At 39.2% G+C, this 1051368-nt stretch overlaps 8 protein-coding genes and 2 long non-coding RNA genes across 10 annotated transcripts; 5 read left to right on the top strand and 5 right to left on the bottom strand.

Annotated features, from left to right (window-relative positions):
- Nucleotides 1–3943: 3943 nt before the first annotated feature.
- On the bottom strand, nucleotides 3944–4633 carry LOC129717061 (uncharacterized). The gene has a single exon (XM_055666905.1). It carries the CDS (start codon nucleotides 4631–4633, stop codon nucleotides 3944–3946), a length of 690 nt encoding a protein of 229 aa, XP_055522880.1.
- Nucleotides 4634–26951: 22318 nt separating this feature from the next.
- Nucleotides 26952–35832, bottom strand: LOC129717060 (uncharacterized). Its single transcript, XM_055666904.1, has 6 exons — nucleotides 35016–35832; nucleotides 34304–34973; nucleotides 34017–34261; nucleotides 33227–33927; nucleotides 32663–33181; nucleotides 26952–27440 (listed from the first exon to the last, which is right to left on the bottom strand). The coding sequence occupies exons 1-6, from the start codon at nucleotides 35830–35832 to the stop codon at nucleotides 26952–26954; spliced, it is 3441 nt and encodes a 1146-aa protein (XP_055522879.1).
- Nucleotides 35833–76891: 41059 nt separating this feature from the next.
- Nucleotides 76892–581636, top strand: LOC129718617 (E3 ubiquitin-protein ligase UBR1). Its single transcript, XM_055669553.1, has 10 exons — nucleotides 76892–77059; nucleotides 98735–98914; nucleotides 161138–161292; nucleotides 207773–207964; nucleotides 208025–208275; nucleotides 208331–210016; nucleotides 318463–318574; nucleotides 457435–457563; nucleotides 525078–526249; nucleotides 580244–581636. The coding sequence occupies exons 2-10, from the start codon at nucleotides 98833–98835 to the stop codon at nucleotides 581439–581441; spliced, it is 4977 nt and encodes a 1658-aa protein (XP_055525528.1). The 5' UTR covers nucleotides 76892–77059; nucleotides 98735–98832; the 3' UTR covers nucleotides 581442–581636.
- Nucleotides 84874–85848, top strand: LOC129717059 (uncharacterized). Its single transcript, XM_055666903.1, has one exon. It carries the CDS (start codon nucleotides 84874–84876, stop codon nucleotides 85846–85848), a length of 975 nt encoding a protein of 324 aa, XP_055522878.1.
- On the top strand, nucleotides 89624–90598 carry LOC129717058 (uncharacterized). The gene has a single exon (XM_055666902.1). It carries the CDS (start codon nucleotides 89624–89626, stop codon nucleotides 90596–90598), a length of 975 nt encoding a protein of 324 aa, XP_055522877.1.
- On the top strand, nucleotides 277507–278314 carry LOC129718619 (uncharacterized). The gene is made up of 3 exons (XR_008726979.1): nucleotides 277507–277647; nucleotides 277709–277947; nucleotides 278008–278314. It is a non-coding gene; the product is annotated as an uncharacterized LOC129718619 (long non-coding RNA).
- On the bottom strand, nucleotides 463987–469615 carry LOC129718618 (uncharacterized). The gene is made up of 8 exons (XR_008726978.1): nucleotides 469209–469615; nucleotides 467735–469139; nucleotides 466621–467667; nucleotides 466403–466554; nucleotides 465699–465781; nucleotides 465231–465409; nucleotides 465100–465180; nucleotides 463987–465044 (listed from the first exon to the last, which is right to left on the bottom strand). It is a non-coding gene; the product is annotated as an uncharacterized LOC129718618 (long non-coding RNA).
- Nucleotides 581637–585156: 3520 nt separating the features above from the next.
- LOC129717057 (uncharacterized) lies at nucleotides 585157–587436 on the top strand. The gene is made up of 4 exons (XM_055666900.1): nucleotides 585157–585325; nucleotides 585567–585805; nucleotides 585856–586199; nucleotides 586713–587436. Exons 1-4 carry the CDS (start codon nucleotides 585157–585159, stop codon nucleotides 587434–587436), a joined length of 1476 nt encoding a protein of 491 aa, XP_055522875.1.
- Nucleotides 587437–666254: 78818 nt separating this feature from the next.
- LOC129717056 (uncharacterized) lies at nucleotides 666255–671875 on the bottom strand. The gene is made up of 4 exons (XM_055666899.1): nucleotides 670343–671875; nucleotides 670289–670296; nucleotides 669661–670211; nucleotides 666255–669616 (listed from the first exon to the last, which is right to left on the bottom strand). Exons 1-4 carry the CDS (start codon nucleotides 671873–671875, stop codon nucleotides 666255–666257), a joined length of 5454 nt encoding a protein of 1817 aa, XP_055522874.1.
- An 8616-nt stretch (nucleotides 671876–680491) lies between these two features.
- LOC129717055 (uncharacterized) lies at nucleotides 680492–685252 on the bottom strand. Its single transcript, XM_055666898.1, has one exon. The coding sequence runs from the start codon at nucleotides 685250–685252 to the stop codon at nucleotides 680492–680494; it is 4761 nt and encodes a 1586-aa protein (XP_055522873.1).
- Nucleotides 685253–1051368: the final 366116 nt, after the last annotated feature.

Below are 1051368 nucleotides of genomic sequence, written 5' to 3'. Positions count from 1 at the left end.
GAATCTGGCTGTGAAGAAGGCCATCAAAGAGGCCCCCAGACTATTTCGGGAAGTCATGCAGAAGTGCCTGGATGACTGTACATTCCCAGACAGATGGAAGCGACAGAAGCTGGTCTTATTGCCGAAGACAGGGAAACCACCTGGTGACCCGTCGGCATACAGACCGATATGTCTGCTCGATACGGCGGGTAAGGTGCTCGAGAAGGTTATTCTCAATAGACTGGTTAGGTACACCGAATGTGCAAACGGTCTGTCGAGTAACCAGTTCGGCTTCCGAAAAGGCAAGTCTACGGTGGATGCTATTCTGTCCGTCACCAAAACAGCAGAGGTAGCACTCCAGCGTAAAAGATGGGGCATTCGCTATTGCGCAATCGTCACGTTGGACGTGAAAAATGCGTTCAATAGTGTTAGCTGGGATTCCATAGCCCACTCGCTTCGGAAACTAGACATTCCGGTGTCTTTGTACAGGATTCTGGAAAATTATTTCCAGAATCGTGTGCTAGTTTACAGCACAGACGAGGGTCAAAAATGTGTCCCAATTACCGCAGGGGTTCCACAAGGTTCCATCCTGGGCCCGGTACTGTGGAATATCATGTACGATGAAGTGCTGAAACTAAAGCTCCCCCAAGGGGTTGTGATCGTTGGATTTGCGGACGACATCACACTTGAGGTCTACGGCGAGTCGATCGAGGAGGTTGAGTTGACGGCTTCGCACTCTATAAGCGTCGTCGAGGACTGGATGCGCTCCAAAAAACTGGAGCTGGCGCATCATAAGACGGAGATTTCAGTTGTCAATAACCGCAAGTCGAAGCAACAGGCGTTGATCAGTGTCGGGAATTGCACCATCGCCTCTAAGCGCTCCCTGAAGCTGCTGGGGGTGATGATCGATGACAAGCTCGCCTTCGGGAGCCATGTCGAATATGCCTGCAAGAAGGCTTCAATGGCTATTGCAGCATTATCTCGCATGATGTCCAATAGCTCAGCAGTGTACGGCAGCAAGCGGAAACTTCTAGCTAGCGTGACTTCGTCCATACTGAGATATGGCGGGCCAGTGTGGTCCAAAGCACTAGGTACTAGTAAACATCGGAGTAAGTTGGAAAGTACCTACAGGCTCATGTGCCTGAGGGTTGCGAGCGCGTATCGAACTGTGTCATACGACGCAATCTGCGTCCTGTCCGGCATGTTGCCTATCAGCATAGCCATTAAGGAGGACGTAGAATGCTTCGATCAACGTGACACAAGGGGCATACGAGGTACCAGAAGATCATTCTCGATGATCAGATGGCAGCAGGAGTGGTCCAATTCCGCGAAGGGGTAGATGGACGCATCGACTTATTCCGGATGTATCCGGATGGGTCGGGAGGCGCCATGGAGAAGTGAACTTCCATCTGACACAGATTCTGTCAGGCCATGGTTGCTTTAGGCAGTATCTACACAGATTCGGGCATGCGGGGTCCCCCATGTGTCCCGAGTGCGCGGATGCGGAAGAAACTGCTGAGCATGTCTTCTTCGTGTGCCCTCGTTTTGTGCATGCGCGGAGCGACATGATGGTAGTGAGCGGGCCAGACACCACTCCGGACAACCTAGTTCGGAGGATGTGTAAAGACCCAAACATTTGGAGGGCGGTTTGTACAGCCGCCTCTCAAATAGTTTTAGAATTGCAAAACAGGCGACAGGTTGACCACCGACACGCCAGTGTTAGCTAACGGCCAGTCTCCAGGTTAGTTAGCTAAGTTAGCAAAAAGACCTAAAGAACCAAGAGGGTGCACAGAGCACAAAAGCCGCTCCCCGAAGCAATACCTAGCGGTGGTCCGGGGAGTATTATGGGCTGGAGACTGAAGGGGTTTTAGTGGGTCCGGTCACTGATTCAAACCAACCCCACACTCCCTGAGGTTGGTCACCTCAGGGGTTTGGATGCAAATTTCCCCTTCACCTGAAACAAAAAAAAAAAAAAAAAAAAAAAAAAAAAAAAAAAATATATATATATATATATATATATATATATATATATATATATATATATATATATATATATATATATATATATATATATATATATATATATATATATATATATATATATATATATATATATATATATATATATATATATATATATATATATATATATATATATTATATATATATATATATATATATATATATATATATATATATATATATATATATATATATATATATATATATATATATATATATATATATATATATATATATATATATATATATATATATATATATATATATATATATATATATATATATATATATATATATATATATATATAATATATATATATATATATATATATATATATATATATATATATATATATATATATATATATATATATATATATATATATATATATATATATATATATATATATATATATATATTATATATATATATATATATATATATATATATATATATATATATATATATATATATATATATATATATATATATAATATATATATATATATATATATATTATATATATATATATATATATATATATATATATATATATATATATATATATATATATATATATATATATATATATATATATATATATATATATATATATATATATATATATATATATAATATATATATATATATATATATATATATATATATATATATATATATATATATATATATATATATATATATATATATATATATATATATATATATATATATATATATATATATATTATATATATATATATATATATATATATATATATATATATATATATATATATATATATATATATAGTATATATATATATATATATATATATATATATATATATATATATATATATATATATATATATATATATATATATATATATATATATATATATATATATATATATATATATATATATATATATATATATATATATATATATATATATATATATATATATATATATATATATATATATATATATATATATATATATATATATATATATATATATATATATATAGATATATAAATATATATAGATTGTCTTATTATGACTGATCTAACCGAATTTCACAGTATTCAGAGAAAAACTCAACACTTCACCTACTTTCGTAGCAATGATTTTTTGAGTTTTATATGTCTTGTTTCGAAAGATAGCCTCGGTGGGTGGGATTTTTAACCAAAATATGTACACTAAAGTCGCTTTTTACGCAGGGGATACGTGCCGCGTGAAAAAAAACCGTGAATATAATATGATTAGTAAATATAATATAATATGAAATGATTTGTAGATATAATATGAGAAAAAAAATGTTTCGGTAATTTGATTTTGATGACATAAATGATTATTACGCTTTAATAAGCCTGTTTTTATCAGCTTGAAATTTGTTATAAGAATGAACATGTTCTATTGTACAATACGGGTCCTCAATTTTTACACCTGTGTAAAATGAATCGAATTTTTTTCTATTCTCGTTAGTGATATAAACTAAGTCATTGATGTTGATGTTCATTGGGTTTGTAAGTTAGTTTGTAATTCCTACTCTATTAGTTTTATCGTGTATTAGTTTCAGTCTAGCAATTTGGATTTTTGAAGTATTGTAATTTGTTCAAAGTCTTCGATAACTGCACACACGAGCAAACTATCAGTGGCCACGGGAAACGTATTGGCGATTTCGGACAGCCTCAAAGGAACACAACCTTATCGTACGGTGGTCAAAAGCCAAGAGAGCGTTTAATCTTAAGAATTTCATAGTGAAGCTCGGGAGAGCGAAAATAGCTTATCTCTACGGTATGTGCTTATGAGAGATACATCGATTTATTAGAACAAAAAAGGTTCCCTCTAGGTTTCGTATTACAAACTAATTTTATAAGATGCTTCAATTCTGAACATTCTGGCCCCATTAAAATTGAGAAATTTCAATCATTCAATCATTTTTATAATCGTTGTCGGCCGATGGGAAGTTGTCTGCTATTGGTAGAAGGCACAGCTTGGCAATTGGTCGTCGGAACAGCTTATTGCCTACACGGACGTCCACAACTCGCACTAGACCGTCCGGGCCCGGAATGACGTTACTGATCCTGGCGAGTTTCCATTGCATGGTAGGGAGATTGTCTTCACGTACGATGACCATTTGATTCTCCTTCACTGGATAACGTTCGTGCCATTTGTTGCGATTCTGCAATGTCGTAATATAGTCGTTTGACCATCGACGCCAGAAATGTTGCACCATTTGCGTTTGTCGCTGCCAACGGGAGAGTGTTGATTCTTTGCGATCGGTGACATCGGGCTCAGCAATATCCGTTAAAGGTCGTCCCACTAAAAAGTGCCCAGGGGTTAAAGGCGCGACGTCGTTAGGGTTTACCGACATTGGTGTAATCGGTCTCGAATTTAGAACGGCTTCGATGCGCGCAAGAACGGTTGCATACTCTTCAAAATTTAGATTAGCCGTCCCTATTATGCGCTTAAGATGATATTTGGCAGATCGTACACCTGCCTCCCATAATCCGCCGAAGTGTGGAGCGTTAGGCGGGATCAGGTGCCAGTCTATGGCTGCCTTTGAACAGAAATCGTCCAGCTTGTGCTTAAACAGCTGAGACCGGAACATATCGTACATCTCTCATAACTTGTTCTTGCTACCAACGAAATTCAGACCATTATCTGAAAACAATCATTCACATTTACCTCTGCGTGAAATGAAGCGTTGTAATGCGGCAATAAATGTATCCGCCGTTAGGTTGGAAACCAGCTCTAAATGTATCGCCTTCGTGGCGAAGCAAACAAAGACTGCCACATACGCCTTATACACGACAGTTGACCGCTTATTTTGCTGACGGACATACACAGGACCACAAAAATCCACTCCAGTATTTCGAAATGTGTAGCCACCTTCAAGGCGTGATTTCGGTAAGTTGCCCATCATCTGTTGCATTGTCACTGGTTTCGCCTTGAAACAAGTAACACACCGTCGAATGACCCAGCGTACAGTGCTGCGACCGTGTACCAACCAAAATCGTCTCTGCAACGCGTTGAGTAATAGCTGTTGTGGAGCATGCAGAAGTTCAACATGATATGCTCTTACAACTGCATGTGTGAATGGGTGACCGGGTGGTAAAATCATGGGATGCCTCTGATGTATCGGTATCCATGAAGCATTATGATTCCTTCCACCAACTCGCATAACAGCAAAACGACTTTTATCTAGAAACACTGAATACTGAGTTAACTTACTCTGTTGATGAATTACCTGACCAGATTCGAGACAACGGAAATCTCTGGGAAATGCTTCTCTCTGGGCTATGCCTATCATCGCCTTCGTTGCCTCGTCTAATTCTTGGATGGTGAGCTGCCCATATCGATGGTCCTTGTGATTACCTCGCTGAATATGGTCGATGAATGCCATGACATGTTGCATTCGCCTAAAGCTGCTCTGCCTTGCGAACAAGATGAATTTTTCTGCCTCGTCTTTGGTCAGAAACGTCGGACCAAACCACCAAAGCTTGCATGCTCGGATCTAGCTAGGTAATAGTCCACGCGATATGAAATCAGCTGGATTATCATTTGTGCTCACATGTCTCCACTCCATATTTTTGGTCAGTTGCTGTATTTCGATAACTCTGTTGCAAACAAATGTCTTCAGCTTGCTTGGGTCGGTTTCTATCCAAGAAATAGCGGTGGTAGAATCGCACCAAAGAACAATTTTGGAAAAAGTTATGTTCAAATTGTGCGTTATATTTGAAATTAATCGGGCAAGTTCACGTGCACCGCAAAGTTCAAGACGCGGTATTGTCGGTTTAGCGTTTTTTAGTGGTGCAATTCGAGACTTTGAGGTTAATAAAAATAATTGAGCAATGTCCGGAATTATTAACCGAACGTACATATACGCATGCTCCATAACCGAGATTGGACGCATCGCAAAATCCGTGAAGCTCCACTTGGCAAGGGAAACTGTACGGAAGGACACCGCGCTTAATTGGTATTTCTCCCATCTGTACCAATTGATTTCGAAAGGTAGTCCAGTGTTCAGCTTCATCATCGGATAACACATCGTCCCACTCAACCTCAAGCTGCCATAAACGTTGCAATCGTATCTTTGCTGCGAAGATCACTGGTCCCAACAAGCCCAAAGGGTCGTACAATTTGGCTATGTCTGAATAGATTGATCGTTTGGTTACTGGACCGTTGTGGAAATCTTTTTCGTGCAGTTTTGTTAGGAATACGTCTTATCGGGGTTGCCACGTTAAACCCAGGGTATGTGTCGTTTTTTTCATCTTAAAAAAGGCAATTTGTTCGTTATCTGCATTCGGAACCGATTTCAATAATGCAGGACAGTTTGACGCCCTCTTATGTAGTTTAAATCCTAAATAGCAAGCCACACAAGCTATAGACATGCACATACACGCTATAAACATACACACACGCTATACAGCTAGCCACGCACGCTATATAGCAAGCCACGCACTCTAGCCACACGCTCTATAGAAAGCCACACACGCTAGCCACACGCTATATAGCAAGCCACACACGCTAGCCATACAAACTATATATCAGGGACGTTCAACTAGTTCCCGGCGATGCTCGGGATCAAAAGTTTCAAAATTAGGAATCATTTTTTTATAATTCATTGCATTATTAGCACAACTCACTTCAAAAATATTTCACATCTTATTCGTCCAACATCACTTTAAGTACTTTAACATTCTGAGAACGTACAGAACGGAAAAACCCATATTGGATTGCATTTTGTGATTTGGGGATGTTTTATAGAAACTGGAAGTCGCCATTTCGGATTTCAAAATGACGTATGGAGTTCGAAGGTTTCGGAAGTATTGAAATGGTTGGCCAAATACCACTTTAGAATATTTTCCTGAAACCAGAAGTCATTATTTTGGAAAATGTTATGTGGGGTCATCCCAGTTCCGAATATACCACACTCGGGTGATAACCGGATATTCGTCACTCGTTCACAGTAAAACCTCTTTTTATGTAACTTTTAGAAAGAAGAAATCAGAGTAAGAAGAATTTAGCGTGACAATTCATGCTTAGTTCTCCTCTATAATCATATCTAAAGAGATAACATGTGAATTTTTATAACGAAAATGTATGTTGGTGTCCAACACGTCTGAGAAGAAGTTAACGTTTTAATCCACATAACTACGTAGAAATTAAAAAATGAAATGCGGCCTTTCCTCCAGCCAAATATCCCAAGATCTAGTTTTGGTAAAAGTAAAAAAGTATTTCAAATCCCGTAATGTGTTACTATTCACAAAACTACGAAAACATCAGAAATGGAATTTTTTTCTGCTCGATTTGTACCAAATTAAAACATAAATTCTTCTGCAAGAAAATATTTTCAGATGTTGAAGGAACAACGAACATTTTATTAAAAAAAAAATTAATTCACAGGCGAATTGAGCTCATGCTCAAAAAGTCTAAATTTTGCATGTATTATATGTATAATATATATAAATTTTAAAAAGAGTATTTTGATGTGTTTTTTGTAGGCAGAAAATCATCTTCAAACATACGTAGTTTTTAAAGTTATATCTCAACTTTTAGCATTAAGATACCTATTATTTTTCCTCAAATATCATTCCTGAACATTAACAAACATTTCAATGAAGAACAATTACATATCATAGCTTTGAATTTCGATTTAGAGGCAAATTGAGTTCAAATATTCATGATTTTGCTTGTTTAACGTAGTGTTGTGAATAATATCTCAATTTTCAGTAATCAAAAATCTGTTATTTTTACTCAAAAGTCTTTCCTGAGCATAAACAAACATTTTAATGGAAAAAACCAGGCTTTGTTTTGCTCATCTTCATCTTAAAGAGAAAGAGTTTTCTTCCCTCTTAACAACTGTGAGCTTACATTCAATGTGCATCACACCATCTGCTGTAGAGAGAGCGCAGATTAATAGTTTCTCTGACGAAAAAACCAGTGAAATTGCTTTAAATTGCTCATCCGCGCACGCAAGAAAAATTAAATAAATTGCTCGGCGACCAACTGAGCATTGCGTTACCGTTCTCATCGCTCTGGGGTGCGGCAAAAACAGTAAAAAATCTAACTTTCTGCAGAATACGCACCCATGGTGAGTTGTGAATCTTCCTATAATATTAAATTCGAAAACGGTTAGGATGTGGCTTCAATGTGAACCTAAATGTTTTGATGTTTGGCCAACTTCTCTTCTAGTAAAGGAGAAGCTAACGAAAACGACTCCCTCTTAAACTGAGAGAGCAAACAAATGTTTACCCCTAACACGCGATGATTAAGAGTGAAAAGTAACTCTGCGACTGAAATACTCTACGCCTAAATGTGGATAATTACTCACTCTGTGTGAGAGAAAGTCTAGTTCTCCAAGTCTAGTTCTAGTGTGAGAGAAAGTCTAGTCCTCTAGTTCCAAAGGAAATTTGGGCAAAAATCGAGAGAACGGAAGAAGCCTGAAAAAAACCTATATCATAGCTTTGAATTAAGATTTAGAGAGAAATTGAGCCAAAATATTCATGATGTTGCATGTTTTACTTAGTTTTGTGAATAATATCTCTATTTTAATTTATCAGATAAATATTTTTTTTATCTCGAATGTCATTTCTAAATATCAACGAACATTTTATTGAAAAAAAATCACGTGTCATCGCTTTGAATTCTGATTTAGAGACAAATTGAGCCTAAAAAATTATGGTTTTGCATTTTTCAAGTGGTTTTGTGGAAAACATTTAAATTTCAAATAATCACCTATAATTTTTCCCTCAAATTTCTTTCCTAAACACAACGAACATTTTATAATAGTAAAAACCACAGATCACTGATTCGAGTTTTTATTTTGAGGCAAATTCAGCATAAACGTCATGATTTTGCATGTTTCACGTAGTTTTGTGAATAATATCTCGAGTTTTAGTAATCAGATACCTGTTATCTTTTCTCAAAAGTCTTTTTAAACATCAACGAACATTTTAATGAAAAAAGAATCACATGTCATCGCTTTGAATTTTGATTTGGAGACGAATTAAGTATAAAAAGTCAAAATTTTGCATGTTTTACGTAGTTTTGTGAATAATATCTCAAGTTTTAGTTATCAGATACTAATTATTTTTTCTCAAATGTATTTCCTAAACATTAACAAACATTTTAGTGAAAAAAGAATCATATGTCATCGCTTTAAATTTTGATTTAGAGGCAAATTCAGCACAGATAGTCACAATTTTGCATGTTTTACGTAGTTTTGTGAATAATATCTCAAGTTTCAATAATTACGAGATACCTACTATTTTTTCTCAAATGTCTTTCCTGAATATCAGCGAACATTTTCATGCTAAAAAAACGATTCAAAATGGTAATGATTACTGTACACCTCAGAGACTGAGGGAATAATATCAATAAGATCAAGCGTTACGGAATTCCATTTTTATATAGTAGAAGATACACGCTACAAATATTCACACACGTTATGTGCACACACCCTACATACGCTGGATGATGGTGGCTTCTCAAACCACCTGGCGGTGCGAGTCTCTTTCAGTTTCGGGTTGTATTCTTCCAACGATATTTGAATTGGATTACCGCTGGTGGGGTCCAACTCAGATCGAAGGCAAGCCGCACTGAAAGAAGTAAAAACTGCAGCTAACCACTACCACCGCCGCTGTTGCCCGATGCTAATCCACTTCGCCTACTGCCATCGGTGTTGTTGTCCGCTGCTGCTGCCTGCTGCTAGTAAACTGATTTGCTTGAGGAGAAACAGTCTCTTATAAAGCCCGAAGAGTGCATTCCCGGCTAACTAGGCACTCCATTCTGTCGTCCTTTTTAGGAAAAGGCAGCAAGCGACCAATCAAAATTTGCGACATTTGCGTTTCGACAATGTTCAACAATTTTCAATTTTACAATAGTTTGAACAATCAGATTACAATTTTCTGCATTTGGACGGGTGCTTTAATGATTTTCCAATCGATTGCTGCAAAAATGACAGAATTCGGTTGGAAACTGACTGGGTTTAGAACGTTTTAAATTGGACAATTTTTGTGACGCTCTCGATGTTTTCGGTTTTGAAATTGGATCCCTGTAATTGTTGCCGTAAGACGTATTCTACGTCAAAACCATCAGGACAAGGATATTCGGCTTTGATCATGTGACCTTGCTCGCTATAATCGCTCATAAATGCTAAGTACTGATCTCGTAGTGTAGCATCGTGAATCAATCGTCTTTCCATTTGGACAAATCGTCGTAAAGCCATCGTTTGGCTGTCACCTAGTGAATCGATAGTTGATTTTAATGGTAGGCCAATTTCATATCGACCGTCCGATAACCTTCGGTACGTATTTAGAAAACTTTGTTCGGCTGCTCGTTCATCTTTAGTCAAATTTCGAGGTTCGGGAAAAGTCTCCATCTCCCAGAACTTGCTGATCTGCTCGCTCAAATTTTCACTCGTTACTACTCCACAAAAGTTTGTAGCAGCAAGCCGCTTTTTCGGGGTACTGACTGCTCCTCCCACCACCCATCCGAAAACTGTCTCTTTGCACCAGAATAAGCCATCATCTGTCAACGAAAATGATTGGCCCGTGAATAATTAATTTAATGCTTGAATCCCTAAAAGCATATCGATTCGTCTCGACCGATTGAACTGAGGGTCTGCAAGCTGTACATCTACAGGAATTCTTCCGGGATCGATAGGAAATGATCGTATTGGTAAATCGGACGTAACTCTTTTCATCACTAGGAAGTTTAGGTTCATCGAAACATTTTTGTTATAGATTGAGCGAATCCGTGCTCCAACCATGTTCTTTATCAGCTTCGGTGTTCCAGATACTCTTTCTATGCTTATATTTGTACTGAATTTGCGTAGGCGTAACGCGTTTACTATGTTCGTGGAGATCAAATTATGCATCGATCCACAATCGAGTAATATTCTACAATGTGTGGAGTTCCCGTACTCATTCTCAATCTGCACCACAGCTGTGTAGAGAACATATTGTGAGGTGGTGGTTAATGATGGTACAACACTAACAAGTGTGTTTGTCGTGGAAGACGAAGCACCAGCGTTTACTGGATTCGGTTCAGATTCATGTATCAAGGTATGATGTCGACGTGCACATTTACGACATGAGCTGGACTTCCAATCTGCTACTCGATGCTTGTTACTAAAGCAATTCAAGCAAAGGCCAAGACTTTTCACTTTTGCAAATCGATCAACTGGGACGAGTTTCAAGAATTGTTCACAGCGACTCAAATAGTGCGCACCTTTGCAAACGAAACAAGTTGTGTTTGGTTTGGCTGAAACAACACTGACAGGAAACGCTTTACTGGTTGTTTGTTGGCGAGCGCCGTGGTTTGCAACTTGGGTGACCTTGCTCTTGTGTTCTATGTCTTCCAAACATCTGCAACGAGATTGAAGAAACTCGAGCATTTTTTTCCATGACGGTAACTGATTTTTGATCATTTGTAGCTCAAAATCCTTTCTGGTACGAGAATCAAGGCGAGAACAGATCAAATGCACTACAAATTGCTCAGACAAAGGTTCAAGTTTCAATTCAAGATTGCTCGAAGCACGAAGATTACGAGACACGTCATTAATCAACGATCGCAACGCTGACCCTGATTCACGAAATATTGGTTTTACATGGAACAACTGGGCAATGTGCTTATCAACGAGAAGCCTTTTATTCTCAAATTCACCGCAAAGAGCTCTCCAGAGAGACGAAAACGTGTCTTCAGCAGATTGAACATGGCGAGCTGCGCCATCTTGAATAGCGGCCTTTAGATAAAACAACTTTTCACTCTCCGAAAGACCTTCTCGGCGTTTAACAAGTGAATTGAACTGACCCTTGAAGGAGATTGTTATAGGTTTACTATATGCTAACCTCATCATAAAAAGGCTTTTCCCAAAACTTAAGAAAATTGGCCACAAATCTACTTAAACAACTTCTGTGTATTTTCCTTCCTTCTTCATCCCGTCCCGCTCTAATCTCCTATGCTTTTCATTCCCTGTCAACTTTTGTCGCCGGGCACTTCGCGCTCCGTGCGACCCCACGTTGCTTAATCTAGCTCACTTGACTGCCATCCGGTCTTCGCGGCGTCCGTCCAGCAACACCAGTCCGCCACCGCTCCCAGCTATCAATCCTCAAAGCCGCTCCAGCCCTTCCCGTGCCGACTTGCACGTTTCTGAACAGTCCGTTCGAATCCGACGCCGCCGAAATTCGGAACACCGCACCACAGCACAAAAACAGGAAAAAAGAGCCCTGTGCACAAATCACCATGTGAGTACAGGTGTTACTCATCCATTTATGATTTTTGTTACCTCTCTGGAGGGCCTCTCTTGGTTTTCTCTCTTTAATGCCTCAGCGGGATTTTGTCCGTAGTTGGCTTGATCGTTCGCCGGCTCTTCTGCAACGAGGACGATGGCTTCAATATGGTGTGGCTATGTAAGGTTACAATTTTTCTTACCAAGAAGTAACTCCGTCCGCGGTTGACTCGCGATGTGCACCCGACGACTTCTCACACAAAAAGAAATTCTCGATCGAGTTGACTGTCTCTCGTTTGACAGTTCGTTTTATTCCTCATAAGCCGTGCTGCCTGTTTCCTGTCATTTTTTAGCAGCGTCGCTTTGGTTAGAGACTGGCGGACTGTCGGTGGCTATCAAATTTCAACTGCTTCAAAGTAGTGTGGTTTCTGGTGGCATATTGCGTGTGCCCTCGACTACTGCGACTTCATTGCTCTGCTTCATGTGTACGGTACTTATATTTATTCTAACTGTAACAAGATCTTACTGGGGACTTACTGGCTTAGGTTGGTTATATTCCCCCAACATGCTACGAATACGATGCCGAATTTCATCGAACATATCTTCTAACTTCTCACTAGTCATCTGCCAAGATTGCACCTCATCTTCCTTAATCACGCCGTACAACTTAACATCAGTCTCATGAAATAAAGAACGCATAGCTTCAACCGTCTCTAGTTTGTCTTCGAAAAGTAATTTATCTTGTTTCTCGGTATCGAAAGAACGCACGAAAATTAATAATTTTTCAGCACGTGACTCAATAGAGTCAATCATGCGAGTGTATGACGTCATCAACAGCTTTTTCTCAGGCGCTATCTTGCCCAAATTATACGCTATCTAATCCACCTAGACCGACCTAAAGCATAAAGAACGTTCATAAAAGATCAAGCCGATTCGTGTGGCGATCTAACTAGCATCGAGCAATGCTACAGAGCACACTGCAACTCAAACTTTTATGCAGCACAACCTTTTTTTTTCTTTTCTTTGTCGCTTTATCACATTCACTTATCGAGTAAGTTTTTTTCCTGTAGGAGCCTATGACCACTGCTACCATTAGTGAGATATATTGTGGTATACTCCGCGTTAATTTTTATGCACTGTCAGTTCGTTCCATCACTATGGGTATCAGTGATAGTCGCACCCAGACTTTGCATTTCACCCCAAGAAGGTATGACTTCTTTGATGAAGTTCCTTACCTTCATTAGTTCAGCAGACCATATCTCGTTAGGCGTGACGATACCTTTTCCAAGAATACGCAGTTTTTGCTGAATAAATGCGCTGCATTGGCACAGTAAGTGTCCCGAGGTTTCTACTTCAGAATTACAGAAACGACATAAGTCATCTGTCAGTTTACCTAATTTTTTAAGGTGATACTTACTCGGACAGTGCCCAGTAAGTAGGCCAGTTAACGTACTCAGATCAGCTTTATTCATACTGAGTAGGTTCCGTGTGATTCTTTTACATGGTGTAATAAATAGTTTAGATTGCCTTGCTTTGGAGTAAGACTTCCAGTTGGCATCAATCATCATTGATTCCCAGCCTCTTAGCTCAGATTTCAAACAGGATGAAGATACCCCACAGAATGGCTCCGGCCCGACGAAAGCAGTTGAAGAACCAATTCTCGCTAAGAGATCGGCTTTTTCATTTCCTTCTATACCACAGTGACCAGGCACCCAGTATAGATTGACAACGTTTGTTACAGTTAGTTGTCGTAGGGATTGAATACAATCCCATACCAACTTCGACTGACATGTGTATGCTTTTAAAGCATTGAGAGCTGCTTGACTATCTGAGAAAATGCAGATATTGGCGTACCTATATTTTCTAGCCAAGCAAATACTTGTGCATGTTAGAATAGCATTTATTTCCGCTTGAAAAACTGTGGGCCACTGCCCCATTGGAGTTGATATATTGATTCCTGGTCCAGTGACCCCAGCGCCTGTAGACTCGCCCATTTTAGAGCCATCTGTATAAAAAATGACTGATCCTGGACGAACCCTAGGACCTCCTTCATCCCATTCGGTGCGATTGGATTCAATCACTTTGAAAGGAACACTGAAGTTAGTCTTAGAGTCCATCCGATCTTCATTCATGGTTACTAAGGTGTTCAGTTGGAAATTTTTGAGGATTCGTAAATGTCCCTGTAGATCTCCTTCCTGAAAAAAATTTAACACGTTTTAGCCTAAGAGCACCTTTTTCGGCTTCAAGTTGTACATACTGATGTAAGGGTGCACTGGTGCACTGGCCATTGCTCCTGTTGTTGATAAGCATGCCAGACGGTGTAGTTTATCTAACTTTTTCTGAGCTGATAATTGTGAAGTTTTAGGCCACCACACTAGCGAGGCATAAGTTACTCTGGGTCTCACTATTGCCGAGTATATCCAGTGAATCATCCTCGGCTTGAGTCCCCATTTTTTGCCAAATGTATTGCTGCAAGCCCAAAGAGCGTTGTTTGCTTTTGAGATCGCATACTCTAGATGGTCGTTCCAGTAGAGCTTAGGGTCAAGCATTACACCTAGGTACTTGGTTCGCTTGGATAGCACCAACTGTGTGTCTCCCAACTTAAGAGTTGCAATATTATACTTTCTATTTCTTGTAAATGGGGTTATGACTGTTTTAGAAGGATTGACGCTTAGTCCTTCCAGGTTACACCATTTAAGTGTGTAGTTTAAGGCGTATTGCATGCTATTGGAAATAGTAGATCCGCATTTACCCCTAACTAAAATAGTAATGTCATCAGCGAATCCGATGATTTCGTATCCTAGGTTCGTTAAGTTGTTAAGAAGATCATCGACAACAAGAGACCACAATAAGGGAGATAAAACCCCTCCTTGTGGGCAACCCCTTGTTGGTTTTGTCGTTAAAGTTGATTGGCTGTTATCAACCGGTTTGATAACATAGCGATAGTAAGTAAGAGTAAGTTTGATATCAATCCTTTCTCCGCACAAACGTTCTTTTCTTAAGTCTTCATTTTTTTATATTCACATGTGTTCATCAGCGTCCGTTGCACATTTTTCTCATATTCGGACACTTTGTCCAAATTTCACTACCTATATTCGCTGTCCGAATCCCACGTTTCACGTGGTCACTTCACCAATCTTCAACGAAACGACCGGAGGCCTGATCCGGTTCGAAGGACCACTTTTATGTTCAAAGTCTTCGATAACTGCACACACGAGCAAACTATCAGTGGCCACGGGAAACGTATTGGCGATTTCGGACAGCCTCAAAGGAACACAACCTTATCGTACGGTGGTCAAAAGCCAAGAGAGCGTAATCTTAAGAATTTCATAGTGAAGCTCGGGAGAGCGAAAATAGCTTATCTCTACGGTATGTGCTTATCTCTCTACATCGATTTATTAGAACAAAAAAGGTTCCCTCTAGGTGCTTCAATTCTGAACAGTATTTTTTTATAACTAATAAAATACCGGTAACGTGGGCTCTTTCAGTAGAAAAGTATAAACGCGTATGGTCTCTATTAGTTAACAGAACGGAATGAATAAGTCTTTATTTCTCTCGCACGCGGTTCGCCTCATTCCAATTGGCCTGTGATGGATTTTTCACTCGTTGGCCTAAAATAAAAGTAGCGATCGATATGTCCAGTCGGCTGTTCACGGCAACGTATAATAAAAAATTAATAAGACTTTGATAGTGCCCTGAAGTTTCCAATTTGATGCAATCCTCCTCCTTACGTTGAAGAAAGCCGGGACCCATTGAAATTTTCGATGGATTGGATGAAAGCATCATGAATTTTCCTAAAATTCGCGTTAAAGAAACATTCTGGTTTATACCGTATTGCCCACCTACCAGACAAACTTGGATTCAAAGAAGTCGCCGTTCTCATTCTCTTTGCATTTGAAAATCCACTTACATCCTATTGTTTTCCGATTAGGTGGTGGTTCCACTAGCTGCCTTGTTTTATTTTCCTGGTGAGATTTCATTTTTTCGTCCATTGCGGATTTCCATTCGGTGCACCGTGGACTTGACATTGCATCATGTTTCACTGAATTCGCTTCCGCGCGATAACGTGTGGGTGGAACTCCTGCTGTAGCTCTTTCAGATCGGCGAACAGGCTCCACTACCGGCAATTCTGCATCGTCATTTATCCGGATTTCTTCTTCATCCCAACCATTCATCCGATTCATCATCAGAGTTTCTTGCATCTGAATTGGGTATTTTATTTAATATCAGCTCAACAGCTTTGACGGGTGCAACAGAGGATTGAACGTCTTCTCTCTTTTCCCAGCCGAGACTCGAACCTACGACGAATGGCTTGTTAGACCAGCGTTGTACCTCGAGACCGCCTGAAAGCTTGCAACCAGCCTTGTCGAAAAACGCATGTACACCTTTTCGATGCAAGTTTAATGACTGATAATATATTACTTTCCAATGTAGGAACGTATAACACACTCCTTAGTGTTACGTTCACTGATTAACCACTACCATCTTCGCAAACGATTAAACAATTTGTCACACGCCGTCGGCGACAATAACATTCGAACGCGAACCGGTTTCAGTTTGTAATTCAGTGAACGCACTCTTATCTTTATACATATGCGAAGTCGCACCCGAGTCGATCAACCACGAACACGGACTGCTTCTCTCATTTCTCTTACGACGCACCATAAACGTAAACGATATTTTGTCATCTTCGCGCACTTTTCTTGCTTTCTGGTTTTAATTCGATTTGGCATTACGCTACTCACCACTACTATCGCACTTTTGTGCTGGAAATTCTCTGCAGTTTCTCTTTTGACGTAGAATTACGTCTTACGGCAACACATACAGGGGACCAGTTTCATTACAGGGATCCAATTTCAAAAACCAAAAACATCGAGAGCGTCACAAAAATTGTCCATTTTCAACCGTTTCGAGCTCATCGAAGTAGACGTGTGCGTTGCGAATAGACGTCATTTTTCGAGTCCGCGTTTTTTTCAGAGGAAATTAGCTCGGATAAAATATTACCTAACTGGCATCGTTTGCCCGATTCATCCTGCATTGTTTGTCCTGATTTTGATTAGTGATAAAACCCGCGCTCAAGGCTTTTGGTTTCCTGTGTTGCTGTTCATCACTGCCCACTGCGGCATCAAGTGCTGTGCTTTGAAAAGGAAGAGCTACCGAATAATTGCTTCAACACAAGGAAGGAGAAGAAAAGAGGTGCGTGTTTCTTGTCCTCCCTGATAGTGCGCTGATTAAAGCGCAATGGATGTAGATCCCCTCCCTCCCGATCCTATGTCGCTAAACCCTCCCGCAGTTCCTCCTGCTCACTCCTCTCCAGTCCCGGCATCAATCTCCCCTCGCGCTAGGCTTTACCCTGACGGATCGACTCTTCCCGTCGTTGTTTACTTCAGGTCCAAAGCAGGACCAAAGTCGAAATCCCTGAACATCATTCAAATTTCGAAAGGCCTGACGTCACACTACAAGGCCGTCACCGAAATTTCAAAGGTGAGGCCGAACAAGCTCCGTGTCGTAGTAAATGACTTGAAGCAGGCCAACGATATAGTTTGCTCCGAGCTTTTTACACGCGAGTATCGTGTGTATATACCCGCACGGGACGTGGAGATCGATGGTGTCGTGACCGACTCGAGTCTGTCGGTCGAGTGTATTGTAAAGTGGCTTCGGCTGCTTCAAACAATCCTTGTGCCCCGACGTGAAAGTTAAGATTTTGGATTGCAAGCAATTGCGGTCTGTGTCTCTCGTCGATGGCACAAAAGTATACACTCCGTCAGATTCGTTTCGTGTTACGTTTGCCGGATCTGCATTGCCTAGCCACGTCTCGATACACCGGGCTCGTCTGCCTGTGCGGCTGTATGTGCCCCGCGTGATGAGCTGCCTTAATTGCAAGCAGTTAGGGCACACAGCCGCATACTGCTGCAATAAGACACGTTGTGGCAAATGTGGGGAGCATCATGCGGAGGATTCCTGCAGTAGAAGCGCTGAAAAATGTATTTATTGTGGGGAGAATCAGCATAAACTCTCTACATGCGCGGTGTACATACAGCGCAGGGATAAAATCAAGCGGTCTCTGAAGGAGCGTTCTAAGCGTTCTTACGCTGCCATGCTCAAAAAAACCGCGACCACCTCTCCCTTTACTTCAAACCTGTTTGATCTACTACCGTCTGATGAAACCGATTCTGACGATTCACTAGCGGAATCCTATGCCAATCCTGCGGGATCTAGAAAGAGGAAAAATCTTTCCTCTCCTAAACTTCCCAGAAAAGGTCCTAGGATTTCTCAAAATGAAATGAAAAATACATTCACTACAAAAAGTGCTGAGGAAAAGCCGAAGCAAATTCCTCCTGGGCTCGGTAATTTAAAGTCCCAGAAGGAGTTCCCAGCACTTCCAGGAACATCTAGAACCCCAGTTGTTTCTTTTGCACATCCAGTTGATAAAACGAACACTGGATTGGTGAAATTTTCGGACATTTTGGACTGGATTTTTAAAACTTTCAATGTACCCGATCCGATAAAAAAATTTTTCGAAGCATTCGATCATTTTTGAAGCAGTTGACTGCACAATGGCCCCTTCTTGCAGCGATCGTATCTTTCGATGGCTAATTCATCTGCTGCGATGAAAGATTCTATCTCTGTCTTACAGTGGAATTGTAGAAGTATTTTACCAAAAATTGATTCATTAAAAGTTTAAATAAATAAGAACAATTGCGATGCATTTTCCCTTTGTGAAACTTGGCTCACTTGATCTCAACTTCCATGATTTTAATATCATTCGCCTTGATCGAGACACCCCATATGGAGGAGTACTTCTAGGGATTAAGAAGTGCTATTCTTTCTATCGTATTAACCTCCCCTCGATTCCGGGCATTGAAGTTGTCGCATGTCAAATGACAATACAAGGTAAAGAGCTTTGTATTGCCTCAATATGTATTCCCCCCAGAGCACAGGTTGGGCAACGGCTGCTCTTTGATTTAATAGAACTTCTTCCCTCGCCACGTTTGGTTTTGGGAGATTTCAACTCTCATGGCGTGGCTTGGGGTTCCTCTTATAATAATAACCGCTCCTCTTTGATCTATAACCTTTGCGACGACTTCGACATGACAATTCTAAACAACGGTGAAATGACACGTGTCCCGAAACCTCCCGCGCGTCCGAGCGCTTTGGATCTATCTTTATATTCGACGTCGCTACGGTTGGATTGCACATGGAAGGTAATCCTCGATCCCCACGGTAGCGACCATTTGCCTATTCTAATTTCAATTACTAACAGGTCAACTCGCACGCGACCAGTTGACATTCCGTATGACCTTACGCGGAATATCGATTGGAAGTTATACGAGGAAAAGGTTTCAGAAGCTGTCGAATCGATTCATCATCATTCACCACTTGAAAAATAAAACCTCCTCGCGGGCTTGATTCTCGACGCCGCGTTGCAAGCCCAAACGAAAAAATATCCCGGCGTAACGATCAAAGAACGGCCTCCCACTCTGTGGTGGAACAAAGAGTGCTCCGATGTCTACACGCAAAGATCCGATGCGTTTCTGACCTTCCGGGATACAGACAAGGCCTACGACTTTAAACGGTATTCAGAGCTTGATACCGAGTTTAAAAGCTTGGCTAAAGCAAAGAAACGCAGTTATTGGCGTCGGTTTGTGAACTAAACATCGAGGGAGACATCGATGAGCACTCTTTGGAACACAGCCAAGAGAATGCGTAATCGGGTAGCGGTCAACGAATGCGAAGAGTCTTCAAATAGGTGGATATTCGATTTTGCCAGGAAAGTATGTCCGGACTCTGTTCCTGAGCAAAACATTGTTCGCGATGCGTCTCTGGATCACGACGCGATAGAATCACCTTTTTCGATGGCAGAGCTTTTAGTTGCTCTCCTGTCCTGCAACAATAATGCGCTTGGGTTCGATAGAATTAAATTCAACTTGTTGAAGAATCTATCTGGCTCTGCCAAGAGGCGCTTATTGAACTTGTTCAATAAGCTCCTGGAGCAAAACATTGTACCGCAGGATTGGAGGCAAGTAAAGGTGATCGCCATCCAAAAACCAGGGAAACCAGCTTCTGATCACAACTCTTATAGGCCGATTGCAATGCTGTCCTGTATCCGGAAATTGATGGAGAAAATGATACTCCGTCGTTTAGACCATTGGGTCGAATCAAATGGTCTACTATCAGATACTCAGTTTGGCTTCCGCCGTGCCAAAGGGACGAATGATTGTCTTGCGTTGCTTTCAACAGATATTCAGCTGGCGTATGCTCGCAAAGAACAAATGGCATCTGCGTTCGCGGACATTAAGGGGGCTTTTGATTCCGTTTCTATTGACATTCTTTCGGGTTAACTCCACCGACAAGGATTTTCACCAATTTTAAATAGTTTTTTGCATAATTTGTTGTCCGAAAAGCACATGCATTTTACACATGGCGATTTGGCAACTTTTCGTATTAGCTACATGGGTCTTCCCCAGGGCTCATGTTTAAGCCCCCTTCTTTACACTTTTATGTAAATGACAATTTGTCTGCTTGGGCTCTACAGCTAGGTATCGAAATCTCTTCGGAGAAGACCGAGATAGTAGTTTGTTCTAGGAAGCATGAACCTGCTCAGCTCCTGGTTCGACTCTAAAGGCACCTGGGGTTGTCACATTAGGTCTCTAGTATGTAAGTATGTAAGTAGTAGCCACCATCAGTTCAAGGCTATGCCTACGGATGCAAGAAGATTGACTGTAGAATCGAATTTGCTAATCTGGCAACCTTCACGTTTATGTTGTTCCGAAGGGCCAAAAAGGATTGGGTTAAATTGTATGTGCTTGAGTGCACAAACGTAGGCTTGACGTGGGACTATTGTGGGTGTAAAGATTTAATTCTGCAATAGCCATAGTATATAACACACACCAAACGTACAAATAACATACACAACAATCCATGAATAAAGAAAACACAGGTATCATGAACCATAGCATACAAACTTATAGGAAAAATAAATAACTTGTTTGCCTATAAAAGTATTCTGTCATAAATAAATTTACCTCGGATGAATGCATTTTTGCACACACATTTCACACATGCTACTCACACACACACGCTACTCACACACACACACGCTACTCACACACACACGCTACTCACACACACTCGCTACTCACACACATACACTACTCATACACACACACTAATCATACACACACACACGCTACTCACACACACACACACGCTACTCACACACACACACACGCAACTCACACACACACACACGCTTATCACACACACATAACGCTACTCACACACACACACACACACACACGCTACTCACACACACACACACACACACACACACACACGTTACTCACACACACACGCTACTCACACACACACACGCTACTCACACACACACGCTACTCACACACACACACGCTACTCACACACACACACACGCTACTCACACACATACGCTACTCACACACATACGCTACTCACACACACACGCTACTCACACACACACACATACACGCTACTCACACACACACACACGCTACTCACACACACATACACACGCTAACACTACTCAGACACACACACTTGATATACGACACACTATACCTACACAAATTACTATCGGCAGCATCCAAACGGCTTCCAAGTCTTTCAATGGTCCCTTCCAACGGCTTCCAATGGTACCCAGTGCCGATCACGTCCAGTTTCGGGCTGTATTCCAACAACGATATCTGAATTAGATTACCACTGGTGGGGTCCAAATCAGATCGAAGGGAAGCCGAACTGTTCGCCTTGACGGTCAACCAGGTAATGATCTTCTCTCGACACGGAATGTCCTTTTATAGCGTCACTCAGTGTGGGGAACTTGAGTGATTGTGGGAAGAACCAATCACGTGGAAGCATCTCTGCTTTCTTTCTTCGACGCTTGCGTTGGGTGATGAATGCGATGCCAATTGGCTGGCATAGCTAGCCAATGACTAAATGCGTGAAATCATTTCGTCTATGTTTTTGAAGTCTGCGTTAGGGAAATATACCAATCGTATGAAAAATGTATGTTGATATTCGACCTTCAAACTTTCCCGCAATTTTCACGGAGTAATGAGAAAATGGCAACTAAAATTATCATGTTATACAAATCTTGTATGTTTTAGCTTTCCAACGGTATATTAACTATTGAAATCGGAACAGTTGTTTGAGCGCTATTAGCATCTAAAATCTTCCATTCCGCCAACCAAACACGTTACATGTTCAATCAAGTTTTCCCAGAATGTACCTTAGTATAGTGAAGAAAGACGTAGTATTAAAAAACAACCCCAAAAAATAAAAATATGTACGAAAAAATGTAGGAATCGAACAGAATTGAAAAAAGTGCAAATAAGTGGGTTTGTAGCCTAAAAGTCATTTTTTCATAAATCGCGTTTGGGCAATCTGAAAACGACCTTTTAGAACGTCGAAATGTTCTACAAAAATGCTATAAATAACATTAGCTTTCAATTTAGGGCTGAGCACCTTGACTTTTTCAACATCGATTTTTTTTGGGACACCCTAGTGTAGAGGCATTCTCTATCAGGACTAGTGATTATTTAAAAATGAAACATACGAAGTCCTGTACGTGCACTGTACGTACACGGAACCACTCCATAAGAGGTAGATGATAATGGAATGATGATGATGATGTTGGAAGTGATTGATTTATGATTGATGATGGAAGTGATTGATTTATTAAACTTACATTTTTTTTCCTTAAATACGACCCTGTGTAACTCAAAGCGGGAGACTCTTCCCCTCCGATCTTGAGTTAGCGCCTATCTAGCGGATCTATTCTAGCCTATGGTAATTCTTACCCTGTTTCATTTTCGAGTTGAATTTTAGAACATGTGATTATATGCCGCGAACGTTATGGAGCGCGTGCATCAGAGCACGTGCTAGTGCGTACGATATTTGTTCGAGCACTACTGTGAGTATCCGAGAGCGCGCAAGCTCTCGGTATCGCGCGCAACCATGAGCGCCTAAGGGCAACCGTGAGTGACGCTGTGCCTCCGGCTTCTGTTTTGATTATAGGTAAATTGAAAAGGTAAACATAAAGTGGCATGATCGTTAGGATGTTTACATTTCGTAAGCCACCGATCGTTCGACGACTTATAACTAGGACGCTTGGTTTTTATTTTAAACGATTCAGAATAATGATGTTTTGTCATTTATCGGTTTCGCCAACGATTCATAATAGGGATGCTCTGGAATGCTATGTTGTTGCAAGGTGTTTCCTGCGTGTTAAGTGAACTATGCGGCAAGCTAGTTAAAATTGTTTTGTTTTGCGTGCAAACTGCTTGAACTCGGTAGCAGGCTATTGTTCTAGATTACATTTTTCTTAGGTTTATTGAATTCTGATGCCAACGTGACGAAACATTGGAAAATTCGCGAGGTGTTGCGTCACAATAGATAAATTACTGAGCGGCAGTGTCGCCGATTTGGTAGCTTGAACAATCGTTGCTATTCGATCCTATAGGTTCAACGTATACTGGATCAGTTTTGTCTGTATACTGTTTTTGTGGTAATTTCGCTTTAGTCCCAAATAATTCATATGATGTAAATTCATGATTACTATAAGGTGTTGTATTGCAGTTGAATGCATAGAATGGTGCCCAATCATCCCAATCAGACTGGTGCTCGGATATAAAGGATCGTAGATATTCGATTAAACATCTATGATTCCTTTCAAGAGAACCTATAAAGGGTTTACATGATGAAATTGCCACACCATGAAATTGATCTAACTTTTCAACCGTTGGGTAGAATTTAATAAAAATTTGGGTAGATTAATTTCATAGTGCATTATTTACATCCTGCAAGTTTTCAAGTCCTGTGATCAAAACTCGCGGAAATGGAGTCGAAAGAACAGCTCGTGCGTGATAAAATCTTGCGCATTCATCACGAGAACAAGGATCTCTCGCATCGTTCCATCGCTGAAACGTTGGGAATCGCGAATTCCACGGTGTCGCGAGTGATTAGGCGGTTCGAGGAACGATTGACCACCGATCGGAAGCCCAGAAGTGAAGGAAAAAGTATTCCGTACAACACCAAAAATCACAACCGCGTAGTTGGGGCCTTCAATGAACGGACAGGTGTACATGAAAGAGTGCCTCCAGAAGCGGCTGCTTCTTCTCTTGAAGGCCCACAACGTCCCAACAATCTTCTGGCCGGCTTGGCCTCATGCCACTAATCCAAGGACGTGCTGAAGTGGTATGCGGACAATAAGGTCAAAAAGGTGCCGAAAATGTTCAACCCTCCCAACACTCCGGAGCTCCGCCCCATCGAAAAGTACTGGGCGATTATAAAGCAGCACCTTCTTAAACAACCTAAGGTAGTGAGGACAGTCGAGGAACTGAAGAAAGTATGGGTTTACATGCAAAAAACGGTTGATTCACAGGTTGTGCACAATCTTATGGCCGGGGTTAAGGCCAAGGTGCGGGCATTTGCGTAAGGACTGTAAATAAAATACGAGTAAAATGGTAAAATGAAGTTTATTAGTTATTTTTCAATCCCTGAAAATTTGATGGCAATCGGATGAAAACTCGAATTTTGCGAATCAATTTTGTGTGTGGCAATTTCATCGTGGACACCCTTTAATTTGAGGGTGATAAGCTGTAGAAAAAAGTAGAAGGGTAGAAGGGACGTTGGACTACGTTATTCTTATATTCCATTAAAACAAATAGTAGAGGAAATTGCAACTCTAGTATTTGCTGCAATTTTATCTAACAGTGCATTTCAGGTTACAGGTTGATGACGGTGAGCATGGTAGCTTGTGTACCACTGGTGTTCTAATAAAAAAGGTTTTTTTATGTGTGAAATCAAGTGCTTTAGGTGATCCAGTGCTAGTGATCCGACGGCAAAATTGGATATCTCAACGGATAAGTAGAAGTGTCTTTGCATGCCTTCAATTTATTTTGTTTTTCACCGATTTATTTTATACCAGCGCCGACCAACGCATCTATGTTATTTAGACGCTACGGCTGCTGATTGAAATTTCATTGTTGTGTTTTTTCATTGTTCATTTGCCTTTACCCTCCGTTGCTGCTGGACGAGTCCAGTGTATTTGTCTGCAGCTGCTTCGGCTTGTTTGCAGCGGGAAGATGGATTGTGGCAAATGTGGTAATATCATTCGCATTAGCGACGATCCAGTTATTTGCGTCGGTAAATGCAAATCTCAGTTTCACAGAGTTTGCACGCCCCTTACGAAAAAAGCAGCGAAAGTCGTGAATGATAATGAGAATATTGTGTTTAAGTGTGTTTCGTGTTTATCAGCCTGTGATGACGGTGGGAAAGATAATGTTTTGAGTGGATTGACAAAGATGAGAGATGCCTTATCATCTGTCGCTCACGAATAATCAAAACAAAATTGAAAACCAGATAAATGTTGCTGTTTCTAACGCGATCGAGACTATTTTAAAATCTGTCAGCGATTCTCTTCGTGAGAATCTGGCAAACATTGAGACCAGTGTTGCTAGAAAGCTGGATGATTTCAAAAACCATATAGTGTTAAATACCGATCGCGATTGAAATAATGGTCCAATGAACAGAAAAAGGAGTCGAAATAAGAGAACGGTTCACCCCATTTTGTTTATAATTTATATTATTGACATGAAGCGAGTTTTACGGTTTTGCGATGTAAATTTTTTTCCCGGCGACACTGTTCTGTTCATTGCGGCTAAAAACCCAAATGATGTTGAAATCTGTTTGTAGACAGATTTCAACGAATTTTTTTGTGAATTAATGAAGAAGATTGCAATATTCAAGTATCTTTTTTTTTAATATATCTGGTACACTAAGTTATTATGTTCATTGATGACGATGGATTTTGTTTTGTTATTAAAAATTGAAATTTGCGAAAGGATCCGTCCGAATGCCCTAGATAAAACAATTATTTGTTTGAGATAGTAAAAAAACTCAAACTAATGCATCACATGTTTATGCAATCTACATTTTAAACAAACGTGGCTTTTGAAAGTCCGGTTTAGTAAATACTTCTATTTATGCATACTGCCATCATAGTCAATCTGAATAAAATTATAACTGTTAGAAACATGCTTTTTTATTCCATCGGGTTCTTTAAACGAAAAGTAGATATTTGTATTTTACACAAACAAACCGGTAACGGGCGGTTAGGCATGCAGAATTATGGTTATGATTGTTTATCCTAAATGTTTTTTTTAATAGTCATAATTCAAATTCCACATTTTCGTTACTTGTGTACGGTTGTTTGGCTCAGCTATCACTGTCAAAGCTTCTAAACTGGTTATGCCTTCCAGAATAAATGCAAGTTCCATGTCATTTTGGGGACATCTGTTGTTTTCAGCTAAAAGTATTTCAACGAGTCGCGGTGCCAGGGCATGGATATAGGGAGTTGCGATTTTTAAATCCGTGTTGATGAAAATGGATCGCATAGTTTGTACACACTTCAGTCGTACCATCGGGGATCCACTTATTAAGCACTGTCGAAAATGAAAAATACAGGGGTACTGCAAGTTCGGTACCGCTACCAGGGACGATGGTGTGTGTAGTAGGAAGACAGCGATAGCCAGCATCATAGTCACTTCATCCAGTTTAGTCTCTTCGCATCCCGTTTTGGTGATCTTTCCTAATGCGCTCTATAACAAATTTTTCCATTCATCGGATGAAAGTTCGTGTTTGGCTTGCAATTGGTGGTTAGGGCTTATAACAGTTGCAGTGCCGCTTGGATTATGTTAGAATTGGCTATGATAGTTTCATCATTGATTGATTTGGTGGCCACTTCTTTTATGACACTGGTGGTGAGGTATAGTATTGTCAGAAGAATAGACACTGCGCCTGTTGGTGAGCAAAGCTTCGTAAGATCCGACATACTTTGAATGGCAGTCGCCACCAGCAGGCTGTTGTCCTCGGATAATTTGAACCGGCCATTTTTTGCTTGCGTCATCTGACGTTGCAGTTGTTCGGTGGTAACGCGAGCGCTCTGCGATGGGTTCATGGCAGGAATTTGACGTGCCAGGAGACATAGAATCACTTCCATTACCGCGTATACATGTGATTTGCCAGGCAAAATTTCGCCTTCCTCTCCTCCTTCCACGAGAATATCAACATCGACATTGCCATCGTTCTCATCTTTAGATTTTTCTTCAGCTTGTTTCTCCAACTCCAAGGATTCACTGCTAGCTTTAATAGTCTGCTTCAATATCAGAATACATAGAAACTGAACTTCAACACTATCCCTCGTAGGTATCAAACGATGTAAAACATTACATAGCTAAACAGGCAGCGATTTATTTTTGGATGACATTAAACGTGCCCATTTTGAATCGAAAATTGTATACAAACATTGCAAACACGCAATAACACTATCCAGTTTTTCGTTTGTTCGAGCACTACAGAGAGCTTCCATACATATGCCGAATACCAGATGAAAACGGTCAGCACTGAGACTACCGTGAGAGATCGTACCACACACCACCCCAGTTGCGTGATTAAACCTATCTATAGTTTTACCACTAGGTATATCGTTTGCGTTGCTGGCTTTTGTCACTGTGAAGTCATGTTCATTTTTAGCAAATCCTTCAGCATTAAGCCACAGCGCTGCAGCATGCAATACCGGTGGCCAAGATGTCAAATAGTGGGGTTTTGCCAAGTTTATAGTGTCGTTGGTATAGAATGCTCCACCATCGTGTGTCAACTGACTTGCGTAATCCGCTGGCAATGAATATATCTGAATATAGTTTGAATATAGCTAATAACATTAAACAGTAGAGTTAAAAAAATGAGTTGACTACACATGTTTGAGCCACGCGCGTGTAGACTGACATAGACAATCTAGATACTGAGTACATCATGGTTAAACCCCTGAAATTGAAACAAAAGGCATATCGGGTTGATAAGTTGCTTTTTGGTTTGTAAAAGTATATATATATATATATATATATATATATATATATATATATATATATATATATATATATATATATATATATATATATATATATATATATATATATATATATATATATATATATATATATATATATATATATATATATATATATATATATATATATATATATATATATATATATATATATATATATATATATATATATATATATATATATATATATATATATATATATATATATATATATATATATCTTTATCAAGAATTTTAATATTTATCTGTTTTCACGATTTAGAACAAAGGGTTGGGAGAAAAAACTGAAAAGGCTTGGGTTTGCATGTGGACTGTAAAGCTCGTTATCGAGAACTATAGTATCATAGGATCTCTCTCGTAGTTCTGGATCGTTATCCAGAACCAATTCTGATTAGTTAAAGCTCCTAAATGTTAGGTTCGATTCTTAACCAAATCCAGATAATTTTCGGGTTGGAAATGTTCTGGATGAGCCTTTGATCAACGATGTTATTGAAAATCTTTTTTTTTTATTTTCAAATTCTTGGTATTCTTTTGAAGGGCTACTATATCTGTATTAAAACCAGTCCGTTATTTGTTTGCCTACTGGTTACATTGTATGTCTCTGAATAATATCTTTCATAGATAAATCGACCAGCTCAAACCGATGTAGGGGTATGAGGTGGGACCATCATCATCATCAATTTCTGATTGCTGAGACGTTGAAACGTTATAAATAATAATATATACTAAAAAGATGGATCTCTTATTAAATCGCTGTCATTTCATACATATTCAAACCTTTGTTCGTAGCTGCACTACCAAGGCAATCTTTTAATTAAGCGAATTGTGTAAAATTTTCCTATCTAAGCAAAAAGCAAACTCAACGAAAGTATCTGAAATTGGAAACCAGAACGATTCAAGCGAAAATTTTAAATTTAAAAATTGTTTGACATTAAATCGATTACACTCATGCTAGGTTGGCTCCAACCCAGCATATAACTTCACGCATTAAAAAAAACGTGTATTTCAATAACTTAAAATGGCAAGAGCTCAATTACACGTTTTTCGGTAGTTATCAAGGTTTCGGCGAGTGACAGGAAAATATATTAACTTCTTTAATTGTGATATAGAGTATTTCTAATTGTTTTGTTATTTTACACGATAGCGACAAGTTTGTTTCTTTCTCTGTGTGCGAGAAACGAAATCAAAACCGAATCTAACTTTAAGCTGGAATGTTTTTCATTAAAAGCATTGGTTTGTTGTTTGATGTTTTTTCATTGCCATAGATAAGCAGCATGTCACTAAATGCAATGTGTTTTCTGATTTCTTCTGGCGTGAACGGTTTGAATTTGAATGTGTTTCGTGCTTCCTGTGCCTCGTCGTTGCACAGTCCAATTGATAGAAGCGTACCTATATAATTCTACGAGAATGTGAAAAAGAACGAGATCTAACAGTTTCACAGAGGCTTAGAAAAAAATATCATCATAGCGTATGTTCGATTTCCTCAGTATATGTTTCATACTCCCATTTAATTGTTGATTAACGTTAGGATTACGTAGAAACTCTTAAATATTTCTTCATTGTGATCTCTGATACTAATCCATATATATTGACAAATCTGCGTGCTAAATCCTGTTATTCTCACCGTCATATAGAAGCTCACTAATTCGCTTTCAACGCATTCCGAATGGCGATTTCTCGTGCTTTAGAAACCAGGTTGTCGCTACTCACCACAATGATTTAGCCATAGTTGAACGATAGCTTACTTTCGCCAAGAGTTGCATGAAGCGAATGTAGGCGTACGAGGGTGACATCCTAAATATGTATTTTTCAGGATCGTCATCGTCACGATCGCTTTTCAATGTTCTTCCTTAACGATGACGTAAATAAAAAGCTTGTAAATTTATTTTAGTGAAATAATTCCTCACTTTTGTCTCCTTTATGTAGGAAGCCATTTTCGATGTAACTTAAATGCTGTCTATAAAAGTAGGGTGAAGTTTATTATTTTCCGAGATGATTTTGCTAATTTCCTGGGTTGTCATTGGGCGTTTCGTGTTTAAAAAACCTGTTTTGGTAAACGTAGCAGAGTTAAAGCTTGCATATAATCACATAGGGGGAACTGGATGAAAAAAATTGGGTCCTATGTACTTATATACGAACTGATAGTATATACTTATAGCAACTATGAACTTGCATTGTCGGGGCAACCATGCCTTAATGATGGAAAATTTGCGTCTAAATGAATAGTTTGAAAAGACCTGCCATGCTGTCCCTTGATACAAAAAACTTAAACGAAACGCCCATTTTTGGGCACGTTAGCATGTGTAGAAAACAGTTGACCACACTGAATAAAGTGACAAATACTTTAATGCGGTTTCAGACCTTTTCGAACTTACTGAATTTCACGCTTCATCCGCAGAAACAACACCAACAGCGTGAAATATTCATGCATTGAATACATATTTGGTTACTTGAGTTTCCAGAAACATAAGCCTTTTTTTACAACCGGTACAAAAATCTAAAGTCAGTATTTTAATTTAGACAATATTTTTATGAGATTTTTTTTTTTCGAAAAGCTAGAACGCTTTGAATTTTCGGACCCCTCAGGCCCTCAGTGCCGCCAGATTCATAGAATAACTCATTTTATACCGACAGTTCAAAACCATTGCGCGATGCGTAATGGTAATGGTTACTTAGGTATCAATGGAAAGTCAAAAACAGTGCATTACTGTGGAGCTGATGTAAAATTCTCTGAGGAACTCTCAAAGATTTTGCACCGGGTGCGAGTCGTAATAATGCACAGGAAATTTTTTTGATAAATTCCACAAAATGCTTAGTACTTGAGTATATCGTTTTCGTTTTTTTTGTGTAACACACACTATTGATTTTTCAAGGTGATTATTTACCATCTATTGTTAGGAACAACCATTGCCATTCAAAATACTCCAATTTTCGTTAAAAACTGGACATGTGATAAATTTGACAGCAACTATACTAGAGTGGTTCGCGAACACTCTGAATGTACAGAAAAGTTGCACCCACAAAATCGAAAACGACATTAGTCATGTACTTATGTTTGAAAACATTTCTTTTTGTTGAACTTAAACCATAAAACCTAAACAACATTCTTTCAGTTTTCAAAAAAATATTGTGAGCAACACTGCTTTTGAACGACCAATGTCAAACAGGTATAAGGGCATCTTTAGCGGTGGTCTAAATCGTTGTTTTGTTCTATTTTTCTGGAACAAACTCAAATTTACTGCTGCACTGGCGCTATAAATTTTGTTTTACACCAGATCTAATCTGAAAAATTTTGAAACTGGTATACGTTTCAAAATTTTCCAGTTTAGATCTGGTGTAAAACAAATATACAAATAAACAAATGGTCGGCGTGCGACCAGACCGAACCAAGCGCCAAAAACATTATTTCGAGTAATCGGTGATCAAAGTTTACTCACCCCGTATGCTTCCTGCAAGCTGCTGCAGAGAAATTTTGTAAAAATACCATTATAAACTGTTCAAATGATTTCGTTTTTTCGTGAAAGATAGATTATCAATTTTAACATCCACTAGTGTTAAAAACTCAATTTTCAAAAAAATGGCGCTTGATTCGGTCTGGTCGCACGCCGACCAAATAAGAAATAGATCGTTCTAAGACCCTTCTCAAGCTACCAATTGGTGAGTAAGCTATTTCCATGTAAGCGTTTTGCGAATGTTGTGGGATAAACAAAACAAAGATTTTTCACATCAATTCACAACTCATTTTTGTGGCTTTTTCGAAGAAGAAAATGAACAGCTTTGTCGTTCTTGGTTGTAAATAACTAAAGACTCTACCAAGGAAACTGACCAGCCAAAGAGAAAATTCTGGAAGGCTGTAAAAGATCACGCCCAGGTTCAACTATTCGGTAGCCAGATACGTTGACTATCTAAAAATGTTCCCCGAAGACACTGAACTGGAAACGTTCAAAATGCAGGGGTTCGGTCTGGGGAGAACTCTTGCTATAGCAAAGTGGACTGTATTCGGTGGAACAAGCAAAGGGAGCAAGCGTCAATCAATCAACTCTTGGATGCTCTGAAAAGAACTGGGGTTTGACTTTTCTCCTTGCCGAGGACGAAAAACTATAGCAGAGTTGAACACAGTGGGTATTTCTTAACTACTTTTATTTTCTTCTTCTTGCAGAAGAACAGAACGATGATTAAAACAAAAACTGAAAAACTTCACGATGCGACTGCTGTTTTTATAGCGTCGCGCTGGAGGTGGGGTTTGGTGGTCTTCGCTGATTGGTTGTTCGGTTTCTGTCGGAATGAATACCGATGCCGCGTATGTTGTCGACAGTAACAACATAGCAGTGAATGATCTGCTTTCGGCGGAGACGGAACATTCTCCCCCCCGGTTGAGGTTACTCAACTTTATCAATACCTGGGACATTGTCTTCTATGGGCAGGACCGAAATCTTGTTTATAGGGCGTCGGAAGACGGAACCTCCAACCATGACGTCAACGGTACGAACTAAACCGTCGTCACCAGGGTAAACAGCTGTTATTCGACCCAACTTCCAGTTGAGTGGGGGCTGGTTCCGATCATGAAGCAACACAGTCATATTGTTACGGATGTTTGGTCTGGCACGTAGATTCTTCTTTCGGGGTTGGAGCGTATTTAGGTAGTCACGACTCCACGCTCGCCAAAAATGCTCCCGCAACAGTTGTAGGTGCTGCCATCGCGTAAGGCGGGTTGCCTTGATGTCCTCCAGAGACGGTTCTGGGATGGCAGTAAGAGGGCGTCCAATTAAATAGTGGGCAGGTGTGATAACCGTCGGATCTGCTGAATCGTTGGAGACGGAGAAAAGTGGTCGAGAGTTCATCACAGCCTCGATCTCAACCATAACAGTAGTTAGTTCTTCGAACGTCAGCCTTACGTTCCCGATGATGCGCTTCAGGTGTGTCTTTGCGGATTTAACTGCAGCTTCCCAAAGCCCGCCGAATTCTGGTGCGTCCGGCGGGATGAAATGCTACTCAATTTCACACGACGAACAAAAATCTCTAATGGTATCCACAGACTGCTGACTTCGAAATTGTCGAAACAACTCATTCAATTCGTGATGAGCACCTCGGAAATTAGTGGCGTTATCCGAGTGCAGCTGCTGGACTAATCCTCTCCGGCCTATGAAACGCTTCAACGACGCCAAGAAAGCATCCGTGCTTAAGTCGGAAACCACCTCTAAATGCACGGCCTTGGTTGTCATGCACACGAAGACAGCCACGTAAGCTTTGACCAGGGTCGGACGGCTTCCACCTTGTTTTATTAAAAACTGGCCAGCATAGTCCACACCGGTGATTGCGAATGGGGGCGACGGTACCACTCTTGATACTGGCAAGTTCCCCATTAGTTGAGTTGTGTTGGTTGGGTTAACCCGGAAGCATCTGATACACTTGCGTGTAATCTGCCGAATTGTTGATCGAGCGTTCAAAAGCCAGTAACGTTGTCTCATGGCGTTCATCAATCCAGACTGCCCGATGTGAAGCTGTTCGATGTGCATTTGCCAGATTAGAAGGCGTACTACCGGGTCCTTGTCCGCTAAGATGATGGGATGGCGGCTTTCAAACGGTAGATGGGAGCGGTCCAATCGACCACCCACACGAAGTAAGCCGTTGGTGAAAACAGGACGCAAATTTGCCAACTTCTTGCAGGGTTCATTGTTGATGACTCGATGAATTTCGTCAGCCAGGTGAACTTGTTGAACCACGCGTATGATAGCTTCGGTAGCCGAGTGCAGTTCAGAGATGGTTTGATTCGACAGTTGGCAATGAATCGCAGGACGTAGCTCATAACACGTTGGATCTTACGGAAGCTACTGTATCTGGAGAAAAACGGAAATGGTACAACATTCACAGCTGCAATGACGACTGGTTCTTTCAATTCGGAAAGTTCGGGAATTTCTTCGGGTGTATCGGTATCGTATACCACTCGCTGGAGAAACTCGGGGCCGTTCCACCGAAGGTTGTTGTCTTTCAAACCCTCTGGTAGTTGACCACGAGAAACGGTGTCGGCTGGGTTCTGCTGCGATCGAACGTATTCCCAGCGGTATCCACTAGTGTGTTGTTGGATTATGGCGATTCAATTCCGGACATACAACTGGAGCTGGTTGAGCGGCTTCTTGATCCAAGCCAGGACAATTGTGCTGTCACACCAAAGCACAATCTCTCGGAGTTTCATATCCAAGGCAGGTATGACTTTTACTAACAACCGCGTCAATAGCCGCGCGGCGCATAACTCTTTGCGAGGTATTGAAAATTCCTCCAAAGGAGCTACCTTTGACTTACTGGTAAGTAGACGCAGCTTGGTTGAACCGTCGGCAAATAGGCTACGCAGGTAGATACAAGCCCCATATGCCACGGTGGAGGCGTCAGAAAAACCATGCAGCTCGTGAGCAATGGCTCCTTCAAAGGTGACGCATCTTGGAATGGCGATGTGTGCTAGCAAAGACATCGAGACTTGCAGTTCATTCCATTGTCGCGCTGTGTCTTCATCGACCGGATCGTCCCATACGATCTTAAGTTGCCACAGTCGTTGAACCAGGAGTTTTGCCAAAACAATTACTGGAGAGATCAATCCTAGAGGGTCGAAAAATTTTGTGATTTCTGAGTACATCGTCCTCTTAGTGATACGGTGTTGAGGATACGGCAACTGCTTCGTATCATTTGCGATGTACAAGGTATCGGCAGATGAATCCCATAGCAGTCCGAGAACCTTGATAGCCTCGTTTACTCCTCGTTCAGCCAACGGCACCCTCTTTTCTTGATCTTTTATAGGAATGTGCTCGAGAAATTCAGGAGAATTCTAACACCACTTGCGTATCGGGAATCCGACGATGGCCTCTTCTATCGAGCCTGCACCGGAAAGCACATCGTCCATATAAGTTTCTTCCTTCACGATGCGAGCGGCGATAGGAAAAGATTCGCCTTCTTCTTCGACGAGCTGTACCAAGCACCTTGTCGCGAGGTAAGGAGCGGATGCTGTTCCGTAAGTCACCGAACAAAGTTCTAGAACTCGCAGTGGTTGTGATGGATGGGCTCTCCAGAAAATACGAAGAAAACGTCGGTCTTGAGGCGCGTGAAGTACTTGCCGGTACATTTTGGCAATGTCCCCGGAAAACGCAATCTTAAATTTTCTGAAGCGAAGAATGATGAAATGCAAATCATTCTGTACTACTGAACCCACTTGAAGAACTTCGTTTAAGGACAGCTGCTCTAATGAGGACTTTGCACTTCCATTAAAAACGACCCGATACTTCGTGCTCGAGCTGGATGGACGTGATACCGCGTGATGAGGAAGACAATACTTCTGCTGGTTAGGTGGATCATTGGCCTCAAAAATCTCCCGACAATGGCCGAGAGCCTCGTACTCCTGAATGAACTCAACGTACTGCGCCTGTAGCTCTGGATTATTCATCAAGCGTTTTTCTTGGATCAAGAACCTCTTCAGGGCCAGTGCACGACAGTCACCCAATTTAGGAGCGTTCTCGTTGAATGGTAACCGCACTATAAATCTACCGCTCTCATCACGTTGGTACGTTGATAGAAAGTGCGCTTCGCAAGCCATTTCTTCGGTTGACAACTTCGGAACATCAGACACTTCCTCGATTTCCCAGAACTGCTGCATCGATATCTTAAAGGGAAGTGTGGTTGGCATGCTGGACGGAAATGTTGGACATTTGTGGCTCGACGATGACACCAGATACAATCCATCCTAGATGAGTATCTCTCAGCTGTGGCAGGTTATCATCTAGGCTTAATTGGCTCGGTTTCAGGATATCGAAGAACAGCTCAGCACCAATTAGCAGGTCAACTTTTTGTGGCGTATTGAAGCCGGGATCGGCCAAAACCACTCCTTCGGGGAGATTCCAGTGTGTGGTGTTGATTTTCGACACTGGTATTGTACCAGTTACTTTCGGTGTAATCAGGCACTAGAGACTTGCTTGGAAGTTCGACACTCGGGATTTGAACTTCAAGGTGATTTTATCCCGAGCGTGGGATCGCAGTGCGTTGATACCAACAATCGGAACGTTGGCGGGTTTCTTTGGGAGACCAAGACGGTTGGCCATATCTTCAGTCACAAAGTTCACTTGAGATCCGCTATCCAATAGAACGCGGCATGGATGAGGATGGTTCTCCTGGTCAAACACATGTACCACTGCGGTAAGCAGATGAACCGGTCGTAGACACAGGTGGCTCTATGATGGCAGGAATCTTCTGCTTCGATGTGGATGGTTGATTTGAAGCAGCCGGAACCGGTGGTGTGCTTGTCACTGCTTCCGCGGGAAGAGAAACGTTGGACGGTTTCTCCAAATTGGGTACTCCATCATCATGGAGCAACGTGGGGTGACGTCGTTGACACTTATGGCATTTCTTGTTGGAAGGACATTCTTTGGAACGGTGCCCTTTCCGCAGGCAGTTAAAGCAAACTCCAGCGGCTCGTATCTTTTCATTTTTCTGGGATGCCGTCAGGTGAATTAGCGCGTTGCATTGGTAGTTCCGATGATCACCACCGCAAATCTCACAAGTTTGAGGTGTACTTGCCGAGACGGTGTGGCTCTTCTGTGGCAAAACTTTCGTTGGTTGCTGCTTGCTTTTGAAAATTGGAGGTGCTGTTTGGAAAGCCGCTTCACAGTTTTCCAGAATCTGACATCTGGATTTCAGAAACTCGTTGACTTGTTTGTAATTTGGCAGCTCTCCTTTCTTCTGAGTGGCTTCCCACGACTTACGAGTTGCCTTGTCCAAGGCAGAAATAAGCAGATATACAATAATATGCTCCGATACTCCGGTGATTTCTTGTTGAAGGTATGATTCCTCGCAATTCCTTGTGGGACTCCGATGTCATTTTCTTCAATTTTAGCATAGTTGCCTTCACTCAGAATCTAAAATTCCAGCGGCAACTCCAGTCAACGCCTTGTCGAGATGATACAGTTTTATGGCATCCGTATCCCCCGAATTAGCCATTAAGTTTTGAAAGATAGCCTTGAATTCCGGCTTCCATCTAAAGATCGAATTGGTGCTTTCAACGGTTGTTGCTGGACGATGACCTGAGGTGCTGTGGGACTTACGGAAGGAGTTTGTGTGGCAATCCGTGTTTTCGCTCCAATAATAACTCTTCCACTGCATTGGAAACATTGTAGAACAGCTCCTCAAAGTTTGCATACTCATCATCCTGTGCATCGATCGCTTCATCGGGTACAAAGGCTAATATCTTGTTATGAATTTGGTTGTACTCGGCGTAATTGACACTCAAATTTGTAGACAACACTTCAAGTTGTGCCAATCCAGGCGTTGAAGTGATTAGTGTCCGGTTGATTCGCATCAACTTCTGTTTCGCAGCAGTTCTCTGGCGCACTAATCCTTTATACTCCTGCGTTTTAGCAGCATCCATTTGCATCTCCCATTCGTCGGATCCGTGGAACGATGAAGTATCATTCGGAGATTGAGCTAGATTTTCCGTTTGTATAACCGCATCAGTAGCAGCAGGGGTGTTATGCTGCTCTTGTCTCGGCGAATGTAGCACTGACATTTTGACTTTTTTTTACGAACGCGATTTACTAACTACTTCGCTTCGCGCGCGGTTTGAATCGACAGCAGCAGCAGTAGCACTAGCAGCAGCTACGTTCGACAGGTTACTGCAATCCGGTTCGGGATGGACCAAAATTTATGTTCGGTCTGGGGAGAACTCTTGCTATAGCAAAGTGGACTGTATTCGGTGGAACAAGCAAAGGGAGCAAGCGTCAATCAATCAACTCTTGGAAGCTCTAAAAAGAACTGGGGTTTGACTTTTCTCCTTGCCGAGGACGAAAAACTATAGCAGAGTTGAAAACAGTGGGTATTTCAACACTTTCCAAATCAATCGCACCCTCTGGCTTGGTTTGTTTTCGCAGAGAGGGTGAGAGTAGTGGTAGATCGCGTTATGTAGTCTAGTTCAGATTTTAAATTAAACTTACTTCCTTTACTTTAAAGGCGACAGACCGATTATCGATCCAATGCCGAATCCAGAATACGTCGCCATGTCCCTCGGTCTTGGGCTGCTATCCTTCAATTGCCCCTAACACCTATTTCGCATGCATCCTCGCCGACAGCACACATCCAACGAGTGCGGGGTCTACCTCGAAGTCGTCGACCTCTATCGGGATTCCTGCTAAATATTGCCTTCGCTTGACGCTCATCCGGCATTCTCGCCACATGCCCAGCCCACTGAAGCCTGCCGTGTTTCATCCGCTTGACTATATCCGCCGGTACACTTCATGGTTCATGCGTCTGCGCTAAACACCATTTTCTAGTTTGCCGCCAAGGATTGAACGCAAAATCCTACGCTCAAAAACACCAAGAGCTCGCCGATCAGCCTCTTTCAGCGTCCATGATTCATGGCCGTAGAGGGCCACCGGAAGAATCAGTGTTTTATAGAGTGCAAGTTTAGTTCGGGTTTGCAGACTGCGGGACCTTAGCTGGTTACGTAATCCGTAAAAGGCCCTGTTTGCGGCTGCTATCCGCCTCTTTATCTCACGGCTAACCTCGTTGTCACATGTCACTAATGTGCCCAGGTAAATAAATTCGTCGACTACTTCAAATGTTTCCCCATCTAGCACCACCGCAGCACCAACCTCCGACGGACTACCACGCACTCTGCCAGCCACCATGTATTTCGTTTTGGCAGAGTTTATGACAAGCCCTTATCTCGCAGCTTCTCTCCTGAGAGGTCCGAAGGCCTCTTCCACAGCTTTACAGTTGATACCAATGATGTCGATATCGTCCGCAAAACCGAGAAGCATGTGCGACTTCGTAATGATAGTGCCGCTTCTCTGCACACCAGCCCTCCGTATAGCACCTTCCAATGCGATGTTAAACAATAAGTTCGACAGCCCGTCACCCTGCTTCAAACCATCTAACGTCACGAACGAGTCCGATATCTCACAGGCTATCCTGACGCTTGATGTAGAACCTTCAAGGGTGGCACGTATCAGCCTAATCAGCTTTGTTGGGAAGCCATGTTCCATCATAATCTGTCATAGCTCATTCCTCTTGACTGAATCGTACGCTGCCCTGAAGTCTATGAACAGATGGTGCGTCTGCAAGTTGTATTCTAGAAATTTATCGAGGATTTGTCGCAAGGTAAACATTTGGTCCGTCGTGGAGCGTCCCCCTCGAAAACCGCATTGGCACTCGCCAACAAAGGTCTCCTGCAACGGCCTCAGTCTGTGGAACAGGATACGGGAGAGAATTTTGTACACGGTATTGAGAAGTGTTATGCCCCGATAATTGCTACAGTTCAGGCGATGGCCTTTTTTGTAGATCGGGCATATGAGACCCTCTAACCAGTCCGAGGGCAATTCTTCATCAGACCACATTCTCAGCATGATCCGATGGATTACACGATACAGCTGTTCGCTCCCGACTTTGAAGAGTTCGGCGGGAATGCCGTCCTTCCCAGCTGCCTTGCAGTTTCTCAGCTCTTTCACTGCTTTCTTCACCTCGTCCATGGATGGTGGATCCACAGCTTGACCATCATTCTCAATAGTCATCCTGCTCCTTTCGACTCCACTGTTTCTCTCACCGTTCAACAGCACACTGAAATGTTCCCTCCAACGCCTGGCCACCTCTGTTTTATTGGTTATCAGGTTCCCCTCCCTATCGTTGCAATGACAGCGGCTGACACGTTTCGATTCCTGATTCCGTTGACCTTCTTGTAGAAGCTCCTCGCATCGTGCCTGGAGAAGCAACCTTCCGCCTCCGCAAGAATACGCTCCCAATGCTGTCGTTTCTTCCGGCGGTGGAGTCTCTTTTCAGCGGCTCTTGCATCTCGATATCTACCCATGCTCTGACGAGTCACAGCCGTGGCCAACATGTGACCCCTGGCGCGGTTCTTCTCTTCCGTCACTCGCTGGCACTCAGCGTCAAACCACTCATTGGGCGCAGCTGCCGCAATTGTACCCAACAATTCTCGCGCTGTAGTGCTGATTGAACTGTGGATGTGCCTCCACTGTTCATTCAGGTTCCCTTCAGCTCTTTCCTCAATCCGTTCATCAACTTTCTGCGAGTACTCTGCAGCTACTCCTTCAGTTGATAGCCGCTGGATGTTCAACTGCATCCTCCTCGTTGCCTTGGATTTCAGCACGTTGGACAGCCTGGCGCGGATTTTGGCTACTACGAGATAGTGATCCGAGTCAACGTTCGGTCCTCTGAACGATCTCACGTCTGTAAAGTCTGAAAAGTGCCGTCCATCAATCAGAACGTGGTCAATTTGAGAGCAAAGCTCTCCATTCGGGTGCATCCAGGTGTGCTTACGTATGTTCCGGCGTGCGAAATAAGTGCTACAGATAGCCATCCCCCTAGCTGCAGCGAAATTAACAAGCCTCAGGCCATTGTCGTTCGTAGTAGAGTGGAAGCTTTCCCTACCAGTTACGGGGCGGAAGAAGTCTTCCTGCCCGACCTGTGCATTTGCATCTCCGATGACAATCTATATCGTGTCCTGCGCACTCATTGTATGTCTTTTCCAGGAGCTCATGGAACTCCTCCTTTTCGTCATCGGGTTTCTCGTTGGTCGGTGCGTACACATTTATTAGGCTGTAATTGAAGAATTTGCCCTTAATTCTCAACACGCATATACGGTCACTGATCGGCCTCCATCTAACGACACGCTTCATCTGTTTCCCAATTAGCACGAAACCGACTCCTCTTTCTGCTTTCACGCCGCCACTATAGTAGATGTGGTACTTAAATGAAGTGCCCGCAATAGGATCTACTGCTCGGAATTCGCGTTCTCCCGATTTCTGCCACCGCACCTCTTGGATAGCTGCAACCTCCACATTCACCTTCCGCAGCTCTCTAGCCAGGATACTTGCGCGTGCCGGTTCGAGTAGAGTCCTTACATTCCAAGTACCGAGTTTCCAATAATCGTTGTCCTTTTTCGTTCGCCTAGGTCCATGCCGATTATTCCGTTCCGTATTTATATCTGGATTGTTCGCAGTATTTAATATTCAGTATGCTGCTTTACTAGGGCTGCGATACCTAGTCTCGCGACGGGGCTGCCGTCTTCGATATAGCTGGCGAGACACCGCGTTTCATGATTCAGCCGCCCGCTCCGGATCAGACGCTGTTGTACGCCGCCTCTAACATGGGGAAACAGCCGCGTACATTCCCCCTTCCCAGTCAGCCAAAGTTTCCACCGGGGTTGGTTACCCGATCTCCGCTAAGGTTACTCGTATCCCGGTCGGCACCACGTGGAGGTTGGGATAGGAGTTGCTGGACAGAGGTGAATGACCACAATAGGATCTCAAGTGACACGTGTCCAACCATTCGCCAACCTTTTAAATTAAACTATCGTTTTCTTAATTGCAACAGCCATGTTTTAAGTGTAAGATTGAAAAACTAATCTATATCTATAAATGCGAATGTCTGTCTGTCTTTCTGTCTGTCTGTCTGTCTGTCTGTCTGTCTGTCTGTCTGTCTGTTCCCTAAAGACTCAAAAGCTACTGGACCGATTACCGTGAAAATTTGCACATAGGGTTTTTCGAGTACGGGGAGTAATCCTAAAATATTAGTTTTGCTCTATCTCGTAAGCGTAGGCAAGGGGGGATGTATTTTTGCCACGTTACGACGACCTTTCTGTACCTCAGAGGCGTCGTTATGATGAGGGGAGGAGGTTACTAATGTCAATCTTTGATGATTTTAAAATTGTTGGACCAATCTGTATTAAATTCGGTATGTAGAATTTATAGTAGCTGATGTATTACAATGACTTTTATTAACTATTTGTAAGCTTTTCAACACCTAACTTGCTCATCGTGCCAATTTCGATCAGTGGGTGTGTTTCTATAAAATTGATTTTTCTCTATCTCAGTGGCGTACAAAGGGGGGATGTACAAATTTTATTGTATGTGAGGTATTAAAATGAAACATCACATCGTGAAAATTTATATACAGGTGGTTTCGAATATGAGGTTTTCATCTGAGACTTTACTACATCTCAGTGGCGTAGTTAAGAAAAAGGGGGGGGGGGTATGAATGTTGTCAACCTTTATTAATTTTTTAAACCGCTTATTCGGTTATTAATTTGGTAAATAAAGGTCGTTTGGAAGCGTATATGTTTCTATCACTTTAAATTATGTCTATCTCATACAGGAAGGGAAAAAGCGGAGACGAGAGCAACTACAAATTTGTTTATTGTAAACTCCTTAATGCCAAACAATAACACTTCTAAACACCAAACAAGATCACTGTGTTATTCTGTACACGTGAGATACGAGCTATATTCCCGTGATATTCAATGTTTAAATTACAACAACCGTCATTATTTCTTAACCTTCTAATAGTTCATCTTGAAATTTTGTATCTAGAGGTTTTTGCGTATCGGATATGTTTCTAATACATTAGTTTCGCTTCATTCCACTAGCGTGTGCAAGAGGAGGGGATTGAATTTTTCGTATTGCAAATCAGGTTGCTAATTTTGCAGGGTGTATTAATTCTTAAGGGTGTTTTATTGATGTTGGCTTCCAACGGATTTTCTTCGTTCTCACAACAATGGATTGGGAAATTAGTCATGCTTCTAACAATATGCGGCAAAATTGTAAGGTTATCACGTGAACTGTTGAAAAATGAGGAGACATGTTTTGAACTCAACAGGCTAATATTGGGATTTTCGAAACCGAAAATCAACCCAAGATGTCAAGATGACATTCTCCGGTTTCTGGAGAACATTCCAAAATGGTCCAATACCACCCAATATAAATATTTTTTAAACCAGAACAGTGCCGAGACTGAAAATCAAATCTAGACACCATCTTGAAATCTAAGATGGCGACTGCCGGTTTCAGAAAATTATCAAATACCGCCTATTATGGTTTGTTATTGAACCAAAATGATACCCAGCAACAGAAAACCGGCTCCAGACAGCATTTTAAAATTCAAAATGACGATTTCCAGTTTACAGAAAACATTCTTAAAAAACCGAATACCACCCAACATCGTTACTTTTGGAATCGAGATAATGCCCAGAGACCTGGAATCAACTCTAGATACTATTTTGAAATCAAAAATTGTGACTTACGGTTTCCGAAAATGACCAAATATCACCCAATATGGGCACTTCTGCAATCAAGATGATGTACATAGGCCAAAAATCGTCCCTAGACGCCATTTTGAACTTCGAAGTGGCAACTTCCGGTTGCTGGAAAACAGCCCGAAATAGTCATTCCAGAACCGAGATAAATTATAGGATGGCGACTTTCGGTAAAATCTCTCAGCTGGTCTCGAGGTACGATGCTGGCCTAAGAAGCCAGTCATCGTATGTTCGAGTCCCGGCTCGGGAGAAACTGTTAGTGTCAGTAGGATCGTCATATTTTAATTCGAAGGCAACTTACGGTTATTGGAAAACGGTCATGAATGATCATTTAGGAATCGAGATGATGCCCGGATACCGGAAAACAAATCCACATGCCAGTTTGAAATCCAAGGTGGCGACTTCCGGCTCTCGGGAAACAGCCTTCAATGGCCAAACACCACCCAATATCGGTATTTCAAATGGTGCCCAGAGACCGTGAATCAAATCCAGACGCCGTTTCAAAATCCAATACGGCGATTTCCGGTGTCAGAAAATGACAAAAAATCACCCAACACACAGGCATTTCTGTAATCGAGATGATGCACGTTGGCCAAAAATCGTCCCCAGACACTATTTTGAAATTCGAAGTGGCAACTTTCATTTGCTGAAAAACAGCCAAAAATCGACAGTGCAGATCCAGACCGGGATGACGCCCAGGGATCGGAAACCAGTCCAGACGCTATTCAAAAATGCAAAATGGCGACGTTCGGTTACCGAAAATGACCATATACCCATAATAACCAACGGCCGAAAATCGACTTCATTGACTATTTTGAAATCCAATATGGCGACTTCCGGTTTCTGTAAAACAACATAAAATGACCGAGCACCACCCAATATGGGTATTTCTGGAATCGAAATAATCCCAAGAGACCTTTAATCATACAAGACGCTGTTTAGAAATGCAAGATGGTGACTTCCGGTTTTCAGAAATCTCCATTATCTTATAATGACGGAAATAATTGTTTACCACCCAACTTTAACAGTTGAGGTGGTTATCACAACTAATGGATACCCATTTATTTGTAAAATACACTCTTCAAATTATTTCTAATCGAAATAACCGACTTCAATCAATTCATGTTTGGTATGTGGGTCTTTTTGCACGTGTTGCTTGATTAGAGACTTGGATAATGCTTGAGCTATTCCTAGCCAAAATAATAAACTTAGTATCAGAACATTCCGTAAAGTTTTTAAATTCTTTTCAAATGTATTTGTTAAAGTTTTGATAAAAAATCGGATCATTGTAAAAACATGATTCATAAAAACAATTTTTAGGGGAGAATACATAGAGCCTTATAGATATAACATGGTAATGTAAATATTTGATCAAAATTATGTACATTCAATAGATATGCGGTAGAGATGGTCGGGTTTGATGTTTTTCAAACCTGTACCCGAAACTTTTTTTTTCGTTCAAACCCGAACCCGACCCGAACCCGAAATTTTTATTTCCATGAAACCCGACCCGAACCCGAAATTTTGAAACCCGAACCCGACCCTAACCCGAGATTTCATAGATTTTATAGTCGGGTTTTCATACCCAAACCCGACATAAACCCGGCATTTTTAAACCCGAACCCGAAAGTTTTTTTGTTCACCAAACCCGAACCCGACCCGTACCCGACACGTACAAAAATTTTCAAACCCGAACCCGACCCGAACCCGTCGGGTTTTGAAAACCCAAAACCCGACCATCTCTAATATGCGGTTGCCGTAAACCTATTGGCGCAGCAACGCGGGCCAGCGCGGGTCAGCTTGTTAAATAATATAACGAAAAATTGCTTCGTCCGCCATTACTGATTTTTATTTCGCGTACCCCCTGAAGGCTGTCGCGTACCCCTAGGGGTACACGTTCCCCAAGTTGAGAACCGCTGTTCTAAGAGATTGATTGTATTGTGCCGTGTCAAACAAATGAGATTGATGAAACGAAAACTGAAGGCGAATGTATCGCTCATCCCTAACTACACACACTGCTGTGCAAGCGTCATTTATAGACTGAAAGGAATGTCTCATCACACACAGAAGAGTCAGCTAATGTTGATAACTCTTATGGACCTGTGTGAGCGAGACCAAAGTCAGTCTGCGTCGTGCTTGCAAGTGCGACACAACTACGGAAGGTGCTCCGTACTGCTAAATTTTTCGAACTGAATTTCTATTTTTAACAACGGCTTTTTCCCGTTAACAACGCAAGTTCATTAAGCAGACAGTATGTGTAAGAGACTTCGCAGCCAACTGTTAAGTGTACAGAATATTGAGGTGTAATTAGCGTAACAATCTTTCACAGTGTATAAACTGATACCTTTCCAATGAGTTCTCCCGTGCCTCTCACGGAAACCATTTTTGTTTCTCACTCTATATGATTACTTTGGATGGTAAAGACGCGTTTATACTATTTAACGAGTTCTTCGTTTTATTCCGAGACGTCCTGTTGTTCCTGGGTTGCCTTGTTAGGTTATGGGCCCAGAGTCGGTTCCGGATTGCGCGAAAAAGTAAAAGTTTCGATTCTATTGAAAACGCGGAGTGATAAGTGGCTTAACTTCAGAATGGCGGAATCCGCACATGAAGAGATTCGCAGAGTCGCCATCTTAGATGGCCAAAACTTCGTCTCGAGGAAATTTCGCAAGACGACCTTGTTGGAAGAACATGACTTGGTCGAGTGTATTGAGAGCGAAATCGACGACGTAGAGAAGTTTAAAGTGCTTGTGACGGATACGGAGGCTGTGAAGAAGGAAAAAGCGAAAAATATCGCGGAACGACAGAAGAAAAATAAGAAGTGTAAATCCTTCATAGTGTCCCGTATTCACAATGACCAGCTAGAGTTGCTTCAAGGTAAAAGCACTCCGAAACAGATGTGGGATACGTTAGTTCGAATCTACGAGAGAAAAAGTGTTGCCAAGCGTATGCAGCTAAATCGCGAGCTATTCGAGCTGCGCCACTCAAGTGGTACGTTGCAGGATTACTTCGTGAAGTAAGACCGACTCATTCGTTTGTTCAGAAATGCTGGTGGACAAATTGATGATATCGACGTCGTGTGCCGTTTGCTTTTGTCTTTGGATGCCGAGTACGACACGGTTGTTACATCGATCGAGAGTCAGCCCGAAGAGCAAATCACGATGGAGTTCGTAGAGTGTAGACTTCTCGGTGAAGAGATCAAGAGGGAGTCGGTCACAGTGAGTGACACAAATGGAGATAAGAACGATTCTGCCGCGTTCAGTGGTAATGGTAACGCCGCACGCAACCCGAAAATGAAAAAGAAGAAAGTGTTTAAATGCTTCGGTTGCCAGAAAGAGGGGCATAGAATTGCGAACTGCCCCGAGTTAGAGAAAAAGAAGAAAACAGTAAAGTCGTCGGCTTTTAGTGCAGAGCAGAGCGGTGATGGTGTGTTGTTCTTGATGGAGAATGGCAAGCGAGAACCACCGATGAATCGTGTGCAGTGGTTCGTCGACTCGGGTGCCACCGAGCACATATGCAATGACAAAAGCTTATTTTCGAAGCTTTCGCTCTTGGAGAGACCTATAAAAATAGCCGTAGCGAAGAACGGTGAATGGGTGACCGCCAAGTACATCGGTGACGTGCCTATTCTGTCAGTAGTCGGAGAAAAACTGGTCAAATCAACAGTGAGCCAAGCATTGCTCATTCCGGAGGCAAGGTGCAATTTGTTTTCGATAAGTTAAATTGAGTCTGCCGGTATGAAAGTGATTTTCGCGAATGGTCGAATTGAAATTCCTCGAGGATCGACGCTGGTAGCAATCAGCGAAAGGCGAAATAAACTGTATGAGCTGAATTTCTTCTCGCGTCAGGGTAGTAGTGAAATGTTGTGTTTTCGGGACAAATAAGCAAGGCTTACGAACTATGGCATCGTCGGTATGGCCATTTGGGAGAACGAAATCTGTCGTCGCTAATCAAGAGCGAAATTGTGAAGCGACTGTGATCTGTGAACCGTGTGTGTCTGCGAAACAAACAAAAAATCCGTTTGCGCCGCGTGAAGAGCGTCATGCGAGCCGTGTACTGGAGACTGTTCATTCGGACGTCTGTGGTCCGGTGACGCCTACCGGTTGGAACAATGTACGTTACTTTGTGAGTTTTGTAGACGACTGGTCGCGATTTACGATGGTTTTCTTGATCCGGTCGAAAGACGCAGTGGTGGATTGTTTTAAGCTTTATGAGGCAGAAGTAACGGCTAAGTTCGGAGTAAAAATTTCGCGCTTTCGCTCGGACAATGGTGGCGAATATTCGTGCAAAGAAATGCGTTCGTTCTGTGCAAACAAGGGCATAAAAATGGAGTTTACGGTGCCCTACAGTCCCGAACAGAATGGGATCTGTGAACGTATGAACAGAACTCTTGTTGAAAAGGCGCGTTCCATGTTGTACGATTCTGCTGTCGATCGTGTGTTTTGGGGGGAAACGATACAAACCGCAACGTTTTTGACGAACAGAAGCCCATGTAGTGTTCTTGATTCAATTGTGACACCATATGAAGTGTGGGAAGGCAAGAAACCTGACGTTTCCAAGCCACGCGTTTTTGGGTCGCTCGCTTACTGCCACATCCCAAAAGAACACCGAAAGAAACTTGATGAGAAGACATGGAAAGGGATGCTGGTCGGATATTGTGCAAATGGATATCGTGTGTGGAACCCCAATAGGCGGCAAATCGTTGCGGTGCGTGACACCATTGTCGAGTGAAAAAGAAGAAAAGGTTCCAAAAGTGATCGTCTGGGATTACGCCGAAGATAAAAGTGGTCTAAATGACAATATGGACAATGATCATGAGATCGAAGAAGATTCAGAACACAACAATAATACAACAAATGATTCAGTTGTGCAAAGTGATTCTGAAATACGCCCTTCCCGAAATAAGCGAGCACCGGCATGGCATGCAGATTATGATATGACCTTCGCTGGAGTTGCGTTCGGTGCCATGGACTACGTGAATAAATTGCCGGATACTATTGCTGAATTAAGAACCCGAGCTGACTGGCCGTAATGGAAGGTGGCCATACATGAGGAGCTGGATTCGTTGCAGAAAAACGGTACGTGGACCCTGTGCAAGCTTCTGGAGGGGCGTCAGGCGATAACATGTAAGTGGATATTTCGTATAAAGCCTGGTGATGACGCACAGCCGGACCGCTTCAAAGCAAGATTGGTGGCCAGGGGATTCTGCCAAAAGAAAGGGTTTGATTTCACGAAGACATATTCACCCGTTGCTAAATTAGATACCTTGCGCGTTCTACTAGCGGTGGCCAACCAGGAGCGTATGCCGGTCCATCGAATGGATGTGCGGACGGCGTTCCTCAATGGAGAAATCTCCGAAAACATATTCATGACTCAGCCGGAGGGTATGCGCCAAGAGCGCGGTTTAGTCTGCAAGGTAAATCAGTTTCTTTATGGCCTCAAACAGGCATCCGAGGCATGGAATGACAAATTTCATGGCTTTGTGACAAAATTGGAATTTCGACGATCGAAGAGCGATCAATGCTTATATCTACGTGGCACTGGCAAAGAGAAAGTTTTCTTACTTCTTTATCTAGACGATATTCTTGTCATTGGGCATGACTTATGCGAGATAGAAGCGGTCAAAAGGAGTCTTGCCAAGGGATTCGATATGACAGACGGTGGAGAAATTTGAAGTTTCCTTGGAATGAAAGTTGAACGGGACTTGCATCATCGAACGATGAAAATAAGTCAACGTAGGTACCTGGAAGCTTTACTCGATCGTTTCAATATGGCCGATTGCAAGGCAAGCTCTGTACCGATCGAATGTCGCCTTCGCTTGGAGAAGGGCATCGAGGAAAACCGTACGAGTAAGCCCTACAGAGAACTAATAGGTTGTCTCATGCATGTAACCCTTACCTGTCGGCTGCAGTAAACTATTACAGCCAGTTTCAGTCCTGCCCTACAGAAGAGCATTGGACACATCTAAAACGCGTTTTGCGCTACATCAAGGGTACGCTCGATCTAGGCCTTCAATACACGGGCAAAGATGACCCAAAGTTGATGACTGTCTTCTGTGACACCGACTGGGCGAACGATATCAATGACAGACGGTCGATCACCGGATATCTTTTCAGGGTGTTTGACTGTACAGTGATTTGGACAACCAGGAAACAACGTGCAGTATCTTTATCTTCAACCGAAGCCGAATTGTGTGCTCTCTGCGATGCCACCTGTGACGGAGTATGGCTTATGCGTTCACTTGAGGACATTGGCTACAAGATTGAGGAGCCAGTGCTGTATCATGAGGACAATCAGTCCACAATAAGGGTCATCGAAGGACCTCGTGATCGGAGCAGACTCAAACACATCAACGTCGTGCTGAAGTATATACCAACTGAAAATCAGGAAGCTGACATCCTTACTGAAGGGTTGGCCGCTGGCCAATTTCAACGACTTCGAGCTGCCATAGGATTGCGAGATTCCGCTAATTAAGGAGGGGTATTGAGGTGTAATTAGCGTAACAATCTTTCACAGTGTATAAACTGATACCTTTCCAATGAGTTCTCCCGTGCCTCTCATGGAAACCATTTTTGTTTCTCACTCTACATCATTACTTTGGATAGTAAAGACGCGTTTATACTATTTAACGAGTTTTTCGTTTTATTTCGAAACGTCCGGTTGTTCCTGGGTTGCCTTGTTACAGGATAATTGCGGGGGTAGCGCTACGATCCTACTGACATTAACAGTCTCTCCCGAGCCAAGACTAGAATCTACGACGAATAATTTGTTAGGCCAGCATCGTACCTCGAGGCTAGCTGGGAGGATTTCTCGTTGGTGTAAATCTAGTATAAAGATGTTCAAAAATACTCCACCGCTGAAGATGCCCTAACAGGAACAAGTGCTGCATGAAAGTGTTTTTTGTCATAATTCAAAGTGACAAATCGATGCCCCTTTATACTAGTTATACACTCTCATAGATTGTAAAAGGGGCCAATTTTTGAATCAATTGGATTCCCCTATGTGAGCATATGAAATATGTTCCCTTGCTGGGCCAAGATATTACGGACAGGCATATTGAGTTGTCTCCCTCGGGCCCTGAGAGTATCGTGCGGGTCTGGTTGCTGGTTCCGGATCCGGGGTCTTAACGTGTTCTTGTCGTGTGGTAGGATGTAGGCGGAAGGAAATAGGACTAGACTGGGGTATGGATGGATTTCAGGAAAACGTATATAAGGAACATGTAGGATAGGTCACGGCTCGCCAAGACATCACGAACAGGGACAGTCGGCTGCCTACCTTCGGCCTGAAGGGAAGCTATCAATTTAGACCTGGCGTCACGGTGTACAAGGCATATGCAATATGTTCCCTTGCTGGGCCAAGATATTACGGACAGGCATATTGAGTTGTCTCCCTCGGGCCCTGAGAGTATCGTGCGGGTCTGGTTGCTGGTTCCGGATCCGGGGTCTTAACGTGTTCTTGTCGTGTGGTAGGATGTAGGCGGAAGGAAATAGGACTAGACTGGGGTATTGATAGATTTCAGGAAAACGTATATAAGGAACATGTAGGATAGGTCACGGCTCGCCAAGACATCACGAACAGGAACAGTCGACTGCCTACCTTCGGCCTGCAGGGAAGCTATCAATTTAGACCTGGCGTCATGGTGTACAAGGCATGACCAAACAACATGCTCTATGTCGTGATAACCTTCACCACAGGCACAGATACCACTTTCCCCGAGCCCAACACGACGGAAATGCGTCAAATCTAGAGTGATTGTACATAAGCCGGGACATCACGCAAATGAAATCCCGTCCTACATCCAACCCCTTGAACCACGGGCTCGTCGATACCTTGGGGATAATGGAGTGTAACCACCTTCCCAGTTCCCCTCCGGTTCAAGAATTTTGCCAACTGATGATCGTTTTCTGACGTACAATTGCAAAAAATTCATTAAAGGCAATTGGTCTCTTTTGAATTTCACCGTTTTTTGCGCCCACCTTAGCCAAAGAGTCCGCTTTCTCGCTGCCCGGTATCGAGCAGTGAAAAGGGATCAACACTAAGGTAATCTGAGAAGATTTTTTGGATAAAGCACTCAAATGCTCCCGTATTTTTCCCAAGAAATACGGAGGATTCTTAACATCTTCCATCTCGATCGAAGAGCCTCAATAGAACTGAGACTATCCGTAAAGATGAAGTAATGGTTCGTGGGCAGTTTTTCAATAATCCCTAGGGTGTACTGAGTTGCAGCTAATTCTGCGACGTAAACAGAAGCAGGATTATCGAGCTTGTGGGAAACGGTTAAATTGTTATTGAAGTTCGTTATCTGGACCCATCGAGAAGCGATCCGTCAGTGTAGAACATATTGTCGCAGTTAACGTTTCTAAATTCATTAGAAAAAAACTTGGGGGTCTGCTGCACGCGTAAATGATCCGGGATTGCACGAGTTTCTTCTATCATGGATGTATCGAAAAACACAGTATTTGATTTGAAGTATTTTGATAAGTTGACACGATTTGGAATATTTGAAGAAGGATTAATATTTTGGGACATGTGATTGAAATACAATGTCATAAAACGGGTTTGAGAATTAAGCTCGATTAATCTTTCAAAATTTTCAATCACTGGACGGTTCAAGACTTCATATTTGATAAGAATACGAGAAGACAGGCTCCAGAAGCCTGGAAGGAGTTCAATGGTAGAACTCCATCTAAGACCTCCAAACTGCAACCTAAGGCGATACGCAAACAACGATATTGTATTCGCTCCAGTTTGATCAAATGTGTGTTTGCTGCGGAGCGGAAGCAGAAACACCCGTACTCAATAACAGACAATATCGTTCGTAGGAAAAGCCTTATAAGGTCTCCTGGATGAGCTCCCCACCATTGTCCGGTTATTGTACGAAGAAAATTCAATCTTTGTTGACATTTTTTTATCAGATACCTCACGTGACAACCCCAGGTGCCCTTAGAGTCGAACCAGACACCAAGATACTTGTGTACCAAAACCTGAGAAATCGTTTTACACATTAATTGTGCTGAGCAGGTTCACGCTTCCTATAAAGAACTACTATCTCAGTCTTCTCCGGAGAGGATTCGGTACCTAGCTGTAGGGCCCAAGCAGACAAATTGTCCAAGGTATCTTTCAATGGTCCAGCTTAAACATGAGCCCTGGGGAAGACCCATGTATCTAATGCGATAAGTTGCCAAATCGCCATGCGTGAAATGCATGTGCTTTTCGGACAACATATTGTGCAAAAAATTGTTCAAAATTGGAGAAAATCCTTGTCGGTGAAGTCGGTGTCGGAATCAAAAGCCCCCTTAATGTCCAAGAACGCAGACGCCATTTGTTCTTTGCGAGCATACGCCAGCTGAATATCTGTAGAAAGCAACGAAAGACAATCATTCGTCTCTTTGGCACGGCGGTCCATTTGATTCGACCCAGTGCACAGTGGTCGGAGGCCGAAAAAAACCTCGATTTTTCATGTCAATATTTATTATGTTTTGCATATTTTCGAAGATTCTCAAGCTATGAATGACCTGTTCCCAAAATTTTATGACAATCGGTTGTGATATCGATTTTTGGTCGCATTTTGAATGTTGCTGTATAAGGTAATTTCGATACTTTTCATGTTCGAAAATCACAATTTTTGGCCTAACTGCAAATACCTGTAACTCCCTCAGTCTTGATCCGATTTTGATACAACCAGTTTCATTTTGAAAGGGAATCTATGTAATTTTTGTAGATTTTCAAGACTTTCCAAAAATACAACCAATATGTCAATCCAGGTAAAACATATTGCAGGAAAGCTAAGTAAATATGTATTTCTGATTTCATTTCTACCGTACAATCTTGTGAAACGGTTCGGAACGATCGAATAACCAACAGCCAATGGGAAATTTACTGTACTTTTCAGATTTTTGGGTCCCGTTTTGCACATCGTTGCTCATAGGGAGATATTTTAAACAATAAAAACCATGCAGACGTATGCTGCCGCTCATAGCAAGTCCGTCCCATTTGTGTTTTGGTGCTGATGAGAAAACAGCAATTAAAAATCGTAACACTTTAAGTGAAATTTTGCACTCAAATGCTTTTTCAATCAAAACCATCAACAGAATTTAGTACTGCAATGACAATCTAACACTTTTGCATCATAAAACTTGCATAAACACCGAAATTTGATAAAAATTTATTGATAATCATAAGCTGGGACTCACATGCGATTACTTTTAGAGTACGTAGCCAGAATGATAGCAAGTCAGTCCCATAGCCAGCTACGACCGGTGATGAAAAACAAACTACTGCAAATCGATGGCGGTGCTATAGCTTGCGTTTAGAATGAATCCATCGCTGGTCAATTCATAAATGACCTTCTCTCGTGCTTCATTAAACGAGTTTTTTGTGAGAAGCATAACACAATGTACCAACTGCTCAAAATAAAATTAGATTTTGTTTTTACATTTGATACTACTGATAAATTCGAAATCAGTTTATGTGTAGGAACTTGTTCTAAATTTTCCTGAGAGCGGTCACACGTTCGTGACGGCGGACAGCTTCCACGTAGCAGTGGAAGCAAATATGAAAGAACACCTATAGGAAAATGTTTGCTCCGTTAAAAACAGCTAAGTAGCGTACTGAAGTATTTGATATGACTGACAAATTCTTCAAAAAGAAATTCACGACAATAATTGAACAATTCTTGCCTACGTCTTTTCATAAAATACGGATAAAATACGGAAACTAGTATGTTGCGGCAGAACGCAGTTTGTCGCAGCTCCCCAGCCGGCGATCCAATTCGATCATTATATACACGGTCACAAGCAATAGACAATAAAGTAACTCTACTCAGTTCACTCGCAGCCACCGCCGCTGGCGGCTGGTCGTGCTACCCGCAGCAGCTATTGTTTTATTTCATATCACTGCCTCGTCTTCGTGTTCGTTTGCTGCTGTTGGGTTTTTACAACGGGTCCTATCGTGTGCGATCATAGTATTTACTAGAGAATGCTTAAACTAACAATACAGTGACACACCTGAAGCGTTCACTGTCAACAAACAACAGCTGAAAAAAGCTACTGGTGGAAACTTTGTCTTGAAGAAAACATTGTACTATCACCTAGAGCCACACGATGTAGAACGCGTAAAATTCAATCAAACCTCCTATCGAATATCATTTGGTACACCCAATTCTAAACCTGAAGACCATACGTTGTGGTAAATATCACATTTTTCATAATCATTATTGGCTGTGGGGTTAAATTGCAAAGATTTTTGCAATGGGACCGACTTGCGATCACTTTTGCTATGGGACAAACCGACTTGCTATTTTTTTCATAGTTCCTCAGAACAAAGTATTCAAAAATATTGGTTTCATCGAAAGTAGATATAACAAAGAATTGATTCCATAAATAAACTCAAAATTGACAAAAATGCAATTGGGACGGACTTGCCATGAGCGGCAGTATGGTGGTTAATTTTAAAATATTCAGTTTCGTATATTTAAACAAAATGATTGACTGGGAAGCATACATGTAGTTTTTTCAGTACTCTCAAGCATTTTTATATGGACTGTAAACCGCCTTCATTACTACAAGATGTATGAAGAGAGGAAAATTGAATTGATGTGAAAAAAATATATCGTCTTTTATATTTCAAATGATGTCAAAATAAACAACCATACGATGTCAGATTTTTCCCTGAAAGACCTTTAATTTGTCGTAGAAAGATCGAACGGCTTAAAAGCTACAAATTTTTTTAAATAAAACAAATTCAAATATGTCGATTTTTGAACCACCCTAATTCATAAAGAAGTTCCCTAAGAACCAAACAAAAAAATACGAGTCTAAAGTTTTTCGAAGGAAGAAAACCTCCGGGAGCTCCGTAGCCGCAAGGTTACAGAGTCCGCTTTGGTAAGCTTTGGTCGTGGGTTCGAATCTTAGTAAAATCAGGCCATTTGGTTGTCAAAGGACTTTAAGCATGGGTTTATTCTCAGGCTCCCACCACGTATCCTTCCTTCAATCTGGATTCTACGGTATCTCTGTTGACTCTCCTCCAACAAAAATAAGTCCCTATTATGATAAAACTGGTGTGAGTAACACATGAAAGTTCTCTCCAGGGAATTGTAACTAGGCGATATTGTTCACGGCGTGTAAAAAGAACAACTTTATTTTTAAAAAATGGGCATCACCAAAATCTTCACAATTTGAAAATAAAGCTTTTTACCTTTCATTTGGGACCCTCCGAAAAAATCATCCATCGCGGGCTTTCGAACAACGTTTTTTGCCTTTCCCTAGAAAGGTATAGCAATCACTGGAAAAAAACCGAAGGTATAAAAGTGGTCCCAATGGCCGAATGTCATATTCCACTCGACCCCTTTCGACGAACTGAGCATTTTCTGTATGTATGTATGTATGTGTGTATGTGTGTGTATGTGTAACTTTTTTTTCTCACTCACTTTTCTCAGAGATGGCTGGACCAATTTTAATAAAATTAATTGCAAATGAAAGGTCTAGTTGCGCCATAGGTTGCTATTGAATTTCATTGTAATCGGATTTTTAGTTTAGAGGTTATGTATCAAAATGTAAAAATCACGAAACATCAATATCTCAGAAACCACACAACCGATTTCAATAAAACTGGTTAAAATGATTATGCTGTCTCCAAAACCCTTAATTCTTAAATTTCGTTATGATTGAACTTATGGTTCAAAAGTTATGTAAAGAAAAGTTATCCTGAGGTTGTTTAAACTCACTCATTTTTTTCAGAGATGGCTGAACCGATTTTCACAAAATTAGTGTCAAATGAAAGGTCTAGTTGCCCCATAGGTTGCTATTGAATTTCATTGCAATCGGATTGTAACTTTTTCCGTTGTTCATAAAAATGTGAAATCATTTAATGAAAATAAACATGTTGACTTTCTCCTAACGATCACTGGCTAATTAGAAGGTACAAGAGTGATCCAAATGGCCGAATGTCATATAGTACTCGACTCAGTTCGACGGATCGAGCATTTTCTGCATATATGCATGTATAGGTGTATATGTTTGTATGTGGGTGTGTACGTGTGTATGTGCACCTTTTGTTTTGCACTCACTTTTCTCAGAGATGGTCTGACCGATTCTTTCTATCCTGGTGTCAAATGAAGGGTCTATTTGCCGCTAAGGTTGCTATTGAATTTCATTGTAATCAAACTTTTAGTTTTTGCGCTGCGTCAGAATGTGAAAAACGCTCTTATATCTCAGAAGCTATGAACATAGTTGTATTCAAATTAATGGGCTTTTAAACCCTTAACCCGTAAAGACCCGGGAAGGAACTTTTTTTTTGAAAATGCTCGTTCTCAGCATTGGAACGGCCGATTTGGGAAAACTTGAACCTTTATTCAAGGGGAATAGTTGCTCTAAGTTTTGGTAAAGGTGCCACCCCTCTGGACCCCTCCCCGTTTTTGTGAGACGCAAATATGTCTGTGTTTTTTTCTAATTTTTCAAACAGATTGAGTAAATACTGGTAATTTTCATACGTATCAATTGCTCCATGTATCAAATCATGTCAGGTGGATGAAATATGGTATGTAAGAGTGAATTTTGGAGTTTTAAAATTATTTCAGTACAAAATCACAAAACTATGTATTTTCATAAAAAATCAAATAAGAAAATCGTTCTTCAAATTTTAAGCTCTACATATTTGAAGTAAGGTCTCCTGAATCAATACGTGATGAAATATTCATTTTAGCATGCAAATATTTTGAGAAAAACGAGTTTGAATTCACCAAAGTACGTATTTTCATGGAAACCTGATTTTCTCAGTCTCCCACAGTTGGTTTCAACTTGGCTCTCCAATTTTCAAGCTCTATATTTCTAGAGTAACGTCTCCTGAATCCAAAGATGCTGAAAGATTTATTGTAGCATGCACAGATTTAGAGAAAAACGAGTTTGAATTCACTAAAGTACGAGTTCTTATGAAAACTATATCTGTAGAAAGCAACGAAAGACAATCGTTCGTCCCTTTGGCACGGCGGACCATTTGATTCGACCCAGTGCACAGTGGTCGGAGGCCGAAAAAAACCTCGATTTTTCATGTCAATATTTATTATGTTTTGCATATTTTCGAAGATTCTCAAGCTATGAAACCTTTTCCCAAAATTTTATGACAATCGGTTGTGATATCGATTTTTGGTCGCATTTTGAAGGTTGCTATATAAGGTAATTTCGATACTTTTCATGTTCGAAAATCACAATTTTTGGCCTAACTGCAAATACCTGTAACTCCCTCAGTCTTGATCCGATTTTGATAAAACCAGTTTCATTTTGAAAGGGAATCTATGTAATTTTTGTAGATTTTCAAGACTTTCCAAAATCATTCTGCGTCGAACACTCGACAGAAACGGACGTGCAAAGTGGTCGTTCTATTACAATCCGGTCCGTGTGTACGAATAGCCAAACAAAAGAGTGTATTATTCGCGCTAAAGGCCAACTAGATTGTGAGTTGTGTCGCTACGTTCTGTACCCGGCTCGCAACTTTGGCTGTATTGGTGCAACATACCAGCTGCAGTTTTGATCTGTGCACAGTGAATAGATCTTTCTAATTCAAGGCCATCAGTTGACAGTCGAGTCGTGTCGCTGTGCTGAGTGATCTCACACCCGGCTCACTGCTGGTGGCTGTATTGGTGCTGCTGTACTGGTGCTGCTGGGTGCTTTGGGTGCAGCTTCGAACGATCGGACAACCACTGCTGGAAGGAAGAAGTAAATAGGTACGTGTTCTTGTCGGCGCTAGTGCGCTACATTTAGCGCGATGGATATAGATCCCTCGCTTCCCGTGCCACCATCCTCGAACCCCCCTGACCCTGACCCTTCTGTTACCCCCTCCCCTGTTCATTCTCCAGTCCCCCCTCGCCCCAGGCTTTACCCGGACGGATCTCAACAGGTCAGCTATACTGTTTATTTTCGTCCAAAGGCAGGAGTGAATTCAAATAGATTGAACGGCCTCCCACTCCGTGGTGGGACCAAGAGTGCTCCGATGTCTACACGCAAAGATCCGACGCGTTTTTAGCCTTCCAGAAGGGAGGTATACCTGGCGACTATTTACGGTATTCGGAGCTTGATACCAAGCTTAAAAGTTTGGCTAAAGCAAAGAAACGCGGATATTGGCGTCGGTTCGTGAACGAGACGTCGAGGGAGACATCGATGAGCACTCTTTGGAACACAGCCCGAAGAATGCGGAACCGCGTAACGTTCAACGAAAGCGAGGAGTCTTCAAGTCGGTGGATATTTGATTTTGCCAGGAAAGTATGTCCGGGCTCTGTTCCTGAGCAAAACATTGTTCGCGATGCGTCTCCGGGCCACGACGCGATAGAATCACCTTTTACGATGGCAGAATTTTCAGTTGCCCTCCTGTCCTGTAACAATAACGCGCCTGGGTTAGATAGAATCAAATTCAACTTGTTGAAGAATCTACCCGGCAATGCCAAGAGGCGCTCGTTGAATTTGTTCAATAAGTTCCTGGAGCAAAACATTGTACCGCAGGATTGGAGGCAAGTGAAGGTGATCGCCATCCAAAAACCAGGGAAACCAGCTTCTGATCACAACCCTTATAGGCCGATTGCAATGCTATCCTGTATCCGGAAATTGATGGAAAAAATGATACTCCGTCGTTTAGACCTTTGGGTCGAATCAAATGGTCTACTATCAGATACTCAATTTGGCTTCCGCCGTGCCAAAGGGACGAATGATTGTCTTGCGTTGCTTTCAACAGATATTCAGCTGGCGTATGCTCGCAAAGAACAAATGGCGTCTGCGTTCTTGGACATTAAGGGGGCTTTTGATTCCGTTTCTATTGACATTCTTTTTATTTTTCGTCCAAAGGCAGGAGTGAATTCAAATAGATTAAACATACTGCAAATTTCTAAAGACCTGACGAAGGGGTACAAGGCCGTGACCGAAATTTCCAAGGTCCGACCTAACAAGCTCCGTGTCGTGGTCAGTGATCTGACACAGGCCAATGCTATCGCTTGCTCTGAGCTCTTCACACGCGAGTATCGCGTTTACATACCCGCACGAGACGTGGAGATCGACGGTGTCATAACCGATTCGAGTCTGTCTGTCGAGTGTATCCTAAAAAGCGCAACCGGTTGCTTTAAAAATACCGAAACACAGGCGAAGATTTTGGATTGTAAGCAATTGCGGTCCATGTCTCTCGTCGGCGGTAAAAAAGTTTACACTCCGTCAGACTCGTTTCGCGTTACGTTTGCCGGATCTGCACTCCCTAGCCACGTCTCGATCGACCGGGTTCGTCTGCCTGTGCTATTGTATGTACCCCGTGTTATGAATTGCACCAATTGCAAGCAGTTAGGCCACACAGCCGCCTACTGCTGCAATAAGGCACGATGTAGCAAGTGTGGGGAGACTCATGCGGAAGATTCTTGCAGTGTTAATGCTGAAAAATGTATTCACTGTGGGGAAAACCAGCATGAGCTCTCCACATGCCCGGTGTACATGCAGCGCAGAGATAAAATCAAGCGGTCACTTAAGGAGCGTTCGAAGCGTTCTTATGCTGAGATGCTGAAGAAGACCGTGAACACTTCTACCATAACATCGAACCCCTTTGATCTGTTGTCCTCTGATGAACCGATTCTGACGATTCATCAGCGGGAACATATTATGCCAATCCTGGGGAATCTAGGAAGAGGAAAAATGTTTCTTCTCCTAAACTTCCCCGAAAAGGTCCTAAGATTTGCCAAAGTGTAATGAAAAGTACGAACAAACCAAACAGTGCTGCGGAAAAACCGAAGCAAACTTCTCCTGGGCTTGGTAATTTTAAGTCCCAGAAGGAGTTCCCAGCACTGCCAGGAACATCTAAAACCCCAGTTGTTCCTTTTGCACATCCAGTTGATGAAACAAACTCTGGATTAGTGAAATTTTTTGACATTGTGGACTGGATTTTTGAAAATTTCAATGTACCCGATCCAATTAAAATTTTTCTTACAGCATTCCTCCCAACAGTTAGATCATTTTTGAAGCAGTTGACTGCCCAATGGCCCCTCCTTGCAGCGATTGTATCCTTCGATGCCTAATTCAACTGCGTATATGAAGGATTCTATCTCTGTCTTACAGTGGAATTGTAGAAGTATTTTACCAAAAATTGATTCGTTTAAAGTTTTGATAAATAAAAACAAATGCGATGCATTTTCCCTTTGTGAAACTTGGCTTACTTCAAATATTGATCTCAACTTCCATGATTTTAATATTATTCGCCTTGATCGAGACACCCCATATGGAGGAGTACTTTTAGGGATTAAAAAGTGCTATTCTTTCTATCGTATTAACCTCCCCTCGATTCCAGGCATCGAAGTTGTCGCATGTCAAATGACAATACAAGGTAAAGAGCTTTGTATTGCCTCAATATATATTCCTCCCAGAGCACAGGTTGGGCAACGGCTGCTTTTTGATTTAATAGAACTTCTTCCCTCGCCACGTTTGATTTTGGGAGACTTCAACTCTCATGGTGTGGCTTGGGGTTCCCTTTACAATGATAACCGCTCCTCTTTAATCTATAACCTTTGCGATGACTTCGACATGACTATTTTAAACAACGGTGGAATGACACGTATCCCGAAACCTCCAGCGCGCCCAAGCGCTTTGGATCTATCCTTATGTTCGACGTCGCTACGAATGGATTGCACATGGAAGGTAATCCTCGATCCTCACGGTAGCGACCATCTGCCTATTCTTATTTCAATTACAAACGGGTCAACTCGCATGCGACCAATTGACATTCCGTATGACCTCACACGGAATGTCGATTGGAAGTTATACGAGGAAATGATTTCAAAAGCGGTCGAGTCGATTCAACATCATCCACCACTTGAAGAAAACAACCTCCTCGCGGGCTTGATTCTCGACGCCGCGTTGCAAGCCCAAACGAAGAAATATCCGGCGTAACGATCAAAGAACGGCCTCCCACTCCGTGGTGGGACCAAGAGTGCTCCGATGTCTACACGCAAAGATCCGACGCGTTTTTAGCCTTCCAGAAGGGAGGTATACCTGGCGACTATTTACGGTATTCGGAGCTTGATACCAAGCTTAAAAGTTTGGCTAAAGCAAAGAAACGCGGATATTGGCGTCGGTTCGTGAACGAGACGTCGAGGGAGACATCGATGAGCACTCTTTGGAACACAGCCCGAAGAATGCGGAACCGCGTAACGGTCAACGAAAGCGAGGAGTCTTCAAGTCGGTGGATATTTGATTTTGCCAGGAAAGTATGTCCGGACTCTGTTCCTGAGCAAAACATTGTTCGCGATGCGTCTCCGGGCCACGACGCGATAGAATCACCTTTTACGATGGCAGAATTTTCAGTTGCCCTCCTGTCCTGTAACAATAACGCGCCTGGGTTAGATAGAATCAAATTCAACTTGTTGAAGAATCTACCCGGCAATGCCAAGAGGCGCTCGTTGAATTTGTTCAATAAGTTCCTGGAGCAAAACATTGTACCGCAGGATTGGAGGCAAGTGAAGGTGATCGCCATCCAAAAACCAGGGAAACCAGCTTCTGATCACAACCCTTATAGGCCGATTGCAATGCTATCCTGTATCCGGAAATTGATGGAAAAAATGATACTCCGTCGTTTAGACCTTTGGGTCGAATCAAATGGTCTACTATCAGATACTCAATTTGGCTTCCGCCGTGCCAAAGGGACGAATGATTGTCTTGCGTTGCTTTCAACAGATATTCAGCTGGCGTATGCTCGCAAAGAACAAATGGCGTCTGCGTTCTTGGACATTAAGGGGGCTTTTGATTCCGTTTCTATTGACATTCTTTCGGGTAAACTTCACCGACAAGGATTTTCTCCAATTTTGAACAATTTTTTGCACAATTTGTTGTCCGAAAAGCACATGCATTTTACGCACGGCGATTTGGCAACTTTTCGCATTAGCTACATGGGACTTCCCCAGGGCTCATGTTTAAGCCCCCTTCTTTACAACTTTTATGTAAATGACATCGACGAATGTCTGGCAAATTCATGCACGATAAGACAACTTGCAGACGACAGTGTAATCTCTGTTACAGGAGCCAAAGCTGCCGATTTGCAAGGACCATTGCAAGATACCTTGGACAATTTATCTGCTTGGGCTTCACAGCTAGGTATCGAATTCTCTCCGGAGAAGACTGAGATAGTAGTTTTTTCTAGGAAGCATGAACCTGCTCAGCTTCAAACACAATTAATGGGTAAAACGATTTCTCAGGTTTTGGTACACAAATATCTTGGTGTCTGGTTCGAGGTATCTGATGAAAAAATGTCAACAAAGAGTGAATTTTCTTCGTACAATAACCGGACAATGGTGGGGAGCCCACCCAGGAGACCTTATAAGGCTTTACCAAACAACGATACTGTCTGTTATTGAGTACGGGTGTTTCTGCTTCCGCTCCGCAGCAAACACACATTTGATCAAACTGGAGCGAATACAATACCGTTGTTTGCGTATCGCCTTGGGTTGCATGCAATCGACCCATACGATGAGCTTGGAGATCTTAGCTGGAGTACTACCATTGAAAAACCGCTTCTGGAGCCTGTCTTCTCGTATTCTAATCAAATGTAAGGTTTTGAACCGTCCCGTGATTGAAAATTTTGAAAGGTTAATCGAACTTAATTCTCAAACCCGTTTTATGACATTGTATTTCAATCACATGTCCCAAAATATTAACCCTTCTTCGAATATTCCAAATCGTGTCGACTTATCAAATACTTCTGATTCTACTGTGTTTTTCGATACATCCATGATAGAAGAAACTCGTGGAATCCCGGATCATTTACGCGTGCAGCAGATCCCTAAAAAATTTTCCAATAAATATCGAAACATCAACTGCGACAATATGTACTACACTGACGGATCACTTCTTGATAGGTCCACTGGCTTCGGTATCTTCAATAACAATTTAACCGTCTCCCATAAGCTCGATAATCCTGCTTCTGTTTACGTCACAGAATTAGCTGCAACTCAGTACACCCTAGGGATTATCGAAAAAATGCCCACGGACCATTACTTCATCTTTACGGACAGTCTCAGTTCCATTGAGGCTCTCCGATCGATGAAAGATGTTAAGCACTCTCCGTATTTCCTGGGGAAAATACGGGAACATCTGAGTGCTTTATCCGAAAAATCTACTCAAGTTACTTTAGCGTGGGTCTCTTCTCACTGCTCGATACCGGGTAATGAGAAAGCTAAGGTGGGCGCAACAAACAGTGATATTTATGAAAGACCAATTGCCTTTAATGAATTTTTCGCATTTGTACGTCAGAATACGATCATCAGTTGGCAAAATTCTTGGACCAAGGGGGAACTGGGAAGGTGGTTACATTCCATAATCCCCAAGGTATCGACGAACCCGTGGTTCAAGGGGTTGGATGTAGGTCGGGATTTCATTTGCGTGATGTCCCGGCTTATGTCCAATCACTATAGATTTGACGCGCATCTCCGTCGTGTTGGGCTCGGGGAGAGTGGTATCTGTGCCTGTGGTGAAGGTTATCACGACATAGAGCACGTTGTTTGGTCATGCCGTGTACACCGTGACGCCAGGTCTAGATTAATAGCTTTCCTGCAGGCCGAAGGTAGGCAGCCGGCTGTTCCTGTTCGTGATGTCTTGGCGAGCCGTGACCTATCCTACATGTCCCTTATATACGTTTTCCTGAAATCCATCCACGCCCCAGTTTAGTCCTATCCCCTTCCGCCTACATCCAACCAAACGACAAGAACACGTTAAGACCCCGGATCCGGAAACAGCAATCAGACCCGCACGATACTCTCAAGGCCCGATGGAAACAACCCAATATGCCAGTCCGTAATATCTTGGCCCAGCAGCGGAACAAATTTAATATGCTGCTTACCTATGGCAATGAAAACCATCAAACAGCAAACCTGTGCTTTTAATGCAAAATATTCTAGCTTTAAGTTAGATTTAGTTTCAGCTCGTAGTCGGCAGCGAGGATAAAAAATTTGCTTTTAGTTATTAAGATACTTTAGAAAGTAAGCTACCAGATATAATTGGCGCCGTGTATTTGTGCCGTGTCAAATAAACTATAGATGAAGAAAAAAAAAGACTTTCCAAAAATACAACCAATATGTCAATCCAGGTAAAACATATTGCAGGAAAGCTAAGTAAATATGTATTTCTGATTTCATTTCTACCGTACAATCTTGTGAAACGGTTCGGAACGATCGAATAACCAACAGCCAATGGGAAATTTACTGTACTTTTCAAATGTTTGGGTCCCGTTTTGCACATCGTTGCTCATAGGGAGATATTTTAAACAATGAAAACCATGCAGACGTATGGTGGTCAATTGTAAAATATTCAGTTTCGTATATTTAAACAAAATAATTGACTGGGAAGCATACATGTAGTTTTTTCAGTACTCTCAAGCATTTTTATATGGACTGTAAACCGCCTTCATTACTACAAGATGTATGAAGAGAGGAAAAATTGAATTGATGAGAAAAAAATATATCGTCTTTTATATTTCAAATGATGTCAAAATAAACAACCATACGATGTCAGATTTTTCCCTGAAAGACCTTTAATTTGTCGTAGAGAGATCGAACGGCTTAAAAGCTACAAATTTTTTAAAATAAAACAAATTCAAATATGTCGATTTTTGAACCACCCTAATTCATAAAGAAGTTCCCTAAGAACCAAACAAAAAAATACGAGTCTAAAGTTTTTCGAAGGAAGAAAACCTCCGGGAGCTCCGTAGCCGCAAGGTTACAGAGTCCGCTTTGGTAAGCTTTGGTCGTGGGTTCGAATCTTAGTAAAATCAGGCCATTTGGTTGTCAAAGGACTCTAAGCATAGGTTTATTCTCAGGCTCCCACCACGTATCCTTCCTTCAATCTGGACTCTACGGTATCCCTGTTGACTCTCCTCCTAACAAAAATAAGTCCCTATTATGATAAAACTGGTGTGAGTAACATATGAAAGTTCTCTCCAGGGAATTGTAACTAGGCGATATTGTTCACGGCGTGTAAAAAGAACAACTTTATTTTAAAAAAATGGGCATCACCAAAATCTTCACAATTTGAAAATAAAGCTTTTTACCTTTCATTTGGGACCCTCCGAAAAAATCATCCATCGCGGGCTTTCGAACAACGTTTTTTGCCTTTCTCCTAGAAAGGTATAGAAATCACTGGAAAAACCGAAGGTATAAAAGTGGTCCCAATGGCCGAATGTCATATACCACTCGACCCCTTTCGACGAACTGAGCATTTTCTGTATGTATGTATGTATGTATGTGTGTATGTGTGTGTGTGTATGTGCAACTTTTTTTTCTCACTCACTTTTCTCAGAGATGGCTGGACCAATTTTAATAAAATTAATTGCAAATGAAAGGTCTAGTTGCGCCATAGGTTGCTATTGAATTTCATTGTAATCGGATTTTTAGTTTAGAGGTTATGTATCAAAATGTAAAAATCACGAAACATCAATATCTCAGAAACCACACAACCGATTTCAATAAAACTGGTTTCAAATGATTGGGCTGTCTCCAAAACCCTTAACTTTTGAATTTCGTTATGATTGAACCTATGGTTCAAAAGTTATGTAAAGAAAAGTTATCCTGAGGTTGTTTAAACTCACTCATTTTTCTCAGAGATGGCTGAACCGATTTTCACAAAATTAGTGTCAAATGAAAGGTCTAGTTGCCCCATAGGTTGCTATTGAATTTCATTGCAATCGGATTGTAACTTTGTCCGTTGTTCATAAAAATGTGAAATCATTTAATGAAAATAAACATATTGACTTTCTCCTAACGATCACTGGCTAATTAAAAGGTACAAGAGTGATCCAAATGGCCGAATGTCATATACTATTCGACTCAGTTCGACGAATCGAGCATTTTCTGCATATATGCATGTATAGGTGTATATGTTTGTGTGTGGGTGTGTACGTGTGTATGTGCACCTTTTGTTTCGCACTCACTTTTCTCAGAGATGGTCTGACCGATTCTTTCTATCTTGGTGTCAAATGAAGGGTCTATTTGCCGCTAAGGTTGCTATTGAATTTCATTGTAATCAAACTTTTAGTTTTTGCGCTGCGTCAGAATGTGAAAAACGCTCTTATATCTCAGAAGCTATGAACATAGTTGTATTCAAATTAATGGGCTTTTAAACCCTTAACCCGTAAAGACCCGGGACGGAACTTTTTTTTTTTGAAAATGCTCGTTCTCAGCACTGGAACGGCCGATTTGGGATCTTTCAGCATCTTTGGATTCAGAGGACGTTACTCTAAAAATATAAAGCTTGGAAATTGAAGAGCTAAGTTGAAACCTACCGTGGGAGACTGAGAAAATTAGGTTTTCATGAAAATACGTACTTTGGTGAATTTAAACTGGTTTTTATCAAAATGTTTGCATGCTAAAATAAATATTTCATCCCGTATGGATTCAGGAGACCTTACCGCAAAAATATAGAGCTTGAAATTTGAAGAACGGTGTTGTTGTTTGAATTTTTATAAAAATACGTAGTTTTGTGATTTTGTACTGAAATAATTTGAAAACTCCAAAATTCACTCTTACATACCATATTTCATCCACCTGACATGATTTGATTATGGAGCAATTTATACGTATGAAAATTACCTGTTTGAAAAATTTGAAAAAACACAGACATATTTGCGTCTCACAAAAACGGGGAAAGGGTCCAGAGGGGTGGCACCTTTACCAAAACTTATAGCAACTATTCCCCTTGAATGAAAGCTCAAGTTTTCCCAAATCGCCAGTTCCAGTGCTGAGAACGAGCATTTTCAAAAAATAAGCTCCGTCCCGGGTCTTTACGGGTTAAACAATGAATTTCATAAAGTTTAAACATGTGGTTTGAAAGTTATAAATAGAAAGAAACGCAACCCGCAGACTGTTTAAAAATATAGCTACGATCAAAATATGTGGCCTCAACATCATTTAAATTCGATAATGTACTATTTCAATGTTTGCTCGGAATTGAAGTTGAAATTAAAAGTCATTTCTATCATTTCACTTTTTGCCTTTCTCCTAGAAAGGTATAGCAATCACTGCAAAAACTAAAGGTATAAAAGTGCTCAAAAGGGCCGAATGTCGTTAATCACTCGACTCAGTTCGACGAACTGAGTATTTTCTGCATGTTTGTGTGTGTGTAACGCTCTCCCAATCTCACTTGGTTTTTTTAAGAGATGGCTGAACCGATTTCAATGAAATTAATTGCAAATGAAAGGTCTAGTTGCCCTATAAGACCCTATCGAATTTTATTGTAATCTGATTTCTAGTTTAGAGGTTATGAATCAAAATGTAAAAATCATGAAACATCAATATCTCAGAAACCACACAACCGATTTCAATAAAACTGGTTTCAAATGAACGGGCTACCTAAACAACCCTTAACTTTTGCATTTTATGGAGATTGAACATGTGGTTCAGAAGTTATGGAAAGAAAGTGTTCTGGAGACTATTTAATCTCACTCATGTTTCTCAGAGATGGCTGACCCGATTTCCACAGAATTAGTATCAAATGAAAGGTCTAGCTGCCTCATAACACCCTATTGAATTTTGCTGTAATCGGACTGTAACTTCGTCTGTAATGTGTCGAAATGTGAAAATCACGAAACTTCATAATCTTAGAAACTACACAACCGATTTGAACAACATTGATATCAAATCAACGGGCTAGTTGAGGCTTAACTGATGAATTATGATTGAACACGTGGTTTCAAAGTTTGGCTGCCCTATACGTTACCTTCTCATTTGATTGTAATCAAACTTAAGCAAGCGTTATGTTTTAATTTGTAAAACAACGAAAGTCTATTATCTCAAGTATTGCACGACTTATTTGAACATAACTAGTGTCATACAAACGAGTCATTTCTCAAACTTACAAATAACAACTTAATAACAATTTGATATGCTGTTCAAAAGTTTTGGAAAGAAAAGAAATTCAAAGACTATTCAAAACTATACCTGCTTCGATCGATATATGTGGCTTCAACATAATTTAAATGTGGTATCGTACTATCTGAACGTTCCCGGTATCGCTCGTGATTAAATTGTTCGAAATTGAGAGTCATTTATTTTATTTCGCTATTTCTTAAGCACTAACATTACGTCAAATTTCATATTTTATACTTTAATTACAACATCAATATTTTAGAACCCAAAGAGTGAATATACCTTTATTGGATTTAAGCATTCATGTAAATCAATTTTTATAAATAATAAGTTTGAATGAGAAAGGCTGAGTCTGACCACTAGGTGGATTAATTTAGGTTTTTTCCATTAAATAGTATTCTGACAACAAAGCGTCTAACTACCGAGATGATTTTTTTTTTCAATGTAAGATTTGGACCACTTTACTCGTGGCAGACATATCACTATTGATGTAAGTGATCGTCGTTGTCATATCGCACCCTTTCTCCCAATAAGGCACTGAATTTCGTATGAAATGTATTACCTCATTAGGATTCGCAGACCAGACCTCAAAAGGCTCCATAGTTCCTTTTCCAAAGGCTCTTATTCTGCGCTGTATTAGTGCACTGCAGTGGCAGAGCAAATGTTCTGCGGTTTCACATTCGAACCCGCAGAGACGACAAATTTCGTCATCTGACTGACCAATTTGTTTCAGGTGATACTTACTTGGACAGTGTCCTGTAAACAGTCCGGTAATTGTTCTTAGTCCCTTTTTATTTAAACCAAGCAATTGCTGGCTTTTCTTGACGCTTGGTTTTATGAAGCGTTTAGACTGGCGTAGCCCTACTGATCATATCCAGTTCTCTTGTATAGTCCTATGTTCCCAGGTTTTCAATTCTGCTTTCAAGGCGCTTGATGACACCCCACAGAACGGTTCTGGGCCAATGAAATCGGTACATGACCCCTGTCTAGCTAACGTATCGGCTTTTTCATTGCCTTCCACTCCGCAGTGACCAGGAACCCAGTATAACCATACTTGGTTCCTTTCTGCCACTTGTTTCAGTGAAAGGATGCACTCCCATACTAGCTTAGAGGTACATGTGAAGGCTTTTAGTGCTTTAAGTGCTGCTTGGCTATCAGAAAAAATGCATATGTTAGCATGCCTATATTTCCTAGCCAAACAGACTTGCGCACATTCATAAATTGCAAATATTTCGGCCTGGAACACTGTAGGCCAACGGCCCATTGGTATCGAGATACTTATCCCAGGACCATTTATACCTGCTCCGGTTGAATCATTCATTTTTGAGCCATCTGTGTAAAAGACAACAGAGCCTTGTCGGATATTCGGGCCACCTTGTTCCCAAACTTCCCGTTCGGTCTCTATGATTTTGAAAGGTATTTCGAAGTTTGCTTCTGTATTCATCCAGTCTTCGATACCTGGTATATGTTTGCTCAGCTGGAAATGTTTGAGGATTGCCAGCTGGCCTGTCCGATCTCCATCAGGTACTTTTTCAAGGCGTGTTAGTCTCAATGCACTTTTTTCCGCCTCTAGTTGTACTTCCTGGTGGAGTGGTAATAGATGCAGAATTGCATCTAAGGCTTTTGACGGAGCACTTTTCATAACTCCTGTAATTGCATTACAAATTAGCCTTTGCAACTTGCCAAGCTTGTTCTGCGTTGACCTTTCTTTTGTTTTAGGCCACCACACTAGCGAGGCATACGTTATTCTTGGTCTTATTATTGCCTGGTACAACCAATAAATCATACTTGGCCTTAGACCCCATGTTCTGCCAATAGCTTTGCTACATGCCCAGAGGGCACTCGTAGCTTTACCGATGACATATTCAATATGTGCATTCCAGCTGAGTTTCTGATCCAAAACCGCTCCAAGGTGTTTGGTCTCAATGGAAAGCATAAGTGTGGTTTCACCCAATTTCAGGCTATCTATGTTATACCTTCTCTTCCGAGTGAAGGGAATAATGGTTGTTTTTGAGGGGTTAATGGTCAGCCCCTCTCGTTTACACCATTCTAAAGTGCAGTTCAAAGCTAACTGCATTCTTTCCGATACTATACTGTCAAATTTTCCCCTCACAAGAATAACTACATCGTCGGCAAAGCCGACTACTTCGAAACCTTGTTCAGTCAGGTTTCTAAGCAGCTGGTCTACAACCAGTGACCACAGCAAAGGCGATTAAACTCCACCTTGCGGGCATCCTTTTGTTGTTTTTCTTGTGAGGGTGGTATTTCCCAATACTGCAGTTATTTCACGACTGTTCAGCATTGTTTGAATCCATTTTGAAGTATATATATCGAATCGATGACATCTCATTGCTGTGAGCATTGAGCGCTGGGATACATTATCAAAAGCTCCCTCTATGTCTGAAAACGCAGCAAGTGCGATTTCTTTTGCTTCTATAGATTTCTCTATTTTTGTAGTCAGCATGTGTAACGCATCAACTGTTGACATGTTGCTTCGGTATGCAAATTGATATTTGCTTAGCGGAGAGGTTTTGATGTAAGTTGATTTGACGTGATAATCAAAGAGTTTTTCCATAATGGATGTTAGACTAATTGGTCTGAAGGCCTTTTGGAAGTGTTCTGTCGCGCTTCCCCGCCTTCGGTATAAAGATCACTCTCCGAGAGGATAGTACGGTGCTAAAAAAAAAAAATGCTAGAACTTTTGAAGTGACACAGTGAAGGTTGTAAGTTTAGTCGAGTGCAACTTTCGCTCATACTAGAATTTTTTCAAACACCCCTAAAATTTGAAATTATGGTCAAAATGCCGTTTTTTCCATCTCAGCGCATGAAAATTATTTTTAACTCATCTGGTTTCCAGCCGATTTTGAATGTTTAAGCCGTTTTGGAAAGGGGAAAAATACAGTTTTCAAAATAAATACAGGTTTGTACTAACTTCATTAAAATATGTGAGTTATTCGAGCGTAAATCTCATTTTATAAACTTCTCCACGCAAATGAGTTATATGTTTCTTAAAAAAATCAGAATTTTTCACTTTTATCGAAAAATAATCTTTGGACTGTTAATTTTACGGTACTATAAATGAAAAAAGTGCAAGTACTTCTGATGTGACCAAGTGTAGGTTGTAGCTCTAGTCGTGTGTTACTTACGCCCAAACTTGAAGTTTTTCAAATACCGTTAAAATTTGAAGTTATTGTCAAAACTCCACCTTTGGACCGCGGTTCACATGTTTATTTTCAACTCTGTCATTTTTCCATCATTTCTTTATATATAGATCGTTTTGGAAAGGGAACATCCATAAATGACGTAGATTTTTTTTACACCTCCCCATCGTAGCAGTTTTCTTAGTTTCATATTTGCTACGTAGTTTGGCTTGACCCCCTCTTCCCCCCGTCAAATTCGTCACAAAACTACAAACCCCCCTCGAATGCTACGTCATTTATGAATGTCCCCAAAGACGAATAGGGCTTTCGAAATGTATAGATAAATTTATAGATATGACTTAGGTGTACGTGTAATAAGTAGTTTTAAAAAAATTAAAATATATTGTTTTTTTTTTTTTTTTGAATCTGAGAACAAAGGATATGTAGAAAATCTTTATAAAAATGTACTTTAAATGCTCTATAATTTGTTACAATCCACACTAGGTGACATCAGAAGTTGTTGCATTTTCTTCCATTTGTAGCACCGTTTAATAAACAGCCCGAATATTAATGTTCGATGAAAGTCAAAAATTCTGATTTCCTTAAAAACATGTTTCTCTGCGAATTATCAGCCGATTTTCAAGAAAAAAGCTTCTATTTTATATCGTAATTGAATATAGTTTCAAACTGCTAGTGTACTTGTAGTACTTTTCTTACAAAAATAACTAACAAATTTCAAGTGAAGTTGAAAATTTGCGTGGAGAAGTTCAAAAAATTAGATTTACGCTCGAATAACTCAACATATTTTAATGAAGTTAGTACAAACCTGCATATGTTTTGAAAACTCCATTTTTCCCTTTCCAAAACGGCTAAAACATTCAAAATCGGTTGAAAAACACATGCATTAAAAATAATTTTCATGCGCTGAGGTCAAAATACCGGCATTTTGACCATAACTTCAAATTTGAGGGATGTTTGAAAAATTTCTAGTATGAGCGAAAGTTGCACTCGACTAACTTACAACCTTCACTATGTCACTTCAAAAGATCTTGCATATTTTTATTTGTAGCACCGTACTATCCTATCGGTAGTTAAACGCGATGAATGATTTTTTCACATGTTAAACCACTAAATAACCTTTATGTTAGAACATTTTGTTTGAAAGAACCCGTTAAACAGAATTTTATTCAAAGGTTTTTCGAAAATTGCTTCTCCTGACAAATTTGCTCGATGGCACATAGACCACTCTGTTCCACAACGGCTCATATTATGTAGCCGCTGGTCTCTCGTCGTCTATCATTGCAGTGGTACACGATTTCTATTTCCGTGAAATCAAGGACAAATGCAATGCTGCTGCATTGATAGTGATTAAAACTTTATCTTATGAATATGGTTACCTTAGGAAAAAAAATTACCGACTCAACAAGAATTGAGCATTTGTGCAACGGTCATAAGATTGAATATTGAGAATAGGTTATGTTTCCATTTAATTCTACTACAAAAAATCCAATACCGTCCGCAGATACGTGTTTCGGCTGCTACATGCAACCATCATCAGTGCTTATGTGGACTGTTAAGAGCATAACTGAGTAACCCCTTTTTTATATGCGTGTAGGTAGAAGTAGGTAGACGGAAAATTCCTAAATTGGAGTTTAGGTAGTCATATGTTGTGGTTGTTTTTGTCCTGTACTGGATCTAGGGTTTTTTGGGTAGTATTTTGAAAAGCCATGAAACATGATTACCTACGTCTTTTTTGATGTATCATGTGGTGGAAGGATGCCATTTTATGCTGGAAGGAATGACTAGAAGTGGTGAGTATTACCCGTTTTGTGTTCGTGGGCTTCCTGAAAATCTCAAACTCTAAGTCCTTAGACTTTCTAACAACAACAACGTCTAGAAAGGGAAGACTATTGTTTTGTTCCTTTTCAATCGTAAATTTTATATCTCTGTGGATATTATTAAGAGATGTAAAAAACGCTTCAAGTTCCGTCTCTTTCAAAATACAAAAAATATCATCCACATATCTCCACCACCACATCTCTTAATAATATCCACAGAGATATAAAATTTACGATTGAAAAGGAACAAAACAATAGTCTTCCCTTTCTAGACGTTGTTGTTGTTAGAAAGTCTAAGGACTTAGAAATTGAGATTTTTAGGAAGCCCACGAACACAAAACGGGTAATACCCACCACTTCTAGTCATTCCTTCCAGCATAAAATGCCATCCTTCCACTACATGATACATCGGATGGAAACCCTACCCCCCTCAGTAAAATAGCCAGGAAAAAGGAATTGGAATACATTTTCGAAGTTCAAAGGTAAATGGTTATAATAAGAGCACCATTCAAGCCATTATAAACAAAAAGAAGCGAATTCAATTTAGAGAATCTTTTACAAAACTCACCCCAATTACAGAAGTCCTGAAAAGAATAGCTGTGGAATATGATGGGGCCTTAACACGTCGATTTCACTCAAAATTCAAAAGATTTGGCATGGATATCGTCTACACTAGTAGGAATACCCAACTCAAAACAATATTGGGCTCCACTAAGGATTCAATTGATGGATTAAATAAAGCAGTATTCGATTTTTTGTAGTAGAATTAAATGGAAACATAACCTATTCTCAATATTCAATTCCATTCTACTAAGACGCTCAAAAAGAAAATTTATTTGGTCATAAGATTTTTTTGCATTTTATCTTCGCTATTCACTAAATAATCTGAATGATAGATTTCTGAAAATACAAATTTATAGAAGCTTAAGAGCCAGCGAATGCTTCTGAATATTTTGTCGATTCACTAAGATCTATTCGGAATATTTGTTCACATTTCAACATTGTTAGATGATATATTTTTGTTTTCAGCTTAACAAAGAATATTCTAACGTAGGGTAGGGAACATATTCTAAGCAGCTTTAGGAACCACCTGTGTATTCAGACGAAATACTCCAAATGAGCAAAATCATTTCAAATCATTCAAATGTTTTGCTCTCGACTGCTGTTTTTGTTATTACTGATGGTTTCGGAAGGGGACATTTGGCTCGCGCACTATTAGATTCGGGATCGCAATGTAATGTGATGAGCGAGCGTCTTTGTCAGCAGCTTCGTCTACCCAGACATCGTATTGACCAATCCGTCTTTTGTGTTGGTGAATCAAAAACCCGAGTGACTGCTTCAGTAGCAACTGAGATCCAATCGAGATTCGGTGATTTCTCATGTACAATTAATTGTTTGGTATTACGCAATATAACATCCCATTTGCCTTCAACTAGTTTTGCCGCAAATAAATGGTCCATCCCTAGTGAGTTACCTCTTGCAGACCCAGAATTCAATGTATCTCGAAAAGTGGATCTCATCATAGGTGCGGAACATTTTTATACACTGTTAAAGGGTGGCCGGATGGAAATAGGTAACCCATCACCAACTCTTGTTGAGAGTGTGTTTGGCTGGCTCGTCTCGGGTAGGGTTGATACGGAGACTGATTCCCGACCACTGCACAGTGGGGCGACTCCATACAAAGGCTGGCCAAGCAAAAAAAGTGTCGATAAACGCGACAAAAACTTGGTATTTACATAATTTTGGGATGCTCAACACGAATTTGGCATCCATTTTTTGTTTGGGGCCGTCCATAAAGCACGAAATCCAATTTTTGATATTTTTAGCACTTTTTTTCCTTTTTTATAGAATTATATGATCTTTGACCACAAGTATTGCCACCGGGCGTCCTCCTCATTGAAAAAAAAAAACGTAATTCATGGACGACCCCTCGAACTTAACAAATTTCGCCTATATATAAATATATATATATATATATATATATATATATATATATATATATATATATATATATATATATATATATATATATATATATATATATATATATATATATATATATATATTTTTTTTTTTTTTTTTTTTTTTTTAAATAAACTAAAACAACATAATTAATACAAACTAATTACAAATTGAAAAAGTCATCATCATCATCATCTTCCGCTGTGATCGTTAAATCTTGTGTTGAATTGTTTCCAGAAAATTGGATGTTCATTATACTCATCAGCAGGAAAAATGTCTTTCGCTGCAATTTTCATTTCTTCTACTGATTGTCGATGTTTTATTGTTTCATATATATGTTATCTTCCTAATCCGGTTTCTATGGTTGAAAGAGGATATTTTAATACATGCATAACACCATGAATTGACAACTTACTAGACATTGAATTAGGTAGTGCTGCTGAAGTTGAAGGCTCCATAATAAAATTCAACGAATTTAGGAATTTGAAAACCAAGACACTGAAATGACACAACGTTCTAAATGAATACGAAAAGATGCGAAGGGGGAAGACTGTTCTTTGTTTTTTCTCATAAAGCAAAATGTGTGCTTTACTTTTGTATGCAAACGAGTGCGAAGCAAAAGTAATCTTCAAACGGGCTATTTTTAGCCGGAGTTTGATGGTGTGAATTTGCTGCTGGTGTTTGACACTTCAATCAGTTTAGCGAATTTCATTATCAGGAACTGAAAAGGGCTGAATGTTTTTAATACTGTTTTTAACTTGTAGAAAGTGATAAAGTTTGACTAATTAAAATTTTATAAAGATTTTTTTACTGTTTTCTTGTTTAACACTTATTTTATAACTTTTTATTGATAAATTTTGTGATTTTTGCCTAAATTTATATTTTATCCTTACGGATTGAGTACGATATCATAAATTTTCATTAATGGGGTATCATGGTTATGATTAAAATTAATCCTGGATGAAATTTCAACTTCAAAAATAAAAACTAAAAAAAAATCTGCTATCGCTTTTTTCACTAAAGTGACAATTTGCGCAGTTTTGCGCTACAGCGGACAGTATGCATTTGAAAGCTTACGTTTTTCTCTAAATTTTGAATGTAGTCACAACCGTGGCAAACTGCGGCAACTAAACTTTTAAGCTACTTTTCTACAAAAAATCACGTGTTTTTTAAATTTTTTTAGTGTCAGGCCTACTATAACCAAATTTTACAATATCTAATGAAAAGGGTTTGTTTTTCACAATATTTACAACTTTTCCTTTGACGTCAAAAAAATCCAAGCTATCATTGAAGCTACAGAGCGTTTCAAAATAATGTACTTTTTTTTCAAAAAAAAAAAAAAAGACAAAAAACGTCAGTTCGCCAAGCTTTGAAAAGTCATAAAAAATTCAAATTTCATTATATTACGCCCAAATTTTGGATTTAGACACTTGAATGTTATACTGCCGTGAGATGATAAAGTGACGTAAGTGCCACTTTCTCGAATATGAGTTTTTCATGCCAATTTGTTCATTATTCGAAGATCTATCTTTTGGTATCTTCCTTTTCGTTGTTACTTATTCGTACGTTGCATAAAATAAAATAAAATCAAAGTGACGTTGGCACACATTTCCATACAAAAGTGACGAAGAATTCTTTCGTTTTTGGGTCGTACTGAAAAACTGATCACTTGGATCTACGTCACAATGTCATCTCACGGCAGTGTAGCAATAACGGAAAAATACGAAAAAAAAGCTAACGAAAAAATTTTTTTTTGGCTGATGGCTAACGGTTCCCCACTGTGCACTGATGTGCTGTTTATCTACTTTAGATACGCTAGAGTCAATTGATCGGAATTTGGAACGCTTTTGGAAGATCGAAGAGATTAATATTTCTACAGCAACCCCTACTGAACAGTATTGTGAAGAGTTTTACAAACAGACTGTGGATAGAGACACTACAGGTCGATGATGATGATGATGATGGTCCCGCCACATACCCCTACAAAGGTTTGAGCTGGACGATTTATCTATAGATAATTAATGTAATCACAATTTCAATCAGTTATACAAAAAAAAAAACGAACTGATTCCATTTCCAGATATAAACTTCTTCAAAAACTGTAACTGTAAAACATCGGTAAAGACGTGAATTGCTGTAGAGTTACACTAACCACAACTCAGTCAGACTAACCACAACTACTTCATGCATATTCTCTAAGCATTCAAATAACAATTTGAGTTTCAATTGTAGAAGAATCCATTTATATCTGACTTACGCGCGCGAGGCTCAAACTTATGTAGTCACTTTCTATTATTTTTTAAGTTACAACATAAAGGAAAAAAATCCATCATCACCACCGCGACGAACACAGTAGTTTTGTCATTATATGTTAAAAAAAAAGATCTAATATAAAATATAAATAAAATTTTACAACACAATCATATCCGTTCGTAAAAAACTTCGTCAGTTACAGGCTTCAATTAAACAATCAATAAATAAATAGGTTTCCAAAAATAAATATTTCATCCAAAATAAATCCGTTGTTTAAACTTCGTCATATAAACTCTCGTCATTGTTAAAAGCTTTTAAATTTCGTTCTATACAACAGAAACTTTCACGTGTGAAATACATTGTCTCTTGAACTCCGCAAGTGTTGGTGCCACGTTTAACATGTCTTGGCATCGAATTGAAAAAAATTATACCTTTATAAAATAATGAATTCTGTGAAGCTCTGGTTAAAAAGAAAGGTGTTCTTATTTCATCCGCGTTTCTAGTGTTATATCTATGAAAATCACTTCCTCTTTCAATTCGATCACACAAATATTGAGGTAGCAAACCATTAATTATTTTAAAAATGAACACCATAGACAAATAAACAATTCGTTGCTTCACGGATAACCATTGCAAAGCGTCCAACATAAAAGCAGAGGAAGTTAATCTATCACAATTTAAAATCAAACGCATTATTCTATTCTGCAAACGCTGTAACCTCAAAAATTGTGTGTTATTGGCCAAATACAAAAAGGTGGGGCAAAAATCCAAATGGGGCGAGATGATTGACTTGTATAGCTGTATTTTACTACTAATTGTTAATTCGTTTTTCAAACGACATAATATTCCATACTTCTTGGCAATTTTCTTGATGACATTGTCAATGTGAGCGTTGAACTTTAGGTTGTCATCAATAATCACGCCAAGATATTTAATCTCCCGAACGCGACCAATTGTCTCATCATCTATTATAACAGAGACATCGTCATTTACCACGGTGCGCGAGAAAATCATAAATTTAGTTTTATCAATATTCAATTTCAATTGCTTATACTTCAGCCATCTGCTTAGAGAACGTAAATCTTCATTCAAGTGTAAAGCAGCTTCTTCTAAATTTTTAGCTGCAAAGAACAACACGGTGTCATCGGCAAAAAGATTTATGTCACAAAAACGTAAAACTCGTCGCATGTCACTTATATATATAATAAACAAAAAGGGCCCTCATACACTTCCCTGTGGAACTCCAAGATCATTCTCCACGGGACCAGATACAGATTCATTAAAAACAGTCCGTTGAGTTCTGTCAGACAAATAGCTTTCAAACCATCCTAATGCAGTACTCGAAATTCCAAAGCGCTTGATTGTGTTCAACAATAAGGGCCTAGAAATTGTTTCAAAAGCGCGTTTCAGATCCAAAAAAACAGCAACTATTGTGTCTCTATTCTCTACGTTATCTTTCCATTTTGCAAGAACTAAATTCAACGCGGTTTCACACGAATGGCCTTTCCGGTAGCCAGATTGTTCCGGAATTAATAACGAGTTACTATTTGAATATTCTAACAGCTGACCTTTAACAACAAGTTCTAATATCTTTTCTAACGTGTGTAACATATTGATGGGACGAAACTCTTCGGCTTTAATCGTTCCAGCAACCTTTTGAATCGGAACAACCAACGATTCTTTCCACACTTTGGGCACGTGCCCAGGTAGCAATGATTCATTAATAAGGTTCAGCAGAGTGTGACCAATAACATTGAAGCAATCTTGAATAACCCTAGCATTTACGTTGTCTACTCCAGCCGTTTCACCTAATGAAAAACAAATATTTTTAAGATCATCCATTGTGATTGGGTGAAAACTATCAAATCTACTATTAACGGTAGTCGGCTGTTTTATTTCATCCGGTTCATCGACCAGTTCAAGTGATTGATTGATTAATGAAACACTATTGATGAAATAATCATTAAATTTACTAGCAATTACTTGTTCTGTTTGTTCTAATGTGCCATCAAAAGTTATGGACCGCGGTTTACAATCACTAGGTTTTAATAAAGATTTCAAAATTTTCCATAACTCTTTGCTGTTGTTTTGATGCTGAGTAATCTTTCTCTGGATATATTCACAACGCGTCTTTTTTAACGCTTGTGAATTTTTATTACGCGCAATTGTGTACTCATTCCAATGACTCTGATTGTTTGATCTACAAAACTTTTTGTACAATTTATCCCTTTTGCGCTTAAGACGCAAGAGATCCAAATTGTACCAGCTGTTCGCGTTCTTTAAGGATACAAATTTATGTTCAACTAATTGATTCGTACACGTTTTCAAAATACTAGTAAAAAAAGGCCGCAGAATCATTTAAATTACCGGACGCGATTGGAAAATCCAAGCTTCTTTCAACAAGATTCGAAATAGCCTGTTTCGAATATTTTCTCCAGCTTTTCAATGTTTTAAAATCCTTATTCTCATTCAAGTTATCTAATACAGTGATTACTAATGTCTCATGATCGGTTATTTTCATATCAGAATCGGTTACTGAACAAATGGAATCCAAATTGGAATAGACATGATCAATCAAAGTTCTACTTCGCTGGGAAATACGTGTATATTCATCAACACTTTGATTTAAATTGAAAGATTCTACTAAACGCTTCAAATGATTCGAATTTATATTATCTCGCCAGTTGATATTGAAATCGCCAGTCAATATATTTAATTTACTATAATCGAGAAATTCATCAAGCCAGTTCTCCAATATTTCAAGGAAACGGTGGTCACTAGCATTGGGAGAATGATACAAAACACCAAAATTACCCACCTTCATACCACGTACTACTGTCATGCCCAAGAACCAATTGCCATCCTTCGCTTCGTTTCGGCGAAGCTCGAATTGAACTGATTCTCTGACCTTAATAGCAACACCGCCAGTTTGTCTAGAATGTGATAAACAAGCAGCCACATTATATCCCGGAATACTATATTGGTCATATGCTTCAATATCGACAATGTGAGTCTATGATAAAAACACTAAAAGTGGACGTTTATCTTCAACAATCTGACGTTATGCAACGTAGTTTGTTGTCAACCCCGCAATATTCAAATACAAAAATTAAACTTATTCACATTCTTCTTGGAACTTGTTTGCTATTTATTGAAATGCAAGCTGCTTTTCTTTTGATTGAATAATCTTTTATAAATCAAGCATTCTAAACTAAATGCGGCATGGTTGACGTCCAAATTCATGTTACGCTCTTTATTCGTCTTTAAACAATTAACGCATTTAAAAACAGTAGACGTGCATTCAGATGTTTTGTGTTTTAGGCTACACCTGGAACACGTATCACAATTCTTGCAATCCATGCTCTTGTGCCCAAATTCTCCACATTCGAAGCATCTCAAAACATTTACCGCGGGAAATACTAAGCACCGATCAAATTCTACATTTACTTGCTTAGCAGATAACAAGCTGTTATGCGTTTCCAAATCAACCTCTATTACCGCGCTATACTTGTTATACCGAAAGCGTGGATTTTCAAACGAATTTATTACTTTTACATCATTAATTTTGATACCTTCATTTTGACTCTTTAAAAAGTCAATGAAAACATCAGGAGAAAGATTCTCGCTCATGCCCACTATTTTCAATCTCGGCACCGACGTGGGAACAACAGCACTGTAATTTTCACCCAGATTGCTTTCAATGCCATTTTTCAACTTATCAATATTTTCGCCAACAGCGCATTCAACAAAAATGGAACCATCTGTACCGTTCCTAAAATTACTTTTTGTGTGTTTTTGGATCTAAGTTAGTTTTCAAAAACTTCCTAGTTTCCTCGCAAGCTTGTTTGGACTCTTTCGGTTTGATCACAATGACCGGACGAGTCTTATGTTTAACAGGTTTAAAACCATTATTTATATTATAATTATCACTAATACTCGTTTTAATACTTTTACGACGACCTTTCACGACTTGCGCAAAAGTCACGCCGTCATCAAAAACATCATCACTATTATCGTCATCAATTCTACGCTTCTTGCCGATTTGGTCCGATTCAGAAGGAACCGTCCCATTCCGCGCGCGGGCATCATTAATTGCAACTTTATTTTGACGCGTATATAATTCCAAAACCGAATTCTTCAATTTATCAAATTTCTCACAAAATAATTTTTCAAGAGATTCATTTACATTCTCAACTGTTCCATACCAAAAATCAACGCGCTGTTTATCTGGGCCGATATTTGATCCCGCATTTCAATGACCGAATCAGAGAGAGAAAAGAATTTCTTCATCTCTTCTTCAATACGCTTGATGTCCGGTATCAAATGTTGCCCATCACAACACTGGTTTGATAAACATTCGTCACACTTGAAGCAAAGATTATCGTTATCTGTAACAATCTTTGCCGTTGCCTTGGTGAGTCCAGTACACTTGTAGTGAAACAAACGTGCACAGTTGAAGCCCACACATTTCAACGGCAAATCCGATAGGACAATTGCCGTTCCACAGCCAGAGCAAATCATCGCACACAACACACGTTAACACGGGACGCTATACCAATAGACATGCAGAGAAACAAGAGACAGAGGCAAAAAAAAAATGATCGCCACCACCGCTGCTTTGAAAGCGTCGGGGGGGATTTTATTTAACAAACTTTAACGCGAACTTGCTGCTTAAAGCAACTGTTCTTGTACTTAGCCTTTTGTAGATTCACTACCGACACACGTTAGAATATATCTACCGTGAATCACTTCACTATTTCACACGTAAATTAACAATTATGTATCACCACAAAATAACATCAACTACTCTGTTCGCCATCAAAAGAGAGAACCGATATGTGGTCAAATACCCAAAAAAGACGGTTTTTCTAATATGCTAGGGCAGCGGTTCTCAACCTTTTTTTGTCCGCGTACCCCTTGGCGATATTTATCATATCTACTGTACCCCCTGGCTTGGAATGTTTTCGCAGAGTAGTGGTAGATCATGCTGTGGTAGTCTAGTTCAAGTTTCAAATGAAACTATGGTTAATTTGATTACTACAGTCGTGTTTTAAGGTGGAACGGGACGGAATCCAAGCATTATTTTATCATAGTTAACAGTACATGGTTACCAAATATTCAATTTTTTTGTTACCACAAAATTCAACAGAATCATAATTTTGAACATTTTGATATGCTAGCGCAGCTTGCTGCTGATAATGCTGACAACACTGGCGCACAACCTAACACACAATTGACTTGAAACTAGAAAAGAACAAAAACCGGGATTTTTCGAGGTGTTACATTTTATAGGTAAGTTTCAGATCATTCCGGTAAATTTTTCGTGTAAATTAGTTACGATCGCGATGTTTATTAGTGTTAAGAGAATAGAATAATTAGTTTGAGAGGTTGCGCGACTGCTTTGTACGAAATTAACGATATTTTATGACGCATTCAAAAATTCGGTAGTATGCAGGAGGAAGCCATCGGTCATCCCATGGTTGGGTTCCGTCCCGTTTCACGTTATGAGCAAGATTGAACAACAAATGGGGTATTATAAAGAAAAATTGCTTTGTCCGCCATTACTGATTTATCTTTCGCGTACCCCCTGAAGGCTTTCGAGTACCCCCAGGGGTACGCGTACCCCAGGTTGAGAACCGCTGTGCTAGGGCAATCTTATGATAACGCCTTCCGCCGCTTGCAAAGTTTGGAGCGCAAACTGGAGAAGAACATCGATTTAAAGAAAACATACCATGCCTTTATTGAGGAATTTTTGTCGTTAGGACATATGCGCGAGATATCCGCTGATGAATGTGAACCCTCCACAGCATTTTATCTCCCACATCATGCTGTCATAAAAGACACTAGTACGACCACTAAAGTTCGAAGTGTTTTCGACGCATCAGCAAAATCGAGCACTGGCTATTCATTGAATGATACACTTTTTGTCGGTCCGCTCATTCAAGAAGATTTACTCACCCTGGTTATCCGTTTTCGCAAGTATAAAGTTGCACTACTGGCGGACATTGAAAAAATGTACCGCCAAGTTTCGATACACCCTGATGATCAACCTCTCCAATGCATATTGTGGAGATTCAGTCAAAACGACCCTGTTAAAAAATATCAGCTCACTACAGTTACCTACGGTTTAGCACCATCATCATTTCTAGCCACCAGGACGTTAAAGCAGCTAGCAGACGATGAAGGAGAATCGTTTCCACTAGCCGCAGAAGAATTAAAACACAGTTTTTATATGGATGATTTTATTAGTGGAGCGTCGGACATTCAAACTGCATCCCAACTTTGTACACAAATGATCGAGTTGCTTAGTTTGGGCGGTTTCCGTTTGAGAAAATGGTGCTGCAATTTTCCCGAAGTTCTGGCTGACTTACCTTTCGAATATATTAACACACAATCTGCTCGATCATTCGCGCGGAGGAGGCAGTGAAGACACTGGGAATCAGTTGGGAACCCACATCTGATGTACTTCGATTTGGTTTAGGCACGCATACAATTGTAGAGCCGATTACAAAACGAAGCATTTTATCCGTGATAGCTCGTTGATACGATCCACTTGAATTGATAGCCCCGATCGTGGCTCGAGCCAAAGTGCTGATGCAGCATTTGTGGACGTTAGCTATAGACTGGGATGAAGAGGTTCCAGTAGAGGTGAAAACAAGGTGGAAGAAATTTGTCTCGGAATTATCCGATTTATCATATTTTCGTATTAACCGATACGCATTTGGCGAAGGGGAAATACAATTGCACTGCTTTGCAGATGCATTTGAGATAGCGTATGGTGCTGTTGTATACATTAGAACCATAGGTGCCTCTGGAGAAATTAAGATCGAACTGTTGACATCGAAATCTCGTGTTAGCCCACTTAAAAGGTGCAGTATTCCTAGATTAGAGCTTTGCGCTGCAAAAACCGTAGCCCATCTTTTTCGCAAAGTGCAATTGGCTTTAGACGTCCAGTTTTCATCAGTATGGTTTTGTCGGATTCGATGGTGGTACTTCATTGGCTGCGTATGTCACCGCACACTTGCAAGACCTTTGTAGAAAATAGAATAGCAGAAATTCAGGAGTTAACCCATAATGCGAAATGGTTGCATGTGCCGGGAAAAGCTAACCCGGCGGATTTAGTATCCCGTGGTTTGTCAGCGAACAGCAAACTTTGGAAATATGGACCTCAATGGTTGCACGAGGGGGAGGGACATTGGCCCAAGCAAGAATTGGAAGCATCTACCACACCACCAGAAGAAATTCTTGAACGAAAAGCCGCTATCTTTGTTATTCAAACAGTAGTTTCAAGCGACACATTGATAAACCGTTTTTCCTCCTTTCATCGTATGATACGAGTCATTGCATATTGCTTACGCTTTGTCCGCACTTGCAAAGGTGAAAATTTAGCAGACTCCGTTGTACTTTCCGTTGATGAACTTAATGTTGCCAAAACCTCCTTGAAAAATTAGTACAAAGAGAAGCCTTTGGGGATGAAATCAAACAATTGGCAACAGGTAAACAATTGTTTAAGAGATCCAGTCTCAAACTTCTAAACCCATTTTTGGATATGGCTGGTGTGATACGAGTTACTGGCCGGCTCAGACTTTCGGATGAAGGATACGATTTTAAGCACCCAATACTGCTACCTGGATTTCATTACTTTACTCGTTTACTGTTGATGTCAATCCATTTGAAAACCTTACATGGGGGAGTTTCGCTCACACTTGCAGTCAATCGTAATGAATTTTGGCCTACTAATGGTAGGCGAGCAGTGCGTAACACGATTCATAAATGCTATCGCTGCATTCGTGCGAATCCTCAACCGATTAAACAACCTATAGGGCAATTGCCACATGCCCGTCTCAGTCCTAGTCGCCCATTTTCCATCACTGGAATCGATTATTGCGGACCAGTTTTTGTTAAAACTCCGGGTCGGAAAGCATCCCCGATTAAAGCTTATATAGCAATATTCGTGTGTTATAGCACTAAGGCTGTGCATATCGAGTTAGTGGGCGATTTAAGCACAGCATCCTTCATGTCCGCACTTAGACGCTTTATTGCCAGACGTGGCTGCCCGCAACAGATTTTTTCGGACAATGGTACAAATTTCGCCGGTGCCAAAAATGAACTGCATGGCCTGTATCAAATGCTCACGAAGCGTACCGAAAATAACCGTATCGCTAATAGTCTCGCAACGGAGGGGATCACTTGGCATACTATACCACCACGTGTGCCAAACTTTGGCGGCCTATGGGAGGCTGCTGTGAAGGTGGCGATAACGCATCTCCGTCGTCAACTAGGAAATACAACACTGTACTACGAGGATTTGGTGACGATATTAACCCAAATTGAGGGCTGTATGAACTCTCGGCCACTAGCCCCTTTGTCTGAAGATCCCAATGACATGGAAGTCATTACACCGAGTCACTTTCTTTTCGGTTCATCTTTGCAAGCTATACCCGATTTAGATTGGAAAAATGTGCCGATCAATAGACTAAACCGCTTTCAATTCGTGCAACAAAAAGTGCAACAATATACCTGAAGGAGCTGCAGTGACAATCCTACATAAATCCGGAAAAGGTTAACCTCAAGGTTGGTCAACTGGTAATTCTGAAGGATCAACTTTTGCCACCCACTCAATGGCCATTGGCGCGTATTGAAGCGCTTTATCCTGGACGAGATAATATTTCTCGAGTTGTATTGTTGAGAACATCATCTGGAGTTTTCAAAAGACCATCGTGCAAGGTGTGTCCGTTACCTTGTGCATTCGACGAGTATGACGAAACCAGCGTAACCCCCAACCATGCTGGAGACGTCGCGGATTCTTCGGAGCAAGCAGTTAATGATTAGAAATTAAGTACAATTGTGAAATAGTTCATTTCAGGTGGCCGGTCATGTTAGATTCCATATTATTTATAAGATTATTAATAGTTAAAATAACCCAAACTAGAATCCATCTCCATTTTACGTAGTTTTTTAAATGCACCCTAAATGATTGCGATCGAATCGTAGCTTTCTACAGCTTCCGACTGGAGCTAGTACTTATATTCAGCTTAGTTAGTTGTTCTCTTTGATTATGACCCTCGATCAGACCGGTCACTATACCCGCGTGTGCAAATAAATCTCGTTGAAAAATATATATAGAATAGTTAATCAAAATTGAAGGTTTATTATTCAATACAAGTGGTTTAATTTGGTGATACCCCAACGCTACAACACCTGTGATCTATCCCAGACGATTCACTTGATTTGATTTGAAATTTAAACCGGGAGGTACTTGCTTCGGTTTTTCTTCACCGCTTCCTTTTTGTGTTGGCTTATTGGTTCTTCCGCTAGTGGTTATCTGACGACCTTTGCGAGAAAGATCAGGAGAGTTAATAATTCTCCTCTTCCTAGATCCTTCCGGCATGGCATAAGAACACCCCTCGACGGGATCATCAGATGTACCCTCATCGGTTGGCAAAAAGGAAAAGATGTTTCCTGTCGAGAGTGCGGCAGTGCGGATCCGGCAAATATTACCCGGAAGGAATCCGAGGGGAGGAATTTCTTATTCCCTTCTTCAATGGATACTGAATGCAGTTGCTTGCATTCAAGTATCTTTGCATTTTGAATCAGGGGGTTCTTAAAACAGATAACTTCGTGACGCAAAATGTCATCGACCGTGAGGTTTTCTTCGGTAACCACACCGTCGATCTCGACGTCCTTGGCAGGGATGTACACGCGGTACTCTCTTGTGAAGAGCTCGTAGCTAGCAATTGCGTTTGCTTGCTTCAAGCTACTCACAACAACTCGCAGTTTGTTCGTTTCAAGATTTGTAATTTCGGTTACGTCCGAAAACTGTTTTGCCAGGTCTTTGCCGATTTAAATAATGTTCAGTGGCTTCTTTATGGGCCTAAAGTAAACTACGAACGGACCTTTCTCAGCATCTGGGTAAGCTTTTACCCGTACTTCCGGTACCCTTGATACAGGGATAGGTAAAGGGGGTGGTACAGGGGAAGGTAGAGGGGAATTGATGGGGGTGATCTCATTCTCTTCCCCATTTGTTTCCACATCCAGGAATAGTTCCACCTGCGTATCGTCTATTCTTTGCGGGAGCCATCTCTGAAAAAAGTGAGTGAGTTCAAGTAGTCTTCCGAATATGTTTCTTTTCAATGCTGAATTCCACATTATTGTACGAAATTAACGATATTTTATGACGCATTCAAAAATTCGGTAGTATGCAGGAGGAAGCCATCGGTCATCCCATGGTTGGGTTCCGTCCCGTTTCACGTTATGAGCAAGATTGAACAACAAATGGGGTATTATAAAGAAAAATTGCTTTGTCCGCCATTACTGATTTATCTTTCGCGTACCCCCTGAAGGCTTTCGAGTACCCCCAGGGGTACGCGTACCCCAGGTTGAGAACCGCTGTGCTAGGGCAATCTTATGATAACGCCTTCCGCCGCTTGCAAAGTTTGGAGCGCAAACTGGAGAAGAACATCGATTTAAAGAAAACATACCATGCCTTTATTGAGGAATTTTTGTCGTTAGGACATATGCGCGAGATATCCGCTGATGAATGTGAACCCTCCACAGCATTTTATCTCCCACATCATGCTGTCATAAAAGACACTAGTACGACCACTAAAGTTCGAAGTGTTTTCGACGCATCAGCAAAATCGAGCACTGGCTATTCATTGAATGATACACTTTTTGTCGGTCCGCTCATCCAAGAAGATTTACTCACCCTGGTTATCCGTTTTCGCAAGTATAAAGTTGCACTACTGGCGGACATTGAAAAAATGTACCGCCAAGTTTCGATACACCCTGATGATCAACCTCTCCAATGCATATTGTGGAGATTCAGTCAAAACGACCCTGTTAAAAAATATCAGCTCACTACAGTTACCTACGGTTTAGCACCATCATCATTTCTAGCCACCAGGACGTTAAAGCAGCTAGCAGACGATGAAGGAGAATCGTTTCCACTAGCCGCAGAAGAATTAAAACACAGTTTTTATATGGATGATTTTATTAGTGGAGCGTCGGACATTCAAACTGCATCCCAACTTTGTACACAAATGATCGAGTTGCTTAGTTTGGGCGGTTTCCGTTTGAGAAAATGGTGCTGCAATTTTCCCGAAGTTCTGGCTGACTTACCTTTCGAATATATTAACACACAATCTGCTCGATCATTCGCGCGGAGGAGGCAGTGAAGACACTGGGAATCAGTTGGGAACCCACATCTGATGTACTTCGATTTGGTTTAGGCACGCATACAATTGTAGAGCCGATTACAAAACGAAGCATTTTATCCGTGATAGCTCGTTGATACGATCCACTTGAATTGATAGCCCCGATCGTGGCTCGAGCCAAAGTGCTGATGCAGCATTTGTGGACGTTAGCTATAGACTGGGATGAAGAGGTTCCAGTAGAGGTGAAAACAAGGTGGAAGAAATTTGTCTCGGAATTATCCGATTTATCATATTTTCGTATTAACCGATACGCATTTGGCGAAGGGGAAATACAATTGCACTGCTTTGCAGATGCATTTGAGATAGCGTATGGTGCTGTTGTATACATTAGAACCATAGGTGCCTCTGGAGAAATTAAGATCGAACTGTTGACATCGAAATCTCGTGTTAGCCCACTTAAAAGGTGCAGTATTCCTAGATTAGAGCTTTGCGCTGCAAAAACCGTAGCCCATCTTTTTCGCAAAGTGCAATTGGCTTTAGACGTCCAGTTTTCATCAGTATGGTTTTGTCGGATTCGATGGTGGTACTTCATTGGCTGCGTATGTCACCGCACACTTGCAAGACCTTTGTAGAAAATAGAATAGCAGAAATTCAGGAGTTAACCCATAATGCGAAATGGTTGCATGTGCCGGGAAAAGCTAACCCGGCGGATTTAGTATCCCGTGGTTTGTCAGCGAACAGCAAACTTTGGAAATATGGACCTCAATGGTTGCACGAGGGGGAGGGACATTGGCCCAAGCAAGAATTGGAAGCATCTACCACACCACCAGAAGAAATTCTTGAACGAAAAGCCGCTATCTTTGTTATTCAAACAGTAGTTTCAAGCGACACATTGATAAACCGTTTTTCCTCCTTTCATCGTATGATACGAGTCATTGCATATTGCTTACGCTTTGTCCGCACTTGCAAAGGTGAAAATTTAGCAGACTCCGTTGTACTTTCCGTTGATGAACTTAATGTTGCCAAAACCTCCTTGAAAAATTAGTACAAAGAGAAGCCTTTGGGGATGAAATCAAACAATTGGCAACAGGTAAACAATTGTTTAAGAGATCCAGTCTCAAACTTCTAAACCCATTTTTGGATATGGCTGGTGTGATACGAGTTACTGGCCGGCTCAGACTTTCGGATGAAGGATACGATTTTAAGCACCCAATACTGCTACCTGGATTTCATTACTTTACTCGTTTACTGTTGATGTCAATCCATTTGAAAACCTTACATGGGGGAGTTTCGCTCACACTTGCAGTCAATCGTAATGAATTTTGGCCTACTAATGGTAGGCGAGCAGTGCGTAACACGATTCATAAATGCTATCGCTGCATTCGTGCGAATCCTCAACCGATTAAACAACCTATAGGGCAATTGCCACATGCCCGTCTCAGTCCTAGTCGCCCATTTTCCATCACTGGAATCGATTATTGCGGACCAGTTTTTGTTAAAACTCCGGGTCGGAAAGCATCCCCGATTAAAGCTTATATAGCAATATTCGTGTGTTATAGCACTAAGGCTGTGCATATCGAGTTAGTGGGCGATTTAAGCACAGCATCCTTCATGTCCGCACTTAGACGCTTTATTGCCAGACGTGGCTGCCCGCAACAGATTTTTTCGGACAATGGTACAAATTTCGCCGGTGCCAAAAATGAACTGCATGGCCTGTATCAAATGCTCACGAAGCGTACCGAAAATAACCGTATCGCTAATAGTCTCGCAACGGAGGGGATCACTTGGCATACTATACCACCACGTGTGCCAAACTTTGGCGGCCTATGGGAGGCTGCTGTGAAGGTGGCGATAACGCATCTCCGTCGTCAACTAGGAAATACAACACTGTACTACGAGGATTTGGTGACGATATTAACCCAAATTGAGGGCTGTATGAACTCTCGGCCACTAGCCCCTTTGTCTGAAGATCCCAATGACATGGAAGTCATTACACCGAGTCACTTTCTTTTCGGTTCATCTTTGCAAGCTATACCCGATTTAGATTGGAAAAATGTGCCGATCAATAGACTAAACCGCTTTCAATTCGTGCAACAAAAAGTGCAACAATATACCTGAAGGAGCTGCAGTGACAATCCTACATAAATCCGGAAAAGGTTAACCTCAAGGTTGGTCAACTGGTAATTCTGAAGGATCAACTTTTGCCACCCACTCAATGGCCATTGGCGCGTATTGAAGCGCTTTATCCTGGACGAGATAATATTTCTCGAGTTGTATTGTTGAGAACATCATCTGGAGTTTTCAAAAGACCATCGTGCAAGGTGTGTCCGTTACCTTGTGCATTCGACGAGTATGACGAAACCAGCGTAACCCCCAACCATGCTGGAGACGTCGCGGATTCTTCGGAGCAAGCAGTTAATGATTAGAAATTAAGTACAATTGTGAAATAGTTCATTTCAGGTGGCCGGTCATGTTAGATTCCATATTATTTATAAGATTATTAATAGTTAAAATAACCCAAACTAGAATCCATCTCCATTTTACGTAGTTTTTTAAATGCACCCTAAATGATTGCGATCGAATCGTAGCTTTCTACAGCTTCCGACTGGAGCTAGTACTTATATTCAGCTTAGTTAGTTGTTCTCTTTGATTATGACCCTCGATCAGACCGGTCACTATACCCGCGTGTGCAAATAAATCTCGTTGAAAAATATATATAGAATAGTTAATCAAAATTGAAGGTTTATTATTCAATACAAGTGGTTTAATTTGGTGATACCCCAACGCTACAACACCTGTGATCTATCCCAGACGATTCACTTGATTTGATTTGAAATTTAAACCGGGAGGTACTTGCTTCGGTTTTTCTTCACCGCTTCCTTTTTGTGTTGGCTTATTGGTTCTTCCGCTAGTGGTTATCTGACGACCTTTGCGAGAAAGATCAGGAGAGTTAATAATTCTCCTCTTCCTAGATCCTTCCGGCATGGCATAAGAACACCCCTCGACGGGATCATCAGATGTACCCTCATCGGTTGGCAAAAAGGAAAAGATGTTTCCTGTCGAGAGTGCGGCAGTGCGGATCCGGCAAATATTACCCGGAAGGAATCCGAGGGGAGGAATTTCTTATTCCCTTCTTCAATGGATACTGAATGCAGTTGCTTGCATTCAAGTATCTTTGCATTTTGAATCAGGGGGTTCTTAAAACAGATAACTTCGTGACGCAAAATGTCATCGACCGTGAGGTTTTCTTCGGTAACCACACCGTCGATCTCGACGTCCTTGGCAGGGATGTACACGCGGTACTCTCTTGTGAAGAGCTCGTAGCTAGCAATTGCGTTTGCTTGCTTCAAGCTACTCACAACAACTCGCAGTTTGTTCGTTTCAAGATTTGTAATTTCGGTTACGTCCGAAAACTGTTTTGCCAGGTCTTTGCCGATTTAAATAATGTTCAGTGGCTTCTTTATGGGCCTAAAGTAAACTACGAACGGACCTTTCTCAGCATCTGGGTAAGCTTTTACCCGTACTTCCGGTACCCTTGATACAGGGATAGGTAAAGGGGGTGGTACAGGGGAAGGTAGAGGGGAATTGATGGGGGTGATCTCATTCTCTTCCCCATTTGTTTCCACATCCAGGAATAGTTCCACCTGCGTATCGTCTATTCTTTGCGGGAGCCATCTCTGAAAAAAGTGAGTGAGTTCAAGTAGTCTTCCGAATATGTTTCTTTTCAATGCTGAATTCCACATTATTGAGCATAACAGGCAAAGTAAAAATCCGATTGCAAGACAAATCAAGAGGGTCTTATGGGGCATCTTTACCTCCTGACTTTATGAAAATCGGTCCAGCCATCTCTGAGAAACATGAGTGAGATTAAATAGTCTCCAGAACACGTTTCTTTCCATACCTATTGAACCACATGTCCAATCTTTATAAAATTCAAAACTTAAGGATTTTTAGGTAGCCCGTTCATTCAAAACCAATTTCGTTAAAATGAGTTGTGTAGGTTCTGAGAAAATAAACCTTCGTGATTTTCACATTTTGTTAAATAACATAGAAACTAAGAATCCGATTACAATAAAATTTAAAAGGGTTTTATAGGGCAAGTAGACCTTTCATTTGAGAATAACTTTATGAAAATCGGTCCAGCCATCTCTGAGAAAATCGAGTGAGATTGAAAAGTTGCACATACACACACATACAGAAAATGCTCAGCTCGTCAAACTGAGTCGTATGATATATGCCATTCCGCCTTTTGGAGCACTTTGAAACCTTCGGTTTTGCCAGTGATTGCTATACCTTTCTAGGAAAAAGGCAAAAATAACTTTTAAATATAAATTTTGATTAGGAATTAATTGCCTTTCTCCTAGAAAGGTATAGCAATCACTTGCAAAACCGAAAGTATAAAAGTGCTCCAAAGGGCCGAATGGCATATATCACTCGACTCCGCTCGACGAGCTGAGCATTTTCTGTATGTGTGTGTGTATGTGTGTGTGTGTGTGTATGTGCAGATTTTTATTCTCACTTACTTTTCTCAGAGATGGCTGGACCGATTTTCATGAAATTAATTGCAGATGAAAGGTCTTGTTGTCTCATAAGACCCCATTGAATTTCATTGTAATCGGATTTTTAGTTTAAAGGTTATGTTTAAAAATGTGAAAATCATGAAACATCATTATCTCAGAAACTACACAACCGATTTGAACAAAATTGGTCTCAAAAGAACGGGCTACCTAGAAAACCCTTAAGTTTTTAATTTCATAAAGATTGAGTTTGTGGTTCAAAAGTTATGAAAAGAAACGTGTTCTGAAGACTGTTTAATCTCACTCATGTTTCTCAGAGATGGCTTTACCGATTTTCATAAAATCAGTATCAAATGGAAGGTCTAGTTGCCCCATGAGGCCCTATTGATTTGTTTTGCAATCGGACTATTACTTTGCCTGTTATGTTTAAAAATGTGAAATCCAGCTATGCAAAGGAACATATTCCGAAGACTACTTGAACTCACTCACTTTTCTCAGAGATGGCCGACCCGTTTTCCACAAAATTAGTGTCAAATGAATGGTCTAGCTGCCACATAACACCCTATTGAATTTTACTGTAATCGAACTGTAAATTCATTTGTAACGTGCCGACTTGTGAAAATCACGAAACTTCATTATCTCAGAAACTACACAACCGATTTGATTATTATTATCAGATGAGCGGGCTAGTTAAGGGTTAACTGATGAATTATGATTGAACACGTGGTTTCAAAGTTAGGCTGCCCTACACGTTCCCATTTCATTTGATTATAATCGATCTTAAGCAATCGTTATGTATTAAATTGTTAGTAAAACAGCGAGAGTCTATTATCTCAAAGATTACATGACTTATTTGAACATAACTAGTGTCATACGAACGAGTCATCTCTCAAACTTACAAATAGCAAACTTCATAACAATTTGATATATGGCTCAAAAGTTATGGAAAGAAGAGAAATTCAAAGACTATTTAAAACTATACCTGCTTTAATCGATATATGTGGCCTCAACATAATTTAAATGCGGTGTCGTACTATTTGAACGTTCCAAGTTCATTGATTCCTTGCGGTTTGTTTGAAGTCTGCAAATGCACGACGAATCGGCCATAGGATATGATCAAAGTCAAATAACAAATCGTTTGAAATGATTGGGTTTATCGAAATGACAACATCCTCGTCTTTTGGCTTCTGTACATCGCCTTAATTCTGAATATATTCATATTGGGTGGTATTCTGTCATTATCAGCAGACTTTCTGGCATCAATCTGACACCGGAAATACCCATATTGGGAGGTATTTTTGGTTGTTTTCCAGGAACTAAAAGTGGTCGTCTTCAAATGCAAAATAGTGTCCAGGGTCAATGTTTGGTTTCTATGCATCATCACGTTTACGGAAATATCCATATTGAGTATTATTCGGTAATTTCCGACTGTTGCCTATAAGTTGCCATTTAGCAATTCAAAATGGTGCCTGAGGTCAATTGTTAGCTCCTTGCATCATTCTGGTTCCAGAGATACTCATATTGGATAGTATTTGTTTATTCTAGGCTGTTTTTCACAAACCGGTAGTCGCCATCTTGGATTTCAAAATGGTATATAGGATACTGGTTAAAGGAAAACTCATATTGGGTGGTATTTGGTCACTTTGGACTGTTTTTCAGAAGCCGAAAGTCGTCATTTTGGCCTTTAAAATTGCCTGTGAAATCAATTTCTGTCATCTGGGCGTAATTCTGGTTCCGAAAACATTCATATTGAATGGTATTTGGTCATTTCCGGCTGTTTGCCAGACACCGGAAGTCACCATCTTAAAATTCATTGTGTCTGTGATCAATTTTTAGCTTCAATGTATCTTTCTAGTTCCAGAAATACTAATATTTAATGGGAATCGTCCATTTCAGGCTGTTTTCCAGAAACCGGAAGTTGCCATCTTACAATTCAAAATGTTGTCTGAAGTCGATTTGTGGCTCCAGTGCATCATAACGGTTCCGGAAATACCCATATTGGGTGGTATTTGGTCATTTGCCGCTGTTTTTCCGACACCGGAAGTCGCCATTTTTGATTTCATAATGGCATTTGGAGACAATTTCTGGATTTTGAACGGCATACTGGTTAAACAAAAACTCATATTGGGTGGTATTTGGTCATTTTCTGCTGTTTTCAGAAACCGGAAGTCGCCATCTTAGAATTTAAAATGCTATCTGTGGTCGATTTTAGCTCCTGTGTATTATTCTACATCCGGATATTATTATATTGGGTGGAAATCGGCCATTTTCGGCTGTTTTCCAGAAACCGGAAGTTGCCATCTTACAATCCAAAATGTTGTCTGAGGTCGATTATGGAACATATTTGTTACCACTAAAAACATTCACCTGTCAATATGGTTCCATTTAGTTGATTAGTTCGCGAGATGTGCAGAAATTTGTGAAGAAACATGTACTTCCAGAAGAGGGAGGGGCGTCAAACCATTATGGACATATTTGTTACCTCTAAAAACATTCACATACCAAATTTGGTTGTATTTTCTTGATTGGTTCTTGAGCTGTGCGAAATTTGTGTTTCATTTTATGGGATCCCTCCCTTATAGAAGAGGGAGTCGGGTTTCAAACCATTATGTACATATTTGTTACCACTAAAAACATTTCCTGCCAAATTTTGTTTCATTTGGTTGATTAGTTCTCGAGATGTGCACAAATTTGTGTTTCATCCAACTATTATGGACGTATTAGTTACCCCTTAAAACATCCACATGCCAAATTCGGTTTCATTTGCTTGGTTTGTTCTTGAGTTGTGCAGAAATTTATGTTTCATTTGTATGGGACCCCTCCCTTCCAGAAGAGGGAGGGGTCTCAAACTATCATAGGAACCTTTATCGGCACCAAAAACCCTTACATTCAAATTTTCACGTCGATCGGTTCGGTGGTTGTCGGGCCTATATGGATCAGACAGACAGACAGACTTGACTGCATTTTTATATGTAAAGATTACAACATCAATATTTTAGAACCTAATGGGTGAATATACATTTATTGGATTGAAGCGTTCATGTAAATCTATTTTTACAAATAAAAAATTGAATGAGAAAGGCTGGGTCTGACCGCTAGGTGGATTAATTTAGGTTTTTTTATTCGGCGTCTCCATGTGCATTGCACTAGGTGCATCTAGTTATGGACAAGTTGCTCCTGATTCAAAGTGTTTACAGGATGAAATAATCAATCAATAATGAATTTCTTCCTAAAAATTAATGAAAAAATTAAATTTAAATAGCTGTAACATGTCAATGCTTCGTTACCCAAACCGCAGTGGATATTAATAGCAATCATTCTAGTTGAGAAAAAATGCTTTCTCAGGTTCAACCGAATTTGAATGAACTGTTTAAAAGCATCGAACAGCATTGTATCTGGATCGTTAACCACAAGAGATCAATACAAAAGTCGCAGTGGTCCAAATCTTACAAAAAAATCTGGATCGTAATGAAGCATAGGCACTCATCAATGCAAAAACATAATTATGCAGCGACACCATAGATGCAACCTTGTAGCTGGCCCACAGGCCGCGATGTGTTTCCGTCTACTAAATACCTTCCAGGACGTATAAACGAGTAGCTTAAGCGCCACCTCCAGAGAGGGCTACTCGTCGTGTTGAATTTTGCCCAGCACGAAACCTAAACCTCAGGGCAGGTTGTGGAAGAATTGTCCCGAAACGACATAAAGAAACGGTAGCAATTGTTGAATGAAGAATTACTCCGCCGCGCGTACGATGAAACCACTACTCCGCTTAGCCAAAAACAACCGTCTTATCGAAACACGGAAAACACCGCACTTCTAACTTAACCGCACTAGCTAAACCCTAACGAAACGGAAAAACTTGACTAAGAAGGACACTCACATTTAACAAAAGACTTACTATAAAACGCACGCGAAATAAACTAATCACACTGCTGCCTCGTTCACGATCAGAATTGAAATGGACGAGTAGTAGTTCCGAAAACCCTCAGATAAGTTGCGCGGTATTCGGTTTCCGCGATCGGAAGTAATGAACCACTTCAACACGATCATTTATGGCTTAAGCGTGAATGATTTTATCTCCTTCTTTCTTCCGTTCTTCCAATCGCAGATTTGCTTCCCCACCCGTTTCGGTATTTAGTGAGACGGAAAATACTAAGAAAAGGGAATTTGAAACTGCTGAATTCAATATAGTGGAGTATTTGTATACAAGCGTCTGATTTTCAATTCTATCATGCAATATTGAACAGTGAAACTAAGTGAAATTGGATGATTTAAATTCGTATAACAGTGACCATGCTACAACCTGAGACGCTAAGCAAAAAATAAAATTTAAATTCATGCATATATTTAATTTTTTATGAGCAATTCTCGCTGAAACTAGGCCACTAGGGGCACAAGGTCTTTCAAATTTAATATAAATGAACATAGTTATTAGAAATAGAGAAAAAATGATAATGCCATTTTTGTTTGATCGAATTTGTTGACTTCTTGGTGACCAATCGATTATGATATATGAAATGTCTAGTAGCGTTATAACATGTGCATCCACTTGGTCTCTGTAAACAAGTTACTACGTTGATCGTGCGGTGTACGTTGAATATTTTGAAACTCAGCTTGGAAAATAGGTTCAATTGATGGGTTAACACTGATGCTCACTTAATTTTTTCTTGCATCTTATAGCTTTTTTTTCTCAGCTTTTCAATGCTTTGTCTCGCAATGCGCAATGCTTTGTCTCAGATCGGAAATCGGTAGTTGCGAACACGGTCAAAATTGCATTTTTTTATATAATCCAAGATGGCGGCCTAAATGCTGATCACTTCAAATGAAAACCCTACATAACGAGTTTTGGAGATTTAGCTCAAATAATACATCAAGAATTGCTGAAATTTCAACTTTTCTGAAAACTGTTTCCCCCCTTGGTGACCAAGGGGTCAACAAATTCGATCGAACGAAAATGGTATTATCATTTTTCTCTACTTCTAATAACTATGTGCATTTTTATCAAATTTGAAAGACCTTGTGCACCTAGTGGCCTAGTTTCAGCGAGAATTGCTCTTATCAGGTTTATTCAAATAGAACAAGGAGAATGACTTGTATTTTTCCGCGGACATGATTGTCATTACTTCCCCAAACTATGATTTTCAGAATTTTGTTGTTGAAAAAGTAGGTTCAAAGATCACGAGTCGCCCTTGGTTTGTATTTATTCGAAAAAATAAAAATACCGGGTTTTATTCTTATGTATACCGAAATACTGGTTTTCCGAAAAGTCGGTAATTCCGACCACCCTAGTGCCAGCTCTACATCGGGGTATAAAATCGTTTACCGACTCATATCTTCAATATTGCGACCAGTTGCCATAATTAGAGCCTTACTGATATCGGACCTGATTGGCGAGCTAGTGTATTTACTCGCTCCGTCGGAGCTGCTTACGGATACTGTGGCTTTTATAAGGAAAGTTCGACTTCCCACCACTCCCTAGGCAAACTCCCACCGCTGGTCTGAGTCTATTCGTTCGCTATCAGTGGACACACTCCTCGCATGCATGCCCTTGGCGGTCGCCGAGTACCGACTCGTGGGGTATGCAGCTCTGCCTAGTGCTTGTGTGTGTGTGTGCTTGTATGTGTGTGGACTTGTAAGTGCGCGCTTGTATGTGTGTGTGCGTCTGTGTTTGTGTATTACCTATTTAAAGTTGACTTCATTTCTTTATTGTTTGGATTGTTGTATCTAATTTCAGGCAGTTACAAATTGGATGAACAAAATGTAAAACACTTTGTTGTGGATGTTATCGAAGAATTCATATGTGGTGATAATTCTCAGTCGTATTTAGAGCGTATGAACAAAGAAGATCGTGCGGCAGCAGTTTGTGGACGAGTATTTAAAATAGGCGAGCCTACGTACAGTTGCCGTGAATGCAGTAAGTACAATCACAGATCATTAGATATTCAAACGATAAAGTTCGTGACGATTTTTTGCGATATTTTAGAAAATGTACAAATGAATGTTTTGTGGTTTATTTTCTTTAGCAACATATGGGAATTGTATATTATTTCGCTTGACTACACCATACACAAAATAATCCAAAAGGGTTGATGTCGGGTCTAGGGAAGTAAATTTCTTTCTCCGAAAAGTCCAGAAAATTTTTAGCAAGCCATTTCTGTGTTTCCTTAGCATTATGAGCATTGGATGATCAAATGAAGGTCAGCAGCCAAAGATGGAAAGAATCGTTGAGTGATAATCAATTAATAGGCTAACCTGATTCTCTATCGCTATCGATAATTTCGAAAGAGCATGTGGTGAGTAATTTCCACGTGAAGATACTTGTATTGCTTTGTTCTGTTGCAAGGCTTCCATTTTCTTTTTCACTCGAGTATCTGTACTCTGTACCACACGTGCAAACCGAGAATAATTTTTTGACGTGGGACTACGTCTTTGATTTCTATACTGGTATGCATTTTGTGAAATTTGGAAATGAAACTGGCAAATGTTGCGTCAGATTTCAAACGATAATAACAGCATAACCTCCCAAAAAATAACTTTAAAAAACCTCGAAAGTTGCTGTAATTGTACATAGTTATGCCATAATTTAACTAGATTTTTTGTAAATACATCAATTTTACATTAAATATCATTGTCCAGAACAATAAAAAACATCGTTTTTGCCATTTTTACCATGAAAAAGAGGGGTCGTAATGTATCTTAACAACGTTTTTTCAGGCATTTTTTCCATACATTTAGAAGTCACTGACAATGTTTTTCATGGTAAAATTATTGTCGGTGATAGATTCAACAACAAAGAACATTGTTAAAACATGGTAATGACAACAATCGTTTGCCAGCTTACAGTAAAAATACCGTGTTTTTTATGGTTACAATAAAAAACATTGTCCGTTTATTGTTCTTACCGCAGAATACATCGCAAATTTTTTTTCGGACACATGATGGATAACAATAACCAATATGTTGTTGGATAGATAAAATGTTGAACAATTTTGTAATACAGCGTAGCATATATCGAGATGGCTTGACAAAATACATTTTTTTAACTCTTTTATCACCAATATTTAGTGGTTAATTTATGAGTTCGAAATCCAATTTGTGGTAATTTGTGGTTATGTGGTTTCCGAGAAATTTTCAAAAAACTGAATCAAGTCATCTTGAAACATGATTTTTCTTCAAATGAATCGTACAACGATGATATATACATCAATCGAAAGCTCTTAATTTGTGGTTCACGAAAATGTAATTTTTAAAGTCATAATTACTAGTGTTTGTACAGAAATTTGTGTTTTATTGTTCACGTAGTTCTACGTTTTGTTTATTTGTTGATGACGACGCTGCTAGCCGCTAGTGGCGTTGGCTGTTTGCGGTGTTTGTCACTACTATACTGAGCGTAGTGTGGAGAATATGGTAAATATCGAGATTCGGGGAACTTAGCAAACACAATTGCTATTATAGGTAGCCCAATAGGCGCAGAATGGATATTAGGGTGGAACAAAAAATAAATGTTAGCTCCCATGCCCTTTTCGTGTTCCTTATGGGCAGACTTGGTAAACATCGCCAAATTCTAGGCACCCATCACCACGAGCGTATTATCTTTTCATGCGACATTCGTAGCAAGCCCATGCCAGTGTTGCCACATTTTTATCTGTACTGGGAGCTGCAAAAATCTTTTTCATCTGTACTATTTTATTACTGCTAGCTCGATTTTCAAAAAACTTTTGCACACTGAAAAAGGGGCTCGGTAATGCATATTAACGAGCCATTGTGGTTCAATCTCTTGAAAATTCAGCTAAAAAACAATGAAACTCATAATTCAGCAATACTACCGATATTTCGGATATTTTGTACCAAAATTTTAGTTTGGTTAAATCGAGATTTACAAAAAATGTAACAACTGCCGTCTTTTAACCAAGGGAATGCCTTTTCCTATCCCTCGCTGTACATTTGACAAAGTATAACATCCAAGATACAAAAACGTCAAACCTGATACGAAAACGTCAAACATGATACAAAAACGTCAATGTCGGTCGGATTGTTTTCATTGTTTTGCTGTTTCGGTTGGGGCTTAGCCCTTGTGCTTCTTCGTTAGACGCGGTAGACACAATAGATCTGGTTATTATCAAAAAAAAAAAAACCTAAATTGATTCACCTAGCGGTCAGACCCAGCCTTTCTCATTCAAACTTATTATTTGTAAAAATAGATTTACATGGACGCTTGAATCCAATAAAAGTATATTCACACTTTGGGTTCTAAAATATTGATGTTGTAATTGAAGTATAAAATATGAAATTTGACGTAATGTTAGTGCTTAAGAAATAACGAAATAAAAGAAATGACTTTTAATTTCGAACAATTTCATCACGAGCAATACCAGGAACGTTCAAATAGTACGAAACCACATTTAAATTATGCTGAGGCCACGTATATTGATCAAAGCAGGTATAGTTTTAAATAGTCTTTGAATTTCTCTTCGTTCCATAACTTTTGAACCACATATCAAGTTGTTATGACGTTAGTTATTTGTAAGTTTAAGAGATAACTCGTTCGTATGACGCTAGTTATGTTGAATAAGTCGTGTAATCTTTGTGATAATAGACTCGTTGTTTTAACAATTTAATATATAACGGTTGCTTAAGTTCGATTATAATCGAATGAAATGGGAACGTATAGAGCAGCCGAATTATAAAACCAGTTGTTCAATCATAATTCATCAGTTAACCCTTAACTAGCCCGTTCATCTGATATCAATATTGTTCAAATCGGCTGTGTAGTTTCTGAGATAATGAAGTTTCGTGATTTTACCATTTCGATACATTACAGACGAAGTTACAGTCCGATTACAGTTAAATTCAATAGGGTGTTATGAGGCAGCTGGAGCTCTCATTTGACACTAATTTAGTGAAAATCGGTTCAGCCATCTCTGAGAAAAAAGAGTGAGTTTAAGTAGTCTTGTAAATATTTTACTTTTATAGCTGGATTTCACATTTTTATACATAACAGGCAAAGTAATAGTCCGATTGCAAAAATTATCAATAGGGTCTTATGGGACAACTAGACCTTCCATTTGATACTGATTTTATGAAAATCGGTTCAGCCATCTCTGAGAAACATGAGTGAGATTAAATAGTCTCGAGAACACATTTCTTTCCATAACTTTTGAACCACAAGTTCAATTTCAATGAAATTCAAATATTAAGGGTTTTTTAGGTAGCTCGTTCATTTGAAATTTATTTTGTTCAAATCGGTTGCGTAGTTTCTGAGATATTGATGTTTCGTGATTTTCACATTTTGATACATAACCTCTGAACTAGAAATCCGATTACAATAAAATTCAATAGGGTCTTATGGGGCGAATAGACCTTTCATTTGCAATTAATTGCATTGGAATTGGTCCAGCCATCTCTGAGAAAATCGAGTGAGATTGGGAGAGCGTTACACACACACACAAACATACAGAAAATGCTCAGCTCGTGGAACTGAGTCGAGTGATATACGACATTCGGCCCTTTGGAGCACTTTTATACCTTTAATTTTTTCAGTGATTGCTATACCTTTCTAGGAGAAAGGCAAAAAGATGTAATCCAAATCGAAACCTCTTCATAATATACATATGAGCATTCCGTTCAAAAATAGAAGGAACGGCGAGAGTTTCGTATCTACAGCAAACACAAGAAAGAAAACAGAAAAGAGCAAAAAATTTTATTTGACGTTTCTATGTTGTACTCGATGTTATAACTCATAGCACATTCCCTCGCTTTTAACCGAGTGGTACCATTCTCGGCAGCAAATTACCGAGATTTGGCAGTAAATTCTAAGTGCGTGGATTGCAAGATCCCATTCATTTCTGTAATCTGTACGGTACAGAATCTGTACCGAAAAACCCGAGAAAATCTGTAAATTTCCAGATAAATCTGTACAGTTGGCAACAGTGGCCCCAGCTCGGCGCAAGAGCTAAGAAGCTACGAATGCAGTGCCGTAACCTTGTGTTTGTCACCGGGAGGCACATTGAACGTTTTATCTTTTCCGTTCTGTTTTGAACCGCCAGTGCGTCAGGTCGGCTGGACTGAGGCCGCTCGCGCACGGCATTTGATGTTTACTCTACTGCAGTGCTGCATGTGGATTGATGAGCAGGGAGGGATGATGGGTGAGTGTTTGCTTGTGTAGTTGAACACGATTTTGCATTGCCGTTAATCGTTTTGATGTAATTCTAATTTGCTGTGGCTCCCTAATAAATGGTGAACATGTCTTGCTTTTACAAGAATGTTTTTCTAGGTTTCGGGTATAAAGTTTGTTCTATTGGAATTCTAAACATTTATTATTCTCAATATCCACCGTAATATCGCAATTGTCAGCAGAGCAGCGAAAACAAATCAAAATCAGCGAGAAAAAAAAATCCGCCAATTTGGATGATGCGTAGTTTGTACTTTTTAGTAAACGAGTATACGATGTAACAATGATTTCCGCTAGTGTCAACATCCTACTGCTTACAGTACCGACACTGAAATTATCCAAAATAATACTATCATTTCAACAGCGCGATATTTACTCGCATGAAAAAAAAAAATCTATTGATTTATAACAATGAATGCAATACGGGTGATATCATTTACATTCGTTACGGATCGTGAGCTTACTGCATTTCGTCTATGCTATTTGTAATCAAGATTATGCTTTCATAAATCAAAAGCTGTTGTTATAAACGTTAGTCAATTTGATGATATTTGAGTTAGTTTTAGCGATATAAGTAGTTTGGCGTTGTTTTTTTTTTTTATTTGCATTACATTGACTGAGCCGGTAACATTGTGATGGCAAACATGTGTTTTTCAATTCGGCTATTAGCTTATGTGCAAGTTGCTTGGAAGCACTTTTCTCTTCCGTTTAAGCCTTCAATTCATTTTCGGTACTGAGCTTACGGTGAATATCATTATAATTTGATTAGTATGAGAAAATTTTATCATATCAAACAATATTCATTAATGGAGAATAAATCAAATAAAATACATCTAATTATGTCTCGCTTTTTCAATCAGAATTTACACATGAGTAGCTGGACTGATGATAAATTGCAACTCTGAATGTATGTACTGGTCGGACTTAATTACTCGGAGCTTTGAATAATATTTCACTCCGGATAACCGAATTCTTCGGTTAATAGAACCGTTTATTTGTTTTGATTTTTTTTCTATTTTCGCTTGTCAAGAACAGCTGGATTGCTAATAAAAATAAGTCTAAATGTGCCGACATGAACATTTAAAAATGGTCTAATGATCGATGTCGATGTTTATCATATAAACCACTTTCAGTTTATTTAAGTTTATTTATCTCGGAGATTTTTTTTTTGGTTTAAAATTAGTTTATTTGACACGGCACGATACATTTTCTGTTTTACTGAGCCAAGTACAATTCGTATTAATTCTACGTTAGCAGGGAAAAAAGGGAGGCCTTTTATTGATTCTCGCGGCCGACTACGAGCTAGTGGGGATTTAAGGTGAGAGGAGGGAAATACAATTCTTGCTTAAAACTAATTAAGATATACGATCTATTTGTGTTTCGACTGGTGTTCTTTTTCGTTTTTTAAACATAGATTTAGGCTCTTCGTGTTCGTGTCTCCAGCGTCGTATACGGGTATTCTGACAAATAGACAAAAGAATATTAAATTTTAATGTCAGTCTTTTTCAAATAACAGTACAGTTGTGTCATGTACTGGAGATCACCGCTTCCCAGAATGTCTCTAACGGGTACGTTCGGTTGTTTTCCTCGGGCCCGGAGGGAATCTATAAGCTTGGACCTAACATCACAGAATTCGGCACACGACCAAACAACATGCTCGATGTCATGGTAGCCATCGCCACAAACGCAGTGATTACTGTCTACAAGCCCTATACGAAAGAGATGCGTGTTTAACGTGTAGTGATTGGACATAAGTCTGGACATCACGCGAATGAAGTCCCGACCTACATCCAACCCCCTGAACCATGCTTTCGTCGATACCTTAGGAAAAATGGAATGTAGCCACCGTCCCAGTTCATCTGAGTTCCATGATGATTGCCAACTGTTGAGTGTTCTCTGACGCAAAATGCTATAAAATTCATCATAAGCAATTGGTCTTTCATAAATATCGCCATCAATAGCACCCACCTTAGCTAAAGAGTCAGCCTTTTCATTACCCGGAATCGAGCAATGAGAAGGGACCCACGCTAAGGTAACCCGGTAATTTTTATCTGTTAAAGCACTTGAAAACCGCCGTATTTTCCCCAGGAAACACGGGGTGTGCTTCACAGGCTTCATCGATCGCAGAGCCTCAATGGCACTGAGACTATTTGTGAAGATGAAGTAGTGGTCTATGGGTAGGGTTTCGATGATTCCAAGAGAGTACTGAATAGCAGCAAGTTCTGCGGCATACACGGAAGCAGGAGCATCGAGTTTGTAGGAGGCGGTAAAATTTTCGTGGAAAACACCGAAGCCAGTGGACTCATCTAGATTAGATCCGTCAGTGTAAAACCTTTTATCATAACTAACATGTTTAAACTTATTGGAAAAAATCTTAGGGATCTCTTGGGGTCGCAATTGATCCGGGATACCAGAAATGTCTTGTTTCATGGTGGTGTCGAAGAATATAGCATTATTAGAAGTATCTAAAAGTGCGACATTGGAGGAATCGTATGAAGAAGGATTAATATCTTGAGCCATATAGTCAAAATATAACGTCATAAATCTGGATTGAGATTGAAGGTCGACCAACCTCTCGAAATTTTCAATTACTAATGGGTTCATAACTGTGCATCGAATTAGCAACCGGTAAGAGAGATTCCAAAAACGATGTTTCAACGGAAGAATACCCGCTAACACTTCAAGACTCATCGTATGGGTCGACTGCATGCAACCCAAGGCAATACGCAAACAACGATATTGTATTCTTTCTAGTTTCAAAATATGCGTGTTCGCAGCGGAGCGAAAGCAGAAACAACCGTACTCAAGAACTGACAGTATTGTTGTTTGGTATAACCTCAGAAGGTCTCCTGGGTGGGCTCCCCACCAGGTTCCGGTAATCGTACGAAGAAAATTAATCCTCTGTTGGCATTTTCGTGTCAGATACCTAATATGAAAAGCCCAGGTGCATTTAGAGTCGAACCAGACCCCGAGATATTTAGCGACTTAAACCTGAGAGATCGTTTTACCCGTTAGTACGAGCTGCAGCTGAGCTGGGTTATGCTTCCTAGAAAAAACGACCAACTCAGTTTTCTCCGGAGAGAATTCGATACCCAGCTTAAGAGCCCATTCAGACAAATTGTCTAAGGTATCTTGCAATGGTCCTTGCAGATCGCTAGCCTCGCTACCAGTAATGGATACAACGCTATCGTCTGCAAGTTGCCTTAGCGTGCATGAATTTGCAAGACATTCATCGATGTCATTGACGTAAAAATTGTATAAGAGAGGACTTTAACATGAGCCCTGGGGAAGGCCCATGTAACTAATTCGGGAAGTTGTCGAATCGCCATGTGAGAAATACATATGCTTTTCTGACAACAAGTTGAGCAAAAAGTTATTCAAATTTGGTGAAAGTCCCTGCGAATGAAGTTTCGCGCTTAAAACTTCTACAGAGACAGAGTCGAAAGCCCCCTTAATATCCAAGAACGCAGAAGCCATTTGCTCTTTCCGAGCAAATGCGACTTGAATTTCAGTAGAAAGCAACGCTAGGCAATCGTTCGTTCCTTTGCCCCGGCGAAAGCCAAATTGAGTATCTGAAAGTAAACCGTTTGTTTCGACCCATTTGTCTAACCGTAAGAGGATCATTTTCTCCATTAATTTCCGGAGGCAAGAGAGCATCGCAATCGGCCTATATGAATTGTGATCAGAGGCAGGTTTCCCGGGTTTCCCAATAGCAATGACTTTTACCTCCCTCCAGTCATGCGGAACAATATTTAGCTCAAGAAACTTGTTGAACAAATTCAACAAGCGTCTTTTTGCAGAGTCGGGTAGATTCTTCAAAAGGTTGAATTTTATTCTATCTAACCCTGGAGCCTGCACGACAGGAGAGCCATTGAAAATTCCAACATCGAAAATGGAGGCTCTTCCGTAGTTACTATAAACGCGTCGCGAAAGGTTTTCTGTTCCGGTACAGAGTCCGGACAGACCTTTTTGACAAAATCGAGTATCCAGCGATCTGAATACTCCTCACTCTCATTCGAAACGTCACGGTTCCGCATGCGCCTGGCGGTATCCCAAAGAGTGCTCATCGCTGTTTCCCTCGACAACGCGTTTACGAACCGCCGCCAGTACCCGCGTTTTTTCGCCTTTACTAAGCTCTTCATCTGCCTGCCCAGTGCCTCATACTTTCGAAGCAGGTTGACAGTGCCGTACTCCCGGTAGTCCTTATACGCCGCGGACCTTCGCACGTACAGCTCAGAGCACTCTTTGTCCCACCATTTGTTGGGAGGGCGCTGTCTAATCGTTACCCCGGGTATCGGTTTCGTCTGAGCTTGAGTCGCGGCGTCGATTATCAAGCCAGCTGAGAACGCGTATTCTTCATCTGGAGGAAGTTCTTCGTGAGTCTCGATAGATTCCGCTCTAATAGACTCATAACGCTTCCAATCAATATTACGTGTAAGGTCGTAGGAAATATTGATTGGGTTCGGGGGAGTTGAACCATTAGCAATCGATATAACGATTGGAAAATGATCACTTCCGTGGGGATCGTTGATTACTTTCCACTGGCAATCTAACGCTAGTGATGTCGAGCAGAGGGATAGGTCAAGCACGCTTTCACGTGCTGGAGGATTAGGTACACGTGTCGCTTCCCCAGTATTCAAAAGTGTCATATTGAGGTCGTCGATCAAGTTACAAATTAAAGAAGATCGGTTGTCGTCGTACAGCGACCTCCATAGCGAACAGTGAGAGTTAAAATCTCCCAAAATCATAAAAGGTGCGGGAAGCAATTCTGCTATATCAAGGAGTTGCTTCTGTTCAATCCGCGCGGATGGGGGAATATATAACGAAACAAGGCAAAGGTCTTTTCCATTCAAATTCGTTTGAATGGCAACAACTTCAATATTCGAGATCGAGGGGAGGTCGATTCTGAAAAAATAATAGCACTTTTTGATCCCTAAAAGTACCCCTCCACCGTGTGAGTCTCGATCTCGACGAATAATGTTAAAATCGTGGAAATTGAGTTGATCGTTCGAATTGAGAAAGGTTTCACAGAGCGCGAATGCGTCACAATTGTATGTATTCATCAAATGAGAAAATAAATCGAATTTGGGGATGATACTTCTGCAATTCCACTGTAATACAGTGAAAAAATTCCTAACCTCTTTCGCCGTATTAGTCATCGAAAGATATAATAGCTGAAATGAGGGGCCAAGTTGCTGCTAGTTTCTTCAAAAAGGTTTTCACTGTAGGAAGAAGGGCAAGAAGAATATTTTGTAGGGGATCTGGTATGTTGAATGTTTTAAATATCCAGTCCACAATATCAGAAAATTTTATGAACCCTGTTTCTTTTTTATCTTCTGATCGAGAAATGGGTGCACGAGGGGTTTTTGGTGCCCCAGGAAGCGGTGGGTACTCCTGGTTTGATTTAAAATTAAAACCGGGGGGTACTTGCTTCGGTTTTTCTTCACCGCTTCCTTTTTGTGTTGTCTTATTGGTCATTCCGCTAGGGGTTATCTTACGACCTTTGCGAGAAAGATTAGGAGAGTTGAGCATTCTCCTCTTCCTAGATCCCTCTGGCAAGGCATAGGAACACCCTTCGACGGGATCGTCAGATGTACCCTCATCAGTTGGCAAGAAGGAAAAGATGTTTCCTGTCAAGGGTGGCTCAGCCCTCTTAAGCATTTCTGCAAAAGAGCGCTTTGATCGTTCCTTAAGGGAACGCTTAATTTTTTCCTCGCGCTGTTTGTACGCGGGACATGCCGGAAGGTCATGCCGAGTTCCCCCGCAATAAAGACACTTTTCAGTATCCCCACTGCAAGCGTTCTCAGCATGATTGCCTCCGCACTTGCTACAGCGTGCCTTGTTGCAGCAGTAGGTGGCTGTGTGACCTAACTGCTTACAGTTTTGGCAATGCATGACCCGCGGTACGAACAGGCGTACAGGTAGACGAACCCTGTCCAAGCGGACGTAGTTCGTCCAGTATCTTTACACTTTGCATCAAGGGGTTTTTAAAACAGCCAACTCCATGACGCAAAATGTCATCGACAGTGAGATTCCCCTCGGTAACCACACCGTCGATTTCTACATCCTTGGCAGGGATGTACACGCGATACTCTCTCGTGAAGAGCTCGTAGCCAGCAATTTCGTTTGCTTGCTTCAAGCTACCCACGACAACTCGCAGTTTGTTCGGCCTCACCTTCGTAATCTCGGTTACGGCCGAAAAATGTTTTGCCAGGTCTTTGCCAATTTGAATAATATTCAATGGCTTCTTTATGGGCCGGAAAAAACAACGTGGGAACCGCCAGCGGCATCTGGGTAAGCTTTTACCCGTACTTCCGGTACTCTTGGTACAGGACTTGGCAAATGGGAGGGCACAGGGGAAGGTAGGGGTGAGCTGATGGGAGAAATTTCAATTTCTTCCCCGTTTGTTTCCACCTCCAGGAAAAGTTGCACCTGCATGTCGTCCATTTTGCGGGAGCGTTACGCTCTACCGCACACAAACGATAAATATTTGAATATGGGGGGGGGGGGTTCAAGTAGTTGATATTAAATTTTAAAAACAATTTTTCAATCTACAATGGATCAAATAAAAAAAAAAGACAGTAATACTAATACTAATAACAATAGTAATAATAATAATAATAATAATTGTAGTAATAATAATAATAATAATAACAATAATAATAATATCAATAATAATATTAATAATAATATTATAACATAGTAATAATATTGATAATTATAGTAAAAATTCTAAATGTAATACTTCACCGAACGTCTAAGTCACGACCTCACGGCTGATAGTTGGATTAATCGAGTGTCTCCGCAGAACAAACAATGACGATCCAGCTTCGTGTTGTGACACAGTGGCCGTATCTTACACGCGACCTTGTAGATGCCACTTGTAGTTGACTTCCACTCGCTCGATCGTATGGTGGTCCGTGCTGCTAGCGGGGTAACAGCGGTGCGGGAGAATTATTCTTGCTGATATATCAGCTGCGTATCGAATCACTGGCGGGGTAGCCTGCCCCTACCAGTGTGCAGATGTTTCTGCCGATATACAACAGGCTATTGTTTTCGCGCAACACAAGAACTAATCGACAAAAAAACACCCGTACGATAACTCGTGTATTGTTATTTTGCGAACTCAAACGGAGATGAGACTGCAATCCTTTGCAGAAGAAGAAAATAATAATTGTAATCCTAACATTTTTCCAAAAAACTTTTTCAAATTCACTAAGGCTTCCTCGACAGAATGCGAATGAAATTCTTTTCTACTGTCAGAGTTTCAATCGCATAGAAAGCCAAAGCAAAATGAAAGAAATTCAGCAAAACCTATTGTCATCATCTTTCGAAATAATTTTAGGAACTGAAAGTAGCTGGGACGAAAGCGTAAGAAGCGAAGAATTATTAGGAAACAATTATTATGTATTCCGGCACGACCGGAATTTGTCTACCAGTCGAAAAAAGTCAAGCGGTGGAGTCCTCATTGCCATTAATGTAGACTGTACTGCTGAAGAAATAATATCCGACAAATATAAAGAATTTGAACACGTATGGGCCAAAGCATTTATTGCTGGCGAAAAACATATCTTCTGTTCCGTGTACTTTCCACCGGAATATGCTCATAAACATTTATATGAATTATTTTTCAAAGCTCTAGAATCTATTGTGTCTAACATGAAACCAGAAGTAAAACTGCATGTCAATAGTGACTTCAAATCGAACATCAAATCAAGTCTTGCTCTAAGAACATCTTCAATTACGTAAAAACCAAACCGTGACCGCGAATATTTCTCGTATTTTCCTGAATATACGAATTCTTTGTCTGTCAATCAAATATCTGAATTCGAAATTCAGAACGCACTATTAGACACAATGTAGACGCTACGAAAGGTCCTGGACCTGACAGGATAGCTCCAATTTTTCTCAAAAACTTGGCGGAAGAACTATCTACACCTTTACTACACCTCTTTAATATGTCTCTGAAGAATGGAATTTTTCCAGAACTCTGGAAAACCTCATGTTTAGTACCAATTTTCAAATCTGGCGCTAAATCTGACTCTTGTAATTATCGTGTAATTGCCATTATTCCATGCATTCCAAAATTATTTGAATCAATAATTAATGAAAAAATCTTTCAGCAAGTAAAAAACCAAATTAAAACTAAACAGCACGGCTTTTATAAAGGCTGATCAACTACCACAAATCTTTTGGAATTTATAACTTTCACTGTGACTGTAATGGACAACGGCAACCACGTAGAAGCTCTTTATACGGACTTTAGCAAGGCATTTGACAAAATCGACTCTTGGAGCTCGAAAAATACGGAATAAAAATAAAATTTTTGGAATGGCTGCAGTCATACTTAACAAAACAAACACAAATAGTCCGCTTCCAAACTTCTTTTTCAAACCCAAGAGAAGTAATCTCTGGGGTTTCTCAAGGTTCTCACCGGGGCCCTCTTCTTTTTATATTATACGTGAATGACATTTTCTTTCTTCTTAAATCAATGCATGTTCTTGTATATGCTGACGACATGAAGCTTTTTAGAGAAATTATTAATGCAGAAAACTTCGAATTATTCCAGAATGGAATTAATGTATTCTACATTTGGTGCAACAAAAGTCTATTACAACTCAACATTACAAAATGAAATTCAATAGCCTTCAGCAGAAAAACAGTAACACCACCAACAGACATTTTCTTAGGAAACCAACCAGTAGAAAAATGCAAAATCGTATGGGACCTAGGCGTAGTCTTAGACTCCAAACTTACATTCATAGAACATTATAACACAATAATCAACAAAGCAAATAGTATGCTGGGCTATATAAAACGCTTCGGCCATAATTTTCAAGACCCATATACAATCAAATTATTATATATTACATACGTCCGACCAATTCTGGAATACTGTAGCATTGTATGGAATCCCTATATTGTAACTCATGAAGAACGCATTGATTCTGTCAAAAAACAATTTCGCGCTTTGCAAGCTAAATAAGACAGCATTTCCCTTACCATCATATGAAGCACGCTGCATGCTTATAGATATACAAGCACCTAAAGAACGCCGCGAACTTACAATGCTTTATTTTGTCAATGACAAAATAAAGCATTTGTCAATGATATTATTTCTCAACGCGTGCAATCTTCTAAATTATTATCGCAACTGAATATTCGTGCACCCAGTCGTCAACTAAGAAATCGTAAAATAATTTCGGAAAACTCTCACAGAACCAACTACTCAGAAAATGGCCCAATAAATCGCATGATGCGTCACTATAATCAGCACTGCGAAAATATCGACATTACTATGAACGGAAATCAAATCAAAAAACGGCTAACTACTGGAAATAATGTATAGAATCTAAGATTATTGATCTTTTTCCACCGGCAATCTAACGTTAGTGAGGTCGAGCAGAGGGATAGGTCAAGCACGCTTTCACGTGCTGGAGGATTAGGCACACGTGTCGCTTCCCCAGTATTTAAAAGCGTCATGTTGAAGTCTTCGATTAAGTTACAATTCCCACCATGACGAACAGTGAAAGTTGATTTCTCTCAAAATCAAAAAAGGTGCGGGAAGCGATTCCGCTATGTCAGAAAGTTGCCTTTGTTCAATCCGCACGGATGGAGGAATATATATATCGAAGCAAGGCAAGGGTTTTTTCCATTCATATTCGTTTGAATGGCAACGACTTCAATATTCGAGAGCAAGGGGAGGTCGATTCTGAAAAAGGAATAGCACTTTTTGATCCCTAAAAGTACCCCTCCACCGTGTGAGTTTTGGCAAATATCTTATAATACCAATATAGTTCACTTACGTGAAATCATGAAGACACATTGAAAATGACAAAAACGCTAGTCACTTTTTCGACCGCTAGGAGCGCCACTTCTGTTCCTGTTCTACAGGACATTCGAAAAAGAATCACTTTTGACAATAAAATTACCCAAATAGGTACACTGAAAAAAAAATCACATATTATTGTGTCTTTTATAATGGGAATAAAATTCGCTTATGTATGAGGCGGTACATGGGTGACGTTTCACGGTTAGTACGTTTGTTTGTGTAATTGTTTGTTTTTGAACCTCAAATCCAAAACAGAACCAAACACAAAATCTTCATGTCTGCAAAAAAATCAAGAGTGGTATCTTATTGTTGTGTTAATGATGGCTATTCTCGCGATACTGGAGCAACCGATTGGATATTTGTTTTTCGCGCTTCCCCGATCGGGGTTCTATCGAAGTAACGACCTGAACTGTAAGCAGCTGATCACAACTGTCTCGTGGATTTTCTTATTATCGTGGAGATAAACCAATTGTCGTTTGTTATGACAAAATAGGTGACTTGTACATCTAATCTGTTCTACATGTCAAGTGAATATAATAAATGTTTAAAAAAGTGTAACTCGAATGAGTAGATGTCAAATTGTGAGTATGGAAGATTTGTCATGCTTGTTTTTTTTTTTATTTTAAGAATTTTGAAATTAAAAAAATATATCGCATTATTAGTTTACGCCAATAAAGTGAAAGCTTTAAACAATAGTATACACTGGGGTTGCTTTTTTATGTGGTTGATTGTACCGCATTTAAAAGATTAGAATCGATATATTTATACTAAACTTATTTGATACCGCATACAAATAATCTTCCGAATCGAGTAAAAATAATCCCCGTTATTGTGAAAATGTCCCGTTTAAAAAAACGCATAAAAACAACCCGCGTAAGAAGCGATCGCAGTGTACATATATTCACCATTGTGGAAACAAGGAATTTACAAGTGAAAGTTTCCCACGCCTTTTAAAAAGTAAATATGGTCGAGATACAACCACATACTTAAGACATACGTAACACTGACAATTATTTGCTGGTACAAACTAGAGATGGTCGGGTTTGATGTTTTTCAAACCCGTACCCGACCCGAACCCGAATCTGTTTTCGGTCGAAACCCGAACCCGACCCGAACCCGAAATTTTTTTATTCGTTCAAACCCGAACCCGACCCGAACCCGAAAAATTTATTTCTTTGAAACTCGAACCCGACCCGAACCCGAAATTGTGGAACCCGAACCCGAGATTTCATAGATTTTATAGTCGGGTTTCGGGTTTTCATACCCAAACCCGAACCCGACCCGAACCCGAATTTTTTTTTTTCACCAAACCTGAACCCGACCCGTACCCGACACTTCAAAAATTTTCAAACCCGAACCCGACCCGAACCTGTCGGGTACGGGTCGGGTTCGGGTTTCGGGTTTTCAAACCCGAAACCCGACCATCTCTAGTACAAACGTTTCAAACTAGTCGTTTCAAACTAGCATGCAGGTATATTGTTCGCATAAAGTACTATTGAGGTTAAGAAAGTTCTAGTAATTTATTTCACAACATTAGTTTTAGAAGATTTCTTCGTTACGGGTGTTTTGAGTATTTGACATTTAATATTAAATCAAGCACCTAGCCATGTATTTTCTACTAATTGGTACAGAGCGGAAGATTGCGGTCTCGAATCTCAGTACAACCAGGTCATTCGTTGTTAAATACAAGCATATTATATAGAAGATTCAACTAGAAACGCAGGTTCCTCCTTTTATCTCTTTTAGTTCGGAATTACGTACGCAATCTGTAATAACTAATTTTTTCACATGATTTGTCATTTTTTCTGTGAAAATATGAAATTGAGTCACATAAGCCTAAAATTGAGAATTTTCAGTTTCGTGTGTAGGAATGTGCCATACGCTCACAGAAATGCCAAAACAATGCACAGTGGTATAGTAAGACAATTTGGGTGGACATGAGGTTTTCGATGCGAATTTTTTATTTTAAAGTCAAAGTTTCTTCTAAGAAGTTGTTTCTTATAGCTAGTCCTTTATTTATGTGCAAATGAAAATTAGGGTGGTCCTAAAATCGGCGAAATAAAAAAACAAGTAGTAATTTTTTGCATTTTTCGGCACAGTTGTAGAATAACTAATTTCAAAATGCTTGGACCATAGGGGAACTGGGAGGGTGGTTACATTCCATAATCCCCAAGGTGTCGACGAACCCGTGGTTCAAGGGGTTGGATTTAGGTCGGGATTTCATTTGCGTGATGTCCCGGCTTATGTCCAATCACTATAGATTTGACGCGCATCTCCGTCGTGTTGGGCTCGGGGAAAGTGGTATCTGTGCCTGTGGTGAAGGTTATCACGACATAGAGCACGTTGTTTGGTCTTGCCCTGTACACCGTGACGCCAGGTCTAAATTAATAGCTTCCCTGCAGGCCGAAAGTAGGCAGTCGGCTGTTCCTGTTCGTGATGTCTTGGCGAGCCGTGACCTATCCTACATGTCTCTTATATACGTTTTCCTGAAATCCATCCACGCCCCAGTTTAATCCTATTCCCTTCCGCCTACATCCAACCAAACGACAAGAACACGTTAAGACCCCGGATCCAGAAACAGCAACTAGACCCGCACGATACTCTCAGGTCCCGAGGGAGACAACCCAATATGCCAGTCCGTAATATCTTGGCCCAGCAGCGGAACATGTGCTTACCTATGGCAATGAAAACCATCATACAGTTAACCAGTGCTTTTAATGCAATATATTATAGCTTTAAGTTACATTTAGTTTCAGCTCGTAGTCGGCAGCGAGGATAAAAAATTTGCTCTTAGTTATTAAGATACTTTAGAAAGTAAGCTACCAGATATAATTGGCGCCGTTAAACATTAAATTGTATTTGTGCCGTGTCAAACAAATTATAGATGAACAAAAAAAACAGATTTTACATACGATACATAATATATTTTAATGGTATAGGGGTATTTGAAATTGTAGCTGAACCTTTTGATGAATCCTAACATATTGAGGGCTATATTGATCATTGTATTATAGTGTTCCACAAATGTAAGTTTTGAGTCAAGTATAACGCCTAGGTCGTTAAACTTGTAACTCCTTTGAATCAACTGATTTTCTAAAGTGAGACTGAAATCATGATTAGTGTGTTTTTTCGAGAAGCATATAATGTTGCATTTTTTAATATTAAGTTCCAGTAGACTTTTGGCACACCAATCGAAGAAAACGTTAATTTCATCCTGAGAATGTTGCAGATCTACGTTGTTACGTATCTCCATGTACAATTTCATGTCGTCTGCATAGATGAGTACTTTGACGCGATTCAGTACAAGATTGATATCGTCGACAAACATAATAAATAATAATGGACTCAAGTGGGAACCCTGTGGAACATCAGAAGTGACTTTAATTGCTGTCGAGGTTTTACCCTTAAAACGAACAAACTGCGTTCTATTCGTCAAGTACGATTCGATCCATGCTAGCAGTGTGGCTCTCAATCCCATACGTTTAAGCTTAAAAAGTAGCAGTGGAATATTAACTCTATTGAGCGCCTTACTAAAGTCAGTGTATAGAGTTTCAATGAAGTTATTCCTGTCCATCGCCCCCAAAGAAAAGTTCACAAATCCTAATAGGTTTGTAGTGGTAGATCTACCTTTAAAACCGAAATTAATCCACCTAGCGGTCAGACTCAGCCTTTCTCATTCAAACTTATAAAAATAGATTTACATGAATGCTTAAATCCAATAAAGATATTAGAGAAAATTAGAGAAGATATATTCACTCTTTGGGTTCTAAAATATTGATGTTGTAATTAAAGACGAACCAGTCCGAAGACTGAAAGTCTCTATAATAAAGGAAAAAAAATGTTGTAATTAAAGTATGAAATATGAAATTTGACGTAATGTTAGTGCTTAAGATATAGCGAAATATAAGAAATGACTCTTAATTTTGAACAATTCAATCACGAGCGATATCGGGAACGTTCAAATAGTACGATACCACATTTAAATCATGTTGAGGCCATATATATTGATCTAAGCAGCTATAGTGTTGAATAGTCTTTGAATTTCTTTTCTTTACAAAACTTTTGAACAGTGTATCAAATTTTCATGAAGTTTGTTATTTGTAAGTTTGAGAGATGACTCGTTTGTATGACACTAGTTATGTTCAAATAAGTCGTGTAATACTTGAGACAATAGACTTTCGTTCTTTTACAAATTAAAACATAACGGTTGCTTAAGTTTGATTACAATCAAATGAAAAGGGAACGTATGGGGGAGCCAAACTTTGAAACCACGTGTTCAAACATAATTCATCAGTATATCCCTCACTAGCCCGTTCATCTGATATCAATATTGTTCAGATCGGTTGTGTAGTTTCTAAGATAATGAAGTTTCGTGATTTTCACATTTCAATACATTACAGACGAAGTTACAGTCCGATAACAGCAAAATTCAATAGGGTGTTATGAGGCAGCTAGACCTTTCATTTGACACTAATTTTGTAGAAATCGGTTCAACCATCTCTGAGAAAAGGGAGTGAGTTTATGTAGTCTTCGGAATATGTTCCATTTCATAGCTGGATTTCACATTTTTAAACATAACAGGAAAAGTAATAATCCGTTCGCAAAAAAAATCATTAGGGTCTTATGGGGCAACAAGACTTTCCATATGACAGTGATGAGATTAAACAGTCTCCAGAACACGTTTCTTTCCATAACTTCTGAACCATATGTTCAATCTTCATAAAATTCAAAAGTTGAGGGTTTTTAGGTAGCCCGTTCATTTGAAACCAAGTTTGTTCAAATCGGTTGTGTAGTTTCTGAGATATTGATGTTTCGTGATTTTTACATTTTGATACATAACCTCTAAACTAGAAATCAGATTACAATAAAATTCAATAGGGTCTTAAAGGGCAACTAGACCTTTCATTTGCAATTGATTTCATTGAATTCGATTCAGCCATATCTGAGAAAATCGAGTGAGATTGGGAAAGCGTTACACACACACATGCAGAAAATGCTCAGCTCGTCGAGCTGAGTCGAGTGGTATTCGCAAGCTTAGGAGAATGACTGGAGAGCGACTGACGACTTTTCCCTCTCTTCACTCTAACAGCCTCATACATGCGCTATTCATGAGAGCTCACATACAGCTACAGCTTAAACAAGGCAAAGAAACGGTGTTGTGTTGCGTACGACAGCTCATTCTTGCGCATGTATTTTGTTCGTTCGGACATGACAGCCTAGTTTGCTCGTTTTGAGGATGTCCTGTTCCTGTTGACAGCCTGCTGATCGGCTGCGGCTGTCGTCGACTTGCATTTTTTCGTTTCTCCTTTTTCACAGGCCGGTGGCATATTGAATACAAAGCAAACCGTTTCCATTGTTGATATTATTTCACACGTAAGAAAAAACGTGCTTCGCACCATCTCTCTTTCATTCTTTCATCGGCCTTACTGTCGTGATCATAATCACCTGACATCCCGCTCGGATTCGTGTTGAAGGATGTCGGAAGATTATAGGCTGTCATTTACGACAGCTTGGAAATACCAACACACATATGAAGATGAAAAATAACAGTCCGTATGGAGTTGCATGTTTACTGTCGTCAGTTGCTGTCGAACTGTTCACCGAACGTGTGGGGAGCAGTGAGAGCTGTGCAATACAATGAGAGCCGGATCAGTTGAAAATTTGCTGTCATTGTCTTGCAGTCATTTTCATAACACTGGGTATACGACATTCGGCCCTTTTGAGCACTTTTATACCTTTAGTTTTTGCAGTGATTGCTATACCTTTCTAGGAGAAAGGCAAAAAGTGAAATGATAGAAATGACTTTTAATTTCAACTTCAATCCCGAGCAAGGCCGCAAACATTGAAATAGTACAATATCAAATTTAAATGATGTTGAGGCCACATATTTTGATCGTAGCTATAGTTTTAAACAGTCTGCGGGTTTCGTTTCTTTCTATAACTTTCAAACCACATGTTTAAACATTATGAAATTCATTGTTTAAGGGTTTGAAAGCCCATTAGTTTGAATTCAACTATGTTCATAGCTTATGAGATATAAGAGCGTTTTTCACATTCTGACGCAGCGCCAAAACTAAAAGTTTGATTACAATGAAATTTAATAGCAACCTAAGCGGCAAATAGACCCTTAATTTGACACCAAGATAGGAAGAATCGATCAGACCATCTCCGAGAAAAGTGAATGCGAAAGAAAGGTGCACATACACACGTACACACCCACACACGAACACAAACACCTATACATGCATATATGCAGAAAATGCTCGATTCGTCGAACTGAGTAGAGTAGTATATGACATTTGGCCATTCCAATCATTTCTCTACCTTTTAATTAGCCAGTGATCGTTAGGAGAAAGTCAATATATTTACTTTCATTATGTGATTTCACATTTTTATTAACAACGGAAAAAGTTACAATCCGATTGCAGTGAAATTCAATAGCAACCTATGGGGCAACTAGACCTTTCATTTGACACTAATTTTGTGAAAATCGGTTCAGCCATCACTGAGAAAAATGAGTGAGTTTAAACAACCTCAGGATAACTTTTCTTTACATAACTTTTAAACCATATGTTCAATCATAACGAAATTCAAAAGCTAAGGGTTCTGGGGACAGCCCAATCATTTGAAACCAATTTTTTTGAAATCGGTTGTGCGGTTTCTGAGATATTGATGTTTCGTGATTTTTACATTTTGATACATAACCTCTAAACTAAAAATCCGATTACAATGAAATTCAATAGCAACCTATGGCGCAACTAGACCTTTCATTTGCATTTAATTTTATGAAAATCGGTCCAGCCATCTCTGAGAAAAGTGAGTGAGAAAAAAAAGTTGCACATACATACACACACACACACACACACATACACACATACATACATACATACAGAAAATGCTCAGTTCGTCGAAAGTAGTCGAGTGGTATATGACATTCGGCCATTGGGACCACTTTTATACCTTCGGTTTTTCCAGTGATTGCTATACCTTTCTAGGAGAAAGGCAAAACCTAAATTAATCCACCTAGCGGTCAGACTCAGCCTTTCTCATTCAAACTTTTTATTTGTAAAAATAGATTTACATGAATGCTTAAATCCAATAAAGGAATTTGTATTCACTCTATGGGTTCTAAAATATTGATGTTGTAATTGAAGTATAAAATATGAAATTTGACGTAATGTTAGTGCTTAAGAAATAGCGGAATAAAAAAAAATTGCTCTTAATTTCGAACAATTGAATCACGAGCGATACCGGGAACGTTGAGGCCATATATATTTATCAAAGCATGTATAGTGTTGAATAGTCTTTGAATTTCTTTCATTTCCAAAACTTTTGAACAGCATATCAAATTGATATGAAGTTCGTTATTTGTAAGTTTAAGATATGACTCGTTTGTATGACACTGAAGCAAAACCTTGGTGCTACATTCCGATTCGGAACTTGACCTTCTGTTTTTATCATACACAGACTTCGCAGCCGCCTATTTAGTGTACAGGCCGAGACTCGGACCTACGACGACTGGCTTGTTAGGCCAGCATCGTACCTAGAGACCATCTGAGACACACTAGTTAAGTTCAAATTAGTCGTGTAATACTTGAGATAATAGACTTTTGTTGTTTTAACAATTTAATACATAACGGTTGCTTAAGTTTGATTACAATCAAATGCAAAGGGAACGTATAGGGCAGCCAAACTTTGAAACCACGTGTTCAATCATAATTCATCAGTTAACCCTTAACTAGCCCGTTCATCTAATATCAATATTGTTCAAATCGGTTGTGTAGCTTCTAAGATAATGAAGTTTCGTGATTTTCACATTTCAATACATTACAGACGAAGTTACACTTCGATTACAGCAATATTCAATAGGGTGTTATGAGGCAGCTAGACCTTTCATTTGACACTAATTTTGTGGAAATCGGCTCAACCATCTCTGAGAAAAGTGAGTGAGTCCAAGTAGTCTTCGGAATATGTTTCTTTTCATAGCTGGATTTCACATTTTAAACATAACAGGTAAAGTAATAGTCCGTTTGCAAAAAACAACAATAAGGTCTTATGGGGCAACAAGACCTTCCATAAGACACTGATTTTATGAAAATCGGTCCAGCTATCTCTGAGAAACATGAGCGAGATTAAATAGTCTCCAGAACACGTTTCTTTCCATAACTTCTGAACCACATGTTCAATCTTCATAAAATTCAAAAGTTTTGCCTTTCTCCTAGAAAGGTATAGCAATCACTGGGAAAACCAAAGGTATAAAAGTGGTCCCAATGGCCGAATGTCATATACCACTCGACTTCTTTCGACGAACTGAGCATTTTCTGTATGTATGTATGTATGTGTGTATGTGTGTGTGTGTGTATGTATGTGCAACTTTTTTTTCTCACTCACTTTTCTTAGAGATGGCTGGACCGATTTTCATAAAATTAATTGCAAATGAAAGGTCTAGTTGCGCCATAGGTTGCTATTGAATTTCATTGTAATCGGATTTTTAGTTCAGAGGTTATGTATCAAAATGTAAAAATCACGAAACATCAATATCTCAGAAACCACACAACCGATTTTAATAAAATTGGTTTCAAATGATCGGGCTGTCTCCAGAACCCTTAACTTTTGAATTTCGTAATGATTGAACATATGGTTCAAAAGTTATGTAAAGAAAAGTTATCCTGAGGTTGTTTAAACTCACTCATTTTTCTCAGAGATGGCTGAACCGATTTTCACAAAATTATTGTCAAATGAAAGGTCTAGTTGCCCCATAGGTTGCTATTGAATTTCATTGCAATCGGATTGTAACTTTTTCCGTTGTTCATGAAAATGTGAAATCACATAATGAAAGTTAACATATTGACTTCCTCCTAACGATCACTGGCTAATTAAAAGGTAGAAAAGTGATCCAAATGGCCGAATGTCATATACTACTCGACTCAGTTCGACGAATCGAGCATTTTCTGCATATAAGCATGTATAGGTGTATATGTTTGTGTGTGGGTGTGTACGTGTGTATGTGCACCTTTTTTCGCACTCACTATTCTCAGAGATGGTCTGACCGAACAGATTTCAATGAAATTAATTGCAAATGAAAGGTCTAGTTGCCCTATAAGACCCTATTGAATTTTATTGTAATCTGATTTCTAGTTTAGAGGTTATGTATCAAAGTGTAAAAATCACGAAACATCAATATCTCAGGAACCACACATCTGATTTGATTAAAATTAGTTTCAAATGAACGGGCTACCATAAAAACCCTTAACTTTTGAATTTTATGAAGATTGAGCATGTGGTTCAGGAGTTATGGAAAGAAACGTGTTCTGGAGATTATTTAATCTCACTCATGTTTCTCAGAGATGGCTGGCCCGATTTTTATAAAATTAGTGTCATATGAAAGGTCTTGTTGCCCCATAAGACCCTAATGGTTTTTTTTTTCAAACGGATTATTACTTTGCCTGTTATGTTTAAAAATGTGAAATCCAGCTATGAAAAGAAACATATTCCAAGACAACTTACTTGGACTCACTCATATTTCTCAGAGATGGTTGACCCGATTTCCACAGAATTAGTATCAAATGAAAGGTCTACCTACCTCATAACTTCCTATTGAATTTTGCAGTAATCGGACTGTAACTTCGTCTGTAATGTATCGAAATGTGAAAATCACGAAACTTCATTATCTTAGAAACTACACAACCGATTTGAACAATATTGATATCAGATGAACGGGCTAGTTAAGGGTTAACTGATGAATTATGATTGAACACGTGGTTTCAAAGTTTGGCTGCCCCATACGTTACCTTTTAATTTGATTGTAATCAAGCTTAAGCAAGCGTTATGTTTTTATTTGTAAAACAACGAAAGTCTATTATCTCAAGTATAACATGACTTATTTTAACATAACTAGTGTCATACAAATGAGTCATCTCTCAAACTTACAAACAACAAACTTCATAACAATTTGATATGCTGTTTAAAAGATTTAGAAAGAACAGGAATTCAAAGACTATTCAACACTTTACTTGCTTCGATCAATATATATGGCCTCAACATGATTTAAATGTGGTATCGTACTATCTGAACGTTCCCGGCATCGCTCGTGATTAAATTGTTCGAAATTAAGAGTCATTGCTTTTATTTCGCTATTTCTTAAGTACTAACATTACGTAAATTTTCATATTTTATACTTTAATTACAACATCAATATTTTAGAACCCAAAGAGTGGATAAACATTTATTGGATTTAAGCATTCATGTAAATCTATTTTTACAAATAATAAGTTTGAATGAGAAAGGCTGAGTCTGACCGCTAGGTGGATTAATTTAGGTTTTTTAGGTAAATTTTGTTCAAATCGGTTGTGTAGTTTCTGAGATATTGATGTTTCGTTATTTTTACATTTTGATACATTACCTCTAAACCTCTGAAGCTCGATTCGTCGAACTTAGTCGAATAGTATATGACATTCGGCCCTTTGGATCACTTTTCTACCTTTTAATTAGCCAGTGATCGTTGGGAGAAAGTCAATATGTTTACTTTCATTATGTGATTTCACATTTTTATGAACAACGGACAAAGTTACAATCCGATTACAATGAAATTCAATAGCAACCTATGGGGCAACTAGACCTTTCATGTGACACTAATTTTGTGAAAATCGGTTCAGCCATCTCTGAGAAAAATGAGTGAGTTTAAACAACCTCAAGATAACTTTTCTTTACATAACTTGTGAACCATATGTTCAATCATAACGAAATTAAGGGTTTTGGGGACAGCCCGATCATTTGAAACCAGTTTTATTGAAATCGGTTATGCGGTTTCTGAGATATTGATGTTTCGTGATTTTTACATTTTGATACACATCCGCAAAACTAAAAATCCGATTACAATGTAATTCAATAGCAACCTATGGCGCAACTAGACATTTAAATTGCAATTAATTTTATGAAAATCAGTCCAGCCATCTCTGAGAAAAGTGAGTGAGAAAAAAAAGTTGCACATACACACACACACACACACACACACACACACACACACACACAGAGTTGGCAGAGCTGAATGCCACCACGGGTCGGTAATTGGCGATTATCGAAGGCCACGGAAGTGCTCACTGCTAGCAAGCAGTCCCGGACCATCAGCGGGAGCTAGCCTAGGTCGTGGCGAGATTCAGGCACTGGGCCGCTTAATTCTCGCAAAAGCCACACTGGCCGGAAGCAGCTCCGACGGAGCGAGTAGTGCCGCTCCCACCACCCAAATGCACTATACCGCCCATTGAGACTGATGCCAGTAATGTTCCCAATTACGGCAACTGGTCGCATCACTATAGGATAAGAGTCGGATTTCGTTTTCGTACCATGATTTTGGGCTGGCACCTGCGCCGAGCTCCCTTAGTAATGTCGTGTGATAACGGCTTGAAACGGCGAGATTACAACCGGTGCAGGGGTCTCCGTCCCGTAAAACCTGGCAGGCCTTCCAGTACGTTCCGAGTCCATTGCGGGTGGGAACCCGGCAGGAGTAGGATCAGATGTCTTTTCCTGACTTGCGCCGGTCGGGGGTGTCATAGTTGCCCATAAGGCGCTATGGCAGCCGCCCCTAGCCATGGCCTCACTGCTCCGGCATAGACTACCTTGGGACCATTTAGGCGACTACTCCATTATGGATAAGGATAGCGGCTGGTAGGGGGACCCAATAAACAAAAATGTTGAACTCAAAAACAAAAGAGACGGGTGCGGAGGGGTTACCAAATCCCTTCGCACGAGGTGGCATCCAGCGGTCTCCGCAGAAGAAGGCGGAGACGGATGCGGCGAAGTCTGGAGGTGGAAAAACGGCGAATCCGTCGGTGTCCACACCAGACATCTCGGTAGACGGTCCCTTGCTAGTCAAGGCCGTCGAAAGGTGTATGGACACGCGGCCAAGAGTGGCGGCGCTGTCTGAACAACTCGATGCCATAATCGAGTTCTTGGCGAACAGACGAAACAGCCTCCTCCTGCTTCGGAGCACCATTGATGAAGCCAGAGAGGAGCACGAAGAACTCGTAGCTCGGGTGAAGGCGGCCGAGAAAGCGGCCAGGACCGGGAGGGCGACTGCATCTAAAGAGGTGCAGACAGACGCCCCCTCGTTCGCGTCGGTCTGCTCCACGGGGCAGGTCGCTAAGCGAACGAGGCAGTCCCCGGGGGAAACGGCCCCCGGGAACACCAAGAAACGATTGGTCGTGCTACTCCCACGGGAACACACGCCAACCGGTTCAAGGTCCACCGCGGAAAAGGCACAGGTGGAGGCTACGGGCAACCCTTGGACTACCGTAGAGGGTAGGAAGCGTCGGGAAGGTGCGACGCGACATGATGGCGGAGCGGCCAGAGGACCAAAAAAGGTCAAAAAGGCGCGGAGTAGGGGTGATGCCCTCATACTCAAGACGGATGGGTCGAAGTACTCAGAAGTCTTGAAGAAGTTGAGGGGGGAAACTTAGCTCAAGGATCTGGGGGCGGATGTGCGGAGTATCCGCCGATCTCGCACTGGCGAGATGATACTTGAGCTCCGGAAGGACGCCAAGAACAAGGGGGCTACCTACAAAACGGTAGCTGAAAAGGTCCTAGGGAAGGAGGTGCAAGTGCGGGCACTCACCTCAGAAGTGACTCTCCAGCTTAAAAACCTGGACGAAATCACTGAGGGGTGCGACATTGCACAAGCCCTAAAAGCGAAGTGCGGGGTGGAGGTGGCTAAGGAGTCAATCCGCCTCCGCAAAGGTCCGGCCGGGACCCAGATAGCTACCTTCCGACTACCGTCGGCGGACGCTAACCTGCCCCTGAAAGAGGGCAAGTTGAAGGTCGGCTGGTCTGTATGTCCTCTGGGCATACTACAGCAACCAGACATTTGCTTCCGGTGCTTTGAGGGCGGACATAAGTCCTGGACCTGCAAGGGGCCCGATAGGAGCCAGCTGTGCAGGCGATGTGGAGGTGCAGGCCATAAAGCAAAGGACTGTGTGGAGTCTCCCAAGTGCATGGTATGTTCCGGGAAACGGGACGCCAAACACTTTATGGGAGGCCCCAGGTGCCCAGCCGGTAAGCCGGTTGCGAAACCACGGGCGTAAGGGTGACGCAACTGAACCTGAACCATTGCTTCGCGGCTCAGCAGCTGCTACACCAAGCAGCCACTGAGTCGTTGTCGGACATCGCCGTCATATCGGATCCCTACCGCATCCCTCCCGGAAACGGTAACTGGGTTGCGGATAAGTCCAGTTTGGCGGCCATATGTACGACGAGCAAGTTCCCGGTTCAGGAGGTTGTCTCAACCTCAGAAGAAGGGTACGTAGTTGCTAAGGTAAACGGAGTGTTCTACTGCAGTTGCTATGCTCCGCCACGTTGGTCTACCGAAAGGTTCACCCAGATGGTCGACCTCCTATCCATGGAGCTAACGGGCCTAACGCCGTTGGTGGTGGCGGGCGACTTCAACGCTTGGGCTGTTGAGTGGGGAAGTCGCTTCACGAACCAGAGGGGCCAGATCCTGTTGGGGGCTTTTGCAAAGCTCAACCTAGATCTGGCCAACGTTGGGAACAAAAGTACATTTAGCAGAAATGGTTCGGAGTCGATCATCGACGTGACGTTCTCCAGCCCAGGACTGATCAAGAACTGGAGGGTAGACGATGGCTACACTAATAGCGACCACCAGGCGGTCTGTTATAGTGTAGACAACAACGAGAGGCGGCAAGCGACGGGTAGAGCCAACACTCCGACCGTTCGTGGGTGGAAGACATCGCACTTTGATGCCGAGGTATTCGAAGAGGCAATGAGAAGGGAGCGCGAGGGGGGCAGTTGGCTCCGCCCGACTGCTGACCAACTGGTTGCTATGCTATCGCGGGCGGGCGACGCCACCATGCCTAGGACTCGCCAACCCAGGAATGGAAAGCCACCGGTTTACTGGTGGACGGACGCGATAGCCGACCTTCGCAGTGCGTGCCTCCGTGCAAGACGGAGGATGCAGCGTGCGCGAAACGAAGAAGAGAGGACAGAGCGCCGCGCAGCATTCAGTTCGGCAAGATCGATGCTAAAGAGTGCGATAAAGGCCAGCAAGAGGGCCTGCATCGATAGGCTATGTGCGAGTGCCAATACAAATCCGTGGGGTGACGCCTACAGGATCGTAATGGCCAAGACTAAAGGCGCGCTGGCGCCTGCAGAGCGATCACCAGCGATGCTGGAGCGTATCATCGAGGGACTCTTTCCACGCCACGAGCCAAGTCCTTGGCCTCCGGCAGTCGAGTCTCACGTCCGACGTTCCAGTATCTCAGACATAGACCAGAGATGGTCGGCCAACCTGCCGAGCATCCAATCCGTGAGCGACGACAGCCGTGTCGAGGCAGGGGAGGAGGCAAGGGTTACGAATGAGGAACTCATCGTGATCGCCAAATCCCTAAAGGTGAGCAAGGCACCGGGACCGGATGATATCCCTAACCTGGCGATCAGGCTGGCGATAAAAACGGCCCCCGGGCTGTTCAGGGCAGTCATGCAGAGGTGCCTGGATGACTGTCTCTTTCCGGACAGGTGGAAGCGGCAGAGACTGGTCTTATTGCCGAAGGCTGGGAAACCGCCAGGGGACCCATCGGCATACAGGCCTATCTGCCTGCTGGACACCGCGGGCAAGGTGCTTGAGAGGATCATCCTCAACAGACTGGTGAGGTACACGGAGGGTGTACACGGTCTGGCAAGTAACCAGTTCGGCTTCCGGAAGGGCAGGTCCACGCTGGACGCAATCTCTTCCGTCATCAAGACGGCGGAGGTAGCAATCCAGCGCAAGAGAAGGGGAATACGCTACTGCGCAATCATCACGCTCGACGTGAAGAATGCGTTCAATAGTGCCAGTTGGGACTCCATAGCGCTCGCGCTCAGGAGCATCCATGTACCGGTGTCGCTGTACAAGATTCTGGAAAATTATTTCCAGAATCGAGTACTTGTTTACGACACGGAGGAGGGTCAGAAGTGCGTCCCAATTACCGCAGGAGTTCCGCAAGGTTCTATCCTGGGCCCGGTGTTGTGGAATGTCATGTATGACGGAGTGTTGAAACTCAAGTTCCCTGTAGGGGTTGTGATCGTCGGCTTTGCAGACGACATAACGCTGGAGGTTTACGGCGAGTCTATCGAGGAGGTCGAGTTGACGGCCGCGCACTGTATACGCAAGGTCGAGGACTGGATGCGCTCCAGGAAACTGGAGCTCGCGCATCATAAGACGGAGGTCACGGTTGTGAACAACCGTAAATCGGAGCAACAGGCGGTGGTCAGAGTCGGAGACTGCACCATCACCTCGAAGCGATCCCTGAAGCTCTTGGGGTTTATGGTGGACGACAAGCTCACGTTCGGGAGTCACGTCGACTATGCCTGTAAGAGGGCCTCATCGGCTATTGCAGCACTATCTCGTATGATGTCCAATAGCTCAGCGGTTTATGGCAGCAAGCGAAGACTTCTTGCCAGCGTGGTTTCGTCCATACTTAGGTATGATGGGCCAGTGTGGTCCAGAGCGCTAGGTACTAACAGTTACCGTGGTAAACTGGAAAGTACCTACAGGCACATGTGCCTGAGAGCTGCGAGTGCGTATCGTACGGTGTCATACGATGCAATCTGTGTCTTGTCCGGCATGATGCCTATCAGCATCGCCATCAAGGAGGACAGAGAGTGTTTCGACCAACGTGACACAAGGGGCATACGAGGTACCAGAAGGTCATTCTCGATGCTCCGCTGGCAGCGGGAATGGTCCAACTCCACAAAGAGCAGATGGACGCACCGACTCATACCGGAGATATCCGGCTGGGTCGGGAGACGACATGGCGAAGTGAACTTCCACCTGACACAAATCCTGTCAGGCCATGGTTGTTTCAGGCAATATCTGCACAGGTTCGGACACGCGGTGTCCCCCATGTGTCCCGAGTGCGTGGAGGAGGAGGAGACTGCTGAGCATGTCTTCTTCGTATGCCCCCGTTTCGCAAGAGCGAGGAGCAACATGATGGCTGTGAGCGGGCCTGGCACTACTCCGGACAATCTAGTCCGGAGGATGTGCGACGACCCGGACATCTGGAACGCGGTCTGTGCGGCCGCCTCTCAGATTGTTCTGGAGCTGCAACATGTGTGGCGGGTCAACCACCAACACGCCAGTGGTAGCTAATTACCAGTCTCCAGGTAGTTAGCTAGGAGGTTATAAGAGTAAAGAGGGTGCATCACGCACAAAAGCCACTCCCCGACGTAATACTTAACCGTCGTTCCGGGAAGACCAGGGCTGGAGACTGGAGGGGTTTTAGTGGGTCGGGACAGGGATCAGTAGGTGTCTGGGCGAGTGTAACTACCCCAGCATCTCTCCCCTAGTCTCATCCCCACACCCTGAGTTCTCTTCTCAGGTGTCTGTTTGCAGATTTCCCCGCCACCTTTAAAAAAAAAAAAAAAAAAAAAACACACACACACACACACACACACACACACGAAAGGAGTCGAGTGGTATATGACATTCGGCCATTGGGACCACTTTTATACCTTTGGTTTTTTCATTAGCACAAATATTTCGTCATATATCATAACTATACCTAAATTATAACTTTATTTATAACATCGATGTTCTAGTACCCAAAGAGTGGAAGGTATATTGTGTTGTATTCGACAATTTAAGGATGTTTTCCAGAAACCGGATGCTGCAAAATCGGGTTTCAAAGTGAAATATGGAGTTTTCTCCCGGCTTGCGAGCCCGGGATAATGTTCCTGAAAAACGTTGGGCAATGTTTGTCCCTTTAAGGTTGTTTTCCAGAAATCGGTAGCGACTATGTATCTAGAAAATTAAAATGGCGTCCTAAGTTGATTTCTGGCCTTTGGGTGTAACGCTTCCGCAATGCTCATGATGGATGATATTTGGTCATCTTGAGTTGTTTTCCAGAAACTGAAAGTCGGCATCTTCGCCATCGAAATACCCAGATTAGGCAAAATTTGGCCATTTTAGGATGTATTCCGGTAACCAGAAGTAGTCATCTGGATTTTTTGCGTGTTGTATTTGAAACATATTTATTTTATTATATGTATTTGCATATTTAGATATCCTTATTTAGAGTGAAAAATGAAACCAGCAGAAATTTTCAAGGAGTACTTTTTCTCTTAAATCGTGTAAATCTATTTTAACATATAATAAATTTAAATGAGAAAGGCTGGGTCTCACCGCTAGGTGGATTAATTTAGTTTTTGATATACGATTGCCTCAAACATCTTGGGGATCGACGAGATGATTGCAATTCCTCGATAGTTCTTGATATCTGACCGCTTACCAGACTTAAATATAGGGATCAGAAATGATTCTTTTCATGCTAGCGGAAAAACGCCTGACTTGAGAGACAGGTTGAAGAGCCATAAAAAGGGTTTAACACATGAAGTTGCAAGTTTTTTAAGTAAAGATGGCGGTATCTGATCGGGACCCGCTTCTTCATTGGCATCAAGGCGACATTAAGATTTCTTGTACAGTAATATTGTCAACTGATATGTCATTTTCTTGTTCTTTTAGGTGAGAAAAATAGTTTATGTCTGGAGTATCCCCTGATGTTTTATAATTATTTTGGAAAAATCGCGCAAACTGGTTACAAATATCACCACTATTAGTTCCATCAAAGTCTTCAAATTGCATGCGGGATGGATAATTAGAAGTTTTCATTTTTTCGTTCGCGAAGCTAAAAAACGCTTTCGGATCGGATTTTATGTTGGCTTCTACTTTTGCATTAAAACTCTCATATGATAAGGATATTTCTACGTCAAGTGCTTTGCAAATTTCTATATAGTAATTTAAATTCTGAGAACTTCTGTCTTTCTTATAAGCTTGATGTGCCTTTTGTTTTCTGTTTTTGAGATTTCTATTTTCTCGTGTGTACTATATCGGATATTTATAGCTTGCCTGTATCCTTTTCTTTCTCTTGGGCACGGGTTTATCTATAATTGAGATGAGGCTGTTACTAAATATACCGACAGCTTTGTTCATATTTTATATCTTTTTCATTTTTCAATAAATTTTGCCAGTTTACATCATTCAGTCTCCTATCAAATTCTTGATAATTTAGGTTTTGAAAATTGTGGACAAGCTCAAAGTCGATATCGCCGGGGCGCTGTCTATGAGAGTCTGTGAACAGTGAATACTCGATGGCAGTATGACATTTTTCGTTTCTCCATAATGGATCTACGGCAGCAATACGAAAATCTTCAGTGCAGTTGGTGAATAGAAGATCCAGATAGCAGTTAAGTTGGTTACGAACATGGTTGATTTGATAAAGTCCAAGTTCGCTGATTTTATCAAAAATAAAGTGTAATGTATCATTTTCACCTAAGACAGGCTGCAGAAGATATTCATAATCGACATCCTGAATAAAATCAATGGTGTTTTGATTGAAATCACCAAAAATATGAATTTTTGTTTCAGGCTCTAAACATTCAATTATAAGTTGTGCTGTTTTGAAAAACTTTTCATGCGAAGCTTTTTGCCTTTCTCTTATTGCCTTTCTCTTAGAAAGGTATAGCAATCACTGGAAAAACCAAAGGTATAAAAGTGGTCCCAATTGGCCGAATGTCATATACCACTCGACAAACTGAGCACCTTTCTACGAACTGAGCATTTTCTGCATGTGTGTATGTATGTATGTGTGTGTGTGTGTTTGTGTGTGTGTGACTTTTTTTTCTCACTCACTTTTCTCAGAGATGGCTGGACCGATTTTCGTAAAATTTATTGCAAATGAGAGGTCTAGTTGCGCCATAGGCTATTGCTATTGAATTTCATTGTAATCAGATTTTTAGTTTAAAGGTTATGTATCAAAATGAAAAAATCACGAAACATCAATATCTCCGAAACCACATAACCGATTCTAATAAAACTCGTTTCAAATGATCGAGCTGTCTCCAAAACCCTTAATTTTTAATATGGTTCAAAAGTTATGTAAAGAAAAGTTATCCTGAGGTTGTTTAAACTCACTCATTTTTCTCAGAGATGGCTGAACCGATTTTCACAAAATTAGTGTCAAATGAAAGGTCTAGTTGCCCCATAGGTTGCTATTGAATTTCATTGCAATCGGATTTTAACTTTGTCCGTTGTTCATAAAAATGTGAAATCATTTAATGAAAATAAACATATTGACTTTCTCCTAACGATCACTGGCTAATTAAAAGGTACAAGAGTGATCCAAATGGCCGAATGTCATATACTACTCGACTCAGTTCGACGAATCGAGCATTTTCTGCATATATGCATGTATAGGTGTATATGTTTGTGTGTGGGTGTGTACGTGTGTATGTGCACCTTTTGTTTCGCACTCACTTTTCTCAGAGATGGTCTGACCGATTCTTTCTATCTTGGTGTCAAATTAAGGGTCTATTTGCCGCTAAGGTTGCTATTGAATTTCATTGTAATCAAACTTTTAGTTTTTGCGCTGCGTCAGAATGTGAAAAACGCTCTTATATCTCAGAAGCTATGAACATAGTTGTATTCAAATTAATGGGCTTTTAAACCCTTAACCCGTAAAAACCCGGGACGGAACTTTTTTTTTGAAAATGCTCGTTCTCAGCACTGGAACGGCTGATTTGGGATCTTTCAGCATCTTTGGATTCAGAGGACGTTACTCTAAAAATATAAAGCTTGGAAATTGAAGAGCTAAGTTGAAACCTACCGTGGGAGACTGAGAAAATTAGGTTTTCATGAAAATACGTACTTTGGTGAATTTAAACTGGTTTTTATCAAAATGATTGCATGCTAAAATAAATATTTCATCCCGTATGGATTCAGGAGACCTTACCGCAAAAATATAGAGCTTGAAATTTGAAGAACGGTGTTGTTGTTTGAATTTTTATAAAAATACGTAGTTTTGTGATTTTGTACTGAAATAATTTGAAAACTCCAAAATTCACTCTTACATACCATATTTCATCCACCTGACATGATTTGATTATAGAGCAATTGATACGTATGAAAATTACCTGTTTGAAAAATTTGAAAAAACACAGACATATTTGCGTCTCACAAAAACGGGGAGGGGTCCAGAGGGGTGGCACCTTTACCAAAACTTATAGCAACTATTCCCCTTGAATGAAAGCTCAAGTTTTCCCAAATCGCCCGTTCCAGTGCTGAGAACGAGCATTTTCAAAAAATAAGCTCCGTCCCGGGTCTTTACGGGTTAAACAATGAATTTCATAAAGTTTAAACATGTGGTTTGAAAGTTATAAATAGAAAGAAACGCAACCCGCAGACTGTTTAAAACTATAGCTACGATCAAAATATGTGGCCTCAACATCATTCAAATTCGATAATGTACTATTTCAATGTTTGCTCGGAATTGAAGTTGAAATTAAAAGTCATTTCTATCATTTCACTTTTTGCCTTTCTCCTAGAAAGGTATAGCAATCACTGCAAAAACTAAAGGTATAAAAGTGCTCAAAAGGGCCGAATGTCGTTAATCACTCGACTCAGTTCGACGAACTAAGTATTTTCTGCATGTTTGTGTGTGTGTGTAACGCTCTCCCAATCTCACTCGATTTTCTAAGAGATGGCTGAACCGATTTCAATGAAATTAATTGCAAATGAAAGGTCTAGTTGCCCTATAAGACCCTATCGAATTTTATTGTAATCTGATTTCTAGTTTAGCGGTTATGAATCAAAATGTAAAAATCATGAAACATAAATATCTCAGAAACTATTCAACCGATTTGTACAAAATTAGTTTCAAATGAACGGGCTACCTAAACAACCCTTAACTTTTGCATTTTATGGAGAATGAACATGTGGTTCAGAAGTTATGGAAAGAAACGTGTTCTGGAGACTATTTAATCTCACTCATGTTTCTCAGAGATGGCTGACCCGATTTCCACAGAATTAGTATCAAATGAAAGGTCTAGCTGCCTCATAACACCCTATTGAATTTTGCTGTAATCGGACTGTAACTTCGTCTGTAATGTGTCGAAATGTGAAAATCACGAAACTTCATAATCTTAGAAACTACACAACCGATTTGAACAACATTGATATCAAATGAACGGGCAAGTTGAGGCTTAACTGATGAATTATGATTGAACACGTGGTTTCAAAGTTTGGCTGCCCTATACGTTACCTTCTCATTTGATTGTAATCAAACTTAAGCAAGCGTTATGTTTTAATTTGTAAAACAACGAAAGTCTATTATCTCAAGTATTGCACGGCTTATTTGAACATAACTAGTGTCATACAAACGAGTCATTTCTCAAACTTACAAATAACAACTTCATAATTTGATATGCTGTTCAAAAGTTTTGGAAAGAAAAGAAATTCAAAGACTATTCAAAACTATACCTGCTTCGATCGATATATGTGGCTTCAACATAATTTAAATGTGGTATCTTACTATCTGAACGTTCCCGGTATCGCTCGTGATTAAATTGTTCGAAATTGAGAGTCATTTATTTTATTTCGCTATTTCTTAAGCACTAACATTACGTCAAATTTCATATTTTATACTTTAATTACAACATCAATATTTTAGAACCCAAAGAGTGAATATACCTTTATTGGATTTAAGCATTCATGTAAATCAATTTTTATAAATAATAAGTTTGAATGAGAAAGGCTGAGTCTGACCACTAGGTGGATTAATTTAGGTTTTTTCCATTAAATAGTATTCTGACAACAAAGCGTCTAACTACCGAGAGGATTTTTTTTTTTAATGTGAGATTTGGACCACTTTACTCGTGGCAGACATATCACTATTGATGTAAGTGATCGTCGTTGTCATATCGCACCCTTTCTCCCAATTAGGCACTGAATTTCGTATGAAATGTATTACCTCATTAGGATTCGCAGACCAGACCTCAAAAGGCTCCATAGTTCCTTTTCCAAAGGCTCTTATTCTGCGCTGTATTAGTGCACTGCAGTGGCAGAGCAAATGTTCTGCGGTTTCACATTCGAACCCGCAGAGACGACAAATTTCGTCATCTGACTGACCAATTTGTTTCAGGTGATACTTACTTGGACAGTGTCCTGTAAACAGTCCGGTAATTGTTCTTAGTCCCTTTTTATTTAAACCAAGCAATTGCTGGCTATTCTTGACGCTTGGTTTTATGAAGCGTTTAGACTGGCGTAGCCCTACTGATCATATCCAGTTCTCTTGTATAGTCCTATGTTCCCAGGTTTTCAATTCTGCTTTCAAGGCGCTTGATGACACCCCACAGAACGGTTCTGGGCCAATGAAATCGGTACATGACCCCTGTCTAGCTAACGTATCGGCTTTTTCATTGCCTTCCACTCCGCAGTGACCAGGAACCCAATATAACCATACTTGGTTCCTTTCTGCCACTTGTTTCAGTGAAAGGATGCACTCCCATACTAGCTTAGAGGTACATGTGAAGGCTTTTAGTGCTTTAAGTGCTGCTTGGCTATCAGAAAAAATGCATATGTTAGCATGCCTGTATTTCCTAGCTAAGCAGTCTTGTGCACATTCATAAATTGCAAATATTTCGGCCTGGAACACTGTAGACCAACGGCCCATTGGTATCGAGATACTTATCCCAGGACCATTTATACCTGCGCCGGTTGGATCATCCCTGGTTTCTGTGCATTTTCGACTGTTTAAAGTTGCCATTTAGCAATTCAAAATGGTGCATGAGGTCAATTGTTAGCTCATTGCATCATTCTGGTTCCAGAGATCATCATATTGGATGGTATTTGGTTATTTTAGGCTGTTTTTTACAAACCGGAAGTCGCCATCTTAGATTTCAAAATGGTATTTAAGATAATTTCTGGCCTCTGAGCGTCATTCTGGTTGAAGAAACACCCATATTGGGTGTTATTCGATCATTTTCGGCTGTTTCCCAGTAACCGGAAGTCGCCAACCTAGAATCTAAAGTGGGGTCTGTGGTCGATTTCAGCTGCTGTGTATCATTCTAGATCCGGAGATACTCATGTTAGACGGAAATCGGCCATTTTTGGCTGATTTCCAGGAACCAGAAGTATCCATTCTACAATTCATGATAGTGTCTGAGGTCAATTTTTGAAATTATCCAAAATAATACTATCATTTCAACAGCGCGATATTTACTCGCATGAAAAAATAAATCTATTGATTCATAACAATGAATGCAATACGGGTGATATCATTTACATTCGTTACGGATCGTGAGCTTACTGCATTTCGTCTATGCTATTTGTAATCAAGATTATGCTTTCATAAATCAAAAGCTGTTGTTATAAACGTTAGTCAATTTGATGATATTTGAGATTTGATAAATTAATAGTTTTAGCGATATAAGTAGTTTGATGTTGTTTTTTTTTTATTTGCATTACATTGACTGAGCCGGTAACATTGTGATGGCAAACATGTGTTTTTCAATTCGGCTATTAGCTTATGTGCAAGTTGCTTGGAAGCACTTTTCTCTTCCGTTTAAGCCTTCAATTAATTTTCGGTACTGAGCTCACGGTGAATATCATTATAATTTGATTAGTATGAGAAAATTTTATCATATCAAACAATATTCATTAATGGAGAATAAATCAAATAAAATACATCTAATTATGTCTCGCTTTTTCAATCAGAATTTACACATGAGTAGCTGGACTGATGATAAATCGCAACTCTGAATGTATGTACTGGTCGGACTTAATTACTCGGAGCTTTTAATAATATTTCACTCCGGATAACCGAATTATTCGGTTAATAGAACCGTTTATTTGTTTTGATTTTTTTTTCTATTTTCGCTTGTCAAGAACAGCTGGATTGCTAATAAAAATAAGTCTAAATGTGCCGACATGAACATTTAAAAGTGGTCTAATGATCGATGTCGATGTTTATCATATAAACCACTTTCAGTTTATTTAAGTTTATTTATCTCGGAGATGTCTGAACGGATTTATACGCAACATATTTAATTTTAAAGGTATAGCTGCCTTCATATTCTAATAAACTTTCACGTAATCGGTCAACAGATTCCAAAATAAGTTCCAGAATAATTATGAAGAAAACATGAAGCCACTGAAACACCTTGATACCCTTTTTATATGTCTCTTATTGATAATTATATAAGCGTTGCGGCTAGATAAGCTGCGGATCAGAGAAAGCGACTATGATTTATTCAGAAGAAACCCGGGAACCGGGAACGGAGACCGTCAAAATAGTGGAAATTCAATAATAATGAGTTGAACCAAAATCAATCTTGCTCCTCCCCTTTTTGCATCATTGAATTGACTACGCAGCATATAACGCAAAATACTGAATCAATGTTGGTATTTCTAGGTAGAATAGTCAACAAAATCCGAAATCGAAGAGAAATAACAACTCGAGATAATCGGGCCATTCTCTCCGCATAATCGAACCTCGGATAATCGAGCCTCCGGATGATCGTGCCTCCAGATAATCGAGTCCGATCTGTATTGCAATATGTGTATGTACATTGGGTTTAAAATTTCTTATAAGGTTTTTAGAAAAATCCGTGGGTGGCAAAATAACTAACGAATTTGTTATGTCCTTCAAAAGTATTTAAATAACTTTATTTCTTCGAAAATATAGGACATGTTTGCATTTGTTTTACGAAAACCATCCTTCTGTTCAACATAAGTAGCATATTCAACTAGTAAATGAAATAAAAAGTAACATAGATAATAAAATGCGCTCCTCATTATTTTGTTTTTATTTGCGATTGTTGTACATTCGAACATTTCAATTTTAGTACTAAAAATAGTTGGAAATCGATATGAACCTGATATGTAGAAGGTTCATTCAATAATTTAATAACTAACAGGTGAAAACCAAAGCACCTAGACCGAGTGCGTGTGGATTATGAAGCAGAGCTACAATCAAGCTCTGCTCGAGATGCTGTGTGGGCTTTACCAAGTTTGAATAGGAATTTTGTAATATTTTTTTAAATATAAACTCGTGTTGTGAATTGATGATTGATGATTATGCTTCCTGGAACGACGGAAAGTATCAAAATAGTGTCTTGATCATTCTCTACTGTATTTTTTGGCTGAAGGCTTAAAAATATAAATCAATTTAAATAATAAAATATTAACCGGAACGTATGGTTTCTTTAAAACTGTGTAATGCGCCTCGGTTCTTAACCCTATATCAAGATTTCTATATTTATAGAGCAACACCTCGTAGAACACCTTACTTTTATTCTTGCTTCATTTTTCCAATAGAAGTAAATTAGCTTCCTGGTTTGCGCGTGTGGACAGTACACGTGTGAAAAAATATCAAATGTGAGAACGTAACAAACAAAGCCAAGTAATTTCAACTTTTGCAATAAAAAATTTTTACCGCATGTTCTTTTAAAACTATAAAAAGAAATAGAAAATCAGTTTAGACTACTGATTAGTTATCCCTTGAACCCTTTTTGTATCCTTGGCTACACCGGTGTTGTTAAATAGAGCATTATTTTGCTGCTTCATTTCATTGAATTTCATTAAATTCAAGACATTCAATTTTAAAAACAACACAAATATATAGTCACCCATTCACCCGCAAACGTCGTCAGCGCTCACTGTGCGCTAGCTCAACGTCTAATATTAGGAAACCTGTATATGGGAGAAATGACAATACACTCACCGTTAAGGCAACTGTCAACATCAAAACGGATAACGGCAATGCAAAATAATACGGCTCGCCCGTTTTGATGTAAACAGTTGCATTAACGGTGAGTGTCTTGGCGTCTCTCTGCTGTATAGGCTGACTATGTTATACATAGCAAGGAGAATCATAGTACAAGGAGGCGGAGATGCCACAAAGCAAAAAAGCAAGCAAAAATGGATCGGGGCTACACCGCGCGCTCCATGTAACTTTATAAAAACGCCAACGAAGAGATATCATCTCTTTGGTGCTATTCTCTCATTCTTCACGTGCCGAGTCGTCGACCGAAGCAGCTAGCTTGAGTGCGTGTTACCTAGCAAGCAAGAGCTCAATTTGCGTTCCGCTCCTAGTGCGGCGCGTGCTTTACCAAGTCTGCAGTTATGGGTCCCATAACAACTGTGTAACTTTTCGGATCGATCGGCGAAACGCCCGATTTGCGCCCGATTTTTAAAGTTTCCATACGATTTTATATAGGAAAATCCACTTTTTCAATACTTATTCTCTAGAGATGTCAAGTTGGCTCTTAAAAAAATATCAATATTTGTATTGTATTGTATTTGTAGGAAATTTTCCTGGAAAAAACTCTTCTGAAGACCGTAAGGCGCTATGGTGCTTGTAGAAACAGCTATTCATCCCAGACCGATGTCATGGCAACTGTTTCCTGAAGCCGCCGCCGATGATGATGACGCTAGTGTTGAAAATATGATCATAAACTCTGTTCACTGTGCCGCATGTGTTACTGTACGGCTTTTTTTCGTGCTTCTAACTATATTGAATTTAGGGCTATCCAGAACGTGTTGAAACAAGTTTGAACATGACCATTTGTGTCCCGCACAAAATGCATAGAACGTTCAAAACAAAACAGTCGTTCTTCGCTTCTTGCATTCCTACACACCACTTGCAGCAACAGTTGATCTCGCATGGACGGAGCTTATTCGGCTGTTTCGCAAGCACTGACAGCCTTTTGACGGATAATCGAGCCAGAGAGCCAGAGAAAAACGGCTTCAAGAAAAATGTATGGGGATGACGTTCGTGACAGGGATGTGATTCACCCCAAACTGGTTGAATGTCTGACGGGCGGCTCACCATTGAGATTTTTCAGCTAAACTGCTACAGCATGCTGCTATTGCAAACTTGCTTAAGTATGAGAAATAATTTCGCGTGGAATTAATTTTCAAAGTGTGATTTGTGCTCATAGTATCTTCGGGGAAGCCTCCAAGATAAATTTAAGCGATATCATTTCTCATCACATGGTTGAATTTGCAACAGCAGCATGCTGCAGCAGTATTGCTAGTAAAATTCAATGGTGAGCCGTTCGTCAGATATTCAATCAGTCTGAGGTGAATATCTTTTTTCACAAGCAAGGTAACGCCTTGCGGTCTTCAGAAGAGTTTTTCCCAGGAAATTTTTTTTATCATTTCATGTATTGATATATTTTTAGGAACCAATTGGACATCTCTATAGAAAAAGTTTTGAAAAAGTTGCTTTTCCCATATAAAATCGTATGAAACTTTCAAAATCGGACGTTCACCGATCGATCTGAAAAGTTACACAGTTGCTATAGGACCCATAAGGAACACGAAAAATGCATGGGAGCGAAAAAATAACACCATCGCTTTTTTCCCATATAACCATGTCCCAGTCTAATGGATATGTGTAAATTTGTTGTCAAAAAGGATACCGGTAACGAAAATGTTCTTTGCACTATCTTCATCGAACCGTGTTTCCAGTGAGGTTACAAAAGAATCAAGGTAAGGAATCGTCACAGCTCGGTTCCAATACTCCAAGCTAGTTGATGCAGGCGGATTTGCCCGGTACTTTTGCCGCTGCAATATCCTTGGTGGATCAACTGAAAAACCTGTGCAATCCCACGCAACAAAGCGCAAGCATTTCAATCAATTATTTTTGATCTGGCTGTTACTTCACACAGATGTTTCTATGGGCTAAAGATGTCGTTTTGTGCTATTAGAATTAGTGAAAACAAAATTCTGCACCAATGTCAACATTTAGGGGGGGGGGGGGTGGCAGGGGGGCAACGGCCTATGTTACAGCATGTTGTTACAGGAAGATTAATTTTAACCGGTAAGTTCTTAGATTTCTTCCCTATAAAAAAAATCATTCATTTCGCGCAAAAATAATGTGACTCCCTACCAGCGGAATAAACTAATTGACATTAGCACGACCGGACTAATTTAATATCAGTGCTTGCGGCAACATCGATGGCAAGACGAATTATAGAACGCAAACAGACAGAGTTGCGCTCATGGAACTCACCTTAATTGTTCTAAAAGAGAGTTGTAGCACACGAGTGGCAATGCTTAAGATCCACACTGCAAGTATGTAAATTGGGGGCTACATTATCGTTAGCGATATAAAAAGAGCGTGAGAGCCTTTGCGATCGCGTCTTCACTGATACAGTATAGTAGCATACGCTAGAATGCTTGACGTCCCGTTCTTATGCCACCAGGTTGATTCGGTGACGTATTTTACAGTGTTATTGCGATCAGCTGTGTCAGGCACGGTCAAGGTCGCGGTTTTTATGCAGCAATTTTAATCCCGATGGTAGGTCGTTCTGCTAGCATAAGCAACACGATTCAGTAGCGATAAAAAGTTTAGTAGGTCAAAGAAAAAAGTAGATCAATAAGCGCAACGCGCGCGACGATACAATTAAATATCCGCCGGGTGAGAATGTTAACAGACTGAAAAGATATGTTATGATGAATGTTGTCGTAAGGAGACAGAAGTTACAATATTATGGATAAGAAGGGCACCTACGCCATCTAATTTAAACATTTACCATTTTTGATTAGTTTCAAAACTGGTTCAATACTATACGAAAATGATTATTTTAGCTCAGAAATATCAGGAAAAAACTTAATAATAATAGTATTTTAATTAATTAATAGAGATAAACGTTGAAGCTTCGACACCAAATGGTTCGAACCTTGGTGCTCAGATTTTCTGATGGCGCGACGAAGAAATTAGAGTCGGTCACGCTACGTTATCACATCTGGTCAACAGAATCGTTAGTGATACAGCACTCGTTCGCTAATTGCACGCGATTTAGTTGCACTGCGTTTTAATTGCACGTCCGTTAGTTGCACGAAAGTGCAATTAAAAAGCAGTTTTGCGTCAAACTACACGTGGTTTTTGAAGCTAACGTCTCTCTGTCAAGTTTTGCGAGGGGATACTGAATGCGCGAAATATTTAATTACCTGAAAATAAATTCAATATTTGTAATTTTGTTATTTTAGATTCCGGTTGTATGTACTAAATAACAAATATACATAATCACATTGCACGTTTGCCCAATTTGTTTTCAATTATAGTCGATCTAATTAATTTCAATTTGATCACTTGTGTCGAATCCTCACTGAAATGTCGCATTAAGCTGTCCACACACTGAACAGCTTCTGAAAACGTGGGATTCTCTGAAATACAGTAATGTTCGTTGGTTCGAAATTGGTTCGTAAACGGATACACGAAAACCAAACATTAGCGCACCCCCTAAAAATTTTTTGACAGTTTTGAGTTCATGCAATTAAAAAGCCCATCCGCTAGTTGCACTGCAACTTTCGTGCAATTAGCGCACGAGTGCTGTACCTAGGAAAAAGAGGAAGAAGGCTACATAAGCCTTTTATAGTCATATAGTGTTTTATCCGCAGTACCTTTTGTTGTTTTTAAGAAATATATATGAAATTTTATATTCATAATGGAGTACACCTTTCCAAAAGCAGATGCCATGCAGTGCATCCCAGAATGTGATGGATCGCTAGGCGAACTAGAAGCGTTCGTTTATCATATCGAGCATTTTGCTCGGGAGATACCAGAAGGAGTATAACACGCTCCATTGGTTTATATTATTCTATTATTTTTTTTTTCAAAAGGGGATTTGGTTAGTAGCTTAAGTATTTATGATAAATATTAGTAAATAATGAGTATGTGTGTCCAATCACAAATGGTGACTTCTCAACACTGTTAGAAATTTGTAATTTCAATTGTTAGGATTTGTTTGCTTTCGCAATTAGGACTTATCATTCGTAGGGATTTAAATCTTCTTGTCAGAAAAGGGGAAGTAAACTTACAACTAACTTAATTGCTAACTTATTGGCTATAAAGAGAGCGTATCGTAGCAATTGAGGATTGCAACGATTTTTGTCGAAAATTGTTAATAATTTTATTTGACATAGCTTCTAATGGTTCAACACCAGTAAGTCTATGTAATTCGAGTGTACCAAACCAAGGAGGACGCTTCAAAATCATTTTCAGAATTTTATTCTGAATCCTTTGGAGCGTTTTCTTCCTTGATGAACAGCAACTTGACCAGATCGGTACAGCATAAAGCATTGCTGGTCTAAAAATTTGTTTGTAAATCAAAAGTTTGTTCTTTAAACAAAGTTCAGAATTCCTGTTAATGAGAGGATATAAACATCTCGTATATTTGATGCACTTGGCTTGTATACTCTCAATGTGCTCTTCGAAAATAAGTTTTTTATCATAAATTAGTCCCAAGTACTTAACCTTGTCGGACCAACTTAAAATAACCCCATTCATCTTGACAACGTGATTATTGTTTGGCTTGAGGAAAGAAGCCCTAGGCTTATGCGGAAAAATTATCATTTGAGTTTTAGAAGCATTGGGAGAGATTTTCCACTTTTGCAAGTAGGAAGAAAAAATATCTAAACTTTTCTGCAATCGACTGCATATGACACGAAGACTTTTTCCTTTTACGGAAATGCTTGTGTCATCGCAGAACAATGACTTTGTGCATCCTGGAGGCAAATGAGGATGATCTGAAGTGAATATGTTGTACAGGACTGGACCCAAGACTGAACCTTGAGGTACACCTGCTCTGACAGGAAATCTATCAGATTTTGAATTCTGATGGACAACCTGCAGAGTTCGATCAGTAAGATAATTTTTTAAAATTTTGATTAGGAAAATTGTAAAATTAAAAGTTTGCAATTTCGCAATCAAACCTTCATGCCAAACACTGTCGAATGCTTTTTCTATGTTTAAAAGAGCAGCTCCAGTGGAATAATCTTCAGATTTGTTAGCTCGTATCATATTAGTAACTCTGAGCAATTGATGAGTTGTGGAATGCCCATGGCGAAATCCAAACTGTTCATTTGCAAAAAATTGAATTTTCGTTGATGTGTGACATCGTTCGGTTAAGAATAATTCTCTCAAACAGTTTACTTATTGAAGAAAGCAAACTGATTGGTCGATAACTTGAAACTTCAGCTGGGTTCTTATCCGGTTTTAAAATTGGAGTAATTTTTGCATTTTTCCATAATTTGGGAAAATATGCAATTTTGAAGCAGCAATTGAAAATTTTCACTAAAAATTCTATTGTGCTCTCAGGGAGATGTTTGATTAGTATATTAAAGATTCCATCGTCACCAGGTGCTTTCATATTTTTGAAATTTTTCATAATTGATTTAATCTCATTCAAGTTAGTTTCAATTATTTCTGCAGGTAAAAAATTCTGGGAAGAAATTAAATCAAATTGACGTGTGACTTCATTTTCAATTGATTATATTATTCTATTAAAACTTAAAGGCAGAGTTGCTGCCGCAATACATAGAATTAACGCGAACCCTTGGTCTGCTTGGTTAAGCAGAATTTATTAAAGGAATTTGGGGATGTTATGCGCATCGAGACAGTTATAAATCAAGTAGAAACATTGAAACAGGAAGCGAATGAGACCTTTCCTGATTATAAAAAGAGGATATTGAAAATTAAGGAGCAAATCGACTCCTACGAAACTAATTGTACGAAGTCATGCATGATAGTTAGTCTTAGATTACATTTTATGGCGGATTTGTGTGACACCGCATTGAAAGAAGCTGCTCAAGGTAAACGAGCATTGAAGTTAAAAGAGCTGCTAGACGACTTAGAGGATTACTACCATGAGCGTAATCACAACTCGGAAATAGAAAATAGAATACTGGGCCTAGAATTGGTCGAAAGACAGCGCGATGCGCCGAAAACTTTATGTCAATTGATGATATGAACAAGTTTTCCGAAGAAACAAAATGGCTAGCACCATTTATCCAGAAGATAGATGTCAGCGCTATCTGTATGAAGAAAATTAAAGCTACCTTAGAACATTTTTCATAAAGATATTTTTATGTTTCTTATTTTTAATGACTATAATGCAAGTCAAGCTATTTTTATTTCTATTTCAAGCACTAAATGTGGAGCTGAGGATTGAAAAATGTACTAGCTGGGGAAATAGTTAATTAGAAATTTATGAAAAATATAGTCCAGCGGGTGGGACTCGAACCCACAACTTCTAATCTCCGGTCAGATGCGTTTCCGATTACACCACCGCAAGACGTATAAGTCTGCCTCGTCAAATAGCTATTTTGTATCGCTTGCACACTCTATCGCACGTCATCATTTACTTAGTAGAGAGTATTGTTTGGTGGTTGGCTGTTGTTTCGTAACTCTCACGTCACAGTGGGGTTTACTGCATCAGTAAGAGATCGAAAAGCGCCAGTCTGTTGCCGTCTCTACCAACGGCAACATCTTGACGTTTGGGTCCGTCATGCAATATTTATCTTTCTTATTTTTAATGACTATAATGCGAGTCAAGCTATTTTTATTTATACGTCTTGCGGTGGTATAATCGGAAACGCATCAGATAGGAGATTATGCTGACCTGCTGAACTATATTTTTCGTAAATTTCTAAATCACTATTTTCCCAGTTCGAACATTTTTCAATCGTCAGCTCCGCATTTACTGCTTGAAATAGAGATATTTTTATGCTGAACAACATTGCCAAAGACATGAACACTATAGAAACAACCATTAAGGAGTTATGAGGTTTTGTCGCACCAACAGACCAATTTGCCCCACTGTGCGGCGTCATCAAGCTAGCCCACGATTGGTTGACAAGTATATGGATTAGCTTTGTATACCCTCCCCTTTTTTACAATTGTACTTAAATCTCTAGAACTAAGGCTCGATTTTAAGGGAGCTTCGTAGCCGCAAGGTTACAGAGTACGCTTTGATAAGCGAGTGGTCATGGGTTCGAATCTTAGTAAAATCAGGCCATTTGGTTGTTAAAGGATTTTAACATGGGTTTATTCTCAGGCTCTCCACAACATACCCTTCCTTCAAGCTGAATTCTATAGAACCCCTGCTAACTTTCATTCTAACAAAAAAGTCCCTCTTATAATAAAACTGTTCTGAGTAACGTATAATAGTTTTCTTCACGGAATTGTAATTTTGGCGCGGTCTTGGTTGGAGGAACGAGGTTTCGATAAGACTCCTTCCTCTTGACAAAATGTAAGTCCTACTTATAATAAAACTGACGAGAGGTGAAGCATTAAGCGCCTCTTCAGGAAATTGTGATTGTGACGCGGTGTTGGTAGGAGGGACGAGGTTTCGATAAAACTCCTCCTCTTGATAAAATGAGTCCTTTTTATAATAAAACTGATCTCAGGAATATTTATCCTCTACAGGGAATTGTAATTAGCGATATTGTAGGATAGAAAGAGGCTCGGTATAGTAGAGCAGTAAGCTTGAAAACAAAAAGGTAAATTCTCACACACAAGCACGGATATAAATGAAAAGCTTATCATTCACTTCAATAGTGATACTGCCAATAATATGAAGTGCGGAATACAGAAAACACCTGGGCAATATCACAATAGATTAAATGTCTTTGGTCGCAGAGATGAGTGCACACAGAGAAAAAAAAAAGGCTTGATTTTAATTTTGAAGTTATCAATTAAGACATTCTCAGTTCAAACACCAAGAAGATTGGTTGTTTCCTTTTGATTTTACAATCCGAAGATATATTTTAGTAAACTGTGTTCAACCCAGTTAAGGGAAATCTTGATAGTCCGTCATTGTGCATACGTTTGACAGTGTGGCTAGTTTATTCGATTGTATTATTTCTAAATAAAATATGTTTTCAAGAATAGAAATAAAGTCTTAGAATAATAGAGGAGTTTCGTTATAATAAGTTCGAGATGATGACAAATAAATCAAGGTCTTCCGTATCATGCACTTTGTCAAAACCCAAGCATACCTTTGAATAAATGCAAAAGAACATTTCTCTGTGTCGTTTTTTTACCTTCGGAACAAACTCTGAAAAAAAAACACTGCTTGCATTACATTTTAATTCAAGGTGGTAAAAATAAACTTTGTTAGAGTGGTCGTTACGATAGCCAATACCAGTGCCAAAATGCTAGAGAAAACAAAGATAACCTCAACTCAGCCATTTGGAACTTATGGAATGCTTATGCTATTACTAGTGTAAATAAACAATTTTCCACTAGTACCATTATCAGACTGTTTATAACAGCAGGGGGTCGACGAGGGGAGCTTCAAAATTTTTACCCCATAAGTACTCGGCAGGGTACACGGGTACCCACAAAACGAAATACTATTTGCTTTTTCATTTCTTGTCCGATTTCCAATCTTGGTCTTGCAAAAGATTGGAAAATCTGTCTACTTTTAGAATCCGGGACCGACATGAACCTGTGACCACATCCTGTCTAAAAACCTCGATGGATTTTCAATTTTTGGGTACCAATGAACTCGGAATGAAATCTAGTTTATTGGAAACATATGAACCTAAAAGAAAAAAGATGTCAGAAAAAGTTATACGCGTTGCGAGAATGCACATTTGTACCCACACTCCTAAAATCCGAAACATTTCCGGTGTCCATTGGTCACATCAAGTTCTCAAGTAATACTAGAAAACTAGGATAGCTTTTCAGTAAAATGAAACCGGTTTCATCAAAATTGAAGAATTTTTCCGGCTAATTAAAAATTGACAAAATTTTGCCTGTCTCAATAATTTTGTCCACCCTCTGTATGTCAAAATTCATGAAATCATTTCAGGAATCTTTTTTGAGTCAATTTGTCTCCAGAAGGCTGTATTATTGTTGTAGAATTAATTGTTTGGTGTTTTTGGGCCCCACAGCAATCTGCTCCGGTACGACCATTTTGGGGCTGTGACGTCACACCCTGCGAAGAACCCAATGCTCCGTCACGAGCCTTATAATTAAAGTTTAATTTTGTTCCTAAGAGGGCATAGCCTTCTGCTATGCTTTAGTCAGGCGAAACATTTGGTTCCCTTGACAGAGGACCGCGAACGGCTCTGTCAACACTCTATGTATCAACAGATTATGCCATAGGTGGCAAAGAACTTCGCGCAGCCTTCTGCTGTGCCACCGGCAAACAAACTCGACCAAAATAAACAAGTTTTGTGTTATAAACAAAACGCCGCCTGTACTTTAGCAGTACTAGATTAGGTTAAGAGATTAGTAAGGTAAACAGAGAGTGGAGAAAGTCTCTCTCTCTGAGTTACCGGTAGGGTATATTTAAGTAGTGATGTACGAAAATAAAGTCAGTTAGTCCACGTTAATCTGTGTGTATTAATTCCGCGCCAATTGCGCGTACAGGGTTTTCCGGAGAAAGTCCTGGTAGGTTATACCCAGGATATAGGTATACCTACACATGTGGTGACAGCGGTGTTTTTTTTTGGATTCTAGAAAAAGGAAACGGACCACGCGAGGTAATATAAAGTCAAAAGAAGCTTAAGTATAAGTAGTGTTCGATAACGGTAAAAAGCGCGATAAAATAGTTCGAAGTATAAATTGTGTGACGTTGAACGAAAGTGGATATTGTGCAACGAGAACTAAAAGTGTTAGAGAAAAAAATTGTGCACGCGAAACAGGAAAAAAACAGCAAAAAAAAAGTGAGGAAGAACATTGGCTACAAACTTTTATAGTGTTAAAAACAAATTTGGTTCGCGCTTGAAGAAAAAAAAATGTAAAAGTGGTTTATAGTGATAAAGAAGCAACATAAAACAAGAGGAAGAAAAATAATATGATCAAGTAAACAATTGTACAATAATAATACGAGTAAAGACGAAGTGAAAAATTATTAAAAATGGACAAGAACAAAAGTGCGTAGCTGTTGTTGTGTATGATAAGGATTTTCTTTACCAGTGTGTAAAAAGTGTAAAAAAGTGTTGGAAGAAACCTAACATTACGCGAACTCGATTTATTTATTTTTTTTTTTTTTCAGACGAATCTGTCGCAACAGGAAGATAAATTTTAACCGGTAAGTTCTTGATTTTCTTCCCTATAACAAGAAAGGTTCATTCATTTCGCCCAAAAATAATGTGACTCCGTACCGGCGAAATAAACTAGTTGACATTTGCACGACCTGACTAATTAAATAGCAGTGCCTGCGGCAACACCGATGGCAAGACGAATTGTAGAACGCAAACAGACAGAGTTACGCACATGGAACTCACCTTAATTGTTCTGAAAAAGAGTTTTAGCTCACTGGTAGCCATACAGCAAGTATGTAAATTGGGAGCTACGCTATCGTTAGCGATATAAAAAGAGCGTGAGAGCCTCTGCGATCGCGTCTTCACTTATACAGTATAGTAGCATATGCTAGAATGCTTGTCGTTCCGTTCTTATGCCACCAGGTTGAATAGGTGACGTATTTTACAGTGTTTTTGCGATCAGCTGTGCCAGGCACGGTCAAGGTCGCGGTTTGTATGCAGTAATTTTAATGGCCATTGGTAGATCGTGCTGCTGGCATAAGCAAAACGATTCAGTAGCGGTGAAATGTTTAGTAGGTCAAAGAAAAAAGTAAATCAATAAGCGCAACGCGCGCGGCGATACAATTAAATATCCGCCGGGGGGAAATGTTAACAGACAGCAAAAATATGTTATGATGAATGTTGTCGTAAGGAGACAGATGTTGCAATATTCTTATGAAACAGCTCTTAACGCCATCTAATTTGAACATTTACAATTTTAGATTAGTTGTAAAATTGGTTCAATTACACTATAAAAAAATGACTATTTTATTTCAGACATGTTGGGGTAAAAATATTATTAAAATAATTGTTTGATTGATTAACAGAAATAAACATTGAACTATAAAATAGTAGGAGGGTGGTATCCAAGACACGACCGCATTGTTGACGTAGGACTACAATAATTTCATATTTTTATTTTGAAGCTATGTTTGATTTGAGCTCGTTTTACTTTTGTAGTTTTCTTGATTTATTTTAACCAATTTAAACTCAACATCTTTCAAAAGGAAGGTATTTTGGTTCGGGTGGTAATATGAAGTATCTAGGTCATCAGCCCAAATTCATTAAGCGACACCTCAAACGACTTGGAACTAAAACTAGTTCATTGGTGGCCATTTCTACTGTTAAGGTCGTCTTTGACCATTTAAAAAGTCAAAAAAGTCATGAAAAATAACCGTTCATTTTTGGCATGGTTCGATTTTGGCAACAGAAAATATTCTGGCGTGTTGCCAAAATCGAACGGGGTCTGTATTTTGAATATTTCTTTGTAGCACTCTATCTAAGAAGAAAAATTATTCTCTTTAACATTCACAATGGTCCAGAAACCAAATTTGGGTCTAGGGCTCTATAGCAATGTTTCAGAGAAAATCTTTTTTTTTACAAAGTTACTTAAAATTATTGGAGCTATAAAATTGTAGAACAAGGTTTTCTATCTACATAAATAAAAAAGTTAGATACTTGATACGTCGAAAATTTTGGTCACCCTAGTTTTGATACTTTTTCAATAAGCGCTTTATCATATGTAACAACTTTGTAGAAGAATGTTTTTCTCTAAAATATTGCTATAGAGCCCTAGACCCAAATTTCCCCCTAAATTTGGTTTCTGGACCATTGATGAATACCTTTCATTCTAATACAGCGAATTTTCTTTAATACGCGAAAAGGCAACCTTCTATAAAGTATTTAATTGAGTACGGTTTAGTAGAAATTAAACTTCTTCCTTCTATATCTATTTGTCTTGTTGAAGTTGGCTCACTCACCGATCACAAAGCGGCAAAGGTGTCACATAAATTTTTTTCCTTCAGTTACAAGCTCGTGGAAAAAATAAAGATAACGAATTACAGTTTTGGTAGAAAATGTATATTCACAGAAAATTGGAAATTGACATAGAATTTTATGAACATGTTAACATTTTATCAGTATACAGAATCAATCAGAAAAAATTTGATCAGTTTCAAGATACCAAAGAACAACGAGAATACCATATTTGAAGGTTATATGTCTGTTATTTCCGAAAATAAACTGGGCAAGAGTGATGCACAGCATTAGCCTCAGCATTTAATGTTAGCATAGCGTTATTCAATTTCAAAAAATTTCAATTGAAAAATACAAATACTAATGTCGGAACTCTAATAGCAAGATGATATGAATTTAGTTTTCCTCTATACCGCCACCGCGGGATGCAACTAGTATTTTCATATTGGACATTTAGCTAGTAAAATATAATCATCAGTACAGCTCGTTTAACTACCTATTCAAAGATCAGGACGGAGCATTTTGGTTTTCTATTGTCTTTTAAATACCCTATGTTCAGTTATTTAAATAAATCTGAAAGAAAAGGAGATATAGAGTTCAAAAATAAACAACGCATTTTGTTGTACCCGGTGGCTCAGCTTATTTTGCGGCACCCGAAAAATCAAATTGAATTCTGATATTTGCTGCTATACGAAACAAGAAGAAGAAGAAGAAGATAATTCAAACGGCAATTCGATTGTGTTCTACGCCCCACTGTGCGTCAACAGCGGCAATGTAGTTTTCACTTGGCTTGGCTGCACACAAATGAATATCGAGTTCTACCGCACTGATAGACGACGAGTGACCAGCGCTCTATTCATACAATGCTCGGTGCAGTACTGTTGCCTGTGCCAGCATGTTTTCCTTCAAGACATCAGTTTTATTAACATTAACATATTTATTAACAGCAGAACGTAATACTGTCTGATAGTGGAGGTGGTTACGAACTTCCCGAAAAAGCTTCACCTTCAAGACATCAAAATAGTCTAGGCTCATGGAAGCTAACATTAGTTGACCTATTGGGACGGGGAGATTCTGTCAATTTTTTTTTGCCACTGCTGTACAGGAGATCACAGCAGGCAGTTGGTGTCTATTCATGAAGTCTGTGCCAGGCGTGCTCGCATATGATTGGTACATTGTTGGTGAAAATTCGACCTTGAAACTTTTATTCAATTTTCACTGTTTAACAATAAAGTGATAATGAAATTTGAAGAACCACAAAATTGTCCATCATTTTATCAATCCAACGACATATTGATTATTGTGATCTATCATGTGGTTACATCAGAATAACCGTTTGAAATCTTTCATTCCGGCGTTACATCTTGGTTTTAGTTTTCGCGGAATGTATCTCGATATAGTGCGGTTAGACGTAGTCCTACGTCAAAAAATGACTATTTTATCTCAGACATGTTGGGGTAAAAATAGTATTAAAATAATTGTTTGATTGATTAACAGAAATAAACATTGAAGCTTTAACACCAAATGGTTCGAAACTTGGTGTTCAGATTTTTTGATGACGCGACGAAGAAATTAGAGTCGGTCACGCTACGTTATCACATCTGGTCAACAGAATCGTTAGTGATACCTAGGAAAAAGAGGAAGAAGGCTACATAAGCCTTTTATTGTAGTAGTATTTATTCTGCCCTTATAGTATTTATTCTGCAGTACCTTTTATTTTTTATTTTTTTTTTTCAAGAAATATATATAAAATTTTTTTATTCATGATGGAGTACACGTTTCCAAAAGCAGATGCCATGCAGTGCATCCCAGAATTTGATGGATCGCTAGACGGACTAGAAGCGTTCGTTTATCATATCGAGCATTTTGCTCGGGAGATACCAGAAGGAGTATCACACGCTCCACTGGTTTAAATTATTCTATTGAAACTAAAAGGCAGAGCTGCTGCCGCAATACATAGAATTAACGCAAATGCTTGGCCACAGGTTAAGCAGAATTTATTAAAGGAATTTGGGGATATTATACGCATCGAGGCAGTTATAAGTCAAGTAGAAACATTGAAACAGGAGGCGAATGAGACCTTTCCTGATTATAAAAAGAGGATATTGAAAATTAAGGAGCAAATCGACTCCTACGAAACTAATTGTACGAAGTCATGCATGATAGTTAGTCTTCGATTACATTTTATGGCGGGTTTGTGTGACACCGCATTGAAAGAAGCTGCTCAAGGTAAACGAGCATTGAAGTTAGAAGAGCTGCTAGACGACTTAGAGGATTACTACCATGAGCGTTATCACATCGCGGAAATAGAAAACAGAATACAGGGCCTAGAATGGGACGAAAGACAGCGCGATGCGCTTAGACAATTTGATAGTAGCAGAAATATTTTCACAATTAATTACGAAGACGCTAATTGTAGCAACAGCCGCCTGGGAAGAAATGAATATTATAATCACAAAAATAGGGATAGAATAATCTACAAGCAAAACAATTATGACAATATATGTAGATCTAGCGACGGTAATCGATACAATTACAGTTATCGCACCGCACGTTCATGTCGGCGGAGTCAAAGGGGCTACGCCACTGGTTGGAAATATAATTATTACGGTCAAAATGGACCAACTGATAGGAGGTACAGGAATTCGTATACCCGGATGCCTCAGAAAATGCTTATGGTAGCCAACATTAACGAAAGAAGTAGTAATTTGCAAAAAGAAGGTATTTTGGATCCTGTTGCACAGGAATATTTTAACGAGGATTTAGCAGAAATTTGCGAAGATGTTGACTGGCGGAGATGTACCGATGAGCCCAGCAATATAGAAATAGCCGATTGGAGGACCGCATGCAATCACATAAGAGACAACAGTGCTTGTGTGGCTAAGCGAGTATATTACGATGTCAGAGGGCACTTAATGTTAACCCTACTGGCTAAGCAGAATGTCAAATTTACGTTGAACCTGATCTTAGATACAGGTGCATGTGCGAATATAATTAATGCACGCATTGTGAATCTTTTGAATGTACCGGTAAATACACAGGACGTAACCACTTTTGGAGGTATCGGCCAAGACATCGTGCGTACCTCAGGTACAATTATGTTGGATTTAATAGTCGGAGACTTTTTGATCCCGACGCAATTTCATATATTAGAAAATTTGCCAAGCGACGGATTAATCGGCGCAGAATTCTTAAAGAAGCATACGCTTCAAATAGGAAATAATTTTGATTACATAGTGTTCAAGAAACACGGAAACAGAAGTCCGGACGACTTGAGTCCGTGGAGTATGCCCAAAGACGAAGTCCTTAGTCAACATGTTTATGTGGCAGCCAGAAATAGAGTTATGGTGCAGAACGAGTTGCGAGATACTAGCAACACAGCCCGCAATGAGGCCGACGTAGACAAAATCGAAATAAATAGAGAGCACCAAACATATCGAAATGAAGAGCCGAAGAACAATTTTCTTGACTCGAAGAATACTATAATGCCCGAGTTGGACCTAGACTCGAGGCTTGACTATGACCTGTTGGAGCACAAGCTGACACCAGAGTCAAAAGGAAATGCAAGAATTGAAAAACTACGGCAAGTGCTGAATTTGGCGCACTTGCCTGATAGAGAATTCAGGACAGTGAAGAATATGGTCGAAAGCTATGCGGATATATTCTTTTTCGAGGGCGACAAGTTAACTACTACTGACGCCGCCGTACACACGATAGAAACTTCATCGGAGGTGCCTATTAATAAACGACAATATAGATTTCCGGAGGCCACGAAACGACACATTAATAAAGAAATCGAGGAAATGAGGGTGCAGGGAATTATTAGGCCCAGCACTAGTCCCTGGAATGCACCGGTGTTATGTGTACCAAAAAAAACGGATGCTGACGGTAATAAAAGATACAGAATTGTGGTAGACTTTAGATCATTGAACGAAGTTACCAAGCCGTTTGTATACCCAATACCTCTTATAAATGAGATATTGGATAATGTTGGAGGAGCAAAATATTTCTCCTCAATTGATTTAAAATCGGGTTTCTATCAAGTCCCGATAGACCGCCGAGATGCGGCTAAGACGGCGTTTTCCACTCCCAAAGGCCACTTCGAATTTACACGGATGCCGATGGGGTTAAAGAACAGCCCCTCAACATTCCAAAAACTTATGAATACTGTTCTCTTTGAGATAGGGGACGTGAAAGCTTTTGTCTACCTCGATGATATTATAGTTTTCGGTGACACTATCACCGACCATAATGATAACTTGCGTAAAGTATTACAAGCTTTGCGCAAACATAACTTAAAAATAGAACCATCAAAGTGTCAGTTTTTGAAAAAGGAACTGGAGTATTTGGGTCATGTCGTTAATGAAGAAGGCATAAAACCCACCAATGCAAATATTAAGGCCATTCAAAGCCTTAAGCCACCCACAAACGTAAAAGGTATAAGGTCTTTTCTGGGAACAGTAAATTTTTACGGGAAGTTTATCCCCAACATCGCGGAGAAGCGCAAGCCGCTGAATGATTTGTTGAAGAAAGACGCTAAATTTGTGTGGGGAAAAGAATGTCAGGAAGCGTTCGAATTCCTTAGAAACGCGCTGATTACAGAGCCAGTTTTAGTCCGGCCAGATTATCAAGACACTTTTGTTATTACGACAGACGCTAGCAATTATGCTATTGGAGCCGTCCTGTCGAATGAAAAATCCATGCACCGGCCGATCGCGTTCGCGAGTCGTGCACTTGTAGGTGCAGAGACCAGATATCATATCATAGAAAAGGAACTATTGGCGATTGTATGGGCCATAGAATATTTCAAACATTACATTTTTGGTCAAAAGTTTATCGTCTACACGGACCACAGACCACTTATAGCTATTTGGAGGCTCAAAGAGACATCTCCAACGCTGACAAGATTGGACTTAAGTTGCAGGGTTTGGAATGCAGCATCAGGTATAAACAGGGTAGCGAAAATATAGTCGCCGATTTTTTGTCACGTTTGTCAGATGGGACGTGTCAGGGGCAGGAAAGTTCACCCCACAGGCAGATAGCCATGATTACGCGCCAGCAGAAACGCCTGCTAGAACAGCAGAAGAACGCTTCGGATGATTTGAACGGCACAATACAAGATTTGAGTGCCATAGACATTGCAGACATCGCTGAGGACGAGGATGAGCAACAACTCGTCAACATTTCATATGATGACTTTTCACAGGCATTATCAAATGACCTGATACCAAGTGAGACGGTGGAAGTCTCGAAGAGAATATTGGACGAGAGGAATATCGAAGCTCGTCTTGTCATTTTGAACAGTCGGACGGCGTACAGAGAACTTCAGACACTGTATCAGCTGTCACAAGGACTGAAAGACTACGTAGAGGATGGTGTACTCAAATTTAAAGACAAGAAGGTGGGCGGTTTCATAGTAGACGGCAGCGAAAGTTCATTAATCGATTGCCGGAAATTTTTTTCACAATTTTTAGATAGCTTCAATAAGAGCCCCACGGCAGTAAAGGCAGCCGGGGTCATTCACCTAATATCATTCAGAAAAATCAAGCAACAGGAAGTTCTGCAAATGATTCAGTTCCTAGCGGGTAAGCTAGAAAAACAAATAGTATTATATAATGCTAATAGCGAGCGTACGGTAATTGCGCCAGATCAAGTGGAAACAATTTTAAAGGAATTTCACGATGCACCCTTAGGAGGGCACGTAGGAGCGCGACGAATGCGCCACAGAATTGGCACACTTTTTACGTGGGCTACGATGAAACGGGATATCGAGAACTACGTTCGGCAGTGTGATTCCTGCCAAAATAACAAAATTGGAAGATCAAACAAGATACCGATGCACATCACCACAACCGCATCGGAGCCATTCGAGAAATTATACATGGATATAGTAGTGTTACCCGAATCCAACTTAGGAAATCGTTATGGTCTGGTCACGCAGGACGACCTAACTAGATATTTAACTGTCGCACCTATGGAAAACCAAGAAAGCCAGACGGTGGCGAGGACTTTTGTAGAGAATTATATTTGCAAATTTGGCGTACCGTTGGAGTTAGTTACAGATAACGGTGCGAATTTTGTAAGCACACTCATGAAAGATGTGTGCAAAATTTTGAAAATTCAGAAAATAACGACGAGTCCGTACCACCCACAAGCAAATTTGGTGGAAAGATCTAATCGGGAGTTAAAAACTTACCTAAGGCAATTTATTGGCGGAAAACCGCACACGTGGGATAACTTACTCCCATTTTTTACGTTTCAGTATAATACTTCAATAAACTCATCAACGGGGTACACCCCTTTCGAATTGTTGTATGGACGTACAGCACGCATTCCCACCTCCATTTACAAGCGGAATGGAGTGGACAATTTGACATATGAAACATATACACAAGAGATGAAAAAAATATTTTTTGACCTCCACGCGAACGCGAAGGCCAACCTAAGAGATTCAAAAGAAAAGCGCAAGCAAGTTTATGACAGAAAGGCAAATGAATGGCAGCCCATGTATGGCGATTTAGTTCTAGTGAAATCAGTCCCGACAGGATCAGGTCAAAAGCTCCAGAATATGTGGAGAGGACCTTATGAAGTAGTGGAATTCCCAAGTGAAATGACCACAGTAATCAAAAACGGAAACCGTTTAGAGAAAGTTCATAATAACCGACTTAAACGATATTATGACTGATTATACGAACTTAAACTATGTTATAAAATAAAACGAAATAAAATAGGTTATAGTAGCAAGCACCTAAAGCTGTATGAAAAAGTATACTGAAATAAAATGACGTGAAGAAATATGAATAGTCGCCGATATTATGGAAAGCCTTTGATGGACAAGTGTCAAAAGGGCGTGACGTTTACTTGGGGAAAGACGTGGTTGAATTTATAGACAAAAAAAATAACCTATCGTGTGGGAACACAGAAAACAGAAGTAAATAATACACAGGGAACGTTTTTACATAAAATGCGAATTTAACATGGGATAGATTCACAGAGTACAGATGACCCCGTTAGTGCGAGGCAGACGTAGGAAAAAATGGCCAATGGCCCGATAAAAGACGGACGGGAAGTAACAATGAGGGCGATTGTAAGGAGTTAAAAGAATTTAGAACAGCATTTGTTTGTAAAAATGCAAATGTTAACATGGGAAAAATATATAGTGAATATGAGAACGGGGTTTGATTAATTAAAAATGGCTAATGGCCAAATGAGAGAAGAAAACCGATTAATGAAGTATTGGAGATGACCTAAATAACGAACGACAATAAAACTAGGAGAGACTTTGGACAAGAAGGCTAAACCTTCCAGACGAGGGGCCTACTGACGTTAAAAGATTCCACCTATCTATTGTAGGTTAAGATTGGGCGAGTGGAAACAACGGGAGTGACTACCCGGAACGATTGAGATGAATGCGTATCAGGTGAACGGACAAGGGAGTAGTCAACCCAGTATGAATGGAAGTGCGAAATTTTTTCTTTTATTCCCTAACCTTCTTATCTTTCAGGAATCACTAGCAACAGGTAGACGTACCTTCGAAGGGTAGGGGGAGAGGTATTATGCAGACTACTGCATATTAGGCGAAGTGTAAGTAGAACGTAAGTATGACGGACTGAGACAGCAGTATCATAATTAAAGTGGCCTACAGAGTTTTTGTAAATCGGATAAAATAATTGTAAATCCGATAAAAGAAAAGAAAAAGTTGCTATGAGAAAGAGAAATGTTTTAAGAAAAAGAGCCACGACGGGCAACAGAGGTTGACAAAGAAAAAAAACGCACAAGAATTAGAAAAAGATTTTTTTTTTGTAAATCGGATTGAGTTCAAGTGAAAAAAAATAATTGTGAAGTAAAAATTCGTTGAGAATGAATAATGTAGACGAAGATTAACCAATAGCATCCGATATAATCAAGAGAAAAATATATTGTACACTTTAGTAGGAAAAGAAAAATTATGTTAACCGAAGAAAAAGAAAAACGGGCATAGTGTTTAAGTAGAAGATTAGAAGATATAATAGAACATAAGAGCCCGTACGCGTGTGAAATTAATTTTAAACAGCAAGTGGAAAAAATTAACGAAAAAAAAAATTGATGGAAGAATGGCAAAAAAATATATGCAACACTTGCTAAGAAGGGCAGCTAGCATCTAAGAATTGACAATGAGACGAGTTCCCGATCCTCGAAGACGACCGAGGTGATTACAACGGATGCTGAGATGGGGGCATACCATAATGCCCAGTATGACGCGAAAAGGGAAGCAGACGGTTGTGAGGGGAGTTGAACGGCGGGTGTCTATGGTCGAGATGGAGGTAAAGCCAAACGTTATTACCAAGAGGAGACGAGCAGTATCCAGTTTTTGATCCCTGAAGAGGTCAGATGTGCAACAGAACTCAATCAATGCGGCTCAAGCCAGAATCGAGACTTCAGCGCGAAGACGAATACAGCAAACTACACAGCGAAGGGCGTAATAATTTGTTCCAAATATATATTACTCATTGAGAGTTATTGACTTCCACAAATGAGGATTCGAGGTCAAAGCCAAACAAGCAAAATGACGCTATAAAATTTTGCTCGTGTTTAATCAACTATGGTCTTTACGCACTACGCTTTGAAAATGTGCACACATGCTAGCGGGTAATTGGACACCCCGCGCAGACAGTTAAAGATGATAAACCAAGTGACTGCATTATGCAACAGAGCCAGTGGCAATCGCAAATCTTTTCGCCACACGGCGCATAACAATACTATAAGCTAAACAAAAATACAGCCGATCTATGCCAAAGGGACACGGCTAACCCAACATTGAAGTTCAACAACACACTCTGAACAATCGTAAAACAACCAGCTAAACTGCAGTCTTAAGTAAAATGCAATGGTAATCGTTGAACTAGTGTAAATAACCCGATGAAGCCTTAGAGATGAGTTTGCACCACAACCAACCGATGAGAACCTCTACTGCCAGACGCACCCTCCCGTTTCAAACCCCCTGCAACCCGGCGCTTGAACACGACAGCTAAACAGCAGATATCTTCACGACGCAGCGCACCAGGCGAGCAAGCAATTGTTAATTTTAAATAAGGAAAATGTCATGTATGATAATGTAAACTCAAACGGTGCTACAGTTCTGAAAAACAAAATTTCATTTGCCAGAGGAAAAAAAAACATATTATAAAAAAACAACGGTGTATATAGTTGCATAAAAACGCGAGAATAATTGTAATAAAAAAGAGAAAAACACACCTATCGGCCGTCAGGACGGACCGTGTGACCATTGTCTCTTCTAGATAATGGCCAACTAGGCGGGGTGGCAGATGTGACGTCACACCCTGCGAAGAACCCAATGCTCCGTCACGAGCCTTATAATTAAAGTTTAATTTTGTTCCTAAGAGGGCATAGCCTTCTGCTATGCTTTAGTCAGGCGAAACATTTGGGTCCCTTGACAGAGGACCGCGAACGGCTCTGTCAACACTCTATGTATCAACAGATTATGCCATAGGTGGCAAAGAACTTCGCGCAGCCTTCTGCTGTGCCACCGGCAAACAAACTCGACCAAAATAAACAAGTTTTGTGTTATAAACAAAACGCCGCCTGTACTTTAGCAGTACTAGATTAGGTTAAGAGATTAGTAAGGTAAACAGAGAGTGGAGAAAGTCTCTCTCTCTGAGTTACCGGTAGGGTATATTCAAGTAGTGATGTACGAAGATAAAGTCAGTTAGTCCACGTTAATCTGTGTGTATTAATTCCGCGCCAATTGCGCGTACAGGGTTTTCCGGAGAAAGTCCTGGTAGGTTATACCCAGGATATAGGTATACCTACATAGGGCAACTCATCAGTTGGACTCGAAATGGATGTAAATCGACTTCCGTAGTGATTTCATGAATTTCGATATACATATTGCTGAGGATCTTATAAAACATGCTTGTGGCCATATAGGGCTTCACGGGAACCTGCTCGAGATGGCCATTTCAAGACAACTCAGCAAAAAGTCAACTTCTGGAGTCATTTCATGAATTTCGAAACCAATATTGTTTGGTTTGATTGCCAATTGTTATAATTTGCTTTGGATCTTGAACCTGGCCCCGGAGATCCGGATCTACATGAACCATATGGGAACGAATGGTTTTTTAGGTCACGTATACAGAAAATAGACAAATTTTCCAATTTTTTTACGGGTCCAGACCGAAAATCGGTCGAGAATTGAAGAAGTAAGAAGCATTTCATTTTTGTGGGTACCCGGGTACCTTGCCAAGCACTTACGTGTGAAAAAATTGCCGAGTACATAACGATTGATAGCAAATGTCTTCATTCCAAGGGTCCACCGAGGGCAATCTGGCATCTTTTTTTTTACATCGTAAATCGCAATATCGGTTCTCTATTCCCGCGTAGATTTCCACCGACCCAGTACAATAAAATTGTTCGCTATAATATTATACAAGTAGCATCGCTTTGGGTCGTGTTGAAATGCATTTGTGAAAAAAGTACTGCATTGGGAGTGTTAGATAAAGTGGCGTTAAATTTCAATTTAACATACCATTCGCAGTCCTACGTGATAGATTTTTTTTCATACATGTCTTTAAGCGCATACCCTTCTATTTTTCAATGATTGCCTCTTGTTTGTCATGATCTATTATATATCAATTTACCTAATTCGAAATCGATTTTTTATTTGTTTGCCATTATTATATTTTTATCATGCTGCCAGCGTTCAAATTGAAATATAATTCAATGAAACTCTTTCTAGGTATGGATCCAACATGCGTTTTGTGTTCGACGTGTTTTAAAAAATCGCCACATCGAATGCACAAGTACAAAATGTGTACTTCTGGTGGTGGTGGTTGTTGTGATTGTGGAGATCAGGAGGCATGGAAGAAAGACCCATTCTGCAAGGATCATAGTGTATGTAGTTGTAATATGTTTCCGATATTTTAACCTTAGATTAACCATTTCTGCAACGGGTGACAACTAAAAATATGAATTTTTTCGGGCCTCTTTTAGTCCACAACATGCACGCTCAAAAAAATTAAAATATCTATATGAATCTCTACTCTTTATGTCAGTATTTTTTGGTTTGTTTATGCATGCTCAGTTCGTTTCAAAATGGCGTCCAAACAAGGAGCACTTCGCCAGTGAATTGTACAGTTTGCTATGAATTGTACAACAATTTTGGCAAAAAATTCACGGAAAAGCTTTTTAAAAGCAAATAACTTCCGGTTTCTATATTCTATGGTTTCCTGCAAACCTCAACTATAATCCGCCAGGAGGGTAATGGAAGACCGGCCAGAATAGTCGACAGAAAAGGACTTTTTCCTTTTTGTCAGAATCATGGTTCAAACTTAGTGGTTTGGCTATCAATCAATATGTACCACAGAACGAATGTTTGAACAGTTTGATTGTGGTTTCATTTCTACCGATGAAAAGTATGTGTTTTGGCCAGATAAAATATCATCACATTTCGTCAAGAAATATAAATACTCTTGTACAACCACTCGACTCCATTTGTACCCCAAATACGCAACTCAACGAACGCACCTCAGTGTCGTCCAATCGAAGATATTTTTTTGGAATTTTGAGTTGAGAAAAAAATTTATAGTTCTATCAGTCGACCACTAACCGTGATTGCGAAAACAGTGGAGCCACTCCGTTCAGAAGTGTGCGCGTTCAAAGAACGGTATCCCGTCGTGTCGAAAAAGGACATCGTGCGGCAGTTCGTAGACACCAGTCCTGCATCTACAACATCTTGGCACAATTGGACAACAATCAGAGCATTGAAATAAAGCCCGGTTTTGGACAACCGACGACCCTGAGCGACAAGAAGCTCCAAAGGATGCTGAAGAGGAAGACCGAGCGTAAAGTGGCTACATCGCTGCGTGCGCCTGGTCGGGAGATCGGTGCAACCAGCCAAACAGTGAAAAAGTGTCTGGCGAACATGGACACATATGTCAGGAAGCAGCGGGACGTTCGCTATTCTCGCATCTGCAGGCAATGACGCAGCGGCAGCGCCTGAATAAGATGGTCAAATCGATTTTTCCGGCAAATCACGACGCGGCAGTGGTGATGGACGACGAAACCTGTCTCACTCTGAATTGCAACAACTGGCAGGGCACTTTGTATTTTACTTCCCCCACGAAAGAAGTAAGCACCAAGGTGAAGTTTCTTTTACACACTAAATTCTTGAAAAAAGTGCTGCTGTAGCAGACAATCAACGAAAAGGGGATGTCAAAGGGGCCATCCACATACCACGTGGACAGATTTTCAACGATTCTGACCCCCCCCGCCCTCTCCCCCTCCGTGGACAACTGCCCATATAAATTCTAAAAAAATTGTATGGACCGTGGACATTAGCCAACCCCTCCCCCCAAAGCTGTCCACGTGGTATGTGGATGGCCCCAAAGCTGCTCTTTTTTTGCTCCGGACTAGTCGTGAACAGTGGAATTTATAGTGCGAAGGGTCTGCCGAAAGTTGCGTAGTTTATCAAGAAATACCATAAGACCGGAGACGCGGTGTTTGAGCCGGATCTGGCGTCGGCTCACTATTTGAAGCGATCGTTTGAGGAGATGGAGCGGCTGAATATCGATGTGGTACCCAAGTTGGCGAACCCACCCAATGTCCCCACGTTGCGTCCCATCGAGAATTTCTGGGCAGACCTAAAGCTTAAGATCTACTCCAACACGGTGAACGAGGGAATTTATAGTACGAAGTCTGCCGTAAGTTTTGTAGTTCATGTATGACGCGAAAAGGGAAGCAGACGGTTGTGAGGGGAGTTGAACGGCGGGTGTCTATGGTCGAGATGGAGGTAAAGCCAAACGTTATTACCAAGAGGAGACGAGCAGTATCCAGTTTTTGATCCCTGAAGAGGTCAGATGTGCAACAGAACTCAATCAATGCGGCTCAAGCCAGAATCGAGACTTCAGCGCGAAGACGAATACAGCAAACTACACAGCGAAGGGCGTAATAATTTGTTCCAAATATATATTACTCATTGAGAGTTATTGACTTCCACAAATGAGGATTCGAGGTCAAAGCCAAACAAGCAAAATGACGCTATAAAATTTTGCTCGTGTTTAATCAACTATGGTCTTTACGCACTACGCTTTGAAAATGTGCACACATGCTAGCGGGTAATTGGACACCCCGCGCAGACAGTTAAAGATGATAAACCAAGTGACTGCATTATGCAACAGAGCCAGTGGCAATCGCAAATCTTTTCGCCACACGGCGCATAACAATACTATAAGCCAAACAAAAATACAGCCGATCTATGCCAAAGGGACACGGCTAACCCAACATTGAAGTTCAACAACACACTCTGAACAATCGTAAAACAACCAGCTAAACTGCAGTCTTAAGTAAAATGCAATGGTAATCGTTGAACTAGTGTAAATAACCCGATGAAGCCTTAGAGATGAGTTTGCACCACAACCAACCGATGAGAACCTCTACTGCCAGACGCACCCTCCCGTTTCAAACCCCCTGCAACCCGGCGCTTGAACACGACAGCTAAACAGCAGATATCTTCACGACGCAGCGCACCAGGCGAGCAAGCAATTGTTAATTTTAAATAAGGAAAATGTCATGTATGATAATGTAAACTCAAACGGTGCTACAGTTCTGAAAAACAAAATTTCATTTGCCAGAGGAAAAAAAAACATATTATAAAAAAACAACGGTGTAATGTCCCCACGTTGCGTCCCATCGAGAATTTCTGGGCAGACCTAAAGCTTAAGATCTACTCCAACACGGTGAACGAGGGAATTTATAGTACGAAGTCTGCCGTAAGTTTTGTAGTTCATCAAGAAATACCATAAGGCCGAAACGCGGAATATAATCAACCACGAGCGGCAAGTATGCGTAACTTTTTAAAATCATTAGACGTTTTGAACATTGATTGGTACGAGGTGGCCATCGAACATGCAACTGATTATAACTCATTGCTGTTTTATTCCACTGTTTTTGATACATTTTCTCGTCACGCTCCAATCGTGACAAAACACCGAAGATTATCGCACAAATATCCTGAATGGTTCACGCCTGCACTTGTTAACCTAATGAAAGAGAAAAGAAGTGCTTTGAAACGAATGCGTCGCGCGGCGTCTTATGAAAATGTGTCAAACTGCAAAGAAGTACTGCGTACGTTTAAAGCGGTCCACAGGGTAGCGTATCAGGTCTATATATCCGATATTCAAAACAGCTTGAAAAATAACCCAAAATCGTTCTGGAAATTTATAAAAGGCAGGATACAGAATGTTGGTGTCCCAGAAATCGTGAAATACAATGGTGTCGCTTCTACTGATGCTCAATCATCGACGGATCTTTTTACGGCGTACTTTAAAAGCGTGTTTACTGAGAATACCGACCGAAGTAGCGAACCGATGTTTAATGATGGAGTAACATATCAGTTGTCGCACAATAGCGTGGAGAGTAGTATTCGAGAACTAGACACGAGAAAGACCACTGGCCCAGATCAATTATCGAACCAACTTCTAAAACAGTTTCAGCAGGAATCTGTAAGACCTCTTACATGGCTATTTAACTCCACGCTCGCTTCCGGTCATTTTTCGTCAATTTGGATAAATTTGGATAATATCGCAAATTACGTCAGTGCATAATTAGAAGCAAACACGATTTTGCGAGTGTCGTTTGGCGGTCTTACTACGTAACTCATATACAGCGAATCGAAGCAGTCCAAAAATAAAATCGTTCAGTTTGCTCCCTACGTCCCTATCAGGATTTGTGCTCTCTGGTGAACCTTGACACGATAAACTCACGACACAAGATAAACGACATCGTCTTTTTTAGGAACATTTTATCCGGACACACTGACAGCAAACTTCTTGCTGAAAGATTAATTTTCAACAAAAGTCAAGTCACGCTTCGACAACGTAGAACGTTTGACCCTCCTTTCCGATGCAGGAATTATTCGCAGAACGAGTCAACTACTCGATTTATGAATACCTTCAACACACTGCAACAGATCATCAGTATTGACATGAGTACATCAGTGTTAAAACATAAGCTTAGTTTATACTTTAAACGACAATTATATTAGTGTTTTTTTTTCATTGTTTGACTAGTGTTTGACTGCCACTATCGATACTGAGACCTGCTGCAACTGCTGCGCTATCCGTTGCCATGCCACAGCTGTGGCCACTATCCGCTGCCATTGGTATCTGCTACACTGCTGCTGCTGCTGCTACTGTTCAGGGAGGACTGCTGTTGTCGCTGTCTAGAACTAATATGAGCGTTTTCGGCTGAAACAGGCTCTTATATAGGCTTAATAGTTATTTCAAATTACTAGGTCTATAATTCAGCAGCCATATTTGGGCCAACTGGTACAGCGGCATTTCCTCTAGTAAAAGCTGCCTTTGCAGCAGCATCAGTAGTAGGTACATTGGCTCGTATTTCCTATAGTGAAAAGTTGCCGTATTTTGACAACACACAAACGTTTTGGAATGCTGGCTTCCACAGTATATAGGCCGTCAAATTTTCAGCTGAACTTGTTTGCGTTGTATTATTTTTGTTTTATTCCTGTTCATTGATGTATGTGCAAACTAAAATTCGGTAGCACTTCAACTCCTCTTTCGCACAAAATTTTAAACATATTCAATACAAGAAATGCAACAAACAACCTCATGTAGTTCTACGTTAACCTTGCGGTCGTGGCTTTGCATGAAACCCTTGTGATTTTCATGAATTCAGCAGAATACACCCGAATTATGCGAAAAATGACGGAGCAATTTTACACGCGTCTACCAATACCCATACTGCCGAAGACTCTCTCAGAGTATTCAAGAAGCTTATAGCGCATATACACATAAGTGTTTTTTTCGTCAAATTTTACTCTATCAGCTTCTAATATATTCCCAGCAAGGAATCTAACGTATGCGTGAGAGAAAATGGACTTTTTTCAGATGGTGGTAAAATAATAACTAAGACAGATAATTGAGTTTGATGAAATTTCCATGGAAGGTAATTATGTTAGGGGCCGTTCCTAAACCACGTGGTCATATTTTCATCACTTTTTATACCCCCCGTAACACCCCGTGGTCTTTCGTGGTCTTTTGGCCAACTCCTCCCCCCCTTTCGACTTTAACCACGTGGTCTTTTCATTCGTCAAGTAATTCGCTTAATTTTTTTACTTTTTTATTCTTAAATTTTCAGTACATTTTATATTTCTAAAATGCAAAAGTTTCATTCTTGACTTGGTGGCAACAATAAGTTTTTTTTTAAGGGGGTGATTTGTTAGTAGCTTAAGTATTTATGATAAATATTAGTAAATAATAAGTATGTGTATCCAATCACAAATAGTGACTTCTCAACACTGTTAGAAATTTGTAATTTTAATTGTTAGGATTTGTTTGCTTTCGCAATTAGGACTTATCGTTCGTAGGGATTTAAACCTACTTGTCAGAATAGGGGAAGTAAACTTATAACTAACTTAATTGCTAACTTATTGGCTATAAAGAGAACTTATCGTAGCAATTGAGGATTGCAACGATTTTTGTCGAAAATTGTCAACAATTTTATTTGACATAGCTTCTAATGGTTCAACACCAGTAAGTCTATGTAATTCGAGTGTACCAAACCAAGGAGGACGCTTCAAAATCATTTTCAGAATTTTATTCTGAATTCTTTGGAGCGTTTTCTTCCTTGTTGAACAGCAACTTGACCAGATCGGTACAGCATAAAGCATTGCTGGTCTAAAAATTTGTTTGTAAATCAAAAATTTGTTCTTTAAACAAAGTTCAGAATTCCTGTTAATGAGAGGATATAAACATCTCGTATATTTGATGCACTTGGCTTGTATACTCTCAATGTGCTCTTTGAAAATAAGTTTTTTATCATAAATTAGTCCCAAGTACTTAACCTTGTCAGACCAACTTAAAATAACCCCATTCATCTTGACAGCGTGATTATTGTTTGGCTTGAGGAAAGAAGCCCTAGGTTTATGCGGAAAAATTATCATTCGAGTTTTAGAAGCATTGGGAGAGATTTTCCACTTTTGCAAGTAGGAAGAAAAAATATCTAAACTTTTCTGCAATCGACTGCGTATGACACGAAGACTTTTTCCTTTTACGGAAATGCTTGTGTCATCGCAGAACAATGACTTTGTGCATCCTGGAGGCAAATCAGGAAGATCTAAGTGAATATGTTGTACAGGACTGGACCCAAGACTGAACCTTGAGGTACACCTGCTCTGACAGGAAATCTATCAGATTTTGAATTCTGATAGGCAACCGGCAGAGTTCGATCAGTAAGATAATTTTTCAAAATTTTGATTAGGAAAATTGTAAAATTAAAAGTTTGCAATTTCGCAATCAAACCTTTATGCCAAACACTGTCGAATGCTTTTTCTATGTCTAAAAGAGCAGCTCCAGTGGAATAACCTTCAGATTTGTTAGCTCGTATCATATTAGTAACTCTGAGCAATTGATGAGTTGTGGAATGCCCATGGCGAAATCCAAACTGTTCATTTGCAAAAATTGAATTTTCGTTGATGTGTGACATCATTCTGTTAAGAATAATTCTCTCAAACAGTTTACTAATTGAAGAAAGCAACCTGATTGGTCGATAACTTGAAACTTCAGCTGGGTTCTTATCCGGTTTTAAAATTGGAGTAATTTTTGCATTTTTCCATAATTTGGGAAAATATGCAATTTTGAAGCAGCAATTGAAAATTTTCACTAAAAATTCCATTGTGCTCTCAGGGAGATGTTTGATTAGTATATTAAAGATTCCATCGTCACCAGGTGCTTTCATATTTTTGAAATTTTTAATAATTGATTTAATCTCATTCAAGTTAGTTTCAATTATTTCTGCAGGTAAAATTCTGGGAAGAAACTAAATCAAATTGACGTGTGACTTCATTTACAATTGGACTCACAAAATTCAAATTTGAGTTATGAACACTCTCAAACTGCTGAGCAAGTCTTTGAGCCTTTTGTTCATTGGATACAAGAAAACGTTCACCATCTTTTAAAACTGGAATAGGCTTTGAAGGTTTCTTAAGAATCTTCGACAGCTTTCAAAAAGGTTTTGAATATGGTTTCAATTTTTCAACTTTAGTCTCAAAATTTTGATTTCTCAGAAGAGTAAATCTACGTTTAATCTCTTTCTGTAAATCTTTATAAATAGTTTTAAAAACAGGGTCACGAGAACGTTGATATTGACGTCTGCGGACATTTTTCAAACGAATTAGAAGTTGAAGATTTTCGTCAATTATTGGTGAATCAAATTTCACTTGAGCCTTTGGAACAGAATAATTCCTGGCATCAACAATTGCACATTTTAATGCTTCCAAAGCGGAATCAATATTCACTTCGTTTTGCAAATCAAGCTCATTATTGAAATTTGTCTCAATATGAGTTTTGTATCTTTCCCAATTAGCCTTGTTATAATTAAAAACAGAGCTCATAGGGTTTTAAACTGATTCATGTGATAAAAAAAAAGTTATTGGAAGATGGTCAGAATCAAAGTCAGCATGTGTGATCAAATCACTACATACATGACTTTGATCTGTTAGCACCAAATCAATTGTTGAAGGGTTTCTTACAGAAGAAAAGCATGTAGGACTATTCGGAGACAAAATAGAATAGTATCCTGAAGAACAATCATTGAATAAAATTTTGCCATTGGAATTACTTTAAGAATTATTCCATGAACGATGTTTAGCGTTAAAATCGCCGATTATAAAAAATTTCGAACGATTTCTGGTGAGTTTTTGTAAATCACCTTCAAAATAATTTTTGTGCTCGCGTGTGCATTGAAATGGTAAATAGGCTGCGGCAATAAATAAAATCCCAAGTTCAGTTTGAACTTCAATTCCCAAAGTTTCAATAACTTTTGTCTCAAGATGGGGAAGAGCACGATGTTTGATTCGGCGATGAATAACAATCGCAACTCCACCGCCGGAACCCCGAATCCTATCATATATATGAACCACGTAATTGGGATCATATTTTAATTTGATGTTAGGTTTCAAAAATGTTTCAGTAATAATTGCAATATGCACATTATTTACTGTTAAAAAATTAAGAAGCTCATTCTCATTGGCCTTCAATGAGCGAGCATTCCAATTTAATATTTTAATTGTTTTATTTAAAATCATTGCTAAATTTTAAATTAGAAACAATTTTAATAGTAAAATTTGTGCCTATTTGAATGGCTTCAAACATTGATTTTGCCTGCAACATGGCGTTCATAAGATCGAACATTGCCTGTTGCAGAAAAGAAAGTTTACCTGCCGTAATAGGCCCCAGGCAGTTGACTTTAGAAAAAATATTTTCGGCAGCAATATTAGCTGGAGTAATAGGTTTACAATTATTTTCTAGCGTGTTTTGCTTACCCATATTAACGGTCATTTTCGAACTACCAACACTAGGCGGTATAATGTTCGAACTACCTGTAACCTGTGCATAAGTTAAACGGGTATGCAAAGGAGTAGGTAAACTATGCGTCACTGGTACGCTTGGAGAATTTTGTTCTGAAGTTGGTTTTAATTGAGAAATTGAATTTTGTTTACCTTGCCTTAACAATTGCTAAACGGACTGGACATTGATAAAAATTTGACATATGGTTGCCGTTACAATTCGCATAGCGAAAATTTTTACTCTCTTTCACAGGACATGTGTCCTTTTTGTGAGAAGAGTCTCCACAATTAAGACATTTTTGGTCCATGTTACAGAATTTGGAACCATGGCCATAACGTTGGCAAGTACGGCATTGGGTGATATGCTTTTCACCTCCGCCATACTTCCCATAAATTTCCCACTTTACAAGCACATTATACAAAGCATGTGCTTTTTCAAAAAATTTAAGTTGTTAACGTCATTGCGGTTAAAATGAATTAAATAATTAACAAGGGAAATTCCAGTTCTCTGACTGTTATCGCCTCGTGATTTTTGTTTCATTAAAATTACTTGGGTAGGGGCTATGCCAAGTAATTCTGTTAAAGTAAGTTTGATCTCATCAACGGTTTGATCGTTGGTGAGACCTTTCAATACGACCTTGAACGGCTTGGCGCTCTTCGTGTCATATGTAAAAAATTTATACATCTTTTCAGTTAAATACTGAATAAGACGATTACGACCCTTTATAGAGTCGGCTAATAAGCGGCATTCGCCTCTACGATCAATTTGATAGGTAACTTTAACGTCAGAAACAAACATTGAAAGTTCCTTTTTGAAAATATTAAATTCAGAAAATATAGTTACCACAATAGGTGGAACTTTCTCCTTTTTTAAATATTTTACATTTTGTATAGTTTCATTACTAATAACTTCCATTTCACCAGCTTCTTGCTCAGGCAAAATATCAAAAGGATTGTCACTACAGACACTCGAAGTGTCAGAAAGAGATGCCTATCTTTTCCTCCCCGCAGCGATGCGAGGTTTCTTTTTCCGTCCAGCCATTTCAGGTGATACGAAAAAAGTTAAAACAAATGTTAAATTCAAAAGTAGGTAGTCTTGAGAAAGACTGATGTGAAATAACTTTCAGGTAGTCTTTGAAAGACACACTGACAAAACACAAACTTTGAAGCTATAGGCAGTCAAAGACCAGTCCACAAGCAACCGAAAAAACGTCTGATCTGTAGGACAGTTCAAGACGCACTGCAACACCTTACCTTACCAGTCAGCTCCAGGCCGAAGTGTCCCTTGCTGTTCGAAGAAGTCGTCTCCGTTCAACTCGGTCCATGGCTGCAGCTCGCCAGCCATGTCGTCTGCGGAGGCCCCGCAGGTCGTCTTCCACTTGATCGAGCCACCTTGCTCGCTGCGCGCCCCGTCGCCTTGTTCCAGTCGGGTTGTTACCAAGAACCATTTTCACCGGATTGTCGTCCGACATCCTAACGACATGCCCAGCCCACCGTAGTCTCCCGATTTTCGCCGTTTGAACGATGAGTGGTTCTCCCAGCAGCTGATGCAACTCGTGGTTCATCCGCCTCCGCCATGATCCATCTTCCATCTGCACTCCACCACAGATGGTACGCAACACCTTTCGTTCGAAAACCCCAAGGGCGCGTTGGTCCTCCACGAGCATAGTCCAGGTTTCGTGGCCGTAGAGGACTACCGGTCTGATCAGTGTTTTGTAGATGGTTAACTTCGTGCGGCGGCGGATTTTATTCGAGCGGAGTGTTATTCGCGTTACGCGGCCTCCCCGGGCGAAGGTACGGGTTAACAAGGCTTTGTCACCGAACGACAGTTAAATACGCGAGCGGAACCGATAATCAAGGCGGACAAGACTCCTGTTAGCAACGACTACCTGGCCTTTCCCGTTTCCTGCTAGTTGCCTTACTACAGCGAAGGCCTATGCGTCTGGAAGGGGGAAATAGGTTACGTTCTAAAGGATTTTCTGTATACCAGTAAGGATCACTCTGGCCTGATTAAGTCTTCTAGCTAGTGTCCTCGCTAAAGTGGAGGTCTATGCTTCTTGAAGAGAAATCAAAGAGTAATCACTTATTAATATAGGAAGGTTCGGTCCGTCCAGTGAAACGACCAAATTCAGACTCACCATAAACTTCTATTTTATTCAATCAAATTTTCCTTATATACTAAATTTACGCTTACAATTCAATATTTACAAATCAATGTATAATACAGTCTTTAAAGTACGGCAGCGCGAGCCACCTGCCTCAAAACGCTGACCCTACGTAATTACTATTTTGTTGCCAATCGTTCTACCTGTGAGTGCATGGCTACTACATGCTACCTGCGGGAGCATTCGATTGAAATTTGATCTTCTGTTTATTTACGTTTTGAGTTTATTGGCGCTGCTCGCGCGGGTTATGGAATTTAATTTTATCGCGGCAGTAACATTCCGGCCCCCGTAACTGAAAAGTTACGCCACCTTATCATCTGTCGTGATAAATATTATAATGCATCTTCATTGATTCTTATAATTGGTTTTGGCCATGGTTTATTTTTTCTGGGTTGAGGTAGTGGATATTGCGATAAGTTAATTTGTTGTCTCCTGGTTTTCTGTTGTTGCAATATATAATATAGAACAGTAACAATTATAGCTAAAAGAATTGTTGTTAGAACAATGATAATTAAAGTTAGCAAATGATGATTGCTTATCGGTTGGATTTTGCCGCTTGATGTGGCTGTAATGTCTTCGGTTATGTCTGTATATGCGGCTGTTTGTTTTTCATCTATTTCGTGCGGAATTTCATTTTTAACTTTGAAAAAAATCTTCCTACTTTTTGATTCTCTAGTATTGCTTGAGTATGTTACACTGTTTTTTGAACGAATTTCGCATTCGGGTTCCATATAAATTATTGCTGCGTAATGTGGTGGTGTTGTGGTTGTTTGACCACAATGTATAATTATTTCTCGTGGATTCTGGGCATAATATAATACTACGTTAGGATCAGACAATGTTATAATTTCAAAGTAATCGATTTCAAGTTGTTTAATTTTACACATTTCTCGTGGTAGTTTATGCAGCATGGCAGCTACAATGCAATCTGGTTCCGTAAGGAAAGTATTTTGATGAGTCATATAATAACTTTCATTAAGTTTAGTTACATCTTTAGAAATATAAAAGTATTGTTCTTGGTGATTGATTGCTATAAATGAATTATTTATCGTTATGATGGATCTGTTGTAAACTATAGGGATTGGAATAATTCTGAATAGTTCGAATTTCTCTCTATTTATAATGATTGTTTTCATCATTATGTAAGTGCATCTTTTTTCAAGGTGATTTCATAATGGCTTGCAAATTGTTCTTTTGGAACCATACAATCATGTGGGATTTTCTCTTCTATTTTGACAAGTATTTGTAGCCTCTCTGTTTCTGGAATAGGATTTCGTTGAACTAATTTATACTTATTTAAAGTGCTTTCGGTAATTTGTCGAACGAGCACTATGGTTTCCAATAACTTTTTTACTGCAATATCAGCTCTTTTTGAATTATATTGGTTTGTTAAATGATCTAACTCTCCCTGAATACTAAGAATTTTTTTGCTGAGTTGTGTTTTCAAAGTGTTTGTTTTTTCGTCTAATGTATTAATGAGATGAGATAACTGATGTAACTTTAGATTATCTTCATGACGTATAATTTGTAGTTGGTCTTCTAAATCGTCACCTCCGAATACTAAATCTTTCAAAAACCCAAACATGCCTTTGCTGCGTTTCATTCTTTTCATTTTTTCTTGAAACATTGTTTGTATTTCTTCGATGGCAACTACACATTGTTGCTCTACTGCTATTGCTGATTCGATAATGATGTCGTCTTTAATTATTCTTGATATTTTACTTAATGCATTTCCTAAATTTGTTTGCATGGCTTTATGTGTCTCATATCTTCTAGAGGTTTAATGTTTGTTTCTATTTCTGAGGTCCATAGTCCCCTTTGTACAATACACGTTCCTTCATGGTGAAATATGAGACCGTCCTTGTTGATCGGTTGAATTCTTAGGGGTGTTGCTGGAGATATGATTGATAACAAGGTGGTGCTGAGTAGAAGTGCCTTAACCCAACTGCATGGTTTGATCCGCTTACTTCGTTTTGGTGTAGTTCGGGGTGGATGTTTCTTTAGATGTTGGTCTCTTAGTTCCTTAATTTTGTCAATATCCAGTTTATTTCTTTTTCCCCAGTTAGAGAAATTTTCGTCCTCTAGTTTACGTTTCGTATTGATGACCTTGTCGTTGTTTGGATTGGAGTCGTTGCTTTTGTTGTTGTTGATTACGTTGTCCTTGATGCTAACGTCGTTGTGTATGATCATGACGTGTTCCTCCGGCATGTTCTTTGATGTGAGATGTTGAGCGTCTTCTGGTTTCTCCTTCTGTGTAACGTCGAGAACCGCTATTTTCGTCGCTGCTCTTTTTATAATGCCCTTTTCCGTTTGTATGTCAGCCTTTCTGACTTGTCCATCTTTATCGGGGTATGTTTTTATTATACGCCCCTTCAACCATCTTCCAGCTGGTACGTTGTCGTCTGTGATGATGACGATATCGTTTTCTTCAAGTGGAATGATCTCCTCGGTCCATTTGTTTCTTTTTATTGATGTTGGGAGGTATTCTGTTTTCCAACGATCCCAAAAGAGTTGTCCGTAGTGTTGCGCTAGCTTCCATTGTTCTTTATTAAATCCATCTACTGTTGGTGCAATTGGGGATACATGTTCTCCTGCTCGTCCGATCAACATGTGAAACGGTGTTAGAACTTCATCGTCGAACGTTTCGAGCGGTATATGAGTAAGCGGTCTGGAATTTAGCAAAAACTCTGCCTGGATGAAGCCGGCTCTTAGTAGTTCTGGTGTAGGCCTTTTACAACTCTTAAACATATTTTTCAAGGAAGTCTTTATGATTTTTATTAAACGTTCCCATGCACCGCATGTGGTGCTGCGGGTGGGTTAAATGACCATTGTATTTCGAGTGCTGCCGATTGTCCTTTCTCCATCGTGGTGTTTATCTTATTCGCCCATGCTTGTAGCTCTTTTATTTAATTCCAGGCACCTATAAAGTTTGTGCCGTTATCGCTGTACATATGAGACACCTTTCCTCTTCTGTTTTGAAAGTTTTTGAAACATGTTAGGAAACTGTCGGTATCTAATTTTTCGGCTATTTCAATGTGTGCTGCTCGGCTCGACAAGCAGGTGAACAATACTCCCCAGCGCTTTTCTATGGATCTATGGACTCTTACTTCGAATGGGCCGAAGTAATCCACACCTGTATGTGTGAACGCATGTAAATATGGTTTTGCTCTAAAGTCGGGTAGCGCCGCCATCAGTGGTGGATTAGGTTTCGTTCTCCAGATGATGCATTGTTGGCAGTGTGTTTTAACATTTTTCAGCACGGCGCGTACTGCTAGAATCCAATATTTGGTTTGAAGTGCCCCGATTACTGTTTCATCTCCGTGGTGAAGGTATTTTTCGTGGTATGATCTCACAAGGAGATGGGTAATGTGGTGTTTTTGAGGAAGGATTATTAACTGTCTGGCCGAGTTTTTCAATGCGGATAAGTTTTCTAACAGTCCTCTGCTACGCATGACGCCATTCTCGTCCAGCACTGGTCGCAGGCTTGATAAAGGACCTTGCTTGGTTAATTGTTTATTTTTAATTAGGTCCATCATTTCGACAGGAAATGCTTCCCATTGTGCCTTTTTGTAAAGCGTATTTTCGACGATGTCTCGATCATTTCTGTTTATAGCTTTTATGAAATGTTTCCTTTCTGCGATCCAATTGACAAATTTCTTTAGTATACATAGGTGTTGAACTAGTTTCCAGTAATTTGAGTAGCGGTTTTCTCGTATGAAATCATATTGCTGTATTTCTGTTGTTATATGTAGTGCTAATATATCCTTAGATTTTTCTGAGGTTTCTTCAATTGGTTTTTGCGTAGGCCAGTTGTTTTCCTGAAGATGCAGGAATCCAGGTCCATTTATCCAAATAGATTTTCTTTTCACTTCCTAGGTTGCTTCGTCAGCTGGGTTTTGCAGCGATGGGACCCAACGCCACTGTTGTACGGTTGTTGTATCTAAAATTTCTCCTATGCGGTGAGCCACGAAAGGCTTATATTTACGATGATCAGATCGAATCCATGCTAAGACTGTTTGCGAGTCAGACCAATATATTTTTTTTGATATTGTCGGACGTATTTCATTTACTATTGTTTCTGCTAGCCGGGAGCCTAGCACAGCTGCTTGCAACTCTAATCGTGGTATTGAAAGTGTTTTAATAGGTGCTACTCTCGATTGAGCTGCCACAAGGCTAACGGAATTTCCGCATTTTATGTAAATTACTGCGGCAAACGCATTTTCACTTGCATCTACGAAAGTGTGAAGTTCTAGAGGTGCTCCGATTTTTATGTGAAGACTTCTTGAGATTTTTAGATTTCCCATCAGTTTTAACGTACTGATCCAATTTCGCCATCGGGGCAGAATGCGTGACGTGATTGTGTCGTCCCATTCCATCGATTCCTTATGTAATTCTTGGAGGATTATTTTTCCTTCTATAATTTTGTGCGATATTAATCCGAGCGGGTCATAGATACTCATCACGAATGATAGTACTTCTCTTTTTGTCGGTGTGTTTAATGTTTTTAATGCTTCTGCATTTAGTTTATCCAACCTTAGTTGGTAACTAAAATAATCGTGTTGTGTATTCCAGTGTAGCCCTAGGACCCTTTCTACGTGAGACTCTTTGTCAGTTATATCTTTCTTGTTTGAATCCATTAACCGGTTTTCGGGGAGTGAGTGAAGTAACTCGCGTTTGTTTGATATGAAGTTTCTTATGAAGAAACCTCCCTTTTCGTGAATTGTTATAACATCGTTGACTGTCTGAACTGCTCCATCTTGGGTGTGGAAGCTGTCTAGGTAATCGTCGACGTAGTGTTGTTTTACTATAGCGGTTGCTGCGGCGGGATGAGTTTTTTCGAATTTTCTCGCATTAAAATTTTTTACTATTTGAGCGCAGGCCGGTGAACAGGTGGCGCCAAATATCATGACCATCATGACGTATACTTCCGGTGGTTTTGATGTATCACAATCTCTCCATAAGAAGCGTAGTACGTGCTGATCTTCTGGACGAATTCTTACTTGATGAAACATTTCCTGGATGTCACCGCTTATCGCTATGTTTCCTTCTCTAAAACGTAGTAATATTCCGAAGATCGATGTTGTGGCGTCCGGCCCCGGTAAAAGGGTTGAGTTTAATGAGACACCCTTAACTTCTGCTTTGGCGTCAAACACTAATCTTGGTTTGTTCTTGTTTTGATTTATGACGATAAAGTGTGGTAGATAGTAAACTTTGTTTGTAGGTGTAAGTAATTCTGCTGGTGTTAATTTTCTGGCATATCCTTTCGCAACGTACTTTTTAAAGTTAAGTATGGCCCATTGCTTGAGTTTCTCATTTTTCGCAAGCATTTTCTCTGACAGAGTTAATCGTCTTAAGGCGTTTTGGTAAGTGTCAGGGAATTTGACATCGTCCTGTCTGAACAGCATTCCAATTTCATATCTATTCCCTAGATATTTCAGTGTGTCGTTGATTATTTCTTCAACTCTTTTGTCCTCCTTACCCTTTGGCAGACTTTCGACTGTTTTGACTCCAAAATCTTCTGTGCTGAGATACCGCTTCATCATGTTTCGCATCTCGTCGTTTTCCTGTATTGCCATGACATAGTCTTGTGCGATATTCAACTTGAGGTTACCAAAGAGAAACCATCCTAGTTTGGTTCTCATAGCCATAGGAGAATTCTCGTCTAACATTCTTCTGTCCATAGGCATTAGTAGATGCGCGTTGTCGAGACCAATTAGTATTGATGGTCGTGCTACCGTATAGCTTTCAATGGGTAAGTCTTTCAGATGATCGTATTGTTTTTTCATAGCATCCATGTCTAGAGATTGAATTGGTAGCTGGAGGTTGTCAATTGTTCTTACGCCCTTCAGGATAAATGGTTTCTTTGAAGGTCCGACGAGTGTAACTTGTACCTGCCTGCTGTTCGATTGCTTGGTGACGTTTTGCGTCCAGGTGAGTTTGAGAGGATTCGAGCGTCCCTTTAGGCCGAGATTATCAGCAATTTGTTCCTCGATCAAAGTTAGTGATGAGCCGGCGTCTAAGAAAGCAAACGTATTTACTTCCTTTCCCTTGTTTCTAAGTGTTATGGGAATAATTTGGAAATAAATATTATTTCTGAATGTTTGATGGTGATTTGTAGTTCCAGAGTTAGAAGATGAAGCGTTTTCTGTGGTTACAAGCTTTTCTACGATTTCTTCTTTCGGCGTCGTCATCATTTTGTTGGCCTTGTCTACGTTTTTCCTATTTCTCGGATGTAGCCATCTACTATGTTTTTCCTGGCATTTATCGATGTCACATGTTCTAGCACGTTCGCAATCTTTCATTAGATGGTTTGCTTCTAGACACCCAAAGCAAAGTCGTTTTTGTGTAACAATTTTTCTCCTTGCTTCCGTGTTCATTTTTTTGAATGTATCACATTCATAGACTTTGTGGTCCTTTTCGCAAAATGGACATTTGTTGTAGAACTTTTTCCGGTTATCTTGGTGAATGTTTACTCTTGACTTCCTTTCAGAGCTCTCGATCGAAGGGTTAACCATCCTCTGAATTTTGGCGAGTGGTTTTATCCATTCATTCAGTATTTTTAAATCTGGACAATGAATGTTTTCTTTGCTCAATTCTTCAGCCCACTTTATTTGAATATTATAGGGCAATTTCTTTACTATAGTATCGACCAAACGAGGGTCGTTCAGATATTGAGCACAATTGATTACATTTATTGTACTCACGAGATTATCCAGTGCATCTGCTATTTCTAATAATGCACTTTTATTCTCCTTACGAATTTTTATTAGTTCGTGGAGAAGTTCGTTATAAATCGCTTCTGGTCGACCGTATGTTTCTTCTAGTCTTTCGATTATTTTCTTGACATTCTCCGGGTCGATCAGCAGTTGACTCACGGTTTTTGCGGCATTTCCACGCAGAACCTTCTGCAGCCGGTTTAAATTTTCAAGATTAGTAAAAGCTCCTGCTTTTGTGGTTTCTTCGTATGTTTTCTTAAATTTTGGCCAATGTTTTGGCGCGCCATCAAACCTAGGCAAGTCAGCCAGAGCTTGCCTTTTCAGGTAGATTGTCCAATCTTCGTTTTGATTGGGTTGGGCCAGACTGATATCTGGAGTTGGTTCGGGTTTAACTTGGAGCTGCTTAACGAGAGCCTCCATAGTTTTCTGATGAATACGCAATATTTCTTCGGTTAACCATTTTGTTAATGTTAGGTTTTATTTCAAGTGTCCGTCACACTACCGATACCGCGCACGATCGAGTTAATAGAGTTTGAGTTCACTTGCTCCTCTCTGGAGCCACCATATGTTATTCGCGTTACGCGGCCTCCCCGGGCGAAGGTACGGGTTAACAAGGCTTTGTCACCGAACGACAGTTAAATACGCGAGCGGAACCGATAATCAAGGCGGACAAGACTCCTGTTAGCAACGACTACCTGGCCTTTCCCGTTTCCTGCTAGTTGCCTTACTACAGCGAAGGCCTATGCGTCTGGAAGGGGGAAATAGGTTACGTTCTAAAGGATTTTCTGTATACCAGTAAGGATCACTCTGGCCTGATTAAGTCTTCTAGCTAGTGTCCTCGCTAAAGTGGAGGTCTATGCTTCTTGAAGAGAAATCAAAGAGTAATCACTTATTAATATAGGAAGGTTCGGTCCGTCCAGTGAAACGACCAAATTCAGACTCACCATAAACTTCTATTTTATTCAATCAAATTTTCCTTATATACTAAATTTACGCTTACAATTCAATATTTACAAATCAATGTATAATACAGTCTTTAAAGTACGGCAGCGCGAGCCACCTGCCTCAAAACGCTGACCCTACGTAATTACTATTTTGTTGCCAATCGTTCTACCTGTGAGTGCATGGCTACTACATGCTACCTGCGGGAGCATTCGATTGAAATTTGATCTTCTGTTTATTTACGTTTTGAGTTTATTGGCGCTGCTCGCGCGGGTTATGGAATTTAATTTTATCGCGGCAGTAACACGGAGCGTCCTCCGGAGTCCAAAGTAGGCACGATTTCCTGCCATAAGGCGTCGACGAATTTCTCTGCTGGTGTCGTTGTAAGCAGTCACCAGTGAGCTCAAGTACACGAACTCGTCTACCACCTCGATTTCATCACCGCTAATTTGAGTTCGTGGCGGGAGGTTGACACTGTCTTCTCTGGAACCTCTTACTCTCATGTACTTGGTCTTCGATGCGTTTATGGCCAGTCCAATTCGTCCGGCTTCAGCCTTCAGTCTGATGTACGTCTCCGTCATCTTTTCAAGGGTTCGTGCTACAATATCAATGTCATCGGCGAAGCCAAAGAGCTGAACGGACCTTCTAAAAATCGTGCCCCTCGTGTCGATACCAGCCCTACGTATCACACCTTCCAAAGCGATGTTGAATAGCAAGCACGATAATCCATCACCTTGCCGTAACCCTCTCCGAGATTCGAAGGGATTCGAGAGTGTCCCCGAAACTCGAACTACGCACATCACCCGATCCATCGTCGACTTGACCAACCGTGTCAGTTTATCCGGAAAGCCGTAATCGTGCATAATCTGCCATAGCTGGTCTCGAACGATTGTGTCGTATGCCGATTTAAAGTCGATGAACAAATGATGTGTGGGCACGTTATACTCACGGCACTTCTGTAGGACCGTGGTGGTGCGGGCACCCATAAATCCCGCTTGGTATTGCCACGCACTGCAACAATAAGTTATAAATCAGGAAAAAAAAAGCCCGGGGGGGTTACCGAAGTGACCACGTGGTCTTTTTTTTTTGTTCCTGAGTTATAAATCAGGAAAAAAGACCACGTGGTCACTTCGGTAACCCCCCCGGGCGTGGTCTTTCGTGGTCTTTTGACAAACCCCCCCGTCCCCCTCTTCATGACCACGTGGTTTAGGAACGGCCCCTTAGCTTACTCGCAAAAAAAATTCTACGATCTTGCGTGCTGCCTTTCAGCAGTTAACTGGAACATTCGCCATGGCGGACGAAAACATGCGTGTAGGCATGTTTTTTTTTGTTTCAATAATCAATTCCTCCTCAGTTTTCGCGACAAAATTGTTGGAGTAGATCTTATGCTTCAGGCTTGCCCAGAAATTTTCGATGGGAAGCAACTTGGGGATGTTAGGTGGGTTCGCCAACTTGGGTGTGTTCACGAAATTTCGGAAGATTGTTTAGCGAACGAATGACCGGTGTTTTATCTAGGACTCTTTATTGAGTACTGGCTGACCTAGCTCTGCTTGCGTAATTTTATATCAGCACTTCGATTATTAGCGCGACGTGAATTCGATAACAGATCGGGTGATCGTATGCGATCGATCCTGGTATACAGTGTAATAAGGAGAGATAACGAGGTACAATGAATTTTATAGTAATATTCCGTTCACGAATGACGAAACGTCCACCGGCCACCGTTAAAAAGCTATTTTTAACCTTACTATACTAACTCTTTATGGTAAATCTAACTAACTTATATGTTCCATGCACTTCTTATTACTTATGAATATTGTATTGAAATTTTATCATCTATATAATTCTAAATACTGGTGGTTCCGATTATAGACGGCCTCTCTAGCGCCGCTTGATATCGACGATCAGGTCCGCGTTGAATCACAAACTGTTCGCACGTTGTTGACATCCGTTTCGGGGCGTGTCGGTCCTGCCACGTGCTACTTCGGTCCATGCGAAGATGTCCATTAGGCTCACGTTATATTTCGGCTGCTGTGATCAAGTGTGTAGCTATTCTTCGTTGGTGAAGTTCTCTCTCACTTGCGTGACCACCGACGATATTTTTCTAGAACATAATATAAACGGCTTTTTATTTATTTATTTATTTACTAGCTGATCCGGCAAACTTCGTCTCGCCTATTTTAGTGTTCAGCTTAATAATTTTAAACATTTCAAATTCATTGATTCCTTGCGATTCGTTTATATCATTTGAAATGATTGGTTTTATCGGAATGACAACATCCTCGACTTTTGGCTTTTGTACATCACCTCTATTCCGGAAATATATTGAATGCATTTCAGTTATTTTCGTTGTTTTCCAGAAATTAAAAATGGTCATCTTCGAAGTCAAAATGGTGTCCAGGGTCAATGCTTGGCTTATATACATCATTTCGATTACGGAAATATCCATATGTAGTAGTATTCAATTATTTTCGGTTGTTTCCCAGAAGTTGCCATTTAACAATTCAAACTGGTGTCTGAGATCAATTTTTAGCTCCTTGCATCATTCTGGATCCGGTGATACACATATTGGGTAGTATTTGGTCACTTCAGGCTTATTTTCAGAAACCGTAAGTCGCCATCTTGGATTTTAAAATGGCATTTGTAGACAACTTCTGACCCCTGAGCGTCATTCTGGTTAAAGAAACACTCATATTGGGTGGTATTTTGTCATTTTCGGCTGTTTTCCAGACACCGGAAGTCGCCATCTTATAATTCAAAATGTTGTCTGAGGTCGATTTGTAGCTTCAGTGCATCATAACAATCCCGGAAATACCCATTTTAGTTTTAGGTGGTATTTGGTCATTTGCCAATGTTTTTCAGAAACCGGAAGACGCCATCTTGAATTTAAAAATGAAATGGCATTAGGAGACAATTTTTGGCCTCTGAGCGTCAATCTGGTTGAAGAAACACTCATATTGGATGGTATTTGGTCAATTTCGGCTGTTTTCCAGACACCGGAAGTAGCCATCTTACAATTCAAAATGTTGTCTGAGATTGATAGGTCGATTTGTGGCTTCTGTGCATCATAAAAATTCCGTAAATACGCATATTGGGCAGTATTTGGTCATTTGTCACTGTTTTTCGGAAACCGGAAGTCGCCATCTTGGATTTCGAAATGGCATTTGGGAACAATTTCAGGCCTCCGTGCGTCATTCTGGTTCAAGAAACGCCCATATTGGGTGTTATTTGGTCATTTTCGGCTGTTTTCCAGACACCGGAAATCGCCATCTTACAATTCGAAATGTTATCTGAGGTCGATTTGTGGCTTCAGTTCATCATAACAATCCCGGAAATACCCATATTGGGTGATATTTGGTCATTTGCCGTTGTTTTTCAGAAACCGGAAGTCGCCATCTTGAATTTCAAAATAAAATGGCATTAGGAGACAATTTTTGGCCTCTGAGCGTCAATCTGGTTGAAGAAAAACTCATATTGGGTGATATTTGGTCATTTCCGGCTGTTTTCCAGACACCGGAAGTCGCCATCTTACAATTCAATATGTTGTCTGAGGTCGATAGGTCGATTTGTGGCTCCAGTGCGTCATAGCAATTCCGCAAATACCCATATTGGATGGTATTTGATCATTTGCCGCTGTTTTTAAGAATCCGGAAGTCGCCATCTTGAATTTCAAAATGGCATTAGGGGACAGTTTTTGGCCTCTGAGCGTCATTTTGGTTTAAGAAACACTCATAATGGATGGTATTGGGTCATTTTCGGCTGTTTTCCAGACACCGGAAGACGCCATCTTACAATTCGATATGTTGTCTAAGGTCGATAGGTCGCTTTGTGGCTTCAGAGCATCATAACAATTCCGGAAATACCCATATTGGGTGGTATCTGGTCATATGCCGCTGATTTTCGGAAACCGGAAGTCGCCATCTTGGATTTCAAAATGGCATTTGGAGACAATTTCTGGCCTCCGTGCGTCATTTTGGTTGAAGAAATACCCATATTGGGTGTTATTTAATCATTTTTGGCCATTTTCCAGACACCGGAAGTCGCCACCTTACAATTCGAAATGATTTCTGAGGTCGAATTATGGCTTCAGTGCATCATAACAATTCCGGAAATACCCATATTGGGTGGTATTTGGTCATTTGCCGCTGATTTTCGGAAACCGGTAGTCGCCATCTTGGATTTCAAAATGGCATTTGGAGACAATTTCTGGCCTCCGTGCGTCATTCTGGTTGAAGAAACACCCATATTGGGTGTTATTTAATTATTTCGGCTATTTTCCAGACACCGGAAGTCGCCACCTTGCACTTCGAAATGATTTCTGAGGTCGATTTATGGCTTCAGTGCATCATAACAATTCCGGAAATACCCATATTGGGTGGTATTTGGTCATTTGCCGCTGTTTTTCGGAAACCGGAAGTTGCCATCTTGAATTTCAAAATGGCATTTGGGGACAGTTTTTGGCCTCTGAGCGTCATTTTGGTTAAAGAAACACTCATATTGGGTGGTATTTGGTCATTTTCGGCTGTTTTCCAGACCCCGGAAGTTGCCATCTTACAATTCAAAATGTTGTCTGAGATCGATTTGTGGCTTCAGTGCGTCATAACGATTCCGGAAATACCCATATTGGGTGGTATCTGGTCATTTGCCGCTGTTTTTCGGAAACCGGAAGTCGCCATCTTAGATTTCAAAATGGCATTTGGAGACAATTTCTGGCCTCTGTGCGCTATTCTGGTTTAAGAAACACCCATATTAGGTGTTATTTGGTCATTTTCGGCTGTTTTCCAGACACCGGAAGTCGCCATCTTACAATTCAAAATGTTGTCTGAGGTCGATTTGTGACTTCAGTGCGTCATAACAAGTCCGGAAATACCTATATTGGGTGGTATTTGATCATTTGCCGCTAGTTTTCGGAAACCGGAAGTCGCCATATTAGATTTCAAAATGGCATTTGGAGACAATTTCTGGCCTCTGTGCGTCATTCTGGTTCAAGAAACACCCATATTAGGTGGTATTTGGTCATTTTCGGCTGTTTTCCAGACACCGGAAGTCGCCATCTTACAATTCAAAATGTTGTCTGAGGTCGATTTGTGGCTTCAGTGTGTCATAACAGTTCCGGAAATGCCTATATTGGGTGGTATTTGGTCAGTTGCCGCTGTTTTTCAGAAACCGGAAGTCGCCATCATAGATTTCGAAATGGTATTTCAGGGCTAGTAGCGAACTAGGAGCAAAATAATAGTGACTTTTTTCATTAAAATAGTGACCAAATAGAGACTAAATAGTTGTTGAACCATAAATGAATTAAATTTTATCTGAAATTTATGTCTTTAGAACATCGAATGTGCAATGATTTGTACTCATAGAAAATAACTAAAATCTGTATCATAATTTCACATTGAAATGGATGTAATAACACCTTGTTCAATATATCAAATACAAGTTTTCGAGTTATAAGTGTTAATGAAAGTACGTGAACGAATGTATGCACTCTCGAATACGCATCGGTGTGTTGGTGGTCTGTCAGTTGTGTTTAGTTCTTGATGTGCGATGTAACAAATCCGGAAAGTCGTAGTAAAACGATTTTTGGTCAGTGACTGCCCTTGCACAATATTCAACATCTCAAATCATGTGAAGCTAGGCGAGATTTCGTTTAATAAACCATCGAAAAATACAAGGAAACATTCTATTTGGGGGATCGTTGAAAATTCTGTCGGCCACGATCTGCAAGGATGCCGCAAGTCGTAAAATTGTGACTGTTATAAAGAAGCGTGTCCGGCGAAATGATAACGTTCAGTTTGTAATTCCCACCCATCTGAGTATAACTATTGAATCGGTCCACAATATTTTTGCCGAGACAACATTTCAGAAAAGGAGTGTTCCTCGATTGCAGAGTACAGCTTTAGTGATGGTCTCGGGAGCAATTTGCAAGCGAGTAAACTTCGTCTGATTTTCATTTACAAAGACGCCGAATTTAATGCGGAGCACCTTCCGTAGTTGTGTCGCACTTGCAAGCACGACGCAGACTGACTTTGGTCTTGATCACACAGGTCTGTAAGAGTTGTCAGCGTCAGCTGACTCTTCTGTGTGTGATGAGACATTCCTTTCAGTCTATAGATAGATAGCGCTTACACAGCAGTGTGTGTAGTTAGGGATGAGCGGTAGAATGGGTCGACGGCGGAGTGTGATACGATATATATTGTGGAACGGTACCACCGTCCCCCGTAGTTTGATTGGTCAAAACACCATGCCGGAGACAGGGAGATTGCGGGTTCGAGTCCCGTCGGGATGCGGTATATTTTTCCAAATCTGTATCATATTTCCAGTTCGCTTGTTTTTCGTTCTTTCTCTACTCACATACTGTCTGCTTGATGAACTTGCGTGTTAACGGAAAAAGCCGTTGTTAAAAATAGAAATTCAGTTCGAAAAAATTTAGCCGTACGGAGCACCTTCCGTAGTTGTGTCGCACTTGCAAGCACGACGCAGACTGACTTTGGTCTCGATCACACAGGTCTATAAGAGTTATCAGCATCAGCTGACTCTTCTGTGTGTGATGAGACATTCCTTTCAGTCTATAAATAAATAACGCTTGCACAGCAGTGTGTGTAGTTAGGGATGAGCAATAGAATAAGTCGACAGCGGAAAGTGATACGATATAGATTGTGGAACAGTACCACCGTCCCCCGTAGTTTAATTGGTCAAAACACCATGCCGGAGACAGGGAGATTGCGGGTTCAAGTCCCGTCGGGATGCGGTATATTTTTCCAAATCTGTATCGTATTTCCAGTTCGCTTATTTTTCGTTCTTTCTCTACTCACATACTGTCTACTTAATGAACTTGCGTGTTAACGGAAAAAGCCGTTGTTAAAAATAGAAATTCAGTTCGAAAAAATGTAAATGTAATTTATTTTTTTAAAGTAATACGTTTAAAACAGCACTACTTTTGATCATTTTTGATTATAATTTATCGATCATTGTTTGTTTGTATCTTGGGTGTTTTTTTCTTTTTTTTTTTTCCTGTGTACTTATCCATATTTCTTCCAGAGAGCGAGTAATGGCGCTATAACCATAAGCTAAAAATGCTAGGACTAGAGTTAGTACTCAAGTTCCAACCGTAACAGTTGAAGCGAGTAAAGGCGCTATATCCTTGGTTTTGAAACCCGAACATAAGGAGGAAATACCTATGTTCCATCCCAGGAGATTGGTCAACAAAGGAGTGTACTTTCTTAGCTTTGTCACTCCCAACGAATTATATGACTTCTTCATTACGGAACGGTTGGTACGGATTGTCCCCGTTCTTAGATTACATTGTATAATATTGCGCTACACAGCCTACTGGCCGTGTGGGAATGTATGGAAATCGTTTTTTAAAAATGGTGGATATCATTTTCCAGGATCCTTTCAAGTACTGGCTGTGTTAGTGTAGACTAGACTAGACAAAGACGCCGAATTTAATGCTGTTTATTAAAAAACGGTAGTTTTGGAAAAAAACGTTACCCCGTGTCTTTGAAAACTCTTCAGAGCTAATTACTATATGTTCTAGCAAGACGGTGCATCAGCGCATACTGCGAACTTGACTCAAGGTTGGTAAAGGGACAATTCGAGGGACTTAGGAATAGAAGGAATAGAGGAATAGAAATAAATTGCCGTTAAGTTCACCTGATCTCAACTCAATAAACTTTTTTTTACAAAATCTCCAACTTGTAAAGCGGTTAAAGCGGTTATCCAGAAAATCTGGGAATACGTGCCGCCTGTGACAGCTTCGAAAAGCGTTTGAAGTTGGTTAAGCTAACTAAGGGAGGGGTTTTTCAAAATATATTAAAAATAGCATTGTTCGTTCCGAAAATCTGCAAAAACAATACTAAGCCTGTTTGTCCCATCAATGATTTTCCACGCATATTCAACCCACTTGACATTTTCTAATCAAATTCGTCCCACTAAACACTCGTTTGTTTGATCTTTAGCATGGGACAAATATGCGTAGAACGGGTTATCATTATGGAATTTCGAAAAGGTATCTGGTAAACACCGATAGGTTCGGATGATTGAAAGCAAAATCCTACGAATTAAGACCTCAACACGACTATGCACAATATAAGCTCGAAATTTTTCAATCCACTTCAACCAGGAGGAACAGTTGATTTGAGACAAGCAAATCAAACTACAAACGTAATTTCACGAACAACACTGGTTTGAGACGCGAGTAGCTTGTAGAATAAACCTTTACATTCCTTTGCAGCTCTTAGACAATCCGTTCGTAACTATTCTGCACTGTTCACTTCGATGAGAAATTTGAAAACATTGCCTGGCATGAAACTTCTATGATGGAAAAGTTAACAAAAATGCCTTACAAACCGAACTGTCCAAATATTCTGTAAATGAGAAGCAAGCTTTCTAAAGTATGTTGCAATACAACAATAGTTAATTTATACATTTAAAGCTAAAAAGTGACTTTAGTGACCATTTTGTCGTAAAATAGTGACTTTAGTGACTTTTTTGCGTAAATAGTGACTTTTTAGTGACTAGGCTCAAAATAGTGACAAAGTCACTGAAAAGTGACTCGCTACTAGCCCTGTATTTGGAGATATGCCAGAAGAAGGAAGGGTGTCGAAACATAATGGACATGGTTGTTACATCTTTCACTTGCCAAATTTGGTTATATTTGCTTGATTGGTTCTTGAGCTGTGCGAAGCGTTTAGCAGAAGCGTTTTATAAACCCCAACATGTTGTTTGCCTTGTGAGTTGTGTATGATAGTGTTATAGTGGACGATGAAATTAAATTTAGAATCTAAGATTATTCCTAAATCCTTAACTTTTTCACATTTTTCTACATTCTGATTTTCTAACGCATTTACAATTTTGAGCGTTGTTAATTTTCTGCTAAAGGATATTACATTGCATTTTTCTCATTTAATTCCAATAGGCTTTTCTTACACCAGATGTGAAATGTGTGGATTTCATTCTGAATTTGAACGAAACATGGAACAAAATTATACGGGAAACACGTGAACATCAAAATATGGCTATTTTCAGCAAAAAACTAGAAATATCTTCACAACAAATGAAAATATCCAACCAATATATTCCACAAAAATGCGAGGTTTTTTTTTCAATTAACGTTTATTTGACACGGCACAATACAAGTAAATGTTTTACGGAGCCAATTATATCTAGAATCTTACTTCATAAAGTATCTTAGAAACTAAAGACAATTTTTTTATCCTCGCTGCCGACTACTAGTTGAAATTAAATCTAAGATTAAAACTTAAACTCGGTTTAAAATTGATGATTTGTTGTTGGGGCGTCATGATGTTCTTCAAACAGCCAAAAACAATGAGCAGCTATTTGTTATGTTCTGCTAAACCAAGACACGAACAGTTTTCCTCGGGGCTCTAGTTGATGGTATCGTGCGGGGTCTAGTTGCTGGTTCTGGATCGGGGGTCCAAACGTGTACTTGCGGTCAAGTTGGATGTAGGCGGAAAGGAGTGGGACTAGACTGGCGCATGGATGGATTTCAGGAAAATGTATATGGAGGACATGTAGGGGAGGTCAAGGCTCGCCAACACATCACGAACAGGTACAGCCGGCTGTCTACCCTCGGCCTGCAGGGAAGCTATTAATTCAGACCTGGCGCCACGGTGTTCAGGGCAAGACCAAACCACATGCTCTATGTCATGATAACCTTCTCCACAGGCACAGATACCGCCTTCCCTGAGCCCAATACGATGGAGATGCGCGTCAAATCCATAGTGATTGGACATGAGCCGAGACATCATGCAAATGAAGTCTCGACCTACATCCAACCTCTTGAACCACGGGCTCGTCGATACCTTGGGGATAATAGAATGTAACCACCTTCCCAGTTCCCCTCTGGTCCAAGCATTTTGCCAACTGATGATCGTATTCTGACGTACAAGTGCGAAAAATTCATTAAAGGCAATTGGTCTTTCGTAAATTTTCATCGTTTGTTGCGCCCACCTTAGCCAAAGAGGCCGCTTTCTCATTACCCGGTATCGAGCAGTGAGAAGAGACCCACGCTAAGGTAATCTGATACGATTTTTCGGATAAAGCACTCAGATGTTCCCGTATTTTCCCCAGGAAATACGGAGAGTGCTTAACATCTTTCATCGATCGGAGAGCCTCAATGGAACTGAGACTGTCCGTAAAGATGAAATAATGGTCCGTGGGCATTTTTTCGATAATCCCTAGGGAATGCGAGGTTTAGCAGAATGAACAAAATCTTAGAACATCTTGAATTGTTTCGACGATTGCAGAAAAAGTTATGGACAAAAAACTCATTTTGAAGGGTGTTTTCCTTTAATTCAGTACTCGGTTGGATACAACTAGAAATAGTTGAACTCTTTTGAGTAATGCAGTTCTTTTGACAAACTTTCAAATGCATACAGTCAGGTTTGCTACTATCTGCAACCTTCGAAGAAATATGGACTCAAAATATGGCTATTTTCAGCAAATAACTAGAAATATCTTTACAACAAATAAAAATACCATACCAACATGTTCTACCAAAATGCGAGGTTGAGCAAAATGAACAAAATCTTAGAACATCTTGAACTGTTTCGACGATTACAGAAAAAGTTATGGACGAATAACTAATTTTGATGAGTGTTACCGTGGAATGGGGTGAAGTTGATCAGTGGGGTGAAATTGAGCACCTGAAAATTCGTGATAAAAAATACTAATCAGAAGATATTGCTCTTACAACACTAGGCAATGTTAACGTGTCCTTAAACGCAACTTTTGCATGATGCGCAGACCTGTCAAAATTAACCCTTGCATACCCGGTGCAAATTTTTCATATTTTCGAAAAATTCTTCTAACTCCTCCAAAACTCAATCAAATTTGATAAAACAAGTTTCCAAATTGAAAAACAAGTATTGAATTTACTTAAAGTAATCTCATTTATCATTTCCAATCATTTATCTTTAGTATATCGAAAAAAAGCACATTGCCAAAAGAATGTATGGATTTCAATGGTGATCAATTTCACCCCAATTTACCTCATAGTACCTTATAGAATTACTGAATTAATTTCATGAAGTAGACGATAGAAAATTTCACCAATAGTCATAGAGGTTTACTGGAGCACATACCAGTACTTGTTTTAAAATTATACTATTTCGGGAAAAATGTACATGAAGCTAGTTAATTGGAAATTGTTTTAAAAATTGATCAATGGTACTCGTAAAACTCTATTTCGTCATATCAGGCGTACAGATAGAAGATTACAGTGTTCAGAAATTCTCTTTCTTATAGATTTTCCTACAACTTTGCTGAAGAAAACAATCTGGTATTTTGAAAATTAGAAAAAATAGTTTTTATATCTAACTACTAGGGGGATTGATCAAAAAACCGAAAACGCCAAAAGAAAGGTCTTGTTATATGAAATGAACTTGCTGAAGACACTAGGTACATAAAATCAATATTTCACAGTCAAATCTAAAACGATCACGATTTTTCGAGTTTAGACCACTGTGCATGCTTGGGATCTGTTGTATTAGTTCAACGCGCTTTACATTTTCTGCCATCTCACAAAAACTCAAGGAAGACTCAAGGAACCATTTAGTTGGTCTCGGGGTAAGATGCTGGAGTAACAAGCCAGTCGTCATATGTTAGAATCTCGGCTAAGAGAGACGACCGTTAGAGTCAATAGCCTAGCGCAATTTCGGGAAGTCGAAGCAAAACGGTTTTTGGTTGGTAATCCTGTCGGCCACGATCTGCCGTTAAGTTGTGAGGGAGCGTGTCCGGCGAAGTAATAACGTTCAGTTTGAAATTTTTACCGATCTGAGTATATCTATTGGATCTGTCCACAATATTTTGGCATCGAACGGTCCGATTCCCTGATAGAGCTCAAAATGACATTTCTGCTGCTGGCTTATGGAAAATATAACTCTGACAGAGCACAAAATGACATTAATGCTGCTGGCCTGTGGAAATATAACCCTGGTTCGCGTGTTATGACAGGGATGCCAAATGTGAAGATGTGTCATACTTTCGAAGACATTAAGCTGATGTGAAGAAGTGGAAGCCTAATAGTCGGTTGATTAACCGCACCCGGTTTAATGTGTTCACTAAGATTTTTGCTAACTTTCATCGGGGACCGTGTTTACAAATTTCTTATGTGAGGAGACATTTTTTATGGAGTGTGAAGACATTTGAACAATGACCTGGCATCCCTGAGTTATGATTTCTTGATGGCAGGGTTTGTCTTAAAATCATTTCCAGTCGTTAAAAATAGAAAATCAATATTTTCAATAGTTCTGCTGTTTAAATTGAAAAAAAAAAATCACTAGAATATATATTTCTTTGACATTTCTTATGAAAGAAAAAATTATATACATACCCCCTGCAACACTCTATTGTCAAAAAACGTTGAACGGTTTTAACGAACGGTTTTTTTTCTTGAAAAGATCGTTTCTTCCCGGAGGCAAGATGAAAATACTGAATAATTTGCTAAATGCTAAAATGTGAAAAATAAATCATGACGCTCCTAATTGGTCTCAAAATCAGGACATGTCCTGCTAAATCAGAACGGATGGTATCCCTTAGGGGTGTGCGAAACTGGCTTTTCTGGTGTCGAAACGAAACGAAACGAAATTAACCCTTAATTTCGGTTTCGCCAAATTAGTCGAAACGAAATCAAGTTGGATTTCGAGTTCTCGAGACGAAACGAAATTGGTCTCTAAATTTCGCGAAATTTCGCGAAATTTCGAAAAATAAAATAAATGATTCTGAAACATAGCATTACAATGATTTGAAACGTTGGAGGGTACGCTAACGAAGTACCCTTCAGTAGCTGATCGCAAGGTGCTTACCTGGTCGACGAAGAGTAACGTAGGTATTCAGATATCGATAAACCGACAATGACGAGAAAATCAAAAATGTTAAAAACTGAAATCTTGATGCATTCATTTATACAGATTATATTGCAGGTAATAGTAACGCGATAGATACAAATGATATAAAGGTCAAACTCGAAATGTCTTTGTAAATAATAATTTAATAAGCTTCTGAACTGATTCTTTTGGTTTGAATGCAACTATGTTTAAAATAGTAATCCTCCTTTCATAGCACTTTCATCATTCAAAATCCAAGTTTTGTCCTAGAGCTCGCACTGGAAAAGATGAAAGATGGTAGGTAGGCTTTCAACCATTCCTGTGAGTTTTGGTGTCCCTAGTAAAGATAACTTTTCCAAAGAGTTTTTCCCTATGCAAACGTAAAAGCGACGAATCCGATAAGCAATTCCTCGGTGGCCTTCTGATGCATTTCTGCATTCTCTAAAAGCTGTAAAATTCACAGGAATGGTTATAAAGCTGTAAAACCTTTGGGGGGCAACCATTTTTAGCTTTAGGGCAACTTTTTTTTCGCTTTTGTCGACCAGTGTTATTGAATTTTTTTTAACACCGTTTAGTCAGACTAGACTAAGTGACATCTTTATCAATTCGAGGAAAACAAAATTTAAGTTAACTATTCTGTAAACTTTGAAGTTTTCAATATGTTTGCACATTTTTTAATATAACTTAAAATTATTTTTTAACTGAGCAGTTCCACAAAAAATGTCCAAGTTTCAATATTTTTTGTCATTTTAGATTTGGCTTAAACTTTGCATAAACGTTTCTATAGGCTGAGAAGCTATTTAAAATGCTATTTCGGGAGGATTATTGTGATTATAAATATTTTCAGAGCCAAAAGTTTTTGATCAGTGTGACGTCTCTAGAAAAGTTTTAGATAGTAATTTTATCTTTCCGATAAAAAAAAAAAATCAAACATTTCATTTTTTTAGTGTATAAAAATTACAAAAGAAATACCGAAGCGATGTCTTCAATTAAAAAAAGTGAAATTTTTTCAAAAAAAAAAAAAAATTTACAACATGTTTATTTTTGGAGGGACAATATTTTTATCTACAACTTTGCCAAAGGCACTATGCCAATCAAACCAACTGTTTCGATTATAAAAATATTTTAATTACCCACAGAGTGCCCAATTGGAGATTAAATTATTTTTTCAGCTAAATCGGTTTGTTTGACTGGCGTAACTAGTGTCTCTGGTAAGGTTGTAGAAAATAATTTTGTCCTAAAAAAATTTGCCCTGTGAGTTTCGGCGACACCAAAAAAAAAAATCCATTTGGGACCATTCCTAAACTACGTGGTCATATTTTGATCCCTTTTATACCCTCCTACTCTCCCGTGTTCTTTCGTGGTCTTTTGTTTTGTGATCTTATTCTGCAAATATATGTGGGTCATTTCATGTCAAGTGATCAGGCAAATGCAACGACCCTCTCCGATTCGCTTCAAAATGACTAAAATGACTTGTTCTAGGTCGAAACTGAAAAATCCAGAGTATTGGGTTAATCGGACACCCCCCCACCAATTGCGGGGCCCTCAAATTTTATATTTTTTGATAAAAAGTCATTTTCCATGTTTTGGAAAAACATCATATCTCAAAGGCCGTAAGAGCTACAGACAATATTAGATACTCTTTTTAAAGGTTATTAAATTTACAATCGAATGGCATCATCAGATTTTGCAAACAGTGTTGCCAATATTGATATTTTTACGTTTAAAAACTAAAACTTCGTTTATCTCAAAACACCTCCTATTTTCTTTTAAATCTGATGTCACCAATGTGTTCAGCGGAAAATTTTACATAAGAATCACCTATCCACAAAATGCAATATGCGCCGTTGCGGAGATATTCAACTTTTAACGAGTTCGTTAAATTTCAACAATACGCCTACAAATGCGACAAGCCTTATTAAAACGTATCCCAAACTAAATCACCGCTTCAAATCTCAAAAAGTGGTTTCTCATATTCTACTTGATGGTACCTGAATTAACAGCCATGAAAGTACAACGTGCGTTTCATTAATTATAATTATTTAACAAGTTTGTCAGAAAATAACGTTTGATTTTTGTAGCACGTGACGACTTTTGTTTAACTTTTGGCGTTACATTGAAATAGGTACCCGGTCAGAGCTTGACAATGTCTTCATTAAAATGGTAACGTCAGCTTGAGGTGTCGCCGAATGCATTCCTCGGATCCCTGGAACAGATTTAATTGAATCTAACCTGGCAGCACTGACAACTGGTGGATTTTATTGCTCGTTTTATCAGAAATTTGAAATTTTTCTTTGAGTTGCCGAACCATTTCCTCTCCAGCACTTTCTAGACCTTCATTTTGCTGACTAGAAACAGCCTCAAAAGATTTTTTCTAAGGTTTTGATGCCTTTAGCAGTTTTTCTCTACTGTATTTATTTGATCGTTTGACCTTCGACTCACTAACGGGTGATTGACCAAGAGATTGCAAAACCATGTTAAGGCAAACCAGCTGTGTCTTTACTATACAAGTAAACGATTAAAACAGGTTCAAAACAATTTCAAATAAAACAAAACAATAATGACATCGCAGAAGTGAGCTAATCACTTCATTTCCAACATTTTCATGTTGTAAAGAATATAGTGTGAAAAATCCTTTTACTCCGCTCATGCGGAGTTTCCAATTCTTCAGCTAAATGGTCCAACACACCAGTATCTATAACAAGGAAATAATGACTGTTAACTATAATGCTTGTAACAATACTTGTGCTGAGGTATACTATTTTCATCGATTGCTACACCTGTTTCCTGATCCATCATTCTATCTTGCGAATTAATCCTTACAACCTCCGCTCTCAGTGCTGCATCATATTGGATGCATGTCTTTCGACCTTCTACTATTTCCTGATTGTTTTCATGAAACCTGTCATGAAAACATGACGAAATGATTATAAAATTTTTCTTACGAGCACCGCCATGGCAATTCAGCGGATTGCAGCATTGTTTCTGTCTAGCTGCAAAATATTGGCCAAACTGTTTTTCGTGCCTTCCGCATATAGTTTGCAAACGTTGAACACCAAACTTTTAACAAAATCCATTTTCGTGATGTTAAGTGCGATCGATTGTGATTTTCAGCTGTACACTTACTTTTTAAACTCCAACCTATTGAACACACCATTTTTCACTGTCGTGAAAGCTCAAATCAACTTGCGTATGTTTTGACGGCAACCACGTTATGAAAACACAGGAATAAACCATCAAAAAGGCCATGAGAAACCCACACTTGAGATGTGAAATAGTGCTTTTGTTTCGAGTGCGTTTCAACATTTGGTTACATTTGTTGTGTGAATTTAACGAACTCGTTATCTTAAAAGTTGAATATCTCCACAACGGCGCATATTGCATTTTGTGGATAGGTGATTATTATGTAAAATTTTCCGCTGAACACATTGGTGACATCAGACTTAAAAAAAATGGGGTTGTTTTGAGATAAACGAAGTTTTAGTTTTTAAACGTGAAAATATCAATATTGGCAACACTGTTTGCAAAATCTGATGATGCCATTCGATTGTAAATTTAAAATATTGTCTAATATTGTCTGTAGCTCTTACGGCCTCTGAGATATGATGTTTTTCCAAAACAAGGAAAATGATTTTTTGTCAAAAAATACAAAATCGGAGGGCCTCGCAATTGGAGAGGGGTTGTCCGATTAACCCAAAACTCTGGATTTTTCAGTTTTGACCTAAAACAAGTCATTTTATTCATTTTGAAGCGAATCGGAGAGGGTCGTTGCATTTGCCTGATCACTTGACATGAATGACCCATGTACAATAAAGTATGAAAAATTTATAAAAAAAATGAAGGTTTAAGAAAACGGATTATTAGTTATTGCGCAAATAGTAAATAGAATTTTCAGTAATATCATTTTATCAAAACCAAAATAACAAATAGATAATGGTTGTTTTATTTTTATTAATATTTCATTGTCTTTAACAAATATAACAATTTCCTTACCTGAAAGTAATTTAAAATACGCTATTCTGTTGAGTATATTCAAAATGATTTTTAATTTGTTGTTGAGTATCAAAATAAATGAAATTTGCTTAAGCAGTTTGATCTTAACTTAGTTTTTTTAAATAAATTACAAAGTTTTGGAATGTCGAACAATATATAAACATCTTTCTTTCTTCCTTCAGTTCACGAACATCCAGGTCTTATATATTTTTTTGAGGACCAAAACGTTGATTTTTTTCTACCGGTCGTTGAGTTCCAGGAAAAATGTCATAAATCCCGACGCATTGCAAAATAGAACTATTATTCTAAAGAAGCAAATGCCATATAAGACAAAGCCTGTTTGAATAAAAAAAAAAAAATTCTTCGTTCGGATAAATTTGAAATATGTTTCAAAAATTTGATTACAGTTAATTGCTGACAACTCTCAAACTTCCCGTGACACTTATCAATTATTAAGTCGTGTCAAATAAATTTATTAATTAAAATATTGCGAAAGCTTCGTCTTATGTGGTCCCCGTGGTTCTGTGGTTAGCGATGTCGGTCGGCTAGCTCTCCCACACGGTTGTGATATCGGGTTCGATTCCCGATCAGGTCGAGGAACTTTTCGAGCTAGAAATATATTCGACTCAGCACTGGGGCACGGTGTATCGTTGTACTTATCCTACAACATGCAAAATGTGCCGAAAACAATATCGATAACGAATTCTCTCAACTAATCTAGTTGATCGAGACCGCATTAGCCCCCAGGCTAGCGTGCGATTTTGTTTATTGTTGTTCGTCTTGACTGAGTGGCAATAATAAATTATATGTCAGAAAAAAGACTACGTGGTCTATTCGTTAACCTCCACACCCCCCGCGTGATATTTCGTGGTCTTTTGATAACCCCCCCCCCCCTTCCCCCGTCTCCCTATATATGGCTACGTGGTTTGGGAACGGCCCCTTTGAAACAAACCAAAAATTATTTTTCTTTCAACCAATCAACAGTTAGAATGGAATGTTGTAATGCAACAAACAAATAATTTTCTCTTTACTCAACTAAGTTGTTCGTAATCATCCTCGTTCTCTTATTTCTCGTTCTTTCTATCCTTTCTTTTCTTCTACCTTGTATATTCGTCAAGTGCAAAGTCAGAATCACTTTTATGCTATAATCTGAACTTGTTTTTGACATTGTAAAATTTTGTGCCCCCAAAACGAGAGTAACATTTCTCAGTTATGTGTTCAACGAGAGCGAACCATGTACTTTTTATTCATTCATTAATAAAGTATACTTTTTTGGTTACACGTTTAAAACATTTTTGATAAGGTACCTGGCAATTTTGAAACCTATGCTGACTTTGAAGTCAGAGTGTTTTGAAACAATACTAAAAACTCAGGCAATTACAACTTTTTCTGCTTGACACATCGATCACTCTGTCTGCACACTATAAGGCATGATATCTGGTCAGCCTAGTGATAGCAATGAACTATTTGAAAAAACACATTTAAATACACTACGGTGTGCGAAGAGGAGTCCTCTAACACAGAGGAATCCGAAAAAGCGCTTAAAAATTTTTACAAGTCGAGTAGCATAGAACATTTGGCCTGTAAGATAGAGCTTCAGAGTTTTAGTTTTGACAGAAATTGCTATGCCCTCCTAAACGAAAGACAAAAAGTGACCTCTTTAATCTTGTGCGCTGCAAATATAACCACATTTTGATGTACGTAAAAGATGCGTAAAATTTATTCCTACAAACAAATTACTCGATACCTTGTAGCGCATTTGGACGGCTTCATATTCCTCGAATATGACTTCAGTGATGACATGAATTTTATGCTCTGCGTGAATAAAAAATACCTCCCGCATGATGTTACGGTTTTGTCTTTAGAAACAAAAATTACCGGCTGAGAGTTTATTCTACTATGTCTGACTTAGTATACCAGATATCTGTTGAGATATATTCAATTTAATTTATAGTCGCAATGAGCACAAACCAAAATAATGTAATAATCTGCATCGGAAATTTGGTCCGAAACTTCGCGAAATTTCGTAATCGTCGAAATTGGAAGATTAATTTCGCGAAATTTTATGTGGAATTTAGCGAAATTCAACGAAATTTTTCGGCAATTTCGCGAAACCTAAATTTCGCGAAATTTCGGGAAATTTCGAGTTTTGCGAAATTATACGAAATCATTCGAAATCTCGCACAGCCTTAGTATTTGCATATGTATGTTTTAATGTATGCTCATATGTGTGTGAATGTTAGGCTTTGAATGTTCGGTATAGTTGTGCTGTTGGCTATTAAAAATTTTCAAGAAATCAAGAAAAGAAATTTTCAAGGAGTATTTTTTCTCTTAAATCGTGTAAATCTATTTTAACACATAATAAGTTCGAATGAGAAAGGCTGGGTCTCACCGCTAGGTGGATTAATCTGTTTATTTTTTTCAATCCAGCGCTCGTAAAATTCTTAGTTTTTATTTCATTAAGCATAAAGCACCTTTCAATCATAATCAAATAATTTCAATACATTTCTGAAAACAAACAGTCATTCTTTCAAATACTCTTAAGGAAATTATCACGTTATCTTGGCTTAATGCTTAATATAGTAATACTCTTCTGCCTCGCTATTTCTACTGGAACAGGTTCAATAAAAGCTTTAAAATTCTAAATAATTCAAGCTTAAAATTCGGGACTTTTGAAACATGTGAAAGTGGTCAAGGCGGGTCTAGCCACTAAGCTCTATATATTCCATTGTGTCGGGGTCAGGGTTACGTGAATCTGCGACATAGAGCTATCCATGTGAGAAGCATGAATACTCGAGGTTTATGCCACAAATTTTCAGTGACTGTCCTTGGAATCGGAATATGCGGAATCAATACGACTTCTCCTCTGTAGTTTCCTGTAAGAATTGTCGCTTCAATGACATTTGCCATCGGGTAGTGGCAGCAATGCAGCTGTTCGGTAGTAAATTTGACCTTGGACCTATTAAGTAGTAGTATTTGAAAATATTCGATTACCATTTTTCTTTCAATTGAGTGTTTAAGTTACTATACTTTACTTTTTTGTCAAAGACTATGGAAATTAAGTGTGTAACTGACAATACATCCATTGTATTCCGAAATATATGGGGTGTCGAACGTCGTCGCATCTCGAGCTCATTTTGTTCAACCGATCTACTTTCCTTCGGGATTCGTATATTTCCTGACTTTCTGATATTCTATCTTCAGTGTTGCGAAGCCTGACACTTTTATTGACCTGCCTACGTTGCTCTTCGTTTCGGCGTGCCCGAATATTCGCTAGCTGATTTGAATTTTGTGTACGACGGCCAATGAAACTACGTTTGACATTTGGCATGGTTCGTGTTTTAATCGCAAAACTGAAACAAAAACAACGAATTTAATTCTAATTCAACGGCATGTTAAGTATTTGAGCACACCTCTTGCAACAACTCTATCTAAAGAAAAATCACTTCGACCACAGCAGAAATTTGTCGAACTCAACTGGGAGATATGCAAGAATCAGTTTGATCATGTAGATCAGGAAACGTTTCTTTTATAACATTCCCTTAGCGGCACCTTCGTTAGAAAGCACTCCCACCATAGACGGAAAAAATTGAATTGGAACCAACTGAAACCAAAAGAATACTTCCTAGAATTCTCGCAAAAGCACTTTATTATTTTTAATTTATTATGTTTTTTACGTACCGACAATGCCCTCTTATTTCTTGAAAAACAGTCACAGCATAAATTCACAGAAACCGACGTAGTATTTAAGTGGAACCAACTTAAACCAATACAAAAATCGCTTAGAATTATTCCATAAAATATTAACTAAATGAAGGCTTTCATTTTAGTACGTACCGGTGATGTAACTTTGTTTCAAACTTCTACGATCAAAGGCAACAAAAAATCGTAACTCACTGAAACTCACAAAAAAACCTCTCGAAAACTCAAGATCAATAACTTTTAACTATCGTAACTATTACTATAACTAAAACTATTATTATAACAACAACTTTAACTATAACTATTGTTTTGACATGGAATGAAAGCAATAAGGAGCAACATAAAATCAGTTTGACTTTGGAAAACACCTTTAACATCTTCTTATATAAGTATGTTATCTTGATAACGATGCTTTAATTTGTTAACTACCTCGTGTTACCCAGTTTCACAGCAATCTTACAATTCTTTCAACGAAGGGCAGGAAATATCATGGGTTGGTTTCAAACGTTTTATAACTTTTCAGTTGATTTTCGTTTTTGTCATGGCATAGTGACAATATCGTTTTGTCCCTAACAAAAGCTCTCGCAATACTTTATGGCCAACCATATTTCGGGTTTCTTTTTTTCATATGTGATTCCAATTGTTTTTAACGTGACCATGTGACATAAAACTGTTTCTGCGAGAATATGCATGTTTGAGGTTTAATGCCACCAAAATTATCAGGGCTTTGGGCATTATCGAATATCACGCAACTGCTAGGCGCTAAGGTACATACAGACGTTTGAAATTAAATGGTAAATTTGTAGGTTATATCTGGATACTCGAAACTTCGAAATTTTCGCTTCAGTGACATTAATACTTTATCTGTTTTTGTTTCGTTACTCTCACGTCGCAGTGGGGTTTACTGCATCAGTAAGAGATCGAAAAGCGACAGTCTGTTGCCGTCTCTACCAACGGCAACATCTTGACGTGTTGGTCCGTCAAGAAATATTTATCTTTCTTATTTTTAATGACTATAATGCAAGTCAAGCTCTTTTTATTTCTGTTTCAAGCAGTAAATGTGGAGCTGACAATTGAAAAATGTACTAACTGGGGAAATAGTTATTTAGAAATTTACGAAAAATATAGTCCAGCAGGGGCATTTGGAAACAATTTCTGGCCTCCGTGCGTCAATCTGGTTAAAGAAACACTCAAATTGGGTGGTATTTGGTCATTTTCATTTTCGACACCGGAAGTCGCCTTCTTACAATTCAAAATGTTGTCTGAGGTTGATAGGTCGATTTGTGGCTTCAGTGCATCATAACAATTCCGGAAATACGCATATTGGGTGGTATTTGGTCATTTGCCGCTGTTTTTCGGAAACCGGAAGTCGCCATCTTGGTTTTCAAAATTGCATTTGGAAACAATTTCTGGCCTCCGGTGCGTCAATCTGGTTAATGAAACACTCAAATTGGGTGGTATTTGGTCTCGGCTGTTTTCCAGACACCGGAAGTCGCCATCTTACAATTCAAAATGTTGTCTGAGGTTGATAGGTCGATTTGTGGCTTCAGCGCATCATAACTATTCCGGATATACCCACATTGGGTGGTATTTGGGCATTTACCGCTGTTTTTCAGAAACCGGAAGTCGCTATCTTAGAAATGGTATTTGGAGACATGTCAGAAGAGGAAAGAATGTCGAAACATTATGGACATGGTTGTTACACCTAAAAACATTCACTTGCCAAATTTGGTTGTATTTTCATGATTGGTTCTCGAGCTGTGCGAAATTTGAGTTTCATTTGTATGGGACCCCTCCCTTATAGAAGAGGGAGGGGTGTCGAATCATTATGGTCCATAATTTATGGATATATTTGTTATCCCTAAAAACATTCACCTGCCTACTTTGGTTCCATTTGGTTGGTTAGTTCTCGAGATAAGCAGAAATTTGTGTTTCATTTGTATGAAACCCCTCCCTTACAGAAGAGGGAGGGGTATCGAACCAATATGGACATATTTTTTACTCCTAAAAACATTCACATGCCAAATTTGGTTCTATTTTCTTGGTTAGTATGAAACACAAATTCATGCACATCTCGAAAACTAACCAAGCAAATGGAACCAAATTTGGCAGGTGCATGTTTCTGGGGGTATTAAATATATCCATAACAGTTTGACTTCCCTCCCTCTTTTAAAAGGGAGGGGACCCATACAAAAGCAACACAAATTTTGCACAGCTCAAAAACCAATCCACCAAATTGAACCAAATTTGGCATGTGAATGTTTTTAGAGGTATTAAATATGTCTATAATGTGTAGCATGGTCACTGTTTTATGAATTTAAATCATTCAATTTCACTTAGATTTACTGTCCAATATTGCATGATAAAATTGAAAATCAGACGCTTGTATACAAATACTCCACTACATTGAATTCAGCAATTTCAAATTCCCTTTTCGTAGTATTTTCCGTCTCACTAAATACCGAAGCGGGTGGGGAAGCAAATCTGCGATTGGAAGAACGGAAGAAAGAAGGAGATAAAATCATTCACGCTTAAGCCATAGATGATCGTGCTGGAGTAGTTCATTACTTCCGATCGCGGAAACCGAATACCGCGCAACTTATCTGAGGATTTTCGGAACTACTACTCGTCCATTTCAATTCTGATCGTGAACGAGGCAGTAGTGTGATTAGTCTAGTTCGCGTGCGTTCTATTGTAAGTCTTTTGTTAAATGTGAGCGTTCTTTTTAGTTAAGTTTTTCCGTTTCGTTAGGGTTTAGCTAGTGCGGTTAAATTAGGAGTGCGGTCTACGGACGCTTTTTCGTGCGTTATTGGTAGAAAAAGAAAGTAAGAAGTTTAAATGTGTGAACGACAAAAAATGCTGAAAACCCAAATCAGCCGTTGTCGGCTTCTTTTTTGGGCTTTCTAGCCGCTGCACTGGCGCGACGCTGCCACCCTCACGCTGCTGACCCACGACGGGATTGGAAGTTGCTGCTTTGGGTAAACGTCGGCCCTTGCGATCAGCCGGCAAACGACGCCGTCGATACCGTTCGACCGACGCCATCGCGTCCCATTGATCGACGCCATCGCTTATCATCGAATGACGCCATCGCAGCTCATTGATCGACGCCAACGACGCCAAGCAGAACAGCAGTGGACGCAACGGTAGGGCTATTAATAGCACCGAAGGGACTGCTTTATCCTTCGTGAGAAAAAATAGCCCTATGAGCCGGGCCCGATAAGACACATAACAAATCTTATTAATAGAAAGCTTTCGCCGTCCAGCCGTCTGTTGGACGAGTTTTTTTACCGCACGGTAGGAGTAAATTAGGGAAGCACACAGAAGCGCGGAAATAAAAATGTGATCACTGACTGTACACGCTACTAACCCGTTAGACATAAGTAAATCCCGCTTCATGCAATAAATGTAAATCTATATACTATGTTCGAATTTATGCTTCCCAAACAGGTAAATCTTGTCTATAAGAATTCTCACATTGCGTACGTGTAATATTTTCCGTTGTTCGTTCGTATTCTACTCCGGGTGGCTCTCGGGAAACAGCTCCACTATTGCCGCTGAATCGAATAGAAAGATTTGGCGTTGGTGTTCCGCCTGTGATGATAACGCTTATTTTTCGGACACTCGTGTTTTCCGTGTTTCGATAAGACGGTTGGTTTTTGGCTGAGCGGAGTAGTGGTTTCATCGTTCGCGCGGCGGAGTAATTCTTCCATTCAACAATTGCCACCGTTCCTTTATGTCGTTTCGGGACAATTCTTCCACAACCTGCCCTGAGGTTTAGGTTTCGTGCTGGGCAAAATTCAACACGACGAGTAGCCCTCTCTGGACGTGGCGCTTAAGCTTCTCGTTTATACGTCCTGGAAAGTATTTAGTAGACGGAAACACATCGCGGCCGTGGGCTTGCTACAAATGGTTCGACACCCCTCCCTCCTATGTGAGGGAGGGGTTCCAAACAAATGAAACCCAAATTTCTGCACATCTCGAGAACTAACCAAATAAATGGAGCCAAATTCGGCAGGTGAATATTTTTATGGGTAACAAAGATGTCTATAATGTTTCTACACCCCTCCTTCTTCTGAAAAGAGGGGTTCCACCCAAATTTCTGCACATCTTGAGAAATAATCAAGCAAATAGAACCAAATTTTATATGTTGAGGTTTTTGAGAGAAAAAAATCACGGGAGGGTTGTGTGCAAGGCCACGACCGCAAGGTTGAAGTAGAATACTTTTACACAGCTCTACTTACGGCTGTACATTAACCTACGGCCTAATGCGCACGGCCAACACAATAGAAAGGTGTTTTCACATTGAAAATTAGACACGGCTTTACTGGAGTAAGTGTTGGCAAATGCATCTACCGCTAATACCGCTATCGTACGAAAGCGCCTCGTTTCATGTGGGGAATAATATCAACAACGGAAAATGACGCGCGTCTAAGCACACCCGAACTGTTTCGCCGTGCCGCTTCCATTTACTTTCTTATAACATCGGCCTCATGGAAGTACCGGCTGCACCTACCGCTGAGGCTGTTACCATACTGCTACTGGTACCCAGAACTATTAATTCTCCAAATCAAGTGTTTTATTTGTCGTCAGAGGAACAATTGGTCGGCGTGCGACCAGACCGAACCAAGCGCCAAAAACATTATTTCGAGTAATCGGCGATCAATGTTCACTCACCCCGTATGCTTCCTGCAAGCTGCTGCAGAGAAATTTTGTTATAATACCATTATAAACTGTTCAAATGATTTCGTTTCTTCGTGAAATATAGATTATCAATTTTAACATCCACTAGTGTTAAAAACGCAATTTTCAAAAAAATGGCGCTTGGTTCGGTCTGGTCGCACGCCGACCAATTGTTCAATTCCATATCGGATATAATGCAATCGCATCCCTGTAATTACCGACAGTAATATTCTTCTGAACATAATGATCCAACTTTTCCATTAGAGGAAGTGCCGGCTGATGTACGGCAAAAATCTCGCTCGATCGCTCGCGTTGGCGTTCGTTCTTAGGCAGAGGTCTGAGACGTGGTGACCAACCACTGGGCAAGTGATTTGTTTATTTTGAAGGCAGCCACAGGCGCGACCCGCTGCTATGGTCTGTTACTGCTGAGTGCCGATATCTGCTGCTGCTGCTGCTGACAACGTTGTGGACGGTCCATCCAGTTCACCTTCCGACTAATGAATGTAGCTAGTTTTCCCAGAAACACTCTTTTATAGCCGAAGGGTGCTACGTAAAAGGCCACGCCTTTCAGTTCAGTTTTACCATTTCCTAATGTTCTTTAGACGAATTATTCCACAATTCGCATTTGATTTTTGTATCCAGCGAATAAACACCGATGGTGCTCTCACACACGCAACGGTTTTAACCCGTATCTTATTGCGATTTGTAACATCCAGCGATTTCGTTTGCTCGCTGTTGCGTGTTGCATCATGTTGCAACTTGGCAGCTGGGAGACGACGAAATTCTGTTAATGCTGGGGGAATTAAGATACACGGACAACATGCACTGTGGAAGCTATTTCACATACAGTAAATTAGACGGGTGCGACAAATTTAAATTGCTAGGATCCAACACAGAATCTTGCTTGCGTTGTCAAAAATATAGAAAATAGAAAATTTTGCAATCTATTGCTGCAAGAACGAAGCAAATCCATCGGATACTAACCGATTTATTAGCATTTGAAATTGGACATATTTTTCCTTTTTTTCGGTTTTAGATTTTCATTTCACATCCCTATGTGACCGAACTTCCTGAGAGAAGTATTCTACTTCAAAAAAATTTTCGACTCCAGACGCCATTGTTGAATTTAAGATGGAAACTTTCGGTTTCTATCCGGAAAATGTTTCCGAATATCATTTTAAAATCCAAGATGGCGACTTCCGCTTTCTGAAAAACAGCGGGATAATATGGGTATTTCCGGGATTGTTATGATGCAATGAAGCCACAAATCGACTTCAGACAACATTATGAATTGTAAGATTACGACTTCCGGTGAATGGGAAACTGCCGAAAATGACCAAATACCTTCCAATATGGGTGTATCTTCAACCAGAATGACGCTCAGAGGCCAGAAATTGTCTCTGAATATCATTTTGAAATCCAAGATGGCGACTTCCGCTTTCTGAAAAACAGCCAAAAATGGCCGATTTCCATCCATTCTGGATACTTCGATACCAGAATGATACACAGGAGCCAGAATCGACCACAGACACCATTTTGAATTCTAAGATGGTGACTTCCGGTTTCTGGAAAACAGCTGAATGACTAAATAACATCTAATATGTGTGTTGCTTAAACCAGAATGACGCTCAGGGGCCAGAAATTGTCTCCAAATGCCATTTTAAAATCCAGGATGGTGACGTCCGGTTTCTGAAAAATAGCCTAAAGTGACCAAATACTACCCAATATGCGTGTTTCTTTAACCAGAATGATGTATGTAGCTAAAAATTGACCTCAGTCACTATTTTGAATTGTAAGATGGCAATACATATATATATATATATATATATATATATATATATATATATATATATATATATATATATATATATATATATATATATATATATATATATATATATATATATATATATATATATATATATCAATATATATATATATATATATATATATATATATATATATATATATATTGATATATATATATATATATATATATATATATATATATATATATATATATATATATATATATATATATCAATATATATATATATATATATATATATATATATATATATATATATATATATATATATATATATATATATATATATATATATATATATCAATATATATATATATACATATTGATATATATATATATATATATATATATATATATATATATATATATATATATATATATATATATATATATATATATATATATATATATTGATATATATATATATATATATATATATATATATATATATATATATATATATATATATATATATATATATCAATATATATATATATATATATATATATATATATATATATATATATATATATATATATATATATATATATATATATATATCAATATGTATATATATATATATATATATATATATATATATATATATATATATATATATATATATATATATATATATATATATATATATATATATATATATATATATATATATATATATATATATATATATATATATATATATATATATATCATATATATATATATATTTATATATATATATATATATATATATATATATATATATATATATATATATATATATATATATATATATATCAATATATATATATATATATATATATATATATATATATATATATATATATATATATATATATATATATATATATATATATATATATATATATATATATATATATTTATATATAATATATATATATATATATATATATATATATATATATATATATATATATATATATATATATATATATATATATATATATATATATATATATATATATATATATATATATATATATATATATATATATATATATATATATATATATATATATATATATATATATATATATATATATATATATATATATATACCATTATACCATATATATACCATTATACCATTACAGCCAGCTGCCATTTCGAATGAGTGTATTATTACAGAAAAAATTAAAGAGTGTTGCGAGTTAGCTTTCAGAGGAATTTTGCAATACTGTGCCACAACCTTGCAAACTCAGTCCAACTGTAGCTTTGATGACATTGATGATGAAGATATTTATTGCACAATTTTGTATAATGATGAAACACACACATTTGATCAAGTATGATACTTTAGTTTTTCTACATGAACATGTTATTTCAATATTTCATTTTTAATTTAGGTGATCCAAACATTAACATCCATAGTTAAATGTTCTCAAAAAGAAGCCATCGAGTATGTAACCAGTATAGATCGTGAAGGAAGAGCTATTGTTAAATGTGCCACATTCGAAGCATGTAGAAAACTGAAAGAAGATATTGAAAATAAGGTGATACGATCGACAATGACATCTAAAATATCTCCATTAAAAGTTCATGTTCTACATAAAAATGAAGTAGCTTGTCAACATTTGGCGATGCAAATGCTTGTGTGGTACATTCAACCTTCAATGACTAATAATTTTTATTTTAACTTTCTTTGATTACAGGTTTCAAGAATTTTTATGTAAGCACTCAACATTTAGGCAAATATTTTGTAACGTTGTAAAAGAAATAAATTCTATGCATTCCTATAACCTCAAGCAGATTATAATCAATGATCATAAGCTTTGGAAATCAGCTCGTACTTGCTGGCATAGATTGTTAATATCAGGCATGTTGATGGAATATGAAAACAAAAAAACGTTGGCAGTGATGTTCACAAAGCTATATTCCAATTTAATGCAAGATTTCATTAGGGATGATCATTACCATTCATTTTCAATTGCATCCCTCAGTGTTCAACTTTTTACGGTACCAACAATAGCACATTACCTTATTGCACATGAGCTTGCATTATTCAAATTAATGCATACATTTTATTCTGAGTCAATAGAAAAGTATGTTAAAAACAAGCTATTGCAATTTGCGAAAAATACGTCAACCATGAATGTATTCAAGCGAGCATCCTATATTTTGATAGATTTGAAGTACCTTCTAAGCTTCAAGCCAAATGTTTGGACACAGGAATTAAGAACAGGATTTCTTCATGGTGTGCAAATTTTGATACGTTTGTTAAAATGTATGCAGGGAATGGATGCTGTTACGCGTCAAGTAGGACAGCACATGGAATACGAACCCGAATGGGAAACAGCTTTTACTTTACATCTGAAATTATCTCATTTACTATCGCTTATTTTGGAATGGTGCAGTTCAGACAAAGTAATAATGGTAAAAGTTTACCGCATGTTGTTAACTGCTCTAGCTGAAACAAAATTTATAGTGTCAGAAACCAAAGTTGGAGTACTCGAATTGGCAAACCATAGTGTAGCGTGCTTGATGTACGATGTAGCATCTAAACCAGTTTCAATTCATTTACCGTTAACAAGATTTATGGCTGGACTATATGTAAACTTTCAGCAATTTGACTTGTTTGATGATGTGGTAACAACGACATCTTCTGATAAACTTTCTTTAGAACAAATCATTGAACCTGTTTTATGTACACGAGTTATGATTTCTCAGGTGTACGCAGGGATGTGGCGTAGAAATGGTTATTCTTTGCTGAATCAATTATATTTTTACCGAAACGTCAAGTGCCGTTATGAAATGCTTGATCGCGACATTGCTATGCTTCAGGTTGGTGCAGCTTTAATAGAAAGTAACGAATATTTGATACACATCATTAACAAATTTAACCTGATTGAATGGACTCATGATGATTTTGAACCAGCAAATACGACGAATCCAGAGGAGGATTGTGTAAGGCAAACGATTAATATGGTTGACGAGTTGCTGGAGTTGCTAATTATAATAGTGGGCGAACGATTCGTTCCTGGAATAGGAATGATAGCTGAGGATGACCGAATAAAAAAGGAAATTGTTCAACAACTATGCATTAAACCCTTTTCACATTCCGAGTTGAATCGCACATTGAATGAAGATTACAGCAGCGAAACAGGAATGGAAAATGTGATTGACGAAATTGCTATCTTCGAAATGCCTACTAATTCGGATAAGAAGGGAGTGTATAAGTTGAAACCAGACTACTTCTCTTGGTACAACATCTACTTTTACCATTATAGCAAGGAAGATAAATCCAAATCTGAAGAATTGCAAAGAAAACGTCGAAAGGAAAATGGAGAGCTTGTCTGCTGTCCACCGCCTGTTTTGCCCAAACTCACTCCGCCTTTCAGGTAAGTCTTTTATAATTTTTTACAGTTTTAATATTTTATCATAAGCTATTTGGGTGAAAGTTTTAGGACAACACCGTAGGGCTCATTAGCCCGAAAGAGCACCAGTAAATTCAGGGGTTTTCCCTTAGACGAATTCCTGCTCACCAGAACTTCCCGTACAACTCCAACAGGTCGTCTTCGAGAGGGCAGAAAAGATCTAGGATTTTTCCTTAATTGTCAGCCGGGCAAACACTATAATTTTCACCAACAGTTTAGCTTTCTTTTTGACTCACTATAAAATAAAGTAGCTAGTCACTTGCGTTCCAGAATTACTAATGAGAGCCCTAATAGCTTGCAGTTTATTATCCTTTTATCTTAGTGACCAGTGTAACTAGCGTTACTCTTTCATTTCTATACTTATTTCGAATTGGGGCGTATGCCCCTTTTAATTTAAAATTGATAACATGTTTGAAATCTCTAAAATTTGATTTGAGTCCATAATACCATATTTAATTCGAAATGTCTTTTTTTTCCTCTGTGTGGACTCATCACTGCGACCAGAGACATTTTGATCTATTGTGATTGTGTGTCTTTAGACAATTGTTCATTAGTTTTCTAATCAGGATCGAAATCAAAACTTTAAATAATTTCATATAAAAATTTGTTGTCTCTTCTTGAACGTTTTATCCTGTTCGACAATCCTCAATCTATATCGCATCACATTCCACTGCCGACTTATTCTAATACTTATCCCTATCTACACACACTGCTGTGCAAGCGTTCTGTTGGTCTTTTTCTTTTCATGGCCCTCCTAGGCAGTGGGAATTCAGGGAAACCCCTGCAGTCTTCTTTCTCCTCCATGCTTGCATTTGGGTTGGTTAGGTTCGCCCCTTCGGACGGTTGCCTGATCGACACCAACCCAGGTCTCTCTGGCCTTCTCTCTGCCGGTCTAATGTGTTAATCATATGGCCGTGAATCGAGAAAGAAAACCAAATCGCTTACATTTAACAAAAGAGAAAAAACTTAGCTTTATTAAAGAATATGATGCGAACCTTACGACTGTTGTACTCGAATAAAAGAAAGAGGAAACGCGCTTTTATCGGTTCGCTGTTTTAGCACTGTAAAGTTTATAGCACTTGCACTGTCTAGTAGTCGAGGGGGACACTCAATGCGATTATACAACACTCCTCCTCATTTAGTGTCTTCGGATACAGGCACCGGTGTCATCCCCATCATTCTGACGAACTTACGTTGCTTCAGAGCCCCCAACGGTTTTGTTAAGATATCTGCTGCCATGTTCTCGGTAGAACAGTAGACTAGTTGAATTTCATTTCTTTGGCATAACTCCTTTACATAATGTTCCCGAGTTTCTATGTGCTCCGATTTCCTTGTTGCTCTGTCTGATTGAACAAATGCAATGCAACCTTGATTATCCTCGTGTAACACGGTTGCAGTTTGCTGAACTCTTCCCATCTCACCGAGAAGCTTCCGTAGCCATACAGCTTCTCGACAGGCTTCGCTCAACGACATGTACTCGGCCTCCATTGATGACAGAGTAATAGACGGTTGGCGAGGACTGGTCTAAGATATAGTCGCTCCTCCAAGCAGGAAACAGAATCCACTTGTCGATTTACGGGACTCCTTGTCACCCGCCCAATTAGCGTCGCAATATCCAATTAAATCTCCTCCTGTTCCGGTAAACTAACAAACAAACAAACAAACAAACAAACTGCGGTATCCCTTTGTGTCCTCAAACGGTTCACCACGATCGCTGTCCATAGGCGTTTTTGCCGGCTTGGCATCCTTCATCCCAAAACGATCTGCCAGTTGGTCGGTGTAGCAACCAAGATTGATGCTATACTTTCCATTGGTCCTCTCAACTTGCATACCTAAAAAATAGCTTGAATTTCCCAGGTATACTATGGCAAAGATTTGTTTTAGTGCTTTATACACTTTCACGGTTTCAGAATCGTCTTTGCACCCGACAACTATATCGTCAACGTATATCAAGACGTACACGATGTTATTACTAACAACTTTCATATAAAGGCATGAATCCGATTGGCTTTGCTTGAATTTCATCTTGATCAGCGCTTCGTGGAGTTTCCGGTTCCAGCATCTAGCAGATTGTTTCAAACCATATATGCTCTTTTTCAACCGGCATACCAGATGTTCTCGTCCTGATTCCTCGAATTCCGGTGGCTGTCTCAAGAATACTTTTTCTTCAAGCTCACCATGAAGATACGCTGAACGTACATCCAAATGCTTCAAAGCAATTCGATTCATGCTGGCAATAGCAAGAAGGGAACGAAATGTCGCTTGGTTTGTTACTGGCGCGAACACTTCGTCAAAGTCTACTCCGTATTGCTGAGAGTATCCTTGGGCTACAAGCCTTGCTTTGTATCTGCTCACATTCCCACCTGCATCTCGCTTTATTTTATACACCCATCTGCTCCCGACTGCTTTTCTTCCTCGAGGCAGAGGTGTCAATTCCCACGTCGAGTTATCTGCATGGCTCTTTATATCTGCTTCCATGGCTTCTTGCCACGCTATAGAATTCTTCGATGCTTTGGCTTTCTTTCAGGTTGCGTGGTTCCAATTCAATATCCGCTCGTACTACCTTTGCTTGATCATCTTGATCATAGTGACCGTCGAAGATATTCGTCTTCAGTGAAACCTTCGAACAATGGGTCACTATTGGACTCCCCGAGCACCTCAAAAGCACTATCATAACAACTTTCATTTCATCCAGAAACTATTTCATTCGGCTCATCATCCGAATCAAGAACTGTTTCATCGTCTTCATGCTCCTTCTCGAGTTGGTGAGCAGCTTCGGACGGACCGTTCGTCAGATCGACATTTACCTCTTCTGGCATTTCTTTGGGTTTTCACTGAAACACGACTTGTTTTTACCATGTCCCAAACGGGATTGATTTATTCAAAACTCCACTTAACTGTAAGTCCCTTCTTAATTTCTAGCTTTTACATAATACTACTTTAGATGTGAATTTGTATATGTCGGTATATGAAAATAGGCGGACCTAGGGCATTGAATTGTCATTTCTTGATACAGTGCTATATGGCTTGCTATAAAACTCACACTGCTAGCTGGCTATTCCTATGCGCCTGAGCGTAGGCAATAGCACATGTTCATGATGTCCGCAAGTTGCGCTAGTGTCTTAGCTACTTGCGGCTCTCGTTCTATTTCGTAAGGATAAAGTGGAACGAGAAAGAATCGTGGGAAGCTAAACATTGCTGGCTGTGCTGGCAATGTTTTGTTTAATTTATGAGGTGTTGCAAATATGGGATCGAAGAGGTTCTTCGGCTCTCATGCATGTACATGCACTTGGTTAATTTTCAAGTGGTTGCATGTACATGCATGGGAATCAGGATTTGTGGTGAAACATGGTTTTAGGAATTTGGCTAGCTCGGTGGGAATGCTCTAGTGGTCTGCATATGGCTAGTGTCATATGCAACACTTGTCGTGGGAATAATTTGGAAGATGTTTGATTATCCGGCCCGTGGGAATATGTTTTCTGGGTCCGTTTGGAAAGTCATTAAAATTTGGAGGATCATGTTATCCTCGTAAGGTTTCAGCTTACATCTCCTCCCCAAGAATGATCTGGAGGGTTAAGCCGAAGGATCATTCTGAAGAAAAGATAAGGTAGGGTTCTCGATAATTTTTGTCAAATAAATAGCTTTTAATTAAAAAAAATGCCTGGTTGGTCACCTTTACAATATTATTATAATTTTTGGTTACCTTGTTATTTGATTTTGTGGTAATTCGATAACATTATTTTATGCTCTTATAAGACTGTAAATTTTTGATTTGAATGTATGTGTGTGATTTCGCAATTTGGGTCTGTAATTTTTGTTATTTTGTACGGTCCGTTGTAAAATGAGTCCAATTTTTTTCTGTTCTCTCTTTGTAGGTACACTGTGTCGTTGATTTTGATTGTTAATGGGTTTGTGTTTTTGTCTAAAGTTCCTTTTCTGCTGTGTTTTTGATCGATAAGTTTTTGTTTTGCAACTTCGTTTGATTTTTGTAATTTATATTTCATCTCTTTGCTATATTGTTCGAAACTGTAAACGGGGTCTGATAAACGGCGTTTTGTTATATGTTTCTTGTGGTAGTCTTGGTTTGTATCCGAATACTAACTCGTAAGGTGTGTATTCGTGATCGGTGTGTGGTGTGGAATTGTATGTAAATGCGTAGTATGGTAGCCAATCATCCCAGTCAGATTGGTGTTCGTTCACGAAAGATCTCAGGTATTCGTTGAGACACCTGTGATTTCTCTCCAACGAACCAATTGTCTGTGGATGGTAAGCTGTAGAAAATGTTTGCTTAGTTTTCAAATATTTGCAGATTTGATCGAGTATCTCATTTTTATACTCTGTACCTTGATCTGATTTTAACTCTAAAAATTTTCCGTATATTAGTATAAAATTATCCACTAAAGTTTTTGCTATTACATTAGCTTCGGTAACAAAACTATGTATTTTGTTAATTCACACTGTAATGTTACGGCGTATCTATTATTGTTATTTGATTTTGGTAGGGGTGTGGTCCCCGTGGCTCTGTGATTAGCGATGTCGGTCGGCTAGCTCTCCCAAACGGTTGTGATATCGGGTTCGATCCCCGATCAAGTCGAGGATCTTTTCGAGCTGGAAATTTTCTCGACTCAGCACTGGGGCACGGTGTATCGTTGTACTTATCCTACACATACAAAATGTGCCAAAAACAATATCGATAACGAATTCTTTCAACTAAATCTAGTTGATCGAGACCGCTATTAGCCCCCAAGGCTAAGCGTGCGATATTGTAGGGGTCCTATCGTGGCTATGGCCACTATTTCAAATGGTTTTGAAGGTGTATTAGTGATTGTAGTACATTCCTTCGTATGCTTTGTTATTTTATTTTATTTGCACAATTCACAGGCCTTTATGAATTGAGAAATTGATTTCTTCATGTTTCGCCATGCGATTCAATTTGAGGTACAATCGGTGTTGTCCGATATGTCCTCCTGTTGGTGTTTCATGGTAATTCTTTAAAATTTCTTTTACCTTGCAAGCATCACTAATGAATATTGCTGGTGTGTAGATTATTATTTGCATTCTTCGCAGTGTTTTATTACTCATTTCTTTGAGTACTTACATGGGTACATATTTGAATATTTCATCGTCTCGAGACAGCGCAATTTTATTTGTTTTTAATTTTTCCATATCTTCTTCAATTTTTGGAAGTGCAAATTTGACAATTTGACCTCCATTACCGTTTTGTATTTTGAACTGGTAGCTGGTTACCTGTTTTTTTTTTGTAAAAAGTTAAGTTTATTTTCTTGATCTTAAAATATTATTTACAAATAGTTAACTTTCACATTGAAAATGGAAATTTAGTGCTTCAACATCGATTCTATCGTTAACTTGACTAACATAGGTGATGTATAATATCAACACTTGCAAAATATTATTTCGCTTCACGGGTCCAATATTCAATAATGTCGGTCGCAGCAAATCTTCGAAGGATAGTCTTCGCCATCCACCGAGAATCACAGTCAACTTCTCTTGTACAAAATGCCACGCGTGTGCCACTCGAGGGCATTTACTAAATTTATGTTGCAGCGACTCCACCTGAGCATTACAATGTAAACAGCTCTCCGCATCTGCACGGTGAATGGTTCTCATCAGTTTCCTATGCTCAGTCTTTTCGTTGATGAGCAAAAACAAATTACTCCGTATTTCTGACCTAAGTTTTTTCGTTGCAATGTTCGTCCAGATGCGTTTCCAGTTCAAGTTCGGATGTTCTCTTTCTACTCGTGGTGTTTGCGTTCGTTCCAGAAAAAGCCCATGTATCTGGCTACTCGTGGGATGCTCCCGTATGAGTGGGGGGAGGAGAGGGATTTGTTGGGATAATAGTTTAAGGCAGGGAAGATCTGCGGGGGGAGGAGTTGCTTCGTTCAAAAGAAATTGATAGAACGGCAGGGAATTTCTTGCCTGCATGTGCCGATTGATCAGCAATGCTTTGCATTTCAATGCCGGTAACTGCAGATTCATTCCACCAGACTTTCTGTCGCGCGCCATTTGTTGCATTGGCACGGGTGCAGGAAGTCCGCGCCATAAAAACGAAGCCATAGTAGCCGTGATTTTGGCTGTATGCACGCAATACGATGGTAGAACTGATGCAACATACCAAATTTTTGCCGTGATAAATGTGTTTAATAGTACCACCTTTTAGTGGAGATTTAAATTTCTCAGCGAGTGCATCCATAGTTAGGTTTAAAATTAGTTTATTTGACACGGCACGATACATTTTCTGTTTTACTGAGCCAAGTACAATTCGTATTAATTCTACGTTAGCAGGGAAGAGAGGGAGGCCTTTTATTGATTCTCGCGGCCGACTACGAGCTAGTGGGGATTTAAGGTGAGAGGAGGGAAATACAATTCTTGCTTAAAACTAATTAAGATATACGATCTATTTGTGTTTCGACTGGTGTTCTTTTTTGTTTTTTAAACATAGATTTAGGCTCTTCGTGTTCGTGTCTCCAGCGTCGTATACGAGTATTCTGACAAATAGACAAAAGAATATTAAATTTTAATGTCAGTCTTTTTCAAATAACAGTACAGTTGTGTCATGTACTGGAGATTACCGCTTCCCAGAATGTCTGAGAGGAGGGAAATACAATTCTTGCTTAAAACTAATTAAGATATACGATCTATTTGTGTTTCGACTGGTGTTCTTTTTTGTTTTTTAAACATAGATTTAGGCTCTTCGTGTTCGTGTCTCCAGCGTCGTATACGAGTATTCTGACAAATAGACAAAAGAATATTAAATTTTAATGTCAGTCTTTTTCAAATAACAGTACAGTTGTGTCATGTACTGGAGATTACCGCTTCCCAGAATGTCTCTAACGGGTACGTTCGGTTGTTTTCCTCGGGCCCGGAGGGAATCTATAAGCTCGGACCTAACATCACAGAATTCGGCACACGACCAAACAACATGCTCGATGTCATGGTAGCCATCGCCACAAACGCAGTGATTACTGTCTACAAGCCCTATACAAAAGAGATGCGTGTTTAACGTGTAGTGATTGGACATAAGTCTGGACATCACGCGAATGAAGTCTCGACCTACATCCAACCCCTTGAACCATGCTTTCGTCGATACCTCAGGAAAAATGGAATGTAGCCACCGTCCCAGTTCATCTGAGTTCCATGATGATTGCCAACTGTTGAGTGTTCTCTGACGCAAAATGCTATAAAATTCATCATAAGCAATTGGTCTTTCATAAATATCGCCATCAATAGCACCCACCTTAGCTCAAGAGTCAGCCTTTTCATTACCCGGAATCGAGCAATGAGAAGGGACCCACGCTAAGGTAACCCGGTAATTTTTATCTGGTAAAGCACTTAAAAACCGCCGTATTTTCCCCAGGAAATACGGGGTGTGCTTCACAGGCTTCATCGATCGCAGAGCCTCAATGGCACTGAGACTATCTGTGAAGATGAAGTAGTGGTCTATGGGTAGTGTTTCGATGATTCCAAGAGAGTACTGGATAGCAGCAAGTTCTGCGACGTACACGGAAGCAGGAGCATCGAGTTTGTAGGAGGCGGTAAAATTTTCGTGGAAAACACCGAAGCCAGTGGACTCATCTAGATTAGATCCGTCAGTGTAAAACCTTTTATCATAACTAACATGTTTAAACTTATTGGAAAAAATCTTAGGGATCTCTTGGGGTCGCAATTGATCCGGGATACCAGAAATGTCTTGTTTCATGGTGGTGTCGAAGAATATAGCATTATAAGAAGTATTTAAAAGTGCGACATTGGAGGAATCGTATGAAGAAGGATTAATACCTTGAGCCATATAGTCAAAATATAAAGTCATAAATCTGGATTGAGATTGAAGGTCGACCAACCTCTCGAAATTTTCAATTACTAATGGGTTCATAACTGTGCATCGAATTAGCAACCGGTAAGAGAGATTCCAAAAACGATGTTTCAACGGAAGAATACCCGCTAACACTTCAAGACTCATCGTATGGGTCGACTGCATGCAACCCAAGGCAATACGCAAACAACGATATTATATTCTTTCTAGTTTCAAAATATGCGTGTTCGCAGCGGAGCGAAAGCAGAAACAACCGTACTCAAGAACTGACAGTATTGTTGTTTGGTATAACCTCAGAAGGTCTCCTGGGTGGGCTCCCCACCAGGTTCCGGTAATCGTACGAAGAAAATTAATCCTCTGTTGGCATTTTCGTGTCAGATACCTAATATGACAAGCCCAGGTGCATTTAGAGTCGAACCAGACCCCGAGATATTTAGCGACTAAAACCTGAGAGATCGTTTTACCCGTTAGTACGAGCTGCAGCTGAGCTGGGTTATGCTTCCTAGAAAAAACGACCAACTCAGTTTTCTCCGGAGAGAATTCGATACCCAGCTTTAGAGCCCATTCAGATTCAAATTGTCTAAGGTATCTTGCAATGGTCCTTGCAGATCGCTAGCCTCGCTACCAGTAATGGATACAACGCTATCGTCTGCAAGTTGCCTTAGCGTGCATGAATTTGCAAGACATTCATCGATGTCATTGACGTAAAAATTGTATAAGAGAGGACTTTAACATGAGCCCTGGGGAAGGCCCATGTAACTAATTCGGGAAGTTGTCGAATCGCCATGTGAGAAATACATATGCTTTTCTGACAACAAGTTGAGCAAAAAGTTATTCAAATTTGGTGAAAGTCCCTGCGAATGAAGTTTCGCGCTTAAAACTTCTACAGAGACAGAGTCAAAAGCCCCCTTAATATCCAAGAACGCAGAAGCCATTTGCTCTTTCCGAGCAAATGCGACTTGAATTTCAGTAGAAAGCAACGCTAGGCAATCGTTCGTCCCTTTGCCCCGGCGAAAGCCAAATTGAGTATCTGAAAGTAAACCGTTTGTATCGACCCATTTGTCTAACCGTAAGAGGATCATTTTCTCCATTAATTTCCGGAGGCAAGAGAGCATCGCAAACGGCCTATATGAATTGTGATCAGAGGCAGGTTTCCCGGGTTTCCCAATAGCAATGACTTTTACCTCCCTCCAGTCATGCGGAACGATATTTAGCTCAAGAAACTTGTAGAACAAATTCAACAAGCGTCTTTTTGCAGAGTCGGGTAGATTCTTCAACAGGTTGAATTTTATTCTATCTAACCCTGGAGCCTTATTGTTGCACGACAGGAGAGCCATTGAAAATTCCAACATCGAAAATGGAGGCTCTTCCGTAGTTACTATAAACGCGTCGCGAAAGGTTTTCTGTTCCGGTACAGAGTCCGGACAGACCTTTTTGGCAAAATCGAGTATCCAGCGATCTGAATACTCCTCACTCTCATTCGAAACGTCACGGTTCCGCATGCGCCTGGCGGTATCCCAAAGAGTGCTCATCGCTGTTTCCCTCGACAACGCGTTTACGAACCGCCACCAGTACCCGCGTTTTTTCGCCTTTACTAAGCTCTTCATCTGCCTGCCCAGTGCCTCGTACTTTCGGAGCAGGTTGACAGTGCCGTACTCCCGGTAGTCCTTATACGCCGCGGACCTTCGCACGTACAGCTCAGAGCACTCTTTGTCCCACCATTTGTTGGGAGGGCGCTGTCTAATCGTTACCCCGGGTATCGGTTTCGTCTGAGCTTGAGTCGCGGCGTCGATTATCAAACCAGCTAAGAACGCGTATTCTTCCTCCGGAGGAAGTTCCTCGTGAGTCTCGATAGATTCCGCTATAATAGACTCATAACGCTTCCAATCAATATTACGTGTAAGGTCGTAAGAAAAATTTGATTGGGTTCGGGGGAGTTGAACCATTAGCAATTGATATAACGATTGGAAGATGATCACTACCGTGGGGATCGTTGATTACTTTCCACTGGCAATCTAACGCTAGTGATGTCGAGCAGAGGGATAGGTCAAGCACGCTTTCACGTGCTGGAGGATTAGGTACACGTGTCGCTTCCCCAGTATTCAAAAGTGTCATATTGAAGTCGTCGATCAAGTTACAAATTAAAGAAGATCGGTTGTCGTCGTACAGCGACCCCCATAGCGAACAGTGAGAGTTAAAATCTCCCAAAATCATAAAAGGTGCGGGAAGCAATTCTGATATATCAAGGAGTTGCTTCTGTTCAATCCGCGCGGATGGGGGAATATATAACGAAACAAGGCAAAGGTCTTTTCCATTCAAATTCGTTTGAATGGCAACAACTTCAATATTCGAGATCGAGGGGAGGTCGATTCTGAAAAAAGAATAGCACTTTTTGATCCCTAAAAGTACCCCTCCACCGTGTGAGTCTCGATCTCGACGAATAATGTTAAAATCGTGGAAATTGAGTTGATCGTTCGAATTGAGAAAGGTTTCACAGAGCGCGAATGCGTCACAATTGTATGTATTCATCAAATGAGAAAATAAATCGAATTTGGGGATGATACTTCTGCAATTCCACTGTAATACAGTGAAAAAATTCCTAACCTCTTTCGCCGTATTAGTCATCGAAAGATATAATAGCTGAAATGAGGGGCCAAGTTGCTGCTAGTTTCTTCAAAAAGGTTTTCACTGTAGGAAGAAGGGCAAGAAGAATATTTTGTAGGGGATCTGGTATGTTGAATGTTTTAAATATCCAGTCCACAATATCAGAAAATTTTATGAACCCTGTTTCTTTTTTATCTTCTGATCGAGAAATGGGTGCACGAGGGGTTTTTGGTGCCCCAGGAAGCGGTAGGTACTCCTGGTTTGATTTGAAATTAAAACCGGGAGGTACTTGCTTCGGTTTTTCTTCACCGCTTCCTTATGGTGTTGTCTTATTGGTCATTGAATTTCAGTAGAAAGCAACGCTAGGCAATCGTTCGTCCCTTTGCCCCGGCGAAAGCCAAATTGAGTATCTGAAAGTAAACCGTTTGTTTCGACCCATTTGTCTAACCGTAAGAGGATCATTTTCTCCATTAATTTCCGGAGGCAAGAGAGCATCGCAAACGGCCTATATGAATTGTGATCAGAGGCAGGTTTCCCGGGTTTCCCAATAGCAATGACTTTTACCTCCCTCCAGTCATGCGGAACGATATTTAGCTCAAGAAACTTGTAGAACAAATTCAACAAGCGTCTTTTTGCAGAGTCGGGTAGATTCTTCAACAGGTTGAATTTTATTCTATCTAACCCTGGAGCCTTATTGTTGCACGACAGGAGAGCCATTGAAAATTCCAACATCGAAAATGGAGGCTCTTCCGTAGTTACTATAAACGCGTCGCGAAAGGTTTTCTGTTCCGGTACAGAGTCCGGACAGACCTTTTTGGCAAAATCGAGTATCCAGCGATCTGAATACTCCTCACTCTCATTCGAAACGTCACGGTTCCGCATGCGCCTGGCGGTATCCCAAAGAGTGCTCATCGCTGTTTCCCTCGACAACGCGTTTACGAACCGCCACCAGTACCCGCGTTTGTTCGCCTTTACTAAGCTCTTCATCTGCCTGCCCAGTGCCTCGTACTTTCGAAGCAGGTTGACAGTGCCGTACTCCCGGTAGTCCTTATACGCCGCGGACCTTCGCACGTACAGCTCAGAGCACTCTTTGTCCCACCATTTGTTGGGAGGGCGCTGTCTAATCGTTACCCCGGGTATCGGTTTCGTCTGAGCTTGAGTCGCGGCGTCGATTATCAAACCAGCTAAGAACGCGTATTCTTCCTCCGGAGGAAGTTCCTCGTGAGTCTCGATAGATTCCGCTATAATAGACTCATAACGCTTCCAATCAATATTACGTGTAAGGTCGTAGGAAATATTGATTGGGTTCGGGGGAGTTGAACCATTAGCAATTGATATAACGATTGGAAGATGATCACTACCGTGGGGATCGTTGATTACTTTCCACTGGCAATCTAACGCTAGTGATGTCGAGCAGAGGGATAGGTCAAGCACGCTTTCACGTGCTGGAGGATTAGGTACACGTGTCGCTTCCCCAGTATTCAAAAGTGTCATATTGAAGTCGTCGATCAAGTTACAAATTAAAGAAGATCGGTTGTCGTCGTACAGCGACCCCCATAGCGAACAGTGAGAGTTAAAATCTCCCAAAATCATAAAAGGTGCGGGAAGCAATTCTGATATATCAAGGAGTTGCTTTTGTTCAATCCGCGCGGATGGGGGAATATATAACGAAACAAGGCAAAGGTCTTTTCCATTCAAATTCGTTTGAATGGCAACAACTTCAATATTCGAGATCGAGGGGAGGTCGATTCTGAAAAAAGAATAGCACTTTTTGATCCCTAAAAGTACCCCTCCACCGTGTGAGTCTCGATCTCGACGAATAATGTTAAAATCGTGGAAATTGAGTTGATCGTTCGAATTGAGAAAGGTTTCACAGAGCGCGAATGCGTCACAATTGTATGTATTCATCAAATGAGAAAATAAATCGAATTTGGGGATGATACTTCTGCAATTCCACTGTAATACAGTGAAAAAATTCCTAACCTCTTTCGCCGTATTAGTCATCGAAAGATATTATAGCTGAAATGAGGGGCCAAGTTGCTGCTAGTTTCTTCAAAAAGGTTTTCACTGTAGGAAGAAGGGCAAGAAGAATATTTTGTAGGGGATCTGGTATGTTGAATGTTTTAAATATCCAGTCCACAATATCAGAAAATTTTATGAACCCTGTTTCTTTTTTATCTTCTGATCGAGAAATGGGTGCACGAGGGGTTTTTGGTGCCCCAGGAAGCGGTGGGTACTCCTGGTTTGATTTGAAATTAAAACCGGGGGGTACTTGCTTCGGTTTTTCTTCACCGCTTCCTTATGGTGTTGTCTTATTGGTCATTCCGCTAGGGGTCTCTTACGACCTTTGCGAGAAAGATTAGGAGAGTTGAGCATTCTCCTCTTCCTAGATCCCTCTGGCAAGGCATAGGAACACCCTTCGACGGGATCGTCAGATGTACCCTCATCAGTTGGCAAGAAGGAAAAGATGTTTCCTGTCAAGGGTGGCTCAGCCCTCTTAAGCATTTCTGCAAAAGAGCGCTTTGATCGTTCCTTAAGGGAACGCTTAATTTTTTCCTCGCGCTGTTTGTACGCGGGACATGCCGGAAGGTCATGCCGAGTTCCCTCGCAATAAAGACACTTTTCAGTATCCCCACTGCAAGCGTTCTCAGCATGATTGCCTCCGCACTTGCTACAGCGTGCCTTGTTGCAGCAGTAGGTGGCTGTGTGACCTAACTGCTTACAGTTTTGGCAATGCATGACCCGCGGTACGAACAGGCGTACAGGTAGACGAACCCTGTCCAAGCGGACGTAGTTCGGCAGCGCGGATCCGGCGAATGTTACTCGGAAGGAATCCGAAGGGAGGAATTTCTTCTTCCCTTCTTCGATGGATACTGAATGCAATTGCTTGCAATCCAATATCTTTACACTTTGCATCAAGGGGTTTTTAAAACAGCCAACTCCATGACGCAAAATGTCATCGACAGTGAGATTCCCCTCGGTAACCACACCGTCGATTTCTACATCCTTGGCAGGGATGTACACGCGATACTCTCTCGTGAAGAGCTCGTAGCCAGCAATTTCGTTTGCTTGCTTCAAGCTACTCACGACAACTCGCAGTTTGTTCGGCCTCACCTTCGTAATCTCGGTTACGGCCGAAAAATGTTTTGCCAGGTCTTTGCCAATTTGAATAATATTCGATGGCTTCTTTATGGGCTGGAAAAAAACAACGTAGGGACCGCCAGCGGCATCTGGGTAAGCTTTTACCCGTACTTCCGGTACTCTTGGTACAGGACTTGGCAAAGGGGAGGGCACAGGGGAAGGTAGGGGTGAGCTGATGGGAGAAATTTCAATTTCTTCCCCGTTTGTTTCCACATCCAGGAAAAGTTGCACCTGCATGTCGTCCTTTTTGCGGGAGCGTTACGCTCTACCGCACACAAACGATAAATATTTGAATATGAGGGGGGGGGGGGGTTCAAGTGGTTGATATTAAATTTTAAAAACAATTTTTCAATCTACAATGGATCAAATAAAAGAAAAGACAGTAATACTAATACTAATAACAATAGTAATAATAATAATAATAATAATAATAATTGTAGTAATAATAATAATAATAATAACAATAATAATAATATCAATAATAATATTAATAATAATATTATAACATAGTAATAATATTGATAATTATAGTAAAAATTCTAAATGTAATACTTCATCGAACGTCTAAGTCACGACCTCACGGCTGATAGTTGGATTAATCGAGTGTCTCCGCAGAACAAACAATGACGATCCAGCTTCGTGTTGTGACACAGTGGCCGTATCTTACACGCGACCTTGTAGATGCCACTTGTAGTTGACTTCCACTCGCTTGATCGTATGGTGGTCCGTGCTGCTAGCGGGGTAACAGCGGTGCGGGAGAATTATTCTTGCTGATATATCAGCTGCGTATCGAATCACTGGCGGGGTAGCCTGCCCCTACCAGTGTGCAGATGTTTCTGCCGATATACAACAGGCTATTGTTATCGCGCAACACAAGAACTAATCGACAAAAAAACACCCGTACGATAACTCGTGTATTGTTATTTTGCGAACTCAAACGGAGATAAACAATTTGCGTCTAATCGAGACGAAAGCAAAACAACGAATGTATCCATAGTTGCTGAGTGAATTTTGTTACCAGTGTGTCCCAATTAATTTTTATCATGGCTCGTATTGAATTTACGAAATATATATACCCAGAATCTTAACTTTTTCTGCTGTTTGCAGCCAAGGTACAATTAATGGGTCTCCATCACTGAGCCCGACATCAATCGCAACAGTTTTATTACGATTCAATTTTGCGCCAGCAGTCTTTTCAAACCGATCAAATAGTTCATTGATTTCCTCAATTACCTGTGTATTGGTGACGATCACTGAGATATCATCAGCGTATGCTACCACCAGATCGGTACCGATACGCCGCTCCAGCTGTTGGAGAAGTGGGTGAAGATAGATGACGAAAAGCAGCATCGATATCGGGTCTCCCTGTCGAACCGATCGTTCAATAGAGAAACGTTCGGAGAGATGCCCGTTTACCAACAGTCGAGAAGACGATCGCTCTGCTATTCGTTTCAACACATTTACGAAAGCCGGGTTTATTCCCAGCTGGCGCATAGTTTCGTGCGGGAAAGACAGGGACACTCGATCAAAAGCGTGGGCTTATCAGTTTCCCTCTTCTCTTTCGCGCCCACAGCTCAGCGATTCGATCTTTCAGAGAAAGAGTGGCTTCGAAAATTGAGTGCCCGTCGTTGCAACACTTTTGGGCATCACTCAGTATTCGTCGCGATTTTATTATCAGTTCAAGTCGTGCCTTTAGGATTCGGCTGAGGATTTTGAAATCTGCATTTAGCAGACTGATCGGGCGATATCCTCGTGCAGTGTTTGTCGTTCCTCTTTTTCGCACTAGCACGATCACGCCGTTGGCAAAATCTTGTGGGAAGTCGGTTGTCATCGCCTCGTTCAGTACATGGTTCAGCTCTCGATGTATCACGTTGAATGTGCGTTGGTAAAATGCGACAGGTATCCCATCGCTGCCAGCAGCTTTCCTTTTGGCCGACGATCGTATGGATCCCAGGATTTCTGCTGTTGTTATTTCAGCCATACAAGCCTCATTGGAGATATCATTTTCAGGTACGGCTCGATTGCATTGGAACGGTTGCCTCGCTTCCTCGTTTACCGCTGACGCCGTGTAGAGGTCCTTGAAGTATTGAAACAAATGATTTTCGATTGCTTCAGAGGTGTTTAATATTTCGTCGTTTTCCCCGTGTAGCTCCGTAATGACGTTTTTTTCCTCTGCCGTTCTCCCAGCTGGAATGTGCTGATGCTTTCTCCGGCGATATAGGTGTCGTTTATGCGCATGAAGTTTTGCGAAAATTTTCGCTGATGCGCGAGCATTTGTGCTTTCACACGATTGATAGTAGTTAATATTGCTGGATTCTGGTAATAATCATCGTACGCTCGCTGCAGCTGGGCGTATAGCCGTTGATGTACTGCGTGGAACTCGCTGAACGCCTCGTGAGATTTCCATCGAAAGAACGATTTTATTTTTGGCTTAGCACAAGAAAGCCACCACGTCATCCAGTTTGGAAAATTTCGCCGCTGTCGGGTCACATTTTGCCATCGAACTTGGAATTCTTCGATGTTTTCTGTTGTCAGAAGGTGGGGACGCAAGGACCAGTATCCGCGACCAGGTGCGCGCCCGAGGCTGGGAAGGCATAATCGGGCAGTAAGCGCTTTGTGGTTTGTGAAGGAGCATACATGAGTGGCTGCGTTCCGCAGATGCGCACAGAGACCATGACTGACGTACATTCTGTCGAGCCTGGAGACAGAGTTGTGTGTAATGTATGTTGGTGCGGGGGCTGAGGGGTACAATTTTATTCAGACATCGCTGAGCCTGAGCTGCTGGATGGTGGATTGCAGAGCAGGGCTATTGTTGCAGCCCGACGCATCACATGGCCGCAGCACGCAATTGAAGTCCCCAGCGAGTAGGGTATTTTCGGTGTTATGCCGAAGATAGAAAGCAATCGTGTTCTTGAAGAAACGATCACGTTCGGCTCGCATCACTGTGCCCGATGGGCCATAAATATTTGCCAGCGTAGTGTTTGCTACCCGAAGAGCGACGAGTCTGCCGTCTAAGCTCTTTTCTACATGCGAGAATTGTATGTAGTCCTTCATTGCTATTGCCGTCCCTCTTCTGCTTTCATCGACATTCGTAACAATATTGTAGCCTGAAATAGTGGATTGCGCATTCTCCATCGTTCTACAAAACGTTTGGAGAGCGTTGTGTTTCGTTTCGTTTGTAATCGTGTTGATATTTATAGTGGCAACGTTGTAACTGGCGAACTGATCCATTTCAGAATTCGAACACCTGCACTTCGTCGTCACTATTGTTTCCGTTGCCGCCGTCGTCAATCTCGTCCCAGCTTTCAACACCATTGCGTCGTTTCTTGTGTTTGCGCTTTTTCACTATTTTACTGTTCACCGAAAGTGATGATTCGTCTGTCTCGTTGCCATCGGGCTTAGTGCTATCGGATCGTGGCTCTATTTCACCGCTAGCTGGAGGTTGTTGACCAGTGGTAGAGGGCAATAACCTGCTGTCAGATGATCGCACCGATCTCGATTTGGGGATTATTGGTACATTTAGTGAGGGAAACTGCTGCTCCGATTGCATGTCGAGAGGCTTCCAATTCTTTTGGTGTTGATTTTGCTGCTGCTGTAGTTGCTTTTTCTTCTTTGCTGGGGGACGACCCAGACCCAACAGAGATGGACCTGGCAGCGTTGGTATTGCGACCTGCTTCGTGTTAGTTTTGGCTGGAGCTGCAGCTGGCTGTTTCGTAGCATCGGCATACGATTTTTGCACAAGCAGTTTTTTGTTCTGCACGCAGGACGCTCCGGTATGCATGTATTCCCGGCAGTGTCGGCAGGTTTGACGTTGGCCATAGTAGGATAGGTATGTCCATTCGCCATCTACGAAGACCCATGACTCGATGTTGCGCTTTACAACCATTCTTGCAACCCAAACTCCAGTCGAAATATCCGGGAACTCGAGCTGCTCATCAGCACCGCACATCTGTTCGCGTACCGATATGACGTCACCGTATTGAGATAGGAACTTGGTGATGGATTCGTCCGAAACAGCCTCTGACAGATCGAACAGTTTCACCTCCACGGCTCCGTCTTCCATCGTTATACGTAGGGGAATCTTCTTGCCCTCTTCCACTGTCACTTTGTGTTTTCCATCATGTTCGTCGCACACTTTTCGTGCCAGCGCATGGTCAACAACCTTTACGAAGGCACAACCGAGAGTACGGCTACACTGGATTCTCGTCACTTCACCTGGCTTTAAGCCCAGCACAGTTTTTACGAAACTTTGCACCTTCACATAGTCTGTTTTTTTCGGCAAGGCCGCATAATTTATGCGGAAAGTGTTTTCGCGGCGTATCATCGCGGAGTCGTGGTACACTGAGCGCTATCTGCTCTGTTCACTCTTTTTTGTTATTAGTCGCGCTTTTGTATATACTGAAAATTCGACATAATCATTTTCGAATTTTGTTTGTAATTTCATTAGATTTCTAACTTCGCTTAAATTTTCGGTATTGTACATCGCAAGGTGATCAATCTTGGATTCACATTCCGTTTTATTTTGTGTAGTTTTTGATCTTTGACCTCGTGTCATAGATCTTGTATTTACCGTTAAAATGGAATTTTGTTTAAGTTCGTCAGAGGAAATGACAACACGTGATAACGTGTCCGCTCCCACGTTGTCCTTCCCTTTGATGTACTGTATTTCAAAATCAAATTCACACAGATCAAGACGCATTCTTGTTAATTTTCGATGTTGGGTCTTTCATACCAAACAGAAATACAAGGGGTCTATGGTCTGTCCTTACTATAAATTTTGTACCGTAAAGGTATGATTTAAAGTAGTTAATAGCCCAATGAATAGCTGTTAACTCTTTCAAAATAACTGCTTTATTTTTTTCACCTTGTGTGAATGTTTTACTCGCAAAAGCAATAGGTAGTTCATTACCGTCAATGTTCTGCGATAAAACTGCTCCACATCCTACATCCGAAGCGTCGGTTGTCAATATGAAAGCTTTTGAGAAGTCTGGGAATTGAAGAATTTGTGGTGACATGAGATAAATTTTTAATTTATAAAATGCTTCTTGACATTGATTTGTCCAAATGAATTGTTGATTTTTCTTTAATAATTGATTTAAAGGATGTGCAATTTTTGCAAAATTGGGAACAAATTTTCGGTAATAGTTACAGAATGCTACAAAGCGTCTTACATCATCACTATTTTTGGGAATTGGATATTGTTCAATTGCCTTATATTTTGAACAATCAGGTAAAATTCCTTGGTCTGTAATTTTATGACCTAAATAAGTCACGTCATTACTAAAGAATTTACCCTTCTTTGCATTTAATTTTAAATTATATTTTCGCAGTCTATCAAAGACTCTTGATAAATTCGCTAGATGATGTCTTACTGAACATCCTATTACGATTATATCATCTATATAGACAAATGCCATTTCAGGTGTTAATCCGGGTTAGTAACGAAAGGCTGAAACTCAAAAGGCTGAAACCCGAAAGGCTGAAACTCGAAAGGCTGAAAAGTATGTTTCATAACGAAAGGCTGAATGCACAAAAGGCTGAAACCACAAAAGGCTGAATGAACAAAAGGCTGAAACATGAAAGGCTGAAACTTTTGTAACTTGAATCATAATCATTGAAAAATTCGGACACATGGATAACAAACCTTTATAAGGTGACAGAGTTCAATGTTTGAGTATTAATTGGTTTGTGCAATGGAAAATTAATTTTCGGCAACATTTGAATCTATACACACTTGACTCTTGTACACGTTTCCTAGATAATTCAGGGCGAGACGGCCGAAGGCCGCGAGTGTGCGCCGGCGACCCGCCGTCGGAAGCGCCGGCCACTGCGGGGGGGCAGCCCCCCCGCAGAAATCACCTCTGTATAGGTTCGTTCGTTTTCCTAGGTCTACTGACTCGTAGGGGTGATCCCTTAGTTTAGTCCGAACGAGCGATAGCGAGTAAGGACAGCATACATCTCGGACAATCGAGTCGGCCGTAGGCCGCGAGTGTTCTTCTAGAAATGAACTTTGTGAATTTCAGCCTTATGATTTTTCAGCTTTTCGTGATTCAGCCTTTCGTGTTTTCAGCCTTATGTAGTTTTCAGCCTTTCGTGATTTCAGCCTTTCGAATTTCAGCCTTTCGTGTTTTAGCCTTTTGAGTTTCAGCCTTTCGTAGTAGACCCGTTAATCCTGCCATTGCAATTGTCATCATTCTTTGGAAGCTATTCGGACTTATATTGAGTCCGAATGGCATTCTCGTAAATTGGAAATGACCTGATTGTGTTGAAAATGAGGTGTCTTCCTAGAATTTTCATCGAGTGGTATCTGATGAAATCCTGACATCAGATCCAAAGTGCTAAAAAATTTAGCCCTACCAAGCTGATCTAGTATAGCATCAATTCTTGGTAGCGGAAATTTGTCTGCCAATATTTTCTTGTTTAGTTGCCGAAAATCTACAGCTAAACGCCAATTCTTTGTATTATTATCACTCTTCTTAGGTACTAATAGTATTGGATTATTATAAGGGGAGACTGAAGGTTCCACGATTTTTTCTTCTAACATTTTATTAACCTGTCGTTCAATTTCGTCTTTTTGCAAATGTATTGTTTTATAAATCGGAATATAAACTGGTATATTATCGGTTAAGCTTATATTTTGATTATAAAAATTATTAACAGATTAAGGTTCTCCTGGTAAGCAGAAAATATCTGCATGTTCATTAATTATTTTCCTAAAGTCATTTTTCGCATAATCTGGTACTTTTGACATATATATAGTGTCGGTAATTATGCCTTTTCGTTGATTATTTGAATCAGTATGTATATTTTTATGTAGAAATTCATAATTATTTAGTGGTTCTAATTTTAACTTACCGCTTATGACCTTACTTGGTATATGTACAGTTTGGTCTGTTGTATTTAATATTTTAATTAGTTTACTATTTGGCGATATGATAAAACCTGCACAGAATACACCGTAGGTTAATTCTTGTGAGTTAACTATCATGTCGTCATAAATTTCAAGGTTGTGAATTTGCTTAATAACTTCACATCTTGGTGGTATAATATAATTATCATCTAACATATCTTCAATTGGTAAAGAAATAGATGTATTATTAATTGAAAAATTTAATAACCAACATTCGTAGTCGATTATGCATTGATGAGACGACAAAAAGTCTCTTCCCAAAATACCATCGGTTGGTATCGGAGAATCATTATTTACAATATGAAAGGTATGATTTGTTATCACTCCGTTTTCAAAGTTTAATTCTGTTTCTGTAGTTGCTATAGTTTATGTTGTTTGCTTAGTAATACCTGGTAATTTAATTCTGTTATTTGTGTTTATTGGTTGCTGAGGATGAATTTTATTTGCTTTGATGACAGATATATCTGCTCCTGAACCTACTAAAAAATTATACAATGAGTTAGCCATAGGTACGTAAATTTTCACAAAATTTGACGCACTTATGTTCATTGTATACAATTTTCGCCTAAAAAATTTTGTGGTACGTATTGTATATTTTGCTGTCTTAATTGACCAACGTCAATTGGGGGTGCCTCGATAGTAGGTTGATTCGGCGCGACTACGAACATTCGCCGGTCGCGTTGTTGAAAGTTATTTCTTTGTCTTTCATTGCTATGTTGAAAGAAGTTTTGATTTCCTCTTCCTCTATTTTGTCCATAAGGTACTCTGTTAAAATTATTTCCGTTATTATAATTTGCAAAATTTGGTCGTCTATTGTAATTTATTTCGTTTTGGAAATTTGGTTGCCTAAATTGACGTATTGAAAATTCCTTGAAAACTCTAACTGTTGAACTCTTCCACAGAAAGTGTCCCAGTTATATTTTTTTAAATTGTCATTTTTGATTATGCTGAAACTTTGCATAGACGTTTCTATGGGTAAAAGATGCCATTCTGTGCTTTTTTTGTGAAGCATGACTTATTTTTGGGAAGCTATTTAAAAATGCTGTTTTGGCAAAGTATTGATGACTATAAATATTCTAAGAGCCAAAACGGTTTGTTTACCCTGTGTGACGTCTTCAGCAAAGTTGCGGATAATAATTTTGTCTTTGTGTATTCCAATCAAACAAACCGTTTTTGATGTAAAAATATAATTCATTATCACCAATAGAGCACTCTATTCTTGATGAAAAAAAATTAATTAAATAAATGTCGAAAATAAACTATTTTTAAATAATTTTTTATTTTTCTTTAAATTTTTTTTTTGTAAAATTTTTTTTGAAGAGTATATTTTTTTCAGAAAGTCAATATTGTTATTTACTACTTTGCCACAGACGTCAAACCGATTAAACAAACCGTCTTGGCTCTAAAAGTATTTGTATTTGAGTTCCGAATCGGAATGGAGCACCAAGGCCTTGCTGTGCTTTTACTCTGTCATAATTTAATTAAAACGATTTTTTTATTTGAACAATTTAAAAAAAACACTGCTTTACAACTTTGTTTTACTCTTATCGTTATTCGAAAAGGTTTAAAACTTTAAACCTCATGTACTACTAGTCCTAGTCAAGATGATTGAAAACCCGTCTAGTGGAATAACAACTGAACAAAAATATTGAAGTCACTCAAAACAAAAAAATTGCAGGGTGGTGGCTTAAATAATATCGATTTACTGTATTCATTTTACTCTTTTTAACTATAATATGTTTTTCTTTATACATTATGGCTTCGTCGTATTTTCGAACAAAGCGGAGTGAGCGTACCTAAATTAGACTGCGAGACACGCTGGAATTCCGCTTATATAATGCTGGAGTATTTTGCTACAAACGAGCAATTTCTCAGAGATCTGATAGAAGACAACAGCCAAATTCAATTGACTGAAGAAGATTGGCAATTCATAAATGAATTTGTTAAGTCGTTCAATCATGTTTACACCGCAACTGTTCGCTTGCAAAGTGAAACACTAATGATGGGAGATTTCTTCTTTATTTGGTTGGACTGTATATTACATTTGAAGGAAATAAAAGGCAGCAAAATGGCTAGTGCTTTAGTGTTGGCTATTCATACGCGTCAGACAGTGTTATTTGAAGGAAAAGCATTTCTAGCAGCGATGTACCTCGATCCTCGCATTAATTTTGTCAAGTCGAAATTCCTTACAGAAGAACAAAAAAAGATAGGCGTACAGCACCTAATGACAATCTGGAACAATATCAAAACGGACTCGAATGAATTAGAAACATCCTGTGACAGTCCAACTACTTCAAAAACTCCAGTTACACGCGTAGAAGCAATGCTCCAAGAAATAGATTCTTCAACCGATCAGTCAATAGAAACAGTTGAGACAAAATTAAAAAGTATCTCGCTTCGTCATCGAATGCCGTCATCAGAGTTGGTCATGCAGTATTACTGGAACAACGAAAGAACCGAACCAATCTCGTATTCTCTGGCACAAGTTGCACTTGCGGTGCCTTGTACTCAAGTCTCGGCTGAGAGATCATTCAGTGCTTTGGGATTAGTGCTGACTGATAAACGTTTGCGGTTAAGTAACCAAAACCTTTCCAACATTTTATTCGTTAAACTAAATAGTGAACTTTTTGAAGATGATAGCTCATTACAGAATTAATTTTTCATTGTTCTTTTGTTTTCAGAGAAATACATCAGTTTTATACAATTCGTAAATTAAACTAATTATCCTGTAGTTTCATTCTCATACAAAACAAAAGTCGCATTGAAACAGCCCGGTTTTTCTCTTTTAGCATACCTATTTATATGTTCTTTCCTTTAATTTGAATAATACGCGAAGAAAACGTATTGTGATGATAATATTTAGTAACACTTCCTTGCACCCCGAAATATATTAACACATCAAAACGAGTCCAATATTTGAAAACATACAAGTGATAATTGAGCCACATTTCCAGCCACACATTTCCAGCCACACGCTCGTAATTTTATTTTTCCCCTACATTTGTTTTGCAACACATTCTATCGACAAATTTTGTATAAAAAACAAATTCGAGGTGTTTTTATGCCATGGCTGCCGTCAAGTTATCTAGTATTATACCATAACGATCTCACAGTGGCGACCGATTCGTCTGTAAAACAAGCTTGAGTGCCTTCCGAAACAGCAAGCCCTCGGCTGCACGGTGAACCGAAGTCTAAAACACTCGGCTCTCGGGCTTGCCGACGGCGTCGCGTGTTCGGTCCTAAGCCATCACGGGAGTGGAAATCGAAATACCCTCTGTGGCGTGTTTGCTAGCGGAGGGGCCTCATGTGTATTAGAGTGCTGTGTTTTCCCCATGCCTGTGTGCGGGGGCGAATGAGCCTTATTATGCTGTAACTTAGATTCTAATATTTTTAAGATTTCATAATTAATTTGCCTTGTAGCTTTTACGTATTCATGAAATTTAATGTCTGGTATTTTGTCTTGATTTTCTAGTAGATAATATTCTACACTTTGTGTTAATGCGTTACACAATGTAATTTTATCTTTTATTAGTTCTGAACTTAATTTTGTATTTATTGCTTTTTTGCAATATGTTAATAATAGTTTTAAATCCTCGAATTCTTTCATATGAGTTTTTTTTTTAAATTTGAATGTTAATACATAAATACATGTTGTATACAAGTATCGATTTCGATACTCCAATTCTATCTAATATTGAATAGATACAAATTAGCGTGCTGATCGAGATCAATCAGCACTGTCAAAGAAAAGAATTAATAAAACACGAACTGCGCGATCGAGCGTCAATTGACTGCATTGCTCGTGCCGCTCGTGCCGGTCGAATTTACTCTGGTGGAATTCGTTTTCGCAGTGTAGCTACAAGAGGACTACATTTTTGCCCGGTAGGTTTTTTTTTTCACCTTCTGGACTACTCGCCAGTGGACACTGTTGTGTACTTCTGCGTTTTCTCTGTAGAGTGATTCACCTCTCTTGTTTCTATCAGATGTGGGGTGAGCTGGAAGTGTTTGTCTCTCTGTAAGCTGGTTGAGACACTTTGGAGTGGAGAAAGAAGCAGTGTGGTGAAAGCATTGGCTTCACGCAGGCACATACTGGAAGGGAAGCGCGCGGTGAATTTTTTCTCCTCTCCTTTCACATACTGAGGAGAATGACAAGCATGCAACGCAGTCTATTTTTTTTCTCCCAATCTCTTTTCCTCTTCTGCCATGCTCAAGAAACCAACTGTGAAACGCACCGCAGATAGCTCTGCAGTGTAATTATTGTGCATGATGTCCACACGTGTGAGAAAGTACACAATTGTTCATTGTCTCGCAAGAGAGAGATTTCAGATTTCACCGCAGTGCGTTCAGGTAGCTCAGCAGATAAAAATCGTTTGTCGCTCTCTTCTAGCATGAGCGTTGATTTGCTCTTTAGCGTGACGGCAGTTGTTTCCGCAGTGCAAGATGTTCTCCTGCGCTCTAGAGGTTTTCTGAGGAGAAAAGACAAGCATGTTGAAAGGTTTCGTGGTGCGAATCTATTTGGAGTCCACTATTTGCTTAGGTACTAAAGACATGCTATAATTTTATATGTCAGAATTAATACCAAATCAATAAACTGTTCGTCGTGCTAGGTGTTTTGACCATCCCTGCATGATTGGCATGTAAGAGTTTCAGAATCCTGTTTTGCATAATGTGCGGTATTATCACCCTGTCCTTATACAACAAACAATTATCAATGATTTCTAAATCATTTTGATTAGCAAAAAAAATCTGCAAATCATTTGTCCAGTCTTTTTGGCCAACCATTTGCTTTTTTTTTGTTTATCTATAATTTATTTGACACGGCACAAATACAATTTAATGTTTAACGGCGCCAATTATATCTGGTAGCTTACTTTCTAAAGTATCTTAATAACTAAAAGCAAATTCTTTATCCTCGCTGCCGACTACGAGCTGAAACTAAATGTAACTCAAAGCTATAATATTTTGCATTTAAAGCACTGGTTTTCTGCATGATGGTTTTCATTGCCATAGGTAAGCACATGTTCCGCTGCTGGGCCAAGATATTACGGACTGGCATATTGGGTTGTCTCCCTCGGGCCTTGAGAGTATCGTGCGGGTCTGATTGCTGTTTCCGGATCCGGGGTCTTAACGTGTTCTTGTCGTTAGGCTGGATGCAGGCGGAAGGGGGTAGGACTAAACTGGGGCGTGGATGGATTTCAGGAAAACGTATATAAGGGACATGTAGGATAGGTCACGGCTCGCCAAGACATCACGAACAGGAACAGCCGACTGCCTACCTTCGGCCTGCAGGGAAGCTACTAATTTAGACCTGGCGTCACGGTGTACAGGGCATGACCAAACAACGTGCTCTATGTCGTGATAACCTTCACCACAGGCACAGATACCACTTTCCCCGAGCCCAACACGACGGAGATGCGCGTCAAATCTATAGTGATTGGACATAAGCCGGGACATCACGCAAATGAAATCCCGACCTACATCCAACCCCTTGAACCACGGGTTCGTCGACACCTTGGGGATTATGGAATGTAACCACCTTCCCAGTTCCCCTCTGGTCCAAGCATTTTGCCAACTGATGATCGTATTCTGACGTACAAATGAGAAAAATTCATTAAAGGCAATTGGTCTTTCATAAATTCCACCGTTTGTTGCGCCCACCTTAGCCAAAGAGTCCGCTTTCTCATTGCCCGGTATCGAGCAGTGAGAAGGGACCCACGCTAAGGTAATCTGATACGATTTTCGGATAAAGCACTCAGATTTTTCCGTATTTTCCCCAGGAAATACGGAGAGTGCTTAACATCTTTCATCGATCGGAGAGCCTCAATGGAACTGAGACTGTCCGTAAAGATGAAATAATGGTCCGTAGGCATTTTTTCGATAAACCCTAGGGTGTACTGAATTGCAGCCAATTCTGCGACAGAAGCAGGATTATCAAGCTTATGGGAGACGGTTAAATTGTTATTGAAAATACCGAAGCCAGTGGACCCATCAAGAAGTGATCCGTCAGTGTAGAACATATTGTCGCAGTTGATGTTTCGATATTTATTGGAAAAAATTTTGGGGATCTGCTGCACGCGTAAATGATCCGGGATTCCACGAGTTTCTTCTATCATCGAAAAACACAGTAGAATCAGAAGTATTTGATAAGTCGACACGATTTGGAATATTCGAAGAAGGGTTAATATTATGGGACATGTGATGGAAATACAATGTCATAAAACGGGTTTGAGAATTAAGTTCGATTAACCTTTCAAAATTTTCAATCACAGGACGGTTCAAGACCTCACATTTGATAAGAATGCGAGAAGACAGCCTCCAGAAGCGGGTTTTCAATGGTAGTACTCCAGCTAAGACCTCCAAACTCATCGTATGGGTCGACTGCATGCAACCTAAGGCGATACGCAAACAACGATATTGTATTCGCTCCAGTTTGATCAAATGTGTGTTTGCTGCGGAGCGGAAGCAGAAACACCCGTACTCAATGACAGACAATATCGTTGTTTGGTAAAGCCTTATAAGGTCTCCTGAGTGGGCTCCCCACCATTGTCCGGTTATTGTACGAAGAAAATTCACTCTTTGTTGACATTTTTTCATCAGATACCTAACGTGACAACCCCAGGTGCCTTTAGAGTCGAACCAGACACCAAGATATTTGTGTACCAAAACCTGAGAAATCGTTTTACCCATTAATTGTGTTTGAAGCTGAGCAGGTTCATGCTTCCTAGAAAAAACTACTATCTCAGTCTTCTCCGGAGAGAATTCGATACCTAGCTGTAAAGCCCAAGCAGACAAATTGTCCAAGGTATCTTGCAATGGTCCTTGCAAATCGGCAGCTTTGGCTCCTGTAACAGAGATTACACTGTCGTCTGCAAGTTGTCTTATCGTGCATGAATTTGCCAGACATTCGTCGTGTCATTTACATAAAAGTTGTAAAGAAGGGGGCTTAAACATGAGCCCTGAGGAAGACCCATGTAGCTAATGCGAAAAGTTGCCAAATCGCCGTGCGTAAAATGCATGTGCTTTTCGGACAGCAAATTGTGCAAAAAATTGTTCAAAATTGGAGAAAATCCTTGTCGGTGAAGTTTACCCGAAATAATGTCAATAGAAACGGAATCAAAAGCCCCCTTAATGTCCAAGAACGCAGACGCCATTTGTTCTTTGCGTGCATACGCCAGCTGAATATCTGTTGAAAGCAACGCAAGACAATCATTCGTCCCTTTGGCACGGCGGAAGCCAAATTGAGTATCTGATAGTAGACCATTTGATTCGACCCAAAGGTCTAAACGACGGAGTATCATTTTTTCCATCAATTTCCGGATACAGGATAGCGTTGCAATCGGCCTATAAGAGTTGTGATCAGAAGCTGGTTTACCTGGTTTTTGGATGGCGATCACCTTCACTTGCCTCCAATCCTGCGGTACAATGTTTTGCTCCAGGAACTTATTGAACAAGTTCAACAAGCGCCTCTTGGCATTGCCGGGTAGATTCTTCAACAAGTTGAATTTGATTCTATCTAACCCAGGCGCGTTATTGTTACAGGACAGGAGGGCAACTGAAAATTCTGCCATCGTAAAAGGTGATTCTATCGCGTCGTGGCCCGGAGACGCATCGCGAACAATGTTTTGCTCAGGAACAGAGTCCGGACATACTTTCCTGGCAAAATCAAATATCCACCGACTTGAAGACTCCTCGCTTTCGTTGACCGTTACGCGATTCCGCATTCTTCGGGCTGTGTTCCAAAGAGTGCTCATCGATGTCTCCCTCGATGTCTCGTTCACGAACCGACGCCAATATCCGCGTTTCTTTGCTTTAGCCAGGCTTTTAAGCTTGGTATTAAGCTCCGAATACCGTATATAGTCGTCGGGTATACCTCCCTTCTGGAAGGCCAAAAACGCGTCGGATCGTTGCGTGTAGACATCGGAGCACTCTTGGTCCCACCACGGAGTTGGAGGCCGCTCTTTGATCGTTACGCCGGGATATTTCTTCGTTTGGGCTTGCAACGTGGCGTCGAGGATTAAGCCCGCGAGGAGGTTGTATTCTTCAAGTGGTGGGTGATGTTGAATCGACTCGACCGCTTTTGAAATCATTTCCTCGTATAACTTCCAATCGACATTCCGTGTGAGGTCATACGGAATGTCAATTGGTCGCATGCGAGTTGAACCGTTAGTAATTGAAATAAGAATAGGCAGATGGTCGCTACCGTGAGGATCGAGGATTACCTTCCATGTGCAATCCAACCGTAGCGACGTCGAACATAAGGACAGATCCAAAGCGCTTGGGCGCGCTGGAGGTTTCGGGATACGTGTCATTTCACCGTTGTTCAAAATAGTCATGTCGAAGTCATCGCAAAGGTTATAGATTAAAGAGGAGCGGTTATCATTGTAGGGGGAACCCCAAGCCACACCATGAGAGTTGAAGTCTCCCAAAATCAAACGTGGCGAGGGGAGAAGTTCTATTAAATCAAAGAGCAACCGTTGCCCAACCTGTGCTCTGGGAGGATTATATATTTAGGCAATACAAAGCTCTTTACCTTGTATTGTCATTTGACATGCGACAACTTCGATGCCTGGAATCGAGGGGAGGTTAATACGATAGAAAGAATAGCACTTTTTAATCCCTAAAAGTACTCCTCCATATGGAATGTCTCGATCAAGGTGAATAATATTAAAATCATGGAAGTTGAGATCAATATTTTAAGTGAGCCAAGTTTCACAAAGGGAAAATGCATCGCATTTGTTTCTATTTATTAAAACTTTAAATAAATCCATTTTTGGTAAAATACTTCTACAATTCCACTGTAAGACAGAGATAGAATCCTTCGTATACGCAGATGAATTAGGCATCGAAGGATACAATCGCTGCAAGGAGGGGCCATTGGGCAGTCAACTGCTTCAAAAATGATCTAACTGTTGGGAGGAATGCTGTAAGAAAAATTTTAATTGGATCGGGTACATTGAAAGTTTCAAAAATCCAGTCCACAATGTCAGAAAATTTCACTAATCCAGAGTTTGTTTCATCAACTGGGAGTGCAAAAGGAACAACTGGGGTTTTAGATGTTCCTGGCAGTGCTGGGAACTCCTTCTGGGACTTTAAATTTGCAAGCCCAGGAGGAGTTTGCTTCGGTTTTTCCGCAGCACTGTTTGGTTTGTTTGTAACTTTCATTTCACTTTGGGAAATCTTAGGACCTTTTTGGGGAAGTTTAGGAGAGGAAATATTTTTCCTCTTTCTAGACGCCCCAGGATTGGCATAAGTAGTTCCCGCTGGTGAATCGTCAGAATCGGTTTCATCAGAGGACAACAGATCAAAGGGGTTCGATGTTATGGTAGAAGTGGTCACGGTCTTCTTCAGCATCTCAGCGCAAGATCGCTTTGAACGCTCTTTAAGTGACCGCTTGATTTTATCTCTGCGCTGCATGTACACCGGGCATGTGTAGAGCTCATGCTGATTTTCCCCGCAGTGAATACATTTTTCAGCATTTACACTGCAAGAATCGTCCGCATGAGTTTCTCCACACTTGCTACATCGTGCCTTATTGCAGCAGTAGGCGGCTGTGTGGCCTAGCTGCTTGCAATTGGTGCAATTCATAACACGGGGTACATACAATCGCACAGGCAGACGAACCCGATCGATCGAGACGTGGCTAGGGAGAGCAGATCCGGCAAACGTAACACGAAACGAGTCTGACGGAGTGTACACTTTTGTGCCGTTGACAAGAGACACAGACCGCAATTGCTTGCTATCTATGATCTTTACTTTTAGGTCGTGACACAAAGCATTTTTGAAGCAGCCAAAACCGCTTGCCAAGATACACTCGACCGACAGACTCGAATCGGTTATGACACCGTCGATCTCCACGTCTCGTGCGGGTATATAAACGCGATACTCGCGTGTGAAAAGCTCGGAGCGAGCAATAGCGTTGGCCTGTTCCAGGTCGCTGACCACGACACGGAGCTTGTTGGGTCTGACCTTGGAAATTTCGGTCACGGCCTTGTACCCCTCCGTCAGGTCTTTCGAAATCTGCAGGATGTTTAACGGTTTCGATTTCGGTCCTGCTTTTGGCCGAAAGAAAACAGTAAAGCTGCCCTGAGATTCGTCCGGGTAAAGCCTGGGGCGAGGGAGGACTGGAGAATTAACAGGGGAAGGGTTGGCAGGAGGGACAGGGTCGGAGGGGCTCGGGGATGGTGGCACGGGAGGCGAGGGATCTACATCCATCGCGCTAAATCTAGCGCACTAGCGCCGACAGAACACGTACCTCTTTACTTCTCCCTTCAGCAGGGTTGGTTGTCCGAACGGTCGAAGCTGCAGCCGTTACAGCCAGCAGCACCAATACAGCAGCTCCAAACAGCCACCAGCAGCGAGCCGGGTGTGTGATCACTCAGCACAGCGACACAACTCGCTGTCAACTGTTGGCTTCTTCTTTTTCCTCCTTTGTGTTGAGATTCTCGTCCACTGCTGTAGCAAAAATCACTGAGCAGCCAAATCGGCTTACGCACCAGCAAACAGCCACGATGCGAAACAGTTGCACAAAGGCGGGCGACCTTGAACCTTCACTCGACTAGGCAAACAATGCCAACACTTGCTCGCGCGTCTTTTGTTTTATATTCTATCGGAGCGATCACCAAACACGTCCTATACTGATGCGTGTTCGGCACAGAATCCCAACCATTTGCTTTGTAAAAATTAAATTTTCGAAGAAAATTATCATGTTTTGTCATTTGACTTATCTGTAGGTGGTCTATTGGTGAAATTTTGGTAAAATTAATGCTTCTAACGAAATCTAACTCTCTTGGAACACTTTGTCCCAAAGGAAACCTTGAGCAGAAATCTGCATTTCCCATTTTTGCTGAAGGTCGATATCTAATCTCAAATTCATATATGGACATTCAAAGATATACCTTTGTAGTCTTGTTACATAAATAGAATTTTTCCCCTTTTTTGCTGAAAATTGTTGGACTTTCTGAAGTGTTAGAAAGACTCTATTTTGCACTGAGAAATAAAGAGTCATATATACAAAAAGACGCGTATCGCGCAACTTGTTTGTCTGTTTCGCGATATTTTTTTAATTGTTAAAATGTTTTGAAATTTTGTACCTAAAATTTGTCAGATTACTTTGTTTCGATATGCATTGTTTTCCCTTTGCTGTTCATGACTTCTCTGGCTTTTGAATGATTTTTCAGCTTCAGGCTAAATTGTTGCAATATATTCATAGACGCAACACAATTAATTTAGGACGTTTAGGTTTAGGTGTGTGTCTCCTCTTTAAAAACGTAAATTAATCCACCTAGCGGTGAGACCCAGCCTTTCTCATTCGAACTTATTATTTGCAGTGGTGGGCACCGCTAACCGAAAATTTAGCGACGCTAATCGCTAAGTCGCTAACCGGAAAATTTAGCTCGATAATCGCTAAACGCTAAACCCACATTAGCGGAACTTTCGCTAATCGCTAATCGCTAACTTATTGATATGTAAATACCCGAAAAAAATTAACATTGACAAAACATTAAAAAAAACCTTGAAAATTGCTGTAACTGTACATAGTTATACCATAATTTAACTATGTTTTTCTTTGAAGATACATCAATTTTACATTAAATATCATTGTCCAGAACAATAAAAAACATCGTTTTTGCCATTTTTACAATGAAAAAGGGGGGTCGTTATGTATCTTAACAGCATTTTTTCAAGCATTTTTCCCATACATTTAAGAGTCACTGACAATGTTTTTCATGGTAAAATTATTGTCGTGGTAGATTATAAGCTTATATAGTAAAAATACCGTGTTTTTTATGAACCATAAAAAACACGGTATGTTTACTGTGAGCTTGTAAATGATTGTTGTCATTACCATGTTTTAACAACGTTTTTTGTTGATGAATCTACCACGACAGTAATTTCACCATGAAAAACATTGTCAGTGACTTCTAAATGTATGGGGAAAATGCCTGAAAAAATGCTGTTAAAATACATAACGACCCCCCTTTTTCATTGTAAAAATGGCAAAAACGATGTTTTTTATTGTTCTGGACAATGATATTTAATGTAAAATTGATGTATCTACAAGGAAAAACATAGTTAAATTATGGTATAACTATGTACAGTTACAGCAATTTTTAAGGTTTTTTTAATGTTTTGTTAATGTTATTTTTTTTCGGGTAGTCATATCGCTATATTTATTGCTCATGTTTTGTAAGATTTGGACCACTTTGATCTGTTTTGGTTAAATTAACGAAAACAATTACTTTTTAAAGCTATTTACAGTAAGAGGTTCACGAAACGGTATTCATATTTGATTTTGTAAAAACAAGAATAACAAAAGTTATTTAGCTTGCATTGAAAATAGATACTCTCAGGAATGTTTTCATGAAAATTCAATTATTATCTGAATCGAAAAAATAGAACCAAAGTTGTCATAATTTCAAGCGCATTGCAATTCATCAAAATTCTTGGTGTGCCAAAAATTCAATCTAGACCTTGTGCTTGTTTTTCAAAATGCTCCTGTGGCTTGTACGATAACTGGAACTCCATTCTAGGGTAAAAAAACTGACAAGAGCCATCAGCAATTCACAGTTTTTCTAAATATTTCTATTGTCGCTTCTCCACAAAATTTAGCGAATTAGCGATTAGCGTTTCGAAGGCCAAAATTTTAGCGACGCTAACAGTTTCGCTAACCAGGTCAAAAATTAGCGAAATCGCTAAATCGCTAACTGAATTTTAGCGTCGCTAATTAGCGAATTAGCGGAATGGTGCCCACCACTGATTATTTGTTAAAATAGATTAACACCAACACTTAAAAAATAAACCCTAATAATTTCTGCAAGATTTGTTATTCATACTAAACAACAAATTTTTGGTAGCCAACAGCACAACTATACCGAACATTTAAAATATAACATTCACACACATATGAACATACATTAACACATATACATGCAAATAACATTAAATTCTTTCAAATATATGATGCGATTTTGTTTTTGATCGTGGTATAATCGATTTGTACTCATATACTGCGTATAAATTTTTAGTCCATATATTCTTGGGAAATGTGATGACAAAGTGCGTAGCTGATAGGCTGTTGTTGGATCAATCAACGCTAAGTTTAGCAGTCGATTTACCAAATCGTTGTTTTGCTTTTGAAAACCCGATGTGGGGTTGGTTTTAGTGGGCTTGTATGTGTTCTCATCAGACAATAGGTATAGCATTTTTGAGTTGTAATCATTCTCGAACATTATAACGGTTTGTTTTCCCTTGTCAGACTGAACAATAATCGTGTCTGGGTTATCTTTGACGAAGCGCTTTGTTATTTTGCAGGCATGTTGTAAGGGGCCGTTCAGTAATTACGTAAGCAAATAGGGGTGAGGGGGGGGGTGCAATTTTCTTATGCTGTCTCACAGGGGAGGGGGGGGGGTTGAATTGATTACCTTACGTAAGAAAAACATTGTTAATGCAGCTGTTCAAATAACCATGTTCATGGAAGTGTGGACGGTAAAATTCATAAAAAGAAAATTACGGAAGGACGATTAACTTGAATCAAAACGAAGTAGTGTGCTTCAGGGTGGCCACTCATTTTACATTTTCGAGTTTCCGCATTTTTCCCGACTTTTTCCCGCATGATTGCAAGAAATTCCCGATTGTCAAAAACGGTAACTAGGTTATGTTCTATCGACGGTTGAACCTTAAATTGGAAGTAATAGCGCATATCAGTTTTACCGAATTTGCTAGGGACGTTCTACACAAACAGTTGATTAGTTACATAAAATGCATCTTTTGCCTTTCCACAGGGTAAATATAATTTTTGCGATTTTCTCAAATTTGCAAACCTTCCATTAGGCAATCAATAATCGAGTTAGCTATTTTGTGGTGTCTGTCCTCTTAAAATATGATATAAGTACCGTTAGGTGAACAGCAACAAACAAAACACTTTGCGTACAATTTTTTTCCGTTGTTCAAATCATCGGAAAAAGTCATGGGAAGTTAAGGGTGAACATAAAACTACTTAACCTAAAAGTAAAAAAAATATTGGATTTGGATGGATTTGCGTTTTTTTTTCTCAAATTAAAGATAATGTTATTTTACGTTCAGGAAAAACACTGCGATTTAACTGTATTTCATTTGTCACGCGTTACATAGATTCAAAACTTTTCGAAAGTGAATTCACAACTTTTTCAGCATTTTGATTCGCTAGTCCATCAAAGTTGCATCTCCCTGGACATCTGCCAACATCTTCAACTTGTTTGCATTCAGCACTCAAAATGGTCAAGCTGATAAAAAAAAAGTTGAAGAGGTTGTTTATAAGACACGACCGCAGAGGTAACGTAGAATACGACAGCCTGTCTTATGTCAATGTATGTCTTGGAATAAGTTTGGGAATACACTCAATTGGGGTTAATTAATAAAATGGTCTCTCTTCTCCAGATGACGTTTACCTCTATAGCCGACACCGGTAATGACAATGAACAACTCCAGAAGCTATGCGGGGGCCTAGTGTGGTTGGTAACGTCTCCGCCAACCACGCTCGACGCCTGGGTTCGAATCCCACCGCCGACATAGGTGTCGATGGTTGTGAGGTGGCGTGATCCACTCACAACCAACCCAACTGGTTTAGATTCAATCCTAGCCGACACCGGGAGATTTTCTGAGGCGAAAAATCTCTGGGATCACGCCTTCCATCGCATGAGGAAGTAAAGCCGTTGGCGTCGGTCCGTTAATAAACGGGTCGTGAGTTAGGGTCCTGGGTGTGGAGTCGCCTCCCTGGGCGTCGGTGATTGGCCACAACAGTGGCGGAACTAGACCGACGGAAAAATAAGCGAGAATAAAGAAAAACAGCAGAAGCTATGTGCAGCTATGCGGTTTCACTTGCTGTCGTATCCAAAACAAGAATGAAATTGAATTGTTTTGAGGCTGTCTTTCGTATCAGGTTGCACAAAGATATTTAGGCAGTGGCTACGAAGAGGCTATAGACGAGGGCAAATAGTGCATTCCCCATCTATAGTTTAACAGTTCAAATAACAATTTTCTGCATTTTACGATAGCGTAGATAATTTTACAATTGATTGCTGCAAATAGTAAGACTTGAGCGAAAAATTTTGTGATTCAGGCTCACTAGCTCAAAAATTCTTCAGATAAACTTTAAGGCTTAGTTGAAGTCAATAAAGGTTAATTGTGTTGGTTAATGCCATTTATTTATAACTGAATAATTTTTCTCAACATGGCAAATTTTCTATTTCGTTCTGAATGATTTACAGTGATAAATAAATTCAACATGAGGTAATTTATTTGCAGTTATATATAAAAATTTTGATCGCTATACTACTAGCCACACACTCTATATAGCAAGCCACACACGCTTTAGACATGCACACGCTATATAGCAAACCACGCACCTATATAGCGTGCCAAATACGCTATAAACATGCACACACGCGCTACAGACATGCATACATGCTATAAACATACACACACGCTATACAGCTAGCCACGCACGCTATATAGCAAGCCACACACGCTACATAGTAAACCACGCACGCTAGCCACACACGCTATATCTAGAGAAACATTTCGAAAGGTCCTATCTGCTTTGATCGACTTTTTGATCGATCACTTTCATTCATCACCACAACTTACTGAACACTTTTTATGCCACGTTATTCGCACGAGTTGATAGTGGAGGGATCACCCCAGTCTTCTGAATGGAAACCACGCTCGGGAAAGTTACTAAAGCTGAACCATAACCAGAACAAAAAGACGCTCCGGAAAAACGATAAAAGCAGATAGGACCTTTCAAAATGTTTATCTAGATATAGCACACACCTTATATATACATACGCTGAATGATGGTGGCTCCTCCTCCTGATCAAATAAAATCGCATGATAAACGACCCTGTTCGGATGATGTAATTTCATCTGTTTCGGGAGTTATCAACGACTGTATCAATGCTGTTCGAAATGAGATTGGGCAAACAGACACCCTAATCAAGGCTATCGCAGAAAAGTTGCAGTCGATTCCGACTCCGGCGCCTCTGTCTGCTAAATTGGGAAACAAGCGCCCTCGAATACAGTCACCCACCGAAACCCCAAAGCGAACGGTAATTCAAGCGAAACTAATAAGCGGCACACGATCGATTGGCAACTTACCAAAAACTGTTGAAACGGTACCTAAACCAGCAGAAAATTTTTGGATATACCTTTCTCGCATTGCACCCCACGTGTCTGAAGACAATATTGTGGCTCTCAGCCGGTAGTAAAAAAACTGGTCAAAAAAGACGCCGACTTAAAAACATTTGCTTTCGTCTCGTTCAAAGTTGGCATTGACCAGCAGCTTAGTGAGAAAGCATTAAATCCCACTGTCTGGCCCGAAGGAATACTTTTCCGCGCATTTGAAGAGCGCAGAAGCAAGGATTTTTGGGGACCGAATGTAACAAAATATCCACGAATCGATCTATCGCCCGCACATCAATCGCCCGCATCGCTGCAAATTCCAGTAGTCTAAATAACTGTTTATTAAAAGCTCAACCACCGGTGGATTTGGGGGGCCAACGGGCCCCCAAACCAGTTAAGTGTATGCATTTTACAGTTTTACCAAAAAACCATGAATTTTTTGTCTCCCATAGCTCCTCACCAGGCAGCCCTGCACAAACCAGTACAGGACAACATATCGAAGCTCATCAATGTTCTTCAAAGATTCGGGCCCTCACGATATTCTACCAGAACGTCCGGGGATTGCGAACAAAAACTAAAGATCTTCGCCTGGCACTTTCTTCTAGTGATTATGACATCATCGCGCTGACTGAAACATGGCTCGGCAGCGATATATTCAACTCTGAGCTCTCGTCCGATTACAACATTCATCGATTGGACCGTAATGCTACCACATCAAAACTGTTACGGGGCGGCGGTGTGCTAATCGGCGTGAAAAAGCATTTGCGTTGCACATTAATTCAACTAACTGATGCCGATAGTTTAGAACAAGTTGCTGTTCGTATTTCGTTGCCCAAGCAATCGATTTTCATATGTTGCATTTACATAAGACCCAACTCTGACCCGGCTGTTTACTTAAAACATGCGTCTTGTGTTCAACAACTGTGTGAAATTGCTGCTTCTACCGATACTGTCTTTGCTTTAGGAGACTATAACTTGCCCAGGCTCTTATGGAATTATGATGCCGACATAGATTGCCTAATTCCTGTTAATGCTTCCTCGGAACAGGAAATTGCTTTAACACAATCCATTTTGGCATGTGGATTACAACAGGTTCAAAATGTGCGTAATTCAAACGGAAGGCTTCTTGAACTGGCTTTTGCAAGCAACACTGAGAGAATCGAATTATTCGAGTCACCTCGTGGAATTTTAAAAATTGACAGCCACCACAAGCCGTTCATTATCAAATATAATTATTTTCGAAATTCTGACGACACCTGGGCAGATCGATCTCACTACGATTTTGAATCATGCGATGAACCCTCAATTCATGCTCGGTTAAGTTCTATTGACTGGGAATTGCTTATGGAGAATTGTAACATTGATGACGCTGTCCTCCGGTTTTACGAAACTCTCTTCAACATTATTCACGATCACACTCCTATTCGACGACGTAGAGTTCGCCCACGTTTCAATCAACCATGGTGGACTTCCGAGCTTCGGAATCTTCGCAACAGATTACGTAAGATAAGGAAACGTTTCTTCAAATCACGCACTGAGGACAACAAGCGATTGCTTCACGAAATGGAGTAGCTCTACACCGGTCGTCTGAACGCAGTATTTCATGACTACATATCGCGCAATGAATCGAACGCCAAGCGGGATCCGCTCTCGTTCTGGTCATTCATCAAAAAATTGAGACGGAATAGCGGTATACCTCAGGATGTATCCTACAGGAATATCAGCGCGGACTCCACTGATACGGGTGTTGAACTTTTCGCTAAATTTTTCAAAAACGTATATTCGGACACCCCACCCACCCATTCACCAGACGAACGTCGCGAATGGTTGGATAGCATAGCTCACTACAACGTGAATTTACCGCAATTTAATGTTTCTGTTGATGATGTTCAAAGAATGCTAGTATCATTAGATGCTTCTAAAGGTCCCGGTCCGGATAATCTACCGCCAGCTTTTGTTAAGCAGTTTGCTACTAACCTCGCCTTGCCCGTATCGATTTTGTTCAATCGTTCGCTAGGTTGCGGTGTGTTTCCGACAGTGTGGAAAATTGCGTCTATAACGCCAATACATAAAACTGGAAACATTCATAATGTTGAAAATTACCGTGGTATTTCAATACTTAGCTGCCTTCCAAAATTGCTTGAAAAAATTGTTTACGACGCTACGTATCGTTCTATTCATCCAATCATATCTTAACATCAACATGGTTTCGTGAGAAAGCGTTCTACAGTCACGAATTTGATGATATTTATTGACTCGCTGATAAATGGTATTGAAGAACGACGACAAGTTGATGCAATTTATGTGGATTTCAGTAAAGCATTCGACAAAGTACCACATGCACTAGCAGTTGATAAGATGAGGTGTATCGGTTTCCCTAACTGGGTGACCAAGTGGATACTGTCCTACTTAACCGATCGCTCGGCCTTCGTATCAATCGGTGGTACTAAATCTTCCTGCTTCAAACAACCTTCAGGTGTGCCACAAGGCAGCCATTTGGGACCATTAATATTTATTTTGTTCGTAAACGACCTGTGTACCCGTCTACGCTCCTCAAAACTCATGTTTGCGGATGACTTAAAAATATTCCGTGTAATTAAATCCAGACTTGACTGTTGTGCTTTACAGAATGATATTGACGCACTTTTACGCTGGAGCACATTGAACGGCATGCAGGTTAATGCCACTAAATGCTGCGCCATCACCTTCAGCCGCTTACGCAATCCTTTGCATTTTGGTTATACAATAGGTTCCAGCAGTCTTCCCCGAGTGAATGAAATAAAAGATCTGGGTGTAATCATCGACTCTAAGGTCAGATTCAACGGGCATATTTCCATGATTACTGCCAAAGCGTTTGCCACCTTAGGTTTCTTGAAAAGAAATACTAGTGCATTTCAAGATATCTATGCGCTCAAATCACTATACTGCGCTCTAGTCCGCAGCATTCTGGAATACGCTGTTGTTCTATGGGCGCCATATCACGCTGCGCAACTAAACAGAATCGAAGCTATACAGAAAAACTTTATAAAATATGCTCTACGTGTCCTGCCCTGGAATAACACTGTTCACCTTCCGCCATACGAGGAACGATGTCAACTAATTAACCTGGAGCCACTGGCAGTAAGAAGAAAACTACTTCAGCGGCTTTTTGTATTTGGTTTACTCAATGGAGAAATCGACTGCAGCTCTCTGTTAGGTTCTATTGGTATTACCGTTCCACGGAGGCAGCTGCGAAATTACACGCTGCTGTGGCAACATACTCATCGTACCAACTACGCTTATAACGCATCATGGAATATGTGCTGCCGAGTTTTCAACGAAGTTTGTGACGTCTTTGATTTTAATATCAGTAAAAGTACTTATAGACAAAGAATTCAACACCTAGACTAAGTAAATATCTGTACAACTTTTTGTTGAAGATTGACCAATAAATTAAATTAAATTAAAATTAAATTAAATTAAATCAAACCACCTGGCGGGGCGAGTCTGTTTGAATTTCGGGTTGTAATCACCCAACAATATCTGAATTGAATTACCACTGGTGGGGTCCAACTCAGATCGAAGGGAAGCCGAACTGAAAGAGGTAGAAACTGCAGCTAACCACTACCACCGCCGCTGTTGCCCGCTGCTGATCCACGCTGCCTTCGCCTACTGCCATCGGTGTTGATGTCTGCTGCTACTGCCTGCTGCTAGTAAACTGATTTGCTTGAGGAGAAACAAGCTCTTATATAGCCCAAAGAGTGCATTCCCGGCTAACTAGGTACTCCATTCTGTCGTCCTTTTTAGGGAAAGGCAGCAAGCGACCAATCAAAAGTCGACATTTGTAATTCGACAATGTTCAACAATTTTCAATAGTACAATAGTTTGAACAATCGTATTACAATTTGCTGCATTTGAACGGGTGCTCAAATGATTTTCCAATCGATTGCTGCAAAAATGACAGAAATCGGTTAGAAACTGACTGAGTTTAAAACGTTTGAAATTGGACAGTTTTCGTGACACTCTCGATGTTTTCGGTTTTGAAATTGGATCCCTGTATTAAAGTTGGGTCCCTGTATATGTTGCCGTAAGACGTATTCTACGTCAAAAATGATATTGGGGACTAACATTTTAAGTTAAGTTTTAAATTAGTTTATTTGACACGGCACGATACATTTTCTGTTTTACTGAGCCAAGTACAATTCGTTTTAATTCTACGTTAGCAGGGAAAAGAGGGAGGCCTTTTCTTTATTCTCGCGGCCGACTACGAGCTAGTGGGGATTTAAGGTGAGAGGAGGGGAGATACAATTTTGACTTAAAACTATTTTGGAACTTTGTTTTTCAACTGGTAGAGCAATTGTATTCTTGTTTGTTGTGGGTTCAAAATATTTGTGTAAGCATAGTTGCGGGCTCTTCGTTTCCGTGTCTTCAGCATAGCATATTTGTATCCTTAATCTGACAAATAGACAAAGAAAATTTTAAATTTTAATGTCAGCGTTTTTCAGAAAGCAGTATAACTGTGTCATGTACTGGAGATCACCGCTTCCCAGAATGTCTCTAACGGGTACGTTCGGTTGTTTTCCTCGGGCCCGAAGGGAATCTATAAGCTCGGACCTAACACCACAGTATTCGGTACACGACCAAACAACATGCTCGATGTCATGGTAGCCATCGCCACAAACGCAGTGATTACTGTCTACAAGCCCTATACGAAAGAGATGCGTGTTTAACGTGTAGTGATTGGACATAAGTCTAGACATCACGCGAATGAAGTCCCGACCTACATCCAACCCCTTGAACCATGCTTTCGTCGATACCTTAGGAAAAATGGAATGTAGCCACCGTCCCAGTTCATCTGAGTTCCATGATGATTGCCAACTGTTGAGTGTTCTCTGACGCAAAATGCTATAAAATTCATCATAAGCAATTGGTCTTTCATAAATATCGCCATCAATAGCACCCACCTTAGCTAAAGAGTCAGCCTTTTCGTTACCCGGAATCGAGCAATGAGAAGGGACCCACGCTAAGGTAACCCGGTAATTTTTATCTGTTAAAGCACTTAAAAACCACCGTATTTTCCCCAGGAAATACGGGGTGTGCTTCACAGGCTTCATCGATCGCAGAGCCTCAATGGCACTGAGACTGTCTGTGAAGATGAAGTAGTGGTCTGTGGGTAGGGTTTCGATGATTCCAAGAGAGTACTGAATAGCAGCAAGTTCTGCGACGTACACGGAAGCAGGAGCATCGAGTTTGTAGGAGGCGGTAAAATTTTCGTGGAAAACACCGAAGCCAGTGGACTCATCTAGATTAGATCCGTCAGTGTAAAACCTTTTATCATAACTAACATGTTTGAACTTATTCGAAAAAATCTTAGGGATCTCTTGGGGTCGCAATTGATCCGGGATACCAGAAATGTCTTGTTTCATGGTGGTGTCGAAAAATATAGCATTATTAGAAGTATCTAAAAGTGCGACATTGGAGGAATCGTATGAAGAAGGATTAATATCTTGAGCCATATAGTCAAAATATAAAGTCATAAATCTGGATTGAAATTGAAGGTCGACCAACCTCTCGAAATTTTCAATTACTAATGGGTTCCTAACTGTGCATCGAATTAGCAACCGGTAAGAGAGATTCCAAAAACGATGTTTCAACGGAAGAATACCCGCTAACACTTCAAGACTCATCGTATGGGTCGACTGCATGCAACCCAAGGCAATACGCAAACAACGATATTGTATTCTCTCTAATTTTATAATGTGCGTGTTCGCGGCGGAGCGGAAGCAGAAACAGCCGTACTCAAGAACTGACAATATCGTTGTTTGGTAAAGCCTTAGAAGGTCTCCTGGGTGGGCTCCCCACCAGGTTCCGGTAATCGTACGAAGAAAATTAATCCTCTGTTGGCATTTTCGTGTCAGATACCTAATATGACAAGCCCAGGTGCATTTAGAGTCGAACCAGACCCCGAGATATTTAGCGACTAAAACCTGAGAGATCGTTTTACCCGTTAGTAGGAGCTGCAGCTGAGCTGGGTTATGCTTCCTAGAAAAAACGACCAACTCAGTTTTCTCCGGAGAGAATTCGATACCCAGCTTAAGAGCCCATTCAGACAAATTGTCTAAGGTATCTTGCAATGGTCCTTGCAGATCGCTAGCCTCGCTACCAGTAATGGATACAACGCTATCGTCTGCAAGTTACCTTAGCGTGCATGAATTTGCAAGACATTCATCGATGTCATTGACGTAAAAATTATATAAGAGAGGACTTAAACATGAGCCCTGGGGAAGGCCCATGTAACTAATTCGGGAAGTTGTCGAATCGCCATGTGAGAAATACATATGCTTTTCTGACAACAGATTGAGCAAAAAGTTATTCAAATTTAGTGAAAGTCCCTGCGAATGAAGTTTCGCGCTTAAAACTTCTACAGAGACAGAGTCAAAAGCCCCCTTAATATCCAAGAACGCAGAAGCCATTTGCTCTTTTCGAGCAAATGCGAGTTGAATTTCAGTAGAAAGCAACGCTAGGCAATCGTTCGTCCCTTTGCCCCGGCGAAAGCCAAATTGAGTATCTGAAAGTAAACCGTTTGTTTCGACCCATTTGTCTAACCGTAAGAGGATCATTTTCTCCATTAATTTCCGGAGGCAAGAGAGCATTGCAATCGGCCTATATGAATTGTGATCAGAGGCAGGTTTCCCGGGTTTCCGAATAGCAATGACTTTTACCTCCCTCCAGTCATGCGGAACAATATTTAGCTCAAGAAACTTGTTGAACAAGTCCAACAAGCGTCTTTTTGCAGAGTCGGGTAGATTCTTCAACAGGTTGAATTTTATTCTATCTAACCCTGGAGCCTTATTGTTGCACGACAGGAGAGCCATTGAAAATTCCAACATCGAAAATGGAGGCTCTTCCGTAGTTACTATAAACGCGTCGCGAAAGGTTTTCTGTTCCGGTACAGAGTCCGGACAGACCTTTTTGGCAAAATCGAGTATCCAGCGATCTGAATACTCCTCACTCTCATTCGAAACGTCACGGTTCCGCATGCGCCTGGCGGTATCCCAAAGAGTGCTCATCGCTGTTTCCCTCGACAACGCGTTTACGAACCGCCGCCAGTACCCGCGTTTTTTCGCCTTTACTAAGCTCTTCATCTGCCTGCCCAGTGCCTCGTACTTTCGTAGTAGGTTGACAGTGCCGTACTCCCGGTAGTCCTTATACGCCGCGGACCTTCGCGCGTACAGCTCAGAGCACTCTTTGTCCCACCATTTGTTGGGAGGGCGTTGTCTAATCGTTACCCCGGGTATCGGTTTCGTCTGAGCTTGCGTCGCGGCGTCGATTATCAAGCCAGCTAAGAACGCGTATTCTTCCTCCGGAGGAAGTTCCTCGTGAGTCTCGATAGATTCCGCTATAATAGACTCATAACGCTTCCAGTCAATATTACGTGTAAGGTCGTAGGAAATATTGATTGGGTTCGGGGGAGTTGAACCATTAGCAATTGATATAACGATTGGAAGATGATCACTACCGTGGGGATCGTTGATTACTTTCCACTGGCAATCTAACGCTAGTGATGTCGAGCAGAGGGATAGGTCAAGCACGCTTTCACGTGCCGGAGGATTAGGTACGCGTGTCGCTTCCCCAGTATTCAAAACTGTCATATTGAAGTCGTCGATCAAGTTACAGATTAAAGAAGATCGGTTGTCGTCGTACAGCGACCCCCATAGCGAACAGTGAGAGTTAAAATCTCCCAAAATCAAAAAAGGTGCGGGAAGCAATTCTGCTATATCAAGGAGTTGCTTCTGTTCAATCCGCGCGGATGGGGGAATATATAACGAAACAAGGCAAAGGTCTTTTCCATTCATATTCGTTTGAATGGCAACAACTTCAATATTCGAGATCGAGGGGAGGTCAATTCTGAAAAAAGAATAGCACTTTTTGATCCCTAAAAGTACCCCTCCACCGTGTGAGTCTCGATCTCGACGAATGATGTTAAAATCGTGGAAATTAAGTTGGTCATTTGAATTGAGAAAAGTTTCACAAAGCGCGAACGCATCACAATTGTATGTGTTTATCAAATGTGAAAATAAATCAAATTTGGGGATGATACTTCTGCAGTTCCACTGTAACACAGTGACAAAATTCCTAACCTCTTTCAACGAATTAGTCATCGAAAGATACGATAGCTGAAATGAGGGGCCAAGTTGCTGTGAGTTGCTTCAAAAAGGTTTTCACTGTTGGGAGAAGGGCAAGAAGAATGTTTTGAAGGGGATCTGGTATGTTGAATGTTTTAAATATCCAGTCCACAATATCAGAGAATTTTATGAACCCTGTTTCTTTTATGTCTTCTGATCGAGAAATGGGTGCCCGAGGGGTTTTTGGTGCCCCAGGAAGCGGTGGGTACTCCTGGTTTGATTTGAAATTAAAACCGGGGGGTACTTGCTTCGGTTTTTCTTCACCGCTTCCTTTTTGTGTTGTCTTATTGGTCATTCCGCTAGGGGTTATCTTACGACCTTTACGAGAAAGATTAGGAGAGTTGAGCATTCTCCTCTTCCTAGATCCCTCTGGCAAGGCATAGGAACACCCTTCGACGGGATCGTCAGATGTACCCTCATCGGTTGGCAAAAAGGAAAAGATGTTTCCTGTCGAGGGTGGCTCAGCCCTCTTAAGCATTTCTGCAAAAGAGCGCTTTGATCGTTCCTTAAGGGAACGCTTAATTTTTTCCTCGCGCTGTTTGTACGCGGGACATGCCGGAAGGTCATGCCGAGTTCCCTCGCAATAAAGACACTTTTCAGTATCCCCACTGCAAGCGTTCTCAGCATGATTGCCTCCGCACTTGCTACAGCGTGCCTTGTTGCAGCAGTAGGTGGCTGTGTGACCTAACTGCTTACAGTTTTGGCAATGCATGACCCGCGGTACGAACAGGCGTACAGGTAGACGAACCCTGTCCAAGCGGACGTAGTTCGGCAGCGCGGATCCGGCGAATGTTACTCGGAAGGAATCCGAAGGGAGGAATTTCTTCTTCCCTTCTTCGATGGATACTGAATGCAATTGCTTGCAATCCAGTATCTTTACACTTTGCATCAAGGGGTTTTTAAAGCAGCCAACTCCATGACGCAAAATGTCATCGGCAGTGAGATTCCCCTCGGTAACCACACCGTCGATTTCTACATCCTTGGCAGGGATGTACACGCGATACTCTCTCGTGAAGAGCTCGTAGCCAGCAATTTCGTTTGCTTGCTTCAAGCTACTCACGACAACTCGCAGTTTGTTCGGCCTCACCTTCGTAATCTCGGTTACGGCCGAAAAATGTTTTGCCAGGTCTTTGCCAATTTGGATAATATTCAATGGCTTCTTTATGGGCCGGAAAAAAACAACGTAGGGACCGCCAGCGGCATCTGGGTAAGCTTTTACCCGTACTTCCGGTACTCTTGGTACAGGACTTGGCAAAGGGGAGGGCACAGGGGAAGGTAGAGGTGTGCTGATGGGAGAAATTTCAATTTCTTCCCCGTTTGTTTCCACCTCCAGGAAAAGTTGCACCTGCATGTCGTCCATTTTGCGGGAGCGTTACGCTCTACCGCACACAAACGATAAATATTCGAATATGGGGGGGGGTTCAAGTAGTTGATGTTAAATTTTAAAAACAATTTTTCAATCTACAATGGATCAAATAAAAAAAAGACAGTAATACTAATACTAATAACAATAGTAATAATAATAATAATAATAATAATTATAGTAATAGTATTAATAATAACAATAATAATATCAATAATAATATTAATAATAATATTATAACATAGTAATAATATTGATAATAATAGTAAAAATTCTAAAGGTAATACTTCACCGAACGTCTAAGTCACGACCTCACGGCTGATAGTAGGATTAATCGAGCGTCTCCGCAGAACAAACAATGACGATCCAGCTTCGTGTTGAGACACAGTGGCCGTGTCCTACACGCGACCTTGTAGATGCCACTTGTAGTTGACTTCCACTCGCTCGATCGTATGATGGTCCGTGCTGCTAGCGGGGTAACAGCGGTGCGGGAGAATTATTCTTGCTGATATATCAGCTGCGTATCGAATCACTGGCGGGGTAGCCTGCCCCTACCAGTGTGCAGATGTTTCTGCCGATATATAACAGTCTATTGTTATTGCGCAGCACGAGAACTAATCGACAAAAAAACACCCGTACGATAACTCGTGTATTGTTATTTTGCGAACTCAAACGGAGATAAACAATTTGCGTCTAATCGAGACGAAAGCAAAACAACGAATGGGGGACTAACATTTCAAAATAAGTGATTTCGAAATTTAAAAAAATTACAGACAAAAGATCTCAAATTATTATTTTTCAAATTAAAAGTCTTCTACTGCACGAACATGTCTTGCAGAAACCGTTGAAAAGGAAACAATTTTATTTTTAATTTCTTTTAAACTTCAAGAAAAAAATGTTTCTTGAAATTTTCCCAAATCCTTTTTATTAGGATTTTTTGTAAAGAATTTTTAGTTTTTATTTCCCCATGATCATCAATGTTCAGTTTACATTATTTATTTATTTATTTATTATTTATTATCTATTTTCATCTGACCATATTGGTCTCCATGAAAGTTAGTTAATGGGGAAAAGCCTTATGAGGCCATCCTCATGGAGGCTTAAAAACCTCATCATCTTTTGTTAAGAATACATTTACAATTTTAAACATTTACAATTTGTCAATAATAAAACTACAAACATTACGAACTAACATTAAATTCAACAAAATACATTGGGTTGCCCCGAGTCAGCATATAAAACATTGGTCCTAATATTATTCTATATGGTCAATTAAAAAATATTAGACATAGTCACTTTTCGTAGGAATTTGTTCGACGGTTCACCGAATTCGAAGATCTCTTCAACTGGAGTGAATGCTCGAACACATGCAGTGACAGGTTCATTGTAACCGAACATTGTGCGATGCACTTGGGTTGTAGCAATCCAGCGGACCTTAATGAGCGTTGCGGAGCGCGAAAATTCAGCAAAGATAGGGTTCTCGGTGAGTCAATTTCGCCATTCAATAACTTGGCCACAAATCCGGCTTGCTGGATTCTCCTGCGTCGTTCAAGCGTGTCAAGGCCAATGAGGCGACACCGCTCGGAATACGGTGGTAGGTTAGCGGGATCACGCCAGGGAAGATTTCTCAATGCTAAGCGGATAAATCTTTTTTGTACTCGTTCAATCCTCAGAGTCCAACTAAGCTGATAAGGAGACCAAATCAAACACGCATTTTCTAATATTGGTCTCACGAGTGAACAGTATAACGCCTTCAAAGCGTATGGATCATTAAAATCACGTCCTATTTTACCAATGAAGCTGAGTTGTCGAGTTGCCTTAGAAATGATAAATGAGCGGTTCAGATTAAAGTTGAGCTTGGCATCGAGCAAAACACCAAGGTCGTTTACTTGATCCACTCTTTCGATCACATGACCATCAATCTTATAGTCGAACAGGACAGGATTCGCAATACGATGGAATGTCATGGTCTGACATTTCGCAATACTAACAATGAGCCAGTTTCTGCGGCACCAACTTATAAAAATATCCAACAGTCTTTGTAACTCACGACAATCATCAATAATCCGCACAGCCAAATACAGCTTCAGATCATCAGCATACACCAGCTTACATCCAGCACTCAATAGCAATGTCACATCGTTAAAATAAACTAAGAAAAGGAGCGGCCCCATATTACTACCTTGTGGTATTCCAGATGTATTGGAGAACGTGGAGGATAAACAGGAGCTCAACATCACGCGTAGTGTCCGACCACATAAGTAGGATCTTAGCCAACCAACAAATTTTTGCGACGCACCAAGTCTCAAAAGCTTTCGTAAAAGTATGCGGTGATCAATTCGGTCAAAAGCTGCCTTTAAATCAGTGTATATGACGTCAATCTGGGCCTTTTGCTCCATGTGCGATATGCAAGTCGTAGTGAAGTCCAAAAGATTTGTGGTAACAGAACGTCCCGGCATGAACCCGTGTTGGTCGCTAGAAATGTAGTTTTTCGTACAAGATAAGATTCTCGAGCTAACTACAATTTCAAACAATTTAGACGAGGCAGAAAGACTGGTAATGCCCCGATAATTCCTGATGTTACGCCGATCTTCACTTTTAAATACAGGAAACATGTGCGACTGCTTCCAAATCTGCGGGAATTTTCCTTGCTCAAATGATCGGTTGAAAATGCGAGATAAGGGTTCAGCTAAAACGGTTGCACAACGGGTATAAACTACTGCTGGGATTCCATCGGGCCCCACGGAAAAAGAAGTTTTAAGTCTTTTCGCAGCTTCCAGTATCATGTCCGCAGTAATTTCAAATGTACTTAGATCAACTAAGTTTAGCGGTACATCTGCCGAAGCAATCTCAGCATCCGATTCGGAAGCAGTGCTGTCGGCGAAAACAGAAGCGAAAAATTTAGCAAACAACTCACATGAATCCAGGGAACATGTTGCTTCTGTTCCATCGAGGTAAACATTAGAAGGAATTACCGAACACTTTCGCTTCGAATTTACGAAGTTCCAGAACTGTTTAGGGTTTCGACGGAGATCAGTTTGTACCCGCATTACATAGGTTTTGTATAAGCTGGCGTTCAATCGACGAAAATCTGTACTTGCTCGTTTAAAATTACTTTTTGTCTCGTTTGTTTTAATGTTTCGGTATTTACGCTGCCAAGCATTACGTATGCGCTTCAGTGCACGTAGCCGCGAAGTAGCCCATGGAGGGGAAGCAGGCTTATTAACTGTCGGTAAATTTTGCCTCAGCCACTGGCATAATGTTTCACTAAACGAGTTAGCTAGATCATCAACATCAATTACTCCGTAAAGATTCTCCCAGTCGAAACTTTGTAAGTACTCTGTAAGAGCCGTGAAGTCAATTTTGTAATTCAAAGCTCTAGTGCTGTCCGCTGACGATTCCGGTGTCGTCATTTTGGATATAATTGGCAACGATATAACTAGCGGAGGATGATGCAGGTCAACGGGAACAAGTGGGGCAACACAAACATCGACGACACAAGTTTGCTCGGAAGAACAAAAAATAAGGTCGAGCATGCGGTCGAGATGGTTTAATTGCTGGTTCACTTGGCGCAGATTTAAAAAGTCCATGCCATCAATCAACGCAGCACTAGCAGCAGACAATTGAGAAGAATTTGTGTGCGTTTCACTCTCCTGTGTCCAAACGATGCGAGGCTGATTAAAATCACCACAGATTAGAACGTTATCACCAGCTGATCTCTTGTTGCACAGCTCGGTGACCGAGGCAATATGTGCGTCAATTATGGCTGGATCGTTGCTTTTGTCTGGCGGGATGTACACTGCACAATGCAATATTTTCGAGCCACAAATAGTGGTGCTCACGCATATCTGTTCCAGATGGTTGCCATGTAAAGTATATAACAGAGCGCTCGGGTATCGTTTATTAACGGCGACCAAAACTCCACCAAAAGAACGTTTATCATTGTTAATAGAGCTTCTATCGCACCGGAAAACATTAAACGTGTCGCCAAACAGTTGCTGTGAGTTGATGCGGCTGTCCAGTCCAGTTTCAGTCAACACGATCACGTCGAAATTGCAGTCGTTAGTTGCCAGGTAAAACTCGTCGATTTTTGTGCGTAGACCGCGAACGTTCTGGTAGAACAACCAAACAGCATTCGTATGTTGGGCAGTGTGCTGAAAAACGTTACTACACGGTACAGGTTGTTGGGAAAAATCATCAAGATACTCGCCTTTGGTGGAAACCCGAAGGTTTCCACCGTCCACAGTAGATCGCAAAAATTCGTTACCAACAGGCTCATGCTCGTTGCTTGCAGTGTAGTCGGCATCGCATATTAGTTTTTTGGTATGTCGACAAACTCACGAAACAGCAGTCCAGTAGGCCACGAGGCAGGATTCAAAGCGACGCTCTTCAGGTCCGGATCCAGGCCGATTTTATAGGACACATACGAGTAGTTGGATGTATCCGTTCCTTTCCTAACGAGCCGAACAACAGCAGCAGGTTCAGTTGTATTCAAGCAGCGTGAGATGATTTTTTGAATATCATTATCGGTAAGTTGTGGATTCAAACCCGACAGATATAGCCAAAAGCGTTTCTGTACTGCGATTGAAGCGATGGATGGCACTGAAAGATCGCTGAAATCGATATCGTTTTCACCACGATCAGGTTGAACCGAGATGGGTGCCCGCTCTGTTCGGCGACGCTTTATGTTTTTGTTGGGCCATACAGGAGTGGCAAACGAGGTAGATGGGGTGCCGAGAGCAGAATTCCCATTCATCGATATTTGAGAGAAATTGTCGATTTTTTTGCTTAAACCGTCAACAACCTCGAAGAGTTTTTGAACCTGAGCCGGCAGTTCAGTGAGTTGCGTAGTTTGTGCGGGTTGCTCTAACTGTGGTAGTTGCATATCTGCTATATATGAGCTAATAGAACGACCGTTCAGCAATTCTCTGCATTCCGGGCAAATTAACATAATTTTGCCAAGTGCGAAAAGATCCTTGCACACTCTACTGTTAAAACCACAGCATTGTTGGTTTATGTGGTAACAGTTTTCACAGAAGCCACATCGGATTGGTTCGATATCATTGACAGCTTGTTTACATTCTCCACACAGTTTCTTCTCCATTCTGTTTTGATTCACTTCGTGGCGCAAAGAGCGGCAAAATTCGACGAAAGATGTGTTTTACTATCAAAACAAAACAAGGTAGCCTGTACAACTTGGCTGGAGAATCCACACAATTAAATTGCTCGTTGGCGGCAGCAAACTAGTGATTCAACGATATTTCACAACGTTCGGGTAATTTAACAGGTACACTTTACTATACGCAGGAAAAATTACAAAAGAATAGCTTTGTCACTTTACGAAATGTAAACTAGATTGAGAAAATCGAAGCGCAGTTCACCATAAACTTAACGAAAGCAATTGCAGCTTATAAAAATATAATATTTTTCAAAAATCAGCTCTTTGAAATATTTAATTTTGAATATTTTTGATACTCAACTACTGCCAAGAATTTTGCCGAAAACACCGCACCAATCAAACAAATCGTTCTGGTTTCGAAAAAAAATCTTCAGAAATTTTAACTTCTTCCGTGTTCAAATAATCAACGTTGTAACATTTGGCAACATAGCTTTTTGAGATCTTCAATCAATTTTGACGTAGAATACGTCTTACGGCAACAATTACAGGGACCCAATTTCAATACAGGGATCCAATTTCAAAACCGAAAACATCGAGAGCGTCACAAAAATTGTCCAATTTCAATCGTTTTAAACCCAGTCAGTTTCCAACCGATTTCTGTCATTTTTGCAGCAATCGATTGGAAAATCATTTAAGCACCCGTCCAAATGCAGAAAATTGTAATTTGATTGTTCAAACTATTGTAATATTGAAAATTGTTGAATATTGTCGAAACGCAAATGTTGACTTTTGATTGGTCGCTTGCTGCCTTTCCTTAAAAAGGACGACAGAATGGAGTACCTAGTTAGCCGGGAATGCACTCTTTGGGCTATATAAGAGACTGTTTCTCCTCAAGCAAATCAGTTTACTATCAGCAGGCAGCAGCAGCGGACATCAATACCGATGGCAGTAGGCGAAGTGGATCAGCAGCGGGCAACAGCGGCGCCGGTAGTGGTTAGCTGCAGTTCCAACCTCTTTCAGTTCGGCTTCCCTTCGATCTGAGTTGGACCCCACCAGCGGTAATTCAATTCAGATATCGTTGGTTGAATACAACCCGAAACTGAAAGAGACTCGCACCGCCAGGTTGTTTGAGAAGCCACCATCATCCAGCGTATGTATATAAAGGGTGTGTGCACATAACGTGTGTGAATATCTGTAGCGTGTGTCCCTAAAATTTAAGGTGTGTGGCTTGCTATATAGCGTGTGTGGCTAGCGTTTCTGTGCACGCTGGATTACTATATAGCGTGTGGCTAGCGTGTGTGGCTTCCTATACAGCGTGTGGCTAGAGTGCGTGGCTTGCTATATAGCGTGCGTGGCTAGCTGTTTAGCGTGTGTGTATGCTTATAGCGTGTATGCATGTCTGTAGCGCGTGTGTGCATGTTCATATAGCGTGTGTGGCTAGCAGTATAGCGATTGAAATTTTCATATATAATGGCTAATAAATCACCCCATGTAGAATTTAATTATCACTGTAAATCATTCAAAACTAAATAAAAAATTTGCCATGTTGAAAAAAAATTATTCAGTTGTCAATAAATGGCATTGACAAACACAATTAACCTCAAAGTTTATCTGAAGAATTTCTGAGCTAGTGAGCCTGAATCACATAATTTTTCTCGCAAGTCTTACTAATTGCAGCAATCAGTTGTAAAATTATCTACGCTATCGTAAAATGCAGAAAATTGTTATTTGAACTGTTATATCATAGATGGGGAATGCACTTTTTGCCTTTGTCTATAGCCTCTTCGTAGCCACTGCCTAAATTAAGATATCTTAGTGTAACTTGATATAAAAGACAGCCTCAAAACAATTCAATTTCATTCTTGTTTTGGATACGGCAGCAAGTTAAAACGCGGTGCCGGCTACAGAGGTAAACGTCATCTGGAGCAAAGAGACTATTAAATTAATTAACCCCAATTGAGTGTATTCCCAAACCTATTCTAAGAAATACATTGACATAAGATAGGCTGTCGTATTCTACGTTACCTCTGCGGTCGTGTCTTATAAACAACCTCTTCAACTATTTATTTTAAATAGAACTACCATCTACAGCTTTGCCGGAAACATTACACCAATCAACCTAATTATTTTGGCTTTTAGAATATTCAAAGTATTTTTGTTTATTGGCCACAGATTTAGCAGCCAGCTGTTTAGTGCACGGGGCGATTGCAGGGCTAGCGCTACGATCCTGCAGACAATAACAGTCTCTCTCGAGCCGAGACACGAACCTACGACGACTGACTAGTTAGGCCAGCATCGTACCCTAAGATCAGTTGCAAAACAAAAAGCATGTAAAAAGTCGTATGCAGTAACAAATAAAATAAATACAGTCGAATCCCTCTATTACGACAATTTATATAGCGACAAATCTCTCTATAGCGACAATCTCAATGATCGCTTTTGCTCTATATTCATAAAAATTATTCGTTGTACCGCGAATTTCTCCATAACGACGGTTCCTTGCGATGTCGCTATAAAGCGATTCAACTGTAAAATGTTTTTTTGAAAAACCTCGCAAACGATTACGCTTCTTTCTAAGAACATTCCTGATTGTATTTACATCAAAAAAAAAGTTTTTTTTACAGTCAAATTGTGTAATTTACAGAAAAATACGAATTTGAAATATATAAAAAATTAGTTTTTCAAAAAATTCCAAAATAATGTTTGCTCTATTCTGGGGCAAGTTTGTAATGTTTTTTAAATTAACTGCTCCGCATAGCAAGTTCGTCCCTAACCCAAAATTTCACCAGCATTGAGTTTCTAAGCGGAAATGGTAGCTAGTTTCGCTAGAGTTCGCCAAATATATTTTCAAAAAGACTAGCTGAAATAAAAATCTATTTGAAAAAGTGGAGAATCAGAACTGTGTGCCACTTATTTTATCCTCAATTTGTTTATTCAAATAACTACTAATAACTAGTGATGTTAGTAAGATTGTACAGTGAAACTTATTCTGCATTGCTCTTGGAAAATGAAACAGTTTCTATTGTACATATGAGAATTTATGATTGATTCTCTCACTAAAAACGTTTTCTCGATAAACAGGTAACTTTCATTCCCAAACTACGGTTTTCGACCCCGGTTTCAATTCGCTTTACCATCTTGAGAAGTCCCACAGAGGCCATTCAATTTTTTTAGATAACAGATTTCGAAGTTTTATGCTATTCTAAGACATTTGTGGTCAACATTTATTTCATTTGAAAAGCAGGACTGATATGAGTAATCAGCTGGTCAGCAGGTCAAAAAAAGTAAGTTTAATGACTTTTTGGTTAAAAAATTGACTGAGGAAGAAAAATGTGACTTTCAAGGGACCAACTTGCAGTCCTGCACTTCCAACTTCTCCATCATTTGTAATTGCATCATACACAATACTTTGAAAAAATCTTGGTAACAGAATCCCGATCAAATAAAAAAATTCCCGACTTTTTCCCGCATTTTTCCCGATGTAATTCAATTCCCGACTTTTTCCGCATTTCCCGTTTTCCCGATTGAGTGGCCACCCTGGTGCTTGCTTCAGGATGATAAAACTATAATAAAAATCTATATATAGTATATATAGTAAGATCTTACTAGGGAGAGGGGTGGTATCAAAAAATCTTACGATGTCTTACAAGGGGGGGGGGAGGGGGAGTTGAAAAAGTGGAAAAATATGCCTACGTAATTATTGAACGGCCCCTAAGAACGCGTTTAGAGGATTGTATGATGCTGAATCAAACGTGTGCAGATAGTTCTGAATCATATTGACGACATTGCATCGATTACGATCTTGCACTGATTTATCAGGATTGGAAATGAGGACATTTTCCAAATCCGCGATCCAGTGGAAAACTGGCACTTCAGTGACGGAGGTATATGGCAAAGCGAACTTCGGTCCTTAGCTCAACAAAACCTCAGTCTCTGGTGGAATTGTTGTTGATGTAGCGTTGTGAACTGCTTTTGGGTTACCATTGCACAATGGTCCAGAAACCAAATTTAGGGGGAAATTTGGGTCTAGAGCTCTATAGCAACATTTTAGAGAAAAACTTTCTTCTACAAAGTTGTTACATATGGGTCAATCCATGTCAAGTGATCAGGCAAATGCAACGACCCTCTCCGATTCGCTTCAAAATGAATTAAATGACTTGTCTTTGGTCGAAACTGAAAAATCCAGAGTTTTGGGTCAATCGGACAACCCCCCTCCAATTGCGGGGCCCTCCATTTTTGTATTCTTTGACAAAAAATCATTTTCCATGTTTGGAAAAACATCATATCTCAGAGGCCGAAAGAGCTACAGACAATATTAAACACTCTTTTTAAAGGTTATTAAATTTACTATCGAATGGCATCATCAGATTTTGCAAACAGTGTTGCCAATATTGATATTTTCACGTTTAAAAACTAAAACTTCGTTAATCTCAAAACACCCCCAATTTTTTTTATATCTGATGTCACCAATGTGTTCAGCGGAAAATTTTACATAAGAATCACCTATCCACAAAATGCAATATGCGCCGTTGTGGAGATATTAAACTTTTAAGATAACGAGTTCGTTAAATTCACACAACAAATGTGACCAAATGGTGAAACGCACTCGAAACAAAAGCACTATTTCACATCTCAAATGTGGGTTTCTCATGGCCTTTCTGATGGTTTATTCCTGTGTTTTCATAACGTGGTTTCTGTCAAAACATACGCAGGTTGATATGAGTTTTCACGACAGTGAAAAAAATGGTGTGTTCAATAGGTTGGAGTTTAAAAAGTAAGTGTACAGCTGAAAATCACAATCGATCGCACTTAACATCGCGAGAATGTATTTTGTTCAAACTTCGGTCTGGTGTTCAACGTTTGCAAACTATATGCGGAAGCCATGAAAAACAGTTTGGCCAATATTTCGCAGCTAGACAGAAACAATGCTGCATTTCGTCATGTTTTCATGGCAGGTTTCATGAAAACAATCAGGAATTAGTAGGAGGTCAAGAGACATGCGTCCAATGTGATGCAGCACTGAGAGCGGAGGTTGTAAGGATTAATTCGCAAGATAGAATGATGGATCAGGAAACAGGCGTAGCAATCGGTGAAAATAGTACACTCAAAATATTTTTCACGTTATTGTTACGTGAAAGTTCCTATACTTGTTCATTTTCTGTCACTTTGCATGATAACATTTACGTGAAAATCACATGTATGCCATGGTTTATCACGTAATATCCACGTGAACTGGAAAACGTCAAACAGGATGTATCGCGTGAATTCTCTGTGCGGAAATAGCCTTGAATCAAAATGGCGAAGCTGTTGTTTGATTCAGTGTCAGCACACAAAACAGAATTTCTCGATGGCTTGTAAATAAGTGAGTTTTCAAAAAATCTAAATAACATCCAGTCTTAACCTTACAGGTTAAGAGGGTTTACGCAGCTTTAGTTCAGAGGTAGAGGAGTTACCTGAATACAAACAGCTTCAGCGGTAACTATCGTCGACGAATGTCGTAATATTAATCAGTTTTTATGTCGTTTATTCATTTACGAATTGGTATACCCCAGATATATTACGGAATATATTTCGATAATTTCTGAAAACCATTTGCGATCTATAAAAAATTATAGAAATAAATAAAAATATACGTTGCATAAAACGTGATAGATATCAGATACTCAAATGCTTTTCACTTTACCAGTAGAAGAATTCGTCGTGAAACTCACATGAAACGCATATGTCTACTAAATAAGATTCGAAGGATAATGTATCTCACCAGGTCATGATGAACTCAAGAGACAATCACCTAGAATCTACTTAAAACGATAGTGGAAAATATTCACGTAACTTTTCCGGTAACTATAACGTGAAAAATATTTTGAGTGTATACCTCAGCACAAGTAATGTTACAAGCATTATAGTTAACATTCATTATTTCCTTGTTATAGATACTGGTGAGTTGGATCATAAGCTGAAGAATTGGAAACTCCGCATGAGCTGAGTAAAAGGATTTTTCACACTATATTCTTTACAACATGGAAATGTTGGAAATGAAGTGATTAGCTCACTTCTGCGATGTCATTATTGTTTTGTTTTATTTGAAATTGTTTTGAACCTGTTTTAATCGTTTACTTGTATAGCAAAGACACAGCTGGTTTGCCTTAACACGGCTTTGCAATCTGTTGGTCAATCACTTGGTCAAACAATCGAATAAATACAGTGGAGAAAAACTGCTCAAGGCATCAAAAGCTTTAAAAAAATCTTTTGAGGCTGTTTCTAGTCAGCAAATGAAAGTCTAGAAAGTGCTGGAGAGGAAATGGTTCGGTAACTCAAAGAAAAATTTAAAATTTGTGATAAAACGAGCGATAAAATCCACCAGTTGTCAGTGCTGCCAGGTTCGATTTAATTAAATCTGTTCCAGGGATCCGAGGAATACAATCGGCGACACTTCAAGCGGACGCTACCATTTTAATGAAGACATTGTCAAGCTCTGATCGGGTACCTATTTCAATTTAACTCCAAAAGTTAAATCAAACGTTAATTTCTGACAAACCTGTTAAATAATTATAATTAATGAAACGCACGTTGTACTTTAATGGCTGTTAATTCCGGTACCATCAAGTACAATATGAGAAACCAGTTTTTGAGATTTGAAGCGGTGATTTAGTTTGAGATGCGTTTTAATAAGGCTTATCGCATTTGTAGGCGTATTGTTGGAATTTAACGAACTCGTTATCTTAAAAGTTGAATATCTCCGCAACGGTGCAAATTGCATTTTGTGGATAGGTGATTCTTATGTAAAATTTTCCGCTGAACACATTGGTGACATCAGATATAAAAAAAATTGGGGGTGTTTTGAGATAAACGAAGTTTTAGTTTTTAAACGTGAAAATATCAATATTGGCAACACTGTTTGCAAAATCTGATGATGCCATTCGATAGTAAATTTAATAACCTTTAAAAAGAGTGTCTAATATTGTCTGTAGCTCTTTCGGCCTCTGAGATATGATGTTTTTCCAAAACATGGAAAATGATTTTTTGTCAAAGAATACAAAAATGGAGGGCTCCGCAATTGGAGGGGGGTTGTCCGATTGACCCAAAACTCTGGATTTTTCAGTTTCGACCAAAAACAAGTCATTTAATTCATTTTGAAGCGAATCGGAGAGGGTCGTTGCATTTGCCTGATCACTTGACATGGAATGACCCATATGATAAAGCGCTCATTGAAAAATTATCAAAAATTAGAGTGACCAACATTTTCGATGCAATCAAGTATCTAACTTTTTTATCTTTGTATTTAAAAGAAAAATTTGTTCTACAATATTATAGCTCCATTAATTTTAAGTAACTTTGTAAAAAAAAGTTTTTCTCTATCTTTGAAAACAACCGATTTATATTGAAAAAATATATTTTACGCTCTAACCTTTTTATTTCAAGTTTCATCTCAAAACCGTCTTTGAACGACTTCTAGAGCTTTTTAAGAGAAACAATTTGCAATGCTGACATCGTAAATATCTCAATTTTACTCAAAGTTAATAATATTTTTCATCAAAAAATATGTGTTTTTCATTTGTATGTCATTCGCATGTATGGCAAACTTAAAAAATATCGCTTGGTCTCATTTTGAAGGGCATACTTGACTCTATAGATGGATGAACTTTTAGAATTATGTTTTTTTCTTAAATTTGAGTAAATTCAATTTAAAAACAAGCCGAAAATTTCAATAATTTTATACATTATGCATATAAAAGCACCCGGATTTGTTTTTTGGTATTTTTTCTTATAACTAGACGTAATTACCTTAAATTTGACCCAAAAAGATCGAAAATCGATCTACTGGTTCAGAAGTTATGATTTTATTTTAAATTAAATACATCGAACACAGTCGTTTTTTATGGTCACCCTATTTCGAAGTTGGTCACGCAAAGTGCTTCAATTGTGCTCAAAATCGCAGGGATGCATCTATGTTGAAAATAATCAAACCCGTATTGTTTCGTTGGGTTATTAAGGGGACCAGCTCCGGGGTGATAGGGTGACCATAAAAAACTGCTATATTCGATGTATTTTATTTAAAAAAAATCATAACTTCTGAACCAGTTGATCGATTTTCGATCTTTTTGGGTCAAATTAAAGGTAATTACGCCTAGTTATAAAAAAAATACCATAAAGTAGGAGGTTGTATCCATGACACGACCGCATAACTGACGTAGAGCTACGCACACTATTAACAAATGCATTGTTGTAGGTGTTTCAATAATGAGTCAAAGTCTACTAATGCTTGCTTTGTGCTACCTCAACAGTGGGGTAATGAAGACACTGAAAACACGAGCTGTAAAAGCAGTTTCACATTCTGTAAATTAGACGGCTGCTACAGATTTAAATTGCTACTATCCAGCACAGATTGCTCGCTTGAGTTGTCAAAAAATTATTAACCTTCAAATATTTGTTTATTTGCCTTGAGAAAAGCATTTTGCTGCTCAAAATTGGATTTGCTGATGGCAACCTTTATGCTGCCTCAGTAGTGGGGCAATAACGGCAGTCTGACGACACACGCTGAGAAGCCACAGCACAGGGCAAGTGCTTAATTTGAAGGCAGCCACAGGCGCGACCCGCTGCTATGGTCTGTTACTGCTGAGTGCCGATATCTGCTGCTACTGCTGTCAACGTTGTGGAGGGTCCATCCAGCTCATCTTCCGACTAATGAATGTAGCTAGTTTTCCCAGAAACACTCTTTTATAGCCGAAGGGTGCTACGTAATAGGCCACACCCTTCTTTTCAGTTGTTTAATTCTATAATATTCTTTAAACGAATTATTCCACAATTCGCATTTGATATTTGTTTCCAGCGAATAAACACCGATGGTGCTCTCACACACGCAACGGTTTTAACCCGTATTTTATTGCGGTTTGTAACATCAAGCGATTTCGTTTGCTCGTTGTTGCGTGTTGCATCATGTTGCAACTTGGCAGCTGGGAGACGACGAAATTCTGTTAATGCTGATTGATTGAATCGACTTCAAATTAGCTCTGCATATTCGAATTCGTTCGAATTGCGTTCTAACAGGGCAGTTTGTTATTCAAAATCGGTTATGTTGATCACAGCCTTTGTGCTGTCCCAACAGTGGGGGTAAACTAAAACTAAATAAACTACAACAGAATTTGATTGCTAGGATCCCGCGAAGAATGTTTGCTTGTGTTGATGCTAGGAAATTTTCACTCTTCAATTACTTGTTTATTTGCCTTGAAAAAAGGCATTTTGCTGTTCAAAATCGGTTGCTGATCGCAACCTTTGTGCCCCAACAGTGGGGGAGTTAAGATACATGGATAACATGCACTGTGGAAGCTATTTCACCTTCTGTAAATTAGACGGTCGCGACAGATGTAACTGCTAGAATCCGCACAGAATACTTGCTTACGTTGTCAAAAATTATTAACTTTCAATGACTTGTTTATTTGCCTTGAAAAAAGGCATTTTGCTGTTCAAAATTAGATTTGGTGATGACGATCTTTATGCTGCCCCAACAGTGGGGGAATGATGGCAGTCTGGCGAGGCACGCTGAGAAGAACCGCGCTGCTACTGAGACATGGTGACTAACCACAGCGCAAGTGGTTTCTTTAATTTGAAGGCAGCTACAGGCGCAACCCGCTGTTACTTCTGAGTGCTGTATCTGCTTCTACTGCTGTCAACGTTGTGGACGGTCCGGTCCATCCAGCTCACCTTCCGACTAATGAATGTAGCTAGTTTTCCCAGAAACACTCTTTTATAGCCGAAGGGTGCTACGTAATCGGCCACGCCCTTCTTTTCAGTTGTTTAATTCTCTAATATTCTTTAAACGAATTATTCCACAATCCGCATTTGATATTTGTTTCCAGCGAATAAACACCGATGGTGCTCTCACACACGCAACGGTTTTAACCCGTATTTCATTGCGGTTTGTAACATCAAGCGATTTCGTTTGCTCGTTGTTGCGTGTTGCATCATGTTGCAACTTGGCAGCTGGGAGACGACGAAATTCTGTTAATGCTGATTGATAGAATCGAAATTATATCAGTACTGCATATTCGAATTAACTGCCTTTGTGAATGCGTTCTAACAGGGCAGTTTGTTATTCACTGTCCCAACAGTGGGGGTAAACTAAAACTAAATAAACTACAACAGAATTTGATTGCTAGGATCCCGCGAAGAATGTTTGCTTGTGTTGATGCTAGGAAATTTTCACCCTTCAATTACTTGTTTATTTGCCTTGAAAAAATGCATTTTGCTGTTCAAAATCGGTTGCTGATCGCAACCTTTGTGCCCCAACAGTGGGGGAGTTAAGATACACGGACAACATGCACTGTGGAAGCTATTTCACCTTCTGTAAATTAGACGGCCGCGACAGATGTAACTGCTGGAATCCGCACAGAATGCTTGCTTACGTTGTCGAAAATTATTAACTTTCAATGACTTGTTTATTTGCCTTGAAAAAAGGCATTTTGCTGTTCAAAATTGGATTTGGTGATGACGATCTTCATGCTGCCCTAACACGGGGGAATAATGGCAGTCTGGCGACACACGCTGAGAAGAACCGCGCTGCTCCTGAGACGTGGTGACCAACCACAGGGCTAGTAATGCTGCTAAGGAAGGACGACTGCTGTTGACAACTTGTCGCTGTCCAGAACTATTATGAGCGGCTTCGGCTGAAACAGGCTCTTATATAGGCCAAACAGCATGTTTTCTATTGCAAGGTATATGATTCTGTCGACCGTGCTTGGGAAGCAATCATATAACGACCAATCAGAGGACGTAATTTTCGTTTAAACAAGGCTTGACAATTATCAATAGTACGGTAGTTTGCATAATCAATCAACAATTTTCTACAGTTGGGTGGATGCGTGTATAATTTTCCAAACAATTACTGCAAAAATGAAGGAAATCGGTTGAAAACAAACCGATTTATAAGCATTTAAAAAGGGACATATTTCGTCCCCTTTTCGTTAATAGTTTTCCTATTTACATCCCTATGTGGTAGGCTAAAGAAAAACGTAGCTCTACGTCAAAAATAAATCTGGGTGCTTTATATGCATAATGTATAAAATTATTGAAATTTTCGTCTTATTTTGAAATTGAATTTACTCAAATTTAAAAAATTATCTATTTCTTAAAGTTCCTCCATTTATAGAGTCAAGTATGCCCTTCAAAATGAAACCAAGAGATATTTTTTATGTTTGCCCCAAAATGAATGACATACAAATGAAAACCGCATATTTTTTGATGAAAAATATTAATAACTTTGAGTAAAATTGAGATATTTACGATGTCAGCGTTGTAGATTGTTTCTCTTAAAAAGCTCTAAAAGTCGTTCAAAGACAGTTTTGAGGTGAAACTTGAAATAAAAAAGTTAGAGCGTAAAATATGTTTTTTCAATATAAATCGGTTGTTTTCAAAGATAGAGAAAAACTTTTTTTACAAAGTTGCTTAAAATTAATGGAGCTATAACATTGTAGAACAAATTTTTCTTCTATCTACAAAGATAAAAAAGTTAGATACTCGATTGCATCGAAACTGTTGGTTACCCTAATTTTTGATAATTTTTCAATGAGCGCTTTATCATATGTAACAACTTTGTAGAAAAAAATTTTTCTTTAAAATGTTGCTATAGAGCTCTAGACCCATATTTCCCCCTAAATTCGGTTTTTGGACCATTGTGCATTGGGGGTTGGCGGATTGCTTCGTGCACGGAAACGGAGAGCAAGTTGTCAAATTTGCGTTTAGTGGTCTTCGTGCTGTGTTCGGTGTGTGTTTGCAAAAAATTATCCTGGAACCGAAGAGAATTCTGTGCGATATGTTCAGGCAGGATAAACACAATCCGTCCTTTCAATGATTTGAACTCGTTCAGAAGCTTATTTATTGTATGGTAGGTCTGTCTGATTTCGATGTTTAAAAGTGACTTCTTAAACCTGTTGATGCTCCTATTTAACTTGTTTATGAATGGGCTTTCGGTCTCGAGCAACGCGAAAACACACTTGAACGAGTTTATTATGTGGTTTGGAAAAATACCTCTCCTCCGACATCCGACATTTTCTGTTGCTTGTTGCATACTCTTTTAGTATCGTGAGGGTTGTACTTCCGAATTCGTTGTCAATCGTTTGATAGAAGCTGGGGGGACGCGCCATTTTATATTCACTATACTTTTTATCGACTGTTAGTTTACTCAGAGGAGTTTCTTACAGCTTCGCAGTCTTTAAAATGTGAAAAGAAAACGTTATTTTTCTCTTACACCGACGTTTCGATAAATATATATTCTTTATCAAGGCTCTACAAGTAAATTAAGACCAAAAACGATTTTTAGAAACAAATACATAAATTATGCACATAATATCATTACCGAGAGGACCATTAGAGATTCAACAACAGCCTATCAGCTACGCACTTTGTCATCACTTTGCCCAATAATATATGGACTACCGAAAGCACATAAGCAGGACCTACCGCTCCGGCCAGTCGTACCCAACATCGGAGGACCATCATACATGTTGTCTAAATATATTGGACGCATCGTGCGAGCATTGATTGAGTGTGAATATAATGTAACAGACTCTTTCAGTTTCTGCGAGTACATTAATACGGTACGACTGCCACCAAGCTACATTCTTATTTCGTTGGATGTGTTATCTCTATTCACTTGCATACCCAGGAGTCTAGTAATACACACAATAATGACCAAATGGGATAGAATCAAACGACACACGAAGATCAACCTTGATTTTTTCGTTGAAATTGTGAATTTCTGCATGGAATGTAGCTACTTCTCATTTCGTGGACAATACTTCAAACAGATCTCTGGAACCGCCATGGGGAATCCCTTCTCGGCAACTGCAGCTGATTTAGTTATGGAAACATTGCTTGAAGAAGTGGTAGAACGGTTGAATTTCCCGCTCCCACTTTTGAAAAAATATGTAGATGACTTAATCCTTGCAGTGCCCGCAGGTAAAGTCGAAGAAGTTCTAGATGTTTTAATAGCTATGACAGCAACCTACAGTTTACGTGTGAAAGAGAAGAGGAAGGTAGAATTTCATATCTCGACATGGTGCTAGTCCGCAAAGCAGACCAGTCCATCAAAACGGAATGGTATTCCAAACCCATGGCTTCGGGTACTTTCCTGGACTTTTTCTCTTGTCACCCGTTGCATATGAAAATGAATGTGGTTGCCAACTTTATCATGCGAGTACGAAAACTTAGCACAAATCTCCCCCCAAAAGCGATCAACGACATCATAGACGAACATCTTAAGGTCAACCACTACCATTTATCGCTGCGAAATAGATTGCAGAACAGACTAATGAGGAGGAACGTACAAGATGCCCCAGCAAAAACATTGCCAACAACATACAAACATATGCTCTATATCGACAGATTAACGGCGCGCATAAAGAAATCACTGCGTATAGATTTCCCAGAAATTACCCTAGCTACACATAATGAGCACATCATAAACCATTTGTTCACGAACACCAAAGATCGGATCGCAACATTAGATCGCAGCAACGTCTTTTACAAAATTCCCTGTACCAACTGCGATGCGTGCTATGTTGGACTGGATGAGCTCAATCCAAACGAACATGCCACCAGTCCATCCACTATTGCCAAAATACATCACCTGAGGGAAAAAACTGCTTTACTCTAACACAGCATCGACGAGAACCATTCATTCAAGTTGAATGAGGTGTGAGCCAAAATACATCACCTGAGGGAAAAAACTGCTTTACTCTAACACAGCATCGACGAGAACCATTCATTCAAGTTGAATGAGGTGTGTATCCTGGATGAACATAGGCGAAAAACAGCGTTGAACGTGTTGGAAATGTGCCACATTATCACGAACGATCATACAGTAAACAAACGCAGTGATGTTGAAGGCTTGAGCACAACATATACAGCAGTCATGCAACACGTCAAGCGGAGTACAGAAATAAACAACAGTAAACGTCAACGGTCGCTGACAGCTTCCACCGAGTGTCACACAGCATAGCTTGTGCACAATAGAGTTTGCATGCAAGGTTGCTGGGTACGGAAAAAATGGTTTAGTATGATTGAGAGTGCTACGAGTTCCGCTTCGTTAAAATGTCTAGTTGTAATTTTTTCATTTTCATAATGTAAGAAGCTTAAATTGTATTCGATATCATGTTTAGCTAATTTAATGTATTTTTGGATGTTCTGTTAGGTTGATTATTATTTGTTTTGTCAAGTTTAATGCTCTAACCGAAGAACCACTTCACAGGAAAATGGTCCTCTCGGTAATGATATTATGTGCATAATTTATGTATTTGTTTCTAGAAATCGTTTTTGGTTTTAATTTACTTGTAGAGCCTGTAGATAAAGAATATATATTATTCGAAACGTCGGTGTAAGAGAAAAATAGCGTTTTCTTTTCACATTTTAAAGACTGCGAAGCCGAGAGAAACTCCTCTGAGTAAACTAACAGTCGATAAAAAGTATAGTTCTCTATAAGGTTAATCGGTGAGTTTTGCATCAGATTTGGTCCATCTAGTGCAAGGTTGTCCAACGTATGGCCTGCGGGCCACATCCGGCCCGCGGCTTCATTTCATGCGGCCCGCGTTAAGTTTTGAAACACGTTTTACATCTGGCCCCCGTATTCATGTATTCGTATTCCGATGTATTCGGATTGAAATTCGTTGTGATAAAAACCTAAATTAATCCACCTAGCGGTCAGACCCAGCCTTTCTCATTCAAACTTATTATTTGTAAAAATAAATTTACATGAACGCTTCAATCTAATGAATGTGTATTCACTTTTTGGGTTCTAAAATAATGATGTTGTAATTGAGGTATAAAATGTATAAAATAAAATATATAAAAATATATGTAATGTGAATGCTCAAGAAATAGCGAAATAAAAGAAATGACTCTTAATTTCGAACAATTCAATCACGAGCGATACCGGGAACATTCAAATGGTACGATACCACATTTAAATTATATTGAGGCCACATATATTGATCAAAGCAGGTATAGTTTTAAATAGCCTTTGAATTTCTTCTCTTTCCATAACTTTTGAACCACATATCAAATTGCTATAAAGTTTGTTATTTGTAAGTTTGAGAGATGACTCGTTCGTATTACACTAGTTATGTTCAAATAAGTCGTGTAATCTTTGAGATAATAGACTTTCGTTGTTTTATTAACAATTTAATACATAACAGTTGCTTAAGTTCGATTATAATCAAATGAAATGGGAACGTATAGGGCAGCCAAATTTTGAAACCACTTGTTGAATCACAATTCATTAGTTAACCCTTAACTAGCCCGTTCATCTGATAATACTATTGATCAAATAGGTTGTGTACTATCTGAGATAATGAAGTTTCGTGATTTTCACAATTCGGTACATTACAGACGAAGTTACAGTTCGATTACAGTAAAATTCAACAGGGTGTTATGAGTCAGCTAGACCTTTCATTTGACACTAATTTCGTGAAAATCGGTTCAGCCATCTCTGAAAAACTTGAGTGAAATTAAACAGTCTTCAGAAGACGTTTCTTTTCATAACTTTTGAACCACATGTTCAATCTATATAAAATTCAAAAGTTAAGGGTAGCCCGTTCATTTGATACCAATTTTATTAGAATTGGTTGTGTGGTTTCTGAGATATTGATGTTTCTTGATTTTTACATTTTTGAACATAACCTTCAAAATAAAAATCCAATTACAATGAAATTTAATAGAGTCTTATGGGGCAACTAGAACTTTCATTTGCATATAATTTCATTAAAATTGGTCCAGCCATCTCTGAGAAAAGTGAGTAAAAATAAAAATCTGCACACACTCACACACACACACTCACACGCACATACATACAGAAAATGCTCAGCTCGTCGAACTGAGTTGAGTGATATATGCCATTCGGCCCTTTGGAGCACTTTCATATCTTCGGTTCCGCAAGTATTTGCTATACTTTTCTAGGAGAAAGGCAAAAAGTTTAAAAAAATTATTAATTAGGAATAAAATATTCGTGCTGAAGAAATAGCGAAATAAAAGAAATGACTTTGAATTTCGTACACTTCAATCACGAGCAATATCGGTAACGTACGAATAGCACAATACCAAATTTAAATTTTGTTGAGGCCATGTGTTTTGATCAAAGCAGTTACAGTTTTAAATAGTCATTGAATTGGAATTAAAATACGATTATAGTCAAATAGAAAGGGAACCTATAGGAAAGCCAAACTTTTCAGGCGGCATTACGAAACGAAGCATTCTACTAAGTACGACTGTGTCACTGGATCGAAAAGAAAACAGAAGTTCGACGAGCTTAAGAGGTATGTGTTTCCTGAAAATTTTATTCATATCAAGTATTGATTCAAATAATTCGTCGAATAGCGGATTATCAAAGTAGCAGACCTTGTTCTCTCGGGAAAACACGAAAAGTGAAAATGCAGTACGTGCCAGTTTTCTTGTGAGTAAAATACTGGCCAAAAAAATGAAACCTTCCCAAGACGAAGAGTTGATAAAGGAGTGTATTTCAGCGGTCGTTGACATAATGTGCCCCAAAGTAAAAGCTGAGTTTGATAACATCAGTTTATCGCGGAACACGGTGGCTAGAAGAGTTAAAGTTCTCGGTGATGATCTGAAAATAACATTGCGTGAACTGATATCTAACATTACATTTTTCTCGCTAGCAATCGATGAAAGCACTGATGTGAGAGATACAGCTCAGCTCGCTATTTTTGTGAGAGGAATCGACAGTAATTTCCAAATCACTGAGGAATTAGTAGCCTTGTTCCCAATGAAAGGAACTACTACTGGGAAAGACCTGATGGAAGCGGTTATGATCTGCATGCAGGATTTCGGACTCTCTCCGCAAATCTAAGTGGTAGTGGTAGTGGAGCACCACCAATGACAGGGAAAAACACTGGTGTTGTGGCACTAATTAGGAAAGAGAAACAATTACAAGGTGGTGACATTGTTACGATTCACTGCATTATTCACCAACAGACCCTTTGCGCGAAAATCCTTAACATTCCTGAGGTCATGTCGTTAGTCGTCAAAACAATCAATTTCATCAAAGCCAGATGACTTAACCATCGCCAGTTCCAATCGATGTTAATAGAAATTGAAGCTGAATACGGCGACTTCTGTATTACACTGGGGTCGCTTTTCACGCGGGTTATTTTTATGCGTTTTTTAAAACGGGATATTTTTACAATAACGCGGATTATTTTTACTCGATTTGGAAGATCATTTGTACGCGGCATCAAATAAGTTTAGTATAAGTATATCTAATCTAATCTTTTAAATGCGGTACAAACAACCGCGTAAAAAGCGACCCTAGTGTATTGTGAAGTTCGTTGGTTAAGCCGTGGAACTATGTTGGAAAGATTTTATTCACTACGTAAGGAAGTTGCATTGTTTCTGCAAGAGAAAGGAAAAATTATTTCCGAAATCAATGACTCTGAGTGGGTGAGTGATTAAGCCTTTTTGGTGGACATCACAAAACATCTCAACGATTTGAATACTAAATTACAAGGTAAAGATCAGCATGTTTGATTGCTGTTTTCTCACGTCAAAGCTTTCGAAACAAAATTACTGCTTTGGCACAGTCAAGTGAAAGCTGGTAACTTGCTACATTTTCCTCTTCTTGCGGAGAATATTCCTTGCAATTTTAATAAATACTCTCACAAAATCCAAACCCTTCAAGAAGAGTTTGCTAGGCGTTTCAAAGATTTGAGAGAGCATAGCACAGAAATCACAATTTTTTCAACGCCATTTGCCGTTGATGTGAACAATGTACCAGACAAATTCCAGTTAGAAATAATCGATCTTCAATGTAACGATGCGCTCAAATCTAAGTTTCAGGAGAGTTCTCTCATCAATTTCTATCGCGACTGTTTGAACGAAGAAAGTTATCCTGTTCTCCGCGAGCATGCAAATAAAACGTTCTCGCTGTTTGGAAGCACATATCTCTGAAGCAGCTGTTTTCAAGAATGAAGGCAGTTAAAAATAGTTGTCGTTCATCTTTATCAGACGAAAATTTAGAATCATGTTTGCGAATTTCGGTATCAGATTTTGATTTCAACAAAGCTCGTGTTCTGGAAAACAGCCAACAGTTTCAAGTTTCTCATTAATTCACCAAACTCATGTAAATTTAAAATCTGACAACAATAAATATAAACGCTGTTACACCATATGAAAAATTCCAAAAATTCATTATTTGTATTTTTTATTTGTTATAGCTGTGGCTTGTAAGATTACTTTTATTGTGGTAAGCCCCAACTGATAACAACATTTGTTTCTGAATCTAAAACGGACTGATTTTGTATCAAATCAAAGATAACCAGCATGATATTTCAACATATATTTGCAAATAATCTAAAATTCAGCAGAAATTTCAAAGTTTTCCAAGTTTTGGCCCGACAGCTATTGTGGATTGTGAAATTTGGCCCGCGCTTTATAAAGTTTGAACAGGCCTGATCTAGTGTTTGTATCCAATGGTGTCCCCACTGGTTTACATTCACTCATTCCAAATTTTTAAAGTAATTTTTCAGTATATTGGGATTGAGAAATCTCGAGTGTTTGATTGTCTATATCACGATTTATTTCCATACCTAGAAAATTTTTCACCTCAGACAAATCTATCATTTGGAACAACATTCCAAGTTTCTTTTCAAAATCCATGTTATATTACCAATATCCTTGGCAATCAACAATATTTCATCGACATAAAGAATAAGGATTATACCTCTTGATTTTGACTTGTAAACGCAACAATCATTTTTTAATGGAATAAAACCAAGCTCTTTAATAGCATCATCGAAACCCTTATTCCAAGATCTGTTTGCTTGTTTCAAACCATACAAGCTTCTTTGCAGTTTGACAATTGGGCCTTGTCAATTCTCCTTCGGAGGAAGTTTCATGAATATGACCACTTCTAACTTTCCGTTTAAGAATGCTGTTTTAACATTCATCTGATGTGTTAACAACTTGTGTTCATTAGCCAGCGCTAATGCTAATCGAACACTTGCTATATTTGCAACTGGGGCAAATGCTTCACTGTAATCAAATCCAGGCCTCTGTGAACATCCTTTGACAACGAGTCGTGCTTTGTACCGACCCACAGTGGGGCGACTTCATACAAAGTCTGGCCAAGCAAAAAAGTGTCGATAAATGCGACCAAAACTTAGTATTTACATAATTTCGGGGCGCTGAACACGAATCTGGTATCCATTTTTGTTTGGGGCCATCCATAAAGCACAAAATTCTTTTTTTAAGTTTTTTTTTGGAACTTTTTCCCTTAAATTTTTTTTATAGAATTATATGATCTTTAATTACAAGTGATGCCACTGGACGTCCTCCCCATTGGAAAAAATACGTAATTTATGTGCAACCCATAAAAACTTGGAACGCATCCCCCGCGTAAAAAACGACTTTAGTGTATTGTTGTAGGGCAATGATTTAGTGCTTACTGGTTACTTGAATTGGGCATCATAATTCATCAGTTAACCCTTAACTAGCCCGTTCATCTGATATCAATATTGTTCAAATCGGTTGTGTAGTTTCTGAGATAATAAAGTTTCGTGATTTTCACATTTCGATACATTTCAGACGAAGTTACAGTCCGATTACAGCCAAACTCAATAGGGTGTTATGAGGCAGCTGGACCTTCCATTTGACACTAATTTTGTGGAAATCGGTTCAACCATCTGTGAGAAAAGTGAGAGAGTTTATGTCAAGCCTGTCCAACGTACGGTCCGCGGGCCACATCCGGCCCTCTGCTTCATTTCTCGCGGCCCGCGTTGAGTTTTGAAACACGTTTTTCATCTGGCCCACGTTTTGATGTATTCAGATTGGAATTTGTTGTGATAAAAAACACCTTTGTAAAAGTTCAAATTACACGAGTAATGAGATGTTATTTTCAAAGTGTTGAAATTATCAATCCGTATCTACATTTCAAAATGAAAAACGTTTCCAAAATGAAGCAGTGAGGAATAGTTGTTTCCAAATGTAGCAGTGAGGAATAGTTGTTGTTCATCTTTATCAGTGAAGAATTTCGAATCATGTTTGTGGATTTCGGTATCAGATTTGTAAAGCAATATTGTTCGTGTTCTGAAAAAAAAAACCCAATAGTTTCAAGTTTCCATCAATTCTCTGAGCTCATGTAATTTAAAAATCTAATAACAACAAATAGAATGTTTGTCCTGTTTTACAATAGGAAAAATTATTGTTGGTTTTCCTTATTTGTTAAAACTGTGACTTGTAAAATTACTTTAGGTATGCAAAAATCAAGTAAGCATCAATCAAACGGCATTTATATCAAAATCAAAGCGATATTTCTACATATATTTGCACATAATCTAAAAATTAGCTGAAATTTGAAAGTTTTCCAAATTTCGGCCCGACAGCTGTTCTGGACTGTGAAATTTGGCCCGCGTGTCATAAAGGTTGGACAGGCCTGGTTTATGTAGTTGTTATTCATTTTAAACACCAAATTTTTGGTAGCCAACAGCACAACTATACCGAACATTTAAAATATAACATTCACACACATATGAACATACATTAACACATATACATGCAAATAACATTGAATTCTTTCAAATATATGATGCGATTTTGTTTTGATCGTGGTATAATCGATTTGTACTAATATACTGCGTTTAAATATTTAGATTGTTTAGTTTTAAAGTTGTTAATTTTCTAGCTCATTTGCGTTAGCTTGACGGAGCAGTGTTTACAATACATTTTATTTTTACAGGGTAAAAACAAACTTGTTAGAGGGAGTCATCGCTACACCCGATTTACTGGGGTTAGTATGGTTTTACAGATTTCTGGTTGGGGGTTGTTGGGTTGGGAGCTTGAGTTTGTTTGTATTATTAAGTAATTATTAACTATAACTATTCTAAGATAAATATAAACTAATTTCTAATTACTAGTGAATAAATTTTCGCACATATATTACACTGCATTTCACATTGCACCGAATTATCGTGATCTCGAAACAGGTACAGCACTGTATCCAATCAGGTTTCAAGTTTTTGTGTCTCCAGCACAAGGTACACCAGTCATTCAGTGAAAGAAGGATGAGTAATCTGATAAGATACAAAAAAACGTTTATTTTAGAGTTTAATATCCGCATTTTTCAAAAAACAGTATAGCTCTGACATATACCGGAGATCACCACTTCCCAAAATGTCTCTAACGGGTACATTTGCTTGTCTTCCTCGGGCCCGAAGGGAATCTATTAGCTTGGACCTAACATCAGAGTATTCGGCACACGACCAAACAACGTGCTCGATGTCGTGGTAGCCATCGCCACAAACGCAGTGATTACTGTCCACAAGTCCTATACGAAAGAGATGCGTGTTTAACGTGTAGTGATTGGACATAAGTCTTGACATCACTCGAATGAAGTTCCGACTTACATCCAACCCCTTGAACCATGCTTTCGTCGATACCTTAGGAGAAATGGAATGTAGCCACCGTCCCAGTTCATCTGTATCCCATGATAATTGCCAACTATTGAGTGTTCTCTGACGCAAAATACTATAAAATTCATCATAAGCAATTGGTCTACTATAAATATCGCCATCAATAGCACCCACCTTAGCTAAAGAGTCAGCCTTTTCATTGCCCGGAATGGAACAATGAGAAGGTACCCACGCTAAGGTAACCCGGTAATTTTTATCTGTTAAAGCACTTAAAAACCGACGTATTTTCCCCAGGAAATACGGGGTGTGCTTCACAGTCTTCATCGATCGCAGAGCCTCAATGGCACTGAGACTGTCTGTGAAGATGAAGTAGTGGTCAATGGGTAGGGTTTCGATGATCCCAAGGGAGTACTGAATAGCAGCAAGTTCTGCGGTGTACACGGAAGCAGGAGCATCGAGTTTGTAGGAGGCGGTAAGATTTTCGTGGAAAACACCGAAGCCAGTGGACTCATCTAGATTAGATCCGTCAGTGAAAAACCTTTTATCACAACTAACATGTTTGAACTTATCGGAAAAAATCTTAGGGATCTCTTGCGGTCGTAATTGATCCGGGATACCAGAAATGTCTTGTTTCATGGTGGTGTCGAAGAATATAGCATTATTAGAAGTATTTAAAAGTGCGACATTGGAGGAATCGTATGAAGAAGGATTAATATTTTGAGCCATATAGTCAAAATATAAAGTCATAAATCTGGATTGAGATTGAAGGTCGACCAACCTCTCGAAATTTTCAATTACTAATGGGTTCATGATCGTACATCGAATAAGTAACCGGTAAGAGAGATTCCAAAAACGATGTTTCAACGGAAGAATACCCGCTAACACTTCAAGACTCATCGTATGGGTCGACTGCATGCAACCTAAGGCAATACGCAAACAACGATATTGTATTCTTTCTAGTTTTATAATGTGTGTTTTCGCAGCGGAGCGAAAGCAGAAACAACCGTACTCAAGAACTGACAGTATTGTTGTTTGGTATAACCTCAGAAGGTCTCCTGGGTGGGCTCCCCACCAGGTTCCGGTAATCGTACGAAGAAAATTAATCCTCTGTTGGCATTTTCGTGTCAGATACCTAATATGACAAGCCCAGGTGCATTTAGAGTCGAACCAGACCCCGAGATATTTAGCGACTAAAACCTGAGAGATCGTTTTACCCGTTAGTACGAGCTGCAGCTGAGCTGGGTTATGCTTCCTAGAAAAAACGACCAGCTCAGTTTTCTCCGGAGAGAATTCGATACCCAGCTTGAGAGCCCATTCAGACAAATTGTCTAAGGTATCTTGCAATGGTCCTTGCAGATCGCTAGCCTCGCTACCAGTAATGGATTTACGCTATCGTCTGCAAGTTGCCGTAGCGTGCATGAATTGGCAAGACATTCATCGATGTCATTAACGTAAAAATTATATAAGAGAGGGCTTAAACATGAGCCCTGGGGAAGACCCATGTAACTAATTCGGGAAGTTGTCGAATCACCATGTGAGAAATACATATGCTTTTCTGACAACAAATTGAGCAAAAAATTATTCAAATTTGGTGAAAGTCCCTGCGAATGAAGTTTCTCGGTTAAAACTTCTACAGAGACAGAGTCAAATGCCCCCTTAATGTCCAAGAATGCAGAAGCCATTTTATAACAACAATCGATGTTAATCACCCTTTCCGAGATCTTCTTATAGAACACCGCGGAATTACAGCACCACCAGTAGTGCGTTGTGACATTAACCACGATGTGACTCACCACATCCAAATGAAAGGCCCCCCAGTGGCATGTAAAGTGAGAAGATTGGCACCGGATAAGTTACAGGCAGCAAAAAAGGAATTCGCAATGATGATTGAGCTCGGAATATGTCGTCCCTTGAAAAGCTGCTGCTTTGTGTCCAAAAGAAAAATAAGGAGTGGCGTTTTGTAGGCGATTACAGGAGCTTGAACCGAGCTACAGTCCCGATCGCTACCCCGTTCCTCATATTCACGACTTACTCAACAACTTTCTGGGAAGAAAATTTTTCACCACGTTGGATCTGGTACGCGCATACTACAACGTTCCTGTACAAGAGTGCGACATTCCCAAAACTGCAGTGATTACACCTTTCGGATTGTTCGAGTTCACATGGATGCAGTTTTGACTCTGCAACGCGAGTCAGTCGTTCCAGCGTTTCATGCATCGTGTTCTTGGGGACCTAGATTTCGTAGTCGTGTTTGTCGATGACATCTGCATCGCATCTACATCCGAGAAAGAGCACCATGATCACGTCCGAACAGTATTTAATAGATTGCAGCGTTATGGACTTGTCCTCAACCTCGAAAAGTGTAAATTCGCACAAACCGAAGTAAATTTTCTTGGTTACCGGATAAATGAAAATGGAATCAAACCACAACCAGAACGAGTGAAAGCAGTGGTGGACTACAAGCGACCTTGCACTATTAAGGAATTGCGACGTTTCCTAGCATTATTAAACGGATATAAACGGTTCATTTCCGGCGCTGCAGACATGCAACAAGAGCTTCAACGGTTGATTACAGGCAACCGAAAAAACGACACACGGAAACTAAAATGGAATACAGCGGCAGAAACAGTAAACATAGCCTAGCAAATGCTGCTTTGTTACATTATCCGGACCCTTCAAAACCGATGGGGCTGATGGTCGACGCTTCGGACACAGCGGCAGGAGCAGTACTTCAACAGTATGTAAATGGCATTTGGAGACCATTAGGATTTTTCTCACAAAATTTCTCAGTTTCACAGAAAAAATATTCGGTCTTCGGGCGCGAATTAACGGCTATGAAGTTTGCAGTAAAATATTTCCGCCACCTCGTCGAAGGTCGCGATTTCGTCATATACACCGACCATCGACCACTCACCTGTGCCTTGAACTCGAAGTCCAGCCACTTACCACATGAAGAACGGTATCTCGAATACATTTCGAGTTTCACTAAGTCAATTAGAGATATCCCTGGAAACGATAACGTTGCGGCAGATGCGCTTTCACGCGTCGAAACTATCGGTTTTCCATCTGTAATCAATTTTGACGAAATAGCAAAAAACCAGAAAATCGGTCCCGAACTACAAAAGTTACTAATTCATAAGAAATCATCATTGAAGCTGGAACTGATAACATCCAAGCATTCTACACAACCAAACTCGGATCCGTACGACGGCCTACCATCCTCAGGCAAACGTTTTAGTTGAGAGGTTTCACCGCACTCTAAAAACGGCAATCACATGTGTAAATGCGAAACATTGGTGTCATACACTCCCATTGATTATGTTGGGATTGCGCACAACTATCAAAGAGGACATGGGTTGTTCTGTTGCCGAAATGGTATATGGCCAAACGCTTCGCGTGCCCGGGGAATTTTTTGACGCACCAGTAACCGACAGTAGTCGTTCGGAATTTATCCAGTCATTACGCCTGCAAATGCAACAATTGAAACCAGCAGAAAACGCTCACCACATTGAAAAATCCGTGTTTATACCGAAAGACCTTAAAACCAGCAAATACGTTTTCGTCAGAGTGGACACCGTTAAGCGTCCGTTACAAAATCCGTATGAAGGCCCATTCGAAGTGCTAGAACGGAGTGATAAATTCATGAAAGTTAACGTTAATGGTAAACACCAAACAATTTCCATCGATCAAGACAGCGTACGTATTCAACAATGACCTGTTGGATGAATCCAAGGACCGCTACACCAAGGTTACGCCTTCTGGTCATCGCGTGAGATTTCTTGCGTAACTGGAGGTGGGTACTGTGGCAACACTGCCCCAGGAACTGTCACTACTACATGTGTACGTAAATATACGCATCATTGTTAGTTCTTCCTGTTTGGTCAGAATAAAAGCAGACGCAATCAAGGTTAGCTTCAGAAATCGTATTCCGCGCGTTTATTTCGTTGATCTTTATTCCCGTTCGGTCGTGTCCGGTTCATCCACCGAAACGATTGTAGTCCCCACAGTACTAACTTTGTGAAAATCGGTCCAGCCATCACTGAGAAAAAGAAGTGTGTTTTTAAACAGTCTTTGAAACACGTTTCTTTGCATAACTAATAATGTTACAAATGGTTCAAAAAACAAGCCCGTTTTTTTTTATATCAATTTTGTTCAATTCGGTTGTGTAGTTCCTGAGATAATGAAGTTTTGTGATTTTCACATATTGATACATAACCTCGAAACTAAAATTCTGATTACAATGAAACTCAATAGGGTCTCATGGGACAACTAGACCCAGTGATGGCATGAACTCGTGCAAAGTTGAACTGAGTAACACTTTTCCAGATTTGAATCCAACTTGAATCTGCTTCCTCTCGATAGTTTGAGTTTTTTTTACACCGCACACTCAGATCGATTGAGTTTAAATGCGTGCAATGCATGCAGTGCACGTTGTATCCAACGATGCAGGCGATGATGTGACACGATGAGTTTTGTTTTTAGATCGAATTTATGCTTTCAAAGGACAATGCAACAAACTGTTGCAGCAGACGCGGCGCGAATATCATCGCAATTCGATTTTTATTCAATTGTTGTTATGCAGGATTCAATCTCAAATCTAACTCAAGTGTAATGCACTGTTAGTAGCGTTTACGTGCAAACCGAAAATAAATGTGCAAGCAAGTTTTAAAACTCACTTGGATACGAGTGCAAAGTCACACTGCCTATTCTGACTAGACCTTTCATTAACAATTAATTTCATGGAAACCGGTCCAGCCATCTCTGAGAAAATCGAGTGAGATTGGGAGAGCGTTACATACATAAACACAACACACACATATACACACACATACAGAAAATGCTCAGCTCGTCGAACTAAGTCGATTGATATACGAGATTCGACCTTTTAGAGCACTTTTATATTTTTGGTTATTTCAGTGATAGCTATACTATTCTAGGAGAAAGGCAAAAATCAATAGGGTCTTATGGGGCAACTGGACCTTCCATATGACACTGATTTTATGAAAATCGTTCCAGCCATCTCTGAGAAACATGAGTGAGATTAAATAGTCTCCAGAATACGTTTCTTTCCAAAACTTCTGAACCACAAGTTCAATTTTCATAAAATTTAAAAGTTGAGGGTTTTTTGAGATAATGATGTTTCGTGATTTTTACATTTCGATACATAACCTCTGAACTAGAAATCCGATTACAATGAAATCCAATAGGGTCTTATGGGGCAACTAGACCTTTCATTTGCAATTGATTTTATGAAAATCGCTCCAGTCATCTTTGAAAAAATCGAGTGAGTTTGGGAGAGCGTTACACGCACACACATACATTTTTATACCTTCAGTTTTCGCAGTGATTGCTATACCTTTCTAGAGAAAGCCAATAAATTAATCCACCTAGCGGTCAGACTCAGCCTTTCTTATTCAAACTTATTATTTGTAAGAGCATGAGCATGATTGACCGCCCGCGGTTGCTACTCCGTTATTGCCAGATCAGCAGTAATTACACAGAGAACCAATAGATGATGCTTGGGACCAACATGCATCCTTAATGTGTAAAAACTGGTGACCTTAATATATTTATCAGGCAATACCAGCGCCGGCCGCATCCGAATGCAGGTCAAAGAAGGAGTTTGTATAGGAAAATGTTGACGTGATACTCGCTTTATGGAAGCCGAGAACACCTCTGCACTTCCACGAGAAATCACTAGGATGTTGGAGAAAGGGCAAGGTATACAGCAGGGTTCGTTTTGGTGAACGATGCGCTGATTTCGAGCGTCGGGTTCTTTACAACAAGTGTCGCGCCATTGAGTTCATTACATCCGTCACGATATTCATAATGCGATTCGAACTTATTCAGTTTGAAAATGTAACACCGCAACAATAAATCGTACGCAAGGATACTGGATCTTTGACCGAATCGAGACAACTTCAAATGATCGGATATCTCCTCGTAAGGTGATCCTCTTTATACCGAAAGCTATTGCGCGTTGTTGATCTATCTAAAAATAGGCCACTTGAAATGTATAAACACGGAGTCTCTCTAGGTTCGGTCAACCGGATATTTTCTATATAACAGATCGACTAACGACGTCTTTCGTATTCACTTCGTCTGCTCTAAAAAAACGATCCCGCGAAAAACACACCTGAAAAACGGAATTTAAAAATGATGCGCGCTTATTACGGAAACGAACCATGAGTATCTTTCTTGCCAAACACCGCGATCCTCTGCGTACGACGCGCGTGAAGTAGCCTTTACCACTTGTAGCAACCAGCTATTTGTTAATCTCGAGTACACGTTGGCCGCGATTCTTTGGAAGGTATACATCGCGTTTTCGTTAGTCACGATATTTATCGACCGAACGAAATCTTCGGTGAGACATGAACAAGCATCTGGGTAAACTCCGCGAAATCACTTAATTTCGAAAACGTTCATATGAGCAAAACTCTCCCGAACCGGAAACGCGGTTTACACCGAAGCATTACGCACGACCGCTATTTTTCCTTCTACCGACGCAGACGCTCGGGGATACGACATTTCGATGTGAATGTTACCTATTTAATAGAAAAATTGGCAAAGTGTCATGCATACAAAGCCTTAATAATTTAAAAACGAAGTTATCCATATTGACCAATATATAGTCTCAAGTTTATTAACAAAATGCCGAACCAGTCATAATTGGAACGTATTATATAAAACATCTGCCCAAAAGCTATAAAAATCGAAAAAGTGAAGCATAAGATTTTGGCTATCATTACTGCACCATAGTCCTCAAAATCGAACGTATTTTTTTGTTGTTGATAAACTGTACTTTCAGAAAAATACCCCTTTGATGCAATGAAAATGATGCTATGCGCTTAAAAATAGATTCAAACTTCCCTCATTTTTCTCGACCAAAAAGGTATATAACCCCTTAAGTCATGAGAATCTGGGTCGCGGCTTTAAGTTATATGCAACATAGGAAAATCGAAAAAAGCAAAGCCTTGGTGCCACATTTCGACTCGGAACCCGACCCTCCTGAACGGGCACATCGCAAGTGAAACGGTGTGAAACTGAATTGTAAAACAGTTCACGTTTGTATATGACTTCCTCAATAGGACTGCCATGGACGACTTTCTCTCACATATGCGCCTGAATTCAAGTTGTCAATCATCGACAAATATCACTCAAAATGTTAACGATTACATTCCCTCTCCGTGCATAACGAATCATATCATTTGACGCTAACTACGAAATTATCTTTGCTTCGAGTACTTCTTATGACTTTCGGAACCTCATTCACCTGACATTTCTAAATAACAATGCTCCTCTATCTGGATGTTGATGGCGCTTCGAGCGCTCTTTAGTAAGCCCAAGACGCAATCCCAAAAACGATCTTTTTCGACCCCTCTTCAATTCCTTCCAAGTGCGATTTCAAAACAAACAAAAAACAAAGCATTTCAAACACACTATGAATAAAAATGCCACTTATCTGCTTCATGACGATCCGCTGGCTTCTTTTTGCACATTCCCGGGCAGCAGTAGAACCTGAACCGAAAAACTTGACCAATTACACTAATAAGAAAACAACTTTTTCACCAAAATCACACGTAGAACAAAACCGCACACATTATCCAGCTAGCCTTGTTGTCAGTTTCAAACCACACAGTCATGAGAAGTAATACAGAACCCGCTGCAGACTACGGTGGCGTAGTACCATTTCATATGCCAATTCAGCCAGTTCATCAATGATTCTTCACGGAACTTAAGTGAATATTCCGCATCAAGCACAACACAACAAACATTCCCGAATAAACCCACTTCGCAATAACACCTGTAACTTACACGCACTATCCTATTAAACAAATTTTCTTCCAAAATATCACGCGAGCGAAAATTTTGACGTCCAAATCCGGTCACGGCCTACTTCGATCCTCCTCAAACTTATTATTTGTAAGAATAGATTTACATGGACGCTTCAATCCAATAAAAGTATATTTACTCTTTGGGTTCTAAAATATTGATGTTGTAATTGAAGTATAAAACATGAAATTTGACGTAAGGTTAGTGCTTAAGAAATAGCGAAATAAAAGAAATGACTTTTAATTTCGAACAATTTCATCACGAGCGATACCGGGAACGTTCAAATAGTACGAAACCACATTTAAATTATGTTGAGGCCACGTATTTTGATCAAAGCAGGTATAACTTTAAATAGTCTTTGAATTTCTTTTCGTTCCATAATTTTTGAACCACATATCAAGTTGTTATGAAGTTAGTTATTTGTAAGTTTAAGAGATGACTCGTTCGTATGACGCTAGTTATGTTAAAAAAATCGTTTAATCTTTGAGATAATAGACCTTCGTTGTTTTAACAATTTAATACATAACGGTTGCTTAAGTTCGATTATAATCAAATGAAATGGGAACGTATAGAGCAGCCGAATTATGAAACCACGTGTTCAATCATAATTCATCAGTTAACCCTTAACTAGCCCGTTCGTCTGATATCAATATTGTTCAAATCGGTTGTGTAGTTTCTGAGATATTCGTGATTTTTACATTTCGATACATTACAGACGAAGTTACAGTCCGATTACAGTAAAACTCAATAGGATGTTATGAGGCAGCTGGACCTCTCATTTGACACTAATTTCGGGAAAATCGGTTCAGTCATCTCTGAGAAAAGTGAGTGAGTTTAAGTAGTCTTGTGAATATTTTTCTTTTCATAGCTTGATTTCACATAACAACAATATCGTACGCTTAGCCTTGGGACTAATACCGGTCTCGATCAATTAGATTTTTGGCACATTTTGCATGTGTAGGATAAGTACAACGATACACCGTGCCCCAGTGCTGAGTCGAGAAAATTTCCAGCCCGAAAAATTCCTTGACTCGATCGGGAATCGAACCCGATATCACAACCGTGTGGGCTAGCCGGCCGACATCGCTAACCACAGAGCCACGGGGACCTGGATTTCACATTTTTAAACATAACTGGCAAAGTAATAGTCCGATTGCAAAAAAATCAATAGGGTCTTATGGGGCAACTAGACTCTCCATTTGACACCGATTTTATGAAAATCGGTCCAGCCATGTTTCCATAACTTCTGAACCACATGTCCAATCTTAATGAAATTCATAAGTTATAGATTTTTTAGGTAGCCCGTTCATGTGAAATTACCTTTGTTCAAATCGGTTGCGTAGTTTCTGAGATATTGATGTTTCGTGAATTTTACATTTTGATACATAACCTCTATATTAGAAATCCGATTACTATAAAATTCAATAGGGTCTTATGGGGCAAATAGACCTTTCATTTGCAATTAATTTCATTGAAATCGGTCCAGCCACCTCTGAGTAAATCGAGTGAGATTGGGAGAGCGTTACACACACACATACAGAAAATGCTCAGCTAGTCGAACTGAGACGAGTGATATACGAGATTCGGCCCTTTGCTATACCTTTCTATGAAATAGTCAAAACGTGTATTTTCCTAAATTTTAATAATTTTTCGAGCTTAAATTAGAAATAACTCGAAATCCAATGCCTTTAGAATGTTAACTACCGAAAGCTTTTTGATTTAAAATGTCTCTGCATCTTTCTAAATAATCAGAATAAAATTTTTTGAAAAATGTTTGAATTTTTATAAAAAAAAATTAATTTACCATAAAAAAATTATTTTTCATTTCTCCATCCTGGATTTTTTTTTCAAAGTTGCGTATTAACATCAAGTTTCTTTAAAAAAAATTTTAAAAAATCTACTCTTTTTTTTATTGAAATTTAATGTTTATTTCTAATTTTTTTTGATCAGAATTTTTTTTCGTTCACTGTAAATTTTTTTATGATGCATTTTTAATTCTCTACAATTCATTCTCAGACAGCTTTTCTATACAACCAACGGTTTCTGGGCTACAATGCTTCGAATAAAACCTATGCCAAAAGGCATACGCCCTTTTAGAATGTAACTCATGGGTGTAAAAAATCTCTCCATCTGTTAAAAATGCTTAGTTTGCTAAGCCAAATACGTGTGCAATGTTTTATTCAAATAAAAAATGGTCGATTAAATTTTAGCGTATTTCCAGATCATTTGGCGCGATTTGTCTCTATTGTGATATTGCCCAGGTGTTTTCTGTATTCCGCACTTCATATTATTGGCCAGTATCACTATTGAAATGAATGAAACGCTTTTTTCATTCATATCCGTGCTTGTGTGTGAGATTTTACCCTTCCGTTTCAAGCTTACTGCTCCACAATACCGAGCCTCTTTCTATCCTAACAATATCGCCAAATTATAAATCCTAGGAGTGAGACTTCACCTAACGTTCCTCTCTGGCCAGGTTTATTCTAAGAGGGACTTATTATGTTAGGAGGAAGGAGTCTTATCGAAACCTCGTTTCCCGTGCCAATACCGTCAATTACAATTCCCTGGAGAGGATAAATATTCCTATGATCAGTTTTATCATAAGAAGGACTCATTTTGTCAAGAGGAAGGAGTCTTCTCGAAACCTTGTTTCTCCTACCAACATCGCGTCACAATTACAATTCCCTGAAGAGGCATTTAGTGCTTTACCTCTGGTCAGTTTTTAATATAAGTAGAACTGTTTTTTGTCAAGAGGAAGGAGTCTTAATGAACCTCGTTCCTGTGTAGCGCAATATAATGCGAATGCAGAACTTGAGTATAATGCAGAACTTGAGTACTAACTCTAGTCCTAGCATTTTTAGCTTATGGTTATAGCGCCATTACTCGCTCTCTAAAAGGAATATGAATTAGGAAATATATTTGAGCTCAATATATGCTAAGAGTGTGTGTAAATACCCTATTTCTTAAGCAAAATTTATGAATCGCTTCGCTTGTGAACGATCACATGGAACAAACTCACCATCCAGGATTCCGTTCTTGTCGACGTTCGCCCTTAACGGAGTTAAACTGCTACTTAAATCGAAATCAAAAATGCTTTGACCTTGAACGCACGCAGCGACAGCGACGAAATGATGGTGATCAACCTTTTTGATTTCCAAATTTTTCACTGTTGTCACTGTCACTTTTTCTGGTACGGCTTGTAACAGTTGTACATATTGGGTTCGATTAAACATATTACAATGACAGTTAAGAACGGTAAACATAAAGGACAAGAATTGTTAGTAATCACCCCTAGTTTGAACCGGTAGACGATATAGTGGTTTGAGTCTTCACTATCGTTAAAATTACGCCAATCGTTCGCCATTCATAACAAAATAATGATGAATTCTGTTCCAATGCACACGCGAGCACAAAAATTATTTTAAAGGTGATTTACAAAAACTCACCAGAAATCGTTCGAAATTTTTTATAATCGGCGATTTTAACGCTAAACATCGATCATGGAATAATTCTCAAAGTAATTCCAATGGCAAAATTTTATTCAATGATTGTTCTTCAAGATACTATTCTATTTTGTCTCCGAATAGTCCTACATGCTTGTCTTCTGTAAGAAATCCTTCAACAATTGATTTGGTGCTAACAGATCAAAGTCATGTATGTAGTGATTTGATCACACATGCTGACTTTGATTCTGACCATCTTCCAATAACTTTTTCTTCATCACATGAATCAGTTTTAAACCCTATGAGCTCTGTTTTTAATTATAACAAGGCTAATTGGGAAAGATACAAAACTCATATTGAGAGAAGTGAATATTGATTCCGCTTTGGAAGCATTAAAATGGAATTTTTAGTGAAAATTTTCAATTGCTGCTTCAAAATTGCATATATTCCCAAATTATGGAAAAATGCAAAAATTACTCCAATTTTAAAGCCGGATAAGAATCCAGCTGAAGTTTCAAGCTACCGACCAATCAGTTTGCTTTCTTCAATAAGTAAACTGTTTGAGAGAATTATTCTTAACCGAATGATGTCACACATCAACGAAAATTTAATTTTTGCAAATGAACAGTTTGGATTTCGCCATGGGCATTCCACAACTCATCAATTGCTCAGAGTTACTAATATGATACGAGCTAACAAATCTGAAGGTTATTCCACTGGAGCTGCTCTTTTAGACATAGAAAAAGCATTCGACAGTGTTTGGCATAAAGGTTTGATTGCGAAATTGCAAACTTTTAATTTTCCAATTTTCCTAATCAAAATTTTGAAAAATTATCTTACTGATCGAACTCTGCAGGTTGTCTATCAGAATTCAAAATCTGATAGATTTCCTGTCAGATCAGGTGTGCCTCAAGGTTCTGTCTTGGGCCCAGTCCTGTATAACATATTCACTTCAGATCTTCCTGATTTACCTCCAGGATGCACAAAGTCATTGTTCTGCGATGACACAAGCATTTCCGTAAAAGGAAAAAGCCTTCGTGTCATATGCAGTCGATTGCAGAAAAGTTTAGATATTTTTTCTTCCTACTTGCAAAAGTGGAAAATCTCTCCCAATACTTCTAAAACTCAAATGATAATTTTTCCTCATAAGCTTAGGGCTTCTTTCCTCAAGCCAAACAATAATCACGTTGTCAAGATGAATGGGGTTATATTAAGTTGGTCTGACAAGGTTAAGTACTTGAGACTAATTTACGATAAAAAACTTATTTTCAAAGAGCACATTGAGAGTATACAAGCCAAGTGCATCAAATATACGAGATGTTTACATCCTCTCATTAACAGGATTTCTAAACTTTGTTTAAAGAACAAACTTTTAATTTACAAACAAATTTTTAGACCAGCAATGCTTTATGCTGTACCGATCTGGTCAAGTTGCTGTTCAACAAGGAAGAAAACGCTCCAAAGGATTCAGAATGAAATTCTGAAAATGATTTTGAAGCGTCCTCCTTGGTTTGGTACACTCGAATTACATAGACTTACTGGTGTTGAACCATTAGATGCTATTTTTTTTTCTCATATCATTTATTTGACACGGCACAAATAAACCATTAGATGCTATGTCAAATAAAATTATTAACAATTTTCGACAAAAATCGTTGCAATCCTCAATTGCTACGATAAGCTCTCTTTATAGCCAATAAGTTAGCATTTAAGTTAGTTGTGAGTTTACTTTCCTTTCTTGACTAGTAGGTTTAAATCCCTACGAATGATAAGTCCTAATTGCGAAAGCAAACAAATCCTAACAATTAAAATTACAAATTACTAACAGTGTTGAGAAGTCACCATTTGTGATTGGACACACATACTCATTATCTACTAATATTTATCATAAATACTTAAGCTACTAATAAAAAAAAAGATGAATTCTGAAGTAAGGCAATCCAACCAGAATATAATGTTAGGTGAAATATTTTATTTTTATTCTCCGGTGAAGTAAACATTAAACTGCATTACCGCGAAAACCAATTATTATTTTTAATTAAACCTATTAGATGATATTCGATGTTCGTCAAATATCTACAAGAGGAAATAGTTTCATCGGGAAACCCGAAATTCAGTTCGCCACTTGGCATACAATATCCGGGCTAGAACAAAGGGCTCAGTTCGGCTCAGAGATTTTACCCACTTTCGTTTGCGGAACGGTTGCAGCCGTCGGAGAAACGGAGTAAACCCTGCGCGCAGGTATGTGAGTAGTAGTGATATGGACATATACACGATAGAGTTTAAGAGATGTAGATGTGAGAGAAAATCATAAACTAAATCATAGAGATTTCGCCCCGATGGGTGACTAACAGAGAGAAAATACGAAGCGAGTAATTTAAATAGGAGAATAATGGGTCCTACCGATGTAAAGCTAGCGAATATAAAGATGTTTTCCTTAAATTGTGCGTTTGCGTTTTCTAACACCGTAGCCTTTATTCGGATTTCGTTGTAGGGTTGTCTGAGTAAAATTCTGCTTATTGTTCTAGCGTCGAAGGCCTAAAATGTCTAAACCGTTTTCCTAAGCGGTCGCTGATTATCATTTAGAATGAAACTATTTCGTCTGGAGATTTTGAGGTCGATCGAGCGTTGTCGCTAGATATCCGAGTTCTTTCTGATTATTTTTGCAAGCTGTTCAATGTTTACCTAGCCGTAGCATAAAACCAACCTAAACAGACAGGTGGTCTCTCACTAGAGAGTGGCGCATAAGCCACCATGTTATCCAACCTACTCGGCCAGGCAAACGAACAGCTACAGGCAGTGTTGCAAAGCTCACTCGCTCCAGCTGCTTGGCGGGCCCTCCTGAGTGCGTATTATCAGCTATACACACAGTGGAGTTTACTGCAAGCAACCCATGCACACGCTGGATTTCTATTTCATTTGCTCCGCGCGCACGTGGAGCATCATAGCAGCCACTCCGACCGCCTCGCACTCCGACGTGAGCTGCAGGCATACTTATAAGAGGTAACATGACGAAGAAATACTTATTTTATCGCTAGTGTTTCAGATATCAATCGATCTATTGAATTGGTGGATGAACCTGATGAAATAAAACAGCCAATCAATGTTAACTGTACTTTGACCGGTTTTCACCCTATTTCATACATAGAACTGAAAAACATTTGTTTTTCAATGCAAAAAACGGCTGGAATCGATAACGTTAATGCAAAAGTGATTCAAGATTGCTTTCATGTCATCGGACACGACCTCCTTGGCCTAATCAATGAATCGTTACAAACTGGGCACGTGCCACGAGTTTGGAAGGAATCTTTGGTGGTTCCTATTCAAAAGGTTGCTTGTGTTGGCTGAGTAGATGGTTGAAATTCAAACAACTAAATCTGAATATAAGTAAAACTAAATTTATGGTTATTTCGCGCAACCGTGTTACTGAAAATGTCTCTGTGGAAATTGACAGCGAGACACTTGAACGCGTACGTGATATGAAATATCTTGGCGTGACTATTGATGACAAACTTAAGTTCAATATTCATATTGACAATGTCATCAAGAAAATTGCCAAAAAATATGGAATTCACTGTCGTTTGAATAAAGAGTTAAGTACTTTTAGCAAGATTCATCTCTATAAATTAATCACCTCTCCCCACTTGGACTTTTGCTCTTCCATTTTATTTTTGGCAAATGAAACTCAAATATCGAGGTTACAGCATTTGCAGAATAAAGTTATGCGGTTAATTTTGAGATGTAGTAGATTCACTTCCTCGGCCTTGATGTTGGATGCCTTGCAATGGTTATCTGTGAAGCAGCGAATTGTGTTCATGACGATGGTGTTCAGTTTTAAAATAGTTAACGGATTGCTGCCTCGATATTTGTGTGATCGAATTGTGAGAGGAAGTGATATTCATAGAAACAATACTAGAAACGCGACAGAAATTCGAACACCAAATTTTATTTTTGGAGCTTCGCAGAATTCATTATTTTTTAAAGGAATTAAAGTGTTCAATTCGATGCCTACACAGGTCAAACGTGCAGCAACGCTACTTGAGTTCAAGAGACAATGTATTTCACACGTCAAAGCTGTTTTTTAGGCAGCTAAACAGAAATGTTTTACAATTCACGCACTTAATTGACGAAGTTTTCATAACGGATGATTTTATGTGGACTTTTGCTGTAATAGCTTTTTAGTATTTATTTAAGCATTGTGGAAACTATTATGTTCGTCTCGATGATAATGATGGATTTTGTATTCAATGTAGTAGTAAAAAAATATGAGAAGTCTACAAAGGTTTGAGAATCGCGCGCGTTACACAGATATAATTGACTACCTTTCTTAAATTAATATATGACATTTTGAAAAATAATGTTTTTTTTTTTTTTTTTTTTTTTTTTTTTTTTTTTTGCATTCTGTGCCGAACACGCATCAGTACTGGACGTGTTTGGTGATCGGTCCGATAGAGTATAAAACAAAAGACGTGTGAACAAGTGTTGGCATTGTTTGCCTGGTCGAGTGAAATAAATCCGGGTTCAAGGTCGTTCCTTTGTGCAACTGTTTCGCATCGTGACTGCCAGCTGGTGCGTAAGCCGATTTGGCTGCTGGCTGGATTGTGCTACAGCAGTGGACGAGACACAAACGAGGAAAAAGAAGAAGCCATCAGTGTCAGCGAGTCGTATCGCTGTGTAGAGTGATCTCACACCTGGCTCGCTGCTGGTGGCTGTTTGGTGCTGCTGTATTGGTGCTGCTGGCTGTAACGGCTGCTACTTCGAACGATCGGACAACCAACCTTACTGGAAGGGAGAAATAAAAAGGTACGTGTTCTTGTCAGCGCTAGTGCGCTAAACATAGCGCGATGGATGTAGATCCCTCGCCTCCCGCGCCACCATCCCCGAACCCCTCTGACCCTGACCCTTCTGTTACCCCCTCCCCTGTTCATTCTTCAGTCCCCCCTCGCCCCAGGCTTTACCCAGACGGAGCCCAGGGCAGCTATACTGTTTATTTTCGGCCAAAGGCAGGACCGAAATCGAAAAAGTTGAACCTCTTGCAGATTTCTAAAGACCTGACGAAGGAGTACAAGGGCGTGACCGAAATTTCCAAGGTCCGGCCTAACAAGCTCCGTGTCGTGGTCGGTAACCTGAAAGAGGCCAACGATATAGCTTGCTCTGAGCTCTTCACACGCGAGTATCGCGTTTACATACCCGCACGAGACGTGGAGATCGACGGTGTCATAACCGATTCGAGTCTGTCCGTCGAGTGTATACTGCAAAAAGCCAAAGGGTGCTTTAAGAACAAAACGTGTCCCGAAGTAAAGGTGCTCGACTGCAAGCAATTGCGGTCAGCATCGATCATCGGTGGCAAAACAGTATACACTCCGTCAGACTCGTTTCGAGTTACGTTCGCCGGGTCTGCACTACCAAGCCACGTCTCGATCCACCGGGTTCGTCTCCCTGTGAGGCTCTACGTGCCCCGCGTCATGAACTGCCTGAATTGCAAGCAGTTAGGCCATACAGCCGCCTACTGCTGCAATAAGGAACGTTGTGGCAAGTGTGGGGAGTCTCATGCGGAAGATTCTTGCAGTGTTAACGCTGAAAAGTGTATTCACTGCGGAGAAAATCTGCATGAGCTCTCGACATGTGCGGTGTACATGCAGCGCAGGGATAAAATAAAACGGTCTCTCAAAGAGCGTTCAAAGCGTTCCTACGCTGACATGCTGAAGAAGACCGTTACCACTTCTCCCGTTACTTCGAACCCCTTCGATCTGTTGCCCTCTGAGGAAACCGATTCTGACGATTCACCAGCGGGAGCATCTTACGCCAATCCTGGGGAGTCTAGAAAGAGGAAAAATATTTCCTCTCCTAAACTTCCCAGAAAAGGTCCTAAGATTTCTCAAAGTGAAATGATAGTTACAAACAAACCAAACAGTGCTGCGGAAAAACCGAAGCAAACTCCTCCTGGGCTGGCAAATTTAAAGTCCCAGAAGGAGTTCCCAGCACTGCCAGGAACATCTAAAACCCCAGTTGCTCCTTTTACACTCCCAGTTGATGAAACAAACTCTGGATTAGTGAAATTTTCTGACATTGTGGACTGGATTTTTGAAACTTTCAATGTACCCGATCCAATTAAAATTTTTCTTACAGCATTCCTCCCAACAGTTAGATCATTTTTGAAGCAGTTGACTGCCCAATGGCCTCTCCTTGCAGCGATTGTATCCTTCGATGCCTAATTCAACTGCGTATATGAAGGATTCTATCTCTGTCTTACAGTGGAATTGTAGAAGTATTTTACCAAAAATTGATTCGTTTAAAGTTTTGATAAATAAAAACAAATGCGATGCATTTTCCCTTTGTGAAACTTGGCTTACTTCAAATATTGATCTCAACTTCCATGATTTTAATATTATTCGCCTTGATCGAGACACCCCATATGGAGGAGTACTTTTAGGGATTAAAAAGTGCTATTCTTTCTATCGTATTAACCTCCCCTCGATTCCAGGCATCGAAGTTGTCGCATGTCAAATGACAATACAAGGTAAAGAGCTTTGTATTGCCTCAATATATATTCCCCCCAGAGCACAGGTTGGGCAACGGCTGCTCTTTGATTTAATAGAACTTCTTCCCTCGCCACGTTTGATTTTGGGAGACTTCAACTCTCATGGCGTGGCTTGGGGTTCCCCATACAATGATAACCGCTCCTCTTTAATCTATAACCTTTGCGATGACTTCGACATGACTATTTTAAACAACGGTGAAATGACACGTATCCCGAAACCTCCAGCGCGCCCAAGCGCTTTGGATCTATCCTTATGTTCGACGTCGCTACGGTTGGATTGCACATGGAAGGTAATCCTCGATCCTCACGGTAGCGACCATCTGCCTATTCTTATTTCAATTACTAACGGGTCAACTCGCATGCGACCAATTGACATTCCGTATGACCTCACACGAAATGTTGATTGGAAGTTATACGAGGAAATGATTTCAAAAGCGGTCGAGTCGATCCAACATCATTCACCACTTGAAGAATACAACCTCCTCGCGGGCTTGATTCTCGACGCCGCGTTGCAAGCCCAAACGAAGAAATATCCCGGCGTAACGATCAAAGAACGGCCTCCCACTCCGTGGTGGGACCAAGAGTGCTCCGATGTCTACACGCAAAGATCCGACGCGTTTAAGGCCTACCAGACGGGAGGTATACCTGGCGACTATTTACGGTATTCGGAGCTTGATACCAAGCTTAAAAGCTTGGCTAAAGCAAAGAAACGTGGATATTGGCGTCGGTTCGTGAACGAGACGTCGAGGGAGACATCGATGAGCACTCTTTGGAACACAGCCCGAAGAATGCGGAATCGCGTAACGGTCAACGAAAGCGAGGAGTCTTCAAGTAGGTGGATATTTGATTTTGCCAGGAAAGTATGTCCGGACTCTGTTCCTGAGCAAAATATTGTTCGCGATGCGTCTCCGGGCCACGACGCGATAGAATCACCTTTTACGATGGCAGAACTTTCAGTTGCCCTCCTGTCCTGTAACAATAACGCGCCTGGATTAGATAGAATCAAATTCAACTTGTTGAAGAATCTACCCGGCAATGCCAAGAGGCGCTTGTTGAACTTGTTCAATAAGTTCCTGGAGCAAAACATTGTACCGCAGGATTGGAGGCAAGTGAAGGTGATCGCCATCCAAAAACCAGGGAAACCAGCTTCTAATCACAACTCTTATAGGCCGATTGCAATGCTATCCTGTATCCGGAAATTGATGGAAAAAATGATACTCCGTCGTTTAGACCACTGGGTCGAATCAAATGGTCTACTATCAGAAACTCAATTTGGCTTCCGCCGTGCCAAAGGGACGAATGATTGTCTTGCGTTGCTTTCAACAGATATTCAGCTGGCGTATGCTCGTAAAGAACAAATGGCGTCTGCGTTCTTGGACATTAAGGGGGCTTTTGATTCCGTTTCTATTGACATTCTTTCGGGTAAACTTCACCGACAAGGATTTTCTCCAATTTTGAACAATTTTTTGCACAATTTGTTGTCCGAAAAGCACATGCATTTTACGCATGGCGATTTGGCAACTTTTCGCATTAGCTACATGGGTCTTCCCCAGGGCTCATGTTTAAGCCCCCTTCTTTACAACTTTTATGTAAATGACATCGACGAATGTCTGGCAAATTCATGCACGATAAGACAACTTGCAGACGACAGTGTAATCTCTGTTACAGGAGCCAAAGCTGCCGATTTGCAAGGACCATTGCAAGATACCTTGGACAATTTGTCTGCTTGGGCTTTACAGCTAGGTATCGAATTCTCTCCGGAGAAGACTGAGATAGTAGTTTTTTCTAGGAAGCATGAACCTGCTCAGCTTCAAACACAATTAATGGGTAAAACGATTTCTCAGGTTTTGGTACACAAATATCTTGGTGTCTGGTTCGACTCTAAAGGCACCTGGGGTTGTCACGTGAGGTATCTGATGAAAAAATGTCAACAAAGAGTGAATTTTCTTCGTACAATAACCGGACAATGGTGGGGAGCCCATCCAGGAGACCTTATAAGGCTTTACCAAACAACGATATTGTCTGTTATTGAATACGGGTGTTTCTGCTTCCGCTCCGCAGCAAACACACATTTGATCAAACTGGAGCGAATACAATATCGTTGTTTGCGTATCGCCTTAGGTTGCATGCAGTCGACCCATACGATGAGTTTGGAGGTTTTAGCCGGAGTACTACCATTGAAAACCCGCTTCTGGAGCCTGTCTTCTCGTATTCTAATCAAATGTGAGGTCTTGAACCGTCCCGTGATTGAAAATTTTGAAAGGTTAATCGAACTTAATTCTCAAACCCGTTTTATGACATTATATTTCAATCACATGTCCCAAAATATTAACCCTTCTTCGAATATTCCAAATCGTGTCGACTTATCAAATACTTCTGATTCTACTGTGTTTTTCGATACATCCATGATAGAAGAAACTCGTGGAATCCCGGATCATTTACGCGTGCAGCAGATCCCTAAAATTTTTTCCAATAAATATCGAAACATCAACTGCGACAATATGTACTACACTGACGGATCACTTCTTGATGGGTCCACTGGCTTCGGTATCTTCAATAACAATTTAACCGTCTCCCATAAGCTCGATAATCCTGCTTCTGTTTACGTCGCAGAATTAGCTGCAATTCAGTACACCCTAGGGATTATCGAAAAAATGCCCACGGACCATTATTTCATCTTTACGGACAGTCTCAGTTCCATTGAGGCTCTCCGATCGATGAAAGATGTTAAGCACTCTCCGTATTTCCTGGGGAAAATACGGGAACATCTGAGTGCTTTATCCGAAAAATCTACTCAGATTACCTTAGCGTGGGTCCCTTCTCACTGCTCGATACCGGGTAATGAGAAAGCGGACTCTTTGGCTAAGGTGGGCGCAACAAACGGTGATATTTATGAAAGACCAATTGCCTTTAATGAATTTTTCGCACTTGTACGTCAGAATACGATCATCAGTTGGCAAAATGCTTGGACCAGAGGGGAATTGGGAAGGTGGTTACATTCCATAATCCCCAAAGTATCGACGAACCCGTGGTTCAAGGGGTTGGATGTAGGTCGGGATTTCATTTGCGTGATGTCCCGGCTTATGTCCAATCACTATAGATTTGACGCGCTCCTCCGTCGTGTTGGGCTCGGGGAAAGTGGTATCTGTGCCTGTGGTGAAGGTTATCACGACATAGAGCATGTGGTTTGGTCATGCCCTGTACACCGTGACGCCAGGTCTAAATTAATAGCTTCCCTGCAGGCCGAGGGTAGACAGCCGGCTGTTCCTGTTCGTGATGTCTTGGCGAGCCGTGACCTATCCTACATGTCCCTTATATACGTTTTCCTGAAATCCATCCACGCCCCAGTCTAGTCCCGTTCCCCTCCGTCTACACCCAACAAAACGACAAGAACACGTTTGAACCTTAAGCACAAAACCAGCAACCAGACCCCGCACAATAGAACCAGGACCCAAGGACTACGAGCCTCTGTCCCAACTCACGACATCGTGGCTCAGCAGAACGAATCCATACATGCCATTCGACGATTATCAGACGACCATTGAACAACAAAACACTGATTGGAAATCCCATGCTAGTTTTAAGTTAGACTTAATTTCAGCTCGTAGTCGGCAGCGAGGATAAAAAATTTGCTTTAGTTTTTAAGTCATCAGATATAATTGGCGCCGTTAAACATTAAATTGTATTTGTGCCGTGTCAAATAAATGTTATGTGAAGAAAAAAAAAAAAAATGTTTTTTTTTATTTACATACATACAGATGTATTATGCTGATGTATGTTATGAAAATTGAGTTTTTGTGACACAATAAACTTTTAAGTAGTTCTGGCCATACGTCGGATTACTCGGGAAAATTATGACACTTTTGATTGTCTTTGGACGTTGAAATTCCTAGCTGTTCTAGGACTTTTTCGAGTTGTAGATTTTCTAGACTTCCCTAGGTGGGGACATCCTCATGAGTCTCATGTTAAGTTCACGGTTTACCTGTGCTTTGCTTGCTGAGTTCGGCGGGAATGGCCTTGTTGGGACTGTAGCAATTTAGCTGTGGGCTAGATTGGATGTTGGCTTAATTCAGATGTGAATAATGTCCAATTGATTGAAAGAAGTAAAATAATTAGAACTTGGTAATCTTGGTCGTAGAACGGCTTAGAAATTTGTGTTTAAATTTTTTTTATTCGGTATTACTGCCGTTTAAGCACTGGAATATTATGGAGGATTTTATATCTGTATTGACAAAACCAGTCCGTTTTTTTGCTTTCTGGTTTAATTGAAGTAATAACTAATTATCTTATAGATAAATCGTCTACCTTAAATCTTTGTAGGGGTAAGAGGCGGGACCATCATCATCAAAACTCAAACTTGTCACTCATATTTAAGTACTTTTGAGTATAACTCACAGTTGAAAAGTATCAAAAAACTCGAACAAAGAACGTACACAACGAGAACGGTTGATCGACTAAACAAATGGAATTCGTTAGTAAACACGTGCTGTACAGGCGCTGTAACGGTCGAAACTTGATGCAGCGACCTCTATACTACAAATTTGAAACACGATATCGATCATAGGTAACTTCTACTAGTTTACAAAGCCTCGAAATTAAAAACATAAACGAGCATCGCCAAAATGAACGAAATTTTTTTTTTTTTGGCGCATGAAAGGTGTTCAGTAAAAATTGATTTAAACGAATTTTGAGCTTAGATCAGTACTTGGGCGATGTAGATTTTGATTCTAGGATAGTTTAAGCATGATTTTAACCAATAAAAAAATGACAAGAAAAAAAATTTTGGTAGATATAACCCCTTAAGTCTGATCCTTTTTAGCTTTGAGGTTTAGGTGGAAAAACCTGGTTTTATTTATTTGTTTATTCTGGTTTTATTCATTATAATCTACATCAACAGACAACAAATGTCCCAATGATGGCTAATTATCTTAAACTAATTACAGTCACGATCGCTTTAATACAATACAATACAATACAAAATATTACAGTAACAATTCTCTTAGTCGTCGTTAGTAGTAAAAAACACAGGAAAATGACGGCGGATTGCAACACGTGATAAATTAAAATCAAAGACGGCCGCTACTCTGTTGAAGGCTCACTGTATACCGACTATAGCGCTGTTTTGTGCGTAGTTAGTGCGTTGAAAAGGTATCCTCAGCATAGCATTATTCCGCAGTGCCCTAGGTCGTACGTTCAAATTGATTTCCCTCAGAATAGCAGGGCAATCGATTTTTCCCTGCAACATATCGGCAGCAAACAAAGCCCTTGCGATGTTTCTTCGTGCGTGGAGAGTCTCCAAGTGAATCAGTCGGCATCGGCTCTCATAACCCGGTAAACGATACTGGTTTTGCCAAGGTAGCCGACGCAAAGCAAAGCGTAAAAAGCGCCGTTGAATCGATTCAATCCTTACCATCCCGTTTTGGTAATATGGGTGCCAGACAACGGAACAGTATTCGAGAGTAGAACGGACGAGCGAACAATATAATGCCTTGAGGCAATACACGCTCGTAAAGTCCTTTGCGATACGGAAAATGAATCCCAAAAATCGGATGCCTTATCCACGATGTATGAGACATGCCGTTTAAACGATAGTTGGCTATCCAAGATAACGCCGAGATCTTTTACATGGTCGACACGTTGAATTTCGGTACCACAGAGCTTATAGTTGAAGATGACAGGATGGCGAATACGAGCGAAGGAAATTACAGAACATTTCTCAGGATTAACAAGCATACAGTTAAGGTTGCACCAATTTAAGAAGGCGTCAAATTCACACTGGAGGCAAATTGCATCCACCATGGAACGGATTTTCATGTAAATCTTCAAATCGTCAGCGAAGGATAAGCGAGGGCATTTAAGTACGTAGTTAACATCATTGAAGTACAACAAGAAGATTAACGGTCCCAGGTGGCTTCCTTGTGGGATACCGGATGAGGCCAAAAAAGCATTCGCCTGAAAATCATCAATTGTCACAATCAGTTTCCGACCGACAAGGTAGGAATGGCACCAACGTAATATACAGCCACTGATGCCGAGTCTTTCGAGTTTGGCAATCGTAATAGCGTGATTGATTTTGTCAAACGCCGCGGACAAATCAGTATAAATGAGGTCCGTTTGAGCGCGATCTGCCATGCTTTCCGCAACATACGATGTGAGACACAAGAGATTTGAAGATGTTGATCTACCCGAGACGAAACCGTGTTGATCCTCGCTCAGGTATTGTTTGCAGTGCGACAGCAAAGGAGTCATAACAACAAGCTGAAACAATTTAGAAATGGCACATAATGACGATATTCCTCGGTAGTTGTTCACGTCCTTGCGCTCTCCTCTTTTGTGGACGGGAAACATGTATGCGATTTTCCATGCAGACGGAAATATTCCGCTTGACAGGGACAGGCCAAACACAAGCTGAAGAGGGGTTAGCAGACTCTCAATATACTTTTTTAAGAATGCCGACGGAATTCCATCCGGACCCAATTTTGTCGATGATTTCAATATTGAGGCGGCTTGAGAGATCATTGCTTCATCAATGTTGAGTCTGCTAAAACTACTCCCAACTACAATCGGAACGTTTTGAGCAGCCTGAGTTACTTGGTCAGCCGGGGTCACATCGTTGCAAAAAGTCTGCGCGAATTTTTCAGCAAAGAGTTGGCAGACCTTCTCCGGCTCGGAGGCAACCTTGCCGTTGAAAGTCATCGTTGAAGGAAGACTCGATTCTCTTTGTTGAGCGCTAACGTGTCTCCAAAATGTTTTTGGTTTCGCCTTCAAACTGCGCTGGATGCTTTGCAGGTGTCGTCTAAAACAACTCTGACTGGTCCTCTTATACGCTGTGTTCAACTTTTTGTAGTGCTCGCGGAACGGAAGCGTACCAAACCTGGAGTAAGTCCTGAGTGCAGCCTTTTTTTTTGGTCTTCAACATGCGAAGCTCGCGGGTCATCCAAGGCTTACTATTAAATGAACGAACTATCTTGGAAACATGTCGGTCAATAGCGTGAATGATTATGTGCGATAACGTCAGTGCAGCGCTATTGGCATCACGGCCATCAAGAACACCGACCCAGTCGATAGCGGCAAAAAATTCGGTAATGCTCCGGTGATCGGCTTTTAGGAAGTTGTAAGAGACAGGTGTGACGGTTTCCGTAAGGTTTACCGAAAAGTTCTTGAGGGCGAGAAATAATGGAGGGTGGTGCCTTACTTGCTTGACCAGAGGTGATGGAGCGAGTGAAACAACCGGAGCAACGTCCTGCGCGCTGACGAAACAGAGGTCCAGGCAGCGATTGTTCTCGTTAGTCACGTGGTTGATCTGTCGCAGCGTGGCAGAACTGTAGCAGTCGAGAAACCGTATAGCTCCAATATGCAGAGTAGAGTGATCAGGGTCTGGATGGAGAAAACCGCTATTCGATGGTTGCCATGTAATACCGGGTAGGTTAAAATCGCCGATAACGATAAGCTCATCGGTTGCAGTTGCCATATCGATTACTGACATAACGGACTGGGAGTGGACTCCAAGTAATGTATCATCGCGTACTCGATCGGGTGGAACATAAATCCCACACAGGTAGACCTTTCGATTCGCAAGCTCAATGCATACCAACACCTGCTCGATGCTATCCCACAGATCTTTTTTCACTTCTTTAGTCTTTAACCTTCGCGACACCGTGACAAGTATTCACCTCCAAAAAGTTTCCGACTATTTACGGGTCCACGATCACAACGGAAAACTTCGAATTCAGGACCGAACACCTGATGAGAGAGCGTACGCGAGTCGAGCCAGGTTTCTGTTAACACGACTACGTCGTAGCAGTCATCGGAAGCAGCCAGGAGGTAGGCATTCACGTCGCAGTTCATGCCTCCCACGTTTTGGTAATAAATGCGCACATCGTGGTCGGTGAGATGGTCCCCAATGCATGAGTTTGGTTGCGAGTTGCATGGACTGAAAAATGATGCATCAGGTACAGATGGTTCTTTACATAAGTTACTGGGGTACTTGCCTGCAATTACATTTTGGAAGACTCCCGAACCACAACCGACCACAGGACCGGGACGGCTGTGAAGAGCGCTGGCTGCGTTTTGCTCGACTGGGTTGGAAGGGTCGGGAGCTTCCATAATACTTTCTACAGTGCGGCCCGGTTGCAGAATTGGCTGGACAGAAAATCCGCTACCATCCGAAACGACTGGCTGTTCATCACAGTAGCTTGTTGGCGGAACAGCGGTGACATCAAAAAATCTGCTGCATTCGGAATACACTAATTGTTGATTGTAGTGGCTTGTAGACGAAACTGACTGAAACTATTCGAAAAATCACCGAGAGAACGTCCTACATTACACGCATACTTGCCTGAAAGTGCAGGCTGGAAGACTTCTTCGAAACCGCCGTTAACAGAGCCAGGACGACTATGATGGCAGCAAGCAAATACCGGTGCGTGGCGCATAAAGTTGACGAAAGGACCTGTTTCGGGGTTGGAAGAAGCTCCCATCATGCATCGTTGCGTGCGTCCTGGCAGTCTCGAAATTCCTGCACGTCCATGTTCACCAAGCTCAAGGTTGGTAGAGTTGCCGTTTCCGGGTGATCCACAGAGGCTATACTGACAACTCTCGGTAAGTTTTTTGCACGGTTATCTTCAAACTGCCGAAACCGTATATGTTCGGGCCAAGAGTCGCAAGATAGTGCTTTTTCTTTGAATCGTTCGTTTAAGCCAATTTTAAAAGACACGCAATTGAGCGTATTTAAATCTTTTCCCTTAGGAACTAGTTTGACCACTTTAACTTTGGTGTTGGTAGCTAATTCTAGACAGTCCGTAACCAAAGACGCTACTTGCCTTTCTGTGGTATTCGGATGGAAGGCAGATAGATAGACCCAAATAAAGTCGGCTTCCAGACGAGGATCGAGGCAAATAGAAGAAATTGCAGTAGCTGCTTTTGTACCCATTTTAATGGTATCGACTGTTACGTTGACTGATTTCCCATCGGAATCTCGAAGACGTTTGGCCGATTGTGCAGCGCGATTTTTACGATGTATGGCAACCTTTTATAGTCATAACTTGAATCAGTTTAAAATAAATTTGAATAGTCAAGGAAAAAATTTGGAACATCAGGAATATTAGGGAATTTATTTTCAGAAAATGAGTCGCCATTCCGATATACAGTCATGGAGAAAATAATAAATACACTTGCAGTTTTGGTTAATTTTACATATTTGGGCACTGATTTTAGTTGTTACATGATGTTATGTTACTTTATTACGATCTGTAGACACTCTTTTTCAAAGAGGAACGGAGAAATAACTGGAATTTCTCTGTGGCGGTGATTTCAAAAGTTTTTTGCGTGAGTAAGTGGTTTTAAGGTGGTGAAAAAAATACACTTTTGAAATATACATACAAAACATTCCATATAAGCTTTATGTCTCTACATATCGTTAGCAAAGTGACCTTTAACGTTACAAAACTCACTTTTACATCATCACATATTTCATCACACATGTTTCTTAGTGTCCTTTGTTTTGTAAAACCATATTTATTCTTCGTAGTATGTTTACCACCAGGTTTTCACGAGTAGAAGCTGGACTAGCATTTCACGTTACGACGTTCCATGAGTATGTTTCATTCTGCAGATGATGCTTTGCGTAGGACTTAAGAGCCAGTTCGCGAGAGCCGCAACCACCTTTCTGAGGGACGTTGTTTTGATGTTCTCCGATTGGGATGAAATTTTCAGCGTTTGTTTGTCTATTCAAGGTAGGAAGTTTTGCAAAATTTCACTTTTTTCATCAAGGTTAAGTGGGTAAAACGGCCCTTGAAAATGATATGTCCAAAAACGTCCAAATTCTAAAAAGTGCAATAACTCCTGCTAGATTTGATGGATTTTTCTAAAAATTTGTGGTATTATTCCAGTGGTACACTAAGCATGGTCACAATATATAGCAAAGAGGTAACATGACGAAAAAAATGCATTTTTCTTCAAAAAATTGTCAATTTTCAGTGCCATCCTGCTCTTCTCAACATCGCTAGAAAAAATATCTGAATATAGCGTTTTGTAGAGCAACTCAAGAGGTTTAATGTCATGTATAAGCCAAGTGTGCCAATTGGGGTAAAACGACACGAGAATGATTCTTTTTTTCAAAAAACCGTCGAAATCACTAAAATAACTATATTTCCTGCTAGACTTAATAGATTTTGCTGAAAATTTGGATAATCACTCTACCTTACCAGAACTACCTACTTTACCATAGGATACGCCATTCGGGGTAAAACTCGGAGTTCCTTGAAGAATTTTTTTTCGAAAAATGCCGTCAAAACTGCAAGAAATCGGGTTAGACTTTTACTCTATTTACTCTTATTACTCTAGTTTAATACGAAAGGCCCAGGGTGGCCACCCAACCGGGAGAACCGGTAAAAAACCTGGAATCGTTTGGAACCGGGAAAAACCGGGAACAAACCGGGAATTTCACTGAACATTATAAGCCGGGGTGAGATTGTGCCAGTGAGGGTGGGATTGTGCCATACAAACCCATTTTTTGTCAGCCATCTCATGGCGATCACACGACCAAAATTTCTTAAGTAAGTTTCCTCGAATACTTAACCAAAAAAAGACTAGTCCTGTGACCCGGAAAAGATGGCTGACATATCTTACAGTGCATAAAACAGTTTTTGTTTTTATTCATCTTTCTCTTGGAAGCTAACTTGACCAAGGTAAGATCCCCGGAAGTAGCGTTCAAATGGGTCGAATTTTGCCTAGAGCAAATGGTTCACAACGATAATATCGCGGGAACTGTAGCTGATAGATGTCGCCAAGAATACTCACAACTATTGAGTATGCATTCGACGAAGACATTGCTGACTTCCTACCTTGATACTTTTTGTAGAGATCTGATAGCTGCTTCAGGCAGGAAACTTCCTAACTTTACTGTGTTTATTAAGAAGATTCTGATTCTATCGCATGGCAATGCCACGTTGGAGCGGGGTTTCTCCGTGAACAAGGAGTGCGTAGTCATGAATTTGGAAAAAGACAGACTTGTAGCGCAGCGCTTGGTGTACGATACAGTACAGGTTGTCGAAGGAGGACACGAAATTAATATTGATGAGGAGATGCGTGAGCTGCTGAAGTAACGTGTTCTAAGTGTTATGAAAATACTCTTTTATATATTACTCTTTTATATATTGAATCTTATCTGGTTGAGGTAAAAACGATTACTTCAAACTTAATTTAGCCTAGAATTCCTCGGTAATGAGTATTATATGCGTTGTTTATAAGATACTTGTTGACATCTCCCCTCGGAAAGGTGACATCCTTCGCATTTTTCGATTTTTTGCGACTATATCTCTTGATTCCAATAATGCTGAACACGTCAAGAAGTGACTTAGAGCATATTGAGATGAAAATCGAAAGTCACGCTTTTTTATTCCTTAACTGCATGGAAAATTACAGAATTCAAAAGTACAATCAACCAGAAAACCTAAATTAATCCACCTAGCGGTCAGACCCAGCTTTTCTCATTCAAACTTATTATTTGTAAAAATAGATTTACATGAACGCTTCAATCCAGTGAATGTGTATTCACTTTTTGGGTTCTAAAATAATGATGTTGTAATTGAAGTATAAAATGTATAAAATAAAATATATAAAAATATATATAATGTGAATGCTCAAGAAATAGCGAAATAAAAGAAATGACTCTTAATTTCGAACAATTCAATCACGAGCGATACCGGGAACATTCAAATGGTACGATAACACATTTAAATTATTTTGAGGCCACATATATTGATCAAAGCAGGTATACTTTTAAATAGCCTTTGAATTTCTTTTCTTTCCATAACTTTTGAACTACATATCAAATTGCTATGAAGTTTGTTATTTGTGAGTTTGAGAGATGACTCGTTCGTATGACACTAGTTATGTTCAAATAAGTCGTGTAATCTTTGAGATAATAGACTTTCGTTGTTTTATTAACAATTTAATACATAACGGTTGCTTAAGTTCGATTATAATCAAATGAAATGGGAACGTATAGGGCAGCCAAACTTTGAAACCACGTGTTAAATCATAATTCATCAGTTAACCCTTAATTAGCCCGTTCATCTGATAATACTATTGATCAAATAGGTTGTGTACTTTCTGAGATAATGAAGTTTCGTGATTTTCACAATTCGGTACATTACAGACGAAGTTACAGCTCGATTACAGTAAAATTCAACAGAGTGTTATGAGTCAGCTAGACCTTCCATTTGACACTAATTTCGTGAAAATCGGTTCAGCCATCTCTGAGAAAAGTGAGTGAGTTTATGTATTCTTCGGAATATGTTCCTTTTCATAGCTAGATTTCACATTTTTAAACATAACAGGCAAAGTAATAGTCCGATTGCAAAAAAATCAATAGGGTCTTATGGGGTAACTAGACCTTTCATTTGACACTAATTTCGTGGAAATCGGTTCAGCCATCTCTGAGAAAAGTGAGTGAGTTTAAGTAGTCTTCGGAATATGTTTCTTTTCAAAGCTGGATTTCACATTTTTAAACATAACAGGCAAAGTAATAGTCCGATTACAAAAAAAAATCAATAGGGTCTTATGGGGTAATTAGACCTTCCAAATGACACTGATTTTGTGGAAATCGGTTCAGCCATCTCTGAGAAACATGAGTGAGATTAAACACTCTCTAGAACACGTTTCTTTCTGTAACTTCTGAACCACACGTTAAATCTTCATGAAACTCAAAAGTTAAGGGTTTTTTAGGTAGCTCGTTTATTTTAAACCGATTTTGTTAGAATCGATTGAATAGTTTCTGTGATAATCATGTTTCTTGATTTTCACATTCTTTAACATAACCTCTAAACTAAAAATCCGATTGCAATGAAATTGAATAGGGTCTTATGGGGCAACTTGACCTCTCATTTGCAATTAATTTCATGAAGATCGGTCCAGCCATCTCTGAAAAAATCGATTGAGATTTGGAGAGCGTTACACACACACATACACACACACACATACAGAAAATGCTCAGCTCGTCAAACTAAGTCAATTGATATACGAGATTCGACCCTTTGGAGCACTTTTATACCTTTGGTTTTTCCAGTGATTGCTATACCTTTCTAGGAGAAAGGCAAAAATATTTGAACGATCCGGGAGAAAACCGGGAATTTAATTTCGGGTTTTGAGTGGCCACCCTGGAAAGGGCAAGAAGACAAAAGTGACAAATAGATTAACATGACTAAAAAAATATTTTTCTTGGAAAATAATTGGCGATTTTCGGGGTGCTATTTTCTCTACAGAAAAGGTCCAGAATCCGAACAACTAAAGAGATTTTATTTGATATACAATCCAGATACATCATTCGGAAACTGACTTAAAAGGACTAAAGTTTTTCTTGACTTTTTCACTAAGTTCAAGATAAGCATCAAACAAGGTAAAAGATATTATCCATATGATGGTTGCGAAAATAAATAATTTCAACCGAGTTCCTAATTATCCGTGGAGTAAATAAAATCATTATTTGCACGACTTCCTGCAATATTTATACAGGCAAAACTTAGAAAGATGGTGCTTTGATGAACGTTGAAGAACATCATGAGTATAAATTGTTGAGCATCAGTGTTCGAAGTGGTGATTTTTTCAAATGATTGTAATTTTTATTGATACAACAGCAACCAGAGTAGTACGATTTTTTGACCAACAGTCTGGAAAAACCTATGTTAATCCACCTAGCGGTCAGACCCAGCCTTTCTCATTCAAACTTTTATTTGTAAAAATAGATTTACTCTTCTAGAAGGGAGGGGTCCCATACAAATGAAACATAAATTTCTGCACAACTCAAAAACCAACCAAGCAAATGAAACCGAATTTGGCATGTGGATGTTTTAAGGGGTAACAAAATATATCCATAGTTATAGTTGGATGAAACACAAATCTCTGCACATCTCGAGAACTAATCAACTAAATGGAACCAAGTTTGGCAGGTAGATATTTTTAATGGTAAAAAATATGTCCAGAATGTTTTGACACCCCTCCTTCTTTTAGAAGGGAGGGTGCCATACGAATGAAACACAAATTTCGCACAGCTCAAGAACCAATCAAGAAAATACAACCAAATTTGGTATGTGAATGTTTTTAGAGATAACAAATATGTCCATAATGGTTCGACGCCCCTCCCTCTTCTGGAAGCACATGTTTTTGCACAAATTTCTGCACATCTCGCGAACTAATCAACTAAATGGAACCATATTTGGCAGGTAAATGTTTTTAGTGATAACAAATATGTTCCATAATCGACCTCAGGCAACATTTTGGATTGGAAAACAGGCAAAAATGGCCGATTTCCACCCAATATAATAATATTCGGATGTAGAATAATACACAGGAGCTAAAATCGACCAAAGATAGAATTTTGAATTCTAAGATGGCGACTTCCGGTTTTTGAAAACTGCTGAAAATGACCAAATACCACCCAATATGAGTTTTCCTTTAACCAGTATGACGGTCAAAATCCAGAAATTATCTCCAAATGCCATTATGAAATTCAAAAGGGCGACTTCCGGTTTCAGAGCGGCAAATGACCAAATACCACCCAATATGGGTATTTCCGGAATCGCAATGATGCACTGGAGCCACAAATCGACTTCAGACAACATTTTGAATTGTAAAATGGCAACTTCCGGTTCCTGCAAAACAGCCTGAAATGGACGATTCACATTAAATATGAGTTTCTCCGAACCAGAAAGATGCCCAGAAGCTAAAAATTAATCACAGACACAATCTTAAATTTTAAGATGGTGACTTCCTGTGTCTAGCGAACAGCCGGAAATGACCGCTTACCACTCAATATGATTTTTTTCGGAACCAGACTTACGCCCAGATGACAGAAATTGATTTCACAGGCAATTTTAAAGTCCAAAATGACGACTTTCGGATTCTGAAATACAGCCCAAAGTGGCCAAATACCACCTAATATGAGTATATCCAGAGCCCGAATGTAGCAAGAAGCTAAAGATTGACCTCAGACACCATTATGAATTGTAAGATAGCAACTTCCGGTTCCTGGAAAACAGCCGGAAATGATCAAATAACACCCAATAAGCGTGTTTCTTCAAGCAGAATAACACTCAGAGGCTAGAAATTATCTTAAATACCATTTTTAAATCCAAGATGGCGACTTCCGGTTTGTGAAAAACAGCCTCAAATAACCAAATACCAGCCAATATGAGTATCTCTGAAGCCAGATTGATATAATTAGCTAACAATTGACCTCAGGCACCACTTTGAATTGCTAAATGCTAACTTCTAGGGAACAGTCGAAAATGACCGAATAATACTCAATATGGATATTTCCGTAATCGATATGATGCAAAAACACCAAACATTGACCCTGGACACCATTTTGAATTTAAAGACGAACACTTTTAGTTTTTGGAAATAAGTCATATAATCTTTGAGGTAAAAGACTTTGGTTAGTCTATTAACAATTTAATACATAACGGTTGCTTAAGTTCGATTATAATCAAAAGAAATGGGAACGTATAGGGCAGCCAATCTTTGAAACCATGTATTTAATCATAATTCATCAGTTAACCCTTAACTAGCCCGCTCATCTGATAATAATATTGATCAAATCGGTTGTGTAGTTTCTGAGATAATGAAGTTTTGTGATTTTCACATATCGGTTCATTACAGACGAAGTTACAGTTCGATTAAAGTAAAATTTAATAGGGTGTTATGAGGCAGCTAGACTTATTAATTGACACTAATTTTGTGGAAATCGGGTCAGCCATCTCTGAGAAAAGTGAGTGAGTCCAAGTAGTCTTCGGAATATGTTCCTTTTCATAACTGGATTTCACATTTTTAAACCTAACAGGCAAAGTAATAGTTCGATTGCAAAACAAATCAATAGGGTCTTATGGGGCAACTAGACCTTCCATTTGACTCTGATTTTATGGAAATCAGCCATCTCTGAGAAACATGATTAAATAGTCTCCAGAACACGTTTCTTTTCATAACTTTTGAACCACAAGTTCAATCTTTATAATATTCAAAAGTTAAGGGTTTTTCAGGCAGCCCGTTCATTTGAAATTAATTTTGTTCAAATCGGTTGTGAAGTTTTCGAGATAATTATGTTTCATGATTTTTACATTTCGATACATAACCTCTAAACTAAAAATCCAGTTACAATGAAATTCAGTAGGGTCTTATGAGACGATAAGGCCTTTCATTTGCAATTAATTTCATGAAAATCGGTCCAGCCATCTCTGAGAAAAGTGAGTGAGAATAAAAATGTGCACATACTCACACACATACATACAGAAAATGCTCAGCTCGTCGAGCTGAGTCGAGTGATATATGCCATTCGGCCCTTTGGAGCACTTTTATACTTTCGGTTCTGCAAGTGATTGCTATACCTTTCTAGGAAAAAGGCAAAAAGCGAAGGATGAGAACGATGACAGTAAATTTAGAAGTAAATCAAATCATAAAGATGAACATGAAACGCAAACAATAACTAACTTCATTTGCTTCAACCATGTCTTATACCAGGTTTGATACTTTTCTTGAAACTATCAGTCCTTTTTAGTCAATTTCCAAATGATGCATCTTGTTTGATATCAAATAAAAGCTTATTAGTTGTTTTATAAAATGCAAACTTTGGGTTCTGGACCATTTCTGTAGAGCAGTGGTTCTCAACCGGGGGTACGCGTACCCCTAGGGGTACGCGAGAGCCTTCTGGAGGTACGCGAAAGAAAAATCAGTATTGGCGGACAAAGGAATTTTTTTATAATACATTATTTGTTGTTCAAACTTGCTCCTAAAACATGACTGTAGCAATCAAACAAATCACAGTTCAATTTGAAACCTAAACTAGACTACCACAACGTGATCTACCACTACTCTCTCTCACTCTGCGAGAACATTACAAACCAAGGGGTACAATTGATTTGGGAAATATCGCCAAGGGGTACGCGGACAAAAAAAGGTTGAGAACCGCTGCTGTAGAGAAAATAGCACCCCGAAAATCGCCAAGTGTTTTCCAAGAAAAATATTTTTTTCGTCATTTAAATCTATTTGTCACTTTTGCCATCTTGCCCTTAAGTTCGTGTTTAAGTAGGGCAATAATCTAAATGTTCAGTAAATCTATCAAGTCTAACCCGAGTTCTTGCAGTTTTGGTGGTTTTGACGGCAATTTTCGAAAAAAAATTCTTCAAGAAACGTTTTACCCTAAATGGCGTATCCTCTGGTAAAGTCGGTAGTTCTGATAAGGTTGAGTGGTTATCTAAATTTTCAGCAAAATCTGTTAAGTCTAGATAGTGATTTTGACTGTTTAAAAAAACACCTTCTAGGGTCGTTTTACCCCATTTGGCACACTTGGCTTATACATGACATTAAACCTCTTGAGTTGCTCTACAAAATGATATATCCAGATATTTTTTCTAGCGATATTGAGAAGAGTAGCATGGCTCTGAAAATTGACGATTTTTAAAAGTAAAATGCGTTTTTTTCGTCATGTTACCTTTTTGCCATATATTGTGACCATGCGTTTTGAAGTATTTTTAGTGTAGAATAATACCACAAACTTTTAGAAAAATCCATCAAGTCTAGCAGGAGTTATTGCACTTTTTAGAATTTGGACGTTTTTGCACATATCATTTTCAAGGGCCGTTTTATCCCACTTAACCTCAATAAAAAAAATTCAAATTTTGCAAAACTTCCTACCTTGAATAGACAAACAAACGCTGAAAATTTCATCCCAATCGGAGAACATCAAAACAACATGCGATTGAACCTCTCGCGAACTGGCTCTTAACGGTTTAAGTTAGGAGACTATGCTGGCCAATCCAACAATTTTATATTTTCCTCTGTAAATCATCTTCAAATTTTCTATTTAATTGTCTGACTAATCCCACCTTTCTTTTATTACAGTATGCTTTCAAATCTTCTGCAATGCGATGTCATGATGCTCATTATAGAAACAGTAGTAAAAAGGGCTTTGGATCTTAAGGCAACTACCTTTTCGGAAAGTCATCTGCAGAAGGTATGTATTAGTTTTAATAGAATAGTTATAGCACACTATTTCATTTTGCGATTTTTGTCTTACTTGTAGAAAGGTATAGCAATAACTGCAAAAGCCTAGGGAATTTTATCACCAATGAGTCTACTTTCATATATATATTCCAGAAAAACTGTTAAAAAATAGCATTGTTTGTTTCGAAAATCTTGAAAAACCATACCAAGTCAGTTTGTTCCATCTGTGGTAAAATATTCCCACGCTAAAAATGTACCCTAGATCTTTACGATCCTGGTACTTAATTGACGGACTGTGAAATCTTATTTTACAGAACCGCTAGACCTCCTTTTCCATTAACACAACAAGTCAAGTGTTTACTGCAATTTGTTCCTTGTTGTGTTCTCAATATCAAATATCAACTTTCTACCAGTGTTGCTGATTATCACTTCATTACACTCAAATACGTTGTCTGCAACCAGAAGTACTCAGTTCAGTGGCAACAAAACATGCACTCATAAATGAAACGAACGCGTTGATTGTCCCGTACCATGGTGAGTGACTCACGTATGAGAAGTTTTTTTTCACTTCGCACCATCTTCGCTTCGGACCCGATCAGATCAATAGAGAAGACAGAGGTTTTTTTCCGTGGTAATCACTCAGAATGTTCAGATGATTCGCATCATTCACTTCATTTGCATCGTTCGCACCGTTCGTACGATTTGCATCAGTCATATTCTTCGGGTCTTTTTTTTTTGGTGTACCGAAGCGATTAGCTTTCTTCAGCCAACAGTGCTGCGTAGTTGTAGTTTTTAAAAATTAAAAGAGTCTAGCAGTGATGAACTGCCCCGCGTTAAAAACAAAGATGAAGGATGTTGTGAAGGAAAAGGCAGCTGCCACAGGGGCAATAAAATATAGGTGCCTTATCGATGCTTTCAGTTTTGTTAAATTCATTTTAAATTCCAGAAACCTATAATCAGTTGACTTCAAGAAACATAAAAATGAAAACATACATTGAAAGAATGTCATTTTTTCCTTTTCAAACATCTCGAACAATACGTGCGAACATCTAAACTAATTCCTTAAACTATATTCCGCAAAATTTATTCTGTCAAGAATACACCCCTTCTCAGATGTATCGAACACCCTATTCGATAAACAGAGAATTCGCTTGCTCACCCTAGGCGGCGACGTTTGTTTGGGTCTTGTACGAATCTATTCTTACCAAAACCAACGGTGTTTTTTTTCCTTTGTAAACGTTATTGGTCTTTCCCGACGCTTCGTTCGCTTCAGCTGTAAGTCGAATTGATGGTGAGTAACTTTTTTTCGGGTGGCCGAATGTGGTAACTCAGTGAGATACAATAGCAGGAGAAGAAGTAAAGGATAGAATACACCCAAACAGTTCATTAAGCACTGTTATACTTGATGATGCGATAGGCCGCAGCTCTAGTACCAAGTCACTAGTGAGCAGCGACGATGATGAATCATGAATGATTGTGATAATCAGCAACTTTGCTTTCTACATTCAAGCTTGTTTCTTTTCCGCATAGCAAAGAATGCTGGCCAAGAGCAAGCTCACCACTCGAACAGCAACAATATTGCCAGATGGCCTAGTTCTGTTTGTTTTGTTTCACGGCGACCTTCTTCGCGCTGCGGTCGCGCTGTTGTCGAGATGCGCGTTCGAAAAAGGGGTACGTTATGGAGTTTACCAACACCTATGAGTGTTACGCGTGATTGGTGAACTCAGCTTGAACACCTGAATACAACTTCAAAACTCATGACTAGCAATCATGACTAGAATTATATACTCTGTGTAGAAAATAAGTTGTGTAGAGAATAAGTTTACTTATTTCAAATTAACTTAATAAAAGTCAGTCCAAAACTAGACATGTGTGGTATCACACCTCAAAACTATGGTATCACAGTCCCGAGGAAATTGCAACAAAAATAGTTTAGTTCATGGCGACCGTGAAGTAGTTGACAGTGAAAAAGTTTATTAAGAATGTTGAATAGTGAAAATAAAAAGTATCAGAAAATGGAAATAACCCATCTCATGAAGAAACAGTAAAAACGGTGGGGGACCAAACTGTCACCATCGTGGAAAATCAAGAAGTGCAGACTTCCGCCCATGGACCGCATGCGTGGAAGCTAAACATTATATTAGCAATGGGATGGGTTCGATCCTGATTAAAGTAAACGACCGGCCGCATCTCGAAATCAATTGTGTGTGATTAGCAACTTTCGGTGCTTGAAGTGATGAAGATCCCACCAGGAAGACGACCAGCCGCATCTTGAAATCGATTGTGTGTGATGAGCTACTTTCGGTGCTTGAAGTCATGAACAGTGCTTGAGAAGGGATCGAAATTTGATTGTGACTGCGATGAATGCACATGCTTTTTTCGTTTGAATTGAACGGCAGAAACGATCGGGCGAACGAAAACAAGTTTTTCTCTTTCTCTCGTGTGACGATTTTTTTTCTAACGATAGCGACCGCAGTTTCGGAGAAGCCAATTTTAAAACTCTCCCGCTCGATGTATGAATGTATGTTGAACGGAGCAAACTAGAGTATGATCGGCAGCATGTGGCGTGTTTTACTTTCGTTTCTCTCGTTCTTGACTGGTTCTTGACTGGCTGTCTGAACGGTCAAAAAACGGTCGGTGAATGCTTTTTCGCTGTATCGGATGGAATTGGGGCACTGCTTACAGATGCACGTTATTTTTTGGTGGAGAAGTTTGTTGTTGTTGTTGTTGATGTTTAGCGATAATTGCTCGAGGACAAATGAGGTGGAGATATAGTTTGAATATTTCTTCATGCGAAATGCTGAAGTCCGTCGTAGTTATACGTCGCAAAGCGCCGACAGGCACAAGTAGTGTTTTTACTTCTGCCAACGCGGCTAGCATTATACCATATGTTGCGTTGCGCGCGGCTGTAATTTATATTTTTCCGAAGCTTATTCAGATTCTTGCTTCGCTTATATCATTGGCCCAACAGATAAGCCGATATATACTCTATTCTTTTTATATCCATCGTTATCAGTAGGCTAATTTTTCAGTCCATTTTTTTTCTGATTCGTTATGCTTAAATAGTGGAAAATGTCAATCCTTATGCCCTGACAAATCACGTTCTACAATTGAGTTGATAGTTTTGTGATGTATTGGTTGATAACCGTCTTACAAACTGTGTTTTTTTTAGATGCAAAAAATTAAAGGTAGATTGCAATTCAGCAGAAACATTAGAGGCCACCTAAATTGAATTGTTGAAACTAGCTCAATTTTAGTTGTGAGTTGTTAGTTGTTTCTGGTACCCAGGAGCGGATTAAGGCGAAGGCGAAGCAGGCGGACTTCAACATTGATGTTTGATGCATGAATAGGATCATCAACAATGTATGGAGAACACTATTAATGTATAACGAAAAAGAATTTCCCGCATACAAATTGACTTGAAAAATTAGCCTCCTGATAACTATCGAATTCAAAAGTATCTATCTGTTAGGCCGATGATATAAAGGTCGGATTTGATTATATAGAGACTCGATTATATATTGACTCGATTATATGTATATGATTCTATTATATATAATTTCAAACTCGATTATACTGCCGTTCCAAGCATAGTTGTCCCAGCGTGCATAAGAACGGCAGTATATACAGCAGCAAAATTTTTTTTTTTAAATTTCAAATGTGATCTAGAGCGAAAATTTCGTAAGAGAGCATCCAAAAAATACGTTACGCTTGATAGAAAGGGAAAAAAATAAAAAATAATTAAAAACAATGAAAAATTTTGGTTTTTTTTAAAGAATTTAAAAATTAAAAGAAATTGAAATACCTTAATAAAATTATCCTAATAAAAATAATTTCAAAAATTAAAAAAAAGAAATTACAAAAATTTAGAAACAAACGAATAATTTGAAAATTTTCAAAAATTTGAGAAATTAAAAACAAACGAGTTGACAAATCAATATATACTGATCTAACTTTTTCTTTCCATTTGACAGCAATTACACCAGGAATAACTACAAGATATATGTATAATTTTTATAAGAACTGTGTTTGCTTACTTTTAGGGGGATGAGTCAAAAATAAAATTCTTCCTATTTATTCGAAAATAATAAAACATTCATGTAAAATGAATAAAATAAATTTTTTCTCTGATTCGATTATATATAAAATTCGATTATATATAGTGGAAAAAAATCAGAGACTATATATAATCGAGTCTGACCTGTACTTAGCGATGCGAAAATCTAAATTAGCTTCGGACAAAGTACACCACCGCAGTGGGGAATCGCTGGCCATCGACCCAAAATTGAAAATGTGAATTTCATTTCAATTATAGTTTTTCTATAGTTGTATACTATTGAAGTGACAGGATCCAAATTTTTAGAGCATTACGACAAAATTTGAATTTTCTATGATTTTTCAAAGTGTACTGAGTCAGCATTTTTTAGCGTTTTTCTTGAAAAAAATGCAATGTTGCGAAATTTGCTGGAGCCCCAAGAGTAACTTAAATCTTGATGACGTCTAAGTGAAAGTTGTCTATAAAATAGTGGAGAATAAATCCTCATCATTGGATAATGTATAATCCTCATCATTGGATAATGTATAATCCTCATCATTGGATAATGTATATATGTATAAATTGACGGAATCAAAAAATTACGTATTTTTGGCATAAAACAGCGTTTAAAGTTTAAACGGCAGGGTTTGGCACTATTGGCATTAGTTTTAAAAAGATAGCTTGGAAAAAATGCCTTAAAATGCATCTAGTCCGATCTTGCGCAGAGTTGCGCAGAGTACCTTTCTTTCGAAGAGAAACAACGAGTGTTCGGCACATGTCGGATTTCAAAAATGTAAATTTGAATTGTACACTGCAAACCGTCTACATAATAACAAATGGCTCATATTAGTCTGATAATAACAACGTTTTCAAACAAGTTTCAGTATAATTAATCACACTATTTGCATATTTACAAGTTTAACTGATCTATATTTCGATAATTTACGAAGTATCAAAAACTAGTCATTGTTTATGTTTTGGATCACCAGCACTGACTACCAAAGTCATGTTTTAAGTTTATATCATACCAGTCACATGTAAAAACAATCGTGTAAACATAAACCATAACATAATACATCGCCTGCTAATTTCTACAGAGCAAATAGTGAATAATTATTTTGACGTTAGAAACTGCATTTCGAAAACCCTTCTTGAAGATATTAAAACTGTATTGAAAATGAACACAAAAATAAAGATGAAGATGAAAGTGAATGGAAAAAAAATGCGAATGCGATAAAAAGAATCAATAGTCACTTTGAAAAAAAAAAAACAAGTCAGCAATTTTCAACACGAAGCATATTTTTAATTTTTTTTTCTTTTTCTTAATAACTGATTAATATTTTATGTTTTTTATGGCATATGAAAGTCTTTCAAGCATCATGCATTTTATTTTCCAAAAGATTGAAACCGACGTAAAATTTTCCTCATATAATATATATAAAAAACATGAAATTTTCCCTGGCGTCAAAAATACGCATTTTCATGCAAAAATAATATCAAATTCGGACTCAGCGTCCCAAAATTATATAAAAACCATGTATTTTCCATGATTTGAAGATATTTTTTCGCTTGGCCAGCATTTGTATGGAGCCGCCCCACTGTGCACCGCCGCGACGCGTGCTGCGCAACATAAAGTGCTAGCCGCGTTGGCAGATGTAACTACACTACTCATGTCCAAACGCGATGCTTTGATTTCTATGGATGCTTTGAGAGATGTATGAAGAATTAATCAAACAGCTTCAACACCTTACTTTTCCATGGTCGCTAAACATTAATAACAACAACAACAAAAACAAGCGCCTCCAGCCACCAAAATGCTGTAACAGAATATACGCATCAGAAGCATACAGCGACTGCCGGTCAAATGAATTTTTTTCCGGTCGTTCATTGCCACTAAAAATCAATGGATATTGAACAAAAGGAAAATGCGAAAAAAATCGTCATAAAGTAGTGCGAACCGGATTGCGAGGATTCTACACTAGAGAGGAAAAGAGATGATCGTAATGCCCGTTCGTTTTATTTTGCAATCGGAAAACGAAATTGAACGTGACAGCTCGGAGAGACGAACGGTGTACGAAGTCTCGCACAAAACGGATAAGATGAAATTGAATGACTGATATTTTTGTGTTCGGTAGAAAAAAGGATTGATCAGAGCACTGGTCATGAAGATCCCACCAGGAAAACGACCAGCCGCATCTTGAAATCGATTGTGTGATGAGTAACTATCGATGCTTGAAGGTAAAATAAATAATGTTATAAATAATCACGAAAAAAATGTCGGTAAAAGCAACCAAATTTCATGTTAATTCAAAGAGATTCTTAGTTCAAATAGTGACAAACAAACTTTTAAGTAACAATAGCGGTTGTTTAAAATAAATAAACTATTTATTTTATCATAAACTAGCAAGTGAATATTGTCTCAACAAAATATATGGTTGATTACTGTATTGTTTTTCCCCTATGGAAAGTTACTTAGAATTAAGAAAATTGCATAGTTACATAAAAAGGCAATTAACACAAGGCTCAAAGAAGAGACCTTGAAAGCCAAATAAAATTGGCCAATGAATTATTTAATAATATTTCGCAAGAAATTCTAGAAACCAACAATCAAATCGACGAATATCAATTCGAAGTGGTGGTCACGAATGTCAATACATGGCATCGTGAAATTATTACGATATTAAAAATATTATAACATTCGACAAAATCAAAATTAAATATATTTTGACAAATGAAATCAGATTCTAATATGGATATTTCCCTATCTATCTTAACTGCATGGTTCAATCCCATATATTCTCGTTTTCATTTAAAAATAAAAATAAAAAAAGAGCATGATTTTCGTTTTATTATAAATCTCCTTGTTCTGGTACACGAAGCTGGTCACTTCTGTGTACCTGAATAAAGGAACAGCTTTCATCTTGAGCCTGACCAGCCTAAGGTGAGAGTAACATTTTAACATTAACTTTTTTTTCTCTTATTTTTTTTTCACTTTGTTTTGGACCGTGGTACCCCGGAAATGATACTCGAAAGGCTCTTTACATCGGAGTAAATAAACGGTCCCGATTACAACTAATTATAAGCTATTTATTCACGACACGTTAAAACGGTACAACAAACTGTAATGGCCGGACAACATTCTATCATCTATTATGCGCATTTACAGCATCGCACATGACAGCTATGCTGCCGTGGCGAGCCCTGCGACTTTGCGCTGCGTCGGTTGAACGAGAAAACATGCGCAGCGCAACAGGGTTGTCCACAACACTTTGATATGCCACTTACCAAAATTATCCTTTATTCAAAATAATCCTTTTCCTCAAACTCTAAACTAAACTTAACTAAAAAACTACGATAAATAATCGTCGTTATGAAAGCGAGGTGAAAACCCGCAGAAAAAAAATTATTTATTTATTAAAGAGCTGCTAGGTGAATAGGCTCAAAATCCCTAGCAGCTTGCCCTGCTATGCGAATAAACTAAAAATCTATAGCAAGGCATAGAAATTAAGAAAAGATATATTCCTGGGAGCCATGTTATGAAATATATAGTAGAATAGGGTAGCAGGTCTGCACCCAACAATAAATAAAATATAAAAATAGTTGAAGGAATTTTGCCCCAGATGCCCGAACCAAAATGGTTATCGGATGCCCGGGTGAATAAGTAGTGGAAGGCACGGACTCTAGCGTCTCGTTGCCATAATAATTTAATTTTTTTTATATACCCCGGATGCCTGGCACTTTAAAGATGACCAGACTCTAGAATTGTTAGGAGGTTTAAACTTTAACCCGTTACGATTATTTTCAATAATTATTGTGTAATAAATCTAACTATAACTTTTTTTTTAATAAATTGTTTATTTGACACGGCACAATGCAACTCGGCTTTACGGTGCCAGATACAAAATTATAAAGAATGCTGCTGTTTATTCGAACGGGCTAAAATTTTTTTCCGGGGTGGCGAGGCAGCCTTTATCCGAGTTCACGCTTTCATCTTCACTGCTCTCTGATACGATTTGCGGTGGTTTCTGCTCTTGCCCTTGTGTCTTCTTTGGTCTGTTGTGTTTTTTGTCCACGGTGGTGAATTTGTCGGTTAGCTGTAACGGGCTCGTTCCAGCTGCTGCTTCTGCTACGTTCGTCATTGTTGGTGTCTCCGCTAGTGGTGGTGTCTTTGACCTCGCGTTTGGAGCCTCGGCTTCGTTGTTGGTACCGGCTAGTTGAATGGGAGCGGTTGCAGTGGTGTTCGGTTGCATATTGGATGGTAGTGGTGAATTGCCTTTCGCTGCTTCAGTGCAGGATTTTCCAAAATGCACCTCCTTAGTGCAATATTGGCAAGTTGCTATCTGATTTTCGTGGGAAACTCGACTCAGAAATGGCTCCGAGAAATCATTCAATACAAAGCCAACATGGCTCGGGATTGGTCGGTGTAAGCGCATTTGTAAAATACGTACACCGCTGTAAACACCACCAAAAAAGTTTTTCCACTTATCGTATCTAGTAGATACAACTTCTCCGTATGCCGCCATTTGCTTACAAATCGCGTTTGATTCGACATGAATCGGCAAATCGTGCACTCGAACTTCGATGGCATCGTCTTCAATGTGCACTGGGATGGTGTATCGAGTTTGTTGATGGGAGATAGCGTGTTTAACGCTATTCTGCTTCACGAACTGTTCGGCTATTTCACGTCCCCCGTGGAACGTTATCAGAATACAGTGCCGTACATGGTGCATCTGTATCGCCTTGCACAGACTAAAATCCAACTTCCTTCTGTCTCTGAGGAGTTTTTCTACCTCTTTAATTGGCGGTCGTATTGGACATGCTCTGAAATCGACACAGACAGTATCCCCGCGCATTTTTGGACTATTGTTCACTTCCATAAGTCACACGCGGCGAGCAAACCACTGCGAAATAATATCAAATATAGCAACGTACGGCAATCTTAATCGAACAAAAGGGTATCGAATGCGTATTGTTCTCGCGATCAAGAGCACTTGCGTCTGTTCTGGCTGGAAGATGAGCACGAACTGAACTATAACTTTATAATATCATAAAATTGTAACAAATTTTTAAATTAAACACAACAAACAGAAAAACAATCCAATTATGTAGCTTAAATTAAGTAATTTCATAACTCCAAAATTTATACACTTATTATTAGTTAACATAATATTGCTAACCTTTTTATTGGTTTACTAATCCTTATTATTCCTAATTCCTAATTATGTTTCTAATTATATATCAATTCGTTTTAATATTTTTATCTAAATGATCTTTATCCAACTCATTTATTCAACAGAACCAACTCATATATAACCATAACATTACAAAATATGACATAAAAATAATTGATATATTTTCCCTATTTTCGAAAACAAAAACAATAACCAAACTAAAACATTACTTGACATTAAAAAAAAATAAACCTAACCTAAACTCCAAAAAAAAAAAACAACAAACAGTTTTTTTTTTCATAGTCCAGAAGTATGTGCTAAACAGTTTTGCTAAACCTAACTTTTGATACTATATATTTATGTGTTCATGTAACTTTGTTAGAAATATTGTATTCATATATTTTTGTTCTCATCCGATTATACTTAGAGTATAGTCTGACAGAGCAACTATATCAATGCAGATTCTACCAAATTACATATTCATTGTCTCACTAATTTCAAAAACTCAAAATCTAATACATATTTTTCAATTTTAAAAACATTTATGAAACAAGTTACTCAAATCAGTCATAAACCAACAGATTAGTAAAACACTTATCAATAACACTGTAATATTTTCTTAGATTCTTTTTTTTTTCAAAGATCATGTAATATAATTTTTATTTAATTATAATCCGATAACTTTCAGAATACTAGCAAAAACAAAAAAAAAAATTTGCGAATATACATAACAAAAACACAAGACGAATCTCACAGCTTAAAAAACCTTATAAATAGGGGAACCGCTCCCTTATTCATCTCAGCCCGTATATTCATCTCATTCAACATGTAAACACAATTGAAAACAGGAAAAAACGCATATTTTCTTGTTAAACCAATCTGCTAACCCATGGAATGGATTCTTCTTAGTTCACTTTAGATTTCTCATTAAGTAGAAACTTCAAGAACTCACTTAAAAGCTCTAAATTTGATATAATAGTCAGGCATCTGTACTCGAAAACTCATTTATTTCAATCACCTATCTCAGAAAACAAAATCCGCGCGATGTTCTGTACGTCTACAACGGGACTCGTTCAGCAGCCAACCAAAGTTTTTCTCATCACAAGCGGACCGTTTTTTATTTTAATCACTAAACAAAATCACTCACTACACTAAGAATACTTTAATCTTTGAAACGTTCACCACAAATTTCCATAAACCAGCTTGAATTAGCAGAAATATATGAGATGAATTTCTACAATTCCTAAACTTCAACTGTATGTATTTTCATCTGTTTTCATTGCCTTGAAGAAAATCAAAAGTTGCCAAATCGGTTTCTGTTAATACGAACAAATCATACTGAAAATGTTGAATTATTCCGACATAATTGTTATAAATGGACAGCACTGCAGTGGTTACCTAGGTTACCATATTTGCATGTAAACAACTACAGCGGATATCTAGGTAACCTACTACGACGGGCTGCGGCTACGTTCATTCATGATAATGTGATTCATTTTTTTTTTTTTTTTTTAAGGGGGGATTTGTTAGTAGCTTAAGTATTTATGATAAATATTAGTAAATAATGAGTATGTGTGTCCAATCACAAATGGTGACTTCTCAACACTGTTAGAAATTTGTTATTTTAATTGTTAGGATTTGTTTGCTTTCGCAATTAGGACTTATCATTCGTAGGGATTTAAACCTACTTGTCAGAAAAGGGGAAGTAAACTTACAACTAACTTAATTGCTAACTTATTGGCTATAAAGAGAGCTTATCGTAGCAATTGAAGATTGCAACGATTTTTGTCGAAAATTGTTAATAATTTTATTTGACATAGCTTCTAATGGTTCAACACCAGTAAGTCTATGTAATTCGAGTGTACCAAACCAAGGAGGACGCTTCAAAATCATTTTCAGAATTTTATTCTGAATCCTTTGGAGCGTTTTCTTCCTTGTTGAACAGCAACTTGACCAGATCGGTACAGCATAAAGCATTGCTGGTCTAAAAATTTGTTTGTAAATCAAAAGTTTGTTCTTTAAACAAAGTTTAGAATTCCTGTTAATGAGAGGATATAAACATCTCGTATATTTGATGCACTTGGCTTGTATACTCTCAATGTGCTCTTTGAAAATAAGTTTTTTATCATAAATTAGTCCCAAGTACTTAACCTTGTCGGACCAACTTAAAATAACCCCATTCATCTTGACAACGTGATTATTGTTTGGCTTGAGGAAAGAAGCCCTAGGCTTATGCGGAAAAATTATCATTTGAGTTTTAGAAGCATTGGGAGAGATTTTCCACTTTTGCAAGTAGGAAGAAAAAATATCTAAACTTTTCTGCAATCGACTGCATATGACACGAAGACTTTTTCCTTTTACGGAAATGCTTGTGTCATCGCAAAACAATGACTTTGTGCATCTTGGAGGCAAATCAGGAAGATCTGAAGTGAATATGTTGTACAGGACTGGACCCAAGACTGAACCTTGAGGTACACCTGCTCTGACAGGAAATCTATCAGATTTTGAATTCTGATAGACAACCTGCAGAGTTCGATCAGTAAGATAATTTTTTAAAATTTTGATTAGGAAAATTGGAAAATTAAAAGTTTGCAATTTCGCAATCAAACCTTCATGCCAAACACTGTCGAATGCTTTTTCTATGTCTAAAAGAGCAGCTCCAGTGGAATAACCTTCAGATTTGTTAGCTCGTATCATATTAGTAACTCTGAGCAATTGATGAGTTGTGGAATGCCCATGGCGAAATCCAAACTGTTCATCTGCAAAAATTGAAATTTCGTTGATGTGTGACATCATTCTGTTAAGAATAATTCTCTCAAACAGTTTACTTATTGAAGAAAGCAAACTGATTGGTCGATAACTTGAAACTTCAGCTGGGTTCTTATCCGGTTTTAAAATGGGAGTAATTTTTGCATTTTTCCATAATTTGGGAAAATATGCAATTTTGAAGCAGCAATTGAAAATTTTGACTAAAAATTCCATTGTGCTCTCAGGAAGATGTTTGATTAGTATATTAAAGATTCCATCGTCACCAGGTGCTTTCATATTTTTGAAATTTTTAATAATTGATTTAATCTCATTCAAGTTAGTTTCAATTATTTCTGCAGGTAAAAAATTCTGGGAAGAAATTAAATCAAATTGACGTGTGACTTCATTTTCAATTGGACTCACAAAATTCAAATTTGAGTTATGAACACTCTCAAACTGCTGAGCAAGTCTTTGAGCCTTTTGTTCATTGGATACAAGAAAACGTTCACCATCTTTTAAAACTGGAATAGGCTTTGAAGGTTTCTTAAGAATCTTCGACAGCTTCCAAAATGGTTTTGAATATGGGTTCAATTTTTCAACTTTAGTCTCAAAATTTTGATTTCTCAGAAGAGTAAATCTATGTTTAATCTCTTACTGTAAATCTTTATAAATAGTTTTAAAAACAGGGTCACGAGAACGTTGATATTGACGTCTGCGGACATTTTTCAAACGAATTAGAAGTTGAAGATTTTCGTCAATTATTGATGAATCAAATTTCACTTGAGCCTTTGGAACAGAATAATTCCTGGCATCAACAATTGCACATTTTAATGCTTCCAAAGCGGAATCAATATTCACTTCGTTTTGCAAATCAAGCTCATTATTGAAATTTCTCTCAATATGAGTTTTGTAACTTTCCCAATTAGCCTTGTTATAATTAAAAACAGAGCTCATAGGGTTTAAAACTGATTCATGGGATAAAGAAAAAGTTATTGGAAGATGGTCAGAATCAAAGTCAGCATGTGTGATCAAATCACTACATACATGACTTTGATCTGTTAGCATCAAATCAATTGTTGAAGGGTTTCTTACAGAAGAAAAGCATGAAGGACTATTCGGAGACAAAAAAGAATAGTATCCTGAAGAACAATCATTGAATAAAATTTTGCCATTGGAATTACTTTGAGAATTATTCCATGAACGATGTTTAGCGTTAAAATCGCCGATTACGAAAAATTTCGAACGATTTCTGGTGAGTTTTTGTAAATCACCTTTAAAATAATTTTTGTGCTCGCGTGTGCATTGAAATGGTAAATATGCTGCGGCAATAAATAAAATCCCAAGTTCAGTTTGAACTTCAATTCCCAAAGTTTCAATAACTTTCGTCTCAAGATGGGAAAGAGCACGATGTTTGATTCGGCGATGAATAACAATTGCAACTCCACCGCCGGAACCCTGAATCCTATCATATCTATGAACCACGTAATTGGGTTCATATTTTAATTTTATGTTAGGTTTCAAAAATGTTTCAGTAATAATTGCAATATGCACATTATTTACTGTTAAAAAATTAAAAAGCTCATTCTCATTGGCCTTCAATGAGCGAGCATTCCAATTTAATATTTTAATTGTTTTATTTAAAATCATTGCTAAATTTTAAATTAGAAACAATTTTAATAGTAAAATTTGTGCCTATTTGAATGGCTTCAAACATTGATTTTGCCTGCAACATGGCGTTCATAAGATCGAACATTGCCTGTTGCAAAAAAGAAAGTTTACCTGCCGTAATAGGCCCCAGGCAGTTGACATTAGAAAAAATATTTTCGGCAGCAATATTAGCTGGAGTAACAGGTGTACAATTATTTTCTAGCGTGTTTTGCTTACCCATATTAACGGTCATTTTCGAACTACCAACACTAGGCGGTATAATGTTCGAACTACCTCTAACCTGTGCATAAGTTAAACGGGTATGCAAAGAAGTAGGTAAACTATGCGTCACTGGTACGCTTGGAGAATTTTGTTTTGAAGTTGGTTTTAATTGAGAAATTGAATTTTGTTTACCTTGCCTTGCCTCAACAATTGCTAAACGGACTGGGCATTGATAAAAATTTGACATATGGTTGCCGTTATAATTCGTACAGCGAAAATTTTTACTCTCTTTCACAGGACATGTGTCCTTTTTGTGAGAAGAGTCTCCACAATTAAGACATTTTTGGTCCATGTTACAGAATTTGGAACCATGGCCATAACGTTGGCAAGTACGGCATTGGGTGATATGCTTTTCACCTCCGCCATACTTCCTATAAATTTCCCACTTTACACGCACATTATACAAAGCATGTGCTTTTTCAAAAAACTTTAAGTTGTTAACCTCATTGCGGTTAAAATGAATTAAATAATTAACAAGGGAAAATCCAGTTCTCTGACTGTTTTCGCCTCGTGATTTTTGTTTCATTAGAATTACTTGGGTAGGGGCTATGCCAAGTAATTCTGTTAAAGTAAGTTTGATCTCATCAACGGTTTGATCGTTGGTGAGACCTTTCAAGACAACCTTGAACGGCTTGGCGTTCTTGGTGTCATATGTAAAAAATTTGTACATCTTGTCAGTTAAATACTGAACAAGACGATCAAGACCCTTTTCTGAGTCGGCTAATAAGCGGCATTCACCTCTACGGCCAATTTGATAGGTAACTTTAACGTCAGAAACAAACGTTGAAAGTTCCTTTTTGAATATATTAAATTCAGAAGAAATAGTTACCACAGTAGGTGGAACTTTCTCCTTTTTTGAAGATTTTATATTTTGTATAGTTTCATTATTAATAACTTCCATTTCACCAGCTTCTTGCTCAGGCAAAATATCAAAAGGATTGTCACTACAGACACTCGATGTGTCAGAAAGAGATGCCTCTCTTTTCCTCCCCGCAGCGATGCGAGGTTTCTTTTTCCGTCCAGCCATTTCTGGTGATACGAAAAAAGTTAAAACAAATGTTAAATTCAAAAGTAGGTAGTCTTGAGAAAGACTGATGTGAAATAACTTTCAGGTAATCTTTAAAAGACACACTGACAAAACACAAACTTTGAAGCTATAGGCAGTCAAAGACCAGTCCACAAGCAACCGAAAAAACGTCTGATCTGTAGGACAGTTCAAGACGCACTGATAATGTGATTCATTCATGATTAACAGTGCATTGCAGTGTGATGAATATGGGGGCGTCGTGAGATGAATAATTGCGCAGTGATTTGAGTTTTGAGATGGAAATGGAAGCGTGGTGCAAAATGGTTTGTTTTACAAAACTCAGGATAAATCTAGCTAAATTTACTAAATATACAATACTGAACGATTCTATAAGAGCATGTAAGCGAATTTTGCTTATTTGTTCAATGATTTCATGAAAATATGTTGTTTAATCAATGCATTCTTCGTGGATATCGGCTTAATGAGATGAATAATGGAGCAGTTTCCCTATCTATAAAAATATTTTCCAAAAAAAAAACTTGAAATTCAACTTTAAGACCTCCTAGAACAACATCAATTAAAAATAGTTAATCAAATAAATTTAATATAAGAATATTCATCGTTAATCAAAAAGATTTTTTTTTATTTTTCTTTCGCAAATAACTAACTTATAATAACCCATAATAAAATCCATTCAGCTTATAACTAATTATGTAGGTTAATTATAACACCTAGAATTCAAATCATCCCTAAATTAATTACAAAACCAAATACTTTTTTCAACACATAGCGATTCAACGTTGCATAACTTCAAATTTCTAGACAATCTTTATCATCCACAATAGATTGAAGCGTTGCAGAAAGATCACAGACATCTTAATCTGAGATCTTTACCCAATAAGCACCAATGGATTGGGACGATACGACGAAAAATCTTAGCTACACCACTAACTATTATACCACAACACAAAATTTGAAAAAAAAACAGCGAAAACTAGAGAGGAAATTAAAATAAGCAATAGGCAATAAGAATAAAACATTAATAAAAACAGTAATAAAAAAAATTGTCAAAAAAATTATAATGAACGTTCGACAAAAATCGACATTTACATTACATCAAAAATATACTTTTAGGCATATTTTCTGATATGAGTTAATTTCAGAAATAAATCTCTTCAAATTTAAATAGTAGGAAAATACATAAACAGGAAAGTTATTTAGTATCTGATTTCGGTATTTCTTATGTAGATTTTAAAATAAATGTAGAAGGAAGTATAAAATTTAGAGAATATTTGAACAACAAATTGAAAAAAAAAAAAACAAAACCAAAAAAAAAACAGCTACATTAACATACTAAGGAAACTATTCCCTGCATGCATTAAAGGAAATAGCAAAACATGCCATTTCCAGCTATAATATTATTATTATTACCACGGTTCGTAAACGAGCAGGATGAAATTAAGCAAGTATTGACGCGTCACCATATGACCCCTACGGGAGGACATATTGGACAACACCGGTTATATTGAAAGCAAAGAGAATATTACAAATAGAAAAATAAGATAAACGATATAAGTAATTTCGTTAGAAATTGCGAAAAATGCAAAATCAATAAGGTTAGAAGACATATAGGAAGCGACTGTTGTGACGACAACACCTTCTAAACCATTCGAAGTACTTTCTGCAGACACCGTTGGACCTTTCACAAGAACAAATAATGACAATAGATACATACTCACAATTCAATGCCACTTAACGAAATATATTGTTGTCATACCCATACCAACAAAAGAAGCAGCGGTGATTGCTAAAGCACTTGTCGAAAATTTTATTTTAATATATGTTAATCTTATGGAACTACGTTTAGATCAAGAAACTGAATATAAAAATGAAGTTCTTGATCAGGTATGTAAACTTTTAGAAATAAAACAAACATTTTTAACCTCATACCTTCCAGAGTCAATTGGTGCTTTGGAGCGGAATCATAGATGCTTGAACGAGTATCTACGATCTTTCACCAATGTACATCAATCTAACTGGGATGAATGGATAAAATTCTATTCATTTATTTATTTATTTATTTATTTCGTCAAACAAAATTAGACTACATATATTTAAAACTAACTTACATGCTATATGCTATTTATACTAGTGGGAGCAATTTACGTTTACGTTCAATACAACACCTCACGTGGAACACAATTACACTCCGTATGAATTGATATTCGGACGAAAAGCTGTACTACCTCAAGATTTAGAAACAAAGAAACAACATGTTGAACCAGTTTACAACCTAGAAGATTATTAAAATGATTTGAGGTTTAGGTTACAAAATACCAACACGTTAGCACACCAAAACCTCGTGAATAAAAAAGAGCATAGACAAATAACATTGAACAACGAAACAAATCCGATTCACATGAAAACAGGAGATCAAGTCTATATAACTAACGAAAATAGACGAAAGCTTGATCCAATTTATATAGGTCCTTTTGACGTCATTGAGATACAAGAACCAAATTGCACAATCAAAAATACAGCTACTCAGAAACAAATGGTAGTTCACAAAAACAGAATTATTATAGCCTAATACCAAAAGAAAGGATTACCATTATACAAATAATTCAATTTATCAAGATTGTAAAGGAAGCCACATAAGTCATATTTTTTCCAATTTCTATCTAACTGTTGATAACAATTTATTGAAAAATTACTTTCTTGCGTGCAGTAATTTTTTTTGAAGGATGAGATGTGGTAAAATATTCCCACGTCTTGACATTCCCACGCTAAAAATGTACCCTAGATCTTTACGATCTTGGTACTTAATTTACGGCCTCTGAAACCTTATTTTACAGAACCGCTAGACCTTCTTTTCCATTAACACAACAAGTCAAGTGTTTACTGCACTTGGTTCCTTGTTGTGCTCTCAATATCAAATATCAAATATCAACTTTCTACATTCAAGCTTGTTTCTTTTCCGCATAGCAAAGAATGCAGGCCAAGAACAAGCTCACCACTCGAACAGCAACAATATTGCCAGATGGCCTAGTTCTGTTTGTTTGTTTTACGGCGACCTTCTTCGCGCTGTTGTCGTGATACGCGTTCGAAAGAGGCGTACGTTATGGAGTTTACCAACACCTATGAGTGTTACGCGTGATTGGTGAACTCAGCTTGAACACTTGAATACAACTTCAAAACTCATGACTAGCAACCTAACGTTGTATGTGAATTATATACTCTGTGTAGAAAATAAGTTGTGTAGAGAATAAGTTTACTTATTTCAAATTTACTCAATAAAAGTCAGTCTAAAACTAGACATGCGTGGTATCACAACCCCGAAGAAATTGTAAAAAAAAAGTTTAGTTCATGATATTCTACAATTATTTGTCCCACTGGTTTTTTTTTTCATTTTAATTCATCCCACTAATCATTACTTCCCATATTAACAACTTAGGAAGTGCTACAGAGCTCTAAAGACTTCCTAACAACGTTTGGCTACATTACGGGTTTCAAAAAGTCGGTACCGAAGATAATTTTGCTTTAATATTTAAATGCGGTACGTTCATATTTTTGTTAGGGATACCTGAACCTTGTTTGCTGGTTTGTAATCTGAATGCTTTTCCTTTTTAAACATGTGAGAAAATAAGCGCTTGAGAGTTATACTAATTGGAAGTTGTAAGAACTGTCTTTTGTGTGTAGCCAAAATGGTAAAAGCCCAACAACGTTCAAATATGACAGGAATGGGCAATAAAAAAAAAACAATTCCTCTATGCAATGGTAAGTCATCTGATGTTCGACGAGCTGAGGATTTTCTGTATGTGTGTAACGGTCTCCCATTCTCACTCGATTTTCTCAGAGTTGGCTGGATCGATTTTCATGAAATTAATTGCAAATGAAAGGTCTAGTTACCCCATAAGACCCAATTGAATTTTATTGTAATCGGACTAAAAAGAGGTTATGGATCAAAATGTGAAAATCACAAAACTTCATTATCTCAGAAACTACACAACCGATTTGAACAAACTTGGTATCAAAAGAACTAGCTTGTTTTTTGAATCATTTGCAGCAGCATCAAAGTTGCAATTTAGTAATAACCTTTCATTATGCTCTTCCAAATATATATAGTAGCCTTGAAAAAGACTGGTTGCTGCAGTTGCAAATTTCATTCAATTATCGCATAAATGCTTCATGATGAGATAGCGCGCGATATCCGCTCTGACAAAGATTTTTTTCGCACGTTGTGGAATGGGATAACTGAAAAAATAGGTATGACTAAAGTCGCATGGAAGCAGATCGTGCGTGTTTGATACTGCCGACGGTAGACATGAGTATGATGGTGGAAATTCTGCTGTGATGTCGAACTATAACCGTTTTGTTTTAAGACGCATAGCTTAAGTGCTGCATTTCTGTTATCTGCTTATCTGCCATCCAGCACTAGAACAAGTATATATAACAACCGGCCACCAACACATTCTTGAGGCAATGTTGAATTTTTCTTGTCTTGCGAATGCTGAAATTTTCGGTTTTCCGTCTATTACACATGATGAAAAATCTTAACTGCTAAGTTTGTTCAATTATTATCATTCCGGATAACCATTCGCCGATGATTCGAATTCTCCCGTTTTCTTCAGAAGAATTGCCTGCCATTTCCAATAATTCTGCAGCTACCGAAAACTTCATAACAGCCGCCAGATAGTCAGGTGCTTAAGTATCAACGCGCCCAGCGTGATTAGCCAGAAATTGGAACCCAGCTTTTCTTTCTTCTTCACGATCAGCAACCAACGTCCGCGTGGTATCGGCACAATCATGGAATGAATTATACATAAAGCACAAAGCGCGCATTCTTAGTCAACTAGGTATATTCTGTCGACCTTGTTAGGAAAAGAAGCATTGTGCGACCAATCAGAGGTCGACATTTGCGTTTCGACAAGGCTTGACAATTTTCAATAGTACAATCGTCGAACAATCAGATTACAACTTTCTGCATTTGGACGGGTGCTTGGTTGATTCTCCAATCGATTACTGCAAAAATGACGAAAATCGGATGGAAATTGACTGAGCTTAAAACGGTTGAAAATGGACAACTTTTGTGACGCTCTCGATGTTTTTGGTTTTTGAAATTTGATCCCTGTAATGAAACTGGTCCCCTGTATATGTTGCCGTAAGACGTAATTCTACGTCAAAAAGAGCACATTTGGTTTCCGTAGAAGCGGCATGAGCATTCCCTAGGTGCATCAGAATAGGAAGACTATTCTCTTTACGCTTCGAGTTTGGCAAAGCAAAGCCTTGGTGCTACATTCCGATTCGGAACTTGACCTTCTGTTTTTATTATACACAGACTTCGCAGCCAACTGTTTAGTGTACAGGACAATTGCGGGGCTAGCGCTACGATCCTACTGACACCGACGGTTTCTCCCGAGTCGAGACTCGAACCTATGACGACTGGCTTGTTAGACCAGCGTCGTACCTCGAGATCAACTGGGAGGGACGCTTCGAGTTTACAAAGCTCCAAAAACGTTTAGGGTTTCGCCGGAAATCCTTCTCTCTTCGCCTCACGTACCTTTTGTATAGGAAACGGTTATAACCACGGTAGGTTCGACTCGCCTCGTCAAATTGTCGCTTCGCATACAAGCTTCTATGCTGGCAATACTGTTTCAGCAAGTTGGACCGCCGTCGATGCAGGATGCGGAGGTGCTTGTTGAACCATACAGGGTTTTTCGGCGGCCTTTTCAGCGGTACAGCTTGAACGATGCAATTCTGAACAGTACGATTGTAAGAGCTAACTGCACAGTCAACGTCAGAATTTTGAATCACCCAAGACCAATCAACCTCGGACAGCAATTCGTTTAGAGTGTCGTAGTTGCCACGACGAAAGTCACGTTCAGTCAGATCGATATCTTGGTGAAATGAAACAGTAGGCTCACAAAGCACATTGAAGCAAAGAGGTGGGTGATAAGGATCAATTGGTACAACTTCCTCAACTGCTAAAGAGACGGCGCCATCCTTCATAACGGAGTCGCTGGAGAATACGAGATCTAAAACACGGTCTAAGTTGTTTCGTATTGAATTATGCTGCCGTTGTCTGAGGAACGCCATGTTATCGAGAAGGGATTGGCTGGCCAAGGAAAGCTGTGACTGTACAGGATCAACGAAGGCATACCCGCTACAAGAACTCTTCCAAGCTAGGCGCGGTTGGTTAAAGTCACCCAGCAAGATGAGCTTTCCTATATCGCTAAACTTTCTGCTGATTTCAGAGACAGCATCAATATGAAGCATCACAAAGTTAACGTCTCGGCTTTTATCTGGTGGCAAGTACAGAACGCCAATGAAAGTGGCTCTATGGCGATTTTTCCCATAGATGTTCAATGTTATTAGCAGCCGTGAACTGGACAACAGATGACGCATATAACCGCTTTACGGCTATGAGCACGCCTCCGCCCGATTGACGCTGGCTGATAGAGGCACAACGATCAACACGATAGACGCAAAAATCGTTGTTGAAGAGCTGGCAAGATCGAATGCGATCGTCCAAATTAGTCTCCGTGAACACGTACACGTCGTAGTCTAACTCAGTAGATGATAGAAACAGTTGATCAATTTTTGTTCTGAGGCCGTTGGTATACTGGTAGTATATATGTAGTTCGGATGAAGCATCGGCGGTGAGTGTTACGGTAGGACAGGAGCGACTGCGGGTCGCTGGCTGGAGTTTCTCAGCAGCGTTAGGGAGGGCAAAGGCTTCGACAGTGCTGGCAGCAAAATTATGTCCGGGTGACAGACAGGAGAAAGAGAAGCTCGGTTGTTGTAGGCGAGGAGGTAGAACAGTAAACGATTCAGGTTACGAAATGCTCAGAAAGTCTGCATGCTTGACTGGGTTTACATTTCGGAGAACCCCCTCTCTCACTCCAAACACAGGACCGGGACGGCTGCTGAACGCTGGCTGGCATGGCTCGACTGTGATGGGGGGATAAGAGGTTTCCAAATTGCTTGCGATAAGTGTGCGACCCCGTGTCCAGTCATCAATTATTCTGTCGTTATCATGTCCGCGTCCATTGGGGTGCACAGGGGGTCGTTCGCTGCTGGTTGCGTCACCGGCCTCCCAAAATTTTCGGACACTCTATTGTCTGAGAATTCGCAGCTAAACGATGCCTTTTGGCCAGGTAGAGGTAGAGAGCGCTTTTGATTTCAGGTTCGTGTTCTTCGGTCTAAGAGAGCTTGAATTTATAAGTGTGGCAAAATTGGTTCTTATTTCATTTTTCAGCTCACTCAGAATTTCATTTTCGCGTTATGTCACTATGCGAGTTCAAAGCATGCTCCTGCCCAAGCTCTTGAGCAGCACGAACAGAGTTGCGGTAACGGATGTCTTTCATCAAGGTAGTGCAATCTCGACACAGCCAAAATATTTGGCAATTTTTCATCACCTCTCCAAACTCTTCAGCCGAAATACCAGTGCATCTAGGATGGAAAATAGCGTTGCAAAATCCTTGACAGATAACTCACCCCTCCGTGATTTCACTGTTGCACGAATGGCAAATATGACACATCTTGAACGGTAGGTTCTCAGATACGAGAGATATTACGCCTGAGGTTATGTAATATGCTATCATCCAGCACGAAACTTAGTAGAAAGTTGACACTGCTTCCGATGGTTGCTGATAGATAACGTTTCGAGTAAAAAAATCGTGCGTAGGTATAGGTAGGCAGCAGCAGTAAACAAAGCGCTGATACCAGTGCGTCTTGAACTGTCCTACAGATCAGACGTTTTTTCGGTTGCGTGTGGACTGGTCTTTGACTGCCTATAGCTTCAAAGTTTGTGTTTTGTCAGTGTGTCTTTTAAAGACTACCTGAAAGTTATTTCCCATCAGTCTTTCTCAAGACTACCTACTTTTGAATTTAACATTTGTTTTAACTTTTTTCGTATCACCTGAAATGGCTGGACGGAAAAGAAACCTCACATTGCTGCGGGGAGGAAAAGAGAGGCATCTCTTTCTGACACTTCGAGTGTCTGTAGTGACAATCTTTTTGATATTTTGCCTGAGCAAGAAGCTGGTGAAATGGAAGTTACGAGTAATGAAACTATACAAAATGTCAATTCTTTAAAAAAGGAAAAAGTTCCACCTATTGTGGTAACTATTTCTTCTGAATTCAATATTTTCAAAAAGGAACTTTCAACGTTTGTTTCTGACGTTAAAATTACCTATCAAATTGGTCGTAGAGGCGAATGCCGCTTATTAGCCGACTCTATAAAGGGTCCTAATCGTCTTATTCAGTACTTAACTGAAAAGATGTATAAATTTTTTACATATGACACGAAGAGCGCCAAGCCGTTCAAGGTCGTATTGAAAAGTCTCACCAACGATCAAACCGTTGATGAGATCAAACTTACTTTAACAGAATTACTTGGCATCTGACACGAAGAGCGCCAAGCCGTTCAAGGTCGTATTGAAAGGTCTCACCAACGATCAAACCGTTGATGAGATCAAACTTACTTTAACAGAATTACTTGGCATAGCCCCTACCCAAGTAATTCTAATGAAACAAAAATCACGAGGCGATAACGGTCAGAGAACTGGAATTTCCCTTGTTAATTATTTAATTCATTTTAACCTCAATGAGGTTAACAACTTGAATTTTTTTGAAAAAGCACATGCTTTGTATAATGTGCGTGTAAAGTGGGAAATTTATAGGAAGTATGGCGGAGGTGAAAAGCATATCACCCAATGCCGTACTTGCCAACGTTATGGCCATGGTTCCAAATTCTGTAACATGGGCCAAAAATGTCTTAATTGTGGAGACTCTTCTCACAAAAAGGACACATGTCCTGTGAAAGAGAGTAAAAATTTTCGCTGTACGAATTATAACGGCAACCATATGTCAAATTTTTATCAATGCCCAGTCCGTTTAGCAATTGTTGAGGCAAGGCAAGGTAAACAAAATTCAATTTCTCAATTAAAACCAACTTCAAAACAAAATTCTCCAAGCGTACCAGTGACGCATAGTTTACCTACTTCTTTGCATACCCGTTTAACTTATGCACAGGTTAGAGGTAGTTCGAACATTATACCGCCTAGTGTTGGTAGTTCGAAAATGACCGTTAATATGGGTAAGCAAAACACGCTAGAAAATAATTGTACACCTATTACTCCAGCTAATATTGCTGCCGAAAATATTTTTTCTAATGTCAACTGCCTGGGGCCTATTACGGCAGGTAAACTTTCTTTTTTGCAACAGGCAATGTTCGATCTTATGAACGCCATGGTGCAGGCAAAATCAATGTTTGAAGCCATTCAAATAGACACAAATTTTACTATTAAAACTGTTTCTAATTTAAAATTTAGCAATGATTTTAAATAAAACAATTAAAATATTAAATTGGAATGCTCGCTCATTGAAGGCCAATGAGAATGAGCTTTTTAATTTTTTAACAGTAAATAATGTGCATATTGCAATTATTACTGAAACATTTTTGAAACCTAACATAAAATTAAAATATGATCCCAATTACGTGGTTCATAGATATGATAGGATTCAGGGTTCCGGCGGTCGAGTTGCAATTGTTATTCATCGCCGAATCAAACATCGTGCTCTTCCCCATCTTGAGACGAAAGTTATTGAAACTTTGGGAATTGAAGTTCAAACTGAACTTGGGATTTTATTTATTGCCGCAGCATATTTACCATTTCAATGCACACGCGAGCACAAAAATTATTTTAAAGGTGATTTACAAAAACTCACCAGAAATCGTTGGAAATTTTTTATAATCGGCGATTTTAACGCTAAACATCGTTCATGGAATAATTCTCAAAGTAATTCCAATGGCAACATTTTATTCAATGATTGTTCTTCAGGATACTATTCTATTTTGTCTCATGCTTTTCTTCTGTAAGAAACCCTTCAACAAATGATTTGGTGCTAACAGATCAAAGTCATGTATGTAGTGATTTGATCACACATGCTGACTTTGATTCTGACTATCTTCCAATAACTTTTTTTTTATCACATGAATCAGCACAATCTATGAGCTCTGTTTTTAATTATAACAAGGCTAATTGGGAAAGATACAAAACTCATATTGAGAGAAATTTCAATAATGAGCTTGATTTGCAAAACGAAGTGAATATTGATTCCGCTTTGGAAGCATTAAAATGTGCAATCGTTGATGCCAGGAATTATTCTGTTCCAAAGGCTCAAGTGAAATTTGATTCACCAATAATTGACGAAAATCTTCAACTTCTAATTCGTTTGAAAAATGTCCGCAGACGTCAATATCAACGTTCTCATGACCCTGTTTTTAAAACTATTTATAAAGATTTACAGAAAGAGATTAAACATAGATTTACTCTTCTGAGAAATCAACATTTTGAAACTAAAGTTGAAAAATTGATACCATATTCAAAACCTTTTTGGAAGCTGTCGAAGATTCTTAAGAAACCTTCAAAGCCTATTCCAGTTTTAAAAGATGGTGAACGTTTTCTTGTACCCAATGAACAAAAGGCTCAAAGACTTGCTCAGCAGTTTGAGAGTGTTCATAACTCAAATTTGAATTTTGTGAGTCCAATTGAAAATGAAGTCACACGTCAATTTGATTTAATTTCTTCCCAGAATTTTTCACCTGCAGAAATAATTGAAACTAACTTGAATGAGATTAAATCAATTATTAAAAATTTCAAAAATATGAAAACACCTGGTGACGATGGAATCTTTTATATACTAATCAAACATCTCCCTGAGAGCACAATGGAATTTTTAGTGAAAATTTCCTTCAAAATTGCATATTTTCCCAAGTTATGGAAAAATGCAAAAAATACTCCCATTTTAAAACCCAGCTGAAGTTTCAAGTTATCGACCAATCAGTTTGCTTTCTTCAATAAGTAAACTGTTTGAGAGAATTATTCTCAACAGAATGATGTCACACATCAACGAAAATTCAATTTTTGCAAATGAACAGTTTGGATTTCGCCATGGGCATTCCACAACTCATCAATTGCTCAGAGTTACTAATATGATATGAGCTAACAAATCTGAAGGTTATTCCACTGGAGCTGCTCTTTTAGACATAGAAAAAGCATTCGACAGTGTTTGGCATAAAGGTTTGATTGTGAAATTGCAAACTTTTAATTTTCCAATTTTCCTAATCAAAATTTTGAAAAATTATCTTACTGATCGAACTCTGCAGGTTGTCTATCAGAATTCAAAATGTGATAGATTTCCTGTCAGAGCAGGTGTACCTCAAGGTTCAGTCTTGGGTCCAGTCCTGTACAACATATTTACTCCAGATCTTCCTGATTTGCCTCCAGGATGCACAAAGTCATTGTTCTGCGATGACACAAGCATTTCCGCAAAAGGAGAAAGTCTTCGTGTCATATGCAGTCGATTGCAGAAAAGTTTAGATACAGTCCCCCCACGATTATGGATCACTTAAGAAGATGTATGAATTCAAAAAATCATTTCTGGCCAACTTTATTGTTTGTAAGTAATCTGTAAATGTTTTCAGTCACAGAAATATGTAATCTTCTACTTCATTGAGTATTTGTTTCCATATTTTGTGAATATTTCTCAGAAAGTATATTTATTTCATAACTCACCAAATACACAATTATGGATCACTTTTGAGAGCGGTTCTAATTATGAGACAACTCGCATCATATTATGGATCAGCATAATAAAAACAGCTTTTGGCAACGAATTTATTCAATAAACCTCATTCAAATTATGTAATTTGAAGAAATAACATATTTCAAATCGTATTAAAGATCCCGCATGGCCTGGCCACATTTTATGTGGCTTTTGAGGTAGCAGTTAGATCGAGAGTCCAGGTCTGTCGCTTCCGAAGATAGCAATGAACCATTGTATACGGTACATCATAACAGTTTCCGCTTTATGTGGCTTTCCTGTCCCTCGTGCCTTGGAAATAATATTTTTCAAAGGCTCAGCACAGTTTGGCTTCTGTTTAGAGCTCAATAGAAGTTGAGACAGTGTTGTAATTGGTGAAAATCACATTTGAATCGGAGTGATCCATATTTATAGAGAACTATCTTGTCTCGGTCCTTATTATGGAACACTTAGAAAATAACTAGTTTTTACAGAATAATCGTTATCAACCTTCAACATTTCGATGAATCGTGAAGAACTTACCTTGATCATTGTGTATGAGTTATTTTTTGCACGAGAATAAGCGACAATATCACATATGAACCTTATGAATGATGAGCGTGCTACTTACGCTGATTGAGAAAAACGACAAATATTTTGATAGATTCTGGAAGACAATATTTCACGCTTATTAAAAACACATCAATCTACGAATAAAAACGATGTTTTCTGTGTTCAAAGCTAGCAAATATGGCATATTTCACTGCAAAAATGTTACACGCCTTCGAACCGTTAGTTTAACTGAGTTAAATAACATGAGACACAAAAGTGATCCGTAATTGTGGGAGTTCCATAATTGTGGGGGGAGTGTATATTTTCTTCCTACTTGCAAAAGTGGAAAATCTCTCCCAATGCTTCTAAAACTCAAATGATAATTTTTCCGCATAAGCCTAGGGCTTCTTTCGTCAAGCCAAACAATAATCACGTTGTCAAGATGAATGGGGTTATATTAAGTTGGTCTGACAAGGTTAAGTACTTGGGACTAATTTATGATAAAAAATTTATTTTCAAAGAGCACATTGAGAGTATACAAGCCAAGTGCATCAAATATACGAGATGTTTATATCCTCTCATTAACAGGAATTCTAAACTTTGTTTAAAGAACAAACTTTTGATTTACAAAAAAATTTTTAGACCAGCAATGCTTTATGCTGTACCGATCTGGTCAAGTTGCTGTTCAACAAGGAAGAAAACGCTCCAAAGGATTCAGAATAAAATTCTGAAAATGATTTTGAAGCGTCCTCCTTGGTTTGGTGAACCATAAGAAGCTATGTCAAATAAAATTGTTAACAATTTTCGACAAAAATCGTTGCAAACCTCAATTGCTACGATACGCTCTCTTTATAGCCAATAAGTTAGCAATTAAGTATTAAGTTAGTTGTAAGTTTACTTCCCCTTTTCTGACAAGTAGGTTTAAATCCCTACGAATGATAAGTCCTAATTGCGAAAGCAAACAAATCCTAACAATTAAAATTACAAATCTCTAACAATGTTGAGAAGTCACCATTTGTGATTGGACACACATACTCATTATTTACTAATATTTATCATAAATACTTAAGCTACTAACAAATCCCCCCCTTTAAAAAAAAGCGCTGATACGCGAAACTAAAAAGTTGCTTCTGCGGCACTGAGTACCTCACAAATAGTTCACAGCAGTGCTGATAAAAGTCATTTTCCCCAGCAAAATTCTTCGAAAATTACAGCCAATCATTTTCAATTTTCACTTTCAATGATCGCAGCACTCTTTCAGATACACTAGATTTTCGTGCTAGTAACGTGCTGTTTTACTCAGATGAAATAGATCGCGCGCATCGTTCACTGTTACGGAATAAAATTTGACGACAAATCCAACCAAATGATCTTCACTTCAAAGCGAAAAATTAAAACAAACAGTCCACTCAACCAAAATGAACCTCACCGAAACACTTTTTCACTGACACTGACCGATGCCTTGACACTCTTCGTTAACTGATAAACTGATTTTGTTGTCTTGCTTCCATCGCATGAAATATAATGAGGTGTTTTGACAGTTCACTTCCATGCAAAAAGCGGGAAGGGAGAACTCTGAAAGGAATGTAAAAAAAAATAACGTTTATGGATGCTTTCTTTCACTTTCACTCAAGAGTGTCAACAAATATCAACCCTGGTTCACAGTAGTTGGACTATGCACAGACATTTATCGACAAAACATATAGCAAGCGTAAATGACTTTTATTGTCCGAAAACAGAACAAAAACAGTTCGAGAAGTGGAGCCAAAATCAACATCACAATTGAGCCGTTGAGAACAAAAGTGGTACATGTGCCATTAAGTAAATTTTTCAGTAGACGCGATAAACGAAAACACTCAAATAGTAAATTATTTTCAACAATTTTTTCCAACATAACTGCACTAAATCATTGCTGGAAAGGTGTCAAAAGACGGTACATGAAAGGATAACGACTTCTGGTTGAGAAACTTACACAAACTTCAACGGAAAAACATATACCACTTTTGTTCTATGGAAAAAAATGATGACAACCAGAAAACGTTGAGAGCAAAAGTGGTACATGTCCAGTTTAAGCATGAAGGATGCATTTGCTCGCTAATCTTAAAACATAGAACATTCATAGAGTTGTTCAAGTGATTGAGTACTATAGAATGATGATCTGTTTGTTAAGGAGTTCTGTCACTTTGTGGCGCTAGTGTATATGTAACAGAAGACATTTTAAGTAATCTAGATCGACTGGGGCCAATTCAAAGGAAAATACCCTGGTATCTTTAGAATTGCTATTTGATCGATAATAACTACACGATGGACCCGGGTTCAACTTTCGGTAGACTACCGGTTGCCCTCCGGATTCAGAAATACCGTAGAAGAGGAAAACTGAAAATTATTTCGGCTATAACTCTGGTATAAGTTATCAGATCTCGGCTTTTCTTTGATATTATGGTATATTTTTGCATGTGATAGTTTCGAAAAAAAAAACACGGAAAATACTAGGACCTGTTCATTAAAGCAGACAGTGTATGTAGTTATAGGAGCGACAAATGAGTGAACTGAAAATATGATACAGCCTTGGAAAAATATATACACCGTATCCAGATGGGACTAGGACCTGTTTTTCAAAATTAATCTCGTTTACGGTAACTCCGGATCTTTCGGAGGGCTATCTGATGGTAAATTTGAGTAACATTCTGTCATATGATCATTATTCATTTTCATCTGGGAGTGGTTTAGAAATAAGGTGGGACTGTTCTTAAAAATTAATCTCTTTTATGATAGTACCGGTGGTTCACGTGGTGGCCATCTTGGAGCATATTTCGTTAATAGATCATTTTACCTCTAGAATTGGTCTCGGAAAAAAAAACAGGAAGCTTTAGGAACACTGTTGAAAATTGACATTTTACGCTTGTTCCGGATCTTTCGGTGAAATCATTTCGTTTCTAGTCAATCCCGCAGAAGCAGTTTCGAAAAAATTAGGAAGCTCTAGAATCACATTTAGAAAATTGACCTCAATTACGGTATTTTTGTAACTTCCGGAAGGCTATCGGCGGCCTGCCTAAGCCAAACCTGGGTCCAGTGTGTAAATGTATATCTATATCACAGACCTCAGAGAGTTATCTTCTGAATTGGCCACAGCATACGAGTTGATACTGAAATAGATAAAACTCTTTCTGTTACAAAATAGTCACGGGTACACTAGCGCCACGTAGTGCGAAAATTCCAAAACAGATAGATCTTCATCTGAAAGTACTCAATCACTTGACCAACTTTGCTGAAGACATGATTGTTCTATATCCTAAGATCTTCGACTTACAATTCATCTAATATGCACAGACTGGACATGTACCACTTTTGCTCTCAACGAAATGGTGATTATGTTAATTACCAAAAATTGTGCTGGCTATAACTTTGGTTTAGGTTATCAGATCTCGGTTTTTCTTGGATATTCTAGTACGTTATTGCGTTCTGCATAAATTTATGCATAAAACCCAAAAAGTGTAAAAATGGCACATGTACCACTTTAGCTCTCAACGGCTCAATTCACTCTCACATTTCACAACATGCATGTATCACTACATGTAGTTCAAGAGTTATGCAAAAAAACGTGTTTCAAGGACTGTTTAAACTCACTCACTTTTCTCAGAGATGAATGGACCGATTTTCACAAAATCAGTGTCATATGGAAGGTCTTGTTGCCCCATAAGATCCTATTAAATTTTATTGGTATTGGCTTTGTCCGTTATATATAATAATGTGAAATCATATAAATAGAAACATGTTTCTAAGACTGCTTGAACTCACCCACTTTTCTCAGAGATGGATGGACCGATTTTCTCGAAATAAGTTGCTAAAGAAAGGTCTAGCTACCTGATAAGACCATATTGAATTTTATTACAATCAGACTGTAACTTTGTCTGTTATGTATCAAAATGTAAAAGTTATGAAACTCCATTATCTCAGAAACTACACAACCGATTTGAACAAAATAAGTATCAAATGAACTGTCTTCAAAACCACCAACTAACTAATTTTATGATGGTTGAACGTGAAGTTCAAAGGTTATGAAACATGTTCAGAAAACTTTTTAAATTCACTCGTTTTGCCAAAAATGGCTGGACTGATGTCAACAGACTTAGTTTCAAATTAAAAGTTTAGTTGCTTTATTAATACCTATTTCATTTGATTATAACACTGGTTGACAAAGTCGAATAAAATGTTGCTCTGGGGCTCACAATAGTTGCCCTAGAAAGAAAAAAAATTACAGGAATGGTTTAAAAGCTATAATTTTTCATTTTTTCTCAGTTTGACCTTCGGGGCCACACTTGTGTTGACCAGTGTAATCGGACTTATATTTTAACCGTTATGTGTTAAATTGTGAAAATATTGAAAGTCCATTCTCTCAAAGATTACACGACTTATTCAAAGAAAACAAGTGTCAAACGAACAGGTTGTTTCTCAAACTTACAAAGAAACAAAACCCGAAGGCTGTTTAAAACTAGCTGCTTTGATCAAAGTTTGATCAAGATCTAAATCAAGAGTCATTATGATAGAAAGACTATTTATTTAGTACAAATATTACGTCAAATTTCAAATACTATGCTCCAAATATTCCTTCAAGTACAACATCAATAATCTAAAATCCAAAGAGTTGATATACTTGGCAATTGAAGGATGTTTTTCAGAAACCGGATCTCAAAATGAAGTATGAAGTTGATTCCTGGCCTCTGAGCATCATCCCGGGTACTGAAAAACTCACATTGTTCTTTTTAGACTGGTTTCCATAAACCGGAAGCAAATATCTAGAAATTTAAAATGGCGTCTGAAGATGATTTCTGGCCTCCGGGTATCATACCGCTTTCCCAAATCATATTGGTCACTTTAGGCTGTTGATCGAAAACTGTCGCCATCTTCGCCATCGAAATACCCAGATTAGGCAGTTCGGCAATTTTATGATGGATTTTATGATTACCAGGCAACCAAAAGTGGTCATCTGGATTAAAAAGGGGGTTTGATGTCGAATTATGGCCACTGGGTATAATCTAGGTTTCAAGAACCCATATTGATGGTATTTGGCCATTCATTGGATGCCCCTCACAAACGATCAGTAATATCAACTGCGTTAAAGAATTTCATTTTCACTGATAAGATCATTCAAATTAATGTATACGGAACAACATTTAATTATAAATTATTTGAAATCTACTGACTCAAGTTGCCATAAACAATCTAAATATTTATACGCAGTATATGAGTACAAAAAGATTATACCACAATCAATGTTACAGTGATGTTAAAGATGATATTACTCGGGGATATCGGTGTATATAAATCACGTCCGTTCACGTTGACGATCAAATCCAGAGAGATCGATTGCTGTTTATTCAACTATCAGCAAACCTCAGCAACATAGATAGCTGAATATTATGGCAGGGTTTTATAATTTATGTTTATACCTAACGGTTACGCTTCTAAATATTCTTTTTCGAATTGTATGTATATTATAATACCTTTCCCTTCAAATTTGGACTACTATTAAAACTTTTTACAACTTAACATATTTACTTATATTAACAAAATTAACTTCTTAAGCTAAGCATACATTCGAAAGTAATGTATTCACTAAGGTAATTTAAATCAATCGATAGTTGAATATTTTACTTAAAATAAAAAAAAATTCCATCATACTTCTTTTTCCTGGGCCTGGCTGATCTTTGTATGCCTTCTTTGGGGTAATTTCGAAAAGTACCGAGCGAGGTTCTGAAATCATTCGATTGCAATACTTTTGGATGCTCTTCATTTCTTGTAGGTGGAGGTGTTGGTGAACATGGCAAAAATCCCCGAAACGGTTCATCGTCATTAGGTTCTCCGTACCTCCTTTTCAAGCCCTGACCAGCCTTGGGTGTGGGTGTGGATCATCACCCGAAACGCCATATTGCGCCTATGTTCGGGGTTTCCAACTATTTTAACCTGCTCCCTGTAGGTCGAGATCAAGACTGATCAGATCGATATCTGGAAAACATTTACAGAAATTCTTTGAATAAACTTCCAACCATTTTTGTGTTTCGTTCAGATTATGATTTCTGTAATAAACCTTATCTCCCGAGACTAATTTATTGAATGGGTCAGCCCTTGTATCTTCTAAATGTACCTGTTTATCTTTTTCGTCAATTAGTGGCTTTTTTCAAAGCTTTTTTGGTTTGTAGCATAGTACTCTCTTAGACGGGAAATCTCCTCCATCTGTTAGACAGGTGTTACGATAATTAAACAGAAAATAATCTAATTTATCTTGAAGACTCAAACTTCTTATGTCGGGATCAAATAAAAAAAAATTTAAAACTTCTTTCGCTACTCGTACTATACGTTCTGCTTGGCCGTTACTTTGTGGGTGGTAGGGAGGACTTTTCATCACTTTGATTCCTTGTTTTTCAAAAAAAGAAATAAATTATTGGGACCGTTCGAAAGAACGGTGGTTCATTGTCCGTCACGACAACATCTGGAAGACCAAAACGAGCAAAAAAACTTTATATTTTTTTATAACTTTTTCTGCGTCAGTGCCATATTTCATTTATTACTTATAACCATTTCGAAAAACTGCCCACAATAAGCAAAAGGACGTTTCTCTCATGTTAAAAAAATGCGTATGGATCCTGCTAAAAGGACGGATAGTTGGTGTCCATTCATATGTGATATGTTGCCCTGACACAGAAGTTATCTTAGCACACACTTCGCAATTTTTTACATGGTTTTCGATATCTTTTTAATACCGAAGCAGTTAATGTGCCCTCTGGCTAACTGCTTCATCTTTATCATGCCCGCATGATTTGCGTGTAGTAGTTAACATTTTACTTTGTAGCGAAAATGGTATCACTACACGGCTCCGGAAAACTAAACACCCATCTATTACTTCTAATTCTTGGACTTGGGAATAAATAACTCTGTAACTTTTGTCCAATCTTTTCGGCCAACCGTGTTTAGTAAAATAGAGTATTTGCTGAAGATATTTATCAACCTCAGTTTCTCTGGCAATCACAGAAGCATTTAAAGGAAGCTCTGGTAAAAAGTTTAGGCTGTGCAAGGTATGCGTTTCAACGGATTGTGGGACCTCATTATTAAGTGGAAATCGGGAGCAGAAGTCAGCACTGCCCATCTTGTCAGATGGTCTGTACAAGATTTCAAAGTTATAAATGGACAGCTCCATAATGTAACGTTGCAACCTAGTTACAAAAATTGCATTGCGCCCCGATTTTCCAAATATGACTAAAAGCGGCTTATGGTTTTTTTATTGTTGAAACTATTGCAAGGGCCTCTAAATGTAGAATGCCTTCTGTGCTGTAAGCTGTAAGCTACAGTAAAAGCTACAGGCTAGGCTGCCAGCCACAATGGTCATCTCGAATTTCAAAAAAAGTAGGAGGTTGCATCCAAGACACGACCGCATAACTGACGTAGAACTACGCACACTATTAACAAATGCATTGTTGTAAGTGTTTCATTAATGAGGCATATGGTCTCCAAACGCTTGCTTTGTGCTGCCTCAACAGTGGGGGAATAAAGACACTGAAAACACGAGCTGTGAAACCTGTTTCACATTCAGCAAATTGCTAGTATCCAGTAGAGATGGTCGGGTATGGGAAATTTGTTACCCGTACCCGACCCATCGAGAATTTTTAAACCCGTACCCGACCCGAACCCGAAGTCGGGTTTGTTTGAAATACCCGTACCCAACACGAACCCGAAAAATTTTGTTTTCAACTACCCGTACCCGACCCGTACCCGAAAGAAAAATACCCCGAAATTACCGGTACCCAACCCGTACCCGACCCGTCCTGGATTTTTATTTTATTTTATTTTTTTTTCTAAATACCTGATTACCTCGCATATTTTATGCACTGATTGTCATATGTGGTTTCTCGAGATGATGGCCGGAGTTGGACTAGACCTGAATGTTCATGTGAACGAATGTTAATGAACCAGAGCTCCAGAACGTCCGCTCGTCTGATGTTGAAAAATTTGATCATTTTTATCACGCAGCAAAATATCTATTCATAACTGTGTACGGAGAATTTGGGTTCCGTTAGTTTCCACATATTAAAATTTATCAGGGATTTCAATTATTTATTTTGTATACATACGTATGATTCATATAAACTGCTGAAAATTTCTATTTTGTTAATTTACCCTACTAGCACAACACGGAGAATGGTGAAAAATGCATGTCTGGTAGAGTTTAAATTAAGCGACGAGTTTTATGTGCACATTGTAGCAATCAGGAGACTCAACCGTGATAAAGTGTATAGTTCGAAACTGTTACCAAACGACTTTTTTTTGATACCCGAGTAATAATAACGTAGGAGGTCTGCCGAAAAGAGTTTATTTGCAAACATTGCTTACACGTTTAAAGAACAAAAATGCTTTTAAAAAAATCGGCAAACTTTCAAAACTCCTAGCTTACCAAAGGACAGAAATATTATGTTTCAGAAAATATTGTTAATATCATTGCTTGTGTGGATGTTATTTTATTTTTATTTTTAATTGTATATTTATTTCGTCAAGCAAACGTAGACTACATAAATATTTCACTAAAGTTATTATTTATAGTGTTTACAATGTTCTTGTTACGGTACGATATATCTAGTGTATTTCAGACAGTTTTTAATTTGTTTCTTTTTTTTTAAATTGTTATGCCAACGGTTTTACAATGTACATTATACTGACACATCATTCGATTTATGGGACCATTTTTTGCATAATTAGTTCTGCAATGTTTTTCTGAAAGAAAATTTCTCGTTCTAAGATGCCGTGAAGGTGTATTAAAGCTGAGTTGTGATAGTAATGCAGATGAGTCTATACGATTTGATACGAATAATGTCATTGACGAAGAATAGCATTGCAAATTCGCGGCGTTGTTTAATCGTTTGGAGATTAATGAGCATGCAACGTGCTTCATACGATGGCAGAGGAAATGCAGTCCAATTCAAGTTGCGAAGCGCGTAAAGAAGGAATTGTTTTTGGACTGATCCATATGAGATTACAATATTCTACAATAGGTCTAACATATGTAATATTCAATAGTTTGATAGTGTACGGGTCTTGAAAATTGTGGCTGAACCGCTTAGCAAAGCCCAGCATACTATTTTCTTTACTTGTGATGGAGTTATAGTTACATAATAAGTATTTTTCGAATAAGTCCACGGTCAAGAAAAATGCAATCATTCTTCTATAGAAATCAATGATACCGTTACCGATGCAACTTTGTCTTGCGTCGTATCCGTTTCTCCCTCCCAGACCAAGACTATGCTAAAACACCTAGGCTAGAAAAGTTAATAATGAAATTCTCATAATGCACGAAAATCGAATTACCCGTACCCGACTAGTTGAGAATTTTTCAAACCCAGACCCGACCCGAACCCGAAGCCTTGGTTTTTAAATTACCAGTACCCGAAAAATATTTTTTGGCGCTACCCGAAACCCGACCCGAACCCGTCGGGTACGGGTAACGGGTAAAAATACCCGTACCCGACCATCTCTAGTATCCAGCACAGATTGCTCACTTGAGATGTCCAAAAATGATTAACCTTAAAATACTTGTTTATTTGCCTTAACCTGCCTCAGTAGTGGGGTAATAACGGCAGTCTGACGACACACGTTGAGAAGTGAGAAGAACCGCTCTGCTCCTGAGACATGGTGACCAACCACGGGCCAAGTGATTTGTTTGATTTAAAGTCAGCCACAGGCGCAACCCGCTGCAATCCGCTGTTACTGCTGTCAACGTTGTGGACTGTCCAGCCAGCTTACCTTCCGACTAATGAATGTAGCTGATTTTACCAAAAACACTCTTTTGTAGCCAAAGGTTGCTACGAAATATGCCACGCCTTTCTGTTCAGGTTTACCATTCTCTAATGTTCTTTAGATGAATTATTCCACAATTCGCATTTGATTTTTGTATACAGCGAATAAATACCGATCTCACACACGCAACGATTTTAACCCGTATCGTGTTGCGGTTTGTAACATCAAGCGATTTCGTTTGCTCGCTGTTACGTGTTGCAACTGAGCAGCTGGGAGACGACGAAATTCTGTTCATGTTGATTGATTGAATCGACTTCAATTTATTCCTGTAAAGTCGAATTAATCACCATTTTACAAAGGTGTTCTAACAGAACAGGACAGTTTGTTGTTCAAAATCGGTTATTTTTTTTTCTTCATCTATAATTTATTTGACACGGTACAAATACAATTTAATGTTTAACGGCACCAATTATATTTGGTAGCTTATTTTCTAAAGTATCTTAATAACTAAAAGCAAATTTTTTATCCTCGCTGCCGACTACGAGCTGAAACTAAATCTAACTTATAGCTAGAATGTTTTGCATTAAAAGCACTGATTTGTTGTTTGATGGTTTTCCATCGCCATAGGTAAGCAGCATATTGAATATGTTTCGCTGCTGGGCCAAGATATTACGGACTGGCATATTGGGTTGTCTCCCTCGGGACCTGAGAGTATCGTGCGGGTCTAGTTGCTGTTTCCGGATCCGGGGTCTTAACGTGTTCTTGTCGTTTGGTTGGATGTAGGCGGAAGGGAATAGGATTAAACTGGGGCGTGGATGGATTTCAGGAAAACGTATATAAGGGACATGTAGGATAGGTCACGGCTCGCCAAGACATCACGAACAGGAACAGCCGGCTGCCTACTTTCGGCCTGCAGGGAAGCTATTAATTTAGACCTGGCGTCACGGTGTACAGGGCATGACCAAACCACACGCTCTATGTCGTGATAACCCTCACCACAGGCACAGATACCACTTTCCCCGAGCCCAACACGACGGAGATGCGCGTCAAATCTATAGTGATTGGACATAAGCCGGGACATCACGCAAATGAAATCCCGACCTACATCCAACCCCTTGAACCACGGGTTCGTCGATACTTTGGGGATTATGGAATGTAACCACCTTCCCAATTCCCCTCTGGTCCAAGCATTTTGCCAACTGATGATCGTATTCTGACGTACAAGTGCGAAAAATTCATTAGAAGCAATTGGTCTTTCATAAATATTACCGTTTGTTGCGCCCACCTTAGCCAAAGAGTCCGCTTTCTCATTGCCCGGTATCGAGCAGTGAGAAGGGACCCACGCTAAGGTAATCTGAAACGATTTTTTGGATAAAGCACTCAGATGTTCCCGTATTTTCCCCAGGAAATACGGAGAGTGCTTAACATCTTTCATCGATCGGAGAGCCTCAATGGAACTGAGACTGTCCGTAAAGATGAAATAATGGTCCGTGGGCATTTTTTCGATAATCCCTAGGGTGTACTTAATTGCAGTCAATTCTGCGACGTAAACAGAAGCAGGATTATCGAGCTTATGGGAGACGGTTAAATTGTTATTGAAAATACCGAAGCCAGTGGACCCATCAAGAAGTGATCCGTCAGTGTAGAACATATTGTTGCAGTTGATGTTTCGATATTTATTGGAAAAAAATTTGGGGATCTGCTGCACGCGTAAATGATCCGGGATTCCACGAGTTTCTTCTATCATGGATGTATCGAAAAACACAGTAGAATCAGAAGTATTTGATAAGTCGACACGATTTGGAATATTCGAAGAAGGGTTAATATTATGGGACATGTGATGGAAATACAATGTCATAAAACGGGTTTGAGAATTAAGTTCGATTAACCTTTCGAAATTTTCAATCACGGGACGGTTCAAGACCTCACATTTGATAAGAATACGAGAAGACAGGCTCCAGAAGCGGTTTTTCAATGGTAGTACTCCAGCTAAGACCTCCAAACTCATCGTATGGGTTGACTGCATGCAACCTAAGGCGATACGCAAACAACGATATTGTATTCGCTCCAGTTTGATCAGATGTGTGTTTGCTGCGGAGCGGAAGCAGAAACACCCGTATTCAATAACAGACAATATCGTTGTTTGGTAAAGCCTTATAAGGTCTCCTGGATGGGCTCCCCACCATTGTCCGGTTATTGTACGAAGAAAATTCACTCTTTGTTGACATTTTTTCATCAGATACCTCACGTGACAACCCCAGGTGCCTTTAGAGTCGAACCAGATACCAAGATATTTGTGTACCAAAACCTGAGAAATCGTTTTACCCATCAATTGTGTTTGAAGCTGAGCAGGTTCATGCTTCCTAGAAAAAACTACTATCTCAGTCTTCTCCGGAGAGAATTCGATACCTAGCTGTAAAGCCCAAGCAGACAAATTGTCCAAGGTATTTTGCAATGGTCCTTGCAAATCGGCAGCTTTGGCTCCTGTAACAGAGATTACACTGTCGTCTGCAAGTTGTCTTATCGTGCATGAATTTGCCAGACATTCGTCGATGTCATTTACATAGAAGTTGTAAAGGGGGCTTAAACATGAGCCCTGGGGAAGACCCATGTAGCTAATGCGAAAAGTTGCCAAATCGCCGTGCGTAAAATGCATGTGCTTTTCGGACTACAAATTGTGCAAAAAATTGTTCGAAATTGGAGAAAATCCTTGTCGGGGAAGTTTACCCGAAAGAATGTCAATAGTAAAATCGGTTATGTTGATAGCAGGTTTTGTGCTGCCCCAATAGGTAAATCAATAAAGTAAATTTTTGATCGTGACAGAATTTGATTGCTAGAACTCAGCACAGAATGCCTGCAAAAAATTATTAACCTTCAATTACTTGTTTATTTGCCTTAAGAAAGTCATTTTGCTGTTCAAAATCTGTAAAAGCTGTTTTCGCATTCAGTAAATGAGACGCCCGCGACAGATTGTGTTTTCTTGGATTTAGCACAGAATGTGTTGTTGCCAAGATAAAGCAAAACTTTATCGCGGGAAGAATACCGATGCCCTTAACTGGCATCTCGAGGCGATTGGTGTTACCTCGCTGCTGCTCAGATACGTTATGTGATTTGTTTACTGGCGTAACCCGCTGCTGCTACTTCCGCAATTCGCGGCTAACTAGTTATACTATTCTGTCGACTTTTTTAGGGAAAGGCAGCAAGCGACCAATCAGAGGACGTTATTTTCGTTTCAACAAGGCTTGACAATTTTCAATAGTACAATAGTTCGCATAATCAATCAACTTTTTTCTACATTTGGGTGGATGCGTGAACAATTTTCAAATCAATTGCTGCAAGAATCAAGGAAATCGGTTGAAAACAAACCGATTTATAAGCATTTAAAAAGGGACATTTTTCGTCCCCTTTTCGTTAATAGTTTTCCTATTTACATCCCTATGTGGTAGGCTAAAGAAAAACGTAGTTCTACGTCAAAAAACCCTATACAAAATGTTCACCTGCTCGAAAAAACACCCTGTGCAAAACTTCAGCTCAATCGGACTTAAAATGGCGTGGCGCAAAGCGATTGAAATTTGCCTTTATTGAAAACCGAAAAATCACCCAAGGGGGGGTACGTGAAATTTCGGTTTACGAATTTTTTTTGATGCCAAATGACTTAAAAATGCATGAAATGTCGAGAATTGGTGTCATCTGAAATTTTGTTTTTTGCAAAAATCTACTCTCTGGGAGTTGTTTTTTCAATTGCGGAAGGCGGAGTTCAAAATGATTAGAATTTATCTTATGAAATTGATCACTAGTCTCTTGAAATAGCTTGTATACTGATATACACTATAACTAGCATCGAATACATGATGTTTCATTAGGGTGGCTCATTTATTTGGCATAGGGTGGTTCATAATATTGTGAAAAATGAGTATAAAAACGTATACACCCTGGATCCCTGGTCCTTTCGATCACTTTATCGAGCGAGCCGCCCGAAGTCCAAACTCCTCTGCTGCACTATCACTGGTCCTGTCTTCCACTTTATCGAGCGAGCCGCCCGAAGTCCAAAACTCCTCTGCACTTTTTCGTCACCTTTTTATATTAATTGAGAAATCACTTTATATTATACGACTACTAGATTGGATGTCTGTTACCAAAAAGAATAACCTCTATGGGTTTTTCAGCGTATTTATACGCTTGCAATTTGGCCGACGGGAACTGCTGACTCATCTGACAGATGACAATTACGTCAAATGTGCCGGGTTGCAGGACAACCAATGTTTACGGTTACTGTCGGAGTGGTTGGGATGGGGTATTAGGAGTGTGATTTTGGTATGTCTTTAAATCAGATTCAATGTATATTTAATTATAAATTTTTGAATATTTTTTAGACATAAAATTTACATTTAAATTTATAGAATTATAAGAAAAATATAATATAATAAAGTAAATAACTGATTTGTAAGCCTAATGGTAAGGATAATGCAAAATAAGAATTATTACTGAATACTTCTAATATTTCGAAAATAATTAAAGAAAAGTGCATTGTGATCTACAACGGAGGTTACACAGTCCAGGTCCTTATCAATGTCAAGTTTCTGCACCATCAGCTCCATCTGCCGGTCAGACAACGATGAAAGTTTCGATTCCTGTTGACTGAAAAAGAAACAGATCAAAACACCATGCTTTGACATCAGCGAAAATTTTTCATGGCGGCAGTGCACAAAACCGCCTTTAGACGGTCTTCGGTTTTTTGTTAATATTTCAGTATTTTAGAGTTGAATAGAAGCAAAACTTATACAAACCTGAAATATAAAGCAATTATATGAAAAGCAAAGCAAAGCCTTGGTGCTACATTCCGATTCGGAATTTGACCTTCTCTGTTTTTTATACACAGACTTCGCAGCCGACTGTTTAGTGTACTGGACAATTGCGGGGCTAGCTCTACGATCCTACTAATACTAACAGTCTCTCCCAGACCGAGACTCGACTTGAGACCATCTGGGAGATGATGATAAAGCAATTATATAGCCACAAATAATTATTTCGAATCAAATTTCTCACTAATAATCTTTTTATTTATATATCACTGCAGGGTAAAGCGCGAAATAATCAATTTTTCCGATTTGGTCATTTATGCAAATTGTTTGATGGTTTAAAAAGTTTGATGGTTGCTATCGTGCGATTCAGATGATCCTGAAACCACATATCAACTTAGGAAAAAGTGATGTCAGTTCATTTTATGAGAAAAAAGTATGAACAGCGGTTTTGATAAAGAGATATTCAGTTTCCGATGAAGGCCGTCTAAAGGCAACACTGGGTATCAGAGGGTTAATGTTACGTGTGAGGTCGTACGACATATTGATTGGATTCGGGGGAGTTGAACCATTACCAATTGAAATAACGATTGGAAGATGATCACTACTGTGAGGATCATTGATTATTTTCCACTGGCAATCTAACGCTAGTGATGTCCAGCAAAGGGATAGGTAGAGCACACTTTCACGTGCTGGAGGATTAGGTACACGTGTCGCTTCCCTGTATCTAAAAGTGTCATGTTGAAGTCGTCGATCAAGTTGCAAATTAAAGAGATCGGTTGTCGTCGTACAGTGACCCCCATAGCGAACAGTGAGAGTTAAAATCCCTTAATGAGCAATATCGCGCCAAATGACCTATGGTCGAACATCGACCATTTTGAATTGAATGAAACTTTGCACACGTATTTGGCTTAGCAAACTGAGCATTTTTCACAAATGGAGAGATTTTTTATACCCATGAGTTATATTCTAAAAGGGCGTATGCCTTTTGGCATAGGTTTTATTCGAAGCAGTAGCCCAGAAACCGTTGGTTGTATAGAAAAACTGTCTGAGAATGAGTTGTAGGGAATTAAAAATGCACCATAAAAAAAATACACACTGTCCAAAAAAAATTATTTGGACCAAAAACAATTTAAAATAAACATTAAATTTCAATTTGAAAAAAATAGTTGAATTTTGTTTTATTTTTTTTTTAAAGAAACTTGACGTTGATACACAACTTTTAAAAGAAAGTCCAGGATGGAGAAATGGAAAATAATTTTTTTATAGTAGATTAATTTTTTTTATAAAAATTCTAATTTAAACATGTTTCAAAATATTTGTATTCTGAGGATTTTAAAAGATGCAAAGAGTCATTTTGAATCAAAAAGCTCTTGGTAATAAACATTCTAAAGGCATCGGTTTTCGAGTTTAAATTATTAATATTTCGGAAAATACACGTTTTTCTTAATTTGTCCATGGTTCTCCAGCAAAAAACCATACGTTCATTGGAATGCTTGATCAAAAATATGCAATTCATTCTTTGACAACAAAACGATTGGATAAATAACTCAAGCGCTATACCTTAGCCTACCTACACGTTCTCCCTTGCCGAATGTTTTATAAAAAAATATGTTTGTCGTGCAACACTACCTACTTGTTTACTAATAATAACTGTTTGTAAAGTACGCAACCAATAACTACTGGGTTACCTATAATATCTGTTTTCGTATATAAATACGACTGCACTACTCCAGATGTGTTAGTAACAGTTTGCATTTTGTGAAGATGAATAAAGTGAAAATGGAATACACCAAGCCCAAATGCTGTAAACTCTTTCCTAATCATCGGTGCTCATCAAGCTTACGCAAATTAAACGAAAACGTTATTGCAAAATTAAAAATATTGAACAGTCAAACTCATTTTAATACGTCTTTATCAATTTGTGATTCGTGTAGTTATTGGAATGATAGTCAAGTCACCATTCATCCCTTCGTTGTTTACTATTCAGAATCTGGAACACTTAAGAATATCAGCTTCATCATAATATCGGAAGTACTCCATCATGATACTGTTGCGGCTCAGGTGTTCATTGCCAAATTAATGAGTTTTTTGAAAACAACAATAGAGTTGAAAAAAGCGATATTAATGTCTGATCGAGCTGCTTCACAATATAAAAATAGAAAAAACCTTGCAAGTCTTTGCAAGTTCAAAACAAAATATAACGTCAATGCAGAGTGGCATTTTTTTGCGACTTCTCATATTAAAGGCCCATGCGATGCAATTGGTGACATATTAAAACGAATGGCAGGAAATGCAAGTTTAGCTAAAGAATATGAACATTGAACTGGGACACAGTTGTATGGGAAAAAAGCGTTGGTGTAATTTTTTCGCTCCCATGCACTTTTCGTGTTCCTTATGGGTCCTGTAACAACTGTGTAACTTTTCGGATCGATCGGTGGAACCCCTGATTTGCGCTCGATTTTTAAAGTTTCCATACGATTTGATATGGGAAAATCCACTTTTTCAAAACTTATCCTCTAGAAATTTCCAGTTGGCTCCTAAAAATATACCAATACATGATATTTGTAGAAAATTTTCCTGGGAATAATTCTTCTGAAGACCGTAAGGCGCTACAAAATTTGTAGAAAAAGTTATTCACCTTAAACTGATCGAATGTCTGACGAACGGCTCAACATTGAATTTTTCCAGCAACACTGCTGCAGCATGCTGCTGTTGCAAACTCAGCAACGTGATGAGAAACAGTTTCGCGTAGAATTAAGCTTGAAGGCGTGATTTTTTGCTCGTAGTATCTTCGGAGAAAATGCTTAGAATATCAATCCCTATATTTTGATAGTATTCGTTGTGTGATTTATACCCCTAAAAGTGTGAAATCAGCTTTCTAAACACCCCTGCGTAGTAAAAAACATTTTCGTGTAGGATTAAGCTTGAAGGTATGATATTTTGCTCACGTTATCTTCATTATCGGAGAGCTTGCTTAAACTATTAACTATCAAGTTTTAATGCAGATTGATTACTCCTCCTAAAAGAGGTAAATAAGCTTTCTAAACACCCATTTAGTTGGGTATCATATGAAGAATATGAACAAGGAGTAACAGAATGGAGCAATATTTTCAAAAAATCTATAATAATAGCTGCCACACAAAAGTACTACTTTTTTTTCCGATTTCAGAAAATAAGATACAAACGAAGCTGTTTTCAAAAGATGAAGAATCATTTACTTATGATGTATATAAAATATAAGGTGAAACTATTTCTGTAAAGTATCTATCTCATAAAAAAATATGTTCCTAAGATAATAAAACTCGAAAATAAATATTTGATTCTTATATATATTTATATCACTTAGAACATTTAACTCTTTTCTTGAGAACCGTTCGCCCAATCGTTTTGTTGTCAAAGAATGAATTGTATATTTTTAATCAAGCATTCCAATGAACGTATGGTTTTTGCTGGAGAACCATGGACAAATTAAGAAAAACGTGTATTTTCCTAAATAATTATAATTTTTCGAGCTTAAATTAGAAACTCGAAAACCAATGCCTTTAGAATGTTCACTACCAAGAGCTTTTTAGTTTTTTAGTTTAAATAGTTTATTTGACACGGCACGATACATCTTATGTTTTACTGAGCCAAATACAATTCTTATTATGTCTAAGTTAGCAGGAGAAAGAGGGAGGCCCTTTTTTTTATTTCTCGCGGCCGACTACGAGCTTGTGGGGATTGAAGGTGAGAGGAGGGGAGTACAATCTTGACTTAAACCTATTTTAATACTTTGTTTTTCAACTGGTAGAGCAGTAATAGTGATGTGGCGCAGTTTTGGTCTGAAGTGTTTGCGTAAACATAGATGTTGGTTCCGTTTTCGTGTCTCCAGCATAGTGGTATTCTGACAAATAGACAAAATAATTTTTAATTTGAATGTCGGCAATTTTCAAAAAAACAGTATAGCTGTGTCATGTATTGGAGATCACCGCTACCCAGGATGTCTCTAACGGGAGCACCAGAGAATTCGGTACACGACCAAACAACATGTTCAATGTCGTGGTAGCCATCGCCACAAATGCAGTGATTACTTTCCACAAGCTCTATACGAAAGAGATGCGTGTTTAACGTATGGCGATTGGACATAAGTCTGGACATCACGCGAATGAAGTCTCGACCTACATCCAACCCCTTGAACCATACTTTCGTCGATACCTTAGGAGAAATGGAATGTAGCCACCGTCCCAGTTCATCTGTATCCCATGATAATTGCAACTTTTGAGCGTCCTCTGACGCAAAATACTGAAAAATTCATCATAAGCAATTGGTCTATCATAAATAGCGCCATCAATCGCACCCACCTTAGCTAAAGAGTCAGCCTTTTCATTGCCCGGAATAGAACAATGTGAAGGCACCCACGCTAAGGTAATGAAAGCGCTCAAAATGTCATGGACTGTGTATTCGCATCTGATAAAAGACAAACACATATTGCTTCTCTTATGGTCAAAGAACATCTACGTTTATTTCACTTGCTAACGAGTGTATTTGTGATAGTGGAAAAGGAAATTAGTTTTTTTCTCTCTCGTAGGTTGGCAAAGTTGCTAGAAGTGGTGCTAGACTTAACATCCTCCGGGCCGTTGAAATTGACAATTTCAACACTTAGTGATCCTGATAACCCTTGTCGTTATTTAAAGGCAGAAGAAGGCAAATCTTTTTTACGGCTCGTTTCGTTACCCCATCCTTCGTACGAAGACTCACCACTCGAGTGTGACCGTCATACCAAGGTGCAGCTCGATAATACGTGCCATTTGCCACTGCAAAGGCGGAGTGTTTTCATCCCCTATGAGGACCAGGGCTCCTACCTGGTATTCGATGACCTTCACATCCTTTGATCGCTTCTGCAATTCATGCAGATAATCTTTACTCCATAACCGCCAGAATCTTTGCTTCAACTCTTGAACCAATTGCCACTGAGACAATCTACCTAGAGGGATTTCTTTGTACGACGGTTCTTGAATTGCTTGAAATTCACGCCCAATTAGAAAGTGTGCAGGAGTAATGACATCGATGTCATTCGGATCCTCTGACATCGGGACAAGAGGGCGTGAGTTCAAGATTGCTTCTATTTGCGCCAACACTGTAGAAAATTGCTCAAATGATAGCTTCTGTTCTGCCATGACCAGCTTTAGATGGGATTTCACTGACTTCACGCAAAGATAACTAGAACAAGATACCTAACTTCCATATTTTTCATACATTTTGAATACGACCGATTTCCGACGGTTAGTGCTGCCATCTGATGACTTAAATTCTCCTAAATTAATCACTATGAGCAAAACCGATTTAACGTGCATAGTTCGTCATTGATCGTTGAGCTGTTCAAGATTGTATATGAAAAAGGTGTAGCAGTTTGGTCAGCTCGACGCTTAAGGTAACATGCAGATTAATGATATTGTCATTTTTTGCATTTAATGCCATTGCCATATTTTTTGCACTTCAAAGTACGAATGAAAAGTGTGGAATTGACTGTCAAAGTGGGGGTTTTTATTAAGGGGTTATATTTATTTTCAGGTCCCATTCTACCAACACTTAAAGTTTGATATGTCGCAAGCCAGGTTTCAGCACCATTATGCATATGGTCAGGTTCACCGAGGCACCCGATTTTTGCTTTATTAACCTCGGCAAAAGTGGAAAACTTGACTGTAGAGCGTGCTCATAGCGGTTATTATGAAGTTCTGATGGTACGCTCAATTTTAAATGATGCGCCGATTATTCTTGATTCTTCCGGAGAGTTTGATGTTTGAGAACAAAACATTCGTACTCATTATTAACATTTTTCGGATGGCAGCACCGTACAGTCGTCCACATGGATACTGAAAAAAATGTTTCACCTTTCAGCAGTTATGTCTTGGCCTTGTCGTCAGTTGATTTTGACGTTAAGTATACATCATATTAACAGTGTATAAATTAGTTCGACTTTTGCTCACGCGCAGCGACAACCATGTCCGATGAATTCTGCAAGAGTTAGGTATCTTGTTTTAGTCATCTTTGCATTACGCCAGCCTCCCATATACCAAAATGCGGACTCCGTGGTGGAATAAAGGACCATTCGATTGCTCTCTCTCCACAAAATTTATTCATTTTCAGCTGATGTTGTTCTTCGCGGAATAAAGCGGCAAGTCGACCTATTTCATTACTGGCACCTTCAAAATTGGTGGCGTTGTCCGAATATAACTTCTTAACTAGTCCACGGCGGCTTACGAAACGTTGAAGTGCTCCCATGAAGCCTTCGGTTGTTAATTCAGAAACTGCTTCAAGATGTATAGCACGTGTGGCCATGCATAAGAACAAACATACATAGCCCTTCAATATTGCAGCATTTCTCATTTTGTTATTTTATCGAATCTTAAAGAGACCTGCGAAATCTATACCAGTATGCGCAAAAACCGGCGAAGGTTGCACACGATAATCGGGCAAATTTCCCATTAGTTGTGAAGCTCTCGTTGGCTTCGTCCGAAAACAAGGAACGCATTGATGAACGATTTTACGAATTACACTCTTCGCATTCATTGGCCAGTACTCTTGACGAACAATACCCAGAAGACCTCGCTGTCCGATGTGCAGATTCATACCATGTAAATATCGTATCAACGTTATCGTTAATGGATGTTTTTCAGGCAACAATGCTTGATGTTTGTGTTGGTATGGAATAGCTGCATTTTTCAATCGACCACCCACACGGAGAATTCCATCACCGTCAATAAAGGGATTTAAATTACGTGTTGGGAATTTGAACTCCCTTCCTGCTTTCAGTGTGTTAATTTCTAGTTCAAATGCTTCATATTGCACCATACGAATGATTAACGAAGTCGCTCGTGTAATTTCGAATGCAGTAGGCAATCCCTTTGTCAACGATTTCCTACCATTTCTGACATAGTCACAAAATCGTACCACGTACGCCATAGCGCGCTGAATGATACTGTATCGGCTTATACGATCAAAAATTTGTATCCTCGGATATCTTTGCATCGTCACTAACACAACATTTCTAAGCTCTGGTAGCTCTTTTTCCGGGATAGAAGTTGGTTCCTTAAAATGTCCATCAACATAACAAATGGTCGGTGGGCCATTCCACCACAAATCATTCGTCAACAGGTTCTTTGGTTGTACACCTCTAGAAATCAAGTCAGCTGGGTTCGACTTGGAAGGGATGTACTTCCAATTGAACTGCTCCGTTAATTGTTGAATTTCTCGCACTCTGTTTCCAACGTATACAGCAAGAGAATCTGGTGATTTGACTAACCAGCATAATACTATCTGGGAATCACTCCAAAGTACCACGGAGTCAAATTCAACGTCGTGGGCATTCAACTGTGCCACTGCAAGCCTTGAAAGAAGCTGAGCCGCCGAAAGCTCAGCACGCGGGGTAGTAATCTGTTTCGTACGTGGGAGAATCCTTGATTTGCTACAAATCAGCCTTAAACTAGCTGACCCATCAGTCTTCACTAGCCTGCTATATAAACAGGCGCCGTATGCCGAATCCGAGGCATCTGCAAATCCATGGATCTCCAAAGTATATGTTCTTTCCGACAGGATCCATCTCGGTATGGTCAAGTCATTTAGATAATTTAATTGCTTATGAAAGTCTGTCCAAAGATTAGCCAATTCGGTTGGAACTGGTTGATCCCAGCCTAGGTTGAAGGTCCATAGTTCGTGCATAATTAACTTTGCTGCTGTTACTACCGGGCCCACGAGAGCCAACGGATCGAAAACTTTCGCAATCTGACTCAAAATCATCCTCTTCGAGAGAAGACTACCTTCTACGCAGGAATTCTCTGCAACAATAAACGTGAAACAATCTTCCTGTGGACGCCAGGCTACACCCAAAGTCTTGATTACTGCATTAACTGCTGGATCTTGGATGTGCATGATACCTTTTCGCATAAATTCCGGTATATCTTTCAGTAACACATCAGAATTAGAACAAAATTTGTGCATACTGAAGCAACCTTTCTCCAGTAGACCGATTATCTGATTCTTTAGTTCAATAGTTTCTGCCATGGTATTCGCTCCTGTCAAAACATCATCAATATAAAAACATTTTTCAACTGCGGCTGCAGCTAGTGGAAACTGTTGCTCTTCGTCATTGGCCAGTTGAAGCAGTGCCATGGTGGCTAAGAACGGGGACGATGCTAATCTGTATGTTACTGTTTGTAAATCATATGTCTGTAGTGGATGATTACTGTCACACCTAGTGATAATTTTCTGGTATCGCGTATCCCTTTGATGCACTGCTACCTGACGGTACATCTTTGGAACATCCGCTGTAAATACATACTTGAAAACTCTGAAGTTTGATAGAATGGATACCAAGTGATTTTGCACTGTAGGTCCAATCATCTGAGTTTAGTAATAGAGATACCCGTACTAGTCTCAGCAGAACCATCGAACACTACCCGAAGTCTAGTTGTCGAACTACTGGGCTTCAGGACATAATGACGTGGAAGATAAAATACCGAATGGGGGTCTTCATCCTTCACGGTGTTGGTCAGTTTCATGTGACCTAGTTCTTCGTATTCTCGTAAAAATGCCATGTAATCCTTCTTTAGTTCTGGTGCTCTATACAATCTCTTTTCTAATGCTAAGAAACGCCTCTCGGCCATCATTCGTGAATCACCTAGTTGCGACTTCAAGTTGTTAAACGGGAGACGGACAATGTATCGCCCTTCTGCTGTTCGCTCGTGAGTTTCACGAAAATGAGTCAAACAAGCGTCATCGGTTGATTCATTACATTTTTCGGAAACACCGTATGTTTCAATTTCCCAAAATCGTTTAACAAGTTCGTCAATGTCTTCTTCGGCTCGTATGCAAAACGAGCTGGTCGTTTTAGGTCTTTCAGCAGTCTACTGAACCACTGAGAACCCATCCAAAATGGGTCTCTTGAAGCACCGCTGCGCAATTTGGTAATTGCAGACGTCCAGATTGCAAAATCTCGAAAAATATTTCGGCGCCCAACAGCATTCGATTTTATCGGGAACTCCAAAACTCGGGTCAGCCAACTCGATGTTGTTTGGTATGGTGAGTGATCTGGAATTAATCTTCGAAACTGGCAACTCTCCTGTTATCTTCGGTATCACGAGCAACTCAAGGCAAGTAGTGAAGTCAGTTACTCTAGATTTCAGCTTCGTGTGTATTTTGAATCGCACCTTCGTTTGCATGTCATTTAAACCACCGATCGAACAGTCAGCAGGTTTTTTCTTCAACCTCAATAATGTAGCAAAATGTTCCGAAACGAAGTTAGTATGTGACCCTGAATCAAGTAGAACTCTGCGAGGATATGGATCCTTCGTTGTGCCATAGACAAGAACAACCGCTGTTGAAAGTAATATTTGTCTTCCCGTTTGTGGTCTAGTACAAAAACTCGATTGCCTTTCCTCTTTCCCGGTTTCTACCTTCGTAGTACTTGGGGAGTCAGACACCTACTGATTTAGTTTTTGCTGATCATCTTTTGTGCTTGTCGGTACCGTTGAAAATGTTTCACTCTTCTTTGTAGCTGTCTCATTTGGATGTAAGAAGGTATGGTGGCGCTTGTTGCATTTCTTGCAAGTATGCTCCGATGAACACTCGGTCGTCCTATGTCCCCTTTGGAGACAATTGTAGCATGCTCCAATACGACGAAGGGTATTGTAGCGATCTGCAAGATTTGCCCTCTTGAAAACGTCACATTTCCATAACTCATGACTATTTGAACACTGCGGACATTTATCAGTAGTCGCCACCAGACTGCTACCTTTGGATTTAAATTCAGTGTTTGGTCACAGTAATTTTACGGGCTTAACAATGCGCTTCTCCGGATGACGAATCTTCTCCAACACTCGGCATCGCTCCTTCAAAAACTCCATTGTAATATCGTAATCTGGCATCTCGTTTGTCGATTGGTTCAATTCCCAAGCCTTCCTGGTTTCATCATCTAATTTTTTAGCAATTCGATCAATCAGCATACTCTTTCCTAATCCGTGAACCGGAAGTTCAAGGTTTCTGAGTGCATCCACGGTTTTAGGACAGATATCTATTAGCCTTCGCAAATCTGCTGCGTTCTCACTCGTCATTTTTGGTAAATCTAAAAGAGCATCGATATGTTTATCGATAATCATCATTCTCCCTCTTTACGACATCATCGAGCGCTCTAGTAATAAAAACATATAACTCACCGTATTGCTGTTCGAATTGGATGTACATAATTTCTGCTTCTTCGAGAGCTTCATCACTCACGTTGAGGCTGTAGATGTGCATTATACTCAATCAACGCATCTCCGATCGTTTTTAGTTGTAATTGCAGAAAGTGCCTACTTCCCAAGTTAGTATTGGGTTTTTCAGCATCCACATAAAGCGCTTCATGCACCCTATTCACCTTCCTCAGAATTGCATCCAATTTATTTTTTAATAACTCTCAGTTCGTCACTATTTTTCTTCATTTCTTTTTTTTCTTTTGTTTCTTCTTTTGCTCACTAACTGGTTCGTTTCTTCGTTCTTCACTGTTTTCCGATTGTCCATTCACTTGCGTTTGGTTTTTCGTATTTTTCGATGTGTGCATCATTATAAACTCATATATTGCAATGAAGCGTTGAATAGAAATAAAGTTCGATCATATTCTTAAACGAACTTGTCGTCCAACAACGACGTCAAATCTTTCGGCTCGAATACGGCCAAGGAAAATAGCTTATTTTCTCTCTCGTAGGTTGGCAAAGTTGCTAGAAGTGTTGCTAGACTTAACAGGTAACCTGATAATTTCTATCTGTTAAAGCACTTAAAAACCGCCGTATTTTCCCCAGGAAATACGGGGTGTGCTTTACCGACTTTATCGATCGCAGAGCCTCAATGGCACTGAGACTGTCTGTGAGAAAAAGTAGTGGTCAGCGGGTAGGGTTTCGATGATCCCAAGGGAGTACTGAATAGCAGCAAGTTCTGCGACGTACACGGAAGCAGGAGCATCGAGTTTGTAGGAGGCGGTAAAGTTTTCGTGAAAAACACCGAAGCCAGTGGACTCATCTAGATTAGATCCGTCAGTGTAAAACATCTTATCACAACTAACATGTTTAAACTTATTGGAAAAAATCTCTTGCGGTCGCAATTGATCCGGGATACCAGAAATGTCTTCTTTCATGGTGGTGTCGAAGAATATAGCATTATAAGAAATATCTAAAAGTGCGACATTGAAAGGAACGTATGAAGAAGGGTTATAGACTGTTCCGAAAATTATAAATACATCTTCTTTCTTGAATAAAACAAAAAATACAGGATTTTTCGGGTCATTTTATTCTGAAATATAATTGATAAGTGTTTTCTTTCCAGTTTCAATTCAAGTTGGGATTTGTTTTCGTAGGATACGCGAGTTATCTAACTTTTCTCTTAACACTACTCATAAGCTTTTGCACAGTGTGTTCTCCGACCATTTTTACCACTTAAAGCCAATCGTTTTTCAATTTTTCAACATTGTCCGCTGGTTTGACATATTTCCTCAGCTTTGCCTTGGGCAAAGCTCAAAAAGTTTCAATAGGGCGAATTTCAGGGTAGTTTGGAGGATTCATCTTCTTTGGGACACATGTGACATTATTTGTTTTATACCACCCTAGTGCATCCTTAGAGTAATGGCAGGAAGCAAGATCGGGCCAAAAGATTGGAGGATTGTTATGCTGCTTAACCATGGGTAACAACCTTTTCTGCAAACACTCTTTCACGTAAATTTTACCATTCATTGTGTCATTCGTAATGAATGGACGAGATATTTTCCCACATTCACAAATGGCCTGCCAAACCATTACCTTCTTGCCGAATTTTTCGGTGTAAATGGCTTTCACTGGTCCAGGGACATCCTTTCCCTTCGGTGATGTTTAAAATTGCGGTCCTGGCAGAGTCTTATAGTCCAGTTTTATGTAGGTTTCGTCATCCATGATAACACACCCCATTGTTTTGTTCAGAAGTTTGTCATAAAGCTTCCGAGCTCTCGGTTTCACAGATTCAGCTTGTTTTGGATTTCGTTTTGGCTGCTTCTGCTTCCGACGGGTCTGCAGACCCATTCTTTCCTTGGCACGCATAACGTTACTCGCCGAGGTTCCAAGCTTTCTCGGCACATCTCGTACTGATACTGAAGGATGCCGCTTGTAGTGTTCCTTAACCCTTTTGTCCATTGTGGGATCAACAGGCCCGGGTTTTCTACCACGTCTTGGGGCATCAGTAAATGTGCACTCTTCACAATACTTCCGCAATGCGGTTTGAACTGCTCCGACACTTATACCTTCTTCTCTGGCTAATTTTCTTATAGAAAGACCACTCACGGTGCCCCATTTGTGCACAATTCGCTTTCTTTGCTCGGGAGAAAGGTAGCGCATTTTCAAAATTTCGCACTAAATGTTAGGAAAAATGTTAGGAAAAATGACGCAAACAACGATATTGTATTCTTTCTAATTTTATAATGTGCGTGTTCGCAGCGGAGCGAAAGCAGAAATAACCGTATTCAAGAACTGACATTATCGTTGTTTGGTTTAACCTTAGAAGGTCTCCTGGGTGAGAACCCCACTAAGTTCCGGTAATCGTACGAAGAAAATTAATCCTCCGTTGGCATTTTTGTGTCAGATACCTAATATGGCAAGCCCAGGTGCATTTAGAGTCGAACCAGACCCCGAGATATTTAGCGACTAAAACCTGAGTGATCGTTTCACCCGTTAATAGTAGCTGCAGTTGAGCTGTGTTATGCTTCCTAGAAAAAACGACCAGCTCAGTTTTCTCCGGGGAGTATTCGATACCCAGCTTAAGAGCCCATTCAGACAAATTGTCTAGATATCTTGCAATGGTCCTTGCAGATCGTTCGCCTCGCTTCCAGTAATGGATACAACGCTATCGTCTGCAAGTTGCCGTAGCGTGCATGAATTGGCAAGACATTCATCGATGTCATTAACGTAAAAATTATATAAGAGAGGGCTTAAACATGAGCCATTAATTTCCATTTTCTCCATTAATTCCCGGAGGCAAGAGAGCATAGCAATCGGCCTATAAAATTTGTGATCAGAGGCAGGTTTTCCGGGTTTTCGAATAGCAATGACTTTTACCTCCCTCCAGTCGTGCGGAACAATGTTTAGCTCAAGAAATTTGTTGAACAAGTCCAACAAGCGTCTTCAACAGGTTGAGCTTTATTGTTGCACGAAAGGAGGGCCATTCAAAATTCCAACCTCGTGAATGGAGGCTCTCCCGTGGGTACTAAAAACGCGTCGCGAAGTTTTCTGTTCCGGTACAGAGTCCGGACAGACCTTTTTGGCAAAGTCGAATATCCAGCGGCCTGAATACTCCTCGCTTTCATTAGAAACGTTACAATTCCGCATGCGTCTGGCCGTGTCCCAAAGAGTGCTCATCGCTGTTTCCCTCGACAACGCGTTTACAAACCGACGCCAGTATCCGCGTTTTTTCGCTTTAATTAAACTCGTCATCTGCCTATCCAGTACATCGTACTTTCGGAACAGATCAAGAGAACCGTGTTTTCGGAAGGCCAAATACACCGAGGACCTTTGCACGTACAGGTCAGCATGTATGTCTTTTCTCTTCAGTAAACCTCTAGAGTGCAGGAGAACATCTTGCACTGCGGAGACAACTGCCGTCACACTAAAGAGCAAAACAATACGCTCATGCTAGAAGAGAGCGACAAACGATTTTTATCTGTTGAGCTACCTGAACGCACTGCGGTGAAATCTGAAATCTCTCTCTTGCGAGACAATGAACTATGGTGTACCTTCTCACACGTGTGGACATCACGCACAATAATTACACTGCAGAGCTATCTGCGGTGCGTTTCACAGTTGATTTCTTGAGCATGGCAGAAGAGGAAAAGAGATTGGGAGAAAAAAAAAATAGACTGCTTTGCTCGTGCCGGTTGAATTTACTCTGGTGGGATTCGCTCGTAGCTACACGACTTCACCTTCCGGACTACTCGCCAGTGGACACTGTTGTGCACTTCTGCATTTTCTCTGTAGAGTGATTCACCCCTCTTGTTTCTATCAGATGTGGGTTGAGCTGGAAGTGTGTTTGTCTCTCTGTAAGCAGGTTGAGACACTTTGGAGTGAGAAAGAAGCAGTGTGGTGAAAGCATTTGCTACACGCAGGCACATACTGGAATGGAAGTGCGCGGTGAATTTTTTCTCCTCTCTTTTCACATACTGAGGAGAATGACAAGCATGCAGGTCAGAGCACTTTTTGTCCCACCACTTGTTGGGAGGACGCTGTCTAAGGTCGATTCTGAAAAAGGAATAGCACTTTTTGATCCCTAAAAGTACCCCTCCACCGTGTGAGTTACGGTCTCGACGGATTATGTTAAAATCGTGGAAATTGGGTTGGTCATTTGAATTGAGAAAATTTTAACAGAGCGCAAACGCATCACAATTGCATGTGCTTATCAAATGTGAAAATAGATCGAATGTGGGGATGATACTTCTGCAATTCCACTGTAACAAAGTGATAGAATTCCTAGCCTCTTTCGATGTATTAGTCATCGAAAGATATGATAGCTGAAATGAGGGGCCAAGTTGCTGCTAGTTGCTTTAAAAAGGTTTTCACTGTAGGGAGAAGGGCAAGAAGAAGGGGATCTGTTTTAAGGGGATCTGTTATGTTGAATGTTTTGAATATCCAGTCCACAATATCAGAGAAATTTATGAACCCTGTTTCTTTTTTAGCCTCTGATCGAGAAATGGGTGCACGAGGGGTTTTTGGTGCCCCGGGAAGCGGTGGATACTCCTGGTTTGATTTGAAATTAAAACCGGGAGGTACTTGCTTCGGCTTTTCTTCACCGCTTCCTTTGTATGTTGATTTATTGGTCATTCCGCTAGGGGCTATCTTACGACCTTTGCGTGAAAGATTAGGAGAGTTGAGCATTCTAGATCCTTCTGGCAAGCCATAAGAACACCCTTCGCCGGGATCGTCGGATGTCCCCTCATCGGTTGGCAGAAAGGAAAATATGTTTCCTGATGAGGGTGGCTCAGCCCTCTTAAGCATTTCTGCAAAAGAGCGCTTTGATCGTTCCTTGAGGGAACGCTTAATTTTCTCCTCGCGCTGTTTATACGCGGGACATGCCGAAAGTTCGTGCCGGGGGCCCCCGCAATAAAGGCACTTTTCAGTGTCCTCACTGCAAGCGGTCTCGGCGTATTCCCTCCGCATTTGGTGCAGCGTGCCTTGTTGCAGCAGTAGGTGGCTGTATGACCCAACTGCTTGCAATTTTGGCAGTGCATAACCCGCGGCACAAACAGGCGTACAGGTAGACGAACCCTGTCCAAACGGATGAAGTTTGGCAGTGCGGATCCAGCAAATGTCACTCGAAAGGACTCCGAAGGAAAGAATTTCTTCTTCCCTTCTTCGATGGATACTGAATGCAATTGCTTGCAATCAAGTACCTTTACACTTTGCATCAGGGGGTTCTTGAAACAGCCAACCCCGTAACGCAAAATGTCTTCGACAGTGAGATTCCCCTCGGTAACCACACCGTCGATTTCTACATCCTTGGCAGGGATGTACACGCGATACTCTCTCGTGAAAAGCTCGTGACAAGCAATTGCATTTGCTTGCTTCAAGCTATTCACGACAACTCGCAGTTTGTTCGGTCTCACCGCGAATTTATTTGTTCTCAGTGTCAATCCCAGTTGCGATCTAATAGCAATTTCTTTGTTCCACCCAGCTCACTTTTGCTTGATTTTGACCCAGTATTGCCCTGGCGTGCTGCCCAAAGTGCACCGTAAATTTGTCAGTTCCAATCCACCGCCGCACGTGCTCAGTTCATAAACAATTATCTGACATCTCTTTCTTACTTGCGTCGTAAATCGCGATGCCGTTTCTTCATTCTTGGGTAGATTTGCACTGACCCAGTGTTATAAAAAACTCGCTATAGTTGTTGTCAGAACGATTCTTTTTCGCTTTGATTCGACCCATTATTGCGCAGTTGGCACCCTAAAATGGATAGTTGCGCAGCGTATTCTGAGTCAGTTTTGGCACACCAATACATGAGCTTTGAATGTAGACAACTGCCTAGCATCTCTCTCATGATTGCGTCGTGAGTCGCAGTATCGTTTTATGTGGAGTGGATAAATTCGCTACCAGTTATTTGTCTTTGGTTGAATGAATTTCATTGGGTGCTGGTATATGTCGGTGGTCTGAATATGGATGTATGAGACAGTACTTTTCGGCTTTGTCGTTAACCACTTCCATTTTTTTTTTTTGCGAGACGAAATGTTTAATAGATCACCAGAACAACCAAAAGAACCAAGGCAAGCGAAGCAGTAACGCAAACGGACTTGCATGGGATATGTCGAAAAGTGCGACCGATCATGAGAATACGGCATGAATGAGAGCAACAGACGCAACGACTAGTGACACAAGTAAGAGTTTCGGCATTAGTATCGACGCAATGAGGCCTTGGAACAACAGGGGTACAGTCAACTCTGTGGTGAGTAAGGTGATATGAACCGTTGACAACAGGTACGTTCTCCATTTACAACATACACTTGCCGTTGAAACCTTCAGTCCAGAGTAAATTCGCTCACATGTGCTCTATTGGTTGCCAGTGACCAGTTCGTCAGACTGAATTGCTCCTGGAAGTTTTGACATCATATAACCTTGACCTAGTGTAGAGGTAATTTGCTTACGGCGACCAGCTAGACAATCCACCTTAAGAAGAAGAAGAAGATGAACGGGCTAGTTAATGGTTAACGGATGAATTATGATTGAACACGTGGTTTCAAAGTTTGGCTGCCCTGTACGTTTCCATTTCATTTAATTTTAATCGAACTTAAGCAACCGTTATTAATACATAACGTTAAAACAACGAAAGTCTGTTATCTCGAAGATTACACGACTTATTTGAACATAACTAGTGCCATACGAACGAGGCATCTCTCAAACTTACAAATAACTTCATGACAATCAGTGCGTCTTGAGCTGCCCTACAGATCAGACGTGTTTTCGGTTGCTTGTGGACTGGTCTTTGACTGCCTTGAGCTTCAAACTTTGTGTTTTGTCAGTGTGTCTTTTAAAGATTACCTGGAAGGTAACTTACATCAGTCTTTCTCAAGACTACCTATTTCTTTCATTCTCAATACTTGCAATTTGATATTATTTTTGAACTTTTTTCGTATCACCTGAAATGGCAATGTAGGGTATAACCTACCAGGGACTTCTTCTTCTAGGTATCCCTGTACGCGCAGTCGGCGCGGAGTTAAAACACCAGATTAGAGCTGATGATAATTAACTTTTATTTTTGTACATAACTGCTTAAATATACCCTGCAGGTAACTCAGAGCGAAAGGCTTTTCCCCTTCGATCCGGTCACCACATACCTAGCTGTTCTATACTGGCCTATGGCATTTCTTGGCCTGTCTCTTTCTTGTGCTTAACATTTAGTACATTTTTGGCATTCTGATTGAGAGCGCCATAACATGTGTTCCCAAACACGTGCGCTAGCGTGAGCGCAAAGAACCCGCGCGTGAGCATGGGCGACGCTGAGCGACGCTACCGATTATCGAGTTCTTTATTTTTGTCTATTCAATGCCTCGGTGGCTTTGGTGACTATTCATCGCGGGCGGCAAAGTGCTATCGCCAACGCTTGCATAGCAGAACCGTTCGCGGTCTTTCTTCAAGATCTTTCCTGCTTTCTTTACAAATGATCTTGTTTTAGGGGACAACGGCAGGCGGCCGTGTCCCGATTCTATACTCTACCTGTTTTTCATTTCTTTCAACGGAAGGCTTACTGTCTTTCGGACTAAGCTAAAATGCATCGTATTCTGCGTGACGGAACATAAGGTATTTTCTGCGCGGGTGTGACGTCACATCTGCCACCCCGCCTAGTTGGCCATTATCTAGAAGAGATGATGGTCACATGGTCCGTTCTGACGGCCGATAGGTGTGTTTTTCATAACAATTATTTTTCGCGTTTTTTGCTACTATATACATATTCGTTTTCATGATATTCCTTCTTTCCTTTGCACGTAAAATTCAATTAATTACAATGGTGGTACATATTATTTCTACATAAATTAACGTTTTCAGACATGGATTTTCTTCATAACAAATTGACAAATGTTCACTCGCCTGGTGCGCTGCGCCTTGTAGATATCCGCTGCTTGGCTGTCGTATTCAAGCTACGGGTTACAGGGGGTTTGAAACGGGAGGGTGCGCCTGGCAGTAGAGGTTTTCATCGGTTGGTTGTGGTGCAAACTCATCTCTAAGGCTTCGTTGGGTTATTAACAATAGTTCAATGATTACCATTGCATTTTAATTAAGGCTGCAGTTCAGCTGGTTGTTTTCCGATTGTTCAGAGTGTGTTGTTGAACTTCAATGTTGGGTTAGCCGAGTCATAGATCGGCTGTGTTTTTGTTTGGCTTATAGTATTGTTACGCGCCGTGTGGCGAAATGATTTGCGATTGCCACTGGCTCTGTTGCATAATGCAGTCACTTGGTTTATCATCTTTAACTGTCTGCGCGAGGTGTCCAATTACCCGCTAACATATGTGCGCACACTTTCAAATTGTAGTGCGGAAAGAACATAGTTGATTAAACACGAGCAAAATTTTATAGCGTCATTTTGCTTTTTTGGCTTTGACCCCGAATCCTTATTCGTAGAAGTCAATAACTCTCAATGAGTAATATATATTTGGAACAAATTATTACGCCCTTCGCTGCGTAGTTTGATGTATTCGTCTTCGCGCTGAAGTCTCGATTCTGCCTCGGCCATGAGCCGCATTGATTGAGATCTGTTGTACATCTTGCCTCTTCAGGGGTCGAAAACTGGATGCTGCTCGTCTCCTCTTGGTAATATCGTTTGGCTTTACCTCCATCTCGACCATAGACACCCGCCGTTTAACTCCCCTCGCAACCGTCTGCTTTCCTTTTTCGCGCTGTACTGGGCATCATGGCATGCTCCCATCTCAGCATCCGATGTAATCACTCGTCTCGTTGTCAATTCTTAGATGCTCCTACTTAGCAAGTAGTGCATTATTTTTTTGCCATTATTTGATCAATTTTTTTTTCGTTTTGTTACTTTTTCCACTTGCTGTTTAAAATTATTGTTCACTCGCGTACGGGCTTCTTACATTCAATTATCTGCCCTACGCTTCTGCTTACAATCTAAGCCCGTATTATTCTTCTTCTCGGATGACATAATCTGGTTTCTCTTCCCCTACTAAGTTGTACATCTCTATTAGTATTCAATTTTACAAACATAACAAATGTGCATTGTTTACCAAGTTTTTTTTTATCATACATTCTCTAACTTTGGTATTCGATGTTTTTTTTTGTTTTACATTAAAAATCATTTCGACACGTATCAATCCATTTATCTGTATTAGGCTTTTCTTTCCGCGTTAAAATATCAATTTAACTTGTCTTGTGGCCCATTATTAACTTTTTTTCATCAAATGTTCTTCAAATAACTTTCTCCAATCTTATGAAATAGCTTAAATGCTTCGCTTTGGTCACCTTTCTTCTTCATCCTGCTTTCTCTTCAAATATTTTCTTTCATTTTCTTAAAACTTTTTCGATTTACATAAAGTGAGTCTGCTTCGACATAATAGATTATGCTTTCATCTCTTTATCTTTGTTTCATCATGTTTTCTTCGAACAAACCGCATCGGTTTAATCTTTTTTTTCCCTTGGTCAGGTATTTTCTGTCTGTTTCATAAATACAACTTTTCATTGTACAAACCGCGTTGTTAAAATATTCATCGTTTTCTTCTGTCTTCATATACAATGTTCTTCTAATACCTGCCGTCTTCTTAACACCTCATATCATTTTCTATTTGCACTAAAAAGTCTCGTCACTTTCTCTTCTGCTTTATTCTTTAATCTTTTGAACCTCTTTCTTAATCTGTGATTATTTAATTTTCGAATCGTCTCTTGCTACTGTCATACTCACATTACTTACACTTCTCCTGGTATGCAGTAGTCTGCATATTTCCTCTCCCCCTTCCGTCCGAAGGTGCGACCGCCCGCTCTAGTGATTCTTGAAAGATAAGAAGGTTAGGAAATAAAAGAAAAATCTCGCACACTCACTCATTCTGGGTTAATTACTACCTTGTTTACTCTTTCAGTCAGCATTCACCTCAACCATTCCGGGTTAATTACTCCCGATGTATACACTCACACAACCTTAACTAATGAAAGAATAGTTGGAATCCCTTAAAGTCAGTAGTCTTTTCGTCTGGAATGTTCAGCCCTCTTTTCAAATGTCTTTCCTAGTTCTATTGTTGTCCGTCATTTAAGTCATCTCCATCGCAAAATTTTTTGTTAATACAGCATCCATCGATTTTCTTCTTCGTTTTCTTTTTAAGCCAATAGCTATCAAACCTCGTTTTCATGAGGTCTTTTGTTTACTATAATTTTTTTCCCATGTTACCATTTGCATTTTACAAAAGAAAACAAATGCTGTTCTAAATTCTTTTAACTCTTTTTTTCCATTACAACCATCCAGATCATTCTAGTAATTTGAATTCCCCAACTTTTTTGTTTATTTAACTTTTATCGGCGGGGTTCCTCGTCCCTCACGCCTTCATTCGTATTTGAATTTTTCCAACTGTGTCATGCCATTTGACTAATATCCTCAAAGGCTGTATATCTTTTTCGGCGACTTATTCCATTTCTTCACGCCTTTACTTCAGTATACTCTCTTCCGTTTGGTTCTGCCTATTGATTCCCGTCAATAAAATCATTCATCTTTTTCGGCGACTTTTCGTATTTCTTCACGCCTATATTTTACTTCCTCTTTACTTTTTCATACAGCTTTAGGTGCTTGCTATTATAACTTATGCCATCCAATATCCATCAAATATATTCTGTCCGTTAACCTTGAAAGCATAGTTTAAGTTCAAATAATCAGTCATAATAACGCTTAAGCCGGTTATTATGAACTTTTTCTAATCGATTGCCATTTCTAATTACTGTGGTCATTTCGCTTAGAATGTCCACTACTTCATATGGTTTCCTCCATATGTTCTGGAGCTTTTGGCCCGCACCAGTCGCTACGGCCTTCACTAATACTTGTTCACCCCACATGGGTTTGTAATCATTAGATGATCTATCGTAAATTTGTTTGCGGTTCTCTTTACTCCTCTTCAGGTTGGCTTGTGCGTTTGCATGTAAATCGTAAAATATTTTCTTCATTTCATGTGTATATGCGTCATATGTCATCTTTTCCACTCCGCTTCGCTTATAGATCAAAGTCGGGATTCGAGCTATCCGTCCGTATAATAATTCGAACGGCGTATATCCTGTGGACGAGTTTACTAATGTATTGTATTCAAACGTGAAAAACGGTAATAGCTCGTCCCACGTGTGCGGCTTTCCGCCAATAAATTGTCTCAAATATGTTTTAACTCGCGGTTTGATCTCTCTACCAAGCTAGCTTGTGGATGATACGGGTTAGTAGTAATTTTCTTGATCTTTAAAATTTTGCACACCTCTTTCATCAGTGAGCTCACAAAATTTGCGCCGTTGTCTGTGACTAGTTCCAACGGGGCACCGAATTTACAAATATAATTTTCTACGAAGGTCTTGGCTACCGTCTGGCTTTCTTGATTCTTCATTGGAGCGACAATTGGGTATCTCGTCAAGTCATCCTGCATGACTAGACCATAACGGTTTCCCATATCGGACTCGGGTAACACCACGATATCCATGTATAATTTCTCAAATGGCTCCGATGCGGTCGTGGTGATCTGCATCGGTATCTTGTTTGATCTTCCAATTTTGTTCTTTTGGCAGGAATCACACTGCCGTACGTATAGACTGTTCCGAAAATTATAAATACATCTTCTTTCTTGAATAAAACAAAAAATACAGGATTTTTTGGGTCATTTTATTCTGAAATATAGATAATAAGTGTTTTCTTTCCAGTTTCAATTCAAGTTGGGATTATTTTTCGTAGGATACGCGAGCTTTCTAACTTTTCTCTCAACACTACTCATAAGTTTTTGCACAGTATGTTCTCCGACCATTTTTACCACTTTAAACCAATCTATTTTAAATTTTTCAACATTGTCCGCTGGTTTGACATATTTCCTCAGCTTTGCCTTGGTCAAAGTCCAAAAAGTTTCAATAGGGCGAATTTCAGGGCAGTTTCGAGGATTCATATCCTTTGGGACACATGTGACATTATTTGTTTTATACCACCCTAGTGCATCCTTAGATTAATGGCAGGAAGCAAGATCGGGCCAAAAGATTGGAGGATTGTTATGCTGCTTAACCATGGGTAACAACCTTTTCTGCAAACACTCTTTCACGTAAATTTTACCATTCATTGTGTCATTCGTAATGAATGGACGAGATATTTTCCCACATTCACAAATGGCCTGCCAAACCATTACCTTCTTGCCGAATTTTTCGGTGTAAATGGCTTTCACTGGTCCAGGGACATCCTTTCCCTTCGGTTATGTATAAAATTGCGGTCCTGGCAGAGTCTTATAGTCCAGTTTTATGTAGGTTTCGTCATCCATGATAACACACCCCATTGTTTTGGTCAGAAGTTTGTCATAAAGCTTCCGAGCTCTCGGTTTCACAGATTCAGCTTGTTTTGGATTTCGTTTTGGCTGCTTCTGCTTCCGACGGGTCTGCAGACCCATTCTTTCCTTGGCACGCATAACGTTACTCGCCGAGGTTCCAAGCTTTCTCGCCACATCTCGTACTGATACTGAAGGATGCCGCTTGTAGTATTCCTTAACCTTTTTGTCCATTGTGGGATCAACAGGCCCGGGTTTTCTACACGTCTTGGGGCATCAGTAAATGTGCACTCTTCACAACACTTCCGCAATGCGGTTTGAACTGCTCCGACACTTATACCTTCTTCTCTGGCTAATTTTCTTATAGAAAGACCACTCACGGTGCCCCATTTGTGCACAATTCGCTTTCTTTGCTCGGGAGAAAGGCCACGCATTTTCAAAATTTCGCACTAAATGTTAGAAAAAATGACAGCATCTGTTTCTTTTGGATGAAAACAACAGGACGCAGCCAACGTTTGGTTGAATACTGCACGTTATTTGAAATGACGGTTGATCGTAAGTGTATTTATAATTATCGGAACGGTCTATAGTTCTCGATATCCCGTTTCATCGTAGCCCATGTAAAAAGTGCGCCAATTTTCTGGCGCATTCGTCGCGCTCCTACGTGCCCTCCTAAGGGTGCATCGTGAAATTCCCTTAAAATTGTTGCCACTTGATCTGGCGCAATTACTGTACGCTCGCTATTAGCATTATATAGTATTATTTGTTTTTCTAGCTTACCCGCTAAGAACTGAATCATTCGCAGAACCTCCTGCTGCTTGATTTTTCTGAATGATATTAGGTGAATGATCCCGGCTGCATTTACTGCCGCGGGGCTCTTATTGAAGCTATCCAAAAATTGTGAAAAAAATTTCCGGCAATCGATTAACGAATTTTCGCTGCCGTCTACTATGAAAACGCCTACTTTCTTGTCTTTAAATTTTTGTACACCATCCTCGACGTACTCTTTCAGTCCTTGTGACAGCTGATACAGTGTCTGAAGTTCTCTGTATGCTGTCCGACTGTTTAAAATGATAAGACGAGTTTCGATATTTCTCTCATCCAATATTCTCTTTGAGACTTCCACCGTCTCACTTTGAGGCTTCCACCGTATCAGGTCATTTGATAATGCCTGTGAAAAGTCATCATATGAAATGTTGACGAGTTGTTGTTCATCCTCGTCCTCAGCGATGTCCGCAATGTCTATGGCACTCAAATCTTGTATTGTGCCGTTCAATTAATCTGAAGCGTTCTTCTGCTGCTCTAGCAGGCTTCTGCCTGTGGGGTGAACTTTCTTGCCCCTGACGCGTCCCATCTGACAAACGTGACAGAAAATCTGCGACTATGTTGCTACCTTGTTTGTACCTGATGCTGCATTCCAAACCCTGCAACTTTAGTCTCAATCTTGTCATCGTTGGAGATGTCTCTTTTAGCCTCCAAATCGCTATAAGTAGTTTGTGGTCCGTGTAAACGATAAACTTTTGACCAAAAATGTAATGTTTGAAATATTCTATGGCCCATACAATAGCCAATAGTTCCTTTTCTATGATATGATATCGGGTCTCTGCACCTACAAGTGCACGACTCGCGAACGCGATCGGCCGGTGCAAGGATTTTTCATTCGACAGGACGGCTCCAATAGCATAATTGCTAGCGTCTGTCGTAATAACAAAAGTGTCTTGATAATCTGGCCGGACTAAAACAGGCTCTGTAATCAGCGCGTTTCTAAGGAATTCGAACGCTTCCTGACATTCTTTTCCCCACACAAATTTAGCGTCTTTCTTCAACAAGTCATTCAGCGGCTTGCGCTTCTCCGCGATGTTGGGGATAAACTTCCCGTAAAAATTAACTGTTCCCAAAAATGACCTTATACCTTTCACGTTTGTGGGTGACTTAAGGCTCTGAATGGCCTTAATATTTGCATTGGTGGGTTTTATGCCTTCTTCATTAACGACATGACCCAAATACTCCAGATCCTTTTTCAAAAACTGACACTTAGACGGTTCTATTTTTAAGTTATGTTTACGCAAGGCTTGTAATACTTTTCGCAAGCTATCATTATGGTCGGTGATAGTGTCACCGAAAACTATAATATCATCGAGGTAGACAAATGCTTTCACGTCCCCATCTCAAAAAGAACAGTATTCATAAGCTTTTGGAATGTTGAGGGACTGTTCTTTAACCCCATCGGCATTCGTGTAAATTCGAAGTAGCCTTTGGGAGTGAAAAACGCCGTTTTAGCCGCATCTCAGCGGTCGATCGGGACTTGATAGAAACCCGATTTTAAATCAATTGAGGAGAAATATTTTGCTCCTCCAACATTATCTAATATCTCATTTATAAGAGGTATTGGGTATACAAACGGCTTGGTAACTTCGTTCAATGATCTGTATCTTTTAATACCGTCAGCATCCGGTTTCTTTGGTACACATAACACCGGTGCATTCCAGGGACTAGTGCTGGGTCTTATAATACCCTGCGTCCTCATTTCATCGATTTCCTCATTAGTGTGCCGTTTCGTGGCCTCCGGAAATCTATATTGCCGCTTATTGATAGGCACCTCCGATAAGGTTTCTATCGTGCGTACGGCGGCGTCAGTAGTGATTAACCTGTCGCCTTCGAAAAAGAAAATATCTGCATAGCTTTCAACCATATTCTTCACTGTTCTGAATTCTCTATCAGGCAAGTGCGCCAAATTCAGTAGTTTTTCAATTCTTGCATTTCCTTTTGACTCTGGTGTTAGTTTATGTTCTAATTTGTCATAATCTAGCCTAGAGTTAAGATCTAACTCGGTCATTATAGTATTCTTCGAGTCAAGTAAATTGTTCTTCGGCTCTTCATCCCGATATGTTTGGTGCTCTCCATTTATTTCGTTTTTGTCTACGTCAGCCTCATTGCGGGCTGTGTTGCTAGAATCTCGCAACTCGTTCTGCACCATAACTCTATTTCTGGCTGCCACATAAACATGTCGACTAAGGACTTACTCTTTGGGCATACTCCACGGACTCCATTCGTCCGGACTTCTGTTTCCGTGTTTTTTGAACACTATATAATCGCAATTATTTCCTATTTAGAGCGTATGCTTCTTTAAGAATTCTGCTCCGATTAATCCGACGCTTGGCAAATTTTCTAATATGTGAAATTGCGTCGCGATCAAAAAGTCTCCGACTATTAAATCCAACGTAATTGTACCTGAGGTTCGCACAATGTTTCGGCCGATTCCTCCAAAAGTGGTTACATCCTGTGTATTTACCGGTACATTCAAAAGGTTTACAATGCGTGCATTAATTATATTCGCACATGCACCTGTATCTAAGATCAGGTTCAACGTAAATTTAACATTCTGCCTAGCCAGTAGGGTTAGCATTAAGTGCCCTCTGACATCGTAATAGACGCGCTTAGCCACACAAGCACTGTTGTCTCTTATGTGATTGCATGCGGTCCTCCAATCGGCTATTTCTATGTTGCTGGGCTCATCGGTACATCTCCGCCGGTCAACATCTTCGCAAATTTCTGCTAAATCCTCGTTAAAATACTCCTGTGCAACAGGATCCGAAATACCTTCTTTTTGAAAATTACTACTTCTTTCATTAATGTTGGCTACCATAAGCATTTTCTGAGGCATCCGGGTATACGAACTCCTGTACCTCCTATCAGTTGGTCGATTTTGACCATAATAATTATATTTCCAACCATGGGCGTAGTCCCCTTGGCTCCGCCGGTATGAACGCGCTGTGCGATAATTGTATTTGGATCGATTACCGTCGCTAGATCCACATATATTGTTATAATTGTTCTGCCTGTAAATTATTCTATACCTATTTTTATAATATTCATTTATTCCAAGACGACTGTTGCTATAATCAGCGTCTGTGTAATTTATTGTGAAAATATTTCTGTTACTGTCATATTGTCTAAGCGCATTGCGCTGTTTTTCGACCCATTCTAGGCCCTGTATTCTATTTTCTATTTCCGAGATATGATTACGCTCATGGTAGTAATCCTCTAAGTCATCTAGCAGCTCTTCTAACTTCAATGTTCGTTTACCTTGAGCAGCTTCTTTCAATGCGGTATCACACAAACCCGCCATAAAATGTAATCGAAGACAAACTATCATGCATGAATTCGTACAGTTAATTTCGTAGGAGTCGATTTGCTCCTTAATTTTCAATATCCTCTTTTTATAATCAGGAAAGGTATCATTCGCCTCCTGTTTCAATGTATCTACTTGACTTATAACTGCCTCGATGCGTTTATTATCCCCAAATTCCTTTAGTAAATTCTGCTTAACCTGTGGCCAAGCGTTTGCGTTAATTCTATGTATTGCGGTAGCAGCTCTGCCTTTTAGTTTTAATAGATAATATAAACCAGTGGAGCGCGTGATACTCCTTTTGGTATCTCCCGAGCAAAATGCTCGATATGATTCTAGGCCCTGTATTCTATTTTCTATTTCCGAGATATGATTACGCTCATGGTAGTAATCCTCTAAGTCATCTAACAGCTCTTCTAACTTCAATGTTCGTTTACCTTGAGCAGCTTCTTTCAATGCGGTGTCACACAAACCCGCCATAAAATGTAATCGAGACTAACTATCATGCATGACTTCGTATAGTTAATTTCGTAGGAGTCGATTTGCTCCTTAATTTTCAATATCCTCTTTTTATAATCAGGAAAGGTATCATTCGCCTCCTGTTTCAATGTATCTACTTGACTTATAACTGCCTCGATGCGTATATTATCCCCAAATTCTTTTAGTAAATTCTGCTTAACCTGTGGCCAAGCGTTTGCGTTAATTCTATGTATTGCGGTAGCAGCTCTGCCTTTTAGTTTTAATAGAATAATATAAACCAACGGAGCGTGTGATACTCCTTTTGGTATCTCCCGAGCAAAATGCTCGATATCTGGAAAACAAGGTTCGAACCATTTGGTGTCAAAGCTTCAACGTTTATCTTTATCAATTAAATAAATAATTTTAGGTTTTCATAATAATAAAATGATTATAAAAAAAATCATTTTTATTTAGTGTAATTAAACTAATCAAAGATTGTAAATGTTTACATTAGATGGCGTAAAGTGCCATTCCTCATTCATGAAATGATATTCTAACGTAAACTTTCAACATTAGACATCGGATTTTTCATCATCGCTGCGCGCGTTGCGATTATTGATGTATCCATATTCTTACCCTTTTAGCATTTCACCGTTACTGGTGAGCCACCGGGTTTTCCTTGCTTATGGTAGCAAAACGTTCTACCATCGGCCATTAAAATAGATGCTTATAAAATACGACCTTGGCCTTTGTTGTGTATATTTAACTTTTTTGTTACTCCACCTATGTCACCTTGACTTTGGAACAGCAGGCTTGACCAACAAACGTCGTTGAGTACTGTTGATACCCGTAAGTGCCCCCCGACTTGGTGAGCGCTGCAACTTTATGTGCTAAAGAGAGGAAAACAAAACAAGATCCTCGCGTAGTTGAATACTGCTACTAGCGCGTGTCTCTCTCACTCAGTTAGTTTGCCCCCCGGTTTGCCGCTTCAATTGTTGGGCAAGTGAACGAGAATCGCTAGCGTACACTTTGTCGTGCCGAGAGCTTCATTGATTGCTGTTTGAAAAAAATAAAATCACCCGCGCAGCAGTGGCGTGAATTGATTGTTATACAAACTGGCCTAGTAAATCAAAATAATTATGAACCAATGACGAACCTCGTTTTAATTATGGGAATAATCTGACACGATGTATTTCACCTAATGTAGTGTCGGAGGTCACTTATGCTTCTTAATGTGTGTCTTCCCGTCGTTCTCTTCTATCGTCACTAGCTCCTTAATGGCCTATACTTGACTGAATTAATTCATAAATTCTCCTTCGTTGAACGATATATTACGTGTTCATTGGACAGCCATTCAATTTGAATATTGCATGTCTCGTAGAAAAAAAAATTCTCCTGTTAAAATTTCAGGTGCTTCTAACTTACCCTGATTATTTTTACTAACTATGTGCGAAATTATTTAAACTTTAATTTTTTTCTTACTATGTGCTTCTGGGGGAAATTACACCCGCTTTTTAAAAAAAACAACTCTATTCAGCTCTTGCAATATGCCGCACCGTAAAAAAAAGGAAAAGACTCACTCACCCGAGTATCCTTGAAACAAATCTGGTCATCATCGTTGACATCTCACCTTTAATTCTCACTATGTAACTTCGGTAATTCACAGTTGTCTGGCCGATTGTTCCAATTTGATTATTAATAAGACACTTACTGCCTGTGTTTATATTTTTTCCTTGTGTTCTTTTTTGAATTGCACAACTTTAAAAGTGTCTTCTAACGTACGATCTCATTCACTTCACAGCTGTTTCGCTAATATTAAATCGCGAATTGCGGGTTCTTTCTTCTTATTAATTTTTTTCACACCTCTGTGATCCTTTCGAAGGGGTCACGTGACACTACGGCGGTTTATAAGTTCTGTAAACTCTCCTAACTATGGGTTCTACTTTTTTTTTCTTAACTTTTTTCTTAACTTTTTACTTTGACTTCTTCTTCTAGGTATCCCTGTACGCGCAGTCGGCGCGGAATTAAAACACATCACTGCTTAAATATACCCTGCAGATAACTCAGAGCGAAAGGCTTTTCCCCTTCGATCCGGTCACCACATACCTAGCTGTTCTATACTGGCCTACGGCATTTTTTGGCCTGTCTCTTTCTTGTGCTTAACATTTAGTACATTTTTGGCGTTCTGATTGAGAGCGCCATAACATGTGTTTCCAAACACGTGCGCTAGCGTGAGCGCAAAGAACCCGCGCATGAGCATGGGCGACGCTGAGCGACGCTACCGTTTGTCGAATTCTTTATTTTTGTCTATTCAATGCCTCGGTGGCTTTGGTCACTATTCATCGCGGAAGGCAAAGTGCTATCGCCAACGCTTGCATAGCAGAACCGTTCGCGGTCTTTCTTCAAGATCTTTCCTGCTTTCCTTACAAATGATTTTGTTTTAGGGGACAACGATAGGCGGCCGTGTCCCGGTTCTACACTCTACCTGTTTTTCATTTCTTTCAACGGAAGGCTTACTGTCTTTCGGACTAGGCTAAAATGCACCGTATTCTGCGTGACGGAACATAAGGTATTTTCTGCGCGGGTGTGACGTCACAGCAAGACGAAAAAAGAAACCACGCATCGCTACGGGGAGGAAAAGAGAGGCATCTCTTTCTGACACTAGCTTATGCAGTGAAAATTTATAATATATTCTGCCTGAGCAAGAAGCCGACGAAATTAAAATGTTCGAAAGTAAAACTATTCAAAGTGAAATTTCTGTAAAAAAGGAGAAAGTTCCTCCTATTATGGTAACTATTGCTTCTGAATTTAATATTTTTAAAAGAGAACTTTCTACGTTTCTCTCCGACGTCAAAGTTACTTAATAAATTGGCCGAAGAGGCGAATGCCGCTTACTGGCCCAAACATTGAAAGATTGGAATCGTCTTATTCAGTATTTAACTGGAAAGATGTATTTTTTTTTACATATGACACTAAGAGCACCAAGCCGTTCAAGATCGTATTGAAAGGTCTCACCAACGATCAAACCGTTAATGAGATCAAACTTACTTTAACAGCCCCTACCCAAGTAATTCTAATGAAACAAAAATCACGTAGCGAAAACAGTCAGCGAACTGGAATTTCCCTTGTTAATTATTTAATTCATTTTAACCGCCGTGAGGTTAACAACTTATTTTTTTTTTTGAAAAAGCACATGCTTTACATAACGTGCGTGTAGAGTGGGAAATTTATGGAAAGTTTGGCGGAGGTGAAAAGCATATCACCCAATGCCGTATTTGCCAACGTTATGGCCATGGTTCAAAGTTCTGTAACATGTTCCAAAAATGCCTCATTTGTGGAGACTCTTCTCACAAAAACACACATGTCCTGTGAAAGAGAGTAAAAATTTTTGCTGTGCGAATTGTAACGGCAACCATATGTCGAATTTTTATCAGTGCCCAGCCCGTTTAGTAATTGTTAAGGCAAGGCAAGGTAAACAAAATTCTCCAAGCGTACCAGTACCACCCACTACTTCTACTCCTTTGCATACTCGTTTAACATATGCACAGGTTACAGGTAGTTCGAACATTAAACGGCCTAATGTTGGTAGTTCGAAAATGACCGTTAATATGGGAGATCAGCAAAGCACGGTGGAAAATAAATGTATACCTATTGCACCAGCTAATATTACTACCGAAAATATTTTTTCTAATGTCAACTGCCTGGGACCTATTACGGCAGGTAAACTTTCTTTTTTGCAACAAGCAATGTTTGTCATAAGAATGTTTGATCTTATGAACGCCATGTTGCAGGCAAATCAATGTTTGAAGCCATTGAAATAGGTACAATGTCATATGACAAAAATGAAATTAGTTCGTAAAGTAAATTTAGCCAACGGAGCTCTTCCGTGATACGCGTTTGGAGTCTAGCCAGCAACTTATGGTCTCATCGCTTGCGCCACTGTAGATATAATAAGTCGTTATACACTGTGTGCGTGAAGAGATCACTCTCTCAGTTACAAAAATAAACTCCCACCGGGCAGTGTGTGCAGTTCAGCGTTGGCGTGCTGAGATACGGGAACACAATAGTAGAGGGTGATTCGACTTTGGTTTAGAACTAGTTATACCTTTTCCAGTAGTTTAATTGGCCAAAACACCTTGCCGGAGACAACGGAGATTGCGGGTTCGAGTCCCGTCTGGACGAGGGAAAATTTTTTCTAAGCCTAAAAAGTCACACCTTCTATTCCCGTTCATTTTCGCATCCTCGCAAACTGCATACATTGCCCGCTTTACTAAACTTAAAATGTAAGTCATATGACAAAAATGAAATTAGTTCGTAAAGTAAATTCAGCCAACGGAGCTCTTCCGTGATACGCGTTTGGAGTCTAGCCAGCAACTGACGTGTCTCATCGCTTGCGCCACTGTAGATATAATATGTCGTTATACACTGTGTGCGTGAAGAGATCACTCTCTCAGTTACAAAAACAAACTCCCACCAGGCAGTGTGTGCAGTTAATCGTTGGCGTGCTGAGATACGGAACACAATAGTAGAGGGTGGTTCGACTTTGGTTTAGAACTAGTTATACCTTTCCCAGTAGTTTAATTGGCCAAAATACCTTGCCGGAGACAACGGAGATTGCGGGTTCGAGTCCCGTCTGGACGAGGGAAAAATTTTTCTAAGCCTAAAAAGTCACACCTTCTGTTCCCGTTCATTTTCGCATCCTCGCAAACTGCATACATTGCCCGCTTTACTAAACTTAAAATGTAAGTCATATGATAAAAATGAAATTAGTTCGTAAAGCAATTAAAATTGTTTCTAATTTAAAATTTAGCAATGATTTTAAATAAATCAATCAAAATTTTAAATTGGAATGCTCGCTCATTGAAGACCAATGAAAATGAGCTTTTTAATTTTTTAAAAGTAAATAATGTGCATATTGAATTTATTACTGAAACATTTTTGAAACCTAACATCAAATTAAAATATGATCTCAATTACGTGGTTCATAGATATGATGGGATTCAGGGTTCCGGCGGTGGAGTTGCAATTGTTATTCATCGCCGAATCAAACATCGTGCTCTTCCCCATCTTGAGACGAAAGTTATAGAAACTTTAGGAATTGAAGTTCAAACTGAACTTGGGATTTTATTTATTGCCGCAGCATATCTACCATTCCAATGCACATGCGAGCACAAAAATTATTTCAAAGGTGATTTACAAAAACTCACCAGAAATCGTTCGAAATTTTTCATAATCGGCGATTTTAACGCTAAACAGCGATCATGGAATAATTCTCAAAGTAATCCCAATGGCAAAATTTTATTCAATGATTGTTCTTCAGGGTACTATTCTATCTTGTCTCCGAATAGTCCTACATGCTTTTCTTCTGTAAGAAACCCATCAACAATTGATTTGGTGCTAACAGATCAAAGTCATGTATGTAGTGATTTGATCACACAAACTGACTTTGATTCTAACCATATTCCAATAACTTTTTCTTTATCACATGAATCAGTTTTAAACCCTATGAGCTCTGTTTTGCCTTTCTCCTAGAAAGGTATAGCAATCACTTGCAAAACCGAAAGTACACAAGTGCTTCAAAGTGCCGAATGGCATATATCACTCGACTCAACTCGAGTAACTTCGTCTGTAATGTACCGAAATGTGAAAACTACGAAACTTCATTATCTCAGAAACTACACAACCGATTTGATCAATATTATTATCAGATAAGCGGGCTAGTTAAGGTTTAACTGATGAATTATGATTGAACACGTGGTTTGAAAGTTTGGCTGCCCTATACGTTCCCATTTCATTTGATTATAATCGAACTTAAACAACCGTTATGTATTAAATTGTTAATAAAACAACGAAAGTCTATTATCTCAAAGATTACATGACTTATTTGAACATAACTAGTGTCATACGAACGAGTCATCTCTCAAACTTACAAATAACAAACTTCATAACAATTTGATATATGGCTCAAAAGTTATGGGAAAAGAAATTCAAAGACTATTTGAAACTATACCTGCTTTGATCGATATATGTGACCTCAACATAATTTGAATGTGGTATCGTACTATTTGAACTTTCCAAATTCATTGATTACTTGCGATGTGTTTAAAGTCTGCAAATGCAAGACCAATCGGCCATAGGATATGATCAAAGTCAAATAACAAATCGTTTGAAATGATTGGTTATATCGAAATAACAACATCCTCGACTTTTGGCTTCTTGATTCTGAATATATTCATACGGAAATATCCATATTGAGTATTATTTAGTCATTTTCGACTGTTTCCTAGAAGTTGCCATTAAGCAATTCAAAATGGTGCCTGAGGTCAATTGTTAGCTCATTGCATCATTCTGGTTCCAGAGATACTCATATTGGATGGTATTTGGTTATTTTAGGCTAATTTTCACAAACCGAAAGTCGCCATCTTGGATTTCACAATGGTATTTAAGATAATTTCTGGCCTCTGAGCGTCATTCTGCTTGAATGTTTTTAGAGGTAACAAATATGTCCATAATGGTTCGACGCCCCTCCCTCTTTTGGAAGCACATGTTCCTGGGAAACAGCCGAAAATAATCGAATAACACCCAATAACGGAAGTCGCCATCTTAGAATTCGAAATGGTATCTGTGGTCGATTTTAGCTCCTGTGTATCCTTCTAGATCCGGATATTGTTATATTGGGTGGAAATTGGCCATTTTTGGCTGTTTTCCAGAAACCGGAAGTTGCCATCTTACAATCCAAAATGTTGCCTGAGGTCGATTATGGAACATATTTGTTACCTCTAAAAACATTCACCTGCCAAATTTGGTTCCATTTAGTTGGTTAGCTCTCGAGATGTACAGAAATTTGTGTTTCATTAGTATGGAACCCCTCCTTTCCAGAAAAAGGAGGGACGTTCAACTATTATGGACATATTTGTTACCTCTTAAAACATCCACATGCCAAATTCGGTTTAATTTGCTTATTATTTCTTCGCTAATGCTTTGCTTTGCTAATATTTCTTCGTTTGGGCTTGCAACGCGGCGTCGAGAATCAAGCCCGCGAAGAGGTTGTATTTTTCAAGTGATGGATGATATTGAATCGACTCGACAGCTTCTGAAACCATATCCTCGTATAACATCCAATCAACATTCCGTGTGAGGTCATACGGAATGTCAATTGGCCGCATGCGAGTTGACCCGTTGGTAATTGAAATAAGAATAGGCAAATGGTCGCTACCGTGAAGATCGAGGATTACCTTCCATGTGAAATCCAACCGTAGTGACGTCGAACATAAAGAGAGATCCAAAGCGCTTGGGCGCGCTGGAGGTTTCGGGACACGTGTCATTTCACCGTTGTTTAGAATAGTCATGTCGAAGTTATCGCAAAGGTTATAAATTAAAGAGGAGCGGTTATCATTGTAAGGGGAACCCCAAGCCACACCATGAGAGTTGAAGTCTCCCAAAATCAAGCGTGGCGAGGGAAGAAGTTCTATTAAATCAAAGAGCAGCCGTTGCCCAACCTGTGCTCTGGGAGGAATATATATTGAGGCAATACAAAGCTCTTTACCTTGTATTGTCATTTGACATGCGACAGCTTCGATGCCGGGAATCGAGGGGAGGTTAATACGATAGAAAGAATAGCACTTCTTAATTCCTAGAAGTACTCCTCCATATGGGGTGTCTCGATCAAGGCGAATAATATCAAAATCATGGAAGTTTAGATCAGTATTCGAAGTTAGCCAAGTTTCACAAAGGGAAAATGCATCGCATTTGTTTTTATTTATCAAAACTTTAAACGAATCAATTTTTGGTAAAATACTTCTACAATTCCACTGTAAGACAGAGATAGAATCCTTCACATAAGCAGATGAATTAGGCATCGAAGGATACGATCGCTGCAAGAAGGGGCCATTGAGCAGTCAACTGCTTCAAAAATGTTCTAACTGTTGGGAGGAATGCTGTAAGAAAATCTTTTATTGGATCGGGTACATTGAAAGTTTCAAAAATCCAGTCCACAATGTCAGAATATTTCACCAGTCCAGCATTTGATTTTTCAACTGGATGTGCAAAAGGAACAACTGGGGTTTTAGATGTTCCAGGAAGTGCTGGGAACTCCTTCTGGGACTTTAAATTTGCAAGCCCAGGAGGGGTTTGCTTCGGTTTTTCCGCTGCACTTTCAGGTTTGTTTGTACCATTCATTTAACTTTGGGAAATCTTAGGACCTTTTCGAGGAAGTTTAGGAGAGGAAATATTTTTCCTCTTTCTAGACTCCCCAGGATTGGCATAAGATGTTCCCGCTGGTGAATTGTCAGAATCGGTTTCATCAGAGGACAACAGATCAAAGGGCTTCGAAGTAACGGGAGAAGTGGTAACGGTCTTCTTCAGCATGTCAGCGTAGGAACACTTTGAACGCTCTTTGAGAGACCGTTTTATTTAATCCCTGCGCTGCATGTACACCGCACATGTCGAGAGCTCATGCAGATTTTCCCCGCAGTGAATACACTTTTCAGCGTTAACACTGCAAGAATCTTCCGCATGAGTCTCCCCACACTTGCCACAACGTGCCTTATTGCAGCAGTAGACAACTGTATGGCCTAACTGCTTGCAATTCATGACGCGGGGAACGTATAGCCTCACAGGGAGACGAACCCGGTGGATCGAGATGTGGCTTGGTAGTGCAGACCCGGCGAACGTAACTCGAAACGAGTCTGACGGAGTGTAAACTTTTTTGTCACCGACGATCGATACCGACCGCAATTGCTTGCAGTCGAGCACCTTCACATCGGGACATGTGTTGTTTTTAAAGCCCCCTCTAGCACTTTTCAATATACACTCGACGGACAGACTCGAATCGGTCACGACACCGTCGATCTCCACATCTCTAGCGGGTACATAGACACGGTATTCCCGTGTAGAAAGCTCGGAGCAAGCTATATCGTTGGCCTCTTTAAGGTCATTGACCACGACACGGAGCTTGTTCGGCCTGATTTTTAAAATTTCAGTCTCAGCTTTAAAGTGTGACGTCAGGTCTTTCGAAATTTGTAGAATGTTTAAAGATTTCGATTTCGGCCCCGCTTTAGGCCTGAGGTAAACTGCCACCGGAAGAGTCGATCCATCTGGATACAATCTGACACGTGGGGGAGCTGAGGAATAAATATTAGGAGGGGGAGCAGGAGGGACAGGGTCGAGTGGATTCGAGGATGGAGGTGCGGGAGGTGGGGGGTCTACACCCATCGCGCTAAACCTAGCGCGCCGATGGGACAGACAAGAAGCACGTACCTTCCTTTCTTTTTCTCCTTCGTGTTGGAGTGCACTGCACTCACCACCAAATCGTTCGACAGCAGGCAGCTACAAAGCGACACAGTAACACAAAGGCAGTTCCTTTACGAGATGTTTATATCCTCTCATTAACAGGAATTCTAAACTTTGTTTAAAGAACAAACTTTTAATTTACAAACAAATTTTTAGATCAGCAATGCTTTATGCTGTACCGATCTGGTCAAGTTGCTGTTTAACAAGGAAGAAAACGCTCCAAAGGATTCGGAATAAAATTCTGAAAATGATTTTGAAGCGTCCTTGTTGGTTTGGTACACTCGAAATACATAGACTTACTGGTGTTGAACCATAAGAAGCTATGTCAAATAAAATTGTTAACAATTTTCGACAAAAATCGTTGCAAACCTCAATTGCTACGATACGCTCTCTTTATAGCCAATAAGTTAGCAATTAAGTTAGTTGTAAGTTTATTCCCCCTTTTTTGACAAGTAGGTTTAAATCCCTACGAATGATAAGTCCTAATTGCGAAAGCAAACAAATCCTAACCATTCAAATTACAAATTTCTAATAGTGTTGAGAAGTCACCATTTGTGTTTGGGCACACATACTCATTATTTACTAATATTTATATATTTATCATAAGTACTTAAGCTGCTAACAAATCCCCCTATTAAAAAAAAACTTCATGACAATATGATATGTGGTTCAAAAATTATGGAAAGAAAAGAAATTTAAAGACTATTCAAAACTATACCTGTTTTGATCAATATATGAGCAAGATCGCGCCAAATGACCTATGGTCGAATATCGACCATTTTTTATTTGAATGAAACTTTGCACACGTATTTGGCTTAGCAAACTGAGCATTTTTCACAGATGGAGAGATTTTTTACACCCATGAGTTACATTTTAAAAGAGCGTATGCCTTTTGGCATAGGTTTTATTCGAAGCATTGTAGCCCAGAAACCGTTGGTTGTATAGAGAAACTGTCTGAGAATGAGTTGTAGGAAAATTAATAATGCACCATAAAAAAAATATACACTGTACAAAAAAAAATTATTTTTACCAAAAAAAAAATTAAAAATAAACATTAAATTTCAATTTAAAAAAAAAAGTTGAATTTTTTTTTATTTTTTTTTTAAAGAAACTTGATGTAAATACGCATTTTTTTAAAAAAGTCCAGGATGGAGAAATGAAAATTTTTTTATGGTAGATTATTTTTTTAATAAAAATTCAAATTTAAACATTTTTTAAAGATTTATTTGCTGATGATTTTAAAAGATACAGAGAGTCATTTTGAATCAAAAAGCTCTTAGTAGTAAAAATTCTAAAGGCATCGGTTTTCGAGTTCTTTTTAATTTAAGCTAAAAAATTAAAAAAAAAAATTAAAAAATTAATAATATTTAGGAAAATACACGTATTTCTTAATTTGTTCGTGGTTCTCCAGTAAAAACCATACGTTCATTGGAATGCTTGATCAAAAATATACAATTCATTCTTTGACAACAAAACGATTGGATAAATAACTCAAGCGCTGTACCTTATCCTACCTACACGTTCCCCCTTGCCAAATGTTTTATAAAATAATATGTTTATCGTGCAACACTACCTACTTGTTTACTAATTATAACTGTTTGTAAAGTACGCAACCAATAACTACTGGGTTACCTATAATATCTGTTTTCGGTTACAAATACGATTGCACTTCTCCAGATGTGTTAGTAACAGTTTGCATTTTGTGAAGATGAATAAAGTGAAAATGGAATACACCAAGCCCAAATGCTGTAAACCCTTTCCTGATCATCGGTGCTCATCAAGCTTACGCAAATTACAAAAAAAAACGTTATTGCAAAATTAAAAATATTGAACAGTCGAGCACATTTTAATACGTCTTTATCAATTTGTGATTCGTGTAGTTATTGGAATCAGAGCTGCGATTAATCCAAGCAAAATGTTGACTATGACGAGAAAGAAAATATCGCACTCTTTTTTTTCTCTAATGAACAGCCAGTAACCATCACAGTAAGCGTGGAGATCCGACAAGTGAATCAATATCTTGTCTCTTTTGTTGCCATTTTCGGGTTTCCATTGTCAACCGTCGTGAATGTACAGAGTTTACTCGGAAATATCACTGCGATGCAAATCTAGGTGATTTTTGGAACATCAAAAATCGGTTCAGTAGCGTGATTATTTCAGTGCCAGCTTGAAGTTTGTTGCTATCAGGATTTTTTAAATTTGATTTCCTTTGCTGTATTGGGATTACTACGCTAGCGTTTGTTCTGCCATTGGTAAGATCATTGAAATGAGATTAATTTGGATGATTGATTTTAATTTAATATTTGTTTAACTAGATTTTGTTACAAAACCAAACATGACTGAAATTGAAATTGAACAGTTTCAAAGTTGAACCGTGCCAAAATTTAACAGGATCTGTATATAAATATACATACCCATACATAGTTAAAAGTTTTCTGTTTTGCCACCCGCGATTCATTTTTTGCCGCGAACTAACACTGTTTTTGGTTTAAGCTACAACCAGCACGATATTCAAGAGTCAAATTCATAAACTCAAAAAGTAACTAAAAATGGAATATTATTTTTCAGATATGAGATCATTTGAAAAAAAAATAATAAATTTGTTTATTACAATTGGTGTTGTGTTTATTACAATTGGTGTTAAAAAGCATATTCTCTACTGAGAATAAAAATGAATGATCATACAGATTCAAAATGTACCAAACTTAAATACGCTCAGTTACAAAACGAAGTAAAGGCCCGAATACACACACGGCGTGACAACGCCTTCCTGACGAAAATTGTCAGTACCTTCTTAAAACCTTTTAATGTGCCTTCTAGCATCTGCCACCTTCCACTCGTCTACACGGAAGGAGCAATCACGCCGTCTCGAACTTCGGCGTGCGCTAACCTTCTTGTCGTCATGCCACCTAATTCATGTTTGTTGGAAGAAAAAATAAGGCAACACACTTCTATAATTACCAGCAGGCGGAAAATGATACAACACGGCGTGCCAGCGCCTTCGCCAAAAGAAGGCGACACAAGACCGCGTGGAAGGCACGATGCGTCTACACGGAAGGCAGTCAAGTACGCAGCTGAAGGCGGCGAACGACTACCTTCTTCACTAGAAGACAAAGCTAGAAGGTTCTGGTTGAAAGGCGTCCCAACGGAAGGCGCGTTTACGCCTTATACGCCGTGTGTGTATTCGAGCCTTAATAGTTGTTTATTGACGATGCTTTTAGTCGGCGTGCAGCCAAACCGAACCAAGCGTCGAAAGACATTTACCGCCGCGATTGCTGTGTAGGCAAGCTGCTACAGAGCATTTTTGGTACAATATCGTTATCAAATGCTCAAACGATTTCGTTACTTCATAATAGATAGATTATTACTACTCATATCCACTGGGTGTCAATAACTCAATCTGAGAAAACGGCGCTTAGTTCAGTCTGATCGCACGCCGACCATATATCAATATCATACATATCAATTGAAGAAAAATCATTGATTTTATGTTTGCTATCCTAATAACATCATGCTGTCAAAATGAACTTGATATTTCTGCTGGTTCAATCTCAGTACAGCCATACCCGAATGATGGAGAAAGATAGCAAGAAAAAATGAGAGTGAGAGTTGACGCTAACAGAATCATCGAAACATCGCAAACTTTTTTGTAATGAACCATGCATCGTAGTTGGCTGATTCTGGTGTTGCATCATTTTGGCGTAATGTCAGTAGTATGATATTGACTTTTCGCAGCTCTGATTGGAATGATAGTCAAGCCACCATTCAAGCCTTCGTTGTTTACTATTCAGAATCTGGAACACTTAAAAATATCAGCTTCATCATAATATCGGAAGTACTCCATCATGATACTGTTGCGGTTCAGGTGTTCATTGCCAAATTAATGAGTTTTTTTTAAAACAACAATAGAGTTGAAAAAAGCGATATCAATGTCTGATGGAGCTGCCTCACAATATAAAAATAGAAAAAACTTTGCAAGTCTCTGCAAGTTCAAAACAAAATATTACGTCGATGCAGAGTGGCATTTTTTTGCGACTTCTCATGTTAAAGGCCCATGCGATGCAATTGGTGGCATATTAAAACGAATGGCAGGAAATGCAAGTTAAGCTAAATAACATGAACATCCCATTACAAGCGCAAAAGAATTGTATGATTGGTCTTATCAGAAAAGTAATTAAAATTCATCAAAAATGTCATTTAGTTGGGTATCATATGAAGAATATGAACAAGGAGTAACAGAATAGAGTAACAGAATATTTTCAAAAAATCTATAATAATAGCTGCCAAACAAAAGTATTACTCTTTTGTTCCGAGTTCAGAAAATAAGATACAAACGAAGCTGTTTTCAAAAGATGACGAATCATTTACTTATGATGTATATAAAATATAAGGTGAAACTAGCTCTGTAAAGTATCTAGGGGGAATAGGGGCATAATGAGCACCCTAACTTGGTTGCTGATTTAAGCATGGAAAACGACAAAAATTTTAAGCTGCCTTCAGTGCAAAACTTGAATTAACTATCTATAATTAAAGGTACACTATCCACAAATTGAAAAGTTTATCGTATAATGGTGAAAAACACAAATTAGATTCATGCATCAAAAACTCGCAATCAGTCGATGTGTGGGGCACAATGAGCACCCCACTGGGGCATAATGAGCACCCACGGGGTATAATGAGCACTCTTATAGAACACATCTTGAAACTGTGTAGAAGTACAACTGATGGGCCAACGTTTGTCGCGGGATGCCGTGATACTTGGCAGCTTGTTTCGTGAATGTCCCGTTGCGCCTTATGGTGGCCAATTCTCAATGAGAATAAAAAAGAGGTGAGGAGTAGAGTGTATTTTTGTAGTATTAGTAAATGCTGCGAATGTAAACAATCATGTGTAGGGTAACCCCGGGTTACCCTACCAGGAATTGTGATATTTTGTGCGAAGAAATCTACACCGAACCACGAATTCCTGTACGCACGGTCACACGACCGTGCGGAATCTCTTATACTTAACGATTGATTTGTGGCTTACATGAGAACTTACAGCTAACCCTAGAGTGTATTTCGCGAGAGACAATTTCCCCTCGCGAAATCACTACCTATCCTTATTACCCTAATGGCCTTTTCTCGGCCTGTCTTTATTTTAGAACACTTAATCTAAATTCTACTGAGAGTGGTGCGCCGTGCGCTTATCACTCTACCTTGTTTACAAACAATTTTCGGTAACTCACTTCTCGCGCGTCGATGAGTTACCGACCCATCAAGTAACCAACCTCGGACTTTGGTTTGTTTTATTATAATTTGCTTACGGGCGTCGGTTTTCGTCACCCAAGTCAAGCGGAAGACTTGGCTTCAACAGTAAGCAAGCTCTGACCAACTTTCGCGCACAGCTGAAGGCTGTGCCAACGTTGAAAAGAATGCGGTAGGAAACCGGCCTCTTTTCGGGGTTCTAAGTATGTCGACAATGTGACGGAACCCTGTAGGCATCTACGGGACGCGTGGGGCCGGTACATCTGCCCCGCCTCCGATGATAGAGCTCCCGTGAAGCGTCGAGCTCTACCGGTAAGTATCGCGGGTTGGCTACTTTTACATACATATATGAGTGGAGTTCGAATTTACATGAATTAACATTATCTCTCGTCACAATTCTTCATAATAAAATTTTCATATCGGCTGCGTGCTGGTGCTGCGTATCGGTGCTTGCTGCTTGGTTGCCGTATTTAGACCTGGGGGGCGGGGTGTCCGGCGGTGGAGGTATTCGTCGCCTGGTGATATCGTCATCTGTGTAGTCGGTTGAATACCCGAAGCGCCGTGCGCGCCGTCATAGTGGAGGCTCGCCCGGTCCGCCGCGTTCGAGTTTGTGTTTGTGTGAATTCCTTCTTTGGCGGGGGTTCCGCCCTGCGTTTGCCGCGTTTGCTTTCCTACTTGCGCACTCGCAAACGGTGTCTGGTTGATGCTATTTTACGTTGGGTTGCCCCTGCTATATTATTACGAGGTTTAGTAACTTTAGGTAATCCTCACTTGGCGTAAATTCAAAATTTAGCCGGTCAACTCTTTGGAGCAGTAGGGTGTCAGCTGATTTCGTTGGCCTGACCTACTTTTGTCTCGGGGTGCTGTACCTTGCATTGTTTTGCTCGCAATGTTTCCACTTGTTCTGTCCGTTTGTTTGATGTGTAATGCAAACCTGAATTTTGCAATTCAATTGGGGTCGGCCAGGATATTGTCCCCTTGATTTCCATTGATGATTTTACTTCGATTGGCAATCTCCCCATGAAGTTTTCCTAGGAAGTTTTCTAATGCGTAACTGATGCTGTCTCGATTAGTCTGAGCTAAACCTAAATCTCGTCGTTTGGCTGCTTGGTGTCTTTTTTTTATGTTACGTGCTAACCCTGCTAAGCAAGTGGTGCATTTATTTTTTTTGCTAATAATTCATCAATTCTTTTTTTTTGTTTGTTACTTCCTTTCCACTTGCTGTCTAAAATTACTTTTCACTCGCGTACGGGCCTCTTACATTTTATTTTCTGTTCTATGCTTCTACTTACATTCTATGCCCGTAATTTTCTCGATTTTTGACAATAAGGTTACCATGTTCCCCTACTGAATGTGTACAATATTTTTGTGTGTATATTTTGTTTATCTGATTTTACAAAAAATAATATTTAAAATTTCGTTTCACTTTTTACTTTGATATGATATTTTTTTAAGGGGGGATTTGTTAGTAGCTTAAGTATTTATGATAAATATTAGTAAATAATAAGTATGTGTGTCCAATCACAAATGGTGACTTCTCAACACTGTTAGAAATTTGTAATTTTAATTGTTAGGATTTGTTTGCTTTCGCAATTAGGACTTATCATTCGTAGGGATTTAAACCTACTTGTCAGAAAAGGGGAAGTAAACTTACAACTAACTTAATACTTAATTGCTAACTTATTGGCTATAAAGAGAGCTTATCGTAGCAATTGAGGATTGCAACGATTTTTGTCGAAAATTGTTTGACATAGCTTCTAATGGTTCAACACCAGTAAGTCTATGTAATTCGAGTGTACCAAACCAAGGAGGACGCTTCAAAATCATTTTCAGAATTTTATTCCGAATCCTTTGGAGCGTTTTCTTTCTTGTTGAACAGCAACTTGACCAGATCGGTACAGCATAAAGCATCGCTGGTCTAAAAATTTGTTTGTAAATCAAAAGTTTGTTCTTTGAACAAAGTTTAGAATTCCTGTTAATGAAAGGATATAAACATCTTGTATATTTGATGCACTTGGCTTGTATACTCTCAATGTGCTCTTTGAAAATAAGTTTTTTATCATAAATTAGTCCCAAGTACTTAACCTTGTCGGACCAACTTAAACAACCCCATTCATCTTGACAACGTGATTATTGTTTGGCTTGAGGAAAGAAACCCAAGGCTTATACGGAAAAATTATCATTTGAGTTTTAGAAGCATTGGGAGAGATTTTCCACTTTTGCAAGTAGGAAGAAAAAATATCTAAACTTTTCTGCAATCGACTGCATATGACACGAAGACTTTTTCCTTTTACGGAAATGCTTGTGTCATCGCAGAACAATGACTTTGTGCATCCTGGAGGCAAATCAGGAAGATCTGAAGTGAATATGTTGTACAGGACTGGACCCAAGACTGAACCTTGAGGTACACCTGCTCTGACAGGAAATCTATCAGATTTTGAATTCTGATAGACAACCTGCAGAGTTCGATCAGTAAGATAATTTTTTAAAATTTTGACTAGGAAAATTGGAAAGTTAAAAGTTTGCAATTTCGCAATCAAACCTTTATGCCAAACACTGTCGAATGCTTTTTCTATGTCTAAAAGAGCAGCTCCAGTGGAATAACCTTCAGATTTGTTAGCTCGTATCATATTAGTAACTCTGAGCAATTGATGAGTTGTGGAATGCCCATGGCGAAATCCAAACTGTTCATTTGCAAAAATTGAATTTTCGTTGATGTGTGACATCATTCTGTTGAGAATAATTCTCTCAAACAGTTTACTTATTGAAGAAAGCAAACTGATTGGTCGATAACTTGAAACTTCAGCTGGGTTCTTATCCGGTTTTAAAATTGGAGTAATTTTTGCATTTTTCCATAATATGGGAAAATATGCAATTTTGAAGCAGCAATTGAAAATTTTCACTAAAAAACCCATTGTGCTCTCAGGGAGATGTTTGATTAGTATATTAAAGATTCCATCGTCACCAGGTGTTTTCATATTTTTGAAATTTTTAATAATTGATTTAATCTCATTCAAGTTAGTTTCAATTATTTCTGCAGGTAAAAAATTCTGGGAAGAAATCAAATCAAATTGACGTGTGACTTCATTTTCAATTGGACTCACAAAATTCAAATTTGAGTTCTGAACACTCTCAAACTGCTGAGCAAGTCTTTGAGCCTTTTGTTCATTGGATACAAGAAAACGTTCACCATCTTTTAAAACTGGAATACGCTTTGAAGGTTTCTTAAGAATCTTCGACAGCTTCCAAAAAGGTTTTGAATATGGTTTCAATTTTTCAACTTTAGTTTCAAAATTTTGATTTCTCAGAAGAGTAAATCTATGTTTAATCTCTTTCTGTAAATCTTTATAAATAGTTTTAAAAACAGGGTCACGAGAACGTTGATATTGACGTCTGCGGACATTTTTCAAACGAATTAGAAGTTGAAAATTTTCGTCAATTATTGGTGAATCAAATTTCATTTGAGCCTTTGGAACAGAATAATTCCTGGCATCAACAATTGCACATTTTAATGCTTCCAAATCGGAATCAATATTCACTTCGTTTTGCAAATCAAGCTCATTATTGAAATTTCTCTCAATATGAGTCTTGTATCTTTCCCAATTAGCCTTGTTTTAATTAAAAAACAGAGCTCATAGGGTTTAAAACTGATTCATGTGATAAAGAAAAAGTTATTGGAAGATGGTCAGAATCAAAATCAGCATGTGTGATCAAATCACTACATACATGACTTTGATCTGTAAGCACCAAATCAATTGCTGAAGGGTTTCTTACAGAAGAAAAGCATGTAGGACTATTCGGAGACAAAATAGAATAGTATCTTGAAGAACAATCATTGGATAAAATTTTGCCATTGGAATTACTTTGAGAATTATTCCATGAACGATGTTTAGCGTTAAAATCGCCGATTATAAAAAATTCCCAACGATTTCTGGTGAGTTTTTGTAAATCACCTTTAAAATAATTTTTGTGCCCGCGTGTGCATTGAAATGGTAAATATGCTGCGGCAATAAATAAAATCCCAAGTTCAGTTTGAACTTCAATTCCTAAAGTTTCAATAACTTTCGTCTCAAGATGGGGAAGTGCACGATGTTTGATTCGGCGATGAATAACAATTGCAACTCCACCGCCGGAACCCTGAATCCTATCATATCTATGAACCACGTAATTGGGATCATATTTTAATTTTATGTTAGGTTTCAAAAATGTTTCAGTAATAATTGCAATATGCACATTATTTACTGTTAAAAAATTAAAAAGCTCATTCTCATTGGCCTTCAATGAGCGAGCATTCCAATTCAATATTTTAATTGTTTTATTTAAAATCATTGCTAAATTTTTAATTAGAAACAATTTTAATAGTAAAATTTGTGCCTATTTGAATGGTTTCAAACATTGATTTTGCCTGCAACATGGCGTTCATAAGATCGAACATTGCCTGTTGCAAAAAAGAAAGTTTACCTGCCGTGATAGGCCCCAGGCAGTTGACATTAGCAAAAATATTTTTGGCAGCAACATTAGCTGGGGTAATAGGTGTACAATTATTTTCTAGTGTGTTTTGCTTACCCATATTAACGGTCATTTTCGAACTACCAACACTAGGCGGTATAATGTTCGAACTACCTGTAACCTGTGCATAAGTTAAACGGGTATGCAAAGGAGTAGGTAAGCTATGCGTCACTGGTACGCTTGGAGAATTTTGTTCTAAAGTTTGTTTTGAATTTTGTTTACCTTGCCTTGCCTTAACATCTGCTAAACGGGCTGGGCATTGATAAAAATTCGACATATGGTTGCCGTTACAATTCGCACAGCGAAAATTTTTACTCTCTTTCACAGGACATGTGTCCTTTTTGTGAGAAGAGTCTCCACAAATGAGGCATTTTTGGTCCATGTTACAAAACTTTGAACCATGGCCATAACTTTGGCAAACACGGCATTGGGTGATATGCTTTTCACCTCCGCCAAACTTTCGATATAATTCCCATTTTACACGCACGTTATATAAAGCATGTGCTTTTTCAAAAAAATTTAAGTTGTTAACCTCATTGCGGTTAAAATGAATTAAATAATTAACAAGGGAAATTCCAGTTCTCTGACCGTTATCGCCTCGTGATTTTTGTTTCATTAGAATTACTTGGGTAGGGGCTATACCAAGTAATTCTGTCAAAGTAATTTTGATCTCATCAACGGTTTGATCGTTGGTGAGACCTTTCAATACGACCTTGAACGGCTTGGCGCTCTTCGTATCATATGTAGAAAAATTATACATCTTTTACTTTGATATATGATGTTTTTCCAGATAAAACGTCATGTTGACACATATCAATCCGATTCATTTTTAACAGGCCTTTTACTTTCTATGTTGAAATATTTAATAGTTTAACTTGTCTTTTGGCCATTGAATAACTTTTTTCAATTTGATGGAAAATCATAAATGTTTTGCTTGTTTGTTACCTTTTGGTTACATATCTTTCCATCCTCTTGCTTCTTTTGGATATAATCTTTCATTTTCCTTACAACATTTTCACTAAAATATAACTGTTTCACACATTCTTTCATCTCTCTATCTACGTTTCATTATGTTCTCATCGAACAAACCGCATCGGTTAGATCTCTTCCTTTTCTTTGTCAGGTATTCTCTGTCTGTTTCATAAATAAATCTCTTCGTTGTAAACAGTCGCGTCGGTTAAATATTCATTTTAATACCTCTGTCTTCATATATCTCCTATCATCGACTCTTCTAAAAACTCTCGATACTCTCTTGACTTCCTTGTTTTCCATTAAGTTTTGTAGTTTTATTTTTTGTATCTTTTTTATTGTCACCAAAATTTCTTTTTATCCCGCCATACTTACATTTACTTACACTTCTCCTAGTATGCAGTAGTCTGCATAATACCTCTCCCCCTTACGACCGAAGGTGCGACCGCCCGCTTTAGAGATTCCTGAAAGATAAGAAGGTTTGGATATAAAAGAAAAATTTCGCACTTCCATTCATACTGGGTTGACTACTCCCTTGTCCGTTCACCTGATACGCATTCATCTCAATCGTTCCGGGTAGTCACTCCCGTTGTTTCCACTCGCCCGATCTTAACTTACAATAGATAGGTGGAATCTTTTAACGCCAGTAGTCCCCTCGTCTGGAAGGTTTAGCCTTCTCGTCCAAAGTCTCTCCTAGTTTTATTGTCGTTCGTTATTTAGGTCATCTCCAATACTTCATCAATCGGTTTTCTTCTCTCATTGAGCCATTAGCCATTTTTAATTAATCAAACCCCGTTCTCATATTCACTATATATTTTTCCCATGTTTACATTTTCATTTTACAAAACAAAAGAAAACAAATGCTGTTCTAAATTCTTTTAACTCCTTACAATCGCCCTCATTGTTATTTCCCGTCCGTCTTTTATCGGGCCATTGGCCATTTTTTCCTACGTCTGCCTCGCACTTACGAGGTCATCTGTACTCTGTCCATTTATCCCATGCTAAATTCGCATTTTATATAAAAACGTTCCCTGTGTATTATTTACTTCTGTTTTCCGTGTTTCCACACGATAGGTCATTTTTTGTCTATAAATTCAACCACGTCTTTCCCCAAGTAAACGTCACGCCCTTTTGACACTTGTCCATCAAAGGCTTTCCATAATTTCGGCGACTATTCATATTTCTTCACGCCATTTTATTCAGTATACTTTTTCATATAGCTTCAGGTGCTTGCTTCTATAACTTATTTTATTTCATTTAATTTTATAGCATAGTTTAAGTTCGTATAATCAGTCATAATAACGTTTAAGCCGGTTATTATGAACTTTTTCTAAACGATTGCCGTTTCTAATTACTGTGGTCATTTCGCTTGGGAATTCCACTACTTCATAAGGTCCTCTCCACATATTCTGGAGCTTTTGACCTGGTCCTGTCGGGACTGATTTCACTTAAACTAAATCGCCATACATGGGCTGCCATTCATTTGCCTTTCTGTCATAAACTTGCTTGCGCTTTTCTTTTGAATCCTTTAGGTTGGCCTTTGCGTTTGCATGGAGCTCAAAAAATATATTTTTCATCTCTTGTGTACATGTTTTATATGTCAAATTGTCCACTCCATTCCGCTTGTAAATGGAGGTGGGAATGCATGCTGTACGTCCATACAACAATTCGAAAGGGGTGTACCCCGTTGATGAGTTTACTGAAGTATTATACTCAAACGTAAAAAATGGTAGTAATTTATCCCACGTGTGCGGTTTTCCGCCAATAAATTGCCTTAGGTAAGTTTTTAACTCACGATTTGATCTCTCCACCAAGTTAGCCTGTGGGTGATATGGGCTAGTGGTAATTTTCTTGATCTTCAGAATCTTGCACACATCTTTTATTAAAGCGCTCACAAAATTTGCACCATTATCCGTAACTAATTCTAACGGTGTCCCAAATTTGCATATATAGTTTTCCACAAAAGTTTCAGCTACTGTGTAGCTCTCTTGATTCGGCATTGGTGCCGTGATCAAGTATCTAGTCAAATCACCTTGCATGACTAATCCATATTTGTTCCCGCTGTCAGATTCGGGTAACACAACTATATCCATATAAAGTTTATCAAATGGTTCCGAAGCAGTTGTCGTAATCTGCATTGAAATCCTATTGGACTTACAAATTTTGTTCTTCTGGCAGGACTCACACTGCCGCACATAATTCTCAATATCTCGCTTCATAGTGGCCCACGTAAATAGTGTGCCAATCCTTTGGCGCATTCGTCGCGCTCCAACATGCCCTCCTAAGGGTGCATCGTGAAATTCTTTCAAAATTGTTTCTATCTGATCCAGCGCAACCAGCGTACGCTCGCTATCAGCATTACATAATATAATTTGTTTCTTTAGCTTACCCGCTATAAATTGAATCATTTGTAAAATCTCCCGTTGTTTGATTTTTCTAAATGATATAAAATGAATTACCCCAGCAGCTTTCACAGCCGTGGGACTCCTATTGAAACTTTCTAAAAACAGTGAAAAGAATTTCCGGCAGTCGATTAGTGAATTTCCGCTGCCGTCTAATATAAAACCACCTACCTTTTTGTCTTTTAATTTGAGTACACCATCCTCTGCGTATTCTTTCAGTCCTTTTGACAGCTGATACAGCGTCTGAAGTTCTCTGTATGCCGTCCGACTGTTTAAAATGACAAGACGAGCTTCGATATTCCTCTCATCCAATATTTTCTTCGAGACTTCCACCGTCTCGCTCGGTATCAGGTCATCTGATAATGCCTGTGAAAAATCATCATACGAAATATTGACGAGTTGTTGCTCATCCTCGTCCTCAGCGATGTCCGCAATGTCTATGGCACTCAAATCATGTATTGTGCCCTGTAATTCATCTGAAGTGTTTTTCTGCTGCTCTAGCAGGCGTTTCTGCTGGCGCGTCATCATTGCTATCTGCCTGTGGGGAGCACTTTCTTGCCCCTGACATGTCCCATCTGACAAACGTGACAAAAAATCTGCGACTACATTCTCGCTTCCTTGTTTATACCTTATACTGCATTCCAAACCCTGCAGCTTTAGTCTCAATCTTGTCAGTGTTGGAGATGTCTCTTTTAATCTCCAAATCGCTATAAGTGGTCTGTGGTCCGTGTGAACGATAAACTTTTGACCAAAAATGTAATGTTTGAAATATTCTATGGCCCATACAATAGCCAGTAGTTCCTTTTCTATGATATGGTATCTTGTTTCTGCGCCTAGAAGTGCACGACTCGCGAATGCGATCGGCCGGTGCATGGATTTTTCGTTTGACAGGACGGCCTCAATAGCATAATTGCTAGCGTCTGTCGTAATAACAAAAGTGTCCTTATAATCTGGACGGACTAAAACAGGCTCTGTAATCAGCGCGTCTCTAAGGAATTCGAACGCTTCTCGGCATTCTTTTCCCCACACAAATTCAACGTCTTTCTTCAACAAATCATTCAGCGGCTTGCGCTTCTCCGCGATGTTGGGGATAAATTTCCCGTAAAAATTCACTGTACCCAAAAATGATCTTATACCTTTCACGTTAGTGGGCGGTTTTAGGCTCTGAATGGCCTTAATATTTGCATTAGTGGGTTTGATGCCGTTCTCGTTAACGACATGTCCCAAGTATTCTAATTCTCTCTTCAGAAATTGGCATTTCACTGGTTCAATTTTTAAGTTATGCTTGCGTAGAGCCCGTAATACTTTACGCAAGTTGTCATTATGCTCGCCGATGGTGTCGCCGAAAACTATAATATCATCGAGGTAAACAAATGCTTTCACATCCCCGATCTCGAACAAAACTGTATTCATCAACTTCTGAAAGGTTGAAGGGCTATTCTTCAACCCCATTGGCATTCGCGTAAATTCAAAATGGCCTTTTGGTGTAGAAAACGCCGTTTTAGCGGCATCTCGGCGATCAATCGGAACTTGATAGAAACCCGATTTCAAATCAATTGAAGAGAAGTATTTCACCTCTCCAACATTATCCAATATCTCATTTATAAGAGGTATTGGGTATACAAACGGTTTTGTGACTTCGTTTAACGACCTGAAATCTACCACAATTCTGTATCTTTTATTACCGTCAGCATCCGGTTTCTTTGGTACACATAATACCGGTGCATTCCAGAGACTAGTGCTGGGTCTTATAATACCCTGCGCCCTCATTTCATCGATTTCTCTATTAATGTGCCTTTTTGTAGCTTCGGGAAATCTATATTGTCTCTTGTTAATCGGGACTTCCGATGGCGTCTCGATAGTGTGTACGGCGGCGTCAGTCGTAGTCAATCTGTCGCCTTCGAAAAAGAAAATGTCTGCGAAGCTTTCAACTATATTCTTCACTGTCTTAAATTCCATATCAGGCAAGTGGGCCAAATTTAACACTTGCCGTAGTTTTTCAATTCTTGCAACACCTTTTGACTCTGGTGTCAGCTTGTGCTCCAACAGGTCATAGTCGAGCCTCGAGTCTAGATCTAACTCGGGCATTATAATATTTTTCGAGTCAAGAAAATTGTTCTTCGACTCTTCATTCTGATATGTTTGGTGCTCCCTACTTATTTCGTTTTTGTCTACGTCAGCCTCATTGCGGGCTGTGTTGCTAGTATCTCGCAACTCGTTCTGCACAATGACTCTATTTCTGGCTACCATATAAGCATGTCGACTAAGGACTTCCTCCTTGGGCATGCTCCACGGACTCAAGTCGTCCCGACCTTTATTGCCGTGTTTCTTGAACACGATGTAATCAAAATTATTCCCAATTTGAAGCGTATGCTTCTCTAAAAATTCTGCTCTGATTATTCCGTCGCTTGGCAGATTATCTAATATGTGAAATTGTGTCGGGATTAGAAAGTCTCCGACTATTAAATCCAACGTAATTGTACCTAACGTTCGCACAATGTTGCGGCCGATGCCTCCAAAAGTAGTTACATTCTGTGTATTTACCGGTACATTCAAAAGGTATACAATGCGTGCATTAATTATATTCGTACATGCACCTGTATCTAAGATTAAGTTTAACGTAAATTGGACATTCTGCCTTGCCAGCAGCGTTAACATTAAGCATCCTTTGACATCGTAATAGACGCGCTTAGCCACACAAGCGCTGTTATCTTTTATGTGATTGCATGCGTTCTCCCAATCTGATATTTTAATGTTGCTGGGTTCATCTGTGCACATACGCCAGTCGACTTCATGACACAATTCTGCGAAGTCATCGCTGAAATACTCTTGTGCAAACGGATCTTTTATACCTTGTTTTGGGTAATTTCCAGTATGTCTTATACTCAAAATATTTCGGTGTCTGCGGTCGCACGAGTGATCGGACCGTCTGTTCACTGATCCACTCTGACCATAATAATTGTGCTGCCTGTTTCTGGCATAGTTCTCCTGATTACGCCAATTCCTAGGAGCGTCGTGATTGTTGTAACTGGGCCGATTCCCGCTATATCTTTCATAATTTCTAGTCCTGCGACTGATATGCTTATCTCTTTTGAACCACCTTTTTCTATAACTCCGTACCCGTGTGGTTGATTGAGAAAATATTTCTGCTTCTGATACAATGCACATTGGGCCAGAAATGGAATCTAGCGGAACGAAATTAATAGCGCTCTCAGGGTTTGACCAATCGGTTTCCAGTCTTCTACAAAGTTTCTTGGTATAGTCATTCATTTTGGATGTTTCATTTTGGATGTTTGAATTAGTTCCGAATTTAGCCGCAAAGGTGGCGTTGCGATGCCAACTTCTTTCTCTTACACGCTAGAGCTTTGCGTTATTCGACAAAGTTGTAGATCTCTAAATTCCATGAAACTTTACAGAACATACAAAATTTCTAACTTTTCAAGTTTCAGAGATGTACGAGTTTTTATAAATTTTGTCTGAATTTCACGTTTTATTGTGATAATTTTATGAGTTCACCCGAATTAATTTTTTACAATTTTTTTCTCGAAAGGAATTGAATAAATACGTCGTTTTCGTCCGAGTACAGAAGTTTGATGTACGTAAGTGAAAATATTACACAAAATTTGAAAAAAATACATAATTTTGTGAAGTAGATCTTGTTCATCAAAAAATCTTCATTTTCTGAAATTTTGAAAAAGTGTTTTTTGGTGTTTTTGTGATATTTCAGTTTAAATATAACCATAGGTTTCATATAAAAATACAATTGCTATGTATGTATTGCATGAAATACACGGTCCAGTACTTTGATACTCTATCCAACCTATGTGCAGTCTTCAGCAAAGTTTCTCAGTGTAATAAGAACTTCAACTTGACGCTCAGTTTAGTTTGCGATTTGGCCGCAGAGATGGCGCTTCGGCACCAACTTTTTATTCTTACACGCTTGAGCTCTGCAGTTTTCGACAAAGTTTTAGATTGGAAAATTTTATGTAACTTCGTAGAAGAAACAAAATTTCTGTCTCTTGAATTTTTTTGGAAAGTTACGAGTTTTTGAAGAATTTGTTTGAGTTTAACGTTTTTTGTAATAGTTTTGTGATTCGAAACATTAAAATCACCAAAGAATATGCAGTTTTCTGAATCAGCATACGTTTTCGGTTTAAGTAGACCTCGAGTTTTCATTAGTAAAGCTAGGCTTATTGAGAGTAGATATGTTTTTCGAGCAATTCTAAGCCACGCCATCGCTTTTCAATATCAGAGATATGTTTGATCTCCTGTTCATAATTAAGTTATTCAGCAGCTCCTCTAAATTCAGCATTTCTCTACCTCCGGCGGCTTCTTTCAATAAGCTGTCGTGCAGCCCTGCTATGCAATGTAACCGGAGACTGACTATCATACAAGACTTCCCACTTTTGTTTTCGTATGAGTCGATTTGTCTCTTAATTTTAATTACTCTTCTTTTGTATTCAGGGAAGGTCTCATACACTCTCAACGTTTCTACCTGAATAATTACCGCTCCTATAGATATATTTTCTCCAAATTCCTTTAATAAATTCTGCTTAACCTGTGGCCAAGCGTTTGCGTTGATTCGATGTATTGCGGCAGCAGCTCTGCCTTTTAATTTCAATAGAACAATATAAACCAGTGAAGCATCTGATACTCCTTCTGGTATTTCTAGGGCAAAATGTTCAATATGGTAAATGAACGCATCTAGTTCGTCCACCGATCCGTCATATTCGGGGATGCACTTCATTTCATCTCTTTCTGGGAACGTGTACTCCATTTTACAATAAATATTACTCTTCCTGATAAAAGAGATTCTAAAGTTTCTTTAAAATAATAATTAATATTTGGAAATACACTAATAATAAGGATTCTATATTGCTTTAAAATACTATAAAAAAATTAATAGCACTGTAAAAATATCCGTCTGTAAAGACAATTGTAAAGGCTCATGTGGCCTTCTTTCTCTTTTTCCTATGTATCACTATCGCTTCTATTAACCAGTTGTGATACCGGTGCGCGATCGGTTTCAATTTCATTGACGCCATTTCAAAGAATTTGAGTGCCAAGGTGCGAACCATTTGGCGCTGAAACTTCAATGTTTATTTTTATTAATTAAATAAATAATTTTAGATTTTAATAGTAATCAAATGACTATTGAAATAATTATTTTTATTTAGTGTAATTACACCCATTTTACAACTAATCAAAAGTTGTAAATGTTTACATCAGACGGCGTAAGGTGCCATTCCTTATTCATGAAATCATATTTTAACCTCGTAGGCTGAAATTCAACCCGCTTGCCATGCGCCGCAGCCTTGGCCGTGAATTTGCACAGCTGATCACAATGTGTACGGACCTATGCCAACACTCATACGTGTCGTCATCACTCAGACAATTGCGAGCCGTGGAAAGAAAAGAGACAGTTTAATAAAACCAAATTAGTACAACTGTCCGAAGTTAACCCGTACTTATTGATATCTCAAGAGCGCGCTATTCGCTCTCCCGCTCTTATACGGGGTTCTCGCGATCTTCTGTGCACTGCGTTATAGTATGCACAACAGGTGACGAACACCCAAGCACGTACTAATGCCCTACTGCGACTTTGCATACGTCATAACCGCAGCCATTAAAATAATCAATACAAATATACCCGAGTTATCATGCTCGCAACCGAAAATGCGACACCTGATCGTGTCTAAGTACCCACTCTCTGGAATGGTACTCGAGCGATGCCTCCGGTGTGCCAACCAGTATGTGGTAGCTAAATTTTGCCTTCCGTGTGTATCTTTAAATTATATCATCGAGCGCGGGCGAAATATCGTTTAAATTGAATGCGCTAGCACGCACTCGTTCGGACGAGATTACCTAGCGCTCCTAGTGATGCAAAATTATGCTTTATGAAGCGCCACAACAATGTAATCAACAAAAACCAAGTCAGAACTCTAGACAAACCAAAGTGGAGAACCGCGGGGAAAGAAAAAAAAACGCCAATGCGCATACTTACTGTATCTTCTCTTCCTGAAAAGAAAAACTTACTACTTACATGCCTCGTTTAACAAATCTCGTAATCTGTTTCTACTTTTCTTCCTGTCTCATTCCTTGATACCAAGGTGACATATTAATTTTTTTTTTCAAAGTGCCCGTGTAACTTTCAATGTCGATACTCTTTTTTTTGCATTATTATTCCCTCCTTTTTTTTTATTCCAACGATAAATCCTTTCTTTTTTTTTATTTAACGTATATTATTTTTTTGGAATAATACTCTTAGTTTTTTTTTATTTATTATTATAATTTTTTTTTAGTACTTCATTATTTTTTTTCCTTTATAAAAATCTTTTCCGCTTCTTTTTTTTCTTTTCTGGGCTTTTTCAAACTATTTTTTTTCCACCTATACCTTTTTTTGTATCATAAGAGGAAATGTGAAACAACGAAAGAAAACTCGAACGTTTTCTTGTATCCAATGAACAAAAGCCTCAAAGACTTGCTCAGCAGTTTGAGAGTGTTCATAACTCAAATTTGAATTTTGTGAGTCCAATTGAAAATGAAGTCACACGTCAATTTGATTTAATTTCTTCCCAGAATTTTTTACCTGCAGAAATAATTGAAACTAACTTGAATGAGATTAAAACAATTATTAAAAATTTCAAAAATATGAAAGCACCTGGTGACGATGGAATCTTTAATATTCTAATCATACATCTCCCTGAGAGCACAATGGAATTTTTAGTGAAAATTTTCAATTGCTGCTTCAAAATTGCATGTTTTCCCAAATTATGGAAAAATGCAAAAATTACTCCAATTTTAAAACCTGATAAAAACCCAGCTGAAGTTTCAAGTTATCGACCAATCAGTTTGCTTTCTTCAATAAGTAAACTGTTTGAGAGAATACAGACAGAACAGAATGATGTCACACATCAACGAAAATTCAATTTTTGCAAATGAACAGTTTGGATTTCGCCATGGGCATTCCACAACTCATCAATTGCTCAGAGTTACTAATATGATACGAGCTAACAAATCTGAAGGTTATTCCACTGGAGCTGCTCTTTTAGACATAGAAAAAGCATTCGACAGTGTTTGGCATGAAGGTTTGATTGCGAAATTCCAAACTTTTAATTTTCCAATTTTCCTAATCAAAATTTTAAAAAAATTATCTTACTGATCGAACTCTGCAGGTTGTCTATCAGAATTCCAAATCTGATAGATTTCCTGACAGAGCAGGTGTACCTCAAGGTTTAGTCTTGGGTCCAGTCCTGTACAACATATTCACTTCAGATCTTCCTGATTTGCCTCCAGGATGCACAAAGTCATTGTTCTGCGATGACACAAGCATTTCCGTAAAAGGAAAAAGTCTTCGTGTCATATGCAGTCGATTGCAGAAAAGTTTAGATATTTTTTCTTCCTACTTGCGTTAAAGGTTCCGTTAAAGGTTACTTGAAAAGCACGCCGGACGCAACAGACTTCACCTGGTGACGATTTGGTGTGATAAAATACTGGCTTTATAGCATTTACAAAACTGCTATTCACACTAACACTTTACACTCGCACCAATCACCGGCCGCATTGGGCAAAACCGTAAGCCGTTTTTTTGCACAAACTGATAAGACGGCAACGGACCTTCCAACTGCTGCCTATTCTCTTTATACTCAAAACACTAAACACTAAATTTTTTGTAGACTCGTTTACCGACTGATATTTCCGTGTTTCGTTATTGTTTTTTTGCCACTTTGTTCACTGCGAGCCACCTCAAATAATCCTTTTCTTACAGCTTAGATGAATCTTTCTGCACTGATTTTTTTTTCTGTCGGAAATTTCCCCCCCGTGCTTATTTAGACCCCTTCTTAGGCTTGTGTAGCATTTGCACTTTTTATACTTCACTGACCAGCACAACTGTACCCTTACTGTAGGTCACGCACGACTCTCCCTTAAGTTTTTATAGTTGCGCTTGATTTTTTCATACAAATTTCCAAAAATACACCTTACACGAACTTGGCGCTCCTTCGATAAGGATACGCTGTCACCACTATGTAGGGCAACCCCGGGTTACCCTACCAGGAATTGTGATATTTTGTGAGAAAGAAATCTACACCGAACCACGAATTCCTGTACGCACGGTCACACAACCGTGCGGAATCTCTTATACTTAACGATTGATTTGTGGCTTACATGAGAACTTATAGCTAACCCTAGAGTGTATTTCGCGAGAGACAATTTCCTCTCGCGAAATCACCACCTATCCTTATTACCCTAATGGCCTTTTCTCGGCCTATCTTTATTTTAGAACACTTAATCTAAGTTCTACTGAGAGTGGTGCGCCGTGCGTCACTCTACCTTGTTTACAAACAAATTTCGGTAACTCACTTCTCGCGCGTCGATGAGTTACCGACCCATCAAGTAACCAACCTCGGACTTTGGTTTGTTTTAATATAGTTTGCTTACGGGCGTCGGTTTTCGTCACCCAAGTCAAGCGGAAGACTTGGCTTCAACAGTAAGCAAGCTCTGACCTACTTTCGCGCAAAGCTGAAGGCTGTGCCAACGTTGAAAAGAATGCGGTAGGAAACCGGCCTCTTTTCGGGGTTCTTAGTATGTTTCAATATAATTTGCTTACGGGCGTCGGTTTTCGTCACCCAAGTCAAGCGGAAGACTTGGCTTCAACAGTAAGCAAGCTCTGACCTACTTTCGCGCACAGCTGAAGGCTGTGCCAACGTTGAAAAGAATGTGGTAGGAAACCGGCCTCTTTTCGGGGTTCTAAGTATGTCGACAATGTGACGGAACCCTGTAGGCATCTACGGGACGCGGGGGGCCGTTACACATGTTGATAATGATGTTGTTACCGGTGACGTCACTATTTGAAGAGATTAGGAAACGGGTGCAGTGTTGAGTTCGCAATATTCCTGGAGTTATTACTGAATTTTTTGCAAAGCAGGCATTGTTTGTAACAATTTTCATTATTCAACATTAGTGCTTTTCTTTCTAGCTTACCGGGTTTCTCTTATAGTTACTTTTTATAGTGTGTATACTCTCTCTAGCTGGCACCATACGTACGACGTTATTGGAACCAAAAACCAATAGCTTGCGAAAGCTATTAGCTATTAGCAATAGCAATAGCTTGCGAAAAGTATTACAAGCTTTGCGTAAACATAATTTAAAAATAGAACCGTCTAAGTGTCAGTTTTTGAAAAAGGAACTGGAGTATTTGGGTCATGTCGTTAGTGAAGAAGGCATAAAACCCACCAATGCAAATATTAAGGCCATTCAGAGCCTTAAGCCACCCACAAACGTGAAAGGTTTAAGGTCATTTTTGGGAACAGTTAATTTTTACGGGAAGTTTATCCCCAACCTCGCGGAGAAGCGCAAGCCGCTGAATGATTTGTTGAAGAAAGACGCTAAATTTGTGTGGGAAAAGAATGTCAGGAAGCGTTCGAATTCCTTAGAAACGCGCTGATTACAGAGCCAGATTATCAAGACACTTTTGTTATTACGACAGACGCTAGCAATTATGCTATTGGAGCCGTCCTGTCGAATGAAAAATCCATGTACCGGCCGATCGCGTTCGCGAGTCGTGCACTTGTAGGTGCAGAGACCAGATATCATATCATAGAAAAGGAACTATTGGCGATTGTATGGGTCATAGAATATTCCAAACATTACATTTTTGGTCAAAAGTTTATCGTTCACACGGACCACAGACCACTTATAGCTTTTTGGAGGCTCAAAGAGACATCTCCAACGCTGACAAGATTGAGACTAAAGTTGCAGGGTTTGAAATGCAGCATCAGGTATAAACAAGGTAACGAAAATATAGTCGCCGATTTTTTGTCACGTTTATCAGACGGGACGTGTCAGAGGCAAGAAAGTTCACCCCACAGGCAGATAGCCATGATGACGCGCCAGCAGAAACGCCTGCTAGAGCAGCAGAAGAACGCTTCAGATGATTTGAACGGCACAATACAAGATTTGAGTGCCATAGACATTGCGGACATCGCTGAGGACGAGGATGAGAAACAACTCGTCAACATTTCATATGATGACTTTTCACTGGCATTATCAAATGACCTGATACCAAGCGAGACGGTGGAAGTCTCAAAGAGAATATTGGATGAGAGAAATATCGAAACTCGTCTTATCATTTTAAACAGTCGGACAGCATACAGAGAACTTCAGACAAGAACTGAAAGAATACGTCGAGAATGGTGTACTCGAATTTAAAGACAAGAAAGTAGGCGGTTTCATAGTAGACGGCAGCGAAAATTCGTTAATCGATTGCCGGAAATTTTTTTCACAATTTTTGGATAGCTTCAATAAGAGCCCCACGGCAGTAAAGGCAGCCGGGGCCGTTCACCTAATATCATTCAGAAAAATCAAGCAGCAGGAGGTTCTGCAAATGATTCAGTTCCTAGCGGGTAAGCTAGAAAAACAAAAAATACTATATAATGCTAATAGCGAGCGTACAGTAATTGCGCCAGATCAAGTGGAAACAATTTTAAGGGAATTTCACGATGCACCCTTCGGAGGGCACGTAGGAGCGCGACGAATGCGCCAGAGAATTGGCACACTTTTTACATGGGCTACGATGAAACGGGATATTGAGAACTACGTTCGGCAGTGTGATTCTTCCCAAAAGAACAAAATTGGAAGATCAAACAAGATACCGATGCAGATCACCACGACCGCATCGGAGCCATTTGAGAAATTATACATGGATATCGTGGTGTTACCCGAGTCCGATATGGGAAACCGTTATGGTCTAGTCATGCAGGATGACTTGACGAGATACCTAATTGTCGCTCCAATGAAGAATCAAGAAAGTCAGACGGTAGCCAAGACCTTCGTAGAAAATTATATTTGTAAATTCGGTGCCCCGTTGGAACTAGTGACAGACAACGGCGCAAATTTTGTGAGCTAACTAATGAAAGAGGTGTGCAAAATTTTAAAGATCAAGAAAATTACGACTAGCCCGTATCATCCACAAGCTAACTTGGTAGAGAGATCAAACCGCGAGTTAAAGACATATTTGAGACAATTTATTGGCGGAAAGCCGCACACATGGGACGAGTTGTTACCGTTTTTCACGTTCGAATACAATACGTTCGAATACATATCAGTAAACTCGTCCACAGGATATACGCCGTTCAAATTATTGTACGGACGGATAGCTCGAATCCCGACTTCAATCTATAAGCGGAACGGAGTGGAAAAGATGACATATGATGCATACGCACATGAAATGAAGAAAATATTTTACGATTTACACGCAAACGCACAAGCCAACCTGAAAAGGAGTAAAGAGAACCGCAAACAAATTTACGACAGATCATCTAATGATTACAAACCCATGTGGGGTGAACAAGTATTAGTGAAGTCCGTAGCGACTGGTGCGGGCCAAAAGCTTCAGAACATATGGAGGGGACCATATGAAGTAGTGGACATTCCAAGCGAAATGACCACAGTAATTAGAAATGGCATTCGTTTAGAAAAAGTTCATAATAACCGGCTTAAGCGTTATTATGACTGATTATATTAACCTAAACTATGCTTTCAAGGTTAACGGACAGAATATATTTAATGGAATACGATATTGGATGGCATAAGTTATAATAGCAGCTGTATAAAAAAGTAAGGAGGAAGTCAAATATAGGTGTGAAGAAATACGAAAAGTCGCCGAAGAAGATGAATGATTTTACTGACGGGAGTCAATAAACAGAACAAAACGGAAAAAAGTATACTGAAGTAAAGGCGTGAAGAAATAGAAAAAGTCGCCGAAAATATCAAGAGCCTTTCACTGACAGGAATCAAAAGGCTTGACAGGGTTTAAAGAAGGAAATGACGTGAATAAATACGAAAAGTCTGCCGAAAGAGATATACAGCCTTTGAGGATAATGGTCAAATGGCATGACACAGTTGAAAAAATTAAAATACGAATGAAGGCGTGAGGGACGAGAAACCCCGCCGATAAGAGTTAAATAAAAAAAAAACATGGGGAATTTAAATTACTAGAATGATCTGGAAGATTGTTATGAAAAAAAAAGAGTTTAAAGAAATTAGAAGCAAATGTTAACATGGGAAAATTAGATAGTGAACAAAAGACCTCATGTAACAAGGTTTGATTAATTTAAAATAGCTAATGGCCCAATAAGAAATAGAAGAAGAAAATCGATTGATGATGTATTGGGAAATTTTGTGTGATGGAGATAACTTAAATGACGGAAAACAATAGAACTAGGAGAGACTTTGGACAAGAAGGCTAAACCTACCGAACAAGGAGACTGCTGACTTTAGGAGATTCAGACTATTCTAATTTTAGTTAAGGACGAGCGAATGTAGACAACGGGGTGGTTACCCAGAATGATTGGCGGGAGTGCAAATTGGGTGAAAGAAAAACAAGGGAATAACCGGCCCAGGATGATTGAGTGTGCGAGTTTTCGTTTATTTCCTAACCTTCTTATCTTTCAGGAATCTCTAAAGCGGGTGGATGCACCTTCGGACGGAAGGGGGAGAGGTATTATGCAGGCAACTGCATACTAAGGTGAAGTGTAAGTAGTGTAAGTATGACAGTAGCAAGAGACAAATCGAAAATTAAGTAATTACAGATTCAGAATTTTTAGTGCAAATAGAAAATGATATGAGGTGTTAAGAAGACGCCAGGTATTGTATATGAAGACAGAAGAAAACGATGAATATTTTATCAAAAATTATTAAACTATGCACATTTGAAATGTTATGTTTGTAAAATCGGATAAATTGAATACTAATAGAGATGTACAACTTAATAGGGGAAAAGAAACCAAATTATGTCATCCGAACAAGAAGAGAAATACGGGCCTAGATTGTAAGTAGAAGCATAGGGTAGTTAAAAGAATGTAAGACGCCCGTACGCGAGTGAAGTAATTTTAAACGGCAAGTGGGAAAAGGTAACAGAACAAAAAAAAAGAATTGATGAAATAATGGTAAAAAATAAATGCACCACTTGCTAAGTAGGGCAGCTACTAAGAATTGACAACGAGACGAGTCCCCGATCATCGAAGACGACCGAGGTGATTACAACGGATGCTGACATGGGAGCATACCATGATGCCCAGTACAGCGCGAAAAGGAAAACAGACGGTTGCGAGGGGAGTTGAACGGCGGGTGTCTATGGTCGAGATGGAGGTAAAGCCAAACGATATTACCAAGAGGGGCCGAGCAGTATCCAGTTTTTGAACCCTGAAGAGGCCAGATGTGCAACAGAACTCAATCAATGCGGCTCATGGTCGAGCCAGAATCGAGACTTCAGCGCGAAGACGAATACAGCAAACTACACAGCGAAGGGCGTAATAATTTGTTCCAAATATATATTACTCATTAAGAGTTATTGACTTCTACAAATAAGGATTCGAGGTCAAAGCCAAACAAGCAAAATGACGCTATAAAATTTTGCTCGTGTTTAATCAACTATGTTCTTTCCGCACTACACTTTGAAGATGTGCGCACATATGTTAGCGGGTAATTATACACCCCGCGCAGGCGGTTAAAGATGCTAAATCAAGTGACTGCATTATGCAACAGAGCCGGTGGCAATCGCAAATCATTTCGCCACACGGCGCGTAACAATACTATAAGCCAAACAAAAATACAGCCGATCTATGTCAAAGGGACACGGCTAACCCAACATTGAGGTTCAACAACAAACTCTGAACAGTCGTAAAACAGCCAGATGTACTGCAGCCTTAATTAAAGTGCAATGGTAACCTTGGAACTATTGTAAATAACTCGATGAAGTCTTAAGGATGAGTTCGCGAGGATGACATCACAACCAACCGATGAGAACCTCTACTGCCAGACGCACCCTCCCGTTTCAAACCCCCTGTAACCCGTCGCTTGAATACGACAGCCAAGCAGCGGATATCTACAAGGCGCAACGCACCAGGCGAGCGAACATTTGTCAATTTGTTATGAAGAAAATCTATGTCTGAAAACGTTAATTTATGTAGAAATGATATGTAGCACCATTGTAATTAATTGAATTTTACGTGCAAAGGAAAGAAGGAATATCATGAAAACGAATATGTATATAGTAGCATAAATACGCGAAAAATAATTGTTATGAAAAACACACCTATCGGCCGTCAGAACGGACCATGTGACCATCATCTCTTCTAGATAATGGTCAACTAGGCGGGGTGGCAGATGTGACGTCACACCCCGCGCAGAAAATACCTTATGTTCCGTCACGCAGAATTTTGTCATACGGTACATTTTAGCTTAGTTCGAAAGACAGTAAGCCTTCCGTTGAAAGAAATGAAAAACAGGTAGAGTATAGAATCGGGACACGGCCATCCGCCGTTGTCCCCCAAGAACAAGACCATTTGTAAAGAAAGCAGGAAAGATCTTGAAGAAAGACCGCGAACGGTTCTGCTATGCAAGCGTTGACGAAAACACTTTGCCTTCCGCGATGAATAGTCACTAAAGCCACCAAGGCATTGAATAAACAAAAAAGAACTCGACAAACGGTAGCGTCGCTCAGCGTCGCCCATGCTCACGCGCGGGTTCTTAGCGCTCACGCTGGCGCACGTGTTTGGAAACACATGCTATGGCGCTCACAATCAGAATGCCCAAAATATACTAAATGTTAAGCACAAGAAAGAGACAGGCCAAGAAATGCCATAGGCCAGTATAGAACAGCTAGGTATGTGGTGACCGGATCGAAGGGGAAAAGCCTTTCGCTCTGAGTTACCTGTAGGGTACTATTTAAGCTTTTGTGTAAATGAAGTAAGTTTAATCTACCACTCAAGTCTCGAGTTGTAATTCCGTGCCGACGGCACGTACAGGGTTTTCTGGAGAAAGTCCTGGTAGGCTATATCCAGGATATAGGTATACCTACACAAAATAAAAGAAAAACAGCTCTTTTTGGCTTGCTGATTGTGCTATGAAACCGACTTGTCATGAACGGCAGTACGGCTCGCAATAAGCTTAGTAAAAAATATACCCAAACAACTCTTATTTCGTTCAACTGTCCGCAAGCCTTTCGAAGATCATCGATAATTTTACATTTATCAGTTAGTTCTTTGTCCTTCTGCTTTAGTTGTTTGTTTTTTCCTTTTATCGTTTTGAGCAAAGCCACAAAATGTTGATTGTTTTTCATTACCTTTTTGAATAAAATTAGTTTGGTTATTTTACGAGATGATAACTTCATTTTTAAATTAAATTGGGAAATATGACAAGTTAGAAAAAAAATTGAAATCTATTCCAACATGGACAGCTGTAGAGTCATCCTCTAATCTAAAATGACTGAATAATTTGCTCATGTGTTTTCTCGTAGTCAAACTTGAGGCCTTTGCCATGCTAAACGCCAACGCGAGCGATCGGGCGAGAGCCTTGCCGTAGGTTAATGAACAGCCGTAAGTAGAGCTGAACATTATCCTACGGCAAGGCTCTCGCCCGACTGCTTGCGTTGGCGTTCAGGATGGCAAATGTCTAACACTTGGACCGATTTCCTTCGACGAGCGAAAAGGAGTGTTACGTCTGTCTACGACTGGACATCTTACTTGTTAAACATTGTGAAATAAATATAGACCAACATTTACAAAGAGTAACTTACCCGCACTTGTAGCAGTTTCAGCTTTTCATTCTTTGAATGAACATCACTCTTCAATCGCTTAACTTGATTTTGAAATTTTTCTAACCGAGCACTAACACTGGAACGATACTCGACGCGGGATGATTCATGCTTAGAGTTAGATTCGAATTCGACCCATCCAGAATCATTTTCCAAGTCTACGAGCATGCTGCCAGCATGCTCAGACTGTAGTTCTCGTGATACGATCATTGCATTTGGATTTGAATCAGTAGCAGTAATATGCTCATTTACGGGCCCAGGCAGCATTTCGCTCGAATGTTGATGATGCTTAGAGAGATTCGAATTCGACCCATCCAGAATCATTTGCCAAGTCTACGAGCATGCTGCCTGCTTGCTCAGACTGTAATTCTCGTGATACGATCATTGCATTTGGATTTGAATCAGTAGCAGTAATATGCTCATTTACGGGCACAGGCAGTATTTCGCTCGAATGTTGATGGTCGTAGGCCTCAAGAAGTGCTACAACAGTCTTTTTTCGCTCTTTTTGCTCGTACCGGGCAGCTCTACTGTTGTCTACCGTAGCCGGAGGCTTACGAATGGAGGGCATAGCTACAATAACACGAAACTGTAAATATGTGCATTTTTTGTAAATATTCGAAGCACTCACCGTACTTTACCAGTCTGTTTCGAGCACCGCTATGCGGCATTAGATTCCTTTCCATTGATGCATTATTAATAAATAAATTACTTGCGAAGTGCTGCGAACAGACGTACTAGTTTTTTTCTGGGTCTCTGGATAGTCCACAGAATTTCAACCACCGAGCTCTCATCAACTTTTTCTTTGGAACACCGTGGAGACTTATCACTTCAGTTCTTTTTGCTGCCTCTGCAGATGAAATTTTGCAAACATTTACACAACACACAGGCATTTTCGATGGATAAACTAAAAATTATTCTCTTCACCGGTAAATGCACTAGACGGACTAAAAAGTAAATACAAATAGTGACGTAGGCATTTGGTGTTAAGCTCGCACCCAGTGATGCCAGATATACCGATAATTGTGTGTTATAAACCCTTTCTATGTTATGCTACAATAAAAAATAATAAAACATGCCAAAAATATATCTAGCATCTTTGCTCGCGTTTGGGGGCGTGCAAGTGTTAGTAAGTTTTCTCCTCACCTCTCTTTCATTCTCATTGGCCAATTCTGCCTGCAGTCCTTTTTTCTGACCGATTCGGTCTCAAAGATTTTCTAATATATGTTCGCACCATCAATGTAAACAAACACTGACTATGGAAACAGACAATCTCACAAGTCTACTGAGATGAATTTGAGGTAAGTTTATGTGGCAAGGTGTGCTCATTTCACCCCACCTAAAGGTGACCATTTCGCCCCTACCGAATTAGTTAAAGTTTACATGAGATTTTAATACTAATTATAGCTTGAAATCGAAACTTCAATGATGGTGAAATTTGGGGTACGACCCATACGTCGCATTGATGTGTCTACATACTTGATTGAGCCATTTAAACGACCGTAGAAGCTTATTTTGTAGTGCGCAATAATAATAATTTTTCCAACATCCGGGAACCAAATTGATTTTTTCAATATATTTCCATATTTTGAACAGACAAACCAGTTTTGTTCTACATAAAGAGATACTGTAGTAACTACGAAAGAGTTCCATATACCATATTGTATTAAAAAATGCGTAGTTTCGCATAAAAGAGGGGTGCCCCGTGTGCTAATTATGCCCCTAATCCCTCTATGTCATAAAAAATATGTTCCTAAGATAATAAAACTCGAAAATAAATATTTAATTCTTATATATATTTATATCACTTAGAACATTTAACTCTTTTCTTGAGAACCGTTCGCCCAATCGTTTTGTTGTCAAAGAATGAATTGTGTATTTTTGATCAAGCATTCCAATGAACGTATGGTTTTCGCTGGAGAACCACGGACAAATTAAGAAAAACGTGTATTTTCCAAAATAATTATAATTTTTTGAGCTGAAATAGAAATAACTCGAGAACCAATGCCTTTAGAATGTTTACTACCAAGAGCTTTTTGATTCAAAATGACTCTCTGCATCTTTTAAAATCATCAGAATACAAATATTTTGAAAAATGTTTGAATTAGAATTGTCATAAAAAAAATAATCTACCATAAAAAAATTATTTTTCATTTCTCCATCCTGGACTTTTTTAAAAAAAATGCGTACTAACGCCAAGTTTCTTTAAAAAAAAAAAAAAATTCAACTTTTTTTTTTTAATTTGAAATTTAATGTTTATTTTTAATTTTTTTTGGTCAAAAAAAATTTTTTTTGTAGTATATTTTTTTTATGATGCATTTTCGATTCGCTACAACTCATTCTCAGACAGTTTTTCTATACAACCAACGGTTTCCGGGCTACAATGCTTCGAATAAAACCTATGCCAAAAGGCATACGCCCTTTTAGAATGTAACTCATGGGTGTAAAAAATCTCTCCACCTGTGAAAAATGCTTAGTTTGCTAAGCCAAATACGTGTGCAAAGTTTCATTCAAATCAAAAATGGTCGATTAAATTTTCGCGTATTTCCAGGCGATTTGAAATGATTTTGCTCATATGTGACCTCAACATAATTTTAAGGTGTTATCGTACTTTTTGAACGTTCCCGGTATCGCTCGTGATTAAATTGTTCGAAATTTAGAGTCATTTCTTTTATTTCGCTATTTCTTAAGCACTAACATTACGTCAAATTTTATATTTTATAGTTCAATTACAACATCAATAGGGGTCTTCACATCGAGCTCGTATACGAATACCCAGCCGTATTTGTTTGGGTATTTGTTTACGAGCTCGACATGAATACCCATAATGTTTTAGAACCCAAAGAGTAAATATACCTCTATTGGATTGAAGCGTTCATGTAAATCTATTTTTACAAATTTTGAGTTTGAATGAGAAAGGCTGGGTCTGACCGCTAGGTGGATTAATTTAGGTTTTTGAAGAATGCTGACATTAAAATTTAAAAATTCTTTTGTCTTTTTGACAGAATACCCTCTTTGATGGCGAACAGAGTAGTTCGTGTTATTCTGTGGTGATATTTAATCGTTATTTTACGTGTGAAATAGTGAAGTGATTCACGGTAGATATATTCTAACGTGTTTCGGTAGTGAATCTACACAAGGCTAAGTACAAAAACAGTTGCTTCAGCAGCTTGTTCGCATAAGTTTGTTTAAAATAAAATCCCCCCAGCGCATTAGCTGCGGTGGTGATCATTTTTTTTTTGCCTATCTCTTGTTTTCCTGCATGTCTGTTGGTATAGCGTCCCGTGTTAACGTGTGTTGTGTGCGATGATTTGTTCTGGCTGTGGAACGGCAATTGTCCTATCGGATTTGCCGTTGAAATGTGTGGGCTTCAACTGTGCACGTTTGTTTCACTACAAGTGTACTGGACTCACCAAGGCAACGGCAAAAGTTATAACCGATAACGATAATCTTTGCTTCAAGTGTGATGAATGTTTATCAAACCAGTGTTGTGGTGGGCAGCATTTGGTTTCGGACGTCAAGCGTATCGAAGAAGAGATGAAGAAGTTATCTTCTCTCACTGATTCGGTCATTGCAATGCGAGACCAAATATCGGCCCAGATAAACAGCGCGTTGAGTGTCGGTGTTGAACAGTTGAGATTAAATGTTAATGAGTCTCTTGAATTTTGTGAGCAATTTGAAAAATTGAATAACTCGGTTTTGGAATGAATACGCGTCAGAATATAGCTGCGATGAACGATGCGCGGAATGGGCCGGTTCCTTCTGAATCGGACCAAATCGGCAAAAAGCGTAAAATTTAATATGATAACAACGATCAAAATAATGTTTTTGATGACGACGCAACATTTGCGGAAGTCGTTAAAAGACACAGTAAAAATAAAAAACGAGTACAAGTCAAATTAATAGTAATAGTAATAATAATAATGGTTTTAAACCGGCCAAACCTAAGACTCGTCCGGTTATTGTGATTAAACCTAAAGAGTCCAAACAAGCTTGCGAGGAAACTAGGAAGTTTTTGAAAACTAACTTAGATCCAAAAACACAAAGTTAGTAATTTTAGGAACGGTAAAGATGGTTCCATTATTGTTGAATGCGCTGTTGGCGAAAATGTTGAAAATGTGAAAAATGGCATTGAAAGTAATCTGGGTGAAAATTATAGCGCTATTGTACCCACATCGGTGCCAAGATTGAAAATAGTGGGCATGAGCGAGAATCTTTCTCCTGATGTTTTTATTGACTATTTAAAGAGTCAAAATGAAGGCATCACAATAAATAATATAAAAGTAGTAAATACCTTTTAAAATCCACGCTTCACTTATAACAAGTTTAGCGCGGTAATAGAAGTCGATTTAGAAGCGTATAATAGCTTATTAGCTGCTAAGCAAGTAAATGTAAGGTTTGATCGATGCTTAGTACTTCCCGCGATGAAATGCGTTAATTGTTCAAAAATGAATAGAGAGCGTAAAATGAACTTGGACGTCAACCATGCCGCATTCAGTTCAGAGTGCGTGATTTATAAAAGACTTTTTAATCAAAAGAAAAGCAGCTTGCGTTTCAATAAATAGCAAACTAGTTCCAAGAAGAGTGTGAATCACATTGATTGTCTGTATTTTAATATTGCAGGGTTGACAACAAACTACGTTGCATTACGTCAGGTTGTTGAAATTAAACGTCCACTTTTAGTGTTCTTATCAGAGACACATATTGTCGATATTGAAGCATTTGATCAATATAGTATTCCGGGATATAACGTTGCTGCTTGCTTATCACTCTAGACAAACTGGCGGTGTTGCTATTTGTGTCAGAGAATCGGTTCAGTTCGAGCTTTGCCGAAACGAAGCTAAGGATGGTAACTGGTTCTTGGGCATTACAGTAATTCGTGGCATGAAGTTGGGTAATTTGGTGTTTTATATCATTTTCCTAATACCAGTGACCAGCGTTTCTTTGAAACATTGGAAAACTGGCTTGAGGAATTTCTTGATTTTAGTAAATTGAACATATTGGCTGGTGATTTCAATATTAACTAGCGAGATGATGCAAATTCGAATCATTTGAAGCGCTTAGTTGAATCTTTCAATTTAAAACAAAGTGTTGACGAATATACGCGCTTTTCTCAGCGAAGTAGAACTTTGATTGATCATGTTTATTCCAATTTTGATTCTATTCGTTCAGTTACGAATTCCGATATGAAAATAACCGACCATTAGTGATTGATGTATTAGATATAATGAATGATAACAATGATTTAATAAAATTGTTTCGAATCTTGTTGAAAGAAGCTTGGGTTTCCCAATCGCGGGCCGTAATTTAGATGATTCGGCAGCTGTTCTTACAAACATCTTGAACACGTGTACGAATCAATTAGTTGAACACAAATTAGTTTCTCTGAAAAACTCGAGCAGCTGGTACAATTTTGATCTTTTGCGCCTTAAACGCAAGAGGGATAAATTGTACAAAAAGTTTTGTAGGTCTAACAGGCAGGATCATTGGAAGGAGTACACGATCGCGCGTAATAAGTATTCACAAACGTTGAAAAAGACGCGTTGTGAATATATACAGAGGAAGATTATTCAGCATCAATACAGCAGCAAAGAGTTATGGAAAATTTTGAAATCTTTATTAAAACCTAGTAATAATAAACCGCGGTCCATAACTTTTGATGGCACATTAGAACAAACAGAACAAGTAATTGCTAGTAAGTTCAATGATTATTTCATCAATAGTGTTTCATTGATCAATCAATCAATTGAACTGGTCGCTGAACCGGATGAAATAAAACAGCCGACTAACGTTAATAGTAGATTTGTTGGTTTTCACCCAATCACGATGGATGACCTTAAAAATATTTGTTTTTCATTAGGTAAGACGGCTGGAGTAGACAATGTAAATGCTAGGGTCATTCAAGATTGCTTCAATGTTATTGGTCACACTCTGCTGAACCTTATTAATGAATCATTGCTAAATGGGCACATGCCTAAAGTGTGGAAAGAATCGTTGGTTGTTCCGATTTAAAAGGTTGCTGGAACGATTAAAGCCGAAGAGTTTCGTCCCATCAACATGTTACACACGTTAGAAAAGATATTAGAACTTGTTGTTAAAGGTCAGCTGTTAGAATATTTAAATAGTAACTCGTTATTAATTCCGGAACAATCTGGCTACCGGGAAGGCCATTCGTGTGAAACCGCGTTGAATTTAGTACTAGCAAAATGGAAAGACAACTTAGAGAATAGAGACACAATATTTGCTGTTTTTTTGGATCTAAAACGCGCTTTTGAGACAATTTCTTGGCCCTTATTGTTGAACACAATCAAGCGCTTTGGAATTTCGAGCACTGTATTCAGATGGTTTGAGAGCTATTTATCTGACAGAACTCAACGGACTGTTTTTAATGATTCACTATCTAGCCCCGTGAAGAATGATCTTGGAGTTCCACAGGGAAGTGTATTAGGGCCCCTTATGTTCATTATGAATATAAATGATATGCGACGAGTTTTACGTTTTTGTGATATCATTCTATTTGCCGACGACACCGTATTATTCATTGCAGCTAAGAATGTAGAAAAAGCCGTTTCCCACTTGAACGAAGATTTACGTTCTCTAAACAGATGGTTGAAGTATAAGCAATTGAAATTGAATATAGATAAAACTAAATATATGATTTTTTTGCGCACCGCTGTAAATGACGATGTCTCTGTTTTGATTGATGATGAGGCAATTGGTCGCGTTCGGGAGATTAAATATCTTGGCGTGTTTATTGATGACAACCTAAAGTTCAACGCTCACATTGACAATGTCATCAAGAAAAAATAAATAATGGTTTGCTACCTCAATATTTGTGTGATCGAATTGAAAGAGGAAGAGATTTTCATAGATATAACACTAGAAACGCGGATGAAATAAGAACACCTTTCTTTCTAACAAGAGCTTCACAAAATTCATTGTTTTATAAAGGTATAAATTTTTTCAATTCGATGCCAAGACAGGTTTAACGTGCACCAACGCTTGCGGAGTTCAAGAGACAATGTATTTTCCACGTAAAAGTTTCTGTTGTACAGAATGAAAATTAAAACTTTTATAAAATGACGAGAGTTTATCTGACGAAGTTTAAACAACGGATTTATTTTAGATGAACTATTTATTTTTGAAACCCATCTTTTTTTTTTCTTCATCTATAGTTTATTTGACACGGCACAATACAATTCAATGTTTAACGGCGCCAATTATATCTGGTAGCTTACTTTCTAAAGTATTTTAATAACTAAAAGCAAATTTTTTATCCTCGCTGCCGACTACGAGCTGAAACTAAATCTAACTTAAAGCTAGAATATTTTGCATTAAAAGCACAGGTTTGCTGTTTGATGGTTTTCATTGCCATAGGTAAGCAGCATATTAAATTTGTTCCGCTGCTGGGCCAAGATATTACGGACTGGCATATTGGGTTGTTTCCATCGGGCCTTGAGAGTATCGTGCGGGTCTGATTGCTGTTTCCGGATCCGGGGTCTTAACGTGTTCTTGTCGTTTGGTTGGATGTAGGCGGAAGGGGATAGGACTAAACTGGGGCGTGGATGGATTTCAGGAAAACGTATATAAGGGACATGTAGGATAGGTCACGGCTCGCCAAGACATCACGAACAGGAACAGCCGGCTGCCTACCTTCGGCCTGCAGGGAAGCTATTAATCTAGACCTGGCGTCACGGTGTACAGGGCATGACCAAACAACGTGCTCTATGTCGTGGTAACCTTCACCACAGGCACAGATACCACTCTCCCCGAGCCCAACACGACGGAGATGCGCGTCAAATCTATAGTGATTGGACATAAGCCGGGACATCACGCAAATGAAATCCCGACCTACATCCAACCCCTTGAACCACGGGTTCGTCGATACTTTGGGGATTATGGAATGTAACCACCTTCCCAGTTCCCCCTTGGTCCAAGAACTTTGCCAACTGATGATCGTATTCTGACGTACAAATGCAAAAAATTCATTAAAGGCAATTGGTCTTTCATAAATATCACCGTTTGTTGCGCCCACCTTAGCCAAAGAGTCCGCTTTCTCATTGCCCGGTATCGAGCAGTGAGAAGGGACCCACGCTAAGGTAATCTGAGTAGATTTTTCGGATAAAGCACTCAGATGTTCCCGTATTTTCCCCAGGAAATACGGAGAGTGCTTAACATCTTTCATCGATCGGAGAGCCTCAATGGAACTGAGACTGTCCGTAAAGATGAAATAATGGTCCGTGGGCATTTTTTCGATAATCCCTAGGGTGTACTGAATTGCAGCTAATTCTGCGACGTAAACAGAAGCAGGATTATCGAGCTTATGGGAGACGGTTAAATTGTTATTGAAAATACCGAAGCCAGTGGACCCATCAAGAAGTGATCCGTCAGTGTAGTACATATTGTCGCAGTTGATGTTTCGATATTTATTGGAAAAAATTTTAGGAATCTGCTGCACGCGTAAATGATCCGGGATTCCACGAGTTTCTTCTATCATGGATGTATCGAAAAACACAGTAGAATCAGAAGTATTTGATAAGTCGACACGATTTGGAATATTCGAAGAAGGGTTAATATTTTGGGACATGTGATTGAAATACAATGTCATAAAACGGGTTTGAGAATTAAGTTCGATTAACTTTTCAAAATTTTCAATCACGGGACGGTTCAAGACCTCACATTTGATTAGAATACGAGAAGACAGGCTCCAGAAGCGGTTTTTCAATGGTAGTACTCCAGCTAAGATCTCCAAACTCATCGTATGGGTCGATTGCATGCAACCCAAGGCGATACGCAAACAACGATATTGTATTCGCTCCAGTTTGATCAAATGTGTGTTTGCTGCGGAGCGGAAGCAGAAACACCCGTATTCAATAACAGACAATATCGTTGTTTGGTAAAGCCTTATAAGGTCTCCTGGATGGGCTCCCCACCATTGTCCGGTTATTGTACGAAGAAAATTCACTCTTTGTTGACATTTTTTCATCAGATACCTCACGTGACAACCCCAGGTGCCTTTAGAGTCGAACCAGATACCAAGATATTTGTGTACCAAAACCTGAGAAATCGTTTTACCCATCAATTGTGTTTGAAGCTGAGCAGGTTCATGCTTCCTAGAAAAAACTACTATCTCAGTCTTCTCCGGAGAGAATTCGATACCTAGCTGTAAAGCCCAAGCAGACAAATTGTCCAAGGTATCTTGCAATGGTCCTTGCAAATCGGCAGCTTTGGCTCCTGTAACAGAGATTACACTGTCGTCTGCAAGTTGTCTTATCGTGCATGAATTTGCCAGACATTCGTCGATGTCATTTACATAAAAGTTGTAAAGAAGGGGGCTTAAACATGAGCCCTGGGGAAGACCCATGTAGCTAATGCGAAAAGTTGCCAAATCGCCGTGCGTAAAATGCATGTGCTTTTCGGACAACAAATTGTGCAAAAAATTGTTCAAAATTGGAGAAAATCCTTGTCGGTGAAGTTTACCCGAAGGAATGTCAATAGAAACGGAATCAAAAGCCCCCTTAATGTCCAAGAACGCAGACGCCATTTGTTCTTTGCGAGCATACGCCAGCTGAATATCTGTTGAAAGCAACGCAAGACAATCATTCGTCCCTTTGGCGCGGCGGAAGCCAAATTGAGTATCTGATAGTAGACCATTTGATTCGACCCAATGGTCTAAACGACGGAGTATCATTTTTCCATCAATTTCAGGATACAGGATAGCATTGCAATCGGCCTATAAGAGTTGTGATCAGAAGCTGGTTTCCCTGGTTTTTGGATGGCGATCACCTTCACTTGCCTCCAATCCTGCGGTACAATGTTTTGCTGCAGGAACTTATTGAACAAGTTCAACAAGCGCCTCTTGGCATTGCCGGGTAGATTCTTCAACAAGTTGAATTTGATTCTATCTAACCCAGGCGCGTTATTGTTACAGGACAGGAGGGCAACTGAAAATTCTGCCATCGTAAAAGGTGATTCTATCGCGTCGTGACCCGGAGACGTATCGCGAACCAAGTTTTGCGCAGGAACAGAGTCCGGACATACTTTCCTGGCAAAATCAAATATCCACCGACTTGAAGACTCCTCGCTTTCGTTGACCGTTACGCGATTCCGCATTCTTCGGGCTGTGTTCCAAAGAGTGCTCATCGATGTCTGCCTCGACGTCTCGTTCACGAACCGACGCCAATATCCGCGTTTCTTTGCTTTAGCCAGGCTTTTAAGCTTGGTATTAAGCTCCGAATACCGTATATAGTCGTCGGGTATACCTCCCTTCTGGAAGGCCAAAAACGCGTCGGATCTTTGCGTGTAGACATCGGAGCACTCTTGGTCCCACCACGGAGTGGGAGGCCGTTCTTTGATCGTTACGCCGGGATATTTCTTCGTTTGGGCTTGCAACGCAGCGTCGAGAATCAAGCCCGCGAGGAGGTTGTATTCTTCAATTGGTGGATGATGTTGAATCGACTCGACCGCTTTTGAAATCATTTCCTCGTATAACTTCCAATCGACATTCCGTGTGAGGTCATACGGAATGTCAATTGGTCGCATGCGAGTTGACCCGTTTGTAATTGAAACAAGAATAGGCAGATGGTCGCTACCGTGAGGATCGAGGATTACCTTCCATGTGCAATCCAACCGTAGCGACGTCGAACATAAGGATAGATCCAAAGCGCTTGGGCGCGCTGGAGGTTTCGGGATACGTGTCATTTCACCGTTGTTTAAAATAGTCATGTCGAAGTCATCGCAAAGGTTATAGATTAAAGAGGAGCGGTTATCATTGTAAGGGGAACCCCAAGCCACACCATGAGAGTTGAAGTCTCCCAAAATCAAACGTGGCGAGGGAAGAAGTTCTATTAAATCAAAGAGAAGCCGTTGCCCAACCTGTGCTCTGGGAGGATTATATATTGAGGCAATACAAAGCTCTTTACCTTGTATTGTCATTTGACATGCGACAACTTCGATGCCTGGAATCGAGGGGAGGTTAATACGATAGAAAGAATAGCTCTTTTTAATCCCTAAAAGTACTCCTCCATATGGGGTTTCTCGATCAAGGCGAATAATATTAAAATCATGGAAGTTGAGATCAATATTTGAAGTAAGCCAAGTTTCACAAAGGGAAAAATCAACGCATTTGTTTTTATTTATCAAAACTTTAAACGATTCAATTTTTGGTAAAATACTTCTACAATTCCACTGTAAGACAGAGATAGAATCCTTCATATACGCAGTTGAATTAGGCATCGAAGGATACAATCGCTGCAAGGAGGGGCCATTGGGCAGTCAACTGCTTCAAAAATGATCTAACTGTTGGGAGGAATGCTGTAAGAAAAATTTTAATTGGATCGGGTACATTGAAATTTTCAAAAATCCAGTCCACAATGTCAGAAAATTTCACTAATCCAGAGTTTGTTTCATCAACTGGATGTGCAAAAGGAACAACTGGGGTTTTAGATGTTCCTGGCAGTGCTGGGAACTCCTTCTGGGACTTTAAATTTGCAAGCCCAGGAGGAGTTTGCTTCGGTTTTCCCGCAGCACTGTTTGGTTTGTTCGTACTTTTCATTACACTTTGGGAAATCTTAGGACCTTTTCTGGGAAGTTTAGGAGAAGAAACATTTTTCCTCTTCCTAGACTCCCCAGGATTGGCATAAGATGTTCCCGCTGATGAATCGTCAGAATCGGTTTCATCAGAGGACAACAGATCAAAGGGGTTCGATGTTATGGTAGAAGTGGTCACGGTCTTCTTCAGCATCTCAGCATAAGAACGCTTTGAACGCTCCTTAAGTGACCGCTTGATTTTATCTCTGCGCTGCATGTACATCGGGCATGTGGAGAGCTCATGCTGGTTTTCCCCACAGTGAATACATTTTTCAGCATTAACACTGCAAGAATCTTCCGCATGAGTCTCCCCACACTTGCTACATCGTGCCTTATTGCAGCAGTAGGCGGCTGTGTGGCCTAACTGCTTGCAATTGGTGCAATTCATAACACGGGGTACATACAATAGCACAGGCAGACGAACCCGGTCGATCGAGACGTGGCTAGGGAGTGCAGATCCGGCAAACGTAACGCGAAACGAGTCTGACGGAGTGTAAACTTTTTTACCGCCGACGAGAGACATGGACCGCAATTGCTTACAATCCAAAATCTTCGCCTGTGTTTCGGTATTTTTGAAGCAACCGGTTGCGCTTTTTAGGATACACTCGACAGACAGACTCGAATCGGTTATGACACCGTCGATCTCCACGTCTCGTGCGGGTATGTAAACGCGATACTCGCGTGTGAAGAGCTCAGAGCAAGCGATAGCATTGGCCTGTGTCAGATCACTGACCACGACACGGAGCTTGTTAGGTCGGACCTTGGAAATTTCGGTCACGGCCTTGTACCCCTTCGTCAGGTCTTTCGAAATTTGCAGTATGTTTAATCGCTTTGAATTCACTCCTGCCTTTGGACGAAAATAAACAGTATAGCTGCCCTGTTGAGATCCGTCCGGGTAAAGCCTGGGGTGAGGGGGGACTGGAGAATGAACAGGGGAGGGGGTAACAGAAGGGTCAGGGTCAGGGGGGCTCGGGGATGGTGGCACGGGAGGCGAGGGATCTATATCCATCGCGCTAAATGTAGTGCACTAGCGCACTAGCGCCGACAAGAACACGTACCTATTTACTTCTTCCTTCCAGCAGTGGTTGTCCGATCGTTCGAAGCTGCACCCAAAGCAGCCAGCAGCACCAGTACAGCAGCACCAATACAGCCACCAGCAGTGAGCCGGGTGTGAGATCACTCAGCACAGCGATACGACTCGACTGTCAAATGATGGCCTTGAATTAGAAAGATCTATTCACTGTGCACAGATCAAAACTGCAGCTGGTATTTTGCACCAATACAGCCAAAGTTGCGAGCCGGGTACAGAACGTAGCGACACAACTCACAATCTAGTTGGCCTTTAGCGCGAATAATACACTCTTTTGTTTGGCTATTCGTACACACGGACCGAATTGTAATAGAACGACCACTTTGCACGTCCGTTTCTGTCGAGTGTTCGACGCGGAATGAACCTATCTATTTATTTATTGTTTTATTGAAGCATGTAACTGACTATTTTTTTACGAACGGATCTGATTGTGTTGTAAAATTTTATTCATATTTTATATTAGATCTTTTTTTATATGTAATGTAATAACAAAAACTACTGTGTTCGTAACGGTGGTGATGATGGATTTTTTCCTTTATGACACATTCCACGCTCTTCTACGCCAAGACATCAGAATTTCAAACTGCATATTTAACCCAGAACTGTTGTGTATGTGAAAGAGGATAAATTGAACTTCAAGGAAAACGTTTGTTTCATTTGAATTTACATGCAAAACATGACTGAATGATTGAATTAAAACACTCATAAAAGATTAATAAAGTCAAAGTTTTGACACAATTTTTAAAAAATATGCCGAAATGATACTATTTTGAAGCTATGGGCATGTGATACATCAGAAAGTAAAGGGTTTTTATGGACGTATTCATGGCCTAAACGTAGTTGTTGCTGCTATTTTGTAGATTCATTTGGTAGGTCATTGAAAAACAGGTCCTTTATTATGGTGTCGCGTTACAAAAATAGTAGTTTTTTTCGTATTGTGCAAATGTTACAAACTGTAGAAAAGTAGTATTCAGGATTTTCTTAGTACTCGATGAGACCTTTCTTAGCATATGCTGGTATGTGAAATTGGTGCATTCTACTCAAAGTTACAATAGGGTCAAAGTTATGGTGTCGCGTTACGAAAATTTTATGTGTTTTTATAAAGTTACCAAAAACGAGTTTTTGAGCTTTTGTCAGTGTATATTGATAATACAACATGGAATCATGATGAATAATAGTCTTCTGCATCAAATTAATTCCACCTAGAATTGAGGAGTTTGTTTTTCACTGGAATTAGATCATTACATATTCAATGCCAATGGAAACTCATGAGAAATTACTAGAATGGTTTTCAGATAACATTAAAAATGTAAAAATATAATTTTCAAGTTAAAATAAATTATGGAAACGCGAATATACTATAATTTCAATGATAGTGTAAAACAGTGTATTTCACTATTTTAACCTCAAATAGACTTATGCTGTTTCTTAAGCCATTGATTCAATTGCTACACACCAAAATTTCTCTTTATGGTTCAGCAAAAGCTAGTAGCTGAAAGTGTATCAGCAAACCATTTGTTTACTTAATCACAGCATTTTTTCAAAAGTTTGCTGTAATTCAGTTCTACAATTTACTGAATTTCGTTCAGTAATTTTATTTTTGCTGTAAACCAGCATTTCATTGATAAATTTACTGAAAACCAGTAATCGATTCAGTGATTCGCGAAAATACAGCAAAACTATTTGCTGAACAAGAAACAGTAAATGAATGTTTGCTGGAATCCAGCGAAAGAATTGATGTGTCAAAAAATTTTACGTCAAGCTGTCATTAGTAAAACGCGCCAAATCGCTGTGCAGCTGGTACGGGATCATCGCTAAGTTCCTGATAGCGGATATGAAACCATAGCTAAGTCACTGTTGAACTAGATAAACTTAAAAGTTCACATAATAATCATATATCTCTAGTTCAACAATAATTTGGCTATGATCCGATGGGCGTATGGAAGCTGGTGGCTGAGGGAAACATGGTTCCCTTGAACTTACTGGTTTACCAGTAATTTGATTTATGCTTTGCTGAATGTACAGCAAATTGTCATAGCTGACAACCAGCAAGTTGTATTTTGTTTTACTGAACATACAGCAAACGATCTGTCACTTCTATGCAATTGGGCATTACTGAATAATCAGCAAATTTCATTTTGCTGAACAGTTTGCTGGAAACACAGCACACCAAAAATCAGCAAAATTTTGCTGGTTTCCCGCAATGAAAATTTGGTGTGTAGGTTTAGTGTCTAGTTTTTCTTTGCTTTTTGGCGTAAATACCGCTTTAACCAATCATGTTATTTACGAAAAATACATCAACAATAATCATTGCCACATGACAGACAATAAAACAGAAATCTCACGTACACTACATCACACCAAAATTTCTCTTTATGGTTCAGCAAAGCAGCCATGTCCAAACCACGCTCTACACTGAGTGGCATATCTGAAACACGGCACGACGTGTATTGCAACTGCAACTGAGTGTTAATGTTGAATCGACAACACGCAGAGCGATAGCCGAACCACCGGTGGCAGTGGCTGTTTTTCATTTTCGCCCCGGGTGTTTCAAACTTCGGCAAACACCGGAATCGAGGGATTTGGCTTCGTAAAAACACCGGCCGCAGCCGAGAGTTTCAACTTCGAAAAAGCATCTCGACAACACGCTCGCCTGCTTGTCCTAGCGCGGGTTGATTTGATTAGTGTTGGACAAAATCGAGCAAAATCCGTTTGCGAGTTTTGATGTTTTCTATCAAACCTATCTCGCTTTGGCAAGAGAGTGCGAGGTCGCAAAAGCACTTGTTTACTTGTTAATTTAATGGTCATTCAGGATGAATCCTATATGGTATTTTGCAAGTGCAAGAAATAATTCGTATGCTTTGTGCCGTCAGCGATAAATCAACAACTATTGTTAGCGCCGAAATTAAACGATGTTATCGATAAGAAGCGATCATCCAAATTAACGATAAATATTGATAAATTTTTCATCTGTAGATTTGGCCGTGGAATTTTAACAAATTAGACGCTGACTGGACTATTTGGCATTAATCCTAGAACAGAATACTTTTTGTTTTGTATGGCGTCTGATGATAGAGAAATGCGGTTGAATTAGTTTACTATAGCGTTTGTCGGCATTTGTATGAAGCCCCAAAGAGAGTAATGTTTAATATTGATAATTTGTGGAACATAAAAATATGTAAGAGTAGAAATTTTTCTGAACATATTTTTAAAATTTTTTTTTCGCTTGGTTAATTTTTCGAATGGACAAAATTATTGTTCAAAATATTGTCGAAGAACCATACCGATCGAATAAACCGTTCCACAGTGTTTTATTTTGCGTTTTCGTGCGATTGGATAAATAGAGAATCAAATGTTGATTATAACCATAATGTATGTTCGGAGATGTTTCAAGATATTCAATAATGCATCTTTCGATGTAGGAAGATGAGTGATCAATCCACCTAAAAGTGAGATATAAAATTTACTTTTTTATCAGATTGAGATAGATGCTTGATGTCTCTGGCAAAATTTTAGGTGATCTAAAAACAAGAAACTTGGCCGAAGACATCATGTTTCTATCGCTTACATATTATGAGCAACATAAAGTTTTCTATTAAGAGGTACTGAAAATCACAATTTTCATTATAACTTTTCCGAGTTTTCAAACCTTCTACAAAGTTATCAGTCATCCAAAAATGCATGTTTATGCAGAACATTGTTTTTTTATCTCCCAAAATAAAAAAGTTTTTTGACATATTTCGATATTTTTGGAGATATTTTCACCTCAACCATCTCCAAATTACGCAATTTTACGCAGGTGGCCAATCCGTACGATAAAATAACTATCTTAAGACTTTCAATAAAAGGCAAAAGCTTTTGTATGTTACAGTATGTAAGCAGCCTTTCCGCCTGTTTTACAAAGCTATTTGATGCCGCTTTTTATATACAGGGCTGCAAGTTGGTCACTTTTTAGTGACTTGGTCACTTTTTTTAAGCTGGTCACTCAAAAGTCACTTTTTTCATCAAAAAGTCACTAAAGTTACTTTTTTCCGAAAAATAGTCACTAAAGTCATTTTTTTACCAACTTGACCAGCCATCATCAGCCCTGCTTTTTTAATGAAATTTTTGATGCCAAATATCTTTGATATGTATGATACGTCGAGATCTGTTCTTTAAAAAAAATTTTTTTTGGGAATAACCGACTTTTTGGCACTAAGAGAAAATTTTTGAAACGGGAGAGTGAATTGAATTTAATATAAAAGATTTGAATGCAACTCCTAATACGGCCAAATACCAATCGCCAATAGTGTTGTTTTGCAAAAACTCGAAGTTTGATATGTCGCAAGCAAGGTTTCGCTACCATTTTTATTCTAGCCTGTGTCTCTGGAAGAGTTCTCACCCCACGGTTCCCCTCGATAAATCCGGAACAACGGAAAATTTCGAAATGTCTTCTACTGTCCTAAAAACTATGATAAATTTGTGATCTTTCGAAAAAAGTTCGATCAAATTTTGGTAAAAGAATTTTCATTTTTTCGGCTCAGGAAGGGTCGGGTACGCAAGTGTTAAAGTGCTCGATATCGGAACGAAAAGTTAGGTCTGAATTTTGGTCTTGTCTGGTCTGATTGAAAATCGGAACGAGCCTGGTCCCCGTGGTTCTGTGGTTAGCGATGTCGGTCGGCTAGCTCTCCCAGACGGTTGTGATGTCGGGTTCGATCCCGATCAGGTCGAGGATCTTTTCGAGCTGGAAATTTTCTCAACTCAGCACTGGGGCACGGTGTACTTATCGGGTACTTATCCTACAACATGCAAAATATGCCAAAAATAATATGATTACGAATTATTTCAACTAATAATCTAGTTGATCGAGACCGCATTAGCCCTCCAGGCTAGCGTGCGATATTGTTTATTGTTCTGTTGCTGTCCGTTTGGGGTGCAGTTCGTTTGGTTTCGTTCCGGTTCGGCTCCAAGTCCGGTACGGTCTGTAATTTGGGAACGAATGTTGCCAATGATTTCAATAAATCGTTATTTTAGTGAAAGAATCAATCATAAATTCATATATGCATGTTACAAACTGTTTGATTCAAAAAGAACGATTCAAAACAAGTTTTACTATTTATTTTATTATTTATAACTATTTTTAATTTGATGTATTTTTCGATTAAACAAATTGAGGACACACAAGGCTGACTTTACAGTTTTCCTAACAAATGAAATATTTGTCGAATTTTAGCTCTGCTTCAGGGGTTACGTTGTTTAGCGTTGAGAAATCACCATTTGTGATTGGACACACATTACTCATTATACTAATATTTATCTTAAATACCTAAACTACTAACAACCCCACTTATTTAAAAAAAAAGAAAATAGAAGCTTGACGAAATTTGGACTTGTTAAGCGACTGGAACTGATCTTGCGTTCAACTATGCAATCCAGGACTTTTTTGAACAGTTCATGTCGTGTGAACTAAATTTGTTCTTTGTTCGAGTATGGAGCGTTTTTCTGTGACATTGACTTTGCTGCATTTCAGAGGCGTGGTTAAGGAAAGCGGTCGCAAACTTTATTTATTTTCAAACTGCTGAATAAATCACCACTGAATCTTGTACATTAGAGCTCTATAGTAGCTTGTGTTGAATGATTTCAATTTTCATCCATCTCATTAGTAAAACTTATTTTCAAAGAGCACATTGAGAGTATGCAAGCCAAGTGCATCAAATATACAAGATGTTTATATCCTCTCATTAACAGAAATTCTAAACTTTGTTTAATAAAAACTTACTTTTGATTTACAAACAAATTTTTAGACCAGCAATGCTTTATGCTGTACCGATCTGGTCAAGTTGCTGTTCAACAAGGAAGAAAACGCTTCAAAGGATTCAGAATAAAATTCTGAAAATGATTTTGAAGCGTCCTCCTTGGTTTGGTACACTCGAATTAGGGGAGAACTGTACAAAACGCACCAGTTGGGTAAAATGGCCCATGCTATTAAAACCCCAACATACTTACAAATGTGGCTTTAAATAATGAACTTATTCGTTTATTTCATATAAACACCGCTCTCCTAAAGTTCTCTTATGAAAAAGTACACCATAATGACTAAAATACTGGAAAAACTGTAGAAACGTGTGGGGCACTGCCTAACCTGTAATTATTCATGATTTTTATTTAAGCTTTTACCACTAACTGACCTGCAATATATAATGAAACTGGGGTTCCTCTAACACTAACAATTATGGAGCTTATTAAACTATAAATGTTTCAATCTATTTCACTAATTCTTTTATAAAATTTACCTAAAACCAGTCAAAATTAAAAATGGGGTAGAATGCACTATGATGCGCTGTAACGATTGCTTGACAACTTACGCAAAAAGGCGCATTCATAATCCTACACATTTGATATTTGAAACAATATTACGCGTAAATTTTCATGTCAGAATACGATACAATTATTGTATTACAAGATTATCAAAAACTTAAACTCAAATTAATGAACCGTTCCCTAATATGACATAAACCAATTTAAAATACAATATAAAATATATTCAATTTTCATGCCTTCACCCTTTTCGTCATATAGTCGAGACACAAAAACAATCGAGAAACGCAAATGTCAGAAACCAAAAAGCTTCCTCTGGTAGGGATGAGCGATACCAAGTATCGACTGATGGAGTTTCGATACTTCCAGTACTATTGATATTCGGTTTGCACTTTTTTCAAATTTTAGTAAAAAATAACAAAGCAGCTCTCATTCCTGGTGCAATGCCACGCGATGTGAGATTCGACATGTTCAATATTGCGTGACCAACATTCAAAGCCAAAACGAACTCAACATGTTAGAGAGAACACGGAATAATGCGCATTCATGTGCATATTCATTTCAAGATGTAAATAATGTACAAAACAATAGCATGAAAACTGAGTAAATGCAGCAAAATAGTATTTAATACTAGGGGCAAGACACTGATGGTATAAATAGAAATATTTTCAATATTCAATATTACGATAAATATCGTTACATTTTTGGCACCTCTCTATCTATATCAAAACTTCTTGACATCACATTACCGTCGATGTGATGTCAATGTGATCAATATATATAAACCAATATCGTTTATTAAAGAAATATTTTTCATGGAAGTAAAATTTTCTATTTCCTAGATTTAATATATGAGATGGTTGACGGCATCCCAACAAACAATTTTGTTAGATATCGACTTGTTGGGCTATAGTTCAGCCGAAATTCACTAAATAGGCGCTTACTAAGCTGCAAATCAACAAAATTGTTTGTTGGGTAGTCTCTCGTAACGAATATCGATGCTGCAAACGAAAGTATCGAGACCATCAGTATCGATACGAGTATTGCCCAATCCTTTCATCTAGCTGTTGGTTTTGTTTTTCTCAGTGACATATTTATTTTCGTTTGAGAAGAAGTTAATAAAATTGAAAATGAGATACATGCGGAAGACTACGCGGCAGACGTGGACAAAAACAAGCTTAAGAGCGGATATTAATGCGGTCAAATTGGGTGTATCAATCTCTGCTTCAGCTAAGCTGCATGCTATACCTAAAAGAACATTGCTCCGCTATTTGGACAAACAAAACGAAATTGGGAGACTGGAACTCTGTCGGATGGACTGGTTTAAAACCGTATTCACCGAAAACCAGGAAATGGATTTTGTGAATCACATCGTTCATATGTCAAATTGTGGATTTGGACTAACACATAGATATCCGAAGAGAAACATACCAAAAGGCCGTGAAACTCCACATTGCACATCCTTTCAATCGAGAGGAAGAATAAGCTGGTTGGTTACGATCTTTCCTTGGGAGGCATCCGGGTCGCAGTAACGAAAGGCGGAAAATACATCGCTAGCTCGCATTAAAGGGGTTTAGTAAGGAAGCGGTCAACTCGTTCAATCAGCTTCTACGAAAGATGTATACGAAATATAATTATTCCTAGGAGCAAATTTGTAATGTCGAAGAAACTGGCTTTAGCACAGTATGTTTAATACAAAAAAAAAAAATAAAAAAAAATCAATCAAATTTGTATTTTTAGGTTCAAAACAAATCCGTCAGAGTGCTCGCTGAAAAAAAAGGGTCAGATAGCGGGAATTTCATCTACTTCAAAACTGGAGCCCCCGAGAACTCCTTGTTTATGTGCCATCCCAGCGACTGGAGCAACTCCAATACCCGTAGTTTGTAGTTTGAGCACTTTCTGGAGTTTGTAAAACAAACAGCTGATGCTGTTAATGATATTTTTTGCTTCACTTGTGGATATTTATTCAGTTCAACTGGAAATGGCAATAGATGGAATAGATGCCTCCGTTGCTATTCTTGGTTCTATCAGGTTACCTTGAAACACAGTACATGTTACTGAAATATGAAATGTTACTTCGCTAAGAAATAAAATATTGTTTTTTTTTTCATGGAATAAATTGATTTTGATATGACATAACTCTCGATACTTGTTTAGTTTTGAAATTTGATCGTAATCATAGACATCTTGCTAAAATTGAAAAAAAATAGATAAAACTATAAGTTCAATTCAGACACTTAAGGTCCGAGTAGACACACGGCGTAATGACACCTTCTCTATACGAATTAGAAGGCGTAATCGCGGCTTCCGTTGGGATGCTTTGCTTGCCTGGATGGTCGCCCGCCGTCTTCTACTGCGCACTTGATTGCCTTCCGTGCAAACGCGACGTCCTTTACACGGCCTTGCGCCGCTTTCGATTGGTGAAGGCGCTAGCAACGCCGTGTTGTATCATTTTCCGCCTCCTGGTGTTTTAAGAAGTATGTTGTTTTATTTTGGAATGGTCCCCGTGGCTCTGTGGTTAGCGATGTCGGTCGGCTAGCCCTCCCACATGGTTGTGACGTCGGGTTCGATTCCCGATCGAGTCTAGGATCGAGCAGGAAATTTTCTCGACTCAGCAATGGGGCACGATGTATCGTTGTACTTATCTTACACATGCAAAATGTGCCGAAAGCAATATCGATAACGAATTCTCTCAACTAATCTAGTTGATCGAGACCGCTATTAACCCCCAGGCTAAGCGTGCGATATTGTTTGTTGTTTTTATTTTTTCTCCAATAAACATGAATAAACATAATTTAGGAAGAACGCCAACAAGAAAGTGTGCACACAGCGGAGCTCAAGAAAGCGCGATTGTGCCTTTTTGTGTAGACGAGTGGAAGGAGGCAGTAGCTAGAAGGCACATTGGGAGGTTTCAAGAAGGTACTGACAATTTTCGTCAGGAAGGCGTTGAGTAGTCGGGCCTTTACTCTCACATGGATTAACTTTAGGTACAACTCAATAACGAATAATGATTTATTCTCTTTGAATGCCAATGAATTCTTACATTTTCAATTGACTCGTCACCAGATAAAATTAACTATGAATTGGATTTTGATCCAACTATCTTTATTAAGGCATCATGATGTTCAGGAAAATATGGTTGAAGTTCTGTGGTTGCGTGGATTGTTTTGTCTCTATTAGCATAAAAAATGCTGTTTGCTTCGATTTGTCCTAAAATTGTTTACATAAACAGACTTAATGTTTATTTGAAGGTTGTTGTTTGTGATTTGGTGCATTTTATCCATTTGTTTTGATTCGTTCTACCCTTTTGTTGTGGTGCGTCTTGGCAACGAACTTGGGCATTTTGTCCAATGGTAGGTTTTGAAGCAATGGTACTTTTTATTAAAAATAACATTGATATCGAGTATTTTAGAATGAAACTTAGTCCTAAATAGAAATTATAAAGATCCTTCGAGCATCCTACACGTCCAACGGTGCTTAAAAAAGATGAGAAGCACTGTAAATTGCGTAAATGCTTAACTGGTGCGTTTTGTACAATTCTCCCCTACTAGCTTCCCCAGGTGGTTTCACTAGTTTCTTGCAGTCTCTTGAAGACTTGGGCGTGGGTGAAAAATTAGTTTATTTTTGTTTTTCGGCGTTTTTTCATGTTTTTTTTTCTTAAATGATGTACAGAATCGAAACGATTTTTGATTTTTCATTAAAAAGTACGAAAAGCATTTATATTTACGGCATTGTGCATTATTTGGAAAACAAAAAAATAGAAAAAAATTATTTTTCCGAAAATAATTGTTATGTCACTAGTGTATGCAAATTCCAAGGTTTTTTTAACAAAACTAGCAACATTCTTTGACGTTTTTCCAATGCTTGAATTCTGAAAAGAACCTGTCAGCTCAGAGATAGATACCCTTATTTATTTTTTTAATTTTGTCTATACGGAAGTACCTAATCCATACCGAAATACCTCCGTATGTACAAAATTGAAAAATAAATAAGGGTATCTGTTTCTGTATCCAAAAATTGGCTTTTTTGCGTTACGGAATTTATTTATGTCGCCTAAGTTGTAGATAAAATTTATTTCTTCAAAAAATCAAATAAAAATTACTGCAAATACGGCTCAGATGAAGTCGTGTCGCATTTCAAACGTAATGTTCAAGCTGTACGGAAGATTTTGACTGTTTACACTTGCTAAAAACATATTTTTGTAATTTTCAACCTAAAGGACCACTTCGGAGAAAAATGAGGGAATCGTTTCAAAGAAATATCACACATCAATAACGTCCTACGACGATATAGGCAATGATTTTTTGCTATTGACTTCAATATCTCAATCGAATTTAATAATGGTTCATTATGTACAATAAGTTAGCCATCATGATAAAATTTTAAATGTCTACAATTTTTTATTTTTTCCACTTTTTCGACTAAAATTTGCCTTGCCCAATGCGTTCTCAATTTTTGAAAAAAGAAGGTCAATTGCGTGAAATCAATGAGAATATTTTTCATGAGTGTCATCTTCATGGGTGTCATCAGGGAGAATAATTAAACTGGTAAACACAGGTTCTGTTCAAAATTGGAAAAAATGAAAGATTCTAGCTTTTCAACCATTTCTTTGAATTTTGATGCTCCTATCAAAGATATCTTTTTCAGAGATTTAAATAAGTTTTCCCGTAAGCAACAAACGTAAAAGCGACGAACCCGGCGCGCAATTATTCTGCGGCGTTTTGACGCACTTCTACATTTACTAAGGGCCTCAAAACTTTCAGGAACGACCAGAGGAGTGCCTAGAACAAAAAGCTGGCCAAAATAAGAAAAAAGTTTTTTTAGGTTTTTTGGTGCCGCTATATTTTTTCTGCAGCTTGAATAAATGCTTTACGAAATGCAATCACTCGATTAACCCTCTAATGCCCAAATTAATTTTCAGACGGACTTCGAAAAAATCACTTTAAAACTTTATAAACTTTTTTCAAGTACTGATTGAAGGTTTTTAGAGGTTCAACTGACGACCGTCTAAAGGCGGCGGTTTTAACTGCATTTACAAATGCTGAGAGTGCTGTACTGCCGTTCTACGCATAGTTTTCCCATGTTACTTTTGGTCGATTTTCGTTTTTTATCAGCAATGAGTCTATTTTCATGTATATTTTTGAAAAACTTTTAAAAAAACATTGTTTGTTCTGAAAATCTTGAAAAACCATACCAAATCTGTTTGTCTCATCGATGATTTTCTACACATATTTGTCCCACTAGATTTTTTCTATTCTAATTCATCCCACTAACCACTAATTCCCATATTTACAACTTGAGAAGTGCACCAGAGCACTAAAGACTCTTCCTAACAATGTTTGGTTACATTACGGGTTTCAGAAATTCGGTATCGAAAATCATTTTGCTTGATTATTTTAATGCGGTACGTTCATATCTTTTTTAGGGATGCCTAAACCTTGTTTGCTGGTTTGTAACCTGAATGCTTTTCCTTTTCGAGCATATAAGAAGATAAACGCATTAGATTCATACTAATTGAAAGTTGTAAGAACTGTCTTTTGTGTGTAGAACTGTCTTTTGGTGAAAGCCCAGCAAGCGTCAAAAAATGACATTTGATCAATATTTTGCAGTAAATGAGTTCTCTATGTTCAATTCCAGTAAACCGGTTGATAGAAATTCCGGCACTAAAAAACTATAACTACTCTTAGAAACTTTTCGAAATTAGTAATTTTTTGTATTTTGAAGGTAAAAATTCCGTGGAATCCTATCATATAATCTTCGGGGGAATGAAAGTTCATATCAACACGAGCATTTTCTTGTTAATATCTCATCCGCAAACGTCCGGATTGACATTTGAGACCCGTTTGTAAAGCGCTTTTGTTAACAAATTTTGACGTTAAGAGCTTACGCGTATGTACATGGTAAAAAGAAAAAAATACCTGATGGTTCTCTGCCTCATACTCCAAACAGAGTTCCAGCTCAACAATGATTAAATGAAATCAAATTTATTTTCGCTTCACAATCAAATATTACCCAAATTTCACTCGGGTTACTCCTCTGTAGAACAGTTAAAAAAGTTATAATTTTTCCAGTTAAAGTTTAGAGAAATTTTTCTTTGCTTCTGTCGACCAGTGCAGTGCTATCAATTACCAATTGTCAATTGAAAACGACCGTGCTTACGCTACTGATTTTGATGATGTTAATGGACAATTTGCTGTTGCTAAGCTAAGACGTGTTAAAATCGGCTAAACCATGAGCTGTTCTTGAGATACGATGCTGGCCTAACAAGCCAGTCGTCGCAGGTTCGAATCCCGGTTCGGGTGAGAATATTAGTGTCGTAGCGCTAGCCCCGCAATCGTCCTGTACACTAAACCAGTTGGCTGCGATGTCTATGTAAAATAAACAGAAGGTCGAGTTCCGATACGGAATGTAGCTTTGCTTTGCTTTGAATGCTGTTATTATTTCATTTGAAAAAATAATAAAATACAATTACTGGCTACAAGATGATTTTACTGCAACGTGGATGGAGGGTGTTGACTTGCAAATTTTCCGCTCGGGTGTTACCCAGCGTTTTGCCACTGATTGTCATGAATATCTCAGCAATTGCAATCAAATCCTCCATTCACTCTCCAAGCTCGATAATTTTCTAGGTACCAAGTCAATTTATTTCAAAAACAAACAGAGACGAAAATCGACTTTTCGAAGTAAAAATTTTTTATGAAAGCGTCGAAATATATATTTTTATATGCTAAATGTCTTGCATTAAAATAATAAATTTATTAAACCGTCTCAGTTTTTATTTTTTTTGAAAAAAATCGACTTTCCAGTTTTTAGCTGAGGCCAATGGAATGCCTGAAAAAAATATAGTCCTTCGAATTTCGTTTAGCGGTAGGGCTAAAAGTTTCGTGTTCTCACCTTTGGATGCAAAATTCAGCTCAATTAGATTTTTTTCGCGCTCGTAGTGAGCAAAGGTTTATTTTTTTTGACCGATGAAAAAAATCGAAGCTCAATTCTTTCCTATACATTCAATTGGCACTGTAATCGATCGGCTGCATCATGAAGAGTTGGTTGTATGTGCAAGTTTATGCAAGTGTTAGCTTTGCAATTTCCCTATTCAATGTTTTACAGGGTTAGGGTCTTTAGAAAACATTAGAAAATCTGGAAGGTGTTCATTAGTTAAGGAAAAATATTTTTTTCTCATGGAACAATAAGTAACTCATCGGAAAACAGTATAAAACTACGCTTTAGCGGATATTTTTTGAATTTTCAATTGGGAGAGCAAAAACAGCTTTTTCCTCTGTGTTGGATTCGATTCTCTTCGTTTTAAATTGGAAATGCTTTATAGTGTTTTTATCTCTGCTTTTTTATACTGAAAGGCCTCCTGAATTGTTGAATTGTCATCACCGCTCTTAGCTTTATCGGTTTATCAACGTTTTTCGTATTGTAGTGTAATGTTCTGTTATGCAAATATTTATTTTAATTTCTTGAAAAATCCCACATGATTTTTGGACAAAAAAACTGCTCCCTTTTGAATGATTTATGCAAGACAATCAGAAAAAGCCTGGTCACTTTTTTTCAAGTTTCCAAGTCACTTCTTGGTAACTTTTTTCAAGCTTTGAAGTCACTTTTTGGTCACTTTTTTCAAAGTTTTGGTCACTAAAGTCACTTTTTCTGACCAGTTTGACCACTTTCAGCCCTGTATATACAAAAATTCAAAAATGAAGAATTTTGAGTTTCGAAGGTGGCACTAAATGATCTTTAGTTAAGCTTGCATGCATGCTTTGGTAAGGGTAAAAAAATGGTAAAATATGTTAGAAATAAATTTAAATTTTTAAATTTAGATAGATTTTTTCAGTAATGTAAGCGTGGATGAAAATAGTAGCTTTTTTCAAATTTCATTTATTCTTCTTACCCGATTTCAAAAGGGACGAGCAGAGAAAAAGTTTATTCGTCCACTTTTGGCCACTCACGTGCTTCTGTGATAACAGGATCTGACGAAATGAGCAACCAATGCAGCGGGAAGTCTTACTAGTATGATATTCTCTTTATCTGAAGATTAATACAAGAAAAAACTCATATTTTGGTTAATCTATTTTTAACACTAACGTCACCAAAGTATGCATGCATAATTACTCAAGATCGTTTAGTGCCACCTTCGAAACTTAAAACTGTTTTATTTTTTAATTTTTTCATGTAAAAATCGGCATCAAATAGCTTTGAAAATCAGGCGGAAAGGCTGCTTACATACTCTTACATACAAAAGTTTGTACCTATTATTGTAAGTCTTAAGATAGTTCTTTCATCGTATGGATTTGCCACTTGCGTAAAATTGCGTAATTTGGAGACGGTTGAGGTGAAAATATCTCCAAAAATATCGAAATATGTCAAAAAACTTTTTTATTTTGGGAGATAAAAAAACAATGTTCTGCATAAACATGCATTTTTGGATGACTGATAACTTTGTAGAAGGTTTGAAAACTCGGAAAAATCTGAAAAAAAAAGTTATAATGAAAATTGTGATTTTCAGTACCTCTTAATAGAAAACTTTATGTTGCTCATAATATGTAAGCGATAGAAACATGATGTCTTCGGCCAAGTTTCTTGTTTTTAGATCACCTAAAATTTTGCCGGAGACATCAAGCATCTATCTCAATCTGATAAAAAAGTAAATTTTATATCTCACTTTTAGGTGGATTGATCACTCATCTTCCTACATCGAAAGATGCATTATTGAATATCTTGAAACATCTCCGAACATACATTATGGTTATAATCATCATTTGATTCTCTATTTATCCAATCGCTCGAAAACGGCAAAATAAAACACTGTGGAACGGTTTATTCGATCGGTATGGTTCTTCGACAATATTTTGAACAATAATTTTGTCCATTCGAAAAATTTACCAAGTGAAAAAAAAATTTAAAAAATATATTCAGAAAAATTTCTACTCTTGCATATTTTTATGTTCCACAAATTATCAATATTAAACATTACTCTCTTTGGGGCTTCCCGCAAATGCCGACAAACGCTATAGTAAACTAATTCAACCGCATTTCTCTATCATCAGACGCCATACAAAACAAAAAGTATTCTGTTCTAGGAATAATGCCAAATAGTCCAGTCAGCGTCTAATTTGTTAAAATTCTACGGCCAAATCTACAGATGGAAAAGTTATCAATATTTATCGTTAATTTGGAAGATCGCTTCTTATCGACAACATCGTTTAATTTCGGCGCTAGCAATAGTTGTTGATTTATCGCTGACGGCACAAAGCATACGAATTATTTCTTGAACTTGCAAAATACCATATAGGATTCATCCTAAATGACCATTAAATTAACAAGTAAACAAGTGCCTTTACGACCTCGCACTCTCTTGCCAAAGCGAGATATGTTTGATTGAAAACATCAAAACTCGCAAACGGATTTGCTCGATATTTTCCAACACTAATCAAATCAACCCGCGCTAGGACAAGCAGGCGAGCGTGTTGTCGAAATGCTTTCTCGAAGTTGAAACTCTCGGCTGCGGCCGGTGTTTTTACGAAGCCAAATCCCTCGATTCCGGTGTTTGCCGAAGTTTGAAACACCAGTGGCGAAAATGAAAAACAGCCACTGCCACCGGTGGTTCGGCTATCGCTCTGCGTGTTGTCGATTCAACACTAACATTCAGTGGCAGTTGCAATACACGCCGTGCCATGTTTCGATGCAAAAGTGGCAACCGGGCAGCACAGTTCGGTGTTTCGACCGTGGCTTGAGCAAAGTACATTGCTGAAAGTGTATCAGCAAATCACTTGTTTACTGAATCACAGCATTTTTTCAAAAGTTTACTGTAATTCAGTTCTACAATTTACTGAATTTCGTTCAGTAATTTTATTTTTGCTGTAAACCAGTATTTCATTGATAAATTTACTGAAAACCAGCAATCGATTCAGTGATTCGCGAAAATACAGCAAATCTATTTGCTGAACAGGAAACAGTAAATGAATGTTTGCTGGAATCCAGCGAAAGAATTGATGTGTCAAAAAATTTTACATCAAGCTGTCATTAGTAAAACGCGCCAAATCGCTGTGCAGCTGGTACGGGATCATCGCTAAGCTCCTGATAGCGGATGTGGGACCATGGCTAAGTCACTGTTGGGCTAGATGAACTTAAAGGTTGAAATGATAATCATACATCTCTAGTTCAACAGTAATTTGGCTATGATCCGATGGGCGTATGGAAGCTGGTGCCTGAGGGAACCATGGTTCCCTTGAACTAACTGGTTAACCAGTAAATTGATTTATGCTTTGCTGAATGTACAGCAAATTGTCATAGCTGACAACCAGCAAGTTGTATTTTGTTTTACTAAACATGCAGCAAACGATCTGTCACTTTTATGCATTGAGCATTACTGAATAATCAGCACATTTCATTTTGCTGAACAGATTGCTGGAAACACAGCACACCAAAAATCAGCAAAATTTTGCTGGTTTCCAGCAATGAAAGTTTGGTGTGTATACTCTGGTAATGTTTTTACTTCTAGTCAAAAATTGAAAACGTATTATGCCCAAACGATATACCTAAATATTAAACGAGGGAAACTCGTTGGTCTTCAATGCTATAACCGCCGAAACACGAAAACAACCAGGCCATTACATTTCACTTCGTTCCTTGGGGAGTTGCTGATAGTGCTGGGACTATCCGGATTAAAATATCCGGATATCCGACCTCGGATATCCGACAAATATCCAAAATCCGGGTCAACCGGATATCCGGATATTATCTGACAGGATATCCGGATTTTCGGATAGTCGGATATCCGGATATCCGGATATTGTATCCGAACATAGTTTAATGAGAATTATGTAAATAATTACTTACGAGGAGATGGGGGATTGTGGAAAAAGCCATTTTTCGCGATACATTTCATTCAAACGGGCTTAAAAGACAGAAAAAAAAATCCGGATATCCGGATATCCGACTATTCGATTATCCGTATCCGGATATCCGAATAGTATTCGTTTACACACCCGTGATCCGAGCTTTGGATAACCGGATCACGAATATATCCGGGTAAAAGTCCCAGCACTAGTTGCTGAATAATACCTTTTCAACACACGGTGGCGAACCAGCCTGTGGCTGACAGCCGCCCTCAAAAAGCAATAAAAAAAACTTTTCAACATTCATTCAAACTCTAGGTACATTTTAAATTAACAATATTCCTACCAAACTCACTCAACACCTGATGGCTACGAGACTACCTAATATTCCAACACACAAGCCCCAACAAACCCCAAAAAATGGATTCATTCGTGTTTTCACGTATCTTTTCTTACTTCAAGTACATTTTGAAATTTTTCCTTGGAAACCTCAACAAATTTGCAATTTGAGTGCAATTTTGAGTAAGATTGTAGCAGAAAAATCTAAACGAGACGAGTTGCTCGCTGAGGCTTCAGTAAAAGGGCCCAATATTCCATAAAGATACAGCTATTTTTGTTTGCCAGTCGAAAAGTGGAGGATGCTGAATGATAGCTTTGCATGAAAACTTGTTTCCCCTTGACTTCAAGGAAAACTGTATCAAAAAAAGTTAAAATCTGAATGAGATATAGCTTTTTTATGAAGGAAACCATTTTTAGTACGATTAGTGGTAAAATAATATAAATTAGTAACGCCCCCATCGGCGTAATTTTGAACTAAATGTAAATGTCATAGCATAAACTTATTGGTATTAACCTAAACAACAACTTTGCCGAAGATAGTATGACTAAAAACTAATCATGATGCTCACATTTACAAAGCTCGCATTTTCGTAACGCGACACCATTTGCAGGAGACTGTTTTGCGTAACGCGACACCATTGACACACCGAAATGTTTTTGGGAACATTTCGCTAAAGATTCAGTGTTTTCTATGTTGTAATATGTCATTTTGTTGCATTTTGTCTCTGAAACAAATGTCTACAAGAAACCAGGGTTCAAGAACTTACAGCAGAGCAGATATCCGAACGTATGCCATCGAAGGTTGAAAAAGCGAAATTCAGCGATGGTGTCGCATTACAAAATGTATCGGGTTGCAGTGCATGATACAACTATCTAATTTGCTAAACCAACCCGTCATAAGAAAGTACATTTAGTTGGCATTATTTACGACCTATTTAATCATAAGCTCTTTAAGCTAATTTTTAATATCCAGCCTAAAATGTACACCAAAGTCGGTTCCTCATGGTGTCGCGTTACGCTGGAATGTGTCTTATGTTGTTGTAGCTTTTAAAAATAATAGAAAGTGACTACATAAGTTTGAGCCTCGCGCGCGGAATTCAGATATAAATGGATTCTTTAACAATGCTTAGAGAAAAATCATGAAGTAGTTGTGGTTAGTCTGGCTGAAGGTCACGAAAACCCTATGCTAGTTTTGTGTAGCTCTATAGCTCTTCACATTTTTACCGACGTGAATCAAGTAAACAGTTTTTGAAGAGGTTTATATCTGGAGGTAAAATCAGTTCGTTTTTTTGTATAACTGATTTAAATGTGACTACATTAATTATCTATAGAAAAATCGTCCAGCTCAAACCTTTTAGGGGTATGTGGCGGGACCATCATCATCATCATTATCAGAATACCCGTACATTACACTGGAGTTACGAAAACGATGAGCGATGAACGATGAAGCGATGAGCATCTATGTTTACGCAAGCGCAATACGAGTCTAAATCCCAATATTACTGATTTGCCAGTTAAAAAACAGATTGGTTATATAATTTAAATTAGTTTTGAGTAAAAATTGTATCCCCCCTCCTCTCACCCTAAATCCCTACTAGCTCGTAGTCGGCCGCGAGAAATAAAAAAAATGCCTCCCTCCCTTTCCCGCTAACTTAGAAATAATAAGAATTGTATCTGGCTCAGTAAAACATAAGATGTATCGCGCCGTGTCAAATAAACTATCTAAACTAAAACTACTATCTAAACTAAACGCAGACAAACATTTTTTTTAGAAGCCACTATTGAGAATCCTTCATCATTGATTTCGTTCTGACGTATTTCAGCCCTAGGAAGATAGTTTACGTCAAGTTGACTCCTCGCTTCTAGTAACATTGCCTTCTTGCCCTATGATTATGTTTACAGGATTAATAACTACATGTTCTATACATATGTTTATGCTTATGGCTCACAATCAGCTGTTAGATTTTCGAATGTATTTTATCTCTTTTAGGTGCTACATTTGATTGGATACGCAATACAAGAGGAAGAATCAGGATTTTATCCTTTCCTGAAATTTGCTGAACGGTCTGACCAAATCAAAATTTTCCCAATGCTAGAAGAGCTGATAAATAATCCAAGAGTAAGTTTTTCTATTTGCTCGTTGCTTGAAAAAAACTTGAAATTTTAGTTATTTAATCGAAAATCAATCTTTTATCCTTCAAAACGTGCTTTAACTATAAGTGTAAATTTAAACTACATACACTACACATTTTTCTTCAAGTTAATTTATGTCAAAATCGTATACGTAACCAAAGTCAAACATGTGAAAGATTTCGCGCCACCTCCACCAGATGCTGGTAACACCCTCCCAGAACTTAATGAAGCTTCGTGGGTGTGAAGGCCCTATTAAACTAATCAACTTTTTAAAATAACTGTGAAACTAACGGGACTGGTGATACTTTGTAGTAATACTAAACGCGAGGTGTACTGCCGTTCTACGCATAGTTGTCCCATGTTACTTTTGGTCGATTTTTGTTTTTTATCACCAATGAGTCTATTTTCACGTATATTTTTCAAAAACTTTTTAAAATAACATTGTTTGTTCCGAAAATCTTGAAAAACCATATCAAGTCTGTTTGTCCCATCGATGATTTTCTACACATATTTGTCCCACTAGATTTTTTCTATTCTAATTCATCCCAATAACCACTAATTCCCACATTTATAACTTGGGAAGTGCTACAGAGCACTAAAGACTTCTCCTAACAACGTTTGGTACATTACGGGTTTCAGAAATTCGGTACCGAAAATCACTTTGCTTGATTATTTAAATGCGGTACGTTCATATCTTTGTTAGGGATAACTAAGCAATGTTTGCTGGTTTGTAATCTGAATGCCCTTCCTTTTCGAGCATAAAAAAGGATAAACGCATGATATTCATACTAATTGGCAGTTGGAAGAACTGTCTTTTGTGTGTAGTCAAAATGGTGAAAGCCCAACAACGTTCAAATATGATAGGAATGGGCAATCTAAAAAAACAGCTTTCCTTTTTAATGGTAAGTCATCTGATACTTATTCAATTAACTAAACTTTCATTTCGACTATCATCACTTGCGTATAAAGACAACAAGACTAGCGTGATCATTTTCGTTAAAGGTTAAACAGCCTTGTATCCCCCCAGTACGAACTTTGTATTGGGAAACATCGAATGCACGTGGTGGGACTGATATGCGTAGAAATTACATATTAGAAGGCAAATTTCTTGGCATTATTGTCCCAGTGGGTATTTTTATGAAGAAGAGTGTTAAATGCAAAAACCCTCAACTAGATTTCAACTATAACTTCAACTATAAACTTCTTTTATTCTCTCTGCATCAGAACACTGAGCCAGCCAGTTGTTCAGACAGGGTTGTATTCTAGGGTGGTCACCACAGTTCTCCCCCTTTAGTTTAAACAATATTGAATATTGAAAATGGCCAAACATCACTGCCGTACAGTTATTCATTTTTTTTCGAATGCGGTTAAACATGACTACCGCTTTAACTTTTTTTTTTAGATAGTGGCGAAACATTACTGCCACAAACTCAACTTTTCGTTTGTTTTAATGAATAAAATCGAAATCCCTTTTAGGACGCTTCGGTCTACTAGAGCGACGCAAACATTCTGGATGACAACTCGAACTTGACGGTTGATTCGATTGCGACCACTGTCGCGTAGATGGGCCCTCCTGGGAATCAACTTCCTTAGGCGGTAAACACGCCGATGTGCCGCCACCTTCCGAATCACAAATTATTGGATGATCATCAGATGTGCCTCGGTAGATATACGAATCTGCTGCGAAACCAAGGAATCCGCCAGCATCCTCGTCAACGCTTTCGTCGTCATCGTCATCACGCGCTCTTTTCCGGTTACCACTCCTTCCTTCCTCCTTCGCAAAAATCAAACCGTGACGATTTCTGCGGGTCCCAACCAGCTTCAGCTGATTGCGATGCGCCAGATACACCCGACCTCCGACGGAAATCTGAAAAGTCGTTAAGGAAACACTTTTAAAAATTTTGCTTCAAGCCATCGCCGAATGTCAGTAGGTTTGAAATTTTTAAAGTAAACTAGATCTCCTGGGCGCAACTTGTCAATCCAGTCAGGTTTATGATAATCTTTGGTATTATAGCTATACACAGATTTATCCACATTATCACGCTTAATCAGATGATTCCTAAAACTATTCCTAGGATGGATTAAATCCAACAGCGTTTTGGGTTTATAGCTAAACAGTCTCTCTGAAGGAAAAGAACTACTACCTTCTAAACATGTATTCCTGTAACCAAACAAAAAATATGACACCAAATCTTCTGTGTTCAAACTAGCCATCTCCGGATCCAACAAAATTTTTTCAAACCTTCTTTTACCACTCTTACCATACGTTCTGCTTGTCCGTTGCTCGAGGGGTTATACGGAGGACTTTTCATAACCTTGATACTATGTTTCTGAAAAAATCAACAAGTTCTTTAGGATTAAACGGCGGTCCTCCGTCCGTAACAATTACGTCCGGCAACCCAAACCTAGCAAAAACGCTAAAAAAATTCGACTTCACACTCCTGGTATCTGTACTAAACTTCATGTACTCAACTTCAAGCCATTTTGAAAAACTGTCGACAATGACCAGGAAAACTTTTTTGTCGAAATAAAAGAAGTCCGCATGAATGCGGGTAAACGGTTTTGTTGTGACGATCCAGTTAGAATGTGGTACCTGCTTTGTAACAACATTCATTTGACAACACACAGTACAAGTTTTAACAAAATTTTCAATGTCAATACTCATGCCATGCTAGTAAACTGTTCTTCTGGCCATCTGCTTTATTTTGGTTATTCCTGAGTGATTTTTATGTAGTAAACGCAGAATTTTTTTTTGCAAACTAGCAGGAATAACGACACGGTCCTGGTATAGCAAACAACTCTCTACTACTTCCAAGTCTTGGTGTTGTGCATATACATCCAAAAAACTGCGATCTAACTTCTGTGGCCAACCATGCTTCATGTAGTAAACAATTTTTTGTAGAAACGGATCTTTTTGCGATTCACTTGCGATCAAAGCATGGTCCAACGGAAAATCATTAGAAACATTCAAACTTTTTATGTATTCTTTTTGCAAACTTGACGGAACATTTTCAGGAAGAGGAAATCTTGAGCGAAAATCTGCGTTGCCCAACTTTGTTGACGGCCTGTAAACAATGTCAAAATCGTAGATACTCAGTTCCATTACATATCTCTGCAGACGCGTCACAAGCAACGTATTTTTCCCTTCTTTCCCGAAAATTCCAATCAATGGCTTATGATCAGTATACACAGTAAACTTTTTGCCAAAAAGAAACTTATGAAACTTTTTGATGGTGCTAACAACTGCCAACGCTTCTAAGTGCAAAATTGGGTAGGATTTTTGTGCATTTGTTAAACTGAAAGAAACAAAACTGATAGGTCTTTCCTCATTCTTGATTTGATGTGCGATTACGCCGCCTAACCCATAACTACATGCATCTGTTACAACGACAACAGGTTTCCTCGGATCAAAAAACTCTAACAGCTTTGAACTCGGCAACGCCTGTTTACAGTCTTCAAACACTCGACTACAATCTGAGTCCCAGACAAACTTAACGTCTTTTAAACGATACAAACAGCTGAGGCGTGAGGACAAACTGGGTATGAACTTCCCGTAGTAATAAACCAAACCCAAAAATGCCTTCAGTTCAGAAACATTATTCGGAATTTCAGCTTTCCGAATAGTCTCGACCTTTTCCGGGCACGGCAACAAACCTCTGTCGCTCAAAATGGCAAACTTGAAACAAACCATTTGCATTTTTTGCAGATTATTCTTAATATTGGCATTAGGAAGACGCTCTAAGACCAAATTAAGCTTCCGTACGCAGTCCGAATAGTCCTTGCCTGCTATCAAAACATCGTCTAAGTAACAGTAAACTCCGTCGATATCCTTCAAAACCTGATCCATGATCCGCTGAAATAAAGCCGCACTTGTAGAAGCACCCTGTGGCAAACGATTGTACGTAAACAAACCTTTGATTGTGTTAATCACCATGATTTTTCTTGACCTCTTTGACAACAATAACTGTGTATACGCACCAGACAGATCAAGAGAACAGAAAACCTTCGCGCCAGCCAAAGAAGCAAACAAATCCTGTGTTAGTGGGAGCGGATACACATTAGGAATCAATACTTTATTGATAGAAACTTTACAATCAATAACCATCCTAATGCCACCGTCCTTTTTCACCACTTGAATTACGGGTAACGCCCACTCGCTATGATCTATTGGTGTTATGACTCCATCCTTTTCCAAACAGTTAAGGTGCTGTAAAACCTTGTCCCTCAACCTGTATGGAACATCATAAGCATGCTTAAAAACCGGTGTATGATCTTTTAAAACTAGATCTGCTTCAAACCCTTTAATTGGCGTACATAAAGATTTATCAGAAACATTGGCAAACTTACTCTGTATCTCTGCGACAATCTGGTCCGGGAAAACTGCTAGTTGATTTATGCTGCTTCCAAACGCCTTCCTCCAGTCAGGAATGAATACATCAAGCCAGTCTCGTCCCAACAAAGGTGTGAAGCAACTTCCACTTCGTAAAACGATCACTTGAACAGTTTTCGCTTGGCCGTTAAACTCAAATTTTACCGTTATCTATCCTTCCACCTTCAACTTACTGCCATTGAACACTGCTAATTTCTTGTCGCACGTCTCTAAAGGTATGTGATCGAATTCTCCCTCGTACATCTCCAAACTGATGACGGAAACTGCAGCGCCACAATCAACTTCTATTTTCGGCTTGCGGTCAACGTAAACGTTACGGAAACACGGTTCGTTGATTCTGTTGACTGATGATATCATCAAACAGTCCATGTCGTCGTCATCCGAGACAGATCTGTTCAAACGACGTCTCAAACTTTTTTGATATTCGTTCAACTTTGGCTTTACTGCTGGAGAATCGACAAACTTCACTGACTTTTTCTTATTCTTCAGATCGTGGCAAAAACGACGTGTATGTCCACTTCTGCGACAGAAATTGCAAAACAGATTTCGTGACTTTGAAGTGGAACGATTTTTACGGTCAAACGAAACTGATCGGCTTCTGCTCCTTCCTCTGCTAGGCTGACGACTCAGTCCACGCGAGCGATCTCGGAAATCAGACCGATTGTCCCGATTCCCAAGTCTGTTCAACACGGTCGCACGGCGCGAACTGGAATCTCGAGAGATTATTTTCACCCTCTCTCCTGCTGCTTCCGTATTCGTGATGAGTTTCTCCGTTTTCGCCAAGGTTAGATCGTCCTCATCAAACAAACGCCTTTGTAGCTCCTCATCGCGGATTCCACAAACCAACTTATCACGAATCGCCATGTCCTTAAACTGTCCGAATTCACACAACTCTGCTTGGAGCTTAACAGCTAGTATTAAATCCACAGCTGTTTCATTCGGCCCTTGTTCGCGTCTGTAGAATCTGTAGCGATGGATCAAATCGCTTTCCGTCTTGTCATACCGTTTTTTAAGAGCATCCGTAATCTCCTTAAACGATAAAGCTTTCAAATCCTTGCCAGGGAAAAGAAGCTTTATCTCGCTGTAGACTTCCCTACAGATAGCGAGAAACGAAACTTTTTGCTCCGCCGGATCAACCACTTTATGATGCGCAAACACCCAGTCCAACTGCTCCAAAAACTGCGCAAACGGAATAGTACCGGGAACGTACGGCTCGATTTGATCCACTAACGGCATACTTGACATGATGAAGAAAAAACAAAAATAAAAATAAAGAAAAAATGACTAACTAAAACTTGTACTAGTGTGCAAAATTACAAATGGAATTTTTTTCAGTGTATATTTCACTGGTGTGATCAAATTGAAACAAACTGAATTTGATCTCCACACAACTCAACATAGAAAAACAGCTGTGAACAACAAAACACTTTTGCCTATTCCGCTTCGTGCGGAACGAAAAACACAATTTGTTTCGGCGGTGCGATGAAGCAGACAAAAAATGCCGCTGATGATTACACACAGAAAAAAAACATGGTAATTTTTACTATTTTAGGGGTCAGCATGAGCAGATTTGATCGGTGGTTTTCAACCGACTATTTTATATGGTATAGATAACAATTCTGTGGTTATTACAACAATACCAAGGCCAAAAATCGAATGGTGAAATCGACCATGTATGGTTAAGATGACAATGTTTTTTTTATACTTTAAAACTGTCATAATGACCATGTTTAGTTATAATGAATCATCCACCTAATTGTTCGTACGACAAGAGAATAGTCATTTTCAGATGCCAACATGAGAATTTGTTGCTTCAACCATGTATTTGTTGTCTGAACCAAATCAAGCAGTCGGTTGAAAACCACCGATCCAATCGAGTCAAGCTGACCCCCAGAATGGTAGAAATGACAATTTCTACCATTTTGGAGATAACTCAACAATTTATTTTGTTTTTCCTCCTCGTTGAGGACATGTTAAGTTCTTGTCATCACACTGATTTGAATAACGCCGATCGAAGTGTATAGTATATAAAATATTGTATTCTGAACGTAGAATTAAACTGAATTGTTTTTGTAATGTTTATATAGTTCTCTTATAGTTTCCTATGACAGACGTGATATATTTCTGTTATTTTTTTTGAAATTTTGGACAACTATGTCCTTAAAAAAGTTAAAGCTCTAAAATGTAGTAAAGCGGGCAATGTATGTAGTTTTTCGAGAATGCGAAAATGAACGGGAATAGAAGGTGTGACTTTTAGGCTTAGAAAATTTTTTTGCAGTTCATCGTGGCATGCTGGGATACGGGAACACAATAGTAGGAGTGATTCGACTTTGGCTTAGAATGAGTTATACCTTTCCCAGTAGTTTAATTGGCCAAAACACTTTGCCGGAGACAACGGAGATTGCGGGTTCGAGTCCCGTCTGGACGAGGGAAAATTTTTTCTAAGCCTAAAAGTCACACCTTCTGTTCCCGTTCATTTTCGCATTTCCGAAAAACTACATACATTGCTCGCTTTACTAAACTTAAAAAAAATGTAAGTCATATGACAAAAATGAAATTAGTTCGTAAAGTCTAAAATGTAGACTATCAAAAAACTATTACATGGTGACTAGGCACTATTTCGTCCTAACCGCTCTATGTTATAGATTATTTGGCAGTCTACTGTTTAGCGCTCTCGCTAATAGTTTACGCTTTTTACGTTATAGTTCATACTTTTTAAAAGAATTGTTTCTTATATTCCATAAAAACTATGACATAGAAATCTATCACGTCTGCCAGAGGAAACTATACCACTGTGCATCGTGTGGCAGCACTTTTAGTCGAAATGTACAATGTCCCTAGTTTTTATGTTTAGTTTAATTATAACTTTAACTAACTTTATAACTAATCTGTAGTTCGAAGCTAGAGATGTTAAGGTTGGAAGCGATTCAAGCATTGGTGTCGGATTTCGATACCATATCAGCATATGTGCCTTGAGTTACTTCCTTTTAAACAAAACGCAAAATGCTGTCAGCTTAGTCTGGGATGGTTTATTACGAGCCACGCCAAACACGTTTGGATCCCCAACACCCGGTTTCCTAAAAGTAGAAATTCAATGAGTGGCAATTACTACTTGTCACTCTTACACATTACCTTTAGGTGTACCAAAAGTATGTTTATACCACTACGCTTCATAATGAGTTTCCGATGGTCTTTTGCTCTCAGTATCTGAAACTGTGAACATATTGATAAAAGTTACTTGCATTCATATTATTAAAAAATACCTGATTCATTTTCACAACCGTGAATAATATCCGAACGTTCTGTACGATTCTCGAGAACGAGTCGGTAGGCCGTATGTCTCCAGGACACTTATAAGATTATCGAATACATGCTCGGTGGAAGATGTCTGTGTGGTTTACTGTATGGTGCTTTTGGAATCTTTCGGTTAATCACTGGAGGTCTGCAAGGTTAATGGACAATATATAATAAAAAAACTATTTCAGTGCAATTCAAAATAAATAAACCTGAAAAGGATCACAGCAATTTTTTTTAAAGTATCGATATAAATAAGAGAGATTTTAAATTTAACAGAAAAGATTGAGAAATATATAACTCCGAAAAGATAATCATAAATATTTTGATATACAATAAGATTCTGACATAGAAATTGTTGATAAAAATAAACGGATTGCATTGAGGGATTTCATGCAAGCTTGTCTATGCAGTTAATTTTAACAATTTTAACTTACCATTACTCCGTAAAGCTTGAGGCATACTGAAACTGATTCCAACGTTCTGCAGACAGAGATTATTGTGATAATTTCGGTAACACCTGGGAGGGAGAACGGATACGAAGCCGTGTGAGTGTCAAAATGAACCAGAATGAGCTGTCATTGACTGTCAATTTGAACCAAGGAAAAATAAGCATTTTTTTGCGATGAGTATTGTTATAACTGAAAGGTATCGCGTTGCTCGAAAAAATATTCATCGCAAACAGTTTTTGTATTCATTGTCGTTTTACAAAAAATTTTGGTTTGTTTTTACGTAAAATAATAAATTTCATAAGCTTTAAGTAATAATCATGCTAGCGTACTTCGGTTATCAAACTTGCGCTTCTCATGATTTAAGGATTTGGTTACAATTTCGAACACACTTCATCATGGTCAAACTCGAAACTTTGAAAAAACTTTTAAACAACGGCAAATTGAAGGGAACACAGACTCGAAAAATTTGTCTGTAATATTTGCACATTCAGTATTCCTTCGTTTGAGTCATGCATGCGTTACAGCAAGAAGATAGTTACACGCTATCAGAAAACGACGCATGTGCGTGTTCTCTGTTTTGAGTGTAGTATTCGTTTCTCCCTCCCAGGGTAACACCGTTTACACGGCAATATATCTTAATGCTAGAACTGCACTGTGGTCGAGAAAAATTTTAACAATTTTAAACTTACCATTACTCCGTAAAGCTTGAGGCATACTGAAACTGATTCCAACGTTCTGCAGACAGAGATCGTGGTTGTTCATAATTTTTGTCGTAATTTTGTAAAACTTATTCGTCAACATTGGTTGGTTGTTTAGTTTGGTCTGTGATCCAAGATGAAGCCTGAAGAAAAAAATTGGCTTATTCTTCCGTTTGGTACAAGCATAGTAGTTTAATAATCCCACTTACGTTGGAATGATATAGCACGAACTGATGACCGATATTTTCTCCTTACAGTCACGATGATTGAAGTATTTGAAACTCGCTGAATGTTTAGTTTTTCGCGCAGCGAAAGAATGGCCTTGGTTCGGTCCGATCCCATTTGCACTTCCAAGCGGAAAATATGTACGTTAACATTCTCCATAAACTGATAGCGTTCTCCCCTAAATAGTATACGGTAGCATTTATTGGGCTCTAGTATGAATTTTTCTATTGGCTTCGGCTGTACCTGTCCAGCTTAGCTTTTCTCTAACACATATTCACCATACTGAGTTGCTGGCACTCGACTCGAACTTGACTTCAGATCTGTTAACAAAACGGAAAAGTTTTTCAACTTCAAAGAAACTTCTACGACGGAACGAACGTACAGTTGGAGATGCAGTTTTTCGTCGTTCCTCAACTGTCGTTTATCGAAACTTATTTTGCATTCTAGAAGGTCGTGCAACCCGTCAAGGTCAAGTTTTATGGGATTATTGAAAGAGGATAATGCGGTTTGCCAGCTAGCCGACAGTGAAATTTGACTACTCGACACCGAGACACGTTGTGGAATGCTTTGCAGAGGTTTTCCATTACCAGAATGCGATCAGTTTTTTCCATTTCAATTTGCGGCGATAACGCCTCAATGCTGCATGCCACAAAATCGGGCATCGGGATGCGGAAAGATATGCAGACCGCAATGTTTTTAACAGAACTTCGACGAATATTGTGTACCATTCGTCCACCCGTCAGACAGCATGAGCGAGTAGAGCGTAAGTGCTTTCGAGTGATCTCCACTTGTCAGATATTCCTCAGCCATATCGATTACCTGCTTCTTGTAAAAGCGTAGTCATTTGTAAACTTTATACTGAGCCATAGCCTGTCCCAGTAGGGTGATGATAGATGCCGAATGTTTGTGGGTTTTCTCTATCTCGTGTACCAGGTAGATAACTTGTTGCTTGGTGACAGGCTTACCTGTTTTCGTGACTCGTTACCGAAAAAGGGACTGTACAGCATCGCGTTAGCATTTGTGGAAGAAGCCTGCAGGTGTGAATCAAAAAATTATTAAAAAAAAATGATTTCAGTACTCAACCATCTGCTAACTTACCTGCCCAGCGCCACCGGTTTGAGTCTCGCTCGGGGGTCAGTGCGGAACATTGAAAAACGCCTTCTTGTGCTTGCCTACATATTCGACCGCCTCGTGGAAGTAAATACCAGGATGTTGGGTTTGTAGTGACGCCAGCCCGTTCTTGACTGCGTCGCAAACAACCCACCGGAGGCACTGTACTGCACAGTCAGCCAGCAGCTTTTTGGAACTGGTTTGGTTGTGATATTTGACGACGTGGTTCTTGAAGCTATTGGATCTCCTTTGAGTTTGGAAAATAGGCGACAAATTTTGAAGCTCACGAAACCAGCTATGGTTTTGACTTCGAGGCAGTTGGTGTCTACTAGAGATGCACCGAATATCAGCAAAAAATGGATTTTGCCGAATATTCGGCTCACCGAATAGTGTGTTACATTAGAAATAATATAAAATGCAGTGCATAAAGTTTTATGAAACGGGGTAAACGAGAACTGAGGATATGACTCAGGTTCATAGAGGAATATACCACATTCAGACGGAACTCGAACCGCAAACTTCACTCATGGTTCATGTCCCGTCTGGATGAGGTATATTTTTTTTTGAGCCAAATTCACATTTTCAGTTCTCGTTCTTTCTACGCATTGCATAAAATTGCATGCACTGCATACTTTGCAAAAGCACTTAAAATGTAATCGTTACACAAAATTTGCAATTATGCTCACGAACCATAATCTCTAAGAACATTTATTTTTTATTGACAAGTCAAAAAAGAATAAAATTAGGTGCGCCACGGATCAGCGTACTCCATTAATAAGCGCAAAATGAATTATTTCGAGCAATTTTCAATTATTTTCTTACGTGAACAGTCAAAAAGCGAAAATAACAATTTAAACATCAATCAAAACCATTTGGTTATTTAGTTATTATACGATCAACAATGTGTTCAACCGAATATTCGTCTCACCGAATTTGCTTCATTATTTGATTACAGTAAGACTGTGCATGTTTCAGGAAGGCGGATTGCAGTCTTAGTATGCGATTCATTAAATGATCGTTGTGAGGAAGCACGAAGAGCATTTTTGCGGTAATCTCACCGGTGCTGGTCAAGTGGGATGCCCTCTCGGAAGCAACAAAATCATCTCCTTGAGGTATGCTAGCACCTTTTTGAATTTAAACTGCCGCTAGCCGTATATAGTTTCTCTACGCCTGAATAATCGAAGCACACTGCAACTGCTTCTCACATCCCTGTAGATCGTTCCATTCTTGATCCCGACCCAGGACTACGGCTGCCGGCAAAACATGCGAATGTTTCAGCATCCAGTTTTGTTTTAAGATTCCTTTTGGGTAATACCATTCGTAGGATTGGTGTTTTGGTTTTGATACAGCAAATTCATAACTGGGTGGAAGAAGCTTATATTCTATAGATTCGCTAGAATTAAAAAAAAAAAAAAACAAAAACAACTAATTTTATAGTATCCGCTCTTAAGAATCTAGGTACCTTTCTGGCTTTCCAGATCCCAGATCGCTTGTGAATAGTGTTCCGCTGCACATCCAAGCCGGATAGCCCAACTAGTGGCTGAGCGGTGGTTACCAGCTCTGATGGTTAAACGCTGGCAGCCGTCATTCTCCTGCACTACTCGGGCCTTGTTCGAACAATTTCGTTAAATCCCGGCACGGTTCCTTATCAGTAGGTTTCGTTACCAGCCTTACCCGAAAGCAAGAGATTTCACTTCTGTTTTTCCATTTTTTTTCACTCACAAACATCGGCGCTTTCGCTGTGGGCCTGGTAAACCGAACTTACCTAATCTTATGCCCACAGCAAGGAATATATTTTGTCTAATGACAGACACTAAGAAAACGACCGATAAGGAGAAAATTGTTCACGATTTCGAGCAACTACGATATGATGCAAAATTTTTGCAGAAAACGTTTTGACAGTTTCAGATTACGGTGTCAGAATATATTGCAGCTCGAAAAATATTACACGTTTGTTCGCATGACTACATGATTAGGTAAAGTTAACCGGTAAACTAGTTCTATTGCAAATATCGATAGTTTTGATCACCAGATAAAACATGGTCGCTATGACCACTGCGATTGGGTTTATTTGACAATGTAAATGGTTACTGCTTTTTTAACTGTCATGGTATTTTCAACCATGAACTATTTCAATGTGACAATTATTATGGTAATAAATAACTACAAAATTCTGTGATTGTTGCGATAACCATGGGTGTAAGGTCAATACTAACATTTTATTTTTCTTTGTGTAGTGTTAGTGCTGAATCAAACAGAACTTACATTCAAAACTTTAATTTGCTGCTGTTTGATTATGGTAGTGCAGCATAAACTTTGGCAAAATCAAAAATGGCTCTTTTGCCTTTCCGATCACGGTAAAAATGAAATGAAGCGCAATTCTTCCTGCGTGCTAAACAGTCGAAAAAGGCTTACAATCGCACTTTAAACATGCAGTTAAAACAAGATAAACTGTGCAAAAACTTTCGTGATCGTTGACGCAAACCTGTTTGATCGAAATAAAAAAAACTTCGAAAAGTAAAATAAACCTGATCTACCAGGATAAACTTTTTTTTATAGATTTTTATCATTTCGCGGAAAAACACCACTACCGCTTTTCAACACTGGCTCCCCGCAAAAACTTGGCGGGACAAACATTTTAATTTTTCTGTCGCTTTTCACTCCAGCGGGAAACAAACTTTCGGCAAACTGAACGCCGCGAAACCACTTCACCAGCAAACTTAACGCCGGAAAAAAACTGTTCGTAGGCTACGAAAACACTGTCACAAAACTAAAATGCTCGTACACACGCGAATTTCTAAGAAAGAAAAAACCGATTTCCTCGTCGCCACTAAAATAACTGTGAAACTAACGGGACTAGTGATACTTTGTAGCAGAGTTGCCAACAAAATTTTTAATTGAACTGGAAGATTGCTGAAGAAAAAACTGGAAAAAACTGGATTCCGAATAAATTGACAAAATACTAAAAAATAAATTGTGAGAGTGCTTCTCTGTGATGGTTATTGAACCCAATATAAGTTTTACAGCAACTTCGGGCCTACATTTTGTTGAAATTATAAACTGAAAATTTTCATCGACAGGAGCAAAATTTTAAATTGCGCAACCAGTTTATCGCAAAATCAAGAAAATGAAGCTTTTTTAATTGATGCAACATGTTACGTTACATATGTGGATTCGAACAATTATTAAACTGCTACGCAACTGAAATTAATTTGAATAATGCCGCCTGTATATATCTTTGAGATAGATTGTTTCTATTTTTATATAACATTAACCCATCATTGCAATTTTTTTTTCTTTATGATCTGATAACACCTATTTGTTAGTTTTAGAATAAAGCTGAACTTACTTGTCTTTTTATCTCAATTATGCACAACACATCCTTAATTTGGCCGTGTTTCGTGCGAAATGATACAATACTGAAAATGCTGCTTATCAATCCACAAAACTTACGTTCTAAAAAATATTTCCAAACCAGTTAGTAGCTTGAGTGTTCAAAAAATCTGGATAAAACTGGCAGATATACAAAAAAACTGGAAGATTTTGGGGTTAAACTGTTTGACTGGATCACTAAAAAAACTGGAAGAATCCAGTTTAAACTGGAACATTGGCAACTCTGCTTTGTAGTAATACTAAACGCGAGGTGTACACTTCGACAGTCAACTATAAACTTCTTTTATTCTCTCTGCATCAGAACACTGAGCCAGCCAGTTGTTCAGACAGGGTTGTATTCTAGTGGTCACCACACTTTTAATACTGCATATTTAAAAAAAAATATCTGAAGTAACATTTAAAGTAGGCTTGAACCGTTTTTGCCTTTCTCTTAGAGAGGTTTAGAATGATTTCACGCCAACTCAACCAGATAGCAGCAACACTTTTATAGAAAAATAATGACAAATTTTATTTTGAAATTCTACACTGAAAAAAAAATATCCCAAAAACAAATTATTATTAATTTTTCAGTTAGTTAGTTATTAGTTAGACAATATAGTTGTCTATAATTCTTCTGAACAAATTAAAGTGGGCACTCTGAAGGAAAAAAAGTTATTTGGACAAAAACTTTTTTCTGTCCTCCAAGCAACGGTAATGCAAGAGTTACACGGGAAGAAATAATATCTCGAAAACTGGCAAAATGACTCATGATTTCATTATTCATGGTATGAATCATGAAATTATGAGCCATTTATTCGTAACGTACCCTCTGCGTTACTGTTTTGCTGAAATCATGAGCAAATTGGCATGAAATCATGATTTATGAGTCGTGAAACTTAGCATTTGACTCATGAAATCGGGTGTTCAATTTATGAAATCACCCTTTGACTCATGGAACCATGATTCTGCCTTATGAAACCATGAGTTGCGAGTCATAAAATCGAGTGTTTGATTCATGAGATCTCGCTTTGGCTCATGGAACCATGATTTTGATTTATGAAATCATGAGTTGTGAGTCATGAAATATAGCATTTGACTCATGAAATCGGGTGTTTGATTTATAAAATCTCGCTTTGATTTAGGAAACCATGAATTGATCATGATTTATGGAATTCGATTAACGAAATTGCACAATTCATTTATGAAACCTTGTTTTGGTTCAATAAATCTTTATGTCATGATTTATCGATCACGAAACTGGAAATATAATTCATGTGATCTAGTGAATTCGTATTTTGGTTTATGAAGTCAATAATTTATTTCATGAAACTTCAATGAAAATTCACTAAACTTATAATAAAGTTCATAAACTTTGAGTTGTATTAATCTCTCTGATAAGTTGGAATATGAAACATGATTATGAATTATTAAAATTATAATTTTTCAACTTAAGACCACCAATAAAAATCGTAAAAGTTCAGGTTTTAGATGCCAAACCGTTACGGGTTTGAGGATTCTACTTTACCCAAAGTTATAAAGATTGTCAGTGATTATGCGTTTGTTGAAAACAAGTTTGACAGTTAGTATTATTAATGATTTGCACGGTAAAATAAACTAAAACATATACACACCAAATTCCCGAAACCAGATTCAGCAATCTTTACTGAAATTCAACAATAAAAACCATGTACTGAAATTTCAGCAATTTAAAAGTGTACTGAAAATTCAGCAATATGTGTTGCTTTACCGACATTCAGCAATCTTTCCTTTGATTACTGAATATACGGCAATATACTGTCAAAATGAAAAAAAAAAATGGTGCCTGTTGTCAATATTTTTAGTCCGCGCTCGTAAAAAAGGCGTATAAAAGGCTTGTAAGCCTTAAACGACGACCGTTGAGACGTGAAGGAAGTGTTTGGTAAATGGAAAAATTAATTAATCATGTTTTTCTTCAGTTCAGTGGAGGAAAATGGCGAAAGGACATCGGATTAACGGATCGGACTTGGGCGACACATTACTCGAGGATCAATTTTATCTTTGTGACATGGTTGAATGTTAATAAATAATTTTTAAATAATAAGCGAAAAATCGACTTCCAACGTGTTTTAAAATATACACGAGAATTCTCATTGAACTGATATTTCATTAATTCAACGGACGTTCGCTGAAAATTCAGTAATAGTCCGTCAAACATGAATGACATTTCACATTGGTGAAACATTCAGTAATATTTCATTGCTGAAATGATTACTGAAGTTTCAGCGTGGCAAAATTCAGTAAAAGTTTAATGAATTTCAGTAAAAAAAAATTTGGTGTGTAGACAATCCACGAGACAGTTGCTGATTTCAGTTCGTTTAAACTTTGACAGCCTTAGGTAGGTATGTTCGAACGGTCGCAACTTGGATGCAAACGGGATCGAAAAGCGTGAAAAAAAAGGTTGTCCGATTGGTTGCTCTAGTATTGCGAGTGGCGATCCTTTTCACAGCAATAAAATATCACTTCAGATTTTCTCCGACATTAAAAGATTTCGTGTCGGTTGTGTGTTGGTTTAGCAACTTGAAAAACAACAACAATAACAAACGCACAAGCAGTGAAACGTCACCCTTGGAATGTCTTATTGATGATTAAAAATATTTTTAGAGCCAGAACGGTTTGTTTGATCGGTGTGCCGTCTCCAGAAAAGTTGCAGATAATAATTTTGTCTTTCCGAAAAAAGTAAACACCGAAAAGAAATATTTATTTTGCAACATAAAAAAAGGAAAACAACTTGTTCAAATTTTTTTTTTAACTACAAAAGGTTATCTGTTGTCTTGTCTACAAAAGGTTATGGTTGTCTGTTACAGTGTTGATAAACTCGCTCTAAACAAGCATGCGATACTCCAAGAGGTGTTCTCACTGCTACCGAAACACACACACACAACGGAGTGCCTCCACCGTTCGAACTGTTTCTCGTTCATTCACACTTTCTCCATTTCACAGCACCGAATGTTCATGCTTGCGAGTTCTCTTCGCTCTCGAAATCATGGACAAACACTCCTGTATAGTAAATACTCTCCTATTCGCGTGCATTCCCCTACTCGCGAGCACGACCAGCTGAAAATGATTGTTTCAAGCAGTACCTTAGAATATCAATGTTTATTCATGAGTAGATTAATTGAATTAATCTCAGTGTCAGCACATTTATTCTCTGAGCAACTCAGTAACCTATGTTCATTGTGACGATGCATGTATATCGTTTCTCATATTCAATGACAGAACAGTGGAATTAATATCAAAGGCCTTGTAATGATATTCAAAGAAGCTTCGGTGATTATCAATTCAAGTAGTGCAAATCTGTTTAGATGCTGTACACTGCCCAGTACAGTATAAATGATCGAATAAGGTTAATTTTGATTTTCACTATTTTGATATGAGTTTCATTTTTGACGATCAAAATATCAACACGAGTATTAAAGCTTATCTTGTCGGTGTTCATCGGTTGTTTGGTACCACGAATATCAACGGTCGCATGGGTAGTATGATTATTAATATAAAGACGGCTGAAAATCGCTGCTTTTGAATATTATGACAGTGAATATTCTCAGCACTGGTTTCAAGACGCATCGGAATGGCGTGGCGCGATGAAGCGGAGTGGAAAAAAAAGTATTTCGACGAGTAGGTAGTCCGGTTATCCTAGCTGGCCTCGAGTTACGATGCGAAGTCTGTGTATAATAAACAGAAGGTCGAGCTCCGATACAGAATGTAGCACCACGGCTTTGCTTTGCTTTTTTGGTAGTCCTATACCCTACACGTTCCAGTATAAAAATTCTGCATTCCACTATCGGCTGTTGATGCACGAAGCAAAACTGCTTGGCAGTAATTCAGTAATCGACAAATCGCATGCGTGAGTCGGTAAAGGAAGCATTTTCGTTTTCGGCAGATTTTTTTAAAGCACTCCTAGTCAAGTACTTATATTCGGATGCTATTACTCGCATGTCTCTACTCGCGTATCCGTCGTGAGTAGCAAGACAAAAGAGAAATTGCGAGCGGTTTCATGCTGGCTGCTGCTCTGGCAAATGCGTGAATAACAAAGAGTGTGTGTGCAAACGATTAGAGAAGCGTAGCACACATCTCATTATCAAGAAAATAGTTGAAAAGTTTTTCTTGTCGCTCGCTTAGCAACGCTGCACATGAGACGGTTCCCATATAGAGGAGCGGCCAAAATTACCAAAATGCAAATTTAATATTCAGGATGCTTTGAGCACATCATTTTGTAGTTTTTGATCTGTATTTTCATAATTTCTCATTTAAATCTTGATACATGGAACGGATTATATTGAAAAACGCCTCCAAAGTTACCTTTTTAAAAAATTAAAAAAAAAGAGTGTTTCTGAATATGTTACGCAACTGAAATTAATTTGAATAATGCCGCCTGTATATATCTTTGAGATAGATTGTTTCTATTTTTATATAACATTAACCCATCATTGCAATTTTTTTTTCTTTATGATCTGATAACACCTATTTGTTAGTTTTAGAATAAAGCTGAACTTACTTGTCTTTTTATCTCAATTATGCACAACACATCCTTAATTTGGCCGTGTTTCGTGCGAAATGATACAATACTGAAAATGCTGCTTATCAATCCACAAAACTTACGTTCTAAAAAATATTTCCAAACCAGTTAGTAGCTTGAGTGTTCAAAAAATCTGGATAAAACTGGCAGATATACAAAAAAACTGGAAGATTTTGGGGTTAAACTGTTTGACTGGATCACTAAAAAAACTGGAAGAATCCAGTTTAAACTGGAACATTGGCAACTCTGCTTTGTAGTAATACTAAACGCGAGGTGTACACTTCGACAGTCAACTATAAACTTCTTTTATTCTCTCTGCATCAGAACACTGAGCCAGCCAGTTGTTCAGACAGGGTTGTATTCTAGTGGTCACCACACTTTTAATACTGCATATTTAAAAAAAAATATCTGAAGTAACATTTAAAGTAGGCTTGAACCGTTTTTGCCTTTCTCTTAGAGAGGTTTAGAATGATTTCACGCCAACTCAACCAGATAGCAGCAACACTTTTATAGAAAAATAATGACAAATTTTATTTTGAAATTCTACACTGAAAAAAAAATATCCCAAAAACAAATTATTATTAATTTTTCAGTTAGTTAGTTATTAGTTAGACAATATAGTTGTCTATAATTCTTCTGAACAAATTAAAGTGGGCACTCTGAAGGAAAAAAAGTTATTTGGACAAAAACTTTTTTCTGTCCTCCAAGCAACGGTAATGCAAGAGTTACACGGGAAGAAATAATATCTCGAAAACTGGCAAAATGACTCATGATTTCATTATTCATGGTATGAATCATGAAATTATGAGCCATTTATTCGTAACGTACCCTCTGCGTTACTGTTTTGCTGAAATCATGAGCAAATTGGCATGAAATCATGATTTATGAGTCGTGAAACTTAGCATTTGACTCATGAAATCGGGTGTTCAATTTATGAAATCACCCTTTGACTCATGGAACCATGATTCTGACTTATGAAACCATGAGTTGCGAGTCATAAAATCGAGTGTTTGATTCATGAGATCTCGCTTTGGCTCATGGAACCATGATTTTGATTTATGAAATCATGAGTTGTGAGTCATGAAATATAGCATTTGACTCATGAAATCGGGTGTTTGATTCATAAAATCTCGCTTTGATTTAGGAAACCATGAATTGATCATGATTTATGGAATTCGATTAACGAAATTGCACAATTCATTTATGAAACCTTGTTTTGGTTCAATAAATCTTTATGTCATGATTTATCGATCACGAAACTGGAAATATAATTCATGTGATCTAGTGAATTCGTATTTTGGTTTATGAAGTCAATAATTTATTTCATGAAACTTCAATGAAAATTCACTAAACTTATAATAAAGTTCATAAACTTTGAATTGTATTAATCTCTCTGATAAGTTGGAATATGAAACATGATTATGAATTATTAAAATTATAATTTTTCAACTTAAGACCACCAATAAAAATCGTAAAAGTTCAGGTTTTAGATGCCAAACCGTTACGGGTTTGAGGATTTTACTTTACCCAAAGTTATAAAGATTGTCAGTGATTATGCGTTTGTTGAAAACAAGTTTGACAGTTAGTATTATTAATGATTTGCACGGTAAAATAAACTAAAACATATACACACCAAATTCCCGAAACCAGATTCAGCAATCTTTACTGAAATTCAACAATAAAAACCATGTACTGAAATTTCAGCAATTTAAAAGTGTACTGAAAATTCAGCAATATGTGTTGCTTTACCGACATTCAGCAATCTTTCCTTTGATTACTGAATATACGGCAATATACTGTCAAAATGAAAAAAAAAAAATGGTGCCTGTTGTCAATATTTTTAGTCCGCGCTCGTAAAAAAGGCGTATAAAAGGCTTGTAAGCCTTAAACGACGACCGTTGAGACGTGAAGGAAGTGTTTGGTAAATGGAAAAATTAATTAATCATGTTTTTCTTCAGTTCAGTGGAGGAAAATGGCGAAAGGACATCGGATTAACGGATCGGACTTGGGAGACACATTACTCGAGGATCAATTTTATCTTTGTGACATGGTTGAATGTTAATAAATAATTTTTAAATAATAAGCGAAAAATCGACTTCCAACGTGTTTTAAAATATACACGAGAATTCCCATTGAACTGATATTTCATTAATTCAACGGACGTTCGCTGAAAATTCAGTAATAGTCCGTCAAACATGAATGACATTTCACATTGCTGAAAATTTAGCAAAGTACCGTCAAAAAGAATGACATTTCACATTGGTGAAACATTCAGTAATATTTCATTGCTGAAATGATTACTGAAGTTTCAGCGTGGCAAAATTCAGTAAAAGTTTAATGAATTTCAGTAAAAAAAATTTGGTGTGTAGACAATCCACGAGACAGTTGCTGATTTCAGTTCGTTTAAACTTTGACAGCCTTAGGTAGGTATGTTCGAACGGTCGCAACTTGGATGCAAACGGGATCGAAAAGCGTGAAAAAAAAGGTTGTCCGATTGGTTGCTCTAGTATTGCGAGTGGCGATCCTTTTCACAGCAATAAAATATCACTTCAGATTTTCTCCGACATTAAAAGATTTCGTGTTCGGTTGTGTGTTGGTTTAGCAACTTGAAAAACAACAACAATAACAAACGCACAAGCAGTGAAACGTCACCCTTGGAATGTCTTATTGATGATTAAAAATATTTTTAGAGCCAGAACGGTTTGTTTGATCGGTGTGCCGTCTCCAGAAAAGTTGCAGATAATAATTTTGTCTTTCCGAAAAAAGTAAACACCGAAAAGAAATATTTATTTTGCAACATAAAAAAAGGAAAACAACTTGTTCAAATTTTTTTTTTAACTACAAAAGGTTATCTGTTGTCTTGTCTACAAAAGGTTATGGTTGTCTGTTACAGTGTTGATAAACTCGCTCTAAACAAGCATGCGATACTCCAAGAGGTGTTCTCACTGCTACCGAAACACACACACAACGGAGTGCCTCCACCGTTCGAACTGTTTCTCGTTCATTCACACTTCCTTCATTTCACAGCACCGAATGTTCATGCTTGCGAGTTCTCTTCGCTCTCGAAATCATGGACAAACACTCCTGTATAGTATATACTCTCCTATTCGCGTGCATTCCCCTACTCGCGAGCACGACCAGCTGAAAATGATTGTTTCAAGCAGTACCTTAGAATATCAATGTTTATTCATGAGTAGATTAATTGAATTAATCTCAGTGTCAGCACATTTATTCTCTGAGCAACTCAGTAACCTATGTTCATTGTGACGATGCATGTATATCGTTTCTCATATTCAATGACAGAACAGTGGAATTAATATCAAAGGCCTTGTAATGATATTCAAAGAAGCTTCGGTGATTATCAATTCAAGTAGTGCAAATCTGTTTAGATGCTGTACACTGCCCAGTACAGTATAAATGATCGAATAAGGTTAATTTTGATTTTCACTATTTTGATATGAGTTTCATTTTTGACGATCAAAATATCAACACGAGTATTAAAGCTTATCTTGTCGGTGTTCATCGGTTGTTTGGTACCACGAATATCAACGGTCGCATGGGTAGTATGATTATTAATATAAAGACGGCTGAAAATCGCTGCTTTTGAATATTATGACAGTGAATATTCTCAGCACTGGTTTCAAGACGCATCGGAATGGCGTGGCGCGATGAAGCGGAGTGGAAAAAAAAGTATTTCGACGAGTAGGTAGTCCGGTTATCCTAGCTGGCCTCGAGTTACGATGCGAAGTCTGTGTATAATAAACAGAAGGTCGAGCTCCGATACAGAATGTAGCACCACGGCTTTGCTTTGCTTTTTTGGTAGTCCTATACCCTACACGTTCCAGTATAAAAATTCTGCATTCCACTATCGGCTGTTGATGCACGAAGCAAAACTGCTTGGCAGTAATTCAGTAATCGACAAATCGCATGCGTGAGTCGGTAAAGGAAGCATTTTCGTTTTCGGCAGATTTTTTTAAAGCACTCCTAGTCAAGTACTTATATTCGGATGCTATTACTCGCATGTCTTTACTCGCGTATCCGTCGTGAGTAGCAAGACAAAAGAGAATTAGCGAGCGGTTTCATGCTGGCTGCTGCTCTGGCAAATGCGTGAATAACAAAGAGTGTGTGTGCAAACGATTAGAGAAGCGTAGCACACATCTCATTATCAAGAAAATAGTTGAAAAGTTTTTCTTGTCGCTCGCTCAGCAACGCTGCACATGAGACGGTTCCCATATAGAGGAGCGGCCAAAATTACCAAAATGCAAATTTAATATTCAGGATGCTTTGAGCACATCATTTTGTAGTTTTTGATCTGTATTTTCATAATTTCTCCTTTAAATCTTGATACATGGAACGGATTATATTGAAAAACGCCTCCAAAGTTACCTTTTTAAAAAATTAAAAAAAAGAGTGTTTCTGAATATGTTAGAATATATAAAATCCAACAAAAGCTGTTATACTATGTTTGCATACAATTAAATTATTATATTAGCTTCATAAAACTGAAAGAGTAATTGATTTTAACCCAACAGAGTCTGCCGCAGGCTACATAGAAAATATGCGAAATTTTCCTAATTTTGACCTTTTAAAACATTAAATGGAAGCACGTTCCTGAAAGCCCAGCTTGTGCTCTCCAAGAACCAATGTTAAAAGTTTGCGGAAAATTTGCGTTTTTGTAGAAAAAGATGAAAAAAAGTTTTCCAATTTTCATGTAAATCTGGATAATCGATCAACGAAATTCATCGTATATCAATTTGGTCCAAAACACATAAATGAAACGTAAACTTAGTGTAATTTTTATTTTGAAAAATAATTAGATTTGCCTCATTCACATGGTTTATGGACAACCCCTTGTCACTACAACACTTTTTTTCAAATGACAAAATCATATCTACAGTAGGAAACTAACAATTTGACACCAAAACATTAATTTTGGCCAAAATCTTAATTTTCCAACCATTGTGCGCTGGTCTGATCATGGAAAAATAATAAGAAAACAAAGCCGTTTGTAAAAAAAAAAACAGAAAACATCAAAATCAGAACAGTACAATGTCGTAGACAGAAATTTTGTCCTTCTAAAAAATACACCGTAGGACAAAATAATGTTTTAAAGTGAAAACACAAAATACAATTATAAAATTTACATCTCAAAAAACCTTCTTCTCCGTTTCTTCCGCGAAAACCACGATCTTTTTTTTTAGAATGATGGTTAGTTGAAAAATAAAGAATGATAAAATTATCAAAAAAACGAATATTGGTTTGAAGTATAATTTTTTTATAAGGACAATCTACAACTTTGCCAAAAACGTCACACCGGTCAAATCAAACCAATCGTTCTGGCTCTTGAAATATTTGTAATCAACAATACCGTTTTTATCTAAAACGTTAGGGACCATACTTTAATAACGTAGAATTAAAGGGGGTGGGGGGGATATCATCATTTTGTGACAAGCTGTGACAAGGGTGGAGGGGGGTTGTAGTAAAATCGACTTAACATTTTTTTTAAAGACTGATTTTTTTGCAGGAAAAATGTATGCTAAAAATACACTAAAACATTGCACAAAGTATTGCAGCGAGATCTGCCGAAATGTTTTTAGCTGTGCCATACTGAAATCTTCTAAGAGCTCTGCTACATAAACAATCACTTGGATTTCACACACAATCTGTTTTGAATACAATGATCGTTGCTTTTTTATAGCTTTTAATAGTGAAAATTACAAGACGCTCGTTTCATTTCCGGAATAGTTTCTGTGCTCTCTACAGACATGGATCATACTACACACTTAGATATTATCACCGAGTACGGTAAAATAAATTACCGAGTTTTCAACAACTGGGATCTCGGTAAAAATCTCGGTAATACATCAAAACACCGAGATTCTATAAAAGCAAAAATCAAAAACCTGTCAAACTTTAACGAGATTTTCGGTAATGTTTCGCCGAGCTACTCTGGAGTTGCTGTCAAATTATTACGAGAACTACGTATTTTGCGATTTTTTTAGATAACCCAGAATATGATTAAAACGATTAAATATACAAATTAATTTATCAATTACTAAGTCAACTGATTCGAGTAAATACAGCTACAGTTTCGACGAGCTATTCTGGAGTTCGAACTGTCAAATTATTACGAGAACTACGTATTTTGCGATTTTTTTAGATAACCCAGAATATGATTAAAACGATTAAATATACAAATTAATTTATCAATTACTAAGTCAACTGATTCAATTAAATACAGCATTGCTAAAAACTGGAGAGTTTCATTGCTTCAATGAAATAAACAAACATCCATCACCCTGCAATTTCCATCCTGCGAAGAGAGTTGATAACCTGCGAAATTGAGTGAAGGAAGAATTAATCGTTTTCTTCGACTTTTCTTTGCAGCAAAAAAAACAAGCTCTGAGAAAAAATAGTGTATACTCACTCAATATTTTAGTCAATCAGATCATTGCAGATTTTTTTATATAATAATAATCAGCCGTAAAATCTGCTCCTTTTTTCTAAACCCGGACACGAAAAAACTGTTGACAGCTCAGTTTTGAGGAATCTCGATAAGAGCGTTTTTGTTCGACGAAATCTCGGTTAAATAATGTCAGGTTTCCGAGATTCGGTATTTTAGTATACTGAACTCGGAAGTTTTCGGTTTTATGGATTTTTTCGGTAAACAAATTTACGATATTGCGGTAAATACGTTGAGTTTCCGATTTGTCAGTAATTTTTTTACCGAACAACGGTAAACTAAAATATTTTCAAGTAGTTCGGTATTTTACTTTACTGAGAAAGCATTACGCAGTTAAGTGTGTAAGTTGTTTAAACACCTTTACTCCTTATACCAAAACACAAGCCCTTTGAAGCAGAAGTGAAGTCACAAGTCTATAAGTTGTAAATAAATTGAATTAGACACAGTTTTTTTCAGAGGTACGCGGGGGATACGTACCTCGTAAAAAAACACGTAAAAAACCGCGTTAATTCAAGAATCCGCGTGAAAAAAATCACGTTAATTCAAAAATTCGCGTAAAGTTAACCAGCAAGAAGGGCTTTAAAAAAACCCGAGACGCATCAGAACCAGTTTTTAAAATTGTCCTCTTTGACGGTCATTACGGATCTCTCGGAGGGCGGTGGTTTTTTTTTTTGGACTAAGTCGTGACGTGATTCAAGAAAAATAACTAATAGCACAAATAGATATCTTTAGTTTATAGGAACATCTGTGCAAAGTTTCAAGCAGATAAAAAATGGCCGATAAAAATGGTTTCCCTTTTTTTGCGAAATTGCACCATAACAATCATTGTTTTTTTGACGTGGGACTACGTCTTTCTTCACTATACTAAGGACAATTCGGTGAAAACAGGATTGAACATGTAACGTTTTTGGTTGGCGGAATGGAAGATTTTAGATGCTAATAGCGCTCAAACAACTATTCCGATTTCAATAGTTAATATATCGTTGGAAAGCTAGAATATACAAGATTTGTATAACATGATAATTTTGGGTATCATTTTCTTATTGCTCCGTGAAAATTGCGGAAAAGTTTGAAGGTCGAATATCCACATACATTTTTTATAAGATTGGTATATTTCCCTAACGCAGACTTCAAAAACAAAGACGAAATGCAGTCATTGGCTAACAATGCCAGCCAATTTGCACCGCATTTATCACCCAACGTGAGCGACGCAGAAAGAAAGCAGAGATGCGTGATTGCAGGGTGGCCAGCGAACCAGGAAAACCGGGAAAAAGCCGAAAATTCTAAAATGCAGGGCTGGTAGCAGGTCTCTTTTTATAGACTTGGTCTCTATTTTGAAGCTAGTCTCTAAAAAGTCTCTTTTTTCAACGATAGGTCTCTAAAGTCTCTTTTTTCTTCTTAAATGGTCTCTTTTTTGATTTCTCGTTCAAATTATCAGACGATGTTGGAAGGAGTATCTGTTGTGCTACAAGAAATGACATCACAATTTTGGACGCCCGACACAGTTCAAGAAAACATCCTGAAAAAAAAGACTCTCTCATCCCAAGCTATTTTTTCGAAGCGACCAAAAAGTAGTTGCCAGTTGCTGGAATTACGTTGCTTTTATGATGCAGAAGCAAATCCCACGTACATTCCATTTCGGAATTTGACATTCTAATTTTATTTGACACATATTTCGCAGCCCACCGTTATATTGCGGGGTTAGCACTACGATACTAAAAGTCTTTCTTCCGAAATGGAATTCGAACCTACGACGACTGGTTTGTTAGACCAGCAACGTACCTCGAGACCAGCTGGTAGCCTTTTATGATGCAAATCTGGAAACTAAACATTCAAGCAATTTGGAAACCAAAGTAATAATTTACAGGGTGGCCAATCTCTTCAGCTTCATTTGTTGAACCATTTCTGAAAAAATATCAACTTGAAAATCTGTAAGCCGATTGGCTTGATCCTCTCTGTTATGGAAAACCTGGTTGTTGGTTTCAATCAAAATAGACAGCGGTTTAGTAGCTATACCTGCGAAATCAATCTTAATTAGCCGGATAAGCATATTTTACTGTTCTTAACTGCTGTAAGCATCGGCGGGGATTGGGGGGACTAAGCACTTTTTAAAATATTTGTCTAAACTTCAACTGAGCTATTTGATTATCGAAAAATGGTTTACCTTGTAGTTTCGAAACTCGTCAATCATTTTGATTTTTTTAACCACGACTCATTTCAAATAGCCTTTTCAGGTGGAGCAGGTTTAAGCACTTAATTTTGAAGTGTTAAATGTTCGTTCATGCCTCTGCTACTCCAAATTTTTGATTGGATTGAGTTGACTTACCCAATTGTGCATCATATACTAAAGTCACAGACAAACTGCCGTGCAACTAATTTTCGTAAAAACGGTTTTTGTTTTTGCGAATAAGTGTGTACGCTTTTTGCCTGTGTCCTAGAATGGTATAGAAAAAAAAAGCAAAGCCTTGGTGCTACATTCCAATTCGAATCTCGACCTTCTGTTTATTATACACAGACTTCGCAGCCAACTGTTAAGTGTACAGGACAATTGCGGGGCCAGCGCTACGATCCCACTAACACTAACAGTCTCTCCCGAGCCGAGACTCGAACCTACGACAACTGACTTGTTAGGCCAGCATCGTACCTCGAGACCAGCTGGGAGGGTAGAATGGTATAGCAATCAATGCAAAAAAAAAGTGATTGCTTAAAATGGAATAGCAATCACTGCAAAAACCAAAGGTATGAAAGTGCTCCAAAGGGCCGAATGTCGTATACCACTTGACTTAGTTCGACGAGCTGAGCATTTTCTGTATGTATGTATGTATGTATGTATGTATGTGTATGTGCAATTTTTTTCTCTCACTCACTTTTCTCGGAGATGGCTGGACCGATTTCCATGAAATTAATTGCAAATGAAAGGTCTAGTTGCCCTATAGGTTGCTATTGAATTTCATTGTAATCGGAATTTTAAGTTTAGAAGTTATGTATCAAGATGTAAAAATCACGAAACATCAATATCTTAGAAACTGTACAACCGATTATAACAAAACAGATGTCAAATGAACGTGCTATCTCCAGAACCCTTAACTTTTAAATTTCATAATGATTTAACATATGGTTCATAAGTTATATAAAGAAATGTTTTCCGGAGGCTGTTTAAACTCACTCATTTTTCTCAGAGATGGCTGGACTGATTTTCACAAAATCAGTCTCGAATGAAAGGTCTAGTTGTCCCATAGCTGGCTATTGAATTTCATTGTAATCGGTTTGTAACTTTGTCTGTTATTTATAAAAATGTGAAATCACGTTATAAAAGCAAAGCTTATACCAAAGCCTGCTTAAACTCACTAAGACCGATTTTCACGAAATCAGCTGCGGATGAAAGGCACCCTATTGAATTTCATTGTAATCGGATTTTTGTTTTAGGAAGCGTGTTTCAAAATGTGAGTATCACGAAACTTCATTATCTTAGAAACTACACAACCAATTGAAACAAAACTGGTGTCAAATGAACGGGCTGTCTTGAAAATCCTTAACTAGTGATTAAACATGTGGTTCAAAAGTTTTTGAAAGAAACGTGTCCCGGAGGCGTTGAAACTCACTCATTGCCTTATTCCTAGAAAGGTATAGCAATCACTGAAAAAACCTAAATTAATTCACCTAGCGGTCAGACTCAGCCTTTCTCATTCAAACTTATTATTTGTAAAAATAGATTTACATGAATGCTTGAATCCAATAAAGGTATTTATATTCACTCTTTTGGTTCTAAATAACTCTTAACTAGCCCGTTCATCTGATATCAATATTGTTCAAATCGGTTGTGTAGTTTCTAAGATGATGAAGTTTCGTGATTTTCACATTTCGATAGATTACAGACGAATTTACAGTCGGATTACAGCAAAATTCAATAGGGTGTTATGAGGCAGCTAGACCTTTCATTTGACATTAATTTTGTGGAAATCGGTTCAACCATCTCTGAGAAAAGTGAGTGAGTCCAAGTAGTCTTCGGAATGTGTTTCTTTTCATAGCTGGATTTCACATTTTTAAACATAACAGGCAAAGTAATAATCCGTTTGCAAAAAAAAATCGATAAAGTCTTACGGGGCAACAAGACCTTTCATATAACACTGATTTTATGAAAATCGGTCCAGCCATCGCTGAGAAACATGAGCGAGATCAAATGGTCTCAAGAACACGTTTCTTCCAACTTCTAACTTCTGAACCACATGTTCAATCTTCATAAAATTCAAAAGTTAAGGGTTGTTTAGGTAGCACGTTCATTTGATTCTAATTTTGTTCAAATCGGTTGTGTAGTTTCTGAGATATTGCTGAGATATTGCAGCGCTAAAACTAAAAGTTTGATTACAATAAAATTCAATAGCAACCTAAGCGGCAAAAAGACCCTTCATTTGACACCAAGATAGAAAGAATCGGTCAGACCATCTCTGAGAGAAGTGAGTGCGAAAAAAAGGTGCACATACACACGTACACACCCACACTCACACACACATATACACCTATACATACATACATGCAGAAAATGCTCGATTCGTCGAACTGAGCCGAGTAGTATATGACATTCGGCCATTTGGATCACTCTTCTACCTTTTAATTAACCAGTGATCGTTAGGAGAGAGTCACTATGTTTACTTTCATTATGTGATTTCACATTTTTATAAACAACGGACAAAGTTACAGCCCGATTACAATGAAATTCAATAGCAACCTATGGGGCAACTAGACCTTTCATTTGACACTAATTTTGTGAAAATCGGTTTAGTCATTTCTGAGAAAAATGAGTGAGTTTAAACAACCTCAGGATAACTTTTCTTTACATAACTTTTGAACCATATGTTCAATCATAACGAAATTTAAAAGTTAAGGGTTCTGGAGACAGCCCGATCATTTGAAACCAGTTTTATTGAAATCGGTTGTGTGGTTTCTGAGATATTGATGTTTCGTGATTTTTACATTTTGATACATAACCTCTAAACTAAAAATCCGATTACAATGAAATTCAATAGCAACCTATGGCGCAACTAGACCTTTCATTTGCAATTAATTTTATGGAAGCCATCTCTTAGAAAAGTGAGTGAGTGAAAAATGTTGTACATACACACACACACACACCACACACACACATACACACACACACATCCGTCGGTGTCCACACCAGACATCTCGGTAGACGGTCCCTTGCTAGTCAAGGCCGTCGAAAGGTGCATGGACACGCGGCCAAGAGTGGCAGCGTTGTCCGAACAACTCGACGCTATAATCGAGCTCTCGGCGAATAGGCGAAATATCGCTGGCGGCCTAAAGCAGAGCCTCCTCCTGCTTCGGGCCACTATTGATGAAGCCAGGAAGGAGCACGAAGAATTCCTAGCTCGGGTGAAGGCGGCCGAGAAAGAGGTAAGGACCAGAAGGGCGACTGCATCTAAAGAGGTGCAGACAGACGCCCCCTCGTTCGCGGAAGCGGCCCCCGGGAACCCCAAGAAACGGTTGGTTGCGCTACTCCCACGGGAGAACACACCAACCGGTTCAAGGTCCGCCGCGGAAACGGCACAAGTGGAGGCTACGGGCAACCCTTGGACTACTGTAGAGGGTAGGAGGCGTCGGGAAGGTGCGACGCGCCAAGACGGCGGAGTGGCCAGAGGACCGAAAAAGGTCAAAAAGGCGCGGAGTAGGGGTGATGCCCTCATACTCAATACGGAGGGGTCGAAATACTCAGAATTCTTGAAGAAGATGAGGGGGGAAACCCAACTCAAGGATCTGGGGGCGGATGTGCGGAGTATCCGCCGATCTCGCACTGGCGAGATGATACTTGAGCTCCGGAAGGACGCCACGAACAAGGGGCTACCTATAAATCGGTAGTTGAAAAGGTCCTAGGGAAGGAGGTGCAAGTGCGGGCACTCACCTCAGAGGTGACTCTCCAGCTTAAAAACCTGGACTAAATCACCGAGGGGTGCGACATCCCACAAGCCCTCAAAGCGAAGTGCGGGGTGGAGGTGGCTAAGGAGTCAATCCGCCTCCGCAAAGGTCCGGCGGAGACCCAGATAGCTACCTTCCGACTACCGTCGGCGGATGTTAACCTGGCCCTGAAAGAAGGCAAGTTGAAGGTCGGCTGGTCTGTATGTCCTCTGGGCATACTACAGCAACCAGACATTTGCTTCCGGTGCTTTGAGGGTGGACATAAGGTGAACGGAGTGTTCTACTGCAGTTGCTATGCTCCGCCACGTTGGTCTACCGAAAGGTTCACCCTGATGGTCGATCTCCTATCCATGGAGCTAACGGGCCTAACGCCGTTGGTGGTGGCGGGGGACTTCAACGCTTGGGCTGTTGAGTGGGGAAGTCGCTTCACGAACCAGAGGGGCCAGATCTTGTTGGAGACTTTTGCAAAGCTCAACCTAGATCTGGCCAACGTTGGGGACAAAAGTACATTTAGCAGAAATGGCGCGGAGTCGATCATCGACGTGACGTTCTCCAGCCCAGGACTGATCAAGAACTGGAGGGTAGACGATGGCTACACTAAAAGCTACACTAAAAGCGACCACCAGGCGGTCTGTTATAGTGTAGACAACAACGAGAAGACATCGCATTTTGATGCCGAGGTATTTGAAGAGGCAATTAGACGAGAGCGCGAGGGGGGCAGTCGGCTTCGCCCGACGCCTGACCAACTAGTTGCTATGCTATCTCGGGCGTGCGACGCCACCATGCCTAGGACTCGCCAACCTAGGAATGGGAAGCCACCGGTCTACTGGTGGACTGACGAGATAGCGGACCTTCGCAGTGCGAACAGAGGACAGAGCGCCGCGCAGCACTCAGTTCTGCCAGATCGACGCTGAAGAGTGCGATTAAGGCCAGCAAGAGGGCCTGTTTCGATAGGCTATGCGCGAGTGCCAATACGAACCCGTGGGGTGACACCTACATGATCGTAATGGCCAAGACCAAAGGCGCGCTGGCACCTGCAGAGCGATCACCTGCGATGCTGGAGCGAATCATCGAGGGAAGCGCCACGAGCCAAGTCCTTGGCCTCCGGCGGTCGAGTCCCACGTCCGACGTTCCAGTATCTCAGACACAGACAAGGGATGGTCGACCAACCTGCCGAGCATCCAATCCGTGGGCGACGACAGCCGTGTCGAGGTTCAAGAGGAGGCAAGGGTTACGAATGAGGAACTCATCGTGATCGCCAACCATCTAAAGGTGAGCAAGGCACCGGGACCGGATGGCATCCCTAACCTGGCAGTCATGCTGGCGATAAAACGGCCCCCGGGCTGTTTCCAACTCACTTTTCTCAGAGATGGCTGGACCGATTTTCATGAATTTAATTGCAAATGAAAGGTCTCGTTGTCCCATAAGACCCTATTAAATTTCATTGTAATCGGATTTTTAGTTTAGAGGTTATGGTTCAAAATGTAAAAATCATGAATCATCATTATCTCGAAAACTACACAACCGATTTGAACAAAATTGGTTTCAAATGAACAGGCTACCTGAAATACCCTCAACTTTTGAATTTCATAATAATTGAACTTGTGGTTCAAAAGTTATAACAAGAAACGTGTTTTGAAGACTACTTAATCTCACTCCTGTTTCTCAGAGATGGCTGAACCGATTTTCATAAAATCAGTGTCAAATGGAAGGTCTAGTTGCCCCATAAGACCCTATTGATTTGTTTTGCAATCAGATTATTACTTTGCCTGTTATGTTTAAAAATGTGAAATCCAGCTATGAAAAGGAACATATTCCGAAGACTACTTGAACTCACTCACTTTTCTTAGTGATGGCTGACCCAATTTCTACAAAATTAGTGTCAACTAATAAGTCTAGCTGCCTCGTAACACCCTATTGAATTTTACTGTAATCGGACTGTAACTTCGTCTGTAAAGTATCGAAATGTGAAAATCACGAAACTTCATTATCTCAGAAACTACACAACCGATTTGATCAATATTGGTATCAAATGAGCGGGCTAGTTAAGGGTTAACTGATGAATTATGATTGAACACGTGGTCTCAATGTTTGGCTGCCCTATACGTTCCCATTTCATTTGATTATAATCGAACTTAAACAACCGTTATGTATTAAATTGTTTATAAAACAACGAAAGTCTATTATTTCAAAGATTACATGACTAATTTGAACATAACTAGTGTCATACGAACAAGTCATCTCTCAAACTTACAAATAACAAACTTCATAACAATTTGATATGTGGCTATTTAAAACTATACCTGCCTTGATTGATATATGTGGTCTCAACATAATTTAAATGTGGTTTGTATGTGAACGTTCCAAATTCATTGATTCCTTGCGATGTGTTTAAAGTCTGCAAATGTACGACGAATCGGCCATAGGATATGATCAAAGTCAAAAGACAAATCGTTTGAAATGAATGGTTTTATCGAAATGACAAAATCTTCGACTTTTGGCTTTTGGCGCCCTTATTCTGAATATATTCATATTGGGTGGTATTCGGTCATTTTCAGCAGATTTTCTGGCATCAATCTGACACCGGAAATATCCATATTGGGAGGTATTTAGTTATTTTGGTTGTTTTCCAGAAACTAACAGTGGATGTCTTTAAATTCAAAATGGTGTCAAGGGTCAATGTTTGGTTTCTATGCATCATCTCGATTACGGGAATATGAATGTTGAGTATTATTTGGTCATTTTCGACTGTTTCCTATAAGTTGCCATTTAGCGATTCAAAATGGTGCCTGAGGTCAATTGTTAGCTCATTGCATCATTCTGGTTCCAGAGATACTCATATTGGATGGTATTAGGTTATTTTGGCTGTTTTTCACAAACCGGAAGTCGCCATCATGGATTTCAAAATGGTATTTAAAATAATTCCTGGCCTCTGAGCGTCATTCTGGTTGAAGAAACACCCATATTGGGTGTAATTCGATCATTTTCCGCTGTTTCCCAGGAACCGGAAGTCGCCAACCTAGAATCCAAAATGGGGTCTGTGGTCGATTTCAGTAGCTGTGTATCATTTGTTACCACTAAAAACATTCACCTGCCAAATATGGTTCCATTTAGTTTATTAGTTCGCGAGATGTGCAGAAATTTGTGCAGACACATGTGCTTCCATAAGAGGGAGGGGCGTCGAACCATTATGGACATATTTATTACCCTTTAAAACATCCACATGCCAAATTCGGTTTCATTTGCTTGGTTTGTTCTTGAGTTGTGCAGAAATGTATGTTTCATTTGTATTGGACCCCTCCTTTCCAGAAGAGGGAGGGGTCTTAAACTATCATAGAGCAAAATCATTCCAAATCGCCTGGAAATACGCGAAAATTTAATCGACCATTTTTAATTTGAATGAAACTTTGCACACGTATTTGGCTTAGCAAACTGAGCATTTTTCACAGGTGGAGAGATTTTTTACACCCATGAGTTACATTCTAAAAGGGCGTATGCCTTTTGGCATAGGTTTTATTCGAAGCATTATAGCCCAGAAACCGTTGGTTGTATAGAAAAACTGTCTGAGAATGAGTTGTAGGGAATTAAAAATGCACCATAAAAAAATATACACTGTACAAAATTTTTTTTTTGACCAAAACAAATTAAAAATAAACATTAAATTTCCATTTAAAAAAAAAAAGAGTTGATTTTTTTTTAAAGAAACTTGAATTTTACACGCAACTTCTAAAAAAAAGTCCAGGATGGAGAAATGAAGAATAATTTTTTTATGGTAGATTAGTTTTTTTATAAAAATTCTAATTTAAACATTTTTCAAAATATTTGTATTCTGATGATTTTAAAAGATGCAGAGAGTCATTTTAAATCAAAAAGCTCTTGGTAGTAAACATTCTAAAGGCATCGGTTTTCGAGTTATTTCTGATTTAAGCTCGAAAAATTATAATTACTTAGGAAAATACACGTTTTTCTTAATTTGTCCATGGTTCTCCAGCAAAAACCATACGTTCATTGGAATGCTTGATCAAAAATATACAATTCATTCATTCATATTTATTTAGTCCTACATCACCATTTCATACAATCCCTAGGGCTGTATACCTTGTAGTATTTTATTCCATTTTTTGTTATGAATAAAGATCATAGCTTTCAATCCGTGTCAATACTGTCATTATATCCTTGTTTTTAAATATTTGATAACTGTTTACACAACTTTTATTGAATTACGCTAGGGGGGGGGGAGCGAAAATTGGTTTTCAAAGGTGGCGAAAACTAAAAACCTGGAGCAATAATTAAAACAAATGTTAGCAGCAAAAAACAGTGTTGCTATAACTAATCGTAACAATAAATCAATATAACATAATCGAATTCGGTTAACAAAGGATAGTTCATTCAAATGTATCAAGTTTTTTTCGTTACTTTGTAAAACCTAATTCTTCATATTTACTTGAAGCACAAAAACATGATTTGGGTGGCGAAATAAAGTTCACTTACCCTATATTATTTATTATTATTTTATTGATTCGTCATCCGACTACACGTCTAAATGATATTTGATGTTTGATATATTATTATGTCTAGTTGCCCGATAAGACGCTGTCAAATTTCATTGTAATCGGATTTTTAGTTTAGAGGTTATGTATCAAAATGTAAAAATCACGAAACATCATTATCTCAGAAACTACACAACCGATTTGAGCAGAATTGGTTTTAAATGAACGGGCTATCTAAAAAAAAACCTTAACTTTTGAATCATATAAAGATTGAACATTGAGTTCAAAAGTTATGAAAAGAAACGTGTTCTGGAGACTGTTTAAACTTACTCATGTTCCTCAGAGATGGCTGAACCAATTTCCATAGAATCAGTGTCAAATGGAAGGTCTAGTTGGCCCATAAGACTCTGTGGCAACACTGCCCCAGGAACTGTCACTACTACATGTGTACGTAAACATACGCATCTTTGTTAGTTCTTTCTGTTTCGTCAGAATAAAAGTAAACGCAATAAAGGTTAGCTTCAGAAATCGTATTCCGCGCGTTTATTTCAGGACAACAAAATGTCCGTTCACGCTCGACATCCCGACGTCGAAGCAATGACAATAACATTTGCTGGTACCATCGCAAGTTTGGCTCGCAAGCGGAGCAATGCCGCTCTCTGTGTAAGTACTATCATCCAAAAAACTAACATCGCGCCTACCTCAGACAAGCGAGGTGAGTGGTGTTCTTCAAAGTCATAGGTTGCAAATTTTCGACCGTTCTTCAAACTTACGGTTTCTTATCGACACTGGATCGGACGTGTCCATAATCCCCGCATCCAGAAGAGATAAGTCAAACAGTCCATCGGCTTTTCAACTACATGCAGCAAATGGAACTAGAATACGCACGTACGGTACTCGTTTCGTCACGACAGACTTAGGCCTACGACGCCGATTTTCGTGGAAGTTCTTGCTAGCGGACGTCACAACAGCAATCATTGGCGCTGATTTTCTGTCTAACTTCGGACTGATGGTTGACCTTGGAAACCGTCGTTTAGTCGACGATTGCACTAAACTACACTCAAAAGGTGGGTTGAAAGAAGCCGCCGTTTACGGTATAACAACAATCAATGTTAATCACCCTTTCCGAGATCTTCTTATAGAACACCGCGGAATTACAGCACCACCAGCAGCGCGTTGTGACATTAACCACGATGTGACTCACCACATCCAAACGAAAGGCCCCCCAGTGGCATGTAAAGTGAGAAGATTGGCACCGGATAAGTTACAGGCAGCAAAAAATGAATTCGCAATGATGATGAAGCTCAGAATATGTCGTCCCTCGAAAAGCTGCTGGGCCAGCCCGCTTCACTGTGTCCAGAAGAAAAATAAGGAGTGGCGTTTTGTAGGCGATGACAGGAGCTTGAACCGAGTTACAGTTCCCGATCGCTACCCCGTTCCTCATATTCACGACTTACTCAACAACTTTCTGGGAAGAAAATTTTTCACCACGTTGGATCTGGTACGCGCATACTACAACGTTCCTGTACAAGAGTGCGACATTCCCAAAACCGCAGTGATTACACCTTTCGGATTGTTCGAGTTCATACGGATGCAGTTTGGACTCTGCGACGCGAGTCAGTCGTTCCAGCGTTTCATGCATCGTGTTCTTGGGGACCTAGATTTCGTAGTCGTGTTTGTCGATGACATCTGCATCTCATCTACATCCGAAAAAGAGCCCCATAATCACGTCCGAACAGCATTTAATAGATTGCAGCGTTATGGACTTGTCCTCAACCTCGAAAAGTGTAAATTCGCACAAACCGAAGTAAACTTTCTTGGTTACCGGATAAATGAAAATAGAATCAAACCACAACCGGATCGAGTGAAAGCAGTGGTGGACTACAAGCGACCTTGCACTATTAAGGAATTGCGACGTTTCCTAGCATTATTAAACGGATATCAACGGTTCATTTCCGGCGCTGCAACAAGAGCTTCAACGGTTGATTACAGGCAACCGAAAAAACGACACACGGAAACTAAAATGGAATACAGCGGCAGAAACAGTAAACATAGCCTAGCAAATGCTGCTTTGTTACATTATCCGGACCCTTCAAAACCGATGGGGCTGATGGTCGACACGATGGTCGTCATATACACCGACCATCGACCACTCACCTGTGCCTATAACTCGAAGTCCAGTCACTTACCACATTAAGAACGGTATCTCGAATACATTTCGAGTTTCACTAAGTCAATTGGGCATACCACTGGAAAAGATAACGTTGCGGCAGATGCGCTTTCACGCGTCGAAACTATCGGTTTTCCATCTGTAATCAATTTTGACGAAATAGCAGAAAACCAAAAAATCGATCCCGAACTACAAAAATTACTAACCCATAAGAAATCATCATTGCAGCTGAGACTGATAACATCCAAGCATTCTACACAACCAATCTATTGCGACACATCGCTCGTAGATCGGGCACGTCCCTATATACCTAAGATGCAGCGGTACAATATTCTACAAAGTATTCACGGCCTTTCACACCCTGGAGTGCGAGCGACCAGGAAAATGATTGCGGATAGATTCGTGTGGCGTTTTATGAATCGTGATGCTGCTCACTTTGTTAAATCGTGCGTAGACTGCCAACGGTCGGCACCATTGCAAGCATTCTCGCTACCAACCGGTCGATTTAGACACGTGCATATCGATTTAATTGGTCCCCTTCCGATATCCAGCGGTAACGGGTATTTACTTACGATGGCGGATCGATTCACACGGTGGCCCGAGGCAGCCCCCTGCCGAATATGTTAGCGGAAACAGTAGCTGCTGCGTTTTGCAATATGTGGGTATCACGTTTTGGTGTGCCAGAAACAATTAGCACCGATCAAGGTCGCCAATTCGAATCCGAACTTTTTAATGAATTGTCCACACTATTTGGAGCCACTCGGATCCGTACGACGGCCTACTATCCTCAGGCAAACGGTTCCAACTATGAAAAGAAACATATCCCGAAGACTACATAAACTCACTCACTTTTCTCAGAGATGGTTGAACCGATTTCCACAAAATTAGTGTCAAATAAAGGGTCTAGCTGCTTCATTACATCCTATTAAATTTTGCTGTAATCGGACTATAACTTCGTCTGTAATGTATCAAAAATGTGAAAATCACGAAACTTCATTATCTCAGAAACTACACAACCGATTTGAACAATATTGATATCAGATGAACGATCTCGTTAAGGGTTAAATGATGAATTATGATTGAACACGTGGTTTTAAAGTTTGGCTGTTCTATAGCTTCCCATTTCATTTGATTATAATCGAACTTAAACAACCGTTATGTATAAAATTGTTAAAACAATGAAAGTCTATTTTTTCATAACTTATCTTGAACTTCAGTTTGATTTTTTTTTTTTTTTTTTTTAAGGGGGGATTTGTTAGTAGCTTAAGTATTTATGATAAATATTAGTGAATAATGAGTATGTGTGTCCAATCACAAATGATGACTTCTCAACACTGTTAGAAATTTGTAATTTTAATTGTTAGGATTTGTTTGCTTTCGCAATTAGGACTTATCATTCGTAGGGATTTAAACCTACTTGTCAGAAAAGGGGAAGTAAACTTACAACTAACTTAATTGCTAACTTATTGGCTATAAAGAGAGCTTATCGTAGCAATTGAGGATTGCAACGATTTTTGTCGAAAATTGTTAATAATTTTATTTGACATAGCTTCTAATGGTTCAACACCAGTAAGTCTATGTAATTCGAGTGTACCAAACCAAGGAGAACGCTTCAAAATCATTTTCAGAATTTTATTCTGAATCCTTTGAAGCGTTTTCTTCCTTGTTGAACAGCAACTTGACCAGATCGGTACAGCATAAAGCATTGCTGGTCTAAAAATTTGTTTGTAAATCAAAAGTTTGTTCTTTAAACAAAGTTTAGAATTCCTGTTAATGAGAGGATATAAACATCTCGTATATTTGATGCACTTGGCTTGTATACTCTCAATGTGCTCTTTGAAAATAAGTTTTTTATCATAAATTAGTCCCAAGTACTTAACCTTGTCGGACCAACTTAAAATAACCCCATTCATCTTGACAACGTGATTATTGTTTGGCTTGAGGAAAGAAGCCCTAGGCTTATGCGGAAAAATTATCATTTGAGTTTTAGAAGCATTGGGAGAGATTTTCCACTTTTGCAAGTAGGAAGAAAAAATATCTAAACTTTTCTGCAATCGACTGCATATGACACGAAGACTTTTTCCTTTTACGGAAATGCTTGTGTCATCACAGAACAATGACTTTGTGCATCCTGGAGGCAAATCAGGAAGATCTGAAGTGAATATGTTGTACAGGACTGGACCCAAGACTGAACCTTGAGGTACACCTGCTCTGACAGGAAATCTATCAGATTTTGAATTCTGATAGACAACCTGCAGAGTTCGATCAGTAAGATAATTTTTTAAAATTTTGATAAGGAAAATCGGAAAATTAAAAGTTTGCAATTTCGCAATCAAACCTTTATGCCAAACACTGTCGAATGCTTTTTCTATGTCTAAAAGAGCAGCTCCAGTGGAATAACCTTCAGATTTGTTAGCTCGTATCATATTAGTAACTCTGAGCAATTGATGAGTTGTGGAATGCCCATGGCGAAATCCAAACTGTTCATTTGCAAAAATTGAATTTTCGTTGATGTGTGACATCATTCTGTTAAGAATAATTCTCTCAAACAGTTTACTTATTGAAGAAAGCAAACTGATTGGTCGATAACTTGAAACTTCAGCTGGGTTCTTAGCCGGTTTTAAAATGGGAGTAATTTTTGCATTTTTCCATAATTTGGGAAAATATGCAATTTTGAAGCAGCAATTGAAAATTTTCACTAAAAATTCCATTGTGCTCTCAGGGAGATGTTTGATTAGTATATTAAAGATTCCATCGTCGCCAGGTGCTTTCATATTTTTGAAATTTTTAATAATTGATTTAATCTCATTCAAGTTAGTTTCAATTATTTCTGCAGGTAAAAAATTCTGGGAAGAAATTAAATCAAATTGACGTGTGACTTCATTTTCAATTGGACTCACAAAATTCAAATTTGAGTTATGAACACTCTCAAACTGCTGAGCAAGTCTTTGAGCCTTTTGTTCATTGGATACAAGAAAACGTTCACCATCTTTTAAAACTGGAATAGGCTTTGAAGGTTTCTTAAGAATCTTCGACAGCTTCCAAAATGGTTTTGAATATGGTTTCAATTTTTCAACTTTAGTCTCAAAATTTTGATTTCTCAGAAGAGTAAATCTATGTTTAATCTCTTTCTGTAAATCTTTATAAATAGTTTTAAAAACAGGGTCACGAGAACGTTGATATTGACGTCTGCGGACATTTTTCAAACGAATTAGAAGTTGAAGATTTTCGTCAATTATTGGTGAATCAAATTTCACTTGAGCCTTTGGAACAGAATAATTTCTGGCATCAACAATTGCACATTTTAATGCGTCCAAAGCGGAATCAATATTCACTTCGTTTTGCAAATCAAGCTCATTATTGAAATTTCTCTCAATATGAGTTTTGTATCTTTCCCAATTAGCCTTGTTATAATTAAAAACAGAGCTCATAGGGTTTAAAACTGATTCATGTGATAAAGAAAAAGTTATTGGAAGATGATCAGAATCAAAGTCAGCATGTGTGATCAAATCACTACATACATGACTTTGATCTGTAAGCACCAAATCAATTGTTGAAGGGTTTCTTACAGAAGAAAAGCATGTAGGACTATTCGGAGACAAAATAGAATAGTATCCTGAAGAACAATCGTTGAATAAAATTTTGCCATTGGAATTACTTTGAGAATTATTCCATGAACGATGTTTAGCGTTAAAATCGCCGATTATGAAAAATTTCGAACGATTTCTGGTGAGTTTTTGTAAATCACCTTTAAAATAATTTTTGAGCTCGCGTGTGCATTGAAATGGTAAATATGCTGCGGTAATAAATAAAATCCCAAGTTCAGTTTGAACTTCAATTCCAAAAGTTTCAATAACTTTCGTCTCAAGATGGGGAAGAGCACGATGTTTGATTCGGCGATGAATAACAATTGCAACTCCACCGCCGGAACCCTGAATCCTATCATATCTATGAACCACGTAATTGGGATCATATTTTAATTTTATGTTAGGTTTCAAAAATGTTTCAGTAATAATTGCAATATGCACATTATTTACTGTTAAAAAGTTAAAAAGCTCATTCTCATTGGCCTTCAATGAGCGAGCATTCCAATTTAATATTTTAATTGTTTTATTTAAAATCATTGCTAAATTTTAAATTAGAAACAATTTTAATAGTAAAATTTGTGCCTATTTGAATGGCTTCAAACATTGATTTTGCCTGCAACATGGCGTTCATAAGATCGAACATTGCCTGTTGCAAAAAAGAAAGTTTACCTGCCGTAATAGGCCCCAGGCAGTTGACATTAGAAAAAATATTTTTGGCAGCAATATTAGCTGGAGTGATAGGTGTACAATTATTTTCTAGCCTGTTTTGCTTACCCACATTAACGGTCATTTTCGAACTACCAACACTAGGCGGTATAATGTTCGAACTACCTGTAACCTGTGCATATGTTAAACGGGTATGCAAAGGAGTAGGTAAACTATGCGTCACTGGTACGCTTGGAGAATTTTGTTTTGAAGTTGGTTTTAATTGAGAAATTGAATTTTGTTTACCTTGCCTTGCCTTAACAATTGCTAAACGGACTGGGCATTGATAAAAATTTGACATATGGTTGCCGTCACAATTCGCACAGCGAAAATTTTTACTCTCTTTCACAGGACATGTGTCCTTTTTGTGAGAAGAGTCTCCACAAATAAGACATTTTTGGTCCATGTTACAGAATTTGGAACCATGGCCATAACGTTGGCAAGTACGGCATTGGGTGATATGCTTTTCACCTCCGCCATACTTCCTATAAATTTCCCACTTTACACGCACATTATACAAAGCATGTGCTTTTTCAAAAAATTTTAAGTTGTTAACCTCATTGCGGTTAAAATGAATTAAATAATTAACAAGGGAAATTCCAGTTCTCTGACTGTTTTCGCCTCGTGATTTTTGTTTCATTAGAATTACTTGGGTAGGGGCTATGCCAAGTAATTCTGTTAAAGTAAGTTTGATCTCATCAACGGTTTGATCGTTGGTGAGACCTTTCAAGACAACCTTGAACGGCTTGGTGTTCTTGGTGTCATATGTAAAAAATTTGTACATCTTGTCAGTTAAATACTGAACAAGACGATCACGACCCTTTACTGAGTCGGCTAATAAGCGGCATTCACCTCTACGGCCAATTTGATAGGTAACTTTAACGTCAGAAACAAACGTTGAAAGTTCCTTTTTGAATATATTAAATTCAGAAGAAATAGTTACCACAATAGGTGGAACTTTCTCCTTTTTTAAAGATTTTATATTTTGTATAGTTTCATTATTAATAACTTCCATTTCACCAGCTTCTTGCTCAGGCAAAATATCAAAAGGATTGTCACTACAGACACTCGATGTGTCAGAAAGAGATGCCTCTCTTTTCCTCCCCGCAGCAATGCGAGGTTTCTTTTTCCGTCCAGCCATTTCAGGTGATACGAAAAAAGTTAAAATAAATGTTAAATTCAAAAGTAGGTAGTCTTGAGAAAGACTGATGGGAAATAACTTTCAGGTAATCTTTAAAAGACACACTGACAAAACACAAACTTTGAAGCTATAGGCAGTCAAAGACCAGTCCACAAGCAACCGAAAAAACGTCTGATCTGTAGGACAGTTCAAGACGCACTGAATGAAAGTCTATTATCTCAAGTATTACACGACTTATTCGAACATAACTAGTGTCATACGAACGAGTCATCTCTCAAACTTACGAAAAACAAACTTCATAACAATTTGATATATGGTTCAAAAGTTTTGGAAAGAATATGAATTCGAAGACTATTTAAAACTATACCTGCTTTGATCAACATATATATGGCCTCAACCTGATTTATATGTGGTATCGCACTATTTGAACGTTCCCGGTATCGCTCGTGATTAAATTCTTTGAAATTAAGTCATTTTCTTTTATTTCGCTATTTCTTAAGCACTGACATTACGTCAAATTTCATATCTTATACTTCAATTACAACATCAATATTTTAGAACCCAAAGAGTGGTTATACCTTTATTGGATATAAGCATTCATGTGAATCTATTTTTACAAATAATAAGTTTGAATGAGAAAGGCTGGGAACCTCACCATACCAAACGTTCGGACACCTATGTTCAGTTTTGAGGAGTCTATTATGATCTATAGAGTAGTGAGGGGTAAAAGTACGCACCTAATTGTTTTTGTAACAGAACTATTGCAAACAATTATTATAAAATTCGGTTTTGTTTCCAAGTGGTACATAACCCTTTTGTGTTTAAAATATATTACCAGAGTTTTTCGAATTTTGTTTGTAGCATGCGAATTTCACTTTTTAGAAAAAATACTCAAATGCGAACTTTTACCCAGCATGCGGGGCAAAACTACACAGTTTATGGGGCAAAAGTTCCACTGCATAAACAGTGTATTTATTACACTATCCTCAATAAAGTTAATTGTTTTTTTGCTTGTTTTGCACTGATTCTTTTTAGCTGCGTTAGAGCGGTGCCCCGAAACAGTTTTCTTATTTCCGGAAATCCGGTTTTCTGGGGATATGTTCAGAGTATAATGAGTATTTGAACAGAATCTCACAATCATTGGGTCAAAGGTCATAAAATTTCTTCCACAGGCAGGGTTTTGGGTGTTTTGGTGATATGTCCCGAAAATGGACCATCCGGAATAGATTCCACTGGGGCTTCTAGAGACCCGAATATGACACCAGATGCCATACTAGATTCCAAAATCGCGACTTCCGCTTTCGCAAAACAACCATAAATGATTGAATACCACCCGATATGGGTTTTTCTGGAATAAAATTGATGCGCTGAGGTCAAAAATCAATTTCAGACGCTATTTTTTAAATTAAAGATGGTGATGCGTTTGCGGTTAACAGTAAAAATTGATCAAATACCACCCCAAATGAGTTATTTCGGATTCAGAATTTTGTCAAGAAACCTGGGAACAATTCCAGACGCCATCTTGAATACCAAGATGGTGACTTTCGGTTTTCGGAACACGACCCAAAACGGCCGAATACCGATGTGTACATTTCACGGATCGGGATGATGCGCAGACATCAGAAATCAACTTTAAACGCGATTTTTAAATTCAAGATAGTAACTTCCGGTTTCTGAAAAACATCCAGAATTGACCAAATACCATCTCATATGAACACTTTTGGATTCGGAATGATGCCAAGAGACCTTAACACGACACCAGACGAACCGAAAGCCACCATCTAGAATTTTAAAATGGCGTCTGAAGTTGATTTCCAGTCTCAGGGCATCATTTTGTTTTCAGCAATACACATATTGGGGGGTACTCGACCATTTTGGGTTGTTTCCTAGAAACCGGAAATCGACATCTTGGAACCCAAAATGGCGTCTGATGACATTAAAAAATCAGAGCATCATCCCGATTCCGAAAATACCCATATTATTTTCCAGAAACCGGAAGTCGTCTCTTGGAATCCAAAATGTCGTTATTCACGCTCTGGACATCATCTCGATTACGCAAATACACTTATTGGAGGGTATTTGACCATCTTAGGTTGTTTTCTAGAAACCGAAAGTTGACATCTTGAAATTCAAAATGGCGTCTTGGCCATTTTGCAATCTGTGGGCATCATCCCGGTTGCGAAAATAAATATTGGATGATATTTGACCTTGTTTTTTCATTGTTTCTATGGCTTCTAGAAGCCCCAATCTATTGCGTAAGGACCATTTAAAAACATATCAACAAAACCATTGAAATGGTTGTTAGATTCTATTAATTAAATAAAAAACCTAAATTAATCCACCTAGCGGTCAGACCCAGCCTTTCTCATTCAAACTTATTATTTATGAAAATAGATTTACAAGAACGCTTCAACCCAATATATGTATATTCACTCTTAAGGTTCTAAAAAATTGATGTTGTAATCTATACATATAAAAATGCAGTCCGGTCTGTCTGTCTGTCTGATCCATATAGGCTCGAAACCTACCGAACCGATCGGCGTGAAAATTTGTATGTATGGGTTTTTGGTGCCGATAAAGGTTCCTATGATAGTTTGAGACCCCTCCTTCTTCTGGAAGGGAGGGGTACCATACAAATGAAACACAAATTTCTGCCCATCTCGAAAACTAATCAACTAAATGGAACCAAATTTGGCAGGTAAATGTTTTGAGTGGTAAAAAATATGTTCATAATGTTTTGACACCCCTCCTTCTTTTGGAAGGGAGGACTGCCATACAAATGAAACACAGATTTCTGCACATCCTGAGAACTAACCAACTGAATGGAACCAAATTTGGCAGGTGAATATTTTTATAGGTAACAAATATGTGCATGATGGTTTGACACCCCTCCCTTTTCTATGAGGGAGAGGTCCCATACAAATGAAACACAATTTTCGCACAGCTCTAGAACCAATCAAGAAAATACAACCAAATTTGGTATGAGAATGTTTTGAGAGGTAACAAATATGTCCATAATAGTTCGACGCCCCTCCCTCTTCTGGAAGCAGTTTCTGCACAATTTGCTGCACATCTCGCGAACTAATCAACTAAATGGAACCATATTTGGTGATTGAAAGTTTTCAGTGGTAAACAATATGTTCCATAATTGACCTCAGGCAACATTCTGGATTGTAACATGGCAACATACGGTTTCTGGAAAACAGCCAAAAATGGCCGATTTCCACCCAATGTAATAATATCCGGATCTAGAATGATACACAGGAGCTCACAGGAGGATGGGTGTTTCTTCAATCAGAATGATGATCAAAGGCCAGATATTATCTTAAATACCATTTTGAAATCCAAGACGGCGACTTCCGGTTTGTGAAAAACAGCCTAAAATAACCAATCAGGCACTATTTTGAATTGTTTAATGGCAACTTCTAGGAAACAGTCGAAAATAACCGAATAATAACAATTATGAATATCGAGATGATGCATAGAAACCAAACATTGACCCTGGACACCATTTTGAATTTGAACACGACCACTTTTAGTTCCTGGAAAATAACCAAAATAACTAAATACCTGTGTCAGATTGATGCCAGAAATTCTGCTGAAAATGACCGAATACCACCCGATATGAATATATTCAGAATTAAGGCGATGCATAGAAGCCAAAAGTCGAGGATGTTGTCATTTCGATAAAACCAGTCATTTCAAACGATTTGTTATTTGACTTTGATCATATCCTATGGCCGATTCTCTGTGCATTTGCAGACTTTAAACACATCGCGTCGGTTAAGCTCTTGGGGGTTATGGTCGACGACAAGCTCACGTTCGGGAGCCACGTCGACTATGCCTGTAAAAGGGCCTCATCGGCTATTGCAGCACTATCTCGTATGATGTCCAATAGCTCAGCGGTCTATGGCAGCAAGCGAAACTTCTTGCCAGCGTGGTTTCGTCCATACTTAGATATGGTGGGCCAGTATGGTCCAGAGCGCTAGGTACTAACAGTTACCGCGGTAAACTGGAAAGTACCTACAGGCTCATGAGCCTGAGAGTTGTGAGTGCGTATCGGACGGTGTCATACGATGCAATCTGTGTCTTGTCCGGCATGATGCCTATCAGCATCGCCATCAAGGAGGACAGAGAGTGTTTCGACCACCGTGACACAAGGGGCATACGAGGCACCAGAAGGTCATTCTCGATGCTCCGTTGGCAGAGGGAATGGTCTAATTCCACAAAAGGTAGATGGACGCACCGACTTATACCGGAGATATCCGGCTGGGTCGGGAGGCGACATGGCGAGGTGAACTTCCACTTGACACAGATCCTGTCAGGCCATGGTTGCTTCAGGCAATATCTGCACAGGTTCGGGCACGCGGGGTCCCCCATGTGTCCCGAGTGCGTGGAAGAGGAGGAGACTGCAGAGCATGTCTTCTTCGTATGCCCCCGATTCGTAAGAGCGAGGAGCAACATGATGGCTGTGAGCGGATCTGGCACTACTCCGGACAATCTTGTCCGGAGGATTTGCGACGACCCGGACATCTGGAACGCGGCCTGTGCGGCCGCCTCTCAGATTGTCCTGGAGCTACAACGTGTGTGGCGGGTCAATCACCAACACGCCAGTTGTAGCTAACTACCAGTCTCCAGGTAGTTAGCTAGGAGGTTATAAGAGTAAAGAGGGTGCATCACGCACAAAAGCCACTTCCCGACGTAATACTTAACCGTCGTTCCGGGAAGACCAGGGCTGGAGACTGGAGGGGTTTTAGTGGGTCGGGACAGGGATCAGTAGGTGTCTGGGGGAGTGTAACTACCCCAGAATCTCTCCCCTAGTCTCATCCCCACACCCTGAGTTCTCTTCTCAGGTGTCTGTTTGCAGATTTCCCCGCCACCTTTGAAAAAAAAACACATCGCAAGGAATCAACGAATTTGGAACGTTCAAATAGTACGATACCCGATTTAAATTATATTGAGGTCACAAATATCGATCAAAGCAGGTATCGTTTTAAATAGTCTTTGAATTTCTTTTCTTTCTATAACTTTTGAGCCACATATCAAATTGTTATGAAATTTGTTATTTGTGAGTTTGAGAGATGACTCGTTCGTATGACACTAGTTATGTTCAAATAAGTCATGTAATTTTTGAGATAATAGACTTTCGTTGTTTTATTAACAATTTAATAACGATTACTTAAGTTCGATTATAATCAAATGAAATGGGAACGTATGGGGCAGCCAAACTTTGAAACCACGTGTTCAATCATAATTCATCAGTTAACGCTTAACTAGTCCGCTCGTCTGATAATAATGTTTATTGTGTAGTTTCTGAGATAATGAAGTTTCGTGATTTTCACATTTCGGTACATTACAGACGAAGTTACAGTTCGATTACAGTAAAATTCAATAGGGTGTTATGAGGCAGCTAGACTTATCAATTGACATTAATTTTGTGGAAATCGGTTCAGCCATCTCTGAGAAAAGTGAGTGAGTCCAAGTAGTCTTCGAAATATGTTCCTTTTCAAAGCTGGATTTCACATTTTTAAACATAACAGTCAAAGTAATAGTCCGATTGCAAAACAAATCAATAGGGTCTTATGGGGCAACTAGACCTTCCATTTAACACTGATTTTATGAAAATCGGTCCAGCCATCTCGAGAAACATGAGTGAGATTAAGTAGTCTTCAAACACGTTTCTTGTCATAACTTTTGAACCACTAGTTAAATCTTTATAAAGTTCAAAAGTTAAGGGTTTTCAAGGTAGCCCGTTCATTTGAAACCAACTTTGTTCAAATCGGTTGTGTGGTTTTAGAGATAATGATGTTTCATGATTTTTACATTTTGATACATAACCTCTAAACTAAAAATCCGATTACAATAAAATTTAATAGGGTCTTATGGGACAACAAGACCTTTCATTTGAAATTAATTTCATGAAAATCGGTCCAGCCATCTCTGAGAAAAGTGAGTGAGAATAAAAATCTGCACATACACACACACACATACACACACACACACATACAGAAAATGCTCAGCTCGTCGAGCTGAGTCGAGTGATATATGCCATTCGGCCCTTTGGAGCACTTTTATATCTTCGGTTTTGCAAGTGATTGCTATACCTTTCTAGGAGAAAGGCAAAAAAAAGAATAAATTACGGTTAATGGCACTTAGTGCGTACTTTCGCCCCACGCTCTATGCGTACTTTTGCCCCACAATGAGTCTTCCAGCGTGTTTGAGTTTTATTGCAAACTTCAAAATATTTTCGGCAAAACAAATTCACACTACAAACCACAATCATACAAGAGTTTTTTGGGTTCTGTTGATTTCGAGTTTCTGTAGTTTCCCAATAGGTCAATCATAGTTCACAAAACTAAGAAAATTAGATCAAAACTTCTTAAAACACAATTTTCCTCATAGCTTTGCACCATTTCAACGGAATCTTATGTGTTTACATGTGTGATTACCTGACGTTATAATACTGCAAATTCATACAATGTTGCCAGTTTATTTCGCTCGTATGTTTCGAAAAGGCCAATGCGTACTTCTATCCCGTGCGTACTTTTGCCCCTCACTACTCTAAACCTAATGTCAGGGAGTATTTGAATATTTTCTTCCTCTTTTCACAGCGTTTCAGATAACGTTGGACCTCCGTTGTTATTTTTTTAACATAGTTCTATTTCTTGATAACATTGCATTATTTGAACATTTTACTCAGTTTTACACAGCTTAGCAGAAAGTAGAAATCGCGAGATGGATTTCATAATAACGTTTCAAAGTAACGTCCAAGCCTTCTTGTCTCTTTTAGCAAGCTCTCCAGAAAATGTAAGTTATGTGGTATTTAAAAATTGGCGCCGGACATGAATATTCCGACTCTGGACGTCATTTCGATACCGAAAATAAACATATTGCAGAGCATAAGGGTCTTCTGGTTCCGAAAATACCAAGGTTGGGAGGTTTGTAAACGTTTTCCACAGTTTAATACAGCTTTCCAGAAATCGAAAGGAATGAAAGTTGTACTTATTTAAAACATCCCCATAATGCTAGGAAAACACCTGACTTTCTTATCAATTGAGACTCCCCTTCCCTGGAAATCAATTTTCGGCTTTCCGATATAACCAAAGACCAGAAAATTATCGTATTCATTCAAAAAGTTCTCATAATGCATGAAAAAACTTGATTTTCCTATCAAATAAGTCCCCCTTCTCCTTTACCAATATTTCTATAACCACTTCTTTTGTACAAAAAACACGTATGCTAAGTTAGGTTAAAACCGGTCCAGGCATACATACAAAACTTGTCTTTTATATAAATAGATAGAAGTATAGAAGTTAGATCATAGAGGATTAAGTTAGGTATAGAGGTTAGATAAATAGATAGAAGTAGAAGTTTAGCATAACCCTCAAATTCATCAAGCTTTTATGGAACCGGAAGTCATCATCTTGGTATAAAAAATAGCGTCAAACATATACAGCCCCTCTACAATTATTGTTAGTCAACGTGTTGCCTAAATGTTGAAAAATGAATATAAAATCGGAAAAGTTATCAACTACGAATGTTTTACTATCTATTTCTGTGTTCTGATGTATACTCTTGATCGACAATTAGTTTCACTGCAGCTGATGTGTGTAAATCGGTTAAGAAGGAAAATAGTATTTGCATAGCAAAAGACACAATTATGGGTCACTTTTGACCGTCAAGATCGTTTCGTTTATAAAACCATCAAAATCCATCACAAGCGTTATTTTATTGTTGTAAAAGCTTGATAATAAGTTATTTTATTAGGTCGTGATGTATTTTCATGCAAAACTAATAAAAATAGCAAAAATATGGACTGACCCACAATTGTGCACCGCAAACCGTGACATTACTACAGTTATGGGTCACTTCACTTATTGCAGCGAGCAGAATTATTGTTTTTAGTAATATTTTCAACATTAAATCATTTCAATCGTATGAATAGGGTTACAATTGAGTTATAAAAAAATACCACTGCCGATGAAAACAATGAAACGACAAAACATACATACATATATACAAAACTTGTCTTTTATACAAATAGATGATGATAATGAATCGATTTTACTTTCTGTAGTAGGAGGAAACGAAACTCTGCAATTTATTTTTGACGAATTTAGTCCACTTGGATTACATCAGGTTCTCAATCCGCTTTTTAGACTTTTTATTCACCAATTGCACGGAAGATTTTAGTGTTGACACAGCAGAATATCTCCTATGGAAAAAATTAAAAATTTCATACTGCAATTGAGTACTCGCTAATGATTGATACCGAGAGATCACGACCCTCTGATCATGAGCCTGAATATAAATATGACTTCACTAAAGCAAATTTAGAACTAATCAATCGTAAATTAACTGACATCGACTGGCAGTCACTTCTAAAAAACCTAAATTAATCCACCTAGCGGTCAGACTCAGCCTTTCTCATTCAAACTTATTATTTGTAAAAATAGATTCACATGAATGCCTAAATTCAATAAAGGTATATTCACTCTTTTTTTACAAACTTAGCACGTGCAGTGGTGGGTTGAAGCTGACAAATTTTACAGTGCGCTTCGGGCAGCACGGCAGGTCAAAACTGGGTCAAAATCGAGCGAATAAAGAAGGGTTTTGACAGCAGTTACTGCGCTTCCAGGTCAAAACGAGGTGAGCTGGTGGAATAATAAAATTCGCTATTAATTTCGAACAATTTAATTACAATTAATTTTAGCAATACCAGGAACGTAAAAGTACGATACTACATTTAAATCATGTTGAGGCGATATATATTGATCAAAGCAGGTATAGTTTTGAATAGTCTTTGTATTTCTCTTTTTTCCAAAACTTTCGAAACACATATCAAATTGTCATGAAGTTTGTTATTTGTAAGTTTGAGAGATGACTCGTTCGTATGACACTAGTTATGTTCAAATAAGTCGTGTAATCTTTGAGATAATAGACTTTCGTTGTTTTATTAACAATTTAATACATAACGGTTGCTTAAGTTCGATTATAATCAAATGAAATGGGAACGTATGAGGCAGCCAAACTTTGAAACCACGATTTCAATCATAATTCATCAGTTAACCCTTAACTAGCCCGTTCATCTAATATCAATATTGTTCAAATCGGTTGTGTAGTTCCTGATATAATGAAATTTCGTGATTTTCACATTCTGATACATTACAGACAAAGTTACAAACCGATTACAGTGAAATTCAATAGGGTGTTATGAGGCAGCTAGACCTTTCATTTGACACTAATTTTGTGGAAATCGGTTCAACCATCTCTGAGAAAAGTGAGTGAGTTTTTGTAGTCTTCCGAATATGTTTCTTTTTAAACATAACAGGCAAAGTAATAAATCCGTTTGCGAAAAAAATGAATAGAGTCTTATGGGGCAACTGGACCTTCCATATGACACTGATTTTATGAAAATCGGTTCAGCCATCTCTGAGAAAAATGAGGGAGATTAAACTGTCTCCAGGACACGTTTCTCTCCATAACTTCTGAACCACAAGTTCAATCTTTGTAAAATTCGAAGGTTAAGTGTTGTTTAGGTGGCCCGTTCATTTGAAATTAATTTTGTTCAAATCGGTTGGGTAGATTATGAGATAATGATGCTTCATGATTTTTACACTCTAATACATAACCTCTAAACTAGAAATCCAATTACAATGAAATTCAATGGGGTCTTATGGGGCAACTAGACCTTTCATTTGCAATTAATTTCATTAAAATCCGTTCAGCCATCTCTGAGAAAATCGAGTGAGATTGAGAGAGCGTTACTCACACACACATACACACACACACATACAGAAAATGCTCAGCTCGTCGAACTGAGTCGAGTGATATACGACATTCGGCCCTTTTGAGCACTTTTAAACCTTTAGTTTTTGCAGTGATTTCTAGGAGAAAGGCAAAACAGATATGAACAAAGCGGTTGATAATTTTTTATCATCACTGTACGGTGTCTTAGACTCAACTGTACCAAAATCAAAAAAGAAAATGGCTAACTCAAAAGATCCCATTTGGTTTACCAGAGAAATGAAAAATTTAAAGAATAGGAAACAAAAAGCCCATAAAACTTACAAAAAACATGAAGACCAAGGAAATTTAGACAGATATTTGAACATATGTAATGCACTGAATACTAAAATATCTATAGCGTATCAGAATTACAACACAAGGCTAGAAAATAACAATAAATCAGACCCAAAACAGTTTTTGCCTCTCTCTTAGAAAGGTATAGCAATCACTGCAAAAACTAAAGGTATAATATTTTAAGCTGGTCTGACAAGGTTAAGTACTTGGGACTAATTTACGATGAAAAACTTATTTTCGAAGAGCACATTGAGAGTATACAAGCCAAGTGCATCAAATATACGGATGTTTTTAACCTCTCATTAACAGGAACTCTAAACTTTGTTTAAAGAACAAACTTTTGATTTACAAACAAATTTTTAGACCAGCAATGCTTTATGCTGTACCGACCTGGTCAAGTTGCTGTTCAACAAGGAAGAAAACGCTCCAAAGGATTCAGAATAAAATTCTGAAAATGATTTTAAAGCGTCCTCCTTGGTTTGGTACACTCGAATTCCATAGACTTACTGGTGTTGAACCATAAGAAGCTATGTCAAATAAAATTATTAACAATTTTTGACAAAAATCGTTGCAATCCTTAATTGCTACGATAAGCTCTCTTTATAGCCAATTAGTTAGCAATTAAGTTAGTTGTATGTTTACTTCCCCTTTTCTGAAAAGTAGGTTTAAATCCCTACGAACGATAAGTCCTAATTGCGAAAGCAAACAAATCCTAACAATTCAAATTACAAATTTCTAACAGTGTTGAGAAGTCACCATTTGTGATACTCTTACTTACTAATATTTATCATGAATACTTAAGCTACTAACCAATCCCACCTTTAAAAAGTAGTGAGACCCAGTCTTTCTCATTTGAACTTACTATTTGTTGAAATAGATCTACACCAACACTTAAAAAATGCAACTTGATAATTTCTGCTGGATTTGTTATTCATTCTTAACAACAAATTTTAGGTAGCCAACAGCTCAATTATATCGAGCATTCAAAATATAACATTCACACACATATGAACATACATTATTGATTTGTACTCATATACTGTGTACAAGTATTTAGATTGTTTATGTTCCCTATACATTAATTTGAATGATCTTACCAGTGAAAATGAACATCCTTAACGCGGTTGATATTACTGATCGTTTCTGAGGGGCATCCATTGAATGGGCAAATACCAACCAATAAGGCTTTCTGAAACCTGGATTATACCCAGTGGCCAGAATCCGACCTCAAACCCCATTTTTAATCCAGATGACCACTTCTGGTTGCCTGATAATAATTAAATCATAAAATCCATCATAAAATTGCCGAACTGCCTGATCTGGGTATTTCGATGGCGAAGATGGCGACAGTTTCCGATCAACAGCCTAAAGTGACAAATATCACCCAATACGATTTGGGGTAGCGGTATGATACCCGGTAGCCAGAAATCATCTTCAGAGGCCATTTTAAATTACTAGACAGTAGCTTCCGGTTTTTGGAAACCAGTCTAAAAGAGACAAACATTACCCAATGTGAGTTTTTCAGTACCCAGGATGATGCTCAGAGACCAGGAATCAACTCTATACTTCATTTTGAAATCCGAATTTGCGACTTCCGGTTTCTGGAAAACATGCTTCAATTGCCAAATATAATCCAACAAAAATATACCACTCTTTGGATTTTGGAATATTGATATTGTATTTGAAGGAATAATTGGAGCATAGTATTTGAAATTTGACGTTATAATTGTACTCAATTAATAGTTTTTCTCTCATAATGACTCCTAATTTCGAACTTTGATCAAAGCATCTAGTTTTAAACAGCCTTTGGGTTTTGATTCTTTGTAAGTTTGAAGAGCAACCTGTTCGTTTGACATCAGTTTTCTTTAAATAAGTCGTGTAATCTTTGAGAGAAAAAACTTTCAAAATTTTTTTCTTACAATTTAACACATTATGGTTAAAATAGAAATCCGATTACACTGGTCAACACAAATGTGCCCCGAATGTCAAACTGAGAAAAAAATGGAAAATTATAGCTTTTGAACCAACTATATTTGGGTAACTATTGTGAGCTTTAGAGCAGCATATTTTTCGATTTTGTCAACCAGTGTTATAATCAAATGGAATGGGTTCGAATAAAGCAACTAAACCTTCAATTTGAAATAAATGAATAATCTTATATTGAAATCAGTCATGCCATCCTTGGCAAAACGAGTAAATTTAAAAAAGTTTTCTGAACACGTTTCTTTTCATGACCTTCGAACTACATGTTCAATCATCATAAAATTCATTATTTAGGGGTTTTGAAGACAGTCCGTTCATTCGGTTGTGTAGTTTCTGAAATAATGGTCAAGACCCTATTAAATTTTATTGTAATCGGATTATGTATCGAAATGTAAAAATCACGAAACATCATTATCTCAGAAACTACACAACCGATTGAACAAAATCAATTTCAAATGAACAAAATTAATTTCAAATGAACGAGCTACCTAAAAAACTCTTAACTTCTGAATTTTATGAAGATTGAACTTGTGGTTCAGAAGTTATGGAAAAAAACGTGTTCTGCAGACTATTTAATCTCACTTATGTTTCTCAGAGATGGCTAGACCGATTTTCATAAAATCAGTGTAATATGGAAGGTCTTGTTGCCTCATAAGACCCTATTGACCCCCACTTCTCTCAGAGATGGTTTAACCGATTTCCACAAAATTAGTGTCAAATGAAAGGTCTAGCTGCCTCATAACACCCCATTGAATTTTGCTGTAATCGGACTATAACTTCGTCTGTAATCCATCGAAATGTGAAAATCATGAAACTTCATTATCTTAGAAACTACAGAATAGAATATTGATATCAGATGAACGGGCTAGTTAAGGGTTAACTGATGAATTAAGATTGAACACGTCGTTTCAAAGTTTGGCTGCCCTAAACGTTCCCATTTCATTTGATTATAATTGAATTTAAACAACCGCTATGTATTTTATTTTTAAAACAACGAAGGTTTATTATCTCAAAGGTTACACACGACTTATTTGAACATAACTAGTGTCATACGAGTGAGCCATCTCTCAAACTTACAAATCACAAACTTCATAACAATTTGATATGTGGTTCAAAAGTTATGGAAAGAAAAGAAATTCAAAGACTATTTACTTAAAACTATACTTGCTTTGATCAAAATATGTGGCCTCAACATAATTTAAATGTGTTTTTTTTTATACTTCAATTACAACATCAATATTACAGAATCCATAGAGTGAATATACCTTTGTTGGATTTGAGCATTCATGTGAATCTATTTTTACAAATAATAAGTTTGAATGAGGAAGGCTGGGTGTGACCGCTAGGTGGATTAATTTAGGTTTTTAAATTTGCAAACGAATAAAAGAAGTCTAATAACTTCTCATCTCGCATGCAATATGAAGACTTTGCCAGTACTGACTCGAAGCAAATCTGCAACAAGTTTGCGAGTTTATTTCAAGCCGTTTATAAAAATAGCGACGAAGTCAGGGACTTTCAGTACTTTTCGCACTTGCATGATAATACAAATAAATAACGTATCTGTTGAACAAATGACTGTTCAAGAAATCCTCGCAAAACTAAAAGAATTGGATGCTTCAAAAGGTCCAAGACCAGATGGGATTCCACCCTCACTTATGAAAAATCTTGCTCCTGCTTTCGTGAAACCCTTGTTTTGGCTTTTCAACTTATCCCTTACGTCCTGATAATAACCATCAGTCTGGAAAAAATCTTTTCTCATACCGATTTTCAAGTCAGGTAAGAGATCTGACATCAAAAATTATCGTGGCATTGCAATAATATCATGTATCCTCAAACTTTTTGAAGCTATCGTAAACCAAAAAATATTTAATCAGGTAAAGATTCGTATAACGTGTAACCAACATGGTTTTTACAAAGGCAGGTCTACGGCTACAAACTTGAATTTGTTGATTTCTCTCTTGCGTCTAAGGACAGAGGCAACTTCGTGGAAACTCTATACACGGATTTTAGTAAAGCTTTTGACAGAGTAGATATTTCCATGCTTATGTTCAAATAAAAAAAAACTGGGATTTGCGTTAGGCCTACTTAGATGGATTGAATCTTATCTGACAAATAGGACACAAACGGTTAGCTTTGACACGTTTCTGTACCAGTAAAAGTGACTTCAATATCGCACGCTAGCCTGGGGGGCTAATGCGGTCTCGATCAACTAGATTAGTTGAGAGAATTCGTTATCGATATTGTTTTTGGCACATTTTGCATGTTGTAGGATAAGTACAACGATACACCGTGCCCCAGTGCTGAGTCGAGAAAATTTCCAGCTCGAAAAGATCCTCGACCTGATCGGGAATTGAACCCGATATCACAACCATGTGAGAGAGCTAGCCGACCGACATCGCTAACCACAGAACCACGGGGACCACGACAAAGGGCTGGACACGTGTAACTTGAGACCCTAATGTGGCCATTCACCTCTGTCCAGCAACTCCTATCCCGACCTCCACGTGGTGCCGACCGGAATACGAGTAACCTTAGCGGAGATCGGGTAACCAACCCCGGTGGAAACTATGGTCGTATGCTGACTGGGAAGGGGGTCGTACGCGGCTGTATCCCCATAGGGGCGGCGTACAACAGCGTCTGACCCGGAGCGGGCGGCTGAATTATGGACTGCTGTATCCCGCCAGCCACACCTAAGATGGCAGCCCCATCAGCAGGATGTAGGTATCGCGATCCTGGTAAGGTAGCATACCGAAACCTTTCATCAACCACGAACAACGAATTTAGAAATACGGAACGGATCAATCGGCAAAGACCTAGGCTACGAACACGGAAAAAGATTAAGGTAAACGATTGGAAATTGGGTACTTGGAACGTCCGATCTCTCAATGAACCGGTGCGGGCTGGCTTGCTTGCTCGAGAACTACAGCGGCAGGAAGTCAAAATCGCAGCGATTCAGGAGGTTCGGTGGCCAAATTCCGGAGAAAGGGAATTCCGTGCAGTAGACCCTATTGCACGCACTTCTTTCAAGTACCACATCTACTACAGTGGCGGCAAAGCAGCGGAACGGGGCGTCGGTTTCGTAGCGCTGGGGAATCAGAAAACAAAAGTCATCCGGTGGAGGCCCGTATATGACCGTATATGCGTGTTGAGGATTAAGGGCAAATTCTTCAACTACAGTTTAATCAACACCTACGCACCGACAAACGACAAATCCGATGAAGCCAAAGATGAGTTCTATGACAAGCTTGAGCGAAACTATGACGAGCGCCCAAAACACGACGTAAAAGTCGTCATCGGAGACGCAAACGCACAGGTTGGGAGGGAGGAATTCTTCCGTCCGGTCATTGGAAGGCATAGCCTCCACTCGTCAACCAATGAAAACGGTCTGAGGCTGATAAACTTTGCCGCGGCCAGAGGAATGGCCATATGTAGCTCCTATTTTCTGAATATTCGGAAACACACCCGGAGGCATCCAAATGGAGAAGCCTGCTCCCAGATCGATCACGTACTGATTGACGGTCGGCACTTTTCGGATGTTACTGATGTTAGATCTTTTCGGGGACCAAACATTGACTTTGACCATTATCTCGTCGTTTGTAAGATCCGCGCACGGTTGTCGAACGTGCTGAAATCTTGCACAGAGAGGATTCACCAGGACGACGCGTTTCAACATTCAGTTGATGGCGTGCAGCAGAATACGCCAGAGAGCTGGATCAACGGATCGCAGAACAGCAGGAGGAAGGAGTGGAAGACATAAATGGGCTGTGGAGCAGTATTCACGGCGCCATCGAAACGACTGCGAGAGAGGTGGTAGGTACGACGCGTGAAAGACGACTGGTTCGATGCTGAGTGCCAGAGAGCGACAGATGAGAAGAACCGTGCCAGGAGCCGCATGCTCACTGCGGCTACGCGTCAGAACAGAGAGAGGTACAGGGTGGCAAGAGCTGCCGAAAATAGAACCCACCGTCGGAAGAAGTGCAATTACGAGGAGCAGGTGCTCGCCAGCGCAGAGGACAGCTATGCTGAAAACGGCGTGCGGAGATTCTATAGAACTGTCAACAGAGTGAGAAGCAGGAATTTCCCTGTGCCGGTCATGTGTAATGACAAGGACGGCAACCAGCTTACTGATAAACCGACGGTTGCAGCCAGGTGGAAGGAGCATTTTCAGGCGCTATTGAACGGCGAGGAGCCGGATGAGCAGAGCAGGAACAGGATGACAATTATGAGTGACGAACAAGCTGTGGAGCCACCGACACAGGAGGAGGTGAAAAAGGCGATTAGTGAGCTGAAAAACGGCAAAGCCGCTGGGAAGGACGGTATCCCGTCCGAACTCCTAAAAGCGGGAAGCGAGCGGCTGTACTATGCAATCCACCAGATAATACTAAGAATCTGGGCGGACGAACAAATGCCGAACGACTGGTTGGAAGGCCTCATATGCCCTATCTATAAGAAGGGCCATCGATTGGATTGTGGCAACTATCGAGGGATAACGTTGCTCAACTCCGCATATAAAGTGCTCTCCCGTATCCTGTTCTTCAGATTGAGACCGCTAACGGAATCCTTTGTTGGCGAATACCAGGCTGGTTTTCGACAAGGGTGTTCCACGACGGATCAAATTTTCACCCTGCGACAGATCCTCGATAAGTTCCGGGAGTACAACTTATCGACTCACCATCTGTTTGTGGACTTCAGGGCGGCATACGACTCAGTGAAAAGAAACGAGCTGTGGCAGATCATGCTGGGACACGGTTTCCCTACGAAACTAATAAACCTGAGTCGTATGACACTGGAGGGATCAACATCGTGCGTGCGGATAGCTGGCGAGACATCAGCCGCGTTCGTAACGTTGGATGGACTGAAGCAGGGGGATGCGCTCTCCAACCTACTGTTTAACATCGCTCTTGAGGGTGCAGTACAAAGAGCAAACGTCGAAAGAAACGGTACGATCATCACGAAATCTCACATGCTTCTTGGTTTTGCGGACGACGTCGATATCATCGGTATCAACCGTAAGGCCATGGAGGAGGCTTTCGTACCCTTTAAGAGAGAAGCAGCGAGATTGGGACTTGTCATTGACTCTGCCAAAACGAAGTACATGGTAGCTGGCAGAGAGCGTGGGAGTCCCCGTGGTGTTGGTGCTGAGGTGGAGATAGATGGGGAACGATTTGAAGTGGTTGACGAATTCGTTTATCTTGGTACGCTTGTGACATGTGACAACGATATGAGCCGTGAAGTGAAACGACGAGTTGCAGCTGCGAACAGGGCTTTCTACGGACTGCGTAACCAGCTAAGGTCCCGTAGTTTGCAAACTCGCACAAAACTAGCGCTGTATAGGACGCTGATACTCCCGGTGGCCCTTTACGGACATGAAGCATGGACGCTGAAGGAAGCTGATCGTCGAGTGCACGGAGTTTTCGAGCGTAAAGTTCTGCGATCGATACTTGGCGGTAACTTGGAAGGTGCAGTGTGGCGCAGACGCATGAATGACGAGTTGTACCAGGTATACAAACATGCTGATATAGTGAAGGTAATACAGCAGGGCAGGCTTCAGTGGACTGGACGCGCAGCCATGATGCCTGAAGAGAGAGCCGCCAAAACTATCTTCAGTAGAGAACCAGGAAGAGACCGTCGACTCCGTGGTAGGCCTCGCACGCGGTGGATGTGCGCGGTGGAAGAAGATGCACGATCTGCTGGTGTACGGGGAGACTGGAGAACGGCTGCCCAAGACAGAAGAAGCTGGACATCTCTAATTCGTTCGGCCCTAGACCGGTGAACGGTCCGTTAGCCAAAAAAGTAAAGTAAAGTAAAGTAAGTAAAAGTGACTTCATTTTATTTGTTAATGACGTTACCCTTGTGTTAAATCGTCTCAAAGTGTTGATATATGCCGATGACATGAAATTGTGCATGGAAACAAGAAACAAATCAGACATCCAACAATTTTATCCTACACAAGGAAAAGAAATCCTGAACATTCCAGTTGTACTCTTGGACATCAAATTGTAGAAAGGTGTTATCAAATTAGAGATTTAGGAGTGATTGTGGATTCTAAGTTAACATTCATTGATCACTACAATACGATCATCAATAGAACCAACAGTATGCTAAGTTTTATAAAAAGGTTCAGTTATCATTTCGTAGACCCGTACACTATAAAAACTCTTTTTGTTGCATATGTTAGATCTATTTTAGAATTCTGTAGTGTTGTTTGGTCGCCCTATTAAGACGTCCATTTCAATAGAATCGAATCCGTACAAAAACAGTTTCTGTTATATGCACTAAGAACCATAAACCGAAGGCAAGAAAACAATATTACACCACAACAATCATCCGATGAAAACTTACCGTTCAATACCATACATTCCATACCTGTCGAACCGAATCGACAAACACCTGAAAAACGAATACAAAAACATTCGACTAGCACACCGCAAAATAAAAACAGTTGGACAATTACTCAGTTAAAGACCCCGTCTCCCAGGAGCACCAAAACAACGTCATATACAAGATGCCATGCAAAAACTGCGATGCCTGCTACGTCGGAATGACAACAAAAATGACGGATTTCGCGCCAAATGAACCCGCCGTTGGCAGCACCCTCTCCGAATTGGTTGAAACTTTTTGGGTGTGAAGACATCACCTAATTAAGCATATCTGCATACTTACTTTCTACAAAATTAGTCTAGACTGTCTTCTGAAAAGGGCGAAACTTTTTTTTGCCGATTTTTTGTAAATCAATATAATTCAAAAACGGTAAATTCTACAAAAAAGTGTTCTATAAGTAACTTTTAGGAAATTGTCTGAATTTTCATAAAAAATATGGAAAAAATTATATATCAAGTCCTACACTGAAAAAAAAAATGCAATTTAAACACAATACATCGATTTAAAAAAAATCAAATATATATGAAATTATGAAGACAAATTGAAAATGACAGAAGCGTTAGTCAACTTTTCGACCGCTAGGTGCGCCACTTCCGATTTTGTTCTGCACGACATGCGAAAAAGAGTAACTTTTGACAATAATATTACCCTAATGGGTACACTGAAAAAAATGCACATTTTATTGTGAAGTGGACTCGGCCGAATGTTTTATAATAATAAAGTTTGCCTATGTATGAGGCAATCCATGGGTGGTGTTCCACGGTTTGGACGTTTGTCGACCTCCGACAATATTTTGAGTTGTAAAATAGCGACTTCCGGTGACTGGAAAACTGCCGATAATGACCAAATACAACCTAATATGGGTGTTTTTTTAACCAGAATGACGCCCAGAGGCCAGAAATTGTCTCCAAATGCCAGTTTGAAATCCAAGATGGCGACTTCCGGCTTCTGAAAAATAGCGACAAATGACCAAATATGGGTATTTCCGCGATTGTTATGATGCACTGAAGCCACAAATCGACCTCAGACAACATTTTGAATTGTAAGATGGCGACTTCCAGTGATTGGAAAAAAAACGAAAATGACCAAATACCACCTAATATGGATGTTTCTTTAACTAGAATGACGCTCAGAGGCCAGAAATTGTCTCTGAATACCATTTTAAAATCCAAGATGGCGACTTCCGGTTTCTGAGAAACAGCGAGATATGACCAAATACCACCCAATATGGGTATTTCCGAAATCGTGATGATGCACTGAAACCACAAATCGACCTCAGACAACATTTTGAGTAGTAAAATGGCGACTTTTGGTGACTAGAAAACTGCCGAAAATGACCCAATACAACCAAATATGGGTGTTTCTTTAACCAGAATGATGCTCATAGGCCAGAAATTGTCTCCAAATGCCATTTTGAAATCCAATATGGCGACTTCCGGTTCCGAAACAACAGTGGCAAAAGACCAAATAACACTCATTATGGGTGTTTCCGGGATTGTTATGATTTACTGAAGCTACAAATCGACCTCAGATAACATTATGAATTGGGTTGTTTAGCTATTCACGGATTTCCGATTTTTATATATCATTTAAAAGAGTGTAATTTTCTGAGCAAAACGTGATTTCCTTCGATTTTTAAATGAAGAATTAAAATTCGCTCCAAATCGCTACAATGACAGTTAGTATATGGGCGAACTGTCATTGTAGCGATTTCGAGCAGATTTCGAGCAGTTTTAATTCTTGATTCGAAAAGCGAAGGACAACGATAGAAAAAATTTTTAAATCACGTTTTACTCAGAAAATGCAGATCTTTCAGATGATATAAAAAACTGATATAGCTAAACAACCCAATTGTAAAATAACGACTTCCGGTGAATGGGAAACTGCCGAAAATGACCAAATACCACCCAATATGGGTATTTCTTGGTATTTTCTGTGGTCCCCGTGGTTCTGTGGTTAGCGATGTCGGTCGGCTAGCTCTCCCACACGGTTGTGATATCGGGTTCGATTCCCGATCGAGTCGAGGATCTTTCCGAGCTGGAAATTTTCTCGACTCACCACTGCGGCACGGTGTATCGTTGTACTTACCCTACACATACAAAATGAGCCAAAACAATATCGATAACGAATTCTCTCAACTAATCTAGTTCATCGAGACCGCTATTAGCCCCAAGGCTGAGCGTGCGATATTGTTGTATGGGTATTTCTTCAACCGGCCGATTTCCATCCAATATGAGATGCTCCGATACTGGAATGATACACAGGAGCTAGAATCGACCACAGACACCATTTTGAATTCTGAGATGGTGGCTTCCGGTTTCTGTAAAACGGCCGAAAATGACTAAATAACACCTATTATTGGTGTTTCGTAAACCAGAATGACGCTCAGGAGCCAGAAATTGTGACCAAATGCCATTTTAAAATCCAGGGTGGTGGTTTCTGTAAAATAGCCAAAAGGGACCAAATACCACCCAATATGAGTGTTTCTTTAACCAGAATGATGCATGGAGCTAAAAATTGACCTCAGACACCATTTTGAATTGTAAGATGGCAACTTCTGGGAAACAGCCGAATACTACTGCATATGAATATTTCCGTAATCGAAATAATGTATAGAAGCCAAGCATTGACCCTGGACACCATCTTGAATTCGAATATGACCACTTTCAGTTTCTGGAAAACAACGAAAATAACTGAATACCACCCAATATGAGTGTTTTCGGAATAGAGGTGATGTACTAAAGGCAAAAGTCGAGGATGTTGTCATTCCGATAAAACCAATAATTTCAAACGATATAAACAAATCGCAAGAAATCAATGAATTTGGAATGTTGAAAATTATTAAATTAAACACAAAAATAGGCGGGACGAAGTTTGCCGGGTCAGATAGTAAATACATAAATATGCTGGTTAGAGCAAAGCTGCAAGTGATGAATACGAAGATTAGAACTCGAGAGCAAAAAAATTCGGAGGGATAAAAAAACAAAAAAATACTTTCAAAACGAAGAAAACTAAACATTAAATAATAGTTTTTGCATAACAGTTGTTCACTAATTACGTTTGTTTTGTTGAATATCTTTTATGTATAATATAATAAAGTTTTTAAACCAATTACAACATTATATGTATCAATACTTAAATTGTTAAATTGATAGAACATTCAAGTGTTATCTAAGCTAAAAGTTGCACAACAACCATATACGACTATTGACAACCATTGTGCGGTTTCTCCTTCTATATTTTTCACGAGGTAATTGAAATATTCATTTAATTGTACACTTCGTGGCCTGATTATTGAGCTTGAGCTTGACGGCCGCACATTTCGTAGTTGCTTCCCGTGATGGATCTGAGCTAGTGAAGTTACACAGGAAACCACGAATATAGCAACTTGGGATTAGTTTACCATTTACACGTCGTGGCATGATTATTTGAATATTTCTTCTTCGTGCCTCGATAAGCTACATGTTTTATATTATCAATATTTAACTCCCGGAATGGCGTTAGTTTTACATACAAACAATATACGCACGAAATCTGCAACATATTTTTTTCTGTGGAAGTATGAAATTGAGTCAACTAAATCTAAAATTGAGTAAATTCAGTTTCGTGTGTGAGAATGTCACACGCTCACAGAAATTCAACAACAATGCACAGTGGTACAGTAAGGCAATATAGGCGGACATGAGTTTTTCGATGCGATTTTGTAATTTAGAGTAAAATTTTTTTCTAAGAACTTGTTTCTTATATTTAGTCTATTTTTTATGTGCAAATGAAAATTAGGGTGGTCCTGAAATCGACTAAATGAAAAAACTAACTTTTTATTTGCATAAATAAATGTATACATTCATCGGCACGGTTGTGGATCAACTAATTTCAAGCAACTTTCGGTATTTCTTCACAATATTTATACAATATTTGTTCTTTCAAATGATACCAAAAAATATTATTTATGTTTGCCCTAAACGGAGACATCAATATATCAAAAGGGCCTATTTTTAAAATAGTAATAGTGAAAACTCTTCATCTGTGCAATATATCGACAGTGTTTTTTCTTAAAAATTGGCGTATTTTTTATTAAAGTTACCGAAGAAAACTTTGTTTTTAAATTTGAATTGAAAAAATAGAGCGAAAAGACTGTTTTTGGAAACCAAATTTCATGTCTACAAAAAAGTTTTTTTACAAGATTACTTAGAATTAGTTGGTCTACAAGTTTGCCAAAGAATGTTTACAATTATCTATGCAAATAAAAACAAGTTAGTTTGTTTTTATTTCGTTGATTTTAGGACCACCCTAATTTTCATTCGCACATAAATAGAGGACTATGTATAAGAACAGCTTTTCACAAAAACTATGGCTTTAAACCGCAAACCAAAATCGCAACAAAAAGCTTATGTCCGCCTAAATTGCCTTACTGTACCACTGTGCAATGAGTTTAGTTACCTTTTTCACCACAAGAGGGGGTGTTCCCTGTCTGTCTTCACGGGAATATATGGGAAATTCGAGAGTGAACTATATTGTTATTTTAAGATATTTGAAAAAATGGTCATCTCTGAATTGGCTAAAATTTTGTTTGGTGAAAGACAACATTGTTGGCTACATTTCGTTCATACATCGCAACTTGAGCATATTTAAGGAAAAAAAGTTATTCTCTAAAATAAAAAATGAAAATGCAAACTAAAGCCAAGGTATATTATTTTTTTAGTGTAAAACACCTTGATAGAATGAAATACTTGTTATGTTGTGTAAATGTGTAATGTCAATAAATTAGGTAATAGTAGAACCAGTGTTTGAGTGTTGTTTTTGACTCTGGAAGCAAAATCCTGCGTGAAGCACGTGGCCGCTGTAGAACATAGGTAACCCAAACGCGGTAGGTAATTTTCTCCCGAGAGGAGTGCTGCTGCTGGTGTTTAGACTGCTACAATACATGTTTATTCTACCTGCAGAATATATGTTTATTCTACGTACGTATCTTTTACCTATTGTATCTGTTGTGATATGTATGCACGTTACGAACCTGTTTAAAAGCTTGATAAAATAACAACTTATAGCAATTGTGAAGAGAAGTTCGACTAAGTTTTGTTATCATGGATCAAAAGGATATATCACGGCTGAAATATTCGAAATGCTGTGCAGCTGTTGGTAATAAGAAGGGGGCAATAAGGATTCACGCAGTTTATCTTCAACGATAATAGAAAATACGGTCCATGGGTTATGACCACCAACTGGTCTTAGCGTCTTAGCGTTCACGCTGGCGCACGTGTTTTAGAGCACATGTTACAGCGCTCTCAATCAAAATGCCCAAAATGTACTAAAAGTTAAGCACGTAAAAGAGACAGGGCAAGAAATGTCATAGGCCAGTATGGAACAGGTATGTGGTGACCGGATTGAAGGGGAAAAGCTGGAGGGCTGAGAAACTTTCGTAATCAATAGTGTCTTGAAAATGTCAAACTAGAGAAAATAAGAAGCACTTAGAAAGGAACGAATGTTTGACGTTTTCAAGATACTATTGATTATGAAATTTTCTCAGCTTTCCAATGAAACCAACAGAATTGAGCTAGCTATCATACTTCTTGTACAAGACCTCGTTAAAGGCAAGCATAACCGGAAACTGAAAAAGTGAACAACTCTGCAGTAGTTGAATTTTGGCCTTATGAGTAGAAGGATTTTTTCATCAAATTAGGTCCTCTATTACCCCTTAAAGAATTTCAGGTGAGCTCCCTAACACCCTGTATAATCAAGTCTATATATAATCGAATCCTACCCAAATATAAGTACAGTGTCGTTTCGCTTATACCACGATAAAAAAAAATCGCGTCATATATTTGAAACATATTTATTTCATGTTTTTTGCAAGTGTTAATGTTCATATGTGTTTGAATGTTATGTTTTAAATGTTCGATATAGTTTCACTGTTGGCTACCAGGAAATTTGTTGTTTAGAGTGATAAATAAAACCGGTAACAGACTATTTAAAAAGCGTTTTTTCTTTAAACGATTCGATTGCATACCATTGAGTTATCCAGCGTGTTGTGCAATAGAGAACTAGATTTTGACCAGTCTATTTAAAAAAGAGATATTCTAAGCCAGTTTTTTAAATCTATTTGTACGTTTATTACTTTTCCCAATACGCGAGAGTTTTTCGACTCAACCACGATTTGTTTTTTTCATCCCCCGTGACTTGCATGCACAGACTTAATCAGTGCAGCGAAAGTCGTGTTATGACTGATACATTGAATTTTCGAGTGTTCCGAACTTTTCTACATGCACGAGATTTTCGTTCGTAGAAAACGTAGAATGCTGTTTTCGACGTATAAAGATTATTCACGAGTCCCAAAAAATCGTGTAGAATACTGTTCCTGCCGCTAGTGATATGCTGCAGAAGTACGGACATAATAAAATGTGGCTTGAAATAAAAACTATCAGATTTCTTGTATAAGTATGTCTAATTAAATTTATTTTTATTTCTAATTCAAGGTTGAATCACAAAGAGATCTTCTCTTATGGGTCCTACATAAATACAAGAGTGTAATTACAAAGCGTCTAGATGAAAACATTGACGAGGAACAGGTTACCCAACACCAGACTTCTAAAACGCAGATTGAAGTTGAGCGATTAGAAAAAAAAGAACGAGCCAAACTAGCAGCGCAACGACGCGCTCAAATTCTTACTCAAATTCAAAATGCACAGAGAAATTTCATGACAACAAATGCCGAAATGTTCGCAAGTAGTTGTGATACCGAAGATACAGCGTGCAATAGTAGTATGGATTGGCAAGTGATAACTGAAGAATCAGACGAGCAAGCATGCATTGGCGCAAACAGAATAATTCAGCGGATGGATGAATCTCGATTTCGATGTATTCTTTGCTCTGAGGAATCAGCGGTAACCAAGAAAGATGAATGCATGGTATATGCCGCTTTTGTTCAGAAATCGAGTGTGCTTCTTCGCTATCAAGAAACAGATAGCCGTGGCCAATTGAAGTTTTTAGAAATTAGCACTCATCCGTTGCCACACGTTGGAACATGTGGGCATGTAATGCATGCTTCTTGTTTCGAAAAATATTTTAATAATGAAATGATTAAAGAAAACCGCCGACCATATCGAAACAGGACACCGGTGCTTTTCGATATAGAAAAACGAGAGTTTCTATGCCCGCTTTGCAGATATTTGAGTAACGCCTTACTACCATTATTACCCTCTCTTGGAAGCTTTAACGAAAATACAAGTTTTTTGAAAACTGTTCCTGATAAACTAGAATTCCGTACATGGATTGATCTAATGAACGAAATCATCAATGATTTGAAATGTTTAAATAACAACGAAGTCGAAAGTCAAGATTCAGTAGATGAAATCATGAGGCAGACAAAAAACTTCTTCGAGGAAACTGTGATAAATAAATTGGCGTCCATTTTTGATATTACGTCCGATACAAATATATCGAATTATACATCGGTTGTCAGTGATTCGATTGGAGAATATGTTGATAAATTTTGCCATGCAATACATGCTGTAGCTCCATTTCCGACAACTACGAAGAATTTTGAAGAATATCTGATAACATGGTTATCTTGTTCATACACAATAGAATCATTGGAAATGATACTGCGTGCTACAGATAAACCGCTTAATGGAGAGTTTTCTATAAGGTAATTTTTTGTCAAATATGTACATGAACAAAATTTGCGAATTTTCTTCTCAAGCATTCGCATGTCGATACTCGATACTAAAGAGTGACCCATATCAAATTGCACGGCGGAAAACACGCTGTAGAAAATTATTCATGGGGATTTTCTCTTGAAAATTTGGATAAAAGTAGTATGGAGTGTATTGTTTACACTGTATTTTTATCGTCGTCAGTTTTCCGAAACTTGCAAACAATGACGTCATCTGAAAAGCAACATCGCAGATTTATTTTGCGCTAAAGTAAAAATGCCCTAAATGACCTTTAATTTATTTATTTCGTCAGTAGGGTGGTCGGTATTACCGACTTATCGAAAAACCGGTATTTCGGTATCCATAAAAATTAAAACCGGTAAAACCGGTAAAAAACCGGTATTTTTATTTTTTTCGGATTAATACAAACCAGGGGTGACTCGTGGTCTTTAGATCTACTTTTTCAACTACAAAATTCTTAAAATCATAGTTTGGGGAAGTAATGATGATTGTCCGCGAAAAAAAAAACGCAAGTCACTCTCTCTCTGTACTATTTACAAATAAAACTGAATAATAATTAAAGGGTGTCGAACGCAGGGTTGATATTTGTTGACACTCTTGAGTGAAAGTGAAATGAAGCATCCATAAACGTTATTTTTTACAATCCTTTCAGAGTTCTCCCTTCCCCTTTTTGCATGGAAGTGAACTGTCAAAACACCTCATTATATTTCATGCGATGAAAGCAAGACAACAAATTCAGTTTATCAGTTAACGAAGATTGTCAAGGCATCGGTCAGTGCCAGTGAAAAAATGTTTCGGTGAGGTTCATTTTGGTTGAGTGGACTGTTTGTTTTTCTTTTTCGCTTTGAAGTGAAGATCATTTGGTTGGATTTGTCGTCAAATTTTATTCCGTAACCGTGAACGATGCGCGCGACCTATTTCATCTGAGTATAACAGCACGTTACTAGGACGAAAATCAAGTGTATCTGAAAGAGTGCTGCGATCATTGGAAGTGAAAATTGAAAATGATTGGCTATAATTTTCGAAGAATTTTGCTGGGGAAAATGACCTTTATCGGCACTGGTCGAACGTCTCCGGTAGTGGTTTTTTTCGGCCGGTTTTCTGCCGCAGTCTTATGCAAAACCTGCCGAAGTAAGCCACTGCCGAAGACGTTACCTACATAAATTTGGATTAGAAATTTATTTTTTGCTTAGCGTCTCAGGTTGCACCTATGTATGGACGTGTCGCTGAATGATTATGTTTTTGCATTTATGAGTATCTATGCTGCATTAAGATCCAGATTTTTTTTTTGTAAGATTAGGACCTCTGCGACCATTGTTCCCTGGGCTTGGTGGTTGAGCTCCTATCTCGGGTTCTTATAGCTTTACGGAATCCTAAGATGGAGCCACAAAACTATCGTATGAGAGTTTTGACAGCCCAAGGGCGCGTGCTCCCGGGTGGCGGATGGGAGCTAAGGGAGATGATGAGAGTCAGATACCTATGTTGTAGTCTTTCCTACTCTGATCTCGGTAAGCTCCTATGTGAGAGAGTTTCTTAACAATATTAATTAACACTAAAGAATTTTTCTCACACGTGGACCAGACCACATAGTGTAAGCTCTTTTCTTATCTATATCCATGAATGCATTACAGTCCCACATGATACTTCGTTACCTATTAGATAAAATGAATTAATGCTTTTACTTTTTTCTGGCAGTGTGACTTATGCATTCATGGATGGACTGTAGTTAAGCGTGAAATTAAATTCTTCACTTTTTATTATTAGTTCCATGTGCAAAGTTGTATTGTTGCATGTAGTATTATTTAGTAAACGTGTACGTGGTTTCTTTATCGACTACATCGTTCATATATACATTCTGTTTCATTTTCCCTTTTCGTTTTTTTTAATATTTTCATTTTTTTTTTTTATTCCGAGTTTCATAATAAAATTTCGAGTTTAGATCGTTAGATATGTATTGAATTCACCAACACAGCGAAATTTGATCAAGGAACCACAGTTATTCGTTTTATTTATTAAGCTAAGTATTATTTTATCATGTCTGTTTTTGTTTATTGATTAGCATATGTTGTTATTATTATGTTCCGTTTTTTTATTATTTTAATTGTTACGATTATTATTGTTATTATCAATATTTTTATTATTATCATCATTGTTTTTCAGCATAGTAAACTCAACAAACAAACAGATGCACATACATTTACACACACACGCACTCACACTTACACACACTTATTAACCTTCAGAGATCCTTGCCTTTCCTTATCCTTCGGCAGTTAACTGACTAGTTATAACTCAGGGGTCTTGCCAAGATGCTACCTAACAAGACAGTATTTTTGCAACTTGCCCAGGGTTATTCTAGTTATTTACACAGAATTTAATTGACCAGCTGGTTACTGAGGCTGTGATGCCAATCCTCTTATCACTGGTATAGCGTGAATGGTGCCTCATAACTCATAACACTCAAACTATGATTTTCATAACTTGTAGTTATCTGTTAGGTTCAAAACCCACGCGTTGCCTCTGTGAGTACGAGTGTGTAAAGAGATTAGCTGTTCTACTTGAACAATAAATGTTTTGCTTCATTGATAGAATATTTATTATTGATAGAAACACTATTGATTACGAAATTTTCTCAGCACTCCAAGAGAACCAACATGACTGAGCCAGCTATCATACTTCTTGTGATAGACCTCGTTGAAGGTGAACATAACCGAAAACTAGAAGAAGAGAATAACTCTTCAGTAGTTAAATTTTGACCATCTGTGCAGAAGGATTTTTTTCATCAAATAGGGTCCTGAATCATCCTTGAAGGATTTGATTAAAAGTGAGCAACCTAACACCCTGTATACATCATCATGTGATTTTTAACGCCTACCTAAGTAAGTAGCATTCATTAGCCTAACAATGATTTATGAATATTGTGACAATTTTTTTTTCAATTTAAAGAAAAATGCCGATTTTTTCATCTCTCCAATACCGGTATTTCGGTAATGAAAAAAATATCGGTTTTAACGGTTTTACCGGTTTTTGTTTTACCGGTAGACCACCCTATTCGTCAGTCAATGTAGACTTTAATTCTAATGCATACGTTAATCTTAACCCATTCACCGCGGGTGACGCCTTATGGCATCACCTGCCATATAAAATTTGATAACAGTTTAACAACTATACTTGAAATTTCTAACGATGAAAATATTCTAAAGGTACGTTTAGACTATTAGACATGTCGGTCTGATTGTGACCACTGCAGAAATCGGAAGTGTGCTCGATTTACCATTCGACATACTTTGTCGAACCCGTTTGTATGGCGGTGCTCACACTGCTTGCACAAGTCGAAAGGAAGAACTGCCAAATGAATGTCAAATGAATTTTTCCTCCATTTAAATAATTGCCAGGACACAAAAAAAGAAAATGATGTTTGTTATGGAAATCCAAAACAACACCATTGAACACCATACGCCGCTTTAGTGAGCCCCTTGTTCGAAGAAAGAAGCAGGCAAAAGCATAGTTTTATGTTCGTTCTGGAAACACTTATTTTTTCTATTTCCGCTGTTTTTCATCTGAATGCATTTTCTTTCTGAAATAATTACCAATCAGGCTGGAGGAGATGGATATCTTCTGATTCTAGGTGTTGAAAGAAATACTCAACTAGTCACTTTGATAGCCAATAAGGTTCTGAATATTTTTATTCCACCTATTCGCTACATGACCGAAGCTCTTTTATATTCTCTTTCTTGCTTTCGCTCATTCTCTTGTACTCTGAGCGAGTTCTCAAGCGTTACATTACTACTACAATTCCTTCACCCTTAAATTCAAAAATAGTTCTATGTTTGAAAGTGTATCAATTCAAAATTCAACAAGTTTTACATCTAATTTTTCGATTGCACTTACATGCTAAACCAATAAGGAATATATACAATAAAAATTTAAAAGTCTCCTGCTTTTTCGATTCTACTAGTTATAGACAAAATCACTTCTACGTTTCTTCATTTTCCTTTTGGGGCGCCTTGTAATGGACTTGTAATGGATCTACATAATCATGCTGAAAATCTTGATTTGTGAAAATGAAAGAAACCGCTGGGTAACCGTAAAAATCTTCGCTAGAGTTAAAGTCAGATTCTGGTTCTTCATCTTCTCTTTTTCGCTTACTTGTATTACGCGTATCGATACTTCTTAATGAAGCCGGTGACAAAATTAACGACGAAATTGGTGTTTCTTCGATTGATAGAGATGACGAAATTGGTGCTTCTCCGATTGATAAAGATGACGAAATTAGTGTTTCTTCGATTGATAGAGATGACGAAATTGGTGCTGCTATTAGGTTCGATGACAAAATAGGTGCTGTGGCTTGGGTTCTTCATATCGTTCATAGAGAAAACTAGGATTCCCCTTTGTTGGGTCGACGAAAATTTAAGCTGACGCTTATGCGCCAACACAATCCTTCCCCAAGAGAAATCTGAAATGTACGTCAGAAAAGGTGGCTTGTACCCACTTCCTGATATCCTTAGGGTTAACATTTTTATAGAAAATTAAATCTCCATTCTTGAGTTTAGTAAATGCATCAGGATTTTTGTGAACTTTAAAATCAGCCAATATGGTCTCCTCATGCGAGTTATTCAAATTGTCCCTAAAATTACTTCTAGGGTTAACTAAGTCCAACCTGGTTTGCGGTTTATAAGAGAGAAGTCTTTCATAAGAAAATTGGCCAAATCTGTCTAAGCAAATGTTCCGGTAGTTGGATAGAAAATACGCCAGTTGCTCATCAATGTCCAGCCTCCTCTGGATCTCTGGATCAAGAAAGAACTTTTCCAATACGTCTTTAACCAGTCGTACACTTCTTTCTGCCTGCCCATTACTCTTCGGGTGATACGGAGGGCTTTTCATGACCAAAATTTTCTGTTTTTCTAAGAACCTCGCCAAATTGTCTGAGTTGAAAGGTGGTCCCCCATCTGTAACCACAACGTCCGGTAACCCGAACCTAGCGAAAATTCCTATTAGTACTCTTAGGACCTGCTTGTAGGTTGTACCGTACCGCATGTATTCCAGTTCGATCCATTTGGTATAACTGTCCACAACTACAAGAAAAGTCTTTCGGTCAAAAAAAAAAAAAGAAATCTGCGTGAATCCTGCTAAAAGGTTTTTTAGTTGATATCCATTTTGAATATGGTACCGGTTTGTTGATCGCAGTCATTTGATGGCATATCACGCATCCTTTAACGTAGTCTTCCACGTCCTTATTTAGTCCGAACCAGTGACTGTTCTTCGAGCTAGTTGCTTGATTTTGCTTATACCTGAGTGGTTCATGTGAAGCATTTTTAAAACTTTCTTTTTCATACTTTCAGGGATTATACGCGGTCCTGGAATAGGACACAACCTTCGACTTCTTCAAGTTGTTGGTAATGAGAGTACACTCCTACAAAACGCTTCTCTAATCTCTGAGGCCAACCATGTTTTAAATATTTCAAAACTATCTGAAGGGACTCATCCTTTGAGGTTTCTTTTACCACTTCTTTGTAGTCGATTGGAAATTCATTTGAAAAATTGAGGTTTTTACCATATTCTTGGGCCAACTCTGGGAACTTCCTGAGGTAATGGAAAACGAGAGCAGAAATCTGCGTTTCCCATTCTTGACGATGGTCGATATACTATATCATAGTCGTATATAGAAAGTTCCATTATGTACCTTTGTAAACGTGTTACCGAAATAGTAATTTTGCCCTCTCTGCCAAAAATACCGATTAGAGGCTTGTGGTCGGTATAAATCGTGAAATGCTTCCCGTAAAGAAATCTATGGAATTTCTTTACGGTACTTACAATTGCCAAAGCCTCCAGGTGTAAAATAGGGTACTTTCTCTGGGCGTTATTTAAGGAAACTGAGGTAAAGCTGATTGGTCTTTCCTCCTCCTCAATAGAATGAGCAATAACACCTCCCAACCCATAGGTACAGGCATCTGTTACCACTACAACAGGCTTATACGGATCAAAATATTCCAAAAGGTTTTGTTTCAAAAGAAATCCTTTACAATCGTCGAAAGCTTTTTTGCACTCTTCATTCCAAACAAACTTTGTGTTCTTCCTCAAAAGATTGTAAAGGCATCTGATGCGAGCGGACAAATTAGGGATATATTTCGAGTAATAAGTTACAAGTCCTAAAAATGCCTTAAGTTCTGAAACGTTCTGTGGAGCTTTCGCTTCACGGATGGTTTTGACTTTATTGGGGCAGGGAAGCAAACCCTTATCTGTCAAAACATGTCCCAAATAAGGCAATTGGTTTACAAAAAAAATGCATTTCTCCAATTTAATCTTTATGTTCGCTTTGGTTAATCTTTCCTAAACCAAATAAAGCTTGTTTTCACAGTCCTCGAAGTTTTTACCCGCAATCAGTACATCGTCCAAATAACACGTAACGTTTTCCAAACCTTGGAGAACTTGGTCCATGACCTTTTGAAATATTGCTGCACTAGACGAAGCCCCTTGAGGCAATCTGTTGTACGAGTGAAGGCCCTTAATGGTATTAATTACCATGAACCTCCTCGAACGTTCAGTAAAAAGCAGCTGGGTGTAAGCCCCATCAAGATCCAAAGAACAAAAAATAGTTGACCCAGAGAGAGAGGCAAATATTGGGGAGCAAAACTTTATTTATTGACGCTTTACAGTCAATCACCAAACGGATACTTTGATCCTTTTTTACTACAGCTCTTACCGGTGAAGCCCATTCGCTTGCTTCAACCGGGGTGATGACACCTTCCCTCTCTAACTTTTCTAAATAATCAACAACTTGATGACGTAAACGCAAAGGAACTTCATAGGCCTTGTTAAAAATGGGTGTATCTTCCTTTAAAAGCATATCTCCCTTATAATCAATAATTGGACTAGAAAAATCTTTGGTAAAAATTCTCGGGAACTTACCCTTCACCTTGTCTACAATCGATTCAGTATCGGTCAATCCAACATTCTCAACTGCCAAACGTGTTCCGCCATCCAGAATAGAACTCGCCCAACCAAGTGCGGCCAACCAACGGTATAAAATTGTTCTCGCAGCTTAAAACCACCATGCTAAGCTGCTTTCTGTTCCCAGCGAGTTTATTTATTTAGTTTATTCATTTGTCGTCAATCATAAGTAGACCATATTAATTACATTTCATTCTTATCTTACTAACCTAAAAAAAAATATTTTCTTAAGTGTAGTTTTGTTCATTGTTACATCGATTGATTCACAATATTGGTTATAACATGACATCATTCTAATAAGAGGTAGAGTCGTACAGCAACGCAAATTTTACCAACTACCTTAAGTCTGTTTCCGTCGATTACAATCAATTTTTTGTTGCACCGTTGTTGGTCAACATTTGTAAAGCTCCTCTGGGATCCCGCTCTCCGCTGAACCCCAATCTATCTCCATTGTCAGACGCTTCCTGTTCACTAGCATCTCCACATAACATGGTTCACTAATATTGTTGATAGATGAAATCATATAACAGGGCATGCCGTCATCGTATGTTGAATCATAATCTTCCTCTTCATCAAGATCTTTCTTCAACCGCTTCCAAAGTCCTGATTCCTTGGAAGTCGATTGCTTTGGAGAATCTATAAATTTAACACTTGATTTAATTTGACTTTTTCTAGGGCTTTCACCATGCAAACGATAACAAAATTTCCTGGTGTGTCCAGTTTCTCCACAAAAATTGCATTTATAAACGGGTTTGTCTGTATTACCATTTTTTTTGGTTAAATCTGCTACTGTTCCTATTTTGGCGTGGTGACGATCGATGCCTATGAAAACTACGGCTATGGGTACGGAATCTTTTTCTAGACTGCGAAATATCGTTACGCCGACCTAGTCTTGCTACTACACTCACGCGCCCATCATCATCCGGCTTGAGCTGTTTTGTTCTAGCAGCTGAAATTTCCGAGTTTAAAATTGATCTTTCTGCCTTTCAAGCAGACAAATCCTCTTCATCGCACAATCTTTTTTGTAACTGGATATCGTTAATGCCTATAACAAGTATGTCGCGTATAGCCCTTTCCTTAAATTCTCCGAAATCGCATCTTTCAGCTAAATTTTTGACAGTTATCACAAAATCTTCCGAGGTCTCGTTCTTACCTTGCCTCTTCGTCCAAAATTTGACACTATGCACAACGGCAGAATCATTTTTATCGTATCGTTTCTTTAATTCGTCAGTCATTTGCTTATATGTTAGGGTATTAAAATCTGTACCTGGAAAAGTTTTTTCAGTTCCGTAAACACTCTCTTCCCACAAATTGCCAAAAAAGACGTTTTATAACGGTCCTCCGGAAAATCATTGTGTTTAAAAATCCATTCCAGTTGTTCTTGATACTGGCTAAATGGCATAGAGTACGGAACATAAGGGTCTACAATGGATGTTAAAGTCATCCTGATTATATAATGCACAGAACGATGAAAGAAAAAAAACTTTAAAATCCAAAATGAAACTCACTCCAAAACAGTATGCAATAGCCTAATCCAATTCCCCAAACCACGATAGCAGCTAATCGTCAGCCAATCCAGCAGTAAGCACACCTCAACAGCAACAGCAAAAGCACCCACGTTGACAAAAGTTCGTTGACTTGAGATGTACCTCTGGTGCTGGTACCGAAACTCTACCGACACCATTGCGTAATTAATCTTCTGCCTGGTTATTGTGTCCGTAAGGCACACGCACGCTTTGTTGCGTAAATGTCACAAATTTCCTCTTGTGTTATACACTGGCCAAATTGGCGATGTTGCGGAATCTGTATAAATGAACACCAAAAATTGCAGATATAAATCGTCGACAAAACTTAACCACGTTTTTCACTTTGTTTTTTTTACAAAATGGCGTTCTAAATTTTTCCTCCGCTTCTCAACGCCACAAAAGAAAGAAATATACCAGATTATTGTTCTAGTTTTAAAGAAGTTCGTAACAAAAAACAATGTTAAAGCAATGACCAATCGAGCATGAAAAGAAAAGGGCGGTATGCGTAGCATACTCAACTAGTCACGTTGATAGCCAAAAAGGATCTGAATATCTTTATTCCACCTATTCGACACATGACCGAAGCTCTTTTATATTCTCTTTCTTGCCTTCGCTCATTCTCTTGTACTCTGAGCGAGTTCTCAAGCGTTACCTTACTACTACACTTACAAATCAACAGACGTGTTTTTTCTTATGTCCGTCGTATCGATGCAGAAACGTTTTAAATAACAAACAGGTTTTGGGCTCAGTTTCGCGTAATCGCGAATGTTTCCACGGCGTGTGAGTTGTCAGTATTAGTCCGGAGAATTTAGCTATTTTTCGTCGTGAAAGTTGCGTTTACGGTACAACCTTTTTCATGCTAGCTGAAACAAGATGGCCGAAATAAGTTTAGGTGTAGAAAAGTGACTTCAACTACCAGCTCTGGAAATTTCGACTTGAACTTGTGCTTTTGAAGGAGGGCGTAAAGGACGTTGTAGACGCTGAAAAACCGGAGAACCCAGATGCAAATTGGCGGAATAAAGACGGTAAAGCGCGAGGTTTGATTGGTCTTTCAATAGAAGATAGTTAAACATGTCACGTCATGAATGCTGAGACAGCTCATGAGATGTGGCAGGCGCTGAAAAGTTACTAAGCTCGTTCGTCTCCTGCAACAAAAATTCATGTTTTGCGAAAACTGATGCGAATGAATTATCCGAAGGGGAAAGTATAGCCGAGCATTTGACGGGTATTTCACAACTTGTGAATCGCCTAAAAAGTATGGGAGAGGAACTAAAAGAGCACTGGGTTATTGCTATCGTTTTATCAAGTTTAAACGAGTGCTACGATGGCTTGATAACAGCGTAAGAAAGCCATTGATAACAGCGTAAGAAAGCCATTCTGAAGCAGATTTAAATTTGGAATTCTTCAAAGGAAAACTTCTGGATGATTGGCGCAGGCGGATGGAAAAATCCGCTGTGGTGATTGCAAATGGCAGAAATGAAAGTGTTTTAAAAACAGCAGTGAAAAACAAGAAATCTGACAAAAGCAGAAAAGAAAAAGTTTGCTATTATTGTGGAAAAGAGGGACACTTTCGAAGAGACTGTCAAAAGCTAGAAAAAGATCGGAAGTATAAAGAAAAACGGAACAACGAGAAAGCAAACATTGCTGCTAAACCTGTCGAGCAGGACAAAGTTTGTTTAACGACACATCCACCTTTTTCCATTCCTGGAAGTGTGATATGGTTCCTTGATTCCGGTGCTACGTCGCATCTGACCGGTGATGCGTCGCTTTTGGAGGATATAACGAAAGCTAACACAACTGTTGGCTTGGCAGATAGCAATAAAATCGCTGCGACAGGTGTAGGTACGTGCCGATTTCGCTTGGTAAACAAAAGCAGTACCGAAGTAGTTGTGAAGCTGGGGCAGGTTTTTCACGTCCCGAAGCTAGCAGGGAATGTACTATCCGTGAGTAAACTTACCGATGAGGGTTGCTCTGTAATATTCACCAAAACCGGATGCGAAATTTGAAAAAAAACGGATGTATTCTGTTTAATGCGGAGCGAAGTGGCAATTTGTAGCGTTTGAATTGCACTGTTCAAAAAGCGTTCGTGACGGTAGCGGCGTTTGATCATAGCCCGGATTGCGTTCGCTTGTGGCATTGTCGGCTTGGCCACCGTGATGTTCAAGCAATTGAAAAGATTACCCGAGAAGATCTTGGCATTGGGTTGAACTTTAACAAATGTCAAGTGAACTCAGAATGTGAGGTATGCTGCGAAGGTAAAATAGCTCGTGGACCGTTTCCTAAGAAGTCTGAGTCAGTATCAAAAGCCGTGGGAGACCTGATTCATACGGATTTGTTTGGATCTATGGAGGTTGCCACACCGCGGGGTAATCGTTACCTGACTATGGTAGATGATTATAGTCGTTACTGCCTTGTATACTTGTTACGGCATAAATCGGAGGCCACTGATAGGATTATTGATTACACGAAATGATAAATAATGAGTTTGGGAGATTACCGAAAGTTATACGTTAGCTATCGCTTGTCAAAAGAATGCGAACCTTCGCCATTTGGGTATTAAGACTGCTTACCTGTACAGTAATTTAGCTGAGGAATTATACATGAGGCAACCACAGGGATTAATTGAAACAGGTCATGAAAACCTTGTGTGCAGATTACGTCGTAGTATATATGGCCTTAAGAAAATTTTTTCAAATCTGGCGCTAAATCTGACATTCGTAATAATCGTGGAATTGCCATTATTTCATGCATTCCAAAATTATTTGAATCAATAACCAATGAAAAAATCTTTCAGCAAGTAAAAAACCAAATTACAACTCAACAGCACGGCTTTTATAAGGGCCGACCACAAATCTTTTGGAATTCATAACTTTCACTTTGACTGTAATGGACAACGGCAACCACGTAGAAGCTCTTTATACGGACTTTAGCAAGGCATTTGACAGAATCGACATACCTTTATTGCTCTTCAAGCTCGAGAAATACGGAATGGAAATAAAATTCTTGGAATGGATGCAGTCATACTTAACAAAGAGAACACAAATAGTCCGCTTTCAAAATTCCTTTTCAAACCCAATAGCAGTAACTTCCGGGGTTCCTCAAGGTTCTCACCTGGCCCCTCTTCTTTTTATATTATACGTGAATGACATTTCCTTTCTTCTTAAATCAATACGTGTGCTTGTATATGCTGACGACATAAAGCTCTTTATAGAAATAATCAATGCAGAAGACTTCGAAATATTCCAGAATGAAATCAATGTATTCTACACTTGGTGCAACAAAAGTCTATTGCAACTCAACATTAAAAAATATAATTCAATTGCCTTCAGCAGAAAAACAGTAACACCACCTACAAACATTTTCTTAGGAAACCAACCAGTAGAAAAATGCAAAATCGTAAGGGACCTAGGCGTAATCTTAGACTCCAAACTTACATTCATAGAACATTATAATACAGTTATCAACAAAGCAAATAGTATGCTGGGCTTTATAAAACGCTTCGGCCACAATTTTCAAGACCCATATACAATCAAACTATTATATATTACATACGTCCGACCAATTCTGGAATACTGTAGCGTTGTATGGAATCCCTATATTGTAACACATGAAGAACGCATTGAATCTGTCCAAATCAATTTCTTTTGTACGCGCTTCGTAAGCTAAATTGGACCCAATAAATCGCATGATGCGTCACTATGATCAGCACTGCGAAAATATCGACATCACTATGGGCAGAAATCGAATCAAAAAACGACTAACTACTGGAAATAATGTATAGTATATAAGAAAACATTGTTTTATTATAACTGTAGTCTACATTTGCTTGACGAAAATAAAAATAAATAAAATAAATAAATAAATCGGCAAGACGCTGGAATCAACGGCTAAATAGTGTACTATGTCTAGGATTCGTACAAAGTGAGACTGATCAGTGCCTCTACACCAAACATGTTGGGAAGAAATGTATATATCTACTTGTATACGTTGACGACTTGCTCGTCGCATGTCAAGACTCAAAGGAAATAGATGAAATAGTTCATGCTTTGTGTAATGAGTTCGAAATAACTGATCTGGGAGAGCCTAGATATTTTCTGGGTCTAGAGATTAGTCGTGAGAAGGGGAAGTATAGCGTCTGTCTGGAAGGATATATTGATAAAACCGCTGCAAGATTTGGATTGCAATCTGCGAAAGCTGCTAAGTGCCCAATGGAAACAGGGTTTGTGTCTACGAAGGATACTAGTGCACCATTTTCCGATAACATAGCGTATCGAAGTCTCGTGGGTTCATTACTCTATATAGCAGTGTGTGCCCGCCCCGATGTGGCTGTTAGTGCGTCTATACTTGGTCGGAAAGTATGTGCGCCAACGCAAGGTGATTGGATTGCTGCAAAGAAAGTTCTGCGATTCTTGAAGGGAACCAAACGTGCTAGGTTGCTCTACAACAGTGACAAACAAAAGCTAGTTGGTTTCTTGGATGCTGACTGGGGTAATATAACTACTCGTCGATCTACTACCGGATATGTGTTTCTCTATGCAGGAGGAGCTATTTCTTGGTGTTGTCGACTCCAGCACTGTGTAACACTTAATCACACAAGAAACTTCTTGGTTGCGTAGATTGTAAGCCGGTTTTGGAGAAAGTACGGATGAACCAACCTGTATAAATGAGGACAACCTGGGCTGCTTACAATTCGTACAATCAGACCGTGTTAGTCGCCGTTCTTAACATATAGACACCAAAGAAAAGTATGTTCGTGAACTGTGTGACCAGAAAGTCATTCAGCTTGAATATTGTCCGACAGAGAACATGGTAGCCGATTTGTTAACGAAGCCGCTTGGTACCGCAAAAAGCAAGAAACTATCTAAACTGATGGGTTTGATTGGAGCATCAAATGGTGAGAAGGAGTGTTGAGTTGAACACCATACACCGCTTCAGTGAGCCCCTTGTTCGAAGAGAGAAGCAGGCAAAAGCATAGTTTTATGTTCGTTCTGGAAACACTGTTATTTTTTCTATATCCGCTGTTTTTCATCTGAATACATTTTCTTACAAATCAACAGACGTGTTTTTTTTTATGTCCGTCATATCGATGCAGAAACGGTTTAAATAACAAACAGCATTCGATATATTTTCGAGCAATCAGCTCGAATCAGATGAAAAAATCAGATAGTCTAAACATACCTTAAGCAGTATGAGAACAGATTGATCTTCAACATGCAGTATAGTTTATGACAATTATGCATGCGGTTGCTGAGTAATAAGAGTTTGAAAGTCATTTTTCGATGTAAAAACTGATTTCTCTCCGCGGGGATAGGGTTAAGCTATTGAGTTCTAGCACGTAATGCACTTTTTAAGACGTATCGGGACATAAGTGAAGAACAACAAACAAGTTGCCCAGCTTGCTGACAGAGTTAACACCGCAACTCCGTTGCCAGAAAAATTTCGTGATCTTTCCTCAAAACGCCGCCGCAGGGAATTAGAAACTCCGAATAAACCGGAATGTGGTGTAAGAGCGGTTAGTGACATCGAGCCGTTAAAATGGTCTCATTGGTGAAAACCTAAGACGCTCAACTTTATTTCATTTAAAGTCGGTGTTCCGCTGGAATTCAGAGATGTAGCCCTGAGCCCCGATACTTGACCTCAAGGAATACTATTTAGAGAATAATTCTCAGGCCCCACAGTATAGTTACCCCCCACCACACACGCTCAGTATCTCACGCCCATAGTAGGACAAAACAATGATGAAGCTGTTGGGTTCTCAACCGACACTTCAGCTGCCTTCACTACGCCAGCCTCTTCTGGATCCCCAGTGCTGGTTTCCGATTCAACTTAGACACCAGACGACGAGGTTTGACTGCCGATTTTCCAGTTAAGCTGAAACGCACCGTAAAAAGCATTTTGGAAGCCTCTGACTGCTCTAACCCAGTCGCGCCCACCGCAGCGTTTGTCCATCAAATTCGTCTCTGCCCTGTGGCTAGTGGTGAGAACGGGGTCTTCCAACTTGATAACTCAGCCAAGTACCACTTTGACTCTGTGTGATGAAGTTTCCTGCATCCAGGTGACTATGAATTTTCCCGAGCTCGACAATATTCTTTCATTCCTTGACATCGCTGCCGGTACCAGAAAAGCATCACCTACTTCTACCTGAGAGTCTGAACGCATTGTATACAGTAGTATCAGCAGTCGTAGTCAGGTGTGGAGAGCTTAATATTTCCTTTTTCAACCCGCTACATAACATATCTGCGGCTTCCAGGGCGTGCTTTGATACAAGTTACGACATCTACGTCTTCACGGAAACCTAGGTAAATACGAACACGGTGTCGAAACAACTATTGATGAGTCGTATGTTTGATACAGAGAGGACCGGTCCCCAATCAATAGTGATAAACGTTCAGAAGGTGGTGTTTTCTAAACATCCGCTCTCGCATCAACTCGCGTCAAGTGTTTCCTCCAGGTTACTCCGAGATTGAACTACTCTGGATTTCGGCAACCTTGTCTGGCGTGAATACCTTCATCGGTGTTATATATCTGGATCAGAATTCGTGAAACGTATCGTATTAAAAACTTCAAGAGTTTCACTGGGGAAGTTGATTTTCCAATTCTTATTGAATTTGGGTAAGTTTTCAAGTTGTTATTGTCATATGAAATTTGGGTCAATATTATTTTTAAATAGACATATCTTTAAAAATATTGCATCAATTTTGATGAAATTTTCACAGCAAATGCATCGCAAGTTGTAGTTTATGAAAATATTTTTTTTTCAATAGTGTTGCGTACGCAAGCAGAAAAATAATAATTACAGCAAAAATTGTACTTTTTTCTTCTTCTTGACAAATTAATTCGGCATCGGTTCACCTATATAAGAGGCGCAGCTTCACTGCCGTCTTTTTAAGAAGTTATCAGTTCCCAACAATAACTCCACTGCGATGGAATAAACAATCTACTCGAGACGCACAGATTTCACCGAACAGCCAAGCAGTAGCCAGCGAAGAGTTAATTGAAAGAGTCTTTGTCAAGACTAGAAGAGTTTGAATTTTTTATACAGTCCACAGCTTGGAGTCAGTTTGGTTTTCTGACTATCGGAGAGAGTGTCCTGGCGCGGACATTTTTATGGTCCTTCGAGCCGGATCCTTTGTTGGCTTCAAAGGAAGATCGATTGTGCGATCGAAATCACCCCCACCGCATGGGACCACTTTGGTTTACTGGTGCCCTCACCATCACGCTCAGCCGAGCAACCGATTGAAATCGGTACCCCACGGCTGGCTACTGTCTGGCGGTTTGATGAATTTGGAACAGTGCGCCCGAATCCTGGAGTAAAGTGAAATTAAAATTTGTGTGGACACCGAGTGAATACGAAAAATTGTGCAAAGAACTCTAAAATTTCGAAGAAAAATAAGATCGAGAAGTGCAGTGACATTGAATTGACATTGACGGTTTCTGAGTAATCCGCAAAACTCATTGCCTATTGATAGTGGTTCCTGCGTTTACCCAACTTTAGCGACATTCCGCTTGCGTTGCGTCGGGTTTGTCGTGAAAACCCGCCATCAACTGCTAAAGTGATAGCCTTCAGGTATAGGTGCCGACAAACAACGTGGTGTGGTAGTAAGTGAGCTTGCGACGGTGAGTACAATTGACTTGTACAGTAAGAAGGTTTTTCGGAATTATTGAGGGCACATTCCTGTGACTAATCATGTCGAAATTACGGGAACAGTCGAAGGTGCTGAGCGTCACCACGAATTCTTTTATGCTGATAGAACACTTTACACAAAATTTTGATCCAGAACATGACTGTAGTAAATTAGAATCACGTATGGTATGACTCGATCAGCTATTCGAGCGCTACATGACTGCATCTATAAACGTTGAGCTTCTAACGACTGATGACAAAGATAATACAGGTGATTTCACTAAGCAAAGAGATTATATGGAAAAGAAATATTATGCACTGCGTGATTTCCTGTTATCCCATCAATCGGTTCAGCCACCAGCTCCAATCATACCCGATCCCATCCCAACACGATCATCTGTGCGATTGGCTAAAATTGATCTGCCAGTTTTCGACGGTGATATGAACAATTGGATACCGTTTCGTGATGCGTACGCTGCACTCATCCACAGCAATGATGAACTGGCAGCAGTTGATAAATTTCATTATCTGATGGCCGCTTTGAAAGGGCCAGTGAAAAAGTTGCTGGACGCCACCAGCATTTCGGCTGATAATTACATGATCGCTTGGGATTTGCTTGTTAGTCGATACGATAATAAAAGATTATTAATAAAATATCATATTTCTGCTCTATTTGCAATTGAGCCGGTAAGGCGAGAATCTTCTGATGCTATATTGTCGCTTATAGATCAGTTTGAACGCCATGTGAAAATCCTAACTACATTGGGGGAGACAACTAGCTCGTGGAGCTCTCTTTTACTGCATATGGTATGCAGTAGATTGGATAGAAATACTTTGCGCGAATGGGAACGTTCGACAGGAGATATTACTAATGAAACTTCAACCTATACAGATTTGATATATTTTCTCCATGTGCAATCGCGAATTTTGCTCTCATTAAATAGTGGTACTGTAGCCACAAATCCCTCACCAAAGGAAAGATTTCGTTTGTCTGTAGCTCATACATCAGCTGTGTCACAGCCCGCTACCGTACGATGCGTAGTTTGTAACCAATCACATCGCATCTATGACTGTGAAACTTTAAAACGTCTTGATCAAAAACAAGAAATTGTTCACAAGAGAAGACTTTGTTGGAATTGTCTTTCGTCCAGCCATATGAGCCGTGACTGTCCATCGAAACCGTGTCGGAAATGTAAAGAAAAACATCATTCATTATTGCATCCAGTCTCAGACAATGATATATCAATTCGAACACAATCGCAACTTTATACTGCTGGGCTACAATGCATAGTCAAAAGTAGCAATAATGCCTCGTCCGTGACCACTCCAACTGCAACCCTCACTCCGAACTCATCTCCTGCTAGCGTCGCACCAGAGAGAATCTCATCGCAATTTAAGCCTGCCGCTCACACTCCCACCACCGCCCTGTCGGCATCTCATTCTGCTGGAGTTGTTTACTCCACCGTACTACTGCGTTGGTCAAAGTGTATGGACCATCTGGAAAGGTCACACTCCCTCGGACGCTGCTGGATACCTGTTCTGAAGCAAATTTCATTACGGAAAGAATAGTTCAATTGCTTGGACTCAAACGATCGCGAAAGGCTTCGATAATTTCTGGGATGGGCGGTTCAACCGTAAAAAGTACACACTATACTGTAGCTACATTCAGCTCTCGCGATGCGTTGTTTGTCGAGACGCTTTCTTTTAGCATTCTGCCCAAAATTACAAATGATCTACCAGCTAGGCCAGTTGATAGTTCGCGTTGGAACATACCATTGGATTTAAAGTTAGCCGATCCGCATTTCGCCTTGCCGCAAAAGATCGATATGGTTATCGGTGCTCAATTATTTTTTAGTATGCTGGGTGAAGGTCGAATGTCTGTAGGAGATTGTCTGCCTATACTGCAGCAAACGGTTCTCGGTTGGATAGTCAGTGGTCCTGTATCCGGAAAAGCTTGTTCACCGCAGCTCACTAACGTCGCATTGCTTTGTACCGATGATAATTTGGATCAACAGCTAACCAAATTTTGGGAAATTGAATCGTGCTCTAATACGCGTGGTTTATCGAAAGATGAAATTGAGTATGAAAAATGGTTTGCTGAAACTACCACAAGAGATGAATCGGGGCGGTTTGTTGTGCGCCTTCCAAAAAGGAAAAAAATACTGGAGGATTTGGGCGACTCGGAATATGCTGCTTTACGCAGATTTTATTGGATGCAGCGACGTTTGACCAAAAATCTAGACCTGAGAGGTCAATATTGTGATTTTATGAAGGAATATTTAGAGCTGGGACACATGGTACCAATAGACTGGAAACAACACACCACCCACTTACCTTCATTTTTTCTCCCTCACCATGCCGTTATAAAACCCACCAGCACAACTACTAAATGTCGGGTAGTATTTGATGGGTCCAGCAAGTCTACTACAGGAATCTCACTAGACGATTGCTTGATGGTAGGACCCACAGTTCAAGATACTCTTTTTTCAATCGTGGTTCGACTTCGTACCGTAAACTGGGGTGACTTTGATCACCTGACTTTGATCACTATACCTCTTTTCTGAAAATGTGGTAAAAAAGCGCTCGTAGTGCTTGGGATTTGTCGTAATCTTCACTGAATGCGTGGATATATGTTCGCATTGCTACTATTCATGCATTTCCTGCTATTTAAAGAGTGTTTTCCATGCTAAAATATTATTTGAAAATAAAGTAAATTTTTGGCGATTTTTGTTGCATACAAACAATCGGTTCAAGCAGATTCAAAACAACAAGTTGCACTACGTAAAGTGTTTTTATTTTGTTCCCAGATTAGTTCTTAAGATGAACAAATATTATAACAATACATTTTATTGTTATTTTTGCAAGTTTTTCCTCGAAGGCAATGTTGAGTCCCAATTTTCTCCACAGCGTATTACATATTTCTTCTTAACAAAAACCCAAGACGTGAAGTAACATGCAAATTTGGACAATTTCATAAGTCATATTCCTCGTGGACTAGTTTTTGACGATTTTAGGCCACCTTTTCTCTCAGTGAATAATCATTCATATATATACTAAAAATTTTGTATGAATCTTGGACATTCGCCATTATAAACTGTTCACGTAGAATGTGAATGGCCCTCAAATTGCTTTCCATATTTATAAACTCGTTTAAGTCGTTTAAGGCTGTTCAATTTAGTGAAAGTAGCAAAGTGTTACTCCAAATTCATCAAAACAAAAAAGTGATCAAAGTCACCCCGGAATGCTTATTGGTGTAAAATTTTTTGAGCATATATAAAAACAGCAAAATTGTTGCTAAACTTTTGAAGTAGTGACTAAATCTTTTTCAATGCATGCCAGTATTTATTTTAAAAATATCAAAGAATATTGTTTTCAGTATATTCTGAAAATATTTGAGATACAATAAAAAAGTGATCAAAGTCACCCCAGTTTACGGTACTCGAGAAGTGGCGCTTGTGGCGGATATCACTAAAATGTACCGCCAAATTTGGATTCACCCTGACGATAGGCAATTGCAGCGTATTTTTTGGAAACATTCTACTGATGCGGATGTGCGTCCGTATGAATTGACAACTGTAACATATGGCACTTCTAGTGCCCCTTATTTGGCAACACGATGTCTCCAACAGCTAGCGTTTGATCATTCGAATTCAATAACTGATGCTGCTGCCAAAATTGCAACAGACTTTTACATCGACGATTTCTTGAGTGGTGCTGACTCAGTCGAGGAAGCTGTATGCATTCGAAATGAAATACAAGATATATTGGAATCCGCTGGTTTTGAACTTAGGAAATGGGCATCAAATTCAGCTGAAGTTCTTTCACATATTCCCGATAATTTAAAAGAAACTAGAGCTGTTCTAGAAATTGATTCTTCTGCTGAAAATTCAATCAGCACTCTTGGCCTGTTGTGGCATCCCGAAACTGATACGTTCAGAGTGAATGCTCCCGATATTTATCCTGGTAGATATATCACCAAACGAACGGTTGCATCAGAGATGGCAAAGCTGTTTGATCCGTTGGGAATATTAGGCCCGATCATCGTGAAGGCGAAAGTATCCATTCAACTGCTTTGGAAAATGAAGATTCCTTGGGACGAGCTTCTCCCGGCCCACTTAAAGGCGGAGTGGCAAGACTATTGGGCAATTCTCGCTGAAACCAGGCCACTAGTGACACGAGGTCTTTGAAAATTGTTTTTTTTTATTTTAGTTTGATTAAACGCAGTGAAAAATTAATAACTGCACATAAATTTGTTCCATTTGGTGGACCCCTTGTTCGCCAAGGGGTGAACAAATATTTAGAAAAGGGAAAATCGAATATTTTTATCGAGCTATATTTCAAATATTTGTCCCAAAACCCTCTACAAACAGCATTTCATTATACAGAAAACATCTAGGGCTTTCATGTGGAGTATTCAAAAGTTTGACCGCCATCTTGGATTCGCCGCCATTTTGAATTTTATCATTAAAACGCATTTTTGGACAGGTAGAATTGGATTTTAGGGTAGAACTGCCATAGATGGACTACTTACTTAAGTGGACAAGATACAAGTGAAATAATGAAAACACGAAGAAAATACTCAATTGTTACCAATACATTCATCAACGTCTTAAGCTTTGCATTTGAGGTTTTTGACTTCACTCTCAGAACTATTGGAATATTGCTTAGCAAACAAATTATATTTTTCTTGAGGTAAAATATAGTGATAATTCTGCGTTCCTTTGATAGTTTTGACATTTTCCATCCGATGTTGAAGTTTAGTTTGAGCCGCTTCGTAATCCGCTTGCTCGACGTAAGCGAATGCCATTGTTTTGCTTTGGTTTTCCACAGCCCATTCGTAGAACGATACCGCATCTGTAATCAGCCTGTCTCTGTTGGGAGATAAGCTATATTTACAAGCAGCTCGCTGGGTGGTTCCACCAACTCCGTCACATGGGCATTTCCCGTGCGAGCTTGTGTGAAAATTCCACTCCGCGTCCATTTGGAAATCATCTTTTATAAACGTAATGTTTGTAAAATTATACTTTTTTTTGTATTGACTTTCAGCGCCGTCAGAGAAAATATGCGTTTTTGATACGTGTGGCAGATTTCTCTACATGTAACTAGACAATTCATTTAAGCAACAGTGAACAAGCACATAGTTGTGGTCGAGTACAGGTGTTATTATGATTAAACTTTTATGCTCTAAACTCCCATTTTTCAAGTAGTAAATTACAAATGGGTGAATGGTCACCATTTTTCTGGCGAAGTATCTTGTCCACTAAAGAAAGTAGTCCATCAATGGCAGTTCTACCCTATCCAAATAAGTTGTTTATAAAGACCTTTTCAAAACATGTACTTCGTGCATACTAAACGATGTGCGTTCAGTGTGCGCTGCGTGGCAAGCAGCGCTTGCTGCTATATCGATCGCGCGGCGCGCGTTGGAAATGTTAAAACTCGGTATAGAAAGTTGGCTCGACGGCCACGTTTCTTTCGCGACACACCTGATTTTTTAAATGTATCTTGTAGGATTTTTTCTCAGCTTGCATATATTTAAGGAGTGTTGGAATAGATGGGAGAGTATCCGTTTGTCTTCTCACTGCGAAATCTCGAGTTGCTCCCGCTAACATAACAACAATTCCACGGTTGGAACTAAGCTCTGCGGTTCTTCTTTTTTTGGTCTGATTCGATGATCACTCTGCATTGGCTGCAAAATTCACCATCCAAATATCAATCCTTCGTGGCGAACCGCGTGGCTGAGGTACAACGTCGCACTGAGGGCTGCATATGCAAGCACGTTGCTGGGTTGGAGAATCCGGCGGATATTATCTCGAGGGGCACTAATTCCAGTGAATTGATTCGCCTCGCTTTATGGTGGAAAGGTCCACCGTGGTTGTCGTCAGAGCAAGCAGACTGGCCTGATAGTTTTTGCAAAGTACGTTCAACTACGTTCACCAGGAATCATGGAAGAGAAGGCTTGTCCAGTGGTTGCAGTCGTTGCCTGTCCTACGCAACCATCCAATCAGTCCTTGTATGCAAGATATTCGTCGCTGACAAAACTGCTACGTATAGCTGCTTACTGTCGAAGATTTAGCACTGCAGATTGAAGCGGTCTGGTGTCATACCGAAGGCCAACTCTCTCCTGATGGCCGATGAACTCTCCGAAGCTGAATTGGAAATTGTAAGAGCAATACAACTAGAATGCTTTCCAAGTAAAATTTCACTAATTAGATCCGGTAAGATAAACGAGCTAAAAAGATTCTGGCGTACACTTGATCCATACTTTCAAGACGGTGTACTACGCGTTGGTGGCCGGCTGAATTTGGCAACAATTGCATACAGCAGAAAACATCCACTAATCCTCCCCGCAATTCACCCGTTTACTAATTTGATTGTAGAATCAACTCACAAGCAACTTCTACATGCAGGCCCTCGATTGATGATTGCTCATATTCGAGAACGTTTCTGGCCTTTCAATCTCCGTAACCTGGCACGGAAAAAAGCCCGGTCATGCTTGCAATGTTTCAAAGTTCGGCCCCAACTAGAGAGTCAATTGATGGGTCAGTTGCCTAAAGTAAGTATAATTCCTAAATACGGGGGTGGACTTCTGCGGACCGGTTCTTATCAAACAATCAATTCGACGAGGTAAAGCAGTTTCACCATCGAAAGCCTATATCGCGGTGTTCGTGTGCATGGTTACAAAAGCTGTACATCTGAAACTAGTCAGTGACCTCAGCACAGAAGGTTTCATAGCGACTCTTAAACGCTTCGTGGCTCGGCGTGGCAAACCAGTGAATTTGTACTGTGATAACGCCACAAATTTTGTTGGAGCTGAAAGAGAGCTCAAAGCGCTCTTGGAACAATTTCTTTGCCAAGAAAGACAGAAGATATCTGCGTTCTGTGCGGAAATTACCATCCAATTTCACTTCATTCCTGCTCGCGCTCCCACATTTGGGGGACTTTGGGAAGCCGCTGTGAAGGCACTTAAACACCATCTACGCCGAGTGATTGGAATGGAAACTTATACTTTCGAAACTATGCTTACTGTTCTCTGCCAAATTGAAAGCTGTCTTTATTCTAGGCACTTTCCCTGACACACTTCCCTGACAGCACTTTCAGAGGACCCAAGTGATGTAGACGTCCTTACCCCTGGACACTTCCTGGTCGGTTCGGCACTTTATTCGATTCCGGAGCCTGATCTTGCTAGCATTCCGGCCAACCGGCTTTCGTTGTGGCAAACCATCCAGCGCAAACTACAACAATTTTGGAAGTTGTGGTCCAAAGACTATCTCCACCAGCTTCAGCAACGAGCGAAAAACTTCGACCGGCAGCCAAATATTTTAGTCGGTAAGCTGGTACTACTGAAGGACGAGAATTTGCCACCACTTAAATGGAGTATGGGACGTGTAACGGCCGTGCACCCTGGACCTGAAGGGCTTGTGCGAGTGGTAGATGTCAAAACACCATCCGGTGCCATCTATAATCGACCAATTGTCAAGGTGTGCCTCTTTCCCATTGACGACAGAAGCCCAGATGTTATGATGCAGGCGCCAGGTGATGACGATGAATAATACTTGAGTTTGTAGTTTTAGTAAAATTTAAGATTAAATTTAGCTTAATTTGAATGGAATAAAAATTCCATTGGTGGCCGGTAAATTGCGTACGCAAGCAGCAAAATAATAATTACAACAAAAATTGTACTTTTTTCTTCTTCTTGACAAATTAATTCGGCATCGGTTCACCTATATAAGAGGCGCAGTTTCACTGCCGTCTTCATTAGAAGTTATCAGTTTCCAACAATAACTTCACTGCGATGGAATAAACAATCTACTCGAGACGCACAGTGTTCTTTATTTCACCGAACAGCCAAGCAGTAGCCAGCGAAGAGCTAATCCAAGGTGTGGACTGTATAAAAAATTCAAACTCTTCTAGTCTTGACAAAGACTCTTGTCAAGACTAGAAGAGTTTAAATTTTTTATACAGTACACACCTTGGAGTCAGTTTGGTTTTCTGACTATCGGAGAGAGTGTCCTGGCGCGGACAAATAGTGACTATTCAAAACAATATGTTCAAAAATAATGTTCTGAAGCACTAAAAAATCTGAAAAAAAAATCACAAGTACTTTTGACAAAATTTCGAAACTTTCCTGGAAATTGTGAGTTGGTGTTATTTTTAGTTCAAAAGATATGGGCTTTTAAAGTTTGTGCCGCAACGCATTTTCGAGCGAGAAGCGAGCGATCAGTGCTACTATTGACAATCCCAGTTTCAGTTATATGCGAAAGCTCTGTATGGTTTGTAAATTTAGTTTGATAGAAATGATTTTTGGCGGCAAAATGGTCAAAATATTCTTAATCTGTTTCCCAACTTAATTACGAAGACAGTATACTTTATGCCTCTAACTACTCGCAAGTCTACCTGCACGCTTTACTAAAAAACAATGCAAAATTTAGTACAGAGACAACCTTACAGAACGCACTAGCGGGGTAAGATGGCACAGGCTATTTCTTTTAGTCATTATGGTGCATTTTTTAGTATGAGAACTGAAGTAAACTGGGCTTAGGAGCGTCTCTCGCTTGAAATTTCGTTGCGGTACTAACTTCGAAAGCCCATATCTTTTGAACTAAAAATAACACCAACTTGAAATTTTCAGGAGAGTTTCGAAATTTTGTCAAAAATATTTGTGAATTTTTCAGATTTTTCAGTGCCCCAGAACATAATATTTCAACATACTGTTTTAAATAGTTACTATTTAAAAAATATTTTTTTCTTCAAAAACAATATTCTCATAAACTATACTGCCGGTACCCGCATAACTGTCCCATATTAATTTTTGTCACTTTTGAGTTATCATCGGGAATCGACTTAATTGTTATCATATTTTCCGAAAAAACTCTAAAATTGATACTTTTGTACGGAACATGGAAAAAATACCAAGTTGTGTTCGTCCCATATTGAAAGTACCCGCAATACAGTCCCACTGCATCGTGGTACAAACTGCGAACATACAATCTTGCTCCAGATTAGTGTACATCGGATAATTTTAGGCATATAGAAGTATGTCATTCAATTAACTAGACTGATGTTGTTTTTCTGTAATACAATCTACGTTGCCGGTGATTAACAAACATAAGCAGTTTTATGTCAAGCTGTATCTACTGGTATATAGCATACTTGTATCACGAGCAGATTTTCTTAGCGATTTAGATTATGAGCTGTTATGATTTTTTGGTTGTAAGCGCTAAACCCTAAAACTCGGGCCTTAAGTAGGTTTTAACTCTTTTCACCCACGGCAGTTTTTTTGGCCCCATAGTGAGTTTTTCTCGTCTCATCGAGACCTTTCGAACCATATATTACACATTGATATACACCAGAATACCAAACGCGCCTACTCTCTTTTGGAAACTCAGCCCGCGCAAATACGTCTTTCGACTGTGACATACAGTCATCCTCAGTGCTTATGTGGACTGGTAAAGAGCAAAGCGTAAATCCTGTTTTTTATTTGTAGTAAGTAAAATGCAAATTTAGCACTCTTAATTGAAGTTAGGTAAGGAATTCTGTGGTCGGTTGTTTACCGTACCATGTCTGGGGCTTTTGGGAAGAAGATTGAATAGACATGTGGGGTGGTCACCTGTGTCTTTGTTGAGAAGCGTGTATGAGTGTTGTTTATAAATTTCCAAACTTTCAGCTACGTCTTATTTCCATAAATTATTAACGGGGCGGAGCTGGTGAATGTTATCCGGAGTTAGTGTATGTTCGTCGTTAAAAATATGTCCGATTGTTCCACGACGAAATTGATGCACATCCCCCAACGACAAAATTTCGAACTTCTTACGAATTTTTTATTTCGATACTTGTGATCCGATGTGCGTCTCTACAGACTACGAGCATATCATCCACATGAATAAGTAAATAAATCCACTCATCATTTGCTAGCTTCATCGTAAACAGACAAGCATCCGATTCAGATTGTTGGAATCCCAGCTTTAGCAGTAGTACCTTGACTGTTGTATTCCATACTCTTGCTGCATGTTTGAGCCCGTACAAACTACGGTTAAGTTTGCATACAAGCTCCTCCTTTTCGCCTACAGCATAACCAGGAGGTTGTTGCATGAAAATCTCTTCCTCTAGAGTTCCATTCAGATAGGCATTCTTCACGTCGATGTGTCATACATGTAAATTCTTTTGACCTGCAACTGTTAACAACGCCCTTAGTGTAGACTGCATCGCAACCGGCGCATAAACTGCGCCGAAATCCATACCATATCTTTGGTTGAAACCCTGAGCTATACAAGCCTTGCCTTGTAGTGGGTAACATATCCAGATGTCTCTTTCTTCTGCTTGAAGACCCATTTGGATCCGATTGCCTTACGCCCAGGAGGCAATTGTACAAGTGTCCAAGTATTACTTGACATAAGCGACTTATACTCGTCATTCATTGCTTGTATCCAGTTCTTTTTATTTGCACATTGATAGTTTTGTGGCTCTCGTTCATTCACTTTAGCTACCCACAATGTAGTCGTCAAATCTGCGTGGCAATGTGCCAGCACATTGACGCTGTACGCGCCCCAAGTAACATTTTCATTGCCTTACAGCTTTATTTGTGTTTTATTATTGTTTTATGAAAGCTACGATTATTCATTTCAGTTTTATGATGTATTTATCAGAATACTGTTGGTTTTATGTCACTGCTGTGTTTATAGCATCTTCCACATCGTTTTCAAAGCAATACAAAAACTTCACTTTTATTCAATTCTGTTTGCTCTGAACATATGTTTTGTAATGACTATATATCTCTCAATACGGCTAGGAAATAAAGCTTTTGAAGAACAATCAATTTTTGCCTTTCTCCTAGAAAGGCTAAACCGAAAGTATGAAAGTGCTCCAAAGGGCCGAATGGCATATATCACTCGACTTAGCTCGACGAGCTGAGCATTTTCTGTATGTGTGTGTGTATGTGCAGATTTTTATTCTCACTTACCTTTCTCAGAGATGGCTGGACCGATTTTCATGAAATCAATTGCAAATGAAAGGTCTTGTTGTCCCATAAGACCCTATTGAATTTATTTGTAATCTGATTTCTTGTTTAGAGGTTATGTATCAAAATGTAAAAATCATGAAACATAATTATCTCGAAAACTATACAACCGATTTGAACAAAATTGGTTTCAAATAAACGGGCTACCTAAATAACACTTAACTTTTGAATTTTATAAAGATTGAACTTGTGGTTCAAAAGTTATGGAAAGAAACGTGTTCTGAAGACTGTTTAACCTCACTCATCTTTCTCAGAGATGGTTGGACCGATTTCATAAAATCAGTGTCAAATGGAAGGTCTAGTTGCCCCATAAGACCCTATTGATTTGTTTTGCAATCGGACTATTACTTTGCCTGTTATGTTTAAAAATGTGAAAGCCAGCTATGAAAAGGAACATATTCCGAAGACTACTTTATTTACTACTACTGCCAACAGACATGAAATAACTTGTCCTAATGGCTACTAATATAGAAGTCGACGGAACAGTAACAAAAATTTCGAGCGTATAACACTAAACGATAAATGATAATCGAAGGCTTGTGATACTCTGTTGAAAGCGCGTTGTATACCGATGATGGCACTATTAGAGCTGTAGTTAGTTCGACGAAAGGGCAATAGCAACGCTGGCATCCTTCGCAGAGTTCTAGTGGGGGCATTCAGGTTGATTTGGCGAAGAATGGCAGGGCAGTAAACTCGTGATGTCAGCATATCTGATACTAGCATAGCACGCGCTGTTTCTCGGCGTAGTTGGAGAGTGTCGATCTGAAGAAGCTGACAGCGATCCTCGTACCTAGTATTACGCATAGGTTGCCGCCAAGGGAGCGTTCGAAGGGCATAACGTACAAACCGCCGCTGGATCTTTTCAATACGATGGATAGCATTGTTATAGTGAGGGATCCAGACCGTTGAACAGTACTCCAGTGAAGACCGAACCAGCGAACAGTAGAGCGTGACTAAACAGTGGATATTTTTAAAATCACGCGTCATTCGGAAAATAAGTCCCAGTTGTCTGGAAGCTTTCGCTACGATGAAAGATATATGTTGTTTAAAGGTGAGTTTTTCATCCAGAAGCACTCCGAGGTCCTTGATGAATTCGACTCGTCGTATTGGGGAACCGTTAAGGGTGTAATCAACATGTAGTGGCCGGAGTTTTCTAGTGAACGTGATCACGGAGCATTTGGATGGGTTGAGTGTCATTCGATTCAACTCGCACCAGTTGGCGAATATGTTAAGTTGTTGCTGAAGAAAAGTGGCGTCGGTGGTATGTTTTATTTTGTTGAAAGCTTCAAATCATCGGCGAATGCTAGACGAGGGCATTTTACGGAGTAGTGAACGTCGTTGAAATAAAGCAGGAACACTAGTGGGCCTAGATGACTGCCTTGGGCGATCCCGGAAGTAGCGGAAAACGATTGGGAGATTTCGTCGTCGATTTTAACACTCAGTGTACGTCCCATTAGATAGGATTCTAACCAGCTCAGAAGGTGACCGCTGAAGCCGTAACGGTCGAGTTTAGCGACAGCAACACGATGGTTAATTTTATCAAATGCGGCTGAGAGGTCCGTGTAGATCGTGTCCGTTTGTGATCTTTCGATAAAGCTGTCGACAACAAAACTTGTTAGGCACATTAGGTTCGTCGTGCAGGAACGTTTCGGTAGAAATCCGTGCTGTTCGTCAGCTATGCTATTCTGGCAATGCGAGGTAATAGGTTGCAGCACGATTAGCTCGAACAGTTTAGATATAGCACACAGAGCTGATATTCCACGGTAGTTGTCGATTTGCGTACGATCACCCTTCTTATAGACCGGGAACAAAAAAGCATGTTTCCAAGATGTAGGAAACCTTCCTGTGGAAAGCGACAAGCGGAACAAAAAGCTCAACGGAATAACTAAACCGGAGATACACTTTTTTAGCAACGTGGCAGGAATACCATCTGGACCAGGAGAGAAAGAGTGTTTAAGTTTAGTAGCGGCAGCAATAATCATAGTGTCATCGATGTTGATGGAGGCGACAGAACGTCCAGTAACGGGAACATTATTGGCAGCTTCGAAAACTTGATCTTCAGTGAGAACTTCATAACTGAATACGCTCGAAAATTTCTTGGCAAACAGTTTGCAAATTGCGCTGGAGCAATCTGCTCTCTCACCAGCAAGCTCCATAGTAGAAGGCAGGCCAGCTTGCTTCCGCTGCATGTTGACGAAATTCCAAAACTTCTTGGGGTCTGTCTTTAACTTTTTTTCCATGAGCCGTCTATAATTAGAGTAGCAACGTCGTCGTAATCTTTTGTACTCATAATTAACTTGACGATAGTGATCGCGTAAACAAAGCGCACCACTTGCTGAAAATCTTCTCAGTGCAGCGTTTTTCAACGATTTCAGGCGACGTAGTGCTGATGATTGCCAGGGAAGATACTTCTGTTTGCGTACTTTGGGAACAAAGCGTTCTAACAGTTCGCAACAGATAGATGTAAAATCATTTACAGCCAAGTCGATATCGATAGGATTTAAAGCATTAGTCCAGTCAACGTTATGTAGCGCGCTTAACAAACCATCATAGTCAGCTCGACGAAAATTGAATCGAGTCGAGTTTGATAAAAACGGGGGATCGATACTGTATCGATTTTCAAGAGACAGTACAAGAGCCGGATGGTGAGGTACGGTCTTAACAAGAGGGTCGGGTGCGTATGCCATCTTGGGGGCCGTCTCGCTAAAACTGACGAAGCAAAGGTCCAGGCAACGTCCGTTTTCATTAGAATTTCCGTTGATTTGCTGTAAGCCAGCGGCGTTATAACCGTCAAGAAGGTTCAGTGCACAATCGTGAAAAGTAGACTGAGCCGGGTCGGGGTAGTAGAAGCCGTCGCGAGAAGGGCGCCAGAGCAGACTGGGTAAATTGAAATCTCCAACTATTATGATTTCGTCGCACGGTTTGGCTTTAGCGGTTATCGAATAAACAGACTGCAGATGGGCATCGATCAGTTGCTTTTCATGGGTACGATCAGGTGGGAAGTAAACAACGCAGATGAATAGTTTCCTATCGGCTAGCTGGACAGACACCCAAATCTGTTCAAGCATATTCCACGAGGGATCACTGATAATATTTGCTTTCAAGCGGCGACGAACAGCGATAAGTACGCCTCCACCGATCGTTTTCTGGCTGTTAAGTGAGCTCCGGTCGCAGCGGAAACCCTCATTTCGTCACCGAACAGATAAGATGATAGGGTACGATCGTCCAGCCAAGTTTCCGTTAGCGCGATAAAATCGTAACATCCCTCCGAAAAAGCGAGCATATAGTTGTCAATGTTGGAATTCATGCCGCAAGTGTTCTGGTAGTAGAGTTGGGCCAGCGTGTCCTGATCGCGACGTGGCGTTAGCAACGGAGCTTGCGGCGTTGGTAGGCTAAAACACGAATCAGAATGTTGGCATTCATCGTCAGGCACATGAAAAGACGGTGGATACTTAACTTGTGCGAGAGTCAGTTGACTCTCGCAGTCCAATAATAAAGCGTTTCTATTGTCGAAATCTATCCTGCCTTATCTGATCGAAGTCGAATTCGCGAACGAAAACACCGGTGGGCCAAGTAGAAGCACGTAGAGCGGCATCCTTATGCTCTTTCGGTATCTCCACCCGAAATGATATAAATTTCAAATTCGTTAGTTCCACATTTTTTTTCACCAACATAATAACGTTAGGTGCTTCACTTATGCCGAGACACTCTCGGGTCATCGAAACGACATCATCAGCTGTGTGACTGGGATCTAATCTGCTTACATAGAGCCAAAACTGCTGCCGTTCATCAGCAACTGTTTTTATTTTGCACTGTGTTGATCTCGTACCACACACACCGGCCGCTGCAGAACGAAACTTCACATTGTCTTCGCGGCTCCTTTTAGGTGTCGGTTGTTCTCCGGGCTGTCGCTGAGAATAAAAGATCTTCTGAGCTGGAACAGCCGCGCTGGTAGGAAAGTGTTTCTCGATGCGATTCGACAGATTTGTGACGACTGTATTCAAATTAGCGACAGCTTCACACAGTGATGATGTATCGGTGGCTGGATGTGTGTTGGGGGCTGGGAGCTGCAACCAGTCGTTAAATCTTTTTGCGCACTCATCGCATAACCAAAAAAGATTATCACTGAGGGTTGATAACACATCCAAAACAGAGCGCTGCAATCCTGGTATGCAGGTGCGATGAAACATCGAACCACAGTTTCCACGGCAGACTACTCTGTCGATTCCGTTGATAGGTGAGCTGCATGTTTCGCAAACAGAAGCCATGATTAGAACAACAGGGACACAATGCCAGTAAGCGCCAACTTAAAAACGGTGATTTTGCAACAGAAACGGCTGTAAATACTCCAAACTCGATATCACACGCGTGAAAGGCGTTGTAAAAGAGCAATAGGTAGAAAGAAATGTTTGTATTTAGAACTTTTACTCGAATAAAAATGTCGAAAAGTAAAATAACGGTTAGAGCAAAGTAAACAAACTATTGGCGTGTTGCCAGAAAAAACTTGGACTCACTCACTTTTCTCAGAGATGGCTGACCCGATTTCCACAAAATTAGTGTCAAATAATAAGTCTAGCTGCCTCATAACACCCTATTGAATTTTGTGGCTCAAAGTTATGGAAAGAAAAGAAATTCAAAGACTATTTAAAACTATACCTGTTTTGATCGATATATGTGGCCTCAACACAATTTAAATGTGGTATCGTACTATTTAGGTTTAAATTAGTTTATTTGACACGGCACGATACATTTTCTGTTTTACTGAGCCAAGTACAATTCGTATTAATTCTACGTTAGCAGGGAAAAGAGGGAGGCCTTTTCTTTATTCTCGCGGCCGACTACGAGCTAGTGGGGATTTAAGGTGAGAGGAGGGGAGATACAATTTTGACTTAAAACTATTTTGGAACTTTGTTTTTCAACTGGTAGAGCAATTGTATTCTTGTTTGTTGTGGGTTCAAAATATTTGTGTAAGCATAGATGCGGGCTCTTCGTTTCCGTGTCTTCAGCATAGCATATTTGTATCCTTAATCTGACAAATAGACAAAGAAACTTTTAAATTTTAATGTCAGCGTTTTTCAGAAAGCAGTATAGCTGTGTCATGTACTGGAGATCACCGCTTCCCAGAATGTCTCTAACGGGTACGTTCGGTTGTTTTCCTCGGGCCCGAAGGGAATCTATAAGCTCGGACCTAACACCACAGTATTCGGTACACGACCAAACAACATGCTCGATGTCATGGTAGCCATCGCCACAAACGCAGTGATTACTTTCTACAAGCCCTATACGAAAGAGATGCGTGTTTAACGTGTAGTGATTGGACATAAGTCTGGACATCACGCGAATGAAGTCCCGACCTACATCCAACCCCTTGAACCATGCTTTCGTCGATACCTTAGGAAAAATGGAATGTAGCCACCGTCCCAGTTCATCTGAGTTCCATGATGATTGCCAACTGTTGAGTGTTCTCTGACGCAAAATGCTATAAAATTCATCATAAGCAATTGGTCTTTCATAAATATCGCCATCAATAGCACCCACCTTAGCAAAAGAGTCAGCCTTTTCATTACCCGGAATCGAGCAATGAGAAGGGACCCACGCTAAGGTAACCCGGTAATTTTTATCTGTTAAAGCACTTAAAAACCGCCGTATTTTCCCCAGGAAATACGGGGTGTGCTTCACAGGCTTCATCGATCGCAGAGCCTCAATGGCACTGAGACTATCTGTGAAGATGAAGTAGTGGTCTGTGGGTAGGGTTTCGATGATTCCAAGAGAGTACTGAATAGCAGCAAGTTCTGCGACGTACACGGAAGCAGGAGCATCGAGTTTGTAGGAGGCGGTAAAATTTTCGTGGAAAACACCGAAGCCAGTGGACTCATCTAGATTAGATCCGTCAGTGTAAAACCTTTTATCATAACTAACATGTTTAAACTTATTCGGAAAAATCTTAGGGATATCTTGGGGTCGCAATTGATCCGGGATACCAGAAATGTCTTGTTTCATGGTGGTGTCGAAGAATATAGCATTATTAGAAGTATCCAAAAGTGCGACATTGGAGGAATCGTATGAAGAAGGATTAATATCTTGAGCCATATAGTCAAAATATAAAGTCATAAATCTGGATTGAGATTGAAGGTCGACCAACCTCTCGAAATTTTCAATTACTAATGGGTTCATAACTGTGCATCGAATTAGCAACCGGTAAGAGAGATTCCAAAAACGATGTTTCAACGGAAGAATACCCGCTAACACTTCAAGACTCATCGTATGAGTCGACTGCATGCAACCCAAGGCAATACGCAAACAACGATATTGTATTCTCTCTAATTTTATAATGTGCGTGTTCGCGGCGGAGCGAAAGCAGAAACAGCCGTACTCAAGAACTGACAATATCGTTGTTTGGTAAAGCCTTAGAAGGTCTCCTGGGTGGGCTCCCCACCAGGTTCCGGTAATCGTACGAAGAAAATTAATCCTCTGTTGGCATTTTCGTGTCAGATACCTAATATGACAAGCCCAGGTGCATTTAGAGTCGAACCAGACCCCGAGATATTTAGCGACTAAAACCTGAGAGACCGTTTTACCCGTTAGTAGGAGCTGCAGCTGAGCTGGGTTATGCTTCCTAGAAAAAACGACCAACTCAGTTTTCTCCGGAGAGAATTCGATACCCAGCTTAAGAGCCCATTCAGACAAATTGTCTAAGGTATCTTGCAATGGTCCTTGCAGATCGCTAGCCTCGCTACCAGTAATGGATACAACGCTATCGTCTGCAAGTTGCCTTAGCGTGCATGAATTTGCAAGACATTCATCGATGTCATTGACGTAAAAAATATATAAGAGAGGACTTAAACATGAGCCCTGGGGAAGGCCCATGTAACTAATTCGGGAAGTTGTCGAATCGCCATGTGAGAAATACATATGCTTTTCTGACAACAAATTGAGCAAAAAGTTATTCAGATTTAGTGAAAGTCCCTGCGAATGAAGTTTCGCGCTTAAAACTTCTACAGAGACAGAGTCAAAAGCCCTCTTAATATCCAAGAACGCAGAAGCCATTTGCTCTTTTCGAGCAAATGCGAGTTGAATTTCAGTAGAAAGCAACGCTAGGCAATCGTTCGTCCCTTTGCCCCGGCGAAAGCCAAATTGAGTATCTGAAAGTGAACCGTTTGTTTCGACCCATTTGTCTAACCGTAAGAGGATCATTTTCTCCATTAATTTCCGGAGGCAAGAGAGCATCGCAATCGGCCTATATGAATTGTGATCAGAGGCAGGTTTCCCGGGTTTCCGAATAGCAATGACTTTTACCTCCCTCCAGTCATGCGGAACAATATTTAGCTCAAGAAACTTGTTGAACAAGTCCAACAAGCGTCTTTTTGCAGAGTCGGGTAGATTCTTCAACAGGTTGAATTTTATTCTATCTAACCCTGGAGCCTTATTGTTGCACGACAGGAGAGCCATTGAAAATTCCAACATCGAAAATGGAGGCTCTTCCGTAGTTACTATAAACGCGTCGCGAAAGGTTTTCTGTTCCGGTACAGAATCCGGACAGACCTTTTTGGCAAAATCGAGTATCCAGCGATCTGAATACTCCTCACTCTCATTCGAAACGTCACGGTTCCGCATGCGCCTGGCGGTATCCCAAAGAGTGCTCATCGCTGTTTCCCTCGACAACGCGTTTACGAACCGCCGCCAGTACCCGCGTTTTTTCGCCTTTACTAAGCTCTTCATCTGCCTGCCCAGTAGGGTGGGACAAAAAATAAGTACTAGCTCCAATGCACTTTTCGTGTTCCTTATGGGTCCTGTAACAACTGTGTAACTTTTCAGATCGATCGGTGGAACCCCTGATTTGCGCCCGATTTTTAAAGTTTCCATACGATTTTATATGGGAAAATCCACTTTTTCAAAACTTATCCTCTAGAAATTTCCAGTTGGCTCCTAAAAATATACCAATACATGATATTTGTAGGAAATTTTCCTGGGAATAATTCTTCTGAAGACTGTAAGGCGCTACAAAATTTGTAGAAAAAGTTATTCACCTTAAACTGATCGAATGTCTGACGAACGGCTCAACATTGAATTTTTCCAGCAACACTGCTGCAGCATGCTGCTGTTGCAAACTCAACAACGTGATGAGAAACAGTTTCGCGTAGAATTAAGCTTGAAAGCGTGATTTTTTGCTCATAGTATCTTCGAAGAAAATGCTTAGAATATCAATCCCTATATTCTGATAGTATTCGTTGTGTGATTTATACCCCTAAAAGTGAGAAATCAGCTTTCTAAACACCCCTACGTAGTGAAAAACATTTTCGTGTGGAATTAAGCTTGAAGGTGTGATATTTTGCTCACGTTATCTTCATTATCGGAGAGCTTGCTTAAAATATTAATTATCAAGTTTTAATGTAGATTGATTACTCCCTCTAAAAGAGGGAAGTAAACTTTCTAAACACCCACGACCTCAGACAACATTTTGAATTGTGAGATGGCGACTTCCGGTGACTGGATAAGACGAAAATGACCGAATACCACCTAATATGGGTGTTTCTTTAACCAGAATGACGCTCAGAGGCCAGAAATTGTCTCTGAATACCATTTTGAAATCCAGGATGGTGACTTCCGGTTCCTGAAAAACAGCGAGATATGACCAAATACCACCCAATATGGGTATTTCCGAAATCGTGATGATGCATTGAAACCACTAATCGACCTCAGACAACATTTTGAGTTGTAAAATGGCAACTTTTGGTGACTGGAAAACTGCCGAAAATGACCCAAAAACAACCAAATATGCACGTAAAAGTTGGATGGTGCGAAACTACAACTACTACAACTAAACAGTTTCAACTGGTATCAAGCAGCATTGCAAAGCGAGCGAGGAGCAAAACCATTCTCCTCCTTTCTGCTTGAAGACGAGACAAATGCTACGCTAGTCTTTTGCACACACGCTTTCGAGATACTTTTTCTTCTTCATGCATTCCTCTGAATATCAGCAAGCACTACATCCTATGATAAATTGAACAATTGTCCTTTATAAGGACAACAAATGAATTAATGAAGATTTAATTTTGAAGTAGAATACTTCTCTCAGGAAGTTCGGCTACATAGGGATGTGAAATGAAAATCTAAAACTGAAAAAAGTGAGAAAAATTTCAAATGCTAATAAATCGGTTAGTTTTCGATGGATTTCCTTCGTTTTTGCAGTAATCGATTAGAAAATCTTCTAAGATTCCAACCAAATGCATGAAATTGCAATTTTATCATTCGAACTATTGTACTATTGAAAATTCTTGAGCCTTGTCAAAACACAAAATTCGACCTCTGCTTGGTCGCATTTTCAAGCACGGTCGGCAGAGTTATGGACCTAGTAAATTGGGAATGCATCATTTGGCCTATATAAAAGCTTCATCAGATAATAAACAGACATTTCATCGGATATTAAATTGAACAACTGAAATTTGAAGAACACAAATTAATATTTGAAGAGTTGATATTTTCTCGTTTTGCGCTATAATCCAAAGTTAATTATCTTCATCCTCATGCATACTCTGACTATTATTACAGGTCGGACTCGATTATATACAGACTCGATTATATATTGACTCGATTATATATGATTCGATTATATACAAAATTGTATATAACCGAATCATAAAAAAAAATATTTTTTTTTTCAATTTTAAGTATAACTTACCTAAAGCAGCAATGTCGTATAGGGATCGTCCAAAAATACGTAACGCTTGGGGGAGGTAGAGATCTGTCGAAACGTCGCAATCAATACTTAAAATTTTGAAGATCTATACAAAGAGCGTTACCTAGAGGAAAGAGGGGGTCGAAAATAGTTTTTATTTACGGTACGTAATTAATGGACGTTCCCTTCAGTCCAATATGACGTAACGCAACATTTTTTGACCCAAAACGTTGGTTTTTGAGCCATAATGTTTCAAGTAAAGTAAAGCTGATCTAAAACAGAAATATCGCGAGGGAACGTTTACAAATTATGTAACGCTCAGGAAACGGGAAAGAGTTGGCAAAGTGTTGCAACCCATACGGAAAATTTAAACAAAAAGCATGGCAAAGGGGAAAAGGAGATCAACAATAATTATTCTTGCGTTACGTTATAAATAAGCGCTTCCTTATTGATTCATAAAAGTCCGTTCTTTGTCTTTTTTCAAATGATAGACAGTCTTTTTTTAAATGATACACAGTTGCTTCAGCGACGTTGTATTTTTGTTGTACGTCACGAACCGACAGACCTTGTTCGAGATCGTAAAGAACTTTTGCTTTTTGAGCAAAAGTTAAAACGTTTCTTCGTTTCCTGGCTTTTACGTAAGCACTTGCCATTTTTTGTTCTAAATTGCTTGAAAACGCAGCACAACAATATTATTATTATTTATTTCTTCTGATATTCTGATCAAAATTTTTCTCAAGGTTTGCTGCAATCAGCCATATTTAAAACACGCACTACGGAGAAAATATTTAAAACACTACACGGCGTGTATTGCAACTTGCACTGCGTAATGTGTAAGAACGACCGTACACGCCGTGTAGTGTTTCTATGTAAAAGTGGCACCCGTGCAGCACGGTGTAGTGTTCTTGCCATGGCTGACTGCAATAACATAAAGAGTAACTACGAAATCTATACATACATCAATTTTTTTAGGAAAGTTTTTTTGCGACTTTAAGGGGGTTATTCAAAAAACTCTACTTATTTATTTAAAAACAACAAAAGATGTATGCAAAATAAACAAAAACAAATTTCTGATTCGATTATACATATATACATATATTTTTGTAAGAAAGGTTTTTTGCGACTTTAAGGGGGTTAGTCAAAAAAATTCTACTTATTTATTTAAAAACAACAAAAGATGTATGTAAAATAAACAAAAGAAAAATTTTCTCTGATTCGATTATATATGCATATATTTTTGTAAGAAAGGTTTTTTGCGACTTTAAGGGGGCTAGTCACAAAAATCCTACTTATTTATTCAAAAACAACAAAATATTTATGCAAAATAAACAAAAATAATAATTTTTTTTCTGATTCGATTATATACAGGATTCGATTATATACAGTGAAAATTTTTCGGAGACTGTATATAATCGAGTCCGACCTGTACGTGTTTGCGTCGCTTAGTGTTTGGCTACGGTCATGCAGAACGCCAAATAACGGCGCGATGCGATTCGGCAAGACGAAATCTGTTGAAATGTATAGCTCTACTTCGCCTTAAAAAGAGCTGTACATTTCACCACGGTAAGGCGAATCGCATCGCGCCAGCATTCGCGTTCTGCATAACCGTAGCCTTTGTTCCGTTCCCATTTAATGATGTCGTATTAAATGTGCATATTACAATTCGGCAGCACTTCAACTTCTCATTTGCACAAAATTTAAAAATATTCAATGAACTTCATTCAAAATATCAAACAAAAAGAAATTACAATACTGCCAATGAACGGTCAACGTTAATTAACTAGAAAAAATGACTGACACGCAAGCAGCCGTGTTATTATTCTTGTAAAAGTATTCTACTGTCTTCTTCTTCCTCGCCTGTGTATACCTCATTGGTTCGTAGTGACCTGCTGGCCATGTATCTGCGCAAATTGTAGCTATGTATCTACAAAACTCCTTTCTGAAGGACACCAGGGTATGATCTATTGAATTGGCACCAGAACCCAAGTTGTCACACGAGGTGGGTGTTTAGAAAGTTTATTTCCCTCTTTTATGGGGAGTAATCAATCTACATTAAAACTTAATAATTAATATTTTAAGCAAGCTCTCCGATAATGAAGATAACGTGAGCAAAATATCATACCTTCAAGCTTAATCCCACACGAAAATGTTTTTCACTACGTAGGGATGTTTAGAAAGCTGATTTCTCACTTTTAGGGGTATGAATCACACAACAAATACTATCAAAATATAGGGATTGATATTCTAAGCATTTGTCTCCGAAGATACTATGAGCAAAAAATCACGCTTTCAAGCTTAATTCTACGCGAAACTGTTTCTCATCACGTTGTTGAGTTTGCAACAGCAGCATGCTGCAGCAGTGTTGCTGGAAAAATTCAATGTTGAGCCGTTCGTCAGACATTCGATCAGTTTAAGGTGAATAACTTTTTCTACAAATTTTGTAGCGCCTTACAGTCTTCAGAAGAATTGTTCCCAGGAAAATTTCATACAAATATCATGTATTGGTATATTTTTAGGAGCCAACTGGAAATTTCTAGAGGATAAGTTTTGAAAAAGTGGATTTTCCCATATAAAATCGTATGGAAACTTTAAAAATCGGGCGCAAATCAGGGGTTCCACCGATCGATCTGAAAAGTTACACAGTTATTACAGGACCCATAAGGAACACGAAAAGTGCATTGGAGTGAAAAAATTACACCAACGCTTTTTTCCCATACAACTGTGTCCCAGTCTACTGCCCAGTGCCTCGTACTTTCGTAGTAGGTTGACAGTGCCGTACTCCCGGTAGTCCTTATACGCCGCGGACCTTCGCGCGTACAGCTCAGAGCACTCTTTGTCCCACCATTTGTTGGGAGGGCGTTGTCTTATCGTTACCCCGGGTATCGGTTTCGTCTGAGCTTGCGTCGCGGCGTCGATTATCAAGCCAGCTAAGAACGCGTATTCTTCCTCCGGAGGAAGTTCCTCGTGAGTCTCGATAGATTCCGCTGTAATAGACTCATAACGCTTCCAATCAATATTACGTGTAAGGTCGTAGGAAATATTGATTGGGTTCGGGGGAGTTGAACCATTAGCAATTGATATAACGATTGGAAGATGATCACTACCGTGGGGATCGTTGATTACTTTCCACTGGCAATCTAACGCAAGTGATGTCGAGCAGAGGGATAGGTCAAGCACGCTTTCACGTGCTGGAGGATTAGGTACACGTGTCGCTTCCCCAGTATTCAAAAGTGTCATATTGAAGTCGTCGATCAAGTTACAAATTAAAGAAGATCGGTTGTCGTCGTACAGCGACCCCCATAGCGAACAGTGAGAGTTAAAATCTCCCAAAATCAAAAAAGGTGCGGGAAGCAGTTCTGCTATATCAAGGAGTTGCTTCTGTTCAATCCGCGCGGATGGGGGAATATATAACGAAACAAGGCAAAGGTCTTTTCCATTCATATTCGTTTGAATGGCAACAACTTCAATATTCGAGATCGAGGGGAGGTCGATTCTGAAAAAAGAATAGCACTTTTTGATCCCTAAAAGTACCCCTTCACCGTGTGAGTCTCGATCTCGACGAATGATGTTAAAATCGTGGAAATTAAGTTGGTCATTTGAATTGAGAAAAGTTTCACAAAGCGCGAACGCATCACAATTGTATGTGTTTATCAAATGTGAAAATAAATCAAATTTGGGGATGATACTTCTGCAGTTCCACTGTAACACAGTGACAAAATTCCTAACCTCATTCAACGTATAAGTCATCGAAAGATACGATAGCTGAAATGAGGGGCCAAGTTGCTGTGAGTTGCTTCAAAAAGGTTTTCACTGTTGGGAGAAGGGCAAGAAGAATGTTTTGAAGGGGATCTGGTATGTTGAATGTTTTAAATATCCAGTCCACTTTATGAACCCTGTTTCTTTTTTATCTTCTGATCGAGAAATGGGTGCACGAGGGGTTTTTGGTGCCCCAGGAAGCGGTGGGTACTCCTGGTTTGATTTGAAATTAAAACCGGGGGGTACTTGCTTCGGTTTTTCTTCACCGCTTCCTTTTTGTGTTGTCTTATTGGTCATTCCGCTAGGGGTTATCTTACGACCTTTACGAGAAAGATTAGGAGAGTTGAGCATTCTCCTCTTCCTAGATCCCTCTGGCATAGGAACACCCTTCGACGGGATCGTCAGATGTACCCTCATCGGTTGGCAAAAAGGAAAAGATGTTTCCTGTCGAGGGTGGCTCAGCCCTCTTAAGCATTTCTGCAAAAGAGCGCTTTGATCGTTCCTTAGGGGAACGCTTAATTTTTTCCTCGCGCTGTTTGTACGCGGGACATGCCGGAAGGTCATGCCGAGTTCCCTCGCAATAAAGACACTTTTCAGTATCCCCACTGCAAGCGTTCTCAGCATGATTGCCTCCGCACTTGCTACAGCGTGCCTTGTTGCAGCAGTAGGTGGCTGTGTGACCTAACTGCTTACAGTTTTGGCAATGCATGACCCGCGGTACGAACAGGCGTACAGGTAGACGAACCCTGTCCAAGCGGACGTAGTTCGGCAGCGCGGATCCGGCGAATGTTACTCGGAAGGAATCCGAAGGGAGGAATTTCTTCTTCCCTTCTTCGATGGATACTGAATGCAATTGCTTGCAATCCAGTATCTTTACACTTTGCATCAAGGGGTTTTTAAAACAGCCAACTCCATGACGCAAAATGTCATCGACAGTGAGATTCCCCTCGGTAACCACACCGTCGATTTCTACATCCTTGGCAGGGATGTACACGCGATACTCTCTCGTGAAGAGCTCGTAGCCAGCAATTTCGTTTGCTTGCTTCAAGCTACTCACGACAACTCGCAGTTTGTTCGGCCTCACCTTCGTAATCTCGGTTACGGCCGAAAAATGTTTTGCCAGGTCTTTGCCAATTTGAATAATATTCAATGGCTTCTTTATGGGCCGGAAAAAAAACAACGTAGGGACCGCCAGCGGCATCTGGGTAAGCTTTTACCCGTACTTCCGGTACTCTTGGTACAGGACTTGGCAAAGGGGAGGGCACAGGGGAAGGTAGGGGTGAGCTGATGGGAGAAATTTCAATTTCTTCCCCGTTTGTTTCCACCTCCAGGAAAAGTTGCACCTGCATGTCGTCCATTTTGCGGGAGCGTTACGCTCTACCGCACACAAACGATAAATATTCGAATATGGGGGGGGGGGGGTTCAAGTAGTTGGTGTTAAATTTTAAAAACAATTTTTCAATCTACAATGGATCAAATAAAAAAAAAGACAGTAATACTAATTCTAATAACAATAGTAATAATAATAATAATAATAATAATTATAGTAATAATATTAATAATAACAATAATAATATCAATAATAATATTAATAATAATATTATAACATAGTAATAATATTGATAATAATAGTAAAAATTCTAAAGGTAATACGTCACCTCACGGCTGATAGTAGAATTAATCGAGCGTCTCCGCAGAACAAACAATGACGATCCAGCTTCGTGTTGAGACGCAGTGGCCGTGTCCTACACGCGACCTTGTAGATGCCACTTGTAGTTGACTTCCACTCGCTCGATCGTATGATGGTCCGTGCTGCTAGCGGGGTAACAGCGGTGCGGGAGAATTATTCTTGCTGATATATCAGCTGCGTATCGAATCACTGGCGGGGTAGCCTGCCCCTACCAGTGTGCAGATGTTTCTGCCGATATATAACAGGCTATTGTTATCGCGCAGCACAAGAACTAATCGACAAAAAAACACCCGTACGATAACTCGTGTATTGTTATTTTGCGAACTCAAACGGAGATAAACAATTTGCGTCTAATCGAGACGAAAGCAAAACAACGAATGATCGTACTATTTGAACGTTTCAATTTCATTGATTCCTTGCGATGTGTTTAAAATCTGCAAATGCACGCCGTATCGGCCGTAGGATATGATCAAAGTCAAATAACAAATCGTTTGAAATGATTGGTTTTATCGAAATGACAATATCCTTGACTTTTGGCTGCTGTACATCGCCTTAATTCTGAATATATATTCATATTGAGTAGTGTTCGGTCATTTTCAGCAGACTTTCTGGCATCAATCTGACACCGTAAATATCCATATTGGGAGATATTTAGTTATTTTGGTTGTTTTCCACAAACTGAAAGTGGTCGTCTTTAAATTCAAAATGGTGTCCAGGGTCAATGTTTGGTTTCTATGCATCATCTCGATTACGGAAATATCTATATTGAGTTATTTAGTCATTTTTGACTATTTTCTAGAAGTTGCCATTTAGCAACTTAAAATGGTGCCTGAGGTCAATTATTAGCTCATTGCATCATTCTGGTTCCAGAGATACTCATATTGGATGGTATTTGGTTATTTTAGGCTGTTTTTCACAAACCGAAAGTCGCCATCTTGGATTTAAAAAATAATTTCTGGCCTCTGAGCGTCATTCTGGTTGAATTTTTTTAAAGGTTACAAATATGTCCATGATGGTTCGACGCCCCTCCCTCTTCTGGAAGCATATGTTCGTGGGAAGCAGCCGAAAATGATCGAATAACACCCAATACCGGAAATCGCCATCTTGGAATTCAAAATGGTATCTGTGGTCGATTTTAGCTTCTGTGTATCATTCTAGATCCGTATATTGTTATATTGGATGGAAATCGGCCATTTTTGGATGTTTTCCAGAAACCGGAAGTTGCAATCCAAAATGTTGCCTGAGGTCGATTATAGAACATATTTGTTTACCTCTTACACATTCACTTGCAAAATTTGGTTCCATTTAGTTGGTTAGCTCTCGAGATGTGCAGAAGTTTGTGTTTCATTTGTATGGAACCCCTCCCTTCCAGAAAAGGGAGGGGTGTCGATCCATTATGGACATATTTGATACCCCTAAAAACCTTCACATGCCAAACTCTGTTCCCTTTACCCGGTTAGTTCTTGAGATGTGCAGAAATTTGTGTTTCATTTGCATGGAACCCCTCCTTTCCAGAAAAGGGAGGGGCGTTCAACTATTATGGACATATTTGTTACCTCTCAAAACATCCATATGCCAAATCCGGTTTAATTTGCTTGGTTTGTTCTTGAGTTGTGCAAAAATTTATGTTTCATTTGTATGGGACCCCACCCTTCCAGAAGAGGGAGGGGTCTCAAACTATCATAGGAACCTTCATCGACACCAAAAACTCCTACATACAAATTTTAACGTCGATCGGTTCGGTAGTTTTCGAGCCTATATGGATCTAACAGACAAACAGACCGGACTGCATTTTTATATGTAAAGATTGCAACATCAATATTTTAGAACCTTAAGAGTGAATATACATGTAAATCTATTTTTACAACTAAAAGTTTGAATGAGAAAGGCTGGGTCCGACCGCTAGGTGGATTAATTTAGGTTTTTTTATTGTGGTTTTAAAAAAGAGCATGATATAGCTACTAAGCTGCAATATAGTTGCCGCATAACTATAACTTTCTAAATTAAACTAAATAGATTTCTCTTTTAAATCACTCAAAAATATATAGGGTAAATGACCCAATAGTGGAGGAGCTAAGCACGAGTTATGCATGTTTAGCCATGTTATGGCTAAGAAAAACGAATCTAGCTGGTCCGTTTCACTATTTTCTGTTGAAATCGGTTCTGTTTGATAATTTTGCACCTTAAAATTGACTTTGAACCCGCTTTGAGGGTTTAAATTAACTAAAATAAGTTGCACGCTTTTGTTCCAATAGTTGCGGTAGAGTTCCTATAGTTGTGAATGGGTGTTCCTGTAGTTGCGGTATATAAAACATTCGTGTTTGCTTGGTCAAATGAAGGTATTTGCCTCGCTTGAAGTGGTTTTTGATTGTTTTACTATTTATCATATTGTTTTTAATAGGTTGACAAGTCGGTTTGTAAGTAAATACAAAAATGCACGAAGGTAACTAAGAGACGGATTTTGCGCCAATTTGGTCAGATGTTGGCAAAATTCAGTGAGGGTATGTAGGTTTTATTAAAATAAAACAAAATTTGCATACTTTTTATAAAAAGTCTTTAGACTAACATTTGAAAAGGGCTGAAATTGGCTGAAGAGAAAGACCAATGGCGCTCATTTTGAAATATTCAGAAGAATTTTTTTTCACAAATGGTGAAGTTAGAGTCTATTACCTCTGCTTCGTACCATGTTTGCACTTACATTTTTGACGTTAGTGTTTACTGAAGCTGTTAGCGACTGAAGCTGTGAAAGGCTCGTTAAAAGAATTACAAGACCAAAAGCAGTGGGTAAGCATCGATTAAGAGGTCATAAATGCATAATACAGCATTTTAGGAGGGAGAGCGATAGCTTTTGTGGCCGATCATGTATGAAGTATCGGTAAACACACGGTGGCAGGGGAAGGTGGGGTTCAAAAATTTAATAGTAATAAGTTACATCATTTAGGTATGTCCCCTAGTACCTGCTTGTCTCTAATATACACAAGTAGTCCCACATACATATGTTCTGATAAACGTAAATCAGAATTGCGAAACATACCGCAACTATAAGAGCATAGTGTATCCTGTGATCCAATAGTGGAGGAAGCAATTTATAAATAATATGATCATCTATTAACGAACTTCACCTGTGCAACAGTTTCCAAAATAAACTATTATCTGTTAAAATAATTATATGAGTAATAATCGTACTAAAACCACACACATAACTTAAAACCTCCGTGGACAAAACAAGAAAATGGGTAGTGAGTGGTGCCTTCCGGGTAAGTTTCTGAAAAATACAGTATTCTTCAGTAATTAGGATATTTTCAGTATATATATTGTTGTAGTAACATATGTACTTATGTTTAATCTATTATTTCTTCAACATGTAGCATAAGCAATTCGGTTCTAATTAGTTTAAACGATGAATTTAAAAGCGATGCCGCAACTATTGGTGCTACCACAACTATTGGATCATCTACCCTATTTAAAGCACATTCATATTTAGTTTCAAAATGAATAACAATAAGTGGAGGAAAATAAAACGTAGTGGTTCAAGCGGAAAGTGAAGCAGAATTTTCTTAGAATTCTCAACTATGACACATTGAACAAGCCGTCAACGATGAAGCAGCCAAATGGCCAAGTTGGCGATAATAGTTCAGATCAGTCAGACAGAGAACCTTCGAATTACAAGGAAGCAAAATCATATCCGGTTCCAATGAAAGTGTTAACAAATGAAATTCCACCCGAAAGTTCGGAATACAAGGAGACATTTAGTGGTTTATTAAATAACGATAAAGAACTCGTAGATAATTCCGAAGACTTGGTTGATGCCTTCCTTGAAGATCTACGGTTGCTAACTGATCTTTGAACTTGGGCTATTACCTTCAATATAAAGCAAACCGCACTGAAGGTTCTCCTTAGAATACTGAAGTGTCGTCTTTCTGATGTTCTTCCGAAAGATCCTCGAACACTTCTGAAAACTCCAAAGGAAGCATCAATTTAACAAATTGGAGGTGGCATGTATTGGCATAACGGATTCAAAACCTGCATTGAACAAATCTTCTCAGAAATTGAATCACCGCTTAGTATTTCCATAAATATAAATATAGATGGACTACCAATCTACAAGAGCTCACGAGATGAATTCTGGCCCATACTATTCAACATCCATACAAAGCCTTCCATTCAGCCGATGATTGAGGGCATATACTGCGGAAAGCACAAACCTACAGACATAGTTTCTTTTCTCGAATTATTCGTCGACAAAATGGAAGAGGTTATCAGAAATGGGATTATTGTCAATGATCAAAAAATTACAGCGGAAATTCGTTGTTTCATATGCGATTCACCAGCAAGGGCATTTGTCAAAGGTATTATTCCGATATAAGTTTAAATAGAGTAAAATAACTCAAAAAAAATTATATACATAGGTGTGGCAAACTTCAATGCCCAAAATGGATGTTTGAAGTGCACAACTGTTGGCGAATACTCGTATCTGTCGCACTGCAACTTTTTTCCTAAAAGTGGGTGTAGGGAACGCACGGATGCAGGATTCCGAGCCAAGACATATGGTTCACATCACAAGACAGATACACCTCTCCTAAGATTGCCAATCGATATGATAGAAGACTTCCCAGTGGGAGACTCTCTTCATCTTCTTGATCTTGGTGTGATGAAAAAGTTATTAGTTGGCTGGCGTGATGGAAATATCGGTACATACAGAACAAAATGGTCATCTAAAATAACATCAGAAGTTTCCAAAAAGCTGCTGCAAATAAGAACTCCTGTAGAGATACACCGATCGATACGAGGTTTAGATTGTTTGGCCCATTGGGAGGGTTTTGAATACAGGACGTTCCTCCATAATATTTCAATTCTGGTGCTGAAGCCAGTTTTACCAGCTGAATTCTACGAACACTTTCTTGTGTTTTTTTGTGCTATAGCTATTTGCTCTTCAGAAGAATACAAACAGTACTTGGACTTGGCCCATGAACTTTTGATGCACTTTATTGAGCATTTTAAAATAGCATTTTTAAATTAAACTAATATAAGAAACTCGCAACCAGCATTGAGAAAACAAATAAATATGGATAGGGCCGAGTCGTTAGAAAACGACACAAGATATTATGCAAAAATAGAATGGAAGGACTTCTCACTCAGTAATGATCAGGTTAACAAATGATTCTTGACAAAATCTAACGAAATAGTTGGTTTCACATGTGTTGCTGCTCAAAATGAATCACTGGAAATAAACGGCAAAGCTTTGAGAGAACTGAAGTGTTTTTTTGAAACACCTATTCGCTCAACCTATCTACACATTTATAAAACTGTTTGGAAATGTCATCTAAGCGATATACAATCGACGATATTAAATGTAAAATGGTATTGATACCCTATAACGAAGAGGGCGAAGCTGTTTTTATTCCACTACTTCATACTTTGCAATAACATTAAGTTAATGTTTGTCACATTTCAGAAGAGAATAAACTAAACATAAAATGAATGCAGAATTGTAACAAAAACAATGAGAAAATAACATATTAAACATTGTTGCGGCTCCTCATGGGGTTACATCAAGCAATTTCATTTGTCTTCGTGTTATCCTTTTGGACAACATATTTAAGGTTTTTTAGCCGGTTCTTATGCTTGGATGAATTTTTAACTCCCAATCTTTGCTTACTGTTTTCATCACTCTCTTGTAGAATTCAATTCACAGTTTACCTCAGTAAAGTCTTTGCCAGCGAGCAAAATCAATTTCAGAAACACAGCACGGTAGTTCTTGTAGAATTTCAGGGGTACCTTACTGGCACATTCCGATCCCTCTGCGCTATGCGAGCTATTTTCATCTGCACCGCGGCTATTTCCGGTCCATGAACATTCTGTTAGAAACTCTCGCGTCATGAAATAATCAATCAGTTTGTAACAGCAATCAACACCATTTGACTTTCCATTTGAACCGCAGATGAAGCTCATGTTTGAAACAATTTCACCAAATATAGCATCGTCTTTCAAATTCTCCCCCAGTTCGGTAAGCTCTGATGCAGTGTTAATAGGCTTTGAAAACACATTAGTTCGCTTAGCATAAGGATTAGCGGACGGTCTATTATTCAAAACAGCTTGTGCAAGGTATTCAATACTGGTTTGCATCGTTGCAATGCACTGTACTATTTTCATTTGTTCGTTACGAATGCTAGTGAGATTTAATAAGATGGTGTCCAAAACAATGTTGGCACGATCATCGTTTCCTGCATCGATTTCCTGTGGGATGATTACAATTGAGTCTCCATTGTCCGCATCCGCTTCTTCAGTCAGCAACAGCACGGTGTCCGGCTCAGGTTCAAATGAAGAGTTCTTAAAATCATATTATTAGCTTAGCTTAACATACATTACATAGAGAATTGAAAAGTTTCTTACCAGATCATTGTCTCTGTAGATTGCTTACTCCTGCTTGTCGTTATCCAGCCGTTCAATTGGTCGATTGAAATTCTTCATTACGCGAACATCTCCTAAGATCAAATTTAGAAAATCGATAACGAGCGTCTTAGCAGAGTGATTGAGAAATCAAAGAAATAGTTATCGGTTTCCGTTATACTCTACTAAATTTTTTTGGAAATAAATATTGAAATTCAGTCCGCAAATATATATTTCGACTGTGACTTACAGTCTTCCTCAGTGCTTATGTGTCCACATAAGCACTGAGGAAGACTGTAAGTCACAGTCGAAATATATATTTGCGGACTGAATTTCAATATTTATTTCCAAAAAAAATTTAGTAGAGTGTAACGGAAACCGATAACTATTTCTTTGATATCTCCTAAGATGTTTGTTTGCTGAAGTCGCGGTCTTTTTACTTGAGTAGGGGGAATGAAAACCAAATTTTCGTCTGCTTCGGTGTCCGATGCAGATTCCATTTTTCGTATTTCTTCTTCCGCTGCTTCGCGATCTTTAGACTCGTTTGTTGACACAATTAATCCGTTCCCAGTTTGCAGCGGGAACAGAATTCTCGTCGTGCAACAGTTTTGCCACGGCACTCTTTTTCGGCCATAACAAAACACCGTTTTGTTCCCATCTCGTGGGCACAACAGTTAAACAGGTTTCGCCTTTTTCGATTGTCTGAACTACCTTGAATGGCATTTTAAACTAATAGCAAGTTGAAACAAACGATAAAACACAGAGAAAAGAAAAGCAGCGAACGGATACCAACTTTGTTTTGATATGATTCGGAACTGTCAAACGTTTGAAACCGTGTTTCCATTATATAAACAGTCGTAAAACCAATAGGTAATGGATAAGATTGTTTGGTTTCGTATAAAGCCGTTTGATCTAGAAATTAATTTCAAGATTCCACAGCAGGAAAAAACAGTTCTGTTGCAGTATTAGAAAAGTGTAACATGCTTTATTTTACTATGTTAAGAAATACAGCTGCAATTTTGTCGCCATGTTTAAATAATATTTTTCATCTGAACAAAAGTGCAATTTTTCTACATTTTCTTGTAAAATAGAGTTTCGATTTAAAGAATCGTGAACTTCTACACTTGTTTGCCAGAATTCAGTGAGTCGTAATGGCTTACATAAAGTATAACAAAAAACTATTTATTCCTGACAATTTAAAAAATTCTTCTTCAATTAGACAATTTTGAAGGCGCATCTCTTTTAAGGCACTATCAGATCAAAAAACCACCGAAAATTTTAATTCGCCGGCAATGTTAAGCACACCAAACCACAAAAACGATTTCAAAAGTTTCGAATGGAGGAAAGCATTTACCACCTTTATTCAAGTAGCCACCAAAGTGTCAAGCTCTTAATGAGAAAGCGTTTGTTTTGTTTTATTGAATTCATTCATAAAACACTTTTGCTGGCATTTAGAAAAAACAATTTTGTTTTAAAATAGTTTTAAAGATGTTGTACAAAGATTGTGAAAAGCACAAAATGAAGTGCAAAAGTTCTTATGAGGGTTTTTATTCAAGGTTCTCACATCGTTCTATAGAGTGGGCCCTCCTGAACTATATGCAGCTTTATAGTAGTTTGGAAGTGCCACTAATGGCGCAATTAGTTTAAAATGAGGTTTTGTGATGTTTACCACATTTACTGTTATAAATCTACTTTAAAACTCAAAATGTTATTTGGGGCCTTTGTTCCAGCTCGTCATTCTCTCCATGGTGTAACACTTCGATATCGAAAAATTGAAGGTTCGAATCATCACCATCCGAAAAACCTGCACACGGTTTCTCTGTATCACTCAGTGAATCGCAACCGCCCACAAACGACTCAAGCTCAACTTGGTTTCGTTCTGCTTCGCATTTCGTCGTCGAGATTCTCTCATCTTGTAGACAGTTACTAAGTTCGAGAAACTTAGCATTTCGGCTGACAATAATTCTGTTGGTTTGTTTATTCAAAAACCTGTATGCCTTCGAGCCACATGCATAACCAACGAAAATAAGCTTTTCGGCTTAGCTATGCAGTTTTGTCCGTTTGGAATCTGGAAATTGTACGAAAGCTTCACATCCGAAGATTCTGAGATGACTAACTCTCCACAGCTCAAACGGAGTCCTTTTCAATGATCGTGACGGCATCCGATTTTGTATGTAAGCAGCTGTCGCAATCGTCTCTCCCCAATATTGCTTTTCCAATCCAGCATCTAGCAGCATACACACCGCCATTTCTTGCAAATATTTGTTGCGACGCTCCGCCACACCATTCTGCACCATCCGGCTGTCAATTGCATTTCTATTCCTTCATCGGAGTAAAATTTCTGAAGGTCCTTATTCACAAATTCCCCGCCTCGGTCCGAGCGAATTATCTGTGGCTTTCTGCCGAATTGATTTTCCATCAATCTCACGAAATCTTTGATACATTTTTGGGTCTCACTTTTATTTGTTAGCAAATACAGCACTACATATCTGCTAAAGTCGTCAATTAGTGTTAAAAAATTTTTGTTTCCACCAGGGGTCACGTTTTCCATAGGCTCACACAAATCGGTGTGTATGAGCTCCAACGGACGGGTTGTTTTCTTTCCTGACTGTTGCGGGTACGGCTGCTTTACCATTCTCCCTTTGAGACATTGCTCACAAACTACTTTTGCGCCACAGTCCACTACTTTTATCCCGGTTATCAAACTTTCCTTCTTAATACGATCAAGCACAGCTGGGTCACGGTGGCCCAACCTACGATGCCACGTATGCTGGCAATTCATTGTATGCCTATAACTAGCAGCGATCAAAACACGCTCCGCTTCCGTCAGGTAATACAAATCACCGCGCCTGTTCTCTGAAACCGCAACACATCCAGACGCATCACGAATCTCAACACTGTTGCGCATGAATGTTACAGTACACCCCCGGTCAGCTATCTTGCTCACTGACAACAAGCTACCGTCCAGTTTTGGTACAAACAACACCTTTTCGAGTTATATATCCACCGTCTTTCCAGTGCTGTCAACACTTTTAATTATTCCGCTACCATGGCCACTCGATTTAGCACTATTTCCATCTGCCATCACTACAGATACACCTGAAACCTGCTTTAATTTACCGAAAAAGTCTTCCCGACTTGTCATGTGACAAGAGGCGCCACTATTAAGAGTTCACAACTGGCCAACACACTGAAGCAACACACGCAGCCTGTTTTTCTTCGATCACCGTAAAACATACTGCTCCTTTATCTGCACTCGTCGCGTGCTTCGCTTTTTCATGCTGACCGTTGGAAGCCGGTCTTGATCCAGAAGCACCACCATCGTTGTGCTTACCCTTATCAGCTTGCCATTTACGACAATCTTTTTTGAAATGTCCCGGTTTTCCACAGTAAAAACATGTTTTCGGTTTTATCTTTTGTGTTTTAGCACTTTTTCATCCCCAGTTGATTTTTTCGTGCCGATCCAAACGTTTTTGATACTCCTGCAACAGGTTTGAACGAATTAGTTCCATTGTCACTTCTCCGTCACGTCGAGCTTCCAGCGCAGATGCGAGGTAATGGTACGAATCTGGCATACTTCTTAGTACCATTGCAATCTTGCGTTTTTCAGTCTACTCGAGACCAGCATTCTCTAGTCGTCCGAACAAAACATCCAGTTCCAGCATGTGTTTTTCAATGTCTCCGGATTCTGCCACTTTGGATTCACACAAACGATTCAACAGCGATAGTTGTGACGTCGTAGTTGCTCTTTCATGGTACGACTTGAGTGCATCCCAGACATCTCTAGCGCTGCCACAATCCTTGATCAGCGTATTTTGACTCTGGTCGATGCATAAACCAATCGTAGCACGAGCCTTTTTATCGGCTTTCGTCCAAGTATCTGTAACGGGTTCCGGTTTCGCATCTTCCACGACGTGCCAAAGTTCTTCCCGTGTGAGAAACATCTCCATGTGGAACTTCCATGTCGCATAATTGCTATTCCCAAGTTTAGCAATTAAAAATTATCCCGGATCCGCCATAACCTAAAACCGACACTGCGGTGAAATAAAAAAAATTTCACCTAAATAACCGACCGTATCATTTGTTCTCCACTGGGCTCAGTAACCTGTTGGCTAACAACGTCCTTAAAACAGTGGAATCAACAGTATGAACACATTTCGTGTGAGAGAAATAAAATACAACGTGAATCGTAAAGAAAACGTGTATTAAGTTTTATTTGATAATCCAAAGTAAATGGTACACCGGTGAAGGTATCGTTTCTCTTCTGTAGCAGTGATGTCAGCGTTTCACCAACAATGACATCAGTCTGTTTAAACTTCACTGATGTAACGGAAGAAAATGTTGCTTTGTTTTCTTATATTGAGATAGATTGATTGCGTAATTTTTAAATTTTGCTGCTGTTAGAGGAATTTTGTTCAGTCCATAATTTAACCAAAATGTAAGCCCGAAGCAAAACAGTTCTGATTAAAATGAGTAATTTTTTGCGAAGAGTTATCTCTTTAATTGCTGTATAAAAAACTGACACTGGATTCAGTCCCCATAACAGAAAAGCACTCTCACAAACATTTTTTTGCTTCTTTTAATTTATTTGGAATCCAGTTTTTTCTTCAGCCTTTTTCCAGTTAAATCGAAAATTTCATTGGCAACTCTGGGTGGCACGGACGGTGAATAAAGAAGAACCAGCTAGCTGGCATCTCTATCTTATTTGCTTTGTTTGATCGCAGCGGATCCGCGATTTGCGGGCCCCATTGACAGATGCTATGTTATGCGTATGAAAAGTGGCGGTGATATGCTATCTCGTTTACACACACGCTGAGATGTTAGTCCTCGAAACATGGCGGGATGCCAGCTAGCTGAGAAGAACAGATTGGCGCTAAAACCAAACACAGGTTTCTTCTTGAACCAAAATGTTGCATATCCGAATTGCCGTTACTATTTGGCTCTCACATCGTGCATCTCATCTGCAAATTTAGACAAAACTACTAGCGAATTTCTTTATTCCACTGTATGCGCAAAATGGCAAAACTGCCGAGGAATAATGAAACGTCATCGCCATTTAAGACGCAAGTAAGAAAGAGATGCCAGATAATTGTTTACGAACATAGCACGTGCGGTGGTAGGTTGAAAGGGTTGAAGCTGACAAATTTTACAGTGCGCTTCGGGCAGCACGGCAGGTCAAAACTGTGTCAAAATCGAGCGAATGAAAAAGGGTTTTGACAGCAGTTAGTGCACTTCCAGGTCAAAACTAGGAGAGCTGGTGGAATAAAGAAATTCGCTATACGTCTGCCTCATGACAGTTTTTGTTTTACTATTAATTTTTTTTTTATGTCTATTTACAGGTATTCGTCATGCTTAACTGGATTCGTTAGAATGGCTGCTGTGCTAGGAAATAATATCAGAATGTTTAACCAAAGCTTTATTGTTTACATATGTGATTTATATGATATGCTATTCGGCAAAAAGAAGTCATCGTTTTTAGAATGGGATACATTCAGCATGATGACAACTATGATATTTTCTACTCGTTGTATACTTTTCTATATGAGTAAAGAAGATACGATTCCCAAAGGCAATGTTTTAGACCAAGACATCTTGACAGCTATGTTCCTGGTTAATGCATTAAGAATAGTTGTGACTCATGAAATGAATTTTTCCAATGTGATGGATTGTGACGAAAATGTCATTGAAGACTGCAGTAATCTGGTTGATATATATAAAAATTATAATATATACTATGAAAGCAGATTGCCTGTATCCAAATACATCAAACAACAGTTAGTACATATAGTGAGAAAGCAAAGTCAAACTTTTTTACGCTGTGCCAGTCTTTTGTTCCATGCAATTACCGACGTAGAATTGCCGGAAGATGATGAGTTTGAAGCACTTGCAACATATCTTGGCTTGCAAAGTGATGTTTGTGCATATTTCAAAAATGATACTTATTACGGTTTCATGACAACAATTATCAACGCAAATCAGCAAGAGCTATTAACTGTGAGACAAAACCTCCGAAATAAACAATCAGAAGATATTGTTCCCATTATTCAAGCAATTCCGCCAATACGGCAATTGATAGATCTTCCAGAAGACTATGCTGATTTGATCAACAGTGTGTCGAACTTTTCTTGCCCCAACAACCTGAGAGACGAATCACGAAATCCCACTATGTGCTTAGTTTGCGGAGAAATTTTATGCTCTCAATCATTTTGTTGCCAAAAGGAATTAAATAAAAACTCTGTTGGGTCATGCACATATCACGTACATACTTGTGGCGCTGGAATAGGAATGTTTTTGAGGATTCGAGACGCGGAGATATTGCTACTTGGATTGAATAAAGGATGCTTCATCCCCGCACCATACATAGATGAATACGGTGAAACGGACCAAGGACTTCGGAGAGGAAATCCGCTGAAATTCTGTAAAGACCGCTACAAAAAGTTACATATTATGTGGCTTAGCCATGGAATACACGAAGAAATTACCCGTAAAACTGAAATTCAGCAAACACTTTTTGCAACGCAATGGCAAAACCTCTGAAGCTATCATTGTTCAATAGAACGATGTATATTAAAGCGTGTTTCAACAAAAATCGAAGTACATTAGTCATTGCTTACGATTCTACTTAATTTGGTCAAAAGAATGCAAAGCGAATGTAGAATCCCCGTAGATTTAATCTTTGTACATAGTTTTTCTTTTTGCAATAAAGGTATTGGAAAGCTCGCAGAGTTTCAATTTTTTGTTGTTTGTGAAACTTTACATTTATGTTGTAACACAGGTTGGAATTAATATAGTGCGCATGATATCGTTGTTCAGACTGGACATTCCATTATTATATTTTGTATTTCCGATTGCATGTCTGAAAAATAAGCTAAAGCTATTATAGGGTTCAAGGGTTTATATATTGTTTCTTTTTTAAGTGAGGATAGTTGAAAAAAGTTCATATGGTGTGTAGTTATTTTGCTATTTCATAAAATTATAATTTTACGATAGTACAGTCATAGACAAGCAGACGTGCCACTCGATGATGATTTCTCTGACTAGAAAAATAACGATTACATATATACAGTGATGTGTCGCTTATATCACGGTTCGTTTTTTCACGTTTTGTTCTCCTAGCTCCATCGCCACAAAAAAAACGTTCATTTCAAATTTTCAATCGAATAACAGTCGTCACGCGAAAACGTCGTCTGGGGCGCTGTCATGCAATATGATAAATATTTTGTAGTTCCCCATTTGACACATGCAGTAACGCTCGAAATACATGACGCAGCGCGAACACGACAGCAGATGGTGCTAGTGTTACTAACGTAAAGTACTGAAATAATCCAAACGATGATTTTATTGAAAATTTGTTCGACGTGTTATGTCTGTTAGTCTGTGTTATCACTTTCAAATTTATCACGCAAAGTATTTCGATTTCATCACGTTTCTGAAATATGAAAAATATTGTGAAGACACGAATCAATCAATCAATAGTGGTGAGATCTAGCTTTCCTAATACAAACTTTATCATTTGAGCCGTTGCGGAACAGAGTGGTCTATGTGCCATCGAGCAAATTTGTCAGGAGAAGCAATTTTCGAAAAATCTTTGAATAAAATTCTGTTCAACGGATTCTTTCAAACAAAATGTTCTAATATAAAGGTTATGAAGTGGTTTAACATGTGATTACATGAAATTACCATTTTTTGGCGAAATAAGTGATTTCGCCATACCAATGTATATAGACCACTCTGACTTCATATATACATGTGACATGGCATGTACATCATATAACATGTGACACTAGCCATTTTGTACGAGTTAACGTCATTTTTATTTATGTTTATGTACATAGACCACTCTGTTCCGAAACGATACGAGGATTCCAGTAAAATATATATATTTAATCTGCTTTGCTCGCGAGTTATTAGATCAAAAACCACATGTATGGTTGTACAAAAGTTAGTTCTCGTGCGAGTAAACGCATTTCTAGTTATGGTTGGTTCAAATAAAGTTAAGTAACAAATTCGTGTTGTTTTACTCGGCCAGTCATAACAGCTCTGGCGACGAGGATGAGTACCGGTGGAAACGCAAGAACGGAAAACGATAGAGCAGAAGGAAATCCTGCTATCGATGCTACTAGAGCTCCGCCACCGAATTTCGTCATTGACCCCTGCGACAAAAAAAAGTTGAAATGGGCACGGTGGGTGAAGAGTAGGGATACCATCCGTCCTGATTTTGGAGCGTCCTGATTTTGGAGCGTCCTGATTTATTTTTCATATTTTAGCATTTGTCCTGATTTTTCTGAATGATGCCGGATATTCAAAAAGGAAGCAAACTGTTAAGTACTTTCACCTTGATTCCGGGAAGAAACGAACTTATTTCGAACGATTTTTTTCTTTGGTTGAATCTTAATGAGAGAAATTGTCTAGTCGTTGAAATCGTTAAACGTTTTTTGACAATTAAGTTTATTTCAAACAGTTTACTAGTTGCATTTTTCGAGGTATCTACTAACGCCTAGTAAACCGAAGTTGCAAAATTGAATCGTTCGAAAAATACGTTAAATATGAGGCTTTTGGCGTATTTTGAAGTGCAAATCTCAAATTACGTGTTTTATTTATTGATACCTCAAAAAATAACAATAGCTTAGAACAAATTTTTACTGGAAAAAATTATCCTGATTTTTAACTCCGACGAAATGGTAACCCATGTTACACCTCGAGAAAAGAGATACGCCGAGATCGTCGATGTACTCGAGGGGTTTTTCAATCCACAGCTGCTGGAAAAAAGTGAAAATTTTCGGTTTGAATGTCGCCAGCAAGGTGATAAAAATTCTTCCTCCCCTTCAATTAGACAGTGGATGAGTACTTAGTGGCATTGCGACGCATTGCCGTTACTTGTAACTTTGGTGCATACCTTGAGACAGCTTTGCGGAATCAACTGGTCTTCGGTATCAAACGGAATGATATACGCAGTCGGTTGCTGGAGAAAAGGCAGTTGACCCTCCAGAATGCCCGGGATATAGCTGTTAGTATGGAATTGTCCAGAAAAGGAGGAGCCGAAATCGAAAGAAATTTAACTAATAAGGAGGTACACGTAGTTCAGCAGCCAAAAGGTAAACAAGAGAAACAAAATAAAATAAAATCTGGGGAAAAGTCTTTTACTAAAGTGGGAAAAAATGCGAACGATTCTTGTTGTTATCGTTGTGGGTATAAATCGCACCTTGCGAATACGTGCAGGCACAAAAGTACAGTGCGTTCATTCTGTAAATTGAAAGGACATTTGGCAAAAGTTTGCTTAAAAAAGTCAGCTTCCGTAAGGTCGGATACAAATAGAGTTGGGAATAAATCTAATGCTGTTCAAACGAACTATGTGCAGCAATCCAACGATAGGTTTAACCGAGGATGTACAAAAGTGCGGGAAGTGTGTACCGTCGATGCAAATTCTGGCTGCGACCGGATTTGGTTGAACGTTTGCGTGAACGAAATAAACATTCGAATCGAAGTGGATACGGGATCGCCCGTCACGATCGTTAGTACGAATTGTCGGGATAAATACTCTCCGAATGCGCAGCTACGTAGCAGCAATACGAATCTCATGAGCTACTGTGGACTAGTATCGAAGTTCGAAGTTGAAATACGAAAAAAAGTGTTACGTTACCGTTGTATGTAGTGCATTCTGACAAACATCCACTTCTCGGGCGCGAGTGGCTGTATGCGTTACCGATTGATTGGAATAACGTGTTTAAAAATCCGGGTGCGGTAAATGAGATTACTGCTACTCCCACTCATAAGGTGGCTTTAGAGGAGCTTTTGGCGAAGTTCCCAAAAGTGTTTGATGAATCTATTGGTAAGATTTGCAACTTTCAGGCGAGGCTTACGTTGAAAAATAATGCCAGACCGGTGTTCCTGAAGGCCAGAAAGATCTCTTTTAACTTGCAGAAGACAGTGGAAGAAGAATAGGACAAGCTGGAGGCAGAAGGTGTCCTAACGAAAGTGAACTTAAGCAACTGGGCAACTCCAATAGATCGGGCAAAAAGTCCCAAGGACGCGTGTGGATTTGCGGTGACTATAAACAGACGATAAACCCTAACCTAATCGTAGACAGACATCCACTACCTACGGTGGATGAGCTTTTCGCATCGTTATCTGGAGGAAGAAAATTAAGTAAAATCGATTTGTGCAAGCCTACTTACAATTAGAAGTTGTACCGGAGGATCGAGAAATACTTGCATTAAGTACTCACCGCGGCTTGTATCTTCCTAATCGACTCATGTACGGTATTGCGTCGGCACCAGCAATCTGGCAACGGCAGATGGAGGTAATCCTACAAGGGATTAATGGAGTAAGTGTTTTTCTCGACGATATCAAGATTACGGGGCCCGATGATGAAACGCACCTGCGACGACTGGAAGAAGTTCTTCGGAGACTGAACCAGAACGGTATCCGGGTAAACAAAGATAAATGCGATTTCTTTGCGGATCAGATATAATACTGTGGGTATCTCATCGATAAGGATGATATCCACAAGATACGGAATAAGGTTGCTGTCATGCAGAATATGCCCCAGCCTAAAAACAAGGAGGAAGTACGATCGTTCGTTGGGCTGATCAACTATTGGACTCGGACGATTTTTCGAAAACCTTAGTACGGTGCTATACCCGTTAAACAATCTTTTGAAAGACGAAGTACCGTTCAAGTGGACTAGGCAGTGCGAGGAGTCTTTCGATGACGTGAAAAGACAAATGCAAGCGGAGAAATGTCTTGCTCGTTACTCTCCGGAGCTACCATTACTGCTAGCAACAGACGCGTCACCATACGGAGTGGGCGCAGTATTAAGTCACTTGATGCCGGATGGAACGGAGCGTCCTATACAGTTTGCTTCTCAAACGCTTAACCGGGTTCAACAAAACTACATGCAGGTTGACAGAGAAGCATAAGCTATTATTTTTGGCGTAATAAATATTTCCAGTTCCTGTACGGCCGAAAGTTTACGTTGATCACAGATAATCGAGCAATATCCAAGATATTTGGTGAGCATAAGGGACTACCGGTGATGTCAGCCATACGCATGCAACACTATGCGACCTACCTACAATTGTTCGACTACACGATCCGGTTTAGAAAATCAAAGAACCATGCTAATGCAGACGCAATGTCTCGGATTCCTCTGCCACAGAAAGAACCGGAGAACGTGATTGAAGAGGCCGATGTTATTGAGCTTAACCAGATTGAAACGTTGCCGTTAACTGCTGCGGAGCTGGCTCAGGCCACATCTGAAGATGAATCAGTGCGAAATCTTGTTCAGAGAATCAAGTACGGCCAGCCAGTAGACCCAAGAGACCGATTCGGTGTGGAGCAAACAGAGTTTTCACTTCACAGAAGTTGCTTACTGCGGGATATACGTGTTTACGTGCCACCAGTGCTCAGGAAGAGAGTGCTAGATGAGCTACACTGCACTCATTTTGGAGCTACCCGTACGAAATTCTTGGCTCGATGATACTGCTGGTGGGTCAGAATGGATCGTGAAATCAAAGAGATGATTTTGAACTGTGCTGATTGTCAATCAGTACGACCAGAACCTGCAAAAAACCAGAACCTGCTGGGAGACACCGACGCAACCGTTCCAGAGAGTTCACGTGGACTTCGCAGGACCCTTCCAGAACACGTATTTTTTCATTCTTGTTGACGCGTATAACAAGTGGCCGGAGATAAAGATTTGCAGATCGTTTACTGCGGAAAGTACGGTGGAAATGTGTCGGGAAATATTCACTACGTTTGGGATACCATCTGTACTTGTTAGTGATCATGGTTTCCAATTTACGTCAGAATCTTCCCAACAATTCTTGCGAATGAACGGTGTCATACACAAGATGGGGGCACCGTACCACCCATCAACGAACGGACAGGCAGAACGCTACGTGCAAACCTTCAAACAAAAATTGAAAGCCTTGAAGTGTCCGACATCACAGTTCAATTTACAGATAGGGAACAAATTGCTGACCTACCGAAGGATGTTGCACCCCGACGACAGATTCGGTCAAGAATAGATCTAATGTTGCCGAAAAACGAAATAAGACATGCTTCCGATTTAACAGTTGAAGAACTTCATGACGGAGATCGAGTTAGGGTACGAGACTTTCTTTCCCGTGACAAGTGGAAGTTCGGTAGAATCGTCGAGAAGGCTGGGAAACTTCGATATACTGTCCGTTTGGATGACGGAAGATTATGGGAACGTCACGTCGACTATATTGTTGGAGTCGGTGCACACTTGCCAGAGGATTTGGTGAATACCCCACGAGAAGTGGTAGACACTGAACGAGCATTTTTGACGGTTCCTGCTACTTCCCCGGTGGCTAGAGCCCCTGAGTATACTGGTCAGGTATCCGTTGGTCAACGTCCGGTTACTCCATCTCAACCTTCTGAATCGCTTACGGATATAGTTCCTGAACTAATCGCTGGTCCTTCAACTACAACAGCAATCAAACCTGCTGACGAGCCCCTTAGGGGTTCAAAACGATCGATAAAAGTTCCCCAGAGACTGAACCTGTAATTTGCTTAAGGTACCTTTTTTTACGAGGGGGAGAGTTAATATACCTTATTCACATATACTTTGATATACAATGATACCTATATATTCAATCTGCTTTGCTCGCGAGTTATTAAATCGAAAACCACATGTCTGGTTGTACAAAATTTAGTTCTCGTGCGAGTAAACGCATTTCTAGTTACGGTTGGTTCAAATAAAGTTAAGTAACAAATTCGTGTTGTTTCACTCGGTCACACATGAGAGTAAATCAAGTGAAAACCTGATTAAAAGTCAAAAAACCAAAAGTTTACTATCCATGTTGTGCATAGTCTCATTTTGAAGTGTGACACCTACTGAAACTTTTGACAGCTCATAAGCATCCGGAAATATTGTTACCCTTTGCTACAGCTGGTTGAAATCGATACAATTTAAGCTTTCTGTTATTGCATTCGATGCTTCCGTACCGTACTGCTGTTTTTCAAAACAATCAAGTGCAACGTAGTGATTTATCATCAAACCAACTATGGATATTGTCAAAGAAGGTTAGTTCAATTAATCTGTAAACTTAGAAGACTTATAAACAGTCTTGGTATTGCCAGAGAACATTTTAATAAACACAAAAATGCTGTAAATGAGATTTTTATATGTCATATTATATGAAGTAGTCAAGTATCAATGAGTTTCAATGTAAACAGTCAATTGCAAATGAAAGCCTGTTTGTTTCTGGTCAAACTGGTGGTATTAGATCATTCGAACCAATCCGAAGTCATGAGTTACATCATTGTGAAAATCATCGAAAAATTTCAACTTTCCAGCTTCCGGCAATGTAGTTGCCTTAGTTCCAAGACATAGATACACCAAAGTTCGCTGATTACGCTCTTGAAACTGCTCAGCTACATTCGGCTTTATCCTTGGCATCCTATGACTCCTACTTTGCATAAAGTATTAATTCATGGAGCGATGGAGCCGTTGTAATTGAGAACGCTCTTGTTCCTATTGAACTTCTCTTTGAAGAAGCGCTGCAGAGGCGAGAAATTAACATTTTCGTCTGTACGGATCAAATTTTCGACGGAAACTTTCTGGGATAGCCTAAAATAACGACTTTCTCAACAGGTTGCTATTGAATTCGGAAACTTGGATTACGAGCTTTAGGCCAAAATCCAAGAAAAATGGTCAAACTTTTCCGTCCGAAGCAATGCAAATGTTGCAAATGAAATGTTCGTACACGGACAATGGTGATAATACTCTTCACTCTTCAGATTGTTCTGAGTGCTAAGATTGATTAATAAACAAAACAGTGTTAACCTCGGGCCTCATTGATCTAAAAAAAATAGTTATGTTTCATTAATAAAGACTCAGCCATTTATTTTAGAAAAGAAACTACCATTAAATCCGAACTACATCATCAGAAAAGTAACAAATCACTGAAGGGTGGTTACGCCATGGAAATTTTCAGTCACAACTACTTATTATACTATATTTTCGATCCACTATCCGTTTCTAGTCCAAAAATCCTTCAAAATAATTTTGATCAGGGTTGATGTTCAAAGTGCTCCACTGTGAAACAGACAGACAGACAGACAGACAGACAGACAGACAGACAGACGGACAGACGGACAGACGGACAGACGGACAGACGGACAGACGGACAGACGGACAGGCGGACAGACGGACAGACGGACAGACGGACAGACGGACAGACAGACAGACAGACAGACAGACGTCCTGTTGCCCTACCAGAAATTGTGATACTTTCGAAAGATAAGTCGCGACACGAAATTCCTGTACGTACGGCGCGGACCGTACGGAATCTCATTTACTTTAAGATTGATTTAAGGCTTACATGTGAACTTACGGCTAACCCTAGAGTGTATTTCGCGAGAGACAATTTTCCCTCGCGAAATCACTACCTATCCTTATTACCCTAATGGCCTTTTCTAGGCCTATCTCTATTTTAGAACACTTAATCTAAGTCAACTGAGAGTGGTGAGCCGTGCGCTCGCCACTTTATCTTGTTTACAAACAATTTCGGTAACTCACTCCTCGCGCGTCGACGAATTACCGACCCATCAAGTATCCAACCGCGGGCTTAGTTTGTTTTAATTTAATTTGCTTACGGGTTGCGGTTTTCGTCACCCAAGGCAAGCGGAAGACTTGGCTTCAACAGTAAGCAAGCTCTGACCTACTTTCGCGCACAGCTGAAGGCTGTGCCAACGTCGAAAAGAATGCTGTAGGAAACCGGTCTCTTTTCGGGGTTCTAAGTATGTCACCTAATGTGACGGAACCCTGTAGGCATCTATCTCCGATGATAGAGCTCCCATGATGCGTCGAGCTCTACCGGTAAGTATTGCGGGTTGGTTACTTTTATATACATATATGAGTGGTGTTCGGTTTCACATAAATTAACATCGGACATCACAATTCTTCATATAAAAATACCAAAACGTTCGCTCGCCTGCTGCGCTGCACCTTGAAGATATCCGCTGCTCGGCTGTCGTATTCAAGCGTTGGGTTACTTGGGGTTCGTAACGGGAGGGTGCGTCTGGCAGTAGAGGTTCTGCCTTGTTGTGTCTTCCTCGCGAATTCATCCTGAAGGCTTCATCGGGTTATTTACAATAGTTCAATGATTGCCATTGCACTTCAATTAGGGCTGCAGTTCATCTGGTTGTTTAACGTTTGTTCAGAGTTTGTTGTTGAACTTCAATGTTGGGTTAGCCTTGGGTTAGTGTCCCTTTGACATCGACCGGCTGTATTTTGTTTGGCTTATAATATCGTTACGCGCCGTGTGGCGAAAAGAGTTGCGATTACCACCGGCACTGTTGCAAGATGCAGTTCCTTTGGTTTAGCATCTTTAACCACCTGCGCGGGGTGTCCGATTACCCGCTAACATATGTGCGCACACGCATTTGAAAAAATCGTAGTGCGGTAAGAACAAAAGCAAAATTTTATAGCGTCATTTTGCTTGCTTGGCTTTGATCTCGAATCCTCGAATTTGTGGAAGTCAATAACTCTCAATGAGTAATATATATTTGGAGCATTGATTGATTCTTGTTGCACTTCTGGCCTCCTCAGGGCTGGAAACTGGGTGTTGTTCGTCTCTTCTTGGTAATGTCGCTTGGCTAAAACCCCGTCGGCCATAGACACCCGCCGTTCAACTCGCCTTGCAACCGCCTGCTTCCTTTTCCGCGTTTTTCTGGGGCATCTCAGCCTCCGTTGTGGTCATCTCTTCGTCTTGCAGATCTGGAGCTCGTCTCGTGGTTGAATTTTAGATGCTAGCTGGTGTTGCGTGATTTTGTTCATCTTAAATGCTAGCCCTGCTAAGCAAGAGGTGCATATATTTTTTTCCATTATTTCATCTTTTTTTTTCTTGTTACTTTTTCCCACTTGGTGTCTAAACTTAATTCACTCGCGTACGGGCTTCTTACATTTTATTTCCTGTTCTACGCTTCTACTTACAATCTAGGCTCGTATATTGTTCCGATGAAATGTCGTCCCCTACTAAAGCATACAAATTTGTTTTTATTTTGGTTTTATCGTATTCTTCGGGTACTAATCGGCCGGACGAATCATAAAAAGCAAAGCCACCCGATTTACAATCATAATATTCTCTCCTTTTTTTTCTCCCCATCATTACTTAAAACTTCCGATATTTCGATGTGTTTTTTTTCTTCTTGTCTATTGGTTTAATTTGTCTCTCGGCCTCTTTATAATTTTTCCCTTCTTTTAACAGTTGTTCTTTGAATAAATTGTTTTTAACTTAAAAAAAAAAATAACCTGCTTGGTCCTGGTTACATGCTTCTTTATCTACATGTTGTACCTTTAAATATCTTCTTCAACATTCTCATATCTTTCTTCATCTCATAGTGTACGTTTCTCCTCACATAATAGTTGTTTTTTTTTCTACATCTAATTGTTTTAGTATTTATTCTTTCATTCTTCTTCGGTAATCTCTCATTTTTTTCTACATTCATATATATATATATATATATATATATATATATATATATATATATATATATATATATATATATATATATATATATATATATATATATATATATATACATATACACCATTTTCTCATCGGACTTATAAAAGTAAGTCTAGTAGGTTTTCTTAATCCGATTTACAACAGTTTTTCTTTTTCAACCCTTTGCTTCATTTTTTTTCCTTATTCAATTCTCCCTCTTCTTATAATTTCTCTGCTGCCTCGTCTGTCCTGTGTCATCAGTCATACTTACACCCTACTTACTCTTCTCCTTAGTATGCAGTTGCCTGCATAATCCTCTCCCTCTTCCATCCGAAGGTGCGACCGCCTGCTCCAGGGATTCCTGAAAGATGGGAAGGTTAGGAAATAAAAGTGTGAAGAATCTCACACACGCATTCATTCTGGGTTCGTTACTCCCTTGTCTTTTTTCATCCATTCGGCATCCACCTCGATCATTCCGGGATAACGACTCCCATTGTGTCCAATCACTCGGCCTTAACTACAATTAGAATAGTCTGAATCTCCTAAAGTCAGCAGTCACCTTGTCTGGTAGGCTGCTTAGCCCTCTTTTCCTAGAAAAAAACCTACTCCTAGTTGCCATGTCTCATTGCTCTTTGGGTTTCGCACCTCCTCCTGTTTTTTTATTCTTAATATTCGGGCCTTTCGGCGCTTCTATCAAATCTGCCTCGTAACTGAGAGGCCTTCCTCTTGTTATACATTTTCCCCATATATATATATATATATATATATATATATATATATATATATATATATATATATATATATATATATATATATATATATATATATATATATATATATATATATATATATATATATATATATATATATATATATATATATATATATATATATATATATATATATATATATATATATATATATATATATATATATATATATATATATATATATATATATATATATATATATATATATATATATATATATATATATATATATATATATATATATATATATACGCATCGTACGCAAAAGTGTTGTCTAGATTTTTCTCGTATTTTTTCCTTGTTAATGTCAACCCTCCAGGTCATTTATGTCATCTAAATTCTTCAATGTCTGTCTCTTGGCGACTTTTCTATTTCTTCACGCGCCATTTCCTTTTCAAGACCCTGTCACGCCTGTCATTGCAAGGCTCTTGATATACTTTTTTCCCGTTTAGTTCTGCCTATTGACTCCCGTCAATTAAATCATTCATCTTTTTCGGCGACTTTTTCTATTTTCTTCACGCCTTTATTGTACACTTTCAACATTTCGTGCCTTCTCGTTTTCGGCGATTTTCTCTGATTCCTTTCGTCTTTATAATTTTCTTTCCATAATTATATCTTTTTCAGTTAAGGCCCCGAGCTTGTTCAGCTAACGATGGCTTCTGTCAAATAAGTCTTTAATATTTCCTGTCAGGCTTACCGTTAGTCATTATATTTTTACCCTACATGTGGTCGGTGTTAAGTCAGACCGGACCAAGTGACATTTTGATCATTTCGAGAAAAACGAGTATGAAGTTTGTTGCTTTGGGAATTTTGAAGTTTTCAATATTTTAGCGCAGTTTTGATGTTATAAGTTGGAGTAACTCTCTAACTGTATCATGCAATATGACAATTGAAAAAAAGGTGTGCCGTGAGCTCAAAAAGGACAGGTTTGTAACTGATTAAATGTACTTGGTCCACTCTGATTGACTCAAAGAAGAATCATTAATGACTTGGTCCATTATGACTGAACAATTGAACAAATAATTTTAGTCCATTAATCGCCGAACAGCCAAAAACTTTTTAATCTACATGGTTAGCTTCTGCGACATCAACAATTATTGAAAATAGTTTGAATAAACTTTAAACTGTGTTTGTTTCAACAAATCAATACCTTGCATAAAATAGTAACAAACATACACTTACCACTTATTTCAACCTCCTGAGGATATAATTCATTGGTAAAATTATCAAGTTTTAAGTCAGTATTACTACTGTAACTTGAACTTCTTTCTGAAATTGTGGAATGTTGTGTCACCCACACAAATGACTAACGTTTCTCATTGATGTGTTCAATCAGAGTGTACCATGTACATTTTCCTCATTTACTGGTAAAGTAAACTTTTTTGACTAACGGGTAAAGAAGCATTCCGATAAGTTGCCTGATAGTGTTGAAATTCATTTATGTTGACTTCAAACCGATGCTGTAAATTCCGACAATTTCAACTTTTTTCTGCTTAACACATGGTTCATTTTGTCTGCACACTATAAGGCATGATATCAGGTCATGTTAGTGACAGCAATAAACGGTCCGAAAACACATTCAAAACCACGGCAGTGCGTGAAACTTTACAGATTCCGATGGGGGGTGAGTGAAAGAGTTCTCTGATACAAAGAAATCCGGAAAAACGCTTGAAAATTCTTCCGTTCGTTCGCTTTTATCAATAGCTGACCGAAGGCAGTCTTCTTGAAAATAAACACTTGGCCCATTGTGACTGAACACTGTAATCGCTTTTCATTGGTCATGCAGACAAAAATCGTGCTGTTGTTTCTGCTGTTTTAGAGATAAATAAAATCTGATTGTTGTGTGATGTAGCTTAAGAAAATCTTTATCCAATACTATCATTAACTCGTTTTTTTCCAATTTTGCGACTTGGTCCGGTCTGACTTAACACCGACCATGTCTGTCTTTCAGTCTTCTGCATATTTTTTGTTTTGATTAAATTCATCTTCCTTCTTAGATTTCTGACATACAAAACTCCATGGGCGCTTACCACTTCAATAAACGTTTTTTCATATAAAAAAAACATTTCAATCACAATTTCACTTGCTTTCCCCTGGCCTTCCTGTGTACCAGAAAAACGAACAGAGAAAGAATTCTGCCATAAAAATGCTTTTGTCGCCTTTCCCTCCGTTGCTTTTTCTCTTTATTTATATGTTACTAGCTGACCCGGCAAACTTCGTCCCGCCTATTTTAGTGTTTAATTTAATAATTTTAAACATTTCAAATTTATTGATTCCTTGCGATTGGATTATATCGTTTGAAAATGATTGGATTTATCGGAATGGCAACATCCTCAACTTTTGGCTTTTGTATATAACCTCAATTCCGGTTATATATTGGGTGCATTTCAGTTATTTTCGTTGTTTTCCAGGAACTGAAAGTGGTCATCTTCGAATTCAAAATGGTGTCCAGGTCAATTTATAGCTCCTTGCATCATTCTGGATCCGGTGATACTCATATTGGGTGGTATTTGGTCCCTTCGGGCTATTTTTCAGGAACCGTAAGTCGCCATTCTGGCCCCTGAGCGTCATTCTGGTTTAAGAAACACCCATATTGAGTGTTATTTGGTCATTTTCGGCTATTTTCCAGAAACCGGATGTCACCATCTTCGAATTCAGAATGGTGTCTGTGGTCGATTCTAGCTCCTGTGTATCATTCTGGTTCCGAAGATACTCATATTGTATGGAAATCGACCGTTTTTGGCTGTTTTTTAGAAACCAGAAGTTGCCATTTTACAATTCATAATGGTGTCTGAGGTCAATTTTCAACTTCATTCTCGTTCCAGAGATACTCATATTGGGTGGTATTTGGTCACTTTAGGCTGTTTTCCAGATACAGGAAGTCGCCATCTTACAATTCAAAATGTTGTCTGAGGTCGATTTGTGGCTTCAGTGCATCATAACAATTCCGGAAATACGCATATTGAGGGGTATTTGGTCATTTGCCGCTGTTTTTCGGAAACCAGGAGTCGCCATCTTGGATTTCAAAATGGCATTAGGAGACAATTTTTGGCCTCTGAGCGTCAATCTGGTTAAAGAAACACTCTTATTGGGCTGTATTTGGTCATTTTCGGCTGTTTTCCAGACATCGGAAGTCGCCATCTTACAATTCAAAATGTTGTCCAAGGTCGATTTGTGGCTTCAGTGCATCATAAAAATCCCGTAAATACTCATATTGGCTGGTATTTGGTCATTTGCCGCTATTTTTCAGAAACCGGAAGTCGCCATCTTGGATTTCAAAATGGCATTAGGAGACAATTTTTGGCCTCCGTGCGTTAATCTGTTTGAAGAAACACTCATATTGGGTGTTATTTGGTCATTTTCGGCTGTTTTCCAGATACCGGAAGTTGCCATCTTACAGTTCAAAATGTTGTCTGAGGTCGATTTGTGGCTTCAGTGCATCGAAACAATCCCGGAAATACTTATATTGGGTGGTATTTGGTCATTTGCCGCTGTTTTTCAGAAACCGGAAGTCGCCATCTTGGATTTCAGAATGGCATTAGGAGACAATTTTTGGCCTCTGAGCGTCAATCTGGTTAAAGAAACACTCATATTGGGCTGTATTTGGTCATTTTCGGCTGTTTTCCAGTCACCAGAAGTCGCCATCTTACAATTTAAAATGTTGTCTGAGGTCGATTTGTGGCTTCAGTTTGTCATAACAATTCCGGAAATACTCATATTGGGTGGTATTTGGTCATTTGCCGCTGTTTTTCAGAAACCGGAAGTCGCCATCTTGGATTTCAGAATGGCATTAGGACACAATTTTCGGCCTCTGAGCGTCAATCTGGTTGAAGAAACACTCATATTAAGTGGTGTTTGGTCATTTTCGGCTGTTTTCCAGGCACCGGAAGTCTATATATATATATATATATATATATATATATATATATATATATATATATATATATATATATATATATATATATATATATATATATATATATATATATTCGCATCGTACGCAAAAGTGTTGTCTAGATTTTTCTCGTATTTTTTCCTTGTTAATGTCAACCCTCCAGGTCATTTATGTCATCTAAATTCTTCAATGTCTGTCTCTTGGCGACTTTTCTATTTCTTTACGCCATTTCCTTTTCAAGACCCTGTCACGCCTGTCATTGCAAGGCTCTTGATATTTTCGGCGACTTTTTCTATTTTGTCACGCCTTTTACTTTTTTTTCCGTTTAGTTCTGCTTATTGACTCCCGTCAATAAAATCATTCATCTTTTTCGGCGACTTTTGACGTAGGACTACGTCTTTGTTTTCTATACTAGATTACACTTTGTGAAAATGAAAATGAAACTGGCAAATGTTGCGTCAGATTTCAAACGGTTATAGCAAGCGAACGACTTAATGCATCTTAGTCATTTATATTTCGGTGGATAGATAAAATGTGTAACAATTTTTTGATATTAGGTTTAACATTGTTGCTTTACTGCTTAATGGTGGAAAAAGGTGAAAAGTTCCAAGGTCAAGCTTTCCCATACATTTCCCTTGTTCTTGGCTTGCTTCCCAAGCACAGATAACAATAACATGGACGAAATAAATTCCACTGCCTACATATTTTGACTCAACAAAGTGTTTTGGTTTGTTTGTCTCTGTCTAAGCTGCGTGGCCACGCCTTAATGGTAAAAATCTACGCTGAACTCGATACAAAAGACTGCGTGTGGAAAATTCAGCTTCAGTTTAGTTTGTTCCACAATAGCGAGTGCGGTGCAGCCGTTAAAGCTTTGCGACATTGAGAAACGAGAGCTGCATACGAGTCAACTTCCAGGCACCGCGGAGCATGTTACCTGTATTCTGCACACGGCAGCAATAATAACCATTGTACGCTGCAGGATATTTTGCTGGCACAGCTGCTGGAGGGCACAACGGAGAGCAAATTTTATATTTTATCGATGCTACCGGTGGTGGTGTGATTATCAGCATTCTGTAGCATACATTTCGAGCTGAAGGTTATCGAATCGGTTCGTTTTAGAACTATAAATGCTTGAAGATAAGAGTTACGAGAATTTTCACAACTACTCCTAGTGTGAAATGTCCATCTATTTCTCAATAATCATTTTTACAATAACGACCAGGGCGCACCAAAGATAAACGGTAGTGTTGCCTATGAATAGTTTATCACAACAAGACATAACCCTTATTTCAAGAATTTTCACTGCTAAATTGAGTGGTTTTCCGGTTTAATTGTATGTTTGTGCCCACTCGAACACCGTTATCAGTCAAACATAAGAAACGAAAATTAGTTAATCTAAGAACCAGAGTGATTTTCGCAGCGGGAAAGCAAAAACTTTCTTTTGATGCTTATGAAAGTCACTCAGTAGTATTGAAGATGTATTGGTTCGTTTCTCTTTCTTTCTATAAGCTACGTGGCCACGCCTTAATGGTAAATATCGACGCTGAACTCGATACAAAAGATTGTGTGTGGAAAATTCAGCTTCAGTTTAGTTTGTTCCACAATAGCGATTGCGGTGCAGCTGTTAAAGCTTTGCGACATTGAGAAACGAGAGCTGCATACGAGTCAACTTCCAGGCACCGCGGAGCATGTTACCTGTATTCTGCACACGGCAGCAATAATAACCATTGTACGCTGCAGGATATTTTGCTGGCACAGCTGCTGGAGGGCACAACGGAGAGCAAATTTTATATTTTATCGATGCTACCGGTGGTGGTGTGATTATCAGCATTCTGTAGCATACATTTCGAGCTGAAGGTTATCGAATCGGTTCGTTTTAGAACTATAAATGCTTGAAGATAAGAGTTACGAGAATTTTCACAACTACTCCTAGTGTGAAATGTCCATCTATTTCTCAATAATCATTTTTACAATAACGACCAGGGCGCACCAAAGATAAACGGTAGTGTTGCCTATGAATAGTTTATCACAACAAGACATAACCCTTATTTCAAGAATTTTCACTGCTAAATTGAGTGGTTTTCCGGTTTAATTGTATGTTTGTGCCCACTCGAACACCGTTATCAGTCAAACATAAGAAACGAAAATTAGTTAATCTAAGAACCAGAGTGATTTTCGCAGCGGGAAAGCAAAAACTTTCTTTTGATGCTTATGAAAATCACTCAGTAGTATTGAAGATGTATTGGTTTGTTTCTCTTTCTTTCTATAAGCTACGTGGCCACGCCTTAATGGTAAAAATCTACGCTGAACTCGATACAAAAGATTGCGTGTGGAAAATTAAGCTTCAGTTTAGTTTGTTCCACAATAGCGAGTGCGGTGCAGCTGTTAAAGCTTTGCGACATTGAGAAACGAGAGCTGCATACGAGTCAACTTCCAGGCACCACGGAGCATGTTACCTGTATTCTGCACACGGCAGCAACAATAACCATCGTACGCTGCAGGATATTTTGCTGGCACAGCTGCTGGAGGGCACAGCGGAGAGCAAATTTTATACGCGGCCAACAAAATAATCGATGCTACCGGTGGTGGTGTGATTATCAGCATTCTGTAGCATACATTTCGAGCTGAATATTATCGAATCGGTTCTTTTTAGAACTATAAATGCTTGAAGATAAGAGTTACGAGAATTTTCACAACTACTCCTAGTGTGAAATGTCCATCTATTTCTCAATAATCATTTTTACAATAACGACCAGGGCGCACCAAAGATAAACGGTAGTGTTGCCTATGAATAGTTTATCACAACAAAACATAACCCTCATTTCAAGAATTTTCACTGCTAAATTGAGTGATTTTCCGGTTTAATTGTATGTTTGTGCCCACTCGAACACCGTTATCAGTCAAACATAAGAAACGAAAATTAGTTAATCTAAGAACCAGAGTGATTTTCGCAGCGGGAAAGCAAAAACTTCCTTTTGATGCTTTTGAAAGTCACTCAGTAGTATTGAAGATGTATTGGTTCGTTTCTCTTTCTTTCTATAAGCTACGTGGCCACGCCTTAATGGTAAATATCGACGCTGAACTCGATACAAAAGATTGTGTGTGGAAAATTCAGCTTCAGTTTAGTTTGTTCCACAATAGCGATTGTGGTGCAGCTGTTAAAGCTTTGCGACATTGAGAAACGAGAGCTGCATACGAGTCAACTTCCAGGCACCGCGGAGCATGTTACCTGTATTCTGCACACGGCAGCAATAATAACCATTGTACGCTGCAGGATATTTTGCTGGCACAGCTGCTGGAGGGCACAGCGGAGAGCAAATTTTATATTTTATCGATGCTATCGGTGGTGGTGGTGTGATTATCAGCATTCTGTAGTATACATTTCGAGCTGAAGGTTATCGAATCGGTTCGTTTTAGAACTATAAATGCTTGAAGATAAGAGTTACGAGAATTTTCACAACTACTCCTAGTGTGAAATGTCCATCTTTTTCTCAATAATCATTTTTACAATAACGACCAGGGCGCACCAAAGATAAACGGTAGTGTTGCCTATGAATAGTTTATCACAACAAGACATAACCCTCATTTCAAGAATTTTCACTGCTAAATTGAGTGATTTTCCGGTTTAATTGTTTGTTTGTGTTCACTCGAACACCGTTATCAGTCAAATATTAGCAACGAAAATTAGTTAATCTAAGAACCAGAGTGATTTTCGCAGCGGGAAAGCAAAAACTTTCTTTTGATGCTTATGAACATCACTCAGTAGTATTGAAGATGTATTGGTTTGTTTCTCTTTCTTTCTATAAGCTACGTGGCCACGCCTTAATGGTAAAAATCTACGCTGAACTCGATACAAAAGACTGCGTGTGGAAAATTCAGCTTCAGTATAGTTTGTTACACATAAGCGAGAGCAGTGCAGCTGTTAAAGGTACGCGACATTGAGAAACGAAAGCTGCATACGAGTCAACTTCCAGGCACCGCGGAGCATGTTACCTGTATTCTGCACACGGCAGCAACAATAACCATCGTACGCTGCAGGATATTTTGCTGGCACAGCTGCTGGAGGGCACAGTGGAGAGCAAATTTTATACGCGGCCAACAAAATAATCGATGCTACCGGTGGTGGTGTGTTCATCAGCATTCTGTAGCTACATTTCGAGCTGAAGATTATAAAATCGGTTCTTTTCAGAACTATAAGATGATGAAGATAAGAGTTATGAGAATTTTCACAACTACTACTAGTGTGAAATTTTTATCTATTTCTAAATAATCATTTTTACAATAACGACCAGGACGCACCAAATATAAACGGTAGTGTTGCCTATGAATAGTTTATCACAACAAGATATAACCCTTATTTCAAGAATTTTCACTGCTAAATTGAGTGATTTTCCGGTTTAATTGTTTGTTTGTGTTCACTCGAACACCGTTATCAGTCAAACATAAGAAACGAAAATTAGTTAATCTAAGAACCAGAGTGATTTGCGCATCAGGAAAGCAAAACCTTTCTTTTGATGCTTATGAAAATCACTCAGTAGTATCGGAGGTGTTTTGGTTTGTTCCTCTTTCTCGAAGCTACGTAGCCACGCCTTAATTGCAAAAATCTGCTCTGAACTCGATACAAAAGACTGCGTGTAGAAAATTCAGCTTCAGTTTAGTTTGTTACACATAAGCGAGAGCAGTGCAGCTGTCAAAGGTACGCGACATTGAGAAACGAGAGCTGCATACGAGTCAACTCAAAATATTCATGGTGCGATTATCAGCGTTCTGTAGCACGAATTTTTAACTGAATATTATGGAATCGGTTCTTTTCAGAACTATAGATGCTTGAAGATAAGAGTTATGAGAATTTTCGCAACTACTACTAGTGTAAAATTTTCATGTATTCATGCATCGTTAGTTTTAAAATAACGACTATCAAAAATAAACGGTAGTGTTACCTATGAACAGTTAAACGCAGCATATAATAATATTTAGTTTAGCATATATTAAATATTAGTAAAGCGGGCAATGTATGTTGTTTCGCGGGAATGCGAATGTGACGTCACACCCTGCGAAGAACCCAATGCTCCGTCACGAGCCTTATAATTAAAGTTAAATGTTGTTCCTAGGAGGGCATAGCCTTCTGCTATGCTTCAGTCAGGCGAAACATTTGGTTCCCTTGACAGAGGACCGCGAACGGCTCTGTCAACACTCTATGTATCAACAGATTACGCCACAGGTGGCAAAAAACTTCGCGCAGCCTTCTGCTGTGCCACAGGCAAACAAACTCGAATAAAATAAACAAGTTTTGTGTTGTAAACAAAACAGAAGTCGCCGGTCCAACGGTGTTGATGCTCTCGCATGCGTTCTATCGTACATGCGGTACTAGATTATAGGTTAAGAGATTAGTAAGGTAAACAGAGAGTGGAGAAAGTCTCTCTCTCTGAGTTACCGGTAGGGTATATTTAAGTAGTGATGTACGAAAATAAAGTCAGTTAGTCCACGTTAATCTGTGTGTATTAATTCCGCGCCAATTGCGCGTACAGGGTTTTCTGGAGAAAGTCCTGGTAGGTTATACCCAGGATACAGGTATACCTACACATGTGGTGACAGCGCGTGGTCTTTTCTGCGCCATTGAATCTTTTCTTTAATCTTCGGACGTATCTCTGGATTGATTGTGGTGTGAGTGGTGTGATTATCAGCATTCTGTAGCATACATTTCGAGCTGAAGATTATCGAATCGGTTCTTTTTAGAACTATAAATGCTTGAAGATAAGAGTGACGAGAATTTTCACAACTACTCCTAGTGTGAAATGTCCATCTATTTCTCAATAATCATTTTTACAATAACGACCAGGGCGCACCAAAGATAAACGGTAGTGTTGCCTATGAATAGTTTATCACAACAAGACATAACCCTTATTTCAAGAATTTTCACTGCTAAATTGAGTGATTTTCCGGTTTAATTGTATGTTTGTGCCCACTCGAACACCGTTATCAGTCAAACATAAGAAACGAAAATTAGTTAATCTAAGAACCAGAGTGATTTTCGCAGCGGGAAAGCAAAAACTTCCTTTTGATGCTTTTGAAAGTCACTCAGTAGTATTGAAGATGTATTGGTTCGTTTCTCTTTCTTTCTATAAGCTACGTGGCCACGCCTTAATGGTAAATATCGACGCTGAACTCGATACAAAAGATTGCGTGTGGAAAATTCAGCTTCAGTTTAGTTTGTTCCACAATAGCGATTGTGGTGCAGCTGTTAAAGCTTTGCGACATTGAGAAACGAGAGCTGCATACGAGTCAACTTCCAGGCACCGCGGAGCATGTTACCTGTATTCTGCACACGGCAGCAATAATAACCATTGTACGCTGCAGGATATTTTGCTGGCACAGCTGCTGGAGGGCACAGCGGAGAGCAAATTTTATATTTTATCGATGCTACCGGTGGTGGTGGTGTGATTATCAGCATTCTGTAGTATACATTTCGAGCTGAAGGTTATCGAATCGGTTCGTTTTAGAACTATAAATGCTTGAAGATAAGAGTTACGAGAATTTTCACAACTACTCCTAGTGTGAAATGTCCATCTTTTTCTCAATAATCATTTTTACAATAACGACCAGGGCGCACCAAAGATAAACGGTAGTGTTGCCTATGAATAGTTTATCACAACAAGACATAACCCTCATTTCAAGAATTTTCACTGCTAAATTGAGTGATTTTCCGGTTTAATTGTTTGTTTGTGTTCACTCGAACACCGTTATCAGTCAAATATTAGCAACGAAAATTAGTTAATCTAAGAACCAGAGTGATTTTCGCAGCGGGAAAGCAAAAACTTTCTTTTGATGCTTATGAACATCACTCAGTAGTATTGAAGATGTATTGGTTTGTTTCTCTTTCTTTCTATAAGCTACGTGGCCACGCCTTAATGGTAAAAATCTACGCTGAACTCGATACAAAAGACTGCGTGTGGAAAATTCAGCTTCAGTATAGTTTGTTACACATAAGCGAGAGCAGTGCAGCTGTTAAAGGTACGCGACATTGAGAAACGAAAGCTGCATACGAGTCAACTTCCAGGCACCGCGGAGCATGTTACCTGTATTCTGCACACGGCAGCAACAATAACCATCGTACGCTGCAGGATATTTTGCTGGCACAGCTGCTGGAGGGCACAGCGGAGAGCAAATTTTATACGCGGCCAACAAAATAATCGATGCTACCGGTGGTGGTGTGTTCATCAGCATTCTGTAGCTACATTTCGAGCTGAAGATTATAAAATCGGTTCTTTTCAGAACTATAAGATGATGAAGATAAGAGTTATGAGAATTTTCACAACTACTACTAGTGTGAAATTTTTATCTATTTCTAAATAATCATTTTTACAATAACGACCAGGAGGCACCAAATATAAACGGTAGTGTTACCTATGAATAGTTTATCACAACAAGATATAACCCTCATTTCAAGAATTTTCACTGCTAAATTGAGTGATTTTCCGGTTTAATTGTTTGTTTGTGTTCACTCGAACACCGTTATCAGTCAAACATAAGAAACGAAAATTAGTTAATCTAAGAACCAGAGTGATTTGCGCATCAGGAAAGCAAAACCTTTCTTTTGATGCTTATGAAAATCACTCAGTAGTATCGGAGGTGTTTTGGTTTGTTCCTCTTTCTCGAAGCTACGTAGCCACGCCTTAATTGCAAAAATCTGCTCTGAACTCGATACAAAAGACTGCGTGTAGAAAATTCAGCTTCAGTTTAGTTTGTTACACATAAGCGAGAGCAGTGCAGCTGTCAAAGGTACGCGACATTGAGAAACGAGAGCTGCATACGAGTCAACTCAAAATATTCATGGTGCGATTATCAGCGTTCTGTAGCACGAATTTTTAACTGAATATTATGGAATCGGTTCTTTTCAGAACTATAGATGCTTGAAGATAAGAGTTATGAGAATTTTCGCAACTACTACTAGTGTAAAATTTTCATGTATTCATGCATCGTTAGTTTTAAAATAACGACTATCAAAAATAAACGGTAGTGTTACCTATGAACAGTTAAACGCAGCATATAATAATATTTAGTTTAGCATATATTAAATATTAGTAAAGCGGGCAATGTATGTTGTTTCGCGGGAATGCGAATGTGACGTCACACCCTGCGAAGAACCCAATGCTCCGTCACGAGCCTTATAATTAAAGTTAAATGTTGTTCCTAGGAGGGCATAGCCTTCTGCTATGCTTCAGTCAGGCGAAACATTTGGTTCCCTTGACAGAGGACCGCGAACGGCTCTGTCAACACTCTATGTATCAACAGATTACGCCACAGGTGGCAAAGAACTTCGCGCAGCCTTCTGCTGTGCCACAGGCAAACAAACTCGAATAAAATAAACAAGTTTTGTGTTGTAAACAAAACAGAAGTCGCCGGTCCAACGGTGTCGATGCTCTCGCATGCGTTCTATCGTACATGCGGTACTAGATTATAGGTTAAGAGATTAGTAAGGTAAACAGAAAGTGGAGAAAGTCTCTCTCTCTGAGTTACCGGTAGGGTATATTTAAGTAGTGATGTACGAAAATAAAGTCAGTTAGTCCACGTTAATCTGTGTGTATTAATTCCGCGCCAATTGCGCGTACAGGGTTTTCTGGAGAAAGTCCTGGTAGGTTATACCCAGGATACAGGTATACCTACACATGTGGTGACAGCGCGTGGTCTTTTCTGCGCCATTGAATCTTTTCTTTAATCTTCGGACGTATCTCTGGAGTCAGACGCGGTCGAAAACTCGGTCGTAGTAATCACGCTAAGGAAGCAAAAAGAAAAAGTAGTGGTGGGATTCGGTTTCTAGAAAAGGAAACGGACCACGCGAGGTAATATAAAGTCAAAAGAAGCTTAAGTATAAGTAGTGTTCGATAACGGTAAAAAGCGCGATAAAATAGTTCGAAGTATAAATTGTGTGACGTTGAACGAAAGTGGATATTGTGCAACGAGAACTAAAAGTGTTAGAGAAAAAAATTGTGCACGCGAAACAGGAAAAAAACAGCAAAAAAATAGTGAAGAAGAACATTGGCTACAAACTTTTATAGTGTTAAAAACAAATTTGGTTCGCGCTTGAAGAAAAAAAAAATGTAAAAGTGGTTTATAGTGATAAAGAAGCAACATAAAACAAGAGGAAGAAAAATAATATGATCAAGTAAACAATTGTACAATAATAATACGAGTAAAGACGAAGTGAAAAATTATTAAAAATGGACAAGAACACAAGTGCGAAGCTGTTGTTGTGTGTGATAAGGATTTTCTTTACCAGTGTGTAAAAAGTGTGAAAAAGTGTTGGAAGAAATCTAACATTACGCGAACTCGATTTATTTGTTTTTTTTTCTCTCAGACGAATCTGTCGCAACAGGAAGATAAATTTCAACCGGTAAGTTCTTGATTTTCTTCTCTATAACAAAAATCACAGGAGGGTTGTGTGCAAAGCCACGACCACAAGAATGAAGTAGAATACTTTTACAAGAAAACCCGGCTGCTTGCGTGTCAGTCAATTTTTAATTTGTTGTTCAATTCAATATCGGATAAGCTACCGATCACATCTTGGCGTTATCACTGGCAGTGCGAATAAAGTATTCCTTGTGATAAAATAAACAGTGAAAAGCTGATTTGACACTCAAAATAGACGGCTCATGTGTTGTCAAATCGAGTCAATTTTTCATTGAATGCATTTACCAGTGCCCGCTATCGCACAGAGACTGCATTTCACTGAAGTGCCTCACTGCATCAGCTGCTATCGATGCTAAACCCGCTGCAACTGCTACGCTATCCGTAGCCATGCTAATGTTTTAGCCGCTATACGCTGCTTTTGGTATCCGCTGTCCCTAAATCAGTTGGCCCAGCTGCTATCGATGCTGAGATCCGCGGCAACTAGTGCACTATCCATTGCCATGCCACAGCTGTGGTCGCTATCCGCCTGGTATCCGCTGAACTGCTACTGCTGCTGCTAAGAGACTGATGTTGCCGCTGTCTAGAACTATTATGAGCAGCTTCGACTGAAACAGGCTCTTATATAGGGATGAAAAACCTATCGATAGTAGTAGGAAAACATCGATAACGATCGATAGCCATTTCAGTCGATAATTCCCATCCTTAGGCTAATGACATACTGAGGCGTCAAATGAAGCAAAGCAAAAAGCGTCGCAAAAGCGTCAAAGTTACTTCTTCGAACGTCTATATGAAACGCTCAAACCGGTCATACTGGAGCGGCAAAGACGCGTCGATAGAGGCGGCGAAACAGAACGAGTAGTGTTTTGACGCGCGTATATGTACGCGGTAATACCATATTCAGACTAAATCTTTTATCGCCAGTTGCTTTATATTTGCTTTGTTGGGGTTTGGTAATTGAAAAAAAGCAAATAAAATACATTTTCGTTTAGAAAATGTTAAAATGTTTAGAAAATGTTGGTGCAGTAAATCCATGTTTAGACTAAACCTGATATCGCCAAGTAGCAGGTACTTTATATTTGCTTTATTTTGGTCTTAAATCTTAAAAAAGAAAAAAAAGCAGGATAGAAATTACTATCGGGAAAATTTTTCAGGTCGTCGAGAAAATAGCACTGATATTATTGATTGATATTGTTGAGTTTTGATTTGAATGGCCAGAAATCTAGCATGCTGAACTTCTTTGGTCGCGAAAATGCAAGCCGCTGAGTAACTAGCTGTGCTCACATGGGTTATTCAAATCCTAACAGATGTTATAAACTAGTTGAACGTTGCTCGGGGTCAACGGGTTTAAAATTTAGAATAATTTCTTATATTTTTTACTACGTCTGTAGCGCAACTCACTTTAGTAATATTATTTTATTTCATAAAAAAATCTCTATGTTTACTAAAAACGTAATTTACCGTGCTTGAAGAAGCAAAAATTCTTCATTGGACGAATTCATATTTCCTTCAAACAAAACCGCTACTGGAAACTAGTAATATGACAACACAACGCATTTGCGACGCTCGCTCCAGTATGTCATAGGGGCTTCACTCAACGCTTCTGTTTATTCCGCTTCTCAAACGCTCAACGCTTCGCTTCATTTGACGCCTCAGTATGTCAGTAGCCTTACTCTTATACAGACAAATAGCTAAATTAAAATGGCAAGGTCTATGATTCTGTCGACCGTGCTTGGGAAGCAATCATATTAACGGCTAATCAGATCAGACAAATTTCGCGCTTCAACAAGGATTGACCATTCTCAATAATATAGTTGCTTGTCATGATTTGGACTTGATAATTTTTGAATTTTGATTATGTGAAGATAATTTTTATGCTGATAATGAAAGCTTTTCGGATGTTGTGCTCATGACTGAAGGAAAAGATAATTCAGTACGTTCTGAGACACGGAGATGAAGCCATTTATTGTAAGGCGTCGTACATAAATTACGTAACGCATGAAGGGGGGGAGGGGGATTGGGTCTGCGTTACTTATTGTTACGTAGGGAGGAGGGGGGGGGGGGGGTAGTAGAGACAGTTACGTGACTGTGATGTTTGCTCGAAATTTAAAATTTCGGAGGGAGGTCAGGCTGATCGGCGTTACGTAATTTTAGGAGGGGGGAGTCATGTCGAACGTTCCTATCGTTACATAGGGGGGGAGGGGGTCTGAAATTTAGATTTTTAGCGTTACGTAATTTGTGTACGACGCCTAAGTGTAAATTGAATTGAATTGAAAATGAATTGAGAAAATATTAACTCTTCAATTAGGTTTTTATTTCATCCTGAAAAGGACAATTTGTTGTTAAATTCAATGTTTGATAAGATGCCGATCACATCTTTGCGTTATCACTGGCAGTGCGAATAAAGTATTCCTTGGGGAAAATAAACACTGAAAAGTTTTCCAGAACGTTCTTTTCATTGCATGCATTTGCTAGTGTGCCTGCTATCGCTCAGAGACAGCATTTCACTAAAATGCCACACTGCATCAGCTGGCCCTGCTTATATTGATGCTGAGACCAACGTCAACCGCTGCGCTATCGCCGGTGCCACAGTAGTGGACGCTTCCGTTGCTATTGGTATCCGCTGCCCTGCATCGCCTGGTCCTGCTATCGCGCTCCGCTATCCTTTGCCATACCACAGCTGTGGCCGTTGTCCGCTGCACTGCTACTGCTGCTGTATACACTGCTGCTGCTAAGGGAGGACTGCTGTTGTTGCAGTCTAGAATTATAATGAGCGCCTCCGGGTGAAACAGGCTCTTATATAGGCCAAATAGCGCATTTCAAATGGCAAGTTCTATGATTCTGTCGACCGTGCTTGGGAAGCAATCATATAACGACCAATCATAGGCCGAAGTTTTCGTTTTGACAAGGCTTGACTATTTTCAATAGTACAATAGCTTGAAAAATAAAATTACAATTATCTGCATTTGGGAAGAATCTTAGAAGATTTTCCAATCTATTGCTGCAAGAACGAAGGAAATCCATCGAATACTAACCGATTTATTAGCATTTGAAATTGGACATATTTTTCACTTTTTTCGGTTTTAGATTTTCATTTTACATCCCTATGTAGCCGAACTTCCTGAGAGAAGTATTCTACTTCAAAAAAGGTTCATTCATTTCGCCCAAAAATAATGTGACTCCGTACCAGCGAAATAAACTAGTTGACATTTGCACGACCTGACTAATTAAATAGCAGTGCCTGCGGCAACACCGATGGCAAAGACGAATTGTAGAACGCAAACAGACAGAGTTACGCACATGGAACTCACCTTAATTGTTCTGAAAAAGAGTTTTAGCCCACTGGTAGCCATACAGCAAGTATGAAAATTGGGAGCTACGCTATCGTTAGCGATATAAAAAGAGCGTGAGAGCCTCTGCGATCGCGTCTTTACTTATACAGTATAGTAGCATATGCTAGAATGCTTGTCGTCCCGTTCTTATGCCACCAGGTTGAATAGGTGACGTATTTAACAGTGTTATTGCGATCAGCTGTGCCAGGCACGGTCAAGGTCGCGGTTTGTATGCGGTAATTTTAATGGCCATTGGTAGATCGTGCTGCTGGCATAAGCAAAACGATTCAGTAGCGGTGAAATGTTTAGTAGGTCAAAGAAAAAAGTAAATCAATAAGCGCAACGCGCGCGGCGATACAATTAAATATCCGCCGGGGGGAAATGTTAACAGACAGCAAAAATATGTTATGATGAATGTTGTCGTAAGGAGACAGATGTTGCAATATTCTTATGAAACAGCTCTTAACGCCATCTAATTTGAACATTTACAATTTTAGATTAGTTGTAAAATTGGTTCAATTACACTATAAAAAATGACTATTTTATCTCAGACATGTTGGGGTAAAAATATTATTAAAATAATTGTTTGATTGATTAACAGAAATAAACATTGAACTATAAAAAATGACTATTTTATCTCAGACATGTTGGGGTAAAAATATTATTAAAATAATTGTTTGATTGATTAACAGAAATAAACATTGAAGCTTTAACACCAAATGGTTCGAAACTTGGTGTTCAGATTTTTTGATGGCGCGACGAAGAAATTAGAGTCGGTCACGCTACGTTATCACATCTGGTCAACAGAATCGTTAGTGATACCTAGGAAAAAGAGGAAGAAGGCTACATAAGCCTTTTATTGTAGTAGTATTTATTCTACCCTTATAGTATTTATTCCGCAGTACCTTTTATTTTTTTTTATTTTATTTTTTTTTTTCTCAAGAAATATATATAAAATTTTATATTCATAATGGAGTACACGTTTCCAAAAGCAGATGCCATGCAGTGCATCCCAGAATTTGATGGATCGCTAGACGGACTAGAAGCGTTCGTTTATCATATCGAGCATTTTGCTCGGGAGATACCAGAAGGAGTATCACACGCTCCACTGGTTTATATTATTCTATTGAAACTAAAAGGCAGAGCTGCTGCCGCAATACATAGAATTAACGCAAATGCTTGGCCACAGGTTAAGCAGAATTTATTAAAGGAATTTGGGAATATTATACGCATCGAGGCAGTTATAAATCAAATAGAAACATTGCCTATAGAGTCGTGCACTTGTAGGTGCAGAGACTAGAAATCATATCATAGAAAAGGAACTATTGGCGATTGTATGGGCCATAGAATATTTCAAACATTACATTTTTGGTCAAAAGTTTATCGTCTACACGGACCACAGACCACTTATAGCTATTTGGAGGCTCAAAGAGACATCTCCAACGCTGACAAGATTGAGACTAAAGTTGCAGGGTTTGGAATGCAGCATCAGGTATAAACAAGGTAGCGAAAATATAGTCGCCGATTTTTTGTCACGGGGCAAGAAAGTTCACCCCACAGGCAGATAGCCATGATTACGCGCCAGCAGAAACGCCTGCTAGAGCAGCAGAAGAACGCTTCGGATGATTTGAACGGCACAATACAAGATTTGAGTGCAATAGACATTGCGGACATCGCTGAGGACGAGGATGAGCAACAGCTCGTCAACATTTCATATGATGACTTTTCACAGGCATTATCAAATGACCTGATACCAAGTGAGACGGTGGAAGTATCGAAGAGAATATTGGACGAGAGGAATATCGAAGCTCGTCTTGTCATTTTGAACAGTCGGACGGCGTACAGAGAACTTCAGACACTGTATCAGCTGTCACAAGGACTGAAAGACTACGTAGAGGATGGTGTACTCAAATTTAAAGACAAGAAGGTAGGCGGTTTCATAGTAGACGGCAGCGAAAGTTCATTAATCGATTGCCGGAAATTTTTTTCACAATTTTTAGATAGCTTCAATAAAAGCCCCACGGCAGTAAAGGCAGCCGGGGTCATTCACCTAACATCATTCAGAAAAATCAAGCAACAGGAAGTTCTGCAAATGATTCAGTTCCTAGCGGGTAAGCTAGAAAAACAAATAGTATTATATAATGCTAATAGCGAGCGTACAGTAATTGCGCCAGATCAAGTGGAAACAATTTTAAAGGAAGTTCACGATGCACCCTTAGGAGGGCACGTAGGAGCGCGACGAATGCGCCAAAGAATTGGCACACTTTTTACGTGGGCTACGATGAAACGGGATATCGAGAACTACGTTCGGCAGTGTGATTCCTGCCAAAAGAACAAAATTGGAAGATCAAACAAGATACCGATGCAGATCACCACAACCGCATCGGAGCCATTCGAGAAATTATACATGGATATAGTAGTGTTACCCGAATCCGACTTAGGAAATCGTTATGGTCTGGTCATGCAGGACGACCTAACTAGATATTTAACTGTCGCACCTATGGAAAACCAAGAAAGCCAGACGGTAGCGAGGACTTTTGTAGAGAATTATATTTGCAAATTTGGCGTACCGTTGGAGTTAGTTACAGATAACGGTGCGAATTTTGTAAGCACACTCATGAAAGATGTGTGCAAAATTTTGAAAATTAAAAAAATAACGACGAGTCCGTACCACCCACAAGCAAATTTGGTGGAGAGATCTAATCGGCAGTTAAAAACTTACCTAAGGCAATTTATTGGCGGAAAACCGCACACGTGGGATAACTTACTCACATTTTTTACGTTTCAGTATAATACTTCGGTAAACTCATCAACGGGGTACACCCCTTTCGAATTGTTGTATGGACGTACAGCACGCATTCCCACCTCCATTTACAAGCGGAATGGAGTGGACAATTTGACATATGAAACATATACACAAGAGATGAAAAAAATATTTTTTGACCTCCACGCGAACGCGAAGGCCAACCTAAAGGATTCAAAAGAAAAGCGCAAGCAAGTTTATGACAGAAAGGCAAATGAATGGCAGCCCATGTATGGCGATTTAGTTTTAGTGAAATCAGTCCCGACAGGATCAGGTCAAAAGCTCCAGAATATGTGGAGAGGACCTTATGAAGTAGTGGAATTCCCAAGTGAAATGACCACAGTAATCAAAAACGGAAACCGTTTAGAGAAAGTTCATAATAACCGACTTAAACGATATTATGACTGATTATACGAACTTAAACTATGTTATAAAATAAAATGAAATAAAATAGGTTATAGTAGCAAGCACCTAAAGCTGTATGAAAAAGTATACTGAAATAAAATGACGTGAAGAAATATGAATAGTCGCCGATATTATGGAAAGCCTTTGATGGACAAGTGTCAAAAGGGTGTGACGTTTACTTGGGGAAAGACGTGGTTGAATTTATAGACAAAAAAAATAACCTATCGTGTGGGAACACAGAAAACAGAAGTAAATAATACACAGGGAACGCTTTTACATAAAATGCGAATTTAACATGGGATAGATTGACAGAGTACAGATGACCCCGTTAGTGCGAGGCAGACGTAGGAAAAAATGGCCAATGGCCCGATAAAAGACGGACGGGAAGTAACAATGAGGGCGATTGTAAGGAGTTAAAAGAGTTTAGAACAACATTTGTTTGTAAAAATGCAAATGTTAACATGGGAAAAATATATAGTGAATATGAGAACGGGGTTTGATTAATTAAAAATGGCTAATGGCCCAATGAGAGAAGAAAACCGATTAATGAAGTATTGGAGATAACCTAAATAACGAACGACAATAAAACTAGAAGGCTAAACCTTCCAGACGAGGGGACTACTGGCGTTAAAAGATTCCACCTATCTATTGTAAGTTAAGATTGGGCGAGTGGAAACAACGGGAGTGACTACCCGGAACGATTGAGATGAATGCGTATCAGGTGAACGGACAAGGGAGTAGTCAACCCAGTATGAATGGAAGTGCGAAATTTTTTTCTTTTATTTCCTAACCTTCTTATCTTTCAGGAATCACTAGCAACAGGTAGACGCACCTTCGAAGGGTAGGGGGAGAGGTATTATGCAGACTACTGCATATCAGGCGAAGTGTAAGTAGAACGTAAGTATGACGGACTGAGACAGCAGTATCATAATTAAAGTGGCCCACAGAGTTTTTGTAAATCGGATAAAAGAATTGAAAATCCGATAAAAGAAAAGAAAGAGTTGCTATGAGAAAGAGAAATGTTTTAATGAAAAGAAAAAGAGCCACGACGGACAACAGAGGTTGACAAAAAAAAAACACACCTAATGAAAAGAAAAAGAGCCACGACGGGCAACAGAGGTTGACAAAGAAAAAAAAACGCACAAGAATTAGAAAAAGATTTTTTTTTTTGTAAATCGGATTGAGTTCAAGTGAAAAAGAAAATTGTGAAGTAAAAATTCGTTGAGAATGAATAATGTAGACGTTGATTAACCAATAGCATCCGATATAATCAAGAGAAAAATATATTGTACACTTTAGTAGGAAAAGAAAAATTATGTTAACCGAAGAAAAAGAAAAACGGGCATAGTGTTTAAGTAGAAGATTAGAAGATATAATAGAACATAAGAGCCCGTACGCGTGTGAAATTAATTTTAAACAGCAAGTGGAAAAAATTAACGAAAAAAAAAAATTGATGAAAGAATGGCAAAAAAATATATGCACCACTTGCTAAGTAGGGCAGCTAGCATCTAAGAATTGACAATGAGACGAGTTCCCGATCCTCGAAGACGACCGAGGTGATTACAACGGATGCTGAGATGGGGGCATACCATAATGACCAGTATGACGCGAAAAGGGAAGCAGACGGTTGTGAGGGGAGTTGAACGGCGGGTGTCTATGGTCGAGATGGAGGTAAAGCCAAACGTTATTACCAAGAGGAGACGAGCAGTTTCCAGTTTTTGATCCCTGAAGAGGTCAGATGTGCAACAGAACTCAATCAATGCGGCTCATGGTCGAGCCAGAATCTAGACTTCAGCGCGAAGACGAATACAGCAAACTACACAGCGAAGGGCGTAATAATTTGTTCCAAATATATATTACTCATTGAGAGTTATTGACTTCTACAAATGAGGATTCGAGGTCAAAGCCAAACAAGCAAAATGACGCTATAAAATTTTGCTCGTGTTTAATCAACTATGGTCTTTACGCACTACGCTTTGAAAATGTGCACACATGCTAGCGGGTAATTGGACACCCCTCGCAGACAGTTAAAGATGATAAACCAAGTGACTGCATTATGCAACAGAGCCAGTGGCAATCGCAAATCTTTTCGCCACACGGCGCGTAACAATACTATCAGCCAAACAAAAATACAGCCGATCTATGTCAAAGGGACACGGCTAACCCAACATTAAAGTTCAACAACACACTCTGAACAATCGTAAAACAACCAGCTGAACTGCAGCCTTAAATTAAAGTGCAATGATAACCATTGAACTATTGCAAATAACCCGATGAAGCCTTAAAGATGAGTTCGCGAGGATGACATCACAACCAACCGATGAGAACCTCTACTGCCAGACGCACCCTCCCGTTTCAAACCCCCTGCAACCCGGCGCTTAAACACGACAGCTGAACAGCAGATATCTTCACGACGCAGCGCATCAGACGAGCAAGCAATTGTTAATTCTAAATAAGGAAAATGTCATGTATGATAATGTAAACTCAAACGGTGCTACAGTTTTGAAAAACAAAATTTCATTGGCCAGAGGAAAAAAAAAAGCATATTATAAAAAACAACGGTGTATATAGTTGTATAAAACGCGAGAATAATTGTAATAAAAAAGAAAAAAACACACCTATCGGCCGTCAGGACGGACCGTGTGACCATTGTCTCTTCTAGATAATGGCCAACTAGGCGGGGTGGCAGATGTGACGTCACACCCTGCGAAGAACCCAATGCTCCGTCACGAGCCTTATAATTAAAGTTAAATGTTGTTCCTAGGAGGGCATAGCCTTCTGCTATGCTTCAGTCAGGCGAAACATTTGGTTCCCTTGACAGAGGACCGCGAACGGCTCTGTCAACACTCTATGTATCAACAGATTACGCCACAGGTGGCAAAGAACTTCGCGCAGCCTTCTGCTTTGCCACAGGCGAACAAACTCGAATAAAATAAACAAGTTTTGTGTTGTAAACAAAACAGAAGTCGCCGGTCCGACGGTGTTGATGCTCTCGCATGCGTTCTATCGTACATGCGGTACTAGATTCTAGGTTAAGAGATTAGTAAGGTAAACAGAGAGTAGTGAAAGTCTCTCTCTGAGTTACCGGTAGGGTATATTTAAGTAGTGATGTACGAAAATAAAGTCAGTTAGTCCACGTTAATCTGTGTGTATTAATTCCGCGCCAATTGCGCGTACAGGGTTTCCTGGAGAAAGTCCTGGTAGGTTATACCCAGGATACAGGTATACCTACACACGAAGATAAACGGGAATAGAAGGTGTGACTAGAATTAGAAAAAAATTTCCCTCGTCCAGACGGGACCCGTCTGGACGAGGGAATTTTTTTTCTAATTCTAGTCACACCTTCTATTCCCGTTCATCTTCGCATTCCCGCGAAACTACATACATTGCCCGCTTTACTAAAACTTAAAATGTAAGTCAATATGACAAAAAATGAAAAGTATATTATAAATATTTAGTCCTACGTCACCATTTCATACAACCCCTAGGGCTGTATACCTTGTAGTATTTCTATTTTCTTCACGCCTTTATTGTACACTTTCAACATTTCGTGCCTTCTCGTTTTCGGCGATTTTCTCTGATTCCTTTCGTCTTTATAATTTACTTTCCATAATTATATCTTTTTCAGTTAAGGCCCCGAGCTTGTTCAGCTAACGATGGCTTCTGTCAAATAAGTCTTTAATATTTCCTGTCAGGCTTACCGTCAGTCATTATATTTTTACCCTACATGTGGTCGGTGTTAAGTCAGACCGGACCAAGTGACATTTTGATCATTTCGAGAAAAACGAGTATGAAGTTTGTTGCTTTGGGAATTTTGAAGTTTTCAATATTTTAGCGCAGTTTTGATGTTATAAGTTGGAGTAACTCTCTAACTGTATCATGCAATATGACAATTGAAAAAAAGGTGTGCCGTGAGCTCAAAAAGGACAGGTTTGTAACTGATTAAATGTACTTGGTCCACTCTAATTGAATCAAAGAAGAATCATTAATGACTTGGTCCATTATGACTGAACAATTGAAAAAATAATTTTAGTCCATTAATCGCCGAACAGCCAAAAACTTTTTAATCTACATGGTTAGCTTCTGCGACATCAACAATTATTGAAAATATGTTAAGCGGTGTTTGACCAATAAATAGTTAATGGGTTCAATGATGGCAATTTCGGTCACGGGTTTCTTTAAAACACGTTTTATTATGTCAAAGCCAACGTTTCAAGGATATATTTCCTCGTCCTCAGGGCAACTACGATTAACAGTTTACAATTTACATAAATTAGTCACACGAATTAAGTTATTACATACACAACTTACAAACAAAACAAACAAGTTCTTGTCAAAATATGGTGCATTGGTGTAAAATTGCTTTGGGATAGCTGCACTACACTATGGATATAAAATATACAAAATATTAATTGGTTTGTGACTTTTCAAAATTAAAAAAAAAAAAAACGCAAACGGATGAGCTACACTTACACAGTATCTTCCAACACACATCACACACGATTAAAGCAGTCGGGAAATGTTGCGTCAAAACGGGGAGAAATAATGTTGCAAGACAGAGATAGAGAGTGCTAGAGACTGTAGTAGTCTGCATCAACATGTGAGAGATCGCAGCGTGCCGGAGTAAGCGATGCTTAAGTTGTTCGTGTCCGTTCTATAATTTATTGCGGATCTGTCACATGCGATGTAACACATTTCTAACACCTGTAATGCTTGAATCCTGTCATCCGAAGTTAAAATTCTAGTGTTGGCTATATTGAAACTGTGATTCTCTTCTATCGCATGCTTCATCAACGCCGTCTTTTTAAACTCATCTTCCCTTCCCTCCCTCTCAGTGCTAGAATCTCTATACTGTTCGTAGCGTTTCATGAGAGAGCGGTGCGCGGCAAGACGGTTCTTCAGTTGCTGTGTAGTCATACCAATGTATGAGCTATCGCAGTCTGCACACGGGATACGGTATATAACGTTTCTTTTTGAAAGATGCGAAGAAGAGTCTTTGAGTTTCGTGAAAAGTAGTCTGTTGGTTTTGACGCATTTGAAACTCAGACTGATATTTTCATGGTTCTTTTTAATGCTGCGTGCAAGTGCGGGTGTGAGGCCGTCAACATGGTGCAAAGATCGATATACTTTTGGTTCCGAGTTTACTTCCTCAACAACATTATTCGTGCTTTGGTTGATAAATCTGTTGATTAACCGATTTATCAGTGAGCTCGGATAGTTGTTGGTAAGCAAGTGCTCGCGTACTATCTGCTTATTTTCCGTGAGCGATTTGTTCGTCGATAATCGAAACACTCTCCCAATAAAACCGGTTGCCGTATTCAATTTCTGTGCCAGCGGGTGCATCGAGAGAAAATTAAGAATTCTCCCGGAAGCGACAGGTTTCTTATACCACTCGGTCACGATTTTTTGTTCGTTGGTTCTAATAAGAACCATATCTAAATACGGTAAACGGTTGTTATTTTCTACCTCATATGTGAATTGAATATGTGAGTCGAACCCGTTGAGAGCGTTCCTCACATATTCAATCTTGTCAGCTGGGAGAGCGGTGAACAAATCGTCGACGTATTTTTTAATACATGGAATGTGTACATCGATCTTCGCAAGCACATCATCAAGTAATGTAGTCATTACAAGATCAGCTAAAGCAGGTGACAAAAGATTCCCCATGGCTGTCCCCTCCTTTTGCCGGTAATAGGCCCCACGGAAGGTGAAATAACTGGACGAGATGTTAAACTCAATGAGCTTGAAAAAAACATTTTGATCTTTGATCGTCGTATTTTTCTCGATCAAGTTCCAGTTATTTCTCACCGCTTGTACCACCAAGTCTCTCGGTATGCAAGTGAACAGGCTTACCACATCAAACGATACCAATACATAGTTGGGGGGAAGTGTAACGTTGTTAATAAACGTACAGAACTCATATGAGTTGCGTACGTTATATTTCTCGTGGTCTATCGAATGATGCAGAATGCTAGCAAGGTATTTTGAGAGATCATATGTTGGGCAGTTTATGCATGACAGTATGACCCTCAGTGGATTGCCGTCTTTATGAATCTTAGGTAGTCCATAAATTTTAGGGCAAGTCGCGTTGTATGTAGTTAGCCGATTCTTGGTGGGTTGATCAATCATTTTTTGGTCGAATAGTGATTTCACCAGCGTGTTATTTTTCGTTTGAATTTTGCTTGTCCAATCCGCGTCGATCCTTTCGTATGTGTCGATGTCGTCAATAAGGGCTCTCATTTTTGCCTCATAATCTTCTCTCTTCATTATAAATGTTTTATTACCCTTATCGGCGGTTACAACACATAAGTCTGGATTTTCTCGGATGAACTTTTTGCTGACATGAAATGCTTCGATCATAAAACGATTGAGTGTCTGGTGGTGATGTATGACCACTGTTCGTTGACCAACCCACCAAGAATCGGCTAACTACATACAACGCGACTTGCCCTAAAATTTATGGACTACCTAAGATTCATAAAGACGGCAATCCACTGAGGGTCATACTGTCATGCATAAACTGCCCAACATATGATCTCTCAAAATACCTTGCTAGCATTCTGCATCATTCGATAGACCACGAGAAATATAACGTACGCAACTCATATGAGTTCTGTACGTTTATTAACAACGTTACACTTCCCCCCAACTATGTATTGGTATCGTTTGATGTGGTAAGCCTGTTCACTTGCATACCGAGAGACTTGGTGGTACAAGCGGTGAGAAATAACTGGAACTTGATCGAGAAAAATACGACGATCAAAGATCAAAATGTTTTTATCAAGCTCATTGAGTTTAACATCTCGTCCAGTTATTTCACCTTCCGTGGGGCCTATTACCGGCAAAAGGAGGGGACAGCCATGGGGAATCCTTTGTCACCTGCTTTAGCTGATATTGTAATGACTACATTACTTGATGATGTGCTTGCGAAGATCGATGTACACATTCCATGTATTAAAAAATACGTCGACGATTTGTTCACCGCTCTCCCAGCTGACAAGATTGAATATGTGAGGAACGCTCTCAACGGGTTCGACTCACATATTCAATTCACATATGAGGTAGAAAATAACAACCGTTTACCGTATTTAGATATGGTTCTTATTAGAACCAACGAACAAAAAATCGTGACCGAGTGGTATAAGAAACCTGTCGCTTCCGGGAGAATTCTTAATTTTCTCTCGATGCACCCGCTGGCACAGAAATTGAATACGGCAACCGGTTTTATTGGGAGAGTGTTTCGATTATCGACGAACAAATCGCTCACGGAAAATAAGCAGATAGTACGCGAGCACTTGCTTACCAACAACTATCCGAGCTCACTGATAAATCGGTTAATCAACAGATTTATCAACCAAAGCACGAATAATGTTGTTGAGGAAGTAAACTCGGAACCAAAAGTATATCGATCTTTGCACCATGTTGACGGCCTCACACCCGCACTTGCACGCAGCATTAAAAAGAACCATGAAAATATCAGTCTGAGTTTCAAATGCGTCAAAACCAACAGACTACTTTTCACGAAACTCAAAGACTCTTCTTCGCATCTTTCAAAAAGAAACGTTATATACCGTATCCCGTGTGCAGACTGCGATAGCTCATACATTGGTATGACTACACAGCAACTGAAGAACCGTCTTGCCGCGCACCGCTCTCTCATGAAACGCTACGAACAGTATAGAGATTCTAGCACTGAGAGGGAGGGAAGGGAAGATGAGTTTAAAAAGACGGCGTTGATGAAGCATGCGATAGAAGAGAATCACAGTTTCAATATAGCCAACACTAGAATTTTAACTTCGGATGACAGGATTCAAGCATTACAGGTGTTAGAAATGTGTTACATCGCATGTGACAGATCCGCAATAAATTATAGAACGGACACGAACAACTTAAGCATCGCTTACTCCGGCACGCTGCGATCTCTCACATGTTGATGCAGACTACTACAGTCTCTAGCACTCTCTATCTCTGTCTTGCAACATTATTTCTCCCCGTTTTGACGCAACATTTCCCGACTGCTTTAATCGTGTGTGATGTGTGTTGGAAGATACTGTGTAAGTGTAGCTCATCCGTTTGCGTTTTTTTATTTTTTAAATTTTGAAAAGTCACAAACCAATTAATATTTTGTATATTTTATATCCATAGTGTAGTGCAGTTAACCCAGAGCAATTTTACACCAATGCACCATATTTTGACGAGAACTTGTTTGTTTTGTTTGTAAGTTGTGTATGTAATAACTTTATTCGTGTGACTAATTTATGTAAATTGTAAACTGTTAATCGTAGTTGCCCTGAGGACGAGGAAATATATCCTTGAAACGTTGGCTTTGACATAATAAAACGTGTTTTAAAGAAACCCGTGACCGAAATTGCCATCATTGAACCCATTAATTATTGAAAATAGTTTGAATAAACTTTAAACTGTGTTTGTTTCAACAAATCAATACCTTGCATAAAATAGTAACAAACATACACTTACCACTTATTTCAACCTCCTGAGGATATAATTCATTGGTAAAATTATCAAGTTTTAAGTCAGTATTACTACTGTAACTTGAACTTCTTTCTGAAATTGTGGAATGTTGTGTCACCCACACAAATGACTAACGTTTCTCATTGATGTGTTCAATCAGAGTGTACCATGTACATTTTCCTCATTTACTGGTAAAGTAAACTTTTTTGACTAACGGGTAAAGAAGCATTCCGATAAGTTGCCTGATAGTGTTGAAATTCATTTATGTTGACTTCAAACCGATGCTGTAAATTTCGACAATTTCAACTTTTTTCTGCTTAACACATGGTTCATTTTGTCTGCACACTATAAGGCATGATATCAGGTCATGTTAGTGACAGCAATAAACGGTCCAAAAACACATTCAAAACCACGGCAGTGCGTGAAACTTTACAGATTCCGATGGGGGGTGAGTGAAAGAGTTCTCTGATACAAAGAAATCCGGAAAAACGCTTGAAAATTCTTCCGTTCGTTCGCTTTTATCAATAGCTGACCGAAGGCAGTCTCCTTGAAAATAAACACTTGGCCCATTGTGACTGAACACTGTAATCGCTTTTCATTGGTCATGCAGACAAAAATCATGCTGTTGTTTCTGCTGTTTTAGAGATAAATAAAATTTGATTGTTGTGTGATGTAGCTTAAGAAAATCTTTATCCAATACTATCATTAACTCGTTTTTTCCAATTTTGCGACTTGGTCCGGTCTGACTTAACACCGACCATGTCTGTCTTTCAGTCTTCTGCATATTTTTTGTTTTGATTAAATTCATCTTCCTTCTTAGATTTCTGACATACAAAACTCCATGGGCGCTTACCACTTCAATAAACGTTTTTTCATAAAAAAAAACATTTCAATCACAATTTCACTTGCTTTCCTCTGGCCATCCTGTGTACCAGAAAAACGAACAGAGAAAGAATTCTGCCATAAAAATGCTTTTGTCGCCTTTTCCTCCGTTGCTTTTTCTCTTTATTTATATGTTACTAGCTGACCCGGCAAACTTTGTCCCGCCTATTTTAGTGTTTAATTTAATAATTTTAAACATTTCAAATTTAATGATTCCTTGCGATTGGATTATATCGTTTGAAAATGATTGGTTTTATCGGAATGGCAACATCCTCAACTTTTGGCTTTTGTATATAACCTAAATTCCGGTTATATATTGGGTGCATTTCAGTTATTTTCGTTGTTTTCCAGGAACTGAAAGTGGTCATCTTCGAATTCAAAATGGTGTCCAGGTCAATTTATAGCTCCTTGCATCATTCTGGATCCGGTGATACTCATATTGGGTGGTATTTGGTCCCTTCGGGCTATTTTTCAGGAACCGTTAGTCGCCATTCTGGCCCCTGAGCGTCATTCTGGTTTAAGAAACACCCATATTGAGTGTTATTTGGTCATTTTCGGCTATTTTCCAGAAACCGGATGTCACCATCTTCGAATTCAGAATGGTGTCTGTGGTCGATTCTAGCTCCTGTGTATCATTCTGGTTCCGAAAATACTCATATTGTATGGAAATCGACCGTTTTTGGCTGTTTTTTAGATACCAGAAGTTGCCATTTTACAATTCATAATGGTGTCTGAGGTCAATTTTCAACTTCATTCTCGTTCCAGAGATACTCATATTGGGTGGTATTTGGTCACTTTACGCTGTTTTCCAGATACAGGAAGTCGCCATCTTACAATTCAAAATGTTGTCTGAGGTCGATTTGTGGCTTCAGTGCATCATAACAATTCCGGAAATACGCATATTGAGGGGTATTTGGTCATTTGCCGCTGTTTTTCGGAAACCAGGAGTCGCCATCTTGGATTTCAAAATGGCATTAGGAGACAATTTTTGGCCTCTGAGCGTCAATCTGGTTAAAGAAACACTCTTATTGGGCTGTATTTGGTCATTTTCGGCTGTTTTCCAGACACCGGAAGTCGCCATCTTACAATTCAAAATGTTGTCCAAGGTCGATTTGTGGCTTCAGTGCATCATAAAAATCCCGTAAATACTCATATTGGCTGGTATTTGGTCATTTCAAACTGGCATTAGGAGACAATTTTTGGCCTCCGTGCGTTAATCTGGTTGAAGAAACACTCATATTGGGTGTTATTTGGTCATTTTCGGCTGTTTTCCAGATACCGGAAGTCGCCATCTTACAGTTCAAAATGTTGTCTGAGGTCGATTTGTGGCTTCAGTGCATCAAAACAATCCCGGAAATACTCATATTGGGTGGTATTTGGTCATTTGCCGCTGTTTTTCAGAAACCGGAAGTCGCCATCTTGGATTTCAGAATGGCATTAGGAGACAATTTTTGGCCTCTGAGCGTCAATCTGGTTAAAGAAACACTCATATTGGGCTGTATTTGGTCATTTTCGGCTGTTTTCCAGTCACCGGAAGTCGCCATCTTACAATTCAAAATGTTGTCTGAGGTCGATTTATGGCTTCAGTTTGTCATAACAATTCCGGAAATACTCATATTGGGTGGTATTTGGTCATTTGCCGCTGTTTTTCAGAAACCGGAAGTCGCCATCTTGGATTTCAGAATGGCATTAGGACACAATTTTCGGCCTCTGAGCGTCAATCTGGTTGAAGAAACACTCATATTAAGTGGTGTTTGGTCATTTTCGGCTGTTTTCCAGGCACCGGAAGTCGCCATCTTACAATTCAAAATGTTGTCTAAGGTCGATTTGTGGCCTCTGTGCAACATAACAATCCCGGAAATACTCATATTGGGTGGTATTTGGTCATTTGCCGCTGTTTTTCAGAAACCGGAAGTCGCCATCTTGGATTTCAAAATGGCATCAGGAGACAATTTTTTGCCTCCGTGCGTCAATTTGGTTGAAGAAACACTCATAATGGGTGTTATTTGGTCATTTTCGGCTGTTTTCCAGATACCGGAAAATGTTGTCAGAGGTCGATTTATGGCTTCAGTGCATCATAACAATCCCGGAAATACTCATATTGGATGGGTTTTGGTCATTTGCCGCTGCGTGCGGCAATCTAATTAAAGAAACACTAATATTGGGCTGTATTTGGTCATTTCCGGCTGTTTTCCAGACACCGGAAGTCGCCATTTTGCAATTCAATATGTTGTCTAAGGTCGATATGTGGCTTCAGTGCATCATAACAATCCCGGAAATACTCATATTGGGAGGTATTTGGTCATTTGCCGCTGTTTTTCAGAAACCGGAAGTCGCCATCTTGAATTTCTAAATGGCATTAGGAGACTATTTTTGGCCTCTGAGCGTCATTCTGGTTGAAGAACCACTTATATTGGGTGTTATTTGGTCATTTTCGGCTGTTTTACAGACAGCCGCCATCTTACAATTCAAAATGTTGTCTGAGGTCGATTTGTGGCTTCAGTGCATCATAACAATTCCGGAAATACCCATGTTGGGTGGTATTTGGTCATTTGCCGCTATTTTTTAGAAACGGGAAGTCACCATCTTGGATTTCGGAATGGTATTTGGAGACATGCCAGAAGAAGGAAGGGTGTCGAAACATTATGGACATGTTTGTTACCCCTAAAAACATCCACTTGCCAAATTTGGTTCCATTTGCTTGGTTAGTTTTCGAGATGTGCAGAAATTTGTGTTTCATTTGTATGGGACCCCTCCCTTTCAGAAGAGGGAAGGGTGTCAAATAAACATGGACATATTTGTTACTCCTAAAAACATCCACATGCCAAATTTGGTTTCATTTGCTTGGTTAGTTTTCGAGATGTGCAGAAATTTGTGTTTCATTTGTATGGGACCCCTCCCTTCCAGAAGAGAGAAGGGTGTCAAATCAACATGAACATATTTGTTACTCCTAAAAACATCCACATAGAGCTTTCTACGCCAGATCTCACCAATACAGGCTTAGTCTGTATCCTAATAAAATCGATTTGTTTTCAACCAAAAAATCAGCTGATATTCAATTTCGAAAAATATTGCACTTATGAATCCTAGTTCATTAGTGTTACCTGTTTTAACAAACTTTGTTTTAGTGGAAAACCAGATGAAATAAAACTAAAAATCGGCTTACAACTTGAATAAAAGCTCGGGGCAGGAGGAAATTTTTTGTTACTACCAGCGTGTTGATTATTTGCAACCAAAATTAAACTTGTATTAGTGAAATCGACCACTAAGATTAGCGCAGATAGGAAGGTCTATACGGGCAATCAGAGATGCCAGGTGTTTTCGAAAAATGTATGTAACAACTACTCGAAAAACCGACAAAATCTGCTGTCTGAAAAAAATTTGACTGTTTGAAAAAATTGCGGTCGCGCAGGCAAAAGTCTGCAAAAATTTGCGTTTTGAAGACAAATTTGCACATTTTGTGCCCCTGCAGTTAATAGACCGAATGGGACCATGGTTGGTCAGAATTATATGTCACACACACACAAATCAGTGCAAAAGCGCGTCTGCGGCCTAATTTGAAATATGAGCCGTTGCGAACCAGAGTGGTCTGAAGACCATTTTTTTCGAAAATGAGTTTTTTGCATATTCTACATCTACACAAAAAACTGTACTTGGGAGATCAAAAATACTTAAAAAATCAAACTTTAAAGGTGATTTATACCATGTTGAAATTGCGTCCGAAACAGAATGGCCATTCTGTTTCGGAACAGAGTGGTTTATGTACATAAATCGGTGTAATACTATCATGTAACACGTAACATGTAGCATATTACATGTGATAAGTAACATATCACTATCTGTACATGTCACACGTAATATGTAACATGTTACACGTTATGTAACACGAAAAATGTAACATGTAAAATATTATGTAATATGTAACATTTTATGTTACATGAATGTTACACGTGACATCTTACATGTGACATGCTATATGTACCATATAACCTGAGACACTAGCCATTTTATACGAGTTACCGTCATTTTCTTTGTCTTTTACCAGGTTTGTGTACATAGACCACTCTGTTCCGAAACGATTCGAGGATTCCAGTGAATATATATATATGAAGCCAGAGTGGTCTATGTACATTGGTGAGATAAAATCACCGATTTCGCAAAGAAACTGTTAATTTTATGTATCCCAATGTTAAATCACTTCATAACCTTTATATTAGAACCTTTTGTTTGAAAGAATCCGTTGAACAGACTTTTATTCAGATATTTTTAGAAAATTGCTTCTCCTGAACAATTTGCTCGATGGCACATAGACCACTCTGGTTCGCAACGGCTCATATAGTGCAGCGCGAAAAATCTGGCTTCTTATTCTTTATTATCTGTCTTTTTCCAAAAACTCGACGCTTCCGATTTTGCTCTGCACAGACAGTATTATCAAATGCGGGAGAATTTTTCTCGCCAGAGGCATGAAAAACCGCCTCATAAGCGGGTATATTCAATCTTGTTGGTGTCTTTTACAAAAAGAGCGCAAATCAAATTTCTCCACTGTTTATCAGCTTCGTGACATTAACATGATGGATCGTATCCGCGCTCTTCTACAAGGATTTTCCGTTAGACAATTTGAAGCAATCAACAATATTTATCGATTTTATTATTTCCCTTCAGTATCAAAAAATATCGGGGCGAAAGTATCGATCCAGCTTGATATCAATGTCACTTGCATCGATAAAAAATAACGATACTCAGGCCCCCAAGTATAGATCTAAGGGGCGACATCTGGCTTCTTACTCTTCTTCCTCATCCACCCAGCTAGCTGGCATCTCTATCTTATTTGCTTTGTTTCAGCGCAGCTAACATCGCAGCGGATCCGTGATTTGCGGGCCCCATCGACAGATGCTATGTTATGCCAGTGGCGTAGCTATGGTTTGGTGGGCCTGGTGCGGTAACAAAAATGTGGGCCCTCAATGAAAATGACCGAGCAGTTTTTTCTTTCATGAACGGAATTGAGACAAACAAAAAATTTAGTTTTTTATACTTATTTATTCCGTTTTCCGCAAACTCGAAAATAAGGTTAGTTGAGATACTCACTTTCCGTGCTTTTTAATTGGCAAAATCAGAAATTACATAGTCACGCGCGAACGCGGATTATTTCCCTCGCTCTGTTTCATGTTAGAAACACAGCAACACAGATAAGGGAACTGTTCCATTATTCATCTCAGCCCATAATCATAAAACGAAAACTCAATGAAAACTAGAAAAAAACGCATATTTTCTAACTAAACCAATCAACTTATCCATGGAATGGATTCTCACTAACGATAATGAATAGAATTCTATTCAGCTCAATTTTTAAGTAATTAACCGTACTATCAAGTTCGTATTTGATGAATAAACTCCGAGTAGCATGCAAAGCAGCTTCTAAACTGCACTGGATAGTTCACATTAAGTTCGGTTAGGTCGCTGTACAGAACTCTGTTCAGCTTGAAAATAAAACTTCAAAAAACTCAAAATAAAAAACAACTTGAGTATTTTTTTATTTTTCGTTTTTTTTCTAACTTATCATTTAGCCTGTACTGGAGGAATTCTAGATCAGAAGAATAATTTGCCTGGCTTTATTTATTATTATATTTCATGATTTTTTGCAACTTACCACCACACCAGATTCGAACTCGAGTCTTCCCGCTTTGGAGCCTAGATTCATACCACTGCTCCGTTCCCGTTTTATGAGGTCAGCGTCAATTTTACTCGATGTGCTGATTTCTCTCTGTTACCTACATGCTCATAGCTAGGAACATACCGGTTCTCTCTTTCAGCTTGGAGGTTCAGATAAGGTACACGCGTAATTTTATGTGAACTCTGAGGTTCAGAAAAGGCTGCCGCAGAACTTTTTCCGAATTTTCAAGATCAGAAAAAGTACACGCGGAACGAAATGTGAACTTACGTCTGACAGTTCTCTAGTTTGTTTTGAATTTGATGCAGTTTGTTGGTGATATAAATGAAATAAATTGTGTAGGCAATATTTTCGTTACAAGCGTTTATTAAAAATTATTCTGGTAAGCAATATATACAAAATCTGCTAAATTTTCAAAATCGATTAATTTTTTTCGGTCACAGATATGCCGTTAGCCGTGGTCGAAACTACCAACGCCTTGGAACATAAAGAACTCTCGCTGCGCTCTCGCTCTCGTGCCTGAAAAATGGATTCGGACCTCCAAAACCGGCCACATCATGCTATAGCCGAGCGTAAAGAGAACTTAAAATATAAATGAATGCTCAGGGATGAGAACATCACGTCCAAACAAGTGTAAATCTTCTTCTAACGGGAATTCACAGCTAACTTTCGGTTCAATTTCCTTTTTGAGCTGCCCATTCTTGGATACCAGAGTGCATGATTGATTTACTGTGAGGTAACAAATAACAATGTTTATATAGCGAAAGCCTTTATGCACGCTGATATTACCTATTGGAGTAATAGCTTTGTTTTCCTTTTCCAATTTCGATAAAAGTTTTATCCGATGATAATAAAATAAAATAAATAAATCACTTTTTATTATAGTTTTTGAAAAACTCGTTTTTGTTATTAATCCTGAAGCACGAACTAAAACTTTACATCTGAAAACTTCACTCTCGCCAAATGCAAGCAAAGCGTCAGTCAGAACTTAAGATGAACTTTAAAGTGGAAATGAAGTACGACATAGACTTCTACCGAACTTTCGTCCAGATTAAAAGTACGGATAAAATGCTAACAGAACTTCAATTCTAGTGGTTTTGAAGTTTGCGTGTAAACTTTATGTGAACTTGAAGGTTCCAAAGTAGAGGAGCATGCAGCTTCTCATGAACTTTCGTGCTGATTAAAAGTACGGATAAAATGCTAACCGAACTTCAATTCAAGATTTAGGTTTTAAGATGAGTATGGGAGTGTTGTGAAAAATGGTTTGTTTTACAAAATTCAGGATAGAACTAACTAAGTTTACCAAATTTCCATTGATGGGCGATTCTATGAGAGCATGTAATCATATTTTGTTTATTTGTTCAACGATTTCGTGTAAATCTGGTGTTTACCTCATGCATTCTTCGTGAACGTCGGCCTAATGAGATGAATAATTAAACAAATACCCTAGACAGCGTTTTCAGCATCGCAAAAAATCACTCCCTTGCTACGTGTTTCCACGTTGCATCGAATGTTTTCTGCGATCGGAAAACATTCAACTTCGGCGTCAGTTGAATCACAAATCATGTTAAAAATGAACATCGGTCTCACGTTTACTCTGTCCGTGTGGATAACGCGGGCAGAGTGGCGAGCACAAATACATGAGGTTGAGGTCAGATGGACATGTTGACCGGTTCGGTGTTCGCAAGATTTTGGGGCCCCTTTGAGTGGTGGGCCTGGTGCGGACCGCACCAACCGCACCCCCCTAGCTACGCTACTGTGTTATGCGTATGAAAAGTGGCCGTGATATGCTATCTCGTTTACACACACGCTGAGATGTTAGTCCTCGAAACATGGCGGGATGCCAGCTAGCTGCATCCACCGCGATGATTCCTGTTGAATTTTTCGTAAGTGATGCCATTCACTTGGAAAATACTTGAATGTTTTTAATGCTTTAATCACCATTCTTCACAGTTCCTCCTGCAGGCGATAATTTTACCGTCTGAGGGTTACCGGAGAGTCTGCATCTTTAATATACTTAAAATCGAACGTGCCATCCATCAATGATCATAATTCATTCATTGACCCATCTGAATTGTACTCTCCGCACAAACAATATGCCTCAACAGGTATGTTCCAAACTTAATCCAGAACGGTTTCAAAAGCAGAACTAAGCTCACACTACACTATTTACTCTCGACATTGAGCAGCGGTCTGCTGTTCTTATGCTTCACGCAAAACCGTCATAACTCCTTGTGCACTTTTGGATCTTTTGGTAATTGATATTAGTGAAGATCCAAGTCGGATCTCTTACTACGCCCGTAATTGTACTTTTTTTTTAATGTTCACTTGAAATTATTTTAGATTATAAGAGGTGACATCATTAAAAAACATAAATCAAAACAACGAACAATGGTGTTCAGCAACACTGCCAGCAAGCCTGATGATAAATTTCAACGCACTCAGGGTTTTCAATTTCAACCAATCAGCGAGTGGTTCCCAAAGTGGATGCAAATCTATACCGAGTTGTCTCTCCTTAGGTATAGATGACAGTTCTACAAGGTATCCCGATAAAAAGACACTCCTATTTTCTCCCATATTTAGTACATTCTCGTAGGCACAATTGCCCGATTTCGATTCCGACGAATCAACTGATTGTTGCAACAACTCTTATGGGAGTTTAACAGAGCGGTTTACCGATTGATCAGTATACGAAATCGATCGACGAAAACTAACCAAATCGAGTGGTTTTAGGGTGATTTCGTTCGAGCCTATATCCGAAACCAGACGAAACAGGTAGATTAGTCTGGTGATGAAATTGCCTGAACCATACGAAATAGATTGAGAAATCGGTGGATCATATTCTAAATCCAGTGCGTCTTGAACTGTCCTACAGATCAGACGTTTTTTCGGTTGCTTGTGGACTGGTCTTCGACTGCCTATAGCTTCAAAGTTTGTGTTTTGTCAGTGTGTCTTTCAAAGACTACCTGAAAGTTATTTCCCATCAGTCTTTCTCAAGACTACCTACTTTTGAATTTAACATTTGTTTTAACTTTTTTCGTATCACCTGAAATGGCTGGACGGAAAAAGAAACCTCGCATCGCTGCGGGGAGGAAAAGAGAGGCATCTCTTTCTGACACATCGAGTGTCTGTAGTGACAATCCTTTTGATATTTTGCCTGAGCAAGAAGCTGGTGAAATGGAAGTTACCAATAATGAAACTATACAAAATATAAAATCTTTAAAAAAGGAGAAAGTTCCACCTATTGTGGTAACTATTTCTTCTGAATTTAATATATTCAAAAAGGAACTTTCAACGTTTGTTTCTGACGTTAAAGTTACCTATCAAATTGGCCGTAGAGGTGAATGCCGCTTATTAGCCGACTCAGTAAAGAGTCGTGATCGTCTTGTTCAGTATTTAACTGACAAGATGTACAAATTTTTTACATATGACACCAAGAACGCCAAGCCGTTCAAGGTTGTCTTGAAAGGTCTCACCAACGATCAAACCGTTGATGAGATAAAACTTACTTTAACAGAATTACTTGGCATAGCCCCTACCCAAGTAATTCTAATGAAACAAAAATCACGAGGCGAAAACAGTCAGAGAACTGGAATTTCCCTTGTTAATTATTTAATTCATTTTAACCGCAATGAGGTTAACAACTTAAAATATTTTGAAAAAGCACATGCTTTGTATAATGTGCGTGTAAAGTGGGAAACTTATAGGAAGTATGGCGGAGGTGAAAAGCATATCACCCAATGCCGTACTTGCCAACGTTATGGCCATGGTTCCAAATTCTGTAACATGGACCAAAAATGTCTTAATTGTGGAGACTCTTCTCACAAAAAGGACACATGTCCTGTGAAAGAGAGTAAAAATTTTCGCTGTGCGAATTGTAACGGCAACCATATGTCAAATTTTTATCAATGCCCAGTCCGCTTAGCAATTGTTAAGGCAAGGCAAGGTAAACAAAATTCAATTTCTCAATTAAAACCAACTTCAAAACAAAATTCTCCAAGCGTACCATTGACGCATAGTTTACCTACTCCTTTGCATACCCGTTTAACTTATGCACAGGTTACAGGTAGTTCGAACATTATACCGCCTAGTGCTGGTAGTTCGAAAATGACTGTTAATATGGGTTAGCAAAACACGCTAGAAAATAATTGTACACCTATTACTCCAACTAATATTGCTGCCGAAAATATTTTTTCTAATGTCAACTGCCTGGGGCCTATTACGGCAGGTAAACTTTCTTTTTTGCAACAGGCAATGTTCGATCTTATGAACGCCATGTTGCAGGCAAAATCAATGTTTGAAGCCATTCAAATAGGCACAAATTTTACTATTAAAATTGTTTCTAATTTAAAATTTAGCAATGATTTTAAATAAAACAATTAAAATATTAAATTGGAATGCTCGCTCATTGAAGGCCAATGAGAATGAGCTTTTTAATTTTTTAACGGTAAATAATGTGCATATTGCAATTATTACTGAAACATTTTTGAAACCTAACATAAAATTAAAATATGATCCCAATTACGTGGTTCATAGATATGATAGGATTCAGGGTTCCGGCGGTGGAGTTGCAATTGTTATTCATCGCCGAATCAAACATCGTGCTCTTCCCCATCTTGAGACGAAAGTTATTGAAACTTTGGGAATTGAAGTTCAAACTGAACTTGGGATTTTATTTATTGCCGCAGCATATTTACCATTTCAATGCACACGCGAGCTCAAAAATTATTTTAAAGGTGATTTACAAAAACTCACCAGAAATCGTTCGAAATTTTTCATAATCGGCGATTTTAACGCTAAACATCGTTCATGGAATAATTCTCAAAGTAATTCCAATGGCAAAATTTTATTCAATGATTGTTCTTCAGGATACTATTCTATTTTGTCTCCGAATAGTCCTACATGCTTTTCTTCTGTAAGAAACCCTTCAACAATTGATTTGGTGCTGACAGATCAAAGTCATGTATGTAGTGATTTGATCACACATGCTGACTTTGATTCTGACCATCTTCCAATAACTTTTTCTTTATCACATGAATCAGTTTTAAACCCTATGAGCTCTGTTTTTAATTATAACAAAGCTAATTGGGAAAGATACAAAAATTATATTGAGAGAAATTTCAATAATGAGCTTGATTTGCAAAACGAAGTGAATATTGATTCCGCTTTGGAAGCATTAAAATGTGCAATTGTTGATGCCAGGAATTATTCTGTTCCAAAGGCTCAAGTGAAATTTGATTCACCAATAATTGACGAAAATCTTCAACTTCTAATTCGTTTGAAAAATGTCCGCAGACGTCAATATCAACGTTCTCGTGACCCTGTTTTTAAAACTATTTATAAAGATTTACAGAAAGAGATTAAACATAGATTTACTCTTCTGAGAAATCAAAGTTTTGAGACTAAAGTTGAAAAATTGAAACCATATTCAAAACCATTTTGGAAGCTGTCGAAGATTCTTAAGAAACCTTCAAAGCCTGTTCCAGTTTTAAAAGATGGTGAACGTTTTCTTGTATCCAATGAACAAAAGGCTCAAAGACTTGCTCAGCAGTTTGAGAGTGTTCATAACTCAAATTTGAATTTTGTGAGTCCAATTGAAAATGAAGTCACACGTCAATTTGATTTAATTTCTTCCCAGAATTTTTTACCTGCAGAAATAATTGAAACTAACTTGAATGAGATTAAATCAATTATTAAAAATTTCAAAAATATGAAAGCACCTGGTGACGATGGAATCTTTAATATACTAATCAAACATCTCCCTGAGAGCACAATGGATTTTTTGGTGAAAATTTTCAATTGCTGCTTCAAAATTGCATATTTTCCCAAATTATGGAAAAATGCAAAAATTACTCCCATTTTAAAACCGGATAAGAACCCAGCTGAAGTTTCAAGTTATCGACCAATCAGTTTGCTTTCTTCAATAAGTAAACTGTTTGAGAGAGTTATTCTTAACAGAATGATGTCACACATCAACGAAAATTCAATTTTTGCAAATGAACAGTTTGGATTTCGCCATGGGCATTCCACAACTCATCAATTGCTCAGAGTTACTAATATGATACGAGCTAACAAATCTGAAGGTTATTCCACTGGAGCTGCTCTTTTAGACATAGAAAAAGCATTCGACAGTGTTTGGCATAAAGGTTTGATTGCGAAATTGCAAACTTTTAATTTTCCAATTTTCCTAATCAAAATTTTAAAAAATTATCTTACTGATCGAACTCTGCAGGTTGTCTATCAGAATTCAAAATCTGATAGATTTCCTGTCAGAGCAGGTGTGCCTCAAGGTTCAGTCTTGGGTCCAGTCCTGTACAACATATTCACTTCAGATCTTCCTGATTTGCCTCCAGGATGCACAAAGTCATTTTTCTGCGATGACACAAGCATTTCCGTAAAAGGAAAAAGACTTCGTGTCATATGCAGTCGATTGCAGAAAAGTTTAGATATTTTTTCTTCCTACTTGCAAAAGTGGAAAATCTCTCCCAATGCTTCTAAAACTCAAATGATAATTTTTCCGCATAAGCCTAGGGCTTCTTTCCTCAAGCCAAACAATAATCACGTTGTCAAGATGAATGGGGTTATTTTAAGTTGGTCCGACAAGGTTAAGTACTTGGGACTAATTTATGATAAAAAACTTATTTTCAAAGAGCACATTGAGAGTATACAAGCCAAGTGCATCAAATATACGAGATGTTTATATCCTCTCATTAACAGGAATTCTAAACTTTGTTTAAAGAACAAACTTTTGATTTACAAACAAATTTTTAGACCAGCAATGCTTTATGCTGTACCGATCTGGTCAAGTTGCTGTTCAACAAGGAAGAAAACGCTCCAAAGGATTCAGAATAAAATTCTGAAAATGATTTTGAAGCGTCCTCCTTGGTTTGGTACACTCGAATTACATAGACTTACTGGTGTTGAACCATTAGAAGCTATGTCAAATAAAATTATTAACAATTTTCGACAAAAATCGTTGCAATCCTCAATTGCTACGATAAGCTCTCTTTATAGCCAATAAGTTAGCAATTAAGTTAGTTGTAAGTTTACTTCCCCTTTTCTGACAAGTAGGTTTAAATCCCTACGAATGATAAGTCCTAATTGCGAAAGCAAACAAATCCTAACAATTAAAATTACAAATTTCTAACAGTGTTGAGAAGTCACCATTTGTGATTGGACACACATACTCATTATTTACTAATATTTATCATAAATACTTAAGCTACTAACAAATCCCCCCTTAAAAAAAAAAAAAAAAAATATTCTAAATTCAATTAATTCAGACTAAATATGCAGATTAGTAGAGAAATTATTTTTATTCAAGCATACTAAATAGGCTGATTAATCCATGTATAGAGTTGAAAAACAAACAAGTAATTTGGAAGTTAAGTTTTAATTTGACCTGATATTTTAACTTACATCACAGCCGATCCATACCTTCAGTAGCACCTCTGGACCGGGTAATCCTCCTATTAAAGTTATCGAACCAGCCGGTTGGGCTTTAGCTGTTGCTCGTACAGCCGGAGAGTTGAATAAGGGCTTTGAATCGGCTCCGATCTCGGTAACTTTTCAGTGCCCTGTCGATGAACGGTTTCTGTTCCAAGCATTTGAACAAAACAAAACAATTTATTCGGTGAAAGAATCATTAAAGGTTTCCCAATATTCATGTTTTGGATTAATAGATCACAATGTTACTAATTATTATTACAAAATAAATTCTGTTACCTGAGATGAAAGACAAAATAAATCTTTTTCGAAATGTAGAAGTGCAACAGGAAATTTGTCTGAAAGTTAAAAACAGTTGCTATCAACTGTTAATGATTAAAGAAGTCACATAAGAGCAAAATCATTTCAAATCGCCTGGGAATACGCGAAAATTTAATCGACCATTTTTTATTTGAATGAAACTTTGCACACGTATTTGGCTTAGCAAACTGAGCTTTTTTCACAGGTGGAGAGATTTTTTACACCCATGAGTTACATTCTAAAAGGGCGTATGCCTTTTGGTATAAGTTTTATTCGAAGCATTGTAGCCCAGAAACCGTTGGTTGTATAGAAAAACTGTCTGAGAATGAGTTGTAGGGAATTAAAAATGCACCATAAAAAAATATGCACTGTACAAAAAAAAATTTTTTTGACCAAAAAAAAATTTAAAATAAACATTAAAGTTCAATTTAAAAAAAAGAGTTGATTTTTTTTTAAAGAAACTTGACGTTAATATGCAACTTTTAAAAAATGTCCAGGATGGAGAAATGAAAAATATTTTTTTTATGGTAGATTAATTTTTTTATGTAAATTCTAATTCAAACATTTTTCAAAATATTTGTATTCTGATGATTTTAAAAGATGCAGAAAGTCATTTTGAATCAAAAAGCTCTTGGTAGTTAACATTCTAAAGGCATTGGTTTTCGAGTTATTTCTAATTTAAGCTCGAAAAATTATAATTATTCAGGAAAATACATGTTTTTCTTAATTTGTCCATCGTTCTCCAGCAGAAACCATACGTTCATTGGAATGCTTGATCAAAAATATACAATTCATTCTTTGACATCAAAACGATTGGGAGAACGGTTCTCAAGAAAAGAGTTAAATGTTCTAAGTGATATAAATATATATAAGAATCAAATATTTATTTTTGAGTTATATTATCTTAGGAACATATTTTTTTATGACATAGATACTTTACAGAACTAGTTTCACCTTAAATTTTATATACATCATAAGTAAATGATTCGTCGTCTTTTGAAAACAGCTTCGTTTGTATCTTATTTTCTGAAATCGGAACAAAAGAGTAATACTTTTGTGTGGCAGCTATTATTATCGATTTTTTGAAAATATTGCTCCATTCTATTACTCCTTGTTCATATTCTTCATATGATACCCAACTAAATGACATTTTTGATGAATTTTTATTATTTTGCTGGTTAGACCAATCATACAATTCTTTTGCGCTTGTAATGGGATGTTCATGTTCTTTAGCTAAACTTGCATTCCCTGCCATTCGTTTTAATATGCAACCAATTGCATCGCATGGGCCTTTAACATGAGAAGTCGCAAAAAAATGCCATCTGCATCGACATTATATTTTGTTTCGAACTTGCAAAGACTTGCAAAGTTTTTTCTATTTTTATATTGTGAGGCAGCTCCATCAGACATTAATATCGCTTTTTTCAACTCTATTGTTGTTTTAAAAAAACTCATTAATTTGGCAATGAACACCTGAACCGCAACAGTATCATGATGGAGTATTTCCGATATTATGATGAAGCTGATATTTTTAAGTGTTCTAGATTCAACGAAGGGATGAATGGTGGCTTGACTATCATTCCAATAACTACATAAATCACAAATTGATAAAGACGTATTAAAATGAGCTTGACTGTTCAATATTTTTAATTTTGCAATAACGTTTTTTTTTAATTTGCGTAAGCTTGATGAGCACTGATGATCAGGAAAGGGTTTACAGCATTTGGGCTTGGTGTATTCCATTTTCACTTTATTCATCTTCACAAAACGCAAACTGTTACCAACACATCTGGAGTAGTGCAATCGTATTTATATACGAAAACAGATATTATAGGTAACCCAGTAGTTATTGGTTGCGTACTTTACAAACAGTTATTATTAGTAAACAAGTAGGTAGTGTTGCACGACAAACATGTTTTTTTATAAAACATTCGGCAAGGGGGAACGTGTAGGTAGGCTAAGGTTTAGCGCTTGAGTTATTTATCCAATCGTTTTGTTGTCAAAGAATGAATTGTATATTTTTGATCAAGCATTCCAATAAACGTATGGTTTTTGTTAATAATTTTTCGAGCTTAAATATAAAATAATAATTTTTCGAGCTTAAATATAAAATAACTCGAAAACCGATGCCTTTAAAATGTTTACTACCAAGAGCTTTTTGATTCAAAATGACTTTCTGCATCTTTTAAAATCATCAGAATACAAATATTTTGAAAAATACGTGTGCAAAGTTTCATTCAAATCATCAAATCATATTCGACCATCGATCATTTCGCGCGATTTGTCTCATAAATGATTCATGCAACTGTGAGAAATTGTAAAATACTCAAGAATGTGTTTTTACTTACCTGAAATATATAGAATTATCCGACGAAAAATCTTATGCTGCTTCTACTTCCGGAACCATTTTGAAAAACACTACGAAATCCTAGTTCGTTTGCTTACTAATCAACATAAAAAATATCATCCGATTTTACCAGTGGTGGGCACCGCTAACCGAAAATTTAGCGACGCTAATCGCTAAGTCGCTAACCGGAAAATTTAGCTCGATAATCGCTAAACGCTAAACGCTAAACCCACATTAGCGGACTTTCGCTAATCGCTAACTTTTTAATATGTAAATAGTCTCATCACTATATTTATTGCTCAAGTTTTGTAAGATTTGGACCACTTTGACCTGTTTTGGTTAAACCAACGAAAACAATTACTTTTTAAAGCTATTTACAGTAAGAGGTTCACGAAACGGTATTCATATTTGATTTTGTAAAAACAAGAATAACAAAAGTTATTTAGCTTGCATTGAAAATAGATACTCTTCCTGGTCAACATTGAATGTAACACAATGTTGCTGTTCTGTAACACAGAAGTAACATTGTTACGTTACAAAGTTATCTAATTACAACATAACTGTTACTGAGAAAATGGTAACATTGTTATGTAACAGTATTTAATGTACATGCAACGTAACAAAAATGCTTTACTTGTAATGTAACGAAATATCCTTATGGTAATGTAATTGTTACGTTGCGATTGTTATTAATTATGCACATTGCAAGGTTATCAAAATGTAACGTAACATTTATCTAAATTAATAGTAACATTGTAATGTTGGTGTTCCATTTCAAGCGCATCAATACTGTATTTGAAATTTAAAGCCTATAGTAAACACATTTTGGTTTCTTTACGCGGAGATACGTTCCAACCCGCGAACCGCGTAAAAAAGACTTAATTGAGTTAAAAGAATAACGTAGAAAACCGTCCCAAAACGTGCGAACTTTGATTGAATATCGTGGTGGACAGTCTAAACACCAACATGCAATATTATAAATTTTCAGTATTTAAACCAAAAATTGTGATTTATTTTGGAAAACTGATATATGATTACGGAAAATGTGATTAGAACGAAGTCGATATCTTGTACCATTTTTGAGTTTTTGAAGAAAGCAATCGCGTAAAACACCTGACTGTACAATAAAAACATTCGAAGCTACCGAATACCGCTGGTTACCGTACCATACACACCTTTTATTTGGCGGTTATAGACGTAAAGAGACACAATAATGAGTAGAATGATACTTGTTAGAGAGGAACGATACCTCAGTGAAAACCTAAATTAATCCACCTAGCGGTCAGACTCAGCCTTTCTCATTCAAACTTATTATTTGTAAAAATAGATTTACATGATTGCTTAAATCCAAAAAGGTATATTCACTCTTTGGGTTCTAAAATATTGATGTTGTAATTAAAGTATAAAATATGAAATTTGACGTAATGTTATTGATTCAGAAATAGCGAAATATAAGAAATGACTCTTAATTTCGAACAATTTTATCACGAGCGATACCGGGAACGTTCAAATAGTACGATACCACATTTAAATCATGTTGAGGCCGCAGACAGACGAGTTCCAAACTTGTGTAAAGTTTTTTGTAGTAGCAATCCGTAACCAGATAGCGCTACCAGTACCGCCAGCCTCGTACACCAGTGAAAAAAAAATGTATTGTAGCGATAAGGTCACCAGGCAGCGCTAGTGCACCAGTGATTTATAACGCAATTTACTTTGAAAATTTACACGGAAATTTTGATCAATGTTGTTCTTGCTTGGACGTCTGTCTGTGTTGAGGCCATATATATTGATCAAAGCAGCTTTAGTGTTGAATAGTCTTTGAATTTCTTTTCTTTACAAAACTTTTGAACAGTAGATCACATTTTCATGAAGTTTGTTATTTGTAAGTTTGAGAGATGACTCGTTTGTATGACACTATTTATGTTCAAATAAGTCGTGTTATACTTGAGATAATAGTCTTCCGTTGTTTTACAAATTAAAACATAACGGTTGCTTAAGTTTGATAACAATCAAATGAAAAGGGAACGTATGGGGGAGCCAAACTTTGAAACCAAGTGTTCAATCATAATTCATCAGTTAACCCTTAACTATCCCGTTCATTCGCTATCAATATTGTTCAAATCTGTTGTGTAGTTTCTTATATAATTAAGTTTAGTGATTTTCACATTTCGATACATTACAGACGAAGTTACATTCCGATTACAGCAAAATTCAACAGGGTGTTATGAGGCAGCTAGACCTTTCATTTGATATTAATTCTGTGGAAATCGGGTCAACCATCTCTGAGAAAAGTGAGTGAGCCCAAGTAGTCATCAGAATATGTTTCTTTTCATAGCTGGATTTCACATTTTCAAACATAACAGGAAAAGTAATAATCCGTTCGCAAAAAAAATCATTAGGATATTATGGGGCAACAAGACTTTCCATATGACACTGATTTTATGAAAATCGGTCCAGCCATCTCTGAGAAACATGAGTGAAACATTTTGTTCAAATCGGTTGTGTAGTTTCTGAGATATTGATGTTTCGTGATTTTTACATTTTGATACATAACCTCTAAACTAGAAATCAGATTACAATAAAATTGCATAGGGTCTTATAGGGCAACTAGACCTTTCATTTGCAATTGATTTCATTAAAATCGATTCAGCCATCTCTGAGAAAATCGAGTGAGATTGGGAGCGTTACAAACACACACACACACATGCAGAAAATGCTCAGCTCGTCGAACTGAGTCGAGTGGTATACGACATTCGGCCCTTTTGAGCACTTTCATACCTTTAGTTTTTGCAGTGATTGCTATATCTTTCTAGAAGCAAGGCAAAAAGTGAAATGATAGAAATGACTTTTAATTTCAACTTCAATCCCGAGCAAGGCCGCAAACATTGAAATAGTACAATATTAAATTTAAATGATGTTGAGGCCACATATTTTGATCGTAGCTATAGTTTTAAACAGTCTGCGGGTTTCGTTTCTTTCTATAACCTTCAAACCACATGTTTAAACATTATGAAATTCATTGTTTAAGGGTTTGAAAGCCAATTTATTTGAATTCAACTATGTTCATAGCTTCTGAGATATAAGAGCGTTTTTCACATTCTGACGCAGCGCCAAAACTAAAAGTTTGATTACAATGAAATTCAATAGCAACCTAAGCGGCAAATAGACCCTTCATTTGACACCAAGATAGAAAGAATCGGTCAGACCATCTCTGAGAAAAGTGAGTGCGAAAGAAAGGTGCACATACACACGTACACACCCACACACAAACATATACACCTATACATGCATATATGCAGAAAATGCTCGATTCGCCGAACTGAGCTAAGTAGTATATGACATTCGGCCATTTGGATCACTTTTCTACCTTTTAATTAGCCAGTGATCGTTAGGAGAAAGTCAATATGTTTACTTTCATTATGTGATTTCACATTTTTATGAACAACGGACACAGTTACAATCGGATTGCAATGAAATTCAATAGCAACCTATGGGGCAACTAGACCTTTCATTTGACATTAATTTTGTGAAAATCGGTTCAGCCATCACTGAGAAAAATGAGTGAGTTTAAACAACCTCAGGATAACTTTTCTTTACATAACTTTTGAACCATATGTTCAATCATAACGAAATTCAAAAGTTAAGGGTTCTGAGGACAGCCCAATCTTTTGAAACCAGTTTTAATGAAATCGGTTGTGTAGTTTCTGAGATATTGATGTTTCGTGATTTTTACATTTTGATACATAACCTCTAAACTAAAAATCCGATTACAATGAAATTCAATAGCAACCTATGGCGCAACTAGACCTTTCATTTGCAATTATTTTCATGGAAATCGGTCTAGCCATCTCTGAGAAAAGTGAGTGAGAAAAAAAAGTTGCACATACACACACACACATACACACATACATACATACACACATACATACATACACACAGAAAATGCTCAGTTCGTCGAAAGAAGTCGAGTGGTATATGACATTCGGCCATTGGGACCACTTTTATACCTTCGGTTTTTCTAGGAGAAAGGCAAAAATGTGACATCGGTTAGTTATATTTTGTTGAAACCGCGGGACATTTCAAAAGCGTGCGGGACCCTTTGATGAACATAGGACATTTCGCAGGACGTATTTCTAAGCGGGACAATTTGTTCAAACGCGGGACTGTTCCGCGAAACGAGGGACGTCTGGTCACTTTGAGTTATGAGCAATTTTTCTCGTGGTTTGAAACTTCGGAATGTGAACTTATAAACGACAAACCAGAAGAGGTAAAACAGATTAAGTTCGTCGCATAGGAACGTTTGGGAAGGAATCCATGTTGCTCTTCCGCGATGACGTTCTGGCAATGAGAATATATTGGCCCCATGACCACTAACTCGAACAATTTGGATGTAGCACACAATGCAGATATTCCTCTGTAGTTGTCTATGTTGCTTCGATTGCCTTTCTTATGGACCGGAAACATAAACGCCTGTTTCCAAGCAGAGGGGAATCTTCCTAAGGCTACAGATAGGCGAAACAGATGCGTAAGGGGAGTTAACAGTCAGGAAATGCATTTTTTTAGTAATGTGGCGGGGATCCCGTCAGGGCCAGGTGAGTTTGAATGCTTCAACTTAGTGACAGCGGCAGAAATGGTGCGATCGTCAATATTAATCGAGGCGATGGAGCTGCTAGAAACGGCGACTTTGTTGGCGGCTGCGAATATCTGACTAGTGGTAAGAGATTCATCGCAAAAAAACACTCGAGAATTTTGCAGCAAATAGTCTGCAAAAATCAGCCGGATTATCTGCTTTTTCGGTAGCTAATTCCATCACTGACGGCAGTCCCGCTACATTCCGCTGTACGTTAACGAAGTTCCAGAATTGTTTTGGTTTGATTTCGACGTTGAAAAAAGTAACAGTCAGTGTTGAGACCGTTTGCCTTTCTATTTGTTAGTGATTAGTGCTCGGAATTTGAATCAAAGCCGTTTTCTGAATTCTCGTTATTTTCATATACAAATCATTTTTAAATCTATATAACTAGCACTTAATTGCAACGAAAATAAAATAACCAACATGCTAAATATTTAAAGGCCCAAATACACACACGACGTAACGACGCCTTTTCCATACAAAATGGAAGGCGGGGTAGCGATCTCCTTAAGATCGATGAGAAAATTCATTTGTCATTGATTTTTAGTGCAGGAAGTTACATCATAGCTTATTTGCTCAAAACTTTATGCAATACGGTATATTAAATACAACCATTCTGTGGAAAATTCTGGGGAGCTGAAAAATTCCTTGTGTTAAATGGGAGCGCTCTTTGCGACATTTGAAAGCTCTTGTTTCCGAAAGCGAAATAAAACAATTTTTGGCGATGATTTAATGTTAATAAAATGAGCAATACAGCAATAGACTAAAAACATTTTGTTTTGCTTTACTGAAACAGGTTTGCGTTGAGGCTGTGGTTAAGATTTTCAACTCATTAGTTCGGAGAGTCAATCTCGCTTAAAGTGATCTTTTTACTTGTATTTGTTTTTTTTTGTTACGATACTATATGACACAATTAAAAAATAATAAGGGTTATCCGCTTTGGATATTTTTTCCAATAAAAAATTAAGAACAATAGAGCCCTAAGATTTTTCTTAGTTGCGCCTATGTGAAAATTATATGACTAGAGTATCTCTCCTACAAAAAAAGTGCAAACAATATCAGCAAAAGAAAAAGTTTACTAATAGTTAATGATATTTTTCCTCACTGATAACTATAAGTAGTTACTGATGGTATTCCCATCCTAAGCATAGTGCATTCTTCATTTCGCTTGCGCCCATTACCAATCGCTGCTGGTGATGCAACATGCAAATAGTCGCAAGATAGTTCTCGAGTGCCAACTTTTACTAACCGGGACTTCACCCTAAACAAATCAAACTGAGCAGCTAAGTGAAATCGTTTTTAATACTCTTAGGTTTTAGATCTATCCCTCGCACGATGGATATTCATTGCCAGTCGGTAGTCGGCAGTGAAACAAGGCCGCAGGAACAATTAAAAAATACAAAGGAATAAGTAGTGTAGTGTAAAGAATATTCACGGTCTTATTACACGATTTTTTTCTTTAACGCGGATTTTAAAATTTAGGCAGTTTTCGGAATTCACGCGGATTTTTTAGAGAAGTGGTTTTTTATTTTCAAATCACTTATTTAGACCGCCCGAAAAGTTTACTTAATTTAATTAGGTACTAAAGGTTTACTGATTTGGCCTAACATGTTTTTATTTTTCCTTAATATTCAACTCGATCTACAGGGTAAATAGCAAATAAATAAATAGCATTACAGGGTAAATAGCAAATAAATAAATAGCACTGCAGGGTGAATAGCAAATAAATAAAAAGCACTACAGGGTAAATAGCAAATAAACAAATAGCACTACAGGGTAAATAAATGTTTTGAAGCATATTTCGAAAATTTCGCGGTATACATATATATATATATATATATATATATATATATATATATATATATATATATATATATATATATATATATATATATATATATATATATATATATATATATATATATATATATATATATATATATATATATATATATATATATATATATATATATATATATATATATATATATATATATATATATATATATATATATATATATATATATATATATATATATATATATATATATATATATATATATATATATTGGCAGAGCTGTATGCCACCACGGGTCGGTATTTGGCGATTACCGTAGGCCACGGAAGTGCTAACTGCAAGAACGCAGTCCCGGACCATCAGCGAGAGCTAGCCTAGGTTGTGGTGAGACTCAGGCATTGGGCCGCCGAATTCTCACAAAAGCCACATTATTCGGAAGCAGCTCTGACGGAGCGAATAGTGCCGCTCCCACCACCCAAATGCACTAATTCGCCCATTGGGATTGATGCCAGTAAGTTCCCAATTACGGTAACTGGTCGCAACGCCATATGATAAGAGTCGGATTTCGTTTTCGTACCACGATTCTGGGCTGGCACCTGCGCCGAGCTCTCTTAGTAAGGTCGTGTGACAACGGCTTGAAACGGCGAGACAACAACCGGTGCAGGGGTCTCCGTCCCGTAAAACCTGGCAGGCCTTCCAGTACGTTCCAAATTCATTGCCCGGTGGGAACCGGGCAGGAGTGGGATCAGATGTCCTTTCCTGACTTGCGCCGGTCGGGGGTGTCATAGTTGCTCATAAGGCGCTATGGCAGCCGCCCCTAGCCATGGCCTCACTGCTTCGGCATAGACTACCATGGGACCAGATAGGCGACCACTCCAGTATGGATAAGGATAGCGGCTGGAAGGGGGACCCACTTAACAAAAATGAATAATGAACATAATGAAGATCAACAATTGGGCGCAGATGGGTTGAAAAACCCGTTTGCACGAGGAGGCATCCAGAGGTCTCCGCCGAGAAAGGCGGAGATGGATGCAGTAAAGGACGCCTGCGAAGACGGCAAAGGCAGTACGCCTACCGGATCGACGCAAGACATCGCAGTGGCAGGTCCACTGTTGATAAAGGCGGTCGGAAGACAGCGAGACACGCTACCGAAGGTAGTAGCGCTGTCGGAGCAGCTCGATGCCATAATCGAGTTTGCGAAAAGTCGCACCAACACGACGAAGTACCTGAAGCAGGCTCTCTACATGCTTCGGTCCTCCGTCGATGCTGCGAAGAAGGAGCACGCCGAGCTCAAGGCAAGAGCGGTGGCTGCAGAGAAGAATGCAACGGAGGTGACCGGAAGGGCGACGAAGTCGGTCCAAACGGACACCTGCATGTTTGCAGCGGTTTGCGCCTCCGGGTCAGCCGCAAAAAGAGCAAGGCAGTCTCCGGGGGAAGCCCCCGAGAACAGCAAGAAACGGTTGGTTGTGCTAAGCCCGCGAGATAGCACACCAACGGCCTCCAAGTCCGCCGAAAAGTCTGCCGAAGTGGCAGCTACGGGAAACCCTTGGGTTACCGTGGGAGGAAGGAAGCGCCAAAAAGACAGCAAGCGCAACGACGAGAAGGCGACAAATCGCCCAAAAATGGGAAAGAAGGCGCGAAGCAAGGGCGACGCCCTCATACTCAAGACGGAGGGGTCCAGGTACTCCGAAGTCTTGAAGAAAATGAGAGGCGAAACCCAGCTCAAGGATCTGGGAGCGGATGTGCGGACCATCCGTCGTTCTCGCACCGGCGAGATGATCCTTGAGCTCCGTAAGGATGCTAAAAACAAGGGCGCTGCCTACAAGACGGTAGCCGAGCAGGTCCTCGGGAAAGATGTGCAAATTCGGGCACTCACCTCAGAGGTGACTCTCCAGCTCAAAAACCTGGATGGAATCACCGAGAGGTGCGATATTGCACAGGCCCTCAAGGAGAAGTGCGGAGTGGAAGTAGCCACTGGGGTAATTCGCCTCCGAAAGGGTCCCGCGGGGACCCAGGTGGCCACTTTCCGGCTTGCATCGGCCGATGCAACTCTGGCCCTGAAGACAGCCAAACTTAAGGTTGGCTGGTCAGTATGTCCCCTGGGCATACTCCAGCAGCCGGACGTTTGCTTCAGGTGTTTCGAGGGAGGACACAAGTCCTGGACCTGCAAGGGGCCCGATAGGAGCCAGTTATGTAGGCGTTGTGGTGGTGCTGGCCATAAAGCTAAAGACTGCGGGGAGCCTCCCAGGTGCTTGGTATGTACTGGAAAACGGGACGCCAAGCACTTTATGGGAGGCCCACGGTGCCCAGCCGGTAAGGCGGCCACGAAACCACGGGCGTGAGGGTGACACAATTGAACCTGAACCATTGCTATGCGGCACAGCAGCTGCTATACCAAGCAGCGTCTGAGTCGCGGTCGGACATCGCAATCGTATCGGACCCCTACTGCATTCCTCCCGGAAACGGTAATTGGGTTGCAGATAAGTCCAGTACGGCGGCCATACGCACGACCAGCAAGTTCCCGGTTCAGGAGGTTGTGTCAACCTCAAATGAAGGATACGCGGTTGCCAAGGTGGACGGAGTGTTCTACTGCAGTTGTTATGCTCCGCCGCGTTGGTCTATCGAAAGGTTCACCCAGATGGTCGATTTGTTATCTATGGAGCTGACGGGACTAACACCCTTAGTAGTGGCGGGCGACTTCAACGCTTGGGCTGTTGAGTGGGGAAGCCGCCGCACGAACCGGAGGGGTCAGATCTTGTTGGAAGCTTTGGCAAAGCTCAACCTAGATCTGGCCAACGTTGGAACCAAGTGTTCATTCAGCAGAAATGGTGCGGAGTCGATCATCGACGTGACGTTCTCCAGCCCAGGACTGATCGTGAACTGGAGGGTAGACGATGGCTACACCTATAGTGACCACCAGTCGGTCTGCTATAGCGTAGTCCAGAACGTGAGGCGGCAGGCGACGGGTAGAGCCAATACTCCGACCGTCCGCGGGTGGAAGACATCGCATTTCGATGCCGAGGTATTTGCAGAAGCAATGAGAAGAGAGCGCGAGGGGGGCAGTTGGCTCCGCCCGAGTGCTGACCAATTAGTTGCCACATTATCGCGGGCGTGCGACGCCACCATGCCTAGGACCCGCCAACCTAGGAATGGTAAGTCACCGGTATACTGGTGGACCGACGCGATAGCGGACCTCCGTAGCGCGTGCCTCCGTGCAAGACGGATGTTGCAACGTGCACGTACCGATGCACAGAGGGTACAGCGCCGTGTAGTATTCGGATCTGCAAGATCGGCGCTTAAAAGTGCGATAAAGGCGAGCAAAAGGGCCTGCTTCGATAGGCTATGCGCGAGTGCCAATACGAATCCGTGGGGCAACGCCTACAGAGTCGTAATGGCGAAGACCAAAGGCGTGTTGGCGCCTGAAGAGCGATCACCAGCGATGCTGGAGCGTATCATCGAGGGACTCTTTCCACGACACGAGCCAAATCCTTGGCCTCCGGTTGCTGAGTCTCACGTCCGACGTTCCAGTATCTCAGACACAGACCAGGGATGGTCGGCCAACCTGCCGGGCATCCAATCCGTGAGAGACGGCAGCCGTGCAGAGGTTGTGGAGGAGGTAAGGGTTACGAATGAGGAACTCATCGTGATCGCCAACTCCCTAAAGGTGAGCAAGGCACCGAGACCGGATGGAATCCCGAACTTGGCCATCAGGACGGCCATGAAAGTGGCCCCCGATCTATTTCGAGCAGTCATGCAGAAGTGCCTGGATGACTGCCTCTTTCCGGACAGGTGGAAGCGACAGAGATTGGTGCTGTTGCCGAAGGCTGGGAAACCGCCAGGGGACCCATCGGCATACAGACCTATCTGTCTGCTGGACACTACGGGCAAGGTGCTTGAGAGGATTATCCTCAACAGACTGGTGAAGTACACAGAGGGTGTAAACGGTCTGGCAAGTAACCAGTTCGGCTTCCGGAAAGGTAGATCCACGCTGGATGCTATTCTCTCTGTCACCAAGACGGCAGAGGTAGCACTCCAGCGTAAGAGTTGGGGCATTCGCTATTGTGCAATCGTCACGCTTGACGTGAAGAATGCATTCAATAGCGCCAGTTGGGACTCCATAGCGCTCGCGCTTAGGAGCATCCACGTACCGGTGTCGTTGTACAAGATTTTGGAAAATTATTTCCAGAATCGGGTACTAGTTTACAACACGGAGGAGGGTCAGAAGTGCGTCCCAATCACCGCAGGGGTACCGCAAGGTTCCATCCTGGGCCCGGTGTTGTGGAATGTCATGTATGACGGGGTGTTGAAACTAAAGTTCCCTGTAGGGGTTGTGATCGTCGGTTTCGCAGACGACATCACGCTAGAGGTCTACGGCGAGTCGATCGAAGAGGTCGAGTTGACGGCCGCGCACTGCATACGCAAGGTCGAAGACTGGATGCACTCTAGGAAACTGGAGTTAGCGCACCATAAAACGGAGGTTACGGTTGTGAACAACCGCAAATTAGAGCAACAGGCGGTGGTCAGAGTCGGTGACTGCACCATTACCTCAAGGCGTTCCTTGAAGCTCTTGGGGGTTATGGTTGACGATAAGCTCACATTTAAGAGTCACGTCGACTATGCCTGTAAGAGGGCTTCAACGGCCGCTGCAGGACTATCTCGAATGATGTCCAATAGCTCAGCGGTATATGGCAGCAAGCGTAAACTTCTTGCCAGCGTGGTTTCGTCCATACTCAGGTATGGTGGGCCAGCGTGGTCCAAAGCGTTAGGTACCAACAGTCATCGTCGAAAACTGGAAAGTACCTACAGGCTCATGTGCCTGAGGGTTGTGAGCGCGTACCGTACAGTGTCATACGACGCAATCTGCGTCCTGTCCGGCATGATGCCTATCAGCATAGCCATTAAGGAGGATGTAGAATGCTTCGATCAACGTGACACAAGGGGTATACGAGGCACCAGAAGGTCATTCTCGATGATCAGATGGCAGCAGGAATGGTCCAATTCCGCAAAGGGTAGATGGACGCATCGACTTATTCCGGACGTATCCGGATGGGTCGGGAAGCGCCATGGAGAAGTTAACTTCCACTTGACACAGATTCTGTCAGGTCATGGTTGCTTCAGGCAGTATCTACACAGATTCGGGCATGCGGGGTCCCCCATGTGTCCCGAGTGCGCGGATGCGGAAGAAACTGCTGAGCATGTCTTCTTCGTGTGCCCTCGTTTTGTGCATGCGCGGAGCGACATGATGGTAGTGAGCGGGCTAGACACCACTCCGGACAACCTAGTTCGGAGGATGTGTAAAGACCCAAACATTTGGAGGGCGGTTTGTACAGCCGCCTCTCAAATAGTTTTAGAATTGCAAAACAGGCGACAGGTTGACCACCGACACGCCAGTGTTAGCTAAAGGCCAGTCTCCAGGTTAGTTAGCTAAGTTAGCAAAGAGATCTATAGAACCAAGAGGGTGCACAGAGCACAAAAGCCGCTCCCCGAAGCAATACCTAGCGGTGGTCCCGGGGAGTATTATGGGCTGGAGACTGGAGGGGTTTTAGTGGGTCCGGTCACTGATTCAAACCAACCCCACACTCCCTATATATATATATATATATATATATATATATATATATATATATATATATATATATATATATATATATATATATATATATATATATATATATATATATATATATATATATATATATATATATATATATATATATATATATATATATATATATATATATATATATTTTTTTTTTTTTTTTTTTTTTTTTTTGTTTCAGGTGGAGGGGAAATTTGCATCCAAACCCCTGGGGTGACCAACCTCAGGGAGTGTGGGGTTGGTTTGAATCAGTGACCGGACCCACTAAAACCCCTCCAGTCTCCAGCCCATAATACTCCCCGGGACCACCGCTAGGTATTGCTTCGGGGAGCGGCTTTTGTGCTCTGTGCACCCTCTTGGTTCTATAGATCTCTTTGCTAACTTAGCTAACTAACCTGGAGACTGGCCGTTAGCTAACACTGGCGTGATGGTGGTCAACCTGTCGCCTGTTTTGCAATTCTAAAACTATTTGAGAGGCGGCTGTACAAACCGCCCTCCAAATGTTTGGGTCTTTACACATCCTCCGAACTAGGTTGTCCGGAGTGGTGTCTGGCCCGCTCACTACCATCATGTCGCTCCGCGCATGCACAAAACGAGGGCACACGAAGAAGACATGCTCAGCAGTTTCTTCCGCATCCGCGCACTCGGGACACATGGGGGACCCCGCATGCCCGAATCTGTGTAGATACTGCCTGAAGCAACCATGACCTGACAGAATCTGTGTCAAGTGGAAGTTAACTTCTCCATGGCGCCTCCCGACCCATCCGGATACGTCCGGAATAAGTCGATGCGTCCATCTACCCTTTGCGGAATTGGACCATTCCTGCTGCCATCTGATCATCGAGAATGACCTTCTGGTGCCTCGTATACCCCTTGTGTCACGTTGATCGAAGCATTTTACGTCCTCCTTAATGGCTATGCTGATAGGCATCATGCCGGACAGGACGCAGATTGCGTCGTATGACACTGTACGGTACGCGCTCACAACCCTCAGGCACATGAGCCTGTAGGTACTTTCCAGTTTACGACGATGACTGTTGGTACCTAACGCTTTGAACCACGCTGGCCCACCATACCTAAGTATGGACGAAACCACGCTGGCAAGAAGTTTACGCTTGCTGCCATATACTGCTGAGCTATTGGACATCATTCGAGATAGTCCTGCAGCGGCCGTTGAAGCCCTCTTACAGGCATAGTCGACGTGACTCTTAAATGTGAGCTTATCGTCAACCATAACCCCCAAGAGCTTCAAGGAACGCCTTGAGGTAATGGTGCAGTCCCCGACTCTGACCACCGCCTGTTGCTCTAATTTGCGGTTGTTCACAACCGTAACCTCCGTTTTATGGTGCGCTAACTCCAGTTTCCTAGAGTGCATCCAGTCTTCGACCTTGCGTATGCAGTGCGCGGCCGTCAACTCGACCTCTTCGATCGACTCGCCGTAGACCTCTAGCGTGATGTCGTCTGCGAAACCGACGATCACAACCCCTACAGGGAACTTTAGTTTCAACACCCCGTCATACATGACATTCCACAACACCGGGCCCAGGATGGAACCTTGCGGTACCCCTGCGGTGATTGGGACGCACTTCTGACCCTCCTCCGTGTTGTAAACTAGTACCCGATTCTGGAAATAATTTTCCAGAATCTTGTACAGCGACACCGGTACGTGGATGCTCCTAAGCGCGAGCGCTATGGAGTCCCAACTGGCGCTATTGAATGCATTCTTCACATCAAGCGTGACGATTGCGCAATAGCGAATGCCCCAACTCTTACGCTGGAGTGCTACCTCTGCCGTCTTGGTGACAGAGAGAATAGCATCCAGCGTGGATCTACCTTTCCGGAAGCCGAACTGGTTACTTGCCAGACCGTTTACACCCTCTGTGTACTTCACCAGTCTGTTGAGGATAATCCTCTCAAGCACCTTGCCCGTAGTGTCCAGCAGACAGATAGGTCTGTATGCCGATGGGTCCCCTGGCGGTTTCCCAGCCTTCGGCAACAGCACCAATCTCTGTCGCTTCCACCTGTCCGGAAAGAGGCAGTCATCCAGGCACTTCTGCATGACTGCTCGAAATAGATCGGGGGCCACTTTCATGGCCGTCCTGATGGCCAAGTTCGGGATTCCATCCGGTCTCGGTGCCTTGCTCACCTTTAGGGAGTTGGCGATCACGATGAGTTCCTCATTCGTAACCCTTACCTCCTCCACAACCTCTGCACGGCTGCCGTCTCTCACGGATTGGATGCCCGGCAGGTTGGCCGACCATCCCTGGTCTGTGTCTGAGATACTGGAACGTCGGACGTGAGACTCAGCAACCGGAGGCCAAGGATTTGGCTCGTGTCGTGGAAAGAGTCCCTCGATGATACGCTCCAGCATCGCTGGTGATCGCTCTTCAGGCGCCAACACGCCTTTGGTCTTCGCCATTACGACTCTGTAGGCGTTGCCCCACGGATTCGTATTGGCACCGAATACTACACGGCGCTGTCCCCTCTGTGCATCGGTACGTGCACGTTGCAACATCCGTCTTGCACGGAGGCACGCGCTACGGAGGTCCGCTATCGCGTCGGTCCACCAGTATACCGGTGACTTACCATTCCTAGGTTGGCGGGTCCAAGGCATGGTGGCGTCGCACGCCCGCGATAATGTGGCAACTAATTGGTCAGCACTCGGGCGGAGCCAACTGCCCCCCTCGCGCTCTCTTCTCATTGCTTCTGCAAATACCTCGGCATCGAAATGCGATGTCTTCCACCCGCGGACGGTCGGAGTATTGGCTCTACCCGTCGCCTGCCGCCTCACGTTCTGGACTACGCTATAGCAGACCGACTGGTGGTCACTATAGGTGTAGCCATCGTCTACCCTCCAGTTCACGATCAGTCCTGGGCTGGAGAACGTCACGTCGATGATCGACTCCGCACCATTTCTGCTGAATGAACACTTGGTTCCAACGTTGGCCAGATCTAGGTTGAGCTTTGCCAAAGCTTCCAACAAGATCTGACCCCTCCGGTTCGTGCGGCGGCTTCCCCACTCAACAGCCCAAGCGTTGAAGTCGCCCGCCACTACTAAGGGTGTTAGTCCCGTCAGCTCCATAGATAACAAATCGACCATCTGGGTGAACCTTTCGATAGACCAACGCGGCGGAGCATAACAACTGCAGTAGAACACTCCGTCCACCTTGGCAACCGCGTATCCTTCATTTGAGGTTGACACAACCTCCTGAACCGGGAACTTGCTGGTCGTGCGTATGGCCGCCGTACTGGACTTATCTGCAACCCAATTACCGTTTCCGGGAGGAATGCAGTAGGGGTCCGATACGGTTGCGATGTCCGACCGCGACTCAGACGCTGCTTGGTATAGCAGCTGCTGTGCCGCATAGCAATGGTTCAGGTTCAATTGTGTCACCGTCACGCCCGTGGTTTCGTGGCCGCCTTACCGGCTGGGCACCGTGGGCCTCCCATAAAGTGCTTGGCGTCCCGTTTTCCAGTACATACCAAGCACTTGGGAGGCTCCCCGCAGTCTTTAGCTTTATGGCCAGCACCACCACAACGCCTACATAACTGGCTCCTATCGGGCCCCTTGCAGGTCCAGGACTTGTGTCCTCCCTCGAAACACCTGAAGCAAACGTCCGGCTGCTGGAGTATGCTCAGGGGACATACTGACCAGCCAACCTTAAGTTTGGCTGTCTTCAGGGCCAGAGTTGCATCGGCCGATGCAAGCCGGAAAGTGGCCACCTGGGTCCCCGCTGGACCCTTTCGGAGGCGAATTACCTCAGTGGCTACTTCCACTCCGCACTTCTCCTTGAGGGCCTGTGCTATTGCACCTCTCGGTGATTTCATCCAGGTTTTTGAGCTGGAGAGTCACCTCTGAGGTGATTGCCCGAATTTGCACATCTTTCCCGAGGACCTGCTCGGCTACCGTCTTGTAGGCAGCGCCCTTGTTTTTAGCATCCTTACGGAGCTCAAGGATCATCTCGCCGGTGCGAGAACGACGGATGGTCCGCACATCCGCTCCCAGATCCTTGAGCTGGGTTTCGCCTCTCATTTTCTTCAAGACTTCGGAGTACCTGGACCCCTCCGTCTTGAGTATGAGGGCGTCGCCCCTGCTTCGCGCCTTCTTTCCCATTTTTGGGCGATTTGTCGCCTTCTCGTCGTTGCGCTTGCTGTCTTTTTGGCGCTTCCTTCCTCCCACGGTAACCCAAGGGTTTCCCGTAGCTGCCACTTCGGCAGACTTTTCGGCGGACTTGGAGGCCGTTGGTGTGCTATCTCGCGGGCTTAGCACAACCAACCGTTTCTTGCTGTTCTCGGGGGCTTCCCCCGGAGACTGCCTTGCTCTTTTTGCGGCTGACCCGGAGGCGCAAACCGCTGCAAACATGCAGGTGTCCGTTTGGACCGACTTCGTCGCCCTTCCGGTCACCTCCGTTGCATTCTTCTCTGCAGCCACCGCTCTTGCCTTGAGCTCGGCGTGCTCCTTCTTCGCAGCATCGACGGAGGACCGAAGCATGTAGAGAGCCTGCTTCAGGTACTTCGTCGTGTTGGTGCGACTTTTTTCGCAAACTCGATTATGGCATCGAGCTGCTCCGACAGCGCTACTACCTTCGGTAGCGTGTCTCGCTGTCTTCCGACCGCCTTTATCAACAGTGGACCAGCCACTGCGATGTCTTGCGTCGATCCGGTAGGCGTACTGCCTTTGCCGTCTTCGCAGGCGTCCTTTACTGCATCCATCTCCGCCTTTCTCGGCGGAGACCTCTGGATGCCTCCTCGTGCAAACGGGTTTTTCAACCCATCTGCGCCCAGTTGTTGATCTTCATTATTTTCATTGTTCATTTTTGTTAAGTGGGTCCCCCTTCCAGCCGCTATCCTTATCCATACTGGAGTGGTCGCCTATCTGGTCCCATGGTAGTCTATGCCGAAGCAGTGAGGCCATGGCTAGGGGCGGCTGCCATAGCGCCTTATGAGCAACTATGACACCCCCGACCGGCGCAAGTCAGGAAAGGACATCTGATCCCACTCCTGCCCGGTTCCCACCGGGCAATGAATTTGGAACGTACTGGAAGGCCTGCCAGGTTTTACGGGACGGAGACCCCTGCACCGGTTGTTGTCTCGCCGTTTCAAGCCGTTGTCACACGACCTTACTAAGAGAGCTCGGCGCAGGTGCCAGCCCAGAACCGTGGTACGAAAACGAAATCCGACTCTTATCATATGGCGTTGCGACCAGTTACCGTAATTGGGAACTTACTGGCATCAATCCCAATGGGCGAATTAGTGCATTTGGGTGGTGGGAGCGGCACTATTCGCTCCGTCAGAGTTGCTTCCGGATAATGTGGCTTTTGCGAGAATTCGGCGGCCCAATGCCTGAGTCTCACCACAACCTAGGCTAGCTCTCGCTGATGGTCCGGGACTTGCAGTTGCTTGCAGTGAGCACTTCCGTGGCCTAATACCGACCCGTGGTGGCATACAGCTCTGCCAAATATATATATATATATATATATATATATATATATATATATATATATATATATATATATATATATATATATATATATATATATATATATATATATATATATATATATATATATATATATATATATATATATATATATATATATATATATATATATATATATATATATATATATATATATATATAAATGTCGAATATGCCTGTAAGAGGGCTTCAATGGCTATTGCAGCATTATCTCGCATGATGTCCAATAGCTCAGCAGTGTACGGCAGCAAGCGGAAACTTCTAGCTAGCGTGACTTCGTCCATACTGAGATACGGTGGGCCAGTGTGGTCCAAAGCACTAGGTACTAGTAAACATCGGAGTAAGTTGGAAAGTACCTACAGGCTCATGTGCCTGAGGGTTGCGAGCGCGTATCGAACTGTGTCATACGACGCAATCTGCGTCCTGTCCGGCATGATGCCTATCAGCATAGCCATTAAGGAGGACGTAGAATGCTTCTATCAACGTGACACAAGGGGCATACGAGGTACCAGAAGATCATTCTCGATGATCAGATGGCAGCAGGAGTGGTCCAATTCCGCGAAGGGTAGATGGACGCATCGACTTATTCCGGATGTATCCGGATGGGTCGGGAGGCGCCATGGAGAAGTGAACTTCCATCTGACACAGATTCTGTCAGGCCATGGTTGCTTTAGGCAGTATCTACACAGATTCGGGCATGCGGGGTCCCCCATGTGTCCCGAGTGCACGGTTCGGAAGAGACTGCTGACCATGTCTTCTTCGTGTGCCCTCGTTTTGTGCATGCGCGGAGCGACATGATGGTAGTGTGCGGGCCAAACACCACTCTGGACAACCTAGTTCGGAGGATGTGTAAAGACCCAAACATTTGGAGGGCGGTTTGTGCAGCCGCCTCTCAAATAGTTTTAGAATTGCAAAACAGGCGACAGGTTGACCACCGACACGCCAGTGTTAGCTAACGGCCAGTCTCCAGGTTAGTTAGCTAAGTTAGCAAAAAGACCTAAAGAACCAAGAGGGTGCACAGAGCACAAAAGCCGCTCCCCGAAGCAATACCTAGCGGTGGTCCCAGGGAGTATTATGGGCTGGAGACTGAAGGGGTTTTAGTGGGTCCGGTCACTGATTCAAACCAACCCCACACTCCCTGAGATTGGTCACCTCAGGGGTTTGGATGCAAATTTCCCCTTCACCTGAAAAAAAAAAAAAAAAAATTTATATATATATATATATATATATATATATATAAAACAATGTTAAATTAAAAGCAGGAAATTATCTTCAAATTTACATAACAGCTACATTAATGTCGTTACATAACATCAATATAAGTATTGTTACGAAACAGAAATAATAATGTTACATAACGTTACATTGCTTCAATATAACTACAATGTTACAGTTATGTTACCACAATGTAACATTGTAATGTTACAATGTTAGGTAAAAAAGTGGGAAACAGAAACCTTCCACTTACTTTCAGCTAACGTTAAACTAACATAACATCGTAACACTGTTCCGTAACAATCTATATAATGTTACGTAACAATGTTGACCGGGTTAGGAATGTTTTCATGAAAATTCAATTATTATCTGAATCGAAAAAGTAGAACCAAAGTTCTCATAATTTCAAGCGCATTGCAATTTACCAAAGTTCTTGGTGTGTCAAAAATTCAATCTAGACCCTATCAGAAGAGCATAACAAAAAAATTACAAAATTCTATCAACACGAGATACAAATAACATAATTTGATACGATTTTGTATTTTCTCATATGCTTTTGATATCAAAATATAATCTGAATGAGTTTTAAAAACAGATCCTGAAACAAAGTTGTTTTGAGACAAATCTCACATTTTTTTCGTCTCTATCAAAACCTGTAGTTTATAACAATGGTTGTTATTATACTGTTCCATATGCTATCTCATTTTGTTAGAAAGCTGATACGTTAGTAACAAAACTTGATATGGGTTTGATATTAGTAGAATATTTATTGTTATAATTTCTGTTATTGTAACACCTAACGGGATCTAATTTGGAACACAACCTGAAAGGTTTTTTGTATTACAAACTAACAGCTTCTGTTACATTTTTGTTTTGTCTTTCTGATCGGGGACCTTGTGCTTGCTCTTCAAAATGCTCCTGTGGCTTGTACGATAACTGGAACTCCATTCTAGGGTAAAAAAACTGACAAAAGTAACTTTCGCAGTACAGTATGTTCATCTTTCGAAGCAATTTACGTACGCCATCAGCAATCTACAGTTTTTCTATATATCTCTATTGTCGCTTCTCCACAAAATTTAGCGAATTAGCGATAAGCGTTTCGAAGGCCAAAATTTTAGCGACGCTAACAGTTTCGCTAACCATCTCAAAAATTAGCGAAATCGCTAAATCGCTAACTGAATTTTAGCGTCGCTAATTAGCGAATTAGCGAATTAGCGGAATGGTGCCCACCACTGGATTTTTTATTTTTTTATATAATAAAGCGATCTTATAACAGATTAAATTCACATCATACGAGAACTGATTTAATTATCCAATAAATCAGGTGACAAAAATAGTCAACATACGTGGTTTGACGAAATTGACTGATCAATATGTCGATTGCACAAACACCCGATTTAGTTGATACATGCGTATAATACCATTTGTCAAAATTTTTTATCGGGTATGCTATTCACGTCGATGCAATAGTATAAGTGAGCGTTGTGAACTTTGTCAGATTTTGTATGAAATTTGAAATGATTATGCATCTTCTTACATATAAAATAAAGTTACATATGTGCGACCGCCCATAACTTTACAACGGAGCGTCTGAAATGAGCTGGCTTTGTTTTGTTGTGTTTGTCTTTGTTCAAAGCAAAATGTTACGGTGAGAAAACTAGGAAAATTCAAAGAAAAATGGTAAAATTCACGAAAATAGAATTTCCTTACAACGAAGAAATGAGATCGCAGAAGGCGCAATGAACAACAATAAAATAATATGACAGCAATTTAAAACAGGTGACTCTCGACAGTTATTTTGAAATCATCCTGTAAAAGCTACCACCGAAAATTAATACAAATAGAAGTACGCTCGACTGGTGGCTACCGTCACGATGATCGGTTGAACTATCTAAACATATAAAAATGCAGCTCTGTTTGTCTGTCTGTCTGATCCATATAGGCTTGGAAACTACTGAACCGATCGGGGTGAAATTTTGTATATAGGGGTTTTAGGGGCCGAGAGAAGTGACTAAAATAGTTCGAGACCCCACCCTTTTCTAGGAGAGAGGGGTCCCATACAAATTTCTACACATCTCGAAAACTGACCAAGCAAATGGAACCAAATTTGGTATATGGATGTCTTTAGGGGTAACAAATATGTCCATATTGGTTCAACACCCCTCCCTCTTCTGGATGGTAGGGCTCTTATACAAATCAAACATAAATTACTATGGTGGTTTGATACTTCTCGGTACTCTGGAAGGGGAGGCAGGTCTCCCATACAACAAATTAACCCTCTAGTGCCCAATGCCGCCTTTTGGCGGGCTTCGGTCAAACCTCTAAAAAGCTTCAATAAATACCTGAAAAGTGTTTTTAATGCTTCATAGTGATTTGACCGAAGCCCGTCTATAAATTAACTTGGGCACTAGAGGGTTAAACAGATATTTCAACCAGGTTTTCCGGAAAACAGTCAACAATGATCGGGTCGATGCAAAGTAGCCAGACCTCGACTCCAGACACCATTTTTTTGATTTAAGATGGAAACTTCCGGTTCCTAATATGGGTATTTCCTGAATCGTAATTGTGAACAGAAGCTAGAAATCGATCACAGACACCATTTTGAATTCTAAGATAGCGATTTCCGGTGTCTGGAAAACTGCCAAAAATGACCAAATACCAACCAATATGGGCGTTTCTTTACCCAGAATGACGCTCAGAGGCTAGAAATTTTCTTCAATGTGCCACGTTGAAATCCAAGATGGCGACTTCCGGTTTCTGGAAAACAATCGAAAGTGACCAAATACCAGCCACTATGAGTATCTCCGGAATCAGAAGCTATAAATTTACCACAGACACCATTATGAATTGCAAGATGGGGACTTTTGGTTTCTGGAAAACAGCTGAAATGACCAAATACCACCCAATATGGGTGTTTCTTAAACCAGAATGACGCTCAGGGGCCAGAAATTGTCTCGAATGCCATTTTGATATCCAAGATGGTGACCTCCGGTTTATATAATATGGATATTTCAGTAATAAAGATAATGCATAGAGGCCAAGCATTGACCCTGGACACTATTTTGAATTCAAAGATGAGAAGTTTCAGTTTCTGGAGAGCAACAATTTCACTAAATATCACCCAATATGGTTATTCCCGGAATCAGATTGATGCCAGAAAAACAGCTGAAAATGATCGAATACCACTCAATATGGATATTTTCAGGATAGAGGTGATGTACAGAAGGCAAAAGTCGAGGATGTTGTCATTCCGATAAAACCAATCATTTCAAACGATTTGCCTTTTGACTTCCTATGGCCGATTCGTCGTGCATTTGCAGACTTTTAAATCGCAAGAAATCAATTTATTTGGAATGTTTAAAATTATTAAATTGAACACAAAAATGGGCGAGACGAAGTTTGCCGGGTCAGCTAGTTTTAAACTAAACTTATAAAACATACTTTCCTGAAAAGTTATAGAAATGATGTTGAAACATGTTCTATTTGTGAGAAATACATAAACATGCTGGGGTTTAGGTAAAATATGCTGTTTTTCATCATTTCGCCGGTAACCTTCTTGCACTTTTTGTTTTTTTCTTGTACTCTAATAGCGCTTCTAAATAGAGTCGCTTATGTTTCATGCAGTAACAAAAGTCATGAGCTATGACAATGACTAAGATAATGCTCCAACTATTAGAATATAGCATTTTTATATATTTTATTTCGACATATTGTCGCAATTTTTCACACTAAACCTAAATAATATCAATTTCTAGTGTGTTTCAACTGGAGATTCACTCTCCAACCAAAAAAAATCAAATACATACATTAACATAAAATGAGAAATTTCCAAAAATGTTCCGAATTCCATACAAAACGCGAAATTTTTCCTAACTAGATTTCTTTGTGTGCGTGGATAGACAAAATTTTAGCATACCTTGTAGAACTGTCATCTATACTTGGACTCAGGCCCCGAGGAATCGATACCGTAAGTATCGATATGATATCGGCCAACGCTACTTTAAAAGCTCTTTGAGCTTCGTATCAGGGATACCAAATGTGCAGATTTGTCTGCAAAACGCAGATTTTTGGAGTCCGTGTGTAGATTTATATTGATTTGCAGATATTTGCAGTTTTTTTCACGGTTTCTGCAGATTTTTGTCATAGTCTCCCTTTATATGCGCAGATTTTCTTAAAATGTGTGCAGATTTTTACAGACTTTGGCCTTCGCGATCGAATTTTTTTCGGATCACGGATAGATTTTCTTCAGATTTCAAGCACATATTTCCGGTTTTTCGAGCAGTTGCAGACATTTTTCAAAAACATCTGACATCTCTGCTTCGTATATAGTTGCGAATGAAAAGTAATGCGCATACGTCATAGTTACAGTTGTGTTCATTCGATAATGTTTCTCATTGTCCTGATTTTGTGTCTCACTATCTCACCTGTTGTTAATTCATTGAGCAGAAGACAGTCACGACCTTGATGAAAATGTACCTGTATATTTTCACGTTTTATAAGTTTACTTTTAATACGAACATGTTTTATACAAAACATTTGTAGTGTTACCTTCGGTAATTAATATAGAATGAAATAATAACTAAATCTAACGTGAACGGCTCGTCTGATTTGATGAATTAGTATATTCTATTAATATTGAATAAAATCACTGTGTATTCTATTGCTACCAGTTTCCTTTCAAAATGCGGTGATAGTAAAGTATAGTGTAAATAAGTCTTATTTTTGTTGCGTGTACAAAAGTGAACAGCAAGCGAATCGGCGATTTGTGTTCGTAAAATGAAAAAATTCACCTTTAAAGGAGTTTTAGACGGGTTTCGAAGTTCTCCAGTAAATCAGTCTCCTCTAGGGCCAGCAAAAGGATGTCAAGAGCAGGAAATTCAAGAGACTTTAAAGCCGGAACATTTTCAGTTACGCAAGGTACATTGTACATTCTTTAACGCTAGAAAGAAAGTCTGCGACAATTTCTTTATTCAAAAAACTGAATTCTGGTATTTGTTATGTATCGATGTGTTAACCCCGTAATTAAAATTTCAAACAACTTGCATTTTAAATTATTTGAAATTCATGCATCAATTCAACGCCAAAATAAGATTATCTCTCTAGTGTTAATATTTATTAGAAGCGTGTTTTTTATACTTTATCGTAACTGTTCACTCTTTCAGCCTTTAGACTTTCCGTGCAATGACAACCGCATTTTTTCCGTTCATTTTTGTAAGTTTTATTTTTTACCGTAACTTATGTCGAATTCGTTTTTACGGCAGGACCATACCGTCCCGGACTACAATTTGCAGCTGAAAAAAAAAACACTCCGAGCAGTTGCAATGGTGTGCGTAATACCAGAGGTAGCTGTCACTTTTGTTTTGGTCATTATCGCCATTGTTGACGTTGTTTTAATGTTGCGTTTTTGTTACTGTACGAAAAATTCGAATACTGAAAATGACAAAATAAAATAAATAAAATCCAACCTGATGTTTGACACGCGAAGAACGATTATCAAAGCAAACCGCTTTTGACACATTTTTATTTGATTTTGACACATATGTGTGAATGTGTTGGTGTCTTCAAAACTGCACTCTGTTTCTTTCGCGGACTGTCCGGGACAGAAAAAGGGTAGTCCGGGATAGTCCGGAAAATGAAAAAAAAAAAACAGCAATAGGACAAAGTGTTGTCCGCAAAAACGAAAACGACTAAGTAGCTACACCGTAAAAACGAAAACGACATTATAAGAATGCTAGTAGAGTATCTTCCATTTAAAGGCATATCTTTTAATCGCATTCAAACACACACGTGATATTATGATTTTTGGTGTCGCAGAAGCTAATGATAATGGTTGTCCAACTTTTCCTAGAAAACCATTCCCCAGAAAATAAAGTGTCGAAGGATTTTCCCCAGAATGAACCATTCTCCAGAATACCAAATCCCAGAATATACTAGTTACCAGAATCCTAAACCCCTGAAAGTACTAGTTACCAGAAAACCGTTTCCCAGAATGCACCAATGCCCAGATAACTATTCTCCAGCATCACCGTAACCAGAAAAAAAAAACAGTATTCAGTTAAAATATTGTTAACATTCTAAATTATTTGACATTTTTAATTACAACTTGCGTACCTGACCCCTCCAGAGCCGAAAACATGAAAATTCTTTTACCTGCCATTCCGCAAGATCTAAACCGAATTTGATCGAACCTTTTGATCACAAATTTATCATAGTTTTTGGGACATTAGGGGACATTTGTTCCGGATTTATCGAGGGGAACAGTGGGGTAAGTACCCTTCAAGAGACACAGGCTAAATTAAAAACGGTAGCGAAGCCTTGCTTCAACATATCAAGCTTCAGGGTTTTGCAAAACAACACTATTAACGATCGGTATTTCGCCACTTTGTTTTAATTCGAAAGTCAGGTTTCCCTCAGCGGTGCCAGTTCTGAATTGACTGTTTATCGATGACTGCAGCCCAAGCCGGGAAGCGTATGGACGCATATGGCTCACACCACCACACGGCCGGACGCGCCGGAGTGCGTTGAGGCAGAAGCGCCGGCAGGCCCACGGTGCGACACACGCGCGAAGCGGGAGCACGACCGCAGACCCGCGACCCGGCAGCCCCGTAGCCCGAGTCATCCCAGTCTTCAGAGCCAATCCTTATCCCGAAGTTACGGATCTAATTTGCCGACTTTCCTTACCTACATTGATTTATCGACTAGAGACTCTAAACCTTGGAGACCTGCTGCAGATTCGGTACAAGCTGTTAAGAGTTTGCGTGCCCCAGTCTTAGATTTTCAAGGTCCAAGAAGAGAATATTGACACAGCAATTTAATACCATGCTCTACTAGCCTGTCCAACCATATCTCTCTATGAAAGACTTCTATGGCCAGTATGACTGTTAAACAGAAAAGAAAACTCTTCCGATATCTCTTGTTGGCTTCTCGAAGGAAAGGATTCATGTTGCCATGGTTACAAAGGCACTACCGTTTCCGGTGTGCATGCCAATGCAAACGTATACTCAACAGGCTCCGGAATTGTAACCGGGTTCCTTTCGCTCGTTTAATATATACTAGTGGATGTTGCATCAACCCAGGTAAACGAACGAACCTCTACAGAGGTAATTTCTGCAGGGGGCTGCCCCCCATGTGAACTAGATTAACCGAATTAAGATAAGGGGTATTTTAGATTTTTGGCCTCAGAAATCAATTCGCTACTGTGTTTTTGTGGTCGACTTGGGATGTTCATTCAGTCAAAAACGATTACTGAAAGTTCTCTGATTTTATAACTATGGCCTGGTGTCAAGCGCTTACTTATTTACTCCATGAAAGAACAAATGTATTAGTTAACAAGAAGTTGATTCAAATGATAGAATCGTTATACATTTCAGATATACAAAAACTCAGTTTTAACAGATTTTCCATGTTAAAGAAAATAAAAATGCATATTTCTTCGTTTTTGGATAACAGTTTTTAGAAAACGGTATTTTCTGGGAAATAGTTTCTGGGCATTCCGGATTATAACTTTCTAGGGATTAGTACTTTCTAGGTAGCAGTTTTCTGGTGATTGGTACATTCTGGGATTTCGTTTTCTGGGGAAAAAGCTTCGGCGTTTTATTTTCTGGGGAATAGTTTTCGAGGAATTGTTATACAATCGATAAAACATAGTATTCATGTGATTTTCACGTAGATGTTATGTTTGTCACATAAATCATGCAAAATGACAGAAAATGAATAAGTATAGGAAATTTCACGTAACAATAACGTGAAAAATATTTTGAGTGTACATATGAAAAATATCCTCTGGGAAAATGATACATTCGGGAAATGATACATTATTTTTCGGGGAAATGTTACATTCGGGGAATCGTTTTACGGGGAAGTGTTACATTCGGGGAAAAATATTTTTCGGGGAAGTGTTACATTCGGGGGAATAATTTTCGGGGAACTGGTACATTCGGGGAAATATCTTTCGGGGAACTGGTACATTCGGGGAATTGTTATACAATCCAAAAGTATCACTCTTTTGTTCCGATTTCAGTAAATAAGATATAAGATACAAACGAAACTGTTTTCAAAAGATGACGAATCATTTACTTATGATGTATATAAAATATAAGGTGAAACTAGTTCTGTAAAGTATCTATGTAATAAAAAAATATGTTCCTAAGATAATAAAAGTCGAAAATAAATATTTGATTCTTATATATATTTATATCACTTGAAACATTTTAACTCTTCTTGAGAACCTTTCGCCCAATCGTTTTGTTGTCAAAGAATGAATTGTATATTTTTGATCTAGCATTCCAATGAACGTATGGTTTTTGCTGAAGAACTACGGACAAATTAAGAAAAACGTGTATTTTCCTAAATATTAATAATTTTTCGAGCTTAAATCTAAAATAACTCGAAAACCAATGCCTTTAGAATGTTTACTACCAAGAGCTTTTTGATTCAAAATGACTCTGCATCTTTTAAAATCATCAGTATACAAATATTTTGAAAAATGTTTGAATTAGAATTTTTATAAAAAAATTATTCTACCAAAAAAAAAATATTTTTTATTTCTCCATCCACTTTTTTTTTAAGTTGCGTATTATTTTGTTTTGTACAGTGTATATTTTTTTATGATGCATTTTTAATTCCCTACAACTCATTCTCAGATGTATAGGTGAAGAAAAAAAAACTCATTTTCAGACAGTTTTTCTATACAACCAACGATTTCTGGCATTGCGTTGAGGCAGGTTCAACAGGGATCTTGGTCTAAGAGATCGTTCGGGGGCATATACACTACCCGTCATAAGTTTGGAATCGCTTTACTGAGTATTGCAACACCCAGTTTGAATATTGCAACACCCCGAAAAGTTTAGCATCACTTGATATGGGCAGATTAATGTAACTCTATCTCTTGATTCTGGAAACCTAGTGAGTTGTGGTCTTCAGCAAAGTTGCTCGGGAGGTAAAGGGCTTGTGATTGGAGGAGAGTATAGTTCGGAGTTCAGCCACAACGCAGCGCTAGTGTGCATGAAATTTTGAGTGTTTTGAACGCTATTCAGCTCAATAATCCCACCATTTAGAGAGTTGAGATTTTCAGCAAAGTTACTAAAGAAGTCAAAGGCTTGTAATTGGCGGACAGTATAGTGCGGAATTCAACCGCACCGCAGCGCTAGTGTGCATGTAGTTTCGAGCGCTTCGAACTTAGTTAAGCGCAATAATCACATCTTTTACACCTATGTGTACACATGACGAAGTGAAACCAATTTGAATGTTGACAATTTGATCACCACACACAATACGTAAGCTTGTGTGTGTTTATTCTAAAGAAGTGCTTTCATTTGACATAACATATAGCATGCGACTGTGTTGACATGTTGACAGTTTGATCACCAGCATGAACAACCCGTTCTACAATGGGGAAAATTGACAATATCGCGACTAAAATGATTACCTCGGCTGCAAACAGTTGCAGTAGACATGCCTCTAATCCGATGATGAAGGATTTGAACACCACAGAGGGCATTTCGTATTACTTTCCGCTGCAAGCTGATGACCGAACACGCAACGCCGTCGGCTCATATGCAAGCCGAGTGATTGTGACTGCAGTACATGGCGCGTTCGAGAAGGCGCGTGTACGCCCCATCCAACGAACAGACACCCAAAATGTATACACGAAGTCAAAAACATTCGCCCTGGTGATTGCCGAAGTTGTCGAAGTCGTATTTCAATTAGGACACTGGGTGTTTCTAATTAGTGTTGACACTGAATTGTAATGAAAATAGCCTCAATGGAATAGTTTGGAACACACATGCGGCGTTATACGTTATACGGCGTTTGTTGGGGCTGCAGTGGACTGTGACTGCGCCGGTCGGTAAACGTTGCTTGCGTTCCCAGCGGGAACCAAGCCGGATGGGAGCAGGACCCTTTCGTTCCTTCCCAGGAGGGCAATTAGATTGGTCGGACTCCTTTGATCGGCTTCGCCTCATGAAGCCGCGACGTGATTGGCCTGGACTAGCCCACTTGGCTAGCAGCAATCAAACTCGAAGATATGAGCCTTGAAAAAGACTCTCAAAAAACTCTTCAATTTCAATTAACTCTTACGGGTGGAGACAGAGGACAGAATGTTCGGCGGTCAGGTGCAAACACAGAACTACTGTTTACACGAATTTATTCATTTTTCTCTTCTTCTTATTCTTAATATCTATTCTTCGCGTTAAAGTTCTTCGCGGTGACGCAACTTTGCCCACCGATGCTACTGCTACTGCAGCTACTGTTATTGCTGCTATTGTTCTCCTTTCGCTGTCTGCTTTCTACTGCTTATCGTATCGCGGTTGGAAAAATACTTATAAATGCTGCCGCATCTGTTGCTCTTTTATATCATTCCGCAGTGCTAAAGTATACAAAGGGGCGGGGCTGAATCTCACACCGCTGTTTACCTACTGCGACGCAATTAGTGGATATAAAGCGTTCGCTCGCTGCCACTCTGTCGCTTCAGTTCGAACAGGTTGGACTGAACATTCTCCCCCAGGCAAGAAGTGGAAATTGCAGAAGAAGACTCATTATCAGCTATCGGCAAAGGCGCAAGTTTGTGTATCGGCCTTTGAAACGTACCCGTTTTTGTCTGGACATCAACCACTCTTACCAAATCGTCGGCTCCAGGATAAACCTTCACAACACGTCCCAGTCTCCAGCATTGAGGGGGAAGATTATCTTCCTTTAGCACGACAATCATTCCAGGTCGAATGTTGTTCCTTTTGTTGGTCCACTTTCCACTTACTTGCAGCTCGGTGACATACTCCTTAGACCATCGCTTCCAAAAGTGTTCGCGCAACTGCTGTATGCGCTGCCAGTGCGATAGTCGATTGGTCGGAAGATGCATCAATGATGGTTCGGGAATAGCCAAAAGTGGACGGTTTTTGATGAAATGTCCAGGAGTTAGCACTTCCGGTTCCGTTGGGTCGCTTGATAAGGAATACAATGGTCTCGAATTCAGTATTGCTTCAATCTGACATAACAGGGTGGAAAGTCCGAAGAGTGTCAATGAAGTAGATTGATACACTTTCTTTAGTACTGTCTTTACGCTCTTCACTCCAGCTTCCCAAAGCCCACCAAAGTGTGGCGCGTTTGGGGGTATCGTTCTCCAGTCAATCTGCTTCGCTTGACAGTACTCGAAGATCTTGTTCTGGGTGGCTTCCTCCTTGAAGAGTAGATACAGATCCCGCAAAGCTGATCTTGCACCGATGAAATTTGTTCCGTTGTCGCTGAACACTTCCTTCGGAAAGCCTCGCCGGGATACGAAGCGCTGAAATGAGGCCAGGAATGAATCTGCTGACAAATCTTCCACTGCTTCCAGATGCATGGCCTTCGTGACCATGCATACAAAGACACAGATGTAACCCTTTATTGAAGTGGCTTTCCGTCCAGGTTGCTTCACGTAGATTGGACCTGCAAAGTCAAGTCCAACTCTCTCAAAGGCTGGTGCAGAGGTGACACGGTATGACGGCAAATCCCCCATTTGTTGATCGATCGTAGTAGGCTTCATTCGGAAGCAAGTGACACAACCTCTCAACACCTTTCTGATGGTAGATCTTGCGTTGATCAACCAAAACTGTTGTCGTAGAAGATATTGAACGCTGCTGCATCCAGTGTGGAGATTCTCGCGATGTATATCGGCGATTAAACCACGAACGATGGGACTCTTGTCAGGTAATATCAACTGATGTTTCACTTCGAATGGTAGATCAGAATGGCTAAGTCGACCACCCACTCGCAGTAGATCATTGTGCAGAAACGGTTTCAAGTTATTTAGACGATGGTTGAACTCTCCTGACCTAATGCACTCGATCTCCTTGGAGAACTCCTGATGCTGGACAGCTCCAACGATAAAATGCAATGCCGTTCGAAGTTCTGGTAAGGTGAGGTACGCTGAAAGCAACCGGTCTTCCTTCTTCTTTCTAGTATTCGATATGAAGCGTAGCACGTATGCCAAAATCCGCTGCGTTTTCCGGAAGGAGCTATACTTTGTCAAGAGTGGGAATTCTTCGTAGTTCATCACTGGCAAAGCTGCCAGCTGAACCCTCAACTCTGGAATCTCGACATCCGTAAGAGTAATTGGTTCCTCTTCTTGGTAGTCGACGGTACGCAAAAAGTGAGGTCCATTCCACCAGAGGTCATTTTCTGCTAATTCCTTGGCAGCTTGTCCTCGTGACACACTGTCCGCTGGATTCTGGTCGGTCCGAACGTACTTCCAGACAATATGCTTGTGGGACGTAATCTCTGCAACTCTGTGGCGAACAAACACTTGAAGACTATCAAGTGGCTTTCGTAGCCATGCCAGTACAACCTGACTATCAGACCACAATATCGTAGACGTGAAGTTCATTTCTAATGCTTCTTTAACCTTACTATTTAACCTTGTTGGAAGTCGAGCGGCTAGTAACTCTTTTCTCGGAATCGTCACAGGTGTGATCGGTGCTATTTTAGACTTCGCGCTGACTGGCCTCAATGATGCTCTGCCATCAGGAAAAATCGACCTCACGTATACGCAAGCACCGTATGCCTTCTGGGAGGCATCGGCGAACCCATGAAGCTCGTAGTGGATAGCTTCGCTTGATATAACTTGGCGTGGAATCCGAATCTGCTCACAAGATGGCAGCGATGTCAAAAAGCTTTCCCATTGGTACAAAAGGCCATCGTCCAACGGATCGTCCCATTTCAGCTTACAAATCCATAGATTTTGCATCAGAATCTTCGCCACTACTACCACAGGAGAAATAAGACCAAGAGGATCGAAAATCTTGGCGATTTCGGACAGAACTTGTCGCTTTGTTGGTTCTTTGATCTTCTCTGGAGATTGCGATCGAAACAGGAATTCATCAGTAGAAGGGTTCCACATTAAACCCAATGTTTTTATAATGTCGTTGATACCGCTGTCACCAAGTGGAACGCATCGCTCTCTGTCTTCATTGGGAATAGGATCCAAAAGGCTATCATCGTTGGAAGACCACTTGTGTAGATGCATCCCACCGGATTTCAGTAGGCCTATCAGTTGGTCCCGAAGTTCACACGCTTCTCCATAATCGTCGGAACCAAACAGTGCATCATCGATGTAGAAATTCCTTTCCACGATCATCGCTGCGAGAGGAAATCTGTGTCGTTCATCGCGAGCTAATTGAAGAAGAGCCCGCGTTGCCAAGAATGGGGCCGCCGCTGTACCATATGTCACTGTTGATAACTCGAGGACTCGCAGAGGATCTTGAGGGGACTTCCGCCAGAAAATCCGCTGTAATGGAGTGAAGGCGGGGTCGATCAGCATCTGACGATACATTTTTGATACGTCTGCACTCAAAACGTATCGAAACTTTCGAAAGCGAAGAATTATGGACAGCAAATCGCTCTGCACTGTAGCACCGACCATCATCACGTCATTGAGTGATAATCCAAACACCTTGGCCGATGCGTTGAACACAACTCGACATTTGGTAGTCGTTTTTGAGGGACGTAAAACAGCATGATGAGGAAGATAAAACTTCAATATTCCAGGGGGGTCATCATGCTCCTTGATCTCGTGGCAATGCCCAAGAGTCTCGTACTCATCCAAGAAGGCGTCGTACTGGACTTTCAAATCTGGGTTACGTTGTAGCTTCGATTCCAACATGTAAAATCTCCGCAAGGCCATAGAACGAGAATCTGCCAGCTGGGGAGCGTTGTCCTTCAGCGGTAGATGGAGGATAAAACGACCACTGTCGTCTCGACGATATGTTGCAGTGAAGTGTGCTTCGCACTGCTCCTTCTCGCTCGAAGGAACCATCTCTGGTGAAACGCTTTCCACTTCCCAAAATTCAAATCTGGGTTACGTTGTAGCTTCGATTCCAACATGTAAAATCTTCGCAAGGCCATAGAACGAGAATCTGCCAGCTGGGGAGCGTTGTCCTTCAGCGGTAGATGGAGGATAAAACGACCACTGTCGTCTCGACGATATGTTGCAGTGAAGTGTGCTTCGCACTGCTCCTTCTCGCTCGAAGGAACCATCTCTGGTGAAACGCTTTCCACTTCCCAAAATTTATGCATAAGCTCTTCCATTGGATCGACGCTAACAGCGCAGGAGTTCATCGCAAGGTTTGAACAGGACCTCTCGAGCAGCTTACCACCCACTAACCATCCCAGTTGGGAGTCATGAAGGCTAGGTAGGTCGTCGTTTAGTTTAAAGCACCCTGGTTTCATTATATCATAGAACCAGTCCATGCCAATAAGCAAATCAATTTGGCTGGGTTCATGGAACGACGGATCAGCCAGTTTTAGACCTTGTGGCAGTTCCCAATTGTCCAAATTTATCTTCACCGATGGAATGCGACCGGTGATTTTCGGTGAGACCAAGCAATTCACGAGGAATGAGTAGTCATTACATCTAGAGCGGACATTTATGGTGCATTTTTGTTTTATAGTTGATCTCACACTGCCAATGCCTGTTATCGGGACACTTACTTCTTCCACTTTAATCCCAAGAGTAGCGACCAATGATTGCGTTACAAAACTCACTTGGGATCCGCAGTCTAACAGGGCTTTGCACAAACGAGAGCGCTGATGTTGATCATCCACTTGAACAAGGGCGGTTTGTAAGATCACCTGACTCGCCAAATTCATCGGGTTGTTAGTGTGTACTGCCGTGACCAATGGCTGGGTCTCCGGTTTCTTATTGGACTCCGGTGCTTTACTGGAGCCAGGAATTCCAATCGCAGAATTTGGGTTAGACTGCGAATGCTTCTCTTCACTGCTCTCACTCGAAGGCCTCGTCGAGCTGGCATTACCCTCCAAGTGCAACAATGTATGATGCTTCTTGTTGCACCTAAAGCAAGACTTCTTCGATGGACAGTTCTTCACGCTGTGTCCACGCCTCAAGCAGTTAAAACAGATGTTCCTCTCTTTAACTTTGGACAGCCGTTCACTCGTGGAAAGGCTGTTAAACGACGAACACTTGAACGTAGGATGTCTTTCTCCACACATCTCACAATGTGGATCCGATGTCGAAGAGGCCGTTACGGTGTTGGCCTTCGAAACTGCAAATTTCCCTGTTAGTTGTTTGGCTGTTCCTCGCTGGGACCGAGATTCTTCGTTTGAACCCTGACATCTCTCCAGAACTGAGACGCGGTCCTTCAAAAACTTGATGGTGTTTTCGTAGGTGGGAAGCTCGCCTCGCTTTATTGTTGATTCCCACTCTTTCTTCGTTGTCGCATCCAAAGAACGAGCGACAAGATGAACGACAATTAGCTCCGACACACCTGTGAATTGCTGGTTGAGAAACTTGAGATTCTCCACGTGACCGCTAATACTTTCGACCAGTGTTCTCAGATCGGCATAATCATCCTTCGGTATTTTCTTTGTTCCGAGTAAGCCAGCGATGTGAATGTCGATCATTCGCCTTTTATCCTCGAAACGCTCCTCTAAAAGTTTCCAGGCGTGTTCGTAGTTCCCGTCGCTAATCGTCTTCACATCGATAAGCCCCATTGCGTCACCAACGAGAGCCTTCTCAAGATGGTACAGCTTTATGCGTGGTGCTTCGTTGGTACGGTCCACGGCGTCGCGAAACATGATTTTAAATTTTTCCCAGTTCTCGTATCTTCCGTCAAACGTGGGAATCGCACGAGGAAGGGACTGCTGGATTACCACCGGTTGCTGATTCCCAGTGACTGGGGCCATTTGTTGGAGCTGATTCTGTGGAGGTGCTGTCAGATTCCCGAGCCAGGTTTCGAGAATAGTTGATACCTCTTCATGTAACGTTTCAAAACTCAAGTACTTTGCATCCTGCTCTTCTCGTTTGTTGATTGGAAGACTGGCCACAACTTGCTGATGTAACTGGTGATATTCGGTGTATGCGGTTTCCACCTTCTTGATATAGACCTTTACTTGAGCAGGAGTTAGTTCAGTCTGATCCGCTTCGGCTCGAGCCAAGATGTTCTTGATTCGAGTGACATTTCCTTGCGCCATTCCACGCATGTGGACCAGCGTATTCAATGCAGCTTCTGCCTCTTCATTGCCCTTATTGGTTTTGGCTGGCGTATGCAACGTCGTCATTTTCACACTTCACTTTTAGTCTCTTTGATTGTTTAACTTTCACTTATGAGTTCTTTGAGTGTTTTTAGCGTTGTTTCACTTTCAATCTCCGTGTTTGCCTCCGACCTCCAACATCCATCCCACACTCCGATGTAACAGTTCGCAATCGCCGGGTGACGAATCAAAAGATGAACCGAATACGCTCACGGTTGAGTATCCGGTTCGAAGGACCAAAAAATATGTTGGGGCTGCAGTGGACTGTGACTGCGCCGGTCGGTAAACGTTGCTTGCGTTCCCAGCGGGAACCAAGCCGGATGGGAGCAGGACCCTTTCGTTCCTTCCCAGGAGGGCAACTAGATTGGCCGGACTCCTTTGATCGGCTTCGCCTCATGAAGCCGCGACGTGATTGGCCTGGACTAGCCCACTTGGCTAGCAGCAATCAAACTCGAAGATATGAGCCTTGAAAAAGACTCTCAAAAAACTCTTCAATTTCAATTAACTCTTACGGGTGGAGACAGAGGACAGAATGTTCGGCGGTCAGGTGCAAACACAGAACTACTGTTTACACGAATTTATTCATTTTTCTCTTCTTCTTATTCTTAATATCTATTCTTCGCGTTAAAGTTCTTCGCGGTGACGCAACTTTGCCCACCGATGCTACTGCTACTGCAGCTACTGTTATTGCTGCTATTGTTGTCCTTTCGCTGTCTGCTTTCTACTGCTTATCGTATCGCGGTTGGAAAAATACTAATAAATGCTGCCGCATCTGTTGCTCTTTTATATCATTCCGCAGTGCTAAAGTATACAAAGGGGCGGGGCTGAATCTCACACCGCTGTTTACCTACTGCGACGCAATTAGTGGATATAAAGCGTTCGCTCGCTGCCACTCTGTCGCTTCAGTTCGAACAGGTTGGACTGAACAGCGTTGAATACGAAGAACTGCATGTACCCTAGCGCCGCATAGTGGGGTAATTTAGTACTAAATTGTCTACCATGTAGAAGCCTTAAGCATCCTGAACAAGTTTGCTGAACACCGCAACTTTCTAGCAGGTCGGAATCGTGAGATTAGATAAGTTCAAAATACGACAAATTGTGTGCCAAATAGCGCCACATAGCGGTAGAATTTCACACTGAACTGGCCACCATACAGTAGCCTTTGACCTTCGGAACAAGTTTGCTGAAAACCGCAACTTTCTAGGTTGTCAAAAACACGAGATATCCGTCTATTCCAGGTGATGCTAAATTTTTCGGGAGGCGTTGCAATATTCAAACTGGGTGTTGCAATACTCAGTAAAGCGATTCCAAACTTATGACGGGTAGTGTATATCCAGGTAGCCGAGGATTTCCGGAGCATCGATTTCATTTAGAAGAACTTTACCAATGAATGCAGCTTGCGCTTCGAATCGTCTCTGCTCAAGAGTTTGCATTCCTAAAAGCCGACAGCGATCAGTGGAGGCTGGCAGATTTGAGGGATTGCGCCAAGGGAGGAATCTTAGCGCATATCGTACAAATTTACGTTGTACGGATTCAATTCTGGCAATCCAGGAGTTGTGGAATGGACACCATACAACGGAGCAGAATTCTAAGATAGACCGCACTAGAGAGAAATACAGCGATCTGAGACAAAACGGATCACGGAACTCATTGGCTATCTTAAACATGAATCCGAGTTGTCGATTAGCTTTAGCGATGATTTCGTTGTAGTGCAGCTTGAAAGATAGCGCAGTATCCAAATAACTTCTAGGACTCGAATTTGTGTCACTCTAGATAAAGGCTGACCCGACATAGTGTAGTCGAATAAGATTGGCTTCCTTGTTCGATAGAAGGAGATGACACTACATTTCTGAATGCTTACAGAAAGAAGGTTTCTAGAACACCATAGGCTAAAAATATCCACCAGTTGCTGGAGCTCAACGCAGTCCGCATAACTTCTCACGACTTTAAAGAGTTTAACGTCATCGGCGTACAATTTACGGCAACCTTCCGGAAGTAACAGAGAAATATCATTGATGAATATCATGAAGAGTAGCGGTCCTAGGTTGCTTGCGGGACACCAAAGACATTCGTCAACTGCGCAGAAAACTCACTCCCTATCTTCACACAGAGTGTTCGATTCATCAAGTAGGAACCAAACCATTGCACGAGAGCAGATGAAACTCCAAGTTTTCCAAGTTTAGCTAAAAGTATCCTGAGGTCTACTCGATCGAACGCCGCTTTCAGATCGGTGTATGTTGCATCTGTTTGAGCACCGTTACTCATGTTTCGCAAGCAAGTCGAAGAGAATTCTGCTAAATTAGTCGTTATCGAGCGTTTCGGGTGGAAACCATGTTGATCCGACGTGATGTAATGTTTGCAGCTGGCGAATAGGGCGTCGTTTACAATTATTTCCATCATAGAGTAAATATGTTATACAGGACTGGACCCAAGACTGAACCTTGAGGCACAATGCTCTGACAGGAAATCTATCAGATCTTGAATTCTGATAGACAACCTGTAAACTTCGATCAGTTAGATATTTTTTTAATTTTGATTATAGAAATTGGAAAATTGAAAACTAACAATTTCGAAATCAAACCTTTATGCCAAACACTATCGAATGTTTTTTATGTCTAAAAGAGCAGCCCCAGTAAAATAACCTTCAGATTTGTTAGCTCGAATCATATTACCAACTCTGAGCAACTGATGAGTAGTGCAATGCCCAAGGTGAAATCCAAATTGTTCATCTGCAAAAAATGAATTTTTGTTGATGTGTGACATCATTCTGTTAAGAATAATTCTCTCAAACAGTTTACTTAACTGAAACCTCAGCTGGATTCTTATCGGGCTTTAGAATTGGAGTAATATGTGCATTTTTCCATAATTTGGGAAAATATGCGATTTTGAAACAGCCTTTGAAAATTTTTTACTAAAAATTCCATTGTGCTCTCAGGGAGATGTTTCATTAATATGTTAAAGAATACATCGTCACCAGGTGATTTCATATTTTTGAAATTTTCAATAATAGATTTAATCTCATTCAAGTCAGTTTTAATTATTTCTGCAGGTGAGAAATCCTGAGAAGGTATCAAATCAAATTGAACTACAGTCTCAAAGTTTAGATTTCTCAGAGAAGTGAATCATTGATTGATGTCCTTCTGTAAATCTTTGTAAATAGTTTTAAAAACAGGGTCACGAAAACGCTGATATTGACATCTGCGGACATTTTTCAAACGAATTAGAAGTTGAAGATAGATCTTCCGGCTGGTCTCGAGGTACGATGCTGGCCTAACAAGCCAGTCGTCGTATGTTCGAGTTCCGGCTCGGGAGAGACTGTTAGTGTTAGTAGGATCGTAGCGCTAGCCCCGCATTTGTCCTGTACACTTAACAGTCGGCTGCGAAGTCTGTGTATAGTTAAACAGAAGGTCGAATTCCGATACGAAATGTAGCACTAAGGCTTTGCTTAGAAGTTGAAGATTTTCGTCAATTATTGTTTTGTCTAAAGGGGGGGATTTGTTAGTAGCTTAAGTATTTATGATAAATATTAGTAAATAATTAGTATGTGTGTCCAATCACAAATGGTGACTTCTCAACAGAGTTAGAAATTTGTAATTTTAATTATTAGGATTTGATTGCTTTCGCAATTAGAATTTATCATTCGTAGGGATTTAAACCTTCTTGTCAAAAAAAGGAAGTAAACTTACAACTAACTTAATTGCTAACTTATAAAGAGAGCTTATCGTAGCAATTGAGGATTGCAACAATTTTTGTCGAAAATGGTTAATAATTTTATTCGACATAGCTTCTAATGTTTCAACACCAGTAAGTCTATGTAATTCGAGTGTACCAAACCAAGGAGGACGCTTCAAAATCATTCTCAGAATTTTATTCTGATTCCTTTGGAGCGTTTTCTTCCTTGTTGAACAGCAACTTGACCAGATCGGTACAGCATAAAGCATTGCTGGTCTAAAATTTTGTTTGTAAATCAAAAGCTTGTTCTTTAAACAAAGTTTAGAATTCCTGTTAAGGAGGGGATATAAACATCTCGTAAATTTGATGCACTTGGCTTGTATACTCTCAATGTGCTCTTTGAAAATAAATTTTTTATGAGTTTATTTTTTTATTGGGACTAACTTAAAATAACCCCATTCATCTTGACAACGTGATTATTGTTTGGCTTGAGGAAAGAAGCCCTAGTCTTATGCGGAAAAATTATCATTTGAGTTTTAGAAGCATTGGGAGATTTTCCACTTTTGCAAGTAGGAAGAAAAAATATCTAAACTTTTCAGCAATCGACTGCATATGACACGAAGACTTTTTCCTTTTACGGAAATGCTTGTGTCATCGCAGAACCATGACTTTATGCATCCTGGAGGCAAATCAAGAAGATCTGAAGTGAATATATTGTACAGGACTGGGCCTTAGACTGAACCTTGAGGCACACCTGCTCTGACAGGAAATCTATCAGATTTCGAATTCTGATAGACAATCTGCAGTGTTCGATCAGTAAAAAATTTTTGATTAGGAAAATTGGAAAATTAAAAGTCCCTCTCCTAGGTTAAGGGGCTTGACGATATTGCAATTAGTAATATCTGGTTTGAATTCGCGAACTAACATACTCTTTTCGTTTTTGTATCATACAAGATATATCCAGTCTAATAAGGCCAGATGCTAGTTGCAAAACACCTCAAACGTTCTTTGAAAAGATTTTGATGGGCTTTTCGGTTGTAATCAAAATAAGGAGGCAATAAAACTTAACCTGATGACATACTGCATGCCCATTGTAAAATGATTTTCAAAGTCTATAAAGCTCATTAGATTCTTTCATTGCAACGGATGTAATAAGACGAAATTGAATGTTTGAGTCATTTGGCACTTTTATGAAAGGTCAGATTGATTGATATCGTCTTTTACGGATTAAGCAGTGACTATTGTGACAACTAAGACGTGCTTTCTACTGAAGTGCCGAGAGGACTGAGTAAAGGAAATTGGTATAGTATTCAAAAAAATTGCGTTACCAACTTTCTCAGAGCCAACGCTCAACCAGTAGTTAGATATATGCGCAGTCGGAATTCAGATTTATTTACATTAATTTTCATTGTTCAAATCAAATTATTAAACCAGTTTCCTTCTTCCTTTTTTTTTTCAAATGCGAGAAAAATCAAGAATTAGAACAAACGAAGAATCACGCAATTACTCTGAAGAATACAATCAAACAAAGGTCAATGAAAAATGATTGAAGGTAACAGACATAAAACAGGGTAAGTAAAAGATTGAAGCACAGCAGGTATGTATGGTAAAAAGCAAATAAGGTTATTATTGTTATCACTATTTATCAAATGTATCATCTGACAAGAGTTTTAATGAATAAAAATATTTAAGTATATGTGCGGTTGGGAGGGGTTGCCTTGAGAGGCCCTGGACGCAAACCGGCATACATGACAAATATCCGGCATACGTGACAAATATCGCTAACATATATTACAAATGGACGAAATTTATACAGCATGGAAAGTGTTTAAGCACTGGAGACTTGGCCCTGCGGCCCCCTTCTGCACCCAAAAATGAAAATGAAATGAAAATAAAAATTGGAAAATTAAAAGTTTGCAATTTCGCAATCAAACCTTTATACCAAACACTGTCGAATGCTATTTCAAAGTCTAGAGGAGCAGCCTAACCTTCAGATTTGTTAGCTCGTATCATATTAGTAACTTTGAGCAATTGATGAGTAGTGGAATGCCCATGGCGAAATCCAAACTGTTCATCTGCAAAAATTGAATTTTCGTTGATGTATGACTTCATTTTGTTAAGAATAATTCTCTCAAACAGTTTACTTATTGAAGAAAGCAAACTGATTGGTCGATAACTTGAAACTTCAGCTGGATTCTTATCCGGTTTTAAAAATTGGAGTAATTTTTGCATTTTTTCATAATCTAGGAAAATATGCCATTTTGAAGCAGCAATTGAAAATTTTTACTAAAAATTCCATTGTGCTCTCAGGGAGATGTTTAATTAATATGTTAAGGATTCCATCGTCACCAGGTGCTTTCATATTTTTGAAATTTTCAATAATTGATTTAATCTCATTCAAGTTAGTTTCAATTATTTTTGCAGGTAAAAAATTCTGGAAGAAATTAAATCAAATTGACGTGTGACTTCATTTTCAATTGAACTCACAAAATTCAAATTTGAATTATGAACAATTGAACACTCTCAAACTGCTGAGCAAATCTTTGTGCCTTTGTTCATTGGATACAAGAAAACGTTCACCATCTTTTAAAACTGGAATAGGCTTTGAAGGTTTTTTAAGAATCTCCGACAGCTTCCAAAATAGTTTTGAATATGGTTTCAATTTTTCAACTTTAGTCTCAAAATTATGATTTCTCAGAAGAGTAAATCTATGTTTAATCTCTTTCTGTAAATCTTCATAAATAGTTTTTAAAACGGTCACGAGAACGTTGATATTGACGTCTGCGGACATTTTTCAAACGAATTAGCAGTTGAAATTATTTTCAATATGAGTTGTATATCTTTCCCAATTAGTCCCTACACATGGGTGGAGGACTTGACGGTGATTCGTCAAGCGTATTTCCAAACACAAAGCCTAATTAAAAATTACAATATAAATAACATTATAATAATAACATAATAGTAACAATTTATTGAGATCAACACAATAATTGCAATTCGCTTTTTTTTATTACGCTTGACTTATTACACCGCCGGTTTTAGTTTCGCATGACCTAACAAAACTAAATACTGGAGGAGTCTGTAGGGCTTAATCGAGGTTTATACTAACCCTAAAACCACTAACAAAACTTCGTGACTAACGACCACCCATTGCACTCATATAATGTAGCATTACTAACCCTTCCCACTTCTCTGACAACTACTACTACTATTACTCTTATTATTATTATTTTTCTATATATACATGTATGTCTTTTCACCCGTATATGTATGTCTTTTCACCCGTATGTTTTATTATAATTATTTCTTTTTCTCATTCAGCTGTTTTAACTGCGCGAATTTATTTGTTCCCAGTGTCAATCCCATTTGCGATCTAATGGCAATTTCTTTATTCCACCCAGCTCACCCACTTTCGCTTGATTTTGACCCAGTATCGACCCGGCGTGTTGCCCTAAGCGCAGCGTAAATTTGTCAGTTTCAATCCACCGTCGCACGTGCTTAGTTCATAAACAATTATCTGGCATCTCTTTCTTACTTGCGTTCTAAATCGTGATGCCATTTCATTATTCTTGGGTAGACTTGCACTGACCCTGTGGAATAAAAATTCGCTTTAACTGCTGTCAGAACGATTCTATTTCGATGTGATCCGACCCATTATTGTGCAGTTGGCACCCTGAAATGGATAGTTGCGCAGCGAATGTTGAGCCAGTTTTGGCGCACCAATACATGAGCTTTGAATGTAGACAACTGCCTAGCATCTCTTTAGATTACGTCGTGAGTCGCGGTATCGTTTCATTATTCCAGGTGTTGGCACTGACCCAGTGAAGTGGATAAATTCGCTATCAGTTATACGTTTTTGGTAAAATGAATTTTCATTGGGTGGTGGTATATGTTGACGGTCTGAATGTGGATGTATGTGACAGTACTTTTCGGCTTTGCCATTAACCACTTTGTTCGCACTGGAGGACAGCAATTGGGGAACTGAACTGACCGAGCGAAGCAGCAAGGCAAAATTTCACGAAGGAGGAAAATTCATTAACTCAATTAGTCCTAAAAAGAACTGGGTGGGTTGCCTCCACTCTGGTCAGACGGTTGGAATAAAACTCCAATGCTCGCTATCGAACTTGTTTTTTTCTGTTTCTCTCTGCTTCTATAATGATTTTCTGCTTCTTCTGCTTCTTCTACGATGTGAACAACTGGGTAATCAAAACAAAACTGATGACTTGAACGATGCGTCTGCTGCTTTTATAGCGTCGCGCTGGGGGCGGGGTTTGGCGGTCCTCGATGATTGGCTGTTCCTAGTTAACTGCTGAAAACGGCTGACTTGTTGTTGCTTATTGTTGCTACTTTCGGCGTGAGACGGAACATCCTCCCCCGGTTGAGGAACTCGACACTTTCTAATCCTCACCACGGGTTTCACTCGTTGTCGTCGATAGGTAGAACGGATACCTTGTTGATCGGGCGTCGATAGTGAGTACCATTGGAGAAGACATCAACTGCTCGTACTAATCCATCATTCCCAGGATAAACTGCTTCAATACGACCAAGTTTCCAGTTGAGAGGCGGTTGATTTCGCTCATGGAGTAGAACGATCATACCAACTCTAACATTAGAGATCTCTCGTAGATTCTTCCTCCGTGGCTGCAGGGTGTTCAAATAATCACGACTCCAAGCACGCCAAAAATGTTCACGAAGGAGCTGTAGATGTTGCCATCGTGTCAAACGGGATACCTTAACGTTCTCTAAAGATGGTTCGGCAGGAGCAGTAAGCGGACGACCGATGAGGTAATGTGCTGGCGTAATCACTTGTGGATCTGCGGGGTCATTGGAGATTGCAAAAAGGGGTCGAGAGTTCATAACGGCCTCGATTTCAGTCAGAACAGTAGCCAGTTCTTCGAAGGTTAACTTCACGTTGCCTGCGACACGCTTCAGATGAGTTTTACACGACTCAACGGCGGCCTCCCATAGGCCTCAAAATTCGGGCGCATCTGGTGGGATGAAATGCCACTCGATCTCACGACTACGACAAAACGATTTTATGGCCTCTTCAGTCTGCTGATTGCGAAACTGCTGGTACAACACGTGTAGTTCATGGTTGGCACCTCGGAAATTAGTGGCGTTATCCGAGTGCAATTCGTGAATCATACCTCGTCGAGCTATCAGTCGTCGAAGAGATGCTAAAAAGGCATCGGTGCTCAGGTCGGATACAACTTCCAAGTGTACTGCTTTAGTTGACATACAAACAAAAACAGCCACGTATGATTTTACTATCGCAGGACGACGCGAACCTTGTCTAGTCCAAAAGGGACCGGCGTAGTCAACACCAGTTACAGAAAATGGAGGTGAAGGAACAACTCTTGATACCGGCAGGTTACCCATTAACTGACTGGTGGCTGTTGGATTGGTTCGGAAACATCTTACACAGCGACGTGCTATCAATCGAATAGTAGATCTAGCATTCAGAAGCCAATATCTTTGTCTCATGGCATTCATCAGACCAGTCTGGCCTACGTGGAGCATCTCGATGTGCATTTGTCGAACTAATGATCGCACTATCGGATCCTTATCTGGCAATATGACAGGATGACGATTCTCAAAGGGTAACTGCGAGTGATCCAATCGACCTCCTACTCGAAGAAGTCCATCGATATATACAGGGCGTAAATTTCCAAGTCTCCTACAAGGTTTGTTGGCACGAACTCGCTTGATTTCGTCGGCGAAACGCTGCTGTTGTATGAGACGAACGATCACATCGGCTGAGTGACGAAGTTCACAGACGGTCAAATGTTTTTGAAGTTCTCGATGTTCTGGATTTCTTTTGCGACAATTTTTTACAAAGCGCAACATGTAGCCTGTGATTCGTTGAATTTTGCGAAAATTGCTATACCTGCTTAAAGATGACACTAAATCTGCCCTCTCCTCCGCTGTTGTCACCATGGCCTTGAGTTCAGGCAGCTCATCATCTGGTATTTCTTCTGGAGCATCCATTTCATAATTTCCTATTTGTAGGAACTCCGGGCCGTTCCACCAGAGACTGTTATTCTTGAGGAATTCGGGAAGTTGACCTCTGGACACAACGTCGGCTGGATTTTGCTGAGATCGGACGTGTTGCCACTGATGCTCGCCGGTTAGGTTCTGGATTACAGCAATTTTGTTTCGTACGAAGAGTTGTAGCCGGTTAAGTGGTTTTTTAATCCAAGCCAAGACGATTGTACTGTCACACCACAATACGGACCTTTGGATTGTTATTTGCAGAGCTGGTAGCACCTTTTGTACTAGTTTGGATAACAAATGCGCGACGCATAATTCCTTCCGTGGAATGGAAAGCTCGCTTAATGGAGCCAGCTTCGATTTGCTAGTGAGTATACGAAGTTTTGCCGAGCCATCGGCAAAAATGCTTCGTAAATATACGCATGCACCATATGCTGCGATAGAAGCGTCTGAAAACCCATGGAGCTCGTAGGCAACCGCGTTGTCGAATATTACACATCTTGGAAACTGAATGTCGGTGAGGTACACAAGTGAGGCTTGCAATTCTTGCCACTGACGCGTTGTTTCATCGTCCACTATATCATCCCATCCAATTTTAAGTTTCCAGAGTTTCTGTATTAGAAGTTTGGCTATAACTATAACCGGTGATACCATGCCGAGGGGGTCAAAAAATTTGGCAATTTCTGAGTATATTACTCGTTTCGTAGATGGTTGCGAAGCTGGTTGATTTGGATGTGCAGCAATGCATAGAGTATCGGCAGATGGATCCCAAAGTAATCCCAACACTTTGATAGCTTCATTTACTCCATGCTCTTCCAAGGTTATTCTTTTCTCTTGCTCTTCCACTGGGATGCGTTCTAGGAACTTCTGGGAGTTGGAGCACCACTTGTGTATGGGAAATCCTCCTTGTGAAAGAAGCTGCTTAAGTTGTTGTTGTGCGTTAATGGCTTCCTCTACTGACCCGGCACCTGAGAGGATATCATCCATATATGTCTCTTCCTTAATGATGCGAGCGGCAATGGGAAACATCTCGCCATTCTCTTCGGCGAGTTGCACTAAGCATCTAGTTGCTTGATATGGTGCCGATGCGGTGCCATATGTAACGGTGCACAACTCCAACACGCGCAACGGTAACGATGGTTTTTCTCTCCAGAAAATTCTCAAGAATTGACGGTCCGACGGTGCAGCAAGTACTTGACGATACATTTTTGAAATGTCTGCGGTGAAAGCTACTTTGAATGTACGGAATCGTAGCACTATATGATGCAGATCATTTTGTACTATAGGGCCCACTTGCAGCACCTCATTCAGAGAAAGTTCCGACGGTGTTGATTTTGCACTTGCGTCAAACACAACGCGACATTTCGTACTTGAGCTGGAGGGTCGCAGTACTGCATGATGTGGTAAATAATAAAGTTGCTGGTTTGGTTTATCTTGTGATTCTGCTACCTCGCGACAATGTCCAAGAGACTCGTACTCACGGATAAAGTCCACGTACTGTGCTTGTAATTCTGGGTTACGGATGAGTCGCTTCTCCAACATCAAAAACCGCTTCAAAGCCAAGGAACGGCAATTATCCAGCTGGGATAAATTACTTCTAAACGGAAGCTTAACAATGAATCTTCCGGTTTCGTCACGCTGGTAGGTGGAAAGAAAATGCGTTTCGCATTCTATCTCCTCTGCTGATAGTTTGGGAACATCTGGCACCTCCTCGACTTGCCAGAACTGCAACAATTTCCGTTCAATATCTTCTAGTGCAACGTGCGAATACTGGAGCGACACGTTACACAAGTGCGGTTCGACGATAACACCAGCCACAATCCACCCGACATGAGTGTCTCGTAACTGTGGTAGTCCATCGGCTAGTTGAATCAGACTCGGTTTCAGGATGTCGAAGAATAGTTCTCCACCTATCAGCAAATCTATCTTTTCCGGTGTGTGGAACATGGGATCAGCGAGAACTACTCCATTCGGTATTGTCCACTGTGAAACGTCAATCTTGGAAGTTGGAATTATACCTGTTACCTTGGGAATTACTAGACACTCTAGGCTGGCGTTAAAAGAAGACACACGGGAGCGGAACTTGATCGTCACTTTATCTCGGGCGAGAGTGCGTAAGGCATTAACACCAACGATGGGAACATTGGCTGGTTTTTTGAAAAGACCTAAGCGGTTGGCCATTTCTTCTGTTATGAAGTTCACCTGGGAGCCGCTGTCCAAAAATACACGGCATGGATGGGGTTGCTTCTTTTGGTCAAATACATGTACTATTGCGGTTTGCAACAGTACAGTCCTTCTAGATTGTACTTGGTATGATGAGCAGGTGTTGGAAACAGACGACTCTACCACGGTGGGTATCTGCGCAGCATCAGCTTGCTTTGGAATTTCTGGAATCGAAGGCGGATTTGCCACCGTCTTGACGGGAAGCGAAACATTGGGTTTAGTCTCTTTGTTGAACATTCCATCCGAATGCAACAATGTGTGGTGACGTCGTTGGCATTTGTGGCAGGCCTTATCAGAAGGACAATTTTTTGATCTATGTCCCTTACGCAGACAGTTAAAACACACTCCAGCAGCTCGAATTTTTTCGTTCTTTTGTGCAGGTGAAAGATCGGTAAGTGTTGGGCATAGGACATTCCGATGGGAACCACCACAAATTTCACAGATGGGTTGCGAAGTGCTAGTGGATGAGGTGTAACATTTCTGCGTCTGAGCCTTCGATGGTAGTGGAACTTGCTTCATCTTTGCTGAGGTGGTTGCTTGGATTGCAGATTCACAGTTATCCAAGATTTGACACCGTGTTTTCAGGAACTCGATAGTTTCTTTGTACTTTGGAAGTTCTCCCTTCTTCATTGTGGATTCCCAAGCTTGTCGAGTAGCGTTGTCGAGCGCCGAAATAATCAAAAATACGAAAAAATGTTCCGCTGTGCCATTAATTTCTTGCTTGAGATATCGCAGGCTTTCAACGTGATTAGTGGCTTCATTCACAAGTGCACGTAATTCTTTATGCGATGCTGACGACATTTTCTTCAGAGATAACAACCCTCGGTAGTGGCCTTCCACGATAGCCCGCTTGTTATCGTATCGATCCATAAGGACATCCCAAGCTAGCTTGTAATTCCCTTCACTAAGAATTTTAGTATCAAGGGTTCCAGCGGCATTTCCGACTAGCGCTTTTTCGAGATGATACAGCTTGACGGCATCTGTATCTCCCGAATTGGCTATTATATCATTAAAAATGGCCTTGAACTTTGGCCATGCGGCATAATTTCCGTCGAATGTAGGAATCGGCATCTTAAGGGGTTGTTGCTGGATAATTACTTGTTGATTTTGCGGGTTCGATGAAGCATTTGGCGATGTCCGGTTGCTTGCTTCCAATCGTAACTCCTCCACTGCATTACACACGGCGGTATAAGTATTTTCAAAATCAGCATATTCCTGTTCTTGTTGATCCAATGCTTCATCCGATACCAAAGACAAAATCTTACTGTGAAACGCACTATATTCCGTGTACACTGCAGATAGGTTTTTTGACAACACATTCAGCTGTGCCAATCCGATAGTGGAGTTCGCGATTATCGTGCGTTGAATTCGCACCAGCTTTTGCTTTACCTGGGAACGCTGGCGACAAACCACACGATATTCCTTTTCCATATCAAGATCAACGGGAACATCCTCGACGAATCCGTGAAATGATTTTTCACTATCTTCCGATCGCGACGGCGAATGCATTACGGGCATTATATCGGTACTTAGTTGAGGAAAAAACACGAACGTTAAAACACGGCGAACTACAAAACGCGACACGTAACAACGTGTTCGTTGAACTGTTCAAATACCACCGCGATATAATGTTCATGCACTGTTCAAATCACCACCGCGATATACTTTAAAACGCGGCAAGTCAAAACACGATCACGTTCGAACACGTTCAATCCTTGCTCAATCCACAATCGCAGTAGTGGCGGTAGGTAGACAAGAAGAAGCACACTGGCGGCGCGGTAGGACTGTTTCACTGGCTGGTTGACACCAAACAATTATCCGGTTCGGGATGGACCAAAATGATGTTCGCACTGGAGGACAGCAATTGGGGAACTGAACTGACCGAGCGAAGCGGCAAGGCAAAATTTCACGAAGGAGGAAAATTCATTAACTCAATTAGTCCTAAAAAGAACTGGGTGGGTTGCCTCCACTCTGGTCAGACGGTTGGAATAAAACTCCAATGCTCGCTATCGAACTTGTATTTTTCTGTTTCTCTCTGCTTCTATAATGATTTTCTGCTTCTTCTGCTTCTTCTACGATGTGAACAACTGGGTAATCAAAACAAAACTGATGACTTGAACGATGCGTCTGCTGCTTTTATAGCGTCGCGCTGGGGGCGGGGTTTGGCGGTCCTCGATGATTGGCTGTTCCTTGTTAACTGCTGAAAACGGCTGACTTGTTGTTGCTTATTGTTGCTACTTTCGGCGTGAGACGGAACACACTTCCATTCTTTTTTTTTATTTTGCGGTTGCGAGACAAAATGTTTAATAGATCACCAGAACAACCGAAAGAACCATGGCAAGCATAGCAGTAACGCGGACGGACTTGCATGGGATATGTCGAAAGGTGCGACCGAGGATGAGAACACGGCATAAATGAGAGCAACAGACGCAACGACCACAAGTAAGACTGCCGGCATTAATATCGATGCAATGAGGCCTTGGAACAACAAAGGTATAGTCAACTCTATACTAGTCAACAACTAGTGGTGAGTAAGGTGATATGAACCGGTAACAACAGGTACGTTCCCCATTTACAACACATAATTGCCGTTGAATCGTAATCGCATGAAAGGCCCAGCCAAAATGAAACAAATTTACAACAATCTTTTAGGCTCATCCTTTTCAGTCATATTGGCGACTGAAACAAACTGGGATGAAAGTATCAAAAGTGAAGAAGTTTTTGGAAATATGTTTAATGTATTCAGGAATGACAGGAATCTTCAAGAATCCGAAAAGAAGTCAGGTGGAGGAGTCCTCATAGCGGTCTCTGTGAATTTTAATTCAGAAACTATTGCTGCACCTGAATTCAAAGAATTCGAGCACATTTGGATAAAATCGCACATAGCAGGTGAAACACACGTATTCGCCTCTGTGTTTTTTCCTCCACATAACGCTAATAAATTTACGTATGAAAAGTTTTTTAATTGCGCAGAAAAATTTTTATCTGAACTACCTCCAGAAGTGAAAGTTTACATCTATGGGGACTTCAATCAAAACACCGCTGACTTCATCTCGGACCCTGAAAACGAAAGCATCCTACTCCCAGTCGTTGAAGATAACATCACTTTGCACTTCATGTTTGACGAAATTGCTGAACTAGGTTTGAACCAGGTTAACCATGTAAGAAACCGTGAAAATTGCTATTTGGACCTACTCTTAACGAATATCCATGAAGACTTCTGTGTGACCGAATCATTTAACCCACTGTGGAAAAACGAAAAGTTTCACACAGCAATTGAATATTCTTTATTTTGACATGAATATCAAAGACCCAACGACTGTGAGTATGAGGAAGTCCTTGATTTTAAACTCGCGAACTATGCAAATATTAAAAACAAATTAAACTGTGTCAATTGGCAACAAATTTTTAGAGATGAAGGAAATGTCGAATCATCTGTTAGCGTCTTTTACAAAATTCTGTACAACATAATCTCTCAAGAGATTCAATTGAAGAAAAAACGACGCCACGCTAACACTAAACATCCAGTCTGGTTCAACAAACAAATAAAAAATTTGAAAAACCGCAAACAAAAAGCCCACAAAATTTTCAAAAAACACAATAGCAGTGAAAATCTAGCAATTTACTTGGAAATATGTGATCAACTGAACTTTGCAATCAGTGATGCATTTGAAGAATTCAATGCAAAAACTGAACCAGAAATTAATTCATGTCCAAAGAACTTCTTCAATTACGTCAAAACAAAACTAAAATCAGACAATTTTCCATCATTAATGCAACTCGATGAACATGTTGGTGATAAAGAAAAATTGCAATCTCTTTGCAAAATTTTTCCAGGAAATCTATACCACATTTTTCGAAGAAAATCGCGACCTCGATTATTTTGCATTTTATCCAGAATATCCAAGAAACGTTGGTGTCAACCAACTTCAGGTACAGGATGTTTTGCAGGGTCTGAGGAATTTAGACCCTCCAAAGACCTGGACCTGACGGAATACCTCCAGCACTCATGAAAAATGTTTCGAAGGAACTTACATCCCCGCACCCATGAATCCCGCCTGGTAGTGCCCCTTGAACTGCTTCGCAAATAGTGATAGTCGACGGCAGAGTATTTGGGAGAGCGCCTTGTAAGCGGCGTTCAGTAGAGTGATTGCCTGGTAATTGCAGCACTCCAGCTTGTCGCCCTTTTTGTAGATGGGACAAACAATACCCTCCATCCACTCCGGTACTCATTCTTCCTCCCAAACCTTGACAATGATCCAGTTAGATGCTCATCGAATTGCTGCTTCCACCTTTCGTTCACCTCACACTCGTCTGTAAGGAGGTTACCGTCCAAGCTCCTGCACATATCGGCTTGCGGCATGAAGCCTTTACGGGAGCTGTTCAGCTTCTCGTAGAACTTCCAAGTGTCGTTAGCTTGGTATAGCTCTTCCATCGCTATGCGTTCTTGGTCCTTTTGCTGGCGTTTCTTCCTTCGGAGGATCGAGTTTTGGCTGTTCCGTGCCTGTCGGTATCGTTCCACGTTCGCTGCCATACGGTGTTGTAGCATTCTCGCCTGTGCTGCGTTTTTCTCCTCGGCTAACCGTTTGCAATCGCCGTTAAACCAGTCATTTCGATTATTCGGAGCCTAGGTACACACTTAAAATTTATTGCCGAATCTCGGTAATTTTTGCCGACCATAGAGTGCTCGGTTTAAGAAATAATGACAGCTGTCACATTTTTTCGTAAATCTCGGTTCAATTTAACTGAAATTTCGGCATAAAATATTACCGAGCTATCAATACCGAGATTACGGATATTTTGTTGCGAAGATTCAGTTAGGTGAACCCAGATTTACGAAAAATTGTGACAGCTGTCATTATTTTTTTAACCGAACACTCAGTGGTACCGTTCTCGGCGAAAAATACCAAGAATCGGCAATAAATTTTAAGTGTGTACAAGGGCTCCGAATAATAGAGCTACTGCAGTGCTACCTATGGCGGATCAAATGCTTCTCCAGCCATCTTCAAGAGTAGCTGCACCAAACTGCTCTTCCGTGGGTAGCGCTGCCTCCAGCTGCCTCGCGTATTCCTGTGCAGCCTCGGCGTCCCGCAGTTGCTCAATATTTGGTCGCGACGTTCGACTTCGGCGATGTTATACACCGTCGATAGTTTCGAGCGCATGCACACAGCTACTAGGTAGTGGACTCTATATTCGCACTGCGGCAGGTGCGAACGTTGATGATGTCGGAGAAAAACCGGGCGTCGATTAAATGGTGGTCAATTTAGTTCTCTGTAGGTTGATCGGGTTATCTCCATGCGGATTTGTGGATACCTTTGCGGGGGAAGAAGGTACTTCGGACTACCATACCACGGGAGGCCGCTAAGTTTACGCACCGATGGCCGTTATCATTAGACACGGCATGCAGGCTACCTGGTCCGATTACCGGTCTGTACATTGCCTCCCGTCCTACCTTAGCATTCATGTCCCCAATGCAGTGGTTCGCCCATAGGCCAAAAAAAATTGTTTTCTGGTTATTATCGGTTCAATGGATTGGTTATGAACCTGAGAATAAAGAAAAGCGGTTTTTGTTGACCTATTCCATGAACAGTTTTTGAGCACGAGATAAGTGAAGGTGTTTGACACTTGCAAAATCAGCTTAAGCAGTACGTGTTTTATACATTGTGTACATATCCGCTGTGAAACAAATTCAATTGCTTTATTAGCTGATTTTCATCATGAAACTTCAAAATGCAGGTATGTTTCGCTATTGTTGTGTTGTTTGGATAGGTATGTGCTAAACTGTAATCATAATTAGTCGTAAGAGGGAACGTAGTAATAAAGTCAAAGAGTACCACGCATACTAAAATTCATGTAAACTTTTAAATATGTTCCGCGCGAGAAAATATCACCTAATTACCACCAAATGAAAGATTCAGGATTCAAAAAAGATTTGTGAAAGGTTCCAGCTGCATATATTTGCATCTAAATCGATGGCAAGCAGCTGAAGATGCAAGCTTTTTAGTTTGAACTTTATGCTTTTTACATAGTTTTTTAGATGGGTTGTGGTACATTCACCTCAAATTTACAAATTTATTCTTGAGTATTTGTTAACATTCAAAATTTGATATTTGTTGTTGAAATACGGGGAGCTTCTGAGACAATGCCAAATTTATTTGAAGTTTTTTCAAGGGTTGAAAAGTCAAACTTAAATCGCTTTGAGGGTTCACTTTACGATACCCGATTGAGCCTAAATTTTTCATATTTTCGAGAAGGCAAAACTTTTGAAATTCGATGGTCAAACTTTTCCCTATATTCTATTAGCACCCTATTATGTATGCATGATAATGGAAATACCAGAAAATTGTAACAATTTGGATCATGGCAGTCCCAGAAAAGCTCGTTATAGTCAAAAAAAGTAATTCTGACGATTTAAGCAGTTTTCAAAAACAATACTGTACAAAAACGATTTATGACCGCCTTTGCCATATAATTCAAACCACTGTGTAATGACGATTTTCACGTCTCGTCGCGGGCAGCTATCGTAGACCTGCTGCAGCTGCACGTAGAACGCTTCCTTCTCGTCGTCGGGCCTTCCTTCATGTGGGCAGTGCACGTTCATGATGCTGTAGTTGAAGAACCGGCCCTTTATTCTCAACTTGCACATCCTTGCGTTGATCGGCTGCCAGCCCATCACGCGTTGGCGCATCTTTCCCAGTGCTATGAACCCGGTTCCCAGCTCGCTGGTGGTGACACAACTCTGCACAGTGGGAAATCGCTGGCCATCAGCCAGAAAACTTTTTTTACATTTTTTTACATAAGCCGGTCGAGCTTTTAAAAGCGGGAAGCGAGCGGCTGTACTATGCGATCCACCAAATAATACTAAGGATCTGGGCGGATGAACAAATGCCGGACGACTGGTTGGAAGGCATCATATGCCCTATCTATAAGAAGGGCCATCGACTGGATTGTGGCAACTATCGAGGCATAACGTTGCTCAACTCCGCATATAAAGTGCTCTCCCGTATCCTGTTCTTCAGATTGAGACCGTTAACGGAATCCTTTGTTGGCGAATACCAGGTGGGTTTTCGACAGCGGCGTTCCACGACGGATCAAATCTTCACCCTGCGACAGATCCATGATAAGTTCCGGAAATACAACTTGCCGACTCACCATCTGTTTGGGGATTTCAGGGCGGCATACGACTCAGTGAAAAGAAACGAGCTGTGGCAGATCATGCTGGGATACGGTTTTCCTACGAAACTAATTAAGCTTGGTCGTATGACGCTGGAGGGATCAAAATCGTGTGTGCGAATAGCTGGTGAGACATCAGCCGCGTTCGTAACGTTGGATGGACTGAAGCAGGGGGATGCACTCTCCAACTTGCTGTTCAACATCGCTCTAGATCGCTGCAGTACGAAAAGCAAACGTGGAACATCACGAAATCTCACATGCTTCTTGGTTTTGCGGACGACATCGATATCATCGGTATCAACCGTAAGGCCGTGGATGAAGCCTTCGTACCTTTTAAGAGGGAAGTAGCGAGATTGGAACTTGTCATTAACTCTGCCAAAACGAAGTACATGGTAGCTGGCAGAGAGCGTGGGAGTCCCCGTGGTGTTGGTGCTGAGGTGGAGATAGATGGGGAACGATTTGAAGTGGTTGACGAATTCGTTTATCTTGGTACACTTGTGACATGTGACAACGACATGAGCCGTGAAGTGAAACGACGAGTTGCAGCTGTGAACAGGGCCTTCTACGGACTACGTAACCAGCTAAGGTCCCGTAGTTTGCTCGCACAAAACTAGCGCTGTATAGGACGCTGATACTCCCGGTGGCCCTTTACGGACATGAAGCATTGACGCTGAAAGAAGCTGATCGACGAGTGCTCGAAGTTTTTGAGCGTAAAGTTCTGCGATCGATACTTGGCGGTAAACTAGAAAATGTAGTGACGCATGACTCACGAGTTGTACCAGGTATACAAACATGCTGATATAGTGAAGGTAATACAGCGGGGCAGGCTTCAGTGGGCTGGACATGTAGCCAGAATGCCTGACGAGAGAGCCGTCAAAACTATCTTCAGTAGAGAAACAGGAATAGGCCGTTACCTCCGTAGTAGGCCTCGCACGCGGTGGAAGAAGATGCACGATCTGCTGGTGTACGAGGAGACTGGAGAACGGCTGCCCAAGACAGAAGAAGCTGGACATCTCTAATTCGTTCGGCCCCAGACCGGTGAACGGTCCGTTAGCCAACAAAGGAAAGGAAAAGGAAGGACATAAGCTGCTTCGTAACATTTTTCCTCTCTTGCTATAACATTCAAGGGCTTCAATCCAAAATTTGGGCGCAATATCATGAAATCTGATTTATTATGAGTTTTCAAAACTTGGCAAATTGATGTTTTTTGACTTAATTTTTCAAAAAAGTACATTACTTTGAAACGCTCACCAGCTTCAATGATAGCTGGGATTTTTTTGGTGTCAAAGGAAAAGTTGTTCAACATATTTCGCAAAACAAATTCCTTTCTTTAGATATTGTAAAATTTGATCATAGTAGACCTGACACTAGAAAAAATGAATTTTTGTAGAAAAGCAGTTTTGAAGTTTTGTTGCCGCAGTTTGCCACGGTTGTGACTGCATCCAAAATTTATGTGAAAACGTAAGCTTTAAAATGCTGTAGCGCAAAACTACGCAAATTGTCGCTTTAGTGAGAAATGTGATAGCTGATATAGAAACTTAGAAAAAGGCTAATATAGAAGCTTGAAATTTTGTCTAGGATTTTATTTATTTAAAACTATAATACTCCATAATTGAAAATTTGCGATATCGACATTAATCCGTAAAGGATAAAATATAAATTTAGGCAAAAATTACAAAATTTATACTTAAAAATTTATAATAATACGTGTTGTCATTGTTTCATTCCTATTATTTCTTGCGATGAATGATGAAAATGCGTCATTTCCTTAATAAATACAATTTCTGCTCAACGCTGTTTTCGGTAATTTTTGCCGACCATAGAGTGCTCGGTTTAAGAAATAATGACAGCTGTCACATTTTTTCGTAAATCTCGGTTCAATTTAACTGAAATTTCGGCATAAAATATTACCGAGCTATCAATACCGAGATTACGGATATTTTGTTGCGAAGATTCAGTTAGGTGAACCCAGATTTACGAAAAATTGTGACAGCTGTCATTATTTTTTTAACCGAACACTCAGTGGTACCGTTCTCGGCGAAAAATACCAAGAATCGGCAATAAATTTTAAGTGTGTACAAGGGCTCCGAATAATAGAGCTACTGCAGTGCTACCTATGGCGGATCAAATGCTTCTCCAGCCATCTTCAAGAGTAGCTGCACCAAACTGCTCTTCCGTGGGTAGCGCTGCCTCCAGCTGCCTCGCGTATTCCTGTGCAGCCTCGGCGTCCCGCAGTTGCTCAATATTTGGTCGCGACGTTCGACTTCGGCGATGTTATACACCGTCGATAGTTTCGAGCGCATGCACACAGCTACTAGGTAGTGGACTCTATATTCGCACTGCGGCAGGTGCGAACGTTGATGATGTCGGAGAAAAACCGGGCGTCGATTAAATGGTGGTCAATTTAGTTCTCTGTAGGTTGATCGGGTTATCTCCATGCGGATTTGTGGATACCTTTGCGGGGGAAGAAGGTACTTCGGACTACCATACCACGGGAGGCCGCTAAGTTTACGCACCGATGGCCGTTATCATTAGACACGGCATGCAGGCTACCTGGTCCGATTACCGGTCTGTACATTGCCTCCCGTCCTACCTTAGCATTCATGTCCCCAATGCAGTGGTTCGCCCATAGGCCAAAAAAAATTGTTTTCTGGTTATTATCGGTTCAATGGATTGGTTATGAACCTGAGAATAAAGAAAAGCGGTTTTTGTTGACCTATTCCATGAACAGTTTTTGAGCACGAGATAAGTGAAGGTGTTTGACACTTGCAAAATCAGCTTAAGCAGTACGTGTTTTATACATTGTGTACATATCCGCTGTGAAACAAATTCAATTGCTTTATTAGCTGATTTTCATCATGAAACTTCAAAATGCAGGTATGTTTCGCTATTGTTGTGTTGTTTGGATAGGTATGTGCTAAACTGTAATCATAATTAGTCGTAAGAGGGAACGTAGTAATAAAGTCAAAGAGTACCACGCATACTAAAATTCATGTAAACTTTTAAATATGTTCCGCGCGAGAAAATATCACCTAATTACCACCAAATGAAAGATTCAGGATTCAAAAAAGATTTGTGAAAGGTTCCAGCTGCATATATTTGCATCTAAATCGATGGCAAGCAGCTGAAGATGCAAGCTTTTTAGTTTGAACTTTATGCTTTTTACATAGTTTTTTAGATGGGTTGTGGTACATTCACCTCAAATTTACAAATTTATTCTTGAGTATTTGTTAACATTCAAAATTTGATATTTGTTGTTGAAATACGGGGAGCTTCTGAGACAATGCCAAATTTATTTGAAGTTTTTTCAAGGGTTGAAAAGTCAAACTTAAATCGCTTTGAGGGTTCACTTTACGATACCCGATTGAGCCTAAATTTTTCATATTTTCGAGAAGGCAAAACTTTTGAAATTCGATGGTCAAACTTTTCCCTATATTCTATTAGCACCCTATTATGTATGCATGATAATGGAAATACCAGAAAATTGTAACAATTTGGATCATGGCAGTCCCAGAAAAGCTCGTTATAGTCAAAAAAAGTAATTCTGACGATTTAAGCAGTTTTCAAAAACAATACTGTACAAAAACGATTTATGACCGCCTTTGCCATATAATTCAAACCACTGTGTAATGACGATTTTCACGTCTCGTCGCGGGCAGCTATCGTAGACCTGCTGCAGCTGCACGTAGAACGCTTCCTTCTCGTCGTCGGGCCTTCCTTCATGTGGGCAGTGCACGTTCATGATGCTGTAGTTGAAGAACCGGCCCTTTATCCTCAACTTGCACATCCTTGCGTTGATCGGCTGCCAGCCCATCACGCGTTGGCGCATCTTTCCCAGTGCTATGAACCCGGTTCCCAGCTCGCTGGTGGTGACACAACTCTGCACAGTGGGAAATCGCTGGCCATCAGCCAGAAAACTTTTTTTACATTTTTTTACATAAGCCGGTCGAGCTTTTAAAAGCGGGAAGCGAGCGGCTGTACTATGCGATCCACCAAATAATACTAAGGATCTGGGCGGATGAACAAATGCCGGACGACTGGTTGGAAGGCATCATATGCCCTATCTATAAGAAGGGCCATCGACTGGATTGTGGCAACTATCGAGGCATAACGTTGCTCAACTCCGCATATAAAGTGCTCTCCCGTATCCTGTTCTTCAGATTGAGACCGTTAACGGAATCCTTTGTTGGCGAATACCAGGTGGGTTTTCGACAGCGGCGTTCCACGACGGATCAAATCTTCACCCTGCGACAGATCCATGATAAGTTCCGGAAATACAACTTGCCGACTCACCATCTGTTTGGGGATTTCAGGGCGGCATACGACTCAGTGAAAAGAAACGAGCTGTGGCAGATCATGCTGGGATACGGTTTTCCTACGAAACTAATTAAGCTTGGTCGTATGACGCTGGAGGGATCAAAATCGTGTGTGCGAATAGCTGGTGAGACATCAGCCGCGTTCGTAACGTTGGATGGACTGAAGCAGGGGGATGCACTCTCCAACTTGCTGTTCAACATCGCTCTAGATCGCTGCAGTACGAAAAGCAAACGTGGAACATCACGAAATCTCACATGCTTCTTGGTTTTGCGGACGACATCGATATCATCGGTATCAACCGTAAGGCCGTGGATGAAGCCTTCGTACCTTTTAAGAGGGAAGTAGCGAGATTGGAACTTGTCATTAACTCTGCCAAAACGAAGTACATGGTAGCTGGCAGAGAGCGTGGGAGTCCCCGTGGTGTTGGTGCTGAGGTGGAGATAGATGGGGAACGATTTGAAGTGGTTGACGAATTCGTTTATCTTGGTACACTTGTGACATGTGACAACGACATGAGCCGTGAAGTGAAACGACGAGTTGCAGCTGTGAACAGGGCCTTCTACGGACTACGTAACCAGCTAAGGTCCCGTAGTTTGCTCGCACAAAACTAGCGCTGTATAGGACGCTGATACTCCCGGTGGCCCTTTACGGACATGAAGCATTGACGCTGAAAGAAGCTGATCGACGAGTGCTCGAAGTTTTTGAGCGTAAAGTTCTGCGATCGATACTTGGCGGTAAACTAGAAAATGTAGTGACGCATGACTCACGAGTTGTACCAGGTATACAAACATGCTGATATAGTGAAGGTAATACAGCGGGGCAGGCTTCAGTGGGCTGGACATGTAGCCAGAATGCCTGACGAGAGAGCCGTCAAAACTATCTTCAGTAGAGAAACAGGAATAGGCCGTTACCTCCGTAGTAGGCCTCGCACGCGGTGGAAGAAGATGCACGATCTGCTGGTGTACGAGGAGACTGGAGAACGGCTGCCCAAGACAGAAGAAGCTGGACATCTCTAATTCGTTCGGCCCCAGACCGGTGAACGGTCCGTTAGCCAACAAAGGAAAGGAAAAGGAAGGACATAAGCTGCTTCGTAACATTTTTCCTCTCTTGCTATAACATTCAAGGGCTTCAATCCAAAATTTGGGCGCAATATCATGAAATCTGATTTATTATGAGTTTTCAAAACTTGGCAAATTGATGTTTTTTGACTTAATTTTTCAAAAAAGTACATTACTTTGAAACGCTCACCAGCTTCAATGATAGCTGGGATTTTTTTGGTGTCAAAGGAAAAGTTGTTCAACATATTTCGCAAAACAAATTCCTTTCTTTAGATATTGTAAAATTTGATCATAGTAGACCTGACACTAGAAAAAATGAATTTTTGTAGAAAAGCAGTTTTGAAGTTTTGTTGCCGCAGTTTGCCACGGTTGTGACTGCATCCAAAATTTATGTGAAAACGTAAGCTTTAAAATGCTGTAGCGCAAAACTACGCAAATTGTCGCTTTAGTGAGAAATGTGATAGCTGATATAGAAACTTAGAAAAAGGCTAATATAGAAGCTTGAAATTTTGTCTAGGATTTTATTTATTTAAAACTATAATACTCCATAATTGAAAATTTGCGATATCGACATTAATCCGTAAAGGATAAAATATAAATTTAGGCAAAAATTACAAAATTTATACTTAAAAATTTATAATAATACGTGTTGTCATTGTTTCATTCCTATTATTTCTTGCGATGAATGATGAAAATGCGTCATTTCCTTAATAAATACAATTTCTGCTCAACGCTGTTTTGCTTGTAAATCCATAATATTGGAGTTTAACAACATATCGGATATCTTTGCTTCATGGTTGAACACGTTGTTTTGAGTGCATGATATATATTTCATATCGGCTGTGATTCAAGCGCTGGCGCAAATGAAGCCACCAAGAAAAAAATCAGGCGAGGCCAAAACGATGTTTCAGTCAGCAATATCAATCAAACCGCAATACTAACTATAGGAAGGATAACCGAAGAAGCTCAAGAGAAGAGCAAGTAAATAACTAAATATGCCCGAGAACATTCCACTTGCAAAAATAGTCGAAAAATACTAATCATGATAAATTCAATCATATTATTATTTCCAAAGGTCCAATAGTTAACACTTATTTTGAAAACGTGAAAAGTAATTGTAAATACTACAAGGTATACAGCCCTAGGGTTGACTGTGAGACTAAACACTGTAATTAGGGGATTTTTTGTTACAAAAAATACAGAGTCTGCAGACAGAATCAATGTGTTTGCTCAGCGACTGTACGTATTTTTATTTTCAGCCTTCCACGGAAATCAATTTTTGAAATATATTCAACAACACTCGAAAGAATATCGTTTATATCTGACGATATTATGCCTGTAGTATTTTTTTGTGCAAACAATATGTATTTGACAAGGCACAAGCATATCGTGCTTGTTGAAGAAGCACCAAGAATTTCTCGTAATGCGTCAAAGTCAGAATTAACTCTATATCCTCAAAAGCCAAAGTCAATAATACTTACGTTATCATAATGAATGGTTTTGTTTTATTTAACTCTGATTAAATCAAATCTATAATATGGATCTTACTTTCAAAATAATATGAAAGCCCTTACAAAGGTTCATTAAAGGACCATACATTAATGATGTCACGCGTTTAGGGGGAGGAGGTGGTTTCAATTATTGTGACATTTTGTGACATATGGGGGAGGGGGGGTTAGCTCGAGTGTGACATCACATTTAAACTTAAAAAAAAAAATTAAAAAAAATGCACATACCTAATCACAGAGTTCAACTCAGAATTATTTATGATATTTGTATCATTCATTTATAGTTCTACGATCCCTTTTTTTGCTTAAGATTTGCTTTAGATAGAATAAATGACAATTTTTTTCACGTTAAAAAGCACAATGTTCGTTAATTCTGTTTTACCGTGCATGTTCGTTTATGAATGACAGCGCAATTTCATTGATTTTTAGTGTCTCTCAATCCAATCCATTCCAAAATTGTGCCAAAACGTAAATAAAAATGCTTGGCTATTGTAACATGTGGAGAAGATTTGGATTGCGAATTGATTGAAGAAGAGGAACTAAATATTGATGGTCTTTCAAAAATCAGCAATGATGCTGCAGTTACTGTCTCGGCTTTCTATGTCGTCGATATGCGACTGCATCAACAGCATCCTTGAACTTAAAACTAAACGCCTTTTCTAGTTATCTTTTTATATCCTTTCCTTTTAGTGTCAGTTTTTCTCAGTCAGTTTGAAATCATTCTTATTAAGAAAAAATGCATTCCTAACAAATTTCTCGATTTTCAATCAATTATTACCAAAAAAGGGGGAGGGGGGCTTAACAACGTGACCTAATTAGGAGGGGGGGGGGTCAAGGAAGTTGTGACAGCTTGTGACAAAGGGGAGGGGGGGAGTTAATTTTTTCCAAATTTTGCGTGACATCATTAATGGATCGTCCCTAATTGGCAAACATGAGAAGATATTTTAAACAAAATTATTAACAAGTTCCAGCGAAAAATCGTAGCAATCCACAATTACATTTTTGTTTTTTGCTTGACAATTTTTTTTTTTGCCTACAATTACATTTGTTGTATTACGAAGACAGCTAATATACATACGTTTATTATGGTAAAGCTTTGAATGATAATATATCATCTAACAATTTTTAAATGTAAAAAGAGATTCTAATGAATTTTAGTGAATGAACCAAAAATCCACAAGCATTCGCAGGCTCTTACTCTTCTTTAAATGTGTATATGTGGAATTTACTCTTTCGATACTATCCGTTCACGATTATTTAGTGAATATTGAAGATAAAATTGAATAAATATCCGTTGCAAAAATTTACAATTCTTGTTGAATAGTTTATGGTAATACTATTTATGAGATAAACTTTCAATCACCATCAACAGCAGCATTGCAGTTTTTCCTCGATTGCACACGAATAGAAATGTTTGAACAAAAGTGTACCACTGCAATACGAATAGAACCACTGCAGTATGAATAGAAGTGTACCGCTGAAATGTACGAATAGAAGAGTACCGCTGCAATCATAGACGACGAGCGACCTGCGGTTCTTTACTCCACTGGTACTGGTACTGCTTTTACCGGCATGTTTTCTTTCAAGACATCAGTTTTTATTAGGTTTTGAAAGCAGGTTTAGAAATTGTTCAAGAATGTGGATTGTTTCAAACTTTTCGGAAAGCTTTTACCTGCGGGACATCAATCTAGTCTAAGCTCATGGAAGCAAAAATAAATTGACCTATTGGGACGGGGAGACTCTGTCAGTTTTTATATCGATATCGATACAGAGAATAATACGGAGAATGGATGGTGTCCATTCATGTCGGCTGTGCTAGGAGTGCTCGCATGTAATTGGTTCATTGTTCGCATAAGTAACTTTTTATCAATTTTCACCGTTGAGCAGTAAAATAATAATGATAACTAGCGTGCTATAAAATTGTTACACATTTTATCAATCCAACAACATATTGGTTATTGTTATCCATCATGTAGTTATGCTGTTATTAACGTTTGAAATCTGACGCAACATTTGCCAGTTTCATTTCAAATTTTACAGAATGCATCCCAGTATAGTAAACAAAGACGTAGTCCCACGTCAAAAACTTCCAGATGAAGTCATATTTCTATTGAAGAAAGCAATTGTTGAACCAGGGAGAGCTGATGATGAATCTGAAAACAGTTATGAAGACGAAGAAAAAGGAAGAGGAAGACGATGATTGCTTTGATTTGTAATTAGTTTGTATTACCTATGTTGTTTTAATTTTTGTGGAAAAAATCATTTTATTTGAGGGGTCGTCCAAAAACTACGTAATATTTTTCAGTGATGAGGACGCCCAATGGCGTTGCTTGTGAATAAAGACTATATGATTCTTCTAAAAAAATGAGGAGAAAATTGCCAAAAAATCATTAAAAATTGAATTACGTGCTTTATGGAGAGCCCCAAATAAAAAATGGATGCCAGATTCGTGTTTAGTAACCCAAAATTATGTAAATACCATGTTTCTGTCGCATTTATCGACATTTTTTTGCTTGGCCAGCCTTTGTATGAAGTTACCCCACTGTGTTCTGGTAGAAAGTACCCGCCCGGTGCCCGCTTTTCCATACCTTTTGTACTGTCCAACAAAGTTCTTGCAGCGCTACGACTTCGAAGTTGCGTGGATGTAGCTCGTCGTAGATTATCCTGTCGCATCCTGGAAAGCAGAGCGATTTGCAGTTCCATGTCCCAAGTTTCCAATCGTAGTCCTTATTTCGTTGCCTGGGTCCATACCGATTGTTTCAATCCGTATTGTCTCTTACGTTGTTTGTAACATGTTGTTTTCCGGGCGGCTCGTTGGGCGTTCCCCAACCCCCTGTCCCTTCGGGGGCCCATCGTGTCCGCTTTTAGAGTCTCACGCTGCCGCTCCTAATACCTTGTTTAGATTACGCCGCATATCACCTGATATCGCGAGATAATATCGAATATCACCTCGAGTGTTCTCACTGCGGTGAGATGATAGGGTTTGACACTTGCTTTGGTAATTGAAAAGAGAAAAAAAACAAAAACAGGTAAAAGCAAAAACAAGACAACAAGAGCAATGCAATTAAGATAGAGATGTCAGCTAGTTGGCTCGCACCAACGCGAACTCTCATATGCAATTGTCTAAATGTGCAGGATGACAAAAGCAAAAATAATTCCTTCCTCCTTTTTCGCATGCAACGCTAATTGCGAAATTTGTAGGGTTGCGTCAAATGTCTGTTGGCCGTGTTGCCAACTACTTTTATTGGTTTTCGAACATGATATCCGCGATACCATGTAACCGAGGTGATATCCGGTGACAGCTCGATTGTATGGGATATCAGGTAATATGGATGGTGATATGGCCTCGATAGCACGAATCGCCTGATATCAGGTGATATGCGGCATAGTGTGAACAGTGTATAACATGGAGATCGCTGTTTCGAGCCGCATTATCTTGGTGAACAGACGCTCGGGTTGAGGAAGCATTTCCTCTACCGCCGGAATATGGTTTACGCGCCAATGATCGCGTCGCACCTTCTCACTCAGCTCTTGTCGGTTGACAACATTGCCCAGGCAACACCAACCAGTTGCATCCATGTTACAACCGGCAGTCTAGTGTAATCATATGACTCGATGAGGTGTGAAATAGGCACTTGTGAGGGCCGAAGCTATGTTTGACGTTCCTTCCAGGTTGTCAACTCACCATTTGAAGCCCAATAATTGCTTCTTTCAATGCTTCCATAAATAATTGCTTATTTTAATGCTTTCAAACCGAAATCAATATTCATTTGGTTTTGCAAATCTAAATCATGATTGAAATTATTCTCAATATGAGTTTTCATATCTTTCCCAATTAACCTTGTGATAATTATAAAAACAGATCTCATAGGGCTTAAAACTGATTCGTTTGATATGAAAAAAGATATTGGAAAATGGTCAGAATCAAAATCAGCATGTAAGATCAATTCACTACATACACTCAAAATATTTTTCACGTTATAATTACGGGAAAAGTAATGTAAATATTTTCCACTATCATTTTCACGTAAATTTTACGTGATTGTCATTTGAGTTCATCACGATCTGGTGAGATGATTTATCCTGTGGATTTTATATAGTAGACATTTGCATTTCATGTGAATTTCACGTAGAATTCAACTACCGGTAAAGTGGAAAGCATTCGATTATCTGATAGCTGCTACGTTTTATACTACGTAGAATTTCCAAATGTTATTTCCCCAACTCTTGAGAGACGGGAAATAGTTTTTAGAAATTGTCGACATATGTTGCTTGATAAATCGCACGACCATGCAAAATCATCGATTCCTAAATGAATTAAACGACATAAAAACTGACAAATATAAGGGGTAAGTGGGGTAAGACGGCCCCCTAAAGAGCAAGCGCACCGGTGAGGCCATTTGAGTTGCTATTTTCACAACGCTGGCCGTTGCTATTTTAGAAAGCAACCGATGCTCGCACAGGTCCACTATGGTCGGAATCGTGAAATTTCACGACAAAAATCTGTAAGTCGGAAACCATAGATGCTAGAGATTTCTTGTCTTCTAGAAAGTTACTCTACTAAGAGGAATCTATCTTTTGGTATGACTGGTTACTAGGGTGGTCCTATTGTACTCAAAATAAAAATTGTAACTTTTTTATCTTACTACTTAGAGCAATATTGTCTCCCACAAAATTGTAGCTAATTTAATTTCATTAAACTTTGTTAAAAAAATTATTGCTCTACCTCGTTTCTTCACTGTTTTAGGTCAATTTTTCCAAATTCATTCGGGGTGGGTCTAAAAAAAAATACTATTAATGCTCTAGTTTTTTCAGCTTTATTCGGATTTGAAAGTGGTTTTCGAGTGACTTTTAGGGCGTGAAAAACTGCATATTTTGACACTAATAGATAATTGCTAACTTTTCAGAGAAAAAAGTTACAGGTATTTTTTCGTTTTAAAATGACACTTTTTGGAGGCACCCTACTCCTTTGTTTGCCATATACGCCATATACAACAACAACACATTTAGGATGAAAGTTCATAGTTTTACCTTCAAAATGCATTTTGTTGAATTAGTCAACTTTTGTTCCCTTTAGGGTTAAACTGCATTTAAAAACTTCGAGTTTTCACACAAAAATTTGTTAATCAAGCATTCAAAACCATCTAGTTATTCCAGTTCGATTTATATTTGGAAAATTTCTTCGAGTGACTTTCGGGGCATGAAATAGCGCTTATTTTGATGTCAATAAGTAGTTTCTAACGCTTGTTAAAAATTATAGTTGTTTTGAAATGTTGTTTATGTATCATATTGTTGTAAAAGCAAAATAAATGCATAAAATATACTCAAATATGGCGTTATTTTGTAACAACGTGTAAAATTCATGTTTTTTTTATGTTGATAGCATTACATAGCACTCTCCAGTAGTGTTTTTAGTACTTGTTTACATACACGTTGGACGAAATCGTTGCCATTAGTAAAAACAGCCGAAGACAAATTGTATCTAAAAGAAAAAAAGGAGAAGTGCAAGGTATTTTATTGGAAAAGTTCAACGCTCGTGTCGATATACCTTAACAGGGAGGAGGTGGATCATCATTGCATTGGCACTCGGTCTCAACGAAAAATTGATAAAAAACCTAGCTGCTACCAATAGTAATAATAAACAGCCTAGTTCAGGTGAGCAATTTCACAGAAAAATTTTCAGCTTTATTTTTTTTTTAATTATCATTCTTGAAACATTGCACTGGTGTTCCTGTAAGCTAAAGATAACATTTTGTGCATTCGACTGTCTATAAATGATCAAAATTGTTTCTAGCATTTAAACGGTTTGATTGATCGGTATAGTATCTCCGGCAAAGTTGTGGATAATAGTTTCGTCCTTCAAAAATAAAGTATTTGGTATCCCATGCCTGTGACACTTCATAAAATTTTAGCATATTCTACCAGGATCATGGCAAGTCTACCCCTTTCAACGGGATTTATTGAATAAGGCCCTGAAGCTGGAAACAAATATTATCGGAAAGATCGCCAATTTCACGCCCGAAAAAATTCTAGAGCTGCGAATTTTACAGATGTGCTATGGATTCTTCAGATCTGCCAGAAAAAGAACAGATATTCATAGGTCTACGATTGAGTGGAAAGAGTACTTGGATAAATATAAAAACAATTCAGATTTGTAAATATTTGAATATGTAGAGAACCCTATAAAAATGCCATTTTTCAATTTAAAACAACGATAATTTATTTTCTACGAGCATTGGAAACTATTTATTGATATCAAAATAAGCGCTTTTTCATGCCCCGAAAGTCACTCGAAGAAATTTTCCAAATAAAAATCGAATTGGAATAACTAGATGGTTTTGAATGCTAGATTAGCAAATTTTTGTGTGAAAACTCCAAGTTTTTAAATGCATTTTGACCCTAAAGGAAACAAAAGTTGACTAATTCAACAAAATGCATTTTGAAGGTAAAACTATGAACTTTCATTCTAAATGTGTTGTTGTTGCATATATGTGCAAACAAAGGAGTAGGGTGCCTCCAAAAAGTGTCATTTTAAAACGAAAAAATACCTGTAACTTTTTTCTCTGAAAAGTTAGCAATTATCTATTAGTGTCAAAATATGCAGTTTTTCACGCCCTAAAAGTCACTCGAAAACCACTTACAAATCCGAACAAAGCTGAAAAAACTAGAGCAATAATAGTATTTTTTTTAGACCCACCCCGAATGAATTTGGAAAGATTGACCTATGTGACGTCACACCCCGCGAAGATTACCCAATGTTCCTTCACGATACATCAGAATTCAGGCTAGGAACCATAGTTTGCTGCCGAGCTTACTCAATACTGCTTACTACAATACCTTGCAATAACATAGCATTCTGGAGCATTCCTTATTGAATGAATTGTTGGCTGAACAGAACGACATCAAGGCATTTTCTGTATTATAAACTCAACCGAACAGAACAAAACATCCTTATTATGAGTCGTTGAATATCAATAACCACGCGTCCTAGTTATAAAGCGTCGAACGATCGGTGGCTAACGAAATGTAAATATCCTAACGAGCAAGCCACACAATGTTTTACCTTTTCAATTTAACTATAAGCAAAACAGAAGCCGGAGGCACAGCGTCACTCACGGTTACCCTTAGGCGCTCACGGTTGCGCACGGTACCGAGAGCTTGCGCGCTCTCGGATACTCACAAGTAGCGCGCGAACAAATATTATACGCTCTCGCACGTGCTCCGATGCACGCGCTCTATAACTAAAATTCAACTCTATAACTAAAATTCAACTCGAAAACAAAACAGAGTAATAAATACTATAGGTTAGAATAGAACCGCTGGATAGGCGATAACTCAGGTCGGAGGAGAAGAGTCTGAGTTACACAGGTTAATATTTAAGCAAAATTGTAGCTTAATAAAATCAATCATCTTTATCTATCATCCAAAAGAGGTGATTCCGTGCACTAAGTGCACGTACAGGACTTCGTGTGTTTCATTTCTAAGTGATCACCTGGTAGAGCTCTAGCTAGCTCTACACGGTGGTGACAGCGGTTTTTTTTTTTTGGTTTCTAGAAAAGGAAACGGACCACGCGAGGTAATATAAAGTCAAAAGAAGCTTAAGTATAAGTAGTGTTCGATAACGGTAAAAAGCGCGATAAAATAGTTCGAAGTATAAATTGTGTGACGTTGAACGAAAGTGGATATTGTGCAACGAAAACTAAAAGTGTTAGAGAAAAAATTGTGCACGCGAAACAGGAAAAAAAAACAGCAGAAAATAGTAAGGAAGAACATTGGTTACAAACTTTTATACTCGAAGGAAGAAAAATGTAAAAGTGGATTATAGTGATAATGAAGCAACACAGTAGTGGGTACCTGCACAGTACACACTAGGAACAAGAGGAAGAAAAATAATATGATCAAGTAAACAATTGTACAATAATAATACGAGTAAAGACGAAGTGAAAAATTATTAAAAATGGACAAGAACACAAGTGCCAAGCTGTTGTTGTGTATGATAAGGATTTTCTTTACCAGTGTGTAAATAGTGTAAAAAAGTGTTGGAAGAAACCTAACATTACGCGAACTCGATTTATTTGTTTTTTTTTTCTCAGACGAATCTGTCAAAACAGGAAGATAAATTTTAACCGGTAAGTTTTTGGTTTTCTTCCCTATAACAAAAAAGGTTCATTCATTTCGCCCAAAAATAATGTGACTCCGTACCAGCGAAATAAACTAGTTGACATTTGCACGACCTGACTAATTAAATAGCAGTGCCTGCGGCAACACCGATGGCAAGACGAATTGTAGAACGCAAACAGACAGAGTTACGCACATGGAACTCACCTTAATTGTTCTGAAAAAGAGTTTTAGCTCACTGGTAGCCATACAGCAAGTATGTAAATTGGGAGCTACGCTATCGTTAGCGATATAAAAAAAGCGTGAGAGCCTCTGCGATCGCGTCTTCACTTATACAGTATAGTAGCATATGCTAGAATGCTTGTCGTCCCGTTCTTATGCCACCAGGTTGAATAGGTGACGTATTTTACAGTGTTATTGCGATCAGCTGTGCCAGGCACGGTCAAGGTCGCGGTTTGTATGCAGTGATTTTAATGGCCGATGGTAGATCGTGCTGCTAGCATAAGCAAAACGAATCAGTAGCGGTGAAATGTTGAGTAGGTCAAAGTAAAAATTAGACCAATTAGCGCAATGCGCGCAGCGATGGTTAAATATCCGCCGGTAGAGAAAATAGTAACTAACGGCAGAGATATATAATGTTGAAAGTTTAAATACTAATTCATGAATTATTTCAATAATCATTTGATTACTATTAAAATCTAAAAGTATTTATTTAATTGATAAAAAGTTTTAACGCCAAATGGTTCGTACCTTGATACTCAAATTTTTTAATAGAGCGTCAATAAAATTGAAATCGATCACGCTACGTTATCACATCTGGCTAACAGAAGCGTTAGTGATACCTAAGAAAAAGAGAAAGAAGGCCACATGAGCCTTTACAGACGGATATTTTTACAGTACTATTATTTTTTTAATAATATTTTAAAGCAATTATTATTAAAGCTTGGAAATAATTTACAATAATTGTAATTATTATTCAAAAGAAACTTTAGAATTTCTTTCATCTGGAAGAGTAATATTTATTGTAAAATGGAGTACACGTTCCCAGAAAGAGATGCCATGCAGTGCATCCCAGAATATGACGGATCGGTAGACGAACTAGAAGCGTTCATTTACCATATTGAACATTTTGCCCTAGAAATACCAGAAGAAGTATCACATGCTTCACTGGTTTATATTGTTCTATTGAAATTGAAAGGCAGAGCTGCTGCCGCAATACATCGAATCAACGAAAACGCTTGGCCACAGGTTAAGCAGAATTTATTAAAGGAATTTGGAGAAAGGAGCGGTAATTATTCAGGTAGAAACGTTGAGGCAGGGAGTGTATGAGGCCTTCCCTGAATACAAAAGAAGAGTACTTAAAATTAAGAGACAAATCGACTTCTATGAAAACAAATGTGAGAAGTCTTGTATGATAGTGAGTCTCCGGTTACATTGTATAGCAGGGCTGCACGACAGCTTATTGAAAGATGCCGCCGGAGGTAGAGAAGCGCTAAAATTAGAAAAGCTGCTTGATTACTTAGAAAATTATGAACAGGAGATCAAACATATCACCGATATTGAAAACCGGTTGCGTGGCTTAGAATTGCTCGAAAAACAGCACGCCGCGCTCAAGCATTGTATCAGAAACAGAAATATTCTCTCAATTAACCACACGGGTACGAGTTATAGAAAAAGGTGGTTCAAAAGAGATAAGCATATCAGTCGCAGAACAAGAAATTATGAAAGATATAGCGGAAATCGGCCCAGTTATAACAATCACGACGCTCCTAGGAATTGGCGTAATCAGGAGAACTATGCCTGAAACAGGCAGCACAATTATTATGGTCAGAGCGGATCAATGAACGGACGGTCCGATCACTCGTGCGACCGCAGACACCAAAATATTTTGAGTATAAGACATACTGGAAGGGGGGATACAAATTACCCAAATCAAGTTATAAAAGATCCATTTGCACAAGAGTATTTCAGCGATGACTTCGCAGAATTGTGTCAGGACGTCGACTGGCGTATGTGCACAGATGAACCCAGCAACATAGAAATATCAGATTGGAGGACCGCATGCAATCACATAAGAGACAACAGTGCTTGTGTGGCTAAGCGCGTCTATTACGATGTCAGAGGGTACTTAATGATAACGCTGCTGGCTAAGCAGAATGTCCAATTTACGTTGAACTTAATCTTAGATACAGGTGCATGTACGAATATAATTAATGCACGCATTGTAAACCTTTTGAATGTACCGGTAAATACACAGAATGTAACCACTTTTGGAGGTATCGGCCGCAACATTGTGTGAACCTCAGGTACAATTACGTTGGATTTAATAGTCGGAGACTTTCTAATCCCGACACAATTTCATATATTAGAAAATTTGCCAAGCGACGGAATAATCGGAGCAGAGTTTTTAAAGAAGCATACGCTTCAAATTGGGAATAGTTTTGATTACATCGTGTTCAAGAAACACGGCAATAGAGGTCAGGACGACTTGAGTCCGTGGAGCATGCCCAAGGAAGAAGTCCTTAGTCGACATGCTTATATGGTAGCCAGAAATAGAGTCATTGTGCAGAACGAGCTGCGAGGTACTAGTAACACAGCCCGCAATGAGGCTAACGTGGCCAAAAACGAAATAAATAGGGAGCACCAAACATATCAGAATAAAGAGCCGGAGAACAATTTTCTTGACTCGAAAAATATTTTAATGCCCGAGTTAGACCTAGACTCGAGGCTTGACTATGACCTGTTGGAGCACAAGCTGACACCAGAGTCAAAATGTATTGCAAGAATTGAAAAACTACGGCAAGTGTTAAATTTGGCCCGCTTGCCTGAAATGGAATTTAAGACAGTGAAGAATATAGTTGAAAGCTTTGCTGACATTTTCTTTTTCGAAGGCGACAGATTAACTACGACTGACGCCGCAAAACACACCATTGAAACTTCATCAGATGTGCCTATTAATAAATGGCAGTACAGATTTCCGGAAGCTACGAAAAGGCACATTAATAGAGGAATCGATGAAATGAGGGCGCAGGGTATTATAAGACCCAGCACTAGTCCGTGGAATGCACCGGTATTATGTGTACCAAAAAAACCGGATGCTGACGGTAATAAAAGATACAGAATTGTGGTGGACTTCAGATCATTGAACGAAGTTACCAAGCCTTTTGTATACCCAATACCTCTTATAAATGAGATATTGGATAATGTTGGAGGAGCAAAATATTTCTCCTCAATTGATTTAAAATCGGGTTTCTACCAAGTCCCGATCGACCGCCGAGATGCGGCTAAAACAGCATTTTCCACACCAAAAGGTCATTTTGAATTTACACGAATGCCAATGGGGTTGAAGAACAGTCCTTCAACCTTTCAGAAGTTGATGAATACAGTTTTGTTTGAGATCGGGGATGTGAAAGCATTTGTTTACCTCGATGATATTATAGTTTTTGGCGACATCATCGGCGAGCATAATGACAACTTGCGTAAAGTATTACGGGCTCTACGTAAGCATAACTTAAAAATTGAACCAGCGAAATGCCAATTTCTGAAGAGAGAATTAGAATACTTGGGACATGTCGTTAACGAGAACGGTATCAAACCCACTAATGCAAATATACATGCCATACAGAGCCTTAAGCCACCCACTAACGTGAAAGGTATAAGATCGTTTTTGGGCACAGTGAATTTTTACGGGAAATTTATCCCTAATATCGCGGAAAAACGCAGACCGCTGAATGATTTGTTAAAGAAAGACGCTAAATTTGTGTGGGGAAAAGAATGCCAAGAAGCGTTCGAATCCCTCAGAGACGCGCTGATTACAGAGCCTGTTTTAGTCCGGCCAGATTATAAGGACACTTTTGTTATTACGACGGACGCTAGCAATTATGCTATTGGGGCCGTCCTGTCAAACGAAAAATCCATGCACCGGCCGATCGCATTCGCGAGTCGAGCACTTGTAGGTGCAGAAACAAGATACCATATTATAGAAAAGGAACTACTGGCAATTGCATGGGCCATGGAATATTTCAAACATTACATTTTTGGTCAAAAGTTTATCGTTTACACGGACCACAGACCACTTATAGCGATTTGGAGGCTCAAAGAGACATCTCCAACGCTGACAAGATTGAGACTGAAGTTGCAGGGTTTAGAATGCAGCATTAGGTACAAACAAGGAAGCGAGAACGTAGTCGCAGATTTTTTGTCACGTTTGTCAGATGGGACATGTCAGGGGCAAGAAAGTGCTCCCCACAGGCAGATAGCAATGATTACGCGCCAGCAGAAACGCCTGCTAGAGCAGCAGAAAAACACTTCAGATGAATTACAGGGCACAATACAAGATTTGAGTGCCATAGACATTGCGGACATCGCTGAGGACGAGGATGAGCAACAACTCGTCAACATTTCGTATGATGATTTTTCCCAGGCATTATCAGATGGCCTGATACCAAACGAGACGGTGGAAGTCTCGAAGAGAATATTGGATAAGAGAAATATCGAAGCTCGTCTTGTCATTTTAAACAGTCGGACGGCGTACAGAGAACTTCAGAACCTGTATCAGCTTTCACAAGGACTGAAATAAAACGTAGAGGATGGTGTACTCAAATTAAAAGACAAGAAAGTAGGCGGTTTTATATTAGACGGCAGCGGAAATTCATTAATCGACTGCCGGAAATTCTTTTCACTGTTTTTAGAGAGGTTCAATAGAAGTCCCACGGCCGTGAAAGCTGCTGGGGTAATTCATTCAATATCATTTAGAAAAATCAAACAACGGGAGATTTTACAAATGATTCAATTTATAGCGGGTAAGCTAAAGAAGCCAATTATACTATATAATGCTGATAGCGAGCGTACGTTGGTTGCGCCGGATCAGATAGAAACAATTTTGAAAGAATTTCACGATGCACCCTTGGGAGGGCATGTTTGAGCGCGACGAATGCGCCAGAGGATTGGCACACTATTTACGTGGGCCACTATGAAACGGGATATTGAGAATTATGTGCGGCAGTGTGAGTCCTGTCAAAAGAACAAAATTTGTAAGTCCAACAGGATTCCAATGCAGATTACGACAACTGCTTCGGAACCATTTGATAAACTTTATATGGATATAGTTGTGTTACCCGAATCTGACAGCGGGAACAAATATGGATTAGTCATGCAAGATGATTTGACTAGATACTTGATCGCGGCACCAATGCCGAATCAAGAGAGCTACACAGTAGCTGAAACTTTTGTTGAAAACTATATATGTAAATTTAGGGCACCGTTAGAATTAGTTACGGATAATGGTGCAAATTTTGTGAGCACACTCATGAAAGATGTGTGTAACTATAGATGAACAAAAAAAAAAGATGTGTGTAAGATCTTGAAGATCAAGAAAATTACCACTAGCCCGTATCACCCACAGGCTAACCTGGTGGAGAGATCAAACCGTGAGTTAAAAACTTACCTAAGGCAATTTATTAGCGGAAAACCGCACACGTGGGATAAATTACTTCCATTTTTTACGTTTGAGTATTATACTTCAGTAAATTCATCCACGGGATACACCCCATTTCGAATTATTGTATGGACGTACAGCACGCATTCCGACCTCCATTTACGAGCGGAATGGAGTGGACAATTTGACATATGAAACATATACACAAGAGATGTAAAAAATATTTTTTGACCTCCACGCAAACGCGAAGGCCAACCTAAGGATTCAAAAGAAAAGCGCAAGCAAGTTTATGATAGAAAGGCAAATGAATGGCAGCCCATGTTTGGCGATTTAGTTTTAGTGAAATCAGTCCCGACAGGACCAGGTCAAAAGCTCCAGAATATGTGAAGAGGACCTTATGAAGTAGTTGAATTTCCAAGTGAAATGACCACGGTAATCAAAAATGGGAATCGTTTAGAGAAAGTTCATAATAACCGACTTAAACGTTATTATGACTGATTATATGAACTTGAGTTGGAATACGATATTGGATGTTATAAGCTACGACAGCGCAGGCACCTGAGCACCTCAGGGTGACGGGCTGTATTTTTTTCAAGTAATTCGAAGGAAAACACGAAGTAACGCTGAGTCTAATATATCACAAGATATATTCAAACACAAAATCCCGTGACGAAAAACGGACAGGTAAATACAAAGAAATCTTACGGCTGTTGATGAGCCCAACAAACAACAGTACAGAATCGCGTTAACAAGAGCCGACCATAAGCTACGTAAGTTCGAGGCCAAAATTAGTAATGAATGGGAAAACATGATTATATATCATACCTGCGGGGAAAAATACGATAAATAAAAAATTAAAGAGGAAAATAAAATATAAAGGCGTGAAGAAATAGAAAAAGTCGCCGAGAAAGATGAATGATTTTCTTGACGGGAGTCAATAGGCAGAACCAAACGGAAAAAAGTATACTGAAGTTAAGGCGTGAAGAAATAGACAAATTTGCCGAAAATATCAAGAGCCTTTCAATGACAGAAATCAAAAGGCGTGACAAGGTTTAAAGAAGGAAATGGCGTGAAGAAATACGAAAAGTCGCCGAAAGAGCGACTCAAATGGCATAACACAGTTGGAAAAATTTAAATACGAATGAAGGCGTGAGGGACGAGGAACCCTGCCGATAACAGTTAAATAAATAGAAAACTTGGGGAATTTAAAGGACTAGGATGACCTGGAAGGTTGTAATGAAAAAAGAAAGGAGAAAAATTATATAGTGAACAAAAGACCTCATGAAAACGAGGTTTGAATAATTCAAAATAGCTAATGGCCCAATAAGAAATAGAAGCAGAAAATCGATTGATGATGTACTAGGGAATTTTGTGTGATGGAGTTAATTTAAATGACGGAAAACAATAGAACTAGGAGAGACTTTGGACAAGAAGGCTAAACCTACCGGACAAGGAGACTGCTGACTTTAGGAGATTCAGACTATTCTAATTTTAGTTAAGGACGAGCGAATGTAGACAACGGGGATGGTTACCCAGAATGATTGGCGGGAGTGCAAATTGAGTGAAAGGAAATCAAGGGAATAACCGGCCCAGGATGATTGAGTGTGCAAGTTTCCGTTTCTTTCATAACCTTCTTATCTTTCAGGAATCACTAGCAACAGGCAGTCGCACCTTCGGAGGGTAGGGGGAGAGGCAGATGCAGGTAACTGCATTCTTGGTGAAGTGTAAGTAGAACGTAAGTACGACGGTATAGACAAGATGACGAAATTAAGACAGTTTTTTTTAAAAAAAAAACAAGAAAAAAAATGTTAATAAACAAGACAGAGAGAATGAGAGAAACGTATAACCGACGAGAGGTTATCCCAAGATAACGAGATGAAAGAATGACTTATTATGATAAATTATGATGAAATCTGATACGAGAGTAGACCGGTACTCAAAGAATAAAAAAACAGGTGATGTGAAGACGACTATTTGATAAGAAAGGTTAGAACGAGATAACAAATGACTTAAAGAATAAAAAAAAAAGAGAGATGTTATATTGTAAATCGGATATGAGCGCAAACTTTTAGCGAAATGACGATTTCGTTTTTTAAACAAACGGTTATATGCCCTATCATGCATTGGAAAAAGAAACGGACAGATTTATTTACGAAACAAAGTTGCGCAGGTTTGTAAATCCGATAATAAGAAAAAAATATTTCGAAAAGATGTAAAATTGTAATGATGAGCAGATTTTGCTACACGACGGTAAAATTTATGAAACGAAACGAAATCGATTGTATTCTCGCGGTAAATGTATCAAGTTTAATGTTGATATACTTTGAAGATGATTTTATATACTTTGACGATGAGTTGTAATTCAAGACAAAAATATTGCTTATTGTACACTTTAGTAGGGGAAGATATCTCAAACTATGGATTAATCGAAATTATATAACGGGCATAGATTGTAAGTAGAAGCGTAGAACGGAAAATAGAAAGTAAGAAGCCCGTACGCGAGTGAATTAATTTTGGACAGCAAGTGGAAAAAATTACCAAAACAAAAAAAGAATTGATGAAATGATATATATGCAAAATATATGCACCACTTGCTTAGCCGGGTTAGCACGTAAGATAAACAAAAGACACCAAGCAGCCGAACGACGAGATGAGCGAATTAACGATTGCGAACTCTACAGACCACGAGGAGATGCCACCGAGACGCCAGAAGACGGCAGTTGGCGCTAAGGGGAGACCGGCTGGTGGGAGTCGATGGCGGGTGAGGTATTTCGAGCAGTATCGAGGAGAGAACAACCACCAGCCTTCAGTTTCTAGACCAAGGAGGAATCGCGAACGCGGCGAAGCCGCCAATTCAACACAGATCCCAGGCAACATAAAAAAAAATGGGCGAGAGCTAACCAGAAATCAGTTATCGAACTGGTTTAGCTCAGACTAGTCGAGACAGCATCAGTTACGCATCAGAAAACTTCATGGGGAAATTTCCAATCGAAGTAAAATCACCCACGGAAATCAAGGGGACAATATCCTGGCCGACCCCATTTGAATTGCAAAATTCATGTTTGCATTACACATCAAATAAACGGACAGAACAAGTGGAAACATTGCAAGCAAAACAATGCAAGGTACATCATCCCGAGACAAAAGTAGGGCAAGCCAACGAAATCAGCTGACACCTTACTGCCCCAAAGAGTCCACTTGCCAAGCTTTGAATTTACGCCAAGTAAGGATTACTTACTTACTACAGTTACTGAACCCCGTAAAAATATAGCAGGGGCAACCCAACGTAAAATAGCATCAACCAGGCACCCAGCTGCATGCGCGGTATGGAGAGTGCGCAAGTAGGAAAACAAACGCGGCAGACGCAGGACGGAACCCCCGCCAAAGAAGGAATTCACACAAACACAAACTCTAACGCGGCGGACCGGGCGAGCCTCCACTATGACGGCGCGCACGGCACTCCGGGTATTCGATCGACTACATCAATTGCGACATCACCAGGCGACGAATACCTCCACCGCCGGCACCTCCCCTCGGTCCAAATACGGCAACCAAGCAGCGAGCACCAGCACGCAGCCGATGTGAGATATAGGAGGCCGAATAAGTGTATGTAATAAGTTGCGCAGAACAGTAAAGAAAAAAAAGAAAGAAAAAATATTAGGTAAATAAGACGCACAAAAAAAAAACAACATAACTAGGCACTAGGCCGTTATCTCATCGCGATAACAACCACCTCGGGAGAGTGGGGAGATGTGACGTCACACCCCGCGAAGATTACCCAATGTTCCGTCACGATGCATCAGAATTCAGGCTAGGAACCATAGTTTGCAGCCGAGCTTACTCAATACTGTAGAGAATCAAAACAATTTTAACATGAACTAGAGCATTAGCTTGCCACAGAGTTCACTTAACTCGCAGGAAATACCTTGCAATAACATAGCATTCTGGAGCATTCCTTATTATGAATTGTTGGCTGAACAGAACGACATCAAGGCATTTTCTGTATTATAAACTCAACCGAACAGAACAAAACATCCTTATTATGAGTCGTTGAAAATCAATAACCACGCGTCCTAGTTATAAAGCGTCGAACGATCGGTGGCTAACGAAATGTAAATATCCTAACGAGCATGCCACACAATGTTTTATCTTTTCAATTTAACTATAAGCAAAACAGAAGCCGGAGGCACAGCGTCACTCACGATTACCCTTAGGCGCTCACGGTTGCGCACGTCACGAGAGCTTGCGCGCTCTCGGATACTCACAAGTAGCGCGCGAACAAATATTATACGCTCTCGCACGTGTTCCGATGCACGCGCTCTATAACTAAAATTCAACTCTATAACTAAAATTCAACTCGAAAACGAAACAGAGTAATAAATACTATAGGTTAGAATAGATCCGCTGGATAGGCGATAACTCAGGTCGGAGGAGAAGAGTCTCTCCGCTCTGAGTTACACAGGTTAATATTTAAGCAAAATTGTAGCTTAATAAAATCAATCATCTTTATCTATCATCCAAAAGAGGTGATTCCGTGCACTAAGTGCACGTACAGGACTTCGTGTGTTTCATTTCTAAGTGATCACAGGTCCTGGTAGAGCTCTAGCTAGCTCTACACCTAAAACAGTGAAGAAACGAGCTAGAGCCATAAATTTTTTTAACAAAGTTTCATGAAATTAAATTAGCTACAATTTTGTGGAAGACAATATTGCTCTAAGTAGTAAGATAAAAAAGTTACAATTTTTATTTAGAGTGCAAAAGGATCACCCTAGTAACCAGTCATACCAAAAGATAGATTCCTCTTAGTAGAGCAACTTTCTAGAAGACAAGAAATCTCTAGTATCTATGGATTCCGACTTACAGATTTTTGTCGTGAAGTTTCACGATTCCGACCATAGTGCGGTCGTTGCTATTGGGGACTACCCATTCATCTATTTCTTTTCACCGCCGGCAGTTGCCAATTCCTAAAGACCGTCACTAGCTAGCGTTACAAAATGTTTGTGTGTGTCGTATTTCCCAGAAATTTTGCGCATCTAGTAATAAGGCGTCGTTCACAAATTATGGTGGTGGGGGGGAGGTGGGTTGAGACTGCGTTACTTATTGTTACGTAGGAGGGAGGGGTGGTAGTAAAGACAGTTACGTAACTGTGATGTTGGCTCGAAATTAAAAATTTCGAGGGGGGTCAGCGTTACGTAATTTTAGGGGGAGTCATATCGAACGTTACCTATCGTTACATAGGGGAGAGGGGGTCTGATTTTAATCGTTACGTAATTTGTGTACGACGCCTAACCAATTTATCTGTCCGGCAATTGTTTCCTGAGTGATCTGCGTTCTTTCTGCTTCGTAAAATGTCCTCTTTATTTCAAGCAACTCTGTTTTAGCTTTGTTCCCATTTTCCCAAACTATCGATAACACAATTCTGTTGCAGGTTTCTTCGTTTGTGCGTGATTGGTTTTTTTCCTTGTATGTTTAATTAGAGTAATTGCGTTAGACCGTGTCACGTTCCGCAACGTTGCCTTCAATAACTGTTATACTTAAAATTGGCGAACTGTCATAAATTGTATTTTGTACTTTGTGCTGTCTCGATTCTCACAATTTGCTATTAATATTTGCAAATTTGTAGCCAAAAAAAAACGCGGAAATTGTTCTCGAGTCTCGTTGACGAAGAAAATGATTTCGCGGAACAAATACGTTTTTATACGCGAGTATGAAAAGGATTTTAGGAAAGATTCGGGGTGGCTCTCAGCCTGGAAAACGGTAAAGTATTGACCGCTATGCTTAGGAAGTTGCCATCGAGCGTTTTAACAATGTTTTTTTTTTCGGAAACACCGGTCTAACCGATGACCAATTCCGACGCCACTTTCGAATTCGTCTTACGTTGTTTTCGAAGATTAAAACAGCTGTAGATGCGAAAAATGGTTTTTTATTCAACAACCGAGAGCAACGGGAAAAGTGAGACTAACATGCCTTCAAGAGTCAGCAGCAATAGTCGGTAATACACCCGAGCAATTCGCTCAAACCTTCCAGGTTTATTGAAATAATGACATGGTTGACCAATCTTGTGAGGACTTGAGCTTTATGCTTCGTGTAGATTAGAGTGCCAACCAAAATGGTCATCTCGAATTTAAAAAAAAAACTATAAATGTTTACCCGCCCAGAAAAACACTCTGTGCAAAATTTCAGCTCAGTCGAAATTAAAATGAAGTGGCTCACTGGTTCACGTCGTTACTTGCGTCCTACGACGTGTTTAACCAAGGCAAAGCGCTTCGTCTCTCGGGGCCGACCAATTATGTTCGAAACACTCATTATTTTCATAATATTGTTATGAACATTTACTATCGAGCACAACAAAACAAACAACAGTTTGACATTGTTCATCAAATAGCAACGATGCGGCACGTTGCTTTCGCGTTGCCAAATTTAATAACTCGCTACTACCCGAGGTGATGATTGCTATTTCCCAAACCAACATAGCAACGCCCGGTGCGGTTGCCGCGTTATGGTAGGAGTTGCCAAACTAGCTTTAGAAACTTCAATTTAGCCACTGGTGGGCTTGCTCTAAGAGGTTCTTCTGTTCAATACCCGCATTTATAAAATATGAACTGAAATATTATTGTTTATTTTCCAGTTTTTTTTTGTCAATTTTTAAAATGCATTGGTAGCAGATCTTTTTTATGCGGGGTAAGCACGCCCACCAGCGAGGGAAGGCGTCGTACACAAATTACGTAACTCATGAAGGGGGGAGTGGGGTTGAGCAGCCATGGTATAAACACTGAACCGTGCTGCACTGGTGCGGTTTTTGCATAGCAACACGATACGACGTGTCTAGCTACCACCACTCAGTGTTAGTGTTAGACAGACGGCACGAAGGGCGAAACATGAAACACCGAAGCCAGTGTCAGTGTTATATGATCGCCACTGGTGCCGTAAGCTTCGGCAAACACCGGCGCCGGTGGTTCTAGCTTCGGAAAACACTGGTCTCACGTAAAGAATAATATCAACAATGTAAGTATATTTGGGAACGTTTTCCTTCGCATTAGGCCTAGCAGAGCCATATGGCAGTGACCGAGGTGTTTCTACGAAGTTCAAACATTCGGCTACGGTGCTTTCACGAAGGTAAAGCCCTCGTTTCCGGTGTTTGCCGAAGCTCGAGGCACCAGTGCCGATCGTATAACACTGCCACTGGCTTCGGTGTTTCCAGTTCCGCCCTTCGTGTCGTCTGTCTTACACCAACACCGGGTGGCAATTGCTAAGACGCCGTTTCGTGTTTTAAATATATCCCTCAGTGCAGAGCGTGTTTTGGACATGGCTGGGGTTGAGTCTGCGTTACTTATCGTTACGTATGGGGAAGGGGGTGGGGGGTGTTGGTAGTAGAGACGGTTACGTAACTGTGATGTTCGCTTGAAATTGCAAATTTTAAGATATTCAATTATAATATACCTGTCTTTAAGCTTAAAATAAATACTCATTAAAGCTGTCTGAATGATTTTTTCGAAAACACATTATGTATAGAGTAACAACTATAATTAGTAATATTTGTATTCATATTTTAATTTTTTCATGTTTTTTTGTAGCAGAACCAAATTACCAACGACTCTATACTAATCAAACAAACCGCTCAAAAAACAATTTTTCTTTACAAAATTTGAGCTATCAATATTTCTATTACTCCATGATCCAACAACCATCAAATTTTAGCTTACCTTTTGTAGATTTTGCAGGCAAAAACGTGTTTTTTTAAATAAATTTAAAAAAAATTATTTTTAAATTTTATTTTTTTATTTTCTCTTTAAATTTTTTTTACAGCGTATACTTTTTTCGGAAGGAGAAAACTACTATTTTCAATTCTGCCGGAGACGTCACACAGTGCAGCGTCCTGTAGACAAAATTAAAAAATCAACTTTTATATTTCACTATATAAAGTAGGCAGTGCTTATCATTCATGTTTGAAATATACCGCAGGTGTATTAGTAGCCTCGTAGAACCTCTTATACACCTGAAACAAGCTTATACTGCCGAATAGTTTTGACGCAACATGTCACGGTGTCAAAATTTCGATTATTATCGAATTTTCATGTACCTCTGATTTTTTTTTCGCAAAAATGTTGCCAACTGGATAAGAATCAAGGATCGGGAAGTTAAAAAATATTTCATCGGCGATTTTTTTAAAATTTGGATTTTAATTTTTTAGCGCAAATCTACAAAAAAAAATCCCTCAAACTTCACCAATGTCATTCAAATTAACATTGTCATCAACCAGTGCATTTGAGGATAGTGCAGTGTCATTTAATTCCAAAAAATTAACAATTAAATCAATCATTTTACCACAGACAAACAGACGTATCACTTCATACAAAATTCTAAAAAATGTGGTTTCGATTATTTTGTGCGACACGTACTGGACATATTTCGCAAATGATAAACTTTCAGCCTTTCTGCTGTTTCTGACAGCACGGCACGCGACTGTCTACTGAGTTCAAAGGTAAAAGGGCTGATGTGCACCACCGCTGCGACGGGAATATTCCGCGTAAATGAAACTCATTTGAATTGACCGTTATTTTGATCCATGATTATAAATTTCGATTGTTAACGAATTTTCATGTACCTCTAATTTTTTTTCGCAGAAATGTTGCCAACTGGATAAGAATCGGGAAGTTGAAAAATATTTCATCGACGACTTTTTTGAAAAATTGAATTTATTTATTTAAAAGACGTTCAGCGCAAAAAAATTAAGATGTAACAATTTTTGTGGGATGCAGGAAAAACGTATGGGAATCCAGAAAACCAGTTTGTCTTTATGTCTTCGTAGAGAAAATTTCCTTAATGTTCAATCTTTGTTGGATTAGGTAAATAAATTCATTAAAAATCAATTTTCCCTTGAAAAATTCAAAGTTATTTATATTTAAATATCTTTATTGAAGTCGTGGACGTGCATATCTCGATGTTTCAGACCTTGTTCGAAAAGGTGCGTCAGCAATAAGTAATTTGACAATAATTAGATCACATTCGACTTACTTTGGACTTTTAGTACACCCCTAGATAACAACTTCCGCATAAAACTCTAGGATACTTTTTATCATTTTCGTTATACATAGGCAGAAAGTGAGAAAAGAGCATTTTCTTCCACTGCTCGCCTATTCTCTTCGTAGATTTAGTTTTTTTGAAGCACATGGCTCAAATCAAATTTCTACACTTCTCGTGGTCTAGCTTCATGGTTTATTCGTAATATTTTCGAAATGAAGTGACATTGCACTATCCTCAAATGCATTGGTTTCTGTGATTTCCTATGGTTAAATCACAGACAAACAGAAGTACCTTGAAATTTATATTAATGGATCAAAATAACGGTCAATTCAAATGAGTTTCAATTATGCGGAATATTCCCGCCCCAGCGGTGGTGCACATCAGCCCCTTTATCTTTGAACTCAGTAGACAGTCGCGTGCCGTGCTGCCAGAAACGGCAGAAAGGCTGAAAGTTTATCATTTGCGGAAAATGTCCAGTACGTGTCGCACAAAATAATCGGAACCACATTTTTTTAGAATTTTGTATGAAGTGGTACGTCTGTTTGTCTGTGGTAAAATGACTGACTTAATAGTTAATTTTTTGGAATTAAATGACACTGCACTATCCTCAAATGCACTGGTTGATGACTATGTTAATTTGACTGACATTGGTGAAGTTTGAGGGAATTTTTTTTGTGGATTTGCGCTAAAAAATTAAAATCCAAATTTTTCAAAAAATCGCCGATGAAATATTTTTTAACTTCCCGATCCTTGATTCTTATCCAGTTGGCAACATTTTTGCGAAAAAAAATCAGAGGTACATGAAAATTCGATAATAATCGAAATTTTGACACCGTGCATGTGCGCAATGAATTTTCAGTAAAAAATATTCAGTTACCCTTGTGTTTCCTCAGTTCGTGGGTATTTTCTTCGTGCTAACTGTTGGAGACGACTTTAGCTGTCCCCCCATTTGTGAGTGCACTCCCCACGACGCTGAGCTCTCGAAAGACAGTTTCTGTCACTACGACGATGCTGGTAGGCGCGTATATGAAGAACAATGGTCATTGTTAATTGTTGGCTTCCGTTTTGAGCAGTCGTCGAGTCACGATATTTTAGGCAGTAATAAATGTTAATTTTAATTTGTTAAATCAGCGTTTGACATACCATATTGTGAAGGCCCCCTTTTTTGCCCGAAATTAACTAAACTTGGAACTAAAACAGTAAGCAAGTGAAAGGCGTTTGAGGATATAGCTTTGAGACTTATTGTCCTACGTACGAATACAAAAGTGTAATCGAACGGCGTATTTTGTGTTTAAAAAAACACATTCAAAGTTCAATTGAACATTACAAAAATATATATCAAAATACAGGGTTGTTACAGTCGGCGCGGATTTCGCCTTTTTTGCGAATTTTGCGTTTTTTGCGGATTTGGCGCGTTTTAACTACTCCATGGCGCGAATTTTGCGGAAAGCCTTGCAACCTTGCTTTCAATTACCTAAAAATCAGGATATCGACTGAGGGGCTGGCAGCACCCTTTCAGAGTTCAATGACACATGGTGGGTGTGTAATAGGGTGCCAATCACTTGTATGAGAATAAAAAAAATCAAAAAATTTAGGAAAAAAAACTTAACAAAATATTTACCTACTCAAAAAATACCCTGTGCAAAATTTCAGGTCAGTTAGATTCAAATTGGGTGGCACAAAACAAAGTTAGACCTTCAGAAATTCGAAAAATCTCAAAAATGATGATTTGTTTTCAAATGATACCAGATCTAGATGTTTCATGCATTTTTTAGCTATCTGTTGGCGACAAGCAAGCCATGCACGGATAAGTGGTGAAAAATTTTCATTCCTTAACAACCAGTTGATAAAATAAAAGTTCTTCAAGATTTGTTCAAACTTTTCTTGACGAGTGAGAAATAGTTTCTGGTTCCGATTTCGTCCTCTTATCCGGATCCTATATGGTCGTGAAGTCGCCCCGTCAAGATAGTCCGTCGCAACACACTGGTTGCTGACAGTGATCCGTTCTCTCCGGCAGGTACGTCTCGCCCCGTCAAGATAGTCCGTTGCAAAACACTGGTTGCTGTCAGTGGTCCGTTCACGTCTCGCCCCGTCAAGATAGTCCGTCGCAACACACTGGTTGCCGACAGTGGTCCGTTCTCTCCGGCAGGGACCTCTCGGCCCGTCAAGATAGTCCGTCGCAACACACTGGTTGCTGACACTATCTGACACCAAAATTTTTTTCGAAAACCGAAATTTCATGCAGCCAACCCCGCTTGGATGAATTATAGAATTTTTAAAGGCCAAACTTCTAGACTGAGCAACTTTGCATATACTATTTTTTTTAATTATTTAGACTTACATTTGAAAAGGACTGAAATTTTTTTGTAAATCGATATATCTGAGTAATGACGAGAGAGAAAAAGTCGTCAAGGAATGACTTTGAGAAAGTTGTCGGAATATCCATTTAGAAATGTTGAGAAAAATAAATAATTGAGATACTACAACAACAACATTTTATCATAACCGTTATGTGCTCCACAATAAAACACCCTTACGTGCCCCCAAAATGGTCCTTCCGGAAAGATTCTACTGGGGCTTCACTAATAACATAACTCTGGATCATTCTGTCCCGAACGTTCGGCAATAACGGACGCGTTTTGTGATTTTCTCGCTTTACATCGCGTGTGAACAAAACAACAAAGAAAAGGCATTGCTTGCCTGGTGCTGTGCTGCTGCAGATAATTAGATATTCCGCTTTGAAGGTCATCCTATTGTATACCTGTGTCGCTGTGAAGCTGCTCGTTCCAGCACCGTAGGATTCGGTGATTTTGCTGTTGAAGACAATAAAAACTTCATAACAAAGAAGAACAGGTACGTGTTTCTTGTCCAGTGTGCCAGTGCGCTAACTAAAGCGCAATGGATGTGGATACCCCATCCTCCGATCCTCCGTCTCCGAGTCCTCCTGACCCTGTCCCTCCTGCCTCCTCTTTCTCTGCAAGTTCTTCACCTTCTCCACGTGTTAGGCTTTACCCGGACCGCAAGACAGGCCCTTTGATAGTGTATTTCCGCCCGAAAGCAGGACCAAAGTCGAAATCACTGAATATAATTCAAATTTCGAAGGACCTGACGTCACATTTCAATGCAGTGCCTGAAATTTCGTAAGTCAGGCCAAAAAAGCTCCGTGTCGTGGTGAATGACTTGAAACAGGCCAATGATATAGCTTGTTCGGAGCTCTTTACGAGGGAGTATCGCGTGTACGTTCCCGCGTGAGATGTGGAGATCTACGGTGTTGTGACCGATTCAAGTCTGTCCGTCGAGTGCCTCTTGGAGGATGCTGTGGGCTGTTTCAAGAACAGCAGCCTACCTGAGGTAAAAGTACTTGATGTAAAACAACTGCGGTCAGTATCACTCGTAGGAGGTAAGAAAACGTATACCCCGTCAGACTCGTATCGTGTCACATTCGCCGGATCCGCGCTTCCTACCCACGTTTCAATTCACCAAGTTCGTCTGCCTGTGCGGTTGTATGTGCCCCGTGTAATGAACTGCACTCATTGCAAGCAGTTAGGTCACACAGCCGCCTACTGCTGCAATAAGGCACGGTGCGGTAAATGTGGGGAAAACCATTCTGAGGATTCTTGCAATGGAAATGCTGAAAAATGCATCCACTGTGGGGAGAATCAGCATGAGCTCTCCACGTGCGCGGTGTACATACAACGCAAGGACAAATTAAAACGGTCTCTTAAAGAGCGTTCAAAGCGCTCTTACGCTGATATGCTCAAAGAGACCACGACCACTTCTACCATAACAGCGAACCCCTTTGATCTCTTGTCTTCAGATGAAACCGACTGTGACGATCCACCTAAGGGAACACCTCATGCCTGGGGAGTCTAGAAAGAGAAAAAATCTTTCCTCACCTAAACTTCCCAGAAAAGGTCCTAGGATTTCCCAAAGTGGAAAGGAAAGTACAACCAAAACTAAAAGTGCTGCGGAAAAACCGAAGCAAACTACTCCTGGGCTTGGAAATTTGAAGGCCCAGAAGGAGTTCCCAGTACTCCCAGGAACATCTAAAACCCCAGTTGTTCCTCTTGAACATCCAGTTGATGAATCAAATACTGGATTGGTGAATTTTTCTGACATTGTGGACTGGATTTTTGAAACTTTCAATGTACCCGATCCAATTATAATATTTCTTACAGCATTCCTCCCAACAGTTAGATCATTTTTGAAGCAGTTGGCTGCAAAATAGCCCCTCCTGGCAGCGATTGTATCCTTCGATGCCTAATTCAACTGCGTATATGAAGGATTCTATCTCTGTCTTACAGTGGAATTGCAGAAGTATTTTACCAAAAATTGATTCGTTTAAAGTTTTGATAAATAAAAACAAATGCGATGCATTTTCCCTTTGTGAAACTTGGTTTACTTCGAATATTGATCTCAACTTCCATGATTTTTATATTATTCGCCTTGATCGAGACACTCTATATGGAGGGGTACTCCTAGGGATTAAAAGTGCTATTCTTTCTACCGTATTAACCTCCCCTCGATTCCAGGCATTGAAGTTGTCGTATGTCAAATGACAATACAAGGTAAAGAGCTTTGTATTGCCTCAATTTATAATCCTCCCAGAGCACAGGTTGGGCAACGGCTGCTCTTTGATTTAACAGAACTTCTTCCCTCGCCGCGTTTGATTTTGGGAGACTTCAAATCTCATGGTGTGGCTTGGGGTTCCCCTTACAATGATGACCGCTCCTCTTTGATCTATAACCTTTGCGATGACTTCGATATGACAATTTTAAACAACGGTGAAATGACACGTGTCCAGAAACCTCCAGCGCGCCCAAGCGCTTTGGATCTATCTTTATGTTCGACGTCGCTACGGTTGGATTGCAAATGGAAGCTAATCCTCGATCCTCACGGAAGCGACCATTTGCCTATTCTCATATCAATTACTAACGGGTCATCTCGCATGCGACCAGTTGACATTCCGTAAGACCTCACGCGGAATGTCGATTGGAAGTTATACGAGGAAGTGATTTCAAAAGCGGTCGAGTCGATTCAACATCATCCACCACTTGAAAATTACAACCTCCTCGCGGGTTTGATTTTCGACGCCGCGTTGTAAGCCCAAACGAAGGAATATCCCGGCGTAACGATCAAAGAACGGCCTCCCACTCCGTGGTGGGACAAAGAGTGCTCTGATGTCTACACTAAGAGATCCGACGCGTATTTAGCTTTTCGGAATACAGGTGATGCCAAGGAATATATACGGTATTCGGAGCTCGAAACCAAGTTTAAAGCTTGGTCCAAGCGAAGAAACGCGGGTATTGGCGTCGGTTCGTAAACGAAACATCGAAGGAGACATCGATGAGCACTCTTTGGAACACAGCCCGAAGAATGCAAAATCGTTTAACGGTCAACGAAAGCGAGGAGTCTTTAAGTCGGTGGATATTTGATTTTGCCAGGAAAGTATGTCCGGACTCTGTTCCTGCGCAAAACTTTGTTCGCGATACGTCTCCGGGCCACAACGCGATAGAATCACCTTTTACGATGGCAGAATTTTCAGTTGCCCTCCTGTCCTGTAACAATAACGCGCCTGGGTTAGATAGAATCAAATTCAACTTGTTGAAGAATCTACCCGGCACTGCCAAGAGGCGCTCATTGAACTTGTTCAATAAGTTCCTGGAGCAAAACATTGTACCGCAGGATTGGAGGCAGGTGAAGGTGATCGCCATCCAAAAACCAGGGAAACCAGCTTCTGATCACAACTCTTATAGGCCGATTGCAATGCTATCCTGTATCCGGAAATTGATGGAAAAAATGATACTCCGTCGTTTAGACCACTGGGTCGAATCAAATGGTCTACTGTCAGATTCTCAGTTCGGCTTCCGCCGTGCAGAAGGGACGAATGATTGTCTTGCGTTGCTTTCAACAGATATTCAGCTGGCGTATGCTCGCAAAGAACAAATGGCGTCTGCGTTCTTGGACATTAAGGGAGCTTTTGATTCCGTTTCTATTGACATGCTTTCGGGTAAACTTTACCGACAAGGATTTTCTTCAATTTTAAACAATTTTTTGCACAATTTGTTGTCCGAAAAGCACATGCATTTTACGCATGGCGATTTGGCAACTTTTCGCATCAGCTACATGGGTCTTCCTCAGGGCTCATGCTTAAGCCCCCTTCTTTACAATTTTTTTTAAATGACATCGACGAATGTCTGGCAAATTCATGCACGATAAGACAACTTGCAGACGACAGCGTAGTCTCTGTTACAGGAGCCAAGACTGCCGATCTGCAAGGACCATTGCAAGACACCTTGGACAATTTGTCTGCTTGGGCTCTACAGCTAGGTATCGAATTCTCTCCGGAGAAGACTGAGATAGTAGTTTTTTTCTAGAAAGCATGAGCCTGCTCAGCTTCAAACACAATTAATGGGTAAAACGATTTCTCAGGTTTACAAATACACAAATATCTTGGTGTCTGGTTCGACTCTAAAGGCACCTGGGGTTGTCACATTAGGTATCTGATGAAAAAATGCCAACAAAGAGTGAATTTTCTTCGTACAATAACCGGATCGTGGTGGGGAGCCCACCCAGGAGACCTCATAAGGCTTTACCAAACAACAATATTGTCTGTAATTGATAACGGGTGTTTCTGCTTCCGCTCCGCAGCAAACACACATTTGATCAAACTCGGGAGTACAATATCGTTGTCTGCGTATCGCCTTGGGTTGCATGCAGTCGACCCATACGATGAGTTTGGAAGTTCTGTCTGGGGTTCTTCCGTTAAAAGACCGCTTTTGGAGTCTATCTTCCCGTGTTCTTATTAAATGTGAGGTCTTGAACCGTCCTGTGATTGACAATTTTGAAAGGCTAGTCGAATTAAATTCTCAAACCCGTTTCATGACATTGTATTTCAATCACATGTCCCAGAATATTAATCTTTCCTCGTATATTCCAAATCGTGTCAGCTTATCTAATACTTCTGATCCCACTGTGTTTTTCGACACTTCCATGATAGAAGAAACTCGTGGAATCCCGGATCATTTACGCGTGCAGCAGATCCTAAAAATTTTTAATGATAAATATCAAAACATCAATTGCGATAATATGTTCTACACTGATGGATCACTTCTCAATGGGTCCACTGGCTTCGGTATCTTAAATAACAATTTAACCGTCTCCCATAAGCTCGATAATCCTGCTTCTGTTTACGTCGCAGAATTAGCTGCAATTCAATACACCCTAGGGATTATCGAAAAAATGCCCACGGACCATTACTTCATCTTTACGGACAGTCTCAGTTCTATTGAGGCTCTCCGTTCGATGAAGGATGTTAAACACTCTCCGTATTTCTTGGGGAAAATACGGGAACATCTGAGTGCTTTATCCGAAAAATCGTTTCAGATTACCTTAGTGTGGGTCCCTTCTCACTGCTCGATACCGGACAATGAGAAAGCGGACACTTTGGCTAAGGTGGGCGCAACCAACGGTGAAACTTATGAAAGACCAATTGCTTTTAATGAATTTTTCGCATTTGTGCGTCAAAATACGATCATCAGTTGGCAAGACTCTTGGACCAAAGGGGAACTGGGAAGGTGGTTACATTCCATTATACCCAAGGTATCGACGAACCCGTGGTTCAAGGGGTTGGATGTAGGTCGAGATTTCATTTGCATGATGTCTCGGCTTATGTCTAATCACTATAAATTTGACGCGCATCTCCGTCGTATTGGGCTCAGCGAAAGCGGTATCTGTGCCTGTGGGTTATCACGACATAGAGCATATTGTTTGGTCATGTCCTGTACATCGTGACGCCAGGTCTAAATTGATAGATACCCTCCGGGCTGGAGGTAGACTGCCAGCTGTTCCTGTTCGTGATGTCTTGGCGAGCCGTGACTTACCCTACATGTCCCTCATATACGTTTTCCTGAAATCCATCCATACCCCAGTCTAGCCCCACTCCCCTCCGTCTACATTCAACAAAAAGACAAGAACACGTTGGACCTCGATATTGGAATTATCATCTGATCCCCACACGAATTCGTCAGGACCGAGAACCCGAGGCCTTCCGTGACATCGTGGCTCAGTGACACACACCATATGGATACTTGAACACAAACGGACAAAAACATAGAACCACTGATCAGAAACAACATGTTAACATGATTTAATTAGATTTAATTTTAGCTCGTAGACGGCAGCGAGGATAAAAAATTTGCTCTTATTTTATAAGATACTTTATAAAGTAAGACACTATAAATAATTGGCTCTGTAAAACATAAATATGTATTGTGCCGTGTCAAATAAATGCTAATTGATTAAAAAAAACTCTGAATGTTATGAATAGATTCAAAATGGCAACTGTGGTGGATTTACGGCCTATGAATGTCATCCCGGCTCCGAAAATACTCATATTGGGTGATATTTGGCCATTTTTGGCTGATTTTCATGAACCAGAAGTTGCCACCTTGGATTTCAAAACGACGTCTGAAGTCGATTTCAGGTCATCCTGATTCCGGAAATACCCATAACCGTATATATTACTTTTTAACGAGTTCTGAAATGTTTTTCGAATTTGGCTTTTAGATAGTGTTGGTGACCCACCCTATTGGAGCGGGCGTATTCCCTTCTGCGCGATGCAAGTAGCTCAGTACGAACATGACAACCGAGTGACAGAAGGAACTACATCAACTGGCTGCGTTGGTTAATTTTGGTTTGGGTTCGAGTCTATAAAAGCGCTTGGCGCAGATGATTTCTTCTTCTCATTCGCTAATGGTTCGATTGAATAACGTCAGGTTCGATTAAATAATGTTCATTAGAATTAAGTGAAATAGTTAATAAAATAATAGTATTAGCACGGTGTTGGTTTGAGTTAAAGAAAGTGTATTCTTCACCGATGTAAAATTCCGTTCCCCGCGAATGCTGGAAAAATACGTTTGGCTGGAAACCGTTTTATTTCACCGTTGGCTGATGTCCACCCAACCAACTTCGGACCCTTAAGAGCTATCGGACAGATAGACAATTGAGTTGCCTGTAGATCTTCTGAACAAATCAAAATGGGTACTTTTAAGCGAAAAAAGTCTTTCGAACAAGAACTTTTTCATGACCAGAAATTTGAACTCACATGCGTCTCATCGACGTCAGTAATGACAAGAATTAGAGAAAAGTTGTGAAGGAATGGCGTATAGAAAACCATCTGAAATTCATTGATCATTTATTGAAACTTTTCTGAACATTTCAACATGTTCACTCTTAAGAAAAAAAATAATTTTCTAACAAAAACTTCTCTATTTGAAAATCTCAAATTTGCTCAAAATGCAAATATCCAATATTGTTGATGATTTATTTTTTATAATTTCAAACTGTTTGTTCAGGTACAAAGGTAAACAAAGCTACCAAAGCAATGCCTTGGTGCTACAATCCGATTCGGAACTTGACCTTCTGTTTATTATACACAGACATCGCAGCCGACTATTAAGCGTACTGGACAATTGCGGGGCTAGCGTCATGATCCTACTGATACTAACAGTCCCATCCCGAGACTCGAGCCTACGACAACTGGCTTGTTAGGCCAGCATCGTACCTCGAGATCAACTGAGGAGACAAGCTACCACTATCTTTGAAAAAGTGAGATTGAACGATTCTGTGCGATGGTCTATTAGAAGCGTTTGCCTTGCAACCCACGCCCAGTTAGCAGTTGCATCAAATCGTCGTTCGAAGCTTTGTTCACAAAAATGTTTACGTACATTAAAAATCAGGGTGGCCACTCTACCGGGGAAAGCGAGAAAAAGACGGGAATTTCAAATCACCGGAAAAAAGACGGGAAAACCGGGAAATTAGGCTTCACATCAGGAAAATCATCCTCCTGCATGGCTTCTACTAATATTGCCAATGAACGAGTTGTAGTAAATTAATTCCTAGATTTGAAAAATATAAACAATTTAAGGAAGAAAAATGTTTGAAGGAGAAATATTTTTCATAGTTTCAATAAAACTATTCTCGCAAGGATATAAATAAACATGTAAAATTGATGTTTTTCATATATATTTTTAAAAATAAAGCACCGAGAAAATTAAAAATCTCTCATCGGGAAAATCGGGAAAAAAGCAGGAAATCGAAAATTGCTTTTGAGTGGTCACCCCGCAACAAAAAACTCTTACTTGAGTCTATTCCATGTTTCCACAGATAAACATAAGTTGAATGAATTCGAGCTGAGGGATTCTTCTACTTTTTCGAGTTTGGCGCTATACGTGAGTTATATATACTTAATCGTATTAATAACCGTTTTTTTTATTTTCTAGCTATAACCTATCTCGTCCTTTTGAACTATTTTCAACAAATTTTTTTGAAAATTTAAGTAAAACTTCTTATGGTTTGCAACTCACGAAGATTTTTAATTGCTTATTAAATCTTACTTTACGATCTAATTTCATTTTTGTCATATGACTTACAATTTCCCTCGTCCAGAAGTTTTTCCAAGTCTAAAGTCACACCTTCTATTCCCGTTCATTTTCGCATTCTCGCAAACTACATACATTGCCCGCTTTACTAAAACTTAAAATACTTAATCTTAAGTATTTATCGAACCTCTCAACCTACATTTTTCAAATCTGGTCATTCAATTCTCACTTTTTATGTCTAACTTATGTCTCACAGGAATTTTACTTGCCATAATCATACTCTTTTCAACGAGAAAAAATCAGTGCTACGGGCATTTTACATGTGTATATAAGAATTTCCAAACAACATTTTTGGTCAGCATCATTCCTAAACATGGCCGCCGTAAGTTAACTGTCCTGCGTTTTAAGCTAAATACAAACAAGTTATACATATCAGCATGATATTTTAAAGATGGAATTAATTTTACCATGTTGAATCATAAGTTTTTTTTAAGTTTTTTTTTTGGCGCGGATTTAGTATTCACGGCGCGGATCTTCAAAACCCGTGGCGCGGATTTTGCGGATTCAAAATTAAGGTTTCTGTAATAACCCTGAAAATACCTCTCTGATTTTCTCGCTGCTCATCGTTTAAAGTGAAGCCTTGGTGCTACATTCCGATTCGGAACTTGACCTTCTGTTTACTATACACAGACTTCGCAGCCAACCGTTAAGTGTACACCCAACGCAAACGGGGAACTTTTTATTACTTTAGGGCAATTTTTTATTACTTATTGTGTCTTATGACTGCGCATTATACACAAATAGTAACAAACAAAAAGTAATAAAAATTATGACGGCCACACGCTTGTATGTGTTTCTGGAGGAGAACATACAGCCAAGCACCTACCGCAATGCATGTGTTAGCAAGATTCACTTCATTTTTGCTTCCCTTCATCCACACATAATGGGAATCTCACCCGTCAACCTCAAATGTCTAATTAGAAACACTTTCGTTTCGTCCCCCAGTGTTTACATGAAATGGAAATATGTAATACTGTCTGACCAGAGTTGCCGAAGTTGCGAATATTGTCTGGATAGGCACGAGTATTGTATTTTCAAACAGGTGCAAATGAGTTTCCATGAACCAATGAGTATGTGTTTTAGATATCTTGCAGGAAAGCGAATGTTTTTGTTTTTCTCTAACGCAGTTTACAGATCGTGATGTCATTTAAAGACGCATTTCAAGTCTTTGAAATCATCAACGTTTGTATACTCTATGACGGGAAAAATGCTGCTTGGCAGCTCTTGTCATATTTTTTCTCTTCTCCGTATGCGAACTAATACATGCACACCGGATGAATTGGAGATTGAAGAAACTTTTAACATGTGCAACATATGCGACGGTGTGTGATTTTTTTTTGCTTGAGATGGAAAGTAAGCAGTTTTCGACAGAAAAAATCTTGCATGTGGTTGAAACGACCATTACTAGATAGTCGTACTCCCGTAACACGTGCTAAATTTATGTCAGTATGTGTTGTTACTTGACTGGGGAAGAATTTTATTGCCTTTAAAGTAATAGGTTTTTTACCCAAAAGGCAATTTTGCGCTATTGCTTCTAAAGTAATAAGGAAAAGTTTTGCGTGTACAGGACAATTGCGGGGCTAGGCGCTACGATCCTACTGACACCAACAGTCTCTCCCGAGTCAAGACTCGAACCTACGACGACTGGCTTGTTAGGCCAGCATCGTACCTCAAGACCAGCTGGGGAGGCAATCATCGTTCCTCATCGTTTACAATATCCTTTAAACGGTAATAGTGGTTTCAGCTGTCTGAACTTGCCACGTTAAAGAAATTTTTAAATTATTATATAACTTAGTAGTAAAACTGCGGTGGGCGGTCTTACCCTGTTTACCCCTACATTTGCCGGCGATAACTTCTGTCATCTGCAGATGTTGTACTGTATACAGAAAACTAAAATTACCCAAAATTAAGCTTTTTTTACTCAATTCGGACACTTCACTGTATTGGGTTCTCTCTCTTTTTCCTACTCATAAGGCAAGGAGGCATGTCTACGCAGGTAGGTTAAATGTTCCAGCCGGAGATCCCACCGTCGCGACCTCCTTTAACGGAACGGAACGACACTCGCGAATGTACCGTTAGAGTTCCATTCGTTCCTGGAGGCAGTTAGGCATTAGCGCCAACAGCTTGACCCTGTACGGTACCATTCTCTGAAGTCAACCTTCGGCACTTCAAAATCTAAAACGAAAACAAATTGGTAAATAGCCAGATTATCAACCTTGTAAGTCCTACTTTTTAGTTTTCACCAGATAATCCTCGCAAAAGGTGTTTTAAATGGCACGACCCTTGTTGGTATGCAACTCGTACGTTGGAATAACGTATCCCAGATTGAGTTCCGAATTTAGCCGAATTTTATCCAATTCTCACTTTTTATGTCTAACTTATGTCTCACAGGAATTTTACTTGCCATAATCATACTCTTTTCAACGAGAAAAAATCGCGAGAGAAAAAATCAGTGCTACGGGCATTTTACATGTGTATATAAGAATTTCCAAACAACATTTTTGGTCAGCATCATTCCTAAACATGGCCGCCGTAAGTTAACTGTCCTGCGTTTTAAGCTAAATACAAACAAGTTATACATATCAGCATGATATTTTAAAGATGGAATTAATTTTACCATGTTGAATCATAAGTTTTTTTAAGTTTTTTTTTTTGGCGCGGATTAGTATTCACGGCGCGGATCTTCAGAACCCGTGGCGCGGATTTTGCGGATTCAAAATTAAGGTTTTCTGTAATAACCCTAAAAATACCTCTCTGATTTTCTCGCTGCTCATCGTTTAAAGCAAAGCCTTGGTGCTACATTCCGATTCGGAACTTGACCTTCTGTTTACTATACACAGACTTCGCAGCCAACCGTTAAGTGTACAGGACAATTGCGGGGCTAGGCGCTACGATCCTACTGACACCAACAGTCTCTCCCGAGTCAAGACTCGAACCTACGACGACTGGCTTGTTAGGCCAGCATCGTACCTCAAGACCAGCTGGGGAGGCAATCATCGTTCCTCATCGTTTACAATATCCTTTAAACGGTAATAGTGGTTTCAGCTGTCTGAACTTGCCTATTTAACCGCTATTAACGTTCTTCTAGATAATGTTTTGACAGTTGAAAATGCACTAAGTTGTGAACAAAAGCATTCAACATACTTTGATGTGTGACCATGTCTCTGTCAGAAGAAACATCTTCTGACATGTATTTGTACATTTCTAGTAGTAAAATAAATATACATAACGAAAAACAAAATTCGAAAATATTTTTTTAATTTTCGTTATAATTGCATTTGAGTCACTTTGGCAATTATATAACATTGAATACAGTAAGGTCGCTTTTTACGCTCCATTACTCAAAAACGGTTCAAGATATCGTCTTCATTTCAACCAAGTTTTCCGTTTTAGGCCACGAATGATCATATATCAGTTTTCAAAAAATTCACAATTTTTGGTGTAAATACTCAAAATTTAATATATTGAATTTTGGTCTTTGATTGGTCACTATCATATTCAAACGAGGTTTAAACGTTTTAGGACGATTTTCTTTGTTAAATTTGCAACTCAAAAAAGTCATTTTTCACGCGGGCTCATACAAATTTAGAACGCATCCCCCGCGTAAAAAACTACCTCAGTGTACTATATATAAACCGCAGTTTTCATTACTATGGGCAACGTTTACAGAATAACGAACGGTCTTTGGTATTAAATTAGAAAATTGGCTTTTGGGACACTTCTGCGCTTCAGCGAATCGTATAAGATTTTTATGCAAATAGTAGCTCTAAAGCTGATGAACAACTATCCCTATTCAAACGATGTGATTAGTCGACAAAATCATGTAGTTTTGATTTTTGTCCCGTCATACCATACACTCAACGCACTGTGCGTCATATCGATCAAACAAACCGTCCAGGCTCTAAAATTATTTTTGTTCATTAATACCATTTTTAGTCTTGCTAAAAAAATATCACTAGAAAAGCTTCAACCAAATCGGAAATGGTCGATTAACATCGTTGTCTTATGTGGCTTGAAATTGCTTTACTGATCCTGAAAATATCCTCTTTGTAGTGTCGAGGTATTTGTGTCTTGAAATAAAACAAACAGTTGTATACGTGGCTGTTTTACCCAATGTATAGTGGGCGGCTTTACCCCCAGTGGAACATTTTCATATTTCACCGAAAAAGTAGTCAAAATTACAGGATTACTCACGGCTTTCGATATTTCCGAAAGAAGACAGATTCAGGCAAGTGATTAAACGTATATTCACAAACAAAACAAAATAGTGCATTGACTGGTTGCCAGCTGAAAGGTTGTTTTTGATTATTTCTGTGACCGTTCGCGCACTATCAAAACAGAATGAGGTGCAAAATTTCATGTATTTATACTGTAATAGACACGTTAAAGAAATTTTTAAATTATTATATAACTTAGTAGTAAAACTGCGGTGGGCGGTCTTACCCTGTTTACCCCTACATTTGCTACATGACCCTGTACGGTACCATTCTCTGAAGCCAACCTTCGGCACTTCAAAATCTAAAACGAAAACAAATTAGTAAATAGCCAGATTATCAACCTTGTAAGTCCTACTTTTTAGTTTTCACCAGATAATCCTCGCAAAAGGTGTTTTAAATGGCACGACCCTTGTTGGTATGTAACTCGTACGTTGGAATAACGTATCCCAGATTGAGTTCCGAATTTAGCCGAATTTTATCCAATTCTCACTTTTTATGTCTAACTTATGTCTCACAGGAATTTTACTTGCCATAATCATACTCTTTTCAACGAGAAAAAATCGCGAGAGAAAAAATCAGTGCTACGGGCATTTTACATGTGTATATAAGAATTTCCAAACAACATTTTTGGTCAGCATCATTCCTAAACATGGCCGCCGTAAGTTAACTGTCCTGCGTTTTAAGCTAAATACAAACAAGTTATACATATCAGCATGATATTTTAAAGATGGAATTAATTTTACCATGTTGAATCATAAGTTTTTTTAAGTTTTTTTTTGGCGCGGATTAGTATTCACGGCGCGGATCTTCAAAACCCGTGGCGCGGATTTTGCGGATTCAAAATTAAGGTTTCTGTAATAACCCTGAAAATACCTCTCTGATTTTCTCGCTGCTCATCGTTTAAAGCAAAGCCTTGGTGCTACATTCCGATTCGGAACTTGACCTTCTGTTTACTATACACAGACTTCGCAGCCAACCGTTAAGTGTACAGGACAATTGCGGGGCTAGGCGCTACGATCCTACTGACACCAACAGTCTCTCCCGAGTCAAGACTCGAACCTACGACGACTGGCTTGTTAGGCCAGCATCGTACCTCAAGACCAGCTGGGGAGGCAATCATCGTTCCTCATCGTTTACAATATCCTTTAAACGATAATAGTGGTTTCAGCTGTCTGAACTTGCCTATTTAACCGCTATTAACGTTCTTCTAGATAATGTTTTGACAGTTGAAAATGCACTAAGTTGTGAACAAAAGCATTCAACATACTTTGATGTGTGACCATGTCTCTGTCAGAAGAAACATCTTCTGACATGTATTTGTACATTTCTAGAAGTAAAATAAATATACATAACGAAAAACAAAATTCGAAAATATTTTTTTAATTTTCGTTATAATTGCATTTGAGTCACTTTAGCAATTATATAACATTGAATACAGTAAGGTCGCTTTTTACGCTCCATTACTCAAAAACGGTTCAAGATATCGTCCTCATTTCAACCAAGTTTTCCGTTTTAGGCCACGAATGATCATATATCAGTTTTCAAAAAAATTCACAATTTTTGGTGTAAATACTCAAAATTCAATATATTGAGTTTTGGTCTTTGATTGGTCACTATCATATTCAAACGAGGTTTAAACGTTTTAGGACGATTTTCTTTGTTAAATTTGCAACTCAAAAAAGTCATTTTTCACGCGGGCTCATACAAATTTAGAACGCATCCCCCGCGTAAAAAACTACCTCAGTGTACTATATATAAACCGCAGTTTTCATTACTATGGGCAACGTTTACAGAATAACGAACGGTCTTTGGTATTAAATTAGAAAATTGGCTTTTGGGACACTTCTGCGCTTCAGCGAATCGTATAAGACTTTTATGCAAATAGTAGCTCTAAAGTTGATGAACAACTATCCCTATTCAAACGATGTGATTAGTCGACAAAATCATGTAGTTTTGATTTTTGTCCCGTCATACCATACACTCAACGCACTGTGCGTCATATCGATCAAACAAACCGTCCGGGCTCTAAAATTATTTTTGTTCATTAATACCATTTTTAGTCTTGTTAAAAAAATATCACTAGAAAAGCTTCAACCAAATCGGAAATGGTCGATTAACATCGTTGTCTTATGTGGCTTGAAATTGCTTTACTGATCCTCTTTGTAGTGTCGAGGTATTTGTGTCTTGAAATAAAACAAACAGTTGTATACGTGGCTGTTTTACCCAATGTATAGTGGGCGGCTTTACCCCCAGTGGAACATTTTCATATTTCACCGAAAAAGCAGTCAAAATTACAGGATTACTCACGGCTTTCGATATTTCCGAAAGAAGACAGATTCAGGCAAGTGATTAAACGTATATTCACAAACAAAACAAAATAGTGCATTGACTGGTTGCCAGCTGAAAGGTTGTTTTTGATTATTTCTGTGACCGTTCGCGCACTATCAAAACAGAATGAGGTGCAAAATTTCATGTATTTATACTGTAATAGACACGTTAAAGAAATTTTTAAATTATTATATAACTTAGTAGTAAAACTGCGGTGGGCGGTCTTACCCTGTTTACCCCTACATTTGCCGGCGATAATTTCTGTCATCTGCAGATGTTGTACTGTATACAGAAAACTAAAATTACCCAAAATTAAGCTTTTTTTACTCAATTCGGACACTTCACTGTATTGGGTTCTCTCTCTTTTTCCTACTCATAAGGCAAGGAGGCATGTCTACGCAGGTAGGTTAAATGTTCCAGCCGGAGATCCCACCGTCGCGACCTCCTTTAACGGAACGGAACGACACTCGCGAATGTACCGTTAGAGTTCCATTCGTTCCTGGAGGCAGTTAGGCATTAGCGCCAACAGCTTGACCCTGTACGGTACCATTCTCTGAAGCCAACCTTCGGCACTTCAAAATCTAAAACGAAAACAAATTAGTAAATAGCCAGATTATCAACCTTGTAAGTCCTACTTTTTAGTTTTCACCAGATAATCCTCGCAAAAGGTGTTTTAAATGGCACGACCCTTGTTGGTATGCAATTCGTACGTTGGAATAACGTATCCCAGATTGAGTTCCGAATTTAGCCGAATTTTATCCAGGCTGGACATTTTACTGTGAATGTAAGGATTTCATTAAAAAGTATGAATGCAAAGAAAAACTACATCCTTACTAAGCATGAACCAGGTTCCATATAGTTATCGTAAATGTACTTGTTCTCTTGAATTTTACACAGCAATTCCAAATACTGTTTGATCTGGCTCGCTTCATCATCGTACTCCCTATCGTCACTATCAGACGAGCAAGAACCGGCGCAGGCGGCTTTTGATAATGATCCCTTCTGTCTCACCCGAACCGGAGGAGTCCATTCAATCATCTTGAGCGAATACATGAATTTCGTTCAATTAAAAAAATCACAAGAAGGTTGTATGCAAAGCCACGACCGCAAGGTTGAAGTAGAATACTTTTACAAGAAAGATAACCTGGCTGCTTGCGTGTCAGTCATTTTTTCTAGTAAATAAACGTTGACCGTTCATTGGCAGTATTGTAATTTCTTTTTGTCTGATATTTTGAATTTTGTGCAAATGAGAAGTTGAAGTGCTGCCGAATTGTAATATGCACATTTAATACGACATCATTAAACGGGAACGGAACAAAGGCTACGGTTATGCAGAACGCGAATGCCGGCGCGATGCGATTCGCCTTACCGTGGTGAAATGTACAGCTCTTTTTAAGGCGAAGTAGAGCTATACATTTCAACAGATTTCGTCTTGCCGAATCGCATCGCGCCATTATTTGCGTTCTGCATGACCGTAGCCAAACACTAAGCGACGCAAACACGTAATAATAGTCAGAGTATGCATGTAGATGAAGATAATTAACTTTGGATTATAGCGCAAAACGAGAAAATATTAACTCTTCAAATAATCATTTGTGTTCTTCAAATTTCAGTTGTTCAATTCAATATCCGATGAAATGTTTGTTTATTATCTGATGAAGCTCTTATATAGGCCAAATGATGCATTCCCAATTTACTAGGTCCATAACTCTGCCGACCGTGCTTGGGAAAGCGCGGTATAACGACTAATCAGAGGTCGAATTTTGTGTTTTGACAAGGCTTAAGAGTTTTCAATAGTACAATAGTTCGAATGATAAAATTGCAATTTCATGCATTTGCAATTGCAATTTCATGCAAAATTGCAATTTCATGCATTTGGTAGGAATCTTAGAAGATTTTCTAATCGATTGCTGCAAAAACGAAGGAAATCCATCGAAAACTAACCGATTTATTAGCATTTGAAATTTTTCTCACTTTTTTCAGTTTTAGATTTTCATTTTACATCCCTATGTATCCGAACTTCCTGAGAGAAGTATTCTAATTCAAAGTTAAATCTTCATTAATTCATTTGTTGTCCTTATAAGGACAATTGTTCAATTTATCATTGATAGTGAGGACTAAGGCGCACGGTCAACACAATGAGAAAGGTGTTTTCACATTGAAAACTAGACACGGCTTTACTGGAGGAAGTGTTGGCAAATGCATCTACCGCTAATACCACCGCTATCATACGAAAGCGCGTCGTTTCATGTGGGGAATATCAACAACGAAAAATGACGCGCGTCTAAGCATAACCCGAACTGTTTCGCCGTGCTGCTCCCATTTACCTTTACATCGGCCTCAGAGAAGTACCGGCTGCATCTGCATCTACCGCTGAGGCTGTCACTATACTGCTATTGATACCAAAAGCTATTAACTCTTCAAATAAGTGTGTTATTTGTTCTCAAAAGAACAATTGTTCAATTCAAAATTGGATTTACGCAATCGCATCTCTGTAATATTACCGACAATAATATTCTTCTGAACAAACTGATACAACTTTCCCATTAGGTCTCTGCCATAACAGATGCGAAAAGTGACGCGAACCGATTCGCTCAGCTGTAGGTTAATGTACAGCCATCAGTAGAGCTGTACATCAACCTACGGCCGAGCGAATCGGTTCGCGCCGCTTTTCGCGTCTACTATGGCAGAGGCCTTAGAGAAAGTTGCTGGCTGATGTATTCACTTCATGCAAGCCTGCTGCTGATGCTTCCCGCTACCACACTGAAACAGCATTTTAGTGAAGGGAGTGTCGTTGCATCAGCTAACCCTGCTACTATCGACGCTGATATACCCGCTGCAACAGCTACGCTATGCATAGCCATGCCACAGTTGTGGCCGCTATACGCTGGCCCAACTGCTGAGCAACTGCAACGCTATCCGTAGCCATGCCACAGTTGTTGCCGCCATTGATATCCGCTGTACCTGCATCTGCTGGCCCTGCTGCTATCGATGGTGAGATCCGCTGAAACTGCTACGCTTATTCGCAGCCATGCCACAGTTGTGGCCAGCGTTGCCAGGTATCCAGATTTAGCTGGATTATCCAGATTTTTGAACATGTATCCAGGTAAACAGATTTGATGTCCAATTATCCAGATTTTTCATGAATGATCCAGATTTTATTCAGATTTTATTTTCTCTGTTCCGCAAAAAGGTCATCACTTCAAATTTGGCGCGAAATTTTGCAATTTTGTCACCTTAAATTTTACGTACCTCAAGACTTATATCCGAAGAATTTAACTTTCACCCCACGAAATGACTTCCAGATTTTTTTTTGCCTTTTCGAGATTTTTAAAAAAATGACCTGGCAACGCTGGTTGTGGCCGCTATCCGCTATCGATGGTACCCACTGCTCGCTCCCGCTGCTGCTAAGGGAGGACTGCTGTCGTCGCTGTTCAGAACTACTATGAGCGGCTTCGACTAAAACAGGCTCTTATATAGGGATGAAAATAGGAATGAATTATTTTACGTACGTGGTGGAATGATATAACTTGAAAAATATGTGTGACTTCATTCTGGTTCAGAACGATCATTTGATAAGCTCCACCTCTTTTTTCAGTTTTTCCTTCTAAAAGTTTTTCCTCAGTTTCGTAGCACGGATGCACAAAAATGATTTCTTGTCGAACCGGACCGATAGCACTCTCATTGAAGCAACAAAATAACATGTTTTGTGTCGTGTTGCGCAGCTTCGTTGAAGAAAATGTTCCCGTCCCCGTGTCGCATGTAAGCAGATTATTGCGTTCAGTAGACAGTAGATAGTGTATCCAGCGAATAAACACCGATGGTGCTCTCACACACGCAACGGTTTTAACCCGTATCTTATTGCGGTTTGTAACATCAAGCGATTTCGTTTGCTCGCTGTTGCGTGTTGCATCATGTTGCAACTTGGCAGCTGGGAGACGACGAAATTCTGTTTATGCTGATTGATTGAACCGACTTCATATTAGCTCTGCATAGTCGAACTAACTGCTTTTGTGAATGCGTACTAACAGGGCAGTTTATTATTCAATGTCGGTTATGCTGATCGCAGCGTTTGCGCTGCCCCTACAGTGGGGGGTTTGCTAAATAAAGTGAAAATTAGACAACTACAACAGAATTTGATTGCATCCCGCACAAAATGTCTGCTTGTGTTGATGCCAGAAAATTATTAACCTTCAATTATTTTTTTATTTGCCTTGAAAAAAGCATGTTGCGGTTCAAAATCGGTTGCTAATTACAACCATTGAGCTGCCCTAACATTGGGGGAACTAAGATACACGGACAACATGCACTGTGGAAGCTATTTCACATTCAGTAAATTAGACGAGTGCGACAAATTTAAATTGTTAGGATGCAACACAGAATGCTTGCTTGCGTTGACAAAAAATATTAACTTTCAATGACTTGTTTATTTGCCTTCAAAAAGGCATTTTGATTTCCAAAATTGGATTTCCTGATGGCAATCTTCATGCTGCCCCAACACGGGGGGAATAATGGCTGTCTGGCGGCACACGCTGAGAAAAACCGCGCTGCTCCTGGGACGTGGTGACCAACCACAGGGCTAGTGCTGCTGCTAAGGAAGGACGACTTGTCGCTGTCTAGAACTATTATGAGCGTCTCCGGCTGAAACAGGCTCTTATATAGGGATGAAAATAGGAATGAATTATTTTTCGTAGGTGGTGGAATGACATAACTTGAAAAATATGTGTGACTTCATTCCGGCTCAGAGCGATCATTTGATAAGCTCCACCTCTTTTTTCAGTTTCTAAAGTTTTTCCTCAGTTTCGTAGCACGGATGCACAAAAATGATTTCTTGTCGAACCGGACCGATAGCACTCTCATTGAAGCAACAAAATAACATGTTTTGTGTCGTGTTGCGCAGCTTCGTTGAAGAAAATGTTCCCGTCCCCGTGTCGCATGTAAGCAGATTATTGCGTTCAGTAGACAGTAGATAGTGCATCCAGCGAATAAACACCGATGGTGCTCTCACACACGCAACGGTTTTAACCCGTATTTTATTGCGGTTTGTAACATCAAGCGATTTCGTTTGCTCGCTGTTGCGTGTTGCATCATGTGACAACTTGGCAGCTGGGAGACGACGAAATTCTGTTTACGCTGATTGATTGAATCGTCTTCATATTAGCTCTGCATAGTCGAACTAACTGCTTTTGTGAATGCGTTCTAACAGGGCAGTTTATTATTCAATGTCGGTTATGCTGATCGCAGCGTTTGCGCTGCCCCTACAGTGGAGAGTTTACTAAATAAAGTAAAAATTAGACAACTACAACAGAATTTGATTGCATCCCGCACAGAATGTCTGCTTGTGTTGATGCCAGAAAACTATTAACCTTCAATTATTTTTTTATTTGCCTTCAAAAAGCATTTTGCTGTTCAAAATCCGTTGCTAATTACAACCTTTGAGCTGCCCTAACATTGGGGGAATTAAAATACACGGACAACATGCACTGTGGAAGCTATTTCACATTCAGTAAATTAGACGGGTGCGACAAATTTAAATTGCTAGGATGCAACACAGAATACTTGCTTGCGATGACAAAAATTATTAACTTTCAATGACTTGTTTATTTGCCTTCAAAAAGGCATTTTGATTTCCAAAATTGGATTTCCTGATGGCAATCCTCATGCTGCCCCAACACGGGGGAAATAATGGCTGTCTGGCGACACACGCTGAGAAAAACCGCGCTGCTCCTGAGACGTGGTGACAAACCACAGAGCTAGTGCTGCTGCTAAGGAAGGACGACTGCTGTTGTCGCTGTCTAGAACTATTATGAGCGGCTCCGGCTGAAACAGGCTCTTATATAGGCCAAATAGCATGTTTTCAATTGCAAGGTATATGATCCTGTCGACCGTGCTTGGGAAGCAAGCATATAACGACCAATCAGAGGTCGAATTTTTCGTTTTGACAAGGCTTGACTATTTTCAATAGTACAATAGTGTGAATAATAAAATTACAGTTATCTTATTTTGGGAAGAATCTTAGAAGATTTTCCAATCTATTGCTGCAAGAACGAAGGAAATCCATCGAATACTAACCGATTTATTAGCATTTGAAATTGGACATATTTTTCACTTTTTTCGGTTTTAGATTTTCATTTCACATCCCTATGTAGCCGAACTTCCTGAGAGAAGTATTCTACTTCAAAAATAAATCGCATACGACAGTTTATTATCGTTTCCATCATTACCGCTTTGCACTCCGGCATCAAACAACGTGCGGCTCGGCAATGGCAAACTTTTCAACATAAAACAGCACAATTGTAAACCTGAAAATGTATCGTAACCTGTTAGGAATGAAATACTATTAAAAAAAATTTAAGATAGAAACCGCGGAACATAATCTCAAAACTTGATGTTCTGGGTTTTGTGCTGACATAAATCATACGTCTCGACTATTTCCTTTTTACTATTTGCTATTTCCTGTGCTGAGTTTTTTCAATAATAAAAATTTTTTTAGCATCTAAACGGTTTGTTTGATTGGTATAGTATCTCCGACAAAGTTGTAGATAATAATTTTGTCCTCCAAGAAAAAGATACACTGTAAAGCAACTGAAAAAATCTAAACAAAATATTCTATTGTTTTATTTCAAAACTTTAAGTTTTTTTATTTTTTATTTCTCCATGTTCAGTTAAATATTTCAGTTAGCTTATAAAGTGTAGCTTTTGTGGAAAAAAATTAGACTCATAGAGAATGAGTGTTCAGAGATATTCAGTTTTTAATTATAATTTTGTTTACTTTTTTTTCTAAAACATACCCTTTTTTCTCACAGTGTATATTTTTTCTAGAAGCACAAAATTACTGTCTACAACTTTGCTGAAGATATCGCACCAATAAACCAAACCGTTTTGGCTTCATTTTTTTCCATTTTTTTTGGGAACCTTCATCTTTTTCGTTTCTCATTTCTCCATGATCGGACAACCATCAATGTTTAGCATGTCTTTTGTAGTTTTTATGAAAAAAATCAGATTTTTCAAAAATGAGCTATTTAGATAGTTGATTTTGAATGTTTGTTCCAACTTTGTTTTTTTAATAGTGTTTTTTTTTTGGAGAGACATCAATACCTTCCCTACATAGTATTTTATTTCTTTTGCCCATACAAACTTCTATGCAAAGTTTCAGCCAAAACGAAAATGACGATTTAAAAAATATATGAAAACTGGGACATTTTTTCTGGAATTGTTCCTTGGCGATATTGTGCCTGTAATGCTTTTTTTTTGTTCAAGAAACATTTATTTGACACGGAACAAGCGTAATTTTACTTCCTCAAAAACCAAACCCCAAAAAATCTCTCAATTACCTATGCTATTATAATGAATGATTTTGTCTTATTTATTCCTAATTAAATCAAACTTATTATAGGAATCTTTCTCTAAAAATAAAATGTGTGAAAAGTCCTTTTGATTTTTTGGTTGACAAGTTTTTTCATTAAACTACCAACAATTACATTCACTGTATTACGAAGACAGCTAATATACCTATATTATTTCTTAAGTTGAAAATGAAAAATATCATCTAACAATATTGAAATATAAAAGCAGATTTTGAATAAACCTCAGTAAATGAACAAAAAATTCACAAGCCGGCGAATGCTTGTTAATTTTTTGTCCATTACTCTTACTCTTTTATAAATTTACATTTTTAGGAATTAACTCTTTTAATGTTATACCGGTCACGATCATTTAATGAAAATGAATTAAAAATACATATTTGAACGCGTTTTCCAACAAATTTTTTACATGTATCCGTTTTTGAGATATTTTAATATAAAGTTTTAAAAATTTCAGATTTCCATGAAAATACGCTTTTTTGTAAGTTATTTGTAGTTCTCCAGCAACAAACATAGATTTATTAAAATATTTAATCGATATAACACAATTTATTCTTTGACATCAAAGAGTTCATTTTTATAAGAAGTTGCCTTATAACTTTTAGTTTCTTCGAAAAAAAATTCAACACTTTGTTTTTGTAAATTAAAATTTAAATTTTTCTCCGAATTTCCGAATCATTTGCCATGGAAACGCGCTAAATTAGATTTTGAATGATTGTATAACAATCCCCCGAAAACCATTATTTTGAAACCTGTTTCTCCCAAAGATATTTCCCCGAATGTACTGATTCTTCGAAGACCATTTTTCCGAAAGATTTTCTCCTGAATGTACTAATTCCCCGGAAGTTATTCTCCGAAAATATTTTCCCGAATACAGTCTGATTTTTTACGCGGGTTAGTTTTCTCAATAACTCAAAAACGGCACTAGATGTCGACCTAATTCCAATCACGTTTTCCGTTTCAGGACAAAAGTAATCATATATTAGTTTAAAAAAAAAACACAATTTTTGGTGTAAGGGGCCGTTCAATAATTATGTAAGCATATTTTTCCACTTTTTCAATCCTCCCTCCCCCTTGTAAGACATCGTAAGATTTTTTGATACCCCCTCCCCCCTAGTAAGATCTTACTATATATACTACTAGCTGACCCGGCAAACTTCGTATCGCCCATTTTTGTGTGCAATTCAATGATTTTAAACATTTCAAAGTCCTCGATACCTTGCGATTTGTTTATAGTGTGCAAATGCACGACGAATCAGCCATAGGATATGATCAAAGTCAAAAGACAAATCGTTTGATCATCGGAATAACAACATACCAGACTTGACTTTTGTACATCACCTTTATTCTGAATATATCCATGTTGGGTGGTATTCGGTCATTTTTATCTGTTCTTGCATCAATCTGATTCCGGAAAATTCACATTGGGTGGTATTCAGTTATTTTCGTTGTTTTCCAGAAACTGAGAGTGATCATCTTCGAATTCAAAATGGTGTTCAGGGTAAATGGTTGGCTTCCGTGGTCCATTTTTACTCCTGTGTATCATTCATATTGGATGGGAATCGGCAACTTTTGGCTGTTTTCCAGACATCGGAAATTGCCATCTTACAATTCAAACTGTATCTGAGGTCGATTTGTGGCTTCAGTGCATCAGTACGATTCCGGAAATACCCATATTGGGTCGTATTAGGTCATTTTCCGCTGTTTTTCAAAAACCGGTAGTCGCCACCTTGGACTTCAAAATGGCATTTGGAGACAATTTCTGGCTTCTGAGCGTTATTCTGGTTAAAGAAACACTCATATTGGGTGGTATTTGGTTATTTACAGCATTTTTTCAGAAACCGGAAGTTGCCATCTTGGATTTCAAAATGGCATTTGGAGACAATTTATGGCCCTTGAGCGTCATTCTGGTTAAAGAAATACTCATATTGGGTGGTATTTGGTCATTTTCTGTTGTTTTCCAGACACCGGAAGTCGCCATCTTATAATTCAAAATATTTCTGAGGTCGATTTATGGCTTCAGTGCATCATAACGATTCCGGAAATACCCATATTGGGTGGTATTTGGTCATTTTCCGTTGTTTTTCAGAAACTGGTAGTCGCCATCTTGGATTTAGAAATGGTATTTGAAGATATTTTCCGGATAGAAACCGAAAGTTTTCATCTCAAATTTAAAAAGGGCCTTTGGAGTCGAATTTTGGCCCCTGTTTTTTCGGAAAACCTGGTTGAAATAACTGTTTAGTTTGTTTGGGAGACCTCCCTCCCCTTCCGGGGAACTGTCAAACCACCTTAAGAATTTGTATTTGATTTGTGTAAGAGCCCTTCCATCCAGAGGTGGGAGGGGTGTCGAACCATTATAAACATATTTGTTACCCCTGAAAACATCCACCTACCAAATTTGGTTCCATTTATCCGGTAAGTTCTCAAGATGTGTAGAAATTTGTGTTTCATTTGTATGAAACCCCTCCCTTCCAGAAGAGAGAGGAGTGTCGAACCAATATGGACATATTGTTTACCCCTAAAAACATCCACATGCCAAATTTGAATTGTTAAATTTTGAGATGTGCAGAAATCTATGTTTCATTTGTGTGGAACCCCTCCCTTCCAGAAGAGGGAGGGGTATCGAATCATAACGGACATAGTTGTTAACCTTGAGCGGGGGCCTAGTGTGGTTGGTAACGTCTCCGCCAACCACGCTCGACGCCTGGGTTCGAATCCCACCGCCGACATAGGTGTCGATGGTTGTGAGGTGGCGTGATCCACTCACAACCAACCCAACTGGTCTAGATTCAATCCTAGCCGACACCGGGAGATTTTCTGAGGCGAAAAATCTTTGGGATCACGCCTTCCATCGCATGAGGAAGTAAAGACGTTGGCGCCGGTCCGTTAATAAGCGGGTCGTGAGTTAGGGTCCTGGGTGTGGAGTCGCCGCCTCCCTGGGCGTCGGTGATTGGCCACAACAGTGGTGGAACTAGACCGACGGAAAATAAGCAAGAATAAAAAAAAAAAAAAAAATAGTTGCTAACCCTGAAAACATTCACATGCCAAATTTGGCTGTATTTGCTTGATTGGTTTTCGAGCTGTGCGAAATTTGTTTTTATTTGTATGGGATCCCTCACTTATAGAAGAGGAAGGGGTGTCGAACCATTATGAATATATTTTCCACCCCTTAAAAGATTAACCTGCCAAATTTGGTTCCATTTAGTTGGTTAGTTCTTGAGATGTGCAGAAATTTGTGTTTCATTTGTATGGCACCCCTCCCTTCAAGAATTGGGAGGGTGTCAAACTAATGTGGACATATTTGTTACCCCTAAAAACATCCACATGCCAAATTCGGTTCCATTTGCTTGATTAGTTTTTGAATTGTGCAGAAAGCCCTCCCTTCCAGAGAAGAGGAGGGTCTCAAACCTTTCACGGCCCCAAAAACCCCTACATACAAATTTTCACGTCGATCGGTTCGGTAGTTTCCGAGCCTATATGGATCAGACAGACAGACAGACAGACCGGACTGCGTTTTTATAGGTATAAGATATTAGACATATAGCTTTTTATTATAGTTTTATCATCCTGAAGCAAGCACAATGCTTCGTTTCCTCTTCTGTCCTTAATTCGAGTTAATCGTCTTTCCGTATTTTTTTTAGGGGCCATCCACATACCACGTGGACAGCTCGGGGGGGCGGGGGGTGGTGGTGTGTAATGTCCACGGTCCATACAATTTTTTTAGAATTTATATGAGCAGTTGTCCACGGGGTAGGAGGAGTCAAAATCGTTTAAAATCTGTCAATGTGGTATGTGGATGGCCCCTTATGAATTTTACCGTCCACACTTTCATGAAAATGATTTTTTGAACAGCTTCATTAACAATATTTTTCTTACGTAAGATAATCAATTCACCCCCTCTCTCCCCTGTAAGATAGCGTAAGAAAATTGCACCTCCAGATTGAACTTGTCAGGACCACTTCATGTTTCCGTCGTAAAAAAAAATGTTATCATCCCATAATATAAACTCGCGGCCTTCTCGATTGTCTATTTTGCATATTGCCCTTAATCGCTATCGCTCGTTCTGACTGAACTAAGGAATAACCCCTATAAGTCAGGACGGCGCTGCCGATGGCGAGTCGCCAGCGCACACTCGCGGCCGACTCGCCCTGCATCATCTAGGAGAACAATGCAAGCGTATGAGGTCAAAAATTGCTCAAAGGACAATATTGCCGTTCCAACCATAATTGTAGCACCGTGCATAAGGGTTGTGTAGAACATGGGACAGCTATGCTTTGTACGGCGGAATATGTGCTAAAAGTCTCCATTCTCCATTTATTCTTGGGAAATGGTTTTCGATAAAATGTTACATACGAGGAATTCGATTTCCGGGTATTGTTGAACTCGGCGAGATGATATTCAGGAAAATGTTTTATTCGGGAAAACAGTACATTCGAGGATATGTCATTCCGGAAAATAACATCCGGGAAATTGGGTTTCGGGGAAATGCTACACAACCATTTTAAATGGTTCTGAAAATAAAAAATGAGATATCCTCCTTTTTAGGCTGTTTACAGAAGACAAGGCGAACGGCGATTTACTCGCCTGACCAATTTTGATATTGCAGATGGCGAATCCGCTGGATTTTGGACGAGTAGCTCGTTGCTCGACTCGTTCGTTACGTAGCTGTCGCCAGCCAAGTTTCACTCGCGTTCCCTAATACGGCATTTTGCTCACCTCGTCAGTGACTGGAGACGAGACGAGTTCCTCGCCTTGTCTTCTGTTTCAGGAGCCTATTACTCTTAAGCTTAATGTCCGGAATAAATATAAATTAGGGCTTACCATTTTTGTAAATGAAAATTTTAATCATTTGGTGGGTTACGTCAACCCCGACTACCGGGAAGCGGATACAGCTGTACAATATAGAAATGTCTACGAGCTTACGCATTGCAAACGGCGTGTACTTTTGCGATAGCCTGTAGAATAAAAATAAAGTCTAAACAATTTAACTAAACACACTTCTATTGTGATTACCTGAAAAGTCGGTATCATTCCGTCTTTGTTGGCGCTGGCTTTTAGGTGGAATTATTTCACCCACCGTTTCACAAGCGCTAGCAGTATAGATAAATGTACTTGGATATGTGTTTCGGATTGAACTTTCCAGCGGCTCCTCGAAACCATCGGCCTACAAACGTTTAGTTTTGTTAGGGTTATAGTTATGAGTGATAGCAAAACTTACGTCACACCGCCGTGTTGATCCCGCGGTTCATCCATCCTTCCTTCATGAATTCTTCACCCATTGCACTTATGTTTATTAAAAATCTCACGAAAAATACGAAACGGCATTAATTTATTAACCCTTAAATGCGCACGACGTTAAAAAATCGTCTAAAACAGAAAATCTTTGTTTAACAGGTTTACTGCTCTAAAACTAACTAATATGCATAAAAAAATTGAAAGATTTATTTTTCAATGTGCAAATATAACCATGTTGTTTTTAAACAACACTGTGACTTTATCACAGAATAAAGTCGAAACAATTACTTTTGTTAACAGTAACTTTAAAATTGAACTTTTGTTAGTATAATTACTGATAATTCAGACATTTTCACTAACCACTAACCTTATTTTAAAATATATTTTCAAAGACAGTCAGCACCAGTCGGGAATCTCGCCATGTTTTTTTTCGTTTCCGAGATTTTGACAGCAAAAATAAAAACAAAACATTCAAATACAGTACTTCCAGCTGTTAAGTTTACTTCGTTAGAGTCTAGAGAGCTGTTCTAGTGAATTATATTTCTAAAAAATACTAAAATACGAATATTTTAAAACGTTTTCAGTAGTGTTGTTTTAAAACAACATTGCGCATTTAAGGGTTAACTGGAGTAACAAAATTTGACCGGATTTGTTTTGATTGAGTTATCAAACAAGAGGAGCTAAAATTACACGACAAAGCGGTTATGTCCAAAACTACTCGAAAATAAGTATTCGCGCAATAACTCAACGTTTCGGTTAAAACTACCCAACTTGGAGATCGATTTTTCACCCAACTACAAGCTCGAGAGCCGAAGATTAAAGTTGAGTACTTTCGAACTGCTCATTGGGTACTTTCAGTTTTCAGTGATATGTACAGGTAACTGCTCGACCTTTAAACTGAATCCGTGTGAAACCTGTATGCTCAAGACTCGATCGTTTTTCAAAACCTCAGTTATTGGCAAGCCGTCGAGAAATTTTTTGTTCATTATCAGAGACTGAATCAGACAACAGCTTCGCCATTTTGATTTCTGCACATTTCCACACAGAGAGTTCACGCGATACTTCTTCTATAACATTCTGTTTGACGTTGCTAAGTTCACGTAGATGTTATGTTTGTAACATAAATCATGCAAAACGACAGAAAATGAATAAGTACAGGAAATTTCACGAAACAATAGTCCTAAAAATATTCTGAGTGCACATGACTTTGATCTGTACCAAATTGATCGTTGATGAAATTCTTACAGAAATAGTTGAAGAGGTTGTTTATAAGACACGACCGCAGAGTTAACGTAGAATACGACAGCCTGTCTTATGTCAATGAATTTCTTGGAATAGGTTTGGGAATACACTCAATTGGGGTTAATTAATTTAATTGTCTCTTTGCTCCAGATGACGTTTACCTCTGTAGCCGGCACCGCGGTTTCACTTGCTGCCGTATCCAAAACAAGAATGAAATTGAATTGTTTTGAGGCTGTCTTTTGTATCAAGTTGCACTAAGATATCTTAATTTAGGCAGTGGCTACGAAGAGGCTATAGACGAGGTCAAATAGTGCATTCCCCATCTATAGTTTAATAGTTCAAATAACAAGCCACACACGCTAGCTACACACCTTAGATAGCTAAGGACACACGCTACAGATATTCACACACGTTATGAGCGCACACCCTATATATACATACGCTGGATGATGGTGGCTTCTCAAACCACCTGGCGGTGCGAGTCTCTTTCAGTTCCGGGTTGTATTCACCCAACGATATCTGAATTTGATTACCGCTGGTGGGGTCCAACTCAGATCGAAGGGAAGCCGAACTGAAAGAGGAAGGAACTGCAGCTAACCACTACCACCGCCGCTGTTCCCCGCTGCTGATCCACTTCGCCTACTGCCATCGGTGTTGAGGTCCGCTGCTGCTAGTAAACTGATTTGCTTGAGGAGAACCAGTCTCTTATATAGCACAAAGAGTGCGTTCCCGGCTAACTAGGTACTCCATTCTGTCGTCCTTTTTAGGGAAAGGCAGCAAGCGACCAATCAAAAGTCGACATTTGCATTTCGACAATGTTCAACAATTTTCAATATTACAATAGTTTGAACAATCAGATTACTATTTTCTGCATTTGGACGGTTGCTTAAATGATTTTCCAATTGAATGCTGCAAAAATGAGAGAAATCGGTTGGAAACTAACTGAGTTTAAAACGTTTGAAATTGGACAATTTTTGTGACGCTCTCGATGTTTTCGGTTTTGAAATTGGATCCCTGTATTGAAATTGGGTCACTGTAAATGTTACCTTTAGACGTATTCTACGCCAAAAAACATGAAGGATTATTCGGAGATAAATAAGAATAATGTCCTGAGAAACAATCATTGAATAAAATTTTGCCATAACAATTATTTTGAGTATTATTCCATGATCGATGTTTAGCGTTAAAATCGCCGATTATAAAACATTTTGAACGATTTCTGGTGAGTTTTTGCGAATCACCTTTAAAAATTTTTTGCTCGCGTGTGCATTTAAATGGCAAATATGCTGCGGCAATAAATAAAATCCCAACTTCAGTCTGAACTCCAATTCCAAAAGCTTCAATAACTTTCCTCTCAAGATAGGGAATAGCACGATGTTTGATTCGGCGATGGATTACAATTGTAACTCCACCGCCGCATCCCTGAATTCTATCATTTCTGTGAACTACGTAATTGAGATTATATTTTAATTTAATGTTAGGTTTCAAAAAAAGGATAGAAAACTGATAATTTCGGCGAGTGAAAGCGCATCTGCCGTAACATTATCTTTTCTAGTGATATGCTTAATTGACTTTGTGAAACTCAAAATGTATTCGAGCTACCGCTCTTCATGGTAGGTGGCTGGATTTCGAGTTCGAGACACAGATGAGTGATCGATGGTCAGTACTGACAAAAGTATCGATATTTTGGTATCGCAATACTTCAAAAAATTGATACTAAGCATCGAAGCAACCCAATGACATCGCGCCATGTTTCAAGTGCTAACATCTCTTCGTATGTGGAAACGAGATAGCATATCACCGCCACTTTTAATACAGCTTCATCTGATAGCTGACAGCGGTCACAAATCATTTTTAGCCCAGGACATGAATTCATTGTCATTCACTGTTACTCGGTATAGGGATGTCAATAGCTCACATCGAAGTATTGGTTGAAGGAGTATCGATACTCGATACTTCGATAGTATCGGTAATCAGACTTACAATTGGTAAAAATAAAAACTAACGATACTGCAATCGATACCGTTACTCATCTCTCGTGGTGAGTATCGATGCCAAGATACTCGATGCCGTGACCCCTAGTACCGATACCGTTGGTAACGATGCGAGTATTGCCCATCTCTAATGGTCGGTGTATATGACGAAATCGCGACCTTCGATGAGATGGCGGAAATATTTCACAGAAATATTTTACCATTAATTCGCGCCCGAAGACCCCATATTTTTTCTGTGAATTTGAGGATTTTGTAGGAAAAATCCTAATGGTTTCCAAGCCCTTCATAGATATTGTGTAAGTACTGCTCCTGCCGCTGTGTCTGAGGCGCCGACCATTAGCCGCATCGGTTTCAACGGTCCGGATAATGTAGCTAAGCATTTGCTAGGCTATGTTCACTGTTTTCTAAGGCTGTTTCTGCCACTAAGGAATCAGTTTCCGTGTGTCATTTTTTCGGTTGCCCGTAACTCGTTGAAGCTTCTGTTGCATGTCTGCAGCACCGGAAATAAAACATTTATATCCGTTCAATAACACTAGGAAACGTCGCAATTCCTTAATAGTGCCAACTCGCTTGTATTCCTCCGTTGCCTTTACCCATTCCGGTTGTGGTCTGATTCCATTTTCATTGATCCGGTAAGCAGAAAAACTGTTCCGGCTTGTGCGAATATACATATTTCTATTCCATACTGTTCGGACGTGTTCATGGTGCTCTTGTATGTAGATGTCATCGACAAACCTTGCAGAGTCAAAATTACATCCGTTTGAACACGAACAATCCGAAAGGTGTGATCAATGCAGTTTCGGGAATGTCACACTCTTCTACAGGAACGATGTAATATGCGCGTACTAGATCCAACGGTCAACCATCAGGTCGAAGTTAGACGGAATGATTGCTGTTGTCTTTTAAGTCCCAGACGGGATTAATTTATTCTGCTTAAACTTACTTCTAAGTCACTTCTTAACTTCTAACTTTTACCTAATACTACTTTGCGTGTAACAGGGTTTATGCATGTATGTGATATGTATATAAAAACAGGCGGAGCCAAAGCATCGAATTGTCATTGGTTGACAGTGTGGCTTACTATAAAGTAGAGATGGTCGGGTACGGGTATTTTTACCCGAAACCCGTACCCGACCCGTACCCGACGGGTTCGGGTCGGGTTTCGGGTAACGCCAAAAAATATTTTACGGGTTCGGGTCGGGTACGGGTAATTTAAAAAACCAAGGCTTTGGGTTCGGGTCGGGTACGGGTTTGAAAAATTTTCAATTGGTCGGGTACGGGTAATTCGATTTTCGTGCATTATGAGAATTTAATTTTTAACATTTCAAACCTAGGAGTTTCCTATTCGTTGTGTATCGTCAACCAGTACGGACGTGTTTTAATTAGCTCTCGGCCACGCACGAATTTAAATTTTTGTTTTTTGTTTACATTCTTTTTTCGCTTGTAGGTGCTTTTGTGCCAGTAAGTCAACTCAAGCTCCGCGCGAGTATGTTTGTGCGTTATTTACACTTTTTTTTGTAAACATGACATCGTTAGTTAGTGGAAACTGTGTGGTGTGCGGTTTTGAGTCTTCGGACAACCGGAACTTATGGAAGTGTGAGGGGTGTTCCCTACGATTCTATGCCGCGTGCGCAGGTGTTCAACGAAACAAGGAAGACCAGATTAGGTCCTACATGATGCCAGCCTGCAATGATTGCCAGGATAGAGTTTTCTTTATTTGTGCATGTGAATAAAAGACCTGACGAATATGAATTCGAAGATGTTTGTGACTTTCAGTCAGCAAACTATGATGAATTAAAACATAAACTAAATAGTATCAACTGGCAAGATGTATTCTTTGAAGACGGAAACGTCGATTCGGCTATAGAAAATTTTTATAACATGTTATCTGATTTATTTATTAGCGAAATACCATTGAAAAGAATAAGACGTCATGGCAATTCCAAATACCCAGTCTGGTACAATAGACAAATTAAAAACTTAAAAAACAAAAAACAAAAAGCACATAAAAAAACAAAACTCATAAAAATCGTGATGCTTTAACAACTTATCTTAACATTTGCGGCGAATTAAACGATGCCATTAGTAACGCGTTTGAAGAGTTCACATTAAAGACTGAGCTTGAAATCAAATCCTGTCCAAAATTTTTTTTCAAATATGTTAAATCAAAGTTAAAATCTGAAAATTTTCCTTCAAAAATTCAACTGCATGACAAAGTTGAAGAGAACCCGGCATACATCTCTGATCTATTTGCTGATTTTTTTCAACAAAATTATACAACTTTCTCCGAATCTGATCGTGACTATACATTCTTCACCAACTTTCCTGAGTTTCCCAACTATTTCAATATTGAACATGTCAGCGCACGCGAAATTGAAGATACTTTAAAAGCTCTGGATGCGTCTAAAGGTCCGGGACCAGACGGAATTCCGCCAGCATTCATGAAACATTTAGCTAAAGAGCTAACTTCCCCACTGTTCTTGATTTTCAATATGTCGCTGGAATCCGGTTGCTTCCCGAAATTCTGGAAAAACTCATATCTAGTGCCTGTGTTCAAATCTGGTAAAAAAAACCGACATTAGCAACTATCGAGGCATAGCCATTCTTTCCTGTATACCTAAGCTTTTTGAAGCAATAATAAACAAAAAGTTATTCCACCAAATAAAAAATAGAATTACCCCAACCCAACACGGTTTTTTCAAAGGGCGCTCAACAACAACTAACTTACTCGAGTTTATTAACTTCTCTTTGAACGCAATGGATAAAGGTAATTATGTTGAAACCTTATATACTGACTTCAGTAAAGCTTTCGATCGCATTGATATACCCCTGCTTCTCTTCAAGTTACGAAAAATTGGAATTCATCCACAATTACTCAAATGGATTGAATCGTATTTGACAGATCGTCTACAAACAGTCAAATTTAAAGGTAGAATATCGAAACCTATTCAGGTAACCTCAGGAGTTCCTCAAGGCTCTCACTTGGGCCCTCTACTATTTATATTATTTGTAAACGTCATTTCCTTTATTCTAAAACATGTAAAAATTCTTATTTATGCCGACGATATTAAACTTTTCATTGAAATTAAAAACGCTGATGATGTAAATATTTTTCGTAACGAGATAAAATATTTTTACATTTGGTGTAAAAAAAGCCTTCTTCAGCTAAACGTTAAAAAATGTACTTCGATGGCTTTTGGCAGAAAAAGAAACATGCCAAGCAATATGATTTCCTTAGGAGATCAGGTAGTAGAGAAAAGTGAACGGGTTAGGTACCTAGGAGTCATACTCGACTCAAAATTAACATTCACTGATCACTACAATACAATTAATAATAAGGCTAGTAACATGCTCAGTTTTATAAAACGTTTCTGCTATAATTTCCAAGATCCATACACGATAAAAACACTTTATATCTCCTATGTCAGGTCACTTTTAGAATACTGTAGTATTGTATGGTCTCCGTTTTCTGCAACACATGTAAACAGAATAGAATCAGTGCAAAAACAATTCCTGTTATATGCACTTCGTAATCTACGATGGACGTCATTTCCCCTACCATCATATGACGAACGCTGCAGACTTATTGACATCCAATCATTAAAAGCCCGTCGTGAATTCGCAATGATGTCATTTGTTAACGATATCGTATCTCAACGTGTCGATTCACCCGAAATATTATCAAAACTCAATCTTTATGTACCTTCTAGAAATTTACGAACTCGGACTTTGTTTTCTTTAAATCATCAACGAACCAATTATGCTAAATACGGGCCAATTAATCAAATGATGTTAGTGTATAACCAACACTGTGAAGCAATTGACTTTTCTATGTCGAGAACTAAATTAAAACAATATTTCAACTCAACGCGCAATTTATATCGATAGAAAACATTCATTGTAATAATCCGTCAAGTGAAGAAATTATTATTCAATTATGTATAAACTCTTTTTTTTTGCTCCCACTAGTATAAATAGCATATAGCATGTTAGTTAGTTTTTAAACATATGTAGTCTACTTTTGTTTGACGAAATAAATAAATAAATAAAGTTTTCTTAATGTCGATAATCGGAAAGATCGGAGAATAAATTGCCCATTCTCACTCAACGAGAGATCGGCCAATACCTATTCTGACAGTTGTCGGCAGTGTTTGCACCAAGGGAATGACATCATACTATTTCTTTCTAATGTGAAAGTCAATCGTTCTTCTTGCAACCGTTTTGAGTTAAATGGAATTTTTGCCGGGCTTTTTTCATATCTGTGAGGGAAACCGCGGAGCATTGCACAATAAGGCAACTTATTACAAAGGCAGGCCAATTAAAAAATGTGTGGATAAATGCGACAAAAATATGGTATTAACTAAATTTGGGGGTGTTGAACACCAATCTCCATTCAATTTTTTATTTGGGGCCGTCCATGAAGCACGTGACCTAATTATTAAAATTTTGCAAAAACAAAAAGATTTTTTTTAAATTAAAACAAAATAGGTAATACAAACTAACTACGAATCAACTTTTTCTTTGACACCAAAAAAATCCAAGCTATCATTGAAGCTGCGGAGCGTTTCAAAGTAATGTTTTTTTTTTAAACATATGTCAAAAAGCGTCAATATGCCAAACTTCGGAAAGTCATAAAAAAATCAGATCTCATGATATTGCACCCAAATTTTGGATTAAAGCACTTGAATGTTATCGCAATAAAGGAAAAATATTATGAAACAGCTGACGTAAAAAAATTCAGACGGATGGCCACCGATTTCCCACTGTGCATTGAGATGTTTGATACGAAACAAATATGTATATGAGATTTGACAGCGATTGCATAGTCTTGGTTTGCACTGTGACCAAGGATGTACAGAAATATCATCTGTTATACCGATTTTTAGATTGAATCGATGACACCGAATCTGTACTCAAAAATTACAGGTTTTTGGCAAATGCAAATGAATTATTAAATTTTTCTCACGTTATAAACAATATTAACTTTGACCTTATTATAATATTTAGATTTCTGGTTGCTGCGATGTTCACATAAAACTCGTCGTTTTGCCTTTCTCCTAGAAAGGTATAGCAATCACTTGCAAAACCGAAAGTATAAAAGTGCTCCAAAGGGCCGAATGGCATATATCACTCGACTCAGCTCGACGAGCTGAGCATTTTCTGTATGTGTGTGTGTGTGTGTGTATGTGTGTGTGTATGTGCAGATTTTTATTCTCACTCACTTTTCTCAGAGATGGCTGGTCCGATTTTCATGAAATTAATTGCAAATGAAAGGTCTTGTTGTACCATAAGACCATATTGAATTTTATTGTAATCGGATTTTTAGTTTAGAGGTTATGTATCAAAATGTAAAAATCATGAAACATCATTATCTCAAAAACTACACAACCGATTTGAACGAAATTGGTCTCAAAAGAACGGGCTACCTGAAAAACTCTTAAGTTTTGAGTTTTATAAAGATTGAACTTGTGGTTCAAAAGTTATGAAAAGAAACGTGTTCTGAAGACTGTTTAATCTCACTCATGTTTCTCAGAGATGGCTGAACCGATTTTCATAAAATCAGTTTCAAATGGAAGGTCTAGTTGCCCCATAAAACCCTATTGATTTGTTTTGCAATCGGACTATTACTTTGACTGTTATGTTTAAAATGTGAAATCCAGCTATGAAAAGGAACATATTCCGAAGACTACTTGGGCTCACTCACTTTTCTCAGAGATCCCACAAAATTAGTGTCAAATGAAAGGTCTAGCTGCCTCATAACATCCTATTGAATTTTACTGTAATCGAACTGTAACTTCATCTGTAATGTACCGAAATGTGAAAATCACGAAACTTCATTATCTCAGAAACTACACAACCGATTTGATCAATAGCATTATCAGATGAGCGGGCTAGTTGAGGGTTAACTGAAGAATTATGATTGAACACGTGGTTTCAAATTTTGGCTGCCCTATACGTTCCCATTTCATTTGATTATAATCGAACTTAAGCAACCGTTATGTATTAAATTGTTAACAAAAACACGAAAGTCTATTATCTCAAAGATTATATGACTCATTTGAACATGACTAGTGTCATGCGAACTGGCTCAAACTTACAAATAACAAACTTCATAGCAATTTGACATGTGGCTCAAAAGTTATGGAAAGACAAGAAATTCAAAGACTATTTAAAACTATACCTGCTTTGATCAATATATGTGGCCTCAACATAAATTAAATGTGGTATCGTACTAATTAAACGTTCCAAATTCATTAATCCCTTGCGGAGTGTTTAAAAACTGCAAATGCACGACGAATCGGCCATAGGATATGATCTAAGTCAAATAACAAATCGTTTGAAATGATTGGTTTTAATCGAAATGACAACATCCTCGACTTTTGGCTTGTGGACATGCCCTTAATTCTTAATATATTCATATTGGGTGGTATTCGGTCATTTTCAGCAGATTTTCTGGCATCAATCTGACACCGGAAATACCCATATTAGGAGGTATTTAGTTATTTAGGTTGTTTTCCAAAAACTTAAAGTGGTCGTCTTTAAATTCAAAATTGTGTCCAGGGTCAATGTTTGGTTTCTATGCATCATCTCGATTACGGAAATATCCATACTGAGTATTATTCGGTCATTTTCGACCTAGAAATTGCCGTTTAGCAATTCAAAATAGTGTCCGAGGTCAATTGTTAGCTCGTTGCATCATTCTGGTTCCGGAGATACTCATATTAGATGGTATTTGGTTATTTTAGGCTGTTTTTCACAAACCGGAAGTCGCCATCTTGGATCTCAAAATGGTATTTAAAATAATTTCTAGCCTCCGAGCGTCATTCTGGTTGAAGAAACACCCATATTGGGTGTTATTCGATCATTTGCGGCTGTTTCCCAGGAACCGGAAGTCGCCAACCTAGAATCCAAAATGGGGTCTGTGGTCGATTACAGCTGCTGTGTATCATTTTAGATCAGGAGATACTCATGTTAGTTGGAAATCGGCCATTTTTGGCTGTTTTCCAGAAACCAGAAGTTGCCATCCTACAATTCATAATGGTGTCTGAGGTCAATTTTTAGCTTCTTGCAACATTCTGGCTCCGGACATACTCATATTGGGTGGTATTTGGTCACTTTGGGCTGTTTTTTAGAAACCGAAAGTCGTCATTTTGGACTTTGAAATTGCCTGTGAAATCAATTTCTGTCATCTGGGCGTAATTCTGGTTCCGAAAACATTGATATTGAATGGTATTTGGTCATTTCCGGCTGTTTACCAGACACCGGAAGTCACCATCTTAAAATTCAGGACTGTATCTGTGATCAGTTTTTATCTTCTGCATCTTTCTGGTTCCAGAGATACTCATATTTAATGGGAATCGTCCATTTCAGGCTGTTTTCCAGAAACCAGAAGTTGCCATCTTACAATCCCAAATGTTGCCTGAGGTCGATTATGGAACATATTTGTTACCACTAAAAACATTCTCCTGCCAAATATGGTTCCATTTAGTTGATTAGTTCGCGAAATGTGCAGAAATTTGTTTTTCATCCAACTATTATGGACATATTTGTTACCCCTTAAAAATCCGCATGCCAAATTCGGTTTCATTTGCTTGGTTTGTTCTTGAGTTGTGTAGAAATTTATGTTTCATTTGTGTGGGACCACTTCTTTCCATAAGAGGGAGGGGTCTCAAACTTTATCGGCACCAAAAATCCCTACATACAAATTTTGACGTCGATCGATTCGGTAGTTTTCGAGCAAGGTTGTTAATACGATAGATTATCGTCGATAATCGTCATCGCCGTTACCGATAACGTATGGTATCGTTATTGACGATGACGATAGCGACATTAACGATATCGGCGATGACGATAGTCACTAGACGTTATCGGTGAGGAAACGTTTTTTTCACTTCGGACATCATCGTCACTAGGCAACAGGAAGAAACTTTTCCATATTTGTTTATGTTTCTCGTCTCATCAGGAAAATAAATGTCTCATTTTTGATTGTTTCAACTTATGAGGCGCTTTTTTGAAGCATAAATTCGAATAGAAAGGTATGTAGCATTGTCATATTTGCATTGAAAATGCATCTAAATGATATATCTAATGAAGCAAAAGATAGTATTGCAGTGGTTAGTAATAAACAAACGTTATTGATTCGATACCGTCCAGTAGCTATCGTCATTAACAATGACAATAATGTCCGAAGACGTAAGCGTCATCGTCGATAACGATAACAGGTATCGTTATCGACGTTTACAATGAATTATCGATTAACAATCTTGTTTTCGAGCCTATATGGATCAGACAGACAGACAGACCGGACTGCATTTTTATATGTATAGATTACAACATCAATATTTTCATTCCGAGTTGTGCTCTCGTCGTGTTCGGTCGCAATTTCATCTCGATCTCGATAGTGCCGACCAGTTAATCGCCTTCGTGCACTGCTGCTCGTTGCCGTCGTCTATTGAAGACAAAGGAACGCATCATCGCCTATTGCTACCGTACGCCACAGACTGTACGTTGTGTCGCTACTGCGAGAGATCCAGTACCCGGCGTACTGCTGTTTGGCTGTACTGGTGCTGCTGTGTGGCTGGAGCGGCTGCAGCTTTTGCTAGCGGACTCTTGTGTGAAGGACTGGAGATTGGCATCGTCCGTGCGCTGATTGCGGTGGAGAGCGGCTGCAGAAGATAAGTAGTTTTTTTTCTCTTGGTTTTTTTCTACAATATTATTATTCGTTTTGCTTTCGTCTCGATTAGACGCAAATTGTTTATCTCCGTTTGAGTTCGCAAAATAACAATACACGAGTTATCGTACGGGTGTTTTTTGTCGATTAGTTCTTGTGTTGCGCGATAACAATAGCCTGTTGTATATCGGCAGAAACATCTGCACACTGGTAGGGGCAGGCTACCCCGCCAGTGATTCGATACGCAGCTGATATATCAGCAAGAATAATTCTCCCGCACCGCTGTTACCCCGCTAGCAGCACGGACCACCATACGATCGAGCGAGTGGAAGTCAACTACAAGTGGCATCTACAAGGTCGCGTGTAAGATACGGCCACTGTGTCACAACACGAAGCTGGATCGTCATTGTTTGTTTTGCGGAGACACTCGATTAATCCAACTATCAGCCGTGAGGTCGTGACTTAGACGTTCGGTGAAGTATTACATTTAGAATTTTTACTATAATTATCAATATTATTACTATGTTATAATGTTATTATTAATATTATTATTGATATTATTATTATTGTTATTATTATTATTATTACTACAATTATTATTATTATTATTATTATTATTATTATTATTATTATTATTACTATTGTTATTAGTATTAGTATTACTGTCTTTTTTTTATTTGATCCATTGTAGATTGAAAAATTGTTTTCAAAATTTAATATCAACTACTTGAACTACGTCCGCTTGGACAGGGTTCGTCTACCTGTACGCCTGTTCGTACCGCGGGTCATGCATTGCCAAAACTGTAAGCAGTTAGGTCACACAGCCACCTACTGCTGCAACAAGGCACGCTGTAGCAAGTGCGGAGGCAATCATGCTGAGAACGCTTGCAGTGGGGATACTGAAAAGTGTCTTTATTGCGAGGGAACTCGGCATGACCTTCCGGCATGTCCCGCGTACAAACAGCGCGAGGAAAAAATTAAGCGTTCCCTTAAGGAACGATCAAAGCGCTCTTTTGCAGAAATGCTTAAGAGGGCTGAGCCACCCTTGACAGGAAACATCTTTTCCTTCTTGCCAACTGATGAGGGTACATCTGACGATCCCGTCGAAGGGTGTTCCTATGCCTTGCCAGAGGGATCTAGGAAGAGGAGAATGCTCAACTCTCCTAATCTTTCTCGCAAAGGTCGTAAGATAACCCCTAGCGGAATGACCAATAAGACAACACAAAAAGGAAGCGGTGAAGAAAAACCGAAGCAAGTACCCCCCGGTTTTAATTTCAAATCAAACCAGGAGTACCCACCGCTTCCTGGGGCACCCAAAACCCCTCGTGCACCCATTTCTCGATCAGAAGATAAAAAAGAAACAGGGTTCATAAAATTTTCTGATATTGTGGACTGGATATTTAAAACATTCAACATACCAGATCCCCTACAAAATATTCTTCTTGCCCTTCTTCCTACAGTGAACACCTTTTTGAAGCAACTAGCAGCAACTTGGCCCCTCATTTCAGCTATTATATCTTTCGATGACTAATACGGCGAAAGAGGTTAGGAATTTTTTCACTGTATTACAGTGGAATTGCAGAAGTATCATCCCCAAATTCGATTTATTTTCTCATTTGATGAATACATACAATTGTGACGCATTCGCGCTCTGTGAAACCTTTCTCAATTCGAACGATCACCTCAATTTCCACGATTTTAACATTATTCGTCGAGATCGAGACTCACACGGTGGAGGGGTACTTTTAGGGATCAAAAAGTGCTATTCTCTTTTCAGAATCGACCTCCCCTCGATCTCGAATATTGAAGTTGTTGCCATTCAAACGAATATGAATGGAAAAGACCTTTGCCTTGTTTCGTTATATATTCCCCCATCCGCGCGGATTGAACAGAAGCAACTCCTTGATATAGCAGAATTGCTTCCCGCACCTTTTATGATTTTGGGAGATTTTAACTCTCACTGTTCGCTATGGGGGTCGCTGTACGACGACAACCGATCTTCATTAATTTGTAACTTGATCGACGACTTCAATATGACACTTTTGAATACTGGGGAAGCGACACGTGTACCTAATCCTCCAGCACGTGAAAGCGTGCTTGACCTATCCCTCTGCTCGACATCACTAGCGTTAGATTGCCAGTGGAAAGTAATCAACGATCCCCACGGTAGTGATCATCTTCCAATCGTTATATCAATTGCTAATGGTTCAACTCCCCCGAACCCAATCAATATTTCCTACGACCTTACACATAATATTGATTGGAAGCGTTATGAGTCTATTATAGCGGAATCTATCGAGACTCACGAGGAACTTCCTCCGGAGGAAGAATACGCGTTCTTAGCTGGCTTGATAATCGACGCCACGACTCAAGCTCAGACGAAACCGATACCCGGGGTAACGATTAGACAGCGCCCTCCCAACAAATGGTGGGACAAAGAGTGCTCTGAGCTGTACGTGCGAAGGTCCGCGGCGTATAAGGACTACCGGGAGTACGGCACTGTCAACCTGCTTCGAAAGTACGAGGCACTGGGCAGGCAGATGAAGAGCTTAGTAAAGGCGAAAAAACGCGGGTACTGGCGGCGGTTCGTAAACGCGTTGTCGAGGGAAACAGCGATGAGCACTCTTTGGGATACCGCCAGGCGCATGCGGAACCGTGACGTTTCGAATGGAAGTGAGGAGTTTTCAGATCGCTGGATACTCGATTTTGCCAAAAAAGTCTGTCCGGACTCTGTACCGGAACAGAAAACCTTTCGCGACGCCTTATTAGTAACTACGGAAGAGCCTCCATTTTCGATGTTGGAATTTTCAATGGCTCTCCTGTCGTGCAAAAATAAGGCTCCAGGGTTAGATAGAATAAAATTCAACCTGTTGAAGAATCTACCCGACTCTGCAAAAAGACGCTTGTTGAATTTGTTCAACAAGTTTCTTGAGCTAAATATTGTTCCGCATGACTGGAGGGAGGTAAAAGTCATTGCTATTGGGAAACCCGGGAAACCTGCCTCTGATCACAATTCATATAGGCCGATTGCGATGCTCTCTTGCCTCCGGAAATTAATGGAGAAAATGATCCTCTTACGGTTAGACAAATGGGTCGAAACAAACGGTTTACTTTCAGATACTCAATTTGGCTTTCGCCGGGGCAAAGGGACGAACGATTGCCTAGCGTTGCTTTCTACTGAAATTCAAGTCGCATTTGCTCGGAAAGAGCAAATGGCTTCTGCGTTCTTGGATATTAAGGGGGCTTTTGACTCTGTCTCTGTAGAAGTTTTAAGCGCGAAACTTCATTCGCAGGTACTTTCACCAAATTTGAATAACTTTTTGCTCAACTTGTTGTCAGAAAAGCATATGTATTTCTCACATGGCGATTCGACAACTTCCCGAATTAGTTACATGGGCCTTCCCCAGGGCTCATGTTAAAGTCCTCTCTTATACAATTTTTACGTCAATGACATCGATGAATGTCTTGCAAATTCATGCACGCTAAGGCAACTTGCAGACGATAGCGTTGTATCCATTGCTGGTAGCGAGGCTAGCGATCTGCAAGGACCATTGCAAGATACCTTAGACGATTTGTCTTAATGGGCTCTTAAGCTGGGTATCGAATTCTCTGCGGAGAAAACTGAGTTGGTCGTTTTTTCTAGGAAGCATAACCCAGCTCAGCTGCAGCTCGTACTAACGGGTAAAACGATCTCGCAGGTTTTAGTCGCTAAATATCTCGGGGTCTGGTTCGACTCTAAATACACCTGGGCTTGTCATATTAGGTATCTGACACGAAAATGCCAACAGAGGATTAATTTTCTTCGTACGATTACCGGAACCTGGTGGGGAGCCCACCCAGGAGACCTTCTGAGGTTTTACCAAACAACAATACTGTCAGTTCTTGAGTACGGTTGTTTCTGCTTTCGCTCCGCTGCGAGCACGCATATTTTGAAACTAGAAAGAATACAATATCGTTGTTTGCGTATTGCCTTGGGTTGCATGCAGTCGACCCATACGATGAAGTGTTAGCGGGTATTCTTCCGTTGAAACATCGTTTTTGGAATCTCTCTTACCGGTTGCTAATTCGATGCACAGTTATGAACCCATTAGTAATTGAAAATTTCGAGAGGTTGGTCGACCTTCAATCTCAATCCAGATTTATGACTTTATATTTTGACTATATGGCTCAAGATATTAATCTTTCTTCATACGATTCCTCCAATGTCGCACTTTTAGATACTTCTAATAATGCTATATTCTTCGACACCACCATGAAACAAGACATTTCTGGTATCCCGGATCAATTGCGACCCCAAGAGATCCCTAAGATTTTTTCCAATAAGTTTAAACATGTTAGTTATGATAAAAGGTTTTACACTGACGGATCTAATCTAGATGAGTCCACTGGCTTCGGTGTTTTCCACGAAAATTTTACCGCCTCCTACAAACTCGATGCTCCTGCTTCCGTGTACGTCGCAGAACTTGCTGCTATTCAGTACTCTCTTGGAATCATCGAAACCCTACCCATAGACCACTACTTCATCTTCACAGATAGTCTCAGTGCCATTGAGGCTCTGCGATCGATGAAGCCTGTGAAGCACACCCCGTATTTCCTGGGGAAAATACGTCGGTTTTTAAGTGCTTTAACAGATAAAAATTACCGGGTTACCTTAGCGTGGGTCCCTTCTCATTGCTCGATTCCGGGTATTGAAAAGGCTGACTCTTTAGCTAAGGTGGGTGCTATTGATGGCGATATTTATGAAAGACCAATTGCTTATGATGAATTTTATAGCATTTTGCGTCAGAGAACACTCAACAGTTGGCAATAATCATGGAACTCAGATGAACTGGGACGGTGGCTACATTCCATTTTTCCTAAGGTATCGACGAAAGCATGGTTCAAGGGGTTGGATGTAGGACGGGACTTCATTCGCGTGATGTCCAGACTTATGTCCAATCACTACACGTTAAACACGCATCTCTTTCGTATAGGGCTTGTATACAGTAATCACTGCGTTTGTGGCGATGGCTACCATGACATCGAGCATGTTGTTTGGTCGTGTGCCGAATTCTGTGATGTTAGGTCTGAGCTTATAGATTCCCTCCGGGCCCGAGGAAAACAACCGAACGTACCCGTTAGAGACATTCTGGGAAGCGGTGATCTCCAGTACATGACACAACTGTACTGTTATTTGAAAAAGACTGACAATAAAATTTAATATTCTTTTGTCTATTTGTCAGAATACCCGTATACGACGCTGGAGACACGAACACGAAGAGCCTAAATCTATGTTTAAAAAACAAAAAAGAACACCAGTCGAAACACAAATAGATCGTATATCTTAATTAATTTAAGCAAGAATTGTATTTCCCTCCTCTCACCTTAAATCCCCACTAGCTCGTAGTCGGCCGCGAGAATAAATAAAAGGCCTCCCTCTTTTCCCTGCTAACGTAGAATTAATTCGAATTGCACTTGGCTCAGTAAAACAGAAAATGTATCGTGCCGTGTCAAATAAACTAATTTTAAACCTTCTACAATATTATTTGTTGATTGGCATTTTGCGTGTGTGGCTTACGCGTCCAACATGGACGACGAACGCGGGGATGAAAACCCGCTCGTTTTACCGCCTAGCCTTCCGGATACAAAGTTCCAAGGGTTATGAATGGAACCCCGCAGCAAGCTACCCATCGGCTTAAGCAGTATCCGGAGGGCAAAGTTGGTATTGGGGCTGTATTTATCCGGCCGAAAGTGAAAGCATTGAACACAATGCAAATATGTAAAGATCTGGCACGGTTTACAGCCGTGACTGAAATTACCAAAGTACGCCCGAATAAGCTGCGTGTTTTGGTGTCCGACCTCAAGCAAGCAAACGAGATAGCTGCTTGTGAGCTCTTCACGCGGGAGTACCACGTGTACATTCCAGCTCGCGTAGTTGAGATTGACGGTGTGGTCAGCGAATCGAGTCTGACTGTCGAGGACCTGTTGAAGGCTGGAAAAGGCCTTTTCAAGGATTCTAGCCTTGAACCTGCCAAGATACTTGAATGTAAGCAATTACATTCAGTATCGCTCGACAAGGGTGTAAAAACTTACACCCCTTCAGACTCTTTTCGCGTGACTTTCGCCGGGTCTGCTCTGCCGAGCTATGTGCTCGTGGACAAGGTGCGTCTGCCCGTGCGCTTGTTTGTACCGCGGGTAATGAATTGCCTCAAGTGCAAACAGTTGGGCCATACGGCCTCCCAATGTGGCAATAAAGCACGTTGTGGCAAGTGCGGAGAGCAACATGCGGATGACGCCTGTAATAAGGGTGCTGAAAAGTGCGTTTATTGTGGGCAGACTCCGCATGAGCTGTCTGCATGTCCCGCGTACAAACAGCGCCAAGACAAGATCAAGCGGTCTCTGAAAGAGCGCTCTAAGCGCACTTTCGCAGAAATGCTCAAAGAGGCCACTGCCACCAAACTGGTTTCCCCGAATCTCTTCGAGGTCTTGCCATCCGATGAGTCTGATTCTGACGATTCAGTTGGGGAATCTTCTTTTGTTGAACCCGGGAAATCTAGGAAGAGGAAAAACCTTTCTTCTCCTAGGCTTCCTAGGAAAGGACAGAGGAGGTCTCCATCTGAAGTGACTGATACTAAGAAACAAAAAAGTGCCGTAGAAAATCCTGAATTCAAATAAGGAGTTTCCGGCACTTCCAGGAACATTAAAAAACCCAACTGTTCCTTCTTTTTCGTCCAAGATTCAGCCAGAATCTGGACTGCTGAAGTTTTAAGATATTGTGGACTGGATTTTTGAAAATTTCAACATAACTGATCCTCTTAAAAGTCTTCTGCTGGCATTGCTACCAACAGTTAAAACGTTTTTGAAGCAGTTGACTGCTAAATGGCCCCTCCTTGCAGCGATCGTATCCTTCGATGGCTAATTCATCGGCTGAGATGAAGGATTCTATCTCTATTGTACAGTGGAATTGTAGAAGTATGATCCTCAAAATTTATTCATTTAAAGTTTTGATTAATAAGCATAAATGCGATGCATTTTTCCTCTGTGAAACTTGTCTCACTTCAAATGTAGATCTTAGCTTCCATGATTTTAATATAATTCGCCTCGACCGAGACACCCCTTACGGAGGAGTACTTGTAGGGATTAAGAAGTGCTATTCCTTCTATCGTATTAACCTCCCCACGGTCCCAGGCGTCGAAGCTGTCGCATGTCAAATGACAATACAAGGTAAAGAGCTTTGTATTGCCTCAATATATATTCCTCCCAGAGCACAGGTTGGGCAACGGCTGCTCTTTGATTTAATAGAACTTCTTCCCTCGCCACGTTTGATTTTGGGAGATTTTAACTCTCACGGCGTGGCTTGGGGTTCCCCTTCTAATGATAACCGTTTCTCTTTGATCTATAACCTCTGCGACGACTTCGACATGACAATATTAAACAACGGGGATATGACACGCGTTCCGAAACCTCCAGCGCGCCCCAGTGCTATAGATTTATCTTTATGTTCAACATCGCTACGGTTGGATTGCATATGGAAGGTAGTCCTCGATCCCCACGGTAGCGATCATTTGCCTATTCAAATTTCAATTGATAATGGTTCAACTCGCACGCGATCAGTTGATATTCCGTATGACCTCACACGGAATATCGATTGGAAATTATACGAGGAAATGATATCAGAAGCTGTCGAGTCGATTCAACATCACCCACCACTTGAAGAATACAACCTCCTCGCGGGCTTGATTCTCGACGCCGCGTTGCAAGCCCAAACGAAGAAATATCCCGGCGTGACGATCAAAGAACGGCCTCCCACTCCGTGGTGGGACAAAGAGTGCTCCGATGTCTACACGGAAAAATCCGACGCGTTTGAGGCCTTCTTTTGGGTGAAAGGTCAACCCGACGACTTTAAGCGGTATTTGGAGCTTGAGACCAAGTTCAAAAGCTTGGTCCGAGCAAAGAAACGTGGATATTGGCGCCGGTTCGTAAACGAAACGTCGAGGGAGACATCGATGAGCACTCTTTGGAACACAGCCCGAAGAATGCGAAATCGTTTAACGGTCAACGAAAGCGAGGAGTCTTCAAGTATGCCCGGACTCTGTTCCTGCGCAAAACTTTGTTCGCGATACGTCTCCGGGCCACGATGCGATAGAATCACCTTTTACGATGGCAGAATTTTCAGTTGCCCTCCTGTCCTGTAACAATAACGCGCCTGGGTTAGATAGAATTAAATTCAACTTGTTGAAGAATCTACCAGGCAATGCCAAGAGGCGCTTGTTGAACTTGTTAAATAAGTTCCTGGAGCAAAACATTGTACCGCAGGATTGGAGGCAAGTGAAGGTGATCGACATCCAAAAACCAGGGAAACCAGCTTCTGATCACAACTCTTATAGGCCGATTGCAATGCTATCCTGTAGCTGGAAATTGATGGAGAAAATGATACTCCGTCGTTTAGACCATTGGGTCGAATCAAACGGTCTACTATCAGATACTCAATTTGGCTTCCGCCGTGCCAAAGGAACGAATGACTGTCTTGCGTTGCTTTCTACAGATATTCAGCTAGCCTATGCTCGCAAAGAACAAATGGCATCTGTGTTCTTGGACATTAAGGGGGCTTTTGATTCCGTTTCTATTTACATTCTTTCGGGCAAACTTCACCGACAAGGATTTTCACCAATTTTGAACAATTTTTTGCATAATGTGTTGTCCGAAAAGCATATGCATTTTACGCATGGCGATTTGGCAACTTTTCGTATTAGCTACATGGGTCTTCCCCAGGGCTCATGCTTGAGCCCCCTTCTTCACAATTTTTATGTGAATGACATTGACGCATGTCTGGCAAATTTACAGACAGACAACTTGCAGACGACAGCGTGGTCTCTGTTACAGGAGCCAAAGCTGCCGATTTGCAAGGACCATTGCAAGATACCTTGGACAATTTGTCTGCTTGGGCTTTACAGCTAGGTATCGAATTCTCTCCGGAGAAGACTGAGACAGTAGTTTTTTCTAGGAAGCGTGAGCCTGCTCAGCTCCACTTACAGGTAATGGGTGAAACGATTTATCAGGTTTTGGTATCTAAATATCTTGGTGTCTGGTTCGATTCGAAAGGCACCTGGGGATGTCACGTTCGGTATTTGATGAAAAAATGTCAACAAAGAGTGAATTTTCTCCGGACAATTACTGGATCATGGTGGGGCGCCCACCCAGGAGACCTCATAAGGCTTTACCAAACAACGATATTGTCGGTGCTTGAGTACGGATGTTTCTGCTTCCGCTCCGCTGCAAACACCCATTTAATCAAGCTGGAACGATTGCTGTATCGTTGTTTGCGTATCGCCTTAGGTTGCATGCATTCGACCCATACGATGAGTTTGGAAGTTTTGGCGGGCGTTCTCCCATTAAAAGACCGCTTTTGGGATCTGACTACTCGTATTCTCATCAAATGTGAGGTTTTGAACCCCTTTGTAATTGAAAATTTCGATAGGCTAGTTGAACTTAATTCTCAAACCCGTTTCATGACTGTGTATTTCAATCACATGTCTCAAAGTATAAATCCTTCCTCATACACCTCCAATCGTGTCAACTTATTAGATACTTCTGTTTCTACTGTGTTTTTCGATACATCCATGATGGAAGAAACTCGTGGAATCCCGGATCATTTACGCGTGCAGCAGATCCCTAAAATATTTTATAACAAATATAAAAACATCAACTGCGACAATGCGTTTTATACTGATGAATCACTTCTCAACGGGTCCACTGGCTTCAGTATCTTCAACAATAATTTTACCGCCTCCTACAAGCTCGATAATCCTGCTTCTGTTTAAGTCGCAGAATTGGCTGCAATTCAGTATACCTTAGGGATTATTGAAACAATGCCCACGGACCATTACTTCATCTTTACGGACAGTCTCAGTTATATTGAGGCTCTCCGATCGATGAAGGATGTAAGGCACTCTCCGTATTTCCTGGGGAAAATACGGGAACATCTGAGTGCTTTATCCGAAAAATCTTCTCAGATTACCTTAGTGTGGGTCCCTTCTCATTGTTCCATTCCGGGCAATGAGAAAGCGGACACTTTGGCTAAGGTGGGCGCAACAAACGGTGATATTTATAACAGACCAATTGCCTACAATGAATTTTTAAAATTTTCACGTCAGAGTACACTTGTCAACTGGCAGGCCTCGTGGGATAAGGGAGAACTGGGGAGGTGGCTACACAGCATCATCCCCAAGGTTTCCACCAAACCTTTGTTTCGGGGGTTGGATGTAGGACGAGATTTCATTCGCATGATGTCTCGGATTATGTCCAACCACTACGGGCTAGATGCACATCTCTTGCGTATTGGGCTGGCGAGCAGTAATCATTGCGTTTGTGGATTGGGGTATCAAGACATTGAACACGTGGTTTGGGTGTGTGCTGAATTCTGCGGCGCCAGATCTCTACTTTTGGATACCCTCAGGGCCCGAGGAATACAGCCCTATGTGCCAGTTCGTGATATTCTCGCTCAGCGAAACTTGCCATACATGCTACATGTTTATAGCTACTTGAAGAGCATCAAGGTGCCAATTTAACAGCGAAACAAAAAAAACCATGTTAGTTTTAGTATTAGATTTAGTTTCAGCTCGTAGTCGGCAGCGAGGGTAAAGAATTTGCCTTTAGATTATAAGATATTCTAGACCATAAGGCATTAGATTTAATTGGCTCCGTAAAACATTAATTTGTATTGTGCCGTGTCAAATAAATGTTGTGTGAACAAAAAAAAAACATCAATATTTTAGAACCTGAAGAGTGAATATACATTTATTGGATTGAAGCGTTCATGTAAATCTATTTTTACAAGTAAAAGTTTAACTGAGAAAGGCTGGGTCTGACCGCTAGATGGATTAATTTAGGTTTTTTGTTTAACTTTACCAGACATGCACATTTCATAGTGGACCTCTTCCTTATAGTGGACCATCCGCCTGGAACTCTGGGTTCATTAACATTCGTTCACATTCACACTCGGTTCTTGTCTAACTCCGGCCATCATCTCGAGAAACCACATTTGACAATCAGTGCATATAACGTGCGAGGTACCCAGGTATTTTGAAAAAAAAAAATCCAGGACGGGTCGGGTACGGGTCGGGTTCAAGCAATTTCGGCGTATTTTTTTTTTCGGGTACGGGTAGTTGGAATAGATATTTTTCGGGTTCGGGTCGGGTACGGGTATTTTAAACAAACCAGACTTCGGGTTCGGGTCGGGTACGGGTTTGAAAATTTTCGATTAGTCGGGTACGGGTCGGGTACGGGTAACAAATTGCCCATACCCTACCATCTCTACTATAAAGCTCACACTGCTAGTTGGCCATTCCTATAAGCCTGAGCGTAGGCAACAGCACATATTCATAATGTCCGCAAGTTGCTTGTGGCTCTCTTAGCTGCTTGTGGCTCTCGTTCTATTTCGTAAAAAGAAAGTGGGACGAGAAAGAATCGTGGGAAGCTAAACATTGCTGGCTGTGCTGGCAATGTTTTGGTTTAGTTTATTGGGTGTTGCAAACATGGGATAAAAAAAGGTTCTTCGGTTCTCATATATCTACATGCACTCGATTAATTTTCAAGTGGTTGCATGTGCATTAGGCTGTCCCAAAAAAAATCGATGTTGAAAAAGTCAAGGTGCTCAGCCCCAAATTGAAAGATAATGTTATCTATAGCATTTTTGTAGAACATTTCGACTTTCTTAAAGGTCGTTTTCAGGTTGCCCAACCGTGATTTATGAAAAAATGACTTTTTCAAGCTACAAAACCACTCTTTTGCACTTTTTTCAAATCTGTTCGATTCCTACATTTTTTCATATATTTTTTTATTTTTGTGGGGTTGTTTTTGAATATTTTGCATGGTTTTGTTCAGCATCGCATTCAATTATTTGACTCACAGAGCCCACTGGACATCACAAAAAAGTGAAATTTCCTTATAATTTTCAGATAAAACCCTTCAAAACACATATTAAAATTTTTTGATCGAAAACTGGAATTTTTACTGCAGAGCGGAATTCAAGACGAAAATTTACATGAAAAAAAGATCCTTGATATCTTATCGGGGGGCTGAGATATCGGCGTTTTTACATGTGATAAAAAACTATGTATTTTGTCAAAAATGCCACTAAAGCTCAATATCTTCATTGCACAGTATTTTATTTTGCCGTTTGTGCGTATAATTTCCTAAATAGTGATTCAAATGTTGATTATAGCCATGAGGTATGGTCGGAAGAGTTTCAGGATATTCAAAAATGCATCTTTTAATGTAGAAAGAAGGGTGATTAATCCACCAATAAGTGAGATAAAAAATTTACTTTTTAATCAGAATAAGATAGACGCAAGGTGTCTTCGACAAAGTTTTCGGTTATCATAAAACAAGAAACTTTACCGAAGTCATCATGTTTCTATCTCTTACGTATTACGAGCAACATTGAGTTTTCTATTAGAAGGCACGAAAAATCATAATTTTCGTTCTAACTTTTTTCGCAGATTTTTCCAAATTTTGAAACCTTCTACTAAGTTATCAGCCATCCAAAAATGCACTTGTTTTCTGAACATTGTTATTTTTTATCGCCCAAAATAAAACAGTTATTTTATATATTTGTTAAAATGCATAGTTTTCCATCACATAGAAAAATGCCAATATCTCAGGTCCTCGATAAGATATCAAGTTTTTTTTTTCATGTGAATTTTCGTCGTAAATCCCGCTTCGCAATGAAAATTTCTGTTCTTGCTCAAAGTTTATTTTATTTGTGTTCTGAGGGGTTTTAAAAAGTGAATTTTCCTTATAATTTTCAGATAAAACCCTTCAAAACACATAAAAAAATTTTTTGATCGAAAACTGGAATTTTTACTGCAGAGCGGAATTCAAGACGAAAATTTACATGAAAAAAAGATCCTTGATATCTTATCGGGGGGCTGAGAAATCGGCGTTTTTACATGTAATAAAAAACTATGTATTTTGTCAAAAATGCCACTAAAGCTCAATATCTTCATTGCACAGTATTTTATTTTGCCGTTTGTGCGTATAATTTCCTAAATAGTGATTCAAATGTTGATTATAGCCATGAGGTATGGTCGGAGGAGTTTCAGGATATTCAAAAATGCATCTTTTAATGTAGAAAGAAGGGTGATTAATCCACCAATAAGTGAGATAAAAAATTTACTTTTTAATCAGAATAAGATAGACGCAAGGTGTCTTCGACAAAGTTTTCGGTTATCATAAAACAAGAAACTTTACCGAAGTCATCATGTTTCTATCTCTTACATATTACGAGCAACATTGAGTTTTCTATTAGAAGGCACGAAAAATCATAATTTTCGTTCTAACTTTTTTCGCAAATTTTTCCAAATTTTGAAACCTTCTACTAAGTTATCAGCCATCCAAAAATGCACTTGTTTTCTGAACATTGTTATTTTTTATCGCCCAAAATGAAACAGTTATTTTATATATTTGTTAAAATGCTAAGTCTCCATCACATAGAAAAATGCCAATATCTCAGGTCCTCGATAAGATATCAAGTTTTTTTTTTCATGTGAATTTTCGTCGTAAATCCCGCTTCGCAATGAAAATTTCTGTTCTTGCTCAAAGTTTATTTTATTTGTGTTCTGAAGGGTTTTATCTAAAAATTATTAGAAAAATTAATTTTTTTGTGATGTTTAATGGGCTCTGGGAGTCAAAAAACTGAATACAAAAATAAAAAAATGGACGAAAAAATGTAGGAATCGAACAGAATTGAAAAAAGTGCGAAAAAGTGGGTTTGTAGCTTAAAATAGTCGTTTTTATATAAATCACGTTTGGGCAACCTGAAAACAACCTTTTAGAAAGTCGAAATGTTCCAAAAAAATGCTATAGATAACATTATCTTTCAATTTGGGGCTGAGCACCTTGACTTTTTCAACAACGATTTTTTCTGGGACACCCTAATATGCATGCATGAGAACCCAATGTGTGGTAATTTTGAATTATTGAGGAAACATGGTTTTTAGGAATTTGACTGATTTGGTAGGATTTCTTAAGTGCTTTGCATATGGTTAGTATCGTATGCAGCACTTGTTCCCACAGTTGGTGCCAATGAAGATATTTGATGATCCAGCCCGTGGGAATATATTTTCCGGGTCAGTTAGAAAGTCGTTAGAAATTGGGGATTGTGGTGTCGTTATAGTGTCAGGTTACATCAGTTAGCAAGAACTTCTAAGAAAATCTGCGTCGCAGGCCTAAATCTGTCGTGACGAAACGAGTAGCCTACGTGCGTGTTCTAGTTCCATTTGCTACATGCAGTTGAAAAGCCAATGGATTTCGTGACTTATCTTCTCTGGATACGGGGATTATAACGTCCGATCCAGTGTCGATAGGAAAACGTATGTTTGAAAAACGATAGAAAATTTGCAATTTGTGACATTGAAGAACACCGCCCGCCTTGCTGGTCTGAGGTTGGTATTTCAGCAGTCAAAGCTTCTACCTGTTCAGTCAAGTCCTCTTGTGGCCCGAGAAGCGGAGCTGCAGAAGCTGATGCGCCTGGAGAAGCTTGAGGAACTAAGTCGACGAGTTTGAGAAAGGTTCGTACATTAGATAGCAGACGTTGTAAAAATAACAAATAAGGTAGCTCGTCGTCAACGTTTAACGTTTAATAATGTTGCAAAGTAGAGGGTGAAAACCACGTGCGAATAACGCTACCGAAAAATGTACAATGCAAACCCACCCGATCAAAAATTCACATCACCTTACTGCACAGATGGTACGTCAGGATGTCGTCTCCATTGTTGTGTTGAGAAAATATTACGTAATTGAACCTGTATTGATTCAAAACAATGTTTTTACAAGCTGTACACTTTCCGAACGCTTTTTGGGGACACTTTGTGCGAAGCATATATTAATCGGTGCAGTGTGCGGAATTCATATTCACGACAAAATTATATCAGTGTACACCAAATTACTTCTACTGTTTACGTTAGGTAGGTTTTCTAGCGATAGTATTATTTTTAATAATGACTAAAAGTTTGAAAACTAGATAAATATAGAAATAGTCTTATGGTGGCCGGGTGGCCAGAGATATCGCTTAGGACCGTGAATAATGAGAGAGACCGCGACATGTAACTTAACACGAAACTCCAATACCATCGATGTCTGTGGAGTGTGCAGGAGTATATCCGGCCTCTAGTAGCAACAAGTATCGAACTAACACCCTTTTCCCTTTCTTCCTTTGATCTGCGTTCTGGACCGGCAGGCGTCGGTACTGATCAGCATGCAGGGGTCATTGGAGATGCACATCGAATAGCTAAATCCCAAGCAATAATCGCTAAACTCGATGTTCAATTCCAGTCAATCCTGATCAGTAACGAAGTGACAACCGGTGGTGATCAATCAAGCTCAAACTCACGCTCAAGATGAGCGAAGATCTAGATTATTGTGTATAACCTATGTATAAACTTTACCGATTTTTGAGAAATAAATTTGTGATTGCTTTCATGAATAGCTAACGTTTGTTTTATCTGATATCGTTTTGAAATTATCATAAGACACACGCGGCTATTTTATTAAAGCAACACTCATCGAACAGGTATTTCAGTCAATTATTGCAAACTTATCATTTGGCATTGGCTTGAAATAGAGGTTTTGACGGGGAACTACGTCTTTCGTCACTATACTGGAGTACACTCTGTGAGAACTGAAATGAATATGTAACGTTTTTGGTTGGTGGAATGGAAGTTTTCAAATGCTAATAGCTCTCAAACAATTTTACTGATTTCATTAGTTAAGTTAGTTGGATAGCTACAAGCAAGATTTGTAAAATATCGTAATTATCCTTCCCATTTTCTCATTATTTGGTGAAAATAACGAAAAAGTTTCAAGGTCAAATATCCTACATTTTCCATATGATTGGCTTATTTCCCTAACGCAGACACAATAAACATGGACGAAATGATTTCACACATTCAGTCATCGGCAAGCAATATCAGCCAGTAGTTATCACCCGACATTATATCACAATAGATCTAAGCTCTGGTCGCAGTGATGAGTCCACACAGAAAAAAAACCACCCGACATGAGCGACGTGGAAAGGAAGCAGAGATACTACCACATAATTGGTTCTTCCCCCAATCACCCAAGTTCTTTATAGGTACTGAGTGACGCATGACGCTATGAAAGGACATTCAGCATGGAGAGAAGCATATTCTCTTGTCGACCGTCAAGGCGAACAGCTGGCTTTCCTTCGATCTGATTTGGATCCCACCAATATTCAATTCAGATACCGTTGTTGGAATACAGCTCAAAACTGAACGAGACTGGAGATCATTGGAAGCCGTTGAAATAGGGACCATTGGAAGCCGTTGAAAGAGGGACCATTGGAAGACTTGGAACCGTTTGAATACTGCCGATAGTAATTTGTGTAGGTATAGGTGTGTGTGTGTGTGTGTGTAGCGTGAGTGCGTGTATAGAGTGTGTGAGTATACCGTGTATCCCACAATAGTACCATTTGATTGAACAAGTAAGCTTTCTTAGATTTTGCAAGCTATGTAAGATTTGGCTTTATTTGTGTCAAATCATCTTGCCTTGCATTGAAAGGCTCAAATCGTTCATTAAAAAAAATCAGCCAAACAAGCTGTTTCCGGATATCTCAAATGAAATTCTGAGTGGACTGTATTTTGCTCCAAAATCAAAATCTTTTCGGTTCAATACAAACACGTCCATTGTTCTCTCTCGTTTTTATCATGAAAACAGGAAGTGCGTTTTTTTCTTACGAACGCAAACAGTGTGCCCATGACTACACTGTGTTAGAAAACTACACAAAAATAGGAAATTGTAACATGAATAGTTTTTACTTTTAACATTCTCCTCCCTTAGGCCTTGCCCAACACTATTTTATTTCTTGCTCTTCATTGTCAACAGTTGGAAGCACTGCAATCTTCGTGGTTGGCCTGACATACACACCAGATGTTGTACGCACCGTGACGACACGAACTATTTTATCCTGTCCTGGATTCACACTGACAACTCGTCCAAGATGTCAACTCTAAGGAGGAGTATTCTCTTTTTTCAAAAGAACCATCATGCCATTACGAACAACTGTAGGTGTCTTATTCCACTTATATCGCCGCTGAAGTTCCGTCAAATAGTCATTAGACCAACGCTTCCAGAAGGATTGTTTCCGCTTCTGAATTAATTGATATCTAGAGAGCGAGGTTTCCTTTATATCGTCGTACAGAGGTTCCGCAACCGCATTTAATTCACGTCCTATAAGGAAATGTCCAGGGCTAAGCGCTCGATAATCGTGAGGATCATCTGACTGTTCGCACAACGAACGTGAATTTAAAACAGCCTCTATTTGTATCCATAAGGTATTCATTTCTTCATACGATAGATACGCTTCGTTTAACACTCGGTAAAGGTGATATTTCGCGCTTTTAACGCCTGCCTCCCACAATCCTCCTTGATGAGGTGCCTTGGGAGAGTTCAAACTTCAAGAGATGCCTCGAGCCTGACAAAAATCGTTTACCCTTTTTTCTAGCACTTGCGATCTAAGGAGCTCTTGAAGTTGTATGAGTTGCCGGTTGGCACCAATAAATTTTTTTCCGTTATCGGAAAACAGTTCCGCTACATGGCCGCGCCTACCCACAAATCTTTGCAAAGCTGCAAGAAATGTATCAGTCGTCATTGATGTCACGAGCTCGATATGTGTTGCCTTTGTGCACATACATATAAATAATGCGATGTAAGCCTTTATCGGTGCCTTCATTCGTCCCTGCTTCAGCAACACTGGTCCAGCGTAGTCTACGCCAGTACTTAGAAATGGTTGAGCTGCTGTGACCTTCGTTGTAGGGAGATCACCCATGAATTGTCTGGTTTCTGACGGCTTCATTTTAAAACATGTTGAGCACTTTCTTATTACCTTGCGGATCGCTTGTTTTCCCTTTAATGGCCAAACGCACAGTGTGGAATCGCTGGCCATTTTTTCGTTAGCTATTTCATAATATTTTTCCTTTATTGCTATAACATTCAAGTGTCTAAATCCAAAATTTGGGCGCAATATCATGAAATCTGAATTTTTTATGACTTTTCAAAGCTTGGCGAACTGACGTTTTTTGTAATTTTTTTGAAAAAAAGTACATTACTGTGAAACGCTCTGTAGCTTCAATGATAGCTTGGATTTTTTTGACGTCAAAGAAAAAGTTTTTGTAAATATTGTGCAAAACAAACCCTCTTCATTAGATGTTGTAAAATTTGGTCATAATAGGCCTGACACTTGGAAATATTAAAAAAAAACGTGATTTTTTGTAGAAAAGTAGCTTAAAAGTTTAGTTGCCGCAGTTTGCCACAGTTGTAACTACATTTAAAATTTAGGTAAAAACGTAAGCTTTCAAATGCATACTGTCCGCTACTGCGCAAATTGTCACTTTAGTGAAAAAAGCGATGGCAGTTTTTTTTCATTTTTTTTGAGGTTGAAATTTCATCCAGGATTAATTTTAATCATAGCCATGATACCCCATTAATCGAAATTTATGACATCGAACTCAATTCGTAAGAACAAAATAAATATTTTGGCAAAAATTACAAAATTTATCAATTAAAAGTTATAAAATAAGTTTTAAATAAGAAAATAGTAAACAAATCTTTATGAAACTTTTAATAATGTCAAACTTTATCACTTTCTGCAAATTTAAAACAATATTAAAAACATTCAGCCCTTTTCAATTTATGATCATGAAATTCGCTAAACTGATTGAAGTGTGAAATACTAGCAGCAAATTCATACCATCAAACTCCGGCTAACAATAGCCCATTTGATGATTGCTTTTGTTTCGCATACAAAAGTAAAGCACACATTTTGCTTTATGAGAAAAAACAAAAAACAGTCGTCACCCTCCGCATCTTTTCGTATTCATTTAGAACGTTGTGTCATTCCAGTGTCTTGGTTTTCAAATTCATAAATTCGTTGAATTTTATTATGGTGCTTTCAACTTCAGCGGCACCACCTAATTCAATGTCTAGTAAGTTGTCAATTCATGGTGTTATACATGTATTTAAATGTCCTCTTGCAACCATGAAAACCGGATTAGGAAGATAACATATATATGAAACTATGAAACATCGAAAATTACTAGCAGAAATGAAAATTGCAGCGAAAGACATTTTTCTGCTGATAAGTATAATGAACTTCAAATTTTCTGGAAACAATTCAACACGAGATTTAAGCGATCACAGCGGAAGATGATGATGCTGATGATGATTTTTCAATTTGTAATTAGTTTGTATTACTTATGTTGTTTTAGTTTATTAAATATATATATATATATATATATATATATATATATATATATATATATATATATATATATATATATATATATATATATATATATATATATATATATATATATATATATATATATATATATATATATATATATATTTTTTTTTTTTTTTTTTTTTTTTTGTTTCAGGTGGAGGGGAAATTTGCATCCAAACCCCTGAGGTGACCAACCTCAGGGAGTGTGGGGTTGGTTTGAATCAGTGACCGGACCCACTAAAACCCCTCCAGTCTCCAGCCCATAATACTCCCCGGGACCACCGCTAGGTATTGCTTCGGGGAGCGGCTTTTGTGCTCTGTGCACCCTCTTGGTTCTATAGATCTCTTTGCTAACTTAGCTAACTAACCTGGAGACTGGCCGTTAGCTAACACTGGCGTGTCGGTGGTCAACATGTCGCCTGTTTTGCAATTCTAAAACTATTTGAGAGGCGGCTGTACAAACCGCCCTCCAAATGTTTGGGTCTTTACACATCCTCCGAACTAGGTTGTCCGGAGTGGTGTCTGGCCCGCTCACTACCATCATGTCGCTCCGCGCATGCACAAAACGAGGGCACACGAAGAAGACATGCTCAGCAGTTTCTTCCGCATCCGCGCACTCGGGACACATGGGGGACCCCGCATGCCCGAATCTGTGTAGATACTGCCTGAAGCAACCATGACCTGACAGAATCTGTGTCAAGTGGAAGTTAACTTCTCCATGGCGCCTCCCGACCCATCCGGGTACGTCCGGAATAAGTCGATGCGTCCATCTACCCTTTGCGGAATTGGACCATTCCTGCTGCCATCTGATCATCGAGAATGACCTTCTGGTGCCTCGTATACCCCTTGTGTCACGTTGATCGAAGCATTCTACGTCCTTCTTAATGGCTATGCTGATAGGCATCATGCCGGACAGGACGCAGATTGCGTCGTATGACACTGTACGGTACGCGCTCACAACCCTCAGGCACATGAGCCTGTAGGTACTTTCCAGTTTTCGACGATGACTGTTGGTACCTAACGCTTTGGACCACGCTGGCCCACCATACCTAAGTATGGACGAAACCACGCTGGCAAGAAGTTTACGCTTGCTGCCATATACCGCTGAGCTATTGGACATCATTCGAGATAGTCCTGCAGCGGCCGTTGAAGCCCTCTTACAGGCATAGTCGACGTGACTCTTAAATGTGAGCTTATCGTCAACCATAACCCCTAAGAGCTTCAAGGAACGCCTTGAGGTAATGGTGCAGTCACCGACTCTGACCACCGCCTGTTGCTCTAATTTGCGGTTGTTCACAACCGTAACCTCCGTTTTATGGTGCGCTAAGTCCAGTTTCCTAGAGTGCATCCAGTCTTCGACCTTGCGTATGCAGTGCGCGGCCGTCAACTCGACCTCTTCGATCGACTCGCCGTAGACATCTAGCGTGATGTCGTCTGCGAAACCGACGATCACAACCCCTACAGGGAACTTTAGTTTCAACACCCCGTCATACATGACATTCCACAACACCGGGCCCAGGATGGAACCTTGCGGTACCCCTGCGGTGATTGGGACGCACTTCTGACCCTCCTCCGTGTTGTAAACTAGTACCCGATTCTGGAAATAATTTTCCAAAATCTTGTACAACGACACCGGTACGTGGATGCTCCTAAGCGCGAGCGCTATGGAGTCCCAACTGGCGCTATTGAATGCATTCTTCACGTCAAGCGTGACGATTGCGCAATAGCGAATGCCCCAACTCTTATGCTGGAGTGCTACCTCTGCCGTCTTGGTGACAGAGAGAATAGCATCCAGCGTGGATCTACCTTTCCGGAAGCCGAACTGGTTACTTGCCAGACCGTTTACACCCTCTGTGTACTTCACCAGTCTGTTGAGGATAGTCCTCTCAAGCACCTTGCCCGTAGTGTCCAGCAGACAGATAGGTCTGTATGCCGATGGGTCCCCTGGCGGTTTCCCAGCCTTCGGCAACAGCACCAGTCTCTGTCGCTTCCACCTGTCCGGAAAGAGGCAGTCATCCAGGCACTTCTGCATGACTGCTCGAAATAGATCGGGGGCCACTTTTAGGCCGTCCTGATGGCCAAGTTCGGGATTCCATCCGGTCCCGGTGCCTTGCTCACCTTTAGGGAGTTGGAGATCACGATGAGTTCCTCATTCGTAACCCTTACCTCCTCCACAACCTCTGCACGGCTGCCGTCTCTCACGGATTGGATGCCCGGCAGGTTGGCCGACCATCCCTGGTCTGTGTCTGAGATACTGGAACGTCGGACGTGAGACTCAGCAACCGGAGGCCAAGGATTTGGCTCGTGTCGTGGAAAGAGTCCCTCGATGATACACTCCAGCATCGCTGGTGATCGCTCTTCAGGCGCCAACATGCCTTTGGTCTTCGCCATTACGACTCTGTAGGCGTTGCCCCACGGATTCGTATTGGCACTCGCGCATAGCCTATCGAAGCAGGCCCTTTTGCTCGCCTTTATCGCACTTTTAAGCGCCGATCTTGCAGATCCGAATACTACACGGCGCTCTACCCTCTGTGCATCGGTACGTGCACGTTGCAACATCCGTCTTGCACGGAGGCACGCGCTACGGAGGTCCGCTATCGCGTCGGTCCACCAGTATACCGGTGACTTACCATTCCTAGGTTGGCGGGTCCTAGGCATGGTGGCGTCGCACGCCCGCGATAATGTGGCAACTAATTGGTCAGCACTCGGGCGGAGCCAACTGCCCCCCTCGCGCTCTCTTCTCATTGCTTCTGCAAATACCTCGGCATCGAAATGCGATGTCTTCCACCCGCGGACGGTCGGAGTATTGGCTCTACCCGTCGCCTGCCGCCTCACGTTCTGGACTACGCTATAGCAGACCGACTGGTGGTCACTATAGGTGTAGCCATCGTCTACCCTCCAGTTCACGATCAGTCCTGGGCTGGAGAACGTCACGTCGATGATCGACTCCGCACCATTTCTGCTGAATGTACACTTGGTTCCAACGTTGGCCAGATCTAGGTTGAGCTTTGCCAAAGCTTCCAACAAGATCTGACCCCTCCGGTTCGTGCGGCGGCTTCCCCACTCAACAGCCCAAGCGTTGAAGTCGTCCGCCACTACTAAGGGTGTTAGTCCCGTCGGCTCCATAGATAACAAATCGACCATCTGGGTGAACCTTTCGATAGACCAACGCGGCGGAGCATAACAACTGCAGTAGAACACTCCGTCCACCTTGGCAACCGCGTATCCTTCATTTGAGGTTGACACAACCTCCTGAACCGGGAACTTGCTGGTCGTGCATATGGCCGCCGTACTGGACTTATCTGCAACCCAATTACCGTTTCCGGGCGGAATGCAGTAGGGGTCCGATACGATTGCGATGTCCGACCGCGACTCAGACGCTGCTTGGTATAGCAGCTGCTGTGCCGCATAGCAATGGTTCAGGTTCAATTGTGTCACCCTCACGCCCGTGGTTTCGTGGCCGCCTTACCGGCTGGGCACCGTGGGCCTCCCATAAAGTGCTTGGCGTCCCGTTTTCCAGTACATACCAAGCACTTGGGAGGCTCCCCGCAGTCTTTAGCTTTATGGCCAGCACCACCACAACGCCTACATAACTGGCTCCTATCGGGCCCCTTGCAGGTCCAGGACTTGTGTCCTCCCTCGAAACACCTGAAGCAAACGTCCGGCTGCTGGAGTATGCTCAGGGGATATACTGACCAGCCAACCTTAAGTTTGGCTGTCTTCAGGGCCAGAGTTGCATCGGCCGATGCAAGCCGGAAAGTGGCCACCTGGGTCCCCGCTGGACCCTTTCGGAGGCGAATTACCTCAGTGGCTACTTCCACTCCGCACTTCTCCTTGAGGGCCTGTGCAATATCGCACCTCTCGGTGATTTCATCCAGGTTTTTGAGCTGGAGAGTCACCTCTGAGGTGAGTGCCCGAATTTGCACATCTTTCCCGAGGACCTGCTCGGCTACCGTCTTGTAGGCAGCGCCCTTGTTTTTAGCATCCTTACGGAGCTCAAGGATCATCTCGCCGGTGCGAGAACGACGGATAGTCCGCACATCCGCTCCCAGATCCTTGAGCTGGGTTTCGCCTCTCATTTTCTTCAAGACTTCGGAGTACTTGGACCCCTCCGTCTTGAGTATGAGGGCGTCGCCCCTGCTTCGCGCCTTCTTTCCCATTTTTGGACGATTTGTCGCCTTCTCGTCGTTGCGCTTGCTGTCTTTTTGGCGCTTCCTTCCTCCCACGGTAACCCAAGGGTTTCCCGTAGCTGCCACTTCGGCAGACTTTTCGGCGGACTTGGAGGCCGTTGGTGTGCTATCTCGCGGGCTTAGCACAACCAACCGTTTCTTGCTGTTCTCGGGGGCTTTCCCCGGAGACTGCCTTGCTCTTTTTGCGGCTGACCCGGAGGCGCAAACCGCTGCAAACGTGCAGGTGTCCGTTTGGACCGACTTCGTCGCCCTTCCGGTCACCTCCGTTGCATTCTTCTCTGCAGCCACCGCTCTTGCCTTGAGCTCGGCGTGCTCCTTCTTCGCAGCATCGACGGAGGACCGAAGCATGTAGAGAGCCTGCTTCAGGTACTTCGTCGTGTTGGTGCGACTTTTCGCAAACTCGATTATGGCATCGAGCTGCTCCGACAGCGCTACTACCTTCGGTAGCGTGTCTCGCTGTCTTCCGACCGCCTTTATCAACAGTGGACCTGCCACTGCGATGTCTTGCGTCGATCCGGTAGGCGTACTGCCTTTGCCGTCTTCGCAGGCGTCCTTTACTGCATCCATCTCCGCCTTTCTCGGCAGAGACCTCTGGATGCCTCCTCGTGCAAACGGGTTTTTCAACCCATCTGCGCCCAATTGTTGATCTTCATTATTACTGTTCATTTTTGTTAAGTGGGTCCCCCTTCCAGCCGCTATCCTTATCCATACTGGAGTGGTCGCCTATCTGGTCCCATGGTAGTCTATGCCGAAGCAGTGAGGCCATGGCTAGGGGCGGCTGCCATAGCGCCTTATGAGCAACTATGACACCCCCGACCGGCGCAAGTCAGGAAAGGACATCTGATCCCACTCCTGCCCGGCTCCCACCGGGCAATGAATTTGGAACGTACTGGAAGGCCTGCCAGGTTTTACGGGACGGAGACCCCTGCACCGGTTGTTGTCTCGCCGTTTCAAGCCGTTGTCACACGACCTTACTAAGGGAGCTCGGCGCAGGTGCCAGCCCAGAATCGTGGTACGAAAACGAAATCCGACTCTTATCATATGGCGTTGCGACCAGTTACCGTAATTGGGAACTTACTGGCATCAATCCCAATGGGCGAATTAGTGCATTTGGGTGGTGGGAGCGGCACTATTCGCTCCGTCAGAGCTGCTTCCGGATAATGTGGCTTTTGTGAGAACTCGGCGGCCCAATGCCTGAGTCTCACCACAACCTAGGCTAGCTCTCGCTGATGGTCCGGGACTGCGTTCTTGCAGTTAGCACTTCCGTGGCCTACGGTAATCGCCAAATACCGACCCGTGGTGGCATACAGCTCTGCCAATATATATATATATATATATATATATATATATATATATATATATATATATATATATATATATATATATATATATATATATATATATATATATATATATATATATATATATATATATATATATATATATATATATATATATATATATATATATATATATATATATATATATATATATATATATATATATATATATATATATATATATATATATATATATATATATATATATATATATATATATATATATATATATATATATATATATATATATATATATATATATATATATATTTAGGCAAAATTTGTTTAGTTCGAGGGGTCGTCCATAAATTACGTATTTTTTCAATGGGGAGGACGATCATATAATTCTATAAAAAAGGAAAAAAAAGTGCTGAAAAAAAATTAAAAATTGAATTTCGTGCTTTATGGACGGCCCCAAACGGAAAATGGATGTCAATTTCGTATTCAGCGCCCCAAAATTATGTTAATACCAAGTTTTTGTCGCATTTATCGACACTTTTTTTGCTTGGCCAGCCTTTGTATGGAGTCGCCCCACTGTGAAACGGTACGCCGCATAACTGCCAATAAACCATTCTGCCCTAAATGTAGTTGTTCACGATGGAGAGTGTCTATAAGCAGCTCAGTCAAGTGGTGTTTTTCTGGGCTTATCGCAGGATGTTTTTGGTCATACGGTAAATCCGAATGGCGCAAGCGTCCACCAACTCTCAATAATCGATCTTCGCCATAAAAGGGATTCAAGTTCAATAATTTACTGGTAACAGTTTTTCCGTTTTCAATGCATTTAATTTCATTCTTAAACTCTACACTCTGAACCACTCTAGTAAGTACCTGAAAGGCATCTCGGAAGTCATCTGTATTCAATTTACCGCTACGTCGCTTTTCCACGGGCGATCTACAATTCACTATGAAGCGGTTCATGTAGCCAACAACTCTTTCCAATCACCGGAAGTTACTAGTACTCAAAATCAATGTTAGTAAACGGCTATCTGCAGCTTCGTTTATTTTTCCACTGTCCAATGTGTGGCTACCAATTTCAGTACATAAGAAAACCATTAGATCAGTCTCTTCAGATTGTAAAAACTTATGGTCTCTCCACCACAGCTCATTTTCCGCTAGCTGCGTGGGATACACACCACGAGATATGAGGTCGGAGGGATTCAACTTAGATGGAATGTATATCCACCCGCAGCTCTCAGTAATCTGGCGTATTTGAGAAATTCGATTTCTCACGAAAACCGGCACATCAGGTTTCATATTCTCAATCCAAGAAAGTACGATCTGTGAATCTGACCACAACACAACGCGATCCACCTCAACCTCCAATGCTGCAAGTACAACAACGACTTGCTCAGCCAACAATTTGGCAGCGCACAGCTCCAAACGTGGCATTGTCATTTCTCCTGGATTTAACTCGTTTCCAGGTTGTCTTTTGTCTCTGTTATTGGTGTTACCCGCGATTTTCCACACAGCAAACGGAGTTCAGCCGAACCGTCTGGCTTCACGTTCCTCAAGTATATACAACAGCCGTAGGCTTTCATCGATGCATCGGAGAAACCGTGTATTTCGTATCGAAATGCAGAATGTACCTTCACTAGTCTCGGGATTCTCATCTTTGCAATCTCTGGTAAATCATCTCTCAAACGTTTCCACATAATCAGTTGATCATCAGTTAATTTTTCGTCCCAAGCTAAACCTTCACGCCAAAGGTCTTGCATTATAATTTTAGCGATTACTATTATAGGACCAAGAAGTCCCAAAGGATCAAAGAGTTTTGCTATCTCCGACATCACATGTCTTTCCGTCACATTATCGTAGTTACTCTTTACAGAGTTCACTCGAAAAGCAAAGCAATCCTCTACCGGGTCCCATAGAAGGCCAAGTGTATTGATGGTTTCATTTACTTCGTTGTTTTTGAAGTCTAACTGTTTCTCTTGACGCTCCATAGGAATATCGTTCAACAGTCCAGCATTATTTGCACACCATTTATGCAATTCAAAACCTCCTCGTCGAAGCAACTGCACTGAATCCACCTGCAACTGTGTCGCTTCATTCAAACTTTTAGCCCCTAAAGCACGTCGTCGATGTACACACTATTCTTTACGACTTTACTTACAGCAGGAAAACTGTCATTCTCGTCTTCAGCCAGCTGGTTTAGAGCGCGTGTTGCGAGAAAAGGAGGAATCGGCAGTCCCGTATGTCACAGTTGTCAGTTCAATTTCCTTCAATTTTTTAGTTTTATCGTCACGCCACAAAATTCTTTGAAAAGAAGTGTCCCTTTCATCCACCATTATCATTCGATACATTTTTTGCACATCTGCCGTAAATGCATAACGATAAAAACGGAACCGCAGAACTATGTCGAATAAACTATCTTGCACCGAGGGTCCAGTCATCAGTAAATCGTTAAGTGACTTCCCCGATGAGCTTTTCACTGACGCGTCGAACACAACTCTCAACTTTGTACTTGAGCTGCCGGGTTTAAGAACACAGTGATGAGGCATATAATAAACCAGTTCGCTGTTGGTTTCAGTTTCTGGGAGAATCTTACAATGACCTAGCTCAATGTATTCTGTAACAAATTGCGAGTAAAGATTTTTCAATTCCGTGTCTTTCTCCAATCTTCTTTCAAGCTGGTATAAACGTTTTTCAGCGCGCCGTCGTGAATCTCCTAATATTCCAGCGTCCGTACGGAATGGCAACCGTACTACGTATTGTCCCTTATCACTGCGCGTAAAAGTTTCCACAAAATGTCGTTCTAGATCATCTTTTATTATTTCATTGAATTGATTGTCAACTGCCCAAAACTTTTTTAGGATGCTGACTAAATCTTTATCTGCTTCCCGGAGAGTCGTCGCATGGTACGATCGTACCACTGTCACAGATGACGACACAAATGGTCTCGATACGAGCCACCCTATTTGGCTTTCTTGCAAAACCGGAAGGTTATCTGTCATTTCTATTTTACCTGAAAGTAGAAGACTGAAGAATGCTTTAGCACCGACAAGCATGTCGACGCGCGACGGCTCAAAAAACTTTGGGTCTGCCAATTGCAGGCCTGTTGGTATTTGCCAGTCTTGCACATTCAATCCCGTCGCAGGCAACGCTGCAGTCACACGTGGTATAACTAAATATTCCAAGCAAAATTCTCGATCAGAAATGTTTGATTTTATTTTGCAATGTACGCTGAACTTCGCTGCCGTCGTCCTTCCGTTCACACCAGTCACAGGGATATTTACGTAGTTTTTCTTTAGCCGCAACATGTCAACCAATTGCTTCGATACAAAATTTGTCATAGCCCCTGAGTCGAGAAGTATACGACATCTGTGTTGTTTACCGTTCACATCGTAAACATTTACCAAAGCAGTAGCCAACGGTACTGCTTCATTGGTTTAACAGCATCGCCAGGAATCACACAATTCATAACGGTTGCTCCATTTTTAGGTTTTTCACTAGCATTTCCTACCGTAGCCTCTCCTTGAGATTTTTCCTCCTTCTGAGACGATTGCTCTTCAGGGTGCAACATCAAATATTTATTTATTTCGTCAAACAAAAGTAGACTACATATGTTTATAACTAACTTACATGCTATATGTTATTTATACTAGTGAAAGAGGCAAAAAAAGAGTTTATACATAATTGAATAATGGTTTCTTTACTTGACGGATTATTACAATGAATGCATTCTATCGATTTAAATTGCGCGTTGAATTGAAATATTGTTTTAATTTAGTTCTCGACATAGAAAAGTCAATTGCTTCACAGTGTTGGTTATACACTAACATCATTTGATTAATAGGCCCGTTTTTAGCATAATTGTTTCGTTGATGATTTAACGAAAACAAAGTCCGAGTTCGTAAATTTCTAGAAGGTACATAAAAATTGATTTTTGATAATATTTCGGGTGAATCGACACGCTGAGTTACTATATCGTTAACAAATGACATCATTGCGAATTCACGACGGGCTTTTAATGATTGGATGTCAATAAGTCTGCAGCGTTCGTCAAATGATGGTAGGGGAAATGACGTCCATCGTAGATTACGAAGTGCATATAACAGGAATTGTTTTTGTACTGATTCTATTCTGTCTACATGTGTTGCAGAAAACGGAGACCATACAATACTACAGTATTCTAAAAGTGACCTGACATAGGAATTATAAAGTGTTTTTATTGTGTATGAATCTTGGAAATTATAGCAAAAACGTTTTATAAAACTGAGCATGTTACTAGCGTTATTGATAACTAGCCCAGTAAGTAGTACCCAGTGCCCTCCAGGCATACCCTAACTTTTTTTTTTGTTAAACTGCAGTATCAAGCATAATTCTCTCATATCGTTTACTGCATAGCCTAGTTCGGTAAACTCAAACTTGGTTTTGAAACTTGTTACATTCTATAGAATATAAGACCTCTTTGCTGAAGCAAACATAAACACCTTTTTGCTTTAAGTTACCAACACACAACTGAAAAGCTAAGCAAGTTTATCATACACTAGTTGAACGTTCCCGGCGATGCTCGGGATCAAAGGTGTCAAAGATAGTTTTTTTTATATTTCATTGCTGCATTAGCTGAACTCACTTCAAAAATATAATTTACATCTTATACTTCCACCATCACTTTAAGTACTTCAATATTCTGAGAATGCACAGAACGGAAATACCCGTATTGGATTGTTTTTTGCGATTTTGGGCTGATTTACAGAAACTGGAAGTCACCATTTTGGATTTCAAAATGACGTATGGAGTTCCACTTTCGAAAGTATTGAGATTGTTGGCCAAATATCATTTTAGAAGTCATAAATTTGCATGTTTCACGTAGTTTTGTGAATAATATCTCAAATTTAGTAATCAGATACTTGTTATTTTTCTTCAAATCTCTTTTCTGAACGTTAACAAACATTTTAATGAAAAAAAAAACACGTGTCATCGCTATAAAACGACGTATGGAGTTCCACTTTCGGAAGTATTGGAATTGTTGCCAAAATTTGACTTTAGGTTATTTTCCTGAAACCGGAAGTCGGCATTTTTTAATCCACAAAACTTCGTAGAAAATAAGAAAATAAAAGATTTTTAATGCTTAAGCTGCCTCTTTATCGATATTCAAACCAATGAATCTTAACCTTTCCTCCAGCTAAATGTCCCAAGGGTTCTAGTTTGGATTAACGTAAAAAAGGTAAAACAGTAAGGCGTCTTACACAAATTACGTAACGCATGAAGGGGTGGAGGCGAGTTGAGTCTGCATTACTTATTGTTACGTAGGGGGGAGGGGGAGGGCGTAGTAGAGACAGTTACGTAACTGTAATGTTTGCTCGAAATTGAAAATTTGATCAGCGTTACGTAATTTTAGGGGGGAGTCATGTCGAACGTAACCTATCGTTACATAGGGGGGAAGGGGGTCTGAAATCTAGATCTCTAGCGTTACGTAATTTGTGTACGACGCCTAAGGTTAAGAGCTGAATGACCTTCTGGTTGAAAGCTCTCTAATAAAAATCAAATTCAAATTCAAAAGTACAAAAGTAAATCGAATGCCGGATTATGTAATGTATTCACAAAACTACGAAAACATCAGAGATGTAAAATGTTTATGCTTGAGACATGGATTTTTCTGCAAAAAAAATGTAGATGGTGAAAGAACAACGAACATTGTATTGAAAAAAAAAACAAATAATTGAATTTTGATTGCGCATAAAAAGTCAAGATTTCGCATGTATACGTATGATACGTATGAATTTAAAAAAAGGATTTTCAGGTGATTTTCTGTATTTTGTATGATGTATATGGTCCTCGTGGCTCTGTGGTTAGCGATGTCGATCGTCTCCCACACGGTTGTGATATCGGGTTCGATCCCTGATCAGGTCGAGAATCTTTTCGAACTGGATTTTTTTTCGACTCAGCTCTGGAGCACGGTGTACCGTTGTACTCATCCTACAACATGCAAAATGTGCTTTAAACAATATCGATAACGAATCACTTGTCATCACTTCAAATTTTGATTTAGAGGCAAATTCAGCATAAAAAGTCATAAATTTGCATGTTTCACGTAGTTTTGTGAATAATATCTCAAGTTTTAGTAATCATATACCTTTAATTTTTCCTCAAATGTCTCTACTGAACGTTCACAAACATTTTAATTAAAAAAGAATCACATTTCATCGCTTTAAATTTTGGTTTAGAAGCAAATTCAGCATAAAAAGTCATAAATTTGCATGTTTCGCGTAGTTTTGTGAATTACATCTCAAGTTTTAGTGATCAGATACTTAATATTTTTCCTCACATGTCTTTCCTGAATGTTAACAAACATTTAATGTAAAAAGAGTCCCATGTCATCGCTTCAAATGTTGATTTAGAGGCAAGTTCAGCATAAAAAGTCATAAATTTGCATGTTTCACGTAGTTTTGTGAATAATATCTCAAGTTTTAGTAATCAGATACTAATTATTTTCCCTCACATGTCTTTCCTGAACGTTAACAAACATTTTAATGAAAAAAGAATCAAATGTCATCGCTTTGAAATTAGATTTAGAGGCAAATTCAGCATAAAAAGTCATAATTTTGCAAGTTTTACGTAGTTTTGTGAATAAAATATCAAGTTTTAGTAATCTGATACTTAATATTTTTCCTCACATGTCTTTCCTGAACGTTAACAAACATTTTAATGTAAAAAAATCACATGTCATCGCTTTAAATTTTGATTTAGAGGCAAATTCAGCATAAAAAGTCCTATTTTTGCTTGTTTTACGTAGTTTTGTGAATAAAATCTCAAGTTTTAGTAATCAGATACTTCTTATTTTTCCCCAAATGTCTTTCCTGAACGTTAACAAACATTTTCATGTAAAAAAACCCACATGTTACCGCTTATTTTTTTGATTTAGAACGATTTCAAATGATGGTGGTGACTGTACACCACTGAGACGGAAGCAATAACATCAATAGGATCAAACGTTACGGAATTCCATCTTTATATAGTAGATTGTATTGTAATGATCAGTGAATGTTAATTTTGAGTCGAGTATGACTCCCAAGTCCCTAACTCGTTCACATTTCTCTACTACCTGATCTCCTAAGGAAATAATAATGCTTGGTATGTTTCTTTTTCTGCCAAAAGCCATCGAACTACATTTTTTTACGTTTAGCTGAAGAAGGCTTTTTTTACACCAAATATAAAAATATTTTATCTCGTTACGGAAATGTCGAGAATAAAGTCGTGAATAAAGGAAATGTCGTTTACAAATAAATAAAGGAAATGTCGTTTACAAATAATATAAATAGTACAGGGCCCAAGTGAGAGCCTTGAGGAACTCCCGAGGTTACCTGAATAGGTTTCGATAGTACGCCTTTAAATTTAACTGTTTGTTGACGATCTGTCTGATACGATTCAATCCATTTGAGTAATTGTGGATGAATTCCAATTTTTCGTAACTTAAAGAAAAGCAGGGGTATATCAATGCGATCGAAAGCTTTACTGAAATCAGTATATAAGGTTTCAACATAATTTCCTTTATCCATTGCGTTCAGAGAAAAGTTAAAAAACTCGAGTAAGTTAGTTGTTGTTGAGCGACCTTTGAAATAACTGTGTTGCGTTGGAGTAATTCTATTTTTTATTTGGTGGAATAACTTTTTGTTTATTATTGCTTCAAAAAGCTTAGGTATGCAAGAAAGAATGGCTATGCCTCGATAGTTGCTAATGTCGGATTTTTTACCATATTTGAACACAGGCACTAGATATGAGTTTTTCCAGAATTTCGGGAAGCAACCGGATTCCAGCGACATATTGAAAATCAAGAACAGTGGGGAAGTTAGCTCTTTAGCTAAATGTTTCATAAATGCTGGCGGAATTCCGTCTGGTCCCGGACCTTTAGATGCATCCAGAGCTTTTAAAGTATCTTCAATTTCGCGTGCGCTGACATGTTCAATATTGAAATAGTTGGGAAACTCAGGAAAGTTGATGAAGAATGTATAATCACGATCAGATTCTGAGAATGTTGTATAATTTTGTTGAAAAAAATCAGCAAATAGATCAGAGATGTCTGCCGGGTTCTCTTCAACTTTGTCATGTAGTTGCATTTTTGAAGGAAAATTTTCAGATTTTAACTTTGATTTAACATATTTGAAAATTTTTTTTGGACAAGATTTGATTTCAAGCTCAGTTTTTAGTGTGAACTCTTTAAACGCGTTACTAATGACATCGTTTAATTCGCCGCAAATGTTAAGATAAGTTCAGGGTTGTTACAGTCGGCGCGGATTTCGCGTTTTTTGCGGATTTGGCGCGTTTTTACTACTCTATGGTGCGGATTTTGCGGAAAGCCTTGCAACCTTGCTTTCAATTACCTAAAAATCAGGATATCGACTGCTGGGCTGGCAGCACCCTTTCAGAGTTCTATGAAATATGGTGGGTGGGTAGTAGGGTGCCAATCACTTGTATGAGAAAAAAGTAATCAAAAAATTTAGGAAAAAACCCTATACAAAATGTTTACCTGCCCGGAAAACACCCTGTGCGAAATTTCAGGTCAGTTGGATTTAAAATGGGGTGGCGCAAAACAAATCCGAAAAATCATAAAAATCATGATTATTTTCAGATAATATCAGATCTCGACGTTTCATGCATTTAGAAGCTATCTGACACCAAAAAATTTTCGAAAACCGAAATTTCATGCAGCCAACCCCTCTTGGGTTCCGATTTTTCACTAGGTGTTTTTTCGGGCATGGTTTCTTAAAATTACCATTTTGGTAGGCATCCTATTTTTTAATGCTATTTTTTAAAAATTATCTAGACTTACATTCAAAGAGGACTGAAGTTTTTTTTTTGTAAATCGATATATCTGAATAATGACAAGAGAAAAAAGTCGTCAAAGAATGACTTTGAGAAAGATGTCTGAATTTCCATTTAAAAATATTGAGAAAAATAAATAATTGAGATCCTAAAAAAACAAAATTTTATCGTAACCGTTATGTGCTCGACAATAAAACACCCTTACGTGCCCCCAAAATGGTCCTTCGCGAAAAGATTTTACTGGGGCTTCACTAATAACATAACTCTTTGGATGTTATGTGGTGGTCCTGAATAGATTCAAAATGGCAACTGTGGTCGATTTACGGCCTATGAATGTCATCCCTGCTCCGAAAATACTCATATTGGGTGGTATTTGGCCATTTTTGGCAGATTTTTAAGAACCAGAAGTTGCCACCTTGGATTTCAAAACGACGTCTAGGGTCGATTTCAGGTCATCCTGATTTCGGAAATACCCATAACCGTGTTAACAAGTTCTGAAATCACATGCGTCTCATAAACGTCCGTAATGACAAGGATTAGAGAAAAGTTGTCAAGGGCTGGCGTATAGAAAACCGTCTGGAATTCATTGATTATTCATTGAAACTCTTCTGAACATTCCAACATGGTCACTAGACTGGGACACGGTTATATGGGAAAGAAAAGATGGTGTTTTTTTCTTGCTCCCATGCACTTTACGTGTTCCTTATAGGTCCTATAACAACTGTGTAACTTTTCAGATCAATCGGTGAAACGCCCGATTTTTAAAGCTTCCATACGATTTTATAAGGGAAAAACCACTTTTTCGAAACCTAAAGAGATGTCCAGTTGGCTCTTAAAAATATATCAATATATGATATTTATAGAAAATTTTCCTGGAAAAAACTTCTGATGACCGCAAGGCGCTACCTTGCTTGTGAAAATTCACCCCAGACTGATTGAATATCTGACAAAGGGCTCACCATTGAATTTTACTAGCAATACTACTGCAGCATGCTGCTGTTCCAAATTCAACCATGTGATGAGAAAGAATATCGCTTAAATTTATCTTGGAGGCTTCCTCGAAGATTCTATGAGCAAAAATCACGTAGCGCCTTACGGTCTTCAGAAGAGTTTTTCCCAGAGAAATTTCCTACTAATATCATGTATTGATATTTTTTTAAGAGCCAACTTGACATCTCTAGAGAATAATTATTGAAAAAGTGGATTTTCCCATATAAAATCGTATGGAAACTTTAAAAATCGGGCGCAAATCGGGCGTTTCATCGATCGATCTGAAAAGTTACACAGTTGTTATGGGACCCATAAGGAACACGAAAAGTGCATGAGAGCTAACATTTATTTTTTGTCCCACCCGAATGGTCACTCTTAAGAAAAAAAAGTTTTTCTAACAAAACTTCTCTATTTGAAAATCTCAAATTTGTTCAAAATGCAAATATCCAATATTGTTGATGTTTTATTTTTTCTTAATTTCAAACTGTTTGTTTAGGTACAAAAGAAAACCAAGCTACCAACGCAAAGCAAAGCAAAGCCTTGGTGCTACAATCCGATTCGGAACTTAACCTTCTGTTATACACAGACTTCGCAGCCGACTGTTAAGTGTACAGGACAATTGCGGGGCTAGCGTTACGATTCTACTGATACTCACAGTCTTTCCCGTGCCGAGACTCGAGCCTACGACAACTGGCTTGTTAGGCCAGCATCGTACCTTGAAACGCCTACCTAGCAGTTGCATCAAATCGTCGTTTGAAGCTTTGTTTACAAAAATGTTTACGTACATAAATAATCAGGGTGGCCGGGAATCTACCGGGAAAAGCGAGAAAAAGACGGGAATTTCAAATCACCGGAAAAAAGACGGGAAATTAGGCTTCACATCAGGAAAATCATCCTCCTGCATGTCTCCTACTAATGTTGTCAATGAACGAGTTGTAGCAAACTAATTCCTAAATCTGGGAAATATATACATTGGATTAAAAAAGAAAATCATTTAGTTTTTAATTATTTTTTTCCAAATTATAACGATTCAAAATTGATGTCATTGAAAAACTATTTTGGCAATACAATTTTTTGATATATCTCAGAATTTTCAAGACGATTTCGTTAGGATGTGTTTTGTACTGTTTTAAAAAGGAGCTCAAATTTATCGAATTCCTAAAAAACTGTCAAGCTTTTGTTTAGGAATGTATTAAAATTGCTTTTTACGCAGTTTTTGGTTTCGTTTTTCACGTCTTTTTTTAATGCGAATTTCGGAATTTCCGTGGTTTATCAAGCGGATTTCCAGGAAAAGTCGCGTTTTACACCGATTGTTTCAAATAATATTCTTTTCAAATTGCTTATTCAGAGTGTCGGTTGAATTTATTTAACGGATTTTAGAGAATTTCTCAAACATTTATTTGGTCCCAAGATCGAAACTTTAAAAAAAAATGTTTCGAGATGACAGATCTCAACGTTTTATGAATTTCCAACACATTTACCATAAAAAAATAATTTTAACAGTTCCATGTGAATTTTTTCATTGGTCACTTTGAGGCATTTCTTCCCGATCGATGTTCGCTGGAGAACAAATTTTGCATGAGAAGACAAAACTTCTAAGCTATAATTTAAAACGATCGGTGTTTAATTTTTTTCCATACATTCTATTGGCATTCAAGAGCAGGTTTACAGAGAGTAAAAGCAGAAGGAAGATTGTCAACGATTTTGAAATGAAATGGGCGCAAATTGTGCAGGTTTCCTTGAAGGTACTCGCTATAGTCGATAAACAAGTAAAGGAAGAAAAATTTTTGAAGGAGAAATATTTTTCATAGTTTTAATAACACTATTCTCGCAAGGATATATATAAACATGTAAAATTGATGTTTTTCACATATTTTTTAAAAATAAAGCACCGAGAAAATTTAAAACCTATCATCAGGAAAACCGGGAAAAAAGCGGGAAATCGAAAATTGATTTTGAGTGGTCACCCTGCATTAAAAAACGTTTACTTGAGACTATTCCATGTTTCTACAGAGGATGTTGTTCAGACTTTCCGAAAACATTTTTAATGACATTCAACTTATATTTGAATGTTAGACCTGAATTCGAGTTGAGGGATTTTTCTACTTTTCCGATTGTTTCTACTTTTTCGAGTTTGGCGCTATACGTGAGTTACATGTATTTAATCGTTTTAATAACCTTTTTTCTAGCTAAAACTTATCTCGTCCGAATTATTTTCAACAAGATTTCTTGCAAATTTTAGTAAAACTTGCTATCATTTGCAGCTCACGAAGATTATTAATTACTTATTGAATGTTCCGACAATATACGGGTTTAAATGGTTATCCATCACTTTCCAAATCTCGTCAATCAATTCTCACTTTTTAGGTCTAACTTATGTCTCACAGGAATTTTACTCGTCATAATCATACTCTTTTCAACGAGAGAAAATCGCGAGAGAAAAAATCATTGCTACGGGCATTTTACATTTGTATATAAGAATTTCCAAACAACATTTTTGGTCAGCATCATTCCTAAACATGGCCGCAGTAAGTCAACTGTCCTGCGTTTGAAGCTAAATACAAACAAGTTATACATATCAGCATGGCATTTTAAAGATGGTATTAATTTTACCATGTTGAATCATAAGTTTTTATTACTTTTTTTTCGGCTGCAAGTTGTTAAAGCATCACGATTATTATGAGTTTTGTATTTTTTGTATGCTTTTTGTTTGCGATTTTTTAAGTTTTTAATTTGTCTATTGTACCAGACTGGGTATTTGGAATTGCCATGACGTCTTCTTCTTTTCGATGGTATGTCGCTAATAAATAAATCAGATTATATTTTATTAAAAATTTCTATAGCCGAACCGACGTTTCCATCTTTACACAATACATCTTGCCAGTTGATACCATTTAGTTTATGTTTTAATTCATCATAGTTTGCTGACTGAAAGTCAAACACATCTTCGAATTCGTATTCATCAGGTCTTTTATTCACATGCACAAATAAAGAAAACTCTATTGCTGTATGATAAACTTCGTTTATCCATAATGGTTGTAATGAATTCGTCTCACAAAAGTCTTCACTAATGTTGGGCATTAACAAATCAAGATAATAATTTTGTCCATTTTTCACGTGATTTATTTGATTAAGGCCAAGACTAGAGGTTTTATCAAAAAGAAGTTGCAGCGTTTCATTTTCGCCAATAATTGGAAGTAAAATACTATGGTTATCGATGTCCGGAATAAAATCAATGTTGCCTTGATTGAAATCACCGTATATGTGGAGTTTTACTTCAGGTAACAGCTTAGATGCTATATTTTCAACAACATGAAAAAACTTTTCAAAAATTTCTTTCCGCGCATTATTTGGAGGGAAATAGACAGAGACAAATACGTGTGTCTCTCCTGCTAGTTCTGCTTTAACCCAAACATATTCGAACTCTTTAACCCGTAAAGACCCGGGACGGAACTTTTTTTTAGAAAATGGTCGTTCTCAGCGATGCTGCGGCCGATTTGAGTAAACTCGGAATATTATTCAAGGGGAATAGTTGCTCTAAGTTTTAGTAAGGGTGCCACCCCTCTGAACCCCTCCCAGTTTATGTGAGACCCAAATATGTCTGTGCCTTTTTTTATTTTTTCCTACTGATTGAACAAACGCATGGATTTATCATACGTATCAAATGTCCTTTGCATCAAATCATGTCGAGTAGATGAAATACGATTAACAAAAGTAAATTTTGAAGTTACCAAATTATTTCAGTGCAAAATCACATAACTACGTATTTTCATAGAAAGTCAAAAAAGATGTTCTACTGAGGGAGATTGTAGCTGTGTCCTTCAAGTTTTCTACTCTACATTTTTAGAATTAGGTCTTCTAAGTCCAAATATGTTAAAAGATTCATTCTAGCATATACAGATTTTGAGAAAAACAAGTTTGAATTCACTAAAGTACGAATTTTCATGGAAATTCGATTTTCTCAGTCTCTCACAGTAGGTTTCTATTTTGTTTTTCCATTTTTCAACTTTGCATTTTTAGAAAAAGGTCTCCTGAATTCAAATATGGCGAAAGATTTATTCTAGCATGAACAGATTTTGAGAAAAACAAGTTTGAATTCACTAAAGTACGAATTTTCATGGAAATTCGATTTTCTCAGTCTCTCACAGTAGGTTTCTATTTTGTTTTTCCATTTTTCAACTTTACATTTTTATAAAAAGGTCTCCTGAATTCAAATATGGCGAAAGATTTATTCTAGCATGAACAGATTTTGAGAAAAACAAGTTTGAATTCACTAAAGTACGAATTTTCATGGAAATTCGATTTTCTCAGTCTCTCACAGTAGGTTTCTATTTTGTTTTTCCATTTTTCAACTTTGCATTTCTAGAAAAAGGTCTCCTGAATTCAAATATGGCGAAAGATTTATTCTAGCATGAACAGATTTTGAGAAAAACAAGTTTGAATTCACTAAAGTACGAATTTTCATGGAAATTCGATTTTCTCAGTCTCTCACAGTAGGTTTCTATTTTGTTTTTCCATTTTTCAACTTTGCATTTTTAGAAAAAGGTCTCCTGATTTCAAATATGGCGAAAGATTTATTCTAGCATGAACAGATTTTGAGAAAAACAAGTTTGAATTCACTAAGGTTCACTATTTCTAGAAAAAGGTCTCCTGAATTCAAATATGGCAAAAGATTTATTCTAGCATGAACAGATTTTGAGAAAAACAAGTTTGAATTCACTAAAGTACGAATTTTCATGGAAATTCGATTTTCTCAGTCTCTCACAGTAGGTTTCTATTTTGTTTTTCCATTTTTAAACTTTACATTTTTAGAAAAAGGTCTCCTGAATTCGAATATGGCGAAAGATTTATTCTAGCATGAACAGATTTTGAGAAAAACAAGTTTGAATTCACTAAAGTACGAATTTTCATGGAAATTCGATTTTCTCAGTCTCTCACAGTAGGTTTCTATTTTGTTTTTCCATTTTTCAACTTTACATTTTTAGAAAAAGGTCTCCTGAATTCAAATATGGCGAAAGATTTATTCTAGCATGAACAGATTTTGAGAAAAACAAGTTTGAATTCACTAAAGTACGAATTTTCATGGAAATTCGATTTTCTCAGTCTCTCACAGTAGGTTTCTATTTTGTTTTTCCATTTTTCAACTTTGCATTTTCAGAAAAAGGTCTCCTGATTTCAAATATGGCGAAAGATTTATTCTAGCATGAACAGATTTTGAGAGAAACAAGTTTGAATTCACTAAGGTTCACTATTTCTAGAAAAAGGTCTCCTGAATTCAAATATGGCGAAAGATTTATTCTAGCATGAACAGATTTTGAGAAAAACAAGTTTGAATTCACTAAAGTACGAATTTTCATGGAAATTCGATTTTCTCAGTCTCTCACAGTAGGTTTCTATTTTGTTTTTCCATTTTTCAACTTTGCATTTCTAGGAAAAGGTCTCCTGAATTCAAATATGGCAAAAGATTTATTCTAGCATGAACAGATTTTGAGAAAAACAAGTTTGAATTCACTAAAGTACGAATTTTCATGGAAATTCGATTTTCTCAGTCTCTCACAGTAGGTTTCTATTTTGTTTTTCCATTTTTCAACTTTGCATTTTTAGAAAAAGGTCTCCTGAATTCGAATATGGCGAAAGATTTATTCTAGCATGAACAGATTTTGAGAAAAACAAGTTTGAATTCACTAAAGTACGAATTTTCATGGAAATTCGATTTTCTCAGTCTCTCACAGTAGGTTTCTATTTTGTTTTTCCATTTTTCAACTTTACATTTTTAGAAAAAGGTCTCCTGAATTCAAATATGGCGAAAGATTTATTCTAGCATGAACAGATTTTGAGTGAAACATGGTTAAAATTATTAAAGTATGTACGTCTTAGACAAGTAATTATATCTGTATCAAACTAGATACCAGCAACTCGGTATCAAAGTTTTGGTTTATAGCATAGAGCAAAATTCGTATATTTATAAACCATACGGAATCTCGGGTTGGTTTAGAAATATACTAACTGAAAAAAAATTAAAGCCTTTCAAGTTTTAAAACAAAAAAAAAGAGTCACGTGGCTTGTGATTAGTCTTTAGAGTAAATAAAGCGGACGATAGAGTTTGTTTTGATTTCTTGGACAATTTATACGGAGACTTTTTCTAAAAATGCAAAGTTGAAAAATGGAAAAACAAATAGAAACCTACTGTGAGAGACTGAGAAAATCGAATTTCCATGAAAATTCGTACTTTAGTGAATTCAAACTTGTTTTTCTCAAAATCTGTTCATGCTAGAATAAATCTTTCGCCATATTTAAAATCAGGAGACCTTTTTCTAAAAATGTAAAGTTGAAAAATGGAAAAACAAAATAGAAACCTACTGTGAGAGACTGAGAAAATCGAATTTCCATGAAAATTCGTACTTTAGTGAATTCAAACTTGTTTTTCTCAAAATCTGTTCATGCTAGAATAAATCTTTCGCCATATTTGAAATCAGGAGACCTTTTTCTAAAAATGCAAAGTTGAAAAATGGAAAAACAAAATAGAAACCTACTGTGAGAGACTGAGAAAATCGAATTTCCATGAAAATTCGTACTTTATTGAATTCAAACTTGTTTTTCTCAAAATCTGTTCATGCTAGAATGAATCTTTCGCCATTTTTGAATTCAGGAGACCTTTTTCTAAAAATGTAAAGTTGAAAAATGGAAAAACAAAATAGAAACCTACTGTGAGAGACTGAGAAAATCGAATTTCCATGAAAATTCGTACTTTAGTGAATTCAAACTTGTTTTTCTCAAAATCTGTTCATGCTAGAATAAATCTTTCGCCATATTCGAATTCAGGAGACCTTTTTCTAAAAATGTAAAGTTGAAAAATGGAAAAACAAAATAGAAACCTACTGTGAGAGACTGAGAAAATCGAATTTCCATGAAAATTCGTACTTTAGTGAATTCAAACTTGTTTTTCTCAAAATCTGTTCATGCTAGAATAAATCTTTCGCCATATTTGAATTCAGGAGACCTCTTTCTAAAAATGCAAGGTTGAAAAATGGAAAAACAAAATAGAAACCTACTGTGAGAGACTGAGAAAATCGAATTTCCATGAAAATTCGTACTTTAGTGAATTCAAACTTGTTTTTCTCAAAATCTGTTCATGCTAGAATAAATCTTTCGCCATATTTGAATTCAGGAGACCTTTTTCTAAAAGTGTAAAGTTGAAAAATGGAAAAACAAAATAGAAACCTACTGTGAGAGACTGAGAAAATCGAATTTCCATGAAAATTCGTACTTTAGTGAATTCAAACTTGTTTTTCTCAAAATCTGTTCATGCTAGAATAAATATTTCGCCATATTTGAAATCAGGAGACCTTTTTCTAAAAATGCAAAGTTGAAAAACGGAAAAACAAAATAGAAACCTACTGTGAGAGACTGAGAAAATCGAATTTCCATGAAAATTCGTACTTTATTGAATTCAAACTTGTTTTTCTCAAAATCTGTTCATGCTAGAATAAATCTTTCGCCATATTTGAATTCAGGAGACCTTTTTCTAAAAATGCAAAGTTGAAAAATGGAAAAACAAAATAGAAACCTACTGTGAGAGACTGAGAAAATCGAATTTCCATGAAAATTCGTACTTTAGTGAATTCAAACTTGTTTTTCTCAAAATCTGTTCATGCCAGAATAAATCTTTCGCCATATTCGAATTCAGGAAATATGGAATTCAGGAAATGTAAAGTTGAAAAATGGAAAAACAAAATAGAAACCTACTGTGAGAGACTGAGAAAATCGAATTTCCATGAAAATTCGTACTTTAGTGAATTCAAACTTGTTTTTCTCAAAATCTATTCATGCTAGAATAAATCTTTTGCCATATTTGAATTCAGGAGACCTTTTTCTAAAAATGCAAAGTTGAAAAATGGAAAAACAAAATAGAAACCTACTGTGAGAGACTGAGAAAATCGAATTTCCATGAAAATTCGTACTTTAGTGAATTCAAACTTGTTTTTCTCAAAATCTGTATATGCTAGAATGAATCTTTTAACATATTTGGACTTAGAAGACCTAATTCTAAAAATGTAGAGTAGAAAACTTGAAGGACACAGCTACAATCTCCCTCAGTAGAACATCTTTTTTGACTTTCTATGAAAATACGTAGTTATGTGATTTTGCACTGAAATAATTTGGTAACTTCAAAATTTACTTTTGTTAATCGTATTTCATCTACTCGACATGATTTGATGCAAAGGACATTTGATACGTATGATAAATCCATGCGTTTGTTCAATCAGTAGGAAAAAATAAAAAAAGGCACAGACATATTTGGGTCTCACATAAACTGGGAGGGGTTCAGAGGGGTGGCACCCTTACTAAAACTTAGAGCAACTATTCCCCTTGAATAATATTTCGAGTTTACTCAAATCGGCCGCAGCATCGCTGAGAACGACCATTTTCTAAAAAAAAGTTCCGTCCCGGGTCTTTACGGGTTAAACTGAATGGTGTCGATAAGCACTGAATTAAAGTTTATTGACACCGCAATTAAAACACCACCACCGGATTTCATTTCAGATAGTTGATAGTTACGGTCATTTCTATAGACATTATATCGGCAACTTCGCTGCGAAAACCCTCATCCCAGCTGGTTTCTGTTGCTAAAATAACAGAAAATGAACAGGATAGTACATTTTTTTGAATTTCGTTAATTTTGTGAGCGCCTCGCATGCGGTTAAAATTTTGACAATATACAGAGATCTCGGTAGTGGTGGGGTGTTCGAGTATAGAAGCTAAAGAATGAGAGTCATTATTAACAGAAGTGTTTACCAGAGCAGAGCAGGTCGCGTCATTTCCTTCCTCTCTAGGTTGAACGACGTCTAGAACATTTCGAACACTTCGTACTATTTTTGCAATTCGTCGTTCTATGTCCTTTTTTTAGACACGCGAAGCATAGTCCAATTTGCTTAGCTTTTTCGTATCGCTCTTCTACATTTTATTTCTTAAAAGTATCACATTTATCAATCGAATGATTCTCACTGCATACGTAGCAGCCATCGGTCTTCAGAATTGTTATGGTATGAGCCTTCTCGCCACTGGTTGAATAGGTCGTGCAAGCAAATTAGCTCTCTTACCTTTCTGCACATTTTTGTAATTTTCACAGCGTTCCAAAACATGTTGCTGATTTCGCAAGACAGCGATCATTTCTTTGTATACTGGTAACTGTCCGCGCTTTATATTCGACTCCCAGATTCTTCTTGTATCTGGGTCCAATTTCGTCGAAATAAGTGTGGTTATGATAGCTTGAGAAAGTTTGTCCATTTTCAAGGCATATATCAAGATGGCTTGACAAAAAATTGTTTTTAATTCTTTTATCACCAATATTTAGTGGTTAATTTGTGAGTTCGAAATCCAATTTGTGGTAATTTGTGGTTAAGTGGTTCCCGAGAAAATTTCAAAAAACTGAGTCAAGCCATCTTGAAACATGATTTTGCTTCAAATGAATCGGACAACGATGAAATATACATCAATCGAAAGCTCTTAATTTGTGGTTCACGAAAATGTAATTTTATGGTCATAATTACTGGTGTTTGTACGTAAATCTGTGTTTTATTGTTCACGTAGTTCTATATTTTGTTCATTTGTTGTTTACGCTGCTAGCCGCTAGTAGCGTTGGATGTTTGCGGTGTTTGTCACTGCTATACTCAGAGTCGGATTTGAGACCGGGGGGCCTGGGCCCTCACATTTTTGGGACCCCCATAAATCGAGAAAAAGTTTTGACGTGGGACTACGTCTTTCTTCACTATACTAAAGTACATTCTGTGATAACTGGATTGAACATGTAACGTTTTTGGTTGGCGGAATGGAAAATTTTAGATGCTAATAGCGCTCAAACAACTGTTCTGATTTCAATAGTTAATATACCGTTGGAAAGCTAAAATTTACAAGATTTGTATAACATGATAATTTTGGTTACCATTTTCTTATTACTCCGTGAAAAGTTTGAAGGTCTAATATCCACGTACATTTTTCATCCGATTGGCATATTTCCCTAAAGCAGACTTCAAAAACATAGACGAAATGATTTCACGCATTCGGTCATTGGCTAGCAATGCCAGCCAATTGGCATCGGATTCATCACCCAACGTAAGCGACGAAGAAAGAAAGCAGAGAAGCTTCCACGTGATTGGTCTTCCCCCAATCACCCAAGTTCCCCACACTGAGTGACGCTTTAAAAGGACATTCCGTGTTGAGAGGAGATCATTTCCTGGTCGACCTCAAAGAGAACAGTTTGGCTTATCTTCGATCTGAGTTGGACCCCACCAGTGGTAATCTAATTCAGATATCGTTGTTGGAATACAACCCGAAACTGGACGTGAACGGCACTGGGGACCATTGGAATCCGTTGGAAGGGACCATTGGAAGACTTGGAAACTGTTTGGTTGCTGCCGATAGTGCAGGTATAGTGTGTCGTATATCAGGCGTGTGTTTCTGAGTAGCGTGTGGGTGTGTATGTGTGGGTTTGTGAATAGCGTGTGATTGAGTTGCGTGTGCGTGTATGTGTGCATGTGTGTGTGTGTGTTTGTGTGTGTATGCATGTGTATGTGTGTGTATGTATGTGTATGTGTGTGTGTGTATCTGTGTGTCCCATAGTCCCACGGCAAGCCTACGTTTGTGCACTCGAGCACATACCCTTTGATTTTTTTATCTATCAAAAATGAGATTCAATCGAAATTTTGATTTTCAGCAAGAAAATTTGAACAGATCATTTCAAACTGAAACTTTGCTTTATTGTTATCTTTCGCGAGCGCCAATGTCACAGCTACATACATGAGAGTTCACCTCGGATTCTCTTGGAATGACATGTGTCATTAACACACCATTTGAATCGAACCAGCGCGTATGGGAGGTAAAGCAGAGAAAGAAAATAACCCACCGCCGGATTTAAAAGGGGTCCCACATTTTGAGGGCACCACAAATTAAGTAAAAATAAACTTGTGTCAAATAATAATGGATTTTAAAAGTCTGACCCCCAATAATCAATCTCGCTTTTTATAAGTAGTTTCAGAGTCTATCGAATATTTTCTTTGAATTACATTTGAATTTAAATTTAAATAGCGAACTTGCGAAATGCACGCTACACTAAAATAACATTGCATATTTATTCAAGTCTAATGGTTCCGAACGCTACTGGGGGAGCCGTCTTTTTTCGAAGATGAAACTAATTAAAAATAGGTTGCGTATGAAAAAAGCAAGGCTGTCAAATTTGACATAGTGAATTTGCGAATTGAGTGTTGATTATATAATTTATAATTTTTCAGCGAAGAAGCCATATAAAAAGATGTTCTGAAAATTTCTAACAAATTTTTGTTAAGTTTTCAAAGATGAATAAAGTTTATTCTGAGGCCCCCACACAAGACTAAGCCCCGGGCCCCACAATCGTAAATCCGGCTCTGCTACTGGTTCTGAAAATAATCCGTCGAATTTGGATTGCTTTCCTTTGAAAGTACAATTTCGTTACCGGTATCCTTTTTACCAAAAAATTTACACACATTCATTTTGCGCCTCGTTGACTACCTGAAACAGCAAGTGTGTTGGCTTAATTCCCCGAATTTTGATATTTACCATATTCCCCACACGCACGCTCAGTATAGCAGTGACAAACACCGCAAACAGCCAACGTCACTAGCGGCTAGCAGCGTCAACAACAAATAAACAAAACGTAGAACTACGTGAACAATAAAGCACAATTTTTTGTACAAACACTAGTAATTATGACCTTAAAATTACATTTTCGTGAACCACAAATTAAGAGCTTTCGATTGATATATATCATCGTTGTCCGATTCATTTGAAGCAAAATCATGTTTCAAGATGGCTTGACTCAGTTTTTTGAAAATTTCTCGGAAACCACTTAACCACAAATTACCACAAATTGGATTTCGAACTCACAAATTAACCACTAAAGATAAGTGATAAAAGAATTAAAAAAAATATGTTGTCAAGCCATCTTGATATATGGGTCATTCCATGTCAAGTGTCCGAGGAAATGCATCGACCATCTCCGATTTCGACCAAAATTTGTGAGTCGATGTATTTCGAGCCGGAACTTATAAGTACAAAGTGTTGTACCGATTGGTGGACCCCTCGGCCAATGGGACTGCCTCCACTTTTTGCGAATTTAGCAAAACACCTTTTTTATTTTGTGAATATCTCGGGACCCTGAAGAGCTACAGGTGATATTGACATATCATTTTGAAGGGTTTTAGATGTAGAATCGAATTACGTGATTAATTTTTTTCTGTAGTGTTGCCAATATTGCATTTATTCCGATTCAAAACTCAATTTGCAATTTCCTCAAAATACCCCCCCCTTCGATTTTGATTTTGACCACGCCAATGTGTTTCGCAGACGATTTTACATAGGAATCACTTATCAGCAAAAAACAAAATGTAGCGTCCCAGAGATACAGCATTTTCAAAATTGCAAGATTTTGGATTTTGTCTACGCACGAAAGCGCTTCTACATAAATTGCTGCAATCTTAATGGTATCCTAGCAGGCGTTTGTGTAATCGAAGAGATGTACCTTAGAGGAGCATCCGTTAATGATGTAACGCAAAAAATCCCGCTCTAGAATTATTTTCACGAAAGGTTACAGGAGAATTTTGGCTACACTTTTCGTATTTAAATTCAAACTGTTTTTTGTTAAATGTAGACTTTAGTCCATGATTCGAATTTTGAAACCAACTTGTGACATTGTTAATAACGTGGAAGAAATGCTGATTTCAGATTCCATTTCATAATTTTGCATATTTACATTCAAGACCACATGTTCAAACAAATCTGCGAACGCATCCAAAATATTTTGTCATAACCGAATATCTTAATTTGCTCATATCATAGAACGTCATAGAGCAAGTAAGCCCATCATAACATTCATCCGCCTATGTTCTTCTTCTCATCCTTCTTCTTACCCAGGATTAGAGCAGAGGTGGATTTTTCTGTTTTGTTTATTTGACACAGGCTTCGCAGCCACTGATTCCTACTGATAATAACAGTCTTCTCCCAAGCCGGGACTCGAACATGCAACGACTAGCAGTTTTGTGACGAAATTTGACGAGGGGGAGGCTACGGGGTCAAGCCAAGCTACGTAGCAAATATGAAATTAAAAAATTTGGATTTATTCTAATTGTTTTTCTTTTCACGGCTTCGTTTGTTTATGGTCATTTTTATTTCTTTGTCTTGTCTTATTTACTTATGAAACAATGTATGTTTTTAATAATAAAATTTACAAAAAAAGGCATTATGGTGAGGTGAGAGTGGGGGGGGGGGTGCGGGGTGAGGAGTTTGTTATAATTATACGAAATTATCTATAGAGGTCTGACTTTGTGACGGAATGCTACGGTGGAAGAGGGGGAATGGGGTAAAAAAAATTCAGAAAAAACTACGTCATTTATGCATGCTCCCTTAGTAGCTAGTAAACCTCATCACGTAAGCTGCTGTGATAACCAATACCATTTTCCAGCGACACAAATTTGTTTTAAATACAATCCAATTAAACACACCATCTTCAAGAATGAAATGACTGCACCCGTGATGAGACACATTGTTTACAATTTTGAAATCATAGCAAACCTTAAATCAGGAAAAAACATGACCATTCGCCTGTTAGGAAACGGTTTTAAATTTAGAGAGGATAATTTCTGCAATGTGATAAACAAATAAAATGGAGATTCATGTGGAAGTACTCTCCTGTAACTTTTCGTGAAAATGATTCTAGAACGGGATTTTTTGCGTTACATCATTAAAGGATGCTCCTCTAAGGAACAACTATTCGATTTCACAAACACCTGCTAGGATACCATTAAGATCGCAGCAGTTTATGTAGAAGCGCTTTCGTGCGTAGACAAAATCCAAAATCTTGCAATTTTGAAAACGCTGTATCTCTGGAACGCTACAATTTGTTTTTTGCTGATAAGTGATTCCTATGTAAAATCGTCTGCGAAACACATTGGCGTGGTCAAAATCAAAATCTAAGGGGGGGTATTTTGAGGAAATTGCAAATTGAGTTTTGAATCGGAAAAAATGCACTGTTGGCAACACTGCAGAAAAATATTGATCATTTAGTTCGATTCTACATCTAAAACCCTTCAAAATGATATGTCAATATCACATGTAGCTCTTCAGGGTCCCGAGATATTCACAACATAATAAAGGTGTTTAGCTAAATTCGCAAAAAGTGGAGGCAGTCCCATTGGCCGAGGGGTCCACCAATCGGTACAACACTTTGTACTTATAAGTTCCGGCTCGAAATACATCGACTCACAAATTTTGGTCGAAATCGGAGATGGTCGATGCATTTCCTCGGACACTTGACATGGAATGACCCATATGCATTTTCGTCATGAAACTCTAATGAACTAACACACTTTTCCACGTCATCTGTAAGCATTTTCAACTGCTGGAATGATTCGTTCGTCATCATCTTTAAATTCAGCAACTTCAAAATCGTATCGCTGATTAGAGCTGGCAGATTTTCATACAGCTGCGTGAGGCTCGTCCAAGCGCCTTCGTAATCATTATCACGGATTATTTGCTGATCGATAGAACCTTGAGCCCTGCCTACCAAAACGTTGTCCAAAAAATGCAATTTGGTAGCACAGGTGACTCTGCACCTGTACACTTATCTGCTATATCTCGAAACATCTGTTTAAACTTGAACCAATTATCGTAGCGGCCGTCAAAACTAGGTAACGCAGCTTGATGCAGCACTATAGTCGGGGTTGCTCTAACTGGTTGGCCACTGCCGATGGTACCAGGTTGCGGTTGATTATTATCAGCATCCGCAAACTTTATTACTTTCTGCGACTTTCCGTGTTCGTCGATCATTTCACTAATCGCAATTCTAGTGAACTCGTAAAGCTCTTCAAATTCCACAAACTTCGGTTCAAACTCATGCTTTCGCGTAGGATCAGCTATATAAATTTTGTTTTGAAAATCGTTATATTCTTGATAAGCTGCGTCAACTGTTTTCATATACAACTGTAGTGCGTGTATGCTAAACCGCTTATAATCTAGATGCGCAGCTTCAATGGCGTTCCGAATACGATTCACCTTTCTTTTTGCCGATTCGCAGCAACCACTAAAAGCATCAATGTTAGCAAGCGTAGCCATCTTTGTTCTCGTGGCCTCTTGCTCAGCTCTCTGCTCACTAACCGATGTTTTTGGCACTCTTGGTGAGGAAGAGTCTCCGTTACCATCTAAATTAAGCTTCTTTTTCTGTCCATAACGGTGAACCATTTTCAAGCGATTTTCAATCAAAACATCACAAAGGGAATCTTTGAAACTATCTTTTTCGCTTTCTAGGTCGCTACCAGTAAGCACTTTTTTCACTCTTCAAGGTGAATCAGGATTTAGATTTCAAAGTAACCACTTTTTCCGAATTCGAGCCGGATAAGTGATATACTTAGAAACAATTTGAAGGCAAGTGACTTTATTTCGAACGATAAATAAAGTCACTTGCTTTTCGAATTGTTTCTAAGTATATCACTTATCCGGCTCGAATTCGACCAATGTTTCCGGATATCTCAAATGAAATTCTGAGTGGAATGTATCTTGCTCCAAAACAAAATCTTTTCGGTTTCAATACAAACACGTCCATTGTTCTCGTCTCTCGTTTTTATTATGGAAACAGGAAGTGCGTTTCTTTCTTACGAACGCAAACGAACGCAAACAGTGTGCCTATGACTACACTGTGTTAGAAAACTACACAAAAATAGGCAATTGTAACATGAATATTTTTTACTTCTAACACAAGCTAACGTGATGATCTAATGATTAGATTATCAATTGAATTACTCCCCAACGCAGAATTATTTATTATTATGGTATTAAGCGGGACGTCTTTCCACGAGACAATTAGTGAACCTGTAATTGAGAGAATCGCCAAAGCACTCACCGTCATGGCAACTATCAACATCAAAACGATTGACGGCAATGTATAATTATACATCTCACCCGTATTGATTTTTTTTTTTGCAATTGGACTATTATTTTGACTGTTATGTTTGAATATGTGAAATCAAGCTATGAAAAGAAACATATTCCGAAGACTACCTAAAATCACTCACATTTCTAAGAGATTTCTCAGCTGATTTCCACCAAATTAGAGCCAAATGAAAGGCCAAGTTTCCTCATAAAACCCTATTGAATTTTTTTGTTATCGCATTTTGTCTACAGAGCAAAATCATTTCAAACCGTCTGGAAATACGCGAAAGTTTAATCGACCATTTTTGATTTGAATAAAACTTTGCACACGTATTTTGCTTAGCAAACTGAACATTTTTCGCAGGTGGAGAGATTTTTTACACCCATGAGTTACATTCTAAAAGGGCGTATGCCTTTTGGCATAGGTTTTATTCGAAGCATTGTAGCCTAGAAACCGTTGGTTGTATAGAAACACTGTCTGAGAATGAGTTGTAGCGAATCGAAAATGCATAATAAAAAAATATACACTGTACAAAAAAAAATTTTTTTGACCAAAAAAAATTAAAAGTAAACAATAAATTTCAATTTAATATAAAAAAGAGTTGATTTTTTTTTATTTTTTTTTCGAAGAAACTTGACGTTAATACGCAACTTTTAAAAAAAAGTCCAGGATGGAGAAATGAAAAATATTTTTTTTATGGTAGATTAATTTTTTTATGAAAATTTTAATTCGAACATTTTTCAAAATATTTGTATTCTGATGATTTTAAAAGATGCAGAGAGTCATTTTGAAGCTCTTAGTAGTAAACATTCTAAAGGCATTGGTTTTCAAGTTATTTTTAATTTAAGCTTGAAAAATTATAATTTTTTAGGAAAATACACGTTTTTCTTAATTTGTCCATGGTTCTCCAGCAAAAACCATACGTTCATTAGAATGCTTGATCAAAAATATACAATTCATTCTTTGACAACAAAACGATTGGGCGAACGGTTCTTAAAAAAAGAGTTAAATGTTTACAGAACTAGTTTCACCTAATATTTTATATACATCATAAGTAAATGATTCGTCATCTTTTGAAAACAGCTTCGTTTGTATCTTATTTTCTGAAATCGTAACAAAAGAGTAATACTTTTGTGTGGCAGCTATTATTATAGATTTTTTGAAAATATTGCTCCATTCTGTTACTCCTTGTTCATATTCTTCATATGATACCCAACTAAATGACATTTTTGATGAATTTTTATTACTTTTCTGATTAGACCAATCATACAATTCTTTTGCGCTTGTAATGGGATGTTCATGTTCTTAAGCTAAACTTGCATTTCCTGCCATTCGTTTTAATATGCCACCAATTGCTCCGCATGGGCCTTTAACATGAGAAGTCGCAAAAAAAATGCCACTCTGCATCGACGTTATATTTGACTTTGCAAAGACTTGCAAAGTTTTTTATTTTTATATTGTGAGGCAGCTCCATCAGACATTAATATCGCATTTTTCAACTCTATTGTTGTTTTCAAAATCTCATTAATTTGGCAATGAACACCTGAACCGCAACAGTGTCAAGATGGAGTACTTCCGATATTATGATGAAGCTGATATTCTTGAGTGTTCCAGATTCTGAATAGTAAACAACGAAGGGATGAATGGTGGCTTGACTATCATTCCAATAACTACACGAATCACAAATTGATAAAGACGTATTAAAATGAGCTTGACTGTTCAATATTTTTATTTTGCAATAACGTTTTCGTTTAATTTGCGTAAGCTTGATGAGCACCGATGATCAGGAAAGGGTTTACAGCACTTGTGCTTGGTGTATTTCATTTTCACTTTATTCATCTTCACAAAATGCAAACTGTTACTAATACATCTGGAGTAGTGCAATCGTATTTATATACGAAAACAGATATTATAGGTAACCCAGTAGTTATTGGTTGCGTACTTTACAAACAGTTATTATTAGTAAACAAGTAGGTAGTGTTGCACGACAAACAATTTTTTTTTAAACATTCGGAAAGGGGGAACGTGTAGGTAGGCTAAGGTTTAGCGCTTGAGTTATTTATCCAATAGGTTTGTTGTCAAAGAATGAATTGTATATTTTTGATCAAGCATTCCAATGAACGTATGGTTTTTGCTGGAGAACCATGGACAAATTAAGAAAAACGTGTATTTTCCGAAATATTAATAACTTTTCGAGCTTAAATTAAAAATTACTCTCTGCATCTCTTAAAAATATCAGAATACAAATATTTTGAAAAATGTTTAAATTAGATTTTTTATAAAACAATTAATCTACCATAAAAAAAATATTTTTCATTTCTCCATCCTGGACTTTTTTTTAGAATAGGCGTATTAACGTCAAGTTTCTTTAAAAAAAATAAAAAAAAAATCAACTCTCTTTTTTTTAATTGAAATTTAATGTTTATTTTAAATTTTTTTTGATAAAAAAAATTTTTTTTTGTACAGTGTATATATTTTTTATGGTGCATTTTTAATTCCCTACAACTCATTCTCAGACAGTTTTTCTATACAACCAACGGTTTCTGGGCTACAATGTTTCGAATAAAACCTATGCCAAAAGGCATACGCCCTTTTAGAATGTAACTCATGGGTGAAAAAAATCTCTCCACCTGCGAAAAATGCTCAGTTTGCTAAGCCAAATACGTGTGCAACGTTTCATTCAAATCAAAAATGGTCGATATTCGGCCATAGGTCATTTGGCGCGATCTTGCTCTATAATGAATCAAAATATGAAAATCACGAAACTTTATTATCTCAAAAATTACACAACCGATTTGAACAAAATTGGTATAAAATGAACAAGTTATCTTCAAAACGCTTAACTAATGAATTTTATAATGATTGAACATGAGACTGGCCGTTTTCGAGACTATCGATCCTAATGAGCGCCGGACAGAAATACTACAAGGTATACAGCCCTAGGGGTTGTATGAAATGGTGACGTAGGACAAATATAAATGTTTTTCACTATTGTTTACCATATATCACTACGCCTGTTATACACCGTGTATCTAACACAGGTATAAGGGCTTCACAAGGGTGGGGCTTATTTTCAAAAATGTTTGCGGGACCCGTTTTCCCAGGCAAAAAGACCTCCTTGAGGTTTAATAAGCAAAATATAAAAAATTGGTTAAATTTCATTAAGGTCTAGAGGTGGCACACAGGGTCTAAAGGTCAAATTTGAAACGAAAGCAATTTTTAAACAAAACTTATACCAATATAGATAAACACGCGATTTTGTGACCCTCTTGGGTGTAAATTTAATCCGTTTTGCGTTAAAACGTTTAAAGTTTTTGAGAAATTCGCAATTTCAGTGTACACTCTTGTAATCTAGGGTTATGTGATGATAAGCAAATGGACAAGATGCCTGTATTAGTGAACACGTCACATGTTCTCGAATATATTCTTACAATAGACATCATTGTTCCTCCGAAAAGAGAGTAAAAGAGAAAGAAAGAGGATGGGAAAAGAGAAACTTAAAAACGTCAAATGCTTGAAACTTACCAGCTTCCTAAATTTCAGTACAAGCAATACAAGCAACTTGTTGGAAGCAACTGAAGCAGAACTGGGAACACGATCTTAACTAACCGTTCTCTGTTTGCCCGATGGGCTCTCCCATGACAGCAAGACTGTCACTGCGACAGATGCCCGGTAGGCAACATGAGTGTCATCCGGTATAGACGACCATATTGTTTTTACAAGTACCTAGTTAATAAACGATAGATATTTTAATTCGTTTACTACGCGGTTAATAGTAATAAGTTCGTTCCACTTAGTGTTAATTTCACTTGTAGATGTAACAAATTTTACACCTCAAATCATTTCTGATTTAAAATTTAACAATGATTGTAAATTAATCAATCAAAATTTTGAATTGGAATGCTCGTTCATTGGAATCCAATGAGAATGAGCTTTTTAATTTTTTAACAGTAAATAATAAACAGTGAATAACTGCAATTATAAGTGAAACTTTGTCGAAGCCTAACATTGAATTAAAATATGATCCCAATTGCGTAGTTCATAGATATGACAGAATTCAGGGTTCTGACGGTGGAGTTGCAATTGCAATCCATCGCCGAATCAAACATCGCGCTCTTCCTCATCTTGAGACAAAAGTTATTGAAACTTTGGGAATTGAAGCTCAAACTGAGCTTGGACCTTCCAGTTGGTCTCGAGCTACAATGCTGACCTAACAAGCCAGTTTTCGTGGATTAGAGTCTCGGTTCGGGAGAGACTGTTAGTGTCAGTAGGATCGTAGCGTTAGCCCCGTTAGCATCGATCATGGAATAATTCTCAAAGTAATCCCAATGGCAAAAATTTATTCAATGAATGTTCCTCATTACATTATTATATTTTATCTCCGAATAGTCCTACATGTTTTTTTTTCTCTAAGAAAGCCATCAACGATAGATTTGATACTAACAGATCAAAGACATGTATATAGTGAATTAATCACACATGCTAACTTTGTCTCTGACCATCTTCCAATAACTTTTCTTCCGGTAACCGTAAGTCATTCCCATCTGTAATTCTGTCAATTTTTAGTTAGCATCGGATTTCGGCCTATCTTTGAGTGTATTTTTAGATGTACCGATAAAAAATAGTGGTTTGTTCAACAAAAGTGGAGATCAATACCAAGTCGAATTGTCCCATTCTGAAAAGTAACCGCAAGTCAGTCCCAGAGGAAAAATAGCCGAATGTCAGTTTCAATTTAAAAAAAAAAACATACATAATACAAAAAACTGGATAGGAAGCGGAGAAGAGAAGTTTGATATGACCGTTTATATGAAAATAAGTTGTCTAGTATCAATTATCCGTTATTGGGATTATTTATTAGTTTGAATTGGTGTTGAATTTAGGTGCAGCAATTTCCTGCTAATACTAATTCAAGACCATTTTTTTTTTCTTGGTTCACTTCTTTGTGGATCTATCCGGAAAATCTTCAATATAGAGAAAACTTTCATCAAAATCCAGGGAATCCAAAGGTGATGCTCGAACCTCAAACGGATTTTGGTCATCCTGTCATTTGTTGTCGGTTGAACCAACTGCAGTCCCGGCTTCAGTTTCTTCATCCGAATCCTCACCGGTTGAGCTTTCATCGTTTAGTACATCATGAGATTTCACATATATTAAACTGTTTTCATGGACATACACTTCCTAACTACGAAGAATTGACAGCTTTTTACGACAAGAAATAACTGACTTGCGGTTACTTTTCACTTCGGTTTCGAATGTAACGGCAAGTCAGTCACACTCAATGTTTTTATCATAAAATCAATGATTTCAGTTGTTTTTACAACATAATTAGTGCAGGCTAGTATGCAAACTATATTTTAGCATCAATATTGCCAAAATAATTCATCTTAAATAAGTGATAACTGAGCGTGAGTAAAATATCTTTCGAAGCTGTTGTATCGATTTCATATATTTACAGATGGGACTAACTTACGATTACCGGCAGTTTTGCCATATCATATGAATCAACTGATCGAAGCCCTATGAGCCTGTTTTTATCACAGGGCTAATTGGGAAAGATATAAAACTCACATTGAAAATAATTTCAATAATGAGCTAGATTTGCAGAGCGAAGTGAATATTGATTCCGCTTTGGAAGCATTAAAATGTGCAATTGTTGATTCCAGGAATTATTCTGTTCCGAAGGCTCAAGTAAAACTTGACTCACCAATAATTGGATTCTAAAGTTTTACACGGTTGTTTGATTTTTATGTATCAGCTGAAAGAGTGTAATTTTTCGAAAAAAACTTGATTTTTACAATTTGTTTATCATTGTTCTTTGGTTTTTGAATGATGAATAAAAACCTAAATTAATCCACCTAGCGGTCAGACCCAGCCTTTCTCATTCAAACTTTTATTTGTAAAAATAGAATATATATTCACTCTTTAGGTTCTTGAATATTGATGTTGTAATCTATACATATAAAAGGTTCTAAAATATTGATGTTGTAATCTATACATATAAAAATGCAGTCCGGTCTGTCTGATCCAAATAGGCTCGAAAATTACCGAGTCGATCGACGTGAAAATTTGTTTAGGGATTTTTGGTGCCAATAAAGATTCCTATGATAGTTTGAGACCCCTCCCTCTTCTGGAAGGGAGGGGTCCCATACAAATAAAACATATATTTCTGCACAACTTAAGAACAAACCAAGCAAATTAAACCGAAATTGGCATGTGGATGTTTTAAGGGGTTACAAATATGTCCATAATAGTTGGACGCCACTCCCTTTTCTGGAAGGGAGGGGTTCCATACAAATGAAACACAAATTTCTGCACATCTCGATAACTAACCGAGTAAATGGAACCAAATTTAACATGTGGATGTTTTAAGAGGTAACAAATATGTTCCATAATCGACCTTAGGCAACATTTTAGATTGTAGGATGGCAACTTCCGGTTTCTGGAAATCAGCCAAAAATGGTCGATTTCCACCCAATATAACATCCGGATCTAGCATGATACACAGGAGCTGAAATCGACCACAGATACCATTTTGAATTCTAAGATGGCGACTTCCGGTATTGGGTGTTATTCGATAATTTTCGGCTGTTTCCCAGGAACATGTGATTCTAGTATATATATAGAATTAAGGCGATGTACAGAAGCCAAAAGTCGAGGATGTTGTCATTTCGATAAAACCAATCATTTCAAACGATTTGTTATTCGACTTTGATCATATCATATGACCGATTCGTCGTGCATATTCATATTTTAAACACCTCGCAAGGAATCAATGAATTTGGAACGTTCAAATAGTACTATACCACATTTAAAATATGTTGAGGCCACATATATCGATCGAAGCAGGTGTAGTTTTAAATATTTTAATTTCTTTTCTTTCCATAACTTTTGAGCCACATCAAATTGTAATGAAGCTTGTTATCTGTAATTCTAGAGATGACTCGTTCGACTCGTTCGTAGTTATGCTCAAATAAGTCATGTAATCTTTGAGATAATAGACTTTCGTTGTTTTATTAACAATTTAATACATAACGGTTGCTTAAGTTCGATTATAATCAAATGAAAATAGGGCAGCCTAACTTTGAAACCACATGTTCAACCATAATTCATCCGTTAACCTTAAACTAGCCCGCTTATCTGATAATAATATTGATCAAATCCGTTGTGTAGTTTCTGAGATAATGAAGTTTCGTGATTTTCACATTCCGATACATTACAGACGAAGTTACAGTTCGATTACAGCAAAATTCAATATGTTCCTTTTCATAGCTGGATTTCACATTTTTAAACATAATAGGCAAAGTAATAGTCTGATTGCAAAACAAATCAATAGGGTCTTATGGGGCAACTAGACCTTCCATTTGACATTGATTTTATGAAAATCGGTCCAGCCATTTCTGAGAAACATGAGTGAGATTAAGTAGTCACGTTTCTTGTCATAACTTTTGAACTACAAGTTCAATCTTCATGAAATTCAAAAGTTAAGGGTATTTTAGGTAGCCCGTTCACTTGAAATCAATTTTGTTCAAATCGGTTGTGTAGTTTTTGAGATAATGATGTTTCATGATTTTTACATTTTGATACCTAACCTCTGAACCAAAAATCCGATTACAATGAAATTCAATAAGGTCTTATGGGACAACGAGACCTCTCATTTGCAATTAATTTCATGAAAATCGGTCCAGCCATCTCTGAGAAAAGTGAGTGAGAATAAAAATCTGCACATACACACACACACTTACACACACACACACACACGCACACACACACACACATACAGAAAATGCTCAGCTCGTCGAGCTGAGCATTTTCTGTATGTGTGTGTGTGTGCGTGTGTGTGTGTGTGTGTGTAAGTGTGTGTGTGTATGTGCAGATTTTTATTCTCACTCACTTTTCTCAGAGATGGCTGGACCGATTTTCATGAAATTAATTGCAAATGAGAGGTCTCGGTGTCCCATAAGACCTTATTGAATTTCATTGTAATCGGATTTTTGGTTCAGAGGTTAGGTATCAAAATGTAAAAATCATGAAACATCATTATCTCAAAAACTACACAACCGATTTGAACAAAATTGATTTCAAGTGAACGGGCTACCTAAAATACCCTTAACTTTTGAATTTCATGAAGATTGAACTTGTAGTTCAAAAGTTATGACAAGAAACGTGACTACTTAATCTCACTCATGTTTCTCAGAAATGGCTGGACCGATTTTCATAAAATCAATGTCAAATGGAAGGTCTAGTTGCCCCATAAGACCCTATTGATTTGTTTTGCAATCAGACTATTACTTTGCCTATTATGTTTAAAAATGTGAAATCCAGCTATGAAAAGGAACATATTGAATTTTGCTGTAATCGAACTGTAACTTCGTCTGTAATGTATCGGAATGTGAAAATCACGAAACTTCATTATCTCAGAAACTACACAACGGATTTGATCAATATTATTATCAGATAAGCGGGCTAGTTTAAGGTTAACGGATGAATTATGGTTGAACATGTGGTTTCAAAGTTAGGCTGCCCTATTTTCATTTGATTATAATCGAACTTAAGCAACCGTTATGTATTAAATTGTTAATAAAACAACGAAAGTCTATTATCTCAAAGATTACATGACTTATTTGAGCATAACTACGAACGAGTCGAACGAGTCATCTCTAGAATTACAGATAACAAGCTTCATTACAATTTGATGTGGCTCAAAAGTTATGGAAAGAAAAGAAATTAAAATATTTAAAACTACACCTGCTTCGATCGATATATGTGGCCTCAACATATTTTAAATGTGGTATAGTACTATTTGAACGTTCCAAATTCATTGATTCCTTGCGAGGTGTTTAAAATATGAATATGCACGACGAATCGGTCATATGATATGATCAAAGTCGAATAACAAATCGTTTGAAATGATTGGTTTTATCGAAATGACAACATCCTCGACTTTTGGCTTCTGTACATCGCCTTAATTCTATATATATACTAGAATCACATGTTCCTGGGAAACAGCCGAAAATTATCGAATAACACCCAATACCGGAAGTCGCCATCTTAGAATTCAAAATGGTATCTGTGGTCGATTTCAGCTCCTGTGTATCATGCTAGATCCGGATGTTATATTGGGTGGAAATCGACCATTTTTGGCTGATTTCCAGAAACCGGAAGTTGCCATCCTACAATCTAAAATGTTGCCTAAGGTCGATTATGGAACATATTTGTTACCTCTTAAAACATCCACATGTTAAATTTGGTTCCATTTACTCGGTTAGTTATCGAGATGTGCAGAAATTTGTGTTTCATTTGTATGGAACCCCTCCCTTCCAGAAAAGGGAGTGGCGTCCAACTATTATGGACATATTTGTAACCCCTTAAAACATCCACATGCCAATTTCGGTTTAATTTGCTTGGTTTGTTCTTAAGTTGTGCAGAAATATATGTTTTATTTGTATGGGACCCCTCCCTTCCAGAAGAGGGAGGGGTCTCAAACTATCATAGGAATCTTTATTGGCACCAAAAATCCCTAAACAAATTTTCACGTCGATCGACTCGGTAATTTTCGAGCCTATTTGGATCAGACAGACCGGACTGCATTTTTATATGTATAGATTACAACATCAATATTTTAGAACCTTTTATATGTATAGATTACAACATCAATATTCAAGAACCTAAAGAGTGAATATATATTCTATTTTTACAAATAAAAGTTTGAATGAGAAAGGCTGGGTCTGACCGCTAGGTGGATTAATTTAGGTTTTTATTCATCATTCAAAAACCAAAGAACAATGATAAACAAATTGTAAAAATCAAGTTTTTTTCGAAAAATTACACTCTTTCAGCTGATACATAAAAATCAAACAACCGTGTAAAACTTTAGAATCCAATTATTGGTGAGTCAAGTTTTACTTGAGCCTTCGGAACAGAATAATTCCTGGAATCAACAATTGCACATTTTAATGCTTCCAAAGCGGAATCAATATTCACTTCGCTCTGCAAATCTAGCTCATTATTGAAATTATTTTCAATGTGAGTTTTATATCTTTCCCAATTAGCCCTGTGATAAAAACAGGCTCATAGGGCTTCGATCAATTGATTCATATGATATGGCAAAACTGCCGGTAATCGTAAGTTAGTCCCATCTGTAAATATATGAAATCGATACAACAGCTTCGAAAGATATTTTACTCACGCTCAGTTATCACTTATTTAAGATGAATTATTTTGGCAATATTGATGCTAAAATATAGTTTGCATACTAGCCTGCACTAATTATGTTGTAAAAACAACTGAAATCATTGATTTTATGATAAAAACATTGAGTGTGACTGACTTGCCGTTACATTCGAAACCGAAGTGAAAAGTAACCGCAAGTCAGTTATTTCTTGTCGTAAAAAGCTGTCAATTCTTCGTAGTTAGGAAGTGTATGTCCATGAAAACAGTTTAATATATGTGAAATCTCATGATGTACTAAACGATGAAAGCTCAACCGGTGAGGATTCGGATGAAGAAACTGAAGCCGGGACTGCAGTTGGTTCAACCGACAACAAATGACAGGATGACCAAAATCCGTTTGAGGTTCGAGCATCACCTTTGGATTCCCTGGATTTTGATGAAAGTTTTCTCTATATTGAAGATTTTCCGGATAGATCCACAAAGAAGTGAACCAAGAAAAAAAAAAATGGTCTTGAATTAGTATTAGCAGGAAATTGCTGCACCTAAATTCAACACCAATTCAAACTAATAAATAATCCCAATAACTGATAATTGATACTAGACAACTTATTTTCATATAAACGGTCATATCAAACTTCTCTTCTCCGCTTCCTATCCAGTTTTTTGTATTATGTATGTTTTTTTTTTTTAAATTGAAACTGACATTCGGCTATTTTTCCTCTGGGACTGACTTGCGGTTACTTTTCAGAATGGGACAATTCGACTTGGTATTGATCTCCACTTTTGTTGAACAAACCACTATTTTTTATCGGTACATCTAAAAATACACTCAAAGATAGGCCGAAATCCGATGCTAACTAAAAATTGACAGAATTACAGATGGGAATGACTTACGGTTACCGGAAGAAAAGTTATTGGAAGATGGTCAGAGACAAAGTTAGCATGTGTGATTAATTCACTATATACATGTCTTTGATCTGTTAGTATCAAATCTATCGTTGATGGCTTTCTTAGAGAAAAAAAAACATGTAGGACTATTCGGAGATAAAATATAATAATGTAATGAGGAACATTCATTGAATAAATTTTTGCCATTGGGATTACTTTGAGAATTATTCCATGATCGATGCTAACGGGGCTAACGCTACGATCCTACTGACACTAACAGTCTCTCCCGAACCGAGACTCTAATCCACGAAAACTGGCTTGTTAGGTCAGCATTGTAGCTCGAGACCAACTGGAAGGTCCAAGCTCAGTTTGAGCTTCAATTCCCAAAGTTTCAATAACTTTTGTCTCAAGATGAGGAAGAGCGCGATGTTTGATTCGGCGATGGATTGCAATTGCAACTCCACCGTCAGAACCCTGAATTCTGTCATATCTATGAACTACGCAATTGGGATCATATTTTAATTCAATGTTAGGCTTCGACAAAGTTTCACTTATAATTGCAGTTATTCACTGTTTATTATTTACTGTTAAAAAATTAAAAAGCTCATTCTCATTGGATTCCAATGAACGAGCATTCCAATTCAAAATTTTGATTGATTAATTTACAATCATTGTTAAATTTTAAATCAGAAATGATTTGAGGTGTAAAATTTGTTACATCTACAAGTGAAATTAACACTAAGTGGAACGAACTTATTACTATTAACCGCGTAGTAAACGAATTAAAATATCTATCGTTTATTAACTAGGTACTTGTAAAAACAATATGGTCGTCTATACCGGATGACACTCATGTTGCCTACCGGGCATCTGTCGCAGTGACAGTCTTGCTGTCATGGGAGAGCCCATCGGGCAAACAGAGAACGGTTAGTTAAGATCGTGTTCCCAGTTCTGCTTCAGTTGCTTCCAACAAGTTGCTTGTATTGCTTGTACTGAAATTTAGGAAGCTGGTAAGTTTCAAGCATTTGACGTTTTTAAGTTTCTCTTTTCCCATCCTCTTTCTTTCTCTTTTACTCTCTTTTCGGAGGAACAATGATGTCTATTGTAAGAATATATTCGAGAACATGTGACGTGTTCACTAATACAGGCATCTTGTCCATTTGCTTATCATCACATAACCCTAGATTACAAGAGTGTACACTGAAATTGCGAATTTCTCAAAAACTTTAAACGTTTTAACGCAAAACGGATTAAATTTACACCCAAGAGGGTCACAAAATCGCGTGTTTATCTATATTGGTATAAGTTTTGTTTAAAAATTGCTTTCGTTTCAAATTTGACCTTTAGACCCTGTGTGCCACCTCTAGACCTTAATGAAATTTAACCAATTTTTTATATTTTGCTTATTAAACCTCAAGGAGGTCTTTTTGCCTGGGAAAACGGGTCCCGCAAACATTTTTGAAAATAAGCCCCACCCTTGTGAAGCCCTTATACCTGTGTTAGATACACGGTGTATAACAGGCGTAGTGATATATGGTAAACAATAGTGAAAAACATTTATATTTGTCCTACGTCACCATTTCATACAACCCCTAGGGCTGTATACCTTGTAGTATTTCTGTCCGGCGCTCATTAGGATCGATAGTCTCGAAAACGGCCAGTCTCATGTTCAATCATTATAAAATTCATTAGTTAAGCGTTTTGAAGATAACTTGTTCATTTTATACCAATTTTGTTCAAATCGGTTGTGTAATTTTTGAGATAATAAAGTTTCGTGATTTTCATATTTTGATTCATTATAGAGCAAGATCGCGCCAAATGACCTATGGCCGAATATCGACCATTTTTGATTTGAATGAAACGTTGCACACGTATTTGGCTTAGCAAACTGAGCATTTTTCGCAGGTGGAGAGATTTTTTTCACCCATGAGTTACATTCTAAAAGGGCGTATGCCTTTTGGCATAGGTTTTATTCGAAACATTGTAGCCCAGAAACCGTTGGTTGTATAGAAAAACTGTCTGAGAATGAGTTGTAGGGAATTAAAAATGCACCATAAAAAATATATACACTGTACAAAAAAAAATTTTTTTTATCAAAAAAAAATTTAAAATAAACATTAAATTTCAATTAAAAAAAAGAGAGTTGATTTTTTTTTATTTTTTTTAAAGAAACTTGACGTTAATACGCCTATTCTAAAAAAAATCGGTCCAGCCATCTCTGAGAAAAGTGAGTGAGAATAAAAATCTGCACATACACACACACACTTACACACACACACACACACGCACACACACACACACACATACAGAAAATGCTCAGCTCGTCGAGCTGAGTCGAGTGATATATGCCATTCGGCCCTTTGGAGCTCTTTTTTACTTTCGGTTTTGCAAGTGATTGCTATACCTTTCTAGGAGAAAGGCAAAAAATATATAAAATGTCCTGTTTTATTTTACTAGGAGAAAGGCAAAAAATATATAAAATATCCTGTTTTATTTTACTACCTTAGAAGGCGATTGGTTGAATGAGTGGAAAATACCAATTTTTTTGTGATGCAATTTGGTCCCGGACACTCTTTACCCAATCCAACGAATCTGCTTCAGAACAGTCCTGTCGAAGATTTCTGTATGATTTCATGTTCCTTGGTGTGCAAAAACAACTGGAGAGCAACAAAATTTCAGTTGTCACCCGTTAGCTTATAACTGCACTGGTTACCTCGCACAAACTACTACGATAGATCATTACCATGACCAATGTAAATGTTTCATCGCATAACGTTGATTTGCGAAATTCTTGCGATAAATTTTCTTCTTCTTTTTCTATATCTATAAAATAGATGATACCCAGCCCGCGTTGCTGCGCCTCTTAGTTTGTAACGACAATTATGTATTTCTGGAATGTGCCATAATTTCAAACATGTATTACCATGCAATAAAAACCTAAATTAATCCACCTAGCGGTCAGACTTATTATTTGTAAAAATAGATTTACATGAATGCTTAAATCCAATAAATGTTTATCCACTCTTTGGGTTCTAAAATATGGATGTTGTAATTAAAGTATAAGATATGAAAATGGACGTAATGTTAGTACTTAAGAAATAGCGAAATAAAAGCAATGACTCTTAATTTCGAACAATTTAATCACGAGCGATGCCGGGAACGTTCAGATAGTACGATACCACATTTAAATCGTGTTGAGGCCATATATATTGATCGAAGCAGGTAAAGTGTTGAATAGTCTTTGAATTTCTTTTCTTTCTAACACTTTTAAACAGCATATCAAATTGTTATGAAGTTTGTTATTTGTAAGTTTGAGAGATGACTCATTTGTATGACACTAGTTATGTTCAAATAAGTCGTGTTATACTTGAGATAATAGACTTTCGTTGTTTTACAAATTAAAACATAACGCTTGCTTAAGTTTGATTACAATCAAATGAAAAGGTAACGTATGGGGCAGCCAAACTTTGAAACCACGTGTTCAATCATAATTCATCAGTTAACCCTTAACTAGCCCGTTCAACTGATATCAATAGTGTTCAAATCGGTTGTGTAGTTTCTAAGATAATGAAGTTTCGTGATTTTCACATTTCGATACATTACAGACGAAGTTACAGTCCGATTACTGCAAAATTCAATAGGGTGTTATGAGGTAGGTAGAACTTTTATTTGATACTAATTCTGTGGAAATCGGGTCAACCATCTCTGAGAAATATGAGTGAGTCCAAGTAAGTTGTCTTGGAATATGTTTCTTTTCATAGCTGGATTTCACATTTTTAAACATAACAGGCAAAGTAATAATCCGTTTGTAAAAAAAAATCATCAGGGTCTTATGGGGCAACAAGACCTTTCATATGACACTAATTTTATAAAAATCGGGCCAGCCATCTCTGAGAAACATGAGTGAGATTAAATAGTCTCCAGAACACGTTTCTTTCCATAGCTTCTGAACCACATGTTCAATCTTCATGAAATTCAAAAGTTAAGGGTTTTTAAGGTAGCCCGTTCATTTGAAACTAATTTAAATCAAATCAGATGTGTGGTTTCTGAGATATTGATGTTTCGTGATTTTTACACTTTGATACATAACCTCTAAACTAGAAATCAGATTACAATAAAATTCAATAGGGTCTTATAGGGCAACTAGACCTTTCATTTGCAATTAATTTCATTGAAATCTGTTCGGTCAGACCATCTCTGAGAATAGTGAGTGCGAAAAAAGGTGCACATACACACGTACACACCCACACACAAACATATAGACCTATACATGCTTATATGCAGAAAATGCTCGATTCGTCTAACTGAGTCGAGTAGTATATGACATTCGGCCATTTGGTTCACTTTTCTACCTTTTATTTAGCCAGTGATCGTTAGGAGGAAGTCAATATGTTTACCTTCATTATGTGATTTCACATTTTCATGAACAACGGACAAAGTTACAATCCGATTGCAATGAAATTCAATAGCAACCTATGGGGCAACTAGACCTTTCATTTGACACTAATTTTGTGAAAATCGGTTCAGCCATCTCTGAGATAAATGAGTGAGTTTAAACAACCTCAGGATAACTTTTCTTTACATAACTTTTGAACCATATGTTCAATCATAACGAAATTCAAAAGTTAAGGGTTCTGGAGACAGCCCGATCATTTGAAACCAATTTTCTAAAAATTGGTTGTGTGGTTTCTGAGATATTGATGTTTCGTGGTTTTTACATTTTGATACATAACCTCTAAACTAAAAATCCGATTACAATAAAATTCAATTGCAACCTATGGCGCAACTAGACCTTTCAATTGCAATTAATTTTATGAAAATCGGTCCAGCCATCTCTGAGAAAAGTGAGTGAGAAAAAAAAGTTGCACATACATACACACACACACACACACACACACATACATACATACATACAGAAAATGCTCAGTTCGTCGAACATATATATGATGGTATATATATATATGGTATATGACATTATATATGGTATATGACATTCGGCCATTGGGACCACTTTTATACCTTTGGTTTTTCCAGTGATTGCTATACCTTTCTAGGAGAAAGGCAAAAACTTCTCGAAATGTCATATGACATTTCGCCCATACACCGTACATAGGCGAGCTGTCATTTAAGACATTTCGAGCAGTTTTTGACGTGGGACTACGTCTTTCTTCACAATACTAAGGTACATTCTGTGAAAACTGGATTGAACATGTAACGTTTTTGGTTGGCGGAATGGAAAATTTTAGATGCTAATAGCGCTCAAACAACTGTTTCGATTTCTACAGTTAATATACCGTTGGAAAGCTCGAATATACAAGATTTGTATAACATGATAATTTTAGTTGGCGTTTTCTTATTACTCCGTGAAGATTGCGGAAAAGTTTGAAGGTCGAATATCCACATACATTTTTCATACGATTGGTATATTTCCCTAACGCAGTTGAAGTCTGCGTTAGGGAAATATACCAATCGTATGAAAAATAACATACATAGAACATAGACGAAATGATTTCACGCATTCAGTCATTGGCTAGCAATGCCAGCCAATTTGCATCGCATTCATCAACTAACGTAAGCGACGAAGATAGAAAGCAGAGATGCTTCCACGTGATTGGTTCTTCTCCCAAAGACCCAAGTTCCCCACACTGAGTGACGCTTTAAAAGGACATTCCGTGTTGAGAGAAGATCATTTCCTGGTCGACCGTCAAGGCGAACGAACAGTTCGGCTTCCCTTCGATCTGAGTTGGACCCCACCAGTGGTAATCTAATTCAGATATCGTTGTGGAATACAGCCCGAAATTGGATGTGAACGGCACTAGGGACCATTGGAAGACTTGGAAGCCGTTTGGGTGCTGCCGATAGTGTAGGTATAGTGTGTCGTATATCAAGTGTATGTGTCTGAGTAGCGTGTGGGTGTGTGAATAGTGTGTGTGGCGTGTGTGTATGTGTAAGTAACGTGTGTGTGTATGTGTAAGTAACGTGTGTATGTGTATGTGTATGTGTGCGTGTGTGTATGTGTATTTGCGCGTATGTGTGTATGTGTATTTGTGCGTTTGTGTGTATGTGTGCGTGTATGTGAGTGCGTGTGTGTGTGGGTGTGCGTGAGTGTTCGTGTGTGCCCTAACGTGGAACAAAAAATAAATGTTAGCTCCCATGCACTTTTCGTGTTCCTTATGGGTCCCATAACAACTGTGTAACTTTTCAGATCGATCAGTGAAACGCCCGAATTTTAAAGTTTCCATTCGATTTTATATGGGAAAATCCACTTTTTCAATACTTATTCTCTAGAGATGTCTAGTTGGCTGTTAAAAGTATATCAATATATGATATTTGTAGGAAATTTTGCTGGGAAAAACTATTCTTAAGACCGTAAGGCGCTACGATGCTTGTAGAAACAGCTATTCAACCCAAACTGATTGAATGTCTGACGGACGGCTCACCATTGAAATTTTCCAGCAACACTGTTACAGCATGCTGCTATTGCAAACTTGCTTGAGGATGAGAAATAATTTCGCGTGGAATTAATTTTCAAAGTGTGGTTTTTGCTCATAGTATCTTCGGGAAAGCCTCCAAGATAAATTTAAGCGATATCATTTCTCATCACATGGTTGGGTGGATATCTTTTTTCACTAGCAAGGTAGCGCCTTGCGGTCTTCAGAAGAGTTTTTCTTAGGAAAATTTCCTATAAATATCATGTATTGATATATTTTTAGGAGCCAACTGGACATTTTTATAGGAAAAGTTTTGGAAAAGTGGTTTTTCCCATTTAAAATCGTATGGAAGATTTAAAAATCGGGCGTTTCACCGATCGATCTGAATTGTTACACAGTTGTTATGGGACCCATATAGAACACGAAAAGTGCATGGGATCGAAAAAATAACAACATCGCTTTTTTCCCATGTAACCTTGTCCAGTCTAGTGTGTGTGTGTGTGTGTGTGTGTGTGTGTGTGTGTGTGCGTGTGCGCGTGTGTGTGTGTGTGCGTGTGTGTGTGTGTATTACGTGTATCTGAGTATGTGTGTATAACATGTGTGTGCAAATATGCATTTATCCGAGGTATAGCCAAAAAGTTAATTATTTTTCCTATTGTACTACAATTGATATTTCTATGATAGTGACCATAATTTTATGCTAGTTATTTTCAGCACTGAGCTTGTTTTGCGTTTATTTGTAAAATGGGACTGACCAAAATTCATATTTTTCTAATCAATTTAGCAATAAAAAGCTTTTTCTTGCGATTTTTTGGGAGCACCGGGTATGTGAAGAAGTTTTTGTGGTTTAAGCATAAAGTGATGAGAAATTACATGAGATTGTTATGCATTTATGGGCAGTTCATGTGAGTATTGTTATTTGTATGCTGTGGTTTTTGACAGGTGTATGTGGTTTTTGTGAAATGTTCATGGATTATTGTGTATGGTATTTGTACGTTTGGTGTGTGTTATATACTATGGCTATGGCAGGATTAAATCTTTACACCCACCGTAGTCCCACGACAAGCCTACGTTTGTGCAATCAAGCACATACCCTTTAACTTTTTATTCATCATTTAAAAATCAAAGAACAATGATAAACATATTTGAAAAATAACGTTTGCTCAGAAACCCGCTCTTTTTCAAATGATCCATCAAAACTGGCATAGCTTTAGGACTCAATTGACGAAAATCTTCAACTTCTAATTCGTTTGAAAAATGTTCGCAAAGAAGAGATTCAACATAGATTTTTTCTGAGAAATAAAAATGTTGAGACTTAAGTTGAAAAACTTTGCTTTCCTCAATAAGTAAACTGTTTAAGAGATTTATTTCTAACAGGATCTTACAGTCACACATCAATGAAAATTCTAATTTTTGCAAATAAACGGTTTGGATTTCGCCATGGGCATTCCACTACTCATCAAATTTGGGTGGCCACGTAACCTGGAAAACCGGGAAAAACTTGTAATTGTTTGAAACCAGGAAAAAGCGGAAATTTCACTGAATATTGCATCAGTTGAGTACCGTAAGCCGGGGTGAGATTCTGCCATACAAACCCATTGTTTGTCAGCTATCTCATAGCGATCATATGACCAAAATTTCTTAAATAAGTTTCCTCGAATACTTAACCAGGAAAGACAAATCACTACGGAGAAGTTGCTTGAACATATTTACCGACATGTCAAATGAGGCTGCAACGGTGTTGAAGCTTGCTGACATAAAGCGAATGGGATCATGTTGTCCATAAGATGCATGACGCTGGGGCAGAGAAAGGAAATTCCTTCGTCTAAATCTAATCGCTGTAAAATTCTTGGGGCGCAATCTCACCAGTCAGAATTTTGAATACGAAGGTAGCCTGTGCATCAAAACGTATTTTATGCAGTGTTTCCATGCCTAAAAGTTGGCAACGATCAGAATACTCTGGTAACTGCTGCGGATCCTGCCATGGCAGAAAACGTAGGGCGTAACGTACGAACTTGAATGGACACCACACTTCGGAATTCGTTTCGAGATCAGAATGGACCAGGGAGATGTACAGTAGGGTGGGACAAAAATAAATGTTAGCTCTCATGCACTTTTCGTGTTCCTTATGGCTCCTATAAGAACTGTGTAACTTTTCATTTCGATCGGTGGAACTATATTTTTGCGCCCGATTTTTAAAGTTTCCATACGATTTCATATGAAAGAATCTACTTTTCTAGAACTTATTCTCTGTAGATGTCCAGTTGACTCCTAAAAATATATCGAAACATGATATTTGTAGAAGATTTTCCTCGGAAAAACTCTTCTGAAGACCGTAAGGTGCTACGATGCCTGTAAAAAAAGTTATTGACTCCAAAATGATTGAATGTCTGACGAACGGCTCACCATTGAATTTTCCAGCAACACTGCAACAGCATGCTGCTATTGCAAAGTTGCTTGAGGATGAGAAATAATTTCGCGTAGATTTAAGCTTGAAAGTGTGTTTTTTGCCCAAAGTATCTTCGGAGAATCCTCCAAGATAAATTTTACGCGGTATCTTGTTTAATCACATGGTTGAATTTGCAACATCAGCATGCTACAGCAGTATTGCTAGAAAAATTCAATGGTGAGTCGTTCGTCAGATATTCAATCGGTTTGAGGTGAATAACTTTTTCTACAAGCATCGTAGCCCCTTACGATCTTCAGAAGAGTTTTTCCCAGAAAAATTTCCTACAAATATCTTGTATTGATTTATTTTTAGGAGTCAACTGGTCATCTCTAGAGAATAAGTGTTGAAAAAGTGGATTTTCCCATATAAAATCGCATGGAAACTTTAAAAATCGGGCGCAAAAATACACTGAGGAAATAAATCGATCGAATGTCATACGAAATGCTTATAAAATTTAACCAAAAGAATTTCGTTCGAAATTCATACGGATGTGGTATGAGCGTAGCATTTCTGATGTGTTATGATTTTCGCAACAACACAATTTGAAAACCACAAGAATCTTATACGAAAATTATATGGAGCATTATAGATGTCATAAGGATGTCGTATGAAAATTTTAAAGAGCATTATGGATGTTAAAGGGGTTTGGAGTGATTTTTTTTAAAACTATGTGTTTTCTATTTCAATCGTATGAAATGCATATAAGTCGACTTTGAAATTCTAACAATTTGGGTATGAAATTTTAGGTGAACCACGCTTAGCACTTGGATATTCACAACCACTCAAATTTGTTTTGAATCTATCAGCTTGTTTGATTCGACTATGAAAACTTGTTGAATGTACTCAAATCAAAACACATTAATATACATTCAACAACAACAAACTTTATTTTTACAAGCTAAAAGAAATTATTCTTAATCCTAAAATAATAATCGTTTTTTATGGTACATCCCAACAAACAATTTTGTTGTATAACAGCTTGTTAAGCTATAGTTCAGCCGAAATCCACTGAATAATAGCTTATTAAGCTGTAAATCGACAAAATTGTTTGCTGGGATATCGAAAATGGGGGCCCAATGATAGTATCAATCGAAAATAACACCATCGTATCTGTGCGTTGGGTAGCTTTTCTTGCCAAATAATGTTCGTCAAAAGGTCCTATTACCCATTTTCGGGCTGTTATGAAAAGTGATTTATTGTGTTCAATGAATTCTTCAATTTCTGCCAATATTTCCGTGGAATCAATATTTTGTATTACGAATTGTCCTGATTTGAATTGTGTACCTTTATAAACGCAAGAAGACGCAAAGCCGACAAAGTGATCTTCATCGAAGGGATGTGTTGTTTCTAGCTTTTGTACATATAGTCTGGGTTTTAATTTTTATGACCTGAAATTGTCTTCAAAATCGCAAAAATAAATTGTGGTATAAATCGTTTGCAAATTGTGAACACGATTTCACACACAGCGTATACCCAATATTCACACGACTCGTAATCGCGTGGGAATACTCTTTAAATCCTTGATGTTTTGACTCGTTTCTGAAGCACATCATATTGACAACAGGGCCACTATCTTCTATCACTTTTGGATAGTGAACCAAGAAGTGATGTTTTGGTTCCAGGTATTCGTCAAAAAGTTCTATGTAAAAACAGTGATGTGATTAAATCAGTTCCCTTAACTCAATTAAGTCATCGTTGGTGAATGTCTGCGAAAGAATTTTATCAGTCATTTTGATTATATTCTTACAGTACGCCCAAACATCATCATCGGCAGGAACGAATGGTCCCACAATAAACGAAAAGTTATGACAGAGTGCTCTCATTTCATTTGCTGTCGTTCTCATAACCACGGTTTTAGATCTTTTGTTTTTATTGTGCGCTTCACTAAAATCTGGTATACGTCTTAATCCAGGATCTGATAATGACTGCCCTACGAAATGCTTTCGCATATTGAAATCAATCAACTTGAATTTTTTTTATATATATGAAATAGTTCAAGGCTGATGTTAAACCATATTTACAAACTCCTCCACTGAACAGGTCGTGCATTGCATCTACACTGGTATTATTGTTCACATGGAACGATGGTAATTCGTTGAATTTTATTTTTTCTAATATTCCTGTTTTAGAATGGTTACCGGTTTCAACACCGTGGTTATAATTACTACTTGTCCGCAAAAAATCATCTTCACAGTCCGTAAATTAAGTACCAGGATCGTAAAGATCTAGGCTACATTTTTAAGCGTGGGAATGAAAAGACGTGGGAATATTTCACCACATCTCACCCTTCAAAAAAAAAATTACTGCACGTAAGAAAGTAATTTTTCAATAAATTGTTGTCAACAGTTAGATAGAAATTGGAAAAAATTTGACTCATGCAGCTTCCTTTACAATCTTGATAAATTGAATTATTTTTATAATGATAATCCTTTCTTTTGGTATTAGGCTTTAATAATTCTGTTTTTGTGAACTACCATTTGTTTTTGAGTCGCTGTGTTTTTGATTGTGCAATTTGGTTCTTGTATTTCAATGACGGCAAAAGGACCTATATAAATTGGATCAAGCTTTCGTCTATTTTCGTTAGTTATATAGACTTGATCTCCTATTTTCACGTGAATCGGATTTGTTTCGTTGTTTAATGTTATTTGTCTATGCTCTTTTTTATTCACGAGGTTTTGGTGTGCTAACATGTTGGTATTTTGTAATCTAAATCTCAACTCATTGTAATAATCTTCTAAATTGTAAATTGGTTCAACATGTGGTTTGTTTGTTTCTAAATCTTGAGGTAGTACAGCTTTTCGTCCGAATATCAATTCGTACGGTGTGTAATTGTGTTCCACGTGACGTGTTGTATTGAACGTAAATGAATAGAATTTTATCCATTCATCCCAGTCAGATTGGTGTACATTGGTGAAAGATCGTAGATACTCGTTCAAGCATCTATGATTTCGCTCCAAAGCACCTATTGACTCTGGATGGTATGGGGTTGAAAATGTTTGTTTAATTTCTAAAAGCTTACATACCTGATCAAGAACTTCGTTTTTATATTCAGTTCTTTGATCTGTACGTAGTTCCATAAAATTACCATATATTAAAATAACATTTTCGACAAGTGCTTTTGCAATCACCGCTGCTTCTTTTGTTGGTATGGGTATGAGAACAATATATTTCGTTAAGTTGCATTGAATTGTAAGTATGTATCTATTGCCATTATTTGTTCTTGTGAATGGTCCAACGGTGTCTGCAGAAAGTACTTCGAATGGTTTAGAAGGTGTTGTCGTCACCACAGTCGCTTCCTTTGTATGTCTTCTAACCTTATTGATTTTGCATTTTTCGCAATTTCTAACGAAATTACTTATATCGTTTTTCATATTTTTCCATTTGTAATATTCTCTTAGCTTTAAATATAACCGGTGTTGTCCAATATGTCCTCCCGTAGGGGTCATATGGTGACGCGTCAATATTTGTTTAATTTCATCCTGCTCATTTATGAACCGTGGCGGTTTGTAAATAATAATGTTATAGCTGGAAATGGCATGTTTCACGATTTCCTTCAATGCTTGCAGGGAATAATATTTGAAAAAGATATCATCTTCTGGTAGCGCTACCTTATCTCTTTTGTAATCTTTTAATAGTTTAGAGATTTCCAGAAGTCCAAACTCTAATGTTCGACTTCCATTATTATATTTCAATGGTACTATTACTGAGCCTAAGCATTTTTTTTTGGTTGTGGTTCGTTAAAATAATTTTCAACTGATTGCGTTGGTGCACCTCACAATGAAATTTGAGTAATTTGTTGACTTCAGACGGGTTTTCAGTTCGCCAAACAATGGGGTGATCAATCTCATTGTTGGTTTCGTTCAAACGTCTGGAATTATTGTGTTGCTTGAGTTTATTCGTCATCGAGCGTGTATTTACCGTCAATATCATAGACTTTAGATCTTCTGACTTTGTTGGTATCCGAGAAAGCGCGTCGGCTCCGACATTTGCTTTTCCTGGCAAATATTCAATATCGAAATCATATTCTTCTAAATCAAGTCTCATTCTTGTGAGTTTAGAAGTTGGCTTATTCATACCAAATAAATAAACTAACGGTCTGTGGTCTGTTCTAATTTTAAACCTTCGACCGTAAAGGTATGGTTTAAAGTAGTCAATTGCCCAATGTATGGCAGTTAACTCTTTTTCAATTACTGGTTTGGATTTTTCTCCTTTTGTAAAACTTTTGCTAGCGAATGCAATTGGCAAACCGTAGCTTCCATGTAACTGTGACAGAATTGCTCCACATGCAACATCTGACGCATCTGTTGTTACGATAAAATCTTTTGTAAAATCAGGATATTGAAGGATCCTGGGAGATAAGAGATGACGTTTTAGGCGTAAGAAGCTCTGTCTTCGTTCATCGTTCCATGAAAATGTTGTATTCTTTTTTAGTAAACTATTTAAAGGTTTAGCTATGTGCGCAAAATTTGGAACAAATTTGCGATAATAATTATAGAACGCTACAAAACGACGCACTTCGTCTATATTTGTAGGTTCTGGATAATCTCTAATTGTTTGAAATTTAGAGTCATCCGGTAAAATTCCATTACATGTTATTTTATGACCTAAGTAAGTAACTTCGGTTCTACAAAATTTGCATTTTTGTGGGTTAATTTAAAATTATAATGCCTTAACCTTTGAAAAATTTGCTCTAGATTGTTTAAATGATGATCAATCGAGCATCCAATCACGACTATATCGTCGATATACACAAACGCACATTCAGGCGTCAATCCTGCTAAAGCGATATTCATCATTCGCTGAAAGCTGTTTGGACTAATGTTCAACCCGAATGGTAGTCGTTTGAACTGAAAATGTCCTTCGGGGGAAGAAAATGCTGTAAATTCCCTAGCTTCCTCCGCCAAAGATATCTGGTGAAAACCAGCCATTAGATCAAGGGTGGTAAAGTACTTTGCTCTACCTAGCTGATCTAAAATTGAATCTATACGTGGCAATGGAAATTTATCTACCAGTATTTTCTTATTCAGTTGTCGAAAATCAACAACTAATCCCCATTTCTTTTCATTGTTTTCAGACTTTTTGGGCACTAATAGAATAGGTGAATTAAAATTAGATAACGATGGCTCAATTATGTCATCTGATATCAATTTATTAATTTGCTTTTTGATCTCATCCAGAATGGATCTGTTTATAATTGGGTATATAAACTTGCGATTCGTTTTGCAAATTTATATTCTGTTCGTAAAAATTATTCGTTGATAGCTGTTCGTTCGGCAAACAAAATACATCTTGATATCTAGCAATCAAGTTCATTAGTTTATGTTTACCTGTAAATGGTATTTGAGATGAGTCTAGATGTGATTTTAACTCGTTTAATCTTGAATCATCATGACGAGTTTTGCTATTTTTGTTATCTACTCTATTGTAATTTTTATGAGAATCTATTTTCGGTTTGAAATTATGTACAACTACTTGATTCTCAATAGTATTTATAAATTTAATATATTTAGATGTGGAAGACACTATAGTGTTTCCACAAAAAACACCTGGTTGTATTTCTTGTGAAAGGACTACAGAGTCCTCTGTTACAGTAAAATTAGGTACGCTTCTAATTATTTCGCACCTAGCCGGTATTGTAAAAGCACTATTTGCGTTATCTTGTATTGGTAATGATAGTACACTTGTATTTGACTAAGAAGTCGCGTCCAAGTATACCATCTGTAGGTATGGGAAAATCATTATTTACAATTTGGAAATTATGTACAAATGACAGATTTTCTTCTGTGACGAGACACGTTTCTGTCTCTGCAATAGTCTCAATGGCATTATTTGTAATACCGTTTATTTTGTATTTTCTTCCTACATCAATTCTTTGATTGGGTAAAATTTTTTCTCCTTTAACAATTGAAATGTTCGCTCCACTGTCAACAATGAAGAAACATTTGCAATTAGTCATTAATGTTTTTATAGTGACATAATTCGATGCATTTAGATTCATAGAGAGGACATTAGTTACCCTCTCTGAATTTGGCCAAAAAAATTTGGTTGTTGGTAGACTGGCTGTTGTACTTGGGGTACAGCTTGTTGCTGCATCCCCTGTTGTTGATGGTTTACTGGACCAATCATCATACCAGGTAACAACTGTTGTAGTTGTTCTATTCCTGGCGGTGGTCGTTCAGCTTGGATGTTATACACATGACGGTTGTTACCGCGTCGGCCTCTATAGTTATTTCCAAACCCTTGGAAATTTCTCTGAAAATTTCCTCTAGGGCGGAAATTATTGTTGTACAGTAGGTTTCCGTTTTTGGCATGTTCCGTTTTTGGCATGCTCCGTTTTTGGAACACTCCGATTTTGGCAACAAAGGGTTCCGTTTTTGGCAACATTTTATAGTACATAGTATACAACGATTTATACAACAAACTGAGCTGATTTTGACACCCGTTCTAGGTTGAAACTGATTCAACTGAAACTGAAAACATCTTACGCCTGATGGTTTCCAACGAGCTCAACTACCAACACTATTGATATGCCGCACAGTGGAACACTTAGAACATCAAACCTGATCATAATTATTTTAATATTTTTTCTGCACTGAAAACGTATCACATAGTGATGACCAGGCTTAGATTTGAGAGGGACCAAGGGGGCAAATGCCCCGGGCCTCTCGACTCGACGGGCCCCCCTAGACAAAGTGAAGACCTTTTTTTGCTCGTCACCTTCTAGCGGTTGTGAAGGCGTAGCACAACAAAAACCGGCCCCACACAAAAATCTGCCCCGGGCCCCCAACGCCCAAATCCGGCCCTGGTGATAACAAAAACTTATGAGTGGATTTGGGCATATTTTTTGCATAGAGTAACCGACCTAAAAGTGATATATGCCCGTTCCTATAATAAATCCTAAATTAAGTCATGTTCGGCTCAAAATTCATACAAATACTTTAATTTATCATTAAATGACTTTTCGGTACACTTCTCCATCGTTGGACAAAGTTTCATTATTGTAACCATGGCTACAACTATCCCAGAAGCGAAAATAAAATTATTTCTTGATTATTTTTACAGAGCGATAAAACACGAAACCGGAATAATCCGGAAGGTTTTTTCTTCACCAATATAACCCAAAATATAAGCCCTTTTACGTAATATAAGCCGTTCAACCGGATATTACCGGAAACATAACTTATTTAATTTTAACTTAACTTGTAAAAACAAATATTTTTGATTTTATACCATTGATGACGACCACCAGAGTATTTGGAGAGAAAACCTTACGCGCTTAGTACCCATTTCTGTTCGATTAACCTTCTTTAACAATGTCTATCGTCGTTCTATTTATAAATCGCTTGTTTATCTTCGAAACGTTATATTTCAGCTTACGGTATCAAAGCGTAACTATCATCAACAAAAAACTGTTCAATTGCGGTCGGTTCAAACCTCTCGTTATGACCGTAAACATAACTTTTGGATGTTGACAAGCTGTCAAATGATCAAGCAAACATCACACTTCAAAATGAAACACTACACAACAAAGTTTACTTACTTTGAGTTTTTCACCTTTGATCAGGTTTGAAACATATTTACTCCTATGTGTTCCGTAGACATATGCTTAGTTATGTGGGGATTGTTCTGTCAATAATTTTGTATCGATGGAATTCCTCCACGAGGTCTTTTGTCTTCTTTTTTATGTTTGTTTACACGCAAAGTTTATGTTTTTCATAATTTATTTCAAATAAAGCAAGCGTGATTAAATGCAGTTCCCCTAGAGTGATATTTCACAAAGTACAAAATTCAAATTTTGAAAATCAATTAAAAATTGATCAAAAGACTAATTGGTAGCTGTTACTCATCAAATGGGTAAAATTTTAGTCAATACAAAATCGTGCAACTTTTTCAAATATGGGTGAAATTTCTCTTATTTATGGGTAACTTAAATTTAACGTGTATTTGACTCCAACTGTAAATAACGCACTGTCGTATATAACAGGTCTGGCAATCCAAAACCAGCCGTCTTTTACACTTGTTTGCTTTCAAATGGAACAGAAAGTTTGACGTGACAGACACTGTTGTACAAGTGCTGCGAGAGAATAAAAGTGACGATAAATGTGAAATTTGTTGTTACTGTACGTTATATAAGACGAACTTTGTTAAAACCCCATTTAATCATATAAATAATTAATTTTCATAATAATTTTGAAGTCTCAAATTGAATTAATTGATGTCAAAAAAGGTTTTCTTTTTTTGGCACGGTTCCAGTTTTGGCAACTGAAATTCAAAATTTTGTTGCCAAAAACGGAAACCTACTGTACCTATTTTGATCAAAATTATTATTCTGGTGGAAATTTCTAGCATGGTTTTGGTTATTTCGGAAATTTCCTCTCCTTCTGAAGCTACCAGGAGGCACCTGTCCTCCTGTTCTTACAAAGGATAATATTTGCGTTTCGTTACCTGACCCCTGTTGACTATTTTCCTCGACCTTTGTGATTGCCTCCGCAAGGGTCTTAAAAGTGCCAGCCTTCAAAATTAACCTCAATTCTGGGTTAACATTACTGATCATGGCGTCAATACCAGCTTTTATCGCCATTTTTTCCGCTACTGGCGCTGGTATAGCCTGACCTATATATATTGTCTTTAATTTTGCGCAACATTTTTCAATGCTATCGCAATAATCACGCATATCGTTTGCTTTAACCTTTATCGCTTTTATTTGTGCAATAACGGTTTCGAGTGAGGTTGTATCCTTGCATATCGTTTTGATACCACTGATAAGTTCATCAATTGTACTGTAGTTATCATTTAAGCCAACTCTGGCTTTACCAGTTAGTCTGGTTCATAAAAATTTTATAGCGATTAGCACTTGCTTTTCAAAAGAAACACTGTTTACCTCTTATTGGGCAAGGTAGATGCCCTTACACTTGCTGCACTAAGACAGCTTTGTTGGCCGCTTCCGCCAAGGCTTTTTTCACTATTTTAAGAATGTTTTTGCCTTTCTCCTAGAAAGGTATAGCAATCACTTGCAAAACCGAAAGGATAAGCGTGCTCCAAAGTGCCGAATGGCATATATAACTCGACTCAGCTCGACGAGCTGAGCTGTTTCTGTATGTGTGTGTGTATGTGTGTGTATGTGTGTATGTGTGTGTGTGTATGTGCAGATTTTTATTCTCACTCACTTTTCTCAGAGATGGCTGGACCGATTTTCATGAAATTAATTGTAAATGAAAGGTACGAGACCTAAGACCCTTTTAAATTTCATTGTAATCGGATTTTTAGTTTAGAGGTTATGTATCAAAATGTAAAAATCAACCGATTTGAACAAAATTGGTTTCAAATGAACGGGCTACCTAAAATACCCTCAACTTTTGAATTTCATAAAGATTGAATTTGTGGTTCAAAAGTTATGACAAGAAACGTGTTTTGAAGACTACTTAACCTCACTCATGTATCTCAGAGATGGCTGAACCGATTTTCATAAAACCAGTGTCAAATGGAAGGTCTAGTTGCCCCATAAGACCCTATTGATTTTTTTTTGCAATCGGACTATTACTTTGCCTGTTATGTTTAAAAATGTGAAATCCAGCTACGAAAAGGAACATATTCCGAAGACTACTTGAACTCACTCACTTTTCTCAGAGATGGCTGACCCGATTTCCACAAAATTAGTGTCAAATAATAAGTCTAGCTGCCTCATAACACCCTATTGAATTTTACTGTAATCGGACTGTAACTGCGTTTGTAAAGTACCGAAATGTGAAAATCACGAAACTTCATTATCTCAGTAACTACACAATCGACTTGATCAATATTATTATGAGATGAGCGGGCTAGTTAAGGGTTAACTAATGAATTATGATTGAACACGTGGTTTCAAAGTTTGGCTGCCCTATACGTTCCCATTTCATTTCATTATTATCGAACTCAAGCAACCATTATGCATTAAATTGTTAATAAAACAACGCAAGTCTATTACCTCAAAGATTACATGACTTATTTGAACATAACTAGTGTCATATAAACGAGTCATCTCTCAAACTTACAAATAACAAACTTCATAAAAATTTGATGTGTGGCTCAAAAGTTATGGAAAGAAAAGAAATTCAAAGACTATTTAAAACTATACCTGCTTTGATCGATATATGTGGCCTCAACATTAATAAAATGTGGTATTGTACTATTTGAACGTTCCAAATTCATTGATTCCTGGCGATGTGTTTAAAGTCTGAAAATGCACGACGAATCGGCCATAGGATATGATCAAAGTCAGATAACAAATCGTTTGAAATGATTGGTTTTATCGAAATGACAATATTCTCGATTTTTGGCTTCTGTACATCGCCTTAATTCTGAATATATTCATTTTGGGTGGTATTCGGTCATTTTCAGCAGATTTTCTGGTATCAATCTGACACCGGAAATACCCATATTGGGAGGTATTTAGTTATTTTGGTTGTTTCCCAGAAACTAAAAGTGGTCGTCTTTAAATGCAAATGGTGTCCAAGCCTCCCCAGCTGGTCTCGAGGTACGATGTTGGCCTAACAAGCCAGTCGGCGTAGGTTCGAGTCCTGACCAGTGCTTTGTAAAGGATCCCAAGTTGACTGTTAAAACACGAATGCGACCGCCTTCCGCAGTCAACTTGTCTGCTCGGCATAGTACAGCGATCGCCCGGAGAAAGAGCAGTCAAAGTGGAATTGAAATTTTTTTTAGTTCCTAGGTGGCGGTCATTCGCTATGGCAGCGCTCGTTTCTTCCGTTCAATCTTTCATTATGTATACGTTCAAGGCAGGGCGTGTGAATAGGGCAGTTGGTACCATTTCTACAGCTTCGCTGGGTTGCGGGTCAGCGAAGACGGCACCGAAGGCGGGAAGTAAATAATGAAATAACTTTCGGTCGCTTGCGCGGCAATTAACACACATGTGATTTGCTATTTCTTAATTGTGTGCTTTGCATCTGAGGTGGATGGCCTTTAGATTTTTTTGTGACTCGTGGTTGTAGCATATCCTGCGCTGCGAAAGCGGCTCGCCCTACCGCAGTTTAATGTACAGGTCTACTGTAAATTAACCCACGGCAAGGCGAACCGTCTTCGCAGCGCAGGCCGTGCCAGTATGTTTTTAGTCTCACAGTCTTTAGTGAAGATGTAAAAGAAATAATATTTTCTAACCAATATTTTGTATATACCTACCTATTTGTGTTGTTGCGAGCACGAGTGGTTGATTTTTCTTTAAACGATGTTAATCAATAAATTCCAATAAATTATTTTGATTATTGAATTTCATAGATTCAACTGCACTAATACAGTGCAGAGCAGGGATGTTACGGATGTGATTTTTAAGACATCTGCAGATACGATTGCGGATGCGGATATGTGATTACGGATGCAGATGTCGATGTGGATGTCAATTTTCATGCGGATGTTCCGCATTCGCGGATGCGGATATCCGTAGCATCCCTTGTGTTATATTTTGCTTTTTTCACATAACCATGCCCCTCCCTAGTGCAAAAGTTATTTGGGCGAGCAGTAAACACACCATGGAACATTGTTCTGCAATATTTTATGAAGCGGTATTTTTTTCCAATATCCGCATGGTATGATGCGGATGCGGATATGTGATTACGGATGCAGATGTTGATGCGGATGTCAATTTTCATGCGGATGTTCCGCATTTGCGGATGCGGATGCGGATATCCGTTACATCCCTAGTGCAGAGCATGTAACAAAACGAGATGATCAAAAGAATAAGAATTGTGTATTAAAACGTAATTACATTTGACTTCGACGGCCATGTATCATGTACCACTTTCACTTTATGAAAAAACAACAGATACAAAAAAAAACGTTGCGAGCTATTTATTTAAAATACATATACACTAAAGTCGCGGGGGATACATGCCGCGTAAAAAAAAAATCCGCGTAAATTCCGGAATCCGCGTAAAAAAACCCGCGTAAAAAACCCGCGAAAACAGCGACCTTAGCATATTAAATTCCGTTTTACCGAGACGATCAGTAGGAAATCTATTCATAATTCACAGTAAGAACTTCTGTATTTAGTGATTATATCAAATACACTAAAATTGAATTAGTTTATTCTGTGAATATGTAACTGTGTATAGGTGTCAACAATATACTTAATGACTGTCATAACTGAAGAAGCATAAAATATAACAAAGATGAAGAAACATGTAGAAGAATTGACAGTGAGGGAGAGAGAGAATGAGCGAAAGAGAGAAAGAGAGTGAGATAGAGAAAACGACGAGAGAGAGAGAGAGAGAAAAAGCGATAGAGATTATTTCGAATGAAAGGCCCCAACAATGTTCAAAAAGGTAAATATTTCATGTCAAAAAAGTTCCTTCATTCCGCGTCGAACACTCGACAGAAACGGACGTGCAAAGTGGTCGTTCTATTACAATCCGGTCCGTGTGTACGAATAGCCAAACAAAAGAGTGTATTATTCGCGCTAAAGGTCAACTAGATTGTGAGTTGTGTCGATACGTTCTGTACCCGGCTCACAACTTTGGCTGTATTGGTGCAAAATACCAGCTGCAGTTTTGATCTGTGCACCGTGAATAGATCTTTTTAATCCAAGCCCATCAGTTGACAGTCGAGTCCGTGTCGCTGTGCTGAGTGATCTCACACCCGGCTCACTGCTGGTGGCTGTATTGGTGCTGCTGTACTGGTGCTGCTGGCTGCTTTGGGTGCAGCTTCGAACGATCGGACAACCACTGCTGGAAGGAAGAAGTAAAGAGGTACGTGTTCTTGTCGGCGCTAGTGCGCTAGTGCGCTACATTTAGCGCAATGGATATAGATCCCTCGCCTCCCGCGCCACCATCCCCGAACCCCCCTGACCCTGACCCTTCTGTTACCCCCTCCCCTGTTCATTCTCCAGTCCCCCCTCGCCCCAGGCTTTACCCGGACGGATCTCAACAGGGCAGCTATACTGTTTATTTTCGTCCAAAGGCAGGAGTGAATTCAAAGCGTTTAAACATACTGCAAATTGCTAAAGACCTGACGAAGGGGTACAAGGCCGTGACCGAAATTTCCAAGGTCCGACCTAACAAGCTCCGTGTCGTGGTCAGTGATCTGGCACAGGCCAATGCTATCGCTTGCTCTGAGCTCTTCACACGCGAGTATCGCGTCTACATACCCGCACGAGACGTGGAGATCGACGGTGTCATAACCGATTCGAGTCTGTCTGTCGAGTGTATCCTAAAAAGCGCAACCGGTTGCTTCAAAAATACCGAAACACAGGCGAAGATTTTGGATTGTAAGCAATTGCGGTCCATGTCTCTCGTCGGCGGTAAAAAAGTTTACACTCCGTCAGACTCGTTTCGCGTTACGTTTGCCGGATCTGCACTCCCTAGCCACGTCTCGATCGACCGGGTTCGTCTGCCTGTGCGATTGTATGTACCCCGTGTTATGAATTGCACCAATTGCAAGCAGTTAGGCCACACAGCCGCCTACTGCTGCAATAAGGAACGATGTAGCAAGTGTGGGGAGACTCATGCGGAAGATTCTTGCAGTGTTAATGTTGAAAAATGTATTCACTGTGGGAAAACCAGCATGAGCTCTCCACATGCCCGGTGTACATGCAGCGCAGAGATAAAATCAAGCGGTCACTTAAGGAGCGTTCAAAGCGTTCTTACGCTGAGATGCTGAAGAAGACCGTAACCACTTCTATCAGAACCCCTTTGATCTGTTGCCCTCTGATGAAACCGATTCTGACGATTCATCAGCGGGAACATCTTATGCCAATCCTGGGGAGTCTAGGAAGAGGAAAAATGTTTCTTCTCCTAAACTTCCCCGTAAAGGTCCTAAGATTTCCCAAAGTGTAATGAAAAGTACGAACAAACCAAACAGTGCTGCGGAAAAACCGAAGCAAACTCCTCCTGGGCTTGCAAATTCAAAGTCCCAGAAGGAGTTCCCAGCACTGCCAGGAACATCTAAAACCCCAGTTGTTCCTTTTGCACATCCAGTTGATGAAACAAACTCTGGATTAGTGAAATTTTCTGACATTGTGGACTGGATTTTTGAAAATTTCAATGTACCCGATCCAATTAAAATTTTTCTTACAGCATTCCTCCCAACAGTTAGATCATTTTTGAAGCAGTTGACTGCCCAATGGCCCCTCCTTGCAGCGATTGTATCCTTCGATGCCTAATTCAACTGCGTATATGAAGGATTCTATCTCTGTCTTACAGTGGAATTGTAGAAGTATTTTACCAAAAATTGATTCGTTTAAAGTTTTGATAAATAAAAACAAATGCGATGCATTTTCCCTTTGTGAAACTTGGCTTACTTCAAATATTGATCTCAACTTCCATGATTTTAATATTATTCGCCTTGATCGAGACACCCCATATGGAGGAGTACTTTTAGGGATTAAAAAGTGCTATTCTTTCTATCGTATTAACCTCCCCTCGATTCCAGGCATCGAAGTTGTCGCATGTCAAATGACAATACAAGGTAAAGAGCTTTGTATTGCCTCAATATATATTCCTCCCAGAGCACAGGTTGGGCAACGGCTGCTCTTTGATTTAATAGAACTTCTTCCCTCGCCACGTTTGATTTTGGGAGACTTCAACTCTCATGGCGTGGCTTGGGGTTCCCCATACAATGATAACCGCTCCTCTTTAATCTATAACCTTTGCGATGACTTCGACATGACTATTTTAAACAACGGTGAAATGACACGTATCCCGAAACCTCCAGCGCGCCCAAGCGCTTTGGATCTATCCTTATGTTCGACGTCGCTACGGTTGGATTGCACATGGAAGGTAATCCTTGATCCTCACGGTAGCGACCATTTGCCTATTCTTATTGCAATTAATAACGGGTCAACTCGCATGCGACCAATTGACATTCCGTATGACCTCACACGGAATGTCGATTGGAAGTTATACGAGGCAATGATTTCAAAAGCGGTCGATTCGATTCAACATCATCCACCACTTGAAGAATACAACCTCCTCGCGGGCTTGATTCTCGACGCCGCGTTGCAAGCCCAAACGAAGAAATATCCCGGCGTAACGATCAAAGAACGGCCTCCCACTCCGTGGTGGGACCAAGAGTGCTCCGATGTCTACACGCAAAGATCCGACGCGTATCTGACCTTCCGGGATACAGACGATGCCGACGACTTTAAACGTTATTCGGAGCTTGATACCAAGTTTAAAAGCTTGACTAAGGCAAAGAAACGCGGATATTGGCGTCGGTTCGTAAACGAGACGTCGAGGGAGACATCAATGAGCACTCTTTGGAACATAGCCCGAAGAATGCGGAATCGCGTAACGGTCAACGAAAGCGAGGAGTCTTCAAGTAGGTGGATATTTGATTTTGCCAGGAAAGTATGTCCGGACTCTGTTCCTGAGCAAAACATTGTTCGCGATGCGTCTCCGGGCCACGACGCGATTGAATCACCTTTTACGATGGCAGAATTTTCAGTTGCCCTCCTGTCCTGTAACAATAACGCGCCTGGGTTAGATAGAATCAAATTCAACTTGTTGAAGAATCTACCCGGCAATGCCAAGAGGCGCTTGTTGAACTTGTTCAATAAGTTCCTGGAGCAAAATATTGTACCGCAGGATTGGAGGCAAGTGAAGGTGACCGCCATCCAAAAACCAGGGAAACCAGCTTCTGATCACAACTCTTAAAGGCCGATTGCAATGCTATCCTGTATCCGGAAATTGATGGAAAAAATGATACTCCGTCGTTTAGACCATTGGGTCGAATCAAATGGTCTACTATCAGATACTCAATTTGGCTTCCGCCGTGCCAAAGGGACGAATGATTGTCTTGCGTTGCTTTCAACAGATATTCAGCTGGCGTATGCTCGCAAAGAACAAATGGCGTCTGCGTTCTTGGACATTAAGGGGGCTTTTGATTCCGTTTCTATTGACATTCTTTCGGGTAAACTTCACCGACAAGGATTTTCTCCAATTTTGAACAATTTTTTGCACAATTTGTTGTCCGAAAAGCACATGCATTTTACGCACGGCGATTTGGCAACTTTTCGCATTAGCTACATGGGTCTTCCCCAGGGCTCATGTTTAAGCCCCCTTCTTTACAACTTTTATGTAAATGACATCGACGAATGTCTGGCAAACTCATGCACGATAAGACAACTTGCAGACGACAGTGTAATCTCTGTTACAGGAGCCAAAGCTGCCGATTTGCAAGGACCATTGCAAGATACCTTGGACAATTTGTCTGCTTGGGCTTTACAGCTAGGTATCGAATTCTCTCCGGAGAAGACTGAGATAGTAGTTTTTTCTAGGAAGCATGAACCTGCTCAGCTTCAAACACAATTAATGGGTAAAACGATTTCTCAGGTTTTGGTACACAAATATCTTGGTGTCTGGTTCGACTCTAAAGGCACCTGGGGTTGTCACGTGAGGTATCTGATGAAAAAATGTCACCAAAGAGTGAATTTTCTTCGTACAATATCCGGACAATGGTGGGGAGCCCACCCAGGAGACCTTATAAGGCTTTACCAAACAACGATATTGTCTGTTATTGAGTACGGGTGTTTCTGCTTCCGCTCCGCAGCAAACACACATTTGATCAAACTGGAGCGAATACAATATTGTTGTTTGCGTATCGCCTTAGGTTGCATGCAGTCGACCCATACGATGAGTTTGGAGGTCTTAGCTGGAGTACTACCATTGAAAAACCGCTTCTGGAGCCTGTCTTCTCGTATTCTTATCAAATGTGAGGTCTTGAACCGTCCCGTGATTGAAAATTTTGAAAGGTTAATCGAACTCAATTCTCAAACCCGTTTTATAACATTGTATTTCAATCACATGTCCCAAAATATTAACCCTTCTTCGAATATTCCAAATCGTGTCGACTTATCAAATACTTCTGATTCTACTGTGTTTTTCGATACATCCATGATAGAAGAAACTCGTGGAATCCCGGATCATTTACGCGTGCAGCAGATCCCCAAAATTTTTTCCAATAAATATCGAAACATCAACTGCGACAATATGTACTACACTGACGGATCACTTCTTGATGGGTCCACTGGCTTCGGTATCTTCAATAACAATTTAACCGTCTCCCATAAGCTCGATAATCCTGCTTCTGTTTACGTCGCAGAATTAGCTGCAATTCAGTACACCCTAGGGATTATCGAAAAATGCCCACGGACCATTATTTCATCTTTACGGACAGTCTCAGTTCCATTGAGGCTCTCCGATCGATGAAAGATGTTAAGCACTCTCCGTATTTCCTGGGGAAAATACGGGAACATCTGAGTGCTTTATCCGAAAAATCTACTCAGATTACCTTAGCGTGGGTCCCTTCTCACTGCTCGATACCGGGTAATGAGAAAGCGGACTTTTTGGCTAAGGTGGGCGCAACAAACGGTGATATTTATGAAAGACCAATTGCCTTTAATGAATTTTTCGCATTTGTACGTCAGAATACGATCATCAGTTGGCAAAATTCTTGGACCAAGGGGGAACTGGGAAGGTGGTTACATTCCATAATCCCCAAGGTGTCGACGAACCCGTGGTTCAAGGGGTTGGATGTAGGTCGGGATTTCATTTGCGTGATGTCCCGGCTTATGTCCAATCACTATAGATTTGACGCGCATCTCCGTCGTGTTGGGCTCGGGGAAGGTGGTATCTGTGCCTGTGGTGAAGGTTATCACGACATAGAGCACGTTGTTTGGTCATGCCCTGTACACCGTGACGCCAGGTCTAGATTAATAGCTTCCCTGCAGGCCGAAGGTAGGCAGCCGGCTGTTCCTGTTCATGATGTCTTGGCGAGCCGTGACCTATCCTACATGTCCCTTATATACGTTTTCCTGAAATCCATCCACGCCCCAGTTTAGTCCTATCCCCTTCCGCCTACATCCAACCAAACGACAAGAACACGTTAAGACCCCGGATCCGGAAACAGCAACTAGACCCGCACGATACTCTCAGGCCCCGAGGGAGACAACCCAATATGCCAGTCCGTAATATCTTGGCCCAGCAGCGGAACATATTCAATATGCTGCTTACCTATGGCGATGGAAAACCATCAAACAACAAATCAGTGCTTTTCATGCAAAACATTCTAGCTTAAGTTAGATTTAGTTTCAGCTCGTAGTCGGCAGCGAGGATTAAAAATTTGCTTTTAATTATTAAGATACTTTAGAAAGATATAATAGAAATAATTGGCGCCGTTAAACATTGAATTGTATTTGTGCCGTGTCAAATAAACTATAGATGAGGAAAAAAAAAAGTTCCTTCTAATAGAAATCACGCTCAGTATGATTTTTGAGAATCTCCTGAGCTTTTATTTGCAACTGAGACAACAAAATCAGATAATGCGCTCTGCAAGAGAAGTGTAGCAGATTGTGAAATAACACACATATAAACAACATATTCGCACATACATACGCACATGCACACATACACATATTTACAAACATTGCTCAGTTCGTCGAGCTGAGTCGAATGGTATATACGTTTCGCCCCAAGGCCTCGGATGTATTTTGCGTTTCACGAATGATTGTTAAACCTTTGTTTTAGTATAACCAACAGTTTTTTTAATTAATAGTTAACAAAGAAAAAAAGGAAATATAAAGTCATTTAATCGATTAAAACTTCATCAAGTAACTCAGGGTTCAATTTCGCGATGAGAATATCCTCTAATGTTGATTCTGCTAATGATAGCCGCCTGTCTGACAAAATAAGTGCCAGCGCACTGAAGGCTCGTTCGACTGAGACTTGTGTTGAGGGGACCGCATAAACTACTTCGGCCACCTCAAACAGTTCTTTGCATGTTAATTTTTTCTCCTGCCAGCTGCTCCAAACATCAAAATTGTGTTCTTTTCGTGTACCGACGTCTAGAACACTCAGTTGCTCTGTTATCGTATTTTTTCGCGAATTTTGGTTGGAGCTGGGAAGTGAACCTCCATATAAAGTCGTTAAATAATCGTCCAAGTCGTCTTTTGAGAAGGCCACATCAAAAATGGAATTTTCAGGTTGTGTATCACCTTTTAAATTGGAGATACGGGCCGATGTATTGACAATGAATTTCTGTAAAGTTAAAGCAAAATGATAAAATTTGTGATATTTCATTATTATTGTTATTGTTTTTAACCATTATATAGTCGGCGTGCAGCCAAACCGAAGCTAGCGCCAAAAATAATATTTCGAGTAATTGGCATTCAAAGTTTAATTACCCCATTTGTTTTTTTTTGCTAGAGATTTTTTGTTATTATATCGTTATGATCTATTGAAATGATTTCGTTTTTTCATGATATATAGATTATTACTCTTCACATCCCCTCATGTTTTTGTTGACTTAATTAAAAAAGATGGCGCCTGGTTCGTTCTGGTCGCACGCCAACTATTTGATCAGCTAATAATATCTTTTATTGATTGGCTTGGTACCTGGGTGTATACCTGATTGAAATTTATGTTACTTAGTAGAGTTTAACTGATTTTATTTCCTTAAGTATTCGTGATAAGGAAATGCACCTACTTAAGGCGTAAGGTTATGGTTCCCAGGATTCATCCGGTTCATGGAGACCCAAGTTCCTTGTTACTTTGAAAATAATGGAATCATTGGTATTATTATTGAATGTTTATTATTAAAATATTAAATGTTAAATACTACATATTTCATATTACGTAATAAATATTAGATATTTAATATATCAAAAACAAATCCAAAATAAATGTTAAATATAATATATAAAATAAAAAAAAATTAAATAAAAAATATTAAATATTAAATATTAAATATTAAATATTAAATATTAAATATTAAATATTAAATATTAAATATTAAATATTAAATATTAAATATTAAATATTAAATATTAAATATTAAATATTAAATATTAAATATTAAATATTAAATATTAAATATTAAATATTAAATATTAAATATTAAATATTAAATATTAAATATTAAATATTAAATATTAAATATTAAATATTAAATATTAAATATTAAATATTAAATATTAAATATTAAATATTAAATATTAAATATTAAATATTAAATATTAAATATTAAATATTAAATATTAAATATTAAATATTAAATATTAAATATTAAATATTAAATATTAAATATTAAATATTAAATATTAAATATTAAATATTAAATATTAAATATTAAATATTAAATATTAAATATTAAATATTAAATATTAAATATTAAATATTAAATATTAAATATTAAATATTAAATATTAAATATTAAATATTAAATATTAAATATTAAATATTAAATATTAAATATTAAATATTAAATATTAAATATTAAATATTAAATATTAAATATTAAATATTAAATATTAAATATTAAATATTAAATATTAAATATTAAATATTATATATTAAATATTAAATATTAAATATTAAATATTAAATATTAAATATTTACTATTAAATATTAAATATTAAATATTAAATATTAAATATTAAATATTAAATATTAAATATTAAATATTAAATATTAAATATTAAATATTAAATGTTGAATATTAAATATTAAATATTAAATATTAAATATTAAATATTAAATATTAAATATTAAATATTAAATATTAAATATTAAATATTAAATATTAAATATTAAATATTAAATATTAAATATTAAATATTAAATATTAAATATTAAATATTAAATATTAAATATTAAATATTAAATATTAAATATTAAATATTAAATATTAAATATTAAATATTAAATATTAAATATTAAATATTAAATATTAAATATTAAATATTAAATATTAAATATTAAATATTAAATATTAAATATTAAATATTAAATATTAAATATTAAATATTAAATATTAAATATTAAATATTAAATATTAAATATTAAATATTAAATATTAAATATTAAATATTAAATATTAAATATTAAATATTAAATATTAAATATTAAATATTAAATATTAAATATTAAATATTAAATATTAAATATTAAATATTAAATATTAAATATTAAATATTAAATATTAAATATTAAATATTAAATATTAAATATTAAATATTAAATATTAAATATTAAATATTAAATATTAAATATTAAATATTAAATATTAAATATTGAATATTAAATATTAAATATTAAATATTAAATATTAAATATTAAATATTAAATATTAAATATTAAATATTAAATATTTAATATTAAATATTAAATATTAAATATTAAATTTTAAATTTTAAATGTTGAATATTAAATATTAAATATTAAATATTAAATATTAAATATTTAATATTAAATATTAAATATTAAATAGTAAATATTAAATATTAAATATTAAATATTAAATATTAAATATTAAATATTAAATATTAAATATTAAATATTAAATATTAAATATTTAATATTAAATATTAAATATTAAATATTAAATATTAAATATTAAATATTAAATATTAAATATTAAATATTAAATATTAAATATTAAATATTAAATATTAAATATTAAATATTAAATATTAAATATTAAATATTAAATATTAAATATTAAATATTAAATATTAAATATTAAATATCAAATATTAAATATTAAATATTAAATATTAAATAATAAATATTAAATATTAAATATTAAATATTAAATATTAAATATTAAATATTAAATATTAAATATTAAATATTAAATATTAAATATTAAATATTAAATATTAAATATTAAATATTAAATATTAAATATTAAATATTAAATAATCAATATTAAATATTAAATATCAAATATTAAATATTAAATATTAAATAATCAATATTAAATATTAAATATTAAATATTTAATATTAAATATTAAATATTTAATATTTAATATTTATTATTAAATATTTAATATTAAATAATTAATGTTAAATATTAAATATGAAATATATACGAAAAATATAAAATATTATATATTGAAAATTTTATATTAAATAATAAATATTATATTGAATAATTAAATTTCAAATATTAACTATTATATAATAAACATAAAATATGAAAGAATACATATTGAATATAAAATACAACATAAATATAAAACGTTATACATTAAAAATTAAATATCAAATATTACATTAAATATTAAATATTCTATAATAAATATTGAATTTTAAATATAAGATGTTAGTATATAATATATAAAAGTTTAGATTAATCTTCAAATATAAGAATATCTGAATTTGATAACATACCCGTATTTGCTCTTTCTCGTCAGGAGTAAACACACGTGAATCCTCATAGTAAAATCGGGGATCCAGCAAAATGGCGGCTTTGAACGGCATGTTTTCTTTAAGAGACTCCAATCGTTTCAAGAGATTCTTTGAAAGTTCTTCTGCCATTGGATTGTGTATTAACTTCGTCATTCGGATCGTGTTGATCCATAACATATGGAAATCCGACAATCCAACGTGCTTATCCTGAAATTTGATTGTAGCCTCGTAAGTTGAAGAAAAAGCTTGCACGAAGTTTTTGACGAATTTCCAATTGTTATCTAAACCTGCAATCAAAAAGTGATCAGTGTTTGCCAACTTTTTTTTGTTTCTATGGTACCTAGTTCTTTGTGTATTGCACCCAACTTAACGTAGAACGTTTCAAATTTGTTGAAGGGCTCTACCATTTTAAAGACTCCACCCCATCTTGTCTTTGCGTATAACGGCGGCAGCGCTTGCCCTTCTGCCTCGAAATACGCTTTATAGGAAATTTTGCGGCAAGCTTTGGCGATGTTAGTCACTGCTTTTATATTGTCCTCGTACAGCTTTGTAACATCAGTAACGGCAAGCTGCATTGTGTGAACAGCGCACCTCACTAAGCTTACACTGTCCTTGAACTCGTCTAGAACATTCGAAAGAACTTCCCAATGCTCCATTTCACCGTTCTCATCTTCATGCTCTTCGGCGATCTCCGCTTCAATTGCTCTCTGCAATTCGCGTACAGCAGCGCACATGTTTGACCCATTATCCGATGTAACGGCAAAAACGTTTTTAAGTCCAACGTTATATATGCTTAACACATCCAGTATCTTGGGTTTCAAAAATTTTGCCGTCTGTTTTTTCTTAACCTCGACCATTCCTAAAACAAAAAGGGAACTAACTTTCGCGATTCTGATTTATATACACTAATGTCTTTTTAACGCGGCCTCGATAATGAGCAATTCCACAAAAAAAACGGGCAACCAATTTAATCGACCTTTTTTGATTTAGCTGAAGCTTTGCATAGTCGTTTATATAGGCGAATTATGCCATTTTGTGCTATTGATAAAATTTTTTGGGTCGTGACCCATTTTGAGAAACTTTTGAATATTACTATTTTGGAAAGGTATTGATGATTACAAATATTTTTAGGGCCAAAACGGTTTGTTTGATCGGTGTGTCATCTTCGGCAAAGTTGTAGATAATAATTTTGTCTTTTCGAAAAAATATACACTAAAAAATATTTCTCTTTTGAAAAAACAATTTAAAGAAAATTTAAAAATTAACTATATAAAAAAGCTCATTTTTTTCTATAAAAACTACATAAGATTACCTAAACAATGCAACCGATCCGATCATGGAGAAATCAAGAAAAAAAAGTTATATTTAAAAAACAAAAATTTTTTTTAATGTATTTTTCAAGGGACATTTTTTTCCGAAATGACAAAACTGTTATTTACAACTTTGTCGAACACACTATGCCAATTATTGAAACCGTTTTGGCTGTAGAAATGTTTTTAATTTCCAATAGAGCACTCTATGGGGGATTAAGAATATTTTTGCAGTCAAAACGGTTCGTTTGATTGGCATAGTCTCTTTAGTTACAGATAACAATTTCGTTCTTTCATAAAAAACGGACCCTGTGAATTTTTTTTTTTTTAAATATCATAACTTTTTTTCCTGATTTCTCCATGATCGGACCGGTAACATTGTTTGGGTAATCTTTTGTAGTTTATATAAAAATAAATTGATATTTTAAAAATGAGCTTTATTAGATAATTAACTTTAAATTTGTTTAAACTTTTTTAAAAAAAAAAATTGTTTTAATGTATATTTTTTTCGGAGAGACAAAACTTCTATTTACAACTTTGTAGAATATTTGTAATCATCAATACTTTCCCGAAAGAGCATTTTTCAATAGCTTTTAAAAAATAAGTCTTGTTCCCGAAAATTAAAATTGAACCAATAGCATAAAATGGCATTTTTCGCCCATAGAAACGTCTATGCAAAGTTTCAACCAAATCAAAAATGACAATTTATAGAAAATATTAAAACTAGGATATTTTTTGTGAAACTTCTCTATTCAAAAAATCGCATAAAAAGAAAATTTCCAAGATTTGTGTTCGCGATTATTTAAAAAACCGCGTAAAACGTAAACACGTTTTTTAACTCGCGTTTATTAGAAAACGCGGTTATGAGTTTTATGTTTCTTTAAAACAAAAAAAATAGTTTTACCCTGGTTAATATTTGAAGGAGAGCCCCTTCTGATAGTAAGGTTAATTATCATTACTTTTATTCCTCCAGATATACTTACCAAGAGTTCTAACCTTGGTTTGGTCATCCTTCATAAACTGAGCGTTTATCCCAAGAATGTGCCGTCCGTGACGAGAAGCCGAGTCTATTTTTAATGAAAATAGTTTACCTTGAAGCTCGCCGCTTATTTTGTTTTTAATTCGATTTGCAGCAGTTTCCAAAAACTCCAGTGTTTTTGTTGACGTGAAGGTACACCCTAAGGATTCTCCAATCAGATCCAATAGTGCCCGCATTTCCGGCCAATCAATGGAACACAGAGGCATGTTTCTAATTGTAATTAGTTTCACGCATGATGATTTCACCGTGTCTTCATCTATCGCCACCAATCTCTTCCGTGGTTTTTTACTTTTCGGTTCAATCTCTTCATTGTCTCTAAAAAATCCCTTCGTTTTTGCCAACGTGAAATGCGTGTTACGAAAGTGTCGCACAAAATTCCCTGCATCAAATTTTTTCTGATAAAATTTACATTTGTCTTCTTCCCCGCCGATCTTACACCAAACACCACTTTCATTTTCGAAAATGAAATCACGCACCATATCACGAAGCTTCCTTTTCTGCTGAGACATATTAACTTTCACTTTTATTCAAATATCACAGTAGAAATATACAGCAAAGAACAAACGACGCTTCAAACGTAAGAATGCTTTAGACTGATTGACTGTTTTTCCGGTCGATCATGAACATAAACGAAAAACGTAATGGTAATGCAGTCAAAGCATTGTACGAAGTTTCCCGAACGGACTAGAATGCCGAGGCGGTGCTGCTTTTGCGGAAACAACACGCACGCTGCCCGTTGCATATTCGTTCTGTTTCGAACCTTTCGTGTAAATTAAACGTGCTGCAGATACAAGTGCTGAATGCTAGAGACTGATTGACTGTTTTTTCGGTCGATCATGAACGCAAACGAAAAGCGGTATGTGAATGCCGGCAGACGATTTTATGACGGACATGAAAGACAAAGCGGCGGTCCTTTTGCGGAAGCAAACGTTGCCCGCAGCTCGTTCCACATTCGCTCTGCTTTGCACCGTTCTTTGAAATTGAACATGCTGCAGATACAAGTTGAAAATGAGCGAAGGATCGCACAAAAAGGAAAGCATGTCACTGAACGAGAAAACATTCAAGCGTCTTTTTAGAAAAGGGTTTTTCAAAGCTCTGGTCCTGACTCGGGAGAGACTGTTAGTGTCAGTAGGATCGTAGCGCTAGCCCCGCAATTGTCCTGTACACTTAACGGTTGGCTGCGAAGTCTGTGTATAGTAAACAGAAGGTCAAGTTCCGAATCGGTATGTAGCACCAAGGCTTTGCTTTTTTTTTTTTGGTGTCCAAGGTCAATGTTTGGTTTCTATGCATCATCTCGATTACGAAAATATTCATATTGAGTATTATTCGGTCATTTTCGACTGTTTCCTAAATGTTGCCATTTAGCAATTCAAAATAGTGCCTGAGGTCAATTGTTAGCTCATTGCATCATTCTAGTTCCAGAGATACTCATATTGGATGGTGTTTGGTTATTTTAGGCTGTTTTGAAGTAGAATACTTCTCTCAGGAAGTTCGGCTACATAGGGATGTGAAATGAAAATATAAAACCGAAAAATATGTCCAATTTCAAATGCTAATGAATCGGTTAGTATTCGATTCTTTCCAAATGAAGATAATTATAATTTTATTATTCACACTATTGTACTATTGAAAATAGTCAAGCCTTGTCAAAACGAAAAATTCGACCTCTGATTGGTCGTTATATGATTGCTTCCCAATCACGGTCGACAAAATCGTATACCTTGCAATTTTAAACATGCTATTTGACCTATAAGTGGGCCTATTTCAGCCGAAGCCGCTCATAATAGCTCTAGACAGCGACAACAGCAGTCGTCCTCCCTTAGCAGCAGCACTAGCAGTGCAGTGGATATCAGCGATGGCGGAAAGCGGCCACAGCTGTGGCGTAGCAATGGATAGCGCACTAGTTGCAGCGGATTCCAGCAACGATAGAAGCAGGACCAGCTGATGCAGGGACAGTGGATACCAATGGCAGCGTATAGCGGCCACGACTGTGGTATAGCTATGGATAGCGCACTAGTTGCAGCGGATCTCAGCATCGATAGCGGCTGATGCAGTGAGGCACTTTAGTGAAATGCAGTCTCTGTGCGATAGTGGGCACTAGTAAATGCATTCAATGAAAAGTTGACTCATTTTGACAACACGTGAGCCGTCTAGTTTTGGGTGTTATATCAGCATTTCACTGTTTACTTTATCACAACGAATACTTCGTTCGCACTGTCAGTGATAACGCAAAGATGTAATCGGCATCTTATACGATACTAAATTGAACAACAAATTGTTCTTTTCAGGATGGAATAAAAACCTGATGATTATACTGTTAATGTTTTCTCTTGAGTTAATTTACATTTTTAAATTTGTGAAAGTTATAAACTTTGCTTTATTTCCGTGTCTCAGAACGTACTGAATTATCTTTCCCTTCAGTCATGAGCACGACATCCGAAAAAATTTCATCACAAAATTCAAAAATTGTCCAGCCCCAACCATGACAAGCAACTTACTATATTATTGAAAATAGTCAATCCTTGTTGAAGCGCAAAATTCGATTGATCTGATTAGTCAACGTTTATTTACTAAAAAAATGACTGACACGCAAGCAGCCAGGTTATCTTTCTTGTAAAAGTATTCTACTTCAACTTTCGGCTGTTTTTCAGAAACCTAAAGTCGTCATTTTGAACTTTAAAATTGCCTGTGAAATCAATTTTTGTCATCTGGGCGTAATTCTGGTTCCGAAAACATCCATGTTGAATGGTATTTGGTCATTTCCGGCTGTTTGCCAGACACCGGAAGTCACCATCTTAAAATTCAAGATTGTGTCTGTGATCAATTTTTAGCTTCTGTGCATCTTTCTGGTTCCGGAGATACTCATATTTAATGGGAATCGTCCAATTCAGGCTGATTTCCAGAAACCGGAAGTTGCCATCTTACAATCCAAAATGTTGCCTGAGGTCGATTATGGAACATATTTGTTACCACTAAAACATTCACCTGCCAAATTTGGTTCCATTTAGTTGGTTAGCTCTCGAAATGTGCAGAAATTTGTATTTCATTTGTATGGCATCCCTCCCTTCCAAAAGAAGGAGGGGTGTCAAAACATTATGGACTTAATTTTACATATTGCCAAATTCGGTTTCATTTGCTTGGCTTGTTCTTGAGTTGTGCAGAAATTTATGTTTCATTTGTTATGGACCTCTCCCTTCCAGAAAAAGGAGGGGTCTCAAACTATCATAGGAACCTTTATCGGCAGCAAAAACCCCACGCCGATCGGTTCGGTAATTTTCGAGCCTATATGGATCAGACAGACAGACAGACCGGATTGCATTTTTATAGGCAGAAGAACTATCCCCCGCATCGCCGCATCCATCCCCGCTTGCAGTACGTGAAGCCACCTCTGCGACAATAGCTGACAGTCCAGCAGTAGAAGCACTCCCCCGCGCACCGCCGGATTCTGGCTACCCCGCTTGCGGCACGGAAAAGCGTACGGCAGTACGTTGGTCAGGATTATCTTGTTAAGTATTGTGTTTCATTTTTTAACCCTTTAACTATCACTGACTTTTTTTTTATTTTGAACGATTATATTTGAACAAATTGTTTTTTCATTTAGTAAACTTTTTTTTTATTCCCCTCCATATACGGTTTTTTTACCGCGAGTTAGCGGTAGAGCGAAACGCTGCCGCAAAAAATGGACAACATGCAGGTGGAATTATTCTTGGATGTAGAAACCATTGGGGAAGAAATCGAAATCTCCCCCACCACCTCCCCTCTACCGTCCCCTCTACCGTCCCCTGTACCCTCCCTGTACCTAGCCCAGTACCGGAAGCTCCGGAGGTACGGGTAAAAGCTTACCCAGATGCCGCTATAGGTCCATTTTTTGTCTTTTTCCGGCCCATAAAGAAGCCGTATTTCATTTGTATGGCATCCCTCCCTTCCAAAAGAAGGAGGGGTGTCAAAACATTATGGACATAATTTTACATATTGCCAAATTCGGTTTCATTTGCTTGGTTTGTTCTCGAGTTGTGCAGAAATTTATGTTTCATTTGTTATGGACCTCTCCCTTCCAGAAAAGGGAGGGGTCTCAAACTATCATAGGAACCTTTATCGGCAGCAAAAACCCCTACATACAAATTTTCACGCCGATCGGTTCGGTAATTTTCGAGCCTATATGGATCAGACAGACAGACAGACCGGATTGCATTTTTATATGTATAGATTACAACATCAATATTTTTTAAGAGTGAATATACATTTATTGGATTGAAGCGTTCATGTAAATCTATTTTTACAAATAAAAGTTTGAATGAGAAAGGCTGGGTCTGACCGCTAGGTGGATTAATTTAGGTTTTTATTATTATGGCTACTATTTGTAGCATCATCAGTCCTAATATCACGTTTAACTTCCACGAGTGCTGTTCATGCGCACTCGTGTGGACTTCTTGATTCTCTACTATGGTGACAGTTTGATCACCGGTTGTCGTCGCACTATCTTCATGGGATGGTACACTTCCCATTTTTTGACACTTTTTGTGCAAACACTTTTTAACACTTCGTATCACTGCGGTAACGGCCTTTTTTTCTTCGCCGTCAACTGTTCACAGATCGCCATGAACTAAACTATTTCTTCGGACTGTGATACCGTAATTTTTAGATGCGAAAACGCGCATGTTTAGTTTTGGACTAACTTTATTAATCTTACTTTTTCACCCAAGAACTTACATTCTAGTTAACTCTACACAATATGTATATAAATAGTATATAATGTTGGGTTACCATCATGAGTCTCCAAGCTGAGTTAATCAGAAGCTGTTTTGCTTGCGAAGCGAATAGACGCATATTATTTCAGTCCGTATCGATTCGCACTTCTTTTGCTTAACAATACATTTCGGTCACGGTTTTGTTTTCGGGTCAGTCAGTGCCGTGGTGATAATAGGCTGCGCACAGCAGCAGGAATTATATCCCGCACCGCCGGGTGCTGGCTACATCGCTAGCAGAAAAGTGATCCAGCCTTGGTGACAATAGCCGACAGTATAGGGGCAGAAGAACTATCCCCCGCATCGCCGCATCCATCCCCGCTTGCAGTACGTGAAGCCACCTCTGCGACAATAGCTGACAGTCCAGCAGTAGAAGCACTCCCCCGCGCACCGCCGGATTCTGGCTACCCCGCTTGCGGCACGGAAAAGCGTACGGCAGTACGTTGGTCAGGATTATCTTGTTAAGTATTGTGTTTCATTTTTTAACCCTTTAACTACCACTGACTTTTTTTTTATTTTGAACGATTATATTTGAACAAATTGTTTTTTCATTTAGTAAACTTTTTTTTGATTCCCCTCCATATACGGTTTTTTTACCGCGAGTTAGCGGTAGAGCGAAACGCTGCCGCAAAAAATGGACAACATGCAGGTGGAATTATTCTTGGATGTAGAAACCATTGGGGAAGAAATCGAAATCTCCCCCACCACCTCCCCTCTACCGTCCCCTCTACCGTCCCCTGTACCCTCCCTGTACCTAGCCCAGTACCGGAAGCTCCGGAGGTACGGGTAAAAGCTTACCCAGATGCCGCTATAGGTCCATTTTTTGTCTTTTTCCGGCCCATAAAGAAGCCGTTAAACATTATACAAATTGGCAAGGACCTGGCAAAAAAGTTTTCGGCCGAAATAACCAAGGTGAGACCGAATAAACTGCGAGTTGTCGTGGGATACTTGAAGCAAGCAAACGCGATTGCTAGCTGCGAGCTCTTTACGCGAGAGTATCGCGTGTACATCCCTGCCAAGGACGTGGAGATCGACGGTGTGGTGACCGAAGGGAATCTCACAGTCGATGACATTTTTCGTTATGGGGCTGGCTGTTTCAAGAACCCCTTAATGAAAAATGTAAAAATACTGGATGTCAAGCAACTGCATTCAGTATCCATCGTAGAAGGGAAGAAGAAATTCTCCCCTTCGGATTCCTTTCGGATAACCTTTGCTGGATCTGCTCTGCCGAACTACGTCCTTTTGGACAGGGTTCGTCTGCCTGTACGCCTGTTCGTACCGCGGGTCATGCATTGCCAAAACTGCAAGCAGTTAGGTCATACAGCCACCTACTGCTGCAACAAGGCACGCTGCAGCAAGTGCGGAGGAAATCATGCTGAGACCGCTTGCAGTGAGGATACTGAAAAGTGTCTTTACTGCGAGGGAACTCGGCATGACCTTTCGGCATGTCCCGCGTACAAACAGCGCGAGGAGAAAATAAAGCGTTCCCTCAAGGAACGATCAAAGCGCTCTTTTGCAGAAATGCTAAAGAGAGCTGAGCCACCTTCGACAGGAAACATCTTTTCCTTTTTGCCAACCGATGAGGGTACATCTGACGATCCCGTCGAAGGGTGTTCTTATGCCATGCCAGAAGGATCTAGGAAGAGGAGAATAGTAAACTCTCCTAATCTTTCTCGCAAAGGTCGTAAGATAACCCCTAGCGGAATGACCAATAAGCCTACGCAATAAGGAAGCGGTGAAGAAAAACCGAAGCAAGTACCTCCCGGTTTTAATTTCAAATCTAACCAGGAGTACCCACCGCTTCCTGGGGCACCAAAAACCCCTCGTGCACCCATTTCTCGATCAGAGGATAAAAAAAAAACAGGGTTTATAAATTTCTCTGATATTGTGGACTGGATATTCAAAACATTCATTATAACAGATCCCCTTAAAAACATTCTTCTTGCCCTTCTCCCTACAGTGAAAACATTTTTGAAACAACTGGCAGCAACTTGGCCCCTCATTTCAGCTATCATATCTTTCGATGACTAATACGGCGAAAGAGGTTAGGAATTTTATCACTGTATTACAGTGGAATTGCAGAAGTATCATCCCCAAACTCGATTTATTTTCTCATTTGATAAACACTTATAATTGTGACGCTTTTGCGCTTTGTGAAACTTTTCTAAATTCAAATAATCAACCCAATTTCCACGATTTTAACATAATCCGTCGAGACCGAGACTCACATGGTGGAGGGGTACTTTTAGGGATCAGAAAGTGCTACTCCTTTTTTAGAATCAACCTCCCTCGAATCTCGAATATTGAAGTCGTTGCCATTCAAACAAATATGAATGGAAAAGACCTTTGCATTGCTTCGATTTATATTCCTCCATCCGTGCGGATTGAACAGAGGCAACTTCCTGACATAGCAGAATTGCTTCCCGCACCTTTTTTGATTTTGGGAGATTTTAACTCCCACTGTTTGCAATGGGGATCGCAATACGACGACGCCCGATCTTCTTTAATTTGTAACTTGATCACGACTTCAATATGACACTTTTGAATTCTGGGGAAGCGACACGTGTACCTAATCCTCCAGCACGTGAAAGCGTGCTTGACCTATCCCTTTGCTCGACATCACTAGCGTTAGATTGCCAGTGGAAAGTAATCAATGATCCTCACGGTAGTGATCATCTTCCAATCGTTATTTCAATTGCTAATGGTTCAACTCCCGCGAATCCAATCAATATGTCATACGACCTCACACGTAACATTGATTGGAAGCGTTATGAGACTATCATAGCGGAAAATCTCGAATCTCACGAGGAACTTCCTCCGGAGGAAGAATACGCGTTCTTAGCTGGCTTGATCATCGACGCCGCGACTCAAGCTCAGACCAAACCGATACCCGGGATAACAATTAGACGGCGTCCTCCTACCAAGTGGTGGGACAAAGAGTGCTCTGAACTGTACGCGCGAAGGTCCTCGACATATAAGGACTACCGAAAGTTAAGCTGCTTCGAAGGTACGAGGTACTGGACAGGCAGATGAAGAGCTTAATGGAAGCGAAAAAACGCGGATACTGGCGGCGGTTTGTAAACGCGTTATCGAGGGAAACAGCGATGAGCACTCTTTGGGATACCGCCAGGCGCATGCGGAATCGTAACGTTTCGAATGAGAGCGAGGAGTATTCAGACCGCTGGATACTCGATTTTGCCAAAAAGGTCTGTCCGGACTCTGTACCGGAACAGAAGACCTTTCGCGACGCGTTTTTAGTAGCTACGGAAGAGCCTCCATTTCCGATGTTGGAATTTTCAATGGCTCTCCTCCCGTGCAACAATAATGCTCCAGGGTTGGATAGAATTAAATTCAACTTGTTGAAGAATCTACCCGACTCTGCAAAAAGACGCTTGTTGGACTTGTTCAACAAGTTTCTTGAGCTAAACATTGTTCCGCACGACTGGAGGGAGATAAAAGTCATTGCTATTCAAAAACCCGGCAAACCTGCCTCTGATCACAATTCATATAGGCCGATTGCTATGCTCTCCTGCATCCGGAAATTAATGGAGAAAATGATCCTCTTACGGTTAGACAAATGGGTCGAAACAAATGGTTTACTTTCAGATACTCAATTTGGCTTCCGCCGGGGCAAAGGAACGAACGATTGCCTAGCGTTGCTTTCTACTGAAATTCAACTCGCCTTTGCTCGAAAAGAGCAAATGGCTTCTGCATTCTTGGACATTAAGGGGGCATTTGACTCTGTCTCTGTAGAAGTTTTAACCGAGAAACTTCATTCGCAGGAACTTTCACCAAATTTGAATAATTTTTTGCTCAATTTGTTGTCAGAAAAGCATATGTATTTCTCACATGGTGATTCGACAACTTCCCGAATTAGTTACATGGGTCTTCCCCAGGGCTCATGTTTAAGCCCTCTCTTATATAATTTTTACGTTAATGACATCGATGAATGTCTTGCCAATTCATGCACGCTACGGCAACTTGCAGACGATAGCGTTGTATCCATTACTGGTAGCGAGGCTAGCGATCTGCAAGGACCATTGCAAGATATCTTAGACAATTTGTCTGAATGGGCTCTCAAGCTGGGTATCGAATTCTCTCCGGAGAAAACTGAGCTGGTCGTTTTTTCTAGGAAGCATAACCCAGCTCAGCTGCAGCTCCTACTAACGGGTAAAACGATCACTCAGGTTTTAGTCGCTAAATATCTCGGGGTCTGGTTCGACTCTAAATGCACCTGGGCTTGTCATATTAGGTATCTGACACAAAAATGCCAACAGAGGATAAATTTTCTTCGTACGATTACTGGAACTTGGTGGGGTACTCACCCAAGAGACCTAAGGTTATACCAAACAACGATACTGTCAGTTCTTGAATACGGTTGTTTCTGCTTTCGCTCTGCTGCGAAAACACACATTATAAAACTAGAAAGAATACAATATCGTTGTTTGCGTATTGCCTTAGGTTGCATGCAGTCGACCCATACGATGAGTCTTGAAGTGCTAGCGGGTATTCTTCCGTTGAAACATCGTTTTTGGAATCTCTCTTACCGGTTACTTATTCGATGTACGATCATGAACCCATTAGTAATTGAAAATTTCGAGAGGTTGGTCGACCTTCAATCTCAATCCAGATTTATGACTTTATATTTTGACTATATGGCTCAAAATATTAATCCTTCTTCATACGATTCCTCCAATGTCGCACTTTTAAATACTTCTAATAATGCTATATTCTTCGACACCACCATGAAACAAGACATTTCTGGTATCCCGGATCAATTACGACCGCAAGAGATCCCTAAGATTTTTTCCAATAAGTTCAAACATGTTAGTTGTGATAAAAGGTTTTTCACTGACGGATCTAATCTAGATGAGTCCACTGGCTTCGGTGTTTTCCACGAAAATTTTACCGCCTCCTACAAACTAGATGCTCCTGCTTCCGTGTACACCGCAGAACTTGCTGCTATTCAGTATTCCCTTGGGATCATCGAAACCCTACCCATAGACCACTACTTCATCTTCACAGACAGTCTCAGTGCCATTGAGGCTCTGCGATCGATGAAGGCTGTGAAGCACACCCCGTATTTCCTGGGGAAAATACGTCGGTTTTTAAGTGCTTTAACAGATAAAAATTACCGGGTTACCTTAGCGTGGGTACCTTTTAATTGTTCCATTCCGGGCAATGAAAAGGCTGACTCTTTAGCTAAGGTGGGTGCTATTGATGGCGATATTTATAGTAGACCAATTGCTTATGATGAATTTTATAGTATTTTGCGTCAGAGAACACTCAATAGTTGGCAATTATCATGGGATACAGATGAACTGGGACGGTGGCTACATTCCATTTTTCCTAAGGTATCGACGAAAGCATGGTTCAAGGGGTTGGATGTAAGTCGGGACTTCATTCGAGTGATGTCAAGACTTATGTCCAATCACTACACGTTAAACACGCATCTCTTCCGTATAGGACTTGTGGACAGTAATCACTGCGTTTGTGGCGATGGCTACCACGACATCGAGCACGTTGTTTGGTCGTGTGCCGAATACTCTGATGTTAGGTCCAAGCTAATAGATTCCCTTCGGGCCCGAGGAAGACAAGCAAATGTACCCGTTAGAGACATTTTGGGAAGTGGTGATCTCCAGTATATGTCAGAGCTATACTGTTTTTTGAAAAAAGCGGATATTAAACTCTAAAATAAACGTTTTTCTGTATCTTATCAGATTACTCATCCTTCTTTCACTGAATGACTGGTGTACCTTGTACTGGAGACACAAAAACTCGAAACCTGATTGGATACAGTGCTGTACCTGTTTCGAGATCACGATAATTCGGTGCAATGTGAAATGCAGTGTAATACATGTGCGAAAATTTATTCACTAGTAATTAGAAAATAGTTTATATTTATCTTAGAATAGTTATAGTTAATAATTACTTAATAATACAAACAAACTCAAGCTCCCAACCCAACAACCCCCAACCAGAAATCTGCAAAACCATACTAACCCCAGTAAATCGGGTGTAGCGATGACTCCCTCTAACAAGTTTGTTTTTACCCTGTAAAAATAAAATGTATTGTAAACACTGCTCCGTCAAGCTAACGCAAATGAGCTAGAAAATAAACAACTTTAAAACGTAAAGCTGAGTTAACCAATCACGCATAACACTCATAGGTGTTGGTAAACTCCATAACGTACGCCTCTTTCGAACGCGCATCGCGACAACAGCGCGACAGCAGCGCGAAGAAGGTCGCCGTAAAACAAAACAAACAGAACTAGGCCATCTGGCAATATTGTTGCTGTTCGAGTGGTGTGCTTGTTCTTGGCCTGCATTCTTTGCTATGCGGAAAAGAAGCAAGCCCAAATGTTGAAAGTTGATATTTGATATTGGGAACACAACAAGGAACCAAGTGCAGTAAACACTTGACTTGTTGTTTTAATGGAAAAGAAGGTCTAGCGGTTCTGTAAAATAAGATTTCACAGTCCGTATATTAAGTACCAGGATCGTAAAGATCTAGGCTACATTTTTAAGCGTGGGAATGTCAAGACGTGGGAATATTTAACCACACCATACTCGCCCATTAACGAAATGAATAATACGGTTTGAATCTTTCAACAATCTCATATGTGCAAGTGTTTTTCCCAATATAGCATCCGATTCGAAAATTTTTTTAATTTGGAAGGTGATTGGATTCAATCTTAGGCATGATTTTCGACTGTGATAATTTTCATGCTCATGTTCAGGTATGTTTCTACATATGTCGTTATCTAGTTCTATAACTCTTGGAAGTTCGAAAACACCTTGCTCTTTCAAAAGTTTAAAAAGTTTGTAGTCACTGTTTATAGAATGAAAAGATGTTTTCATCAAATTAAGGCATGCTTGTAAAATATGCTCGGTTTCTGTGCTTTCAGACTCCACATTTAATAATTTTATGCAGTCTGCAAACTTTCGACATATTTACTGCGTATCTTTTTGAACATCTCGAACATTTTGTCTCGAAAAAGGTGCCTTTTCATGCAGACTAATAGCGAATTTCTTTATTCCACTGTGTGCGGGTAAAACTGCCGAGGAATAATGAAACGTCATCGCCATTTAAGACGCAAGTAAGAAAGAAATGCCAGATAATTGTTCACGAACTTAGCACGAGCGATGGTGGGTTGAAGCTGACAAATTTTACAGTGCGCTTCGGGCAGCACGGCAGGTCAAAACTGGGTCAAAATCGAGCGAATAAAGAAGGGTTTTGACGGCAGTTAATGCGCTTCCAGGTCAAAACGAGGTGAGCTGGTGTAATAAAGAAATTCGCTATAAGAGAGATTTGATACAGCTGATTTTTCTATTTCGTTTTGACAAGTAGAAAGATTTTGCTTATGTTTTAAATTGTCTATTTTAGGTATCTTAGCAGCTATAGTATCTTGACATGGTTCAGTCGGTGAACAAAACGAATCGCTTGTGGACGGTAGATACTCTCCAGTATGCAATGCACTGAGATCTCCTGCTGACGGAAAACGGTGTAGTTTGAAATGCCTTTTAAATGCATACGTTTTATAGAACAGTTGCTTGCAGTTGGTATACGGACAGTGATTATTGTAATACGTTGGTGGTCTATGTTCGTCGAGATGTGCCAAGAATGTTTCCACGGAAGATAGCTGCTCAGAGCAGTTTTCTAGACAGCACTTCACGAACAGGACTCGAGGTGCGTTTTCAACTTCCTTATTGACGCACATAATTAAAAACTCACCAGCTGAAATCCAAATTCGTCCTCCAGATGTGGTTACGTCGTTGAAAGCTTGGCCGCTTTTTTTTAATTTTTAAGTAATTCTTGAAAGCCAGGAAAACTGGTTCGCCAGTTATCCAGCACACTGTTCCAAGGTGCACGATTCAGTTGCAACCAGGATATAGCGTTCGTCACTTCTGGTAGTTCGATGTTTTCTAGTTCGGCCGTCACCGACTGACGTGTATATTCCGTCCTATTCCTCTTGCGGTCGGCTTGTTTAATGTAATTAATGCGGCTGTAAAATTTTCCGCCCGGAATCCCTTTCCTTTTCACGTAGTAAGTATCCTAAAATAATAGTAAGTTTAAAATAAATGTTTCTTTTTATTGAATTTTTATTCAATGACATTTTCAGTACCTTATTTTCTTTTCGAAAAATGCCTACTATCATAGAAGCATATTCGGCAAGTTGCTGCGAAGATGTTTTTCGCTTGTTACAGATATGGTATCTTGCAACCACATTTGTAACAAATTTCTGACCTTCATTGGACAGTTCTAGCTCTGCGGCTTCTTGCAGAATCTTTGCGCCGAAAACGGACTGTTGTAGCTCGTTCGTTAAACCGTCAATTGTCAACGCCGATATACTCGATGTGCTGGCAGAAGTCGTCTGTGTTAAGAGAATATTAAGTTAGGTTGAGTTTTTAAAGACCATACAAAATGATCAACGAACGTCTACGGATTTCAATGCTTTGTAAACGGTGCCGCTGTTGTCTCCGCTTAACTCGCCTACTTCTTCTTCTCGATCATCTACACTGGTAACTGATTTTCGTTTTTCGCTGGGCAGTCGTGTAGCTGAAGTCTCAATTATAATTCCAGCAGAAGTATTCAAACATTCGTTGTTTTGCTTTCGTCTCGATTAGACGCAAATTGTTCAGCTCTGCTTGATTCGCAAAATAACAATACACGAGTTATCGTACGGGTGTTTTTTTTTTGTCGAGTAGTTCTTGTGCTGTGCGATAACAATAGCCTGCAGTATATCGGGAGAAACATCTTCTGCTCACTGGTAGGGGCAGGCTACCCCGCCAGTGATCTGATACGCAGCTGATATATCACCAAAAATAATTCCCCCGCACCGCTATTACCCCGCTAACAGCACGGCGGACCACCATACGATCGAGCGAGTGGAAATCAACAACTAGTGGCATCTACAAGACCACGTGTAAGATACGGCCACTGTGTTACAACACGAAGCTGGATCGTCATTGTTTGTTCTGCGGAGACACACTTCCAGATTGATCCTACTAGCAGCCGAGAGGTCGTGACTTAGACGTTCGGTGAAGTATTCACTTAAGAATTATTATCATTATTAATATTATTACCATCAATATTATTATTATTAATATTATTATTATTATTATTATTGTTATTTTTATTATTATTATTATTATTATTATTATTATTATTATAATTATTATTATTATTATTATTATTATTATTATTATTATTATTATTATTATTATTATTATTATTATTATTATTATTATTATTATTATTATTATTATTATTATTATTATTATTATTATTATTATTATTATTATTATTATTATTATTATTATTATTATTATTATTATTATTATTATTATTATTATTATTATTATTATTATTATTATCATTATTATTATTATTTTTATTATTATTATTATTATTATTATTATTATTATTATTATTATTATTATTATTATTATTATTATTATTATTATTATTATTATTATTATTATTATTATTATTATTATTATTATTATTATTATTATTATTATTATTATTAGTATTATTGCTATTGTTATTATTATTAGTATTACTGTCTTTTTTATTTGAACCATTGTAGTTTGAAATATTGTTTTTATAATTTAATATCAACTATTTGACCCCCCCCCCCCCCACACATTCGAATATTTATCGTTTGTGTGCGGTAGAGCGTAACGCTCCCGCAAAATGGACGACATGCAGGTGCAACTTTTCCTGGAGGTGGAAACAAACGGGGAATAAATTGAAATTTCCCCCAGCAGTTCCCCCTTACCTAGCCCTGTACCAAGGGTACCGGAAATACGGGTAAAAGCTTACCCAGATGCCGCTAGCGGTCCCTACGTTGTTTACTTCCGGCCCATAAAAAAACCTTCGAACATAATTCAAACAGGCAAAGACCTGGAAAAACAGTTTCCGGCCGTAACCGAGATTACGAAGGTGAGGCCCAACAAACTGCGTGAGTAGCTTGAAGCAAGCAAACGAAATTGCTAGCTACGAGCTCTTTACAAGGGAGTACCGTGTGTACATCCCTGCCAAGGAAGTGGAGATCGACGGTGTGGTTTCCTTCGGATTCCTTCCGTGTAACAATCGCCGGATCCGCACTGCCGAACTACATCTCTTTGGACAGGGCTCGTCTGCCTGTACGCCTGTTCGTACCGTGGGTCATGCATTGTCAAAACTGCAAGCAGTTAGGTCATACAGCCACCTACTGCTGCAACAAGGCACGCTGCAGCAAGTGCGGAGGCAATCATGCTGTGACCGCTTGCAGTGAGGATACTGAAAAGTGTCTTTACTGCGAGGGAACTCGGCATGACCTTTCGGCGTGTCCCGCGTACAAACATCGCGAGGAAAAAATAAAGCGTTCCCTTGAGGAACGATCAAAGCGCTCTTTTGCAGAAATGCTTACGAGGGCTGAGCCACCCTCGACAGAAAACATCTTTTCCTTTTGCCAACCGGTGAGGGTACATCTGACGATCCCGTCGAAGGGTGTTCTTATGCCTTGCCAGAGGGATCTAGGAAGAGGAGAATGCTCAACTCTTCTAATCTTTCTCGCAAAGGTCGTAAGATAACCCCTAGCGGAATGACCAATAAGTCAACACAAAAAGGAAGCGGTGAAGAAAAACCGAAGCAAGTACCCCCCGGTTTTAATTTCAAATCAAACCAGGAGTACCCACCGCTTCCTGGGGCACCAAAAACCCCTCGTGCACCCATTTCTTGATCAGAAGATAAAAAAGAAACAGGGTTCATAAAGTTCTCTGATATTGTGGACTGGTTATTTAAAACATTCAACATACCAGATCCCCTTCAAAACATTCTTCTTGCCCTTCTCTCTACAGTGAAAACCTTTGTGAAGCAACTCACAGCAACTTGGCCCCTCATTTAGCTATCGTATCTTTCGATGACTAATACGTCGAAAGAGATTAGGAATTGTCACTGTGTTACAGGGGAACTGCAGAAGTATCATCCCCAAATTCGATTTATTTTCACATTTGATAAACACATACAATTGTGACGCTTTCGCGCTCTGAGAAACTTTTCTCAATTCAAATGACCAACTTAATTTCCACGATCATTCGTCGAGATCGAGACTCACACGGTGGAGGGGTACTTTTAGGGATCAAAAAGTGCTATTCTTTTTTCAGAATCGACCTTCCCTCGATCTCGAATATTGAAGTTGTTGCCATTCAAACGAATATGAATGGAAAAGACCTTTGCCTTGTTTCGTTATATATTCCCCCATCCGCGCGGATTGAACAGAGGCAACTCCTTGATATAGCAGAATTGCTTCCCGCACCTTTTTTGATTTTGGGAGATTTTAACTCTCACTGTTCGCTATGGGGGTCGCTGTACGACGACAACCGATCTTCTTTAATCTGTAACTTGATCGACGACTTCAATATGACACTTTTGAATACTGGGGAAGAGACACGTGTACCTAATCCTCCAGCACGCGAAAGCGTGCTTGACCTATCCCTCTGCTCGACGTAAGATTGCCAGTGGAAAGTAGTCAACGATCCCCACGGTAGTGATCATCTTCCAATCGTTATATCAATTGCTAATGGTTCAACTCCCCCGAACCTAATCAATATTTCCTACGACCTTACATGTAATATTGATTGAAAGCGTTATGAGTCTATTATAGCGGAATCTATCGAGACTCACGAGGAACTTCCTCCGGAGGAAGAATACGCGTTCTTAGCTGGCTTGATAATCGACGCCGCGACTCAAACTCAGACGAAAACGATACCCGAGGCAACGCTTAGACAGCGCCCTCCCAACAAATGGTGGGACAAAGAATGCTCTGAGCTGTACGCGCGAAGGTCCTCGGTGTATAAGGACTACCGGGAATACGGCACTGTCAACCTACTTCGAAAGTACTAGGCACTGGGCAGGCAGATGAAGAGCTTAGTAAAGGCGAAAAAACGCGGGTACTGGCGGCGATTCGTAAACGCGTTGTCGAGGGAAACAGCGATAAGCACTCTTTGGGATACCGCCAGGCGCATGCGGAACCGTGACGTTTCGAATGAGAGTGAGGAGTATTCAGATCGCTGGATACTCAATTTTGCCAAAAAGGTCTGTCCGGACTCTGTACCGGAACAGGAAACCTTTCGCGAAGCGTTTTTAGTAACTACGGAAGAGCCTCCATTTTCGATGTTGGAATTTTCAATGGCTCTCCTGTCGTGCAAAAATAAGGCTCCAGGGTTAGATAGAATAAAATTCAACCTGTTGAAGAATCTAACCAAAAAGACCAAACCAAAAGACGCTTGTTGAATTTGTTCAACAAGTTTCTTGAGCTAAACATTGTTCCGCATGACTGGAGGGAGGTAAAAGTCATTGCTATTCGGAAACCCGAGAAACCTGCCTCTGATCACAATTCATATAGGACGATTGCGATGCTCTCTTGCCTCCGGAAATTAATGGAGAAAATGATCCTCTTACGGTTAGTCAAATGGGTCGAAACAAATGGTTTACTTTAAGATACTCAATTTGGCTTTCGCCGGGGCAAAGGGACGAACGATTGCCTAGCGTTGCTTTCTACTGAAATTCAACTCGCATTTTCCCGAAAAGAGCAAATGGCTTTTGCGTTCTTGGATATTAAGGGGGCTTTTGACTCTGTCTCTGTAGAAGTTTTAAGCGCGAAACTTCATTCGCAGGGACTTTCACCAAATTTGAATAACTTTTTGCTCAATTTGTTGTCAGAAAAGCATATGTATTTCTCACATGGAGATTCGACAACTTAGTTACATGGGCCTTCCCCAGGGCTCATGTTTAAGTCCTCTTTTATATAATTTTTACGTTAATGACATCGATGAATGTCTTGCAAATTCATGCAGGCTAAGGCAACTTGCAGACGATAGCGTTGTATCCATTACTGGTGGCGAGGCTAGCGATCTGCAAGGACCATTGCAAGATACCTTAGACAATTTGTCTGAATGGGCTCTTAAGCTGTGTATCGAATTCTCTCCGGAGGAAACTGAGTTGGTCGTTTTTTCTAGGAACCATAACCCAGTTCAGCTGCAGCTCCTACTCCTGGTTCGACTCTAAATGCACCTGGGCTTGTCATATTAGGTATCTGACACGAAAATGCCAACAGAGGATTAATTTTCTTCGTACGATTACCGGAACCTGGTAGGGTGCTCACCCAGGAGACCTTCTAAGGTTATACCAAACAACAATACTGTCAGTTCTTGAATACGGTTGTTTCTGCTTTCGCTCCGCTGCGATTACGCATATTTTGAAACTAGAAAGAATACAATATCGTTGTTTGCGTATTGCCTTGGGTTGCATGCAGTCGACCCATACGATGAGTCTTGAAGTGCTAGCGGGTATTCTTCCGTTGAAACATCGTTTTTGGAATCTCTCTTACCGGTTACTAATTCGATGTACGGTCATGAACACATTAGTAATTGAAAATTTCGAAAGGTTGGACATTCAATCCCAAACCAGATTTATGACTTTATATTTTGACTACATGGCTCAAGATATTAACCCTTCTGCATACGTTCCCTTCAATGTCGCACCTTTAGCTACTTCTAACAATGCTATTTCTTCGACACCACCATGAAAGACAACATTTCTGGTATCCCGGATCAATTGCGCCCACAAGAGATCCCTAAGATTTTTCAAATAAGTTCAAACATGTGAGTTGTGATAAAATGTTTTATACTGACGGATTTGATCTAGATGAGTCCACTGGCTTCGGTGTTTTCCACACAAATTTTACCGCCTCCTACAAACTCGATGCTCCTGCTTCCGTGTACGTCGCAGAACTTGCTGCTATTCAGTACTCTCTTGGGATTATCGAAACCCTGCCCATAGACCACTACTTCATCTTCACAGACAGTCTCAGTGCCATTGAGGCTCTGCGATCGATGAAGATTGTGAAGCACACCCCGTATTTCCTGGGGAAAATACGGCGGTTTTTAAGTTCTTTAACAGATAAAAATTACAGGGTTACCTTAGCGTGGGTCCCTTCTCATTGTTCCATTCCGGGCAATGAAAAGGCTGACGCTTTAGCTAAGGTGGGTGCTGTTGATGGCGATATTTATGTAAGACCAATTGCTTATGATAAATTTTATAGCATTTTGCGTCAGAGAACACTCAACAGTTGGCAATCATCATGGAACTCAGATGAACTGGGACGGTGGCTACATTCCATTTTTCCTAAGGTATCGACGAATGCATGGTTCAAGGGGTTGGATGTAGGTCGGGACTTCATTCGCGTGATCATTCGCGTGACTTATGTCCAATCGTTAAACACGCACCTCTTTCGTATAGGACTTGTAGACAGTAATCACTGCGTTTGTGGCGATGGCTACCATGACATCGAGCATGTTGTTTGGTCGTGTGCCGAATTCTGTGATATTGGGTCCGAGCTTATAGATTCCCTCCGGGCCCGAGGAAAACAACCGAACGTTCCCGTTAGAGACATTCTGGGAAGCGGTGATCTTCAGTACTTGACACAACTGTACTGTTATTTGAAAAAGACTGACATTAAAATTTAATATTCTTTTGTCTATTTGTCAGAATACCCGTATACTACGCTGGAGACACGAACACGAAGAGCCTACATCTAAGTTTGAAAAAAAAAAAAAGAACACCAGTCGAAACACAAATAGATCGTATATCTCAATTAGTTTTAAGCAAGAATTGTAACTTCCCTCCTTTTACCTTTAATCCCCACTAGCTCGTAATCGGCCGCGAGAAATAAAAAAAAGTGCCTCCTTCCTTTTCCCGCTAATCTAGAATTAATAAAAAGTGTACTTGGCTCAGTTAAACTTAAAATTGTATCGTGCCGTGTCAAATAAACCATATTTAAATCAGATGTATTCAAACGCTTTAAACAAAAGTGAGCTCAATTCATATAATCAATTATTTTACATTTTCCTTACGTTGCGCTCACGCCACTCGGAAATCCACGTCCAAATCAAATCGAACTTCCAGTCGATGTCACATCGAGACAGTGCTTCAACAATTTCCGTTTTGACCAAGATTTGAGAGCTTCTGTATTTACACTACATTCTGTAACAATGCGTAAAAACATTGGAAGAATAAAATGTTATTTCGAGTTTAACTTACCTCTGAATACGTTTAGAGCATCAGCAGGAATATTCAAATCGCTAAGAAGTGCTTGTTCAGATTCGGCCATTTTTTCACTTTTGAACGACAAACTAATATTTCATAAGAGTATCGTATGATTTTTTTTCTCATCAGGTTGTAAAAATTGGAACGCCGTCTCATGAAGTTTCAGGGTGTTTATTATAAAATTTGAAGTTGACTCGTGTGAATTGCATAGGATTGTTATGAAAATCATACGTTTCGTATGAAATAGTTTTTGAACAACGAACAAGCTGTTCATACGAAGCAGTCTATGAAAATCATTCGTCTAGTTTTTTGAGTGTATAGTTACACCGATCGTTCTGAGAAGTTACACAGTTCTTATAGGACCCAAAAGAACAGGAAAAGTGCACGGGAGCGAAAAAATGACACCATCGCTTTTTTCCCATATAACCGCAGGGCTAGTAGCGAGTCACTTTTAAGTGACTTTGTCACTATTTTGAGCCTAGTCACTAAAAAGTCACTATTTACGTTGAAAAGTCACTAAAGTCACTATTTTACGACAAAATGGTCACTAAAGTCACTTTTTTAGCTTTAAATGTATAAATTAACAATTGTTGTATTGCAACATACTTTAGAAAGTTTGCTTCTCATTTACAGAATATTTGGACAGTTCGGTTTGTAAGGCATTTTTGTTAACTTTTCCATCATAGAAGTTTCATGCCAAGCAATGTTTTCAAATTTCTAATCGAAGTGAACAGTGCAGAATAGTTACGAACGAATTGTCTAAGAGCTGCAAAGGAATGTAAAGGTTTATTCTACAAGCTACTCGCGTCGTGTTGTGCGTGAAATTCCGTTTGTAGTTTGATTTGCTTGTCTCAAATCAACTGTTCCTCCTGGTTGAAGTGGATTAAAAAATTTCAAGCTTATATTGTGCATAGTCGTGTTGAGGTCTCAATTCGTAGGATTTTGCTTTCAATCATCCGAACCTACCGGTGTTTACCAGATACCATTTCGAAATTCCATAATTATAACCCGTTCTACGCATATTTGTCCCATGCTCCAGATCAAACAAACGAGTGTTTAGTGGGACGAATTTGATTAGAAAATGTTAAGTGGGTTAAATATGCGTGGAAAATCATTGATGGGACAAACAGGCTTAGTATTGTTTTTGCAGATTTTCGGAACGAACAATGCTATTTTTAATATATTTTGAAAAACCCCTCCCTTAGTTAGCTTAACCAACTTCAAACGCTTTTCGAAGCTGTCACAGGCGGCACGGATTCCCAGATTTTCTGGATAACCGCTTTGCAAGTTGGAGATTTTGTAAAAAAAAGTTTATTGAGTTGAGATTAGATGAACTTAACGGCAATTTATTTCTATTCAAAAAGTCCCTCGAATTGTCCCTATACCAACCTTGAGTCAAGTTCGCAGTATGCGCTGATGCACCGTCTTGCTAGAACATATAGTAGTTAGCTCTGAAGAGTTTTCCAAGACACGGGGTAACGTTTTTTTCCAAAACTACCGTTTTATAATAAACAGTATTAAATTCGGCGTCTTTGTAAATGAAAATCGGAGGAAGTTTACTCGCTTGCAAATTGCTCCCGAGACCATCACTAAAGCTGTACTCTGCAATCGAGGAACACTCCTTTAGAACTCTGAAATGTTGTCTCTTGCTGCTGCCCACATTCGATTGTTTTGTGTAACCAGTCACACTCCAGGCCAAATAGTTTCTCATCAGAAACAATGAACTTGCGAACAGCGAGTTGTAAAAGTATCATTTTCACTTTATCGAGCCTCTTTTCTAAAAGAATCGGCCAAAATATTGTGGACCGATTCAATAGATATACTCAGATGGGTGGGAATTACAAACTAAACGTTATCATTTCGCCGGACACGCTTCTTCATAACAGTCACAATTTTACGATTTTTTTTTCATATTGTACAAGGGCAGTCACTGATCAAAAATCGTTTTACTACGAGTTTCCGGATTTGTTACATCGCACATCAAGAACTAAATACATTTGACAGACCACCAACACACCAATGCGTATTCGAGAGTGCATACATTCGTTCACGTACTTTAATTAACACTTATAACTCGATAACTTGTATTCGAATATATTGAACAAGGTGTTATTACAACCATTTCAATGTGAAATTATGATACAGATTTTAGTTGGACTTTTTTTCTATGAGAACAAATCATTGCACATCCTATGTTCTAAACACATAAATTTCAGATAAAATTCAATTCATTTTTGGTTCAACAATAAATTTTAAAACCCTCTTGTATATTTTTGGTCACTATTTGGTCACTATTTAGTCTCTATTTGGTCACTATTTAAATGAAAAAAGTCACTAAAGTCACTATTATTTTGCTCCAAGTTCGCTACTAGCCCTTAAATACCATTTCGAAATCTATGATGGCGACTTCCGGTTTCTGAAAAACAGCGGCAACTGACCAAATACCACCCAATATAGGCATTTCCGGAATTGTTATGACACACTGAAGCCACAAATCGACCTCAGACAACATTTTGAATTGATGACACCCCGTTAAGCATACAGACGCGAGGCATACGGACGCGAGGCATAGTACGCTAGGCATAATGGACGGCAGGCATACGGACACGAGGCATATGGACGTGAGGCCGAATGGACGCGAGGCCGAATGGACGCGAGGCCGAATGGACGCGAGGCCGAATGGACGCGAGGCCGAATGGACGCGAGGCCGAATGGACGCGAGGCCGAATGGACGCGAGGCCGAATGGACGCAAGGCCGAATGGACGCGAGGCCGAATGGACGCGAGGCCGAATGGATACAAGGCCGAAAGGACACAAGGCCAAGGGGAAGTGATGCGGAATATGTTATTATCGTCATCATCATCACAGCATTCAATAACATGTATTTCGTTTCAAAGTGTCATTTGGAAAGCAATACACTCGCGGCCTTCGGCCGACTCGCTGTTCGAGCGAATGCTGTCCTTACTCGCTACCGCTTGTTCGGACTTAACTAAGGGAAGAAAACTCTGTTTGAGTAGACCTAGCAAACCAGTAGATCAGTCGTTTGAGTGCAAGAGGCCGCCGCTTCCGACGGCGGGTCGGCGGCCGGCTCGGACTGCGGAAACCACGGCGGCTTAGTGCCGCCTCGTTTCCTTGCCCTCGGTTATGCGTCTTCGCCGCATGTTTTCAAGAAAAGTATTATATTCAACTTAAACCTTTTAGGAATATAATAACACCTGAACTACATAATTGGATCTCATGCGTTCGTACAACATCGCATTCGGCCTTGCGTCCATTCGGCCTCGCGTCCATTCGGCCTCGCGTCCTTTCGGCCTCGCGTCCATTCGGCCTCGCGTCCATTCGGCCTCGCGTCCATTCGGCCTTGTGTCCATTCGGCCTCGGGTCCGTTATGCCTTTTGGCAGTATGCCTCGTATCCATTATGCCTCACATCCATTATGCCTCGCGTCTGTATGCCTGGCATACTATGCCTAACATCCATATGCCTAGCGTCCATATGCCTCGTGTCCCGTCCCCTTTTGAATTGTAAGATGGCGACTTCCGGTGTCTGGAAAACAGCCGAAAATGACCAAATACCACCTAATATGGGTGTTTCTTGAACCAGAATGACGCACAGAGGCCAGAAATTGTCTCCAAATGCCATTTTGAAATCTAAGATGGCGACTTCCGGTTTCCGAAAACTAGCGGCAAATGATCAAATACCACCCAATATAGGTATTTCCGGACTTGTTATGACGCACTGAAGTCACAAATCGACCTTATTTATCAATTTTTCAATAGTGTATCTCAAACAATAGGTTACTTTTGTTACGGTTGATGCCAAAACTTCCAAATTCTGAAAAGAAATGACTGATATATAAGCGCTCAAAACCTGACCACTTCTCTGTGGGTTTCCCTGGTTGAATTACTAGATTTTCAAATGCAGGCGCCTAACTTCGATATAGACGTTAGTCAACGTCAAAAGCGCTTTATGATGTTCAATGAAATAAAAACTACGAGCGCTGGATTGAAAAAATGAACTGTAAACAATTCAGAGCTAAAACATATCTTGGGTATGCTTTTTAGCAGCATATTTCTGCTTTTGAAATACAACAGTCAATAAAACTCATGGCGGCGGTACGAAGTTTGCCAGGTCAGCTAGTATACTAATATTTATGAAAAATACCTAAGTTTTAACAACCCCCCTTATTAAAAAAATGGCAATTCTTAGAAACTTTTATATTCCTTGGAGGTTTTCCAATAATTTGCATTCTTGAACGATGTATAGCAAAGTAGACACATTGCTCTTAACAATGGTATGATAGAGCAGGTATTCATGTCGAAAAATGCATGTTGGTTTCAATCAACTGTGCAATCACTTCCTAAAGCGAGCCAAAATACCTACGTTACCCTATACTGCCGCGCATAGCAAGTTCATCCGTTTACCAATATATCTCGCAAATGTAGACTCGGTTTTGTGTGGTACCTGATAGCGGGTTTCGGTTTGCCCTTTTGCAAGAGTATGAATGTGTGAATGATTTGTTTGGCGTACGAAGTTTTTCGAGCATGTAGGTAGAACATTTTTTTCTTGCCAAGCTGCCAAGCTGGATTGCCGAGTGCGATGAGTCTCGTTTATTTTTCGTTTTCAATTATGCGCTGCGCGTTTGTTTCCAGTAATCGACAAGTGCGTTTTTTGATAATGTGTTGAGATTTTGTTTCAATTCGTGTTTTAGGAACAGGACGCAACACAAAACAACACTTTTGTCATTTCGTAGAATTGTATTGAACAACACCATTTACTTTAAATTGCTATTTGAGTGCTTGTGATAGATGTTTTGAACTGTTTCACCGCGCATGGCGGCTCGGTCCCGTTAGTATTTTGAGCAAGCCGAGAAAAATTTAATTTAATGTATAATTTCATACCATTGCTCATTACGATATGGGACAATATGTTTGGATGCTTTCCCGAAGTTTTTCAGAACAAAGTTGTTGAATTCATTAATTGTTATGAAACTATACATATTTAACTACCATTTCCTAGTATTTTAGTTTTGATGGAGGTTCAAATGGGTCGGACTCACTAAGCGCGGCAGTATAATGCTTTTAACTTTTTTATGTCTTCTTTAGCTTTTAAATAAATTTTATTGCTCCCAAGCGAGTTTTCAGGAATTGAGTTTTGTCTTTCCTGCAGTTGCCTCAATTGCCCCAATAGGTGGGATGTTTTCAATTTTTGAACACGCTGGCTTTGATGGAATTGGAAGCATTACTTTAGAAATTTATCGTTCGTGTTATGACCAGATGGTTACGAACATTTTGCTTAGTTTTATCTACTTGTTTTATGATTTTTCTAGCTTTTGAATAAATGTTGGAACAATTTTATTTAATCACGTTGAAATCTTGTCGGTCGGCATAGTAACTAACTCTTGATTGCGATTGTTTTGGTATTTTATAAATCAACTCATAACTCTGTCTTGTTCGATATGCATGTTTGCATTTTTGTAAATTTTCGAGCTATGAATGCATGAAACTTTGCCAGTTTGTTCATACTCAGTAGGTATCTTAGCTCAATCATTTGAGAAGTAAGAATTAATCAGCGCGAAACTCTGTGTCCCTGCGTGTCTGCGTCGGTAAGAGGGAATAGAGATGTCGTTCCGGGATTTTCGAAGTGTTGTAACTTCCGAGGTGTATCAAATCATTCATTCGAACACTGCCCACTCGTTGGTTCTATTTCAGCACGTTGCGATTCAGAATTGGTTTCGTTCAGTAAATATAGCATCGTTCGACAAATTATTGAAATTTTTCGCAATAATACATTCGCGATGTATACCTCTACTAAAGTGCGCTTGCTTTCTTGCAGGTATTTGAGTTCGATAATATTCATCTATTTTAATACGGTGATGCTTCGTATAGTTAATGATTTTCACGCGCGTCATTCGCAAAGGATCGCGGGGTTGATAAGAAAGATACCCACCGTTGGTATTCGTAATACGGGAGCCTCGTGCGAATCATCATTCGATTCTATCACTTGCCACGGAGACCACACAAACCATTCTCTCCGTCGCAGAGTAGAGATGCGGGATAAGCTCAGTCTTGGTATGACCGTTCAACCGGAGATTGCCTGCCCGTTGCTTTTATATAAGCGTGTCGCAAATCGAGTTCGGTTGATAAATATCGTGATTGATCTAATAACTACGCAATGTATACCTATCAAAGAATCGCGTCTTCCGAAGTGCGTTCACTTTCTCGAGAGTATACGGGATTGGACATAAACAAATGTTTAAAAATTTGGATTCTTCGGGTGGTGAATGGTTTGCGCGCGCGCAGCTCCTAAATATTCCCGATGTTTGACATTGAAGATATTTCATTCGCCTTCGTAATGAGCTAACTTCGCGCGCAGCATTGTCTCTTGGTCTAAACCGGTACCCAATATTTTTTTTTCAAAGGTGGCGGGGAAATCTGCAAACAGACACCTGAGAAGAGAACTCAGGGTGTGGGGATGAGACTAGGGGATAGATGCTGGGGTAGTTACACTCCCCCAGACACCTACTGATCCCTGTCCCGACCCACTAAAACCCCTCCAGTCTCCAGCCCTGGTCTCCCCGGAACGACGGTTAAGTATTACGTCGGGAAGTGGCTTTTGTGCGTGATGCACCCTCTTAACTCTAATAACCTCCTAGCTAACTACCTGGAGACTGGTAGTTAGCTACCACTGGCGTGTTGGTGATTGACCCACCACACACGTTGTAGCTCCAGGACAATCTGGGAGGCGGCCGCACAGGCCGCGTTCCAGATGTCCGGGTCGTCGCACATCCTCCGGACAAGATTGTCCGGAGTAGTGCCGGGCCCGCTCACAGCCATCATGTTGCTCCTCGCTCTTACGAAACGGGGGCATACGAAGAAGACATGCTCTGCAGTCTCCTCCTCTTCCACGCACTCGGGACACATGGGGGACCCCGCGTGCCCGAACCTGTGCAGATATTGCCTGAAGCAACCATGGCCTGACAGGATCTGTGTCAAGTGGAAGTTCACCTCGCCATGTCGCCTCCCGACCCAGCCGGATATCTCCGGTATAAGTCGGTGCGTCCATCTACCTTTTGTGGAATTAGACCATTCCCTCTGCCAACGGAGCATCGAGAATGACCTTCTGGTGCCTCGTATGCCTCTTGTGTCACGGTGGTCGAAACACTCTCTGTCCTCCTTGATGGCGATGCTGATAGGCATCATGCCAGACTAAACACAGATTGCATCGTATGACACCGTCCGATACGCACTCACAACTCTCAGGCACATGAGCCTGTAGGTACTTTGCAGTTTTCCGCGGTAACTGTTAGTACCTAGCACTCTGGACCATACTGGCCCACCATACCTAAGTATGGACGAAACCACGTTGGCAAGAAGTCTTCGCTTGCTGCCATAGACCGCTGAGCTATTGGACATCATACGAGATAGTGCTGCAATAGCCGATGAGGCCCTTTTACAGGCATAGTCGACGTGGCTCCCGAACGTGAGCTTGTCGTCGACCATAACCCTCAAGAGCTTCAACGATCGCTTTGAGGTGATGGTACAGTCTCCGACTCTGACCACCGCCTGTTGCTCTGATTTACGGTTGTTCACAACCGTGACCTCCGTCTTATGGTGCGCAAGCTCCAGTTTCCTGGAGCGCATCCAGTCCTCGACCTTCCTTATGCAATGCGCAGCCGTCAACTTGACCTCTTCGATCGACCTCTAGCGTTATGTCGTCTGCAAAGCCGACGATCACAACCCCTACAGAAAACTTTAGTTTCAACACCCCGTCATACATGACGTTCCACAACACCGGACCCAGGATTGAACCTTGCGGAACCCCGGCGGTGATTGGGACGCACTTCTGACCCTCCTCTGTGTTGTAAACCAGTACTCGATTCTGGAAGTAGTTTTCTAGAATCTTGTACAGCGACACCGGTACGTGGATGCTCCTGAGCGCGAGCGCTATGGAGTCCCAACTGGCGCTATTGAACACATTCTTCACGTCAAGCGTGACGATTGCGCAATAGCGTATTCCCCTTCTCTTGCGCTGGAGTGCTATCTCCGCCGTCTTGGTGACGGAGGCGATGGCATCCAGCGTGGACCTGCCCTTCCGGAAGCCGAACTGGTTGCTTGCCAGACCGTTTACCCCCTCTGTGTACCTCACGAGTCTGTTGAGGATAATCCTCTCAAGTACCTTGCCCGTCGTGTCTAGCAGGCAGATAGGCCTATATGCCGATGGGTCCCCTGGTGGTTTCCCAGCCTTCGGCAGTAGGACCAACTTCTGCCGCTTCCACCTATCCGGAAAGTGGCAGTCATCCAGGCACCTCTGCATGACTACTCGAAACAACCCGGGGGCCGTTTTTATCGCCAGCCTGATTGCCAGGTTAGGGATGCCATCCGGTCCCGGTGCCTTGCTCACCTTTAGAGAGTTGGCGATCACGATGAGTTCCTCATTCGTAACCCTTGCCTCCTCCTGAACCTCGACACGGCTGTCGTCGCCCACGTATTGGATGCTCGGCAGGTTGGCCGACCATCCCTGGTCTGTGTCTGAGATACTGGAACGTCGGACGTGGGACTCGACCGCCGGAGGCCAAGGACTTGGCTCGTGGCGCGGAAAGAGTCCCTCGATGATTCGCTCCAGCATCGCTGGTGATCGCTGTACAGGCGCCAGCGCGCCTTTGGTCTTGGCCATTACGATCCTGTAGGCGTCACCCCACGGGTTCGTATTCACTCGCGCATAGCCTATCGAAACAGGCCCTCTTGCTGGTCTTAATCGCACTCTTCAGCGTCGATCTGGTAGAACTGAATGCTGCGCGGCGCTTTGTCCTCTGTTCGTCTGTTCGCGCACGCTGCATCCTCCGTCTCGCACGGAGGCACGCACTGCGAAGGTCCGCTATCTCGTCAGTCCACCAGTAGGCGGCGAGTCCTAGGCATAGTGGCGTCGCACGCCCGAGATAGCATAGCAACTAGTTGGTCAGGCGTCGGGCGAAGCCGACTGCCCCTCTCGCGCTCTCGTCTAATTGCCTCTTCAAATACCTCGGCATCAAAATGCGATGTCTTCCACCCGCGGGCGAACGGAGTGTTGGCCCTACTCGTCGCTTGCCGCCTCTCGTTGTTGTCTACACTATAACAGACCGCCTGGTGGTCGCTATTAGTGTAGCCATCGTCTACCCTCCAGTTCTTGATCAGTCCTGGGCTGGAGAACGTCACGTCGATGATCGACTCCGCGCCATTTCTGCTAAATGTACTTTTGTCCCCAACGTTGGCCAGATCTAGGTTGAGCTTTGCCAAAGCCTCCAACAAGATCTGGCCCCTCTGGTTCGTGAAGCGACTTCCCCACTCAACAGCCCAAGCGTTGAAGTCGCCCGCCACCACCAACGGCTGCACAACTGGCTCCTATCGGGCCCCTTGCAGGTCCAGGACTTATGTCCACCCTCAAAGCACCGGAAGCAAATGTCTGGTTGCTGTAGTATGCCCAGAGGACATACAGACCAGCCGACTTTCAACTTGCCTTCTTTCAGGGCCAGGTTAGCATCCGCCGACGGTAGTCGGAAGGTAGCTATCTGGGTCCCCGTCGGACCTTTGCGGAGGCGGATTGACTCCTTAGCCACCTCCACCCCGCACTTCGCTTTGAGGGCTTGTGCAATGTCGCACCCCTCGGTGATTTTGTCCAGGTTTTTAAGCTGGAGAGTCACCTCTGAGGTGAGTGCCCGCTCTTGCACCTCCTTCCCTAGGACCTTTTCAGCTACCGTTTTATAGGTAGCCCCCTTGTTCTTGGCGTCCTACCAAATAAAAATGAGCTAAGTGTGCTCCTCTAGTCAGCCGGCTGAATACAGAATAAACCGAAAATAGCTAAATAGAGACGGGTAGGAGTTACATGTATGATCGCATCACTTATCAAAGTGAATCCTGATCTAACGAGGCCTCCCCTACTAACAAAAACCTCTTTCCTGTGACCTTTGTGGGGATGCAGAGGTTAACACGGTCTCCAAATGGCAAGGGTCACACTAACATCCCTTCTCTCTTCCCAACTGATTGCAAGGACGTGGCCGGCGTCGTTATCGATCCTTCAAAGTATTGAATCACTAAAACTTGCACAATGAGAATGATCGGTCACTCCCAACCCCATACAGTTGATTTACTGTGCAATTTTACTGATTCGGATCAATGACGGAGTGCAACCATTGATATATGCAGTCAGTCAAGCTAAGCTAAGCTAAGCTTACCAATATATCTCGCAAATGTATCATTTTAGTACGGTTTCATTAACAACATATGCTGGCGACTCTGCGTTGTATTTATGTATGAGTGTTAATGATTTCATACAGCGTGCATGAGGCCGAAATAAGATTCACGGTTAAGTTGCTGGCAATAAGTTTTAATTTTTTATTTGTTCAGTAATAAAATGTGCAATATAACCGATTGCTCCACGAACATTCTTCGAAAGTCTTTTAGTTTCCGTCTACAAACAAATTTAGGATGACCGCTAGTAAAATGACAATATACCAGCGAAGTTTTCAACCCATGTCCCTTGGTGATTATCTGTATGCGATAGCTTTTAATTTTGCTACGATAAGCTCTCTTCCAAATCCATACGAATGATAAGTCCTAATTGCGAAAGCAAACATATCTTAACAATTAAAATTGCAAATTTCTAACAGTGTTGAGAAGTCACCATTTGTGATTGGCCACACAAACTATTTATATACTAATATTTATCAAAAATACTTAAGCTACTAACAAACCCCCCTTATTAAAAAATGGCAATTCGTAGACATTTTTATATTTCTCGGAGGTTTTCCAATAATTTGCATTGTTGAACGATGTATAGCAAAGTAGACACATTGCTCTTAACAATGGTATTATAGAGCAGGTATTTATGTTGCAAAATTCATGTTTGTTTCAAGAAATTGTGCAATCACTGCCTAAAGCCTTGGTGCTACATTCCGTATCGGAACTCGACCTTCTGTTTACTATACACAGACTTCGCAGCCGACTGTTGAGCGTACAGGACAATTGCGGGACTAGTGCTACGATCCTACTGACACCAACAGTTTCTCCCGAGCCGGGGCTCGAACATAAGACGACTGGCTTGCAAGGCCAGCATCGTACCTCGAGACCAGCTCAGAGCGCTGCCTAAAGCGAGCCAAAATACCCCCGTTACCCTATACTGCCGCGCGTAGCAATGTCGTATACCAACTCTTTTGTACGGCACTGTAAACCATAAACAAACAAATTTCGAATCAAACCACTGACCCGCGCAAGTAAGTTCCGTTACATACTGAACGCCTTATGACGGGTTGACTTTCGTCAACTCCGTCACCGCTACCAAAAGAAACCTCCCGATGTTCCGCCAGTTGTTTAAAAGTTTATTAAGTTTATTAAAGCAAGTTAATCAGATTTCCGTTTCCACCAAAATTGAGGTTCTAAGAGGAATTGATAGCTAACTATGCGTGGTTTCGTATAAAAAGACTAACTCAACAACTTTGTACTAGGAAACCAGTTTGACTACTTTCATCAGCCCTGCTATTCAAATGAAAAACATTTTGATACTTAATGTCTTAGAATTGCATAAAACGTCGAAATCTGGTGTTATCTAAAAAAAATTATAACGACTTTGTGGGACTTTTCAAGATGGAAAAGCAAGCCGACTTTGAAGTGATTAACCCGCGTCCGGGTCGAAGTCCGGTCAGAATTTTCTTGATAATTTTTAAAAATTTTAGCCCTGTATTCTGCCGCGCATAGAAAGCCCGCCCCATTTGCATTTCCAGCAAGCCGCGATTTTAAATAATTTCATACTATTGCTTTTAATGAACTATGCATAGTTAGCTACCATTTCCTCTAAGAACCTCAATTTCGGTGAAAAATGCAAATCAGCTGAATTTCTTATGCGCGGCAGTATAATTGATGTTATTCGAAAAATATTTCAACACACTAAAACTTTTTTGCCGGGTCTCGGTAATTTTTGCTGAGAACGGCACTTCTGAGTGCTCGGGTAAAAAAAATAATAACAGCTGTCACATTTTTTCGTAAATCTCGGTTCAACCTAAGGGAAATTTCGGCGTAAAATATTACCGAGCTATCACTACTGAGATTACGGATATTTTGTGCCGGAATTTCAGCTATGTGAATCGAGATTTACGAAATAATGTGACAGCTGTCATTAATTTTTTAACCGAGCACTCAGTGGTGCCGTTCTCGGCAAAAATTATCGGGACCCGGCAAAAAAAATTAAGTGTGTAATTTGCCACAAGATAGAGCAGATATTATTTTTGAATTTTTAGGAAAACTAATTTTTATACATATTTGAAATTCGCATTTTTCTGTAAATTATACACTTTGACTGCAAATAACGATTTTTATGTAATAACAATCAGAATCAGAATCTTCCAGATGGTCTCGAAGTACGATGCTGCCCTAACAAGCCAGTCGTCGTAGGTTCAAGTCTCGGCTCGAGAGAGACTGTTATTGTCAGTAGGAGCGTAGCGCTAGCCCCGCAATTGTCCTGTACACCAAACAGCTGGCTGCTAAGTCTGTGACCAATGGCGGTGTGCCTACCGTAGTTGGTAATACCTTCGCTAACCACGCTAGTGGTGGCTTGGGCTCGAAACGATAAGACTTAAGTGTCGATGGTTGTGGAGCGGCGTGATCCACTCACAACAAACCAAACTGGTCTAGATTTAATCCTAGACAACACCGGGAGATCTTCTGAAGCGAAAAATCCTTGGCATCACGCTTTCCAAGGAAGTAAAGCTGTTGGCGCCGGTCCGTTAATCAACGGGTCGTAAGTTAGGGTCATGGGTGGAGTCGCCTCCCCGGTCGCCGGTCATTCGCACAACAACAGAGCGGAACTAGGCCGACGGAAAATAAGCGAAAAAAAAGTCTGTGTACAATGAACAGAAATGTCAAGTTTCGAGAGGATGTTAATGCTTTACTCTTAATATAATATTTTAATAATATTTTAAAATCCAAAAAGCTTTTTGCTTTATTAGTGTGATGTTTCCGGTAAAGTTACAGATAGTAATTTAATTTTCCTGTGAAGAAAAAAATTGTTTGAATAAAAAGAAACATACCGTATTGAATATCTCGAAACGCCTATTTTTCACAGTTGAAATTAATCTAAGGAGAAATCTTTATAGAAATAAATTGATCTACCTAGCGGTCAGACCCAACCTTTCTCATTCGAACTTTTATTTGTAAAAATAGATTTACATGAACGCTTCAATCCAATAAATGTAAATTCACTCTTTAGATTCTAAAATATTGATGTTGTAATCTATACATATAAAAATGCAGCCTTGTCTGTCTGTCTGTCTGATCCATATAGGCTCGAAAACTATCGAACCGATCGACGTGAAAATTTGTATGTACACACTTAAAACTGGATCTCGAGCTCGGCTGAAAAAATATCCGAAGTCACTCGGCAACTTTGGGATTTAAACGATATTCCAGCAAGAAAAAGCCGGTTGCCGAAAGTCGTCAGATTATTTGCCGAGGCTTCGACAAAAAAAAAACAGCTTGACGAATCTCGTCTGAATTTTTCGCCGGATTTATCGTTGAACACTATTGATGCCGAGGTCAGCAAAAGTTTTACTGATATCCCGGCACGAATTTTATTCGTTCCCGAATTTCTGCAACAAAGCTGTCATTCTTATGGACCATTGGCCGCCATTTACCTTCGTACGAATTTCTGTAAGCGTATTAAGTACGACGTATTAAACAAGAAGCGGATGTAGTTGTTGCTAAAATTTGTGTAAACTACAGATGTTTTCAAGCCGGAAGTCGAAAAAAGTGTAGTACAGATTCGTGCGAAGTGGCAGTAGTGTACTTGTAAAAATCGTGTAACGCCTGTGCAAACAAGCAATAAGCGGAAAAAGCACCTCGAAGTGAAATGGACGCGGTTCAACAGAAACTGCAAGAGGAGGACGTTGAATATTCCGTAAACATTCAATACTCAAAATTAATAAATTACTTTCTTAGTAAAACGCATCAAGCTTATAATTTATCTTTTGAAAGAAAACTTGAATTCTCAGCGAAACTATTGGATTCCGCTGGAAAATCGCTTCTATTGTGCCGAAACATTTAGCTTATATAACCGAGAAGTCGTTAGACTAGTATGCCGCCTCTCGGTTATATCTGCCGAAAACGCAGTAAAATGCGTACCGAGATTTTCGGCATAAAATGACATCTGTCAAATACTGGTTTCCCGAAATTCTCGGCAAAATAAATTCAGCCGAGATGGTTACTGAGCACTCGGCTATCCAAATCTCGGCGCAAATAATGCCGAGATTCGGCGAAATTTTTTAAGTGTGTAGGGGTTTTTGGTGCCGGTAAAGGTTCCTATGATAGTTTGAGACCATCCCTTTTCAGGAATAAGAACAAACCAAGCAAATGAAACCGAATTTGGCATGTGGGTATTTCAAGGGGTAACAAATATATCCATAATTGTTGGACGCCCCTCCTTTTTCTGGAAAGGAGGGGTTCCATACAAACGAAACACAAATTTCTGCACATCTCGAGAACTAATCAACTAAATGGCACAAATTTGGCAGATAAATACTTTTAGTGGTAAAAATATGTCTATTATGTTTTGAAACCCCTCCTCTTTTTGGAAAGGAGGGGTGCCATACTAATGAAACACATATTTCTGCACATCTCGAGAGCTAACCAACTAAATGGAACCAAATTTGGCAGGTGAATGTTTTTAGAGGTAACAAATATGTGCATAATGGTTTGACACCCCTCCCTCTTCTTTAAGGGAGGAGCCCCATACAAAATTTCGCACAGTTCAAGAACCAATCAAGAAAATACAACCAAATTTGGTATGTGAATGTTTTCAGAGGTAACAATATGTTCATAATGGTTCGACGCTCTTTCCTTTTCTGGAAGCACATGTTTCTGCACATCTCGCGAACTAATCAACTAAATGGAACCATATTTGGCAGGTGAATGTTTTCAGTGGTAACAAATATGTTCCATAATCGACCTCAGGCAACATTTTGCATTGTAAAATGGCAACTTCCGGTTTCTGGAAACCAGCCAAAAATGGCCAATTTCCACCCAATATAATAATATCCGGATCTGGAATGATACACAGGAGCTAAAATCGACCTCAGATACCATTTTGAATTCTAATATGGCGACTTCCGGTAAAAAAACATCTAAAAATGACCAAATACCACCCAATATGAATGTTTCTTTAACCAGTGTGACGTTCAAAATCCAGAAATTGGCTCCAAATGCCATTTTGAAATCCAAAATGGCGACTTCAGGTTTCCGAAAAACAGCAACAAACGACCAAATACCACCCAATATGGGTATTTCCAGAATCGTAATGATGCACTGGAGCCAGAAATCGACTTCAGACAACATTTTGAATTGTAAGATGGCAACTTCTGGTTTCTGGAAAACAGCCTGAAATGGACGATTCCCATTAAATATGAGTATCTCCGGAACCAGAAAGATGCACAGAAGCTAAAAATTGATCACAGACACAATCTTGAATTTTAAGAAGGTAACTTCCGGTGTCTGGCAAACACCCGGAAATAACCAAATACCATTCAATATGAATGTTTTCGGAACCATAATCACGCCCAGATGACAGAAAGTGACCAAATACCACCCAATATGAGTGTCTCCGGAGTCAGAATGTTGCAAGAAGCTAAAAATTGACCTCAGACACTATCATGAATTGTAGAATGGCAACTTCTGGTTCCTGGAAATCAGCCAAAAATGGCCGATTTCCGTCTAACATGAGTATCTCCGGATCTAGAATGATACACAGCAGCTGAAATCGACCACAGACCCCACTTTAGATTCTAGGTTGGCGACTTCCGGTTCCTGGGAAACAGCCGAAAATGATCGAATAACACCCAATATGGGTGTTTCTTCAACCAGAATGACGCTCAGAGGCCAGAAATTATCTTAAATACCATTTTGAAATCTAAGATGGCGACTTCCGGTTTGTAAAAAACAGCCTAAAATAACCAAATACCATCCAATATGATGATCTCTGGAACCAGAATGATGCAATGAGCTAACAATTGACCTCATGCACCATTTTGAATTGCTAAATGGCAACTTTAAACAGTCGAAAATGCACAGAAACCAGGGATGATCCAACCGGCGCAGGTATAAATGGTCCTGGGATAAGTATCTCGATACCAATGGGCCGTTGGTCTACAGTGTTCCAGGCCGAAATATTTGCAATTTATGAATGTGCACAAGACTGCTTAGCTAGGAAATACAGGCATGCTAACATATGCATTTTTTCTGATAGCCAAGCAGCACTCAAAGCACTAAAAGCCTTCACATGTACCTCTAAGCTTGTATGGGAGTGCATCACTGAAACAACTGGCAGAAAGGAACCAAGTATGGTTAAACTGGGTTCCTGGTCACTGCGGAGTGGAAGGCAATGAACAATCCAATACGTTAGCTAGACAGGGGTCATGTACCGATTTCATTGGCCCAGAACCGTTCTGTGGGGTGTCATCAAGCGCCTTGAAAGCAGAATTGAAAACTTGGGAACATAGGACAATACAAGAGAACTGGATATGCTCAGTAGGGCTACGCCAGTCTAAACGCTTTATAAAATCAAGCGTGAAGAAAAGCCAGCAATTGCTTAGTTTAAATAAAAAGGGACTAAGGACAATTCCCGTACTGTTTACAGGACACTGTCCAAGTAAGCATCACCTGAATCAAATTGGTCAGTCAGATGACGAAATTTGTCGTCTCTGCGGGTTCGAATGTGAAACCCCAGAACATTTGCTCTGCCACTTCAGTGCATTAATACAGCGCAGAATAAGAGCCTTTGGGAAAGGAACTTTGGAGCCTTTCGAGGTCTGGTCTGCGAATCCTAATGAGGTAATACATCTCATACGAAATTCAGTGCCTAATTGGGAGAAAGGGTGCGATATGAAAACGACGATCACTTCCATCAATAGTGATATGTCTGCCACGAGTACCTAGACTGAAGAAGAGGTATACCACAAAAGATCAAAGTAATGGTCGCAGTGGTCCAAATCTTACAAAAAAAAGCAGAGATTGACCTTGGGCACCATTTTGAATTTAAGGACGACCACTTTTAATTTCTGGAAAACAACCAAAATAACTAAATACATGTATCGATCAAAGCAGGTATAGTTTTAAATAGTCTTTGAATTTCTTCTCTTTCCATAACTTTTGAGCCACATATCAAATTGTTATGAAGTTTGTTATTTGTAAGTTCGAGAGATGACTCGTTTGTATGACAATAGTTATGTTCAAATAAGTCATGTAATTAAGCAGACAGTATATGAAGTAGAGAGAACGAAAATTGAGCGAACTGGAAATATGACACAGATTTGGAAAAATATACCGCATCCCAACGGGACTTGAACCCGCAATCTCCCTGTCTCCGGCATGGTGTTTTGACCAATTAAACCACGGGGGACGGTGGTACTGTTCCACAATCTATATCGTATCACATTCCGCTGCCGATTTATTCTATTGCTCATCCCTAACTACACACACACTGCTGTGCAAGCGTTATTTATAGACTGAAAGGAATGTCTCATCACACACAGAAGAGTCAGCTGATGCTGATAACTCTTATAGACCTGTGTGATCGAGACCAAAGTCAGTCTGCGTCGTGCTTGCAAGTGCGACACAACTACGGAAGGCGCTCCGTGCGGGCTAAATTTTTTCGAACTGAATTTCTATTTTTAACAACGGCTTTTTCCCGTTAACACGCAATAGAATGAGTCGGCAGCGGATTGTGATACGATATAGATTGTGGAACAGTACCACCGTTCCCCGTAGTTTAGTTGGTCAAAACACCATGCCGGAGACAGGGAGATTGCGGGTTCAAGTCCCGTCGGGATGCGGTATAATTTTCCAAATCTGTATCATATTTCCAGTTCGCTTAATTTTCGTTCTCTCTACTTCATATACTGTCTGCTTAATGAACTTGCGTGTTAACGGGGAAAAAACCGTTGTTAAAAATAGAAATTCAGTTCGAAAAAAGTCATGTAATCTTTGAGATAATAGACTTTAGTTGTTTTATTAACAATTTAATACATAACGGTTGCTTAAGTTCGATTATAATCAAATGAAATGGGAACGTATAAGTCAGTCAAACTTCGAAACCACGTGTTCAATCATAATTCATCAGTTAACCCTTCACTAGCCCGCTCATCTGATATAATAATATTGATCATATCGGTTGTGTAGTTTCTGAGTTAATGATGTTTCGTGATTTTCACATTTCGGTACATAACAGACTAAGTTACAGTTCGATTACAGTAAATAGCAATAGGGCGTTATGAGGCAGCTAGACTTATTAATTGACACTATTCTTGTGGAAATCGGGTCAGCCATCTCTGAGAAAAGTGAGTGAGTTCAAGTAGTCTTCGGAAAATGTTCCCAGGGTGGCGACTACCGGGAAAAACCGAGAGAATAAAGGAATATCAGGGATTAAATTTTTCGATAAGGGAAATCAGGAAATATCAGGGAATTTGAAAAGTCATCAGGGAAAATTTCAGAGGCTTGGGAGTTTTTTACAAAGTTAGTTTTGAATTGAATTCATTTCAGTGCATTCGATGTGGACGCCCACCAGCAACCCTATAACAACACTCAATAATAATTAGGTTACTCAATTTGCTCTTTCCGACGAGAAAACGAAAGTACCAATCAATGCCGAATGAATTGAAAATATGCAAAAAATAATCGATCATTTTTAATTGATTGAAACTATGCACTCGTACTTGGCTTAGCAAACTAAGTATTTGTTCCAGGTAGAAGAATTTTCCTGAAAAGTAATTTTCTAGAAGACCGTATCCATTTTAGCATAGGCTTTATTTAACCCTATTTCCGCGGAGTGATAGGGTTTCCCTCGATAAATGACCTTCAAACTATTCTTACTTAGCAAAAACAAGCACAATTTGCACAAACTCTAATAAAAATTAAATAAATTAAAGATCAATCTGTTCTCCAACCGTTCCATCCTTGAAAAGTATAATATATTAGTATATTTGTTAAACTGCAATCAAAGTTTATATTTCAGTTGAATTCCCGCGGGAAATGGATAAAAGCATTGTAGCACTGGAACTTTTTTAGGCACTGGAGGCGGAAATGGAGTTTTCGATACATTTTTGTGATTTTAGAGCCATACTTTATATGGCGAAGTTGCTTATTATAATTTGGTCTACATTTAAACTGAGGTGAAAATTAGGGTGGTCCTAGAACCAACGAAATAAACCAACTAAAATTTTTATTTGTGGAAAAATAAAATTTAATTTTCAGTAAAGTTGTAGATCACTTAGTTTTAAGCAGCTTTGTTGAAGACTACTTTCTTGTAGCTCTTAAATTGACTGAATTAGAGCAATTTTGCCTAGGGTTGCTCTTAAAAAACGTTTTTTTTTTGCTCTACTTTGTTTAATTCAATTTTCTCAGTAAAATTATGTTCAGACGACTTTTAGAGCTTTATAAGACGCAACTTTTGGTGGCTATACTTTAACGATATCTTTTATGGGTGAGAAGCTATTAAGCTTTTAATTTTTAAAATACGCCCTTTTCAACTGTTGATATCTCTGAATGGGGCAGATGAAAAAAATATCTTCTGGTTTCATTTGAAAGAGCAACTTTTTTACTTTATCATAAAAAAAAAATTGGAGATATGTTATTTCTTAAAATCGAATAAAATAAGTTTGAATATGATCATTTTCAGTCGAAAAAGTAAGGTTTTTACAGCCTAGTTTTTTTATTTGTTAAAACTGATGTACATATTCTTCGGTAAAATTGAAGATAAGCTAATTTTCGAAACTTTTTACGTAGAATTACGTCTCATTTGATTTTCAATAAAATTTGTATACGTATCTTCAATTAAAAAAATTTCAAAATATTAAAATTTATATACGACACAATCTTTAAAATAACTTTCGGCAGTTACTAAACGATGAAATTGCTGTAAGCAATGCAAAAAAATACTTTTCTTTTCCGTTTATGCATAATTGGCAAAATTTAATGTTCGTTATTTCGAAAAGAAAGTTTTATGTTTAATCAATTTTCGTGCTTCTGTTTGTAGATGTGACAAACTTTCGCATTGGGCAGTACGTCGGTTGTTTAGCGAAATGACGGGATCGGATGTTAGCAGAGGCCTCTTGAAAACGTCTTTAATGTTCACGATGCGGCTGAATTTTCTTGAGTGGTGTTCTCGAAACTTTCTGATGCACTTGTTGCGGGTCTCCTGGGCTTCTTCACTCAACATTCCCTGTGGCAATGCAGCGGTTCTCATTATATTACTACTGTGTAATAAAAGTTTATGCACTGTTGTTAAGGAACAACACAATTAGCGCATGCGCAAATGTGTTTCTACGCCTGCGTGAATGTGTACTGTGGTGTTAGGTTGTACTAGTAGTGAACGCGAGTATGAGAACGTTGTCTGAAAGTGAGGATGCTGCTATTTCAGGATTTTTAATGAAAACCAAGTATATCCTGCACTGTATTGACGAAAATTCACCAACACATCTTTACTTCAAATTGTACATCTTCAGAAGATTTGAAAACAATATATAGAGAATTTTGCCGAAAAATTAGACGCGAGGTTAAGCGTTAAATACTAGTTACATGAAAAATCGTTGATTTATCAGATATGGTAATGCTACTATCTATCAGTCAGTTCAAGAGATACAAATTTTTTTATTGCAAAGTTATCCTAAATTGATTCACTTCCAACGTTACCGAAGCATATGTACATCAGTTTTATCAAATAAAAAAACTAGGCTGTAAAAACCCTACTTTTGCGACTGAAAATGATCATATTCAAACTTATTTTATTCGATTTTAGGAAATAACTTATCTCCAATTTTTTTTATGATAAAGTACAAAAGTTGCTCTTTCAAATGAAACCAGAAGATATTTTTTTCATCTGCCCCATTCAGAGATATCATCAGTTGAAAAGGGCGTATTTTAAAAAGTAATAGCTTAATAGCTTTTCACCCATAAAAGATATCGTTAAAGTATAGCCACCAAAAGTTGCGTCTTTTAAAGCTCTAAAAGTCGTCTGAACCTAATTTTACTGAGAAAATTGAATTAAACAAAGAAGGGCGAAAGAACCGTTTTTTAAGAGCCACCCTAGGCAAAATTGCTCTAATTCAGTCAATTTAAGAGCTATAAAAAAGTAGTCTTCAACAAAGCTGCTTAAAATCAAGTGATCTACAACTTTACTCAAAATTAAATTTTATTTTTCCACAAATAAAAATTTTAGTTGGTTTATTTCGCTGGTTCTAGGACCAACCTAATTTTCACCTCAGTTTAAATGTAGACCAAATTATAATAAGCAACTTCGCCATATAAAGTATGGCTCTAAAATCACAAAAATGTATCGAAAACTCCATTTCCGCCTAAATTGTCGTTCTGTACCACTGTGCGATGGAATTTTAAACATTTCAATTAAAGTTTTTCTTATGAAGTTCTCAGAAATAGTTCCAAAATGAATATTTTGCAAAATTATGGTAAAGTGCCAAAAATACTCAAATTTTTAAGCCGAATAAGAAACCCGTTAGGGTTCAAGTTGTCGACTAATCAATTTATGATGATACGCGCTATTAAATCTAAAGTTTATTCAAGTGGAGCTGCTCTTCTTTACATAGAAAAAGCATTCGATAGTGTTTAGCATGAAGGTTTGAATAAGAAATTGTTAATTTCTTATTTTCTGATTTTTAAAGTCAAGATTTTAAAACAATCATTCAACTGATCCAACCAGAATTCCAAATCTGACTGATTTTCTTCTCAAAGCTAATAGTTAATTGGTAACACTGTCCTGTGAACTTTGGTGCCCCTAGACGTTTCGGAAATGCCTCAAGAAGTCTTCAAAGACTTCAATAAAACTTTCCCGTAAGTAAACGGAAAAACGATGAACACGGCTAGCCATTACTCTTCTCTGCGGCCTTTTCTGCATTTTTTCTGCATTCACCAGGAGCACCAAATGAACAGGTGAAAAAGTCATAAAATTTCTAGGGAACTTATTTGAGATCTAGGACAACTTTTTTAACTTTTGTCGACCTGTGTAATTTTTATTTTTAATTTTATCAAACTGGACGTGTTTCTCAACAAAAAATATTTTTGTTCAAAATTCAAGGTAGCAAAAGCGAAGCCAAACTGTTTTCATTACTGGTGAGAATTTTAGCAGGAACCAGTTTAAGTCTGATCCATTTTAGCTTTAAGATTTAGGTGGTAAAACCTATGATAGTCGTAATTTAAATCAGTTAAAAATAAATTTAAATATTCAGGGAAAAAAATTTGGAACATCAGGGAAAATCAGGGAATTTATTCTTGAAAATTTAGTCGCCACCCTGTGTTCCTTTTCATAGCTGGATTTCACATTTTTAAACATAACAGGCAAAGTAATAGTCCAATTGCAAAATTGCTCTGAGAAACATGAGTGAGATTAAACAGTTTTCAGAACACGTTTCTTTTCATAACTTTTGGACCACAAGTTCAATCTTTATAAAATCCAAAAGTGAAGGGTATTTCAGGTAGCCCGTTCATTTGAAACCAATTTTGTTCAAATCGGTTGTGTAGTTTTAGAGATAATGATGTGTCATGATTTTCACATTTTGATACATAACCTCTAAACTAAAAACATTGAATAGGGTCTTATGGGACAACAAGACAATTCATTTGCAATTAATTTCATGAAAATCGGTCCAGCCATCTCTGAGGAAAGTGAGTGGGAATAAAAATCTGCACATACACACACACCCATACAGAAAATGCTCAGCTCGTCGGCCCCTTTGGAGCACTTCTATACTTTCGGTTTTGCAAGGGATTGTTATACCTTTCTGGGAGAAAGGCAAAAATCAATGAAAGTTGAAGAAACTTTTTATCAAATGTTATTACCGAATCTTAATAGCAACGCCGTTGTTTTGTGCGTGTAGCTTCAAGCTATAATTTATTAGATGTGCCTAATTAACAAATTTTGCTTTACAAATCTTAATCTCTATTTACAAATTAGGTAACCAATTGACTTTTGTTAATAATTTCAGTATACTTTGTTTAGCGATTATACCATTATAATCCAATCTTATTTTTAACCCAATTTTTACGCTATCAAGTTAAACTTCTCACAATAAACCTCAATCGTTTGTAACAGCTAGCGGGCCAAATTATGAAGCAGTAAAGTGGATAAGCATTTAATTTATAAAATCAACTTACAGCTCAATTAAACCTTCACCAAGCCAATTATTGAGTATACAATGTTTATTCAATCTTAATAATTTTTATAACAGGCTTGAGCGACTTTAGAACGTGAATGCACTTAAAGAATAATGTTGCTATGATTCTTCTCAGAATTCCGGAAATTGAATGTTTACTATAATCTATGTTGGAGACGTGGACATCCCTAAAACCACATCGCGGCTGAAGCTCTCTGGTGACAGTTAGGCGTCGTACACAAATTACGTAACGCTAAAAATCTAGATTTCAGACCCCCTCCCCCCTATGTGACTCCCTCCCCTAAAATTACGTAACGCTGATCAGCCTGACCCCCCTCCAAAATTTTCAATTTCGAGCAAACATCACAGTTACGTAACTGTCTCTACTACCCCCCCTCCCCCCTACGTAACAATAAGTAACGCTGATTCAAACCCCCTCTCACCCTTTCATGCGTTACGTAATTTGGGTACGACGCCTTAGGCTGTAATCCAGTTCGACGCAAGTAAGCGCGCGAATCAAAGCCACTTCCTTTTTGATCGCGAGCATATTACAAGCATAGTCATTGTACCTCGTTATTCAATAAATAGATTTAATCTGTTTAGGTACGGTTCGTGTGTTATTTATCGGATACCTCGCCTACCACGAATCGTAACAGTGGCGACGAGTAGTTAAACGCGGAATTATATTATTCATTGCAATTTCGTCATTCACGTGTATCAGAAGACGGGGTTCAGCTGAACATAACCCCAAAAGGGGCAGCCGACTAATGCATACGCCCAGTTCTTCCAGCAATTAGTGCAGCAGTAGCAGCTCTTTATGCAACAGCAACAGCAGCAGCTAATGCACCAGCAGCAGGATTTCTTCTGGAATATTATGTCTTCTATTCATGTTCAGGTTCCACCAAACCCTGAAATGATTCTCGATTCGCTAGCGCATAACATCAAGGAATTTTGCAACAGTCCGGAAGACAACATCACCTTCGCTGCCTGGTATGCTCGAAAAAGATGCGGCGCGATTAGACAAGGAAGCAAAAGTTCGCTTGCTAATGCGAAAAATTGGAACGGTAGAACATGAACGTTACACCAGTTTCATTTTGTCTAAAGCTCCGAAGGACTTTCCATTCACAGCAACAGTCGCAAAACTGAAATTGCTTTTCGGTGCGGCTGAATCTATCACTAGTATACGCTATCGCTGTCTGCAGCTATCAAAACAACCATCCGAAGACTACGTCACATATGCATGTCGGATAAACAAAAGCTGCGTTAATTCGAGCTCAGCAAACTCACCGAGGAGCAATTCAAGTGTCTTATGTTTGTTTGCGGACTAAAATCAGAGGGAGATAGTGAGGTACGTATACGACTGCTCTCCAAAATTTAGGAGCGCAACGATGTTACCTTGGAATATCTCTCGGAAGACTGCCAACGTTTATTGTGACTGCCAACGTTCATTGTGTTGTATATTGCTGTGTGGGACACTGCAATGATAGAATCTGTACCATCATCATCAGTGCAGTATATCAACCGTAAGCAGCAGTTTCCAAATCGCTCGTTGAGACTTCCAGCAGGAAACAATACGAACAAAAATGAAAATCTACCAGCTACACCTCGTTGGTGTTGTGGTGGAATGCACTTCGTAAGAAATTGTCTCCACAAAAATCACAAGTGCAATGATTGTGGTACAATTGGTCACCGTGAAGGTTATTGTTCCAGTGCGAAACGAAGTCCAAAGACAGCACACCATAATATCAGACCGTCAGAGAGGTTCAAAACAAAAACGGTAAGCCTATCAGTAAATGCAGTGAATAGCAAACGACGCTACGTTCAGTCCCACCTGAATGGTGTAAAAGTAAGGATACAGTTGAATACTGGGTCCGACATCAGCATAGTTTCCAAACAAACGTGGGAGAAAATCGGCAAACCGCCAACATCGCCAGCTAAGGGAAGAGCAGCGACTGCAAAAGGGACCCTCTGCAGCTTCTTTTCAAGTTTGACTGCGACGTCTTTATCAATAACAGTCATCGCCGAGGATAGTTTTACGTAGTGTAAAACCAATTCATCTATTTGGCATTGATCTACTAGAAGCGTTCTCCCTGTGGACAGTACGAATCAGTGCATACTGCAACAATGTTGTCAGCCCCGCTAGCACCCTTCCTGAAAGCTGCCTATCCAGATGTTTTCCGAAGTGAACTTGGTCTGACGCTCAACCAATATTTCGCCCAAAGCGTCCAGTGGCATATGCAATGTACAGTTCAGTGGATGAAGAGCTCGACTTGAACGTGCAAAAATAATTTCACCTGTCGATTTTTCAAATTGGGCAGCCCCCATCGTCGTCGTGCGAAAAGCAAATGAGTCGATTCGCATATGTGGAGATTATTCTACCGGACTTAACAATGCTCTACAGCCACATCAGTATCCTCTGCCGCTACCCGAAGACATTGTTAACAAATTGGTTAATTGTACTATATTCAGCCAAATCGACCTTTCACATGCGTTTCTCCAGGCCAGGCCGCAATTTGATCGCCATCAATACACATCAATACAATACACATCGAGTTATCCGTGGGCTCCGTTTCACTATCAGGCCGGCTACAGCTCTCCTGAATAACTCTGAGATAGTTTTCATGACAGCTTGTCTTACGCGACCGTCCTTGCCTAATAACACTCTGACAACCCTACCTCTCATCCATTTGTTATGCATATTTTCGTCTACTACAAGTATTAGATCCTTTACTCTTATTTCTGTCACATCTTTCTCACACTTACATCGCCTAGTTACAACTGGTGCATACTCTTTAGCCCATCTTCACCATAGTTGGCCATTGCTGAACTGAACAAGTTTTCAACTGTTTCTCAGCGTGCCGCGACAGTCGACAGGGTTGACGGAGAGCTGTTTGATGCCAGAAGAACTGCCCAAAAAGAAATGGTTAGGAGTTAATGACTCTTGATCAGCAGACTCTAAAGGAATATATGTTAGTGGTCGTGTGTTGATCGTCGCTTCCGCCTCTAGCATCATTGTCTTCAATATTTCATCGTCCGGTTTCCTATCTGCAATTTTCAGACACTAATTTGCCTTTTTCACCGATCTAACTAGTCTTTCCCAAGCCCCACCCATGTGTATGTATGTGAAGTAAGGAGAGCGAAAAATAAGCGAACTGGAAATATGATACAGATTTGGAAAAATATACCGCATCCCGACGGGAATCTGTATTATATTTCCAGTTCGCTTATTTTTCGCTCTCCTTACTTCACATACTGTCTGCTTAATGAACTTGCGTGTTAACGGGAAAAAGCCGTTGTTAAAAATAGAAATTTAGTTCGAGAAATGATATGTTATACTCTAGATATGAATTTCCCACAACTTCCAAAAAACTTTCCCAGGATCATGAATAAGTAACAAAATCCAAAAGAACCTTTTTTCCCATATGTTTCCAAGAATAACCAAATCAGAGTTTCACTTTGTTTCCCACAAACTAATTACCGAACCACTCAAAATTCCTAAAAGTCCCAAACGATTGGACGTGCTGCCCTCTCAGTGAAATTTTGCTGGGTGCATTGCTGCAAATTTTCGACACTGCAAACGAAAGTAACAAATAACGCATTCTCACTGTCTCAAGTTGGAACGACCTCCAGCGTAATTTAGTCGTCAATTTTCAATGAATGTCGTCGTGCGAAAAGTCATTGAAAGAAATGAGATGTCGGATTTAATATCGAAATTATTTGATTTGAGCCAATTCGCCAGCTAGGGCGCCAATCACTTATAAGGGAAAAGAGTAACCAGAAAATTGAAAAAAAAAACACAAAATGTTCTCCTATCAGAAAAAACATGTTGTGCAAAATTTTGGCTCGATTGGACTTAAAACGGAGTAGCGCAAAGCGATTGAAGTTTGACCTTGAGAAATTCGAAAAATCCCAAAAAAATCGTTAATTTTTTTAGATGAAACCAGATCTCGACGTTTCATGCATTGTTTAGCCATCTGGCACCAAAAAAAAAAAATTTGAAAACCGAAATTTCATGCACCCCACTCTGTTGGGTTAAATTTTGGATTTTTAAAGGCCAAAATTCAATCACTTTGCGCTACCCCATTTTAGGTCCGATTAAGCTAAAATTTTGCACAGGGTGTTTTTTCGGGCAGGTGAACATTTTGTATAGGGTTTCTCAAAATAGCCATATTGGTTGGCACCCTAATATAAGCATCTAAAGTCTCTTTCATTCTCGTTCGTTGAAAGTTGAAATTCAAAGATTTCAATTTCAACTTGAAATCCTTCCCTTACAGTGAAGGTTTGCAGCACTGGCTGGGGACGTGAATCTTGCGGCTAACTACAGATAAGTACACAGTTTTTTTTTGTTCCTCTATAATGGTGCTAGTGACTTTTTTTAAACTTTGGAGAACGCGAAAGTAGTGGACGAGATAAGGGACACCTGACCAAATCTAACTACAAGTCGTCCCTCAATCTTATATTCTTAGCCCATTTGAAAACATCTCAAAAAGTACAACAAGGTTTGATGAGAGTGTTCATCCCGTTTAATTAGTTGATATTTTAGGTGTGTTAATTAATTAATAAATTAATTATTCATTAGCAAATTGTCATTACCTACCTATATTCCGAATTTCTGTTGTATTTGATTATTTGAATTATTTTGTTTTAGGGCATATATTTTATGATTCATCTAGCTTTTAAATGAATATTGTTATGCCGGCAGCATTTCTAAAACAATTATTAGATATCATTGGCGATGAAAACTATTCGTTTGGCGTTTTACCAATAAAATATAGCTTTTTTTAGAACAAGGTTCTTTTTCATTTCATGTATTTCTCGGGTTTTGAATGCAAGACAGATTTGACATATAACAAGTAACCTAACATAATAAACCGTTACCGTAACCAGCGAGAAAAGAATATATCCGATTGCTTATTACGGTAATTCCTGATCGGACTGTTAGGTTTTGTATGCATGGGACTTAGCTAGTTTATATATTCAGTAGGCCTCGAATCATAATTATGGAATATTTCCAAACAAGTGTCTTGAAATATGAATAAGAAACTGAATATTTCGCGCATCACATATTGCTTGCAAGTTAGTACTGCCCAATAGATGTTTTGTTTGTGCAACAGACTTTTGGTTTCGTGTAAAATATAGCATCATTTGCACTCATTCTAATACAATTCCTATCCTGTGCTACTCGTAAAAATGCAGTGGTACCCGCGGTCTCTATAAAAAAACGAGCATCATCATCTCTTTTCTTCCCAAGTAGTGCCACCTTTTGGTCGTGGCCGGTGTCGTTATATTTTTCACTGGTAAAATTATTGTGAACCAGAGAAAATTGCTCAATGAGAATGTACTGTTAGTCCCCAGCACCTGGTTCATTTTGCAATTTTTTTTTTTGGTTCAACCGATCACTAAAAATACAAAAAAAAAACACGAGGTACACATAACATATTTTGATACGATTTCATATTTTCTCATATGCTTTTGATTTTAGATTCGATTTTGAATCCGAATGAGTTACAAATCCTGAAATGAAGTTATCCTAAAACAACTCTAACATATTCTTCGTCTCTATCAAAGTATGTTGTTTCTAACAATGGCTGTTTTTATCCAATTCTATATCCTATTATATTTTGTTAGACAGCTGATACCTTAGTAACAAGGCTTGATATGGGTTTGATGCTAGTATTATTTGTTATAATTTCTGTTATTTTAACACCTAACTGCATCAAATTGAAAACATCACCTGAAAGGTTCTTCACATAACAAACTAACAGTTGCGTGAACAGGTGAGTTGTTTGTTCTATTGTTTCAACTTCCTGCATCCAGAATCAAGCTTTTACCTTATAGTAATTGCAAGATAGGTTTCATAGGTACTCGCAATCAACTCCAACAAATATCAAACATAGTAATTATATGTTTACTTAACGCCATATTGTACCCTAAATTATTTTTTGTTGCTTCTATGGAAGCCAAAATAACAAATTTTTCTCAAATTAGTTGTTTGTATATTTTTTTAAAATTTTTTCTTGCAGACATTTCGTCATGGATTTCCTTTCACACCAACGGCCCTTGCATACGATCCTGTGCAAAAAGTGCTAGCGATAGGTGACAACTCGGGTTCTATTAGAATGTATCCTTTAGCAAAAGCGAAAAAAATGCGCCTAAAATCAATTTCTTCCAACTTTTAATTTCCAGTACTTGAGATAGAATATCTGAGATTAAAGGATTATAAATCGATCTCTTTTAATAGTTCAACCTAATAGTTCAGAGGTTTCACTGACATATTTACACTAATCTAGATTGAATGTGACCAGCTATGGAGTTAAACACTAAGTTTGGTATGCATATCTCATGCATAATTTTCTTTACGCAATTCCAGCTGATCGTGATCTTGGAAACAAATAAGCGGCGTTGTCAATAATGTGGGGTCAATGAGAATGTACATAGCTGTAGCCAGAGCAAGGTGAGGGGGGGTTTAACCCCCCCCCCCCTTTTGATTCTTACAATTGAAGCAAAATTTTATTTTTGTTCCATGTACAATTTAAGATCAATTCAACTCCGGTAAGTGGAGCTTCGGAGCGGTCAAAGTTTCACAAGTAGCCCGAATAAAGAATGCGATTTTCAAAATATTAATGCATAAAACATTAATTCGACTTTCTGTGGCTTTGAAAATTTTTGATCGGAGTTTAGGAAATGTATGGGATTGTCGTTTTTTTATTAAGTATTTATATGACACCAGATCTCGACGTTTCATGCCTTTCTACGATATTTAGCATAAAAAAAATTAAGGAATCGAAGTTTTTGTATGCATTTTTTCGTGGATAAACAAACTGAAATTTTGACAGCTTTTAAAGCTCCACTTTCCCAAGTCCGATTGAGCTCCAATTTTGCATTGAGACTTATTTCGAGAAGGTGTAAGTTTTAAGCCCAACTGCTAAACGAAATTCGAAAAATAAATTTTTTCTGGCACACAATAAAAAAGAGAATCAATTGCTTATCAAGCACGAAAATCATTACTTTCAATTACAAGCGGAAACTATATTATTAGAGCCAGAAGAATTTGAGATTATGAAAACCTTTTATAAGATTCTAAACCTTTCATAAGAAAAATAAATATTTTTGTTTATTTTTTGTCTTTGAAATGAGCATTTTGAACCATACTTGCCAAAAATAAAAAACAGTTTGAGTTTTTCCAAGCACTTGTATCGTTAACACTGGTCAACACAGGTGTGGTTCTAAAGCTCAAACTGGGAAAAATAGCTTTCAAACCTTTCCTGTGAGTTTTGGTGTCCCTAGCCACCAACTTTTTTTCAAAGACTTAAATGAGTTTTCTCGTTGTTATGTATTTCAAAAGAGCTTAGGGACCATTCATTAATGATGTCACGCAGTCTTGGCATACTCATCGTGTGTAATAAAGAGGCTCATATAACACAGTGCTACAATATTTTTGCCTTGGCTTCTATGTATGAGTTTTTAATAAAGTTTGATGCGAAAATAAATTTACCGGAGTTTGAACATATTTCAACTTAAGGGGCAACAATGGCGCCATTTTGAATTTTTGAGAAACTGGAATTTTCTTTTGTTTTTTCGACGTCATTTTGTTTTAAGACTAAATATTAAGATTCTAAGAGTTTGTCCACATATTAGCATCTTTTTACCCATCTTTCGAAAAAAGAAACAGATCTTAAATCGGACAAAAACTGAGCTCAAAACGGTGATTGTACGAAACCGGTTAGTCCAATTAGTCTAACCTCCATTATGTTAAAAATTATTGAAAAACTAATTGACTATCACGTCGAATCAGCGTTCCTAAAAACCTCTCCGCTGAGTAGGTATCAATTTGCATATCGAAGCAACATGTCAACAGTGGATGCAATACATATGCTGACGACAAAAATAGCGAAATCTATAGATACATGTTAAGCGGTGTTTGACCAATAAATAGTTAATGGGTTCAATGATGGCAATTTCGGTCACGGGTTTCTTTAAAACACGTTTTATTATGTCAAAGCCGACGTTTTAAGGATATATTTCCTCGTCCTCAGGGCAACTACGATTAACAGTTTACAATTTACATAAATTAGTCACACGAATTAAGTTAGATACAGTTAGATCTATAGATACAAAACAAATCGCACTCGTTGCATTCTTAGACACAGAGGGAATTTTTGATAATGTATTCCATCACTCAATGTTGAACGCAATGGGACACCATGGGTTTGATACATATACCTCAAAATGGATCAAAACCATGCTGAATAGTCGTGAGATAATTGCAGTATTGGGTAATACTACCCTTACAAGGAACACGACTAAGGGATGCCCGCAAGGTGGGGTTCTATCGCCTTTGCTGTGGTCATTGGTTGTAAACCAGCTACTTAGAAACCTAACTGAACTAGGTTTCGAAGTGGTAGGATTCGTCGATGATATTGTGATTCTTGTGATGGGAAAATTCGACAGTACAGTATCGGAGAGAATGCAGTTAGCGCTAAACTATACTTTAGAATGGTGTAGACAAGAGGGGCTGACCATTAACCCCTCTAAAACAACCATTATTCCCTTCACTCGGAAAAGAAGGTACAACTTGAAGAGCCTGAAGCTGGGCGAGACCACACTGCAGCTTTCCACTGAGACTAAACATCTTGGAGTAGTTTTAGATCAGAAACTCAGCTGGAATGCACATATTGAATATGTCATCGGTAAAGCTACGAGTCCCCTCTGGGCATGTAGCAACGCTATTGGCAGAACATGAGGTCTAAGGCCAAGTATGATTTATTGGTTGTACCAGGCAATAATGCGACCAAGAATAACGTATGCCTCGCTAGTGTGGTGGCCTAAAACAAAAGGAAGGTTAACGCAGAACAAGCTTGGCAACTTGCAAAGGCTAATTTGTTATGCAATTACAGGAGTAATGAAAAGTGCTCCGTCGAAAGCCTTAGATGTAAATCTGCATCTATTACCACTTCACCAGGTAGTACAACTAGAGGCGAAAATAAGTGCAGTATGGTTATACTGGGTTCCTGGTCACCGCGGTGTGGAAGGCTAGAAGGGGTCATGTACCGCCTTCATTGGCATAGAACCGTTCTGTGGGGTGTCATCAAGCGCCTTGAAAGCAGAATTGAAAACCTGGGAACATAGGACAATACAAGAGAACTGGATATGCTCAGTAGGGCTACGCCAGTCTAAACGCTTTATAAAACCAAGCGTGAAGAAGAGCCAGCAATTGCTTAGTTTAAATAAAAAGGGACTAAGGACAATTACTGAACAGGACACTGTCCAAGTAAGCATCACCTGAAACAAATTGGTCAGTCAGATGACGAAATTTGTCGTCTCTGCGGGTTCGAATGTGAAACCGCAGAACATTTGCTCTGCCACTGCAGTGCACTAATACAGCGCAGAATAAGAGCCTTTGGAAAAGGAACTTTGGAGCCTTTTGAGGTCTGGTCTGCGAATCCTAATGAGGTAATACATCTCATACTAAATTTAGTGCCTAATTGGGAGAAAGGGTGCGATATGACAACGACGATCACTTCTATGAATAGTAATATGTCTGCCACGAGAAGAGGTATAAGGTTGTGCTTTATTTATTTGCTCATCACAATGCCTAATAACAAACTGATGTGATGTGTTACTTATGTGTTGAAAAATGCACAAAGATGAGTAAGTGGACAAGACTGATGTCACGCATTTAGGGGGTGGGAGGGGCAGGGTGGTCACCCAACCGGGAGAACCTGGAAAAAATCGGGAATCGTTTGGACCGGGAAAAACTGGGAGAAAACTGGAAATCTCCAAGAATACTAACAACTATTGCGTATGGGCCGTACTCGAAAAAAAAATCGCGCTAGACAAAAGTGTTGGTCAAATATTTATTTAAAGTTGGATTTTCTTGAAACTTTCAGGGAAGGAACTAACACATATGGATTGTGGCTCGGCATAAATACCTCATTCAATTTCCTTTCCATCGCTGAAAGCCTGCCATTCCGTTCTTTACTCAACTCGTTCTTAAACACTAGACGATTTTCGAACTTTGGCCTTCATTATGTCCCAAAATCTTTCCACCGGATGAATCTCTGGTGAATTTGGGGGTGGGTGGTTTTTGATACAAAAACAATGTTATTGTCTCTGTATCAAACCAACGTCGATCGCTCGTAATGGCATGATGTCAGGTCCACCCAAAATATTCTCTCGCCTCTGTGAGACCGCAGGAAGGGTAGCAAACACTTCTAGAGGCACTCGGTACGGTAAATTTCGCTGTTGATGGTAGCTGTTGTGATGTACCGTTCACTCAGTTTACCGCATATGGCCTGCCAGAGCAAGCATTTTTTGGCGAGTTTGTCCACTTTCTCCTCTCTTATGTCTTATGCCGTGATTTAGCAATGTAGAACTCTAGCCCCGGTATCTGCTTTGCGGCTGCCTTGATGTAGGTTTCGTTCTCCATAACCACACACATCGGTTTCGTTAACCACTCTCGCTTCTTTGTGCGGGATTTGGCCGCCGTGTTTTGTTGATCACGCCGGTTCGAAGCCCAGCTCGTTACATGGTTTGCGCTGCGAATCGCCGCGTAACATCCTCTGGCGAATCGAGGGCAAGGAACCGAGGCGGCACAAAGCCGCCGTGGTTTCCGCGGTCCGAGCCGGCCGCCAACCCGCCGTCGGAAGCGGCGGCCTCTCGCATACAATCAACAATAATAAGATCAAGAATATCGTATGCCTCGCTAGTGTGGTGGCCTAAAACAAAAGAAAGGTCAATACAGAACAAGCTTGGCAACTTGCAAAGGCTAATTTGTTATGCAATTACAGGAGTAATGAAAAGTGCTCCGTCGAAAGCCTTAGATGTAATTCTGCATCTATTACCACTTCACCAGGTAGTAAAACTAGAGGCGGAAAAAAGTGCAGTATGGTTATACTGGGTTCCTGGTCACTGCGGAGTGAAAGGCTATGAAGGGGTCATGTACCGCTTTCATTGGCCCAGAACCGTTCTGTGGGGTGTCATCAAGCGCCTTGAAAGCAGAATTGAAAACCTTGGAACATAGGACAATGCAAGAGAACTGGATATGCTCAGTAGGGCTACGCCAGTCTAAACGCTTTATAAAACCAAGCGTGAAGAAAAGCCAGCAATTGCTTAGTTTAAATAAAAAGGGACTAAGGACAATTACTGGACAGGACACTGTCCAAGTAAGCATCCCCTGAAACAAATTGGTCAGTCAGATGACGAAATTTGTCGTCTCTGCGGGTTCGAATGTGAAACCGCAGAACATTTGCTCTGCCACTGCAGTGCACTAATACAGCGCAGAATAAGAGCCTTTGGAAAAGGAACTTTGGAGCCTTTTGAGGTCTGGTCTGCGAATCCTAATGAGGTAATACATCTCATACGAAATTCAGTGCCTAATTGGGAGAAAGGGTGCGATATGAAAACGACGATCACTTCCATCAATAGTGATATGTCTGATTTGTTCGGAAGAGCGATCGTACTGTCTTCCATTCCGTATTGTTTTTTGTTCATCGCTCAGTATTGATTGGAGTGATTAGGCAGGAATGGGATAGTCGATGAACGATCGTGGCGAGCAGTTTGTTGAACGTTCACCGCGAGCGGAACTGGTCATAGTAATAAATAACAGAAAATAATGCGGTGGAAGAAATCAGAGTTTAGAGTGGGACTAAATTTTGAAGTCTTGCGTGCAACCAAGGGGCTCGTGTGGCTGTCTTCATAACTTTTTCATCTATCACTGATTGATTTTCGTACCGGTGACTCTGGGATCCACTTTTTGGTTGAATTAATCTAAAACAACTGAAATATAGTAAACGTCATGAAGGGTGTTCTCCTATCACAATCATAACTTGACTTAGTTTCCAAAACATATTCTTTAGGTAAAAAATAAAAACACAACGACATATTTTTTTGGTGAAAAATAAAAACACAACGACTTTGTTTCCAATACATATTTTTTAGGTGAAAAATAAAAACACAACGTTTGTTTCTAGTACAATGTGCTATTTCAATGAATAAGACATTTTCGAACGCCGTAATGAATTTATGATTGGCAGGAGGTAAGATTCTAACGTTTATACTCTCGAAATTTATTCTTAATTCGTTTTTACGAGGGGAATCAAAAAATGCTTAAAGAGAAGTATTGTTTTTACCTGCAGACCAAAATAAAATTCAATGAATAAATAAAAATAGAAGGTTAAATCAGTGAACATTTGGTAGATGGATTTAGGAGACACAACTGACACTCTGACTAAATGATTTTAAAAGGAATGAGAAACATTAAAAACATACCGCATAAAACATGACTAGAAAATCCGCGTCATTCGTTGTTTTGCTTTCGTCTCGATTAGACGCAAATTGTTTATCTCCGTTTGAGTTCGCAAAATAACAATACACGAGTTATCGTACGGGTGTTTTTTTTTTGTCGATTAGTTCTTGTGCTGCGCGATAACAATAGCCTGTTATATATCGGCCGAAACATCTGCACACTGGTAGGGGCAGGCTACCCCGCCAGTGATTCGATACGCAGCTGATATATCAGCAAGAATAATTCTCCCGCACCGCTGTTACCCCGCTAGCAGCACGGACCATCATACGATCGAGCGAGTGGAAGTCAACTACAAGTGGCATCTACAAGGTCGCGTGTAAGATACGGCCACTGTGTCACAACACGAAGCTGGATCGTCATTGTTTGTTCTGCGGAGACATTCGATTAATCCTACTAGCAGCCGTGAGGTCGTGACTTAGACGTTCGGTGAAGTATTACCTTTAGAATTTTTACTTTATTATCAATATTATTACTATGTTATAATATTATTATTAATATTATTATTGATATTATTATTATTGTTATTATTATTTTTATTATTACTACAATTAATATTATTATTATTATTATTACTATTGTTATTAGTATTAGTATTACTGTCTTTTTTTTATTTGATCCATTGTAGATTGAAAAATTGTTTTTAAAATTTAATATCAACTACTTGAGCCCCCCCCCCATATTCGAATATTTATCGTTTGTGTGCGGTAGAGCGTAACGCTCCCGCAAAATGGACGACATGCAGGTGCAACTTTTCCTGGATGTGGAAACAAACGGGGAAGAAATTGAAATTTCTCTCATCAGCTCACCCCTACCTTCCCCTGTGCCCTCCCCTTTGCCAAGTCCTGTACCAAGAGTACCGGTAGTACGGATAAAAGCTTACCCAGATGCCGCTGGCGGTCCCTACGTTTTTTTTCCGGCCCATAAAGAAGCCATTGAATATTATTCAAATTGGCAAAGACCTGGCAAAACATTTTTCGGCCGTAACCGAAATTACGAAGGTGAGGCCGAACAAACTGCGAGTTGTCGTGAGTAGCTTGAAGCAAGCAAACGAAATTGCTGGCTACGAGCTCTTCACGAGAGAGTATCGCGTGTACATCCCTGCCAAGGATGTAGAAATCGACGGTGTGATTACCGAGGGGAATCTCACTGTCGATGACATTTTGCGTCATGGAGTTGGCTGTTTTAAAAACCCCTTGATGCAAAGTGTAAAGATACTGGATTGCAAGCAATTGCATTCAGTATCCATCGAAGAAGGGAAGAAGAAATTCCTTCCTTCCGGATTCCTTCCGAGTAACATTCGCCGGATCCGCGCTGCCGAACTACGTCCGCTTGGACAGGGTTCGTCTACCTGTACGCCTGTTCGTACCGCGGGTCATGCATTGCCAAAACTGTAAGCAGTTAGGTCACACAGCCACCTACTGCTGCAACAAGGCACGCTGTAGCAAGTGCGGAGGCAATCATGCTGAGAACGCTTGCAGTGGGGATACTGAAAAGTGTCTTTATTGCGAGGGAACTCGGCATGACCTTCCGGCATGTCCCGCGTACGAACAGCGCGAGAAAAAAATTAAGCGTTCCCTTAAGGAACGATCAAAGCGCTCTTTTGCAGAAATGCTTAAGAGGGCTGAGCCACCCTCGACAGGAAACATCTTTTCCTTCTTGCCAACTGATGAGGGTACATCTAACGATCCCGTCGAAGGGTGTTCCTATGCCTTGCCAGAGGGATCTAGGAAGAGGAGAATGCTCAACTCTCCTAATCTTTCTCGCAAAGGTCGTAAGATCACCCCTAGCGGACAACACAAAAAGGAAGCGGTGAAGAAAAACCGAAGCAAGTACCCCCCGGTTTTGATTTCAAATCAAACCAGAAGTACCCACCGCTTCCTGGGGCACAAAAACCCCTCGTGCACCCATTTCTCGATCAGAAGACATAAAAGAAACAGGGTTCATAAAATTCTCTGATATTGTGGACTGGATATTTAAAACATTCAACATACCAGATCCCCTTCAAAACATTCTTCTTGCCCTTCTCCCTACAGTGAAAACCTTTTTGAAGCAACTCACAGCAACTTGGCCCCTCATTTCAGCTATCGTATCTTTCGATGACTAATACGTCGATAGAGATTAGGAATTTTGTCACTGTGTTACAGTGGAACTGCAGAAGTATCATCCCCAAATTCGATTTATTTTCACATTTGATAAACACATACAATTGTGATGCGTTCGCGCTCTGTGGAACTTTTCTCAATTCAAATGACCAACTTAATTTCCACGATTTTAACATCATTCGTCGAGATCGAGACTCACACGGTGGAGGGGTACTTTTGGGGATCAAAAAGTGCTATTCTTTTTTTTAAGAATCGGCCTCCCCTCGATCTCGAATATTGAAGTTGTTGCCATTCAAACGAATATGAATGGAAAAGACCTTTGCCTTGTTTCGTTATATATTCCCCCATCCGCGCGGATTGAACAGAAGCAACTCCTTGATATAGCAGAATTGCTTCCCGCACCTTTTTTGATTTTGGGAGAATTTAACTCTCACTGTTCGCTAGGGGGGCGCTGTACGACGACAACCGATCTTCTTTAATTTGTAACTTGATCGACGACTTCAATATGACACTTTTGAATACTGGGGAAGCGACACGTGTACCTAATCCTCCAGCACGTGAAAGCGTGCTTGACCTATCCCTCTGCTCGACATCACTAGCGTTAGATTGCCAGTGGAAAGTAATCAACGACCCCCACGGTAGTGATCATCTTCCAATCGTTATATCAATTGCTAATGGTTCAACTCCCCCGAACCCAATCAATATTTCCTACGACCTTACACGTAATATTGATTGGAAGCGTTATGAGTCTTTTATAGCGGAATCTATCGAGACTCACGAAGAACTTCCTCCGGAGGAAGAATACGCGTTCTTAGCTGGCTTGATAATCGACGCCGACGAAACCGATACCCGGGGTAACGATTAGACAGCGCCCTCCCAACAAATGGTGGGACAAAGAGTGCTCTGAGCTGTACGCGCGAAGGTCCGCGGCGTATAAGGACTACCGGGAGTACGGCACTGACAACCTACTTCGAAAGTACGAGGCACTGGGCAGGCAGATGAAGAGCTTAGTAAAGGCGAAAAACCGCGGGTACTGGCGGCGGTTCGTAAACGCGTTGTCGAGGGAAACAGCGATGAGCACTCTTTGGGATACCGCCAGGCGCATGCGGAACCGTGACGTTTCGAATGAGAGTGAGGAGTATTCAGATCGCTGGATACTCGATTTTGCCAAAAAGGTCTGTCCGGACTCTGTACCGGAACAGAAAACCTTTCGCGACGCGTTTATAGTAACTACGGAAGAGCCTCCATTTTCGATGTTGGAATTTTCAATGGCTCTCCTGTCGTGCAAAAATAAGGCTCCAGGGTTAGATAGAACAAAATTCAACCTGTTGAAGAATCTACCCAACTCTGCAAAAAGACGCTTGTTGAATTTGTTCAACAAGTTTCTTGAGCTAAATATTGTTCCGCATGACTGGAGGGAGGTAAAAGTCATTGCTTTTGGGAAACCCGGGAATCCTGCCTCTGATCACAATTCATATAGGCCGATTGCGATGCTCTCTTGCCTCCGGAAATTAATGGAGAAAATGATCCTCTTACGGTTAGACAAATGGGTCGAAACAAACGGTTTACTTTCAGATACTCAATTTGGCTTTCGCCGGGGCAAAGGGGCCTAGCGTTGCTTTCTACTGAAATTCAACTCGCATTTGCTCGAAAAGAGCAAATGGCTTCTGCGTTCTTGGATATTAAGGGGGCTTTTGACTCTGTCTCTGTAGAAGTTTTAAGCGCGAAACTTCATTCGCAATGACTTTTTGCTCAATTTGTTGTCAGAAAAGCATATGTATTTCTCACATGGCGATTCGACAACTTCCCGAATTAGTTACATGGGCCTTCCCCAGGGCTCATGTTTAAGTCCTCTCTTATATAATTTTTACGTCAATGACATCGATGAATGTCTTGCAAATTCAGGCACGCTAAGGCAACTTGCAGACGATAGCGTTGTATCCATTACTGGTAGCGAGGCTAGCGATCTGCAAGGACCATTGCAAGATACCTTAGACAATATGTCTGAATGGGCTCTTAAGCTGGGTATCGAATTCTCTCCGGAGAAAACTGAGTTGGTCGTTTTTTCTAGGAAGCATAACCCAGCTCAGCTGCAGCTCCTACTAACGGGTAAAACGATCTCTCAGGTTTTAGTCGCTAAATATCTCGGGGTCTGGTTCGACTCTAAATGCACCTGGGCTTGTCATATTAGGTATCTGACACAAAAATGCCAACAGAGGATTAATTTTCTTCGTACGATTACCGGAGCTTGGTGGGGTGCTCACTCAGGAGACCTTCTAAGGTTATACCAAACAACGATATTGTCAGTTCTTGAGTACGGCTGTTTCTGCTTTCGCTCCGCCGCGAACACGCACATTATAAAATTAGAGAGAATACAATATCGTTGTTTGCGTATTGCCTTGGGTTGCATGCAGTCGACCCATACGATGAGTCTTGAAGTGTTAGCGGGTATTCTTCCGTTGAAACATCGTTTCTGGAATCTCTCTTACCGGTTGCTAATTCGATGCACAGTTATGAACCCATTAGTAATTGAAAATTTCGAGAGGTTGGTCGACCTTCAATCTCAATCCAGATTTATGACTTTATATTTTGACTATATGGCTCAAGATATTAATCCTTCTTCATACGATTCCTCCAATGTCGCACTTTTAGATACTTCTAATAATGCTATATTCTTCGACACCACCATGAAACAAGACATTTCTGGTATCACGGATCAATTGCGACCCCAAGAGATCCCTAAGATTTTTTCCAATAAGTTTAAACATGTTAGTTATGATAAAAGGTTTTACACTGACGGATCTAATCTAGATGAGTCCACTGGCTTCGGTGTTTTCCACGAAAATTTTACCGCCTCCTACAAACTCGATGCTCCTGCTTCCGTGTACGTCGCAGAACTTGCTGCTATTCAGTACTCTCTTGGAATCATCGAAACCCTACCCATAGACCACTACTTCATCTTCACAGATAGTCTCAGTGCCATTGAGGCTCTGCGATCGATGAAGCCTGTGAAGCACACTCCGTATTTCCTGGGGAAAATACGGCGGTTTTTAAGTGCTTTAACAGATAAAAATTACCGGGTTACCTTAGCGTGGGTCCCTTCTCATTGCTCGATTCCGGGTAATGAAAAGGCTGACTCTTTAGCTAAGGTGGGTGCTATTGATGGCGATATTTATGAAAGACCAATTGCTTTTGATGAATTTTATAGCATTTTGCGTCAGAGAACACTCAACAGTTGGCAATCATCATGGAACTCAGATGAACTGGGACGGTGGCTACATTCCATTTTTCCTAAGGTATCGACGAAAGCATGGTTCAAGGGGTTGGATGTCGGTCGGGACTTCATTCGCGTGATTTATAGACTTATGTCCAATCACTACACGTTAAACACGCATCTCTTTCGTATTGGGCTTGTAGACAGTAATCACTGCGTTTGTGGCGATGGCTACCATGACATCGAGCATGTTGTCTGGTCGTGTGCCGAATACTCTGATGTTAGGTCCGAGCTTATAGATTCCCTCCGGGCCCGAGGAAAACAACCGAACGTTCCCGTTAGAGACATTCTGGGAAGCGGTGATCTTCAGTACATGACACAACTGTACTGTTATTTGAAAAAGAATGACATTAAAATTTAATATTCTTTTGTCTATTTGTCAGAATACCCGTATACGACGCTGGAGACACGAACACGAAGAGCCTAAATCTATGTTTAAAAAACAAAAAAGAACACCAGTCGAAACACAAATAGATCGTATATCTTAATTAGTTTTAAGCAAGAATTGTATCTCCCCTCCTCTCACCTTAAATCCCCACTAGCTCGTAGTCGGCCGCGAGAATGAAAAAAAGGCCTCCCTCTTTTCCCTGCTAACGTAGAATTAATTCGAATTGTACTTGGCTCAGTAAAACAGAAAATGTATCGTGCCGTGTCAAATAAACTAATTTTAAACCAACTAATCGCTCCCATGCTCCCCCAAAATGAGGTGATGCAGGTGGAATAAAATGCCATTCTATTCCTTGCCCGGACAATCGATGGTGCAAGGTTTTAATTTCATTTGCAGCTCCGACAGAATTCGTACCGTTATCGCTATACAAATGTTTCACGGCACCTCGTCTATTTTGCAACATGTTTAAGCAAATCATAAAAGCATCAGTGCTTAAATTATTTGCAAGCTCTAGGAATACAGCTCTTGTAGTCATACAAGTGAATAATACCCCCCATCTTTTCTCCGTCCGTCTCCCTATTGAGACAGTATAGGGACCGAAGTAATCAACTCCGGTGTATGTTAAGGGTTTATTATAGAGCTGTACTCTATTTTCATGTAACGCTGCCATTCGTGGAGCATATGGTTTAGCTCTTTCATTCATGCAGTGTTGGCATTTCCTAATCACCTTTTTCAACGCTTCTTTCACTCTAACAATGTGAAATTTTCGTTGGATAGCTGCAATCACCGTATTGAATTTTTGATGTTTATGCATCTCATGATAATATTGTAAAATAATATTAGAAATATGGTGATTATGGGGCAAAATATAAGGATACCTTGCAGAATATGAACTGCATGCGGCACCTTTGAATCTTTTCTCAGATCGTATCCGACCATTTTTGTCTAATATTGGAGACAGCGGGATTAAGGTGCTGCTACTCTCTATTTCATGATTATTTTCCAAGTTGAACACTTCTTCTGGATAAACTTCATGTTGAGCTTGTTTAATCAGAAGGATTTCAGCCTTTTCCATTAATTTAGCCGTTATGTTATTATTGAATACGTAATTTTCCCCTTTCGCTATTAATTTCTTGTAGACCTTAAACTCTACATATTTGATTGCAATGCATAAGGCTCTTTTTAGCCTTACCCAATCAGAGCACCATTTAATATTGAACGGACCTATGGACGGTTTGTTTATGTCCTTAGTTAAATATATCGGTTTAATTTCTAACACCGTTTTCGCTTTTACTTCTTTCTTCGGCCACTCTTTCTCACATTTTTTGAGAGAGGCTGGACCCGAATTCCATATTGAATTTGTTAATTTAACCTTTGTTCCTTCATCGGCCGGATTATTTTTAGTACCTACACATCGCCATTAATTTCCGAATGTAGATTCTAAGATTTCGCTGACACGATGTTGAACCAATACCTTATAATTTCGTATGTTTGAATTGATCCAGCTTAATACCGTTTCAGAATCAGACCAAAATGCAGTGCTACTAATTGGCAATCGTGTCTCTTTTAAAATTGTGTTTGCCAATCGTGTGCCTAGAATCGCTGCTTGCAATTCCAAACGCGGAATAGACAAAATTTTCGTTGATGCCACTCTCGTTGTTTCAGTTCTTAAATATACAACCGCCGCAAATGCCATCACTGAGGCATCACAAAATACATGAACCTCTCTTCTTATTATATTTGTGCTTATAGAATAGCACCTTGGAATTTTTAAGTTTTCTAAAGATTTAACGCGGTCCAACCATTTGTTCCAGTTTTCTCGCAAATTTTCTGGAATAGGTTCATCCCACTCTTTATCCAATCTCCATAATTCTTGAATAAGAATTCTAGCATGAATTGTTATATTAGAAATAAGCCCTAAAAGATCGTATACTCTCATTGCCAGAGACAGAATTTTCCTTTTAGTCAATTGAGTTGTATCATCATCGGGAATTATTGACTTGAATTTTATCATGTCTCTCTTAAAATTCCAATATATGCCTAGAATCTTCTCATCAACTTCTTTTTGGCTATCTAAAGAGACACTGTTCGCCTCCGATATTCGATCTTGAGGAATATTCTTCATCAAGTCTTCAGAATTTGAAATGAATTCCTTAATTCTGAAGTTCCCGTAATCGTGAATTTTAATTACATTTGATACAACAGCAATCGCCTGATCCAAGTTATTGAAACTATCGAGAAAATCATCAACGTAATGATTTTTGCCTTTCTCCTAGAAAGGTATAGCAATCACTGCAAGAACTAAAGGTATAAAAGTGCTCAAAAGGGCCGGATGTCGTATATCACTCGACTCAGTTCGACGAGCTGAGCATTTTCTGTATGTGTGTGTGTGTGTGTGTGTGTGTGTGTGTGTGTGTATGTAACGTTTTCTCAATCTCACTCGATTTTCTCAGAGATGGCTGGACCGATTTCAATGAAATTAATTGCAAATGAAAGGTCCAGTTGCCCCATAAGACACTATTGAATTTTATTGTAATCGGATTTTTAGTTTCGAGGTTATGTATCAAAATGTGAAAATCACGAAACATCAATATCTCAGAAACTACACAACCGATTTGAACAAAATTAATTTCAAAAGAACGGGCTACCTTAAAAACCCTTAACTTTTCAATTTTTTGAAGATTGAACCTGTGGTTCAAAATTTATGGAAATAAACGTGTTCTGGAGACTATTTAATATCACTCTTGTTTCTCAGAGATGGCTGGACCGATTTTCATAAAATTAGTGTCATATTGAAGGTCTTGCTGCCCCATAAGACCCTATTGATTTTTTTTGTAATCGGATTATTACTTTGCTTGTTATGTTTAAAAATGTGAAATCCAGCTATGAAAAGAAACATATTCCAAAGACTACATAAACTCATTTTTTTTCTCAGAGATGGTTGAACCGATTTCCACAAAATTAATGTCAAATGAAAGGTCTAGCTGCCTCATAACACCCTATTGAATTTTGCTGTAATCGGACTGTAACTTCGTCTGTAATGTATCGAAATGTGAAAATCACGAAACTTTATTATCTCAGAAACTACACAACCGATTTGAACAATATGGATATAAGATGAACGGGCTAGTTAAGGGTTAACTGATGAATTATGATTGAACACGTGGTTTCAAATGTTGGCTGCCCTATACGTTCCCTTTTCATTTAATAACACTATAATAACTCGGCATTGTAGCACTCTTACTTCGGATTTTATATTCCGTTGTAAAACTTTTTTTTTTTTAAATGGGGGGGGGGGGGAATGTTTGTAATGATTTATTTATGTACTAATATCTATTCAGAATTATTATTGTGTGTTCTGCACAAATGGTGACATTTCAACACTATTATATATATATATGTATTTGTACGCTTTTTACATTATTGAATGTTATTAGCTTTCGCAGTTAAGTTAATGAAATTGTAGGAAAATTATTAAACCTACTTGTCAAGGAGAAAAAAAAGGAATAAAACAAAACTTAAAATAAACTTAAAACTATCTTACTGACTATAAAGTGAGCTAATCGTTGCAATTGAGGATTGCAACGATTTTTGTCGGAATTTGTTGATAATTTGGCTTGACATATTTTCTAATGTGAGCCTATGTAGCTCGTTCGTGCTAAACCAGGGAGGACGCTTCAAAATCATTTTCAAAAGTTTATTCTGAATCCTTTGAAGTGTCTTCTTCCTGGTTGCACAACAACTTGTCCAGATGGGAACTGCATATAACATTGCTGGCCTAAAAATTTGTTTGTAAATTAACAGTTTATTCTTGAGACAAAGTCTAGAATTCCTGTTGATAAGAGGATATAAACATTTGATATACTTATTGCACTTTGACTGGATATTTTAAATGTGCTCCTTGAAAGTAAGATTCTTATCATAAATTAGCCCTAAGTATTTAACTTGATCACACCAATTTAAGACTACACCGTTCATCTTAATAACGTGATTATGGGTGGGTTTGAGAAATGAAACTCTTGGCTTATGAGGAAAAATAATTAACTGTGTTTTAGAAGCATTAGGGGAAATCTTCCATTTCTGCAAGTATGAAGAAAATATATCTAAACTTTTTTGTAGCCGACTGCATATAACACGAAGGCTTTTTCCTTTTGCGGAAATGCTTGTATCGTCACAAAACAAAGATTTCTCACAACCTGGTGGTAAATCAGGAAGATCAGAAGTAAAAATGTTATATAAGATTGGGCCCAAGATACTCCCCTGAGGCACACCAGCTCTAACAGGCAATCTATTAGATTTACCATTTAGATAGTTAACCTGAAGAGTGCGGTCAGTTAAATAACTTTGTATCATTTTTGTAAGGTAAAGCGGAAAACTGAAATGTGACATTTTAGCTATTAAACCTTTATGCCAAACACTGTCGAATGCCTTTTCTATATCTAGTAGAGCTGCTCCAGTCGAATAGCCTTCAGATTTATTAGTTCGAATCATATTTGTTACTCTAAGTAACTGATGAGTAGTGGAATGCCCATGGCGAAAACCAAACTGCTCATTTGCAAAAATTGAGTTCTCATTAATATGTGTTATCGTTCTATTCAGAATTATTCTTTCAAAAAGTTTGCTAATAGAGGAAAGTAAACTAATTGGTCGATAACTTGATGCCTCAGCTGGATTCTTTTCGGGTTTTAAAATTGGAGTGACTTTGGCATTTTTTCCATTTTGTAGGAAAATGTGCTAGTGCAAAGCATCTGTTAAAATTTTTTACCAAGAAATTTAAAGAGTTTTCGGGAAGTCTTCTAATAAGGATATAGAAAATCTCATCATCTCCTAATGCTTTCATGTTTTTGAATTTTTTGAGAATAGTTCGCACCTCATTCAAGTTTGTTTCCGATACCTCTTCAGAAAGAAATTCTTGGGTGGTAATCTGATCATACTTTTGGTTTCCTGCATTTTCAATAGGACTTACTACGTTCAAATTGGAGTAATGAACGCTCTCAAACTGCTGAGCAAGTTTTTGAGATTTTTGTTCATTCGTTAGAAAAATGCAATCACCATCTTTAAGGACTGGAATGGGCTTCGAAGGTTTCTTAAGAACTTTCGAAAGTTTCCAGAAAGGTTTTGAATAAGGTTTTAGTTGTTCAACTTCTCTCATGGAATTCTCATTTCGCAAGAGAGTGAATCTATGTTTAATTTCCTTTTGTAATTCTTGAAAAATAATTTTCAAAGCAGGATCACGAGATCTTTGGTATTGACGTCTCCGTATGTTCTTCAAACGTTTAAGAAGTTGAAGTTCACTGTCAATAATTGGTGCATTAAATTTCACTCGAGCCTTAGGAACTGATAAATTCCGGGCATTGAGTATTGAGCTGCTAAAATTATCTAATGCTCTGTCAATGTCAGCACTATTTTGTAAAATAATATCATCATTCAAATTTTCTTCGATCGTAGAACGATATCTATCCCAATTAGTCTTGTGATAATTTAACACAGATCTAGTGGGATTTAAGATAGTTTCATGGGAAATAGAAAATGTTATGGGAAGATGATCAGAATCAAAGTCAGCATGAGTTAATAAATCACTGCATGAATGACTTTGATTTGTAGATGGATTCCTAATAGAAGAATAACATGTAGGACCATTTGGAAATAAAACTGAATAATATCCAGCCGAGCGCAATCATTAAATAATATTTTTCCATTGGAGTTGCTTTGAGCATTATTCCAAGATCGATGTTTCGCATTAAAATCACCGATGATTAAAAATTTAGATTTATTTCTTGTGAGTTTTTGCAAATCTCCCATGAAATAATTTTTTCGCTCACCAGTGCATTGAAAATGCAAATACACTGCGGCTATAAATAAAATGCCAATACTTGTTTCAGTTTCAATTCCCAAACTCTCGATAACTTTGGTTTCAAGATGGGGTAAAACACGATGTTTTATTCGACGGTGGATAACTATTGCAACTCCACCACCGGCAACATCAAACCTATCAAACCTATGAACTATATAATTTGGGTTCTTTTTTAGTTTAATATTTGGCTTTAAAAGCGTTTCAGTCACAACTACAATATGCACATCGTGGACTGTTAAAAAATTGAAAAATTCATCCTCTTTCGTTTTTAAAGAGCGAGCATTCCAATTTAGAAAATTTACAGCATTATTTAAAATCATTGCTGAATTTCAATTTCATAAAAATATTAGTTGTAAATTTTATACCTTCTTGAACAGCCTCGTACATCGAGTTACAGTTCAACAGAACGGACATTAGCTGCAGCATGGATTGTTGTAGGTATTCAATCTTTTCTGGAGTTGGACTACCTAAATCAATACTGGCTGACTTTTCAGCACCAAACACGAATGGTTTGTTACTGTTTGAATTTGAAATATTACCTGTAAGGACACTGGCATATGAACAGCCTGGTGTTGCCTGAACAGGATTTTTTGTCTGAAATTTGTTATCTGAATTTAAATTATTACAGACACACCTGCTAATGAAGGTGCAGGTGATGCCTGAACAGTATTGAAAGTCTTTTGTATACCCACATTGACAACAGGTTGCTTAGAATTCCTACGTTGTCTGGAAGCAATAATTTTTGACCTTACAGGACAATTAAAGAAATTAGATTTGTGATTTCCCCCACAATTTACACATTTGAAACTATTAGTGGTCTCTTTCACGGGGCAGATATCTTTCGTGTGACCAGTGTCTCCACAAATCATACATTTTGCTGCCATATGGCAGTTTCGAGTTCCATGACCATAGGCTTGACAATTCCGACATTGAGTAAGATTATGGATTTCTCCATGTCTCTTGAAATTTTCCCACTTTATTCGCACGTTAAATAAAACACGTGCTTTTTCCAAACATTTCAAATTATTTACTTTGGTACGATCAAAATGTACTAAGTAATTTTCCTGGTGTATTCCAGTTTGATTAATTCAAAATCACCAAAAGAATAAAATTTATACATCTTTTCAGTCAAATACTGTAAAAGATGTTTATGACCATCAAGAGATTCGACCAAAATACGAATTTCGTCTTGGCGGCCAATTTGAAAATTAACTTTCACATCCGACAGAAATGATGAAAATTCTGATCGAAATGCTTTTAAATTTGCTACAAATACCACAATAGGTGGAACTTTAACCTTCTTCATAACGGCTTTATGCTCAGTATGAGAAGTTTGAATTTCTTGATCCCCAACGTAAGAAAGAATATCATACCTGTTAGTCGACCGTTGTAAAACTTGAATATCGACTTCATACGTGGATAAATTGTTGGAGGGTGGTAAGCAAGATGCAACATTTAATAACGAATAGCTAGTCATATTCATTTTGGAATTTCCACAATCAAATGCTATCAATCCCTTATTTTCAAAACACATTATATTTCCAAATATTAAACAGTATATGTATACAACAAGATACAAATGTGCTGGGATATATGGCCTAATTCGTTTAGCTTTATTAATTTTAGGTTTGGCGGGAGGAATTTGAGATGCCAATTCTTTAGTCTTATCGACGTCTAAAATTCGTCGTTTTCCCCAATTTTCATTATATCTTTTTCGAGATGTATTGTCTTGTAAGTATCCGACAAAATTTTTTTCTTGTTTATTTGCGTCGTTCGACGGCCGCCTGACATCTAAAGCGGCTAATTTTACAGCCGGTCTGGTATATTCGCCTTCAGATGTTCTCACTATAGCTGAACGCACTTGTCCATCTTTGGCTGTATGAAGCTTTATTACGACACCCTTCTTAAAATTGCCCTTCTGATTTTCATTAGTCATAACAACAACATCATCAAGTTGAAGTGGTTTTGCTTCACACAGCTGCCTCATAACACCCTATTGAATTTTGCTGTAATCGGACTGTAACTTCGTCTGTAATGTATCGAAATGTGAAAATCACGAAACTTCATTATCTTAGAAACTACACAACCGATTTGAACAATATTGATATAAGATGAACGGGCTAGTTAAGGGTTAACTGATGAATTATGATTGAACACGTGGTTTCAAATGTTGGCTGCCCTATACGTTCCCTTTTCATTTGATTATAATTGAACTTAAGCAACCGTTATGTATTAAATTGTTAAAACAACGAAAGTCTATTTTCTCAAAGATTACACGACTTATTTGAACATACATACATATTTGAACATGTCATACAAACGAGTCATCTCTTAAACTTACAAATAACAAACTTCATAACAATTTGATATGTGGCTCAAAAGTTTTGGAACGAGAAGAAATTCAAAGACTATTCAAAACTATACCTGCTTTGATCAATATATATGGCCTCAACATGATTTTTTTTTTCTGGCAACTCGGTTTGTTTATTGATTGTTCAGTTTTTGGCTCTGTTTAATTTCAACTTATTAGTAGTTTATTTTAGTTCGAACGCTATTTGATTATTGTACAATATTGTTTTATGCTAGCAGTGAACAAGGGAATAGTGAAGTGCAAGTTCTAGCATTGTGATATTTCGTGATATTCGCTTTCGTTATTGAAGTGGACTGTGCATTGGATGCTGACTTTGTTATTGTTGGACCTACATATTGCCGCGCAATTTGATTACCGTCTGTTAAGCCTACCCACAGGCGCTTCATTCTTGTGCACTCATATTTCATCAAACCGTGCTGTTTGTTTATTTCTGATACCGTAATGGAGAAAAAACTGTGCGGCGAATGCAAACTCGAAATTAACGACCTCGAGCCGGTACGTTGCGGTTTTTGTGAAGCTTGCTATCACATAAACCAGCAATGCTGTGGCTTCAACAGCAGGATTTGCAAAGAACTCTTTGCACTAGGCAAAATATTGTTTATTTGTCCTCAGTGCCGCGATAAACTGAACGGCCGTTCGATAAATACTTATGTGGCTGACGCACTAAACAGCCAAAACGCTCAATCGCTACAGCTGGTTGATTTGCCGTCTCAAGTGCAAAAATTGTGCGAAATGGTAGACGGATTGAACAATAAGGTTGAAAGTATGTCGCAAAAACCGCCGCATTGTGATGGGTTCGTTGGAACTCCCGCTAACTTGTCCGCCGCTGCGAATTTATCCACACCGATATGGCCCGCAAGAAATCCTAAACGGCGCCGTGCGGACCGCATGCCGTTAGAAATCACTTCTGATCGAGGCACTAATACTGTTGATTCAAGTGATCTCTCGGTGTCATCGGTTGCTTCTGTGGTAGCAAAAAAGTGCTTTTGGCTCTACCTATCCGGTTTAAATCCCAAAGTAACGGATAACGATGTGCAGAAAATTGTTTCACGCTGCCTGAATTCAATTGAACCTGTTGCTGTTGTTCGGCTCGTTCAAAAAGGTATCGATACGACGAACTATTACTACATATCATACAAAATTGGTTTGGATCCCGATGTAAAATCGATTGCTCTGGACCCCGCTTCTTGGCCGTCTGGTTTATTATTCAGGGAATTCGTCGATCGTCCAGAAAACTAGATCCCGCGACTTTTTTCTCGACTAACGTTTCGACTGCTGTCCACGAGCTATCTACCGTATTACTGCATGCAGATTCGACTACAATTGACTCATCAAAATTCACTGACGACCACCATGTATTCTTTGGAGCGATTCCCCGTGCAATACTGACCTGCCATCTCTACTCTGCTACTATCAAAACGTGCATGGCCTACGCAGTAAAGTAACCGAAATTGCTTTAGAAGTTTCCAATTCGTTTTACGGCTGCATCATTCTCACCGAGTCCTGGTTGGATGCGCAAATTTCTTCTACTCAATTGTTTGGCATTGATTATACCGTGTATCGGACCGATCGTAGCTTGTTGAATAGCACCAAAGCAAGGGGTGGTGGAGTAATTATCGCTGTGCGACGATCGTTGGCATCGGCATTATTAATTGAAGCCATGGATGAGTCGCTTGAACAGCTGTGGGTTACGGTCAAAAATAGTGCATTTAACATTGTAATCGGCGCTATTTACATTCCCCCGAACATGCGGGTGAAGTTGAAATTGTTGATCGGCATATTTTATCAGTTGAAAAGGTTATCAATTCAACTAGTATTAACGACGATCTGCTTATCTTTGGCGATTATAATCGTGCTGGCCTATCCTGGTCGATGCAGTCGGAGGCTAGTTATCTCTTTGTTGACGCTTCGCGCTCATCTGTGAATGCTGGTAGCACCCGTTTATTAGACGGTATGGCTTTTCACAGTATGTATAAGATTAATTCTGTTTGCAACCTGAATGGCAGGTTCCTTGACCTAATTTTCGCAAACTCACATGCTTTGCCAGCATGCTCGGTCACTACCGCACCCGATCCCCTCTGCAACATCGACGTTCATCATCTACCTTTGATGGTTACCCGATAAGGCTCAGTTCGTTGACGAGTTCGATCCGTCCAGTTTTGATTTTCGGCGTGCAAACTTTGATGCAATCAACGCAGCTTTAAATGATATCGATTGGACCTTCATTAACCGGTGTGCTAACTTGGATGAGGCCGTGAATGAATTCACTGAAACAGTTCAGGAACTTATACATCGGCATGTTCCAAAAGTTCGTCCTCGTTGCAGACCTGTTTGGGGAAACAGGCAGCTCACAAAACTTAATCGAGTTCGAAAGTCTGCTTTGCGCGCCTATCAAAAGAATAGAAACCCTATCAATCGGATCCGATTTACTTCTGCCAGCCGTTCATACAAAGCACTGAATAGAACTCTGTACACAACGTACGTGCGAAAGACGGAACACAACTTACGTTTAAATCCGAAAAGCTTCTGGAAGTTCGTTAATTCGAAGCGTAAGGAGGAAGGGTTACCTTCCAGTATGTTTTTGCTGAACAATGAAGCTTCAACGAATGACAGTAAATGTGACTTGTTTGCCAAGCACTTCGCTAGCGTGTTTAATACGCGGTGTGCTTCACCCGATGAGATTGCCACAGCTTTGGCTCCTGTTCCGGCCGACGTATTCAATACCGGAATCCTCACGATTACTAACGAAGAAGTTGCCAACGCCAATAAAAACCTAAAACAGTCCTTCTCCCCTGGACCTGATGGTATTCCTGCTGTACTCCTGAAGAAATGTGCTGGAAGTTTAGAATTACCGCTAACCGCCATTTTTAATCTCTCCTTGTTGAGACATCAATTCCCTCGCAGCTGGAAAGAATCATTGATGTTCCCGGTGTTTAAGAAAGGTGACAAACGAAATGTGGAGAATTATCGTGGGATCTCGTGGGATCTCGTGTTTGTGCGCTTGCTCCAAAGTTTTTGAAGCTATAATTCACCATCATCTTATGTTCAGTGTAAAAAACTACATTTCTACTGCGCAGCACGGGTTTTTCCCGGGTAGATCTGGATCTACTAATTTGTTAGAGTTCACCTCTTTTTGCCCCCGCGGTATGGACCGAAGCCTTCAAATTGATGCTGTCTATACGGATCTAAAAGCTGCTTTTGATCGCGTTGATCACGGGCTTTTTTGTGCCAAGTGCGACAAACTTGGAGCTGCAACTGGAATGGTAGAGTGGCTAGACTCTTACCTACGTAATCGTATGATTGCTGTTAAGCTGGGCTCGTCGCAATCCACTTGGTTTAGCAACAACTCCGGTGTTCCGCAGGGTAGCATACTTGGTCCGCTACTTTTTTCATTATTCATCAATTACGTTACAAAAGTTCTTCCACCTGGCACTCGATTGCTGTACGCGGACGACACTAAAATTTTCCAACTTATCGAGACTGTTGAGGATTGTCGCAGGCTTCAATCGCTGATTGACTTGTTCAATGACTGGTGCCTCCGCAACTACATGCTGATAAGCGTTCCAAAGTGTACCGTAATCAGTTTCCAGCGCAAAAAGCAGCCGCTGTTGTTCGACTATCGCATTGCTGGCATATCTTTGCAACGTAGTGATTTTGTCACTGATTTGGGTGTTTTGTTGGACTCTCATTTAACATTCAGGCAGCATTTTACGATGATCATCACCAAAGCAAATCGACAACTAGGTCTTATCTTCAGAATTGGAAAGGAGTTCATCGATCACGGCACCTTGCTAACTCTCTACTGTTCTTTGGTGCGCTCAATTTTGGAAACGGCGTGCGTGGTGTGGGACCCGCACTTTGATGTTTGGATTCAACGAATCGAGCGCGTTCAGAAACTTTTCATCAGAATGATCTGTCGTACATTGCCTTGGAGAGACCCTGATAATCTGCCACCTTATGAAAGTCTCTGCTCATTGGTTGGAATCTCACCGCTCGAACAGCGCCGCCAAGAAATTATTGCCAAAACGACACACAAAATCTTGACGAATCGGTATGATTGTACTGCTATTCTAACTTCGCTGCAGCTGTATTGCCCACTTCGCCCACGACGTAGCCAGCATTTACTGCAAACTAATGCGCACCGCACAAACTACGGCTTGAATGAACCTGTTCGCCGAATGACTCTGGTATACAACCGGTACTACGATAATTTTAATTTTTAGGTTCAGTAATTAATTGTGCTCGATGAAATGTTTGTTAATTTATATTATTTTCGTTATTGTATATTAGCCATGTAATACTCGTAAAAGATGCTGGGTTTTTCTGCCAGCTTGATAGTTGCCTTCATGGCTTCTCAAGGCGGCTTTTCCCAGCCACATATATATTTTTATTCATTAAGACTTAAGTCGGATGGAATAACCAATAAATAATAATAATAATAATAATAATAATGGCCTCAACATGATTTAAATGTGGTATCGTACTATTTGAACGTTCCCGGTATCGCTCATGATTGAATTGTTCGAAATGAAGAGTCATTTCTTTTATTTCGCTATTTCTTAACCACTAACATTACGTCAAATTTCATATTTTATTGTGGAACAGTACCGCCGTCCCCCGTAGTTTAATTGGTCAAAACACCATGCCGGAGACAGGGATATTGCGGGTTCAAGTCCCGTCGAGATGTGGTATATTTTTCCAAATCTGTATCATATTTCCAGTTCGCTTATTTTTCGCTCTCTTTACTTCACATACTGTCTGCTTAATGAACCTGAATATAAGCATTCATGTAAATCTATTTTTACAAATAATAAGTTTGAATGAGAAAGGCTGAGTCTGACCGCTAGGTGGATTAATTTAGGTTTTGTAATTGCATCAGCTGCTTCAGGGTGATCATTTTCGAATTTTTTCGCATTAAATTTTTTAACAAACTGAGCACATGAGGGAGAACATGTAGCTCCAAACGTCATGACTTGCATCGTATAAACATCAAGTCTTTGGTCATCCTTTTTCCTGTATAGGAACCTTTGAGAATTTTGACCGTCTTTTCTAATGGCGATCCTGTGAAACATTTCTTAAATGTCTCCAGTAACGGCTGTTGCATTTTCCCTGAATCTAATTAAAATTCCAAATAATGATTCAGTATTATCTGGCCCTGATAATAAATTTGAATTGAACGAAACTCCGCCAACTTTAGCAGCAGCATCAAATACCAATCGAATTTTCCTACATAACTTATTTTTATTTGTTACCACAAAATGCGGCAAATAATAAGTAGAATCGTTAGTTGTCATTGATTCTCCTATTGTTAATTTTCTAGCATAGCTCTTTTCGATGTACTCATCAATTTTTGAATTGTACCATATTCTCAGTTCTGGATTAACCTTCATTTTTCTTTTCTGACTCAATAATCGACTGAGTGCAGCAGGAAAACTATTAGGAAAGCTTGGATTATCATTTTTCCACAGCAATCCAATTTCATAACCCTTTCCTGTATACTTGATAGTATTGTTCATAATTGAAAGGGCCTTTTCATCATTTTTGGAGACAAGTGTTTCACTAGGGACCTTGACTCCGAAACTTTCTGTTGTAAAATAATCCATTATAATTTTACGAAGTTCCTTCTCTTCATAGTCTATATATTCTTTTTCTTCAATTGTGAAAAGATATTTTCTATCAATTGTGGGTGTATGAGTTGAGTTTCGCTGCGATGATCCAAAGAGTACCCAGCCCAGTTTTGTGTTTTGAGCTAACGGCTCGTTAAGTTTTCCGGATACCTCATTCGAACCTTTCATGAGGAAAGCATGTGGAAGTCCAAGTAACAACTTTGGTTTTGCATTTTCAAAATAGCTTAATTCAGCGTTTTTTAAATAAGGGTACCGACTCATCAAATTTCCCCTATTTTGTGTTTGACTTGGTAGGGATAATTTGTCAACCGTTCTAATATTTTTCAAAAGATACATTTTATCATCCGCCCCCTTTATCTTAATTTTTACATCCATACTGGATGTTTCATTTTGCGTACTACCGTTGAGCCATGCTAACGTCATAGGACGTTTAGCATGCACCTTGGATCTGCTACTTTATTGTGGAGCAAACTAACAGACGAACCTGAATCTAAGAATGCAAAGGTTTTTATTTCAAGATGTCCGTTTATAAGAGTAACGGGCACAATTTGGTAATAAACCATAAAAGCCAAAATAAAAAAAATAAAAAACGAAACAAATCTTCTTCTGTTTCACAAAATCACGCCTTTAATTAACTGGCATAGCCTTAAACATTTTACAATCACTTAATCGGTGATTGCCTTTACAATTTAAACAACAGAACGAGCGTTGTTCATGAAAATTAATTCTACCGGGCCTTTCATGTCTACCGGTTTTTTCCGCAAGTAACATATTCGCTAGATTTTCTTGCGGCTTCAGCCAGTCATAAAATTCTTCTAGCAGAGGTGATTTAAATAGTTGCCCTGCACTTGACAACATTTTCTGGTCGCTAACATATTCGAACCATTTTGTTTTCCAATTGCCAGGCAATTTGAAAATTAAATCCTTTAGTAATCTTGGATCGTTTAAATAGTCATCTCCATGGAGATTTTTCATGTTAACTACTAAATTACCTATGACAGTGATAAACTCGATCACTGTCTTAGGTTGCTCAAATCTTGGCGGGTTCAAATTCATTACGTCCTCTATCAGACTCGCATGAATCGTTTCGATTTTCCCGAACTGATTCTCGAGTCTGTTCATTATCACAGATATATTATCTGGATTCAAAAGAAGGTAATTTATTGCTCTGAGAGCGTCCCCCTTAACATATTTTTGGAGGTGGTTTAAATTTTCTAAGTTAGAAAAACCTCCCTCCTTAGTAGTTTGATCGAAAATCAATTTGAAACGCGGCCAAACTTTGTAAGACCCATCAAAATAGGGTAATTCCATTAACGATTGTCTACTCAACAATCGAGCTAAATATGTTCCATTTGAAGAAGATGGTAACTTCTCTGTATTTAATTTAAACGTTTTAAGTTCTTCAGAAAGATGTGCCAAAACATCTTCCTGTTTTTTACATTTAACGCATAACCATCGCATAACCTGTTTTTTACATTTAACGCATAACCATCCAGAAGCTTTCGGCTTATGCTTCAAGCTGGCACACTTAAGGTGAAACCAGCGATCGCATTCATCGCATGCGACCAAAGTTTCATCGCCATCGGGCTTGTCGCATAGACGACAATGATCCACTGTATTCGTGACAAACATAGCCATTCTTTAATAAAGAAAAAAAAAACTCTTACCTTTTTGTATCGTATCCTTTTTACAATTGGCACTCACTACACTTTAATTTCTCAAATTTGTTTTTTTTATATCAGTTTTTTACACCACTTTTGTTGGCCTCGTTGTTGCGCTGCTTCCTTGGTCCGTCGATTTTGGTCCCTTGGATTGTCGACGCAGATTCCTGGAGCCTTGTTGCCGCCTATTGATGCCGTCGCCCGTGTTTTGTTGACGGTTCCGCTTGGAGCTATTATTCTTCCGATGCTGATTTAGCCTTTTGGTGTCGACCTGTTGTTTGAATTCGTCCTTTTGTATTTGCTCTACCAGTTTCAATCTGGATTTATGGAGCTTTTTACTTAGTTGCGACCTTTGTCGACTTGTGATGATTCTGCTTGCCGTCGATATCGCTTTTTCTCGAAGCGCTCTTTGGCCTTTTGGACTTGCTTGAACTTGCCGCTCACTAGTGCGCTTCCAGGAGATTAGACTCCTCTCTGGAGCCACCAAAATGTGCCGACGATTTTTTCTTGTTTTTTACTTACAGTTCGGTTTCCAAGCACCGAACACGCTTTTGTCCTCTCTGATATTTTCGTTCTTCCAACTCGGCACAGGAGTCCGAAGCAGATACCAACTGACGCCCTTGCAGTATTCTACGAGTGAACTGAATCACTATGGTTCGTAGTTTTCTGACTGCTTTTGATTCTCAGGAACGAACTGAATCGCTATGGTTTCCTGAAGAATAGACTTTTCTTTGTGAACGAACTGAATCGTTATATTCCACAAAAGAATTTACAAACAGAATGATTTTATTAATTTACAGAGTTTTTATACCTAAATCTAATACACTGTCTTAAATGTAAAATACACACTAACAATGAGTAAGAAAGAGAAGAGATTCCTTCCTTCATTAAGAATGGTTTATCAATGCGCGAAACAAGAACAGAAATTCATTCATACAACTTGATATACTTACTAATACATGCATTTTTAGATGCATCTCGCTTATCCTGATAACCAACGCTAAGGATAATACGGGATACATGCGCGAACGAAACATGCGTAGGTATGGTTGTGCGCTTATGAATGCGATACAAAAGCAAAAGCGCTAAATTTACCTGCGAAGATTTACGTAGTCATTATAGCAACTTTTCATTTATTATTCTCCGTTTCAAACGTATCTAGTTCGATATTGCAATTAGAATAGTTTCCAATGGGATATTTTTTCCCAAATATGAAACATGAAAATAAATCACTTGCAGTGATGACAAAAACATTACTGTGGGGGTGGAAGGTTATGTACATTGTTCCGAGAGCAAACACCTTTTTTGTAGCGTTAGCTTCAAGCCGAATTTAGGAAATATATTTTAATGAACTGTTTATAGCTAATGTTAGTTTTACTCACAATTCTAGTATAGTGTGTGTTAATATCCTTAATTTTGGTTCCTTATAGATAATTATTTGCAAATCTTTTAAAATTATTCATAGATATCATTTGAAAAATAATATCCTCTGCTTACTTACCTTACCTTACCTTACCAGTCAGCTCCAGGCTGAAGTGTCCCTTGCTGTTCGAAGAAGTCGTCTCCATTCAACTCGGTCCATGGCTGCAGCTCGCCAGCCATGTCGTCTGCGGAGGCCCCGCAAGTCGTCTTCCACTTGATCGAGCCACCTTGCTCGCTGCGCGCCCCGTCGCCTTGTTCCAGTCGGGTTGTTATTAAGAACCATTTTCACCGGGTTGTCGTCCGACATCCTAACGACATGCCCAGCCCACCGTAGTCTCCCGATTTTCGCCGTTTGAACGATGAGTGGTTCTCTCAGCAGCTGATGCAACTCGTGGTTCATCCGCCTCCGCCATGATCCATCTTCCATCTGCACTCCACCACAAATGGTACGCAACACCTTTCGTTCGAAAACCCCAAGGGCGCGTTGGTCCTCCACGAGTCCAGGTTTCGTGGCCGTAGAGGACTATCGGTCTGATCAGTGTTTTGTAGATGGGTAACTTTGGGCGGCGGCGGATTTCATTCGAGTGGAGCGTCCTCCGGAGTTCAAAGTAGGCACGATTTCCTGCCATAAGGCGTCGACGAATTTCTCTGCTGGTGTCGTTGTCAGCAGTCACCAATGAGCCCAGGTACACGAACTCGTCTACCACCTCGTTTTCATCACTGCTAATATGAATTCGTGTTGGGAGGTTAACACTGTCTTCTTTGGAACCTCTTCCTCTCATGTACTTGGTCTTCGGAGCGTTATTGGCCAGTCCAATTCGTCCGGCTTCAGCCTTTAGTCTGATGTACGTCTCCGTCATCTTTTCAAGGGTTCGTGCTACAATATCAATGTCATCGGCGAAGCCAAAGAGCTGAACAGACCTTCTAAAAATCGTGCCACTCGTGTCGATACCAGCCCTACGTATCACACCTTCCAAAGCGATGTTGAATAGCAAGCACGATAATCCATCACCTTGCCGTAACCCTCCTCGAGATTCGAAGGGACTCTAGAGTGTCCCCGAAACTCGAATTACGCACATCACCCGATCCATCGTCGACTTGACCAACCGTGTCAGTTTATCCGGAAAGCCGTAATCGTGCATAATCTGCCATAGCTGGTCTCGAACGATTGTGTCGTATGCCGATTTAAAATCGATGAACAAGTGATGTGTGGGCACGCTATACTAATGGCACTCCTGTAGGACCTGCCGTACCGCGAATATTTGGTCCGTGGTGGCGCGGGCACCCATAAATCCCGCTTGGTATTGCCCCACGAATTCCCTTGCAAACGGTGATAGTCGACGGCACAGAATTTGAGAGAGTACCTTGTAGGCGGCGTTCAGCAACGTGATTGCACGGTAGTTGCAGCAATCCAACTTGTCGCCTTTTTTGTAGATGGGGCACACTGTACCCTCCATCCACTCCCCCGGTACTACCTCCTCCTCCCAAAACTTGGCAATAACCCAGTGTAGCGCCTTAGCCAGTGATTCACCACCGTGTTTTAACAGCTCGCTGGGGAGTTGGTCAGCTCCAGTGGTTTTATTGTTTTTCAGTCGGCTGATCTCCTCTCTAACCTCCTGGAGGTCAGGGGCTGGGATTCTATCGCCATCTGCGCGTACACCGAGATCTACTACCACTCCGTCGTCGTCCTCTGCTACATCGCCATTAAGGTGCTCATCGTAGTACTGCTTCCACCTGTCAATCACCTCACACTTGTTCGTGAGAAGGTTGCTGCCCAGGTCCCTGCACATGTCGGCTTGTGGCACATAGCCTTTGCGGGAACAGTTCAGCTTCTCGTAGAACTTTCGTGTGTCATTCGCACGGTACGGTTCCTTCATCGCCTCGCGATCTCGATCTTCCTCCTGGCGCTTCTTCTTCCGTAAGACCGAGTTTTGCCTGTTCCGTGCGCGTCGGTAGCGCTCCACGTTCGCCCTCTTTTGGTGTTGCAGCATTCTCGCTCGTGCTGCATTCTTCTCTTCCACTAACTGTTTGCGCTCGTCGTCAAACCAGTCGTTTCTCCTGTTCGGAGCCATAGTACCAAGCGCCGCTACAGCAGTACTACCTATGGCTGATCGGATGTCCCTCCAGCCGTCTTCAAGAGTAGCTGCGCCAGAGCGCTATTTTGTGCGTACGTCTTGATTTCGTGATTTTTTCAATTTCTGGAAGAGAAGATTCTAGTATCTGACTTCCACTTCTTACGTCTTGATGCACTTGTGCAACGAGCGTATTTCCTTTCTTCACGTTAAATTTTATAACATTGTCTACTACGGCTGTCGACGGTTTTAGTAAATTCTTTATTTCCGTAGGACTTTCTGCTTCATATATGCGGGGTTGATCAGGCTCCCTTGGTTTAACTTCATTATTATATGCATTCTTATTTTCATTTTTTCTCTGAGATATCGATTTTTTTGTCATCTATCTTGTATTAAATAGTAAAATATTAGCTTTAAGGGGTTATATACCTTTTTTGTTTTCAAAAAACCGAAAAAATTTTTATTGTATTATCTTCAAATACAACATCTTGAGAACATTTTCACAAATTTTCATGAAGATCTGAGTAGAAGGAAGAAAGTTAGAGCGATTTGCAGCGCGCCTCGTCACGGCCGCATAAGCTAAACTTGAAACTTTACACGCGATTATCTCGGAATAGTGTTTTCCGAAAAATGACTTTGCCGTGATCCTGATTGCGGGAAAACTACTGAACCGATTTCCTTCATCTTTTTTTTTTAATTCTCGTTATTAAATTCGCCGGTCCTTCAACGATCGCTTTTTGAAACATACAGTTACATTTTGCCGCAAAAAAAAATTTTAATTCAATTTTTAGCGCTCAGAACGTGCATTTTTTTGGGAAAAACGTTCCCATTTGTACTGAAAACAAAATAATCATATAAGCGATCGTTCAAGGACCCGGCACACTTCTAAACTAATGAAATAATATGAGTTTTTTGATTTAGGTTGAACCGCTGAGTCTTTATCAGGATCATCGCAAGCCTCTGCGAAAAAATAGCGTTTCGGGGAAACGGCCATTACTCCAGTAATAATTGGTATATCTCAAAATCAATCGTATTTTTTGTTGTTGATAAACTGTACTTTCAGAAAAATACCCCTTTGATGCAATTAAAATGGTGCTATGCATTTAAAAATAGATTTAAACTTCCCTCATTTTTCTCGACCAAGAAGGTATATAACCCCTTAAGTTGTTCTGACGTAATAGCAATACGTGATAATGCGTCTGCTGCTACGTTTTCATTGCCTACTATATATTTAATAACATAATCGTTTCCTTCTAGATCGATACGCATTCTTGTTAACTTATATGTAGGATTTTTCATATTAAACAGGTAGACAAGCGGTTTATGATCTGTTCGTACAGTGAAGCGTCTACCATATAGGTACGACTCAAAGTAATGTAATGCGCAATGTATGGCTGTTAATTCCTTGAGTATTACTGGCTTATTTTTCTCAGCCGGCGTAAAAGTTTTACTTGCGAAAGCTATAGCTCGATCTCCTTCTGCTGTAATCTGCGACAGTACTGCTCCGCATCCGATGTCGAAAGCGTCTGTCGTCAAGATAAATTTGTTTGTAAAATCCGGGTATTGTAGTAATTTTGGTGACATTAGTGATGTCTAAGGGAGTCGAATGCCTGTTGGCGCTGGACTGTCCATTAAAAAATAGCGTTTTTCTTCAGAAGTTGGTTTAGTGGATAGGCAGTATTTGCGAAGTTTTCGACAAATTTACGATAATAGTTGCAGAACGAACATCGAACATCGTCTGAATTTTTGGGTATTGGATACTTTTTAATTGCTTCATATTTTGAGTCATCAGGTAATATCCTCTTGTCAGTTATTTTACGACCGAGATATGTGACTTCGGTCCTAAGGAACTTGCATTTTGCAATATTTAGTTTAAGATTATATTGTCTTAAACGTTCAAATATTTTTTCTAAGTTTTCCGAATGTTGTCTCAATGAGCATCCAATGACAACTATGTCGTCGATGTAAATAAACGCGTGTTCTGGTGTTAGGCCAGCCATAGCGATTGCCATCATTCTTTGAAAGCTGTTTGGGCTGATATTCAGTCCGAACGGCAGCCTTGTAAAGTGGTAGTGACCAGAGTTTGTCGAAAAAACTGTAAATTTTCTAGAACCTTGTTCCAATGGGATTTGGTGAAATCCTGACATTAGGTCTAGTGCGCTAAAATATTTTGCTCTACCGAGTTGATCTAATATGCTTTCAATTCTTGGCAGCGGAAATTTATATGGCATTGTTTTTTTGTTGAGTTGACGATAATCGATAACTAATCGCCATTTCTTTTCGGAGTTTTCTGATTTCTTTGGTATCAGAAGGATTGGTGAATTGTATGCTGAAACCCAGGGCTCAATTTGTAATATTTCACTCCGTAAATGACAAAACACAAAGACTTGTGTACTGCTAAGCGATCTATTAACGAATGATTTTTACATTACATCGAATAAGACTGACTGGTCAGACACACCTGTCTAGTTTATGTTGTACATTTGTGACAGCCCTATGGTTATGATAATGCTGTTTTAACTCTATTATTATTATTACACGCTTCTCCTTTGTGAAAAAGTTCGCTACTAAGCCCATTCGCCATAAAGCTGTGGAGGCTTAACTAGACGACCACTCCGTGTTTGTTTTAGTCCTTCTTCCGGTATCTCCTGACTCTCCTGCTGTTCGAAACCTTCGAAAGGATCTGATTCGTATCCTTCAAAGAAGCCAGAACCATCAGAGGCAGTGTCATAGAAGGAAGTTGAATGTGACTCAGTATCAACTAGTTCGTTTTCTGAAGTCAACGACTCAAGGAGAGTCAGGAGATACCGGAAGAAGGACTAAAACGAACTCGGAGTGGTCGTCTAGTTAAGCCTCCACAGCTTTATGGCGAATGGGCTCAGTAGCGAACTTTTTCACAAAGGAGAAGCGTGTAATAATAATAATAGAGTTAAAACAGCATTATCATAACCATAGGGCTGTCACAAATGTACAACATAAACTAGACAGGTGACAGGTGTGTCTGACCAGTCAGTCTTATTCGATGTAATGTAAAAATCATTCGTTAATAGATCGCTTAGCAGTACACAAGTCTTTGTGTTTTGTCATTTACGGAGTGAAATATTACATGAGGGCGTGGGTTCGGATCCCACTTCTGACACCATGTAATATTTCACTCCGTAAATGACAAAACACAAAGACTTGTGTACTGCTAAGCGATCTATTAACGAATGATTTTTACATTACATCGAATAAGACTGACTGGTCAGACACACCTGTCACCTGTCTAGTTTATGTTGTACATTTGTGACAGCCCTATGGTTATGATAATAATAATAATTTGCTGTTTTAACTCTATTATTATTATTACACAATTATTTTTTCGGTTAACATTTTTGCCTTTCTCCTAGAAAGGTATAGCAATCACTGAAAAAACTAGAGGTATAAAAGTGCTCCAAAGGGCCGAATGTCGTATATCACTCGACTCAGCTCGACGAGCTGAGCATTTTCTGTGTGTGTGTGTGTGTAACGCTCTCCCAATCTCACTTGATTTTCTCAGAGATGGCTGGACCGATTTCAATGAAATTAATTGCAAATGAAAGGTCTATTTGCCCCATCAGACCCTATTGAATTTTATTGTAATCGGATTTCTAGGTTATGTATCAAAATGTAAACATCACGAAACATCAATATCTCAGAAACTACGCAACCGATTTGAACAAAATTAATTTCAAATGAATGGGCTAATTTAAAACCCTTAACTTTTGAATTTCATTAAGATTGAACATGTGGTTCAAAAGTTATGGAAAGAAACGTGTTCTCGAGACTATTTAATCTCACTCATGTTTCTCAGAGATGGCTGGACCGATTTTCATAAAATTAGTATCAAATGGAAGGTCTACTTGCCTCATAAGACGCTATTGATTTTTTTGCAATCGGACTATTACTTTGCCTGTTATGTTTAAAAATGTGATATCCAACTATGAAAAGTAAAATATTTACTAGACTACTTAAACTCACTCACTTTTCTCAGAGATGGCTTAACCGATTTTCACTAAATTAGTGTCAAATGAGAGGTCCAACTGCTTCATAACATCCTATTGAATTTAACTGTAATCGGACTGTAACTTCGTCTGTAATGTATCGAAATGTGAAAATCACGAAACTTCATTATCTCAGAAACTACACAACCGATTTGAACAATATTGATATCAGATGAAAGGGCTAGTTAAGGGTTAACTGATGAATTATGATTGAACAAGTGTTTTCATAAATCGGCTGCTCTATACTTTCCCATTTCATTCGATTATAATCGAACTTAAGCAACCGTTATATATTGAATTGTTAAAACAACGAGTCTATTATTTCAAAGATTACACGACTTATTCAACATAACTAGCGTCATACGAACGAGTTATCTCTTAAACTTACAAACAACAAACTTCATAACAACTTGATATGTGGTTCAAAAGTTATGGAACGAAAAGAAATTCAAAGACTATTTAAAACTATACCTGCTTTGATCAATATACGTGGACTCAACATAATTTAAATGCGGTTTCGTACTAGTTGAACGTTCCCGGTATCGCTCGTGATGAAATTGTTCGAAATTAAGAGTCATTTCTTTTATTTCGCTATTTCTTAAGCACTAACATTACGTCAAATTTCATATATTATACTTCAATTACAACATCAAAATTTTAGAACCCAAAGTGTGAATATACTTTTATTGGATTGAAGCATCCATGTAAATCTATTTTTACAAATAATAAGTTTGAATGAGAAAGGCTGGGTCTGACCGCTAGGTGGATTAATTTAGGTTTGTACTTGTTTTTTCAATTTCATCTCCTTGAGAGTGAATGAATTGTTTCGTAATTTGGAATGTACACAGGGACATTGTCGTTAAGGCTAATGTTCTGTGTGTAAAAGTTATTGGTTGACATTTTTCATCTTCCAAATGAAATATGTCCGCATGATCTGTTATTAGTTTTTCCAATTTGGTTAGTGCATTGGGTGTGGTGTGTCTGGTATCTATTTTGCCTAATATCCTCTCAACCCTTTTGATTTATCTTTTTATTTCCCTTAGTTGGAACTATTTGAAAGTTACGAAATAGTTCTAACTAAGGTTTGAATTTTGCATATGAGATAAATATGGATTTCTCTGTGGTATTGATAAATTTGAATATTGGTTGAGCTGCAGACGTGATTGTATTCCCACATAATACTCCTGGTTGGATTTCTTGTGAGTGTACAACCATGTCTTCAGTCAATCCTAGATTTGGGATATATCGTGCTACTTCGTGCCTACCGGGTAGATATAACATATTTTTAAAGTTGTCCTCAATGGGTATTGTAATTTCTTGCCCGTCGATTGAGCAAGTCAGTAACCATGGCTCGTAATCTATTCGGCATTTATATTTTATTAGGAAATCTCTGCCGATGATTCCTACTGTGGGAATAGGAAAATCATCATTGACTACATGAAATTTTTGCTCCAGCTGAGCAGTCTCGATGTTTATGGTAGTAAACGTACTGCCCAGAGAGTGTATTCCACTCTCGCCGATTCCTGAAATTACAAATTTTCCTTGATCGTAATAAATTTGAGTAGGTTTAACTTTGTTGGCTTTGATGATGGAAATATCTGATCCTGTATCTCTATGAAAATGCATTTAGAGTTTGATAATTCGACATTTAAGTATATAAAGCTCGATATGGACGCATTTATTGTGTATGCTGTCCAAATAGGTTTCCCGAAAAATTTTGGTTGTTTTGGGGTGTAGTTTTTTGCTGTGGTTGTTGAGATATTGTCTGGATACCTAGCTGTTGCGGTTGTGGATTTTGTTGCATCTGTGCATTAGCTAGATACATTTGTTGTTGCTGTTGGGGGTAATATCTTGGTGAGTTAAATCTTACCCTTTGGTAGGTTAACTGTCCTCTTTGGAACCTATGATTAGGTTGATAGTGTTGTGAGTGGCAATTTTTTCTGCCACTCGTGATTTGCTCTAGTTTTATAGTTTTGATAGCAAGGTTGAGAGTTTTGGTTTCGAGGTTGGTAGTTGTACCCTCGACTGTTATTTTGTCCTCTGCCACGGCCTCGATATTGGTGGTTTCCTCGGGTCAGAAAGACCTGAGCTTGCGTGTTAGCAGGCTTGAAACTATCCCATTCTTGAGCTTTTTGCGTAGCTTCATGAATCGTTTTAAATTTACCAGCCTGCGGTATGCCTCGCGTGGTGCTGTTGTTGAAACCTTTTACTAGTGTGTCTACGCCAGTTTTTGTAGCCAATTGATTTGCTTTGTCATGTGGTATTGTTTCGTTAACATAGGTTGCGGCGAGCTGTAGAATTAGTTTCTCTACGCTTTCGCAAAAAATTTCTAGAGAACCTCTTTGTTTAAGGGCCTCTAGTTTTGTCTTGATATGTTCCGCGCTTATTTTTGGTGCGCATTGTGTCTTTAGTTTTGTTAGAATTTGCTCTAAGTTTATTGCTCCTGTTATGGCTTGTCGGGCGGTTCCTGTTAGCCTAGTTTTAATAAATTTTATCACGATTTGTTCTGCAGCTGTTTTTTGAGCTGCCGTTGCTGCTTTGAATTCTCCTTCGACGGTGTCGGTGAATAAGGCTACAGGGTCTAGGAAAGAGTTGAGGTTTCCTGGTGTCACATCGTATACTTGTACGAAGGATGTACCAAGTTTGATGTCGACCTTTGGCATCATTCTTATTTTGAACCGCTGAAGGTTGATGATTAATTTTACTCATATTCTAAATTTTATCTGCGTATTTCTTGTTTTTGGTGCAGCTAATCTTGTGCACCAGATAATTAATCTGGCTAGTGTTTTAAATTTTATGCCTCGTGGCGGTGTCTGGACCGATACCTGTGTAGGTGTCTCGTTAAAAAGAATTGAATTTTTGGTCTCGGAAAGTCTTCCTAAAGTCCTAAATTTTGGCCTTGGCCGTTTGGTTACTAGTATTGGGGTGTTGTCTAATATTTTATTGGATGTTTGTTTAATGACTTTCAACGCGTCGTAGGTTGCGCATTCGTTATTCCATTCGTCGGTCTTTAGTTTGTTCTGTTGGGATAAGAGTAATATTTTATACTTGTGAATATGATCCTCTAATAATTCGGACTTCAATGTTATCCTCTAACGATCGAGGTTTTTTTCCTATTTTTACAGAGATTGTTATATTCCTGCTTTATTAACTTTTCGATTCTTCTTAACTGTGAAAAGTTTACAAAAAAAAGTTTTATTTTGGTTAGCAAAAATAATAGTATATTTTTCATGTATTTATTTACATACTTCTTGGGTCGTTTCTATACACGTTTGGTGTAAATTTTCTTTCATTGTTGATATGTTAAATATTCATATATTTTGTATGTGAGAAGGAAAAAAATTGTTTTACTTATCTCCCGTATCTGTTTCGCATGGCTCCTTCTGGTAGTTTCTAGCCGCACACGATTTCGCAGTTATGGGTGATGGGTATCGATACTAGCGATATTGAAACGCTTGACAGAAATATCTATCATGACTGCTACCTTGGTAGGGTAATAAGAAATCACTCCAGCAATGGTCAGTGCTTGATACCTATATCTTCTATTAAATAAAAATAAGTTGGTGTCTGTATAACGGCGTTTCACTCCAAATAGATTCAACGGATTTGAATGATTCTTTTTGTGTTTGTTTTGTCTTGATCTTCGACGAGTTAATAAGCCATGAAAATAACAATAATCAACTGACAAAGTTTAAAAAAAATTGAAATACATTTTCGCCTTTTCCCGCCTTTTACTCCAAAAACAACGTCATTAGATTACTATGAATGCAGGCTATGAGCGGTAGACAAACTGTTGTAGCGTCGTTATTGAGGCGTCGCACAGAGAAGTAACTCGAAAACCTGGCCAAAATTATTTTCGCTGCTATTTAGCAATATTTTGGGAAATATTTAAGTAAAAAGTGGAAGTGGCTGGTTTGAATGTTGTATCAAAGAGTAACTCTAAATATCACACACACAACTTAATGTTTACATTTCCATAGTCTATGTGTCTTCATTAATGTTAGTGGGCAGATGAAGTAATACGCTCGTATGATATGTTTTCGCAAAACGGGCAGCGAAACGAATCAAAGAATTTACCAGCAAAATGATGTGGTAAAATATCTTCATTTAGAATTATCAAATTAATGCTCACAGATTATATGATGCCTTGTGGAACCTACGTAGGTTGGAGAAAGCCTTTTGTACGGAGTGTTATTTACCCGGATTATTGATTCTGTGCATCAAGTTATTTTTAAGTTAACTTAAATTAGTGGAAATTCATTCACTAAACTAATCTCATTTCATCTTTGTTGAGCTGAAACACTGTTTTAAGCGTGAGGCAGGCACCCATCAGGTATTTTTTTGACGTGGGACTACGTCTTTCTTCACTATACTAAGGTACATTCTGTGAAAACTGGATTGAATATGTAACGTTTTTGGTTGGCGGAATGGAAGATTTTAGATGCTAATAGCGCTCAAACAACTATTCCGATTTCAATAGTTAATATACCGTTGGAAAGCTAATATATACAAAATTTGTAGAACATGCTAATTTTAGTTACCATTTTCTTGTTACTCGGTGAAAATTGCGGAGAAGTTTGAAGGTCGAATATCCGCATACATTTTTCATACGATTGGTATATTTCCCTAACGCAGACTTCAAAAACATAGACGAAATGATTTCACGCATTCAGTCATTGGCTAGCAATGCCAGCCAATTGGCATCGCATTCATCACCCAACGTAAGCGACGAAGAAAGAAAGCAGAGATGCTTCCACGTGATTGGTTCTTCCCCAATCGCCCAAGTTCCCCACGCTGAGTGACGCTATAAAAGGACATTCCGTGTTGAGAGAAGATCATTCCCTGGTCGACCGTCAAGGCGAACAGTTCGGCTTCCCTTCGATCTGAGTTGGACCCCACCAGTGGTAATTTAATTCAGATATCGTTGTTGGAATACAGCCCGAAATTGGACGTGAACGGCACTGGGGACTATTGGAAGCCGTTGGAAGGGACCATTGGAAGACTGGGAAGCCGTTTGGGTGCTACCGATAGTGTAGGTATAGTGTGCCGTATATCAAGCGTGTGTGTCTGAGTAGCGTGTGGGTGTGTGACTAGCGTGTGTGTGTATGTATGGGTGGCGTGTGCGTGTATGTGTGTGTATGTGTAAGTAACATGTGTGTGTATGTGTAAGTAAGGTGTGTGTGTGTATGTGTAAGTAATACGTGTGTATGTGTGTGTGCGTGCGTGTGTGTGTGTATCTGTGCGTAGGTGTGTATCTGTGTATGTGTGTGTGTATGTATGTGTGTGTCACTGTGTGTGTGTGTGTAAGTAGCGTGTGCGTGTCTGAGTAGCGTGTGCGTGTGAGTAGTGTGTGTGTGTGTGTGTGTGTGTGTTTGTGTGTATGTGTGTGTCTGTGTGTGTGTCTAGTGTGTGTGTTACGTGTATGTGTGTATAACATGTGTGTGCAAAAATGCATTTATCCGAGGTAAATATATATATGACAGAATACTTGTATAGGCAACAAGTTAATTATTTTTCCTAATAGTACTTCAATTAGTATTTCTATGATAGTGACCACAATTTTATGCTAGTTATTTTCATCACTGATCTTGTTTTGCGTTTATTTGTAACATTGAACTAACCAAAATTCATATTTTTTTAATCAATTTAGCAACAAACAGCTTTTTCTTGCGATTTTTTGAGAGCGCCGGGTATGTTAAAAGTTTTTGAGGTTTGAGCAAAAAGTGATAGTAGATTACAAGGGACTGTTATGCATTTATGGGCAGTTTATGTGGGTATTAGTATTTGTATGCTGTGGTGTATAACAGGTGTATGTGTTTTTTTTTGTGAAATGTTCATGGATTATTGTGAATGGTATTTGTACGTTTGGTGTGTGTTATATACTGCGGCTATGGCAAAAGTAAATCTTTACACCCACCATAGTCCCACGGCAAGCCTACGTTTGTGCACTCAAGCACATACCCTTTAACTTTTTTGATATCTCGTGTACGTGTGAACACTTAACGTCAAAATTCGTCATAAACACCTTTTTTTTAAACGGGTCACAAATGTCAATCCGGACGTTACTGGATGAGATATTTGCGAGGATGTGTTCGTGATGTTATAAACTTTCATTCCTCCGATGATTATATGATCGGATTCCGCGAGATTTGATAACTTATTTTAATATTGAAAACGGCCGAAAATACGTAAAAATCAGTAATTTCGAAAACTTCTTAAGAGTAACTATAATTTTCAATTTCGGAATTTCCATCAACCGGTTTATTAGCATTGCACAAAAAGAACTCATTTGCTGCAAAATATTGGTCAATTGTCATTTTTTTTTGATGCCTGGTACAATTTGTTACTATAAATGGTTCGATTCCCAAAAAATGCTTGAAAATTTGTCAATGTTTACAGCGCTCTCAGCACATGATAATACCGTTTTCATTCATCGAGTGATGGCATTTTGTGAAGCATTTATTTAAGCTGCAGAAAAAAATATAGCGGCACCAAAAAGCGACAAAAAACTTTTTTCTTATTTTGGCCAGCTTTTTGTTCTAGGTACTCCTTTGTGCGTCGTTGAGTAAACAAGCACCTGTTAATGATTCACATATAAAGTGATATTCGTTTTCGCTGCCTACTACATCTTTTCTATGCAAAAGCGCTATAGCGCGGTAGCAGCAAACTCTACATGCATGTGAATACTCTCAACGTGGCTTTGATTTTATTCTAGGGCATATACTTGGTAATGTAAATTGAGTTTCTGGCTTATTTGAGCAAAGTTGCATATAATCGTTTTATTTATCTGATAAATGAAAAGAAAGAACAAGAATAACACTACATGTGCGATGGTTTAATTTACCATTGCTCGGATTCAATCAATCTGTTCAATTTTCTCTAAAATGCACACTGACTTAGATCATTAACATTTTTTTTTGCCTCTTACCCCTACAAAGATTTGAGGTAGACGATTTATCTATTAGATAATTAGTTATTACTTCAATTAAACCAGAAAGCAAAAAAAAAAACGGACTGGTTTTGTCAATACAGATATAAAATCCTCCATAATATTCCAATGCCTAAACGGCAGTATTACTGAATAAAAAAAAATTTGAGCACAAATTTCTAAGCCGTTCTACGACCAAGATTACCAAGTTCTAATTATTTCACTTCTTTCAATCAATTGAACATTATTCACATCTGAATTAAGCCAACACCCAATCTAGCCCACAGCTAAATTGCTACAGTCCCAACAAGGCCATTCCCGCCGAACTCAGCAAGCAAAGCACAGGTAAACATTTGCTCATGCTGCAATGATTCTGTTAGCTGGTAAAAGAAACGTGTAGTCTTTGCTTCTCAAAAAACATTGATTTCTGTTCATGTTTCCTTAAATAGGCACTATTGCATTCCTACAAATCTCTGGATTTACAATTAATTGTTGAATGTTGAATTGAAAACTATAATGTTGCGAAGTGTCAATTGCACTGTGCTTAGGCAGCAGATCTGCCTCAAAAAGCAGATGAAATATTAATGTCATTGAAGCGAAAATTTCGAAGCTCCGTGTACCTACCAATTTACCATTTAATTTCAAACATCTGTATGTACCTTCGCGCTCCGCAGTTGGGTGATATTCGATAATGCCAAAAGCCCTGATAACTGGTGGCATTAAACCTAAAAAATGCATATTCTCGCATAAACAGCTTTATGTCACTTGGTCACATGAAAAACAATTGGTATCATGTATGTTTGAAAAAAAAAGATACCCGGAAAATGGTTGGCCATTAGGTTTTGCGAGAATTTTTGTTCAGGACAAAACCATATTGTCACTATGCCATGGCAATAACGAAAATCAACTGGAAAAGTTATAAAACGTTAAAAACCAACCCTTGATATTTCCCGCCCTTCTGAGATTCTGAGAGGTTTTCTGTGAGTTTTAGTGAGTAACGATTTGTTGTTGCCTTTGATCGGAAAAGTTCGAAACAAGTTTTCATCACCGGGGCGTACTTAAACGATAGCCGTCATTTTTTAAATATTTTATGGAATAGTTCTATGCGATTTTCGTATTGGTTTCTGTTGATGCCACTTAAATTCAACGTCGATTTCTGTTAATTTTTGCTGTGACTGTTTTTCAAGAAAGAAGAAGACACTGTCGGTACGTAATAAACATAATAGGTTAAAAATAATAATGTGTTTTTGCAAGAACTCTGAGGAGTATTCATACTGGTTTCAGTTGGTTTCGATTAATTTTCTTTCACATGTAGTGGGAAAGTTATATGTATGTTATAAAAGGAATGTTCCCTAATCTACATGATCAAACTGATTATTGCATATCTTCCAGTTGACTTTGACAAGTTTCTGCTGTGGTCGAAGTGTTTTTTGTTCAGATGAAGTTGTTTTAAGTGGAATGTTCAAATACTTAACATGCCGTTGAATTAAATTTGTTGTTTTTGTTCCAGTTTCGCGAGTTAAGACACAAGTAGTTGCAGGTCAATAAAAGGATGACACCCCGTTAGGCATATAGACGCGAGGCATACGGACGCGAGGCATAGTACGCTAGGCATAATGGACGGCAGGCATACGGACACGAGGCATATGGACGCGAGGCCGAATAGACGCAAGGCCGAATGGACGCGAGGCCGAATGGACGCGAGGCCGAATGGACGCGAGGCCGAATGGACGCGATATATTCAAAAAGGAACTTTCAACGTTTGTTTCTGACGTTAAAGTTACCTATCAAATTGGCCGTAGAGGTGAATGCCGCTTATTAGCCGACTCAGTAAAGGGTCGTGATCGTCTTGTTCAGTATTTAACTGACAAGATGTACAAATTTTTTACATATGACACCAAGAACGCCAAGCCGTTCAAGGTTGTCTTGAAAGGTCTCACCAACGATCAAACCGTTGATGAGATCAAACTTACTTTAACAGAATTACTTGGCATAGCCCCAACCCAAGTAATTCTAATGAAACAAAAATCACGAGGCGAAAACAGTCAGAGAACTGGAATTTCCCTTGTTAATTATTTAATTCATTTTAACCGCAATGAGGTTAACAACTTAAAATTTTTTGAAAAAGCACATGCTTTGTATAATGTGCGTGTAAAGTGGGAAATTTATAGGAAGTATGGCGGAGGTGAAAAGCATATCACCCAATGCCGTACTTGCCAACGTTATGGCCATGGTTCCACATTCTGTAACATGGACCAAAAATGTCTTAATTGTGGAGACTCTTCTCACAAAAAGGACACATGTCCTGTGAAAGAGAGTAAAAATTTTCGCTGTGCGAATTGTAACTGCAACCATATGTCAAATTTTTATCAATGCCCAGTCCGTTTAGCAATTGTTAAGGCAAGGCAAGGTAAACATAATTCAATTTCTCAATTAAAACCAACTTCAAAACAAAATTCTCCAAGCGTACCAGTGACGCATAGTTTACCTACTCCTTTGCATACCCGTTTAACTTATGCACAGGTTACAGGTAGTTCGAACTTTATACCGCCTAGTGTTGGTAGTTCGAAAATGACCGTTAATATGGGTAAGCAAAACACGCTAGAAAATAATTGTACACCTGTTACTCCAGCTAATATTGCTGCCGGAATTATTTTTTCTAATGTCAACTGCCTGGGGCCTATTACGGCAGGTAAACTTTCTTTTTTGCAACAGGCAATGTTCGATCTTATGAACGCCATGTTGCAGGCAAAATCAATGTTTGAAGCCATTCAAATAGGCACAAATTTTACTATTAAAATTGTTTCTAATTTAAAATTTAGTAATGATTTTAAATAAAACAATTAAAATATTAAATTGGAATGCTCGCTCATTGAAGGCCAATGAGAATGAGCTTTTTAATTTTTTAACAGTAAATAATGTGCATATTGCAATTATTACTGAAACATTTTTGAAACCTAACATAAAATTAAAATATGATCCCAATTACGTGGTTCATAGATATGATAGGATTCAGGGTTCCGGCGGTGGAGTTGCAATTGTTATTCATCGTCGAATCAAACATCGTGCTCTTCCCCATCTTGAGACGAAAGTTATTGAAACTTTGGGAATTGAAGTTCAAACTGAACTTGGGATTTTATTTATTGCCGCAGCATATTTACCATTTCAATGCACACGCTAGCTCAAAAATTATTTTAAAGGTGATTTACAAAAACTCACCAGAAATCGTTCGAAATTTTTCATAATCGGCGATTTTAACGCTAAACATCGTTCATGGAATAATTCTCAAAGTAATTCCAATGGCAAAATTTTATTCAATGATTGTTCTTCAGGATACTATTCTATTTTGTCTCCGAATAGTCCTACATGCTTTTCTTCTGTAAGAAACCCTTCAACAATTGATTTGGTGCTAACAGATCAAAGTCATGTATGTAGTGATTTGATCACACATGCTGACTTTGATTCTGACCATCTTCCAATAACTTTTTCTTTATCCCATGAATCAGTTTTAAACCCTATGAGCTCTGTTTTTAATTATAACAAGGCTAATTGGGGAAGTTACAAAACTCATATTGAGAGAAATTTCAATAATGAGCTTGATTTGCAAAACGAAGTGAATATTGATTCCGCTTTGGAAGCATTAAAATGTGCAATTGTTGATGCCAGGAATTATTCTGTTCCAAAGGCTCAAGTGAAATTTGATTCATCAATAATTGACGAAAATCTTCAACTTCTAATTCGTTTGAAAAATGTCCGCAGACGTCAATATCAACGTTCTCGTGACCCTGTTTTTAAAACTATTTATAAAGATTTACAGAAAGAGATTAAACATAGATTTACTCTTCTGAGAAATCAAAATTTTGAGACTAAAGTTGAAAAATTGAAACCATATTCAAAACCATTTTGGAAGCTGTCGAAGATTCTTAAGAAACCTTCAAAGCCTATTCCAGTTTTAAAAGATGGTGAACGTTTTCTTGTATCCAATGAACAAAAGGCTCAAAGACTTGCTCAGCAGTTTGAGAGTGTTCATAACTCAAATTTGAATTTTGTGAATCCAATTGAAAATGAAGTCACACGTCAATTTAATTTAATTTCTTCCCAGAATTTTTCACCTGCAGAAATAATTGAAACTAACTTGAATGAGATTAAATCAATTATTAAAAATTTCAAAAATATGAAAGCACCTGGTGACGATGGAATCTTTAATATACTAATCAAACAACTCCCTGAGAGCACAATGGAATTTTTAGTGAAAATTTTCAATTGCTGCTTCAAAACTGCATATTTTCCCAAATTATGGAAAAATGCAAAAATTACTCCCATTTTAAAACCGGATAAGAACCCAGCTGAAGTTTCAAGTTATCGACCAATCAGTTTGCTTTCTTCAATAAGTAAACTGTTTGAGAGAATTATTCTTAACAGAATGATGTCACACATCAACGGAAATTCAATTTTTGAAAATGAACAGTTTGGATTTCGCCATGGGCATTCCACAACTCATCAATTGCTCAGAGTTACTAATATGATACGAGCCAACAAATCTGAAGGTTATTCCACTGGAGCTGCTCTTTTAGGCATAGAAAAAGCATTCGACAGTGTTTGGCATAAAGGTTTGATTGCGAAATTGCAAACTTTTAATTTTCCAATTTTCCTAATCAAAATTTTAAAAAATTATCTTACTGATCGAACTCTGCAGGTTGTCTATCAGAATTCAAAATCTGATAGATTTCCTGTCAGAGCAGGTGTACCTCAAGGTTCAGTCTTGGGTCCAGTCCTGTACAACATATTCACTTCAGATCTTCCTGATTTGCCTCCAGGATGCACAAAGTCATTGTTCTGCGATGACACAAGCATTTCCGTAAAAGGAAAAAGTCTTCGTGTCATATGCAGTCGATTGCAGAAAAGTTTAGATATTTTTTCTTCCTACTTGCAAAAGTGGAAAATCTCTCCCAATGCTTCTAAAACTCAAATGATAATTTTTCCGCATAAGCCTAGGGCTTCTTTCCTCAAGCCAAACAATAATCACGTTGTCAAGATGAATGGGGTTATTTTAAGTTGGTCCGACAAGGTTAAGTACTTGGGACTAATTTATGATAAAAAACTTATTTTCAAAGAGCACATTGAGAGTATACAAGCCAAGTGCATCAAATATACGAGATGTTTATATCCTCTTATTAACAGGAATTCTAAACTTTGTTTAAAGAACAAACTTTTGATTTACAAACAAATTTTTAGACCAGCAATGCTTTATGCTGTACCGATCTGGTCAAGTTGCTGTTCAACAAGGAAGAAAACGCTCCAAAGGATTCAGAATAAAATTCTGAAAATGATTTTGAAGCGTCCTCCTTGGTTTGGTACACTCGAATTACATAGACTTACTGGTGTTGAACCATTAGAAGCTATGTCAAATAATTTTAACAATTTTCGACAAAAATCGTTGCAATCCTCAATTGCTACGATAAGCTCTCTTTATAGCCAATAAGTTAGCAATTAAGTTAGTTGTAAGTTTACTTCCCCTTTTCTGACAAGTAGGTTTAAATCCCTACGAATGATAAGTCTTAACTGCGAAAGCAAACAAATCCTAAAAATTAAAATTACAAATTTCTAACAGTGTTGAGAAGTCACCATTTGTGATTGGACACACATACTCATTATTTACTAATATTTATCATAAATACTTAAGCTACTAACAAATCCCCCCTTAAAAAAAAAAAAAAAAAAACAAAACAAACAATGAACCCAAAAAAACTGCTACTGCGCTACTGAGGTGTCAATTTGATAGAGCGAAATAAGGAATGAATGATTATCACAGAAGTCTAAATAGTCATGCAAGGGGCAATATCAAACTTTAAGTGTTGGTAGAATGGGACCTGAAATAAAATATAACCCCTCAATATAAACCCCCACTCTGACAGTCAACTTCACACTTTTCTTTTCGTACCTAGAAGTGCAAAAAATATGGCAATAGCATTAAGTGCAAAAAATGACAATATCATTAATCTGCATGTTGTCTTAAGTGTCGAGTTGACCAAACTGCTACACCTTTTTCATATACAATCTTGAACAGCTCAACGATCGATGACCGACTATGCACGTTTTGCTCATAGTGACAATTTTATGAGAATTTAAGTCATCAGATGGCAGCACTAACCGTCGGAAATCGGTCGTATTCAAAATGTATGAAAAATGTGGATGTTAGGTATCTTGTTCCAGTTATCTTTGTTAGTGGTCAACAGTAGGATTCCGTTTACTGTTGGAAGGGTATGCGCTGCTTCGAATATTAGTTGGTTTTTGTTGACGTTAGTGTCGGCCGGGTTGGCCTTCTGCACCGTGAATAACCTGTATATAGGTTGTATTTCGGTGTTCGTCGTCTTTACTGTAAATTTTGTACGGCTTTCCGATATCACTTCTAATAATGCCTCATCCTGGAGGATTTGTATTAACTTGCTGGTGCTTTTGTTTTTAACAGTGTCACTACTTTTTGCTCTGATAGTTTTTTCAACACTTCTCGCATATTATTCATTTTCTTGTGTGTGCGAAAACTTATAGTTCATTTAACTTGCTTCAGGGAAACTGTTTTTTTTTTTCACTTTTCGCTTAGTACGCTAGCCAGCGACACTGCACTTTTAATTTGTTCGGCTGTTCGCAGCCTTTCATGTTTACACAGCGCGCGCGCAATAATATAGTCTGCGCTGAGTACCGCTATAGCAAATGCAACGTATGCCAACATTACCGTTGCATTGGCAGTTTTCTCTTGGTGTTCACTTTGGTTTGAGTTTATAATTTTTATGACTTCTTCGTGTGTTATCGGAGGTTTTGTAGTGGATTGATCATTTCCCATTGCTTCTGTCGATTTTTATTCTTCTTCGGTTTGTTTGCACTCGTAGCGGAAGCTTTCAATACAACGGCTTTAGTTCATAGTTTGTAACACAATCACTTTTTTCAGGCTACTAACAGTAAGTTCTTATATGTCACTCTCGTACGGTTCACTGAGTTCATGAATTCACTATGTTCTTCGTTGTACAATTCTTGCCACTAACATACGGTCGCCATGAACGTTGATTGTTGAAGATTTATCCGCGGCGGACTATGTAGGGACTTTCTTCTTTTGCAATTACCATCTGGCCTTAACCATTTGGGTTGCTAGTAAGAATGCAAGCTAAAATACTTTACTGTTGGAGAAGTCGACCTTCTGGTCGGGCTCCAAGCGAGTAATGATATCTTTATTAATATCCAGATTTCCTTTTATAGCTTAAACATAGCTTAACATTTATATTTATTTCTGCGACAACTGAGGTGACGAGTGCGAACGCTTTCTTTTGCATTGTTATTTTGGTGATGGGTTTTTTCGATGACACTGTGCTACAGCGATTTAGAACTTCTGAAGTGACCTAGTGTAGGTTGTAGGTCTTGTTGAGTGTAACATTCGCTCATACTAGAAATTTTCCAAACACCCCCAAAATCTGAAGTTATGGTCAAAATACGGTTTTTTGGACCTCAGTGCATACAATTTTTTTTAACTCAGTCATTTCTCAACCGATTTTCAATATTGAGGCAGTTTTGGAAAGAAGATAAACAGAGCTTTCAAAACATCTACTAGTTCGTACTAATATCACTAAAATATGTTGAGTTATTTGAGTATAAATATAATTTTTTAGATTTTTTCACGCAATTTTTCAATTTAATTTGAAATTTGCCACCTGTTTTTGTGAGAAAGATACTACAAATACACTAAATTTCTGAAATTATATTCAATGACGAATCAAACAAAAGTGGTTTTGTGAAAATCGGTGAATATTTGACTGAGTTATATATTTTTTAAGAAAACCAGAATTTTTGGCTTCTATCCCACAATTATTTCGCGGTGCTACAAATGGTGGAAAAACACAAGAACTTCTGAAGTGACCTACCGTAGGTTGTAGGTCTTGTTGAGTGTAACATTCGCTCATACTAGAAATTTTCTAAACACCTCCAAAGTCTGAAGTTATGGTCAAAATATGGTTTTTTTGGACCTCAGGGCATACATGTTTTTAACTCAGTCATTTCTCAACCGATTTTCAATATTTAGGCAGTTTTGGAAAGAAGATAAACAGAGCCTTCAAAACATTTACAGGTTTGTACTTATATCACTAAAACATGTTGAGTTATTTGAGTTTAAATATAATTTTTTAATCTTTTACATGCTATTTTTCAATATTACTTGAAATTTGTCACCTATTTTTGTGAGAAAGATACTACAAATGCAATAAAATTTTGAAATAATATTCAATGACGAATCAAACGAAAGTGGTTTTGTGAAAATCGGTGAATATTTGGCTGAGTTATAGGTTTTTTAAGAAAACCATATATTTTGGCATCTTTTTTTTCGAACTGAATTTCTATGTGATCGAGACCAAAGTCAGTCTGCGTCGTGCTTGCAAGTGCGACACAACTACGGAAGGGGCTCCGTACGGCTAAATTTTTTCGAACTGAATTTCTATTTTTAATAACGGCCTTTTCCGTTAACACGCAAGTTCATTAAGCAGACAGTAGTCCCGTCGGGATGCGGTATATTTTTCCAAATCTGTATCATATTTCCAGTTCGCTTATTTTTCGTTCTTTCTCTACTGTCTGCTTAATGAATTTTGGCATCTAACGCACAATTGTTTCACGGTGCTACAAATGATAAAAAATGCAAGAGATTTTGATGTGACCTAGTGTGGGTAATAGCTCGAGTCAGGTGTTAATAGCGCGCATACTTAAAGTTTCAAATACCCCTAAAATTCGAAGTTATGATCAAAGCCCAGTTCTTAGACCTTACATTAAAAAATTGTGTGAAAAAATCTAAAAAATTATATTTAAACTCAAATAACTCAACATATTTTAGTGATATTAGTACAAACTAGTAGATGTTTTGAAAGCTCTGTTTATCTTCTTTCCAAAACTGCCTCAATATTGAAAATCGGTTGAGAAATGACTGAGTTAAAAAAAATTGTATGCACTGAGGTCCAAAAAACCGTATTTTGACCATAACTTCAGATTTTGGGGGTGTTTGGAAAATGTCTAGTATGAGCGAATGTTACACTCAACAAGACCTACAACCTACACTAGGTCACTTCAGAAGTTCTTGCATTTTTTTTCCATTTGTAGCACAGTGTAATAGATAAACATTATTGCTATGCGCATGGGTCGCGCTGTGTGCTGAGTTGGTAGGTAGACAAATTATATGGCCAGAAGGTGTGGTCCGTAGAGAATTCCGTTTGTTTTTGTTAACTGTTTTATCGTTGCGTTAATGACTGATTCATACTACACTCTAACTTTTTTATTTCAATTTTCACGACCCAACGAAAAAATACGGGTTTGATTATTTTGAACAAAGATCCATCCCTGCAATTTTGAGCACAATTAAAGCACTTTGCGTGACCAATTCCGAAATAGGGTGGCCATATAAAACGGCTTATACGATGTATTTTATTTTCAAAAGTTTGTAACTTTTGAACCAGTTAATCGATTCTAGATCTTTAAAATTAGAAAAAATGGTAAGTAATTCTAGGTTTAAGAAAAAATTACAAAAAAATTAATCTGTGTGCTTTCACATGCATAACATATGAAATTATTGAAATTTTTGCCATATTTTCAAATAGAATTTACTCAAATATTAGAAATAACATTTTTTTAAAAATTTCTCTGTATATAGAGTCAAATGTTCCCTTCGAGTTCCAGAGATATTTTTTATGTTTGCCCCAAAAAGAACGACAAACAATTTGAAATCGCATATATTTTAATGAAAAACAATAATAACTTTGAGTAGAATTGCGATATTCACGATGTCAGCATTTCAAATTGTTTCTCTTAAAAAGCCCTAAAAGACGTTCAAAGACAGTTTTAAGGTGAAAATTGAAATAAAAAAGTTAGAGAAAAAAAGTTGAAGGGTATGTGCTTGAGTGCACAAACGTAGGCTTGCCGTGGGACTATGGTGGGTGTAAAGATTTACTTCTGCCATAGCCGCAGTATATAACATACACCAAACGTACAAATACCATGCACAATAATCCATGAACATTTCACGAAAAACTACATACACCTGTTATACACCACAGCATACAAATACCAATACCCACATAAACTGCCCATAAATGCATAACAGTCCCTTGTAATTTCTCATCGCTTTTTGCTTAAACCTCAAAAACTTCTTCACATACCCGGTGCTCTCAAAAAATCGCAAGAAAAAGCTGTTTGTTGCTAAATTGATTAGAAAAATATGAATTTTGGTTAGTTCCATGTTACAAATAAACGCAAAACAAGCTCAGTGATGAAAATAACTAGCATAAAATTGTGGTCACTATCATAGAAATACTAATTGAAGTACTATTAGGAAAAATAATTAACTTGTTGCCTATACAAGTATTCTGTCATAAATATATTTACCTCGGATAGATGCATTTTTGCACAAACATGTTATACACACATACACGTAACACACACACACTATACACACACAGACACACACATACACACAAACACAAACACACACACACACACTACTCACACGCACACGCTACTCAGACACGCACACGCTACTTACACACACACACACACACACACACAGTGACACACACATACAAACAAACACATACATACACACAGACACACACACACACAGACACACACACACACACACATACACAGATACACACACACACACACACACAGATACACACACACACGCACGCACACACACATACACACGTATTACTTACACATACACACACACCTTACTTACACATACACACACATGTTACTTACATATACACACACATACACGCACACGCCACCTATACATACACACACACGCTAGTCACACACCCACACGCTACTCAGACACACACGCTTGATATACGACACACTATACCTACACTATCGGTAGCACCCAAACGGCTTCCCAGTCTTCCAATGGTCCCTTCCAACGGCTTCCAATGGTCCCCAGTGCCGTTCACGTCCAATTTCGGGCTGTATTCCAACAACGATATCTGAATTAAATTACCACTGGTGGGGTCCAACTCAGATCGAAGGGAAGCCGAACTGTTCGCCTTGACGGTCGACCAGGGAATGATCTTCTCTCAACACGGAATGTCCTTTTATAGCGTCACTCAGCGTGGGGAACTTGGGTGATTGGGGAAGAACCAATCACGTGGAAGCATCTCTGCTTTCTTTCTTCGTCGCTTACGTTGGGTGATGAATGCGATGCCAATTGGCTGGCATTGCTAGCCAATGACTGAATGCGTGAAATCATTTCGTCTATGTTTTTGAAGTCTGCGTTAGGGAAATATACCAATCGTATGAAAAATGTATGCGGATATTCGACCTTCAAACTTCTCCGCAATTTTCACCGAGTAACAAGAAAATGGTAACTAAAATTAGCATGTTATTCAAATCTTGTATATTTTAGCTTCCCAACGGTATATTAACTATTGAAATCGGAATTGTTGTTTGAGCGCTATTAGCATCTAAAATCTTCCATTCCGCCAACCAAAAACGTTACATGTTCAATCCAGTTTTCACAAAGTGTACCTTAGTATAGTAAAGAAAGACGTAGTCCCACGTCAAAAATGGTTTTTTCAATATGAATCGGTTATTTTCAAAGATAGAAAAAAACCTTTTTTTACAAAGTTACCTAAAATTAACAGAGCTATTGTAGCGTCGTCACGAATTGATACCTTTTTCATCGTGATAGAGTTAATGCTGGCATGATTTCGTACACGCCCACGCGTAGATTGGAAGAAGTCTATTTTACTAGTATGTGAGATACACGTGGTGTATGACTTATCCTGCGCGGGGGACATATCGCTGCACTATATTTGATATAAGGAATGAAACTCGCGTCTCGAGTAAACAACGCGTTCTATCAGTAGGTCTGAAATGCTAAGATTAGAGTCGAAGATATTTTCTGTCCTTATCAGGTTGCTTAGAGTTAAGGAAAATCTGTTCAAAGAATGTGTTAGAGAATGCTACCAACGCAATGCATTTAAATTTATATCTCTGTATTGGAGGGAAAGAATTGTATCAAGGATAGGAATACGATAAGTAACTGAATGTTTTGTAAAACTATATTTCTATCTCTGTTCAACAAACTAAGGCTAGGCTTAGAAAATGGTTTTAGAAGATATTCGAATGTGAAATTCTTCAGCCAGCCTTAAAGTAGTAGTTGTAATTTTACCCCCTAAGATGTGAATTTGTATAAACTTTTTTACTATATAAGCTAATATTTTTGAGAATAAAATTCAGTATCAGTTTAAGATTGAAACTCAACGTGTTTTCCTGTGCTAAGGATCACATCCCGAACTCTAACTAGTAAAAGCGGTTTTCTTGTGCTAAGGAAAACTTTTGTCGACCCGTTTCTGTTCCAAGGAACGTATAAAGAGAGGATCCTTCGCCCTCTTGGTCGCATCAAAAACGTGATTACATTTTGGTGGCTCCAGAGAGGAGCAGGACGAAAGTTGCGCTAAGAAAAGCGAACGTCCAACGTGTTGGGTAAGATTAACCACACGTAAATAAGCACCGTGTTAGTTGAAATCTGCACGGGTAGCTGAATGAACGGTGTGTTGGCGCCAATAAGACCAACAAAGGTGAATTATCACAAAAAAGGCGTAAGCGACTAGAACGCTTAAACGCAAACTCCATCTGGACTGGCATCATCGGCCAGTATAAGGATAGGATTCCCAGCAGACAGCTGGCGGAGAATCACCGACGGACGGTCGGACAGACAGCCGAAATCTTGGATCAATAAGATCAAGCGATCTTCAACCCCCTCGCATTCGTTGTTTTGCTTTCGTCTCGATTAGACGCAAATTGTTCATCTCCGTTTGAGTTTGCAAAATAACAATACACGAGTTATCGTACGGGTGTTTTTTTGTCGATTAGTTCTTGTGCTGCGCGATAACAATAGCCGGTAGTTTATCGGCAGAAACATCTTCTGCACACTGGTAGGGGCAGGCTACCCCGCTAGCAGCACGGACCATCATACGATCGAGCGAGTGGAAGTCAACTACAAGTGGCATCTACAAGGTCGCGTGTAGGATACGGCCACTGTGTCACAACACGAAGCTGGATCGTCATTGTTTGTTCTGCGGAGACGCTCAATTAATCCTACTATCAGCCGTGAGGTCGTGACTTAGACGTTCGGTGAAGTATTCACTTTAGAATTTTTATCATTATTATTAATAGTATTATTATTATTGTTATTATTATAATTATTATTACTATTATTATTATTATTATTATTATTATTACTATTATTATTATTATTATTATTATTATTGTTATTACTATTGTTATTAGTATTAGTATTACTGCCTTTTTTTTATTTTGATCCATTGTAGTTTGAAAAATTGTTTTTAAAATTTAATAGCAACTACTTGACCCCCCCCCCCACATTCGAATATTTATCGTTTGTGTGCGGTAGAGCGTAACGCTCCCGCAAAATGGACGACATGCAGGTGCAACTATTCCTGGATGTTGAAACAACTGGGGAAGAGATTCAGATCTCCCCCATCAATTCCCCTCTACCTTCCCCGCTACCTAGCCCCGTACCAAGGGTACCGGCAACACGGGTGAAAGCTTACCCAGATGCTTCGAAAGGTCCGTTCGTAGTTTACTTCAGGCCCATAAAGAAGCCTCTAAATATAATTCAAATCGGCAAGGACCTGGCAAAACAGTTTTCGGACGTAACCGAAATTACGAAGGTTAGACCGAACAAACTGCGAGTTGTTGTGAGTAGCTTGAAGCAAGCAAACGCAATTGCTAGCTACGAGCTCTTCACGAGAGAGTACCGCGTGTACATCCCTGCCAAGGACGTGGAGATCGACGGTGTGGTTACCGAAGGAAGCCTCACGGTCGATGACATTTTGCGTCACGGGGTTGGCTGCTTCAAGAACCCCCTGATTCAAGATGTAAAGATACTGGATGTCAAGCAATTGCATTCAGTATCCATCGAAGAAGGGAAGAAGAAATTCTTCCCTTCGGATTCCTTCCGTGTAACATTCGCCGGATCCGCACTGCCGAACTACATCTCTTTGGACAGGGTTTGTCTGCCTGTACGCCTGTTCGTACCGCGGGTCATGCATTGCCAAAACTGCAAGCAGTTAGGTCATACAGCCACCTACTGCTGCAACAAGGCACGCTGCAGCAAGTGCGGAGGCAATCATGCTGAGACCGCTTGCAGTAAGGATACTGAAAAGTGTCTTTACTGCGAGGGAACTCGGCATGACCTTTCGGCGTGTCCCGCGTACAAACAGCGCGAGGAAAAAATAAAGCGTTCCCTCAAGGAACGATCAAAGCGCTCTTTCGCAGAAATGCTGAAGAGTGCTGAGCCACCCTCGACAGGAAACATCTTTTCCTTTTTGCCAACCGATGAGGGTACATCTGACGATCCCGTCGAAGGGTGTTCTTATGCCATGCCAGAAGGATCTAGGAAGAGGAGAATGATCAACTCTCCTAATCTTTCTTGCAAAGATCGCAAGATAACCCCTAGCGGAATGACCAATAAGCCAACACAAAAGGAAGCGGTGAAGAAAAACCGAAGCAAGTACCTCCCGGTTTTAATTTTAAATCAAACCAGGAGTACCCACCGCTTCCTGGGGCACCAAAAACCCCTCGTGCACCCATTTCTCGATCAGAAGATAAAAAAGAAACAGGGTTCATAAAATTTTCTGATATTGTGGACTGGATATTTAAAACATTCAACATACCAGATCCCCTACAAAATATTCTTCTTGCCCTTCTTCCTACAGTGAAAACCTTTTTGAAGCAACTAGCAGCAACTTGGCCCTTCATTTCAGCTATCATATCTTTCGATGACTAATACGGCGAAAGAGGTTAGGAATTTTATCACTGTATTACAGTGGAATTGCAGAAGTATCATCCCCAAATTCGATCTATTTTCTCATTTAATAAATACATACAATTGTGGCGCATTTGCGCTCTGTGAAACCTTTCTCAATTCAAACGATCAACTCAATTTCCACGATTTTAACATTATTCGTCGAGATCGAGACTCACACGGTGGAGGGGTACTTTTAGGGATTAAAAAGTGCTATTCCTTCTTCCGAATCGACCTCCCCTCGATCTTGAATATTGAAGTCGTTGCCATTCAAACGAATATGAATGGAAAAGACCTATGCCTTGTTTCGTTATATATGCCTCCATCCGCGCGGATTGAACAGAAGCATCTCACTGATATAGCAGAGTTGCTTCCCGCGCCTTTTTTGATATTGGGAGATTTTAATTCTCACTGTTCGCTATGGGGGTCGCTGTACGACGACAACCGATCTTCTTTAATCTGTAACTTGATCGACGACTTCAATATGACAGTTTTGAATACTGGGGAAGCGACACGTGTACCTAATCCTCCAGCACGTGAAAGCGTGCTTGACCTATCCCTCTGCTCGACATCACTAGCGTTAGATTGCCGGTGGGAAGTAATCAACGATCCCCACGGTAGTGATCATCTTCCAATCGTTATATCAATTGCTAATGGTTCAACTCCCCCGAACCCAATCAATATTTCCTACGACCTTACACGTAATATTGATTGGAAGTGTTATGAGTCTATTATAGCGCAATCTATCGAGACTCACGAGGAACTTCCTCCGGAGGAAGAATACGCGTTCTTAGCTGGCTTGATAATCGACGCCGCGACTCAAGCTCAGACGAAACCGATACCCGGGGAAACGATTAGACAGCGCCCTCCCAACAAATGGTGGGACAAAGAGTGCTCTGAGCTGTACGCGCGAAGGTCCGCGGCGTATAAGGACTACCGGGAGTACGGCACTGTCAACCTGCTTCGAAAGTACGAGGCACTGGGCAGGCAGATGAAGAGCTTAGTAAAGGCGAAAAAACGCGGGTACTGGCGGCGGTTCGTAAACGCGTTGTCCAGGGAAACAGCGATGAGCACTCTTTGGGATACCGCCAGGCGCATGCGGAACCATGACGTTTCGAATGAAAGCGAGGAGTATTCAGATCGCTGGATACTCGATTTTGCCAAAAAGGTCTGTCCAGACTCTGTACCGGAACAGAAAACCTTTCGCGACGCGTTATTAGTAACTACGGAAGAGCCTCCATTTTCGATGTTGGAATTTTCAATGGCTCTCCTGTCGTGCTCCAGGGTTAGATAGAATAAAATTCAACCTGTTGAAGAACCTACCCGACTCTGCAAAAAGACGCTTGTTGAATTTGTTCAACAAGTTTCTTGAGCTAAATATTGTTCCGCATGACTGGAGGGAGGTAAAAGTCATTGCTATTCGGAAACCCGGGAAACCTGCCTCTGATCACAATTCATATAGGCCGATTGCGATGCTCTCTTGCCTCCGGAAATTAATGGAGAAAATGATCCTCTTACGGTTAGACAAATGGGTCGAAACAAACGGGTTACTTTCAGATACTCAATTTGGCTTTCGCCGGGGCAAAGGGACGAACGATTGCCTAGCGTTGCTTTCTACTGAAATTCAACTAGCCTTTGCTCGAAAAGAGCAAATGGCTTCTGCGTTCATGGATATTAAGGAGGCTTTTGACTCTGTCTCTGTAGAAGTTTTAAGCGCGAAACTTCATTCGCAGGGACTTTCACCAAATTTGAATAACTTTTTGCTCAATTTGTTGTCAGAAAAGCATATGTATTTCTCACATGGCGATTCGACAACTTCCCGAATTAGTTACATGGGCCTCCCCCAGGGCTCATGTTTAAGTTCTCTCTTATATAATTTTAACGTCAATGACATCGATGAATGTCTTGCAAATTCATGCACGCTAAGGCAACTTGCAGACGATAGCGTTGTATCCATTACTGGTGGCAAGGCTAGCGATCTGCAAGGACCATTGCAAGATACCTTAGACAATTTGTCTGAATGGGCTCTTAAGCTGGGTATCGAATTCTCTCCGGAGAAAACTGAGCTGGTCGTTTTTTCTAGGAAGCATAACCCAGCTCAGCTGCAGCTCCTGCTAACGGGTAAAACGATCTCTCAGGTTTTAGTCGCTAAATATCTCGGGGTCTGGTTCGACTCCAAATGCACCTGGGCTTGTCATATTAGGTATCTGACACAAAAATGCCAACAGAGGATTAATTTTCTTCGTACGATTACTTACTTGGTGGGGTGCTCACCCAGGAGACCTGCTACGGTTATACCAAACAACGATATTGTCAGTTCTTGAGTACGGCTGTTTCTGCTTTCGCTCCGCCGCGAACACGCACATTATAAAATTAGAGAGAATACAATATCGTTGTTTGCGTATTGCCTTGGGTTGCATGCAGTCGACCCATACGATGAGTCTTGAAGTGCTAGCGGGTATTCTTCCGTTGAAACATCGTTTTTGGAATCTCTCTTACCGGTTGCTAATTCGATGCACAGTTATGAACCCATTAGTAATTGAAAATTTCGAGAGGTTGGTCGACCTTCAATCTCAATCCAGATTTATGACTTTATATTTTGACTATATGGCTCAAGATATTAATCCTTCTTCATACGATTCCTCCAATGTCGCACTTTTAGATACTTCTAATAATGCTATATTCTTCGACACCACCATGAAACAAGACATTTCTGGTATCCCGGATCAATTGCGACCCCAAGAGATCCCTAAGATTTTTTCCAATAAGTTTAAACATGTTAGTTATGATAAAAGGTTTTACACTGACGGATCTAATCTAGATGAGTCCAATGGCTTCGGTGTTTTCCACGAAAATTTTACCGCCTCCTACAAACTCGATGCTCCTGCTTCCGTGTACGTCGCAGAGCTTGCTGCTATTCAGTACTCTCTTGGAATCCCATAGACCACTACTTCATCTTCACATATAGTCTCAGTGCCATTGAGGCTCTGCGATCAATAAAGCCTGTGAAGCACACCCCGTATTTCCTGCGGAAAATACGGCGGTTTTTAAGTGCTTTAACAGATAAAAATTACCGGGTTACCTTAGCGTGGGTCCCTTCTCATTGCTCGATTCCGGGTAACGAAAAGGCTGACTCTTTAGCTAAGGTGGGTGCTATTGACGGCGATATTTATGAAAGACCAATTGCTTATGATGAATTTTATAGCATTTTGCGTCAAAGAACACTCAACAGTTGGCAATCATCATGGAACGCAGATGAACTGGGACGGTGGCTACATTCCATTTTTCCTAAGGTATCGACGAAAGCATGGTTCAAGGGGTTGGATGTAGGTCGGGACTTCATTCGCGTGATGTCCAGACTTATGTCCAATCACTTACGTTAAACACGCATCTCTTTCGTATAGGGCTTGTAGACAGTAATCACTGCGTTTGTGGCGATGGCTACCATGACATCGAGCATGTTGTTTGGTTGTGTACCGAATACTGTGGTGTTAGGTCTGAGCTTATAGATTCCCTTCGGGCCCGAGGAAAACAACCGAACGTACCCGTTAGAGACATTCTGGGAAGCGGTGATCTCCAGTACATGACACAGCTATACGTGTTCATAAAACACGCTGGTATTAAAATATGAAACTCTTCTATCTATTTGTTAGATTACCATTCCCGCTACACGCTGAAAGAAGATGATACACTAAGCTGGAGACACCCAAACGAAGACTCGGCATCTTCATGTTCACGCAGACACCTCAGTCCAAACTGCTCAAATAGAACATCACTGCTTAGCCATGTACAAATAAATAAATCGTATAACTCAATATAGTTAAAATCAAAATTGTAACTCCCCTCCTCTCACCTTAAATCCCCACTAGCTCGTAGTCGGCCGCGAGAATAAAGAAAAGGCCTCCCTCTTTTCCCTGCTAATTTAGAATTTAAAAAAAATGTACTTGGCTCAGTTAAACATAAATTGTATCGTGCCGTCTCAAATAAACTATTTAAAAACAACCCCTTCGCAGGATATGGGGGATTTGAGTAGAATGTTTGCGAGGTAATCCCTTATGGATTTGCCATATTTCGACGGCTCGTACAAGGTGTGGCCTAGGTTCAAAATGATTTTTGAACAGACCACACTTCAGGGAAGTTTCTCAAACTTGGAGAATCTCAACCGTCTTCAAAAGCATCTAAAGGGTGATGCCTTGAAAGCGGTGAGTTCTCTATTTTTGGACCCTGAGAATGTTGATGCCATTATGAAAAGACTCGAAAACCAGTTTGGTAGAGTCGAAATAATATATTCAGGGCTTTTGAGAGACATTAAACAACTCAAAAGTCCTCATTTCGATCGTCCTCAGACGATGATTGATTTTGTCACCATTGTTGGAAACTTGGTGACCAATATGAAATGCCTCAAACAAGAGAGCTATTTGAATGATCAACGATTGCTTCGTGATCTTTTGGTCAAGTTGCCAGGAAATATGAGAGGGAAATGGATCGAAAACGTCGAAGTGCAAAAATCACTATCGACACTTTCGGATCCCTTTTTAGCACCAACAATTGCAGATTTTTATGAGTGGATTAAACCACAAGAAAATGTGGCCACTATCATTTTAGCTGAGGAAGGCATAAAACCAGAAAATATTGATCGCCCCAGAACGGATCGTTTGAATTTTCATGATTCAAACAGATCTAAGATTACTTGTGCGGTTTGTAAAAGGAATCACAAAACAACTGACTGTTATAAATCTAAGCAGCTAGGTTTAAATAAAAGATATGAGGTGGCGATCAAAGAAAAACTTTGTTTTGCGTGTTGTAATTCCAACACTCACAGGGTAAAGGAATGTAAATTTTCAAAGCCTTGCAAAGTAGATGGTTGTGGGCAAAAACACCATCATCTACTACATTCAAGTGGGCGAAACGCCACAAGTGCGACTCATGAAAATGAGGTAAATTGCCACTTGCATAGGAAGAACGATGTTCTGTACCAAATCGTTCCTATCATGTTGCAGAACGGTGATAGGAAAATCAGAACATATGCCTTCTTGGATTCGGATTCTTCGGTTAGTATGATCCAAGAAGATCTGGCCAAAAAACTTAATGTCGTCGGACGTAAGCACCCGATGACTTTAGCTTGGACAAATGGGAAAACCATTAAGGAATCTCAAAGTAGAGAAGTCCAATTAAAAATCAAAGGTGATGGAGGAAAAGGTTATATCCTCAACGGCCTTAGGACTGTGAAAAAGCTAAATCTTCCAACACAGTCGCAAGAAAAAAGTGAACTGGTCAAGCAATACTCTTATTTAAAGGATATGAAAATACCCGAGTTTTCGAATGCCAAACCCTTACTTTTAATAGGTTTACCTCATGCTTTCCTTATGTCAAGTTGCGGGGAACGCCATGGAGGCTTTAAGGAACCTATTGCAAGAAAGACGAAATTGGGTTGGACATTACATGGAGCAGGTAATCACACGTTGAAAAGTGGTACTGCTAAAAATTTCTTTGTTACAGAAAGTAAGAATAATCTTGATATGGTAGCAGAGAAACTTGAAGCAGCCTACAGAGAAATTGATAGGCTGAAGGTAACACTTGATAAAGTCAAAGTTGAAATGACTGAAGTGATGCGAGAAGCAGAAATCGCAAATGGAGGAAGAGGTTGTAAAATCTCTCAAAACGTAGGAACTAAAAAGCCGACGTTTAAGTTGGTCTTAGATGTAAGAAAACCTCAAGAAGAAAAGGAGGTAAATTTCGTTGGTGTCAGCCGCGAAATATTTTCAATAAGCGGCTTATCTAAACCTTTCAAAAGGATCGGCTTAGATTCCGCAAAAATGAGGCAACAGCCACAAATTATGTGGCGAGCACCAGACCGTTTAGAGCTTCCGGCTCCTATTCGACTGGTGCGAGAGTACCCTAGCAAGGGTGCAATTGACAAACCAGCTGAGCTGGGTGAAAGACCTCTAGAAGCAACAAATAGTCATAAAGTTAATGACTTAGCTTTTTTGAATCCTGAGAAGAGGCGAATGAACTCCTTGAAAGGAGAAAACAAAAGGGAGGCTGAAAAACGCCTGCCTGTGAACTTGCCTCTCGAAAAAGGTCAGATACTTTCGAGAGAGTAGGTTAAAAACAACGGAAATTGGGGTAAACGACCTTAACTTGAAGTGGAAAAGGTAAAGGAGTTGGCATCATGGATTCCCGAACCTAAGCCCAAGAAAAGAAAAATTATCAGACCATGTACTTGGTTAAATTTATGCGTAATATTGTATTGCTTTATTGCGCTTTTCGGAAATGTGTTTGGATTAACAAATCAGGGATTAAAAACATTTGATTGTGGTAGCCCCGATATTAATATGACGAGTTATTCGTTGTTGGAAGTCGCGTCATGTTTACCGCCTTCAAACAATTTAACCACACAGGAGTTGGATATTCACGTACTCCAACGAAATGTGAAGGGTGAAACGAAAGTCTCACAATGTAAAGTGATCATTAGAAGATCCATCAGACATTGCGGGATGCATTCCCACACTTCGGACTACGAACGCAGCTATGCATACATCGTTAAAGAGTTTAGTGCCGAAGAATGTTTAACAGCACACCAACTTGGAACTGCGAGATTGACTCACAGTCATTCGATAAGAGAGTTGAAGTGAAATTCAACTACTAGGGGTGAAATTCTTACCACAGGTGCTGTTTATGGGAGTAATTGTAAGGGAGGAACTTACAGAACTCCCGTGTATACGTGGGTAGATGCCCTCGTATATTACTGCCGCTCATAGCAAGTCCGTCCCATTTGCGTTTTCGTGCTGATGAGAAAACAGCAATTGAAAATCGTAACGCTTTGGGAGAAATATTGCACTTTTATGCTGTTTTAAACAAGACCATCAACAGAAATTGTTACTGCAATGTCAATTCAATACTTCCGCGTTATAAACCGTTCATAAACACCAAAATTCGATTAAATTATGTTGCAAACCATTAGGCGGGACCCATATGCGATTACTTTTACGATATCTAGCCAGAATGATAGCAAACCAGTCCCATAGCCACCTACGACTGGTAATGAAAAGCAAACTACTGCAAAGCGATTCCGGTGATAGCTTGCATTTGAAACAAATCAGCCGCTGGCCGATCACCTTCTCGCGCGCTTCCACAGAATTATTAAACGATTTTGTAGTGAGAAATGTATTAAAATGTGGTTGTATAACTTGCCCGCTTGATTCTTCGTCTAATACTATGATTAAATTCTAAATCAGTTCAGGTGGAGGAACCTGTAACTGTTGACACGTTCTTCAAAAAATTAATCACCGGTTCTTAATTACTACCCACGGCCAAACATGGATAAAAAACGAGAGTTTTATGAATTTTATATTGATTGGATACTCTAATTAACAGTACAATGACACACCTAACGGCGATGGCAGAAATGCATTGTAACCAAAAAAAAAAGATGAAAGAAACAACTGGTGGGATTTTTTCCTTGAAGAAAACAGCGAGATCCACACGGTCATAGAAAGGCGCACGATCATGAAATGGCGACTAAAGGCAATTTTCCAGATTTAAACGACGAGAAGAAGTATTTTTGGAATAGTCTTCCAGTTAAAACTTAGCATTGATAAATTTTTGTAGTTTTAGTTTTAGAATTATACAAAGACATTACCGATCAACTACCAAACAATATGGTTTAAATTTTTATCCCATCCTCAAATACACGCATATGTAATTAGTAAGGCTGTGCGAGATTTCGAATGATTTCGTATAATTTCGCAAAACTCGAAATTTCTCGAAATTTCGCGAAATTTCGGTTTCGCGAAATTGCCGAAAAATTTCGTTGAATTTCGCTAAATTCCGCCTAAAATTTCGCGAAATTAAAGTTCCAATTTCGACGATTACGAAATTTCGCGAAATTTCGGACCAAATTTCCGATGCACATTATTACATTATTTTGGTTTGTGCTCATTGCGACTATAAATTGAATTGAATATATCTCAACAGATATCTGGTATACTAAGTCAGTTATAGAAGAATAAACTCTCAGCCGGTAATTTTTGTTTTTAAAGACAAAACCGTAACATCATGCGGGAGGTATTTTTTATTCACGCAGAGCATAAAATTCATGTCATCACTGAAGTCAAATTCGAGGAATATGAAGCCGTCCAAATGCGCTACAAGGTATCTAGTAATTTGTTTGTAGGAATAAATTTTACGCATCTTTTACGTACATCAAAATGTGGTTATATTTGCAGCCCACAAGGTTAAAGAGGTCACTTTTTGTCTTTCGTTTAGGAGGGCATAGCAATTTCTGTCAAAACTAAAGCTCTGAAGCTCTATCTTACAGGCCAAATGTTCTATGCTACTCGACTTGTAAAAATTTTCAAGCGTTTTTTCGGATTTCTCTGTGTTAGAGGACTCCTCTTCGCACACCGTAGTGTATTTAAATGTGTTTTATCAGATAGTTCATTGCTATCACTAGGCTGACCAGATATGGCTTATAGTGTGCAGACAGAGTGATCGATGTGTTAAGCAGAAAAAGTTGTAATTGCCTGAATTTTTAGTATTGTTTCAAAACACTCTGACTTCAAAGTCAGCATAAGTTTCAAAATTGCCAGGTACCTTATCAAAAATATTTTAAACGTGTTATCAAAAGAGTATACTTGATCAATGAATGAATAAAAAGTAAATGGTTCGCTATCGTTGAACACATAATTGAGAAATGTTACTCTTGTTTAGGGGACACACAATTTTACAATGTCAAAAACAAGTTCAGATTATGGCATAGAAGTGATTCTGACTTTGCACTTGACGTATATACAAGGTAGAAGAAAAGAAAGGTTAGAAAGAACGAGAAATAAGAGAACGAGGATGATTTCGAATAACTTGATTGAGTAAAGAGAAAACTATTTGTTTTTGCATTACAACATTCCATTCTAACTGTTGATTGGTTGAAAGAAAAATAATTTTTGGTTTGTTTCAAAGGGGCCGTTCCCAAACACGTAGTAATATATAGGGAGACGAGGGGTGGCTTATCAAAAGACCACGAAAAATCCCCCCGCGTGCGGGTTAACGAATAGACCACGTAGTCTTTTTTCTGACTTATAATTTATTATTGCCACTAAGTCAAGTCGAAGCTTTCGCAATTTTTTAATTAATATATTTATTTGACACGACTAATTAATAAGTGTCACGGAAAGTTTGAGAGTTGTCAGCAATTAACTGTAATCAAATTTTTGAAACATATTTCAAATTTATCCGAACGAAGAAAATTTTTTTTTGTTTTAAACAGGCTTTGCCTTATATGGCATTTACTTCTTTAGAATAATAGTTCTATTTTGCAATGCGTCGGGATTTATGTTATTTTTCCTGAAAGTATATTTCAATACTCAACGACCGGTAAAAAAATCAACGTTTTGGTCTTAAAAACAATATATAAGACCTGGATGTTCGTGAACTGAAGGAAGAAAGAAAGATGTTTATGTTTTGTTCGACATTCAAAAACTTTGTAATTTATTTCAAGGGAAATACGGCTTTTTCAGTCTTAGGGGTGTATCAAAACGCTACTAGGTTTTATGTCCGACGTTTCGGCCTTTGAACTTGGCCTTCCTAAGGGGATCTACAAGTTTATTAAAAACATTTTATAAAAATAGTACATTTTTTTTTCTTCAAAAACTCTGACATTGTTTTTTTCAAAAAACTTACATATAGTTGTACCGTTTTTCGTACAAAGCTTTACGATAGGTTGTCATAGCTGTCTATAGGATCTCTTTCAAAGTACCTATATTGAAACGTTAGAGTTTTTTTTTTTTTTTTTTTTAAGGGGGGATTTGTTAGTAGCTTAAGTATTTATGATAAATATTAGTAAATATTGAGTATGTGTGTCCAATCACAAATGGTGACTTCTCAGCACTGTTAGAAATTTGTAATTTTAATTGTTAGGATTTGTTTGCTTTCGCAATTAGGACTTATCATTCGTAGGGATTTAAACCTACTTGTCAGAAAAGGGGAAGTAAACTTACAACTAACTTAATTGCTAACTTATTGGCTATAAAGAGAGCTTATCGTAGCAATTGAGGATTGCAACGATTTTTGTCGAAAATTGTTAATAATTTTATTTGACATAGCTTCTAATGGTTCAACACCAGTAAGTCTATGTAATTCGAGTGTACCAAACCAAGGAGGACGCTTCAAAATCATTTTCAGAATTTTATTCTGAATCCTTTGGAGCGTTTTCTTCCTTGTTGAACAGCAACTTGACCAGATCGGTACAGCATAAAGCATTGCTGGTCTAAAAATTTGTTTGTAAATCAAAAGTTTGTTCTTTAAACAAAGTTTAGAATTCCTGTTAATAAGAGGATATAAACATCTCGTATATTTGATGCACTTGGCTTGTATACTCTCAATGTGCTCTTTGAAAATAAGTTTTTTATCATAAATTAGTCCCAAGTACTTAACCTTGTCGGACCAACTTAAAATAACCCCATTCATCTTGACAACGTGATTATTGTTTGGCTTGAGGAAAGAAGCCCTAGGCTTATGAGGAAAAATTATCATTTGAGAAGAAGCATTGGGAGAGATTTTCCACTTTTGCAAGTAGGAAGAAAAAATATCTAAACTTTTCTGCAATCGACTGCATATGACACGAAGGCTTTTTCCTTTTACGGAAATGCTTGTGTCATCGCAGAACAATGACTTTGTGCATCCTGGAGGCAAATCAGGAAGATCTGAAGTGAATATGTTGTACAGGACTGGACCCAAGACTGAACCTTAAGGTACACCTGCTCTGACAGGAAATCTATCAGATTTTGAATTCTGATAGACAACCTGCAGAGTTCGATCAGTAAGATATTTTTTTAAAATTTTGATTAGGAAAATTGGAAAATTAAAAGTTTGCAATTTCGCAATCAAACCTTTATGCCAAACACTGTCGAATGCTTTTTCTATGTCTAAAAGAGCAGCTCCAGTGGAATAACCTTCAGATTTGTTAGCTCGTATCATATTAGTAACTCTGAGCAATTGATGAGTTGTGGAATGCCCATGGCGAAATCCAAACTGTTCATTTGCAAAAATTGAATTTTCGTTGATGTGTGACATCATTCTGTTAAGAATAATTCTCTCAAACAGTTTACTTATTGAAGAAAGCAAACTGATTGGTCGATAACTTGAAACTTCAGCTGGGTTCTTATCCGGTTTTAAAATGGGAGTAATTTTTGCATTTTTCCATAATTTGGGAAAATATGCAATTTTGAAGCAGCAATTGAAAATTTTCACTAAAAATTCCATTGTGCTCTCAGGGAGATGTTTGATTAGTATATTAAAGATTCCATCGTCACCAGGTGCTTTCATATTTTTGAAATTTTTAATAATTGATTTAATCTCATTCAAGTTAGTTTCAATTATTTCTGCAGGTAAAAAATTCTGGGAAGAAATTGAATCAAATTGACGTGTGACTTCATTTTCAATTGGACTCACAAAATTCAAATTTGAGTTATGAACACTCTCAAACTGCTGAGCAAGTCTTTGGGCCTTTTGTTCATTGGATACAAGAAAACGTTCACCATCTTTTAAAACTGGAATAGGCTTTGAAGGTTTCTTAAGAATCTTCGACAGCTTCCAAAATGGTTTTGAATATGGTTTCAATTTTTCAACTTTAGTCTCAAAATTTTGATTTCTCAGAAGAGTAAATCTATGTTTAATCTCTTTCTGTAAATCTTTATAAATAGTTTTGAAAACAGGGTCACGAGAACGTTGATATTGACGTCTGCGGACATTTTTCAAACGAATTAGAAGTTGAAGATTTTCATCAATTATTGATGAATCAGATTTCACTTGAGCCTTTGGAACAGAATAATTCCTGGCATCAACAATTGCACATTTTAATGCTTCCAAAGCGGAATCAATATTCACTTCGTTTTGCAAATCAAGCTCATTATTGAAATTTCTCTCAATATGAGTTTTGTATCTTTCCCAATTAGCCTTGTTATAATTAAAAACAGAGCTCATAGGGTTTAAAACTGATTCATGTGATAAAGAAAAAGTTATTGGAAGATGGTCAGAATCAAAGTCAGCATGTGTGATCAAATCACTACATACATGACTTTGATCTGTTAGCACCAAATCAATTGTTGAAGGGTTTCTTACAGAAGAAAAGCATGTAGGACTATTCGGAGACAAAATAGAATAGTATCCTGAAGAACAATCATTGAATAAAATTTTGCCGTTGGAATTACTTTGAGAATTATTCCATGAACGATGTTTAGCGTTAAAATCGCCGATTATGAAAAATTTCGAACGATTTCTGGTGAGTTTTTGTAAATCACCTTTAAAATAATTTTTGTGCTCGCGTGTGCATTGAAATGGTAAATATGCTGCGGCAATAAATAAAATCCCAAGTTCAGTTTGAACTTCAATTCCCAAAGTTTCAATAACTTTCGTAACTTTGGGGAAGAGCACGATGTTTGATTCGGCGATGAATAACAATTGCAACTCCACCGCCGGAACCCTGAATCCTATCATATCTATGAACCACGTAATTGGGATCATATTTTAATTTAATGTTAGGTTTCAAAAATGTTTCAGTAATAATTGCAATATGCACATTATTTACTGTTAAAAAATTAAAAAGCTCATTCTCATTGGCCTTCAATGAGCGAGCATTCCAATTTAATATTTTAATTGTTTTATTTAAAATCATTGCTAAATTTTAAATTAGAAACAATTTTAATAGTAAAATTTGTGCCTATTTGAATGGCTTCAAACATTGATTTTGCCTGCAACATGGCGTTCATGAGATCGAACATTGCCTGTTGCAAAAAAGAAAGTTTACCTGCCGTAATAGGCCCCAGGCAGTTGACATTAGAAAAAATATTTTCGGCAGCAATATTAGCAGGAGTAATAGGTGTACAATTATTTTCTAGCGTGTTTTGCTTACCCATATTAACGGTCATTTTCGAACTACCAACACTAGGCGGTATAATGTTCGAACTACCTGTAACCTGTGCATAAGTTAAACGGGTATGCAAAGGAGTAGGTAAACTATGCGTCACTGGTACGCTTGGAGAATTTTGTTTTGAAGTTGGTTTTAATTGAGAAATTGAATTTTGTTTACCTTGCCTTGCCTTAACAATTGCTAAACGGACTGGGCATTGATAAAAATTTGACATATGGTTGCCGTTACAATTCGCACAGCGAAAATTTTTACTCTCTTTCACAGGACATGTGTCCTTTTTGTGAGAAGAGTCTCCACAATTAAGACATTTTTGGTCCATGTTACAGAATTTGGAACCATGGCCATAACGTTGGCAAGTACGGCATTGGGTGATATGCTTTTCACCTCCGCCATACTTCCTATAAATTTCCCACTTTACACGCACATTATACAATGCATGTGCTTTTTCAAAAAATTTTAAGTTGTTAACCTCATTGCGGTTAAAATGAATTAAATAATTAACAAGGGAAATTCCAGTTCTCTGACTGTTTTCGCCTCGTGATTTTTGTTTCATTAGAATTACTTGGGTAGGGGCTATGCCAAGTAATTCTGTTAAAGTAAGTTTGATCTCATCAACGGTTTGATCGTTGGTGAGACCTTTCAAGACAACCTTGAACGGCTTGGCGTTCTTGGTGTCATATGTAAAAAATTTGTACATCTTGTCAGTTAAATACTGAACAAGACGATCACGACGATCACGACCCTTTACTGAGTCGGCTAATAAGCGGCATTCACCTCTACGGCCAATTTGATAGGTAACTTTAACGTCAGAAACAAACGTTGAAAGTTCCTTTTTGAATACATTAAATTCAGAAGAAATAGTTACCACAATAGGTGGAACTTTCTCCTTTTTTAAAGATTTTATATTTTGTATAGTTTCATTATTGGTAACTTCCATTTCACCAGCTTCTTGCTCAGGCAAAATATCAAAAGGATTGTCACTACAGCAAAAGTGATCGCTAGTCGGTCCCATTGAAAAAATCTTCGCAATTTAACCCCACAGCCAATAATGATTATGAAAAATGTGATATTTACCAAAACTAATGGTCTTCAGGTTTAGAATTGGATGTACCAAGTGATATTCGATAGGAGGTTTGATTAAATTTTACGCGTTCTACATCGTGTGGCTCTAGCTGATAGTACAATGTTTTCTTCAAGACAAAGTTTCCACCAGTAGCTTCTTTCAGCTGTTGTTTGTTGACAGTGAACGCTTTAGGTGTGTCACTGTATTGTTAGTTGAAGCATTCTTGAGTAAATACTACTTTTCGTATTTTATCCGTATTTTATGTAACGACGTGCTTAAGAATTGTTCAATTATTGTCGTGAATTTCGTTTTGAAGAATTTGTCAGTCATATTAAATACTTCGGTACGCTACTTAGCTGTTTTTTAACGGAGCAAACATTTTCCTAAGCTATAGGTATTCTTTCATATTTATTTCCACTGCTACGTGAAAGCTGTCCGCCGTCACGAACGTGTGTCCGCTCTCAGGAAAATTTAGAACAAGTTCCTACACCTAAACTGACTTTGAATTTATCAGTATGTAAAAACAAAATCTAATTTTATTTTGAGCGGCGCAGTTGGTAGGTATATTGTGTTATGCTTCTCACAAAAAACTTGTTTAATAAAGCACGAAAGAAGGTCATTTATGAATTGACCAGCGATAGATTCATTCCAAACGCACGGTATAGCACCGCCATCGATTTGCAGTAGTTTGTTTTTCATCACCGGTCGTAGCTGGCTGTGGGACTGACTTGCTATCATTCTGGCTACGTACCGTAAAAGTAATCGCTTGTGAGTCCCAGCTTATGATTTTCAACAAATTTTAATCAAATTTCGGTGTTCATGCAAGTTTTATGATGCAAAAGTGTTAGATTGTCATTGCAGTACTAAATTCTGTTGATGGTATTGATTGAAAAAGCATTTGAGTGCAAAATTTCACCTAAAGCGTTACGATTTTCAATTGCTGTTTTCTCGTCAGCACCAAAACGCAAATGGGACGGACTTGCTATGAGCGGCAGTTTAGAGATTACCTACAAACTTTTACCACATCACAAAGCACGATGCGTTGGTGGATTCAATTTCTTTTTCTCGGGCTTTTTGTCGCATCACTCCCCTACGTCCCAGGTTTAAGTAATGCTATCGTCAGGTGCCTAAAAGATGATTACCCGTTGATCACTATGGGGCCGTGTCGACTGGTGTGCCCCAAGGTAGTAACTTGGGGCCAATTCTTTTTCTGCTGTTTATTAATGACCTGGCCAAGTTAGAGCTGCATGGAAAGTTACGTCTCTTTGCTGACGACACGTCAGTCTTCTATCAAGAAACAGAATGCACTGCTATCCAGCTTCAAACTAATTTGATGTCAATGAATCTATCGAAAACCAAGTATATGCTCATTCACTCGTTCCGCAGAGAACTCCCGGCTCGCGAGCCAATTGAAATCGCCAATCGTGTCATCGAAGAAGTATTTGAATACCCATTTCTCGGCCTAACGCTAGACAATAGAATGAACTGGAAGGCCCATCTTGAGTCTCTCAAGCGAAAGCTAACATCACTCTGTGGTATATTAAGGAAGGTTTCATCATTTTTGCCTTTGGCGACTATGAAAACACTATACTTCTCACTAATCCATTCTCGGCTCCAGTGCCTAGTTGCAACGTGGGGACTGGCTTGCAAATCTTCTTTGAGAGAGCTACAGGTGATACAAAACAGAAGCTTGAAAGCCGTGTTCCGGAAACCTCATCTGTATCCCACTCATCTACTATACGAAGATCCCAGGGACTCAACCCTACCAATCCGTGTACCCCAGGAGTATCAAATGTTGATCCACTTGCGAAATAACATCAATTCAACCGTCCTTGTCACAAGAAGAATGCACGAAAACCGCTCAAGCAGACAAACTGGTCACCTGTATTTGCCACGATTCAACACGGAATACGGTCGCAAAAAATGTCGTACATTGGTAGCAAACTGTTTAACGACCTCCCCCCATCATGTAAAAATGCCCAAACAACATATATCTTCAAGCGTCGTTTGCGAGCTATCATGAAAACGAAAATACCATAGTATCTAGCCCAATTCTGGATTACACCCGAATACCACAAAACACTACTCACCAATGCCTCTGCCGTACGCCGTAACCAGAGCAACGCCATCAACGCGCGAACCACCAGCACCACCCCACAATTGTCGACAAGTATCATCACCAGCTTCAACTTATAGTTAACAACATCGTATCACACTTCCTTAAAAGAGCAGATGCTCACTGGAAGTGCAAACTTGTTCTAGCGATTCAAGTGTAAAAAATATATCGGAAATAAATTAAATTAAAATTAAATTAAAAGGTTTCACTTATTATCAACTAAATATTTTTCTAGATGATTTCTAGATGAGTATACAATTTACCATAACTATAAGCGAAAAATTTATCGTAGATGATCAATTTGCTTAAACAAATTTTATTTATTTTGATACTCAACAACAAATTAAAAATCATTTTGAATATACTCAACAGAAAAGCGTATTTTAAATTACTTTCAGGTAAGGAAATTATTATATTTGTTAAAGACAATGAAATATTATCACAATTAAACAACCATTATCTGTTTGTTATTTTGGTTTTGAGAAAATGATATTACTGAAAATTCTATTTACAATTTGCGCAATATCTAATAATCAGTTTTCTTGAACCTTCATTTTTTTCATAAATTTTTCATACTTTATTGTACATATATTTGCAGAATAAGATCACAAAACAAAAGACCACGAAAGACCACGGAGGAGAAGGGGGGTATGAAAGGGATCAAAATATGACCACGTAGTTTAGGAATGGTCCCGAATGCATTTTATTATTTTGGGTGTCGCAGAAACTCACAGGGCATATTTTTTTAGGACAAAATTATTTTCTACAACCTTACCAGAGACACTAGTTATGCCAGTCAAACAAACCGATTTAGCTGAAAAAATAATTTTAATCTCCAATTGGACACTCTGTGGGTAATTAAATTATTTTTATAATCGAAACAGTTGGTTTGATTGGCATAGTGCCTTTGGCAAAGTTATAGATAATAATATTGTCCTTCCAAAAATAAACATGTTGTAAATTTTTCTTAAATTTAATTTTTCTTTGATTTCTTCATCGCTTCGGTATTTTTTTTTTGTAATTTTTACACAAAAAAAGATTTTTGAAAAATAAGCTTTTTTATGTTAATATTAATGTTTCTTTTACATTAAAAAAATCAATTTTTCAGAGTTTTTTTTATCGGAAAGATAAAATTACTGTCTAAAACTTTTCCAGAGACGTCACACTGATCAAAAAACTTTTGGCTCTGAAAATATTTATAATCACAATAACCCTCCAAAAAAAGCATTTTAACTAGCTTCTCAGCCTATAGAAACGTTTATGCAAAGTTTAGGCCAAATCTAAAATGACAAAAAATATTGAAACTGAGACATTTTTTGTGGAACTGCTCAGTTAAAAAGTAATTTTAAGTTATATTAAAAAATGTGCAAAAATATTGAAAACTTCAAAGTTTACAGAATAGTTAACTTAAATTTTATTTTCCTCGATTTGATAAAAATGTCACTTAGTCTAGTCTGACTAAACGGTGTTAAAAAAAATTCAATAACACTGGTCGACAAAAGCGAAAAAAAAGTTGCCCTCCAAGGTTTTACAGCTTTTCAACCATTCCTGTGAATTTTGCTGCTTTTAGAGAATGCAGAAATGCATCAGAAGGCCGCCGAGGAATTGCTTATCGGATTCGTCGCTTTTACGTTTGCATAGGGAACAACTCTTTGGAATTGACCAGCGATAGATTTTGGAATTATCTTTGCTAGGGACACCAAAACTCACAGGAATGGTTGAAAACCTACCTACCATCTCTCATTTTTTCCAGTTCGAGCTCTAGGACAAAACTTGGATTTTGAATGATGAAAGTGCTATGAAAGAAGGATTACTATTTTAAACATAGTTGCATTCAAACCAAAAGAATCAGTTCAGAAGTTCATTAAATTATTATTTACAAAGACATTTCGAGTTTGACCTTTATATCATTTGTATCTATCGCGCTACTATTACCTGCAATATAATCTGTATAAATGAATGCATCAAGATTTTAGTTTTTAACATTTTTGATTTTCTCGTCATTGTCGGTTTATCGATAACTGAATACCTACGTTACTCTTCGTCGACCAGGTAAGCACCTTGCGATCAGCTGTTGAAGGGTACTTCGTTAGCGTACGCTCCAACGTTACAAATCATTGTAATGCTATGTTTCAGAAACATTTATTTTATTTTTCGAAATTTCGCGAAATTTCGCGAAATTTAGAGACCAATTTCGTTTCGTCTCGAGAACTCGAAATCCACCTTGATTTCGTTTCGACTAATTTGGCGAAATCGAAATTAAGGGTTAATTTCGTTTCGTTTCGTTTCGACACCAGAAAAGCCAGTTTCGCACACCCCTAGTAATTAGATTTGTTCTCTCGTAATTTCCTATAACAAGATATCCGCACAACAACTAACGATTCCAACAGATTCTAGAGATCAGTTTTCTCTTATAGGAAACGAAATGTTTTATTTTTCCAGTTTTAAATGCGAAACTATAGTAAAATTCAATCGAACCGCCTATTGAACATTACTTGGTCAACTGGTACATCAAATTCTAAACCTGAAGACCATGAACTATGTTAAACATAACATGTTTTATAATTATTTTTGACTGTGGGACTGATGATTGTGCTGATTTGTTCTATGGGACCGACTTGCGATCAGTTTTGCTATGGGACAAACCGACTTGCTATTTTTTTCGTAGTTCCTCAGAACAAAGTATTCAAAATTATGTGTTCTATCGAAAGTAGATGTAAAAAGGTGATGATTCCACCAATAAAGTCAAAATTGATAAAAATGCAATTGGGACGGACTTGCCATGAGGGGCAGATTATGAGTATGAAATAACTTTGCGAGATTATGTAGCAACGATCGATTATGAAAACGGTCTCATACTCTTGCGCAATGGTCTCAGTTGTGTTTATCCGGTCGGAAAATGTTGAGACTCAGAAGAAGGTTATTTGACCTGGAATATTGATTACAATACAGTTTGTGAGCAAACTGAATTTGAAGTCATATTCGAAGGAAGTGTAAACAAAACGAAAGATGAGAATAAACCGAATGTTTTATCGTCTGTTGTGTACAGTACTATTTCTGACACACATCTGTTTTCCATCAGGACGAAAAAACAAACAAAGATTTGTGAGCACTTAGGTTTTATGACAGACCATCCTCGAATCCTTATCGTCGAGATAAATGGATTCCAATCTCCGTTTAAGAGGAAGGCTGTAACTGGAGAAAACCTTGATTTATTTACATACTTCAACTCAAAAATAACTTTGGTTGAAAATTATATTGGGCAAAAGTTAAATGATGTTTACACTACGGTAATGACCGAAATGTGTAAGGTCGATAAGGCTCTTATGGAGACGAGACTTACTTTAGCCCGTTTGAATCCCACTGAGTTCGTTTCAAGTATTACGAAGAGGTCAGGATTTACAGCTGTTGTAGCTGGTGAAGTTTTGCATATTCTTGAATGCAAACCTGTCTACGTGATACCACGGTCAGAAGACATGTGTTATCGAGATTCCAGTGACGTATGATAACACGTCAATGTATATTGCTCTAGTAACACGAGTGTTACAATTGCGTGGAACACAAATAGATTGTACTCCACTTATGCCGTCTAAATTCCAAATAGGTGGAAGATGGTACACCACGGACGGGAGGTTAAGGGAAACCACCGCGCCCATGAAATTGACAACTGATTTGGTTACTTCTTGGGCATATACACCTTTGCCAAACTTGATGCAAAGTGGTGTTTATGACGCAGACAATGTGTTGAAAATGCGTAACTTAATCTATGATAATGGAGAAAGACGTGTAGCGTCTAATGTTTTATATAAGATTCTAGCGGGACAACAACCTGACACACAAGGTTTTCGTTTAGACGCCTTGATAAACAACAATATTATTGAGAGTGCAATAGAGAAATATTGGACTAAGTTGCTTTCTTGGTCAACTTGGTTAGGAAATATTACCTCAACGTTCATAGGATTATACATGTTAGGGAGAATTTTGAAGTTTGCCTTTGATACCTTCATGTATGGTCGTATCTTGTACGACATATATGGAATGGGTTGGCAATTGCTCGCTTCATTTTGGGACTCTCTGACTAATTTTCTATCACACAGAAATGCAATGAGAAATGCACCCAAAGAATCTGATGTTGAGAATACAGGTGAGAATAATGTAGCATCAGCCCCTGTAGAGAATTTTTATCTTAATTTACCAACACGTGTCGACGATTAGAAGTTGGTAAATCACGGGGATGATTTACGGGCCCCGGTGTAGCGTCGTCACGAATTGATACCTTTTTCATCGTGATAGAGTTAATGCTGGCATGTGACGAGGAGTAGGTCCATGTCAAATGAAAACGAAATTGGAATAAAAGGGATAAGGCAAAAAGGGATTTTGTCCTTTTTCCGGCCCTTTCGTATTTTCCACGCCTTCTTGCATAGCGTGATTTCGTACACGCCCACGCGTAGATTGGAAGAAGTCTATTTTACTAGTATGTGAGATACACGTGGTGTATGACTTATCCTGCGCGGGGGACATATCGCTGCACTATATTTGATATAAGGAATGAAACTCGCGTCTCGAGTAAACAACGCGTTCTATCAGTAGGTCTGAAATGCTAAGTTTAGAGTCGAAGATATTTTCTGCCCTTATCAGGTTGCTTAGAGTTAAGGAAAATCTGTTCAAAGAATGTGTTAGAGAATGCTACTAACGCAATGCATTTAAATTTATATCTCTGTATTGGAGGGAAAGAATTGTATCAAGGATAGGAATACGATAAGTAACTGAATGTTTTGTAAAACTATATTTCTATCTCTGTTCAACAAACTAAGGCTAGGCTTAGAAAATGATTTTAGAAGATATTCGAATGTGAAATTCTTCAGCTAGCCTTAAAGTAGTAGTTGTAATTTTACCCCCTAAGATGTGAATTTGTATAAACTTTTTTACTATATAAGCTAATATTTTTGAGAATAAAATTCAGTATCAGTTTAAGATTAAAACTCAACGTGTTTTCCTGTGCTAAGGATCACATCCCGAACTCTAACTAGTAAGAGCGGTTTTCCTGTGCTAAGAAAAACTTTTGTTGACCCGTTTCTGTTCCAAGGAACGTATAAAAAGAAGATCCTTCGCCCTCTTGGTCGCATCAAAAACGCGATTACAGCTATAACATAGTAGAACAACTTTTTCTTCTATCTTCAAGGATAAAAAAGTTAGATACTTGATTGCATCGGAAATTTGAATCACGCTAATTTTTGATATATTTTCATTAAGCGCTTTATCATATGTAACAACTTTGTAGAAGAGAGTTTTCTCTAAGGTATTGCTATAGAGCTCTAGACCAAAATTTCCCCCTAAATTTGGTTTCTGGACCATTGTGCAGTGATCCATCGTTCGAGTTTGGTTTGCGGTGGCTGGTGATTTGGAGATTCGTATCGCGTAGCTAATTCTCACAGGACGCAAAATCGGTGATTGCGAATCACCCGAAATCAGCTCGTTGAGTGTTGCGCTTAGCTTTTGTATCTGCTGATTATTATATATTGTGAAATTTGTGCTTCGCGCGCGGGATTGGGAAATATTTGATCGTATTGCCAACCACGGCGAATCCTGATATTACTTACCCCACCATACTAACACAAATTCCCTTCATGTGACATTCGTAGAGATGCAGAGGGGAACTCGGTCTCTTAACAACGTTTGTCGAACTAACAATTATCTTCTTATTTTTTTCCAACGACCGTTAGGACGCGGCCGGCGCCGTTATTGATCTTTCTAAAGTTATAGTTACTGCATTTTGTACATTGAAATTGATCCCTTCTCTGTTCAACTTTACTAGTTCAGGTCAATCACGGAGGTTCAACTACGATATGTGCGGTCATCAATGCTCAAAATGCTCATGCTTATTTTGAAATCTTTTTAAAGTGTTAAAATTGAGTGAAAAAATAAAAGTGTTTTATACTTAACTTTGCATATAATCCTGCATTTTTAACAATCCCTGCAAAGATAAATGGTATGCTAGTGTGCGTGTGTGTCAGAAAATGATACATCATTTCGCGTTCCTCGCTCGAGGTATTAATATACTACTCGACTTTAAAAAGGTTTTTTGGGTTTGCTATTCCAGAAAGTAAATAGCCTTGTGGACAGTTTAGAATTATTTGGTATTTATTTGTGTTCGATTTGGTATAACATTTTTAAAAATTGTTTAGAAACGGATTTGGCACTTTTTTCAGTTTACGGTTCCTTTTTATTATTCAAACAAAAACATTTTAAAAATTGTACAGTCTGTTGTCAAAAACAAACATTTCAATAACAAACATTTTAATAGCAAACAAACGATAGGTTAAAAACCAAAGATCATGAAATCGTCTTTGAGCCAGTTGGACGATCAAGGAAGGATCTTGTCAAACGGATACTTATTCAGCTTTACAAGCGAAATATCCTCTATAGCAGTGGCTCCTCTATAACAGTGGCTCCACGGCTCCTTTTGCTAAAAACAAAGAGCCCCGCGGCCTCCGGTTGAGAACCACTGTTGTATAGTATTTTTTAAGGCGAACAAGAAACCTGAGAAGAGAACTGAGGGTGTGGAGATGCCACTTGGGGAGAGATGCTGGGGTAGTTGCACTTCCCCAAACACCTACTGATCCCTGTCCCGACCCACTAAAATCCACCCAGTCTCCAGAATGGTCTTTCTGGAACAACGGTTAAGTATTATGTCGGGGAGTGGCTTTTGTGCGTGATGCACCCTTTTTACTCTTATAACCTTCTAGCCAACTACCTGGAGACTGGTAGTTAGCTACCACTTGCGTGTTGGTGGTTGACCCGCCACACACGTTGCAGCTCCAGGACAATCTGGACGGCGGCCGCACAGGCCAGTGGATAGACCACTGGAGGGTTCTGGTTCTATGAACTGATGAGACGATCCAAGTCTCGCAGTTCATCGGCTCTTTCGTTCCCATCTATTCCGCAGTGACCAGGAACCTAGTATAAGGCTACTTGGTTATTACAACCCAGTATTCGGAGTGATTGAACACACTCCCAAACTAGTTTTGATGTGCATGCTGCAGACTTCAAAGCCTTCAACGCTGCTTGACTGGTGGACATCATGCAAATGTTTGAGTGTCTGTATTTCCTGCGTAGGTATATTTCAGAACATTCTAGTATTGCTTGGACTTAAGCTTGGAAGACAGTTGTCCATTGGCTCATTGGAACTGACAGGTCTATTCCTGGGCCAGTTACTCCTGCTCCCACTCGATTGTTCATTTTTGAACCCTCTGTGTGGGAAATGATTGATTCTGGGCGGAGATCAGGACCACCGCGTTCCCAAACATCTCGCTCAGGTTCAAACATTCGAAATCGTATTTCAAAATTGTATCTTTTCTCCGTTCGGTTTTCATTGTTGATCACTAGGGGATTGATACGAACAGTTTTTAGAAAACCTAGATGACCCGTTAAATCACCCTTAACGAGCTTTAATGATCTTTTGATCCGTAAAGCACTCTTTTCGGCTTCTATATGTATAAATTGATGCAGTGGAAGCATAAAAGGTAGAGCTTCCAGTGCCTTGGTGGGTGTGCTTCTCATTGCACTCGTTATTGAGAGAGTGGCTAGCCGTTGCGGTTTTTTCAACTTGTCTTGGGCTCCTTTATCTCTTGTTTTCGTCCACCAGACTAGTGAAGCATAGGTAATTCTGGGTCTTACAATAGCCGAATAAATCCAATGGATCATTTTTGGTTTGAGTCCCCATTGTTTACCAAATGTTTAATTACATATCCATAGAGTATTTGTAGCATTTTTATTGCCTGCATGGTACATGGATGCTCCTGAGCGCGAGCGCTATGGAGTCCGAACTGGCGCTGTTGACCGCATTCTTCACGTCGAGCGCGACTCTGCCGCAATAGCGTATTCCCCTTCTCTTGCGCTGGAGTGCTACTTCCGCGGTCTTGGTGACGGACGAGATGGCATTCAGCGTGGACCTGTCCTTCCGGAAGCCGAACTGGTTACTTGCCAGACCTTGTACACTCTCCGTATACCTCACCAGTCTGTTGAGTATAATCCTCTCAAGCACCTTGCCCGCGGTGTCCAGCAGGCAGATAAGCCTATATTCCGATGGGTCCCCTGGCGGTTTCCCAGCCTCTGGCAATAGGACCAGTCTCGGCCGCTTTCACCTGTCCGAAAGGAGACAGTCATCCAGGCAGCTCTGCATGACTGCCCTGAACAGCTCGGAGGCCGTTTTTATCGCCAGCCTGATTGCCAAGTTAGGGATACCATCCGGTCCCGGTGCTCTGCTCACCTTTAAGGATTTGGCGATCACGATGAGTTCCTCATTCGTAACCCTTTTTCTTCAACCTTGACACGGCTGTCGTCGCTCACGGATTGGATGTTCGGCAGGCTGGCTGACCATCCCTGGTCTATGTCTGAGATACTGGAACGTCGGACGTGAGACTCGATCGCCAAAGGCCAAGGGCTTGGCTCGTGGCGCGGAAAGAGTCCCTCGATGATACGCTCCAGCATCGCTGGTGATCGCTCCTTTAGTCTTGGCCGTAACGATCCTGTAGGCGTCACCCTACGAATTCGTATTGAAATTCGCACATACGCCCTATTACTAGCCTTTCTTGCACTTTTTAGCATCGATCTTGAAGAACCAAATGCTGCGCGGTACTCTGTCCTCTCTTCTTTGTTTCGCGCACGCTGCATTCTCCGTCTCGCACAGAGGCACGCACTGCTATCGCGTCCGTCTACCAATAAACTGGTGGCTTTCCAATTCTAGGTTGGCGAGTCCTAGTCATGGTGGCGTCACACACCCGTGTTAGCATGGCAACTAGTTGGTCAGCCGTCGAGCGGAGCCAACTGCACCCTTCTCGCTCTCTTCTCATTGCTTCTTCGAATACCTCGGCATCGGAATGCGATGTCTTCCACCCGCGGACGGTCGGAGTATTGGTGCAACCCATCGCTTGCCGGCTCTTGTTGTTGTCTACACTTTAGCAGAACGGCTGGCAGATGCTATTAGTGTAGCCATCGTCTACCCTCCAGTTCTTGATCAGTCCTGGGCTGGAGAACGTCACATCGTTGATCGACTCCGCACCATTTCTGATGAATGTACTTTTGTTTCCAACGTTGGCCAGATCTAGGCTGAGCTTTGCCAAAGCCTCCAACAAGATCTGATCCCTCTGGTTCGTGAAGCGATTTCCCCACTCATCAGCCCAAGCGTTGCTACCAACGGCGTTATGCCCGTTAGTTCCATGAATAACAGGTCGACCATCTGGGTGAACCTTCCGCTAGACCAACGTGGCGGAGCATAGCAACTGCAGTAGAACACTCCGTTTACCTTGGCAACTACGTACCCTTCTTCTGAGGTTGAAACAACCTCCTGAACCGGGAACTTGCTCGTCGTCCATATGGCCTCCATACTGGAGTTGTCCGCAACCAAGTTACCGTTTCCGGGAGAGATGCCGATATTATGGCGATGTTTGACATCGACTCAGTGGCTGCTTGCTGCCGTTGCGTCACGTTGCGTCACGCCCGTGGTTTCGCATCCGGCTTACCGGGTGGGCACCTGGGACCTCCCATAAAATGTTTGGAGTACTGTTTTCCAGAATATACCCTACAATTGGGAGACTCTCCATAGTGCTTTGCTTTATGGCCTGTACCTCCATATCGCCTGCACAACTGGCTCCTATCGGGCCCCTTGTAGTGTCCTCCCTCAAAGCACCGGAATCAAATGTCCAGTTGCTGTACTATGCTCAGAGGCCATACAGACCAGCCGCTTTTAATTTGCTTTCTTTCAGGGCCAGGTTAGCATCCGCCAACGGTAGTCGAAAGGTAGCTATCTGGATCCCCGCCGGAACTTTGCGGAGGCGGATTGACTCCTTAGCCACTTCCACCCCGCACTTCACTTTGAGGGCTTGCGCAGTGTCGCACGCCTCGGTGATTTCGTCCAGGTTTTTAAGCTGGAGAGACACCTCTAAGGTGAGTGCCCGCATTTGCACCTCCTTCCCTAGGATCTTCTCGACTACCGTTTTTTAGGTTGCCCCCTTGTGATTAGCGTCCTTCCGGAACTCAAGTATCATCTCGCCAGTGCGAGATCGGCGGATACTCCGCACATCCGCTCCCAGATCCTTGAGGTGGGTTGATCCCTTATCTTTCAAAAGACTTCTGAGTACTTGGACCCATCCGTTTTGAGTATGAGGGCATCCTCCCTACTGCGCGCCTTCTTGACCTTTCTTAATTCACTAGCCGCTCCGCCATCTTGGCGACTGCTCTTTAGTATCGTCCGATAGATTTGTACGCTTATCTGTTCCATCCAAGAGCGCTGAATGCATGTTCGACGGTGACTTGGTTGGACGGAACTGTGAGCAGCACCATAGCTATTTCTTATAATTCTGGATGACTATTCTTGCGACTGTGAGAAAGCCAATGTTTCTGCACATCGTGTGTATAGGATAACTTCATGGTTAGCACTACTACACTAAAAGTCACTCTTCCGAACTGAGATTCAAACCTACGACGACTGGCTTGTTAGACCAGTAGCGTACCTCGAGACCAGCTAAGAACCTTTTATGATGCAAATCCGGAAATTTAACATTCAAACAATTTGGAAATGCAGTAGTAATCATGTTGCCAAAGTAATAATTTACAGGGTGGCCACTCTCTTCAGCTTCAACTTGTTCAACTTGTTGAACCATTTCTAAAAAAATATCTTCTTGAAAATCTGTAAGCAAATTAGCTTGATCCTTTCTGTTTTGGAAAACCTGGTTGTTGGTTCCAACCAAAATAGACAGCGGTTTAGTAGCTAGACCTGCGAAATCAAACTTTACCAGCCGGATAAGCATATTATGCTGTTTCTTAACAGCTGTAAGCATCGGCGGGGATTGGGGAAACTAAGCATGACCGTTTTTATTGAGCTCAGACATGTTTCAGGTATCTCAATGAAAGCTATGGCAACCAAACATCAACAAATAAAATTTTCATATATTTTGAATTTATCACTCTCTCGTGAACTGGTCGAAAATTCGCGGCGGGAAAAAGTGCTTTGATAAAGTGAGTCAATAGTTGAGAAATCTCGCATATTAAAAAATGGTCCGATCATGGTACATTTTCTGACTGGTCCGATCATAATGCACTATTGAAAATAATAATAGCAGTACATTACCAACGACCCCTTTCTTCAGATGAACTTTTGGGCAATTAACTTGTCTTTTAGAGGCTGTATCCTACCCCTACCAGGACTTTCGGACAAATTCTGTACGTTCCGCCGGCACGGAATCAACTGCTCGGAACTTGAGCAGAGGACAATTAACTTTCTTTATATCTACATAAGCTTAAATACCAACCTACAGGTAACTCAGAGCGAGAGGCTTTTTCCCCTTCCCGCCTGGTCATAACTGTTTTACTCTAACCTGTGCCATTCCTCGGCCTGTCTCTTTTTCGTGCTTAACTTTTAGTACGAATAATTAACTGCTCGAGAGCGCTAGAACGAGTACGTGCGCTAGCGTGAGCGCTAAGTACCCGCGCGTTAGCATGGGCGACGCTGAGCGACGCTACCGTTTGCCGAGTTCTTTTGTTTAATACCGAGTAATACCGAGCCTTGGTGGCTCCAGTGGCTATTCATCGCGGAAGGCAAAGGGCTTCGCCAACGTTTGCATAGCGGAACCGTTCGCGGTCTTTCCTCAAGATCTTTCCTGCCTTGTTTATAATTGATCTTGTTTTAGTGGACGACGGCAGAAGGCCGTGTTCCGGTATACATTCTACCTGTTATCATTAAATTTAGCAGAATGCTTACTTTCTTTCGGACTAAGCTAAATTTACCGTCTGACTGATGCAACGTGACGGAACATTGGGTTCTGTGCCGGGTGTGACGTCACAGTATATCTCTTATTTAGATAAAATTTGAGGAGACCGATTTTTTATATCACTTATTGTTATTAAAATATTTTTTTAGTATAGAATCTCAAATTCAAATATCTCAATATTTTTTTAAGTTTAGACACTTTTTTGAAGTCATCGCTTCGCAGCTTTCCTCTATTTCGTGTTTTCATTTAGATATATCTATTTATTGAAAATAACTTCAGCCCTTTAAAAATGTTAATACAGATGAATAAAAAATATGCAGAGTTACTTAGGGTACTAAAGCCCACACACCCGCAAAGTTTCACTGAGTTCTGAGAAGCTACTACCAACCCCTCAGTTGAGTTGGCGCAAAATACTTCTCATATATATATATATATATATATATATATATATATATATATATATATATATATATATATATATATATATATATATATATATATATATATATATATATATATATATATATATATATATATATATATATATATATATATATATATATATATATATATATATATATATATATATATATATATATATATATCGATTTTTCGAAAAACCGTAATGAGTCGTTTGCTTTTAATGAAATTTTTAGCGTGTTTTTTGTGTCTTCGGGTTTTACTCGGATTATTCAGAAAAATATTTTTCGTTTATCATTTATTTGGAGTGTCGGTTGAATTTAATTTAAGGACCTTGAAACAATGCTAATACATTCTGTTGGCCTCAGCTCGAAAATTTAGTATGTTCCAAAATCTCAGAGTTTTTCGAAAAAAAAATGTATTGCGGAACAACAGAAGATCAAGTCAATTCATGCATTTCTAAGATAGGGTAGGGAACATGTAATACTAAGTTAGCAAACTTTAACAATCATCAATCAAAGTTACCAATCGAGGGACACTATTCCAATCACCCCGAACCTATTTTAAGCAGTTTCCATCTGTTTTGCAGGTGTTTTTTTTCAGCACCCAAAGTGGCTCCTGAATGACTGCAATATTAGAGATGGTCGGGTATGGGAAATTTGTTACCCGTACCCGACCCGTACCCGACTCATCGAGAATTTTCAAACCCGTACCCGACCCGAACCCGAAGTCGGGTTTGTTTGAAATACCCGTACCCGACCCGAACCCGAAAAATTTTGTTTTCAACTACCCGTAGCCGAAAGAAAAATACCCCGAAATTACCGGTACCCGACCCGTCCTGGATTTTTATTTTATTTTATTTTTTTAAATACCTGGGTACCTCGCACGTTTTATGCACTGATTGTCATATGTGGCTTCTCAAGATGACGGCCGGAGTTGGGCTTCATGTGAACGAATGTTAATGAACCAGCCAGAGTTCCAGTGCTCCCAGAATCCAGCGTAGCATCTGTCAATGAGAACGTCCGCTCGTCTGATGTTGAAAAATTTGATCATTTTTATCACGCAGCAAAATATCTATTCATAACTGTGTACGGAGTTCCGCTAGTTACCTCATATTAAAATTGATCAGGGATTTCAATTATTTATTTTGTATGATTCATATAAACTGCTGAAAATTTTTATTCTGCTAATTCACCCTACTAGCACAACACGGAGAATGGTGAAAAATGCATGTCTGGTAGAGTTTGAATTAAGCGACGAGTTTCATGTGCACATCGTAGCAATCAGGAATCTAGAATTCGGTATAACACAGGTATTTCTGTACATGCGGCATTCCTGGTCACAGTGCAAACCATGACCTGGGAGGGAGAAACAAATACTACACTAAAATATTATCGAAACAGATGACACACACACTCGTCGTTTTTTGATAGCGTGTAAAAGTTTTCCTGCTGTAATCCGAGTATGACTCGAACATCACGAATACTAAATATGCAAATTTGCATGCAAAACACAGATTTGTCGAGTCAGTTTCTTCAGATTTTTGAGTTTATTGATATTTACGTAGATTTGCGCAGTGTTGCAATAATTTTACAATTTTATACCTCACTATTTTGTGAAACAAAAATCAAGACTTAACCGTGATGAATTGTATACTGCCCTTCCAAGCATAGTTGTCCCAGCGTGCATAAGATTTGTGTAGAACATGGGACTACTATGATTGGAACGGCAGTATAGTTCCAAACCGTTACCAAACGACTTCTTTTTGATACCCGAGTAATAATTACGTAGGAGGTCTGCGGAAAAGAGTTTATTTGCAAACATTGCTTACACGTTTAAACAGCATAAAGGCTTTCAAAAAAATCGACAAACTTTCAAAACTCGTAGCTTACCTAAGGACAGAAATATTATGTAAAATATTGTTAATTTCATTGCTTGTGTGGATGTTATTTTTTTTATTTCTAATTGTTTATTTATTTCGTCAGGCAAATGTAGACTACATAAATATTTCATTACAGTTATTATTTATAGTGTTTGCAATGTTCTTGTTACGAGCTAAATATTTCTAGTGTATTTCAGACAGTTTTTAATTTGTTTTTTTTGAAATTGTTATGCCAATGGTTTTACAATGTAGATTATACTGACACATCATTCGATTTGTGGGACCATTTTTCGCATAATTAGTTCTGCAAATTTTTTCTGAAAAAAGTTTTCTCGTTCTAAGATGCCGTGAAGGTGTATTAAAGTTGAGTTGTGATAGTAATGCAGATGAGTCTATACGATTTGAAATAATGTCATTGACGAAGAATAGCATTGCAAATTCGCGGCGTTGTTTAAGTGTTTACAGATTAATGAGCATGCAACGTGCTTCATACGATGGCAGAGGAAATGCAGTCCAATTCAAGTTACGAAGCGCGTAAAGAAGGAATTGTTTTTGGACTGATCCATATGAGATTACAATATTCTACAATAGGTCTAACATATGTAATATACAATAGTTTGATAGTGTACGGGTCTTGAAAAGTGTGGCTGAACCGCTTAGCAAAGTCCAGCATACTATTTGCTTTACTTATGATGGAGTTATAGTATCAGAATAAGTATTTTTCGAATAAGTCCACGGTCAAGAAAAAAATGCAATCATACTTCTATAGAAATCAATGATACCGTTACCGATGCGACTTCGTGCTGCTTCGTATCCGTTTTTCTCTCCCAGACCAAGACTATGCTAAAACACCTAGGCTAGAAAAGTTAATAGTTAAATTTTCATAATGCACGAAAATTGAATTACCCGTACCCGACCAGTTGAGAATTTTTCAAACCCGTACCCGACCCGAACCCGAAGCCTTGGTTTTTGAATTACCCGTACCCGACCTGAACCCGAAAAATATTTTTTGGCGTTACCCGAAACCCGACCCGAACCCGTCGGGTATGGGTATCGGGTAAAAATACATATAATAATTTCTTTGTGATTAACGGTATTTCTTATATTCGTAAGACAGCTAGACAATCAAAGTTTTCGTTTTAATCACTGATTAAAATAGGCGCTACTGCTTAAGCCGTTTCCTACTCTATTTGTCATAAAAAAAATATTTTCGACAATAAATATGCATTTCTTCATCGGTTGAACAAGTAAGTATAACTTGGACCACTATTATGCTCTTCTTCAAGTCGCTACCAGCTCTGCAATTGGTCTATCATAAAAATCGCCATCAATAGCACCCACCTTAGCTAAAGAGTTAGCCTTTTCAACAATGAGGTAACCTGAGAATCTTTATCTGTCAAAGCACTTGAAAGCCGACGTATTTTCTCCAGGAAATACGGGGTGTGCTTCACAGTCTCCATCGATCGCAGAACCTCAATGGCACTGAGACTGTCTGTTAAAACGAAATAGTGGTCTATGGGCAGGGTTTCGATGATCCCAAGAGAGTACTGAATGGCTGCTAGTTCTGCGACGTACACGGAAGCAGGAGTATCGAATATGTAGGAGGCGGTGAACAACTCACATGTTTCAAAATCTGATAGATTTCCTGTCAGAGCAGGAGTGCCATAAGGTTCAGTCTTGGGTCCAGTCTTGTACAACATATTCACTTCAGATCTTCCTGATTTGCCTCCAGGATGCACAAAGTCATTGTTCTGCGATGACACAAGCATTTCCGTAAAAGGAAAAGTCTTCGTGTCATAATTAGTCGATTGCAGAAAAGTTTAGATATTTTTTTTCCTACTTGCAAAAGTGGAAAATCTCTCCCAATGCTTTTAAAACTCAAATGATAATTTTTCCGCATAAGCCTAGGGCTTCTTCCCTCAAGTCAAACAATAATCACATTGTCAAGATGAATGGGGTTATTTTAAGTTGGTCTGACAAGGTTAAGTACTTGGGACTAATTTACGATAAAAACTTATTTTCAAAGAGCACATTGAGAGTATACAAGCCAAGTGCATAAAATATACGAGATGTTTATATCCTCTCATTAACAGGAATTCTAAACTTTGTTTGAAGAACAAACTTTTGATTTACAAACAAATTTTTAGACCAGCAATGCTTTATGCTGTACCGATCTGGTCATGTTGCTGTTCAGCAAGGAAGAAAACATTCCAAAGGATTCAGAATAAAATTCTGAAAATGATTTTGAAGCGTCCTCCTTAGTTTGGTACACTCGAATTACATAGACTTACTGGTGTTGAACCATTAGAAGCTATGTCAAATAAAATTACTAACAATTTTCGACAAAAATCGTTGCAATCCTCAATTGCTACGATAAGCTCTCTTTATAGCCAATAAGTTAGCATTTAAGTTAGATATAAGTTTACTTTTCCTTTTCTGATGAGTAGGTTTAAATCCCAACGAACGATAAGACCTAATTGCGAAAGCAAACAAATCCTAACAATTAAAATAACAAATTCCTAACAATGTTCTAACATTTGTGATTGAACACACATACTAATATTTATCATAAATACTTGGCTACTAACAAATCCCCCCCCCCCCCTTATTAACAAAAAAAAAACCTAAATTAATCCACCTAGCGGTCAGACCCAACCTTTCTCATTCAATCACATAAAAACAGTTGGGCATTGTCCAGTAGATGGTCCACACGGGGACCGAAACCGGTCGACTTAAAAGGTAATTTTTTGTTGTCCGTTTACGTTTGTAAGAACAATAAGTGTTGTGTCCGTTAGCGCGTCGCGTTTTTATGTGATTAATACAGTTCTTACGTTAGCACTAAATCGAAAAATGAGTTTCTCATTCAAACTTATTATTTGTTAATTATAGATTTACATGGACGCTACAATCCAATAAAAGTATATTCACTCTTTGGGTTCTAAAATATTGATGTTATAATTGAAGTATAAAATATGAAATTTGACGTAATTTTAGTGCTTAAGAAATAGCGAAATAAAAGAAATGACTTTTAATTTCGAAAAATTTCATCACGAGCGATACCGGGAACGTTTAAATAGTACGAAACCGCATTTAAATTATGTTGAGTACACGTATATTGATCAAAGCAGGTATAGTTTTAAATAGACTTTGAATTTCTTTTCGTTCCATAACTTTTGAACCACATATCAAGTTGTTATGAAGTTAGGTGTTTGTAAGTTCGTAGGATAACTCGTTCGTATGACACTAGTTATGTTGAATAAGTCGTGTATTCTTTGAAATAATAGACTCGTTGTTTTAACAATTTAATATATAACGGTTGCGTAATTTTGATTATAATCGAATGAAATGGTAACGTATAGAGCAGCCGAATCATGAAACCACTTGTTCAGTCATAATTCATCAGTTAACCCTTAACTAGCCCGTTCATCTGATATCAATATTGTTCAAATCGGTTGTGTAGTTTCTGAGATATTGAAGTTTCGTGATTTTCACATTTCGATACATTACAGATGAAGTTACAGTCCGATTACAGTTAAATTCAACAGGGTGTTATGAGGCAGCTGGATCTCTCATTTGACACTAATTTAGTGAAAATCGGTTAAGCCATCTCTGAGAAAAGTGAGTGAGTTTAAGTAGTCTTGTAAATATTTTAGTTTTCATAGCTGGATTTCACATATTTAAACATAACAGGCAAAGTAATAGTCCGATTGCAAAAAAAAATCAATAGGGTCTTATGGGGCAAGTAGACCTTCCATTTGACACCGATTTTATGAAAATCTCTGAGAAACATGAGTGAGATTATGTAGTCTCGAGAACACGTTTTTTTCCATAACTTTTGAACCACATGTTCAATCTTAATGAAATTCAAAAGTTAAGGGTTTTTTAGGTAACCCGTGCATTTGAAATTAATTTTGTTCAAATCGTTTGCGTAATTTCTGAGATATTGATGTTTCGTGATTTTTACATTTTGATACATAACCTCTAAACTAGAAATCCGATTACAATAAAATTTAATAGGCTCTGATGGGGCAAATAGACCTTTCATTTGCAATTGATTTCATTGAAATCGCTCCAGCCATCTCTGAGAAAATCGAGTGAGATTGGGATGGGAGAGCGTTACCACTGGAAAAACCAAAGGTATAAAAGTGGTCCCAATGGCCGAATGTCATATACCACTCGACCCCTTTCGACGAACTAAACATTTTTTGTATGTATGTATGTATGGGTGTATGCGTGTGTGTGTGTGTGTGTGTGTGTGTGTGTGTGTGTGTGTGTGTGTGTGTGTGTGTGTGTGTGTGTGTGTGTGTGTGTGTGTGTGTGTGTGTGTGTGTGTGTGTGTGTGTGTGTGTGTGCGTGTATGTGCAACTTTTTCTTCTCACTCACTTTTCTCAGAGATGGCTGGACCGATTTTCATAAAATTAATTGCAAATGAAAGGTCTAGTTGCTCCATAGGTTGCTATTGAATCACATTGTAATCGGATTTTTAGTTTAGAGGTTATGTATCAAAATGTAAAAATCACGAAACATCAATATCTCAGAAACCACATAACCGATTTCAATAAAACTGGTTTCAAATGATCGGGCTGTCAAAACCCTTAACTTTTAAATTTCGTTATGATTGAACATTTGGTTCAAAAGTTATGCAAAGAAAAGTTATCCTGAGGTTGTTCTCACTCACTCATTTTTCTCAGAGATGGCTGAACCGATTTTCACAAAATCAGTGTCAAATGAAAGGTCTAGTTGGGTTCGGGTCGGGTACGGGTTTGAAAAATTCTCAACTGGTCGGGTACGGGTCGGGTACGGGTAATTCGATTCTCGTGCATTATGAGTATTTAATTATTAATTTTTCTAGCCTAGGTGTTTTAGCATAGGCTTGGTCTGGGAGAGAAAAACGGATACGAAGCAGCACGAAGTTGCATTGGTAACGGTATCATTGATTTCTATAGAAGAATGATTGCATTTTTTGAAGTAGAATACTTCTCTCTAAAAAAAAAATCTAAAACCGAAAAAAGTGAAAAATATGTCCAATTTCAAATGCTAATAAATCGGTTAGTATTTGATGGATTTCCTTCGTTCTTGCAGCAATAGATTGGAAAATCTTCTAAGATTCTTCCCAAAATAAGATAATTGTAATTTTATTATTCACACTATTGTACTATTGAAAATAGTCAAGCCTTGTCAAAACGTAAAATCCGACCTCTGATTGGTCGTTATATGCTTGCTTCCCAAGCACGGTCGACGGGACCTTGCAATTGAAAACATGCTATTTGGCCTATATAAGAGCCTGTTTCAGCCGGAGCCGCTCATAATAGTTCTAGACAACGACAACAGCAGTCGTCCTTCCTTAGCATCAGCACTAGCCCTGTGGTTGGTCACCACGTCTCAGGAGCAGCGCGGTTTTTTTCAGCGTGTGTCGCCAGACAGCCATTATTCCCCCCGTGTTGGGGCAGCATGAAGAATGCCATTAGGAAATCCAATTTTGGAAATCAAAACGCCTTTTTCAAGGCAAATAAACAAGTAATTGGAAGTTAATAATTTTTGTCAACGCAAGCAAGCATTCTGTGTTGCATCCTAGCAATTGGGTCCTAAAGTTAAAAACGGTTTTCTGATTTTTATATATCTGCTAAAAGAGTGCAATTTTCTGAGCAAAACGTGGTTTTTAATAAATGTTTATCGTTTTCCTTCGATTTTTAAATGAAAAAAATCACAGGAAGGTTGTGTGCAAAGCCACGACCACAAGGTTGAAGTAGAATACTTTTACAAGAATGATAACCCGGCTGCTTGCGTGTCAGTCATTTTTTCTAGTAAATAAACGTTGACTAATCAGATCAATCGAATTTTGCGCTTTAACAAGGATTGACCATTTTCAATAATATAGTAAGTTGCTTGTCATGTTTGGAGCTTGACAATTTTTTAATTTTGGTTATGCAAAAAATTAATTTTTATGCAGATAATGAAAATTTTTCGAATGTCGTGCTCATGACTGAAGGAAAAGATAATTCAGTATGTTCTGCGACAGCTAAAGTGCGGAGATAAAGTGAAATGTATAGCTTTTACAAATTTAAAAACGTAAATTAACTCAAAAGAAAATATTAACTCTTCAATCATCAGGTTTTGATTTCATCCTGAAAAGGACAATTTGTTGTTCAATTCAATATCGGATAAGATACCGATCACATCTCGGCGTTATCACTGACAGTGCGAATGAAGTATTCCATGTGATAAAATAAACAATGAAAAGCTGATTTAACCTTCAAAACTAGACGGCTCATGTGTTGTCAAAATGAGTCAACTTTTCATTGAATGCATTTACTAGTGCCCGATATCGCACAGAGACTGCATTTCACTAAAGTAACCTCACTGCATCAGCTGCTATCGATGCTGAATACAGCTGTAACTGCTACGCTATCCGTAGCCATGCCACAGTTGTGGCCGCTATACGCTGGCATTGGCATCCACTGGCCCTGCAGCAGCTGGCCCAGCTGTTATCGATGCTAAGATCCGCTGCAACTAGTGCTGTGCCACTGCTGTGGTCGCTATTCGCTATCGCTGGTATCCACTGCACTGCTTCTGCTAAGGGAGGACTGCTGTTGTCGCTGTCTAGAACTATTATAAGCGGCTTCGGCTGAAACAGGCTCTTATATAGGCCAAATAGCATATTTTTAATTGCAAGGTATATGATTCGGTCGACCTTGCTTGGGAAGCAATCATAAAACGACCAATCAGAGGTCGTACTTTTCGTTTTGACAAGGCTTGACTATTTTCAATAGTACAATAGTTTGAATAATAAAATTACAATTATCTTCATTTGGGAAGAATCTTAGAAGATTTTCCTGTCTATTGCTGCAAGAACGAAGGAAATTCATTGAACACTAACCGATTTATAAGCATTTGAAATTGGACATATTTTTCACTTTTTTCGGGTTTAGATTTTCATTTCACATCCCTATGTAGCCGAACTTCCTGAGAGAAGTATTCTACTTCAAAATTAAAAACTGCTCGAAATGCCTTAAATGACAGTTCTCTCATATACCGTACATGGGCGAAACGTCAACTTAGACCTTTCGAGCAGTTTTTTTACTCTTCATTTAAAAATCGAAGGAAAACGATAAAAATTTTTTAAAAATCACGTTGCGCTCAGAAAACACGGCTTTTTCAAATGATATATAAAAACTGGTATAGCTTTAGGACCCAATTTAAATCTGTCGCTCCCGTCGAATTTACTGAATGTAAAATAGCTTCCACAGTGCATGTTGTTCGTGTATCTTAATTCCCCCAATGTTAGGGCAGCTCAAAAGTTGTAATCAGTAACCGATTTTGTACCGCAAAATGCTTTTTTCAAGGCAAATAAACAAATAATTGAAGGTTAATAATTTTCTGGCATCAACACAAGCAGACATTCTGTGCGGGATGCAATCAAATTCTGTTGTAGTTGTCTAATTTTCACTTTATTTAGTAAACCCCCCACTGTAGGGGCAGCGCAAAAGCTGCGATCAGCAGAACCGACATTGAATAATAAACTGCCCTGTTAGAACGCATTCACAAAAGCAGTTAGTTCGACTGTGCAGAGCTAATATGAAGTCGATTCAATCAATCAGCATAAACAGAATTTCGTCGTCTCCCAGCTGCCAAGTTGCAACACGCAACAGCGAGCAAACGAAATCGCTTGATGTTACAAACCGCAATAAGATACGGGTTAAAACCGTTGCGTGTGTGAGAGCACCATCGGTGTTTATTCGCTGGATACAAAAATCAAATGCGAATTGTGCAATAATTCGTCTAAAGAACATTAGGAAATGGTAAACCTGAACTGAAAGGCGTGGCCTATTACGTAGCACCCTTCGGCTATAAAAGAGTGTTTCTGGGAAAACTAGCTACATTCATTAGTCGGAAGGTGAACTGGATGGACCGTCCACAACGTTGACAGCAGTAACAGCAGATATCGGCACTCAGCAGTAACAGACCATAGCAGCGGGTTGCGCCTGTGGTTGCCTTCAAATTAAACAAATCACTTGCCCTGTGGTTGGTCATCACGTCTCAGGAGCAGCGCGATTCTTCTCAGCGTGTGTCGCCAGACTGCCATTATTCCTCCCGTGTTGAGGCAGCATGAAGATTGCCATCAGGAAATCCAATTTTGGAAATCAAAATGCCTTTTTCAAGGCAATTAAACAAGTCATTGAAAGTTAATAATTTTTGACAACACAAGCAAGCATTCTGTGTTGGATCCTAGCAATTTAAATCTGTCGCACCCGTCTAATTTACTGAATGTGAAATAGCTCCCACAGTGCATGTTGTCCGTGTATCTTGATCCCCGCACTGTTAGGGCAGCTCAAAGGTTGCGATCAGCAACCGATTTTAAGTTCACCATAACTCCCGCTATCGGCGTAACACAGAGATGCAATCAGCGTCATATCCGATTTTAAATTCAACAACAAACTGTCATTTTTAGGACAACCAAACAAATGAATTGAAGATTTGATATTTTCACGTTCTGAGCTTTAACCAGAAGTTTGTTACTGTGGTACGTTACCAGAAGGGTCACGTCTAATTTCCCCAAGTCCCTGGTCGTTCCTCTGGGGACTAGCGGGGTGGGCTCTCACGACCTCTTTTGCCAAGGCTAGCTCGATCTCGAGGGAGAAACCCTCCTTCTCGAGGGCGGCTTTCTGACACCGATCAGGGATGCAGACGGCTCTATCGAAAACTCTCTCTAAATTAGGTTAAGTTTTTTTCTCACTAACTTACAATTTGGGTGGGTGTGTGTGTGTGCGTAGGGGGGGCCGGCCGGCTGCTGAATCTGCCTCGGATGATGACTCGGGGTGCTGGTTCTGACGGGTGATCTGCTTCGGGTGACTCGGGTGTCTGGATGGGCTGATTCGATCGGGTGAACGGTGGGTGAAATTCACTCGTTTGCTCTCGCCGCACAGCTACTGTGTTGCTCGGCGGTCCTCTCGGGGGTGGAACGGCTGCTGCTTTCGGGGTAGGCTACGGTGGCTGTCGTTCAAGGGATATGCTGTTTTCGGGAAGGCACCGGTAGATGTTACTCGTGCACTACCATGTGGTTCCTTCGTCCTTCGATGATGCTGCCCACGTGGTTGCTGGTCCCTGTGGGAATTCCGGACAGTTAACGCGAGTCTGCCGTTCTGTATCTGGCACCGCGTGCTATCCGCTTCTTTCGAGCCAATACTGAATGGGTCTGACTGCCGCTGGTAAGCGCAAGATGCGCTGTACTTTTTTTATATTTTTTTACTAATGCACAGGTTATATTCACATGGTTTAACTTTACTATACTCGTCCGCTTGCTGGATTAGAATGGAGTGATCGAGCCTTCTCTCCTTTTAGTCGCTCCAGCCCTCCTCTCAAGCCAACTTCCCTTATTTCCCTTTACATTTTGTCCTCCCGTATTCTTTATCCCCTTTTTCCGGCAGATCTATACGGTGTAAGTGTTTTGTGTGAACCCTGATTCTAAGTGTTATGTTGGTACAATTTTCTATTTGACCGTTAGCCGCCAATCATCCTCTTAATCCTATTGTAATCTGTTCTCCTAACTCTACTAACTTATTCATTTCTAAATTATTATTTATATCTTTAATTCTATATTCATTGTGGTGAATCGTTTACTCCGGTGTGAGGGGGGGAATTCTTTTAATAATTCACCTTCCCCTGAATTATAGCACGTATCTCATGGTGATTCATCACGATCTCTAGTATGCCGTAATCTCTCTGCTTCGGCTCTGCGCGCTCTTAGCAATGTTAATAGGGCAAAGTATTTGAACTGTAACACTACCCCACACTCCCTCTAAAATAAATTAACAATTTCTGTTGTTAATTTATTTTCATTATTATATTCAGCTTTACAAAAATCCCAGGTTTGAGATGCACCTTTATTGTGCCTTCTCGACTTTCGCTAAAGTAAAATTCTAGCGTTAATATATCAGATAATTCAGTTATTCATGATTTTCCATCGACGCTTCTACCCGAACGCGAATTGCTTAACGGATCTCAATTTCTCTTCATTCTCTCATTGGCCATTGTTGACAAAATTAGCTTAACTCATTACGATTTACTTCAGGAATTTAGAGCGATAAAAGTTGAGCGCAAACGTGTGCTATCAGTTGATGAGTTAGGTTTGGTGGTGCTTACAGCAAAGTTGTTTTTGAAGTAGAATACTTCTCTCAGGAAGTTCGGCTACATAGGGATGTGAAATGAAAATCTAAACCCGAAAAAAGTGAAAAATATGTCCAATTTCAAATGCTTATAAATCGGTTAGTGTTCAATGGATTTCCTTCGTTCTTGCAGCAATAGACTGGAAAATCTTCTAAGATTCTTCCCAAATGAAGATAATTGTAATTTTATTATTCAAACTATTGTACTATTGAAAATAGTCAAGCCTTGTCAAAACGAAAAGTACGACCTCTGATTGGTCGTTTTATGATTGCTTCCCAAGCAAGGTCGACCGAATCATATACCTTGCAATTAAAAATATGCTATTTGGCCTATATAAGAGCCTGTTTCAGCCGAAGCCGCTTATAATAGTTCTAGACAGCGACAACAGCAGTCCTCCCTTAGCAGCAGCAGAAGCAGTGCAGTGGATACCAGCGATAGCGGATAGCGACCACAGCAGTGGCATAGCACTAGTTGCAGCGGATCTCAGCATCGATAACAGCTGGGCCAGCTGCTGCAGGGCCAGTGGATGCCAATGCCAGCGTATAGCGGCCACAACTGTGGCATGGCTACGGATAGCGTAGCAGTTACAGCTGTATTCAGCATCGATAGCAGCTGATGCAGTGAGGTTACTTTAGTGAAATGCAGTCTCTGTGCGATATCGGGCACTAGTAAATGCATTCAATGAAAAGTTGACTCATTTTGACAACACATGAGCCGTCTAGTTTTGAAGGTTAAATCAGCTTTTCATTGTTTATTTTATCACATGGAATACTTCATTCGCACTGTCAGTGATAACGCCGAGATGTGATCGGTATCTTATCCGATATTGAATTGAACAACAAATTGTCCTTTTCAGGATGAAATCAAAACCTGATGATTGAAGAGTTAATATTTTCTTTTGAGTTAATTTACGTTTTTAAATTTGTAAAAGCTATACATTTCACTTTATCTCCGCACTTTAGCTGTCGCAGAACATACTGAATTATCTTTTCCTTCAGTCATGAGCACGACATTCGAAAAATTTTCATTATCTGCATAAAAATTAATTTTTTGCATAACCAAAATTAAAAAATTGTCAAGCTCCAAACATGACAAGCAACTTACTATATTATTGAAGATGGTCAATCCTTGTTAAAGCGCAAAATTCGATTGATCTGAATAGTCAACGTTTATTTACTAGAAAAAATGACTGACACGCAAGCAGCCGGGTTATCATTCTTGTAAAAGTATTCTACTTCAACCTTGTGGTCGTGGCTTTGCACACAACCTTCCTGTGATTTTTATTTTTATTTTAAGGATAATTTAATCATGTAAATGCCCAAGTTCGTGAAATGTTGTAATTTTGTACTGGCTCAGTCGTGACGCAGGATAAACCGGTTCAAAAGATCCCGCTTCGCAATATCTAGCACTTTGCCATTGTTCTTTTTTGTTTACATTGATCGGTGCTTGGCTATGATATGCTATCAATACTGGAGCACAGTGGCTATAGGAATAGATGGTGATAGATTGCAGTGAGAGTGTAACCTAACCTCAACAATGATAAAATGCTTGCTTTTTTATCAATTCCCTCTTCTGTGACACGATACCTGCCGATATTTATTTGGTACCTAGTTTTAGATCTGCAGCGGAAAATACGCCCAGATTTTTGCCCTTTTCATCGGCCAATTCGTACGAGTTAGTGCCTCGCTTAGCGATGATAGTGCATGGTATGTAAGCCAACCCAAGTTTTGCATTAAATGCCCCTGCAGCGGAGGATTGGGTAAAATTTCTCCGGTATACTTTTTGTCCGATTTCGTAAACTGGAGCTGTTTTCCGCAATCGGAGATTATAATTCCTAGCGCTTCGCTCGTGAGCTCTCTCTAGGTTATTAACTACTATTTCCTGAGTTGCTTTAACTATTTTTAGCTTTGTTTCCAATCTCTCCTTCTCAGACAGTTCATGCGTGATCACATCTAATCGGTGATCATTCCCACTGGTAACGCTTTCGTGGCCAAAGAGTATCCGATACGGTGATAATCCGGTCGAAGCATGCACGGTGTTGTTAAGGACACATTCTACCTCGGAAATCTTAGGGTCCCAGTTTCGCTGATCCGTTTTGACGTATGTCCTCACACATGCATTTATGCTACGATTTAATCGTTCCACTGGGTTAGCCTGACAATGATGTCTAGCATTGGCCCAATGTGCCACTTTATATTGATCAAGAAACATTTTAAACTGTTTACTAAGAAACGTACTCGCATTGTCGCTAATTAGTATTTCTGGTACTGAGTATCGACGGAACCATTGCTGTTCCAATACGCGAATTACTGATTCCGTGGAAATTTTTCTTATTGGCACCAGCATAGTCCACTTAGAAAATACATCAAGTAAGACTAGGAGGTGAGTATTTCCTGTTCGGCTTCGCGGTAGCGATTGTATAAAATCAATGGCAAGGATTTGGAATGGCTTTGAAGACAGCCTCTGTTTGCCCATCTCGGGGTGTTGGGAATGGTTAGCTGGTTTACATTCTCTGCAAGTTGTGCAACGTTCTACAAATTGTTTTACACTAGTAGCCATTTTTGGCCAAAAATATTTTATGCGGAGCTTATGCAGTAATTTTTCGATCCTATATGGAAACCGTTCTCATGTTCGGTTTGTATGATTTTCTCTCGCGCTACCTCAGGTACACAGAGTTTCCACTGAAACGTGTAATCAAGTGTCTCTGTTTTCGAGGACACAAACTTAAACAAATTATTATTTTCTAGTTTGTAGTCAATATGCTCTTCGGGGTTTTCGCGGACACCTTTGAATATTTTAGAATATCAGGAATCAACCTCATCGCTGATATCGACGGATTCTACTGCTCTTGACAAAGCATCGGGTACAATATTGTCACGACCTCGCCGATGCCGAATCTTTAGGTCATACCCTTGGAGCTGAATACTCCACCTACTCAACCTGGAAGACGTCCGCCACTTGCCTCGCATGATATGCGTTAGCGCGGATGCATCTGAGACGACAACGAAATGAGATCCTTCGACGTAGGGTCGAAACCTTTCTATCGCTGATAGCACAGCTAATCCCTCTTTTTCTGATGCTGCATACGATTGCTGAGCTGTAGAAAGTTTCTGGGAGAAATACGATATCACTTTTTCTCCATCGGCATGTTCTTGAGTGAGAATGGATGCAATTGCAGTGTCAAAAACTCAAAAATGCAAAATTGCACGAAGCCGATGATATGTTAAATTTTAAATGTTCGGTATAGTTGTGCTGTTGGCTACCAAAGATTTGTTGTTTAGAATGAATAACAAATCCAGCAGAAATAATCAAGGCGTATTTTTTAAGTGTTGGAGTAAATCTATTTTAACAAATTATAAGTTCGATGGAGAAAGGCTGGGTCTCACCGCTAGGTAGATTAATTTAGGTTTAAAAATGTGAAATCCAGCTATGAAAAGAAACATATTCCGAAGACTACTTGGACTCATTCACTTTTCTCAGAGATGGTTTAACCGGTTTCCACAAAATTAGTGTCAAATGAAAGGTAGCTACCTCGTAACACCCTATTGAATTTTGCTGTAATCAGACTTTAACTTCGTCTGTAATGTATCGAAATGTGAAAATCACGAAACTTCATTATCTTAGAAACTACACAACCGATTTGAACAATATTGATATTAGATGAACGGGCTAGTTAAGGGTTAACTGATGAATTATGATTGAACATGTGGTTTCAAAGTTTGGCATATACGTTCCCTTTTCATTTGATTGTAATCAAACTTAAGCAACCGTTATGTATTAAATTGTTAAAACAACGAAAGTTTGTTATCTCAAGTATTACACGATTTATTTGAACTTAACTAGTGTCATACAAACGAGTCATATCTCAAACTTACAAATAACAAACTTCATAACAATTTGATATGCTGTTCAAAAGTTTCGGAAAGAAAAGAAATTCGAAGACTATTCAAAACTATACCTGCTTTGATCAATATATATGGCCTCAACATGATTTAAATGTGGCACGTACTATTTGAACGTTCCTGGTATTGCTCGTGATTAAATTGTTCGAAATTAAGAGTTATCTCTTTTATTTCGCTATTTCTTAAGCACTAACATTACGTCAAATTTCATATTTTATACTTCAATTACAACACCAATATTTCAGAACCCAAAGAGTGAATATAAATACCTTTATTGGATTTGAGCGTTCATGTAAATCTTTTTTTGCAAATAATAAGTTTGAATGGGAAGGCTGAGTCTGACCGCTAGGTGGATTAATTTAGGTTTTTAAAAAACATTAAGATGTTCTAGAAAATATTTCAGTGCCTCTCATGTGTACTACTCATACTGTTATGCTTTGTACTAATTATATAAACTCTCTTTTACTTGATTTCTGGAGCCATTGTAGTTTGAGATCTCGCACGGTACAGATCGTCAAATAAACATAATTAGTAAATATAAAAGTTGTTTCATATTTTAAGTTAAGTTTCGGAGCTTTCGGAAGCCTTTTTCAATCTACACTCTTGAAAGGTCTAACTAGAACTAACTTTATTACTTATAAAATCGCTTCTGCATGGGTGAGGTTCCGGAACATGAAATTGCTGGTGTAAGCCAAGGGTGAGTTGTTCTGAGGCTTGGCGTTCTGTACTTTAATTCTGGAATGCCTACGGAGAATGATAACAAAAAAGCATATAATTCCGATGAGAGGAGGGAGGCTGAATCCTCCAAATAATTTCCAGTGTAAATTGTTGTTGGTTAGCCTGATAAGATTTAAGCCCTTTCTTGTCTCCAGGTGTAGGTGTTCGAGACTTAGATTTGTGATTTCGTTTTGTTTTTCGATCGCGAGTCCATCGGATACATCGGATCTCCTGTTAAGTCGATGTTAAGTGACTCGAATAAACTTTTTTATCGTTGTGAATGCTACAGTTTTCATAGGAGATTGAGTAGGACCCAGAATGGTTCCTGTCGGTTATTCCACAGTCTGTTTTGAGAACGGAAATACCTTTTGAGTTGATGAGAAGCTGGTGACTTGTCAATGTTGATTATTTCTTCCTGCAATGGATTATATGTGTAGTTACAAGTGGCAGGCTGTCCGACTAAAAGTCTCGGAACACATGTTGTAGTGTCAAGCTCGACACCATCTAAACTGAAAATGGTTGGTTGTAGAGATTTAATCTTGTATGTGGTTGTTTGGTGTGGTTTTCCAGATAAATTTGTTGCGATTCTCGTAGGATAGGATAAATGTGCATTTTGGAGAATATTCGTTGGTCTTGTTTTGGTAGCTTCATAAGTACTGCTATCTCCAAGTTGTTAGTTGCTATTGATGTCGTTGCATACGTTATTGCCTCCCATGCCGAGAAATGTGCAGTCGTATTGAAGTCAATTCGAAGTGGTGCAGATAGTAATAAGACTGGCACACATGTAACACATAGAATTAAATATTTTGGCAATTACATTTGCCTATAAAAGCGAATGATTTTCAATAAAGAGACAGAATTAATCAATGAGCATTCCGCAGCGACTGGTCTACTCCAGTTCGTCTCACCGGAATTGCTTTAAGCGTAAGACGTTTTATCATTGCGAACGGTTTTGACTTTCGTCAACTCCGTCACCGCTAAGAAAAGAAACCCCTCGTTCCGCCGGATAAGTATTCGATTCAAGTATTAAGAAGTTTACCAAACAAAATCTCTAACGAATCTTCGGTAGTAATTCCGAGAAACGATCGTAATTCCTTAATAGTGCGTGGTTGCGGGTATCGTTTTTTTTTCACAACGTTTATTTGACACGGCACAATACAATTTAATGTTTTACGGAGCCAATTTAATCTAATGCCTTATGGTCTAAAATATCTTATAAGCTAAAGGCAATTTTTTTTCTTGCTGCTGACTACGAGCTGAAACTCAATTTAATGCTAAAACTAACATGGTTTTTTTTTATCCGAGATTCGTTTCGCTGTTAACCTTGATGCTCTTCAAGTAGCTATAAACATGTAGCATGTATGGCAAGTTTCGCTGAGCGAGGATATCACGAACTGGCACATAGGGCTGTATTCCTCGGGCCCTGAGGGTATCCAAAAGAAGAGATCTGGCGCCGCGGAATTCAGCACACACCCAAACCACGTGTTCAATGTCTTGGTACCCCAATCCACAAACGCAATGAGTACTGCTCGCCAGCCCAATACGCAGGAGATGTGCATCTAACCCGTAGTGGTTGGACATAATCCAAGACATCATGCGAATGAAATCTCGTCCTACATCCAACCCCCGAAACCAAGGTTTGGTGGAAACCATGGGGATGATGCTGTGTAGCCACCTCCCCAGTTCTCCCCTATCCTACGAGGCCTGCCAGTTGACAAGTGTACTCTGACGTGAAAATTTAAAAAACATCATTGTAGGCAATAGGTCTGTTGTGAATATCACCGTTTATTGCGCCCACATTAGCCAAAGTGTCCGCTTTCTTACTGCCCGGAATGGAACAATGAAAAGGGACCCACACCAAGGTAATCTGAGAAGATTTTTCGAGTAAAGCACTCAGATGTTCCCGTATTTTCCCCACGAAATACGGAGAGTTCCTTAAATCCTTCATCGATCGGAGAGCCTCAATAGAACTGAGACTGTCCGTAAAGATGAAGTAATGGTCTGTGGGCATTGTTTCAATAATCCATAAGGTATACTGAATTGCAGCCAATTCTGCGACGTAAACAGAAGCAGGATTATCGAGCGTGTAGGAGGCGGTAAAATTATTGTTGAAGATACCGAAGCCAAGGGACCCGTTGAGAAGTGATCCATCAGTATAAAACGCATTATAGCAGTTGATGTTTTTATATTTGTTATAAAATATTTTAGGGATCTGCTGCACGCGTAAATGATCCGGGATTCCACGAGTTTCTTCCATCATGGATGTATCGAAAAATACAGTAGAAACAGAAGTATCTAACAAATTGACACGATTGGAGGTGTATGAGGAAGGATTTATACTTCGAGACATGTGACTGAAATACACAGTCATGAAACGGGTTTAAGAATTAAGTTAAACTAGCCTATCGAAATTTTCAATTACCAAGGGGTTCGAAACCTCACATTTGATAAGAATACGAGTAGTCAGATCCCAAAAGCGGTCTTTTAATGGGAGAATGCGCGCCAAAACATCCAAACTCATCGTATGGGTCGAATGCATGCAACCTAAGGCAATACACAAACAACGATACTGCAATCGTTCCAGCTTGATTAAATGGGTGTTTTGCAGCGGAGCGGAAGTAGAAGCACCCGTACTCAAGCACCGACAATATCGTTTTTTGATAAAGCCTTATGAGGTCTCCTGGGTGGGCGCCCCACCATGATCCAGTAATTTTCCGGAGAAAATTTACTCGCTGTTGACATATTTTCATCAAATACCGAACGTGACATCCCCAGGTGCCTTTCGAATCGAGCAAACCTGAGAAATCGTTTCACCCATTAACTGTAAGTGGAGCTGAGCAGGCTAGCGCTTCCTAGAAAAAAAACTACTGTCTCAGTATTCTCCGGAGAGAATTCGATACCTAGCTGTAAAGCTATTTGTCCAAGGTATCTTGCAATGGTCCTTGCAAATCGGCAGCTTTGGCTCCTGTAACAGAGACCACGCTGTCGTCTGCAAGTTGTCTTATCGTGCATAAACTGCAAGTTGTCTTATCGTGCATAATACGAAAAGTTGCCTAATCGCCATGCGTAAAATGCATATGCTTTTCGGACAACAAATTATGCAAAAAATTGTTTAAAATTGATGAAAATCCTTGTCGGTGAAGTTTGCCCGAAAGAATGTTAATATAAACGGAATCAACAGTCCCCACAGAGCACAGATGCCATTTGTTCTTTGCGAGCATAGGCTAGCTTAATATCTGTAGAAAGCAACGCAAGACAATCATTCTTCTGTTTGGCACGGCGGAAGCCAAATTGAGTATCTGATAGTAGATCGTTTGATTCGACCCAATGGTCTAAACGACGGGGTATCATTTTCTCCATTAATTTCCGGATACAGGAAAGCATTGCAATCGGCCTATAAGAGTTGTGATCATAAGCTGGTTTCCCGGTTTTTGGATGGCGATCTCCTTCACCTGCCTCCAATACTGCGGTACAATGTTTTGCTCCAGGAACTTACTGAACAAGTTCAGCAAGCGTCTCTTGGCATTGCCGGGCAGATTCTTCAACAAGTTGAATTTGATTCTATCTAACCCAGGCGCGTTATTGTTACAGGACAAAAGGGCAACTGAAAATTCTGCCATCGTAAAAGGTGATTCTATCGCGTCGTGGCCCGGAGACGTATCACGAACAAAGTTTTGCGCAGGAACAAAGTCCGGACATACTTTCCTGACAAAATCAAATATCCACCGACTTGAAGACTTCTCGCTTTCGTTGACCGTTATACGATTTCGCATTCTTCGGGCTGTGTTTCAAAGAGTGCTCATCGATGTCTCCTTCGACGTTTCGTTCACGAATTGACGCCAATATCCGCGTTTCTTCGTTCGGACCAATAGCTCGCAAGGTGGCGACTACCGGGAAAAACCGGGAGAATCAGGGAATATCAGTGATTTAATTTTCCGATCAGGGAAATCAGGGAATATCAGGGAATTTAAAAATGTCATCAGGGAAAATTTCAGAGGATTGAGATTTTTTACGGAATGAATTGGATTTATTTTAGTGCATTCGATGTGGACGCTCACCAGCGACTCTACAACAACACTCAATAATAATTAGGTTACTTAATTTGCTGTTTTCGACGCGAAAACAAAAGTACCAAATAATACCAAATGAGTTGAAAATATGCAAAAAATAATCGATCATTTTTTTATTGACTGAAACTATGCACTCGTACTTGGCTCAGAAAACTAGGTATTTGTTCCAGGTAGAAGAATTTTTCTGAAAGGTCATTTTCTAGAAGAACGCATCCATTTCAGCATAGGCTTTATTTAACCCTATCCCCGCGGAGTGATAGGGTTTTCCTCAATAAATAACCTTCAAACTCTTCTTACTCAGTAACCATATGCACATTTTGCACAAACTCGGTCTGTTTTTTTAACCGTTCCATCGTTAAAAATTTCAAGTTTAGGTATTTGTTAAATCGCATTCAAAGTTTATATTTCAGTTGAATTCCTGCGGGGAATGTATTAAAGTATTGTAGCACGGGAACTTTTTGTACAGTAAAACATTCTGAGAATGAATTGCAGGGAACAGATGATACCTTTTACAGGGCTCGTAACGGTTAGACAGTGCAACAGTAGTGACTTTAATGACCAAAATATCAAGAAATGGTGACTTTAAACTTTTTGAAAAGTATCCAAATAGGCTCTAACAAGTCAACAAGTTACTTACCTTACCAAACCGTCCCAAGCCGTGGTGTGGCCTTTGCTGTACGAAAGAGTCGTCTCCATTCCACTCAGTCCATGGCTGCAGTTCGCCAGCTCTGCAGTCTGCGTAGGGTCCGCAGGTCGTCTTCCACCTGATCGATCCACCTTGCCCGCTGTGCACCTCTCCGTCTCGGCCCTGCCGGATTGGTTTCAAGAACCATCTTTACCGGGTTGTCGTCTGACATCCTCACAACGTGCTCACACCACCGCAACCTGCCTATCTTAGCGGTGTGGACGATAGATGGCTCCCCAAGCAGCTTCTGCAGTTCGTGGTTCATTCGCCTTCTCCACACTCCGTTTTCTATCTGCAGTCCACCGAAGATGGTACGCAACACCTTCCGCTCGAAGACCGCAAGGGCGCGTTAGTCCTTCACAAGCATAGTCCATGTCTCATGCCCGTAGAGGACTACCGGTCTGACCAGCGTCTTGTAGATGGTTAACTTGGTGCGGCGACGAACTCTACTCGATCGGAGCGTCCTCCGGAGACCAAAGTATGCACGATTTCCTACCATAATGCGCCGTTGAGCTTCTCTGCTGGTATCGTTGTCGGCAGTTACCAGTGAGCCTAGATACACGAGCTCATCAACCACCTCGATTTCATCACCACCAATTTGAACTCGAGGTGGGAGGTTAGCACTGTCTTCTCGTGAACCGCTTCCTTTCTTGTACTTCGTCTTCGATGCATTGATGACCAGTTCAATACGTTTGGCTTAAGCCTTTAGTCCGATGTACGTATCCGCCATCTTCACAAAGGTCCGAGCCACAATGTTGATATCGTCGGCGAAACCAAACAGTCGAACTGACTTTTGGAATATCGTGCCACTCGTGTTAATCCCCGCTCTTCTAATGACACTTCCCAAAGCAATGTTAAACAGTAGGCACGAGAGACCATCACCTTGCCTAGAGTGCCCCCGAAACTCGAACTACACACATCGCTCGATCCATCGTCGCTTTGACCAACCGCGTCAGTTTGTCAGGAAATCCGTAGTCGTGCATAATTTGTCATAGCTTGTCCCGACCGATTGTGTCGTACACCGATTTAAAATCGATGAACGGATGATGTGTGGGCACGTTATATTCGCGGCATTTCTGCATAACCTGCTGAACCGCGAATATCTGATCCGTGGTGGCGCGGGCACCCATAAATCCCGCCCTACGCTCTTCTTCGCAAATGGTGATAGTCGACGGCAAAGTATTTAGGAGAGTACCTTGTAGGCGGCGTTCAACAGAGTGATTGCCCGGTAATTGCAGCACTCCAGTTTGTCGCCATTTTTGTAGATGGGACACACAATACCCTCCATCCACTCCCCCGGTACTCGTTCTTCCTCCCAAACCTTGACAATGACCCAGTGCACGGCTCTAGCCAGTGTTTCTCCCCCGTATTTCAATAGCTTGCTGGGAAATTGGTCCACTTTATTGTTTTTCAGCTGACCAATCTCCTACTCCACCTCCAGAAGATCGGGGGCTGGAATTCTGATGTCTTCTGCTCGTGCACCAAGATCCATAAGTTGCCATACCGTCCTCGCGCTCTACAGCATCGCCCTTTAGATGTCGAAGTGCTGCTTCCACCTTTCGATCACCTCACACTCGTCTGTAAAGAGGTTGCCGTCTAAGCTCCTGCACATATTGGCTTGCGGCACGAAGCCTTTACGGGAGCTGTTCAGCTTCTCGTAGAACTTCCGAGTGTCGTTAGCTTGGTACAGCCCCTTCATTGCTACGCGATCTCGGTCCTCTTGCTGGCGCTTCTTCTTTCGGAGGACTGAGTTCTGGCTGTTCCGTGCCTGTCGGTATCGTTCCACGTTCGCTCTCGTACGGTGTTGCAGCATTCTCGCCCGTGCTGCATTCTTCTCCTCGACTAACCGTTTGCATTCGCCGTCAAACCAGTCATTTCTATGATTCGGGGCCCTTGTACCTAGTAGCGCTACAGCAGTGCTACCTATGGCGGATCGGATGCTCCTCCAGCCATCTTCAAGGGTAGCTGCGCCAAGCTGCTTTTCCGTAGGTAGCACTGCCTCCAGCTGCTGCGCGTATTCCTGTGCAGCCTCGGCGTGCCGCAGTTGCTCAATATTTGGTCGCGGCGTTCGACTTCGGCGGGTGTTATACACCGTCGATAGTTTTGAGCGCATGCACACAACTACTAGGTAGAGGTCCGAATCTATATTCGCGCTGCGGTAGGTGCGATCGTTGATGATGTCGGAGAAAAACCTGCCGTCGATTAGAACGTGGTCGATTTGGTTCTCTGTCTGTTGGTCGGGTGATCTCCAGGTAGATTTGGTGATACCTTTGCGGGGAAAGAAGGTACTTCGGACTACCATACCATGGGAGGCCGCAAAGTTTACGCACCGATGACCGTTATCATTAAACACGGCATGCAGGCTATCTGGTCCGATTACCGGTTTGGCCATTGCCTCCCGTCCTACCTTAGCATTCATGTCCCCAATAACGATCTTCACGTCCCGTCGCTGGCAGCTATCGTAGACCTGCTCCAACTGCGCGTAGAACGCTTCCATCTCGTCTTCGGGTCTTCCTTCATGTGGAAAGTGCACGTTGATGATGCTGTAGTTGAAGAACCGGCCCTTTATCCTCAACTTGCACATCCTCGCGTTGATCGGCTGCCACCTTATCACGCATTGAAGCATCTTACCCAGTATTATGAAGCCGGTTCAAGGCGAAGCATTTCCTCTACCGCCGGAATATGGTTCACGCGCCAATTATCGCGTCGCACCTTCTCACTTAGCTATTGTCGGATGACAACATTGCCCAGGCAAAACCAACCAGTTGTATCCATGTTTCAACCCGCAGTCTAGTGTAATCATATGACTCGTGGAGGTGTGAGATAGGAACTTGTGAGGGCCGAAGCTAAGTTGACGCTCCTTCCAGGTTGTCAACTCACCATTTGATGCCTACAAGTCATCGAGTAGTGCGCGTATTTTATACTAATTACTACGTTTTTGCCTTTCTCCTAGAAAGGTATAGCAATCGCTGCAAAAACTAAAGGTATAAAAGTGCTCAAAAGGGCCGAATGTCGTATATCACTCGACTGCGACTCGAGTGCGACGAGCTGAGCATTTTCTGTATGTGTGTGTGTAACGCTCTCCCAATCTCACTCGATTTTCTCAGAGATGGCTGAACCGATTTCAATGAAATTAATTGCAAATGAAAGGTCTGGTTGCCCCAAAAGACTTTATTGAATTTTATTGCAATCGGATTTTTAGTTTAGAGGTTATTTATCAAAATGTAATAATCACGAAACATCAATATCTCAGAAACTACACAACCGATTTGAACAAAATTAATTTCAATTGAACGGGCTAGCTAAAAAACCTTCAACTTTTGAATTTCATGAAGATTGATCTTGTGGTTCAGAAGTTATGGAAAGAAGCGTGTTCTGGAGACTATTTCAAGTCATGTTTCTCAGAGATGGCTGAACCGTTTTTCATAAAATCAGTGTCATATGGAAGGTCTTGTTGCCCCATAACACCCTATTGATTTTTTTGCAAACGTTTCATTTCTTTGCCTGTTATGTTTAAAAATTTGAAATCCAGCTATGAAAAGAAATATATGAGCCGTTGCGAAACAGAGTGGTGCATAAACCGCACCTACTCAAGCAGCTGAAGTTAGGAGACTTGAAAAATTTCGAGAAATCGAACTTTAAAGCCGATTTATACCATGTTGAATTTTCGTCCGAAACATATTACATGTGATATGAAACTTGTCACTTGTCCTGTAACATGTTACGCGTGATTTGTAACATGTTACACCACGGTGCTTCTGAAGACCGTTATTATAAAAAAAATGCACCAAAGAATCTGAGTACACCATTCGATTCGTTTTGACGGCCAGAATCTCTGGTCATAATTTCAAAATCATCGTACGGTACATTTTTGAGTAATGCCCTTTCGAAGGTCGTAAAGTACAAAAAAGTGATATTAAAACGACGAAATACTCAATGTAAAGCACGTTTTTCAGCCACAATGTTATGAAACAACTTCCAAAATAGTTTCTACACACTCCAAGTATTATATTTCAAGACATTTACAATTGGTGGAAAGATTTATTTGAAAATCCCACAGTGTACAGTGGTCTAAATTCAAAAATTCGTGATCGTTCTAGATTTGACTATGAAAAATTGATTTTATGTACTCAATGTCTTCAACAAAATTGTTTCGTTGATCAAGACCTTACTTTTGGCGTTTTTGGTTATCCCAAAGACTGCTTAAGCTCACTCAATTTTTTCAGAATGGTTGGACCGTTTTTTCACTAAATTTGTCTCAAATAAAAAATCTAGTTGCGCAATAAATTCCTATTTAATTACACTGCTATCGGGCTTCAACTTTGTCCGTTATGTATCAAATTGTAAAAATCACAAAACTTAATTAGGTACCACAGAAACTACACAACCAATCTGAACATAGTTGGATTCAATGGTCCAAATAAACTTGTCTTTAAAACCATCATAATTTTCAAGCATGTGGTTTAAAAGTTGTGGAAAGAAAAGTAGCTCGGAGACTGTTTAAAACTATAGCAACAATCAAAATATGTGACCTCAACATTTTCCAAATTTGATGTTGTACTATTACCAGATTAGGCAGAATTTGGCCATTTTAGGAAGTATTCCGGCAACCAGTGAAGTAATCAGGGAGACTGCGGGTTCAAGCCCCGTCTGGATGCGGTGTGTTTTTCCAAATCTGTATCGTATTTTCAATTCGCTTATTTTTCGCTTCCCCGGCTGCAGAGACTGTCTGCCTTAAATGAACTTGAATGTTAACGGGTAAAAGCCGTTGTTAAAGATAAAAATTTATTCGAAAAAATTTAGCCCTACGTAGCACCTTCCGTTGTTGTGTTGCACTCGCAGGCATGACTCAGACTGGCTTTGGTCTCGATCACACAGGTCTATAAGAGTTATCAGCGTCAGCTGACTCTGCTGTGTGTGATGAGACATTCCTTTCAGTAGCATAAACAACGCCTGCGCAGCAGTGTGTGTAGTTAGGGGTGAGCAATAGAATAAGTCGACAGTGGATTTTTCGCGTGATGTATTTGAAACTTATTTAAGTCATGGTATTTGCATGTGTAAGTGTTTATGTATGCTCATATGTGTGTGAATGTTAGGTTTTGAATGGTCGTTATAGTTGTGCTGTTGGCTACCAGAAATTCGTTATTTAAAGTAGAAAATAAATCCAGCAGAAATTTTCAAGGTATATTTTTTTAAAATGGTAGTGTTGCGTAATTCTATTTGAACAAATAATAAGTTCGAATGAGAAAGGCTGGGTCTCACCACTAGGTGGATTAATTTGGGTTTTTGTACATAGACCACTCTATTCCGAAACGAAACGAGGATTCCAGTAAAATATATATGAAATCAGAGTGGTCTATGTACACTGGTATGGTAAAATCACTTAATTCGCCAAAAAATGGTAATTTTATTTATACACATGTTAAACTACTTTATAACCTTTATATTAGAACATTTTGTTTGAAAGAATCCGATGAAAAAAAAACTTATTCAGAGATTTTCCGAAAATTGCTTCTCCTGACAAATTTGCTCGATGGCACATAGACCACTCTGTTCCGCAACGGCTCATATTCCGGAGACTACATAAACTCACTCACTGTTCTCAGAGATCGTTGAATCGATTTCCACAAAATTAGTGTCAAATAAAAGGTCTAGCTGCCTCATAACACTCTATTGAATTTTGCTGTAGTCGGACTGTAACTTCGTCTGTAATGTATCGAAATGTGAAAATCACGAAACTTCATTATCTGAGAAACTACGCATCCGATTTGATCAATATATCAGATGAGCGGGCTAGTTAAGGGTTAACTGATGAATTATGATTGAACACTTGGTTTCAAAGTTTGGCTGGCCTATACGTTCCCTTTTCATTTGATTGTAATCGAATTTAAGCAACCGTTATGTATTAAATTGTTGAAATAACGAAAGTCTATTATTTCAAGTATTACAAGACTTATATGAACATAACTAGTGTCATACTAACGAGTCATCTCTCAAACTTACAAATAACAAACTTCATAACAATTTGATATGGGGTTCAAAAGTTTTGGAAAGAAAAGAAATTCAAAGTCTATTTAAAACTATACCTGCTTTGGTCAATATATATGGCCTCAGCATATTTTAAATGTGGTATCGTACTATTTGAACGTTCCCGCTATCGCTCGTTATTAAGTTGTTCGAAATTAAAAGTCATTTCTTTTATTTCGCTATTTCCTAAGCACTAACATTACGTCAAATTTCATATTTTATACTTCAGATTTCCAATTTATAAAGACATTGTTTTGTGGAGTGTGAATATATTTGAAAAATGACCTGGCCTCCCTGCGTCATTATTTCTTGACGGAAGAGTATGTCTTAAAACCACTTACAGTTGTTAAAATTCGAAATCGATTTTTCCAATAGTTTTTTTTTTTTCAGAAAAAAAAATCAGAAGAATATATAATATACGCCTAGAACACCCTATAAAAGACGATGTCACACGTTAATGTTATCAAATTTCTACACCGGAATTTTTATCAGCAGAAATAATTGAAACTTAAAATTGAAAAGTGATTGAATCTTTCATTAAAATTTTCAAAAGTATCAAAGCACCTCGTGACGATGGAATTTTAAACATTTTAATCATAGTTCATGAGAAATTCTCCGAATTGTTTCAGAATGAATATTTCGCCAAATTATGGAAAAGTGCTAAAAATACTCAAATTTTAAAGCCGGATAAGAAACTTGCTGAGGTTTCAAGTTGTCGACCAATCAATTTATTATGTTCCGAGCTAATATATCTGAATGTTATTCAAGTGGAGCTGCTCTTTTATACAAAGAAAAAGCATTCGACAGTGTTTAGCATAAAAGTGTGATGTTGAGCATAAAGGCGAAATTGTTGATTTCTAATTTTTACAGTCAAGGTCTTAAACAATTATTCAACTGATCCAACCAGAATTCCAAATCTGTTTGATTTTCTTGTTAAAGCAGGTGTGTCTCAAAATAGTTATATGATAACACAGTTATTGTGAATTTTGGTGCCCCTAGACGTTTCGGAAAGGCCTCAAGAAGTCTTCAGAAACTTCAATAAAATTTTCCCGTAAGTACACGGAAAACGACGAACACGGCGAGCAATTACTCTACGGCCTTATGACACACTTCTGCATTTACCAGGAGCACCAAAATGAACAGGTTAAAAAGCTATAATATTTTTAGGATACTCATTTGAGCTTCAGGACTTTTTTTCACTTTTGTCGGCCACGAACTAGACTTTTTTTTCAACAAAAAATATTTTTGTTCAAGATTTAGGTTAGCAAAAGCGAAGCTAAACTGTTTTAATTACTGGTGGGAATTTTAGCAGGAACCAGTTTGAGTATGATTCTTCTTAGTTTTGAGATTTAGGTGGTAAAACCTATGATAGTCGTAATTTAAATCATTTTAAAATAAATTTGAATAGTCAGGGGAAAAAATTTGGAATATCAGAGAAAATCAGGTAATTTCAGGGAATTTATTTTCACCCTGGCTCGGCAGAGCAGACCCGGCGAAAGTCACGCGAAAAGAGTCTGTTGGGGTGTAAGCTTTTACACCCTTGTCGAGCGATACTGAATGTAATTGCTTACATTCAAGTATCTTGGCTGGCTCAAGGCTAGAATTTTTGAAAAGGCCTTTTGCAGCCTTCAACAGGTCCTCGACGGTCAGACTCGATTCGCTGACCACACCGTCAATCTATACTACGCGAGCTGGTACACGTGGTACTCCCGCGTGAAGAGCTCACAAGCAGCAATCTCGTTTGCTTGCTTGAAGTCAGACACCAAAACACGCAGCTTATTCGGGCGTACTTTGGTAATTTCTGTCACGGCTGATCGGTGCCAGATCCCTACAAATTTGCATTGTGTTTAACACCAATACAGCCAAACAGCCGTGCGCCGGGTACTGAATCACTTCAAGTAGCGACACAACGCACGGGCTCTTGTTGACTTTTTCTTCCTTGTTTTGAAGTTTTTGCTGTCTTCAACCGCGACGACGGCAACGAGCAGCAGTGCACACGCGACACAATGCTCGGTGATGGCTGGACCGATTTTCATGAAACTTATTGCAAATGAGAGGTCTAGTTGCCCCATAAGACCCTATTGAATTTTACTGTAATCGGATTTCTAGTTTTGAGGTTATGTATCAAAATGTGAAAATAACAAACTTCATTCAGAAACTTCACAACCAATTGAACAAAATTGGTATCAAAAAAACAGGCTTGTTTGTTGAACCATTTGTAAAATAATTTTATAATGATTGGATATGTTGTTCAAAAGTTATGTGAAGAAACGTGTTTCAAAGATTGTTTAAACTCACTCACTTTTCTCACGAGACGGCTGGACCGATTTTCACGAAATTATTGTCATATGGAAGGTCTTGTTGCCCCATAAGATCCTATTGAATTTTATTGTTATTGGACTTTAGCTTTGTCCGTTATGTATAATAATGGGAAATCCAGCTATGACAAGAAACATGTTTCTAAGACTGCTTGATCGCAGTGGCATTTCAGTACCCAGTGCCCTTCAGGCATATAGAGACAGAGAAGACTGCTTGAACTCGACCACTTTTCTCAGAGATGGATGGACCGATTTTCATGAAATAAGTTGCAATAGAAAGGTCTAGTTGCCTGATAAGACCCTATTGAATTTTATTAGAATCTGACTGTAACTTTGTCTGTTATGCATCAAAATTTAAAAGTTATGGAACTCCATTATCTCAAAAACTACACAACCGATTTGAACAAAATAGAACTGTCTTCAAAGCCCCCAAATAACGAATTTTATGATGATTGAACATGTAGTTCGAAGAGTATGAAAAAAACGTGTTCAGAAAATTTTACTTTTTCATTTTTTCTTAGTTTGACCTTCGGAGCCACACTTGTGTTGATCAGTGTAATCGGACTTTCATTTTAACCATTATGTGTTAAATTGTAAAAGTATTGAAAGTTTATTCTCTCAAAGATTACAAAGACTTATTGAAAGAAAACAGGTGTCAAACGAACAGGTTGTTCCTCAAACATACAAAGAATCAAAACCCAAAGGCTGTTTAAAACTAGCTGCTTTGATAATAGTTCGAAATTAGGAGTCATTATGATAGAAAAACTATTTATTTTGTACAAATATTACATCAAATTTTAAATACTGTGCTCCAATTATTCCTTCAAAAACAACATCAATACACTAAGGTCGCTTTTTACGCGGGGGATGCGTTCCAAATTTGTATGGGCCCGCGTAAAAACGACTTTTTTGAGTTGCAAATATAACAAAGAAAACAGTTTTAAAACGTTCAAATCTCGTTTGAATATGATAGAGGCCAATCTAGAGACCAAAATGCAATATTTTAAATTTTGAGTATTTACACCAAAATATGTGAATTTTTTTGAAAACTGATATATGATCACTCGTGGCCTAAAACGGAAAACGTGATTGAAATGAGTTCGATATCTTGTACTGTTTCTATGTAATGGAGGAAAGCAATCCGCGTAGAAAAAACCTAAATTAATCCACCTAGCGGTCAGACTCAGCCTTTCTCATTCAAACTTATTATTTGTAAAAATGATTTACATGAATGCTTAAATACAAAAAGGTATATTCACTCTTTGGGTTCTAAAATATTGATGATGTAATTAAAGTATAAAATATGAAATTTGACGTAATGTCAGTGCTTCAGAAATAGCGAAATATAAGAAATGACTCTTAATTTCGAACAATTTAATCACGAGCGATACCGGGAACGTTCAAATAGTACGATACCACATTTAAATTATGTTGAGGCCATATATATTGATCAAAGCAGCTATAGTGTTGAATAGTCTTTGAATTTCTTTTTTTTACAAAACTTTTGAACAGTATATCAAATTTTTATGAAGTTTGTTATTTGTAAGTTTGAGAGATGACTCGTTTGTATGACACTAGTTATGTTCAAATAAGTCATGTAATACTTGAGATAATAGACTTTCGTTGTTTTACAAATTAACAGTGGTGGGCACCATTCCGCTAATTCGATAATTCGCAAATTAGCGACGCTAAAATTCAGTTAGCGATTTAGCGATTTCGCTAATTTTTGAGCTGGTTAGCGAAACTGTTAGCGTCGCTAAAATTTTGGCCTTCGAAACGCTAATCGATAATTCGCTAAATTTTGTAGAGAAGCGACAATAGAAATATTTAGAAAAACTGTGAATTGCTGATGGCGTACTTAGATTGATTCGAAAGATGAACATACTTTACTGCGAAAGTTACTTTTGACAGTTTTTTACCCTAGAATGGCGTTCCAGTTATCATACAAGCCACAGAAGCATTTTGAAGAACAAGCACAAGGTCTAGATTGAATTTTTGGCACACCAAGAACTTTGGTAAATTGCAATGCGCTTGAAATTATGACAACTTTGGTTCTACTTTTTTGATTCAGATAACAATTGAATTTTCATGAAAACATTCCTAAGAGTATCTATTTTCAATGCAAGTTAAATAACTTTTGTTATTCTTGTTTTTACAAAATCCAATATGAATACCGTTTCGTGAACCTCTTATTGTAAATACTTAGCTTTAAAAAGTAATTGTTTTCGTTTGTTTAACCAAAAAAGATCAAAGTGGTCCAAATCTTTCAAAACACGAGCAATGAATATAGCGATATGACTATTTACATATTAATAAGTTAGCGATTAGCGATTAGCGAAAGTTCCGCTAATGTGGGTTTAGCGTTTAGCGTTTAGCGATTATCGAGCTAAATTCTCCGGTTAGCGGCTTAGCGATTAGCGTCGCTAAATTTTTGATTAGCGGTGCCCACCACTGCAAATTAAAACATAACGGTTGCTTAAGTTTGATTACAATCAAATGAAAAGGGAACGTATGGGGAAGCCAAACTTTGAAACCAAGTGTTCAATCATAATTCATCAGTTAACCCTTAACTATCCCGTTCATTTGATACAAATATTGTTCAAATCTGTTGTGTAGTTTCTAAGATAATGAAGTTTAGTGATTTTCACATTTCGATACATTAGAGATGAAGTTACATTCCGATTAGAGCAAAATTCAATGGGGTGTTATGAGGCAGCTAGACCTTTCATTTGATACTAATTCTGTGGAAATCGGGTCAACCATCTCTGAGAAAAGTGAGTGAGCCCAAGTAGTCATCAGAATATGTTTCTTTTCATAGCTGGATTTCACATTTTTAAACATAACAGGAAATGTAATAATCCGTTCGCAAAAAAAATCATTAGGGTCTTATGGGGCAACAAGACTTTCCATATGACACTGATTTTATGAAAATCGGTCCAGCCATCTCTGAGAAACATGAGTGAGATTAAACAGTCTCCAGAACACGTTTCTTTCTGTAACTTCTGAACCATATGTTCAATCTTCATAAAATTCAAAAGTTGAGGGTTTTTAGGTAGCCCGTTCATTTGAAACCAATTTAGTTCAAATCGGTTGTGTAGTTTCTGAGATATTGATGTAGCGTGATTTTTACATTTTGATACAAAACCTCTAAACTAGGAATCAGATTACAATAAAATTCAATAGGGTCTTAAAGGGCAACTAGACCTTTCATTTGCAATTGATTTCATTGAAATCGATTCAGCCATCTCTGAGAAAATCGAGTGAGATTGGGAGAGCGTTACACACACATGCAGAAAATGCTCGATTCGTCGAACTGAGTCGAGTGGTATACGACATTCGGCCATTTCAATCATTTTTCTACCTTTTAATTAGCCAGTGATCGTTAGGAGAAAGTCAATATGTTTACTTTCATTATGTGATTTCACATTTTTATGAACAACGGACACAGTTACAATCCGATTGCAATGAAATTTAATAGCAACCTATGCGGCAACTAGACCTTTCATTTGACACCAATTTTGTGAAAATCGGTTCAGCCATCACTGAGAAAAATGAGTGAGTTGAAACAACCTCAGGGTAACTTTTCTTTTCATAACTTTTGAACCATATGTTCAATCATAACGAAATTCAAAAGTTAAGGTTTCTGAGGACAGCCCAATCATTTGAAACCAGTTTTATTGAAATCGGTTGTGTGGTTTCTGAGATATTGATGTTTCGTGATTTTCACATTTTGATACATAACCTCTAAACTAAAAATCCGATTACAATGACATTCAATATCAACCTATGGCGCAACTAGACCTTTCATTTGCAATTAATTTTATGAAAATCGGTCCAGCCATCTCTGAGAAAAGTGAGTGAGAAAAAAAAGTTGCACATACACATACACACACACACATACACACATACACACATACATACATACATACAGAAAATGCTCAGTTCGTCGAAAGAAGTCGAGTGGTATATGACATTCGGCCATTGGGGCCACTTTTATACCTTCGGTTTTTCCAGTGATTGCTATACCTTTCTAGGATAAAGGCAAAACCGCGTAAAAAGCGACCTTACTGTATTCTAAATTCCAAAGATACCTTTATTGGATTATATTTAACAATTGAAGGATGATTTCTAGAAACCGGAAGTCGCAAATTCGGATTTCAAAATTAAGTATGGAGTTGATTCCTGGCCTCTGAGCATCATCCCAGGTACTAAAAAATTCACATTGCTTAATGTTTGTCCCTTTAAGACTGGTTCCCAGAAACCTGAAGCTACTGTCTAGTAATTTAAAATGGCGTCTGAAGATGATTTTTGGCCTCCGGGTATCATACCGCTACCCCAAATCGTATTGGATAATATTTGTCACTTTAGGCTGTTGATCGGAAACTGTCGCCATCTTCGCCATCGAAATACCCAAATTAGGCAGTTCGGCAATTTTATGATGGATTTTATGATTTTATGATTATCAGGCAACCAGAAGTGGTCATCTGGATTAAAAATTGGGTTTTAGGTCGGACTCTGGCCACTGGGTATAATTCAGGTTTCAAGAACCCATATTGATTGGTATTCGCCCATTGGAAATGGAAAAAAGTTAAGTTTTGCGTGCGTAAAAAAATAATAAAATTGAGTGTTTTTTGGTGATTGTGGGTGTTGAATTGTGTTGACGGAGGCGTTCAGGAGACTGGCGTGTGTGATAGACGTGTTTGCTGGGAGAAATTCCCATCAGAAGGTTAAACGAGTTAAAATTGATACTGTGCGGGGCCTGTGAAAGACCTTTTGAATGTGTTGGGAAGAGCATCTTTAACAGCGCTTCTAAGATAGACAAGTGTTGGTGTGGACGATGTTACCGATGCCAAGTGGCTTGACACGAAACCACCCTACAGGAAAGGTATTGATACGGGATGAAGAAGAAAATGGATTAGGATAAGTATTTTGTCTCAATCTGTGAGGTTTGAATGTCGGAAGCACAGTGCATTACGAAGACGGAAAGGTGTTCGAATTCGTGGTTCAGATGTTCTGATGCTTTGGGCAACGGCAGAACTGGGTATGCGTGAGTCAATATAAAGTGCGCATATAAAGTATGCTTATGTGTGTGTTTAAGAAACATAGCAAACATTGGCTTACACGATCTACTGCGCAGCAAAATATTTTATACTTCATGCTTACCTATTTATACGTTAAAAAAAGATACATCTACTCTAACTCATTCAATACTTTTGAATTTATTGAACATGTTATTATGAGGTTTTCAAAATCGATTTTGATACGCTATACTAAAAGCTGCCAGCGACTGTCTAGTGATTCCAACGGAATCATTTGCAATGCGCAACTGTTGGGCGTTGCCTACTACTGTTGATAATTGTGGCTGTTGGTTGTGGTCTTGCATTGCCACAAGCTTGCATGAATACTGGGAACCCTTCATGCAACTAATACTTATAAAGCTGCATGGGCTCGTATAGTGGAATGTCAGCGGGGTAAAAATCAAATATTCCAATTAGGAGAACTAGGGATGAGCGATACTGACAAAAGTATCGATACTTTTGTATCGCGATATTTCAATGAACTTCGATATCAGGTATCGGAGTATCGGTTGAAAAAGTATTGATTATCGATGCTTCGATAGTATCGGTATCAGACCTGCAATTTTTTTTTCAAAAAGCGTCATTTAGAGAGTATCGATACCGGTACTGATTTGTCGCGTTGAGTATCGATGCCAAAATACTCTATACCGCGACTCCCAGTATCGATACCGCTGGTATCGATGTTCGTATCGCCCATCCCTAACTAATGCCGAGTATTATGCTGTGATGACGATATTTTTGGTGAAAATAAATAGTATATATGAAAGTAGCAAGAATAAACCTCCCGAAGGACTGAAACGGTAACGGCTGGGCAGTGCGTACCAGCAGTACACCCGTACTAGTTGGCATGAAATAGACCCCAGTGTGGTCCAAAGCATAATGCCCAGCAACTACTATCCCTACCTCCACGTGGTACCGACTGGGATACGAGCAACCAAGGGAAGATCGGTGAACCGGTGGGAACTTGGTCGTATGCTGACAGGGAAGGGGGAGCTGCTCTCCTAGGAGGGCAACTTGTCCGAGCGTCTGTTCCCCATGTTAGGGGCGGCTCAAACAGCGTCTGATCCGGAGCGGACGGCTGAATTATGAAATGCGGCGTCTCGCCAGCTACACCCAAGACGGCAGCCCCGTCGCGAGACTAGGCATCCGCAGCCCTAGTAAGGCAGCATGCCGAAACATTAAAATACTACGAACAATCAAGAATTGAATACGGACCGGAACAATTGGCAACGACCTAGGCGACGAAATAAGGACGACGATTGGAATCTCGGTACATGGAACTGTAGATCGCTGAACGCCCCGGCTTTATAGTGCTGGGCAGGATGCAGAGTCGTGTGATCAAGTGGCAGGCGATCAGCGACAGGTTGTGTTTGTTGAGAATAAAAGGCCGGTTCTACAACTACACCATCCTCAATGTGCACTGCCCTCACGAAGGAAGACCCGATGTAGAGAAAGAAGAGTTCTACGCACAGCTGGAGAAACTCTACGATAGCTGCTTGCGTAGAGACATCAAGATCGTCATCGGGGACATGAACGGGCAGATCGGTAGGGAAGAAATGTACAAGCCGGTGATCGGCCAACATAGCCTACACACCGTGACGAACGACAACGGCCAGAGATGCGTCAACTTCGCAGCTTCCCGAGGACTGGCAGTCCGAAGTACCTTCTTTCCCCGTAAGGACATCCACAAAACCACCTGGAGATCACCTGACCAACGTATAGCAAATCAAATTGACCGTGTTCTCATCGACGGCCGGTTCTTCTCTGACATTACAAACGTACGTACCTATCGCGGTGCGGATATTGGCTCGGACCACTACCTAGTTGCGGTATCATTGCGCTCAAAACTGTCGACCGTATACCACGCGCGACATCGCCGAATCCCGCGGCTCAACATTAAGCAGCTCCGGAACTCCCAGGCTGCGGAGGAATACGCGCAACAGCTTGAAGCGGTGCTACCAACAGCGGAGGGGCTGAACGCATTGCCTCTCGAAGACGGCTGGTGCAGCATTCGCACAGCTATCGTGGAGACCGCAACGGCGACACTATGAGTGGAAGCACCGAGTGTCAGAAACGACTGGTATGACGGGGAGTGCGAGGCAGCGGTGAATGAGAAGAACCGGACCTGGGCAATATACCTGGGCAGGTCAACGAGAGAGAACAAGGCCAATTACAAACGGGCACGGAACGACATGACCACGATTCTCAGACGAAAGAAGCGCCAGCAAGAGGATCGTGAGCATGAGGAGCTGGAGCAGCTATACCGTGCAAGTGAAACGCGGAAATTTTATGAGAAGGTAAACCAGGCCCGCAGAGGCTATGTGCCGCAAGCCGACATGTGCAACGACGCGGATGGGAACCTTCTCACGGATGCCAGTGAGGTGGTCGACAGGCTGAAGGAGTACTTCGATGGACACCTGAATGGCGAAACAGCAAACAGAAGCGGAGCAGGAACTGACCTAGGAGCACCAGCAGCGGATGACCGAGTACCAGCTCCCGATATTCACGAAGTTCTTTGTGAGATCGGGAAGCTGAAAAACAATAAAGCCGCAGGTAAAGACGGACTGCCGAGCGAGCTCTTGAAACATGGAAGAGCTGGCTAGAGCGCTGCACTGGTCCATTTCCAGGATTTTGGAGGAGGAAAAACTGCCAGACGAGTGGATGGAGGGAGTTATCTGTCCCATCTACAAGAAGGGCGACAAGCTGGAGTGCCGCAACTACCGCGGCATCTCGCTTATCAATGCCGCCTACAAAATACTCTCACAGATCCTGTTCCGTCGTCTATCACCTTTAACCAGGAGGTTCGTGGGCCAGTACCAAGCGGGTTTCATGGAAGCCCGTGCCACCACGGACCAGATCTTCTCAATCCGACAGATCTTACAGAAATGTCGTGAGTACAACGTGCCCACACATCACATCTTCATTGACTTCACGGCGGCCTATGATACAGTCGATCGAGAACAGCTATGGCAGATCATGCACGACAACGGATTTCCGGATAAACTGACTCGATTGATCAGAGCTACCATGGCGCAAGTGATGTGCTACGTGCGTGTTTCGGAGATACTCTCGTGTCCCTTTGAATCGCGCAGAGGGTTGAGACAAGGTGATGGACTTTCCTGTTTGCTGTTTAACATCGCCCTTGAGGGTGTGATCCGGAGGGCGGGCATCGACACGAGGGGCACAATTTTCACAAGGTCTGTTCAGCTTCTGGGCTTCGCAGATGACTTCGACATCATATCACGTAACTTTGCGACGGCGGAGGGAACTTACGCCCGACTGAAAGCTGAAGCTGGACGGATCGGATTGCGGATAAATGCGTCGAAAACAAAATACATGCGAGCGAGAGGCTCCAAGGAGAACAACATCAGCCTCCCAACTCAAGTCTCTGTGGACGGTGATGAGCTTGAGGTGGTCGATGAGTTCGTGTATTTGGGGTCACTGGTGACCGCCGACAATAACACCAGCAAAGAGATCCAGAGACGCATCCAGGCAGGAAATCGTGCCTACTTTTCACTCCGGAAGACACTTCGATCGAATCGAGTGCGACGACGCACGAAGTTGACGCTGTACAAAACCCTGATAAGACCGGTAGTCCTCTACGGGATCGAGACGACAACGCTTCTCGCGGAGGACCTTAACGCTCTTGGAGTTTTTGAACGGAAGGTGCTACGGACTATCTACGGTGGAGTACAGACGGACGACGGAGAATGGCGACGGCGCATGAACCACGAACTGCACGCGCTGCTTGGAGAGAATCCCATTGCACACCTGGCGAAAGGTAATAGGTTGCGGTGGGCCGGTCATGTCGTAAGGATGCGGGACGGCAACCCTGTGAAATCACTTCTCTTCAGCAACCCTGCTGGCACCAGAAATAGAGGGGCGCAGCGTGCACGATGGCTCGACCAGATCGAAGGAGACTTGCGGGTGATGAGACGCCTGGGGAACTGGCGAAACACAGCCCAAAACCGAGCAACATGGCGACAAATTCTTGATACAGCACGAGCCACCACGGCTCTCGTCTGATTGGTAAGTAAGAAAGGACTGAAATAACGCAGTCATTTAATCTCACTGCTGTTCTATGGTTATCCAAAAACTGTTATAGAAAATGGACAAACAAATATGACAGATTCCATAAAACAGATAACAAACATAACAAATTAAAATCACAAATTCTACAAATAAATTTATATAATTTTTTTAACATGTACACTCATACGAAATATAATTATACTTACATATATACGCATATACGGTAACATTCGGTAAATTACCAAACCATTAAAAATATGAATGCATTACGGTGAAATTTATACAAATTGAACAAAACTAGATAAATTCTTCATATACCGCCATACAAACATCATTTCATAATATTATTATATACGGTTCGATATCTTTGATACGGAATTAACATCAAGTAAATCGAAAGTCTGAACACAATAGCAGAATCCTAATGACTCTACTATTGTTTTCGGGCGGGGCTTGCCGACGGGGAAAGGATTGCGGAATGTGCTGCAAGTAGTCAGTCATTCTGTCATGGATCTTTGGAAAATCGGTAGAGTTAACATCTTCTTGATCCCGAAACAAAGAAAATTGCAGAAATGAAATTCTACTGCAGCTGTCTTCGTTTTTATACATTGTTTGAAATCTACTGACTAAAGTTGACATAAACAATTTAAATATTTATACGCAGTATATGAGTACAAACCGATTATACCACAATCAAAACAAAATCGCATCATATATTTGGCAGAATTGAATGTTATTTGCATGTATATGTGTTAATATATGTTCATATGTGTAAGAATGTTTCACTTTAAATGTTCGGTATAGTTGTGCAGTTGGCTACCAAAACATTGTTGTTTAGAAGAATTATCAAGGTGTGTTTTTTAAGTGTTGGAGTAAATCTATTTCAACAAATAATAAGTTCTAATGAGCAAGGCTGGGTCTCACAGCTAGGTGGATTAATTTAGGTTTCAATGTTGGGTTTTATTCCGTATGAACATATAACATAACCGAGGAATTTGATTTCACGGTGCAAAAATTTCGATTTGTCGAGTTGGATTTTAAAGTTTGCTTTATTCAAAGCTTTCAAAATAGTGTTTTAATTTTCTAAATGTTCCTCCAATGTTTTTCTAAAAATTATAACATCGTCGATATATACATAGCATATCTTCCCGATATGCTCTCGCAGTACATCGTCGATAGCCCTCTGAAAAATTGTGGGGGCGTTTTTCAAGCCAAACGGCAAACGAGTGAATCCGTATTTACCGTTGTTTATTGAAAATGCGGTTTTGCCTTTCTCCTAGAAAGGTATAGCAATCACTTGCAAAACCGAAGATATAAAAGTGCTCCAAAGGGCCGGATGGCATGTATCACTCGACTCAGCTCGACGAGCTGAGCATTTTCTGTATGTATGTATGTATGTATGTGTGTGTGTGTGTGTGCATTTATTTGCAAATGAAAGTTTTAGTTGCCCCATAAGACCCTATTGAATTTTATTGTAATCGGATTTTTAGTTTCGAGGTTATGTATCAAAATGTAAAAATCACGAAACATTATTATCTCAGAAAATGCACAACAGATTTTAACGAAATTGGTTTTAAATGAACGGGCTACCTAAAAAAACCTTTGACTTATGAATATTATAAAGATTGGACTTGTGGTTCAAAAGTTATGGAAAGAAACGTGTTCTGGAGACTGTTTAATCTCACTCATGTTTCTCAGAGATGGCTGGACCGATTTTCATAAAATCAGTGTCAAATGGAAGGTCAAGTTGCCGCATAAGACGCTATTGATTTGTTTTGCAATCGGACTCTTACTTTGCCTGTTATGTTCAAAAATGTTATATCCAGTTATGAAAAGAAGCATATTTCGAAGAATTCTTAAACTCACTCACTTTTCTCAGAGATGGCTGAACCGATTTTCACCAGATTAGTGTCAAATGAAAGGTCTAGCTGCCTCATAACACCCAATTGAATTTTATTGTAATCGGACTGTAACTTTGTTTGTAATGTATCAAAATGTGAAAAGCACGAATCTTCGTTATCTCACAAACTAAACAACCGATTTGAACAATATTGGTATCAAATGAACGGGCTAGTTAAGGGTAAACTAAAGAATTTTATAATGATAAGGCATGTGGTTCAAAAGTTGTGAAAAGAAACATGTACCGATGACTTTTCAAACTCATTCGTTTTCTCAAAGATGGCTGGACTAATTTCAACAATTTTAGTGTCCAATTAAATTTTTTTGCCATTTCATTCAATTATAATCGGACTTTTATTTCAAGCGTTATTTATCAAATTCTGAAAACACCGAAAGTCCATTAAATCAAAGATAACACGACTTTTTTTTTCTTCATCTATAATTTATTTGACACGGCACAAATACAATTTAATGTTTAACGGTATCTGGTCTCTGGTAGCTTACTTTCTAAAGTATCTTAATAACTAAAAGCAAATTTTTTATCCTCGCTGCCGACTACGAGCTGAAACTAAATCTAAATTAAAAGCTAGAATGTTTTGCATTAAAAGCACTGATTTGTTGTTTGATGGTTTTCCATCGCCATAGGTAAGCAGCATATTGAATATGTTCCGCTGCTGGGCCAAGATATTACTGACTGGCATATTGGGTTGTCTCCCTCGGGACCTGAGAGTATCGTGCGGGTCTAGTTGCTGTTTCCGGATCCGGGGTCTTAACGTGTTCTTGTCGTTTGGTTGGATGTAGGCGGAAGGGAATAGGATTAAACTGGGGCGTGGATGGATTTCAGGAAAACGTATATAAGGGACATGTAGGATAGGTCACGGCTCGCCAAGACATCACGAACAGGAACAGCCGGCTGCCTACTTTTGGCCTGCAGGGAAGCTATTAATTTAGACCTGGCGTCACGGTGTACAGGGCATGACCAAACCACATGCTCTATGTCGTGATAACCCTCACCACAGGCACAGATACCACTTTCCCCGAGCCCAACACGACGGAGATGCGCGTCAAATCTATAGTGATTGGACATAAGCCGGGACATCACGCAAATGAAATCCCGACCTACATCCAACCCCTTGAACCACGGGTTCGTCGATACTTTGGGGATTATGGAATGTAACCACCTTCCCAATTCCCCTCTGGTCCAAGCATTTTGCCAACTGATGATCGTATTCTGACGTACAAGTGCGAAAAATTCATTAAAAGCAATTGGTCTTTCATAAATATCACCGTTTGTTGCGCCCACCTTAGCCAAAGTGTCCGCTTTCTCATTGCCCGGTATCGAGCAGTGAGAAGGGACCCACGCTAAGGTAATCTGAAACGATTTTTCGGATAAAGCACTCAGATGTTCCCGTATTTTCCCCAGGAAATACGGAGAGTGCTTAACATCTTTCATCGATCGGAGAGCCTCAATGGAACTGAGACTGTCCGTAAAGATGAAATAATGGTCCGTGGGCATTTTTTCGATAATCCCAAGGGTGTACTTAATTGCAGCCAATTCTGCGACGTAAACAGAAGCAGGATTATCGAGCTTATGGGAGACGGTTAAATTGTTATTGAAAATACCGAAGCCAGTGGACCCATCAAGAAGTGATCCGTCAGTGTAGAACATATTGTTGCAGTTGATGTTTCGATATTTATTGGAAAAAATTTTGGGGATCTGCTGCACGCGTAAATGATCCGGGATTCCACGAGTTTCTTCTATCATGGATGTATCGAAAAACACAGTAGAATCAGAAGTATTTGATAAGTCGACACGATTTGGAATATTCGAAGAAGGGTTAATATTTTGGGACATGTGATGGAAATACAATGTCATAAAACGGGTTTGAGAATTAAGTTCGATTAACCTTTCAAAATTTTCAATCACGGGACGGTTCAAGACCTCACATTTGATAAGAATACGAGAAGACAGGCTCCAAAAGCGGTTTTTCAATGGTAGTACTCCAGCTAAGACCTCCAAACTCATCGTATGGGTCGACTGCATGCAACCTAAGGCGATACGCAAACAACGATATTGTATTCGCTCCAGTTTGATCAGATGTGTGTTTGCTGCGGAGCGGAAGCAGAAACACCCGTATTCAATAACAGACAATATCGTTGTTTGGTAAAGCCTTATAAAGTCTCCTGGATGGGCTCCCCACCATTTTCCGGTTATTGTACGAAGAAAATTCACTCTTTGTTGACATTTTTTCATCAGATACCTCACGTGACAACCCCAGGTGCCTTTAGAGTCGAACCAGATACCAAGATATTTGTGTACCAAAACCTGAGAAATCGTTTTACCCATTAATTGTGTTTGAAGCTGAGCAGGTTCATGCTTCCTAGAAAAAACTACTATCTCAGTCTTCTCCGGAGAGAATTCGATACCTAGCTGTAAAGCCCAAGCAGACAAATTGTCCAAGATATCTTGCAATGGTCCTTGCAAATCGGCAGCTTTGGCTCCTGTAACAGAGATTACACTGTCGTCTGCAAGTTGTCTTATCGTGCATGAATTTGCCAGACATTCGTCGATGTCATTTACATAAAAGTTGTAAAGAAGGGGGCTTAAACATGAGCCCTGGGGAAGACCCATGTAGCTAATGCGAAAAGTTGCCAAATCGCCGTGCGTAAAATGCATGTGCTTTTCGGACAACAAATTGTGCAAAAAATTTTTTAAAATTGGAGAAAATCCTTGTCGGTGAAGTTTGCCCGAAAGAATGTCAATAGAAACGGAATCAAAAGCCCCCTTAATGTCCAAGAACGCAGACGCCATTTGTTCTTTGCGAGCATACGCCAGCTGAATATCTGTTGAAAGCAGCGCAAGACAATCATTCGTCCCTTTGGCACGGCGGAAGCCAAATTGAGTATCCGATAGTAGGCCATTTGATTCGACCCAATGGTCTAAACGACGGAGTATCATTTTTTCCATCAATTTCCGGATACAGGATAGCATTGCAATCGGCCTATAAGAGTTATGATCAGAAGCTGGTTTCCCGGTTTTTGGATGGCGATCACCTTCACTTGCCTCCAATCCTGCGGTACAATGTTTTGCTCCAGGAACTTACTGAACAAGTTCAACAAGCGCCTCTTGGCATTGCCGGGTAGATTCTTCAACATGTTGAATTTGATTCTATCTAACCCAGGCGCGTTATTGTTACAGGACAGGAGGGCAACTGAAAATTCTGCCATCGTAAAAGGTGATTCTATCGCGTCGTGGCCCAGAGACGCATCGCGAACAATGTTTTGCTCAGGAACAGAGTCCGGACATACTTTCCTGACAAAATCAAATATCCACCTACTTGAAGACTCCTCGCTTTCGTTGACCGTTACGCGATTCCGCATTCTTCGGGCTGTGTTCCAAAGAGTGTTCATCGATGTCTCCCTCGACGTCTCGTTCACGAACCGACGCCAATATCCGCGTTTCTTTGCTTTAGCCAAGCTTTGAAGCTTGGTATCAAGCTCCGAATACCGTAAATAGTCGCCAGGTATACCTCCCTTCTGGTAGGCCAAAAACGCGTCGGATCTTTGCGTGTAGACATCGGAGCACTCTTGGTCCCACCACGGAGTGGGAGGCCGTTCTTTAATCGTTACGCCGGGATATTTCTTCGTTTGGGCTTGAAACGCGGCGTCGAGAATCAAGCCCGCGAGGAGGTTGTATTCTTCAAGTGGTGGATGATGTTGAATCGAATCGACCGCTTTTGAAATCATTTCCTCGTATAACTTCCAATCGACATTCCGTGTGAGGTCATACGGAATGTCAACTGGTCGCATGCGAGTTGACCCGTTATTAATTGAAATAAGAATAGGCAAATGGTCGCTACCGTGAGGATCGAGGATTACCTTCCATGTGCAATCCAACCGTAGCGACGTCGAACATAAGGATAGATCCAAAGCGCTTGGGCGCGCTGGAGGTTTCGGGATACGTGTCATTTCGCCGTTGTTTAAAATAGTCATGTCGAAGCTATCGCAAAGGTTATAGATTAAAGAGGAGCGGTTATCATTGTAAGGGGAACCCCAAGCCACGCCATGAGAGTTGAAGTCTCCCAAAATCAAACGTGGCGAGGGAAGAAGTTCTATTAAATCAAAGAGCAGCCGTTGCCCAACCTGTGCTCTGGGAGGAATATATATTGAGGCAATACAAAGCTCTTTACCTTATATTGTCATTTGACATGCGACAACTTCGATGCCTGGAATCGAGGGGAGGTTAATACGATAGAAAGAATAGCACTTTTTAATCCCTAAAAGTACTCCTCCATATGGGGTGTCTCGATCAAGGTGAATAATATTAAAATCATGGAAGTTGAGATCAATATTTGAAGTAAGCCAAGTTTCACAAAGGGAAAATGCATCGCATTTGTTTTTATTTATCAAAACTTTAAACGAATCAATTTTTGGTAAAATACTTCTGCAATTCCACTGTAAGACAGAGATAGAATCCTTCATATACGCAGTTGAATTAGGCATCGAAGGATACAATCGCTGCAAGGAGGGGCCATTGGGCAGTCAACTGCTTCAAAAATGATCTAACTGTTGGGAGAAATGCTGTAAGAAAAATTTTAATTGGATCGGGTACATTGAAAGGTTCAAAAATCCAGTCCACAATGCCAGAAAATTTCACTAATCCAGAGTTTGTTTCATCAACTGGATGTGCAAAAGGAACAACTGGGGTTTTAGATGTTCCTGGCAGTGCTGGGAACTCCTTCTGGGACTTTAAATTTGCAAGCCCAGGAGGAGTTTGCTTCGGTTTTTCCGCAGCACTGTTTGGTTTGCTTGTAACTTTCATTTCACTTTGAGAAATCTTAGGACCTTTTCTGGGAAGTTTAGGAGAGGAAATATTTTTCCTCTTTCTACACTCCCCAGGATTGGCGTAAGAGGTTCCCGCTGGTGAATCGTCAGAATCGGTTTCATCTGAGGACAACAGATCATAAGGGTTTGATGTTATGGGAGAAGTGGTAACGGTCTTCTTCAGCATCTCAGCGTAAGAACGCTTCGAACGCTCTTTGAGAGACCTCTTTATTTTATCCCTGCGCTGCATGTACACCGCACATGTCGAGAGCTCATGCTGACTCTCCCCACAGTGAATGCATTTTTCAGCATTTTTACTGCAGGAATCATCCGCATGATTCTCCCCACACTTGCCACAACGTGCCTTATTGCAGCAGTAGGCGGCGATGTGGCCTAACTGCTTACAATTCAGGCAGTTCATGACGTGAGGCACATATAATCGCACGGGACGAACCCGGTGGATCGAGACGTGGCTTGGTAGCGCTGACCCGGCGAACGTAGCTCGAAACGAGTCTGACGGGGTGTATACTGTTTTGCCACCGATGATCGATGCTGACCGCAATTGCTTGGCGGTGTGGCCTAACTGCTTACAATTCAGGCAGTTCATGACGCGAGGCACATATAATCGCACAGGGAGACGAACCCGGTGGATCGAGACGTGGCTTGGTAGCGCTGACCCGGCGAACGTAACTCGAAACGAGTTTGACGGGGTGTATACTGTTTTGCCACCGATGATCGATGCTGACCGCAATTGCTTGCAGTCGAGCACCTTTACATCGGGACAGGTTTTGTTTTTAAAGCACCCTTTGGCACTTTCCAGTATACACTCGACGGACAGACTCGAATCGGTTATGACACCGTCGATCTCCACGTCTCGTGCGGGTATGTAAACGCGATACTCGCGTGTGAAGAGCCCAGAGCAAGCTATATCGTTGGCCTCTTTCAGGTTACTGACCACGACACGGAGCTTGTTAGGCCGGACCTTGGAAATTTCGGTCACGCCCTTGTACTCCTTCGTCGGGTCTTTAGAAATCTGCAAGAGGTTCAACTGTTTCGATTTCGGTCCCGCCTTTGGCCGAAAATAGACAGCATAGCTGCCCTGGGCTCCGTCTGGGTAAAGCCTGGGGCGAGGGGGGACTGAAGAATGAACAGGGGAGGGGGTAACAGAAGGGTCAGGGTCAGAGGGGTTCGGGGATGGTGGTGCGGGAGGCGAGGGATCTACATCCATCCCGCTAAGTCTAGCGCACTAGCGCCGACAAGAGCACGTACCTTTTTATTTCTCCCTTCCAGTAAGGTTGGTTGTCCGATCGTTCGAAGTTGCAGCCGTTACAGCCAGCAGCACCAATACAGCAGCACCAAACAGCCACCAGCAGCGAGCCAGGTGTGAGATCACTCCACACAGCGATACAACTCACTGTCAACTGATTGCTTCTTCTTTTTCCTCTTTTGTGTCTCGTCCACTGCTGTAGCACAATTCAGCCAACAGCCAAATCGGCTTACGCACCAGCTGGTAGTCACGATGCGAAACAGTTGCACAAAGGCGCGACCTTGAACCCGGATTTATTTCACTCGACCAGGCAAACAATGCCAACACTTGTTCACACGTCTTTTGTTTTATATTCTATCGGAGCGATCACCGATCACACGTCCGATACTGATGCGTGTTCGGCACAGAATGATAACACGACTTATTTTAACATAACAACGAGCTGTCTCTCAAACGTACAAATAACAAATTTCATAACATTTTGATGCGTGGTTCAAAAGTTATGGAACGTTCCCGGTATTACTCGTGATTAAAGCCTTTGAAATTAGGAGTTATTTTTTCATTTCGATATTTCTTCAACACAAAATATAACGTCAAATTTCACAGTTTAGGCGTGTTCAATTTTTTACTTCAAATACAACATCAATATTCTAGGACCCGAAAAGTGAAAATACCTTTATTGGATTGAATTTGACAATTTAATGTAGTTTCCCAGAAATCATAAGTCGCAAAATCGGATTTTGAAATGAAGTATGGAGTTGATTCCCGGCCTCTAAGCATTATCCCGGTTCCTGAAAAACCTACATTGCGTAATGAAACTTCATCAGGAAAAAATGTTTTGACTTTAAAAAGTTTAATCTAGAATGATAGATAGTCGAGTCCGACGTATATATGAGTACAGTGACGTTTCGATTATACCAGGAACAAAAAAAATCGCATTTACATATTCAAAACATATTAATTGCATGTTACTTCCAAAATGTTTGGTATAGTTTTGCTTTTGGCTACTAGAAATTCGCTAGTAAGAATGAGAAATAAATCCAGCAGAATTATCAAGGTGTATTTTTTTCTATTAATTGGAGGTTTCATGTAAATTTATTCAAACAAATAGTTCGAAAGAGAAAGGATGCGTCTCACCGCTAGGTGGATTAATTTTGGGTTTTTTCGATATTTTTATTCTTCATCTTGATCTGATGAAATCCTGATGCCAGATCAAGTGTGGTAAAATATCTCTGATCCTTGAGTTGCTCTATAACGTATCCAGTCTCGGGCATAGGATATCTATCGGGAGTCGTTTTTTGATTAAGTCTCCGATAGTCAATTACCATGCGAATTTTTTTCGCCTGAGGCATCGGTCTTTTTTGGCACGATCCAAACTGGGGCAGTCCATGCGGAGCGTGATGGTCGAAATATTCCATCACTCAAGAGTTTATCAATCTGTTTATTGACCTCATTTGTAAATGCAGCTGGATAAGGATATACTTTTTGATGGACAGGGATCTCGTCGGTAGTATTTATGGTACACTCCACATTTGTGGAACACGTTAGTATTTGGTTCGTGAAATGCTTCTTTATTAGAATTTAAAACAGTCTGTAATTTATCATTTTCATCAGTGGTTAAATGGGATTTTCTAAACAAATTGTTGGAAGAGTCTTTCTTTGGATGATATTCAAGAAGTGGGATAGTAAGTATTTGTGGCCCATTCTGAATGATAAAGTCATGGTTGCTAATCAATGTTTGCATGCAAAGCATTAAGGATTCCATTTCCAATAATTCCACAGAAGAATGAATGAAATTTGTGAAGTAAAAATTGAGTTGGTTTATTTTTGGGTAAAAAAAATGAATATCAATGGCAGACGTAGTATTGAAGTTGCCGTTTTCACTAGAGATTCCATTTGTGGAGATATCATAAGGTATTGAAAATCGATAGAAATATGCCAATTTGGGATTGATCAAATTTATATTTGCGCCTGTGTCAATCAGAAAAGGAAATTCGCCAAGATTAGTTTTTAGTTTGATATACGGCAGAGTGGGTTTTAGCACTCTTGCTTCCATTCTTTAAAATCCGTTTCTTTTGAAGGTGATGGTTGGGGTTCGTTTTCCGGTTCATGTGGTGGATAACACAGAGACAGGGTGCTCATCGTACTGTTCGTCTTCGTATGTCATCATATTTGCCCGTCGTACTCGTCTGTGGGGTAATCGTCAAAGTAGCTTTGATATGCTTCTTCGGACTGTGGGAAATTGAAATTTTCTAGTGGGTGTGCCTGTCGTTTAAAATGGTGCATTTGGTTGGAGGGTGATCTTGGTCTTTTGAAGTCAGGTCGGTTGCCAAAATTTAAGTTGCGGGATGTAATGTTTCGATCAACTTTCATCGGTTTTGGTTTTGGAAGTGGTCTTGGGGGTGGAAATTGTCTAGGTTGAAATGGTTGTCTGTATTGGAAAAATTGTGGTTGTTGGAGCGGTGGTCTTGCAAGTGGCTGAAAGAATTGTCTCTGGGGGAATGGTTGAACTGGCATCGGTCGCCTTGGCGGCACAGGTGGAATTCTTCTCGTTTGCATTTGTGAGGATAGGTTTATCTCTCTTGGTTTGGGAACTTGTGTGTTGGGGTGTTGATTCTGAAAGGGTGCCGTTCTAATGTTCATGTTGTAGTACTCAAGGCAAAATTGATATGCCGAGTTCAAATTGGTCGAATTTTTCGTCTGCAATAGCAGACTTAAATTTCGCTCTAGACCTCGAGTGAAAGAGTCTAGTGCTTTTTCTCTAAAATAGTCAATGTGACTATTGGAATGTCCTATAATCGCTGGATTCATCTAAATCTGCGTTCCCAGAAATCATAAGTCACAAAATCGGATTTTGAAATGAAGTATGGAGTTGATTCCCGGCCTCTAAGCATTATCCCGGTTCCTGAAAAACCTACATTGCGTAATGAAACTTCATCAGAAAAAAATGTTTTGACTTTAAAAAGTTTAATCTAGAATGATAGATAGTCGAGTCCGACGTATATATGAGTACAGTGACGTTTCGATTATACCAGGAACAAAAAAAAATCGCATTTACATATTCAAAACATATTAATTGCATGTTACTTCCAAAATGTTTGGTATAGTTTTGCTTTTGGCTACCAGAAATTCGCTAGTAAGAATGAAAAATAAATCCAGCAGAATTATCAAGGTGTATTTTTTTCTATTAATTGGAGGTTTCATGTAAATTTATTCAAACAAATAGTTCGAAAGAGAAAGGATGCGTCTCACCGCTAGGTGGATTAATTTTGGGTTTTTTCGATATTTTTATTCTTCATCTTGATCTGATGAAATCCTGATGCCAGATCAAGTGTGGTAAAATATCTCTGATCCTTGAGTTGCTCTATAACGTATCCAGTCTCGGGCATAGGATATCTATCGGGAGTCGTTTTTTGATTAAGTCTCCGATAGTCAATTACCATGCGAATTTTTTTCGCCTGAGGCATCGGTCTTTTTTGGCACGATCCAAACTGGGGCAGTCCATGCGGAGCGTGATGGTCGAAATATTCCATCACTCAAGAGTTTATCAATCTGTTTATTGACCTCATTTGTAAATGCAGCTGGATAAGGATATACTTTTTGATGGACAGGGATCTCGTCGGTAGTATTTATGGTACACTCCACATTTGTGGAACACGTTAGTATTTGGTTCGTGAAATGCTTCTTCATTAGAATTTAAAACAGTCTGTAATTTATCATTTTCATCAGTGGTTAAATGGGATTTTCTAAACAAATTGTTGGAAGAGTCTTTCTTTGGATGATATTCAAGAAGTGGGATAGTAAGTATTTGTGGCCCATTCTGAATGATAAAGTCATGGTTGCTAATCAATGTTTGCATGCAAAGCATTAAGGATTCCATTTCCAATAATTCCACAGAAGAATGAATGAAATTTGTGAAGTGAAAATTGAGTTGGTTTATTTTTGGGTAAAAAAAATGAATATCAATGGCAGACGTAGTATTGAAGTTGCCGTTTGCACTAGAGATTCCATTTGTGGAGATATCATAAGGTATTGAAAATCGATAGAAATATGCCAATTTGGGATTGATCAAATTTATATTTGCGCCTGTGTCAATCAGAAAAGGAAATTCGCCAAGATTAGTTTTTAGTTTGATATACGGCAGAGTGGGTTTTAGCACTCTTGCTTCCATTCTTTAAAATCCGTTTCTTTTGAAGGTGATGGTTGGGGTTCGTTTTCCGGTTCATGTGGTGGATAACACAGAGACAGGGTGCTCATCGTACTGTTCGTCTTCGTATGTCATCATATTTGCCCGTCGTACTCGTCTGTGGGGTAATCGTCAAAGTAGCTTTGATATGCTTCTTCGGACTGTGGGAAATTGAAATTTTCTAGTGGGTGTGCCTGTCGTTTAAAATGGTGCATTTGGTTGGAGGGTGATCTTGGTCTTTTGAAGTCAGGTCGGTTGCCAAAATTTAAGTTGCGGGATGTAATGTTTCGATCAACTTTCATCGGTTTTGGTTTTGGAAGTGGTCTTGGGGGTGGAAATTGTCTAGGTTGAAATGGTGGTCATGCAAGTGGCTGAAAGAATTGTCTCTGGGGGAATGGTTGAACTGGCATCGGTCGCCTTGGCGGCACAGGTGGAATTCTTCTCGTTTGCATTTGTGAGTATAGGTTTATCTCTCTTGGTTTGGGAACTTGTGTGTTGGGGTGTTGATTCTGAAAGGGTGCCGTTCTAATGTTCATGTTGTAGTACTCAAGGCAAAATTGATATGCCGAGTTCAAATTGGTCGAATTTTTCGTCTACAATAGCAGACTTAAATTTCGCTCTAGACCTCGAGTAAAAGAGTCTAGTGCTTTTTCTCTAAAATAGTCAATGTGACTATTGGAATGTCCTATAATCGCTGGATTCATCTAAATCTGCGCGATAATAGCGTTTGGCAGCTCATTTACTCTGCTAACGTAGCTGCCAAGACTTTCTGCGGGTGATTTTTTAATGATTGTCAGTTCGTTGCCTAGTGTCTTAAGGTCTCGTTTGTCACGATTTTTTTTTGTTTCTTTCCTGTATAGGCTTCCTCACTGCGACCAGAATCGTAGATCTATTGCGAGATATGCCCAGGTGTCTGCCATATCCCGAACTTCTGGTTATAGCAATACCTCTATTGAGAAGTGGCATGCTTATTATTATTGTTCATCAGTGCATGTGTGTAATGTGCTACTCTTCCTTAAACGCTTACTGTTCTACTATACCGATACTCGTTCCTCTTGCCAAATATCACCAATTATAATTCCCCTTCGTCGTGCGCCCTTCTGGCCAGTTTTATTGATAAAAGGGACTTATTTTTTGTTAAGAGGAAGTCACGCAAAGGTATTTGTAGATTTCAGCGTAAAGGAAAGATAACTGGTGGGGAGCCTGAGAATAAACCCATGCTTAAGTCCTTTTTGACATCGGATGGCCTGGTTCTACTAAGATTCGAACCCACGACCATCTGCTTGATAAAGCGGACTCTGTAACCTTGCAGATACGCAGCTCCCCGTTTGTCACGATAGTATAAGAGGAGTGTAGATTTGATGGATGGCCAGTCACAAATAATATTATTTGAATTCAGCACATCAGATGCCTCATCAATGATTTTCCTTCGTGTGGTTCTCAGTAAGAGACCATACAGGCTAGATTCGTGAGGGAGATCCCGATACATGTGTAGAATCTCCTCTACTTCTGTAATCCAACAGATTAATTCGGTTGGTTCACCATCAAAAACATTGAGTCCTTTAACATAATCGGAAATTCTCCCGATGTCGACGAAGGAGTTAATAGTTTAGTTAAAGTTGAGATAATAGTTTTGGCGAGCGGCGATTTGTTCTTGCGACATGATCGCTCTTAAATAAATGTCAACACGACTCTTCTTAGTTATGAGTAAACTTTGTGCCAGCTAGTCTGAACTTTTGAGGTATTCACTTTTTTTCTGCTTATATAAATAAAATTCATTGGCTTCATTGTTTAAGGGTTTAAACTCAAACAATGAATTTCATAATGTTTAAACATGCGGTTTGAAAGTTATAGAAAGAAACGTAACCCGCAGATTGTTTAAAACTATAGCTACGATCAAAATGTGTGGCCTCAACATCATTTAAATTTGATATTGCACTATTTCAATGTTTGCGGCCTTGCTCAGGATTGAAGTTGGAATAAAAAGTCATATCTATCATTTCATGTTTTGCCTTTCGCGCCAAATGAACCCGCGGTTGGCAGCACCCTCTCCGAATTGGTTGAAACTTTTCGGGTGTGAAGACATCACCTAATTAAGCATCTCTACACACTTACTTTTTCCAAAATTAGTCTAGACTGTCTTCTGAAAAGGGAGAAACTTTTTTCCGATTTTTTTGTAAATCAATATAATTCAAAAACGGTAAATACTACAAAAAAGTGTTCTATGAGTAACTTTTTAGGAAATTGTCTGAATTTTCATAAAACCCAAATTAATCCACCTAGTGGTGAGACCCAGCCTTTCTCATTCGAACTTATTATTTGTTCAAATAGAATTACGCAACATTCCCATTTAAAAAAAATACACCTTGAAAATTTCTGCTGGATTTATTTTCTACTTTAAATAATGAATTTCTGGTAGCCAACAGCACAACTATAACGAACATTCAAAACCCAACATTCACACATATGAGCATACATTAACACTTACACATGCAAATACCATGACATAAATAAGTTTCAAATACATCACGCAAAAAAACCACTGTCGACTTATTCTATTGCTCACCCCTAACTACACACACTGCTGCGCAGGCGTTGTTTATGCTACTGAAAGGAATGTCTCATCACACACAGCAGAGTCAGCTGACGCTGATAACTCTTATAGACCTGTGTGATCGAGACCAAAGCCAGTCGGAATCATGCCTACGAGTGCAACACAACAACGGAAGGTGTTACGTAGGGCTAATTTTTTTTCGAATTAATTTCTATCTTCAACAACGTTAAAGACGGCAACCTTGCCTGTGTAACGATCGAGTGACTATTTTTGAGTTCGTGTTTTATTTCGCTTTTTTGCTCGATTTTGTTATTGAAATTTCACGAAAGTAACTCTGTCGGCTCTAGTTGTGGTCCCCGTGGTTCTGTGGTTAGCGATGTCGGTCGGCTAGCTCTCCCACACAGTTGTGATATCGGGTGCGATTCCCGATCGAGTCGAAGAACTTTTCGAGCTGGAAATTTCTTGACTCAGCACTGGGGCACGGTGTATCGTTGTACTTATCCTACACATGCAAAATGTGCCAAAAACAATATCGATAACGAATTCTCTCAACTAATCTTAGTTGATCGAGACCGCTATTAGCCCCAAAGCTAAGCGTGCGATATTGTTTTTAACCCTGTCGGCTATAGTGATATCGGTCGTCGTGGTTATAGTGGATTCATAGTGTTTCTATTAACTTTTTTGTGCTAATTAAGAAAAAGTGTTTCCTAGTTAAATCCGAGTCTATCTTCGCTTCAACTGCTTCGTTCACTGCTTTTTTCCGCCGAAGCGACATCCATGAGTAACAACTGCAAGCTTCATCGCCTTTTGTCATCGCCATCGCCTGCAAGCGCCATGTACGCCAAACGCCTCCATTTATGCCATCCGAGCGACAGAAAGCTACTGCTATGATGGATAAAATTTGCTACGATGTTGCTCTTGATGCTGCTAATTGGCCAAAGGGAATTTATTTTCGGCTGTTTGACGAACGCAATACATCCGTGGGTTTTTGGAAACCGAGATTGTCGAAGTTTATACGCACGTTAACCTCGCAGCATGCTGTGAGTCCTCATCTGACGCCTTCAAACTGATTTCTCAACCTCCGAGGGAGCTTGGGGGCCAGCCGGCCCCCAGTCCAGTTAAGTCTTTGCATTTCCCCAACATTCAAAAAATTTATGCACAATTTATTCCCCATAGCCCAATGACTAATCCCACTGCACAGTGCGAAATGACGCCCCACCTGACGCCTGAGTCTACGACCTCTCCCCGACGAGCTCTTCCACTGGACGATTACGCTGGCGAGCAGCAGACAGCCAGTACTGTTTTATCTTCGGACAATAGTGGCATGCGAGCTGACCGGCAACAATGTGACTCTCCGTGTGACATTGTCCTTTCATCTTTACTCTGCTACTATCAGAACGTGCATGGTCTATGCAGCGAAGTAACCGATTTTGCTTTGGAAGTGTCCAATTCGCTTTACGACTGCATCATTATCACCGAATCCTGGCTAGACTCTCAAATTTCATCTTCCCAACTGTTCGGCATTGATTATACCGTGTATCGGACCGATCGTTGTCGACTAATAGCACCAAGGCAAGGGGTGGAGGAGTAATCGTTGCTGTGCGGCGATCGTTGGCGTCGGCATTATTGATTGAAGCTATGGATGACTCGCTTGAGCAGCTGTGGGTAACAATTAAAAACGGTGGATTGAACATTGTGATCGGCGCTATTTACATTCCTCCTAACTTGCGAAATGAAGTTGAGATAATTGATCGGCATATTTCATCAGTCGAAAAAGCTGTCAACTCAACTAGTATTAACGACGATCTACTTATCTTCGGAGATTTTAACCGTGCTGGTCTTTCCTGGTCGATGCAGACGGAGGCTAATCATCTCGTTGTTGACGCTTCGCGCTCTTCTGTTAATGCCGGTAGCACCCATTTACTAGACGGTATGGCATTTCACTGCATGCAACAAATTAATTCTGTTTGCAACCAGAATGGCCGATTTCTCGATCTAGTTTTCGCAAACTCGCATGCTTTGCCAGCATGCTCAGTCACTATTGCACCTGATCACTTATGTAACATTGACGTTCATTATCCTCCTTTGATGGTTACTTTCAACAGAGCTATCAAAACTCAGTTCATAGCAAGTTTGATCCTTCCAGTTTTGATTTTCGGCGTGGGAATTTTGATGCAATCAATTCTGCTTTGAGTGATATTGATTGGTCATTTCTCAATCAATGTCAAAACTTGGATGATGCCGTGTCGGAATTCACTCAAATAGTTCAGGAACTTATAAATCAGCACATTCCAAAAAATCGTCCTCGTTGTAAGCCTGTTTGGGAAAACAGGCATCTTACAAAGCTTAACCGCACTCGAAAGTCAGCTTTGCGCGCATATCAAAAGAATAGAAACCCTATCAATTGGATCCGGTTTATTTCTGCCAGTCGTTCGTATAAAGCATTGAATAGAATTCTGTACACAAGGCTCGTGCGGAACACAACTTACGTTTAAATCCAAAAAGCTTCTGGAAGTTCATTAACTCGAAGCGTAAGGAGGAAGGATTACCATCCAGTATGTTTTTGCTGGACAGTGAAGCTTCATCGAACAACAGAAAATGTGATTTGTTCGCCGAACACTTCGCCAGCGTTTTTAACACGGAGTGTGCTTCACCTAACGACATTGCCGCAGCTTTGGCCCATGTTCCGAGCGATGTGTTCGATGCCGAAATCTTCACGGTTACAATCGGAGAAGTAGCTAAAGCCATCTGTAGCTTAAAACAATCTTACTCTCCTGGTCCCGATGGAATTCCTGTCGTTCTTCTGAAAAAATGTACTGATAGTCTAGTATCACCGCTTACCGCTATTTTCAATCTTTCTTTGCAACGACATCAATTTCCCTGCAGCTGAAAAGAATCGCTCATGTTTCCAGTATTCAAGAAAGGTGATTAACGTTCGCTCCAAAGTGTTTGAAGCCATTATTCATCATCATCTTATGTTTAGCGTGAAAAACTACATTTCTACTGCGCAGCACGGATTTTTTCCTGGTAGATCTGTTTCAACAAATTTATTAGAGTTCACATCATTTTGCCTTCGCGGCATGGATCGGAGCCTTCAGATCGACGCTGTCTATACGGACCTCAAAGCTGCCTTAGATCGTGTTGATCACGGCCTACTTTGTGCCAAGTGCGACTAACTCGGAACTGCAACTGGAATGGTGGCATGGCTAGACTCGTACTTGCGGAATCGTAAGATTGCCGTTAAGTTGGGTACGTCGCGATCTACCTGGTTTAGTAACAGTTCAGGGGTTCCACAGGGTAGCATCCTGGGACCGCTACTTTTTTCGCTGTTCATTAATGACGTTACAAAAGTTTTACCACCTGGCACACGTTTATTGTACGCAGATGATACGAAATTTTTTAAACTTATCGAGACTGCTGAAGATTGCTGTAGGCTTCAATCGCTGATTGAACTTTTTAATGACTGGTGCCATCGCAACTATATGACGCTAAGCATTCCGAAGTGTACCGTGATCAGTTTCCAGCGCAAGAAACAGCCTCTCTTGTTCAATTACCACATTGCCGGTACATGTTTACAACGTACCAATGTCGTCACCGATTTGGGTGTTTTGTTAGACACTCAACTGACATTCAGGCAGCATTTGTCGATGATTATCTCCAAAGCTAATCGTCAACTTGGTTTGATATTCAGAATTGGAAATGAGTTTGTTGATTATGGCACCATGCGAGCTCTCTATTGTTCATTAGTACGCTCTATTCTGGAAACTGCTTGCGTTGTTTGGGACCCGCATTATGAATTTCGGAGTCAGCGAATTGAGCGCATACAAAAACATTTTGTTAGAAGGATCTGCCGTACTTTGCCATGGAGAGATCCAGATCATTTGCCACCTTACGAAAGCCTCTGCTTGTTGATTGGAATTTCCCCTCTCGAGCAGCGCCGCAAGGAGATAATTTCCAAAATGACTCACAATATTTTGACAAGCCGGTATGATTGTCCAGCCATCCTGACGTTGCTGCAGTTGTATTGTCCCATTCGTCCTCGTCGAAGCCAGAGCCTATTGCAAACGAATTCGCACCGCACGAACTACGGCCAGAATGAACCTGTTCGCCGAATGGCCGTGCTCTTCAATCGATACTACGCAAATTTCAATTTTTAGTCATGTCTTGTATGTTATGAATTGTATATAATGTATGTTATTTTATACTTGTACTGTTGCCATGTATTATTTGCAAAAAATGCTGGGTTTTTATGCCAGCTTGAAGGTTGCATTTACGGCCTTTCAAGGTGGCTTTTCCCAGCCATATAGTTTAATATTTATTCCTTAAGACTACTGTCGGATGAATTATTCAATAAATAATAATAATAATAACGGCTTTTACCCGTTAACATTCAAGTTCATCAAAGGCAGACAGTGTATGCACCCGGGGAAGCGAAAAATAAGCGAACTGAAAATATGATACAGATTTGGAAAAACACACCGCATCCAGCCGGGGCTTGAACCCGTAGTCTCCCTGATTACTTCACTGGTTGCCGGAATACTTCCTAAAATGGCCAAATTCTGCCTAATCTGGTTATAGTACAACATCAAATTTGAAAAATGTTGAGGTCACATATTTTGATTGTTGCTATAGTTTTAAACAGTCTCCGAGCTACTTTTCTTTCCACAACTTTTGAACCACATGCTTGAAAATTATAAAATTATATCTCCCAGATGGTCTCGAGGTACGATGCTAGCCTAACAAGCCAGTCGTCGTAGGTTCGAGTCTCGGCTCGGGAGAAACTGTTAGTGTCAGTAGGATCGTAGCGCTAGCCCCGCAATTGTCCCGTACACTAAACAGTCGGCTGCGAAGTCTGTGTATAAATAAACAGAAGGTCAAGTTCCGAATCGGAATGTAGCACCAAGGCTTTGCTTTGCTTTGCTTGAAAATTATGATGGTTTTAAAGACAAGTTTATTTGGTCCATTGAATCCAATTATGCTCAGATTGGTTGTGTAGTTTCTGTGGTACCTAATAAAGTTTTGTGATTTTTACAATTTGATACTTAACGGACAAAGTTAAAGTCCGATAACAGTGTAATTAAATAGGATTTTATTGCGCAACTAGATTTAATATTTGAGACAAATTTAGTGAAAAAACGGTTCAACCATTCTGAAAAAATTGAGTGAGCTTAAGCAGTCTTTGGGATATGTTTCTTTTCAAACCGTGATTTCCTTCTTTTATACAAATCTTGCCGTTAATTTGGCACTAGTTTTGTTTAAATTGATTGTTTAGTTTCTGAGATAATGAAATTTCGTGATTTTCACATTTTGATACACGGTGCCTGAACTAAAAATCCGATTACAATGAAGTTCAATAGAGTGTTATGAGGCCACTAGAGGTTTCAATTTCAACTAATTTCGTGAAAACCATTCAAGCCATTTCTGAGAAAAGCAAGTGAGCTTAAGCAGTCTTTGGTATATGCTTTGCTTTTATAACGTGATTTGACATTTTTATAAATAACGGACAAAGTTACAAACCGATTACAATGGAATTCAATAGCAACCTATGGGACAACTAGGCCTTTCATTCGAGACTAATTTTGTGAAAATCGGTTTAACCATCTCTGAGAAAAGTGAGTGAGTTTCAACAGCCTCTGGAAAACATTTCTTTACATAACTTTTGAACCATATGTTTAATATTTATGAAATTTATATGTTAAGAGTTCTGAAGATAGCCCGTTCATTTGACATCAGTTTTGTTAAAATCGGTTGTGTAGTTTCTGAGATATTGATGTTTCGTGATTTTTACATTTTGATACATAACCTCTAAACCAAAAATCCGACTACAATGAAATTCCATAGCAACCTATGGGGTAACTACACCTTTCATTTGCAATTAATTTCACGGAAATCGGTCCAGCCAAGTGAGTGAGAAAAAAAGTTGCACATACACACACACACGCACACTCACTTACACACATACATACATACATACAGAAAATGCTCAGCTCGTCGAACTAAGTCGAGTGATATACGACATTCGGCCCTCTGGAGCACTTTCATACCTTTAGTTTTTTCAGTGATTGCTGTACCTTTCTAGGAGAAAGCCAAAAATATGGAAAAAATTATATATCAAGTCCTACACTGAAAAAAATGCAATTTAATCACAAAACATCGTTTCAAAAAAAAAGGTCATCACCGAATTGGCTGAAAATGTTTTTGGTGAAAGACAACGTTGTTGGCTACATTTCGTTCATACATCGCAACATGAGCATATTTAAGGAAAAAACCTAAATTAATCCACCTAGCGGTCAGACTCAGCCTTTCTCATTCAAACTTATTATTTGTAAAAATAGATTTACATGAATGCTTAAATCCAATAAAGGTATTTATATTTACTCATTGGGTTCTAAAATATTGATGTTGTAATTGAAGTATAAAATATGAAATTTGACGTAATGTTAGTGCTTAAGAAATACCGAAATTAAAGAAATTGCTCTTAATTTCGAACAATTTAGTCACGAACGATACCGGGAACGCTGAGCCCATATATATTGATCAAAGCAGGTATAGTGATGAATAGTCTTTGAATTTCTCTTCTTTCCAAAACTTTTCAACAGCATATCAAATTCTTATGAAGTATGTTATTTGAAGGTTTGTGATTTTTTTTGTAAGATTTGGACCACTGGGACCATTATTTTGATCTTTTGTGGTATAGGTTTGAGATATGACTCGTTTGTAAGACA

The sequence above is a fragment of the Wyeomyia smithii genome, chromosome 1 (assembly GCF_029784165.1).
Source record: "Wyeomyia smithii strain HCP4-BCI-WySm-NY-G18 chromosome 1, ASM2978416v1, whole genome shotgun sequence".
Classification (NCBI taxonomy): domain Eukaryota; kingdom Metazoa; phylum Arthropoda; class Insecta; order Diptera; family Culicidae; genus Wyeomyia; species Wyeomyia smithii.
Note: the sequence above shows the minus strand (reverse complement) of the source record. Positions and strands in the feature narration are given on the sequence as shown.

What these genes read in the sequence shown, in the direction of transcription:
- LOC129717058 (XM_055666902.1), top strand. Translation starts at nt 89,624, where the DNA reads ATGGCTGGTGTGATACGAGTTACTGGCCGGCTCAGACTTTCGGATGAA.
- LOC129717055 (XM_055666898.1), bottom strand. Translation starts at nt 685,252, where the DNA reads ATGCCCGTAATGCATTCGCCGTCGCGATCGGAAGATAGTGAAAAATCA.
- LOC129717061 (XM_055666905.1), bottom strand. Translation starts at nt 4,633, where the DNA reads ATGTACGATATGTTCCGGTCTCAGCTGTTTAAGCACAAGCTGGACGAT.
- LOC129717060 (XM_055666904.1), bottom strand. Translation starts at nt 35,832, where the DNA reads ATGCAGCAGTTCTGGGAAATCGAGGAAGTGTCTGATGTTCCGAAGTTG. An exon ending in ATTCCCGATACGCAAGTGGT is followed by an intron (nt 34,974 to 35,015) that starts GTTAGAATTCTC and finishes TTCCTATAAAAG; the next exon opens with ATCAAGAAAAGAGGGTGCCG. An exon ending in TTCGTACCGTTGACGTCATG is followed by an intron (nt 27,441 to 32,662) that starts GTTGGAGGTTCC and finishes ATATTGAAGCAG; the next exon opens with ACTATTAAAGCTAGCAGTGA.
- LOC129718617 (XM_055669553.1), top strand. Translation starts at nt 98,833, where the DNA reads ATGAACAAAGAAGATCGTGCGGCAGCAGTTTGTGGACGAGTATTTAAA. An exon ending in AGCTGATAAATAATCCAAGA is followed by an intron (nt 457,564 to 525,077) that starts GTAAGTTTTTCT and finishes TTCTAATTCAAG; the next exon opens with GTTGAATCACAAAGAGATCT. An exon ending in AATGGAGAGTTTTCTATAAG is followed by an intron (nt 526,250 to 580,243) that starts GTAATTTTTTGT and finishes GTCTATTTACAG; the next exon opens with GTATTCGTCATGCTTAACTG.
- LOC129717057 (XM_055666900.1), top strand. Translation starts at nt 585,157, where the DNA reads ATGTACGGTATTGCGTCGGCACCAGCAATCTGGCAACGGCAGATGGAG. An exon ending in TCGGAGACTGAACCAGAACG is followed by an intron (nt 585,326 to 585,566) that starts GTATCCGGGTAA and finishes ATCTTTTGAAAG; the next exon opens with ACGAAGTACCGTTCAAGTGG. An exon ending in AATCTTGTTCAGAGAATCAA is followed by an intron (nt 586,200 to 586,712) that starts GTACGGCCAGCC and finishes AATTTACGTCAG; the next exon opens with AATCTTCCCAACAATTCTTG.
- LOC129717056 (XM_055666899.1), bottom strand. Translation starts at nt 671,875, where the DNA reads ATGACGACGTTGCATACGCCAGCCAAAACCAATAAGGGCAATGAAGAG. An exon ending in GTTGGAATCGAAGCTACAAC is followed by an intron (nt 669,617 to 669,660) that starts GTAACCCAGATT and finishes GCGTTTCACCAG; the next exon opens with AGATGGTTCCTTCGAGCGAG.
- LOC129717059 (XM_055666903.1), top strand. Translation starts at nt 84,874, where the DNA reads ATGGCTGGTGTGATACGAGTTACTGGCCGGCTCAGACTTTCGGATGAA.